The sequence below is a fragment of the Aspergillus steynii genome, assembly GCF_002849105.1.
Source record: "Aspergillus steynii IBT 23096 chromosome Unknown P170scaffold_1, whole genome shotgun sequence".
Taxonomy (NCBI): Eukaryota; Fungi; Ascomycota; class Eurotiomycetes; order Eurotiales; family Aspergillaceae; genus Aspergillus; species Aspergillus steynii.
In genome coordinates this window covers 735,600-1,685,020 of record NW_020194398.1, presented here as the reverse complement: position 1 = coordinate 1,685,020, position 949,421 = coordinate 735,600, and the positions used below count along the sequence as shown (strand labels likewise).

General features: G+C 49.6%; 349 protein-coding genes and 15 non-coding genes across 364 annotated transcripts; 190 read left to right on the top strand and 174 right to left on the bottom strand.

The window, feature by feature from the left end:
- The first annotated feature begins 3,146 nt into the window (after nucleotides 1-3,146).
- Nucleotides 3,147-4,432, top strand: P170DRAFT_431828 (uncharacterized protein). The gene is made up of 2 exons (XM_024848128.1): nucleotides 3,147-3,184; nucleotides 3,299-4,432. Exon 2 carries the CDS (start codon nucleotides 3,608-3,610, stop codon nucleotides 3,995-3,997), a length of 390 nt encoding a protein of 129 aa, XP_024709499.1. The 5' UTR covers nucleotides 3,147-3,184; nucleotides 3,299-3,607; the 3' UTR covers nucleotides 3,998-4,432.
- Nucleotides 4,433-4,753: 321 nt separating this feature from the next.
- gprC lies at nucleotides 4,754-6,132 on the top strand (the record flags this gene model as incomplete). The annotated part of the gene is made up of 2 exons (XM_024850456.1): nucleotides 4,754-5,344; nucleotides 5,398-6,132. 2 exons carry the CDS (start codon nucleotides 4,754-4,756, stop codon nucleotides 6,130-6,132), a joined length of 1,326 nt encoding a protein of 441 aa, XP_024709498.1.
- A 2,760-nt stretch (nucleotides 6,133-8,892) lies between these two features.
- On the top strand, nucleotides 8,893-11,380 carry P170DRAFT_469660 (transcription factor domain-containing protein; the record flags this gene model as incomplete). Its single annotated transcript, XM_024852664.1, has 9 exons — nucleotides 8,893-8,978; nucleotides 9,050-9,294; nucleotides 9,374-9,584; nucleotides 9,615-10,155; nucleotides 10,226-10,264; nucleotides 10,317-10,367; nucleotides 10,425-10,684; nucleotides 10,736-11,289; nucleotides 11,340-11,380. The coding sequence occupies 9 exons, from the start codon at nucleotides 8,893-8,895 to the stop codon at nucleotides 11,378-11,380; spliced, it is 2,028 nt and encodes a 675-aa protein (XP_024709497.1).
- Nucleotides 11,381-11,945: 565 nt separating this feature from the next.
- On the bottom strand, nucleotides 11,946-13,992 carry P170DRAFT_9482 (Zn(II)2Cys6 transcription factor). Its single transcript, XM_024855444.1, has 4 exons — nucleotides 13,575-13,992; nucleotides 12,867-13,517; nucleotides 12,529-12,809; nucleotides 11,946-12,454 (listed from the first exon to the last, which is right to left on the bottom strand). Exons 1-4 carry the CDS (start codon nucleotides 13,845-13,847, stop codon nucleotides 12,046-12,048), a joined length of 1,614 nt encoding a protein of 537 aa, XP_024709496.1. The 5' UTR covers nucleotides 13,848-13,992; the 3' UTR covers nucleotides 11,946-12,045.
- Nucleotides 13,673-15,032, bottom strand: P170DRAFT_431822 (MBL fold metallo-hydrolase). The gene has a single exon (XM_024848127.1). The coding sequence runs from the start codon at nucleotides 15,005-15,007 to the stop codon at nucleotides 14,138-14,140; it is 870 nt and encodes a 289-aa protein (XP_024709495.1). The 5' UTR covers nucleotides 15,008-15,032; the 3' UTR covers nucleotides 13,673-14,137.
- Nucleotides 15,033-15,757: 725 nt separating this feature from the next.
- Nucleotides 15,758-17,948, bottom strand: P170DRAFT_460399 (MFS transporter; the record flags this gene model as incomplete). Its single annotated transcript, XM_024851937.1, has 9 exons — nucleotides 15,758-15,929; nucleotides 15,984-16,089; nucleotides 16,154-16,690; nucleotides 16,742-17,120; nucleotides 17,166-17,286; nucleotides 17,337-17,434; nucleotides 17,485-17,567; nucleotides 17,632-17,768; nucleotides 17,828-17,948. 9 exons carry the CDS (start codon nucleotides 17,946-17,948, stop codon nucleotides 15,859-15,861), a joined length of 1,653 nt encoding a protein of 550 aa, XP_024709494.1. The 3' UTR covers nucleotides 15,758-15,858.
- A 1,546-nt stretch (nucleotides 17,949-19,494) lies between these two features.
- P170DRAFT_397304 (uncharacterized protein) lies at nucleotides 19,495-21,927 on the bottom strand. Its single transcript, XM_024846166.1, has 4 exons — nucleotides 21,573-21,927; nucleotides 20,168-21,521; nucleotides 20,043-20,121; nucleotides 19,495-19,994 (listed from the first exon to the last, which is right to left on the bottom strand). Exons 1-4 carry the CDS (start codon nucleotides 21,902-21,904, stop codon nucleotides 19,537-19,539), a joined length of 2,223 nt encoding a protein of 740 aa, XP_024709493.1. The 5' UTR covers nucleotides 21,905-21,927; the 3' UTR covers nucleotides 19,495-19,536.
- An 885-nt stretch (nucleotides 21,928-22,812) lies between these two features.
- Nucleotides 22,813-23,494, top strand: P170DRAFT_344431 (C40 family peptidase; the record flags this gene model as incomplete). Its single annotated transcript, XM_024843460.1, has 3 exons — nucleotides 22,813-23,165; nucleotides 23,227-23,328; nucleotides 23,380-23,494. The coding sequence occupies 3 exons, from the start codon at nucleotides 22,813-22,815 to the stop codon at nucleotides 23,492-23,494; spliced, it is 570 nt and encodes a 189-aa protein (XP_024709492.1).
- Nucleotides 23,495-23,900: 406 nt separating this feature from the next.
- Nucleotides 23,901-25,316, top strand: P170DRAFT_504975 (uncharacterized protein). The gene is made up of 3 exons (XM_024854256.1): nucleotides 23,901-24,390; nucleotides 24,461-24,697; nucleotides 24,753-25,316. The coding sequence occupies exons 1-3, from the start codon at nucleotides 24,114-24,116 to the stop codon at nucleotides 25,244-25,246; spliced, it is 1,008 nt and encodes a 335-aa protein (XP_024709491.1). The 5' UTR covers nucleotides 23,901-24,113; the 3' UTR covers nucleotides 25,247-25,316.
- On the bottom strand, nucleotides 25,311-27,864 carry P170DRAFT_9306 (putative alpha-amylase). Its single transcript, XM_024855436.1, has 9 exons — nucleotides 27,518-27,864; nucleotides 27,426-27,464; nucleotides 27,263-27,378; nucleotides 27,106-27,214; nucleotides 26,822-27,050; nucleotides 26,613-26,775; nucleotides 26,421-26,567; nucleotides 26,129-26,369; nucleotides 25,311-26,058 (listed from the first exon to the last, which is right to left on the bottom strand). Exons 1-9 carry the CDS (start codon nucleotides 27,680-27,682, stop codon nucleotides 25,375-25,377), a joined length of 1,893 nt encoding a protein of 630 aa, XP_024709490.1. The 5' UTR covers nucleotides 27,683-27,864; the 3' UTR covers nucleotides 25,311-25,374.
- A 623-nt stretch (nucleotides 27,865-28,487) lies between these two features.
- P170DRAFT_460395 (high affinity methionine permease) lies at nucleotides 28,488-30,679 on the bottom strand (the record flags this gene model as incomplete). Its single annotated transcript, XM_024851936.1, has 9 exons — nucleotides 28,488-28,710; nucleotides 28,810-29,062; nucleotides 29,116-29,252; nucleotides 29,302-29,570; nucleotides 29,619-29,808; nucleotides 29,864-29,939; nucleotides 29,989-30,084; nucleotides 30,132-30,371; nucleotides 30,427-30,679. The coding sequence occupies 9 exons, from the start codon at nucleotides 30,677-30,679 to the stop codon at nucleotides 28,488-28,490; spliced, it is 1,737 nt and encodes a 578-aa protein (XP_024709489.1).
- Nucleotides 30,680-31,419: 740 nt separating this feature from the next.
- On the bottom strand, nucleotides 31,420-35,175 carry P170DRAFT_431815 (putative ubiquitin conjugating enzyme). Its single transcript, XM_024848126.1, has one exon. It carries the CDS (start codon nucleotides 34,948-34,950, stop codon nucleotides 31,630-31,632), a length of 3,321 nt encoding a protein of 1,106 aa, XP_024709488.1. The 5' UTR covers nucleotides 34,951-35,175; the 3' UTR covers nucleotides 31,420-31,629.
- A 710-nt stretch (nucleotides 35,176-35,885) lies between these two features.
- Nucleotides 35,886-35,956, top strand: P170DRAFT_t29. The gene has a single exon. It is a non-coding gene; the product is annotated as a tRNA-Gly (tRNA).
- Nucleotides 35,957-36,745: 789 nt separating this feature from the next.
- On the top strand, nucleotides 36,746-38,314 carry aglA (putative alpha-galactosidase; the record flags this gene model as incomplete). The annotated part of the gene is made up of 1 exon (XM_024843552.1): nucleotides 36,746-38,314. One exon carries the CDS (start codon nucleotides 36,746-36,748, stop codon nucleotides 38,312-38,314), a length of 1,569 nt encoding a protein of 522 aa, XP_024709487.1.
- Nucleotides 38,315-38,713: 399 nt separating this feature from the next.
- Nucleotides 38,714-39,481, top strand: P170DRAFT_469649 (NAD(P)-binding protein; the record flags this gene model as incomplete). The annotated part of the gene is made up of 1 exon (XM_024852663.1): nucleotides 38,714-39,481. The coding sequence occupies one exon, from the start codon at nucleotides 38,714-38,716 to the stop codon at nucleotides 39,479-39,481; it is 768 nt and encodes a 255-aa protein (XP_024709486.1).
- A 755-nt stretch (nucleotides 39,482-40,236) lies between these two features.
- Nucleotides 40,237-42,357, top strand: P170DRAFT_504971 (alpha/beta hydrolase). The gene is made up of 6 exons (XM_024854255.1): nucleotides 40,237-40,822; nucleotides 40,874-40,915; nucleotides 40,964-41,226; nucleotides 41,273-41,384; nucleotides 41,433-42,099; nucleotides 42,149-42,357. The coding sequence occupies exons 1-6, from the start codon at nucleotides 40,506-40,508 to the stop codon at nucleotides 42,311-42,313; spliced, it is 1,566 nt and encodes a 521-aa protein (XP_024709485.1). The 5' UTR covers nucleotides 40,237-40,505; the 3' UTR covers nucleotides 42,314-42,357.
- Nucleotides 42,358-43,280: 923 nt separating this feature from the next.
- On the top strand, nucleotides 43,281-44,080 carry P170DRAFT_431813 (uncharacterized protein). The gene has a single exon (XM_024848125.1). It carries the CDS (start codon nucleotides 43,299-43,301, stop codon nucleotides 43,929-43,931), a length of 633 nt encoding a protein of 210 aa, XP_024709484.1. The 5' UTR covers nucleotides 43,281-43,298; the 3' UTR covers nucleotides 43,932-44,080.
- Nucleotides 44,081-44,548: 468 nt separating this feature from the next.
- P170DRAFT_460390 (uncharacterized protein) lies at nucleotides 44,549-45,326 on the top strand (the record flags this gene model as incomplete). The annotated part of the gene is made up of 2 exons (XM_024851935.1): nucleotides 44,549-45,228; nucleotides 45,303-45,326. The coding sequence occupies exons 1-2, from the start codon at nucleotides 44,644-44,646 to the stop codon at nucleotides 45,324-45,326; spliced, it is 609 nt and encodes a 202-aa protein (XP_024709483.1). The 5' UTR covers nucleotides 44,549-44,643.
- A 305-nt stretch (nucleotides 45,327-45,631) lies between these two features.
- Nucleotides 45,632-47,459, bottom strand: P170DRAFT_9254 (putative MFS drug transporter). Its single transcript, XM_024855434.1, has 4 exons — nucleotides 47,202-47,459; nucleotides 46,333-47,125; nucleotides 46,236-46,283; nucleotides 45,632-46,187 (listed from the first exon to the last, which is right to left on the bottom strand). Exons 1-4 carry the CDS (start codon nucleotides 47,322-47,324, stop codon nucleotides 45,655-45,657), a joined length of 1,497 nt encoding a protein of 498 aa, XP_024709482.1. The 5' UTR covers nucleotides 47,325-47,459; the 3' UTR covers nucleotides 45,632-45,654.
- Nucleotides 47,460-48,804: 1,345 nt separating this feature from the next.
- Nucleotides 48,805-49,328, top strand: P170DRAFT_469643 (uncharacterized protein; the record flags this gene model as incomplete). The annotated part of the gene is made up of 4 exons (XM_024852662.1): nucleotides 48,805-48,876; nucleotides 48,942-49,015; nucleotides 49,115-49,162; nucleotides 49,223-49,328. 4 exons carry the CDS (start codon nucleotides 48,805-48,807, stop codon nucleotides 49,326-49,328), a joined length of 300 nt encoding a protein of 99 aa, XP_024709481.1.
- Nucleotides 49,329-51,253: 1,925 nt separating this feature from the next.
- On the top strand, nucleotides 51,254-52,214 carry P170DRAFT_372899 (SDR family oxidoreductase; the record flags this gene model as incomplete). Its single annotated transcript, XM_024845222.1, has 4 exons — nucleotides 51,254-51,609; nucleotides 51,664-51,771; nucleotides 51,819-51,975; nucleotides 52,029-52,214. The coding sequence occupies exons 1-4, from the start codon at nucleotides 51,302-51,304 to the stop codon at nucleotides 52,212-52,214; spliced, it is 759 nt and encodes a 252-aa protein (XP_024709480.1). The 5' UTR covers nucleotides 51,254-51,301.
- A 1,231-nt stretch (nucleotides 52,215-53,445) lies between these two features.
- P170DRAFT_9235 (uncharacterized protein) lies at nucleotides 53,446-54,302 on the bottom strand. Its single transcript, XM_024855433.1, has one exon. It carries the CDS (start codon nucleotides 54,052-54,054, stop codon nucleotides 53,593-53,595), a length of 462 nt encoding a protein of 153 aa, XP_024709479.1. The 5' UTR covers nucleotides 54,055-54,302; the 3' UTR covers nucleotides 53,446-53,592.
- A 1,165-nt stretch (nucleotides 54,303-55,467) lies between these two features.
- Nucleotides 55,468-57,147, bottom strand: P170DRAFT_504965 (alpha/beta fold hydrolase). Its single transcript, XM_024854254.1, has 6 exons — nucleotides 56,918-57,147; nucleotides 56,825-56,860; nucleotides 56,428-56,765; nucleotides 56,153-56,369; nucleotides 55,861-56,101; nucleotides 55,468-55,798 (listed from the first exon to the last, which is right to left on the bottom strand). The coding sequence occupies exons 1-6, from the start codon at nucleotides 56,993-56,995 to the stop codon at nucleotides 55,569-55,571; spliced, it is 1,140 nt and encodes a 379-aa protein (XP_024709478.1). The 5' UTR covers nucleotides 56,996-57,147; the 3' UTR covers nucleotides 55,468-55,568.
- Nucleotides 57,148-57,731: 584 nt separating this feature from the next.
- On the top strand, nucleotides 57,732-59,149 carry P170DRAFT_504964 (alpha/beta hydrolase). Its single transcript, XM_024854253.1, has 3 exons — nucleotides 57,732-57,893; nucleotides 57,944-58,472; nucleotides 58,526-59,149. The coding sequence occupies exons 1-3, from the start codon at nucleotides 57,744-57,746 to the stop codon at nucleotides 58,996-58,998; spliced, it is 1,152 nt and encodes a 383-aa protein (XP_024709477.1). The 5' UTR covers nucleotides 57,732-57,743; the 3' UTR covers nucleotides 58,999-59,149.
- A 2,552-nt stretch (nucleotides 59,150-61,701) lies between these two features.
- On the bottom strand, nucleotides 61,702-62,913 carry P170DRAFT_397273 (Zn(II)2Cys6 transcription factor domain-containing protein; the record flags this gene model as incomplete). Its single annotated transcript, XM_024846165.1, has 1 exon — nucleotides 61,702-62,913. One exon carries the CDS (start codon nucleotides 62,911-62,913, stop codon nucleotides 61,750-61,752), a length of 1,164 nt encoding a protein of 387 aa, XP_024709476.1. The 3' UTR covers nucleotides 61,702-61,749.
- Nucleotides 62,914-63,169: 256 nt separating this feature from the next.
- P170DRAFT_451988 (SDR family NAD(P)-dependent oxidoreductase) lies at nucleotides 63,170-64,237 on the top strand (the record flags this gene model as incomplete). Its single annotated transcript, XM_024851242.1, has 3 exons — nucleotides 63,170-63,691; nucleotides 63,747-63,984; nucleotides 64,047-64,237. The coding sequence occupies 3 exons, from the start codon at nucleotides 63,170-63,172 to the stop codon at nucleotides 64,235-64,237; spliced, it is 951 nt and encodes a 316-aa protein (XP_024709475.1).
- Nucleotides 64,238-65,291: 1,054 nt separating this feature from the next.
- On the top strand, nucleotides 65,292-65,938 carry P170DRAFT_469636 (uncharacterized protein; the record flags this gene model as incomplete). The annotated part of the gene is made up of 3 exons (XM_024852661.1): nucleotides 65,292-65,454; nucleotides 65,511-65,570; nucleotides 65,625-65,938. 3 exons carry the CDS (start codon nucleotides 65,292-65,294, stop codon nucleotides 65,936-65,938), a joined length of 537 nt encoding a protein of 178 aa, XP_024709474.1.
- Nucleotides 65,939-66,113: 175 nt separating this feature from the next.
- On the bottom strand, nucleotides 66,114-67,793 carry P170DRAFT_397268 (FAD/NAD(P)-binding domain-containing protein). The gene is made up of 2 exons (XM_024846164.1): nucleotides 66,658-67,793; nucleotides 66,114-66,609 (listed from the first exon to the last, which is right to left on the bottom strand). The coding sequence occupies exons 1-2, from the start codon at nucleotides 67,522-67,524 to the stop codon at nucleotides 66,175-66,177; spliced, it is 1,302 nt and encodes a 433-aa protein (XP_024709473.1). The 5' UTR covers nucleotides 67,525-67,793; the 3' UTR covers nucleotides 66,114-66,174.
- Nucleotides 67,794-68,818: 1,025 nt separating this feature from the next.
- Nucleotides 68,819-70,320, top strand: P170DRAFT_442309 (uncharacterized protein; the record flags this gene model as incomplete). The annotated part of the gene is made up of 7 exons (XM_024850455.1): nucleotides 68,819-68,986; nucleotides 69,038-69,225; nucleotides 69,286-69,473; nucleotides 69,530-69,647; nucleotides 69,701-69,768; nucleotides 69,837-69,867; nucleotides 69,948-70,320. 7 exons carry the CDS (start codon nucleotides 68,819-68,821, stop codon nucleotides 70,318-70,320), a joined length of 1,134 nt encoding a protein of 377 aa, XP_024709472.1.
- Nucleotides 70,321-71,247: 927 nt separating this feature from the next.
- On the top strand, nucleotides 71,248-73,014 carry P170DRAFT_482586 (synaptic vesicle transporter; the record flags this gene model as incomplete). The annotated part of the gene is made up of 3 exons (XM_024853889.1): nucleotides 71,248-71,388; nucleotides 71,440-72,132; nucleotides 72,194-73,014. The coding sequence occupies 3 exons, from the start codon at nucleotides 71,248-71,250 to the stop codon at nucleotides 72,932-72,934; spliced, it is 1,575 nt and encodes a 524-aa protein (XP_024709471.1). The 3' UTR covers nucleotides 72,935-73,014.
- Nucleotides 73,015-75,517: 2,503 nt separating this feature from the next.
- P170DRAFT_420932 (uncharacterized protein) lies at nucleotides 75,518-76,819 on the bottom strand (the record flags this gene model as incomplete). Its single annotated transcript, XM_024847334.1, has 1 exon — nucleotides 75,518-76,819. One exon carries the CDS (start codon nucleotides 76,817-76,819, stop codon nucleotides 75,518-75,520), a length of 1,302 nt encoding a protein of 433 aa, XP_024709470.1.
- A 1,127-nt stretch (nucleotides 76,820-77,946) lies between these two features.
- On the bottom strand, nucleotides 77,947-78,292 carry P170DRAFT_469631 (uncharacterized protein; the record flags this gene model as incomplete). Its single annotated transcript, XM_024852660.1, has 2 exons — nucleotides 77,947-78,128; nucleotides 78,190-78,292. The coding sequence occupies 2 exons, from the start codon at nucleotides 78,290-78,292 to the stop codon at nucleotides 77,947-77,949; spliced, it is 285 nt and encodes a 94-aa protein (XP_024709469.1).
- A 1,321-nt stretch (nucleotides 78,293-79,613) lies between these two features.
- On the top strand, nucleotides 79,614-80,749 carry P170DRAFT_420931 (uncharacterized protein; the record flags this gene model as incomplete). The annotated part of the gene is made up of 2 exons (XM_024847333.1): nucleotides 79,614-79,876; nucleotides 79,936-80,749. The coding sequence occupies 2 exons, from the start codon at nucleotides 79,614-79,616 to the stop codon at nucleotides 80,747-80,749; spliced, it is 1,077 nt and encodes a 358-aa protein (XP_024709468.1).
- Nucleotides 80,750-81,922: 1,173 nt separating this feature from the next.
- On the top strand, nucleotides 81,923-82,270 carry P170DRAFT_469629 (uncharacterized protein; the record flags this gene model as incomplete). Its single annotated transcript, XM_024852659.1, has 2 exons — nucleotides 81,923-82,025; nucleotides 82,080-82,270. 2 exons carry the CDS (start codon nucleotides 81,923-81,925, stop codon nucleotides 82,268-82,270), a joined length of 294 nt encoding a protein of 97 aa, XP_024709467.1.
- A 1,051-nt stretch (nucleotides 82,271-83,321) lies between these two features.
- Nucleotides 83,322-83,667, top strand: P170DRAFT_469628 (uncharacterized protein; the record flags this gene model as incomplete). Its single annotated transcript, XM_024852658.1, has 2 exons — nucleotides 83,322-83,427; nucleotides 83,486-83,667. 2 exons carry the CDS (start codon nucleotides 83,322-83,324, stop codon nucleotides 83,665-83,667), a joined length of 288 nt encoding a protein of 95 aa, XP_024709466.1.
- Nucleotides 83,668-83,809: 142 nt separating this feature from the next.
- On the bottom strand, nucleotides 83,810-86,075 carry P170DRAFT_397261 (uncharacterized protein). The gene is made up of 2 exons (XM_024846163.1): nucleotides 85,629-86,075; nucleotides 83,810-85,577 (listed from the first exon to the last, which is right to left on the bottom strand). Exons 1-2 carry the CDS (start codon nucleotides 86,061-86,063, stop codon nucleotides 83,895-83,897), a joined length of 2,118 nt encoding a protein of 705 aa, XP_024709465.1. The 5' UTR covers nucleotides 86,064-86,075; the 3' UTR covers nucleotides 83,810-83,894.
- A 1,191-nt stretch (nucleotides 86,076-87,266) lies between these two features.
- Nucleotides 87,267-87,903, bottom strand: P170DRAFT_469626 (uncharacterized protein; the record flags this gene model as incomplete). The annotated part of the gene is made up of 2 exons (XM_024852657.1): nucleotides 87,267-87,323; nucleotides 87,439-87,903. 2 exons carry the CDS (start codon nucleotides 87,901-87,903, stop codon nucleotides 87,267-87,269), a joined length of 522 nt encoding a protein of 173 aa, XP_024709464.1.
- A 688-nt stretch (nucleotides 87,904-88,591) lies between these two features.
- On the top strand, nucleotides 88,592-95,367 carry P170DRAFT_504957 (ketoacyl-synt-domain-containing protein; the record flags this gene model as incomplete). Its single annotated transcript, XM_024854252.1, has 4 exons — nucleotides 88,592-94,199; nucleotides 94,259-94,627; nucleotides 94,703-94,788; nucleotides 94,870-95,367. The coding sequence occupies exons 1-4, from the start codon at nucleotides 88,742-88,744 to the stop codon at nucleotides 95,365-95,367; spliced, it is 6,411 nt and encodes a 2,136-aa protein (XP_024709463.1). The 5' UTR covers nucleotides 88,592-88,741.
- A 1,349-nt stretch (nucleotides 95,368-96,716) lies between these two features.
- P170DRAFT_431803 (uncharacterized protein) lies at nucleotides 96,717-97,422 on the bottom strand. Its single transcript, XM_024848124.1, has one exon. The coding sequence runs from the start codon at nucleotides 97,346-97,348 to the stop codon at nucleotides 96,863-96,865; it is 486 nt and encodes a 161-aa protein (XP_024709462.1). The 5' UTR covers nucleotides 97,349-97,422; the 3' UTR covers nucleotides 96,717-96,862.
- Nucleotides 97,423-98,191: 769 nt separating this feature from the next.
- On the top strand, nucleotides 98,192-99,855 carry P170DRAFT_451983 (neutral protease II). Its single transcript, XM_024851241.1, has 3 exons — nucleotides 98,192-98,804; nucleotides 98,870-99,679; nucleotides 99,738-99,855. The coding sequence occupies exons 1-3, from the start codon at nucleotides 98,570-98,572 to the stop codon at nucleotides 99,755-99,757; spliced, it is 1,065 nt and encodes a 354-aa protein (XP_024709461.1). The 5' UTR covers nucleotides 98,192-98,569; the 3' UTR covers nucleotides 99,758-99,855.
- Nucleotides 99,856-100,259: 404 nt separating this feature from the next.
- On the top strand, nucleotides 100,260-101,738 carry P170DRAFT_469622 (uncharacterized protein; the record flags this gene model as incomplete). The annotated part of the gene is made up of 1 exon (XM_024852656.1): nucleotides 100,260-101,738. The coding sequence occupies one exon, from the start codon at nucleotides 100,260-100,262 to the stop codon at nucleotides 101,736-101,738; it is 1,479 nt and encodes a 492-aa protein (XP_024709460.1).
- Nucleotides 101,739-103,126: 1,388 nt separating this feature from the next.
- P170DRAFT_9102 (IQ calmodulin-binding motif protein) lies at nucleotides 103,127-103,690 on the bottom strand. Its single transcript, XM_024855429.1, has 3 exons — nucleotides 103,494-103,690; nucleotides 103,360-103,434; nucleotides 103,127-103,297 (listed from the first exon to the last, which is right to left on the bottom strand). Exons 1-3 carry the CDS (start codon nucleotides 103,578-103,580, stop codon nucleotides 103,214-103,216), a joined length of 246 nt encoding a protein of 81 aa, XP_024709459.1. The 5' UTR covers nucleotides 103,581-103,690; the 3' UTR covers nucleotides 103,127-103,213.
- A 322-nt stretch (nucleotides 103,691-104,012) lies between these two features.
- P170DRAFT_420923 (carboxylesterase, type B) lies at nucleotides 104,013-105,588 on the bottom strand (the record flags this gene model as incomplete). The annotated part of the gene is made up of 2 exons (XM_024847332.1): nucleotides 104,013-105,436; nucleotides 105,573-105,588. The coding sequence occupies 2 exons, from the start codon at nucleotides 105,586-105,588 to the stop codon at nucleotides 104,013-104,015; spliced, it is 1,440 nt and encodes a 479-aa protein (XP_024709458.1).
- A 1,739-nt stretch (nucleotides 105,589-107,327) lies between these two features.
- P170DRAFT_451979 (alpha/beta-hydrolase) lies at nucleotides 107,328-108,855 on the top strand (the record flags this gene model as incomplete). Its single annotated transcript, XM_024851240.1, has 4 exons — nucleotides 107,328-107,510; nucleotides 107,562-107,700; nucleotides 107,762-107,870; nucleotides 107,937-108,855. The coding sequence occupies 4 exons, from the start codon at nucleotides 107,328-107,330 to the stop codon at nucleotides 108,853-108,855; spliced, it is 1,350 nt and encodes a 449-aa protein (XP_024709457.1).
- Nucleotides 108,856-109,487: 632 nt separating this feature from the next.
- P170DRAFT_372860 (zinc-dependent alcohol dehydrogenase family protein) lies at nucleotides 109,488-110,661 on the top strand. The gene is made up of 2 exons (XM_024845221.1): nucleotides 109,488-109,734; nucleotides 109,794-110,661. Exons 1-2 carry the CDS (start codon nucleotides 109,521-109,523, stop codon nucleotides 110,633-110,635), a joined length of 1,056 nt encoding a protein of 351 aa, XP_024709456.1. The 5' UTR covers nucleotides 109,488-109,520; the 3' UTR covers nucleotides 110,636-110,661.
- Nucleotides 110,662-111,243: 582 nt separating this feature from the next.
- P170DRAFT_504950 (fungal specific transcription factor domain-containing protein) lies at nucleotides 111,244-112,396 on the top strand (the record flags this gene model as incomplete). The annotated part of the gene is made up of 2 exons (XM_024854251.1): nucleotides 111,244-111,313; nucleotides 111,360-112,396. 2 exons carry the CDS (start codon nucleotides 111,244-111,246, stop codon nucleotides 112,394-112,396), a joined length of 1,107 nt encoding a protein of 368 aa, XP_024709455.1.
- A 453-nt stretch (nucleotides 112,397-112,849) lies between these two features.
- P170DRAFT_346654 (Zn(II)2Cys6 transcription factor) lies at nucleotides 112,850-114,781 on the top strand (the record flags this gene model as incomplete). Its single annotated transcript, XM_024843580.1, has 5 exons — nucleotides 112,850-112,956; nucleotides 113,017-113,559; nucleotides 113,605-113,835; nucleotides 113,883-114,160; nucleotides 114,210-114,781. The coding sequence occupies 5 exons, from the start codon at nucleotides 112,850-112,852 to the stop codon at nucleotides 114,779-114,781; spliced, it is 1,731 nt and encodes a 576-aa protein (XP_024709454.1).
- A 682-nt stretch (nucleotides 114,782-115,463) lies between these two features.
- P170DRAFT_347225 (MDR family MFS transporter) lies at nucleotides 115,464-117,534 on the top strand (the record flags this gene model as incomplete). The annotated part of the gene is made up of 9 exons (XM_024843617.1): nucleotides 115,464-115,658; nucleotides 115,705-115,781; nucleotides 115,830-115,881; nucleotides 115,930-116,104; nucleotides 116,152-116,175; nucleotides 116,223-116,294; nucleotides 116,342-116,848; nucleotides 116,916-117,076; nucleotides 117,139-117,534. The coding sequence occupies 9 exons, from the start codon at nucleotides 115,464-115,466 to the stop codon at nucleotides 117,532-117,534; spliced, it is 1,659 nt and encodes a 552-aa protein (XP_024709453.1).
- Nucleotides 117,535-117,783: 249 nt separating this feature from the next.
- P170DRAFT_482567 (RTA1 domain-containing protein) lies at nucleotides 117,784-118,641 on the bottom strand (the record flags this gene model as incomplete). Its single annotated transcript, XM_024853888.1, has 2 exons — nucleotides 117,784-118,421; nucleotides 118,491-118,641. The coding sequence occupies 2 exons, from the start codon at nucleotides 118,639-118,641 to the stop codon at nucleotides 117,784-117,786; spliced, it is 789 nt and encodes a 262-aa protein (XP_024709452.1).
- Nucleotides 118,642-119,212: 571 nt separating this feature from the next.
- On the bottom strand, nucleotides 119,213-119,780 carry P170DRAFT_460370 (uncharacterized protein). The gene is made up of 2 exons (XM_024851934.1): nucleotides 119,698-119,780; nucleotides 119,213-119,632 (listed from the first exon to the last, which is right to left on the bottom strand). Exon 2 carries the CDS (start codon nucleotides 119,590-119,592, stop codon nucleotides 119,287-119,289), a length of 306 nt encoding a protein of 101 aa, XP_024709451.1. The 5' UTR covers nucleotides 119,593-119,632; nucleotides 119,698-119,780; the 3' UTR covers nucleotides 119,213-119,286.
- Nucleotides 119,781-121,291: 1,511 nt separating this feature from the next.
- Nucleotides 121,292-123,328, top strand: P170DRAFT_344444 (uncharacterized protein; the record flags this gene model as incomplete). The annotated part of the gene is made up of 1 exon (XM_024843462.1): nucleotides 121,292-123,328. One exon carries the CDS (start codon nucleotides 121,292-121,294, stop codon nucleotides 123,326-123,328), a length of 2,037 nt encoding a protein of 678 aa, XP_024709450.1.
- A 1,061-nt stretch (nucleotides 123,329-124,389) lies between these two features.
- On the top strand, nucleotides 124,390-126,862 carry P170DRAFT_431795 (phosphoketolase family protein; the record flags this gene model as incomplete). Its single annotated transcript, XM_024848123.1, has 1 exon — nucleotides 124,390-126,862. A coding segment is annotated over one exon (2,434 nt), but the record flags the coding sequence as incomplete, so codon positions are not given.
- A 1,402-nt stretch (nucleotides 126,863-128,264) lies between these two features.
- Nucleotides 128,265-130,184, top strand: P170DRAFT_469609 (GMC family oxidoreductase; the record flags this gene model as incomplete). The annotated part of the gene is made up of 3 exons (XM_024852655.1): nucleotides 128,265-128,604; nucleotides 128,655-129,872; nucleotides 129,967-130,184. The coding sequence occupies 3 exons, from the start codon at nucleotides 128,265-128,267 to the stop codon at nucleotides 130,182-130,184; spliced, it is 1,776 nt and encodes a 591-aa protein (XP_024709448.1).
- A 303-nt stretch (nucleotides 130,185-130,487) lies between these two features.
- Nucleotides 130,488-133,047, bottom strand: P170DRAFT_372848 (sugar porter family MFS transporter). The gene is made up of 7 exons (XM_024845220.1): nucleotides 132,745-133,047; nucleotides 132,652-132,690; nucleotides 132,537-132,598; nucleotides 132,355-132,482; nucleotides 132,108-132,297; nucleotides 131,184-132,059; nucleotides 130,488-131,135 (listed from the first exon to the last, which is right to left on the bottom strand). The coding sequence occupies exons 1-7, from the start codon at nucleotides 132,791-132,793 to the stop codon at nucleotides 130,896-130,898; spliced, it is 1,584 nt and encodes a 527-aa protein (XP_024709447.1). The 5' UTR covers nucleotides 132,794-133,047; the 3' UTR covers nucleotides 130,488-130,895.
- Nucleotides 133,048-134,996: 1,949 nt separating this feature from the next.
- Nucleotides 134,997-137,374, bottom strand: P170DRAFT_431792 (C-x8-C-x5-C-x3-H type zinc finger protein). Its single transcript, XM_024848122.1, has 5 exons — nucleotides 136,907-137,374; nucleotides 136,809-136,856; nucleotides 136,459-136,759; nucleotides 136,069-136,409; nucleotides 134,997-136,020 (listed from the first exon to the last, which is right to left on the bottom strand). The coding sequence occupies exons 1-5, from the start codon at nucleotides 137,102-137,104 to the stop codon at nucleotides 135,355-135,357; spliced, it is 1,554 nt and encodes a 517-aa protein (XP_024709446.1). The 5' UTR covers nucleotides 137,105-137,374; the 3' UTR covers nucleotides 134,997-135,354.
- A 4,878-nt stretch (nucleotides 137,375-142,252) lies between these two features.
- Nucleotides 142,253-143,385, bottom strand: P170DRAFT_319011 (BTB/POZ domain-containing protein; the record flags this gene model as incomplete). Its single annotated transcript, XM_024843300.1, has 3 exons — nucleotides 142,253-142,515; nucleotides 142,536-143,119; nucleotides 143,294-143,385. Coding segments are annotated over 3 exons (939 nt in total), but the record flags the coding sequence as incomplete, so codon positions are not given.
- A 410-nt stretch (nucleotides 143,386-143,795) lies between these two features.
- On the bottom strand, nucleotides 143,796-144,473 carry P170DRAFT_397226 (glutathione S-transferase family protein; the record flags this gene model as incomplete). The annotated part of the gene is made up of 1 exon (XM_024846162.1): nucleotides 143,796-144,473. The coding sequence occupies one exon, from the start codon at nucleotides 144,471-144,473 to the stop codon at nucleotides 143,796-143,798; it is 678 nt and encodes a 225-aa protein (XP_024709444.1).
- A 934-nt stretch (nucleotides 144,474-145,407) lies between these two features.
- On the top strand, nucleotides 145,408-146,475 carry P170DRAFT_482554 (uncharacterized protein; the record flags this gene model as incomplete). Its single annotated transcript, XM_024853887.1, has 2 exons — nucleotides 145,408-146,053; nucleotides 146,105-146,475. The coding sequence occupies 2 exons, from the start codon at nucleotides 145,408-145,410 to the stop codon at nucleotides 146,473-146,475; spliced, it is 1,017 nt and encodes a 338-aa protein (XP_024709443.1).
- A 189-nt stretch (nucleotides 146,476-146,664) lies between these two features.
- P170DRAFT_372839 (uncharacterized protein) lies at nucleotides 146,665-148,095 on the bottom strand. The gene is made up of 2 exons (XM_024845219.1): nucleotides 147,629-148,095; nucleotides 146,665-147,536 (listed from the first exon to the last, which is right to left on the bottom strand). The coding sequence occupies exons 1-2, from the start codon at nucleotides 147,964-147,966 to the stop codon at nucleotides 146,714-146,716; spliced, it is 1,161 nt and encodes a 386-aa protein (XP_024709442.1). The 5' UTR covers nucleotides 147,967-148,095; the 3' UTR covers nucleotides 146,665-146,713.
- Nucleotides 148,096-148,882: 787 nt separating this feature from the next.
- Nucleotides 148,883-150,720, bottom strand: P170DRAFT_482551 (uncharacterized protein; the record flags this gene model as incomplete). The annotated part of the gene is made up of 6 exons (XM_024853886.1): nucleotides 148,883-148,992; nucleotides 149,046-149,465; nucleotides 149,631-149,765; nucleotides 149,825-149,998; nucleotides 150,341-150,503; nucleotides 150,598-150,720. The coding sequence occupies 6 exons, from the start codon at nucleotides 150,718-150,720 to the stop codon at nucleotides 148,883-148,885; spliced, it is 1,125 nt and encodes a 374-aa protein (XP_024709441.1).
- Nucleotides 150,721-151,631: 911 nt separating this feature from the next.
- Nucleotides 151,632-152,472, bottom strand: P170DRAFT_469602 (uncharacterized protein; the record flags this gene model as incomplete). The annotated part of the gene is made up of 2 exons (XM_024852654.1): nucleotides 151,632-152,044; nucleotides 152,133-152,472. 2 exons carry the CDS (start codon nucleotides 152,470-152,472, stop codon nucleotides 151,632-151,634), a joined length of 753 nt encoding a protein of 250 aa, XP_024709440.1.
- A 2,148-nt stretch (nucleotides 152,473-154,620) lies between these two features.
- Nucleotides 154,621-155,562, bottom strand: P170DRAFT_340091 (uncharacterized protein; the record flags this gene model as incomplete). The annotated part of the gene is made up of 2 exons (XM_024843390.1): nucleotides 154,621-155,173; nucleotides 155,261-155,562. Coding segments are annotated over 2 exons (855 nt in total), but the record flags the coding sequence as incomplete, so codon positions are not given.
- A 441-nt stretch (nucleotides 155,563-156,003) lies between these two features.
- On the bottom strand, nucleotides 156,004-157,125 carry P170DRAFT_8870 (uncharacterized protein). The gene has a single exon (XM_024855426.1). It carries the CDS (start codon nucleotides 156,955-156,957, stop codon nucleotides 156,256-156,258), a length of 702 nt encoding a protein of 233 aa, XP_024709438.1. The 5' UTR covers nucleotides 156,958-157,125; the 3' UTR covers nucleotides 156,004-156,255.
- Nucleotides 157,126-157,159: 34 nt separating this feature from the next.
- P170DRAFT_431790 (uncharacterized protein) lies at nucleotides 157,160-157,813 on the bottom strand. The gene is made up of 2 exons (XM_024848121.1): nucleotides 157,795-157,813; nucleotides 157,160-157,743 (listed from the first exon to the last, which is right to left on the bottom strand). Exon 2 carries the CDS (start codon nucleotides 157,741-157,743, stop codon nucleotides 157,294-157,296), a length of 450 nt encoding a protein of 149 aa, XP_024709437.1. The 5' UTR covers nucleotides 157,795-157,813; the 3' UTR covers nucleotides 157,160-157,293.
- A 15,012-nt stretch (nucleotides 157,814-172,825) lies between these two features.
- On the top strand, nucleotides 172,826-174,177 carry P170DRAFT_504939 (alpha/beta hydrolase; the record flags this gene model as incomplete). Its single annotated transcript, XM_024854250.1, has 2 exons — nucleotides 172,826-173,104; nucleotides 173,181-174,177. The coding sequence occupies exons 1-2, from the start codon at nucleotides 172,917-172,919 to the stop codon at nucleotides 174,175-174,177; spliced, it is 1,185 nt and encodes a 394-aa protein (XP_024709436.1). The 5' UTR covers nucleotides 172,826-172,916.
- Nucleotides 174,178-174,192: 15 nt separating this feature from the next.
- On the bottom strand, nucleotides 174,193-175,787 carry P170DRAFT_482536 (putative MFS monocarboxylate transporter; the record flags this gene model as incomplete). The annotated part of the gene is made up of 3 exons (XM_024853885.1): nucleotides 175,568-175,787; nucleotides 174,425-175,523; nucleotides 174,193-174,273 (listed from the first exon to the last, which is right to left on the bottom strand). Exons 1-3 carry the CDS (start codon nucleotides 175,639-175,641, stop codon nucleotides 174,193-174,195), a joined length of 1,254 nt encoding a protein of 417 aa, XP_024709435.1. The 5' UTR covers nucleotides 175,642-175,787.
- A 90-nt stretch (nucleotides 175,788-175,877) lies between these two features.
- P170DRAFT_460361 (uncharacterized protein) lies at nucleotides 175,878-177,202 on the top strand. Its single transcript, XM_024851933.1, has 3 exons — nucleotides 175,878-176,096; nucleotides 176,163-176,403; nucleotides 176,479-177,202. The coding sequence occupies exons 1-3, from the start codon at nucleotides 175,991-175,993 to the stop codon at nucleotides 177,194-177,196; spliced, it is 1,065 nt and encodes a 354-aa protein (XP_024709434.1). The 5' UTR covers nucleotides 175,878-175,990; the 3' UTR covers nucleotides 177,197-177,202.
- Nucleotides 177,203-177,750: 548 nt separating this feature from the next.
- On the bottom strand, nucleotides 177,751-178,917 carry P170DRAFT_442283 (oxidoreductase; the record flags this gene model as incomplete). Its single annotated transcript, XM_024850454.1, has 2 exons — nucleotides 177,751-178,537; nucleotides 178,625-178,917. 2 exons carry the CDS (start codon nucleotides 178,915-178,917, stop codon nucleotides 177,751-177,753), a joined length of 1,080 nt encoding a protein of 359 aa, XP_024709433.1.
- A 557-nt stretch (nucleotides 178,918-179,474) lies between these two features.
- P170DRAFT_469595 (uncharacterized protein) lies at nucleotides 179,475-180,532 on the bottom strand (the record flags this gene model as incomplete). Its single annotated transcript, XM_024852653.1, has 2 exons — nucleotides 179,475-179,755; nucleotides 179,827-180,532. The coding sequence occupies 2 exons, from the start codon at nucleotides 180,530-180,532 to the stop codon at nucleotides 179,475-179,477; spliced, it is 987 nt and encodes a 328-aa protein (XP_024709432.1).
- Nucleotides 180,533-181,147: 615 nt separating this feature from the next.
- Nucleotides 181,148-188,837, top strand: P170DRAFT_469594 (type I polyketide synthase; the record flags this gene model as incomplete). The annotated part of the gene is made up of 8 exons (XM_024852652.1): nucleotides 181,148-181,327; nucleotides 181,389-181,533; nucleotides 181,590-181,858; nucleotides 181,943-182,533; nucleotides 182,590-182,673; nucleotides 182,736-187,541; nucleotides 187,608-187,928; nucleotides 187,989-188,837. 8 exons carry the CDS (start codon nucleotides 181,148-181,150, stop codon nucleotides 188,835-188,837), a joined length of 7,245 nt encoding a protein of 2,414 aa, XP_024709431.1.
- A 200-nt stretch (nucleotides 188,838-189,037) lies between these two features.
- Nucleotides 189,038-190,369, bottom strand: P170DRAFT_372825 (serine hydrolase domain-containing protein). The gene has a single exon (XM_024845218.1). The coding sequence runs from the start codon at nucleotides 190,303-190,305 to the stop codon at nucleotides 189,148-189,150; it is 1,158 nt and encodes a 385-aa protein (XP_024709430.1). The 5' UTR covers nucleotides 190,306-190,369; the 3' UTR covers nucleotides 189,038-189,147.
- Nucleotides 190,370-190,827: 458 nt separating this feature from the next.
- P170DRAFT_372823 (MFS transporter) lies at nucleotides 190,828-192,762 on the top strand (the record flags this gene model as incomplete). Its single annotated transcript, XM_024845217.1, has 5 exons — nucleotides 190,828-191,150; nucleotides 191,206-191,931; nucleotides 191,982-192,242; nucleotides 192,295-192,426; nucleotides 192,481-192,762. 5 exons carry the CDS (start codon nucleotides 190,828-190,830, stop codon nucleotides 192,716-192,718), a joined length of 1,680 nt encoding a protein of 559 aa, XP_024709429.1. The 3' UTR covers nucleotides 192,719-192,762.
- Nucleotides 192,763-193,024: 262 nt separating this feature from the next.
- P170DRAFT_504934 (NCS2 family permease) lies at nucleotides 193,025-195,408 on the top strand (the record flags this gene model as incomplete). The annotated part of the gene is made up of 4 exons (XM_024854249.1): nucleotides 193,025-193,570; nucleotides 193,672-194,589; nucleotides 194,645-194,749; nucleotides 194,797-195,408. The coding sequence occupies exons 1-4, from the start codon at nucleotides 193,481-193,483 to the stop codon at nucleotides 195,406-195,408; spliced, it is 1,725 nt and encodes a 574-aa protein (XP_024709428.1). The 5' UTR covers nucleotides 193,025-193,480.
- A 422-nt stretch (nucleotides 195,409-195,830) lies between these two features.
- Nucleotides 195,831-198,911, top strand: P170DRAFT_372818 (putative C6 transcription factor). Its single transcript, XM_024845216.1, has 6 exons — nucleotides 195,831-196,105; nucleotides 196,278-196,865; nucleotides 196,935-197,086; nucleotides 197,134-197,307; nucleotides 197,432-197,776; nucleotides 197,826-198,911. The coding sequence occupies exons 1-6, from the start codon at nucleotides 195,983-195,985 to the stop codon at nucleotides 198,445-198,447; spliced, it is 2,004 nt and encodes a 667-aa protein (XP_024709427.1). The 5' UTR covers nucleotides 195,831-195,982; the 3' UTR covers nucleotides 198,448-198,911.
- Nucleotides 198,912-199,019: 108 nt separating this feature from the next.
- P170DRAFT_504932 (uncharacterized protein) lies at nucleotides 199,020-200,826 on the bottom strand. The gene is made up of 8 exons (XM_024854248.1): nucleotides 200,720-200,826; nucleotides 200,626-200,675; nucleotides 200,547-200,578; nucleotides 200,354-200,499; nucleotides 200,026-200,306; nucleotides 199,676-199,960; nucleotides 199,474-199,584; nucleotides 199,020-199,404 (listed from the first exon to the last, which is right to left on the bottom strand). Exons 1-8 carry the CDS (start codon nucleotides 200,760-200,762, stop codon nucleotides 199,189-199,191), a joined length of 1,164 nt encoding a protein of 387 aa, XP_024709426.1. The 5' UTR covers nucleotides 200,763-200,826; the 3' UTR covers nucleotides 199,020-199,188.
- Nucleotides 200,827-203,111: 2,285 nt separating this feature from the next.
- On the top strand, nucleotides 203,112-203,987 carry P170DRAFT_420894 (alpha/beta fold hydrolase; the record flags this gene model as incomplete). The annotated part of the gene is made up of 1 exon (XM_024847331.1): nucleotides 203,112-203,987. One exon carries the CDS (start codon nucleotides 203,112-203,114, stop codon nucleotides 203,985-203,987), a length of 876 nt encoding a protein of 291 aa, XP_024709425.1.
- A 407-nt stretch (nucleotides 203,988-204,394) lies between these two features.
- On the top strand, nucleotides 204,395-206,477 carry P170DRAFT_372807 (putative flavin containing polyamine oxidase). The gene is made up of 5 exons (XM_024845215.1): nucleotides 204,395-204,751; nucleotides 204,801-204,831; nucleotides 204,881-205,018; nucleotides 205,067-205,370; nucleotides 205,420-206,477. Exons 1-5 carry the CDS (start codon nucleotides 204,627-204,629, stop codon nucleotides 206,415-206,417), a joined length of 1,596 nt encoding a protein of 531 aa, XP_024709424.1. The 5' UTR covers nucleotides 204,395-204,626; the 3' UTR covers nucleotides 206,418-206,477.
- Nucleotides 206,460-207,524, bottom strand: P170DRAFT_431781 (uncharacterized protein). The gene has a single exon (XM_024848120.1). It carries the CDS (start codon nucleotides 207,434-207,436, stop codon nucleotides 206,741-206,743), a length of 696 nt encoding a protein of 231 aa, XP_024709423.1. The 5' UTR covers nucleotides 207,437-207,524; the 3' UTR covers nucleotides 206,460-206,740.
- Nucleotides 207,525-209,145: 1,621 nt separating this feature from the next.
- Nucleotides 209,146-209,995, top strand: P170DRAFT_431780 (tetratricopeptide repeat protein). Its single transcript, XM_024848119.1, has one exon. It carries the CDS (start codon nucleotides 209,227-209,229, stop codon nucleotides 209,905-209,907), a length of 681 nt encoding a protein of 226 aa, XP_024709422.1. The 5' UTR covers nucleotides 209,146-209,226; the 3' UTR covers nucleotides 209,908-209,995.
- Nucleotides 209,996-210,249: 254 nt separating this feature from the next.
- P170DRAFT_451957 (putative NRPS-like enzyme) lies at nucleotides 210,250-213,566 on the bottom strand (the record flags this gene model as incomplete). The annotated part of the gene is made up of 4 exons (XM_024851239.1): nucleotides 210,250-210,644; nucleotides 210,699-212,872; nucleotides 212,928-213,192; nucleotides 213,270-213,566. 4 exons carry the CDS (start codon nucleotides 213,564-213,566, stop codon nucleotides 210,252-210,254), a joined length of 3,129 nt encoding a protein of 1,042 aa, XP_024709421.1.
- A 1,618-nt stretch (nucleotides 213,567-215,184) lies between these two features.
- Nucleotides 215,185-217,739, bottom strand: P170DRAFT_431778 (six-hairpin glycosidase). The gene has a single exon (XM_024848118.1). It carries the CDS (start codon nucleotides 217,333-217,335, stop codon nucleotides 215,287-215,289), a length of 2,049 nt encoding a protein of 682 aa, XP_024709420.1. The 5' UTR covers nucleotides 217,336-217,739; the 3' UTR covers nucleotides 215,185-215,286.
- An 859-nt stretch (nucleotides 217,740-218,598) lies between these two features.
- P170DRAFT_372792 (putative SIR2 family histone deacetylase) lies at nucleotides 218,599-219,781 on the top strand. Its single transcript, XM_024845214.1, has one exon. It carries the CDS (start codon nucleotides 218,639-218,641, stop codon nucleotides 219,659-219,661), a length of 1,023 nt encoding a protein of 340 aa, XP_024709419.1. The 5' UTR covers nucleotides 218,599-218,638; the 3' UTR covers nucleotides 219,662-219,781.
- Nucleotides 219,782-227,106: 7,325 nt separating this feature from the next.
- On the top strand, nucleotides 227,107-229,395 carry P170DRAFT_469581 (putative poly(ADP)-ribose polymerase PARP; the record flags this gene model as incomplete). The annotated part of the gene is made up of 5 exons (XM_024852651.1): nucleotides 227,107-227,353; nucleotides 227,450-227,719; nucleotides 227,775-228,617; nucleotides 228,688-228,770; nucleotides 228,826-229,395. 5 exons carry the CDS (start codon nucleotides 227,107-227,109, stop codon nucleotides 229,393-229,395), a joined length of 2,013 nt encoding a protein of 670 aa, XP_024709418.1.
- A 469-nt stretch (nucleotides 229,396-229,864) lies between these two features.
- P170DRAFT_504923 (putative CTP synthase) lies at nucleotides 229,865-232,247 on the bottom strand (the record flags this gene model as incomplete). The annotated part of the gene is made up of 9 exons (XM_024854247.1): nucleotides 229,865-230,812; nucleotides 230,867-231,412; nucleotides 231,468-231,472; nucleotides 231,528-231,591; nucleotides 231,648-231,685; nucleotides 231,736-231,905; nucleotides 231,969-231,976; nucleotides 232,039-232,166; nucleotides 232,223-232,247. The coding sequence occupies 9 exons, from the start codon at nucleotides 232,245-232,247 to the stop codon at nucleotides 230,051-230,053; spliced, it is 1,746 nt and encodes a 581-aa protein (XP_024709417.1). The 3' UTR covers nucleotides 229,865-230,050.
- A 181-nt stretch (nucleotides 232,248-232,428) lies between these two features.
- P170DRAFT_431775 (uncharacterized protein) lies at nucleotides 232,429-233,382 on the bottom strand. Its single transcript, XM_024848117.1, has one exon. It carries the CDS (start codon nucleotides 233,114-233,116, stop codon nucleotides 232,739-232,741), a length of 378 nt encoding a protein of 125 aa, XP_024709416.1. The 5' UTR covers nucleotides 233,117-233,382; the 3' UTR covers nucleotides 232,429-232,738.
- A 507-nt stretch (nucleotides 233,383-233,889) lies between these two features.
- Nucleotides 233,890-235,559, top strand: P170DRAFT_442268 (bifunctional folylpolyglutamate synthase/dihydrofolate synthase; the record flags this gene model as incomplete). Its single annotated transcript, XM_024850453.1, has 5 exons — nucleotides 233,890-233,907; nucleotides 233,955-234,116; nucleotides 234,171-235,066; nucleotides 235,131-235,285; nucleotides 235,336-235,559. The coding sequence occupies 5 exons, from the start codon at nucleotides 233,890-233,892 to the stop codon at nucleotides 235,557-235,559; spliced, it is 1,455 nt and encodes a 484-aa protein (XP_024709415.1).
- A 1,315-nt stretch (nucleotides 235,560-236,874) lies between these two features.
- P170DRAFT_469577 (DUF1996 domain-containing protein) lies at nucleotides 236,875-238,203 on the top strand (the record flags this gene model as incomplete). Its single annotated transcript, XM_024852650.1, has 3 exons — nucleotides 236,875-237,236; nucleotides 237,326-237,773; nucleotides 237,862-238,203. The coding sequence occupies 3 exons, from the start codon at nucleotides 236,875-236,877 to the stop codon at nucleotides 238,201-238,203; spliced, it is 1,152 nt and encodes a 383-aa protein (XP_024709414.1).
- Nucleotides 238,204-239,019: 816 nt separating this feature from the next.
- On the top strand, nucleotides 239,020-240,360 carry P170DRAFT_397162 (aromatic ring-hydroxylating oxygenase subunit alpha; the record flags this gene model as incomplete). The annotated part of the gene is made up of 3 exons (XM_024846161.1): nucleotides 239,020-239,819; nucleotides 239,876-240,101; nucleotides 240,163-240,360. 3 exons carry the CDS (start codon nucleotides 239,020-239,022, stop codon nucleotides 240,358-240,360), a joined length of 1,224 nt encoding a protein of 407 aa, XP_024709413.1.
- Nucleotides 240,361-240,497: 137 nt separating this feature from the next.
- P170DRAFT_346077 (bacterial luciferase-like protein) lies at nucleotides 240,498-241,187 on the top strand (the record flags this gene model as incomplete). The annotated part of the gene is made up of 1 exon (XM_024843544.1): nucleotides 240,498-241,187. A coding segment is annotated over one exon (690 nt), but the record flags the coding sequence as incomplete, so codon positions are not given.
- A 635-nt stretch (nucleotides 241,188-241,822) lies between these two features.
- On the bottom strand, nucleotides 241,823-243,563 carry P170DRAFT_451949 (uncharacterized protein; the record flags this gene model as incomplete). The annotated part of the gene is made up of 3 exons (XM_024851238.1): nucleotides 243,329-243,563; nucleotides 243,061-243,275; nucleotides 241,823-241,834 (listed from the first exon to the last, which is right to left on the bottom strand). Exons 1-3 carry the CDS (start codon nucleotides 243,540-243,542, stop codon nucleotides 241,823-241,825), a joined length of 441 nt encoding a protein of 146 aa, XP_024709411.1. The 5' UTR covers nucleotides 243,543-243,563.
- Nucleotides 243,564-245,289: 1,726 nt separating this feature from the next.
- Nucleotides 245,290-247,407, bottom strand: P170DRAFT_442264 (uncharacterized protein; the record flags this gene model as incomplete). Its single annotated transcript, XM_024850452.1, has 2 exons — nucleotides 245,290-245,314; nucleotides 245,498-247,407. The coding sequence occupies 2 exons, from the start codon at nucleotides 247,405-247,407 to the stop codon at nucleotides 245,290-245,292; spliced, it is 1,935 nt and encodes a 644-aa protein (XP_024709410.1).
- Nucleotides 247,408-248,753: 1,346 nt separating this feature from the next.
- P170DRAFT_469573 (MFS transporter) lies at nucleotides 248,754-250,577 on the top strand (the record flags this gene model as incomplete). The annotated part of the gene is made up of 5 exons (XM_024852649.1): nucleotides 248,754-248,822; nucleotides 248,887-249,044; nucleotides 249,116-250,102; nucleotides 250,179-250,310; nucleotides 250,373-250,577. The coding sequence occupies 5 exons, from the start codon at nucleotides 248,754-248,756 to the stop codon at nucleotides 250,575-250,577; spliced, it is 1,551 nt and encodes a 516-aa protein (XP_024709409.1).
- Nucleotides 250,578-251,255: 678 nt separating this feature from the next.
- Nucleotides 251,256-253,180, top strand: P170DRAFT_451948 (uncharacterized protein; the record flags this gene model as incomplete). Its single annotated transcript, XM_024851237.1, has 4 exons — nucleotides 251,256-251,688; nucleotides 251,824-252,081; nucleotides 252,814-253,039; nucleotides 253,090-253,180. The coding sequence occupies 4 exons, from the start codon at nucleotides 251,256-251,258 to the stop codon at nucleotides 253,178-253,180; spliced, it is 1,008 nt and encodes a 335-aa protein (XP_024709408.1).
- Nucleotides 253,181-254,051: 871 nt separating this feature from the next.
- On the bottom strand, nucleotides 254,052-254,140 carry P170DRAFT_t11. The gene has a single exon. It is a non-coding gene; the product is annotated as a tRNA-Pro (tRNA).
- Nucleotides 254,141-254,974: 834 nt separating this feature from the next.
- P170DRAFT_460340 (acyl-CoA desaturase) lies at nucleotides 254,975-256,307 on the top strand (the record flags this gene model as incomplete). Its single annotated transcript, XM_024851932.1, has 2 exons — nucleotides 254,975-255,197; nucleotides 255,257-256,307. 2 exons carry the CDS (start codon nucleotides 254,975-254,977, stop codon nucleotides 256,288-256,290), a joined length of 1,257 nt encoding a protein of 418 aa, XP_024709407.1. The 3' UTR covers nucleotides 256,291-256,307.
- Nucleotides 256,308-256,422: 115 nt separating this feature from the next.
- P170DRAFT_347048 (uncharacterized protein) lies at nucleotides 256,423-257,500 on the bottom strand (the record flags this gene model as incomplete). The annotated part of the gene is made up of 4 exons (XM_024843606.1): nucleotides 256,423-256,462; nucleotides 256,519-256,757; nucleotides 256,814-257,082; nucleotides 257,182-257,500. 4 exons carry the CDS (start codon nucleotides 257,498-257,500, stop codon nucleotides 256,423-256,425), a joined length of 867 nt encoding a protein of 288 aa, XP_024709406.1.
- Nucleotides 257,501-258,106: 606 nt separating this feature from the next.
- Nucleotides 258,107-258,781, bottom strand: P170DRAFT_420877 (uncharacterized protein; the record flags this gene model as incomplete). Its single annotated transcript, XM_024847330.1, has 1 exon — nucleotides 258,107-258,781. One exon carries the CDS (start codon nucleotides 258,779-258,781, stop codon nucleotides 258,107-258,109), a length of 675 nt encoding a protein of 224 aa, XP_024709405.1.
- A 607-nt stretch (nucleotides 258,782-259,388) lies between these two features.
- On the bottom strand, nucleotides 259,389-259,927 carry P170DRAFT_469569 (uncharacterized protein; the record flags this gene model as incomplete). Its single annotated transcript, XM_024852648.1, has 2 exons — nucleotides 259,389-259,498; nucleotides 259,549-259,927. 2 exons carry the CDS (start codon nucleotides 259,925-259,927, stop codon nucleotides 259,389-259,391), a joined length of 489 nt encoding a protein of 162 aa, XP_024709404.1.
- A 5,258-nt stretch (nucleotides 259,928-265,185) lies between these two features.
- P170DRAFT_420874 (acetyl-CoA synthetase-like protein) lies at nucleotides 265,186-268,267 on the top strand (the record flags this gene model as incomplete). Its single annotated transcript, XM_024847329.1, has 4 exons — nucleotides 265,186-265,473; nucleotides 265,568-266,778; nucleotides 267,063-267,831; nucleotides 267,941-268,267. 4 exons carry the CDS (start codon nucleotides 265,186-265,188, stop codon nucleotides 268,265-268,267), a joined length of 2,595 nt encoding a protein of 864 aa, XP_024709403.1.
- A 403-nt stretch (nucleotides 268,268-268,670) lies between these two features.
- On the bottom strand, nucleotides 268,671-269,599 carry P170DRAFT_469565 (aminoglycoside phosphotransferase family protein; the record flags this gene model as incomplete). The annotated part of the gene is made up of 2 exons (XM_024852647.1): nucleotides 268,671-269,510; nucleotides 269,570-269,599. The coding sequence occupies 2 exons, from the start codon at nucleotides 269,597-269,599 to the stop codon at nucleotides 268,671-268,673; spliced, it is 870 nt and encodes a 289-aa protein (XP_024709402.1).
- An 835-nt stretch (nucleotides 269,600-270,434) lies between these two features.
- P170DRAFT_372768 (intradiol ring-cleavage dioxygenase) lies at nucleotides 270,435-271,487 on the bottom strand (the record flags this gene model as incomplete). Its single annotated transcript, XM_024845213.1, has 1 exon — nucleotides 270,435-271,487. A coding segment is annotated over one exon (1,053 nt), but the record flags the coding sequence as incomplete, so codon positions are not given.
- Nucleotides 271,488-272,373: 886 nt separating this feature from the next.
- On the top strand, nucleotides 272,374-274,431 carry P170DRAFT_347702 (Zn(II)2Cys6 transcription factor; the record flags this gene model as incomplete). The annotated part of the gene is made up of 5 exons (XM_024843647.1): nucleotides 272,374-272,445; nucleotides 272,508-272,611; nucleotides 272,667-273,351; nucleotides 273,403-274,130; nucleotides 274,182-274,431. 5 exons carry the CDS (start codon nucleotides 272,374-272,376, stop codon nucleotides 274,429-274,431), a joined length of 1,839 nt encoding a protein of 612 aa, XP_024709400.1.
- A 757-nt stretch (nucleotides 274,432-275,188) lies between these two features.
- P170DRAFT_442254 (putative MFS transporter) lies at nucleotides 275,189-277,324 on the top strand (the record flags this gene model as incomplete). The annotated part of the gene is made up of 10 exons (XM_024850451.1): nucleotides 275,189-275,497; nucleotides 275,549-275,642; nucleotides 275,694-275,893; nucleotides 275,941-276,014; nucleotides 276,061-276,159; nucleotides 276,213-276,385; nucleotides 276,435-276,598; nucleotides 276,648-276,951; nucleotides 277,011-277,201; nucleotides 277,253-277,324. The coding sequence occupies 10 exons, from the start codon at nucleotides 275,189-275,191 to the stop codon at nucleotides 277,322-277,324; spliced, it is 1,680 nt and encodes a 559-aa protein (XP_024709399.1).
- Nucleotides 277,325-277,649: 325 nt separating this feature from the next.
- Nucleotides 277,650-281,057, bottom strand: P170DRAFT_469561 (pyridoxal phosphate-dependent decarboxylase family protein; the record flags this gene model as incomplete). Its single annotated transcript, XM_024852646.1, has 8 exons — nucleotides 277,650-278,223; nucleotides 278,284-278,585; nucleotides 278,654-279,193; nucleotides 279,261-279,348; nucleotides 279,414-279,978; nucleotides 280,053-280,400; nucleotides 280,486-280,861; nucleotides 280,911-281,057. 8 exons carry the CDS (start codon nucleotides 281,055-281,057, stop codon nucleotides 277,650-277,652), a joined length of 2,940 nt encoding a protein of 979 aa, XP_024709398.1.
- A 194-nt stretch (nucleotides 281,058-281,251) lies between these two features.
- P170DRAFT_431770 (putative GPI anchored protein) lies at nucleotides 281,252-282,397 on the bottom strand. Its single transcript, XM_024848116.1, has 3 exons — nucleotides 282,153-282,397; nucleotides 281,908-282,044; nucleotides 281,252-281,849 (listed from the first exon to the last, which is right to left on the bottom strand). The coding sequence occupies exons 1-3, from the start codon at nucleotides 282,273-282,275 to the stop codon at nucleotides 281,513-281,515; spliced, it is 597 nt and encodes a 198-aa protein (XP_024709397.1). The 5' UTR covers nucleotides 282,276-282,397; the 3' UTR covers nucleotides 281,252-281,512.
- A 2,438-nt stretch (nucleotides 282,398-284,835) lies between these two features.
- On the bottom strand, nucleotides 284,836-285,609 carry P170DRAFT_8253 (uncharacterized protein). The gene has a single exon (XM_024855400.1). It carries the CDS (start codon nucleotides 285,418-285,420, stop codon nucleotides 284,965-284,967), a length of 456 nt encoding a protein of 151 aa, XP_024709396.1. The 5' UTR covers nucleotides 285,421-285,609; the 3' UTR covers nucleotides 284,836-284,964.
- A 984-nt stretch (nucleotides 285,610-286,593) lies between these two features.
- On the top strand, nucleotides 286,594-288,182 carry P170DRAFT_469559 (M28 family metallopeptidase; the record flags this gene model as incomplete). The annotated part of the gene is made up of 2 exons (XM_024852645.1): nucleotides 286,594-286,671; nucleotides 286,746-288,182. The coding sequence occupies 2 exons, from the start codon at nucleotides 286,594-286,596 to the stop codon at nucleotides 288,180-288,182; spliced, it is 1,515 nt and encodes a 504-aa protein (XP_024709395.1).
- A 340-nt stretch (nucleotides 288,183-288,522) lies between these two features.
- On the bottom strand, nucleotides 288,523-288,794 carry P170DRAFT_343419 (uncharacterized protein; the record flags this gene model as incomplete). Its single annotated transcript, XM_024843398.1, has 2 exons — nucleotides 288,523-288,653; nucleotides 288,764-288,794. 2 exons carry the CDS (start codon nucleotides 288,792-288,794, stop codon nucleotides 288,523-288,525), a joined length of 162 nt encoding a protein of 53 aa, XP_024709394.1.
- Nucleotides 288,795-289,050: 256 nt separating this feature from the next.
- On the bottom strand, nucleotides 289,051-291,452 carry P170DRAFT_431764 (copper amine oxidase). Its single transcript, XM_024848115.1, has 4 exons — nucleotides 291,048-291,452; nucleotides 290,420-290,999; nucleotides 289,459-290,370; nucleotides 289,051-289,364 (listed from the first exon to the last, which is right to left on the bottom strand). Exons 1-4 carry the CDS (start codon nucleotides 291,357-291,359, stop codon nucleotides 289,153-289,155), a joined length of 2,016 nt encoding a protein of 671 aa, XP_024709393.1. The 5' UTR covers nucleotides 291,360-291,452; the 3' UTR covers nucleotides 289,051-289,152.
- Nucleotides 291,453-292,135: 683 nt separating this feature from the next.
- P170DRAFT_372746 (putative C6 transcription factor) lies at nucleotides 292,136-295,166 on the top strand. Its single transcript, XM_024845212.1, has 11 exons — nucleotides 292,136-292,178; nucleotides 292,311-292,400; nucleotides 292,494-292,599; nucleotides 292,658-292,777; nucleotides 292,830-292,942; nucleotides 292,992-293,129; nucleotides 293,177-293,718; nucleotides 293,768-294,041; nucleotides 294,091-294,266; nucleotides 294,311-294,494; nucleotides 294,544-295,166. The coding sequence occupies exons 3-11, from the start codon at nucleotides 292,526-292,528 to the stop codon at nucleotides 295,056-295,058; spliced, it is 2,136 nt and encodes a 711-aa protein (XP_024709392.1). The 5' UTR covers nucleotides 292,136-292,178; nucleotides 292,311-292,400; nucleotides 292,494-292,525; the 3' UTR covers nucleotides 295,059-295,166.
- A 287-nt stretch (nucleotides 295,167-295,453) lies between these two features.
- P170DRAFT_469556 (uncharacterized protein) lies at nucleotides 295,454-295,906 on the bottom strand (the record flags this gene model as incomplete). The annotated part of the gene is made up of 3 exons (XM_024852644.1): nucleotides 295,454-295,506; nucleotides 295,554-295,745; nucleotides 295,795-295,906. The coding sequence occupies 3 exons, from the start codon at nucleotides 295,904-295,906 to the stop codon at nucleotides 295,454-295,456; spliced, it is 357 nt and encodes a 118-aa protein (XP_024709391.1).
- Nucleotides 295,907-297,388: 1,482 nt separating this feature from the next.
- On the top strand, nucleotides 297,389-298,358 carry P170DRAFT_372743 (YbhB/YbcL family Raf kinase inhibitor-like protein). The gene is made up of 4 exons (XM_024845211.1): nucleotides 297,389-297,467; nucleotides 297,530-297,771; nucleotides 297,863-298,041; nucleotides 298,112-298,358. The coding sequence occupies exons 2-4, from the start codon at nucleotides 297,568-297,570 to the stop codon at nucleotides 298,302-298,304; spliced, it is 576 nt and encodes a 191-aa protein (XP_024709390.1). The 5' UTR covers nucleotides 297,389-297,467; nucleotides 297,530-297,567; the 3' UTR covers nucleotides 298,305-298,358.
- A 731-nt stretch (nucleotides 298,359-299,089) lies between these two features.
- Nucleotides 299,090-299,566, top strand: P170DRAFT_420863 (uncharacterized protein; the record flags this gene model as incomplete). The annotated part of the gene is made up of 2 exons (XM_024847328.1): nucleotides 299,090-299,242; nucleotides 299,360-299,566. The coding sequence occupies 2 exons, from the start codon at nucleotides 299,090-299,092 to the stop codon at nucleotides 299,564-299,566; spliced, it is 360 nt and encodes a 119-aa protein (XP_024709389.1).
- Nucleotides 299,567-299,892: 326 nt separating this feature from the next.
- On the bottom strand, nucleotides 299,893-301,824 carry P170DRAFT_431760 (cytochrome P450). The gene is made up of 5 exons (XM_024848114.1): nucleotides 301,527-301,824; nucleotides 301,241-301,457; nucleotides 301,121-301,189; nucleotides 300,450-301,049; nucleotides 299,893-300,377 (listed from the first exon to the last, which is right to left on the bottom strand). The coding sequence occupies exons 1-5, from the start codon at nucleotides 301,758-301,760 to the stop codon at nucleotides 299,959-299,961; spliced, it is 1,539 nt and encodes a 512-aa protein (XP_024709388.1). The 5' UTR covers nucleotides 301,761-301,824; the 3' UTR covers nucleotides 299,893-299,958.
- A 724-nt stretch (nucleotides 301,825-302,548) lies between these two features.
- On the bottom strand, nucleotides 302,549-303,469 carry P170DRAFT_8147 (uncharacterized protein). Its single transcript, XM_024855398.1, has 2 exons — nucleotides 302,879-303,469; nucleotides 302,549-302,787 (listed from the first exon to the last, which is right to left on the bottom strand). Exon 1 carries the CDS (start codon nucleotides 303,331-303,333, stop codon nucleotides 302,899-302,901), a length of 435 nt encoding a protein of 144 aa, XP_024709387.1. The 5' UTR covers nucleotides 303,334-303,469; the 3' UTR covers nucleotides 302,549-302,787; nucleotides 302,879-302,898.
- A 1,071-nt stretch (nucleotides 303,470-304,540) lies between these two features.
- On the top strand, nucleotides 304,541-306,121 carry P170DRAFT_431758 (putative allergen Asp F4-like). The gene has a single exon (XM_024848113.1). It carries the CDS (start codon nucleotides 304,970-304,972, stop codon nucleotides 306,062-306,064), a length of 1,095 nt encoding a protein of 364 aa, XP_024709386.1. The 5' UTR covers nucleotides 304,541-304,969; the 3' UTR covers nucleotides 306,065-306,121.
- Nucleotides 306,122-306,195: 74 nt separating this feature from the next.
- Nucleotides 306,196-306,994, bottom strand: P170DRAFT_347623 (uncharacterized protein; the record flags this gene model as incomplete). The annotated part of the gene is made up of 3 exons (XM_024843642.1): nucleotides 306,196-306,409; nucleotides 306,464-306,535; nucleotides 306,597-306,994. 3 exons carry the CDS (start codon nucleotides 306,992-306,994, stop codon nucleotides 306,196-306,198), a joined length of 684 nt encoding a protein of 227 aa, XP_024709385.1.
- Nucleotides 306,995-308,098: 1,104 nt separating this feature from the next.
- P170DRAFT_460325 (Zn(II)2Cys6 transcription factor) lies at nucleotides 308,099-310,049 on the bottom strand. The gene is made up of 3 exons (XM_024851931.1): nucleotides 309,885-310,049; nucleotides 309,475-309,834; nucleotides 308,099-309,430 (listed from the first exon to the last, which is right to left on the bottom strand). Exons 1-3 carry the CDS (start codon nucleotides 310,009-310,011, stop codon nucleotides 308,121-308,123), a joined length of 1,797 nt encoding a protein of 598 aa, XP_024709384.1. The 5' UTR covers nucleotides 310,012-310,049; the 3' UTR covers nucleotides 308,099-308,120.
- A 179-nt stretch (nucleotides 310,050-310,228) lies between these two features.
- Nucleotides 310,229-311,359, bottom strand: P170DRAFT_397115 (FAD-dependent oxidoreductase; the record flags this gene model as incomplete). Its single annotated transcript, XM_024846160.1, has 3 exons — nucleotides 310,229-310,486; nucleotides 310,541-311,261; nucleotides 311,331-311,359. 3 exons carry the CDS (start codon nucleotides 311,357-311,359, stop codon nucleotides 310,229-310,231), a joined length of 1,008 nt encoding a protein of 335 aa, XP_024709383.1.
- An 861-nt stretch (nucleotides 311,360-312,220) lies between these two features.
- P170DRAFT_344044 (MFS general substrate transporter) lies at nucleotides 312,221-313,971 on the top strand (the record flags this gene model as incomplete). The annotated part of the gene is made up of 6 exons (XM_024843439.1): nucleotides 312,221-312,396; nucleotides 312,447-312,507; nucleotides 312,554-312,660; nucleotides 312,712-312,853; nucleotides 313,001-313,678; nucleotides 313,732-313,971. The coding sequence occupies 6 exons, from the start codon at nucleotides 312,221-312,223 to the stop codon at nucleotides 313,969-313,971; spliced, it is 1,404 nt and encodes a 467-aa protein (XP_024709382.1).
- Nucleotides 313,972-315,046: 1,075 nt separating this feature from the next.
- Nucleotides 315,047-316,609, top strand: P170DRAFT_344579 (uncharacterized protein; the record flags this gene model as incomplete). Its single annotated transcript, XM_024843472.1, has 6 exons — nucleotides 315,047-315,229; nucleotides 315,290-315,596; nucleotides 315,658-316,098; nucleotides 316,159-316,265; nucleotides 316,314-316,410; nucleotides 316,464-316,609. The coding sequence occupies 6 exons, from the start codon at nucleotides 315,047-315,049 to the stop codon at nucleotides 316,607-316,609; spliced, it is 1,281 nt and encodes a 426-aa protein (XP_024709381.1).
- A 292-nt stretch (nucleotides 316,610-316,901) lies between these two features.
- On the top strand, nucleotides 316,902-316,999 carry P170DRAFT_t30. The gene has a single exon. It is a non-coding gene; the product is annotated as a tRNA-Ser (tRNA).
- Nucleotides 316,920-318,865, bottom strand: P170DRAFT_431754 (FAD/NAD(P)-binding domain-containing protein). Its single transcript, XM_024848112.1, has 9 exons — nucleotides 318,543-318,865; nucleotides 318,443-318,486; nucleotides 318,190-318,395; nucleotides 317,853-318,122; nucleotides 317,666-317,798; nucleotides 317,592-317,609; nucleotides 317,403-317,539; nucleotides 317,223-317,351; nucleotides 316,920-317,155 (listed from the first exon to the last, which is right to left on the bottom strand). The coding sequence occupies exons 1-9, from the start codon at nucleotides 318,800-318,802 to the stop codon at nucleotides 317,078-317,080; spliced, it is 1,275 nt and encodes a 424-aa protein (XP_024709380.1). The 5' UTR covers nucleotides 318,803-318,865; the 3' UTR covers nucleotides 316,920-317,077.
- Nucleotides 318,866-319,279: 414 nt separating this feature from the next.
- On the bottom strand, nucleotides 319,280-320,376 carry P170DRAFT_431753 (isoflavone reductase family protein). Its single transcript, XM_024848111.1, has one exon. It carries the CDS (start codon nucleotides 320,342-320,344, stop codon nucleotides 319,391-319,393), a length of 954 nt encoding a protein of 317 aa, XP_024709379.1. The 5' UTR covers nucleotides 320,345-320,376; the 3' UTR covers nucleotides 319,280-319,390.
- Nucleotides 320,377-320,877: 501 nt separating this feature from the next.
- Nucleotides 320,878-322,863, top strand: P170DRAFT_343532 (putative ganglioside induced differentiation associated protein; the record flags this gene model as incomplete). Its single annotated transcript, XM_024843409.1, has 2 exons — nucleotides 320,878-322,464; nucleotides 322,642-322,863. The coding sequence occupies 2 exons, from the start codon at nucleotides 320,878-320,880 to the stop codon at nucleotides 322,861-322,863; spliced, it is 1,809 nt and encodes a 602-aa protein (XP_024709378.1).
- Nucleotides 322,551-322,622, bottom strand: P170DRAFT_t10. Its single transcript has one exon. It is a non-coding gene; the product is annotated as a tRNA-Glu (tRNA).
- Nucleotides 322,864-323,118: 255 nt separating the features above from the next.
- Nucleotides 323,119-325,113, top strand: P170DRAFT_397106 (uncharacterized protein; the record flags this gene model as incomplete). The annotated part of the gene is made up of 1 exon (XM_024846159.1): nucleotides 323,119-325,113. One exon carries the CDS (start codon nucleotides 323,119-323,121, stop codon nucleotides 325,111-325,113), a length of 1,995 nt encoding a protein of 664 aa, XP_024709377.1.
- A 213-nt stretch (nucleotides 325,114-325,326) lies between these two features.
- On the bottom strand, nucleotides 325,327-326,131 carry P170DRAFT_460319 (acetyltransferase, GNAT family; the record flags this gene model as incomplete). The annotated part of the gene is made up of 2 exons (XM_024851930.1): nucleotides 325,327-325,640; nucleotides 325,699-326,131. The coding sequence occupies 2 exons, from the start codon at nucleotides 326,129-326,131 to the stop codon at nucleotides 325,327-325,329; spliced, it is 747 nt and encodes a 248-aa protein (XP_024709376.1).
- A 993-nt stretch (nucleotides 326,132-327,124) lies between these two features.
- P170DRAFT_397099 (cation:proton antiporter) lies at nucleotides 327,125-329,276 on the top strand. The gene is made up of 7 exons (XM_024846158.1): nucleotides 327,125-327,376; nucleotides 327,437-327,643; nucleotides 327,702-327,827; nucleotides 327,880-327,930; nucleotides 327,985-328,105; nucleotides 328,153-328,687; nucleotides 328,797-329,276. The coding sequence occupies exons 1-7, from the start codon at nucleotides 327,340-327,342 to the stop codon at nucleotides 329,214-329,216; spliced, it is 1,497 nt and encodes a 498-aa protein (XP_024709375.1). The 5' UTR covers nucleotides 327,125-327,339; the 3' UTR covers nucleotides 329,217-329,276.
- Nucleotides 329,277-329,458: 182 nt separating this feature from the next.
- P170DRAFT_431751 (pentachlorophenol 4-monooxygenase) lies at nucleotides 329,459-331,762 on the top strand. The gene is made up of 4 exons (XM_024848110.1): nucleotides 329,459-329,924; nucleotides 330,008-330,410; nucleotides 330,465-330,815; nucleotides 330,864-331,762. The coding sequence occupies exons 1-4, from the start codon at nucleotides 329,819-329,821 to the stop codon at nucleotides 331,711-331,713; spliced, it is 1,710 nt and encodes a 569-aa protein (XP_024709374.1). The 5' UTR covers nucleotides 329,459-329,818; the 3' UTR covers nucleotides 331,714-331,762.
- A 17-nt stretch (nucleotides 331,763-331,779) lies between these two features.
- Nucleotides 331,780-334,051, bottom strand: P170DRAFT_460316 (fungal specific transcription factor domain-containing protein; the record flags this gene model as incomplete). The annotated part of the gene is made up of 6 exons (XM_024851929.1): nucleotides 333,910-334,051; nucleotides 332,982-333,818; nucleotides 332,532-332,936; nucleotides 332,253-332,485; nucleotides 332,001-332,201; nucleotides 331,780-331,877 (listed from the first exon to the last, which is right to left on the bottom strand). Exons 1-6 carry the CDS (start codon nucleotides 333,951-333,953, stop codon nucleotides 331,780-331,782), a joined length of 1,818 nt encoding a protein of 605 aa, XP_024709373.1. The 5' UTR covers nucleotides 333,954-334,051.
- An 818-nt stretch (nucleotides 334,052-334,869) lies between these two features.
- Nucleotides 334,870-336,175, top strand: P170DRAFT_469539 (uncharacterized protein; the record flags this gene model as incomplete). Its single annotated transcript, XM_024852643.1, has 2 exons — nucleotides 334,870-335,956; nucleotides 336,012-336,175. The coding sequence occupies 2 exons, from the start codon at nucleotides 334,870-334,872 to the stop codon at nucleotides 336,173-336,175; spliced, it is 1,251 nt and encodes a 416-aa protein (XP_024709372.1).
- Nucleotides 336,176-338,583: 2,408 nt separating this feature from the next.
- Nucleotides 338,584-339,661, top strand: P170DRAFT_344209 (SGNH/GDSL hydrolase family protein; the record flags this gene model as incomplete). Its single annotated transcript, XM_024843446.1, has 3 exons — nucleotides 338,584-338,928; nucleotides 338,985-339,076; nucleotides 339,127-339,661. 3 exons carry the CDS (start codon nucleotides 338,584-338,586, stop codon nucleotides 339,659-339,661), a joined length of 972 nt encoding a protein of 323 aa, XP_024709371.1.
- An 858-nt stretch (nucleotides 339,662-340,519) lies between these two features.
- Nucleotides 340,520-341,300, top strand: P170DRAFT_344147 (GNAT family N-acetyltransferase; the record flags this gene model as incomplete). The annotated part of the gene is made up of 2 exons (XM_024843444.1): nucleotides 340,520-340,985; nucleotides 341,047-341,300. The coding sequence occupies 2 exons, from the start codon at nucleotides 340,520-340,522 to the stop codon at nucleotides 341,298-341,300; spliced, it is 720 nt and encodes a 239-aa protein (XP_024709370.1).
- A 795-nt stretch (nucleotides 341,301-342,095) lies between these two features.
- Nucleotides 342,096-342,766, top strand: P170DRAFT_451922 (putative metalloproteinase; the record flags this gene model as incomplete). Its single annotated transcript, XM_024851236.1, has 2 exons — nucleotides 342,096-342,686; nucleotides 342,741-342,766. Exons 1-2 carry the CDS (start codon nucleotides 342,104-342,106, stop codon nucleotides 342,764-342,766), a joined length of 609 nt encoding a protein of 202 aa, XP_024709369.1. The 5' UTR covers nucleotides 342,096-342,103.
- A 160-nt stretch (nucleotides 342,767-342,926) lies between these two features.
- P170DRAFT_442230 (SDR family NAD(P)-dependent oxidoreductase) lies at nucleotides 342,927-343,745 on the bottom strand (the record flags this gene model as incomplete). Its single annotated transcript, XM_024850450.1, has 3 exons — nucleotides 342,927-343,132; nucleotides 343,164-343,446; nucleotides 343,653-343,745. The coding sequence occupies 3 exons, from the start codon at nucleotides 343,743-343,745 to the stop codon at nucleotides 342,927-342,929; spliced, it is 582 nt and encodes a 193-aa protein (XP_024709368.1).
- Nucleotides 343,746-344,180: 435 nt separating this feature from the next.
- On the bottom strand, nucleotides 344,181-345,931 carry P170DRAFT_431745 (putative FAD binding monooxygenase). Its single transcript, XM_024848109.1, has one exon. The coding sequence runs from the start codon at nucleotides 345,845-345,847 to the stop codon at nucleotides 344,315-344,317; it is 1,533 nt and encodes a 510-aa protein (XP_024709367.1). The 5' UTR covers nucleotides 345,848-345,931; the 3' UTR covers nucleotides 344,181-344,314.
- Nucleotides 345,932-346,349: 418 nt separating this feature from the next.
- Nucleotides 346,350-347,178, bottom strand: P170DRAFT_346026 (uncharacterized protein; the record flags this gene model as incomplete). Its single annotated transcript, XM_024843539.1, has 3 exons — nucleotides 346,350-346,544; nucleotides 346,611-346,860; nucleotides 346,919-347,178. Coding segments are annotated over 3 exons (705 nt in total), but the record flags the coding sequence as incomplete, so codon positions are not given.
- Nucleotides 347,179-350,264: 3,086 nt separating this feature from the next.
- On the top strand, nucleotides 350,265-351,329 carry P170DRAFT_397079 (proline racemase family protein; the record flags this gene model as incomplete). Its single annotated transcript, XM_024846157.1, has 1 exon — nucleotides 350,265-351,329. The coding sequence occupies one exon, from the start codon at nucleotides 350,265-350,267 to the stop codon at nucleotides 351,327-351,329; it is 1,065 nt and encodes a 354-aa protein (XP_024709365.1).
- Nucleotides 351,330-351,722: 393 nt separating this feature from the next.
- On the top strand, nucleotides 351,723-353,385 carry P170DRAFT_7779 (bZIP transcription factor). The gene is made up of 2 exons (XM_024855382.1): nucleotides 351,723-353,225; nucleotides 353,317-353,385. Exon 1 carries the CDS (start codon nucleotides 351,760-351,762, stop codon nucleotides 352,960-352,962), a length of 1,203 nt encoding a protein of 400 aa, XP_024709364.1. The 5' UTR covers nucleotides 351,723-351,759; the 3' UTR covers nucleotides 352,963-353,225; nucleotides 353,317-353,385.
- Nucleotides 353,161-356,989, top strand: P170DRAFT_7759 (uncharacterized protein). The gene is made up of 10 exons (XM_024855381.1): nucleotides 353,161-353,225; nucleotides 353,317-353,567; nucleotides 353,650-354,527; nucleotides 354,584-354,658; nucleotides 354,711-354,884; nucleotides 354,945-354,976; nucleotides 355,042-355,613; nucleotides 355,671-356,701; nucleotides 356,769-356,847; nucleotides 356,903-356,989. Exons 2-10 carry the CDS (start codon nucleotides 353,449-353,451, stop codon nucleotides 356,904-356,906), a joined length of 2,964 nt encoding a protein of 987 aa, XP_024709363.1. The 5' UTR covers nucleotides 353,161-353,225; nucleotides 353,317-353,448; the 3' UTR covers nucleotides 356,907-356,989.
- Nucleotides 356,815-358,026, top strand: P170DRAFT_431743 (ankyrin; the record flags this gene model as incomplete). The annotated part of the gene is made up of 2 exons (XM_024848108.1): nucleotides 356,815-356,847; nucleotides 356,903-358,026. A coding segment is annotated over exon 2 (1,079 nt), but the record flags the coding sequence as incomplete, so codon positions are not given.
- Nucleotides 358,027-358,559: 533 nt separating this feature from the next.
- Nucleotides 358,560-360,198, top strand: P170DRAFT_482410 (uncharacterized protein; the record flags this gene model as incomplete). Its single annotated transcript, XM_024853884.1, has 1 exon — nucleotides 358,560-360,198. A coding segment is annotated over exon 1 (1,584 nt), but the record flags the coding sequence as incomplete, so codon positions are not given.
- Nucleotides 360,199-363,004: 2,806 nt separating this feature from the next.
- P170DRAFT_420837 (RING finger protein) lies at nucleotides 363,005-364,255 on the top strand (the record flags this gene model as incomplete). The annotated part of the gene is made up of 1 exon (XM_024847327.1): nucleotides 363,005-364,255. The coding sequence occupies one exon, from the start codon at nucleotides 363,005-363,007 to the stop codon at nucleotides 364,253-364,255; it is 1,251 nt and encodes a 416-aa protein (XP_024709360.1).
- A 611-nt stretch (nucleotides 364,256-364,866) lies between these two features.
- P170DRAFT_504880 (Zn2Cys6 transcription factor) lies at nucleotides 364,867-367,466 on the bottom strand. The gene is made up of 4 exons (XM_024854246.1): nucleotides 367,008-367,466; nucleotides 366,837-366,948; nucleotides 365,148-366,782; nucleotides 364,867-365,090 (listed from the first exon to the last, which is right to left on the bottom strand). The coding sequence occupies exons 1-4, from the start codon at nucleotides 367,379-367,381 to the stop codon at nucleotides 364,923-364,925; spliced, it is 2,289 nt and encodes a 762-aa protein (XP_024709359.1). The 5' UTR covers nucleotides 367,382-367,466; the 3' UTR covers nucleotides 364,867-364,922.
- Nucleotides 367,467-368,378: 912 nt separating this feature from the next.
- P170DRAFT_469526 (uncharacterized protein) lies at nucleotides 368,379-368,960 on the bottom strand (the record flags this gene model as incomplete). The annotated part of the gene is made up of 4 exons (XM_024852642.1): nucleotides 368,379-368,507; nucleotides 368,575-368,649; nucleotides 368,717-368,746; nucleotides 368,805-368,960. 4 exons carry the CDS (start codon nucleotides 368,958-368,960, stop codon nucleotides 368,379-368,381), a joined length of 390 nt encoding a protein of 129 aa, XP_024709358.1.
- Nucleotides 368,961-369,552: 592 nt separating this feature from the next.
- On the top strand, nucleotides 369,553-392,799 carry P170DRAFT_372685 (putative nonribosomal peptide synthase; the record flags this gene model as incomplete). The annotated part of the gene is made up of 2 exons (XM_024845210.1): nucleotides 369,553-391,626; nucleotides 391,687-392,799. Coding segments are annotated over 2 exons (23,187 nt in total), but the record flags the coding sequence as incomplete, so codon positions are not given.
- A 681-nt stretch (nucleotides 392,800-393,480) lies between these two features.
- P170DRAFT_397065 (putative TrkA-N domain dehydrogenase) lies at nucleotides 393,481-394,596 on the bottom strand. Its single transcript, XM_024846156.1, has 3 exons — nucleotides 394,426-394,596; nucleotides 394,308-394,379; nucleotides 393,481-394,252 (listed from the first exon to the last, which is right to left on the bottom strand). The coding sequence occupies exons 1-3, from the start codon at nucleotides 394,493-394,495 to the stop codon at nucleotides 393,735-393,737; spliced, it is 660 nt and encodes a 219-aa protein (XP_024709356.1). The 5' UTR covers nucleotides 394,496-394,596; the 3' UTR covers nucleotides 393,481-393,734.
- A 279-nt stretch (nucleotides 394,597-394,875) lies between these two features.
- P170DRAFT_431739 (FAD-dependent oxidoreductase) lies at nucleotides 394,876-396,190 on the top strand. The gene has a single exon (XM_024848107.1). It carries the CDS (start codon nucleotides 394,938-394,940, stop codon nucleotides 396,156-396,158), a length of 1,221 nt encoding a protein of 406 aa, XP_024709355.1. The 5' UTR covers nucleotides 394,876-394,937; the 3' UTR covers nucleotides 396,159-396,190.
- Nucleotides 396,191-396,285: 95 nt separating this feature from the next.
- Nucleotides 396,286-396,771, bottom strand: P170DRAFT_504876 (nuclear transport factor 2 family protein; the record flags this gene model as incomplete). The annotated part of the gene is made up of 1 exon (XM_024854245.1): nucleotides 396,286-396,771. One exon carries the CDS (start codon nucleotides 396,769-396,771, stop codon nucleotides 396,286-396,288), a length of 486 nt encoding a protein of 161 aa, XP_024709354.1.
- Nucleotides 396,772-397,087: 316 nt separating this feature from the next.
- Nucleotides 397,088-397,957, bottom strand: P170DRAFT_460298 (alpha/beta hydrolase). Its single transcript, XM_024851928.1, has 2 exons — nucleotides 397,534-397,957; nucleotides 397,088-397,471 (listed from the first exon to the last, which is right to left on the bottom strand). Exons 1-2 carry the CDS (start codon nucleotides 397,942-397,944, stop codon nucleotides 397,112-397,114), a joined length of 771 nt encoding a protein of 256 aa, XP_024709353.1. The 5' UTR covers nucleotides 397,945-397,957; the 3' UTR covers nucleotides 397,088-397,111.
- Nucleotides 397,958-398,113: 156 nt separating this feature from the next.
- On the bottom strand, nucleotides 398,114-398,925 carry P170DRAFT_7553 (Rab family GTPase). Its single transcript, XM_024855368.1, has 4 exons — nucleotides 398,841-398,925; nucleotides 398,765-398,790; nucleotides 398,600-398,688; nucleotides 398,114-398,546 (listed from the first exon to the last, which is right to left on the bottom strand). Exons 1-4 carry the CDS (start codon nucleotides 398,897-398,899, stop codon nucleotides 398,127-398,129), a joined length of 594 nt encoding a protein of 197 aa, XP_024709352.1. The 5' UTR covers nucleotides 398,900-398,925; the 3' UTR covers nucleotides 398,114-398,126.
- A 510-nt stretch (nucleotides 398,926-399,435) lies between these two features.
- On the top strand, nucleotides 399,436-400,531 carry P170DRAFT_442215 (alpha/beta-hydrolase; the record flags this gene model as incomplete). The annotated part of the gene is made up of 2 exons (XM_024850449.1): nucleotides 399,436-399,449; nucleotides 399,499-400,531. The coding sequence occupies 2 exons, from the start codon at nucleotides 399,436-399,438 to the stop codon at nucleotides 400,529-400,531; spliced, it is 1,047 nt and encodes a 348-aa protein (XP_024709351.1).
- A 14-nt stretch (nucleotides 400,532-400,545) lies between these two features.
- P170DRAFT_482382 (sugar O-acetyltransferase) lies at nucleotides 400,546-401,710 on the bottom strand. Its single transcript, XM_024853883.1, has 2 exons — nucleotides 401,650-401,710; nucleotides 400,546-401,587 (listed from the first exon to the last, which is right to left on the bottom strand). Exon 2 carries the CDS (start codon nucleotides 401,430-401,432, stop codon nucleotides 400,740-400,742), a length of 693 nt encoding a protein of 230 aa, XP_024709350.1. The 5' UTR covers nucleotides 401,433-401,587; nucleotides 401,650-401,710; the 3' UTR covers nucleotides 400,546-400,739.
- A 219-nt stretch (nucleotides 401,711-401,929) lies between these two features.
- P170DRAFT_t9 lies at nucleotides 401,930-402,001 on the bottom strand. The gene has a single exon. It is a non-coding gene; the product is annotated as a tRNA-Ala (tRNA).
- A 6-nt stretch (nucleotides 402,002-402,007) lies between these two features.
- P170DRAFT_t8 lies at nucleotides 402,008-402,079 on the bottom strand. The gene has a single exon. It is a non-coding gene; the product is annotated as a tRNA-Arg (tRNA).
- A 281-nt stretch (nucleotides 402,080-402,360) lies between these two features.
- On the bottom strand, nucleotides 402,361-404,275 carry P170DRAFT_442213 (uncharacterized protein; the record flags this gene model as incomplete). The annotated part of the gene is made up of 2 exons (XM_024850448.1): nucleotides 402,361-404,171; nucleotides 404,224-404,275. 2 exons carry the CDS (start codon nucleotides 404,273-404,275, stop codon nucleotides 402,361-402,363), a joined length of 1,863 nt encoding a protein of 620 aa, XP_024709349.1.
- Nucleotides 404,276-405,763: 1,488 nt separating this feature from the next.
- Nucleotides 405,764-407,024, top strand: P170DRAFT_482361 (putative cinnamoyl-CoA reductase; the record flags this gene model as incomplete). Its single annotated transcript, XM_024853882.1, has 5 exons — nucleotides 405,764-406,030; nucleotides 406,079-406,224; nucleotides 406,303-406,498; nucleotides 406,555-406,654; nucleotides 406,720-407,024. 5 exons carry the CDS (start codon nucleotides 405,764-405,766, stop codon nucleotides 407,022-407,024), a joined length of 1,014 nt encoding a protein of 337 aa, XP_024709348.1.
- Nucleotides 407,025-407,706: 682 nt separating this feature from the next.
- On the top strand, nucleotides 407,707-408,208 carry P170DRAFT_504873 (uncharacterized protein; the record flags this gene model as incomplete). The annotated part of the gene is made up of 4 exons (XM_024854244.1): nucleotides 407,707-407,831; nucleotides 407,893-407,900; nucleotides 407,954-408,035; nucleotides 408,098-408,208. Exons 1-4 carry the CDS (start codon nucleotides 407,730-407,732, stop codon nucleotides 408,206-408,208), a joined length of 303 nt encoding a protein of 100 aa, XP_024709347.1. The 5' UTR covers nucleotides 407,707-407,729.
- A 184-nt stretch (nucleotides 408,209-408,392) lies between these two features.
- P170DRAFT_397049 (fungal specific transcription factor domain-containing protein) lies at nucleotides 408,393-409,578 on the bottom strand (the record flags this gene model as incomplete). Its single annotated transcript, XM_024846155.1, has 3 exons — nucleotides 409,226-409,578; nucleotides 408,841-409,164; nucleotides 408,393-408,786 (listed from the first exon to the last, which is right to left on the bottom strand). The coding sequence occupies exons 1-3, from the start codon at nucleotides 409,540-409,542 to the stop codon at nucleotides 408,393-408,395; spliced, it is 1,035 nt and encodes a 344-aa protein (XP_024709346.1). The 5' UTR covers nucleotides 409,543-409,578.
- Nucleotides 409,579-410,522: 944 nt separating this feature from the next.
- P170DRAFT_397047 (putative short-chain dehydrogenase) lies at nucleotides 410,523-411,616 on the top strand (the record flags this gene model as incomplete). Its single annotated transcript, XM_024846154.1, has 3 exons — nucleotides 410,523-410,913; nucleotides 410,972-411,449; nucleotides 411,505-411,616. The coding sequence occupies 3 exons, from the start codon at nucleotides 410,523-410,525 to the stop codon at nucleotides 411,614-411,616; spliced, it is 981 nt and encodes a 326-aa protein (XP_024709345.1).
- Nucleotides 411,617-412,243: 627 nt separating this feature from the next.
- On the top strand, nucleotides 412,244-413,941 carry P170DRAFT_7523 (uncharacterized protein). The gene is made up of 3 exons (XM_024855365.1): nucleotides 412,244-412,915; nucleotides 412,983-413,528; nucleotides 413,623-413,941. Exons 1-3 carry the CDS (start codon nucleotides 412,416-412,418, stop codon nucleotides 413,786-413,788), a joined length of 1,212 nt encoding a protein of 403 aa, XP_024709344.1. The 5' UTR covers nucleotides 412,244-412,415; the 3' UTR covers nucleotides 413,789-413,941.
- A 793-nt stretch (nucleotides 413,942-414,734) lies between these two features.
- On the top strand, nucleotides 414,735-414,832 carry P170DRAFT_t31. The gene has a single exon. It is a non-coding gene; the product is annotated as a tRNA-Ser (tRNA).
- A 545-nt stretch (nucleotides 414,833-415,377) lies between these two features.
- On the bottom strand, nucleotides 415,378-416,753 carry P170DRAFT_504869 (uncharacterized protein; the record flags this gene model as incomplete). The annotated part of the gene is made up of 5 exons (XM_024854243.1): nucleotides 416,581-416,753; nucleotides 416,149-416,533; nucleotides 415,977-416,094; nucleotides 415,814-415,912; nucleotides 415,378-415,747 (listed from the first exon to the last, which is right to left on the bottom strand). The coding sequence occupies exons 1-5, from the start codon at nucleotides 416,746-416,748 to the stop codon at nucleotides 415,378-415,380; spliced, it is 1,140 nt and encodes a 379-aa protein (XP_024709343.1). The 5' UTR covers nucleotides 416,749-416,753.
- A 1,553-nt stretch (nucleotides 416,754-418,306) lies between these two features.
- Nucleotides 418,307-419,825, top strand: P170DRAFT_345521 (o-methyltransferase; the record flags this gene model as incomplete). The annotated part of the gene is made up of 5 exons (XM_024843519.1): nucleotides 418,307-418,582; nucleotides 418,647-418,773; nucleotides 418,820-418,943; nucleotides 418,998-419,458; nucleotides 419,512-419,825. The coding sequence occupies 5 exons, from the start codon at nucleotides 418,307-418,309 to the stop codon at nucleotides 419,823-419,825; spliced, it is 1,302 nt and encodes a 433-aa protein (XP_024709342.1).
- A 267-nt stretch (nucleotides 419,826-420,092) lies between these two features.
- On the bottom strand, nucleotides 420,093-422,081 carry P170DRAFT_442208 (laccase; the record flags this gene model as incomplete). Its single annotated transcript, XM_024850447.1, has 3 exons — nucleotides 420,093-420,898; nucleotides 420,963-421,786; nucleotides 422,032-422,081. The coding sequence occupies 3 exons, from the start codon at nucleotides 422,079-422,081 to the stop codon at nucleotides 420,093-420,095; spliced, it is 1,680 nt and encodes a 559-aa protein (XP_024709341.1).
- An 875-nt stretch (nucleotides 422,082-422,956) lies between these two features.
- P170DRAFT_397042 (uncharacterized protein) lies at nucleotides 422,957-424,155 on the top strand. The gene is made up of 3 exons (XM_024846153.1): nucleotides 422,957-423,165; nucleotides 423,221-423,280; nucleotides 423,334-424,155. The coding sequence occupies exons 1-3, from the start codon at nucleotides 423,039-423,041 to the stop codon at nucleotides 423,675-423,677; spliced, it is 531 nt and encodes a 176-aa protein (XP_024709340.1). The 5' UTR covers nucleotides 422,957-423,038; the 3' UTR covers nucleotides 423,678-424,155.
- Nucleotides 424,156-424,324: 169 nt separating this feature from the next.
- P170DRAFT_451906 (polyketide synthase) lies at nucleotides 424,325-433,956 on the top strand. Its single transcript, XM_024851235.1, has 7 exons — nucleotides 424,325-425,919; nucleotides 425,969-426,092; nucleotides 426,156-426,268; nucleotides 426,349-426,790; nucleotides 426,865-430,454; nucleotides 430,513-431,691; nucleotides 431,757-433,956. Exons 1-7 carry the CDS (start codon nucleotides 424,756-424,758, stop codon nucleotides 433,854-433,856), a joined length of 8,712 nt encoding a protein of 2,903 aa, XP_024709339.1. The 5' UTR covers nucleotides 424,325-424,755; the 3' UTR covers nucleotides 433,857-433,956.
- Nucleotides 433,957-434,285: 329 nt separating this feature from the next.
- On the top strand, nucleotides 434,286-437,033 carry P170DRAFT_397036 (uncharacterized protein; the record flags this gene model as incomplete). Its single annotated transcript, XM_024846152.1, has 1 exon — nucleotides 434,286-437,033. One exon carries the CDS (start codon nucleotides 434,286-434,288, stop codon nucleotides 436,992-436,994), a length of 2,709 nt encoding a protein of 902 aa, XP_024709338.1. The 3' UTR covers nucleotides 436,995-437,033.
- Nucleotides 437,034-437,130: 97 nt separating this feature from the next.
- Nucleotides 437,131-441,903, bottom strand: P170DRAFT_442203 (putative FAD dependent oxidoreductase; the record flags this gene model as incomplete). The annotated part of the gene is made up of 16 exons (XM_024850446.1): nucleotides 437,131-437,233; nucleotides 437,301-437,528; nucleotides 437,605-437,720; nucleotides 437,927-438,005; nucleotides 438,069-438,113; nucleotides 438,172-438,402; nucleotides 438,470-438,656; nucleotides 438,710-438,788; nucleotides 438,843-438,981; nucleotides 439,045-439,102; nucleotides 439,164-439,344; nucleotides 440,223-441,017; nucleotides 441,070-441,216; nucleotides 441,268-441,541; nucleotides 441,591-441,716; nucleotides 441,767-441,903. The coding sequence occupies 16 exons, from the start codon at nucleotides 441,901-441,903 to the stop codon at nucleotides 437,131-437,133; spliced, it is 2,925 nt and encodes a 974-aa protein (XP_024709337.1).
- A 728-nt stretch (nucleotides 441,904-442,631) lies between these two features.
- P170DRAFT_420814 (TauD/TfdA dioxygenase family protein) lies at nucleotides 442,632-443,899 on the top strand (the record flags this gene model as incomplete). The annotated part of the gene is made up of 3 exons (XM_024847326.1): nucleotides 442,632-443,075; nucleotides 443,108-443,670; nucleotides 443,731-443,899. The coding sequence occupies 3 exons, from the start codon at nucleotides 442,632-442,634 to the stop codon at nucleotides 443,897-443,899; spliced, it is 1,176 nt and encodes a 391-aa protein (XP_024709336.1).
- A 394-nt stretch (nucleotides 443,900-444,293) lies between these two features.
- On the bottom strand, nucleotides 444,294-445,165 carry P170DRAFT_469503 (uncharacterized protein; the record flags this gene model as incomplete). Its single annotated transcript, XM_024852641.1, has 2 exons — nucleotides 444,294-444,794; nucleotides 444,878-445,165. 2 exons carry the CDS (start codon nucleotides 445,163-445,165, stop codon nucleotides 444,294-444,296), a joined length of 789 nt encoding a protein of 262 aa, XP_024709335.1.
- Nucleotides 445,166-446,585: 1,420 nt separating this feature from the next.
- Nucleotides 446,586-446,948, top strand: P170DRAFT_431732 (uncharacterized protein; the record flags this gene model as incomplete). The annotated part of the gene is made up of 2 exons (XM_024848106.1): nucleotides 446,586-446,730; nucleotides 446,792-446,948. Coding segments are annotated over exons 1-2 (241 nt in total), but the record flags the coding sequence as incomplete, so codon positions are not given.
- Nucleotides 446,949-447,979: 1,031 nt separating this feature from the next.
- On the bottom strand, nucleotides 447,980-450,679 carry P170DRAFT_372645 (polyprenyl synthetase family protein). Its single transcript, XM_024845209.1, has 8 exons — nucleotides 450,353-450,679; nucleotides 450,275-450,303; nucleotides 449,968-450,224; nucleotides 449,233-449,899; nucleotides 449,030-449,184; nucleotides 448,816-448,979; nucleotides 448,519-448,766; nucleotides 447,980-448,463 (listed from the first exon to the last, which is right to left on the bottom strand). Exons 1-8 carry the CDS (start codon nucleotides 450,639-450,641, stop codon nucleotides 448,143-448,145), a joined length of 2,130 nt encoding a protein of 709 aa, XP_024709333.1. The 5' UTR covers nucleotides 450,642-450,679; the 3' UTR covers nucleotides 447,980-448,142.
- A 219-nt stretch (nucleotides 450,680-450,898) lies between these two features.
- On the bottom strand, nucleotides 450,899-452,095 carry P170DRAFT_431727 (uncharacterized protein). The gene has a single exon (XM_024848105.1). It carries the CDS (start codon nucleotides 452,045-452,047, stop codon nucleotides 450,971-450,973), a length of 1,077 nt encoding a protein of 358 aa, XP_024709332.1. The 5' UTR covers nucleotides 452,048-452,095; the 3' UTR covers nucleotides 450,899-450,970.
- Nucleotides 452,096-452,762: 667 nt separating this feature from the next.
- Nucleotides 452,763-454,837, bottom strand: P170DRAFT_7089 (acetyl-CoA synthetase-like protein). The gene is made up of 2 exons (XM_024855343.1): nucleotides 454,178-454,837; nucleotides 452,763-454,123 (listed from the first exon to the last, which is right to left on the bottom strand). The coding sequence occupies exons 1-2, from the start codon at nucleotides 454,487-454,489 to the stop codon at nucleotides 452,789-452,791; spliced, it is 1,647 nt and encodes a 548-aa protein (XP_024709331.1). The 5' UTR covers nucleotides 454,490-454,837; the 3' UTR covers nucleotides 452,763-452,788.
- Nucleotides 454,838-454,961: 124 nt separating this feature from the next.
- P170DRAFT_469499 (uncharacterized protein) lies at nucleotides 454,962-456,312 on the bottom strand (the record flags this gene model as incomplete). The annotated part of the gene is made up of 6 exons (XM_024852640.1): nucleotides 454,962-455,317; nucleotides 455,371-455,435; nucleotides 455,488-455,861; nucleotides 455,917-455,984; nucleotides 456,043-456,079; nucleotides 456,136-456,312. The coding sequence occupies 6 exons, from the start codon at nucleotides 456,310-456,312 to the stop codon at nucleotides 454,962-454,964; spliced, it is 1,077 nt and encodes a 358-aa protein (XP_024709330.1).
- Nucleotides 456,313-457,997: 1,685 nt separating this feature from the next.
- P170DRAFT_7018 (S-adenosyl-L-methionine-dependent methyltransferase) lies at nucleotides 457,998-459,405 on the top strand. Its single transcript, XM_024855339.1, has 5 exons — nucleotides 457,998-458,207; nucleotides 458,271-458,387; nucleotides 458,449-458,696; nucleotides 458,754-458,883; nucleotides 458,951-459,405. Exons 1-5 carry the CDS (start codon nucleotides 458,146-458,148, stop codon nucleotides 459,222-459,224), a joined length of 831 nt encoding a protein of 276 aa, XP_024709329.1. The 5' UTR covers nucleotides 457,998-458,145; the 3' UTR covers nucleotides 459,225-459,405.
- Nucleotides 459,406-461,050, top strand: P170DRAFT_7072 (S-adenosyl-L-methionine-dependent methyltransferase). The gene is made up of 6 exons (XM_024855341.1): nucleotides 459,406-459,787; nucleotides 459,850-459,970; nucleotides 460,019-460,142; nucleotides 460,201-460,640; nucleotides 460,700-460,841; nucleotides 460,867-461,050. Exons 1-6 carry the CDS (start codon nucleotides 459,587-459,589, stop codon nucleotides 460,874-460,876), a joined length of 1,038 nt encoding a protein of 345 aa, XP_024709328.1. The 5' UTR covers nucleotides 459,406-459,586; the 3' UTR covers nucleotides 460,877-461,050.
- Nucleotides 461,051-461,093: 43 nt separating this feature from the next.
- Nucleotides 461,094-461,992, bottom strand: P170DRAFT_460281 (alpha/beta hydrolase; the record flags this gene model as incomplete). Its single annotated transcript, XM_024851927.1, has 2 exons — nucleotides 461,519-461,992; nucleotides 461,094-461,432 (listed from the first exon to the last, which is right to left on the bottom strand). The coding sequence occupies exons 1-2, from the start codon at nucleotides 461,927-461,929 to the stop codon at nucleotides 461,094-461,096; spliced, it is 750 nt and encodes a 249-aa protein (XP_024709327.1). The 5' UTR covers nucleotides 461,930-461,992.
- Nucleotides 461,993-462,271: 279 nt separating this feature from the next.
- On the bottom strand, nucleotides 462,272-463,306 carry P170DRAFT_442196 (alpha/beta hydrolase; the record flags this gene model as incomplete). The annotated part of the gene is made up of 3 exons (XM_024850445.1): nucleotides 462,272-462,297; nucleotides 462,495-462,825; nucleotides 462,890-463,306. 3 exons carry the CDS (start codon nucleotides 463,304-463,306, stop codon nucleotides 462,272-462,274), a joined length of 774 nt encoding a protein of 257 aa, XP_024709326.1.
- A 643-nt stretch (nucleotides 463,307-463,949) lies between these two features.
- On the top strand, nucleotides 463,950-464,266 carry P170DRAFT_7013 (uncharacterized protein). The gene has a single exon (XM_024855338.1). The coding sequence runs from the start codon at nucleotides 464,013-464,015 to the stop codon at nucleotides 464,217-464,219; it is 207 nt and encodes a 68-aa protein (XP_024709325.1). The 5' UTR covers nucleotides 463,950-464,012; the 3' UTR covers nucleotides 464,220-464,266.
- Nucleotides 464,267-464,462: 196 nt separating this feature from the next.
- P170DRAFT_326887 (uncharacterized protein) lies at nucleotides 464,463-465,137 on the top strand (the record flags this gene model as incomplete). The annotated part of the gene is made up of 3 exons (XM_024843346.1): nucleotides 464,463-464,833; nucleotides 464,902-464,966; nucleotides 465,034-465,137. Coding segments are annotated over 3 exons (540 nt in total), but the record flags the coding sequence as incomplete, so codon positions are not given.
- A 2,280-nt stretch (nucleotides 465,138-467,417) lies between these two features.
- P170DRAFT_442195 (phytanoyl-CoA dioxygenase family protein) lies at nucleotides 467,418-468,464 on the bottom strand (the record flags this gene model as incomplete). Its single annotated transcript, XM_024850444.1, has 3 exons — nucleotides 467,418-467,769; nucleotides 467,824-468,199; nucleotides 468,260-468,464. 3 exons carry the CDS (start codon nucleotides 468,462-468,464, stop codon nucleotides 467,418-467,420), a joined length of 933 nt encoding a protein of 310 aa, XP_024709323.1.
- A 664-nt stretch (nucleotides 468,465-469,128) lies between these two features.
- Nucleotides 469,129-470,407, top strand: P170DRAFT_482269 (cinnamoyl-CoA reductase; the record flags this gene model as incomplete). The annotated part of the gene is made up of 5 exons (XM_024853881.1): nucleotides 469,129-469,398; nucleotides 469,462-469,642; nucleotides 469,710-469,882; nucleotides 469,928-470,027; nucleotides 470,090-470,407. The coding sequence occupies 5 exons, from the start codon at nucleotides 469,129-469,131 to the stop codon at nucleotides 470,392-470,394; spliced, it is 1,029 nt and encodes a 342-aa protein (XP_024709322.1). The 3' UTR covers nucleotides 470,395-470,407.
- A 473-nt stretch (nucleotides 470,408-470,880) lies between these two features.
- On the bottom strand, nucleotides 470,881-471,674 carry P170DRAFT_344701 (SGNH/GDSL hydrolase family protein; the record flags this gene model as incomplete). Its single annotated transcript, XM_024843478.1, has 3 exons — nucleotides 470,881-471,066; nucleotides 471,125-471,380; nucleotides 471,442-471,674. Coding segments are annotated over 3 exons (675 nt in total), but the record flags the coding sequence as incomplete, so codon positions are not given.
- A 784-nt stretch (nucleotides 471,675-472,458) lies between these two features.
- Nucleotides 472,459-473,792, bottom strand: P170DRAFT_344336 (aldolase; the record flags this gene model as incomplete). Its single annotated transcript, XM_024843450.1, has 6 exons — nucleotides 472,459-472,533; nucleotides 472,597-472,936; nucleotides 473,004-473,311; nucleotides 473,447-473,575; nucleotides 473,625-473,674; nucleotides 473,729-473,792. 6 exons carry the CDS (start codon nucleotides 473,790-473,792, stop codon nucleotides 472,459-472,461), a joined length of 966 nt encoding a protein of 321 aa, XP_024709320.1.
- A 1,158-nt stretch (nucleotides 473,793-474,950) lies between these two features.
- P170DRAFT_469489 (MFS general substrate transporter) lies at nucleotides 474,951-476,646 on the top strand (the record flags this gene model as incomplete). Its single annotated transcript, XM_024852639.1, has 5 exons — nucleotides 474,951-475,050; nucleotides 475,105-475,350; nucleotides 475,401-476,297; nucleotides 476,351-476,524; nucleotides 476,594-476,646. The coding sequence occupies 5 exons, from the start codon at nucleotides 474,951-474,953 to the stop codon at nucleotides 476,644-476,646; spliced, it is 1,470 nt and encodes a 489-aa protein (XP_024709319.1).
- Nucleotides 476,647-477,112: 466 nt separating this feature from the next.
- Nucleotides 477,113-477,858, top strand: P170DRAFT_420798 (uncharacterized protein; the record flags this gene model as incomplete). The annotated part of the gene is made up of 3 exons (XM_024847325.1): nucleotides 477,113-477,458; nucleotides 477,509-477,783; nucleotides 477,844-477,858. 3 exons carry the CDS (start codon nucleotides 477,113-477,115, stop codon nucleotides 477,856-477,858), a joined length of 636 nt encoding a protein of 211 aa, XP_024709318.1.
- Nucleotides 477,859-480,305: 2,447 nt separating this feature from the next.
- On the top strand, nucleotides 480,306-481,388 carry P170DRAFT_420797 (uncharacterized protein; the record flags this gene model as incomplete). The annotated part of the gene is made up of 1 exon (XM_024847324.1): nucleotides 480,306-481,388. The coding sequence occupies one exon, from the start codon at nucleotides 480,306-480,308 to the stop codon at nucleotides 481,386-481,388; it is 1,083 nt and encodes a 360-aa protein (XP_024709317.1).
- Nucleotides 481,389-482,049: 661 nt separating this feature from the next.
- Nucleotides 482,050-483,731, bottom strand: P170DRAFT_397010 (Zn(II)2Cys6 transcription factor; the record flags this gene model as incomplete). Its single annotated transcript, XM_024846151.1, has 2 exons — nucleotides 483,603-483,731; nucleotides 482,050-483,550 (listed from the first exon to the last, which is right to left on the bottom strand). Exons 1-2 carry the CDS (start codon nucleotides 483,665-483,667, stop codon nucleotides 482,050-482,052), a joined length of 1,566 nt encoding a protein of 521 aa, XP_024709316.1. The 5' UTR covers nucleotides 483,668-483,731.
- A 437-nt stretch (nucleotides 483,732-484,168) lies between these two features.
- P170DRAFT_469485 (RTA1 domain-containing protein) lies at nucleotides 484,169-485,308 on the bottom strand (the record flags this gene model as incomplete). The annotated part of the gene is made up of 3 exons (XM_024852638.1): nucleotides 484,169-484,848; nucleotides 484,917-485,052; nucleotides 485,102-485,308. The coding sequence occupies 3 exons, from the start codon at nucleotides 485,306-485,308 to the stop codon at nucleotides 484,169-484,171; spliced, it is 1,023 nt and encodes a 340-aa protein (XP_024709315.1).
- Nucleotides 485,309-487,449: 2,141 nt separating this feature from the next.
- P170DRAFT_420795 (uncharacterized protein) lies at nucleotides 487,450-488,305 on the bottom strand (the record flags this gene model as incomplete). The annotated part of the gene is made up of 4 exons (XM_024847323.1): nucleotides 487,450-487,616; nucleotides 487,685-487,837; nucleotides 487,892-487,960; nucleotides 488,020-488,305. The coding sequence occupies 4 exons, from the start codon at nucleotides 488,303-488,305 to the stop codon at nucleotides 487,450-487,452; spliced, it is 675 nt and encodes a 224-aa protein (XP_024709314.1).
- A 3,239-nt stretch (nucleotides 488,306-491,544) lies between these two features.
- P170DRAFT_345864 (alpha/beta hydrolase) lies at nucleotides 491,545-492,603 on the top strand (the record flags this gene model as incomplete). Its single annotated transcript, XM_024843532.1, has 1 exon — nucleotides 491,545-492,603. One exon carries the CDS (start codon nucleotides 491,545-491,547, stop codon nucleotides 492,601-492,603), a length of 1,059 nt encoding a protein of 352 aa, XP_024709313.1.
- Nucleotides 492,604-492,891: 288 nt separating this feature from the next.
- On the bottom strand, nucleotides 492,892-494,095 carry P170DRAFT_451896 (uncharacterized protein; the record flags this gene model as incomplete). The annotated part of the gene is made up of 3 exons (XM_024851234.1): nucleotides 492,892-493,099; nucleotides 493,153-493,528; nucleotides 493,561-494,095. 3 exons carry the CDS (start codon nucleotides 494,093-494,095, stop codon nucleotides 492,892-492,894), a joined length of 1,119 nt encoding a protein of 372 aa, XP_024709312.1.
- Nucleotides 494,096-494,770: 675 nt separating this feature from the next.
- On the top strand, nucleotides 494,771-495,898 carry P170DRAFT_482254 (uncharacterized protein; the record flags this gene model as incomplete). The annotated part of the gene is given in 4 exon segments (XM_024853880.1): nucleotides 494,771-494,998; nucleotides 495,086-495,345; nucleotides 495,358-495,481; nucleotides 495,550-495,898. The coding sequence occupies 4 exon segments, from the start codon at nucleotides 494,771-494,773 to the stop codon at nucleotides 495,871-495,873; spliced, it is 936 nt and encodes a 311-aa protein (XP_024709311.1). The 3' UTR covers nucleotides 495,874-495,898.
- A 273-nt stretch (nucleotides 495,899-496,171) lies between these two features.
- Nucleotides 496,172-496,707, bottom strand: P170DRAFT_420792 (CVNH domain-containing protein; the record flags this gene model as incomplete). Its single annotated transcript, XM_024847322.1, has 2 exons — nucleotides 496,172-496,433; nucleotides 496,499-496,707. The coding sequence occupies 2 exons, from the start codon at nucleotides 496,705-496,707 to the stop codon at nucleotides 496,172-496,174; spliced, it is 471 nt and encodes a 156-aa protein (XP_024709310.1).
- Nucleotides 496,708-497,513: 806 nt separating this feature from the next.
- On the bottom strand, nucleotides 497,514-500,666 carry P170DRAFT_482251 (uncharacterized protein; the record flags this gene model as incomplete). The annotated part of the gene is made up of 3 exons (XM_024853879.1): nucleotides 497,514-497,588; nucleotides 497,857-500,330; nucleotides 500,591-500,666. 3 exons carry the CDS (start codon nucleotides 500,664-500,666, stop codon nucleotides 497,514-497,516), a joined length of 2,625 nt encoding a protein of 874 aa, XP_024709309.1.
- A 1,154-nt stretch (nucleotides 500,667-501,820) lies between these two features.
- P170DRAFT_420790 (uncharacterized protein) lies at nucleotides 501,821-502,586 on the top strand (the record flags this gene model as incomplete). Its single annotated transcript, XM_024847321.1, has 2 exons — nucleotides 501,821-501,894; nucleotides 501,947-502,586. 2 exons carry the CDS (start codon nucleotides 501,821-501,823, stop codon nucleotides 502,584-502,586), a joined length of 714 nt encoding a protein of 237 aa, XP_024709308.1.
- A 381-nt stretch (nucleotides 502,587-502,967) lies between these two features.
- On the bottom strand, nucleotides 502,968-504,303 carry P170DRAFT_504851 (ankyrin repeat domain-containing protein). Its single transcript, XM_024854242.1, has 2 exons — nucleotides 503,596-504,303; nucleotides 502,968-503,538 (listed from the first exon to the last, which is right to left on the bottom strand). Exons 1-2 carry the CDS (start codon nucleotides 504,030-504,032, stop codon nucleotides 503,049-503,051), a joined length of 927 nt encoding a protein of 308 aa, XP_024709307.1. The 5' UTR covers nucleotides 504,033-504,303; the 3' UTR covers nucleotides 502,968-503,048.
- Nucleotides 504,304-504,525: 222 nt separating this feature from the next.
- P170DRAFT_397008 (uncharacterized protein) lies at nucleotides 504,526-506,975 on the top strand (the record flags this gene model as incomplete). Its single annotated transcript, XM_024846150.1, has 7 exons — nucleotides 504,526-504,715; nucleotides 504,777-505,550; nucleotides 505,605-505,671; nucleotides 505,723-505,909; nucleotides 505,997-506,180; nucleotides 506,232-506,390; nucleotides 506,438-506,975. The coding sequence occupies exons 1-7, from the start codon at nucleotides 504,555-504,557 to the stop codon at nucleotides 506,973-506,975; spliced, it is 2,070 nt and encodes a 689-aa protein (XP_024709306.1). The 5' UTR covers nucleotides 504,526-504,554.
- Nucleotides 506,976-507,051: 76 nt separating this feature from the next.
- P170DRAFT_372621 (MFS transporter) lies at nucleotides 507,052-509,092 on the bottom strand. The gene is made up of 5 exons (XM_024845208.1): nucleotides 508,804-509,092; nucleotides 507,681-508,703; nucleotides 507,565-507,601; nucleotides 507,439-507,508; nucleotides 507,052-507,370 (listed from the first exon to the last, which is right to left on the bottom strand). Exons 1-5 carry the CDS (start codon nucleotides 508,875-508,877, stop codon nucleotides 507,207-507,209), a joined length of 1,368 nt encoding a protein of 455 aa, XP_024709305.1. The 5' UTR covers nucleotides 508,878-509,092; the 3' UTR covers nucleotides 507,052-507,206.
- Nucleotides 509,093-509,549: 457 nt separating this feature from the next.
- Nucleotides 509,550-511,554, top strand: P170DRAFT_460274 (PLP-dependent transferase). Its single transcript, XM_024851926.1, has 6 exons — nucleotides 509,550-509,855; nucleotides 509,921-510,451; nucleotides 510,514-510,541; nucleotides 510,594-510,871; nucleotides 510,927-511,091; nucleotides 511,142-511,554. The coding sequence occupies exons 1-6, from the start codon at nucleotides 509,689-509,691 to the stop codon at nucleotides 511,452-511,454; spliced, it is 1,482 nt and encodes a 493-aa protein (XP_024709304.1). The 5' UTR covers nucleotides 509,550-509,688; the 3' UTR covers nucleotides 511,455-511,554.
- A 549-nt stretch (nucleotides 511,555-512,103) lies between these two features.
- Nucleotides 512,104-513,252, top strand: P170DRAFT_420785 (uncharacterized protein; the record flags this gene model as incomplete). Its single annotated transcript, XM_024847320.1, has 1 exon — nucleotides 512,104-513,252. One exon carries the CDS (start codon nucleotides 512,104-512,106, stop codon nucleotides 513,250-513,252), a length of 1,149 nt encoding a protein of 382 aa, XP_024709303.1.
- A 3,263-nt stretch (nucleotides 513,253-516,515) lies between these two features.
- On the top strand, nucleotides 516,516-518,299 carry P170DRAFT_396998 (putative haloacid dehalogenase-like hydrolase). Its single transcript, XM_024846149.1, has 2 exons — nucleotides 516,516-517,101; nucleotides 517,157-518,299. Exons 1-2 carry the CDS (start codon nucleotides 516,648-516,650, stop codon nucleotides 518,113-518,115), a joined length of 1,413 nt encoding a protein of 470 aa, XP_024709302.1. The 5' UTR covers nucleotides 516,516-516,647; the 3' UTR covers nucleotides 518,116-518,299.
- A 1,319-nt stretch (nucleotides 518,300-519,618) lies between these two features.
- P170DRAFT_469473 (zinc finger MYND domain-containing protein) lies at nucleotides 519,619-520,444 on the top strand (the record flags this gene model as incomplete). Its single annotated transcript, XM_024852637.1, has 4 exons — nucleotides 519,619-519,637; nucleotides 519,699-520,152; nucleotides 520,208-520,295; nucleotides 520,358-520,444. 4 exons carry the CDS (start codon nucleotides 519,619-519,621, stop codon nucleotides 520,442-520,444), a joined length of 648 nt encoding a protein of 215 aa, XP_024709301.1.
- A 773-nt stretch (nucleotides 520,445-521,217) lies between these two features.
- Nucleotides 521,218-521,306, bottom strand: P170DRAFT_t7. The gene has a single exon. It is a non-coding gene; the product is annotated as a tRNA-Pro (tRNA).
- Nucleotides 521,307-522,713: 1,407 nt separating this feature from the next.
- Nucleotides 522,714-523,679, top strand: P170DRAFT_347606 (NmrA/HSCARG family protein; the record flags this gene model as incomplete). Its single annotated transcript, XM_024843640.1, has 1 exon — nucleotides 522,714-523,679. The coding sequence occupies one exon, from the start codon at nucleotides 522,714-522,716 to the stop codon at nucleotides 523,677-523,679; it is 966 nt and encodes a 321-aa protein (XP_024709300.1).
- Nucleotides 523,680-524,137: 458 nt separating this feature from the next.
- Nucleotides 524,138-524,874, top strand: P170DRAFT_469471 (GNAT family N-acetyltransferase; the record flags this gene model as incomplete). Its single annotated transcript, XM_024852636.1, has 2 exons — nucleotides 524,138-524,558; nucleotides 524,612-524,874. The coding sequence occupies 2 exons, from the start codon at nucleotides 524,138-524,140 to the stop codon at nucleotides 524,872-524,874; spliced, it is 684 nt and encodes a 227-aa protein (XP_024709299.1).
- An 864-nt stretch (nucleotides 524,875-525,738) lies between these two features.
- P170DRAFT_442180 (MBL fold metallo-hydrolase) lies at nucleotides 525,739-526,992 on the top strand (the record flags this gene model as incomplete). Its single annotated transcript, XM_024850443.1, has 4 exons — nucleotides 525,739-525,769; nucleotides 525,827-525,974; nucleotides 526,053-526,811; nucleotides 526,863-526,992. 4 exons carry the CDS (start codon nucleotides 525,739-525,741, stop codon nucleotides 526,990-526,992), a joined length of 1,068 nt encoding a protein of 355 aa, XP_024709298.1.
- A 216-nt stretch (nucleotides 526,993-527,208) lies between these two features.
- Nucleotides 527,209-528,913, top strand: P170DRAFT_469469 (cytochrome P450; the record flags this gene model as incomplete). Its single annotated transcript, XM_024852635.1, has 5 exons — nucleotides 527,209-527,349; nucleotides 527,406-527,807; nucleotides 527,867-528,472; nucleotides 528,523-528,657; nucleotides 528,710-528,913. The coding sequence occupies 5 exons, from the start codon at nucleotides 527,209-527,211 to the stop codon at nucleotides 528,911-528,913; spliced, it is 1,488 nt and encodes a 495-aa protein (XP_024709297.1).
- Nucleotides 528,914-529,203: 290 nt separating this feature from the next.
- P170DRAFT_460272 (Zn(II)2Cys6 transcription factor domain-containing protein) lies at nucleotides 529,204-531,916 on the bottom strand (the record flags this gene model as incomplete). Its single annotated transcript, XM_024851925.1, has 6 exons — nucleotides 529,204-530,097; nucleotides 530,147-530,222; nucleotides 530,282-530,355; nucleotides 530,502-530,636; nucleotides 530,697-531,788; nucleotides 531,899-531,916. 6 exons carry the CDS (start codon nucleotides 531,914-531,916, stop codon nucleotides 529,204-529,206), a joined length of 2,289 nt encoding a protein of 762 aa, XP_024709296.1.
- A 778-nt stretch (nucleotides 531,917-532,694) lies between these two features.
- On the bottom strand, nucleotides 532,695-534,192 carry P170DRAFT_346289 (FAD-dependent oxidoreductase; the record flags this gene model as incomplete). Its single annotated transcript, XM_024843557.1, has 4 exons — nucleotides 532,695-532,923; nucleotides 532,988-533,176; nucleotides 533,263-533,452; nucleotides 533,511-534,192. 4 exons carry the CDS (start codon nucleotides 534,190-534,192, stop codon nucleotides 532,695-532,697), a joined length of 1,290 nt encoding a protein of 429 aa, XP_024709295.1.
- An 879-nt stretch (nucleotides 534,193-535,071) lies between these two features.
- Nucleotides 535,072-536,763, bottom strand: P170DRAFT_451889 (alpha-hydroxy acid oxidase). The gene is made up of 9 exons (XM_024851233.1): nucleotides 536,589-536,763; nucleotides 536,501-536,534; nucleotides 536,347-536,449; nucleotides 536,047-536,281; nucleotides 535,824-535,985; nucleotides 535,693-535,767; nucleotides 535,368-535,621; nucleotides 535,227-535,303; nucleotides 535,072-535,176 (listed from the first exon to the last, which is right to left on the bottom strand). The coding sequence occupies exons 1-9, from the start codon at nucleotides 536,680-536,682 to the stop codon at nucleotides 535,101-535,103; spliced, it is 1,110 nt and encodes a 369-aa protein (XP_024709294.1). The 5' UTR covers nucleotides 536,683-536,763; the 3' UTR covers nucleotides 535,072-535,100.
- A 795-nt stretch (nucleotides 536,764-537,558) lies between these two features.
- On the top strand, nucleotides 537,559-538,946 carry P170DRAFT_396991 (NAD(P)/FAD-dependent oxidoreductase). The gene is made up of 2 exons (XM_024846148.1): nucleotides 537,559-538,676; nucleotides 538,734-538,946. Exons 1-2 carry the CDS (start codon nucleotides 537,568-537,570, stop codon nucleotides 538,915-538,917), a joined length of 1,293 nt encoding a protein of 430 aa, XP_024709293.1. The 5' UTR covers nucleotides 537,559-537,567; the 3' UTR covers nucleotides 538,918-538,946.
- Nucleotides 538,947-539,480: 534 nt separating this feature from the next.
- Nucleotides 539,481-540,362, top strand: P170DRAFT_442175 (thioesterase domain-containing protein; the record flags this gene model as incomplete). Its single annotated transcript, XM_024850442.1, has 3 exons — nucleotides 539,481-539,742; nucleotides 539,792-540,243; nucleotides 540,300-540,362. 3 exons carry the CDS (start codon nucleotides 539,481-539,483, stop codon nucleotides 540,360-540,362), a joined length of 777 nt encoding a protein of 258 aa, XP_024709292.1.
- Nucleotides 540,363-540,745: 383 nt separating this feature from the next.
- P170DRAFT_482240 (uncharacterized protein) lies at nucleotides 540,746-541,435 on the bottom strand. Its single transcript, XM_024853878.1, has 2 exons — nucleotides 541,111-541,435; nucleotides 540,746-541,049 (listed from the first exon to the last, which is right to left on the bottom strand). Exons 1-2 carry the CDS (start codon nucleotides 541,416-541,418, stop codon nucleotides 540,818-540,820), a joined length of 540 nt encoding a protein of 179 aa, XP_024709291.1. The 5' UTR covers nucleotides 541,419-541,435; the 3' UTR covers nucleotides 540,746-540,817.
- Nucleotides 541,436-544,233: 2,798 nt separating this feature from the next.
- Nucleotides 544,234-551,849, top strand: pyr2 (non-reducing polyketide synthase pyr2; the record flags this gene model as incomplete). The annotated part of the gene is made up of 5 exons (XM_024850441.1): nucleotides 544,234-545,871; nucleotides 545,905-545,916; nucleotides 545,956-550,730; nucleotides 550,788-551,736; nucleotides 551,829-551,849. 5 exons carry the CDS (start codon nucleotides 544,234-544,236, stop codon nucleotides 551,847-551,849), a joined length of 7,395 nt encoding a protein of 2,464 aa, XP_024709290.1.
- A 326-nt stretch (nucleotides 551,850-552,175) lies between these two features.
- On the top strand, nucleotides 552,176-554,052 carry P170DRAFT_482221 (acetyl-CoA synthetase-like protein; the record flags this gene model as incomplete). The annotated part of the gene is made up of 3 exons (XM_024853877.1): nucleotides 552,176-552,397; nucleotides 552,455-553,620; nucleotides 553,681-554,052. The coding sequence occupies 3 exons, from the start codon at nucleotides 552,176-552,178 to the stop codon at nucleotides 554,021-554,023; spliced, it is 1,731 nt and encodes a 576-aa protein (XP_024709289.1). The 3' UTR covers nucleotides 554,024-554,052.
- A 347-nt stretch (nucleotides 554,053-554,399) lies between these two features.
- P170DRAFT_431715 (class I SAM-dependent methyltransferase) lies at nucleotides 554,400-555,279 on the bottom strand. The gene has a single exon (XM_024848104.1). The coding sequence runs from the start codon at nucleotides 555,185-555,187 to the stop codon at nucleotides 554,486-554,488; it is 702 nt and encodes a 233-aa protein (XP_024709288.1). The 5' UTR covers nucleotides 555,188-555,279; the 3' UTR covers nucleotides 554,400-554,485.
- A 1,353-nt stretch (nucleotides 555,280-556,632) lies between these two features.
- On the top strand, nucleotides 556,633-557,109 carry P170DRAFT_318595 (putative serine/threonine protein kinase; the record flags this gene model as incomplete). Its single annotated transcript, XM_024843297.1, has 2 exons — nucleotides 556,633-556,823; nucleotides 556,872-557,109. Coding segments are annotated over 2 exons (429 nt in total), but the record flags the coding sequence as incomplete, so codon positions are not given.
- A 2,635-nt stretch (nucleotides 557,110-559,744) lies between these two features.
- Nucleotides 559,745-560,838, top strand: P170DRAFT_343735 (uncharacterized protein; the record flags this gene model as incomplete). Its single annotated transcript, XM_024843419.1, has 2 exons — nucleotides 559,745-560,267; nucleotides 560,396-560,838. The coding sequence occupies 2 exons, from the start codon at nucleotides 559,745-559,747 to the stop codon at nucleotides 560,836-560,838; spliced, it is 966 nt and encodes a 321-aa protein (XP_024709286.1).
- Nucleotides 560,839-562,140: 1,302 nt separating this feature from the next.
- On the top strand, nucleotides 562,141-563,274 carry P170DRAFT_343479 (DUF803-domain-containing protein; the record flags this gene model as incomplete). Its single annotated transcript, XM_024843405.1, has 5 exons — nucleotides 562,141-562,219; nucleotides 562,271-562,361; nucleotides 562,432-562,592; nucleotides 562,643-562,934; nucleotides 563,001-563,274. Coding segments are annotated over 5 exons (897 nt in total), but the record flags the coding sequence as incomplete, so codon positions are not given.
- A 411-nt stretch (nucleotides 563,275-563,685) lies between these two features.
- Nucleotides 563,686-568,071, bottom strand: P170DRAFT_451885 (ABC transporter ATP-binding protein; the record flags this gene model as incomplete). Its single annotated transcript, XM_024851232.1, has 9 exons — nucleotides 567,820-568,071; nucleotides 567,579-567,766; nucleotides 566,859-567,515; nucleotides 565,613-566,796; nucleotides 565,378-565,553; nucleotides 565,077-565,322; nucleotides 564,794-565,011; nucleotides 564,427-564,730; nucleotides 563,686-564,360 (listed from the first exon to the last, which is right to left on the bottom strand). Exons 1-9 carry the CDS (start codon nucleotides 567,892-567,894, stop codon nucleotides 563,686-563,688), a joined length of 3,723 nt encoding a protein of 1,240 aa, XP_024709284.1. The 5' UTR covers nucleotides 567,895-568,071.
- A 210-nt stretch (nucleotides 568,072-568,281) lies between these two features.
- On the top strand, nucleotides 568,282-571,231 carry P170DRAFT_451884 (uncharacterized protein). Its single transcript, XM_024851231.1, has 9 exons — nucleotides 568,282-568,393; nucleotides 568,450-568,473; nucleotides 568,529-568,644; nucleotides 568,704-569,215; nucleotides 569,392-569,526; nucleotides 569,582-569,724; nucleotides 569,781-570,218; nucleotides 570,300-570,550; nucleotides 570,622-571,231. The coding sequence occupies exons 1-9, from the start codon at nucleotides 568,334-568,336 to the stop codon at nucleotides 571,085-571,087; spliced, it is 2,145 nt and encodes a 714-aa protein (XP_024709283.1). The 5' UTR covers nucleotides 568,282-568,333; the 3' UTR covers nucleotides 571,088-571,231.
- Nucleotides 571,232-572,020: 789 nt separating this feature from the next.
- P170DRAFT_420765 (uncharacterized protein) lies at nucleotides 572,021-572,657 on the top strand (the record flags this gene model as incomplete). The annotated part of the gene is made up of 2 exons (XM_024847319.1): nucleotides 572,021-572,026; nucleotides 572,262-572,657. 2 exons carry the CDS (start codon nucleotides 572,021-572,023, stop codon nucleotides 572,655-572,657), a joined length of 402 nt encoding a protein of 133 aa, XP_024709282.1.
- A 537-nt stretch (nucleotides 572,658-573,194) lies between these two features.
- On the bottom strand, nucleotides 573,195-576,771 carry P170DRAFT_469455 (uncharacterized protein; the record flags this gene model as incomplete). Its single annotated transcript, XM_024852634.1, has 3 exons — nucleotides 573,195-574,167; nucleotides 574,540-574,880; nucleotides 574,960-576,771. 3 exons carry the CDS (start codon nucleotides 576,769-576,771, stop codon nucleotides 573,195-573,197), a joined length of 3,126 nt encoding a protein of 1,041 aa, XP_024709281.1.
- A 1,621-nt stretch (nucleotides 576,772-578,392) lies between these two features.
- Nucleotides 578,393-579,996, bottom strand: P170DRAFT_346752 (P-loop containing nucleoside triphosphate hydrolase protein; the record flags this gene model as incomplete). Its single annotated transcript, XM_024843582.1, has 4 exons — nucleotides 578,393-578,587; nucleotides 578,651-579,330; nucleotides 579,389-579,653; nucleotides 579,742-579,996. 4 exons carry the CDS (start codon nucleotides 579,994-579,996, stop codon nucleotides 578,393-578,395), a joined length of 1,395 nt encoding a protein of 464 aa, XP_024709280.1.
- A 98-nt stretch (nucleotides 579,997-580,094) lies between these two features.
- P170DRAFT_6786 (uncharacterized protein) lies at nucleotides 580,095-580,603 on the bottom strand. Its single transcript, XM_024855334.1, has one exon. The coding sequence runs from the start codon at nucleotides 580,455-580,457 to the stop codon at nucleotides 580,194-580,196; it is 264 nt and encodes an 87-aa protein (XP_024709279.1). The 5' UTR covers nucleotides 580,458-580,603; the 3' UTR covers nucleotides 580,095-580,193.
- A 1,305-nt stretch (nucleotides 580,604-581,908) lies between these two features.
- P170DRAFT_6780 (uncharacterized protein) lies at nucleotides 581,909-582,474 on the top strand. The gene is made up of 2 exons (XM_024855333.1): nucleotides 581,909-582,361; nucleotides 582,419-582,474. Exon 1 carries the CDS (start codon nucleotides 582,000-582,002, stop codon nucleotides 582,303-582,305), a length of 306 nt encoding a protein of 101 aa, XP_024709278.1. The 5' UTR covers nucleotides 581,909-581,999; the 3' UTR covers nucleotides 582,306-582,361; nucleotides 582,419-582,474.
- P170DRAFT_431710 (uncharacterized protein) lies at nucleotides 582,385-583,226 on the top strand. The gene has a single exon (XM_024848103.1). The coding sequence runs from the start codon at nucleotides 582,807-582,809 to the stop codon at nucleotides 583,056-583,058; it is 252 nt and encodes an 83-aa protein (XP_024709277.1). The 5' UTR covers nucleotides 582,385-582,806; the 3' UTR covers nucleotides 583,059-583,226.
- A 2,554-nt stretch (nucleotides 583,227-585,780) lies between these two features.
- On the top strand, nucleotides 585,781-588,112 carry P170DRAFT_504835 (beta-glucosidase; the record flags this gene model as incomplete). Its single annotated transcript, XM_024854241.1, has 3 exons — nucleotides 585,781-586,302; nucleotides 586,371-587,087; nucleotides 587,141-588,112. The coding sequence occupies 3 exons, from the start codon at nucleotides 585,781-585,783 to the stop codon at nucleotides 588,110-588,112; spliced, it is 2,211 nt and encodes a 736-aa protein (XP_024709276.1).
- Nucleotides 588,113-588,372: 260 nt separating this feature from the next.
- On the bottom strand, nucleotides 588,373-591,727 carry P170DRAFT_346103 (calcium-translocating P-type ATPase; the record flags this gene model as incomplete). Its single annotated transcript, XM_024843548.1, has 6 exons — nucleotides 588,373-588,930; nucleotides 588,989-589,102; nucleotides 589,160-589,261; nucleotides 589,320-590,357; nucleotides 590,402-590,835; nucleotides 590,878-591,727. 6 exons carry the CDS (start codon nucleotides 591,725-591,727, stop codon nucleotides 588,373-588,375), a joined length of 3,096 nt encoding a protein of 1,031 aa, XP_024709275.1.
- An 813-nt stretch (nucleotides 591,728-592,540) lies between these two features.
- On the bottom strand, nucleotides 592,541-593,533 carry P170DRAFT_482175 (calmodulin; the record flags this gene model as incomplete). The annotated part of the gene is made up of 6 exons (XM_024853876.1): nucleotides 593,422-593,533; nucleotides 593,271-593,327; nucleotides 593,193-593,208; nucleotides 592,906-593,031; nucleotides 592,629-592,841; nucleotides 592,541-592,575 (listed from the first exon to the last, which is right to left on the bottom strand). The coding sequence occupies exons 1-6, from the start codon at nucleotides 593,422-593,424 to the stop codon at nucleotides 592,541-592,543; spliced, it is 450 nt and encodes a 149-aa protein (XP_024709274.1). The 5' UTR covers nucleotides 593,425-593,533.
- A 298-nt stretch (nucleotides 593,534-593,831) lies between these two features.
- P170DRAFT_451880 (Zn(II)2Cys6 transcription factor) lies at nucleotides 593,832-596,001 on the top strand (the record flags this gene model as incomplete). The annotated part of the gene is made up of 5 exons (XM_024851230.1): nucleotides 593,832-593,873; nucleotides 593,941-594,044; nucleotides 594,115-594,871; nucleotides 594,926-595,249; nucleotides 595,307-596,001. The coding sequence occupies 5 exons, from the start codon at nucleotides 593,832-593,834 to the stop codon at nucleotides 595,934-595,936; spliced, it is 1,857 nt and encodes a 618-aa protein (XP_024709273.1). The 3' UTR covers nucleotides 595,937-596,001.
- Nucleotides 596,002-596,904: 903 nt separating this feature from the next.
- Nucleotides 596,905-598,364, top strand: P170DRAFT_372592 (uncharacterized protein). Its single transcript, XM_024845207.1, has 5 exons — nucleotides 596,905-597,496; nucleotides 597,574-597,821; nucleotides 597,872-597,965; nucleotides 598,021-598,093; nucleotides 598,146-598,364. The coding sequence occupies exons 1-5, from the start codon at nucleotides 597,328-597,330 to the stop codon at nucleotides 598,303-598,305; spliced, it is 744 nt and encodes a 247-aa protein (XP_024709272.1). The 5' UTR covers nucleotides 596,905-597,327; the 3' UTR covers nucleotides 598,306-598,364.
- Nucleotides 598,365-599,102: 738 nt separating this feature from the next.
- P170DRAFT_442161 (putative rhamnogalacturonase A) lies at nucleotides 599,103-600,803 on the bottom strand (the record flags this gene model as incomplete). Its single annotated transcript, XM_024850440.1, has 5 exons — nucleotides 599,103-599,385; nucleotides 599,432-599,554; nucleotides 599,604-599,656; nucleotides 599,728-600,500; nucleotides 600,770-600,803. 5 exons carry the CDS (start codon nucleotides 600,801-600,803, stop codon nucleotides 599,103-599,105), a joined length of 1,266 nt encoding a protein of 421 aa, XP_024709271.1.
- Nucleotides 600,804-601,388: 585 nt separating this feature from the next.
- Nucleotides 601,389-601,461, top strand: P170DRAFT_t32. Its single transcript has one exon. It is a non-coding gene; the product is annotated as a tRNA-Lys (tRNA).
- An 86-nt stretch (nucleotides 601,462-601,547) lies between these two features.
- On the top strand, nucleotides 601,548-603,018 carry P170DRAFT_431708 (4-hydroxybenzoate polyprenyl transferase family protein). Its single transcript, XM_024848102.1, has one exon. It carries the CDS (start codon nucleotides 601,687-601,689, stop codon nucleotides 602,962-602,964), a length of 1,278 nt encoding a protein of 425 aa, XP_024709270.1. The 5' UTR covers nucleotides 601,548-601,686; the 3' UTR covers nucleotides 602,965-603,018.
- Nucleotides 603,019-603,916: 898 nt separating this feature from the next.
- P170DRAFT_469444 (terpene synthase family protein) lies at nucleotides 603,917-605,498 on the top strand (the record flags this gene model as incomplete). The annotated part of the gene is made up of 9 exons (XM_024852633.1): nucleotides 603,917-604,086; nucleotides 604,149-604,272; nucleotides 604,339-604,357; nucleotides 604,416-604,610; nucleotides 604,668-604,827; nucleotides 604,891-604,980; nucleotides 605,051-605,084; nucleotides 605,149-605,372; nucleotides 605,432-605,498. 9 exons carry the CDS (start codon nucleotides 603,917-603,919, stop codon nucleotides 605,496-605,498), a joined length of 1,083 nt encoding a protein of 360 aa, XP_024709269.1.
- A 153-nt stretch (nucleotides 605,499-605,651) lies between these two features.
- On the bottom strand, nucleotides 605,652-608,819 carry P170DRAFT_396969 (uncharacterized protein; the record flags this gene model as incomplete). The annotated part of the gene is made up of 3 exons (XM_024846147.1): nucleotides 605,652-605,784; nucleotides 605,817-606,801; nucleotides 606,857-608,819. The coding sequence occupies 3 exons, from the start codon at nucleotides 608,817-608,819 to the stop codon at nucleotides 605,652-605,654; spliced, it is 3,081 nt and encodes a 1,026-aa protein (XP_024709268.1).
- Nucleotides 608,820-609,940: 1,121 nt separating this feature from the next.
- P170DRAFT_346896 (uncharacterized protein) lies at nucleotides 609,941-611,695 on the top strand (the record flags this gene model as incomplete). Its single annotated transcript, XM_024843594.1, is given in 4 exon segments — nucleotides 609,941-610,059; nucleotides 610,073-610,287; nucleotides 610,348-610,746; nucleotides 610,839-611,695. The coding sequence occupies 4 exon segments, from the start codon at nucleotides 609,941-609,943 to the stop codon at nucleotides 611,693-611,695; spliced, it is 1,590 nt and encodes a 529-aa protein (XP_024709267.1).
- Nucleotides 611,696-611,917: 222 nt separating this feature from the next.
- P170DRAFT_504829 (Zn(II)2Cys6 transcription factor) lies at nucleotides 611,918-613,676 on the top strand. Its single transcript, XM_024854240.1, has 4 exons — nucleotides 611,918-612,048; nucleotides 612,127-612,777; nucleotides 612,847-613,203; nucleotides 613,258-613,676. Exons 1-4 carry the CDS (start codon nucleotides 611,942-611,944, stop codon nucleotides 613,547-613,549), a joined length of 1,407 nt encoding a protein of 468 aa, XP_024709266.1. The 5' UTR covers nucleotides 611,918-611,941; the 3' UTR covers nucleotides 613,550-613,676.
- Nucleotides 613,677-613,808: 132 nt separating this feature from the next.
- Nucleotides 613,809-613,880, top strand: P170DRAFT_t33. Its single transcript has one exon. It is a non-coding gene; the product is annotated as a tRNA-Glu (tRNA).
- A 716-nt stretch (nucleotides 613,881-614,596) lies between these two features.
- Nucleotides 614,597-615,760, top strand: P170DRAFT_469440 (uncharacterized protein; the record flags this gene model as incomplete). Its single annotated transcript, XM_024852632.1, has 2 exons — nucleotides 614,597-615,195; nucleotides 615,265-615,760. The coding sequence occupies 2 exons, from the start codon at nucleotides 614,597-614,599 to the stop codon at nucleotides 615,758-615,760; spliced, it is 1,095 nt and encodes a 364-aa protein (XP_024709265.1).
- Nucleotides 615,761-615,865: 105 nt separating this feature from the next.
- On the bottom strand, nucleotides 615,866-617,675 carry P170DRAFT_431706 (uncharacterized protein). The gene has a single exon (XM_024848101.1). It carries the CDS (start codon nucleotides 617,454-617,456, stop codon nucleotides 615,969-615,971), a length of 1,488 nt encoding a protein of 495 aa, XP_024709264.1. The 5' UTR covers nucleotides 617,457-617,675; the 3' UTR covers nucleotides 615,866-615,968.
- Nucleotides 617,676-619,832: 2,157 nt separating this feature from the next.
- On the top strand, nucleotides 619,833-622,359 carry P170DRAFT_504826 (uncharacterized protein; the record flags this gene model as incomplete). Its single annotated transcript, XM_024854239.1, has 4 exons — nucleotides 619,833-620,497; nucleotides 620,548-620,606; nucleotides 620,657-620,855; nucleotides 622,155-622,359. The coding sequence occupies 4 exons, from the start codon at nucleotides 619,833-619,835 to the stop codon at nucleotides 622,357-622,359; spliced, it is 1,128 nt and encodes a 375-aa protein (XP_024709263.1).
- A 522-nt stretch (nucleotides 622,360-622,881) lies between these two features.
- P170DRAFT_6678 (uncharacterized protein) lies at nucleotides 622,882-623,699 on the bottom strand. The gene has a single exon (XM_024855328.1). It carries the CDS (start codon nucleotides 623,616-623,618, stop codon nucleotides 623,058-623,060), a length of 561 nt encoding a protein of 186 aa, XP_024709262.1. The 5' UTR covers nucleotides 623,619-623,699; the 3' UTR covers nucleotides 622,882-623,057.
- Nucleotides 623,700-625,057: 1,358 nt separating this feature from the next.
- Nucleotides 625,058-632,983, bottom strand: P170DRAFT_504824 (uncharacterized protein; the record flags this gene model as incomplete). Its single annotated transcript, XM_024854238.1, has 9 exons — nucleotides 625,058-625,915; nucleotides 625,973-626,444; nucleotides 626,504-626,844; nucleotides 626,899-630,389; nucleotides 630,439-630,888; nucleotides 631,030-631,480; nucleotides 631,529-631,641; nucleotides 631,697-631,820; nucleotides 631,874-632,983. The coding sequence occupies 9 exons, from the start codon at nucleotides 632,981-632,983 to the stop codon at nucleotides 625,058-625,060; spliced, it is 7,410 nt and encodes a 2,469-aa protein (XP_024709261.1).
- Nucleotides 632,984-633,089: 106 nt separating this feature from the next.
- On the bottom strand, nucleotides 633,090-633,568 carry P170DRAFT_6641 (uncharacterized protein). Its single transcript, XM_024855325.1, has one exon. The coding sequence runs from the start codon at nucleotides 633,441-633,443 to the stop codon at nucleotides 633,195-633,197; it is 249 nt and encodes an 82-aa protein (XP_024709260.1). The 5' UTR covers nucleotides 633,444-633,568; the 3' UTR covers nucleotides 633,090-633,194.
- Nucleotides 633,569-633,987: 419 nt separating this feature from the next.
- P170DRAFT_420746 (cytochrome P450) lies at nucleotides 633,988-635,777 on the top strand (the record flags this gene model as incomplete). Its single annotated transcript, XM_024847318.1, has 5 exons — nucleotides 633,988-634,797; nucleotides 634,850-635,167; nucleotides 635,220-635,330; nucleotides 635,386-635,552; nucleotides 635,606-635,777. 5 exons carry the CDS (start codon nucleotides 633,988-633,990, stop codon nucleotides 635,775-635,777), a joined length of 1,578 nt encoding a protein of 525 aa, XP_024709259.1.
- Nucleotides 635,778-636,809: 1,032 nt separating this feature from the next.
- On the bottom strand, nucleotides 636,810-638,127 carry P170DRAFT_396957 (uncharacterized protein; the record flags this gene model as incomplete). The annotated part of the gene is made up of 2 exons (XM_024846146.1): nucleotides 637,603-638,127; nucleotides 636,810-637,544 (listed from the first exon to the last, which is right to left on the bottom strand). The coding sequence occupies exons 1-2, from the start codon at nucleotides 638,113-638,115 to the stop codon at nucleotides 636,810-636,812; spliced, it is 1,248 nt and encodes a 415-aa protein (XP_024709258.1). The 5' UTR covers nucleotides 638,116-638,127.
- Nucleotides 638,128-639,298: 1,171 nt separating this feature from the next.
- Nucleotides 639,299-641,285, bottom strand: P170DRAFT_396955 (amidase). Its single transcript, XM_024846145.1, has 3 exons — nucleotides 640,890-641,285; nucleotides 640,391-640,834; nucleotides 639,299-640,341 (listed from the first exon to the last, which is right to left on the bottom strand). Exons 1-3 carry the CDS (start codon nucleotides 641,160-641,162, stop codon nucleotides 639,403-639,405), a joined length of 1,656 nt encoding a protein of 551 aa, XP_024709257.1. The 5' UTR covers nucleotides 641,163-641,285; the 3' UTR covers nucleotides 639,299-639,402.
- A 636-nt stretch (nucleotides 641,286-641,921) lies between these two features.
- Nucleotides 641,922-644,482, top strand: P170DRAFT_482148 (uncharacterized protein; the record flags this gene model as incomplete). The annotated part of the gene is made up of 4 exons (XM_024853875.1): nucleotides 641,922-642,615; nucleotides 642,939-643,059; nucleotides 643,472-644,170; nucleotides 644,200-644,482. The coding sequence occupies 4 exons, from the start codon at nucleotides 641,922-641,924 to the stop codon at nucleotides 644,480-644,482; spliced, it is 1,797 nt and encodes a 598-aa protein (XP_024709256.1).
- A 50-nt stretch (nucleotides 644,483-644,532) lies between these two features.
- On the bottom strand, nucleotides 644,533-646,868 carry P170DRAFT_504821 (glycosyl hydrolase family 43 protein). The gene is made up of 14 exons (XM_024854237.1): nucleotides 646,743-646,868; nucleotides 646,471-646,670; nucleotides 646,363-646,423; nucleotides 646,223-646,314; nucleotides 645,966-646,177; nucleotides 645,866-645,918; nucleotides 645,784-645,818; nucleotides 645,600-645,741; nucleotides 645,533-645,538; nucleotides 645,436-645,479; nucleotides 645,295-645,386; nucleotides 645,159-645,249; nucleotides 644,722-645,109; nucleotides 644,533-644,670 (listed from the first exon to the last, which is right to left on the bottom strand). Exons 2-14 carry the CDS (start codon nucleotides 646,540-646,542, stop codon nucleotides 644,639-644,641), a joined length of 1,320 nt encoding a protein of 439 aa, XP_024709255.1. The 5' UTR covers nucleotides 646,543-646,670; nucleotides 646,743-646,868; the 3' UTR covers nucleotides 644,533-644,638.
- A 1,661-nt stretch (nucleotides 646,869-648,529) lies between these two features.
- Nucleotides 648,530-649,532, top strand: P170DRAFT_396949 (uncharacterized protein; the record flags this gene model as incomplete). The annotated part of the gene is made up of 2 exons (XM_024846144.1): nucleotides 648,530-649,075; nucleotides 649,129-649,532. The coding sequence occupies exons 1-2, from the start codon at nucleotides 648,535-648,537 to the stop codon at nucleotides 649,530-649,532; spliced, it is 945 nt and encodes a 314-aa protein (XP_024709254.1). The 5' UTR covers nucleotides 648,530-648,534.
- An 856-nt stretch (nucleotides 649,533-650,388) lies between these two features.
- P170DRAFT_469430 (uncharacterized protein) lies at nucleotides 650,389-651,465 on the top strand (the record flags this gene model as incomplete). Its single annotated transcript, XM_024852631.1, has 1 exon — nucleotides 650,389-651,465. One exon carries the CDS (start codon nucleotides 650,389-650,391, stop codon nucleotides 651,463-651,465), a length of 1,077 nt encoding a protein of 358 aa, XP_024709253.1.
- A 504-nt stretch (nucleotides 651,466-651,969) lies between these two features.
- On the top strand, nucleotides 651,970-652,652 carry P170DRAFT_451869 (putative quinol monooxygenase). Its single transcript, XM_024851229.1, has 2 exons — nucleotides 651,970-652,090; nucleotides 652,156-652,652. The coding sequence occupies exons 1-2, from the start codon at nucleotides 652,069-652,071 to the stop codon at nucleotides 652,428-652,430; spliced, it is 297 nt and encodes a 98-aa protein (XP_024709252.1). The 5' UTR covers nucleotides 651,970-652,068; the 3' UTR covers nucleotides 652,431-652,652.
- A 371-nt stretch (nucleotides 652,653-653,023) lies between these two features.
- P170DRAFT_504818 (uncharacterized protein) lies at nucleotides 653,024-654,073 on the bottom strand (the record flags this gene model as incomplete). The annotated part of the gene is made up of 1 exon (XM_024854236.1): nucleotides 653,024-654,073. The coding sequence occupies one exon, from the start codon at nucleotides 654,071-654,073 to the stop codon at nucleotides 653,024-653,026; it is 1,050 nt and encodes a 349-aa protein (XP_024709251.1).
- A 1,545-nt stretch (nucleotides 654,074-655,618) lies between these two features.
- Nucleotides 655,619-660,437, top strand: P170DRAFT_396942 (RHS repeat protein; the record flags this gene model as incomplete). Its single annotated transcript, XM_024846143.1, has 1 exon — nucleotides 655,619-660,437. The coding sequence occupies one exon, from the start codon at nucleotides 655,619-655,621 to the stop codon at nucleotides 660,293-660,295; it is 4,677 nt and encodes a 1,558-aa protein (XP_024709250.1). The 3' UTR covers nucleotides 660,296-660,437.
- A 605-nt stretch (nucleotides 660,438-661,042) lies between these two features.
- Nucleotides 661,043-662,175, top strand: P170DRAFT_431697 (SDR family oxidoreductase). The gene has a single exon (XM_024848100.1). It carries the CDS (start codon nucleotides 661,081-661,083, stop codon nucleotides 662,071-662,073), a length of 993 nt encoding a protein of 330 aa, XP_024709249.1. The 5' UTR covers nucleotides 661,043-661,080; the 3' UTR covers nucleotides 662,074-662,175.
- Nucleotides 662,147-663,463, bottom strand: P170DRAFT_396934 (MCT family MFS transporter; the record flags this gene model as incomplete). The annotated part of the gene is made up of 1 exon (XM_024846142.1): nucleotides 662,147-663,463. One exon carries the CDS (start codon nucleotides 663,461-663,463, stop codon nucleotides 662,147-662,149), a length of 1,317 nt encoding a protein of 438 aa, XP_024709248.1.
- A 1,094-nt stretch (nucleotides 663,464-664,557) lies between these two features.
- Nucleotides 664,558-666,056, bottom strand: P170DRAFT_504814 (glycoside hydrolase family 71 protein; the record flags this gene model as incomplete). The annotated part of the gene is made up of 4 exons (XM_024854235.1): nucleotides 664,558-665,127; nucleotides 665,191-665,318; nucleotides 665,366-665,918; nucleotides 665,970-666,056. The coding sequence occupies 4 exons, from the start codon at nucleotides 666,054-666,056 to the stop codon at nucleotides 664,597-664,599; spliced, it is 1,299 nt and encodes a 432-aa protein (XP_024709247.1). The 3' UTR covers nucleotides 664,558-664,596.
- Nucleotides 666,057-667,047: 991 nt separating this feature from the next.
- On the bottom strand, nucleotides 667,048-667,988 carry P170DRAFT_469423 (uncharacterized protein; the record flags this gene model as incomplete). The annotated part of the gene is made up of 4 exons (XM_024852630.1): nucleotides 667,048-667,207; nucleotides 667,289-667,366; nucleotides 667,431-667,676; nucleotides 667,735-667,988. The coding sequence occupies 4 exons, from the start codon at nucleotides 667,986-667,988 to the stop codon at nucleotides 667,048-667,050; spliced, it is 738 nt and encodes a 245-aa protein (XP_024709246.1).
- Nucleotides 667,989-668,584: 596 nt separating this feature from the next.
- P170DRAFT_469422 (uncharacterized protein) lies at nucleotides 668,585-669,307 on the top strand (the record flags this gene model as incomplete). Its single annotated transcript, XM_024852629.1, has 2 exons — nucleotides 668,585-669,198; nucleotides 669,250-669,307. The coding sequence occupies 2 exons, from the start codon at nucleotides 668,585-668,587 to the stop codon at nucleotides 669,305-669,307; spliced, it is 672 nt and encodes a 223-aa protein (XP_024709245.1).
- Nucleotides 669,308-675,717: 6,410 nt separating this feature from the next.
- On the top strand, nucleotides 675,718-678,262 carry P170DRAFT_345307 (cysteine--tRNA ligase; the record flags this gene model as incomplete). Its single annotated transcript, XM_024843506.1, has 4 exons — nucleotides 675,718-675,948; nucleotides 676,011-677,153; nucleotides 677,202-677,973; nucleotides 678,027-678,262. 4 exons carry the CDS (start codon nucleotides 675,718-675,720, stop codon nucleotides 678,260-678,262), a joined length of 2,382 nt encoding a protein of 793 aa, XP_024709244.1.
- Nucleotides 678,263-678,790: 528 nt separating this feature from the next.
- Nucleotides 678,791-680,062, bottom strand: P170DRAFT_504812 (Isochorismatase hydrolase). Its single transcript, XM_024854234.1, has 4 exons — nucleotides 679,593-680,062; nucleotides 679,229-679,499; nucleotides 679,103-679,170; nucleotides 678,791-679,045 (listed from the first exon to the last, which is right to left on the bottom strand). The coding sequence occupies exons 1-4, from the start codon at nucleotides 679,832-679,834 to the stop codon at nucleotides 678,901-678,903; spliced, it is 726 nt and encodes a 241-aa protein (XP_024709243.1). The 5' UTR covers nucleotides 679,835-680,062; the 3' UTR covers nucleotides 678,791-678,900.
- A 340-nt stretch (nucleotides 680,063-680,402) lies between these two features.
- P170DRAFT_431694 (uncharacterized protein) lies at nucleotides 680,403-681,555 on the bottom strand. Its single transcript, XM_024848099.1, has 2 exons — nucleotides 681,464-681,555; nucleotides 680,403-681,410 (listed from the first exon to the last, which is right to left on the bottom strand). Exon 2 carries the CDS (start codon nucleotides 681,209-681,211, stop codon nucleotides 680,726-680,728), a length of 486 nt encoding a protein of 161 aa, XP_024709242.1. The 5' UTR covers nucleotides 681,212-681,410; nucleotides 681,464-681,555; the 3' UTR covers nucleotides 680,403-680,725.
- A 670-nt stretch (nucleotides 681,556-682,225) lies between these two features.
- Nucleotides 682,226-683,357, top strand: P170DRAFT_372539 (carbon-nitrogen hydrolase family protein). The gene is made up of 3 exons (XM_024845206.1): nucleotides 682,226-682,416; nucleotides 682,479-682,930; nucleotides 682,999-683,357. Exons 1-3 carry the CDS (start codon nucleotides 682,238-682,240, stop codon nucleotides 683,343-683,345), a joined length of 978 nt encoding a protein of 325 aa, XP_024709241.1. The 5' UTR covers nucleotides 682,226-682,237; the 3' UTR covers nucleotides 683,346-683,357.
- Nucleotides 683,358-683,640: 283 nt separating this feature from the next.
- P170DRAFT_420728 (uncharacterized protein) lies at nucleotides 683,641-684,483 on the bottom strand (the record flags this gene model as incomplete). The annotated part of the gene is made up of 1 exon (XM_024847317.1): nucleotides 683,641-684,483. One exon carries the CDS (start codon nucleotides 684,481-684,483, stop codon nucleotides 683,641-683,643), a length of 843 nt encoding a protein of 280 aa, XP_024709240.1.
- Nucleotides 684,484-685,728: 1,245 nt separating this feature from the next.
- On the top strand, nucleotides 685,729-687,397 carry P170DRAFT_345793 (MFS transporter; the record flags this gene model as incomplete). The annotated part of the gene is made up of 2 exons (XM_024843530.1): nucleotides 685,729-686,213; nucleotides 686,269-687,397. The coding sequence occupies 2 exons, from the start codon at nucleotides 685,729-685,731 to the stop codon at nucleotides 687,395-687,397; spliced, it is 1,614 nt and encodes a 537-aa protein (XP_024709239.1).
- A 184-nt stretch (nucleotides 687,398-687,581) lies between these two features.
- On the bottom strand, nucleotides 687,582-689,244 carry P170DRAFT_347423 (uncharacterized protein; the record flags this gene model as incomplete). Its single annotated transcript, XM_024843630.1, has 2 exons — nucleotides 687,582-687,850; nucleotides 687,903-689,244. The coding sequence occupies 2 exons, from the start codon at nucleotides 689,242-689,244 to the stop codon at nucleotides 687,582-687,584; spliced, it is 1,611 nt and encodes a 536-aa protein (XP_024709238.1).
- A 1,605-nt stretch (nucleotides 689,245-690,849) lies between these two features.
- Nucleotides 690,850-691,998, top strand: P170DRAFT_372534 (zinc-dependent alcohol dehydrogenase family protein; the record flags this gene model as incomplete). The annotated part of the gene is made up of 2 exons (XM_024845205.1): nucleotides 690,850-691,047; nucleotides 691,109-691,998. Coding segments are annotated over exons 1-2 (1,062 nt in total), but the record flags the coding sequence as incomplete, so codon positions are not given.
- A 728-nt stretch (nucleotides 691,999-692,726) lies between these two features.
- On the top strand, nucleotides 692,727-693,809 carry P170DRAFT_420724 (NADH:flavin oxidoreductase/NADH oxidase; the record flags this gene model as incomplete). The annotated part of the gene is made up of 1 exon (XM_024847316.1): nucleotides 692,727-693,809. The coding sequence occupies one exon, from the start codon at nucleotides 692,727-692,729 to the stop codon at nucleotides 693,807-693,809; it is 1,083 nt and encodes a 360-aa protein (XP_024709236.1).
- Nucleotides 693,810-694,236: 427 nt separating this feature from the next.
- P170DRAFT_372530 (uncharacterized protein) lies at nucleotides 694,237-695,907 on the top strand (the record flags this gene model as incomplete). Its single annotated transcript, XM_024845204.1, has 2 exons — nucleotides 694,237-694,573; nucleotides 694,634-695,907. 2 exons carry the CDS (start codon nucleotides 694,237-694,239, stop codon nucleotides 695,800-695,802), a joined length of 1,506 nt encoding a protein of 501 aa, XP_024709235.1. The 3' UTR covers nucleotides 695,803-695,907.
- Nucleotides 695,908-695,922: 15 nt separating this feature from the next.
- On the bottom strand, nucleotides 695,923-696,937 carry P170DRAFT_460232 (bZIP transcription factor; the record flags this gene model as incomplete). Its single annotated transcript, XM_024851924.1, has 3 exons — nucleotides 696,848-696,937; nucleotides 696,499-696,799; nucleotides 695,923-696,444 (listed from the first exon to the last, which is right to left on the bottom strand). Exons 2-3 carry the CDS (start codon nucleotides 696,733-696,735, stop codon nucleotides 695,923-695,925), a joined length of 759 nt encoding a protein of 252 aa, XP_024709234.1. The 5' UTR covers nucleotides 696,736-696,799; nucleotides 696,848-696,937.
- A 1,076-nt stretch (nucleotides 696,938-698,013) lies between these two features.
- P170DRAFT_372528 (aromatic alcohol reductase) lies at nucleotides 698,014-699,085 on the top strand (the record flags this gene model as incomplete). The annotated part of the gene is made up of 3 exons (XM_024845203.1): nucleotides 698,014-698,076; nucleotides 698,115-698,539; nucleotides 698,602-699,085. 3 exons carry the CDS (start codon nucleotides 698,014-698,016, stop codon nucleotides 699,065-699,067), a joined length of 954 nt encoding a protein of 317 aa, XP_024709233.1. The 3' UTR covers nucleotides 699,068-699,085.
- A 6,021-nt stretch (nucleotides 699,086-705,106) lies between these two features.
- P170DRAFT_372527 (uncharacterized protein) lies at nucleotides 705,107-705,561 on the bottom strand (the record flags this gene model as incomplete). The annotated part of the gene is made up of 2 exons (XM_024845202.1): nucleotides 705,452-705,561; nucleotides 705,107-705,383 (listed from the first exon to the last, which is right to left on the bottom strand). Coding segments are annotated over exons 1-2 (300 nt in total), but the record flags the coding sequence as incomplete, so codon positions are not given.
- A 698-nt stretch (nucleotides 705,562-706,259) lies between these two features.
- Nucleotides 706,260-707,733, bottom strand: P170DRAFT_451857 (TDT family transporter; the record flags this gene model as incomplete). The annotated part of the gene is made up of 5 exons (XM_024851228.1): nucleotides 706,260-706,511; nucleotides 706,572-706,857; nucleotides 706,917-707,213; nucleotides 707,266-707,634; nucleotides 707,696-707,733. 5 exons carry the CDS (start codon nucleotides 707,731-707,733, stop codon nucleotides 706,344-706,346), a joined length of 1,158 nt encoding a protein of 385 aa, XP_024709231.1. The 3' UTR covers nucleotides 706,260-706,343.
- A 763-nt stretch (nucleotides 707,734-708,496) lies between these two features.
- Nucleotides 708,497-709,535, bottom strand: P170DRAFT_431688 (FMN-binding negative transcriptional regulator). Its single transcript, XM_024848098.1, has one exon. It carries the CDS (start codon nucleotides 709,501-709,503, stop codon nucleotides 708,727-708,729), a length of 777 nt encoding a protein of 258 aa, XP_024709230.1. The 5' UTR covers nucleotides 709,504-709,535; the 3' UTR covers nucleotides 708,497-708,726.
- A 1,108-nt stretch (nucleotides 709,536-710,643) lies between these two features.
- On the bottom strand, nucleotides 710,644-712,011 carry P170DRAFT_346082 (putative MFS alpha-glucoside transporter; the record flags this gene model as incomplete). The annotated part of the gene is made up of 1 exon (XM_024843545.1): nucleotides 710,644-712,011. A coding segment is annotated over one exon (1,368 nt), but the record flags the coding sequence as incomplete, so codon positions are not given.
- Nucleotides 712,012-712,638: 627 nt separating this feature from the next.
- On the top strand, nucleotides 712,639-714,796 carry P170DRAFT_504800 (transcription factor domain-containing protein; the record flags this gene model as incomplete). Its single annotated transcript, XM_024854233.1, has 3 exons — nucleotides 712,639-714,501; nucleotides 714,617-714,703; nucleotides 714,770-714,796. The coding sequence occupies 3 exons, from the start codon at nucleotides 712,639-712,641 to the stop codon at nucleotides 714,794-714,796; spliced, it is 1,977 nt and encodes a 658-aa protein (XP_024709228.1).
- P170DRAFT_6363 (glycoside hydrolase family 5 protein) lies at nucleotides 714,643-716,423 on the top strand. Its single transcript, XM_024855310.1, has 2 exons — nucleotides 714,643-714,703; nucleotides 714,773-716,423. The coding sequence occupies exon 2, from the start codon at nucleotides 714,797-714,799 to the stop codon at nucleotides 716,339-716,341; it is 1,545 nt and encodes a 514-aa protein (XP_024709227.1). The 5' UTR covers nucleotides 714,643-714,703; nucleotides 714,773-714,796; the 3' UTR covers nucleotides 716,342-716,423.
- A 50-nt stretch (nucleotides 716,424-716,473) lies between these two features.
- P170DRAFT_344796 (alpha/beta hydrolase) lies at nucleotides 716,474-717,581 on the bottom strand (the record flags this gene model as incomplete). The annotated part of the gene is made up of 2 exons (XM_024843483.1): nucleotides 716,474-717,463; nucleotides 717,516-717,581. The coding sequence occupies 2 exons, from the start codon at nucleotides 717,579-717,581 to the stop codon at nucleotides 716,474-716,476; spliced, it is 1,056 nt and encodes a 351-aa protein (XP_024709226.1).
- A 1,807-nt stretch (nucleotides 717,582-719,388) lies between these two features.
- Nucleotides 719,389-719,978, top strand: P170DRAFT_431685 (uncharacterized protein). The gene is made up of 2 exons (XM_024848097.1): nucleotides 719,389-719,581; nucleotides 719,633-719,978. The coding sequence occupies exons 1-2, from the start codon at nucleotides 719,452-719,454 to the stop codon at nucleotides 719,785-719,787; spliced, it is 285 nt and encodes a 94-aa protein (XP_024709225.1). The 5' UTR covers nucleotides 719,389-719,451; the 3' UTR covers nucleotides 719,788-719,978.
- On the bottom strand, nucleotides 719,938-720,796 carry P170DRAFT_431682 (response regulator). The gene is made up of 3 exons (XM_024848096.1): nucleotides 720,712-720,796; nucleotides 720,514-720,655; nucleotides 719,938-720,418 (listed from the first exon to the last, which is right to left on the bottom strand). Exons 1-3 carry the CDS (start codon nucleotides 720,735-720,737, stop codon nucleotides 720,089-720,091), a joined length of 498 nt encoding a protein of 165 aa, XP_024709224.1. The 5' UTR covers nucleotides 720,738-720,796; the 3' UTR covers nucleotides 719,938-720,088.
- Nucleotides 720,797-721,041: 245 nt separating this feature from the next.
- Nucleotides 721,042-722,569, top strand: P170DRAFT_347164 (amidase; the record flags this gene model as incomplete). The annotated part of the gene is made up of 5 exons (XM_024843609.1): nucleotides 721,042-721,294; nucleotides 721,344-721,651; nucleotides 721,717-722,083; nucleotides 722,139-722,350; nucleotides 722,408-722,569. The coding sequence occupies 5 exons, from the start codon at nucleotides 721,042-721,044 to the stop codon at nucleotides 722,567-722,569; spliced, it is 1,302 nt and encodes a 433-aa protein (XP_024709223.1).
- Nucleotides 722,570-723,477: 908 nt separating this feature from the next.
- P170DRAFT_420712 (putative cell surface protein) lies at nucleotides 723,478-724,158 on the top strand (the record flags this gene model as incomplete). Its single annotated transcript, XM_024847315.1, has 1 exon — nucleotides 723,478-724,158. The coding sequence occupies one exon, from the start codon at nucleotides 723,478-723,480 to the stop codon at nucleotides 724,156-724,158; it is 681 nt and encodes a 226-aa protein (XP_024709222.1).
- A 960-nt stretch (nucleotides 724,159-725,118) lies between these two features.
- On the bottom strand, nucleotides 725,119-725,852 carry P170DRAFT_344221 (oxidase ustYa family protein; the record flags this gene model as incomplete). The annotated part of the gene is made up of 3 exons (XM_024843447.1): nucleotides 725,119-725,448; nucleotides 725,513-725,634; nucleotides 725,705-725,852. 3 exons carry the CDS (start codon nucleotides 725,850-725,852, stop codon nucleotides 725,119-725,121), a joined length of 600 nt encoding a protein of 199 aa, XP_024709221.1.
- Nucleotides 725,853-726,795: 943 nt separating this feature from the next.
- Nucleotides 726,796-727,092, top strand: P170DRAFT_469398 (uncharacterized protein; the record flags this gene model as incomplete). The annotated part of the gene is made up of 2 exons (XM_024852628.1): nucleotides 726,796-726,867; nucleotides 726,946-727,092. 2 exons carry the CDS (start codon nucleotides 726,796-726,798, stop codon nucleotides 727,090-727,092), a joined length of 219 nt encoding a protein of 72 aa, XP_024709220.1.
- Nucleotides 727,093-728,017: 925 nt separating this feature from the next.
- P170DRAFT_504793 (uncharacterized protein) lies at nucleotides 728,018-729,028 on the top strand. Its single transcript, XM_024854232.1, has 3 exons — nucleotides 728,018-728,366; nucleotides 728,428-728,662; nucleotides 728,722-729,028. Exons 1-3 carry the CDS (start codon nucleotides 728,318-728,320, stop codon nucleotides 728,876-728,878), a joined length of 441 nt encoding a protein of 146 aa, XP_024709219.1. The 5' UTR covers nucleotides 728,018-728,317; the 3' UTR covers nucleotides 728,879-729,028.
- Nucleotides 729,029-729,079: 51 nt separating this feature from the next.
- On the bottom strand, nucleotides 729,080-730,922 carry P170DRAFT_442127 (uncharacterized protein; the record flags this gene model as incomplete). The annotated part of the gene is made up of 10 exons (XM_024850439.1): nucleotides 729,080-729,126; nucleotides 729,253-729,449; nucleotides 729,509-729,539; nucleotides 729,597-729,633; nucleotides 729,699-729,919; nucleotides 729,998-730,106; nucleotides 730,187-730,365; nucleotides 730,426-730,517; nucleotides 730,571-730,743; nucleotides 730,908-730,922. 10 exons carry the CDS (start codon nucleotides 730,920-730,922, stop codon nucleotides 729,080-729,082), a joined length of 1,101 nt encoding a protein of 366 aa, XP_024709218.1.
- Nucleotides 730,923-732,910: 1,988 nt separating this feature from the next.
- P170DRAFT_451850 (putative O-methyltransferase) lies at nucleotides 732,911-734,321 on the bottom strand. The gene is made up of 5 exons (XM_024851227.1): nucleotides 734,248-734,321; nucleotides 734,045-734,192; nucleotides 733,975-733,989; nucleotides 733,777-733,903; nucleotides 732,911-733,706 (listed from the first exon to the last, which is right to left on the bottom strand). The coding sequence occupies exons 1-5, from the start codon at nucleotides 734,293-734,295 to the stop codon at nucleotides 732,935-732,937; spliced, it is 1,110 nt and encodes a 369-aa protein (XP_024709217.1). The 5' UTR covers nucleotides 734,296-734,321; the 3' UTR covers nucleotides 732,911-732,934.
- Nucleotides 734,322-735,177: 856 nt separating this feature from the next.
- On the top strand, nucleotides 735,178-737,155 carry P170DRAFT_504791 (putative MFS transporter; the record flags this gene model as incomplete). Its single annotated transcript, XM_024854231.1, has 8 exons — nucleotides 735,178-735,496; nucleotides 735,553-735,702; nucleotides 735,760-735,929; nucleotides 735,985-736,009; nucleotides 736,086-736,420; nucleotides 736,475-736,579; nucleotides 736,644-736,863; nucleotides 736,918-737,155. The coding sequence occupies exons 1-8, from the start codon at nucleotides 735,306-735,308 to the stop codon at nucleotides 737,153-737,155; spliced, it is 1,434 nt and encodes a 477-aa protein (XP_024709216.1). The 5' UTR covers nucleotides 735,178-735,305.
- Nucleotides 737,156-737,383: 228 nt separating this feature from the next.
- Nucleotides 737,384-739,402, bottom strand: P170DRAFT_469393 (fungal specific transcription factor domain-containing protein; the record flags this gene model as incomplete). Its single annotated transcript, XM_024852627.1, has 5 exons — nucleotides 737,384-737,730; nucleotides 737,808-737,979; nucleotides 738,027-738,557; nucleotides 738,608-739,005; nucleotides 739,054-739,402. The coding sequence occupies 5 exons, from the start codon at nucleotides 739,400-739,402 to the stop codon at nucleotides 737,384-737,386; spliced, it is 1,797 nt and encodes a 598-aa protein (XP_024709215.1).
- A 973-nt stretch (nucleotides 739,403-740,375) lies between these two features.
- On the top strand, nucleotides 740,376-742,198 carry P170DRAFT_345268 (MFS general substrate transporter; the record flags this gene model as incomplete). Its single annotated transcript, XM_024843504.1, has 9 exons — nucleotides 740,376-740,503; nucleotides 740,554-740,623; nucleotides 740,676-740,701; nucleotides 740,748-740,835; nucleotides 740,893-740,940; nucleotides 740,995-741,039; nucleotides 741,095-741,234; nucleotides 741,286-741,328; nucleotides 741,392-742,198. 9 exons carry the CDS (start codon nucleotides 740,376-740,378, stop codon nucleotides 742,196-742,198), a joined length of 1,395 nt encoding a protein of 464 aa, XP_024709214.1.
- A 531-nt stretch (nucleotides 742,199-742,729) lies between these two features.
- P170DRAFT_431677 (aspartate ammonia-lyase) lies at nucleotides 742,730-744,281 on the bottom strand. The gene has a single exon (XM_024848095.1). The coding sequence runs from the start codon at nucleotides 744,170-744,172 to the stop codon at nucleotides 742,772-742,774; it is 1,401 nt and encodes a 466-aa protein (XP_024709213.1). The 5' UTR covers nucleotides 744,173-744,281; the 3' UTR covers nucleotides 742,730-742,771.
- Nucleotides 744,282-745,124: 843 nt separating this feature from the next.
- P170DRAFT_t6 lies at nucleotides 745,125-745,230 on the bottom strand. The gene has a single exon. It is a non-coding gene; the product is annotated as a tRNA-Phe (tRNA).
- A 264-nt stretch (nucleotides 745,231-745,494) lies between these two features.
- Nucleotides 745,495-746,814, bottom strand: P170DRAFT_431676 (bZIP transcription factor). The gene has a single exon (XM_024848094.1). It carries the CDS (start codon nucleotides 746,633-746,635, stop codon nucleotides 745,820-745,822), a length of 816 nt encoding a protein of 271 aa, XP_024709212.1. The 5' UTR covers nucleotides 746,636-746,814; the 3' UTR covers nucleotides 745,495-745,819.
- Nucleotides 746,815-758,910: 12,096 nt separating this feature from the next.
- Nucleotides 758,911-760,259, top strand: P170DRAFT_431673 (uncharacterized protein). Its single transcript, XM_024848093.1, has 2 exons — nucleotides 758,911-759,064; nucleotides 759,123-760,259. Exons 1-2 carry the CDS (start codon nucleotides 758,946-758,948, stop codon nucleotides 760,189-760,191), a joined length of 1,188 nt encoding a protein of 395 aa, XP_024709211.1. The 5' UTR covers nucleotides 758,911-758,945; the 3' UTR covers nucleotides 760,192-760,259.
- Nucleotides 760,260-760,640: 381 nt separating this feature from the next.
- On the top strand, nucleotides 760,641-761,284 carry P170DRAFT_6136 (uncharacterized protein). Its single transcript, XM_024855302.1, has 2 exons — nucleotides 760,641-760,684; nucleotides 760,815-761,284. Exon 2 carries the CDS (start codon nucleotides 760,864-760,866, stop codon nucleotides 761,182-761,184), a length of 321 nt encoding a protein of 106 aa, XP_024709210.1. The 5' UTR covers nucleotides 760,641-760,684; nucleotides 760,815-760,863; the 3' UTR covers nucleotides 761,185-761,284.
- Nucleotides 761,285-761,383: 99 nt separating this feature from the next.
- Nucleotides 761,384-762,710, top strand: P170DRAFT_504785 (NADH:flavin oxidoreductase/NADH oxidase; the record flags this gene model as incomplete). Its single annotated transcript, XM_024854230.1, has 2 exons — nucleotides 761,384-761,557; nucleotides 761,613-762,710. The coding sequence occupies 2 exons, from the start codon at nucleotides 761,384-761,386 to the stop codon at nucleotides 762,708-762,710; spliced, it is 1,272 nt and encodes a 423-aa protein (XP_024709209.1).
- Nucleotides 762,711-762,998: 288 nt separating this feature from the next.
- P170DRAFT_431670 (uncharacterized protein) lies at nucleotides 762,999-764,058 on the bottom strand. The gene has a single exon (XM_024848092.1). It carries the CDS (start codon nucleotides 763,931-763,933, stop codon nucleotides 763,274-763,276), a length of 660 nt encoding a protein of 219 aa, XP_024709208.1. The 5' UTR covers nucleotides 763,934-764,058; the 3' UTR covers nucleotides 762,999-763,273.
- A 649-nt stretch (nucleotides 764,059-764,707) lies between these two features.
- On the top strand, nucleotides 764,708-765,886 carry P170DRAFT_396875 (oxidase ustYa family protein). Its single transcript, XM_024846141.1, has 5 exons — nucleotides 764,708-764,974; nucleotides 765,020-765,151; nucleotides 765,199-765,329; nucleotides 765,381-765,480; nucleotides 765,535-765,886. The coding sequence occupies exons 1-5, from the start codon at nucleotides 764,752-764,754 to the stop codon at nucleotides 765,777-765,779; spliced, it is 831 nt and encodes a 276-aa protein (XP_024709207.1). The 5' UTR covers nucleotides 764,708-764,751; the 3' UTR covers nucleotides 765,780-765,886.
- Nucleotides 765,887-766,320: 434 nt separating this feature from the next.
- Nucleotides 766,321-768,963, top strand: P170DRAFT_504782 (uncharacterized protein; the record flags this gene model as incomplete). Its single annotated transcript, XM_024854229.1, has 9 exons — nucleotides 766,321-766,475; nucleotides 766,528-766,711; nucleotides 766,757-766,809; nucleotides 766,857-767,354; nucleotides 767,418-767,822; nucleotides 767,875-767,933; nucleotides 767,981-768,181; nucleotides 768,233-768,306; nucleotides 768,373-768,963. The coding sequence occupies exons 1-9, from the start codon at nucleotides 766,336-766,338 to the stop codon at nucleotides 768,961-768,963; spliced, it is 2,205 nt and encodes a 734-aa protein (XP_024709206.1). The 5' UTR covers nucleotides 766,321-766,335.
- Nucleotides 768,964-769,047: 84 nt separating this feature from the next.
- P170DRAFT_420697 (Clavaminate synthase-like protein) lies at nucleotides 769,048-770,406 on the bottom strand (the record flags this gene model as incomplete). Its single annotated transcript, XM_024847314.1, has 5 exons — nucleotides 769,048-769,602; nucleotides 769,665-769,883; nucleotides 769,937-770,022; nucleotides 770,072-770,284; nucleotides 770,334-770,406. 5 exons carry the CDS (start codon nucleotides 770,404-770,406, stop codon nucleotides 769,048-769,050), a joined length of 1,146 nt encoding a protein of 381 aa, XP_024709205.1.
- A 552-nt stretch (nucleotides 770,407-770,958) lies between these two features.
- On the top strand, nucleotides 770,959-772,696 carry P170DRAFT_347566 (MFS general substrate transporter; the record flags this gene model as incomplete). Its single annotated transcript, XM_024843638.1, has 5 exons — nucleotides 770,959-771,093; nucleotides 771,145-771,299; nucleotides 771,362-771,670; nucleotides 771,720-772,272; nucleotides 772,367-772,696. The coding sequence occupies 5 exons, from the start codon at nucleotides 770,959-770,961 to the stop codon at nucleotides 772,694-772,696; spliced, it is 1,482 nt and encodes a 493-aa protein (XP_024709204.1).
- Nucleotides 772,697-773,179: 483 nt separating this feature from the next.
- P170DRAFT_504781 (elongation factor 1-gamma) lies at nucleotides 773,180-773,975 on the bottom strand (the record flags this gene model as incomplete). The annotated part of the gene is made up of 3 exons (XM_024854228.1): nucleotides 773,180-773,317; nucleotides 773,369-773,670; nucleotides 773,738-773,975. 3 exons carry the CDS (start codon nucleotides 773,973-773,975, stop codon nucleotides 773,180-773,182), a joined length of 678 nt encoding a protein of 225 aa, XP_024709203.1.
- A 111-nt stretch (nucleotides 773,976-774,086) lies between these two features.
- P170DRAFT_396868 (NAD(P)-dependent oxidoreductase) lies at nucleotides 774,087-775,480 on the top strand (the record flags this gene model as incomplete). Its single annotated transcript, XM_024846140.1, has 4 exons — nucleotides 774,087-774,518; nucleotides 774,604-774,760; nucleotides 774,808-774,979; nucleotides 775,069-775,480. The coding sequence occupies exons 1-4, from the start codon at nucleotides 774,321-774,323 to the stop codon at nucleotides 775,478-775,480; spliced, it is 939 nt and encodes a 312-aa protein (XP_024709202.1). The 5' UTR covers nucleotides 774,087-774,320.
- A 1,239-nt stretch (nucleotides 775,481-776,719) lies between these two features.
- Nucleotides 776,720-778,522, top strand: P170DRAFT_460209 (uncharacterized protein; the record flags this gene model as incomplete). Its single annotated transcript, XM_024851923.1, has 4 exons — nucleotides 776,720-777,312; nucleotides 777,386-777,750; nucleotides 777,822-777,886; nucleotides 777,970-778,522. Coding segments are annotated over 4 exons (1,382 nt in total), but the record flags the coding sequence as incomplete, so codon positions are not given.
- A 1,417-nt stretch (nucleotides 778,523-779,939) lies between these two features.
- On the top strand, nucleotides 779,940-781,517 carry P170DRAFT_431665 (uncharacterized protein; the record flags this gene model as incomplete). Its single annotated transcript, XM_024848091.1, has 4 exons — nucleotides 779,940-780,481; nucleotides 780,534-780,910; nucleotides 780,964-781,028; nucleotides 781,091-781,517. Coding segments are annotated over exons 1-3 (709 nt in total), but the record flags the coding sequence as incomplete, so codon positions are not given.
- A 1,727-nt stretch (nucleotides 781,518-783,244) lies between these two features.
- Nucleotides 783,245-784,342, top strand: P170DRAFT_344861 (uncharacterized protein; the record flags this gene model as incomplete). Its single annotated transcript, XM_024843489.1, has 4 exons — nucleotides 783,245-783,445; nucleotides 783,516-783,889; nucleotides 783,950-784,014; nucleotides 784,074-784,342. Coding segments are annotated over 4 exons (909 nt in total), but the record flags the coding sequence as incomplete, so codon positions are not given.
- A 1,051-nt stretch (nucleotides 784,343-785,393) lies between these two features.
- P170DRAFT_t34 lies at nucleotides 785,394-785,537 on the top strand. Its single transcript has one exon. It is a non-coding gene; the product is annotated as a tRNA-Thr (tRNA).
- Nucleotides 785,538-787,150: 1,613 nt separating this feature from the next.
- On the top strand, nucleotides 787,151-788,308 carry P170DRAFT_372477 (class I SAM-dependent methyltransferase). Its single transcript, XM_024845201.1, has 4 exons — nucleotides 787,151-787,277; nucleotides 787,325-787,435; nucleotides 787,487-787,737; nucleotides 787,811-788,308. Exons 1-4 carry the CDS (start codon nucleotides 787,225-787,227, stop codon nucleotides 788,284-788,286), a joined length of 891 nt encoding a protein of 296 aa, XP_024709198.1. The 5' UTR covers nucleotides 787,151-787,224; the 3' UTR covers nucleotides 788,287-788,308.
- A 232-nt stretch (nucleotides 788,309-788,540) lies between these two features.
- P170DRAFT_431662 (MFS general substrate transporter) lies at nucleotides 788,541-790,626 on the bottom strand. The gene is made up of 5 exons (XM_024848090.1): nucleotides 790,198-790,626; nucleotides 789,892-790,127; nucleotides 789,759-789,831; nucleotides 789,076-789,709; nucleotides 788,541-789,028 (listed from the first exon to the last, which is right to left on the bottom strand). The coding sequence occupies exons 1-5, from the start codon at nucleotides 790,307-790,309 to the stop codon at nucleotides 788,665-788,667; spliced, it is 1,419 nt and encodes a 472-aa protein (XP_024709197.1). The 5' UTR covers nucleotides 790,310-790,626; the 3' UTR covers nucleotides 788,541-788,664.
- A 303-nt stretch (nucleotides 790,627-790,929) lies between these two features.
- P170DRAFT_5940 (uncharacterized protein) lies at nucleotides 790,930-791,770 on the top strand. The gene has a single exon (XM_024855291.1). It carries the CDS (start codon nucleotides 791,110-791,112, stop codon nucleotides 791,563-791,565), a length of 456 nt encoding a protein of 151 aa, XP_024709196.1. The 5' UTR covers nucleotides 790,930-791,109; the 3' UTR covers nucleotides 791,566-791,770.
- P170DRAFT_460205 (putative quinol monooxygenase) lies at nucleotides 791,289-792,491 on the bottom strand. Its single transcript, XM_024851922.1, has 3 exons — nucleotides 791,980-792,491; nucleotides 791,822-791,849; nucleotides 791,289-791,732 (listed from the first exon to the last, which is right to left on the bottom strand). Exons 1-3 carry the CDS (start codon nucleotides 792,159-792,161, stop codon nucleotides 791,589-791,591), a joined length of 354 nt encoding a protein of 117 aa, XP_024709195.1. The 5' UTR covers nucleotides 792,162-792,491; the 3' UTR covers nucleotides 791,289-791,588.
- P170DRAFT_5928 (uncharacterized protein) lies at nucleotides 792,196-792,702 on the bottom strand. Its single transcript, XM_024855290.1, has one exon. It carries the CDS (start codon nucleotides 792,602-792,604, stop codon nucleotides 792,347-792,349), a length of 258 nt encoding a protein of 85 aa, XP_024709194.1. The 5' UTR covers nucleotides 792,605-792,702; the 3' UTR covers nucleotides 792,196-792,346.
- A 1,833-nt stretch (nucleotides 792,703-794,535) lies between these two features.
- Nucleotides 794,536-796,045, top strand: P170DRAFT_431659 (4-hydroxybenzoate octaprenyltransferase). The gene has a single exon (XM_024848089.1). It carries the CDS (start codon nucleotides 794,722-794,724, stop codon nucleotides 795,760-795,762), a length of 1,041 nt encoding a protein of 346 aa, XP_024709193.1. The 5' UTR covers nucleotides 794,536-794,721; the 3' UTR covers nucleotides 795,763-796,045.
- A 2,889-nt stretch (nucleotides 796,046-798,934) lies between these two features.
- P170DRAFT_431658 (cupin domain-containing protein) lies at nucleotides 798,935-800,125 on the bottom strand. The gene is made up of 2 exons (XM_024848088.1): nucleotides 799,406-800,125; nucleotides 798,935-799,276 (listed from the first exon to the last, which is right to left on the bottom strand). The coding sequence occupies exons 1-2, from the start codon at nucleotides 799,907-799,909 to the stop codon at nucleotides 799,055-799,057; spliced, it is 726 nt and encodes a 241-aa protein (XP_024709192.1). The 5' UTR covers nucleotides 799,910-800,125; the 3' UTR covers nucleotides 798,935-799,054.
- A 1,984-nt stretch (nucleotides 800,126-802,109) lies between these two features.
- On the bottom strand, nucleotides 802,110-803,541 carry P170DRAFT_344090 (S-adenosyl-L-methionine-dependent methyltransferase; the record flags this gene model as incomplete). Its single annotated transcript, XM_024843442.1, has 5 exons — nucleotides 802,110-802,447; nucleotides 802,495-802,940; nucleotides 803,007-803,130; nucleotides 803,185-803,311; nucleotides 803,347-803,541. The coding sequence occupies 5 exons, from the start codon at nucleotides 803,539-803,541 to the stop codon at nucleotides 802,110-802,112; spliced, it is 1,230 nt and encodes a 409-aa protein (XP_024709191.1).
- A 1,778-nt stretch (nucleotides 803,542-805,319) lies between these two features.
- P170DRAFT_346594 (uncharacterized protein) lies at nucleotides 805,320-806,792 on the top strand (the record flags this gene model as incomplete). Its single annotated transcript, XM_024843573.1, has 1 exon — nucleotides 805,320-806,792. The coding sequence occupies one exon, from the start codon at nucleotides 805,320-805,322 to the stop codon at nucleotides 806,790-806,792; it is 1,473 nt and encodes a 490-aa protein (XP_024709190.1).
- Nucleotides 806,793-807,602: 810 nt separating this feature from the next.
- Nucleotides 807,603-811,442, bottom strand: P170DRAFT_460202 (F-box domain protein). The gene is made up of 5 exons (XM_024851921.1): nucleotides 809,820-811,442; nucleotides 809,255-809,710; nucleotides 809,075-809,200; nucleotides 808,469-809,026; nucleotides 807,603-808,005 (listed from the first exon to the last, which is right to left on the bottom strand). The coding sequence occupies exons 1-5, from the start codon at nucleotides 811,329-811,331 to the stop codon at nucleotides 807,739-807,741; spliced, it is 2,919 nt and encodes a 972-aa protein (XP_024709189.1). The 5' UTR covers nucleotides 811,332-811,442; the 3' UTR covers nucleotides 807,603-807,738.
- A 1,384-nt stretch (nucleotides 811,443-812,826) lies between these two features.
- P170DRAFT_420683 (uncharacterized protein) lies at nucleotides 812,827-813,785 on the top strand (the record flags this gene model as incomplete). The annotated part of the gene is made up of 2 exons (XM_024847313.1): nucleotides 812,827-812,967; nucleotides 813,024-813,785. The coding sequence occupies 2 exons, from the start codon at nucleotides 812,827-812,829 to the stop codon at nucleotides 813,783-813,785; spliced, it is 903 nt and encodes a 300-aa protein (XP_024709188.1).
- Nucleotides 813,786-815,217: 1,432 nt separating this feature from the next.
- P170DRAFT_469369 (uncharacterized protein) lies at nucleotides 815,218-815,924 on the top strand (the record flags this gene model as incomplete). The annotated part of the gene is made up of 3 exons (XM_024852626.1): nucleotides 815,218-815,376; nucleotides 815,426-815,581; nucleotides 815,637-815,924. 3 exons carry the CDS (start codon nucleotides 815,218-815,220, stop codon nucleotides 815,922-815,924), a joined length of 603 nt encoding a protein of 200 aa, XP_024709187.1.
- A 675-nt stretch (nucleotides 815,925-816,599) lies between these two features.
- P170DRAFT_372461 (glycoside hydrolase family 2 protein) lies at nucleotides 816,600-818,640 on the top strand (the record flags this gene model as incomplete). Its single annotated transcript, XM_024845200.1, has 3 exons — nucleotides 816,600-818,002; nucleotides 818,055-818,462; nucleotides 818,511-818,640. 3 exons carry the CDS (start codon nucleotides 816,600-816,602, stop codon nucleotides 818,638-818,640), a joined length of 1,941 nt encoding a protein of 646 aa, XP_024709186.1.
- Nucleotides 818,641-819,007: 367 nt separating this feature from the next.
- Nucleotides 819,008-820,120, top strand: P170DRAFT_431655 (uncharacterized protein). Its single transcript, XM_024848087.1, has 2 exons — nucleotides 819,008-819,441; nucleotides 819,522-820,120. Exons 1-2 carry the CDS (start codon nucleotides 819,280-819,282, stop codon nucleotides 820,104-820,106), a joined length of 747 nt encoding a protein of 248 aa, XP_024709185.1. The 5' UTR covers nucleotides 819,008-819,279; the 3' UTR covers nucleotides 820,107-820,120.
- Nucleotides 820,121-824,002: 3,882 nt separating this feature from the next.
- On the top strand, nucleotides 824,003-825,628 carry P170DRAFT_372459 (intradiol ring-cleavage dioxygenase). The gene is made up of 5 exons (XM_024845199.1): nucleotides 824,003-824,405; nucleotides 824,459-824,611; nucleotides 824,661-824,803; nucleotides 824,853-825,018; nucleotides 825,066-825,628. The coding sequence occupies exons 1-5, from the start codon at nucleotides 824,156-824,158 to the stop codon at nucleotides 825,500-825,502; spliced, it is 1,149 nt and encodes a 382-aa protein (XP_024709184.1). The 5' UTR covers nucleotides 824,003-824,155; the 3' UTR covers nucleotides 825,503-825,628.
- A 321-nt stretch (nucleotides 825,629-825,949) lies between these two features.
- Nucleotides 825,950-826,038, top strand: P170DRAFT_t35. Its single transcript has one exon. It is a non-coding gene; the product is annotated as a tRNA-Leu (tRNA).
- Nucleotides 826,039-827,585: 1,547 nt separating this feature from the next.
- P170DRAFT_345986 (FAD binding domain protein) lies at nucleotides 827,586-829,781 on the bottom strand (the record flags this gene model as incomplete). Its single annotated transcript, XM_024843534.1, has 5 exons — nucleotides 827,586-828,020; nucleotides 828,071-828,218; nucleotides 828,267-828,720; nucleotides 828,770-829,269; nucleotides 829,321-829,781. The coding sequence occupies 5 exons, from the start codon at nucleotides 829,779-829,781 to the stop codon at nucleotides 827,586-827,588; spliced, it is 1,998 nt and encodes a 665-aa protein (XP_024709183.1).
- Nucleotides 829,782-831,291: 1,510 nt separating this feature from the next.
- Nucleotides 831,292-832,656, top strand: P170DRAFT_469365 (uncharacterized protein; the record flags this gene model as incomplete). Its single annotated transcript, XM_024852625.1, has 6 exons — nucleotides 831,292-831,415; nucleotides 831,469-831,494; nucleotides 831,550-831,586; nucleotides 831,633-831,718; nucleotides 831,771-832,141; nucleotides 832,197-832,656. 6 exons carry the CDS (start codon nucleotides 831,292-831,294, stop codon nucleotides 832,654-832,656), a joined length of 1,104 nt encoding a protein of 367 aa, XP_024709182.1.
- Nucleotides 832,657-833,519: 863 nt separating this feature from the next.
- P170DRAFT_396839 (isopenicillin N synthase family dioxygenase) lies at nucleotides 833,520-834,898 on the top strand. Its single transcript, XM_024846139.1, has 3 exons — nucleotides 833,520-833,926; nucleotides 833,979-834,640; nucleotides 834,691-834,898. Exons 1-3 carry the CDS (start codon nucleotides 833,548-833,550, stop codon nucleotides 834,739-834,741), a joined length of 1,092 nt encoding a protein of 363 aa, XP_024709181.1. The 5' UTR covers nucleotides 833,520-833,547; the 3' UTR covers nucleotides 834,742-834,898.
- Nucleotides 834,899-834,988: 90 nt separating this feature from the next.
- On the bottom strand, nucleotides 834,989-835,062 carry P170DRAFT_t5. Its single transcript has one exon. It is a non-coding gene; the product is annotated as a tRNA-Ile (tRNA).
- Nucleotides 835,063-835,166: 104 nt separating this feature from the next.
- On the bottom strand, nucleotides 835,167-837,219 carry P170DRAFT_431653 (MFS maltose permease MalP). The gene has a single exon (XM_024848086.1). The coding sequence runs from the start codon at nucleotides 836,833-836,835 to the stop codon at nucleotides 835,198-835,200; it is 1,638 nt and encodes a 545-aa protein (XP_024709180.1). The 5' UTR covers nucleotides 836,836-837,219; the 3' UTR covers nucleotides 835,167-835,197.
- Nucleotides 837,220-837,877: 658 nt separating this feature from the next.
- P170DRAFT_460196 (glycoside hydrolase family 13 protein) lies at nucleotides 837,878-839,647 on the top strand (the record flags this gene model as incomplete). The annotated part of the gene is made up of 1 exon (XM_024851920.1): nucleotides 837,878-839,647. One exon carries the CDS (start codon nucleotides 837,878-837,880, stop codon nucleotides 839,624-839,626), a length of 1,749 nt encoding a protein of 582 aa, XP_024709179.1. The 3' UTR covers nucleotides 839,627-839,647.
- Nucleotides 839,648-839,931: 284 nt separating this feature from the next.
- Nucleotides 839,932-841,397, top strand: P170DRAFT_460195 (Zn(II)2Cys6 transcription factor; the record flags this gene model as incomplete). The annotated part of the gene is made up of 1 exon (XM_024851919.1): nucleotides 839,932-841,397. The coding sequence occupies exon 1, from the start codon at nucleotides 839,976-839,978 to the stop codon at nucleotides 841,395-841,397; it is 1,422 nt and encodes a 473-aa protein (XP_024709178.1). The 5' UTR covers nucleotides 839,932-839,975.
- A 55-nt stretch (nucleotides 841,398-841,452) lies between these two features.
- Nucleotides 841,453-842,952, bottom strand: P170DRAFT_504765 (ankyrin repeat domain-containing protein; the record flags this gene model as incomplete). Its single annotated transcript, XM_024854227.1, has 2 exons — nucleotides 842,817-842,952; nucleotides 841,453-842,759 (listed from the first exon to the last, which is right to left on the bottom strand). Exons 1-2 carry the CDS (start codon nucleotides 842,908-842,910, stop codon nucleotides 841,453-841,455), a joined length of 1,401 nt encoding a protein of 466 aa, XP_024709177.1. The 5' UTR covers nucleotides 842,911-842,952.
- Nucleotides 842,953-843,566: 614 nt separating this feature from the next.
- On the bottom strand, nucleotides 843,567-844,713 carry P170DRAFT_431652 (NAD-dependent epimerase/dehydratase family protein). The gene has a single exon (XM_024848085.1). The coding sequence runs from the start codon at nucleotides 844,652-844,654 to the stop codon at nucleotides 843,599-843,601; it is 1,056 nt and encodes a 351-aa protein (XP_024709176.1). The 5' UTR covers nucleotides 844,655-844,713; the 3' UTR covers nucleotides 843,567-843,598.
- Nucleotides 844,714-850,476: 5,763 nt separating this feature from the next.
- P170DRAFT_504763 (ANL family adenylate-forming protein) lies at nucleotides 850,477-852,433 on the top strand (the record flags this gene model as incomplete). The annotated part of the gene is made up of 5 exons (XM_024854226.1): nucleotides 850,477-850,810; nucleotides 850,865-851,637; nucleotides 851,690-851,784; nucleotides 851,837-851,958; nucleotides 852,009-852,433. The coding sequence occupies 5 exons, from the start codon at nucleotides 850,477-850,479 to the stop codon at nucleotides 852,431-852,433; spliced, it is 1,749 nt and encodes a 582-aa protein (XP_024709175.1).
- A 670-nt stretch (nucleotides 852,434-853,103) lies between these two features.
- On the bottom strand, nucleotides 853,104-854,471 carry P170DRAFT_396820 (HNH endonuclease signature motif containing protein; the record flags this gene model as incomplete). The annotated part of the gene is made up of 1 exon (XM_024846138.1): nucleotides 853,104-854,471. The coding sequence occupies exon 1, from the start codon at nucleotides 854,340-854,342 to the stop codon at nucleotides 853,104-853,106; it is 1,239 nt and encodes a 412-aa protein (XP_024709174.1). The 5' UTR covers nucleotides 854,343-854,471.
- Nucleotides 854,472-854,659: 188 nt separating this feature from the next.
- On the bottom strand, nucleotides 854,660-855,472 carry P170DRAFT_469356 (uncharacterized protein; the record flags this gene model as incomplete). The annotated part of the gene is made up of 1 exon (XM_024852624.1): nucleotides 854,660-855,472. One exon carries the CDS (start codon nucleotides 855,470-855,472, stop codon nucleotides 854,660-854,662), a length of 813 nt encoding a protein of 270 aa, XP_024709173.1.
- Nucleotides 855,473-856,855: 1,383 nt separating this feature from the next.
- P170DRAFT_451832 (Zn(II)2Cys6 transcription factor) lies at nucleotides 856,856-858,728 on the bottom strand (the record flags this gene model as incomplete). Its single annotated transcript, XM_024851226.1, has 2 exons — nucleotides 858,168-858,728; nucleotides 856,856-858,104 (listed from the first exon to the last, which is right to left on the bottom strand). The coding sequence occupies exons 1-2, from the start codon at nucleotides 858,527-858,529 to the stop codon at nucleotides 856,856-856,858; spliced, it is 1,611 nt and encodes a 536-aa protein (XP_024709172.1). The 5' UTR covers nucleotides 858,530-858,728.
- Nucleotides 858,729-859,471: 743 nt separating this feature from the next.
- On the bottom strand, nucleotides 859,472-861,005 carry P170DRAFT_482017 (NAD(P)-dependent alcohol dehydrogenase; the record flags this gene model as incomplete). Its single annotated transcript, XM_024853874.1, has 3 exons — nucleotides 860,312-861,005; nucleotides 859,821-860,253; nucleotides 859,472-859,754 (listed from the first exon to the last, which is right to left on the bottom strand). The coding sequence occupies exons 1-3, from the start codon at nucleotides 860,595-860,597 to the stop codon at nucleotides 859,472-859,474; spliced, it is 1,002 nt and encodes a 333-aa protein (XP_024709171.1). The 5' UTR covers nucleotides 860,598-861,005.
- Nucleotides 861,006-861,737: 732 nt separating this feature from the next.
- P170DRAFT_347749 (MFS general substrate transporter) lies at nucleotides 861,738-863,320 on the bottom strand (the record flags this gene model as incomplete). Its single annotated transcript, XM_024843649.1, has 6 exons — nucleotides 861,738-862,054; nucleotides 862,122-862,619; nucleotides 862,661-862,840; nucleotides 862,892-863,048; nucleotides 863,101-863,119; nucleotides 863,190-863,320. 6 exons carry the CDS (start codon nucleotides 863,318-863,320, stop codon nucleotides 861,738-861,740), a joined length of 1,302 nt encoding a protein of 433 aa, XP_024709170.1.
- Nucleotides 863,321-864,831: 1,511 nt separating this feature from the next.
- Nucleotides 864,832-865,926, top strand: P170DRAFT_469352 (uncharacterized protein; the record flags this gene model as incomplete). The annotated part of the gene is made up of 1 exon (XM_024852623.1): nucleotides 864,832-865,926. The coding sequence occupies one exon, from the start codon at nucleotides 864,832-864,834 to the stop codon at nucleotides 865,924-865,926; it is 1,095 nt and encodes a 364-aa protein (XP_024709169.1).
- A 370-nt stretch (nucleotides 865,927-866,296) lies between these two features.
- P170DRAFT_396811 (cutinase family protein) lies at nucleotides 866,297-867,458 on the bottom strand (the record flags this gene model as incomplete). Its single annotated transcript, XM_024846137.1, has 3 exons — nucleotides 866,297-867,149; nucleotides 867,232-867,320; nucleotides 867,383-867,458. 3 exons carry the CDS (start codon nucleotides 867,456-867,458, stop codon nucleotides 866,424-866,426), a joined length of 891 nt encoding a protein of 296 aa, XP_024709168.1. The 3' UTR covers nucleotides 866,297-866,423.
- Nucleotides 867,459-868,237: 779 nt separating this feature from the next.
- On the bottom strand, nucleotides 868,238-872,420 carry P170DRAFT_451829 (putative ABC multidrug transporter; the record flags this gene model as incomplete). The annotated part of the gene is made up of 4 exons (XM_024851225.1): nucleotides 868,238-868,756; nucleotides 868,808-872,067; nucleotides 872,122-872,316; nucleotides 872,379-872,420. The coding sequence occupies 4 exons, from the start codon at nucleotides 872,418-872,420 to the stop codon at nucleotides 868,408-868,410; spliced, it is 3,846 nt and encodes a 1,281-aa protein (XP_024709167.1). The 3' UTR covers nucleotides 868,238-868,407.
- Nucleotides 872,421-873,714: 1,294 nt separating this feature from the next.
- On the bottom strand, nucleotides 873,715-875,442 carry P170DRAFT_469349 (benzoate 4-monooxygenase cytochrome P450; the record flags this gene model as incomplete). The annotated part of the gene is made up of 5 exons (XM_024852622.1): nucleotides 873,715-874,041; nucleotides 874,104-874,479; nucleotides 874,535-875,157; nucleotides 875,210-875,305; nucleotides 875,353-875,442. 5 exons carry the CDS (start codon nucleotides 875,440-875,442, stop codon nucleotides 873,715-873,717), a joined length of 1,512 nt encoding a protein of 503 aa, XP_024709166.1.
- An 863-nt stretch (nucleotides 875,443-876,305) lies between these two features.
- Nucleotides 876,306-878,934, top strand: P170DRAFT_347402 (Diacylglycerol acyltransferase family; the record flags this gene model as incomplete). The annotated part of the gene is made up of 2 exons (XM_024843628.1): nucleotides 876,306-876,856; nucleotides 876,912-878,934. 2 exons carry the CDS (start codon nucleotides 876,306-876,308, stop codon nucleotides 878,932-878,934), a joined length of 2,574 nt encoding a protein of 857 aa, XP_024709165.1.
- Nucleotides 878,935-879,643: 709 nt separating this feature from the next.
- Nucleotides 879,644-880,670, bottom strand: P170DRAFT_344473 (class II aldolase/adducin family protein; the record flags this gene model as incomplete). Its single annotated transcript, XM_024843466.1, has 3 exons — nucleotides 879,644-880,000; nucleotides 880,085-880,392; nucleotides 880,466-880,670. 3 exons carry the CDS (start codon nucleotides 880,668-880,670, stop codon nucleotides 879,644-879,646), a joined length of 870 nt encoding a protein of 289 aa, XP_024709164.1.
- A 372-nt stretch (nucleotides 880,671-881,042) lies between these two features.
- On the bottom strand, nucleotides 881,043-881,578 carry P170DRAFT_343537 (GFA family protein; the record flags this gene model as incomplete). Its single annotated transcript, XM_024843410.1, has 2 exons — nucleotides 881,043-881,402; nucleotides 881,492-881,578. 2 exons carry the CDS (start codon nucleotides 881,576-881,578, stop codon nucleotides 881,043-881,045), a joined length of 447 nt encoding a protein of 148 aa, XP_024709163.1.
- A 247-nt stretch (nucleotides 881,579-881,825) lies between these two features.
- P170DRAFT_431645 (putative proteinase) lies at nucleotides 881,826-884,454 on the bottom strand. The gene is made up of 6 exons (XM_024848084.1): nucleotides 884,050-884,454; nucleotides 883,813-884,002; nucleotides 882,516-883,766; nucleotides 882,394-882,469; nucleotides 882,288-882,348; nucleotides 881,826-882,239 (listed from the first exon to the last, which is right to left on the bottom strand). The coding sequence occupies exons 1-6, from the start codon at nucleotides 884,257-884,259 to the stop codon at nucleotides 882,018-882,020; spliced, it is 2,010 nt and encodes a 669-aa protein (XP_024709162.1). The 5' UTR covers nucleotides 884,260-884,454; the 3' UTR covers nucleotides 881,826-882,017.
- A 204-nt stretch (nucleotides 884,455-884,658) lies between these two features.
- Nucleotides 884,659-885,975, bottom strand: P170DRAFT_431644 (uncharacterized protein). The gene has a single exon (XM_024848083.1). The coding sequence runs from the start codon at nucleotides 885,771-885,773 to the stop codon at nucleotides 884,925-884,927; it is 849 nt and encodes a 282-aa protein (XP_024709161.1). The 5' UTR covers nucleotides 885,774-885,975; the 3' UTR covers nucleotides 884,659-884,924.
- A 650-nt stretch (nucleotides 885,976-886,625) lies between these two features.
- P170DRAFT_5515 (putative transporter) lies at nucleotides 886,626-889,006 on the top strand. Its single transcript, XM_024855270.1, has 5 exons — nucleotides 886,626-887,133; nucleotides 887,188-887,211; nucleotides 887,263-888,637; nucleotides 888,687-888,781; nucleotides 888,854-889,006. Exons 1-5 carry the CDS (start codon nucleotides 886,922-886,924, stop codon nucleotides 888,930-888,932), a joined length of 1,785 nt encoding a protein of 594 aa, XP_024709160.1. The 5' UTR covers nucleotides 886,626-886,921; the 3' UTR covers nucleotides 888,933-889,006.
- On the bottom strand, nucleotides 888,973-890,062 carry P170DRAFT_431643 (esterase/lipase family protein). The gene has a single exon (XM_024848082.1). It carries the CDS (start codon nucleotides 889,912-889,914, stop codon nucleotides 889,081-889,083), a length of 834 nt encoding a protein of 277 aa, XP_024709159.1. The 5' UTR covers nucleotides 889,915-890,062; the 3' UTR covers nucleotides 888,973-889,080.
- A 2,737-nt stretch (nucleotides 890,063-892,799) lies between these two features.
- On the bottom strand, nucleotides 892,800-892,871 carry P170DRAFT_t4. Its single transcript has one exon. It is a non-coding gene; the product is annotated as a tRNA-Gln (tRNA).
- Nucleotides 892,872-896,945: 4,074 nt separating this feature from the next.
- On the bottom strand, nucleotides 896,946-898,619 carry P170DRAFT_420657 (uncharacterized protein; the record flags this gene model as incomplete). The annotated part of the gene is made up of 1 exon (XM_024847312.1): nucleotides 896,946-898,619. The coding sequence occupies one exon, from the start codon at nucleotides 898,617-898,619 to the stop codon at nucleotides 896,946-896,948; it is 1,674 nt and encodes a 557-aa protein (XP_024709158.1).
- Nucleotides 898,620-904,815: 6,196 nt separating this feature from the next.
- Nucleotides 904,816-906,786, top strand: P170DRAFT_469341 (flavin-containing monooxygenase; the record flags this gene model as incomplete). The annotated part of the gene is made up of 5 exons (XM_024852621.1): nucleotides 904,816-905,372; nucleotides 905,425-905,582; nucleotides 905,639-905,847; nucleotides 905,905-906,307; nucleotides 906,359-906,786. 5 exons carry the CDS (start codon nucleotides 904,816-904,818, stop codon nucleotides 906,784-906,786), a joined length of 1,755 nt encoding a protein of 584 aa, XP_024709157.1.
- Nucleotides 906,787-907,035: 249 nt separating this feature from the next.
- Nucleotides 907,036-907,950, bottom strand: P170DRAFT_344626 (N-acyl homoserine lactonase family protein; the record flags this gene model as incomplete). Its single annotated transcript, XM_024843476.1, has 1 exon — nucleotides 907,036-907,950. One exon carries the CDS (start codon nucleotides 907,948-907,950, stop codon nucleotides 907,036-907,038), a length of 915 nt encoding a protein of 304 aa, XP_024709156.1.
- A 326-nt stretch (nucleotides 907,951-908,276) lies between these two features.
- P170DRAFT_420654 (carboxymuconolactone decarboxylase family protein) lies at nucleotides 908,277-908,732 on the top strand (the record flags this gene model as incomplete). Its single annotated transcript, XM_024847311.1, has 2 exons — nucleotides 908,277-908,372; nucleotides 908,415-908,732. The coding sequence occupies 2 exons, from the start codon at nucleotides 908,277-908,279 to the stop codon at nucleotides 908,730-908,732; spliced, it is 414 nt and encodes a 137-aa protein (XP_024709155.1).
- An 819-nt stretch (nucleotides 908,733-909,551) lies between these two features.
- On the top strand, nucleotides 909,552-911,908 carry P170DRAFT_460180 (fungal specific transcription factor domain-containing protein; the record flags this gene model as incomplete). Its single annotated transcript, XM_024851918.1, has 3 exons — nucleotides 909,552-909,562; nucleotides 909,742-910,507; nucleotides 910,567-911,908. 3 exons carry the CDS (start codon nucleotides 909,552-909,554, stop codon nucleotides 911,470-911,472), a joined length of 1,683 nt encoding a protein of 560 aa, XP_024709154.1. The 3' UTR covers nucleotides 911,473-911,908.
- Nucleotides 911,909-912,519: 611 nt separating this feature from the next.
- P170DRAFT_346017 (non-ribosomal peptide synthetase) lies at nucleotides 912,520-915,597 on the bottom strand (the record flags this gene model as incomplete). The annotated part of the gene is made up of 1 exon (XM_024843536.1): nucleotides 912,520-915,597. One exon carries the CDS (start codon nucleotides 915,595-915,597, stop codon nucleotides 912,520-912,522), a length of 3,078 nt encoding a protein of 1,025 aa, XP_024709153.1.
- Nucleotides 915,598-917,801: 2,204 nt separating this feature from the next.
- On the top strand, nucleotides 917,802-920,320 carry P170DRAFT_346100 (uncharacterized protein; the record flags this gene model as incomplete). Its single annotated transcript, XM_024843547.1, has 2 exons — nucleotides 917,802-918,073; nucleotides 918,151-920,320. 2 exons carry the CDS (start codon nucleotides 917,802-917,804, stop codon nucleotides 920,318-920,320), a joined length of 2,442 nt encoding a protein of 813 aa, XP_024709152.1.
- Nucleotides 920,321-940,967: 20,647 nt separating this feature from the next.
- Nucleotides 940,968-941,162, top strand: P170DRAFT_346374 (uncharacterized protein; the record flags this gene model as incomplete). Its single annotated transcript, XM_024843565.1, has 1 exon — nucleotides 940,968-941,162. A coding segment is annotated over one exon (195 nt), but the record flags the coding sequence as incomplete, so codon positions are not given.
- Between the last annotated feature and the right edge of the window lie 8,259 nt (nucleotides 941,163-949,421).

Here is a 949,421-nt window from a genome sequence, read left to right as displayed (position 1 = left end):
TTCATAGTGCATGGGGCAGCCCCATCTCGGCATGGTGGGCACTTCTCGAGGATCAATTGCGTCCCCTGATCCTGCCGCCACTAGAGAGAGGGTCGGTGCCTCGTGACGATCAACGTGTGCGTCTTGCTTGGATCTGGACTGCTCGGAGTACGGAGTACGGGGTACAAAGTGAAGTAAATTCGAATGAGCCAAGGAAAGTCCTGTCCAAGGTTCAACAATGCTTGTGGCAACGTATAGTGACGTGTGTTCATGTCGTATATTTACCCAATCAGGGTTGTTTGACGACAATGTATGACCGGAGTGCAGAACGGTCTAGTGCATCCTTCGAATTTCATGGGGTAAGTTCGACCACTCCCTCGGGCTCTTTGGCCACGATGATGGCATAAACCGTCCCCGTTGCTTGCATGGAATATTCTACAATGTTGCACAACCCTCCAAAACCACGGGCACGGGTCCGATCATGTCGCCTAGAATCCAGGAGATTAAACTGGAGAACGCCAAGGACATGGTGGAGGAAGATCACCACGCAAGAAGAAAGTGCACGGAATCTGCCCCAGGATCTATTAGCAGAGTCCAACGGAGAAAACACAAGTCTTATGTCCGGATACAATAATAGTCAACCCGTGATCACCTCTCTCGGTTGATGGACCGAGGGTTTTGATGGGAAAGTCTGGCCTTTATGGATCCAACCAGGAAAAGCAGATGTGCGATCCTGCTCTTAGGTGAGCTAAGCCTGATGATCTCGATTAAAAAAAAAAAATAAATAAATAAATAAAAAAAAAAAATAAAAAATAAAAAAGCCGACTTGATGCCTCGCCCTGACCAGGAACCAGCTGCTAAGTCCTTCTGGTTTCCAATAAGTGGAAACCATGCAACGGGTGAAAGATTCTGGATTCAGCTAGGTTGCAATCATTTTGATATGCTTCTCCAATCATGGCATAGATCCGATCGAGTAGCTTTCACCCGTGAACACTATCCACTGTGATCACGATCGTCAGACCGAGAACCTTACGGACGGAGTACTCTCGGTGGAAGCGCAATGACTACAGTGCAGGACCGACATGGCATCGAATGATGGGAGCATAATTCTTTTGCCATTGGAGACTAGGATTCGAAGTTATGCCCATTTCGACGATGAGGACGTTCGGTCCATGGCACCCTAACAAACCAAGGGTCCGAGTAAGCCCTTGCTTTTGGGGAGAATCGTGTCAAACTGGAGGAGTTGATGTCCTCATTTCCAACGTCGAGGACCAAGGTAGTTATCTGAAAGTATCTGTCGGGACGTTTGATGAATAGAAGGTCGGACAATGGAAACTTTTCGCCGGCATGCAATATGCAGTGAATGTTTTCGATATAATTCCACATGAGATCATGTGTGCAGAGTTGTTCTTCCGGCTGAGTTTGTCTAGTGCATTTTCAAAGTTGTATAATTCGGAACCAGAAGGACTAGACTGTTTCCCGATCATACAAATACGATTGTCGGAGGGATTAGTACATCTAGTGCTGTTGCAAAAGGCGCTGACAGAACTGTACATTAGTTAGTGTACCAGCCAAAATCGAAGTCTAATAGTGCACCAGACTACCGCGGTGTCGGTCTGGAGCGAAATCCCAGGACATTAAATACTGGGATGGACTGTTGACCGCGGAGAAAGATGAGGCGAGGATGCGGCATTGGGAGATCCCCAGGATCACAGGCTGCCAATGCCCAATAATGACGGGCCTGGTTTCAACTGGCGGCTCAGGGACCCGGTCGCAGCCTTCGGGACTAGGGCCTCACAGAACCTTAAAAGCCGGGGAATGGGCCAACCCTACCGAATAAGAGACCGGAGGCATGGCTAGTGGCGGTTTTAGCATTCAGCAGACAAGGCCATGGTGGTTATAATGGCTTTTTATCAAGTAAGAATAACGCGAAAGATGTTGTCTGTAATTCTCTCACCCTTGGCCTTGGGAGCACAGAGAGAATGCACGTGGCCAGATGCCGAGGTTCACACGTTGAGCCACAGGAGTTTTTTTCTAACGGTCAAGGATCTACACACTAGATCGCCCCTCAATAGATTGTTGGCCATTCCATTTGACTCTGGCTAGGTGGCATCAAAGCTGCACCATGATTGCTTTGTTGACAATCTGACATCGGAAATTGTTGATTTTAGTATCAGGGGAAGTCGGAGGGTAGCATCCGGCGTATCCATGGCTCCATAACAATACCCATGAGGCTGGCACTGACATCGGGTGGATACTGGCGCTAGACACTTAGTTGTTTAGTTTCTGGAGCAAATTTGCCATTAGTCAAAGTCAAACGGCAGGGCTCCGGGTGCGAAAGTCACCGAAAGCACCATTTGTAATAGCCGGATAGAAATTGATAATAAGTGGCCTCCAGTATTTACAGGGAGTAACGCCCGTCCCCACGGAGTAGATTGTAGCATGCATGCATCGGTCGAGAGGGGGATTCCGGGGTATAAGGACCTGTACGCGGCCTGCTGCAGGTCCTAATAGACCAGCAGCCAGTTGTCCGTGGCGGACGATGGGATCACTGTCCAGACCAGAGGACGAATTGATGACCATACACCAGAGCAGACGGTGGTCGATGAAAGGGACACTAGAAGGGACGATCAGCAAGCAAAGGAGTGCAGAAGAGGGAGAAAATAGAAAGAGGAAAAGAGGAAACGAGGAAAGGGGAAAAAGATCCACCGAGTTACGATACGCCGTCCGGTACGGGTATCTTACCCGGTCCCGTGCGGCTCGGCGTTCTTTCTTTGCTCTTTCTCTCTCTTTCTCAATAATCCCTTTCATCGGTCATCCTCTCATGCATTCCATTCCATTCCTTCCTTTCACTTAGAGTTATCTAGTCCTCCATGGGCGCATCTTTTGCTCCCGTCCATACTCCGTATTCCTCCGGTGGGCCCATCCCAAGCTGGAAGGTGACAACTGCCTAGTCAACTTATCTCTGATCGCCTGGTTACTTCGACGGTGTCAGACGAACCAGAGCTAGTCCCTCGCCATCAACACACGCCTTCTGCCGCGTCAACTCATAGCTCAGATACATGGATCGTATACCCAGGAAACCTTCTCGAAGCCTTACAAACCTGGCACGGATATTGTCCGGTTGGCGTGTGTTTCCAGTGTCCACTTGACGTTGAATGGAATGGAGACCAGAATTGCCTACCGAGTACCGAGTATGGAGATGGTGAGGGTCCTCCTGTATCAGACTGATTCAGCATCAGAAGACTTTTCTCGGTCGGCTTGTTCCGCGAGCGATTGGATTTCCATGAGATATTTTTTTTTAACACAGTCTGGGCAGTACCATGGTTTCCTGTTGGATATCGATCCCTTGGCGGTGCTGCAAAGATCGCCTGCTCTTCCACCCCCCTCTTTTCTTTTTTCTCTGGTACACACGGGATGTTTGATTTACGAAAAGTGTTCCATTTAAAGTGGACCCCCGGTATTTAGTTTGCCTATCCGATCGACGCTTGTGGGCCTTAAACTGGGACTTTCTGGAATGGAGTCTCGGCGACACTAACGCTTTTCCCCTAGGGTCTGTCTTGGTTGTTTCCACCCAAAATCTTGTCGGTGACCAAGAGGAGAGCGAAGTCTTGTGTGGCTGCGATCCATGCGGGGGGTCATCGCGCCGGTTCTGGGCATGATTATTTCCCTGGCCACACGTTGGCTTCTCATGTTTGGTTTGCGAGTGTGCTCTGGGATCTGGGAGGGTGACGAATCACCAATCAACCGTCCCTGCTCCGCGGCGGAGGCCTCTCGTGCTCTTGTCCGATTGAAATCCACACTGCATGGGCCCAAGTCAACCGCTCCCCTGCAGCTGCGGCGAGTGACAGACGACGGTGGTTTAGCTTGGAAACCACCCCTTGTCAAATGTCATTTCTACGGAGACCGGGCACGCTCGATAGCAAAGTTATTGGGAGGGGCTTGTAATTGTCATTACCAAGGCCTGTTTATCTGGGTCCCCATCGGGTTTCCCGCTAATATCACGGCGAGCCAGTGAGAATGACGTTGATTCCCTCCTACTTGGCACCTGTCCTCGTGTCTAAAGTTTCAGGAACCTCTCGGCCCAGGCACCCATTAGTATCACCTAGCCGTGATTCCGCTCGATGATCTTGGAGCTGCCCCTGTCTTGAGTCCTTGACCCTAGCTTCGCGAGGGGGGTCGCCGGGTGGGGTATCTCTCCGTGAGCGTACTGGGTCTGTGATGAAGGCATCCACGGCGTCGTAGGTTTGGATATGCTGATCGCAGGCGACTTAGTCTCTCCCCATTCAACAAAGCTTTGCGCGGTTCAAGGCCTTCACTCCACAGCATCCACACACACATGTCGGTAGTTCTATTCCCATCCCAATTTAGTCTGAACATAGTCTACCGTTGTGGCTCGAATCCCATTTTCCGCCACTGATTCCCCTTTCCCCTCTTTTATTTTATTTTTTTTCCCCTTCTGTTCTGTTCTTTTCTCAATTCTGATGGCCGGTGCTCATTGATCGTGGCCACAAAAAAGGTACAGACCCAACCCCTGACGAGCACCGATTTAGGTTTGCCTGCTTTTTCCCAATAGTTCATCGTGGGATTGCATACCCGGGGATTTGGTTATTAGATCGCCTGGCGCCCGCCTTGACCGTCGGAAAAAAGTCCATCTTTGTCGTCAAGGAATCCCTCTTACCTCAGGGTGCCCCGGTTGTGATTCTTCATTCCCTTTTATGAAGAGAGTGATCACCGGACTGCAAGGCTTCATCCGGCACAACACTCTTCGACCATGAGTCTTGTCCAAGTATTGAGCGCCCTGAGCGACAGCGCGGGTGGGAGTAACAGACTCTCGCCGCGACTGGCCTATACGGAAGGAGGTCCAACAATGGACATCGATCCCCTTCCCAGCGCTCAACGCAAGGGTCTCATTGCCATCTCCATCATGGCTATCCTCTCCTTCATCGCCGCCCTCATCCTGATTTCATTCATTACCTATCGTCTTGTCTTTTGGCGGTCCAACTACGCCCGATACATTGGTTACAATCAGTACATCGTCCTCATTTACAACCTGGTTTTGGCCGATTTGCAACAAGCCCTCGCCTTCCTTATATGCATCAAATGGATTGTCGAAGATAAAATCGAAGCATCTTCGGCGGCATGCTTTCTTCAGGGATTTTGGCTGCAAGTTGGAGATCCCTCTAGTGGACTTTTCGTGCTGGCCATTGCCTTCCACACCTTCCTTCTAGTCACCATGGGCCATAAATTAAGCCATCGAACTTTCGTGACCGGCGTCATTGGACTCTGGGTATTCGTCGCCGTGCTAGTGATCATTCCACTCGCCTCCCATGGACGATATGTGTTTATTCCATCGGGTGCCTGGGTATGCGCACCTCCGTCTTCCTCTCCAAATTGCATCGCTAACTGTCTTCTTAGTGCTGGATTAGCGAAGAATACGAACCCGTTCGTCTATGGACACATTATATCTGGATTTTCCTGGCCGAGTTTGGCACGGTTACCCTGTACGCTATCATGTGGTTCCAGCTGCGCCGACAAATCAAGCAGTCCGCGATTCTGGGAAGCAGCCACACGGAGAGTCTGAAGCGTCTCCGTCGTGTTATCGGATACATGGTTATCTACCCCATTGCATACATCGTTCTCTCACTCCCCTTGGCCGCCGGACGAATGGCGACAGCCCAGGGCCAAACCCCCAGCGTGGCCTTCTTTTGCGTTGCGGGTGCCTTGATTACCAGTTCCGGCCTGGTCGACGTCCTTCTTTACACACTCACCCGACGAAACCTGATCCTGGAATCCGAGCCGAGCCACGATCGCAGCTACAACCGCTTCGTCAGCAGCAAGAACCGCAAGACGGACAATCATTTGACGACGATCACGGCGGATCCGAAGAACCGAACCGATATCAGCGCATTGCGCACCGTGCGCCAACGGGACGAGGAGGAAGATCTGGACCACCATGTCCGGGACGGATCCACGGACAACATCGTGCAGAACACCGGCGTCGAGTTGACCCCCATGGGCAAGGTGTACCAGCACACGACGATCGAGATCACACACGAGCCGGCATACCCGTCCGAGGCCGAGGGCAGCGACCGTTCCAGCCGCGACTCCGACAAAGGACACGATCAAGCGTCCAGGATGTGGGGGAAATAGACACGGCAGCCGTTGCGGCCTCCCCCTTCGCCTTATCACCATGGAATGCCTCTAATGTCACCCGGTTGGTTAATGTCGACGTTCACGCTTTTCTTCTTAATCTTCTTCTCCCACCACGTTTTTCTCTTTCTCTGTATCATATATCTTTTATTGATGACTCCGCCGCTCTGGAGATCGCCTCATACCCCTTTTGATGACCCCTGGGCACTTGCTTTTCTCCGTGTCATATTCGTCTCTTTCTTTTTCTCCTTTGGGCTCTACCGTGACCCAGGCCCTATACTCGTCTCTATACTCCATGTACGACCTGTGCATGTATTTTATTTCCTTGTATCATTCTTCCGAGATATCAATCAATAGACCACATCGCGGCCAAAGAAGCCATGGCGATGATTAATCAAACTTTCTTCTCATCTGTGCCGTAGCAGGCCCCAAATTTGGGCCCAGACAGTCTAAATACACCGCGACGAATCGAGATGACCGGGAGTTCGAAGGAATGAACGCCGTTTCCAAACCGGTTTTAGCGCTAACAACCCCGGTTTTGCGATCGATAACGCCGTTGTTAATGTTGCTTGCATTATCATTATTGATTAACTGATTAACTCCTATTAACTATGCGGAGACCAATCCAACGGTCTGGGGGCCAATCCAGGCTGTTGGGTACGAGTCGTAGGAATCAGGCCATAAGCACTAGTCTGCGACCGGACTGGATGGGTCGGGACAGAAACAAAGAAAAGCGACGCCTGCCAGGATTCCCATCTGGAAGGAATCACACAGCGTAATGCATCTCGCCCAACAGGCTGCGGTCGCAAACCCCGTGTCGACCACCACGGCGTCCACCGACCAGACCTCTCGGAAGAGCCAGACTGGGTCGATTGCCGACGGTGGGTCGTTCGTGCCGTCTTGCTTGCATTCGTAAGGGATTTGATTGATGGTTGAATGACGCGGTGGAGATCCGCTTTGCTTTGGGAATGTTCTCCGGCATGAGTCGTGTCGAGGCATGTTGATTAATGACGACCCCGTACTTCGCCGTAGTACGCCCGACGATGTGGGCGGTCTTGTTTTAGTTTCATTTATTTTGGCGTCTAGTACTGGATCTGACAGGAGCTGTTGCGGTGGTTCAAAGCCCGGGAGGCATCCTATTCCCGTGGTACCCGGAGATGCCACAGTGCAGGAACACTGGAAAGGGGGCACGCCGTTCGATCAAGAATTACTTGGGCCAAGTGTCAACGCTGGTCTTCGAGGGCCGAAGTGGAGCCGACGACTTCTCGACGGTGGTTTACTCCGGAGTCACTTTCTGCAGGGTTCGCGGAGCATATCAAATCGCATGGTCGTGGTCTTGCGGTCGAGAAGGACGATGAAGACACGACGGCGTTACGTGATCCTCGCCATCAGCTGACCAGATCGCTCGGTCTTGACCTTCCATCCCGAGTCCTTCTACCCATCTATTGCATCCATCATCTGCACCGAGAATACAATCCGATCAATCCAATCGTCCCCGACGAAGCATCCGTCTCGCGTCGACTTGCGCGATATCCACCGCACAGGCTCTCCCTTCCTCAAACCGACTTGCTACTCGGAATTCGCCGCGTACCGATCGGGCATCTTCACCATGTCTTTCCACCCGGATCTGCCATGAAATAGGAAACCGAAGGTGCGAGAAAAGATGCAGCCAGCGGTCGCGCAGGCTCAGATGAAGCGGTGGAGGTTTTCTGGCGAGCGATATCAGCGGCTGCTTGCTGTTTGAGGAGTTGAGATGCTGTAGCTGGGAAATGTGAGCCTGAACGAAGTGTTTCTCGGGCGGCGTCGTGATGCGACTTAGAAAAACGAGTGCATTCGTGGATTCCACCACGGGATAGGAGATTAATTCCGAGCTCCCTCTCGTCGGGTCGACTGCCCGACATTTTCTGTCTGTCCAGACCAGTTTTGGTGCCCGTGAGTGTCTGCTGCGACACGGCGCGCGGCCATCAACATCCCCGTGATGATATATGAGTCGGATAAAGGCGACGGCCGTCGCCCCAACGTATAGTTTACGGACGGTGTTCACGCAGCCCAAACTACGACGGCAGGTGGAAGACAAGGTCACAGGCCTTGCTGAAGAACTCCCCTTGCTGAACGCGGTACGCAAACCTATACGCGAAAGCCGAGCGGTTCGTCCTCAGGCGATGCATCGCTCTCGGGCGACTCGGGCGAGGGACGAGTTTCCGACCAGGCTAAAATGGCGTTTGCGCGGTTGACTGGCACTGCATTCTTCCGCCAATGCCGGAGCGTGCGTTTGGCGCCAAGTGCGACGTGGAAGAACATGAGACCAGAGAAGTATCTGTTGGATGCGCCGGCGAGTCATGGTGCGAGATTGTGAGATTGCGCATCCTGCCGGCGACGGGGGCGATCTCGCAAAATCCCCTTGGAGCAATACTAGATCGACTTCCGTAGTACGACGCCTGTATAGTAAAAAAAGGACGAGAAAAAAGAGCGCGAGAGTATCAGACCACAGCTAAGGTAATCAAGCCACGCCGTTGCCAAGCGACGTGTTCCATGGGCTCGTCGATTTGGCTTCTGCTCCACCAAACGCAGAAACTGGATCATACGGTGGATTGACATCAACCCGGGATTCGCTTCTCCCCGTCGGGATTTGCCTTTGCCTTCGCCTTCTTTCTGTTTTCTTTCAACCGGCAAACCACACTTTCTCGCCCGCCATGTGGCCTCCTTTTACGACGTTAATTTTCGGTCGCATGGCCAGTATGGTTTGGCTTTCCGGGAACCATGAATAACCTCTCGCCTGTCGGGGAGTTGAAGCGGCCCGCTCGTCGCTTCAACGATCCCCCCGTGAAGCTTGCCTGTCTCTCCTGGTAGGATTTCTCTGGTCTGAAGTCTTCTGCGCTCGTTGGCCCCGTCGGTTTTCTAATTATATCCGCTCTAGTCGTGCCTTGCGGATCCGATGTGATGGCCAGGCCGAATGCGCCAACTGTGCTGCCAAAGGAAGATCATGCTGCTACGTGCCCAGTCGTCGAGGCGGTCCACGCATTCATCCCGGTCGCAAGAATAAAGGCATCTCGCTCGAAAACCCGATAGATCTCACGGCCACCGACAAACAAGGTCCTTCTCTTCGGCTGGAGACCCCCACGCCCATGGAGACCGAGGAAAACTCTCGCTCGGAGGGAGAAGGTTGGTGATGCAATGACCTCATTCCCTGCGAGATGGAATGGCTGCTAGAATACGTACTGATCGGTCGTTTCGGCGGTAGAATGGGTGAGCCAGCTCTCTGGCCTGTGTGGTCCGGGAGCAGGACTGCGGAACGTCGAAGTGCCCCTGGCAGAGATAGACTCCATCTTTGATTCCATTTTCACGCCCGTAGACAAGAGTCCAAAAGACTCGCAGTCTTCCTCCAAGCCCAACCAGATCAGAATCTATGACAGCAACGAGCACCTGCAAGTTGACACCGCGAGGATCGGCGTGTGACCGGCATTGGCTAATCGTCGGAGCAGACTAAGTGCCTACTACATCTTCATTCACCCCTATTTCCCGATCCTCCCCCCACCGGAGCGCCTGCCGGTAACCAGCAGTCCCATCTCCAAGAGGCCGCCCAGCTTTGAACCGATCAACCCGCTAGGTCGGGCGATTGCAGCGATCATGGTTCTCGTCCCTCATCCGAACGAAAAGGAGCCCTCGAGGCCCGAGTACGTCAAGATCCGACGCGATTTTGCACATTGCTTCGCCAAATCGGCCTTTGATGCGGTTGAGATCGAATACGGGACGCCGGACGCACCGAAGATCCCTAAAGGTCAGGCCGCAGAAGCTGTGACGGGCTCTGATCGCGAACCATTCCATCCCAAATTGCCCGTCTCGCTAGAAGGCGTCGTGGCGCTGGCGTTGCTGAGTGTCTATGAGTACGCGCAGCAAGGGCATCTAGATCGAATGCTGCATCGGTCGAACCAATCTCTAGCGCTGGCGCTCAGTATGTCGTTGCACGAGGCATTAGACGAAGATGAATTTGCAGAGGCTCGACGTCGAGTTTGGTGGATGACAGTATGTCTTTTATCTTCCCTATCTGACTGCCCAGAATAAGTATTGTTCATGATTGTTAATGGCTCAATAGTACATGTCAGCCTGTCAAGGGTTGGCTGTAAGCAATTTGGTGCGTATCAGACACCCACGAGCAGTTAGGGAATTAATACTCATCTTCACAGCCTCCGGCGTTCGACTTGTACGATCCTTGGTTTGTAACACCGTATCCAGAGGTATGATTCTCCCACAGGGTTATAGTCTACAATGTTGATCCGTTCTCTTTCATTCAGGGATGGAAACTACTCGTCGAGGCTCAACAGGCCATTCTCGAATCGGCAACGTTTTCTCGTGATCTCGACCAGGTCATAAAATCCGGTGGTGACGCATCCTGGGTGCTATCAAGGATGGCCGAACTCGACAGTCAGATTGCATCGCTTTTGCTTCTATGTCGGGATTCTCTGTCCGTGTCTGAAATGGTACCTCCGCCCGACTCTCCAGACTTTGTGGCTTCGAAGACGATGCGTGCTTTCGCAGAGATCAAACTACATACGTATGTCATCGACCTAATCGTTGTGAACCGATTTGCTCACGAATGATGTAGTGCTCGCATTAAGACGCATCGACTATGCGCATTCCAAGACATCGACACCATTTCATCCGAGCCGCTGGATCTGGAGGCTCCGGCAACTGATCCGATCGACTTTTCGCTGGAATCGGGAAACAGTCCCATTTATATCCAAGATCCTCCAGTTCCTCCCCATGCCCGTCGTCTCCCATTCCCATTTACCTCCGACGAATCCTCCCGAATCTGTCTCCACGCCGCTTTCAATGTTGTCGTTTTGCTCAACAACCTGCCTCATCCAAGCCCTACCGACGAAACCCCCGAGTCGAATGCACCTCTCTCACTCCGGCCTCAACTTGAGATCCCCCGTACCATGCCCACTTTGATATGCTGTGCGATGCAGTCGGGGTACGCAATGCTGATGCTGTGCGTTAAGGCGCGAACCCTTCGGCGATACGGAGAAGAGCAATCTAGCCGTCTGAGCGTCGACTCGTTGACTGGGTTTCGAGAGGAACTACACCAAAGCTTGCGGGGCGTGGTAAAATGCTTGGATAACTACTCCATTGCGTATGAGGCATTGCACGGAGTCAGAGGTAAGATGCCCCGGGGACCTCAAATTCTGGACCCTGTTAACCCGCTTTAGACGAGATTTCGCAGGCAATCGAGAGAGAGTTTCGACTTTGAGTTTTGTTTTGCGCTTGGCTTTGTAGTTCCCGATGTCTTGATGTTGGCTATTTGCATTACGGATGTTAGAGCATCTCTACGAAGGTACACGCTTAGAGATGAGACATGAGATAGATCGGATAATTAATAACGATGACTGCTATTTGATTGTTATGGGTGGCATTTTGGCCATTGAAAGCCGGCTAGGTCGCTGGACGTTATGGCATCGATAGATCCGACATTATGTTTCAGTGATAGATACCAAGAAGCTGAGGCAGCTGAAATTCGGTCTCCGATCATGCACTATAATCCAGGTAGACCGTGGAATTTCTGCTCAAGTCAACATCTGCTTTGTAGACGTGACTCGGAAAGCCCATTTTGGCGATCACGAGAAAGGCCCAGAAAGGCAGGGGAAATTCCCCGTCGCCTTTCCCTCTTGCTCTTCTTCCTGCACATTCCCGCCCTCGATGCTCCAGCCAAAATCTAGATACAGGCAGCAAAGACCAAGAGCCCTGCTCGTCTCTTCCCCATCATATACTGGAAGAAATCTATTATAGTCGGCAGGATGACGCCCGCGGATCCCGCCAATGAAAGTAATTACCCGGCTCCATGCTAACCCGACTCGCTAGCATTCCACCAGGGCAAGAGAGAGAGATAGAGAGAACGAATCATCAAGACATCGTCCCTCAACGCAGCCCCACTTCCTGATACATATCCACCATCTGCTGCCTCACCGTCTTGGCCAGGGGCCACACCTTCCCGAGCACATTCAGCCCGCCGAATCCCAGCTGGATGCGCGCCTTGAGAGACTCCACCTTCCCGGCAGATGGAACCACCAGGGAGGCGGCCGTGTGGACAACGATGCAGATGGCTAGAGCGCATGTGAAGAAGGGGGTTCGGCTTTGGATGGGATTGGGCAGCGTGGCTAGGTTAGATAGGTGGTCTGCTGCTCGCAGAAACTTCTGAGAGTGAGGGTCTAGATCTGCGGAGCCGGAATTGGTCTCGCGAGCGGCTCGTAGCCGAGCGCATGAGGTTCGGCCGTTGAAGGAGGCGAAGCGCATGCTGGAGCGCGGATGATGGAGGTATATCAGTCCACTGTTATGAGGTTGTTTGTTAGTTGGCCTTTTCCTGTGTGGGATGGAGGTGGTGGGAGTGTTAATGTCACTCACATATAGGTGATCATCTCAGCCTGGAATAGCAGTTCGTCAAAGTCAGAGCTGTCGTATCCCGACCCCTGGGACGAAGGTAATCGCATTAAGGAAGATGCAAGGCTGGCATCGACGGTCTCGATGCGTGCCTCCATATCCATATCGAGCGACCGGTTCACTTCCATGACCTTTCCCAGGGTTTGGACGGCATGGATGCGATATGCAAACGATGATGGGCAGTGGCCCTGTCCGAAGGACCAGCTGCGTTCGAGATCGTTCAGAGTCTGTCGTATCGACATTGGCTATCATGACATCAGCAAGGTCCCGCCATGTAAAGGAAGGAAGCAGGAGAGACATACGGCGATCCCGGAGGTATAAGCATCTTCCGCACAAGGCAATCGGACATCTGTTCGTTGGCGACATAGCCGAAATGAACTTTGGTCTCTCATGGTGGCTAATAGTCCGTCGACGACGTAGAGTTCCCAGAACGTCCTGCACCAGCTCTCCTCCATCATGAAGTCTCCTTTCGAGTTCTCGAGGGCAAAGCTGGAGCGATGCATGCCTAGATCCAAGGCCAGATCGATGGCGGCCTGCATCGTTCGATGGGCACTCTCGTCCTGACCGTGTGCATGCTCGACAATCGCGAGCAACAGCATACCTTGAACTTTGAATCCATCTCGCACGGTGGAATCCGCAAAGATCGCATAGGCCGACCCTCGGAACTCTTCCTTAAAAGCTGGGTCAGGGTAGAAGTGGGCGCCGATGTAGCGCATGATGGACAAAAGATAGGCAGGAATGCGGTCACACAGGTGGGACGCCAGCGCCTTTCTTGGGACCAGGAGGGGGTGCGACCGGTGAAAATTTTGGTAATATAGCTGGATCATGGGATCATAGGCTACTCCCGGGGTGGACAGTTGCTCTGGCTCCGGCCAACTGATTGCATCGTCGGTCAAACTCGGCATGTCGAAGGTTTGAGGCGTGCCGAGCGACTGGAACAGCGCTTCGCCTGCCTGGGGTTTTGTAAGAATTCGGGGTCTTTTCATGACTGGTGGCAGGGTCACACATACATCCAGGTCTGGGGGGAGGGTGGTGTTATTGAGCCAATTGGAAAAGGCATCCGCGTCAAACAAAGGCACGTCGTGGTTGAATAAGGGCGACGGCGGGTTGTCCGGTTTGCTGCGCATCCCCCGACGGGAGCGCACATAGCGACACTCGAGATCCGAGGTCTGACAGCGACTACAAACGGGCATGAGCGAGTCACATTTCAGGTGTCGTCGCCGGCAGGGGACGCATGCCAGCGACGAGGGCTGACGGGGCGAGGATCTGGAGGTGTTCTGCATGGTTGGGCTTGGGATAGGCGAGAGACCACTCTACGGGCGACGGAGGAGGCCACGGGAGGATCGTCATCTTTTATTATGGACAGCAGCGAAGAGAAGAAGACAGCGTGGGGATGAATCCAGAGGCGATTCATTCCATGGAACGATTTTCTGATCCCCATCGATCCCGAGATCCCCGATTCGGCGACCAGCAGTCGGGGAGGAACGTCAGCAAAGACCCCGATCAGCCTCCAATTTCCCGTCTTTGATGCCAAGCCTCCATGCCTACACTCCCTATACTTCGATCCTCCAACTCACACGCCCACGGGGAATCTCAGCGGTGCATCCTTCGCCATGCGTCCCCCCCGGATGTTCACCTGCATCGCCTGGTGCATCAACCTGGGCTCCCGCAGCCCTTGGTCGCGCTCTGATCGCCATCGCACAAACGCGTCCTCCGTGCTGCCGTCTTTGGCATGTCGATTGCGCTCCCTCTGCTCCGCCACGGTGACATACGGCAGGGGATCGCGTTTCTGGTCGCCATCCGCGGTCGGAGGGTAGTCATGGCCCGTGTACAGCCTGTACTCGGGCGGAAGAGAGAGCAGGGTCTGCATCGACCGGTAGAGCGTGCGCGCGTCGCCGCCCGGAAAGTCACAGCGTGCGCTGCCCACGTCCGGATTGAAGATGGAGTCCCCCGTGAAGACGTTGGCCCCGATGCGATACCCAACATGGTCCGGCGTGTGGCCCGGCAGAGCGAGCACGGCGACCACGACGTCACCGACGGAGAAGCGCTCGCCGTCCGCCAGGAGACGATCGAAGGCAGCGTCCAGGTCCTCGGCGGGGACGTTGTATTTTGGGGCAAAGGTGTCCTGCACGAGGCGAATGCGCTGACCAATGCCGATCGAGGGTCGCGGCTGTCCCGACGCAAGGATCTTCTGTTGGAGATAGAAGGACGCAGTGAGATGATCCGCGTGGGCATGCGTCTCCAACAAATACCGGACGGTGTAGCCCTGCTGAGCGACGAGGTCAAGCAATGAGTCGGCGGACGCCGTGCTTATTGTCAACGAGACCGGGTCGAAGTCCAAAACCGGGTCGATAATGGCCGCCTCTTTGGTGGAGGGACATGCGACGATGTACTGCCATGTGCCAGTGGTTGGCTCGTAACACGAGTGCACGGTTGGATCCATCTGACCAAAAAAAAAAAAAAAAAAATACAAGGTTCGTAGGAATTCTAGACGGAAGGTTATTTTACTTCCTACAACTCAAATACTTGCATCAACACTGCATATTTATTTCCTCTGCGGCGCCAATCCGTGTCCGATCCATCAATCATATCCTCTTCTCGGCCGCGATGCAGTCGGCGAGAGCGCAGTTCCAGACGGCGTCCAGGTCGGCGACCTTAACAGCGACCGACTCAGGTATACAGAGCACATGAGTCGACCGAGCGAGTGGACACTGATCGGACGTGTTCGCCATGATCTCACACTGCATTCCAGTGGGGGGAGCAGCCATTAGCCATGCACTACTGCGTCCAAGGGGCTAGGACCAGCCAGACCCCCAGGCGAGCGGGCATTAAACCACGACGCATCAAACGCAAGTCTAATCCCGAGAAATTGGGGCAGCGCCAGAAAAAGGTCCCCGACCGCAGGCCCGGTGGCAAATCATCGCCATTTCTGGGCCAACCCTGTTTCTCGGGATTGGCGGGCTTCTTTTTTTGGGGGGATTCTACGCAGCACATCATGCCACCCACTCGGCATGTTTCAGACCTTCTGGAATTCCCTAGAGCCGGTTTGGAGGCTGACGCTGTCGGGCTTTAATCATTTCCCCTTTGGTTCCCGACCGCCAGCCGTGGCTTGGCGGTCTGTTGTGCTCGGAATATCCTGACGTAAGCAGCAGGATGGCGATGCATAATGTTATGCATTACAGACTTGAATAGTCTTGCTTCTCTTATCCAGTATGAGGATCTGTAGATGTCATTATACTTCCCCGATCCAAGCCACCAAAATTCATATGATTTAGACTCCCATTTGCCAACCCTCTATTCTATCCTCTCCTCTCTCTTCATGATAAAGATCGGCAAAGCAAGCGACATCGTAACCACGGACGTGACTGCATCGTAAAGTCAATATATATCATCCCACAAAAATCCATCATTCAACTCACGAGGAATAAACTGATACCCAAACGCCAGACAAACCTGCACAATCCCTCGAACCTGATCCGGCAACGACAAATGAAACCTCGAGTCAGCGAGGACATCACTAATAATCTGTCCCACGTAATCAGTACACGCTTTTCAAAAGATTATCAATAAATGAAATCAAACAGCATACCCGGTTCCTCTCCCCCCCATCCTGAACCCGAACCCCCATCTCATGAACAAAGCCCCTTCTCACAAAAACAGGACCAATCGCCGACCCGATGATCATCCCCAGCTGCTGGCTGAGATAGTAAGCTCCGATCGCGGGGGCGAGATGCTCCTGCGGCGCACGACTCGAGACACCGATGAACTCGCATGAGAGCGTGAACCCGGTAGCCGCGCTGATGGGGATGATGAGGAGTGATTCCCAGATGCTGCTGGTTTCGTGCCACGAGCGGAAGAGCAGGGCGGAGAAGACGATGCCGAGGATGATGGCGGCGATGGAGTGTTTTTTGTAGCGTTTGGTTCTGGGGAGGGTTAGTGAATGGATGCATAGATAGGGCTGAGGGGTTTTGTTATAGATGGTGGGAGGTAGGTACCGTTTGATGGTGTAGCCCGCAGCGAGCGCTCCACTGGTGAAGCCCACGCCGGGGAAGATAATGAATATAGACGCCACCTCGCCGGCGACTCCTTTGACTTGGGTCAGATACTCGGCGATGTTTGTGGTCATCTACCACGATTGTCAGTACGGTTATGGGAATGGTTTCGGAGAAGATCTTACCGCTAACCGGCCGATAAAAATGAGTAATTGGACTAACCAATACTGCCCGACGCCTTGCCAGACCAGCTGCAGTGGGACGAGTGGCCGTTTTACCCAGAGACATTCGACAAGAACAAAGGCGATGCAAAACACGGCGGACACCGCAAGCAGCTTGTAAATGTACGATGAGCCTCCCCCGTTCTGGTCTCCGACCGCGACCAAGGCCAGTAAAAAAGGCACGATGGCCGCTGCGAAGGCTGCTGTTCCGGCATAATCAATGCTTTTGAGCTTCTCGCCCCTCGAGGCATCTTTGTCTTTCTGTGGGGGATTTATGTCGGGCATGTAGACCTTTGCGAGAAGAAAGCACGCTAGGATAACCGGTAGACGACCCCCAAAGGCCCTGTATACTATGAGCAATGGCAATTCAGGGAACGGTGGCACTTACCATCGCCAGCCGAAAGTTGATGTCACTAGACTTCCCAAGGGCGCACCAAAGGAGCGGCCTATTAAGTTGGAGAGATTTGTGTAGCTGCGAAGCAGTGCGACTTCACTGGGAGGGGCAAAATCTGAGCAGAATAAGTCATGCGCTGAGAAATGAAAGTCCGGTGAGCAGTACCTGTGATCATAATGGATATCATCACGACCATGCCAGCAGAGCCGGTCCCGCCGATGGCCCGGCCGATTACCAGATGGTTTATAGAAGTGCCAATCGTGCTAAATTGACATTATTAACCAATAACAATGAAGGGAATAGATATACTAACCATATTACACATCCTAACCCGAAGAAAAAGTACCCAAGAAGAAGGGAGAATTTCCTGCCAAAGAGATCCGCCAATGCACCGTACTAAAGAATTGGGGAACTGAGTCAGCCTATAGTAAGATAAAAAGGGATATAAGAGCCAGCTTACAACAGGCAGCGCTATGCAATATCCTAGGTTATAGCTAGTAAGCAGGAGCGAGCTCTTAGAAAGCTCTTGGAAGTCGGAAGCGATGATGGAGTAGGTAGCCGTAACGAGAGATTCCTCTGAGCTGGAGAGAACGGCCCCTGACCAGCTGTCAGTGATCGTTGCACACAGCTGAATAGATATAAAATTTCATAATTACCAAGATAAGCAATAAGTATTGCTAGTTTGTTGGATTTTCCCGCTGGTTTTTGAAAACTCGCTACAGATTCGGTTTCGTCATCCTCGCCGTTCGATACTAAACGGTATTCTTCTGAAGGCATTGTGAAAATTCAAATTCACGGATGAAGTTATAAAAGTTCTGTCACTTAGTTACTGTCATTCTACTAAGCTGGACACAGTCAGGTGGGTGGCTTGGTTAAAAGGATGGCTGCCGCATGGCTGAGGGTCATTCTGTCCATCTCATCCCTTGCATGGAACATCAAGAAACTATTAGCAACCCTGCAATCTTCCCACGTGAGACGATCAGAGGAATCAAATGTGAGGAATGTGATATTTGTTAAGACGCGAGGAGAAATTACAAATGTCCCAATTTGGAAGAAGGGTAAATAGATCGGCCAATAGTTGTTTTCCGCAGGTCAGACGCAGATCGTCGGGTGCAGAAAAGTCAGCCACAATTCAATAACTGTGATTTGGCACAAATATCCTGTTGTCAAAATATTATTTAGATCCGACCCTCCGTTGCCCTGGCCAGGGATTTGAGTTACGGGAGTAATATAGAAATGACATCATAGGCTCCAGCCACGGACATGACTAGGGATATAGAACACTTTCGTGACCCAGTGGAACGCTGAGCCCGCCGGTGTATTCCTGAATCTGGTTGATTCATGTCGGGTGGCTTCAAGGCCTAGTCAAGTCGGTGATCTGACGTTATCCACGGTCCAGCATCGACATGCGCAGGAAACAAGGCTATTATCTCGGGGTATGCTTCTCGAACTGTACACCGACTGTCGTATCGATGTGTACAGTGAATTTTACACGTGAAAACGGCACTGATATCACGACATGGTCAACTGCGGTTATCGAAGGAGGGTCAAAGAGGGGATTGACGGGGTTTGCGGGATAGGTGTGGACTACCATCCGACGGAGCCTCCTGGTAATGGACATTTATCATGATTCATTGCAGTTGCCAGTTCCCGACGGGGTCTCAGGTATGTAGCGGTGGAATCTAGAATGGCCGGTGTGTATCACACTAGAAATCCATGAGGTAGGACAGGAGGTACTCTTCCTGCAGCGCGTGCAGAAGATTGCAGCGGTGGAGCTGAGTCGCAGGTGGCGCCTAACGGCAGCCGAAGTCTAGAACGTCTAGTCTATTGGATAGAATTCCTACAAGAGAGAGGTTCGATGTAATGTATGTGAATGATAGCATGGAGGCCCAAAGTAAGGATCTACTTAGCGGCTATCGAGTCTCGAGACAGGTCCTGTTCATGATTGAAGATATTCCATCATTGACGTTTGATGAGTTGGTTCATAGTGGGTGATAGAAAGAGAGAGAGAGAGAGAGAGAGAGAGAGAGAGAGAGAGAGAGAGAGAGAAGGAGTAGAAGAGAAGGCGGCACGTGAGACGCTTGGGCCTGAGGCGTGCTTCCCAAATAGGCAATCAGACCATACCAGCGATACCTGCCAAGACGATCTTAAAGCGTAGAGTTGGACAAAAAGAGCCCTCAGGATGTCCGAGATCTAGAATAAATTGCCAAATTTCCATGAACGACACAGATGAGATAGAATACCAGGCCCGGAGTCAATGCCGGTAGCTATTTGTAAATACGAACCCAGGGAAAGAACGGTGTGGGGAAGTAGTTGTGCAGGTAGTGGATGAGCTTGGATTATGTGCTTGAGATTTATATACAATTTATCCCTCCGAGGGTGGTCGTCCAGGTCTGATAACTTCAAACCCCTTCTCCTTCGGTTTCCGCTGCTTCCATCGCGGGAGCGTTCTGGGAGGTTTCGACTGTGAACCAGTGTCTGCAGACTGATTTGATCCCATGACGATCCTCGTGCGCCGATAATATTGATCAGACTCACGGACGGAATAATCGACATTAGACGCCCGGTCGGACGCGAGGTCATCTTCGTCCTCTTCGATTAGTTCCATACTGGAACCACCGGAGTCACCGGCGGAGTCACCCATATCCGAAGATGACGGCATCGAGCGAATGGTACGCGTGCCGTCAGTTGGGGCGTATGAAGAAGGATTGCGTCGCGGAGCTCGGTAGAACTGGCTGGCATCATCTGCAATGCATAATTCGCCTTCGGAGGAACCAGGTCGGGGAAGAGGTGTATGCGTGATATACGCGGTGATGGATTGATCTGGTTGGAATTAGATTCCGACCCACAAGTGCGATGGGATTGGCATACCTGGAGGACTAAGGGGAGGCAGGTGAGAAAAGCTCGTTCCTCGTTTCGACCGGCGCGACAGTTGATTTAACCCGAAGACCTGACGGACATTAGCCACGGCCTAATAAATGGGAAGATGAACTTACGGGAGCGTTTTGTTGGTCAGGCTTCATATCAATAAAGTGGGAGTCCAGAACCCCAAGCCTGACCAAGATATACATCGCACAATTGAGCAGCGATGGTACAAGGAACCCAAGGATTAGAGCCGATGCATGCAAAGAGAGAATGAAATATCCCACTAAGCCCTTTGATCCTTCGTTAAGTCCCACAGAGGGAAGAAAGGCACAGCTCATGGCCATTGTCGTCAGTCGAACGGCGGACAGACCGATGGGTTTCCACACCGACCCATTTTTTCGGTACAACAACAAACAGACAATCAGGGCGATTTCACAGGCAATAAGGATGATGATTTGCCCGATACCAGAGACCTGCAGAGCACCGATCGCGACACCCCTGATCAGAGGGAGCCCGTACAGAGCATCAAAGAACCACTTTCGCGTTGACCGTCCCGGAAGGGTGCTTTCACTAAAGAAAGAATCCTGTCGGCCATGGGCCTTCAAGTAGCGAACTAGGAAGCCCAATGAGACGCCGAGGAGCGCAACCACCGAGACAGCAAGAAAAGACCGATATACAGGGAAATACGTCATCAGCGGTTGGTAGAGCGAGAAGGTGGCGATGGGCAACGGGTAATAGTAGAGGACCATGCGGAGAACGCTCCATCCGGCGTGCTGCATGTGCGCCAGAAATTCCGTGCGCGGCTCGAAGGGCTTTGGAGGACCCCAGAAGGGGAACAATCGCCACATCCACTTGAGCAAAGAGGCGATTTGGATGATCACCACCACGACGAGCACCATGACCGACAGGTTAATAATAGCGTTGGGCCAAAGGTCGCTCATGGTCGTCGCTCCCAGAATTTGAGCCATCTCTTCTAGCCCGTAAGTTCCATTGAACGTATAAATGCCCTTCTCGACCCCGGGATATATGAACTGATGCGTGATGGGGCCATTGGCATAGATCAGCGATGACCAAGCCAGTTGGCTGACTACTGGCCTAAAATAGCCGGGATACAGCAGAGTAAGACAGCCAGACATGAAGATGAATTGGAGGTACTGCAAACAGTCCCCAAGGCCGGGAAGAAATGACTCGGCCGGGTCGTGGCTACTGTTAGCAATTTCATAGCGAAAGATGCTTGACTGGCGGCTCATATAGAACTTAATACCGGCAGCAATGATTACTGAGAGAAGCATTATGGTCAGTGGTATGCCCTTCAGAAGCTTCACGGCGGTCGATCCCAGATCAGGCGTAATATTGGCAGCAACGCAGGCCAATTCCGTGCCATTGTTCAGTGGAACACGAAAGGTCGTGGCGAGCGTGCTGAACCTGTGGGGGCTATCCAGGGAATAGGATACGAGGAATTCCGAGTGTATTCGAGGGTCCCATCTTTGCCAATTAGTATATTGCGCGAAAAATGGCCGCCGGGACAGATTTTACCTTGGAGCATCCATAGAGGGAACGGTCGGGCATCTGGCACTCGATTGCTTCTGGACTCCAACCGGGTGACCCAGGACACTGACATTAACTATGGGTTCCGCGTATGCATCTCCCAGCGCCTGACACTCGTCGTATTCAAGAATATCGCTATACAACCTCAGGGACAGCGTCGTCGAATCGGACACATCGAGTTCAGCACTCAGGCTGATCGGGTCAAACATGGGGTTTACCGGAGGCGCATCGGTTGGCGCGCAAGGGAAATGGCGCACAAACACGGCCTGACCGAGATGCGACCATACTAGCAAGAGAGTCAACAACATTGCGATCAGCATGTTGTCTGGCGACCAGCATGACGATGCATGAGAGAAGGAAGTCATCCAACGGGATACTTCTGGAAGCGAACGAAAATCTTCAGGGTGGGGCGGCGCTGCTTTCTACTGGTTCGCCAACGGTCTCCCCCTAAAAATATCTGGGCCGAGGTCCAATAGCGGATGGCCTAGAAAGCCCCGCGGCAAGGCTCACAGCGCCGATTGGTTCGTACCAAGTGGACCTGCTCCATAACAAGTCCCAGAAGGGTAAAGAGCATCGGGGGTTCCCCGAAGAGGCAGTCCGCTTTCTCCGCGCTCTGCCCTACGAGTGTCTCTCGGAGATGTTTATCTGATACACCTTTGACTAAGAGATATGGCACGGCCAGTTCGCCGAATTCTCCTCGGAGCCACCAAACCTCAAAATGGACTTAAAGTTCCAAGGTTGATGATCATGCATACACCACTGTATGGCCCCTCGTTCATAAGCAATCGATCTTGGCCATCTCCAGCTCGTGTTGCGCTCCTGAAACGGATGTGATATTCGCTTCTTGAACGGACCAACCGCCATTCGCTGGCCCCTGCAGAAGACAAGACCCTGGCAGAGGTGATCAACGCGATTGGGTTACTCAAATATCCCGCATTCCGTCAGATCCCCTTTCACGGGTGATGTGCATCTTAAGATGATCCTCGTATTCAAGGGGCACAAAGACTTGAATAGAAACCTACCCCCTGCTCGCGACATGATACTCGAAGGAGACACGAAGGCAGATCTCAATGTGATAAGCAGGTTCAACTTGAAAAGGGTCGTTCTTCATCCAATCCTAGACATAAATACTGCGTCTTGTACCTGGATAGACATCTCTAAATCCAAGCACGCACACTTTCACAGCAACGGAGTACAACATTAATTCCTTCCATACTGATAATACATCATGAAATTCACCGCCATCATCGTCGGCAGCTTGGCCTCCAGCGCCTTCGCCAGGCACACCTTCTTCCAAGCCCCTCGTAACTCCAGCAAGCCTGCCGTCGAGAAGCCGGACGTGGGAAAGCAGATCCTCGACAAGGCCATGACCGCCGCTAGTATTCCCTACGCCTGGGGTGGAGGTTCTTGCGACGGACCGTCGCAAGACCAGCCGCCCTACCAGTACGGCGACATCGGGTACGACTGCTCGGGACTTGTCTGCTGGGCTGTTTGCCAGATCACCGGACGTGATCTCTTCACGGAGGGTCTCCGCGTGACATCTGACATGTACTGTGCGTCGGAGAAAACATTGAAGTATAAGTGTGTCCCCCTACACACTACTGGCTATATAAACCAGGGAGCAGTGTTGACAGGTCGATAGGAAATATCCATATGAGGACCGCAAAGCAGGCGATGCTATCTTCTTTGGCGGCGAGTGCGACTGCGCTGATAGCAGCAGTATCTATCACGTTGGGTTAATGATGTATGTTTACTTTTTTTGGGGGTATTTGGCAAGCATCACTAACAATCACAGGGACTCGGGCGATCGCATGTGGAATGCTCCCAATGATCGAGTCAACAAGGTCCAGGAAAATAGCATTGCCAGTTTCGGAGACACGCCGTGCCCTTATGTTGTCCGTTTTACTTAGGGTCGTTTCGTATTCTTGTTGGGAATAAGTTGAGGTCGTGTACAGTTAGTGCTACAATCACTAAGCTCTGTAGTTTATTAGAGTCAGCCACTCGTTTGATGAAGAGAATTCAATAATAAATAGATTGCCCCCGTAACGAGTTAAACCATCAAAAAGAAGCTAAGAAATATCCCCCTCGTATCCCAGACCCTTTCTAAATCCTGAAACAATCAACCTCCTACACCGACGGCGCACTAGCCTCCTGAACAGAAAATTCCACCTTCAAACCCCAATAACAGCCGGATCCACAGCGACTAAAATCACCCAAAAGCCACGCCAAGACAAGGCTAAAGGCGACTGTCTTTCGTCGCCAGCGGCAATTCGCCCATCCCATTCACGCCCAGACCCCGAAAGTGCGACCATACAGCTGGCCACGCTAATGGCGAGGGGCCCTTTTGGCCCCCAGGAGACTACGCCGCATGTGTCGAAAATGCAGGGCCTGCAGAACCAAACAGGGGCTTATCGAACACTTTATCCTGCATGACTCTTGGTATATGATGCGCGAGATGGCCCCTTTTTCCCTGTTCCTTTCCCGCGGATCGTCCGGTCACATATGACGTGTGTCTAGTATAGTGTCAGGATGATAAAATCCAGCAGTCCGCGGTCAACGGTGCTGGGGTTTATCCTGGGATGGACCCTGTTCTCCAATCCTGTTTGGTCGTTGGCCGTGACGGGGTCGTCCTCGTGCACCGAGACATGCGGCGACAACGGCGTGACCTTCTCCACGGATTTAGTCTGCACTGACTCGTCATTCAACGAGACATCGAAGGGGCTGAAGTTAAAGAATTGTCTGCTGTGCGAGAGCACCAGCACGGCGTATGACTCGCCGACTCAGAACGACGTCTACTGGTTTCTCTGTACGTGATCGATCTCTCAGCACACCTGCGACTAGTTAACGAGCTGTGCCACTAACCAGAGCTACCGCAGTTAACCAGAAATACATCCTCCAGGACTGCCTCTTCGATCGCGAACCCGACGTCTCTCTCTCGCCGTGCGAATCCTCCTGTCTACCCCTTCGATCGGTGTTCAAGACGCTCTGGTACCAGGATGGCTGGATCCCGCAGTACGAGTACTGCGAAATGGGCGGGGGCGCGGTCGAGACGTATGCCGGGGACTGCGCAGACTGTTTGCGAGGGAAGACCGGGTCGATGTTCTTGGGAAATTGTGAGTCTGGTGATCATTGTGCGGGACTGAGCTCTGCTAACAACGTCGCCTTCAGTTATGGATACTTTGGATTCAGGATGTCGGAACAAGCCGAACGCGTCGGACGGAGAAACAGTGAAGTTGCGACAGGCGCTGTTCGCGACGGAGACGAAGACTTCGGTCCCGACGACGAGTGCCAGCAAATCGACCGGTAGTCCTACTGCAACATCGACAGCATCAACTGCACCCACCGCATCGGAGACATCGGCACCAGACGCAATAGCACAACCCGAGAGCTCAAAAACTAAATCCAGTCTCTCGACCGGCGCAGCAGCAGGGATAGGCGTCGGAGCCGGCGCAGGCGGCCTGATAGTCATTGCAGCTATAGTATGGGTGTTCTTTCTACGGAAGCGCAGACGCCCAAGCAACGAGAAATACGCCCCAGGATGGAGCGACGAAAGCACGAGTAGCTTGAAATACAGCGCACCACTGGCAGAAATGCCGGCGCCTGAGTTTGCCAACAGGAGGGAGCTGGAGGGGACTTCGCGGGCTGAATTACCGGGTTCATGACTTGGGCATGGGTAGACCCTATCCTGCCATATCCTATCCTACGTTATACCCTGATAGACATAATATAATCCCATTCCATGAATAACGACCCAATCCCTCCAACCTTGATAGAAACAAGACAAGCAAAATCACCTCCACGAGCTCTCCACCCCAACACTACCCCCCTTACACCCCGCAGGCACCGTAAACTTCCGATTGGGATCACTTTCCCAAACAAAGCTCCCGCCGGCCGTCTTCTTCACGAACTTATACTCGAACGTGGTCCCGACGGCCAACTCAACCGTGGCATCCCACTGATGATTCGCCGAGGTATACCGCTCCGCCGACAGCGCGACACCGTTGGCGGGATTCCAACTCCCCAGCTGCGCAATCGAGCCCGTCAAATAAACGCTCTCGCCGTACGTCGTGGTGACGATTTCCTTGAAGAGCACGGCTAGAGAAGACGCGGCGACGCAGGTAGTGGTGGTAGTTGGGCCGGAGGAGGTGCTGGTCTGAGACGTCGTAGTGGTTAGCGTTGTGGACGGCGTCGAGGACCCGCATAGTCCGCTGCCGCTGAGCCAGGAGGACGGGACGATGGCGCGCGGCTGGCCCGATGACATAGGGACGGCGAGGGAGCCGGATGAGCCAGCGGTGATGGACGTGCAGGTGTATAGTTCTGTGAGGGATGCGCCGGATGAGTAGCCCGTGTTGCTGAGCGTTAGGGTGTAGGAGGATCCCGAGGAGCCGCGGTTGCTGAGGACGGTGATGACCTGCGAGCCGGAAGAGCCTTTGCGCATGGCGAGGGTGTTGGAGTCTTGGTAGAAGGGGGTGTTCTGGCATAACATGTAAGAGACTGGGATTGTGCGTTGTGAATGTAAAGAAAGACAAGGAGGGGGGACTTACGCGAGACGTGATATATCCCGAATCCTTGGCCACAGCTAATCGACGAATGGCATTCGTGCGCGCGACGAAGGTATACAGCTCCGAGGAGGTCGAGTAGCCCGACAGCCAGGTGGCCTCGCGGTTATAGGGGTCTTCGCCGCCACCATAGTGCTGTTCCTGGCCGGCGTAGATGATGGGGATGCCGTCGGAGAGGAAGAGGAAGGAGATGACGTTTTTGGCCTGGGAGTAGTCGTTTGTGTAACTGAATCGATAGGTCAATATAAATTTCCGTCATGAGCTTCAAGACACATACTGTGCAAATCGAGGATTGTCATGGTTCTCGATGAAGTTTCCAAGCAGGGTCGGGTCTGAGCAGCTGGAGGCCACCGAGTTGATCATGTTGTAGAGGTCGCTGATGCTGCCGCTTGAGGACTGGAATGCGCGAAGAAGGGGGTAGTAACTGAAAAAGTGAGCAGGATTCTAGGAAGAAAGGTAAAACACTGACATTGGGTAGTTCAGCACTCCATCCATATAGTTCTGGTAAGGGCAAGTATATGCCGGGTCTCCCTGAAATACCTCTCCGACGCAATAAACGCCAGCAGCGCTGTTGAATCCCGGCCAGAAGGACTTCTCGACATGTTTGACCGTGTCCACTCTCAACCCGTCAACTAGAAGAAGTCAGGTTGATTCCACGATCGCTAGAAAGATACGCACTGGAGTATTTCGAAACCAAATCCCGGATCCAGTCGTACCAGATCGTCCGGACATTGGACTGCGAGGTGTCGAGATCCGGAAGAGAGACAGTGGTACTTCCTAGCCAGCAGTTCTCGACACTCGATTGATCATTATAGTTCGAGATGAGACAATAGGGATGGAAATAGCTAGAGGAGCTGAACGGATTGAAGACGCTGTAGTCAACCGAGGAACCGATGCCCTTGTATCCCTGTCGAGCAGATCAGTCTCAACAACGTAATAAACCAAGAGAGTAATATCCCTACCATGTGGTTAGGAACCACATCCACCATCAGATACATGCCCCGTTTGTGCAGTGCATCTGCCAGGCTTTTCAGGTCATCTGAAGTACCTAGTTTAGGGTTGACCTCGTATCTGAGGAGGTTAGCAGTCAAAACCTACAAGAACATAGTAAAGACATACATATCCTGCTGCCAATACCCATGGTACGAAGTTCCATCGCCAGTGCTCTCGTAGAACTGATCAGTCACAGGGGTGATCCAGATGGCTGTGAATCCCATTCCTTGGATATAATCGAGCTGTGGACATCAGCGAGGAGCTCGTCAACATGAAGAGTATCTCCTACCTGATTGATAATCCCTTGCCAGGTACCGCCACAATACTCCTAAGAAAGTGTCATCACAATGATCCCGTTAGATGGTTAGAATCACCACGTACGCGCTTGCTCAGGTCACACGAAGCCGTGGTGGACTTGTCCGTCCGACCAAACCGATCCGTCAAGAGGAAATAAATCGACTGAGAACGCCATTCCGCAGGCGACAAGGCCAGCACTGTTTGGAACAGCACAAAGAACGCCGTCACGAAGGCGTAGAAACACCTCATCTTGAGTTAGAGCAGTATAGATGAGACAAGCGTGAGAGACTGAAGCAAATTCTCTGTTGTCTACCACAGCTCCACGCGACCACACTCCCTTCTTATACCCTCTTCGCCACGAAGCCAAGCAATCCGTCTCTCCTTCCAAGAGAAAAGACAACCAGAAATCTCTCAACCTACCATTTGAAGCCCGGAGCGACATCCGTGCAACCAGACTAGACCATCACAACGACCATGCTACATGGCCCCGGGATAATAACTCAAACCACACGAGCAGCCATTCTACACGCTCAACAGGGATAAACCTCACTACCGACTAGTCAGCCCCCGCATCCGGAGCGCCCAGTCCTTCAGCCTAGGAAGTACCGGAAGCGTCAGGCCATTTTGCAACGCGGAGACCAGGAACGGAGAATCGTCGGGGGAATGATTGGATCGGGAGGGATGGAGACGAGGTGTTTAACTAGATATGCGCAGGGGTCGGCAACAATGTCTTGCGCTGGTCCGAAGGCAATTTCCCCTCTCTGTTGTGGCGCCGAAGCGTCAGGGATTATTGGTTCGTGGGCGATGTCGGGCCGGGATGGTGGGTTTGGATATATCCAGCTAGAACTGCAGGATCATGTGGTGGACAATGCTATTATAATCAAGCATGTACGGTACTTTATCTAATAAACCTTCCTGTAATATCATGAACACAATTGAAAGACAGAGAAAAGAATGCATTAACTAACCCTAAACAAGAACCACCACACCATCACAACCCCTGCAATCCATTACCTACAATCTTACAATCCCAGATAACCAACCCAATAAATCCCTACTTCTCCCCCACAACCACCGGATTAACCGTCCTCCTCCTGACTCTCCCCGCAGCATCATGCTCAGCATCCCAACTGGCCACCTGCTCCTTCGGAATCTTCACCAACTTATGCGCCACCGCCCCACCGTCCATCTTCAGAATCGTCTGCCGGAACTCATACCCCCCGAACATCGGCAACACCTTGATGTAAATCCAGTAGTAGGCGCCGCAGGCCGCGATACTATCATCAACGTTAGCACATGTTTGTCTCTTTCTCACCAGTCCCCGAGACATCAAGCCCGTGGAAAATGTAGAGGGAAAAAGGAAGGGAGAATCATACATAGCCAACCCGACAACCAAGTACGTCGCGTACCAGAAACTGACGTCGCCGCCGGTGGCGCCCTCGGTGGGTGGGTACCACGGTGCGACGAGCAGGTAGAGGTTCGAGAGGATGGCGAAGCCCACGACGACGTGCCAGGCGCTGTAGCCGGAATTCGGGAAGTTGAGGCGCTTGCGGTAGTAGCGGGTGAAGATGAGGCCGATGGCGAGGAGGAAGTTGAACAGGTTAGAGGGGTACATGCTGAGGTCGACGACTGCATTTCGATGGGTTAGTTTAGTTAGAGGATTAGAGGAGGGGGGGACGGACCGAAGTTGAAGGCATCGCCGGCTGGAGGAGCCAGGATCATGATGACGGTTAAGCCCCATTTCAGGGTGTAGGGGCCCAGAGGGGTGCCGAAGGGGCGGGTGGAGGTCCAGAAGCGCGTGAAGGGGAGGACGCCTTGTCTGGGTGGAATTAGTACCTAGACTAGATGGTGGTGAGGCTAAAGCATACCGTCCACATTCGCGAAGCATACGCGACTGCCCGATCAACACAGCCAGCAAGTTTCCGAACGCGCTGAGACAGATGAGGAAGTTCAGTGCGCGCGAAGCACCGTTGGACCCGAAGACTTTCTCAAAGAAGAGACTGGCGACGCCGATTTCCGAGTCGAGGATCTCCTGCTTCGACGCGGAGGTGAAGTATGCGATGTTGGCGAGGATGTACAGAGTGGCCGTTAGGGTCAACGAGATGGGGGCGCTCCATCGGAGGGTTTTAACGGGGTTCTAATGCGGTCAGCGAAGTCCGAGCGTTGATTAGAGATGATGGCCTACTTTGACCTCGTTGACCACGTTGAATGCATTCTCATACCCCATGTACGAGAACATGACCTTGACCAGGGCGTTGGTGGCGCCGTAGACAGACGCATCCGAGGTGCCTTCGAACGCGTTTCGGAAGTTGACCTTAGGATCAGGGATGGAGGACACATTGCCTCCGAGGACGACGAGACCGGTGATTCCGATACTGCAGACATGAGTTGTTGCTCACGAAAAGCATGTTCAGCTAGGATGCAACATACAAGATCAGAGTAATGAGCTTGATGACCCCGATCGCGTTGGCCAGATGGAGGGAGTATTTGGTATTAAACGCAAGGGCTAATCCAAATCAGCATTCAACATGAACAGAGCAGCGCGAGAGACCAACCGAGAAACGCGACGCTATACGACGCAACGGCGACACCTTTGAGCTGCCAATCCGTAGGCTCCGACTCGGCCAATTTGAAGAGATACTGCGCCAGCACTGGAAACAATCAGCCGATGCCATAATCTCACGCGCAGATCACATACCAACGGCATTGCTGCTACTGAACGAGAACAGCACCGTCTGCATCGCAAACACTGTCGGAAAGAAATATTTCGGCCTCGGATACGACTGTTCCAGGTACACGACCTCCGATCCCGATCGGCTAGGAAAATAAGACACGAATTCCAGATAGACAGCCAGCATGCTGTAGGCGACCATGTAGCCGATGACCCAGTAGAAGAGCGAGAGGCCCACGGAGCCAGCGCCGCTGAGGACAGACGATGCTATATGAACCCTCCCGTTAGCTCGCGAATTCAGCATGAGAAAGGGGCCACCCACGCGTCGTAAAAACACCCGTCCCTATCATTTTGCTCAGGTTCAGAAAGATCACCGTCACGTAGCCTACCGAGTATCCCAACGGCGAATCTACCTCGATCGGAGCGCCGCTGGCCTCTTGGTAGGTGACCTCTTTCGAGTTGGCACCTCCCTCGGCATAAAAGTGCAAACTGCCATCGTCGATGATACTCGCATTGTCGGAGCGTTCGTCCTGCTCGAAGACAGTCTCCTTTGGCTTAAAAAGAGAAAACCCCATGGTTAGCACTCAGGGGGTCAGAAAAGCCGCCGATCGTAGCTCAGACCAGCGTAGCGCACCTCAGACGGTGCAGTGCGCGGGGGACCAGGATATTATTTATCTCTCCGGGATAACAAGCACAGGAGCAGATGTAGGATGCTCATCACCAAAAGCAATGACGTGATAGTCTTGGTTATCTCTCCTCATCCAACCACGTCCCCAAGGGGATCGGCGATGGGGGTGGATGGAAGCTGAGGTTGTCCATGCGGAAGTGCAGTTAGAGTGGCCAAGGCTTGTCGTCTGGTCAAGGTGACACCGTCCGGCAGAGAAAGTGGTGAGATCTGGCTGAGGGTTACATTCCCAAGATCTTGGGAGTCTAAAAGACCAACGTGGCTGGCAATTGCGAATCAGCCACGCTGGGTGGTGGAATGCCGTCGACCCCTAAACCAGCTCCATGTTCTAGGAATTGAACCGGGAAAATTCAAGCGAAAACCGATAAAATCAATCCAGTCCCTCGAGCAAGGAACGAATGGCTGAGGAGTTCAGCGAAGGTCTAACAAAACTGGCCGTGGCAGGCATAAATGCAGAGATAGCGGGATTGCACGATTGCAGGGAAGAATGACAGCATCGAAGTCGCCATTTGCCCCCGTTTTTGGTCGTGAAAATGCCACTGCCAGCCAGTAAGCTCGGGGCTGGGCGCTTGGCTGCATAAGCCGGTTTTACGCTTATCAGGGAAATCTCGCATCGCATTCAAAGGATGTTAATATTAGATTGAAAGACAGCTGCTCGCTTTGCTTCGGCCCGCCGAGATGGAAACTACCTTGAGACGACATGTCAAACATGAATTAGAAATACCACCAGAGAGCCAATAGCAGATAACAAAGAAAATATAAGCACAAAAAAAAATCACAGAGCCAGACGCCATAATACTCCAAAACGAATGATCGCTAAGCCCCAAGATAACCGTTCCTTCAAGTCCATGAAACGCGTTGAAGATCGGCAGGAACCTGCCAGTTATGCGCTTTACATACTCGCACATATGCCTCTACGGCCTCGCCCACCGAATAATCACCCCTGCGGTGCATATCGAGCCGTGCTGGCTGCGGATCCGTGCTCGTGATCGCCATGCGGACCTGCAACAAGACACTTTCGATACTGGAAACCGGAGACCAGCCCGACGTGGTGAGGAGCTCCATACAGAGTGCTCCTCCAGACGTGACATGCCCACCACCTCCGTTGCTGAACATGACAAATCGCGGGCGTATAACTCGCACGAATGGTGGGGACATGGGGAACTGGGGAGGAAAGCGGAGCTCCAGCACCACGCTCTGGAGGCCAACTTTCTTGAGATCTTGAGCCAGCGGCAAACTAGGCTCAAAGCTGTGCAGCTCGACAATCCACTGGTAAACATTTTCGACCAGGTTATGATCAATGTACCATCCCAGCTCATGCAACGGCACCTTCTTCTGAGCTTTCAATGTCGCTTGTAAATGTTGCTGAAGGGTCCTGGTGGCTCGAGAGGTCGCGTACTGAGGTTGTCCCAGTAGTTTGATCGATCCTTCCTGCAATGATCCAGGACGGAAGTCTGTCAACAATGAGGAGTCCTGCCGCTGGCCATTATCGAAATCTCCCTCGCCACATCGTTTCTGGAGAGCTTCCTCGACGTCCCCCTCCAGTAACATGCGATCTTCCGGGAGCGTGATGACACTGTTGCTATCGTCATCGCCATTGTCCTTACCCAGTAGCGAGAGTTTTATTCTAGCACGACCAGACTTCTTTTTGGGTGAATTGCGATCAGTGGTCATCCCGCGACTGCTCAAGGCAGAGAGAGGGATGACAACGGCAGCCGTACCGGGACCTATAGCCCGATGCTGAGGGTCTTGGTAATAAGCAGATGCTGGAGCGACATCGGCAGAAGGCTTCGAGGAGTCCTGACATTGAATGAACAAATATCTCGGCTGGATCCACTCAAGTTGCCGGACAACGTAACAGGCCTGGGATTGGACAAACTCCTTGGGGGCATTAACCACCTCGTTCAACGATATCGCACTTGACACCCGTAACAAGCTGTTAGGCCAGGACGACTGGCTGAAGCGCTGCGAGTAACCAAGTGATAATTGGAAGCTATTTGACATGTACACCCCGTTTCCATAGGCACGGCCGTGTGCCATATGTTTGAAATGCAACCCTTCACGCAAAATGCTATGCCAATTGTACAGTGGGCTACCGTGCCAGGCAAACAGGGTGGGATACGTGAGATTAAGACGATCTGTCACGGAGCGCACAGCGTGAACAAATCGATGCTCCTTGTCGGGCGCTCCTTGGGCCAACCGAAATTGCATGTACCCATCAACACCAAAGACGCGATGCTCGGGGTTCTCTTCGTGCATGATGCAGGATCTATTCGACGCGACGATCCACCGCAGCACATATAACGCGGGAGGAGATATCCGCTCAGTCCACGTTGCAAGGGACATCTCCGAGGCCCCTTTACGATCGCTCTTCAAGAACGACCGTATCAGGTCAACGTTGGGCAGAGTGTCCAGAAGCATGCAGATTGTCTCCCGCTTATGTGCATCTCCTAGGGTGTCGAAATCCGTGTCGTACACGATGAATTTGACATCCGGCTTTAACTCCAGTTTGGGCGACTTAGGATGACGGACCGGATCGGCGAGCTCGTAAACCGGGGCGAAAACGGTGCTCATAACGCGGCAGTGCCACTGGGCTTGGGTGCCCGTTGGCATAATAGGCATATCCCGCTGCGTTAGGACTATCCAATCGCCAGGTTTGAGGTTTACCTTCTCGCTCACCTCAAGCTGCATCCGGGCAACGTCCAACTTCCCCGCATACGCCCCTTCTGGGAGCTGGGATCCAACCATCTTGGGGATCTTAAGGCCAAGACCACCGGGGAAGTCGGTGAGATAGCCGCTTGAAGCCCTTACATACGCGAGGCTGATGAGAATGTCGACAACATACGGCTGCGAAAGGATCTCCCACTCGAGGCTCGGGCCCATGCCGAGCTTCATATATTGGTAGAGACATAGCCCTTTAGAGCAAACATAGGGCTTGAGCGCCTCGAATCCATTGTCAAGCTTGCAGTAGCAGTTGAGGCAGAAGTCTACACATTTCACGAATCGGCGCAGTGTGAATTGCATTGCCACCAGAGGAAACGACAATGAAAATGTGCTCCGGCCGGGATCGGAGACATGGTCGGCTTTCAGAAACGCTGGCGTTGACTCGTCCCAGTTCTCAGAAACGTGGTATTCTGGCCGCAAGGGTTCTTGCCCCTCCCGATCATGCATCCGTCCTTGGCTGTCGTTGAGAAAGAGTTCTGCGCCCCTCCATGTGTGGCCGTAATTGAGTCGGTAGCCAAGTAAGTCGACGAAGTGATTGTTGAGCAGGGTTCGAAGTGAATCGCCGATGAAGATGGGCTTCAGCTCGGCTCGCAAGTTTCCAGCCTTCTCGCCATCACCCGAGGGACGCTTGTCGATAGAGGGGTTGAAAACCCTCTGAGCTTCATCCAGACTGGGCTTATACGTCTCACAGGCGCCAACATGCATCTCTATGGTGGATGTCCCTGTGGGTGCTTTGGTAAGAATGGCACCTAAGCGAGTATATCCCTGGGGATATCGAATGAGAAGCACGAGATAGTCGGAAGGAGAAACGTTCCAGGCCTTCATGGCCTCGTAGGAGATGCCAAGTTTGGCGATGCGGCACGAGATTGAAATGATGACCGGGCCGGCTAGATAACCCAGATAGCCGATCTTATATCCTGAGTCTTTGACAATTTGCAGGTCGCTTCGCAATTCCGACATGGCGATCGGAGGGTCTCGTGGTGCACTGAAGATCACATCGTCGTCATCTTCCCAGTCCATTTCTTCGTCGGACAGGAGGCTCGTCTCGCCGTCCAGGTCACCTTCGTCGTCGATCCCGTCAAAGGAGTCAGTCTGGGAGTTGAGGTCCAGAATGGCAGCGTCAAGGCGCTCGCTAATGTATTCTAGGAATTCTTGCACGGTCAACGTGCAATCCGCCGGCTGGAACTTCTCCAGCGCGGTCGATACAGCCTCCGGGATGTTATCTGTGGCCGCAAAAGCAAAGTATGTGTGGTCTTTCGGGTATTGCGAGGTATCCGGCACCGATATCTGAAGCTCAATAGTTTGAGCGTCGGACGGAGCGGTATAGGTGAAGTAGATGGAGCCATCATCATCCCCGGGTCGCACATGATCTAGATGTGCAAAGAGACCCGGCTCTAAGGCCTTTGCTAGGTCTCTCTGAAAGTCCTTGCGAGGCATTCTGAAGGAAGCAATCTATGAGAAATGAAAAGAAATGGAAAGATGTAGCGGGGAAGAGGGGTGCGCGATATCAACGCACGCAAGGCTGCAGCAGGAACAGTGACCGTTCTTGTACTGCAGCCTAGAGCTAGATCATCAGTAAGGGGAAATCAGAATCTCCCTTACATTCTCTTTCTGGTCCAGCGATGCAGGGTGAATAGAGACGGTCACGGAGGGGCAACAGAGGTGAGTGAAAAGGATGGAAGAAGAAGAAGAAGAAACAGTGGAAGACGACATCAGTCTGACCGTCCCGGCCCAATGCGGTTAAGCGCCTTTGTCTGGCAGGGCGTTTTCTGCCTTTCTTCCGGTCGCCTCCCTTGCTTGGAAGAGAAACGTGACGGATGACTGGGTCAGAATTTTATTCCAGGTCCTACAATTTCTAGATTTAATCACTGATCATTATCGTCCTGGGAGAGGTTGATTCCGATCGGGAGACCTGTAGCTCAGGTACTGCGGAAGTATCTGTAAGTTCACGAACGGGCGGAGCTTGACCACGAACCAATGAGGGGCTGCAAAGGGCGATACGTACAGGGGAATACAGGTACGCTACTTGGATGGTACATGCGGGGCTTTTCTTATAGATGCAGCTTTAAGCCGAGACAAATGAAGCATAACAGGTGCTGTCTGGTTATTGAGTAGAATCCGGCTGTTCGCTGATATATATTCGGCCAACGGTCAGTCCGCAGAAAGCCACATGGGACGAGCATGACAAAAATCCAGAGAGTATTGAATCTCCGAAGGGCGGATATGGTATCCTATCGTGTAACAGCCCTCCGATCTAGAAGGGCCGAATTTCAGATCCTTGAAACCATCTCATCACAGGGACGGAAAAGAGTCAACATGTAGAGTGTGGCATCTGCTCATGATGCTCAATTAAAGGGCAGTTCTCAAGAACAGCATCATTGGTCTAGTGGTAGAATTCGTCGTTGCCATCGACGAGGCCCGTGTTCGATTCACGGATGATGCATTCTTTTTCTTTTTGCCTCCGATGGCCTGTTCCTTCACTAGTTAGCGCGGACTCAAATATATTTTATTTATCCAACAAAAATCCGAGTCCTGCCTGTAATCTCCATTAAAAGTTCCATGAATTATCGCCCTGCTACCAGCCCTTGCATGTGGCACTCAGCATCACGTCGTCAGCCAAACACATGCTGGATACAGGCTCCCATAGCAGTGAAATCGTATTATTTTGAATAAAATACTTTGCCAGACCATGTCGTCTATATGGAACGGCTTTCTCACTCTTGATCATTCTAGGTAGAGCTATATATAGCTTCCGTCCAATGCGACAGGGATGCATTTGTTATTACGGAGGGATCTCAGGTCCGTTAGGCCACGATGAAGATGCAAGGGGTCTGTCTAGACAGGGATAGTCATTCCATTCACTTTCCTCTTCATTATCTGGATTGAGTAACACTGATGATCTGCCAGCAACTCATCAAGTCCAGAGATAAGCTCTACTACGCCCGCTAGCCTGATCATAGCCTCGGCACGCTGCAGCCCAATCACACGGTGTCTGTCCAAGGTATCATTGACAGCGCCGATCATGGGCTTCCTCGAGCGGGGACGAATCCATGAAGTTCGTCTAGTCCGAATGTAAACGAGCGACAGATCAACCCCGCTTGCCAGTCCGGTGCATAATCGCATCCTATATCTGCCCGAGATCCCCAGACAGAACCATGCCCACAATTCTCAACCCAAGCAGAACACCAGCATGCTCAGCATACTCATCATTTCCCTAACCCTCCTATCCAGCATGACGCCCCTCGGAATCCTCGCCTCCTCCCCCCCCCTCCTCCCTACACCCCCCATGGGCTTCAACAACTGGTCCCGGTTCATGTGCGATCTCAACGAAACGCTCTTCACCCAGACCGCCGACGCCATGAGCTCCAACGGCCTCCTCGCCGCCGGCTACAACTGGATCAACCTCGACGACTGCTGGATGACGCAGGCCCGCGCGCCCGACGGCTCCCTGCAATGGAACAGCACGCTCTTCCCGCACGGGATCCCGTGGCTCGGCGAATACGTCAAGGCGCGAGGCTTCCGGTTCGGCATCTACGAAGACGCCGGCAATCTGACGTGCGGCGGATACCCGGGGTCACTGGGGCACGAGGCGTTGGACGCGCAGACCTTCGCAGACTGGGGCGTCGAGTACCTCAAGCTGGACGGCTGCAACGTGTTTCCCGCGGGGACCGACGGCCGCACCACGCTGCAGGAGGAGTACAAGCACCTCTACGGGCTCTGGCACGACGTGCTGTCCGGGATGGACCCGCCGCTCGTTTTCTCGGAATCGGCGCCGGCGTATTTCGCGCACAACCCGACCCTCTCGGACTGGTACACCGTCATGTCGTGGGTGCCGGTGTACGGGGACCTGGCGCGGCACTCGACGGATATCCTGGTGTATGTGGGGAACGGCAGCGCGTGGGATAGCGTGATGGAGAACTACGAGTTCAATACGCGGCTGGCGAGGTACCAGCGTCCTGGATACTACAATGATCCGGATTTTCTGATCGCGGATCATCGCGGGTTGACGCTGGATGAGAAACGGTCGCAGTTTGCGCTGTGGGCGTCGTTTGGTGCGCCGTTGATTATAAGCGCCTATGTGCCGGAGTTGAAGGGCGAGGAGCTGGCGTATTTGACGAATCGAGGGATGATTGAGATCGATCAGGACGGGATGGCGCAGCAGGCGACATTGGCGAGTCGGGATGGGGTGGTGGATGTGTTGACGAGGAGTTTGGAGGGGGGAGATCGCGTGGTGACGGTGTTGAATCGGGGGGATGGCGTGGTTTGTGCGAAGGTGCCGGTCAGCTGGTTGGGTTTGGAGAGAGACTGTGAGTATGATGGGATTAGGGTATGGGATGGAGCAGAGGTAAGAGTGCAGGGGGCGGTCGAGGTGGAATTGGCGGTGCACGCGACGGAAGTTTATAGATTGCGGCTGCCGGAGGACTGCAGAGAGGTCATTCCGACGGGCATTGTGTTTAACACGGCATCGGGGAAGTGTCTGACTGGCAATCAGCATGGGAAGGTGAAGTTCGAAGCGTGCCGGGGAAGCGAGGCTCAGATCTGGCAAGTTCATGCGTCTGGACAATTGCGGCCGCTTGCGCAGTTGGAGAGGTGCTTGAGTAGTAACGGGAGTGCCCTGTTGCTCGAGCCATGCAGACATGGAGATCGTCAGAAATGGTCATATGGAATTTCGGGGAACCTTAAGAACGTGCAGACCGGAGATTGCTTGACGCAGGGAACGGGAATGGCGAAATGTGGTGCTGAAATGGACGGACAGGTCTTCGGGTTGCCGAGTGGCGTAGAGGTGAAGAACGGAGAATAGACCATAGATGCGCAGTCTGGAGTTCATTGTCTCCTCTTTGGATATATCGGATATATGCTCTCAGCCGGAGCTAATAGTTAGACTAGATGTGTCAATAGGATGTCTTCTAGTTTGTGAATAACTCCATATCATCCCAACAGAGCAAGTGCATTTCGGAAGACCGAGTGAACCAATCAAGGAGAACTCCCAACTGGAGATAGCGGACTTACCATGAAGTGCATCCTTTGCAAGTGAGTGGAGCCATCCAACACGTTGTCGAGATACTCTCTTAAAGCTTGTCTAACACTCGGGGATAAGACCCTACCTCCGAGTCTCTATTGCCTTCAATCTATAAATGTGGCAGTACACACCCTCTACAGATCACTTAGCACCCCTAGTCTTCAGACCACTGCACCCACAATGACCACCAAACCTACCATCCTAATCACCGGCGCCAACCAGGGCATCGGCTACGCCATTGCAGAGCACCTCACCACGACCAGCACCAAATACCACCTCCTGATCAGCGCGCGCACTCTCCCCAGAGCCATCTCCGCAGTCTCCGCCCTCCAAGCCACCTCTCTGGACCCAACCTCTCTCACGCCTCTCGCACTCGACGTAACCAACGACGCCAGCATCGCCGCCGCGGCGCTCGAGATCTCAAACACCTTCACTTCGCTCTCCATTCTCATCAACAACGCCGGCATCGCCCAGGCCCCCTCTAACTCGGACTCCGACTCCGACTCCCCCCTCCGCACGCAATACGCCACCATCTTCAACACCAACGTCTTCAGCCCCGCCTGCCTCATCGAAACCTTCCTCCCCCTCCTGCGCAAATCCAACCACCCCGACCGCCGCATCGTCAACGTCACCAGCGGCCTCGGCCTGACCAGCATGGCAGGGAAAGACGGGTACGCGTTCAACGCGAAGACGTGGTTTGCGGCCGACTATCGCAGCAGCAAGGCGGCGCTGAATATGTTGACGGCGGCGTATGCGGCGCGGTTGGCGGACGAGGGGATCGCCGTGGTGGCTGCGGCGCCGGGGATGTGTAGGACGCGGTTCACGGGGTGGCAGGGGAGGAAGGATGCTGGGGAGGGGGCCAGGGTGATTGTGAGGGCTGCGGTGGAGGGGGTGGGGAGGGAGGTTAGTGGGAGGTATGTGGCTGATGAGGTGGGGGATGGGTGGTAGGTGATTGATTTACTGTATTTGTCTGTCAAGTTAGAAGAGAATGGGGTTGGGATACTCTGGAGGTCTGGGGAGATGAGATTCTATACACGTGATTAGGGCAAGCAGCGTGGAAGAGTCGGATGGGTTCTAGTCTTCTGGAAGCCTGGTGAGTGGATGAATAGCAAGGTTCACTGTTCAAATTATTAGCCCAGAGATTGTCCAATAAAAAGACCTGACCGAGACGAACCAATAAAAGAATTGTATTAAGGACGAAGTTGGATGCCTCAACCCCGCCAACAATACAGATTCAAGTTTCCTCATCATGACAAGCTATGAACATGAAACCAACCACAGAGAAGTTCAATACGAACCTTGGCTGATGTATCTCTGCATGCCTCAGAGCCACATCGCACGCCTAGCCTTGTCCTCGCCAGAACGCAAGGCTACCGCATAACCAAGTCCGAGAGCTATTGGAACAAGCCGCGAGAAAACCGGATCGACAGACCTTCTTTCAAGAACCAACAATTGGCACCATCATGGCCAAGACAAGCTGTCCAGCGATCGATGTCCGACCGAACATGCGATACATCTTCTCCACCCATGGGAGACTGGCATCGTGGCGATCCTGACAGAAAACGGCATAATAGCGCGACATCCATTGATGGTGGCTCCACATCACAGCCACGCCCGGCTTGGCTCGTGTCATCGTCCCGACCGTCTGTTCAGCCCTGCATGTCGAGGTCATGGATTTTGCCCTTGGGGTCGAAGGATTGCTCCCGGGACTGCCCAATGCAGTAACCCAGACGGCCAAGATCCAACAGATGGTTGGATATCATCATTCCACACGTGGTGCCGCGCGGTTTTCCCCGGACTGGTTATGGAGAAGCTGCCAAGGGTTGACTGCTATGGCTTCGCCCCGCCGTCATATTCTTGCCCGACGATGGAAGGATCCTGGAGCTGTCAGTCGGGGAGGAGGAGGGAATGTATATAAGAGGGATGAGCAACGGAAGAAATTCCCACGACAGGACCAAGTCCATCATCCAATATGTTATCATTCTCACTCACCCTTCTCCTGGCGTCGGTGATTGCCATTTCGCAAGCCACGCCTTTGCGTCTACGATCTCGCCAACGTGGCATTCAGTGGCAGCAATGTCCCGACGAGAAAGATTCCCCGCTGCAATGTGCCAATCTGACGGTTCCGCTGGACTATTCGGGGGAACTATCGAATGCGACGGTCCCCTTGGAATTGTTCCGAGTCCCTGCTCCCAACAATCGATCGAACGGAAGTGTGTTGCTGAACTTTGGGGGCCCTGGCGCTAACGGACGCCTGAGTTTGTTCTCGTATAAGGAGATTCTGCAAGGGTGAGACCTGCATGTTGCATGTCGGAATGATAATGCTGATACAATCTGTAGGATAACTGGTGGCAACCACGATCTCATCGCCGTCGTTCCACGGTATATTCACTCCTCCAAATCAAATTAGAATAGTACTGACCCAGACAGAGGAACTGGCAACAACACTCTTCGCTTCTCATGCTACAACACCGAGCTAGAAAGGATGACTAGTGATCTTGTATACGATCTTCCCAATGGACTCTCCTCGGACACCGCAGTGGGAAAGCTATGGGTACACAGCAAATTCAAGGCCGACGCGTGCTATGCAACGCAGAACAAGACTGGAAGTTTTGTCAGCACGGCGTCCACGGCGCGGGACTTTATGAGCGTTGTAGACGCGCTGGATGAGGACGGCATGCTGCGATACTGGGGTATGCTCGCCGTATTTTCGGAAGACAGATGAGCTAACGAGCATAGGCATTTCATACGGGACGGTTCTCGGCTCGACTCTGGCAGCAATGTATCCGGACCGGATTGATAAGATGGTCCTCGACGCCGTTGTCAACTTGCATGAGTACTACCAGAACAAGTACGTCTGGTCCCCGCAGCTGCGAGATGGTCGCTAACCCTTGTCCAGAGAAAGAGAGATGTTCTCGGACGCCGACAACGTGTTCCGAGGCTTCTGCTCCGGCTGCGTCGATTCCCCCGAGACCTGCCCCCTCGGTAGAAACACCACGGCCGCCGAGCTCGAGGCGAGCATCTACTCCATGATAGAGAAGATCAAATACAACCCCTACTCTGTGACAGTCCCGGTCCTCGGCCCGACAATCATCGACTACACCACCGTCCGAACCAGGATCATCAGCGACCTCTACTCGCCGGTCCTCTGGCCCAGCACCGCATCCTTCCTCAACGGGCTGCTGACAGGCAACGGCAGCGCCGTCGCCGAATACCTGGCCTCCGTATCCGTCCGGCCGTCCGGGATGGAAGCCGAGGCGCAGTTCGGGGTGAAATGCAGCGATGCATTCGCGACGATGTCCAGCGCCGAGGAGCTAGCCATCACGATCCAGACGCGACAGCAGTCGAGCCGGATTGGCGGGGACACGGCGGACTACGTGCCGATGGTCTGCGCGCACTGGAAGCTGGCGGCGAAGGAGCGATACGACGGGGACTTCCGGGTGAAGACGAAGACGCCGGTGCTGTTCATCGGCAATACGCACGACCCGGTGACGCCGTTGGTGTCGGCCAGGAACGTCAGCTCGGGCTTCGAGGGTAGTGTGTTGCTGCAGCATGATGGTTATGGGGTAAGTTATTTTACCTTTCCTGTGGTTAAACGTGAGCTGACAATAGTAGCATGGGTCTCTGGAACTGGCGTCGTTGTGCACTGCGAAGGCTACTCGGGCGTATTTCCGCAATGGTACCCTGCCGGAGGCCAATACGAAGTGCGATACTACAGGGTCGTTGTTCTCGGGAGAAACGGGGTGGGATGAGGTGCTTGAGGAGCTGGGTAAGAAGTAGGGTTGATTGATTGTCACATTTTGTTTAGCATGATGTTTACTCGCAATTGATTCAATGTGACGGGAGATTATAATACGAGAGCCGTACAACTTGATCAGCACAGTTAAACTCCTCAATTGCAGTATTTCCTACATGATTCCAATAGAGCAATGCAACGTCACCAGCCTTCGCAACAATGGCCTCCATCGGACGATCTCCGAGATCTCATGCTGTTCTCAAAGAGGGAAATCGTCCTGTACGAGTCAATCCTTCAAGCCTATGTCTCTACCATCCCATCCTCAATGGCCAAGTTTCTTCACCACCACTTTCATACCTCATCGGCCTCAGATCAGCCCACAACAGTCAATCTGCCGTCATGATTATCAACAAGCAATTGACTCTATTTCGGGAAAGCCAAACGACGCCCGACCAATCAGCCCTGCAGCCACATCATCAGCCGTGCAGAATGGCAGACCGTGGCATCGACATAACGGCGCAGGCACAGTCAGCCCTGATACTACACAGCGTCGAGATAAATTGACCACCTCGTATTCCATTCCCCTGCTGGAGCGACCATTTTCTGTTTTGGCGACAGGCCAAAGCTGTTAGCGCAGGAGCTATCGACGCCAAGACAGGCCGGGGCGTGCCGTGCCAATGACCGTCGCCAGGGAAAGACATGTCTGGCGCTATTGATTCGCCATTGGTGCTGTTTCCCCTTAGCGGGCTTGTCTAGCGTCTGGTTGATTTTTCTTATTTTTCTGCCCGGGACTTTTGTCTTTGATCGGTGCAGATTGATAGGGGTCTAGATGGGAGTCGAGTCAGGTCGTGTTACATTGGGCTGGACCTGGAGACTTGGGGTTAATTTTAGATATCATTTCTGTCTAAATTTCCGATATATAAAGGCGATCGACCGCCCTAATTCCTTCTCCCCAGACGATCATCCACTCTTCTTCACAGCTCACAACTCACCCTCACCCTCACCCTCACCCTCGCCACACCAACCAAAATGAACCTCCTCCTCACCACCCTCCTCGCCCTCTCCACCGGCACCCTCTCCCAATCCATCACGCCCCCCGAAGGCTGCCCCCTCCCGCGCTGGACCGTCACCAACTTCCAATGGCACAACGGGTCCAAAAGCCTCGACTGCATCCACAACGAAGCAGACCGGAACGCGAAAGGCTGCCTCTGCTCGGGCGGGTGGTGCGAGCCGAACCCAGACACCTGCAACGGGACGATGGTACCGCTCTGCTACACGGGGATGCCGAACTACGAGCCGTGGGGCTACGGGCCGCCGCAGACTTTGGACATCGATTTCGCCGACGGCCTGTCCTGCCACGACGAGTACATCGGGTACCGGATCCACGATATCGGCAACGGCGCGAGTAACTGCGGCTATGCGGATCGGGGCCTGGGGCGCGTTGTCTCGTTCTATGGGACGTCGAATAAGGAGGTTAGTGTCGGTCATGTCGACTATGTGCTTGGGAGGGGCCATGCGCTGGAGTGTCAGGATGGCAGGAAGATTACGTATTCCGGACGGACGGACTTTGAGTTGAATTGTGTGCATGATTCGTTTTTTAATGCGACGTGCTCGGCGGGGAGCTTTCAGGTGCCGGTGTTGGCGTTTGAGTGGGTGGAGTAGATTCTTTATCTACTTGCCTGTATTTGATGCGCTGAGGCTATGGTTGATGAAGGCATTGCTTGTTGATGAGAAGACTGGATGGTATATATTGGATGAGGGATGAATGCAGAGATGTGAATATGATGATCAAACTGAATGAACCATGTGATCCCACTCCATACCCTAATCTCTAGCCTTCGACAAGGCTACTCTAAAAACTCATAGCCCCGTAACTAAGCCCTACGGGGACCATGTGGACTGGACCCGATCTACTCCATAGGACTCCGTGGGATGGGTATGCAGGAATGATCACACCATCGCATTCTTCATTTGGACAAAGAAATACTGCATTGAAAAAAAAAAAAAAAAAAAAAAAAAAAAAAAAAAAAAAGGTACCGCAAAACCACCCTATCTCAACACGAAGACAACAGAATCCAGATAAAATAAACCATCAGAATGATCAGATAAGAAAAGCCCGAAAGTCCAGTCGCCCCACGAATTTCCTCTTCGAGAAGATTGCCTGATCGGGACGTCGCCGCACGTGCGCTGATTGGTGGCGGCGCCGCATGGCCCCTAAAGGGGTTTAGACGATCCTCACCCGACAGAAGCTGTACTGCCTCCTTCGTCTTCTTAGTTCTTGTGTATAACTTATAAAGTCACCGACCCCTGTCGCCAGGATGGATCTGCCATCCCGACAGCTCTCAATTGCCAAGCGCAACAATTGCCCACCACAATGACATCCACAAACCCATTCGACAACCCATCAAACCACGACCATGAACCCCGCGATCACGATCACGACCACGACCATCAACCCGAACAACAACCCTCCCCCAAATCCGCCCTCCAAGTCGACTTCTCCCTCAAAAAATGGAAAGTGATCATCAGCCCTCTCTCCACAACCTCCAGCTCCCCGGACCCCAGCGCCTCCGCTCTCTACCGCATCGACACACAATCGATGCGCACCCCCCAAATGCTCTTCCGCCGCTTCTCGGACCCCCCCACAGCTCCCCCCTTTGCAACCGGCACTCTCCACACCTTCAAAATCAACCCCGACTACACACACCACTCGACATCCAACACCCTCACCGCCACAAAACGTTTCCGCACCGAATACACCTACCAATCGACCCTCTTCTCGCGCAACCCCGGCCAAACCGAGACCATGACGTGGACCAGCACCAGCGGGTTCAAGAACTGGGATTTCATCCTGCTGGACGGCGATATGTTGCCTGTGGCGCGGTATTCGAGTCGCATCTGGGCGGTGCGGAAGTGGGGGAAGATCGAGTTTCTCGGGGAGAGGACGGAAGATGAGAGGGTGAGGGAGGAGGTTGTTGTGACTGGGCTGGTGTTGTTTTTTTGCATGGTGGTGCGGACGACGAGTATTTTTAGTTTTTTTGGGGCGTGTTTTTATAGGCCCGGGGTGGAGGTGAGGAGGAGTTTGGAGGGGGGGAATGGTATATGATGAGAATGGGGATGGGGATAGGGATGGGGAGGGGCGGGGTTGTTTTTTTCTTGGGTGGGTTAATTGCGCTGATACCCCTTGGTTTATGCCTATTTTATTATAGAAGGATTGGCGTTGGATGGTTCATTTGGATGGTCAATGTATTCTATTCTATCTATATCTATGGGTATCTATCTATTATCCATTACGCATTACCGAACTTTTATCCGATATATGCAAGCAACGCACGCTAAAATGACTTTTATCCCTCTGCCATCGAGGGAAGAAGAGGAAGAAGAACTACCCCTTCGTAAAATCAACCTCCCCCCGCGCCGCCGCCTGCGCAAACCGACTCCTCCCTCTTATCCACTCGCCATACCGAATGAACACAAACGGAATGACCGCCACCGCGATGGCAAAGAACCCCAGCAGCGAGCTAGCCCAGTCGATCCCCAGCCGGGTATACATCGGGGTGGTAGCGAGGGGCAAGCACACGGCGAAGATAGACCGCAGGGTACTTGCCGCCGCGGCGGCCGAGGCGGAGAACTGCTTATACGCGTCGGTGAGGTAGTTGAGCAGGGCCATGAAGATCAGCAGGTAGCCGAAGCCGAAGAAGACGCCGGACATCATGGGCATGACGGGGTGGATGGAGAGGCGGGCGGACCAGCCGAGCCAGAAGAGGGCGATGGGGATGGTGGGCGCGCCGATGCAGGCGAGCGGCAGCCGGCGGTATTCTTCGACCAGGGTCCAGGATTGGCCGGACAGAGAGGCTTTGGTGTGGTGTTTGGAGTAGAGGACGAAGACGGTGAAGGCCATGATGGAGCCGGGGAGGACTGGGGGGTTAGTGTGGGGGTGGGGAGATCTGGGATGGGGGGACAAACTGGGGAGGAAGCCGAGGCCGGTGATACCGGCGGAGAGACCGTATAGTTCTGGAGGAGTTAGACGGGAACTAAAATGTTGAAGAGGCTGGGGACATACGTTGGAACACAATCGGGTAGGCCTGGAAGTACAGGTACAGGATTGAGTAGATGAGAGCAAGGTACAGCGAGCAGCAGAAGACAATTGGCTCTCGCACGATCATCACGAACGGCCGACTCAAGACGGAGCCCATCTTCTGCGAGAAGTCGTGCGCCTGCACACGGAACTCCTCCCACGGCGGCAGCCTCTCCTCGGCGGGGATCAGGGACCGCTCGTACCGCTGGATCAACACGGGCATGTATGTCTCCGGCATGGTCACTATCAGCGGGTATCCCACGCCTGCGATGATGAGCCCTGCCCAGAAGGTCCATCTCCAAGAGACGGTTGACACGAAACCCGAAATGATCGGCCCCAGAAGCGGCGGGAACGTCGTGGCGAACATGAACCAGCCCATCACCACTCCGCGCTGATGCGGGTTGTCGTAGATGTCCGAGTAGAGACCACCCAGGACGGCATTGGGCGCCGAGCCTCCCAGCCCGCAAAGAAACCGGAAGATCAACAGCGCCGGGAAATTGGGAGCCAGTGCGCAGGCCATGGTGAAGATGAGATACATGGTAAAGGTGCTGAGCAGGACCGATTTCCGACCAAAGTATTCGCTCATCGGGCCAAAGATGACGGGTCCGATAGCAAATCCGGCCATGTACAACGATGTCGGGAGAACCATTTTGAGACTGTCGCTGGGAATATCGAAATACTCAGCCAGGACATCGTGGGCTCCGGAGGGGAGAGAAGATCCCAGGGAGCTGTTGAATACGAAATGAATACCCGCGACGACAATATGCAGCTTTCTTTTCTACATGGTAGTCAATACACACGCACGGATAAACCAAACCCTAACAGTCAAGCTAAACAAGGAATGAGGTGATTACCGTCGAGAATTTGGCCGGAGTGGCCGGGCCTTTCTCCGTCAAAGGCTCCGGGTCGACCATGTTCGCAGGTACTGGGCGAGCGTCGCCCTGCTTTGGCTTCTCCGACACAGAGGTAGTCGCCATATTGAATGCTCCGGATTGCAATATCGAGCCCCGGACGATTTCACGGGGGCCGAAGAATTTTTATTGTTCTCTTACAAATGCGAAACAGGGAAAGCGCCGGTATTCGTTCCGACGCTACGAGGACGAAGCACCGGGGCTGGTTGGAAAAGTGACGATCATGGTCCACATCGGCAACCCGGTGGGCAGCAATTGGGAGAAAAAGACCTTAGCAGCGGTCTAGATGATGCCACTGGTCTGAGCAGCTCGTTCCGGCCAGCGCACGGAAGACGAGTCAATTGAGCGACGTTCGCCATTTTGAGCTGTGATGCTGGTTGTTAACAGTCGATGGCTATAGCACAGGTCAAATGGTTCGTACTTGAACGCCTCGGACAACTGTCCGAAGTTTGCGGTGACTGTGGACGCCCTGCGCCCTGTAGCCGACATTGTGTGGGCCGAAAGCAGAATTTGACTCATGGTCTGTGACAGGGCCCACTTTCGGCATCTTGGTTCTGCGTTCGGAATGCGGATGGAGGAAAACGGAAGAACCCATTCCCCTGATGGTTCATGATCCATGGTCTGGATTGCAAGATGGATGGAGAACGCAGGTTTTCCCGACTTGGAGATCTATTTGGGGTGCTGGCACGTGGTGGGTGTCATGTGACGTCCTGCCTTTCCTTTTGGTCGAGGTAGCAGCCAGATCCGGATCAAGTCCGTTCCATCTCGACCAAAGGAGGTGATTGCATGAGCTATCGAAGATTCCTGAGGTGCCATGCTATTGGGGAATTGGTCGCACAGGAGTGAGGTTCCAGTTGACACTATGTTGGCACCATTAAGCTGGACGTTTAGGTATTAAGGCTTTCTCGGTCATCATCCTAGGCAACGGTCCGACATACAGTTCCAATATAGGCTAGTTCTGGTACCACAAAATAACATCCCGTCCTTTCAAACGATACATGATTTTGCTGGCCGCGCATCTACCTTCTATGTACACGTGCCATCGGAGATCTAACTACAGCATAAGCGAGCCTTGAATATCCCCGGTAGAATAACCAGTCGAATACACGTCACTCCACCTCAAAGGCGCCGGTGAACGTAGCACAAACTGCAACGCCGATCTGGGGTAACAATAAAGTAGGGCATGATCGCGTGGCGTCGTTCTAGCCAGCCTATTCGATGAAACGGCCACCGAATCTTCCCTGTCTTGGTATACACCCACTCAAGTCTATACCTATTGACACGACATGTAATTTGCTAGTAGCTATAGCTCCACTCCTCGGAAGCCGAACAGTCATCTTGCGACACCAGAACAACGGAAAGGTCCGTCGCGCACGATGAGAGTCGGAATATGGTAGTTTATTGCTCACCCATCGTGGATTGAGTCGGCATGAAAACAGCATAAAAGGCCTCCTCTTTCTCCCCATCACTCTCAAATCATCAATCCATCCTCACCAGCATTTCTCAGCCCAAGACCAAAACCAGTCGACCCAACAAGCCAAGCAAAATGCACTATCCCAAGGCGATTCTCGTTGCCGCAGCTGCACTCTTCGCCTCCGCTCTTGCGGAAGACGTCCAGGTAAACACAGACTCATCTGAATATCCGATCTCAAAGCCGCTTGTAACTAACATATCTTCCAAAAGATCGCCTACACCATTGGCGATACCTACATGACCCAAAACATCCCTATCGATGTCTACACTCCCCTTACCCAAGCGTAAGTGGCGCATTCGCTCCATACATACCCGCTTCATTGTCTCCTCAACTCTCCAATCCTCCAAACAAGCAAACGATACGAAACGGCTAACAATACCAGTGGCGAGATGACCTCTCTCCAGAACAACGGACGCTGTCTGCTCTTCGTGTACGTCTACGAATACCTATCCACTCCGTGTTAGTGACTCTATACTGATCTCAATTGCAGGAACGGCGCCTCCTCTCCGATTGCGGACGTTATGAAGGGATCGCACATCCTCAACCCCTCTATGCAGGTCGGCGGTATTGTCTGCCATGACCCATCTTCGTCTTAGGCGAATGGCGATCTGTCAGGTTGATGGATGAAAATATCAACGTGAGGGAGTGCTTTGTGGTTGGGATAGTTGAGATGGTAGGACTAGTTAGTGTGTAGGGAGAATGGCGATGAATGACACTGGTTTTATGCGTATTCAAACTGGGAGGTAGAATGTAGCAGAATGTAACTTGTAGTGGATTTATGAGATTGAGTCGGACGATAGTCTCACCCGTGACATCGCTCGGCCAAGTCTATCAGGTCTCCATCGAGAAAGAAGGTTATGGAAGAATAGCTCCCTGCATGTAACTACGCTTGACAGTGTTAGGCCTTCCCAACGGAATGCTGCCGAAGATCCCGTAGACCAAAAGAGAATCCAGCTCGTGGAACCATATGGGGCAATCGAAGGTCAGCATCCTTCGCGGTACGCATACAAAGAGACACATGTTTAAATTTTGGTCCTGGGACAGCTAAATAAAAACGGGCACTCCCAACGAGATGAATACACCTATAATTCGTTCACAAGAGCTTGCAATATCAAAGGCCCAAAAATCCCGTTGTTCGCTTTCCAGTTATACTTGCAATCATGAGGTTTCCTTACGCCCTCATTCTATTTGCTGCCCATAGCGGCCACTGGCTCCGAGAGCGCAGGGCAAGTCGGGTGTTTGCCAAAGGGGAAACGCTGCAACAACAGTAATTTGCTTTGCTATGGAAAGATAAAATGTGATATGAAGAAACATGCGGTGAGTTAACCCATTTTATCCGCAGAAAGGCGGCTGATAGGCTGTTCTAGTGTCGCTGAGACGGAGCTACTCTTCGCGGAGTTTGACATCTAGACAAGGGAGAAGGTTTTTGGACTGGTGTGGTGCAGCATTTTCTCCCTTTCTCTCTCTCTCTCTCTCTCTGCTTCTTCCTTTTTTTCTTCCTTTTCATTGTTTTTGTCTCTTCTTTTGTTTTTTCTTAATTTTTATTTGTCCCCCCCCCCTCGCACGCATGGCGATCGTGTCAGAATACAAAAGAAGAAAAAGTCCGAATATCAACAATAAAGCAAAGACAGTCAAATGAAATGCCGCTTCATCTAAAAGTTCTCTACGGAATTTCAAAGCGTCTAGAAAATTATCACGTAATCCTTCTTTGACGCTTCTAGATCCTCCTAGACCAATTAAGTGTGACACTGCTAGCGCTAGACCGAAATCTAGAGTTGAACAATTCAGCCAAGGAACGACGAACGCCTAGGGGCGCTTTAAGCCGCCTGTTGCATATTGGTTAGAGAAACAAGAGTATACCGTGAGGTATTATCTGACTCGAAGTGTCTGAGCGTCTGAGCTCTCCGGTTGTCACGAAAGCTAAACCTACCGTGCTGGAAACCACCGAGCAAGTCAACATCGCATTTCCTGGAGTAAATGCGACAATAGTCAGTCAATTATCTCGATACCGTGCCTGAAGATTCCGTAGCAAATACATCCCCAAAAGGGAATAGCAGACAATCCTTCATTCCCGAGCCGAAACACGATTTGAAACTAAGCACCACCCGGGCGCACAACCACGATACGAACTATACGCCTTACGAGGAACAGTACATCTCAAAGCTAGGACCAAATTTTCACTCAAACCAATTAATAATACTCACAGAAAGCGAAGCAGTCAAGAAAAGAATCCGCTAGAGACGCGCGATACTTTTAAGGCCATTCAGATTCGCGCGTTGGCCAATAATGGCGTTCCGTGAAGGTATCCCCACAACGGCCGGACTTAAGGTTGGGGGCCAATGATTGATTTCAAAGCAGAAGAGGACAGTGAGTTGGTGATGGCCTCATAGTTTGATTTCAAAGCATCTTCGGTGTTTCTATTGCGGTGGGATTTGGTTCTGTGATGGGCTGAACTGCATAAAGGAGGCCTGTTGGCGCGGTGTTGTTGCTGTTATTTTCAATTCAATCCGTCCAATTTCAAGAAATCTCTAATTTGATTCGAACACCTCAAAAGGAAAAGATCTAAGAAATGGCATCCTACCTTATCACCGGGACTTCGCGAGGCATTGGCTTGACCCTGACCACTATCTTGGCGTCGAAGCCTGCCTCGGAAGTTTCTACGATCTACGCTGCTGCGCGCACCGAGACAGAGGAGCTCAAGCAGCTCGTGTCCAAGTCCGAGGGGCGCGTACAGATCGTCAGTATCGACGTGACGTCGAAAGAGAGCACGCTCAAGGCAGCCAGCCAGGTGGCGCAGAGCCTCGGCGACAAAGGCCTAGATGTGTTGATCAACAACGTCGGCATCATGAACTACACTCCGTCGGGGATTCAGGATATGTGCGTGTCACCTCTAACTTCGATAGTTAGAAACGAGACTAACGCCCGATGCAGGGATGACCTCGAATCCACATTCACGACAAACGTAACAAGCACGCACCTCGTCACCAGCGCCTTCCTCCCTCTGCTGCAGAAAGGAACCCTCAAGAAGGTCCTCAACGTGTAAGTCCACGCAGTCCCGGGATTGCGTTCTCGCCTAACACGCGCAGATCCACCACACTCGGCTCGATCGCCATGGCCCCGACATACAGCCTGTTCCCGGTCCCGGCGTACAAAGTGTCCAAGGCAGCGCAGAACATGTTGACGGTGCAGTATGCGCAGTCGTTTGCTGACCAAGGATTTACCTTCGTGACTGTCTCGCCTGGAGTAAGTGTCCTGTCCAGTGCTCATGAATCGAAGCTAACGGTGCATGTCTTCAGTGGGTGAAGACCGAGCTGGGTGGATCCGGAGCGGACCTGACGACGGATCAGAGCGCCAGGGGGCTTCTGGAGGTGCTGTTCCGAGTGACGAAGGAGGATAACGGCAAGTTCTTTAACATTCGGGTTGATGGGTGGGAGGAGGCCGAGGGATTGAACCGGTATGACGGGGCGGAGGCGCCGTGGTAGAGTTAAGAAAATAGAACAATAAGTTGACAGAAATCTGTCTTTAAAGCTCTACGAATTAATACTTCTGCAGGACGCAGCATGAATGGACAGGAAACCAGATCCTTATGAATGCTGATTTGTGCTAATTATCGGCGCATTCCTCTACATGAGACTTGCATAATTCATCACCGAGCAAGGCCGCAGTCAGCCATATCGCCGAACAAAACCGTGAGCGAACAGGACCGAGCAGCGAACAACGCCGACCGCCGAGTAGCGCCGACAGACGAAATACAATATCCCTTGCTAGGCAGTTCAGTTTGCAAGACACCACTCGGCCTTACTCGGTCCTTACCAGGTATGCCTGTGACACCGTTTCAGTGTTGAGAGACATCCCCACGAAGGTTCAGCGACAAACTGTATCCCCTATGTCTACAAAACACTGATGTTGATTCTTTTCCAAATTCTGCAGCTATATTCCGACCCGCTTTTAAAACTTCAGATAACCGCGGTCCAACGAGCACCGTCAAATCTTCCGGAACAAATCTCCGTTGCCACGAGCTGACTTTCTACCCGGCTTTATTCGGTCGTCGCATCGCCGAGGAACGCCGTGATTGCGTGGGCAGGCCAAGTCCGAACAACGCCGGACGAGACTTCTGCTTAGATCATTGGGTGAGGAATCTATGCTTGTCTATTCGCAGTTAGACATTGTTTTACTTAGTTGGATTAGTTTGGTTTGCGGAGTTTCGGCTGTGAATGTCGGGTTCAATGCATATCATTCCTTTCCTCACACCTGGACTCATATGCCGACCGGGATTCCTGAGAACCAGAAGTCATCAGAATACCCATCTAGCTAACTAACCCCCAAGAAAAATCCACAAGTCCCTCCCACATCCCACGACTCGCCTCAGCGCCGGAAATCCAGAAGTATCAAACCCAGGCCGATCCGTCAAGCTACAAAACGCATCCTCCCTCGAGCCCGAAAAACACGACACCTCAATCTCCTCCAGCGAACTCCTCTGCGGCCCCAATGCGTCTTCGAACTCCGCGACCGTCGCGTCGTTAGAATCTCCCTCTCGGACCTCATGATGCCGAAGGTCCTCAGCATGCTCGATACACAAAGTCGTTAACGCCTTGGGGATGTGAAGGATTTTCGCCAGACCCCGGAAACTAACATAGCTGTGTTTGAAGCGGAGGGTTTTGAGATCTGTACAATGTGTTGACTTCGCGAGGTCGGGATCTGTGTCTATTTCCAGATCCTCCTCGCTCCATTGCACGCTGTGCACCGTCAGCTCTGTTAACTGCGGGATGTAGAACACCGTGGAGCTGAGATGCCATGGCTGGCCGGATTCTTCCCGCAGGTTCAACGTCACTATCCCCTGGTTAACATTGTATACGTTACTCAAGGGCTGGGCGGGCTAGTGCCGAACCCACAGGATCTCAAAGCCGACATGACACGATCCTCGACCGGCGTAGAGAGGGTCATCCGAAGAAACAGACTCGCGATTGACTCTGTGTCATCGATATCGTGCCACGTCCAGTCGAATTTCTCAGTGCCGTGCAGGTACAGCGCCTCGAGGTTAGCGAGGCGCGAGAGGCTATCGCCGACATTGTGACCTGTTGTGTGGCCCCATATATTCCGGATGGAGAGGTGTCGGATCGTGGGTTCGTGATTGTTCGCTTTGATGGTGGATAGGAAGTGTTTGAACCCCGGGGCGGGTATGTGAGGGGAGGTGTAGAGACTAGGGGTTGCGAGGCGGTTGAAGAAGTGGTTTGTTTGGGCGAGGGAGACGAGGGTGGGTGAGGTGTGTATATGGTTGATGATGGTAATGATGAGTTCGTGGGGGAGGGATGACAGATTCATTTTCCTGGTCTTGGTTCTTCGTTTACAATGTGGATTGTCTAGAGGTTGAAGCTGTTGGGGTTGTTTCAAGTGACTCAGCGTCTATAGGATCTACAGGAAGGATGATGTTGTGCTCAGCCTCGTGGGGGCCGTAGAGACAAGGTCCACAATGATGATGAACCCGGTGATGTATATCGGCGTGGTAGAGAAAGACGGCATTTAGTTCCTTTGCATTCAATAGTAATTGATCTTTGGCTGATATATTTGTCTACCTACTTAACATACAACTGATTCCGACACTTTGCTAAGATTACTGATACCTGAATACAAGCGATCAATTTGACAGCATTCAATATAATCAGAAGCAGGATCTAAAACAAGTATTAACAAAAGAGATATGTACAAATCCCGCAGCGTATGGCATTTCGAGTCATAGAAAACCTTTATTTATTGAAATAAAGCACTATATATCCCATACCTTTATACCTTCAAGTACATACGACCACAGGGTAAGGAAAACAAGGCTCCCGTCCGCTCAGCCGTACGCCTCACGCCGGCCGATAAGTAGTTGGGTGGCTGACCACCAGCGAATCCCGGCTATTGTTCTGCTTTGAGAGAATATATCAAATCCACAATACACCAGTAGTAGGGGTGGAACCGAATAAGGGGTTTCGTTATTCGTATTCGTAATAACTTTGCGAATACTTATTGGAATTCGAAAAGATCTAGGACTGTTAAACCGAGCGACGGTTTTATTGTTAGTTTTCTCATCCAATAAAATAGGTATTAACAACCTGCTCAATTTCTTGATATGAGACTTGTATCCTTGGTAACTTGAAGCCTGTATTATAATGTATATAGGACCACTCGATGCTCTGACGATATATTGCGTATTGTACTGAGCGGGAATGCTCTTGGTATATGCTTCCACCCGCGGTGTGTTGTGTATAAATTGTTTATCCTCCTAGGCTTTTATCTAATAAACATTCTTCAAATATACCGAAGTCAGTTCTGGTGCTGTTGAGTTCTCTTGAGACCACTAGACCCTCGGTATCTCCATAATAATAGGGAGAGTAATCAGCTTGGTATGAGATCTTGGTGGGCTATTATTAAAGCCAACGGGCTAGGTAACTATGTTGAGGTTTTCCATATCAAGTCTGACTACATAGGGACCTTACTCTCGAATCGACCTCCCTCCGTAGAAGGGCCATTGTACACCGTCTAAGCCGCTAGCTAAAGGGCCTCTTTATTAGACTCTAGCCTGAAAATAACCTGAAGTAATAGACATTAAACGAAAGGAAGTACATTTATTCTAACCAAAGAAAGGTTGGATAAATATATACTTCACAGAAAGCATGAAAGGCCCAGCATGTTCTTTTTTCACCTGTATCACTATCATTCTCAGCAATGTCTCTTCTTGACAAGGTGCCATCTCCTTCATCCACCATACCCTGGAGACGGACGCATCATGCACTGTCCCCGGTACAGATAGCACAGGCTGTCTCGAGAAGCCAGCTAGTTGATAGATATGCTGGCTACAAGCAAGCTTTTGCCATGATTTCCCTCACGAATTCATGGATGCTCAGGCTAACCTCATCGGGATTTTCCACCTGCAGAAAGTGGCCTGCATCAACAGACTTAACACGAATGTCGGCAGCATAAGGTGCAGTGTTAGTAATCTGGGAATGAGGGACAGCAACAGGATCCTTGCTCGCTGTTAGAAGCAAAACAGGGTGTCCGATGGCGGCCTTTGACTTTGGAATAGCTTGGGCAGAATTAGCTTTGTTGAACTTTGGCGGTTCGATTCATCATCCAAGCTCTGCTTACCTTCTTCATCAGCCGCATTGAAGTCTCTCATGAGGGACTTGTACGTTTTAACTGGCCCATCGAATCCTCCATGGGACATGGTGATCTTTTCAAAAGTATCCTTCTCGTCTGCAGTGATGAAGGTAGTCCAGGGTGCGATTCGATCCGCAAGAAGCCACTTTTTATATTCTCCCACGGGAGAGAAGTATTCTTTGAGGTAAGTGGCGTTGGAGGTGTACGTGAGTGTAAAGGCGGAGTCAAACTAATGCAGCTGTGAGTGTTAGGTATTGAGCGACGAGGCCGCAGAACCTACATGCTTGTTCATAATAGGGGCGACATCGTCTTCATCCATAAAATACCAGTAGCCAAACGGCGGATAGCCGAGGGCATCAAGGCTGGCGTTATTGATTGCTTCCACGCCAGCTTGATTAAAAGACATTGGAGGGGGCGAATACCCAACGCCAACAAAGGCGCTTCCCTTCACGCGTTCGCCCAAATAGGTTATCACACGCGATAGTACAACAGACCCACTACTCCAATGTTAGAAGAGATGTACCGTCTGGGTTTGTCCGTAGCGCAAAAACATACAAGTCATGGCCGATTGCGAACACATGGTCCACACCTTCGCAATCAAGAATAGCACCAAGATCCAAGACATGTCTCTTCAGGGTAAATTCTTCGAGACCCGAAGGATTGTCTGTGCCGCCGAAGCCAAGTAAGTCAGGCGCGATAACCCCATATCCCCTGCTGACGAAATAGTCTACCTGGTGACGCCAGTCAAACGAGCTCGAGGGGAATCCGTGAATAAACAGTAGGTAGGGCTTCATGTGGCTGGAGGGCTCCGAGAAAATGTATCGGTATGTTGGACCGGACGGGACGGTCGCCACCTTAACAAGGTTTGCGTAGCTAGTGCCAGCTATATCTCTCTATGGAGATGTCAGTTTGTGCTACAACACAGCTATCTCAAGAGTCAAGGGGCACTCACAAGGTCCGGAGATGGGTGATAGGTACAATTCCCGGTCTATGAATTGGTCCTTAGTACCTCGACTGCAATGTCCAGAGATGAAATTAGGGATACCTTGACCGGTGCAGTGGGCGCGGCCGCTGATAGTCCGCACATGGCCGTTAGGGCACCCAGGGGAATAGTGAGTTTCATGTTTAATCACAATTGTAGGGATAGGAAGAGCTCGAAACTAGATGGTATAGTTGTGTGCTGAAGGGAGCAGGGTCTAGTTTCATGTTTATATAGCAGTATGCTCAAGGCTGAGCAATAATGACTACGCTTACCAAAATATTGGTATGTCAAGGTGATGCCGATCCAAGAGTTTGCAACATTTGCAACATTTGCAGCATATCCACAGAACCCACAAAAGAGAAGTCCCCGAATGGACTTCTTCAGCCGATGCTTCCGGCGACGGAGTTAGGGAGTCTATTCATTTTATCTCCGCGCAAGGTGGAACTCTTGGCAAACAAACAATTAAAACAGTGCAAACAACGGATCCGGGACCACTTGACCGCGGCCGGGGTTTGAAGATTCTAAATGTGTTCTTCGGGTATGGGTAATCTCTATGGAAGAGCTGACTGAAACGAAGGTCTGATTTGGCAGCAAAAAAGTAAGAAGAAAAAAGACGCGAAACTAAGGCTTTCTGAAACCACGCCGGGCGAGGTTGCATTGAGCAGAATCGGGCCGTAATGTACCGATCCTTCCAGCTTAACTTTACTCTTTAGGGCTGGAGGCACCCCCAGAGGCGGTGAACAGCGTGATGCAGTATTTCCAGCAGAAACCCCTTTCCCAGCAGGAAGGCGGTGTGGCTCGTAGAAGGAATGCCGTCTCTACAATACGGAGCTGGATTTCTTTTCTCTCCCAATCATACACCTACTTTCCTGTCTGTAACTCCCAGAATATGATCAACCTTGGCACCTTAACTTTGCTCATATCTGTGATGCAAGCCGGTCTTATCGAAGGCAATGCGAAATCTCACCGTACCCAGCTGAAGGACATTGTTCCTAAGCGGGAGGTTCTCTACGTTGGCGGGGAATACACCAAAGTCAAGGCAAGTCTCGAGTCTCACATATTCCATGCACACCTAAGACTTGAACATAGGACGATGCAACCAATTCTACATCAATGGCTATGGTAGGGCAAATTTACGTCGAGAAGCTTGCGCCTGAGGTCGCGCCGGCGAAGCCACCACTTCCCATTATCTTCATCGCAGGCGCGGGTCAGACCGGCACCAATTTCCTGGATACTCCAGATGGACGACCGGGATGGGCCTCCTATTTTATCTCCAAAGGCCACACTGTGTATCTCTCAGACCAGCCCGCGCGCGGCCGTTCCTTCTGGTCTCCAGGCCAGGGGAGTATTGGGTCCATTGGCTCCCCCGATTCTGTCTCGGATATCTTCACCGACGTAGCCAACAACGGTAACCAATGGCCACAGGCGAAGCTTCACACGCAATGGCCTGGCAGTGGTCGCATGGGCGATCCGCCTTTTGACGCTTTCTACCGGAGTCAGGTGCAGTTCCAAACCGACCGGTTTATAAGCGAAGAGCAAAATGCGCAGGCATATTCAGCGCTAGTGGACCTAGTCGGCGACTGTTATATCATCAGTCACTCGCAGGCGGGTGCATACGGTATCCTCGGTCAGACCCGATGAACTTGTGAAGTTAGTTAACGGTTGAATTAGGCTGGAGGGTCGGAGACATGCGTCCAGACCGAGTGAAGGGTATCGTGCAGCTGGAGCCGTCTGGTCCCCCGTTTACGCTCCGCCCCCCGTTTGGAAATAGCCCGGCGTTTGCGTTCGGTCTCACTGACCTTCCAATCGGATACGAACCATCCGCGGGCAAGCATGCCGAAAACATCGAGACGATCACCGAGGCTGCCGTCGACGATGATCACAACGAGTGCATCATGCAGAAGTCCCCGGCCAAGCAGTTGACGAACCTGGCCAGAATCCCAGAACTGGTCGTTACTGGCGAAGCGTCGTTCCATGCACCATACGATTACTGCACCGTCAAATATCTGAAGCAAGTCGGCGTAGACGTTGAACACGCAGATCTCGGTAAGGAGGGCATTCATGGCAACGGTCACATGTTTTTCATGGAGAAGAACAACATTGAGATCGCAGCCCGGGTGTACCAGTGGCTGAGGAAGCATTGATCAACTCATAATGGGGGATCTATGCGAGCGGATCGACTTGCACAGGCCGTCGAAAAAACAGAAGTAGCGCGATCTTTGGCAGGTAGAGAGTTGTAAATAGAATTTGGCGCGTTTGTGTGAGCGATAATCTAGGCATTTCAGTGGTAAGGACCAGAATATATAGGGTGTCAAACAGATCATACGCACGCATACAAAATTTCAAAAACAGATTACTCCCTAGAAATATATTTGCCTCCATACATACCTTTCGATGCAACGATATTCAGAATCATGAAACAAAGGCTATACTTATCGAGAGGTGCTTACAAAAACACCCTATCAAGCGGCCTTTGGTGCTTTTGGCCTACCAGCCCTGGCAATGGACGACATAATGCCGCACATGTCCGATGATATCGCATGAGCTTTCCATCCGGCAAGCGGACGGAACTCGCAACAAAACAATTCAGTTATAGACTAATAGCTTCCAATTCTACTGTAGCAATAATTTGATTCTCCTTTTCCTCCGACTCTTCACTAGAATACTTTTGCTCGTTCGGGAAACAATTTATGTCTTCTTTGAAATCACCCTTTGCCAGACATCGACAATCCTTGGCCGCGTCGACATTGTTTCTATGGTATTCAAAGTAACGAATGTGCCAGCCTTCTGATCGATAGAAGCCTTTGAATTCAAGATTCGGTTTTGGAAGACCCAGTTGAGGGTCAAAGCATAGTCCGATCAAGAGGGGGAGAAGGTTTATCACGCATTCGGCGCCTTAAAAACACGCTTTCTGCGTAGGCTCTGTGTAGCCGGTGTCAGTAATCAAATAGCATTCTTGCAGGTCTGCCGTTTGTCCACTTGCTTGTTTGATAGACTCAAGCAGACACCTTCATTTTATGATACAATCACTATGATGATTTACCGAATAACTCGGGTGATTTGAAAACGCGGTGCTTCGAGTGCAATTCTTGGTTCCTATAACTTTGAACTTAACTGCGCCTCTGAGGGGGACCTGTAACGATGGAGACATAGCACCTCTAGTCAATACGCCAGCTGCTTCAGTAGGCGGGGTAATAAACCGATAGTTTGTTGGATTTCCCCTGCCTATATATATAGGGGTTGAACATCACAAAGTGGAGCAATCAGCCAGGGCGCATCGGTCTATTCAATGAATTGAAGTGTCTGACAGTTGCTATCGGTGTCTCCATCATCTTGAGCTTCCGATGAGATGAGTGGCCCATTCCAGCGTGTCTCCAAAGCTTCGGGAATCGGTCTTGGGGGATTATTGGCACGCCTGGGAGCCTCCCGCCGATTGCTGGTTTCACCCAGGTCTCCTTTCTCTCCCGATTCTTTAGCGACTCCAAAGCGGGTTTGCGGCCGAAGTGATTCCTGAAGCTCCAAGACTCTCGCTTCAAGAAACCGAATATAATCAGCATCGTCACCATCAAATTGTATCCGGCGACAAGTCATGGTTGCGCGAAAAGGAGAAGAGCGGGGAAGCGGAGTTCTGTGAAAGTACCAAGGCCAGGCCAGACCGAGCCAAATGACCGAGATCAGCACTTGGGTCCCGTGCAGTCCAAGCTGCACTCCCATCACATATCGGCTTTAGAAATATTAACCTCTCCCGCCCCTAGCCCATTCTTCCTTTCACAAAAGATTTCAATGCCTGGAGCAACCAGCAGCACTCGAGTCATCCCGGACAATCCTTAATTAGCGCCAATCTGTTCTACAAATCGGCCAACTCATTGACAGACATGGGCGCCACTCCAGCCCTATACCAGGGAAGAAATTCCGTAAAGAGTGGCTATCAGTCAGTCTAGTTGGCCTGAACCCAAGATTTTGGTTGTATGTCTCAGGAATTCAATTCATTTATGCCTCACTATTACCAAGGCAAAAAACAAAAGAGAAATATAGAACCCGAAATCCCAGGCGGAGTGCGTCCCTAGACCTAGATTACCGTATTCTCCCTTGAGAGTTGAAGAAGCTTTGTGAGTCTTCTAGGCCTCCATATCTACGCTACTAGACACCTCGCTTGTATAGGCTCCTTGGATAGAAAGAATGGAAATAGTGGGAACGGTCAGCACCATGAATAGGAGAGCACGGCATTTTAAAATACACCAGTCAATTCACGGGACTCAGTAGTCCTTCTCCTTTACAGAATATACAAACAAGCCTTCTGGATAAGAATTTGCGCCTTCGGGTGCAAAGTATTTAGGTGGGTAAACTACCATCTGAATCCGCCTGAAGGCGGGCTGAATAGGGCGCCAAGCCGCCCACGACTGAACCGGCGGCGCTAGATGACCCCCAACATACTCTTAGTGTTGTATATTATTGTTTTTTTTTTTTTTTTTTTTGTTTTTATTATTTTTTTGGGGGCGATGCGATGGCGCAGCGGTAAAACTCGGTCGTGGTCATTTACAGGCAGGCGGGGGTGTTCCGGGGAGTTGTTATTGTTGTTGGGGGTTGGTTGTTTTGCTTATGAAGGGAGGAGAGCCTGGGTTCAAGAGTTAGGGGGCGCCTTTAGATGAGAAATGGGATTTGTATTTATGGTATGCATATGTTTGTTGGCATTACAATGTGTTTGCGGTATCAACAGTTCTTTTTGGTTGACGGTCCTATGTATCAGAGATCTATTTAATTGATCCCGGGTGTTTGCTGAGATTCGATGTACGAGAATATATCTGATTGATTTAAAACCAATCTATTTGTTGTTATTGAAAATAAAAAGCTAGTGTATGTATTAAGCAAGAGATATGTACAGCAAAGCATCTATATCAACACCCCCAATTCTCCATCCTGTCCACCCCAAAATCCAACTCCATAATCGACTTCCCAAACTCATCCACCTCATCTGGCCGATATTCCTCCATCACCGCATACATCCGGCTCCGGTGCATGAATCCCACGTTCTTCTCGGCGCACAGCTTCATCCAGGAATGCGCAGACTCGGCTTCCCACGCGCCCTTTCTATTCGTAAACATGACACCCCCGGGACACCCGACATACCGCCCCTGCATGGTCAGGTAGACCGCATGCAGCATTTGCGCCACCAGCCACGTGCGTCGGATGCTCTCGGACCGGATCCATGCCCTCCAGAGGACTTCCTCCTGCTGCATTGCAGACACAGGCTGGGTGAGACCGGGGGCGATATCCTCTAGGGCGCTGGAGAGCAGCAGGTGTCTGTTTTCTGCAGCGTGCGAGAGCATGGCGTTGGACCAGGCATACAGCCTCGGTAGCTGTTGCTCTGCCAGATAGCGCTGTCGGATGTCGCTGTCAAACAGGCGGATGGACGAGTAGACGACCAGGGCTTGCACGCGACTGACGTGATCGAAACAATCCAGCTCAGCGTCCGATTCACTCGATTCCGCGACGAGAGATTCCGCACGAGACTCGAGAATCCGGTATACGAACTCCTCGGTGGCAGGTGTCCGCGAGTGATAGCTCGACAGCGCCATGAAGGCGTCCTGGATGCAGTTCGGCAGGCGGGTCTCGTACAGCCGAGAGTGGATGAGCGGATTCCGAATACCGGTCGTCCAGTCCGCCAGCCATCCTCGGATGCGATTGACATACCTCCAGCCGACGGATATCGGGGTTGGAGTTAGGTGGATATTGTCGAGAGGCTGAACGGTCCATGACTCTCGCGTTAGGAACCACGCTTCTTGCAGGTCGGACAGCGTGGGCCAGGCCAGTGGACCTGAGCACGATGGCATCAGATCGGACGGCGTCGGGGGCAGCTCCAGTGCGGACAGCGTCGGGGTGGGGAGCTCGTCCTCCCGCAGCGGGTCGTCGCCGCAGAGCACGAAGCACGACGGTCGCGGAGCGGGATAGACGCACTCGAGGTCGCGAGACTGGCATCGACTGCATGATGGAAGCTCTCTGCTACATTTTCGCTTGGTTTTGCTGCATGCACTGCAGGCTCTGGGCTCTGGAGCGAGCATGTTGATGGAAGAATGATGGGAAGAGCGAAGTTGTAGAGGAAGAAGACGAAGGAAAGCGGCGGACGCCAACCGAAAGGCGTTAGACCCCGCGACGACCCTGCGGCCGCTAACCCTAAAAAGCGCCATGTTGGGATGAGGTCGATGGACGAGTCAAGTATATAAAAGGATAGAATTGACGGCACCTTACACAGTGAAAGCATCCGCACTCTCTTCCAAGACACAATACAACCAGGTCTTGTACACATCGTCTCTCATCATGGCCCTCGAACTGTCCGCCCGCCAAAATACCACCAACTTCACCAAAGTCATCCATCGAACCGCCCAACCGGCCACGTCCCCGTCTCGCCCCGAGCTGAACCAAGCTGGGAGAACAGTTCTGGTCACCGGTGGCGGCACCAACATCGGCTTCGCCATTATCAAGAGCTTCATCACCGCCGGTGTCTCGACCGCCATCATTGCCGGACGTCGCAAAGATGTCCTCGACACCGCCGCGGCCAAACTCAGAGCGGAGATTCAGGAAAAGGGTGCCTCAACGACCGTTCTCACGTATACTCTGGACCAGGCAAACCCTGATTCAGTCCGAACCCTATGGGCCCAGCTCGACAGCGATGGCATCGTCGTGGACACACTCGTGTTGAACGCTGCCGCTTTCTCGGAAGAGAAGCCGGTGGTGGAACTGGGAGCCGCTAAGGTCTGGGAAGCCTACGAGGTGAATGTTCGCGGACCGCTGGAGATGGTCCATAGTTTTGCTAGCCAAAAGCCTACCAATCGGCCTAGGGTGGGTTGCCGTTCTATTCCTCCGACTCTGTTGCTCTTCGCTGATGATCCACCAGGCAATCGTCAACGTCGCGTCCCAAGTGATCAACATGCTCTACGAATCCCAGCTTTTCATCGCCGCGAAGCGTCCCGTCTATGGAATGACTAAGAACGCCGGCGCGATGCTCATGCAGCAGATTGCCAAGGATACGAACCCCGAGGAGCTGCAGATCGTCAGTTTCCATCCGGGTATCCTTTACAGTGACGAGTTTCAGAGAATGGGCCTTTCCGAAACCGATCTCCCGTTTGATAGTGGTAAGTGATCCTTCCCTTTTGGTAGATCTGTTTTGGTAGAATGGAGTTGACCAGCCTCCTAGCTGACATGCCTGGATCGTTCGCTGTTTGGGCCGCCACTGAAGAGGCGAGATTCCTCCACGGACGGTTCGTCTGGGCCTCTTGGGATATCGAGGAGTACTCCCAGGGCGAGCTGAGAAAGCGGATTGATGAGAATGTGGACTTTTTGAGAGTCGGTGTGGTTGGATTGAGGGGAGGCTTGATCGACAATTAAAGGTTCATTTAGAAGTATCGCACTGTATATAGACGGATGGAATGTCGGCTTTGGATTTGAATAGATGTTCTGTTGTTTGCATACATGAAGTTTGGTCCACCCCAATAGTCGATTCTAACAGGCGACTGGCTTCGAGATATTATCTCGCGCTTAAATGTCACTTTGTTGTTCACATCTCACTGTTCCTGTTCGGATGTCTATCTATCTGAAGACCCATTATTCATCATTAGATAATGATGTTTCATCAGATCTTGCCAGCCTAAACCAATGAGAACGTCACTCAGATGTTGGACTGGCATCTATATCGCCGGTTATCCAACATTTCGGATTTCCCGATGCAGGGATGCCACCAAGCCGACCATTCATGTTACTCAGCGGAAGAACACCGCATAAAATAAAGGGAAGCACTAGTGACGCCCGTCGTTACAGTTGGTTAACGATGGCGAATGGTAGCCGACGTGGCTTGCGGGCGGAATTGCCGTGCCCTACTTCGGCTTCATCAATCTGTCATCGATAGTGTTATGCTTTATACCCACTTGTACTCTGGATCGCTGTTGATCAATTGACTCTCCACAATTCCTAATTGACTTGAAGATCCTGTTCGATCTATCTCTGAAATTTCTCCGGCCTGTCTTGCAATTCAGGGATCGTTAGTGCGTTGGATTGTGGCTGATAGCAGTCCTGCAGGATTTGAATCCTTCATCACACCATTCAGCCACCTTCGCTCTCCTCGCGGGGGATTGCCGATCTGCTGCCAAATGCACCTCCGCTTGCCGGATTTCAGACTGATTTGCCGTCTGTCCAGGACGGATCATCTTGGCACTGTTTATTCACAGGGCACATCCTGACGTCTCGGCTTGCCCTTGCAGCTGCTATTCTGCTTGGATCCTTTCGGCCCCGAGTCTAGTCCCTGATAGCCAGTGAATGCCAATGTCGCCGTCGACAGAGACCGATGGTCATCGACCGGGGTGAGGATCAATATTTAAAGACCGTCTCCCCCTCTGAATATCAATCTTACATCTCTCCATCACCAACTAATCGGAATATTACCATCATGAAGTTCACTGTTTTCATCTCTACTCTCTCTCTCCTTGCCACGACCACCGCAGGCGCTCTCCGCCCCATCGGAGATGTCGTTAAGCGCGACCCCTCCGGCAGCTTCAGTCTGTACGACTACGGTGTTGCCAGTGGTCCGCTGAAGCTCTTTTACGCTGATGGTTCTCTCTCCTTAACCCACCTATCTACTCTCGTCCAACCAACTAACCACACTCAGGACTCGCATACTTCGGCTCCCCATCCGCATGGTCCGGCTCCGTCGTCACAGACGTCACCTGTAAGCCATCTGTCCCTTTCCCAGTTACCAGTCCACCCCCTTACCAAATCGCAGTCACTGCCTCCAACAGCCAAGTCATTGCGCACTCTGCATCCTCCGTCACCATCCCGTCAAACTCCCGGCTCTACGTCCGCCCAGACACCAACAGCGCCGCGCCAGTCGGGTTCACGGGTTCCAATACCCCGGCCGACGCCGTCACTGATAGCTTCACGTGGTACGGCGCGTGGCTGTTTTATCAGAATGGGAATGCCCTGGAGAGTAAGTTCTACGTTAAGGAGACTAGCGTGAGTGGTGTTTGGCAGTTGTTTTGGCTTAGTGGGGGGTCCACCGAGGGGTATAAGGCGGGGAATGTGAGGAACTTTGCGTAGGTTTTAGATTTGGGTTGGGTTTATGGTTAGGAGAGGTGTGGATCAATGTATAAGGGCTGAACGACGGAGAACGAGGGATGTGATGAGAATGAGATAGGAATGAAGAGTCTGTCTTATCATTTAACTGAATTGCTGGTACTGTCTTTGATACTACCTTGTGACAGTGCTAGCTGAGCTCTTCTTGAACACACGTATAAAGATTAAATTATCTCAGTCAACTCATACAAACATCTCCATCATGAATCATTCAAATACTCCCCCATCTTCTCCCTCGCCTGATCAGCCTGCCCCTGTACATCCAGATCCCACAGCCAGCGCAGTCGCTTCTGGAATGTCTCCTTTAGCTTCGTCTCGTCGTCATCCACGCCCTCCAGGCACAAACAGAGCAGATAGGCATTCTCCTTGCTGCTGGTCACCACGCGCTGACTCCGAGGTCGTCGGATCTCATCGTACGCCTTAAACGCGGCCTCCACGTCCCCTACACTCGACACTCGAGGATCACTGAGAAGTTCCGCCAGGACGTGTGCATCTTCAATCGCCTGGCCTGCACCCGCGCCCTGATGAGGCGTAGACGCATGAGCGGCGTCTCCCAGGATCGCCACCCTCGACTTGCAGTACGTCGAGATATGCGGATGCTCGAAGATCGCCCATTGCGAGGGATCCGGCATGTACTGAGTACGTTAGCCAGAGTCCATCAAGACCGCATCCACCCAACTCACCTCGACAAGCGACTGCATGTATCGCCCCATCCCACTCGCATCGCGTCGCATATCCTCCTTCTTCGCCGGTCGCACCCAGCTCTCATGGTCCCATGTATCCGTCAAGATATAGAACCCGACATTCACCTTCTTCGCCCGCATGATGGGGTACGAGATGCCATACGCCCCCTTCCCCACATACATGGTCGAGACGCGCGCGCGCTGATCCCCAACCGCCTTCACCATATCCTCCATATCCAGCACCGCGCGGTACGCATACATGCCACTGAACCTCGGCCTCTGCGCCTCATCCGGCACAATCGCCTCCTTGACCTTCGACTTGATGCCATCACACCCGACCACCACATCCGCACACACCTCCGTCCCATCATCAAACCTCAACTCCACCCCGTCCCTCCCCTCCACCAACCTCTCCAACCTCTTCCCAAAGTGCACAATCTCCTTCGGCACCAGTCCCACCAGGGCCTCCAGAAAATCCGCCCTTCGCAGCGTCGTCTGCCCCGACGGCAGCGCCTTCAGGTCCATGAGCGTCTCGCCCTCCTGGTCGCCACTCGCCCAGACAATCTCGAACCACGTCTGCCGGAAGGCCTCGTAGCCGGGACTGTCAGCGTGCGTGGTCACCAGGGAGTCGTAGATGGCGCGGATCTGGGGATCGATCAGGGGCATGGCGCGGTGCGCCGCGGGGCCGATGGACAGGCCCAGGCCGATCTCTGCGAAGGCCGGGGCGGCCTCGTAGATCTGCACGCGCACGTTGCGTCGCAGCAGCCCGACGGCTAGGCTGAGGCCGCCGATTCCCCCGCCTACGATGCTGACGGTGAAGTCTTTCTTCTGGGGGGTGGTGCTGCCCATGTTGGAGGGGCTTGGCATGCACGGATCGGATTGTTTGCGATGGGTTGGGTTTAGTGTGTGAGTTTCTGTAAGGATGTATCTGTGGCAAGGGTGTGCGTGTCCGGTGGAGTTGGATTTCGTTTTACTCTCCCCCTCTTGAGATGGAATTTAAAGGGCGATTGAATCGCATTAATGCAGACGGGGGACTGGGAATCCACACATGGACTAATGAGAAGCGTGGTATGATGTTGGCTCGTCAGGCTACGGGTGGAGGGAGGGAGGGAGTATCATTCCTCCTATGCAATGCCCCTCCTTGAATAATTCCCACAGAACGAGTGAGGACTGAGGAGATACGAGGTTATGTAAGGGCGCTACGCCTTAGCGTCGGACTGTTGCGCTGTCGAGAGATATCCGCGACTCGGCCGACGTGATCCACACGAGGGGCCCTTAATAAGCATTAATCTAGCAGTTAATCTGCATCTAACCAGTCGCACGACGGCTGGAACGAAGGTGCGAGACGCCTCTGCATGAACCGATCCAGAACGCGCACCTGCGACGCAATAGCCCTAACCGCATCGACCAATCTGCGGTCCCTCAGGGGCGTTGGCCTGGACGGTGACGGGGTTTCTCCACCACGTCCAAAGTAAAAAAAAGGGGGCACACGCCGAGGCTACAAGATGGTGGATTAAGCTCTGCCACATTCGCTTGTGTGTGCTTAGCGAGGCACTTTGGAGCAAACCAGGCGCGTTAGAGCAGCTTAGCCCCCAAGGCAAGTGGAGCCCCGGACTCGAGACGGACTCGACGGCTGGAATTGACCGCGGGAGAGCATCCGGGCCGTGCGGCCTGGGATCGATTATAATTTTAATTATTTTATCATCGGCCAATGTCTGGATCTCGTGTTGGGAGGATCCACCAGGACGGACCGACTGGGATGGCTGCTCCGAGGTTCGTTCAGCTGCGGCCGTACAGACAGGGATGTTTCTGCTTGATATTAATTATTGGCGCAGGTTTCCATTACGGAGTCCTAGGGGGTTTTTTTTTTCTCGATCGGTAAAATAGATTGACTTTTGCAGGATTCCATTATTGTTTCCCCCCTCTGGAGATATTCCTTTTTTTCTCGCCAGTCGCCAGTCGCCACGCTGTCCGAGTCCCTCTATTGGCCCGTCTATAGTTCACGCTGGAATTCACTTCTTTCCCTCGCCATGCCAGAATAGTCCATCAAGCCTTGGCTTTCATTTGCGTCTGCCTTCGATAGATCTTCGATTTCTCGAGATGGACCATCTCGTCCGGTCTTCTCTCCCGTCGTCCATCCCATCGACTACATCCATGCCTCATGGCGTCTTCGTCGCCATCCGACGATGTCTCCCGCGCCTCGATGGTCACGATTCCCACCATCGTGACGACGGTCCTCGCCCTTATTCTTACGTTACTGCGGCTGTACGTGCGGCGATATATGATCCAGTTGCTAGGCTGGGATGATCTGTTCAATGTACTTGCGATGGTGAGTTGCGTTTACCTGCAGGTCATTCGACACAGGAATAACATCGAGCAGGTCCTCGCGTTGATCGTCATGGGCCTGGTGCTCGCGGCGACGCATTACGGGCTCGGTCGACATGTTGAATTCGTGGATCCGGCTCAGTCGGCGTATAGCGTCAAGATGCTGCGGGTGGCTGAGTTCCTACTGATTTTCTCTACGATCTTTATTAAGATCTCGATCAGTTTGTTCTTGAAGAGGCTTTTGTAAGTCGCCCTGACCATTTGAACCCGGGCAATGATTTGATACTGATAAGTGGCTTCTAGTCTGACGAGCAAGAAATGGAAGATCTTCTTCTGGTGCTTCATCGCGTTCAACACCATCACAAGCATTCTCGATGCCGCCGTCATCTTCCCGCAGTGCACGCCGGTCGAATTCAACTGGGACAAGTCGATTGAGGGCGGATCGTGCTGGTCGAACGAGGCGATCGATGCAGTGGGGATTGCACAGGGGGGTACGTTCAGACTTCATTTACCCTGGTTTCTCTGGTATCGGAACTGACATATCTAGCCATCGCCGCTGTCACCGACTTTGTGCTCTCCATTCTCCCGATCCTCTTCCTGTGGAACGTGAAACTTCCCAAGCGAGTGAAGGTGGGAATCTGCGGGATCATGGCGCTGGGATTTGCGTGAGTGCACCTCGATATACACCATCTACTGCATAATTACTGACTCTGTTCAGGAGCGGAGCGTTCGCTATCGCCCGAACAGCTCTGGTGCCGGACTTGACCACCACCACGGATCCGACCTGTGAGTACCATCCCCGGACAGTTTCCTTCTGCTCCGACTCCGTACATAGTCCGGACTAACATGACTAGGGGACCTGGTTGAACTGTTCATGTGGGCCGAGTAAGTATCCGCTCCACCCGTCATACCATGTCCAATCCACAATTCCTCCGTCAGATGCTAACGGAATCCTCCTTCTCCAGCCTGGAAGCCACTTTCGGCGTGATCGCGGCGGCCGCCCCGTCGGTGCGTCCGCTCATCGGCCACAACGCCATGACCACGGAATCGTACACGCGGTCCAAGTCGCACACGCTGCCGCTGCGCAGTCTGGCAACGGGCCACCAGTCGCGACGCGAGTGGAGACAGACCATCCTCGACACGATGGACGAGCCAGGTGGTCGTATCTCCAACGACGGAGATAGCCAGTCGAACCTGTGGCATAATGACCAGGGGATTGTGAAGACGATGTCCATCGAGGTGGTGACGACCCAGCGACCGCCGGACTCGGAACTGCAACTCCAGCTGTACAGGGGGGCAGGCGAACGCAGCTCCAATGAACGAGTTGCCGAGCCCTAGGCTACTTTGGATGCTTTCGATACTTTGAGTAGACACGGCGGTTACCCCTGCAGGGGTTAGGGCTGATTCCTCGGATAGTAGGCTTCTGCCGAGATAATCTAACACTGTACATACTACCTAGAATAAAAGTTAATATACTCCCTACTAGACGAGCAGTCTGGCCACAGCTAACAGAGTTTGAAACGTGCAGCTCACCCACTTGGTCGAAGTCTGTTTCGTCCGGCGATGTCCGCATGGACGTTATTGGAGACGCGAGGAACACATCCCTGTCAGCTCGATGGCGGTCTCCATAGTTGATGTCACGCTCCAGGGGCCAGAGTCCTCGGAAAAAAGCAAATTAATAACAGATATGCGAGAGTAATCTGCATGCTGCGCCAAGAACCGAAGCAAATTGGCCGTCGCTAAGCTGTCTGGTCCGCGCCACTAACCGGCCCTAAAGTCCAGCTAACTCGACTAACTCCCCCGACTAATGCACCATCCCTTGGCGAGAATCGCGCCGTCCGATCAAGCATCTGATGGCTGATGCAGGACCCTCCGAGACACCGGTCCAGTCGATGGAGTATTCCGTCGTGATTTGCTCGTGCGTCCCGCGGATGTCGACCCGATGCAACGTGCTAGTCTGGAGCAGGGTCAGTAGGCCTTTTAGTTTTTACGCCGTAGTGGCTGCCGGAGGACCCTCCTCTTTGGTTCTGGTCTGGAGCGTCGGAAATGCGCATCTCGTATAAAATATCGTGGGAGCCTTATAGCTTTGACTGGGCCCCGGACCAACACATGGCTGCAGGGTTTGTGCTATTCTTCTGGTAAAAGAATCCTAAACGAATCCTTCTCTGCGTTTCTCCCGTCAGATTCTGGGATTGGGTTTTTCTTTTGCTCCCTGCCACGTTCCCCTCGCATTAGCGGTCCCATTCTCGCGGTTTCCTGCAGGCCATGTCTGGCGAGCCGGTGGAAAAGGTCCCTTCGATGGACGTGCGAGCCGCCAGCTCGAGCGATGGCTCGCAGCATTCCAAGAAGAACGCTGATGGCATCGTGCTGATCCCGCAGCCTAGCGATGACCCGGAAGATCCTCTTGTGAGCGTTTATCCTGTCCTATTCTGGGTTGACATCAACTGACTGATTCAGAACTGGTCCTTCCAAAGGAAGATCCTCATCTTCGCCTCCATCTGCCTGGCGGGTTTCGCCGCGCAGATGTCGCCCAACTCCAACCAACTCACCTTCGTCTACCAAGTGCCGGCCTACCATAAGACGCAGCTCGACCTGCTGAACTCGGTGGCCGCCGGTCTGGCCGGATGGGTCGCCGGCCCTTTCTTCATTATTCCCTTCGTGGCGGTCATCGGCCGCAGTGCCGTCGTGTTCTGGAGTCTCGTCGCCTGTTTCGCCTGCCAGATCTGGGCCGCCGAGATGACCGGCCCGGGTGACTACATCTCGTTCACCATCTCGCGTCTCTTCTGCGGTCTGTTCGGCGGTATCCCGGCCATCCTGGGCAGTGGGTACATCATGGATTTGTTCTTCCTGCACCAGCGAGGCAAGGCATTCGCCATCTTCGAGGTACTGATCATCTTCGCCGTCGTCGGTGGCGGCACCCTCGGCGGCTTCATCGCCGAGAGCAGGCCCTGGAACTACGTCTTCTGGTGGACCCTGGGCCCTGTGGGCGCGGCTATCCTGGCCGTGTTCTGCTTCGTCGAGGACACGACCTTCTCGCGCGATGCCTCCACCCCGTCTCGTGCGCCCCTGCCCACGAACTGGATCGCCAACCGCATCGCCACCTTCTTCCCCGGCGTCAAAACCACCCCATCGAACAAGGGCTCTGAATTCGTACGTCTCCCCTTTCTCTTCCTTTCTCCCAACCTTTCCCATCCAATCTAACCCACGTCAGGTCCGCCGCGCCATCATCCCCCTCCAAGTCACCTTCTCCCCCATCACCCTCCTCACCGGCACCTACATCTTCATCGCCCTCGGCCTCCCCATCATGCAAGCCTCGACGCTCGCCACCTTCCTGGAACCCCCCGTGGAAGCCGGCGGCTACGGGTTCTCGTCCCTCCGCATGGCCTTCTTCACCATGACCGCCTGGGTGGGTATCATCTGCGCCCAAGTCTTCGGGTTCTTCTTCAACGACAAGATTCCGCTCTGGCTGGCGCGCCGTCGCGGCGGGACCTGGCACCCGGAGTACCGGCTCGCGAACACCGCACTGCCCTGCATCATCCTGCCCATCGGGCTGGGGATCTACGGCGCCGCGCTACAGTACCACCTACACATCATGGTCCTCGCGCTGGGGTCATTCCTGATCTGGTTCGGGGCCCTGCTGGCACTCCCCGTATGCTACAACTACATCATCGAGTGCTTCCTGCATAATCCCGTGGAGGCGTCTGTGTCGCTGAACGCGTACCGGGTGTCCTTCGGGCTGATGTCGGTATTTATCGTGACGCAGTGGCAGGGGGCAGTCGGGGTGGGGTGGATGTGGGGGATGGGGGCGTTCTTCATCGTGTTTGTGGATCTGATTATGGTGGCGATTGTGTTGAAGGGGCATTTGGTGAGGCGGTGGACGAGGGGGTTGAGTGATGAGATTGGCGTCACGGAGGATGGGGAGATGGTGAGTTCGAAGGCGCCGGGGGTTTGATTTCGCGATCTCCTGGGGTTGGGGTGCGCTTGAGTATAAGCTTTCAATTGTATATGATAGGTGATATGGTTTAATTCGGAGTGGAACTTTCTATGGTTGTTTATTGACAATGTTGTGGCTTTTTTATAAACCGGGTAGTCATGGTTGTAGACTGATGAACAGACCCTGGCCTATGCGCATACACTCTCAGGCAGCAACGTAAACTTCATGTGCTAATGCTTCTGCTGCATTTATGACTACCTATGCAAATTCATAGCTAGCTTCTAGAAGCTCGATACCGTCAAAGAGAAATCATCACCGAGCTGGGCACTGTCATCAAGTGATGTGATTCAACTGTATGCTGACAGGAGTTGGGTTCAGGGCATCTGCTACGGGTAGACGTCTAGACCTAGGTGCTACGGTGTTTATACTCAGTTTCGCCTCCCAGTAGTGCTCAGATTAAACTATCCTGAGAATTGAGAACTGTCAAGGACCTGCTACTAAAACGACACTGGCGGCCCAGAGACAGGAGGGCGGGTTAATCTAACTGACTTGGAGATGAATGAATACGGCGCGAAGTGAAGAATGTGTTTATTGCAAGTTGAACAAGGTTTTTCATCATATCAAAGTGAGGGTCTAGTGATAGCAAGAGGCATTCGACCACCACGGTGCCTCGGCTTCGAGGGAAACGAATCCTAGGATAGTAGCATCGTAAGGAGAAAAGAAGCCAAGTAATCTCCCATATTCCAAGCAAGTCCAGCAAAGGCCACCAAGAAAGAAGGGCGCGCTATGGTATAACCAAGACATAAGCAAGAGCATCCATCCAGCACCTCACTATATTTCCAACGATAACTTCGTTGGCGGAAGATTCGGGTGGGGGGTGTATTCATTCTTGATCGCAATGCAGCAGGGGCATTCCGATGTACAGTGACCGTATACTCCCACATCCTTCATCGTAGGCTCCCAATAGCTCGCAGGTCGATCATATTGCAGTAAAGGCTTCTCGCAGCACCTGCATTCCCTTCCACAGCATCCCCCACTATCAGCACATAGAATGCGACCAGCAACCCAAGCAAAAGGACGCCCATTTCGATCTTTGTGATAACGGTAGATGCTAGCTCTCTGCGCTCGACGAGTCTGGGGACATTCTTCTATCATGTGGAATAACTTCGTATTATTCTCCCAGAATGCTGCCATAAGGGTTTGGATTTCTTGAGCTATCTCGACGTCAGATAGCCCGCAAGCAGCGCTGTATTCTGGGGGCGCCTCCTGATGGTCGCGGTTAAGACGGGTTTGGTTAGCGCCTGCCGATTGAAGTTGCATTAAACGACGTCTCCGTTGTAGGATTGCTTGACCTCGTAGCCTTTCTCTAAAGTACCGATTAAGCCATTGCTGATCAGTGTTGTCGGGCTTAGGAAAGGTCTTCTCCAAATTTTTCGCCGCTTTCCAGAATTCCCGCTCGCATTCGGGGAGACGCTGTCGAAAGAACATTGTATCTGAATGAACGAAGGAGTAGACTCGAAACGAATATTGTATAAGGGTGGGTGGGTGCTTTGATGAAGACAATCTGTATCGGGTGGATGATTTGAGGAGAGGATTTGAATCGGGAGAATGATCTGAGGAAGAAAGTTTGTATCGGGTGGGTGGTCTGAGGGACAAAGTGTGTATCGGCGTGATGATGACGCTTGCTGTGGCAGTAGTAGGTAAGGTTTTCTTTGATCTCACGATGATGCCGTTGCCATAGTTCACTCCCGCAATACACATGAAGTTGTAACAACAAGAATAAACCATGAACCACGTTGTTCTACATACAAAATCCCGCCACATGCCCGCCCATAATAATAAAAGGATAATAATAGTAATAAAAAAGGGGTAAAAATGTACAAAAAAAAGAACGACAGAAAGAAAGGACACGGCACCTGGCGGGCTATTGCGCAAGCGTGTTAGCCGCAGAGACGGCGCTGATTTCCGCCGGTTCGGGCCGGTTCCCCTTCGGCATGGGCGCCGCCGCCGCCAGGAGGGTTTCTCGCCGCTCCTGACGCGTGCGAGCTGCACGCACATGCCTGTTGGCCAGAGCAAGCCGTTCCTTCCATATCCTGGTTTCTAAACACAGCAGCTGCGAGTTCTCGAGAAAGGGAGTCGCTCACGATTGCCCCTTCCCAGTATAGATGCCTGTGCAATGAGATAAAGAATCGATTGTTGCGTGTTCATCTTGCAGGCTGAAGTCATCACTGTCATCCACCAGGAACGAATACTGGTTTCCAGAGCGGACGGTGGTAGTTATGTTTATGAGTTCTTCACGTAATTCAACCTTAGTTTAGTACATCACACCTTCTGATCTTTCGTGTCTTATAGCGTGCGGCCTGCTGGCGGCCCCATGCGTCTTCAGAAAGAAACAAACTTACGGGTTTAGAATAAATGTGGCAATGGTAGTCTTTCCATTCAATCTGTCTAATTTTCTCTTTCAATAAGAGGGAGCAGCGGATTAACTTGCACCAAGAAGTGGCTCCTTCCACTGCTTACATCCGCCACGATAACAACACATGGTCATCCGTTTGAATTAGCTGCAACATAATCTTCATCTCGAGCCCCAGCATCTCATCTTTATGAAGCGCCGGTGTGTGGTTCTCCTGCATCATACTGGGCCCAGACCTGCCCAAGTATATCATCATAATTATTGAAGAGCTGGTTCAGATCTATATTCGAGTTACTCAGGTAGTCGAGCATTTCTTGCGCGGATAGATGGCCTTCCATATCGAGACCTTCCTGGTCGGTTGGAAAGCTTTCCCCGAAGCCATATGCGTTGTAATCAGTCTGTGACTCTGGACCGCTTCTCTGTCTCTCGCCTGAGCTCTCCTCTTGAGGATCAGCCTGATGAGAGGGTACTTCTGGGCTTGCAGCAGCCAAAGTCTCCGGCATAATGATCCCGTTAGGACTGAGGACGGCCCCAATTTCCCGCAGCTCATCTGGCGTCAAGGATATGATGGGCTCATCTAATGCTTTCAGCACCCTCTCGAAGTCGCAGGCATTCCAATGAAGACGGGGGTTCCGCACCCCGCCTCTGCCAGAAGCCCTTTTGTACACTTCTCGGTTGAGTCGCTTGACCCAGTTGCTGAAGTCCGCGTCCTTTCGACACATCATCTGGCAACAGTTCACAAAATCGGCATTTTTCGCAATTTTCTGCAAGAATACCGTGATCTCTGGGCCCCATTGCCGCTCGACCCTTTCCCAATAAGTCTGGATCATCTTCTGCGTGTCCTGTCGCCGCTTTTGTTTCTGGGGGTGCTGGTAAGCTGGTTTGGACTTCATAAGGTCAACCAGCTGGGCTGTCATGTTCCGGTGGACCTTGGTCAGCGCAAAGAGTTGCTTTATCATGCTGTCAATGAAAGCCCCCTGGTGCTCTCCATCGGTTGGGGTGTTCAGTTCCTCTGTAAGGGCTTGCAAAAATGCGGCGTGTGAAGCAGTTTGAGACTCTGCCCATTCTCGCAAGGCCTTACGTGCCGGACCCTCTGTCGGGTCATCTTCATTGGCGTTGGACTCAGGGCCCTCATCGTCGGCGTTGGGAACCTCAGGCTGTTTATCTTTAGAGTTCGGCTCGCTACCCTCTTCGTCGCCGTTTGGGCCCTCCGACTCATCATCTTCGTTAGAGTTTGGTTCATTGCCCTCGTCGCCGCTGTTCGGAGCCTCCGCCTGAACATCTTCACTATGATTCAGCGCACCAAGCTCGTCAACGCTGTCCGTGACTTTGGTATGGTCACTCCCTTTGTAGCTCGACTCGCTGCTGTGGGCGTTCCCAGGTGAGAACTCTCGTTTCTCAGCTGCTGCCGTAGTGGCTGGCTTTTTTCCTTTGTTGCGTGAACTGTATTCCGGGTCGTTTTCTGTATCTCGATCACTTCGCAGATGCATTTTGCTGAATATGATGAAACAGATCCCAATATTGGCTCGGAAATGTCTGAAAAACTGCGGTGGAAGTGGGTGGATTGATAATGAATGACGGACGAAAATGAAATAAAAGTAGGGCTAAGAATGTCTTTTTAGGCAGAATGAAAGATATTTATATGATTGGGACGTGTGGGTAAAAGCCATTACGATTGGAGATCTACTTAACGTAGCGGGCGCTTCCTATATAATCTTTCTTCTCTTCCCTAGCTCTGTCTTTGTCTTGCATACTGCATTGAAGTTTATTGGTTCTTGCCCTGATGGGGCGGGAGTTTCCCCACTGGTAGAACAAATGAAATTTCTTTCTTTATTCACAGCTGTGAATAAACATCTTCAGTCTTCTGAAATCCAGTGAAGGCTTGCAGCCACGTAATCAGGTTATTCGCAAGCTGTCAATTGCTGCGTGAGAAGCGGAATGCTCCAATACGCCACCTATCCGAAAAGCCAAAGCCGACCTTCAAACGCACCCAAAGCCCTCTTTCATCTGGAAGATCATACCGGTATGTACCATCAAAGATGAACGGTTTTTTATAGGACAATCGCTCTAATATGGAAGCTTAGTAAAGGGCTGAGAGGTACTTGACATTCAAATTCAACTGCCACAGCTCTCCTTGAGTCCGTCAGTTTTCCGCAATCGCTAATATGTTCTCCATGGTCCCATCCAAGTGACAGATATGCTCCATTTGACAGTCTGGAACTGTTCGAGACACAGAGCCTGAATATTCCAGTTTTGGCAAACACAAGGGATAGCCGCAACGGCAAGGTGGTGGGTGAGCGGTCAGCCATAAATAAGTTAACTTCTTCAGTAATGATAATATTGAAATCGTTATAGGATTGAGTTATAGACAGTTTTATATCCTAGAGTCTCATTACTACAATACTATCGGGAATTATTTAATACAAACATGCCCATGTAGCAAGATATTGCCATGCAAGTGACTCATAAAGTGCAAGGAATTCAAACGATTAAATGGAAAACACCTCAACATATTTACAGGTCCGCAAAACAAATGGGTTCTTTCAGCATCTGATATAACATGTTCTTTCAGACATGATATACCCATTGAGCTCTCTAAACCGCTGCCCACACATTCTTACTCGCAAGAGTCATCACTGTTGTCGCCCCCGTCGACGCATCCCCAGGGGCAATTCTCCGTCTTCGAGATTGTACCGTCATCATGACAGCGATAGAGGTAGTAGTCGAAATTGACCTTTGTAGGGTCGATGGGCCAGTCGGCATGTTTGAGGGCATCGTAGATCTCGTCATGATAGTCGCCTGCGTCCGACAGAACTGTTAGCTGAGATTGAAAACTGAGTTGCAAGGTCCGAAACATTACCTTTTCCCATCAGATTAAACGCGCAGTAATCCAGTCCGGATTGGCAATTTGCTGCGGCGGATAGAGAGGCGAAAAGAGCGCAGGCAGACAAGATGACCTTCATGGTGGTGGTTTGGTGGATGGGTTGTGGGAAGATGTTTGGTTTTGTTTGACCAGAGAGGGAAATCACCAAGTTAACCGTCCACACGTGGGAATGGCTTCCTTATAGGGGATCCAGAGGATATCAGGCACAGTCTACAGGTGCCTTTCTCTCCAGAGACTAGCCTGATTTCTTTTCTTTTATTTTTTTTTCTCCTTGTCCTCACCTGATCCTGGCCCCCCGTTCAATACCATAATGCAAATTACGGCTCCTATTTCTACCAAGGACGAGGTCATTGTAAGATCTGCAGGATCGGCTGGCCCCCAGATGTTGTCGAGGCTTGAGAGTACGTGGAAGAACTCTATTTCCGTAGGTTTCACATTGATAATAAGAATCAGTCCATGTGGTTGATCAACAGTGCGTAAGTGGAGAACGCCGGAAAGACCGCCCCATTCTGCTCGTTCCGCGCGACAGCCTTATTCCCTTCCCTTTTTCCCTATGACTCCAGAGGATCAAGACCGTAGGACGCACTCCACAATGGCGAAGGCAGCCATATAAATTAGGAGAGGCGGGAGTATTATCGACGCTGTGAGACTGTATCCATCGAGACATACTGGGTGCTCCTGTCCGCTCCATCGGATATAGAGCACGCACGAATAATAATAAAGGTTTGGGCCACCACCGCAAACGAATAGTATCCTGGAAAACTGTTAGTCTGAATATGAGAATTGAAAAGTACGGATGAGGATGGAAATGACTTGCATCGGTAAAATCGACCAAAGCCATTTGTGTATGATTCCCACAGCCCGATTGATCCTTGAGTCTCCCCGAGGCAAGGCAGACGAGGAAACTGGCTCTGTGGCCAACTGGAGGCTTTGGTGAACTGTTGGCTCGGTGGGGTCCATTTGCGAGGTACGTGTAGTGGAAGGTGCGTGAAGGAGAGAAGACCAGAGTTGTGCTGCGTTAATAAAGGGTGATACTTCTTATGATGCAGATGCAGCCATTGGGCATGTGCTGTGGCGGGGGCCAAGGCTTCAACAAAAATGAAAAAGGGGAATGAGGATGACGATCAATCCTTCCGTCTGTTCTTCAAAATAACAGTATTCTAGCGGCATGTAAAATTGTGTACCAAAGCAGAAAAAAAGAAAAAAAAGGAAAAAGGAAAGTACAAAAAGCTGTTACCTGTAATTCCAATGATTCGGCAAGTAGAAGTCCCATCTCATAGTGGTCAATCAGATACATCATATATAACATTCAGCCCAGCCCCTTCCAAGGTTCTTTGGTCATTCTACACACCATATCTCTTGCCTTCCCACCTTCGTTTGACTCACCTCAATTGCCCATTATGATTATCCCGATCACGGCAATTCTTGGACTGGCCTCCCTAGTACCAGCCATTCCTGTAGAGGGAGATGGCCCCTCCTCGCTGCCAGAAAAGAATGCCGTAACTCGCGAGCTGGATGCCCGTATGGGGGAGATATCCACCGCTCTAGACCTTCGAAGCGAAAGCCCTGAGACGCGCGCCTTGATGGAGCTGGATACTCGAACTCCATCTAACTGTCGCGCATTGTCGAATCCCAGGTTTTCTGACTCGAGATATACAGTATTGTAAGTATAGCCAAGATCTATCTCTGCCATCGATGAAACCAATGCTAACCACAATCTAGCCATGTTATGGCAGTCCTGTCTGGAGTCGCTGCACAAGGCTTCTGTGCCGTAACCAACTCCGGCGCGGGTTGTGCGGAGCTTGGCCTGGGCATCACGGCTGTTTTAGAAATTCTCATTTACGGCGGCTCGGTCTACAACGGCGATGTTGAACATGGCATTGCGCATGTTTCAGGAATGCTGGGTCTGAATGGCGGGATGTCGAATCCCACTGTCGACGGCATGAGCAACGACGCCTCATCTAGGCTTGCCGGATTGCTTGAAGAGGGCCGCGCCCACAGTGAAAAGCGAAGTCTACCTGACATTGAACACCTGAACATGGCCCGAACCATTGAAGGGTCCCGTCTTGAATATGATGGGGTCGAGCTCGTGGACGTTTCCTCCCTGAACCACCAGAAGCGCAGCGTTGACTCGCCTGATCTCACGCATCGCATGATGGTCCGCGGTGCCAAGCTGAACAATCACGCGCATGATCTTGCGTTTGACCAGTACAGCAATGGCCACTCGGCTATCTCCTTCAAATTCAATGAGACTATGTTTGGCGGAGAGTCAGAGCTGAACAAGCGTGATGTATCTAGTGTTGGATTAAAGGTGACGTTTTCCTATCCTGGAAAGGTGCCGGACGATGAAGCCTTGAGGAAAGACCTTGCCCACGGATTCGGAAAGCATTGGGGGGAAACTGCCTTCAGTCAGACTGGCTGGAGTGACTACCTCGGTGGCCTTCAAGATACGGATGGAAACCAACTTGTGAAGTTCCGTCTTGGACTGTCAGATGGGGAGCCCAGCTCTGACGCCGCGGATCTCGATGACTGTTAAAGCCTGCGTCTGGCCCATAGGCGAGCCTTCTTGCAGCAGAATTCTCGGTTTATCCTTCTGGTTGTTATCGTGTAGATTCAAAATCGGCTCATCCCATTTTATCAGACGATAAGAAGACATGATCTTCTTTTGTCTTTCTTGACCCTTGTGTATATGGATTTATCTTGGCTTTGAAATCAATTCTTTGTTTTGTTCAGTTCAATAGTAGATATTTACAAGTGGTTGAGAACTATACTCATATGCTTGTCGAGTAAAAAGAATCCAAATTTCTAGAGAAATGTGCCTCGTTTTCTTGCATGATCTTCTCCTGAGTCTATTATAAAATATCAAATCACTTCAAACGCCGAAGAAATACCGGTTCAAGTGGCCTGATCTGTCTCAAAGGTATCATCGGAATTCAACCTTGGGAGAGACCCTCTAGCTTTTCGCACCTCCTAATCTAGCGTTTCACCACGTTCCGCTTCTGAATCCATGCACCAATTTCTCGGCCGCAGATGGATGAGAGAACCGTATAGTGAAGCACTCGATTACGGTATTGTCGCATCGACTTCCCATTACGTCACTGCTGACACTAGCAAAGAAGGCAGAGATCGTGGGGAACGTTCTTCGTGGGGGGCGATGCTGATCGTTGTGGTATCCACACCCAGGTCATTTCAAAATTGTGGAGTAAGAGGTCGTGGAGGAAGCAGTAAGAGGAATAGAAAATCGCACATCCAAAACAAGGCTTCACTAAAAAGTATCATAAAAAAAGAATGTGCAAAAAAAGAATGGGAATACATGACATGCTTCTTGAGGGTCCCTGTGATTACATTGAATTTAGATCTAGGTCGCATGAGAAGATAAGGGGGAAATGAAAATGAAAAAGAAAAACACACGAAGGAATAGAATTCGCGCATAGAAAAAAGAAAGGAATAATCACAAGTCTAATACTTTCAAGGATCGAAATGCGTAAGAAACCACGTGTGGCCGGCCCCCCTCGGCTCATGTAACCCCATTGATGCTCATTACCTACCCTTATACCGAATGATGAGGGCCAAGGACTTCCCAGGTTGGTTTCATGATAATCATATTTAAGTATCCCAGCCTCCCTGTGAGTTACTGAAAGTCACTCCACTCTTCTTCCACATACCTGCACGCCTTTATACTTCTCTCCAAAGACCTCATATCACAAACATGAAGCTCACCATCTTCGCTATTGCCTTCTCTGTCGCTGCTGTGACCGCAGACAACTGCTCAAAGGGCCTGAGATATTGCGCCTATAACCTCATCGGCAAAGGTATAGATCCATGAATAAATGCCCAATGTTGGATTTGTAACTGATAAAAAAAAGGCAACTACCATTCCCAGGTGAATGATGCCATGGCGAAATGGTACGGAACCAGCAGTACAAACCTCAAATACCACAATGCCGACTACGCCCTTTTCCTGTGCAATGGTGCCGACGACATTATCATGGTCAAGGATTGCAATAACTACTGCCAAAATGGAGGTGATGACCAGAGAGACTACTGTGATAACTAGATGGCTCTTGGACCTGTTTGATACCATCGTGTACCTCCTGAGCGGATGTGTATTATATCATCTAGTTCTTTTTCTCTCATCATGGTACCTCGCTTTGTTGAATGAGTTATTATAATGTTCCACCATGGTTGAGTGGAAACTCAGAAATGCAATTTATCTGTAAACATCTTTATCAATTCTCTCATTCTTAAAGATAATGTAGTATGTGAATTTCCTTAGTAAAGACCAGCTTGATGTGCATAGCCTGCGACTCTCAGACATGATTCCTGGTATAATACAACTCCACAGCCTTCCTCTATGTTACCTATTTCTCTCTTTTCTTTTTCTCTTTCTTCCTTTCTTCTTTTTCTTTTATTGAAATTTCGACTCGGTCTAGGCAACATCATACGATTAATTCAACACTTCTCAAGTTTCAGAAGCAAGTCTAGTTCATTCAGCGAAAGCGTTCCGAGGTCAATTACATTGTCAGATGATGTAACTATACTCGAAGCATCCTTCGCGTAACTCGGAATATAATTTCCATTTGAAACACGGTGATCCTTCCGCCTCGCGGGTAGCTGAACGTGAGGCACCCCCGCGGTCCTTTCCATCCAGGAACAGCAGGGAAGACAGATGACATCATTTGTTGGTAGCAGTTCTAATAAACTTTCATATTCAAGGCTCATTAAATCGAACAAGCTTTGACAAGCCTCGCCAGGGGTACGGGGTAGGTGTAAGCTGGGGGCCAAGGTCAGGTTGATTCAGCCCAGAGAAAGACCCATCGCGGTGGGGGCCAGCACGGATACGGGGTAGTTTCTAGGTCCTCGCATATCCTACCCCGTAGAAGAGAAAAAGCTATGCTTTGTAAAACATCGAAAGGATCTACAGGAGGCTGTAATTTGCGAAACAGCACCCATTTCTGTTGCCTTGTAATTTTGAACACAGCTCGCGATGTGGGCGGGCAGCTGACATCAGTCTGCGCGATATTTTAGGGGATCTATAAGAAGAGCGTGGGCTTTCTCATGGGCACTTATCCTACCAAGTCCCCCCAATTCAAGTATCAATTTCCAATATGAAGCTCATCCTGCCCGCCACACTTGCCGTCCTTGCATCCACGGCCGTTGCGGAAAACTGCAACGAGGGATTCGACTACTGTGCCCTTACTCTCCTGAAGAATGGTAGTTTCGACCCATCCCGTATATCTTGTCCGGATTGAATTAAATTAACGCACGACAGGTAACTACCACCAGCAGATCTTGCAGGCCATGGACGATCATGGCAAGAATCGGGCGAACTGGAACTACGATAACTTCCTCTACCACTGCGGCGGCGGCTCCAACGGAGACATCTCAATCACAAAGGACTGTCCCAAGGGCTGTGTAGACGGCGGAGCTGGTAATGATGACCAGTGTCAATAGGTTCGGGGATTCGGAACTGCTTGTTGTTCTTTTGTTGTTTAGCTTGTATATATATCATACCTGTGGCAGTCGGTTCCGGTATATACTTCTTGTGACCACATGCAAACTTGGAATGTGTTTTCTCGCTTCGCCTCGCATTTAAGTATATTCTAAGTATAAAGCCTATGTACCGCTGGCAATATTAGTGAAAGGTTTAGAAATATTGGCCTGATTTCCAAGGTTCTAGCTTAAATATCAGCCAAAGCCGCAAAAAGCCAATTCGCCGTATCCCCTAGATCAAACTCAACACCAACATCATCGTACGGCTTCTGATCCATGATTTCATCCATTCCCCGGGACGGAACACCGTCGCCTACAGACAGGGACATATTAACACCACCGTCACTACCGCAACACAGCGCATATTGCTGCTGAAGCAATTCCAAAGCCTTCGACGCACCCCTCTTCGCCTTGGCCAGGACATGCTCCTGGACATTCCATCCTTGCTCCATAGCTTGGATCTGGGCGATTGCTATCTTCGAGAATACATGGCTTTTGACATTCGTCTCGCCCCCGGACCTAAGCCGGGCCTCTGTGATCCAGAAGACGGGTTGGACGACAGAAAGTAACCCTTTTCGGTCCGTCTGGTGTAGAGACAGAAGTTGTGTTTCGGGCTGATCTTCCTTGATCTGTGCAATCAATTCAACGCAAACCAGCATTGCCGCGAAGTGCATAATATGGCGAAAGAGCGACACCGTGTTGAGGAGCATGCGGTCGAAATCGAAACTCGGCGTAGGGGACAGGATCAGGAAGGCGTGGTCGAGACAGACTTTGCGGGAATAGTGGAATCGTGGATCGTGATGGGCCTTGGCTGCGAAGGGCTGATGCAGAGCTAGAATGAAACGTCGGGTGAGGCAATTTGCTAGGTTCTGGTGGAGGGAGCTGGTATGCAGTCCGTGCGTCGCCAGGTCCTTGTTTAAGGCCGATATTGAAGCAGTCAATGTCTTAGTTAAATGCAGAACATCTTCATATCGAGGCTCTGTGAAAGAATTGTTCATCAAACGCGCGACTCTTAACCGCGTCTCGAGAGACCGCGAGAGCAGGATCTGTAGCGAGGCTTGCGTCCAGACCTGAGCGACCCTAGGTTCCGGTTGATTTGTTGTCGCATCGAAATCATTGTCGTCGATATTCAACGGATACTTCGTATCGAAATCCTCATGGCTCACCATCGGAACCATCCCGATATCCATCGCCGCCTGGAGCTCCAGCTCCAAGACCGTGTACCACAATCTGCGACGCATCTCCGCATTGAAAAAGGACATATTGGGAAACCGCTCCCCGTCTCGATGTAAGCCCATGTAGACCGCTGTACGGAGCAGGTTTCCCTGGGTTAGCCAAGCAGCCTGTGGCTTGATCGGGCTATACTGTAAAGCTACGGAGAGCAGGCACTGAGCCTGCAGCCCAGCGACCGACACAAGATCCTTCTGCGCGAGTTCTGAAAGATATGACTGCGCCTTTCCAATACATTGACGCCCGCGAGACAAAAGCTCGGTCTCATTATCATGATGAAAGCGAACCCCAATCGAAGCGACGAGAAGGATGTGCACGGTAGACAGTGGCTCGTGATTATTCGGATTGTCCCAGAACGACGAGTACTTCTTTCGAAAGGCTGGTATGTGCAAAATGCGAAAGGGGCCTTCCACGACCCGCAAATAGTGTTCTACCAGGGCATCGACCACGTCTCTAGCTGGCAGAATTTGCAAGACATCGTCTGCATCAAATGTCCGGCTCATTTGACTTCGCTTGATAGCCCTTGCCAAGGTCTTGGATGAAGCGATCAGCATCTGTGTTTCGGATAGCAATGCAGAGTCAATCGACGCTTTCGAGCCAACCACGTTCTCCGTTACGCCTGCCGGGTATATTTTATCGCACTTCTGCTGTTAGCTTCAGTAGCTCCGATCGCCAGAGGGTTATATACGAACCTGTCGATAAGTAGTGACCGGATGCGTTGGACCGAGCAGGCGAGATTTGGACAGAATACCTCGGACCTGTCCATTCCTTGAATTTCCAGGTCCAGCGAGGCCGGAGCTAACAGGGTCTCTGGTGTGATGGTGATTCTCTGGTTGCTGCAAGACATGTGTTTCTTGAGCTTGAGATGCCGTTACTGACCTTTCATAGCGAGACTCCTGCCAGACGGGCGTGTGGCCATCAAGCTGAGCAGAGGCCCCGACTTGACTTCCCCGGTTTTTAATGAACGGAGATGCGATGTCGCCTGCATCGGCCTTATAGAGACATCGGACCCCATTCTGTACGCATCGAGCACACGGTTCGTCGCGGTCGCAGCGGACTTTGCGGCGGCGACACTCGACACACGAGAGCAGGGGTCGCCTGCGTTTTCGAGGCGTGATTGAACTCATGTTTCTCTTCCGAAGGTCTTAATCTAGACTCAAGTAAGGCGGATTCCTTCGGAAAGATTTGAGGCGGATCGGACGTCGGAGCGGACGTCGGCGCTATCGGCGCTATCGGCGCGGAGCTTTCGGGTTCGGATTTGCCTCGGGATCTTTCGGGTTGTTGATGGTCGTCGCTGTATTAAGATATATCTAAGGAAAGTTTCCATATATATGGAATGTTAACCTGGTATAATACCCAGTGGACTCTAGAAGACAATTCGCATCCACGCTAGAGCTTATTACACTACCGTCGTCGATATATAGCATTTGAAAATCAGTACCAAGTGATAGGCGTAGAAGTGCTACTCATGAGATTCAGGAGGCCGAAGCAAAACAAGCTACAACTAGAAAGAGTCAAGGGCCATATAACCGGTTCAGAATATGGAAATGAGGTTGAGGGTACAAGGTTTCAAGGGATTAATTCACCAATTGATCAATCAAAGTTCTTGTAAAAAGGCGCCGGGATGCTCGGCGTTCAACTAGCAACTTGCTGTATTTTGATTAGCTTACTCCAGACGAAAGTAATGTCAAAACTCCTGCGTTATGTTCATTTGTTCCGAGAAGCTTGATAATGTAAGCTATCCTCCACTTTGACATGCATATTCTCCATCATTCTATTTATTATACTATCCAGAATCCTTCAAACACTTGCCCGTTTGATGGGCCGAAGGTGGGCAGTTTATTAGGTCGAAATCATCTGGAATGTGCTCGCCACAAATCCTTGCCATTCCTGGCAGGCCGAACCCATAGCTACTGCCACGGCATATGCTTACTCTTCCCCCACTTCCCCCTTGCTTCACGGATTTCTATCCAAGATTCTTCAATCCTCCACATTTCTGGCTTTCCACAGAGCGGGGGACGCTTACGAGTGTCGGAGGCTTCCAAAATCGACAGGAGACAGGATCGACCAATTCTGTATCTGATAATGACGTCTATGCGTGTGCCATCGATATCTACATGTATGGCAGTATCGGGTGTAGCGGCGGACTCTTGAAACACGAGTACCTCCTCCTTTGCGGAAAACTAGTTGGTTTGAATACTGGTAGGTACACACTCAATACATGAATCACAAACAGCAGCATGCTGTCATGATAAGCATGTTGCTGGTTCTAGCTAGGATTTGAAGCGGTATCTGCACGGTCCTCCCTTTTTGGTTCGTGTAACTGATCGTCACTCCGTGCAACCCTGAACCCGGCGCCAGGTAAGCACTGGTCGGATGATAATTCCCTGCTTGGGTTAATACTTTGACCAATCAAGACAGGACGAAAAGAAAAAAGCAGGGGATGGAAAAGAGAGAGGGGCAGGGACAGAGAACCAAGGTAGCTGAGAATGTGATACTAACCTCAACGTCAACCAATTCAGTTGTACTCAAGACCAGATCCCTGTCGTTGAAGCACGCCACCCGCTGCTGCACGGTGCCCATCATTTGAGGGTTGGAAGTCACATGGATGGAATGGGATATGACTGCAGCGTCCTCAGGGCTCGAATCTTGAGCGTCAGATACCTGATAGGCACCGGCATAGGACATGGACCAATGCGAGGCTCCGATTACATCTGACCCTGCACACCCCAGATTCAAGATTCCGGTCGGAGAAGAATGAAGGCTTTCTTCAGACTTCATCAAATGGCCGGACATGAATCCGTTGGGGTGGTACATCAGAAGACCTTGGGGATTCGATCCCAACGGATATCTGGTGGGCAGCGAACTGAGGGCTTCGGTTCGAAAGTCCACAAGCGACCAGACGCCGACAATGCGGCGATTGAACGGATGACTGGGAGCGGCGGGGTCGGTTGGAGTACGGGACATTCTGGGGCCCTTGTTCACGGAGATTATCAATGAATGTTCTTGAGAGGCAAGTTGGGGCATTAAAACATGTAGATGAAAGTATAGAGCAGGCGATAGGTAGAAGGCGGAAATTGGTAGACGCGTGCAAGGAGTGTAACAACTGATAGTGATAGGCACTATTCGGACATTGGGAAAGTTGGGCCCGAATGAATTGGGACTCCGAATCGACCTCAGAATCTACTTCAACTTATGCCACCGTCCAACAAGATATATAGGACGTGCTCGGCTGGCGAATAGCCAGATGCATGTGGCATTGACCTATCTTATGTCTGGACGGAGTGCATGGACATTGCAGCCTAATCTAGGGGTATAGACGCCCTACATACGTATGACCCGGTGGAACAGGTGAGTCAATGCAAGCGTACTGGGGAGGTGTGTGGAGATGGCTATCGCCACCAAGGACGTTTGGCAGCCGATGGCGAAGGGCGACGTGGAGAGCCCAATCGAGAAGATGGGCAATTGAAATGTGATCACTGGCGGAAAATGCGCCGTAGAAAAGAAAGCTCGAAGAATGATGATCACTGCTCGACAGTCATGATATATCGACGTCAGTGGCGCTGTTGCGACTTCCATAAAGTGCGGTAGAAGCCGCGGAGATACTCCAACGACAAGAGATCTCAGAGATAGAACGCGAGAGTCAGGCTTCCTATATCAACCCTGGCCTATCATTGATCATCGCTTCCATTCCACACAAGCCCCATACACTCCGCTGGATAAGTTCAACACGCTTGACAAGACCTCTGATTCAACCGAGATTGCACACCAAACTTCCAACCCGACCTTGCCTAACGAGACGGAAATGGCAGACACGTACTCCCAGTCCACCGAATACCCGGAGAATGCAATAGCCGTGGTGGGAATGTCTTGCAGGCTGCCAGGTGCTCGGACGCCGGATGAGTTCTGGAAGTTGCTTTTGTCTGGCAGGTCCATGGGTGGCGACGTGCCCGAAACCCGCTTCCCGCTCAAGAACCACTGGCGAAGTCAGGCCATGTCCAGGATGCAAGGGAATTTTATGGATGACGTGGACGCATTTGACCACCAATTCTTCGGCAGATCGAGTCGTGAAGCAGCTGCAATGGATCCTCAGCAGCGCCTGCTGCTGGAAGAGACCTACCATGCCCTGGAGACGACTAACTACTTTCACCCGGACTCTCAATTTGATAGTAACGTCGGCTGCTACATAGGGACCTTTTGCAATGATTACGATGACAACCTTGCCGGGCATCCGCCGAATGCTTTTGCCGCTCTCGGCTGCCTTAGAGCCTTCCTGAGTGGTCGGGTCAGCAACTTTTTCAACTGGACTGGGCCCTCTATCATCTTCGATACTGCGTGCTCCTCCTCCGGTGTTGCCATCGATGCAGCCTGCAAAGACCTTATACTAGGAAACTGCTCGGCCGCTGTTGCTGGGGGTGTAGCAGTCATGAGTAGCCCTTATGTTTACCAGAATCTGGGCGGGTCGTCATTCCTTAGTCCGAACGGCAAATCATCCCCGTTCGATTCGAATGCCAATGGCTACTCGCGTGGCGAAGGAGTTGCCCTTGTCGTTCTCAAGCGATTGGATGCGGCTCAAGCAGCTGGTGAGCACATTCTTGGGGTGATATGTGCCTCCGCAGTCAGGCAAAACAGCAACAACTACCCAATTACCGCCCCGGATCCTCCGTCCCACGAGAACCTGTATAGGCGTATTCTGACAACAGCTAGAATGGAACCAAAGGAAGTTAACTTTGTCGAGGCTCATTCTGCTGGGACTCGAGTTGGTGACGTTCCAGAAGTCGCAGGAGTTACAAATGTCTTCGGACGTTCCAGCTGGGACGGCCCTCTGCACGTAACCTCCGTGAAAGCCAATGTCGGACATACTGAAGGCGCTTCAGGGGTGGTCAGTCTGATAAAGATTCTGCTTATGCTGCGGAATGGTCAAATTCCCCCACAGGCCAATTTGAAGGAGCTTCATGAGAAAATTAGCAATACTCAAGGCAACATTATAGTTCCCCGTGAAGCACAACCATGGAATGCACGCCCCATGGTGGCGTGTTTGAACAATTTTGGTGCTGCCGGTAGCATCAGTGCGATGATAGTCAAAGAGCCGCCACCGCACCAACCCCAGACCGTGATGGGTATAAAAGAGCCTCTTGATATTGCATTCCCCATATGTATATGTGCGCACACTTCCCATGCACTGAAGAAGAACTGCACGGACATTCGGGACTGGATTAGAGACGGCATACCTAACGCCGAGATACAAGACATTGCCTTCAACCTGTCGCGCAGGACCAATCTCAGCCTCTCTTATCGATGGGCAGTCACCGCAAAATCCATACCGGCACTGATTGATAGTCTTCAAGCCGTGGAGATGGCGGACGCAAAGACCCTGACGAAATTGAAAACACCTAAGCCGATCATACTTTTATTTTCCGGACAGAGCGCAGAGACTTCCCACATTAGCAGACATGTCTATGAGACATGTGGTAGCTTCCGTCGGCACTTAGATCGATGTAATCGTGTTCTAACCGGCCTCGGCGCAAAAGGTCTGTATCCTGATATATTCGAGGACCGTTCGTGCCCCGACGCGGCGACGCTCCACGCGAGGAACTTTTCCATTCAATATTCCTGTGCCCGGACTTGGATCGATAGCGGTCTACAGGTAGCACGGGCTCTTGGCCACTCGATAGGACAGCTCATTGCATTGTGTGTATCCGGCACGTTGTCTCTGCATGACGGCCTCAAGCTCGTGGTGGGACGAGCCAAGTTGGTCGACACCAAATGGTCGACCGAAAAGGGGGCTATGTTTGCAGTACAGACAACGCTGGACCAAGTGCAACAGGTCATTGAGCAACATAAGGACTTGGATATCGCCTGTTACAATGGCCCAAAAAGCTACGTACTCGCTGGTTCCAAGATGGCGGTTAAGAGCGCCATGGTGACGTTGAGGCAGAGGCAGATCAAACATAAGCGCCTTCACGTCACCCACGGCTATCATAGTCGCTTGACGGAGCCAATCCTCCATTATCTACGCGAGATTGCATCCGATCTTGCATTCCTGCCACCCGAGTTTGCAGTCGAAACCTGCACGCCTTCAAGGAGTTGGGATATTCCGACCGCGGACCTAATTTCCCAACAGACACGAGAACCAGTGCACTTCCACGCGGCAGTCCAGAGGATAAGCAACGAGCTCGGCGCATGTACATGGCTTTCAGCGGATCTCAATCCCATAGTGTCCCAGATGGCAGCTGCTGCGCTTCCCCCAGAAACTTCCAAAACAAGCACTTTTCTGCCAGCATTATCAATTTCTTCTTCTTCGTCAGCTTCGTCTCTTCTCCAATCCCTCTCGGATGTGGTCCGGATCCTCTGGCAGGAAGGTCAGATTGTTGGATTCTGGCCATTTCTCAACGGGGGTAGTCAGAGATACAGATACCTTACTTCGCCGCCATATTCGTTCACGCAGCACCGACATTGGCTGGAATGGAAGGAGTCAAGGGCTTCTTCGCAGCCCCAGCCTTCGGGACGTCAATCTTCGGAGCCCGAACGCTCCGAAACGGAACTCGTCATTTTCAAGGGGTTCGAAAACGTGGAAGGCATTGGAACCGCAAGCTTTGAGGTCGATACTCGAGCTCCGTCTTGGCCATTGCTTGTTGATCAGCACGCAGTGTCAGGGATAGGAATCTGCCCAGCCTCCCTATACTGCGAGATGGTTATCCAGGCAGCAAAGCTTGCACGCCTAAGCAAGAGGGAATTCGACCGATCACTAGTGCTGGTGGAGGACCTTCGCATATTCAGTCCAGTGGGCCGAGATATCGGAGAGAAACTCAAACTGACAGTGAGAGCAGCAGACCCTGCCCCATTCTACTGGGACTTCGCATTCTACTTGGAGCATGACACCCCCCGTGCAACAGGGCGATTGCGCTTAGCGGATGAATCAATGGACTCCACAAGCAATATCCAGCACAATTCCGTTCTGGCCACCTTGGGGGTAGCCGGGGATACCACTCCGCAACAAGAACAGCTAGGGAATGGATGCTCCAATATGAGCGGAGATGTCATCTACCGTCTGCTGAGGTCTTCTGTGACCTACGGCAAGATTTATCAGCTCATCCGGAGTTTTGTCTTGTCTCATTATGTAAAAGCCTTTATCCAATTACCGGGAAACGCTCAAATCTCTTACAGTCACGATACGATTCCACCGGTAGTGGTTGAAGGAGTTTTGCAGGTAGCAGGTGCACACGCCAATCTCTTCAGCACCACAAGTCCTTGCACCGGGTTACGCCTCTGTACGCAGATCAAACGTATCCAATTCAGTCACCATCGATCGTGGGAGTCCTGCCATTCAGGCTGGGAGGTGGTGGCTCGAGTGAACCAACAAAGTCCTGCGTTTGCCGAATATGACATCGTGGCTTTCATGCCCCAGACGGGCAAGCTGGCGATGGCGATATATGGGGTCCGATTTCAACATGCTTCGGCTCAGTCGGTAAACCAGATCCTTTCTACTGTCTCCGCCGACCACGGTGCTGTCCCCCTTCACCCGTCAGACAATGCACTGAACGACGAAAAGGCCGAGCCCAATGGAGGAGGCAACTCCCTGAGCCCTATTACCCAGGAGACATCGGTATCTGAAGCACAGGATGATTCGTTCGCTTCCACGTCACCTTCCATGACTCCTCGGAATTCATTTTCTGAAAGCGTGCTTGATAGGTCCGTGGAATCCGTCGACTCCAAGCCATGCTCAAAGGGGAGTTCCTGTGTAGCACATCGACTGCGTGGGCTGTTGGAAGCTCACCTAGGCCCGCTCGAAGAGACCGATCCTCGCGTCACTCTGTCCAGCATTGGTGTCGACTCTTTGCTCTCCCAAGAGCTAATAGGGGACATGGAAAAAGAGTTCAGTTTCCCCAGCAGTGACATCCAACTTAATTCTGACACCACTTTCTCGGAACTATGTGCCAATATAGGCGCTGGCGACTTGGACATTTCGATTCCTGAGCAGACGCCCAAATCAGCAGTTGAAGATAAAACCTGGCAGCCGCAAGTCGTTTTTGACAGTATACGTGAACGCTTCCCAGAATTTGCGGCGCGTACATCCTGGCTCAGTTTCTGGGACAAAGTGCATCCACTCCAGTTTCAACTGACAGTCTCCTATGTGCTCGACGCATTTTCCAACCTTGGCTGTGACCTACGTGTCATGGAGGCTGGCCACCACGTTGCATCCATCCTTGTCGCACCTCAACATGGCAAAATAAAAGATGCCCTGTATGAGATTCTACAGAATGCTGGTATCATCGCTTCCACTGGCAGAGAATACCTCCGATCCAATCAAGACGTCCAAGGTCTTTCATCGGGCCCCATTTTTGACGAGCTGTTTGCGAAGTATCCACAACATCGACAGGATCACGAGCTGCTCCGGGTCACTGGTCCAGAGCTGGCGACATTTCTATCTGGACAGATCGATCCCTTGCAGCGCCTCTTTGGAATTGCCCGTCACCGGGAGCTTCTTAGCCAATACTATTCGGACTCGCCAATGTTCCACACCATGACTTTGATGCTATGTCAGTATTTAAAGCAGCTTACTGCAACATGGAGCTCATCACGGCCCATCCACATTCTCGAGCTGGGCGCTGGAACTGGAGGGACAACGGCTGCCGTGCTCGACACGCTTCACGAATCGGGCATTGAATTCCGGTACTATTTCACCGACATCGCACGCTCCTTTGTGAACGCAGCCCGACGCAAGTTCGAGGCTTACCAGGATTCAATGGAGTTTATTGCCCTCGACATCGAACAGCCTCCTCCGTCCGAGCTTGTCGGGCAGTTCGATATTGTCGTATCAACAAATTGCATTCACGCAACTCGTGACCTGAACGTGTCGCTACACCAGGCACGTCAGATGCTTCGGTCTGATGGCTTTATATGTCTGGTCGAAACCACTATACGCATGTCCTTTCAGGATCTCATCTTCGGTCTTCTGGAGGGCTGGTGGCTGTTTGAGGACGGCCGATCGCACGCACTGGGATCACCTACAAGATGGAACAACGCCCTACTAAGCGCGGGGTTTGAGCAGGTCATGACCAGTGCAGGACCCAGTCTGGAGTCGCAAACTGTACAGCTCATCTGTGGCTTCGCTTCCCAGAACTACGCTGTCGAGGGTCATCGACCTATTCGCGAAATTGGCTTCGAAACTGTAGTCTGGAAGACCAGCAAGCCACTCCTCTGTGCCGACGTTTATTATCTCCCCGATCATCCGTACAAACCTAAGCACAAATGTCCAATCGGTAAGCTGAGATCTCGTGATGAGCCTGCAGGCTGAAGGGACATGCTAACATCCAGCCAGCGCTTCTACTCCACGGAGGCGGACACATGATGTTGTCGAGAAAGCATGTTCCCCGCGAGCAAGTCTCCCTCCTACTCGAGCACGGAATCATCCCGGTCAGTATCGACTTTCGACTATGCCCCGAAGTGGACATCGTCAATGGGCCGCTGAGCGATGCGCGGGACGCGGTGCGATGGGCCCGAGGTGAGCTGCCAAACCTCCAGTTCAAACCCCGTGGCTTGAGCTTGGATGGCGAGCATCTGGGGGCAGTCGGCTGGTCATCTGGAGGCACCCTTGCTCTCTTGCTGGGACACACTCTGGATGACCCAGCATACCGACCTCCTGACGCGATCGTGAGCTTTTACTGTCCCACCGACTTTGAGGATGAGTGTACGCCTTGGAATGAAACCCTGGAATCCCCAAGCGCCCATTTACCAGGCATGTAATTGCTGACTGACCGGAAAGCGTGGACGACGTTCCGAAACCTGCCAGCGCCGCAGGAACGCAGTAGTTTGGATCCCGATATTCTGAAAGCCATCGAGCCAGAGCCTGTAAGTTCCCGCGAACGATTCCCCCTGATAGCAAGCCAGGATTGGAAAAGTCCATGCTCAATGATGACCCCACAACCGCAGATCACCGGATATGAAGCGAGGCACCAAGATATCGGAATCCCGTCGCGCGTAGACAACAATCCCCGAGTCCGACTGTTCTCGCACATCCTACGATACGGACAGGCCCTCCAGGCCTACGCGAGTGGATTGCCATCGACGAGAGCAGCCTCGACCACGCAGAAGGTTGAATCCATTCCTTTCTCGCCGCCGCCTCCTATCGAGCAGATCCGTAAATCTAGCCCCTATGCGTCCGTTGTCTCGGGGAAGTATGTCTCCCCGACATATCTCATCCATGGACAGAAAGACGAGCAGATCCCGTGGCAGCAGGCCGCGAAGATGCATGACGCTTTGCGGCGTTGTGGCGTCGAAACGGAGATCGCTTTGCCGCCGGATTCCTCTCATTTGTTCGATACGATTGGCGCTGAGCCCTCGGTATCGGATGAGATTCTTGCAACTGGCTATCGGTGGTTTGCTGGCCATCTTGACGCGTCACCACCGTCTGACGAAGCACAGGAGTAATGATTACGGGACACTGTCGTCCTGGGAAATTGGTGAATTCCCTGAATGAGAGACTCACCATGCTGAAATGGACATCCAACCCAGATACGATATGGGCTCATGAGGTATTTATACGCCTGGGCTTCGTGGCCAGGCGTACAGTAAGGAGAGGCTCTCAATAGGATCCCGGCTCTAGTGTGTACGACCTTGAAGCGGAAGTTCTTTGACTTTCTTTTCTGCTGTTTTTACAGAAGAATAAAAACCCCCAAGTCGAGTATAACCGGATAATGTAGAGAGTTGAATTACTCTTAGCATTTCTCCATTAATACATAGCTGACTTTACTAACAATCCCCTCACCGTCAACTATGACGTCAACCTGCTTTTCCTCCTGATACATCGCTATGTTTCACTCTCGGACTTGGCATTTTCATTCAAGACTTGCGATAGCTGTCTGCTGGGTTTACTGCAAATGGATAATCTTGGCGGTCATGCCGAATCCGTGAGCACGGGAGAATAGAGCCGGCTGTCTTCAACAAGTAGAATTAACCAAAGTCTTGTACGACCTGGACCAAATATATAAATCACGAATTAACAACACCTGACGAGCAGGATCCAGTATGAGAAAAACCGGTAATATTAAGTAGCGTGACTTGAAAATAATGGGCAATATTTAAACCCCATTCTCTTAGGCATTGTTAAAGCTAGGTACTGTGGTTAGAGTAGTATTTTTCGTGAGAATTCAAGCATTCGCAGAAACATTTTAATATTTCATTCTCTATACGTACTTTTTCTGGTCCCGAGTCTTTGAATACCAGTCCACTACTCTCCTCGATGTAGGGTGAATCAAGAGTGTAGTCAAGCGTATCAGAAACTATATTTGTCCTGCCGGGGAGCGCAGCAAGAGCGACATATCCAGCCTAATATTAATAATCATCAACTAGCACGACTGCTAGGACCTCGCCTGCGGCTTCTAGAGCTTGCGTGGGATACTGCTGGTATACGCACTTAGCCTTCTCTTGGTCAGCCCCGGGGCGCATTAGTTGGCGAAGGAATCACTCCTGCTATGGCGGGAAAACATGGAGCACCATGCTCGTGGAGGCATCCTGGGCGGGTAAATACCCATAGTCCGCAATGTGCATGGGTCCAAAGGAGATTAGCCTTCATCTCAGAGGTAGTTGACTTCGTGTGATCGTTTGCAGCAGTCACTGAGAGGTTTTGCTGCCAAAATGCGTCGTCGCTTCCTCTACGCCATTCAGGTCAGCTAACCATACGATATATAGATCTGCAATAGACAAGCTAATGAGACTGGACCATAGTGGAAATATACATTCTTAAGAGTGAATGAGAGCACTATGGAGCAAAAGTCATTGCCAAGGACACACCTCTGGTCCAAATTGAAAACACCTTCGTTCATATGCATTGTCTCATCAATATCACTACAACAACTGATCCACATCCCCACACGTCGTCAGGCACTTAAACGCAAGATAATACAAGACCAAGTAAGTAACAGGATCACTCAACCCTGACCCTCGCCACATTCGACTCAAACTCTCCTCTCTCCACCCCTTCCAAACTATCCAACATCACCCCATCCACATCCGCCTTCCCACCCTCCCAAATGCCATGCCACCGACCCTTCGCCTTAAGGCTATACTCGCGCCCAGCCTGCAGCTTCACGGGCGGCAACTGCACATCGACCTTGACGGAGCTCTCGGGGGCGATCTCGACGAGGTCCTCGTCCGAGGGAGGCAGCTTGCGATTGAACTTGATGGTGTCGATGGGGACGGTCTGGTTCTCACGCTCGTCGTGAATCTCGAAGACGCCGAGGACTCCGGCGCGAGGGTCCAGCGGCGTGTTCCATCGCAGCACCGTGACAGGGCTGCTGGATGGGTTGTGGACGGTTGCGGACAGCGAGAGGTCCGGGGAGGGCGAGGACGAGAGAGAGATGAGCTGCGGGGCCAGGATGATGACCTGCAGGGCGAGAGGGGAGGGGAGCATTTTGGTTTTGGTTTTTGGTTTAGTTTATTTTTTTTTTTTTTTTTTGGTTGTTGGTGGAGGAAGGATAGTGGGTTCTGAGACAGATAGTAACTGGTAGTAACTAGTAGTAACTGGGAGTGTAGGAGATTTTGATGAGGAAGTGGGGAGAACCAGATCCCGTCTGTCCAAGACATAAATATCGTTAATGCAGGCCTCGCCACCAGCCAAGATAACAACGTCTCATTCTGTCGATCCCTCTCGATCTGATGATACCCTGCAGCCTGTCCAGTGAATAATCTCTCAGTCTGTGATCTCTTGCCAAGCCGTTAGGGCCGGACATTTCTGAGCGATCGGCGCGGCGGACATCCAGCGTTGTATTCACCTCAGCTTAGCGGCGTTGGGCTGACACTAGCTCGCTACAATTGATTAATTGCAGAAACGGCCTGCATGCTGCAATCTATCCCAGGCAGCTGCATCCAAGCCTTTGGCTTAAGCCACGGAAAGGCTTAAGAGCCTTCCCCGGATTGAGCCATCGACGCGATGCTGTCGCCATCACGACGGCCCAGGAACAGCTTGTCCAGACCCTGTTTGACGTCTGACATGTGCGACACAGTAAAACTGAATCCTCCCGCGATAGAGCAACCCATCCAACATCATCTGTTGGCCCGATCCTTCCAGCCCGGCGTGCCTTCACGCTTGTAGATCTTCGCCGCGACAGGAAACCCCTAACGGAGCGCATCTCAGCCAAGACCCGGGGCACCGCCGGCGTAGCCAAGACTGATGGGCTGATACGCCTGCAGGGCCCTGGCCGGGGCTCTCGGTCGATTTCTGGCCTCACCTGCGGAGAATACTTGCGCTGGATTGCACCCTCGCTGCGTTCCTGTCGGACGCCCGCCGGGCCAAGAGCTGCCTCCTGGTCACCCTGATGCACGAAAGGCTTCTCTTTACCTCAACTGTGCCTGATCGACACGGAGGTGAGCGAGCGGAAGGTCCCGGAGCCTGTGATTTGCTGGGGACTTTGGTCTCGATACGACGTCGAATGTATACGGCGATGGGAAAGGACATGTGCGCCGGACTTGCGACGGACGACGATGTCGAAGAAGAGGAGGTAGACGTGAGATAGCAGCCAGAGACTCAGGTATAAAGCAGGACTCGAATCCAAAAGAATCCAGCTCATCATCTCCATCCTCATCTCCATCCATCTCTCAGGACAATTCCATCGTCTCTTGCTCAACAGCCAACATGCGTTTCGCTACTGTCTCTGCTGCCCTCGCTGCTTTCGCCTCCACCGCTGCGGCGGTGCCTGTGAGCGATGCTGCTGCTGCTGCTCCCTCTCTCAGCGTCAAGCTGAGCCAGGTCGACAACACGCGCGTGAAGGCCGTCGTGACCAACTCCGGCAAGGACGACGTGGACTTTGTGCACCTGAACTTCTTCCGCGACAGCGCCCCCGTCAAGAAGGTGTCTGTCTTCCGCGGCAGTGAGATTCCTTCCCCTTCTCCTCCATTGTACCTAAATAATGAACCCGATGCTAAACGAATGCAGAAAACGAAGTCCAGTTCGAGGGCGTCAAGCGCCGCTTCCGCATGAACGGCCTCACCAAGGAAGCCATCACCTCGCTGAAGGCCGGCGACTCCATCGAAGACGAATTCGACATCGCCTCGACCGCCGACCTGGCCAACGGCGGCGCCATCACGCTCAACAGCCAGGGGTTCGTCCCCGTCGTCAAAGATGGCAAGGTGTCGGGCTACATCCCGTTCAAATCCAACAGCCTCTCCGTGGACGTCGACGGCCCCAAGGCCAGCAAGATCGCTAAGGCCATCGCCAAGAACCTGCGCCGCACCAGCCTCGAGAGCTGCTCGGGCAGCCAGAAGTCCGCGCTCGAGAAGGCCCTCAGCAACGCGGCGGACCTGGCCACCCAGGCCGCGGACGCCGCGGAGTCCGGCGACGCCGACAAGTTCGAAGAGTACTTCAAGACGACGGACAAGTCGACCCGCTCCGAGGTGGCGGAGCGGTTGCGCGCCGTCGCGAAGGAGGCGTCTTCCACCTCGGGCGGTGCCACGAAGTACTACTGCGAGGATACGCTCGGATACTGCGAGCCTAATGTCCTGGCGTACACGCTGCCGTCGCAGGACGTCATTGCCAACTGCGATATCTACTACTCGGAGCTGCCGGCCATGGCGCAGTCTTGCCATGCCCAGGACCAGGCCACTACGACCCTGCATGAGTTTACCCACGCTCCTGGTGTCTACTCGCCCGGTACTGATGACCTGGGATACGGGTATGATGCGGCGACGAAGCTGAGCACGAAGGATGCGCTGAACAATGCGGATTCGTATGCGCTGTATGCGAATGGTAAGTGGATCTGGAGGTTGAGTTTGTGGGCGGGAGAGTATGGCTAACTGTACTGCAGCTGTCGAGTTGGACTGCTAGATGCATTCACTGCATTATCTATGCATGGGATACCTAGGTGGAAGAGGGATTGGATTGGACGGTTGAATGACCGGTTACTACTGTATATGGAGAAGAATTAGGAAATGTGATCAATGTTATCTCGCCAGTCGGTTTCCTCTTCAGGCAACAGAACGTGTTGCCACTGTAGATCGGCGTCATTTCAACCCTGGTTAGGACTATATCCAAACCCTAATCCAGACGTCTGTTTCTACGTCTGCTTCTTTCTCGGCCAAATACTGGGTGATGTTACTCAAGAAAACCTGTTTCAGCCCTCGCGTCACAGGCTGAGCACGTTGAGCAGCGGAAATAAAAGACCGGGCGTTCTCGATGATGCTTGCACTTCTTGGGTTGTTGTCTGACATCTATACTAATCAAAATGCCTTTGATAAGCTCTCTCGCTAGAACCTGCGCTCGGGCTTCTCTTTCCCGGCCTAGATCCTTGTATCCTCTTCGCTATGTTCTCTCCTCTTCTTGTCGGCCAATGGCCTATGCAAATCCTCTCCTTTCATCAGAACCGACTGAATCCTGCGAAACCATCTCTCCGTACCCGTTCAAGCCATATAACCTAACTTCTCTAGACACGGCCTCCTCCTCTCCTCACCATTTCACATCGCTATCCTTCTTCCTCCCACCAAACAAACTCCCTCATGCCCTAAACCGCCTAGAGGGCGCCATTCTCCGTCTCATTTCCCACTATCCATTCCTTACGGGGAGCGTCAACGCGCGGTCCGGAGAACCAACCTCAAGTCCCGGACCCAGACCCAATGGACAGAGCGGTGATATCTTCGAAATCCAACCTGTCACGGCATCTCTCATGCAGCACATCCCGATGCTTCAGACACAGCATCACACAGTGCCCAGCGCGCTCTCGCCATCCGACCACCTTCCTCGTACATTCCTGCCCTTTCATATTTCCTCGCCCACGGAACAGTCACCTGCGCTGCGATGCAAAGCCAATGTTCTCGGCACTCGGCTCGTGCTAGTTTTCGGTTGGGATACCCGCGTGATGGACCCCGGCGGAGTATATGCTGTAGTGCGCGCGCTGGCAGAGTTCTGTCGCGATCCGGGCGCTCTGAGGGAGGAGATGCCTGTTTCGGACCCGTGGGCGCAAGCGCGGGAGCAGGGCGAGATTGCGTCTGAGGATGCTCTCGGCGGTCTAGCCCGATGTACTCTTCGCCATTGGAACGGAGGGATGCGAAGCTGGCAGAGTATGATGCCGTCGGCGTCGGACGTCACGGCGCAACCAGAGACACGCACAGCGCAGTTGAACGGGGATAAAGTCGCAATGCTGACGGATGCGTGTAATCTGCTCGTGGCACGGGTCGCGCCGGACGCTTGTCCTCGGCGACTGGATCAGGAGGATGTGGTTTCCGCGGTGGTCGGGATTTGCGGATCGAGGGCGAGGGATCATTCTGCTGCTGCTGCGCATACCGACCGAGGGACTGTCGCCGTATCCGCCGACTTGCGACAGCTCTCGTCACTGTCGACTCCGGCGACATACATGGGGAACGCTACCGTGTCGATACCCGTCCCTGTTCAGCCGAATAGCCTCCCTGCACTTGACGATGCGCAGATGCAATCCCTGCTGCCGGATATCTCGCCGCGGGATCTCTATCGGATCTGCAGTCTTGCGGCTTCTCTCCAAGGGCGGATTAATGCAATGGAAAAGGGTGACGACACGAACATGACCTGGAATGCGGAAGGCTGGGGGATGAGCCCGGAAAATAGAATGAGAATCCACACACTGCGACCGATGGATTTCTATATGGATTTCGGACCACTAGGCGGTGTCCATGATGTCAATGTTCCCTCGGCAAGGGAGAATGGGACATGTTGGGTTCTTCCGGAGAAAGAACGCGGTGGTGGTTGGGATGTGGCGGTCACGGTTGAGCGAGAGGCCATGCAGAAGTTGCGAGCGGATAGATTCATGAGGTGGATTGTCGATGGAGTGGGTTTCTGATTAGATCTCTTGAAGTAAAGATGTGAGGTTTGCATTCTATTAGGTATACACGCTGCTCTGTATCTATCATGCTTGTTTGTCGTTAGTCGTCATGTCATGCCGTCAATGTCGGGTTACTGAAGTTCTATCGTACGGGCTGGTCGTCCGGCGTAGGATGAGCAGCTGACTTCTTTGTACGGAACGGTAGTGTCTTCTCGTTTAGGACTTCTGTCGATTTCCTGTCGTGCGCATCGTCGTGATCATGTCCTGCCGCATGCAAGGTGTGCTGCATCCTGTACTTCGAATTATCCACCTTCTCGTGCAGTGCTTGAACGGTGCGTTTGGCCTTCCCGTAACCCTCGATCCCAGCCAATACAGCGTAAGATTTGCTGATTGAGACATGAGACATATCGACTGCCTGCGCTTGTAATGCATGAACGAAGGCACGGAAGTTAGCGGCTGGGGGACGATAGTGGCCACTGTCTTCGGTTAGCACCTGGGAACAGGAAAGAAGTGGCCTTCGTACCTGAGTGGTGCGAGACTTCGCAACTGTCCCTCCTTGATCTTTATCAACCCTGCCGCCGCGATCCGAGCGCCTCGAAGAAATGATGAATGTTGGAATGCACCGGATTCTTTGATCCCAATATATAAGCGCCATGAGGTATCCGCGACCTGGAGACTTGATGTTAGAAGAGATATGGGGCACAGCGAATTTGATGCAGCACGTACAAATATCCACATGTCTCCCCTTTTCGCTGACTTCCCCCGTAGTTGCTTCAACACCCCTCCCGGCGTCGCATGAACTAGCCGTTTCACCAGCTTCGCAGACTGATAATCATCTTTCTCCATCTTCTCTATTTCGCCGCTTGACGTGCTGACTGATGACTCCGCCGAATCCGAATCCGAATCCAGATCGGAATCCTCCGCTGATGAAGATATCGAAGACGACGCACTCCTCGCATTTCCCTGAAACCCCGGCGCATCCTCCTCGACGGGCACCACACCTCTCAAACTATCCTTGAACCTCGTGCTGTCCGTAGACACTAGTTCTTCGTTCTTTGCCCAACGAAACCGCCCAGCGATATCAACCTTCACCATGTAATTCATCCTCTCCTCGCGCGTCAAATACCGCACCTGTTCCCGATTTAGCCGCTCCCGCGAGCACTTGGGTAATTCCACGTCCCTCCCCTCGCCGTGATCCAGCCAGTAGAAGAAATTCTGCGTCGACGGTGAATGCATCCAATATGTATGGTATTTCCGCAGGTTGCTTCCATGCCGGTGTTTCAAGTCCACCATTTCCAGAAAATATTGCAGGTCCATCATCTTCGCGGACGTGCCGGAGGGCAGGTCATGCGGTCGTGTCGCAGTCGGCGACGATGGCTGGGACTGGCATGATGATCTCGGACTATCATCAGCAGGCGAGGTAGGCGTCGGACCGAGTTCGGTGTTGTCGTCGCCACCAGCTTGTTTGGCGACGCTGACGGCGCGCTTCCAGTTCAGTCGGGCTTGGCTTTTGGGGGTGTTGTTAGTTTCAGAGGAGGATGGGGCGGTGGGACGATGGAGCAGATGCCATTCGGCGTCTTTGATTATCTATCTTTAATTAGGCCGAGTGTGCGAAATGCGACGGTTATGGATGAAGTACCTCAGCCCAGCGTGTCGATGCGTCGAGTCCTAGACCACGCAGCTCACTGCGCGTGCGGTAGCCACGGTATGCTCTCTATTGAGAACCGATCATACAAAGTTAGTCCTGTGCATTCGAGTAGACGAGGGGCGTACCTGGATGGTGCGGGCGGCATTCTGGACCGTGACGTCATCGAGGGGTACCTTGGGCCCGGTGGAGATGGTTTCATCGGTGGTTGCCATCTAGATCGTGCAGTGGATGGTAACAAAGGTTCTGGCCTTGATGCTGCAGGCATGTGAATAAAAATATCCGGAACAACATCAGAAAATGACGACAAGACCGGGGGACGCAGGAAGACCGAAGGAAAGAGAAAAAGAAAAAGAAAAGTCACCGCTGATCCGATGTGCCTGCCTCTTGCCCAATCGGGATTAGCGGGACGCGTGACTGTCCCGTGTTTACAGTCCGTCTCTGTTACTCTGTGCATCTTCTCTGGATCTTCTCGTGTAGGGCTGATTCTCATGGCAGAGATCATTGGTTTCCTTCTCACTGGTATTTGCACTTTGTTCTGTTTATTTATATAGACTCCCTTGTTGATATTCTCAAAGTCCATCCATTTTCTCCGCTATATATATCTTGAGGACTTTCTTACTCCGCGAGTTGACACCATACAGACACTAATACAGAGAGTAGTACTCCTCGCACGGCCCATCAATCGTCTTATCCGATGCAGTAGCAGAAATGTTTCCACTGCCCAGTGCCAGAAACTTATCACTCGTCGATACGGGCCATCCTTGTCTCTTCAACCCGGCTTCAGGATCCTTAGCAAAAGCCACCCACAGATCTTGCATCTTATGGCTGACGGCTTTCTCAAAGGGAGTACTGGGTCCAAACACATCATCCGCCGTCCCGAAAATCAGTGGCAGCTCTGAAGAATGATACGCCCCAAGGGTTGGAAGCGCATCGATGTTGGAAAAGTTGCCTCGATACTGATACCGATAGGTGGTCAGACCGAGCTCCTCTCGGCGAGCCGTCGAGTACGGCACCGGACATTGAAATTTCGAATATGTAATCTCCCTTGCTTGAGGGGAGTCGGTTCCACCAGCCATCAGCGTCCCTTCGTCCCTGTTTGATCCGAAGAGTGCTGGCTTTCTGCTCAGGTGCTGACGGAGGTACTGTTGCGTGTAGTTGTTGAAGATGATTTTATCATCAACATACGGCAGGAAGGTCAGGTTGCTACCGCCAGAACCGAGATAAGATATGATTCTAGCAGCGGGAATGGAGCGCAGACAATCGATCTCCTTCTCAGCGGAGCCGGCACACCCGAAGTGCGATGCCACCGTGCTAAAGTTCGACCCCTGCACATCATCCGATCGCGTGTCGACCGTCAAAAAGGCCGACCCGGAATTACACGCAAAGCCTTGAACGATCGGATCCTTCGGGTAAGCGAAGTTCAAGATGTCGGTACTGCTGCCCCCCGCACTTTCGCCCCAGAGAATCATTTGCTCGGGATTTCCGCCGAACTGCGCGATGTTCCGGCGCACCCACTCCATTCCGAGCCGCTGGTCGAGAATCCCCAGATTTTGATCCTTCAGCCCTCGAGCCGCGGGAAAGCCGAACATGTTCAGCCGATACTGAATGGCGACGATGATGTGCTCCTGGGAGCGCTCAATCCACGGTGACGGGATCCAGGGACGAACATTCGTTCCACCGTAGAGGTACTGGCCGCCGTGAATCCAGATGATGACTGGCAGGTTTTTCTTTCCATTTTTTGGGGCCCATACACTCAGCGTGAGGCAGTCCTCACTAATGTTTCCTGCGACCATCGTCTGAGGAGCGTACTTCCCAAATGGGCCCTTTTCCATAGCCACTAGGCTCTGTGGACAAGCGGCTGGCATGGTGATCGCGTTGACGAAGGTTGTGGAATGATTTCCTAGCTCTTGTGGAGGAAGCCATCGTCGCTCGCCCATAGGTGGCTTCGCATATGGGATGCCGAGAAATTGTTGAACATTGGGATAAGTGCTGTTGATGGTCCCCTGGACGATGCCACTGGACGTTTGAACTCGCAGCGGTTCGACGCCTGGAGCCGCTGTGGTAGCAGCTACCAGAGCACTCAGTATGGCAATTAACTTCATCACAATAGAGATATTCTAACGATAGGAAAACCTGGGGTGCATGTCAGTTGGATGCACGGAGCTTAAACGGCAGCTGCAAGATAAACGTTGGCTCGGATATACCGAGCGTTCGACCCATACTGACGCCAGCAGACGACGATCCAAATCTCGGGCCACAAAAACGGCTTTCAACACTCTTTGGCTTTGCCAGGTGCAAGACGCTTGTAAGGGATTGGTGCTATAGTATTTAGCAATTGACCTCTACGAACGTGGCATGCCATTCTTCTTGGGACGAGTCGGCAGCTGGCTGCTAATAATCTTGTTTCACTTTGTCCTTGATTAAACACGGCTTGTCAATTGTGTCGATCAGGGTGAGAGAGAGAATCCAAGCATTGATACGCGAGCAGTTTTTCTGTACGCGCTGCAGAACCGGGTGGATGGAATCGGCAATCCAACTCAAAAGCCGGCAGCCCGTGTCGGGAATTCCGAGCGATGATCGAGCAACCTCGGTCTGTTACTGTATTGCTTGGTTGTCTAAGTTTGATCTCGGCATCTTTCTGCAAGTAGCTAAGAATCGCGTGTCGTCGCAGGACTCCTGCTAGATCGTTTCATCCTCAGTCTGATTGTGGGGACTTTGAATCACGCGACGTGATCTTATCCTCGGATTTATTTTCCGCCCTGGTCACTTCGTCCACCAGTCATAAGGCCCTAACCAGATCATATCGGACGGACGATCGGTCATATTGAACTTTAGTCCTTGAGTTACGACGGATTTGGTCAAGGTTTATCCATGGTATTACTGCCTCAGGCAAAAGCGAAGGCAGTAAGCTTCGGATACTCCATCCTGGCAACACAGAGACCGGACCCTGCCGCGAACTTAAAGTCATCTAAACACTCCCTGAAGTCTTCAGCAATGTGGCCTTTCTTGTGTCGCCCTATATGCGCCCCTACCACCCATTGAGGACCTTGTGAAGTTTCCAAGGGGGATTGATTGACCCATCTGTCATTGCGGCGCCAGAACAGTATTGCCCCTATGAAACGTTGTCTATGTCAAATGCAAATGCTTTAAACATGCCAGAATTAACACGATAAAGCACAATACACTCATTCCCATCTCCTACAGATAATACTGTTCTCTATGAGCTTTGGTGAATTTCCCTTGGTTAATAATAGTGCCCGAAAGACCAACCGGAGAAGACAGCCTTTTTCCCGAAATTCACTAGACTGCCAGACCAAGATGAACAAAGAATTGCTCTTTACAGTCCTGCAAAGTTACCATGGTTTCTTCTCCCGCATTGCGAAACATTCAGCTGAAAGACCAATGCGAGTCACGATTCCCCAAAGGGCAACTGCGGCAAGTGGATCGGAGCAGAGGGCTGAAGTGGAATGCTGCGATCGTGGCAATATAATTGGGCCATCCCGAGCAAAGATCATCAGCTCTGATCTCACGCCAACACTTTTTACGGACCTTCACTTCGCAAGTAATCGACGGACTCTCCCATCCATACTGGATCAGGAAAAAGTCTGACTAGTGACGACTCTAAATTCGGTTCAGCCAGGTGGACCCGATCAGCCAGCTTCCCAGTTCGGTCACAAACACCTTGCTCCATCCGGCGCTTTGGAACAGGGGCATTATCTATCAACCGTCCGTCATAGCCAAATGGGATCGTATGGCGAACTCCACTCATGCAATGATTTTCACGCAAGAGCGCCACAAATAATGTGATAGTCACCCTGAATGTGACGTACTATTTCCACTGATAAGAAAAAAAAAATAAAAGAAAAGAAAAATATGTAAACACCTGGATGTCCAGGCATTGTCTTAAGTTGACCACGTTCTCTTCTTCTTCGCATTGCACCACCCTGAACGCCGCAAAAATGGCCTTCAAAATCACGGAGCACGTTATTGACAGCCAGTATATTCGGGAATATCCTCGATCAACCGCAACGGAAGATGCCCCTCTGAAGCTTGCGATCAAAAAATATACCCCGACCGATAATCTGAATCCACTCCCCGGCGATGTGACCATTATTGCAGCCCATGGAACTGGTTTTCCCAAGGTATATTATTATTGAGACCAACGTGTAAGCAGCCGACTTATCTCGATGCAGGAACTTTACGAACCGTTGTGGGAAGATCTTGTCGCTAGAAGCAAACATGATGGATATCGCATCCGAGCCATTTGGATGGCCGACGCCGTTAACCAAGGCGCCAGTGGGATTCTGAACGAGGAGCACCTGGGAAATGACCGTACGCTATCCTCCCTTTCCCTATCACATACATCGAAGAGTATACTAACCTATCCTATCAGCCTCATGGGCCGATCATGGCCGAGACCTGCTTCATATGATCAATCATTTCCGAGCCGACATGCCTCAACCGATCATGGGTCTCGGACATAGTGTTGGCGGTGCCCAAATGTATATCCCCGAATCGATCTCATACATCCATCCTTAGCTTCTTTCTTGGGCTGACTTTGAATACAGCGTTCATCTCTCCCTTATACACCCCCGCTTATTCACAACCATCGGTCTCCTGGAAGGATACCTGACGCACGAGGACGTGGGCGAACGCGGCCGCGCGCTCTTATGGGCCACCTTGCATAAACCTGACGTCTGGCCCTCCCGCGAAGCCGCTATCAAACAAATACCCAAATTTTTCAAAATCTGGGACAAACGCGTTCTCGACCGCTGGAATCAATACGCTTATCGCGACCTCCCGACTCTCGTTCACCCTGACACGCCCGAAAACTTCGACCCGCAAAACCCGCCCGTCACGCTCACCACCACCAAACACCAGGAGCTCACGATGTATACTCGCCCCAATCCCAAGCGCCACAAGCAACTCGGTCTCCCCGAGGAACTCGACAACAACAAGGGCTACGGCCCAAGCCCCCCTCACGACCCGCTCTTCTACCCCGACATGCTGGGCCCTCTGTACGAAAGCCAACTCATCTACTGCTCCGAGCCGCTGCTCGCATTTCGCCTCCTGCCTCACGTGCGACCATCCGTGCTCCTCGTCTACGGCGACAGCAGTGAACTTTCTCTGTGGAAGCTTGGACAAAAGGCCGCGCAACGCGTCGGCACGGGATTCGGCGGCAGCGGGGGACTCGCATATAACCGTGTCAAACATGTCCTGCTGCCGAAGTGCGGACACATGTTGCCCATGGAGAAGGTGACGGAGACAGCGGGCGTGGTCGGGCCTTGGATCGGTCAGCAGTTGCAGTGGTGGAGGGAGGACCAGCGGCGTCTGGCCGAGGGGTGGGAAGGGCTGTCGATCAAGGACAAGTCGACTATCGGTCCGGAATGGAAGGCGACGTTCGTCAAGGCGATCAAGACGCATCCGAAGTTCCAGGAGCATGCGAAGAAGAAGAAGGAGAAAAAGCAGAGGAGCTCGAGATTGTAGATACGAAATAGTCTCCAAGATAATCTATCATCCTAAGATTTTTTCTCACTTTCCAGTTTCCAGACCTCTCTGATTGTCAATGAGATCACGATCCAATCCACACATACCGCGAGCGTGGGTCTATGAATTCCCGATTTAAACTCGGTTCTCGTCCGAGGATATCATTTCCCGGAATGCGAGCCCATGGTGGAGCGAGGTACCAGCAGACCATTCCATTGGTTCAGAGTGGGTCGGTCTAGACAATACAGCGATCGCCCAGCTACAGCAATTGTCAACTTGTGATAGTAAAATTGGACGGTGTACACGGAAATCCGGTTTGGCAATATATCAAGGGCCTGATGGCTTCAATTGGGAATTGTCCTGGATGAGAATGACGTCATTCACTTGATAAGAGAGGTGGATCTTGTCGATAAGGGCCTCTTTTGTGATTGGTCCGCGCAATTGGCGTAATTGGCGTCTCTATCCATGGATGTGGGCGTAAACAGCGTGAGGGAGTATGAGATGTGATATACTCCTTTTCGAAAGGTCAGACTGATACTGTTGCTTCTATAAAGGCACTGTGTGCCATGAGACTAAATGGAGCATCAACGAAGACATTCAGTTCTGATCAATTGTCCGGATATATATTCTGACCTGCTTCTAGCTGTAGTGGGACGAAAAGCGCAATGTCTGCCTCAACCTTTCGACAATATTACCTCCCTGAAAAGAAAGGATTCGACTCCCTCGTCCTCCGCGAAGTCCCCAAAGAACCCCCTAAATTCGGCCAGATCCTCGTGCGCATCAAGGCCGTCTCCCTAAACTGGAGAGATGGTATCCTCGCCTTAGGCACGTACCCCTTCCCTGGACCAGACTCCCTTGTCCCTGGAAGTGACGGCGCCGGTAAGCCCTTCATCCTCCCTGTCCCCACAAAACCCAACCCAGAAAGCTAACCAAACCAGGAGTGATCGAAGCAATCGGCGAAGGCGTAACGGAATGGCACATCGGCGACCGCGTCCTCGCGAACTTCACCCAAGACCACATCGCAGGCCGTCTCGACCAACGAACCCTACTGACCCAACTCGGCGGCGAAATCCACGGCCTCCTCGGCGAGTACTTCATCTTCCCGAAGACCGGCGTCGTACGGATCCCGGACTACCTCTCCTTCGAAGAAGCGTCATGTCTACCCTGCGCGGCCCTGACGGCCTGGAACGCCCTCTACGGCCTCCTCCCGATCCGACCGGGCCAGACAGTCCTGCTGCAAGGCACAGGCGGCGTAGCTACATTCGGGCTGCAGATCGCGCACGCGGCCGGCGCAACAACGATCGTGACGTCGTCGTCGGACGAGAAGCTGGCGAAAGCGAAGACGCTGGGCGCCACGCACGGGATCAATTACCGGAGTACGCCGGACTGGGCGGTGGAGGCGAGGAGAATAACCAATGGACGGGGCGTCGATCATATTGTCGAGGTCGGGGGAACGTTGACGCTGCAGGCGTCGTTTGATGCGATCGCGTTGAATGGGCAGATCCACTGTATTGGGCATATTACGAATCCGGATCCGTTGGGGGAGGGGAGGAATCTAAGGGGTCCGGACGCGGCGTTCCTGGCGCTGGATCGGTTGTGTATTGTTCGGGGGGTGGTGATGGGCTCGAGAGAGCAGTTGCTGGACATGCTGGCTTGTTTTGAGGCGAATGGGATCCGGCCGGTGATTGATCGGGTGTTTGGGTTTGAGGAGACGAGGGATGCGTATGATTATTTGTGGAGCTCGGCACATACTGGGAAGGTGGTGATTCGGATTGACTAGGACTATGATTGGGAGAAGCAGCAGAGAATCTCAGAATGAACGAAATTATTCGAAGAAGTAGGAGTGATAATTTCTATGGAGAACAGATGATTCCACTGGGCGATTAGTCATCCAGCCCCGCATAGTTTAATTCTCGTAGTGGCACAAGGTCGAGGATTGTTCTCTCTTTCATCTCCCCGGCTTTCAACTCGTCTTCAATGCATGTGAAGTCCATCTACTGGACCTGCCTAACATGTCGGAATCAATCTTGGAAAATGAATCCAGGCCAATCAAACGACGCAATGGCTCGAAGCACGATAGAACTGGATGCCTCACTTGCCGTTATAGGTATGGCCTCACAGCCCTTGCATGCCGGCTTCTAAGCATCGACCAGGAGAAAGAAATGCATCCAAAACACGTACCCTGTCTGTGGAGAATGTACTCGATTGAATCTTGAATGCGTGCGCGAACCCATTCGACACGTAGTCCCCGAGAAAACGGTCATAGCGAGGACACAGAGAGCCGATCCACGATGGCAGCCACGCATCCCTCAATCGTTACACAAGTCACCTGAGCGGATGAAAGAATGCGAAAACAGCCCTGGAGGGATCTCGCGGAGGCGATATGCAATGAACTACTATATTACGGTCCTGTCCAAATTGTTGACTGTCAGTCCGGAATACAATTCGTTTCTTTCCGGTAAGACCTGGACGTTGCCACGCGAAGCTCAAGCTAACTTGACCAGCATTCTTACCCATGGCAATGGACTCACCCGCTCTTGCAGATGCCTTGGTCGCTTGGTCGTCGGGACATCTTGCCGCGACTGATGGATCTTATCGAGTGACGGCTCTGGAAGCTAGGTCTACTGCGCTGCAGTCCCTAACAGAGAGTATTGCTTGTGTATCGGATAACCTAACGTGTTGTGAAGCTAATGTGGCAACGTGTTTGGTTTTATTGACGTCCGAGGTTTGTCTTGGGGATCATACTGGATGGTACGGCCACCTGAAAGGCATCAAAAACATGATCGTGTCTGCTTGGTCATCAGGAGGCCAGGGTACACATCGCGGAACTGATGCTCTCAGGCAAAGCCCGGAGGGGCAGTGGATTTTACGGAATTTCGCTTATCATGACGTCTTGGGCAGTGTCACTCTAGGGACGAGGCCGCTGATAGAAGGGGAGTATCTGCAAGGAATCACTGGTCTCGTGGACACCTACCTAGGTGTTGCCTCTGAGATTTTGATATTCATTTCAGAGATTAGTTGTCTCGATCCTCTTGACTTGGCGCATGATTCTGTTGAAGGGTCGGAAGACAGCCGTTGCGCATCGCTCGAACGCAGAATTAAGAGCTGGAAATGTCAGGCTGGCACAGCACAGACCCTTGTGGCGGTCGCATACGCATATCGGAGTGCCGCTCTCGTCTACCTATATCGACGAATACTGCGCGCGGAGCAATGCTCCCCTGAGTTGGCGACAATTATTCGTTCCAGAATTCAGATAGAGGTCGCAACAACCCTGGAGCATGTATCTGACGTTCCCCTCAATGACAATCCAGAAACCGCTCTGTTATTTCCCGTCTTCATGGCCGGAGGAGATGCGACCGAAAGAAACCACATCGAAATGATTCGCATGCGGCTGGTTATCATGCAGGGAAAACGACCGTTTCATAACATTTCTCGGGCGCTGCAGGTTTTGGAAGAGGTCTGGGTACAACGTCGAAATCACACCGACGTGGACTGGAAGGACGTTGTAGACCGACAGCCTGGAGGGCTCCTCTTGACTTGATCTTGTTAAGGTTATACGGACGGGTTCGTAAGATTCGACTACCAATGGCTCAGATCATAGGCAGAAGTATTTTTTGGCTTCTCGTGTTGGATGCGAAGTGCGAGAATTCCGAATCTAAATGAGTCACGATCGGTGGTATTCCTGCCGATGGGGCCAAAGCACCCAACCAACTCCTGCCCACCCACAGGGAGGCAGTCTTGACAAGCATCAAAATGAAAGCTTCAATTTGGCCGGCCAGGCCATCACGAATATGCGACAAGTCAAACGCCACGTTGATGAACAGCTTTACGAGTAATGGGTTGCATCCTGCATCCTGCGTCGGCTTTCCGAAACCCCGACCGACCGGGATTCGCCCAACGCCGCTCCGGTCGAGGGCGTCTCACCCCCAATTCTTTTAACTCTCCCGCCCCTTCTCCGAATCCCGTTCTATACGTCTACTGCGTTAACTCCTACATGCAGAAGGATACGGGAGCCGCACACTACGGTCAGGCGTGCCTGAACTGCGCCCGGGCTAAATCTAAATGCGTTATGACTGGGGTAGGGACTCGAGGGTGCGATAGGTATAGCCAATAGCAACTGTTCCATGGAGTTTGGCGGCGATTGTTAATATTGCATCGCAGATGTCGCCGTATGCAGAAGGACTGTCGACCAGCACCTAGGCTGCGGAAGCGCAAGGCGCCATCGCGAACAGAACTTCTGGAGCAGAAGGTGGAAGATTTGATGGCATTGTTGAAGACGCCTGCACCATCGCAGGCGTTGCCGACACCGGCGCCTGATCCCTTCCAGACATGCCCTTCGCTGTTGCCCATCGACAGAGCGAACGAGGATGTGGCGTCTGATGCAAGCACTGTGGTGCCAGAGCCGCTGCCGAGCTCGAGCGTTCCCGACATGACCCCTGACGAAGAAGAGGAGGCTCTCAATGCATTTCGGACGGAGAAGCTACCTTGGATGCCAATCATGCATATCCCGGAGACAACACGTCCTGAAGATTTGAAGAAAGAGTACCCGTTTGTATGGCTATGCATCAGAGCGATTCAGAACAAGTGCACGCCACATACGCGGATTTTGTGCGATCGCGTCCGCGAAGAGGCCGGCAGGCGAATGATGCTCGAATGTGAGAAATCATTCGATTTACTACAGGGTTCTTTGATCTACTTGGGCTGGTAAGAGCTTCGTCCTTGTGCGCTTTGATCCGTCTGACCGGTCAGGGTTACCTTTGCTTGCCCGTCGGACAAAACGTCGCTCTGCACCTATTTGCAGATGGCCCTCGCCATGCTCTTTAATCTCCGCCTGCAAAAGCCTCCGCCTCCGGACCCGAACCTAGCGGTTCCTACATGTAACGTGGCTGGCCATTTTACAAAACGAAAAATTTACGTGTCGCTGGTTCGCACCATGAACGAGCGGAGAGCGTTACTCGGGTGTTATTTCCTCAGTTCAGCGTAATTTGCCCGCCCTATCTGTCCCACGTATGCTCACCGAAGTACAGTATCTCGCAGTTCGTTGGCCTCACCGAGCCGATGACTTGGACACTGCATATGACGGAGTGCCTGGAAGTGCTCTCCGCGAGTACGGAGACCCCGAACGACGCGATCCTGGTTCAGCTGGTATCGATCCGGCGCATTACGGACAAGATCCCCATGGGCACGTGGAACTTTAACGATCCTACTCCTCTCATGCGGGCGCCTTATGCATGGCACCTCAAGGCGCTGGAATCGCAGTTGACGGACCTAACGAGCCGGATGCCGCTGCACCTGCACCATAACAGTGAGCATTGCGAATCCCGAAAAGCAAGTATAATTTAACATGTCTGTAGAAACCGCGACGCTGTATCTTTTGCATCTGAAGGTCGCTTTGTACGAAACGGCTCTCTTGAACGCCCCAGCCGAGCCGTGCAATGACATTGACATTGACCGACTCGATCACCTGTACAGCTGCCTGAACGCCATCAAAGGGTTTTGCGATATCATCCTATCAGTCCCACTCACCATGTTCCCGGACATCCCGATGAGCGTCTACATTCTCATGTCGCATTGCTTTATCGCGCTCTTTCGCCTCTCGATGTTCGACTACCCGGGCTGGGACAAGGAGGCGGTGCGTCGCGACGTCGACCTGCTGGGAATCACCGCACAACTGGCCGAGCGAATGGCCCAGGTGGCTCCGACGCTGGGGATCAAGAATAACGGAATGCAGTTGGATACGTGTACGCGATTCGCCGACAAGATTCTCGGGCTTCGAGCGGGCTGGGAGGCGCGCATGTCCAATGCGCCCGAGACAAACGAAGTTGAGACGCTGGATCCGTTGCTGGCGATGGATGCGAAGTTTCTCGACCCCTGGTCGGATACGTCGTGGTTGTCGGGGGCATTAATGTCGGGGGCATTCCTTTGATTGCCACGTGTTGAGGAACATGACAACATTTTTTTTTTCTTTTTGTATATAATTAGACCGGGAAGAATCTTACGTTATGGTGAAGATCATCGGACTTCCACTCGTAAAGGCGGCTTTGGGCAGCGCGTGAAGTCCGCACCGGAAGCGGACATACCGGGCTTTAGGTCGCTATCAATCAGCGCAGATCCAAGACCCGACTCTAGAATCCGTACATCAGGCTGAATGGACCCGTACATTCGAAACGACTAAGCTGCATCGGACGGCCAAATATGACTCTTTGGCTGCTAGCGTGCGCCGTTCGCACGAGGCTGGCCGAGCGAGCAGGGGTCGGGATCGGAGTTGCAAAGGAGAAGCCCCGATGTTTCTCACCGTCGGGAATCGCGCTCCCCGACTCCGCATCAGATTCAGTCATGGCACGGGGGTATTTATATTCGAGAGCGCTCATTCTTTGGGTTTGTAGAATAATCACATTTTGAGCTTGCTTCCTCCATTATAGAGCTGAATTTTACTCTCGTGGCACTTCGTCTGTCTTCAAAGTCTTTCGCATTTCCTCTGCCGGCGTTATCGGTCTCCATACTTCTTTATCTCCGCCATGCCGGACCAACAATCGCAGTCTCAATCTTGGGACACGAATCGCCCAGCACACGATGGCAATGTCGACTCGGAAAAAAGAGACAACAACATGACGTCCGTATCGAATACAGCTGAGAAAGAAACCCCCGAAGCAGGCAGCACGCACTCGAAATCCACGGATTCTTCCACCAAGAACGCATCCGACGACCATGAGTGGATCCAGGGGATACCGTTGTTTATGGTGCTGGCGGGAGTGACACTGGTGGTGTTTCTGATGCTCTTGGACGTGGCGATTCTATCTACCGTGAGTCTACATGTCCGGCGTTGCGATATCAGCTAATGGGGTATAGGCTGTTCCTGAAATCACGAGCCATTTCCACTCGCTGGACGATGTTGCTTGGTATGGCAGTGCCTATACGATATCAAGGTATGTAGATAGTCCTATTTGGGATAGCGATGTATGCTAAGAAGGTAGTGCGGCTCTTACGCCTTTGACGGGGAAGTTCTATTCGCATTTTAGTTCGAAGGTGGGTTTCTTCCGTATGGATGGCAGGACAAAATGCTGACTGATGTAGTGGACGTTCCTTTTCTTCTTCGGTCTCTTTGAACTCGGATCCCTTCTCTGCGGTGTGGCTACGTCGTCGAAAATGCTGATTATCGGCCGTGCTGTCGGCGGCATGGGAGGCTCCGGGATGATCAACGGCGCCTTGAATATCATCGCGGGTGCCGTGCCCATGCAGAAACGACCTCGTAAGTATTCAGATCGCCTTTGAAGAGACACATGCTGACTGTAATAGCGTTGATTGGAATCATGATGGGTGGTAAGTTGGTTTCACAAGCGTAGAAAAGCCAATCTAATCCTTCGCAGTCGGACAATTAGGCCTCGTTTTGGGCCCTCTCATCGGCGGTGCCTTCACCACCTACTCCACCTGGCGATGGTGTAAGTCCAATCCACTTAATCCAGACCAAACCCATCTAACCAAACAGGCTTCTACATCAACCTCCCCTTCGGCGGCCTCGTCGCCATCCTCCTCGTCTTCACCAAAATGCCCGAACAAACGCCCAAAGGCCCACCTATGGCCGTCCTCCGCGACAACTTCGTGCGCAAGTTCGATTTCCTCGGCTTCACGCTTTTCGCGCCCGCCGCTATCCAGCTCCTCCTAGCCCTGCAGTACGGTGGACACCAGTACGCATGGAACAGCGCCACGGTTATCGGCCTGTTCTGCGGCTCCGGGGGGACTTTCATCGTCTTCTTCCTCTGGGAATGGCACGAGGGCGATAATGCCATGATTCCGCTACGGATCATTCGCCGACAGATCGTCTGGACGTCGTGTATTCTGGCGATGATGTTCTTCGGCATGACGATGGTGTTGGCGTACTACCTGCCGATTTACTTCCAGTCGGTCCGTGGTAGAACGGCCATCATGAGTGGTGTGGATATGTTGCCGAATATTCTGTCTCAGCTGGTGGCGGCTGTGGGATCGGGGATTCTGAGTATGCCAAACTCTTTAACTCTTCCTCTACTGACAGAGCAATCGGAATATGGCTAATCCATCTCTAGTGGGCAAAATCGGCTACTACCTCCCGTGGGCCTTCTTCGGCGCCGTCCTGACCACCATCGGCAACGGCCTGCTCACCATGCTCTCACCCACCACGCCCACCGGCCAATGGGTCGGATACCAGATCCTCGTCGGTTTCGGCCGCGGCGCCTGCATGCAAGTCGTATGTTCTCACTGCTCCTCCCCCGCCACTTCAAACCCTCAAACTAACGATGAAAAACAAAGCCCATGATCGCCGTCCAAAACGCCGTCACCGCCACCGACGTCTCCCCCGCCATGGCCACCCTCACCTTCGCCCAGACCTTCGGGGGCGCGATCTTCCTCGCCCTTGCGGAGGTGATCTTCGCCGAGGGTCTGCGCGACAAGATCCCGCAGTTCGCGCCGACCGCGAGCGTCGAGAAAGTCATCGCTGCGGGCGCGACGGGGTTCCGGGCTATTGTGTCGAGTGAGCAGTTGGGCGGCGTGCTGATGGCGTATGCGAAGAGTATTGGCGAGATCTTTTATATGGCGGTCGGGCTTGGGGTTGTGGCGCTGGGGGTGTCGTTTGGGATTGGGTGGAAGGATATTCGGAAGAATGGGGAGGGGAAGGGGAAGGGGGATGAGGAGAGTGGTAGTGCGTGAGTCTAGATATGATGATGTTATGCTGCATATAGATTATAGAGTAATGGTAATAATCTCCACTATCAATGATTTTTGGGGACGGATGACCCTTTGCGGGAGTGAGATGTAGATCCGATAAGTCTAAGAAGTTATTTATCCATAGGTAGCAATAGGATGAAATTACAAGGAGACTAATATAGGCTCGGACAGAATGACAAGAAATCGACAACAAAAGAAAGAAAGTCCATATATAAACCCAACCCAGAACTCTTACATCGCAACATCCACCGCCTCAAACCCCCTCCCCTGCCCCAGTATCACCCCAGGATGAAAGAAATGAAAAACAACCTGCACGCCAAACATGGGGATCGTATCAAAAACATACATTAACACCTCATGACGCATCAAATACCCATCATTCCCTTGACAAAACTCCACAATCCGATACAAACATCTCACAATGATAACGCCCGACACAACCAACAACACAGTCAACAACCTCTTCACATCCCCAGGGACCTGACTCCCCGCGGTACCCCTATTCCCCAACCTCCTCACAAACGTCCCCGTGACGGTCAGAAAAAGCCCAAAAAAAACAAATAACCCCACAATGGTAATCTTATGCCCCATACTCGCCAGCTCCTGCATGGCCATCATACCGCCTCCCGAGGCCTGAGTCAAGAACGCGATGGTGTCCCCGACGACGAAGATCTTGGTGACTTTGTACGGCGAGATCAGCGAGAGACGGGGTACGCGGAGATGGATGACGACGCGGCCGTAGATCATGTAGATGGTGGCGGCGTAGAGGGAGGGTGGGAGCAGGATGCAGATGTTTTGGGCGATGTAGGGGGCTAGTGCGGTGGTGCCGTTGGAGGAGATGGTGCGGGAGATGTAGCCGATTGTCATCACTAAATATCAGATAGCTTAGTTAGAGGGGGAGCGGGATGAAAAGGGAGAGAGGAGGGGGAGGAGAGTACTGATTGCGCCGACGATGAAGCTGGTGAAGAAGTAGGCCTTGAGCTGGACGAGTTGGTAGATGTGGTAGATTGAGCTGAGGGCGTAGGCGAGTATAGCGACGAGAGCGGCGGGTTTGCTAGGCTCGTAGTCGTAGAGGGACCAGGAGCCCATTTTGGCTGAAGGATCTGGATGTCAATGAATTGGAATGAGTTACGGAATGAAATCGTGAAGTAGCGAGTGGACGGTCTAGGGCTAAATACGCCGACAGACCATATGATGTAGAGAATGAACATAGGCGACATGAAAGAGAGAACGGCACATTCAGGAGATAACCTTATATTGAAATGGAATCTTCATTAAGAAGATCTCTTGAATCTTCAACCATCGCGGTGAGTATCCCCTGCCGTATCCGTGTTCGGGATGCAGAGTAGGGCTAAGAATAATCGACCCACTCCCTCTGAAGAAGGTCTGTGGATGGCCACTTGGGCTCCACTGTGCCCACTCGTGCGCATCAAGCTCAAATTAAATACTAGAGACACGGATACGACAGGCGTCAACGGTCGGCTTGCCGAGGAGGTAGGAGTAGACATTGGAGCGGAGACCGGTTACTTATAGATTGCCCTGGAATGAGCTTCTAGAACGTGATGATCTCTTCTAATTCGAATTGCTGGGCACTGTGATTACTTATACTGCTACTAGACAGCGACTACGTAGATGTAAATGTACATGCAGAAGCAAGATTGGGTAAGCTAAAATTCCATTGACATAGCGCTCACACCAAAGCGTTTTATTTCGCAAGACAAAAGCAATAAGAATTCAATCCGCCGATGAAGCCATAGCCTTGCTGTCCTTTTCGTTGAAACTCTTGTTCCAGTCGACATCGTTGTGAGTGTGAACAATGGCCATCTCAACGTTAGAGGTGAGGTTGCGGATGGTACCAACGTCAGTCTTGGGACCGAAAGATTTGATGGCTTTGTCAAGCTCAGCCACACGAGCACCGACCTGCTCGAAGTCTTTGATGATAGCAGGGGTATCATGACGGAGAGGAGTATGAAGGGGAGCAGCGTGGATCATGTTGATGAAGAAAGAGAGAAGAACAGCAAGCAAGGCAAGGACCTTCATCTTGGCGGTGGTGGAGAACTGTTTGCTGAGAGGATTGGGCCTTGGATAGGTGTGAGAGGGATTCTAGTATGGAGGATCAAGGACAGGCTTGTAGGAAGGACTTACTTGAAGAAGAGTTGTACGGAGGAATGATTGGTTTGAAGGAAGAGTTGGGTGGAAGAAGTTGGATGGATTTTTGAGGAGGGAAGAGGATGGTTGGAGAGAAGAAGAAGAAGGATGAAGTTGGGGGTTGATCGAGAAAGTATTTATGTGATTGCCTCTGGGTCCTCACAGGTGGCCAGAACGATCTCGGGCACGGGAATTCCGAAGCTCACATCGGATTCCTCCATCATTCACGTAGTCGATATACCAAATATAGATCTTGCCATGATCTGGGCAGGTCGGGTGGCGAATATCACGAAGCCTCGGCCAGATGTGAGAATTCCGAACGGGAAGTCCCAGTATGTGGGGTTACTGGATAGAATGGATTGTTATTATAGGTGAGAATGAGTATACCGCTTTCAATTGTACTATCAAATTTGACATACGCGGCCTCTCTGTTTCCTATCGACAAGTGCTTGCTCTGGGTCCTACGATTGGCAGTACGAGGATCTGTATGAAGGTCCGTGAGTCCAGTGGACGCACAGCGAGGGTTACCAAAACCAGGAATTTCCCTGCTATGTCCAGCTGATGAAGATACGTAGAGAAGCCGAGGCAAATAATAATATTCGATGCAGGCCCTGAGTCTTCTGGTTAATAGGGGTGAACTTACTCTCAGCCAATCACAGCGCTTAAACTTGGACTACGTGGCTCGCAAGTATAAATTTAGGCGCATAAGTGGATGCTGTCCAGGAACCATGGATTGGTAGATGTGAACCAATAAGGTACTGTCATAAACTGGTCGTATGATTGGTTGCATTGACCTCCTAATATAATGCTTTGTATTCTTGGGTGTGCTTCTGTAAAAGGTTGATATGCCTGCAGTATTCAAGGCTGCAATAAGAAAGACAACTGTATAAAGATCTAGCATAGCATGGTTTATAGAACTGCTCTATCCTGAGAACTATTCCTGCTGCTCTCATGCTCATGCTTATGTTACTGGTTCGTTGGCCCTCAAGGTAAGCAGAGCTAACCCTAACTATAAAGTGCACTATATCACCAAACTTCACAATATCAGAACGCACAGACCTCGTAAAGGCAGCTTATAACTAGATTTCAGCATAAACTCTCCTACATGAATGAGCATAGCGAAGTTTACAAAGCGGTGGCAGATGGCAGCCTCTGCTCTCTACGCGATACTGTTGACTTCCGCTAAAGAACAATGAAGCATTAAACCACAACAACTGAGATTTCCGGATATCTGAGTAACAACGAACACGTGAGGATCCATAAATTAAATTAGTATAAATACCATAATCACCCAGATCCCTCTACGTATGTTTCCTAATTAAGTAATTCTACTGTGTATCCCCATCGTTTCTGATTACATGTTTGCTCACCATCCTACCTGCTCTACAATTATCCGATACCTTTGAGAAGTCTCCTCTATTCTTTTGCTTTTATCTAAATCAAGCCGATGTCAGCATCCAACATGCCCGACACCTCGAGCCAGGATGCGGGGCCTCATCTCGTATACCGTGGTGATACTTTGAAGATACTGAAACAGCTCCATAAAGACTTAACGACGAAGTGGAACAGATACGAGAGCGAGGTCCGGGAGATGTGGCACCTCCTCGACCAAGAAGGTCGAGTGGAGGTGCTACAAGGGCATAAAGCTGGGGGGCTGGTGCTGGATGATCCGGAGGATTTTGGTAAAGGCGAGATCTGTTTACTCATTCCAGAATGGAATCTTCAAGACCTGGCTAAGCCAGACTCTGATCTGCTCCTCGACCTTATCAAGCATCGTGCGACCAATTGGCTCAGTGATCAGTACCTCTTTGGTCCAAACGGTAGTTTTGGGGATGAACAATTCATGCTTTCCACAATTCACCACTGCGAGATGGAACTCGAAGAGTTTGAAGATGGAAAGTACAGATGTTTCGCCTCGGAGTATCACTATGGAGAAGAAGTCTCCCTCCCTGAGCACCAGTGCAGTGGATCAAATGACAAGGAACTCCCGAGGTGCACCCAGCCGTCCGTCATCGGCAACTACATACTAGCTCGTCAAATGCAGTTTTTGCAGATGATGAATTTGGTGGTTTGGGAGATTCTGGCCGTGTATTGGAGAGGGAATGAAAAAGGGACTTCAGGAGGAAAGCCACAGGGGCCGGGCACAATGAAGCTAATCGGGCTCTGCATCAGGGAACAGAAGGATGTTGTCTCATTGGAATCCCTGGCTGAGATGGCCGCCGATAACAAGAGATCGTTGGAGAACTGGGCATGGCTCTGTCGAACAGACCCTGAGTACTTGATTAACATGATCTATGCTTGGTTCTTTACCCAGCCGGGGCTCATTGGTGACAGTGATAACCTACTGCTTCCCACGATGGTTGACAAACATGTGTCTACCAGTCTTTTCGAGATGCTGCATACCTTCGTGCACAGCGCTGCAGTGTGGGACTTTATCGCTCGTCTTCTCCGCGAACTCGCTACGACCAAGGAAGACGATCGCTTCTACCGGGCCGCCATTCTCCAGGAGCTGGTCAACGTGATCCATTTCGAATACGAGAGGTCGCAGACTTTGCTGAAACGCTATACGCAACGGAGCGTTGGCTGTGAACATCTGAAGCGGATCGACGGTCCCAACAACAGCACCCGGATCATCTTGAAAACCGAACCCGCCGCTTTCACGAGGGCAAGCCCGTTCATCCACTACATCCTGCGTCTTTACCAAGCCAAAACCAAAGTCGCCGATGCGGGTCACTGGCTCCAGAAGATCTTTGGCCTGTACAACAATGACGACGCGTTGGTCGATCTAAAGAATCAGGGACCACGGGACGCCATACACGAACTCGCGGTCATCACGGGCCTATTCAAATCGCTGAAAAAGGCGGTCCAACTCCCTCCGAGCAATCCCCGAAAGGGTCGCACATACATCAATTGTATCAAGGCCATGGCTCCGGAGATAGAGTCCATCAAAGAAAGCCTGGACGTGACAGACCTGGCTATGCCACCAGACCGCATTCGAATCCCTGGAGTCCTCGAACGTGTCCTCGATAAGGTCGACGAAGTGATCGACTGTTATACCGGGACCCAACTCAGCACGCTATACGAAGAAAGGATCGAGGAGTGCATGTTGGCCATACGCAAGAGGTCTGACGAAAATCGGACCCAAGTTCAGCGAGAGCGGGAATTGATGGCGGAGAGACTTTCGATGACTGAAGCTCCAGCCGGGTCATTGAAAATCAAGGAACGCAAGGTTAAACCCAAGACACGGCCCACACAGTCTTCATCTGAACAAAGTGATGAATCGAGTAGCTCCGCATCAAGTCCACCCGAGATTGTCGAAGAACGACCGACCATGAAAGTCAAGCCAGAGTCATATGATGTCTTCAAGACGTTGCTTTCGAGGGCTGAGCCTCGAGGATCACTTGCCTGGAGTGCTTTCACGGCCGCCATGAGCGAGTTGGGATTTGCAGTCACGCACAAGTATGGGTCCGTTGTTACGTTTGAGCCCTCGGCTTCCCTCAGTCATCTGAAAGCTTTTACATTTCATCGTCCTCATGAATCTCGTCTCGAGGGTCATCGTCTGCTTTGGTTGTCCCGACGTCTGAAACGTGTCTATGAATGGGACATTGACTGTTTTGAATCTGAATGAGGCTCTTGTCTTTCTTTGCCATGAATCCTATTGTCTGACAATTGGAGTATCATCTCAGTCGAGTATCTTTGTTCATGGCAATGCTGCGATCTTTTGTGCCTAGATTGTTTTGACTTCACAAGAGATCTTTCTTTTTTTCTTTGTTATCAGAATGCGAGTTGTTCCGACAACAGTGAACTTCAATATTTTTGGCTTTCACGACAGAATCTTGTTTTATTTTCTTTGTTACCAGAATGTGATTTGTTCCGATAATAGTGAGCTCCATTTTATCATAGTAGTGGACTTTTTTTCAATCAATCTTTAATTTATCTTGACTTTCTTTTTAGTTTATTTTGGCTTTGATTTTGCTTAATCTTCACTAATATACGTTTGAACTTCCTTGGATGTTGTTAAAAGCTTCGGTAAAACTTGATGGTCCGTGATATATATTTGGACAGCAGACCATGGGGTCTCAGACTGACATAGTTTTGTGAGCCTTGAAGCTGCAAGAAAAAGGTAGCACTGACATAAATAATCCATAGATATAGATTTATCTTTTGCAGTAACCCCCATAGACGAACCTCATCCTTGGAGATGTGAAGTCATACTCAACGCCTGCTGTTTGTTCTGTTTGTTCTGTTTGGATGACGGGACCCTCGCTCACCTTCCATTCTAGGACTAGCGTATCCCGTGACCCACCCATCTCGCAGATCGCTACATCTTGTTTGACGCTCATCTCAGGAAACATATTGCGCAGTCATGATTTTCTATGTTTCTGGTTGAGCAGCTTCAATACAGTCGTAATTCCTTGTTCTTTACTTGCTCGGGAGTCAGAGCCGCGACTCGTGCGACGTCGATATTCCGTCATGGACGACGTCATGGACTTTTCAGCCGAGTCTGGACCACCATCTGGCCGAGACGTTATGACCCGATCACTGTCCCAGATGCTAGGGATACGAGAAGAATGTTGATTCAATACGGGGTCTCCGACCTTTAGACCTGCATACATTGACATGACCAAATCAGCCTGCACATTCTAAACAAAGCACAGGCTTCAGTTTACATTCGGAACAGGGATCGAAAATGGCTTCAAATTCAGAGCCCCTGAGTCTCTCGGCCTACGGAGCCGCTCGCTCCACAATCTCAGGAAAGCTACTGTCCGCCGACGAGATTCGCAAGACGAACGCCTACTTCCGAGCAAGCCTCTACCTCTGTCTCGGGATGTTGTATCTCCGCGAAAACCCACTTCTCAAAGAGCCGCTGAAACTCGAGCACATCAAAGCGCGTCTCCTCGGCCACTGGGGCTCCGACGCCGGCCAATCCTTCACCTGGATGCACATGAACCGGCTTATCAAGAAATATGACCTCGATGTTCTCTTCGTGTCGGGACCCGGTCACGGCGCGCCGGGGATTCTCTCGCAGTCGTACCTCGAGGGAGTCTATTCAGAGGTGTATCCTGATAAAGGGGAGGATGAGAAAGGAATGCAGAAGTTCTTCAAGCAGTTCTCGTTTCCAGGGGGGATCGGCAGCCATGCAACGCCCGAGACACCGGGCAGTATTCATGAAGGCGGAGAGCTGGGATATTCGATCTCGCATTCGTTCGGGGCGGTGTTTGATCACCCGGATCTGATCACCTTGACTATGGTGGGTGATGGAGAGGCTGAGACTGGCCCGCTTGCGACCAGCTGGCATAGCACGAAGTTTTTGAACCCGTGTACGGACGGTGCCGTGCTTCCTGTGCTGCATTTGAATGGATATAAGATTAACAACCCGACGTTGCTGGCGCGCATCAGCCATGATGAGCTGTCTGCGTTGCTAGTTGGATATGGATGGACTCCGTACTTCGTCGAGGGCAGCGAGTTGGATAGTATGCATCAAGCGATGGCAGCCACACTTGAACACTGCGTGCTTGAAATCAAAAAGTTTCAGAAGCAGGCTAGGGAGTCAGGAAAGCCGTTTCGCCCTCGTTGGCCGATGATTGTTCTTCGAAGTCCAAAAGGCTGGACGGCTCCGAAGGAAGTCGATGGAAAGCGACTGGAAGGGTTCTGGCGGGCGCATCAAATCCCCATTACCGACGTCAACACGAACCAGAAGCATTTGAAGGTTCTGGAGGACTGGATGAGGAGCTACAAGCCCGAAGAGGTCTTCGATAAATCCGGCAGACTGATTCCTGAGCTCCGCGAACTAGCCCCGAAAGGTCGGTCTCGAATGAGTGCCAACCCGATCGGCAATGGTGGTCTTGTTCGCAGACCTCTTGACATTCCTGACTTCCGAGTCTACGGACTTCGTGACATTGAACCGGGAGTCACCGTTCGAGGCAGCATGGTAAACATGTCCACATTCCTCCGCGACGTGATGGCCCAGAACATCAAGACATTCCGGCTTTTCGGCCCCGACGAGACCGAATCGAACAAACTCTCTAGGGTCTACGAAGCCGGCAAGAAGGTCTGGATGGCCGAGTACTTCGATGAAGATACGGACGGGGGAAATCTTGCGTTCGCGGGACGCGTCATGGAAATGCTTAGCGAGCATACATGTGAGGGCTGGCTCGAGGGATACGTTCTATCCGGTCGACACGGGCTTCTAAATAGCTACGAGCCTTTCATTCATGTTATCGATTCCATGGTTAACCAGCACTGCAAGTGGATTGAAAAGTGCCTCGAGGTGGAATGGCGCGCCAAGGTGGCGTCGCTGAATATTCTGCTCACCGCGACCGTCTGGCGACAGGATCACAACGGATTCACCCACCAAGACCCCGGCTTCCTCGACGTGGTTGCGAACAAAAGCCCCGAAGTCGTTCGAATTTACCTTCCTCCCGACGGAAACACCCTGCTCTCAGTGACGAACCACTGTCTCGCAAGTGTCAACTACGTCAACGTAATCGTGGCAGACAAGCAAGACCACATCCAGTTCCTGAATATGAACGAGGCTATCGAACACTGCACCAAGGGTGCCGGAATCTGGGACTGGGCGAGCAACGACCAGGGCGTAGAGCCAGACGTCATCATGGCAGCGTGTGGTGACGTTCCGACACACGAGGCCCTGGCCGCGACTTCTCTTCTCCGGGAACATTTGCCCCAGGTGAAGGTGCGATTCGTCAACGTCGTCGACCTATTCCGCCTCATCTCGGAAAGCAACCATCCGCATGGAATGTCAGACCGACAATGGAAAGCGCTGTTCACTGACAACAAGCCCATTATCTTCAACTTCCACTCGTACCCCTGGCTCATCCATCGTTTGACATACAAGCGACCGGGTCAAGAGAACCTGCATGTCAGGGGCTACAGGGAGAAGGGAAATATCGATACACCATTCCAGCTTGCGGTCAGAAACCAAACAGATCGATATCGCTTGGCTATTGATGCGATCGATCGCATACCGTCGCTCGGGAATACAGCCGCTGGGGTTCGCGAGAGGTTCATCAACCTGCAGTTGGCGGCGAAGGAGGAGACGATGGAGAATGGAATCGATCCGGAGTATATTCGCAACTGGAAGTGGCCGTATCCGAAGAAATAGGACAGGAGTTGCGACCTAGTATAATGTTTGACAAACTAACCTGTGGTTGATAGCATAATCAATTGAACGAGTTTGTAATCAGCTTCAGCTTTGAATTACTCAACGGAGCTATTTTGAGTGGATCAATCAATCAACCAAAATTCTATTAACCCGATAAAGCCTATTGACTGAAACGTCGAGTGGATCTTGGGCTTGCCATGTGAGTTGCTGCCAACAACCATACTAGAAACATACCAAAAAAACGAACAGACCAGACTCTGGAAGCGCAAAGAAAATCACTCAATCGGAGGAAGATGCCGGAGTCCGCATTCGTGAGAAATTGCCCATTTGGTAGTGTCTACCCCTGCATATCGGAAGTCTGCCGGAGACTAGAAGAAATACTACTGCAGGTTCCAAGTCGGCGGTCGTAACTAAGATGAAACTAGTTTCGTCTAGTCGGCCAAGTGCCGGGGCTTAACCTATTTGCTGTGTGACGGCGAGCACGCGATGATCCTTCGATCTGGGCTTGAGCTCACGGGGGTCTAGTTTCAGAATGGAGATTCTCGACGAAGTTTGTCGCAGATTGCGTTGGAAAGTAGACAGCGAGAATGGATTCGTTCTCGAGATTGCCACAGATGACTGCAGCGCAATAATTATTGTCAATAATCGTTGAACAAATGCATAATACCAAGAGACCGCTCTCAAGATCCTGACAAAAAAAATCCCCGATAACTCTCCAAAAGCATGCTCACAAGGTGACACAGAGGCGAAATCTCGGAGAATATCGAACTAAACGATGGACCCTGACCCAGAGGATACTCCGTAAAGGCTGACAGAGCAGCAGCGGCGGATTCCGCGCATCAGTCATCGCTTTCTAAGCCCACGGAGGAGATGTCGGGACGATCGGCATGTCAACCTGCTGTGTTGAGCTGCTTAGGCGAGGATTATTCACGGCAAGCCGAGACACGGTGGACCGGCCAGATCCCGAGCCGTTTCATGATAAGATTAGATGGCATTTCTACCTTTTGATGAGGTTTGACATGCACGTTCTGCTCACAATATGACCGTCTCGGGATTTACAGAGTTGAGCCATCTTTCAGATGAAGGCTGCTATCACCATCTGGCTTCTTGGCTTCTTAAATGCCGATCCCACATCCCACCAAATCCCGCTCCGAGGACGCAGAAAAATAACCTCACTTCTGCGCCGCACCAAGTGGGTCGCAATCTAAACGACCCTCTCTGCACCGCTGACAAAAGATTACTCTATAGCAGGGTCTCATTATGCAAGGGACACACCGGCTAGCTAGCCCGCTCGCCATACCTGCTCGCTGCTTCGGACCCGATGTGACATGACAGATCCGGTCTACGCACGTCCACGAGGCCCATCTCATACATAAACCGATCCTCCCCCGTCCGGCTGATCCTCCTTTCAGCAGCAGCAGAAACGTCCTACCTGATCGCCATGTTCAGCCGTCTCATTTCCGTCGCGGCACTCCTGTGCACAACAGGATCCGTCCTGGCCGCCTCGTCTCCTTCCTACGACTACATCGTCATCGGCGGTGGAACCAGCGGTCTCGCCGTCGCCAACCGTCTCTCCGAGAACCCCAAGGTCAAGGTGCTGGTCGTCGAGGCCGGTGACTCGGTCTACAACAACCCCAACGTCACGGCCGCTGACGGCTACGGTCTGGCATTCGGCACGGACATCGACTGGCAGTATGAGTCGACGAACCAGACATACGGCGGTGGAAGCAAGCAGGTGCTGAGAGCTGGAAAGGCGCTCTCCGGAACGAGTGCCATCAACGGTATTCCCTCTCCGCCAAGCTCGCACATCCGCAGAACTAACCCAGCACAGGAATGGCCTACACCCGCGCCGAAGACGTCCAGGTCGACGCCTGGGAAACCATCGGCAACAAAGGCTGGACCTGGTCCTCGCTGCTCCCCTACTACCTGAAGAGCGAGAACCTGACCAACCCGTCCTCACCGCAACTGGCTGCCGGCGCACACCCCAACGCCGACTTCAACGGCGAAGAAGGACCCCTGAAGGTGGCCTACTCCGTCACCTCGCCCAGCCAGCTCACCACCGTGCTGAACAAGACCCACGCCAACCTGGGCATCCCCTGGTCCGACGACGTCAACGGCGGCAAGATGCGCGGTCTCAACGTCTTCCCATCCACCCTGGACGCCGAGAAGCAGGTCCGCGAGGACGCCGCTCGCGCATACTACTTCCCCTTCGCGGATCGCTCGAACCTGCACGTTCTGCTGAACACGTTCGCCAACCGCATCGTGTGGGCTAACGAGTCGTCCCACGAGGCCACCGCACGTGGCGTCGAGATCTCCTCCCGCAACGGCACCGTCAGCGTCGTCTCCGCCTCCCAGGAAGTCATCGTGTCCGCCGGCTCGCTCAAAACCCCCGGTATCCTCGAACTCTCCGGAATCGGCAACCCGGACATCCTCTCTCAGTACAACATCCCGCTCAAAGTCGACCTCCCCACCGTCGGCGAAAACCTACAGGACCAAGTCAACGCCGCGTTCGCCGCTTCCACCCGCTCCAACATCACCGGCAGCTCAACAGTCACCTACCCGAACGTGTACGACATCTTCGGCAACGAGACCGCCTCCCTCGCGCACTCCGTCCGCTCCAACCTGCACAAATACGCCACCGAAACCGCCAAGGTCAACGGCAACATCATGAAAGCCAAACACCTCCTCCCGCTCTTCGAGCTGCAGTACGACCTCATCTTCAACCAGAAGACCCCCATCGCCGAGATCCTGTTCATGCCGGGCGGCGAGGCCGCCATCTCCTCGGAGTTCTGGTCCCTGCTTCCCTTCGCAAGAGGAAACGTGCATATCGGATCTAAGAACCCCCAGCAGAAGCCCGTTATTAACCCCAACTACTTCATGTTTGACTGGGACGTGCAGGCGCATGTCGGCGTCGCGAAGTTCATTCGCAAGGCGCTGCAGACGGCGCCGTTGAGTGCGTTGGTCAAGGAGGAATCGGAGCCTGGGTTCGAGGTCGTCAGGAAGGATGCGTCCGTCGAGGAGTGGAAGGAGTGGGCGTTTGATGGGAACTGTAAGTCTTTCCCTTCCCCCTTTAACCTTCCATTCCATATTCTTCATTCCCCTACCCGAGGCCCATATTATCAGGTACTAACGAAATGCCATAGATCGCTCCAACTTCCACCCCGTCGGCACGGCGGCCATGATGCCCCGCAAGTCCGGCGGCGTCGTGGACGAGAAACTCACCGTGTACGGCACCTCGAACGTGCGCGTCGTCGACGCCTCGGTGCTGCCGTTCCAGGTCTGCGGCCATCTGGTCAGTACGCTGTATGCGGTTGCCGAGCGGGCGGCGGATCTGATTAAGAAGGATTCGGAGCTTTTTTGATTCGTAGCCTGGATACTGTCTCTGGAGACGGGTTCAGGGGATTTTGGTAATTGTTGTATTTATTTTATAGTATTTCGTTTATTTAAGTTAGAGGTTTATTGATAGGTTATAGACGGGTCGGTTCATTTTAGACCAGTTTTTGAGGTCTGTTTACGTCGATCATGGCACGGTACCTTTTGGGTGCTTTTATCGTAACCGTTCAGTCCTTAAGTGACAGCTACAAGCCAAGTGACACATTTCAAGATCGAAAACCCCTGAATATCTACTTTCATACCCACCACACCCTCATGACCTCCCGCCTCGGAAAGAAAGTCCATAAAAGTATCCATTAAAATATCCCTATCTAGTATCCGGCCGATAACAGAACGACCAGTCAGTTCAGCATCAAACCAAACCAGCCCAGCCAATCGATCCGCAGCCATCTAGACGGGTTCAATAAACTTAAAAGTAAGCCTCATTAATAGAATCGAAAAATAACCATCAAAATCATCAGTGCAGTGTCATCTACAGATATTCATCTTTGCATGAAACCCATAAGAAGAGCCATGCCTCAGAAAACAAATCCACTAGATAGACAGACAGCGCCTCCTAAGATCCGATGTAATCTGTCCCACCGATTAACACGCAACTTATCCCGTCTCGTGTCCCTTGAGCATGAAAAGAAATGAAATGGAGAGATGTGAGCTACAAAGTAAGAAAAAGAGCCTGGAATTACACCTTCTCGGTGGTTTCCTGGAACGTGGTGTCGGCGGTCTTGGTGGTGCCTCCGACTTTGAGGTTGCCCTGCTCGATCTCCTGGGTGAGGTCGTCGAGACGACTGCGCTTCTTGAGCTTGCGCCAGGCAGGCAGGCCACTGTCGAAGACCTCGTCCATCTCTTCGAGGGTGTAGCCCTTGGTTTCGGGGGCCGCAAGGAACATGTGGATAATAGCGGCGGTGTTGAAGGCAGCGAACTAGTAAAAGGTAAGCAGAATATTCAGATGTGAGAAAGGGTGACTTACAATCATGTACATCTTCCAGTTGATAGACCACAGGAGAGGAGGCACGAAGAGCGCCAACAGACAGTTCCAGGTCCAGTTGCAGGCGGTTGACAGCGAGACGGCTTTGGCACGGACTTTGGCAGGGAAGATCTCGGCGGGGTAGGTCCAGGAGGTGGGGCCGATGGTTGTGGCGAAGGAGCAGACGAAGAGGTACGACATGGCAATGATGGCCTTTCCGACGGCAGGGTGGTCGGCGACTGTCCAGGAGATGGCATCCAGCTTGGGATCCGTGCCTGGGTTCGGCTTGCCATATGCTGCCTGGAGACCTCCCTCGATGTAGAGGAAGATGGCCTGGCAGCAAAAGCCGACGAGAAGAGCGGGACGACGACCAACCTTGTCAAGGTAGAGGATAGCCGGCAAGGTCAACGCAGTGTTCAAGATGTACTGGATGGACGCGGTCAGCAGGGGGGAGCCGGCGCCGGTGCTCTGCATGATGTAGACGATGTAGTACATCATGACGTTCATGCCGCAAAGCTGAGACCACATTTGCACACTCATGCCGAGAATCACACGCTTCAGGATACGCGGCTTGGTCAGTTCCTGGTAGCTGGTCTGAGCCTGCTCTTGCTCCAGAGCCAACGCTTCTTGGATTTCGCGGTACTGCGCCAGCACCTTGGGGTGGTTGATGTCGCCGTTGCCGTGAAGGTTGGCGAGAACCTGCATAGCCTCGTCCCAGCGATCCTTGCTCGCCAGCCAACGAGGCGACTTGGGGTAGAAGAACAGACCGACAAAGAGGATGACACCAGGAACGATCTGAATGCCCCAGGGGATCCGGAACGCGGCGGTGCTCTGGGTTGGGTTATCGGGGCCTCCGTCAATGTTACTAGCGCCATATTGCTGCGATAATTAGCTCTGTCTGTGTCACTCTGGTACCAGGGGCCTTACAATGAAGTATTGGATGAGAATACCCCAGGTAATTGCCCATTGCTGCAGTGAAATGACTCGACCACGAATTTCCTTGGGGGCGACCTCTGCTTGGTAGACAGGGACCATGGCGGAGGCGATACCAACACAGAGTCCGGCGATGACACGACCGACAACCAGCAGGGGAATACCGTTTGCAGCGCATTGGAAGCTAGGAAAATTAGCGACGATTCCCGGAGAATGCAGAGTGGCATAGAGAGTAACGTACATTGCACCGATGATCCACAGAATCGACGAGAACTGAATGGCAGTGACACGAGAGTATTTATCGGCGATGAAACTGGAGCTCAGCGCACCGACGAGAGAACCGAAGGGCATAGCACAAGTGATGGCACCCTAGATAGGACGAATGATGAGCGCAATTCGATTGAATGGAAGTCGGAAGCTTACCTGCTTGTACTGGCCGGATCCGACCTGGAAATAATTGGTATAGGCATTGGTTCCAAGCACACCTGCGACAAGTTCAGAAGACTGTATCGACCAAATCAACGACGTCAAAGCTTACCACTCATCGACGAAATGTCAAAACCGAACAGCCCACCACCTGCGAGAGATCAGCTGAGGCCTCAGACGACTGAACGGCATCGGGACAACACACCCAAGGTGATGAAGCTACAAAGGAAGTAAACATTGTAGAATTTCTTCATGGTGACGGCGACCAGCTATCGAGAAGGCGAAAGCCAGCCAGGAGGTGATCACATCCGACGGGGGAAGGAGGGGAGAAATCAGAATACGGGGAAAAGGCCGGGGAGGGGATTTAAATGAGAGATGAAAAGAAGAAAAGAAAAAAGCAGGAAAGGTAAGAGACGAGAAAATCAAATAAAGGAAGGCGACCAGGGGTAGCGAAAGCACATGGACCGCGTCTGGCAGTCACGACGCCATTCACCGGCCAGCATTCACTGCGTCGCCTGATGGTCTGGCACAGAATCAGTTTGAAAATGAAATAAAATCCAAAAGAAAAAAACCAAATCCCTGTACCCCAATAGGAGATCGCATTCAAACTGGCCTGGTACGGCATTGGCGCAGCGCCACCAAACAACCAGCGGCTTGGATCTCGGTGTGATTTGACAGCCATCCGTGGACGCTCTCGTATTCCCTGGTCTCCCCCGCGCTGTTCTCCGGTTGAATGACTACTTGGCTTTCGCTTTAAGCCTTGGAATGGCATCTCCACATGGGGATTGCGGGGGTTACGGACTGGGAATTCATGGGCATGACCAGCAGCAGCAGCACGCGACATTGTCGAGGACGAACACCAGCTTAGGCTCGAGACGCAGTGGTTGCACAATCAAAATAGCAAATGGATTAGAGCCTGCTCTCCATAAAATTAACTACTGGGGAAAACTGTCACAATTTCCTCCAGTCAAGGCGAGCCATTCGGGCTTGGCCGTCAGCGCCTTCTGAGTCCGTTTCTTGGCCTCGTCCCATATTCCAAGTCCACTCAAAAGTCCAGTCCCCTCCAGCTCAGTCTCGTTTTCCTTCCTGCCATCATCGACCTGTCACTCTGGGGAGATCAGTTCCCCTGGGCCTCCCGGGCTCTCATCCACGGTCGGACACGAACTCTCGGGCCTATACATGCCCCATCATGAGACCTTTGTCGGGCTGGCTCATGTCGACGTAGCTACAGGGTTACATCCACCGTCCCCCACTTTTCCCCCGGATGACGAGCATTTTTACCTTTTTTTCTGGGGCCGTTGCCCCTATATCCGGACCCTATTATCACGCTGGCCCGCTAAGCCATCTCCCCAGCCAACCAGCCCCCCAGATCCCCAGACAGTCGACCATTTTCCTGCCTCAGATCCTACAAAATTCCCCAAACAGGCTACTTCTCCCCGCCATCGTCCCGACCATCTTTGTTGGTCCTTTGTTCGCTCACCCGTCCGTCGGGACTCGAATCCCCGTCCAATGTCCTGCGACCCCAAACGCACGTCGACTCGACTCTGACAGCTTCGCTCGTCACAGACCACGCACCGGACCACGGACCGCGTTCCTTCTCCGCCTTCACCATGAAGTCATGACTCTCTCCTCCTTCGCTCTAGCGGACTGAGAGTCGAGAGCGAGAGCACCGCATGAACTGGCCCGGGCTGATGTGCCACATTCTGAAACGGTCAGCAATTAGACACGGGCAGCCGAGGGAGGGATTCCTGTACCACCGTCACGAGATGTCACTGTTGTTGCTCGCGACTAGCCTGGATTAGCTTCTCCGTGCTACCCTGCGAGCTCCCTCTTACCTAAATCGGTCCTAGTCGCTAGAGGTGGACTTGATGCTAGCTAATCTCTCACTTTATTGCGGGCTTGGCGGTAGGGCTGGCGGAGGCATGTGCTCTCCTCTCTGCCTTGGGCAACCAGGCCATCAGGATCGCATGAGTCATTTCTTTCGAGTCCGACAATAGCGCTGAATCTGTCCGACCTACATCTCCTTATGCTCTGCGATAGGTCTTATTTTCTATTTTGTATAGGTCATTCCAAATCAATCACCGTAATGCCCAGATCCTAGAGCCTAGAACAGACAAGGAACAACGCAGTCCGCGTGGCTCACGCTGTTCTGCATATTCCCCGTTGACACCCTCGGGGTATCAAACGTCCGAAGACGAGCAGCAGAACTCCGTAGCATCTGCGAAGCAACGTTGATGGACCGTCGTCAGCGGCGCAAATGTGGCATTCGGGCTTGCCCAGGAAGGAATTTCTTCTGGGTGGTGGCCGGGCGGGCGTTTCTTGGAAGTCTGTGCTTTTTTTGTTTTTCGTGCGTGGCGGGCTTGGACTGGGCTGGGCGTGAACTGCCATTTTTTCTTGAATCCTTCCTCTCGATTAAGAATGCGGCACGAACTACGGAGTAGGTGGGAAACTAAACGCAATGCATTGAAATTGTATCCTAAATGTAGTTACTTGCATAAATGCAGTAACCGACGTAAATCATTCTGAAATAGACCCCGCCGATTGCATCCCCCAATACCCTCCCGCGTATGCTTTGCTGTTCACCTTTTGGTATTCCCAATGTTGAACGACTCTTACTAGAATCGTGATTTATACTGCCATATGTCGGCAGGCAGTTGGACCGCCATATATGAAACACGCTAGCCGTGTTTCAAGCGATAATGTCGACGGTCATAGGTCAGATTGGCGTTGTTGCAATGTGTCACCAAGGTTTGTTGAAAGAGATACAAATAGCGCGCGTGTTGGTCAGAAGGCCTTTTGGTGACTTCGTTCGCGGCTAGGTGATAAGAATCCCGTCGAGTAGGGACGACGGACTAAGTGGTTGATCAGTGGTGGTGGTTGAGTTGTCCTCAAAGGACGGGTCGGATTGTTCACTCGGGTCGGCCATTTCGCTATTGTCGGCCTGCTCGATTGGCAATACCCACTGCGCCACCTTCAGGTTGATAGTGTGTGCATGACGGCCAAACTTGCACGGTTTAAGCCCCCGGCAGCCGTCCTTTTGGCATATATGGCCAAGATAGCATTTGATGGATCGGCAGCGCCCGCCCCTGGGGCATACGTGCTGCCTTAAGATGTACCGCATGACATGAATGCAATCCTCGCTTGCAGGACCGTGGTCAAACTCACAGGCGTAATTGTCACAGTCCCCGCCCAGCTGTTGTCTATTACACAGCTTCTGCTGCTTGATGCGACGGTTATAGGAGTCCCAGGCGTCCGTCGAAGGAAAAGGACAATAGCTATCAATACGCTCCTCCTCGCTGTTCACTGCGATGTGATCCTTGTACTTCCCCCACGTGCCCGGTAGGCTTTTGAAATAGTATGCCTCGTCTCGGACTTTGGTGGGAGAATACATCGGGGGTGGCACGTTATGTTTTGATTGAGCAAGCTGTTGGCTTGGCATTATGTGGACCTTCATACATTCGTTGCCGAATCGGCAAATGCCCTGTCTACGGTTAATGGCGGTCAGTATCGCGAGGGGGTCAAATCTCACCTTTTGGAAGTGCTTGCAGATCTGCCGGGAAGGTGCAGTTGGTATACTCTTCTGGCCATTGTGGTTGTTAAACGCAGGGCCGAGGCTGAGACCATTCCCATTCCCATTACCGTTACCGATATGGTTTCCACCTGGAGTGGAGGTCGCAAAGACGGCCGGCAGCTCCCTGATTGGGATGTCAAGCTTTGCATATTCTGCATGGAACGACGCGGCTTTGATCAGGGTAATACGGTCGGACTTGCCACGATAGGGTGTCAACATAGACAGGTATCCTGCGTCATGACATCCCGCAAAGAAGACATGTTTGCATTGGTTATTATCGGCAAATAGCCGGAACATTTCTGCCATCGTCAGTCATTGAGTAGGCATTCGGATTCGTTGCATTCCTACCTCTGATTTTATAGTCTGCGCCTTCTTTCTTATCCCCTGCGTCAACATAATCAAAAAGGTCCTGCGACCGGGTGAAACTAGCGGCGAACGGCGATAGAGACCGAGCCTCGTAGCCCAAGAGGCCAGAGCGAGCCAACGACTTCGAAAGCCCAAGAACATTAGAATAGATACGGACCATAATACGGCACTGATCGGCCTGACTTCCGAGTCGGTCCTGGATCAGCTCTTTGATGGAATCGCTCAAGAGCCTGGCCGCGGTGATACCACCGTCACTGCCGGCCTTGACAAGATGTTCCTTAAACTACGATTATGAGCATCATCCTTCTCGATCAAACAGGAAAGAAGCTTACCAGACAGCCATCACCATCAACTAGCACCAGAACAAATGGGTTCCGCTCCTATATGCCAGTCAGCCTATTCCAACCAGCTGCAGCCCTTCAACCCTTACCTGACCACGAGCCAGCTTTTTATATTTCTCACGAGACTCCTTCTCCTCTTCATAGTCGCTTTTCAACCGATTATAATCGTCGAGAAGGAGATGGAAGCGCTGGAGGAGATTGCGCAGGTTGTCATGATGCTGTTCGCTCTGGCGGGCCACCGACTCTAGACCGGCATCCAGGGCCTGAATATCTGTATCTGCAAGCATGCTGGCTAGGTATTATTCCGTACGAAATGCTAAGTGGTATGTTGGCCGAACAATCCTTTGGCGACAATCACGGCCCCGCTCGATAGGCAACCATGTAGATCGACAGCCAGACTGACGATACGGAGGAGTCTTTGGAATGATATTGACGGGCATACACGGGACAAGAGGATGGTATTCAGCTGCTTTGAACTAGTAGATTGTATTTAACGAGGGAAAGCCAAACTGGCCATGAACATTCCTAGGGAAAGGGACAACCCGATAAAGCAAAACAGAAACAAGTGCGTTGTGGCCGTCGCTTCGCTCTCCTGCAGCTCCTGGATTCTTCGGGCAGGCGGTGAGACGCCAGCTGTCACATCAAGCGGGGGTTCCCCACGGGTTGCCTGATCAGGCCATCTCCGGTCACGCTGTGCTGGCTGCTGCACGGGAATGGGATACGGAGTACGGAGTAGTGCTGCCTGAATTTGACCGTTTCTTGTTAATGTCTTCGTGTCTTCATGGCTTTTCATGGGTTTTAGATTTGTAGTAGCTGCAGTAGGCTAGTTTTTGACCAACGGCTTACTCGTATCCCTACAATAACAGCACCCGGAGATATATCTCCATGGTTGCACCCAGGACGAATTAACAAATTCCAGGAGCCGAGGCAGGGCTCAAAAGTCAGGTCTTCTCCAACAAGAATATGAACATTGTCTGCTGCTTTTTTACATGGGGGGGGGGTTTTTTTCCCTTTTCGATATAGCCTTTTGGTTTTGCGGCCAGCCGAGCCCAACCCGATGTCGTACGGTCACGTACTTCTGCTGATGATGCAAAGCAAACAAACACATTTAATCGCTGACGGGATAAAAATAGACCTGTCACCACATTCCAGATCATATGTCTTGGCTTTGCCAGGTCGCCTATGGGCAGGAGTTGCCTTCTACGGTTATACTTTGTATATAATTTCCATAGCTAGACATGTTCTATACCCCTCGGGAGGGAGGTCTTCAGGGTTGATCAGGCAGCCCCTAACTGGACGTTAACTAATACCACTACTACGACTACCACGGCAACCATATCTGTCCTGGAACATTCACAAGAGCTGGAAGCTGATTCACTGCTAGTATACGGAGTGAAAGGATCCAAGTAAGAAGTAGGGAAAGGAGGAGCCGTATGGTGAATGACTTAGGCACTGCTAGGACCCGTAGTTGCGAATGCTTTTAGTCCCTCAGCACTTCGCTATACAACCTGCTTTCTTCAAGGATCCTTTACTCTGATATTGTCGCTGAACAGCCAGCATCCTACCTCTCCTATTAGAGCTGACCCTTGTTGGCTGAGTGGAAAAGTCGATATTTCATGTCTTCTGTGTCGTTTCTTAACCCTCTTGCATAATCTGCTCTTCATGACCGCACAAAGTCAAGCCTATATGGTCAGCGTAATCGCGACTATAGCGCGGAAGAGCTGCCTTCTCTTGAAAAGGTGGTTCAACATATCACTGAGCGTGTCAAAAGCCCATTTTCAAGAGAATACGAAGAAAAGAACGTGCCAGTTGAGTACGCAAACGCCATTTGTGACGCCCTTCTGTTGGCACCGGATATAGAAGCACGTTCCACAAGGTCTGACTTATCGCTCGCACTTACGATCTCCAATATTTCAACTAATATGGTCACAGGCTACAATAAAACTCGGTGACGAGAGTTTCCAAGTTACTGATGCCCACGCCGCTCCACGGCGCCTATCAAACCTGGATGTTCCAGAGTATGATGGAGTGGTTGAAGACTGACTACTGAGAAGGCGCGAGTATCACCCTCTTTCTACGGAAGCGGGATGGGACAAAATACTTAGCTTTGGCTAATTTTGAGGGTGGATACAAAACTCCCGAAAGCATTCCGATTTCACTATCTTCCCTAAATCCCAGCGACCTCCCTCTCTGCTGATCGAAAGCGGGTAGTCGGAGTCATTCGCAAAACTACGCCCAGACATGGACCTCTGAATGAGCGGAACGTCGTTGGTTCAACTCGTCATTTTGTTAAATTGGTCACAAGTCTCCGGCGGGCAATTAAATGGTAGCGCAGAAGTCTGGACTACAACAACTGCTGAAATAATTCTCACTCACTAAATAATATGTATTCTTCCCTCGGTGATGGTATGGGCTTTCAATAAATATCCTAACTATAGACAATCTTCCCTGCTCCGTCTCCGATCTCTGCTGTCGACCGAATCGATGTAACAATAGGACGATTGCTCGGAAACCTGCTCCCGGTTGGAGCAGACCCAGATGCTGCACTTTCTCTTCAGTTTGATCTCCCTAGGAAGATTACCCCAGACAGGATCGTGAGAAGCATGGCGCTATCCTCTGTGCTATAGCAGCACACAAACGTGCCGTCTTGTCGTGAAGCATGGACGAAGTCATCAACAGACATGGAGGAATCTAAACTGTTTTTTTCGTTCTAGGTAAATCGGCGCGCTCGTTTCAATTGAGACGGGAAGAGACCGAGGAGCCTGTGATCATCAACACTTAATGCAAACAGCTCTTAGCGGAATCATACAGAGCTCTTGTCATTGCTAACCAATTGTTCATGGGCCCACCCTCCCCATACCTTTAGATGCTCTGATTTGTCGCCGACCCCCTCTGGATCGAAGTTCATCCACTTTTCCTGACCAAACAGCTATCTTCTATCCGGTGCCATCAAAACAACCGGTTTTGCAAAAGCCCTTTCGGAAAGGTGGAAAGAAGGCTCCACTGTCCAAGAAAAATGCTCCGTTAAAATCCATGTGGACGGCTGGGATTCCGAAGCTCTCTTGATTTTACTCAATATTTTCCACGGCAAGCTCAGTAACGTACCGAAATAAGTTGATGCAGAGATACTTGCCCAGGTGGCAGTTATGGCGGAATACTATCAATGTATAGCAAACACGGAGATATTTGCGCACATGTGGATAAAGGCAATGGAAAAGCCTCTTCCGAAATCCTACGGGCGAGACCTCATGTTGTGGCTAAACATCTGCCATCTTTTTGGTCAATCCGACGACTGTAAGAACCTCGACCGGATTACTGTCCGGGAAAGCACAACTCGAATATCAACACTTGGCCTTCCATTCTCGGGCTCATTTATAGGTAACACATCTCCGCTTCTGGAAGAGTAATGATTCTAATGCCGTGTACAGTGGATTTGAATGAGAAAAGAGAAGTCCATTGGCCATATAGTAGATGCACTGCGTTCAAAAGCCGACCACATGACTCGCTTTGATGATGACGGTAGTCATCTGCCAACAAATTCTACAGAGGTCGGAAGCTCACCAGAGCCGGTGTTAGCAGGCGCGCACACCACAAAACCGCATTCCAGATCGCATCCCAAACACAAAAAAAGCCTACTCTCAGTGTACCTCATACAAGCTAGGCGCTTTGATCAAACAGATGCACACGTTGGGGCTGTCTCCGAAACCGAAATCGCCCTATCATGGACTTAGTTACAATGGCCTGCTCAGGTCCATTACCTCGTTCAAAGGATGCACGCGTACAGACTATCATTCGTCCTGCAACAGCCTTTCAGTGTTTATGACATCTTTCAGGTCCAAGCTGTGGCCAGAGGTGAAAGCTATAGCTGATGCAAAGATGCCGTGGTGAATTCTCGCCCAGTCGTCTCTCTCACATCCAGAACATTTCTTGTTTGAGTACCCGCTAACTACCTACCTCTTACCTCCCCCACGGATCACTCGCTCCCGGACCAGGGGCGACTACAGCTAATGAACAAAATAGCGATTATGGCTCCTCAGGGGACGGGGGCAAACAGACTGCGCGTGCGGCAGTGCAGCAGAAGGACAGAAGTACTTACCGCTTCATGAGCTAACTTAAAGTATCTATCTTATCTTACCATGTTTGAAGACATCCTATCTTCTAGGCTACATAAGGGCTAATTGGCCTCCAGCATCAATGAGAGCTGCTGGGCTGGCTGCGTAGAGGAACAGGTACAAGGACAGCTAGCATACTCCGCATGCCTTGCGCATTTTTGGCTTCTTGTTTGAGATCTTTTAGCTTGAATAATGTACTTTACTACCTCTATGACGACGACCCAACAGCCATCGGCGATCCGGGAAGAACCCCAAGAGGGAGCCGATATTCGGGTACAATGCAACCCTCTCTCCCTCTCAGTACCCGCAACTCTCGAAATATTGGAAGCATCCCTGCAGTATACCTTGTAGACATCGAGCAGCTTTTCGTCCCGCTTCATTATGATAAATGGCAGGTTGATATGGGTCTTTTAAAAGTTTGGGGTTGTGAACGTGTAAATCACGGTGCGGGATACATCCACAACCCACCGAAAGGATTTCAACACTCGTGGCTCCGAATCAACAGCTACATTCCTAACTTGGTTTAACTTATCACGTAAAGACTACAGGTGTTAGATGTCTCTAAGGAATCTTGAAGGCCATCGGGCCTTTTGGATTATCCTTTTTATCTTTTTTATGGTAGTCTGGGGTGACTTAGTATTTATAGCGGTACTAGCATTTTTTCGTCATTTGAAGGTTGACCGCAAAGGTAGCTGGGCGGATAAGTTAGGAGGTAGAGCCCTTACGGGATATTAAGTTCGTCTTAATATGGCTCCTAGGTAGGCCGATGACGCGTATACTTGATTATTTAGATTTACCCTTAATGATAAAGGCGGCTGTCGAATCGGAGCTACGGCTGTTGAAATCTTTCCGATGGGCTGTGAACATGTCTCTTACTGTAAGTCTTCGGGGCTTGTCAATGGTTCTAAAATGCTAATAACCATTTTTAGAAATGGATCGGTTCAGAGCTTAAGACACAATGCAAACCCCTATCGCATGCTGACATTCTCCCTCACGACACACCTTGTTCCACGAAACATGGAGAACAATTGAGAAGACAGCATCGTACGGTTAAGTAGTATCCATATTAAGCCCTTCTTATCCTCGGATATCATGGCAAAAGACAAGCGAACAGGCAACAATAGGAAAGGATCAGCTGTCAGCAGCAAGAGGCGATTCTAAACAGGGACGCTTAGCAGCTGGTTCGTCGGTTTCTGGGCGTGGTGGCTGCAGGTCGTTTAACTCGATGCTCCTCAGTCTCACTCTAAATGCTATCCCCCATACTCCTGAGGCAAGTGCAGGTACTTGGCAGCGGGGGTCGTTTGTACAAGCCACCTTCAATGCCTTGGGGTTCTCGAAGACCAGTAATGTCTTCACAAGGCCGTCGAAACTCAAGCCATCGAATGGGGGCATTGGCCTTGGCCAAAGCAATGATGCAGAATGCATTTGCTTCATCAGAGCGCCCAGCATGGATGAGCCACAGTCAAAGCAACGCTTGTCGAAACCATTCTCGCCTTCATTGGTGGATGTTATCAGCTTTGTGACACTGCCATGTAGTGAGTCGATGATGGTATTCATAGCGTCTTCTCGTCCTTTATTGAGTCCATCTATCGACACAGTTAGCTACATGTCACTGGATTTGGGCGGGGGGAGGGGGCATTACCGATCAGGCGATCTGGAAACGGAAGGCCGAAAGAGTGAATTGAACGTTGGCTCCATTTCATGACATCTATATGAACCTGATCCCATGCCTCCCGTCGGCGGAACACCCACGCGATGAATAATCGCATGATCATCTCATTGAAAGGGGTATCTGAGGACGCGGGTCTGAAAGACTTCACCCACATGTCCGTGAAGATCTCGACGGATGCATGGCAGTCATAATAGTCGGTTATAACAGCGATTTTGGCCAGCTGTTCGACGCTCATCTCGTGGGGCAAATCTCGATGACGGCAGTGGAGGATGTTGAGTAAGATCAGAAGGGCTTCGCTATCCCAGCTGTCGACCACAACCTCAACTGATCCCTGTTTTGCAAGCTCAGTGCCTTCCTTCCAAGGGCCCTTCAGAAGTCGTTTGAATACAGGTGATGCGAGGATCATATGCTTTGCTGAAACCTGAAAGCGCACTTCATCGTGCTCCTGTCTAGAGTCAGAGGTGTCGCCGTCTGGGGAATCGATATCCCCGTTGTTGTCGTTACCGACCTCCTTATCGCTTTGACCTTCCTCATGACCCTGATTCTGCTCATCACCTTTATTTTCGTCGTTTTCTTCATCTTCCTCATCATTGTCACCTTCGTTATCTTGATCATTGTTGTCATTGGGTTCTGGGTTGTCTGTCTTGGTGCCTTCCACGGAGGATTTACCCTCAGGCTCACTGTCGAAGTACAACGCTGCGAATGGTGCGTTTGGATGGTGGAGGACTATCGTCACCTCCCCATCTGGATCGATGATGTGTAGGTTTGCAGTCATTGTATCAGTGGTGCAGTATAGACTGATAGGCTCGTTGAACAGGTGATTCAGTGGTATAGGTCCTGATGATGAAATGAGATGGATTTGAAGGATTGTAGGGAGTGAGTTGGCGAGTGCAGAGTGGTAAAAAGTGAAAAGTAGATCGATCTGCTCTGTTTGGTGCTTACTAAGGACACTGCAGCTCTCACCCTGACCTTGGTGCAACTCTGCTCTGCTTTCGTTTCCTTCGTTTTTCGTTCTTCCTTTCTCACTTCCATGATCAAGGCTAGTTGTCATCATTCTCTGCATCAGGACTCTGAGACTCTATCATCCGGGTCCGTCATCAGTTACTTTCAATTACACTTCATCCACAAATTAATCAATAACGGGAGATAAATTGAATATTGTACAAATTGGTTCCTTCAACTCTGTCATATAATTCAAAGAGCACTTCGCTGAGGAGTCTTCGCCGACAACAGAGGCTCGAGTCCAGGGTCTCCTTTCTCCATCGCCTTCCGGTAAGCTTCGCGATTTCCAACTCGCCCCAAATAAGAGACAACATTCGGGTACGCATCCAGACTGAAACCCGCAAACATCCGTCCCGTCGTCAAAGGAAAGAGAACCAAAATATCCGCTGCAGTGAACTCCTCCCCAGCAACGTACGGGAACTTGCCCAGCTGCTGCTCGAGCGCAGCCATGCTGCGATCAAACCGCTCCTGACTGAAATTCGGCCGCGAGCCGTCGTCCGGCTGTCCGGAAAGCCGTCTCATCATGACGCCCATAAACGAGGGCATCAGGCCTCCATTGGCATGGTGCAGCCAGAACACATAGTCGGCGTAGTTCGGGTGGTCCGGCTGCAGCACCAGGCGGCCTTTGCCGTACTTTGCGAGGATGTATTCGAAGATGGCGTTGGATTCGGCCAGAACGACCGGTCCGTCTTCGATAACTGGCGCGGTGCCGACGGGGTGCAGGTCGCGGTACTCCTGTGGCGCCAGCATGGTGGGAGGTTGCCGGTTGTATGACTTCAACTCATACGGGATGTTGAGTTCCTCGCAGAGCCAGATAACTCGCTCGGATTGGGAGATGCGAAGATGGTGGATGATGATCTTGCCGGTCATGGTTGCGTGGATGTTGTTGTTGTCTGTTCGAAGGATATCCCGGGGTTGCGGTGCTTTATATCTGTCCTCCAGATCGGTCGTGCGATGCACCTGACTAATTGAGAAGAGGCCACGGCAGGTAATGAGCGAGAAGTGGATATTTCCGTTCATTATGGAGTCCTGGACCAGAGCTAATTCGGCGATGATATCACTATTCCGCTGCATTACCCCTGCACAATCCATGCATAAATCCTTGTGCATGCCAAGACTTGGATACTCAGGCACCCAGGCCATCACCGGTTCCACATTTTATGTCGAGATTCTAGACTCCTGGATTTGTCACTACCATGAAGTGCTCATTTCCGGATTTGCCCGTCCATTTCTTTTGCTTTACCAGGAAGAAAGAAGAGAAAACACACATTACTTCTTGTTTTGCCAACCTTTCTAGATTGACCACCTTACAGCATCTTTGCCACTTATGACAATTGAAACGCCAAATCACATCAATATCACACACCTTCAAAAAGGGTTCATTTTATTCAACACAGCATAACTGTAGTCCACATGTTTATTATTTCCAGACACATGCTACTTATGATAAAAAGGAGTAACATGAAATTGTTGAGGATCTAGTAGAGATGGTTGCAGTACTTGGTGGTTGTAAGTGATGTAGCCTACGGTGGTATAGGCACAGTGGTTCCGGATCAAGCAGCTCATTCACTTTCTTCCTCGATCAAAATGCCTTCCACTGGTGGGATCTAGGACCATTTCTCCCCTCCTCCCCCTCTCCATCTCACTCCACCTTTCTTCATCTTACCTTCATCTCACCTCCATCGCAGCCCGATCTCACCTCACATCCCTTGGTTGTTCCAACTCTCTTTTGTTCTATTCTTCTGTTAATCCCCTTCTTCTTCTGCAAGTTGGAGCTAATCCCAGGCACAGACAAGTGTGAACAATGACATCGCACATCATCGACCCCACTGGCGAAGTGACCATAATCCTTCAGGACGCCGACGCCCCCTTCGCTGTCTGGGATGAGGAGACCCCGGCTACAAACGAATCACCCTCATCAGGAACAATTGAACCCATAGAGGAGATCCACAATGACAAAACTGACGAAACCAAATGCGAGGACAAGGAAGTCCGATACCAGGTGTCTGCCAAGCATCTGACTCTGGCGTCACCTGTCTTCAAGGCAGCTTTGTCGGATGCCTGGAAAGAGGGCTCTACCCTCCCCCAGGGTTCTGCTGAGATCGAAGTCCACGGCTGGGACTCGCAGGCACTTCTGGTCATGCTCAGCATTCTGCATTGGCAGATCGATGCTCTTCCCGGGAAGGTTGGAATTGAGTTCCTTACGAAAATTGTCATCTTGGCCGATTACTATGGCTGTCTCAGTGTGATAAAGGTCTTTGGCTGGGGCTGGTTCAAGCTCATGCAGAGTTCCATTCCAAACGAATACTCCCGCGATCTCATGATGTGGCTCTGTGCATCTGGGCTCCTTGGTGAGCGTGAGGTGTATGAAAGACTTGCCGTGATTGCGATCAAGGGAAGCAAGGACATTATCATGACACTTGGTCTGCCCTTTCCCAGTTCGATGATAGGTAATGCGTTGCTTCTCATAGCTCGGAGTTCTGTACTAACAAAGGATACAGAGCATCTCAATACAAACAGAGAACGGGTTATCCAGGGTATCGTCGATTCTCTACATTCAGCTGTTGATAGTTTGGCTCGGTTTAACAGCAACAATGCCGCACCGTCTACTCCGTCGGATTCCTGTACCGCCTGCAATGCCATAAAGCTAGGCACTCTTATGATGGCAATGCGATCTCTGTCGTTGTGGCCGAAGCCCCAGCCGCCATTCTGTGGGCTCAGCTTTGGAGGGATCAGAGCGTCAATCAAGTCGACTCGGGAGAAAGAATTCAAATTGCAAAATCACGGTAGATGTCGGAGTTTGGCAACTATGCTTACTTATTTGGATACTTCCTCATGGTCACGGATGAACCAGTCGATTAAAGCTGACTAATTCGACCCTTAACTCGTCCTGTGCCTTGGGAGAACGTGTTTGGTGCGTTGCGGCATACAATCAGATTGGTTATCATTTCTCTCATGTTTCTCTTTTCCATTCTTGCTGTGGCAGTCCAACGTTTCATATCAAACAATCCACATAAATTAAACTAGCTTCTGATCTCTTTCAAATAGATCACCCAAATTACCACTCTTTATCCTACTATATGGTAACCGCAGCTACCCGATGAGTACAATTAGCTTGATTTCTTCTGCTTCGACACTTCCTTCTTCAATCCCCCCAACTCATTAAAAACCAGCTCGTCCCTCTCCCACATCAACTCGACCGCCGCACCCACCGGACCCGCAAACACACTCAACAACACCGTCTTCACGACCAAACCAAACCATCCCACGCGGCCATAGGCCGTCAAATGAGCCGACTTATACAAACTAATCGACCAGACCAACACCCCCGCCGATCCAATCAAATAGTCCCACCGGAGGAACGCATGGACTCCCTCCGCGAGCGTTTCAACCTGCAGGAGCGGCGTTGCCCACGGAAGCGGGATCTCATGCACCCTGAGCGGGTGGAGCAGCTCTCGGTATTGACCATCCACGATAGCCGGAGAGATGACCGTGGCCAACGTTACAACCCAAGAAATGAGATGCGTAATGGCCGTATTCGCAAAAGCAAAGGCATAGACGCGTCGAAGAGCACGCAATGTCGCGCGTCCGCTGTCGGCAGATTGGTCATCCGCAACGAACGGAGACAACACGAGATGCACGACGGTTGAAAGAATCGCGACATATGCGGGCCAGGGTTGCCACGCGGCGATAAAGATTTGCTTCAAGTCCGCGGTGATGGTTTCTGAGCGTGGGAGGGTCATGAGCGCCGACGGCACCACGTAACCCAGGATAAAGATGAAAGGGAGAGCATTCAGCACAGCGCGAGGGGCCTTGATGGTTTCAAAGCTTGGTTTGCGCGCCGTGGCCGACGTGAGAAGTTGGATAATGCAGTACAGGGGCGTCGCAAAAGCGAACGTGAGGACTTGGGCCACGAGGCCGAAGATCATGGGACTGATATGGCATGTCAGCGTGAATCCTCAATTGCGTTCTTTCTTGCATGGGGGAATTTTGTTACGCATTAAGAAAAGGTGATGGGCACTCACAAGGCAGCAAAAGTCCAAGAATTTCCCTTCCTCCAAGACTCCAAAGTCACCAAGACCCAGGCGGAGCCAAACGTTCCGGAGAACCCGATGGAATGCAGGAAAAGAGCCGGATCGCTGGCATCGGCCAACGGCCAAAAGAAAGTCGTCAAAACGGTCAGCAGTCCATCGATTGATTCGACGCCCGTATATACAGTCCTCAACGGCTCATTGGTTCCAGGCAGCTTCTTCGAATCGATCGCCCCAAGCGACAGTTTCTGCGCACCATTGATCTCGGCAAAGTGGAATATAGTATAGAAAACAGATATGCTTAGAAGCAGGAGTACAATTTTGGCCGCCATGTTGATTGTTGTCTTCTGGCCGATTATAGAAGTCCGAACCTGGAGACGTGGAGCTTATTTATAGCTGAGCTCCCCAACAATGCGGAAGCGGGGACGGAACCGAGGCACCGGACCACTGGCTGATCACGGCCCCCAACACCCGCCATTCCTTGAAAATGAAGACATCTGCAAGGAGTCTTATAGGAGGTCCGGAAGCCACAAGAAAGCTTGAAAAATAGGCCGAGAAGGAGAGAAGGGCAGAACTGGATGTCTCGAAGTGGTTCCATGCGCCGACCACTACATACCTAATTGTAGGGAAACGCCTCATAACCACATCAAACGTTGTTGTCGATTTGATGCCTAGCTGCGGACCAAGCGCTAAATCCCGAGGACTTTGACGGTGGTTGCACTTAAATGTTGGCTGCGTATGGCCATCGTATCCAGGGTCTCCGAGTGATAGTCAGCACCATTACCCGATGGGGAAAGGGTTGCGAGGGAAACATGCGACGGCGTTGATCCCGGAATGCCGAGGGAACCACGTCGATCTGATTCACATGTACAAGCGGAGATGTCAGCCATTCCGTCAGTGCTTGGCGCTGTAGGGTATACTTTCTGCTCCTACTGTTGCCCGGAATATTTAGAATGGATTCACCATCAAGCTCATCCTGGTCGGAAGACGGTTCGTGTGGAGTTTGGGGTCGAATATGGAGCATTAGTGAGTTGTGAACATTGAGCGTCGGTCCTCAAACGATTGCTTAATTAATTCTCCGTCTTTCTGTTTTAACATGGAAGATTGACGATGCTTGTTACTGCCGAATTTCATTTATTCAAAAATTTCAGCTAATTGAGACTTTTGCCAACCATTGTTTTATAACGCTGCGCAGTCACTTTGTCGGACCATCGGGGCCTACATGCAACTTCGAGAACCATTCCTTTTTTACTGACGCCCTAGATCACCCAATCGTAGATCACCAGACATGGCTCCTTCCCCTGCATTTAATTCGTAGTCGACACGGCTGGAACATCTTCTGATCTGAGGATCCCCAGCTGTACCATGCGGAAGAAGGTCTAATGAATCCTCACATCACGCCTGTACTCACCCAGTCGATAGTTCATGAGAGCTATTTGAGCGCCAGGCAGACGAAGTGCATCGTTATATCTGGACTTTCCAGTTCTCTTCACTCTCATTCGTCGATGCATGATTTTTAAGCCCACCACTGTAGGTACGTCGATTGGGAAGCTCTGAAAAGACAGCACAGTATCGGAGCTGCTCGGCCAGTTTCTGAGTTGGGGTCCGATCGTCGATAGACGGCTTGCCATAGAAAAAGCCAGTTGAGAGGAGAATCCGTTAAACTTCGGTGTGTCAAATGCAAAGGTGACTGTTGGTCGCAGCAGCTTCTCATCTCCGCAGCTTAAAATACCGACAATTTTATCAGCAAAGGCGGGTTTAGCAGCGAATACCCAAGTGTTTGGTTCGGTCTCCTTAAAGTCTTCATCGCGAATTTGGACGATCGCTTTGGCTCATTTTCCAAAGTTTGTTCTTATCATCACATCTCCAGCGTTGTTATTTGTTGAAATGAGGAATGTAGTCCCTTCGACGAGTTACGCAAGCTTCTTGAAAGCAAGAAGCGCCTGTCTTTTCAAAGCGCCGGGAAACTGTCTGAGATCTTTGTTCTGGCGCATACCGACTTCGTCGCCTTCTGGATCTAAAGTGCCATCTTCGATTAGATTATATAGGTCACCCCTTGACTTGGCGATCTGATCCTCCGACGGAAATGAAGCGATAAGCAGTCTGTTAAATGACATGGCCTTTGAGCGATCTGGACGGAGTGCCGTACGATTTCTCGAAGTCCCACTCGCCCTCGGTCCCCAATTGTACCTGTACCATAAACGTGTGGTATTAGCCCCATTTCCGTCAATTCCAAGTGGTCCAAATTCTCATATTCCTCATCGTAGTCTGGTTTCTTTCTGACGTCTCTTCCATGGGTTTTGAGGGCCCGACCTTCTGAAGTTAGACGGTCCATAACAACAGCAAACATCTGCATGAACCTGTCTACAGTATCACAAGCAGCGTTCCCTGTAAAAGTGGGCTGGGGTGGTATAGATGACTTGAGCCCCGAACAGTCGGCAAACCGCTGCGATTCCTACCAATGTCAGAGTCTTCCCGGTGCCTGGAAATCGCTAAACAGTCTGCTTCATCATCCAAGATATGGACCAGGTAAATAATGTATAATTTGACGAGGGCCAGCGTGTTGATTTAGCAACAATCATCGCATCTGCCTGTCGCGGTGCCCCTGCGGCTGTCGCTCCAGTAAAGTAAACCTTCCTACCGACTTGGACGGAAGAAAGTTGTGACACATGCGGAAGCTTGCACCCTATATGTAGACGAACATACTGGCTTCGTAAAGAAGATTCAAAATGGTCGGCACCAAGATGGCAGTGGAGAACGGTTTCTTGAGGCCGAATCTATTCGGTGGCCTCAATCCAACCTTGATGACTGTCCTATCCCGAGGAGCAAATGGGTCGAGTGCCCTATCCCCAGAAGCAGGCGAGTTGAACTTCAGAAGTTTAATTATAATGCAGCCTGATACCTTGATACAGGTAGCATGCTGAGGGCTGGCAGAAACTGACTGGGCAATTCTGAGCTCTCACTTCAAGAAACAAGGCACATGTGAAAGTTAATTTCGCCTTTTCCAGGTTTGCGAATGAAGCTTGAGCATCATGCTCCTTGATGCTATTGCTTTCCCGTTGCCTATATTCTCGGCCCATGAACATTCCTCATTGAGTCATTGCCTTCGCTCGTGGGTTTTGGTAAGGAGCTAGATACCTCGAGGCATCACTGGGGAATTCAAGCACCTGGTTTCGAAGCATATGCTTCGTCGTCTTTTCTCTTGGTTTGAGAGTCCTCCGAGGCTCAGTCTTGGAACCTGAAGCATCGGTCCATAGGTTGCTCGGTATGGCTGCCTAACTGCCCAGCCACATAGAACTGCATGTATCAATATAAGCAATTACTGTCAGTTCCCTGAGTAGCCACGATATAGTCTACCCATCTTGCATTTAAACGGAATGCAACGTGCTTCAGAATTGTTGCACCCTTGGGGAATTCTGCGCCAGACTTCGGGCGAACAATAGGAGGCCTCTGTCGGCACGGCTAAAAAACGTCACGTCAAAATCAAGGCCAATTCCAATCTCGTCGTTGGTGATGAAATGGACAACAATATAGCTATCCCGCATTTCGTCTTTGACTTATTTGCTGTCTTGCTAAATGTGTCCTTGAATGAAGTATCTCTAGTCTCTTAGCGAGTGACATGGTCAAGCGCATAAAACTCGAGGAAAGCTCGACGGAGAGGTTTACTCTCAAGTGTGGCAGTAAACTCGATCAAAACATCCCGGGTGGCTGGGACGTAGTCAAAGATGCCTCAGCACTGACAGTCAGAATAGGAGGGACGGTCCGATTGGCCGCGCAAGGAGCTTTAGGAATGTCTTCCATCTGCGAATATGCGGTGTCCACGCGGGGTTGACGTTATGGATGGCAGTTGAAATAAGCCTGTTCAAACTTCTCTGGTGCTAGTGGCATGGCATTGATAATCCAAGGCATTTGCAGAGCCAATATTTCTCCGCAAAGCAGATAATAACCCCTGAAGACAGGCAGAAACAACTTTCCACGGTATTCAGCAATCGCAGGTTCACCGCGCGGGATGCGTCTGCTTTGGGTAACCATTCGCGTCAAAATCGTGTTTCCATGTAGCCCCACGCTTCGAAGGAGTTGCCCTGGTGTCTAACAGGAGAGAAACCACCCAGGCGTCTGTCAAGGGGACGGCAACTTTAGCTCCTCGAAACTTTACGCGAACGTTCACACCAGTCGCCTTCCGTAGCCATGTTTCCGGGAGAAATGCGCTGGTGGGGTTTCCATCAGCCTCTATGATTCTCAGATGGAATTGGGCATAGTTTCGCCAAGTGCCATTGCCATCTTCGAAGTTTGCAGAGGAAACAGGAATCAATTTTTGAGCATCCTGCTTGGCCTCAGATTGGGAGGGCAGCGGCACCTGGCGTTTGGTAGTGTGGGTTTCTAATGCAAACTTATGCATGCTTGGTAAAACTGCCAAACTTAGCGCTGAAGCGAGCATGCCACGTGGCCACGATAGAGGCAGTTGTTGCATCTTTGCCCCAGTCCCCCCGACACATACCGCGAACGTCAACGAACAGAAGGATCGCGGGAGTCTCCATACTCCTGACCGGCAGGGAGCCGAGCCCCAGCGCGAGTGACCAAAATGGCCTCCCGCAACTGGGTCCGGATTCGCGAACCCACAGAAGGGTACCGGGCGGATGACCGGCGCGAGTGCTCATATGCCCTCGCGGGCTGCCACCGTAGCCTGGCTGAACCAGGCACGGGGTGGTAGTTCGACGAACTTTGGGCTCGGAAAGTAAGTCCAAGTGACCATGGTCGTTTTGGAACGGTGCGATGTTGAGCTGTAATGGCTCTTTGTTGATAGATAGGACAGGGTCGTCTCCTGGCTCGGAACCCATTGTGACTTCGCAGTTTCGTTGGAAATCTGTGGAACACAGGGTTGAACGAGAATTCCTAGGTATTTGGATGAGGAAGTGCATCTGAGCTGCCACTCCAGAAAGAATGACTTACGTTGAGATGTTTGCGGATCTTCAGGGCCCAATCAGACAAAATCTATGCTGCGCATTCACGTTTCTAGCAAAGTGTAGAGGTCCCGGTAATTAAGGACACTCCAGAGAGAGCTGCTAGAAGAAAAGTTCGAAGTGGAGGATAGTTGGCAGAGGAGAAAAGATATGGGATAAGACGAAATGAGGTTTGTGGGAAGATGGGATGCAGTGAAAGACTGTTCTCACTGACGAAGAAAAGAATTCACTATGCATCTGAAGCCCCTAAAAGTCTTTCCAGGAAGATGAACAGTGAATTAACCTTCCAAGTCAGTGCTGCTGGCCTTTCTCCCTTCACCAAAATAAGGCTATCACAATATTTCTTCTGTTCACTGGGCCCTAAGCTGGTTTTCAGATAGCTGCATATTTCGGATTCCTCACCACAAGTTGCCAATTCGACCAAGACCAATGACCGTCGTATTTGCCCGTTGAAATAACAAGTTCAATAGTAATCCATGACTGGAATTGAAAAGTAGTCCGATGCCTGCATCTCGTACCATTCAAACCACCTTGCGCAGACAAAGATTCCGGATTTTATTTTCTTGAAATATCTACCATGGTTCTAGTGGGGTACAGACCGGGATAAATATAAGACACACGACGATCCTTCCATAGAAATGACGAAATGGCTTCTACACAGTGATGGTAAAGCCCAGCTCAGGCCTTACACCTGAAAGTCTGATGACGCTGTCATGTTGTCCAAGATAGTATTTGGTTTGGTCCATTGGACATCGATTGCGAACGTTGGTTGATGAAGGACTCTAAACCGCATAGCACAAGCTGTGCTGTGAGTACCTAGCCTTTACTAGTTCTCCCAAGATTGGATGAATAACTAACTATATTTCTTTTATAAACATTTTCTTTGTGGTTAGAACAAGAGTCTACCCCCAATCTATGCTGGAGATGTCACCCTGCCGAAGTTCTAGGGTAGATTCCCGAGCTTCGATCTGCCTCGGGAGCTGCACCTGGACACCACGAAACTTCTACCATATATTGCGGGAATGTCGCCGAATACATGCGTCAAACAGGCGTACTCACGCCATACGTAGCTTATCCAGGAGGCGTCTGCGGAGCCAAAACGCTTGCTACAAGGTCTTGAACTGCAGGAAGAAGACGATGATTACATGGAAGTATGAGGTGGAGGTCCGGTACGCTCTACGTCAGGGATGCGCGAAAGGGAACCACATAGATAGAAGAGGGTGCAGGAAGTATACGGCGCTATATGGGCGCAGTAAGCACGCGGTAGGCATGTGGTAATCGCATTCTGGTCTTTTAGTTGTCTCGTTGCTTTTTGATCTGTCTACTGCAGTGGGATCGGGTGGTTTAGATCCGAGATTCTTTTCAATTCGGAGGATCGTCTGCATAGCGTGTTGTTGAACACTCAGGATTTACTAGGTTAATACAGTTTTGAATGAATCATTGACTGATTCTACCTTCTTGCGTGAAAAGGCAATTGAAGGATGAGTACATAAAGGCAATGCCGACCCATGGAGAAATTATTTTCTGTCTACGGCAGTGGAAAGAAATGATCTAGAAAATTCATTTTTCATATGAAATTGAAGCATTCATCAAGTCACCCAGAAAACCATATCAGCGATGCGTAAACATCCAAGGGTGATCATTCTCCATTGAAAATCAGAAATACTCTGCAAGTGACCCTAGAAAAACATACCAGCGGCGGGAAAACGTTGAGGAATAACCATGCTTCATTAAAAATCAAAACAATTCTTCGCTTTCCCCAGATATCATATCAGCATTGCGTAACCATCGAAGGCCTACCACTCTGCATCTTACCACCCTCGAACAGTGCCTCCATTGGTTTCCTTTTAGGGGCGCTGCAGATCCCTAAGCAGTCGCACTTCCAGCGGAGAGTTCAAATTCCTGAGGGGTCGCATCTTCAGCGGTGGTATCTTGCATTTCGACCATGACACCCTTAGCCTTGATGTCCAGCCAGTGTTGAACGATTTCGTACTGGCAGAAACCATCACCGTACGGATTCTTCCTATTAGACAGATTTCCAGATGCCAGGTCGGAATTCCCGACGGAGACAAGACAGCTGCGAGCTCGTGTCAGCGCCACGTTCGTCCGACGATTATCGGTGACAAAACCAATGTCAAACAGTGTGTCACTCGATGAGATTGTCCAGTCAATGATGACCACATCGCTCTCGTGTCCTTGTGCGGAGTCGATGGTTAACACTTTGGGCCGATGCTCGAAATCCATTTTCAAAGCCGCATATAACTTGCCAAGTTGCTTGATATATCTCGTGCGTTGGGCGGCGTAGGGGACAATGATGGAAAAAGTCCAGGTGTCTATGGGACCGTCTTTTAGAATCATTTCAACTAGAGACATCACAGCACGCAATGTCGAATCATTGTAGCGGGATCGAGACACGTCGTCAATGCAGCATTCGCCAGGGGCGTGGACGCCCACCAAGCGCCGAGTGAACCCTCGGAAGTCAAATTCCGGATGCATGTTTCTTATCCAGGACACAAGCGCTTTGTCGAACTGGGCAGGAATTTCTATCTCCTTCGTGCCTGGTCCGTTCACCAGCTTCCTTTCATAAGTGTAACGGTTGGGGAAGTCTGCCAGCGCTGGGCGCATGCGATACTGAATATTGAGTGAAAGCTTATTTTCAGCAGACCGGAGCGTCCGATCTAGTAGAGACCTTGAGAGCTGGGAGGCGAACTCATTATAGCACTCTTCTTTGTGGCTGACGACGACGGGGGAAAGTTGATGGCGGTCGCCAAATCTGACCATTGCTTTGATATCCGCAAACCGCTTCAAGACTGCGACAGGGATCCACGCCTCTGGTTCGAGACACTGACCGTCTTCATCGGCAATAACTATGATTCCCCTCGACTTGTGTTTTTTGTCATCCAGCTTGTTTCCGAAATTCCTCACAAGGTGTGTGTCAACAACCTGGTTGGTGCACAAGAAGATCTGCACGTCTGTAAGAGCCTTAATAGATAACTCTTTGGTTGCACGATGAAATAATTTCTTGTCGTTTATCCTCTCTTCTATCTCGGCAGCAGTTCTCCTGTGATCAGCCTTCCAATCGTCTGCAGGGGTGTCATTGCCGTGGGCAGTGTCAGCATCTTTTGATGGCAAAAGATACTTTTCCAGGTAGTCCATGTAAATCTGGACTGCGTCCTTTGTCTTCGTAGGCTGCCTCGGCCCAACTGAAAGCTCAAAAGGTAGCTTCTGGCCATTCTTCTGCATACCGGAAGCCAAGGCATGCACTCGATTCTGTAACGAGTGCTGAGGCAGAACATCGTAGCGGGATAATCTCGAATTAGTAATTGCTCGAATGGTTTTCACGAACGTATCATTGTCACCGCCCTCCTCGCCATCTTCATTCTCGGTTTTCAGCACTCGGAATGAGTTCCAGTATTCTATTTGGGATTTCAAAACTCTCATGACCGATGTATCGCTGTTAAGCGCGGCCAGTCTTTCTTTGATCGCAATAAGAGCGGCGTTCGAAGGGGCAACGAGGAGAACATTGAATCCCAGCTTTGCACACAGTATCGCCATGGCAGCTTGTACGGTCGTCTTGCCACAACCAAATATCCCTTTGATGACAGCGAACCTCGATGGGATAGACTTCAACAATTCAAAACAGTCGAGTTGAGGCTGGTTCTACGGTTTCAGCTGAGCTATCTCCTTGTATGCCGCCGCGACATCGTCTTCGGGTATTCCGTCAAAGACGTTTACTCGCGGCAAAGCACTGGGCTCGTGGTTGAGGATGGCCTGGTGCCATTCCTTCCGGGCATCAGAACACATCGTGTTGATGGTATTTATCTGGGTCCTGACGCAGTCATCGAGCGTCTCGAAGGCTAACGTGCAGGGGTATGACCTGGTTTCATCTGAAACGGGATACTGATTCAAGAAACCCTTTGAACCCGTGCGTTTCCTTCCAGTAACAGAGACGATGAGATCCGATTGGAACGGAAAATCAAAGATGTCTAGGAAAACCATGCCAGTACATTTGCGGGGAGACTCCTCTGTCTCATCCCTCCACTCGATCGCGCACGGCGTTCCTTCGCTTATCACCGGCTTCATGTCTTGGAAGGATTGGGAGGCAAATCGCTTGTAGAAGCGTTCAGAGAACCTTATTGCAGCTATAACCTGTTCCATAGGTTCTCCAAAGTTCACGAATGTGACAGTGTGGGAGAACTTCATCAGACGCTGAACCTGGATCAAGGAAAGCTGGTACTCCAGATTTGCGGCGTAGCAGAGTTTGATTTGGGTTTTCTCTAAATCGTGGAAGTAGTTCTCGGCAGGAATCTGAATGATACCGCCAGGGCCCCATCTATCTAGGATCCACTGACGCGAGCTCATCTCTCCAAACCCCGTAGCTAGGCTTCCGCTGCGGGTTCGGTACGGGGCCCAAGCCTTTGGCTTCTTAAGCCGGCTGTTCGTATCAAGCAGGCCTTTCAAGAACTACCCAGAATTGAAATCATCGGCTTGCTCGGGGGTAACAAGCAGACGACATGAAAAGGTCCTGATTTCGTTGCAGTGGGTAAATGAAGACATGAAAGACAGTACTTCTAGGACCCGTGCCTTTTCATCGCCCGAGCTATCGAAAAGGGTTGGACTGCACTGCAATCGATGTCCAACGCCGCCTTTTGTCCTGAACGTCAGAATTATGACGCACGGGTCGACGTAGTTTTCGGACTATGACCATTCCTCTTCGGAATCTGACCAAGCTTCCTCTTTCATGCCTCTTTTGCTGTTGGGCCTTTGAGCGGGGCCAGGGACATAGGGCTTTGCTGTGAACTGTGTCTTGTACTTGAGGTCGAGAATTTCGTCCTTAGGGGAAACCCCAAACTCGAGGACGGCATTGTGCAATATATGAGCACAGGAACTTTCTGTCTGTTTGACTACAGTGACGGCAAACTTCAACATGGGGGCAACGGGGGTTCCTTCGAGGCGCAGCTGGACGTTTATACCAGTGGTGACAGATTTGTCGGAGTTAGGAATGATGTTTTCACCATCTATAAAATTCACAAGCACCGGCCTATGCCCCATGAAAGCGCTATGCCTCGCGGAGGAGACTGGTATCAGCACATCGCCTTCCACGTCTGGCTGATGGACAGGCACTTCATCTGCCTTTTCAGTTGACATCTGTATGAGAGTTAGCACACATGGTTCTATTTCGATTGGGGTGGAACAGGCCTTTGCGATGATGCAGGACACTGTGTGGTGATAAAGAAAGTGTAATCAAGCTGGTGCCTCAGGCAAATAAGACAATGAATCTAACCTACAGCCTGATGGGATGAATGATGAGAGATGAGGATGGAAGAGAGAGGAAGATAACAAAGTGGGAGAGGTGGTGGAGGGAGTAGATGAAGCAGTGAATGGAGGTGAACCTTTCTCGGCACGCATAGGTGAATACCCACGCCTCTGTATCCCGGATTGCCTGTTCCGAAGGGAAGAGAGGTAAAATATTGGGAACGAACTCCAAAGAGAATGATGATAGAATTTTTTTGTGATCTCTCTACCTACATGAGGTGGACCATGGCTTATATAGCCATGGTCACATGACCTGTATCGCGGAATAAGCCATGCAACTCCCGGAACCTACTGCTAACATAGTGGGAGGTTCCAACACACCCCCTCAGGGTAAAATAAAGCCAGAAATTGCCTGAATTAAGGAAATAAAACATAGGAATATATAATTTAATTAAAAGAGAAAGAAAATAATAAAATAGAAATAAAAAAATAATCCTAAATAAATTAAATATTTTATTTAAAAAATTACACTCTGAAACTGTAAATATTATATAAAATTTTATTAAATTAAATAAATAATAATTTTATTATTACGAGGATATAAACTAAAGTTACCTATAGATTTTATTTTTTTAGTTAATTAGGGCTCGCGTTATCCCCATAGGATAATAAAACAAGATATCTAAACAGAAAACTGTATTATATAATTATAATATTAAGATATAAAGTTACTTTCTTAATTTTGGCGAGTCTTGCTTATTTTTTTTTTAAGAGGAAAAACAGGAGAGGTCTTCTCCTTAATATATTAGATATAAGGAAATCTAAACTAAGATACCAAAAAAAAAATAAACTAATAAATAAATAGTCACAGGTAAATTAAGCACACTTATAGTTTTATTAAAATATTATTAAGGATTCTAATCTTTCTTTTTTATATTTAATTTAAATAACTAAATACTAGCCTACTTATATTTATAGATCTTGCGCAGGGAGCTATATTTATAGATTTTATATTTATTAGCCCTTTATATAGAAAGGAGGATTCTTAGTTTATTAAAAAGAAATAAAATAAACTAAAAATAATAGTAGAGGTATTTGCCAGGCGGAAGTAAAAGTAAATAAATTAATAAAATATTATAATCCGGATTTAAAAATATGCTAGGAAGATCTGGGTATATTAAGGCTTAATAAAAGATTAAAATATTTTTTTTATTAAATTTATAGTAGATCTTTCTCTTCTGTATTTATGAGAGTAAAGAACTATTGTTTAAAAATAGGGAGACTAAATTATTTTATATAGGAAATAAAATATTAAAAAAATAAAGTAAAATATTTTTTTTAAGATAAGTAAGTACCTAAAAGGCTAAAAAATAATAAAATATTTTTATAAAGATTTAGTCTATAATTATATATATAGCTAGTTAGGCTAAAATACCATAAGTATAGCTTAAATAAAAATATGTATAGTTAATTAGGCCAAAAATAAGGAGATTAAAATAGTATAAGGGGAAAAAATAAGAATAAAAGAGGGGATTTAATTTAATTAATTTTATATAGCTATCTACAGTAAATAAAAACTGAATAAATTTACTATATTAAGCTATTATAATAAAAGATTTAATTAAAATTTACTAAATTTTATAAGATTTATTAAATTTATAGGTAGTATAGCCTATATAGTATAAAATATTATGCGCAAGGTCTAAGGTGAAGAAAAAATTAAAATACTATAAATTTTATTAGATCCAGGGGTTTAATTAGGCTATTAGTAGGATTTTAATTAATATTAACTCTAAAGAAAGTAATAACCTTTTTTTTGAATTAATTTTTTATAAAAAAGTACTAATTATTAAGTTATTTAGTAGTAATAATATAGCTAGACTTTTTAATAATTATTATTATATTATCTAAATCTGTAGAGATAATAATAGGCAAAAATAAGTTATCAGAACTAAAGGAATCTTTTTAAATTAATAAAGTAATAACTAATTTTTTAATTTATAAGGCTTCCTTTATCACTTAGTTAAATATAATTAACTTAGTAATAATAAAAGATAGGGCTATTACAGTCTGCTTTTTTGCGGACTAAGAAACAGGGGATCCTATATAAAAAATAATATATCCCTCGGAGGATTTACTATCTAGATAATCTTAATAGGTGGTATTAATATAGATCTTTATATCCCGGGTGTGATTAAGGCTTAGTACTAGATTATACTAATTTCTGTTAAAATATTAATATATGGACTTGCATATCTTATAATTAATTATGGATAGATTTGCCGCCTGCCTTTAAAGATATATAAGATAATAGATAATATTAGGACAGGTCCTGGTTAATAGCTAATTTAATGAATCTATTTTTAAGAGATAATCTAATCTGGAGACCTTATTAGAGGATATAAAAAAAACCGCGGCTTTCTTATATAAAAGAGACATAGGAATAGGATTTCTGCTAGACCTAGTTATATTTATATAATTAAGAATAATATCTATAAAAATATTCTAGGAAATAATAATAATTTTTTTCTCCTAGTCCTGCTTAATAGAGCTACTAAGAAACCTGGTAAGTTCCCTTAAATATTTATTTTTGAATAATAAGGAGAAATTATTATAAAATATATTAATTTCGGATGTTGTCTTTACTGCTATAATAAAATTATTAATATAAGAGATAATAATTTTAATTAAATTATTTATAAGGCGAAAATAAAGGCAAGGGTCTTTTGTGAGAGAATAAAATCTTATAAATTTTAATTTTTTATTTATTATATTGTTTCAGAGATGGCCTGCCTGATATAAATTATAAATTATTTTACATAAATAGTAAAAATACTTACCTTTAATTTTAAATCTTATTAGTTAAATTATATAAATATTTTCCTAGTCTATTTTAGAATACAGGAAGATAGTAATAATATTAAACTATTTTTATTTAAGACTATAAATTAATATGGCAGTTAGGGTTATTTTAACTGTAATATTAGAGATAACGGGTGTATAAGCTGAGTTAAAATTAACTCTGATTTTTTATATATTATTATAAGCCACCTATCTAGCTTTAAAGTAAAAAATAACGCCTTTTTTGTTTTTCTTGATATTATAAACCTATTTCCTGTAGAAAATCCTGGACCCCTTTTACTTAATTTTAAAAATAAATTCAAAGATACCCTTGTAGTATAGCTTATTGTATTTAATTTTTATCGCAGCTAGCCATTTAAAAATAAACAGAGAGTCTAATGCTTCCTTAAGAGTTAATAAAATAGAGATTTTGTGAGCCTTGATTTTGGAGTTAGAAAGATTTAAATCTATAAATAGAAAAACTAGTAAGGCACCCCCTGAGAATCTAATCTTTAAAAAATTGTCACCGGCGCTTATCTCAGCGCGGAACACGGAATAACCGGACCGCCGGAGGTCCGCAGGGTTGCCGAGGCATTCGGGAACTGATTCCCGCAATAGTGTTATACACGGGAAATCCTTTATTTAAAAAGATCACCCGCTTGACCCTTAGGAGGTCAAGTAATTAATTTTATTTATTATATACCCGTCCTTTAACTTTTTATATCTCTTAGCGCGTAGTAGGCGGTCCACAGGCGTATTACAGGTGTTTTGAACTCCTTAGTATATTTATTTAAGGAAATTAAGTGCCCAGAACAAAACCTTTATAATTATTTTTTATAGTTTTAATTATTTTACTTCCTGTTTTACTGTTATTATATTTGCGCGTGGATAATTTTATAATAAACAAGGATATTATATTTGTTAAATATTTTTAAATAACCTCTTTTTTACCTTAGAGGAAGTAATTTAACTTTTTATATTAAATAATAATTTTTCTCTTACCTAAATACTTAAAGACTATTATTCTAAATAGTTTTTCAGCTATTAAAAGGCTAGTAGTTAGCCTACGGCCCTTTTGCTGGTATAGATGATTTCTGATATATTAATAATATTAATAAAGATTTTAGGAAAAAGTAAAAAAAAAGAAAATTTTAAGCTTAAAGAACTAGAGATTTTTAAAGATAAGGATCTATATTAATATATAATTTTTATCTAAAATTTAAAGTACTATTTTAAGAGTAAATCTTGCTTTTTCTCCGAGGAAGAAACAAAAGTTTTATATGTAGAGACATGCTTATTAGAACCTTTTAAAAATTTATAATATTTAATATGCCTTAAGGATCTCTAGGGAATAATATTTAAAAATTTTAAGATTTTTTTAATAAAATAAATAAAAAGAAAAGGAAACCAGGGATAGATTTATATTTATAATTTTGTTTAACTAAGGTAGGACTTTAACTAATCTGTTTAAGCTGTATTAAGTAAATATATTTTTTTATAGAGCTTATATAAAAGGATATTAACTAGTTTTTTATTAATTATTTTTTTAAAATACTACAGCCAGATTTATAAAAAGATATTAAGTAGGCCCCTGAATTACTAATTAATAAAAGATTAAAAAATCTTATTAAAGCAGGTGCCCTGGCGGAATAATATAAATAACTAGTAAAATAAAATAAGGAGTCTTACTAAATATTATAGTTATATAATAGATTATTCTTTAAAGATAAATATTTTTTCTAAAAGAAAAACTTCTCTTGGAAAAGAAACTTTTCCTGGGATAATTTCTTTATTTTATAAAATAATTTTTTTAATTCTCGGGGTAATAATATATTATATATAAAATACAAGTATTCTGAAAAAAGAGGCAGCTATTTTAAGTAGTAGGTCTTCGGAGGTAAAAGAGAGCGCCTAAATAAAAATAAGTATTATTTTATTTATAAGAAAAAAAAAGATTATTTTTAAAATTATTATTTTTAGGAGAATAAGGGACTATTTATAAATATAATCTTTGGTAAAGTAGGACCCTTAATAATAAAAAAGAAGGATAGTTTTTTTTTTTAATAAAAAAACGCGCCTCTGATCCTTAATATAATTAAATCTAATATTTTATTATAATTTTCTTTTTTCCGCGCGAATATTTAATTATATATAAAAAGAAAATAGGCCACAGCAAATATATTATTAGATATAGGGGTAGATAATGATTTTATATTATATTACTAGTTAAAAGGATAAGACTTCTAATTTAATATTAATTAGATATTAGCTTCTGTCTGCTTTATTAGAAATCAGATAATATTTTAATATAGATTACTATAAAAAAATATAAAAATCTTTAATTTAAATAATAATATACGCAGCTATATTATATAATTTTATATTATTAATATAATAAATTATAATATAGTACTTAGCAGGAGCTGGATAGGTCCTGTGGATTTTAACTTTAGTATTATTATAGAAATCTAGTAGTATTATAATAGATTATCTGCGGTCAGTTTAATATCTTATTATTAATTTAAATAATACTGTCGCGCGGGAAAATCAGGAATACTACTTAGAATAGTTATATTAGACTAGGAAATTTCTAGTCTCCCTAAATAGTATATTTAGTTTAAGAAGATATTCTCTAAGCAAGAGATAGTATTTATACTAATAAGATTAATAAAATATATTATTCTTTTAAAATCTAGTATAAAACTTTTATATAGACTTTTATATAGTATATCTTATACTGAGTTAAAGGCGCTATAAGATTATTTAAATAAAATAATTAGAAAAGGATAAATTCGGCCCTCTAGTAGATCTGCTGCGGTCTTTATTTTTTATGTTAAAAAACCTAATAATAGCCTGTAATTATATATAGATTACCGGAGGTTAAATAAGATTATAATTAAGAATTATTATCTGCTCCCGCGGATTAATAAGATTATAGATTAATTAAAAAATACTAAGGTTTTTATAAAGCTGGACCTGCGCGATACTTATTATTAAATATATATTTACTAAAGAGATAAATAGAAAACAGTCTTTTAAATTTGTTATAAATAGTATAAATATATAGTAATATTATTCAGACTATATAATACTCCCTTTATATTCTAGGCCTATATAAATAAGGCGCTATAAGAGATCCTTAATAATTATTATATTATTTATTTTAATAATATTTTTATTTTCTTAAAGACAGAAAAAAAATATATCTAGTATATTAGTAAGATATTAAGATGTCTGAAATATTATAATTTTTTCGCGAAAATATTAAAATATATGTTTTATATAAAAGAGATCTACTATTTAGGCTTTATTATTAGCTAAGAAGGGATTTGATTAGACCCTTTTTAATTAGATATAATTATACTATAGCTAGAGCTATAATTAATTTATAATATTTAGATATTTTTAGGATTTACTGGATTCTTTAGAAGATTTATTTATTAGTATATAATAATTATTACTCCTTTTATTGATTTGCTAAAAAAATTAAAAATAAAAAAATAGTTTTAAATAATATCTAAAGGGTATATTATTTTTAAAGAATTAAAAGAAGTATTTACAAAACTACTAGTACTAGGGTATTTTAACCCTAAATAGTAATACTTTATAATTATAGATATTTTAGGCTATATAATAGCTGGTATTTTTTTATAATCCGCAAATAGATTATAAGGGTCCTGTAGGTGAGAGGCCTAGAGATTAATTATTTTTTATTTAAGAAAGCTTAAAGATACTAAATAATAATAGGAGATATATAATTAAGAGTTATTAATAATTATTAAATATTTTAAGATATAATAATACTACCTCGCAGGCGGATTACAGGCAGTCTGTGTATAAACTAATTATATAAATCTTAAATATTTTTTTATAATAAAGACTTTAAATATAAGGTAAGTCTAATAAACTGAGTTACTTGCAGCTTATAATTTTATAATTAAGTATAAGCTTAGCTATAGAAATCCCGCGGATGTACTGTTAAAATAGTGGGATTACTAGCTGAATATTAAGGAAGAATAGGATGTTAGAATATTACTAATATTTTAGAGAAAGCTGTAGCTAAAGAATTTTTAGGGGTTATTTTTATAAAATAAGATAAATCTTAAAAGATTATCTTAAAAAATAGAAAAAGATTTAAAATTTTTATTTTTAAAAAGTAATATTAAGATTAAAATTAATAATATTTATACTCTGGATTATACCACACCGCGCGGAAACTAAATTAATACCCAAACTAGTTTATAAAAGGATTAAACTAATAAGTAAGCAGATAATAATTATCTATAAAAATACTAATTTAACGCGTGAATAGATTTATAAATAGATTAGACTAATAAGCAAACAGAAAGTAACAGTACTTTATAAATAAGCTTGATTAGTATATAGGATAATTATAAGAAGACTAAATATAGACTTAGTATTAGAGATTTTAAAGCCTTAATATAATAAACACAGCTTAGGGACGCCTTTATATAATATATAACTAATTTATAATATTTATTTAATTAAATTATTTTTCCGGAGGCTTAGAGCCTTAATAAAAAGGGTCTTATATAGTATAAAAATATTTTATATATATTTTTAGATGCTGTGCTGCGGCAGGAGCTATTATATATTTATTATAATAATTTTTTTATAGAATATTTCAGATAAAATAAAATATTAGATTTTATTTATTAGCGTTTTTAGTAGGATCTTATACTAAAAAATATAACAGATTATATTACTAGTTATGCTATTTATTAGTATAATAAAGCCCTATATTATTATAGGTATAGGTAGTTGAATTCTCTGCTGGTCCTAAAAAAACTATAATAATTAGTAATACTTGATTTTATTATAGGCTTATTACTAGCAGACTATAAAAATTCTGTTTGTAATATAATCTTAGTCCTAATAAACAGGTTTACTAAAATAGCATAATATATCCCGGTATAAAGTACTATTAATACTAAACAGTTAATTAATATTTTTATAAAAGAGATTATCTACAAATATAGAGTACTAAAAAGATTAATTAATAATAAAAAATTATTATTTATAAATAAATACTAGAATAAATTCTGTTAGATTCTCTGAGTTAAATATTAAATAAGTATAATATTTTATTCCCAGATTAATAGTTAAACAGAATAGTAAAATTAGACTATAAAAATATATTTATACTGTTATATAAACTTTTAACAAGATAACTAGGCAGATTAGCTGTTATTTACAGAATTTATTTATAATAACTTAATTTATATCTTCCTAAATATATCCCTAAATCAGGCACTGATAGGCTATACCCCTATAATATCCTACTTATTTAACTATAAAATAAAAATATAACATAAATTAATTAAGCAGCAGCAGAAATATATAAATAATTTTAAAAAAAAGTTAAAAAAATATCTCTAACAGGTAATTAAAATATAAAAGGAATATTATAATTATTATTATAAACTAGTGATATTCTAGGTTAATAATAAGGTCCTACTTAGTAAAAAAAACTTATTAATATAAAGGCTATTTAAAAAATTAGATAATAAATATATCAGACTATTTAAAGTTATAAAACCTGTTAAAAAATAAATTTATTAACTATATTTACCTGGATTATAAAAATAGGTTTATTTAATTTTTTATATTTTTTTTAAAAATTATAGATTTAGTAGATTAGTAGCAGAATACTTACAGTCTAAAAATCTATTAAAATTAATAGCTAAGATAAGTAGGAAATAAAAAAGATTATTATATATTAAAATTAGTAAAGAAAAACTTAATATTTTATTAAATAATCTGGGTTCTCTGATTATAAGAATATATAAGAACTTGTAAATAATTTAGTAAATATTTTAGAGACCTTAAATATATATAAAAATTTAGGATCTTATCGCCTTTTTTAAAAATAGAAATAATATTTTTTTTATAAGATTTTTTATTTCTTTAATAAAAAATAGATCTCTAGTAATCTGCCTACAGGGCAGTAATATATTTTTTTTTTTTTATTTTACAGGATTAGAAGTTTTAATAGCATACTAGGGATTATAAATTAATAATAAAATATAAGAAGGAATAGCCTGAAGGCCTGTTTTTATTTAATATAAAGAAAAAGAATTTCTTATTCTTATTAGGCTTTATTTAGTATTTTATTATCCCTGATTATAAGTATTATTTCTTTTTATACTAGATTAAAATAGGGCAGACCCAGCGCCCCCTGTTATAATTATATGAGGTAAAATATATTATAATTTAAAAATTAATATATTTAAAGTATTTTATTTTTAGCACTCTAGCAGTGGCACTTAAAAAATTTTATAATTATAGTAAACTATTTATATATTTTTATTAAGCCCTTACTTCCGCGGGCAGTTTATATCTTGCTTGCTTTTTCTTATAAAAGAATAAAAATAAGCTTATAAAAATATTTTATAGCTGTATAGTGCTTATATATTTTAATAGTGTATAATTAAATATATACTACCTGCGGTTTTAACCCTAACATCTTTATATATTAAAGATATTAGACTAAGGTAAGTGCGGCTTCAGGAGGCTCCAGAATAAAATAAAATAGTAATATAAAATAGTTCTAACCTTTAAGAGAGGCCGGGAGAAGTTAAGAAAATAAATAATAATTAGTTTAGGGGGACTTCTTATTTAAAACCCTGATAATGCCTCTCTAAATATTTTATATAAAACTAAGGGCGTTATTTTTTAATAGTAAAAAAAATATATTAAAATATTTTAGATCCCTGTTAGAAAAAATAATAAGATAATTATCCTTAAAAAGATAAAATAAAAATAATATAAAATCTAAAGAAAAAAGTCTTATATTTTTTAAAATTTTTATGCCCTAGTTATTCTCGCTATAGTATAAATTTAGGGATATATAAGATTTATCTCTCTACTTAAACATCCCTTCTTTTATAAGATCAGATATATTAGTAAGAATTATAACCTGTAGAAAAAATAGTATTTTATTTATTTTTTTATATAAAATAATAATATACCGAAACTAGTAACCCCTCAGGCTTAAAAGATAGTTTACTGTCCGAAGACAGCTCCAGAGCGCAGATTAATAAGTTTTTATTAATAATAAAATCCTTAATAGCAGCCTAGGCGGCAGCAATAATCTTAATAGTGTGGTAGGCATCTCTGGCGTATTATAAAAAACCCTATATAAGTAAAGGATCTCCTTAACTAAGAAAAAAATTATCTTATTAACTTTAGTAATATCTCTATAAATCAGCTGCTCGGCAGCAGTAACTTTGTTTTTTTTATAAGGACAGTAGCCAGCTAGTTTAATAGTATTTTTTAGCTTTTTAGGGCTTTATATATACTTAAAATTAGTCTTATACTAACCTAGCCTGTATATTATAGGGCTCCTGCTAAAATTTTAAGAAAAAGAAACTTATAAGAGTAAGGGTAAAATCTTTTTTTAAAAAAAAAGCGAAATAGATATATTTTTGTCCTGTTAAGGCTATAATAGTAATAAATAACAGAAAAAATAAGAAAACTAACTAGAAGATTAATCTTTATATAAATTAATATAAAATTTATTGCTAGGGCAGTACAGAACCTTATAGTTAATTTTTTTTAATATAAAAAATAAATATAAGAATTTAAAAAAAAAAGTTTAATTTTATTAAGTCTATTTGTATTATTTATATTTATAAAGGATTATTAAATAACTTTAGGCACTTGTAAAATGCCTAGTTATTTTAATTTTTATATAATAAATTAATCTCCTACTAAATATTAAAATTATAATAATTACAGATAAGCTACAGAAATAATTTTAAATATAAAATAATTTTTAGGGTAAAATAAAATAATTCTACTTTATATAAAAATACTAAGGCGGAAGCACGGGATATTATACTAAATATCTAAGAATACTTACTTTATTAGGAGGGATATATTTATTACTAGTGCTTATTTTAGCGTAGAATACAGAATAACTGGACTGCTGGAGGTCTGTAGGGTTACTAAGATATTTAGGAACTAATTCCTGTAATAATATTATATATGGGAAACCCCTTATTTAAAAAGATCACCTGCTTAATCCCTAAAAGATTAAGTAATTAATTCTATTTATTATATACCTGTCCCTTAACTCCTTATATCTCTTAGCGCGTAGCAGGCGGTCTGCAGGCGTATTATAGGCGTCCCGAACTCCTTGGTACATCTATCTAAGGGAACCAAGTGCCCGGAACAGAACCTTCGTGGCTGCCCCTTACAAAAATCTACTATATTAAGGTCTTTTTTCTTCTGCCCCTTTGTCAATCTCGTGGATAATTATATAAGGAAAACAGAGGATCTTATAAATCTTTTTTTAGCTAGAGAACTAGATTATAAGAGGAAAGAACTAGAGACTGTGCCTTAGAATAAAACCAGAGGAATAATTATATTATAGATTACCATAATATAATTATTATTATTATATTCCGGGGTTTCCATAATTAAATCTATAGAAATAGGATTAATCTCAGGGGCCGAATTAATTGTTTACTAAAAAAGATTAGGTGTAAAAGTTTAAGAGACTATGATTGCTCTGCCCCGAATAAATAATATATCCGGAATTATTTTAGGGTCTATCTGAATAGAAATTCCTAAATATCTGATTATTATATCTCCTTTAGATTTAAGCAGTTTATCAGAATTTATTCAGGATACTGCTGGGGCATTATTATTATAGTCTGAGTTATATAAATTATTCTTACTAAAGATAATATTTTCTAACTTATAGATTTTATTATTTATAGGATACTAAATTATGTAGATATAGCTATAATTATTTTTATATCTAACCAGATAGCTAACCCTGGCTTTAAGTGCTATTTTTTTTAACCGGATGTGATCTTTAGTAGGAATATAAATATATATCTTATAGCTAAAAATCTTTAAATAATTAAAGAAAGGATTTTAATTAAAAATCTTATAAAATTCGTGCTATTTCTAAATAAGACTTTTTAAATTCTTATAAGAAATAAAATAATTAATAATACAGCAAGCTATCTTTACCACAAAAGACTAGAGTTAGGTAAGAAGACTAGAATTAATTATTATTATACGGGCGGTTTAATTAATATAACTATTTATTTATTTATTTTATTTATTTAGTTCAGGGGTCCGGGGAGGTATAATATTAATTTAAATATTTTTATTTTTAGTTTATTTCTGAAATCTATAAAACTCCCTGCCACTATTAATCTACTATTATTAAATATAATAGTAAACCTGAACCTGATAGGCTTTATTAAAAAGAATTATTTTTGTAAATATAGCTACTTTTATATATAGTATACGGACTTCTATATAATTTGTTAAGGTATTAATTATAACCAGATAGTATTTAAAACTATTATATCTAGTTAGTTTAATTATTTAGATATCTGCATGCTAAAGTTCAGATAAGCTTCTTAAATTATTAGATCAGAAAATATAAGAAATAATCTTTTTAGCTTTTATTTTTTTATAAATTTTATATATTCTTTTTAATCCTTTAACAGTAGTCTCTGGGTCTAATATAATAGTTAATTTAAGTTTTAAATCCCTAGTATAACCCAGGCAGTAATAAAATATTATTATATTTATTACTGCACCCGAATAACTAAGGATTTGGTAATATAGAAGGTTAATTATAAAAAAAAAAAAGTTTTTTTTTATATAAAAAAATCTAAGGACTTTATCTGTATTCTAATAGTGAAGTGTCTAATTTTACTGATTTTATTATATTTTTATTAATTTTTTTATATATTTTATTATAAAAAGACTAAAATCAAGGCCAGGGATGTAAAACGCGGGAATCTTATATATAATATAGGTCTTATTATACTGATTAAATTAGATAGTTATTAAACTATATTCCTTAGTTACCATATTCTGCCTCTTAGATATTTAAAATCTATAAAAAGAATTATCTGGATTATATTTTATGTAGGTTATAAAGCTGGATAGATTAGGAGTTATATGATTCGCGGAACTATTATTAATAATCTAATTTTTTTTATTAACCAGGATAGACAAGACTACCTGTCTAGAGAAATTAAATATATCTTTAGTTTGCTAAAAGGTAATTATCTGTGGATTATTAGATTTTAGGGCTTTTTTCGGACAAGTTCTATTTTTTTATTTAGATACTTATATATTTTTTATAAGTAATTATTTGTTAGGGCGAATATAAAATATAAAATAAAAATAATTTATTATTTTATGGCTATAGATCTTATAATAAATATATATTTTATTAATTATTTTCTTATTTTTAGGAAGATTCCGCTATTTCTTAGCAAAAATATAATTATATATACTATTTTTTGGCTTCCTGGGAGGGTAGGTAAATAAAAAAAATACAGTTTTAATAGAAAAAGTATTTATAGGGGAATTTTTTTTCTTTTTATTTTTTACTGCAGGTGCTATAAAGAAAAAATTAAAAATCTAGTTTATTAAAAGGATTGCTTTATCCGCGATCTTCTTAAAATAAGATTATTCTATTATAGTGGCTATATTATCCTTTAGTGAATAGTGGGTCAGGTTATAGAAAATAAGTAATTTATTTTGAATATTATTAAGTAATATAAGGGTCGCTATCTAGGGGATAATCAGATAATAAATAATTAAATAAACTTTAACTGTTTACTGGAAACCTTTGATATAGGTAATAAGTAAATTAAACTTATTTTTATTATAATAAATAATATTAAAAAGAAGTGATTTAAACTTTTTACTGCTAGAACTAATATAGAGATAATATAATTTATTTTATAATTTATTAGTATACTTAGAGGTGCCAGATAATATTTTAATCTGATTAAGTATATTATCTGATAATTATTACTTAATCTAATAAACTGTCTATTTTAAATACTTAAACCAGATTTTAAAATCCTCTGTATTATTAATTAAAGAACAAAAAATTAAATTATTAAGTAGCTAGAAGTAATAGAATAGTTTTAAGATAATTTATACTCTGTTATACTATATATTATAATTCTTATAATCTTTAAGCTTTCGCTCTAATCCTTTAATTATAAGAGGGTTCAAAAGATCAAGTTTAAATATACCCTGCAGTCTATAATAGATTTAATCCTTAGGAGGGACTATTACAGAGATAATAATCTGGTTAAATAAAGAACTTATCTTGAGATGCCTAGGAAGGAACAAGATGATATATAGCTAGGGGTTACTAAAATAATAAGAGATTAAAAAGAATAGAGGTAATTAAACAGTTTTAAAAGAGCAGAGGGCTTAAAATCTATTAGGAATGAACTTTAAAGAGAATGATAATAGAATTTTTTTGTGATCTCTTTACTTACATGAGGTAGACTATGGCTTATATAGCTATGGTCACATGACCTGCATCGCGGAATGAGCCATGCAACTCCCGGAACCTACCGCCAACGTAGTGGGAGGTTCCAACATAAAATGTGCTTTTGATGAATTTAAGAAGAGTTTTAGTCCCATTCAACCCACGCCGCGAAATGATCACCTCGCACTGAGCTGCCAACAGGTCACGCTGTGCTTGCTCTGCCAGACCAAGTGAGGATCTCGTCAGGGAACCGAAGCTCTGATGAAATGTAGTTGATGAGGGATGAATCCAGGATTGAAAAGAAGTTGGATGGAGGGAGGTGGATGAAACAAGGTAGTTGAAGGAGGAAGAAGAGATGAAGAGGGGAGAACCATACATAACTTCTTATAATTGAATGTCAATAGTGAATGAGAGATACCTATTGCGGGAGAGGCCCTGGTCGATGCCAGTGAATTCAATCCGGCAAACAGAGTAAATCCAGATGGCACGCCCCAGTGTGGAATTGCTTTATGTTTGGTAATCACCCAATGCTTGGGTTGTAGTATATCTTCATCATCTTGAGTTTCGAGAGGCTGATTGACAACCACTACCTTCCATGCCAGTGGTCTGTGAAAGTTAAACATCAATCCTTTGCAATCCGGCACCTGGATAGATAGAATATACATATTTGCGATTCAAGAACGAAGACTAAATGTTCATATCCCAGAACATAAGAAGCTGCGTAGGTACTCGGAAGTATTGGCTTATATGCATTCGGATATATTTGCCTAAATCAATCCCATTTAGCCTGATAGCAGCAACATGCATACACTTACATATCGGTCTAGCTGGATCGGTTTAGCTCACTCTACACTGACAGCAAAAGCCCAATTCCCAATTCCCAATTCATGCATCCCCCAAACCTCCATCTTCATGTAGCCCATCTTCCAAAATGGACTCTGTCCCGGAGCCCAACCCCGTCCCTCCTCTCAGCATCTCGGATCGGATCCAAATCGCAACAACCTACATCATCCGCGTGCCATGGACTGTCATCACCACTCTCCTCCGCCGCTGGAATCCCTTGTCCACGTACCAGCCACCCCCGCTTCGAGAGCATCTCTTTCGCCATGTAATGACCTGGTCCGTCCTCCCCCTCTCCTACCCCTACTACCCCTTCCTCTTTCATCCACGATCAATGACAGATTAACGAACCCAGCCTCGGAAACAACCTCCCCATGTCCGAAACCAACCGATCCATCAACCGCGGCGGCACAGACATCTTAACCTCCCCTCGCTACTCCCACCTCCAGAACCAAATTTACCATCCAGTCCGCACCCCATCCTTCTCAGGCTTCTGGATCTGCCGCGGCCTCACCAAGGAACCGCTTGACCCGCGCGACGCAGACGTCTTCCTCTTCCATTGCCATGGCGGCGGATATGTAGCGGGGCATCCGGCCGCTGGAGCCGTGGCGCATCTATATCTCGCTGAGAAGCTGCAGGAGAAAGGACTGAGTTGTGCGGTGTTTAGTTTGGATTATATGCTTGCGCCGAAGGGAAGGTTTCCCGTGCAGGTGGACGAGGCGGTGGCGGCGTATGAGTGGATCCGAAGAACGCTGGGAGTGAAGAGGGAGAGGATCGTGGTGATTGGGGATTCGGCTGGAGGACATTTGGTGTTGGCGCTTTTGACGAGGTTATACTTGAGGAAGGGGCAGTGGGAAGAGCAAGGAGAGGATGTGAGGCCCGGCGCGGCGGTGCTGTTGAGTCCGTGGGTGAATCTGCATTCGTCGCATCCTCGCGTCCTGGCGCTGCATTGGGAGGAGAGGTTGTTTAAGATAGGGCTCGATAAGTACTGCGAGTTGGTGATGAGAGGTGCGTCGAAGGACGTGGATGAGCTGTATGGGAACTTTGCGGTGGCCGGGGAGAGGCGAGGATCTTGGAAGGAGATTCTCCCGCGAAAGACGTGGGTGTCTGCCGGGGAGGAGGAGTTGGTGTTTCGGTATGATATTGAGGACTTGGTGGAGAGGGCGAGAGAGGATGGAGCGGATGTTGGGCTGGAGGTGGAAGACGGAATGAATCATGCGTGGCAGAGCGCGGAGGCGTTTGGGCAGCAGAGTCGGTTTTTGGAGTTGGCAATGGGCGAGGATGGTGGGTTGATGGTTGGATATAGACGTATTGCTGAGGTGATATTGGAGATGAGAGCAATTGAACAGTAGGATTCGTGGATTTTGTCAGGGCGACGAATCAACTGGACGAGTGACAGGATCCGCTGAAGGAATTTTCCGAGCCTCTGCCTCTCTCTCCATGGGCCCCTATTGTGATCAGTTTCCTTGGCTCGCAAATCGACACATTCAACGCAGAAGAACGTACATTCGCAGATACCTCTTCCACCTCCGGAGCCTCATGATCCTCAACCCTTGACATCGTAGCTTGTCGTTCCCTCTTCTGCCTACGCAGACATACGATCGGATAGACCAGCAAAACCACACCCACAAACATACAAGCGGCCGCGAAAACCTGCAACGGCCACCACCGCGCACCCTTTACCAGGGCACCTCCAATCGGGGGCCCGACCAGAATCCCGAACGCCGCGCACCCCCAGAACATACCGGACCGAGTGCCCAAGACATCCAGGGACGGACACAGGAGGGGAACAATAGCGCCTGGAAGAGAGACGATGACGCTTGTCGTGAGACCCCAGAAGGCCGACCACACGATGACCCCGGCTCCTGAGGATACGGCCATCCAGCAGAGCAGCATGCAAATGCAGCTGGCTAGTCCAAAGGTAAATGTCTCCATGGCTCCAGCTTTCATCGCAGCGAATCCTGCGGCGAAGCGGCCGAAGATCGAGGCCGCGTTGAGAATGGGGACAAGGTAAAAGGCGAGTTCAGGGTTGCTAAATCCCGCTGTGCCGGACTGCGCGAAGACAGGCAGATAGATGAGAGGGAGGTAGTACGCGATACCGGCGAAGAAGAAAGAAATAGTCGAAAGCAGGAACGGCGGGTCGGTTAGGGCTGACGGATCGATGACTCGGCGCACGTTGGCGCTGGGGACGGGCTTATAGCGCAGGATGCCCCCGGCGAGAATATAAGTGGCGAGAATCACGAATGCAACGCACCGGATGGCCCATGGGAAGCCGATTCTAAGCTGTATCTGACGCAGCATAATGGGATAGATGACGCCACCAACGCCAGCCCCGGAAGCTATGAGACCCATGAATTTGGCGCGTCGAAACTCTTCCAGACAGCCTGCTGCGGCGGAAACGCTGGGAACGAAGAGCAGGGCGCCGCCGAGACCGATGCAGATGCCCTGGGACAGGAACACCTGGTAGTACTCGGTCGAGAGACTGATCATCATGAGGCCGAAGACCTCGAGCAGCCCACCCAGAACGACCAACGGTCTGAGATAGCCATGGTCGTAGAGCGGACCGGTGATCAAACCGCCGAGAAGGAGGATGAAGGCGCATATGGTTGATACCCATGAGATCTCGGATCTGGACTTTCCGGACAGGCCTATGTGTTCCCAGTGAGCCTGGAAGGTGCCAAATGAAAGGAGTATCCCCCTGGTCAGTTAGCCCTGCTCTGTGTCCTTTTCAATAAGACTCACCAGGTATTCAGAAAAACAACAAAGGCAGACAGGACTTGTGCCCATTGCTGCGTGGTGACTGGCTTTCTCTCCATGGCCCGACGTGATGCCCCCGATTCCTGGGATTAAACCTGCCAAGGCGGGCTAACAGGCGGGGATGGTGTTAGTGAGTAGACTAACAAAGAACAAAGAAATCTGGCTTGCGAACAACAAGAAAAACTGGAGAAAGGAAAAAGAAAAGAGAAAAGGGAGGGGTGGCCCCCCGTAAGCCACGCAAGGGGGAGGCCGAGGTATGTGAGACACGACGCTGAGGCTGCATTCCGTGGATTACCTGCCATTTCATGTCCAACCCCTTCTTTCTTGATTCTCATATATCAATCAGCTTCATAGTCTGCTATTTGCTACACTTTAAGCCATTTTTGCAACACGACTCGCATACACAGCATGGCAGCTTCACCGCCAACGAGTCTGTCCCAAGCCCTGGACTTTCATCCATCCAGCGGCCCTTCGACGACCCTGCAGCCCCCTTCAGACATCGGGATCGGATCTGGTATCTCATAGACATCTTGCCTTACTCTTCACCTTTATGCTACAGGACTGACTGATCGGCTGTTAGTCACTGTTGGGGGCTACATCGCCTGTGCCATGGCCAAATATGCTCTCCATTATGCCCGTCATCATCCCAAGATGAAGCATCAGGTTGATCTCCGCTCAGCCGTCGTACAGTTCTATCGCCCCGTGTTCCCCACCAAGTCGATGACGATGACTCTGCGAGAGGTTAGTGTCGGCAAGGGATGGTCCACTCTGCGTGTCGAATCATTCCAGGGTGACAAGCTTACTACTTCGGGGGATTTGGTGTAAGTCCAACTCCGATCTGTTAAAAGCCAACCAATGAGTAGGAATGACAATAATAAATCGGTTGGGTGGGTCAGGATCACCAATTTCTCAATCGGCGGCATCAATCTTCCCACCGGCTGGCGTCTCACGCCTGAACCCACTCCCGTCGATCTCACGAAGCTTGCGACAGACACCCACCCCGATTGGGCCTCCTATCACTGCGCCTTCTACCCAGACGGGTTCCGACGAGGCCACTCGTACGTCAAGAACTTCATCCCACGGATCCCGCGCCGTGAAATCACCTTCGTCGAGCAATGGGTTGAACCAGGCTGGGACTGTCACCCGCAAGGCTCTCTAGCACTGAACGAATCCGGAACCGACACCAGGGCCCGTTTCACAACCGACATGATTCAATTCGTAATGGACATGGCGCTTCCGATCCAGGAGAACTGGTTCCCGCATGAAGACGGTAAACCACCTACGGGAAGCATCGCGGGCACGTTGCAGTTTGCCGCTCAGCAGCAGAAGGCCCGCGAGGAGGGTCGAGAAGATTGGAGACCGCTGAGCGATGACGGGTCGAAGATGCTGCGCGCGAAGATGGTTAATGTGTCCTTGACAATGTCGACGGAGATTAAGCAGCGGTTGCCCGAGGAGGGCGTGCGTTGGCTTTATCTGCGCACTGAGTGCAAGCGGGTTGTTGATGGACGGATGGATCTGGAGGTTTTGATGTTTGACGAGAGGATGGATTTGATTGCGATTGGTCACCAGACGGCGGTTCTTATTCCTCCGGTGTCGAAGATTCAGAAGTTGTAATGATCCTGGTTTGTATGTGAAAGCCACTAGCTCTGAAATTCTCTTAGACAGCCATGGCTTCTTTGAACTAAGATAGTTAGTTGGCTTAAACGAATAAAAACTTGATCTTGAAATTGAAGCGGAAATATCATATAGGTTCATTGCTTTTGGAGCTATTAACTGTAAGTTCTCGTGGGAGTGTGGCGCACTAAATAAAAGTCACCGACTTTCCTTTTTTTTTTTTTTTTTTTCAATTTTCATGGCGTTCTCAATATCATTTAGCAAATTATAAATCCTATCGTGTTAAGATCTTGGACAGAAAAATTGTAAGTCTTGAAGTACTGGTCGTGCGTAAAGACGGAGATATATTATCAAACAGGAGAGTGCGGAGAGTCGAAAGAGGAATTGACGAACATTCTATTGTCAGGCTACATTTAGTGTACTATTTTGATTTGTAGTTTCAGACTTCATAACCACATTTGTTTCATTCTATGTAAAGATAGTACGCAAGTGGAAGCCCGCGGCTTCAGCTCCTGGTTCGCCCTGTTCCAGAACCCGCGACAATACCCACAGCCCTAATGTCCATCCTTACACAAATTCCTATCCTCACCACCCACTCGACTCTCATTCTTCAACTGCCCTTTCACAATCTGCCTCGAGCGCCACTCAATCCACTCATCCACCGTCCTCGTCTCATCCACCTCCCCCGGCTGCAGTGGCGGAACAATCCCGCCCACAAACCTCGCCAACGACGCATCCTGCCTCGGCCTTAACAAATACGCCACACTCCTCCGCTCTAGCATCGCCTGATCCCCGGGCGGTGTTACCACCCTATGAAGACAGCTCCGCAGCAGACCACCCGTCCACTGCTCCAGGGTATCCGCGACGTTGACGATCGCGCACCCCGGCTGCGGACGCACAAATTGCCAGTTCTGGTGGATGTTGGCCGCGCCGGGGGGGAGCACTTGCAGGCCGCCGAGGACATTAAAGAGCAACGTCATTATGCCCATGTCGGTGTGCCCGCCGAAGGAGATCCGGGTGTAGTCGGGCTGGTGGGGGCTTGGTGGGCTCCAGATTAGACGCATGATGGTGCTGGATGGTTCGGTTAAGGGAGTTAGGGCGGATAAGGTGCCAGGGGCAATGCCTAGGGCAGTGTTGAGGCTGGTGAGGACGTGGGAGAGCACAGCGTGGCTGTGGGTTAGGAAGGCGTAGGTTTGGGCTTTTTTGTGGGTTATTGTGTCTGGGTGAGGGAGTTGGGCTGAGGAGGGAGTGGTCTCCAGGATGTCATCTTGGCTGAGGGAGTAGACGTGGATGTGGTCGAATGTTCCTGGGGCGGTCTTGGTGGTTCCGATTGCTTTGTATCTGTTTGCTGATTAGAAGTCGGTCGATATGTAAAGACAGAACTGGTGGAGGATGGGACAGAGCAGGCTGCAGGAGAGAAGTATATACCTCGTGAAATCGGGCGCTTTGTGGTGATACTTGTTCAGCGTTTCTTCATCCAATGTCGACAGGTCGGCCGTGAGACCAAACATCTCTTCTGCGTCTCGCAGCAGTGCAGTTCCTTGATCCGAGCCATCCATGTCGAGCAGAAAGAAACCCCATTCTTTACATGCCGCAAGTAGTCTCTCCCCTTCTACTGGACACTTTTGCTCCAGTGCCGCGAGGGAGACTCTCTTCAAGTCAAGCACGGGTAAGTCAGAGGGAAAAGGGGGACATTGCTCGAAGCACTTGGACGTTGGCATTGCTGGGAGGCACTAGCGGTTTTTTATTATTTCTCTTTTGGAAATAATGCCTGTCTTAATTGAGATGCGCAGATATATATCCTCAAGTGTAGTACCAGTGAAAATGGGTGATATGATACCACACCCGACGATACGGGAGCTTGACTTGAAGTTACACACGTCTATTTGTAGTCTAAGTAGTAAAATCTCCCCCACGACTGAGGTCGTATTCGGACCTCGTATGAATGACTCCCTGGTTAGACAGAGCCCCGAAGCAAGGCGCAACTCGTAGTGGAGTTCGTAGCACGCTACTGGCAGTGAACGTGGTGCTACCACGCTGGTATGCAACAGCATGTAGTAAGATACACCTCTTTAGGTACTCAACAGAAGTCAAATAAAGAAAACTTGAGGTAATCATCCCTAGAATAGGGGTTGAGCCGACGCTGGTGTTACACGCCCCCAAAGCAACGCAAGGGAGAAGAATACAATTATATCACTTTTCGCCACATGCTCCCACCCTACCAGCAACTTAGCCTATCTACCGCGTCCAGCCTTTACTTCAGCCACTATCCCCAATTTTACACGCTACTCTTCCCGCTTTTGATGACGGGATCGACCGTGACCACACATTCTTCCCCAACCGTGGTGGTTGTGTAAGACGTCCGATCCAACGACTTCCCCTGGGCACTGTACTGGTTCGAAAGCTCGTAATAGTTCTGCCTGTCTGCTAGCAGTCCATTTTGGCTCGCTTCCTTGGCTCTTCCTCTCCTGAAGATCGGAACGCAGGCTGGAATGCACGCGGCGATGATGCCGGCGGATTGCTCCAGAATGCAGAACACCGTGAGCCAGGTCATATTGACTTTAGATTACATGGTTAATGATATACGTTGATAGAAGCTTTTGTTGAAAAGAGGTCGGAATAGAACTTACATGACAAGCCTCTACTACTCTGGTGATATTGCCAATAGGAGCGCAAGGCGTTGGAAAGAGTGGCGATCAGACCCAGGCTCATGAGACCGCAAACGAAGAGCTTCCTCCCCAGCTGGATTCTCACATCCCAGAGGATAATCACGGGAGCGGAGGTCAAGCATAAATCGACGACAATGGTCAATGCGGATTGCACGTAGGCAGCGGTATACATGCCACTAACCGGCACACATGTTGTCGGGATATTGTCGCTCCACAGCGGCGTGCATGACACCGACAAAACGATAACAATGGCGACAGTAATTAGGGTCATCGGGACCATCAGGAAGGCCAGCGCCCAGCGCATACGCCGGTCATCTCGAATGCGGAGGATATAACAGCAGATCGAAAACTTGGTGACCAGGGTGCAGACGATACTCGCCATCTCGAAGAACGTGTTGAATCTGATAGATCGCAGTTTCGCAGGTCCCGATTGGCCGGTAGACATTGGATTCGAGCCAATATTGGCAGCGAGCTGGATCAGGATGAGCCCGACGACAGAGCATAACCAAGCAATCACAATCGTATAGTCGTCCCATCCCCAGTTCCGAGCCGTGATGGCCAGTCGCATCCATAACCGCGCTATCACCAAGACCAGGGCAATAGCCGTGAGCACGTAGTACTCGACCAGGATGCCCGTAGTCATCGAATGCTGCGTCGGCGCCGCCATTCTGGGTGGCTTTCAAGGGAGATCTCGAAGAGGGATGGTTGGATGAATACAGAACCACTTCAAGCTTCAAGGGAGCGAACCACGCGCGTTTTGACAGTCATCCACCTCGGGGATAGACCCCATTGCGTCTTGTCTCCTTGCAGCTCAGGCTCGGGGTCGCACTGTCTGGCCCGATGCAAGGGATAGATATGGTTGTACGTACACATTCTCCCGTTCTTCGCCCGGTGGATGGAGTCGCTCCCGCCTCGCGCATTCTTCGCCCTCCTCAGTCGCGTGGATGAGTCTCAGTGTGTGCCCCCCGCCTACCCCCTTTTTCCCTTCCTGGGGCGGCAGATGTGGTCTCACCGCTGATCGGCCTTTGTATCTCTCGCAAGGGACAGGGAATGGGGAAAGGCTGCCCGGCATGCGGCTTTTACGCACTTGCGGGTCTGTTCGGCGGAATCTGTCGCATTTCAACCGTCGAACTCAGACCTTGCGAGGCTTACAGCCCTATCAGAAGAGGGTGCATTTGACCGTTTAATTAAATTGGCATTTCCGGGGTGTGTCGTTTGGTATTCAAGCACTGCCAAAGATTAGTTGAATGTGCCAAGCTGTCTTGGGAGACGCCTCGCAGACATGAGTGATTCCACGGCAATCGCAGTCGTCGGGCTTTCCTTGGGGTTTCCCCAAGATGTGACGACATCAGATGCTCTGTGGGAATTGATGTGGGAAAAAAGGAGCACGGCAACAAAGGTTCCTCAAGAACGACTGAATATAGACTCCATCTATCATCCGGACCGGCATCGACGTGGACAGGTATTCGCATCACCTCGCCCTCCCAACAAAGCTAATACTTTTGTGATTTCTTCCCCTCTAGGTCCCCGTAAGTCATGGCCATTTCATGCATCGCGATCTCGCGGCCTTCGATGCCTCCTTCTTCGCCACTTCCATGCCAGACGCTGCGAGCATGGATCCGCAACAACGCTTACTGCTAGAACACACCTACACAGCACTAGAAAATGGTTAGTCGCCCTGCAGACAGGATCTTCAATCTGAATACAATCGCTGATTGGCTTAGCTGGACTCCCGATGGAGAAAGTGACCGGGACGAAGACCTCGGTATATACCGGAAGCTTTTCCATCGACTGGATGCAGATGCAGTATAAGGATGCGGAGGAGTGCAAAACTACAACTGCACTTGGCGTGCAGGCGTCATGCAATGCTAACAGAGTCAGCTGGTTTTTCAATTTCAAAGGAAACAGCGCGAACATCGACACGGCTTGTTCCAGCAGCTTGGTGTGTTTGGATCTGGGATGCCGGGATCTGCAATCTGGCAGAGAAGACATAGTAAGTTTTTACATGGACGCATATCCCCAGGAAATTGATTAGAAGTCAGTTTTGGGGCTAATGTGAAGCAAACAACGAAAACAGAGCATCGTAGCCGGATCCAACATCATCGTTTCACCAGACAACCTGCATTCACTGAGCAACTTGAACATGCTTTCCCCGGACGGGCAGTGCTATAGCTTTGATCACCGAGCCAATGGATACAGCAGAGGAGAAGGTGTCGCAGTCCTTGTTCTCAAACGCGTGAGCGACGCCATCAGAGACAACGACACAATCCGCGGCATCATTCGCAACACGGGGTGCAATCAAGACGGACGCACCTCAAGTCTCACGGTCCCGAGCTCCGATATGCAGGCGACTCTAATCCGAGATACTTATACAAATGCGAGACTAAGCATGGAACCAACGCGGTACTTCGAAGCCCATGGCACGGGCACTCCCGTCGGAGATCCAACGGAGGCAAAAGCCTTGGGGAAGGCGTTTGGTCAGGTTCGGACTGTTGATGATCCGTTGTGGGTTGGCTCGGTGAAGAGTAATATCGGACATTTAGAAGGTGCCAGTGGTATCGCGGGTGTCGTTAGGGCGATGCTCGTCCTGGAGAAGGGAATAATTCCACCGAATGCGAATTTCGAGAAGGTCAATCCGGATATTGACACTGAGGCTCTCAAGATCCAGGTATTGAGTAAAACGATCCATATCTTGCGTCCAGATGCTAATCATTTACTTCTAAGTTTCCCCTGGAGCATACGCCGTGGCCAACCAAAGGTCTTCGACGAGCGTCGGTCAATTCGTTCGGAAACTCTGGAACAAATGCCGTATGGAATCCTCGATATCCCCTCTAGACCCGCGATGAACTTGAAGCTGACTATACTGGTAGCATGTTATCCTTGATGATGTCTTTCACTTCCTGGCAGAACACCATCTATTTGCCCACCACCTCACGGTGCAAGATCCGCCGACGACACCCGTTCTCGAGCAAACTTCGATCGATGTCTCATGCTCGCTACTGCAATCATCCCACAACCCGGGTTCCAAGGACAGCAGACCACGACTTCTAGTCCTCTCCGCCAACGACGAATCCGGCATTCGCAGACAGGTCAGCGCTTACGCCGATCACTTCACCAAATTCGCCGACAGGCTCGACTTCACCTACCTAGACCACCTTGCCTATACGCTGGCATCGCGCCGAAGCTCATTAGCGTGGAGGACTACCGCAATAGTGAGCTCTGTACAGGACCTGACGCAACTAGGCCGCACGATATCTCCGGCGACACGATCAAAGCCCTACCCTGGCCTCGTCTTCGTTTTTGCAGGCCAAGGCGCGCAGTGGGCCGGAATGGGACGCGATCTCATGACGCTATTCCCAGACTTTAACCAAAGCCTGGAGCGGTCAGAAGACGCACTCTTCGAGCTCGGGTGTTCGTGGAATCTACGCGACGAGATCTTACGAGAGCACGACTCCAAGATTAACGCGCCCGAACTTGCTCAGCCCTGCTGTACTGCGATTCAGATTGCCTTGGTGGATCTCCTTCGCAGCTTCAAGGTGGATGCGAAGGCGGTCATAGGCCATTCGTCGGGCGAAATTGCAGCGGCGTATTGTTCTGGATTCATATCTGCTGAAGCGGCGTTGAAAATCGCATACCATAGGGGTGCCGTCTGTTCGGCTCTGGCGTCGGGTGCGTTGGGGCTGAAAGGGACGATGATGTCTGTCGGTCTATCGGAGGGATATTTTCCGTCGTACCTCGATGAGTTGAAGACTCAGCTTGGGGAGGTCGATCTGGTCGTGGCTTGCGTTAACAGTCCAAGCAATGTGACTGTTTCCGGGGATGTCCGACATATCGACGCCTTGAAGGCCATCTTGGACCGCAGGGAGGTCTTTGCCCAGAAGCTGTCTGTCGGCGTTGCATATCATTCTGCCCACATGCTGCGCGTGGAAGATCAATACCGGGACGCTATAAGGGGGCTCGAGCCTGGAATCTTACCCCTAGCTGAATCAGAATGCATGATGTTCTCGTCAGTTACAGGGAAGCGAGTGCTACCTAGCGAGCTCCTCGATCCGGAGTACTGGGTAAAAAACATGGTGTCGCAGGTTCGCTTTGTGGATGCAATGGCTACGCTTCTAGCCACATCTCATGGGAAAGTCGAACCGAGCCACTCTACGCAATTCTCCCTTGATATGTTCGTGGAAATAAGCCCTCACCGGAACTTACAACGTCCGGTCCTTGACTTATTACAAGAATCCCGGGGTCCTCAAGTCAAATACACTCCTCTCATGATCAAAGGCAACGACTCAGCGGAATCAACCATGCGTGCACTCGGAGAAATGGTATGCCTTGGATATCCAGTGTGTCTGGAACGTGTCAATCTCCTCGAGCAAGGCCCAAAAGCGCACTACATGGCCTTACCAGACCTGCCCAGCTACGTCTTCGATCATTCCCACAAATACTGGAATGAGTCCCGGCTCAGCGCACGGTCGCGTCTAGGTGATACCGGTAAACTTGATCTTCTAGGAAAGCCGGTTGTAGACTGGAACCCGCTCGAGCCTCGGTGGAAGAACCGTCTTCGCGGGTCCGAGATGCCATGGATCGAAGACCATCTGGTCAATGGGGTGATGATCTATCCTGGGGCAGGCATGCTTGTCATGGCGATCGAGGCGGCGAATCAGATCACAAAAGAGACTGATGATGTGATCGGGTTTGAAATCTCAGATGTCCACTTTAAAAAGCCGCTGCATATCTCGGAGGAGCCGGAAGGTGTTGAGACGCAGTTGGTGATCCATTTGGCCCGAGACTCTGTAAAGCCTCTTTACCAGCCGTCTGAGTTCCGTCTGTTTTGTTACAGGAACGATGTCTGGAACGAGTGCTGCCATGGGTTCATACGAGCAAAATATCGGGTTGATGAGAATCCAGTCACGAATGGAGACGCTAATTACAGTGAATTATCAACGCACCGGGAAGCTGCTGCTTCGATTGAAGGATCTTGTCAAACAGCGATTGACCGGATTAAATTCTACTCCGGTCTGAAGCATATAGGAATGGTTGAGGGCCCTGCCTTTTGGCGAGTCAAGGAGGGATCTTTTGACGAGCAATATCGCGTTAGGGCGAAGATTGAACCATTCCGATGGCCTGAAAACAACTTTCCACAGCCTCACGTTATCCACCCAACGACATTGGACAGCATCTTCCATCTAGCACTTATTGGCTATTGTCGCAGCGGTGAAAGGGTTATTCCCACTATGATTCCTTCGTCTCTTCGCCGACTCTTCATCAGCAAGTCTGGGTTAAGCTATCCCGACGCCGACGAAATCCAGGAATATACCTGGCCAGAAACTACAGATCGTCGTGGAGCTTCCTTCAGTGGATTTGCTTTTGGCCAGGCCAATTATAGTCTGCTGGTGCAGTTTAGCGACCTGAGATTGACTACCATTGCAAGTTCTAAGGATGATTCTACCCGCGATACATCAGACGGTCTGCAGCTAGCATATCAAATACAGTATCGACCCGAGCCCGATCTCTTGGACCCTAAATGTCTTCTACGCAATTGTCAACACATATCCGCCGGGGACGTCTCGGTAGCAGAGCGCTATATTGATATGCTCGCCCATAAAAATGGCGACCTTCGCATCCTGGAGCTTAATGCGGGGGATCGAGCGCTGACGAAGAGCCTATTACATACGCTCTCTGTTCATGACACAGCCGGTGAGCTAATCTATCCGAGATATTCGTCTTATACTTTCGCTGCTCATTCAGACGAGATTCTCGAGGAGCGGAAAGGGGACCTTCAGCACTTTTCGTCCGTGAGGTTTGTTCTCTATGGTCTCCCACAAGATTTGACCAACCAAAAACAACAACTTGAAAGGCCTTACGATATTATTGTCGTGCCTCATCTGGCAGAGCAGAACAAAGCCGCACTACTAAACTTGAAAGACCGCTTTTCTCCCACCGCAAAGTTGCTAGTTTACGGTGTCCCAAATGACGACGCCATGCCGGTCTGTGAATACGATCTGCAATCGAAAGGTTCCATGTCAGAAAATATGTCACAGTCTACTGTGCAGGCTAATCACTCCGGATCCGTCAGTTCGAAAACCCATCGGACGGACAAACAAATATTCTTTATCATGGGTGCGACTTCGGCGGTGCAAACCCTGGCTTCTCGTTCTCTGATCACGCATTGGGCAAATCGAGACATTACTAACGTCCGAACTGGGAGCCTAGAAGAGGCCATAACTGTGGAGGACGTTGTTAACATCATCTTCGTGGTTCTCCTGGAGTTGGACCGACCGTTTCTTTACAGCATTGGCCACGAGGCATATAATACCCTCAACGCGTTTTTCCAGAAAGCGACACATGTGCTCTGGCCGACATTTGCCGGTGGAACAGAGGCTGGAAAGCCCGAGTATTATTTGATTCACGGCTTGACTCGCGCTCTTCGCCACGAGTATCCTGCGCTGAATGTAACCGTTGTTGCGCTCGAGGAGACAAGCGATCAGTGTCTTTCTGAGTGGCAATTGGACTCGCTGACCCAGCTGCTTTTTGACAAGCACGCGTACCCGAAGCCTTCTATCATTGATTCAGAGTTCCTCGAATTAAACGGATCTTTGCAAATCCCTCGCATTGTCCCCTCTGCAACAGTCACGCACGAGCTCACAAAAAGATGGACACCCAGCCACTCCGGCATCAAAATGATCAAAGAATGTCCACCACTAGTGCTCACCCTCAGCTCCGTCGGCATCCTCGACTCCCTCTGCTTCTCGGAAGACGCCAACCCCCATACACCCCTCGCCGCGGACGAGGTCGAAGTCCAAACGCACACGATCGGCATGAACTTCCGCGATCTCCTCGTCGCGATGGGCCAGATCCCCGACGCGCCGATGGGCCAGGAGTGTGCGGGGGTTGTTCTGCGCGCCGGCGCAAATACATCCTACCAGTCAGGCGATCGGGTGATTATCGCAGCCCCTTCGACGTTTAAAACGATCGCCCGCGGAAAGATGGTCGTGGGTATACCAGACGACATGTCCTTCGCCACTGCGGCCGCCATCCCAGCTCAATTCGGCACAGCCTGGGAAGCCATTCATTATCTGGCGCGCCTGGAGGAGGGCGAAACCATCCTCATCCACGCTGCGGCCGGCGGCACCGGACAGGCAGCGGTCCAAATCGCGCAGCTTGTCGGCGCAACAATCCTGGCCACAGTGGGATCTGTCGCCAAGAAAGCCCTCCTGATGGATCGATACGGGATCCCCGAAGACCAGATCTTCTACAGCCGCGACACAAGCTTCGTTTCTGGTGTCAAGCGTGCGACGGCCGGACGCGGCGTCGATGTAGTTCTGAATTCTCTAGCTGGGGACGGCCTCCTCGCTTCTTTGGACTGCATTGCGCCCGGGGGGCGATTCATCGAGATCGGACGGAAGGATATTGACTCGAATTCGAACCTCCCTATGTCTGCGTTGAGCAAGAATGTCTCGTTCATTGTCTTCGACGGGTCTGTTTTCTTGCGTCGGTATCCGGCTCGGTGTCGGAGCAATCTGCAACGCTTGGTTGATATGTTCAGTTGGGGGGAGCTGAGGCCCGTGGAGCCGTTCCATGTGTATGATGTTGGGGATGTCGAGACGGTGTTTCGAAAGGTGCAGATGGGCGAGAGTATGGGCAAGTTTGTTTTTGAAGTGACTCCTGAATCGAGGGTGCAGGTAAGAGGCTACACTCATTCCCCTACTGTTAGTTGAACATGACCGAGAGTAACTTCTGTATCCCAGGTCACGCTCAATACACGACCAAGCTTCTACATGGACCCCAATGCAACATTCGTCCTCGCGGGCGGGCTCGGGGGCATCGGACGGGCGACAGCGCGATGGATGGCTGCACGCGGCGCAAAGAACCTCATCTTACTCTCTCGATCCGGGCCTCGGACCGACGTCGCCCATGAATTGATCAACGAGCTACAAACCGCAGGGGTCCGAGTAGAAGCACCAGCCTGCGACATCACGAACCTCGAAGCCATGAAAGCCGTCTTTGACCGGCTCTCGTCCTCAATGCCTCCTATCAAGGGCGTAATCCAGATGTCCATTATCCCCAAAGTAAGTCGCCTCAACCCTCCCTCTCCCTTCACCCATCCAAACCACTAAATCCATGCCCAGGACCGCCTCTTCTCCGAAATGCCCTACCCCGACTTCAAACCCTCTGTTGACTGCAAATCCCTCGGCTCCTGGAACCTCCACACTCTCCTCCCAGCCGGCATGGACTTCTTCATCCTCCTGTCCTCCGCGTCCGGCCTCGCCGGCATAAAAGGCCAAACGAACTACGACGCTGGTAACACCTACGAAGACGCACTCGCGCGGTACCGCGTCTACCACGGCGAAAAAGCCACCGCGCTCGACCTCGGCGCGATGGTCGACGACGGGATCTTAGCAGAACATCCGAGCTTGCTGCGGAGGGTTCTTGCCTACGGTACGCTTGAGCCAATTACGCGGGCTAAGTTCTATGGGATCTTGGATTATTGTTGTGATCCGGACAGGGGGTTAGGAACGCCCCGAGAGGCGCAGATTGCGTTGGGACTAGGGGCGGGTGGGGGTGATGGGCTCGAGAGTATTGATTATCAGAGGCAGCCGATGTTGCAGCAGCTTAGGATTGCGGGGGATTGGAGGCGTGGGGATGGGGATGGTAAGGGGGGGAAGCAGATTGTTGTGAGTAATAGGGAACGGCTGGCGGTGGCAGAGGGTTTGGAGGATGCGAAGGAGGTTGTTGTTGAGGCGATTGTGAAGAAGTTGGCGAAGTCGTTGATCTCGATGCAGGATGGTTCGTCGGTTGAGAGGGACAGACCGCTGTCGGTACTGGGGGTGGATTCTCTTCTGGCGATTGAGCTGCGGAATTGGATTGTGAAGGAGTTCAGGGTCGATCTGGCCGTTTTTGAGACTCAGGGGTCGTCGACGCTGGAGACGTTGAGTCTGTTGGTGGCGCGGCGCAGTATTGAGGAAGAAGAGAGGTAGCAGACAGTAACTTGAGTCTTAGCAGAGACAATAACTATATGCATTCAAGGAACAAATATATATGGCAATTACTATAGGTTAAGGGACGATCAACAAAGCACTTACTATGCTATTATAACGCCTGCTAGTGCTGGACATGGATATATATTTTCTCTACGAACAGGTAATATCCTATTGCACAATCAAACATTAGCAACAACCTGGTATTCCTGTAACGTGTATATGTTTATTGAGAGTCTACAACCTAGTATCAAGGGCCCACGTCCAACAGTGTATAGCTAATAACCCAACCCATCGCCGCTATAAACAATCACAACTTCGGCTTATAATCCTTAAACGCCTCATAAACACCCGTCACATACTTGACCGTATTCGAATTCCCCAGTGTGCCCATCTCCATCTTATTCATGGTATACGTGATCGTCATCTTCCGATCCAGATCCATAAGCCCAAACGACCCTCCATAGCCACCCCAATAACAAAGCCTCCCCTCCGGAATCCACCTCAGTGACTCCTCCATATCCCCCACCGGCAGCCCAAAGCCCATCCCCAGGCGCAGAAACAACCCAAGCACCAAATCCCTGCCCCTCGTCTGTTCCTCGAAGATCAAATCGACCGTCTCGGGCGCCAGGAACCTCCTCCCCCCCACACTCCCATTCAACGCCACGATCGACAACAGCCGATTCACGGCCCTCGCGTTCGTGAACCCCGTCATCGCCCCGATCCCTAGACGCCTAAACTCCGCCGTATTCGACTGCTCCGCCGGCAGCGGGTTTCCGCGGAAAGCACGCATCGCTACACTGTCGCCTTCCAGAGACATCGGGATCCGCGGAGGCGGCTCCATCGTCGCAATACGCGACCAGTGCTCCTCCGCCACAGGGAGATGGAAGTCCGCGTCTCGAGGACCCGCCAGTTCATGCTCGATGAACTCGCCCAGCGTCTTGCCCGTAACCCGCCGCACCAGCTCCCCGACCAGATACCCCTGACTAACCAGGTGGTAGCCCGAGGCAGTCCCAGGCTCCCACCAGGGGCGCTGAGCGACCAGTTTCTCCAGCGCCGTGGGGACATCGTACAGCTCAGCTAGCTTGAGAGGCGGATCCCATGACGGTAGACCCGCGCTGTGGCTGAGAAGGTGACGCACTTGGATGCCTTCTTTGCCGTGGGCGGCGAACTCGGGCCAGTACTGCGCGACCGGGGCGGAGGGGTCCAGGACCTCGCGGTCGATGAGCACGAGGACGGCCAGCGCCATTACCGTCTTCGTGATGGACCACACGGGCACGATGGTGTCTTCTTTCCAGGGCGTGGTGCGTTCGCGGTCGGTGTGGCCGCCCCAGATGTCGATGGCCGTGTGGCCGCCGATGTTGACGCAGATGGAGGCGCCGATTTCATCGTGGTTGGCGATTTGTTGCGCGAGGAGGTCGCGTACCGCGGTGAATGCTGGGTCGCAGGTTCCGTGTACACTGGCCATGGTGGTTTAGGGGGGAGATGGAGGAGAGGTGGGAGAGATGTAAGAGGCATATCCGAGAAGCCGAGGTGATCTGCGTTGTTAGAGGCGACGTGGCATGAGACATCCTCGACGTCCTCGGGATTCTGGGCTGACATGATACACTACGAGGGAATATTGTTTCTGCCTGGATGGCACTAGGTGTAAGGAACAGCTCTTGTTCATATTCTGCAGGACTGATGAGGTTCAGAGGGCCAGATGTCATGACGTCATGCATCGTGATCGGAGCGTCGATGCCGAACAGTCCATCTTGGATGGCCTGAACAAGCTTTGCCAGACCCAGATTATGCCACCGTTATACGAGCAAGTCCAGGGATAACCCATCCCATCGGAGGGAGACTGTCAGCCCCATCCGACACACTGATGTAACCATGGAACCAGGCTGCATGATGCCATCACTCTCATCCGACGCATCCTATTCATCAATAAAACCTGCCCTCGTTCCTGTCCCCAGGGACTGCCCATTCACGTCGTTTTCAACACGAAATGACCTCCCCGGGCGATTCTGACAGTTCGCTAGCCACCCTGCCGACCGAGGAGCCGCGCAGGGACAGCAACTATGCCGCCATCCGGTCTCCTACGCTCAGTCGGCGGCCGACGAACGTGGAGCTCTCGCGCATGGAGTCGCTAAAGTCGACGCATAAATCGACGGTCGGATCGGCGACGGGGCCGGATCCGCGCGAGAAATGGCTCCCTTTTGGTGGAGGGAAGGATTATCCTCCGACGCTGCCTGATCCGGAGAAATACGTCGTGGAATTCAGCGAGCAGGATGACCCCATGCATCCGCATAATTGGCCGCTACGGACTAAGTAACATCCCCCTCGGGAGCTTCAGAAGAAGAGGGTTGGATGCTAACAGCAACAGAGTCATGCTCTCCTGCATCCTCGCCTACGTCACCTTCGTCTCGTCCTTCGCCAGCGCCATCTTCTCCTCTACGGTCGGATCCACCAGCGTCCAGTTCGGCGTGAGCACCGAAGTCTCGACGCTCGGCGTAACGCTATACGTGCTCGGGTTCGCGACGGGCCCGACCTTCTGGGCCCCTGCGTCAGAGCTCTACGGACGCCGATGGCCCATCACGGCCGGGATCGTCGGGTACAGCATCTTCACGATCGGGACGGCCACGGCGAAGGACCTGCAGACGATTATGCTGACGCGGTTCTTCGCGGGAGTCTTCGCCGCGGCACCGCTGGCTATCGTGCCGGCTGCGTTCGCAGATATCTACAACAATCGGTCGCGCGGCGTGGCGATCGCCATGTTCGCGATGGCCGTGTTCGTGGGCCCGTTCGCGTCGCCGTTCACGGGCGGGTTCATCACGATGAGCTACCTGGGCTGGCGCTGGACGATGTACATCTCGAGTATCATGGGGTTCTTGGGGGTTGTCCTGCTGCTGCTGTTCTTTAGGGAGACATATCCGCCGGTGGTGTTGCAGGAGAAAGCGGCGATATTGCGCCGACAGACGCGCAATTGGGGCATCCATGCAAAGCAGGACGAGGTGGAGATTGACTTCAAGAAGCTGGTGACGGTGAACTTCAGTCGGCCGTTTCGGATGCTGTTTACGGAGCCGATTGTGTTCCTGGTCACTTTGTACATGTGTGTTCTGGCTCTATACTGCGAGGGTTGATAACTGACAGGGCAACCAGGTCGTTTATTTACGGTCTCATGTACGCGCTGCTCGCTGCGTATCCCGTCGTGTTTCAGGGCGTCCACGGCATGAATCTGGGCGTCGGCAGCTTGCCCTTCATTGCGCTGATCATCGGCGAGTTCCTCGGCGGCGCCTTCACGCTGTTGGGGCAGGGGTCGTATAATAAGAAACTGGCGGCCAACAACGATATGCCGGTGTCTGAATGGCGACTTCCGCCGGCCATCGTGGGCGGGATCGCCTTTACCGTGGGCCTCTTTTGGTCGGATTCTCCCTATCTGTGGTCTTGTGAGATGAAACTAACAGCATTCCAGGTTCGGCTGGACCGGCTTCACCAGCGACATTCACTGGATGGCGCCCACCGCGTCGGGCGTAATGGTGGGATTCGGCATCTATGTGATCTTCCTGCAATGTTTCAACTATCTGATCGACTCGTATCTGCAATTGTAAGTGCTCAAACCGACCAAAAAAAACTTAAATGAAACTAACTGATAGGACAGTGCCGCCTCGGTGTTCGCCGCCAACACGATCCTCCGGTCCGCCGTCGGGGCATGTTTCCCGCTCTTCTCGCGACAAATGTTCACGAATTTGGGGGTGCAGTGGGCAGGCACGCTGCTGGGGTGTTTGGCGGCGATTATGATTCCCATCCCACTGGGGTTTATGGTGTGGGGGCCCGCGTTACGGCGGAGGAGCAAGTTCGCGCCGACGGCGGCGGTGTTCGAGGAGAAGTCGGGGTAGATGCAAGGGATGAGAGAACTCTTACGATGTACTCCGTAGCAGATCGAGGCTAGCTAGGATCTGGAATGCAAGTGCACACACAGGGATTCTCCGTAAGAGTGGCAGAGAGTAATCTAGGGTAATCTAGGCCGCGACAACAAGAAATGAAGGATGACCCCGTCGCGTGCCAAGCCAAGCCCTAACTGGAAACGAGGATAGCGTTGCCTTTGGACCAGCCTATCTCGAGATGCACTCCAGTCAGCACCATCAGAGAGATAAATCCCCGAGATATGAGATTCTTTGCAGATAAGCAGAGCAACCGGAGCGATACGCACCGTGTCAGCCAATTTGCAGCTCCGAACCGGCGAGATCCGCTCTCGCCCACGGCCATTCGCATGAATCATCCCCCGTTGTCATCGGTTGCCACAATTGGCGCAACCGTGACGAGAGCTCGGCTTCGACCCACGGGCTGATCGGCAAACGAGACCGTCAATTCCGGAGGATTTTTTCCTTTGGATTCGGTCTGGTTGGTGCAGGGTCTCTGCCAAGATGCCCGTCAGAGGGGCCACTGATAAGGAAGGAAATGGAAATTTTCGCTGCGGTCGCGTGGGCGAAAAAAAAAAAATAAAATAAAAAGCTCGGCTTGGAGGCGTCTCTCTTTCTTGTTTCTCTTTTTCTCTTTTGTGTTGAGTCTTTGTTTGTCTCTCTTCCCTTTCAGGGCTTGATTGCCTCAATCCCATTGTGGTTCCTCTTCCACTGCTCTTCTTAGACTACGTGCTTATCATGGGCTTCTCGGACTGGGTGCATCGCACCAATTACGCGGTGGCAAGGTCCCCCGTGGGACGATGGTTTCGTCTGGAGAATTCGGGTCATGTAAGGGAGCTGCGATGCTTCACATCATTCTGAACTGCAAACCCTCCTGGTGTCGTTCTGCACCAGGAAGGGCATGGCTGACTGAACCACGCAATGCACAGCCCAACGAGCGCAAAGGCAGCTTCTTCTTCACCGAGATCCGCGCCGGCCTGGCCACCTTCTTCGCCATGGCCTACATCATCAGCGTCAACGCCACCATCACCTCCGACACGGGCGGCACCTGCGTCTGTCCCCCCGAGAGTCAAGCCGACAACTGCGACACGAACACCGACTACCTGCTCTGCGTGCAGGAAGTCAACCGCGACATCGTCACCGCCACCGCCGCCATCGCCGCCCTGGGAACGTTCTTTATGGGGTTCCTGGCTAATCTGCCCGTTGCCCTGGCGCCCGGGATGGGTCTGAACGCCTACTTCGCCTACACCGTGGTGGGGCATCATGGATCCGGCATGATCCCCTATCGCGTGGCCGTCACCGCCGTCTTTGTGGAGGGGTTCGTCTTCTTAGCTCTCACACTGCTGGGGATTCGTCAGTGGCTGGCCCGCGCCCTACCGGCGTCCATCAAATTGGCCACCGGCACGGGTATTGGGTTATACCTCACGTTGATCGGATTGAGCTACAGTGCGGGAATCGGGTTGATCACCGGCGCCACCGATTCGCCCGTCGAGTTGGCCGGATGCTCGCAGAGTCTGCTGAACGACGCGGGCATGTGTGAGGCCAGCGATAAAATGCGCAGTCCCACCATGTGGATTGGCATCTTCTGCGGCGGTGTCTTGACGGCCCTGTTGATGATTTATCGCGTCAAGGGTGCCGTCATCATGGGCATTTTGCTCGTCTCGATCATCTCCTGGCCCCGTCCTACCTCCGTCACTTATTTCCCTCACACGGACATCGGAGACAGCAAGTTTGATTTCTTCAAGAAGGTGGTCACCTTCCATCCCATCACGCATACGCTCGTCGCGCAGGAGTGGAATATCGCGGGACACGGGTCGCAGTTTGGATTGGCGTTTATCACGTTCTTGGTGAGTTTCTTCGGATTGAGAATGTAGATGTTGAACTGGGCTAATGTGGTATTAGTATGTCGATATTCTGGACACCACGGGTACGCTGTACTCGATGGCTCGGTTCGCCGGAGCCATTGACGAGCGCACGCAAGATTTCGAGGGCAGTGCCATGGCCTACGTATGTTCTCTCCCTCCCACTTTACCGATCTGTCCTGACAATCCCAGATGGTCGACGCGATCTGCGTCTCGATCGGCTCCCTCTTCGGCACTCCCCCCGTCACGGCCTTCGTCGAGAGCGGCGCCGGCATCTCCGAAGGCGGACGCACGGGTCTCACCTCGTGCGTGACGGGCCTCTGCTTCTTCATCGCCGTCTTCTTCGCGCCCATCTTCGCGTCCATCCCGCCGTGGGCCACCGGTTGCACGCTCGTGCTCGTCGGCGCGCTGATGTGCAAGGCGGCGGCGGACATCAACTGGCGGTACTACGGCGACGCCATCCCGGCGTTCCTGACGATCGCCATCATGCCGTTCACGTACAGTATCGCGTACGGCCTCATTGCCGGCATCCTCAGCTACATCACGCTGAACGTCATCACGTGGCTGATCGAGAAGGGCACGTTCGGGCGCGTCGTGCCGCCCAACAAGGACGAGAAGGACCCCTGGACCTGGAAGGTGCCCGGCGGGTTCTTCCCGCCGTGGCTGCGGCGGGTGTTCCGCGGCAAGAAGGACTTCTGGCGACCGGACGATAACGAGTCGGTGGACCTGGGCGTCGGACCGGACGGGTCGGTGTCGTCGCAGGATCGATACGCCGAGAAGTCGGAGGGGAAGGTTCCTGCGTGATTTGTGGACCGTCAGCAGGGGAGTTGTAGATAGTCGCATAGCTGTAGACGTAGATTAATACATTCTTGATCCTCATCATTCCATCCATTCCATCCATTCCATTCCATTCCTATACAAAAGTATACAAAGTAGGGCTTCGACGGTCACACGCTGGAAGTCAATTCCGTCCGGCCAATCAGACGCGTCACTCTCGAACCCCCGGCGGCGTAACGTACCGTCAGGAGCTGCGCCGCAAGGGCTGAAATGAGCAAACATCACCAAATTCTGCTGTAACAAGCGGTAATACGAATACGGCCGCATGCGGGGAAGTGGCGTGCATTTCCGGCAGCCAATCACATCGCCCGACGAGTCATGGGCAAATCGATGGATCACCGCATTTCGTCCCTTTTTTCCAGTCTTCCTTTCCTTTCCCTTCTTCTCCTCGTCTTCCTTGCTTGTCTCGCTCTCCCCCCTCGCCCTCCTCTCGCTCGTCTCGTCTCTCCTTCGTCCGTCTCGACTCGTCCGGCTTGTCCCCGCCCATCATGGACTGAATCCGTTCGCTCTTCCCATCCTCTCGCGCGGTTCGATTCTCGCCATGTCCGACTCCAAACGCCGCCTGGCCCCTGCTCCGACCGGTGGAAACGCCGGCTCCGACGCCCAGCAGCGCAGGAAGAATGTCGGCACCGCCTGTTTGGCCTGCAAAGCGCGCAAGCTGAAGGTCAGCTCCCTCTGTCTCCGTCTTCCCGTTCCCTCGTCCAGCCCACTTCCATCGTCCCCGATATCTACACTTCAGCCACAATCTAGCTGGAGTGGGGTCACCCACGCTACTACTTCTTCCCTCCTCCTATCACTATCCTGGGCCGTCGTTCTAACAGCATGCTATCCTCCAGTGCACCGGCAATTCCCCCTGCGCCAACTGCGTCAAGCACGGTCTCGTCTGCACACTGAACCAAGCCGCCGACAAACGCCGCCGCGGACACATGAAGCGAAAGATCGACCAGCTCGAAGACAAGGAGGATCTGTTGATCGGGCTGGTCGGGATTCTGCGCGAGAGCGGCAACCGACGCACGATTCCGCTGCTGAACCTGATCCGCAGCAACGCCACCCTGGCTGAGATCCGCCACTACATTGACCACGAGCTGCCGAAGGCCGATCTGGCGCGCACCCCGGAGCTCGTGGAGGTCTGCAATGAGGTCCAGCGTCTGCAGCAGAACGAGTCGCGGTCGGTCCGTCGCATCCTCGACGCCAAGCGCCTCTCGGATATCCCGCGGTTCCGTGTCCCTGCGCTGCCCTGGACGAGTGTCACCGAGGATGAAGACTTCGTGTCGCATCTCGTCTCGCTGTGGTTTACCTGGTGTCATCCGTTCTGTAACTGGGTGGATCGCGCCAGGTTTATTGGCGATATGCAGGCGGGAAGTAAGGCGGGGGCGTCGTACTGTTCGCCGTTTTTGGTCAATATTATCTTGGCGGATGCTTGTGTATGGAGATCTTTCCTTGTGCTCGTCTGGGGCTGTGTGCTGGTGCTGACGCTGATGCTGACGGTTTAGGCTTATTCGGATTATCCCGAGGCGTGTGCGAAAGCGGAGGATCCGACAACGAGAGGGTCGCATTTCTACGAGGAGGCGAAGCGGTTGCTGGACAAGGAAGAGGGCAGGATCTCTCTTCCGACTGCACATGGCCTCGGCGTTCTCTGGACCTGGTGAGTGGTTTTGCGTCGTTGTGCTGGATGATACTGACGCGACAAAGTGCTTCCATGACCGGCCGAGACCGCCAGGGTTGGATCTATCGCAGCCAAGTAGCATACTCCGTCCAAGAGCTCTCTCACAATTACTCCGTCCTGGCGCCCAAGGCCGATGAAGACACTCTGCGCATGGCCCGAGTGATCAGCAACACGCACTGGGGCCTGTTCAATATCGCGACGTAGGGAGACCCCGTTTCCAACTGTCAGACTTCCACCAACGGGCTGGCTTTTTCTGTCTTTCCCCCTTTTTTTTGAACTTCCTGCCATGTCCGTAACGCAGAGGGCCACTGACCAAGGGCCCAGGGTCCACGCCTTGTTCGAGAAGAAAATGCCGCCTATCAAGCCGCCGCAACGAGTGTCTTTGCCGCCCGTCAGTCACGACTCCGACCAGGACGACTGGCAGCCATACCCGACCTTCGCCGAGGGCATCCAGTCGCACACGGACTGCCTGTTCAACGCCCTGTGTCAGCTCAATCTGATCGCCTACGACCTGTGCGCCCTGTTCTTCCGAGGTGACACCGACCGGTCGCCTGTCGAATGCGACCGTCACACCGCGGACGCGCATACCCGTCTGCGCCAGTGGTCGGACCGACTCCCCGACTGTCTGAAGGGCAGCAAGATCGAAGCTCCGCATATTTTATCTTTACAGTTCGTTTCCAGGATTCCTCGATTATAAACCCAACTAACGCTTACAAAGCATGTACTACCACGCCATCATAATGACTCTTTACGGCCTCTCCAATACCCTCCCATCTCCATCCCACCAACACTCTTCCCCCTACAGCAACCACCATCACCACCAAGACTCCCAGCAAAACCCCCTCCAAGCTCGACTCTCTTCCGCCCGCACCATCTCCCAACTCCTCCGCATCCACCGCACCTCCTGGGGCGTCGACCGCATGCCCGTGCACAACATCCACTTCATCAGCACCGCACTCTTCGTCCTCCTCGACCACCTCTCCGACGCGCCCAACCGCGACGCCTTCGTGAACATCTGCGTCACCGCAAAAGCATTCTCTCGCCGCTGGGAATCCAGCAAGACGACACTGCGCTCTCTGCGCGCCACGGCGCGCGAGAAGGGGATTGACTTGCCGACCGAGACGGATCCCTTGTTCGCGGAGCTGGAGAGTCAGAGTCGCGGGTTGGGGTTCACCCTGGGCTTGGGGTTTGGGTTGCAGGGACAGGGGCAGGGGCAGGCCCCGTCGTTAGGTCCAGTGCTTGCGCAGGGCCAGGGGCTTGGGTCTGCGTCTGGGTCTGGGAGCTCGAAGGGGAGAGAGGAGACGGTTGTTTCGACCGAGGGAGGGAGTAGTGATCTGTAGCCTTCTCTGGGTCTTGGTTTTATGGAACCCAGTCGCAGACTGACCCGATCATCGGGGTCATCGGGCGTGTATCTCCTCCATCCACTTGCTCAACTCTCATGACCAGACATGCACAGATGGATACATGTCATACTGGCGAACTGAACAGATTGCTCGCCTGCCCAGTGCCTACCAGAACCCAAGGACCTTTCATCTACCAGCCGAATACGTTGGAATCGGTTCGTTAGAGGACGCTCGCGGCGCCTAGACACGGGAACTTGCATTTCGGAATCAGTGTCGTGCTCGAATTCCAGAATTACAGCATACACTTTGACTATTCACCATTCATCATATACCATATACCATACATGATTTCCGGTCCTTTGCATTTATATTGTTTTTTATACCAGTTGGGCTTCTGTGTTGGTTTAATAACGTGAGGGGTTTATATTAAAATTAATGGATACATTTGAGTCTGGAGTTGGAGTTGTATACTTTTATTTTTTTTTTTCTCCCCTTCTAGACTTCGTCGTAGTAAATAAGTATATTTTCCTCATAAATAAACATCGTCATTACTTGAAATCGAAAATCTCCTTGTCGCTATCGTCTATTCATCAAGGTCGTCAAATATATAGCACCCCCGACCACAAAAGTATATATCCCAACCCATCCCACCCCAAACCGACAATTTATATAGTACCAGCAAACACCCAAGAAAAAAACCATAAAAAACAAACACCAGCGTCAACTAGACACAAAGAACTAAACACCACCCTCCTTCTCCTTCCTCCCCCTCCCCCTCCGTCTCCCCTCCCACCACACCCTCAACAGCGCCCGCCAATGCCACAGCGCCCAAATCACCACCGTCACCAGCGTCAGCGGAATCGTCACCGCCCAGTACATCCAGAACGTGCTGGCCGTCTTCCAATCGCTGTCGTCGCCCGGCGCGAAGTCGAAGAAGTTGGTCCCGAAGAGGCCCTACCATTCCTTATATTAGCGTCTTGTGCTGGGGTTGTGGTGTTTGGGAAGGGAAGGGGGAGGCCGTACCGAAACGAATGTCCCAGGTAGATAGACGAGACTGACGACTCCGACGGTTTTCATCATGGCGGAATCGGATTGCGCGTCGCGGCCGTAGCGTTGGGAGACGATGTTGAATGCCTATGGTTTTCTCGTTAGTCAGTGGGTAGTGGGACGGGGTGTATGGTGGGAGATAATATGGTTCATAGATGGGTCAAGGGGGGACACGAACAAGGTTAATCTCGTTATGCAACCTCTCCGTCAACGATCGGGATCTCGTCTTTAGTGAATGAAGTTGCTTTGAGAGACTGTAGAGCCGCTGCTGCGTGTGCAGATACACACCGCGGCCCTTTTGTCGAGACTCCGGGAACTCATCGCGCCAGCGAGCCTGCTCGTCCACAAGATTCTTAACGGTGTTTTCGGCGATCTCGAGCGTCTCGGTGGAGTGGAAGATGTGTCGGCCGATGTCGTGTAGGTGAGGGAAGTCTGGGGGTGGGTGGTTGGGTTTATCTCTGGCCTGGATTGAGTGCGCTGCTGTTAGTTGCTAGGTGAGCTGAAGGAGAGATTGGGAGGGAGACGGACCTTTTCTATAGCACGGACTAAATCCCGCAAGGACCAGATCGATGCGTCGTATAGAGTAATAAGAGTGCTGGAAAATTCCATATGCCATCTGAAAGGGTTCAAGCGGGCTTTTATCTGCGGTAGTTTGTGCTGGATTTGGAGCTGTTGGGGCTCGGGGAGATTGAGCACGAGAACGGTTTGTCGGTTGTCGGCCATCGTCCAGTCGATTACAAGGGATGCCTGAACCCATCTGTATTCTTTAGGTTTGAGGACCATTTTAACCTTGAAACAGGTCCATGATACTGGTTCTGGTTAGTGCTACCGTCGTATAGATGTGTCGGCGACTTACTATGGCGGACGATTTTATCGTCATCGTCGTCCGATGCGATGTAGTCGCAGAAAAAAGAACCGTTGAGGTCATCGTTGAGTATAGAGCTGAACCCTTCGGGAAAATTGATCGGGATGGGTCCCTCGAGAGGCTCGGAGTCGGTGAATCTGCGACTATTAATACAATACCTCTGCTTTTGTGAGTGGAGACGGACATTAAACGAGTGGAGGACTCGGGTCCTGGTTCCTGTTACTGTTGGTGGCTGCACGTCTAGCCCGATCTCGAGGACGTACCGTTAACGCATGATATAGCTCCGAATCCCGCCTGTTCCAGGGATCATTTCCTAACTAATCAGTACACGCTGCAATACGATCGCTAAATACCTACCCGACTGTTCAAAAACCGCGACTCGATCACGAATAGTTCTCATATCCGGCGCAGTGAAGGTAGTCGGTAAGACTCCGGGAGCAGAGAAACAGACCAAGTGCGCCGAGTCCGCCGACTTATATATGTCGTATTCGTGGGGCCTCGCGCATTAGTATATGCAACACAGCCGCCTAGAGCGCTTTCTACCTATGAGAAGTTAGGGCTCCGGCTGGGCGTTAGCCAGCAGCCCCAATCAAATGCCGCGCCTCGCGCAATGCTGCACGACAGACTCCCGCCCGAGGGCCAGCCTTGAGGGTCATTGCTCCGCGTGTCGAAAAAGCCCAGTTCATTAAGCGTTAGGTTGCCCCACGGGCCTGTCAAGCTTGAAGATCAGGCCGGGAGCGTTCCACCTGAAAATACGGGTGTCTGAGCGGCGGCAAATGATTGGGTGTGAGGGTATGGTTTCTTGCATGCTGAAATGAAATAATGTCCCGCGTCGTACATGTTTCAAAGTGGTCGAGTACCTGTTGGGGGCGTGTGTGCAGCTGAAAGTTGCCACAACATTCGCTGAATCTATTTCCGTCCTGGCGCTGTGGCGGGATTCGTCGGGCACCAATGGCTCGTGATCATATCTCCTTGCGTTAACGGTGAGCTGTATTAGGGGGCGAAGCATTGGAAGATCTGCGACCCTGTTGGACACGAGTTGTTGGGTGTTAATGCACATAGCTAAGGGCATGAACTGGATTCAACATTACCCAGGTACGCCTCGCGAAACATCATGACATTAGCGGTGATTCTTTTTTGCCAGCACTTTCCGCAAGGGAATTTAGGCAACCAGAATAAAATAAAATTAAAATAAAACTCCGGAGAGAGTTGTATTGCTCCGCCAATAAGTGATTTGAGCGAGTGCTATTGAGAGGCTCAATCATAGCATGGGCCTGTAGGATGGAAGGCAACTGTGCAAAAAATCCGAGTTATAAACATGAGACGAACAATCTGCTTACTATGTGTTGATCTATGATTCCAGCTGTGGGCTGGCCTTGTGATAAGTCGAGCCCTATATGTTAATCAGGCATTCCTCGGCGCTTTTCATAAACCATGGATGGCTTCACATATTTTGGACGTAACAAACTTCGTCTTTCTTGGTTGTACTCCATGAATGGCATTTGGCAACGGGCCCTTTGAGTTGGGGTCGTTCAATCCAAAGACCTTTCATTTTTTGGCATGAGTGATTTGAAATCTTGTATCGATATGAATACCTCAACATTTATCTTCAAAAGGGCTTGTTTCAATGCAGCGAACTGCTGTTCTCCCGGGCCTTCGAGTAGGACCTTTAATGCGCAGTTCTTAAAAGGAGCATTTCCCACGATCGCAGTTTGACAGCAGTTTTGCAAGGAATCGGAGAAAGACCATGCTTAGACAAGACTTGTTTTTGGGGAGAACTGATGATAACCTAGCCAAAAATGTGTGAATGAAGGCAATCGTTGCCGTTTGTGGTTCAACTTCCGTCCAGGAAAGGCATATTGACAGCAGCCGGTGGCCCGCGCTTCCATTGCTTGCCCTGTGCTGAATGTATGATGGCATCTGGTCGATACCGAGTCTGAAAGGCCACAAATCTAAACTATCTGGAGTTCCCGATCAAAACCCACTCAAAAAAGTCAGTATTCCTGAAAACACACCAAGTTTAGGCGGCGCCTGTTCATATTTCTTTTTCTTGTACTTCCTCATGAGCTGGCAGCCTCGAGTCAGCCTCGTACTCGACATGGATGGCCTTCTCACGTGGTTAAACCTTTTCTTTTCTTTTTCTTCTTCTTCTTTCATCAGCGCACTAAAATTCGAGATTATCTTTTCTTTCTTCTCTGGAGCTCCACCGAAAAGTTCTAGCGAGGGTATTGTGGCCTCCAAAACCGAAGAGCACCACATTCCCTGATTTCAAGATGTAATTCTAATTTCTGAATGCCTTGTCAGCCTGCAACGCTCACAAATCATAACGGTAACGAGCCGAAGCCTCTTCGCATGAAGGTTCTGGAGAATGGTTTCTGCCCATGCTCCTAAAACCCGGCGAGTCAAAGCACGGGGTTTGAGGACAGAAAATCGCTCAACCATGGGTGGGATCCCAAACATGGAATTCAGAGGCGGGAGGCTTGGACTGCAACGGTGGTGGCGGCGATGCCATAGAGTTCAGGTTGATTGATCAGAGCCTGTTTTGACATCGCTCGTTTCCAGGAAACCAACCGGTTCTCTATTTCCATCTTGTCATCGTGCTTCTGCCACGGAGAAAGCGGCCATCTCTTCGGCCTATGATGTATTCGATAATTCGTGTTTTAAAACAGGGAGTGACGGCCGATATAAATGCACCGTCTCCCAGTCTGTAAGGATGACTTCTTTCAGAGCTCATAAAAATCTCACCAAAATGGCAACATCAACAATTGAAACACCTCAAAAAGGCACTTTTGCCCCCGTCTCCGGCGGATCCCTATACTACGAAACCATCGGGAGAGGGCCGACTCTCGTCATGATGCCCGCCGGGCACGGCACAGGAGTGGTCTTTGAGCCTCTGGCCGCTATCCTGGCACGTCACTTTCGAGTCATCCTCTACGACCGTCGGTACTTCTTTCGCAGTTGCAAGTGCGATCCGACCGACCGGGCGAAAAATCAGAGTATTCTCAAAACTCATGCCGAGGACGCAGTGGCGTTGATCTCGCACGTGTCGCCTGGAATTCCGGTATACCTATTCACAACGTCCAGTGGAGCACCGATTGCAGCAGAACTGCTATATTCGCGACCGGAGCTGATTCAAAGTCTGATAATGCACGAGGCGTCGTTTTTCTCGCTGCTCCCGTTGCCTGTGCATGAGCAATACCGTAAGGATCTGGTGGATGTGTGGTCGAAGGGACACCAGCTGGGGGAGGTGAGCTTTAATTTGCTGATTGTGTACTGGGTTCATCGGAGCGAGGAATTGAAGCGATTAAAGAACACTCCAACCTACCGACGGTTGGCCTCGTTGCCGCGAGAGGCGCAATTCAAATGGCTGGCGAACGAGTTGCCGGAGGTTCTCGAGTATGAATTCGAAATGGACAGAATGCGACCGTTCCGGGATCGCCTTATTTTGATGCGTGGCTCATATAACTCACCCGACGCCGCAGTCGGGCCGGTGACAAGACTATCGGATGCATTGGGGGTTACCTTGGGCGTCGTGCCGGGCGGACATGAAGGATATGTGACGGATTATCGCGAGTTTGCTGAATTTCTGATCAGGGAGTCGAGGGAAGATCGAGCCCGGTTGTGATTATTGAAGCCTCGGTGTATCTAATAGACCGATCTGCTCCGATCCAAGACATTAAGACAATGATGTATTCTCTCTCCACCAGTCTCCAACTACCCAAAGATTGTGTTGATGATTCAAGATCAGCGACTCCACTCCGAGGTCAAGATCGCGGCGACTGACCGAACCCCACCAAGAAACTGATAACGGATTATGACTGAGTGTGCGTTAATTTCTTTTTCCCACTCTTGTTCCTACACTGGATTCTAAGACGATCCAAAACGTCAGGTCTGTTAAGTCAGCACAACCATCCAATAAACCTGTTGCCTTGACAGCCGGGGAAACTGCGGGGAACTCACTAGAACAAGTCGAGTCATCCCAGCCGAAGGACGCTGCTTATCGGGGAGCCAGGAATATGACGCTAAAGGCCATCGATAGCCACTGCGACGATCTTGCAGACCCGCAAGGACTTGCCGGATCGCGTAAAGATGCTTGATTTCGCACCGAGGCAAGGTGCAACGAGTGGCTTTGTCGATCGCAGTGGACCTGGCTGTGGTTTCCTTTCCAAGCGGAGGTGATAAGGTCCGATGATGCAGCAAATATTTAAATAGCGTCTGGTCTCCCGCAGATCGTGAGCCGGCTTGTTGTGCACCGTCGTTTAAAATGTTCTTTCCGTCGGTCTCACTCTGGGCATTGGGTCTCTTGGCTGTTCAGCCGGGAACTGCCCTTGTGTCGCACCCTCCTAGGAGCCAAGAGGGGACATGCAAGAAGACCACGGTCGCTATTTTGTATGTTGATTCGGAAACCAGTTTGGGAACCTGAGCTGACCTAGTCTAGGGGAGGTGGGATGGCTGGAATTTCGGCTGCAGTGAGTTATCGTCTTGATCACCGACAGGTGTCCCGACTAACGACGACAGGAAATTCTATCAAAAGAGTCTGTCGACGACTTTCTCATTCTCGAATATCGCGATCGAATCGGAGGCCGCGCATGGCATGAGAATTTCGGAAAGGACAAAAATGGCAAGCCTTATGTGGTGGAAATGGGAGCCAACTGGGTATGTTAGTCTTGGGATATATCAAGGTAGCTACTGACCAGGCACCAGGTGCAAGGACTGGGTAGCCCCGAAACTCATGAAAATCCCATATGGACCCTAGCGAAAGAGTTTAACCTCTCCACAACATACTCTAACTACAGCAACGTGTCAACGTACAACGAACACGGGTTCAAGGATTATTCTCATCTGCAGGATGAATACGATGCGGCCTATGACATCGCGACTCAAAGAGCGGGAACCATGCTCAAAGACAACCTGCAGGATCAATCGGCGAAGTCGGGACTGGCATTGGCCGGATGGAAGCCCAAGTCGGATGATATGGAGGCGCAGGCTATTGACTGGTGGAGCTGGGGTACGTCGAAAACATATAGGAGACCGCGGAGATGGGCTGACCGTCGCAGATTTCGAGGACGCGTACTCTCCGTTGGAAAGCTCGCTGGTATTTGGATGTGCAGGCGACAACCTGACTTCCAATGGATTCAGTGATCATGACAACTTCGTGACGGATCAGCGTGGACTCAACCACATTGTCAAGGGGATGGCGTCCCGGTTCCTTCGTCCAAATGACACCCGTCTCCATCTCAACACTCAAATCACGAACATCACCTACAGCGACGATGGCGTCATCATTTCGAATCGTGACGGCAGCTGCGTGGAAGCCGCATACGCCATCTGCACCTTTTCCCTCGGTGTTTTGCAAAATGACGCGGTGACCTTCCACCCCGAACTGCCTGACTGGAAGCAGACCGCCATTCAGATGTTCACCATGGGCACATACACGAAGATCTTCCTGCAGTTCAATGAGACCTTCTGGCCCACCGATACTCAGTACTTCCTATACGCCGATCCCAACACCCGCGGCTGGTATCCCATTTTCCAGTCTCTCTCCACGCCGGGATTCCACCCGGAATCGAACATCATTTTCGTCACGGTCACTAACGAGTTCGCCTACCGTGCCGAACGCCAGTCGGACGAAAAGACCAAATCCGAGGTCATGGAGGTGCTGCGGAAGATGTTCCCAGACCGAAACGTGCCGGACCCCACCGCATTCATGTATCCGCGATGGAGCACCGAGCCATGGGCATACGGCAGTTACTCCAACTGGCCAGCTGGCACTACCCTGGAAATGCACCAGAATCTGCGCGCGAATGCCGACCGGTTGTGGTTTGCGGGCGAAGCGACGAGTCCGACGTATTTCGGCTTCTTGCACGGCGCCTGGTTCGAGGGACAACACGCCGGACGACAGATTGCGCGCCTGTTGGATGGATGTAAAGGCAATGGGACGAAGTGTGGGCCAAGGAAACATTACGAGACGCTTCATGGAACGACTCCGCTTGCTGACTACACCGTTGTCAATGGGTGGGATGGAAATAGCTTTGTGGATAACAACGTAGACTAGAGAAAGCCAAACTTAGCATTATAAATAAGAAGCATGCATCCTGTTTTGAGTTTGAGCTTGATTGATGATCTATGATTGAAATAATGATGAAATTGACGATCGAAGCGCTCATCATGGCCATCAATCGATGGAAGAGAATTATCTACAGGAGATGAAGCAGCCGTGGAAATGGAAGGGTGGCGATGTGGTTTGCCGGTGATGCAAACATGCTGCCTGCCTGCCTGATCCTGGTGCCTTGCATGTCAGGCACCCCTCTCGTTTCTTATCCAGATTATTGACTATCCCATCTCGAACAACCTCACCAACCCTGATAGCTTAGTACTTCATTTCTCGTTCCCTTGAACAGCAGCCACAGGGAAAGTACTCGCTGTCGACGAACCCAGCGCACTCTTCAATGCCCTCCAAGCATACCTCATCAAATAGACACCCAACGTAGCAAAATTAAGCCACACCAAGACAACCAAATAAACCAGCGTCTGGGGCGGAATCCACTTGAAGATGGCCGTGGGGTCAAAATCCACTCCCGCGCGGGTCTTGAACTCGTCGATTTCAGCCAACGCCGTCGTTGGGCTATCTTCCTGTTGACTCTGGGTGGTCCTGCCATTATCCGTCACAGTCCAGTCCTTGCCTTCCGGGTCGTTGTAGATGATAGCTGTTACGGCGAACCCGAGCACCACCATGAAGAACGACATAACGGCTTTCATGAGGAGTTCGTAAAGCCAGGTACAGGTGAAGGTGAAGAGAAGGAGGGCGGCCTTCTGGGAACGACGGTGCGCTGTGGTGATGGTGTGGGCGATAGTGTTGGGAGCGTCATCTTTTTGAGTGGTTGTGAGTACGATGAGTCGAGCGAGAAGAAAGGTGAGAAGACTGATCGAGGCGAAGGACTCGATGAAGCTGCTACTCGTGTTCAGGACATTGAGGGCAGTGAACCCGAGCGCCGTCAGGATCCAAGAGGTGAGCAGGAAGACGGCGAATGCCGTGTAGAGGTTGGTGCCGATGGATGAGAGCGTGAAGGCCATGACGAGTGGATCTCTCGGCTTGAGCGATGATTAATTCCAGGATGTTGTTGAGGATGGAAAACCCTTTACGGCATCCTGTCAGATTATATATCGTTTGCTTTGCGAATAGGCTGAAAGCGCTAATTTTCTAGATATGTTTGGTGCCTGGTTTGGCCCCCATCTTATGAGCCTCATTGTCAGACTTTTTTTCTAGGGGATTGTTTTGTTAGCAGCATTTAGCTGGGTTGTCATTAGGCTTGGTACACTAGGTGGTGGGCTTCTTTAGTTCGTTGGTCCCTTGGAGTTGGGTCTAGTCGGTTCGCGCCACGAATTGGTTTTGCGAAGACTTGTGGAGAGAGTGTTGAGAATCAACATCAATTCATATAGTAAATCATGACGATAGATTCACAAACAGGCAATGTAGCTCTTTGTCGGATCAGTTGCCACGATGTATTGAATGGGCAGGCCAAGGAATCAATTTCAAAATCCCCTGAATTCAGCGAGGCTGAAATGGCCATTCGGAGCCTAAAATCCTCGGTGACGCTACCGCCAATGAACCCTCACGCTAAGGGATACGGCGGATCTACCGAGGACTCCGATCGGAACGCCTCTTATCGGTCGGCTCGCGTGCTCCGTAATGCAGGGGGGACTGAAATTTTAATGGGCCAGGAAATGTCGTGCTTCCGAGTGTTCTTACTTACGGTGAGCCCCATTCGGTTGATGCTGAGAAACAACTTCCTTGGACGTTCGTGAGATATATAACTTGTGCCGCAGGTGTCAGTTTTAGGTTTTGCAATATGCATTGCGATGTAGTCGCTGATATCTCAGTAGGAAAAATTGATGGATACAGCTCTGACCCGCCCAACAGGAGGTTGATCATCCGGTCGATCTATCCAAATAGGCCGGCGAGCAGAAGGGAGATCGACCGGGCAGCTCAACGGCTGGGAACGAACTTCCGTACTTGCGAGCGAGGGAATTGGTGGATACACAGCAGCATATGCATGTGCTCATGTGAGCTTGTAGTCACGATGATTTCTCTGAGCCAGACGGTCAAATAACCTGTGGCGCTCTCGAGCATCGGGCGCCTGCTTAACCAGACTCGCTTCATCCTCATGTAAAGGGTTTCTGGGTTTTTTCAGGACTTCCTTAGGCGAGCTATCATGTTCATGTATTCTCGTACTTCTCCAACCCCCAACCAATGCCAAAACGACCGTGTGGGGTTGTCAGTGAAGCACAGTGGGTTGCACTTCATGAAATAGATCAACAAGGCTGCAGTCAGATTTCGAACCTATGTATTGCAGCTTGCATGATGACGATGATGCAGTCCTGAACATGAGATCTACGACGTTAGACTTGACAGAGCCGATGGAAGACGATGATCGACAGCTTATGCGCCAGCTGCAGCAGAAGGGAAGACTAGTGGCGGGGTCAAGACATGGTAAGTGAGTTGACAGGGCGCCACACGACGATCCAGACTCATTGCGGAGGTGCGTAACCGTGGGTCGAGACTTGCGGTAACATCTTCCACGGTACTGCTCGCAACCCCTGGAGACTTGGAAAGACCGGGTTGGATGGTTTCATGAGTTGTGGATGTTGATTTGTGCTCCGGATTCGCTAGCGAGTGAGGAGTCTCGTTCTTTGTTTGTCAACGGTGGCTGCGGCCTGGGGCCGCAACGGGGTATTTATTTACTTTGTCCTTCCTCCCTCAATTAGCCCACTTAGCTGAACCATCTCCATCTTGACCATTTTCAACCAGTTCATCGACTGTTTCCCATCCCCTTTCGAGCAACTGCTAATTTCTAGCCTCCACCATGGCCACTCCCTCGGACACCCCAGACGAGCTTGTAATCCCATCCGGTCCCTTCTGGGACACCCTGGACCCCGTCATCAGCAGCGCGGTCGCCTTATGCTTCACTCCCCAAGAGCTCGAAGACCTAAAGCTCGACCCGTCTGCCTCCAACCCCGCCAAACTGCATACTCTTCAAGAAGCTCTCACCGAGAAGCTGCTGACGCTCGAAGCCGCCTCTCAGCCCTCGACCCTGCACGAGCAGAACTACAACCAATGGCAGGACTTAAAATCAAGCCTATTCCACGTCCACCGAGGCCTCGGCGATAAGGAAGAACAGGAGAAGATCCTGCTCGAGATGATCAACACGCCCAGTGCCGCGGGACGGGACCTAGCAGCCCTGCACAACCTCTCGGCGCTGTGCGAGGAAAAAGGCGAATACGAGAAAGCTGAGCGACTGGCGCTCGAGGTCTTACCGGCGATTCAGGGCCATGCGCTCCTTGGAGCAGCGAGCCCCCAGGCCTTGGGTAGTCTTCGGGTGCTGATCAAGGCGATGTGGGGACAGGGAAAGACCGCCCAGGCTGACGACTATGTGAAACAGGCGAGCGCGAGCATTGATAACCTGGTAGGCACGCCATTTGCAAAATATCAGCAGGAGGAGAGAGATGCTTTGGTGGAAGTGATGGCTGGTATGAAGTCCAAGTGAAAGTGGTAAAATCTTGGAAAGCTTTTTGGTTACTTGTCTTGATGATTTACTACGGAAATAATGTGCATATGATGAATGAGTATCTTTACTGGGATTTGATGTTGAAATGCTTCACCGAAAACCATTCTCCCGTCTCCAGCCCTTAAGATCCTCCCACCTGCGACATGTATGCTCGAGCTCCACTGCTGAAAGGGGCTCTTTCTTTCCTGCAGATTCTCATGGAGTGGTTCGAGTGTGAAGTCCTAGGCCCCGACTTGAGCATTTAGATTCTAACAGAAAAGAAATCTATATTCGGCTCAGTCTATTATAATGCTAAAATTAATCTATGAAAATATCAAAAGTACTCAAAAGTCCCACTGATTCAACCAGTTCATCATCTCATCCCGACTAATCGGTCCAAGCGCCGCCATGGTCTTGCTCGCCTCCTTCGTCCTGGACACGCTGATCTCCGCAGAGAGCATTTCCTTTCCGCCAGCCAATCCATTGTAGAAGTCCAATAGCTTCAACGCAGGCTTCTCACGGACGTCGTCATCTGATGGGCTTTTGATGTTCTCAAGCTCCTCGATCCACTGGTTCATAGGTACAGCTTCGACAGGGTATTTATCCTGGATGGCAGGTATCATAGAAGCCCAGGGTGCTTTGCTCGGGTTGACGAGGTTGAAGAAGGCAGTGAGCGTGTCAACTAGCTGCTTGCGTCGTGTGTGAAGAAGCTCGACAATGATAGTAGCCAAGGTGTCCTGGAGTTTGTTAGCAAGTCCTTAATGTGAGACGGGAACGGAGAGAGATCATACCACAGGGACCCAATCAACCTCATATCCTCCAAGACTGTCTGGCACCTTGCCAAGAGATTTAGATGTCTTCACTAGCGTAGGTACCCATTCATCAACATTCCAAGCCCCTTCCTTGGTGGTCGGGCCGGCGATCTGCCCCACTCGGAAAATGCTAGTCGGAACAGAAGATCGTCTAGAGGCTTCAAGACAGATACGTTCCGACACGTGTTTCGATTCACCATATCCCTGCTCCAGGGCTGCAGCTGGATCTTCGATGGGAAGTTCGGGCACTTCTGGGCCCATTTGCTCGGTCCATCCCCCGATCGTGCTGACCGATGAGACAAAGGACACGTGAGCCCTGTACTTGCTGTCGATGCTGAATTTCACAAACTCATAGAGTCCCTTGATATGAGGGTTCTCGAATGATTCGAGCGGGTGGTTGAAGTTGACCTTCCAGGCGTTGTGGATAATCACGTCCACGGTGTCCAACAACTCTTGATACTTGTCGGATGAAAGGCCGAACTTTGGCTCTCCAAAAGCCACTGTCAGGAATTCAACCTTACTGATGTCATGCAGACGGGCAGCCGGAAGTCCTTTTTCTTGGAAGCTTTTCGTCTGTCGGGAGTGGGCATCCGATCGATTGAAACAGTAGACCTTGGCCACGGACTCGTCCTGCAAAAGCGAGTGCAAAAGGTAGGTACCGAGCGAGCCAGTCGATCCAGTCAGGATAACGGTCGACTTTTCAGGGAGATCGATATTCTCTTGAGCAAGCGCCGGCAGCTCTCTCGTATACTTGGCCACCATATTGTTGACTCTTTCTGTCCGGGATGCAACAGACACGATATCTCCCCGCAGCACAGTCCGCAGGAATTGCGCCAGTTGCGAAACAGTGGAATGGGCATAGATATGCTGAGCCGTGATTGGCTGCCGATCGGCATCTGGCAGCTGGAAGGAAGTGGCCTTGGCGAGGATCTTTGCGAGCTGGATCGTCTGAAGAGAGTCTAGTCCAGCGCCGTATAGATCGTCTTCCGGGGCTATATCTTCACGGCTAAGCAAAGAGCAAACAATGTGGCGAACAAAAGAGACCATGCTTCCCTCATCAAGTGACTCGGGCAGTTTCTCTTGGCCCTCGGCCTCGGCAGCTGTATAAATCGCTTCGATTTCGTCTTTGTAGTCCCTGTTGACTGCATTACGCTGGGTCGTTCCCTTTGGGGTCACCTTGAAGGGCTTGTCACGGGACGCCAATCGGATCTTGTTCTTTGCAATCCGTCCATAATTCGGCACAGTTTCGTTCGCTTGCTGAACTGTAGGCCAAACGTCATCAATGAATTCCTTTTTGTCTATCTGTCCCTCTTCCTCCCACTTGGGCTCAATAATTAACGACGTTTCGAATCGGGACTGGCCAATCAAAAGTGCACGACCAATGCGAGGATGACTTCCTACAATCATCTCCAAAGTCACCGGATTAAGCTTCTCACCGTTGCTGAGCACAATGACATCGTCGCGGCGACCGTGATATTTCCACAAGTTGGGATTCGAAGGATGCTGAACAAAGAGGTCGTTGGTTCGATACTCCTGCTTGTCTGGGAATGTATGGAAAATGCCGTGGATTGAGCGAGAGTTCTCCCGGCGAGGGATCACCAGTTCATACAGCCCTTCGCCGACATGCTGCATGTCCACTCCGTATTCGGGACACCATTCAAAATGGTCCCAGTCCTCCTGTTTCTCGGGGACCAGGGACAGGATAAGTCCCATCTCAGTAGATCCAATCACCGATATGAGTTGCGTGTGTTTAGAGATCTTGTCACCAGTCTCTCTGGACAGAGGAGCACCCGCAAAGTAAACAGAGTCTAGAGTGCCGAGACATTCAAGCGCTTCTTGTGACTGGCTCATATCATCGAGAAGGGAGGGAGGAAGCAAAGCTCCCGCCGGTCGCGTGGCACGAATTGCGTCGATCATCAGTTCAACTGACAAGGGCTTATCCGGGAGGTTGACAAAGGGGATCTGGAAGTAAATGGCGTGCATGTAAGGCAACAGGCCCATAAGATGAAAGGCAGGTGTCGTGGCAAGAATAGGTTGGGACGAGGTGAAGCAGTTTGGCGTCGTGGATGGGCGACCAGCGCGATCGGCGACATGTTTATTGAAGTCAATAGTGGCGAGGTATCCGTGTGTGAGCGGAATAGGCTTGGGCATCCCTAGAAAATTTTCTATTAGTACGTGTTTCATTTTGTGTGATTTTCCAGAGAGTACCAGTTGTGCCAGAGCTGTGGATGATCAGCGCAGCCTGGTCCTCGGCTTCTTCGAACGACTTGGAAAAGGGATGTGGTTGAACTCCCATAGCCTTGACGATGTCACCAACTCCCGGGACCTCCTTGTAAAGCGTGTCTGGTCTCAATTCCTTGATCTCCGAAACCCTTCGTTCGAATTTGGTGCTGAAGAAAAATGTTTTGCACCCTGTGACATTCAGGATATGTTCGTAGGCGTCATTGGACAGTCGTGTAGAAGGAAGCAATAACTAAAATTTCCATCAATCAGTGACAGACCGTAAAAGGATAACAGGAGCACAGTAGCAGGGGGAAATAACAGGCCTACCTTGTGGCTAGTTTTATGGCAAGCGAGGATGAAGAGCAGATACCGTATATCATTGTTCCCCATGTAGGCAACAGTTTCTTCGCCAGTTCCCTTTCCAATCTCTTTTTCAATCCACCACGCTGTCGCGTTGACCGCGTCCGCCAGTTCTTTAGCGGTTAGATGGCGAAAGCCGTCCTTGATATCGGAGCCATTGGGGATGATTCCAAGAGGCTGTGTCGGATTGGAGGAGGCAAGCTCGTCGACAATGTTGACAAACAGGCGTTTTCCTGCTTGTTGGGGTGTATGGAATTGAGGCATCATAAGATTAAGGTCTAGACGAATTGGATGAGTGTTTGTTGCAATTATAGGCTGGTGGATTAAGGAACTTGGTCGATGGTCTCTCCAGCAGAGCAGAGGCAAGGCCGGATATTTATATTGTCTTAGCCTGCTGACAGAGTCCCCTTAATCATAGATAGGATTATAGAATTCCTACATTATTCCTCATGGAAGAGGCACTGGGAAATTATGCAGGCCGATCAACTGTCGAGGACAACCAAGGTGGATCTCACACATTCCGAGAAACCGCCGCTGATCTCAGCTCAGCCCTGACTGCAAGGGTGGCTCATCAGGAGGTAAGAATCAAATAACCCCGGTGCATGCTGCAGCATGACGACTTTTCTTTGTTCTCTGCAAGCAAACATGCACATGAGATGGCGTATAAACAAGCAATTATGATCACCGGATCCATTATTCGGCAAGAATCCTTGGCTACGGGGACTTGGGATGACCCGAATCAACGCAAAGCTTGGCTCATCATGATTGTCGAGGCACCAGCAATAATGCAGGCTAAGCTTAGCATACGGATGGGTTGTGCCGTTGTTAGTGCCCGGATCCCCAACGATCCACAATCTGACGTCAAACCAGCCTGTCCGTGCTTTGTCCGAACAGGGCAATATGTGCCTATCGACTCCATAAGTCTATGTGCAAGTCGGATCTCGGCATACCGACAGGGTGGTCTTCCAGGGCGAATCCACAGGAATGTCCCTCCTTGCATGAGCGAAGGCCAATGATCTGCCGCCATGGATGCCGCGGAGCGTATTACTCTTTTGAGTTGCAAGCGTTGTGTAACCGGCAGAGAAGCCCATGTTGCAGGCATTCCATCGAAATAGTTCTGGCCCGCTCATAAACAGGGATGTCTGTCAAACAACATTTGTAAGTTACGAGCCGAAGTGTCGTGCCCCATATTTCAGACACCGGATGTCAGGATGTCTAGGTGATCGGAACCTCGGGATCGAGCCATGGAACGCGATTGTTCTGCTCGATATGTCTACCGTCGCTCCCTTTATGAGCCAGTCGTTGTCATTGACATGTTGAGTTGTCCATTCATTGTGGCCGATTCCCTGCAGAACGGCACCCGCGGAGAACAGACGGCATCGGAAGGCAACGCTCGTTACGAGGCCCACCTCGGTGTTTTATCGGTTGCTGCCCATCTCTCCCGTCTGTCTCACTTTGATGCTTCAAGATTTGCATTCCAATTTCTTGATTCCACGACATGCTCCATTTGATGGCATTCCGCTCTTCCTTGGGCATCGCGGCATCGGTCCCGGTCTCGCGTCGTCGGATTTCCTCTCGCGCCGAGCAACAATTCCCAGTCTGTCGATGATGAAATCGCCCGATTGGGCGTAGTTTAGTTGCACCAGGTCATTGATGGAGAAACCTGGAGGGATGGTGGATGGTGGATGGTGGATGGATGGAGGGATGGTGGGATCCCGACTGTGCAAAGGAAAGAAAGTGCACTAACCTGATTCGTTGGCTTGCCTCCTTGTTGCCTTATTTGTCTCACCCGTGTGCTACTGCCTTGGTGCCTTGGTGCCTTATCCTCGTTTACTCTTCTCAATATGTTCAACGAAGATGAAAAAGCTCAAATTAATTATGAAAGATTGTTGCCTTGAAAATGACTGCGCAAATGCTTAACGCATAAAACTTATGTACAGTAACCATCGAAGAGGACACTCATCCATCCCCAGTCGCATCACCATCAACCCTTCACCACCTCCTCAAACACCTTGAACTCCACCAATCGCACCTTCTTCTCATCCTGTGGCTGGAACACCAACCGGATCTGATTCGTGGTAACTTCATCCCACGACGCCCGCGTAATGCCATTCGCCAAGGGGTCGCTATACTTGGCGTTCGCCACATCCTTCCACGAACCAGACTCGTTAGTCTGGATACGGTAGCTCTCCGGCGCATCAAATCCCTGCGTACTATTGGCGAAGAACGCAATCTCTGAGCTTGCGGTCTTTGTCCCGCTGCCAAAGTCAATCTGGTACCATACTTCGCTGCCGTTGCCGGCGGGCGAGTCCCATCCGTTCGCGATGCTTGAGTCCGGGAAGAACCAGACGCGGCCGTCGATGGCGCCGTGCACTCTCTCGGCGTCGGCATCAGCGACAGAAACGCTGCCTTTCGGGTAGTCAGAAGAGGTGGCGAGTTGGATGGAGACGGAGACGGGCTTTTCAAAGCTGGGGGGATCCTTGCGTGTGATTTTAGCAGTTACGCGGCTGAGTTTATCCGCCGTGGCGACTTGTTCGCCATCGACTTCCACGATGAGACCCGCTTTGCCGTACTTGTCGCCTGTTGCGTCCCATTGGACGGCGACGTCGTGGCCGTGGTAGAGGATTCGCTCGGCGCGGAAGTACGATACGGTCTCGACGTCTGCGAGCGGGTTTACCTCGAGGACGTCGTCCTCGCGGGGTCGGATGCCGACGAAGCCGGAGATGACCTGGTCGACGTAGCCGGAGTGGAAGTAGTGAGGAGAGCGGTCGAGACCGACGATTGGATTCCCGGTGTCGGTCTCGTAGTCTTCCTCGATGTTTAGACCACCGCGGATGGGGTTGTAGTGCAGTTTCGCGTACTGCGTTAGGATCTTGGTGTAGTCGGCTTTGGATATGACGCCGGCTCCGGCTCCGGTGGGATAGTGGTCCAACAGGTTGGCAAGGGCAGTGAGGGCTTGCGTGGTCTGGTAGGGCCACGCCGGTCCGTTCCATTGGCATTCGCGGTTCTTGCCTTCGTAGCGATATTGGCGCATGTAGTACTCGTAGCTGGGCTCGTTGGTGCGCAGACCATGCTCGCCGGCCAGCTTGTCCGAGTCGATCAGATGTTTCCATGCCTGGGCGTAGTCTTCCGTGTCATCGGGCAGATCATGGGTCCAGGGGACGTAGCCGACCAGCTCACGGCCTCGGATGAAGTCCCAGTAAGTGACATGCTCGTTGTCCTGCTTGTAGCGGTCGATAAAATGCTCGAATGTGCTGTTCCACAGGGAGTCCTGCACCAGTTTCTTAATCGTCTTGGCCTGGTCCTCGTAGTCGTCGGCGACTGCCTTGTTGCCTTGGAGGCTGGCCAGCTTGGAAATGGCCAGTGCGTTCGCGTATTGGTAGCTGTTGATGCTGGGACGGAAGGCAAAGCCACCGGTAAACCCGTCTTCTCCTCCCGAAGCATCGATACTAGAGATGGTATACTCGGTCGCATCAGTCAAGGGCTGGATCCAGTACAGACCCTTCGACGTGTCGTATCCACCAATATCCATGGTCGAGTTCCAGCCCTTGTACACCTTCTGCATGGCGTCGAGATGGGCGGTTGCATCGTCTGCCACGCCATCAACCAGGTAACCCTGCCACACACCGTCGGCCATGCTCTCGGAGAACTGGTAGGGGTTGCCGTTGGGGCCGTACAAGAACGTCGCATATTCATTCTTGAATCGACGATCGCGACACCATCGCCCCTCGCGCAGATGGAAGTTGGCCGCGTTGATCAGAAGCGCGTATGGCTGAACTTGCCAGCTCACGTCGACGATGAACTCGGTGGAGATATACCCGTATGACCCCAGATCACGCTGATGGGCTCGAAAGACATTCCAGCGATAATAATAGACGTCTTGGATCTCGGAGGCGCTGGATTCAAAGAGGGGAATGCGATCCAGGTACCAAGCTGCATCGTTGCCGTAGTATTGCTTGGTGATCTCCTCGGCATCGAGGGCAGCAGTTCCTAGGGCCAAGCTGGCCAAGGCCAGTGACGAAAAAGTCTTCATGTTGGAATGATTTGGTCACTTTGAGAGGAATCTGAAGTCGAAAACGGGGGATTATATAGGCATTGATGGGCGATGGGCCCATCGTGCGTATACTCTTGGCCGTCCGGTGGAGGGTGAGACAAATAGCATCATGCAGATGATATTTATGAAAGCCAAGATTCACGATTGGCTGGGCATGCGGGGATGAACCGGTTCCTGAGCGATCGGAAGGAGAAGTTTCCTGACTGCGTGCAATTCCTGTGGGATGAACCTTGCCAGTGTCGGGCCCCCACATTCTTAACTTCTTCACGTCTCCTGCGGGGGATCGGCGGGACTGCGAGAAATCTCCGTGCTGATTTATTGGATGGAAGATTGGGACAAGGATGAAATTAAAACAAAATATAAAAAAATGAAATAAAATCAACACAATCAAGGTAGAAAATAATAAAGGTATCAAAAAGATTTGAGGTGGACAGACACATGGTTTGCGCTCAATGATGAATGACGGATGAACGGACAATCTAAAAATAGTACGGAGCAGAGATGACGAGTTCCTTAACTCGCACCTCAGCTTAGTTTACTTTCCTCCAACTATATTGGGACTTTTCGGTATCTGGGTTTGGATTACAATTTTTTCATGACTCTATGATCTACTCTGAAAAGGATGCCTGTTAGAGCCGACATAATATTGCCGACGGCTAATGTCCATCTGTGACTGTCACTCTCATTGTCCTCGCAGACATGCAACGCCGCAATTCTTGCCTCAATTAATTGGTAGATCATGCAGTGTGGATATTATTCTTTTACGGGCATCGATGTATTAGAATCAGGCATTTCCCGTTGAATCTAAGTGGTCTATCTATGTGCTAAATATATTTAGACTTTGTAGGTGCTATATCTGTCATACACAATTTGGATTCTTTACTAACTGTTGGATATACTCCCCATGGTACAACATTATAATTTGCGATTTAAGTAGCTTTGAAAGCTCCTACAAAAAGAAGAGTTTATGCGCACCATAACTAGGCTCAATAACAATATAGAAAACCAAATCCGTTGCCAGTTACCTAGTGTCTTCAATGTCTTCAATTAGGATCGAAAAAGTGAGGTGTCCCTGTATTTGCTACTACGGCAGACAGAACGAAGCTCAAACAAAGAATTCTATAGCGTATGTTTCTCAGGCCTTCCTAGACTCACGTAGATCCGCGCACAGATCCATCCGCAGCATAAAGCGGCGAGAGGTGCATCGCCAGCCTTGTCTGAACCCCACTCCAACTTCCATCCTGAACGATAAATCTATCAACTACAAACCAGGAAAGCCATCATGGAGTCCACTTCCAACGCTCAGTCCTCTTCCGAAACCAGCTCCAACATCAATACCCTCGCCCACCTGATCCAAACCGGCCAGGCCAAAAACATCATCGTCATCGCCGGCGCCGGCATCTCCACTGCCGCAGGAATCCCGGACTTCCGATCCCCAACAACCGGCCTCTACCACAAGCTCGCGCCCCTGAAGCTCCCCTATCCCGAGGCAATCTTCCAACTCAGCTACTTCAAACACACCCCAGAACCGTTCTACGCGATCGCGCGCGCCCGGCATCCACGGAACCTGAAGCCAACCATCTCGCACGCCTTCTTGGCCCTCCTCGCCAAGAAGGGCCTCTTGGAGTTCGTCTTCTGTCAGAACATCGACAGTCTCGAGCTCGATGCGGGAGTCCCCAGCGACAAGGCTCTCTCCGTGCACGGGAACTGGAAATCTCAGCGATGCAGTACCTGTCGGAAGCCGTACCCTGGGTATCTGATGAAGCAGGCTATCGAGAAAGGCGAGGTCCCGTATTGTTTGCACTCGGGGTGTGGAGGGGCCGTGAAGCCGGATGTGGTTTTCTTTGGAGAGTCGCTCCCTGCGGCGTTTGATGTCGAGGTTAAACGTCTTCCGAAGGCCGATTTGGTCCTTGTCATGGGGACGAGTTTGAAGGTTCATCCGGTGGCGGGGCTCCCGAGACAGGTTGCTAAGGGCGTTCCTCGCGTCTTGATCAATAATGAGCGGGCGGGGGATATTGGGTATCGGGAGTCGGATATGTGTATCTTGGGATCGTGTGACGAGAGTGTTTTAAAGGTTGCGGATGCTTTGGGATGGAAGGATGAGTTGGAGGGTTTGTGGCAGGACGCGATGGCGAGGAAAGAGCAAGAGGAGCCGTATGATGGACCGGAGCTGGATGAGTTGATTGAGAGGTTGGCGGCAAAGAATAAAGACCGGATGGTCTCCGAGGGACATCAGAGTATGTTGGAGAAGCATTTGGCATCCAAGTTTGCAGGTGTGTTACGTGAAAAGCCGAATATAGGTTGAATATCATCGTAGAACCTGGACTCATGCAATGAGAAATCGGTCTTTTATCTATCGGTCTACAATTTAGGTTAGTGGCAGCAAGTCTTTAAACCAGTAACTGCTGCATTTATTTGACTGGACCCTGGCAACGTATTCCTTTACAATAGAAATTATATAAGATATTCCAAACGCAATCTAATAGAAAGGAATGATAATAGGATTTGACAATTGGAAGTCATTCCTCGTAGCAAAACAATATAACCGTCGACAACACGACCATAAAAATGATTATTCGACGTGTCCACCAGTCCTGGAATAGGGGGTCTACACACCGGCAAACCCAGCTCCCCATCCACCCGATTGCCAACCAGGAAGGTGTTGTGGGGTGGTCGAAGGGTTGTTGATGACATGGTCAACTGGACAAGTCAGGTGAATGTAAAGAGGAGTCCTAGTCCTCTTATCATATCGCTTTGTGCCAACATTGAATCCCAGCTTCGTGCACAATATCGCCATGGCAACTTGTAAGGTCGTTTTCTCACAGCCAAAGACACCTTCAATCACAGCGAAGCTCGATGGGATAGCCTTCAGGAGGTCAAAACAGTCTAGTCAACGCTGGTTCTACGCTTCATCTGGACCATCTCTTTGTATACTGCCGCGACCTCGTCCTCAGGGATTCCGTCCAAGGCGTTAATCACGTTGGCGGTGACTATGGACGGTTCGTTGCATAGCCAACTTAGGTTCACTGACAAATCTCCAAATAAGATGTAGAAATCCTTCCAACAGGGTCTGATTGGTAGCCAGGGCTTTTATATTTGCGATTCGGGTTGTCACATAAGCGCTTTGCCGATATGGACAGGGAAACACTCTTAGTAGAGGCTTCTTTTTATGTTCCTGGAAATGCGGTCAGAAAAGCAGTCGACGCGGCAGTCAGGTATCTATCCTGCACCCAACATCGTTCTTTGAAGTTCACATGAGCCGCCGACGAGCTTGCAAGACTAGGTTATGCATAACATCCAAGTCATGGTAGATGCTATGATAGATTATTTGACTGGTGTTCCGCAGGAGAATACCACTGCTGAATTCATGCCCATCTCCTTCCGATATGCAACGCGAGCAACAATGTTTTTGCATAGCATGGCAATTCAGTGGTTTATCATTTCTCACGGATAGGACTCCGGATTCGAAATTTTGTTCCGGTCGGTAAGGTTGCCTGGTGCTATACCGAAACGATCAATAGATATAGGACAGCAGCGAACTAGCCGAGTGCCACATTGAAGCGAGATTGGTGCTAGAATTATCGCTGATGAATCCAATTTCAGACGGGCTGTCACTCGATGTGATCAATTGTCAATAGCGCTCCACTGGAAGACTGGTTGAAGTTCTCCCTGCATGTCGAGATTTCCACAGGTTAGTTGGATTGTCTGTTTGGCCCCTCATGTCTAGCATGCTCTGCGAAATGAACAGATCTGTAATGGATTGTTGATTCCAAAAGGCGCAGGTAAACTGTGATCATATAATATCGATACACCAGCTGCGAGAATTTGGAAGCTGCTGGTGTATATGGATTCCCACACAGAATGAGGTGTCTGTCTTCGTTGCTCCGCAACGGTCGTCAAAGTCAAGACCAATTCCAATGCCGTCGTTGGTTAGGAAATAGACCACAATATAGCTGTCCTGCATTTCACGTTTTGGCTTTTTCGCCTCTTTGCTAAAACGCTTAGCCGTAGACATGGCAAGATGCCTATCCCATTGAAGACTTCAAGGGAACCAAACCTTGGGGATGACCGGTAAATAGACTTGCTATAAAGTACCGCTATCCCGAACCCCTCTCGGGGTACGATGAGGGAGGAGTCGAATTGGCCACAGTATGGCGCGAGAAGGCTCTTTGCCTCTTTGGCGAAATTGAGCCAGCCCTGGACTTGTTCAGGTCGTAAAAGAAATTGCGACCAATCGGGTCGAAGGAGCCGCAGATGAACATCAGCTATAGCCTTTCAATTGGCGGAGAAAATTCATGCAAGCATCTTTTGTTCGTTTCCCAAAAATGGGTCGTCAAAGTCAAGACAAATTCCGATGACCCCATTTGTTAAGAATGCACAATGATGTAACTGTCATGCATGATGTCTTTCGAATATCTGATATTCTTGCCCAAATTCTTGTTTATTCATACCCACTACCCCATAACCAGTGACGTCCGCATATCACTTCAACATCGTGATAGGAATCCATGCGTCTGTCTCAAGTCAACGGCCGTCTTCATCCGCAATTCTTATCAGCCATCTAGAATTTGCTCGCTGATTGTTCAGCTTTCTGTTGAACTGCTCGGCCAAATATGTGTCAACAATTTGGTTGGCACATGCAAAGTCGATACTGATAGTGTTGTGTCTGGTCATTTTTCGGCCCTGTCAGTCCTGCGAAGAACTCATCATTGGTTGTTTTTCTCGCACGGAGCGCTGGATTGTCTGAGAAAGGAATATTGGTGTTTTAATCTGTGGCTTCAAGCCGTAGCTAAGCACATGTTTGGACCATGACATATTGCAATATTATCTTCAAATAGCCAAAGGATCCTTTCAATGACGGTGAATATCGACTGGATAGCCTTCAAGAGGTCAAAAAGGTCCAGTTAAGGGTGGCTCCACGGTTTCATCTGGGCTGTCTCTTTGTATGCTGCCGCTACCTCCTCTTCAGGTATTCCGGCGAAGGTGCTCGCTCGACCCAATGCATGACTGAAATATCATAGTCTTCTCGGCATTTGAGTTCTGCCTCAGACCTGTGGTTAAATATTTTTATCATATAGGCTATGTATGCCTTTCTATCCATGGCGTGCCACACAAGAGCCTGTGGTTCAACAAAACCCGGTGTCATTTCTGCATCTCTTTAAAGCAAATCAAGCTGATCGGTTTGAGATGTCTTGTCCCCTAACAGGGCTAGACTATAAGATGTTCAAAAACACCCTGCCGTTGAACACTGGCAAAAGCAACTTCCTAGGATTTTCAGCAATCACAGGATCCCCGCGTGGGATGCGGCCCTGCTTTGAATACTCATTCGCGTCGAAGTCGTGTTTCCAAATATCGCCACGCTTTTTAACAGTCACTTTGTTGTTCAAAATGAGAGCAACTATCTAAGCATCAGTCAACCGGAAATTGTCTGGGAGCATGTCTTCATATTGATTGTAGCCACATCAACAGTATACACTGGCCAGACAGTGTCGTCGTCCTTTACTACCAAGAGATACTTTTCTAGGAAGTCCATATATATCTGGACGGCGTTCTTTGTCTCCGCAGGCTGGGTTTTGTCTTCTGACTCGTCCTTTTGAAATCTCCTCTGGTCTGATTATATTGCTGCATATTATAGCCATCAAGACGGGTTCGTAACGTACGAAACTGCGTCTTTAGATCTATACTTTTATAGCTCCCATTAAGGTCACGCTGGGCCAATTCTTTCGGCTTGTACTCCGTGTGCTGTCGCTCGAATTCCATGCAAATTTGGCCAGTTTCTCTGGAAGCAAGAAACAAATTGCTTGGTTGTATTGTCATATACACATTGTATATTGTCGAGCATTGTATGGTGGAGGTAACCCACTCCAACCAGTTGCAAGGTTTGTCTTCGGTCATGCATTTTGATATTGTCTCTAAGATTATGTTAGCACTTTGCCATTTGCTCTGGGGGTAATGGAATGGGAGCACCTGGACGCAAGCTTTATGACCTCGCACATCCAGCCTTTGGAACGCATTCCAAACGATGGTGAGCACTTTGGGTCATTTAAATTTGTCAGGCGATACAGAAGTAGGTGTAGTATCATTGGCGCAACGAAACGAGAGTGGGAATATGGGAGCCTCGTGGAGGTGGAGAGAGTTGTAAGAGGAAAGAAGGAGAATTATTGGGATGGGGAAGAGTGAATTATATAGCCCACCACAGTGAAGATAGCAAACATGAAGCTTTTGTCGGACATCGCCACTTGGGTGATGAACGAGGCAACCAACCACCTTCACTTTTGGCATTGAGGTGAATCCTCATAAGCTTCACGAAAGAACTATTCACCATGTAGTAATGTCATAGCAATAACTTCTAATCCGCCAAGTAAAGTCAGAGGTTCTGGTTGCCATCCACAGAGCCCAGATACATGCCAGCAAACTATCTTGGAATTTTGGTATTCTTTCAGTGTTTGTCTATTTCGTTTTCTCTTAGGAATCACTGAGACTATTTCATCAAGCGACACTACCCCAGTATTAGAAACTCGTTTCTTATAGATTGTTGGTATAATATATAGTTCCTGCTGTCTGCATCTGCCCAGCCGAGGTCTGCAAGGGATCATACAGTAAAAGTTAATACAGAGCATTTCTTATAGTTTAAGTTAGAGGGAGTTACCAGGCCTCTAACTTCGCTTTTTCCAAAGAAATATTAAACAGGAATGTACCTGTAAGACGACATTCCTAGTATTCCGTCATTCCATAGGTGCTTCATAAAGTGAAGGCCCGGATCAAGCTTTCCAACAGGCCTTCATGACCTTCACCTCTCAAAAAAAAAAAAAAAAAAAAAAAAAAGAAAAATTAGGAAACCGGGTAATATGGCTGCGGGATTATATAATGATAAGCAAAATTGCGTGCATTGGACGATGCACAAGGGATGGGCTACCAGAAGATAAACCAGGGAAATTATAAGCCAAGTCCACACTTACCCTAGTGATCCCACGGCTAAAACAATGCTTTAGAAATCACTCCGCTTATGATCCAGGCCTTTGCGTATCGCGGAACCTAGAGAGCCCTCAAAACTTCCAACTCCTCTCCTCTCGTCGGCATCTGCTACTGGCCACCCTCTTTCTGTTTCTCTCTCTCTCTCTCTTTTTTTCCCCCCATTTTTCTTTCCTTCTCGCAGTTGTGGGCAAACTGAGCCCCGGTCAACATAGTGAAGTTTGGTTCACACAGCCTTGCCATTCACTGCCAGTAACTAAACCCTCTCTCCAATTCTAGCATCCTCTCTCTCCTTTTATTCCACCCTTCCCCCTCCACATCTTCCTCTTCTTACTCCTTCATCTACATCCCCCGAACCAGTTCCTATCAGCCTTGGAATACTACCCTCGTCTGTTCTCTCCCTCTCCCTTTCTTGCTAAGCCACTTTTTCTTCCACTGCACTGCTAGAAATCCCTCCTTGGCAATGCAGATCCCTGCGGTGGGCCAAGAAGTCTTGGACCACCGCCGGTTCCAACGAGTACCCTATACAAGCCCACGTTTACCCCTTGCAAAGTTCTTATACTATTACCCCTTTCTTTCCTCAGAGCTTCCGTCCCCTGACAAAAGGCTCACCTTGGCTGGCAGAGCAAGCACTGCTTGAGCTGCTGGGGGTTCCGTGGGGGACGCCCATTTCGCGGCGTGGAGTCAGTGCGCCTAAAATTTTATTTTCATCTATTGCAAATCATGACATTCTACCAAATCTATCTCAAAATCACCGACATCCAATCGCCCCTTTTCCCTCAGAGCTTCCATCCCCCGATAAAAGTCTCACCTTGACCGGCAGAGCAAGCATCGCTTGTGCTGCTGGGGGTTCCGTGGGGGGCGCCCATTTCGTGGCGTGGAGTGAGTGCGCCTCAAATTCTTTTGAAAACTATCCCAACAAAAATTCTTACTTCGCTTGCCTCCCAATCATCTACATTAAGTCCCTTATTTTCTTCGAGTATGAAAGCAGCATGGGCATCGGGACGCTTTGAGTAGCGTGCTCGCTCCATAGCTTGCACCATAAAGCAAACAAAAACAAAAACCATCTCCTTGTGCCATCTTTTCTGTTGTTCCCTCGCCTGATCCTGTTTGTTACTTCCATCTCTCTCTCTCTCGCAAGCTCTTTTTTAAATTTCCTTTTTTTTTTCTTTCTTCTCTCCAATCGTGGCTATCTGTCGGCTTGCATCTGGCTGTCTGGTTCGTTTCCGCCTGTCCTGCATCAGCCATCATTCGCTCCTTGGTCCTATCATAGGAGATATCCGAATGCCTCGCTGTCAAGGTCTGTCCGTCTAGCCCCGGGAAGATCCCTATCACAAATGCTAATATGACATAGCAACCGCTCAATCTCATACACGATTTCTCTGCTGGGGACCGTCATCGGTATATCCGCAAGGCCGCCGAGAAAGTATCAGTTGGAGCCGACGGATTTCTTGAAATCGCAAAGCTGGGCACATGATATTGCCTGGTCACCAGTGTATCTACCATGCCTCCTGCCAATCGCCTATCTTTTGGTGGCCATTCCATGCATGGAACTCCGCGGGAGACCTCTTTGGTCACTTGTGATGATATGGATTACCTTCGACATACTGAACTTCTGCATGACGAGCATATCTTACAGTAGAGGGAGAAAATCATATTGGCTTCTTTTTCGTTGGAAAACCAAATCGAATGTGCTGCTGCCGCATGCTGTACCACCACACAAGGCTTTGGAAGACACGCCCGATATGAATGTTTCTGTCCTCCCAATAATGTCGTCCGGTCTCTCCAAGTGAGTCTTTCCCACCTCTGCCTTTCTCTGTATTTGCACGATATTAATCGCAATGCTACGTTTAGCTAAACAACACGTGCTTCGAACGGTAACATATCTGCGATACTGTCTTCGGAAATGGATCCACAACGGGCGATCAGGTCAAATATTCGATGGTTTTTGTGATACCAATGCTAGAACGCAGCCATCGAAATCACGCTTTGCACTTCCAACGGATACTGATGAAGGCCCACTGAATCATGCAACTTCGGTCAACCTCTGATCTTGTTGTGGCGGTTGTCGATACAATGCTTATGCTTGCGAGACTGCTACGACCAAAATTTCATGATGAACATTGTCGCAGACACGAACTGCTTCGAATTACCCATATCAGTCTTCTTTGTTTTTTACTTCTTCTGTCTCTTTCTTCCTGCAATCGACATTCGGAGGTGCAGACTTTCTCTAGTTAATTGGGTTGGCTCGAATGCAAATGTAGTGGCAAAGTCGTTAATTTTTCCTCGTAACCGGGGCGTTTCTGCCTGAGTCCCTCCGGCCTGAGTGCCTTAGATGGATCCAGGCTACCAGGCCCTCAGGCTACCAGGCATCCACAGTTGGGTGGGGCCGCAGGCAACAGTCACGTGGTGGATCGGTGCCTGGTTGCTGGCCTGGTCGTCAGCCAATCAGCGTGCCCGGGGGCCTGGAGTATAAGGCCGCCGTCAGCACGGGTCCAGGCTCGTATTCTAAGGTTCCCGACCCCAACGCAGTCCAGTGCCTCATCTTCGTCTTTAAAGGATGCTCATCATCCGGCATTGGATTTCGTCTTCATCAGCTTCCTCATCGTCTTTCATCCATTGGACATCCGTCTTCCATTCGACAAACTCAATTCCTCTACATGCGCTACTACTCATGACCCATTAGTGCTTATTACATCTACTTCTTCGTTCAACCTCATTGCGTCAACACAGCCTTGCTCATCGATTGCCTATCAACATATTCTTTCAGCTAGCACAATGCCGTCCGCATCATTCAAGCACTTTGTGATCTCGGTCGCCGGGGCGTTCCCCGGCTATAAGCAAGGTAACCAGATCCTCTCCTCGCAGCAATTAAAGTTTTACCACCAGTGGGCTAATTTCCGAACCAAAGCCGACCTGAAAGCCATTATTGAAAGCCGTGGAGCAACGTGGAGTCCCGGCGTCACTAGTGGTTGCACGCATCTGATTACCACGCAGAGAGAAATAAACAACCACAATACTAAATGTATGCTCATTTCACTATATCCCACCATCGAATGCTTTGATTGCTTCTATGATTGTAATCCCGGCCCTGATTCTTATGCTGACTCTCGCGCAACAGATGTGCAAGCTACCAAAGTCTACAACTGCAACATTGTCTCGGTGAACTGGCTGGTCGACTCGCACGAGGCGAATAAACCTCTTCCTGAAAAGGCCTATCTGTTTGGTACCAAGTCCGATGATGAGGACAGTGGGGACGAAAAGAAGAAGCGCACGTTGGAAGAGGCGCTCGATCTGACCGACGATCGGGCCAATAAAAAGCCTAAAGACGCACAGAAGGCCAACTCCAAAGCCATCAATGTCCCAGTGGACGAGGGCTGCTCGTTGAAAGGTAAGCTGAGCTTACTGAGATGTGATCTTACCGGTGCTAACATGCATGGTGATAGCGGTCCGCTCTGTGCATATTGATGATTCCGGTCTCATCTGGGATGCGACGCTCAACCAAACTGTCTCGGGAAAAAACAGCAACAAATTCTACCGCATCCAGATATTGGTCGACAAGTCTGGTTCCGACTTCAAGACCTGGACCCGCTGGGGCAGAGTTGGTGAACATGGCCAATCTGCTCTTCTCGGTGACGGTTCGCTAGAGACATCCGAAGCCGAGTTCAAGAAGAAATTCAAGGACAAGTCCGGTCTGACATGGGAGAACCGGCTTGATGCTCCCAAGAAGGGCAAATATACTTTCATCGAGCGCAATTACGAAGAGGACTCCGACTCAGATGATGAAGAAGACGAAAAGAAGGCCGTCACGAAGGAGAAAAGGCCCGAACCAGAGAGCTCGCTCTCCGTCCCCGTTCAAGATCTTATTTCGTTCATCTTTAACCCAGCACACTTCCAATCCGTCATGGCATCTATGTCTTACGACGCCCAAAAATTGCCTCTGGGCAAGCTCAGCAAACGAACCCTCCGAATGGGTTTCCAATACCTCAAGGACCTTTCTGAGCTCATCTCTAACCCTCGATCTGCGAACAGAAAGTACGGCACTTCCTTTGTAACAGCAACTGAGGACCTCAGCAACCAGTACTTTACGGTCATTCCACACGTCTTCGGTCGCCATAGACCACCTGTGCTCAACACCGATGCTCAGATCAAGAAAGAGATCGAGCTTCTTGAAGCACTGACCGACATGGAAGTCGCCAACGATATCATGAAAGAATCGAGGGACGAGGATACCATTCACCAGTTGGACCGCCAGTTCCAGAGTCTTGGTTTACAAGAGATGACTGCACGTACGTTTTCCCATCTCATGACTTTCCTCTCCCATTTTACTTCATTCAGCCCCTCTAACCATGCATCTAGTGGATCACAAATCCACCGAATTCTCCGAACTCTCGAGTTACCTTCTTCAGTCCCGCGGATCCACCCACCACTACAGATACAATGTGAGCTGTCCCCAACCCCGCCCACCCCATCCAAAACCCCCTAACACCTTCCCAGATCGTCAACATCTTCCGCATCGAACGCAACGGCGAAGAAGACCGCTTCCAGAACTCCCCCTACTCCACCCGCAACCCCAGCAACCGACGACTCCTCTGGCACGGCTCCCGCAGCACCAACTACGGCGGAATCCTCAGCCAGGGTCTCCGGATCGCGCCCCCCGAAGCCCCCGTCAGCGGGTACATGTTCGGCAAGGGCGTCTACTTCGCCGACATGTCGACCAAGTCCGCCGGATACTGCTGCTCCAGCAGCAGTGCGAACATGGGGCTCTTGCTTCTCTGCGACGTCGAGCTCGGCGACCCCATGCACGAGCTCGACCACAGCAGCTACAATGCCGGCGAGGAGGCGAAGCAGGTGGGGAAGATCGCGACGCTCGGTCGTGGGTCTTCGGTCCCGGCTGATTGGAAGGATGCGGGCTGCGTTCATCCCGATCTGAAGGGCGTGCAGATGCCGAATGTTACGGAGGGGTCGAAGTCCGTGACGGCGAACTGCCTCTACTATAATGAGTATATCGTCTACGATGTGTCGCAGATTCGGCAGAGGTATTTGTTCCAGGTTCATATGGGCTAGTGCATGGTTGATCGGTGGCGTACTGCGCTGTGTGGATGCCATGTCTTTGTTTGTGCCTTCCTGCTTGTTTTCTGCGTTCTTGCTTGATATTTTATTCCCGTTCGGTGTTTTTGCAATGTGGCATTTCATGGCGTTTGATTCAAGGGAGTCTGTAACACCATTTCAAGCGATAGCGGGCATTTTTAGGCATTCCTACTTTCCTGCATTTTTGAAGATTAAATCACGGAAATCTGCTACTGAGTCGATTGGCTTTTCAAAAGAGACAATTAGAAAGGAAATCAAAATAAACATCAAAATAGTTGCAGTCTACTCCATTAATTATTTTCAAGGGATTCAGAAAAAAATCACAAAGAGAAACAAGCTTGAAATAGTTCCTCTGAAGAAAAGTACGCTCCAAAAGCCTAAAGTAGCCGAGTTAAGCACGAGCGCTACAAGGATATCGACGACAAAATGGAGTGGAAGATTGCGAGAATGGAAGTGTAAGAAAAGCCATTGTTATATATAGTATGTATATACCTTTATCCCAATACTTTCGTGTCATGCTAGATTATTTTCGTTTTCTACTCTAAAACACCCAAAACCACACAGAAAGACGACAGAAACGCCACGCGTGAGCAACAAAACCAACCACTCTAAGTGCCTTTTACCAGCACATCTAAACTACAGGCAGCTTCAATTGCTGATGGCTAAGGTCGTGACGGTCCTTGAAGACCTCCGTGATGGGCTCGAGGCAGCCGGCAGCGGCGGCGAAGAAACCGAGGAAGGTCTTGCTGGGAGCCAAGACACGGGACAGGTATTCGGGATGGAACTGGACACCGACGTACCACTTGTGGTCCTTCAGCTCGATGATCTCCATCCGCTCGCCGGCCTCGTCCTTGCCGATGAACGAAAGACCGCCGGCCTCGAGCTTCTCGATGAGCGCGGGGTTGACCTCGTAGCGGTGACGGTGGCGCTCCCAAACCTCCTGCTTCTCGCCGTACAGCTTTCGTAGACGCGACCATTCGGAGCCCTCCTGGAAGATGGTGGCGCGCTTGCCGAGACGCATGGTGCCGCCCATTTTCGACTTGTCGATTTCGGGCATGTACACGATGACGGGCTGTTCGCATTGTTCGTTGAACTCGGCGCTGCCGGCCTTGTCCATGCCGCAGACGTTGCGGGCAAATTCGACGACGGCCAACTGCATACCCAGGCAGATACCCAGGTAAGGGACGTTGTTGGCACGGGCCCACTGGGCACTCTTGATCATTCCTTCCGTGCCTCGCTCACCGAAACCACCCGGTACAAGGATACCGTTGGCGGTTGTGAGGTGGTGCCAGGCGGTGTAGTACTCTCCCGGCTTGTTGATTCGGTGTTCCTCTTCCAGGTTGGTCGATTCGACCCAGATGAGCTGCAGCTTCCGTCGGCAGTGCATGGCAGCCTAAGGCTGTTGTTAGTATACGATCATTTTCAGGACATTTGCGAGTTCACTCACGTGTTCCAGCGCCTTGCTCACACTCATGTAGGAGTCATGCAGACTGGTGTACTTGCCAACCAGGGCGATCGTGACGGTCTCGAACACGTGATCCTGGCTGAGAGCCAGACCCTGCCATTCCTGCCAGATGACCTTGCCGTATTCCAGGAGTTTCGGCTCCTTCGGGATGGCATCGATCTTAAGGAGTTGGCTGATGGTGTAGAGGAATCCCTGCTTCTCAAGGAGAATGGGAACCTGGTAGGTAGTCGACACGTTGTGGACTCCGACAACCTGATCCCGTTCCACCTGGCAAGAGTTGGCAATCTTTTGGATGGTAGCCTCTTCCAAGGGCGTTTCGCAACGGCAGGCAATCAGATCCGGCCGGAGACCAGCACTTCGCACATCGCTGATGGCTCTTTGGGTAGGCTTCGTCTTCTGCTCCGATCCGATCAAAGGAACGTAGCTGACTTGGATCTGCAGGAAGTTGTCCTTTCCTGCGCGTCGCTGAAGCTGGGACATGGCCTCGACGAAAGGCGCACTCTCGATATCACCGACGGTTCCACCCAACTGGAGTAATAAAAATTAGCTTTCGTCCGATCTATAATCAGCATTCCGCACTTACTTCGACTATGGATAGTATGTTAGCCATCGTCCTCGAAAAATGGTCAAGAGTAAAACTTACTGATGCAAACGTCAGGTTCCCGTCCAGACTCGTCCACCGCAATCCGAGCAACTCGCTCAACCCACTGAAAACCAATTAGCTCGGCTCACAGCCTCATTTTCAATGTCTGATTTAACGTACGTTTTGGATCTCGTTGGTAAGGTGCGGCACGATTTGGACTGACGATGTCAGTACCGAAGACGAGGACCCAACAGGTCTGTCAACCAACCTGTCTTTCCAAGGTAATCGCCACGACGCTCTTTCGTGATGACGTGGTGGTAGATCTTTCCCGTCGTGATGTTGTTGTCACCTCCCAGCGTCACACCCAGATAACGTTCATAGTTTCCGAGATCGAGATCGGTTTCGGCACCATCGTCGCAAACGAACACTTCACCGTGTCTTTTGTACAGTCAATTTCAATCCACCGCGGAGACCGAGGAGCAAACAAGGTGGGGAACGCACTCTAGAGGCTATTCCACAAAAATGAGTCAGCCGCTGTACACCACCAGCGTTGGGGATTCGACAAACTCACGTTCATAAGACCCGCATCGATGTTCAAGTAGGGATCGATCTTGATCGTGGACACGGTCAACCCCGCAGTCTTAAAGAGCAGACCACAGCTGGAGGCGATAATGCCCTTTCCCACACCGGAGATCACACCTGCCAGGCAAATTTAGAGGCATTGGCGACAAAAAACGAAGGGAAAAAACACATACCTCCAGAGACCAGAACGTACTTCATGTTGGCAGGGGTGCAACAGCGTGATTGGCAGAAGAATGCTCAAAGATAGCCCTCCTGGTGGAATACCAGGGAGGGGGGGAGAGTGAAAAAGCGGATCTCCTGCTGGATTGAAGATAAAAAAAAAAATTCCTTACATAACGCTCACGTGGGCGGTGGGCAGCGGCAATCGCGGGGTACCGTCATTGGCTCTGCCCGACAAAGCCGCCCTTGCAGTAGGCGGTCGCCGCGGCGGTCGTCTTGCTTTTCCTCTTTCTGTTCTTCCACTTTCCCTCGTGAGCTGAGCTGAGCTTGGGGATCGCAGCGAACCGAGGTTTGATACTCGATGGACCGGAGTATTTTGCTTTCTTATTATAGGATTATCCCCAGTATATTTTACATGCAGCTGTCAACCATCAATTTTCTCCCCTTCCCCGGCACCTCCCTCGCCCTATTCTCCCAGTCCGAAATATATATCACACCCTCACCTCCATCACCGTGACCTTAGCCCAATTTCAACGTCCAATGTAGATATATTTCGTCCCTGAAGTCTCCGTACATGGCACATGAACATTATCCGACGTCTCATCCGCTGCGACCTTCCACAGTTGCGTGCAATTCTTGCAGTTTTTCTCGCATATCCCAAACATATCGGGCGCTCCGAGGATAGGGCCTTCGCGACGGGCTTTCATGGACAAGAAGTAGTGATTCTGAGGGAGTTCAATTTCAAAGCAATTATGCCGGCCTTGCGTTCGGTCGAAAGTCCACTCGAAGTGTAGATGAGGGCCATGGCGCCGAGGACAGCTTGGATCGTTCACGTCAAGGACGCCTTCATACTGGGCGCTGGAAAGTCGAGCGAGGAGCAGCACGATGAGGAAAGAGACGGATCGCATGCTGGAGGGGATGGAAAGGCGAGAGAGGATCGGAAACTCAGGAAGAGACTCGGGGTATCGATCTAGACCCGTGGGCAGACTACGGTGCTATATATCCGCATGTTTGTACCCCCTACTTGGTGAACCCATGTTACACCTCCCCAGGCAACTGAGCTATAAGCGCCATGTCTAATAAATTCCGTGCTCTGTGGCACCCACTTGAGAGCCTGTCACAGGGTCGACGGGCAGATGCTCATTTAACTACTGCTCTAGAAACCGGCCTGGATCTGTGGTGGCTTGAGTTCGGGAAGCTGGCGGAGCATGGGTGTTTTTAGTGATGTACCACTTGGGAGATTTTGGTGTGGTCTGATTTAATCTGCCAAGGCTTCAAGCGGCCCTGCATCTCCGATTCGACAGAGGTTGAGCTGGCGAGAACGTTCGACCGGTTATTGGAAGACAAAGAAGCGAGGGCACGGTGTCACATCCAGCGCCAAATCCTTGCGGATCATCGGAACATCGGGCCAATGGCAGTCCTGAGAGTATCGACGGCATGCAGCGTGGCTGGTGGGTTGTAGATGTATGCTAGTGCCGGTCAACATTGAGCAGCCAGTGCTCATCCCATGGATAGGAATATCTAGAAATAGGCACTTGGAATATTATGAGAATGTCAAGAGTTGTTCGAGGCAAAGCTTATCAATCGATCACGTGCTGAGATAAGCCGTCAACAAACGATTTTCTCATCGATCGAGAGACCATCGCATCCACAACCCTTGTAGATTCGTCTCGAACCCGGCATGAAACGGACCTATGAGGTGAATTTCCTAACCCCAAATCGCTAGCATGATCTAATGCACGCCAGAACGCCCTAAAATTGCTAGAGACGCGAAGGCGCAAAGTCCGACCGAAGACGCCGACCGTCTCCACTCCAAAGAATGTGGCCACCGCGAATGCGAGCCTGGGCCTGAGGGGATTGCCAAGCCTAGTAGGGATGAGGGAGTGGCTGCAGCTTCTGGGACATTCGGTTTGTGTCTCCAATCACGAAGATAGGGCTGCATGGTCATCTGACCGTGTCTAGGACGACGATGTCAACAAACTGAACATAATCCACGTCACCGGAACCAAAGGCAAAGGAAGCACCTGCGCTTTCACGCGCAGCTTTCTGCATACACATCGCTTGAGGACGGGGTTCCCTACCCGAATCGGGCTGTATACGTCTCCGGCCCTGCAGTGTGTTCGGGAGCGAATACAGATCAACAATCATCCTATCCCGAAGGAGTTGTTCACGAGATACTTTTTCGAGGTACATGAGCGGCTTGTATCTCCGGTCCTGGAATACGATGCGCGGAGTAAGCGACAGCCGCGCTATTTGCAATTTTTGGCGTTGATGGCCTTTCATGCTTTTATTAGAGAGAACGTCCAGGCAGCGATCTTCGAGACTCACCACGGCGGAGAATATGATGCTACCAACGTGATAGAAAAGCCCGTGGTGACCGGTATAACATCGTTGGGACTGGATCATATCGATCAACTCGGCCCGACCATCGAAAACATTGCCTGGCATAAATCGGGTATTTTTAAAGCTGGTGCACCGGCATTTTCGGTACCTCAGGAGGCCGGTCCGTCCGAGGTTTTGAAAAGCCGCGCTGCGGAGCGAAACACGATCTTAAGATTCGCCTCTCCTATTGGGTCTCTTCCAACTGACAATAGGGTACTCAGTGTACCCGTACAGCGATTGAACTGCTCACTGGCCCTGGATCTCGCCATGGCATTTTTACAGCTGAAAGCGCCAGGGCATAGTCTGAGCGCAGACGATGTCATCGGTGGAATCAAAAATTTCTCGTGGATGGGGAGATTCGAGGTGATAGATGACGGAGCGTCTCAATGGTTTGTTGACGGGGCGCACAACACCCTGAGTCTGGAGCAGACTGGAGCATGGTATGCGAAGAACGTCAATGCCGAGAGCCCACGAAAGTAAGTAGATTTGAAACTGAAACCCGATGGGGTCCATGGACTAACACCTCCGACGTTGCATCAGACGCCGGGTGTTAATTTTTAGTCACTTCTCGGAGGACCGCGACGGGATTCAGCTTCTGGAGTGCATAGCACGCACGCTGTTTGAAAACGATGCAAAGCCGGATCATGTCATATTCACTACATATCAGGAACGGGAGGATGGGAGTACGCGAATCGGTAGGTATGAATCGCATTCGCAACGGTCACTGGCTGACGATACCTGGTAGATAAAACACTCAAAGCGCCGGAGACGCCTTTCCCGGACCTCTGCGCGATATATTCGTCCCTGTGGAAAGCGTTTGATCCCCAGGCTATGGTGTCAACTGACCCCACGATCGAAGGAGCGATAAAACAGGCCAGGAAGATAGCGGCCCGGGAGGGCGACATGCAGGTCCTTGTCACAGGAAGCCTGCACTTGGTGGGAGGAGCACTTAATCTCCTGCGACCGTAAATCTCAGAGTGTTGGCTGGAAACTCAGATATCACCCGCTCCTATGCCGTTGGGATTCAGATTCAACATAGCGACAGCCGATGGCAAACACAATATAATCCTTAATTCGATATTATACGAAAGCGCCTATCATGTTTCGCTCTTTTTGCTTTGATACTTTCTCATCCTTGTTTGGAAGGATTGCGGAACGGATCAGCAGCGATTTGTTGGAACTATCGCGCCCTCGACCCCGAACGAGGCATCTCCTTAACTCGAGCAGATCTTTCGAGGATGGGAGAAACGTCAAGATCCGGAAATGACCGGAGGTGACCCATTGGATTGACCTTTAGATGGGGAGATTAAAGAAGGCAGGCGAGATTCCCGCGCCAAAGCCTGTATCGAGTCGCTAAAACATCCCCCACAAGGACTTTTCCAGTATTGTTGTTATCCTGCGACAGATGATCAATACGGAGCACATTCTGACCGGGACATCATCATGCCAAAGCCAGCCAACTAAATACGACAGGATTTAGATCGGCTGGGGTCGCATCCATCCATCGAAGGATCCTCAGACAGGGATGTTGGTTGCTTGATCTCATGCGTAATAACCATACACAAACAAGAATTGATATCGGCAGGAACTTTATCCCGGCGGGTCTGAGACTGTGCCTGTGCCCATTGCCCATTCATCAATCTTTTCGTTGTCTGCGTTGTGTGGCAGAACAAAGACGACCGCTCCGCCTGATGCCAAGGAAGTGGTGGACATTAAACGGAGGGTTGATTGATTCCTTTGGCGCCACAACGGGCCAATATCCTCGCCCCCCAAGGCCAACACAGCCCACATGGCTTGTTTCACAATCCCATTTGGCGCTCGGTATTACTAAGAAACCAGCTGAAGCCGGGATTGACTAGCTGCACAGCCGGCTAGTGTCGCTGGGGCCGATCAAGGGTCCCGATGACTGCGCGGGTCCCGGATGGTCGGGCTATACTCCACCATTGGCCTGGCAGTCTCTTGGGTAGGGCCGAAAGGGTCTTGGAAGGCGAACTAGAGAAATGCAGAAAGTTGGATGTAACCATCTGACCTATCGCGGCCCTGGAACTGCAGACTGCTCCTATTCCTGGACAATGGGGGTGGTAAACGCCCAGTGCTTGGGCTTGGGGGTGTTCTTGTCTTCGGGTTTTATTTATGGACTCTCAGGTCCTCCTTGTCCGTTGGTTCTTTCTTTCTTTCCTTCAAAATTTGCGCTGCTCTCCACACTCTTTACATTTTGCCCTAAGGTGGCTGGGACCACTGAAAGAAGTCATTCCTTTAACAATACACTCCTTCAATCGACATCATGCGTGTCAACACTGTGAGCAAAGCGCCTCTGGGCCTCCTGGCCCTGTACGCTACTTCGGCATCTGCCTTTTGGCGTATGATGTGTCCTAGTCGGCTTGTTCAGCAACGTGCCGACCCGATTATGAGCCCCGGCGAGGTGGCTGGCCATGTGCACACCATCTCCGGAGGAAATGGCTTCAAATTCGACATGAACTACGACGACGCTCGCAACTCGGACTGCTCGTCGTGCCCCATCAAACAGGATCTGTCCAACTACTGGACTCCCAAACTCTACTACCATGCCGAGAACGGTAGCTTTATCAGTGTTCCCCAGATTGGCGACCAGTGGGACAACACTGGCGGAATGAACGTGTACTACTTGTATGTGGCCAGGATGCTCTCGTCTTCCTCCCTTTCCTATTTCCACCGTTTGGTCGGATCCACACTGCAGTAACTAACACACACCCCAGCCAACGCGGCGGTCCTAACCAGGACGAAATCAAGGCCTTCCCCAAGGACTTCCGCATGGTCGCCGGAGATCCGTTCAAGCGTAGCTTCGACGACGACAAGCCCTCCCAGGCCGTGAGCTTCGTCTGCCTGGACTACAACGCCGAGCCGAAACCCGAAACCAACGAGTTTCCCAACGAAAACTGCCCAGACGGTCTTCGCGTGCAGGTCTTCTTCCCCAGCTGCTGGGATGGCGAGAACCTGGATTCGGACGACCACAAGTCTCACGTCGCGTACCCCGAACCCTTCAACGACGGCTCCTGCCCTGAGAGCCACCCCGTCCATCTCGTCTCCATCTTCTACGAGGTCCTTTGGAACACCGGCGTCTTCGCGGACGAGTGGTACGGAGACTCGCAGCCCTTCGTCCTGGCCAACGGTGACCCCACCGGATACGGATTCCACGGTGATTTCGTAAGTCTTCCTCCTCGCTTGGCTGCCGCCTGCAGCGTTCCCCTTAACCACTTTCCTCTTCCCGCAATCACAACTAACACGTCAATAGATCAACGGCTGGGACATCGATGTGCTCCAAACCGCCATCGACAAGTGCCTGAACCTCAGCGGCAACCTGGAAGACTGCGTCGACGAGAACGGAACCCCCGTGTTCGAGTTCTTCTCGGACGAGGAGTGCCAGCAATGCTCGCTTCCCAACCTCGTCGATGAAGACATCGACGGCATCTTTGAGAACCTGCCCGGCTGCAACCCACTGACTGGGGGCCCTGACCGCGCGGAACCCGAAGAGTGCGACAAGCCTGCCATCCTGGAGGCGCCTGCTGAGAAGCGCAAGCGTCAGCAGCATGAGCATCTTGCTCGCCACCGTCACGGCGCTCACCATAAGGCGTAGACTTATGAAGTGCTGGATGGGAGAGGGCTCTAGGAGGCGTGGTTCGATGGTCTTAGAGATATGCTATTTTTATATTTATATAACTGGAGGAATCAAACTTATATGCTTGTAATTTTAGTTTTCTAAATAACATTCTGATCGTGAAAGTACGCACTGTATCACCACCTAACCACCAATCCATGTAATCAAAAAACCGCCAACAGTTCTTCCATCCCATTCTCGACACCCCACGCTTCCGAACCAACAGGCGAGTAGATAGATCAGGATATAGATCCGAATCAATAGTGAAGCTGCGCGGTCTTCCCTTCCCCTCCGGAAACTTTAGCTCAAAGCAAATCAAGATCCGCGCGAGAATCATCTTCATCTCATTGACGGCGTGACATGATTGGTTCAATTGCAAAAAGACATACTAGTGTTTAGAAGACCCTCTTTAAGTATAGTGCCTTTACATAGTTTTCCGGGGCTTTGGCCACTTGTATAAAAACCATCAATTTCATATTCTGAAGACCAGCTTTCGACCATAGTGTGCGATATACCCATCCAAGTTGCATGAGTCTGTTCCTTCAGGAATACTTCGGTTGTGATCATGTTCGTTGCCTTTAAGTTGATACCCCCATTTTTGATGACATCAAGGTAACTAAACCCCATCTTATCAGCTGTCGATCGCCCTATCTCGCAAGGCTTCACGATCCCCCACTCTTGTTATCTCCACGGCTGATAACGCATTCTGCATTATGTCCGCTTTATATACCCCACATAGACGCTAGCCACGCCCCTCGAAAACAAATCATAGAACTATTCAAACACACATTCACAATGTGGTGGCCATTCTCCAGAACCAGCACAACGAACAATCCACCTCCCCGAGGTCTCCCAGCATCATGGTACCGCTCCGAAGCAATGTACCAGCTCGAGCGTCGCGCCATCTTCTCCAAGAGCTGGATCCTACTCACTCATTCCAGCCGATTCACGAAACCAGGCGACTTCCTCTCCTTCACTGTCGCCAACTTCGCCTTCTTCGTCATCCGCGATCGAGACGGCTCTCTCAACGCCTTTCACAACATCTGCCGCCACCGCGCATACCCAGTCGTCCAGTCGTCCTGCGGCACAGCCTCCATCCTAGCCTGCAAATACCACGGCTGGTCCTACGGCCTGAAAGGTAATCTATCCAAAGCCCCGCGCTTCGAAACAGTCCCCGACTTCGATAAAACGAAACACTCGCTTTTCCCTGTCCACGTCCACACCGACAAATCTGGCTTCGTGTGGGTGAATCTCCAAGCGGGTGAGACGCCCGATGTGGACTGGGACGAGGAGTTCGATAAGATCGACGAGCAGCCGCGCATGCAAGATTTCGACTTCACGGGGGACTACGCTTTCGATCATTTCTGGGACATGGAGGTGGATGCGAATTGGAAGGGCCTGGTGGAGAATTACAACGAGTGTTATCACTGCGCGACATCGCATCCGCTGATCCGTGGCGTGTCGGATCTGCCGAAGTATCGGGTTGAGCCGAAGGCTGGGTACATGGAGCATCATATTTATAATAAGGAGACGAGTGATGCGCAGTTTAAGCGGGCCATTACTTACTTTTATCCGACGACGTCGGTGACGGTTACGTATGTGTCTTGGAAATGGGGAAGGCGAGGATATAAGTGCTGACTGGGTTCGATAGGGATAAGTTTTTCTACATCCAGCGCATGATCCCGGTGACTGCTACGACAAGCAGGGTTGAGAATGAAGTTTATCGGCACCGGAATGCGACGGACGAGGAGTTTGATAATATCAATGCTTTTTATAGGCAGGTGTTGGAAGAAGATAGGGAGCTGTGTGTTGGCGCGCAGGAGAATCTCAGCGCCGGGGTTTTCACAAATGGCGAGTTGCATCCCAGCAAGGAAATGGTAAATCTCATGCGTGCTCTTGGAACATCCTTTGCGATTTCTAACTAACGAGATTCACCAGGGTCCAATTCATTTCCAGGACAGGGTAAGAGAAGCAGTGATGGAGCATCGCCGCAAGGAGGAACAGAACGGCGGACAAACAATCTGGCCTGCAACGCCATCAGCGCCTTTGATGACGCAGAAATTACAGGAGGAGGAATCATTCTGTTCAAAACTAGAGGCCGACAGTTGTATGGAAAGACCAGAGCTGTCATGGTAATGCTGTTAAAAACGACATGAAAGCAAACTCAAGGATAGGAATCGAATCAAACCCCAAATGAGACTACATCCCCAGTCCTAATAATCTCTCCATGTATACCTCATCCCTGTCAGCCCATCCTCTACAAAACGATAACCTTCGGAGTCACACACGCAGAAGGGATTTTCGTGGTCGGATTATCGCCACACATCCTCGCTCCCCGCGTCCAAAAGATCCGAGAAACAGAAGCCGCGGCGGGACGAGACCCAAGTTCCGTCAAGGTCTTCGCGTCAATAACGCCAGTGATAGGACGAACGCGTGAAGAAGCGCAGGCCAAGTACGACGAGGCGTTACAATACGCCAGCGAAGAAGGCGGACTGGTCTACTGGTGCGGCAACACAAACATCGATCTCAGCACATTCGATCCGGACACGGAAATCACAGAGCAAGACGCCGGAACATCAGATACCCGCGTTCAGTCTCTTGTGTCGAACCTCTCATACAAAGGAGACGATATCCCGAAGTGGACGCCCCGAAATATCGGTAAGGCGGTTGCGCTGGGCGCATCGGGGCCTGTTCCGGTGGGGACGGCGCAGGAGGTGGCGGATGAAATGGAGCGGTGGATTGACATCGCTGATCTGGATGGGTTTAATGTGGGACATATCACTACGCCGGGGACCTGGGAGGATGTGGTCGAATTCCTGGTTCCGGAGTTGAGGAGGAGAGGGAGGTATGCACCGAAAGGGGAATCGGGAACGATGAGAGAGAGGGTGTATGGCAGTGGTCAATCCCGATTGAAGGATGATCATCACGGATCGAAGTTCAAGTTCGCAGTATATAGGAAGTGAGGCATTGGTTTTGTCGAATCATTTGTGTCTATGGTTCATATGCACGGAAGAAATATGAAATCGTTCTAGACGGATATCGGCAAATAAGTGGTTGGCCCTTGCTCGTCCGCACGATTTGACACCTCGTCGATCAACTAGTTCATAATTGATCTAGCAATCTTTGAAGGTTGTGGCTTGCTGAGACTTCGTATTAAGTGCGCTATGTGGCTGGTTGATTGTCCGTAATTGCAGCAGATCGTGTCTCCGAACCCTTGGCTATAAGGGATTGGTCTTCTTCCTTTTTCCCTTTATTGGAGACAAATCGGACGATCAGGCGATGGGGCCAGACTAGAGAACATAGTGAAAGACTATTGCAGGGATTTAGTGGATGTAGAAGTCAATGATCGCAATGGAAATTTCAAGATATTTCCCAGTACGGAGTACATTGCGGACTGGACTATTAACATTGATTGATTTTCTAATATATTTAGTCCTAACTACTATATCTAGCCATGCTCATATATATTCTATTCCTTCAACTAAAGTTCAACTAGAGTTCATAATACCCTGTCCCCTGGACCAAAATAGAACAACTTTTGAGTTTTCGTTATGAAAATCTCTTTAGAATGTGATATAAAAGTGATTAATCCGAATGGCTAAAGACCCACCTCACATTGCATTTTATTGATTCTAATTCCGTTGCTTTCATCTGCATTCGTCAGGAATTAAACTTCCATCCACAATATCATGATCGTCGTGTAATATTGTGATGCCAGACGCCACAAAGACGTCCTGCCGTCAATAGCGTCAGTCTAACCCGAGCTTGACAACTGACAAGACGAACCTCAATACTAATGACGATGCCAAGAATACAACCCTAGATCTACCTGACCGTATTGAACAATAACCTCAATGTAGACTGAAATACAACCATACAGCGGTAACCCCGGAGAGTCGGTGACCTCCCCAGCATGTTGCAGCTCCAACGCCAAGGATCCAAACCAAGGTCTTCTATGCGGTCTCTGCTGCGTCCGCTCCATTCCTCCTGGCTGGGCACTGATCTTGGCGCTCCGGCGAGTCGGTGACTGCTGCCGTACTCCGTGTCTAGGAGTCATGCTAGGTTACGTAGACACTATGTCAGGGGGAACCCTACAGTTCAGCAATTATGTAAGGGGGAGGCGGTGCATCCGACACACTTGATTCTCTTGAATGGAAAGACAACTAGGGCTGGGGCCTTAGCAGTACGTCTGCGGCGTCTACGGGGAAGCGGTTGTCCTACGTCGTGTACTGTGGTCTGGCTGAAACCGGGTTTCTACTGCGCGGCATCCCTTCGTTTGGGGCTGGCTGCCTAGCGGTACGTTGACGTCAACATGCCGGTGAGGATTGAGAACTGGGCGACGACGGGTTGATGCTAGATAGAATTCTTTCATGCTAGATTCAAGGGTTTGTTATAGTCAAGTTCTAGGTATAGGTATCTGGTGTATTCATGTATGAACTTTTCCCCCTTGTCTTGAGAAGAGATGAAGAAAGCAAATTAAGTATCAATTGTCAAAGTAGTTTGTTTGCGGGTGTTGTATACATGCAGTGTCGATCTAGTATTTTACCTTGTGTTACTCAGCTTGTCACCAGGACACTTTTGGATGGTTTAATACATTCTAGTAAACAGGTCAGAACGCTTTGAGAGTAACTAACCTTCAATTCGAATATCATGCTAATGTAGTAATAATTCTAGTATATCTTTCAATCGTTTACAGGCAGATAAAGCAAGAACAATCTAAGCAGGGACCTAATACAGTCCCAGCAGCCCTAGGCTACACATCATCCAACACAATCCCATCCCCCAAACACCAAACAATTTTCATTCCAACTGCAGCGGCCCATCCAGAAACTGCACCCCCTCCGGTCTCGTATACTCCCCGTTCTTAATCATCTCGAGGATGGTCTTCTCCGTCACCATCATAGCCTCAACACCGGCCGGCGTACCACAGTAAACCATGGAATGAATGACGGCCTCTCTGATCTCGAGCTCTGTCACGCCATTGTTGATGGCCCCGCGCGTGTGCAGCGCTAGTTCCAACCACGCCTTCTGCGCAATGATGATGCCAATGGCTACGGATGCGTTAGCCAGCTGTAGCGGCATTTCCAACTTCCGCCCTACTTACTCAACAGACTCCGTTGCTTGCGATCCAGCCCGTCACGCTGCCACACATTGCCCCACGCATATTCGGTGATCAGCTGCTGGCCGGGTCGCGTGAACGGCGACGCCTTGTTCCATGCGGGGTTGACGTATTCGGTGCCCAGGACCTGGCGTCGCACGTCAAGGCCCTCCTCGAGGGGCGTCAGGGGGGCTTGGCCTTTTTGTCGGTATGCAGACATGGTATGGTGGTAGGAAGGGAGAGTGAAACTTGGAGTGACTTTGTCGATACGAGAGCAGAGCGAGGGAAGGTCGGGGATTAAAGAGGGGAAGAAATCGGTACTGGAAGGACTTGTGCGCTCAGGGCATCTGGGTGGAGGAGTGGCAAGCTATTCTTATGGCGTGCTCCGCCCAGTGCATGAAGTCGTACTTTGTATTTGTTTACGATGCTACTCTGCTACTGCTCGCTACGGCATGCTAGTGCAGGGCGTCGAAGGCGTTATGCGGCCGCTGCAGGGACTCATCCTCAGCGGCGCCACAGCTCGGTGCCTCCCCCCTGTCGGTGGTGACCTTAATCTAATTAACTTTGGTCTGAAGGACATTCATGCAGAAGATCGACGATCTGACGCCGGCATCTTGGCAGACGCTTGTCGGTTTCCTCCGTTTTCACATTCAACGGGGCTTGGATATGCCGCCGTTCGCCGATTCCAGGGGCCACAAACCCGATGGCAATCGTCATTTCCGCCCGATTGGAAACAATGCGATTGCGCGGCCTCAGACGCGCGAGGCGAGGAACAAATGTCCGGTTGACTTTATAGTTACTCCGATCCAGCCCCGACTAACCCCTGACCTTTCCCGCAATACCCGGTCCTCTTCCGCCGTTTCCGTTCCGCAGTGGCCGCTTTTCTTCCGCACGCGAACCCCCGTGGCTGGCGGGTCTGCTCGACATCGCCCCTATTCTGGTCTAATTGCAGATCAAAAGGCCTCGGCATCCCGGCTCTGCACCGGATGTGTACTTCCGGCCACTAGGGCCCCTAGTGTTTTGCATGTGATGGGTTGAAGCGATATCACGAAGGACTATTCTCGGAGAGCCCGATCAATGAAGGCCGATGAAGGCAGGATCGTAGAATGAGGTGCGCAATGTGTCAGAGTTACTTGTCAGGAATCGATCGTGCATTGTTGCCAAGGAGATGAGCAAATCGACACCGACGGCACTGAATTGCTTGTTCTCGCCACTGGCTAACCGAGCATCCCTTGGTAACCATAGCATACTAGGACCTTGCCTACGAGGTTGCCAATTCTCGAGAAAGAATGAAGTCGCTTTCAAACTCCCTCCAGCTATAATCCCATAACTTAATCTTCCTTGTTTGTTCCTGACGTACCCGAGAACCTTCCGCAAAACTCTGTAAACTAGCCGATCCCGCCTGTCGGGGTTTTTCTTTGCTCCTCAAGGAGTCCATGCGTACGGCAGGCTAATGGGATGAGTTTGTATCGTGTTCTGTCATGCTACTCTACGTAGAGTATAATCAATTTGTCGTTAGCGATATTAATACTTTTTATCGCTACTACATTCTCTAGGCGATCAATAATGGCATAAAAAAGAGAGCTATATAAGGGTTGGACTTGGCTGCAGGAAGTTTGTATTCCATTGGAATTCCTAGAAATCCACAGGGGTTTTTCAACTCAGGACTGTATATACCTCCTACTATTACGCTGGAGTGATCAATTCAAGACAGCCACAATTGTCAGAAGGAACCTGCAGTGGATCCCAAGCAGAGAATTATATCCCTTGTTAACTCCAAGGGCCCGGAATTACCTTATGTTTCACCCCTATGAAACCATAGGTCGATCCGGTTAGGTTATCATTCTGAAACTTTTTCCCGTTTATTTAGCTATGAATTAGATTACCCTCAGTAACGAATTAATCAAAACATTTTCTGATTCCCGAGAACTATAGGACACTTGCATATCTCGATCAACACAACAATATCAGTAGCAAGCCACTTGGGTATTTCTGATGTTCAGCGTGATAATCAAAATCAGAATCAAAGTCAAAGCAAGGCACTCAACCAAATCAAACGAAATATATCCAAAATCCACAGTAAATAAACATTAAACGCGCTGAATGAACATCCCAACCTCCCTGCATCATACCATCCCCAGCGGCGCCTCCGAGACCGTCACCACCGCCGGCCACTGAGCCTTCGAGTCGGCCAGCCTCTCTGCCAGCCCGATATCAGCCACGGCCACCGACAGCGCCGCTCGTCCCACCGCGTCCGTATCGCACAGCGTCACCGAGTTGACTCCCGGCCGGGCCCCAGCCGCCGTGACCCAGTGCACTCCCTCCGTAGGCACTCCCACCGCGAACCGTCTCGCATGCGCGCGCCCCTGCGCATCCACCACCTGATACGGGCTCTTCGTCACAGCCAAGCCACCCGTCTCATACCCATCCACCGTGTAGGGCCGACACTGTCCGTTCTGCAGCATATGCGCCATCAGCTCGTCGCCGGTGTGGCGCACGTCTGGCTCCGGCAGGCGCGCTTCAATCAGCGTCGTCACCCGCGCCTTCAGCCCCGGCACCTCCGGCGAGTGCACCGTCCAGGCGCCGTCCTGCGCCGTCACCGACGGCCGCGGGCCCAGCACCTCCAGCACCCCGGCCTCTATCAGCGCCACCATCTGCTCGATGCGCTGCCGCGGCGGCCCAATCGACACGTACGCGTTCAGCGGCGTATACCACCGATCGAGATGGTCGCGGTGCGACGTCCCCGACACCCCTGCGTGGTCGACCACGAGACGAAGCTCGTTGCGCAGGTCGCGCATCACGTCCAGCGCCGCCTTCAAGGGCCCGTTGACGTTGCCCAGCGCCGCCTCGCGCGCGTCTTCGCGCAGGTACTCGAGCAGCCAGTCGCGCCAGGCGCCGGCCGTGAACCGTCGCTCGCCGTAGGGTCGCGAGATGCGCTCCCACGACCAGCGGTGCTCTTCGGAGATGCCGAAGTCAGTGAGCACGTCGCCTTCCTCGACGCTCTGGTGCTTCGTGGCGAGGAAGCGAGGCCGGAAGTCCCGCGTCTTCAGCTTGTGTTGCCGCAGGAGCGCTTCGTAGTACACTAGTTCCACCTCCTTGCAGACGAGGGGCCAGATTTCCTTGAGGAAGTCGGGAGGGTGGGACCCCGATTCGGCGCGTTGGCGGAACCCTTCGATCAGCTCGTCTGTGAGCAGGAGAGGCATGTGGCGGCCGTAGGGGCCCTTCTCGTTGTCGCCGCGTGCCTGGTACGGGATGCCGCGGCGGGAGCCGGCGAAGAGGCGAGGCTCCCGGCCCGATGGGTGGTAGCGGGAGCCGCTGGTGGTGCGGACGAAGCGGCCGCCGCGGCCGGTGGTCAGGAGGGACATGTAGTCGAAGAAGTTGAGGCCGAGGCCGCGCAGGAAGACGGGCTCGCCGGGCTGGATGGTCGAGAGGTCGACGTCGGCGGGGTTGACGGGGGTGATGTAGCGCAGGCCGTGCTGCGTGGCGTATGCGCTGAGCTGCAGCAGCTTGGGGTCATGGACGAGGGGGACGTGGCCCTGGGAGAGGATGACGGCGGAGAGGCCGGAGAGGATGCGGCCGTTGGACAGCTTGAGGGTTTGGCGGCCCTCGCTGTCCTCGCGCGCGTCGTCGAGCTGGACGGCGCGCGCGGCGTGCACCTCGATCTCGACCTGGGGGGGAGCGGTGCGCACGACTTCGCTGAACACCCATTGCAGGTAGTGTCCGTATTGCGCGCGCGTCGGGTACTCGTCCGACCCCAGGTCGAGCTTCTCTTGCGCGGCCCATTCGTACAGGCTGGGCCCGTTCTGGATGGGACCGGAGCAGATGATGCTCTCGTCGGTGTAGAGGGTGACTTGCGAGGTGACGGTGTTCATCAGCAGCTCGGAGGATTGCTCGGTGCGCCAGACCCGGCCGGCTCCTGGCGGTGAGGGATCCACGACATGGACTGTCAATCGCATGCCTGGAGACAGGAATTCGGTGGCGGACGCGCAGAGGCGCTCCAATGTGCTGGTGCCTCGGGGGCCCATGCCCACAATGGCGGCGTGGACATGAGTGGCCGAGGGCGTCGAAGGGATAGTATATCTCATGATGAAAGGAAGTGAGAAGATTCTGAGGTCTGAAAAAGAAGGGCGGTTTGAATCAAAGGAGAGGAATGCCCTGGATGTGAGGGTTTTTCTGTGCTGATGAGATCACCATCCTCTCGACATCGACTGTGTATTTATAGGACGAACAGCCTCAAAATCCTCATCTTGGCGAGCTGAACCATGACGATGCCTTCCTGATTGATGTCATCCACTCTCCTCTTGGCGTGAGACTTCAGCTCCTGACTGAGTAAGGGTATTGCCCGACAGCGTTGTCCACTTGGAAACTATGCAGAACCCAGCTGCAGACGCCACTCCGAGTTGCGCGTCCCTGAGTTGCAAGGGGTGAAGTCAAAGCACCGGTGGATGAATGGGTGGAAAAATCTGGAAGTCTCCTCATTTACGTAAAAAGAAGTCCAAATTGCTCCGGGGCCAGCAGTCGAGAACCTCGATGGCCCTCGATGGCCGTCAATCACGACATGTGTCTATATTAAGCCTCGACGAGGGTATAGAGTACTTCTTACTGCTTCGGGCAGGGATAGGGCTGCGGCTGGGCGGGATCACGGAATTGATTCCCAGTCCGTTTGCCTGCTCCACTTGCCGGTCTCGTTTGGGTTGGGTTACATGCGGTGTAGCTGAGTGTCTACATTCTACTCTGGGCTGCATGAACAAAAATTGAGGACCAAGGCGACCAGGGTAGTCCTGCGAAACCCAACGTATCATTCCTCACGATCCGGCCCATGCCCTTGATCTTCGCTTAATCCGAGCGTAAGGACATACTACGCTGCAAGGGTCCTCTCGACGTGCATGCATCGACCCGCACAGGAGGGCCAGGAGGGTCACGAAGGCCCGGATTCCAGATTGAGATCCTCCCTTCCATGCCAAGCGGCGTCGGCATCGGGGCTCATAAAGCCAGGTCATTTCCTGCTGCTGGAATCAGCAGCCAAGATAAGATAGACATCCGGACAGATCAGTAGGCGAACCTGTCTCTTGGATATGCGCCGTGGAATGCACATCCACGTACTCGGCGTTGGACCTCACGAACCCTTGCCGGGAGATATTCGCCGGCGGCCGTCGATCTAGAGCGCCTTGGTCCGGGCCAAGAGCACCGGGGAGTTCGTAAATTAATTTAGATTGACGAGGCATGTCGATCTTTAAAAGGATCGCCCCCGAGGCCTGCGCGGGTATTGCGGAAGACGCTGAGTCAGCCCCAATACGTGATGCAGAGAGTATATGAGCAGAATGATACGTCCCGTACATCCTGCGCCGAGAGAAGCACCTTTCGTGACATGCTTGTATGCTTGCTGGAATCGCACTTGCTGTTGCCACTCACCGTGTAATATCCTTGTAATATGGGCGCCCCCCAGGGACGGTCTAGCGCGCAGCCAGGCGCCGCCGATCATGGCGACCTCGAGGCCCCGGTATGCTTAGCCTACATGCTCCCACCGCCAAGTGCCAGTAGGCTGACGACTTGATCTCCTCCAGTGCGATTCGTCTGAGAAGGACTCCGAAGCACCGTCATCGTGGACCTTGGGGTCCGGCAAGGCCTTCCCTCCGACTCCCGCCGACGAAGAGAACTATATCGTCAGTTTCGATGGCCCAGGTGACCCGACGCACCCGTACAACTGGAGTCTCTGTACAAAGTGAGTCCGCTAGACGAATGCGCGCGCATTGACCGCAGACGGTATTCGCTGATCTCCCCGCTCGCATTTAGGCTATACATCTCTACGATAGTCTGCCTTGGCACCTTTGTAGCTTCGTTTGCTAGCGCCGTGTTTGCCCCCGCCACGGACGGTCTGGCCGGCGAATTTGGAGTAAGCAATGAAGTCGGCATCCTGGGTACAACGCTGTTCGTGCTGGGCTTTGCCTCCGGGCCTATGATCTGGGCACCGGCCTCCGAACTGATCGGCAGACGACTCCCCTTGACTGTGGGCATCTTCGGCGGGGCCATCTTCACCATCGCATCCGCCGTCGCAAAGGACATTCAGACCGTGATCATCTGTCGCTTCTTCGCAGGCCTGTTCGGCGCCAGCCAGCTCTCCGTCGTCCCCGCAGTCCTGTCCGACCTCTTCGACAACCGCGGCCGGGGCCCGGCGATCACCGTATACTCTCTGGCCGTGTTCGTCGGTCCCTTCATCGGCCCCTTCATTGGCGGGTTCATCTCCTCGAGCTACCTCGGCTGGCGCTGGACGCTATACATCCCCTCTTTCATGGGATTCGCCCTGAGCACCGTGTTCGCGCTGACCCTGAAGGAGACATATGCGCAATGTATCCTGATCCCCAAGGCTGAGTCCCTCCGCCTGGAGACCGGGAACTGGGCCATCCACGCGAAGCAGGAAGTCGTGAAGGTTGACTTCCGCCAGCTGGTAGAGAAGTATTTGACCCGGCCAGTGCGCATGCTGTTCACCGAGCCCATCATCCTGGTCGTGTCCATGTATATGTCATTCATCTACGGGCTCGTGTATGCCCTGCTGGTCGCCTACCCCTATGTATTTGAATCGGTGCACGGCATGAACGCCGGGCTCAGCGGTCTGACGTTTTTCGGCCTCGTCATCGGCCAGCTGCTCGGCTGCACTTTGGTCCTGCTGCAGCAGCCCGCATACGTGCGGAAGCTGGTTGCCAATAACGACGTCCCCGTTCCCGAATGGCGTCTGCTGCCGCCCATTATTGGTGGGCCCGTCTTCACCGTTGGCGTTTTCTGGTGAGCGATGCAGCCTTTCCCGCGTCTGTCGGGGAATAAAACGAAAAATAGAAGCAGAACTGACGCACGGAAACAGGTTCAGCTGGACGGCCTTCACACCGTCTATTCACTGGCTTTCGCCCACCGCTGCGGGCGTGCTGATCGGCTTCGGTATTCTGTGCATCTTCCTGCCGTGCTTCAATTATCTGGTGGATTCCTACCTGCCGCTGTGAGTATATCCGGGACGAACTAGTACCTCAGGGAGTTGTGCGTAACTGACCGAACCGACAGGGCTGCGTCCGCCGTGGCGGCTAATATCATCCTGCGATCGACCGTGGCGGCGGGATTCCCGCTGTTCACGAAGCAGATGTTCCAGAATCTGGGGATCCAGTGGGCCGGCACCTTGATTGGGTGTTTAGCCGCGGTCATGATCCCCATCCCGTTGGTGTTTCGGCGCTACGGACCGCGTCTGAGGGCCAAGTCCAGAGTTGTATGATTATCGGTGTACATGGTTGTTGTATATTTGTACACTCTCGTCGCGCAAAGACAGTGCGGTGAAGCAGGACGTAGGCGGTTGTTACATATTGCGGTGTGGATAGAGCGTCGGTACATATTGAGGTGGATATCCTCCGATCCTGAACATTTTCTCGTTCGCTTAGTTGACGTCACAATGGTCGGGAAATAGAGCACATTAGAATAGTTCATTGTTATGCAGAAGTAAAATCACCAGCTTGTTGCAATATTGGTTAGCACTATGCAAGAAATTGACTGCGTAAACTTTGGGTTCAAAGACCGCCGTTTTAAGGATTTAGAACTTCTTACACGTATAGAAGGTTAGTTTGGCATTAGTTAGACAGACTTGAAGATACTTTAGCAATAACAACTCAATTTTAGAGGTTTCTAGAACGAGTAGGGACTCAGAGGACATGGAGTACCTGGATACTCTTTACTCGGAACAAACTTGCCCTCCTACGGTCCTACCCCGATCTTCGGACTTGGATCTTTAACAATTGTCCAAAATGTCAATTGAATCAGATGGATTTTCTTCATATAGTCCATCGTAGCTAAGGCCGCTATGACGGAACATTAGTAATTCCGAATTCGCTTTGACTGAAAGCGAGCAGGGTCTTAGGATGAGCTTCTTTACCACCCTTCTCCATATCTCGCCGCGACAATGACGTTAGCCTTTCTTGAAGAGCAGCTAGAGGGGTACACAGACTCGGAACTGGCTGATCACATTGTATCCTCACCGCGGTGCGAGTCTACCTCGCGGGTATTCCATCTCTCCTCGAATCTCATAGCCAAGCATTATAAGCCTTTAGAGCTCGAAGATGCTTTGAAAGCTACCGAAGTCGCCAGCCAACTTGGGATCCGCGGTCCTTGCGTACGGAGGACAATCAAGGACCAGCACAATACTTACATGATTATGGATCGCATCGAGGGTACTACATTAGACGTTACCTGGAAAGACTTGGGCTGGTTCATGACAGTCAAGCTTGCTCTGCAGCTTCGCCGCTTCGTCAAAACCCTGAGGTCTGTCACCTCACCAACGGCCGGATCACTCGCGACAGGCGAATGCAGGTCTTTTTGGCTCGAGGACCGCTACGGTCTTCCGGCGAATTCTGGCCTAGGCGAAATTGCCCACTTCTTCCGGTTCTGGACGAATTTTACGTCTATGCGGCGAGCGATGCAAGCTTCGAAGCAGCCTTAAGTATCAGACTCGCCAGATTCCACTGTGGGAGTGCCTGTGACCATCGAGCCATTCGTCTTGACTCATCATGATCTCGCGCCACGCAACCTTTTAGTTTCTCCATCCGGTCAGCTCTCGCTTCTTGACTGGGATCTGGCGGGCTTTTATCCTGTTAACTTCGAGTACGCATCTATGTACAATTTCAACATTCCTGAGGACTGGGGGTTGATGGCCCGTTTACGGTGGCATCTCTTTGTGTGGATTGGGGTTGGATATTACGAGACTGGCGCTCGCCTGCTACAAATCATGCGTTACAGATTCACACGATTCTTTAATGGAAGGAGATTCGAATTGTTGGGAAAAGGTGGTCCCTCAAGAATACCTGTAAAATGATTCTGCGAACTCGACACGGTTTGCGTTGGTTCTCCATGTTCTCTATCTTCCTATATTTACTGTCTTTCTAAATCTCTGGCGCTTACTGAAACTTGCCCAATACATGACACCCTCCCAGATCTCTAATACCTAGTAATATTAAGCGCTCAGTGTGTGCTATTTATAAATCATCAAATTGTATATCGTCTCATGCCAACGCCAAGTGTTCCACTAAGCCCCAGGAGCGACATGGAACACTCTACGGACCAGTAATGAGTCGAGTGTTGAAGCACCTTGTCGAGATTGTCTCGTCGAGTGAGCAGCAGAATGAAGCATAAATTGAAGCCCGCGCCACGGTCAATCTACAGTGTTCTGATCATGAACCACAGCTCAAAAGCCCTTCCTTACAGTCAAAACACAACCACTCCTTGGCCCGTTGACATACTCAAGTCCGGTAACTGAGCTATGAGGAGACTTATTAGGCGAAATCTAACGATGTCCCAAGTGAAAATGAACTCAAATTACGATACTGATTATTTCGACTCTACGGACCTACAATCCCGAGTTAAAAACATCTATATCTGCGCCTATATAAACCCGGGAAACGCAGGCGACGAAGACGGCAATCCTCCCACAATCCATTGGGCTGCTTTCCTGGAGGGCTCTTGAGGTGGATCAGTCCGCCTTGATATGGCTCCGGGATATGGCTCTGATGGACAGAGAGGAAAAGTCGAAATCTCGTCCAAGCCATACGTCTCGATGCACAATGCTATAAAAACCCTGACCTTCCATCTCAAAGCTCCGGCTACGGTCGAAACAATTATCGACACTATCAACTCGAAGGGTCGTGATAAGTATAAGTTCACAGCGGAGTGGGAAGAGTGCAGATTTTGGATGTACACCTTCATCTCTGATTTGGAAGCTAGTGGTCTCTATCTTCTGGCAGCGGTAAGGCGACTTGGGACGCTGTTTCTTTCTACTGGCGCAGCCCTAACGGGTACGAGCCAAGGGAGGTCAAACAGGGGACGTTCTACTAGGGATGTTGTGGCTATACGTGGACGGCAGGTACCGGGATATGCTAGGTTGTTCACGGTCTCTTATACAAGGACGATGGTAGGGAAGTTAAAGATAGCTCGACTTGACCCCATTTATACCGTGATGACAGGCGCTGTATGTATTTCTCGATGTACTTATTGTTAGTGGTTCTGTTGATCTTCTGTCCCTTAGTTGAAATTCTATTGGTTGCTGTTATATCATATCCTGTGACGATGTCTCATCACCATTTCAAACTCAAGCTGGTTATAAAATATAGAATTAGGACTTCCGAGGCACGTCGGACTTGCTGTGAACTAACATAGATTATCCAGGCAACAAAGGCGAGTGATTTGGTACGAGATATTCACAATGCCGGCGAGAATCTTGTAGTATAAGTAACCTATATAACTTGCACGCGGTGTTTTGGGAGTACCACATTATATTCCTAAGTATAGTGGGCATTTCCTGCTAAAATAAAATTATCTGCAGTGATTTACTAGAGACCTCCCTGAATTAAATAAGGCCCCTAATAAGATTATAAGATATAAAATAACGTTCTTTGGTGTATTTAGACCTTCCCTTTATTATTATCTTAATCATCAGAAATTGAACGTTTTATTCAAGACGAATATAGTGTCTTACCTCGTAATTCCTACAGACAGCACACCCTGACGACGCGCAGATACTACACAGCTCATACTAAAATACTAAATAAACAAAACATTTCCAGCGAAGGGCTCTACAGGAAGGTCAACAGCATATATAACGAATAAAAAAGAACGGCGAAGTGACTAGCCAAGGAGTGTTGTTGATTTTCCACCCGCAGCTTAGCACGTTCCGCGGATGCGGCAAAAAAAGAATAAAAAAAGAAATGGCCCGAACCCGGGATCGAACCGGGGACCTCGCGCAATCAATGCTTGGGTGAACCCTAAGCGCGAATCATACCACTAGACCATCCGGGCTACTGATTTTAGATCCTTGCATTCGAGGCTATATAAGGGTAGACACTCTCACTATCCAGTGTAGACTGAAACCAAGTCTCATTCAACAGGCTGTGGTCAACCCTGTGGAGTCGAAACCTTCGCCTCTAGTATAATGCGAAAATGACTATTTTTTGTTGAGACTGCATTGAACCGAGGATCCTTGATCTTGTAGGGCAATTCCTGGAGGGAGATTACTGATTCTAACATTGATTCGTGCCCTGAAAGCCAAGCAATTGCGCCCAACAGAAGATCAACCTCCAAAGTGATCGAGCCACTCCCGGGCTTTTGAAACGATCGATGCTAGTTAATGGAATCCAAGATGAGTCACACTGAATCCCACTGAATCGATCCTCCAACTGCGCAGCCAGTGAAACAAACCGTGGACATCCACCGACCAGGGGAGCGATTGTTGGGGACCCAACAGACGGGACTCGTGGGCTGATCCATCTGGCAATAGCGAACCATGGCATCATGTCACTAGCCCAACGCTCTTCATTAAACTGCGTATTATTGGTCGAATTGACCATCTCGGCCTGGCAGTCTTTTCCCCAGCAAATATCGGCACATGTGAATTCCCGGCTGGAGATGGATCTCAGCCTGCTCTATAAATGGAATTGATTGCTGAATGGATGAGTCGCTATTCTTCTCAGGTGTCCTGATTTCCATTGAGATTCAGATATTTGTCGATAATTGAATTACCTGATTCGGACTACTGCCCTCCGTCTCTATTCTTTGTCTCTTGATCAGGCCCGAGTTGTACAGCACAAGACTCAAAGCAAAAGTGGCTAGAGAACACCACAAACCTCTATAAATATGGCTCGATCGCCGGAAATAAAGATGGAAGCCAAAGTGCACATAGCAGATACGCCAATCACTGCAAAAAATTGGCACCAACATGTCAATTGGCTGAATGTGTTCATGATCATAGGGATTCCTCTGTACGGCTGCATCCAAGCCTACTGGGTTCCTCTGCAACTGAAGACAGCCATATGGGCGGTGGCATACTATTTCTTCACCGGCCTGGGCATCACAGCTGGTAAGCAGGCCCTCTTACATTCTCCGAAACAACGCCGTCTCTAACTGCCTCTAACGCAGGATACCATCGCCTCTGGTCCCACGCCTCCTACTCCGCCCGATTACCTCTCCGAATATGGCTCGCAGCCGCCGGTGGTGGCGCGGCTCAAGGCTCCATCCGGTGGTGGTCTCGCCTGCATCGCTCGCACCATCGATACACTGATACCAGCAAGGACCCGTACTCCGTGAACAAGGGATTCATGTACTCCCACCTGGGCTGGATGGTGCTTAAGCAGAACCCCAAGCGAATCGGCCGATCGGATGTGTCGGATCTCAACGAAGACTCGGTTGTGGTCTTCCAGCACCGTCATTACCTGAAGGTCGTGTTTGTCATGGGCATGTTTGTTCCCATGCTTGTTGCCGGCCTCTGGGGGGACTGGTGGGGCGGGTTCATATACGCCGGCATCCTAAGGATTTTCTTCGTTCAGCAGGCTACCTTCTGCATTAATTCCTTGGCCCACTGGCTTGGCGAACAGCCGTTTGATGATCGTAACTCTCCGCGCGATCATGCTATCACTGCGCTGGCGACGCTCGGCGAAGGTTATCATAACTTCCATCATGAGTTCCCGTCTGACTACCGCAACGCGATCGAGTGGTATCAGTATGATCCTACGAAATGGACGATCTGGTTGTGGAAACAAGTCGGGCTGGCGTACGATCTGAAGCAGTTCCGGGCCAACGAGATTGAAAAGGGTCGGCTCCAACAGATGCAGAAGAAGGTGGATCAGAAACGGGCCTTGCTGGATTGGGGGACACCGCTGAGCGAGCTGCCGGTCATGGAATGGGAGGACTTTGTCGAAAAGTCCAAAACAAAAGCCCTGGTTGCTATTGCTGGTGTGGTCCACGATGTGACGAGCTTTATTGACGAGCACCCGGGTGGCAGGGCCATGATCAAGGTGGGGATTGGAAAGGACGCGACGGCTATGTTCAACGGTGGTGTTTATTATCATTCCAATGCGGCTCATAATTTACTCTCCATGATCAGGATTGGAGTCATACGTGGGGGGAGCGAGGTTGAGGTTTTCAAGCAGACGAGGAAGGATCAGTCTGCATAAGGAGGAATTTATTAGCGATCCTGTTGTATATATGTGCTGGACAGAAGGCTTGTTAATATTTCTATTACTATTGCTACAACTGATGATCCAATCACCTCCAACAACCACGTCGTAGCAGAAGATCTCACATCCCTAGGAACTCGTAATCAATGTGACTTGTACAGCGGCAAATCTGGGATCATCAGAACGATTTTCTGACTGACAGTCCTGAAGGGCAGTTGAACTCACGCAGAGACAACAGCGAATATTTCTACCCGCCGAGCTTGAACTAGAAGCCCCAATGAGATCGAAAACAAAATATTGTAAACGACCATTGTGAGGATTCTGGCGGCAGTGTCCTTGACAAAATAAAGAACAATCATACATGACGCTGGCAGAACCGCCGCGACAATAATGCTGGCTCCGTAAGTTAACGACTTGACCTTTCTGTTGCTATAATGCCACGTTCCAAGTTCAACATCATGTCGCTCCTGGCTGTTGTCAGCATTTTATGGATAGAGACCCTGATAGACATATGCTTTACATATAAATGATGTCCACACCGCCCGTGGAACCATGCAGCTGGTCGTTCAAATATCCATCGAGTGAGTTCGTCAACATCCTGTTCCCTGGTAGATACTGTAATCATGGTGTCTTTCTGATCTCGACTATAGACATCCATTTCAGCGCGTGTGCCGAAGTACACATGATTTGTCATACTCTGCTGAGCCAGCCATTGGTGAAGGTTTGAAAGGTCGGTTTTGTTCGGGGGGTTGAAATTCAAAAGATCTCGTTGCTGTAATAATGCATAATCTGGACAGATTGGGATAGTTTAGTATAAGTCACCGAATAGAACTTCGCCCCTCTATAGGATTTGAGAAATGCACATGTCAGTTTTATGTCATAACTCACTGTATTTCTCTAGTAGCTCCCGCGCTTCCTTGAACTTTGACCATTGCCTTATGTCTTCCGGTCTTGTGCTTTTCAGAGGGCTTTTTAAACTCCTCACAGAGAAGGGATAGTCGCGCCTTTCCTCGTTAAAAGATTGTTTGTCGTCGGCAATGATGTGTTCGAGATCGTCTTCGATATTTGCTAGCTCGGCTTGGTAGTACAAGATGTTTTTTATGTTGAGTTTGTCGAAGCGTCGAAAAATTAGAAACGCTGGATCTGAAGCAAATACGGCTGCAATTCTGTCATATCCCCTCGTATTTTTATGGCATTCATTTAACATGGTTGCGGATGGCAAATTTCGTGTCAGGTAGTTGTAGAGGTGAAGAAGTCTGGTGAAGAAATGATTTCCAGGTGATATTATACTTGGATTCAAGTAATCCTTTTATGTGGTCGAGTCTTGGGGAACTTGGATCACCAGAAAAAGGTTCACACAGGGTAACCCCTCAATATGTCTGGTTCTAAGACAGTGTGCAACACCTTGTCCAAACAAGAGCATTGTGAAAGCAATAATAATCCAACACGTCTACCTGGGGTGGGTTGAATTTACTAGTTTGGGTAGAGAATCCCAAGGCAATAATTATCAGTGATTGACAATGATTTAGCGTCCGGTGCTCAGGCCTATTCATACACGAACTACTTTGGCTAGTAAATAACCCAACAAGCTACTACTGCGTGACGTGCGTTGCATTAGGCGACCGAGTCGCAGCCCAAAATCATATCATTGGAAGGCTTGTACTTGGGAAGAGTGGCCTTTTTCTACGTTGAGAATAAAGTACAAAAGCACAGCTGCCTTATGCATGGTTTATTATCTCTTAGACAAAGTTCCGTTGATAAGAAGGTAGAGGTGATTTGACATATGCACTCCAGGGCAAGCAATTCCGGAAACCTAGCCCGAGGAGCGTAGTCTTGTCGCAACTCCAGGATCTGCTCGGTATAGACCAAGCTTTCGGACGGATGTAGTTCCGAGGAGCAGGTCGAATTCAGTGTCGCTTATCACGTAAAACTCGGTGGAGTACACTTTCTCTCGGCCACAGACTCTCCAGCTTGCTTGGACAGTTCCTAGTGGCTTGACGCTAGGTCGATTCCACCATGTTATGCCATTGCCTGTGAATCCTGACATTTTCACATTCAATTTTCGGAAAACAGCCTCGCTCATGATATCGATATCAGTTTCGAAATCAACAACCATGCGTCTGCGGATCAAAGAGTTTTCGCGAGTAAGAAGCATGATATCATATATAAAGTCACACTGAGAAAAGCTATCATATAGGTTCGGATTGTGTGGTGTGTTTTGTGCACCCAAAGCCCGATAGAGAGCGTCCGTCAATTCCTCTCTGTTCGCATATCCCCAGGGCGATGCCTTGGTAGAGGAATAGTCAATTTTCTTGTGTATATGATCCTGGCTGTGGTAAGGTCGAGCATCTCTATTCGGACCCGATAAGGTTTGTGGGAGCGGTCGGAAATCGCCTTTATATCGAGGGGAGCCTGTGCTTTCATCGGAAAAGGAACATAGTATAATCGCGGAAACACTATGCTTCAATGATTTTGTTGGGAACAACATCTTCCTGTCCCAGGTAATCAAAATAGTAAGATAGACAATTGAACAAGATTCACCGAGAAATTGGAGTGTATATCGGTGACCATATCGGGGAGCTGAAATCTCAACTTACTTGAAGCTCGTTTATATGCTTGTTCTCCCAACATTACTTTCAAATCATTTGGGCCCCAGGCTCTTTTTTCTGGGCGCCAATGTGTGCCTAGAAGTTTTGCCTAAACACACTTGGGAGCCATATGATGGTTTCTGGAAGTTTATGACACAGTCTTAACTCTTCATCTTATCAATCCCAGTAGCTGTGATTGCATATGCAAGTGTTTTTAAGTGCGTGTGTTGAGTTGGAGGGCTCCCTATACAGCCCTAAGCCGCATGCTCAAGGTAGTTACTAGTTTGTGTACGTACTTTATGCCATGCGAATGGTTATCAAGCTGCTTTCCCGTAATTGAAACTTAACTTAAGCCTTCGGTGCTTCGCTCGCGAGGCAAAATCAACGCAAATTTCTAGACAAGCTGCAGATCATGCCGCCAACATTGTAATTTTATATTACTAACATGGCGCTCTAAATATGGTCGTTCAAGTAAATGGTCACACATATGGCAGTACGCTTATGTTCTCAACGCGTTGGTTGATTCTGAGCTTTCTCCTGCTCTCGACGTTTCCTGTCCCGTTCCTCTGCAGCTTCGCGTCTTCTCTTTTCGTTTTCCTCCTGCTTTTTCTTCTCCTCTGTAGTAGTCTTAGCATATGCAGCTTTGTTTAACAGTATTGTCGCATACCTTCCGTTGGGGGCTTCACCCTGATGACAGCAACCTGATCCCCATTCGAGTATTCATTTTCCGATGGAAAGCAAAAAGGCGTCAAGATGGCGTGCAGACCGGACTCTAAGTGATCATGATCACTTAAAAGCACATAGAAATCGCGATCGTGAGATCTAATATCTCCATCTCTGAAAATCCGAAGTTTGACTACGTCTCCAACGACGTATGTAGAGCCGCTCTGGTGGTCGAATATTTTCTGGCGCTCTCGAGACTGAACATCAATGTCTCCCAAAGCCTCGAGGTCGGACTTTGTGAGAATGTTGAAGTGAAACTGATCATCCACGGACGCGTTGAGATAAGGCTGAGTCTCGTCAGCTGCGAAGTACCGGATTTGCATGGTGAAACTGGGATTTGTCTATAGCAGACACATTAGGACAATGACGATCAAAAATACTTGTGACTTCGGCAAAAATACCGGACTTTTCCCGCTCAGATGAGGTACATGAAAAGATGAGCGTTGACAAAACAGCCAGACATGCTCGTTTTCATGAGACCGGAAACTCCAATAGGTAAGTAGATATTTATATACTTGGTTCGGATGACAATCTTCGAGCTCAATCGCTTTCACAAGCTCGATAAATTGGAGGCTCAACTTCTGAAACAACCAGACCGGATGTCCTAATTCGACGTGATTCTGTTAAGCGCCGGACTAGTAGGCGGGCTTTCGTGTTCCATCACACTTCTTGGCACTCCGATTGATGGTGTTGTCGTCATGAAACAAATTAACAATCACCCTGCGTTCGAAGCAGTTCTCTTGAAAACTTGTTCCTCCCGAGGATATTGGCGCTTGGCAACGGTCGTGAGTCGCATGTATATGTAGGTTGTCCATGCCCGGAGCTGCTTTCTGTGTACAGTCAGTCTAGTCCGCGCACACGGCAAGTCAATCATTACCTTTACAGATCCAGGTTTGGATTCGGATACGAGGGTTCACTATCGGGGTCCCAGATGTGAATAGAAGAGATAGCCAGTGTGATTGACTCGCATTAATTTCCAATCTTGGCAGAGTAGAGGGTGTCACGACAAGGCGTCGGATTCCTGTACGGCCAGTACCGACGAGATAGCCATTGAAGGGCAAGGGGGGCCCAAAACGCAAACGTAAAGCAAAATAAAAAGAAGCCAGGGAGTGGAAACAGCGAAGCAGACTGCCCAAGGTTGAATAATTAATTAACCGCTTACACTCCTGCCCGAGCATAAGCAGAACCCAAGACAGAGCAACCGGGCCATGACTCAATCTCGGCAGTTGGAATTTCACGCGACCACCAGGGTCAGTGAGTGGCATCTTGAAGTGAGACATTCCTTGCACGTTGGGCTTGGTTGGGCTCTCCTGCAGCCTTCCCGGCCAGATTCGCGCCATGCCCGATAAAGATGTAGGCAATCGGATTTCATGACTGTCAGGCCCGAGGAAAATCGGTCAATGGTTTTCGTAGTGGGCTGAGACGTTAGGCCTTCACAGATTATTAGGTGCCTAGGGAGAGAGCAGCCTTTGCCTTGCGAGCTAGACAATTTTTCTGCTGGACGCAATCGAGGGGGGGGTTTCTTTTTTGCATTTTCTCTCTGGCACCGGTGCGGAGATATCATTACCCCATATCACATGATAACCAATATGCATAGCTGACTTTAACTAGGTATCTTGTCAGTATTACCCGTGAAGCAACAATAGAACGATATTCTTGAATAGTCCATGTTCTATTATCCGTTTTATGTTTCGTAGCTATGCCCTCCGGACCTTGGTTTTTCGACAGAACAATCAATCAACCAGGGCCCAGTTTTAATTAATCTTTCTTGTACAAACCAATTGACAAAAATGATCCATTGCCTGCATTGTAGGTATCAATATTTCACTGCAAGGAAGCACGAGGTTTACTGAACCTTGTTCTCAAGAAAGTATATGAGCAGTGCCGTTGCTTACCTGTGATGCATAACATTATGCCCTAGTAAACCGGCCATTGGAGAATAATAGTGCACGGCACAAAAATATAAGGAAATTCGCAGGTTAAATCCAGGCAGACGGAAGTAGCAGCAATCATATTGAGCTAGCGCCAGCACCAACTGTCAATTATAGCCATACACAATGTCCTTTGCTGAAGTAGCATTTCTGGCTACTGAACGCCGTTTGATGCGATGGTATCCTTCCAGCTACCATGTGATAGCGAAGTGCTGTGGTGTGATATGAAAATTGCAGAGACAAATCCATAACAAAAAACGCCCGGTTGCAAAAACAATGAACAGTGATAAGGCAGTCTGGAACATAGAAAGAAAATCCCGAAACCGTAAGTCATAAGAATTCGTTATCATCCCCCGACCGTGTGGGAGGAACGCCTAAGGTTCGGCAGCGGGAGCAACCTTAATGGTAGCGAGACTCCGAGGGCAAATCATGCTGAGCAGCCCTAAAAAGGAGTAGCGGTGGAAGGCATCTCCATCCGTCATGCTATTGAGGGGTCTGTGTCACTTTGGCCTCAGAGAGGTCTCGAACCACAGCTACGCGCTGAAGCCCACGACCGCGCACAAGCAACTCGTGTTCCTGGATGTCGTCTCGGCCGAGAATTGCGTCGAAGTCCATGTCGACGATCACAAAATCGGAGGTGTAGGTCTCCATGCGACCGGCCACATGCCAGTCCACATCACGAATGATACCCTTGGGCTTTACGTCCCTGGCCGGCGACGGCGAGGTTTGAAAAGAATGAAGGGTGCCGTTGTACACCTCCAACTGGTGGTCCAGCCCTTTCAGCTTTTCCGCGCTGAGGAGATTGACGTGAGACTGGGTATCCAGCGACAGCAACATTCCGTGTTTGGCCCCGTTCCGACCGATCACAAAGAAACTCTCGATGAACCCGTCCTTGGTGTTTGCTGTGTTCCTAGAGGCGGAAAATGTGCGGCTAGAACTGACTCCGATGCAAGGCACTTCGACCTGGCCCTGATCCAATGAAAGCGGCGTGGTCCGCCCGGTGTCGGTGAACCCAGATCCCCTCGAGGGACAGGAAAACGTAAAAACCGGTCTGACAAGAGGCGATGGATATCGAGATGAGGCCTGTGGCGACGACGTTGGTGCAATCTGCTCTGCTTCCCCTTCATTCTTCGTCGGAGCTTCAGCGACGGGAGGGGTTGGAAAGTCCACCTCCAGACTGGGTCTCGGGGCGATAGCCTGGGGAAAACCAGTGTCGGATCCATGAGGACTCAAGCTGTCCTGGGGCTGACATTTGTCGCCTTCCGTTGGACATGGGATCCTCGAAGAACCGCTCGTTTGTGTTTGTTGTCGTTCCCGAGAAGGATATCTTCGCGGGACAACGTGTGTTAGCAACCGTCGCGCAGATGAACGGATGCGCAAGCGAACTTGATCCCCTCGGTTAGAAACCTGTGAGGGGTCTGGGATCGCTTCAATAATATGGTAAGCGCTGGACTCTCATTTCTTTTTCTTATAAGCTGCGGGGTTTTGTGACCTACCGTCCATGCAGGGCATGGCGGTCCCAACCCTTTGAGCTCCCGGCCGATCGACAGTCTGCTTCAAAATGGCCCACGAAAAGAAGTGGATTATGGAACAAGAGATTTTGAAGTCGTGCGTATGCCAACGAAAACTTCAGAGTCAAGTAGAAGTCAAGGGGAAGTGTTTTATGGTAAATCGCCAACGTCCGCTCCACCCATTGACAGCTCACGAACTCTGGTCCTGACACCTTGCCTCAAGCAGTCATGCTACGAAATTCAAAAAAAAGAAAAAAAAACAAAAAATTATTTGGATGTCAGAGGGCTTAGTTCTACGAGACGGTCTCGGTCGCGCTGCTCAGAACTGTCAGTGAAATGTGGGCCTATACAAGCTTTCCTAAACGTGAATATAACCTGAAAAGAACAGACTGCAATGCGTGCTGAACAATTTCTAATGAATAGAAAAATGATTAATCAAGATGTCCGAATATTTGAAAGACTTCCTCTACCCAAACCGGCAGTGGAATTTCTTCTCTTGGGAGCCTTACCTCCATAATCCTTTAATTCTGCCTTGTGCTTTGCTGGCATGAGGTTCAAAAAGTTTAGTCTGTGCCATGATAACTCGCTGAAATAAATTTAACATTCCGAGTGGGCTCTCCGGAAAGTGTACCATTCTTCTGGTTAATAAGAAGCGTTGATAATTCACGGGGCTTCGACTTTTGATACCGCTCAGCCTTGTTTGGGCTCCAGATCAAATATGTGTCGCGGTCACAATATGATTGTGAATGGAGAAAGTCCAGTGGAAAGGGGGATGGATCCACTACGGCGCTTGTATGTGAGTGCATTCTAAGAATCCCCACCCACCCAAAAGAAATCCAGAAGAAAATAAAAGGGGAAAAAGAGAAAAAGGAAAAGGAAAAGGAAAAGAGAAACTCCGGTCAAGACCGGAGGCCGCTTTAGTGATTTCATCATCGGAGTGGGAGTTCTTTTTTCTTCACCTCTTCGTGGATGATAGGCTAGCCCTTCGACGAAACTTTGTATAGCAAGAGACTAATATTTACCCTGTAACAGTGAACAGAAAAGGCTGCATGGATGTCCAATGAGTCTAAGAATAGAAATTAAACGTGTACGTACTGGACTTGGACTTGACGGTTAGTCCATGTTGGAAACAGCGTGATGAGACTTACCAAGGGGCTAAGTAATGCACAGTAAGGATACATATACTGACTATACAGCCATTGCGGGCCGGATTTGGTCACATTTTGACTTATAATTAATGCTTCAAATTTGAAAGAACGGGTTGCTATAATCCGTAGTGTCTTGATTCCAATGAAACCGCGATTCCGCTTATTCACTGAAAGAGAATGTTTCACTTCCAGTCAAATAGACTAACTAGAACTCAATACGCTACAATTCGCTAAAAACCTGAATCTTCCGCAAAGTAACTCGCCTTGATATAGTGTATCTGAAAGCTGTTTCAAGGCTTCCATAAATCCTCCAACAAGTCTCCCTTACGATGCTTGACTCGCCAACCAATGGTAACCCCTCTTCGAATTCCCCCAGCCCTCTCGATCCACATGCTCGATCAATCTGTCAACTCCCCCTCAAGCAGCATCACGAGACTCTGTCCATCGCTAGCAGGAGCCGCACGGCTATCATCCCGATATTTACCCGAATATTGAATTGTGAGGTCTGATACCAGGCGCTGGACTACTGGCCGAGAGTTTTATATGCCCAAGGAAGGCAGGAGTCTGAGTCCTCTTAGTGTTGTATAGTCCAGACGAGTCTCCCGACTGATGAGAGGAAATAATAGCTAAAATATTGGGTGCGCTGTTGCGACGCTTCTAAACAGACTGTTCGATGAGTAAGCGGTTCGATGGACACAATCCACCTCTGATTTAAATGAGACAAGTCACCATGACATTAAAGAAAGTATTTTCTTACATGGATGCACAACACCTTGAATAATGCGATAGGCTGAGCGCTTTATTTCAAAGAGGCGATTATATGAAGTCTATTACGATTTTTCTTTCTCAATATATCGTATGGATCAAGAATCCGGGTCCGTCAGAAAATCGCCTATCCGCTCTCTTAAAATTTGCTGTTGCGCCCGGTAAAAAGTTATCAGCCTTACACCGTGTTGATCTCAGTTGAAAAGTTTCAATATCGACATCTACAATGAACCCACTCGAGAGAATGGGGCGTCTCCTTTCTCAGGTCGTGGATGAACTGGCTGTCAGTGATCCAGAATTTGTATACTGCATTCATCCGGTCTCATCCCTCACGGTTAACGATGGCTGGCGCAAAATCACGTTTAAAGATCTCGCCACAGCGGTTGACCGTGTTGCCTGGTGGCTAGATCGACAGCTCGGTTCCAAGGGAGGGCAGCAAGTTCTAGCGTACATAGGGTCAAATGACCTCCGATACGCGGCATTTGTCCTAGCTTGCATGAAGCATGGACACGCTGTAAGTCTCCCGATTGAAGGCTGTAATGAAGGCTGCAAATCAGCGAGATTGACTTTGTTCCTAGACCTTGTTGCTATCAACTCGAAACTCCCAGAATGCGTCTCAACATCTGCTGAGCAGTACTGGGTGCTCCATACTCGTCGACGGTAGCGAGAAAAGACAGTTGAAGGAAGTCCTAGACGAGATCGAAGCTAACAGCGATGACAAAAGCTTCGAGCGATGGCAAATGCCTGCCCTGTGGGAGGTTTTCTCTCCAATGCCAGCCGAGCCATACAAATTCCCGCATCATTACTCGGATATTGAAGACACGCCGGCTATTATCGTTCATAGCTCTGGCACTACAGGTCTTCCGAAGCCCATATCCCTTAGCCATGGATTTCTGGCAGCTTCAGACCAAATTCAATCGCTCCCAGTTCCGCCCGGTCGCCAGACGGCTCAGTTGTTTATACATTATCGTGGCAAAATGCGGTTTCTCCATGGGCCGTTATTCCACCTTATCGGTCTTGCGTGTGTTATAGAATGTATCTTCTATCATTCACCATTCATTCTGGCCCCTGACTGCCCCCTGACCCCAGAGGTATTGTCACAAATCATGACTAGCGACAGCCCACCAGTCTGGGGAATGATTAGCCCCTATGTGATCGAGGAACTGAGCGCCACAGAGACCGGCAGGAAGTCTTTAGAGCTGTTTGCCTCTATCGGTTTCGGTGGGGCTCCATTGTCGACGTCCGTCGGAGACAGTGTGAGCTCATACTGCCGGTTACAAACTATGATAGGGAGCAGCGAGACAGGCTACACACCTACCCTGATGTGCGAGGACCCGGCTGATTGGGGATACTTGGAATGGAATCCGTCGTTCAAACTCCGTATGGAAAGTATGGGGGATGGTCTATGGGAATTAGTGCTTCTCCGGCCCAGTAACCGTCGATATCATGGCATATTTCACACACATCCAAAGCTGGATGAATATCGTACGGGCGATCTTTTCCGCCCACACCCTTACAAAAAGGGACTTTGGCGCTATGACGGCCGTAGCGACGACATCATTGTTCTCAGTAATGGCGAGAAATTCAACCCAACTGACGCAGAGAAAACGATTGAAACGCACCCACTTGTTGAAAGCGCCGTCATGTTTGGCCAGGACCGCTTTCAGGCAGCGCTACTGATCGAACCACGATGGGCCAAACTTGATACCCACCAGCCACCGCAATTCCTGCTCAACGAGTTCGGCGATGTCATCAAGAAAGCCAACACTTTCCTCCCCGCACACGGCCAGATAATTGACTCCCATGTAGCGCTAGCCGGGTGCGATCGGCCATTTGCTCGATCCGCGAAAGGCACGCTCCGGCGCCGGGAAATTGCGTCCACCTATCAGTCGCTCCTAGACAGGCTATACGATCCACAAAAAGCGTCGGGGCCTGAATCACCTTCTCCTACCCGGACTCCTACCATTACGGACTTCTGGCGACTCTAGCATGGATGCCACCCAGGAATGGCTGCGGGGTTTGGTAGTCAACGGCATCGTGAACACGGCAGTGACCACCCTCATCCAGACATTGACGAGCGTAGTAAAGCTGTCTCACGCACAGAATTACTGACCCGTCACATACGGGATACTGCCGCCGACTTAGGCCATCGGTGCTACTCACCGGGTCGACTGGGGAGCTGGGAAGTTATTTGCTTCATACACTCTTACGTAGTCCAAGTGTTGCTGTGGTGCACTGTCTGAACCGGTCTGGAGATGCAATGCAACGACAGATATCGCAGTTTGAGTCAAAAGGGCTAGTAGCCACATTGCCTTGGCTCTCTGACCCGGAAAGAGTTCAGTTCCATCAAGCTGCTTTACACGAGGAAAACCTCGGTCTTTCAGCTCGGCAGTACGAGAACTTGCGCGAAAAAGTGGATTTAGTGATTCATAACGCATGGGCCGTGAGCTTTAATAAGCCTCTTGCCATGTTTGCTCCCCTCATAACAGGGCTGCGATGTCTCTTGCAATTTGTCGAACATTCCTCACGTCAGGCACATTTACACTTTATTTCCTCGATCGCAACCGTGGCTGGCTGGCATGATTCTCGTGAGACGGTTGTCATTCCGGAATCTCTTCACGACGATTCCGTTGTTATGCACCAGGGTTATGCGGAGTCCAAGTTCGTCGCTGAATCCTTGTGTGGGCTTGCCGCCGAGTATCGTCACATTCCAATTGCCATTCACCGTGTAGGCCAGCTGGCAGTTCCTTCCACTGTTACTGCAGGAATGTGGAATCCACGCGACTGGTTCCCGTCTCTCGTCAAGACATCGCGGACCATTGGCGAGCTCCCTAACAGTCTCGGACCGGTGCGGGTGGATTGGATCCCAATCGTAAGTGTGCACTCTGTGGAAGCTGTGTCCTGCTAACCCTTAAAACCACGATGCTGCGACACAAGCAATAGTCGAAATAGCTCAGTCCCAGTTCAGCAAAAGTCTCCAGGTATATCACATTGTCAACCCTCATCCAATCAAATGGATGGAATTAGCGCCGTTCGTTTCGCGAGAATGCTCAGCGAAGCTGGTGACCCTGGAGCAATGGGTGGGGCAGTTGCAGCAGAAGGTCGGTGTTGGAAGTAATGATCAAGGTGTAAACGAAATGCCCGCTGTGCGTCTGTTGGAGTTTTTCACGAGCCTTGTTCGCGACCAGGAGCGAGTGCAGCCTCCGCTGGCAGTTAGCAACGCCCAAGCAAAGAGCATAACTATGCGAAACCTCGGGCCGGTAGATTGCCGTATGATGGGAATCTGGTTGGAGCAGTGGAAAGACTGAATGTAGCACTGTCCAGTGGTTTGTTGATGAAGTTGTTTGTGTTGAAAGCGGCGGAGGAGAGGGTTTGATCTACTAAACATTATAGAATTGACTTCGGAATGGCTTTATGAGTTAATTAATTTCTATTTAAAAGAAAGAAAGGATTTAATGTAGATTAATCTGGACAGTCGTCGACCGTTGTGCACATCTTTTGCGTTGAGGTCGTTCTTCTGCCCTGGTTGGATGTATCCACTTGGTGGTGTCTGAACAGCGGGGTTTCAAGAGCGATAAACTGCATCTCAAGAAGTGTTGTTCTTAAAACTGTCTATATAATAATCCACTGCATTTATTCTGCCTTCCGTCGAGCGAATCGGCAAGCGTAGGACGACTGGGTATGGCTAAGGCGGCGCCCATCCACAATTAATCAAGCCAGTGCAGCTGTTGAAAGGGCGTATCCAATGGAAAGTAGTTGCTGTTCTTCCAAAGGGTATCGCAGGAGTAATGACAGCACCATGTTATTAAAGTCGACGAACTGAGACTGAGAGCATAGAGCTGCCATTTCGAAGGCCCGGGGATAGAAACCTGCATCTGCCCAGTCCACAAGCCACACCAGGCCATCTCGGTCCAGAATAAGGTTCCGCGGACTGGTGTCCTGGTGGGTGAGAACAAACTCGGTGAACTTGAAGGACGGAAGGTCTGACGGCGCATGTTTGTATGTTTTACAGATGTCCAACTTGTGGTTGAACCAGCCCTCGAATTCGGCCACGTCCTTGAAAGGCCCGGCACTGTAGTGAGTGAAGAAGCGACCGCGACATGGGCCTCCGCCGATCGGACCTGGCTCTAATAACTTGATGGACTGCATTCCAATAATCATCTGGGCCGTCTGCCTCGCGACATCCATCTTTTGTTCGTCACTAAGGTCTCTCCAGCGGCTATCAAGCGGTTCACCGTCGATATAATCCATCACAATATATCCCATGGTACCAAAATATTGCGTCTCGTCTTTGAAATGGAGAGAACGATGGATACGAGGAGCACGGATATTGGACTTTGATGCAAGCATTTGAAGTACCTTTGCCTCACAAGGAAGCACATTGCCGCCGCCTTTCAAAACGAGGTCCTTGGACAATCGCACCACCGTCGTTTGGCCGAGATCATGAAGGATCGGAGCAGACTTGAGGAGGTGGACGAGGGATTCGTCGGAGACGCAGTCGATATCCTTATCATCCGGGGGGAATGCCCTGTCCGAGGCTTTACTAGCCGGCTGTCGAACTTGTTAGCACAAAATTTACCCCCGGGGGAACTAAGTAAGGGAGTCAATACATCAGTAAAAGGGCGTAAAGGTCCTTCCATATCTCCAATCCTTCGAATATTATAGGTAAGGGTCAGTAAGAAAGGGAGAATCTGGGGTGGTATGGAAGTACTATTCCAAGAGGGCAAAAGAAAGGTAGGTAAGCTGAATGTAGGAAGGTTGAACATGAGAAAGAGTATCGATTTGGTCCGGTAAGCTAAGACTACCTACCTATTTATCTAAAGTCTCATAATTTATGAAACAAGGCTTTCTGTTTTATCTTACAGTCCGGCCCGAACCCGAAATCCCCCGCTTCAGTCGTATAAACTTTTATATATATCCTAAAATGAAATCTATCTTAAAGCTGTAGTGGATTATAATAACTATAGATTCTAAATTATAAACCTAGAGCCTACTACGGGCGCCGGGTGGTCCTGAGTTAGCCTCCTACCGCCGGAACCTGGACTGATGCCAACTCTAACCATGAGAATGAGTGATTAAAGAATTGGAAAGGAAGAAATGATCGACATTAAATATTCCCAAACCGGCCGAATACAATCACGTGCCAGGCCAGTGGTGCCTGAGGCCTAAATCATGCATAAGTATTATGTGTAGAGGAAAGTTTATACAAGTAATACATTTTATGAACAGCTGAGTAGTTATAGGCTAAATACAAAGAAGTGTATTTGAATGTTCTGACAAAAGAATGGAATACAGGAGCTGTATGATGCAGAAGTTATACGGTTGAATTGTTAGTGAATTATTTAGGGGTGCGTGACAGTCCTGTGGCGTTTATTCTGACAATGACGATAGAGTAGAACACTAGAAGGACCAGAAGCGCGCAAGTGAGCGCTTGAGTGGCTAAGCAGACGGGGCCGCAGAACCGGAGGGAGGCTCTTGTCCACCGCCGGAGCTGGCATCATTGCTCACACCACCAGAAGGAGTCAGACTGGCAGCATAGGAGGCAGCCGAATCGTGGTTCGCAGTCACGTTGACACCCAGGGTGATCCAGCCAAGCAGACCATCCTCGATGGAGTCACCGAGATAGGCATACTCGAAGAAGGGGTCGGAGTTGCTATCCTCAGTCTCGACCTGGACAACGTGATCATCGGCGTTCTGAGTGATATCGACAGTGTTGGTGTTGTAGGGGTAAGTGGCCTCAACGACAGAGATTAGATCTTGGTCAAAGAACAGCTGACCGATATGAGCAACATGACCGCCGGTGAGAGTGTTGTTCGGCAGAACAGAAGCGCCAACGTGGGCGACAACGTGCACATGAGTAGCCCGCCCATCATAATGGCCGGGGAAGATGGTGTTGAACTGAGCCACGCCCTCTTCGTCGGTCTTCTGGATACCACGCAAAAAGGTCTTGTTCAAGTTGGCGTGATCATTTCCGTTTCCGTTCATGGTGCTGTCGACACCGGAGTACACACCGGTGGAGTTGCAGTTCCACACATCCCAGTACAAGTCCTGGATGGGCTCACAGGTGTTGATATCAATAAACTGTCCGTCCAAGATGATGGGGATACCAGGCTCGCCGTCGCCGATGTCAGAGCGGATGAGTTCGCCCTTGACCCAGAATGGTCCAATTTCTCCCTCGGGGGCGAGCAGACAGACGGGGTTCTTGGCAAAAAGCTCCGACTCGCGGGTGTTGGCAGTGACGTGGAGCGAAGAGTGGTGGGAGGTGTTCACAACCTTGTCAGTGTCACGAGCGTTGAGAGATCGCTTCCTGTACATGTCGACGATGGCAGCGCGACGAGCTTCGGCGCGAGCATTGATACCACGACGCTCCAGCTGATCAGAGCACTTGTCGAGACTCCGGCGAGCATGGTGCAAGAAGTCCCTCTTGCTCAGGTCGGTGTACAAGCTAGGCTCGTGGGCACCAGGGTGGGCAATAGATAACCCAGCCATGGCCACGCCGACAAGCTTTCCGATGTCTGAGAGATGCATGATAAAAAGGAGTCTTGAGAAATGCTTCAGTGAGATAAGGAAGCAGGAGAAACCTAGAAAGAAAGGAAACTGGGTAGAGAATGATTGATGGATAATGATCAAAACCCGGAGGATCGCCAGACTCTTTATATATTCTTTCTCGCCACAAATCTGTCCATGATAGAAGATTCATTTCGATCCACATCGTTTCCAAGGTCTACCTCCGAGGGCACCAAGATTCGCACCCCGGTCACTGGTTACATCGTGAGGATAGCAACTCGTCATGGTAGTCGTCAGCCAGTCGGGAGTTTGTAACGGATGAATCCACCAAACAGACCGCCAAGCTAGGCGTCCAGATAGTGAAGAAGACGGAGGTAAAGCGATATAGTAGGACCGATGCGTAGAGACTCCATCGCGCTGACAATCAGAGCGAGTGTGATTGCAGAGGGAGAAATGGCCGGATGCTTGGCAGCGCCGAGGCGGAGAGGCTTGGCGTGCTTAAAACACGGGATCGGCAGGCGTCTAGTCTACTTTGGGCAAGGCGCCGAACGTCCGGTCGGAGCAAAAGTGCTCCGCTGACTCATCGCGCCATCCTCCACTTTCGCCTTCTTCACGTATTTACCCTTTCCTCCCCTGATTCAACTGCCGTCTCCCAATCACTGGCGACTCTTTCAAAGCATCGGGATTGATCTCGTCCGATTATTCATCGTAAGCGGTCCCGCCAGCCAGTCACAATCGCCCCGGACTATGCATTCCCCACTGTTTCTCCAGTCCAGATAAGCCTAGAGCTCATGTGCCTGCAGAACTTGCTTGGATTCACCGTGTTCGTGTTGGTACCTTGCATGCGTGCAGGTCTTTCTGCAAGAGAACAGACCGCTATCGAATATTCGAATTCGACTGCTCCACCATGAGTGGTCCTTCTGTTCCCACACGGGGCGGCAAGGTCCGTAGTGCCTGCGATTTATGCCGGCACAGAAAGGTATTGTAGAAATATCCATGCCGAAGTCCGGGAGCCACAGGCACTGATTTGCAGGGCGTTAGATCCGCTGTGATGGAGTCAAGCCGGCCTGCGAGACGTGTCATCTTGCGGTTGTGCCTTGCACGTTTACTACGACCCCGTCAGAATCTCGAAAAAGCACCCGAGAGTAAGACTAAGCCTAATTGCGCTACGCCCGAAGGATCTAATCAGAGCCTATGCAGACAGCTCGCCGACGCGAATTCAAAGATCCGGGCGCTCGAATCTTTGATTGCAGCCCGAGATAATCTCCAGAGACTTGGTCATAGCGCCCCCGGGCAAGCTTTGCACCGAACCGGTATATCTCTGTCCCTCGGCGATTCGTATTTGCTGGATACACACCATATCGAGACGGCCCTGGCCACGTTTCGCCAGCACATTGCTTACTGTGGCCCCGGAGTGCCCTATTTCAGCTTACGCGCCTACTTTTACTCTTCCGTCAGCGAACGCACTGGCTCGGATTTGAACGTTGATTTGTTCTTGCAACAATTGGCTGAATCATATACATCACATCACCACGTTGAGGAAATAAGACCCATTCCTCCAAAATGGCCAACGCCAGAGTTGATTCAACAATGCATAAACCAATTCTCCAGAAGTGGCCTGTACTCGGTGTTTCCTATCGTCGATGTCGCCATTCTACAGAAATTGTTGAACGGGGGTATTATGGACAACTCAACAGAACCGAACCACGCAGCTAACCGTGCTTGTCTCGTTGCTTTTACCGCTCTGGTGACTGAACTACATCGCCTTGAACCGGCTTTTGCCAACGCCGACCCCGACGCTTATCTCCAAACTTCTTTGAGTCTCCTCCCTAAGCTGCTGATGGAACCGCCTGATATGAGAACCCTTGAGACTGTCGTAATCATAGTGAGTTGGAAGCCTTGAAGAAGTCGAGTCGTCATCTAATGGATGCTTCAGATGGTCTATATCTTCCCCATTGGGCACGCCCAACCCGCAGGAATGATGCTTGCAATTGCAGCGCGAATTCTCCACAGTCTTGGCGGGCACAGAACGAGACAGCTTGATGAGTCGGAAGACCATCTTCCCCATCGAAAACATTTGCCGGCGCTCTTCTGGCTTTGCTACGGGTTTGACAAGGAGATGTCCATTCGATATTGTATAGCGCCTGTCATGAACGATCCCGACTGTGATTTGGAGCTCCCCGAAAATTATGTGATGAGGTCTTCAGACTACCAATTCCTTCAAAAGACTTTATCCTCCGATGAGCTTCTTTATCCTTCGGATCTCCGACTCGCCATGATAAAGTCCAAAATTTACCGCCTTCTTTATCAAGACGATGGCTACACACAGGATGAAGCGAGGCGACTTCAGCATATTCGGGAGTTAGATCAAGAACTTAGTGATCTGAAATCAAGCTTCCCGGTGGGGTTCCAGCCTGACGCTTTTGCGACCGAAACCGCGCCAAACTACATGTTCCACGATCTCAGTTTGCGAGGAGTTAATCTGCACCTCGAATATTATTTTTGCCTGGGCAAAATCCACGAAGCAAGCAGTGCTTGTGGAGTCCCTTCGCCCAATAGCTGGTTTCCCCTGCCCTCGAGTGTGGAGATTTGGTCCCAGGCTGCCCGATCTACACTGCTGTACGTCAGTCGGGCGCGCGAGTTCTTGAACTGGCATACTTTTTGGTGAGTGCATGCGTGAAGTAATTTATAAAGCTGGTACCTAACTCCCCGAAGGCTTCACGCTCAGTTTATTCTTACAGCTGTTCTGTCGCTTTTCTGCTACATGATTACATACCCGACCGCACCCACTTTTTCGAGGGACATCCAAATTCTACAAGATACGGTGAATTTATTTGCCGACCTCCATCGCAAGTCTCATGAAACTAGATGCTTTCCACCAATGTTCTTTACCGAGGCTTTTATTCAGAGGCTTGTTTTCTTGGCCCAAGAGGCCCTGGTAAAAGCAACGGGGCAGCGATCATAGCTTGCAGAGCCGAGACCTTGGACCGGATAAGGACAGAACAGTGACGAGATGGATATTCCGTATCATTTGACCAGGGCTCATGACCTTCTTATAATTACCGACCGGCCCTGATCCCGAATTGTCGATCAGTTTGGTTGCCTTCTGTTGTCGCATAAGAATTCGCCAACCCGCGCGGATATCACGCAAGCCGACCCCTCCAAATGATGCCATTTTGGCTGAATGCCCATCAGCAGACCGCAGTCGGATCGTGAGACTGGGGAAATACAGTTATTAATTGCCGGTTGCTGGCCGCTCTAGCTTTCGCATCCTTTCAGCATCGGGTTATTAGGATCGATTCTCCCGTTCCGACCAGACAAGGAGGCGTACCATCCCAGAGCCTTCCACCAACCACAGCTACCGAGGCATACAACTGTCAAATTTTGATAATCATATTGACTCGCGACTCCGACACCGGCATCTGAACCGTCTCAATACCTGCATAAGATCCTTGGCAAAGTCTAGACACATTGCCTATCATTCACATCTTCAAACCTGAGTGGCTAGGACATGGTCGCTTAACGAAAAGGACTATATTGCCGATAGATAACAGCTTTCAAGGAGGACGGCCGACTCAGACGTAACGAAGTTGGCATATTGCGTGCCCGCTATCTCCAAACCCCATATCAACGCTCTTGAATAAAGGCCAGACGATCGCCCAGCCATGACAAGTTTGCCAACTCTGGGCTTTTCCAAAGGCTCTTTCCGATATTCCAGGATCATGTCAGACGACAAGAGGATCACTGAACCGTTGGTTGATGAGCCGCCTCGGCCGACTTACACCAATCTTCATGGGGACGTGGATTCTCTACCAAATAAAGACGGCGTACGGACAGAAACCCATTCCCGAGACTCCTCAGCGGATGCGGACAACCCTTTTGCCGATCCAGAGGTTGCTGCGAGATATGCTCTTCTGTACGAGAAGGCACAGTATGAATGTCGGCATGTTTTTGATCCTACGATGACTTGGACGCCGGAGGAGGAGAAAGCGCTGGTTCGTAAGTTGGATTGGCATGTGTGCTTGTGGGCAGTGGGTATCCCCAATTGGTTCCTTGGTTGATATTTTGCTAATGGAGCCTAGTGTGTGATGTTCTTCGGCCTCCAGGTCGATCGAGGAAATTTGGTCCAAGCGGTCTCAGACAATCTGTTGGATGACCTTAACTTGTCTACGAATGGTATTCCATCTGCTCCTGCTTTTCGCATGAAAGAAAGCTTACCACGCTTAGAGTACAACACGGGAAACATTATTTTCTACGTATCGTTTCTTCTGGCCGAGCTGCCTTCACAGTTGGTCTCGAAGCAAATTGGCCCTGATCGCTGGATTCCGATGCAAATTTCATTATGGTCAATTGTCGCCACTACGCAAGCCGGTTTGTCTGGAAGGGCCTCTTTCTACACAACGAGGGCGTTGTTGGGCATTCTCGAGGTTGGTGTCTCTTATTACTTTGGACTAATAAATCTGACCCCATTCAGGGTGGATTTATCCCAGATATTGTACTATGGCTGTCTTACTTTTACACAAGCAGAGAGCTTCCGACTCGCCTAAGGTAAGACTGATCTGACTTCTAAGGGGCAATAGCTAACATAGCATAGTATATTCTGGACTGCCCTATCTGTGACTACTATTGTTACCTCCTTCATGGCCTTCGGACTTCTCCACATGCGAGGTGTTCTTGGCTGGGCAGGGTGGAGGTCAGTCAATATGTGGCCCTAGCAATTTCAGCCTCAGGACTAACTTATTGTAGATGGCTCTTCTTGATCGAGGGACTCATCACCCTCATCATCGGCTTGGTATCGTTCTTCAGAATGCCCGCTTCCGCAGTAGAAACGAAGAAATGGTTCCGACCTAAAGGGTGGTTCACCGATCGCGAAGTCCGGATCGTCGTCAACAGAGTTCTACGAGATGACCCATCGAAAGGTAAGCCATCCCATCCTCATCCTCCCAAAGCAACATCTAATCCATCCAGGCGACATGCACAACCGACAAGCCATCACCCCACGGCGTCTCTGGAACGCTCTGCGCGATTACGACCTGTGGCCCATCTACCTGCTCGGCATGGTCGTATACACGCCTATGGTCCCAGTGACTCAGTATATCACTCTTACTCTGAGAGGACTTGGCTTCAACACAGTACGTCACATGCCCCTCACCCCGAACCATTCAAATGCTAACAATCCAGTTCGTCACCAACCTCCTCACGATCCCTCATAGCGTCGGCCACATTATCCTACTCCTCACCCTGACTCGCGTAAGCGAGTGGCTAAACGAACGAGCCCTCACATCCATGGCCCAAAGTCTCTGGACTCTGCCCTGCGTCGCGGCATTACGATTCTGGCCTCAGATGATGGAAAACGCTTGGGGAACGTACGCCGTGGTAGTAGTCATGCTGTCTTACCCATATTGTCACGCGATCCTGGTAGGTTGGATATCTAAGAACTCGAATAATGTGGGAACGCGGACTGTTTCTGCAGCTATCTACAACAGTATGTCGTCTTCCGTCTTTTCCCCCAAGCCTTGAAGAAATATTCTAAAGCGGGGACAGTGTGCGTGCAACTCGGCAACATCATCGGAAATAATGTTTACCGGGAAGACGACAAGCCGAAATACCGAAGGGGAAATAGCGTCTTGCTAGGCTTGAACGTCTTGGCTATTTGTCTGTTCCTGGGAACAAAGGCGTACTATGTCCTGCGGAATAAGCACCGCGATCGCGTGTGGGCTGCGATGACGGAGGAGGTATGCTTGAATGCTTTTATCATGATGGTTTAGAGACTGACAAGATTACAGCAACAACAAGACTACATACATAATACGAAGGATACAGGAAGCAAGCGGCTGGACTTTCGGTTTGCTCACTGATATGTTTGAGCTTGGAGCAAAGGCATGCTGGAGACAGATTTATCAGGAACTACCATATCCACGTCACAATCAAGATATGGTGACGGTCTGCCGCTTCTCGCCTTTGTATCTAACCCCCTATATGAAAGCCAGGTTGATTCTTGTATTCAATCCAAGGTCTTCGCCCTTTAAGACACCTGCATAATATCAACACCCAGACTTTTGTAAACAATCATCGCTGATCCTAGCGTAAAAATAAAATAAAAGGAATGATCTAAATAACATGCCAAAACTAGATTAAAACAGCCTCAGCCTTCCTCATTCCCCCTCTCCATGAAAAGCACAGTTAATTCTTCCCCATCAATTCAAACTCATCCAACCAATTTCCCTCGTCCCCACCACCTGAGTCCTTCACCTCATCATCTCCATTAACCTCCTCCACATCCACAAAAACATCCTCCCCTAACCGCAACCACCCCATCGCAACCTTCCCCCCCTCCACACCCCTCAACCGCTCCATCAACGACCCTCTACCCTCTCCCCAACCCCCCGGATCCCTCCACACATTCACCCTGAACCGCTCCCCGGGTCGAGAAAAGAAATCCCCCGACAAATCCTCATTCCTATCCGGGAACGGCTGCCGCGATGCCTCGTGAATCTCAGCGAAGGTAACGATTAGGTCGGTAGCGGGAGGGTTCTCGGGGGTGTCTAGATCGAGGTGGACGCTGTGAGCGTTGAGGACGATGTTAGGTGCTCGGACTATGATGTGCGAGATGTTCCATTGGGATTGCGATGGGTTGCCGTAGAGGTAGAAGGGCATTTCGTCGGGGTAGATTGCGTCTTGGTGGCTGCGGGAGAGGGAGTGATGGGCGATGGTACGGGAGAGGGTGAGGGGGCGGGGGAAGGGAGTTGATGGGTTGCTTTAGGTTATATTTTAGTTCTCTCGTGTCTGAAGAAATGTAAAGGAGGGAAATACTTACATCCGATCTTCATAAATCGCGTCCGTGATCGTCACTCGGCCATTCGCTTTGAGGGAAGCAATGGTGTGATCTATGGAAGACTCAAATCGTGCTCTCACAGAGCATGTAGTCAACGGGTTATTTGTCTTTGTGGCTTCATAGACCGTCCTAATCGGTGCTGGTAGGGTGGTTGCGAAAATGACCTGATGTCTATGGTTTGCCTTGCGGAAGCAAGGTCGACTAACCAAGTATACCTCTGTGCCGGTGCCGTGAAGATAGAAATCATGACGGTCAGCGTTTAAGGTGTTGCGGTCGCGACAGATCTATTCGAATGGTCAGCTAGAATCTTTAATTGAATGGCGACGAGGCGAGTGGGTTGGAGTGAACATACTGCGACTTCCTCCTCGACGACCTTTCGAAACTCATTCATTATCGTCTTGAAACACTCGCTGAGTCCCATAAATGGGTTCATGACGGTATTCCTGAGAACGATCAAGCTGTTATCTGACTCCTCCAAGCCGAGTCTCTTCTTGTAAGATGCTAGACATTTTCCATACCTGCCGACCGAGAACTCAGTCGATGTCAGATAAAACGGTACTTTGGCAGGGTCAGCATTCGGCAAATCGATAGATAGTCTCTTGACCACTCTTCTCATTAGATTATTTGCTTCCTCGGCATCTGTGTTCAGTCTTTCGTCCTGATATCGCCAATTCAATGCGACGGCATTTATATTAAGATCCGAGCCCAGGTTCCGCAGAACAGGCATAATTTTCTTCTCATCAGGCCTGATAGCGTCGTATTTCAAGATGTCTGAATAAGATCTGTGAAGAATCATGTTCCAAATCCAACCTATGTCTTTCGGAAGTCTGTTGAATGGGACGCAGATAAAGGAGTCGTTCTCGGAAGCGAGAGTTACCCAGTGAGCGGCCATCTGTATTTGTTAGCTCTGTTCGGTTTGACTTATTGCAAGATCATACTTTGGCACTATTAAATTATACTTCGGCCAGAAGAGCCCCATATCCAGACGCATTCAGTCCGATGCAGTGATTAGAAAGCCAAACTGACATGGTAGCCGCGCCAGGTTTACTATTCACTGTCAGCAGATGTTTCTCTCCCCAGGGTGATGGAGAAAAGCATTTCGTCTGTCATACCTCCCCTGCAAACCATTCACTCCCATACTCCCTGTGGAACCCCGTGCCAGATATGGCCCCGTGCATGACACCAGACCTCCCATTCTCTTATCACGATACACCACGCCTCCCGCCGGATAGGGCACATAACCCGCTTTATGAGGATCGACGGTAATCGAGTCCGCGAACCGAAGGGCAGCCAGCGATGCTTCCGTGTCTGCACTGAGCTTCATTGCATGAGGAACCTGCTCATCTGTCTTTCCTAGTCGAGCAGCTTTGGCAGAAGTTATAGGTAGATTTGTCTGGTCGCGCGGCAGCATCGTGGCGAAGTATCCACCCCAGGCTGCGTCGGCGAGAACAAGGAAAGACAATCCTTGGGCTTGGAATTCACGTCTCAATGTTAGTATACTGGCCAGCTTATCGACTGCGCCTACTTCTGTGGATCCGACTGTTGCGACGACGGCGTAGATGGCTTGTTTGTTGTCCAGGCGCTCCTGAAGATGCGCTTTGAGGAGCTCGAGATCAATTCTGCCTGTTAGGTCGACGTCAACGCCAACGACGTTGTTTGCTCCGATCCCGAGGATTCCTAGTCATCCTTAAATTAGCACCAGTGTCTTTAAGAGTAGAAGCGTAAGGAGGACCATGAAGAAAGCAACATACCGCCGCCTTTTCCCCACGAGTAATGATTCGTCTTCCCCAAGATAAACTGCATCTGCTTATCAATCCCAAATCGCTTATCCAAGACTTCTTTTCCCGCATTCTGCACGCTATACTTTGCCAAGGCTGTATCTAGGAACCGCTGGGAGATGCCGAACGTACGATGCAGCATAGCAGGAAGATCCAAGACAACCTCAGGTCGCAGGTTGAGTAGTTCCCAGGTATCCATATCCCGGAACAACCTCTTCGTCCCGACACATGTCTCAACCAGAAACTGACCTGCGATGAAAGCAAGTTCGCCCTCCGCAATGGCAAGCCACAGCGTCAATGGATAGTGCTTGAGATTTCTCGCTGAGGATACCAGGTTAGGGATCCCTTTCTTTTCAATCCAGAAAACTATCGATTGGAAGAGAGGTAGATAAAAGAGGATACTCACCAACCCACATAGCTTCAATATTAGCCACCGTCCCGTCACAAGTGATGTGACCCCATCCTGTCACCGCTGCATCTTTGCCATGGCCCACGTTATACCCGAACAGCTGGCAGAACTGATTCCCTACTTCCACCTCGACGGCAGTTGTCAAGGGACTTACTTCAGGGGTTATGTTATTTGGATTATACATCATGCCCATGAAGTAGCCGAGCAGTGCTGGGATGCTGAGATCGCTGCACATGTGAGCACCATATCGAGGAGACCAGTAGGGGATGGAGTGCTTGGATAGCAGCTTGGTTGCAGAACGAATGGCTTCGGAGATGCCCGATGAGAAGTACGCGAACTGAGGAGACACTTGTGTCTTGGTTGTGATTGCTCTCTTCAGATTGTTAGGTTGGACAGAGCGTGAAGGGAAAGGGGGTGGGTACTTTGTCATTTGGAGCATAACTCTGTCGAGCGCTCTCCAGCTCATCGAGAATGACTGTGATATGTTTCCTGAAAAAGTACATATTCTCTGCATGGGGGCCTATGAAAAAGGCACTGATAGCCTGATGGATGCCATTGTCTTCCTCCATTTTGGGTTCTGGCAATAGCTGAGGTAGGGAATATGACGAGGATGTCTGAAGATCAAAGTGATCGCAGTGTGGGATCTGCCAGAGGGATGCGCGACGAGGACGTGGTGAATGAGGATATGCCATTGTCGGAGGAATCTGCATCTTGCTGGTAATCTCCGGTACTTCTCGCATGTAGTAGGTACCTGGCACAAGGACGCAGGACAGGCCAGTAGCGCGGATATCCACTCTATATACGTGCATGATCATGCGGCAATGCATCCGGCAGGTGATATACTTTCCCTGAACAATCTTGGACAGGGCTTGCTCAGGCCTGTTTCCCACATGGCCATATCCCGGAAGTCAAATTGCCAGCGCTGTCGCTGACCGCCGCTGGCGTCATAATCATAATCTGGATACATTACAGAGCGACATACATGAGAAACAGTCTAATCTAGTCTATTTTCCAGTCCCAATGTCTAAAGCAGAGCTGCTAGGCCCACCGCTGCCGCCCCCAGCATCATCCCCGTATCGCCCGTCACCCTGGCCATTCCACCACCACTACTTGTGGAGCTGGACCCCGTCTGCGTCGTCGTCCCTGTCCCTGTCGCCGTGGCATGAGAGGTACTCGTCCCCGGCCACGTGGGAGTCGCACTGGTGATCTCGCCGCCCGTTATCGTCACTGGTAATCGCGAAAAGCGCGTTGTCGTCGTGGAGGTGTGAAGAGCGGTGCTCGAGCCGGAGGAGGTGCTAACGGTTGCTCTGCAGACAGCCGTTGAGTCTTTCTGATCGACGGAACATATTATCGCGAAGAATCTGCGTCGCATAGTTAGCAGCTGCAGTCATACGGAACACGGCGAAAGGCTGAACTCACTTGCCGCCACTGGGATCGTCCATCATATACGTCGTCATGGGGTCGTCGGCCAAGAGCGTGACTCCGGCGCCCATGCCGCAATCGGAGTCGTCGGTCCCCGGGCGGCAATTAATATTATAGCTGGTGACGGTGGCATCCTATAGAACATTAACATTGACATCCACATTAGCCGTTAGATCTGATGGTGCTGCCTCAGGCCACCACCGGGCCGGTCGGGACGGAAGCGGGGAAAAACGGAGACGGACATTTCCAACGATGGAGGCCACCAGCGGCTGTTCGTCGGCGCCGTAGATGAACATCGAGCTGACGCTGTCCTTCGCCGTCACCAGTCCAAGCACGGCCAGTCCGGCCAGAAATTTCAATCGCATCGCGCTCGCTCAATTGCTCGACGAACAGGGGAAATCGGTCGGCATAAGGTTAAGGGGGAAGGTTGAATGGGATGGAGGATGGGATGGTGATGAGAGATGGGAACAGGAAACAGGCAATCGTGGCGCAGGGACCGGACTAACCAGGGCCGATTTTGGCGCCCGGATCGACAATTGGGTCTGGATTGGAAGGGACCAACGGTAGCGCAAGGACCGCGTTGCAGTTGACAGCCAAGGACTGCCTTAGATATCTTTGACGTCACGGGTGATTCGTGATTGAGGGTGGATGCCTCAGGGGACACTTTGAGCAGGTGCCCGTTGAAGCCCTAACTTGTCCCTCTGTCGCGATATCTCTCAACGCAGCATGGCTCCATTCACTCGCCCTGCAACCTGAGGAAATTAATTCGAGACTCCTTGCAGGACATCCGACCGGGATCTGCTCTGACTGTGTCCGTGCGCCAATGATTGCTGCCTGTTGGTCGCTTGGCACTGATTCTCTTTCTGTTGGATGGACAGCAAATACCAGGGTCTTTGCTTTGTCTTTGTCCCTGTCCCGAACTACGGTCGGGTCTAAGAATAGTTCGCTCGCTTGCGAGCTGCTAAATGTGGCTGAATTATTCTGCCCTGGTTCGTACACCTTGCAGAGAAACTTATTGATTACTCCCATCTCCCCATCAGGCTTCAATATGAGAGACCTTCAGAGCTGAAAAAGCGACTATTTCTACTCGTAAACTTCATGTCAATGCATAGGAATAGCCGGTGACAGGGCATCCAGCAGCGTATGCAGTGTCGCGCGCTCAGCCACAACAACCGTGGTCGCTTTGCAACTCCGAAGAAAGAACAAGGAAAAAGAAACAAAAAGTCCTAAACCAGGAGATTATTTATCCATACATGAAAATTTCAGCGCCATCCCTTTTGTCATGCGGACCTACCACGAGTTATCTAGCTGTGGGATTGATGGAAACACTGCTTCCTGCTTGGCTGTGCACGATGGATACGCATCTAACTGATATGTATCTGCGAAGGTCAACAGTTGGTCGACAGGAGAGGTAAGCTTATGTCTACTACGTACCTAGTGATCAAACTCTGGTGTATTGATCCATTTCCTAATTGTTAACAACACCCCTCGCTAGGATGTCATTGCAGCATGAAACCGATGTTCCTCTATACAACCAGGAACCCTGGCCCTTCCTCATCATATCCCTGTCTTGGCTTCCAATGATTGGCGTGGCGTTGAATTGAGGCGGGATCAGGATAAATACGCCGTCTGTCGAGCCTTGTCGCCTGCCTTGCTTTACCCCTAAATCTCGGATAAGCTATCTCGATAGCGTTATTGCTAGGACCCCAAATTCCGCCTCTCCCCCCCGGTCGCTATCGAGGCCTTCGGAGTTGTTGCTAATATCGGGGCGGTCTTCCAGCTAGTCGTCCAGGTCACTCAGCTGAGCTACAGCTTTTTCATGTGCCCAAGATACAGACGTGGTATCTGGAAGAGGTATCCGGTTTGATGGACGTTCTCTTTCGCGTCGCGCAGGTTATCGTAGAAACGGAATCCACTGGATTGCTGCCGACGCGCCCGGCTACTCTAGACGATGAGGCGTTGGTCGAGTGCTACAAGTAACCTCATCTTTGCTAAAGGGTCCAGACGGATTGGACTCGAATCATACGCCAATCTTTTTGTCACTTGTCAGAAGCCAGTGTAAACTCGTTCATATATTTTCAAACCTTGGGGCCACTTTGCCTGCTGACCTAGGCCTGGCTCATTTTATTCATCAAGCTACTGAAGCTCTTGAACTCGATGTAATAGCTTTGCTGTGCGCAAAAGACGGTCGTCCGGCTCCGAACTTGGTGCTTGTACTCGTCATATCCCATATCCACGTCTGACAACATTCAAAGTTTGAGAAATCCATTTTTCACAACAAATTCACGAGAGGCCTTGCTTGAGTATTCTCTGCAGGAGCCGATATAAACTTTTCTGACATCGTCCAAGAACTAAATCCGTGGGCCAATGTGAGGAAAGACACAACAACACCTCTGATCCTAGCTGGGGCACTGCAAGGATCGCGCGATATACTCCATGCTCTTCTCAGCCACGGTGCCGATTTGTATCATTCATCAGAGAAGACATTCGATCCGATTTTGACTGCAGCGCTATTTGGAGGATAGCAGGAGCTATCACTTCTCATGGCACATGCCACGACTCATCCCAGTGCCTCTCACTGGGTCAACTTTCTGAAAGAAGCTTCGGATGGAAGAAATCAGGTTGGATGTGTAAGTTTCTGTTTGAGAAGGGCAGGCCATCGGGATTAGGCCAATATTGAGGGCCAAACGCTTTTATATATTGCGATCCAAAGAGGCAACGTCGCGAATCAGCGCGAGAGGATGTCAGAGGTAGGAAGTTTGTTTCCACTCTTGAGCCAGCACTGACTGAGCCCATGCTCTGTAATGACTCATTAATAGCTGTCTTAGAGGGAGTAAATGGGGATTGCTGTGCAAAATCATGATATATTTATGGCTTCAGACCTTCTCACGAGAGGATGTCACCCCAATCATACCATCAAGGAACACAACATCCCAGCAATATCATATGCAGCAACGCATGGCCATTGCGAACTAGCTTCTTTCTTGCTCAGTCATGGTGCAAAAACCGAAGTAACGGATATCCACGGCTGGCGACCGCTGCATGTTGCATGCTTTAAGAGGCACATCGATATTGTAAGAGACTTGATTTCACAAAGTGTAGATGTGCACGCTTCCACGGTGACATGAACTCCGACCGAGAGACACCTTGGGGTCCTTTTGAGGGGAATCCTTGGACTGGATCTTCTCTCCATCTAGCCACAATGGGGGGATATGCAGATATAATCAAGATCCTGCTTGGGCGCAATGTTAATGTGCACACTAGTACGGGTGTAACATCGACCCACCTTGCGTATCCTGCCAGTGGCCCAACTGCATTGCACATTGCATTAAGCATCAGGCCAATGTCCATTGACAATATCATCCGTAGATTACCAAATCCAGAGATGCTCCAGATTGCGCAGTGACTCGACGCTGGTGTTGTGGCGCAGGGAGTGATTCGACTCGAAAGATATTCTCCGCTTCGAAGATTTCTCTGAGCTTTGGGACGCCTTAGTAGCTGGTGATGCATGACCGATGCTCCATGTCCTTAGTCCAGCAGAGAGCCCTCTGAAGATATCAAAATTGTAGGCTGCTTATTCCGACCGTCATTGGTATTGTCCTGGTCCTGTTGATTGAAGATTACATGAATCCTTTTGTCAGTCGATGGTCAGTCACGGGGAGCCCTAGCCCTATCTTATCTTCATGCCACCTCATTTCCCTGCCACCAAACAGTCGACCTTCAGAGAGGGGTAGATGGGCTTTGAAATGCAAGTAAGATCTAATTAACGGTTATCCGAGAATATGCGCTCCTAACGGTCAGCCACCAGTCGCTGTTCGCTCGCTATCTGCACCCCGCTTGTACAGCGCAGATGCGTGGAACCGACAGAAAAGGTACGATCGATAGACATGCGAAGTCACTCATTATTTAAGACGGTCGGCAGACATTCTTCCCCTGAAAGCACACGTGGAAGACACCTCTCCCCAGCTGAGAAACTGCATCCCAGCATTCCCATGTCGGAGGACACTCACAAATGGCAACGATCACCCTCCCACCGCCAACTCTAGCAATCATGCAAGGAGGGGAAACCAGCATTCTGCAGGAACAAGCGATCTGCGCCGATTGGACGCCTCTTGATTTAGCCTGGTCTATCCGAAACTGGCACATCCGAACCCCTCACGAGTTCATATTAGCACTATCGACTCATCACCAGGCGGCGGCGACGCCATCCCGACCACAACCCGCGCGGAAGCTCTGCCCAAGAAAACCGAGATGAGGCAAAGTCTTGGCCGGTGCAACCCTGAGCAGCATCGCCGTCGGGGGCCCGTCGAATTGGCTCGCCGCCATACGCACCTCTTATCTCTGCCAAGCGGCGCGATGCTCTTGGCCCGGCAGTCACCCCGGCGCCAAGGGAGGTCCAGCCCGACCGGAGGCGGGAAATGCCTGCGTCTGCCGTGCGATGGCGCTGATATGGTCTGCGATGGCGATGCGGGGGGAGCATTCCTGCCTTTCCGTGGGAAGTTGGGAGTGATCATGCGGTGATAGTGATAGCCTGACGGGTGGGAGACGTGAGGGCAGGGCAGGGGAGGCAGGCGCGACTATAAATACCGCCCTCCCAGCATGACCTGAGTACCTTGAGGATCTGTCACGGCAGGTTGGTTTGTCGATTGGCTCGTTTTGGTTTATTTTTATCCGTCTGTCGTTATGAAGTCTGTTCTGTTGGCCTCGTTGGTCACCTTGGCTGTGGCTAAGGGTCATCATGGCAAGCCGCCTGTGTCTCCGGTTGGTTTTTCAATCCCCATCCCCCTGTCTTTGTCTTACCTCAAGGTCCTCAATTGACTGTTTGTGCTCGGTAGAAAACCTTCCCCGATGATATTAAGCTGAAGGATCTGCTGCGAGGGTCCCAGGTGCTGGAGGACTTTGCCTATTCCTACCCCGAGCGCAACCGTGTGTTTGGCGGCGCCGCGCACCAGGACACCGTGAACTGGCTGTACAAGGAGCTGAAGAAGACGGGCTACTACGATGTCTGGAAGCAGCCGCAGGTGCACCTGTGGACCAAGGCCGACCAGAGCCTAACGGTCGACGGCGAGTCCATCGATGCGCAGACCATGACCTACAGCCCTAGTGTCGACGTCAGCGCCGAGTTGGCCGTCGTCGCCAACCTGGGCTGCTCGGCCTCCGACTACAGCGACGTAGCCGGTAAGATCGCCCTCGTGCAGCGTGGAGAGTGCAGCTTCGCCGAGAAGTCCGTCAACGCTGCTGCCGCTGACGCCGCCGCCACGATCGTCTATAACAACGTCGAGGGCACCGTCGCCGGTACTCTGGGCGGCGCCACCAGCGAGCTGGGCCCCTACTCGGCCATTGTCGGCATCACCAAGGCTGATGGCCTGACCCTGGTTGACTTGGCTGAGGCTGGCGCCGTGAAGGTCGACCTGGTGGTGGACAGCCAGCAGGAGAACCGCACGACGTACAATGTCATTGCGCAGACCAAGGGCGGCGATCCTAACAATGTCATCTCTCTGGGTGGCCACACCGACTCGGTCGAAGCTGGCCCTGGCATCAACGACGACGGCTCCGGCATCATCAGCAACCTGGTGGTGGCTAAGGCGCTGACCAAGTACAAGACCAAGCACGCCGTGCGCTTCTTCTTCTGGACCGCGGAGGAGTTCGGCCTGCTGGGCAGCGAGTTCTACGTCAACAGCCTCAACGCCACCGAGCTGGCCAAGCTGCGTCTCTACCTGAACTTCGACATGATCGCCTCGCCCAACTACGCCCTGCTGATCTACGACGGCGACGGTTCCGCCTACAACCAGTCCGGTCCGGCTGGATCCGCCCAGATCGAATACCTCTTCGAGGACTACTACAAGTCCAAGGGCCTCGCCCACTTCCCCACGCAGTTCGACGGCCGCTCCGACTACGAGGCCTTCATCCTCAGCGGCATCCCTGCGGGTGGTGTCTTCACCGGCGCGGAGGGCATCAAGACCGAGGAGCAGGCCGCCCTGTACGGTGGACAGGCCGGCATCTCTTACGACGAGAACTACCACGCTCCCGGCGACAACTTCACCAACCTCAACCACGAGGCCTTCCTGCTGAACTCCAAGGCAACGGCCTTTGCGGTCGCCACCTACGCCAACGACCTCTCCTCCATCCCGAAGCCTAACACCACCTTCTCTGTCTTCCAGCGCTCTACCGAGCGCAAGCGTCGCAATGCCATCCGTCGCCAGACTCCTCGTGCTCTGTCGCACGCGCATGCCCACGGCACAGGGTGCTTCCACTCTCTGGTGGAGGCGTAAATAGATTGGTATGGTATATCTTTACAGCTCGGTAGAAGTGTCGCCGAGGAAAAGAAACGATAAAACGAACCCATGTTGCACGTCTATGTATATAGACCATTCTTAGCATTCAAAACGAGCAATGAACATTCAGATGAATCTGTTACTCCCTTCTGCTTAAGACACCATTCTGCTAAAAACAATGTAGTTGAATCCCCAGCCCCCATACAAACTCAAACTCCTCAGTCTAGCTCCCTCAAGCCCTTAACTCCAACCTCACCTAACCCATCCCTCACCCACCTAACACCCTAAATCTAAGACTCTCGGACTAAGAAACCACACACATCCCCGACAAAGATAGTCACTGCGCCTTGGGCGGATACATCTTTCCATCCCGCTCGACCTGCGGCGCACAGCTGCACCGCTCGCTCTCGGGGATCGAGTCCATCACGGACGGAATGTGGCTGCCGCAGCCGAACCAGCTGGTTTTTTCTGCGTTCGTGAGTCAACATTTCATCGGTTTATTGGGTTTTCCTTGGTGGTTGGTGGTTGGTGGTTGGTTTGTGTAAGTGGGGGTGTGAGGGGTGCAGTGGGGAGCGTACGGCAGGTTGAGCAGACTGCTTTCATGCACATTTTGGATCGAGGGTTTAGGTTTGGGGATTGTTTGGGTTTGGGTGGTTATTCTGAGAGGTCTTAAGGGAGAGAAGATGTAGAGTAGAGTAGAGTAGAAGAAGAGAGAAGTAGAAGACGTGAAGAAAAGAAGAAGGAAAGTGGAGCTCGGGGTCTGTCTTAGTCAGCGCGCTGGACGTCGCCGAAGTCGCGGGGATTTTTTGACTCTTTTAGTCCCCGATTTACTCAACTCTTTCACTACTAGCATATTGGACACGGCTGGCATTCTGATAAACGTTGATTCATTCTGATTCCGATTTATCCTCCCGGCATAATCCATCTATATCATAATCGTCAAAAATCCTCCATCCCATAACACCATCTACAGCTTCACCGTCCGATCAGATACCGGAGCACAGCATGCCGGCGCCGACTCCGGGTGCAGCGTCGACTGGTTGAATGCCTGGTTCGACGGGGGGACGTCCAGTGCTGGGTTCTTCGTGAAGAAGCCGTCGGGTCGCAGCATGACGCTGACGCGCTCCATCGGCATGACGGGGAAGTCTTCGATGCGGGGGTTGTGCGTGAGACCGAAAGCTGTTTTATATTAGATTCAACAGTTCGAAATTGAAGGGACGTAGGATCTGGGAACAATATCCTGTATGTAAAGGAAGAAGGGGGGAAGACTTACTATGCCAAAGCACCACGTCCTCATTCTCCACCGAATCCTTTCGCGCCACCCACTTCTCAACACCCTGGCTTTCCTTGCTCTGGTTCGTGAACTCGCCCGCCGCGTAGAGCTCCCCGTCCTGGTACTTCGTCACCCAGATGGGCTTGGTCGCGAAACCTGCGCGCTTGACACCGTACGAGCGCGGACTGGCCAGGAGCATTTGCGCCGGCGAGGTCTGCAGCTTATACGCGATGGGCTTGTAGGTGATGGGGTTGATGTGGGAGTCGTTGCGGATCTTGAACACGCGGTGACGGTCTACGCTCGTGTTGGCCGTTCCGCTCGTCTTGAGCACCGTTTGCTCCGTCGTGTAGCCCACGTTGTACGGGTTATTCTCGTCCTCGGGCATCGGCACGCTGTCTTCGTAGTAGACGGTGTTCTGGAAGCCATCGAGCGCAGGGTCCATGCGGAACGAGAACATGTGCTGATGGTACGGGGCCATGACGCCGGGGCCGACGTTCGTGCCCCAGGGCACGGTGGTGCCGAAGGTGTGGTTGTCGAAGGGCACGGTGGAGAGGATGCCGGTGGCGCGGACCTCCAGCTCGATGTTGGCCGCTTGGTCGAAGATGAACGCGAAGATGTATTCGTAGTTGGCGACGGTGCAGATCATTTGCACGACGAGCTGGCGGTTGCGCACGACGGTTGCGGCGCCGCTGCGGTAGTTCGTGTGTTTGTGCTGGAGGCCGTTGTCTTGCTCGTGGAGGCAGATGACGTTCTTGAGGTGGACGGGGTTCCCCTTGGCGTCGGCGCGGTAGCCGTCGAAGTACTTGATGTGGCCGAGACAGTCGCAGCCGAGGGATAGTTGGTTGGCTGTGATGCCGAAGCCGACGTCGCCGACGTCGAAGGCTTGTTTGCGGTGGTAGGGAGCGCGGGGGTCTATATTTGTTAGAAGTGCTGGAAGAAGGGAAGGGGTTAGAGAACATACCTCCGTATGGAACAGTCATCTCAGACACCGAAAGTCGGTAGAACACGTTGCGCTGGTCGTAGGTGAGGTTGTGAATTACTAGACCCTCCCGGCTGTTGAAGCCTACTCGGAACTTCCATTTCTGCCACGAGACCAGGTTATCTTCAACGGTGAACGAGGCGCCTTGTGGCTGCTGCACGACGTATGGCTTCAGGTCTGTGCGCAGCGGCTCCTGCAGTAAATCATGAGCGTACTGGATAGTCTCTACCGGTTTCCACGGCTGAGTTTCCGTGGTCTGAACGTCCGGTCCACCCGGGAGGTAGTCCATGCGCACGAGCTCCCGAGTGATGCCATCGAAAACGGGAGAGAATTTGCATGGCAGAGAGTAGTGGTTGTTCTGGGGGTGGTCCGTAGCCACAATGTACATGTAACATTGAAACAAGCGACGATTCTCCTTCGGATCATCGGTTCCATAGATCCAAGGATCATTACAGACGGTCACTCCAGCGGGCAGCTGCAATTTAGCCACTTCAGCCTTGACGGCCGGGTGCTGGAGACACATGGCCTCGATTTCGACGAGCTCGTCGGCATCGACGGGGCCCTGGACAGTCAGCAATTGGTCTTCGAGGAGTGTAGTACTTGAGCGTACCTGAATCTCTTTAGGCAGTTCTTTGGCATAGAGAATCGATCGCGTTCCAGCATTCAACAGCGCCTTGTAAAACGCACCGGAATCCAAGCGGTGGAAAAGGACCTGCAACAATCGAGCCGGTCGAGGGGGAAGTGGCTTGCCCAGTCTCTCGGCTTCGATAAAGGGGACCACCTCCTTCTTCGTTGGCTCCTGGATATCGATCTTCTTGTACCGCAAATTGACCCCGGGGAAGGCGGCCTCCAGGATCTTGGTGGCCAATTGGATCTCCCCAGGGGTGATGCCATCGAAGGGATGTGGTAGTGCGCCCGTCATTGTAAATGTATTCCGGGTTAAATTCAGAATGAAAATTCAGAATCTTGTAGGAAAAGACAGCCGCGGGGGATGTCCGGGGATTATATAGATGACGGAAGAGGTGGAAGAGAGTTGCACCCCTCGTGGATCCATTCCTGATAGACACCCGCTTCCCCAGGCTGCCGTCCCCTGCGCGCTGATTGGCCCGCAACCGGTCCGGCGTATCTGTTTCCGCATCTGGACTAGTGTCAACGGCCCGGCATTTGGTCCGGGTCACGGGATCCCTGGTTTGCTCTGTTTGCAGCGGTGTAATGGGCTGTGATTGGGTCTGTTCTCCGACCTCCGCATGATTGGCGACGCCCTCCGCCGATCTATCGTTACCACCGATGTTGTGCACCCCATGCCTATGACTTTTGTGCAGTGCCTTGTTGAGCTGGCCTAGACATACTTTTGAATGTGAATTTCATTTGTCAAAAGTGAGGAGACTCAAATCAGGACACTACACTGCTTTGTAAGTACGTAGTTCTAGATTAACCCAGTATCAGTCTTAGCAAAAGATATATTTTCGGCTAGGTAGTATAACAGCATCTCCCGCACTACACATTTTTTATAGTACATATTTGATACTAGCGTCTATAGAATGGGGTATACGATTACTTAGACTAAGCAAGAGCATTTCTTTTTCAGCATGGCCTTGCAGTCAGATACTGTAAATATATCGCTCTTCGGCTACCACCCCTCCGCCAAAATGAAAAGCCATTAATCGGTAGCACTGGCTATGAAAGCAGCTGTTCAACTTAACTCAGACATTTGTATCATCCAATTCTTCTTATTCATTAGGTATGGGTTTGTTTATATTTTTGTACCCTCTTCGCCTCCTTGAAATGCCAGCCACATCAACCCCCATCAGAAGGGGCGCCAGCTCCTGGGCAATGCAAGCATAGACGGGCTTTAAAATTGAGAATTCCCCAGGCTTGCAATATAACGAGCGGATTGTTTCAAAAGTGTTGGTATGAGAATGATTCACAGCCTTCGAAATAGTCTTGAACCAGACCAAAAGAGGTGAGAGTAGACACCTAAGGCATAAAGGCACCAAGGCAGCACTCTTATCTTATCTCATGCGGGGTTGCTGACTCACCGCCATTGCCGCCTCAGGCCCAACCACCAACGAGATCGTCTTCTTCGCAATGCCAATCTCAAATGCCGATGACATGTACAATACTATGGACCGTTCGCAACGCTTGAAGCGGACGTCAAATGCGTATATCCCTCTCTTCTCCTATATCCCAGGCAAATGACCTCATTGCTAACCGATACAGCTGTCAACGATGTCGATCTCGAAAGGTCAAATGCTCCGGCACACACCCCTGCGACAAATGTCGTTCGCGTCGCCAGGAATGTGTCTTTGAAGAGGACCGGAAGATCATGGTTTCTGAGGAGTACTAAACCCAACTTGGTCTCTGCTGTGTGGTTCTTGATTGACCCATTCAGGTTGTTTTTGTCCTTGCAACGCCGAGTAGAAGAGCTTGAAGGCACTTCGTCACCACGGCCTCGGAAACGAGCTCGGACGATACGAAATAGCTCGCCTCCGGAGCAGGATTACAGTAAGTTCCACATTCGTTCATGCCGTTCTTGATCTAATCCTTATTCCAGGACATTCGTCTGAGGCACCGAAAGAGGCGACGCCTGAACCTCCGGAAGGAAATCGATATGATGACCGATTTGCTTCTAATCCTCTAGTCTCTCCGTCGACCTTTGTGAAGCAGTCCGGTCGAAGACAGCGCGTATGGTGTACGTACGCACAGTCTTCTGCTCAGTGTCCAGGCTAACCGTCGTAGTATTCCTCGGTCCTACATCAACCTGGTCTTTCAGTCGCCGTGTTCTCAGCGTCATTCAGACTCGACTGAATCCCAATCATTTTGCACCAATTCCCACTCCGGTGGACGGCGATGCCTATGAGATCCGCTGGCGCAAGGCCAGCTCGGAAGAAGCACCCGATATTAGTGGCCTTCCCTCACTGGAACACGCACTTTACATTCTCAACACCGTCCAGTTCCACTTCGGCCATCTGTACCGGATGTTCGACGAGAGTGAGTTCTTGCGTCACCTGTACGGGTTCTACGAAGATGCCGCGGCCAAGGTGCAGGAAAGTCGTCTTTGGTATATCCAGTTTCTCATCATCTTGGCATTTGGCGATGCCTTCTTGGCCCCGGTCCGAAAGGCAAATAACACGAGTTGGACCAAATTCTTCTCGCGTGCCATGTCATTGTTACCGGATACCACGGAGATGTGGCAGGAGCCTACTTTGGCCACTGAAGTTCTGGCTCTGGTTGCGCTTTATCTGCACTCGGTTGATATGAGAGATAATTCGTACTGTTATGTAAGTCATGTCGTTCATTTCAGGAGGGATGTCGTGCTGATAGTCAAAGATTGGTCAAGCAATGCGAGTTGCGCTGGTGGAAGGGTTTCACCGCGCCCTACCAGTCGATCAATTGGGCCAGAAATTGGTCGACAGATGCAGTAATATCTGGTGGACGGTATATATTCTAGACCGCAAATTCTCGTCTCTACAGGGATCGCCGAACTCTGTAAATGATGAGGATATTACCACGAATCTTTGGGACGCCCGATCGGGCTCCGACAAAGAAGCTGCACTGAGTCTTCATGTCAAGATCTCTCAGGTCATCACTCGTGTGCTCAACAGTAGGTCTCAGTGTCCCTTTCTGTTGATATTAAATGCTAACATTAGTAGCGGTGTATAGCGCCGACGGCAGGCTCGGTGGCAGATTCCTGCGAAAAGTACGGTCTGTTCTACATGAGATGACCGAGCTCTCTCGGGAACTGGAAGAGGTTTTTGCCCATCGCTTTTCTAATTCCGTCGATGCACTATCCGGTGTCACAACACGATTGACTCTATCTTGTCACCTGGTATGTGTCCCCGTCATGCCTTAACCTTCATCTAACATGATCAGTGCATCATCGTCACCACCAGACCCCTGGTACTCAGCCTTCTTTGGGAACGACTCAGTTGTTTCGAAGAAGGCGACGTATTCCGAACACTATCATCCCCTGTCCGAACTCTCCTCGAGGCATGCACAGATTCTGCCACCAAGTCACTCAGGATTCTATGTGCGCTGCGGGATCAGAACATACTCGGTGTGTACCATTCCTCCCATCCAGCAGATTGGACTCTAACCGACACGAGAAACCTTCCTCCCCTTCGACCTTGAAAACCTGTTTTCTTCCTTCTTCGTCCTCTCCCTCATATCCGCCATTCTCCCGGATACCCTCCCCGACCCCAACTATCGCGAAATGGGCTTCAGTCTCCTCGACGAGATGATCTCCCGCGGCAACCGTGTCGCGCAAATCCGCAAATCCGAAATTGAGCTGCTGGAAGAACTGGTCCAGCCCATGATGCAATCGCATATCCGGCCCACCCAGCCCGGGACGCATGCCCTTGCGCATGTCATGGCCCCGTTGGCCCCGAATCATCTTGCCGAGCCGGTCAATACCCCTATCACGGCTTTGGACACAACAGTCACCACGCCAGCATTGCAGGCTGGGCAAGAGGATGATCTGTCGTTTGACTGGCGTGATCTTGGATTATCGATGGATCATATGCTCTCGGTGACTGACCAGTTGGATGCGAATAACTTGATTCTTGATGCGGAGCGGGAGGGGCTGCAGGCTGATCTGTGGCTGTGGAGTGATAATCCATGAATCTTATGATATAAACCATTGGCCTTCAATGGGGGGCGGCGTATATAACGGCCAATTATTTATCATTTCATTCATATCTTGCATATATCCGTTCTACGTTTAGCAAACAAATCAAGCGTTATTAATCCAGCTGCGAGTTGTATTAGAGCTAATCCGGTTAATGAGCCAGGCCTCTTACGTGTCTTCCAGTAAGACCTAGCGATCGGTACACAAACACCCAATCCTCTACGTCAGTACTTCCACATACGAAATCATTCTCAATTCATTCTATCGTGAAGAACGTCCCTTAGGAACTATTATAGCTAGAAACGAACGGGCCAAAGAAAACCAGGGACAGCCTCTGCATTCGCACAACAAGCCTAGGGAAAACCTTCTCGACCAAAGCTGGCGAAAACCTAGACCAAGGCCTCATCGCCAACCTCCAAAGCGCAGCAGACACCCATCCTCACTACCAAGAATCAGCTCTCATCCCACCCCTCAGAAGAAAGGGGATACTCACAGGGCCAACCTCATCACAGAAGTCGCTCTCGCTAGTCTCATAGCATTGCTTCTGGCAGGGCATCGCATAGCCAACTCCCCTGTCCGCGTCATCACGGCAGTAGAACAGGGTGTGTTGGATCTGGAATTCCGTGGGCGACGTGATCCCGGCGCCCAGCAGGGCCGCTACGATCTCGGGCATGTAGTTTCCTGGCAGTCTTAGCTCTATGAATGGGCGTTGCGCACGCAGAAGACCTACCTTTGTCCAGGAGGTTCCAGCCGCAGTAGTATTCGTTGTCAGTGCAATAAGCGGCAGAGGCAGAGGTGGCGAAGAGACCGAGGAGGCCGAAGCTAATGGTGGCGAGCTTCATGATGGGTGGATTGGAAGGGGTTTTGGTTGATGGGCAAGGGAGTTCAGTGATCAGGAAGTGTGTTGATGAGGATTCAGAGCAGTGTTTTGACGCACTTATATACCTCCAATTGAGAGGCCCGTGAATCAATTCAGCTCACCTGTCCATGCGCCACCACTATGAAAGCTGAAAGATCAAGCGGGGAGATACTTCAGATCGCCCTTCGGATATGCAAGATGATGTGGAGAAATCGGCCACCGATGCAACCTCACAGCTGATCTTCGACTCTTGTCGAGGCGAAGATCGACAGGCTATGGCATAGTGATTCTCGACAAGTCGACTCTAACGGGAGCTCATATCTGGAATCAAACTGTAGCAAATCGGCCGCCGATATAACAGTGGTGCATATTCTGACTGTGTTGTCCCCTGCCCGGTCCGCTTGGGGTTGAGGAGTTCGTGTTTGAAACTGAACTGCAGGTTTTTCGATGCTATTCGAAATCAGATGACACATGGGTTTCAGCTGTGCATATAGATGACGTCGGGAGGTCTATACCCCGGCCATGTCTCCATGGCCTCGCTCAGCTAACAAAAGTACAGTCAGTATATCTCCACGGTTGCATTCCGTAGTGATTCATGCGATATATGCAGAAACTGGTCGATCCCTAGAGGACCGAGCCAGACGGATAGATCCGTCAGCAAACTACAGGAAGACGGGTCCAGTCAATCTGTAGAGGCCCCTTCCAAGCCCAGTGCTTCTCCTCTTTTGTGGTGATGGCTAGCTCCTCGTTTTAATAAAAGTTGGTAACAGAATAGCAATCGCCTCTGGTTCATTCTATTCATGCCGCTGTGTAGAATTCATAGAACCCCCTGGTAACTGAGTCTCAGTTTTCTATACCCCTAAAGAAGGGACTACGAAAGCTCTCTGAGCCGTATCTAAATTCCCAAGTATTAGCATTGGGTATGTGTTTTGTCTACATTCGCATATGTATGTCCTGGCATTTCGATGACTCGTAGCAGCTGGTATCACTGAGCCTATTTAGTGTAATACGTAGTCATTGAATTTGTCTGATCCTAGTGTCTGGAGTGGATTGGCCTCTCGATCGCGCTTTTCTGAAATGGGGAAAGTATATTTTCAGGCACACGGGGACCCAACACGCCAAAGCTAAGTACCAGTCCCAAATTGTTCTCGTGGTCATGAAAGGAACCTCACCATAAGCTAATATGATCTAATAAGTATTTCCTAAAGTTCTAATCACGACCCAAGAAATAATGAAAGGAAAGGGGGGAGGAATCCCCAGTGAGTCAACTGTTTGTTTGCTCTGTTTGCCACATTCCAACCCCGCTGCCTAATCCCTGAGGCATACATAGACCCTGCCCTCTGCATATCATCAGAACCAGGGCCACGCCAGCCACAAAATAATCCAACCAGCCTATAAGAGCAGATCCCACCTGCAGACTCCCTCCCAGCTGTGATGTCTTTCAAGAGAGGGGTCATGGACTATCCTCCGCACGACACCCCGCCTTGGCGTCTACATTCTTCCACCAGTAAGATCAAATAGGGGCAGGTATACCGAGCCCAGAGGTTAGGAAGTAGCAGATATATATCCAGCGTAACCCCGCGCCTGATAATTTCTTTTTCTCCAGAACCAGGAAACGGGGTATCTTGTTTTCACGCAGCAATAATGGCTCTCGCTTCGTACGCCCAAGAGCTCTCCGCCTCGCTGGCAAAGGCCGGCCTCGTGCCGGGCTCAGCGCCACTCATCCCGGATAATTTCACGCCTACCGTGCAATTGAAAGTCAACTTCGGGGAAAAGGCTGTTGAATTGGGGAACTTGTTTCGAGCGAGCGAGTGTAAGGTGGCGCCGAGCGTGGAGTTTACGCCCGAGGTGAGATATCCTACCTTATCACTGGTTTACTCCTAGGTGGTACGCTATGGAAGAATTAAAAAGTACTGATTGAATTGGGTCATGCTCATAGGAGAATGTCGACCCTTCAACACGATACATGCTCTTCCTGATCGACCCTGATGCACCGACGCCCGACGACCCGAAGTTCGCATACTGGAGACACTGGGTTGTTTCGGGACTGGCACCTGGACAGGGAATAGATTCCGGAATGAACCTGACAGAGTACTTGGGACCCGGACCAAAGGATGAGTAAGTAAAATCCTGCATGTTATTTTTCAGATACTGGCTTGAGGGCAGGGCTGATTGGCTATGATGCTAGTTCTAAACCTCATCGGTATCTATACCTCCTATTCCGAGAGCCTGCCGGCTTGAGTCTTGATAAGGAAGACGTTGGGGGGGAGGAATTTGTTGAGCGGCGTTCGTTCAAAGCGGCTGAGTTCGTGGATAAGTTTAAGTTGGTGCTGGTGGGCATCAATTGGATGCTAGGGGCTGGGGATGGTTGGACTGCTTAGATATGGCTTAGATTTTACTCTTTGAGTTACGTTGTATAAAGTGATTTTATTCAGAATACTTCCCAATACAGATAGTTGCTTACGGAAACTAAAGCAATTCAGTGGAGTTGGTGCGAGGTGTAACATGTACAATGGGACAAAGACAAAGAAAGACTTGGTTGAACCAACATTGTGGCCACGCTTGGCTATTTTTAAACGGGTACCACGGTTGTCTAAGCCGATTCAGCTGACTGTCATTCTCTTTGTTTCGACTATGTCACTATGTCCTACTGCTGAATTTCCAGCAGAATGGCAGGTATGAACTTTGGCCTCAGGTTCGGCTACACTTGCTTGCATCCAAAATGATAAGATATAAGATACTTTTAAATCTACCCTTATGATCGATTTGTTGATCTGGAAGGGCTGATTTTCCGGATTGGGATATATACGGTCTTGTTTCATTATAACGATTATGTTACACTTATTCAAGTCATATTCTTCATAAAAGGTGTATTACTCTCTCCACTAACAGGGATATACATCGACTGCCCTCCCACAAGCGAGTTTCAGCATGGATATACAAAGGAAATCACCCGATTGCACTGTTATACAAGATTTATTCAATAGCATCAATAGGCCTTCTCAATAGACTAGGGTTCTCTTTCTATGGTCTTACGGATCTTCAGTCATTTTCAACATGTAGGTGCATTATAAAAGACCCTTCACGTCCAATGTACCCAACCTCATGCACAACCTACGTGTTCGTTCCTTCATTTAGTCATTCGATTAATTCCTCAAACGCAAATATGAAGTGCCTTCTCCTGATCTTCCTCGGCTTCTTAACCGGCTCACACGCCGCCGCCATCGGGGAATTTGAAAACTCGACAAAAACCTTTGACCCAGAACATCCTGAAGAAATCGTGGCCGGCGACTACGTATTTTCCAAGAAAGGCACTCCTGTATGTTCTCCTTCCTCCCTCTACATCATGTGAGATGAATGATTTCTAACCGCCTCCGAAATGCCCAGACCATACAAGCTAGATTTGTACGTATTTCTCAGGAATATCCTCTGCTAGATAACCCTCCCTATACAAAGCGACCGGTCTAACAGACTACCCAGGGGATGTATGAATGTGACGCGAATAGGAGATGGGGCGACAGTTGCCAGCCGTTCCATTGCCAGTGCCAGGAGGGCCTTGGCTGTTGGTCCTGCAACGGTGGTGCTTATCGTTGTCAGTCGGGTCCTAGCAAGTCTCCTGTGGCATGCATTTGATGTGGTTTAACAGTGGAGGCTTGCGTGGAATATAAGGCAGACCTGGGTGGCTGTTGTTGTGCTTCATCCGTGGGAGAGATTTGGTTGCGTCGTTGGATGCTGTGGTTATGGCTTTTGGACTATGTCTGTTATGAGGATCTGAGAGCTCCGGAATAGGTCGAGCAGCTTATTCAGGCTTTTAGTTTGCTTGCTAAATATGAAGATTACTGTTATCAACTGGTCTTGTTACTTGATGTAAATTTAAAATATTCGGTGGTCTACAAGCAATTTCATAGCCAGACCTTCACGCTACAATGTTAATAAGCAGACGTTAGTTATCATTCTGGTATCCTAACGCTTTGCCACAAACAACACTAATGAACTATAGAATTATAATTACAAGCTGTTGCCCTAGTTCCTTCATTAGATATCCTCCTTCTCCGGTCGTCGCCGGACAGCAAGCGTCGCATACGGATCTGCAACCAACGTAGATCCAAAGGCCCGCACCCGTGGCTTCTCCCCTACGACTTTGATGTCATATTTCATCAGAATATGACATAACAGGACTTTGACTTCATTCGCGGCAAAGAAGCGCCCGGGACAGGAGTGCTTGCCGTAACCCCAGGATAGATTATCGGGGGAGGTTCCTGCCAGTTGAGCAGATGTCTTATACCCTGGAGTTTCGCGGAGTTTTATAAACCGATAAGGGTCGAAAATCTCGGGGTTAGGATGATAGGCCTCGTCCCATTGTCTTTCGGAAGCTACTATCAGTCTGGTTCCTTCGGGGATCACGGTGCCGTCGGATAGAAGAAGCGGTTTTTTGGTGACGCGGCGCATTGATACTACGTATTCAAGGGTTGGTTAATGGGGTTTTAAGTGGTCGAGAGCGGAGGATATGGCGAAGGAAGGCATACCAAAAGCAACAGGCTTCAGCCGCTGACTTTCCTTCAAAACGCTATCCATTAACTTCAGCTGGTTCACCGTCGCCTTTGTCCATCCCTGCGGAAGAATAGTCTTGATTTCCTCTCTTAGAGCGCATATCAATTCTTCACGATCCACCAGGTCGTACAGCGCCTGCGTCAGCATATCAGACGTTGTATGGATCGCAACGAAAGTAAGCGTCAGTTGCGTGTGCACCGGATTATAATTCTCTCCGTGCGCCATCTCCTCGAAACATTCAATCGCGTCAACATATTGCTTCGGCTTCTTACCCTCTCTGAAAGCTTTCTGCTTCGCCATCTGTCGATCATCCACGATCGACTGCACGATCTTTTTAGCGTCGCGCAAATGCGCGCGCAGGCGCCGACAAGAAGGCAAGAATTTTGCTACCAGCTTCCGCAACCCCGCGGGGGCTAAGCGCAGCTCTGTTGCTGCTTGGGCCACGTCTCTGGCGTAGTTCACTGCGATCCGTACCCAGTCGGGGTCTCGACATATTGGGTCTCCGAGGAAAACTCGGGAGCTAACTTGCGCGGCGACCGTGGGGATGTCGTCTCTTGGGGAGATATTGTGCCATTCTAGGGGCGGTTAGGACTGATTGTCTCTCATGATAACTAGAGCTATAAATGGTGCGGTCGAGATGAGTTACCGGGGTCATCTGTCCATTCCGCCTGCAACGCAATCGTTGTTTCGTCGGACAAGGCTGTGCTTACGTGCCCTTGAACGCATTGTCATTACTCAATCGACTAAAGGAGGGGGTAACACTTACATAACATCTTCAATAGCTTTGTGCGTACAGCATGCTGGAACAAGCCATCTTCCCTGGTGAATTCTGCGGACGCTTCGAAACCAGGTATGCCCTTGTGCATCAAGTCCTCGAACACTTTTCGAGGGTTCAGAGTCGGATTATCGCGTATCTCTTCGGCGAACTTGGGGTGCAGGACAACGTAGTATCCATTTTCTGTGACGATTCCGAAGACGTTGGCCTAGAAGATACCAAATTTCAGTTCATGGAGAGTCTTTCGGCAAGCAGTGATTAATTTGCATAGACATACCTTGGCCAGGCCTGTCTTTATAAGCTCTCTTCCATTATAAAAGAATCGCTTTCGGGCGAGGATGTCGGTTAATTTATAGAGCCTAGTCCCGTTTACGAGAGGCAGGGTTTTCGGTGGGCCTGGCGAACTCAAGACGTGAAAGATGACTATGAAGACTAAAATAAAGAAGGCGACTATAGGTGCTGGACGAATAGAGAATATCCTCTCAGCTTTAGCGATCGGATTGAGGGTCATGACTGACTTCACGGGTCATGGATCTCAATGAATATTGCTCTGAAGGTAGTGGCGTGGGGAGATTTCAACATTGACAAATGCATCTACCTGCCTCAATTGCACCCTGGAATAAATTTATAGGATGATCAGAAATCTGGTTTGGTTGATCTCCTAGTCAAATCAAGTGACACCACTCCGAGAAGCACATTCCAACGGATTGTCCGATTCACACCGTGGAAAGACCAAGCCTGGTCTATTCTGATCTGGGCTAGTACCTATGGCTTGCAGGACTAAAATGAACAACCCACATGGACACTATTGTTATCATCAAGGACATGGTCATTCGATCACGCGGCGGCCATTTCAAATCACTGCATCATAAGATCGGAAGTTTGGAGCCTGCAAATCGCACATCTTCCGATACCAGTCGTGACGCACTCCGCAGAATTAACGAACCATGATTTCCGTAGAGAATAAAAAGTTTCCTGCATGGAAGCTGTCTAGACAGGTCTTTTGAATGGGGTTTGGGGCTATTGGAGAGGTTCGATCCTTTCTAGGCAGGAGATGACGTTTAACTGCGTGACATGTGACATGCAGTCACATAAAGAATTAGATCGAGATTCAAACGATTAAATCGATTCAATCAATCAAGGAGCTCATGACCTCCCATCCGGCTATTCTAACTAATATCACTTTCATAGCGCCGCTGTCTGCGCCCCGTTCGGGCTGAGTGCTACTGGGCCATCTCCCAGAACATATATCAATGGAATCCGCGGATCCCTTTTCACGGTGATCTTTTTTAGAGGGTTGATGGCGATTATAAAAGAGCAGTTAATTGCAAACGTGATGAATATCTAGTTTAAACAATCTTTTTTTTTTTTTTATAAAAAATAAGTGGATTAACTCAAGGTTTATGTTCCACCCAGTTCTTTACCAGCCCCCGTGAATCTAATACATTCACCCACTTGCGTCGCCGGTCCCCCAATTTTCTGAGTCTCAACCTCCACTTGCTAGGGAAGAGGAATAGGTGATGACGGACGATTCGGGTCTTTAACGTATCGGAAGTCGCTCATCAGAGAGAACACACCACCCAAGTTAACATTACTCTCCCAAGAGTCTAGATCCTTGGGAAACTGTACTTGCTCAAGATCAACAATCATCACATTGCTATTATCACAGAATAAAAAATTGTCCACCTTCTGGTCCCAATACTCTGCTCCATGCTCATGTAAGGCTTTGAGGTCTTTTCAAGTTGACTTTGCAAGAGGCATTGTTGGACCTTGATGTCATGAAGAGTAGTGCCGGCAATATCGGAAAGAATAAGGGCCGGGAGTCCGTTAAACGAGCCTTGGCCAAAAAGGACGGGAATCATCGTCCCTTGAAGTTCGTGCAGTCTGTCATAGGCTTCTCTTTCAAGCCGAAACTCCTCCTCCCACCCATCCTTTTGTTGCTTGACAATGACGGTTGTTGTCGTTGGTGGAATGATATGCCTAGATGAACATGGTTCAATTTCGAGGCGGTGTACTGTCTTGCGGCGTGGGTGCAGTTGCTCGACCTTCTTTGCAGCGATGGGTTGGCCGTCTAAATAGAGCATCTAAGTTACGATAAGCCTGGGCTGTTATCCGCTTAATGCGTAGGAAAGATGTCTTACTGGTGAATGTTGCATTCTGAAGCATCAAACACCGAGTAGGATGGGCCCTAGGAACGGAGAAGAGAGAGGTCGAGGGAAGGGGCCGGATTGATTGGTAATAGGTGTCCATGTGACATGTGCAGTATCATATCAGATCATGCATTAGTGTTTCAAGGATTTTCTCCCGGGATTTCCATCAAAAGATGGTCTGGTGAAATAGCGGTTAAGCGTTCAGCAGAACATAAATTCTTAGCTAGCCAAAGAAAATGAAGATTTCATGGCAAGAGATGATTTACCCAAGGCAGTGATGAAAATTGTAAAGAACATTTTCATGGCTTCCGCCTGCTTTCTTTTAACTCGTTTTCTTTTTATTTTGTTCAAATTTTCGTACCCAGCAAACGATCTATTTATATGAGAAGAGGGCAGACATCTTTATTGCAGCAAGTAGTCACAAAGAGATAAATACCAGCTAGGCAAGTATTTTAGATTGAGTAAATGCCCTACTCTAAAAAAGAAAACCCAACCAAAGAAAGGACGAGAATTGGTAACGCACCAAGTCAATTCCTCCATTGTCTATAGTACAGATATACGCATAGGAACTCGCAAGAAAAGTGGCTAGACGATAGTGTGATCCGAGCATACGTAGACAGACCCACCCGTTTGGCACTAAACGTGGCCTGCGGATGCCCGGTTGAAATCTTTTCTTCAGATCAATTCGCAAGTGTCTATGGATAGATCGAGTGCATAATCCTAGATTTGTCAATAAACAAGGGCGTTGAATAAATGTAGAGTATGATGATATCTCAGTTATCGCCACTCTAGTGAAGATCGAGACCAAGTCAACAGGAGCACAAATCGGGCGAAGTATTCTGTACATGCCATGTTGAATAATGCATCTGCCTAAAAGTGCGCTAGACTGACTGATAAGCTCTAGACTATTCTAGCCATCGGTCACTAACTAACCTAGTGAGCAGCCTCGATTCCACAGGCCGCGTCTATCTGGCGTTGTATTCCGAAATGCCACAGCACCATGTTCTCTGCAAGCGATGCTACGATAATGTGGCAATTTCTTTACCGCACAGTGATCCGATTAAGCCATGCCACAGTTAATTTGAATCCCTTGTTGGATTGGGTCAAGAATGTGTTGTTGCTTGGGGTACCGGGCACCTAGGGATGTTTGGTATGCATGCCGAACAGAGACCATAAACAATGCCGGACCAAGCCACAGTATAACATAAGTGGATGGGTCGGCCTCATGCAGACTAACCTGTCATTCTGTGTTTCAGGTACTGCTACTGCGTCGTCGGACTGGGGCCCTCTGTCGCCAAACCGGTAGCTTTCGCAGGCAAGCAGCCCACAACGTCGCTTATACTCCTCTAGAGCTTGGTCAATATGGAGTGTCGGCGTGAACGCTGACGATTCATCGCTCTTTATCTCCACTTGGTGGAAATCGCGTCGTCGATTCCGCGGCCTGGCTGTTGATATAATACGCCTGCTGCATCACGCTCATTTGAATCCATCAGTCGCTCTTTCTGACATTTTCTCCTCCTTATCCACACTCATTCATTCGATGCTGTCCTGAGAGCAGCAAACAGTCATCATGCAGTGGAAATCACTCCTTTTCGCCCTCTCCGCTGCCCAGTCAGCCCTGGCCAGGTCCCATATCCATCACCGTCGACACAACACCCACCCTCATTTCGACCTTCATGAACCCAAAGCAAACCCCGAGCTTGAAGCACGGCAGGTAGTCAACGTCAACGCAGCAATCAACGTCAAAACAATCCTCGACCTCGAAATCGTCACCATAACCACCTCCGTCCCCGGCCACGGCCCAACCACCATCCCAACCACATCCACCGTCACCAACGTCGTCGCCGAAACCGCAGCCCCAGACGCCAACCAAGACACCACAAATCCCCTTCTCAGCGCCAACATCGGCGTCAGCATCGACCCCAACAACCTCCTCCCTCACCAAGCATCCACAACCAGCACGCAGTCCGCGTCCACCGCAGCAGCCACAGAAACAGCCACAACCTCCGACTCATGGACGACACACCCTTCCAACAACCAATTCAGCACGAGCGGCTTCGGCGCCCGCACCAACTCCAGCGGCACGGGGGTCAAATACGCCGGCAACGTCGGCAACCCGTGGGGCAGCAACATGCTCGAAGTGTCGGCCTCGTCCGCACACTTGTACAAATACGTCGTGCAGTTCAGCCACGCCAGCGCCGCCGACTGGACCGTCGTCGTCTGGAACAAGATCGGCCCGGACGGCGAAATGACCGGCTGGTATGGCAACTCGGCCGTCAACTTTACGCTCTCCGCGGGGGAGAAGCGCTACGTCGCCTTCGACGAGAATAGTCAGGGGGCGTGGGGCGCTGCGGAAGGGAGTAGTCTTCCCACGGACGAATATGGAGGGTACTCGTGTACCTGGGGAGAGTTTGACTTCGGCAGCCAGACGAATGATAACTGGTCTGGGTGGGATGTTTCGGCGATCCAGGCGCAGAATGCGAATCAGACGGTGCAGGGGATGCGGATCTGCGAGTTTGGAGGGTCGAGGTGTTCGTCTATTACGAATGGGGCGGGGACGGTGGTGAATGCGTATGAAAGTGCGCAAGCGTCGATTGATGGGATTGGAGGGTCGGTTGGGGAAGGAGCGGTGAGGTTGGTGGCGGAGTTGGATTATAGTGGTTGAGATTGTGTGTCTTTCTGTATACGAGAGATGCAAGTGTGTATATAGATTCAAGTTCGGTGTTATATATACAATTCAGATACACGATTTGATTATAGGGTTTGTTTGTACAGAATGGAGCAGATGCTAGCACCTTAACCGGACATGGCGGGAACGTTGATGGTCTTGATGGCCCACACCTTTCCACCCTCGCTGGAGCTGAGGCCCTCGTAAGTGGCTCCGCCGGCGCTGGCGATGGTGTCGCCGAAGGTGGTGTCGGCAGAGGCGAGGGTGAGCTCGGTGTTGAGGTACTGCTGGGGGTTGATGGTGCCGGTGCATCCGTCGTTGCACTCGGTGCCGGTGCCGTATCTACTAATTGTTAGCAATAAACCCCTTCTCAATAGATCAATCGGAGAAGCTCACCCGGTCATGTAGGGACCAGACTTGTAGGAGAAAGAGGACAAAGCTTCACCGGTCTGCGCGTTGGTAACGGTCCTGGACAGCGTCTTATTAGCACACATTCTCTACCTCAATCAAACCGAGCGAAAAAACATACTGGACCCAAGTGTCCTGATCATCCTGCAACTCATACTCAATGCGAACCTGGTCGTCGCCCTTTACGACACCAGCATCGCCATCCAACTGACCAAAGCTGCCGAACAGACTGGCGCGTACGCACCACTCACCGCGGCTAGCACCGCACCAGTCGTTGCTCTCCCAGTCCTCAAGGGTGGTCTGGACCAGATCGCCAGTTCCGTTGCTCATTCCAGGCCACAGGAACAGGACGCCATTCTGGGTGGCCGGGGCAGCGCCAGGGATCAGGGTCGTGACGGCCTTTGTGATGGTCGACTTGGTCGGGCCGAGGGAGACGCTTCCGCCCCAAGTATCTTCACGCTTGACCTGGGTGGCGGCGAGGGCGAGGGTAGGGATGAGAGCGGCGGCGGCGAGCTTCATTTTGGCTGGTTTCTGACGAGTGGTTCGTTGGATTCCCAAGGAGAGAAAGGATAGACAGCCGATCCGGGGAGCTTTATATATACCACGGGACGGAGCAATGGCGTCGACTCCGTAACTTGTCGGCCAAGGACCGGCAACTCCAGTGCATGTTTCACCGTCAAACCATGCCTTGAATAATGCATGGCAAACGACAGCCCAGGTCTCCAGTCATTCAGCCCTATTAGCGTGTTAGTGGCTCCTGCAATTACCGGGACGCCCCGCTCGCCCCCATAGCCAGACCCAGTTTATCCGAGACGGACGGCGAATTATGCACGCATCGGGGGGAAGTGCCGTGACTAGTGCGGATGGAGGTGTTTGGGAATGAGACTGGCTCGCAACGGGTGTTTGGTCTGGAATTAGAGGGCTTGGGTTTGCTTGGTGGTTTGGATGGAAAAATCTTCCGTTGGGGTTCTGTTTCTTTCTGGTGAGCTTGAAGTCTTGAGGTTTCTACGCAATGTAGGTTCAAAATCATATTTCTGCAATGTTTTCGCGTGTTGTCAAATTAACCTAGATGTTTCAAGTCCGTTGGGATGTTCACTTGCCGTTTTGCGGAATTTTCACCCTGAGGTTCCATTATGCTTAGGTTCCTAGGGGTGCTCATTCAACGATATCAATGCACCGCTCTATGCTCCTTCGGTTCGAATAAGCTCCTTTCATAAACCCTCGATCCGGAAGGTCGGATACGATATTTTGCTCCGTAAATAGACATTAGACGTCTCGGTCCCACCTGCCAATAGTCTAATCTGGCGGCTCGAGGACCTTGTTTGAGTTAATATTTCTCAAACACCCGGCCCACGTCCATGTCAAATCAGCCCATTCCCATGACACGGAGGATCCTCCGTTGCATACTGCAAGGTCTCGACTGAGGAGTCACCTGGATAGGAGATATGATTGATGGAAAGAGTACATTAATACTCCTGTCGAGTCGAATAGGCTATATGGGTAACTTGAGGTGTTGCACTATTGGATAGCCGTTTCTATGCTGTGTCAGGGGTCGCTTTAGTAGGTCTCTCAAGATAAAAGAGGAATCCCTCATACAATTGCAACGGCGCATATTGGTATATTATTTCTCGCGGCAATGATATCCTCAAGCCCAATCAAACGTGTACCCCAACGACCGCATTACGACCTCCCATTCGAAACACTCATCTTTATCGGCTTCGTCATCATTCCCAGCAGATGCGCAGAAACAACCGCCCTTAGCACAGACACCAATCCTACCCCTGTCACCCCTAAGATCCCTCTGCTTCCACACCCCCTCGATCACCTCCCTTATGAACGGTAGTGCATTATTATACACTGTCGCTGCGATCCGCTCGAACTGCTGCAAATTCCTCAAACCCACAGCTCGATCCTCATCGCTCTGTGCATGACATGCAGCGATGAAATATGGCCACAGGAACACCGACCGACCAGATTTTCCGGGCGGGGGAATAGGCACGCCGGCGTTCATGAGGCTAAGGATAATACTGACACTCTCTTTGACAGTTGGGTTATTTTCAAGAGAGTAACTTGTGTCGAGATACTGAAGAAGGATTAGTGCAGCGTGGCGGAACGCTTCGGCCGTGCGATTGACAGTCGGTATTGGAGGGGGATAAGTGGTGATCGGATTAGAGAGAGTAGTGATTGAGACAGGCGATGAAGTTTGAATCGACGCGTGGAATTGAACAAGGTGAACCAAGCGAGTCTGCGTTTCCTGTTTCCAGGCGCGCGAGGATGCGCATTCCCCGGCATCATTGTGGTTTCTGCGTTGACGGATGCGGTGACAGGTTTCTAGGATTATGCCCAGCAACTCGGTCGAGCAATTCGTGTAATTGTCGATTTCCTGGGGCGGTCGCGCGATCTTCTTCAGCCAGTACGTTCCCCCTCGAAACAGGACTTCTGCATCGTCGGGGTTGAGGAGAGTGGTGTACGCCAGTACACTATGTGAGGCCAGGAATCCAGCTAAGAATGTTACCACTCCTCCAAGTTCGGCACTTGGTCCCGCGACAGGCAGTTCGAGGATGCGTCGCGCACCGTCTAGATGAGCGCGCCATGCAGGAGCAAATCGTGGACGATATGCGATATCGTTGGAGAACTCGGAATGGCATAACATCAGCACAATTGCTAGCATCTCGGTTTTCGACAACGAGGTGTGTGTTAAGCTAGAAGACTTTCTGCCCTGCTCCTTGCTACTGGCAGAAGCGATCGTTCGATACAGCGATTGCAAAGTGGCGCTTTGGTAATGCAGCGCGGTGACTTCGAATCTGTTGTCGTAGTGCTTCAACTGGTTTGCTGAGAGAGCGAGCACCGATCGCAGCACGAGTGGCGATACTAAGGAAATAGGGATTATCACTTGTCGGTAGCGGTTCTTGTCACCGTCTACGAGTCGGCATTCAGGACACATTTGGTTTGCATCTACGATGTTAGCTTAGTTTAATCGAAGATGACTGGGGTCCTACAGAAGTCAAATATTGGCATCTCCGTGGCAGAGAGATCGAGTCGGGGATAATTGATCGACGCTGGGATGCGACATGCTCCACTCCAGTCGGGCTCTGTTCGTAAGAGAAGGCTGTCGCTGCAGGATGCTACTTTCTTGCTGGCTCTAGACACTCCTGGGCCTTGACAGAGCTCGAAATCAGACCATGTCGTATTGAGAAACAAGGTCTCTGCTTGAGATGCTGCATATCTGCCACTGAACGTGCCATCAGATTCAGGGTGCTCAGCTTTCACAGGTGTCTTCTGATCGGGCCATGTCAGCTTCAGTCCGTAGAAACATGGTCGTTGTGCATCACGACAGCGTTTGCAGCTGGGTCTAGACTCTATCCACTGGTTTAGTTAGTGTTGACACCAAGTCAACGGCGTTACGCACCGTCGCATTTGACCTTCCGTTGTCGGCAGCAGAGACAACCGGAGCGAGTCCGAGTTGACTTCAACCGGCCATAAAAGGGCTTGCAGCGTTGGGGGGAATCACGATTATGGATTGCTGAGACAGACATCTTGATATCTGATAAATAACGACAGAGAGAAAGACCGCTCGGTCGCGAGGCAAAGCAGGAAGTGTTGACGTTGACTCGATCGGCGTCTCCGCACGTCTTTCCCGTTGCAGTTAGTCGGCCCTACTTTCTCCGGTTGGGCCGATAATAGCTTCATTATCTCGAAATCAATATCTCAGTATTTCAATTTATTCCTTTCATATTACTAACACAGTATCCCCTAGAGTCTAGCCACAGGCGACTCATACTCGTCCACCAACCGGGCAACCTCCTTGGCAACCCCGAAGCTGAAAACATAACCACCTCCTGCAACCCCATACGCGTGAACAACCTTCTGTCCATTGACAATCTCCTTCTCCACTCGGACACCTCCCTCACGCTGAGGCCGAATGCCAACAATGTCTCGCACGATGGTGTAGTCTTTGGGATCTGGGGAAGGGAAATCCTCGGGCAGACTTTCGTGGACTCGTCGAATGATCTGCGTGCATTAGTTTCCAGAAATACCTTATCAGGGAAAGTAAGGAGAACCTACATCAGCTCTTATATCCGAATCCACCTGCGTTTCCGTGCTTCCAAACTGCTTGATTCCTCCAAGGACAGTGGTTCCATCCCCTCGCGCAAACGCATAAGTATAATTATCCCCATTGCGCACGAACAGTTTATCAAACTTCGACTTCACCAGCACTGTCTGCCCTCGCACCTCCTGAACCCTGGTATCCTTAACATCTTCTAACCTCAGCGGTCCAATCCCCGCCGCATTGATCAGAATATCATGACCCATTCCTCTCAGATCGTCCAGCGAACGGACCGTCACACGCTGGAACTTCACCCCCGTCGCCTCCAGTTTCGCCCGCAGCCACGGAAGAAAGACCATTGGCGTGAGCACCACTGTCCGATACTTGAATCCGACCGTAGTGCCCGGAAGTCGCTCGTTCTCCGGAATGACTCGAAACTCTGGCACCTTGTCGCGAATCCAGATCTGGTCCAGGGTCTTTGAGTCGCGGTACTCGGTCATCTCGATGCGTCGGACGCCGGACTCGGGGTCGGAGAGGGCGAGTTTCCACCACACGCCTAACGCGTTCAGCTGGAATTGCTGCTCGCGCGGAGTTGACCCGTCCATGCCGGCCCAGATGGCGCCGGCCCAGGGACTGGCCCATTCTTGGGAGTGTGGCTCGTCTCCGGGGAGGTTGCGGGCGACGATGGTGATGTCGTGGTGGCGAGGGAGTTGGCTGGCGATGGCCATTCCGGTGATGCTGGTTAACAGTGTTAGCTTGGTGGATAGGGCTTGGGTATGAAGGTGTTTGATGGGTCAAGAGACTCACCCGGCGCCTAGGATCGTGATCTTGGTCATGTTGACTGTTAGGCTTTGGGTAACCGTGATGAAAGATCAGATATCTCCCTTATTCTAGGCAGCTTATATAGTTGGTCTTTAATTGTCTTCCGTAATCATACCACTCGCAATACAACACCAAATCTATCTATTCAGGTCCATTCCTCTCCACCGGCAACTGCAAGCGACCGGTATCGGTGATCCTCTCTATCCAGACTCCCCACACAGCGAACGAACCAGCTACAGGTGTCCCGTCCTCATTCGCTAAACAAATCAAAAACAATCCCTACATTCCACAGGGTCCAACCCCTCCTTTTCCTGACAGAGAATCTTATCAGTGCTTATCTCGCTTCCGACATCCCTCGACGGCCGTTGGTCTTCTTTAGCGTCTACGATGGATCCCTCGCCGAGGCTGTCCCCCAATTACGGGCTTGATTCGGTTCAGAACCCGGCTTAGCCCAGAGATACTGCGTGCGGGGTGCATGTTAAGTCCGCTGATCCTTTGGATTTCTGATTTCCTGTTGACATTGCGGCGACAAAGGGACCGGGCCGGTGGTTATGATTGTGAGCGGTCCGGTCGAGATCCTGGGTATGTGGAAGCGAGATACACGATGTCATTTTGTGTTGGTTTGGTTTGTGGCTGCGACAAGGTTTGAGATAGAATCGCGAAGGAACGCATCTAGGACGCGACAATTAACTGGACATTGGGTTTATCTGCGGTTTCGCCGACTGGGCCAGCGGCGATATAACTTCGAAACCTCGCCGTTGGAACCGAATTTGGCGTGAGAAGACTTCACAGTACAATCCATCAGTTGAGCTTGTTTTCTATTCATATTTGGACTCTTATCGTGAAATTGATCATCTGTGACCGTTGACATCAATATGGGAGTACCTATTGAGTCTGACGACAAGAAACCTACGCAAAATCCTCAAGCACTCGACGGAGCCGATGATACGATCTCTACCGGTGTGGTCGTTTCGCCAGAATATGACGAGTATCTACGTTTGAGTGAAACCTTCAAGGGCGAGCGGCTGCAGAAACTTGTGCGAAAGCTCGAGTAAGGATCTCATGGTATTTCTGTGATGGATAGAAGCTGACAAGAACCAGTCTGCGCATTTTACCTCAGTTGATTTTCATATACTTACTTTCCTATGTGGATCGGAGCAATGTACGTCCTCGCCAGCCCTGATCAATCGGCAAAACTGACAACTCAGGTCGGAAATGCCAAACTATTCGGCGCTGAGGAAGATATGAAGCTGAGCAGCCAGCAGTGGAACACCGGGTTGAGTGTGTTTTTCGTGACCTATGCACTAGGTGGAACGTAAGTAATACACGCCGACAAGGTGATCACCGCTAACTATTCGACATCTAGACCCTCCAACATCATTCTCAAACGAGTCGGGCCCAAGATCTGGCTCCCGGTCATACTAACTCTCGTCGGACTGATACTGGTCTGCTCCGGCCTTCAAAGCAACTACGCAGGGTGGATATCCTTCCGCATCATCCTCGGCCTTGTCGAAGCCGGCATGTTTCCCGGCTGCAGCTACGCCCTGACAGCATGGTACTCTCCACAAGAAATTCACTCGCGCATGTCCATCTTCTACTCCGGCGCCTCTCTCGCCGGTGCGTTCTCCTCCCTGCTCGCCTACGGCATCGGCCAGCTAGACTACACGTGGGGGTATCGCGGCTGGCGCTTCATCTACGTAATCGAAGGCACATTCACATTCTGCATCGGGCTCGCATCCTTCTTCTTCATCTACCCGTCGCCCGCACACGTCGGGGGGTGGCTCAGCCCTGAAGAGCGCCAATTCCTGCTCCTCCGACACCGCTACTCCGCGGGTGGCGAGACCGGCGTGGCCGAGAAAGAAGGCTTCTCGATGCGCTACGCCACGCAGTCGTTCCGCTCGTTCCACGTCTACGCCATCACCGCCATGGAACTGACGCTGTGCGTCGTCGTCTACGGCATCTCCTTCATCCTGCCCACTATCATTGCGAACTTGGGGTACTCGGCCGCGCGCGCCCAGGCGTTGACCGCGCCCCCGTATGTCTTTGCCTGCGTGGTGACTGTGATGTTCGGGTACGCGTCCGACCGGTTCCAGCAGCGAATGATCTTCGTCGTGTTGCCGAATTTAATGGCCGCGGTGGGGTGTGCGATTATCATGGCGAGTGTAAGGTATCCGCATGTCGAGGGCGTTACGATGTTCGGGTGCTTTCTCATGGCCGGGGGACTGTATCCGATTCCGCCGGCCGTGACGGCTTGGATTTCGATCAATACGGCAGGGTCGATGAAGAGGTCGGTTAGTATGGCGTTGATGATTTCGATAGGGCAGTTGGGTGGGGTAAGTTCTTTGTCTCTTTTTTGTGGTCTGTGGGTGTTTGCTGATGAGAGTAGATTATGGGGTCGAATATCTTCATCGCCAATGAGGCACCGCGGTATCCAGTTGGGTTTGGGATCTGTCTTGCACTTTTGGTGGTGTTTGGGATTTTGTGGCCGGTTGTCTACTACTTTATTCTGAAGGGGATTAATGCTCGACGCGCTGCGATTCCGATCGAGGAGATTCAGGCCAAGTATACGGAGGAACAACTGGCGGAGATGGGCGACGAAAGTCCGATGTTCAGGTATGCGACTTAGCCTGTTTTATTTTGGGGCAGAAATAGTCAGTCATGTAGGAGTAGCTCATATGGTAGCACAAGAGTTAAAGGTATGTCTTATAGACTGAAATATGGTATAAAAATGAGTCGACTTGGTAGTCTCGAATAGGCAGTATCGGCGGTATGAAGCTCTCACGGGCCTATTCCATGGATTTTCCAGGATAAGATCCATTTTCGAATGTGAAGAATTCAATTGAATGTGAGTTTAATCCATCCCACCATGATGTAGCCGAGTTCCTCTGCCTTCCTTATAGTCAAGGTCTACCTCGGTCGGGGAGAAATACCGCGTCGGCCGATTTCGGGCAGTTCAACCCGAGCAACGCGGGGTCTGATTTCTACTTTTATCGGGCAACCATCGCCGATTCTCACCCTCGATCTCATCCAGACCCTTTGCATCACGAGAGTTGAATTGGCCTGCTGCTTTTACATCTGGGAAACATGCCAAGGTTGAACTTCGAGCCCTGGTAAGCATTAGCTGCAATACATCGGACTTGCGGTTGGTTCTTCGCTCACGATTTACATCTACATAATAGCCAGAATTGCCGGAGTACGTCACTTTCACCAGTCTAGGAATATGCATACTTACATTGAATTGAGGGCAACATCTAAAGTGTAGGCACCAATATTTCCAAGTTACTCCCAATTAATCGGCCAGCTCACAGCCATCTGTAGGCGATGGGTCCAAACCTATTTGTTCACGATGTAAAGAACGAGGCGAAACATGCAGGCCGAACCAGGTCGTCCAGTACCGTTCGTATCGTTTGAAGTTTGCCCATGATCAGCCGTGGCCGAGCATTTTGGCATCTCGTTAGTTTCCTACGGTGGTGGATTCATTCGGTTGTTGACCTCAAGCAGGATTGCGTTTTATTGACGAGACACCGGACCTGGCATACTATTATGACCATGAGCCGGAATCCATCTATACTGGCTCATCTCCTGGACAAGAAAATACAGATTCATGGGATCAAGCTCAATTTAAGCCGATCGACGATCATACAGATGGCAATGAGCAGGCTAGCGATGAACCCCCCCAAACCCAGCAAACTGAGCCAGTCATGCTAGATTCTGCATCTAATGGGAAACCTTCCAGTCCACAGTCTTCGAGTTCTCATGCATCATCTCCAATCTCACAAACCAAATCGAACCAACCAGTAGATTTACCTCAATCTTTCTGGTCCGACAAAGAAGCTCAAGATGCCTGCTTAATGCGGTATTTTGTGGAGGAGCTCGCGCCATGGGTATTTCCATACTTCCATACCACCTCACCAAATCCCTGAAATAAAGCTCATCATTGACAGTTCGATACTTGCGACGCTGCCAAAAACTTTGCCCTAATAGCCCCCCAAAGAGCCAAGTCGTGCCCGCCACTCCTCTACGCCATTTTCTCCGCGTCCGCCCGACATCTCAGCCGACGACAGATTATCAACGGGAACGAGATTCTCTTCGCGGGAAAAAAGCTCCCATCACTAGGTGAAGAACGAGCCCTCGAATATCAAAGCCTGTGTATCTCACACCTCATGTCCCTCTCTGGCGACACGACAGAAGTGCAAGATGAAAATCTCCTCGCTGCCGCTGTAATTCTCCGCTTCTACGAGGAATATGACGGTATGTTTGCCGTGTTCAACATCTTATCGTATTCGATCACAATTGCTAATCTAGTTTGCAGCCCCCCTTGTCGGCATCGACGACGAGACCTACCTGCGCGGCACACAAGTCTTTCTAGACGCCCAATCCACAGCGGCCATGCAAAGTGGTGGTCTTCGGCGCGCCGCATTCTGGGTCGCTTTTCGGCAGGAATGGCACAGGGCGTTCATCAAGCAGCGCGGGTTTCGATTCAACTCTCACTGCTGTGCTTCGTCGGCGTACAGATCGCTCGAACCCGTCGATGATAATACGTGGACCAATCGTATGGTCCTGCATTGTACGGATGTAGTTGACTACTGCTACGGAGAAGACTCTAGCCTCGCGCGATACGACGAGCTCTGGGACTATATTCTGCGATGGCAGTCGCTGGTTCCCTCGACGTTTAATCCGCTCTATTCGAGAGAACCGGATCCGGGTGGGACGGAGGTCTTTCCGGAGATATGGTATTTGGATGATTGCATTGGTGTGTGTTTTATTCTCATGTTTTTTAAAGACCGAGTGGATGAAGGTATTGATTCATCAGTCACTGCGACCCAGCATCTCCTCTTAGCTCGCATATGTCTCGTCGCCTATGATCCGCGCACTCCTCGTATGGGTCCAGGTCGAAAGGACGCCGTCGCCAAGGGAGAGGTACGATAATTGATTGACTGCTCCTTGCGGGTCCTGCTAACTGTCTAGGCGGAAATTAAACGGAATCTATTTGAACTTTGCGGCATCGCTCGGTCGAATAAGACAGCTCCCGCGTTGGTCATGGCCTGTATGGGTGTGACGATGTGTTAGTCCAACTTACACCCAGATTAAAATGAAGATGGCTAATGATCGAGATAGGTGGCGATATCGTAACCAGTCGTGTGGAGCAGGAGGCGCTATTCGATATATTAGTCAAGTTAGAAGAGGTCCATGCCTTATCTTCGAGCAGGGCACAGATGCAATTGAAAGAGGCTTGGGGTTGGGATGGAGTCATGCCTACTTAAGTAGCTCTTCAACTGAGGCTATTCTATATATAATGATGAACATTGACCGAACAATAGCCTATGAAATCTGTTAAACCGCTCTGGCTCGCCAGATCGCTAGAAAGGGCTAGTACATACTAGATGAGGATGCTAGCACCGGATAAGGTGAATACTCGTTCCACATTCACTTTGAACAGATACGAATTTTAACACAAATAAATGCTTTCGCTATCGACAACAATGATGAGTTGGTTGGTACAAAAATAAAGACTTTGCTCATGATGTCAAAAGTTGAGCCCTTTCGATATGAACAGTCAGTGTGGCCGAGTGGTTAAGGCGATAGACTAGAATGGATCTCATCTATCTCATCTATTGGGTTCGCCCGCACAGGTTCGAGTCCTGTCGCTGACGATTCTTTTTTGTTTTTTCTTTTTGCCCCTTCAATCACATCTATGATCTATCCATCCCCAACGCTCTAATTTCTAATATCTACAACCTCGAAGACGACTCCTGCTTCTCGCGCCGAGCATCCTCTTCCTCGTAAGCCCTCTTCCAGACCTCTTTCACCTACACCTCGACATTAGCTCACACATTCTCAATACACCCCGCTCTAATCCAGAGGAAAGTCACTCACATCATAATGATACAGCCACCCATACTGATCCGCCCACTTGCTTTCAACACTGATAGTCACTGCGTCGTCGAACGTGGCGGCGCTGCGAATCGCCGCGTTCGACTGCGCGAATTTGTTCAAGATGATATACTGCGTATGTCAGTTTCTCACCGGATTGGGTTGAGTGTTAAAGTGCCATACCATCGCTTCGTAATGTGGCGATCTCACGCGATCGTATATCTCGAGGGCATCGCGTATCGGGTACCCTCTTTCGTAGGCCCATTTGACGGCTTGGGTGAGGACGTAGACGTCTTCGAGGGCGAAGCCAGCTCCGGCGCCTGGGTTTGTTAGATTTTCTGTTTTGTAGAAAGGAAAGAAGGGGGTGGTTACCGAAGGCTCCTGATAAAGCTATATTGCCGAATTAATTGTTGTGGCTCATATTATGGGCAAAGGGGTAAACTCACGGTGCGATGCATCCCCAACCAAGGCAATGCCATTGCCAGATACAACCTTCGCCAAGCGAGGACCGGCAAAGAGAGCGAATTTCTTGACCTTTTTTACCTTGCCCAGTACCTCCTTCAGGACCGGTGAAAATTCCTAGCTCATCGTCATTAAAACCAGAACTGTAGACGTGACAATAAGTAGACTCACCTCATATCGATCCCGAATATCATCAATATTGGCATCCTGGCCCCAGCTCACGGTGTTCTCGTCTTCCGGTAGATCGGTCCTTGCTGTGACTTCGTAGATATTGTTGTTCAGATTACACGTGTACACCCATCTCGTCGGACCATGCCAGAAGGTCACGGCGTCATGGAAGCCCTTGATGCTGAGGATCTCCTGGGTGTTCACGAGTCCTCGGTACGCTGTTGTTCCGGTGTAGCTGATGCGATGGTCTGGGAAGGCATGTTTCCGGACGACCTTTTAATTCTCAGCTGGTATATTACTTGGCAGAAAGGGGTTTGAATCAACTTTGGGATATACGAACAGATCGAACGCCATCAGCGCCGACAACGAGATCTACCTCGTCGGCATGTCCGTCCTCAAAGGATAGCGACAGTCTTCCGGACGGTAATTCAGTCACCTTGGCGAGTCGACTTGCCAGGCGTAATCTCGATTGATCAACCGCTTTCAGCAGAGCCTGCTGCAGGATGGATCGTAAAGCCCGAGCGTGTTTATACCGCGGAGGTGTGCCTATTCTCGTTAACGACCGACATTACGCACGGAATGGGGATCTCAACCTTCCTGTTCGTTTGATATTAGAAGCTCCCCTGTCCGGCCATTTCTAGGAATTTCAATCAGCTTTTGCACTCCCGATCCAAGGGGCTCGAGAACGCATACCGATGCTGCACAGAATGCCCATCCGGCGACCGGTAGATATTATTCGGGTCGATGTTATCATACACGCCGAGCGCCTCCAGCATGCGCCATGTATTTCGCTGGATACTGATTCCCGCGCCAACCTCCCGCAATTCTTTCGCTTGCTCGTAGACCTGAAGATCGACAAAGGGCAATTTTTGGAATTCAATGGCAGCGCCTAGACCGGCTGGTCCGGCGCCGATCACGGCGACTCGCAATTTGGAGGGTTGATCACTTGGCATGATTCAGAATGTCACAATGAAATATGAATGTTTTCTTTATTGGGATAATGTTATGGGCGCCGGGCTTAAATCTCTCTTAGGTGCTGTCAGCGAGTGTTGACAAGCTGCCACTATGAATGGCGTGATTCGCGCGTCTTACAGCTCATCCCTTGCATGTCGGAATCTATTCCGTCTCAGCTGCAGGAGTAGGCGCTGCTCCAATCATGATTTGACGATAGTGCAAGCTTTGCTTTTTTGGTCAATTTGCTTCATATTAATGGTCGTTCTTTGGTGATAGTGCTGGGTTCACTGTTAATAAGCCATACATCACGGCATTGTGCTTGCGATGTCAACATAGTGGGGTGAGGGGATTGAACATTAAACAGCAAGACTAGATATTAATTGCGTTTTTATTTGATTTGGTCTTTTCCGCTTCTTGTTCTGTGCTGTTCGTTCATCGCCTAAGGATCATAGGTCTCATATTGTATGACCGTTTATTGGCTATGCAGACATGTTGCCTCACATTATTCCTCCAAGACAACAACTTCTCCTAACATCAATGCAACAGCTTACAATCCATATTCCCAATCTACATTGAACATTAATTCATTACTTCGGAGGCCAAGCGAAATCCTTCCACGGCCTCCCACCCGTTTCCTTTGCCAAATCGCCCAACGACTTCCACTCCCACAGCTTCTCTCCCGGATTGACCAACTCATTCGCATTCCCCAGTCCCTTAGAAGTATGATTGATGCGACCCTCCCCCATCAAAAACCGCAAATACGCCGCAGGATCCCACGACGCCTCCGCAGTCGTCTCGTCCTTATACCTCTGCAGCTCAACCTCCGTAACCTCCACGCTCCCCGCTCCTCCATCTTTCATAATCTCTGCAATCTCCGCAACAGACCGCGTATCACCCGCCAGATGAACCACCTCGGGCACCCTCTCCGTCGGCAACGCGCACAACGCCGCCACCGCCCTGCCTACATCACCCAGCGAAGTGAACGACACCAGCTCCCCCGATGACCCCACACTCTCATACTTCCCATTTTGCGTATCAAACCCAAACCACGGCCCGATACTATCCTCCAGAAACAGCCCACAAAAGACCCGACACACCTTCACGCGCGGAACCAACTCCCTCGCCAGCGCCAGATGCCTCTTCTTCTGATCCCACTCCAGATGCGCAAAGTCATGCACGTAGTGGTCGACGCCGAACTCGGAGGGGAAGTAAACCTGGACGTCGGTGTGTGGGAGCGCGTGGAGCAGCTTCTCTTTGAAGGAGTGGCCTGACGGTCCGACGGCGTTTACGAGGATGTGCACGCCCTGCAGGGCGGAAGCGAGGTCGTTGACATTCTCGTTGTATTTGCGGATGGCGAAGTGGGTGGTGGGATTGGAGTCGAGGAATTGGGCGGGCATGGCGCCCTGGCGAGAGAGGAGGATTACTTCGGAGAAGTTGGAGCGGAGGGGCGTGGATAGGAAGGCCGATGCGATGTGTTGGCCCAGGTGGCCGGTGGCGCCGGCGATGGCGATTACCGGGCGCTGGGATAGGATTGGTGTCATGTTTATGGGGGTTAGGATATGTTCGTTTTGATTTTTAGAGGGATTACTGCTCTACACGAGGATTATCCTGGTTTAATAGTTGATGGTTAATGGACTATGCTGTATCGATGATGTCACCAGACAGGGGAAACAAACAGTGCAAACTCAGGGGATGGTGAAATGTGCGGTTTTATTGGTTCTCATCCAGTTTGCATCAGCTTGCAAACAGGGGAAACGCTGCAAACTGTCAGCGGGGCTGTTTGCATCCCTCTCTACGGCTGCTGATTGGCTGGTTCCTGGGCTTATCGTGGTGATGCTCAACTATGAAACATCGTGGCTTTTGACAGACCACATTTCCTTCGCTTGCATTTGATCCTATTTTTTTTTCTTCTATTTTGTTTTGTTTAAATACATTCAGCTTCCTGCTCATCTCATCTCTGAGAGTTTGAGTGAGCTTCTCTCTTAGCAAGTCGTGTTGCCTACTACAATATTTTTGCAAGCATTTGAGCAACACCTTTGGCAAGTCCACTCTCTTCTCAGACTCAATAAGAACCATGAGACTAGAAAACGAAGACATATCATGGAAGCTCTCCAGAGTCCTTTTACATCTCATACAAGAAAACAACACCCATCCCCATCCCTCAGGCCATCGTTGCGCGCACCACAACAACCCAGAATGGGCCTTGGAAATGGAAACATGGTCTCAACTAGAAACCATGCGCCAGCTTCTATGTCAGCGTCCTCCAGACCCTGTCCTCCCCGATGAGATCCTCGCCGACATCGACGCCGTCATAAAGAACTACAACGGCCACAACCTCCTGACTTCTTCGACATCAATCGCCCCCAACGCGATCATCAAACCGACCTCCAAAGACAGTCACAAATCCATCAACCTCTCAGTCTGGAAAGGCGACATCACAGCCCTCACAGACGTCACGGCGATCGTCAACGCAGCTAATTCCCAGCTTCTAGGCTGTTTTCTTCCGGACCACCGCTGCATCGATAATATCATCCACGCAGCAGCGGGTCCACGTCTCCGGGATGCCTGTCACGCCATCATGCTCAATCAGGACCACCTGGAGCCCGTAGGCTCCGTCAAGGTAACGCCGGGGTTTGATCTGCCAGCATCCTATGTTCTTCACACGGTTGGTCCGCAGCTGAAGGGACGGCAGAAGCCCACCGCTCTGCACGAGAAACAGCTCGCGAACTGCTACACTTCATGCTTAGACGGCGCAGAAGCTCTCCCGCCACTTCCCGACGGCCGCAAAGTCGTGGTCTTCTGCTGCATCTCGACGGGGCTGTTCGCGTTTCCTTCTGATGTAGCGGCTAGAATTGCCCTGCAGACCGTGGTAGAGTGGTGCTTCGCCCATCCAACCACCACGGTAACGGATATTATCTTCGACACGTTCCTCGAGAAGGACTGGGTGCTGTATAGAGAGAACATGCGCTCCCTACACCAGACTTCGGGTATCACTGTCTCGGAGATGAACCCGCCAACCAAATTGCTCGATCCAGTCCTCACCCCGGCGGTCATGCAGGCCCGCGAATGGCTTCGCAACGCAGACTACCTGATCATCACAGCAGGCGCGGGTCTCTCGGCCGCTATTGGATTGGATTACACCTCTCGGGATCTATTCGAGCGCCACTTCCCTGCGTTCCAAGCCCTAGGACTAAACCGGCTCTACGACGTGTTCGGGTTCCAGGGGTGGAAAGACGAGCGGCAGAAATGGGGATACTACTTCCTCCACCTGAACATGGTCCGAAACTGGCCTTCCTCCGCACTGTACACACGACTTCTCAAACTCGCCGAGCGCTTCGGGTCGCAGTCCTTCGTGCGCACGTCCAACGCAGACGGGCTCTTCGTAGCAAACGGGTTCTCCGCGGACCGAGTCTCCACGCCGCAAGGACAGTATCGATTCCTGCAGTGTCTGGCGAAATGTCGACCCGATGCGGTGTTTCTGTCGGAGCCGTTCGTGGACGCAGCGTTACCGTTCATCGATCCTATCACTCAATGCTTAACGGAAGAGTCGAAGATCCCGCGATGCATGCACTGCAGTGGAGAACTGACCCTGTGCGTACGGGGAGGGAAATACTTCAACGCGCGACCGTTCCGGGAGCAAGAAAAGAAATACGAAGAGTTTGTCTCCGACGCATCTGACGCCCTCGACTTCCACTATGGCACTAGCACGCAGGAGCAGGCGCAAAAAGAAAAACAAAAAAGGAATGATTCCGATGCGGGGAATCGAACCCCGAGCTGCCGTGTGAGAGACGGCGATGTTAACCATTACACCACATCGGATGTGATTGTTGAAAGGGAGCCGCTGGGAGTGGTTCTTGAACTGGGCGTTGGGCTGAACACGCCGGGAGTCTTGCGCTGGCCGAATGAAGAGCTGCTGGAGAAGTCGACGAGTCGGAGTTTTCGCCTGATTCGTGCCGGGATTGGGGCTTCTGCTTGTGCGCCGTGGGATTTGGAGGAGCAGGGCTTGGCAGTTGGCTTGGCGGGCGATTTGAATGCGGTGGTTCATGCTTTATTAGGGTGATATATTTTTTATTTATTTTCGATGTATATTTCTACTTGTACCCGCTGACTATGTATGTTCTTGTTCTCTAAACTTTGTCATACCAACACTTTTATTTTATTTTATTATTCTTCTTGATTTCTAAATAAACGTAAGCACTGACTTTCATCAAAACTACGCAAGGCGCCAAAGCATGTCTTTCTGCCTAGCGGTGTGCGAATATAACTGCGCCTAGCTGACCCATACCGCCATTATGCTTCGAATGACATTCCCATCATGAGCCACAGTGACTGTGATCCTCTACGCCCTGACAAACTCTCTTCATCTCAAGTCTCCATACACTCTCTGTCGACATGGCGCGCGTTGCTCTCTTCTGCTCAGTCTTCAACCCACTTGCCGCACTGCTGCGGCAATATCAAATCTCTCCTCAGCCAGACCCCGTCAATCCCGGAATCTGCTCAAGTGATCGAGGAGCTTGGGAACGGTTCGCTGTTTATCCAGGGTTATTCCACCTGGTCTGTCTCGGCGATAAACGAACAGCCAAACCCGCATTGTGAGTTACCTCCGATCAAGCAGACGTTGCCGCGGAAGATTTATATCGGAGAGTCTTGCCCGGGTACTTGCGATTTGTCCAATAGCTATTTCCCCGAATGGCCAGGTCTTCAGCCTCTATCAAACACGACTGGCAACTACATGGCCGTATTCCTGCTTGGCTGGTCATACGTTCTCTCTGCACGGTTGATAGAAGTTCGCCGAAGGACTGCAAAAGACAAGGTTGTCTATACCGATAATATGGCACCGTCAAGCCACGATGTTATTGGTGGGGAGTATTTCGACTTGGACATTGGATGTGATTGCATATCTGCAGTGAGATGGTGGGCTGCAATTCTGGCAGGTGGACGGGGCTGGCAGGCTGCTTTCGAGAGAGAACATGGAACGTACTTCTCACCATGGGAGTTTCATCTAACCGACAGTTCTTTCAGGATACGTCATGATACAAACATGTCATCCTCCTCTTCCAACCTCGAACCTCCGTCTTCAGCAGAAGCGCAAGAGTATCTTTTCAAAATGGCCCGACGGCATAATGCTTTCGATCAATTGATTTGCGCCGTAGCTGGTGCTATGACATTGCCAACACACAATAGATTCGGCGCCTCCGTTACTCTGCCGAAGCCTATCATCGGGTCTGGCTCGCGCCAGGACACAGAAGTGCTCTATTCCGACCAAATTCCGACACCCGCGGAAATCCCCCATTACATGGCCTTCTCGGGTACATCAGGTCTACTCGCCTCCTGCTTATTTGGAAGCTTCTGGGAGCCCGGTATACCCTGCAACTTAACAAGTGAATGGCTCAACCCTGCGATGAAAGAACTCACTTCGACTCTTTTCCAATCGAAACAGGCCGTTCCTATCATCTGGGCCATGTCTAAACGACGACCGAACGTGGCTTCCCTGTGGCTAGGTGCCACAATCACTGGTCTTCTGCCCCGAATATTAAAGGTCTCTCAGACCTTCTTACCAACAAGTCACCTAGAAGCAGTAGCGTGGACAGGATCCCCTCAATCCTTCATGGACCCTTCCAACCATCGCTCTATTAAAACCCGAAGAAAAGGCAGTGCAGTCATGATATCGCGGGGGGACGAATTTCGTCTCTTATACCTAACGGATACCCTATCGGACGTGCATGGAAACCCGCCGATTTGCCCTTATCCTCCATTCGGGGAAGTAGATCTCCAACAAACTTCACTCCAAGTCAGACTGCATTTCTCTTGCAACCATAGGCTGGTCTATCGTTCTTGGGAATGGCAGTGCCGAAATGGACAATCGCTAAGCGATTTTGGAATGCCGATCGATTCACGGCCCCCCAGAACAGCGTCCAAGCTCAGCTTGTTGCCATCGATCTGGACACTTAGGACCATCGTGACTAAGATATTATTGTCCGTTTGCGCCTGGATGCAAATCGCCCTTTCAATCGCTGCTTCCATGCCATGGTCAAGCTTCCGACCGTCAAAACAAGAGAATTTCAATGACCGGCTTTCTGCGCTGGCTACGCGGAACTTGTTCTCATGGACTTTTTTCACACAAGGGATACGGACGGAGGAAAGATCACTCTTCAAACACGAATGGCTGGAGATGCTGGTCACTAGGGATACTGGTGCGGATTGTAGTCAATTCAGCTCGTCTGGGGTTGAAGATGAAGCGAAACACCTAGACTTCGAGGATATTAGAAGGTGGCAGGAGAATGTCTCTGCAGAAACAGTATCGGGCTGAGAGGATCAATTCGGTCAATGAGAAATGTCCGATCTAGCTGCACTGAACTCTCAGTTATTCATGTGTTGTTAAGTTGATTTATTTTCGCTTCAGGGGTAGAATTTCACCTATGGAATAATAATAAGTTGTCTTCTCTACCTACAAACACCTTGTATCAGTTTTTCTTAACTACATCTTCTGCGCCAGGAAAAGAAATGAGAAAAGAAAGAAAATCTACGCAAACATCTTTTTTCTATTCGGAACACCCCTCCCCCTGGGCTTTCTGATCATGCACGTAAACCGCATTTTATCTTCCTCGAACCCTTGTCGCCCCGTGAACTCATCCACGGTGTATTCGATCACATTTTGATTCGGATCTTTCGACATATCCTTGAACCCCTTCCTTTGGTATACCGGATACCCAGGATCCGAGGACTCCAGATAACAATCCAAACCGAGCTGATCGGCCTGATCGCATCCCCACTGCGTAATGAGCGAGCCCGCACCCTGGCGCTCATGCCGCGGATGCGTGAGAAGCAATTCAAACACTATCCATCATCAACCACCCACCCACCAGGACACCAGAACAAAAGACCAGGAACTTACAACAGTGCTCCCTCCCCCCCTCACCGAAGAAAAACTTCCTCTTATCAAACAACTTCCCCATAATGCAGCGATACCCAGCCCCGTTCAGCCCGAACGGGATCTGCATCGACTTATCGGTTCGGATGGACGACCGCCACGCCTGCAGCCCCTGGTCGCCGCGGTAGATGTGCCACTTGCCCAGCGCAACCATGTTGCCGGACCGGCTGTCCACGGCCTGCAGGTAGTGCAGGGTCGGGTCGGTGTTGAGTTCCTCGGCGATGCGCCGCGCCATGTTCACGCTGTATGGCGACGAGATGAAGTCTTCGAAGGTGATGTCGCGGTTCGGTACTTCGCCTGTGGTGCGCCCGAATCCCGTCGGCGCCATCACGGAGAACATGATGTTCATGACGCGCGGGATGTCGGCTTTCGTGATGTGTTTTACGAGGAGGGACATCTTGAAGGAGGTCTAGTCTAGTCGGGGTGAAGGGAATGCTGGGTTGGGGGATTGTGTATAGGGGGTTGGTGGTGTTGGGATGGGGTGTCTATTTATCGATCGTCGATCGTCGATATTGCTAACTGCTTGTGGGAAATGCTTGGGGTATCGATTCTAGATTGTACATGTATTTGAGTTGCAGTATCTGTTAAACTTGATTTAGTTGTCGCGCAATTCTGGAAAATTAGCCAATGGCGCCCGGGGGTGGCTGCGATGGACCACAGGTTGCTTCACGCGAATTGATGAGGGGATCGAGGAAATATGACAATGGAAGTTCAAAATTCTTGGTCGGAAGTCTGATCCAAGACTTCTCTATGGACCGCGAAACTTTCCCTTGACGATGTGGCAAAGTCAGATGCAAATGGGGGCGTTTGCTGTATCGTGCGTGTCAGGAAGCAGTAACAAGGCTAGATACGTCCACGGTACGCACTGAAAAATAGCTGGGAATGGGAAGAGATGTTTTGAATATCTGATATTTAATTAGGGACTGTGGTAGGTGTACCTTTTTGTTGAGTCCTCAACGGCCATTTTCCTGCTGGGATGTGCTCTGCTTGAACCCTTTGGGCCAGAGCCAAAGTTAAAAGCAAGGTGAAGTTTGTCACCTATCATATGCAAGACAATTGTCGGTTGACAGGTGGAGAATTGCTCTCCTGGAAACTTCTAAATGGTGGTCAGCCATAAACCTATTAGAAGTGGCGACGGGAACAAAGAAAAGGAAAAGTTAACAATGCCAATTGACGTTCAATTCCAAGAACTATGTTTCGGTTTAACAAATGCTAAAATCTACCACTGACAGAAGTCGAAGAGAGACGCTCATAACATCCATCCGCCCCCAACCTGTTAGATGATCAGCTATCATACCCCGGACTGACGCCAGAATCCGCCATGACAAGGCCGAAACAAGCAACACCTCAGCAGAACTCACAAGCCTCTTGCAAGGATCTTCGCGCATCCTTGCACTAGAATTCAATTCCTGGTTCTCGCATTCAATTCCTGGGCTCTTGAATCCGTTGATCCACTTTCTCGTGTTGGCCCACAGCATGAAGTCACGCTGCTTGGCTGACATCACCAGTCGTGCACGTGACGGTGCCAGCGATGCGACAAAATTTGTGCCTGAGATAATCCCAACAGAAGACACTACCTGATCCTCTGGGAGCAATTGCGACGTCATGGCCGGTGGCTTTTTACCCTACCACGAGCCGGGAAGTACGTATCGCCCTTTGCGTCCCCTGCCCGGGCGCTACTACTAACACGCGCTGTACTCAGTTGTGGAGATTCTGGTCATTGTGTCCTTTTTCTTCTTCCTCTCGCTGGCGGAATGGGTGTCAGCTAAGGTCATTCGAGCGGGTATTATTGGCCAGATCGCGGTAGGTATTATATATGGCGTTCCGTTGGCGAATATCCTGCAGGAAAAGTGGCAGGAGACTTTCCTGGCGTTGGGATATGTGGGGTTGATCTTGATTATTTTTGAAGGTAGCATCCTTTCTCCTTGTAATATAACTGGCTTGGACTTTGTGCTGATGAGGTATAGGCGGTCTTGGTGCGCGACTCGATCTGCTGAAGAAGAATTTCGTGCTGAGCATGTTGGGCGCTGCGACGGGCGTATGCTTCCCTATTGGATTGTCATATCTCCTGCTATACCTGGGATATGGATATGGTATGGATGCCCAAAGCTGAATCCACTCGGACTGATTGCTGAATGAGAATAGGAGCCGTTGAGACGTTCATTATCGGCGCTGCTCTGTCGGCCACATCCCTCGGTACGCACACCATCCATACCACGAATCCTCACACCCACCGGCTAACTCAACCAGGAACAACATTCGCCGTGATCTCCTCCGCCTCCAAAACTGTCGATCTATCACAAACACGCGTCGGATCCATCCTCGTCAGCGCGGCCGTCATCGACGACGTCGTCGGCCTCGTCCTCTCCAGGTTCACCACCCAATCCCCTCAAATCCAACCAATCTAACACAAACCAGCATCATCGGCGACCTCAGCGACCTCTCCTCCCCCAACCCTCCCAACCTCGGCTGGCTCATCGGCCGCCCCATCGTCGCCTCCTTCGGCATGGCCGTCGTCACCCCCCTCGTCACCAAATACCTCTTCGCCCCCCTCTTCCGCAAACACATCGAATACCACTTCGCGCAATTCGACCACATCTCCAACATCATCCTCATGACCCTCGTTCTGTCCGCCTTCATAGCCATCGCCGCATACACCGGCACGTCTATTCTCTTCGGCGCCTTCCTCGCCGGTACCTTCCTCACCTACATCCCGAGCAAACGGCCCGAGGGGCCATTTGTCGTGATGAGTCGCGAGGAGGGGGAGAGGGAAGCGGATAAGAGTCCGACGTTTGTGCATACCTTCGAGGCTTATCTGCTCGGCGTGCAGGAGTATCTCATGGCGCCGTTGTTTTTCGCAAGTGTCGGGTTTGCGATTCCGTTTGTGGAGTTGTGGACGGGGAAGAGGATCTGGAGGGGGGTTTGTTTTACGTTGCTGATGGTTTTTGCGAAGGTAGGTCTAATTCTTTCGTTCTTCTCTTCTTTTCCTTTTTTTGGGGGGGAGGGGGGTTGGAAGGGAGTGGGAATGGGAGGTATCATGGCTAACGGAGTATGCAATATAGTTCGTCGTGGGCATCTGGATCCCACTATGGAAATCCCTAACCCACCTCTTCTCTCGCTCTCGGAAAAAAGACCCGAAAGCAACCAAAGAAACTCAATCTCGTCGCCCTGAACAAAGCACCCCGTCTAAGTCAGCAGCAACAACTTATCTCTCCGCCGCCCTGCTGGGCTCAGCGATGGTTGCGCGCGGCGAAATTGGCCTTCTGATAATCGAGATCGGGTACAACGAGACGGCGTATGTGTCGCAAGAGGGCTTTATCACGGGGGTGTGGGCGATTCTGCTAAACACGATTATCGGGCCCGTGGCGGTGGGACTGCTGGTGAAGTTCTACGGGAAAAGGATTGGGGAGGGGGAGTGGGGGCTGCAGGAACAGGGGGATGTAAGTCAGGCCGAGAGGACAAGGGGCATGGGGGATGTATGACAGGTGGATCAAAAGGAATATCCTAGTAGAGTCAGATACATGTGAATGTGATACATGAACAAATGCCTGCAACCGAGGCAGGGATGTTGTGTTTGCAACGCCAGCTTCAGTCCAGCCATGACATCAGAGCCGTACGTCTTAAAAATAGCAGAAATCACGGAGTCTGACCACCCCGGCCAGGTATAAAGATGATCATCTCTGAGGAGGCCCGGGGGTGTCTCGTTATGGCCGGATTTGGAGGCATAAGCACTAATAAGGCTTAGCATGGATGGGTTACATTCCGATACATTCCGATACAAGAAACACACAGCAAAATCAAATGGCTTTGCAGTGTATTCCACCCCGATACAAAGCGATACACCACGTGTCGTACAGTTTCATCAACACAGCCCTGCGCCCATGCATGGCCGATGCATGAGCTTCTGCACATTAGAGGATATTGCTTGACAGATGACAAATTGAGAATGTAAGCGCAGGTGCCGAAATATCCGTTCGGATTAATATATAAGACGCGCCAGTCTGTATTCTGAGAGAGCAGTCACATACGACGCTCGAGTCATCGACATACCCACATCAAGGGATACACACCAGTCAACAGAACCATGTCCGACTCGATCAAAACCGACGTCTTCATTGTGGGAGGAGGCCCTGTCGGCCTTCTGGTCGCTTACAGTCTGGCTCGACAAGGCGTTGACTCGCTTCTCGTTGGTATGTCTACGTTTCCTTCCATATCCCACTATACCCCCTTCCCATCTTCACCCCCACCCTGAGACGAATCCTAACAAACCCAGAACAACACAACAAACAACAACAAGCCATGTACGGCCGCGCCACGACCCTCTACCCGCGCACTCTGGAGATGCTCGACCAGCTGGACCTCCTCGAAGAACTCAACCAGATCGGCTTCATCGGCCGAAACAGCGTCACCTACAAGGACGGGAAGCGCGTGACGTCCCGTGGATGGCACGCCATCTTTGAGCAGATGAACGGGACCTTCCGCGACTATGTGTTGAATATTCGTCAGAAGTACTCCGAGAGCGTGGTGCAGGGGGCGTATGAGAGGGTTGGTGGCGTGCCATATATTGGCTGGAAGTTAGAGGGGTATACCGTTGATGAGGACGGGGACGGGGATGAGTATAAGGTGAAGGCGCAGATTAGGGAGGTGGAGACGGGGAGGGTGGTGAATGTGAAGAGGTAAGGATTCATTTACTCCAGTTTGCGCTGCATGGAGTTGGCTGATGTGCATAGTAAATACATCGTTGGCGCAGACGGTGGTCAGTCGCTGGTGAGGCGGCTGGCGAATATCCCGTTTGAAGGCGACCGGTCGGATTTCAAGTGGGTGCGGATCGATGGGTATTTCGAGACGGATATGCCCGATGCGGATATCGGGTTCGCGTCGATCGAGTCACAGAGTCATGGCAATGTCCTCTGGGTGCAGCTGGACCATGGAGTGAAGCGCATCGGGTTCGCCATGACGGAGGAGATCCTCGCGAAATACGGCGGGACGCTCACGGAGGAACAGGCGAGGGGAGAGGCCGTCGAGGCCATGAAGCCGTTCAAGTTGGAAATCAAGTCGGTCGAGTGGTGGACTCTGTACAGGTAGGTTGGTCGGTTTAGTGGTGGGCAACGGTGCTGACACTTGAGTAGTATCAGCCAGCGCGTGGCCGACGTTTTCTTCAACAATGACCGTGTCTTGCTGGCGGGTGATGCTTGCCATACGCACTCTTCAGGAGCCGCCCAGGGTATGAACACTGGGGTCCACGACGCCGTCAACCTCTCGTGGAAGCTCGGCGGAGTCGTCAAAGGCTGGTATACCACCGACGTGCTGCAGACGTATAACAGCGAGCGTCGACCAGCCGTGCAAACGCTCATCGAGCTCGACAAGGCGTTCTCGGCGGTGATTTCCGGAGAGGTCCCAGACAGCCATAAGGGGGCGTACAGCGACGCCAACGAGCTTTTCACAAAGCTCTTTAACGATACAATCCAATTCAACATCGGCCTGGGCATCTCCTACCAGGAGAGCATCATCAGCAAAGCCCCGTCTACGGGAATGGTATCAGCAGGCCGCAGAGGCCCCGACGCGTTGGTATACGCGCCGGGCTCTCGTCTTCCGACTCGGCTGTTTGATAGAACTAAGAACTGCGGCCAATGGTCTGTCATTATTTTTGCCGGACAGCCGGCCGTGACGCAGAAGATGCTGGCACCTGCCGTGGCGCGTTTGCAGGAAATCGCAAAGACCCTCCCCGCTGGCATGGCTCGTTTCCTCACGTTGGTGGCTCAGAGCGCAGCGGAGGGCGACATGATGTTCAATCTTCCCAGGATGGGCGATGTGTATTATGACCAGGATCGATCCGCCCACTCGGCGTATAGTATCTCGACTATGAACGGAGCGGTTGCCGTTCTGAGACCGGATGGAATGTTGGGACATGCTGCGTCTTTGGGTGATTTGGAGAGCGTGTCTTCGTTCTTTGAAGGTTTCACACAGGTTGATGCATAGGATAGTTGTTTAGATTGATTCAATGAAATAGAAAGCGTTGATTTTGGAAGTTAGGAACAGAGCATGCTAGTGCTCAAGATCCATGTTGAACCAAAACGGATCGAAAAGCGTCTGGTCGTCAAACTCTAGATCGCGGAACAGGTCTTCGGAGAACGGCATCTGGTCTAAATTGTCGGGTAAAAGATTAAGTTGCTCTCCTGATTGGTCCCTAGATTCATGATGTTTCCCGCTTTGTTCTGTCAAATGTTAAACAAGATCGCGAATCCATGAATCGGGATCTTACTCACCAGATGCGGCCATAGAGCATTTATAACGAATAGTACGCAGACTATTCGCACAACGCTCTGCCAACGAGCTGTATGATTTCAAATAGTCGAGAGATGCTAGACTTTTCTCCCAGGAGACATTCAAGTCTTCAGGGGTTAGTGGAGAGGAGACATAGGGATGCAAGTCGGCGAGAATAATGATCGATGCTGCAGTGAACACGTCTGAGCCTCCAGTCAGCTTTACACCGGTCAAAAGAGGAACAGTCTACTCACAGAAGACGTTGTAAAACCACACGCTAGCCAACTCCGTGCTGCAGGTCTCATGCACCAAGGATATCAGACTGATCGCAGCCTGCACATAAAAGGTTGAGCAGTCCTTGGTGAAATTCGCATATATGCCTGTTCCGGGTTTCCCGGGCCGATGGCTCCCATCCTCCGACAGATATGTCTCGCGCAGAGACTGAGATAGCACAGGGCGACAGACGAGAATTTTCAAATACAAAAACCTGCAGTGAAATTAGAGACTCAACACCCAGAACTTCTTTTACATACCTAGCTTGAAGTAGATACTTCTCTCTAAGGAACGGATCCTGAGAAGCATCAGCCAGAGGCGCATCCCAACAAAGCTGAGCCGGGATCTGATGGCGAAAGTCTTCCAGCTCTGCATCAAGCTGGGTTACACTCTGGATTTGGAACAAGATTTCGGCCCGTCGTCGATCAACAGGCTCTGCTGCAACTCGGCCTCCGTAATTATCATACAGAGAGTTCAGCACCCGGCGCAGAATATCGTACAGCTTTAGCGTCGCAATGAACCATTCGACCCGAGAGAAAACACCCGGCGGCTGCTCGCAGATCGCGGATTCCACCCGCAAATAACAATCATCAATAGGCGCTGGTAATGACGTAGACGGGGCTTGCGAAATCATAACCGGCCGACCAAGTATGATACTTACCGCCCTGGAAACTGTCAGTAAGATCCCCAACCAAGGAGAAGAAACGCACAAATCCAACATCACACACGCATGCCACACTCTTCTCCGGATCTGAACTTCAGCAAACGACCGATTATCATTCCCCACGTCCGAGTGTAACCCGATCCCCTGGGCCAGCCTGACCGTCATCCCGACCGCATGCCAGGAGCGATTTGGCGTCTGAGAACTCTGCACGTAGTGAGTCAGTAACAACAGGGTCTGCGTCAACGCTAGATCCCCGGCTTCGAGATAATCCACGTCCAGGGCGGGCTTGGATCGCTGGAAAAATGCTTCCGACGCGGTCTGTCGCTCGTGCCGAACGATGTCTGAAAACTGGCATCCCGTAGCAAAGATGGCGTTCAGTGCGTAGTAGAATGTCGTCCGTGACACGTTTTCGTCGCCTAACCCGAGACCGCGAGCGGATCGGGGAGTAGATGGGGGTTGATCTGGCTCCCACAGCGCTTCATAAGCAGTGTAGAAGGCCTCTCTGTGCACAAATGGGTATAAAACGTGGATCTTGGAGAAATAGCAGTCGACGAGATGGTCTGATAATGGCCGCGGCGGGAGTAACTCAACATGGCTCGACTGAGGACCCCCGGAGTGAGTACGAGGGCTTCCAAGATCCCCAGACGTACGAGACTGATATAAATCCCCCAGCGGACCAGACGTCCTTGAACGGAATGTATCCTGCAACTCCTTGAGGAAGGCGATGGTGGACGAGTCCCCGAAGAACCCTCTCGTCGGCCGATCACTGTTCAGAGGTCGCGAGACGAGTCCCATTCCCGTCACGTCCGATTCCTCATGAGGCACCACGTTTTCCGCAGTGGGTAGGAGAGCCGGGTTTTGGTTCTCAGTCACGCTGGCGGGTCTTTGCCGGGTTAGACAGACGACTACGCGTTCTATGGATAGATCAAATCCTACCTCGCAGGCCGTGGAATCGCATCGTCATAGGTACAGACCTCTCTCCTCCGAAGACACGTCCCACAGTGCGGTCGGACGCCATCGCAGCGAATCTTATGCGCGCGACACGTCGCACAGGCAACGCCGACTCGTTTCCTCTTGACCGACCGGGAAGGAAAGGCACTACTCAGCATTTCCTAGGATTCCACAACACCAAGGAGGTGCCAAGAACGATGATTCAGAGAGCGGGCACAACCCGTGGAAGAGGACGACAGCAATCGACCTCAATTGGAGGAAAAAAGTGCCAGGGAGGAAAAGAAGGGTTTGGCTGGTCATGGGACGCGAATGATGATGCGGGCGGTGAAGGCCTGACGAAGGCTGTGTCTGCATAGGGGAACATCCAGGATCCGACCCAGATATCCAGGCAGACACATGGCATCGCGCATATGGCGAGGATACCGACGCGGTGGCTATAGGTCGATCTGCCCGTCGTCGCGTCTCGGTCGTTCCTTGTTGATGTTGGGACCCAGAAACTGGGAATAGCATCATCCCGGATTGCGAACCACCCGATCGGCGCAGACGGTACTGGAAACGCTCAGTCGCTGGGTCAACCCTTGCAAATAGACTCGAATTCGCGGTCGCGATGACAGCTGTCGCAGAGCTAAACATGGGTGACAGCAGGGCTGTCATGCATTCGGAAGCACCCACTTCCAAAGCTTACTCGATCTGAACCCATTTCCAGGGGAGGTGATTGGCAGACCCTGGCGTCCATAGTTGTCTTGCTCCATTCAGTAGAATCTTTCTGAGTCTATTGGATTAGACTCAGAACGGTGGGAGCGATCGTTGAATCGGAGCGCAGCTCACATGCCGGGCCTGACATCATGGGCATTCGACGCTCAGATCGCCGGTACAGCTTCGATCGAACCAGTCTCTATAAAATTCACCTGAATCGCTTCAGCGAACTATGGAAGAGAAAGTCCCTCCCCACCGGCTTATTTTATATCCTTATATCCTTCACCATGAAATACACTCAGATCTTCTCTAGTTACATGAGTTCCACCATGCCCTCTCCCCTACCCCTGATACCATCCTCCAAGATGCAAGTGGCTGTGAACTCGCTCGTCTTGAAACAAGCACAGGCCATTAAGGCCCTCCCAAGCACATTTGTGGATCCGCAAAGGGCAAGCCCCGATATCGCAGACCTGGTCAGGGATCCAGAGGAGTTCCTAAAGCACCATTCGATCGACTCCGGCATGATGTTCTCCAGTGCCTCAACGAACGCTTCTCTGCCGGGGTTCGCCAAGTTGGTCGCTATGCCTGACGATAAAAACGCGCTGAAAAATTACATGCTCATGTCCCATGATCCACATGGTGTGAATGCCGAACAGTCCAGCGCGAATGCCATCCCGGCGGCCTTCCTGTGTCTCAACCCCCGCCGCATCAACCCCCGGGTGCCGGCGTACATTGACATCTCCATCTCAAACCCCAAGGAGAAGTTCATCTTCACGTCCGAGCTAAACGGCTCGTCTATCATCGTCACCAAGAAAGACGAATCCACCTATCGCGTCTTCCACGACAGCCGGATCTGCAGCTCCGTTCTATACGACAACGTCGTGCTGGCCATCGACTACTGCGAGTACGGCGACGAGTACGACAAGGAAGCTCGACACCGGCGAGACTTCGCCACGGTGTGTTTCCACTACGAGAGTTCCGAGTCGCCCGACGATAAAGGCCAATGGGTCGTCTACTGCCAGTATCAGCAAGAGACGACGGGCTTCCAGCGCGCCCTGCGACTCAACGACTGCGAATCCCCCGTGCAGAAAGTCAAGGCCTACCAGGCTCCGCAAGTGTCGCGGATCCGCAACGAATTCAACCGCTTCGTGCGCGCCGAGGGAGAGACGTTTTTTCAAGAGCCGTTGCCGTTCATCATGGACGGGACGTTCGAAGTCATCACCGACACGGACGCCATGTTGACGAATCCGGCTGTGGCCTCGACGGAGCGACTACGACGGTATATGATGCCCTACGGGAACGGTCTACGGACGGCGATCACCGAAGCCAAGATCGAAAAGTCGAAAGAGACCACCAGCGATGATATGAAAATAAGTAAGTTGCGTCGTCTTTTGGCACTCGTCATCAGTCACTAACCCGCTCTGTCCAGCGCTCGAAGCCCAAATCGATGAACTTGAGAAAAACCTCCGCCATCACGACTACCTCATCAACACTAGTGAACGTCTCGACTACACCTACTTGTGGCTGAGGCAGAAGCAGATTGTCAATCCCCTGGAAGCACCCCGCGTGTCTCTTGCAATGGTGAAAATCTGAGCGTTACGACGCTCGTCACGAAGTTGATGCCTGATGTCTTGTTGATTGGCGATTGTTTGGATACTGTACTTATTACGGGTGTCTGTTACCCTCTCGTGTATACTTAACCACGGCTCTGTAGCCAAATGTCTAATATACCCACGCTAGACGCGTTTTCTTCACACACAGGTGGTAGACCAACTACCCAGTCAATGGTGATATCATAGCATTTGAAATGCAGAAGAGGTGCGGGGCTAACCATGTGGACAGAGGTTCGTCAAGGTTCTAGCACGGGCGAATCTCGCATTCCACGGATGGGAATAGCAGAGTCTGGACGGTGGCTGATGTTGAGACCGGGTCTGACGTAGCCAGAGAGGTCTTCCACGGAGACCAGACCACCGAGGAACGCCGACTATTTTTGAAAATAGAAACAGCTACCAGGGATTTGAAGCGCATGTCAGCTGCCAGGGCCACTTGCTCATAGGTAGGCCTGAAAGGTACGATTTCAGAACAGCCCAAAGTCCGCGGATCCCGTATCAGGGAACTAGGAGATGGTGTGCGGTTGGATGGTTTAGCCTTTCCGGGACATCATTGATACGTATCACTGACACTGGGGAGATAAACTTTCTCTTGACCGATAGATGCGTGGGATAGAGTGTCATCCGCATTCTATGGTCAAGATGAGTTGGTTACACTTCCGCGACAAGACGGAAGAGCCATGCCCATCGATGTTAAGAGCGAGCCAGACATCCAACGACCGATCTCAGGTTGATTCTGCCAAAGACGCAAGGTGTTTCATTGCGTATCCGTTGACAACTAACACAGATATGCTTTATGCAAAGCTCGCCGAGGACACAGGTTGGATACTATTATCTAACCCTTGCGCGTTCAATGACGAAACTAGAATCTCTTCAGTCTAGCGATCTCTCTACTTTCATAGATATTGACCGCCAGTGACGCAGCAAGGAGGATTAAGCCATTCCATGTGTTGAGGCCCTATCGAAGTCTATTAGTCAGAACACTGCACCTGGATAACTATAGCCTCAGGGACCACGATCAAACTATTCCTCTTTATCCAATCAACCCACTATCACAGCGGCAGAGCGTCTGATCTTGACAGAAAGAAGGCTGCAAACCCCAGTCGACGCTATTCTTTTTGCGATCGTTGCAGATCCGGCCTTCCGCCCGAATGCCTCGGGTTGAAAAATCTTCCACCACATCACCAGTGGCCACTGAGACAAAGAACGACCCCAAAAACCTATATTTGTACAAGGTAACACTTAACTGACCTCGGTACTACATCTCCAGGGTCCAACCCTGCAAGAAGTCCAGTCGAGGCCCTTCCAGCCACTACGGCGTTATGTCGGCCCAACCGTGCAACGAGCACTGCCTGAAGCGCCTCCGAAAAAAAAACAAACGGATTCCGAGGCAGTGCTGATCCAGACGGCTTGGTACATCCCTGGGGCGATATGAGTGGGTGAATCGCCTGCGCTAAGTCTTAGCTTTTGATTTAGCGTGGCCACTCATCGGGGCGTGTTGTGCGGTGTGATGGAGAAGGCATGAGCTTGGTACCCCTTCGTTTTTGTGTCCCCGCATCGGGCCTATGGGGTGAAGTGATTTGCCAACGCCATCTGTGTGCGATGGAGATGTTGACGATATTTTCCCCGAGTCTAGATTAAATGGTTAAGGATCTGGCCTGAGGGGTTGTATCACGTTGGCGTTGGCTGGGATTGTGACATTCCCGGACCAACTGACGATGGTATTAGTCATGCGATCGAAGGGGGGGAATTGAGTTTCCAAGACGCAGGCGAAGGCGTTCTAATTTCTGTCAAGAGGGTTGATTGGCGAGGTTCGACCGAGTGATGGTCTTAGGGATAAGCCCCGAGGAAAAAAGGTGAAGGAACGAGGGTACCATCGAACAAGTGAAACATCAAAGGCAGACACTTTTTTCTTCCCGACGCTAAAGACGCATCTCGCTGACACTTTGACAGACACCACGAAGATTGCCACACTCCAACGCTAAGCTCTCCTACCCGTTCGATCCAGAAGGGCCTAGCCGACAGTCCGTCTTTCGATTATGCATGGGATGAACACGCTATGTGGTCATCCTCGCTGCTTATCGCCATGTCCAAGGAAGCCCCAATATGATATCATCTGCGATCTGCACGCCGGGCGCTCAAACAAGAAACCAAGCTCGAGCAGTCACCCAATGGAACAGCCACCGCGGTGGAGATGGCGCCTTTTCCAGGCACCGAGTTTACCTGTTGGGGTGGGGATTTTTCGATTTTTTGCTGGAGCTATGACAATCTATTGATTCCCTGCCTCGCCGCCAGAGGGGATAAATAATGTCATGTCGCCAATCGCCAGGCACGGAGGCGTTTCGCTGAAAATTTGACACTCGCACGTTCTGACGCCCTGTGACTCGCGAAATGCGGCGTTGGACTCCCCTGAAATGCTGTCTTTTGCAGCTGGCGCTGTGGGCGTTGATTACGCTGTCCACGTGTGCGCCGTCGAATATCACCGCCGTGGCTGATTCCGCTCCGGATACTGGTGATTCTGGTGATGCTGGTGCTGGTGCTGATGTCGATGGCCTGCAGAGTCGTGATGTCAAACCTTTTATCCTCCGTATTATGCCTCTCGGAGCTTCCATCACGGTAGGATACAAGTCCAGCGACGGCAATGGCTATCGCAAATGGCTGCGACAGCAGCTGCGCTATTCCGGATGGCAGGTCGATATGGTCGGCAGCTTGTCCAACGGGTCGATGCATGATAATGTACGTGAACTCCCTTCGTGACATTTAAGCCGTTTCAATTAGCTGACTCGGTCCAGAACAACGAAGGCCACTACGGCTACGAAATCAACCATGTCGCCAAAGAAGCCGAAAAGACCATCCCGCAACAACCAAACCTCATCCTCATCAAGTCAGTTCTCCCTCCTCTTCCGCGTTTCTGTAACTAACAGACAAAATCAGCGCCGGAACCAACGACGGCATCTTGAAATACCAAACCGCCTCTGCCGGGAAACGCATGGATAAACTCATCACCCGCTTGTTCGACGCCATCCCAGGAACCACCATCATCCTATCCACTCTCCTGCCCAACACGAGGCAGTCCAAACGCATCGAGCAGATCAACACGCAATTCCGGAAGATCGTCGCCACCCGCCGCGCAAATGACGAGCGGATCGTCCTGGCTGAAATGAGCGATTTCATTCGCAAGGATGAGCTGGTGGACGGTACGCACCCGACAGACTACGGGTACAAGAAGATGGCCTCGGTCTGGTGGGCCGCCATCCAAGAGGCCGAGGCGGACGAGTTATTGCAGCAGCCGAAGGCTACGGCGAGAGGGCATAATAAGGCTCTGGAGAAGGAGGTGGATGATGGCGGCGGCGATCCGCATTTGCCGGAGTACGATGCCCCCGATCAGCCTGGGTCTGAGGCAGTCGTGGTGCAGCCGGCTCTGCTGAAGATCGGAGTGCAGGTGGTTTTGGGTATGTTTCCTGTTTGATCTGGGTGTGTCGGAAACTAACACTTTGCAGTGACTGCTACTCTGGCTCTGATAACATGATTATACTCGAAAGGAGGGCCGTTTGTGCCTCTATCTAATCCCCTTCAACGGCGGTGCAGCAATTCACCCACGCTGCGAATTTCCGAAGCGTTCGAGATCCGGAAAGTTGATTCGAAGCGACAGCAACGTCCGTGAAATGCTAGCTGTCACCGTCTGCGACAATGCAGTCGACTGAAGCCGCATAACCGTCTCAGTCATAGCATAGGCACGAGACCATGCGACCACATTATGCTCGATCGGGGCATAGGCCCGAACCAGGCTTGCCATTTCGCAATGCCTCAGAAGAGTCCATTCGAAATGTGCACTGGTTCAATGAAGGACAGTCTCAGACCGAAAGGATCGCTTGAGCAGCACTACCTAGCTAAGGCTAGCTGCACAAAGTCTCAATTTAATACAACAATGCAGATAGGGAACAAAAATGTCAACATGCCACGTGCGATACTTGATCGATTCTTCTGAACCATTGATAGTCTAGATCCTCGACCACCAGCCAAGAGCAGCGTATTCGGTCGTAAATCCGATGAACACGGACTAGCCGGTAGCGCTCCCGCGCGTGAGGCTTAGAATCCCTCGACCGGATAACGCCGTTGGGGGCGATTTCATTCAGGATCATTTAGTCTCGGGATTGCGCCATGTAACCGTTGTGAGTCACGTTGTTGTCGCGACTATGTATCCTTAGATGTAGCCTTGGATCTGCAATCAACAACCTTCACTTCTTCCATATCTTCCTCTTTCTCTCTATATCACAACTCCTCCATCCACCCAATTCCTCTATACAACACCAACACCCTAAACAAAATGTCCATCCACCACAACCCCATCACGCAAGAACCATACCTGCGCCTCCCCGCCCCCCACTCCTCCATCATCATCACGCCCTTCCGCGCCGTCAATCCCGCCGACCAATCCGCCATGGTGCGCAACATGAACGACCCCCTCGTGGCAACCTGGCTCATCGGCCCCCCATACCCGTATCAGCCCGAGAACGCGCAGTTCTGGATCAACATGTCGCGTCCGCAGTGCGCCGCCATCCTCGAAGAAGCCAAGTCGCAGCAGTATGTGTCCGGGAGTCCGTTCCGGTGTGTGCGCGAGGTCGTGGAGGAGGATGAGGAGGGGATTAAGAGGGATAAATTGATCGGGGGGATCGACGTTACTGAGTATCCGTTTTTGGAGTTTGCGGAGGGGAGTAGGGAGAGGGAGGAGGGCGTTAAGAGGAATAGTGAGTTGGAGGTGGGCAGTGGGGAGAGGGTTTGGGGGGTTGGTGGTATGTTCTCGCTCTTTTTCTCATACCTTGTCTGGTGAACATGTTAACTTATTTCTCCCAGATTGGCTGGATCCGGCGTACCACGGCCGAGGGATCATGACGGCTGTTGTCAAGACCGTCATCCACGAGTGGGCCATTCCTCGCATGAACGCGCGCCACTTCAAGGTCTCTGCGTTTGTCGGGAACCAAGGGAGCGTGAGGGTGTTTGAGAAGTTGGGATTCCAGCACCATAAGAAGCTGGACGACTGGGTGCATCTACCGGCTAGCCGGGGAGGAGGAAGGCGGTCACTTCATATTCTCTCTCTCGATGTATAAAGAGACATGTCTAGCATGAGCAGTGACGGGTTGTCATTTATCATTCAAGTCGGCAATTCAACCGCCACAGCCATTTCCATACTGATTGGATGAACCAAAGTATCGGATCTGGGGCAATACCTATAGTCAACTAATGAGAAGTCAGATTCATAATCCCATTCAATTGTGATCTGCCAGACAGATACAGTTTGTCAGTCGCTGGAACGCCAATGAGCGTTTCCACGGGCCAAAAAAACAAAGAAAAAATGGACCCGATTTGTCGACGTTTCTATTTCTGATTTCCTGCAAAATGGACGATCGGCAATGACGTGGCTGTGGCTCGCTTCTAGAAACTCCCTCGTGGAGTGAGTCCATCGTGGTCGCGTTGGCCAATTTCCGATGTCCCAAGCGGAGGGAATCCGACTAGAAAGCCCTTACGGAGGACCCCTAGACCCTAGGCAGTGGATACGAGCACTAAGAAACGTTCACGATCGCAGACTCGATCGGTGCCTGCCAGGGGGAAGCGATCGTCGGGGTGGGGCGTTTCGTCCCATTGTTGGGTGTTTACGAGCCCTACTCCGTAGAAACAGGTGAAACAGACGATCAGCCTGCGACGCCCTGAAGGACGGTGAAACGGTTCGTGTAGGATCACATGGAGGCAGATTTTTCGGCTGTATATATAGAACGGAACCGATTCTGTGGTTGTAAAGAAATAAGTCGTTCGGTTTCTGTCGGTGGTGGTATACCTACACTCGTTTACTTCAATTGCTTCAAATCCCGTCATTCGTTATAACTTGTATGCCAAAATGCGCTCCATGCAAATCATGCTCGCTCTTCTCCTCGCCGTCTGCCTCGCAGTCGCCAACCCCCTCGACAAACGCGCCTCCCTCGTGCACTGCACCACCGAGCAAAAGTCCATGGTCCAAAACGCCCTGATCCAGTCCTCGCGCATGGCGCAGGCCGGCGCCTCAGCCATCCGCTCCGGCTCGTCCTACGGCAACAACCTGTTCCAGACCTTCTTCAAAACCACCGACGAGTCCTCCAAGTCGCACGTCGCCAACATCCTCGACCAGATTGCCGAGGAAGCGCAGGCCCGCGGCAGCGGCAGAGTGACCTACTCGTGCACCCCCGACGGCATTCCCTGCTCTGACTCCGAGTCGTTCACAGTGACGGCATATGGAGAGACGGATGGCTACAATGGGGATATTCGCACCTGTCCGGCGTACTTCAGCATCCCGAGTTTCTCGAATAATTGCGATGCGTTGGACCAGGCCACGTCGACGACGCATGAGATGGCCCATACGAAGGGTATCTATGGGATCGAGACGTATGGGTATTATGCGGTGCAGGGACTGGATTCGCAGTCGGCGTTGATTAATGCCGAGAGTTATGCGTTTTTCTCGAAGGGTGAGTTTTCCTTGTTTGATTGCTTGGGTGATGGCGATGCTAATTTTACTATAGCGGCGTTGTTGCATTGTCAGGTTTAAAATCGGCATTAAGTGCATACAGAGAGATGTTGGAGTCTAAAAACTCAAGGAGCATATAGCATGGAAAGTAGATATACATTCGCATTCGCATCAGCAATACCACTCATTTCTCTACTCACCTACCCCCTACAACCCTAAATCCAAGTAAAAAATTAAACAACTAAACCATATTCAACCCCCCACTAACACAAACCGTTTGCCTAGTAACCCAACCAGCCTCCCCTCCGGCCAAAAAAACCACCACCTTCGCCACCTCCTCCGCCCTTCCCACCCTCTTCTCCAGAGGCGTACTCATCGTCATAAAATCCACCAACTCCCTAGGTACCTCCTCCCTCAGCATCCTCGATTCCGTCGCCCCGGGCGCCACTACATTCACCGTATGTCCGTCCGTCCCCACCGATATCGAACGCCAACGCCCGCGTAAACCCTTCCACCGCGGCCTTCGATGCCGCGTAGATGCTTCCGCCGCTGGATCCGCGTCGCGCAGCTATTGAGCTCATGTTGATGATGCGGCCTGGGGCGCGCAGGTGTGGGATGACGGCGCGCGTCATGAGGATCGTGCCGTGGACGTTGAGGTTGAAGATGGTGGATATTTGGGCGGGGGGTGGTGGTGGGGAGCGGGGCGCAGTGGAAGGCGCCGGCGTTGTTGATGAGGATGTCGATTTGGGGGGTTTGGAATGCTGAGAGGGTTGAGGTGATTATATGCTCCGGGGCAGAAGGGTCGGTGAGGTCTGCGAGGACGATGTGGGTGCGCGCATTGGTGTTGAGGGCGGAGATGGCGGAGACGACGGATTGGATGTCGGGATAGCTGGAGGGGGAGGGTTATCTGGGGGTGTTAGTGGTGTTTATATGGTTGGATCGAGGTGTTGGTGAGGAGGGAGAGTACAGATGCGCCTTGTTTGGCGAGTTCGAGGGCGATGCTGGCGCCGATACCGCGGGAGGCTCCGGTCACGATGGCGATCTTTCCTGCGAGGGACATTGAGATTGATTCTGGATGTGAAGTGGATAGTGGATTTTGTGCTCTTGTCGAGGAGCTGATTCTATCACCTCCTAAGGGGTCCCTTTTGTGGTTTATATATGGGTTGTTCCTCGTATAGCATGGCATCTTGCCCGGCATGGCATTATGCAGCATAACGTTATGGTATTTCGCATTCACCCAAATCTCTCGACTGGCGAATCCTTTTTTGAATAGTAAGATAGGTCTTCATGCAAGAAAACTACGGGTTTCTCATTTTAAGCTCTGCGATGCCCTGATCTGTTATCTTGCAGGTGCTATCTTTACATGCCTCTCATCATCGAAGCCCTTCGGCGAGGATGAGTGTCGGCTTTACTTTAATTTTCTACAACTGGAACTACTTGCTACTGCTGCACATTAAGTAATGAATTTAAAATATTCGTAAATTCTCTAATTAGCTTCCCTTGAATCAGAATGGAGATTTTGTTCCTAAACGCCATGGTAACCTGACATCGTATGTACATATACTCCAGCCCAGTGAAGGCAAAGTTCATCAACGTAAATGCACAGACATCACAAAAGTGGTAATTGCATCAGACCAGCTGGAGCTTGTTCGCCTGCAAAAATTCATCAAATCGATCCGGAAGGCCTGATAGCTCTACCACAGCAACATAGGTGTCCGGTCGAAGAAGGTAAGCTGCATCCTGTGTCAACCCAACGCTCTGATACTTCGCGTCCCATGAAAACACAGTCAGTTGCACTTTCTTCTCTCGACACCAATCCAACAGCTTCTCATTAGCTTCGCCATACACATGGACCTGCCATGCAATAGCCTTCAGACCGTCGAAGTTATCAACATCCCCCACCGGCGCCCAAGGCAAACGATCGCCGCCTTGCACATCCCCAACACCCCCAGCAGACAAATCACTATGCCGATAGTTGATCAACGTCTGCGAAATGCCGCGGAAGACTCTATGTCGGAACCTCTCGAACCGCGTCATAAACGGCGCCGTGTACGGGATAATCCACGTCCGGAAGAAACTGACCAGATACCCATTCCCGACGATTGAGTTGAACGCCCAGTCCGTCGTTTGCACAAGGGTACTTGCAAAAGCACGACGTTCAACCTCATACGTCTCCAGCAGCGAATCATCCGCTTTCCCCTGGATCACAGACGTCAACTTCCAGGCCAGATTGATCGCGTCGCCGATCCCCGTGTTCATGCCCTGCCCGCCCACAGGGCTATGAATGTGACCTGCGTCGCCGACCAGGAAGGCTCTTCCTTTGCGAAACGATCGCGCCAACCGATGATGTACTTTGTACGTCGTGAACCAGTTGACTCTGCTCACGTCCAGCTTCATGTTCTTGCGGATCGACGGCGCCACGTCGTCGAATGTTACGTCCGCCGGGTCCTTGGTGATATTGCTCTCGTCGATTGCGCCGGTGACTCGCGCCGACTTGCCCTCGTTGAATGCGAATAGGAGGAAGAAGTCGGACTGGTTGAACGATACATGCGCTTCGCCGTTCATCGTCGGCCCGCCGGCTTCGATGTCCGCGACGAAAAAGAGCTGCGTGTATGTATCCCCGTCGAACTCGATTTCGCTGAGATGTCGCACCGCGGAGTGAGCCCCGTCGCAGCCGACTATGTATGTTGTGTCAATCGTCTCCGTCCCCTTCCCTGTGGTCGTATCCTTGAAGGAAGCGGAGACGTGCGTTTCATGGTCCGCGAACTCGACCAATTCGCGATTCCGATCCACGAACACGCCCATCGCATTCAGGTGCCGTTCAAGCACTTGCTCATGCACGTCCTGCGACAGAATAAACACGAACGGGTACGGCGTTAGTCCCGAACCGGCGTCGACGATGGGAATCCGCGCTCTGTACGAGCCTTCGGACCAGATATTTGTCGCTTTGACCTTGTGTCCGAGCGAGACGATCTCGTCTGCTAGGTCGAGTTGGCGATAGAGTTCTAGCGTGCGGGCGTGGATGGCGAGCGCTCGCGAAGTCGAGGCCTTTGCTTCGGCTTTGTCGACGATGTGCACGTTTATGCCTTGGCGGGTTAGCCAGAGGGCGAGGACGAGGCCTGTTGGGCCGGCGCCGATGATGAGGACGTCTGTTTGTGGCATGGTGTTGTCATGCACTTTTTTAATATAAAAAATAATGTTTATCTTGGATAGTATTGAAGTGACTTGACTGATGATGCTGAATATGACATGTAACTGCAATGCTCTTCCTCCCTATTTATACCACCCAGTCTTGAATCTAAACCCCCGCCCCGAGCGGACTCTACACTCGCCCTTGGGCCAGTCCGCCCCGTGATCCGATCACTTGGCCTGCGATGACTCCTTCGTATTGTCTCTTGGCCGTCCATCATCCCTGATCGGGCATCGTCCGCCCCCGAAAGTTCCCGACGTGCGGACATTTACGGCTTCCCGGCGCTCCGACGGTCGGGAGTCCGTACGCCGACGCCGAGCTGACTCATTTCTTTGGTTTCATAACCATTTGCTATGTGGTGTAAAATTCAGATGTGAAAAGCAGTGATATTAAGATTAAACTAACTAGACTTCAAATAAGACTACGAGTCTGGTCGTGTCACAACATGACCGATTCCATGATCCCCTTATCTCATTAAGAAGTCGGCGCCGCCGCAGCAGCCGCCGGCTGGTCGGGACTGGCTTCGCCGTGAACGCAGTACGCGTACCCAGTCAACAGGTTGGTGCAGCTGCGATTAAGCTCGGGGTTCCAGAGCTGCAGCTGCGCCATGGTGATGGCGAATTGAGATTCCAGTTTGGCGCAGTAGTCGCCTTGTTGGACAACGTACCACTATGGAAGAGTCAGGCTGCCAAATGAAGAATACGAGTTTCCGGATTGGGAATGGGCCATGCATACCTCGTAACAGTTCGGAGTGGTCCCAGTCGCCGTGGGAGCAGGAGCAGACACATAGACCGAGGTCGTGGTTGTCAGGGTGGTGGACGGTTTGTTCCAGTCGGCAGTGGGAAGAGTGCAGTAGTATAGACCGGTGATGAGGTTGGTGCAGTCGGCGTTGAGGTCCGGGTTGATAGCCCGGAAGAGCTCCATGCTGATGCCGGCGTTGGAGACGATTCGCTGGCAGTAGTCGCCGGATTGGACGAGGTAGTACCTAGAGGCATCTCAGCATTGGAATCGACTTAGCTATGGTAACGATGGACAGATCTCACCTTCCACATTTAGTCGTTGTGCCTCGAGCCACGGGCCCCGGGGGAGCTACAGTGGCCGTCGCATATGGGGTCGACACTGTTGGAGAGGTTTGCGTGGGGGTCGTGACGGTCTGGTTTCCAGACGAGGTGGGCTCGGTCACGCACAGCAGATCGCCGATATTCAGGTTGGTGCAGTCGGCGTTGATGAAGCTGTTCCATGCGCGCAGTTGCGCGAAAGTCACCCGGTAATTGTTTGCGATCTTCCAGCATGTATCGCCGGGCTGGATCGTGTGCTGCTGACAGGTGGCTGCGGACACGGACCAGTCCCTCTTGGTGCCGTCGCGGACAATATCGCGTTTCGAATTGCGCTGCACGATAAGGGGATCTGGAGAGTCGGTGTTTTGCGATGCGTCTGCGGGTGATGTGGGATAGGCCGGGTCGAACGGGTCAAGGATGACATAGGAGTTGGTGGCTGGTTCGTCCAAGGGCTCATCGTCGTCCTCGATGCCTGTGTCTGTCAGGATTGGTATGGAATTTGTGCTTGGAGAATACGCACGCTTGAAGAATTCCGGCACAGGGCCTTTAGCGCAGGTGTAATTGTAGTTGAGCCAGATGATATTCCCGTGAGCAGTAGCAGATACACCTGGCCAGGGATCCGCGTCCTGCCGACAGGCCCAGAGCACTGAGTCATGATAATGAGCCAACGACTGTTCACAGGCTTCGGTGCAGAAACTGTCTAGTTGACTATAGGGAACAGCATCCTTGAACACTTGATCCCGGAAATAAGAATTACAGGCAACGGGGGCTTTCATGGCAGCCATGCACTCCTCGGAGACCCATCCCTCCAGCGCAGCGATGCTAGTACTATCAATAAAGTCGGGAGTAAAAGCAAAGAGCTGAGAAGGGGCCGAGTGCCCGAGGGCAGAGAAATGGAGCCAAGCGAGGAAAGTAGTCAGCAAGGAAGCCATGTTCAAAGACATCTGCGGATATTTCTTGTTCACAAAGAAAACAGCCACAAAAGGCCCTTCTATGGGGCCTTTAAATGTCATTCGGTAGATAGCTAGTCTAGCTCACGCCCCTAACCCTCCCGTCTATTCGATTGGAGAAGTTTGAAGCTGCTTCTCGCTAATGTATGGATGGGCTTGTAAGACATCTGTTCCGCCTATTCCGCGGCATCTTCCCGACGGTACGACCTGCTTTGCGACCAGGATGGGCTCGTTTATTACTGTCTACTCCGCAAAGTGGCAGGATTTGGATTTCATCCGAATGGACGGTGCGGGGCGAAGCATTGGATAGGTCTAGGATTCATGCAGCTTCTCCCGCCCTTTCCAGGGTCTGAGGAGACGGGAAAGGTGCTTGCAGACTGCAACACAGAATTAATGGCTGTCTCACCTGACCAGCTTGTCGTTTTCACATGGTGCTGCAGGATAGGGTTGTACTGTGAGGTAATTCGATGTCATAGTTTGCGTCTCGGCTGCCGATCTTCAGCCGGGCTAGAGATGCGCTTCTTGGCCCGTTGGACCGTTTTATTCTGTCCAGAGCATGGGGTATCCTATATCGATTATTCAAGAAATCAGTATCGATGGACTATACACCAGGTTTCAACAATGATAAAAAGAAAAATGGCAGCCTAGTCTTGAATCCCTAGAACAACGGCTCCCCACGTTGCATCGCGAAAATGCAACCTCCACTTGAGTCACTGCCAGAGTTGCACAATACATCATCAAAGGGACTTTGCAGATGCAGCCCCTCAATTCATGCCACACCTGGCCATCCTTGCATACACTCTTCTCGCACGGATCCAATGTCTGACAGGTTCATTCAGGAGGCAAGGGATACGTAAAACCCCGGTCTGAAAGCGGGGATGAGCCTGCTGAGCAAGCCGGGGTAGCCCGGATTAAGATACTCCTCACTTTGGGAGTCATTGCAGATGTGCTTAGCTCTTGAGATTCATTATCTGATCGTTGGGGTCATTACCTCAATACTGGTAGCACTATCGTCACCATTTTCTTTTGAAGCGATTCGACAGAAAAGGACGAATCTTGTCTGTGATTTAACTGTCAAAACTTATCCGAGCATGATCGCGCTTGTGTTCCAAAGCCTGTCTCGACACAGAACAATGAGTTTACGCTTAGTGCTTGATGATCTACCCACTCAGTTAGTAGAGTTCCAGCTCAGAAAGTAACAAATATACTTTTTCGAAGTAATAAGTCAGAGGTTGACCTTCTCCGGTGCTCAACCCAGCACCCCACGGCATCAAAGCCTAGTCGAAAAAGAATGAGCCAAACGTCATCAAGAGTCCTGTTTTAAATTGAACGTTTTGAGTAGCTCTGTATTCTAAATGAGTGATCCTCGTGAGTGCAGGGGAATTTCCAACAGGCTTTCTTCTAGACCAACTGTGAACTTCTCTCATTCATGCATCCTAGGTTGATAACGCTCAAGCAGATGACTAGGACCCATTTTTGTCAATATGCCAGAGCTATCTGTGCTCTACTCAAGCCTTCGGTGTCGGCCACTCAATTTTCAATTGATTCTGCGAAAGCGAAATTCACTTTGCAAGGAAAATGTAGGATGTCTTAGGTTAGTGAGGCATCTAAACACTCGGTTGTGACCTTCCGTCTCGTACAGTACTTCAACTTATCGCCACGCCACTTCAGTGTAATTCAGCTCACAGTTGCCTTCGCTTCCTGGAATCATTTTTTTAGCAGTTGAAATGGTGCCATCATGAATTGGGTGTTCCCCACATTCCAACTATCATCTGATTTTATCAGGAATGAAGGGTGCTCGATCCCTTGCCTGCTCAAGAGTCAACCCTACTCCGATCTGGTAGTTATGTCTTCGTCAACTTTGCTTTATCGTTATCTTGAAGACCATTGTATTATTAACAAAAATACTTTCAGTATATTCTAAAAATATTCTCACCGGTGTGTATATTACTCATCCGCCTGGCTTTATTTTCGGCTTTGGAGGTAGAGAAGCGAGCGGAATCTCCGTGCACCTGAGCATTCCATGATTATTATTGAATATGCGAGCGACTGAAACAACAATACTTCTTGTGCAAATAATGCTCTGTTCTTAACAGCGACATGGATTTCTAGCAGTAATTGAAGTTGATCTACTTTCGAGATGTCCGTTTTCGGAAGGTCAGGATGTCCGGCTTTATCCGGAACCTTGTAACTCTATCATCATTTCGATTTTCCAGGAATTCACAATGTTCACATTTATTGCAAGCTATTTATCGAAAGCTTCCTTTCTTCACACTCAAAAAATCTAACAGCAGCTTTCAGGTCATCTTAATTCTTTTGCATTACTTCCATCCCCAATCCCCCGCGGTCAGCGCGATCCGTGGACAAAGAAACCCATCCCAATGAATTTCTCCAAAAGCATCCATGTGGTCGGCGCTCACTGCGAAGGGGAGATAGGCGAGGTGATTGTTGGAGGTGTTCCAGATGTCCCGGGCAAGACCATGCACGAGAAAATGATGCATTTCTGGCAAAAGCAAGACGACCTCCGACTTTTCATGCTCAATGAACCTCGCGGCAAGCCATCCAAGAACGTCAATATCATTATGCCACCTTGCGACCCAGCAGCTGATGCCGGGCTACTCATTATGGAAAGCGAAGAATGGTGCGCGATGTCCGGCTCCAACACTATCTGCACTACCACCGTGCTGTTGGAAACGGGGATCCTGCCGATGACGGAGCCTGTGACGACGGTTAAACTTGATACGCCTGCTGGTCTGGTGGAGGTAATTGCAGAGTGCAAGGAAGGGAAATGTGAAAGCGTATCTTTCGACAATGTTCCATCGTTTGTTTTTCATCTGGATTATGACATCGATGTCCCTGGAATTGGACCTCTCAAGGCGGATATAGCATGGGGAGGGACGATTGCTGCCATCGTCGATCTGTCTCAAATGAACGCCACGATTGAGAACACGAATGGTGCCAAACTAGTCGAATTAGGAGAGCGCATCAAACATGCTGCGCGGGAGCAAGTTCGTCCTGTGCCAACTCATCCGGAAAACCCTCTTATATCGGGCATCTCGCATGTCATATTCTCCGGGGAATTGAGGACGGAGCCTGTCGGGAAAAGCTCCAAAGCTGCCACAATTGTCTCACCGGGTCGATTGGACCGCAGCCCTTGTGGTACTGGGACGAGTGCTCGTCTTGCCGTTCTTCAAGCGAGAGGCCTGTTAGATGTCAAAGAGCAGTTTCGCCATATTAGCCCTCTGGGGACAGAGTTCGCGAGCTATATTCGTGGCACGACTACTGTGGGAGATTATCAAGCCGTTCTTCCAACTATAAAAGGGAGAGCATGGATTACGAGCTTTAAACAGGTGGTACTTGATCCGAGTGATCCGTTTCCAACTGGCTTTAGGTCTTCGGACTTGTGGAATGTTGAATCACAGAATAGTGGTATTTATAAAAATTGATTGCTGTTTTCATAGGAGACCCAGCTAAATATATACATGTTAGAAATATTTTGAGAGAAGTAACTGCGGAGATCATCTTTTTCAAAAGGGCTTAATCTGAATGTTTTGCTACTCAGCTTAGGATCGAGATGTTTGTAGCTTCTCGAAGCCATGCGCCTTAACAGACTTCAAAGGCCTGCGGGCTGGTTGGTCTTATATTTACCGTGTGGTTGCAGCCTCAGGCATAAAGGCAAGAAGGCAGGAGCGTGGCGCCTTACCCTATCGGGCAGGTGGTTAGGATCAAATCACGTGCCATACCTGACTCATCGGTCGGAGGAGTGGAAACCCTCCGGACCAATAAGAGGCCCCGATCCCGGTCCTGCCAATTGTTTGCCGGAGGTCGTTCCCTCCCACTTTCAACATCGCCAAGTCGACAAGTCTCACAGCCAAGATGGCTTCTACCCGCAATAACGCCTCCATGTCATCGTCGGAAAAGAAGCGCATTAGAGACCGACGAGCGCAACACAATATGCGCCAGAAAAAGGAGAAATTGATCAAGTCTCTCGAGGAAAAAGTGATGTTTTGCGAGCAAAATCATCCCCGTGAGTCAATTGGTCCACTCATGGAGACGATCGAGAGCCTCCGCAGGGAAAATGAGAGGCTTCGCGACCATATCAAAATATTGCGAGAAGACCCCAATGCTGTAATGGATGTGTCCCAATGTTCAACATCAACGGCACCGGCTGAATCCGTGCAACTACCCGAGGATCAAGATAATCTGGCCAAGGAACTTCCTGCAGACGAATGGTCGTCGTCAGAAGACTATGGAGCGAGTCTAGAACTCATTCAAACGGGTGGGGAAAACAAATCCAGACTTTTAGGAGATGTACTGAATGATCTCACCAATTCCTTTTTCGCGGCGGATTCGCCTTTTCCGTCTGCTTCGCCCATTTCCGACAATGCATTGCATTTCCCTACGATTTCCCTTTTCAATCCTTCTCAAACAATCCCATTTTCGGCTCCCACATGGTGTCTGGTTCCAATGGATTGCTACGATGATAACGCATTCCTTCTACCCGGGCATTGCCCCTGGCTGTCATATCCAGAACTCATTGCCGACTGCTCGCCACTACCCTCTCCGCTCGATCTCCTCCACGGAACCAAACGCAACTTCCTAGCGGATCAGATCAATCAACGTATGAGGCTCCGCCGAGTTAGAGATCCAGAGTGTCTAGGATTTGGCTTCCTTTGTTATTTGTTCAGTAAATGGCGAGCCTCTCCGAACCCAACGACATTCGCGCGCCTTCCGCCATTCATGCACCCGATCGTGGCACAATTCCAGCGGGGACACCCTAATGCCCTGGACTTCCCCGTGTGGCCGCAACTGCGCATGAACCTGATCAAAAAATGGCATCTATACGACTATTTTGAGCTAGTCGGATACTTGGCCTGTTGTGCCAGGGTAAGGTGGCCATTTGGTGAACCAATTCTTGAGCGCGACGCGAACGACAATTTGCAAATACGACAAAAGTTCTTGAACACCGTCACTCAAGAGAGTGGATGGGGACTTACGTCCGAATTCATCGACAAATACCCCGAGTTATTGGAGGGAATGGATGTCGAAGCAGTCAGGTTCCGGGTCGACCTACCTTGATATCGCTAAACAGACTGATCATCCTGCTCGATTGGAGACTTATTAAGCCAGTTAACATTTGGTAAATTATCTTTATAAGGAGCCAGCCCCTGATTACCTACGTTCTTTAAAATCTGGCAAACGCTCCGAGGCGGAGATTATTACAGCATCTCTATCGCCCAATACTGGAGTAGTGAGCAGAACTCCGAATGTGAATTGCCGACCATCTTCCCGGCTTCAGTTATGGCATGCGACTTGATATTTCGCAAGATGCATCAACTAAGGTGAGGCTCGACCCCCTAGAGAATACGAGCTGCCAGCCATCGCTTGGCGGCAACGTGACCAGGGTGCTGACACTAGACCTCTTCGATCCAGCGTCACGATTTAGCCTCGCGACTCATCAGCGCCCCCTCCGACTCCGGGCGCTTAGTCTCAACGATTGCCTTTTGCCTTCGGATCTCTCATCCAAGATATCCAGATCTCCATGAAACAGACTCCTGAGCACACATGGCAAGCGCCAGCGACCATATTTTTGACAAAACGCTTTCACATGATGCCTACACGGTGGGCTGGATTTGCGCGCTGCCGGTGGAGTTGACAGCCGCCAAGGGAATGCTGGAAAAAAGGTATGCCCTGCATTCAGTGTCTGGACCTGGCAGAACGGTCATTATTGAATGATTACTTGCTGACGACAGCTTTGATCAACAGACACGAGTCCCTGCCTCAGCCCGCGAATGACTCCAACAATTACGTTCTTGGTGAAGTAGCCGGCCACAATGTGGTCATCGCATGCCTCCCCACGGGTGAATATGGAACGACTTCTGCCGCCACGGTGGCGACTCAGATGCTCTCAACCTTTCATCAAATTCGCTTCGGTCTGATGGTCGGAATCGGTGGAGGAGTACCAGTCACTGCAGACATTAGATTGGGGGATGTTGTGGTCAGCAATCCGACAAATGGGTTTGGAGGTGTTATCCAGTATGACTATGGAAAGACAATCAGCCAGAGAACCTTCGTGAGAACTGGGAGTTTGAACAAGCCGCCACAAATCCTTCTCACTGCTGTCGTAAACCTGCGATCGGAACATGATTTGAGACCAAACCGAATTGGCCAATTCGTGACGGACATGAGCAAACGCTATCCCCAAATGGCAGAGACTTTGAATCTTAACCGAAGCGCAGATGACTTGTTCTCCACAGAGGTTAATCATGTAGCTGGTGAGGACACATGCGCAAAATGCGACCGAACGCGATTAGTGTCAAGAAAGGTTAGATCTTCCCCAAATCCCGAAATTCACTACGGGCTTCTGGCCTCGGGAAACCAGGTCATCAAGGATGCGAAGACTAGAGACCGATATGCAAGGGAACTGGGAATCATGTGCTTCGAAATGGAAGCAGCTGGTCTCATGAATCATTTTCCTTGTTTGGTTATTCGAGGAATCTGTGATTATTCCGACTCTCATAAAAACAAGAAGTGGCAGGCATACGCCGCAGCTACTGCAGCAGCCTATGCCAAAGAATTGCTATCAGTCACGTCGGTTCCAGTTACTTGTAATGCTATCACTGCCAGAAGGTCCATAGGCCCAGGTGAGAAGTATGCAAAGCTGTGGCGTCATTGAGCCGTTTCTTATTCGAAGAAATAGAAACCTTCACAGTGGACGATCCTGCACGGTTCCTAGCCCTCGCGCAACGACCAGAATGGGCGCTTGTTCACCAAGGTAAGTCTAATGATATTATCGTATCCCGTCGGAAATCTCTAATCGTCAATAGTGGAACAAACGAAGAATATGTTCGAGCGACTTTCAGATTACGACCCCGATCGCGCTCATCGAAATCATCTCTGGAACAGGTGCCCGAATACTACTGAGTGGATTCTAGAGCATCAAGCGTACAAAGCATGGTTTCATGGCACTGGGCCTCCGCTTCTGTGGTTAACTGGCAAAAGTAAGCCATGGTAATTAGAGATGAATTCATACGTCCTGACAAACGCTAATAGACGTCTAGTCGGTTGTGGGAAAACACTCGTTACGTATGAGGTTCAGGAACCCTCAAGCGTCTATAGTTTTGCTAACACTGACGAATTAGGAGCACTGTGATTCAGCATCTAAAATCTTGTACCCAGGATTCAGGCCATATTGTCGCTCACTTTTTCTACACCCATTCGAACCGATCGAGATTGGAGGCAAAGCATGTATTCGAAAGCTATATCAAACAAATAATCGGACATTTTGATATGTTTCGAATCCCGTGTCCTCCACAGGCACGGTCCTTGATCAAAAGATTTTATGGGAATGACCAACAAATCCCGACCTTCAGAGAGATCATACATGAAATACTTGTCCCTCTATGTCAATCACAGTCGGGTATCATACTCGTCATGGATGGACTTGATGAATGCGACCGATCACAAACTCTCATGGTGCTCGGGGCATTACGAGAAACTGCCGAACAGAGCCCTGTGAGGATTTTTGTCTCCGGTCGTGAGGGACTTGACCTGCCAGGCGCCATCCCCAACTGCAATACAATCAACATGGCTGATGAGGGCAGCAAAGCCGATCTTCGAGCGTTCGTCGAATGGAAGATACACATGAAAGTGAAGGAAAGACAGCTCACAGAAAACGAATCTATCCTTGAAGAGATCGCCGAAACATTAATTGGAAAAGCTGGTCATATGTAAGAAAGGGAGAAACACCATTATGCCTAGAACTAGAGACTGATATAAACATCCAGGATGCTTTGGGTCAGCTTACAGCTAGATATGCTATGGGACGAGTGTTACACGGACGCCGACATCCGAAAAACACTCAACAATCTTCCCAAGGACCTCAGCACAACCTATGATCGTTGTCTTTCTAAAATCAGCGGAAAAAGCCAAATGTTTGCGAGGCAAGTTTTGCCGTGGGTATCCATCGCTACAAGTCCATTTACGGGTCGTCAGCTTCAAGAAGCGGTTGCAATGGATCCACAGACGGGTGATATTGTTCTTGATAATTTCGTACCCGTCAAAGAACTTGTCAAGTCTTGCTCCCATCTCATCACCTGGGACGTCAATGACAAGATTCATCTTACCCACTACTCAGTTCTTCAGTTCTTGGAAAATAAAGGTGGGGAACACTATTCCTGGTTTGGTGAAATTGTTCTTGGAGATGAAAGAGCCGCACTTGGTGCGCTTTGCATGAGGCATCTTCTTTCACCAGCGTATTCCCGGGCGCTGGTGTCCACTGAGAAACCCAAACAGGCCGCAGTAAATGCTGGGACTATGATGCAGAATTTGTGGAACCATATCCCATACGCTAGTCGACTAGGCTTCAAAAAGGCTAACAGAGTCGCAATTCGACTACCTTTAAACCCATCGAATAAGCAACGCCAGCAAGAGCCACCAGCTTTCTTCGAGTTTGCCAAAAAGCAATGGCTTCCACTCACCAAGCACCTTACCCAGTCGTCTACAAACTGGGATCGATTCGAGAGACTTGCTCTGGAGCGGAACTTCGCATGGAACATCCACCCTTGGGAGCCCTTGGGCTTGTCCATGGACTCCCATTTTGCCGGGATGTTGGGCTATGCCATCGTGGAACACCACAACCCACTAATCTCCGTCTTAATGCGCTCGAGAGGCCTTCAGCCGCGGACTGATGTTTTCCGATTACCACTACATCCGTACAACAATTTGCAACCGCTTCATCTTGCTGCTAGAGCGGGAAACAGTGATTGCTTAGTACAAATAATGGGTCATAGTACCTTCAATATGTTGGACGAGAATGGTCAAACTGCTTTGCACCACGCCGTTGTCATGGGCCATCTGGGTGTTACTGACGTTTTACTTGATAGAGAAATGTTACGGATTGATCAAAAGGATAAAGACGGCTCCACGGCACTTCACTTGGAAGCAATTCATGGGCATGAACAAGTAATTAATCGCCTAATTACACGCCACGCGGCCACTGATGAACGAGACGGTTTAGGTAGGACAGCACTTCATCTGGCTGTCATGAATAAGAAACGAGACGCCGTGCGGGCATTTCTTGCAGAGAGTGCAGACATTTCAATGACCGATGGAGCTCAACAAAGTCTCGTATCGATCGCTGCGCTCAATTCCGACAAGGAGATGGTCCACTTGTTACTCAGAGGCGGTCACCATCCGGCAACCTTGTATCCAAGCCATCCGTTCATCCGCGTTGCAACAACACTGCTAAAGGCCCTTGGAAACTCAATCGCGCAGTATCCAGATTTAATGTCGCTTTCACATAACTTTCGGGACAACTTTCCCCCTCCCATCGACCTTCTTCTGGTTGCCATAGCATACTCAATTCACCCCAGATATATCGTACTGGCACAATGTGAATTATACATAAATGTAATCCTCGAATCAGGGATTATCGGGCAAGACCCACTAGTGTACAAGCTCTCGTTAGCTGCGGTAGGATGTGGGAACGACCAAATTATCCGCCAGATCCTCAAAGCTGGGGCTTCTGTCAACAGTTCAAACTTCGATACCTCTGCTCAGCTCGATTCGGCCGAGTTTGTCAGGTCGACATTGAAGATTTTCATTCGGCCCGACCTCCCGGTTGTGTTGCAGAATGACCTATTGCATCTGGCGTTAGCACTGGGCCGTATTGACAGCATCGAAATTCTCTACGACTACTGCCCACATCATGTACTGGAAGATAAGGAACTATGTGAGAAGCTCATTATCTTGGCCGCTCAGCATGGGAAGCAGCAGTTGCTGGAAAAGATTTTCGAAAAGGAGTTTCCAATCCATCCAACTGCCCTGATCGTTGCTTCAGAGGGTGAATACGTTGAAGTCATACGTCTGCTAGTCTTCAAAGGAGCCCCTATTACCTGTGAAGCAATCCTTTTGGCCTTAAAAAGCCGAAACGATGCAATCTTGAGCATCCTACTCCAAGGCAGGGCCGAGTGGCAAGGCGTTGAGCCGACTAGTAACGAGCTTTTGTTTATTCGGAACTTGGGGTCAGAGGCTAGAGGCTTAGGTCGCGACGATATATTGAGATGGCTGTTGGACAACGGTGTTCCGGAAAGCTTCTTGGCAGATAATCTAGATATGTCTGATTAGGTTGGTCATTGTCCGTTGCTTCAAGGTCATTTAATGGTTTTTGATATCCCAGAGAGGCTTTCGAAATTAGTAGTCATTATTAAAGCCCTTCGCCAGCCTGCATATGCCATAGGCTGCATTGTTTGACACCTTGTGAGATTCGAATACCGCATGCAAAAATGCCTGGTGCATTTTGAGCCACTTTGCCCTCTAGTATGAGAGAAAGAGACGTATTTGTGAAAGGGAGCCATGTGCGAACAACTGACAGGTATGGAGGACATTTCCGTGTTGGGCCATAGATATAACTAAAGCTGACTAGAATCTGCTCACATTACGAGTCTGAAAAAGAAACGGAGTTTTCGCGACTCGTCAATCGAGTTCAAGTTCTACCTGGCTGAAAGGGGTTCTTAAAGTCTGCTCTACAAACTATTTTCATTCAAAGTCAGATTTCAGATTTCACTGAAAAGTGTATGATATTATTGAAAAGTCAGTTATAACTGACCCAAACGAGCGGATTATTTATTACAGTAACGAGTGACAGGTAGGTAAGTATAATGATCAAAACAGGAAAGAAACAGTGAGCGTTGACAAGGCTAGCCCAGGTGAGCTGAAGCGACAAATCGGATGAAAGGCGAGAAATACCCCGAGAGAGATAAATTAGCAGGTATCATGACACTGAAAGGCCGAGGTCGCAGTGGTGTTTTCGATAAAAGAGTGCGTTTACTCTTCTTCGCACTCGCATTCCTCATCAGGGGAGTCGGAGGAAGAGCTGCTGCTGGAAGACGAGGAGGAAGACGAGGCCGAGCTCGAAGAGGAGCTCGACGAAGAAGAGGACGAGCTGCTGCTGGAGCTTCCGCTGCCGGATCCCTTGGCGGATCCGCTGGCATCCGCGCCGGCGTCACCGCCCGCGCTGGCTCCGGCATTTCCGCTGACATCTCCGCCCGCACTTCCGCCGATGTGTCCGCTGACTCCTCCGCTGGCTCCTCCGCCGGTGGTTCCGCTGACGTCGGCGCCGGCGTTTCCTTCGGTGTCACCACCAGCGCTGCCGGAGATGTCGGCACCATCGCTTCCCTCAGTGTCACCACCAGCGCTGCCACCGGCGTTTCCGGAAACATCACCACCGGCACTTCCTCCAGCACTTCCAGAGACGTCACCACCGGCGCTACCGCCAACATCGCCGCTGGCACCGCCGGAGACATCTCCGCCAGCGCTGCCAGAAACATCACCGCCGGCGCTTCCTCCGGCACTGCCACCAGTGGTTGGGCTGACATCGGCACCGGAGCTTCCTTCGGAGTCACCTTCTGCGCTGCCGCTGCCGCTTCCGCTAACATCGCCGCCAGCGCTTCCACCGGCACTTCCGCCGGCACTGCCTCCGACGTCTCCGCTGGCGCCGCCGGACACATCTCCGCCGGCACTACCACCGACATCACCCCCCGCGCTTCCGGAAGCACCGCCCTCTGCATTTCCGCCGGCACTGCCAGAGACATCGCCGCCGACACTGCCACCGACATCTCCACTGGCGCTGCCAGAAACATCACCACCAGCACTGCCGCCGGCGCTTCCACTTCCACCAACATCACCGGAGACATCGCCACCAGCGCTGCCACCAGCACTTCCACTAGCACTGCCAGAAGCACCGCCGCCAACATCTCCGCCGGCGCTGCCTCCTGCACTTCCACCGGCACTGCCAGAAACATCTCCTCCAGCACTGCCAGAAGCGCCGCCACCAATATCAGCACCAGCGCTTCCGCTTCCACCAATACTGCCGGAAACATCACCGCCAGCGCTACCGCCAGCACTTCCTCCGGCGCTGCCAGAGGCACCACCGCTCAGATCATCATCACAATCTTCGTCAGCGCTTCCAGAAGCGCTACCTCCGGCGCCAGCACCAGCACTGCCGCTAACATCGGCTCCAGCGCTTCCGCTACCGCTGAGACCACCAGAAAGGCCGCCTCCGAGACCGGCGCTGCCGCTGCCGCTGACGTCGGCACTGCCGCTACCGCTGCCACCCAGCAGACCGTGCTTGTGGGCCAGCCAGGCCAGGAGACCGAAGGTACGGGCCTCGAGATGGTTGGGCTCGGGGGAGTTGACGGCCTCGGCGACGGGGGCGAGGATTCGGGTGGGAACGCCAGCGTTCAGGGTGCGGTTGTACGGCGCCGCGAGGGTAGAGGCGGCCGAGAAGGCGAGGGTGTAAAGAGCAATATGCATTTTGAGGGAGGGAAATTAGAAGATTGGAGTAAAGTATTGACTTAAGGAAATCGTAAAGAGGGTATTGGGGATTATTATGATTAAGAAGATTAGGAAAGAAAGAGAGAAGTGAAGTTGATGAGGATGAGAATGGATGGATGGACTGGGGATTTGGAGGTCTTTATATAAATTTCTTGGGATGCTGTGGTCAGTATTCTAGAGGTAGTGTTTGTATGTCTTTGCACCTTGGAGGTTGAATGATTGCCATACCTCGAGTGGAGAGTCATGTTGAAACGAGGCTATTCAGGATATGGATAGGATCGATAGTAGATCCAGGTTTCAGACAGGAACAGCGACTCCGGGGTGAGCTATTCGTGAAACGCACTTGGCTAAATATGGATTCCATTTGGGTCTTGCGATGTCAAGGCGAGGCTTGTCTACTTGAGTGTATTAGCCATCGTCCATCTGACTGTTGAAGACCACCTTTGATTCTTTTATTTGGGGGTACGCGATCAACCACGACACATAGTTGGTATCTATATTCCTCTACAGAATCTCATGAAAAGCTTTTCACCCCGAGGAAGCAACCAGCCGACGACATCCGAATATGTCCCTTAACAGCCCACCAAAAACACTAAAACGAAAGGGAATTGTTAAAGATCGTACTAAACCCTAGCGATATCGCCAAGCGCAGCTCTAGCACCGGTCGTTTCTAGTCCAACCACACCCTTGACCCTAACCCCGACGAAAGAGGATCTTCTCCCCGAACTCGCTCTCCAATCCAGTCTGTAGCCTCTCAGTCCAAGCCAAAATTAGCAACTAATGCTCCAACGACCCACTGTCGAGCCGATTAGAGTTCTGGATGTGGATCCTCGTATGTCTTCGGGAACAACTCACGAACTACGCTGTACCTGAAACTGCCCAACGGGATCCACATAGTGCAACTCAAGCACGGAGTTCGTCCTTCCAGGCTTGCCCCAGCGACAATCGGGGATTTTCTGGCCGTCATCGCGCTAGGGAATCCTGCTATAAATAACGGAGATCAAACAGACGATGGTTTGAGTATATCTTTAGGCTACGGACGTAACCTTGATCCCTGCTCCGCGGGATAGGTTCGGTGACAAGGAAGGTCTTGAAACCGTGCCTGTAGTAGGATGAATGGTAGCTGTGGTGTCAATTGTGAGTGACATCTGCTCTGTCTCCTGAATTCTAATTCTTCACATAAGTATTTGACTAACAACAAGTAGTATCCCAGATCTTGAGTTCAAATGGGGTATATAAAAAATCTTCTCACCAGCCACGGGAAGAACGGATGCCGGAATCACCACAGTCCGTACGAGTGGCTTGAAGTGATCAAGCTAACTGACAGTGGATAAAAGCGGACCTAAACTCAAGACTAATCAATAATTCCCCGACTATGTCAGCTAAATTCTTAGCCGAAGGGGATAGAAAAGGGGGGCTAGTGTAGCCCGAAACATAGTTAAACACTGGTCTAAACTTAAAAGTTGGAACCTTGAACTGATGGTCCAGCCGTTTTTTATAGATCATGAAGAACAGATTTTGACTCGAGGACTTCTTGTAGTCAAACTAGAGGTATTCTATGGCATATGCACAAGAATTCAGGTTGTCTATGAAGTATTTGACCGCGAATGTTCTCCTGTGAATTATAATACGAACGAAAAGGACTATCTATCCCCATGCACCTCCATGTCTCTTTGCCTTTGTCTTCCGCACATAGCGGGTGATCACGGGCCTAGATCTGCAGGTGGAATCGTAGAAATCATTCTATAGGGCAGGTCTCACGGCTGTAACCATGGCTTGTTGTCTGCAGTCGGACCATGGGGAGAAGGCTCCGGGGACGGGAAGGTTTCCACGGGATGTTGTTTCAACTGGATCGTTTGGGGATAGTTCAGCCGGTGGGAGTGTATATACTCTGGTATGACTCGCTGTGTTCATTAATAGCAGCGGGCTGCGCGTGTAGTCCTGCCGTGTTTGTATAGAGACGGAGGTGGGTTTGCGCGAAATTCTTATTTGGGTCCGGACACACGGAAGTTGGTCAGGAAATTTGTCATTGCTTCTCAAAGACGATCGAGATCACTGGAGATAGGGAGGACGATGCCCGACTATTAGCCGTCTTGTACGTGCTAAAGAAGTATTCGTAGTCTGTATTAGAATAATGAACATTGGATAATTCTAGAATTAACATGCATAAGCTCGCGGTTGCTTAGACTATTACAAGTTTTTGTTCAAACATGATGGTTTTTGCAAAGACGCTGACTATCTTGTGTCTCTGCCAATTCAAAGTCCACTGTGATATCGTACGCACCGCATAACAAAGAACAATCGATGATGGGAAAGCCTCATGGGAAGAGCAACAAAGACACACGGAAATTTGAAGTACCTGCCAGAGATATCCGCCAAACAAACAATGACATTATCGCAAGACCAAAGAAATCCCACCCAAGCACCTCACGATATGAGGGTAGCTCCAGTAAACTACACAAACTCTGTTATTGAACACTGCGTTCAGCTCATTATGAATTCGGACATTTCAATTTACGCCACTCCCTGCTCAAAAGCGAGCATTATTATCATCACTTAAAGACTGGGATATGAGATATCTCTCTTTGTCTACAAAATGAAAGCAGCGTTTTCAAAGGACTTGATCGTAATATAAATAGAGCAATTCTGCCATAAGAAGATGCATCATCAACACATACATCAATATCGCCAACTATCCCCTTCACTCATCTCTGCAGGCCGACCATTCAGTATATATCTCTACCGAAGCCCACTCACCAACAGATAATCCCCCAACCCCGTAACCATGCCTCTCGCATCCTCCCAGCGGCAGTGCTTCGTGTGCTCCGGTGCTCCGAAGCCCAGCTGCTATCGCAACAACCATGTCAAACTGTGCGAAAAGTGCAGGAGCATGTTCGCCGGTAACCGCGACGAGTGTCCTTACTGCGTCCTTCCAACCGACAGATACCGCCCCACTCCCACCATGAGGATTAGGAAGTCTCAGAGCCCTAGGCGCGAGACCAAGCGTCTTAGTGTGACCGCGAAGATGGTGTTCGCGGATGGCCCAGACCGAACAATGACGATGGCAGAGGTCGGGTCTCAGGCGGCTGAGTCTTCCTCTTCTGTTGAGGAGAGTTCTGAGGAGAGCGGTGTTGAGGAGCAGGATGGTCACTTGATCGATGAAGAGCCGGCCCAGGACGATTCTAATGGCCTGGTAGATGAACAGGTCGTTTCTTCTGTGGAAGTGGTTCCTGTTGATGATGAATCTGCGGATGATGATTCTGCGGATGAGGGTTCTGTGGAGGAAGAGCCTGCTAACGAAGAGCCTGTTGAGGAGGAGTCTCTTGATGAGGAGCCTGTTGATGACGAGCCTGTTGAGGAGGAATCTGTTGAGGAGGAGCCTATTAATGATGCTCCTATTGAGGAAGAGTCTGTCGAGAAAGCTCCTGCTGATGAGGAGCCTGCTGATGAAGATCCTGTCGAGGAGGAGCCTGTTCAGGAGCCTGTCGAGGAAGCCCCTGCCGAGGAAGCCCCTGCTGAAGAATCCTCTATCGAGGAGGCTCCCGTTGAGATGGTTCCTGCGGAAGTGGCTCCTGCCCAGAGCAGCCTCCGTGCGAAGCTGGCCGGATTGACTCTGGAGATTCCGGATCGCGAGATTAGCCTCCAGCAGGATTCCAATGACAATGAGGTTGAAGTGTTCCCCGACACTCCAGAGGATGCAGTTCCCGAGTTCGAGAAGCAGCTCGAGGAGCTGAGCAAGCCACGAGAGGAGCGCGAAAAGGCTGCAAGCAAGCCCGTCAAGACACCAACCTTTCCAATCAAGAAGGGAGGCGCCCAGGGACGGATTGTCAGAAAAGGAGTGACTTCTCGCAGCCAGACTCCCGAGGCCCCTTCGTGCCGCCGATGCTCGCTCCATGGCAAGCACGATAAGTGCCCTGAGCAGAAGCCAAAGGTTCCACGTGGTCCATTGGTCAGGGGTAAGAGTGTTCGTGAGGAGCGCCCTATCAAGCAGCAGGCTCAGGAGGAGCCGAATGAGACTCTTGGTGAGTGCTTCTAGACAGCATGTCGGTTATCGGGGTCATTTACCGATTTTCTGGCGTTTTGTCTGAGATTGAAGTGTGTGTTGGTCAGATTGTTTTGTTACTTATTTGTTTTGTTCGGGAATAGCTAGAGGATTCGTGAATATTTTTCATTGCTTGATTTTATACCTCCAGTGTAGTCATTTTGTTTTTAGTCCATTGTAATTTGTAGATCTCAGGAAGCTCAGATAAGGCGTGCACAGCCCCATTTGAAGAGGCATATCGGACAAAAAGGTTACCCTAGAAAAGGTTTGTTCGGAGCTGGGGTGTTTGTATAATGAACGTGATGGCACGACAGGACGGCTGTGGACCAAGTATCAGGCTCTCGGTTGCACGTCTTATTGCTCTTGGCGGGAAATGAAAGTTGTCTCTGGTCTAGTTAGTCTTCACATAGCTGGCTTTTTGTCTCGTTGGAGATATACGAGAATGAACTCAGGTTTAAACCACCATACCGTGTAAGTTGCCTTCTCTCTGTGTTCTTGGGGTTTGCTGTGATATCGCACGTCTTCCCAGACTTGACGGCAAATGTCAATTATGGAGCAGATTCGCCGAAACAGATCATGTCATAGTAGATGCTAATGAATAATTTGCGGCATCATGCTGTCAGGGGGTTGCGTCTTATGACGGGTTGGACAAACGTCGAGTTCATGGATTCCATGCAAACGGCCCATCATCAAATTGAAAAAGGTTTCCTTGGAAATCGTTGAATTCGTCCAGTAAAGCGGAAGATTGTCCTAGAAGATCAGGCAGTTGAGCATGAGGCGTGAGCCCGGTTGCATCACCAGAAGGAAACAGGGCCTGGCTGGACTGAAGCTGCAGGTACACGATCAGAAAAAATCATAAATACGAATCATCCTAGGCGATGCTTACCAACTGTGCAAGGTCAGCAATGTTCCCTGCTACAGACTCATCTGTAACAGACGAAAATAGGTGCTGTCGACAAGCCGAGAAGGCCTTCTTTGCCCCTTCTTGCATCCAATGATCTTTCACTTGGGAGGAGCTGCGAGCTCGCACCGATTGGAGAACGATTGCAAGAAGAATAATATCTTTGACATTGCTTCCGGGATGGGCGACCCTGCGAGTCAATGCATCGAGAGTGGCCTCGACAATGCGTGTTAGGCTGGCCTTGCTATGCATCGGGGTCTGTTTTGCCAGGCCAACGCTGGAGTTACTGGCTGGGGTGTGTGGATTTTTACCAGACGTTTTCATGTATCCACAAACACTCAAAGCGGCCCGTAGGAGGTCGTTCTTGCAAATGGATTGGAATAGGTCCGAGTAAACGCTCGAGGTGAACAGGTCCAGATCGGCCACACTGGGATCGAAGAGGTCTTGGTAAGATAGGATCGCGAGTGAAGACTCCAGGCAGGATTGCTGTAGTGTATGATAATCGGCTTCTTGGCTCTCCTTCATAGCTACCGGTCTGTAGAGGCAGAGCAGCGATCTGCGGATGTGAATGTCCAGTAGAACGCGGTTTAGCAAAGATGCTGGCGTATCATCATCTGGAGGGTTGCGATCTAGCTTCAGTAAGTCAGGGATTTGTTGTAGTTGTTCTTCCAAAACTCGGCCATGTTCCAGTGTTGCGCTCAGATTATGCGTCGGGCCAGTATTTTTGACAAAGACCATGGCCTTGATGCGTTGCGATAAAGAGATTGCCAGAGTGACTTGTGCGAGCGAGTCTGTTCTTTCATGCAAAGGCTTGGGTGGCGGTAGTTCAGCTGTTGATTCATCGAAGTCGGCATCGTCGAGATTAGCTGGAGAGAGCGCTCTATAGTCCAGGTCGGGCGTCATAACCGGCATCCCCGACTCAACGGATGCCTGGAGATCCATTTCCGCGATTGTAATCCATAGCCGACGTCGAGTTTCGGCTTGAAACGCAGACAGCTTACTGTATCCAGAAAGGTCTACATGCAGCCCCATCACCATTGCCGAGCGAACTAGGGTGCCTGTTGCCCTCCATATCTCTTCGTCTGACTCTAACCGCAAGCGGCGATTCAATGTAACCAGCACGCCGACCTGCAGCGTAGCGAGTTCTGTATGCTGCTTTCTGCCAAGTTTACGCTGCCATGTTCGAATCAGGTTGACAGCCGTGTTTTCGAGATAATTCCATGCGGATGGGTCTCCCAGTTGAGCAGTCGGATCGACTAGCGTAGTAGACACGGTCAGAACAGCTGTGAGGAGAGGAAGAAATGCACACGATCGGTCGGTTTCATCGTCGGGATCGACCCAGAACCGCGTGTATTGGCTCGTAAACGATGGTACATGGAGAATCCGCAATACCTTCTCGAAATTTTGCGTGTATATGTCCAACAGCTGGTCACACACTGCTTTTGGAGGCAGAGACGCTCGAAGCTGTATAAGCTCTGGCGAGAAGTCCGAATCGGAGACACTCCCCGGAGAATTCAACGGTGCCTGCGATTTGCTCTGAAGGAATTGTACTTCCTTGGCCAATCCTACCATGACCGGGTCTTCTGTGAATCGACCAATATATTGTTTGGCCTCCGGAAACTGTCCAACATGTCAATTCGGACTATATACAATTTAAGAAAGGATAAGTGCTACCTGTTTCAAAAGCGTGGTTCTGTTATTCTGCCCGTGGTACCGCGTCCTATTCCCCTTCACCACAAGAGTACCAGAGAATGCAGTCGACGCTTCTGCATCCTCATTTGCATTGCTTTAAACATTACATGATTAGTCAACTAACGCCATGAACCGAAGGTATGATTTCCATACCTAGCATCCGGAATGCAAGTTTCAGGAACATCATCACAATTAGCCGGTCTAGACCGAGCAGAGAGAAGCTCCTCCAACTTAGCGACCCGCTGCTGCAGGTCTTCAATAATCCCTGTGCCCCCAGCCCTTGCTGGATCGTTGCCTCGCTGGTCCGGATGCTGGTCGACGGTCTCCGTACTAGTCGCTGCTCGCCTAGCTTTGGTGGGTCGATCGGAAGCGCCTGGATCTTGACTATACCTGCAATCTGCAGGACACGCAGCCTTATTGCAGTTCACACATGGCGACACTCGGTCGCACTTCAATTTCTTCTCTCTGCATCGCAGACAGGAGACTACAGGCCGAGGCCGTTTGCGAACTGTTTGAGGTTCATCCATGGCTGCAATGCCCGCGATTGTCTCGGAAGATCGATATCAGCAGCGGCTCTTGTAGTCAACCGCGCAGCAATCTAGTCAATACTTGCTGGTCTCATTTTGTACATTGTTATTGATGTTGCGATGGACAAACATCTCGCACCGCGACGACACGCGGCTGAAACCACGCTGGACTCCGGCAGTCCAGATCGGCCAGAGTGGCAGTCCCCGTTTGGCCCGTTTGGCCCGTTTGGCCTGTTTGACCTGTTTGATGAATTTGACGGGTTTGGCGGGTTTGGCAGGTTTGCACCTTCCGCTTTTGGTCGACGCGTCGCCAGAACTGCAGACTGTGCATGGATGCTGCAATGTCGAAGAAAACTGAAGTGAGTGATGGAATACTTGGGATCTAGGCTTAGTAGTCAGAAGGAATCGGATAGCAACCACCCAATTTGGGAATCACCTCATAACTCACCAATATATATATGTGGCCCGCAAGGGCTAAGCTTGGCGCTCCACTCTGGACCTACAGGACGACATCAGTATTATCTGGTGCACAGAAGCAGGCCGAGCCGTGACCGTTTATCCTGATAAAACAATAAAAAACAAAATAAAAATAAAGATAAAAGAAGATAAACAAATAGAGAAAATAAGTGGTAACCCTGGGTGTAGACTTCCGGCAGAGGCCGCTACCGAGTCTACTATACTAGTGCGCCCTGCGAAATGAATTTTTAAAGATGCAGCCGGAATGTTCACATTCCAGTGGGGCTTGGCAGATCAAGGTTGACTAGCCATACGGGAAGAATCGGCAATCAATGAATGAATGCTGGGGCTCTATGTTCGGAGTGGAGGTTCTGCGGCTTACGGCTTACCCCGGCCGGATGAGGCCTCTCTTGTTGTCTCGCGGGGAAAAGAATTAAAATTGATAATCCAGGACACGCGCCCCATATTATTATCTAAATTGAGTAGCGGTATCTAGCATGACTAGTCCAACGTCCTGGAATGCCCAAGTAACGACCCACGTTCATTCGATGCAGCGGAACTTGGCTGACTCGCACCAGCTGTCCACAATCTCCAACCGATCGAGCTTTTCGTTCACGGCCAGAAACCGGTTACTGTAGGGCCCCCCGGGCGCTGTTGGTACAAGGCCATACTGTTACGGTGTGGTCAACGCTGGCTGGGATGCAAGGGGGGAGCTCCTAGTCGAGAGATGCACATACCTCATACGCTCCCTCGCTGAACCCGCGGGGTTCCACCCAAACGTGATATTCCTGGCCATCGAGGTGAAGAATAACCTAGCGAGAAGAACATGGTTTAGTAGGCGCAACCAGACTGATCGAAAGTAAGCCCGCTTTCCCCTACTTTTGACGGATTCCCAAATTTTCCAATTTTCTGTCAGATGCCTTAGTCGCCATCGCAGGACATGAAAAGAAGGGCTGGAAATACTTACCCCGTCATCTTCACAAAGCCAGAACTCGGCGTCGGCTCGCAGTTTGGCCGCCGGGCTCACGGGTTCATTCTGCGCAAGCAGCTTCAGCTCGCCCTTGTCAATGGCGGCCAAAGTGCGGCCGGTGAGCGTGGCGTAAAAGCCAGAGAGTGTGGGCATGGTTGGAAATCCGTAGGAAGCGTGGTGGGAAGTCTAGGTCATTCAATCAGTATGGAAGGGGAAGGGGAAGGACAATATAAAAGTTGAAGACGGCCAGGTCGCTTACAGTAGTCCGTACAGTAAATGCGAAAACGGAGAGGTACATGAATGTTACACACCGCGGATACTATGGCAACTGCAAAGTCGTAAGGGGAGATGTGAAGGAAACCTTGAATGGGATAATGAAGCCTAGTGAAATTAGACTTTTAGCTTGTTGAGCTACCCGAAGATGTTGGGGAGGCTTGCCTTGCATTCAGCCAGCGGACAATGGCGATCCCCCTTGCAGTAGAGATTCCAGGCACAGGTAGGTGCCTTACTTTGTGATATTGCGTTTCTTGTTGTATTTTCGTTCCCGACGGATTACATGTGTGGTCCGCAAAAAGGGATGGATGAAGTGATGTAGAGTCCTGCTGGTATAAAATGCATGGCCGGGGAGGATTCTCATGATGCGAGAGCAACTTTGACTCACCACGATTTAACGAACTAGATTGTAAGTGAGCTCATCCATAAACTAGTTAATCAAGTTACTGTAAAGCAGAAATCGGGTGAGATAATGGGGTCCATTAATATGTCGGAGATGGTGCCAACCGGCGTACAATCACTCCATCTGGCTTCCAGGATGCAGGAGGAGATGATTCTGTCGACGGCAGCCGACCCTCTGCACCGCTCTTATATTGAAACCTACCACTTTCACACGCACCAGCGGGTGGATGCGGTTCGCCTTAACGATGCCGTTCATCGAATAGCCGACAACCACGCCATATTGCGGTCGATCTTCACCAGTAGCGGTACCAGCGAGTCTGCCAAGGTGCAAATCGCAGTGCTCAAGCCAGAGTACGTTCGACAACGGGCCCAACTGTTGGCTATTGTGCCTTCGACAAACTCAAAGCATCTGCCAGTCATTGAGTTCGAATTCGCTGACCTGGCCGCACTGGACGGAACTGAGTGGAAAGGGTCGATGCCATGGAAACTGTCACTGGCGGAGCTTCCGGACCGCGGCGAGTGGCGTATCACCCTCAGCTACCACCACTCGCTGATGGATGGATCGTCGGCGCGGTCTGTTATGGCATGGATCCGTCAAGAGACGTCATTCCCGGGGTCGGTAACTGAAACTTCTGACTTCTTCGAGATGGACCGAGAGCTGGCGCCCTTGCGGTGCCAGTCGATCCGGGCCGCTCTCGAGGGAAGCCTGCGCAACGTGAATCCTCCGGCGCCGTTGGGCCAAAACAAGCAAAGCCCGTCAATTCAAACGCACGAGATCGTTCGCACCGTCTCGACTCAGTTCTCCGCTCGGTTAGACCAGGCGGCGGTTCCGGCGTGGGTGGCCCGTCTAGCCCTCAGTATCACTCTGTGCACCTTTCAAAATGCCAACGAAGCGGTGTTTTTGGAGATGACGTCGGGCCGAAAGAACCTCAGCTCCAATGTCAGGCACACCGTTGGGCCTACTCTTATCCCGCAGATTCGGACTGTCAGCCTCGGGGAGGACGATTCACTGGGTTCAAAAGCCCAGTCCCTGCGCTCTTCGCGCGACATCTCCCACGCATTCAGTGTGGGCGAGCTCAAATCGCTCGCCCCCACGTTGAGCCGGGAGATTCAGGTCTGCCTCGTCTGTCAGACGAACGAGTCTTACCCATCCAACGGTATCGGAGACTGGGAATGGAGAGGAGTCGACACCGAGAACGACCTGCCATTCTTAGTCGAGCTAATGCCCGGTCAGGGTACATCCTTCCATGTCAAGATTCGGTACCATCAGCCAACATTTGAGCTGGGATATGCCCAGGAATTCTTACGGTACTTCTGTCGAGCCCTACAGTGGCTTGAAGAAGTGAATCGGGAAATTGGCAACTGGACTTTGACCGCGGCCATCACCAAACTCACTTCTCTGGGAAACTACGCGAAACATTACACGGAGTTATCGAAGAAGCCGTATGTGCAGAATGATTCGTGTGCCCATCATCTTATCGACGAGACCGCGGCAAAGTGGCCGAAGAAAATCGCCCTGCAATTCGAAAACGACGGCTTCGTGACTTACGCCGAGCTAGCTCGTCGCAGCACAGAGTTGGCCGACATTCTCAGGGCTCAACTGCCCTCGGAAATATCACAGCCCCTCGTGCCCATCTGTTTCGATAAAAGTCTCGAGATGGTGGTGACCATCCTAGCGGTCCTCAAGGCCGGGGCCGCATACGTACCGTTGGACCCGTCCCACCCCGAGGAGCGGTTGGAAGCCATCCTCCGCTCTTGCAAGGCATCATTGGTGCTCTGGGGATCATTGCAGTGTCCAACCACCCTGAGCGCAGCCTGCAGCTCATTAGGCGTCCAGTTGAAAACGATCGACCAGCTCATATGCCTGGATGCAGGGGCTCTAAAGGCAGACCGGCAACCTCAGCAGTCGGCGTCGTCTCTTGCGTACGTGCTTTTCACGTCCGGATCCACCGGAACCCCGAAGGGCGTCATGGTCGAGCATCGGAATTTAGTGGCCTTCATGGTCGCCGGCGAGGGTAATGCGGATGGATCGTGGACGTCGACCCGGTTGCAGCTAGCGGCCTACAGCTTCGATGTGTCGATTGGGGACCTGTTTGCCAACCTCTGGCAGGGCGGCCGGCTGGCTCTAGTGCCACGAGACAAGATGCTTTCTGACTTGAATTATTGGCTCGAGGAGACTTGCTCTAGCCACATTGCCCTAACACCCACCGTTGGCGATTTAATCTTGCCAAGCATGCCGGCTCGCCTTAAAACCTTCATGTTTGGCGGCGAGACCTTTCATCGCAGCTTTTTGGCCCAGGCGCCGACTGAGGCGAAGGTCTGGAACACCTGCGGGCCAACGGAGACGGTGGTCGATGTCGCCTGTTGCGTGCTCGATCCAGCAAACCCCACGACCACCCCCATTGGGCGTCCCTTCGGCGCCTGTAGCCTTTACATTGTTCGACCAGGCACCAACGCAGTCCTCCCACCCCAAGCGGTCGGCGAAATCTGCGTCGCTGGCCCCCAGGTCTCGCGCGGATATCTGGGACGAGAGGATCTGACAGCGCGAGTATTCATTCCGGATCCTTTCAGTCACTCGAGAAAGGGGAGGATGTACCGCACGGGTGACTTTGGAAAGCTCGATGCTGACGGGGCAGTGGAACATTTGGGACGCATTGATAGTCAGGTTAAGTTGCGTGGACTGCGAGTAGAGACAGGGGAGGTCGAGGCCGTCATCAAGCAGTCCAGCGCTGCTCTGGCCCATGTATGCGTAGATGTCCACCAGTCCGTCTCAGGAGAAGACACTCTGGTCGCCTGGCTAGTCGCGTCAGGCGGACAGGATGATGAAGATGCTCGCCAGGTTTGGAAACGGGACGTGCTGGTGGGTTGTCAACGGCGCCTGCCTGGATATATGATTCCGGCGGTCTGGATTCTGGTCTCAGAGCTTCCGTTGACCACAAGCGCGAAGCTCCACCGACGAACACTCCATGCATGGTTTCAACAGACGGAGAAGGGGGTCTCTCTCGACGGCATTGTCCCCTTATCGGCACCAGAGCAACAGACAAGGACCCCGGTGAAGATAGTGGCCACCGAGCGCGAGAGAACATTAGCCGCCAAATGCGCAGCTATTCTGTCCATTGACTCCGCTGAAATTTCCATGAATTCGAATTTCATCTCATTAGGGGGCAGCTCTCTCCAAGCAATGCGCCTGATCACTTCATTGCGCCAAGAAGGGATCGACTGCTCGTTGGCACGGGTACTCGGGCCTACGACTCTCGGTGAGCTTGCTGCGGAACCCTCAAGCGAGAAGAACGAGCCACAAGATCTGGTGGAGGCTCGCAACTGGTCGTCAAATATCCAAGGCTGGGAAACCGCGGTCGGAAGCGTCGGGATTGCTCCTGGCGCCGTCGAGGCTCTTTACCCGTGTACGCCCTTGCAGGAAGGGCTGATCTCCACCAGCCTCCAAACGAACTCCTCGGCCTACGTGGCCAACATGACCATCGGCCTGGGAGATGTACTAGACCAGCAGAGATTCGAGAAAGCATGGCAGGCAATCGTTTCCCGTCACTCGATTCTTCGCACAGCGTTCCTTTCGTCAAGTGGCGTTGAGGACTATCGCGCGAGCGAGCACAATTTCTTTCAGGTGGTTCTGCGCGCATCGTCTGAACAAGTCATTCGCCTGTCTGATTTGAAAACCAATGTCCTGAGTTTCCAGTTAGGCACCATCCCTCTCTCCGGCAGGGTTGTCCGCGCAGCCGAAGGAGACTGGACTTTGCAATTGGACATGCACCATGTCCTCTATGACGAGGCGTATCTTTCCAGACTGGTGACAGAGCTCTCTCTCGAGTATGAGCAACAGACGTTGGGGAGCACTCTTGATCAGCTATCCCCAAGCTCTTCGTTCGCCAACTTTGCCAGTGCATTACATGCGCGTGACTCGGACAATACAAGACAATTTTGGAAATCATATCTAGACGGCATGGTTCCGGCGACATGGCCAATTGCCGGTGGACTCCACACCACGGACGCAGGAAAGGGTGCTGTCGAACGGCGTTCACAAGAATGGAAGGGTGATGTTCGCCGTCTCGCGCGCAGCCTGCAAGTGACGCCGGCCGCAGTTATTCGTGCAGCATTAGCAATTACGATCGCCGAACACTCCGATGTAGAGGATGTTGTCATTGGCGAGGTCTCGAGTGGGAGGATGGACCATGAGTCGTTTGTCCTGGGACCTTGCGCCGCGACACATCCGGTGCGTATCCATGTCGACCGGAGTTCCCCGTCGTTACAAGACGTGGCATCTAGAGCGTTGGAAAGCTATCTGAAAGTTTTGCCCCATCAACATTATGGACTAGCCAGCATTCGCAAAGAGACAAGCAACCCAGATATGATGCCGTTCCAGACCCTCTTCGTGCACCAAGAGGCTTATGACAAGAGCTTTCAGAGTGACAAGACTTTCAAGCTCGAGTCCATTGAGCTGGGTAACCTCGGTTTCCCACTAGTGGTCGAATCCAGAAGCTCGCATGAGACTGGAATTATCACCATAGAATGCTCGTTTAATCACACCAAGATTTCTTCAACAAACGTGGAATGGGTCCTGCGGCATTTATCCAGGGCTCTGGATCTCCTGTTAATTGCCAAGGAGACAGAGAGCTCAAACGACCTCCCAATGGGCATTTTGGATAAGAATGAGGAAAAGATTCTTGTCGAATGGTCAATTAAGCCCGATGATCCCTTGATCATGAGCCAGGCGGCGGCCGAGAAGCTGTGTATCCATGAGCTGGCAGACAAACAGGCGCACGAAACTCCAGAGAAAGTCGCGGTGCAAGTTGATCAAGAAGAGTTCATCACATTCCGCCAACTCAAGGAGCAGTCGGATAAGGTCGCGCATGCTTTGACAGGCCGACTAGAAGATACATATTCGGACCTTTCCGTTGATCGTCAGCCCATCGTGCCCATCTGCTTCGACAAAAGTGCCGCCATGATCATTGCCATGTTAGCCGTGCTCAAATCTGGGTCTGCCTGGGTTCCGATTGATCCTAGGCATCCTCGAGACCGGATCGAAAGCATTATTCACCAGACAGATGCTAGGCTCATCGTCTGCGGGCCGACTGCCGTCCGCGTGAATTTGCAGGAGGCCGCAGACTCCAGGGGTGCGGTGGCTATTGACCTCAACGACCTTATACGATCCCGTGGGATAGCTCGAGCACCATTCCGACGGCCAACGCCGTCGTCTCTGGCTTACATTTTGTTCACATCTGGATCCACCGGGACGCCAAAGGGGGTCATGCTGGAGCATCGCAACGCAGTTGCATTCGTATTGGCACAGGAGCAGGACCTGATGGGGACATGGACATCGGTGCGCTTTCAGCTAGCAGTCTATACGTTCGATGCAGCCGTATGGGAGATATTCATGCCGCTGTCCATCGGAGGACGTGTTGCCCTGGCCACGGCGCCAGACTTCTTATTGACGCTGCCGGAATGGTTTGAACGGACGAGCACGACGCATATTTTTATCACGCCTCGCGCCGCTGACCTACTGGCTGACAGGGTCCCGCCATACCTGCGCACTTTAGCTATTGGCGGCGAGGCCTTCAATCTTTCTATTCTGCCACGGTTGCCCCAAGAATGTCGGATCCTCAATGTCTTTGGCCCAACTGAGACAACAATTTTAGTCGCAACATTCCTCGTGCCGCGCGAGGACATGGAACGACAAAACATGCCTATTGGTAGACCCCTTGGTGCGTCTCAAATTTACATTCTCCGACCTGGAACCACGAACCGGGTGGTCATTGGTGCGGTAGGAGAAATCTGCGTTGGAGGTCCGCAGGTCGCCCGAGGATACCTCGGTCGTCCCACAACGACCAAAGAAGTCTTTGTTGAGAACCCTTATCGACCTGGAGAGCGGCTCTATCGAACTGGCGATCTTGGGCGCTTTTCTGACCGGGGAGTGGTAGAGCACCTCGGCCGAATAGACGGCCAAATCAAGCTCCGAGGGCTGCGCATTGAAACCGCAGAGATAGAGTCGGTGTGCCTTCGTCATCCTCAAGTGAACGCTTGCGTGGTAATTGTGCTGAGCCGAGCAGAAGGGGATGTCCTGGTTGGTTTCGCGCAGATCGGCGACTCTCAAGGCGCGGTCAACTCGCCGAAGTGGGCCGCGATTGAAAAAGAGTTGAATAACTTGCTCGGCGACAACGTTCCAGGATATATGATTCCATCGAGGATAATCGGAAGCGACCAGATTCCGATAACGTCCCATGGCAAAGTCGATCGGCGCGCCTTGCAGGCCCAGGCGAAGGCGCTCGATCAACAAGGACACCTACTGCGAGCAGATCTCGGCGCTAATACTACGCTGGTCAAGGGGAGCTTAGAGGATCGAGTAGCGGAGGTGTGGTCTCGAGCTCTTGGAATCGAAAAAGCACTCATAAGTCCAGATGTGGGCTTCGCTCGCCTGGGCGGTGATTCTATTCGTGCCATCCGTCTCCTTTCAATGCTGCGAGCTGCGGGTTTCGACCTGAACATCGTCGACGTGAGCAACCAGTCAACTGTCAGTACTCAAGCACAAAAGGCATCGGTCAATCAAAGACGGCCATCCAGTCAGCCCGCAGTCATTCCGGACGACCCGGCCGAGATGGGCTGGGTGGAACTAGGTCCCATCGCTTCAATGTATGGCGACCTTCAGCAGCGGGCCGGCAATTCACATGACAATGATATCAATCATTTCAATCAATCCATGCTTCTTGATGTCACCGGTGTTCCGATAAAGAGCCTGCAGTCTGCATTACACGGCATCCAAAGGCACCATGATATGCTTCGCGTCGTGGTGGACTGGGGCTTTGACTCCCCCGTCAGCTCGTGGAGAATGAAAGTCTTACCGTGGAGCCAGGCAACGCCAGTCATTCTATTACCGACGAGGCTGGTGACAAGAGATATTCTGCGATTACAGCTTTCAGCCCGTGTTCGTGGTCTGGATATCCGTCAGGGGAAGGTGATGGACGCGGCCCTCTACCAGGAGCATGGATCTGAGAGGACATTGCTTTTCTGGACAATCCACCACTTTGTGGTAGACATTGTCTCATGGCAGCTGTTGCTTCAGGATCTGAACACAATTCTCAGAGCTACCGATAAGCAAGCGTCTCTCCAACCTACACTGACCAGCTTTCCGAAATGGACGTTGGCTGGCAAGGCAGATTCTTTGGACGACGCAAATCCCGCACAAAGTGGCCACAGGAGAATTCTTAGCAAACGAGACCAGGTTATGATGGAGGATTCGCCTCTGTGGTTGCGAAACCCATCCTGCGCAAAGGCTGACTCCTACATCCAAATCAAATCCTCTGCCAGGATCGATGGAATGCTCACCCAGTTCTTGCTAGGTTCTGCCAACGATATATTTGGGACAGAACCACTAGACCTTCTACTCACGGCAATGGGAATGACGGTCGGCCGATTGTTGAAAGATGAGATAGGCCAGCTGGAAGTAGGATTGGAGACGCATGGTAGACATGTCCGGCACGATACTATGGACGTCTCCCGGACAGTCGGTTGGTTCACGGCTATCCTTCCTCTGCTGCTGGACTGCACCAGCAACTCGTCCTCCATCGAGAAACTGGTGCGTCATACAAAAGACCGCCGTGCCCAGATCATGCATCAGAATATGGGGTTTCGGCAATTTGTTGATGGTCGATGGAAAAACCAAAACCCAACAGAAGGCCCCTTTTCACTCGTGTTGAACTATCAGGGTATCCGAGAGGAGCAAGCATGTACCAGTGATGAAACAGTGAGACCAGCGACGGTACCGGGAGTAGAATGGCAAGAAACGTCCGAGAATGCCGTTCCCCTGTCCTTCGCTTGGATAGAGGTATACGTCCAGGGAAAAGAGACCCACGTCGAGTGCAGCTGGCCCGGAGAGCCAGGGTTCGAGATTGATGATGTCGCCGCTGTCTTTGCTGGTCAGGTAGAAAAAGTCTGTCAAGCTCTGAATTCACATCCCCAGGGACTCTCCCCCCTGATTGCCTGCTCGTCATCCTCTGCCTTTGGTTTGATATCCGAAGATTTTGTCGATCGAATCTACGAGTTATTTGAGAAAGACGGGATTCCCACTCACACAGAGCTGGAAGACATCGTGCCCTGTACTCCAATGCAGAGGGCGCTGATATTTGAAGGCCTTGCAAATTCAGCAGCGTGTTCTTATATTACATCCCGTGTCTGGAAGCTTGCTTCTGGGGAAGCTTCCATTACCCGAGCCAGGAAGGCTGTGACATCCCTGGTCCGTCGCCATGAGGTTCTGCGCACACGTTCCTTCGTTGATACCCTTGAGGGTCCGATCAATCTCGTATTCAAGCCCAATGAGAGAACCATGTCTCGGACAATTGAAACAGTTGAAGTTCGTGATTCGACACAGGTAGCAGCCGAGGTCGACAGAATCACGAACGACTCACAGGCAGGCCACCCCCTCATTAAACCTTTCTGTGCTCGTATCGTGTACTCGGCAGACCTCCAGAACGTGCAGCTATCATGGCGGCTTCATCATAGCTTGGTGGACGCGTGGAGCCAGGACATCATCTTCAACGAACTAGTCCTGCTATTGGTGGAGGCCGAACCTGAGGCGAGTATGACACCCAGGCCCTCATACGGTTCATTTGCGCGCTTCATCTCCACAGCAGACTTTTCCGAGGACTCGAAATTCTGGGCACAGAGCTTCGCCAATTATGATCCGGCTCCTATCCCCGCTTCAATCCTGGCTCCGAACCCCGAGACGGCGGATGCAATTGTGATAGAGCAAGTCTGTGGCTTTCAAAGCCTCCTAAACTGGGGCGTGTCGCCCGGAGCACTGCTCTCGCTAGCGTGGAGTGTTGTCCTTTCTGAGGTTCTAGACTCTGACGATGTGACCCATGGAATGCTGTTCTCTGGGAGAAACGTCCCAGTTCTCGGTGTCGAGGATATCGTTGGCCCTTGTATAACAACCGTTCCTATTCGCACACACATCCAGAGACATCAATCAGTCACCACAGCACTTCGTCAGACCGAGAGATTCCTACAAGACGCTAGCAAACACAGCAAGATTGGGGTGGCGGGCGCAGCCAAAGCATCAGGTACTGAGGCTTCAAGTCTTGTGACGACATTGTTGAACTTTTTTGGTACTCGGACAGATGCTTTGGAAGATAGCCGCCTTCGATCTGTGCTGGAGGCACGTCTAGTTGAGGACGGAGTTCCACCCTCTGTGACCCTCTCCTGTTGGAGGCGTGAGTCCGACGAGAACGTGATTGTAATGCGCTTGGAGCAGCGACACCTCCTGGAACCATGCCTTGCACAGCGATTGATGAACCGGTTAGCGGCGTACTGTCATAATTTTAGCAGTGTTCCTGACGCCACGTTGCAGCAGGCGATAGCTTCGGCCACTGATGAGCAATCATTCCTCAATACATGGAGTCTCTCGTCCGCCCCGGCGCCTTCGAAGAAGACCTACGCCTGTCTTCATGATCTCGTTGCAAACCAAGCACGTGAATTTCCCCAGAAAGTTGCATTGCAATTTGAAGAATCGGAATTCGTAACATATGAAGATCTGGACCAGCGAACGACTAGTTTGGCCAGATCAATTCGACAAACACACGGACTCCCATCGCCATCACAGCAGCCAGTCATTCCCATCTGCTTCGACAGAAGCATGGACATGGTCATTGCCATCCTGGCGGTTCTTAAGGCTGGTGCTGCGTTTGTACCTATAAATGCTTCCGACCCAGCAGGGCGTCTCAAGTCAATTATCCGGACAAGTAACGCCCCTTTCATTATTGGGAGTCATGTTCAAGGTCAAGAAACACTGCAAGACGTGGCCCGTGAGACAGCCACAAACATATATACCATCAAGCAATTACTCACCATGCCATCCACCGTGGAATTACCGGCGCAAGACAGCGGCTCGCTGGCATATGTTCTCTTCACCTCGGGCTCGACAGGGGAGCCGAAAGGGGTGATGATCGAACATCGCAACGTCACCTCGTTCATTGCCTCCAACCACGAAGAAATAATCGGCCGTTGGTCAGCTTGCCGGATGCCCGTCGCGGCGTACACGTTTGATGTTTCCATGGGAGACCTGTTAACCGGATTGGCTGTTGGGGCCCGAGTCGCCCTGGTCCAGAGCCAAAAGTTATTAGCCTCGATGGCGGAATGGGGCAACAAAGTCCTCGCGACAACCCTCTCAATGACTCCAAGTTTGGCCTCCTTGTTGAGGACGGCTGTTCCAGCATACTTGCAAACTCTGCTCCTTGCTGGAGAAACCTTTGATCCGGCCATCATGCAAGTGATGAAAGACGAGTGTCGTGTCTGGAACGGCTATGGACCGACGGAAACTTTCTATGCCACTTTCTACCGCGTCGAAGAAAGTGAGAATCGGGGATTCATTCCCATCGGGAGACCCTTCCACGGAAATCGCATCTATCTTCTGTATCCTGAAACCTTGGAGCGTGTGCCTATTGGCGCCGTCGGTGAAATCTGCGTATGTGGTACTCAAGTAGCGCGTGGCTACCTCGCGCGACCTGAATTGACCGCAGAGCGATTCACTAGTGATCCGTTTGACAGCCATGGGATCATGTATCGAACTGGAGACCTAGGCCGCTTCCACGCCGATGGGTCAATCGAATTCCTGGGTCGACTGGATGGCCAGGTAAAAATCCGTGGTCAGCGAGCAGAAACGGCAGAGATTGAGTCTGTAATCAGCAGTTCTTCTGAACGAATAACTCGCACAGCTGTCGATATTATGCGGCCCCAGAAAAACAGCTTAAAAGTTCATCTGACTGCCTGCATCGTTCTATCTCCAAAATTAGAAGAATTGGAGGCAGCCGAGCTTGTGAAATCTGTTGTCAAGCCGGTATGCCATCACCGGCTCCAATCCTACATGGTGCCGTTGACATGGATCTGTTTGGATGAACTCCCCCTCACAGCGAGTGGTAAAACAGACAAGCGGAAATTAGCCTCGTGGATTGAAAATATTCAAAATGGGGAAGAAGTACAAGGGGGATGGATCATATCATCCAAGCCTCTCAAGCCTGTACATGAGGGGCGAAATAACATTCAACCTCCGGCGAATGAACTTGAAATGATGATACAAGAGGCATGCGCGAGTCTCCTCGGTCAGGACGTGGCCAAAGTCTCAATGGGATCTTCCTTTGCCGCACTCGGTGGAGACTCCCTGTTAGCGTTGCAACTGAATGCCCGGCTTAGGGAAGAAGGACTTGATTCAGCGCCCCGAGCCATCCTCCAAGCACAATCTTTAGCCTCTCTAGCCAGCATTTGTCAACCAGCGAGTGACACCGAAAGCCGGAGGCTTAATGAAACTATGGATCTGGACAGTGTTGGCACCTGGGGCGATTCGCAGACGACTCAATGGCAGGCAGCTGCCCAGGATGCGGGATACAGCGTGGAACAAATCCAACACGCCATGCCCTGCACCCCACTCCAGGAGGGTGTGCTCTCCAGTGGACTTACTGGAGGCAGCATTGACGGATACCTAGCTGTTTTCAAGGTTCGGCTAGGGAAACAGATTAACATGGACGGAATCCGAAAGGCTTGGAGCTCTCTGGTGTGTGAGGAGGAGATGCTTCGGACCGCCTTTATTCTCAACCAAGAGACCGTATCCAATGAGGCATCCCAGTTGAGTCCATTCTTGCAAATTGTCCTCCATCCAAGCTGTCCTGAGGTCAAGCGGGTAATGACTCTGAGCGTGGCGCCGACATCTAAGGCACAATTGGAGAGGCCGGAAGCCCATCCGTCGCTGGATGTCGACCTTCATCTGGGTAATATTCCTTTGTCAGCTCTTCTCACTGTGACCAAAGACGAGCCCGAGGAGGAATTTACACTAGAAGTGGCCCTTCATCACGCATCTTATGATGAGGCCTACCTCAGCGCGCTACTAGGCCGTCTCTCATCGCTATACCGAGATGCAGCCAAGATTCCCACTGATGGGCTGACAGATTCGAGGTCGACTATGGACAATCGGGTTTCCTTTTCCACGTTTGTCCGGTTTCTTTATAGCAACAATTCCGCAGCGACGGCCCAATTTTGGAAAGGTCATCTCAAAGGAGCGCAGCCGGCATCGTGGCCAGTAAAAAACGGATTGCAGCGCTCCATGGATACTATGCAAGAGCCTATGTTTAAGTCAGTGCAGTGGAAAGGCGGACTGAGATCAATCGCCACGCGACTTCATGTTACTCCGGCGGCCGTTGCACGGGCTGCAATCGCTCTGACCGTGGCTGAGCATGCCGATAACTCTGACGTGGTCCTCGGGGAGGTCTCTAATGGGCAGCCGGATATTCAAAGTCGAGGAAGGATGATAGAAGGCGTCATTTCCGGTCCCTGCGCTACCACCCACCCAGTGCGTCTTCGATTGAACGATGACACAGAAGGCAGTCGGTGCTCCGTGCGAGAGCTGGTGCAACAATCTTTCAACACGTATTTGGCATGTCTACCACATCAATATTGCGGGTTGACTGGAATTCGACAGCAGTGCGACCGGCCTGAGCTCTTGCCTTTCCAGGTTCTCTTTGCGTACCAGGAGGCATTTCGAAAGAGCAACCTTTTAGCCCAAGATGCCCCGTTTGAGATACGTAATGGAAAGCTGGGCCACATGGGGTTCCCTTTAATGGTCGCATGCACTCGTCAAGAAGACGATTCGGCGACTTCATTTCACTGCAGCTATGCTCCAGAGGTATTGGATAGCACCTCGGTGGAGTGGTTCCTCCATCATATCACCCAAGCCTTAAATCTCATTGCTCAAGTTGCCCACACGGAATCGGCTACCGCGGAGCCTGCCCGTCCAATGCCAGCACAGATTACCCCTAGCACCCAAGAAATCAGCCAGCTAGACCGTTGGAGCCGAGCAGACCCCAACACACGGGAAGCTGGGGATAGTGCGGAGTGGACCGTCGACCAAATGTTCGAGCACAATGCGAGAACGATGCCAAACAAGATCGCGCTGCAGTTCGAGGACTCAGAGTGGATTACCTACGGCGATCTGGACTACCGCAGTAGCCAGGCTTCCATGGCACTGAGAAATCGATTAGCCACGACAGGAAATGACATCGGCTCCGTGATGGTGCCGATATGCTACGAACGAAGCGTGGACATGATGATCGCCGTACTGGCAGTTCTCAAATCAGGTGCCGCCTATGCGCCTCTCGACCCCAGCCAGCCAGGAGACCGACTTGCTATGATTGTTCGAAAGACAAAAGCCAGAGTGATTCTGTGTGGCACCGCCCAAAAGAATGCCAACTTGCTGGAAGCCTCTGGGGCCGTGGGCGCCGACTTGACCACGCTGGAAGAGCTATATGACGAGCGTTTCATAGCCACAGCACCTGAGCCACGCCACGACCCGTCTTCGACTGCTGTCGTGCTATTCACTTCGGGTTCCACGGGACAACCGAAGGGGGTGATGATCGCGCATCGCAATCTAATGTCTTTCGTTGAACACATCCAGGAGAACGCAGCTGGAACTTGGCGTATTTGTCGTGTACCCATTGCATCTTACACCTTCGACGGTTCAATGGCGGAGATGTTAGTGCCTTTGTGCATTGGTGGACGAGTTGGCCTTGTCCCCGAACAAAAGCTGTTGCCATCCCTTCCACATTGGTTAGAGATGTTGAAAGCGACGCATCTCGTCATGTCTACCACGATTGCGCGACTCTTTTGTGGTGCCTTCCGTGACCCGACAGCGATGTCACATCTCCGCTGTCTTTTCCTAGGTGGCGAATCTTTCGATATGTCGCTGCTTAAACATGTCCCAGACGAATGTCACGTTTACAATGCGTATGGACCCACGGAGACAGTGGTTTACGTGACGCTGCAGCGGGTCCACAGAGATGCCACACTAAGCGACAGTGGCGTCCCCATCGGTGGCCCCGTTGGGAAGAACGCAGTGTATCTGCTTCGACCCGAGTCGGATAGCCGTGTACCTCTTGGGGTAGTTGGTGAGATTTGTGTAGCTGGGGATCAAGTGACCCAAGGGTACTTGGACCAGCCAGATGTCACTCAGCGCCACTTCCACCCCAATCTGGTCAATCCGTCGCATGGACGGAAGATCTATCGCACGGGAGACCTAGGACGCTATAACTCAAGCGGCCGCATTGAATACCGTGGGCGTAAGGATGCCCAGGTCAAGGTTCGCGGACAGAGAGTTGAGCTAAGTGAGATCGAAACAATCCTTCACGAACATGAACTGGTTAAGGACTCCGCCGTAGTCGTCACCGACACACCCACCGGCGCCGTTTTAGTGAGCTTTTGTCTCGTGGACACATGTCAGTTGCCGGGTGAAGAATGGGAAGCAATTGCATCCAGAATTAAAGCGCATGCCACCTCGCGTCTCCCATCGCATATGGTGCCGTCCTATGTGATAAATCTGGAGGGCGATGTTCCCCGGGTTTCCACAGGGAAGATCGATCGAAAGGCGCTCGAAGAGAGAGCTCGCGCCGTGATGGCTGAGGATGGGTCCAAACATGAGCGGGAGTACGTCGCCCCTGTAACAGAGACGGAAACTATCTTGTGCGAAGTATTCGGAGAGATTTTATCTCGCCGGGTTGGGATCACAGATAGGTTTATCGACATTGGCATACATTCAGTCTTGGCCATCAGGGCAGTATCGAAGATAAACCAGCGTCTTCAGTCCCGAATATCGTTGATCGATGTTTTCGACTTCCCAACGCCATGCGCTCTTGCAAAGCGAGTGGACGATACTACAGCTCAAGAACAATATTCAATCATTCCACGCGCTCCCCGAGACCAAGATGCAGAACAGTCCTTTGCACAGAACCGCCTTTGGTTTTTGGATCAACTACATCCTGGCTCCGCGTCCTATCTCATGCCGCTCGGCCTCCGTATCCATGGTAAGCTCCAACTCGAAGCCTTCGAGCGGGCAGTGCAGGCCATTGAGCGCAGACATGAAACACTTCGGACAACCTTCGAATCTCGAGATGGCTGCCACGTTCAAGTTGTCCACCCATTCCGACCCCAGAGCTTAAGGATGATTCACACTTCGCCGGAAGATGGCGAAGAAGCGTCCCTAGCAGCGCTGAAGGAAGAACAGACGAAGCCCTTTGATATCCAGGTCGAGCCAGGATGGCGAGTGGCGGTAATCCGATCCGGTCCGACAGAGCACATTCTCTCTATTGTCATCCATCACATTATCTCCGATGGGTGGTCCATCGGCATATTGCTCAAGGAGTTGGATATCCTCTACTCGGCTGCGGCGAGGGGCGAGTCGCTAGATCACTGCCTCGAACCTCTGCCCATACAATATCGAGACTTTTCTGTCTGGCAGAAACAAGATGAACAGGCTGTCGAGCTTCAACGACAGCTTGACTATTGGGTTGAAAAGCTGACTGGTAGCCAGCCAGCCCAGCTGCTGCTTGACAAGCCAAGGCCACAGGCCCTGTCTGGAAATGCCCTCTTCAAGGAGGTGATAGTGGAGGGTGATCTATACCACGCACTGTCAGACTTTTGCAAACAGTACCAAACAACCGCCTTTATTGTCTTGCTAGCTACATTCAGGGCAGCACATTATCGACTTACAGGCGCTTCCGACGCAACAATCGGAACACCCATTGCCAATCGAGGCCGGACTGAGTTGGAAGGCCTGATCGGCCTCTTCGTCAATGTGCAGTGCATCCGCACCCAACTGGATGACGCTGATACCTTTGAGGCGCTAGTCAAGCAGGTCCAGTCAACTGTCCACGAGGCCTTCGCTCACCAGGACGTACCTTTCGAGCACATTGTTTCTACTCTCCAACCCACACGAGATGCATCCCGCAATCCTCTCGTCCAAACCGCTTTCGCGGTTCACCCAAAAACGCCAGGACAAGGGAAATTGGATGACCTGGAGACCCAGAATATCTTGCTCGCACGAACATCCCGGATGGACTTGGAGGTGCACCTGTTTCATGAAGACAACGTTATCCAGGGACAAGTGACATTCGCCCGAGACCTTTTTGTTCCAGAGACGATCCGAGCGTTGATATCGACCTTCTACGCCATTTTGGCCTGCGGTTTAAAGGATCCCAGTTCGCTTCTGGGATCAATTCCTCTGATGAAGGGTACAGCCGCATTGCGTGAACTGGGATTGCTCGATATCAAAAGAACCAATTACCCGAGAGATTGCAGTGTGGTCGATGTATTCCGCGAGCAGGCAGCCATAAATCCTGGAAGGACTGCAGTGTGCGACAACACCGGGCGTGTCACCTATCGACAATTGGATAACGAGTCCGACAAAGTCGCTGGCTGGTTGTTGGGCCAGTCGTTCGCGCCGGAGACACTGATAGCCGTCCTTGCGCCCCGATCCGTGGAGACCATTGTCGCCATCTTGGGCATTCTCAAGGCCAACCTGGCGTACCTTCCGCTAGATTCCAGAACTAGTGAAGGTCGTCTGAGAAGTATCTTCTCTTGTGTTGAGCACCGCTTGATGGTCTTGGTAGGGTCGCATATCAAAAAGCCCGTGGTGCCAGAACTAGAGCATGTACAGTTCAAGCAGATCAGTGACCTTCTGGCAACGCAAGATAGCGGTCTCTGCGGAGCTCGTGACTCACTGCGAGTCAGTCCGTCTGCAACTTCTCTCGCATACATCATGTACACTTCGGGGTCTACCGGCAAGCCCAAGGGCGTCATGATTGAGCACCGGGGTATTGTCCGGCTTGTCAAGAACTGCAACAAAGTCAGTCCTGAGCATCTTGGAAAACCGGTCGCCCACATGGCAAATATTTCTTTCGACGTATCCACCTGGGAAATATATTATCCGCTTCTTAACGGCGGAACCGTGGTCTGTGTGGATGCAATGACATCGCTGGATTCTGCCGCCCTTGATAGGCGCTTTCTACACGAAGAAGTGCGTGTCGCCATGTTTACTCCCGCCTTGTTCAAAACCCATTTGCAGCAATCGCCTGCGACAATCCAGAGGCTCGATGCCCTGATTTTAGGGGGAGATAGGCTCGACGTTCAGGACGTAGCTGCTGCCCGGAAACTGGTTCGGGGAGAGATTGTGAATGGTTATGGGCCCACAGAGAATACAGGGGCCAGCGCCAGCTACCGCATCCCTCCGCAGGAGCACTGTCTCAATGGTGTACCCATTGGGGAAGCCATCAGCAATTCAGGGATCTATGTCATGGACCAATGCTTACAACTTGTCCCACCGGGTGTCATTGGAGAGCTGGTCGTCACCGGAGACGGGTTAGCCAGGGGTTACACCGATGAGCGACGAGACGAGGATTGCTTCCTGACCATTGATTTGGACGGCGAGAGCGCTCGCGCGTATCGAACTGGAGACTACGGACGATGGAGACCGGCGGATGGTCAACTGGAATACTTCGGCCGCCGCGACAACCAAGTCAAGATTCGCGGACACCGTGTCGAGTTGGGCGAGATCGAACAGACCATCATGGCCCATGGTTCGGTCAAGGACGCCGTGACCGTTGTCCAGGAGCTCGAGGGTGAACAATCGCAACTAGCAGTGTTCGTAACACATAGCGGAGGAACCGACGACACCGTGGAAGATGAGCAGGTCGAGGCTTGGAGAGATATATTCGACGGGGAAACCTACGACGGCATAGCCAATATGACACCCGACAGGCTGGGCCGGGATTTCACCGGGTGGTTGTCGATGTATGACGGCAGCGCCATTGACACTCTTGCGATGGAGGAATGGCTTGATGATACTGTTCAAACCCTACTGAATGGTGGTCGCACGCGTCGCATCCTCGAGGTCGGAACTGGATCCGGGATGGTCCTATTTAACATCGCATCTGGGCTGGAGCAATATGTCGGTGTGGAGCCGGTCGAGAGGCTCGCCGCAGCAATTCAAGAGAGAGCCAACCACCATGATGAGCTCAGTGGCAAGGTCAAGGTGCACGCCGGAACTGCTGACCAGATCCTAACGCTGTGCCCAGACTTCTCCCCAAGCCTGGTTGTGGTCAATTCGGTGGCCCAGTACTTCCCCAGCGCAGACTATCTATTCCAACTCGTGCAAGATCTTCTGCAGCTTCAGGGTGTGGAGACCTTGTTCTTCGGTGACATGCGGTCTTATCCTCTTTACAACCAGTTCCTCATATCCAAGGCCTTGCACAGGGCCGGGGCACGGGCAAGTCTAATGCAAATCCAGCAGATCATGGCGGAAACTAAGGAGGCGGAAACCGAGTTGCTCGTGGACCCGGCGTTTTTCACGTCCTTGGTTTCCCGGATGCCCGACAAGGTCGACCACGTGGAGATCCTACCAAAGAGGATGACTGCAACAAATGAGCTCAGCTGCTACCGATACGCTGCAGTTGTTCATGTCAAAAGTGCTCGAGCTGAATGTCGACGGGTCCACCGCGTTAAGAATGAGGAGTGGCTCGATTTCACGGCGCAAAATCTGAGCCCGCTGGCCATCACGCGTCGCCTGAAAGCCAGTCCTCTATCGCCGGTAGCCATTGCCAACATTCCCCATCGCAAGACAATTCTAGAAAGGCACCTTGCAGACGCTTTAGCCGGTGACTCCCTGATGGATGAAAGTCAGGATAATTGGCAACTTCGACATCGCAATCAAGCCGCGGCAAACCCCGGGCTAACGGCGACTGATCTCGAGAGGATTGGCCAGCGCACAGGCTTTCAAGTCGAAATCAGTTGGGCTCGACAACACTCGCAAGGCGGTGGTCTGGACGCCATTTTTCATCGGTTGCAACCCAGCCACGGCGAGGAACGAGTTCTGTTTGACTTTCCAACGGATCATCGAGATCGCCTCCTTGTCTCGTTCAGTAATCACCCGGTGCGTACACAGCTGCATCGCAAGCTCCAATCACACCTTAGACATAGCCTGGAATCGAGGATGCCATCGTACATGGTGCCCAACACAATTACTGTCTTGGATCAGATGCCGCTCACGGATCGAAGCAAGGTGGACCGCGCATTACTCTCGAGACTAGTCCAGCGGCCACAGAAAAGGTCGGTGGAAGCTACTTCGTCCGATTCCCCAAGACCTGACGCGGTAGACAACACAATTGAGCGTGTTGTGTGCGAGGTCTTCGGGGACATCCTTGGAGTGAAGGTGACGCCGGCCGACAGCCTCTTCGCTCTCGGCGGACACTCGCTCCTTGTCCCACGCGCCGCATCGCTACTGTCCAAACGACTCGATCGCTCGGTGACCGTGCGCGATGTCTTCGACTGTCCGACGCCGAATGCCCTCGCCGGGCGATTCAGGCCAACCGATTCCGACCAACTCTCCGGCACTGACGAGACAACCTCCCTGACCGGACCGGCTCTGTCTCCTATCACGAAACCTTTAGAGTGGCAAAGGTCGGTGGAAGCGTGGGGACTTCGTGCCGAGGAGGTGGTTGAGGCGAACCCTTGCACCCCGTTTCAAGCCGGCGTACTTTCCAATGGCATGGCCGCGGAGCACTCAACGAATTCCTCATACTTGAACATCATGCGGTTGGGACTATCGGGTGAGCAAATCGACCCTGATATCTTGCAACTTGCCTGGCATGCGACTCTGCGCCAAGAGGATATGCTGCGCACAGCATTTGTCCCCTATGCCGCGGGCCCAGGTACCTCGGTCGGGACTGCCAGCGACGCCTTCTTGCAAGCAGTTCTCCAGCTGGAATCCGGCGAGGTTCGCCGAATTCTGAAAATATCTCTTCCAACCGGTCAGTCACCGTCCCCGGTGAATGTCGACTTTGGAAAGATCCCCGTCTCGCTGGGCTTGGTCTGGACGGGCGATGGAAGTGGCATGCAGGCCGAGCTCGCCATCCACCACGCACTCTACGACGAAGCCTACATTTCCTGGGTTCTGACACAACTCTCGCGCAATTACCATCGAGCCAGAATGACGGGCAGATCCGATCCCGCCCCGACGGGTAGATCTCTCGACCCTCCCCGTGTGCCATTCTCGGCGTTTGTCTCCCATTTACAGTCACAGGACTATGCTGGCACGAGTTCCTTCTGGAAGGACTACTTGCACGGCGCTCCCGTGGCATCATTGCCGATTCCCGGGGGTCTTGAGATGAGTCGCTCGGCCTCCCGAGGCGTCCGGGACTGTCGTTCCGCCGACTGGACCGGGGACCTTCGCGCGCTAGCCGGGCAGCAAGGAGTGACTGCCGCCGCGATTGCCCGGGCCGCTGTGGCCCTCGTCGTTGCCGAACATAGCGGTGAGGACGAAGCAGTTCTTGGGGAGGTGTCAAGCGGACGATCCCTCATGGATGCCTCCGGATTCGTGGCCGGGCCCTGCATCGCAACTCACCCCGTTCGCATTCAGTTGCAGAGCCGGAGGTCGTCGGGCATCGGAAAACGCGCGTCCTTGGAAGAGCTCGCTAAGCATGCCCTGGACTCCTATCTCGAAACCCTGCCAAACCAGCATCTCGGTCTGTCATCCATTCGCCGACAGACACGTACTCCGGATCTCCTCCCGTTCCAGGTCCTCTTTGTGTATCAGCAGCCGCTAGGTCTCGCGACTACACAGGAGCAAGATGGCAACTACTTCACCGTCGAAGACGGCAAGCCGGGTCAGTCGGAATTCCCTCTGGCGATCGAAGCCTGCTGCATGCCGAACGGCGGACACCTGCGCCTGCGCTGCACGTTTGATCCCGTTGTCATGCCCGCCAAAGATGTTGTCCAACTGCTCGATCACGTCACACGGGTGCTTGGCGCCATGAACCACCAGGCGACCTCCCCGGCACGGTTGGCCGTGAACCCCGACGAGATGGCTCTGCTACATCAGTTGGCGATCTGCCCTGACCCGCCACAGCCGCAGCATGAGGACGACGTGTGCGCACACGACTTGATCCACCGCCAGGCTCTCCAAACCCCCAACAAGGTCGCCATTCAATTTGAGATGACTCGGTTCATGACATACGGCGAGCTTGACCAGCAGAGCTCCGCGCTTGCCAACTCGATTCGATACTTTTTGGGACCTCAGCTAGGCTCGGAGCAGCCGTTGATTCCGATCTTCTTCGAAAAAAGTTTCGACATGGTGGTGGCGATAATGGGCGTGCTCAAAGCCGGCGCCGCCTATGTGCCTCTCAATGCCAGCCATCCAGAAGCCAGACTTCTATCCGTCTGTCAATCCACCAACGCTAAGCTGATGCTCTGGGATGGCCTTTCAGGGACTAAGACCCTCCGCACCGTGGCCCGGACCGTGCAAGCATCGCTCTACACAATGAACGACCTGCCTCGTGCCCCGAGCGAGGCCCGTTTGCCGCCCATGAAGCAGTCTTCCTCCTCCATAGCATACGTGATCTACACCTCGGGATCCACAGGCACCCCGAAAGGGGTTATGGTGACGCATGGCAATCTTTATGTTGTCATGACGTCAAGGCGCGGGGTTGGCTTTGTCGCCTGGACTGACAATCGACTCCAGTTGTCGGCGTACACCTTCGATGCCGCCGCCTGTGACCTCTTTGGTCCTCTAGCCATCGGGGGTCGAATTTCAATGGTACGACAGGAAAAGACCTGGGCGGGACTTGTGGAATGGGCGGACCTTCTCGCCGTGAATGCTTTGTTGACGACACCGTCGGTAGCCGATCTGCTAACACCCGGGTTGGAGCGCGGCCAATTGGCGTGGCTGCGCACGCTGATGCTTTGCGGCGAGCCCGTCGATCGCATGATTCTCCAGAAATGCCCACGAGAGCTGACGGTGTGGAATCGGTACGGGCCGACGGAAACTACTATGGACGTGATCTCTTGCATACTCCACGGCCCCCGCACAATCGAGGATGTCTGTCACCGCCCGTTTGTTCCCATAGGGCGTCCAGCACGCGATAATCGTGTCTACCTCTTGCGACCCCAGACAGCGGACCTCGTGCCAATCGGAGTCCCAGGGGAGATTTGCATCGCGGGGCCACAGGTGAGCGAGGGATACCGGGGACAAGACGACCTAACAGTGGCTCGGTTCCCGGCGGACCCGTTTGTTGAGGGAGCGAAGATGTATCGTACCGGCGATTGGGGCCGGATGCATGCCGACGGAATGATCGAGTTTCTCGGACGTATCGATCACCAGGTCAAGCTCCACGGCCTGCGTATGGAGCTGGGGGAGATTGAATTTGCCGCGAGGACATGTCCCGGGGTGAAGGCCTGCGTTGTGGTGAAGGTGGAATGTCAGGGAAGCCAGGCATTGGTAGCGTGTGTGGAGGCAGTGGTCGTGGGGAAGAGGGAAATGGTGACGCAAGAAGTTGATGGAGAACATCAGGGAGAAGGGACACAAGGGGGAGAGGAAGTAGTAGACGAGGAGACCGTCCGCAATCACATCGCCGAGCGCGTGCCGGACTACATGGTGCCCGCCCATATTCACATCCAGACGACGCCCTTCCCTCGCACCGCCAGCGACAAGCTCGACCGGCGCCAGATCGGGGACCAAGCAACACAGATTGCGACCCACCGTGCCCCTACGGTCCCATCCTCACGATGTCGCCCACAGCCGGGTTCGCTCGAGGAGCGAATTGCCTCGTGCTGGTCCCGAAACCTGGCCCTGGGCAAGGATGAAGTTGATATTACGGCGTCGTTTGCACGCCTTGGCGGCGACTCCATCCGTGCCATCAGTCTGCTGGCGCTCCTCCGCCGCGAAGGGCTCCAGCTCAACATGGCGGACTTTCGGCCCTCGGCGACCATCAAGGCGCAGGCGGCCCGGATGCGCCAGGAATCCCGCCACGGGGACGCCCCCAGGTACATGCAAGTCGTCGCTCGCCCGGACAGCCAGGCCACCATGGTTTGGATTCATCCGGGATTCGGTCAATCGAGCGTATTCGAGGGCATGGTGCCGGCTCTGGACCCCCGATTCAACGTGGTCTTGGTCTCCGATCCTTTCTTCGGCACGCCCGAATGTCCGCAAACTCTCCGCGACTGGGCAGCGCACTATTTGCAGGACCTCGAGCCCCAACTGACCCGCGGTCAGCCGCTGGTTCTGGCCGGGTACTCATTCGGGGGTCTCCTGGCGATTGAGATGGCAACTCTCTGGCAAGAAAGATATGGTGCCCCTCCGTCGTCCATCATCATTGCCGACACTCGACCGTACCGGCCTGACACGCTCTTTTTCCGCAATTCACAGGAGCGCCAGGAGTCCGAAGAGGCCGCGTTGAACCGATTCGGAAGCGGTGAAACGCACATGATCCAGGAGCATTTCGGCAAACAGGAACGTGTATGGACTCAATCCCGCTGCCCTCCCGTGTATGGCGGCCGCAGTCTGTTCCTCGCCTCGACGGAGTCTCACGAGGAAGGCGTGGTCACTTGGTGGCAAAGCCAGTGTCCGCGCATCGACGTGCGCGACCTGGACTGTTCGCACGGGGCGATTTTCGAACCAGAGATGACCAGTCGCGTGAGTGCAGTTATCAATGAGCATTGCGATCTCCGGCGAATGTCAGCCCCTGGGACCAGCGACGGGTCCGCCTCTGACTCGGACACATGGGGTAGTAGCGAATTGCATACTCCCGACGGTGATGGTGATTCGGCATGATCAGATGATTGGGGTGTGCTTTCATTTCAGATAGATAGAGATGTGATGGTGGTGGTGATGGTGATGTTTGTGATGAGGAGAGATGAAATGTAGGGTAGAAGTAGAAGAGAGGAGCAATGAGAAGAACTTTATTAAAGACGGGAGTCTGTTGATGCCTAAAGTGGTTTTAGTCCGGCTGCCTCGCTGCCTGACGCGACGCGATTATCACGTGCCATTGCCGATTGCCTCAGGCATGGTGCTCTCGGGTCTTGGCATTCCACGGCTCTGGCTCCATAAAATAAACACCATGATATCTATGGATCTCTTTGGGATTGAATAAGAGCACATGTGTAGAGTTCGTCTGTGAGTTTAAACTCTTCTCATATAGCGTATAATCTTCTACCTTAGTGTCATTAATTCCAGTGGTCCTATAACACTTTTTACCTATTCTGTGGTCATTGTCAATGTATTTCACGATTATATACTGTTGTTGTATGGCTAAAGCAATGTGTTCTCCCCCGTCGGATATTTTTTTTAAACAATATGATAAGACTATAAATCGTGGCGTATAAGCATGAGCAAAGAAACCAAAATGTTCTAGACTATATGTATATTAAAAAATAATCAATATATAACTCCCGTCACCGGCGCTATGAGGACTGCGATGGCGGTCAGGCGGGTGAGATCCTCCCAGTTGTGTATGGCACTATATATGGCGGGTTGGGTATTGGAACTCCGTAGGAGTTCCATGTTGGTCTTTTTGGCCGTGTGGGAGAACGTCGAGTACCCGGGCGCCTTTTACAACTCCACAACACCACCTCCATCACCCGAGTCCTTGACATTGCATCCGCTCAATTAGTGATCACCGGAGCCATACAATCCCATTTATCAGTCTCCATTGCATCGACCAGCCACCGCGCAACGCTCACCCGACTAGTACTCGCCATCATGGAGACACCCTTTCCATGATTCGGCCACACCGTTACCTTCTCCTCGTCGGTCTCCACCAGCCGAGAAGGACGAACAAAGACGTAAGTCAATCCACTGGCCCGAATAAGGCGGTCGGTCTCATTGTGGTCGTTGTATTGGTAGATCATATTGGATTTGCTCATAAGCAGGCGCAGGAGGCACGGCATGTTCGACCACGACTCAGCCACGCCAAATGCCTGCAGAATAACAACCTTGCGCACGCCGTACTCTTTCATCGCCGTGGCCACGTTCTCGTTGCAGATTGTCATGAGGCGAGGGTCTGAGACGGGAGCTGCGAAGGGGCTGTCTGTTGCTCTGGGGGCGTTTAGTGTGACGATGACGGCGTCCGGGATGGCGTGGTTGAAGGCAGATCGAACGTCTGCGAGCTCTGTGGGTGTGCCTGTAATCGAATAAGTATAGGTTTAAGGTGAGATAGAAGATTGAGTCTAGGGTACCTTTGATGACGTTCAAACCCGAAAGGTTGTCCATTGCGGACGGGTTTCTAGCGAGGGTGGTGGTTTGGTGTCCTGCTGGTTGTTAGTTTATTTGGGATATTATACAGTATAAGCCTACCTCTATTAATGAGCTCAGTAATGGTCAGCTTTCCAGTGCGTCCACTGCCGCCGATAACGAGAACACGCATGTCGAGGATGATACTTGAAGTCAAAAGAAGCGCAGGAGGAAAATTGTGAAAGGATTGATTGAATGTTTGATATAATAGTATGGAATGTGATTGAAGCTGATGAGTGAAATCCTTATGCTGGGAATCGCCGCGATTTATATTCGAATCTATATAGTCCAGCTCGGGTTGATGGCTGCGCAATAGTCCGGAGCCGAACCCCGGATCCGAGTGCTATTCGGATCCGAACAGGGAGATCACCCTCCGGATTTGGGGCTGTCAGCATTTGACATGGATCTATGTAATTCTCAGGCTCATGTCTATTCCCAAAATGTCATTCGCAATGTTTATAAAAGCGCTAAGTAATTCCTCAAAACCCATCCAACTTCAATCACACTGCCAATCCCGAACTCCCGCAAACCAAAAGCCCACCCACCGATTCTCCTCCGAACTTTCTACTATAACCATGTCTTCTATTCACAACGTCGCCATCATCGGAGCAGGCCTCTCAGGTCTCACGCTCGCCCTTGCACTGCACAAGCAGTCCATTCCCTGCACCATATACGAGGCACGATCCGCTCCCCTCGACATCGGCGGAGCCATCATGCTTTCTCCAAACGCCCTTCGCATCCTCGACACGCTGGGCATCTACGACCGGATCCGCGCTGACGGATACGATTTCGACGAGCTGCATTTCCGCTCTGTCAGCAACGAACCTGTCGACGTGTATGAATTCGGCGGCACAGAAAAATACGGATACCGCGGCATGCGCATCTACCGGCACATCCTCATCTCGCAGCTCTCAGCCCTAGTCCAAGAATTCAACATCCCTATTCAATACAACAGAAAATTACAGGAGATTGTCTCGGAGACACCCACCTCCGTTACTTGGTCATTCGCCGACGGAACCACCGAGACCGTAACCTGTCTCGTCGGAGCGGACGGTATCCACTCGCGCGTTCGCAAGTACCTCTATCCCGACCTGGAGCCGCTATTCACCAGCATGATGGGCGTGACTGCTGCCGTATCGACGGCCAATCTACAAGTCCCTGACGGGTACCAGCTACCGGTGACGATCATGAACCCTCAGCACGGGGCCTTCGTCATCGCGCCCCAGAAGAAAGACGGCTCGGAGGTGCTGATTGGGCGACAGAAGCGTGCGCCGGAGCTAGATCGGGCTGGCTGGAACGCACTGATGAACGATACAGACTGGTGCGTGGACTTCCTCCGTGAAGCTGCGGATGAGTTCCCGGAAATCGTGCAGAATGCCGTCTCGGATATTTCGCCCTCCAAGATCAATCTATGGCCGTTCTACGTGGTGCCGAAGCTGGAAAGGTGGAATTCTGAACATTCGCGGGTGGTTATACTGGGTGATGCGGCGCATGCTATCCCGCCGACTTCTGGGCAGGGTGTTAATCAGGCTTTTGAAGATGTGTATACGTATTCGTTGATCTTGGCTAAGTTAGACGAGTCGTCACTTGATAAGACGCTGAAGGCCTGGCAGCGAGGTCGGCAGGAGAGAGTCGACAAGATACTGGAACTCAATGGGCAGATTGACAAGCGAAGAATGCCGACGCAGGGAGTCCTGGATAAAGTGGAAACTGGCGGGAAGTTCGATTTGGGCTGGTTGTATAAAGCTGACTTTGAGGCGATGGTTAAGGAATGGCTCCATAAGGATACTTGCTAAGCATTTTGGAAAATGACACTAGCATATAGCGCGAGATTCAGTACACTTCCAGTACAATCATCACAGCCAATGAGACTCTAATACCCCTTCCATCATCATCTCCTCATCTGAAATCAATCAGTTACCTCTATTCCCCCCTCAGAACCCCCCAGTCCCCCTCAGCCCACGTCGAATTCATATTGAACGCCTTGATCTTCCACAAACCATTCTCATCCCCAGAATCCTTCACAAGATCAACATAATACAAAGACCCCACTAACAATCTCTTCTGATCCGGCTGCATCCCCTTTCCACCACCATAATGCTGCGACAGCGCCGACGCAGTCAATGAGGCTTCAGTGGCGCTATCCGCAATATTGATCCGGATGTTAGTGACGAAGTGCGTTGTATCCAGCTTCGAAATCGCTTCAAAGCAGTCGGTATGGAGGGCCGGTAGGCCTTCGATGAGTCGGCCGTTGATTTCGAATGTAGATTCCGGCATGAAGACGGAGTCGAAGAGAGCTAGGTCGCTAGTGTCTAGGGCTTGGACGAAGCGGAACACTGCATCGGAGATGGCTTCGCGGCCGGTTAGGGCGGGCGAGAGGGAGGGTGGGAGGTTGGGAATGGTGGTCATTGTGATGGTTTGATTGTCACTGGAGAGATATTTGTTCTCTACTGGAATAATAGATGCTTGGAATGTAGATATTTATACTTGTCTCTAATGATGTATACTTCGCCTCGTCTGGTGTTAACGCCGCTTATCTCCGTCACGGAGATAGTACTATACCGAGATATTGACGCAATCGTTAGTCTGTGGATTCCTCAAGAGTCCTACAGTTTCTGAGCTGATTAATAATTGAGATACTCAAGGTAACAAATTCTTTGATTGTTCGAAGCCTTCCAGCCTCCTTCCACTGCACGATACGATTTGTAATGAGAGTTCCAAGACACTCATATTGCTCTGTGAAATAGCATTATATCTCCCCAGAAAACCCCTCTACTAGATCTTTCAACAAGACTATCGTCTCATCAATTCTATTCAGAAACGGCCCGCAATGACTACTCGCCATCTCCTTGACAATCCATTCCTGCTGACTAGCAGCCATCATGCCATACTGCGCCTCCTTCGGCACGGCTCGATCTTCCGCAGTCACAATGAACGCTAACCGATGCTTAAAATCCGCATCAGCCCATGCAGGATGCGGCTGTGGAGAATTGAAAGCAAGACTTGAGTGCGGCAGGGTACTGGCCTCGAGGTCCTTCACTAAATCCGGGTCGACATCGCCTGCGAAATTGCCGATCGGGTCATCGGGGATGTTTAAATCACGCGACGGCTGCTTGTGATTAATCCAACTGCGATTTATCATGCAGTAGAAAAAGATAGATGTGGACCTACCTTGTCGAGTAAAATCCACGGAGGGAGATTTCCACCCTGCAGTCCCGCACAGCTCAATCCCTCCGGCACAACAAAGGCGCCTATGAAGATCAACCCGATAACGCCGCCAGATTTGCCCTGTTGCGACCGCCGAGACTTCGCCAGTCCTGTGGCTGCAGCGGCTCCGGGCATTCCGGCGTAGGAATGCATCAGGACCACTACGTCTTTGCCTTGGTCTTCGACTAAGATGCGTAAGGTTTTGGTGATGACCTGTGCATCGGCGTCGCAGTCGGCAGTGGATGCATTGGCGGGGTTCAGAGACGGATAGCTAGCCTGATGAACGAGAAATCCAGCGGAGGCGAGGGCATCGGAAAATGGTTGGTAGAAGTACGGAGAGATCCAGGCTCCGGGTAATAGGGCGATTGTCGTCATGATGCTGGTTGTGTGTGAATTGCGATGTTATATTGTGGGCTCAGTGATCCGTGATAAGCTTTTTAATTTATACTGTCGGCGAATTGAGCGAACCAACACTTGCCAAGAATGATTGGCTTGCAGCGATCTAAATCGTAAGGCTACTGTGTTCATTCAAGCACAGCCCCCTCCCGGCACTAAGGTTAATTAATTGATTCAGACCTGTTCTCGCTGTTTTCTTCTCCGTCGTCCCTCTGTAGATATCGTCGAGAAATCTCCTCGAATAACCATCGAACATTCTGCCCCGTCATAGCACTCGTCTCGATAAACACATATCCTTTGTTCTTTGCAACTTCCTCGCCCTTGGAACCGGCCATTTCACATCCGTCTTTGAGATCCCCTTTATTCCCCACTAGGAAAATTGTCGACTTTACTGTAGCCTGGTAGGCCTGGTCCTCAATCATCCGCAAAGTTCTAGTCAATGAACTTTCGCTTGTGATGTCGTAAACTACCACAATAACCACTGCGTCTCGGGCAAAGGCAGGGACCATCATCCAGTATCGTTCTTTACCCGAGCAGTCCATTATCGCATGTCGGACTGCTTGTTCCCCTGATGATACGGTCTGCATAGGTGCTTTAGTGGAGTGACAAAAGCAGGATTGATGAGGCAGTTTACCAGGAGATTCAAATCAGCCGCGACTGTCTCCGGGACTGAGACGTCGAACTTGTTTTCTTTGAACCGTAAGAGCAAGGAAGTTTTCCCCGCTATCAATCAATCAGTACGAGAGAAGTAAAAGTAGTAGAAAGAGCCTCATGTGGCTCTGTGGCGTTGATTTGGTACATTTTTCAGCGCCAAAAATAGGAACCCTTGTGGCTCGTTAGTGAGTGGAAGATCGGCGAGGAATGAAGGCTCTGACTTAATCAACGGAGGTCTTTTAGGGCTAGGGGGTCTTTCTTGAGAGACTGACGAGCCCATGGTTTATTCGGATCATTCGGAGAAAGTGTTCGCATGAAATTGTCTTCAGGAGCAAGGCTCCCGGCTGAATACGAAGATCGTCGGGATAAGCCCCACTGCCAAGATACCACGGCAATATATGGAGGATTGCGGTTCATGATTGTTTGGGGTTCTGTGGATCTTGATTGGCGGAATTGAAGGAATTATGGTCGGTCTAGGTATAGTTCCTGAAGATACAGATGTTGTGATGAAAATATGGTCCGTGCAGACCCAGAATACTCCAACGTTGCTCGTATGATATCATCTGCGGACTGGCCCTGGACCCAAGATGCAATTCAGTCGGTTGGGGGAAACGAGGATAGGCTGTAGGCACCGGTATTGGTATATGACGTCACAGTGACTCTGGTCACTCTCATTGGCTCAATCCAGGACTGCCTGCAAAGCTTGGCCTGGATCGCTCGAGCTTCCAATTAATATACTTCACCCCAATCCCAGCATGAACCTCTTCAGCCTTACAACTCTCTAGTGCTGAGCTGAAATCATACCCGGTCGCCTCCATGTCACCCTCACGGTCAGTGTCCCACTGATCTCCCTCTTGGCATCTGCTAATACCCACCCAGGAACCATCACGGCTGGTCCTACCAACAAGTCGCAGCAGCCTCATTCCTTAAGGCATTCCTACGCACCTTCACAACCCTGCGCATCAAATGGCCTTTATCACTAAAACCACATCATGAATCAACCCGTTTCGTGGTCATTGATCCCGCCACACCGGACCTCTACTCCGGCGTCGCAACCGACAAGCATATCAAACCGGACCGAATCGGCGGCACGTGGTATCCCGAGCCCTATACGCCGCAGACCTCGCTCAGGGAGAACCAACACGTCGTCCTGCACTTCCACGGGGGCTCGTATATTCTCGGCGACGGCCGGACCTCGTCATGCGGGTTTCTCGCCAAGTCCTTCCTCGAGTATACACCCACCCGATTCATTCTTTGCCCGCAGTACCGCCTTGCCACGCACCATCATAGCCGCTTCCCCGCACAACTCCAAGACGCTATCACATCGTATTTCTATCTTCTACATACACTGCGCATCCCTGCATCGCAAATAATCCTAAGCGGCGACAGTTCAGGTGCACACCTCGCCCTAGCATTACTGCGCTACATCAACGAATTCAACAACACAGACTTCCTCCCCGTCCCGAAATGCGCCTGGCTCTGGTCTCCCTGGTGCGATGTCCCCGCGGCCGTGAACGCCAGTGCATGGACGCGCAGCGAGAATTACAAAACGGAGTACATTCCCGGTTCGTTCCCTGCGTGGGGGGCACGGTCGTTTCTCGGCGATTTGGAGATCACGGAGCCCGTGGAGCGATATTTGGCGCCGTTGTGGCATCCGTTCCGTGTGCCTTGTCCGGTGCTGGTGGGGACCGGGAATCGGGAGGTTTTGTTCCATGAGCATGAGAGGTTGGTGGAGGTGTTGGGGGAGTATGTAGATAGGGAGTTTGAGCCGGGAGTGGAACTCGTGGTGGCGGATAAGGTGCCGCATGATGTTTTTATGATAGGTTGGATTATGGACTTTAAGGAGGAGGCGAGGGATTGTGCGGTGAGGGCGGGAAAGTTTGTAGATAGAATAGAGTGTAGTTATGGGTAGAGAAGGTTGTTTTTCTCGTCTGTTCTCAATTGTCGCCATGTACATAGTCGTAAGTCTATCACTAGATCTATACCATAGCCTCACCTCAATTCTGTTACATAAGAGAGTTCTCTAACTGCTCCCAGATCAAGGCTCTGTCTCCAATTCATTAGCTCCATTCGCATTGGTCTCCTCCTGCCTCTCCAAACCCTGCGGCCTAGGCCCCGGCTCAATCTTGCGCAGAATCCTCGCTGGATTCCCCGCGACAACATGAAACGGCGGAACATCCTAGTCCCACAAGTGAGCTATCTGTCTCAATCCAACATAAAATCAGAATACCCACCTTCGTAACCACACTTCCCGCCCCCACGGTACACCCCTCCCCAATCGTCACCCCCGGCAAAATAACCACATGCCCGGCAATCCAACAATCATCGCCGATGCTAATCGGCCGCCCCGACTCCGGCCCACTCGTGCCATTCCTCACGTACGGATCCACCGGATGCGTACCGCTATAAAACGACACATTCGGGCCCACCAGTACCCTCGACCCGATCGTCACCAGGCACGTGTCCAGAAACGTGCAGTTGAAGTTAATAAACACGTTGCTGCCGACTTTGATGTTGGTGCCGTAGTCGATGGCGATGGGGCGCTCGATCCACGGGTAGGCGTGCAGGGTGGCGTCTTCGGCTTCGTCGGACGGGTTGGGTGAGAAGGGCGAGGGCAGCGGTGCTGGGTCGTTGGTGATCTGGCGCCAGAATTCGGCCATTTCGCGACGGGTCGGGTCCGAGGCGTTGTTGAGCTTGTTGACGATGCGGGCGCAGCGTTTGCGTGCGGCGACGAGGTCTGGCGAGAAGGCGTAGTAGAGCTCGCCGCGTTGCATGCGCGCGAGGTTGTCGGATTCGTTGACGTTGGAGATCATGGTGTTGGGTTGGGTTATGGAGGTGGTTCTATGGTTGAGAAGGAGATGTGTCAGGGTGCAGGGGGATTAAATAGAATGGGGAAGGATACGGTATTGGCCAGGGTGGCCTATTTATAAAAAGGGAATAAATGATCATCTATATATGGCGGCGATTTCTAGGACACTATTGGATTATCTGGAGAACCGGCTGCTCTTCAGTGGGATGAAGATGGCTAACCAGAAAGAGCGGGATAACAGCCGCGGGGTACAAGCAGTGTTGAAGGAGCAGGCCAATGACAATAGAATGTGTTTATGATGTGGGACTAAAGAGTTCACTCCCAGGTCTAGACTGATTATAGTTAGTTGGTGGTTATAGTGGATCTCGCGTGTTGATGCCAAGCCCACATCCAGACCCACCGCAAAAACAGAACACATCCACGCCAACAAGATATAAAGAGACAGACAGCCACATTCCTACAAGAATGTGAATGAATGATGAGCAAAAAAGGAAGAAAGGATGGAGAGGCGGGGAATCGAACCCCGGACCTTTCGCATGCTAAGCGAACGTTATACCACTAAACCACATCCCCTTCTTCTGACCGACGCAGGGGTCGAACCTGCAATCTCTTGATTCGTAGTCAAGCGCCTTGCCATTGGGCCAGCCGGCCTGTTGATATATTCTGCAGTCAGTTCTTGACCTTATAGCCTAAAACTGTTTGATATGCTCTTGAGATTCACTCTGATTCAATGTGATCAGTGTTGGTGTTGCTTCACGTTGTGTTTTATTCGCATGGTTATTTATGTTCTAGAAGAAAATGAACTATCTCGGCATACATTTATATATATTACGCCACAGAGAACATCAATTCATAAGTTGAACAAAATATGTGCATTCGTCCCGTTCCTACACTCAATATATATATCGACAGTCATCCCCCAAGACGAACAATTAAGTCCCATTCGCAGGCTGCTTATACACCTTCCCATCAATCATCGTCGTCAACGTGCCGTTCGCCTCGAAATCATTCACCATCGCATCAATCGTCAAATGAAACCCACCTGGCCCTGTCTTCTTGCTCCCTGTCACCGCCCCAGTCTGCGTGAGATCCGAGTACCAGTCCAATTTATTCAACCAGGGGTTACTCGCCGAGGGAATCGTCTGCGTCACTGACTCCTTCCCATGAATGAAATGCTCCCCGTCGTCCGAGTAATTACTATACTTGACCGAAACCGTCTGCACGATGCCTGACGCCCCAGCGACCAGCGACACCTTGGCGAATCCGCTGGAGCTGCCTTCCAGGGTATAGTTTCCCGCCGGGACCGCGTACATCTGCGGGACTTCGCTGCCGGGAGGGAATGGCGTGGCCCAGGGGATCTGGTCGGGGACGTCGAAGACAGGGGCTGGGTCGGTGGGCGAGGCATCGGTTCGCGTGGCGAGCATGAGTCGATACCGGCGACCTCCTTGCGCAGTGGACTTGGGGCAGGCGAGTGGATTGTCGCCGCCGCAGGAGGGAGAAGTCACTAGGGCTTGCCAGAAGACGATTTTGGTTCCGTCGGGCGAGAAGGCCGGGTCTGCGCGGCCGTTCCAGTTGGGGTCGTTAACGCTGCCGTCGCTGCCGTCTCCGTCGGCGTTGATCTGCTGGCCGAAATAATCGTCTCGATCGCCGTAGCGATCGATGAGGATGGGCTGGAAGAAGCGACGGGGGCCGTTGTTGCGCGTGGACGAGGCCGCGGTGACGGCGACGATGTCAATGAGCGGTGGGATGTGGCGCAGGCCGGACATCCACATCTGGCGATCGGTGCCGCGGGTGTCCATGGCGACGAACCAGTCGTTGTCGTGTGAGAAAGCCAGCGGGTCGGTGTATTCGGGGTGGCTGGTGAGACGGCGGATGGCGCCGGTGGTGATGTGGATGGCGAAAACGTCGATGTTGTTGGCCTCGCGGGGAGAGCCGATGTAGAGGATCTCGTCGCCGCTGCCGCTGAAGCCGCGCAGCTCGCCTGGGAGAATGGCGTCGTCGTGGATGATGAGCTTGTCGCCGTCGGCCATGATGGGAGCGGTTCCGTTGGGTGGGAAGAGAATGTTGACGTCGACGAGATCATACCGGGGAACTGAAGGCTTGCCAGACGTGGGCTTCGAGTTGAATTCGAGACGTCCAAAGTACGTGAACTGGCCACCGGATGTGAACGAGCTCCAGCCCAAATGCTTGTCGTCTGGATGCATGCGAAGCTCTCGCGGACTTCCTCCCGAACCGGACCCGTCGGCAGAGGTGAGCCAGTAGATGGGATAGATATGAGTGTTGTTGGGAGTGCAGCTGTCGCTTGTAAGAGACGCCGTTCCACAGTCGAGGATGTTGTGGCCCCAGAGAGCCTGCTTGCCATTGCGAGCAGCATGGGGATAGTCTCGCTGGGGATCAAGAGACTGTGCATTCTTTTCAGGAACGCCGCAGCTGAGACACTTCCATGCGTCTCCATTGGCGAACCTCTTCCCATCAGCCTTGACCAGGATCAACTGCTCGCCGGAATAGATACTGGCAGGATCCGGAGCTGCCGGAGCGCCAATGAAGTCGACATTGACGAGGACGTGCTTCCCGTCGGGCGTGAAGTCCCCGGATTGGAACTCGTCGGAGGTTTGGCCGATGCAGCCCGTTCCGCGGGGGTTGATCTTCTTAGTGCATGCTCCTTCTTCGCTGCTGGAAGTGACAGGAGGCAAGGGTAGTTCGACAATGTCAAAGGATTCTGGGGACGGAGGAGAAGGAATTGCTCCGGCCGCGGTGGCCGCTAGCAAAAGCGAACATGTCCAGCGCATTTCGACGGGACAACGTTGTGCAGATTCCCTGAAGCATAGAAAGGCACAGATTCTTCATGACGAGCTGCTCTTTAATAAGTTTTCTTTTGCATATGGTTCGGACATTCAGGTACCGTTCGTGTCTCTCCGTATTTCATCGCAAACCATTCCCTTTCCGGCATGGAATACGATCTGCAGTCCCATGGGGAACTTGATCGATCGAGATATCCCGAGTTCCCGATCCAAAGGTCGCAGTAAATTTAGAAAACGGGGTAATGATATGCAGGGCGATGGGGTCTGGGGACATAGGCGGAGATTGAGATGTTCTTAATGTTGAAGAGTCCTGATTTGGTATCCTGCAGTATTACCTGGATGCAGCGGGATATTGATCACCGAACCAACTCGTCGGCGATTGACTGAACCTGTCGGCAATTGTTTGTATAGTAACTCGAGATTGATCTTCAGATCCCGTCGGTTACTTCGACGACATTGCCGCTTCCTGCTGACTTCTAAAGCATTGATCAATATGAATAAACGGCCGGCTAAATAAGCCGCCAAAGGGCCAAGGAACCGAACTGAGACCGTGAATTACGTCCGGTCTAAGGACTATATGATACAGATTTGTCAGGATGGCTCTGTCGCACATTTTGCAGCCCTGTAATGTTGTCGCATCCAACGATAGGGTTTGACCCATTGCATACCCACTTCTGCACGTATAGCAACTGGTGGGCCAACGATGACACCGAGGATATTTACCCTGCGGAAGAATATGCCCTGACAGTCCGATCCATCACTTAGGCCGTTGGCTTATATGACAAGACAATATGGGCCATGAGTTGACCATGTGGCACGCGATGAAGCAACTGCGAGCGATGACGTCATGCTACACACCTGAATTATGCCCACTGCATAACATATTTATGGACTGCATAAATTCACAATGTTCCTCTTCATAATTATTGATGCACAATGCAATGTTTATCCTTCTTTCCTCCTTTCACACATTTTTTTTTCTTTAAGAAAATACAAGCACTTTCAAAAAATGATAAAGAATCTGAATTATTTTCAGCCTCTCTACCCATCACCCAAGAATATTGGTATGTGGTATGCCCACTTTCTTCGCTTCTTGACCCGTGAGATGCCTCGACACTCAACTCCTCAACAAACTGCCATCCAAACCTTAACCTATGTGATCTGTCAAATTGCAGAGAACATCGCTTCCACTCCAATTGGATAACATTTCCACCCGATTTGACAAGAAAACCCCCCGCAGCGAAACGATCGGTGAAGAGATCGGCACAATAATCTGCCCCAACTCGGCAGACGAGAAGTAACGACCCAGTCATGGCCATCAGAGACCGGCTGTGCTTCATGAAAAGTGGATAAGACCCACCGTGTCAACAAAGCGTGCCGTGCTCGGTTTCAACGGTGTGAAATTTCCGCATGGAGAGGCACGGTTGTCGAGTGTTTCCTGTCGTCTGTGGGCGAGAAGTTTCAGCTTGGTTCAGAAAAAGAAAAGAAAGGAAAAGGAAGCTAAAGGGGAGTATAATTGTCCATTGACGCTGACATGCCACACGGAAACCACGCTTTGCCTGTTGGATCGCGCGTCCTGGTCACCGGCGCGAATGGATACATAGCGACGCAGGTGGTCGAGCAGTTGCTGCTACTGGGATATGTTGTGCGGGGGACAGTGCGGGCCTCAAAGCCGTGGCTGGATGAGTACTTCCACGCGAAATATGGCGCGGATGCGTTTGAACCGGTCATTGTGTCGTCCTTTTCGAATCGAGATGAAATCGACCGTGCGCTGGATGGGGTGGATGGGATTGTGCACGCGGTTAGTTTCCACCGGGATAAATAGCAAAACAGAACTAATGCATCAAAGGCCTCTGATGTCTCGCTGAACACTGACCCTGCGCAAGTCATCCCGTGGGTCGTGCGAGCTACGTTGGACGTATTGGAGCTCGCTGCCCAGAGACCAGCTATTAAACGGGTGGTGCTCGTATCATCGTCCACTGCATTGTATAGCATGTACCAGGGCGTCGAGCAGGACACTGTAGATGGAAGTATGTCAATCCTCCCTCCCCGCTCCCTGACAGGGACTCGAAGACATCCGCTCACGTATGCCAAAGACACATGGAACGACCGATCTGTGCGATTGGCATGGGACCCTGAATCTTCGGGCGACACAAAGAACGCCGAGATCTATTCAGCCTCTAAGACGGAGGGTGAGCGACAGTCATATAAATGGATGGAGGAACATAAGCCCCAGTTCGTTCTGAACAGTGTGCTTCCTGCTTATACTGTGAGACTCTTGCACCCATGACCGCCCCGATGGATAAACTAACCTTGGCCGTAAAGTTCGGCAAAGTCCTCTCCCCGGAGATGTTCGGGTCCACGATGGGCTATACACGCGGGGCCTTGAAGGGTGACAGTCGTTTTATATCAGCTTTTCCTCAACGTACGTTCCTAATCCACTGAAAGCCAGTGGGATAGGCCACCGTCCTGCTAACAATATACGCGCAGATTGGTTTGTCGATGTGGAAGATATTGCGCGTTTGTGCGTCGTGGGGCTGCTTGATCCCAGCGTTCAAGCGGAGCGAATTTTTGGATTTGCAGAGAATCTGAGCGGACGTGATATCATTTCCATTCTGCAGAAACTGCGCCCGAATAATCCTCATATCACTCTCCCCGCTGAGAATGTGATACGAGACCGAACCGAGGTTCTGCCTCGGAAGCGGGCTGAAGACTTGCTGCGGAGATTTTACGGTCAGACGGGCTGGACGTCTATCCGGGATAGCTTGGAGAAAGGCATTGAGGGGTGGGAGTAGGTTTGGCGTTGTGCTACTGGAAGGTTTCAATTGAACCCAGCGGTTTGGAATCAGGCCACGTTGTTTTTTCTTTCTTGCGGTATTAGCTTATAGCATCGTGTTGAGTTGCTTGTTCTCCAAGTGCCTAGAACTTGTGATTCAATCATGTCCCGACACATCCATTGAACACGGCATTCCGTGGTACAAGCCAAGAGGATACCTAATAAGATTGGTAGCCTGTACGTGCTCTGCCAATTATCTGGACTCCAGCAGCTTCCATTCCGAGCATGTTTCACGGAATGCGAGCACCTCGTATGAGCAGCGGCCTGGTTAAAAATACCAAGCACATCTAACGTCTGTCACCAAAGACTTGAATTGATCAAAGTTTGTATCGCCTCTGAGCCACACCAGTCATTTCGAATGCTGGAAAATGGTGGAGACTTGGTTGCCTGTCACCGGTCTCCGCTGGACATCCACTGAGTTCATTCAGGACGCTACCAGGAACTCCCCAGGCAATCCATACGAGCGGTACACAAAGCTGGAATGCGGTACGAGCTAGTAGGGTCAAATGATCGCCTGCACTGACGTGCATTGACTAGAATGTAGCTTCCATGGCCTGACATCATGGGTGAGACATGACTATAAAGTGGGCATTCATGTCCTTCGAAGCCATTGTTCTTTCCAACCCCTTCTCTCCTAAAGTAATACCTTCCAAGCCAAACAACCATGAAGTTACTTCCCATCATTGCCCTCTTCGCCATCGGCTCTTCCGCCGCCGAGATGAGAGCTTGCTCTCGGCCCAATATGGGCGGGCAGTGTGAAGTTAGGGTCTGTACCATCTCCCTCATTACCTCCTAATTCTGCATCAAAACTAATGAACAGGATAAAGACATCTCTGTAAGATTCAATCTACCTTTGACCCAGAAGGCCCATGAACTCATCCTTCACAGTGGCAAAGTCACCGGCAACTGGCGCTCATACAACTGGCGCTCCAGCACCAATCGATGCGTCAAGATCTGCAGTACCTGTGACGTGTGTTGTCTCCATATCTCTTCTCTGCATGGGACGTCTTGCTCACAAATGTAATTGAATAGGAGCTGGGCTGGCGCTGCCAGAGCTATAGCAATAACGACATCGCCTTCAACAAATTTATTATCTTTGATTGGGCGAATGGATCGGGACCGGGAGCTACGAGTTGTTGTTAAGGGTACAGGGAGGGGCTTAGTGTATAGCAGGGGTGGTTTCGATGTGAATTTGTTTTTAGTGTCGTGGTAGTAAATTGATCTAGTCTGAATGGAACGCTGTGTTAATTGAGACCCGAGTGCTCGTGTGCTTGGCCGGTCATACTAAACTCCTATAGCATGCCTCGAAGATCCGCTAAACAATCACCTAAAGACAAGGAAGCGTGTAAGAATCAACCGTCATGTCAAAACTCCAATCCGCGGAAAACAAACCTGCAATTTTCCATCTACTGGACTGACTCTGTAGAGTCCTCCAAATAATGGACATCTGAGTCTGAAATGCATCGGATTTCGTTTGGGATGTCCGTTGAAGTCTTATCAGTTCGACCATCGCCTGATACACCATGTGAATGAAATACGGAAACGGTTCCCTATACAGAGCCGCATTCTCCTCGGGCGTCGCATCTTGAAAACGGTGATGAGCGAGATCGGACAGAACCGTGAGGACCGTTTCGATGGCACTGGATGAGTCGAATCGATCTTGCTGGCTGAAGAAAGGGCTGGGAGATGTGAGACGCCATTTGTGGAGATGAACGAATGCGCTGCACGTTGGATTCTCGTTAGTGATGCTTGAGCGGAATAGGGGATGATCTCACCTCAGGCTGATCGCAATAGCCTCGCAACAATACCCCAAGCCAAGCCGGAATAACGACTGCAAGAAAACGAGGAGGTTCCGATCAACTAGCTGAAAGTGAAGTCGACCTTCCGGGCTCATTGTGCTAGGGCTTTGTACGATTTCAAGAACCATGTCTAACCAGATCGCTGCTCGGGTCTGGAGAAAGAAGTAGTCGTGAAGTGGGTTGGAGATAATGCTGGCTACGGTGTTTTGTACCTCACTGTCGAGATGCTTGTTGCTGATTATATCCGGGTTTCCGAGTTGCAGGGGCTTTATAGGAAAGCCGCATTTCAAGCTGATCATTCTTTGGGACCATAGTATTAGAGATTAAACGGTGCGTAGATTGGATGTTTATTTCAACGAACCGTTCATGAATGACAATCGCCCACCATGTGCGTAATCCTTCCTCGGAAGAGTTCCATGATCCGGAACCTGGAAACGGGGGCGGGCTTTGCATCGGGCATAGTCCAACGACCTGCGCCATGCTTAGACAAACAGATATCGTCATGTACGAGGCACTGAGAAACCCCTGGCCATACTCGTGCACGGAAAGAAGTAGACCAGCCTGAATAAGGGGAAGAGTTGGCGAGGCCATAGTCTCTGGGTCCCAGAATAACCGTCTGGTGGCAGCATACATTGGTTCGCGCAGCTTGTCCACGAATGGCCGTGTCACTAGACCCATAGCCAAGAGCAATGCACTAGAATCCCTAGAAGCGTCCGGACGGGCTGGGTGATAGCGACTGGCAAATGTGGGTCGGTGCACAACAGGACACAATCTCTGACAAGAGGACAGGAACTCCTCCGCCATGAGTTCGATCTGCCGTCTATGCTTACTGACTAGACCGGCGATATGAGAAAGACTAGACATGCTCCAATCAGGAACGCGATTCAACTCCTGGGCTAATTCATATTCAGAGGTCGTCAAGGATTGCGAAAGCAAGTCTTCGTCAGGTGGGGTCCAAGGGCCCCGAGGTGCATTTGGAGCTGCATAGCAACAGTTTTTCAGAAGCCTTCGCGTTCATTAGCTCTTATGGAACCGGAGCTGCGAAAGGTGGCTTACCGCGCGCAGCGAGAACATGTTGGAAATCGCTTATCACATTTCTGCTTGCGCTCCCTGCATGAGTCGCACACGACGGATGCTAGCCTAATAGGAGAGGTGCCCCGTTGCATCATATCCGAGTCGTGTGAAGGTTGACGATGGTGAGATGTCGAAGGAGTTCAACGTGTCCATGCTGTCGGGTTTTCTAGCTGACCGACCCTTGACCCGTTAGCGCCCCCGATCCCTGTCGTTTTAGTTTATCAGTTAGTTGGCTGCAGCTGCTATTGTGACTGGTTGAATTCGAGGAGAAGTGACGCTAAAAAACCGAAGGATCGCTTAGCGTGTCAGCCCTTCATATTATCGGGGCCATTGCGATTCTATACTTCATGACCCAGAATAGATCGCAGGTTCTCGAACTCGATCGCAGCTTGGCTGAACAATCCAATCCGTAACTGTGGTTCTTTTCTCGTGTTCAAATGGTATAAATTGAGTGACACGCCATGTCCAGAGACTTCTTGTTTATTGTCTCAAAAGCGGCGTTTAGCCAAGAACGCGTTTTCTCTTTGTCTCATCAACCCCCCACCCAAAGACTTCATTCCTCAAGTCAGACCTTTTGAGCAGCTATGCGACAGCCTAAAATCCCCCCGACTCCGAGCGGAACGAGTGTGGCGGGAAAAACGGTGCTCATCACGGGCGCGAACACCGGTATAGGGTTTGAATCCGCACGTCAATTTCTTCTTCTCCAGGCGTCGCGAGTGATCATCACTGCTCGTGATGCATCCAAGGGCAAAGCTGCCGTTGAATCGCTGCGTCAGGACCCAGAGGTCATTCGGACCAACCCATCGGCGATGATTGAAACTTTGCTGTTGGATCTAGATGACTATCAATCCGGGGTGAGCTTCACTCGGACGGTGAGGGAGAGAGTCTCTGAGCTGGACATCCTGCTATTCAACGGAGGAATGAACATAATGGAGTACCAAACCAGCAAGACTGGACACGAGCGGGTCATGCAAGGTAGGAGATCCATATCAACATGGATTATCACCACTTGTCTCACGGCTCACCCGCACAGTGAACTGCTATACCCACTTCCTCATCGCCCTGGAACTTCTCCCCCTGCTCCAAGCCACAGCCACAAAACGAGGCACCCCATCGCGACTGACGTTTGTCGGCTCCAGCACTCAATTCTACCACTCACTGGCCAAAGCCCCCATCGGATCCTCCGATTCTGCGTTGGAATACTGGGATGACGGCAGCAGGTTCCACAGCATGCATCGATACATGGACAGCAAACTCGTCGTCAACGCATTCGTCCGCCACCTGGCAACTGTGGTTCCCAGCTCCGAAGTCGTCATCAATAACTTCTGCCCGGGGATGGTGGTTACAGACCTTAATAAGCACTTGCCGTCATGGCTCAAACCGCTGCATTCGGCTGTGCAATGGTTTCTGGCGAGAAGCCTTCAGGACGCTGGGCGCACGGCAATCCATGCCACTGCAGTGACCGGGGAAGAGACGCATGGCGAGTTCTTGGACAGTAATAGGATCAAGGCGTGAGTATTGGCCCTTCATGGCTTTTTTGTCTACCTTCGCTAAATATGTGTGCAGTGGACCACCATTTCTGGCAGAGAAGAAAGGCGAAGAGCTTATAGCAAAGTTGTGGAGTGAGATGCTTGAGGAGGTGAAGCGAGAGGATCCGGATTTTAAGGCTGTTTTCTGATATTTTGTACTTTTGAACTTGACTGTCTGCGATGGATATTATAATATGGACTTATAATCAAGGTTAATGGGAAATATTTATCAAATGATCGGAATTACTTCACTGTTCAGGAGTGATCAGGTGGGTGGCCTGATAACTTAGGCCGTCAACATGTGCCTCAGGCCGTAAGCATCCAATCGCCCAGCCCTGCATTGGAAACACAGTGAATATCGCCAGTCAAAGTCTGGTTCATCGCGTCAACACGAATAGTCTCAGTACGCTCAGGCCTGCAAGGTCCATGGTTGAGCTGTTTCATTATCCTATTGTCGGAGTGAACAAGACTGTTTATCTATGGAGTGGTACTTGAATAGAAGCGGCCCTAAATGCTCCTGGAGTAAAGAACAGAGCCAGAGTTATATACTCTCACTTCCTTCATTCAGCCCGGATGGGATTCAAAAAAATGATTTATTCAGGCATTCCACGTTATACGAAGTAGCCAACTATGTGTTTAACATCGTCTCTGTAGAATACGAAGGCCCCGTCGAATGCCCCAGTGATGCCTTATGGTTGGCCGTGGCGGCCTTAGCGTCCCCACGAAGCGTGCTTGCTGCAGCTTATCGCCTTTTCTTGCTTTTCTTCACCACAGCCCACATTCTCAGACTGGAGACGAGAGAGCCTTGCGTTATCGACGCTAGCACAGCCCGGTCGGATTGAACCCCTCCACACGAGGCTGAAATCCCGAGTCTGCCTATATTTCAACCGCCACGATGATTCCTCCCCATCTGACATCTCTCGCCCACCACTCTCGACACCAGGGGCGATGGAGGGAGCCAGCGCTGCAATCACCTTCATCCAACTCGGCCTGAGCCTAGCGACGACCCTGAACACCTACATCGCCGATGTGCGCCATGGTCGCGATGACGTCGCCAACCTGGCCAACGAGATCGAAGCGACCGTCTCGCATGCGCAGGAACTCGACAAACTCATCCAGGAGAACAAACTGACCGAGCGATGGAGCGACCACGGTGCTTTCCTCGCGCAGAAGTGCCTAACGGATTGTCACGATGTCATCAAGAGGCTGGCGACTCTGCTGCGTCGATCGGGTGGCACCGCGCCGGGGATGCCGGTGCTCAACGGCGCCGACGAGGTCGAGTCGAGTGATACCAAATCGCTGATTTCAAGGACGGATATCGACATGTCGAATTTCAATCGTCTGTATTGGCCGATGCTGAAGCCCCAGCTGCAGTATCTGAAGCAGGAGTTGCAGAAGATAAAGATCGAGATCTTGCTGGCGGTGAATACGTACCAGGTGAACGCGACGTGAGTGCCGTCTGGTTCTGGTTCTGGCTCTACATGACTTATGTGAATTTTTCTGATAAACTCGCAGCCCCAAGGCCGATGAACGAAAAGCCATCGCCGAACGAATCGTCGCGCTCTGGCGATCGCGTACCGTCGCCCGTCGCCAGCTGGTTGTTTACGGACGTGAGCTGGAGACACCCTACGAAGATTATTATCGCCCATACACTCGTGGACCAAGGCGGTACGATGACAGAGAGAGGGAGAGAGGGATCACAGAGCCAGACCCCGGTCCAAATGACGGACCGCGCGATCAGGACAGAGGGTATCCTCCAGCTTCACCTCCCCGTTCACCCCCGCGGTATTCTCGTCGTCAACGATCGCCGGTTATTATTCGTGAACAGACACCCCGGCGCGACTCAGACGACTATGATTTCAGATATTTCCCTCGTCCAGAAAGAAACGGGCTCCCATTTGCGCCCGATTTAGATGACGCACCCGAGAAGTCCCGAGGACGGCAGATCATCGACTACATGTTAGGATTTGTCCTGGCGCCTGGCGAAGATGCAGTGGGGACGAGGCAGAAATTGAATCATGTGTGGGACTCGTATAAGCACAATCCAGCGGCGTTGAGGAGGTAGGTCACCTTGATCTGGACAATCCCTGCTACCTATGTGGAAGCTCCAAGCTCAAGATTACCAGTGTCCTAAGTAAAATCGTCACGTCTGCAGTCACGGCAGTTCCCCCGAAGCCAGCGAATGCGAATGCCCTTCCTCTCGCTCTCAGAGACCCCGAATCGCCAACCGGCGCGGCATTTACCTGGTCTCTGCTCATCTCGAACAGATCCCCCGAGCTCACCGTGGAACCCTTCAACTATCCGCTCGAGCTCCTATCTAAACGTCTGTTCAAGGAGGAGCGAAAAGCCAGAAAGTCTGGCCCGCCAGGTCTTCAAGCCTATAACACCATCTCGACCCTGCCCAAACGCTACCAAACCATGATTACCAGATGGCTTCAGCCGATGGGCCTGGCTCCCTTCCACTGGGAACTGCTGATACTGGACCCGACGTATGGACCAGCGTCAGGGGGACAATGCCGACGCAAGCGCCTTGCTCGGAAACTTCGCCGGTCAGCAACAGAGCCAGCAGACACGATCGAGCCAACGAGTGTCCTTGCAGTGTTCAAACGATGCATGAGACCGGACTATGCGGAATCGTTCCGTTCCCGCTCGCGCTCCCGGTCCTCTTCCCCTGACCGCGACGCTCGGAGGAAGCGCAAGATCCAGAGCATGCTGGTGGCGATCGCCGGTGCGCTGGCAGCATCTTCCAGACAAAACGACAATGATAAGAAGGATCCGTCCTCTCCGCGCTCACCGCGAGGTCGCCAGCGCCGGAGGAGTTTCACCCGCTCTGTGAGTCGAGAGAGGAGATGGAATGACAGCCGGTGGAGACCCGCGCGAGAGGCCCAAGAACCGAAGACTGGAAGGGTGTATGAGATGTACGAGACAGAGGAAGGAGACGACGGTCCGGATGAGGATCTGGCTGATAAGATTGTCACGGAATACACGGGCCATGCTGCGAGGAATAGGACTCGACCGAATGGGGTGACGAGTGAGAATATAAGCGATACGCCGACGGCGAATGACGATACGATTTTTTGATGTCAACTATGTGAATACTGAATAACGACGTTAATGCGAGATGATCCATGAATTACACTAGCGATGCTCTCGGACAACGCCTTCTCCGGATCGGATCCGAACTGCCTACCGGATCCGAGACATACGGAGATCGACAACTTCGGCTTCAAAAGTAGAGACTGAACTGAAGACCGAACTTCCAAGCAAGTCAGTGTGGCCGAGTGGTTAAGGCGATAGACTAGAATGGATCTCATCTATCTCATCTATTGGGTTCGCCCGCACAGGTTCGAGTCCTGTCGCTGACGATTCTTTTTTTTATTGCCTAATATAGGATATCAAAGCTATTAGTACTGCTGATCTTGCATAATCAGATTATTTGATTTTACATATCTTATTATTATAATCATAAAAACCAAAGAGATTCTTCTCTGGGATTGACCCCTAATATACTAGATTAGGATTATATCTAGACACGCGTGGCAACCTTTACATAGTTCTTTATAAATATAAGTATATTAATTTTCGCTGTAAAGACCGAACTTCCCCCAACACATATAGATGGATATAGCCAATCTCTACAATCAACACCATAATCATCAATCCTAAACTCTCACCTATATCGCACCCACCTATCCAAGCCAAACATAACTACCATGCCCCGGCCCGGCTGTCTCATCCTCACCCTGAGCATCGCATTCGGCGCCTTTATCATCGACTGGAACCATAGTATTTCAAGCTACTTACAGTTTTTAAAGGTCGGGAAATATTGATTTACAGTTACATCTAGCTTTTCAATCTAAAAAAACACGACAAAAGAAATATCCCAACTTCAAACCCATTCTATCTATAGCTACCACCCCCCTGACGCCCTCCCCTCCACATCCTTATGCCCTCTCCCATTCCTCGTCTCATACTCGACAACCACATTATCCGTCCTCCTGATAGCCCCCATCGGATGCGCATCTCCGCCCCCACTGTTAAACTCGTCTCCGCGCAATATACTCTCCTGACTCTCCACATTCGTGATTGCGAGATCAGATTTCCGAGCTGGTCTCGACGGCTTGCTATGTACGTATGATGAGTCTTTCAAGTTACTGCTGTCTTTGTACCGGTTGCGGCTGTTGTTGTAGGAGCTTGTGGTGCGGCGGCCGAGGAGGAGTTCGAGGACGGGTTGGAGGGTGGGGATGCACGAGGCGATTATGACGACGTTGGATTCGACGCTGTATTTTGTGAGAAGGGAGGTTAGTGATTGTTTGTTTGTGTTTAGACTAGAGAGGGAGATGTACTTGGTCCACATGACGAGATCGGCGGTCCCCCATGTATAGTCGTCTTTGTTGGCGAGGCCTTTGAGTTGGGTGCATTTGATGATGGCCATGGCGGAGGCGCTGGATAGTGGGATGTGTTAGAGCAAATGGTCATGTAGAGAGTAGGACAGGATGACGAGCGTACATGGATCCGAGGCTGAGAGCTGCACACAGGGCGAGACGCTTGCGCAGAGACATGTGTAGTTTCATAAGCACGGTGGTTGGGTAGATAGCGAGGTAGAGATCGACGAAGGCGGATATCGCTGGTCATGATGATTGAGTATTCTATCTCAGGCGGGAGCGCGAATGGATCTCACCTCCTGTGAATATCGCATAGTTGATTAGAATCCACGTATCCCTGCACGTAGCCTTTCCTTCCATCACGAGATGCATCTTCCACAGCCCCTCCGGGGGATCACACATTGTGAAGAGCACGACAATGCATATACAAGACACCACGGCTGCTGTGCCCGTCAGTGTCCAGAGCCAGGTCTTCTGAAGGAGGCTTGGGTTGAGGATGCGGTTGAGCATTGCGGTCACGGCAAGCTTGGGTAGAGTAAATGAGAGAATCCCGAACAAGAAGCTGAGCGAGTTAAGCAGACTGGCCATCTCGACAGTTTCCTGCTCCAGGACATAGGCGTGTTTACCGTAGCCGATGGCGACATTGGCAGTCGTAATGCCGCAGTATACCAGGCCCAGAAACTGCAAGGGTTAGGTGTTTTCGGCGCTGAATAGGAACAGATCTTTACCAGAGACACAGAAATCAGGTAGTCGTCTGACCCGACATTCCGAAGCAAGACGAACCGAATGTACATGCGAGCAATAACGACAATTGTAGTCAGACCGGTCAAAGACCAGAGAACACTCAGAATCTTCGGCCCTTTGTTGTCGCTCGGGTGCCCAGCCTGAACGGCCATTGTCGACAGCTCGAAGTAAATGTGCGGATAGATTAAATCCCCGATGGCAGCCCCGACTGAAATCCTTGCGGGGTGTGGGATTTAAGGGTATTAAGACCAAGCAATGGATTTGGGTAAGGGGGATTGCCCACTCCCTAACCTGCAAGACATAGATCAAACAATGACAGAGCACAAAACCACTGACTCAGGATTCGGACAGGTCAACTCCCCTGGCAGCGACAAGACCTCCCCCTGTCGATACATGATCGATTCCGTCCCAAGCACATGGGACTCATGAGTTCTCGCCCCGAACTGATTCGTGAACCTCGCGATCACCGGGAGTGAGTAGCATTGAACACGGCATACTGCATCCACTGTGGACCCAACGTCCATGTCGGTAGGAACATGAATCCTGTCGACGCCGTTCGAGTAATGCGCTCGACGATCGTGGCAACGGTGTGGCTCCGCCGTTAGATACCCCTGCTAGGGCCATGCGAGGCGCTGAGACGGCGCGACTTGGCGACGGGGATCGGCGATTTATGGCCGGGCCTCCGGTGCAACAGTGGTCGATTGCGCGAAATGACAGCGGATTGTGGGGCCGCAGGATGATTTGAACCCACTGGGCATGTCCAGGACCGGGAATGTTCGCAAACTTGCCTTGGAAGACTCCACGACTGCTGGGGCCATTCTGGACGGTGGGACTCGGTACGTTCGTGACCCAGAAAAACTCCGGGGAACGTGCATTGCCAGGAGGTCGCGTTGTCGAACAGGCGTTTAAAGGGTCCAAGCAGTAGCAATCAGAGACAACGCGGGGCTTAATTTCCCAAACAAAGAAGCAATCTGGTGGCACGATCGCAGGATCCAATGGGGTGACTCGATAACATCGCCGGTATAGCCTCCCTGACCGGGATTCATCGGCCCATGTCGACAACATTGCTGCCTGTGGAATAGTCGGTCTACCTGCTCCGTAGTGGCGTAGACTTAGGACACCGATCCACGTTGACAGGAGAGTGATCAGCGTCGCGAGCGTTGTCATATCGAAGGATCTGAAATCTTCCGAATCCAGACATCCGAAGCCCTAAGTTCCAGCAACCTTAAGGCGAAGTCCCGCTGTCACGGTTCTCGCGGTGGAGATGCCAGTCGTAGACTCATTTCCCTCCTTTTCTTAGTCTTATCCCCATACATCCACCTGCAGCTCACTAGCTCAGTCTCCACCAATATGAACGGCTGCAGCTGCCTTGCGCCAGGCGGGATTTGGTCCCAACGCCATTGACACCTTGTCGGCTCATGTATCCTCCAATAGTCGGGGATTCCGATTTCCATAATTAATTCCTCCCCACCGTACAACATTGGACGCTCTTTGTTCTGAGTGGAGTAACCAATGGTGTCCATCGTGGGACGCCGTATCTCACCTGGAGGGGTAATTGGAAGAGGTCTCAGGGGAAGGTCAAGGAGCTGCCGTGGTGGGTGGTATAACTGCAGCGGTCTGCCGCGAAGGATCTCTTCTGTTCCAATAGCAGTTTCCTCATCCATTCCAAAACTCAATGATCTCTAATCACAGGACTGGATTTGAATAACCATGGGGTACACCAACGAAATAACAAATGGCGCAACCACTAATGGCCACACGGCTGATGGGCTGCCCAAGGAGGCGTTTGTTGACGGTGACGTCGCTATCTCTCCCAATGCTCCAGCCGAAATTCCTTCGCTGCTGAAGCGGATTGCAGCAAGCGGAAATGGGTATGCCGCTCTGAAAGACGAGAAAGTACGGACAGACCTCTTGGATACTGCCCGGTCTCTGGTATACGCGCTGGAGACGCCGCGTGAAGCTATAATAAGACATTGCTGGTCGCAGGTACTGCTTTCTGCTTTATTCATTCCAAATAATTGCTAATGTGAGAGCTACTTCCATTGTAAAGAGTACAGCATACGCAGCAATTGAAACCGGTGTCGACTTGGGATTATTCACAGTATTGTCTCGCGATGATACCCCCAAGACAGCCACCTCCCTTGCGCAGGCCACCAACGCCGACCCTGTGATGCTATGTAAGACAACTGCCACCCCCGAGAATCGCAAATTAATTATTTCCAGCTCGAATCTTGAAGCATCTTGCCGCGATCGGGGTAATCACCGAAACTGGCCCCGACGAGTACCGTCGCACTGGATTCTCGACCTCCATGAGCTCGCCTCGCTACAGCGACGCCTATCCTTGCATGTAAGCAAGCCCTATCCTCCCCTCTGCTCACTACTAACCCAATCCATCTAATAGGACCGGATGCATCACCTCCGGCGTCCTCGCTCTCCCCGCGCACCTGAAGCAAAACAACTACCGCAACCCCGGCGACGGCACCGACGCAGCCTTCCAGCACGGCTTCAAAACAGACCTCCACTTCTTCGACTTCCTCAAAGAAAACCCCCAGCACGCCGTGCAGTTCAACAACCACATGTCCGCCTACCACCAAGGCCGACCCAGCTGGATGGACGTCGGGTTCTACCCCGTGCCGACGCTGACGGAGGGAACGGATATAACCAGCGACGATGTGCTGCTGGTCGACATGGGCGGCAGCATGGGCCATGATCTGTCGGAGTTCCGGCGCAAATGGCCCCAGATCCCTGGTCGGGCTGTGTTGCAGGATCTACCGGAGGTGATCCAGCAGGCTAGGTCGATGAATTTGCCGTCGTCGATCGAGACCATGAGTCATGACTTTTTCACGGAGCAGCCTGTCAAAGGTACGTCGATTCGCTTTTGGAGGGATGTGCATATCATGCTAATGGGAAGATAGGAGCTCGCGCATACTACATGCACTCGGTGCTTCATGACTGGAACGACGACAACTGCAAGAAGATCCTGGAGAATATCGTCCCGGCCATGAAGCGCGGGTATAGTAAAGTTCTCATCAATGAGAATGTTATCCCCAGTGTGAATGCGTACTGGGAAACGACTAGTCTGGATATCATTATGATGGCGGATTTTGCGTCGACTGAGCGCACTGAGAAGCACTGGCATGCGCTGGTTGAGTCTGCTGGTTTGAAGATTAGCAAGATCTGGACTGCTCGAAGAGGTGTGGAGAGCCTGATTGAATGCGAACTAGCGTAATTATTTGATTTTGGGATGGAATGTCTAGGTGGCTAAATTGTATGGATATTGAGTGGTGGGATCCCTTGCTTCTGTACTGCGACTTTTTTCTGGAACACATCTGCTTACGAGTCAGAATCGAATCTTGGATCTCACATCATCTCAGGGGCCGGATGAAAGCACAATATATTAAATGAGTAATATCAAAGAGTGACACTCAAATGTGCTAATTAACTAAACATATCAAACTACAAACAAACCCAGAACACTCCTCCAACCTTGAATAACCTATACACCGGAATCATCCTCCTCCGCCGCATAAACATCCTGATAGTCCTCCCATGCATCACAATTCTCCTTCAGCGACTGATAATCAATCAATTTCCTGGCCTCATCATACCTCTCGATGAACTGGATCGCAAACCCCTCCTCCGTATGCCACCCAATATGACAATGCATCAGCCACGCCCCCGGATTATCCGTCTGGAACCCAATGACCAGATGGCCCGTCGCAGGCAACATCGCCGTATCACGTCTCGGCGGGTTCGTCGTCGTCACAGACCCATTATACGTGCCGCTGCCCTGCGCCAACACCGCAAAGTCGTGCCCATGCAGATGGATCGGGTGAGGCACCGACAGCGTCGTCTCGATCACCACATAGACCCACTCATCCTTGCGAGGCAGCTGCACCACCCCGCTGGTGTTCGCGAATGTGTGATGGCCCCGGTGGATTTCGAGCAGCGTCGGGTCGGCCCAGTCCACGTGCATGGATGTGCTGTTGAGTTTCCAGCGGTACAGGCTTTGCGAGTTCTTGCCGAGCGAGACGGGTTCGGATTTGTTGTAGAATGGGTCGGGGGATACGGTGTAGGGGTTCACGATGGGGATGAGTGAGGACATAGATTCGTCGTCGCAGCTGTCCGAGTACGAGTAGCCCGTTGTGCTGGGCGTGGAGGGTGAGTCGCCGTAGTATACGACTCCTTTGATGTTTTTGGGGTTTAAGTTCTCGGAGCAGGCTTCTTGGGGGATGGCGCGCAGCCAGAAGTTCTTCGCGAGGGAGGATTTGTCGGCGTGGACGATTACGTCGTAGCGTTGACCTGGATGGTGTTATTTTGTAGACTTAGGGGTGGAATGAGAGATGAGAGGGGGTATAGGACGTACCCATTGCTATGTTGAGCACGGATGTGTTGTACGGTTTGATAGGGACCAGGTCGTTGGAGATGACTGTCAACGTGTGGTTGTCGATCATGAACTTGAAGTGCGTGTCACAGGCAGCGTTGATCAGTCTCAGACGGTAGGAGGTTCCCTCCGTGAAGGAAGTATTGAATCGATGCCCCGTCTGGTTGACATTGCCATCGTACCCGAAGACATTCGTGCCGTTAATCAACGCCGTGTCCAGAGTCGGCGGGCCGTCTGTCTGCGCGGAGATATAAAGCTCATCAACGGTGTTAATGTCCCAATCATTGAGCACCAGAACACCCTTATCCTCATCATAGTTCGAGCTAGCAGGACCATTAATGATGATCCCACCGAACAAGCCCTCCCATGCCTGCAGCCCAATATGTGAATGGTACCAGGTGGTACCGTACTGCATGGCCCTCCAACGATAGGTAATCGTGCTGTTGGGGGCAGTGGGACATTGCGTGATGGACACAACCCCGTCGTTCTGGTTGGTGTAGTATTGTCTGATGCCGTGAAAATGGATGCTGGTGCCGTTTTTGACCGTGTCTGGGAGACTGTTTGTGACGTGCACGACCACCGTGTCGCCCCAGTCGGCGATTATGGTTGGTCCGGGAATGGAGCCGTTGATGGCGAGGGCAAATCGAGAGCGTCCGTCAGGGGCCACGGTGACATGCTGCAGGTCGAACCAGTATTCTCTGGTGACGCCGGTATCTGGAACGGTGGTAGTGTAGTCGGTGTTGATGTCGTAGTCGCACCATTCCTGACGATTGGTCGCGGTGTTGCCGGCACAGGCGCCCGATGAGCTTGCGGCAGAGGCAGAGGAAGAGGCAGTGGGAAACAGGGACGCAGATGGGGCATTAGGAGGGGACAATGAAAGCGAGTGTGTGGGCACATCCGCTACGGCCCTTGCCCCTAGGGCTAATATCAAAGAGAGCAATGAAAGTTTCATGCTGCGGTTGGTTTTTCAAGGACAGTCTAGCATGAATAAGGAATGAAAAACAACAAGTTAGGAATTAAGCGAAAGCTGGTTGAATAGAATACAGTCTACATCCTGACATCTCCATCTCTTAAACCTCTCTTTTCTCGGCCCCTTGGCATGTCTATCTGCTGTGCCATGAAACCCAACTCCAGATACAAGACATCAGCCCTCAACCACGATCACCACTGCCGATCATCCCATACCCCTCCGACGTAATTGGTCCAAATCCACTGGGCTGAGGGATTTATCTCTGCAGGTCTGACGACGCCGACCAGGCGCAGGACGCGTTGAGGGCCGATGAAGAGATTTCGGCGGATCAATCAGATCCGCGGATTAGGGCTCGATAGCCTCGATAGTCTATTTAAAGAATGACCGGCGGCGGGCTGTCCGGTGCCGCTGTTCTCCAGGCTCCAGTCTACACAACTTGGTAGGTACTAGGAAGTAGTTCGGAGCAGTCTAGGAGCTGATGACGCGCTACAACTCTTAATAGTGGGGGACTTGGTCTAAGTATCGCGCTATTCATTTAGCGCATTTCTAATTCGAGGCTATCGGGGAGTGCAGACCTAATCAATCAATCTGACAGCCACACTGACACACTCCATACTGCGCCGAAGGATCCGTGCTTGTCTAGTTTGAGACTTCTACGTTTGACATAAATGATTCAGCTGCAGAGATGGTGCGAGATAAGCACGGCCGTGAAAGACGCGCAAGGCCAAGCAACATTCCGGCCGGCGGTTGGGCTCCACAAGATCCACCGGGTTCCTGGCTAAACAATAAACATCGCGATCGGCGCTCGGGCATACGTACGCCTCGTGGAGACGGTCCGTAAGGCAGAGAGTTGAAGAGTGACTGATTGATAGGATGGGTCTGTGCGTGGAGAGTGCCTTGTTTATGCTTGAGAGTGGTAGTGGCATTGATGTATTGATAATACTAAACCTTTACTATTTTTGAGTTGGTCTGCAAGGATTCCTGGACCGGTTATATATTTTGAGCCAGGTAGTTGAAGTTGTGGTCATTTCATTGCACAAAGTCTTTGCCAGAGAAAGTCGATACTGTATCCTTCTTTTCCCGGAACAATGTTGCACTCGACAATTGGCATCCTTTCTCTCTGCCTGACGAATTCCGTCCTGGCGGCGTCCGCCTCATTCGGACTGTACGCCTACGGGGACAATATCGGCGGACTTCAAATGTACTATGCCGACGGTGAGTCAAGGCCCAGAAATATCAGGTCTTTGTCCCTACTGACTCGACTTTTCAGGAAACGCCGTCGTGAGCAAGCAGGCACCCACTAGTGCGAACTCATCTGCGCCCGTTATCTGTAAGTTCCCCGAAACAACCTGCCGAAGCCCAACGCCAACTAATCACGTACAGTTACTCACGACAAAGACGGACTGATCGGCAATCCAAATTCCACTGACAGTGCCAATAAGCCCGATTTCTCGAATGCCTCACTCTTTGTTCCCGGATCGTCCGCCGAAGACCACCAGGTCGGGTTCACCGACGACCCGGGCACAAACCAGGTCACCAATAAGTTCGTTTGGTACGGGAATTTCTTAATGGTCGAGGATGACTCCGGCGAGTATACGTCGCTGTTTACCGTGAAGAAATCGTCCTCGTCGACGAATGACGGTGAATATTCCCTGCAGTGGAACGTCACCGATGATGAAGAGGTGATTGCCATTTCGATGAGGTCCATTGCGCCGTCGAATGAGTAGACTGCGAGGAGATGAGTGTATATGGACTGTGAGTCTTTTATGAATTTGTTGGGTTGTGGTGTGGCGCATAGTATGGAAGTGGTTATAGTGTTAGGATGTAAAGGGGTATGGAGGTCGTGGTGGAAAGGGTTATTTGTTGATACAGCAGAAGTTATTTGAAAATATTCAATCCAGGAGTAAGTTGCTGTGAAACGTTTGTTTGATGGAAGCGTCCAGGCCTTGAAGTTTTTTTCAAAAGTAGCCGCAACCATGACCGAGGCGCCTGAGGTAACATTGTAGCCTCGAGTAGTTCAATTGAAACGCATGTTTTATTCTTTGAACTGAGGGAGACGAAAATGCTGGTACAATTTGTAGAGTAATGAGGTGGGTGAGAACGGATTGTCAATGTGTTGCTTTTCGAGACATTGCCTGGAACGAGGAAATGGCGAACGGTCTGTGCTCGCAGTGAATGACCTTCGAAAGAGTGATCGTGACGAAAGCAAATTAGCGTGTATTTCTGTAAGGGTGTCCGAAACGTCGATTCTGCTGCCATATCTTGAAACTGATATAGCTGATTAGACAAAATATCCCCCGGTCGCCGAATCCTCCCGATGAAGCATTAAGAAAAAGTGGCATGTAGTTCTAGCGAAGATCTCCTAAGCAGGGACCCGGAATCTGTGTTGCAAAGGAAGACAAGCCATCTATTGTCCTCCCCATGTTTCGGTATGTCGTTACACCGCAGTCCAACTCTGAGCAGCCTTATTTGAAGAATGATGTTGATTGGGTGACTGGGAAAATAGTAACGTTCTATTGACTTTAGAAGAAGCCATCAAAGGATGGTTGTACCCGCATATTCCCTGGGTGTCTGGTGTGGAAATGTACCGCATAAGTCACAGTCGTCCAGGGCAAGTCACTAAAAGATATGGAGGGAGAACGATGAGACGCCTAGCTTAAATATATAGCAGATAGTAGGGACGAGTGAGAGTGACCCGTGCCGCGATTCGACTGGTTTCTTTCTACCTCCTTGTTCGACTTCTGGCGCAATTCTGGGACCTTTGCCTGACAGTGTCTATCGCTAATTAGAGATTCTTCCGATTCCATGAGAAACATGGAACAAGCCTTTGTCAATGTAACCTTCCCCGAGGTCGAGACCTTGCAGACGATTCCATCCAGCTCCGACGAGGCGGGAAAAGATGAGTTGACAGCGCAGCGCGGTGTGGATAATCACCATGACAACAACAAAACCGACCCGGTTCCCTTCCCCATTGCCATAGTAGGCATGGGAATGAGGCTTCCTGGCGGCGTGAGATGTGCAGAGCAATTCTGGGACTTGATTGTCAATAAACGCGACGGTCTTTGCCAGGTGCCCGGCTCAAGGTATAACGTTGAGGCGTTTTACGACGAGTCACGCCCAGGGGCCATCCGGACGAAGCATGGCCACTTCCTCCACGAGGACATCACCCAGCTGGACAATGTGTTCTTCGGCATCGGCAAGCCCGAAGCCGAGAAGCTCGATCCACAGCAACGACTACTGCTGGAAGTTGTCTGGGAGTGCATGGAAAATGGCGGACAGACCGACTGGCAAGGAAGCAATATCGGCTGCTACGTGGGTGTGTTCGGAGAGGATTGGTTAGACCTCCTCAGCAAAGACACCCTGCAACACGACAGATATCGCGTGATGAGTGCCGGGGACTTTGCTCTTTCCAACCGCGTCTCTTACGTGTACGATCTCCGCGGACCAAGCGTCACTCTCCGGACAGGGTGCTCCTCATCTATGGTCGGATTGCATGATGCCTGTCAAGCCTTATACGCTGGTGACTGCTCCTCCGCCCTGGTCGCAGGTACGAACTTGATCATGGGCCCGACGATGACGACCACGATGTCTGAAAACCTGGTGGTGTCCACCAGCGGAATATGCAAAACGTTTGACGCGGCAGCCGATGGATATGGACGAGGAGAAGCCATCAATGTGATATACATCAAACCACTTCATGACGCGCTTCGACAAGGCGATCCCATCCGCGCGATTATCCGGTCAACCGCGGTGAACTGCGATGGCAGGACACCCAGTATCACGACCCCCGGAGCCGAAGCCCAAGAACAGCTGATCCGGCATGCATATAAGAAAGCGCAGATCGTGGGGGACGAAGTGTCCCGAACGGCGTTCTTCGAGTGTCATGGCACCGGCACGATCGTCGGCGACACGGCGGAAGCGTCGGTCGTCGCCAACATTTTCGGGCGCGACGGCATTTACATCGGGGCGGTGAGCAAATGCGGTCTGGCGTGGAATTCTGCCCGCTAATCCCGTTTAGGTTAAGCCGAACGTCGGTCACTCGGAGGGGGCCTCAGGCATCACCAGCATCATCAAAGGCGTTTTGGCGCTGGAGAACAACCTCATCCCGCCCAACGTCCACTTCCGCTCGCCGAATCCCAAGAGTACCGTTCTCCATCTATTCTCCATCTCACATGGCGTCTGTGTGCTTCTCTGATGTCTTCTAGTTCCCTTCGATAGCGCCAAGCTCCGAGTCCCGGTGGAGCCCACACAATGGCCTGCTGACCGACGGAAGCGCGTCAGCGTGAACTCGTTTGGTATCGGAGGAACGAATGCTCATGTGGGTACTCCAGATATTCTTCAATTGGCTCCCTAGCATTCCACGGTAGATGCTCTTGCTAATCAGTCGCGGACTGGAAGACCATTCTCGATTGCGCCTCCCTCCCCTCTCCCTTCGAAACCATCAAATTGGGACTGCATGCTCGATCTAATAGCGAGACTCATTTGCTGGTTGTCTCGGCTAAAAGCAAGAGCTCATTAGACAGGCGTGTTGACGCAGTTGCACGATATGTTCAAGACAAGACTCCATCCTTGCCGGATCTTGCCTACACGCTTGCGCGAAGACGCGTCCATTTACCGAATCGTGCGTTTGCGTTAGCCAATAAAGATGGTCTCGTTTCGACATTCGAAAAGTCGACATCGACTGGACCACGGGTGGTGTTTGCGTTCACGGGTCAGGGCGCGCAATGGCCCACGATGGGGAGAGACCTGATGGCTCAATTTCCAACATTTCGGGAAGATATCCGAAACTTGGACCATGTGTTGCAGACGTTGGAAGTAGCGCCTGCGTGGAAAATTGAAGGTATTTTTTTTTCCAGTTTTTTTTTTTTTTTAAAGACTGCACTTTTGTAGCGATTGGTCTAACTTGGATTGCAGAGGAACTGTCGAAGAGGGATGACACCAGTCGGGTTGGAGATGCTGAATTCGCACAGCCTCTCACTACAGCCATCCAAATAGCCTTGGTAAACTTACTGCGAGAATGGGGTGTCTTGCCTACGTTAGTAGTGGGACACTCAAGTGGGGAGATTGCGGCTGCCTATGCCTCTGGAGCAATCTCAGCGAGTCTTGCCATAGTACTCTCCTATTTCCGCGGCCAATCAATCAAGGCTGTACCCCCGAGGGATGGCGCAATGGCTGCTGTGGGCATGTCGCCTGAGCTGGCCAAGACATACTTACGACAAGGAATCACTATCGCATGTGAGAATAGTCCCCAGAGTGTGACTCTGTCTGGGGATAAGAACGCCTTGGATGCTGTGCTCGCACAGATTCATACCGACAACAAAGATACATTCATCAGGCGCTTGGCTGTCAATGTTGCGTACCACTCTCACCACATGACCGAACCGGCCCAGGTGTACGAGACATGCATATTGCCATTTATGTCACACAATGAATATATGGTACCTCTATACTCAACGGTGACTACCAAGGTGATTTGTGACCCCTCGGAGTTGGATGCCGGGTACTGGTGCCAGAATTTGCAATCAACGGTCTTATTTGGCCCCGCGCTTCAGCGGATTTTAAGAGACGATTCTAGTGGCCTTCTGTTCTTGGAGGTTGGTCCCCATTCTGCACTTGTAGGACCGATACGACAGATGGTCCAATCGGAACAGATAACCGAGAGAACACCACCATATGTCGCTACACTACGCCGGGGCCACGGGCGATGGGAAAGCTTGCTAGAAACAGCGGGGCGTCTATTTTGCCACGGAGCGCCAATTAATCTTTCTGCTGTGGTGGCAGATGGCAAGGTGCTCACCGACCTGCCACTTTATCCATGGCAGCATGAGGGTCGGCTATGGAGTGAATCCCGGTTGTCCCATGATTGGAGGTTCCGGGAAGCCCCTTACCACGAGCTCTTGGGTTGTCGGTGCCTGGAATCAACCAGTGTGGAGCCGTCCTGGAGGAATCTTTTACAACTCGACCAAGTACCGTGGCTTACGGATCATCGAGTTTGCAAGGAAGTGGTTTTCCCCTGCGCTGGATACGTTGCAATGGTTGGTGAGGCAGTGCATCAAATAACTGGCGCAACCGACTTCACGGTGAAAAACCTATTCATGAAAACAACCTTGACAATTACACCCAGTGAAACCACAGAGGTCGTCACTACTCTGCGAATCGGAAAACTGGCCGACAACATTGATTCGAGCTGGTATGACTTCACCATATCTGCATTCCAGAAGGACACCTGGAAGAAATACTGTGTGGGACACGTCAGACCAGGCCCGACTAAAGAGCACCCAGTCCTTGAGATCCCAAGCTACTGCCGATCTGTTCCATCTGACAGGTGGTATAGCGCTCTGGAAGCACGCGGTCTTGACTACGGCCCTCACTTCCGAGGCCTTGAGTCTATCCTGGCAAGTCCAACCGATCCAAGCGCAACTGCTACAATACCTGACCGGGGCATGTTCCATGCGAACCATTATGCACTCCATCCTATCATCATTGACCAAAGTCTTCAGCTCCTCAGTGTCGCTGCAACCAACGGCATACCTCGTAAGCTAACGAGACTATGTATCCCTATGGCCATTGAGGAACTGTATATCGGCACAGGAAAAGGTTCGATGTCGCTCGAAATGTCATGCCAGGAAGCCGGAGGAACCCTATGTGGCAATGGGGCTGTTTTAGCTGAGAATAAAGTGGTTCTCTCTCTGCGAGCGGGGCATTTCTTCAACATTCAAGATCCCGATATTGGTCGACCAGTGTTGCCAGTGGCCTCTAGCCCTAGCTGGAAGCCTCATATCGATTTTGTTCCTTCCGAGAATCAGTTCCCACCGCTCTTTGTCAATCTTACCCTTGCCGAGGGAGCTTCTCGATTGACGCTGTTGGCTATTCTGGAGACATATCACCAGTCGCGGGCTCTGGTGGCGGATGCCCCGCATCTTAAGAAATGGCACTCATGGTTAAAGTCGGAATATGATGCTATATGCCATGGTGGTGGTCAGGCCTGGCTTACGGAGGTCAAAGATGCTCTAGCTCTTAGCAATCACGAGCGTTCTGAGGCGCTGAAAAACTACAAGTGCATCTCGAACAATGAGATCGAAATGTGGATATGCGAGCTGTGCAAGAGCATTATCGGAAATGTCCATGACATGCTGAAAGGCAGAGTTGAGCCACTTGACATCCTCATGGAAGACGGAAAATTGAAGTCCTTTTATCAATTTGCGTCTGCAATGACCCCGTGGAATAAATATCTCGAATTGCTTGGGCATTCGAATCCTTTGCTTCGTGTGCTCGAAGTCGGTGGTGGCACTGGAGGTGACACTCTAATGGCGCTGGAAGGATTGTCGTTGGGAAACGGCAACAGGCTTTATGCCAAGTACACATTCACCGATATCTCTCCAGCATTCCTGCCGCATGCGAAAGAGCGATTTAAATCCTACGCGGACATTGAATATGCTACTTTGGACATAAGCCAAGATCCCACTGAACAGGGCTTTCAACCGGCAAGCTACGACTTGATCATCGCTTCGAATGTCCTTCATGCCACTCCTAGTATTTCGACTTCGCTGACCCATGTCAGAAAGCTTCTCGCACCCGGTGGTCGGTTGATGCTGATTGAGCTGACTCCCGAGACACCGCTCATGGATTACATCATGGGAATCCTGCCCGGCTGGTGGCTTGGTGAGGGCGATGGACGTGTCGGAAAACCATACATCACTCGTGAACAATGGCATCAAAAGTTGCTCGATGCTAACTTCAGTGGTGTTGACGCAGCCCTGATTGACAACCAGGCCCCGTACCAATTGAAGTCACATATCATCTCACAGACCGTGCCTATCCAATGCGCCCCGAAAGTCGATGCTTACATCTATTACCGTGGATCAATTACCGAATGGACTCGAGATCTTGAAAGTCAACTAACAAGCGCAGGCCACACGGTGCGCTGCAACAACTTGCAAAATCCGCCTCCGCTGGGATCCAATGTCATAGTGCTCGTTGACGTAGAGGGGCCCTTCCTGCATGACATGACAGAAGAGGATTTCCGAAGTTTCCAAATGTTCATTTCTAACATGAATAGTGGGCGTATCCTATGGGTCACACGCTCGGTACAAATGCACTGTGACGACCCTCGGTTCGCCTTGACGCTCGGGGTGGTCCGAACAAGTCGGCATGAGGTGACCCGTGATTTTGCTACACTGGAACTTGACAAGGTCGATGGAGATGCGGTGCGACCGGTTGTCAGAGTGTTCGAGAAGGTGATCCTACAGACAGACAAACCCACGATTCAACGGGACTTCGAGTTCGCTCTCCAGGACGGGCTGGTTCATGTTAACAGATTCCAGTGGAGCTCCCTTGACGACCAGCTTAGCGAGACGTCTCAAGTGGACGGCCCGAGAAAGCTGGACATTGCTTCATATGCCATTCTAGATTCCCTAGCGTGGTCTTGCACTGGCTTCACATCAACCTCCTTGGGGCCGAAAGATGTTGAGATAGACATCAAGTATTTCGCGCTCAATTTCAGGGTGAGTAGACTGCGTGTCATGGTATTTTAAGTGAAAGCCCATGCTAATAACGTAACAGGACATGATGACGGCGATGGGCTTTATTGGAAATAAAGACAACATCGGACTAGAAGCAAGCGGAATTGTTCGTCGTGTCGGATCTAGTGTCACAGCTGTTTCTGTCGGCGACAGGGTGATGGTAATAGACAGGGGGCTTGCTTGTACGCGGAAAACCATTCGCGAGGATCAATGCTTGCCCATTCCAGACGATATCTCGCTAGAGGATGCTGCGGCAGTCACCTGTGTTTATGCTACCGTGATATATTCACTTATCTACATGGGAAATCTGGAAGAGGGCCAGTCGGTATTGATTCACTCTGCCTGTGGTGGCGTCGGCTTAGCCGCTATCCAACTATGCCAGATGATCGGGGCCGAAATTTATGCAACGGTCGGAAGCGAGGAGAAGGTCAGGTATCTCACTGAGACAATGGGAATCCCTTCAGACCACATATTCAACTCTCGAAACTCTTCCTTCCTCTCTGGCCTGATGACCAAAACTAACGGCAGGGGTGTCGACCTGGTACTGAATTCTCTTTCAGGCGAATTGCTTCATGCGTCCTGGCAATGTGTTGCCCGGTCGGGGAAGATGTTGGAGCTCGGAAAGCGTGACTTCATGGGCCATGGCAAGCTAGACATGGATCTGTTCTCGGAAAATCGCTCATTCATCGGTGTTGATCTTCTCCAAGTTCTCGACGACAGCCCATCATTGCTGCACCAAATGGCGGAAGAAATGATGGCGTACCTGGTCTCCGGCAGGATCCAGCCCATAAGACCAATACATACATATGACGCTGAGAGCGTGATAAAAGGTTTCAGATACATGCAAAGCGGGCAGAACATGGGCAAGATTGTTATACGCATGCCCGACGACCCATCAACGCTTCCAGTTACGCAGTTGCATGAAATGACACCGTACTTTACAGATGCTTCCTCCTATCTACTGGTTGGCGGGCTCGGAGGCCTTGGCCGGGCAGTGGCATTGTGGATGGTTGAGAAGGGAGCTCGACACCTTATTTTCCTATCTCGGTCTGACACAAGCTCTCCAAAGAGACAGGCCTTCGTGCAGGATCTCATATCTCAAGGCTGCTCGGTAACAGCAGTCACAGGAAATGTGGCAAATATGGGAGATGTTCAACGTGCTATTGCTGCAGCGCGTAAGCCAATCGCCGGCGTTGTCCAGATGTCCATGGTGCTGAAGGTTAGTTCATTCAAATGTCCTATCAACATCTCCTGTTGTCTTCGGCTTACATTCTGCGGGTATAGGACCAAAGTCTGCGCAAGATGTCGTATGAAGAGTGGAAAGCTGCATTGAGTCCCAAGGTCCAAGGGACATGGAATCTCCACCACGCGTTGAAACACATACCGCTGGATTTCTTTGTCCTCATGGGCTCCGTCGCCGGAATTTGCGGTTGGAGCGGGCAAGCTAATTACGGAGCAGCCAACACCTTCCTTGACGCCTTTGTTCAATACCGCCGTTCTCAAGGCCTGGTCGCTAGTGTTATCGATTTGGGTCTGATGGAGGATATCGGTTATGTTAATGAATTCTCGCTTACTGATACACTTGCCAGGGCACGTTCGAGCTCTATTCTAATGCTAGAAGAGAGTCATCTGCTCAAAGCAATGGAGAAGGCAATGCTCTCCCAAAGATTCGATTCACCAAGTCAGCTGGTAATCGGCCTCGGCGTTACAAACGCCGTTTCAGACGATGATCTCGCCGTGATGTATACGCAAGAAGCTCGCTGCAGTGGTTGGAACAATATCTTGTCCAACGTAAATCAAACTTCGGTTATATCCAAAGCTGATGAGCTGAGGGAGTACATGAAGGCGATCCAGAAGGCCCCTGAACTGTTGGATAAACCGGCAACCGAGCAAAGACTGACAGAGGAATTGGGAAAGCTGATAGCTTCGTACACTTCACGACCAGACGACATGACGAGAGATGAGCTAGCCAACATCGCCATCGACTCATTAATGACTTTTGAAATACGAACTTGGTTTCGTCGGCATGCAGCGATTGAATTAACCTTGCTCGACGTTTCAAACGCTGGCACCGCTGGTGAACTCAGTAAAATTGCGTTACGAAAGTTGCGTGATCTATTGAACCAAGGGAAATCGGAAGAAGCGAGGAGCGCACCGAGCACCGAAACCCCGAACGACAATTACGAAAAGGACATCGAGATCGGGGCTGAAATTCGTCCACTTCCCGGCCAAGCGCCGGATTGGACGTCCGAATCAGAAGGTCGTGTCTTTTTGACTGGGGCCACTGGGTTCCTCGGTGCGTTTCTGTTGGAACAGTTTGTCGGTCTACCCCAGGTGAAGTCTATTGCCTGTTTGGTCCGAGCTAGCAACCCAGAAGCTGGCATGGAGCGCCTGAGCGACGCCTGCAGAAAATTCGGCATCTCCACGAACTTCCGCGCGAAGGTATTTGTGGTCCCAGGTGACATAACGAAAGATCGCCTGGGACTCACACGACAGAGGTTTGACCAGCTGGCCAAGTGGGCAAGTGTCGTGTTCCATTTTGGAGCCTACGCCAATTACACCCTGCCATATTCGGTCCATCGGAACTCAAATGTGCTAGGTACTCTAGAAGTACTGCGGTTTGCCAACAGTGGTCGCTTGAAAACGGTGCATCATTGTTCCAGCATCTCCGCCTGCGGTATCCCCGAAGCTCTTAGTGGCGAGACGCCCGAGGACCAGAGACCTCTTCTCGAGTCCCAAAAGATCTCCCAGACACTCGGCTACTCACAAAGCAAGTTTGTCTCGGAAAACATCGTCTGGAACGCAATGGATAAAGGCTTCCCGATCGTCATATATCGCCCCGGTATCGTGACCGGCCACAGCATCACGGGCGTATGCAAGAAAGAAGACGTGTTCAATCGTCTTTTGTCCCACTGTATCCGGCTGGGCTGTTATCCGCGCCCACCCGACCAGCTGGCTCAATTTGTCCCCGTGGATTTTGTCTGCTCCGCAATCGCTCATATATCGCTCCGCAGCGATAGCATCGGTCATGCGTTCAACGTCGTGCTACCTGGCGAGGGACAGAAGATTACCTTGAAGACTATCTTTGACCTACTCAGTCAAATATGCCCCACCCCCTTGCGAAGCATGTCGTTCCCCGAATGGGCAGATCTGTACTTGAAAGGAGGCGATGCCAATATCAAGGTGGTTGGGCCTGTTCTCAGTGACCGACTCGCTGGGTATAGGCTCTGGTGGGATGAAATGGACCATATCTCACCCTTCAGTATGCAGAATGTGCATCGCGCCTTGTCCGACCACCCTGAGATTCTCCGGGTGAAGTCTATGCGAGAGCTGCTCAAGACGTACTATGACTATTGGATGCACGAAGAAAAGGATGAGTCATGAGGCCCATGGGCCGGAAAACAGAGACTTCAGTCGAGGTTGAGGCTCCAACACCTTACTACTAGTGCCTATTGCACAATGGGCAACTTTATATGAATCACAGTTTTGATTATGTCCAAAAACCTGTAGTCAATGCCCGGTCGCAAGGGCGTACGCCCTTCTGTTGACCGCGGTCCACTTAGTCGCAGCTGTCCAACTGTAAAGCCATCGTGGCTATGACTCAACGTGTTGGCTGCATGGGCATTCACATTGGCTTGTCGCGCAACACTAAAACACCAGCCCCCTCAATGCAACGACGCAGAGAGACAATCATCCGATCCGAACCAAGTGGAACATTCCAGTTCCATGGAGATCTATTGAGGCTCAAAATCCGTGGAGATCTATAAAGCCAGCCCATACAATCCTCCCAAGGAATCCAAATCAACCACCACAATGGCCCCAATTACCTCCGCTCTCTCGGAGACTCTCCAGTCTCTGACCCAGAGCAAAATCCGCGAACTGGAAAAGCGACAGGGAGCCTACGAAACTCAAAAAGCCTCCATCCTCCAAGCAGCCGATGAATTCACCGACATTCGCGACAAAATCGCTCATATACTGGCCGGTGTTAAAGAACTCCTCCCGCAAACAGACCGAGACCCTGTTACCGCCGACATCGAGCGCTGGTTGAATCAAGCGCGCTATGACTCCTCAATTCCAGTTGAAAAGCTGGTCTCGATCCACGATGAGTTAGTCTCGCAGCTCGATGCGAATAGTCGCCGATTGGGCCTTGCGGATCTCTACTCCCGCCTGTTGATGGAGTGGGTTAACGCCGATGCCAACTCGAACAAATCGCCCGGTGACACGTCCAGCGACGACGAGGACTATCTTGTCGTGGAAGAGAGACAGAAGCAGCGGCTACAGGCTCTTTGCGATCAGTTTGAGCAGGTGGTTTTCGAGCCGTTGGAGACAAGTCCCGAGGATATCCATGCTTTCCTCGATGGCCTTTTCCCCGATGAAGACAGCAAAAAGGGGTTGGAAGATTTTCGAGACGAAATGAAAAAGGACTGCGACAATTTGTGGGACGAGAGCTCGTTCGGGGATGAAGTTTTCGACACTGATTCTTTGACTCTGTGCATCAAGGGCCTGTTGAAGGAGGACATTCTCAGCGACGCGAAGAAAGAAATGCTGAAGTATTTCCTCGACAATAAGGTTGCATTGATTGAAATTGCGGACGTTTTGAACATGCGATACGACGACCTGAAGAATTGGGAATGGCATGCAGGAGAAGATGGTATCCCTGTTCTCCCTACGCAGCAATTGAATGGCAAGTATCGGATCTGGATGGACGAGGACGTGCTTCAGACAATCTTTGTCCAGCACATCGGAGTTCGATTGTGTAACATTCTGAAGGGAAACCTCGAAATGATGATCAAGAACGAGTCGGTGTGGAATTGGTCTCCTGGCCCACGCATGACCGAGGCGGATAACCTTCGACGCCAGTATTACCTGGAGGAATCGGGAGACAAGGTCAAAAGTGTCCAGAATATCCGCAAAAGGGAGTACATGAACACGTACTTTGTATCGCAGCTCCCGGGGTCTCAATCGACGCTTGCTCAACAAGGCGGCTCGTATGACAATGACGATGACGATGACGATGACGATGACGAGGAGGACGAGTCACAAGCGAAACACGAAGACAAGAATGTCAAGCAACATCTCCTGCGTAAGGTGGCTACCGAGACTCTCTTACATCGTGGTCTGCATGGTGAAGCAGCTGCCATTCAGTCCGATCTCAAATGGTACGGCACGTCGCTGTCCCACAGCACAATCTTTGCCGTTATGGCTTTCGCAGGATTTCCGCAGCGGTGGATTGACTTCTTCCGCAAATACCTCGAATCCCCGTTGAACATGGACCAGTCGTCGTCTGGGCGCGAGCCTCGTGGACCTCGAATCCGGAAGCGTGGTCTGCCCATGGCGCATGCGTCGGAGAAGCTGCTGGGAGAGTTGGTGCTTTTCTTCATGGATCTCGCTGTCAACCGCAAGACAGGAATGTTGCTGTACCGACTGCACGATGACCTTTGGCTGTGCGGTGAGCCGCAAAAGTGCGTACAGGCATGGGAAGTGATGAATAACTTTGCCAAGGTGGCAGGCCTCGAATTCAACATCTTCAAGACTGGTTCGGTCTATCTGTCCGATTCGAAGAATCCCAGTATCGAGGCTCGACTGCCCAAGGGACCAGTCACGATCGGCTTTCTGACTCTAGACTCCGAATCTGGCGTTTGGAAAATCGACCAGACGCAAGTCGACGAACATCTGAGCCAGTTGCAGAACCAGCTCCAGCGCTGCGACAGCGTTATCTCGTGGATCCGCACTTGGAACAGCTGCATCGGCCGGTTTTTCAAGAGCAACTTCGGTCAGCCAGCGTACTGCTTTGGACGGCCACATGTGGACGAAATCCTGAAGACCTATGAAAAGATGAATCGCGTCTTATTCGAGTCTCAGGGTCCCGAAAACGGGTCCACATTAACCGAGCATCTTCGTCAGATGATCAAGTCTCGCTTTGGCGTGTCCGATGTGCCGGATGCCTTTTTCTTCCTGCCAGAAAAGCTCGGGGGCCTGGGCCTGCGCAACCCGTTCGTTCCTGTATTGTTGGTTCGCGATAATATGGGCGATTCCACCTCGCCTGTTGAGCGTCTGCAATTCCTCCACCAGAAGAAAAGGGATATGTACGCGAATCATAGGAAAGAGTTCGCCGACCTCACGGATCGCGCCCGTCGTGAACGCCTAGATGATCTGTGGACTGACCGAGATCAACAAGTAGAGGACTTTATCGATCTCAGCACATTCATGTCATTTGATGAGTACATGCGGTATCCTGATACCAGAGATTCCGAGGTCGCGACCTTCTACGAGGCCTCCACCCAGGTAGCGGTCCCTGCGTATATTCAGCCCACGCCGGAGTATAGCCACGGACTGGACAAAGTCCAACAGACTATTGATATCGGCGATCCTTCACCAGAGGACAAGTGGGTTTTGCATCTGTATGCGTCTGAATTGATGTCGCGATTTGGGGGTTTGAACCTGGTGGAAAAGCGGTTTTTGCCCGTCGGCGTGTTGACTTTGATTAAGGAGAAGAAGATCAGATGGCAGATGGTTTTGTGATTTACCTTTTATTTTGATTCTCATGATATTTCAAATGTTGTATAATTTCTTTCGCTTCCGTCCTCACATTTTGATTTTAACTCGATCCAATCGAATCTTTCTCCCAAACCATTCACAACCTCACCAATATATCCCTCTAAAGCTTCGGCACCTCTGGCTCAGCAGGTCCAACCTTTGGTGAACTCGCCAAACTACTGTCTCCCTCTCCTTCTTGATCAGTCTCTCGTTTTTGCAAAGCCCTGGTCACTCGTTAGTTAACCCATCCAATCCAAAACACCCATCAACCAAGGCCTCCCGCTCACTTACTTTTGCGCATCCTCCCTATGATGCAACGTCCTCGTCGTCAACGCCGTCGCGATCATAATTGCCGATATAATCGTCACAGCAATGAAACCTTTCTGGTACCTCGGCGCATCGACCTGCTGCCACACGACCTGCGGTAACCAGGCCTGGAACACGTACGCCATTTCATTCATGCTGCCGACTACCAAGGCTCGTTCTTCGTTGTCGTCGGAACAGATTTCATGTGCCCATCTAGAGAGTAGAAATCGGTTAGCTTGTGTTCTGTACGTTTCAGAGGAGAGTGTGAAGCAGATGAGGAGAAACGCACGCCATGCATAATCCGCTTAGACCGAAGCCCGCGCCGCACATGATGAAGCACGCCCATTTCCAGCCCTCGGGAATGTCCCATATCGCGAGAGAGATGTAGCATGTTATGTTTACGGCCTGGTGGGATATATTAGTTAGATAGACTTTTCTTTTAGGGAAATGCGATGGAATTGGGGAGGAACGTACACCGCCGAAGAGGATGGGGGGCCAGCGTCTACCGCCTAGGATTGAGTCGGATGTCCCTGTCGCTGGGATTAGCGTGGTATCCTAGAGGAGTATGAGAGTTGAAAGCGCATACAGGCATATATTAGTGTAGTAACAACTTGAACGGCACTGGTCGTCGTCGGATAGGCGTTGATCTGCGTGACAGAGTACTTTGGGTCTTTGGAGGCCTTGAGATATCTATGGCATCGTTAGTCATGGATCAAATTCCCGCAGAGGTTAATGAGAAAGGTATTAACTCACTGTTGAAAAACCGGCTGACCACCTGTACCACCATTGTTAAATGCCCTATCGTTCATCCTGATCAGCCAATACCCAAGAAATCAACCCAACCAGTCAAACTCACATATACAACAACGTCAACACGTAAATATGCCACGACGTAAATATCTTCTTCAGCTTGGCTTTTGTATACGGCTGTCGAGACTGTCTTCCCTCCAACTGCATTCGTTTCTGCGACAGCGCCACCTCGTCCTTACTCAAGTACCAAGGATTACTGATCTCCGGAACATCAGGGAGGACAAAAAACCCGCTCAATGCGACAGGGAGGGAAATAATGCCGTCGACGATAAACAGCCTATCATCACCGAGTTCGATTAGCGATTTCCGACTGCCATTTTGCGTTGATAAGAGGAACTGTTTACCATTGCCATCCACGAAACCCGCCCCTTCCTTCAAGATTGTACACCGCTGCCATCAGATACCCCGAGAACATACTTGCGATGCCGCTGCTCGTGTGGAAGATACACGATCGCTTCGCGAGCTCGTCTTTGCGGTACCAGGATCCGATTATGTATTGCATGCCGGGATAGAAGGTGCTTTCGGCCAGTCCTGCGCAGGGTTAATTTCCGCAATGGCTTGGCTTGAGTAAAGATGGTCCATACCAACGAAGAACCGAAGAACGTAGAATTGAGTCGCAGTGTTGCATCTTGACATGGCGAAAGTCAAGACCGTCCAGAGGAGCTGTTAATGTGGTTAGTTGACTGCTTGTAATGCGAGGAAGCAGGCGGAGAATACCTCCATGGCCGGGATCCAGTATCGCGGTCGAATTCGCGTGAGGATGATATTGCTGGGTATCTCGCCGATCACGTAGCCAACTGTCCAGCATGTTTGCATGTAATTGAGCTCGTTGCCGTAGAGGCTTAGATCCTCTTTCCTGTTATCTGTTAGATTGTCCTGAACTTGAGCATTGCGTTGGCGAATGGTAAAAGGTACATACATCCCCGAAACGAAAGCATTGTTGATATTAATCTGATCCAGATATTTGATGAAATAGCCTGTTGCGATAGCATTAGCTATTACGGTCAGTTGGAAGGTATATCTTGAAATAAGCCATACCAAGCGACGCAAATGTCAAAATCGCCGTATCCAACTTAAACAACAACCTTCGTTCCTCGGGCGATTTATCAAACGTATCCCAGATATAACTGACCCATCTCCGCTTGGGCGCTTTCTGAATGACGTCGCTGGATGCGTCGACGGCACGTTCCTCCGTCGCGGCTGCTGGGGGGGCCATTGCCTGGCGTTTGGAGTCTCTTGCTCTTATCGGCGAAGAGAAGAAAAGACACAGCAGTCAAAACAGGGATAAGACGCAGTAGCACACACACAAACACTCCAGGAGCCCGTCTTACTATATACCTCCTCAGCCAATTCCAGGACCGAGATCTATCCTGTCACTAACAGGCAAAAAGTCCCCTATCATGTTTGTCACGCAGATAGATAACACAAAATCAAATCTAGCGTGGGACAGAGCGGGGATCCCCATTCATCATAATAGCGGTGTTCACGCAATCCCGCATCTTCACGATCCAGACAGATTGCAGGACTGCGGGGAGTGGCTAGACGGAGGTAAAGGGAGGTGGATCCGAGACTGCAGATCCATAATTTGATTCATGGGCGAGATCGGTCTCACCGAATTGTCTTGAGCGATGTAAGAAGCAAGGGTTAAGCTCTAGCCGAGTCTTGGAGATTGTGTTTCTGGATTGGTCATCTGGCGACAAGACTCTAGCTACAGAGGGGAAGGGACTTGGTACCCAGTACTCCGAGTACTGAATACACTGTAAACGAGGAGAGACGGACAAAGTGAGAGTGTCGCAACGGTGGCGACGGAGCTCGTCATCCTCAAGTTGAATGATGTGCCCGTGGATTGACGAGACCCCAGCGGATGCTGATAGCTTAAATCGCGAGTTAGTGCCTCGCCAAGCGCTGGAACAAGCGATATGCATTGCTATTGATTTCGTGCTCAGGCAATTTACGGCAGTTCGCGCAAGGCTGTACACAGACAGCTGTTGGCTATTATGGAGACTAGCTTAATCTGACGCATGACGTCCGGTATCTTCTCTATGGTGTCATCCACACTAAAATCAACCACTCTGTCTAGCTCAGCTAACTACAGACCTCCAGCACCGGAAGCTCTCCGATACCGCTATCACGCCTCTCCGCCGTCGCTTGGAAAAGGTTTCGGACCCGTTCTCGCTGTGCGGCTTTGGCCTCGTGCCAGATCGGCGTGTGGCCTTCGATCGCGGACAGTCCCTGACTTTCCCGATAACGGTTGACCCAGTCCAGAAGGTCTGCGACGTAGAGTTCCTCGATGTCTTTTAGAGAGTGGAACTTTCTTCCGGCCCCGATGCGGTCCACGCGCTCGTTGTATTCGGTTCTCATTTCAGCTTCTGTTGGGAGTTGCGCGATCCCTGACAGAATTGCCGTCGCGACAATCGCTTGGAATTCGAACAACGTGAATGTTGCCGTATAATATGGGATTCCGATAAAGATGAGCGTTGGGTCGGGGATGTAAAAGATGTCTTTGTGCAAGTTATGCACCTGTGTCCCATCTGTGACTAGAATTCGGTCGTCGGCATTCGCTGGCGAGATTTCGTCGTTGTGATATCCAGGCAGGAAGGGGAGCGTGATGTGATAGCCAGTACAGATGATGACTCCATCGAGACCGCAAAGCCTCTGTCCTGATTTGAGATGCGCTACGATGGGTAGGGGCTCGCCGTCTGCCAGATCCCGACCCTCATCTTGTATTTCAAAGTGCGACACCTCGCTAATGCGAACTCCATTCTCAGGAAGCATATTCGGGGATAGATCGAACTCGCCGTTTCGGGTGCTCTGGTAGACATTCTTTGAGACTGGACCGATTTCTCGTGATATGTCGAGCGAGGACACGCCTCCGCCGATGAGTAGAATATTCTATGTTATAATTAGTCCCATCGTCTCGATCTCCTTCACAAATAAAACCGACCTTGTCTTTGAACTCATGCGGCTTCCGATAACCCTTCGAATGGATGATCCGCGACGGCCATTTCGACTTGGCCTCCGACAAACCAGCGATATCAGGAACTCGAGCAGCATGATAATGGCCGGACGCGACAATCACCGAATCAAATGTCTAGACACAATATCAGCGTCTGCTCTCTTCCATCTCAGAATGACAACATACCGAAATCTGCTCCACCTCCTCAACTACCCCCGTCTCTTCGTTTTCACGTAATCTCGACCACGTCACAAGCCACGTCTCTCCCTCCTTCGAGACATTCTTCACTCTTGCCCCGTAAATCGTCGCATCATGCACGCCCGATTTCTCCGCCGTATCTTGAATATACGCCTGCATTACCGTATGGCTGACGAAATCCGGAGTTCCCTCCGGCCACGCATTAAGTTTGACTCGCATCAACGGCGTCGACACATTATTCTTCAAACCATCATAACAAGGCCTAGAACCGTCAGCTTCACTTCATCCAGCAGATCAATGAAAATCCCTACCCCGGAGGAGCATGCTCCAACGCCAACTTCGCCTCATCTTCCGTCCCCCGTTTCCCTGTCTTATCCGCCTCCGACGGCTTAATGGATGGATAATTCGGCTCAAGGGGCCGTCGTTCATCATGAAGCCTAGACAAAATGTAAGCCAACGCAGAGCAGCCGTAAAGCAAAAAACATACCAAACACCACCCGGAGCCTGATTCCTCTCAAAAACAGTGACGTCCAAACCCGCAGCCAGAAGATGACCAGCGGAGACGACGCCACTGATTCCGGCGCCGATCACAGCGACTCGGCGTTGATTATGCGTCCCGGCCATGATGCAAATGATGTCCTATTTTGTTTCTTATTCCGATGACAGACGGGATGACCGACATAAGCCATTTATCAGAAATGTACATTAAGACACTGGCCCCATGTTTGGGCTCGGTGGACGTATCCACGCACGCTATGTCAGACAGAAGTGGTGTAATCCAACCGGTCCATAAAACCGCCAGCGGTCCATCGCGTCAGGCAATGCGATATCCACAGTCCCTCGGGGTATGGAGGGATGATCAAACCGAAAGGACGAAAGAGCCAATGTCATTCAAGGCGTGAAGGCGTTTCATCGATTATAAATCAGTTGTCTGGAGACGCCATCGCATCCTGGCATGGTGATATACTCCACGAGTCCCTCCCCGCCTCTGAGGAACCAAGATCCGACCCACGAGTGGCCGCAGATAAGAGCGAGGAGGGGGATGAGGGGGTGTTTGGAATACGAGTAGCAGAGGAGAGGTTGTGCGAGGGAACGAGTGGGAGCGAGAAGGCGCAATGGGGGGTCGTGATGATGTGATTGAATCCTCCATCGAGAGTCGACAATCGCGAAAGATGAGGAGATGCGTTCACCACCATTAACAAGCATTAACAATCATAATCCTGGCATTGGATGGGAGGCAGGAGGGGGTATAAAATGGGGGACTGCTGGGTGAAGCTTAGCCCGTACTGATTGAGTCTAGCTAGACCCATTCTTTGAGAGTCTTAGTTATTCGAGATAGTCCCCTATCCAAAATGGCCCCAGCTCCTATTGACCCGCGTATTGTGGACGTCGCGCCGCCTCGGAAGGATACACTGGCCCTGCCGTCTGCAGCTCGAGAACGTCTTGAGAAATCGGGGGTGGATCTCTCTGCCGGTTATCCCTATCGGCCTTCTCGTCCGCTCTACCTGGACGATGTCTACAGTATCCGCAACGAGCACCGCGAGCATGTCGACCCTGGCTCTCGGGCTGATCCCGAAAAGAAGGCCCTACTCTCAGCAGCCAAGGAGGTGATCCATCTGACAAGACACATTGGAACGGAGATTGTCGGTCTCCAACTCAAGGACCTTACCGACCAGCAAAAGGACGAGCTGGGCCTCTTGATTGCTGAGCGAAGCGTCGTCTTTTTCCGAGACCAAGACCTCTCCCCACAGCAGCAGAAAGAGCTAGGCCAATGGTTCGGCGAGGTCGAAGTCCACGTAAGTCCCCAGCTCTCTGCGCCTTTCTTCAGGTGTTGAACAATCTACAGCCCCAAGTCCCGCAAGTCCCCGGGGTCCCGGGCGTCAGCGTCCTCTGGCCAGCTCTCATGGCCAGCGAGAGCGTCGCGCCCGGGTTTCGTCGCCCAGGAGGTGCTTCTCGCTGGCACACCGATCTCGTCCACGAGCGCCAGCCTGCCGGGGTCACCCATTTGCACAATGACACCGTCCCCACCGTGGGCGGCGACACTCTCTGGGCCAGCGGATACGCCGCGTACGAGAAGCTGTCTCCAGCCTTCCGCAAGATCATCGACGGAAGAACCGCCATCTATCGCTCTGCTCATCCATACCTGGATCGCAGCAATCCCGAGGCAGGTCCTAAATACGTCGAGCGGGAGCATCCGCTTGTTCGCGTCCATCCTGCGACCGGGTGGAAGGCTCTCTGGGTCAACCGATCCATGACCGATCGCATTGTCGGCTTGGATAAGGCCGAGAGTGACCTCATCCTGGGGTATCTGTACGATGTGTACGAGAAGAACGTTGACATCCAGGTGCGCTTCAGGTGGAGTCCAAGGACCAGTGCGCTTTGGGATAACAGGTTAGTTATTCATCCATCTGCCTCCCGTTGAGACCATATGAACGATGTTGACGAGTCCAGAATCACGATCCACAATGCCAGCTGGGATTACGAGGGCTCGGAGCCCAGACACGGAACTAGAGTGACTTCTCTGGCTGAGAAGCCATTTTTTGACGCGAAGGCGCCCACTCGTCGCGAGGGATTAGGTCTGCTGGGCAAGGATGAGATCGAAGAATTGGGCAAGCAGTGATTGCTCACGAAGTCTATGTTTTTACGCGAATATGAAATTGTTCCATGTTTTCTGACTTTGACATGGTCGGTTGTCCTTTGAGCAACCATCGTAGCCAGAATTTACTCTCAGCTTCGAGGCCTGAGCAGCATAGTCAGGCCTTAGAAAGAATCACTTAATCTTACGCTTGAGGACTCCAGGAATGGGGAATGGCGAATACCTAGAACATCCAGATACGTGTATCGCAGTTCATTATCGCAAATTCTGCAACCCGAATTCGTGAGGAACGGGGATTTCGATCGATTTCTGAAAAGTCTCTCGGTCGTACTCCGTAATCCCGATGCTAACGGTTGGTATCCGGATCAACCCTGGACCTAGAAACGTTAAGCCGTTACCGTAACCAAATCAAAGAACTCTACCGACGTCGCAAAATGTATATCCAGTGAAACACTTCCGGAGTGAACGCAAACGCCGAGGTCTCGCCCTGCGGCGCCTTCACCGGCGTACGCGACACCTGCTCCCAATACTCAGTCAAAAGGCCTAAATTGTCGAACCGCATCGCCGAATAAGACAAGGTAGCCCACGTAGCACCCGGCCTTGTCAACGCAGCCAGGTGTAATCCCAGCAGCTCGACGGGAGACATTGTCGTCACGCCATTATGTTCAAGAATTCGTCGCACGGTCGGACAGATATCGGCCGGCGCTGTCTCCGGCGAGAAACAAGGCGAAGGGCCAGTCGCGATCGCATCACTAGTGCTTTTCTCCAGGATGACATCGAACGGCCCGAGCGATGAAAGAGCCGACATGTCGTCCCACGACCGCAGGTCTGCGCGTAGCCAGTGCATCGCATGCGAGGCATCCTCTTTGCTTTCAGCTTCTCGGCCCAGGCGGACGGCTTCGGCGGAAAAGTCGACGTTCTGTACGACAAGCAAGGCAAGGTGTTAGTGAGGCTGGACGGCAGATTTGCAAAGCAGACGGAGGGGGGAGGAATTGCACGCACCACAATGCCATTACCCGGCCACTGACGCTTTGTGAATGCATCGCGAAGTTTCAGCCCGAGTTTAGATATCCCCGGGCCTAGATGTAACACGCGAGGCGTCGCGTCGACGGCAAACGACGATCGGGTCTCCAAGTCGGACACGACGGCGTCGACGAGCGACTCGCCGGGATTGAGCCATTCGCCGACATCTCGGCCGGTCGCAAACTTCGTATCCCAGTACTGCGGGTCGTCATAGTCGGGGGTGCCCGTGAGTTTGGTGTGAGTTCTCCCACTTGACGGGGTGGCCATCCTTCGCGCGACGCTGCTGCAAAAAGATTTCGCGATGCTTGACGTCAGCTGACGGCGAAGGCTTAGTCAGGGGCACGTGCCCAGAGCAAAACAAACAAACATCTCAAATGGCAGTCAGTCGATATTTCTAATTACAACAAAAAGTCAGGATTAAATATTGCCTCGTGCCGATAGTCTGGTTGTAATTGTTGTCAATTTGCTGTTGGTAAAGGTGTGTCACTGTTGTTCTTCCCAATGGTGTGATCAGGTATATATATTGCCGCTGTTCCGTAATCGGATGCTAGGAATAAAGTACACAAAACTGACGAGAAATGTATAAGGATAGAAGGTAAAGTCAAAATATGGAGCTGATAGTCAGTTGATGGATTTTACAACAAACATTTAGCAGGTATATGGTGAATAACAAGATCCATTTGGGTGTAAATGTTCTAGTTTGATATAAAGACATTGGACTGATGATGTTGACATTAGAACATGACTTCGCTGAATATTTTCATAAGGCCAAGACTTTGATCTATTTCAGCAACTAATTGTATAAGTGCTAGAAAACCGAATACATATCCTTTGCCACTTCGTTGTCTTTGGCCTCCAGATAAGCATGATAACCGAATAGGGAAAGTGAGCCCTAACCACCAAATGATCATGCAACATAAAACCAAAAGATGACAAGTCTTTGCCCCTATCCCCACCCCTGAGAGTAGATTAAAGCCATGTACTAGCACGATCAGCAAGTGTCATTTGGTTACTTCGAAGGAAACAGGGATACGGCGGTATATAAGGTGTATCTCGAACCTACGCCCAACCCAGATACCCAGTCCTAATATTTCCAGTGGCAACATCCATAAACCTCCTACGTAATAGACCCTAGACAAAGTAACGGTCGCAAGATAAGACAACCAAGAAAGTCGAGGCAGATCATGTCAGGGCGCGGCATCATCGAGCTGTCGAGCGACCGGGCGACGCTCGCGATCACCATGCAACGAGCCAACCAGCAGCGCCATGTCGATGCAGAAGAAGACAGAGACAAGAAGACAACGCCATCCGGCGACGATCAGAATCGGCCTGACCATCTCACGCATCAGGCTCCTGGATTTGACGAAACGAGGAACTCTATTGGTAGAGGGCCATCCAATCGCTACCGCCGCTCCCCAGCTCCAGACCGATTCTGCAGCAGAACCTGACAACCACAACACGCCACCTCCAATCATTACCTCGTCCAGTCGAGTCGAGCCGACGACCCCGTCTGGAGCTGAACAGATCGTTTCATTCATTCATTCGATACCTCGCACTGCCGTGTCTCGTGACTACCCCGCATCCGGATGGTATATAAACCCCGGCCTGCTGGTGTCACCTTGGAGGTTTGATTCATCCATCAGGATACTTTGGCTGCTGTCATCATATTAATAATCTTGCTGAAACTTTCTGAGTATCTACCTTCTTGAAATCTACAACCACAACCATGTCTGCACCACAAGCCCTACAGAGCCTCTCCACCCTGGGATCCTCTGTAGGACAATACGGGAGACAGCAAGTGTCGCGGTTGCAAAACCGCCTCTTCAAGACAGGTAGGACTCCTGGCTGCGAATCTAACCACCGTCTGGTCTGTCTCTAACGGAGAGCCCAAAGACAAGTCTCGACGCAGGGCACAGATCGTTCAAGGCTCGTTCATGGCGCACCGTCCCGTCTGGCTCACTGCAGGAGGGGCCGCCTATACCACCGCGGGCGCAGTATACCTCACACTACAGTACATGCGTCGACTAAGATGATCGATAAGGAGGGGGAGGGGATCTTCATCTTGAGATAGGGTGGGGATGATACGATACATACAGCGAAGGGACACATCCTAGACGGAGACCTCGTATTTTCCTTTGTTACTGCATTGGGGACTTTAACCGGGACGGGGTTTTGATTTGATTTGATTTGATTTCGGACGGATTATTCATTCATACTCAGAGTCATATTCAGATCCAGATTCGAGCCACAGGATGGCCGGGAGAAACGGAGTTTTTATCAGGTTTATCGTGTTTTTTTATGACTGTCTATTTTTACCACCGATGATAACTGGCAAATCGCATGATGGTTTATCCACACACCAGGCAGAAGTAAGCAGGGGAGCGAGAGAAAGGAGGGGAGGGGCACGGAAGTCAGGGGGCGAAGGACAGGCGCGCTTTGGGCTTTGTGAAACTCGTGACCTCATCATGGACGTAAACGCAATACAAAGAAACAGGGATGTCTTGAAGCCCAATCAACGTCAAACCCATCTGCGTCCATCAGGCCACACCTCCTGCGTCCGTGGCATCACCCGCGGCGTTAAACGCCGATGATAAGGACAGGGGATGGCTGGGTATCCAAGACCATCCTCTCTTTTCCCTCGATGATATCCAGCGATATTCATACCATCTAAGCTCTCTACACCCTTCCACTTCTGCCGGCCCACTGTGAAGCTTCTCCCACACTAGACCACGGCAGTACCTTACCCCAGATCCACCGCATCCCCGTCCAGAGTGGTACGTATCCATCGGCCTTGGTGGAGGGGGACGATTGGCTGCGCAGCGCCGGCGGATCCAGCGGGCTTGCAGATTGAGTTGCAACCCCGCTCGACAACCGCCAATGGGGGGTGAAAGAATGTCACAGTGCAGGATACCCCGGATGCTTGGCAACCCCGCACAATGTGTGGATGGGGCGGGAGACTCGCGATAGGATCAAGGGCTGACAGGAGGGGGGCCGAGACTAACGGGATGGAGGATGATAAGAGGGTGTACTTTTGATAGGGGGTGGCTACTACTCCTACGTGGTCGGGAGATTTGTTTTGGCGGCAACGTGATAGGATTATGCCCACAGGATGGATCCCGCTAGTACCGTGGAAACACGGAATGGTCTCCTTAGTTACATCTGCGCAGGATGCTGCAGGGATAACCGGGGCTTAGCCCTACATATCACCCATCACATATATGCATGGCCCTCGTCATCCGGTCGATCACAACTTCAATAGGAGGATCAAGCAGCGGAGTTTCTTGTTCGGTCCCATCTGCTTTTCGACCGTGTCGAGAGTGGCGAGCATGGAGTCGAACAGCTGGTTGAGAACATCAAGCGTGTGCTCAAGACTTCCTGTTCTTTTCATCTCGTCGAGGATGTCCAGCTTGGTCGCTTCGGAGACCTCGTCTCGTTGCCCGTCCGCGCCGAAAATGGGTAATTGGCGAAGAACATCTGCGTTCGGGCTCTGCTGCAGCAGGTGGATGAGAGGGAAGGAGAATTTCCCCTCCGACAGATCATCGCAGAATCCTTTCTTGGCGGTATACTGATCGGCTTTAGTATTGATTGTTGATGACGATGGATAAGTGGTGATATCATACCTCTTCCGATGCGAGATTCTGATAGTCGTCGCGGATTTGATAGTATCTTCCCATCAGTGTGATCAAATGCATGAGGTTATCATTTGGCTGGACGTCCGCATCCACCTGCATCAGTTGCAATGCCAGACGGAAAAATCCACCAGTTTTGTGATCTATCATGATGAGGTACTCGCTGACCGTTGGACACTTCTTGAGAAACGTCCAGTTCAGATCCATTCCCTGGCCTAAGGTGAGAATCTCAAGCTCGTCTATGATCATTAACGTGGTTTCATTTCACCAAAGAAAATGAGGACCTACTCATAGTAACAGCGGGACATTCCGGCCGCAGATGTCTACCTGCCAACGCCACCGCCTTTCCAAATAGATACGTCGCGGAGTTGACAGTCTGACTTAGGCCGAACTTGACGTGAGCAGCCGGCAGTCCGCGTCGCAAATGGGAGCCGTCCTCGATATCATCCAGCCTGGTTGACCGTTAGTGTTTGATACGATACATGATTCGGGACAAGCGTACATCAGGGAGGACGTGAAAAGCATGTTCATAATCTCGGTTATGACCAAAAGAGAGTTATCGGATACTGGAAACCATGGCTTCAGACTATGGAGAAACTTTCCGATAGTATTCTTCCCGGGAAGAGATTTCGTATACGTGTAGGGGTCGGTGCAATTCTGGTGGGATCAGCAGGGAATCAATAGGGAAAGCAGCGGCCAACAGACCTTTTCCGTGACGGTCTTTTGAAACGGAGCGAGAATGTCATAGGTAGAGGTCGAGTTAGGACTTTCAATCTCCTTCCGCTCATCAGGATGTTGATTTTGCGCGTTTTGCGATGCCGAACACATGCATGGTTTCTCGTCCACGGATGAATGCTCGTTGATTCCAACCGTAGCTGGCGGTGCATAACCTTCTAACCGCAGCATATTTCCATCAGTCTTTCCAATAAGCTGCGCCCGGACTCCCATGGAATGCTCTACTTCGTCCACGTGGTCACACAGTGAATACGACTGCCAGTAATTACAGCCACCGATTGCGAGAATAAAGAATCCCATATACGCGCGCAGGTTGTCCGATTTGGGCTCAGAAGATGCTTCCCACTCCTGATACCCGTCCAGAAGTTTCCTTTCGGCGTCGAGAATTTCGCTTTTCAGGATTGCCTTTGCCTCGTCTTCATTGTAGCCATACCGAATCATCAGAATCGCAACCGAATTGTGGAATCGATCGACTGTGTCAGCTGCAGCATGCCTGTGATATTCCTTCTCGAACCCGTAAAAGTCACTGGAGAGCGCCGCACTCAGGTAGCCGTGTTGTCGCAGTTGTGAGACGGATGCTTGCTCTTCCTCAGATATAGGATAGCCTTGGAAAAGCATGGCTAGGTCGAATCCGGTCCTGTAGTGGAACCCAGAACAGACTTGATTAATTTTCTATGCCATTGTCCGGAATATAAAAACACTTACTTTGCCTCAGCCTGCTTTATTTGAACCTTCTTGAATTCTTCAAATGTCATTCCATGATCAGGCTGCACCGACCGAGCACTGACTGCAACTAGAAGTGCTTTGAAGAAACGCTCCTTGAGATCCGGCCGACCGTTGATAATGGGGCCCAAGAGGAGCTCGATTAGCTTGTCCCTTCTCCCCTGATTAAGTTTGGGAGTCGCGCCCAGCTTCCAGAAGGTAAGAATAGAAAGTAGTAAGTCGTCATAAATGGCCTCTTGCTGCACGATTGATTAGCCTGTACCGATGCCGAATGGTTGCTGAAACGTACGCCCTTATCGTCCAGGGTATCGATGACATCTGAGCTAATTAATACTGGTTCAAGAGAGGCAGGAATCGACAAACGAACCATGCAAGCTCAACACGAGATCTAGCAAAGGCGCGAGAAGGCGTACATTCTTTGGAGAAAGCTCCGGCATGCCCCATTTAAGAATATGGTCGCGTTTGGGCCTGAGTGCTGCAGTTCCGCTCTTGTTCATGAGCCATACCAGCCCGCCGAGGCCAGAATCTCCTGCCTGGTAATGCTCATCACTAAGGTTAGACTGGCGATGGGGCAGAATGTTGAAGTAGCGAGGTGGTTGATCAGCCGGATCGGGAAGGCTGGAATACTGAAACTGAAAACCCTGTAGAACTGACATTGTGTACACTCAGACGAATGTTGAAGGTTCTACCGTAGGGTCGACAGCTGGAGGCAAAGGGGGGTTATAAGTCTTGAGGTTGTTTGATAATTGGAAAACTCGACTAAATTTAGTCCTGCATAAGTCTGCCAAGACTAAGCAGCTATCTTTCTAGGGGCAATATGATTGGTCAAACTCAGCTTTCAGCTGGTCGATTGGGAAACCGTACACATTTGGTTGCTGTTTGAGCAGTCAGAGTTCCAAGTCACATATGATGCATCATATTGCCGCGTGGCATGTTTTACAGAATCCTATCAAACAAGGGGGATATTCACCCGACCCCAAAACTATCAAACCATTTGCTCCGATTCTCCGACGAACGCATCCTCCAACAACTCCCTGAGCCCTCGGAACTTCACTCCCGAAAAGAATCGCTCCCTATGCTCCAGCACCCTATCCATCGGCACCGCACTAGCACCAATCACATTCCACTCATCCATGTACGCAACAGCCCGCTCCACCGGCTCCAAGGTGCTCTCATTCTGCAATGCCAGAAGAATACTCTCCGTCATCTTCTCCGTCACATCGAACTTTCTCCCATAGAACTCCTCCGCAATCCCAATCGCCTCATTCCACGTCCCAATCTGCCCAGCAACATACGTATGCTTTTCCCAGCTGCCAGAAGGCGCATCAAGAAGCTTCACCAGCGCACGAGCAACGTCGCGAGCAGACGTCCATCCGATCGGCTCCTCGCCTGTCCCAAGCTTCGTCGCAGTGAATGTGTCGAGATCAAGTGGCCAGATACCCGGAAGTGGCTTCATATACGATCGGACTTTGGATGTATCGAGCTCTGTATTCAGCATAGCGGGTTTTGCACTCTTCGCGGGTCCGCGAGTAGACGGTTTGTACGGGACGATGGTCGGATCGACCTTATTTCCCTGGACGATATAGTCCATAAACCAGCCACCGTTGACAAACGTCCACTCAACCTCTGTCTCGTTGGAAATAGTCTCCCTGAACACGCGATGCGTAGAGTCGTAGAATCTAGGGAGACTTGGGAAACGATCGATATCGCCGCCGTAGTCCGAGGGGACGAAGCGTTTGCAGAGATCGCTGTTTCGGCATGCTGTTAACATGGCCTCGTGTGCGGTGTTGTAGAAAGACGGGTCATTTGAGTGTAGGAGTGAGAAGAGAGCGGTGGCTTTGGTTTGGTTCAGAATTGACTGAATGGAGGGCGCTGAGTACTCGGTGACGTGGAGAGAGATGTGAGGGTTAGACGTAAACCAGGGCCGGTTGGAGAGCGAACGAGTCAAGACTCCGATTTGTGGTGGATTGGACGGGTTTGAGGCGATCAGCTCCTCAATGAGGTATTTGGCGACGTCGCTGGCACCGGCTATGACGATGCTTTGTTTCGATGAGGTGGTCATTGTAGGTGTTCACGCTGTGGTCTGGGCGATTTCGAAACTGAATAGGCCCAAAGAACTGATTGATATGAGGATAACCGTCATCGAACATTGTTTATATATCTGACAAGTATATGTCACGATGCCAAGGCGGAGAGTTGCTTAACAAATCAGGAGATGCATTCCTCCGCTCGGAGACTTTGACTTCTATCTCCATCCCTATCTCCGCTTAGGGCTCCATGATCGTCTGAAACACGAAGAAACGCTTCGGAGTTATGATTCCTTCGCCCCACACTTGAATAATAATCCATCTAGCTACGAGAGCTTTCCGTGCCCTAGAAGCTTCGCAGATAATGAGTTCCCATGCTTAGATATCGCGACACGTACAGCTTCATCAGGAAGATCTACTTTCATTTGCAAAAGACATCAGATCCAGGTATTGGGAATAAAACCATATGCCACTATCGACAGAGCCCTTTTAAAAGACTTATCCTGTGAATGCTACATCTTGAACTCAGATCATAATGTGTCAGATTAGGCTTAAAACCAGAAAATGTCTATCAGGAGAAACATAGAACGGAAATGTTATCGACTATGGTATAAGAAAAAAATGATCTCTGCGTCCCCAGTGCGAAGATCAAAATTCGACCACTAGACAAGTGTAGGTCAATCAAGTGGCATTCATTTGTTCTTTTGATGGCAGAAATCACATAAGTCATAACCAAACAAGTACTCCAGCGCTGTAACCATATCCCAAATCCTATATTAACACCCGAAGGTCCGATAAGCCTCCTCAATCTCCCTTCTATACAAGCTCTTCGAAACACCGCGCTGCGGATACCCCTTCACCCCCCTCGGCAGCGGCCTCTGACGATTGACAAAGATAACACTACTCCTCCAAATATACCCCTTCACCGGGGAAATATTATTCGCCTGCTCCACCCACTGCCATATCCTCTCCAACAACACCTCCCTCTCATCCGCAAAAGCATTCTCATCCACCTCCACGAAAACCGGCATCCCCCCACCCCTCTCCTCACACACAACAGCCCCTTTAACACCCTCACACGACTCAATCACAACCTCCATATCCCTCGGCAAGAACCTCCCCACACTCTCAGACTCCGTCAAGTCCTCGACCCGCCCACAGTACCGCCACAGCCCCACCTTCTGCGGATCCGGATGCCTCCGAAAGAGATCTTTCATCGGATACTCGTCCATATCAGGGAACATGTAAAACGCACTCTGTCCCCTATCACTCTCGCTGCGATGGATAACCAGCTCATGATACTCGCGCCATACAGGGCGGAATTCATACGGAACCACAGGGTCGAGCTTTAGATACGCCCAGTCCCCTGGGTCGTTTGTTAGATGGATCGGGAAGACGTTGGCCTCCGAGGAGCCGTAGATATAGGTGATGGGGACGTAGCGACGGAGGATCGGGCCGATATCAAGTGGGCACGGGGCGCCGACGACAACGAGGTGCGAGAGGGTTCGGAGACGGTTGAGATAGGATTGATTGGCGCATGTGTCGCGGAGATATTTGGGGCTGACGATCACGGACGTCACGTTGCCGTGCGCGATGATTCCGTCGGTCACGGATGCCGTGACGGGGCCGGGGCCGAAGACGGGTAACACTATGGTGAGGTTGTAGATCATGTTTAGGCCGAACAGGGTGTAGAAGCCTGCGGCGATGGTCATGGGGGCTAGGAAGGCGACGCGCTGGTCGCGCCAGTGGGCGAAGTTAACGCGCCCTGTGTCTTCGGCGTCGAGATACATCGGGGCTTGCTGGTTAAGGGTGGCGTGGGTCATGATGATGGGTTTGGCAGCGCCGGTGGTGGCGGAGGTGTGGATTGCTGCGAAGGGGGTGGTGAGGACTTCGCTGAGGGTTTTGGGGTAGGGATAGACTTGTGGAGTGTTTGGTTCTGAGAGCCAGAAGTCGAGAGTCGGTGTCATGATGGCTTTCAGATGTGGCTTAGCAGAGAGAATGGTTTTGGCCTTGGGGAATCCAGGCGCTGGGTGCAGGAGGTATTGACAGTTTGTTTTCTCGATGAGAGAGATGTGGGTGTCTAGGCCTGCGGCTGGATGGCATGTTAAAGTCTAGATACTCTGATTAGCCCGGATTCTTCTCTTGTTCGGACAGAGAGAACGAACAATATATCCAGTCTTCACAACTGCCAGCGCAAAAACCATATACGATAGATCCTGCGGCGCAACATAATGCAACGCCGCGAAGGACGAGCTCGCCGAGCCTAGCGTCTCAACAATCCACCAGGCAGCGCAGTTGACGGCGCGCGCGAACTCCCCGTAGGTAACGTCGCGATAGCCAGCACTCACATCATGATTGTCGCACGGGATCGACACTATAGGCTGGTCAGGATGCAGATCAGCGAGCTCATCGATGAGCGTTGGGACAGGAGTCGTATGGCAGGCGTGTCGGAAGTGTTCTGCGACTGAAGGCTTCATGTTGAGTTGGTATGATAGATTAGTGTGTGGAGGAACGAGTGGTGTATAGAGAGACAAGAATATTTGAATGAGAGCCGGAGAATCGGCATTGATGTCGAGGTCCACCTTCTTGCATGCCTTCTATCCATGTCCAGGCGAGTAGCTCCGTTAGCAGGCGTATGTATGCATACGGTATTACTCCGATACGTCTGGCGGTACCCCGATAATTCTCAGGTATTACCAAGTATTACCAAATATTACTGCGAAAAAAAACAGTCCGGAGGGGCTCCTGTCGGGGCGGCCGGTCACAAGATCGAGTAACCCTAAGAAGTCTCCAAAGTACGAGGCGCTTAAGGAATAAAAAGTAATACCATGGACGCGATTGCCCGCAAAAAGTCTAGATTACTATCATTAGAATACATCTGACATCTAGTCATACAGCCCGGTCGCCCCCAAAGACTCCTTACATGGCGCCATATCGTGCTATCCAACCCTATTGGGGATCGGTCGTGGATCGCCCCACAGGCTGACTCCCCACTTGAACATCGTTCTTCACCCAAATCTTTCCCAACGGGATATCGTTTGGATCCGAGTCGACGGTCTCGCATGACACGCCCGTTTCAAGACTTGGCACATACCGGTGGCTGCCTGAGGGGAGCGTTTCAAAGCCTCGCTTGGGTCCGTAAGCCCGATAGGATTCCGAAACGGCAGAGGCATTGGTGGCGCTGACGGAGAGGTTGGGCTTGTGGAGGGCCCATCGGAGAAGAGGACGCATGGTCGGGAGACAGGCCGATATAACGCCGAGGGAGACCTCGAGGGAGGTCCAGATGACGGTGCCGTTCATTTCCCCTGGGAGAGATGTTAGTGGGGCGGGTCTAGACTTGATCTGTGGGGAAGCATACAGGTGAAGTCCGGTTCGTCGACTTTGAATTGTTCGTAGAGCCGAACGCAGCTACAGATCACGACGCTAGAGAGGGTGTCAGCGCTGTCAGCGGTTAGACGTGCGGAATGATTCGTACAATGACCCCAGCAAGAAGATGAACGACAGCGACACTTTCTGAGGCCTGGTCGTCTGCAAAGTCCAGACCATTCGGATGGGCATGGCAAGAATGAGGACATCGGTCACGATGTTGGGAACCGCATTCCCGATATAGAACGTCTTGGTATTAACGCAGCGGGGATTGATCGCCTTGTCCCAGAAGCCGTGGATGGGTTTGCAGGAGAAAATCGAGATGAACACCACCGCGATCCACCACGCGAGCACTAAGGCCCCGAGAGCGTAAACGGCGATTCGGAACTGTCGGACGGAGAATATCCGCTTATAGTAGGCGAGAATCGATGTCTTGATAAACAGGATGGACGTGGCATAGACTAATTGGTAGGAGTAGAGGCACTTTGTTGGTAACCATCAGCATGTTTGTTGGATACTGAGAGTGATTGGATCGCACCTGGAGGTACTTTGGAACATTTTCGAGGGGTACGGCGTCAAAATGAAGTCCAGAGCCCAGCTGGACCACTGAACAGGACAGAGCTGTTAGCGGCGCAGTCGCAGGAAGGTAGTCACTATCACATACTGGTCATGGACAGAGCAAAGCACCCAAGCGTAAAGACCTATCATTTGACGCGGTCAATCACATATCTCCTCTACCGCACGAGTCAGATCTTACCAAGCCGATCACGCATAGGTAATCATCTAGCCCAAATAGCAGCTTCATCAAGCCCCTGGACCAGAACCGCAAGGCTACTGCCATAACAGCCAAGGCCGCAAAGGGGATAAGGATACCCCGCGTCTCACCCTGCTGGCTCTCATTGAGGTCGACGCCGGCAGCGGATGTGGAAGCCATAGTTCCCTGGCTCACGTCCAGCGACGGGAGACAAAATCCAGTTTCTATAAGGCCAGGCGTGCCTGAACGGAAGAACGGCAACACAGTTGTTTTTATTTACCGCTCAGGGGCCCCAGCTGAAAGAAATTATTGGAAACCCAGCTATGGTTGGCGGATCTCTCCTGCATAACGGCCGATAAAGTCAAGGTTTCGCAGGGAATAACATCGTGCCCCAAATCACCGTAGTGTCCAATCACCCTCATTTGCGGGAGTCGGAGGGCAAGTAACGGCCGTGTCCACCGGGAGAACTGGGAGAGAATTTGAGGAGGCAAGAGACTCGTGGCCCATGAGAGGCAAAATGCACTCCTTCGTCTAGCTTGCGAGATTCTCCAATCATGGGGAGTAGCAAGTCAGCCAGGGTTGCACGACAGGTGGACTAACGAGTCTTGGTCGGCGGCCTTATACGCAATTCATAACCAGGTCCGAGAAGGTTTCTCCTTGCGTGGATCGTGAGACCGAAAGACAGGAAGCCTATGCAGCTACGCCGCACGTTCAGTGTACCTAAGCCCAAGAAGGCAACGCAATCAGCTGGCTGCATACCAGCACCGGGGTCGGTATGAAAGAACCCCTCGCCGTCCGCAGTGACGGGATTTGAAAGGGGAAATGACCCAGACCAAGGTGTGTATTGGAAATAACGGAGAGGAGGGCAGCTAAGAGTCGTGACTGCTGAACTCTGCAGGTTCCATCGACTAATCCACGGATTGCCTTATAAAGTCGCTCAGGTGCATGCCACCGCAGACTTAGTGGCTCCTAAAGCCCTTGACATGTCTCTGGCCGAGAACTAAAGTCTGACGTTGCAGCACACTAGCACTCTTAGCGCGTTTCTAAGGAGTGTGCTTCTACGGCCTCCCACATGTTATCGCTTCTTACTTGCCCAATCGGTAAAGGAACACGAGCGGCGCTCATTACCGCAATTCCTTTGATCAGAGCCGCCTCGTATTACGAGAATAGATCCGTTTTCTTGCGATCTATCGATCTAAGAAAGCAAATCGCTTGCCGTCATAGACAATGGACTCCCGTACTATATGGAGTGGCGTCAACACAGATTAAGTCGATCTTTGTTATGAGGATCAATAAACATACGCAGTACGGAGCTCCTAGAAGTTTAGGACTGTTGGGAGACAGGATAACCGACACCAACGCTATTTTAGACTAGAAGTTTGGTCCCAACGCCAGAGCTGTCCAGACTCATGAACCCTGCTGTTTTGGCGCGTCCTGTCACGACTAGCGTATTTCGGACATTTACGCATAGGCAAAGAAATGGAGTATTTCGATTACAGGACGTTTTTTTACACCTTGAACTTCCAATGCCTCTATCATTTGAACACCCCATTCCTTTGGGCCAACAAAATTAAGTCATAGCCGCCTCCTATTGGGTGAGACGTAATCTATCACCGTGTCTCCACGGTAGGAACAGAAGAGAGCCGGGGGATTAATCGTTCACAGCTGATATCCGGACACAGTCAGAATTTAGATTTGATTTCAGTCATCGAATGAACTCTGGACAGCTAGACAGTTCATTCCATAAGGCATTGAAAAGGAAAAGCTGTACCTAACATAAAATCCTAGCCAGGACAGGCGCTTAATGCTGGCCCAGAGAATACGGTTGTGGATCAAAAGAACGTGCGTCGGCGAAGCTTTCCGACCAATATTGATGTCGCTAATACTAGTGCTGAGAGTATAATAAGCTCAAACGTAGCAGTATTTCATACCAATTCTCAAAGCTCTAACGAGAAAGCAAAGTTGGTTTGATTTTGAACTACACACCTTTCAGCTAAATCCCAAACACGCATCATGTCGACGCCTCCCCCAGAAGATGGATACACTTTACGACGAAACTACATGTCCTCAATGCGGTAGGGCTCGTTGCTCTCAATTTATTTCCAAATTCCTCTGAGACACGCTAACAGTGCACCTAGACTAAATGCACAACACTATCTCTGGAAAGACGCTGTCGGGTCGAACCTGCATCCAGCAATCTCCGTGCCCAACGAGGGCAAAGATTTGCGCATTGCAGATATAGGCACGGGGACCGGGTACAGATTAATCCAAACCCCAGCATCCCGGCTCGACCGTGCATTAATACTAACGGCTCAGAGTATGGATGACAGATGTGAATCGGGAATATCCCGCTGCACAGATCGACGGCTTCGACGTCTCCTTCGATCAGTGTCCGCAGCCGCAATGGCTGCCGAAGAACACATCGCTCCGATACCTTGATCTGTATCAGTCTTTGCCTGAGGACCTTCATGGTGCCTATGATATTATTCACCTGCGATTATTTCTGGTGGTAATTCGAGACAACGACCCTGTGCCTGTCTTGAGAAATTTGGTTAAGATGCTAAGTTCGTAGGCTCATTCCCGCGCATGATTCCGTGCTACCCACTAACTTCTGCGATAAGAACCTGGCGGCTGGGTTCAATGGGCAGACCACAATCTTGAGTCATGGACCGTCGAGACCGTCTCGCCGGACGTCCCCAGCCCAGCGATGGAAAAAATGCGCGACATGATGGTGAACACAGGGCTTGGCCGGTATATTCACCGTCTTCTCATTTCCCCTATTAATCCTAGTATATCACGTAGAGCTAATAAACTATAGCTGGGTTCCTCGCCTTCATGAAATATTCAGCCAGCAGGGTCTAATCGACGTCCGAAAAGACCTCTACCAGATATCGCCGCACAGCCGGCTCTACTGGACCCAGCTGCAGTTCAACTCCAACGAAGAGTACAGCTATCTGGGCATGGATAACAGCACGTCGGACGCCGCCGGGCCTCAATATCGCAATTTGATTGCGCAAGCAGGCGAGGAGGGACGTAACGGAGCGGCGTTTAATTTCACGCTGGAGGTCACAATCGGGAGGAAACCCGATTAGTTGGTAATTACCAGTATTGTTCGGTATTATGTACCGGTATTGGATACGGTATTTAATTAGTGGAACCAAGAATCGCATGGAATACTAGGAGTATCGTAGTAGATCAGGCAGTTGACGATCTAGTTGTGTTTGAGATACCGGTCCCACATAATGAAGTGTGTGGAATGTCAGCACGGATCAGTTTATTGGATCCCCAGCGATCATACCCCGGCTTCATTCTCGTGGGGGGAAGTAAGGAGTCAGAAATAAGGCCTGAAGGCCTGACGCTTAGGACTGGGGGCCAGAGAGTTAAGAATAGTTCGTTCCCTTTGTGCATCAAGTCAGCTCATGCTATACGGTCATAATAGCAACATTTTGAAAACATGGGTGAATCCTCCCTCGTGTCCAAAACAGCCACGCAGGATGAAATCCTAGATTTGGTCCTGCGCATGGAACAGGCCCCAGAGGCTTTGAAGGCTCATTCAATCGATGGTCTCACCCATGGCCGTCTACTTGCTGCGGCTCGTCAGCTTGTTGCGGCGTTAGAGACGCCGGAGACTGAACTCATGAATATTGCAAAAGCGGTACCCGAGGCCTTATCGATCGATATCATGGCTCGGTTCACAAGACTGATGAGAGATTCTAGCCTGTGGCAAACGCTGTTTTGCGAACAGCATTCAAAATAAATCTCTTGGAGAAATTCGATGACAGCGAGGTGACGGCGAGCGAGCTCGCAAGTAGAACGAATGTCGATCCCCTACTACTTGGTATGCGCAAATCGTTGCTCTAATATTACCCGAACTCTAACCCAATAGTCCGGATAATGCGAACTCTGGTATCGTTGGGAATATTCATCGAGCCAAGACCAGAGGTATACACGCACAGCGTTCGCTCTAAGACGCTAACAAACGTAAAGATCCGGGCTGTCGTCCGAGGAATGTCTGTAGTCCCGATCCCTCAGCCTTGGGTTCCAGAGCCAATGCTAAAAATAAACCAGGGCCGAAACGGCAACCACCATGTCGTCACTCCCCGAGTATCTCTCGTCTATCAATTACGAGAGCCCTGCTGATCATCAGCCGTCTCTGTTCGGATACGCAAGGGACACCGAAAAGACGATGTTTGAGTGGCTAGAGACCCAGCCAGAGCAGCGAAGGATCTTCGCGGACTTTCAATCTGCCACGTCTGAGAACTCACACCATCGCTTGAAGCCTTTCTTGCAGGAGGTGCTGTCACAGACTCATATGGGTTCGGAAGTAGCGTTTGTTGATGTCGGTGGGGGACGAGGGGCTACGTTGCGTGAGGTCTGTAGGACATTATCACCTCCTCCTACGGGTCGAGTTGTCCTGCAGGATTTGCCCAAGGTTGTTGAAGGGCTTGGGACAGAGGATGGAGTGGAGGCTATGCCGTATAGCTTTTTGGATCCGCAGCCGGTAAAGGGTAAGCTCTCGAATGAACCATGTCAAATTGCGATAGTGCAAAACCTAATAATTTCACAGGGGCGACAATCTACTTCTTCCGCCATATATTGCATAATTGGCCTGATACTGTATGCCACCAGATTCTCAAGAATACGATCTCTGCCATGAGTCCCAACTCGCGGATCATTATGATCGATATGGTCATCCCAAACAGACATCCATCACAATACATGTCCTTCATTGACATCAGTATGATGGCGTTTGGGGGCATGGAACGCACTGAGACTCAATGGCGAACGCTACTTGAGCAGGCTGGACTGCAAGTGCACAAAGTCGAGTCTATGGATTCGTCTTCGACAACATCGGACTGCGTGATCGAGGCGTGTTTGCCTTAGTTTCAAAGTGTTTGAATTGGGCGATGATCAATTGTATCCCAATTTAGTAACAACCCAAATCTGGTAATTCCATTCCACTACAAGCTTTCCCCAGCCTGCCTCCTCAAATACTCGACGACAGCATCAGGGACGACCAACCAAGGCGTATGCGCAGTCTTGATCTTCTCGGTCTCAATCTGCGCACCCTTGTTCCGCGCACTCTCCACCATCAATTCCTGCACAAAGAGCGGAATCGCGCGATCATCTTCACAGAGCAGATAAGAGGCCGGGATCTGAAGATACGCAGCGCTCGTAGCGGGCGCATTCTTCGTAGCCCAAGCATGCGGTCGCAGAGTGCCCGCCCATTCCTGACCATCCGGAACATCGTGGAAGAAGAGCGTAAACGGGTCACTGGCCGTAACAGTGCGGTTTTCCTCCTATCAAATCCCCCGGAATTAATTAGCAAATGGATCCTTCTCATTGCCCATGATCCACCCCGTCGGGCCCAAAAATGGATACTCACGTCCCGAATATACCAATCCGGCGGGGTTCCTCCAAAAGCCCCGATAAGGCTCTGTCCGACATCCGGAATGAACGCAGAAATGAACACCAATTTCACAACACCGCCGGACTTGCCCTCCTTCTCGCGGTCTGCCTTGCTGAGACCATCGAGGGCGCTGTTCACCGGCAAGCCGGACCAGCTGTGCGAGACGACGACCACGTCCTTGCCGGCATTGGCCTCGGCTTCGACGAGCGATCGCACCGTCTCAATGTCGGGCTGGAGGTCTTCCACTGCGGGGGTCTGCTGGATGGAGGGGAAAGCGACTGTGTGGCTGTTGTAGCCGTGGGTGTTCAGCTTCTCGATGATGGGGTTGAAGGCCGTGGGAGGGTACCAGGCCCCCGGGGCGAAGATGAGAGTGGGTTTGGCGGCCATTGTCGATTGTAATTGGGATCGTGTAGAGACAAAGAAAAGAGCATCGAGGGGTAATGATGCGCCGAGGGGTTTAGTTTAAATGTGATTCCTTTGTTTCTTTGCTGGCGCAGTAGGGTAACATGGCCTCATTTTAGCGGTAAATTCATGGGAATCGGCTTACCGCTAGCCCACTAGTCGTATGGACGGCATTTTGGTTCGAAAGGCGTGGAGAAAAGAAGATCCCATGGGTTGATTGACGCAAGGCTTACTTTATTCCTGCGCTGGGATAGTGGCAGGAATCGGTACTGGGTTGAAACACGCCGTAACTTGAAAGATCATTCAATATTTGATCGTGTTGGTCGCTTAACCAAGATGGAAGAGAAATTGTACTGGAAATATATATATCCTGTTATACCGACAACAATGCATTAAGTTTGGCCAAAAATAAGGATATCCTCTAATATCTGAGTCCAAACTATAGACCTGCTATATTTCGAGTCTTGACACAACGTTACCTGGGTTGCCTATGCCACACTCTCCAAGGTATTGGACTTCAGCTGCTCAACCGCATCCGAAGGCTTCTCACTTTTCGAGACCGTAGTTCGGGCTAGTTCCTGCAGTACCTCGGCTAATCGATCAGGGATACTCAAAAATGGCGAATGGGAGCTCTTCAGGCGGTACATGAATTGAGTCGCCAACTTCCCAGCCATAATCTCTTGATATTGAGCCGGCAGCGCATGGTCTTCCTCTGTGATAATATACGCTGACGGGATTTGATGCCATGGCTCGTAGGTTGCAGCTCCCGAGAACAGTTCGCGCGAGGTATGCAGAAGCGCAGCGGACCACTTCTGTTGCTCCTCTGGTGTTAAATCATGGAATGCCGCTTCTGCGCCGGCGCTGCAGCGGACATAGTTGCCCTATAGATGTGTACAGGTTAACAAATCTCTGTTTTGATGAATCGAGATCAGACGGTCACCTCACCTGCACATCCATCCACGGCAAGTACTTCCCGCCCAGCATATCCAGAAGACTCTGTCCCTTATCCAGAACAAAAGCAGCCATGAAGACAATCATCACGACTCCGCCCTTCTTCCCAGCGGCTTCACGATCGGTCTTCAGTAGACCCTCAACCGCCCCCGAGGCAGATATACCGCCAGACGAGTGTCCTACAACAATGACATCTTTACTCTCCTCGACTAACCGTGTCAAGACTGATTTTAAAGACGAAATGTCGTCCGTGAGGGTCTTGGTAGGTGGTTCAGCGCCCACAGACGGGTGGGCAGGCGCTTCGGTGGGAATCAATCTTTCCAAAAGCTTTGCGCGAAGAGTGTCAAAGCTTGCTGGCGTGAGCCAGGAGCCGATTGAAAAGACAATGGTTGGTTTAGGTGCGATGGTCATAGTGAGTGACTTTATTTGAGTTGCGACTTATTGTGGCATGGGAGCAGGCCAGTCCCTCCTTTCCCAGGTATTAAAAGGGGTCTTCCTTCCAGGGGGATGCTACGTACCCCTCTTTGATATCTTTGAAATTAATCCGACTCAATATTACTCGTCCTAGTGTCTTAATAGTTCGCGCACTACCATTGCCAGACTAAGTACAAACAAGGGAACTCCTGCGAAGTGGATTGCGCGTTGCACGGTACAAGAATCAACGGTGCGCAGGGCCGAGATACCAAGTGGGTACGAATTGGGAATAGCATCATGTAGAAGACCGGGGTTGACAGCGCTAACCGAACAGCCGGGGGAACGGCCGGAAATGACAGATGGGTCCGCTAGCAGATGATAGCATGTCATTGGCTTGTTCGTTCGCTCTTTCACCTTTTTGTCGCCCTTTGATGTTGAATTCCAGAGCACTTCCCGTGTCTCAGAGCGTGTGGCACGACGCGGAAAGTTGCACTGCCTGACATCCTGACTCGGTAGTGCTTCCATGAACTGCTCTGGACTCGAACAGCTATGATCCGGCTTGAAGCTTAACAAAACTCGCAATAATTTATAGTAATCAGCGTTTGCCTATAGTTACCCCATACCTTTGATTCCACGGGTTCTTGCATTTGAAGGCAGGATTTTATCTCCCCTGTGCCTGCTTTTCTATCCCTGTAACGGCCTCATGCCATCGAGCAATGAGAACGAAAGCACTGCTTCTAAGCAGCGTGTGACGACACTTGTACTCCTTGCACTGGCAATATTGTTCCTTTTCCTGCGCATCATCTCGCGCAGGATCAAGCGTGTTCCTCTAGGACTAGATGACTGGACGTTGATATTAGGACTCGTAGGTCAATTGCCGATGACCCTGACTGACTCCGTGCATTGTTGATTGCATTCAAGCTCTTCGTTCTAGCCTGTGCTGGTCTCAACTATGCCTGTGAGTTACTTATCTTATCTACGTAAACTTAGGTAAACACAAACTAACCAATGCAGCCACATACTTTGGCATGGGACGCCATATGACTTATATTCTCCAAAAGGAATTCGATATTACTATCCTCTTCAAGGTATCCCCACATCACTTGCTCAAACTGGCATCCAAAGCACAACCTAAAAATACCATCGCCAGCTCCTCTATATTTTCGAACCAACATACATAACCGCCGTCGCAATAATTAAATTATCTGTCCTACTTATGTACAACCGGATCTTCCCGGTCCGCTCAATCCGCATCGGGAGTTACATTCTCGGCGGCATAACCCTTGCATGGCTGATCTCTGTCGACCTCGTCGCAATCTTCCAGTGCATACCAGTGAAAAAGGCCTGGAACCAGCAACTCCCAGGGACATGTATAGACCTGAAAGGAGCATTGATCGGGAATGGTGTGCCAAATTTCGTCACAGATATTTTTATTCTGGCGTTGCCGGGACGGGCGATTTGGAAGCTGCAGACGGGAAGTAGGCAGAGGATTTCTATTATTGCTGTGCTTTTGAGTGGGAGTTTGTGAGTCTTTATCGCCTTATACTTCCAAATTCTGTACCATGATATGTAGACTAACTTGGGGTGGGTAGTGTGGTCTTCGCAAGTATCTACCGCTTCAGTCTCATCTTCATCCTTGATATGGATGACATCCCATGTATGCCTCTCGTTTCTCCGACCGATTCAGGCTAAGTTAGAGGCATACTAACACATCAATATTAAAGGGACCCTTGCAGACGCGCAAACCTGGTGTGTCGTTGAAATCTCCGCGGGCATAATCTCCGCCTGTCTCCCCACACTTGTCCCGCTAGTGCGACTCCTCGTGAGGGATGTAATCTCTAGAACGGCCTTGATTTCGAAGTCAGGTAGAGGCACAGATACCTACTCGCAATCTCACTCAAAGTCCAGGTCTCGGTCGGGGAATACGAGAGATGCCTACCGCTCTGAGTCGAGAAGCAACCTCGCTGACTCGGGAACCCAGCGGTTGGACTCGACAGGTGAGAGTATTGTTCCGTTGAAAGAGATAAACCATCGTCTTCGCGGGAGTATAAGCGTTAGTCCTAGTAATGGCCATGAGATGAAGAAGGCCCAGGGCTGGTGGGTTATTGAGACTGCTGAGGATAGCGATTGATCCATTTTATTATTCATGCTGTGGACATCATTTCCTGCTACGTGAATATATCTTCAGGGAACGTATAAATGTTTCTTGCACTAGCACTTCGGGTCCGGCGAGCACGATCGTCCATCTTTCTCTAACTGAACATGTTGCCCAAGCTTAACCATTAACTCCTTCAGCGCCGTAATATCCTGGTCGCTGGGTTTGAGAATATCGCCACCGTCTTCATGCCTCGTATCATTGCCCTCAAAAGGATCGTTATAGTGCCCCATGTTTTCGTCCATCTCAAAAAGTTCATGGATTGCCAGGTAGCTCCTCTCAAAGCCAATTCTGATGGTACTTTCGAGCTCGAACGGGCTGGATGGTGACCACCATTCGGAATGCCCAAGTCGAAAATGTTGCAACTTTGGAAGCCCCTCTTTGAAAGCCCGAAGGTAATCATGCCAGCACGTTGCAAGTGATATTTCTCGTATTTCATCTGGGAACTGTGGATCGGGTATGGAGGCAGTTGGATGCTGGAGTACTCTGTCCTTTTGAGTAACTAAGATGTGGTATAGGATGGGGCAATCGTCTAGGTAGAGTTCCTGCAGAGTATCTCTATGCGACAAGATCCAATCGAGTTGAGAATCATGTGAGAACACATACCTATCCAGGGACATACTTTTAAGACAGGGGAAATGGATCTTCTGCAAGTCACATTTGGGATAGAAGCCAAAATACAGGGTCGAGTAGAGCGTGAGGTGCTCAAGCTTTGGTGCCATTAGCTTCAACCAAAAGGAAGGAAGTGCAGGAAAGAAATTTTGCACTGCGCTTTTCTGCAGAGTCGTTAGTACTGGAATTGACATATCAAAATTAACATACCTGATGATCGTATCCATCCAGGTCCAGTTCGTTAGCGACATTGAGACGGAATGAGCGAATTTCTCCTAGAACCTTCTTGAGATTCGCCACAGTTTCTGGTTTAATCGGGTCGATGTTTTGCAGGTCTTGGATTGCGAGCTCCTAGATTGGCCGTGGCAGGGAGGCAAGCATAGTCATGGCTTGATCTATCACTTGCAAGCGCAACCCGGAGGGTTGCAATGCACGCGACGGGCCATCCTCTTCGCCGTCGCATTTATGGTGGAAGCACAGGACGACGCTTCTCAGGCGAGGGAGGTCCTGGAGACGCTTGACAACTGTCCATTAGCGCTGTAGGAGGTCTTGGTCGTACAATTCCAGCTCGCGTATGTGTCTCTGCTCTTCCTGATTCGTAGCGAATATTTGCTCGGGATAGAGGCAATCCTTTTCTTCATCAATACTTCGCTCTCCCTATCTACACGGAATCGGTAACGCAGCTTTTCCGGATCAAGGGTATCCAGATAAACCTTGACAACGCACTTCGCCAGAGCTGGGTGGTCCAGTATATTCTGGAAATTGGCCCATCTTTTCTTACCCACGGAGATTCGTAGGGCTCGGAAATCCGACCGATTTCTGCGAACAAACCATTAACAAGACGCAATTTTTCCAGCGATCGCTTGTCAAAATATGAAAAAACACGATGGAGAATCTCCAATGGAAGTGCCAATAGGCCTGTCATGTTGACGGTGTAGCCGAACGACAGCTCTATAGACTCGATCAAAATGACATCGAATTTTGCTGATTGGAGTGAGGCGGTAGCGGTCTCTGGGGCAACGACTGGACTAACTGATCATGGTTATTATGTTTGGCGCTTTCCTCTGCCAAGATCAAATGTAGATCACTGTTGCTCGGGGTTAATGATGAACTTTTAAGCAAAAGATTCGCGGCGTGATAGCCTCACTATGTGACTTTAAGTACTTGAGCCAATACTTTTACAGTCGGGCCCTAGTTCTGCTACGAGCTTCTTGGCCTTCCACGAAAAAATCAAAAGCGTTGCGTCGTATTATCAAATTTCAAGAGCAACCTATAGATATACCGTGTTATTTAGCATTAAGAGGCACTATCACGGGAATTAGTGATCCCCAAGCACCCAAATCAAAAGTCCGTCGGCCTAGTCGTACTCAGAAGCTCGGGGTAAAGGACATAAATCGGGTCGAGTTGCTGCACTTGTCCAGCAGCCGGTTGACTGATGGAATAGCCGATGAACTCCTGCGTCGCTCGATCATACTTTCTCACGACGTCTTGTGGAACAGCCAGGAACTGATTTTCTTCCTGCCTCAGGTAGCCCCGAGTCGCGAAGCAGGAGTATACCAGGCGCTTCTGGTCAGTAGTGGTGTTGTTCCCTCCGCCATGATAAGTAGAGGCCATCATAAGAAAAGCATCCCCTTTCTCCATCTCGGCGAAAGCGCAATCCTCGAGTTTAGGGGGCGTTTGACGATTCGAGTCCCTTTACAGCAGAAAGTATTAGTACGAACCCTCATTCCTGTTGTGTGGTATTTACCATAGATGGCTGCCCGGAATAAATTGGGTAGCCCCGTTCTCCTTGATGACTTTGCAACCCGCAACCATCATTCCAATCGCCGTCTCTCGGTTTACATCACGTTCGTCGTCCCATGCATCCACTTCGGACAGGATGTTATGGTTAACAAAAGAGTCGCGATGTAAGGGCTGCGCCTTTCCCCCGGGCCCAATCTCCAAAGCAGTGCAAGACATAGCGTAGGGCTTGGACACGGACTCTTTCCGTTTCTCTCCCCACCAGAACCAGCTACGTGTGGTGAGAAAATGAGCACAGACGGCTTGAAAAATAGGATTCATGAGCTGGGTGCGCGTGTAGGTCGGGCTCAGGGCGACCATAGATGGAGCTCGTCGAGTTTCCTCTATTTCATGGTTGATAGGATCAGTGCACCGCCATCGCTCTGAGGGGGGAGGATACATACTTGGAAAGAATTCACCATCCCAAGGCAGGTCCTGTTCAAGTCTCTCCCTGATCTCCTCGGTAGTCTTATCGATGTCTTCTACCGGGATCAGATCCTTGACTACGACACCTCCATCACGCTTGAGCAAATAAAAGATGTCGTCTAAAGGCGTGTCATTCGGAACATTCTGGACTCCGGGCGGGTATTTCTTTGAAGGCTGTGACATGATCACGTTGAAAGGGGTGAATGCGAAACGATACTGAGATCAAAAACTGTGGATTGCAGCTACTGGCATGGACCACCTTAATGATTGTTTTATGTCTCAAAAAAGGGCAGCATACCATGATATGATGACGTGTCTCACTTTCAGCCGACGGATAATTACAGGGGTTGCCCGGTTCGCAATGGCATGCTGTGCTTTTAGTTCTGACCGTTTATCTCTCGATTAGTATGCTGCACACTAATGCCAAACGTAGTGCGAGTCAAGGAGGCAATTTGTATTCGAGCTAGGTAGATTGTGAATCCAGGTAGCAATTCCAATTATCTCGCGATGCGAAATCACAGAACATTCATTTTATTATCAATATGAACGCCATCCATCGCTTGTCCAGAATTGCTGACTGTGCAATATATTGCCAAGTGAAAGGCTTACCCTCCCCACAGATTGTAATGATAACCGTCGCTTATTCACGAACAAAGACTCTGACAGAGATAATACTATATCTCCCATTGGTCATCAAGACATCTAGCTAAATCTGATCTTTGACATCGTACAGAATACCTCACCACTGGAGAGGTTTAAAGGCTAAGTTCCCTTGCGCAAAGTCGAAGAGGCCAACACAGATTTCAAATCTCGGATTGGACACCTTTATCCTAAAATCGCCTGAAAGATGCTGAACAGCGACGAGTATGCGATCCCCATCGGCTCCGAGATTCTGGTAACCGGTGCCAATGGCTATATCGCCTCCCATGTTATCGACATCTTATTGAAGATGGGATACATGGTGAGAGGCACGGTGAGAGCCGAAAAGCCGTGGTTGGACCAGTACTTCAGCGAGAAGTATGGGGACAGTGTGTACAAGTCTGTCATCATCCCTGCGTTCGATGACGTCGATGCTTTGAGAGAGGCATTGAAGGACGTTTCGGGTGTTATTCATATTGTAAGTGAATATTCTTCGGAAACCATGTCACAATACAAGCGTTACTGACCTCCTGAAACGCAGGCGATGGACGTAACTTTTACTTCCGATGATCCCGCTGCTGTTATTCCGTGGGTCAAACGAGCCATTGGATCTTTACTCGAATTATCCGCAGAAGCAAAGACCGTAAAGCGGTTCGTTCTGACATCCTCCAACTCTGCTGCTCATATGCCCACCCCCGATGTCTATGTTAGAATTGATGAAAGTAAGTTCCTGGTTGAAGAAAGCCCTTTGACCAAGTCTTTCGCAGTCACGTCTGACAGCTACTCAAGATACCTGGAACGAAACGTCTGCCAAGGCAATGTTGGATGAATCGACGCCCCCGGAAAAGAAAGGATACCATGTATACGCCACCGCCAAAACGGAGGCAGAGAGGAGTGCCTGGGAGTGGGTAAAGAACAACCGCCCGGAGTTCGAATTCAACAGTGTTCTGCCAGATGGAAATGTGAGTATTACTAGATGACCTTGCGAATTGTGTTAACTCTATTAGTATGGACGTATCCTGCACCCCGAGATATTCGGATCCACGATGGGCTGGTTGCGAAACGTCCTCAAAGGTGATGATGGGATCATGCGTAGATTTCCACCTCGTGAGTTCCTCCAGTCTTACTCCGTATCTACCACAGAGAACTGACACATTACGGCCAAACAGAGTGGTATATCAACGTTGAAGATACTGCACGGCTGCACGTCGCAGCTCTGCTCAGCCCAGAGTTCAAAAATGAACGAATCTTTGCATTCGCGGCTCCGTTTACTTGGACAGAGATAATCGGCATTCTGAGAAAATTGCGACCGGATAATACGCTCATACCCGATGCTCCTGAAAACGAAGGCCGGGACATCAGTGAGGTTGTGTTGGCCCCGAGAGCAGAGCAGTTGCTGAAGGACTTCTTTGGCCGACCTGGCTGGGTTAGTCTGGAGCAGAGTATTTTGGAGGGGCTTGAGGGTATGGAATAGTAGTTTTGATTATTGCTACGTTTTCTGAGTGTTTTCTATGACTTCAACGACAAGCTTCATTTACAAGGTCGCTCGTCAAGAACTTGGGAAAATGCCTTCATTGGTTTATTGAATCGAAATGGATGGTGTTCAGACTGCCAATCAACAGCTGCGACATCGACCGCAGATTTAACCAAGAATTTAGTTGAAAAAAAGCTGCAATTCTGGATCCAATTCAAGTTTATTTTGATTATTCGCTTCCATACACATTTGTTGACAAAATGTAACTCAAAAAATGACGTCATAGATCCACAGACTCACGGTTGCCTTGATGCCTTATAGGAGACAGTGACTTTTCTTTTTGTTTTTATTTTTGTTTTCATGAGGCAATGAAAAAGAGGAGAATCGCTTCCAACACATATTTTCGATGTTTAATGCCTCCGCAAAGAATTCCGCACCCGGAAACTACGCCATCGACATCACGCCCCGCAAGCTTCATAGTACGATTTACAATGTCGTTCCAGCTGTCGGAATATTAGACGCCAAAAGCCGATGGAAAGCTGAACTAGGATGATAATCATCTGCCCATATGCATTTCTGACCGATGCATCTGTTGTCAGTGAATCCGTATTTCTCGGGGTAATCAAGGACCGTAGTCATCAATGACCATGCATCGTAAAGCATCATCGAAGTCTATGTCACCCCATGCATTAGCGCTGCAACAGATAGGTGTTTGGAGAGCAAGCCTTACGTCAGAGTGACTATTCTGCCAGTTTCTCACTCCTTCCTGCAGCTGACTGTTGTACTCACGGATGGCTCGATCGTGTTTCTGCCTTATCAAGGGATCCAAGTCGAGCATCTCTGGAGCCCGAGTGGTAGGTGGCACATTGATTAGCATAAAGTGACGTGCTCCACAGTCATACAGAGTAAGCAACATGGAGAAATAGCTCTCCAGGATAGACGGGAACTTGGAATAGGGATCATTGTCGAGGTAGCTAAAGTCAATACTACGAATAAATAATATTAGCCATCGGGGCAAGAATCACCGCATCTTGGCAATTGACTTACTCATTGATCCCGATCCAAATTGCAAACATGGAGGTATCTGGGGACCAGAATGTGCTTGAACAGTAATGCGTGTCAAATTCGAGCATTTGATGCACCAGATCCTCTCGCACGTTGGACACAATAGAGTTGTTTACCGTTGCGCCATACATGGCCAAGTTGTAGCTCAGAATTATTGTTTTATTGTATGTGGTTACCAGGTATCCTACCCAGTTGGTCCCATTTGCTGTTGTGCCTTCTCCTGTTACTCGTTAGTGTATTAGTCTCGGTCCATGTAATGCGCAAGTCAGCTTAGTGGGACTTACCAAGTCTGGGGTTGCCCATCGGGTTGCTAATGGAAGGCTGAGTTGCAGATGCATTGAAGCTGGTAGTCGTATAAGAATCGCCACTGTATGTCGATAATGCCAAGGTTAGCTGAGGATGAAGCCCGATGGGAGATCGTAACTCACAAGGAAAACAAGGAATAAGCAGAATGATCTGGCCTCATCGAGGGGGTAAGAGTAATTCCATAGGTCAAAAAGTTCTGAAGCTTCATTCTGTACCTGTGGACCGACAGTTGTTGGATGATTCCCTCTATGTTCTTTTTGATTCCCTTTACTATAATACGTTCCCATTCGATGACAGCACTAATCGGAAGTTCAGTACATTGGATAAGTACCCAAACTAATCATGCTCTATAGAAGATCTGACATTCTTATGAAAAAGGTCTCCATCTAAATGCATTTATAATCCAAAATATACCTCTAACTTTGAGTTTCACTTGAAGGCCATTGCAGCTCAACATTGGTTACAATACTTTCACACATGGCCGGTCGCATTGAATACGGTGATAGTTTTAGACTGAATAACACTTAGAGGATCATCTAAAATAACTACAGAGTTACCGAAACAGTATTTATTTAGCAATAATTGAATAAATCACAAAGATTTCAAGAAAGTTCACAGGTGAAAGTTGCAAATGCAATACATGCAGCTGAATAAATATGCAGTGCCGTCAACTTGATAAAATGATAGCTTCAGTTACGCATCTCTTTCCTTTGCCGCTCTCACAATTGCTTCGGCCTTACTCTGGAAATCGCAAAATATCTGGATTGCCTGATTAATGACGTTAGCAAGAATATTCTTCATGCGTGGGTGCGGTTAAGGAACGTATTGTACCTGGGCCAGTTTCAGTTGTGCCATTCCCTCGTCCACGCAGGCAAAGTCACATCGGTATTTCTCTTCTTCGTCTATGTAAGAAGGATATTCGATTTTCGATCCTTCTTGCGACTGCTCAGCGAATAGGGACACATTGACAGATTCTTCATCTGTCTTCCGGGTCGACGCTAACAGTCTAAGATCATCAGGGACGACAGTAAACGCCGCAACCCCTGCCAATTGGAGAATCTCATCCAGTCCAATATTTGCGCACGCTTTGACTCTGGTCGGAAGGGAGTTCTGCTCATACCATTTTTGGGCTTTGACGCATAATTCAAGAAGTGGGTTCTCGTCGTGATAGCTATCCAGAGAAAGGGATCAGCCATTCAAAGCTCCCCTCAAATGAGAACGACAGTAGAAAATCGAACCTTTGATCAAACAGTGCCTTGAGCTCATGAAGGAAGGGCGATATGGACACACATCCCACCTCACCTGCTAAGACTACTTGTTCCATGGTGAATAGAGTGGTGGCCAGTGTCTTGATCTCATGATCACGAAGCTCACGACACGCCTGGAGCCCTTCCCAGGTCGCTGGGACTTTCATCACGACTCGAGACCTATCGAAGGTCTCATCGATAATTGTGAACAACTCATGGTATCCTGCGTCGATAAATTCTCTGATTAGATATCCTCTACTAGTAAAGGTATACGACTCACGCTTTCCAGTCGCAATGATCTTTTCTTTAGAATAGGCGAACCGCGGATTGGCCATGACATGGATGTCTCCTTGAACGAATGGTCGGATCTCAACAGCCATATAAACGGCCTGGTACAATGTCAGATAAAGTCAAAATCGTTGACCGAAACTTACTGCAGCCTCAACTGCAAGCTCCTCCATTCTAATTGATGAGAAGTTGTCATGCCATTTGGCGGCTAGCTCGAGTGCCTTCTGCAAAATGTCTTTTCTGTTGTCTTTTGAAAGCTCTGTGTAGTATTCATACTGTAGTTCTGTTAGTCAATATGTGATTGACTCTAACGAATCATTGTACCTGATTGGAAGTACAGTCAATGCAGCCTCGAAGTTCGCGGGCAGCTTCAACTCAATGTCAGCTCTGAGAAACAGCTTTGGCGTTGTTGGAGTTGAACTCCGTACCCTCGATATCAAAAGTGTCGAGGTCAACTTGAGTTTTTGAGCGAAGATACTCCAACAAGTTCATTCCAGATCGATCCATTGTCTTGACAATATGGTTAGATGGTGAACTCAATAAGAAAATGACCTGACGCAAGAAAAGTGTCCGTACACAAACTTGAGTGGGAGTTTCAACCAAGCGTTCTTTTCAAGTGGTTGCTTCATTCGCTTCACCTATATAGAATCAGTCACTTTCAGTGTGTAATTAAAGCACAGTCATAATCTAGAGGCCCTTTTCTGTCGCTTCTGACAATGCACCCATAGTAATTCTGAAATTCAAGTCTCTCATTTCATAGGTTTCTTTTCACAGTTGCTTCGTATAGTATCTGACGCCGCAAATGCATGGTGAGCTGAGGTCTTGTGTGACCATGTTATCTGATTCGTCATACAGTGCATGGGGCCGCAGATAGAGGCATATTTGTTTGGTTTGAAATGAAACATTTCCAGCATCTGCATCTTTGAGCCGTACATCCGGGAATGGACCTTGAATACAATTCTTTGTCCTACAATACTTTTATGATGACACGCTTTACATAAACATTGTGGGACTTCCCCGCCTCCTCGTATTTGCTCACCACAATCCTCATTCCATGAAGATTGCAAATGGCCTTTAATCGGGTTGATGCTTGATTGCGCATGTCAGGTGGCTCCGAGATGCATAAGATGAACAAGAAGCATGGGCCACCATACATGACAGCATGCAGGGAAAGGTCAGAGATGTCATCAAATACCTAGCCAATCTGCTCAAATATTACCTTGGCCTTTATCGGAGGAGGCAAAAAGCTGACACATTTTGGCAAGTTCGGGACGCCAGGTGGTCATCATGGCTTCTCGTTGATTTGGTGGCGGCCTATGCTTACGTAGAATCTAGTCCAGGCTGATCTTCCAGCAGCTTGCATTAAGTGTTGTCTTTCCTTCAATTTGCATTGAGCCATTTTAGTCAATTTCCTTCTTTGATTACTACTAATTTTAAGGTTTGACATTGCGTGTTTGCTTGTCATTTCTTGTGTAACATCCCATGTAGCGCGGTAATGCAATGGAACCCGAATCGATTAGCAAGTTTAAAGAATTCTGTGGGGTTAGAACTGTGTCCACTACCTCAATTCTTTCTGTAGAATTTATATGTGTTAGTTGATGTACAGTCCTATTGAAGCCATCTCAGGCGACGTATCAAGAACTAGCCAAAATGACCCAAACCGAGGTGCAGTCAGACAAGAGCTATGGACACGACTGGAGATCATCAAAGCTCTTCATCATCACTGTAACATCGTTTGGCCTTTTTACTGGTGAAACTGCCGTTACCTGCAGATGGCCACAGAAATACTGACTCATTAAAATAGACATGTTTCTCTTCAGTTTCATTATACCGATCTTGCCAACCATACTTGAAGATCGACTCCATCAGGCCCATTCGCAAACACAATTCCTGACATCTTTGGCTCTGTCAATGAATGCACTGGTTTCAATTGTCATAGCACCAATTACGGCCCGGGTCGCAGACAATTCGCCTAGGAAAAATCTTTTCATGGTCTTTTCCTGGGTTCTCAATGCCATCGGAACGGTTATCACAGCTTGGGTTAACACGCGTAAGCATAAGAAATCTATAGAACTTCAAGTCAATTAACAAAGAATTCAGTTGCTGGTTTATTTATCGGCAGAATCATCCAGACACTTGCCGGATCCTTGATATGGAACGTGGGCATGGCCATCATCGCTGACACGGTCGGGCCTACCAATATCGCAAAGGCGCTCGGTTTTTCGATTTTATTTACCACAGGGGGTATGCTATGCGGACCAGCAGTGTCAGGGACGTTATATCAATATGCTTCTTACTCGGTAACATGGGCCAGCACATTCATCATTCTACTCCTCGGCATCATCCTCCAGTTACTTGTGGTAAAACCTTGTCATTTTGAACCATACACAGAAGGTTATGGTTCAGATATGGAGCAACCCAACACCTCTGGACTCAGCAGTCCCTATTCGGGACAATTCTACGATAGAAATCCACTTCTTCCTCCGACGTCCCCAAGACAAATCCCTTCTTATCAATCGTTCCCCGAACAGCAAGGCCCGGAAGCTGAAACCAACAATCCCACAAAGCATCAGCCACCAAGCCATAACGTTTACTGGCTAATGCTTTGTAAAAAGCGGGTCACTATGGCATTAGTGGCTGATGCATTATTTGCGATCCTCATTGCGAGCTTCGAGACCACCATTCCAATCCACATCAAGGCCATCTTTCACTGGGAAACGGTTCAAGCCGGTCTATTGTTTTTACTTCTTCAAGTTCCGTCCTTCATTCTCGTTCTACCTGCAGGATGGCTGAAGGACAAAATTGGGATGCGGTACCCCGTCAGTGCCGGTTACTTACTGCTCGCACCCTTTATGTGGCTTCTCGGAGTTCCAGGACAGGATGGATATGCATGGGCCGGAAGTGGTAAAGCCGGTCGAATCATCTACATTACTGCGCTGGTAGGGATTGGGATTTTCAGAGTCTTGCCACTCGGATTCGGAGCGGTGGAGGTGTTGAGTAAGTAGACCAACTTTATCATCTACCAGATTACTCACAAGTGCCTCTCTAAGATGGGGCGAATGAGCTTAACTCGGAATATCCTGGTATCTTCGGTCCACACGGAGGATACTCGCGCTCTTTCTCCTTGTCCAACGTTACTTGGAAGCTGGCGATGTTTGTCGGGCCGTTGGCTTCAGCAGCCTTGAGTGATGCCCTTGGATACTATTACCTGAATGTATTCCTCGGTATGTGTTAAAATCTAACAGCCCCTTGAAATACTGTCGCAGACGTCCTGACAATTCTATCTGCCATAGCGTCCTTGTGCTTTTTGATGGCTATTTGCACGTTTATAATCCTTCGTCCCTGATCAAACCTGCGTCCACGACTACTTTACACATCTTCAGCTGAGTACCTTCGCATTGGGGAATGTTGTGCTACATAATTCATTTTAAAAGTTTGGTCTACTGCCTTCCGAGAAGAAAATATATATAGGAGCGATCGACCTATATGGACATATTCTTTTGAGCGTAGTGATTGAAAGCGATGTCAGTAATGCTTACATTATCCACATGAAAGATCTATCTTCCCAAAAGCAAAAGATAATGAAGAAAGAATCAAATGCCAACTGTAGGGGAACTTTTCAATGCCTGAGGCTGGGCGGAGAGTGCTGCCCGAGGCAGCATAAACAAAGCCGATCACGCGAGCGGACAATAAACTGCTAGTGGAGGTGTCAAAACATCTCTGCAACCGTTCAACCTTCCATCTGGAAAGAATTTATCCTTTAGACACGTGTACGGACCCCTTTCAACCAGTGATCATCAGTCAAATTCAAGATGGACGACATGCCTGAAGTCTTTCTTCTTAGCCTCGCCCGTGACACCAATGGAATCAACTCGGACCTGATATACGATCTCGCCGACCGATGCCATCTGAAAGGCACAAAAGCAGGCCATGCTGCCATCAGACAGCTTGAGAACAAGCCACCCAAAGTAATCATCGCAACCGATGAGGGCTTAACTCAACCCGAACATCGAGACGTGTTAGAGAAAGTTCGTCAATACGTTGAACGCGGAGGAATACTTATCTTTGCGATCCATTTTTCAAGTGTCACCCCTGAGGATGTCTTTAATTCTTTCTTTGAACAAACGTTCGGGGTGCCTTGGCGAAAAGGCATTTATCGTTCGTATAAACACGCGTTCAAATCGAGCTGTGTCCTTCCCGGGGGGCAGTAAGGGATGCGTTCCCAGCCGCATACCGCAATATCGAAGCTCAACATGTTATTAACACCCAACCGCACGAAATAATCATGGGGCCTGTCCCTGATGAGGAATTATCGAGGTCACATCCCTTTCAACCTGCACCAGAACCGGTCGACAAGTCACAAGCTGCAGTCGTGGGGACCAAGGTCGGTGATGGGTACTTGGCGCACATTGGGTATCCCAACCATGAGAATCGTGCTACCAAGGTCATTATGGAATTGTGTGGGCTGAAAAAACCGATTGATGTAAGACTGGAAGTTATGATCTGCGAAATCTCAATCAGTTATTAACTTGCTCCTACGCAGCCATGGTACTTCTAGGCTAGCCAGCCAAGAGTCATGGCCACTGTTCATTCGGAATCATCGCTGAGACTATGGTCTTCTTGCAAACAAAATTGACGGCTTTATTTCTCACCTGTTCATGACAGTTGATTGATGCAACTTTGTGAGTTGTCGATGAGAGATAGAAACAACTCAAAAAAGCGAGGAAAAAAGAAAAGCAAAAAAAGCCAAGGCAAGAAAGGAGGGAAAGTCTCGCGGGAAAAGTGAACTAAAATTCGCATTCGATTACAACACATCTTACGAAAATCGCGCATGAGACGAAGAATCTCACAGCATTGAAGGATCTGAGAGATCACAAGTAACCCTCCCAGTAGGTTTCCATTCCGCCTCTTCTACTGCCCCGTACGGTCGAGAACGTCCAGAAACCCCCATGAAAGCATGAATTCCTTCGATGGCTTGAGCTAACACTGTAGACCGTCTAGCATAAATTGAAGCACAGACGCACTGCTATTCTTAATAGGCTTGTTCATGCTAAGAGGCTGTAGCGGCTACTTAAAACAGGCTTAAATGATGAAACACACTAACCACCCGTCCCGCCCCAGCCCTAGAAAGCTGACGTGCCATCTCCATCGCTTGGAGTTGGGGCCTGTTGATAGGCCACTCCATCCCACTAAATTAGCGCCTTCAGTGCAAGCTGCGGTGCTTTGTCGTCCGTCAGCTTGGCAACCTGTCTTCCTCCCTTTTTCTCCTGTGTATATTTGCTTTTGGCGATGACGCTTCTGGCTGATTTGGCCCAATCCAGGAGCCCTGGATGTTTGATAGATATTGAGCGCGCCACAGACGGGATAATATCGGGTGACCTAGAACACCAACATACGGAATTCCACAGCATGATTCAGCCAGGAGCCACTGTTCCCAAGCCCTACGATGGCTGAGCGGTTGGCAGACCAAACAAGTAATGATTTTGGTGATCGCCAGAATTATCTGAGACATGCGACTCAGATCTTCCCACGCCAGCGTTCTCTAAACAAACCTTATTTTTATTCTTCTGATTTCGCGGGCAAAATGTTTCCCGCGCAAGAAAGAAGGTTGAGCTGCTACATGAAGCAAGGTGACAGAACCATAAGTAGACTTCAGGGTGAGCCCCATCATTTGTTCCTGTCGACCTGTTCATTATGATTTGGGACAGTGACTTCCTGTGGTACTCGGTAGTCATAGATGACATACCGGCCTTCCTCACCAATGCTTTCTTCCATCCCTATATAAATGAAGCAAATCGCCGACCGTTGGATACCTCATTTTCACTCGGCACGAGTCCTCATTGGTGGCAATTGAGGTGCCTCCAATGTGGTCATCGAGTGGGCATCGATCCTTGCTGCACCCGGAAAAGCCGACGGGTATCGTCAAACTTTACAGGCATCGCACCACTGCTTCAGCCCGTCCACCCGTCTCCGAAAGCCCTAACTGCTCCCCTGAAAAAGGAGCTTGGTGGCTTCTATGGGGAATCTCTTTACAGTACCGGTGCCCAATGATGGTGGCCTATCAGATAGTCTAGTTACTCGCCGCCCCTTTCAACTACCGTCTGTCTGGGTGCCGTGCTCAATTTGCGCCAGAGGAGACACGGAATAATAGCCGCCGGTGGGAGACTCCGCAGTCTGGACGCTGGAGCAGCATGTCTGCTGAGTCACTGGACATGATTGGATACAGATTATCAATTAGACTATCAGACCCACCCCATCGGCGGAACTGAGAGCACAGCTGGATGCAGCGCAATAGACGAGTACCCAGAGCAGAAGCTCCGACATACGATGAGCAAGCTCATCCACGATGACACGATCGCTGTCATAGCATTGCCAGCATGAATCCTGAGCACTGGCCTAGACGTCATAACAAGCATCAAAACACAAGGTCAAGCACGCGTCTGCTCGTCTCATCTTGCTGTGGATACAGTCGTTGACGCCAGCCCCGTGGGTCCTCGCCCAATGGCAATTCTGCACGGCCCACATGCCACACGCAAAGCAAAACAGCTTGTGTTTAGGGATCGGCCCCCTTGCCTGGATGCTGGTTCTGGGCAGTGGACACCCCTGTCGAACACTTAACGTGAATCGCCGTGCCTGACTAACGCAGTTCCAGGCATGTCCACGACCTGGAGCTCTTGATTCTCATTTGGCTGTGGCGCACGGCACGTCGGCTTTTTCTTTTTTTGCCTACGCGACGTGGGCCTCGTGATCTCCTAGATGATTGCCTCATCCAGGACGCAGATGTCTCCGGGGGTCATAGCGAGTGCGGGCCCGAGCTCATTCATCGCGAAGGACGGTATTCTTTTTCCGTCAGGAGGCAGCCATTTGCGCCTGCAGAGATGGATATAAATTGGGCCATGTCTCCCCCGGATGTCCCAAAAACCATCACTACGATCATTCACTTCTTAACACTCTCTTTCCTTTCAAGACAAACTCTTCTATTCTGTCCTTACGTTCTGTTTCATCATGAAGTTCACTGCTGTCGCTTTCACCGGGCTGGTCGGCTGCGCCGCCGCTCTTCCTCACTTCGGTTTCTTCCCTGAGCCTTCTGGCCCTGCTCCTACTGGCCCTGTCCCTACTGGCACTCCGACTGGTTCGCTGCCTCCTCCTCCCACCGGCACTGGCAGCCTTCCTCCCCCTCCTCCCAGCGGTACCCCCGATGCCGCTCCTCAGGAGCCGGAGCAGGGCTCTGACTTCCAGAAGCGTCAATTCGACGGCGCCGAACCCACCGGCACCTTCTTGACTGCTCCCTCCGGTGCCCCTACTGGCGGACCTCCCGGTCACCACGGCCACCACGGCCACGGCGGTTTCCCCTCGGGATTCCCTGACCCATCCGGCTTCCCCTTCCCGTCTGGCTCTGGCTTCCCCGAGCCTTCTGGTTTCCCCGAACCTTCCGGATTCCCTGAGCCCTCTGGCCCTCCTCCTCAGGATGGCCCCGAGCCCTCTGGACAGCCCGGCCCTGAGCCTTCCGGACAGCCTGGTCCTGAGCCTTCTGGCCAGCCCCAGCCCTCCGGTTTCCCCGGTGCCGGCGAAGATGCTCCCACCGCTACCGGCCAGGTGAAGCGTCAGTTCGGCGGCGACGCCACCGGATTCCCTGAGGCCTCTGGCTTCCCCCAGCCTTCCGGTTTCCCCGAGCCCTCCGGTTTCCCCATTCCTTCTGGCGGTCCCCAGCCCGGCGGCCCCGAGCCCTCCGGTCAGCCCCAGCCTTCTGGTCAGCCCCAGCCCTCCGGCTTCCCCGGCTCCGAGCACGGCGAGGCTCCCGCTCCCACCGGCACCTTCGAGAAGCGTCAGTTCGGTGACTTCAACGGTGCCCCCGAGGCTTCCGGCTTCCCTGAGCCCTCCGCCGGTCCTGAGCAGGGCGGCCCCGAACCCTCCGGCCAGCCTCAGCCCTCCGGATTCCCCGAGCCCTCTGGCTTCCCTGCTCCTTCCGGCTTCCCTCAGCCCTCCGGCGGCGCTGAGCCCTCTGGCTTCCCTGGCGCTGGCTTCCCCGGTGCCGGCTCCGGCGAGGAGGCTCCCTCTCCTTCCCAGACTGCCGCTCCTTTCAACTAGAGCTGCCTCGAATGGGCATGTCTAGTTTCGATCCTGGGACTCGGAGATCACTCATTTCATGCGCGAGGACAGAGTGTTGCAACCAGCTGGTCGGGTTGTGATTGATTCTGTGTTTGTGAATGGCTCTTGTTTTGCATGGGCTGGTGGAATGGTGTCTTTCATAATGGGATTCTGTATTAATCCTTTTCCTTGTATAGTGTCACTCGTTGGTTGTGGAATAGGTCATTTCTTTTTGGGTAATGTATCTAGTTCGCAGCCGATTAGAAAGAAAACCAGAAAATCTGAAACATTAAATTTCAGCATACTTTCACTGTAATCTTTTGTCAGTTCGAATTGTAGAAGAAATCCCTTCTCTGTATATAATACACCTTTCCTTTTACTTTCTCCGGGGTATATTTGCTCTTGAGATCGGGAATCAAAACTGCATAGCCAAACTCTTTCAATAGATACTTATAGCTTTGTTTACAGGGCCTCATTATGCAGTTAGAATCCAATCGCGCGTCTCATAAGCTTTACGATCTAGTCATGCTTATACATTCTTTGTCCTATACTGAGAGTATTGAAAAGAATATCCACAATCTCTAACCTCACCGTCTAAAGCTAAAAGGGAACCTCAAATCAAAGATAAAAAAGTCAAAACCAAAGACCAACCCCATCCAGGTCAAACCCCAACGACCCCCTCCGCCTCCCTACTTATCGTCAGCAACTGAAACGCACTATCCAGCCCCCCGGCGTCTACAACCCCTTCCCCAAAATCCTCCAGCCTCGCCTCAGCCCAATCTTCACTTGCGTCCTCGCACTCGTAATCCGACATCATGCTCTGTACGACAAACACCGCCGACTTCGCATCCCAGAGACCCTCTCGCTCGGGAACCGCCGAGTCCTGCAACAGCGAGAGGGCCAGCTGTCGCGTCTGTCGTTTCTGCGCTTTCATGCAGATATAGTACAGCGTGGCTATTAGCTGGGTGGAGAGCATGAACCCAGATCCGGAGAGTGGGCTTGAGGTTTCCTTTTTTGCCAGGTCGAGGAGTGTCGATATGTGTGTGGCTGCGGCGTCGAGGCGGTTCTCGGCTGCGCTGCCTGTTTCTCGGGTCGTGGGAGAGAGGGAGTTGTCTTCGACGAGGATGCTGTGAAACATTTCGGCTTGGATCTGGAGGAGGAGGATGTGTTGGTGGGAGGTTTGGGTTTTGGAATTGTCGGGGTTAGGAGAGCCGTGGTGTTGGTGTTGATGTTGGTCTATTCGACCGAGTAACTCTGTCGTTGCGAGTTCGAACTTCTCGAACCATGCCACGATGGCGAGTCTTTCTGTTCTGACATAAATTGGGAGTTGGTCCCATGAGTAGCGTTTATATTCGAGGTAGAAGGTTATGTGATGCATCGTGATGTTTTGAAGGCGTGTCAGGACGTCTTCCGCGTGTGATAAATCGACAAAGGAGTCCGGAACAATTGAATCCAGACTCGACGCCACGCTCCCCTGCGGCAGTAGCCTAAGCCCAGGCAGACGGTCGCTGTCGAATATACTAGCCTGGACGTCTAGCCGGGTGAAGATGGAAATCAGATGATCGGATATTCCGTCCGACGAAGCGAAGAAATTCGGATTCTCGATGAACGTGCGTTGCAGCAGCCTCAAGCTCTGGTCAAGATGCCAAGTTGCCTGCCTCGCATCACCGACAAGACATTCGAACGTGTAGAATATAAGGCCACAGATGAGCGCCACCTCGGTAGAAGCGCCGGGGGACCGAAGATGCGACGCCAACTGACGATGGCACTTCGAAATAATCTCCATACTCGATGGTCGCGATTGGAAGGATACAGGAGCGGAGTTTGACGCACTGCACATGTGGTCCCGATACAGGGAGCTTAGCGCAACCAAGGCACTACGGATAACAGGCTGATGATGACACCGCTGCAGGATCAACTGCGTCCACAACGTGGGGTCCGAGAACCCAGCCAGTCGGGAGGCTGCTTCCGAGCAATAGAAGTGCAGCAGCTGCCGATCCACCTGGCTACCGGGCACTTTGAACGGGATGCTGTACGCTTTGATAGTGCCGGCCGGGCTTGTCCGCGCCGTGGCTTGGACCGTGTATCCCCCACAGCTGCGGCCGGAGCGCACGCATCGCAGGCATTCCGGGGTGGCCTCGTCGCATTTGATACGCCGGGCCCTGTACGGTCAGAAGGGCTCATTGCATGGTGAGTAGAGAGCGGGGGCCTCACTTGCAGGTGCTACAGCCCGATCGGACCTTCGGGGTACTGCGACGGGGCCTTTTGATCGCTAACATGCTGGGCTTGAATATACGAAACAGGAACTGGCGAATGCAGGGTAGAGTAGTCCGTATGTGTGGGATGTTGGCAGAATTGAGATGGTGTTGACGTAGGCAACGCTCTTTCGTTGGTCCTGGGGGCCAAAATATACGACCTTGGCGTCTTTTCCTGTTGCGTGATGGTGGCGATCCTTCGATGATGCTAGCGGATGGTTAATAATAACAAATCATCATGAGTCGTGCATGCCGATCATTTCTATCCTCTGCGTTGGGGCTCTGTTTTTCTTTGCCTCTGCGGCCTTCCCAGGCGTCTGTCGGCTTACCAGCAGGCATCAGCTATCAAATTAAACGCCAAATACTAGTTAGTGATGTTCAAGTTTGCGGGGGGGAAAAGAAAAAGAAAAATAAAAGAAAAAAAAGAAAAACAGCATAATCAGATGAGTTGAAATATTCGTAAAGAAATTAACGTAAATGAGGAAGCAAAAATCTATAGAAACATCCTCCGCAGTCTAATTCCCTTCACCCATCATTCTCCAAATACAAACCCCGATCCACCCTCTTCATTTCCATCTTCCTCTCCTTTTTCTGTCGCTTAAGCTCCTTCTTCTCGGCCCTCGTAAGTCTCGGAAAATCCGACCTCGGTCCTCTCAGAACATGCCCCGGATGAAAAACATTCAGCGCCAACAGCGCTAAAAACATAGGTGCAGCATCCAAAACATACTCATACGACTCGGTCGTCAGAACCGGATTCGTAGCATCATATCCCTGCGCATATTGACACAGCCTAAACATGATTCTCACGGTGATCATAGCCAGGGCAAAATAAATCCCGTAAAACAACCGCGACGGATGAAACAGGCCTTGTCGGGCCGGGAACTTCCCGTCTTCGTCACCAGCTACATATCCCTCCCTAGATACCTTTCGCTGCAACTTGATTGCCAAACCCAAGAAGCAGAGGATGAAGAGCTCTTGGAGTCCAATGCCGCCCATGTACAGATGGAGTCCGAGCATGACGAACTTGTGCCCCATGCTGTCGTTGGTGGACATTGAAGCGCCGGCTACTTGGACGAGGAACGCTAGGATGTCTAGTGAAACGAATAGGGCTCCGTACCGACGTGCCGAGATCCCCGCGAGCTTTTGGTCTGGGAGGAAATAGTAGATCATGCGGCCGAGCGTCATGTAGATGAATGCGTTGATCCCTGGGCGGGGTGTTAGAGACCCCGTTGCGGGTTTTGATTGTTCGATAAGGGTCGGCGTCTTCACTTACAGATCGGAGCTAGGAGAAAGAATAACTCGTATAGTGTACCCCATATGTCTTTATTCTGCTGGCGTGTCTGCATGACTCGGAAGACGAATGCGAGGAGTTCCCAGGTGGCGCCCATAATGACTACCCACGCGTAACGCTGAGAAAGAGTTAGCTAAACCCGAGTTTTGTATAATTGTGTAAATGACCTTTTTATACACGAATGCTTGGACAGTATGCAGAGCTGTCGTAAGACCGAAGAGTACTGCGAACAGAATCGCCGCCGCGAAAGATGGCTCATAGAAGAGAAGCGCGTCGCATGCTTCTGGGGGTAGATAGCCGTTCTTGCCGGGTGCCACGTCAATGCAGGTGGCAGAGGCTGCGGCAGTGGATGAAGTCGTGGGAGTCGGTGTCATATTGCTGTGAATCTGGCCTGCAATCTTGTATCTTGTTCTGATATTGTGCATCGCGACTGCATGGCTGGTGATTCTACCAAATATATACTATGTCTACTGATCTACCAAGCTCGTTTATTTTTTTCGTTCTATTTTTGGGGCCATGATTAATTAGGCACACTTGGATTCGAAATCCAATGGAAACAATGTGGAATTGTCAACAAAGTTGATTAACCCTAAAGATGAAGCGGTGTTTTGAATTGAGGCAGGGTCCGAATGGCAAGGATGAGCTAAAATTTACGAGGCCGTGCAGCTGCCCAGACCCACCAGCAGGAATGCGCTAAAAGATACGACCGAATGACTCGGGCGCAATGAATCTGCCTGACGCTACTCAGTGTTTGAGCCACGTTGCGTTAAACTTTAGGAATCTTTAGGTTTTGAGGCTCAACGAAAAAATGTAGGATTTAAAAAGTGCAATGAAATATCGAAAACAAGACATAGTTGCGAAAGTAAAGAACATCTATTTGACTCCGAAAACTTATCCTATTCTTAAACAACAACACAACCATGCACAAAAAGACCGCCAACAACAACTTGGGCTGCGATCTCCATGAAAAGCCCTAGCTGCTCAACGTAGAAGTCGAGGTCCCCGAGCTCTTCCTCCCCGTTGGCATGGAGGCAGTGTTCCCAATGTGAGTGTCATTCTCTACGAGCAGCTTCGCAAACCTCATCTCATGCTTTTCGAAACCAAACAACGCTACAACAATCTTCAAAACCACTCTTCGATTGGATTATGTGCAAGTGATAAAACAAAATCAAGCACCTGTGTACGTATGTACATACTTGCAGACTTTCAACTACACCGTCGCGAGGGGTTTTTGTAATCGAAGAACAAAGATGCCCTCGCGAACTGCTGACAAATTGTGATTCGTTTGAGGGGATTTCTATTGTTTTTAACAAATACAAAGTTAATGGAGGCAGTTCGCGACTCTAAAACGTACGAGCAATGCTAACGATTGAGCGAGCCAATTGTGTTCGCACAGGCCGATCCACACGGTAAACAAATGCCGATAACGTTCGCACCTAAATCTTGGAATTAAGGTTGGAAACACGTTATTCTGGAATATGAACGGGATGCACAGCCTTCTGTACACTCATTCGTTGTGTCCACTAGGCAAATGCTTGTCTATACTCTAGTGCCCGATTTCACACGCAGCTTAAAGGGACCAAAAATGTATTCTATCCACAGACCCGGGGAAATTATCGAGTCATAACTAGAAGAGACAATCGTAGTCTTTCTTTCCGTCCTTTTTAACTTACCAAAAGATTTCTATGTGCAAGACTAGGGTGCTTTGCTTGGTTTCTAATAGATTATAATTAATGGAGCTTAATAGTCGCTCGTAAATTAATGCGATATACAGATTAAAATAAACAGTGGGAAATGCATGGAAAAGGAGCGAAAGATTATGACTTTATCACCGCAGATGGCCCGAAGACTTCCTCGAACCGTCATGGCACATGACCAACTAAACCCTAGTTCGGAGTTGAGTAGCAGGATCAGATATGAACGTGATGAACATACTTTAATCTTCATATGCAAAGTATCGAGGTTCTTGATTTCTATTGGTTCTTTAGAACACTATCACGCCTACAGAAAGGGGCTTGAAGCCTCTGTCATTTCCTTGGAAGTTGGTATGTACTCATCTCCGGCCAAGGGTTTCGGATGATATGGGAACACATATTTGCTCATGTGGAATAAATAGCCGTATTGGGAATAATAGGCTGTCTGATAGATTGCTCGGGACATGAATCTGAGTGGACCTACACATCCGGATAAAAATCCCGAAGTAGGCTAGGTTATATCTTGGTTGATCTGAAGCGATGAGCCATGTCATTATGATAACTCCTTGACATGGACAGACAATACCTTAGTCTTCAACCTCTCGGTGAATTATGCCCCACAAAACCGTTTATAAAGAAAGGTGGCCGACCCCCTTGCTAGATTTCTATAAGATTCGGACGGACTCAAAGAGGTTATTGGCATGAGTTATTGACTAGCATGAAGACAACTATCTAGCAAATACAATGATTGTAGTTGTTCAAGCTATGCAACTATGCAGAATATAGTACATTCAACCACCCGGTATTCGGTCTAGTCAGATTTACGAAGACTGTCCGAAGGTGAACTCGGGGATCTTGATGGTGGTGACAGTCCAGGTCTTGCCGTTGTCGCTGGTCGACATCTCGCCGGTGACACCGTCGCCCTTGCCAACGGTGTTGATGTAGTCGGGGTCGGCGGAGTCGAGGATGATCTTAGTGTCGGTCCACGCTGTAGAGCACAATTAATTAGCCCATCGATTCACAAATGATACAAAGCTTGTTTCTGGTAAGTCTTACAGTGAGCACCAACAGTGCCGCAGTTGTCCTCAGCACACTCGACGGAGCTACCCCAGCCCTGAGCCTTCGCGTCGCTGGTGGAGAGAGTCGAGACGGTCTTGCCGTTGACCTGGACGGTCTGGGTGTAGTTGCCGCTGTTGTCGTCGAACTTGTCTGTTTTAGGACTTAGCTGCATAATTCATTGCTGAACAAGGCGTGCTTTCTTACAGTGCATGGTAACCTTGTCACCCTCGCCGGCGGTGGCGGACTCTCCCTGGACGGGCATCTGGGTGTTGGCTATACATATTGTCAGCTTATGTCGCTTTCGCCGGGTGAAAATGTAGACTTTAACTAACCGCCAGTGCTCAGGAGAGTGTAGGCGTAAACACTCCAGTTGTCGGATTGCCAGTTGTCGGCAATGGACTGGACCAGGTCACCGTTGGAGGTACCCATGCCAACCCAGAGGGAAGCATCGCCAGAGTTTCCGCTGGGGGCCTTGGGGAGGACCAGGGTGGAAGTGGCCTCACGGATGAAGGTGCTGTCGGAGACGGGACCGGTGCTGAAGGCAGGGCCCATGGCAGCGTTGGCGGAGTTCAACGCCACGGCGGCGAGAACGGGGAGAGTCTGAGCGAGGGAAGGCATTGTGATGGCAACTGTGATTGTGGAGTGGCTGTCACAACCGTCAAGCCTGCGCCGGAAAAGGACCTTATATGTGCTTTCTGTCGAAACATCGTGCCTGTCACCCTTGATTCTAGTGGAGGAGAATTCACTCCGTAATCCCTAATCAAAACATGCAGTGGTACGATTCATCTAAGAATTCTCCACCCGTAAAGACATGATCCAGTCAGAGACGGTCGCAGTAGCAGCTTAAAACTGCCGATCCATTTATCTCCAACACTCGCGCCCCACAGTTACCTACAAGCAACGGCGAGATCGACACTCCGGCGGAGATGGTTTGAGGGACCATGTCGGATTCGGTTATCGAATTGCCGATCTGAATCCTTCCTGTGGGTCTGGTTTTCAACATCCGGGACATGCCGGTATTTTTTGTGCTCGAAACCGTCGGGACATCGAGTCGTCGCTGAGACCGCGCAGTTTTCTGACTCGAGACCTTCAGTCGTACTCGTATTTTGCTTTCTTTTCGGAATAATTCCCGATATTAATCATTAACTGTTCTCAGAATTCAATCCGTATATTTCAATAAATTCATTATAGTCACCTCAAATATTTGGCAAAGTGCTAACGATGATAGAAGTCTCATGTATTAAGCATTCCGGTGAATGGGTACACCAATGCTTACTTCTACTGCGATCCACCTCGCCCCACGGGGAATAGGGCAATTGGATTCAAGACTCAAGTTGAAGGTTCTAGATGACCGGAAAGTTAACAAGTTACTTGACCGACAGTGTGGGTTAATCTATTTTATGCATAAGAAGATTCGGAAAAGACGTTTATCCAGGCCATGAGTTATTATTCATGATGACCAAATCACCACAAATAGGGGCTAGAAAATGTTGTGCCTAGATTATCGCGTCGTGCGTAGCACATAGATTGTCTGAGCGTTTTGTCAAAAGTTCATTAGTAAAGGGAAAATAACTGGCGATGGCACTTGGTAATATACAGAAAGTTCAAGACGATGTACGGACCTGCACGATGGTTATCGTTGGACGGGAATTCAAAGCATTAAATCAGATTTACCGAGGCTGGTCAAAATCCGAGTCGAAACTTTTACGGAACATTGCTCGAGTAGTTAAGTCTCTCGGATCTCGGAGTGTCAACCTCGAATCCTCAGATAGGCTATGAGGAGCTGTATGTTCACTGCGAACTTTCCCCCTTATTCTACAAGAAGGCCGTATAGAGTGCGGAGCACAATGGATACCTGCCCCGACCTGGTGATATGATTTTGAGACACCAGTGGGTAATTTCGGAGAAACCCTTTGGCAGTGTGGGGGAGTGTAATATTTACCACTTGTTAGCGTAGTTTGATAATCTAGTAGAGATTTGTGTTCCCAGGTCATCCGATGTCTTCACTATGTATACTATCATTTATGCCATTTCGATCGAGTCTTGCCCCGGATGACAATATTATAACAAATAAACTGGCCTTCATAGGGCCGTACACAAGATTATGGTAAGCTAGGCGACAAAAGATAGAAGAGTAGAGACGAAGACAAAAGCCGCGGCGACTCAACTATCTTAAATGTCGAGCTAGTAATCAGTATGATTTACATATAAAAGCAAGTAGAATGATAAAGAGCAGAAAAGGCTACATGAACGCAAACTACCACTTGTCTAGCGTCAAACTTTCTTCTCAGTCGGTATGACTCCGACTGTTCTCGATGACAGCTTAGTCCACATGGCTACAGTTATTGACGAGAGAGTGTTTGAAATAAAGCGCAGAGGCCTCTGTCACATTCCCGCCTCAGAAATGAAAAGCTTCTGGTTTTTGAGAAGTTGTTTTTCCTAGGTACACAGCAGTTCCTATGACTTGTATATCTAAAAATGTAGGCGACTAGACCGAAAGCCTTAGCTAAGGCAATTGTCTGTCCTTTTATGTTAACAACATAGCTGATGCTTCCGGATTCAGACAGATTCTCAGTGATGAGGGGTGATTTTCTTCCCAATGAGATTCCTCAGCAGCATCCCGAGTGTTAGATCTAGCCGCTTTGGCCTTGGATACTTACTGTCTCCCAGTATGTATAGTTAAGGTAGTGTGCACCTATCAATGGCGGTGGGAGTAGAAATAAGTGAAGCAGCACACATCATTAGTCTGTTATATATAATTCAAGGTTCCGCCCCCCCAACAACTATATTTTCACGGAACTTTCTCTTCGAGCCCAAATCTTCGTTGCTAGAAGTCCTGGCACGTGCGGATTGAGCGTGAATCAATCACCTACATAGGTGGCAGCCCCGGTGCGATAGATGACATTCATTTCTCCACATCCCTTTTCAGATAAACGAGCGAAAATAAGCATAGCTTTCCTTATAGACTTCCGTTCTATCATAATCATTGGTGATTCGAGATGCCGTAAGAGGCAAACCACTGTGTTCAAAAAACCTCGCGAGCTTCAGAATATCCTTAAGACGTGTATTCTAGCTTGGAATAGGCCAGCTCAGACAGCGTCATAAAGTGAATAATTAAGTGGACAGAATTGACTGAACCAGACAATTAAGTTCGAAGAAATCAGAACCTGTATCTTGGCGGGCTTTTGCGTCACTCGTCACCAGACCATCGTTTTTGAGGAGTAGACGCCTCTGGGATTGTCTTCAGAAATTGAACACTCGCCTCTTATTGCACCATTTGGCTGCATGATGCCATTTTCTCTGCAATGCGAGGGGCTTACGCCCAGCCTGCTGTCCATTGGCTGTTCCGGCCGGCTGCAACTGCCGGGACGCTAATGCACGGTGCTTATGCGCTAACCAATGTAGGCCTAGTGCACTCCGCCCTGGCGATCACTCCGGATTGCCTCAATCAGAACTATCCTCAAGGTTTCCAGAATCCACCATCCGTCACTTTGAGATTGCTCGGTCAGCGAACAAGGCCCAGACGTCAGCATTCGCTTGGCGTTAAGGCAGCACCATAGCTGAGCCCACTCTGATTACACGTGGGGATGCTCTTCTTTCAATATCATTGGCACCTCGATGCCAAGTGGACTTATAGATCAAACTTGGCAGGATATCGTTCGCAGGATCAGCACAAATCTCTTATCTCCGGTACTAACCCAAATTATCACACATATGATGACAATGCCCTCTTTTCTACGTCGAGATTCGACAGCTATAAGACCAGCGATCTTCCCTGCGTCAAGTAGAAAGAAACCAAACTCGAACACTACTTTCTTCTTCTTCTAAATACGTGACTACCATCCTACATCAGAAACATGAAGATTGCACACAGCAACGCTGCCATGGGCATGCTGATAATCGCCAATGCAATGTCGGCAACGGCCCAGAACATGTCATATGGAGCCGACAACTTCTACCGCAGCAGAAACGTGACTGGCCACCCGATTACCTTCAAGGACCAATATCAGATGGATATCGCCGGAAACATCTTCGTCAGCGACAGAATCAACCGCACCGTCGGTCTCAATCGCACCGCCAGCCTCCCGGCTATCGTTGTCGGCCATCCCATGGGTGCCGTGAAGGAGCAGAGCTCCAACCTGTACGCTCAGAAACTGGCCGAGCAGGGTTTCGTCACGGTTTCACTTGATCTCCCATTCTGGGGAAGCAGCGAGGGCGAGCCGCGCAATGCTGTATCGCCAGACCTCTACGCAGAGGCATTCAGCGCGGCGGTTGACTACCTCGGCACGCAGGAGTTCGTCGATCGCGAGCGCATCGGCGGTCTAGGCATTTGTGGCAGCGGATCCTTCCTGATCAGCGCGGCGAAGATCGACCCACGCGTCAAGGCCATCGCCACATCCAGCATGTACAACATGGGCGCTGTTGCGCGCCACGGGCTGCAGAGGTCTCAAAGCGTGGAGGAGCGCAAGGAGGTCATCGAACAAGCAGTCCAACAGCGCTGGACTGAAGTGGATGGTGGCGAAACTGAGTACACCCCCGGCACTGTCACTGAGCTGACGGCCAACTCGACGGCCATCGAACGTGAGTTTTACGATTTCTACCGCACCAGGCGTGGCGAATTCACGCCTCCCGGCATTTCATCCAACATCACCACTATGCCGACAGTCTCGAGTAATACGAAGTTCATGAATTTTTACCCGTTCAACGATATCGATACTATCTCGCCGCGTCCTATGCTGTTTATCTCGGGTGACCAGGCGCATTCGCGTGAGTTCAGCGAGGACGCTTATGCGCGTGCGGCTGAGCCAAAGGAGTTGGTTTGGGTTCCTGGTGCTGGCCACGTCGACCTGTATGATCGCGTGGAACTCATCCCATTCGACAAGCTCACTCAGTTCTTCCAGTCCAACCTCTCCTAGATGGTGTCCAGCTTCGCTAGAATATCTTCCGAAGCATAGTATTGTAATTCAAGGCTAAAGGAGCACGAGAGGCATGGGTTTATCGAACAGAAAAGCAAACTTATCGGTCCAATGTGGGAAAGACCGGGCTACTTGTCAGTGTAATTAGTCACATACTGCAAGGCTACACAATTGAGGCCCATCAATTTAAGAATTCGATAGAATAGATGGATAAATTACTAGAGACACTAGAGACACTCCTGTGACTATTACAAACGCATCAGTGAAACAGAGAAAGCAAAAGGCAAGTCAGGGTTGAAGCTCTCGGCGCATCAAGCCACAAAGATTTGAGACCACCTGCTTCCTTCCATATGTAGAGTCCAAATCAAACCAAGGGGTGGAATCCAAATACAAGAAAGAGGTAGGCGAGAGAGATTCCAAATCGTTAAGATAGTCGCTCGTGATCTCAAAGTGAAGGGGGCACATGTAGTGCTGGGTAACGTTGATCACTATCACTCTGTCATAATATCAGTATTCATACAACTGTGGTAACAGAAAGATAAGTAGTACCCAGGTGGCTGTATTCCATAAAGAGTGTTATCGATACCGGCTACAAGAGCTTCGCAAGTCATCTGGGCCAGGCATTTATCCGAAACGATCGGCCGACCGTTTTCAAAACTTTGGAATTGTCTTTTCCCTTCTAGTATCGCCAGGTGATTTTTCGAGAGTACAAAGCCACCGTTTGACTCCTTTCGTAAGCATAGTCCTCCGTCGTCGATGGCTACTATCTTCCGTTTCGATATAGGGGCCTCCGCGACGAGTCTCACTTTAGCATCCCGAAATTCGACAACAGTCGGTAATTCCGTACGGTCCTGAGGGGCACCGAAGTACAGGATGTGTCGAATAACGCACGAGGCAAGCCGTAAAGTTTCATCCTCCGGCGAGGCTAGGGATCTGTGTGATTCGGGTCGACGTAACCGACAGAGGATGCCTCCTGGGAGCTTTCCGTCTCTGGACTGCTGGAACCGACTCGAATATTGCGAGAATCCACAAAGTCCTTTTGGGGAGTGTTTTGTCTTGGACGCTTTGCTCTTTTTTCCCCTTCATCCGATCCATCATCGTTGTCGGGGGGTGACTTTTTCTCGCGACGCTCCCGGCTACCTTTGAACATTGCCAAAGCCGCCCAAATCTGCCCCAGAGAGATACCACAACCAGAGCGTCGTACGAGTTGGTGCTCGCTTTGAGCCATGTACCTCGGACCCGGTGGACCGTTCACAAAGCTGATTATCTCAGTTGAAGATTTCAAGTCCGAAGGTCGTGTGTACGGCGCTAAGATCGGAAGGACGAGGCGCTGCGGCGCTCGACGGATTAAACGGCAAGCAAACAAATGATCGCGCCCCCATTCACTCGCGGCGACGAGGTTGAGGTCCAAGAAGTCCTTTTGGCGGCCATCTCGACAATGTGTATTGAAAGCCGGTTTGCTGGTGATCGTGTCAAAGTATGAAGACTCCATACTTTTGTATAGCTACCCATGGGGATGATGAGGAGTGGTAAGACTTCTAAGAGTCGTGGAGTGGGCGGAGGAGATCTCTGACTGCCAGGGCCCCAGCGCTATATCCCCTCTCGTGAAGCCAGTGGGCAGCATGAATGAATGGATGATCAAATCAATGGTGAATATAGCCATGGCCACATGACAGGCGTAGCGAAACAAGCCATGAAACAACCGGAACCCACCGCCAGCATGGCGGGAGGTTCCAACATCCCCCATTTCATTGGAAGAATCGGGGCTTCCGGGGAAATGAAGTGACGAATCAGGCCACCTGATGAGGCAGCTGGCACCAGTGAATGTAAACAGGTACTACTGGACGTGAATGTAGGCAGGTACTACTAGTACTGGACATGAATGATTTTGCCACAATACCAGTCTCTCGCCTTCCTTGTGTGCCTTGGACGGATGGTATGCCCCCACCTCTGCATCCAGGCACTCGATTCATCTGGACTTGTCGAGGTAAGACCAGATTGGGTGGAGATCCATCATCGGTCATCGTTGGTGGTGAGCGGATCGGCCATCCCAAGGCGGTCGGGAGGGCGGTGAGGTTGTTTCTGTCGCCCTTTCTCCATCGCTCTCCACTGCTGCCGCCTCTCCAAATCTCCAACTCTGCATCCATCATGAGCTGACTTCGCTAGCATGTCCACCAACGACGCTGGCATGGCGTCTTTCGCCGAAATCATGCGTCATCATGGCGAGCTTATGGTGAACCCGCTTCTGTGGACCTCTCGCCATCTGGAAATAATGGGGGCTCGGTTTCAGCACCTGGAGAATGCCTCCCAGGTGGAGCAACCGCGGGATGACGAACGGCCCTCGGAGGGTCTGGCCGACAGAGAGTACTTCGCCCGGGTGGTTGCCTGGAGCCTCGTGATTCCAGGAAAGCTGAACGCTCTTGCAAACATTCTCTTGTCTAGCGATAGCGTCTTGGACAAGCGCAGGTGAGCTGCACCCCAGGACCGGCGGGAGAAATACTTTCCACACGTTGCTAACATCGTCCGCGAGCATAGCAAAGGGCCCGAGTTTATGTTCGCGGGTCGGCCTGTTCATCGACCAGTTTACACCGTCTTTCGTCGCAGAGATCAGCCCGACCGACCTGTCTCTCAAGAGTCACTAGCCCTGATTGGCTATGTGAATTACACAAACGTCAGTGGTCCTCGCTGGCATAAATGTTACCCTCGCCCGCGGAAAGATGGACGCGATAACTCCCCGGTTCAGTGACTTGCCAGAAAAAAGCTGGATCGTGTTACTCCAGAAGAAAGGACAGAGGATCCCTACTTTATCTGCATTTTACTATCACTCACCCAGTTGCAAGAGAGGCTTTTGGAGTCCCAAAAGCGAGAAAATCATCTGGTATGTGTTCTTGGCCAGTCCATACTGGCATATAGTTCCCCTGTGTTACTCTGGCTCACCATGCCAAGTCCCGCCTTCTTGTGGCATTCCCTTTCGATCCAGAGTATATCCATATTTATGAGGCTCGAATCACGTCCGACTTCTTACGGGCACTTGAAACCCCCACGACAGCCATGAAAGAAGCGAAATTCCCTACCATCGAACACAGGAAGATCCCATTCAGGCCCTACAAGACCTTCCAGGAACGAATCTTGGTGGAATTGTCGATCAACAATTTTTCTCTCGCTTCGGATGTTCCAAACGGTACTTTGTCGAACGTAACCAATCCACATCTCAAACGACCATACGAGCAAGCAGATGATGAAAGATGCAAGCGGGGTCGAGTTTCATGACGGCTGGTTTGTGCTTACAACCCTACTCAACATCTTTCCTTTTTCATTGTTTATCGGCGACAGTGCAAGGGACAGCAGGCTGTCAACTCGCCGCTGCCGGTCTCCGGAATATGGTAAATCTTAGGATTAATTGAATGAAAGCTTTTGCTATCTACTACTGATTTCGTCAAGTTTCCTTTGCAAACAATCCATTATGGTACACCCTCGTCTAGGAATTGATAACAGCAAGAGCATAGGGGAACAGATAATCTATTATCACACGCTAATATCTCTCGCCGCCTAGTCCCAGCCGAATAATCTAGGGACACTCGTCATCCGTTCTCCACTGCTTCAAGCACGACCCATCAACGCCCGCTCCCACATGACAGTGAAGAATTCCATCTTTATTGGAGATGATATCATCTAACACCATTAGCTTCTCATTCCATTCAATCTCGCATCTAGGCATACTCAGATCAATCGTGGTTTTAACCGTCTTATCGTCACTGTCCAGGCACTGACACAACATCTCCCCGTCGTAGGTGACACTGCAGAGCTGGCAGCGACCGGTATATTTACCACTGTTAGGTGAGTGGATGATCAGTATTTGCAAATTCGCGTGTAAAGGCAGAAGGGAAATACTTACTTCTCCATGGGTACGAGGTTTCCGTCCGCGTTAACACCATAGCATTTATCCAGGTCGAGGATGCTGCGCAGACTGCCGTTGGGGCCGCCACATTTGGCATTCAGGACGTGGTTCTCCTGGATATCTTGGATGTTGCAGGTCGCGTAAAAGTCACCAGCTGCGACGATCGTCGACAGTGAAAGAATAGATAGAATTTGCTGGAGCTTCATATTGTTTGGTTGGCGTGAATGGGTTTGAACTTGTTACACTTGTGATTTGCTGGTTGAGGCTTGATTGTGGGATTGCTGTTCGGGTGCTCATGGCCGTATTTATACTCGTCGAGAAGACCTGCATTGCCTCATTATCCCCCTATTGTCAGATTATGCCAAGTCTGTCTCAGACGTCGCAGCGAATACTTTCGTGGTTGACTGTTGGAACGGACAGAGCCTCTGCATCCTATTGCTTTCCTATGCTGGGCTGGTTTAGCTCCTGGCCCCATGACAGGGATTCTTCTATGTTGAGCTATCCCTAGAATGTAGTCAGAGGATAACTTCCAATAGTCTAACTTGTCCTAGTACTGACACCTGCCGATCAGCAATGAAAAGTCCGATGCAGCCAGCTGTACCTATCAACTGTGATATAATCATACACCTCTGATGCTCGGAAAATTCGGAGAAGAGGCAGGCCACCGCATTCTTCTTGCTGGCTAATATTCTTAGTCGATTGGTCTAATACAGCCCATGTGGATCTGAGGTGTCATTGATCGCGTTAAACAGTCGCCCCCACAGCGCACCGGATGGGTCGATACCGTGGGGGCCAAAAAAGGAAAATATACGAGAAGTCTTGGGAATGAGGTTTCTATATCTAGATTCCAGAATATTCTTATCCAAGAAGGGGGGAATTGCCACAGCCCTATACTGGGAAGATCGGGGGCCATGCTCCTTTAATTATTTCCAGAAGTTTGAGATGTACAATCATGGAATATGTAAAACACAAGAAAAGACTTGAATATGAGTCATTATTAGTGTGGATTCTGCTACGGAGATATAGCGAAGAAGCTCGTGGTCAGAGAAAAATAGGGACACCGTGAAGATAGAGCTGGTATCGGTAGCTATAGAATTTTTCAACAGTTTGACGCTATTACTAATTTTAATTGAGACCCCTACGAGTCGTTCGCCGAATGTAAAATGAAGGAACAGAATGATACAACATCTGATAGTTGTCAAAAATACAAAGTCGCAAAATTTGCGATCGGTGACCACGGACACAGTCCCAGTAATCAGTACATAATGTAGCAATCCATTTGGCGATTCTGATTCCGTCAGCATGTTTCTGTAAAAGGCTTTCTGACTCCAGCCATAAAAGGAGGCTGAACCTACAGGAAGCTTCCCAGCCCCCAAGACAAGATCCGCAATCGGAATCACGTTGCCCAAAAAGTCCGCCAGCTGGTCCGCAGCACTGCCAAAGTCCCAGTCCCCAACAGAACAATACGGAGGTTCCTGTCCTTTTTCGTCTTCTGAATCATCAACGGAGTTGAACTTGAACCCATTAACGTAGAATACGAGATCGGAGTGGTCAACCGGGTAGGGTCGAGGAGGTACAACAATGCGCTTGTCTAGACTGCGCCGACGTTCTCCCTCATCCAAGAACTCGACCGACGCAATAGGCTCAATGTTAATCGGGTAGGACTCAAGGTTTGTAACAGGAATGGTGACATTCGTGCCGAGGTTCACCTCGACCGCCTCCCTCTGGTCAGCCACCATGACCTGGTCTGTATCGTTCATCACAGCAGCGATGATAACTTTCGGTGATGCGGCGTTGGTCTCCCACGCCTCCCAGACATGGAGCGTTGCAGTGCCGAACTGCGGGTGGAGGGTTGATATGGGAACCGGATCGTCGCATGTTGTATGTTGATAAGGATCTCTCACTTCAGTGGCGGTGTCACAGGACTTGACAATACTCTCGACTGAGTCCGTCCAAGTGTAGCCGGTGAACGTAGGAGCTTCGGAAATTGTTTCGACGATGGTGCTGGTGGGATTCGTGGTGTAGCCGCAGACGTTGCTTGTTCTGTCAAAGGGTGGTGCGGTGAAGTATTTGGTTTCCGACTCTGTGCACTCACAAACGAGCGACGGCTTCCCCCTGTGAGTAATTGTTAGCTTTTTCGTTGTTCTTGTCGCATGCAAAGTAAGTACTAGAGGAGAAGAAGCGTACTTGGGATGGCAAGTGATAGAGGGTTCTTCTGTTGGCGTTGGCGTTGGCGTTGGTGTTATGGACGACGATGCTGGCCTATTCGGGGAAACGCTGGTTCTTAATGGTTTGACCGGCGAAGATGTCCTAGAAGCTTGAGAAACAGCACCAGAGCTTTGGGTAGTTGAGGGGTTGGGAGATGATGATGATAGTTTTGGTGTCGAAACTGGCGTTGAAGATGGAGGCAAGACAGTAAATACTTCGTAAGTTAAAGGCCGGGATGAAGCTGGTGATGCAGATGGCGATGAGACTGGTGATGAAAAGGGAGGAGTTACAGTGAACACTTCGTAAGTCAAGGGCGGTGGGGAAGCTGGCGATGAAACTGGCGATGAAGCTGGTGTTGAAGATGGAGGAAGGACAGTAAACACTTCGTAGGTCAAAGGAGGTGGTGATGTTCGTGATGAAGCTGGAGACGAAGATAGCGATGAGACTGGGGATGAAGACGGGGGTGAGACAGTGAACAGTTCGTAAGTCAACGGCGGTGGGGAAGCTAGTGATGAAGCTGATGATGAAGCTGATGGCAAAACAGATGATAGAGCTGTCGTGGAAGATGGAGGCAGGACAGTATACACTTCCATGGTGAGTGGTGCGTCGGCGTTCAACTCGGGGGTGACTGTTGCAGTCCTTGTCTCCTCTGTTGCCGTGACATCGCAACCCACGGTTGTGCTTGTCATGGTAGAGGTGGAACATGTAGTCGTTGTTGTCTTAGAGCCCTTGATACTGGTCGGTATAGCAGAGCAGAAGGCAGATTCAGGGAAGACTGTCTGTGTAGTGGCAGAAGTACAGGACTCTGCTGTGCTGGTAGTACTACCGGTGGTAGTGCTCTTGTTATCATCGTTATCGTCATTGTCATCGTCATCATCTGGATCATTGCTTGTGTCTGAGGCTCCTGGCGATCCTCCACCCGCAGGTGAAGGCGACTGATTACTGGTGCAGCCAATTATGCACGGAATATTGACACCGCCAGATATACCAGGCAGGTTGAAGTAGGTTCCTATAGCACCTATGCCATATAGAGCTTGTCCTAGGAAGATAGGAAGGTTCGTTTGTTGGCCGTCGGTCATAGTGGTGATTATAGTATTCTCCGAACCGAGGGACGCGATGCTGCTGGCTGAGAAGCCCTCGGGGGGCTTGGGGAAGATTGGCAATGGCGAGCTCGTTGAGCGTGAAACTTCAGCTGTTATACTTCCCTGGGACTCGGATATGGAAGAAGTTTCCGAACTCGATGCAGCACCTGTGCCTGTGGTAGATGTCTCAGATGGCACGGGCGGTGCAGTAGAACCAGGCTTTAAGGATTCAAATATTCCAGAAGGGCTTCTAACTGAAAGGCCTGATTGGCCCGAAGGAGTAGGTCTAGTTTCCTCCACGAAGCTCGAGCTCGCGGATGAGGGTGAACCACTCGGCACCCAAGGAGCATTGCTCTCGGAAGGCGCAGGCGAGGGGGTCGGAGATGGCTCAGGTGTGGTGGATGCAAAGGATAGTAGATTTGAATTGGCTCCAGGGAATTCAAACTTGGTCAAGAGGATATTCGGTGTTCTAGTTTCCTGTAAAACGACCGAAGAAAGCACAACTCGAGAGCTGCCTGGCAGACACGCAGTCTGCTGTACTATAAATAGCAACAGTGACACAGTCACAGAGAGAATTTTGATAGTCATGATTTATTCCAGTGTTGAGATACAAAAACAAAAGGAAAGAATAAATGGACGGTTTAAATATGAAAACAACACCCTCAGATACCTTTTACTCCAAATGCAGAGCAAGCTTAGAATAAATACCTAACATTGGCCACACAATTATCTACAAACTACCAATCTCTCCTGAGAGCACCATCGGGTAGGAAGGAAAGCCATGAAATTACGCACGTACATACCTGAGAGCTTTCTGTCTGCCCCCACGACCTAGCGTGTCTCAGCACATAGCCATCAAGAGCCGGGTCGTGCATTTGCAAGGTTTATGAGCCTTGTTCATATGGGGCTATGTCTTGTCAATAGTTTGGAAGGGACACTACCTAGTTAGACTTCATACTATATCGATCCTTGTCTATATTGACTTCTGATTGCGCCCCAAACCTCCGACGCGAATTTGATATCCTTGTCGAACTATAAACGAGTGACCGCTGATCCCGTCTGGTGCGATCATCATCTGCCTTAGCTTTGTAAGGGAAGCCGAATGTCTATCAAAAATTTACTCATTGGCTGCTAAGCTTAGGTGCTGCTATGCTAAATAATCAATTTATGCAAGCAAGAGCGATACGCTGCCCCGCACAATGTCATCGTAAGTATCCACTATATTAGCGCATACAGATGCAGGTTGGGAAAAGAACAGAGAGGAACAATTCGACCGACAGTTAGAGCAAAGGTTGCGGTCTGGACCTTCATGCGGAGTATATTTTGGTCAGCCGTGCCGCCTCGGAACACCAGAACCTACCTTCGTGAGGGAATTACAAGGGTATGAGGTCTCCTTACCTGGGACTCCGTTGCCAATTTTGGGATTTTGATATGCAGGGTCGCAGCTGCGCCGGTGTCAGAAACCCTTGTAGGGAGTCAGAGCGTTATTCTTGGCACCTGAAGCGGCGGAGGTCCTGCGCCGCAGCGCTAAATCCTGACACCAGGACGGCTGTGTGCCCACTTCAGATAAGTTTCTAAACCATCACGTTGCATATATCATGCATGGGCGGTGGATACACACCCAGTAATTGCCAATCAGAGGAAATAGTGCTGTTGGGACGATTGGTAAACGAGTTGATCGGCACGGGTCTGGCTCTGTATAATTAGTATATTGATCCTTACCCTTGCCCTATTGAGCGTCGATCGTAATTCCTGGAGCACCGGGCGAATACCCTGTCGTAAGAATGGTAACACCATGACTCTATCCATTGATTGAGACATTTGATCCCGAATTAAATTAGGAGGGACTACTGTTAGGGGGCGAAGTTTGACCTCAGGCCAGCCAGCCCGTGATGGCAGGACCATATAAAGCAGAGAAGCATTCGAAATAGAGCTCTACAGACACACCACAAGGACTAGTCCTCATCTTATTCCTGCCGTTCTTCATTTTTCATTCAGTGCCGCACCCTGAAGCAAATAGTCTTTCACCATGCATATTACCACCAAGAGAAACAAGGCGCTGGCTCTGCTCTTCTTCCTTCTCTCCTTCCTGACTCTCTGTCTGTCTGTGCCGACGGACTCTGTCAAAGTCCACAGGTTGACCTTTTTGAATCAGGCTAATGAGAAGGAGTTTCCGAGCTGTTTCCCATCACAAGCATCTCTCCCTACATAAAGATGTTCTCGTGAAGCGCGGTATTGACCCCAGGTATAAAGTTCTCAAAGATAAACTCGAACGGAGCCCTCGAGTCTACCAGAATGAGGAGAAATTCGTGGCTTTTGGCTCGGAATCAGTCACTTTAGGCAGTGATAACTTCATAGGGTGCATGGGCTTGGTCATTGCAAGCAGCCAGGGCGCCATCATCGGGCACTACACCAACGCCGATCCCAGCATCTCTCAAGCCAAGACCAACATTCCCGACCTGATCAATGACCACAAGGACTCCCTGGCAGGCGCCGAAGCGTGGATCTACGGGCACGTCAGGCTGAATAAACCACACAAATATCAGGCAGAGGAGCGCATCCAGGAACTGGAGTCAATAATCAAGAACGAGCTTGGCATTACGGCCCAGAGAGTGAAGTATATAGAACCGGAGGATCTGATGGCGGATGAGAATGAAGAATTGATAGTAGACGAGCTGCCCGATGAACTAATGTATGGTTTTGTCCTCGTGGAGCATCCGGGTGGACATTCACAGGAATCCGTCATCACCTTCGTTAGTCTCGATTGGCAGAAAGCCGGGACGACCTTGGATTAGGTTCTCTTGTGTCATGGATATGGATCAGACTGCAGATCAACGTGTTACACCTGGCATTATATATATATCTTGACCTTTTCCGTAGAATCTGTTCGGTTGCAGTGTTCAGATTGGTTGTGGGGCTCTTACTGCCCTCGGGTTCTGCTGGTTTATCCTAATACTTTTCCTTGTTTCTTTTCTTGCTTCTTTCTATTTTTTACTATACGCGTGGGCTTACTGCTTAACATGTGTGTGGGCTCGCTGCTTACTATAATTAAGTATAGGCTTATTAGCTATTATATATATAGGTTTATTACTTACTATATGCGTGGGCTTGCTGCTTACTGTGATCAAGCATGGGCTTGCTAGCTATTATCAAAAAGGCCTTATTTATAAACCTTTAGATTGAATCAACTGGCTGACGCGCGGCCTTTGTAGCTAGTCAGCCAGCACTCGCTAGTTAGCTAACTAAGATCTTGCCAATTACTTTCCCCAAGTATTGAGAATTGCAATGATCTCTTCTCTCCCTCCCCCGTCGGCCCAGTCTCGGGCGGTCTCGCCATACGGGTCTCTCAGATTTATATCGCTGCCTCGTTCCAGCAGAAACCGCACACGTTCCGGGGAGTTGGAAAGAACCGCGAAGTGCAACGCCGCTCCTAACCTATTCCCCTGCCAATCGCGAAACATATCTGGATCCCACTCAAACTCGCGCTGATTGATAGGGAAGCCTGCTTCGTCTAGTAGCCATTCCATGACTTCCATCCGGCCTTTGAGTCTATATTCAGCAGCCCGTTGAAGGGCATTGCTACAAGCGAAGTTGGCACCATAGGCAGCAAGCAACCTGAGCGTCTCCACCGAGGCAAAACGACCAGCTTGACTCGGCACATCATGGGACTTGTTCCTGTTTCTCGCATTTGGATCGGCTCCATGCTCAAGGCACCAGCGCACCCGCGTCTCATTATGCGTCACAAACCTGTCCTGTTATCAGCATTGACGCTTTTTCGCCCATTAATCCAGGGTGCAAACCCACCCTAGTATCGGAACATGGAAATCCTGGGCAGGGTCGTTGATATTCCACCCATGTTCTAGAAACACCTCGAGCACATCAAAGGCGTTGGCAGTCATAGCCTTCCTCGCGATTGCGGGCGTGATAATAGGCACTCCTCGCTTATCGATCATATATTTGACTGTATCCACTTGGTTTCCCTCCGCAGCCTTAACTAGTAGCCGCGTGAGAAACTCGTAAACAGGCTCACTTTTGTCGGTGTGGCTCCTCAGTTTCACCCAGTCTCGTACCTCAGCAATCGTGGGATCAATCCAGAGATGGTCTTTTGGTGTAACATTTTCATCGGCAACCTCGGCCTCCCACCTGGCCAGTTGGGTCTGCAGTTTGGGGAGGTCTCCCGCTTGGGCGGACAGTTCCATTTCCTCGGCGAGGGTACGGGGATGTTGTCCTGGGCTATACATGATAAGGTAGCGTGACTGTTGTATTTGAGAAGTAATGAATGAGAAGAAGAAAGAAAAAAAGAAAAGCGAAGAGGTTGATGGTTGGGGGTGGAGGAATAGGGAGACAAAGGAAGAGAAGGCTGAGATGCCCGGCTTTTAGCACTAATGGAGGGGTAGATGCTAGGTTCCCAAGTAATATTAATAAGGAAGGCTTGTTCTAAAGAAACCAAGCTGGAATTCAAACAAATACATACAGTTACAGATGAGCTAGGGTCGTGTTTTGGGCGCGATGATCTTACCTTTCCTTCCGTGACAGCCGACTCCGCTCGATCGCTTGGCTGGTCTAACCACACCAAGGATAAAAAGCGTACCTTAGAATGACAAGAAAAACTAACTCCAAGTTTACTAGTGTGCCATGCCGGGTGGAGTTTCTATGTTCCGACCAGACGGCCTTCAAGATTCTCTCTTGGCAACGGACGTACCCACTCAATCCCCATGATTTCATCCGATATGTATCCATGAAGCCACCCCTTGTCTATAAGGATGGAACCAACAGATATTGCCACACCTTCCCAGCGAACTCGTGTCGCCTGCAAGGCATGCAATGCAAGACGTGTGAAATGCGATGCGAACGAAGGGCAGCCGTGCTGGCATTGTCGCATGCGGCGGATTCCCTGCGAGTTGATTGAATCTAAAAGGGGCAAGTATGTGGTTGCGGTCCCTTACCATTGTTTCCGCCAAATTAAGAAGACCTTCTTATGACAGGTATGCTCGGAGGCGACGCACAGGTGGGAATCAACGAGCCTCGAGACATGTTCGGAGAGTCAGTGATACATGTCTCGTCCAGCAAGATCTAGTTGACCCAATTATAAGACAAGACAATGAGATTGAGAGACCTGGAGAACCCGCAGCCGTAACAATGCCGAATACCCCTGCACAGGGATCCTCTACTTGTCAAAACATGGGCGAAGGACCTGAAGATATCTCTCCCACGGTATATTATGTGATAGAGTTGAGCTACAAACCTAATGGCGGCTCCACTGAACCGCTCACGGTCCATCATCCAATACCTTCTTCTATTGCAGACAATGACACTGCATATCAGCCACAAGGACCGATTTCGTTGCAAGAAGCCCTGTCGTTGCCGAGTCCTGAAGTGCTGGACCAATTGGTATACACCTTCTTTCACAAAATCCATCCCGCTTACCCTGTTTTCGACCGAGAACGGTTTTTACATTCCTATTGCGCAGGCCAGGCATCTCCCTTGGTTTTACAGGCGATCGCCCTTCTAGGTTTTACCATCGGAAGCGATGATTTGGTTCGTGAGGCTGGGTTCAACGATCGAGCAACGGCAAGAAAAACACACTACCTCCGTGCCAAGGCATTGTATGATGCAGACTACGAGCCTGATCGCATGAACCTCGTGGCCGTTCTCCTACTTCTGGGATTCTGGTGGGCCCGTCATGATGATCAAAAAGATACATGCTATTGGGTTGGCTGTGCATCATCTTTAGCGCAATCTTTGGGCATGCATCGTTCGTATGCTATTACGAAGTGAAATGACCGAGTATCTTGCTGATGGGAAGCTTACAGCGTACAACAGTCCACCATGAGTCAACGGATGAAGTGCTTGAGAAAACGAATCTGGTGGGCAATATATGTAAGACCCATCGGCTCACCTGCTATGTTGTTGAGTTCTGATCTCTTTTAGACCCGCGATAGACATGTATCCGCTGCTTTCGGTCGGCCTTTTCGAATCCGAGATGAGGACTGTGACGTTGAATTTCTTGCCGAGGAGGATTTCACTTTCGATACAGCCTATATGCCTGGGCTCATTCCGGCCCAGGAAGACCATCATGTCTCATATGTTCTTGAAATGTCAAAACTGGCAGCAATAAGTAAGTCTCTCTTTCAATCGCCACGCTCTTACCTTGGCCATCTGCAAGTCTCGATTGCGATATAAGGTGGCTTATTATATGTTGCAGTTGGGGATATCATCACGGCAGAGTATAGCCCTCGCCGCACTCTACTTGGACATCTTCAAATAGATACATTAAAGCAGAGACTCACGGATTGGGAAGTTGCGTTGCCCGATCAACTTAGAATCAGACCATCTGACAGTTATCGGGGGGCCTCATTCTGGGCCTCTATGGCCCAATTTTCTTATCAGTAAGCTTTGAGTCTTTGATCTGTTGCGACATCTCTGCTAAGCAAGCCTAGGAACACTATCATCCTTCTATATAGACCCAAGGCCGTCAGAATCTCTTCTCTAGCAGACACAGAACGTGATTTGCGGGCACGAGCTGCTGCAGACTCTATCACTCGTCTTGCCGAGGATCTCTTATCATCCGGGATGATAACCTCCGGCTTAATCCATCTGTAAGACCGATTCCATTCCGTGCCTTACGCTCATTAACTTGATTAAGTGTACCGGCATTGTTTTCCGCACTCTCGGTTCACACAGTCGTCATCTGTCGAGGAGAGCCAATTCATAAACAGCTAGCAGAGAACAAGTCACAGCAGTGCATGTTGGCTTTAAGCGTGATTGCAAAGTCTTGGCCTGTCAGGATTTGGATTTCAAGAGCTTTCGTCAATCTAATAAAAAGATTAACAGGGCAAGGCCAAACTTTTGACTCAGCCTTCAATGGGGCTATAGTGAATGTCTCGTCGAGCATCAAGTCTAACTTTCAGCATAAGGCGCCATCTGCTGGCCGGTCTTCTGGAGTAACAAGGGTTCATATTGCACCAAATTCTGACCCTTGTTGCACGTCTAACGCCGCCCCACAGCCTGGAGGTGATGATTGTTTTAGCTCTTCGTGGAAACCGTCAGGCGATTTCGTGCATGATTCTCTGTGGGCCGATTATCTTGATAATGCGCTTGATGTGGATTTGTTACTGCATAGTTGTGCCGACCCTACGCAACGTGTCCTTTTTGAAGGAATAAACTGGGATCTAGCTGAATGAACTCTTCATACACATAATCGAGGTGACTAAAGTTGACCTGTTTGTAGCCCTCGCCAAAAACGAATGCTTTATCGGTCGAATGTGGGATAGAAAGAGCGAAATTAGTTTCTTGGCTTCCATTTTCCATGGAACACGGAATGGGCTTGGTGTGAATATATACCATGTGTAGCATTTGGTTGTCACTGGGATAACGACTAGATCCCCTATATCCAGGCCGGTAGTGTGTTTTGCCTAGGTTTTGAGGGCAAATCTACTCTTTTGCCTTAGAAATTGTCCATATTTGAAGAACAGCAAGGGCAGTGGCATCATCAAGACTGTGAGAAATGCCAGGAGAGTGGTTGCCCAATGACGACCTAGTCGTTCGTACATTTGAATACCAAAAAGCGGAAACACAGCTGCACTTGAACGATTAACAGTGCTACATAATGGTCATCGTGAAGATGGTTTCAAGTCGCTCACTCACCGGCAAAGGAGCACCTTGCGAGTCCATTACTCGCCAGTGCAGATGCAGCGTACTTGGGATAGGCATCAACCTGTAAATCTAATTGTTAGCGCAAGTTCTGAGATCATTCAATTCAAAATGGCTTACCAGAAAGGTGAATATGCCAGTAAATGCAAGAAGGGTACTTTGAACAGATTAGTTCAAGCCTTGCGGAGTCCACAGGATGCATTGCAATGTCATTGTTCAAGGTATTTCAAACTCACCCACATCCGAATATGGCCGACCCTATAATGGGAACTATCCAATGCACGTCTGGATATAAACTCCAGCCAAACCATAGCAGACCAACTGGTATCATAACGCCCCCTGGTATAGCCGGTATGAGACGATATTCAGGTGGCTTTTCACAACGATTATCTGTCTGTCTACCTGAGAGTTGATCCGCGATCCTATTCCAAAGTGGAGTGCTAGTAGCTGCTAGGATCATTCCAGATATGATGCCGAGGAATGTGAGACCCACTTTCCAAACGTTGAAATCGTACGTGCTTTCAAAAACAAAGGGAAAGGCTTGGAAAAATAGATAGAGAAGCCCTAACAGCATGGCGGAGTAGAGGTCCAGCAAAAGGCACATTGGCTCGAGCGTGAGAAGCTGAACAGGGCGTAGAAGTGAGAAGGCCAAGGCTCGGGCTCTTGTTGTCTGTGGCTTTTCGACAGACACCGTAAGATTTTCGTTACCCGTCTCTTTGCGAAGCAGTTTTGCCTTAGTTTTCAGTTTGATGGGGTGATATGTTTCAGGAACCAGGAAAAGAATCGACAATAGAATTATTGCAGACCAGATGAGAATGGAGTAGTGACACCACCTCCAATGGGCATGGGAGACGATGAAGCCGCCCACCAGGGGACCCAAGCAGGGTCCTATGAACGGGGAGGCTGAGACGAACGTCATGGGCTTTTGAATTTCATCGCACCGGAAGACATCGCCCGCAGTTCCTCCAGATACGGACAAGAAGGTGCCGCCAGCAAAGCCAGTGAAGAACCGAGAGATGATTATTGTCTGGATATTTCTTGCAACTGCAGTAGCAGCGGTCCAGATCATGAACAGCAACCATGAAACGACATAGATTGGTCGTCGTCCATACCACTCGCTGAGAGGACTTGTCAGAATGGGCCCAAAGGCGATTCCAAGGACGAAGAAAGATAAGCCCAGTGTGCTAATTATGGATGAGATCATGAGCTCAGCATTCATTTGGGTATAAGTTGTCGTGTAGATCGAACTCGCGCATGTCCTTTTTGCGCCAAGTGTTAGCGATACCGGACTCCTTGGGACATAGGTGATCTTCTCTTCATTCCAACGGGAGCACAGTCTGAAGGTGGAATATAACTCACACACACATTGTCCCTGTACAGATAGTGATAATAATGGCCCATTTCCGCATTGGCGAAATATTGTATGGACACATAGGGTCATTATCACCGTCAAACGAAACACAAATTTCGCGATCAGTGACCGAGTTATAACCGGGACCACTTAACTCTAGGCGATCATTCTCGCCCTGAAGAGTCCCATCTGTACACAACTCATTTCGATTGCTAGCCACGGGGAGGACTTTGTCTTCCGTACATGCTCTTTGAGATTTCTTGCCATTTCCTTTGTTATCGGTGCGCTTTGAAAGGGACATTTTCCAAAGTCGTGGCGTTGATTTTACCGATCGGCCGCCCACCAGCCATTGGGTATTTAAATATGCTTTGTCCTTTTTGCTGTTGATCCCTCATAGAATCCAGAACTCCTTTCCGAACCCGGTTAGCGTAAGTCCTGGGAAGACGCCGAGGTTTCTTAGAGATCGAATGAATCACCATCGGGTATTGGCACCGGAGTGGGGACATGCTCGCCCGAAGCCATATGTGAGCCAGTCATTTTAGTGGAGAACATATCGACCATTATCGACTTCCAATAATATCAACAGGATTGCTTGCCTCATGACAGCGTACTTGGCGAGAGAAAATACCCCCGGCTTCTTGCTGCCTCTGCTGCGCCTGATGAACCAAGAGCCCGCGGCATTTTCCTTTCTACCCAGACGGAGAGCCATAGCTGAAACATCCTATTATATCTCATCGCACTTTCTGACAGCCCTTCCCAGTCCCTAATCAGCTAACTGTTCGCTGAAAGGGTGCATCTCAAAATAGGAGGCATTTCCCAGGAACCCAAAATCCCATGTCACCTCCAGAGGTCAAGATCTCTGTTGTGTCAAACATTTGTACAGTACAAGCAGCATGCATTCCAACGCAGACTTAGCGGACCAGGAACGGGTTCTTCATTCGACGGCAATTGAACATCACATATCAAGACGAGGAGCTGTCAACTTTGCCCATCGGGATGTTTGGGGTCCACGAGAAAAGGCAATGGGAGATCCATGGTCGCCGAACAATCCAAATGGAACGTGAGTACCGTTGCCCATCTTTCTGTTTCGATCCCTTGATAGTTGACAGGGCTAATCTGGGTCAGCGTTATTCTCCGTTTGGCGGAGAATAGCCTGATGCATGAGGAGGTGGGAGACTATATATGTGCACAGGTTGTACTCCATCTCAAACTTCAGGCGGAATCACTCATTCCTTCAATCCAGACAAAAGTTCTTCCAGTAGACCATCTGACCTACAGCACGGGTCCACGGGGATCCCGGCGCCTTAGACGAGCAGCGGCTGCGCTTCTGACCGAGCAGTTCCATGCGCGTTCCCTTATCACGTACGATAATATCCTCGTCACGCCCGGTGTGGCCAGTGCTATCGACGGAATAGCCTTCGCCATCTGTGATGAAGGGGATGGGGTCTTGGTTCTTCAACCTCTATACAACGGTTTCAAATTTGACATGCAGAACAGGGCTAATGTCCAGATAGTCGGGGTCAAGTTTGAAGGGGTCGAGGGGTTTGGGGGTCTTGACGACCTCTTCCGACCAGAAGTGAACAGAAAAGCCCTCGAAATTGCTCTTCAACAGGCGAGAAAGGCTGGGATCAATATCCGTGCACTTTTGATCTCGAAGTGAGTTTCTCCGTTTGTTGGATCGATCCTAACGGGAGTATATTAACGAATGAAACCTTTAGTCCACACAATCCTTTGGGGAGATGCTATGTGCGTTCTTTTTTCCCTTGGAGCATCTTTCAACGTTGATTTATGTCTTTAGCCCCCTGAAACTCTCAAAGAGTTTGCTTCGTTCTGCGGCCAGCACAACATGCATCTCATCTCGGATGAGATTTATGCATTTTCCGTTTTTGCGAACCCCGAAATTCCATCAGCACCTAATTTCACCTCTATATTAACACTGGACCTGGATAAGATTATTGATCCATCACACAAGCATGTCCTCTACGGCGCAAGCAAAGACTTCTGTGCTAATGGATTGCGATTGGGATTTATTTTCACAAAGAACGAAGGGATCATTGGCGCTATGTCCAGTATAGGGTGAGTTGCATCATTACTACTTTCGCCAGTAATTTGCTCACGGTCGTGTACCAAGTATCTTCTCCTGGTTGCCGCATCTTCTGCAGGATGCTTGGGCTGCAATGCTGGAGGACAAGCAGTGGATGGAGAGATTTATGGAGCAGAAAAGACAACTGATGCTGGACCGATACGAGATGACAACAGCATTTCTTTCCAAACATGACATTCCCTACTATGAGATGTATGTGTCGTTTTTCTATCTCGCTCGAAGTATGCGCTAACTGGCCCCAGGAACGCAGGGTTGTTTATTTGGGTTGATCTTCGCCATTTGTTGGTTGCACGGTCGCAAGAGCCTGATCGTGGCGCGTTGGTAAGGTCATCTCCTGATGCTCAGCTCAGCCTGCAACTTGAGTTGAGGTTTACGGAGATCTGCATGGAAAATGGAGTCATGATCGCGCCTGGCCATGTATATATGTCTGAAAGTTATGGTTGGTTCCGTATCACTTTCACTGTCGGAAAGAAAGCCTTAGAAGAAGGATTGAGGCGCTTTTTGGCTTCCATCAAGAAAATGAAAGCTGAATGTCAACTTTCAAAATCAACATGATGGCCGTCGGCCCAGCCAGGAAAGACTTTCTCAATAGGTACATGTGAACGCAACTTCGAAAATCACTTTGCATATATACGCCGGTCTTCCTGGGTAGTATGGCCTGGGACTTGACTAAAGTCAGAAGGGCATTTCCAATCAGGATTACATAAAAACTGTGGCGACAAGAGGGAAGGAGCATATTTCTAGAATAATGCGAAGACCGAGACCAAATATATCGAAACATGGAGCTACAACTAACTGTAGTCAGGCAGAGAGAACTTTAAAGTTAGTAGGCAAAGATAAGAGATCTTTCAGGGTATCTCCATACTTTTTCTGAAATTACTCCAAGTCCCACATGGAATTATCACTTTGTGCTCTAAGGTTTAACAAAGATCTATTATAATAAGGGAACATGGGCATTATACCAAGCGGAAATAAGCGTTACGGACAATGAATCTCCAACTGTTGGTCGAAAAGTTTTCTTTGTACATCAGAATCAATCAATTTTAGCTTTTTGGTACATAAATACAAATAGCCCGTCGAGTCTGTTGGTACGTTATCTTTCTATCTCACACACATACCCTGGATCAAGCAAGATACAGAGAACCGGCAAGTTCCCAAGGATATATAAATATTCTCAAAACTTATATCAAACTATCCTGACAGAATGTTCTCACTCAATCTGCTCCTATCCTCGGGAAAGTGCGGTTTTTGCAAGTCTTTTGGCGGGGTGATATGTGCTGATTGCAAAATAATATCCTACTGCAACTTTGACCATAAGAGGCGTCACAAGCGTAGACATAAAGCTCAATGCCAGGGCTTTTGCGAACTGCTCGCTGAATATGAGTCCGAGTTTGAACGCTGCTCCGAGTCACACAAAGAGGTGCTCAATGCCCTCAGGGAAAAATTCATGTACTATGTTTTGCCAAATGTTTCCCCTGGTGTGGTCGACTACACTCTCGCCCGGTTTGCCGTGCGGTATATATTTGGCACGAGGAAATCTTTGAATGTTATCAAAGATGAATTCGAATATCTAGAATCTCTGCTGGAAGTGTTCGTGGAGAACAACTATTATGCTGGGTGGAGAATCTCCGTCATCTTGCTTAAGGATGGCAGGGATAGAGAATTCTATGACTTTGTGAAGGAGACGCTGCTGGACGTTAAGGAAGAATTCGCGCCTGAACCGGGGAAAGACTATGCGCTACAGTATATCGATGATAGAGGAGTCGACCCTTTTGAGGACTACAACTTCTTTTCCGCGGACATTGACTACCGCGCCCCTTCTTTACTCATTCAGAGTGTTGGTCTGATTCTTATGAAGATCAAGATGCTCAAGGATTTGGAGGACTTGGACGCGAGTAATAATATAATTGGCAGGTTTGTTCCACGGGAAATCCTGAACAGGATCCAATATGCGATTGCCTCTAATAGTATTTTAGCCGATAATTGGCGTCTCCTTGAAGCAGAAGATCATACCAAGCCAATTGAAATACTCAAGAAGCAAGTTGAAGCCTTGTTCTATGGAATTGATGCGATAAATCCCTTTCTATGGCCTTTTCTGGTGTACGATGTAAAGCCAGGAACTGGACAGGCTGTGGATTTCCCTAATCCCGAGGCGGCTTCCGAGCATGCGCACAGAGTGGTGAGAGAGTTGAGTGGGGTTCGGTTAAAAGCCCCAGGTGCACTAAATTTGATTGCAGATAGATACATTCCTATTTTGGGATACTCCTATCGCAATCTGAAAATCAGAGATAAACCTCTCATGGGAGACGGGCGATATTTTGACAACATAATTGGACACGATGCTCAGTTATAAGTTGTTTATCAGATTTTTCCAATGTATCATCAAGCATTTTTTAATTTTTAATTTTCATATTTCGGGGAGCCTTAACATCGTAATACATAAAACTAGCTCTGCCCTCTGTTACTGTGCGTAACCATTCTATAAATATCTAACCACAGTAAAAGTTAGCCCACAAGAAATGTTCACTGTCACCATAAAATTCAACGTAATCATCAATTGAAGTTGAGACCAAATAAAGGATCTATTTTAACTTAAATCTGTCAGGAGGAAACAACTGGACAAATCTAGAAGAGTGATATCTAGCAAACTGTTAATCTCGTTGATCTAACAAGCATCCATAATTAATCTAGGTAGCGTTATAATCTATCTCCCACTTTTCTCGTGTAGTGCTCCAACCATGCCAACAGCAGGTGTGTATGTTCCGAGCTCGATCGGGATGTCTGCAATAAATCGCACTTTTCGCTGGTGACTAGCTCGCGTACCTAGGCCCCTTTGCCATAGACACCGTGCAATTAAGAATGCGCGAGGCGGAATAGCTGAAGACTGACCAACTGTTTTCTGAAAATCGCTCTAAATACCTCGACAATAACAGCTCAACCCCGCGTTTTGCTATGCAGATGGCGTCATTAAGAAAAGCTCCCAGAATTACCCCAGATTCAGGCTTAGAAAGGATTAAGTTAATGATCAGACAGATTCCTGGTTGGTCTATCCAATATAGACTGCGTGCTACACTTGATACTTCTCCCTATTCATGACAAAACTTGATTCAATCAACTGAAACTAGCTCTAAATCGTGCTTAGGATCAAGCTATGGCTTAGACTGTCCAACTCAAACCCATTGCCCGTGATATCAGCTCCGTAGATCATCTTCCCAGATAGTAAGGAGTAGCGAGCGCATTGTTCTCAAAGGCCAAAGCCACGAGCTTGCGCCCTGGTGACCTAATAAGAATACCGCCCAGCTAGTCTAGTTAAGTTTTTACTTTAATCTAATGCGCCCGACATACTCCGTACTAAGGTGGGACTTTGCACATGGCTAGAGTAAAGGAGGACATGGTGCTGCCGATCATTTATGGCTCAGTGAACCAAATAGCCAGTCATGTTAGGCGTGATTTACGGGGTAGTCTGCAGAGTTGTGCGGAGATGCGTGGCCTGAGAGCATGCCGGCCGTCTAAGGGTTGGATGACATGCATGGGAAGGTAGACGTTGACCCGGGTGATCAACTTCCGTTTCCGTATACTACTGATGCGCTTGTTATAGAAGTTAGAATGAATATTTTATGGATCAATAGAACGAAACCCAGATTATAAAGCAAACATAATAAAGGAATCTGTCAGCTATTTAACAACCTAGCGCTAGGATCGGTGGTTTTCAACATACACTTTTACCTAGAAATATATATATAGTCTCCAGGCGGTTGCAACTATGAAGCCAAAACAACTACAATGATATTCTGCACATATTATCTAGTGCCTAAAGCGCTAAAGAATCCTCTAATATGATTGTAGATCAGAGCCATTGCTAGTATTACCGGTTTGGGCAACTGAGCCCTCGGCCGTCGTATCAAAGGTACCCATGGAGGGAGTAATCTGTGAGCTACCATATTACCAAATGACGTGAGATAGAAGCGTTCACCGGGGTCTACGCTACAGCAATTGCACTGCCTACTGCGTACTGTGAACATCCCACGGGGTGTATCCAGCTGTGCGGGATTTAATAATGTACGGAGCAGGGACCGTGTTTCATAGGATAACCCGAATCATTTTATTACTCGACTGCGGCATACTTTCCAAAAATAAAATAAAATAAAATAATCAAATAATCAAATAAAATGGTCGATCTCGTTCGGGTTAAGACGGATAGTTGCGGCCTGGGGAAAGTGGCAGAAAAGCGGAGAAACTATTAGTCCGAGTTATCAGGAAGCATTCCAAAGAATACGTGTCACTACCGAATGAAGGTACAATCTGAATGCTACTCTGCAGTACTCTATGGTAGAAGAAGAATATTTTCTACAGTCAATGGCGCGGTTGCCGCCTAAGGAACGATCTCCCGGTGAATCCAGATTCAAGCAACCGCTGGGATGATCAAGAAGAGTGATAATCGATTGGCGTCATTTTAGGGCGGTCGGATCATCGCCAGAGGCCAATCACCGAGCTGACGAAAAAAGACCGGGCTCTTGTGCCCTAGCCCTGAAGAGTCTCTACGGAGGTGACTGGCCCGAAGCCAGGATCAAATCACCGTGTCTCAGCCTGCACAGCAAGTGGATCGCAGCCCACTGCGATCCACAATAATCCTCGGTTACGCTGCAATAGGCAAGCCGCTAGGCATGGGAATGGGAAAGGGGGTGCCAACTACGTCAGTCGCAATGGCATCGGTGTCGTCAGTCTGTCTCGCCGACTCGAAATGGGCATGTTTTCCCAGGCAGCCGGACGCAGAAGACTGGAGCCAATCCAGCGAATGCCTTGAGGATATCCGAAAACAGCAAACGGCCAAGATCCGTCCGAGCCTCTTAGCCCAAACGCCGAATGCTTAGACTAATCTGCGGCCAACGGTGAGGCCCTCGTGCGAGATTAACTGCTGACTCTGACGTCATTATCCCTTTGGCCCCTTTTTTTTCACTTTTTTTTCGCGCGCCTTTCCGTCTTTTTTTCTGACTTGACGGAGCACACCGGAGCGCGCCGGAGCAGAGGGAGCGGTGGTGATGGCCTGACTGCAATGCATCTGCAGCTCGAGGGAGGCCGTTTGGACTGTTGTTCAGAGCGAAAGTGAACCGTTCAGAACTCCAGATAGCGTTGCTGTACATCTCCGAGGCTGGCGAACTGCCTCGGTTACGCAGAGTGGCTTAACTTAATTTAAACCTCCGTCGAATAGCCTTTGACGCCTCGTCTAAAATGCACAATCCCACGTAACTCAATTGCCAGAGATCGGAAATTGGCTCGAAATTGTAGATGCCGCTGCAGCCTACGTCCTGTACGGCGCAGTGTATCCAAAAGCCACTCTCGTAACTCGGCAGATGGAATATACTAATTCACGATATCTACTCCGTCACGGCAACCATGTGCGATGATGGTATCGCGCGTCCAAGATGTAACCTAGATGTCATCTAGACCACTCAGAGTGACAACTGTACGGAGCACGCTGGTCCCTTGGTTCCATCGTCCGGGACTACTGCTTCGGGCAACCGATCATCGGTCCATTCCCAGCCTTTGACCTCCGGCGTAGTATAAGTTCATGGCGAGGTCCACTGTGCCCCTCATTACTTCTGCCCCTCATCTGTCTTTCCCTCGTGAACCCAGTTCTCGAGTTTCTACTGTGCTTATATACCCCGTCTCTCTCCCCGTTGCTTGGTGTCTGAGTGTCCCAAGTCTGCAACAACCTCCCCGAACTCCTCCCATCTCAACCCCTTCGCCATGTCTCAAGACAGTGCGAACCACACTGTCGTGCCTCCCTACGCGGAGACTCAGAAGCGCGACAGACAGTCCCGTCCCTCCATTCCCCGGGATGCCAACAAGGTCGTCGAGGTCCCCTCGACCCGGGATGCCATCAGCGATGCTTCTGCTTTCATGCACAACCTGAGCTTCTCGCCGTCCATGAAGGACCGTCGGGGCTCGCGGAATTCCTTCAGCACCTCTCTGCCCATTCCCCGGTCCCCGCGTGTCTCGCGGTTGTCCACCGCTTCCAGGCCCAGTGCCGTCCGCCGAGACATCCTTGCTGGTCAATTGCAGGATCTCTCCAAGGAGAAGGTGGCCGCTGTGAAGAACATGGCCTTTGCCTTCGACATCGATGGTGTCCTGGTGCACGGCAACAACCCCATTGAGGAAGGCAAGCAGGTTCTTAAGATCCTCAACGGTGACAACGAGCTGGGTATGTTCCCTCATCTACTTGACTTGACCTGTACAATTCTCTAACATCACCCCAGGCATCCAATTCCCCTACATCCTCTTGACAAACGGCGGTGGTAAGACCGAGGAGGCTCGCTGCCAACAACTCTCCGAGATCTTGGAGCAGCCCGTTTCGACGGACCAGTTCGTGCAGTCGCACACTCCCATGCAGGCTCTTGCCGAATACTACGACACCGTCCTCGTATGCGGTGGAGAGGGATACAAGATCCGCGAAGTGGCCGAGCAGTACGGCTTCAAGAACGTGATCCACCCCAAGGACATTCTCGCCTGGGACCCCACCATCTCGCCTTGCCGGCGGTTCACGGACGAGGAGCGCAAGGACGCCCGTCCCAGAGACTTCGCCAACCTGCAGTTCGACGCCATTCTCTGCTTTGCGGAGTCCTTCGACGCCATGACCGATCTCCAGATCATCAACGACCTCCTCATGTCCGACAACGGCAAGCTCCTCACCCGCGGCAAGAAGGGCGCCGAGCACATCCCCATCTACTTCTCGCAGGGCGATCTGCTCTGCCCCACCGAGCACAAGGGTCCCCCACGTCTGCATCTCGGTGCCTTCCGACTGGCCGTCGAGGCCCAGTACAAGGCCACCAGCGGCCAGGACCTGGAGCGTGTCCTGTACGGTAAGCCCGAGCGGGCGACCTACATCTACGCCGACGAGGTCATGAAGTCGTGGATGGAGCAGATCCACCAGCAGAAGACCCTACCGAAGAACATCTACATGGTCGGTGACAACCCCGCGTCCGATATCATCGGAGGCAACCTGTACGGATGGAACACCTGCCTGGTCCGAACTGGTGTCTTCCAGGGCGGCGACAACGATGAGCAGAACCCGGCCAACTTCGGTGTCTTCCCGAACGTCCTGGAGGCTGTCAAGACGGCGATCCGCAAGGAGCTGGGCCAGGACTTCGGCTTCAAGTGGGAGCCTAAGATCAACCCGGTTACCCATGCTGACTCCTCGTCGTCCGCTATTGACTAGATGCGACGCCGTGGTTTGGTTGGAAAGAAGTTGGAGAACGCAGAATTTACTTCTATATTACCCCCCTGTTATAGCAGGACTCTTATTTTTTCATTTTCATTTAGACGATAGACACGAAACCTTCAAGAGAAAAAGAGTATGTCAGGTACAGCGCGTTTGGAAGTTACATCACCTATAGAATTGCATTTTGGTTATTTCATTCAATCAATGAGTCAATGACTTTTCAAATTAAACTTTAACATGATCCCTGCTTTTGAATTGCTTAGATTGGTAGGCTTCGCTATTGGACAGCGTTAGCAAATCAGATTCGTGAGCAAAGAACTGCAATTTGCCTAGAGGCAAGTGCGTTCCAATTGGATGCAAGCGAAAAAAAAAATCTTCACTCTTTCATGGTAGCCTAAATCATGACATACACAAGACCAGCTGCTAAGAAGGTGACTAAAAGCCAGACTGTCAACATCAGCGGAAGCCCTCGGCGAGTATTGACGTCATTGGGGCCATATATGAGCTGCGACTGTTGATCTTGCAAGGTGTAATGCACAGAGCAATATCAATCGTACATAAGGGTAATAGGAAACACAGTAGAAAAATAAGTCATGTTCTTATGTTCATGATTTTTATCCACTAGTAGCTTGCAATGCTGATTTTCAATTCAACCGCGATCTCTTAGTCAAACAAAAAACAACGTGGTTCTAGAAATAGCCTTCAGAGCCTTATAAATAGGAATAGAAAAACAAAAAAAAAAAAAAAATAAAAAAATAAAAAAAAATCCAATCGAGTAAAATAAAATAACAAATCAAAAGAATAACCTCCTTAGATGATATACCCTGGTTGCCAGGATTTCATTTGTCAAATAGATTTTTTGCATGCGCATGTCAGTGTCTTTATGTGGCAAACATTTCCTATTTGGAACCTCTAGTATGATATACTATGATCACGAATCTTAGTACAATCATTCCCCTAAAGTAGTCATCCAAATGCATTTATGTGAATTTGCATCATTTTCCTCCATGGGTAGCGAAGCAGCAAACAAGACTGCTAAAAATGAATCAACCAAGGAATCATCGTTCGTATGAGGGCTTGACAACAATCCTAGCAAACATAGACCTCCATTCAGTCACAGACGGTGTATGTCTCTTCTGAGGCTATGAAGGAACCAACAGATTGTTTGTCACTGGCCTTATAGAAAGAATTGCGCATGTGGATGCATCTTCTTCAAACGGTAATCCGTGGACGATGGCTGCATTGTCTGTTTGCTGTCTATCTGATAGGATGGGGCCCTCGTAGCTACCTATACAGAAAGCTATATAAAGGCCTCATCTCCTCTTCTTGTCCACTTCCACTTCCTCTCCATTTCCAACTTCTCCCTTTCCTACCTCTCATCCTCATACTTGGTTTCACCACTTTTGTCCTCCATCCACAAAATCCTGTTCCTCAGTCGGCCACCAGGCCCAACCACCACAAAACCACTTATTCTCGCATTATCCCTCTCAGCGATCCAACATGACACGCTGGGGACCTCGTAAGTCCAAGCCCACTCCATTCTCCATCCCCACAGCCCAATCTCCCTAACCTCCATCCAGGCCTATTCGAATGCGACAACGACATCGAAATTGCCAGAAACCTAATACCGTCTCTGGGCTTCAACATCACAAAATGGCCCCACACTCTCGACCAGCTAGTCACCCAGCGCGAACCCTCCGAGTATCTAGAAAACACCGTCATCCCATCCCTCCGCACCAAGCTAAACGCCTGTGACTTCGGCGCTCGGCTCTTCGACGCGTGCCGGGCGCGCGAGACGACGCCGAAAACCAAATACCGGACTATCATCCTCGGCGCGTTGCTCATGCGCGCGGGCGCAAGGATCAAGCCTGGGGATCTCGAATATCTTCGCATCATCTCTAACTTTGTGGTTTGTCATTCGCGAGATATTGAGCCGGGTGGTGAGGAGGGTTTTGTTGCGCCGGGTCGGGCGCAGTTCCTGGCTGCGGTGGATAAGTATCGGGATGGGGTACCGCGTGGGTATCGCGAGCAGAGGTATGTTGAGCAGTTCTGTGAGCTTGTTTCACGCTGACCATGGTTGTCGTTGAAGCTGTTATCAGTGCGGGTTGACGGCGAATGATGTTGGTCGTCAACTGATTGGCTGTGCTAAGTGTGGACAAGATTGGTACTGCAGTGAGGTATGTTCTTGTGTACTTGGTTAATTGTCTCTTCTGGTTGGTTTGATGCTGATTCCTTGCAGGACTGCCAGAACCTTCATCGGCAGGACCATCAGCTTGTTTGCGCGTGGGCCCTTTCTGGTCTCCCATTCTCGGAGAATGTTGCTTGACTCGTCGGGGTTGGATGACCGGTGAGGTTGGTGGCTTCAGGAATGGGCGCACAAATATGATGCTATTGATTGGTAACACGTGCGGTGGTGTCAAAAACTGATGTATCTGTTTCTTGGAGCCTGATGTGGCAGAGTACATAATATGAGATACCAATCCACACAATCAAGCAAGATAAAAATAGACGAATCGAGAAGCAAAAGCCTAGATCCCCAACGCCATGCATAATAGGCTCAATGTGTCTGGCCCAGTCCGTGTAGTCCTAACAGCGTCTATCGAATCTGCTCTGGTCTCGCCGCGTAACATTAACAAGAGACCTACCTATCTTTATTCCAAATCAAACATGTCCAACTAAAAGTTGCAGAACGACAAGAAATTTCCGTCCTTTCCGATCTATGCCGCGGGGCATTGATTCCCTCCTTATTTTGCCAGTCATCAGTTGCCCTATATACCATCATCCAGGAAAGGCCTCGGAATGATGGACAGTCGAGTGTCCAAGAGCAGCCAGAAATTTTCCAGTGGGAGTCGAAACCTGCCTGCCGCAGCTTGCAACAACAGTCCGGGTATCCTAACGACCAATGTTTGTGTAGAGGTTGACGTCACAGTTGTTGGTGTAGCAAATTATGCGGATCCGCTGTGAGATATCGGTGGGTTGAGACTTGGGACTTGGGAGTTTCAGGAGTTTCAAGTCGCTGTTAGCTTAAAGCTTGTTAGTTGTTACAGCATCTAGCATATAGATGGGATGCAGTGGGGAAAAAAAAAGAAAAAAAGAAATGGCCCGAACCCGGGATCGAACCGGGGACCTCGCGCAATCAATGCTTGGGTGAACCCTAAGCGCGAATCATACCACTAGACCATCCGGGCTATTGATGTTTGATATGTGAACGTTTTATTTATTTCAGGCCTAGAGTATGTGTTCTATTGTACAAGCAAAAAGAAGGGAAGAAAGGATCGACCTCACGATTAACAGTAGTACGCGCCAACCCGATTGGCCACCGAGACGGTCTTGTTGAAGAGGTCTTTCCCTAGTGCCATATAATCATGCTTAATTAAGCTCTAAGTACCTTGCCCTCATACCAAAGAGCACTCTCCCTCTTCTTCGATATTACCACATTCTCGGACTCTACGGTGCTCAACTAGAGCTCCAGATCGTCCAGGTGCATTCAGGAACTCTTTAGATCCTTCAATTCTGCCAGTTGCCTTTTATGGTCGGTATTAGCATTATCGTGTCGAGTACGGTCAATATGTCTCGTTTATACTCGGGATATATATGTTGATGCTGGACCTCCTTGCGAGATTAATGGAGAATTTTAATTGACTGAGTAGCAACTTTCCCGCGAAAGGATACAGATGTACACGGAGCAAATCTCTGTGACACGATCTATTGGAATTTCTGTCCTCTACTGAACCACTTTTCTCCGAAGGGCTGCTTCGAAGATCTCTTTTTCTAAGGGCTAATTGCCTTCCCAATGAAGTATAGTGGCATGATCAACTGCGCACTAACCGGTTTAGAATTCCTGCCTTAGGCATCAGTATAAGATGCGCAAATTGTGGCTGCACAATTCTGGCATTACTGCATTACACCCGGGCATAGTATTGATGCACAGATGCATAGTTCATATATGGAAGGGAATAACTGGGCATTCCACGTTAGCTAAAATGGATGACACCAGGGCTCTCTTGATTTTCTTCAACACACTAGTGTAATGAGCCAAAAGTCTGACAGGGAACTCCATAGAAATTTCATCACATACAACACTAGGCATAGTCGATAGAAACTGGACTAGAGCTTGCTGGGTCAATTGTGAGTGACGAATCCTAAGAAACATCGAATCAAGTAGAATCCACAGCGGACCTCCTTCCAAGAGTCCTTTAGGCATTCTTGACGAGGACATGATTATTGGGTTTTGAGAATAGACTGACGGATAACGGATAATGCGATCATCGTTCTGTGCTGGAGCCTTCGATCGTCCGGACCATCTTCTTCCTTGATCCGCGCCGCGGAATCCGGGATGGACGGCTGCCGACTGGCATTAATCAGCGGTGGGATGAGCTGCTTCATTTGGAACCTCACCCAAACATTGTTCCCAAGGGCTTCACGGCTTAGGAATTGTCAGGTGTAGAGTATATATAGCAGACATTGGACCCGGTGGAATCATACCTACCACGGTGTTGGAATCGAAGACTTACACAGGTTACATTACTTTTTATTTTGATAATCACCGTTATCTACCACTGAAGCCCTGGACATTGGCTTTCAAATCAGTTACCATGCCAAAGAAAATCATCTCGATCCTCGGCGCCACCGGCATTCAGGGTGGCTCCGTAGTCGACGCCCTCCTCGACAATAAAGCGTACCAGATCCGCGCCATAACCCGGAACCGTGCCAGCGAGGCCGCGCAGAAGCTCGTCAAGCGCGGCGTGGAGGTCGTCCAGGCCGACGCAGGGGACGTCTCGTCGCTGATCACCGCGTTCGCAGGCTCCGCCGCGATCTTCGCCATGACCAATTTCGCCGAGGGATATTTCGCCACGGGCAGCGTGGACCGCGCGATCCAACTCGAGGCCGAACAGGGGATTAACCTGGCCAAAGCGGCGGCGGCGACTAGCTCCCTCGAGCACTACATCTGGTCGACGCTGCCGAACAGCGGGGCCGTAACCGGGGGCAAGATCACCGTCCCGCAGTTCGAGGGCAAGAATCAGGTCGATGGGTTCATTCGCGCCGACCCGGCCTTGCTTGCCAAGACGACGTTCTTCATCCTCGGCTTCTACCAGGAGAACTTCGCGTATCCGATGCTTGCGCCCGTCGAGGTCCCGGGCGCAGGGCAGTCTGTCCAGCTGCTGTGTACGCCGGGGAATACGCGGATTCTCTCACTGGGGCGCGCGCGCAAGAACATCGGGCTGTTTGCGGCGGCGATTCTGGCGCAGCCGGAGAAGACACTCCCGGCGCGATGTGTGTCTGGGTTCGTGGAGGAGATCCGGATGGAGGAGATGTTGAGGCGCTGGGTAGAGGTGCACGGGAAGAAGGCGCACTACGTGAATGTCGATAGAAAGGTCTTCACGGAGTTGTGGACTCATGCGGGCATCGATATGCTGGCCTCGATGCTGGACTTTCACCGGTCAATGGACGTGAACCCATTCAGTGGGGGTGGGGAGGTCTTGAATAAGGATGATTTGGGTGTGGTTGGGCTGGAAGGGGTCAAGGAGTCGTTTGAAAATTTGAGGGTTGAATCGGCTTAATTGGGTCAGGCACGACCCCAGTCGGTCTCTTTTATGGGAATTTATATGATGATAGTCTTGTATGGACGTGGTTCCTTCTATGTCTTTCGAGTGGCGCGGTTGGGGACATAATCCGAAAGCTTCATTGATATGCTCTGAATCGACCATTGTGAAACCAACAAGATACTACTCGGCTCTGTAGCTTTGCAGATATATGAAAATTGTCCATGCGAGTATAACACTGCACAAAATCTTCACCAGAAAGAGGATTCTGGTCTGACACGAAGGATCCACTCTGCTGCTTGATTTGCCTGTTTGGGACTAACAATGACCCACCTCGCAGTTCAGCGACGCTTCAATTCATGAGAAGAAGCCTGACTGCTGGACCATATTTCCATTGCGCATTCCGCTCATCGCGTTCGTTGACCATCGCTCGTCCCCACCAGGCCATACGGTTGCGACCAACTCTATCTCACACCATGGGTTTGCCACTCGGCTTCACGCTGTCCCCTATCCCAACCAGCCAAGATGCAGGAATATCCATGCAGTCCATCGAGAACTTCGCAATCCAAACAGGCCCCGATGACTCCCTCTCAAGGCTTCTTTGGCCAGGTCGCACAATGAAAAAAGACGATCAAGAAGACGCCGACGAGCCATTCCACACCGTCGAGATGCTGTCCGAACCCACAAACTTCTACCTTTGGATAATCGACGACAAAGCCAATCATCCTGTTGCTTACGCATGGGGTCAGTACACCACCGGTCGGACAGAAGTAGAATGGGCACAAGCATACGCTAAACGCTACCGACCCGAGGGAATCAATAAGCCCTTGATGGATGCCACGAGCGGAGCGAGATTTCTGAAGCGGGCGTCGATCTTGGGCTCCAGTGACTGTTTCAGTAAGGCGGAACCGGCGGAAACGTGGGTTGAAGCTGACAGTTGCCGGTTGTAGTTATCAAAGAGCTGTACGTTCTGCCGGAGTACCAGCGGCGTGGACTTGGGGGTGTTCTGATGGAACGTATGGTGCCCAAGGCCGATGAACTCGGGCTGCCAGGTTACTTGGAGTCTTCGACCGTGGGGTATGGCCTGTATATCAAGCATGGATTCGAGGAAGTCGGGCGGATTACGGTGGATCTGGAACAATGGGGAGGAGAGAAGGGCGAGGAAAATACGTACGTACTCATGTTGAGGTCGGCTGAGAGACTAAATGTTTAATTCAAATCTGCATGGGTCTCCAATTTAGGACGGTAAGCAAAACACTAGTAGAAAATCCCCTCGTACCCAGCATTGTAATCGTTTATATACCCTGAACCCGTAGTCTCACTGCTGGAATTGGCACTTCTTTGACGGATAGGAGGATTATTTCAAAGAGACTCGTGTCGCGCTGTTGTCAGCTCACCAGATAGCCATCCATCCAGATAAATGAAAGTACCTTTTTCACAATTCCATTAGCTAGGACAGCAATAAGGGTTCTTCATTATCTGAGACACCTCAAGCGGGTAACTGTATTTCTCAGATTCCAGAATCAAGCGATATTTGTACTGACGTCGGTGTTAGAGATCCACGTAAAGACAACACAGCTATTCAGAGAATAGGGATAGGCCACCGCAAGATTTGTGAACAGGAACCTGTCAAGTGGTTGCAGGTGATGAACTACAGAGTGCGAAATTCCCTATCGTTAAACAGGGTTGACCCTTTTTTTTCGTCTTTTCTTTTGTTTTGTCTTTTTTTCCTTTTTGGCTCAGTTGTAAAATTGCATCAGTCACAGCTGAGTTATGGATTCAAGCAATCCAAGCAATTCCTTTCGTTCTTCCCCAGTAGCCACGTCAGAAAGTACCTGGACCTCAGTCAAGATCGCTTACATGATGGATTTTGAAATGATTTATTGGATGGCTAAGACGAGTCTGGGTGTACTGCCCAGTCAGAATCCACTCTGGTGTTGATCCGAGATCCCCATCGGAACTCCGCAACGTCGCTATACTACAAAAGGGCACCCGCAACAATAACCTGGAAGCTCCAAGACTTCTATCAAGGTGACTGAAAAGCTGTACCGGCAACATTGAAGTAACTCCGCACAACATGGAAGGCAAACCCACTCTAGAATACTTTGGTATCTCATCTCTAGCCTTCAATTCCCACAAAGGCTGATCGGTTCTGATCTTTCCAGGTGCCACGACCTTTCGCCTTCGCGCTTCAGGGTTGACAATCTTCCACGACACCTGGTTGGACCGACCAGCGTTGATGCCCGAATATCTCAACATCAACACAGTGACAGATGCAGACTACATAGTGATATCCCATGCGCACTTTGACCAGTACGTGGAACTTGATAATCCTAACAACCAACTGCCTCGCAGGACGTATCTTAGATTCCTGACACTTAGCCCGAGCAGTCTCCCAGGCGCCGACCGAATCGCCCGCCAGACCGGCGCAATCATCATCGCGAACTGCGAGGCCATCAATCGTCTCCGCGACGCCGGCGTCCCCGAGACGCAACTCCTCCCTGTCTCCGGCGGAGAAAGAATCCCCCTGTTCACGAAGGACGTCTTGAATGCAGCCAAGACCGGAGAGGTGCCTCTTCGCCAGGGCCCTCCAGGCGCACCCCCGGAGCCGCATCACTCGTTCGCAGCGGCGCAGATCCACGTCTGGCCGAGCCTGCACTGCCTTCTCCCGGGAAGCCATGACACTCTGCCGGACGTGTTTGACTCGGGCACCGTGTACACGGGCAGTTCGACTCCGTTCGAGGGGACCGTGGATGTGACGCGGGGCATGAAGTATGGTCTATTCCGGCTGAAGGAGCTGATTCCCACGGACGCGATGGACGAGAAAACCTCCAGCTTCGTGAATTGGATGGAGGATAAGAAGGCGAACGTCATGTCGGCGTGTGATGGCGGACAGCTGCTATTTCATGTGATTCTGGGCGGGGGTGATGGAGGAGAGCCGCGCAGCATTGTCTTCAATGCACATCTCGGCGCGTATGAGGGGATCGTGAAGAGAATCGAGCCGAAGCCGGACATTGCAGTCTTGGGCATTGCGGGGCGAGCGAATCTAGATGGGAGGCCGTTCGACGGCTCCGGGGCGGAGTTCGCCACGGAGCTGGTGAAATGGATGGGAGAGCCAGGCGAGGTCATTTGGTGTCTGCATGACGAGTGGTAGGTGTCGCTTATTTTTCTCTGCAGTGTACGATCGCTGATCAGAGACAGTTTGATCAAACCCTACCGGGTTGATACGACGGCTGCGACGGCCGCGGTGGAGAAAGAGACGCGGTCGAGGATTGTGGAACTGCGACCGTCTCGGCCATATGTCATGTTTTCGGGGGAGTCGGCCAAATGAGGACCAAAATGCAGCCATGGGGGTGGAGAACATGAGGGGATTTAGCTGGAATCTCGTAGATGAGACAGACGGGATGAGTGTGGGGAGCCGGTGGCGGAGAGCCGATGCCACTCCACCATCTCCACGAGCAGGACGGACGATGGAATACGATGGTGGATATTTAGTCTTTTTTCCTCTCGGAACGCTATCATCCCTAGCCATAGAAGAACAAAAGTCATGCAGGTTCTTGCTATCTCCGTCGTGGCCCTTGTTGCCGGTTTTCTAGTTCACGCGGTAGTTCAGGTACTTCACGACCCCCTTTGGTCCATACGAGGTCCTTTCTTTGCTCGATGGACTCGACTGTGGGAGCTGATTGAGGTGCGCCGAGAGAGATTTGAAAAGACGAATATCAAATTGCACCAACGCTACGGTAGCCTGGCGTCCCCGTCTTCTCGTGGCCAGCCATTAACCATCTCCATGGCTCCATCGTGCGCATCGCTCCATGCACCTACAGTATTGCTGACCCCAGTGTGATTCGCCCTGTATATGGGGCGGGCTCATCCTTCACGAAGGCTCCGTTCTACTATGCCTTTGGGAACCCAGACCCACCGGTCTCTGATCTGTTGGCCGACCTAGACAATAAACGGCACGCCATCAAGCGGAGGAAGGTCGCCTCCTTGTATTCAATATCCGCGTTGGTGAATTATGAGACCGCTATTGACACAGTCACAGAGCAGCTGTGCCAGAGATTGAACCAATTTGCAACCTCCGGTCACGCCTTTGATTTTGTCAGTTGGATGCAATTCTACGCATTCGATGTCATCGGAGAGATCACGGTAATCATGCGGCTATGGACTACACCCCATCGTTGCTTTTTCGCTGATATGCCCACCAGGTTGGCGAGACATTCGGATTCATCCAGGCTGGTTCCGACTTCAACGGCATTCTCCGCGCCATCCACGACAGCATGGTATACGGCAGTCGCATCGGCATCATTCCGGAGCTTCATCCGATCCTCGCGAAAATCACCCAGGAACTTCGAATCCCGATCCCCTTCGACCTAGTAGGCAAATACCTCAGGAAGCATATTGACACCCGTAAAACAGCCGGCGATACATCCCCCAGCCCTTCTGCGACGGATTTCCTCTCCCTCCTCCTCGCCCAGCAAGCCCAAGGCAAGCTCAACAACACCGACGTCCTCAACTCGCTAGGCGCCAATATCGCCGCAGGCTCCGATACCACAGCCATCTCATTGAGCTCCTTCTTGGACTACACCCTTCGCAGCCCCGAGACCTTCCGCCGACTCCGCGATGAAGTGGATGCCGCCATGGCCGGCAAAGCACCCGGCGAGCCGATCAGCTACACCGAGGCCCAGGAGATGGTGTTCATGCAGGCTTGCATCAAGGAAGCTCTCCGCCTTCACCCGGTGACGGGGTATCCGCTCTTGCGGGTCGTTCCAGAGGGAGGAGCCGTGTTGGCCGGGCAGTATTTCCCGGGGGGTGTACGGGACGCAATAACCCACTAGGGATCAATGGCTAACAACAATCGCAGACGCAAGTGGGCATCAACCCATGGGTTTTGCATCGAAATGAGGACATCTTTGGTTCGGATCCGGCTTCCTTTCGACCGGAGCGATGGCTAGGAGCCAAGGGTCAGGTGACGGTCATGTCGAATCATTTGCTTACTGTGAGCGCTCTAAGCTTGTATCTCGAGATTGATGGAATACTGACGAGGGCAGTTTGGGTCTGGTGCTCGGACATGCATAGGGAAGAATATCAGCCTGCTGGAGATGTCCAAGCTCATTCCTCAGATCATCAGACGGTTTGATGTGCAGTTGGAGCATCCGGAGACGGAATGGAGGACGAGTACATCCTGGTTCGTCAAGCAGGAGTTCGCATGTTCGGTGAGGCAGAGGGAGAGTCTATCCCGGGATGGATACTGAGCTGGAACGGTGAGATGTCGCTGATCTTGGATTTTGCATGGTTGGATCAGTTGTGCACGGAAACGAGAAAACAGACGACAAAATCTCAACGGACTATTAAACAGGGATATCCATCAGTATTTTCCTCACCTATCTCCAGACACCATTTAGTGGCGACGGTACATCTTCGAAGGAAATACAACGATCAAGAATAGCAGTGAAATTTCCTGTGTGACAGGAATTTGCCGTTCTATCATTATGGATTCAAAGCACCTGTTCTGTCAACTTAATGATGTAGTTTTATTTCTCTATCATGAATGCACCAGTTGTTGCGTAGCGGTTATGGGAGCGAGGTCATTGAGGAGCTCACCAACGCAAGCCACCAAGCCCCTACGCAGGACCGACCACGCCGTGCGCGAGCTAATGATTCGCAAAAACTCCTGTAACAGGCGTCTTGTTCCCCCGGGGCTAGACAGCAATCCCACACCAGTGATATGAAGCACGACACTCGAATCGCCCTCCACCCATCGTTTCTTCGTTCTCTCCTCACAGTACTGGTCGACTTTGAGCATCGTGACTCGTCCACTAGTCTCTGGTGGTTGTGGGAGCTCGACGCACGACGCTGATCGCAGTCTCTCAAACATCCACAGATACAGCACAGCTATCAGCAGACAAAACGGGTCATAGCACGATGATACAGCGCTTGACCGGACTTTTCCAAGTAGGGCGCCGGCGTGGACTACACATTCCCTCGCGAGCATTGGATTCTCCCGCAGCCAGGTCGTAAGATAGCTGCGTGCCGCGGAAATATCCGGCTCAGATGCATACCATCCAGAATATGTATATAGTCTTCCTAGCGGGATGTGTCGGAGGATGAAAAGTAGATTAAAGAATGTATCCCTCGTATCCGAAATACACGGAGTCAATTTAACCGTCGAAACTGCTGGTCTGAGCGATTCGTACCTCTGGTTCAATGCGGCATATGACAGCGGTTTCACAATTGGACTGGGGATTTGGTCGTCGTCAGTGAAGTCTCGGAGGATGGATGATTGGCTTGCGGCTATGACGCGCTTTTCTTCCACAAACAACATGAGTAACTGCGAGAGCTTCCCGATTTCTGACATTTTATTAGAACTATCTCTTGGGGTTGGAGGCATCGAGAAAAGCTCTTTCAGATTCTGTGATTGTAGCCCGTCTTCAGATACCTGTAGTCAGCTCTAGTCTTTTAAAGTCAGGCACACTGCAGAAACTGACCGGTGCACGAGATCGAAAGGTCCCTCCATTGAGATCCGTTCCGTGCGTTCCAAAGTACATCCGGAAAGGGAAGCATCTGTCGGTATTCTCTTAATGTGAAGGTGATCGGCATCCCCATAAAAATTGAGCACATACAGTCGATTACTGGCAAATGCACGTGTAAGTTTGGTGTGACGTGCGATAATCAGAGATATAAATCCGCCCGACTCCTGTACTGACCTAAAAAGCAATATGCAAGTCTCCTCTCTGTCTCCGAGCGAATCCAAGAGCTCCATTCGTCACGGTGTGTGCAGCTGCCGACGTCCTGACAAAGCAAAGAGCCCCTAACTTTGGACGAGATCATGAATGGCCGTACCAAGGTAGCAAGCCACGCTCGTTGGATTTGCAGGTTGATGATATTATCTTTGAAGCCGGTGAACATGAGGTTGACAACAGCCAACAAAGAGCATTGTGCCAGTACTATAATATCGTAGCTTTTGGCTTTCATGGCCTACCAAAATCTTCAGCAGTCTATATATTAGCGACGTTAAATGGCTTTGAATCATCATACATCCATCGGTAACGACACGCGAAGAAGCTCCATGAGCATGGTAGCATATTGTTCTTTCCTAGCCAGTTTCGTGTACTGACACCCAACAGACGCCACAGCTAGGACTAGAATCCACGGAACATCCGGCTGCTCAAGGGCCGATGGGTGAATAAAGCACAACTGGCGGTCAAAATATTCGTAGTACAGCTGTATAAACGAATTGAAGGCTGTCCTATTGGGAAATGGAGTGTCCTTGAACCGGCCATCCAAATGAGTTTCATAACCCGCTAGAATGGCTTCAAATTGATCGCCGAGCTGTGCTCTCACGTGGCAAAAGGTCTCGGCTGCGGTGATATCCTCGTCTGTTGCTTCCATGATTGATGGTTGAATGGTATTCGAGCCGCGGCATTGGCGCTTCTCTCCAATCGACCCCCCGCGGGCTCGCCCTCGGGTTGGATGTGGTGAGTGTCTCAGATCCAGATGTTCATCCTGGGCATTGGCTGTGTTGGGGGTCGACGGCAGAGGCGAGCATGGGTACTGGACCCCAAGGTCAAGGAGTAGCTGGTGGTCGCAGAGGCTGGGGTTATGGAGAGCGTCGGCGTATTCCAGTGTCCAGGGAAAACCAAAGTCAACATCCGGGAACAGAGGCACACTCCCCACCGTCGGACAATTGATGAGATCATCCTGGTGACTCGGCGCGCAGTTCGCGCTGTATTCCAAGTCCGTCGATTCGGGCGGTATTTCGGTCATCGCGGGGGATGTGGCAACGGCCTGGTGGTCGCCGTTAACGCTTTCGCACACCGGAGGAAAATTCCTGTCCGAGCTCCAGGTACATCGAGCACTGATTGACTGATCAGACTGCGACGATCTCATTCCACTGTTGCGTTCGCGAGCCCGATAAGTACAATTCCGGCCTTTGCTCTGACAGCGGCCACAAGGAGCCTCGCCACTGCATTTGACCTTGTCGCGCGAGCACGGTAGGCAGGCATTGGCGCCTCTGGTACGTCCAAGTATCCCCTCGGCGCCAGTGCCGTGGGTGGCGACATGCCGAGCAAGGGTATCTCTACGTAACGAGTGAGACAGGCCTCTGCAGGGGGGAAGATCGGGAGCTACCTGCGGGAGAAAGAGCGAGAACACAATGGGCACGAGAAAGGACGGATCCCCGAATGACGACGGAGGTGCCGATCGAGATGCTCTCGACGAGCGAATGTCTGAGAGCAAACCTGGCACTCAAGGTGCATTCTGGAGAACGTCGAACTTTTGCGGGGAGAACGAAGGAGTTGGCAGATTGCGGGGAGGCCGAGATTAAATGGCGGGAGATGCTTTAGTCATCGGCAGCCGCAGGATCACGGAGATCTACTTCTACTTAACATGTTCACGCATTCAGGATTCTGTTTCCTGAACAGAATGTCGATACTGCCAATCTTAGTCGCCATGATGGGTATTATTGAAAGAGGAATGTGTAATGGATGTAAAAGTCAACTTCCACTCAGAACTACGGAACCTCGTGCGGACCAAACTTGAATTAGATCCCGTCCCAGGCATCGGCTTCCAGACATGCACTCTATGAACACAGCACTCCGCGAATCCCAATTTCGGTTACTCGGGACACTGGTTGGGAGTACTCCATTCCAAAATACAACGTACTCCTCCACCCTCGCGCGAGGATGGATGATATCACACTTCGTCTCTGCGGGGAGCCGACGGCCAGTTGCCACTGCAGGCAACCGAAGTAGCCTGCTTCAGATCCATTCCTGAAGTGCATTCGCAGTAGAAATGACTCAAGTTACCGATGAAGACAAAAACAAATCACTTTCAATACAGCCATGTCAAAGCCAGCCTCGACCCCCAATGCAATCCAACGCTATCATCACCAAGAACCCTCCTTCTTCGACAGTCCCAGAAAAGGTCGCAGGAGGACTGAAAGAACAGGCATAACGAGCCAGTCGATAAGCATGACCAACTTTCCCAAAATCCCGTCAAAGTCGATAGTCTATAGTTGATTAGAAACCGCAACAGTCAGATTCGTGGCGTGGACTTTATGGCTTCACTTACGGGAATCGAGGTCCCTCCGCTTTTCCGCACCCAACTGAACGCTCGCCTTATCATCTGGGACTCATATTTCGCGCACCGAGTTGAAATCTCCTCGGTCGTTGGCAGCCGACCTCCAGCAGCAATGTCGTTCAGTTCGACCAGATGCGGCAAAATCTCGGCGCAGTCGTGCATGGCCTGGTTACCACCCATGCCTCTGTGCCGTTGGTTTCAGTGATGATCTATAGCATTTATTTCTACTGGTTTCATATCTGACGTACCGATTTGGCTGCATTGCATGGATTGCGTCCCCGAGAAACCAAACCCGGGGGTGTCCTGGATGACGTGTATCCTTTGATTCTTTCTGAGCCCGTTCTCGCCAGTCTGTTGCGGGCTTAAAGCTCGCACGTAACGGGATCACATGAATGTCGGACGACTCGTCCTCCTGGCCCATAGCAATCAAGGATTTACTGTTCACGGGAAAGCAAGTTTCAACCTCGTCAGCGGGTTTTCTTTGTCGTTGAAATCAACAGAACAAGTGGGTCTTCCTACTCACAATTCAGGCGCCCAGTCTCGGATAACCGACTGGCAAAACTGCAACCTGTCCGGAATATCCGCGAAATGAGCGTATCCTTTGACCTGAGCCTTTGGAACGTTTAAGCCCCAATAGAACGACGCCTCAGCATCATCATAATCCATCTCCCCATCGCCAGACCTCCGGGCACTGCTCTTGGTTGGCAAATACACTGCGTTCGACATTGCGTGAGTACTGGCAGACCAATATCAGGAAAACGGCATACACACAAGCATAGAAAAACGAGACACCTTTCGAGAAGACCAGAATCGGACCTTTCCGCAGCTGAGCAGGAAGCTGATGTAGTCCATCACTTGGAATCTTCCCCTTGAACACAAACGCCCAGTGAGAATCAAGCTCGACCAGATTCCTCAACCCAGTTGCCCGGTTGACGCGCGAGCTGCTCCCATCGGCAGCGATCAGGACATCGCATTCGTCCGTTCCGCCATCCGCGAAGGAGATATTCACCTTCTCGGACCCGGCGCCCCGCACAATCTCAAACGACGAGAACGACTTTCCATATCTGACGTTGCCGGCCTGCGCCACCGTATCGAGCAGCATATCGCGCAGCACCACGCGGTTGATCGCGAACGACCGCGAATAAGTCGGTAGCCGAGTCAAGTCCAACACGGGGTTGAATTGCGTGTTGTATAGACAGGGGGCCGTAGCGCCCAGGGTAGTGGACTGTCCAAAACGCCCGAGGATGGCGTTGAGGTGCTCATCGCGTAGACATGCTTTGAAGCCTGCTATAGCTGGGTCTCCCAGTCGGATTTGGTAGCCTTCTCGTTTAGCATCGGCCGCGTCGCGCTCGTAGACTGTGAAAGGGACATTGTGGTTAAGGAGTCCGTTGGCGAGAAGGGAGCCTGCGATGCCGCCGCCTATGATTCCAACTTTGAAATGGGGTTCTGACATCGTTGGGTGAGCGCGCTTGGGTGTATGCGTGGGCTTGTAACGATAACATTCAGAACGCACCGCTTAGAATTGTCTTTTTTTAAGGTGGCAGCGATCCGCCTGTCGCCGTTGGCGTTGCCTACCGGGCGTTTTATTATCAACATCAGGAGCGTAGGTTTAAGCCATTGGGTTTATGTTAGAGAAGATGGGATTGCGGAGACCCGAATGTCCGCCCCACAACGATGGCGGGCACCCGATGACCTCCGCATTGACCCCGTCGAGGGTAGACACTCCTTGCTTCCTATCATATATCCAAGACTCGATTCACCAAATATCGGATGTCGGGGATATGACGCTATAGCCTGGGTGGGGATTCCAGGGACTTTCCGGCCCCCAGAGGTATAACATGGTTCAATCTTTTGTCTTGATTATATATAATGTAGTCGGTTCCCGGTCGATTGGTCCTATAGACATCATGAATATTGTATGGCTTGTAGGTACAGCCAACTACACTGTAGTAACATCTGAGAGTTACTTCTGGCGTTTCTTCGGGTTATTTTAGGCGCCTTGTAGATTGAGTATTGAGAGATACTTATTGAGCAACCCCCTGAGCGCTCTTATTGAAGACTCCTCATCTAAACAGGGAAAGCTCTACTAGTGCTGGGAAATAAGTCCACATAGGGGCATATGAAGCTCAAATATTTATAAATCCTTTACGGATAGATTGGGACTCTGGGAAAGAATCCAGGAATTTTCCGGGTATACCATTAAAATAAACATGGCTATTGATATGTCTTGAACAAAAGTCCAGATTCCCACATTTGAATTACAATCTAAAAGCATTCGACAAATAACACAAGCTAATTACATCCACAGAAAAGTCTAATCATGCTCTAAGCCCTCGTTAACCGAGCTAGTTCCTGTCACCCCTACAGACGGGCAAGTACACGGTCAGCCTGAAGCACAGAGATATGGCTTCGTCGAATATCGTCGATCGTACGACACCTGGGAATGATTAGCAAATAACAATCCGACAAGGTCGTAATGTCACATACCCAGCCAAAGCCATTGTCGTCTTCAGCTCGCGATGGAGGAGTTTCATGGCCAGCTCGACACCATTCTGGCCGTCATACTAAGAAAGCACGTGGTCAGCACAAGCCCTATTTCGATCGCATGTCAAATGTCCCGTGTCTTACAGCAAGACCCCAGATGGGAACACGGCCCACGAAGCAATGCTGAGCCCCGAGCGCTAAAGCCTTGAAAATGTCGGACCCTCGTCGGATGCCGCCCTCTAGGGCAATCTGGATCTTTCCGCGCGCGATGGGCTCGCATTCGCGCAGCGCATCGATGGCCGCGGGCGCGCCGTCTAGTTGCCGCCCGCCGTGGTTGGAGATCACGACTCCGTCGGCGCCGTACTCGATGGCAAGCTCGACGTCTTCTTTAGTGGTGACTGGTTAAGGGCAGTTAGGTTTGGTCTTCTGTAAATTGGTATTGTTGGGGGGGGGGCGAGTGTGAACTTACTGCCCTTGAGCCAGATTGGCAGAGTTGTGTTGGCTCGAAGCCACGGGATGAATTCCCGCCATTCCATGCTTGAGTCTGTATTGCATTAGCAATGGTATGGGGAATGGAAAGTGCTATGATACGGAACATACCGTACGACGTGCCACCGCCGCCGCCGAAGAAGCTGTCGCCACCGAAGTTGAGGTTCGGCCAGGACATGTGCTCTGGAAGCACGAACTCATTTCGGGATTCATTCAGTCGTTGGCCGATGAGGGGGAAGTCGACGGAAAGGAAAAACGCTTTGAATCCGGCCTCTACGAGGAAGTTAGTGTTGATCATGACAACTAGGAGCCAAGTTAAATGCTGTAGACTCACCCTCAGCACGCTTCAATAACTTGAGTGCGAATGATCGATCTCTCAGAATACACATCTGAATAGCGTAAGGGTTCTCTTGACCTTGCGCGATGACATCCTCCATGGCGACCGTTGAGTATGAGGATAGCACCATGCCCAGGTTGGTGTTGGCTGCCGCTCGGGATGTGGCGAGCTCGCCGTCTGGGTGAGCGAGCTTCTGCATTCCAGTCGGGCTGAAGCCAAGCGGAAATGATACCTGAAGAAATGATCCGCGATTAGATAAAGGATGCATTCATTTCGTGCAATACAAGGGCTGCGTACCTTGCTTCCGAATAGAGTGGTTGAAGTGTCAATGTCGTCGACATTCACCATCACTCGTGGCCGAATCTTGTAATGGTCGAATGCTGTTTCATTCTCTTTCAATCTATGCAAGGTCTGATTAGTGTCGCCCAATACAAGGCAAATAATCCCGTACGTGAGCATATCCATTGATCCATCGTCGTGAAAGTCTGAGTTGTCTGTCAGTCTTTATTCCTTGTTCAAACCACTGGATGCCAACCAACCTCTATACGCCTTCGGAAGCTTCTTATTGCCAGCCTCTCTCAAGTCTTTGATACAGAAGACGTGCTTGTCAAGGGCAGGAGGACGGTTGGCCATGTTGAATTGAATATATAGAGGAAGGATAATTTGACGAAGAGTATAGGGAGGCGAGTTATCTTTATTTTTTGACGTAAAACACTGTCACCTGGAGCGTTATTAGAGGCTTAAATACACACAGCTAGAGATAGCCTCAACGACCCGGAGGTCGGCACAGCAGAACGAACGTTCGAATTGCATGATATTTCCTTGATTTGCAGAACACCGTCGATTTCGGCAAGTAACTCCAATATGGAAACGAAACTGAGCACGATAGAATGGCGTAATGTCACACAGCCTATCATTGAGGCCCCCCAGATTGACCCCAGGCGATCCTGCGTTCCAGAACATCTGAGTCAGATTATACGTAGGCAGAAAAATATGGTCTGAGATCTTGCGCAGGTCCCATCAACGAATCCGCTAGCTCAGCCACGTTTTGATTTCGTAGATAGCCTAAGTCCCTCAAGATAATCCTTGATGTGGATCAACGCTCATTCAGCTGCCAAAGTTAGGCTGAAGGATTCAAGCTTGGCTTACATTTCTGTTATGTGTCCGGAGGGCCAATGGCTTGGGAATGGGAATACGAGGCAGAAAGGACCCACTTGCTCTGATGCCTCAACGAATTCTAATCCTTGTTCTAACAGCTATGGAGGTGTGTAACGGAGCGCGACGTTAGTCCAAAATGACGAGAGATTTCCGTGAATGCCGCCAACATTCGGTTCAAGGGGCTGTGCTGATCTTGAATGATTTACGCGAATATTGACTTTTGGTTGATGAGCCCAGCCAGACAGGTTGCCGTCAATTAAATAGCCTATGCAGCAGGATCCGACTCAAGGGATCAATTTTGTGATTTTACTCTGTTTAACGCCTCTGTTTGAGCACTTTCACACGGCCATACCTCTCAACATGGGCTCAAACATTCCCGACGCCCGACCGACAAAAAGGTCCGACAAGATTGTTATTATCGGCGCCGGGCTATTCGGGTTAACGACTGCCCTAGAGCTGCGCAAAAGAGGATATGAGCACATCACTGTTTTGGACCGGACGATCCCGCCGGCGCCGGATGCATCGAGCTTTGACTCATCCCGTCTCATTCGGCCAGACTACGCGGATCCCTTCTACTCGAGGATCGCCTACGAAGCAATGGAAAAATGGGAGTCCGAATGGTCTCAGTATTTCAACAGGAGCGGCTTAGCCATTGTCGCCCGCTCAGAGTCTCATCCTTACATCGACGGATGTAAGAACACACTGGCTCAGCTCGGAAAGACCTTCCACGCATTCAACAACCCCGACGACGTACGGAGACACTTCCCCGACTTCCCCGCCAGCTCTGTTTGTGGGTACGAGAACAGAGACGCAGGTTGGGTCGACGCTGTAGCCGTGATGAAGGACCTGGCGTATCAGTGCATTTCCGCCGGGGTTTCCTTCATCGCGGGCCCCAAGGGAACCGTGTCCTCGCTAGTGGTGACCAATGGCCAGATTACCAGCGTGCGAGATATTACCGGACGCTACCTGGCCTGTGACAGGGCTATCCTGGCAACGGGGTCTTGGACGAATTATCTTCTCGATTTGCAAGGATCCGCGGTTTCCGCGTGTCAGCCTGTCGGTTATATTCAGCTTTCTCCGGAAGAGGCGAAAGAGGTGGCGTCCTTGCCTGTGGTTTTAGATTTTACTTCTGGCTTCTTGGTCTTTCCGCCTACATCCGACCATGTTCTCAAGGTTATGCGCCATGGTTACGGCTATGAGACATCCTATGCTATCTCCACCAATAGTAAGGACGGTGGTAGTATTTCGAGACCGAAGCTCATCCCGCGCCGCAGTAAGGGGCAGTACATTCCTGCTGAAGCGGACGAAGCTCTACGCGCAGGTTTGGAGCGGTATTTGCCTCAGTTCAAAGACCGGCCGTGGGTGAAGAAGGCTCTTTGCTGGTATACGGACACCGTTGACGGGAACTTTATCATTGGGTATCATCCGAAGATTTCGAACTTGTTTCTGGCAACAGGCGGAAGTGGACAGTGAGTAATGACATGTTCCCATTACATGTATGTGTTTTTCTAACGATAGAAACTCAGTGCGTTTAAGTTTCTACCTGTTCTTGGGAAATACGTCGTGGATGGACTTGAGGATGTTCTGCCTGACGCTCAGCGACAACGCTGGGCTTTCAAGCCTTCGGACAAGTCCATGTCCAAAGGAGACGGGAGTAGGGCTGGACCGCCTAGACGTGTTTTGACTGCTAGCGAGCAGGCAAGGCTCTAAAGGCCATGGGAGAGTCTTGGATCAACGCTACTATGATAGTTATCGGTGATATGAACTTAATAATTAGAAATCAAGACTAAAAAATGAAAATCGGTTCTATATTTCATTGATTTGAGCCTATATTAGGCTCGACCTGACTGCTATAGACTTTTAGTGATATGCCACGCCTGACTGGCTGAGGTAAATTCCTCGCTAGCTTATTTAATACGCAAAATGGGCTTCATACATAGTTAGAGCTTATAGCAAGCAAACAAATTCATGTGCTTATCGTGACACTGTGTAATAGACTGAACAAAATGCGACAACTAGGCGGGTAACACTGTGGGTTGAATCTGACTCAGTACATGCATACAAACTGCGACTAATAAACATGCTCCTATTCAATCCACCCAGCTGATTCTCATTGCGTAATGACTCGTGTCTTTGACAGGAATCGCCCCAGTGAAGACCCGTTGTAAAAGCACGGGGGTCCTTACCATTCCTACGCTATAAGATGGAAGCGACGGGACGGCATGTCCTCCGCCTCCTGGCCGATAGTAATCACACAATAAGAATCTCTCGATATGGACCAAAGTCAGAATCCCAGCCAGATCCAGCCGGGTCCGGGATCAAGTGATCCTGCCATCCCCTTGATTTTATTCCACGACGCCGGCGGCACGGTCTTTCCGTACTTCTGCCTCGGCGATATCAAACGTCCGCTCTTCGGCATTAAGAACCCTCGTTTCGAGCGAGGGGGTCATTGGGAACATGGACTGCGTCAAATGGGCGTCGTCTATACACACCTTGTCAGATCTGCCGTCGCCTCGGGCAAGGTCATCCTCGGAGGTAAGCTTCCAGCCTCAGAAAATGACAGCGAGCTGAATTCACCCGACAGGATGGTCTCTGGGCGGATGCATCGCAGTTGAAGTCGCATCGCGACTCATGAAATTGCCCCAGTACACAGTCCAGGGCGTCGTACTGGTTGACAGCGTCTATCCCACCCCTGTCGTGACGACACATTACCCACGCACTCTGCCCGAAGTGGTCGCTAGCTTCCAGCTCCCTGCGCAAATGTCAGACACACGGCGCGACCTGGCGCAGCAATGTATTCTGGCCGCACACGAGATGCAGCGTGATTGGCGTCCACCGGCGTTTCCTGAGAACCCTCCTCCCGCGGTTCTGATCAAGGCGGCTGACCCGGTTCATGAGAATGATGAGCATGCGCTGCATTACTTTGATCGCGTCAGGGACTGGAAGTATCTGGGCTGGGAGGACTACGATACTAGCTTTATCGTGGCTACGATGGATACCCCGGGTAACCATTTTACGATTTTTGACGGCCCAAATGTATGCCTTTTCGTTCTTTCGCATGGGTTAGAGAGTCTTGCTAATGACTTTAATAGGCTGAACATACAACGAACAAAATTAAGGAAGCGTGCTCTTTATTGACGGAGCCGCACCCTTAGTAGTCTGGTTTGTTTGTATTGGATGGGAAGGATGGGATCGGATATATCGGAGGGGGACACTATGTATAGTCTGCGTTGATTCCAATTCATGGTTAATTTGCTGCATTTGATAAGATTTCCTTTTTTTTTTTACGGTAAATTGTCTGCGACCGCAAATAAAATCAACTTAACCTTCTCATAAACAAGCTTTGGGATATATTGACACACGCGGAAAACCTCGACAAGGAACCCCTGGTCAATGGTGCATATGCCACTTTGCGAGTCATCCACCATATTACGAGAGTCATACAAGCCGAACGGTTTGGCGGAGTACGGAATAACGCTCTTGGCTCAATATCAGCCCGTGAATTTTGTTTCAGAATGAACTCAAAGCTGTAACGGGGCGACCCAATCGTGTATTGTCATTTCCAATGAGCCTAAAAAGGACCCCACTGCTCTAATAGAAACATGTTTGTCTATGCGGAATGTGAGAGATATGTCAAACCCGAATCGTATAACCCCTCGGAATGACCCCTCCAAAGATATTCTATAATGCTGTTTATATTATGTGTGTTGATGTCTCGATTCTGGATGAGATCGGTCGCTAGCGGGTTGAGGGTATTCAAAAGCTCGACGACGTCCTGACAATTGCCTGCAATGTGTTCACTGATCTGCTCGAGGAACTGGACCGTAACAACGGTGTTTTTGCTGTGTTGCTTGTCAGCGGAGGTCTGGGAAAATACAAACAGGCAGGGATCAAGATACATACACCATTTTCTCCAGCTTACGCGAGCAGATGAACAAGACTGCAGGGCCAAGGTGTCGAGTGAGCACCGCCCAGCGCTTCCCAAAACGCTTGCGGTTATGGAATCTCGCGCGTAAATTCGATCGGCGCTGCTCGTCGCACGTCGACCATTCGGGGTGGATCTCGTCCAGGAGTCGATCGACTATTAACGAGGCATGACCCCTGCCTCGTCGCGTGGGCCCGTTGTCGCATTCTTCGGTCTGGTTGATGTTTTCGTATTCGGTGTGGAGTTGAATTAGGGCTGCCCGATTCCGGATTGGGTCATCGCCCATGCGTGGTTCGAGTTGGCAGATGCACGAGTATGCGTCGGCCAGCCGGTCGTATTTCGTATGCCGTTGGTTCGGTAATACGACGGTTTCTTGGTGCCATATCCCGTTGGACTGCCACCGGGGCAAGTTGGATATTAGGTATTCGGTATAGTCGGATCTGATATAGGCGTTCTGTACGGTCGATCCGGCCAGTATTTCCGGTAAATGTGGCGTTTGGCATTGGGTTGTTGGATTGATTAGTGAGTGCTCAGAGCTTCTTGGCGATACTGAAGAGGATGCGTCGGGTCCGGTGAGTGGAGATTGGTGGTGGTTGTAAAATAACGAAGGCGGGTTATAGGGGTCATGGATGCTAGCCTCGAATGGGCTACTCGTAGGGTCTGCGAGTTGGTGATTGGTGTGATCGACGTTACTGAGATCTGACAAATGGACTGGACTCCGTAGGAGATCTGGAAGTGTCCAAGTTAGGAAGTTTCTCCAGACAATCTTCTGCAGGCCGAACATACCTTGAGCAGCCTGAGAGCTTGGGGAGAGAGAACCAGAGAAATCCATATTATTCACCGGATCCCCGATGAGCTCGAACTCATCCCCTGACGGAATTGTTTCTACTCTACTCTCTTGTGACGTGTTCATACATAATTGTAGATCCCAAGCTTCTGGAAAGCCAGTTGGACAGGAGTCCAGACGTAATTCGCCCGCTGAAACGGGATATTGAATACTAATCCCATCGTTAGTTGGTCAAGGAATGAAGCGACTGACATGAAATGCGCAACATGGGACTTTGATCAAAGACCTCGATCTGCAGCACAACAAGAAAGGAAAGTGGAAATTACCTGTCCTCCACGATTAAGATTAGCACCGGTTGTGCCGGTGCATCGGTTATCACCGCAGGCGGAGCCGCTTGGATCGTGTAAGGAGCCAGACGACTGGCCAGGGCCTCGAGTCCCGCGGCATTCGTTGTCTCAAGGAAATTCTTGATTGCTTGAACAAAGTATTTCTTGGTGTCAGGGTGGACCGGCTCATCCATTATGTTGGGTCGGGTTATCTCGGTCGCATCCACGATCATGGTTGCAGCAAAAGGAGTAGGGATAGTGTGCTACCCCAGCTGCGGCTCTGTACGGTGTCCCCGAACTTCTCCAGCTTGTTTGTGTTTATGTATTCTGTCTCCATTTCGCCGCAATTGCCTAGTGAGATGGATATATGCACGTCGCGCACACCACATGCCCAAAGGGGAATAAAGCCTGCAGGCCAAGCGGCAGTGCCGGGTCATTGGGGGTTAGCTGTTTTAGTCTTGGACTGGTAAGCTGCAGTCGCAAGTTGCAGCCCCTGGTCCGATTGAGCAATCTCAACAGTCGCGTTGACTTGCACTTTTTGCGGCTCAGCTGAGCTTAACCAGCCCAACCTGATCTGTTGCATTCACCATCAACCCAGCAATTTGTTTGCTAACATTCGACATTCAGCCTCGAAAATTCTCCGTCCTGCAAGGCATGATTACTTAAGTGAGGTATCATCCAACAATTCCGATTCACCTATTGCAAGCCTTTCGTCAAACAATAGGCATAGCTGAAACGGCGCCCAGCAACCGGTGACAATCCTCAGCTCGCCAAAGTGGCACAGAATCTCCTCAATACGAAGCCGGAATCCTTCCAGAAATGCATCATCCTGCCCAGACGCCGTTGCACCAATGAGAAGGCGCCTTGCCTGCTTTGTCAGCCCCTATTTTCGTTGGCGGAAATCAACAAAATGGCGTTATCTTGGGATGACAGCCACGTCTTCGCCTCGTCGGCTATGTCTGAAGCATGTCTGATTGATAAATCTCACTATTTTGCCTCGAGATATAGTCTCCCGGTCGGAAACGGACTTTACTCGAAATCCCGTCCCGGGGAAACGGCGATATATATTATGCCGCCGACGATTTACTGACTGCGCCACGTGATGGTATCGGACCCTAAGTCTGCATGCATCTTTGTAGCAGTCAATGTCATTGTCTTCACAGACGCTAAATTGCACACCAATCCAATGACCAATGGAAACGTACTTGACTAGTCTGCCTGAAGAGACCGGGCAGGGGTCCGTAGCCAAGTCACCGACGGAACGGTCACATAGCTCAGCCACACGGAATGATGACTCGTGTTCCGGAACAAGCCTAAGAGATGGCTGCAGATCCAACGTTCTATTCGAGCATCGGGCCTCCGATCTTATTGCCGATCTGTAAGCTGACTATTTTGACTAATAGGACCTAACAGGCATCATAATAAGGACGCAGTTTTGCATCTGACAGCACTACGCTAATTTAGGGAGGCGCATGGAAGGAACGGCTGAGGCTACCCACGAGGTGAGCTGACACCAAGAGACACGTGGGAGGGGAGCTTTAGGAGCTGAGACGGTTGTAACTTGGAATGTAAGACATCATTTGTGAGATGTTGATGGATTGCTAATATCCTAACTAACTCGCTTGCTAGATGTAGGCATTTCGTTGATGTGGATTGCCAGTGCGACTCATCACTTAGGCTGCTATTGTTCAAATGATGGAATATACTTGGATGTATACAGGCTTAGACAGCCCTCAAAGTTAGGTTGGTACACCCTTATAGTCCCGTTAAGCCCATCTTTGACTGCACTTCGTTCACAGTCCGAGAAAACCTTCGGTATTGTTGTATCCTTCTGTCTTGGCATTTATTTATCGACCTTCTGGTATTGTGTTACTCATCGATCTTATATTATTTATTTTATATCACTATTCGTCTTCTTGCATCAAAAAGTCATACTTTGTATCCCTCCTTCCCTGGATATTTCTATTCCTACAAGCCTCAAAGACACAATGGCCCCAGCCGAGCCAGTCGCCATTATCGGCAGTGGTTGCCGATTCCCTGGCTCAGCATCGTCTCCTTCAAGATTATGGAACCTTCTGCGAGAACCACGCAACGTTGCTTCAAAACCACCAACAGATCGATACAATGGAGATACCTTCCACTACTCCGGTAAAAAGAGTCTGCCACCTGGAATGATCAGCTCTCCAGAGTCCTACTTCCTCGAAGAAGATGTCCGAGCGTTTGATGCACCGTTTTTCAACATCTCGCCAGCGGAAGCGGCCTCGATGGATCCTCAGCAACGCCTACTACTAGAAGTCGTATACGAATCGCTCGACCGAGCTGGCCTGCAACTGAAAGGTCTGCAAGGGTCCTCAACCGGCGTGTATTGCGGTGCCATGAACTACGACTACAGCCAACTGCTACTTTCGGATCAAGACAGCGTCCCCCCATTTATGATTTCAGGCGGTGCACCATCTATGCTAGCCACTCGCATCTCGTATTACTTCGACTGGAAAGGTCCTTCCCTCGTGCTGGATACGGCCTGCTCGTCCAGTTTGATTGCGCTGCATTTGGCCGTACAGGCCCTGCAGAAGGGAGATTGTTCGATGGCTGTCGCAGCGGGCAGTAGCTTGATTCTGTCCGTCGATGGCTATGTTTCGTCATCCCAGGCGAACATGATGTCGCCCTCGGGACGCAGTCATATGTGGGACGAGGCGGCGGACGGATATGCTCGCGGTGAAGGTGTGGCTGCGGTGATACTCAAGCGCCTTGATGACGCAGTGCGAGACGGCGACCAGATCGACGCCGTGATTCGTGCGACTGGAGTCAACTGCGATGGTCGTACAAAGTCCCTAACCATGCCTAACGGGCTCGCTCAGGGAGAACTCATCAGCTCCACATACGCCGCTGCTGGACTCGATCCCCTCAACCCGGCCGACCGCTGCCAATTCTTCGAAGCCCACGGAACAGGCACCCCTGCGGGTGATCCACAGGAGGCGGAGGGAATTGCAAATGCCTTCTTCAATAAGGATTCCCTAAAGGACGAGACGATGTATGTTGGCTCGATCAAGACAGTAATCGGCCACACAGAAGCTGCGGCTGGGATTGCTGGTATCATGAAAGCCGCGCTGGCCGTTCAACATGGTGTCATTCCTCCCAATATGCTGTTCAACCGATTGAGCGCTAAGGTCGCGCCATTTGCCGACCATCTTCGTGTTCCAACGAAGGCGCTTCCTTGGCCTGATCTTCCGGTTGGAGCTCCGCGGCGAGTCTCAGTGAACTCTTTCGGCTTTGGGGGTGCTAATGCACACGCCATTATCGAAAGCTTTTCCCCATATAATGCTATTTCGTCGGACAATGAAGCGACTGCTACCCCTACATTCTTACCGTTTGTGTTTTCCGCGGCGTCCGAAAAGTCGCTGAAGGCAGTTCTGCAGCAGTATGTGGACTGGCTGCAGGAGAATCCGACCGTGAATCTGTTGGATTTGGCCGGGTCTCTTCTTACCAAGAGATCCATTCTGAGCACTCGAGTGATTTTCACCGCAGGAACAGTGGATGGCTTGATTAAAAAGCTTCAAGACGAACTCAAAGACTCGTCGACAACAATCACCCGACGACTCAGCCCCGGACCGAAAAGGATCTTGGGAGTCTTCACTGGCCAAGGCGCACAATGGCCACAGATGGGGATAGACGTGATTGAAGATTGCCCCATGGCTGCTTCATGGCTGCAGGAACTACAGAAATCCCTTGACAGCTTACCTCTTGAATACCGACCTAAGTATACTCTGCGCGATGAGTTGGCTGCTCCCGAGTCCTCGTCTCGCCTCAATTCTGCAGAGATCTCACAACCTGTGCGAACGGCTCTGCAAATTATCCAGGTTAATATTCTCCGGTCGCTTGGTATTGAATTCGCCGCAGTCGTCGGACACTCGTCGGGCGAGATTGCCGCCGCGTATGCAGCGAGATGGCTCTCGGCAGCAGACGCTATTCGCGTTGCCTATCTACGAGGTCTGGCTACGATGAATGCAGGGTCGAAAGGACAGCCTGGAGGCATGCTTGCTGTCAATATCTCCTGGGACCAGGCGCAGGCTATCTGCGGTGAAGCACCGTACCATGGTCACGTCGTCGTCGCGGCTTCCAATTCTCCGTCCAATGTGACGCTCTCAGGAGATGACGAGCTAATCTCCGAGTTGGAATGGCTCTTTGAAAGTCTGGACCAAACTCCTCGACGGCTGCGTGTCGACACAGCGTATCACTCGCACCACATGATTCCCTGTGCGGAGCCCTACTTGCAGGCCATGAAGGCGTGTCAGGTTCCGACTCGCCAAGGCTCGTCGACAACAAAATGGTTCTCGAGTGTTCATGATGCAGCGGAGATGACAGCACTCGAGCCTCGCTACTGGTGTGAGAATATGCTTCAGTCGGTGCAATTCTCGCAAGCCTTAACAGCCGCCCTGAAAGACCAGCCAGACCTTGACGCGATCGTGGAAGTCGGACCTCATCCTGCTCTCCGGGGGCCCGCACTGCAGACCGTGTCGACAGTCAAGCCTAGCGACGCAGATGTACCGTACGTTGGGCTAGGCAAGCGTGGAATCGCTGGTGTTGAAGCTCTGGCACTCGCATTGGGATCGTTCTGGGCGTATCTCGGACCAGAAAACATCGACACCAAGTCGTTTGTCCACCTATTTTCACCTTCGCGAGAACCAAAATTCCTCCCCCCTCTCCCGACCTATCCCTTTGATCATAGCCAGACGTACTGGGCTGTATCGCAGCATGCCAGTGCGCGCACTCATCGTCGCTTACCTCGGCACCCTATCCTGGGCACCATGACCCCTGAAACCGGCGAGGGTGAATGGCGCTGGCGCAACTACCTGCGTCAACAGGATCTAGAATGGGTGGAGGGCCACAAAGTCGAGTCTCAGATGCTCTTCCCTGCGACAGGGTATCTGGTCATGGCATACGAGGCAGCCCACCTGATTGCTGAAGACCGAGTCTTACAGTCGGTGGATATCTACGATCTTGCTATCGATCGCGCGATCGCCGTTCCGGACACCAGCATGGGTGTAGAAACGTTGTTCACTCTCTACAAAACAGACGGCGAGGAAGGTCAGAGCCTGACTGCTTCGTTTAAGTGTCAAGCCCGATTCAACGACACGTTCCGCTGCTGTGCCACTGGCCGTCTTGAGATCCGATTCGGAGAGCAAGACGAGACTTTGTTGCCAGCTTTGGGCCCACTTGTTGGGGGGCTACAGAAGATCGACTCAGAGCACTTCTATGGCGAGCTGGACAAACTGGGTTATGGATACTCTGGTTTGTTCCGCGGCCTTGGGTCGATTCAGCGCCGAAAGGACATCGCATACGGTACTATTCCTGTCCCAAATACCGATGACGATGACTCGGATTTGCTAGTTCATCCCGCGAATTTGGATACTAGTCTGCAGGCTCTCATGGCCGCGTTCGCCTATCCTGGTGACGGCCAGCTGTCTGGGCTGTTTCTTCCCACTCGCTTGGCGCGCACTTCGATTAATCCGGGCCTTTCTCGTGGTGGTAGCTTGTATGTTCCTCAGAAGCAGCTCACCGTTGAGGCCAAGCTATCCGATGTTGGCAAGACCGGGTTGACCGGTGATATCCATCTTTTCGATTCCGGCGGTCGAGGTTTCGTGCAGATTGAAGGTATGCATATTTCGCCGCTCACGCAGCTCAACCCTCAAGACTGGCCGATGTTCGTGGAGGAAGTCTGGGGTCCTTTGCTCCCTAATAGCTCTCTTGCAAGCTCCAAAACACCTCTCATGCCCCGGAGCCATGCATCCCTTGATCTGTGTGACCGTCTAGCGCTGTTGTATCTTCGCAACGCACAGAGCCAGCTCACGAGAGAAGACTGTCAGAAACTTGAAGGCCATCGGGGTCGGTATGTCGCCTGGATGGATCAAGTCCTGGACTCTGTTCGTAAGGGCACGCATTCGCTCTACCCCGCTAGCTCTCTCCAGGGCGACATAGCCTCGCTTATCCCAGTCGACGTCCAGCGCGCGAAGCCTGTGGAAATTCTCGCGCTGGAAACAGTCAACATCAATCTTCTTCCCTGGTTGCGAGGTGAAGTAGATATTATGGAGGAGCTGCACAGCCAGGGTGATCTACTTGGTCGATTTCAGGAAGACTCTAGCTCTTTGGCCATTATGAAGGAAAAGGTTGCCACACTTGTCGGGCAGCTATCTTTCCGGTACCCTCGCATGAAGATCCTCGAGGTTGGAGCGGGCACCGGCGGAGCAACTCGCTTGGTGCTGGAACAGATTGCTCGCGACTACCATTCCTACACCTACACCGACATGACGTCTGCTTCGTTTGAAGAAGCCCAGCAGACATTTGCCGCCCACAGCGATCGCTTCATTTATGAGACATTAGATCTGGAGAAAGATGTGTCGGAACAAGGATTCTCGGAGAACGGATACGATCTCGTCATTGCCAGCAATGTCCTGCACGCAACCAGCTCCTTCAAAGAAAGCATTTCCCGGATCCGACGACTACTGAAACCAGGTGGTCGTCTTGCTGTTCTCGATATGACACAACCCGAGCAGATTGCCTCGCCCTTTATCTTTGGCGGACTACCGGCTTGGTGGCGCGGTGATCTCGATGCTCTACCATCAGGCCCACTGATTTCCCGCGAAACCTGGAACCAGATCCTCCGGTCCAGTGGTTTTGGAGAATTCGAGACTGCTTCGTCAACCGAAGAGTCGAAACAGTTTGGTATGCTCGTGTTTACTGCTCAAGCTGTCGATGACCACATACATCGACTGCAACGGCCTCTCTCGGTCGCTGCTAAGCGACAATACCGTGATCTTATCATAATCGGCGGTGCCAGCGAGACTACTGCAGAATTGCTTCCAGTCGTCGAGCAACTGGTGGGCCCTTACTTTGGCCGGATCACCACGACCAACACCATTGAGAGCTTTGTTTCTCCGGAGAATGCTTCCCTGGCTGCTGTTCTGGCTGTTTCCGACATCGATAGCCCTTGCCTGCAGGATCTGACCGAGGAGAGATTCACTGCGCTGCAACAAATTGTATCAGTGACAGGAAAGCTCTTGTGGGTGGCCACCGGTAACCCTACCGAGGAGCCGTACCTACGCATGAGCAAGGGCTTCCTGCGGTCCCTAGGTCTGGAGAATCCCCATGCTCAGTTCCAACACCTGGCGGTTAAGAATCCAGGTGCTCTGTCTCCAGAGCTCGTCGCGACGACTTTGATGCGGCTAATTCACTGTGACGCAGGAAGCGATTACAGTCTTCCAAACTGCACCGAGAACGCTGAATGGGAGCTTCTGCTGGAGGATGACGTGCTAAAGATTCCTCGTATGCGGACTGGTCGCGACATGAACCAGCGATGGCTGACGAGCCGTGGTGTTCCGAATACTCGCCGGGTTGAGCCCAGTGAGACGTGCGTGGAGGTGCGTCCGGCTGACGACGCCGTCGAGGAGTCCCCGTTGTCATTGGTGTCGTCTTTCGGAGCAACGCGGTACGAGCCTGAGGTTGAATATCAAGGGTTGAAGGACGCGTGTGTTCGTATCAGAGTTCACTATGCTACTCTTCCGGCCGTTCGGGTTGAAAATGGCTTCCTGCACCTGGTTATTGGAGAGGACGAGCATAACAGGTCTCGTGTCGTGGCTCTCTCTGAGACTCACGCTTCGGTTGTCTCGACTCCTGCATCCTGGTGCAGGCCCGTTCCCAGCTGGCTACCGGAGAAGCTCGAAGCTGGATTTTTGAATGATCTCAGCGCTGCCTTGGTCGCCCGGCATCTAGTCCGTCATGCGCAGGGCGAATCAACGATCTTGATCCACGAAGCTCCTCAGTCTCTCCAAGATGCCGTGTCCGCGATGGCCTACTGCAATGGTATCCGGGTTCGCTACAGCGCTGGCAGTCGACAGACCAGCCAAGGACCTGGTGTGTTGGTCATCTCCCCGCGAAGCTCCATTCGCGATATCAGTCGTCTGCTTCCCTCTGGAGTATCGGTGCTCACAACCTTTAAACCCGATACTGACGGTTCGCTGGCTCGTTTGCAATCATCGCTGTCACCGGAGGCGACATACTGGGGTTTGAAGGACCTGTATGGAGCATCATTTCCTCCTGCACACAAACAGCATTCCAAGGTGTCGGATTCTCTCTCCGCAAGCTGTCTCTTCGCGGAACAGCGTAGTCGCTTCCAGACGGCAATTGATACACTGACACCGGAGGATATCCCGGCCTATCCTGTTGACAGTCACAAGCTCGAGATCATTGATTGGCTTCATTCTGGCCCGGTCTTGACCAACAGTGTTCCGTCTAGCTCGTTGGTCAGCCTCAGCGGTAACAAAACTTTCCTTCTGGTTGGTATGACCGGTGATCTGGGTCGCTCGGTCACCCAGTGGATGATCACTCGCGGAGCTCGCACGATAGTTCTCACCAGTCGATCTCCAAAGATTGATTATGAATGGGTTGAGGAGATGGCAGCTCTAGGTGCCCGCGTTGAGTTCATGGCTATGTGAGTGCTGCCAAACTATCCCTTCGTTCCCACAACAATCGCTAACCCCATTAACAGGGACGTATCCAACCGCGACTCAGTCCTCAAAGTCCATAACCACATCGAAGCGAAGCTACCACCCGTCGGCGGAGTGATCAACGGCGCAGTCGTCATGCGCGACGCTGCATTCACCGACCTCTCACACGCGAACGTCCTCCGTGTCTTCGGCCCCAAAGTCGAAGGCAGCCGTATCCTCGACGAGCTGTACCAAGACTCCGACCTAGATTTCTTCATCCTCATGGGCTCATTCTCCGGTCCTAACGGTAACTTTCACCAAACCGCCTACGCCGCCGCCAATGAATTCATGGCTGCACTGATCAACCAGCGCCGTCGCCGCGGCCAAGTCGGAAGTATCATCCACCCTGCCCAGATCCAAGGTCTAGGTCTGATCCTCGCTATGGACGCACACATGAAGAACGTGCTGGCCCAGCAGCTCGGGCCCATGGCTCTCTCGGAACGGGATATTCTTGAACATTTTGCGGAAGCTATTCTGGCCGGACGCCCCGATTCAGGGCGTGTTCCTGAAATTGGCGGCGGGTATCGCATGACGGATCCGGTTGAGTTTCCGGACGTGGTCTGGTATCGCAACCCTAAGCTGTGGTCGTTTATTCGCCATTTCAGAGAGTCTGGTGCTGCTGAGACGAGTCGCGAAGATGTGCCGATCAAACAACAGCTTTTAGCAGCGGATAGTATCTCTGCTGCGGCGGATATCATTGCGGATGGCTTCCGTGCGACTCTGCGTCGGAAATTGCATCTGCCTGGTGATTCGGCGCTACCGGGAATTACGCTCCTGACTGAGCTAGGGGTGGACTCATTGGTTGCGGTCGATCTGCGGATTTGGTTTGTTAAGGAGTTGGGAGTAGATGTACCGGTTTTGCAGTTGCTTGGGGGTTCCTCGATTGATGCTTTGACAGAGAGTGCTGCTGGGAAACTGGATAATGATCTGGTTCCGCTGATCAAGACGGAGGTGTCGAATGGCGTCACTAACGGGACTGAGACGAATGGTGTGCATGTTAATGGGCATGCTCGATAGATCTCGGATGTAGTGTTGCTTCATAGATTGAAATTATGCAATTTTAAAATTATGATAAATCGAAGAAGCTTTACAAAAAAGTGACTAATGACCAGTTTCTTGATAATTAGAGAATCCAATTCAATATTCACACGACGTATTTATCCAACGCAGATGGTATATAGTCCGAATCTCTCATATCTCGCATAGGTAGCATAAAATAGATTGCTGTTGTTGGCAGGCGCATGGATTCCCTCTTACTGATCGTGCATAATGGCTGATGTGTCCATATCCTGTCCTAGTCTGAGTAAGATCGCGTATATATATGAGCGTTTCCCCCGACTTCTCTGATTCCCATAATTTCCCATCTTCTCTCCTCCCAGACTATTTCATCATGATTTCCCCAATCGCTCCGATCTCCCACGATGTGGTCACCTTCGCCCTAGATGCTCGAGCAGATTACGATGCCTCTGAGCCTCTCTTCATCGATGCCCAAGACCCAAGTCGATCCCTCAATGGAGTGCAATTTCCGTTTCTTGTCCGCACACTGATAGCTGGTCTCAAGGCTCATGGTGTAGGGAAAGGGGATTGTGTCGTTGTCCACACAGGAAATAATGTAATCCACTCTCATCTACCTGCTACATAAGAACCAACCTAACAGTGACTTCCATAGGTTCTATATACGGCCCTCTTCCTTGCCATCATCGGAACTGGAGGAATCTACATGGGCTCCAATCCTCACAGCTCTGTAGACGAGTTCAACCGTGTCGTTCATCTGACCAAACCTCGACTCATTCTTACCGAGGAAGAAGCATTATCTACTGTGCTCGCCGTCTCGGACAAGAACAACATCTCATCCAACAACATCTTCCTCATTAATGATGCAAGTATCGACGCAACTATCGCCTTTACCCACGGACAAGAGCAACCCTCCATCCCAACTAAAACCACCCAGTCCTCTCTCCCAACAATCCTCTCTTTTCTCTCCGATAAAACCGCTGATCCGGCGCTCATCGTGGACCCTGAAACTGCCAAAGCCACACCCGCAGCTCTCTACCTGACCAGCGGCACCACCGGCCTCCCCAAAGCCGCCGTGCTCACCCACGCAGCACTCATCGCCCGCCACCAGGCAATCCTCTATACTCCCCCCTACAAGGTCAGCCGACTCATCTGCCTACCCATTTTCCACGTCTTCAGCTCCCTCTGGACGCACCTCTTCCCCATTCGCTACGGTCACCCTCTCTATATTCTACGCGGGTTCCAAATGCCCGTCTTCCTGGACACCGTGAGACGGTATCAGATTAGCGAGACATATCTCGTTCCAGTGGTCGTGCACGCATTGAACCAGGCCCCTGCGTCACTGGACGTTGTCGCCTCGCTTTCATCGCTCAGATACATCGGGCTCTCTGGGGCCCCGATCGATCGCGACTCGATGACTGCGTTCCAAGACATCCTGCACCCCGATGCATGCGCCGGGCAGGTCTGGGGCATGACGGAGTGCGGCGTCGTTATTCAGAATCGGTATCCTGAGTCCGGAAGATCGGGACAGGGTGATCTTGGTAGTATTGGGCGTGTCTTGCCCGGGTATGAGGCTAAGTTGGTTTCTACCGCTGCTGTGGGTGATTCCGAGGAGAGGCCGACAAGAGAAGTTGTCGAGGGTCAGAATGTTTCTGGGCAATTGCATGTTCGGGGTCCAGGACTTTTCAATGAGTACTTGGGGCAGGAGGAGGCCGTGGTCGATGATCAGGGATGGTTTAGTACGGGCGATGTGGCGTATGTGAATGCCGAAGGGGATTATGTGATTGTGGGCAGGACGAAGGAGCTGATTAAAGTGAGAGGGTCAGTTATTTTCAATCACCAAGTCTGGATCTGTACGAAATTTATGCTAACATGAAACAGCTACCAAGTCTCGCCTGCCGAGATCGAAGCCGTGCTGCTCAAACATCCGCTGATCACGGACATCGCCGTCATGGGAATCACTCTTGCTGATGGTAGTACTGAGGCTCCTCGGGCTTATGTGGTGCGCACAGGAGGTACGAAAGGCAAATTGACGGCAGAGGAGGTCTTTGACTTTGTACAGCAGCGGCTGGCGAGCTACAAGGTGCTGGATGGGGGCGTTTACTTTGTGGAGCGAATTCCGCGAACCGTGAATGGAAAGCTGCAGAGGGGGAAATTGGCAAAGTTGAATGAGCAGAGAGAGATGTTGGCTGGACTGTTAGGGAAGTTGAAAGCGGCTAATTAGGTAGTATGCAGACTTTGGATTTATTGTCGGTTGTTTAGTGTTCGCTAATTGAATAGATGAAGGAATATATTTGACATACTATTTCTTTCAACATTGCTTTACGCGACTTGCTCTTAGCTATCTTTATGCTTTGTGCTTTTCTTGCTCGTCGAATATCTTTTCTGGTTTTCTCTGTCTTCCTGCTGCTTGCCTTTTTTTCTTTTTTTTGGGCCTTTTTCCCCTCCCATTTTGTACTTTGAATATTCGCGCCCCCCTTGGGCAAAGAGTAGTTTGAACTATTTGAACTATTCAAGACGGAATAACCAGATAGATCGTTAAAAAAAAAAAGAGGGGGGGGGGGGGGGGGGGGGGGGGGGTGGGATAATAAAAAGCCCCGTTATCCAGCCATCTCACGAATCTTCAATTCCATAATATTCATCGTCACAAGAACCCCATCTAAATACATGACCACAAAAATCCTAATCAAGTCAACTTGGGCTTCCTCGCCCGGAACACCAACACCGCCCCAACAACCCAAGCATCAACATCCTCAAACTCATTTCTCAGCTCCTTTTTAAACACCTCTGGATCGTCACCATAGTTCCCAAATATGCCTTTATGGTTGTACAGCCCCATCGTCAATTTCCCGAACCAATTATGCTGCACCTGGCCCAGAATCGTCGCCCCGAACAGCGTCCCCTCGGGCTTCAGGTGCTCCTTCAGATGCGCGAACACAGTCGCCTTCCTCGCACACGGCGGGGGCAAGCAATGGAGCAGATACATGAGCGAAATGGAGTCGTATTTCCGCGACGCGGTAGTGCCGGGTCCTGTGCCGTTGTCCGCTGGAATTTTGATGGGCTCGAACACGTCTGCTTGGAGAGTGGAGGTTTTCTCGGGACATCCGACGCGCGCGGCGGATCGCTCCAGACAGAGTATGTTCATGTCCACGAGAGTGAGCTGCTGGGGCCATGACTCGCCCTTCTCGAGCATGCGTTGGCGGTGATTGGCGGGGAAGTAGCCCGTTCCGACGCCGATGTCAAGATGTTGGGCGCCAACGTTGGCGGAGAAGAATTCATTAAGGAAGTCCGAGGGACAACGCCAGACGTAGTTGTCGTTCCACCAGTGCACAAGAAGGTCGTAGATGCGGAGGCCGATGCCGTCGTAGACGGTGTAGCCGCGTTCCATGATGGTTGTGGGGAGTGTGGAATTGGGTTGAAATTTGGTGAAATTGATCTTGAGAGATAGGGTCGTTTACGTGGGAAGGATATGCGAAAAATGTCATGATGAAATTAATCTTAAAGGCGGGAGAAGGGAGATATTTATGTTTTCATTGAAGGGTGTAAGCACTAGCACAGCCCCTGTCGATGACGCCCATTACAGGGATCAAGTATACTCTACTTCTAGGCCCAGCTAGGGCTCTTCAGGAAGATTAGTGATACGGTATAGTTTTTGTTGTCGTCAGATTGGATAAAGACCGGCTTCTAGTATAGCTGTGTTCCACAAGTCTAGGGCTATCAGGGAAATGCAGCCTGATTACTGATCTAGGTTTCGTTGATGATTATGTATCTTAGTCCTCTCACTAAAATAAAAAAAAAATATAAAAAAGGCATAAGTCCCTACGGTTAACTTCCTCCCATACGAAATAAAATATTTTCTCTCACTTATTTAGACATCTTTTTGTGTTGCGTTGGAATCCGGGGGAATTCGGTTGCTGGGAACAAAGCCTCGACGTGGGTGGGAAATAAAGAGTGGTCGGAGTCTGTCACTATGGTGCTCATTGGATCACATTGAGAAAGAGCTTTGATCATGATATTTGACATAGATCGTAGTTACATATAGGCTGGTTGCCCCTTAGGCTAACGCGCCAGCGCCGACATTTTCCGGCTTTTCATTAGACTGGTTAATTTGGGAAAAAGGCAAGAATTTCACATGATATATCGTATGCACCACGTGGATTAGATTATGTAACTGCAGAGCTGTTCTGGATAGAGCTAAGAAGCCGAAGGTCATATCTGCTCTATCGATCCCACTATTTCCCTCACAGCAGTCCTGCCACTACATGAATCCTCTCAATATGGCTCGGTTGTGTTAGTTTCAGTCCCATTACCTGCCCCTATACTTGGAATGAGGGTTCGGTGTTTGTTCTTTAAACTACACTGCCTCTTCCGGTTTTTGTTCGTGGTTCATGGTTTAATCACCTGTTAAACAAGGCATGCATACCAGTTGGCCCGTACCGTCCGGATCATCTACTTGGCTTGTTTGTTTTGTTTGCCCTGTTTGCCTCAGGCGATGGCCATACCAACACCGCACTTCATCCCTTGGCCATGACTGAGATCCTCCAACAATATCAGTAGTAATTCATCCATCACGGCAAAATCCAGTATAACAATGCCAAATCTTTCTCCCAGTCTTCTCGTCTTTATAGCAATAAATGATAGGCTTTTCTCGGTGCAAATCTATCTCATTTCTTAATTTCTTGTTCCGAATCCTAAGGGATCTCTCGTTCACCAAAAGCATTCTATCGCCTCTAACTTCGAACTAACACTATACCTATTCAGAATACTAATATGACCGCATTACAAGTGATATGTCGCTCTCAATTACGGTTCACCTCGCCCCTCCGCGTGCAACCCGTCCGAGTCATTCCTCCCGTGCCTGCTGTTCACCCAGATGAGATGGTCGATGAAGAGGCCTGCCCACATGATTCCCAACTTTCCTTTCCAGCAAAGCCAGGCATGACTCTTGCAAACTCCTACCAGTTACTGGCTAAGATTGGCTGGGGAGCACAGTCGACGGTCTGGCTTGCACAAGACATCACGAGGTAGCTTTTGAATCTTTGAATGCTGAGAAACCCACTAAGAATTTCTAGATATAGATGGCAGCCGCAGCAGCTGTTGGCAGTGAAGATTATCCATGCAAGTCCCACCCATGATATCTGCCACGAGCGTGAAATAGAGAGTGTTATTGCTACACAAAACAGATCCCATAAGGGTTATGGTCTGATCCGAACCTGTTCCAGGAGATTCAAAGTTTCTGGGCCAAAAGACCATGACCATGTATGCATGATATATGAACCGATGCGAGAACCTCTCTGGATTCTTCAGAAGCGATCTAAAGATCAAAACCTCCCTCTTTCCCTTGCAAAGGCCTATATTTTACTCCTTCTGGCCGCCCTGGACTATTTGCATACTGAGTGTAGGATTGTACATCGGAGACAGGTCAGGTCTGAGCGGAAGGCTCTACGGCATGCCGGTGACATTCGCATCTGGCATTGCGAATTCTTCAGTGAAAGGGACTTTCGATTGGCTAGAGGAGAACCACATAGTAAACCTCAGGAAGTTTGTCTACATCGGTCTCCATGATGTAGACGAGTCTAAGAAGGAGATAATTGCGAAAAGTAATATCAAGGGCTTCACGACTTCCATCGTGAAGCGGTAAGTCCTGAGGCTTTGTACGATATCATTTTTCATACCCACATGCTTGTAGGATCGGTACAGAGAAGGCCATGGACTTGGCGCTGGATCATGTTGGAAGGGAGCTCCGATCCACGCGTCTTATGATATCGATTCCCTAGACCCCAAGTGCGTGCCATCCACTGGATTCCCGGTATCATCGAGCGTTTCACTTGATGAAGGTGTTCATATTGCAAAGCATCTCCATGAATGTGGGAGTTTGGTTGCCTTGGACCTGGTTGAAATCAATCCAGAAATTGAAACCTCGCGGTTCGATGTCACTGGTAATGCAGGCTGTAGATTGACCAAGAGCACACTTGGAGCGACTGACTGACGATCAAGGAAAATGTGGAACAGGTGTCAGAGATCTATGAGCTTATAGTAAAGACTTTTTCATGATGATCACACCTGTCCCTGGACGGATCCATAGTATCGGGTACTCCACAATTGCCTACAAACACCGCGGGGACAAAAATAGTCTTTTCTGCAAGGTCTCCTGTATTTCTTAATCATCAGTCTTTGGTGAATTTACTTACCAGCGAAGTTCGTGAAGATTCACATTAAAAGGAGTGGCCTGTCGGCTCTTCGCAACCCGCAGAACGCGAGACGCCGACAACCAACTGCGATCCACTTCGCGGATTCTATCCGGGTGAAAATTTAGCCAAGAAAGAAAGTTTCTCGGGTTGATTGTTCTTGTTATCAGTTAACTTATATTTGTTTTTGTTCAAAAAAGCAGATGTACTCCGGAGTAAGAACTCAGCTTTTTGGCAAAGAATGGTTATGGTCTTGGAAGAGGCTTGTCAATTTGTCGGTTATTACTAGTAAAGCTGTTATAACGATACAGCAAGCCTACTAGCGCCCCACGGAGCGGCCTTAGTTGATAAATCAATCGAGAGTTCAAGCTGTGGAGTGTGGGTACTGTACATCCAGAGACCACTAAGGGCCAATTTAGGGGGTAGACATCGTATTCCTTTCGTATAGCTTGACTTATGCCAAGGCGGTCCAGAAGGACGACGGAAAACGGAGCCCTCGGGACGCGAACGACACTCAAGGTGGAGGGCTCCGTAGCGTCGCTCATCTGATATTTTAAATGCGGATACGTGGCGGAGTACGGCCCTTGCACTCGGTAGTGGTATTTGTGGTGTTCTCGATGCCAATCTAGGCTTATACAGAAGATCGATGTCTCAGAGTGTGTCTCCCACCAAGCATACGCGATGATCAGTGGTTTCTTAAGCCAAGAAGATAAGTGATCATTTCGCAGACTCGCAGCGCCATCCTGCTAGTCCTTGTCCATATCAGCTGTTCAGGACGCTACAATTCCAAGGGACCTAGGTTCGGGCTGATGTCAGCGCACATAAGCCGAAAGTCCCGATCTCAACATGTTCTGGATGTGTGCCCTAATAAATACATATTGTCTTCTGACCTTCGGGTTTTGGCTGTCAGGTACCGCCGGTGACTCCAGCAGAATTGACACTTGATTGACTGGCGGAAGAGGCATGGTCTTCTTTTGAAAATCTCAAAGAGAAAAGTCAGGAATCCTCTACCCAAATAAGCCACTATGAGTCACTAGGCCTCGATAGAATCGTATGCTGGACTCTCTAAGATACGTTTCACTTGCTCAGATACAGTTTGTGTATTACTTGTGGAGCTAGATAAATTCGATGACTCTATAGCTATCGGGTATGGTGGGTAGTGCTTGAATGGACAGGTTGAAACGAATAGTTACCGTTAAAATCAGGGGGGGAAAAAGGACACTACTTGCGCTCATTATAATGCCTCTTACGGGTTCAACAGAGCTTTGCCAACATGGGAAATAAATACCTTATTTAGTTCGCTCCGTGCGTAAATCATCGTCCGCCCAGCTGCAGCCGAGCCTTCGATGAATCAAATGTGTGTACCAACCATTATTCGGTGTCCGCGGGAGTTTGGGTCGTTCAGGAACGACTCACACTTTTATAGTTGTTCAGAGCCGAACATTAGGCAGTGACCTTTTGGATCTGCGGCTTTGAGCAAAGTGGGTTCAAGACCGTAGGCAGCACTATTTTACTGTAAAATCAACGTTCGAGGGATGGTGAGTGAGATAATTAAGGCTCAAATTGGATTTTTCGCCTGTTACTGAATCCACATGTTAATTTTAGCTTACTTCTCAAGCTTCCCCGTAATAAGCATAGTATGAACGCAGATATTCAGTCATTAGTAGCTCGGTCTGTCTCTGGCCACTCCAGGGTGCATGGCTATACAGAACTCCCATCTATCATCACGATTTGGCATCTTCCAAACTGCCTCCACCATGGCGCCGAAGATTATCTATCTTGAAAATGAAACCCTCTCATTCCTTCTCCCACGGGGGTCTCTGATCCTTTGTTCGTGCACTCTCGCCATAGTTTTATTGTCCAATGTGCTTGAGCGATGGCTGCTCGCAAAGCTGTATCAAATCATCTGGAAGGATCTTTCCCTTGGCCGGAATGAAAGACGTCGCCGCTCATTCACCTATTTCCACATTGGCGTGACTATCATGCTCATTCTTGTCCTTTTCGGGGCGTATCCGGTTTTCGACTTCCTCGTCGGCCACGCTCGGGTGTCGTCGACTCTACATCGAAATGTCACATACGGTGATTATATGTTCGTACTTTCCCACGTCTACAGCGCATACTACATCTTTGAAGTCTGTTTCCGGACGAGGTTTGCCAGTGCAATCAGCATCGCTCATCACATCGGCCTCTTGATCGTCATACAAACTACTTTGACCCTCTTTGGGGATTTGCGCAAGTATCCCGAAGCCATCTTAGAGTTCTACATGTGCATGGTGTGGGGTATGTCTACCTCTGTCGCGTTCCCGTCCTCTTTCAGCCGTGTATTATCGGCCAGTGTACGGCTGATCAAACGGACCACCCATCCTCAGGTACAAGATCCACGAGCTGACTCTAGCGTTTTGCGATAGGCTCTTTTGATGTGGTGGTTGAGCTTCCTCTATACACCTTTATGATCATCTGGCGCGTGAAGGCAAACGACCATCACTTGCTGTCTCGAATGGCCTACGCCTGTTGCGTCTGGGTCCTGCTCGGTGCGACTGTCGAGACTGCAGTTACCATCTGGCTCCTCAAAAGCTCATGGCATCGCTGGGGCACGTCATGTCGCATTCTTTTGCCCCTGGTGTTCTCCCTTTGGATCTGCACACAACTCTATGGGGCATTCAGAATTTTTGGCATGGCCCAGTCAAAAGCACGGCTGGCCAGTACACGCAGTGGAATCACTGAAGATTGTGACCGAGAGATTGCAGAAGCCACTGGCTATCGGAAGTCTCACTCCAGTGAAGCACACGACCAAGTCACACAGTTTCAAGAAAGCACCAACCCGGAAAGACAGCGGTTTCCCATGTTGTAGCCCTCTGGGTGAGGTGTCGTGTCCGAGTTAGATTACGACCGGAAAAAGATGTCAAAACATTTATTTCTAGCCATTCCATACGCTTTCATCTATTACAATGTAATCCGTGCGACGACTTTAGCAATTAACTCCAGTGATCCGAGAACCATTTGACGCCGTTTGCAGGTCTCGAGCAATAAGTGGCCCTTGCTATCTTCCCCATCACTTAGTCCCCATCCCAACCATGCAGCTACATATCACATCTATAGCTATAAAAAGCGCGAGGTTCAGAATAAAGATAGTCAGCAAGTGTTCTTTACAGGGATGTATTAGTCACGTAGTGAAAGGTTTCACAGAACGAGATGTCGGACTGTCGGACCCCTGAGCTAGTCCATGACAACTAGATTTCAGCTGGGACATGAGCTTGGAGCAACCAATGCGTGCATAATGCTTGAGCCAGTCGCCATTTCGGCAACAGACAAGGGAGCGTGGGCTGGCATGGGTTTGGTGGCTCGCCAGCAAATCTCAATAACGCATACGGCAGATAGTTAATGTGGGCCTCGCAGGCAGCAACGTAATCTTGAACTCATAACATTTCTATCTTGCTGAAACGTGGCAAGTAATCCCTGAAATGTCCGGACTATTGCCAACAGGATGCGGCGTCCGCAGAGCCCGAGACGCGGAGTGGCGAACGGAATCACGGACCGCAGTCACGGCTCCACAGGTGCGGTCATTGATCGCCACCTTATTGATCACCCTCTTTCCAGAGGAATTCAATGAGACAAATGTTCTGAATTTTGACAGAATGTAGCACCATAAAATTACGCCACGTTGGTTACAGGATGCTTCAAATTAATAACCACTAGCAACAATAGAGAAATGCAAACATCACGTACATCTGCAACCCCTTTTCGACGGAACCCGAGAGATCCGGAATTCCGTCCTCAAGTTTTGAGCAGATCTCCCGATTAATTTTAAAAATCTTCTTCCATTCTATTGGGTATAAATCCGGGAGATAAACAAGTACCAAGTGTACCATGTTGGAGAATAAGTAAGCTGCCCTTGCGCTATCTTGTCCAAGCCATTTCCGGCATGCTAATTAATTATCCGAGATAGGTTTATTGGCTTGACCCTAGCTATACTGGCGTCCACTGCAATAGGTAATCTAAGGCCTGTATGCCTGTCTTTCAGCTTGTGGATAAACTGACTGCATGTCTTGGTAGGTTCCAGCTATGTGATTACGAAAATTGTAAGATCCTAAGCTCCTAGTGAAATTTGAGCCTACCCACTGGATCTTACATGTAAAACCAGGGCTTGCGATAAGCGACAGACAAGCATGGCTATAATGGAAACGGGTTGCAATATACTCGGGTTCCCCTGCGGTGGATCGGAGCTACAATGCGTATGGCGACGCCGAATCTTCATTGGCATCTCCGGTCCTGACACCTCCAAGTTGTAGTAGGAGAGCTACTGAACACCACTGCGTATGCTTTTGCACCGGCAGTTCTCGTCACGCCGCTTGGGGCGTTAAGCGTATTCATTAGGTAAAATCTTTCTGCTCTCGGACAGCGTGACATTGTTCGATAGGGAAGTACTAATCAATAATGAAATCAGCGCACTTCTGGGTTCATATTTCTTGAGCGAAAAGGTTGGTCTGCTGGGACGGCTGGCTTGCGTAACGTGCCTTCTCGGTACGGTTTTACTTGCGCTTCATGCTTCCGCGGACAAGGAACTCAACACCATCGAGGAGATACTACATCTTGCTCTTCGACCTAGTACGCAACCCATAGCATGAAAAAGGAACTGACTCTAACGTTCCTTCAAGGCTTCCTCGTATACTGCACCTGTATCGGTGCCCTCTCCCTCTACCTAATATACCGGGTAGCGCCGCTGACAGGCAAGACAAATCCATTGATATACATCACTATCTGCTCAGGAATGGGCTCGCTCTCAGTCATGTGTGTCAAAGCCGTCAGCATCTCCGTGAGGCTGACAGTTGCCGGGCACAATCAATTCACCCATGCCTCGACCTATCTTTTCACCATCGCCCTAGTTGCAACAACCCTGGTGCAGACAAACTACCTAAACAAAGCGATGAACTCATTCGGCGCCTCTGTGTAAGTTAAGAAGGGAAATCTTGATTCCACACACCTTGAACCCCCGAGCTGATAGCTTGCATTCAGCGTCAATGCCATGTTTTATGTAGGGTTCACGATCTGTACCTTCGCGGCGTCGGCGATTTTTTATCAGGGGTTGAACCTTTCTGGGGCTACTGAGACGGGGATCTTGCTTTGTGGTATACTCGTGAATATTACCGGAGTCGGCCTATTGGTTTATCCCAAGGTAGCCAGACCAGAATACTGTCCCGATTCCGAGTATGATGACCCGGGTGTCTCTATTGAGCTGGAGACGATTTGTCGGGGCCAGGATATCCAGGGACGGACTGAGGATTACTGACAACTTGTGCCAGGAAAGGAATCCAACCGTAGAGCAATGAAGTTGGTCTAGTAATGTTATTATGGACGAGCTGGGAGGGAAAGGCCATAAAAGTTCGCCTACCTATGTTAGTAGTTATTGGGAAGTGTCGTGGACAAAATATGATATTTCTGACGGCCTGAGATCAACGAAGACTGAATTTCGTATGATATTATACAGCTCACTATTTCGCGCTCCCGGTATCCTGACCAATATGAAATTACCCATGGTGTGGAAACCAAAAGGTTTAACCGTGAAATATAGTAAATGTAATATGTAATAAATCTAGATGGATCCAGCTCAAGGAACGAGAATTTTATGGCCCATTTGGGGTAGGATCCAAGAAGAAAAGAATGGAAAAGCCAACGCGATTTATGCAGCGGAATCAAACCTTTATGTGGCAAGATTCTGCGACTCACACATCTTCTTATAGATGTTGCCCCTTGCCAGCAGCTGTTCGTGCGTTCCCAGTTCCACAATCCGTCCACCGTCGAACACACAGATAATATCAGCATGACGAATAGTCGACAGCCGATGGGCCACTGCAATAGTGATTCGATCACCTTCCGCAGCCGCCTCATTAAGCGCCTTCTGAACAATCCGCTCAGACTGCGTATCCAGCGCACTGGTGGCCTCATCCAGCAACAAGAGGCGCGGGTTCCGGAGCAGCGCCCGCGCAATCGCAATACGCTGTCTTTGACCACCCGATAGTTGTGTTCCATTATGTCCACATGGCGTGCTCAGGCCGCTCGGCAGCGAACTTATAAAATCCCATGCGTTGGCGGCCCGACAGGCAGATTCGATCTCGGCCTCGGAGACGGGCCCCGAGCCCTCGCTTGCCTTTCCCATGGAGATGTTCTCGCGGATCGTTCCGGGATAAAGGGTGGGCTCTTGCTGAACGAGTGAAACATCGTTGCGAAAGAGCCAGGGGTTCATCTCATCGAGTGCTTTGCCATCGACCTTCAGGTGGCCGGTGACTGGGTCGTAGAAACGCTCGAGGATGCCAATCATGGTGCTCTTTCCACAGCCAGAGGCGCCAACGAAGGCAACGAATTGTCCCTTTTCGATCTGCTCTTTTGTTAGCTGTCTGCACTTCTACTGCAAAGCGGAGATATAGGAAGAGAGTGCACCCACGTGCAGGTCGATGCCACGCAGAATGCGGGCATGGGGTCTCAAAGGATACGCAAACTGCAGCCTTTCCAGCGCGAGCGATGAGAAGTCTTTCGGGCCAACGTCGTGATTTTCCGCCGTCTCTCGGATGGTGGGCTGCAGCTCCTCGAGCCAGAATATGTAGTTGGCAGCGCTGGTGGCCTTGGTCATACTGCTAGAAAACCCGAAGAGCACTGAGGCCTGCTGGCCAGAAAAGAAGACTCCGAGGAATGCAACAAAGAAATTGACCATACCCAGATCGCCAAAGGAGACCAAGCGGCACCCATACCTATGACATGGCCATGTTAGCGAAGGTATCAAGTGGGAAAGAAAAGCAGGGCTAGGAACGAACCAAAATCCCAGTGCAAGGACCGAATATTCAACACTCTGAGTAAATGCAAACGGGGCCATGATTATCAGCAACGGTAGGGTGGACGACGCAATCGCTTCGTCTAGCTCATGCGTGTATCTGTCCAGCACTATCTGCTCGATCGCTAAAGAGGAGACTGTTCGAATGGAGTTGACCGCCTCTGACGCAATGGACGCACTGGCTGTGAAATGTTTGGAAATCTGATGGTCTAATGCGCCTTCCATCCTGATCCGAGCAAAGCCCGATGCAAGCATGGGAGGGAGACCCGCGAAACGACAACGACGCCTAGCCTCCAGCCATATACCAGAGATAGAATAGAGCAAGCAAGTACGCTGATCGTGGCAATTACCATGAGAGCAATAGTGAAGCCCATAAGTTCAAAGACTGCTTGCGGGTAAGAGTCTGCGCGACTGGTGAGAGCGCCGGTCGTGTTCTCTGGACGATCGAAAAACTGCAAATCCTGCTTCAACATATCATTGACAATTTGTCGGCGGTACTTATGATTGATCGTCTTCAGATTGGTTAGAAATACGAGCAAAGCGAGGACAGAAGGAAAGAGCCCGTACCTGAGCAACTATATTTGAGGACCATCCGACAACAAAATAAACGACAAAAGAGCCGAGTCCCAAAACAAAAAACATGAGGGCAAAGAAACTTCCTTTCTCCTGCATCTTTGCTCCGGTAAACCTGAATACTTCGATGAACCTGGACATTAAAATGGCTTGTCCAGGGTATGAAGCCGCTGCAATACTGTTAGCTTGTCTTGTATGATGCGTCCTCCGGAAATGTCGCCAGGCTTACCTGCGGCCAAACATCCCAGCATTAAAACAAGATAAGTCCATTTGATCTCTGGTGTAGACCTGATGATTCGAAGTACTGTATGGATCAATCCCAGAGGCTTCCAGTTGTCGAAGTTATCGCGGCCCAACTGTTGATCGAGGCGTTCCTTTGTGGATATAGAATACTGGGTGGCAGACTTTCTCAAGGCCGCAGGAGTTTCCTCGGGAGTTTCCCCCGAGCTATCTGAAACTTCATCGTCCGCATTCTGCTCTGCGGTCGCGGATAGATCCTGTGCTTTCACTAGTCGCGAATAAGCACCGTTGGAGTTCAAGAGGCTGCTATGTGTCCCTTGCTCGAGGATGCGACCTCGCTCCATCACCACAATATTATCAGCGTTGCGAATCGTCGCCAGCTTATGAGCAATTGTAATGGTAGTGCGGCCGTGGGAGGCATTGTCCAAAGCCTCTTGCACAACCTCCTCCGCGTGAGGGTCTAACGCACTCGTCGCCTCATCTAGGAGGAGGATTCGGGGCTCCGAGACAACACTTCGCGCGATGGCAACCCGTTGCTTCTGACCACCAGACAGCAAGCCTCCACGTTCTCCAATTACCGTGTCATAGCCATTCGGGAGGCCGGTGATGAACTCGTGAGCGAACGCAATTTTGGCAGCATCCTGCACCCGGGCCAGCTTATCCTCCCGTGAATCGTGTTCCCAGCGTGTGCCCACAAGGCCATTGACGATATTGTCGTAGACAGTTCCTGCAAACAGTACTGGTTCCTGTTGAACAAGTCGGACCTGCTGCCTGAGCCATTGGAGATTTAAATTGTGGATTGGATTTCCGTCTAACGTCACCGTGCCCGAGACAGGGTTGTACCAGCGCTCGAGCAGGCCGATGATGGTACTTTTCCCCGAGCCACTAGCTCCTACTAGAGCTGTCACCTTGCCAGCAGGAATGTGGAGAGAGAAGTCGTTCAACACGATAACCCCGGGCCGAGTGGGATAGCTGAATGAGACGTTCTTGAAGTCAACATTGCCGGTCACCTGGGACGGTTTGTCCCCCGATTCATCAAACGGGTTAATAAGCGATTCACGGTCGATGAGTCGGAAAAGTTCTGAGGCGGAAGCGGCGGCACGGGTGAAGTCAATGAGATAAGGAGCGATGGCGGTCAAACTGGAGGCGGCGACAATCACCGACATAAGAACACTGTGGTGGGGATATTGTCAGTCTAGTCTAACTAGGAACAGGGGGCAGAAGGGTTCACGAACATGAAGACATCACCAGGCTCGTCCACCTCTTTTCGAGCTAACATCTTGATACCTTGCCAGAAGCAGAGGCCAAATCCTGCATAAACTATACAGTATTCTGAGGAGAACAGAAGCCCAAAGAGCGGACTCTTCTTGTTGCCCAGTCTTCGTGTCTCTTGCAAGAATTTATCAAAATCTTCAACCAGTCGAGTCCGAAGGCCAAAGGCATGGATGGTTCGCGCACTCGACAAGATACTCTCCGCAAAGCTACCAGCCTGAGCTTGAAACTTCAGGACACCGGTCTCTATGGAGGCTTCAATTGTAGATGCGATGCCCATCACGAGCAGCATCGCTGGGGCGATGCAGCAAGATATGAGGGTCAACTTCCATTGAGTGACAAATGCCAGAACAAAAGCCGAGATGAAAGCGGCCAGACCCTGAACTACCAGCCCCAACTTTTCCGAAATCCCTGCCTGAATCAGGCGGCCGTTCGATATCGCCTGCATGGCGATAGATCCGGCTGTCCCTCCATCAAAATGTCCGACCTCTTGACTAAGGCCGGCCCTTAAGTATACGTGACGGATGTTCCGACTGACTCGATACGCGGCGAAGGTGAAGAGTGTGCTGTATGCGTAGGTGAGGAAAAATCGCCCGATACCGATTATGAAGAACGCAAGACTATTCCAGAATGAGCTAGAGTGACACACCAAGTGGGGGCCGTGGAGCTAATGCTCAACATACCCAAGAGTACCGGCGCGACTGCGAAAGGCCTCGGGTGATGAAGCCCCGGTGACATAGTTAACGATGAGGGTGATGAACTGGCCGAAGACCAGGTTCACCATCGCTATACCAACACCAGAGCCTAGTGCACAGGCCATACCAATTAGCTGCAACGCGTGTTCCTTGGTGGACCCATAATGGAAGATCCTCTGCCTTCTGTTAGACGCCCAACATGCATGCCAAAGAGAAAGCACGGACATACCAGATAGGAACGAAACGCATTTGATTCTTCTTTAGGACTCTCTTCAACTGGCCTTTTTTCTGACTCGGCACTCATCGTGTAGTGCTTTTTTGACGACGTTTAGAAGACTGGATGTGAAAGTAGATATATGTACTGCTGGCCTGGACCAAGCAGGGGAAAGGCGGTGGAACTTTGCAGGACGGTGAGCCGACAGTCAGGTATGTGACATTTAACTGTTAGGCCCGAATTTAGATACCTCACACTCATCTTGCCCTGGACACTCCATTCTTTTATTCCTCTCCCTCTCCTTATCGATCGAGGTGGTCAACGGAGGTGCGGAGGCTGCGGAATGCGAAGGTTAGGGCTGATGATGTCTTGGCGGTCTTGGCAGTCTTGGCGGCGGAAGACGGATGCCGCGGAGCCCGCATGGCGGTGGTTACATGTTCTTTTCCCTCTCCTTTCCTCCACGTTCTCTTCGATCCTTCTTATCCAGTTGGAAGTTCGGAAAGGAAATCTCCTGGCCTCCGTGTCTGCCATGTCTGAGAATAATATTGCTCCAGCACCGGCACCGACCCCACTGTCCTCGGCGCGCGCGGTATGGCTCCGCCTCAGCCCCCCCCCTAGTTACACTCTAGGCTTACATTCCTCCAGTGTGATCTCTGTCGCAGGCGCAAGGTACGGGATGGCCTAGATAGAGCGAGTCCTGTCGTGCAAATGCTAATGACGATAGATCCGTTGTGAGAGAGTATTTCCATGCTCGAACTGTCAGCGTATGAACGTCGAATGCAAGTCATCGAGGCGCACTACAAGGCAAAAGCAGAAGCGCACGTTAATATCCGCTGAATAGTAAGCTTAATAAAACTCTTGGTCGTGAGCTTTATACTTATTAGCGTATGTCTGGTTAGCGAGGCCAAGATTGATCACATCGATAAAAGTCTCGCCCAACTTTCTCGTCTCGTGGAGCAGCTACACACAAGCGGCTTAAGTCTCCCTCAATCGTCGGAGCCTGCCAGATCCGCTCAGGCGTCTGTCAGCTCTACAGTCTTCCCTGGCTGGTCCCGCAGAGCTGCGGTACCATTGATCGATGGGAACATCAGGTCGTCAAACGACAGGACTGTCACACGGCCAAAGACTGAAAATGAAGCGTTGGTTGAGGGGAGGTCGTCTTTGACAGCGCATTCTGAATTTGCCATTGGTGTCTTGCAAAATATGGTTGGATGCCATAGAGGTATTGCCGATAATTCTGAGATCACTGGTCTGCTTGACTCGCTGCGCGACATGGTCGACGCCTTCAATCGCCAACGTCTATCTCCAAAGATTCTGTTTCCTCTGGCCAATTCAGTATCCCCCGAAGATGGTGACACTTATCCAATGCCCCCACTAGAGTCTGTCTTTGCAATGATTTACAATGCACAAGGTACGCTTTCCCAGTCCTCGCCTTGCGTTGCTAAAGGAAACAAAAGCGCTTGCTTCTTCTCCTTCATAAAATCACGGATGTCCATGTCTATTGACTGCCCCTTGCCTACCTTTCGATGCGATAGCTTTCTTGATATCAGTGCAGTGCAATAGATTGATACTAACTGCTTCTAATAGCGGAGGATAGCCTTTTTTACGGCTGTCTTTCATATTTTCTCGGCCCGCGCACTCTGTCGGATTTATGCTTGAAAGTATATTTCTCTAAAGTCTACTCCGATGCTGAGTTCATCATCCTCAACGCATCCATGCTCTGTGGGGTTATCCCATTCCAATAGTCATAGATCTCTAGCTAAACCCATTTCCCTAGTTGTGTCTGGCGACATCCACGGCCCATGCAATGATGATGAACAGTTTCAGATGAAGTGTCGGGTAAATCTTGAAACTATGCTTTCCGGCCTCTCCTTGTACATCAAAGCCAGCTATGACATGATCCTCGCGCTCGTTTTAGGGGTATGATACCATTTGCTTCACCTTTGAGCCGACTTCATGCTAAATCATCGGCCCAGGCCATGTACGCGATTGATATCTCGAGTCCATCATTAGCCTGGACATTGGTGGGCGCAGCGTCGCAGGCCTCACATTATCTCGGCTTGCACACTCGCGACGGGTGTATGGAGGTGTCATCACCCACTCCGAGTCAAAGGGTGTTGCTCTTCTGGGCGGTTTACTTTTTGGAAAAGTCCCTTTGTCTCCGGCTCGGTCGTTCGTCTACGATCTCAGATTGTGATATTACGGCCCCTAGGCCTGCTCATCTACCTGAGACTCATTCCCATAGTCTTGTATACTTTAATCAGCAGGTCAGGTTTGCCAGTCTAGCAGGGAGTGTCTATGAGCAGCTCTACTCGGGAGATGCGCTGCAGCTTCCCGCGGAGGCACGAACAAATCGGGCTCGGGAGCTGGCAGAACAGCTTGACAGACATGCTACGGAGGCATGCGAGGCATATGTAATCCCTGCCTTTTCTTATTTATTATCTCTTCTGAGAGCTGAATGACCTGATAAGCTAATATACTAGTTTTTATCGCAGCAACATTGGGATCGATCGACCACGGACAGCCACTCCAAAGAACATCTGCGATTTATTTCTGCGTCCGACGACATCACGCGCCTTACAATGCTCACTCTCGTGCACCGAGCCATGCCTGTGGGGCGGGACAGTGTAACGACTTTTAATAGAGATTGTGTCTCGTCCGCCAGAGCAGCTCTAGAGAGGCATCGCGCGTTCATCACGGAGCTAGGAATCGCGGGCTCACCACATGTATCCACCTATATTAACTGGTAGTTGCTCGCAGCGCCACGGCGCAACCCCGTAAATCCATCTGCATCACCTGCTAACTTTCTGCTCCCAGGACGATCCTTTTTACTCCCTTCATCCCTTTTCTCGTCCTCTTTTGCCACGTCATCGAGACCGGTGACCTGGACGATCTGAATCGAATGCAAATATTTGTTACATCTATGGAAGGGAGCTGCCAAGAATCCGGCGCCATTGCCAAGCATCATCGGCTGTTCCAGGTCTTTTATCGTGTGGCGGAGCGCTACACCGAACTAATGTGCTCGCCCACCCTTATGCAGGAGGACCGGAGAAATCTCAAGAGCCAGGTTGACTTACACCTCAGTGCGCTTGGGCTGCAGCCCAATGGGTCATACATGGTTGGCCAACCCACAGCAGAGGCGGGTCCGATGGCGTCCTCCGCTACTGTTGACATGGGCCCTTCGGATCAAGATTGGCCGCAACAGGGATTTTTACTGGGAAGCTGGTTCTCGTTTAACCAGCAGATGATGGATCTAATGGATCAGAACGACTTTGCGCTTTAGATAGGGTGAGCCCTGCGCTTATTGGGGACAAACTACTCGAATATTCGTGCGACGTAAAGCACGCTATATCTGATTGCTTCGAGGTCGAGAGCGAGTTCCGTGCTCGATTTCTGAAACTCTAGAACGTACCAATGAGCAAATAATATTCTACCATTTTTAATCATGGTCGCAATCTCTATTACACAGTGACGCTAATTCAGTCCACGGTATAGCATCTATCTTCTGGTGGAGATAAACGACGTATTTCTAGCGAATGCACCTGTCTGACGGAAGACGGGGCTGTCGGGGCGCGTCTACTGAGTTATTAACCCGGCGGAGGGCGGAAGTCTTCACCCTCCGCAACGCCGAGAGAGTAACCTACCATAAGTATGTGGGTCATGATCGGCATAGATGGCTTGTATAAACGGGTTAATATGTCTTCAGGCCCAGGACCTCTTGATTTGCCCACAATGCATTATCCACATTCTTTGCCCGTCATTCGTGCCAGAGACATGTTCCATGTTTGCAGGCCTAGTCATAAATATCCCAGGGGCTACTGTCTTCTAGTGGCTTCTCATCCTTGCGTTCTCGCACTGGTAAGAGGGTATATCTCCCCTAAAAGCTAATAATCCTGGAAACTCCTCAGATTAAATGTTGAAAAAAATAACGATGTGAAAAATATGAAAGTGAAGCCTTATCAGCAATGTATTTAAATATTAAATATGAATTACTAAAACAAAAGACCGCAGAAGACTACAGGCTCCATAGAGATATATTAACCATATAATAAATATATAATTGAGCTACATCGCGAAGAATTGAAGACAAGAGGAATTAAGAATGTTGTTATGTATAAAGTCCTGATTAGTGATTTAATCAGGGGGCAGTTGAGTGGAGAAAACATTGTTATCATCTAGTGTTACGGCCTAGAAATATGGCTTTGTTAAACCCTCTATGAAGGTATGTTAACTAGATACATCTGCGGTATTCTGCAGCTCGCTAAACCTGCACCGAAATCAATCTTTCGCTCAGTAGATCGTGGGTTGTTTTCGTCATATATGACAGGCTCATTTCTGTCCAACCATTGTTGCCATACATCAGGATGCTCGACCGGTGGGACCATCCCGTTGACTCTCCAGTTATCTCGAGGATGCTCGTAGATATTGTATTCCCATTTAATATCTTTTGGTTCAAGGATAGGTCGAACAATTTTGTTGACTCCACCGATACCTACAACACCACTATCCTCCACGTCCCTAGCATTAAGCTGGTGGTAGCAGGGGATATTGTGTACGGAGATGTGCATCAGTTCTTTGGAGAAGCCAACACAACCGAGAAGAGACAGGAATGGCTTCGTACGCTGGATAAAATTGAATCCCTTCAGCCGCATACCGTCATCGCAGATCATAAACGGGCGGGTACAGTCGATGGGCTGTTCAACTTGGACAAGACCCGGCAGTATATTTTGGATTTTGAAAAGGCAGTTGAGTCGTCATCGGGATGGGAAGAGCTTTGGACAAAGGTGCAAATGCAGTACCACGCGATTATCAGAGGGGCACTAGCGGCTTTCCCGGAAAGCAAGCCTGCCTAGTCTGAAAGAATGGATGTATATATTGAGATAGTTGATGGCATGATAAAGCCAAAAATTATGAGTAACTCATTCAAGCCATGGAGAGGCTTCATTTGGGGTCTCGATCGGCGTCCAAGTACAAACTCCAATGATTATCCGCGGCCCATTAGGTAAAGAGGCCGATGGTTTGGCTTTCAATATGTCTCAGATGAATGTAAGAAGTATCACATAGGCATAAAGTCAAATTGATAGCTGATTCTTATTGGTCCATCGCGAGTATTTACGCAGTACATCCGTGGCCTTACATAGAAATAGAAGTCCTCTTCATAAATAAGTCTCCAGATTGGAGGCTGGCTATTGTCGACAAAGAAATGTCTTGATATTGAGAGATAGCAACGATAATCTCGCCCGTCTCGATGCCGTATAGGCATACTCGGCCCTATCCAGGTGCAGTTAGATGAACTAGATCTCGGAAATTATCGCAAATATTCTTGAAATGCTAAAGGTTCACTTCATTCCATCTAATCAACCTTGAATGGGAAAGGTTATCATAGATTCTCAACGCCCGAAAGGTCGCTTCTGGGGAACGGTCGTTCCAGCAGGACTTGCAACAAACCGGTCAACGAGACTTTCCAGCGCGGGGGAAAGATCCAGCGGAACTTTAAGGTTCGGATGATCCATAATGGCATTGTACTGATCTCTCAGAATGTCTTTGAGGGGAGCTTTTGTGTCCAGCCGATCCAATGTATAGCGCGCGTCCCTCGCTCGCTTGATCCATCCGACGTAGTCCCAAATAAGTTTAGCCTGAGTTTTTTCGACACGCAAAATACAGGGTGAGCAACCTCTGATAGTACTTGTTGCGAAAAATGTCTTGTCAAGTTGCCTATCAATGTGTTTCCTATCCGCCTCTTTCAGAGGGAATTCCTTAGTTGTGGCATGCGGGTCCAGAATGAAGCGGCGAACTGAATCACAGTGAAAACACTTGCAACTTATGGTGGTTCGGATCTGCCAGCCAACTGGTGGGGGAGGTGCATTTCTGACATGGTTGTCCACGTATGATCCTAGTAGAATGCTGATGAAGCGCTGTTCCCCCGCAGTGAAAAGGCGTTTGCTGGTTGCAACATGATTGGAAAGTCCCAGAGCAACAGGAATCAGAAATCTTTGGAAGCTATTATCCATTCTGTTTTCACAAGCCTTTGCAACATGGTCCACAAGGAAATCCATTACTGCCGTGGTATCGGTCTTCGTCGTATCAGCTAACCTGACCAACTTTAATACCGTGTCCGGAGGTAGAGAAGGCGCCCTCATGTGGGGTCCATAAGTAAATGGATACATTGATCCCATAGGGTGTGAGAATGCCGTGTCATCCTCAACCTTCAAAGACCGAATGACAACTAGGAATGCCTGGTGGAGAGCTGCATCAGCCTCGGTCTTGTCCAAGGCTCCTGTGTGTGAGTAATCATACACTGAACCAATGAATGACAGTACAAATTCGGGGTCTTTCGTCTTGATTTTCAAGAAGGCGACGGCTCTGAAACAGTTAGATATATGTTCTTAGCCCCAAGGAAGGGTAGCACTCACCTTGAAAGAAAACCACGTACAGGTTAATCATTCAACGCTTTTGCTAAATCAGACCCCTTGCATCCCGACACGCTGGTTTCCGTGAGTAGGATCCTATCAAACGTCCTGTCCTGCCACTCTATTACTTCGGGTGATGGATTCTGACCACGTGCTGCGCAAAGCAAACGGTACTGTTCGATGAATCTGTAAAGTAGATTCATTCGTTTAAATAGCGCTCTTATCCCAATACTAGGATGGTCTTTTAGAGAAAATGCCATATCCATGCTGCCAGAAGAAGTCAGTCAACAGCAACGACAGCATAGTGAGAATTAGGTTAACTTACGACAACTGAACGGACCGGATACCGTGTCGGATAACAATGTCGGCAAGTTGGGTAATTTGATAATCCGCCAATATGCCTTGGTTGACCATGCTCTGTCCATATAGTGCCGGGTCATCAATTTCAAGGGCAATTTGCATTATGTTGGTCGCATGTGACGTTGGTCTCAAATCAAGAAGCACTCTACAGGTTTGCAAAAGCCTTTCCCTCGCTCGCTGATCATTTGGTTGTTCTTTGAAGCCACAATGGGTGTCTTGGAGAATCTGAGCAGCGTCACCCTGTCCAGCTTTCAGCCGCTCCAGGGTATACTGAAAAACAAATCCCTTTGGTATAATCAATGCACCCTATAATCTTTGTGAGATATGTGATAGAGGAGGAAAACCAAGGGTTTTTAGAGTCCTTATGGAGAATCTAGGAACTTACAGTTTGTTTGTAAAAGTGCGTTGCTGGAGCGCCCTCATTGCCTGTATAGCCTTCATAATCCTCTTCATCAGGATCACGTTCAAAGATATTATCTTGGACGATCATTTCATCAAGGAATGGCAATCTTTCACCGACAACATCGCCTCTGGCGTTCACCACATACGAGAGTTCAAGAGTAGTTTCAATTACATCCTGAATTTCGTGAAAGCCATCACTTCGAGGGCTTTCGTAGCCATAACAATCAGTCTCGCCCATATCCGATTTCTCAATGTTGGCCAAGTAGAGAACACAATCAGCCTTCTGACATGCACCATGTAGCTCTGAAAGGCGAACTTGGTCGGCACCTTTCAGTCGAGCAAAGCTGAGCTCTGCCTCGGTATACTGATGCTCAAGTCCATAAACAAGCGCCGGTGGGCAGGAATGATTGAAGTCCGCACTTTGCCAACCATTTGAACATTCACCTGGCTTTTCGGCATCACAGGCCCACGACGCCAGTAAGCGAGTCAGTTCTCCCGCTCCGTTGCGAGCCGCCAAGAGCGCAGCTGACGGGCGATGAATCAAGTTGTAAACCAGGACAATGCGGTATCCAGAAGTAACAGGTTTTACCTCATGTGTGACATCAGCATACCACGCAGCCCACGAGAATCCAAACTTGGAGTTGGGCGCCGATTCAAATGATAGACGCTCCTTCCTATGAGAGGCAATTACCTCTCCTCCTTCGTGTTCCGAGGGAAGAGACAAAATGAGCGTACCGAACATACCATCAGCCTTCTCTGAGTCCTGATGTGGCAAGAAAAATGCCCCTTCCTCGTATATAAGAACTTTATACAGCTCTGCCTTGACCTCCTGGGGGTTTGCATTGAGACCAAGACCGGCAAGAGCCCTGTCGACAGCAGCTCTGACCTCGTACTTCCATGCAGGATTTTGAAAGGAAACCTCCTTTGCGTCAAGTTCCCAACTTTTTCGCACTGATTCATTCACCAGAGTTTCATTTCCTTTTCCATAAGGACTCATATGACAAGATTGAATCATAGCCCTTGCGTCCTCGGCAGATATAGGAAGCCGGATGGTGCCAACATTCGAGATGTGAAGGCCGGGAATGACTCCTGCATCGTGCTTGCCACTAGTCATAAAATTCCCCGACGTCTGAACATCTTCCAGTACGCGCAGTAATCTCTCTCTGACGGATACCTCCTCATCCCTGGGAAGATAGGCTGCTTGAGCCACTGCAGTTGAATACTGTAGAATTGTTTCTTTTTTAAAACGACGCGGGAGCCTGTTCCATTCTTCCACAATGTCCTCCAGGCAGTGAGGGACGACCACCGGGTCAGGACGGCCTTTTCCGTGAAAAGTACAACTTGCCTGGCTATCGGCATTGCCATCAGTCGCGACCAACCAAAAAATGCCCTGAATTTGAGATTCTCGCGGGTTTATGCAGATGCGCCCCTTCGTGCGAGTCTCATCAAACAGAGGCTCATCCGAAATCGAGTTGCGGGTACTCTGCCAGACAAATTGTACTATCTGAGTTTCTGCGAACTCAAAATCCAATACGTCCACACCTGATACAGTCACAAACAAACCCTTGCAATTCCCCAGGTCAAAGATGCCCCAGATACGATTGAAGTCCCACAGAAGCTTAACCTGATACGTATATCCTTGATCGGGGTAGTCGTCTAGCTGAACGTCATAAATATTCTGGACACGACGTACACAATCAAGCAGGTTTCGAGGGAGATCGACGCTATTGAGATAGTCATTTTCGTCGCGATTCTTGATCGATCGATCGATCAAGTCTCGAGGTAGATCCTCCATTGAGTCGCTGTGGCCTGTAAGTGTCAACTATTTCCTTGTCTCCGAGAGTACTTTGCTCATTCTGTACCTGTCCGCTGGAATTCACCTTTTCGCGGTCCCTAGGATTATCCTGGTGTTTCTTGTTTCCCACACCTTTCTGCTCACTGGTGCAGAAAAGAGGCAGAAAACCCAGCTATTTCACACGCTAACTTATAATTGCTACGCGTTAAAAATGTGATACATCTACTAATTACAGGTCAGTCAACCAATTTTCTAGCTCAGTATGACAGCGACATACTCCGTACTAAAGATATCACAGCCAGTACTGGACGAGAAAAAAATATCAGTTTCGGAGAACTTGTAGTGGGTGCAGAATAGTCATGGTGTGATTGTTTAGGAGTGGGCTGTTTGATGCAACTCCCAGAAAAAAAAGGAGAAGCATCCCAAGGCGGTCAGTGATTCTGCTGTCTCCCTTTCACCGCCTTTTACAAGCACGCGTCGCGTGATCTGGTCGCCTGATAGTCAAGGCAGAAAGGGGACCCTCGTGCCATTCAGAGCTGTGTTGGTCTTGCTAGCAATCAATGGTGTTAGAATGATTTTCAGGCGATCCGACACTCCATTGGACGGGAATAGCTTCGTAACTCTCGATCCCAGGCCGAGGTTTCATGAATAGAAACGCACTGGCAAGAGATTTTGTTTTCTTCAAGTTATTTGAAATGTGCTAACGAACAGATGGACATATATATCTAGGCCGCGACATTCTTTTTTGATACATTTCTCAATTGGTGCTTGGTTTTGCGCTGCTTAATATCAATGAATGAGAGACTATTGTGATGTATCAATAGATTGGCAATTGGGCTCAATCAAAATATCCGCTCAGTCATTCCACACATTTCTTGTAGCTTTTGACCGTTTAATTGAACAAATTGGATCATGCCAATGATTTCTCGCCCGTAGGAAAGAATTTCTTAAGTAGTATGTCTACCATAACCTCTTCCTATCAGGTACATACGACCACAGGGTGAGGAGAACAGGGCTTCCCGTCCGCTCAGCCGTACTTAAGCCTCACGCCGGCCGGTTAGTAGTTGGGTGGGTGACCACCAGCGAATCCCGGCTGTTGTATGTTTTTGCTTTTCTTTTTTCAAAAAATTTACTTGCTAGATTACTCCTTGTCTTCCTGGATTCATTATTTACCTACTACTCTGTGATGCCTAGGGTGGGCTGATCTCCTGCCTAAGAAGTACATTCTCTATTCTGCACTCATGTTTTCTCCTCGGTCTGATCTCATTTCGGCATTGATGTTCATTTCCCCTGGCACGAGACTCTGCTATTAGTCCCCGGCATCTGGGCTGCATTTGGGGTCGGGAAGAGTTACGGAGTGAAAATACTGGAAGGTGGAACGGCCGGAGCAACATATTCATGACGGACGTCTTGGTTATATTATCGATACGCTTGAAGCCGGACCATGATAGGTTCTCATCGTCCTCTTTTGCATCGTCATCAATTCATTCTGATATTGTGTGGAAATCTATGTCTAACACCCGAGACAATCCTCTGCATGTGTTATTGGAACCATACAACTCAGAAGCCTATTACATCGCACGCAGCTGGCTATGAGCTTGCCTTCCTAGGACAAACCAAATTACCCAGATTTGGCATAATTCCTGGAGTCGACGTGCATTTTCCACAACTTGGCATGGAACTTTTTAGCCTGGACTCCAGTCACTCCAGCGGTTTGGCGACAGCGAGCAATGAACTTTTCGGTCGGGAGTTGCAGCAGCTGAGTTCCGGTCTCATGAGGCGCAAGGGCGGAAGGTGACATGGGAGGATCCCCAGACTAAGAGATAGGTAAGCACTCGCACTTCAAGTCTCCCGCATGCAATCTCAACCCCGAACTTACCTTCAGTTCTATAAATTCCCGAAGCTGCTGATTACTCCATGTGCTTGGCACAGTAGGGTCATAGGCGGCGGGCTTTCGAACGGGTCGGGCCTGTAGGAGCATCTCGGCATAGCGAAGGGTGTTCTTGGTTGCTCCGGCATCGAGAAAACTGGGGTTGACGCAAGCTAGAATGGCAGTTTTGCATTCCCGGCTGCTAGCAGGATCAAACAGATGCTTGAGAACTTTGGTCAACATGCTCTGTCGGAACGGGATGTAGGGTTTCTTGGGTTTCTTGGGTTTCTTCCCAACTGCGACCGCAGAGTCGATGCTGGAAATGCCCCGAATGCATTCTTTGAGGATCGAGAGACTGATGTTGATCTCGCGGGTCTCTTTCATGCGGTCTGCTCCGTGGTGGAAGATATCTCTTGCAGCTTCGGAGCCGGCAAGATCGACGAGATACAAGATTCCGTCTTCCACAGCTTCGGGGGCCGGGTTTTCGATCCTGATACGACAGATAGCGTGGGAGCGCGAGGAGCCGTCATTCTTTTCGGTTGAAGCGGTTTGTCGAAACGAGTTTGCATATTCGATCAGGTCAACAAGCTCGGATTTGCTTGTGATCGTTTTCTCCTCGACGCCGACGAGCTGGGTGTTGCCGAACGCATCTTCCAAGATCGGAAAGGGGGCTTGGGATTTCAGGAGATCTAAAGGCACACAGATTCTCGTTAGCCTCTGATCGGTTATGCATTGGTAAGCACTCACCAAAGGCTGAGTTGCCCGCAAGCTCGAACACGCTAAGATGTATGTTTCGCTCCCCAGCCAAGGTCCCATCGAAAAGTGATTTGGCAATCGACCGCGCCAGCCCACTGGTGGTGTATGTCTTGCCTGACCCCGTTTGGCCATAGGCGAACAAGGTGCCAATGTTACCATCCCAGGCATAAGGCAGGAGAGGATGGACCAAGTCTTCGTAGACGGTTTCGGTCGAAGTGTTGACACCAAACACCTTACCAGTTTGGAACGAGAATGACTAAAATTATGATGGTTAGCAGATATGTATACCACCTCGTTCAATAGGTGGATGAGAACAGTGATCAACTTCGGAGAGCAATGCTTACAGTCAAAGGAGGTGGACCCCTGACGACCCGTCGCAGCTGATGCAAATCCACCACTCCACGACGACCTTCCCGGGGAAAAGCAGCAGCTACTTGTCCCGATGACAACTCTTCTTCCAACATGGGTCGGATCCGGGTCGCCACCACGATGCTGGAGTTGGTTCCTGCATTGTCAACGGTCGGGGCCGAATACGGGGGCTTGAACTTGGCAACCAAATCTTGATGGCGCGCAGCATTCTGGAGAAGGAACTTGTCCATGACGGAAACAGGAGATTTGGGCTTCGGAACTACTCCTGGATTGAGAGAGATGGGAGAAAATTGTTGAATGTTGATGGATTGCCAATTCCAACTCTCCGTGTATATCAGCGTTGGTTCGTCGCGTTTGCAGCAAACCTAAAAGTTGCTATTCCGGGAGTGCTGCCTAAGGCTGCCTGATCCCGGACGGATGTCTGAGATCAGGAGTCGATGGCCGGGCTAGACTCTAGAAACACGAGGCATAGAATTGAAGCAAAGAAATGGGGTTTGTTGTCAAAATATGGGATCCTGGATCGGTATCTGTCGGCTTCGTTTCCATTTCGTGCTACCGGATATGTACATCCGCATAGTCTTATCCAACAGGGTAAAAACCAACACACTGATCCTTGGTTGACGAAGCTAAGGTATTCGCGACGGCCTTTGTTAACGATTCTCGGTCGATGATGTTTTTTGGTTAGAAGCATTGATCTTGGCTAAACCACCCCATCTTCCAGGTACTGTCGGCGAAGCTCCTCCATAGGCGTATCGTAGGAACACGGCGTCAGAGACTTGACATTGTTGATTTCCCCACCGTAGGCTCGGAGGATCAAAGTTTCATTGACCTTTTCAGACGCATGCGTGGTAGTGGTCATCTTGATGGTATTTCGTCGGTTGCGTTCAAATACATACAGGTCGCGAAGGTATCCTGTAACTGTTCAACACAAGAGAAAGAGGATTGATTGGGATTTCTCCAAGTGTTGCTCTCCTCTGTTATAAATGCCTCCATCCCAGTCTGATTCCGGGGAACACCTATATGGGTATCAAATAATTTCTTCCCCGGCGATCACGTTATATGATAACCACCATGACGCAAATCAAAAACTTGTGTGGGGTGTTCATGGACATATTTTCTTGTTTTTTCAATATCCATCCATAGACTTTGTGGTCATGTGTATTTGCCCTGTCTTAATTTGCTGAAACCTGGATGGCATTTGGTGGTCTGATAGTAGTACTTGGAGCAGGCCTTGCTTTCCATCACGGCCGTTCATGATTGTAGAGTCATGTGGTGATATGATTGATTAGTAAATAACAAAGCCAAGGCAATCATACTCCAAGAAAATAGATACGGAGAGTTCCAGTTAAATCCGCTCCTATAATATCGTTTTGTTAGCTACAGAGGTACTTCGTTCGCGAATAGACCGTAACGGTATCGCCCGAGAAGCCCCCTTCAGAAAATAGGGTGCAAGCGGAATTTATCAATTATGTTTACATGAACCATAGGTTTCTAACAGATGCACCGAATACATCCACTTGAAAACTAGCTGCATAAATAGCCCTGTGAGAATACTTGAGAATGTGCAATATCATTTCTTCTCTCTCAATCCCAACCATCGGTAGGCTTCAGACGTAGCATTAGATAACCAAGTGATTTGCCGGGGATTCTCGCGGGCGGCCCGCAATCTCTATTTGGACCAATGTAGCCTCTTCCTTCATTATTTTTTCTTTTTTTTTTTTTTTTTTTTTTTTTTTTTTTCCTTTCAAGACTTCGGTGAAGCTACATATTATAAATTCTCCTGACCTCAATATCAATAGCTAAAATATATGTTGTTCAGCAAGTGATTTGCCAATTTACAACCTGACTGGATGCGACTGTTGATTCCGAGCTGCGAAAGTCTACTGTCGTGCGGATTGAAAAGTCCACCACTACTGAAATCTTCATGGAATTTTCCTTAGCTCTGTAGATCTTATCGGAATATGCAATAATGCAATTGAGATCTTCATTCAATTATGTTTCTGTGTTTATACCGGAACCTTCCATTCCGTGACAAAGCCTGCCATGCTTGGGGCAACATATAAAGTGCCGTGAAGATTCATCTCAGAAACCTTTTTTCTTTGTTACTCTTTTTATTCTTTTTGTTTATTAAGGCCTTCCGACCTGAGTCTTGTCTGGAATAACAAGAGTACACTTTGACTCCCATTGGATTGTGTGCTTGTCTACAAGAATAGCTTATCGAAATTCCTTCACGATGTCTCGCCGTGGTTCTGCGTCTCGTGGCTGTCCTGGGACCTATGAGGTCCGTTCTGGATCTTACTACGAGGTCCGATACACTTCTGATGGCAATTGTGCATCCGGACATCAATCCCAACATCAGTCCCAGCACCAGTCCCAGCATCAATCCAGCAACTATTACGATTCTTCGAACCATTATCAACAATCTCCCATGAACATGGGCCAGTCAGATTATCCTGGGGCAAGTATGGCTCTTGAGAACTGTTGTGAATATGGTAGTTCCTCACGGAGTCATGCCACGTCGGGTCGGACTAGCCGCTAGTCTTCGGTGGCACCTTGCCCTCCATCATGCCCTGAATCAGGGTACCTTGATGCCAGGTATGCCGATACTTACTCTTCGCATTCAAGCCGCCCTCCTTCTAACAGGGACCACAGGGTTCAGCAAGACATCGCCAGTGCTTCAAACCTCCGTTCAAGCTCTCGTCGTTACGCTGGCGCGCCGTCACCACCTCAATCCGAGTGTTCCCGTACTACATCCTCCACCCGTCGTGGTTCTGTTCCTGTAGAGCAGCCCTATTACGGCTCGGGAGCGCAAGCTTACTATGCATCATTTGGACAGGGGGATCAGTATACCTCTCCTGAATCGCGACCTGGTCGGCCTCGTTCCGTGCAGTCCCACCGTACTGTCACCTCCAACTCGCAGTACAGTCGTGCCTCGTCTAGATCTGCTTCCCAAAGCCGTCGCCCTTTGTCTAGTATGGCTGATAATATGTCTGCATATGGGTCAAGCATCCGTCGCCCTTCATCTTCCGTGGGTGACAACATGTCTTCATATGTGGGGAGCAGTCGTCCCGGTTCGTCTAGTATGGGTGATAATGCGTCTGCGTATGGGTCGAGCAGCCGTCGTAGCTCAGTCTCGCGCGCTGACGTCTCCACTTCCTCTCGTCGACGGACTGATCGTCGGTACCCTCCCACTTCCCAGCATGCTGCGTTCAACATCCCAGACGACAGGTACGTTTATTACTCGAGCACAACTACGAGCGGAGGTCATCATACTCCGGCGTCGCGTCGTTAGGGAGCAGCCTTAGACAGTGAAGTGGCTCTAGAAATCCTTCAGAAAGTGAACAGTATTTCAGATATGAGCAATTGTTTTGACTGAAATACTCAAGATTGATCTTTTCTTTACTGGTCGGGTTCAATTTGCTGCCTGAAGTGCATTTACTCGCCAGGTGATAGTTTCGTGTTGATTTAAAGAAAACCATATTGAAATCAGCAAAGCCCACATTTTCCTTCCCCATTTTCTATAAGCTCAATAAAACTTTAGATGACCACTAAAAGATTCCCTAGCTAAGTTACGGTTTATTCTTGCTGTCCTTAACAGATGATAATTATTCCGTGTCAAATATCAATAGCCCGGATGTGATTCGCGCTCGGGAAATACCCAAGCATTGTGCGAGGTCCCTGTCATCCCGGTCGGGCCTATCTTTTGTCTTTCTTCCCTTTTTTTTTTTTCTCTTTTCTTTTTTTCTTTTCTTTTCTTTTCTTTTTTTTTTTTTTTTTTTTTTTTTTTTTTGCCAACACATCATCATCCATCATCATAAGTAATAGATAAAACTTATTAATCTGAAAGGAAGTGTGAATAGACAAAGAATTGGGAACATGGAAAAGCTTTCACTACATTTATTTTTCATAACAACTGACTGCAATCCAACTTGAAAGGAGCTTACCAGCTCTTTGTGCTATATCTTATTCTTTAAAATGCAGCTGAGAAAAAGTTGTTTTCAAATTTTATTGGATCATTGTCCAAGTCACCTTTAAATATAGTGAGTATATTGATGCTAGCACGATAGACTTGTTCTCCATCCCACTACCGCACTAAAAGTTCTCTTTTTCAGAGGCTCATTGGAAAATATGATTGCATGAAAGGTGTTGTAGTCTGTGGTACAAAGAACCAGCTGGGGCCTGAGTTGAAAGGCTTTGATATCCTGGAAGACAAATTTCGGTACAGCCCAACACTGAAAGAAATGCCAATTTACTCATGCTCTAACGACCGCAGACCGGGAATCTCCAGCCTTTCTTTTGGAGATTATCTTTCTTCTATTGTTTGAACCGGAAAGGTTACTTATTTGTGCGATGGTTTTTATGAACAATGGCCCTGTATGCAACGCATACCACAACTCTCCAGCACAGAATAGTATAAATACCCCCCATCAACCATGAAGAAGGCAAATAATTCATCTAAAATCCAACTCTTTCCTACTTACACTGGCTGTTAACACACAAGAAAGTTTTGATCTGAAATAGTTAACCGCAAAATCTCAATAACCATGACCTCTCACCACTCGGACATGAACCCATCAGACCGTGGCTCCCATTCGGGGGACCACAGCGACACAGTTGCTACCAAAGAATGCGCTCCTCAACACACCTCAGTCGGTCATGCGGGGGTTGATTGTTCATGCCCTAATGCACCCTGTTCGAGCAACCAGTGCTGCAACAGCTCGAATGCTTATCAGGGATGTCCTTGCGCTCGACGTAACGCTCCATCTCGTGATGCCCAAGGCGACCGCGCTCATTCAGGACATAATTCTGCTCCGAGCGGCAACGGCAGCCATAGTCGTGGAAACGCGTCTGGCAGCTCCCATCAGCCGAACGAGCATCATGATGCTGTAAACGGCAAAGAAACTAATCACCAGGTCAATCGAAGCCCGGAATCGACATTTGCCGATACCTTCCATTCTTCCTATGACAGCCGCGATCCGATTCCCCGGTCTGGCCAACGCGAGATCTCGGAGCAAGACAGAGAACAGTGCCCCTGGAACGGCTATGCTACCCCCCGTGGAACTCTTGGTGGTTTCCGTAATTTCTCAAGGTATCATTCTTGAACGAGTTGTTTGTCGTGTTGATCGTGACTCCGGAAGTCCGACTTTATAGAATGAGTCTAAGGTACGGAGAGTTCCTGTGGGGATATTTTCTTCATTCTGAACATGACTTTCTTTTCGGTGCTCTATGTTCTCTTGTTGATAGAATGGGACTGCGATGCGTTTGAGACTGTTTTATTCTGTATTTCAGAGTTCCACAGAATCGTTGTGGGCCACTTCCTGTGCGAAATGGATTTGGCTTCGTCGTTTTATTCTTCTTTGAGTTGCATTATTATCATTCAAAAAAAAAAAAAAAAAAAAAAAAAAAAAAAAAAAAAAAAAAAAAAAAAGAAAGTTCGATTGCTTTCATTTACACTCATTTTTCTCATAGACATTAGAGGTATCAGTGTGCAATATAGGAATTTCGTAGCATTTCCTTACGGGACGAGGCAGGCCGTAGCCCTAGTCTGAACAGCCCCATCCAGGCCGGCATTTAAATCTCTGAGAGCCAACTGCAAGATTATAGCAAAAGCCACGGGTAAATCCTAATCTCATAGACTAATAAGATCAACACCCAATGCCGAGCCCGTGACGAAACAGGAAGCCGTGGCATCTGGTGCAATTTCCCCGGACATGGCCACCAATAAACACTGTTCCTCTCCGTCGCCAAGTTGACCCTAACTAAGCCAAGGACCAACATGATCACAAACTGTGTAACATCCTTCCTTGTCCGGCAGCCCAGAAAGAAGCCTCCTTAGGACCGACTATTAAATGTTTGCGGGGAAGGCGCAAGGCGGTTTGCTCAATCCCGGGGCCATCCTTACCCCTCTCTCTCTTTGTCTTTTTTGTTTTTTTTTCTCCTGAGATGTTTGCCTTTTATATACGGCCACCGCGCCTTCTCTTGACCATCATCACCAAGTATCTTCCTCCGCCGCCATGCAGCAATTCTTTCTTTCGCTGCTAGCCTCTGCGCTGGTTGCGCGTACTTCTGTCGCCGCTCCCTCCAACTGGGACACAGCCTACACACAAGCAAAAGCCGCCCTCGAGAAGCTCAGCCGGTCGGAGAAAGTTGGAATCGTGACCGGTGTGACCTGGGAGGGCGGTCCCTGTGTCGGCAACACCCACGCCCCCAACTCAATCGACTACCCTTCACTGTGTCTCCAAGATGGACCTCTGGGGATTCGGTTCGCTAATCCGGTGACCGCATTCCCCGCGGGCATCAATGCAGGAGCGACGTGGGATCGCAGCCTGATGCACGCGCGTGGGGTTGCAATGGGAGCGGAGTCCAAGGGCTTGGGGATTCACGTGCAGCTGGGCCCGGCCACTGGACCGCTGGGGAAGAACCCCGACGGAGGCAGAAACTGGGAGGGATTCTCGGTCGACCCTTACCTCACCGGTGTGGGGATGAAAGAAACCATCCTGGGCATGCAGGAATCCGGAGTCCAGGCCTGTGCCAAGGTATATGCTTTGTTTGACCCCCGCGCGTTTCTGAGACCTGCCGCTGACATGCACTGTCTGGTGAATAGCATTGGCTGGGTAATGAGCAGGAACATTATCGTGAGACTATTAGCTCGAATATGCCCGACCGGGCCACGCATGAGCTGTATGCGTGGCCGTTCATGGATGCGATCAAGGCTAATGTGGCCTCCGTAATGTGCTCTTACAACAAGGTGAATGGAAGCTGGGGCTGCGAGAGTGATGCTATTCTGAATAAGCTCTTGAAGGAGGAGTTAGGATTTCCTGGGCATGTTCTGAGCGATTGGAATGCCCAGCACACTACTATTAATAGTGCTGTTTCTGGGCTCGACATGACCATGCCGGGAAGTGACTTCAACACGCCGCGGGGCAACCTGTTCTGGGGAAAGAATCTCGAGGCTGCAGTTGCCAATGGAAGCGTCCCTGAATCCCGCCTCAATGATATGGTCACTCGGATTCTGGCCGGATGGTATCTTGTCGGCCAGGATCAGGGATACCCGGAGGTAGCCTTCAGTTCGTGGGATGGTGGCAAGGCGAACGTCGACGTGACGGCCGATCATGGCTCGATCGCACGTACTGTCGCTCGTGATTCAATTGTTTTGCTGAAGAATGACGAGCAGGCACTGCCGTTGCAAGCACCTGGTAGCTTGGCCATCATCGGTCAGGATGCGATTGTGAACCCCGATGGTGCTAATGCCTGCAGTGACCGTGGCTGCAACAAGGGCACGTTGGCCATGGGATGGGGAAGTGGAACTTCTGAGTTTCCGGTACGTTTAATTCTTTTGAGTAACATTCAACTTCCGCGACTGACGGAATTCAGTATCTCATCGCTCCTCTGGATGCGATTAAGGAACAAGCAGCTAAGGATGGCACGACGATTGTTCCGAGCACCACCGATGAAGCCGCTGCCGCAGCCTCTGCCGCAGCTCAAGCAGACGCAGCAATTGTGTTCATCAACTCCGACGCAGGCGAGGGATACATCACCGTGGAAGGACATGCAGGCGATCGAAACCACCTCAACCCGTGGCACAATGGCAATGAGCTGGTCAAGGCTGCAGCGGAGGCCAGCGACAACGTGATAGTTGTCGTCCACAGCGTCGGGCCAATTCTCCTCGAGTCGATACTAGCGCATTCATCTGTCAAAGCCATTGTATGGGCTGGTCTGCCCGGCCAGGAAAGCGGAAACGCCCTGGTCGACGTTCTGTACGGAGACACTTCACCAAGCGGAAAACTACCATACACTATCGCCAAGGAATTCAACGACTACGGTGCTCGTTGGGTTGATGGCCTGAACGACGACTTCACCGAGGACATCTTCATTGACTACCGTCATTTCGACCAGAACGGAATCGAGCCACGCTACGAGTTCGGCTTCGGTCTGTCTTACACAACATTCGAATACGCCGATTTGGCCGTGAGCGTCTTCACCACTTCAGGCCCCGCGATAGGACATGTCGTTCCCGGTGGTCCAGCGGATCTGTTTGAATCCGTTGGTACTGCTTCTGTCATTGTGACTAACAACGGCACTACTGACGGCGCCGAGGTGGCTCAGCTATACCTTGGCTTGCCAGAATCGGCACCGACCACCCCGCCTAAGCAGCTTAGAGGATTCGACAAAGTCGATCTTGGCGCGGGTCAATCGGCACAGGCTACCTTTGAGCTCACCAGACGAGACCTCAGCTACTGGGATGTTGCTTCACAGAAGTGGGTCGTCCCGAGTGGAGAGTTCAAGGTGTATGTGGGTAGCTCGAGTCGGGATATTCGAGAGCAGAGTAGTTTTACCGTTGCTTAGTGGTAGGTGGTCTGTTATTTATCCGGAATATGTGGACATGCCAAGATTTAAATTATACGTAACCATCTGTCATGCAAGTGCATATACTACGTATCCGGCGAAGACTGGTGATTCTTCGGGTAGTTTAAAGCAAAGCTTCCCTTTCTATCTTGCATGAAAACAGCTTCTAGTTCTATCGTCTATTTAAGTCCAATAAACATGGCCTACATTGGTAGATCTTTGATAGCAATTTGGGCACTTTACCCAAACTTACAATTCACTCAGCCCAGTTGCCCCGGAGGCAACTTCTCCCCGTCTTGGTTCGCATCTCTCGTTCTTTTAAACAATCTGCCAAACTTGCAGAATCCCTCCGCCATCAACCTATACCCAATAACGAACGGCGGTGCCATCAAATAAACAGCTTTCGCAAACCACTCATCCGGAAGAACGCGCACAGCAACACCCCACGGAAGACTAAACAGCGCGATAAGAATCGAGATCGCCCACTGCGGCCCATCCAGACCATGAGGCTGGATATCAAAGACTCTGTTACCGACAAACACAATAGCAATCTGCAGACCGATCATGATCAGGTTTATGGCGATGAAGAACCAGTTCCGATGGACTCCTGCGAAGACGTTAAATTTATTATCGAGTCGACGGCAGTTCAGTTCGTTGAAGATCTGCATCCAGACAAAGACGTTGAAAATGATGGTGTCGAGTTGTAGCTTTTCGCTGGCGATGCTGACGTCGTAGTTCAGGATTGTTCCGCCGGAGAAGTAGAGAACGAGGGTGACGACGAGTTGGAAGATGGATTGCCCGATTATCATTTTCCACATCTTTGATGGTTAGCGGTTAGCGGTTAGACTTGCTGTGTGTAGGTGGTGGTGGACTTACATTCATGGTGATGAGTGGTGCGGATTTGGGCTGGGGAGGTCGATCGAGGATGGCGTCAGTGGGAGGGTCCGTGGCTAGAGCTAGGGCGGCCATGGTGTCCATGATGAGGTTGATCTGTTGGAATGTCAGTGCACGCAGCAAAGAGCTGGCTTGAATGGATTGTCGACTTACCCAGAGTAGCTGCACAGCCTTGAGGACTGGCTCCATGTTGTCGTCAGACATGGATGTGACAAACGACAGTATCACTGCGGTGATGTTGACTGTGATTTGGAACTATTGAAAGATTAGATATAGATATTTGGGGATAGTCTCTATGACATTGGCTACATACCTGGAGAAATTTCTGTACAGCGTCATTGACGGCGCGTCCCCATTTCAGAGCAGTGACAATCGAGGTAAAGTTATCATCCATGAGGATAATATCCGATGCCTCCTTTGCGACTTCAGTACCCGAAATGCCCATGGAGAAGCCAACATCCGCAGCCTTGAGAGCTGGCGCATCATTAGTGCCGTCTCCGGTGACAGCCACTGTTTCTCCTAGAGCCTTCAGACGTGTGACCAAACTGCGTTTATCCTCAGGAGACGATCGGGCTAGAACTTGCAGCCGAGGAATGATCTTATCAAGCTCCTCTTCAGACAAACGGCGAAACTCGGGCCCTTCTATAATAATCCCGTCAGTAAAAATGCCGCACTCGGCGGCAATCGCCCGGGCAGTGATTATGTTGTCCCCTGTCACCATGCGTGTTGTAACACCAGCCCGCTTAGCGTTCTGCACGGCGGCAGGAACTCCAGGGCGCACCGGATCCTGAATACCAACGATGCCGAGGAGGGTCAAATCGCTCAGGTCCTTCAGGTCAGGGAGCGTCTCAAAATCCTGATACGCGATTCCAAGGGTGCGGAGAGATTTCCGCGCAAATGCAGTGATAGCCTCCTCCATGGCTTCACGGCTTACGGGCTCAACATCGTCACCAGATACATTTTTTTGCGACGAGCAGAATCCAAGGACGATTTCAGAAGCACCCTTGATGAGCAGTCTGTATCCCGATGGGACCTTGATGACGGCGACCATGTACTTCTTGACGGAGTCAAAGGGCTCAATGAGGACGACCTGTTCGTTTGCCCGGGCTTCGGGCAGAGATTGCATACCGAGGTGGTCTTTGGCGAGCTGAAGGAGCGCAGTTTCCGTCTTAGACCCTACGAATGTCATGGCGCCGTCCTGTTCGCCCTCAAACGCGGTTGAGTTGATGGCGACCGATTGGGTTATAAGCTGCTTGGTGTCCCGAGACAGGGTTGAGGCCCACGTAGGAATATCAGAAGTGAAGCTAGAAGCGCCAAAGCGGCCGGCGACAACGGTCATCTTGTTTGTGGTCTAAAAGGTTAGCCATGTTCGTTGATCTCAACTAGGCGACGTACCAAAGTTCCTGTCTTATCCGAACATATGCAAGTAGCATTGCCCATTGTTTCGCACGCCCGCAGTACTCTGACAAGGTTGTTCTCCTTGAGGAGACGCGTTGTGGCAAAGGCGAGTGCAAGTGTCACAGCAAGAGGTAAACCCTCAGGCACAGCAACAGCAATAATAGCAATAGCCACCACCAAGAGGTCGACAAATGTAGACGCCTTCTCCTCCGGGGGTCTATTATCTCCAGGGAGGGAGGCACAGAAACGGAAGAGGAGGATAAAGAACATGAGCAAAGAAGCACCACCACCGAGCTTCGCAATGGCCACGGCTAAGCCTTCCAGCTTCCGTTGTAGGGGTGTCGATTCGGTATCGGTCCGGACTGACATCATGATCTTGCCGAAGCTGCTATTCACACCAACCGCGGTGCAGAGAAAGGTTCCCATGCCTACTAATTAGCAATTTTCTTTAACATACTGCGGAGGTTTCTTACCTTCAACTACCCTTGAACCGGAAATTATGAAAGGGTCAGGCTCCTTCGTACGATTCGACTGTATGTCAAAGACCTCCGCGCCAGGGGTCTTCCTCAGCGCATCCGACTCACCAGTCGCAGATGATTCATCGCACTTGACGTTGTGGCCATTGATGAAGATACCATCAACCGGCACCAGGTCGCCCGGCTCAAGGTAAAGAACATCCCCGACGACTACGTCGTGGACGCTGATCAGCATCGACTTGCCAGACCGGAGCACTTTAACCTCTCTGTCATCTTTCTTCGTGTTTAGCTTGACAAAGGCCTTTTCTTTTTGCCAATCATTATGCGACGCGACCACCACAACAATAAGAACAGCAGCGAGAATAGCGACACCCTCTACCCAATCGACCGACGCAGGGGCGCCAGGCTCCTTGGGGACACCAAACGTCTCATAGAGACCAAGGGCCAGGGAGATAGCCCCAGCCACCGTCAACATGATGAGGACCGCCTCATGTAGTGTGATCCATGCTAGCCGCCAGATTGACTTGGGTTTCTTCGGGGGGAGTTGGTTACGCCCAAACGCGCGAAACCTGGCATCGGCAGGACCCTTCGAGAATTCCTGAGCTCCAACCTCGTCCACGCTGAGACCAGTATTAACATCGACATGGAGGCCGCGAGCGAGCCCCTCAAGACCGCCTAGGGCGTTGAGTGTATCGAGGGATTTGGGGTTGAGCAATTGGTTAAGCTGATCGGGACTGTAATCGAAAGGACTGTCAGCAGCTTTCAAGTCAGCTTCAGCAGAAACAACGGTGTCCACCGCGCTCGGCGACCGCTGACGCGAGTCAAACAGCGCCTTTTGGTCGAGCATGTTGCTAGCTATGCTTGACGGAAACGTGAACGTACGGTTGACATGGGATTCATATAAACGCCGCCAGATCCGGCGACCCATATATCTAAATTTCTCGGCGGTGGGATGGACACATCCTGTAGCAGCTGGGAAAACCCGATTCAAAAACAACTTTAGGGAGTTTTTGTCGATAGTGATATCTTTGGCTTAACAGCCTTGGCCTGCATAGATCCCACGGAGGACAGTGATTCGTTAAGATGGAATCCACAGGGACCGGAAACAGGGGCAAACTGCTTATGTGAGCGGACTCGGAAGCCGATACCTTTATTTTATTTGAAATTTCTTCTTATTTTTTCCCTGGCTCAGCATAAAAAGTAAAGACCAAGAGATTTGTAATCGGAGACGGAAAGGACAAGCAGTGCGATCTCCACATCTCCATCTTGCACAGCCTCCGCCTTGGACCCTTGGCGGCTCTAACACGAACATTGATTGGTTTTTAGAAGTCACCAAGATCTGTGTTAATAATTATCGCGGGATCTGATAAGTAGAATGTCAAACAAGTCCACCGGGAGTGTTGGTTGAAAAAATACACAAAGTATTAAAATCATATTAGTACACTATTCTATTTTAGATAGATGCAAAAGTTCCATTTCTCTCTCATTTATCATACATATTCCCATCACTATCTGTGAAACTAATATCCGGAGCCATCAGACATGTCTAGACGGCAAAGGTCCTTTGAAAGTACCGCATCCTAGCAAAAATGTTCGGTTGATTCTTTCCATGCTCGTACACGCTGAGAAGCGACAGAGAAAACATACCACCAAGATAAATTTACTTCTGCATCATTAGCTGAAGAAACTCATCGTCTGGAACTGACTGTCAGTAAGGATCAGCATTCATTCGCGAGTCTTCTTCTTACAGCCAATGCAACCATCGCCGTCCCGATCAACCTCGCGGATAATCTCGGCAATCTCCCCATCGGTCAGTTTCTCGCCGATCGAGATCATGACTTGACGCAGCTCTTCGGGTGAAATAAACCCATCGTCGTCGCGGTCGAAGACCTTGAATGCCTCTGAAATATCCTCCTCCAAGTCCTGTTCCTTTGTTCGGCGTGCCATCATGGTCAGGAATTCTGAGAAACGCACGTCAGCTTGGGTTGTTCTTCTATGGAACATTATGCCCATAGAATGGCATACCGGGGAAGTCTATCGTGCCGCTTTTATCCACGTCAACTTCGTCGATCATGTCCTGCAGTTCGGACTCGGAGGGATTTAGGCCAAGCGTTCGCATGGCGACGCCGAGCTCGTTGCGGGTTATTTGTCCTGGTGCGGGAGGTTAGTGGCCTTGTGGAAGCTTATTTGATGTAATTGTGGGCTCGTATGCACAGTCTGCAGCACTTCAAGGTTGGAGGTATCTGGCGGAGAAGGGAGATGGAACTATAATGACACGTCTAATCGTATTGTTTCGATCCGGGGGAGCTCACCATCACCATCGTTGTCCTGCTGTCCAATTAGCAAGCCAAGACTCCAAATATTCAGGTTGCGAGAAAATCGGAACTTACAAAAAGCGAGAATGCTCTCTTAAACTCGCAGATCTGTTCCTCATTTATGGCTTCGATCTTCAGCACCAGGTGTCAGTAGACGGCGTTGAATATGCCAGCACGAGGGGCCAAGTGAATTCCCCTCGTGCATGACTAGAGGATAGAATCGCACCATTCTTATGTCTGATATCAATGCTGGTAGTTAGGGGGTTGAGTGTGGATGGTAACATAGAAAGAGAGCTTGGTCAGGATGCTGCAACGCTGAAAACGGAGTCATAGTTGAGTTGGTATGCACTGTGTGTTACTTATACTCCCGATAATGCGAGGCCAGGCAACCATACTTACTGGAGGGAGTTGTATATCTATGTGTTCTCCTGAGCTATATTGATGTATGCACTCCTCAGAAAGCCCCCAGCTCCACATTAAGCCCCACCGTGGCCACTAGCGAGCGATGCTCGGCATAAGATTGAAAAGTTAAGATTAATCTCGGCTTTCCGTCCCTCCGATGGGTCTTCTTTTTCTCCTCCATTCGCTCCAACTCTGATTTCCGTCTTTCCGATTATGTCAAGTTGATTCGACACGATGCCTCCTCGGCGTGCGTGTGACGTTTGCTACAAGCGAAAGGTATTCTTGCTTTTTGATTAAAATTACCAAGGGGTAAGATTAATTGAATAACACATACCCCCTTCAGATCCAATGCCTAATCAGGGCTCCCGGTGATCCTTGTGACTGGTGTAAGAGTCAAGGACAGACTTGCACCTTCGACAGGGTCATTCAGAAGGATCCAAACAAGAGGTAAGTATTTTCGAATTGCTTTGTTTAATGTCAAGTCGGCATAGCTTGGGTGTCTGACACGAGGCCGTAGGACCACGTCCGATGTTGTACAGGAACTGTCCCATCGGGTAGAGAAGCTTGAAGATGCCCTCCGGTCCGCACTGTCTACGAATACGCCCGCTGGCCCCTCGCCTTGGTCTGAGGGGCCATTTCTGGAGGAATCAAGTCGCATCCCTTATTTTTCTACATCCCTCGCCACTGTTACTGGCCAGCGGTCGGCCCTAAGTCTTCCAACTGCTCCCACAACAGCTGGAACACCTCGATCTGAGCCCGCCTATAAGCTATCACGATGTCAGGTCGGTAACAACTGGTATTTCAAGGGAGTTGGGCTCCTGTCGTCGCGTGGCCGGCAGTGGATCTCGGAAGGAACAGGGCAGAGCGTGTTTTTGGAGAATTTTGACCTCTTCGATAATCCGGTCGGAGCGAGACCATGTCTTACCTCTCCTTTTCTGCCGGAACGAGCGAGATCGCTGCCTCCTGAGCCTACCTGTAACGATCTCTTTGATATTTTCCTGAGGTCGAAGACTTTTATTGTCTTTCCTATCCTCGATGGTGGCCTTTTTGAGGATGCCATCGCCAGAGCATACGATACCGCATCTGACGGGCTATCTCGAGCATCAACGGAGGCGTGTCTTTGGGCCATGATTGCTCTTGCCGTACGGACGGAAGAGGCTCAGCAACTTGATTCTCTGCCGGAAGCAGAAGACTGCGTTCAGGAGGTCAGACGTCTTCTGAGCCTGGTCAACGGTGCCGCGAACCTTGACATTCTAGAGGCTACACTTTTATTGGTAAGCGACCTTAAGAAACCGGAAATACTGTGTTCCTAGCTCACGTCGAATCAGTGGGTATATCAAAAATTGAAAGGAAAATGCCGAGATGCTTCGATCACGTTTACAAGCGCCTGTCGCATGGTATGTGATCTTGGGGGTCATATCCTCCTGCCAGATCTTGCCATCCTACCCCAACACATCCCCATATTCGATCAGCAATCAAGACTCCATATTCGGGGACTGTTTTGGCTGTGTTACTGCTTCGACAAGGATGCCTCCCTTCGCACCGGCAGTCCTCTATTACTTACTTCTGATTACTGCGATTTGAGTGGCCCAGGGGAACATAGCAATCAAGCAGCTCGGTACAATCAGTCGCGAGACACAAACCTCGCACAAGTCAAAGAAAATGCAATCCGACTGCTCTGCTCGCCACGAGCATTCAAATAAACCGAGAGCGAGCTCCTAGCACACGTCCGACAAATTGACGACGAGCTTGAGGAATGGAGATTATCCATCGAACCAGGCTATCGCCCCAGACTATCGATCCTATCAGACAGCTCCCTCTCGGTATCTCGAGCTATGAGTCCGGAAGACCGCACACATGCCATCAATTTACAGCTTGACTACCTTTTCACAATGATCAATATCCACACATTGGTCCGGAAGTGCGGCGATCTGGAGCGGAACCTACCGGATGACCTGCACAGCGTGGTGCACTCGAGCGCCGACCTATCCATCGAAGCCAGCCGGTCCATCTTCCGCTTCTTAGAAACCGTCGTCGACTTCTGGCAAGAGGATTCAGTATGGGTTGTGTCCCACTATGCGCCGATGGCTGCTATGCCACTTTTCCTTAACATTATTATTCACCCGCTCGGCAATCCGGCAGATAGCGATCTGCAGATCTTGTCGTCTATCGGCAATATCACTCGCAAGATTCCAACGGAGAGGCTGTCGAGGGAAGAGATAGAGCATATTCAAGAGATCGGCGAGTTCGTGATGCAGCTTATCCAGCTCGGGCATAGCGCAGCATGGAAGGCCAAGAAGGGGGAAAGAGAGCATGACCTTGATATCATTCATAGATAGGAGATGTAGGCAATCTCGTTGCTATTGCTGTAGGGATCGATTCATTTAAAGAGAACAAGAACAAGCAGCTCAGGACTCGCGTTCTTGTTGAGATGATGCTCGTGCTCTCGCGCTTCTCCATTTCCCCGTTTCCGATTCACAAGTACCAAAGTTAATATTCGTCTGTGATTGGCTGTGGTTATTTTTCTTCATCTCAACTTTTGTTTTTCCGACCCCATGCCCCGTCAGGCGTTGGAAAGTTGGAAATAGTTGGAAATAAAATGCCCGAGAATGCGGATGGTGTCTATGACGTCACTCACCGTTTTCATCTTGAATCTCGACAATCGATCCAATTGTACGAGGAGTTGAGTGTCAATCCCCTATTTCGATGAGAAAACGTGCCTGTACAGAACAGGCTCGTCTTCAAAGCAACTTTCGCACTATGTCTTTGAACACCTTATGTTACGGATGACAAGACGCATTTCTCTAACATGGCTGAGGGTGGCAGATGCATTCATCGATTGCCTCGTTCGAAATAACCGGGATATTACCTACCGAGCATTTATTTTGTATCTCATCTCGGCGTCGACTGGAAGGTGAAAATGTACTCAGTTTTTCTCTGTTGTAGAAGGGAACCTGATTCGGCTTATTACTTAGGGGCAAGCCACAGTTTGGTGCACGGTGGCAAAAAACCCGATGTGGGGGTTAGAACGTGGGCGGATATGGCGGCAAGGGGATAGAAGATGCGGAGAGACATTTAGGTGCAGTTTCCCAGCAGTAGGTGATAGGCTGGAGCGACATTGACGAGATTTCGTGAAGACAAGAAGCCTTTGTATACCCCAAGTGGATTGCATACTAGTTATGCGGTGCTATGCATATTACATCATCAAGAATTATGCCACACAATGAGGCACCTGCCGATTAAGGTGCAACCCGAAGCCGATCCACGGTCCGCCAAAAGTAAGCAACATCGGCCTTGGAACCACGAACCTTGAGCCAGCTAAGCTGCATGCACATGTGCTTGGCATCACTCGTCGAAGTAGGAATGTATGTCTAGATCGAGACAAGCCTTGACCCAAGACAGCAAGCGAAAGCAGAGGGAGCAGCCGATGCAGTCCGGATCGACCTGTGGGAGTGGGGCCTGAGGCTTGAATCCAGGCATTGACGTCACCGGCTGCCGATCGTCGACCGTAACAAAACAAGATATTTCACTCGATGATGTTGGCTTCCCCGTTTGTCACGTCAGTCCTGGCCACCGGTGGAATCCCTTTTGAAGGCCTCGATTTCCAACTTCGGTCATGTCTTCTCGGCAACTTGTCACTGCTGGTTCTTAGGGGAAAGCGCTACTTTTTAGTTTCAATTTTGTGTTATTTTTCGTCCTCCTCGAATCTCCCTGTCGCCACATCGCCAAAATGACTGTTATCTGGGGCCTGGACCTCAATGAGATCCAATGGTGGAAATTCAAGAGCTCGTGGATGTTCACGCCCTCGTATCATCTGCGGCGAACCAAGATGATAGTCTATCAACTTGCCATGATCTGTTGCGTGTGTTCCGAGTCCACCGGCACAGCGGCCTTGTCAGGTACGTTCCTGTTGGTGCCTGGATGTTGGCCCCAGGCATCGCATGGGGCAACCTGCTAACCCTATCTTCTCCATCAGACTATGTCGACCAACAAAGTGATATCCAAGGCAAACACCCCGGGATCTATGTCTGGAACAACGATTTCATTGGCGCCGCCTCGTACAATATCTGGTGTGGAGTCGCAGTCGCTTTCATCTTCGGTGGTGCCTTTTTCTTCGATCTGTTCTGGCCCGAGAGGCATGAGAGCAGAGGTGTGCGGTTGGCATGGAAGATCTGTGCGGTCACGGTATCTATCATGATGCTGAGCTCAGCATTGACGATGACTGTAAGTGACATCCCTATCTCTATCCAACATACGATGCTAATCCTCCCTAGATCATCACTGCCACTCGCAGTGCATCTATCCAAGGCACCGATCCTGCCACCGCCAGCGAATACTGGGCAGACGCCATCAAGCAGCCATCTCTGAGTATGCTCATCCATCCTACACGTCTTTTGACATTTCGCTTAACTAACTTCCATAGAATACCGCACCAATCCTAAAGCAATAGCTTCGGTCGTTCTCGCGTGGCCCGGATGGATCTTCACGACTTTGAGGTACGATTCGCCTTCCAGATTCTGAGCGATTCAGTTGCTAACCTTCAAACAGTACATTCATCCTCTTCGCCTCCGAGAAGCACGACGACCGATACGGGCCGAAGTCCAAACTCGGCAAGCAGGAGGAGCAAGAGGATCACACCGAAGCCCCCCATGCCCCTGCCACTGAGGGTGGTGAGATGACCGAAAACAAGCCCGAAAATGCTGTTTAGATTCTGTATAATAGCCGTTACCATTACCCCGTGATACCCCTAGGTTTATGATGTATGTCACTGTCATGTATACGATATGGATAGATAATATTTTGTTCAATGTTGGGGCTTTCTGTTTTCATTTGATGGTCTTTACATCCTGTTATAGATATACGATTTGTTTTCTTTGCATATTTTCTACGTTCAGCCCCCCTTGTATTTTTGTGTGCCTTAGAAATGTTCATGTTAGGAATGGTCGGTGGAACTGTCTTTTTCGAAGGCTTTCTCGGCTAGACAGAATTAAGATCCAACCAAATTCCCAATAGAAGAACCCGGATGGGTGTACTGATTTCGGACCCAATTTCCAGTCTACTTTTCATTCTACGCAGATAACAAGTTTGGGACCCAGGCACAATGTGGATGCCGTATCCACTACCGACCTTAAGCATGTACAAATCCTGATGCGCTTCCTAAGGGCCCACTAAACTACATCGATCAGTCCAATGAGAGCATCGGCTCGTTTATAAATCAGGATTATGGAAACAATAATCTTGAACCACGATCTCTAGTTTGTGTTGAGAAAGCTGGATCTGTACCTGGATCTAAGAATTTAAGAATGTGCTCCATAATCTACTCCACGAAAATACAAGGTTTTCGGTGCATTTAACCTGGTTAAAGTTCATAATATCTTCGTTTCGTATTACTACCACTGGGATATCAAGGCCTAAGCTACTAAATATTCCCGGGATGTAAAGACTCATTCCTGATTTCCATCAGACCCCAATCCACATAGGGCTTGAGGTTCAGAATGAGCTTGTTCAAACATTGCACTCAAGCCCGTCAACCTCCGCGTTCTTACATATCACGGACTTCCCTTCATACTCATCCGGCAAACTGATGTCGACGTCTTGAAAAGTAATATCACCACACTTTGCCTTCTCAGAGCATATGACCGAGACTGCAAAGGTAATGTTTTCTCCTGGATAATCCGTGGGAGTAGCCAGTCCATTTCCCGTTATGTTCTTGAAGTGGATATCGTCGAAGCGATAAGTCGATGTGTCGCAGTATTGAGTGACGTTTTGGTCGTAGAGATAACTCAGACTTCGCTTATTAGACAGGCCGAACATACTATAAAGATATAACTTACCAGGTGTCGAAATATATCGGCATTTGTACATCTTTGAACTGAATGTTTTCCACGGTGACATTCCGGAGATAACCGTGTCCGTCGCCACCTCCATTAGGAGGATTGCCAAAATTGACTCCGATCCTGTTGCGCATCAGATTTTGTCTTCTCAGACGACACTCAATACACATACCAGCTCTTGAAGTAGATCCCCGAGTTGATGGCCCGCTGAAAAGACGGTTGAAGCTATTCCAATTAGCACATACACTCCCCACCACCAGTGGAGAATAACATACCACCAGTGGAGAATAACATACCACCACATCCCTCACCGTGATATTCTCCACAATATCAACCCTATCCGGATACTGTCCCAGAGATCCAAACGCAATCCCGGGGCCACCATAAACCGTCATATTCTGCACCACCACATTTGTCGAATTGCCCTTGAATGCAACCGCATCGTCACCACCCTCATACACCCAGTCCTTAACCGTGACATGATCCGACCGGAACGTATCCACCCCATCCGTATTCTGAATCCAGACCGCATCCTCCTCCGCATAAAAGTCCGAATTCGTCGCATTCACATAGAAATTCTCCAACAAGACATGACTCGACTCATCCACCAACACCGCCCAGAACTGCGGCTGCCGAATCGCAATATTCCGAACCACGACCCGCGTCGAGTTATAGATATGCATTGGAATCGGGCGGCCGAAGACATTGCTCCCGCCCTTGGCCCACGTGTACCAGAGCTGGCCGTTGCCGTCGATGCCGCCCATCGAGGGGCCGCCGTTGACTTCGTAGTCGTGGCCGGTGATTCGCCATGCGGAGGACTGGTTCTGGAAGTCGACGCGGTAGGAATTGTTGACCCAGTAGGTTATGTCGTCGCTGAAGAGCAGGGTTCCGTGGATTGAGAGCGTGGAGTGTTCCAGGTGGGTCGTTAGACGCTGGTTGATTCGGTAGGTGTAGGGTTCTGGGAGGAGGATTCGGCCTCCTGGTATGCGGCCGCATTCTTCCACGGCGGTCAGGATGTTGGGGACGTCGTCGCGGCCGTGACCTAGTGGGATGACGGTGCAGGTGTTGTCTGCTTGGTCGGCTTTGTATAAGTGTGGGAGGGTGAGAACGGTTAGGGCTAATGATAGTAGCAGGTTGAGGGGCGATGAGAAGAGCATTGTGTCTACGCGGTGAGGGATCCTTTCTTTGGACTTCCAGGGTAGCTTGGATTGAACTTTGGAGAATTTCTAATGTCAATGAATGCTGTCTTTTGGGAAGCAAGGGGCTTTTATCCGGGGGATCTTCGCAACCCCGCAAGCTCAATGCAGTGTGATCTCATAGAGCTTGTCATGGATGGACGAGTCCGCTTAGTATAGAGCAACACCCTCGTCATGGGTGTATGTGTTCTCTCTGTTGTGTTTGAGTTTCTTGGGTTCGGTTCGAATTTGACTCTGTTCCTTAAAGTAGAGCTTTTTTTTTTTTTTTTAAGCTGCTCCAACTGGCTCCAACTGTGCCCTAAACTGATCCCTTTCGGAGTGAATTACACCGAGGCTTGGCATTCTTAAGATGCCAGTCACCACGGTGAGTTGTCCTGGATAAAGAACATTTACATGGTCCTGGAGCTATTTAAATCCATGATGTCAGTTATTTTATCTCCTTTATACCAGTACAGGATTGACAGGCCCAATCGTTGGTCTAGAGCACTGCAGTCGCGTGATGCTTGAATTATATATTTCCGCAGCATGAAGGTGAGGGTGGCCAGAACAGCGTTAACTCATAGAAACTTCTTGCTTATAATTAATTCTGTATAACAGGAGGTTTCCTAGTTATAAAAAGCTAATCTATAGGGAATACAGGTATCAATATTAAGAAGGGACTAGCAAAAATGTGTTGAACTGAGGGCAGCGAAAGGTGAATGTCGATTATTAGTAAGGCTTGCTTTATAAAACACTTAGTACGAATGCTCTTCAACAACAGCGCCTGGCTAGCTCAATCGGTAGAGCGTGTGACTCTTAATCACAAGGCTGCGGGTTCGAGCCCCGCGTTGGGCTGTTCTTTTTGCATTTTTTCTCTGCTCCTGCTTCTGACTTTTTTTTTCTGTCCGACCATGTTCCTGAGAAGAAAAATCTGTGGCCAGGAAGACATCGGAACGGCGGGTCGCTCCACTTGGCGCGCCCCGGCCTGGTCACGTGCGCGATGACAAAAATAAGACGGACGTGCGGATGGAGTCCCTGTCGTCTCCAGATTCAGGGCAGATCTAGGCTGTCGGCAACAGAATGCTTCCTCCGATTCCATCGGCGACTCTCGCAGGGTCAATTCGCTGCCATGCCCGAGTACCGCGCGCAGGTATCTCGTACTGCAGAAATCTGTCCGACTTTCGCGTCCGGAGTCATCCCCAACCGCGCTACTCTTTAGCTTCACTGAACCAGCAATCTGCCGTTTGCACTAGTACCACCAAACCTCAACCTCAGTCGCAGTCTCTCTATGTCTCTCGAGGCCCGAAGACGCGTAGCGTGACTACAGCGTCACCCAAGCCGCTCGATCACTACGTGCCACCCAAGACCGGTCTAATTTCTCATCTCCCCAAGACCTGGATCCCCTATGCCGAGCTACTCCGGCTCCAAAACCCCATCGGCACATATTGCCTGTTCTTCCCCTGTGCGTTCTCGACTCTCCTAGCGACCGTGGTGGCTCAACACCCAATCGCCCCATTGCAGGTGGTTGGAACGACGGGGCTCTTTTTCGCCGGCGCCCTGATTATGCGAGGCGCCGGATGCGCCGTCAACGACCTCCTCGACAGACGCTTCGACCCGTTCGTGGAGCGCACGAAATTCCGCCCGATCGCCCGAGGCGCAATCACTCCGCCCCAGGCCGTCATTTTCACCGGCACCCAGCTCCTCGCTGGCCTCGGCATTCTGCTCCAATTCCCAACGCAGTGCCTCTACTACGGTGTGCCCAGCCTGCTGCTCGTCGGCGCCTACCCGCTCGCCAAGCGCGTGACAGATTACCCGCAGGCCGTCCTGGGCCTGACCTTCTCGTGGGGCGCGTGGATGGGATTTCCAGCAATGGGCGTCGATCTGCTCAGTGACCCGTCCGCCCTGGCCGCTGCCACGTCTCTGTATCTGAGCTGCGCGGCGTGGACGGTCTTCTACGATATGGTGTACGCCCACATGGACATCAAGGACGACGTTGCGGCGGGCGTCAAGTCCATTGCTCTCCGGCACGAAGGGAACGCGAAAGCGGTGCTGTCGGGTCTTGCGGCTACGCAGGTGGGATTGCTTGCGGCGGCGGGCGTGGCGGCGGGCGCGGGCCCTCTTTTCTACGCTGGGAGCTGCGGAGGCGCGGCTGTCTCTCTTGCCATCATGACGGCTAGGGTTAAGCTTCGGGATCCGTCTAACTGCTGGTGGTGGTTCCGGTATGGGTCTTATTTCACTGGTGGGGCAATCACGATGGGTTTGTTCTTGGAGTATTTGGCGCGGTATCTGGAGTGGTATGGTGAGGATGTTGATGGCAGTGGTCGTGAAGATGCTCCTAAGGTGCAGGAGGAACTGTAAACTAGTTTGTTGTTAGAGGGCTTTGATACGCTGTATATTATTTCAATCCATCGAATCTCATAATTCTGCATAACCCTTGCACATGACGATAATTGACGAAGGACATCTGTATAATGACGTCTTAGGGCTGTAGGGGCAACTACTAAGTAACCTCTCATAGCAGAGTTCAATTCTCAAAAGCTCTGGGAAAAACTATTCCTGTTAACTGGAAGGGTTGCTTGTTAATCAAATGACCTATTTCATCTTTGTTAGGAGACACCTCAGTGAAGCAGTAAGACTTTTTTGGCCCTGCCGCTGACATCTTACGTTCATCCGGTACACGCGATCGACTATTCTGCCTCCCTTCATTGCAAATGACGCCAGGGTCAACTGCGATTTGCAATTCCAAGTAAGGAGCTCTGTTGTAAGGGACGGGCAACCTCGTGATTTGACATGTGAACGGGATCCGGTTCCCTCAACGTCATAAATCTTGACTCGGCGACGTTATACACTGCTTGGTCAAGGTGTTCAAGTGTCGCGCAGTGGTTTGGGACTCGGTATTATGCAGGGTTTTATGTGGGGAACTAAATAGAAGCATTCATGACCCCTTGAGGATCAAAGAATGTAAATCGAGCTTCCGAAAATCACAACATGCATGGAGACTGACGACGCACAAGGCCAAATCACGTATTACGAGTTTTTGAAGTAGTTCAAATTGGGCCTCATGCGTTTGGGTAAAGCAAGGGCTTACATCACAGGCTAAGCAAGTCTCTCTTGTTAGTAACTGGATTGTGGCGTGACTAAGTTAGATTCAATTTATTGAACAAGCGTATTAAGCCGTCTGATCTCTGATATTTCGAGCTATAAATCCAAGTCCTAGCTCCTGTGAGCGAAATGAATCATCACCTAAGTCTGCAATTTAGGCTACATTGATTCCTCAATCTACGACAACAAATCCTGTACGCACAACAAGATGACCCAATTCATTCCAGCCAATAGCCCTGTTGCCAGTATAATCCGCCAATGCAAAGGACAAGAGATCAAAATTCCAGATTTGCTCAGCCTTTCTCCAGGCTGGAAGCCTCGAATCAACAAAAGTCCCGACGAGAGTGTAGATACCGACCTGCAAGAATGGCAACGCAGGTGAAAGCTCGAGATTAAGTTCACAATAAGGTCAATTGGCCCAAAGGCTTACAACCATTTAGATCAATTACTAGCAAGAAGATATTGGAGATCAACCAAAAAGCAGGCATTGTCTACTTCGCGAAGCTGGGGTATCCAGAAGCAGGCTTGGAAGAACTTTGTGTCGCGGCCAAATACATTGGCTGGGTGAGTTTAAGTTCAACAATTTCTTGTGTTCTTTGTAGATATCAGCTGATGCCCTATACCGCACAGCTTTTCGCCTTTGATGACGGTGCGTTTTATCATGCTGTTATTTATTTCACTCCAGCCGCTAAGACAAATAAACGCAGCTCTCGACTATGACGAGTTCAAACACATGAAGCCTGAACGCAAGCACTACGGAAATGAAGCCATCAAGTGTATAACAGAGTCTTTGTTCTGTAGGGATCGTCAGAATTTCGATCCCGGCAAATTTGACTCTAGTTGTCCCCTCATAAAAGGCTTTTACGAAATTGGTTATGAGATTGGGCAGGAACTCAAAAACAGTACACCTACCTTCTTCATCAAACCAAAAAGTTGTTGCTGACTTTTTATCTGAAAAGAGGACCTTATCAACTACATATATTATTACATCTGTGAATACATCAATGCCGCAGTGAAGTCAGTGGACTATGTTGATGCAGGAGAGATTGTCGATATCGACAGTTACATGGAAATACGGATGCACACTTCAGGTGCTTATCCAGTACTTGCACTATGCGTGTAAGCACCGGAGGCTTTTGGTTAAAACATACAAGTTCCCCCACAAGGCTAATTTGTACACAGCTTCACGGATCATATCGACCTCCCGCGTTGGATTCTAGAACTTGACATTACTCAAGAGCTGATGAAGCATGTCAACATCATGATCTCCATGTAAACACCAACACTGGCCCCTTCGATAACAATTTGATTGCTAATCCGTCATTCTTCCCTGCCCATCCAGTGACAATGACATGTTCTCTTTGAAAAAAGAATTTGTAGGCGATCTCCTATACCCTCAGCGATTTACATTCCAGAGCCAAATTCTTATCATGCGAAAAGGACCTCGGCCACTTGGACAGTCTCGTCCCTTTACTCGTTTATAAGAACTCCTGCTCCGCCCAGAGTGGCATTGACGCGGCGACCGCCTTGATCCGTACAAGCTTTCACGAGATTTGCAGATTAGAAAATGAGCTCTACATCTTGGTCCCGGACGAGCATCTCAGCGAGACGCGGAGGCTTATTCAGGCATGGAAAGACTTTCGAAGCGCATTGGCAAGATGGAAGTAAGTGATGAGCGTCCATTTCTACAGTTAGAATTGAAATCTGATCTGAGTTGTTTCAGCTATTCTGCGCCACGGTATTTCGGAAAGGTGTTTGAAGGAACCCAGGAAGTTACCGCCACACTTTGATGTATCGAGGCATGATCAGTGCAAGCGATGTTGCGAGTTTGAATGTTTTCAGGATTTGTGGTGTTTCTAGGATGAACAGTTCATTATGATAAGCAAAAAAGCTGAGTTACATGTAAAGACTGGTTCTACTATATGAAATATGACAAAGGACTTTCAGGCTATCCAGCTGGAACTGGAGGCCCTGCTTGCCGATATCTGGCCTGTTTCTCTTGGACTTGGTGGGCGCGTGTACCTGCAACAGACCTTCCGGGCATGTTGTGCTGACCTGGAGATTGATCGCGGAGCGCTTGACTCTGATAGTCACTACCAGTGCCATACATCTGTGGATCATCCTCGCGCTCAGACAGGTGGTCGTTCTCATCTGCCCATTCTGACAGATGTTCTGGATGGTCGGGATACATATCATCCTGGTTCTCAATTTGCTTGCTTCGCTGGGGCCCACGACGCTGAACTCTAGAGTACGGGTCATTGGTGCTAAGTCTTCTAGCAGGAGGCTCTCTCTGAAACGTTGCGTGTTCTTCGTAGTGGAGTTCGTCATATGCTTGCGAAGTGACATTGTATGGAGCTTGGCCTCTTGAGCGGTATGTAGCAGGCTGTGCGGTAGTCGAATATCTCCCGCTGGATGGACCAGGCTGTTGTCGTGCCGCTGGGCGAGGAACTGTTCGACCTCTATTGCTGGTCACCATTCCTCCACGTCCAGATGGATACTTGCTCGCAGATTGAGGTTCAGGTCCGTGACCCCCGAATCCTTCATACTCGACTGGTTCCTGATCACCACCATCCTCTCCGTAAAGGTCATAGCGAACGCCTTGCATGTGAGCCATTTTGGTCTGGTCCACTCGTTGCGCCTTGGCCATGTACCCGTCAAACTCGGTCATGGTTTCATGCACAGTCTTGAAATGTTCGCGGGTGAGAACAGCTGGAAGGTTCTTGCGGCCGCCTTTTTGATCATGAAATGCGATGCAGGAGGCGATCTGAACAGCATTCCGGATTTGGCGACCGTTCCAGGGTCCTCGCCGGTGAGTTTGATAGTGCTTGCTATACTCGTCCTTGATGAAGTCAATGATCTCGCCATCCATGACTTGGATATAATCACTTCCGGGAGTTTCGTCCTCAGGCAATGCGTCGGCTCTGGGAAGTCGCCTTAGGTTGTTGCAGAGTATGGCTTCGGTGTCTGTGTAGCTTAGATGAGGATAGTAGAGACTGACGTGAACTCTAGATCGAAATGCTTCATCCAGCGCTCCGACTCGGTTAGTGGTCAGGAAGAGAATCCCGCTGTAGTACTCTAAAACTCTCAAAAACACTGTCGCAAAATTAGCCAACCGACAAATGTTTGTGGCAAGCGAGGAACTGTGTACCTGAAACAAGAGCGTTGCGCTCGATGTTGAACCGATCTCGTTGGGTTAAGAAAACATCGGCCTCGTCCAGGAGAAGGATACAATCCCATAAATGAGCGTATCGGAAAATCCGCTTAAGTGTTTCCTCAACGGCATCCGGCGTAATCCCCAAGTCACCGCACGTTATTGGGAAAAGGGGCTTGTTGAATTCAAGCGCCACTGCTTCTGCCGTTGCAGTTTTGCCCACCCCGGGGGCTCCATGGAGAAGAATGACCAGCCCTCGTCCTTTTCCTCTGATGATATCTGGATTATATGCCCGTGGGACTGTATCCGATCTGTTCCGGGAACTCCGTAGAAAGTGTGAGGAGACGCTAGACCGGACGATCTTTCTATGGCTATCTTTGATCTGGATGTCGTCCAACGTGATTCTGTCGCTTTCTGCTTTAGACTGCAGGTTCTGCACGTTGAGTCGCATAAACTTTCTCTCACGCAGGACATACCCAAACAGCCTTCTGGGTAATAGAGCGAAGTCCTCGTTTCCCCATTCCTTGAAACAGATCGTACCATCTTTTCGGAAGAAGGGGCTATTCTCATGGACCCGTGTTGCTTCTTGATAATAACTTCCATCTTCTCGCATGACCAAGTGGCCTCTCAATACAACGCACCGTCCCAGGCCATTGTCTTGTTGCTCTTCTTCCTGTAATTCCCAGATTCTGAAAAAGATTTCTTCCTTGTCCCAATTTGTCCATTCGGACCCGATCTCAGGAACTTCTCGATTCACCCACTCGGGGACATGGCGTTCTGCTTCTTTGATGTCAATAATCACTTCGCTTTCGACATACTCCGGTTCAGGGAACACTAGATCCTCTTTCTCAAAGATCCCAGTCGCTAGATTCCATCCAGAGTAGTAAAGATGTTGGACATTTTCTTGGGCAATCTCCTTGAACTTCCGCCCTCTCTCTATATGCTCCTCAAGGATACGGTCTCGCTTAGGGTGGAACTTGAGCGGATAGCAGTTCAGGGAAGTAATTTCCCGCTCCCCTTGAAAGTAGTCAAACGATACCGTGTGCCACGCAGTTCGAAAGCCCTCTCCATCGTAGTCATAGCAGTACATAAACCACTTATTTCTCCCTGTGGATGGGTCTTTCCAGCCTCCTTCCGACAGCTGATACCACACGTCCAAAGGAACGCAGAAATACCCTCGGAATAGGGTTTGAATGGCGGATTGATGGTGTGCCCTTGTGGTTTTCTGAGAGGGAGGAACATAAACAAGTTCCCCGGGCCGAAAAAGAAAAGAGATTTCTTCATAGGACACTTTCTTCGGGGTTGACTTGCTAGGCTCATCGAACTGAGTCCATAAGGGGACAACCAGCTCCTCGACCATGGTGACATAATGCTGCATTTCAGATATCGCTTTGGATTCAGCATTTTCATCATCGTCCTTATGTCGCAACTTCATCATCAAAAGCCGAGATTTCATGGCCCTGTGGTAGTAATAAAAGGCATGAAACGGGCGGCAGAACACGAGGTCTTCTTTCGATGCCGATCCAAGATCAGCGCTCCAGTCGGCGAGCTCGGCGAGATGACGAAGGATCTCAGCGGACCGGATCCGCACTCTAAAGAGGTTTCTCTTTTCGCCGATGCCGTCGGCACGGTCTGATATCATTGCCGGCGTGCCTGTTTGCTCTGCAGGTTTCGTTCGATCCCCGTCGCTGCGCCTTTCAGTTCGTTTCATCTCCTCCATCATCTCCTCCCGTGGGTTAGAGCCGATCATCAGACACTCAATGGTGTGATCCCAGCCGTCATTTTGAACCCGGTTGGTAAAGCCGCGATAGTTGAAGTACCGTACTCCTACGGTTGTTTCGCGCACCTCTTGATCGTTGATCTCCTCGATCTCGAGTTCTGATGAGGACGAGGCGTCTCGTTCCTCTTCTTCAACACCCGATGCCGCGTTTGATGTAACTACTGCTTCAGTTGCGTCCATGGTTGTTGACTGATCCAGTCGTCGCCGCTGCGAAAGGAAAATGGTGAACGTAGATTGAAAGTGACCACGGAGAAAAGCAGGACAGCTTGGTAGTGAGCGGGGAGGAAGATGTTGGTCTGAAAAGCTGACAGCTCGATGTAGAGCTCAGATGTCGTCGCGCTTTGACAGGAAGCTAAGGCGGGAACCATCTCAAACCCCCCCCCCCCCCCCCCCTTATCAAGCCATGGGAGAACCTGTAAGCTAGCCAGCCTTCTTCCAAGAATCCCTCAAGAGCTGAAGTGAGCTGAAATGGGCGTCGTAAGCAATCCTCAACCACGCTCTAATCGAAACGGCATCGACACTGAAGATCCGTGAATTTGCCAATGATCACTCCCGCCGTCAACACTAGCCTTCTCAATCTGTCATAGTGCTTACCTTGATGATAAGGTGACTGTGGACTAATAGATGTAGTTGACAAGGTATTTGTGACTGCATACGAGGATGGCGCTTAAAGGCCGAGGCTACTGCGCCTCAGCCACGCAGTCTGGGACTTGCACGAATCGGACTCTGGGGAATTGAGTGAATGCTTGAGCTGATAGGATTACCCATTACTGGAATCTTCAATCCTTTTGCCCTTCCCCCGCATTGCTAACTAGGAATATTGTGAGCAGTCGAAAGACACCATGCATGTCCTGCTGTCTCTTCACATCCAAGTACTTATTTAGGATACAGTAACTTTCGCGACCAGCGATCGCAGAATGAAAGGACTATTCCACCGCAGCTCAGCTCCAAAACCAATAGTGCAGAGCAGTGTCGAGAAAGCAAAGGAATGGATACAGAAACGTGGCGGGGAGCGTCATCCTGCCTTCGCGGTGGACAGTCAATACGATCCGCAGCGAAAGGAGTACATTCCAACAGAGCAAGGGGCGCTCGAGTAATGAATCCCACCTCTTCATGACCATAGCGTATTCTTGCTAACTAGATGTACCAGGCATCTGAAAGACATAGTGGAAAGCCATGATGCGGATTGTAGCCCGGAAGAGCAGACATTCTCGGAATGTTCTTGGGAGACCGTATTCCAGACACTTGACGACGCGAAGAACGAGTACTCAGCCAGAGGACACTATCAGTCTCATGCAATTATGGGGATGGAACTTGCGTTCAAGATGACCGATTTAATACCATCTGAATATGGGTTATCAGTGATAAAGGGCGTGCTGGGCATAGCCTTTGAGGTAATGATCGAATACCCAAAGAATCGGTTCAACATGAAGTTTAACTCCTTCACAGACCGCAAAAAAGCGCCAAGAGAACCGGAACAAGATTCTTGAAGCATTCGAAAGTATCCCCGGAAGCATTTTATCCATTAACCTCGCTTGTGGTCTGTTAAAGCCCACCGAAGCAGATGAGAAGCTTCGACAGGACTTCCACGTCACCCTTCTGAATCGTATGCCGGAACTGGTTGATATACTTCTAGGCAAGCCAGCCTGTATGGACCATTTCTCTGACCCTTTCTTGCTTGAGCCATGACTCACTGCTTTCGCTTCAGGGTATGTTCGAGTCAGAAGCCACATGACCTTCAAAATTCGCGAAACGATGAAAGTTGATGAGATACTTTCTGAGTGGAACAATTACATAGCGACTCTGAAGGAACGTGTTTCGCGTATGAGGGACCGACTTTGGAGCGAAGTCGCTTATCACAGTGCCGAAGCCCATCAACTGGGAACCCAGGCAAACACTAAGCTTGATAAATTTAGCAATCGGTTTGATGAGATCCAATCAATTATTGTTGCTCTGGGTCCCGCTATTGTGGCTGCAATGAAGACGGAGTTTGGCAATGAGTTCCGCAAGATGGAACGTGCTATTCAGGCCAACGAGCTCGGGGCCAAGGCGCAGACTCTTCTCCTTTATGGATTTGAAGAACTAGAGTATGCGAACAACCAGACTGGTAGTTTTGATCCCCAGGGATCCAATAACAGTAGGTTTATTCTGAGTTTGATTGATTGGGCATCCCATGTACTAATTGGTGAAATTACTCAGTGAACGCGAGCTATTACAGCCATGCATCTAGCTCGCAAGGAGACACCCAGCCACCGCAGATTGAGCCATGCACACTCATCACACAATTAGAGCTCCTGGGTCTCCTCCGCGTATCACCATCATCTGCATTGGCGGACTTAGACTTCATCTTGCAGCAGGCTAGCAGATATCCCGAGTGGTCTCTCCGACAGATATGGTGGCTGACCAAAATGGATGAATTTGTGAACTGGTATCACGGTCCCCAATCCTCATTGCTCCTAGCAGATGGATTTCTGGACTGTGCTTCGTCAGATACGATCACACCCATGTCAATCTTGGACGCAAGCTTTATACTTAACCTCCGCCGAAATGCGTCTCGAATCGTCTTATCCTTTTTTGCCGATCTTTACGATAGCCACGATGCGCAAGAAGACCCAAATGTCACCGGCCCCAGCGGGCTAATCCGCAGCTTAATTGCGCAGCTCCTGTCGCATGAAAGCCTCCCCGATCCAGACCTGGGGTTCCTTACACATGAGTGGATTGAAGCTTGTCGGGATGACGATCTGAAGGCGCTATGCGAGTTGTTCAAGCAGTTAGTCCTGCAGGTACCTCCTGGAATGCAAGTATTCTGCGTTCTCGACGGGTTAGTTATATACGAGGACCATCACACGTGGGGTAGACAGATAGACTACGTCGCAGCTCTCTTCGAACATATTGTGCGGAGCACGAGACATCCTGATACTCCTGGATTCAAGGCGTTGTTCACATTTGCCAACAGGAGTCTGCAAATCTCAGATAGAGTGGATAGATCTCTCGATGTTTGGGGACATGCACCTTTGACAGCTCATCATATGGATGGTATGCCGTTGATGATTTGAGGGTTTGAATATGATTTGTTTTCCGTGGAAACTCCATCGGACCTGCCTATTTCTGCCCTTTTCTGCCTGAGGACACAAGGCCGCTAAGATCAGCGCACGGCCCCCGAATCATCCGACAGACTAGACTTTATTAGGATTAGAGGCGGCCGCCACTGCCGACAGACCCGCCACCCAACAATAAAGTGAGCAACTCCTGGTCTCCTGCAACTCACTGACTGCCATTGATTTTCCCCTCAAAAATCCAGCATGTCGGCCGATTACGGTCGTGAAAAAGCAGTGCAGGTCTGTGTTACCTGCAAAGCGCGCAAGAAGAAATGTGATAAGACGATGCCTCGATGCGGGTATTGCGCCAGGTAAATTATTCTCCGCTACGCTACGGTGGAGTTGGGTATACTGCAAGGACCAGAAACTGAAGACAAATGCTCTACTAGGAAGAATTTGCGCTGCTCTTTTTTGTTATCGGGGCGGGACAAATACCATGGGAGTTATCCTTCTTCATTGGACCTGTTTTCATCACGTCCATTCCCCGAACCGGCTGCAGCAGATGCGAACCTGTATCGCCGAGTCCTTCAGATGATTCACGAGACAGGCCAATTCATCGATGATCTCACAGTGCGTTATTTCCAGGGTCCTCACAATTATCTGCCGATTGTCTCGCGCTCGCGTTTCCAAAGCAATCTTATAACGCTGGGAGCCGTTCCATCCGCTGGGTTTTCTACTCTGTTATTGACGATCTGTTTGACTGCGTCGTCATCGAAAGGAGAGTCGACTGCCGATGGCGATACCCCTGCATTTACAAAAGACCGAGCTCTTTATCTTGCAACAAAATCCCTGCTTTCCCGGGTTCAGAGCTCCAACCCACCCTGCATTTCTCTAATCCAATCCCGCCTCTTGCTAGCTCTTTATGATTACACAAATCGTCGGCCAGAGGAGGCATTTGACGCAATTGCAGGGTGTGCCCGCATGGCTTATGCCGCCCGAATGCATCTTAACTGCCGCCCCATGGAGACCCACACTGATCCAGATGCGCAAGCACGGGCAGAAGCAGTCAATACCTGGTGGGGAATTGTGATATGCGAGCGGTAAATCCCTTCATATCGGTGCCTTTTTCGCCGTGCTAGTGGCTATTGCTAATTCAATGCCTCCTACAGCACCTTTTTCTGCGAAGTGGGATTTCAGGAACAACCCCTTATCACCACAATACCGAATGACGCCATTCTCCCTTCAGGCACCGGGGACCAAGGACAGGATGGTTCACCTTTATCTTACTTGACTACAACTGCCATATACCCCGGTGGCAATTCTAGCGGGTTTGATCGTTCCGTCCAGGCTGTTTGGCTCCTAGATAAAGTCATCAGGAGCTTCGAGATCCCGGATCTTGATTCTAAACTCGTTCAGCTCCAAACCTTGGACAATAATATCCAAGGTTTTCTGACCGAGCTCATGCGGCAATGTTATTCTCAAGAAATCACGAGTGAATATTGCCAATCAATTGCCATTACAATCAGGTAAGTCTGGGACCATCGTTTTCTAGACATCTTTCCAAAATCTAACAAACATAGGACACTTTTGAAGCTACATTCTCACGTTATAGAGCAACTGGGCCATGTGCCCGTTTCCCAGGACCCGACGCTGCAAAGCCGATATCAAAAGTCCCAAGCAGCGCTCGATACTATAGCGCAAATGGTCCTCGACATCATCGAGATTCACCACACCCCGCCACCGGATATAATCCCTCCTAGCTTTTCGTACATGACCAGAGCCGCGCTTGCATACGTACGGGAGCAGAAAGATTGGCAAACTGATAGCAAGCTGCACAGCGCGGAAGAGCGAATGCGTGAATCCCTGCATTAACCAGCCATGGTGCTAGTGTTGTTCTCCAGATTTGACTTTTGTTGAGACACTCCAAAGCGATATATGTTTGAGCTCGATGCGAGGCACAACAGATTTGCTGGATTTTATTATGAGCAGAGTCATGTAGTATTTTGTATTTAATGTTGACTAAGGTGTTTCTGCGCTGTCGTCTCCAGGACTTTAAGCCCGATGGCTAGAAATATCCTTTTATTGTGGCTCTGCCTCATGATACCATTAATCAGCTGCTTCTTCAACAACATCCGATGTGGTGTAATGGTTAACATCGCCGTCTCTCACACGGCAGCTCGGGGTTCGATTCCCCGCATCGGAATAACTACTTCTTCATTTCTTTTTTCTACATTTTTTTGTACCCTCTTAAAGCAGCGGACCTTTTTTTCTTTCTTTCTTTATTTTTTCCTCTCCCCCTCACTTTTCAAGTCTTCCTCTTACCCAAACACGCGGCCAAGCTACAACCTCCGTATGAACATCATCAGCTCGAGAATATATAGTTCGGCAACGAACTGCTACGGCAACCAACATCCTGGGGCCACGACATAATGCATAATGCATGAATTTAAAGCCGCCTTGTACATATACATCACAAGTACGTCTCCAACCGACGCAGGAATCCATTTTTGATCTAGTATTTCAGCAAGGGTGTGGCGGGTGCAACTCCCGACGGCCGACAGCAACCAGGAACTAAACCTCGTTTGATATAGTACCAGAGGGACTGGGTGGAGCACTGGAGATCAGTGTTCCGAGGACCGGTACTACTACAGAGTAAGAAGCTCTTTCTTCGGCCTATTAGTATGTCCCTAGTGATGTTCAATTCCCTTGTTTCCTTCCAAGAACTGTTGTGTTGGTTTGTTGTTGGTCGGCCAGGCGATGACATAATCCAGTGAGTTGTCAGGTGCTGCAGCCTGAGGCCGCCGCAGCCTTGTGATGAACCACAAAGGTGACACGACTCCATCTCGCATCTCCATCAATGTTTTGGCCTCCCAACAATGAGCTCAGAACCACGGGCCATGACACCCCATGACTCTCATCATGGTGACTTCCCGCTTCCTGCACCGGCTGTTTCATCGCTCTTCCAACCCTGATCCCGAACCGCACCAGCGACAACAACAACCGCAACCGCCAGCATCACCACGCCCGATTCCAGCTCCGGCGCCCTTCAACACCGTCCCCAATTGGTCACGTGCTATCATCGACTCGATCGGAATCAACGTCTTGACCTGTCGCAATTATGGCGACCGCGCCAATTCCCGTCTACTGCCCGTTCTTCCTCCCGACTATCGATGCCTGGGCGAAGACCCCGACCGAGCAACCCGGAAGATCAATGTCCAGGACCGGAGCGCCTTTTTCTCTCTACCGCTCGAAATTCGCGAATTGATCTACCTCTATCTCTTGGGAAACCGTCGCATTCATGTCGATTTTGATTACCATCCGCGAAAGGGACGCTGGCGGTGGTGGTACCGCGTGTGCGACGACCCCCAACACTGTCCCGATAAATCCGACCCGTTCGTGTGTCCGGAGTATGCGGGGGCGGAGGAGGCGATGTTGGAGCTGGGCTCGAGCGCCTGGGTGAAACCAGGGTTTGAATACAAACTGCATGCGATGGGCTGGTTGACGTCTTGCTGGAGAGCGTGAGTCTCGTTGGTTGCAATTAGTATTGCCAATTGAGATACAGACACTAACAGGACTCATTGCGCTAGGTATCAAGAATCGGTATTGATATTGTATCAGTCTAACTGTTTCGTCCTCACGCACGGCATTGACCAGCTTTTCCGGTTCTGTCGGATCATGCCTCCGTACCACCTCTCCTTGATCACGTCCATGAGCATCGAGATCGATATCTATCGCGCATCCAAAGGGCCGCCGGAGATGGAAAGGCGATTTCAAACTTTCTACGATAGCTTTTTCGACCTGCTTCATCATTCGCTTCCGAATTTGAAGAACCTCCGGCTCTCCATTGCTGGGTTACCGAATCGAGGACAACGGGAAATACAGTGGTCGGAAGATACAGAATGGAAATGGATCGGGCCTTGGGAGAGTCTGGGTCAAAGCCGGCAATGGAGGGTCCTAGAGATTGCTGTCCCGAGGACCTGGATTGGGGACTTTGAAGACTTGGTATGGAGACGGAGCAAGTTATCGGAAAAGGAAAGGTACAAACTCGTCATGGGAGTGGATCTCTATCCGCGAGGGTGGTGATCTCCCTTCCTTATCGGTTCCTCTTGTTGATTGGAGTGTTGGTTCGCTACGAAGCGTGATCGACAGGGCGTTTCCACGGTCAGTGGGTCTGGAATAATTCCACATGGCTGGATGGCTTTTGTTTTCCATTTATTTATGGCACTTCTAGGTCTAGAACCAGCGGATCCCAATCATTTAACAGTCGTTTTGCTCTTCGTCGCAAAATTCCTTACCACGCCCACAATGTCGAATCGGCCTTCAAACGCTCTGCAGCGTCACGTCCAATGTTCATCGAGATATCGACTCCGTCATCGCACCAATGCCTTTCTCCTGCGGAATCTTTCTCCAGCGCAGGCCTTCCTTCCATCAACCAGATCATCCCATCCAAGTCCGGCATTTTGATATCGACAAACCGCGCCTTGCCCCATCTGCCCCCAAAGTCCACCGCATACAGATTCAAGTGAGCCCAACTGGTGAAGATCATATTCCGGGCGCCGAGGAATCCTTCCCAGAATCGCTGCGGCGCAGATTCGAAGCACAGATCATAGATACGTGCCTGCAGCGCCTCCTTCGTGTACAGTGCCAAAGTACCGTTGATCTTTCGTGCCACATCACCCACCGCCAGACCGCCGCTTCCCTCCTTTCCTGTCGTCGTGATCGTCGTACTGAGGATAGGGCTTCCCACGAAGGAACTGGGCAGACCGAGCCGTTTCCTCAGTCCAAAGATAACATGCAGCGAGACGTTCCGATCGTCATCGCTCCATCCGCGCGCCTTGTTCACCGCTCGCCACACGTGGGCGAGGATTGCGTCGTGTCGACTTACGCCTTTCCCGGCCGCTTGCCAAATTCGTTCCGTCTCGGCCGATGTGAAATGCAGTTTAACATGCGAGATAGGCGCGTTGAAGTCCCAATCTTCCATGGGCGGTTTGACGCCTGGGGACGTGATCATGTCGCGAGTCAATCCCGGAGGAAGCAAGCGGTCGGGATCATCACCGTCTGCGGGCCACAGGTTATCGTGTCGCAGAGAGGGTAAGCTGCGCGATCTTTCCAGGACCGACGGGTCCGGCGTCGTTCCGTCGATGTCGCCTGGTGCACATCTGTCCAGCAGCTGGGGTTCGTAGAGAGGTTGAGCAGGAGGGGAGACAACGGTCTCGGACAACGTGGAGCTTGCGTCGCAGAACAGCACGGTATGATCATATGACCAGCGATGGGCCACCATAGCCAGCGTGTGCGCATCAGCCAGGGGATGCGTAATCATCAAACCGATCGCGACCGCACCGCAGGCGAATTTCGTGACTTGAACCAGCGCCGCCGGCGTCGGTCCTTTCGGTGCGTTTCTGAAAAACGGAAGCTTGGACATGTCCGGCAGAAAGAAGGCAGGGTAGGCACTAGACGAACCCCAGGCTCGATTTGCGGGATCCTGTCGCTTCTCGTGGCTGGGGATAAGATCATCTAGCTTTTGGTCGCATTTGGCCGTGTTGAATTGCACGCCGGGGTCGGTCGCAGCGCCGTATGTGATTTCAAGTCGGGCGTATCGCTTCGTGTGATCGCCATTCGGATCATATTCCACCATCTTAAGATGACCAGCGAAGTGAGGGAAGACGGACAGCGTGACTTGTAGCGACTCTTTCAACTGCGCGACCACCTTCTCGATATCATCCTGTCCGTCGCCCTCGAAGAACCAAACCGCCGACGACGGACCATAGTGCATAACCATTGCATCCACCACCGACAACGGCACCGTCACCTCCTCATGCTTGGTCCTTGGATAAACCCGACTGGACTCAAGCACGTCCACCTTCGGCTTGTCCAAATCGGCTGATTCTGACGCCATCTCGAAAGTCTAATCACACGCCGAGATAAGATGACCGACAAGAGGATTGATTTGATTGATTAGATTGATAAAAAAAAGAAAGTTTTCCCTCAGGCCCAAGTCGTCAGAAGTCCATGGAACATTTCTCATATATTAACATTTTTTTTTTTCACTCCTCCAACAACCGCAGTCGCCACTCTTCCTGTATCAATAAGCGATGTCTCACTCAGCGGCAAGATCCGAACGATTCCTGCCCTCTGATTGGGACGGCGGCTCTTGGCGGAGATGGCGTTCTTGTGACTGTGGTCCCCTCGTCATTAGTAATGTCTAACCGTTGGAGTCTTTTTACTCCGTAGGGGATTAATTTCCGATCTGGGAGGGTCTTGTTGGACACAGCGTGGTTCTGATTGCTTCGGAGGCGGGGTTTCTTCGGACTCCGTGCCCCGTGGGTACCTTCGTTTCTTGGAGATGCACACAAGAGGTGTATTGTGGATTGTGGGACTGTTCATGTCCATAGGGCTCACACAGGGACCCTGAGGATCGGTTTCAATTTGATTCTGATTGCGATCAATGGGTTGTGTGTTCAAGCTCGACATCTTGTGTCGGTAATTCTTTATGATGAAAACATTAAATGAGCCTTAACCTATTCCAATATGGGGAAATAGCAAGCTACAACTTCCATGTGAATTTAAAAATTTATAATTAATTTTTGTTTCTACGAAAAAGTGGCAGCTTACTCTATTAATGCCCTTTTTATCGGCAGATAACACTGAAATCATTCGCCTTTTAATGAGCCTCGTGCTCTGTAACCCCACCTCCTTGGACTACACATTAACTTATTTGCTCTATTTCGAACGCGTTTACATCCTTAATTCCCTAAAATCTTCCTAATAACTTTATTATAGCCCTCTAAACCCCACTGAACCACCAAAATAGCCTCATTTACTACCCCGCCAAGCCGACAAGCATGGCTGTCTGTTCAGGAGTTGGGAGTGCCTGAAAATGGAAATATCCTCCCTGATGCGCTGGGTCGTATTCTATCGTAGACGGTCGCATAGTAGATTCAGCCTGCTGTTTAGGATAAGGCGTCATATGACGTTTGAGGGCTCTGGGAGTGGTCAAATGAGACAGGTAAGATAGCGCAAGGCACATTCCTGTAGACCAGAGCCTTGACTCCAGCTGTTGCACATCCCTCTAATACAGCTTGCAGCTAAAACAATCATAGTGTATGTACAGGTCACTGATAACCCCGTATCCCGAGGATTGGATAGCCCGAGACTGCTCAGCCTCTACAGGGTGACACTGCATAAATAACCCACGCACCACAGCGTAGGTCTTCAAATACACTTTATTGGGCTTGAAGAAGTTGAAAATAGTCTGTAGCATGTGACCTTACGATGAAACCTTAATAGCCATGGAGGCGAGCTATATCAGTGGTCAGTTAGTGTTGTTTCACACTACACCAACAGAGGGACGGGAAAGGGTGGTTGTACGGGGCAAAGATCCGCAGCGTCGGAGGCAGTGCAGCTCATAGGACGTGGTGCCTATTGTCTGAAGTTATGAGACCTCCTTCTTTCAGGATTTGATGTTGTAGAACACAGCTCTCACCTTTTAAAATGGACCGAGCGCCCCGCAGCGTTTGGAGGCTTTACGTTGCAGCCGTTGGTCTGGTTGTATCTATTCCAGCGTATACCTGCAGTGTCACCGTCGCTCATAATTGGGCCAAGCGGGCAATGGTTGATAGTGAACACAACCTTGTCAGAGAGCCTCGCAGCTCTCACATGGTTGAATCCCGGTATCTCATTTGGCAAAGGCAGAAAGCTCTGCGGTAGGTCACTCTTTACTATGAGTGGTGCTGGCCTCAGAACCAACAAAACACTGTTGCACAGTATTATTGTGATATGTGAGATCAAGATATGGGATAGATGAATTTAAGATGAATTTATTTAAGGTGAAGGTGTTTATGTTTCGAGTTGCCTTACATATTTTCTTTTTTTGTCTCTGCGCCTGCGGCTTACTGCTAGATAGTGATATTGTGTGTATGATTGTCCTGCAGGTTGGCCCTTGATCCCTGATGCCGAGTCACATCTCCATCTGACTCCAGTGCTTATTTTTTCTGTTGCCAGGCCCGGAGAAGAAAATTAAAGTTCCATGTTTCACGAAGTAGTTTTGATGGTTGCCTCTTTATGAGCTGGGCTTATCATGGCTTCGAGGATAGATTATATAGATCTTAGTGACAATGCTTGTTCAGAACGACTCTTCATACTAACCTTATTCACGATGATCCTTATTCTGCGTTTTTACCCTATGGGCCTCAATCAGATCGGATACACCACAGTAGTGGTGACTATCCTATTCCTAACCCTGTCAGTGATTGCCATCGGACTGCGTGTCAAGGCGCGGCATCTTAAACGTGCTTCTCTCGGCCCAGACGACTGGTTTTCTCTGGCAAGCACGGGCTTCTTCTTCGCCTTTTGCGCAAACATCATGGTGTGTGTCTTTACCCGCGGAAGCGGACAAGTCTATCAAGACCCTGCAGAATCCGAGCGCCAAAAGGTCATGTATTTGAAAGCATTATATGCCATTACCCCCCTCTACGTCGTGGATGTCACTCTCGTCAAACTCTCCATACTCTTCCTTTACCGCCGTATATTCTCCAATTGCGAGTCTCGCCGTACCAATAGCTTCGTCATTGCTATCTGCCTGTTCTGGTTCTCGATCGCAGTGATAAGCGGCCTGCTGTATTGCAGACCCATACGCCAACAATGGGATCCGCACGCGGGAGGAGATTGCTTCGACTTCAGCTTGTACTTTCTCATTATGACCCTTGCCGACTTGGTGATTGACATCGTTATTCTTTCGTTCCCAATCCCACCGATCATACGACTGCGTCTGCCCTTGCGCAAGCGAGTCGCAGTTGCGGGTATTTTCCTGCTAGGTGCCTTGTGAGTGACATCGACTATCAACTGTATTGTCCAAGATTAACCTGACCCAGTGTTCTTGTCACCGGAGCCGTGCGGATTTCCTACGTGTACAGACACGGTGAGAGACACGGTAAGTGGCGTTACAGTCCGGGAAACCCCGACTTCGCCTGACCCAGCCAGTGGCCCACGCAGACGCTATTCTCTGGTCCGTGATCAACCTCGGCATTGCAATTATTTGCGCCTGTTTGCCAACATACCCACCTCTACTATCTTTATTCCGCCGCCAGCGCCAGGGTAGTTCTAAACACGGCGCACAGAGTCCCCGTGGTATCAACAGCTCTAGTGCAAATCGAACCTACAACCATGTTCAAGGGGAAAGGTACTATTGGAGGGTAGAGCAAAGCTCGAGTGACGCCATTTTACTGGACCAATTCGGCGGTTCACGGTGGGAAAGTGACCAAATGTCGGGGATTCATGTGCGGCGTGATGTTGAGGTGATTGAGAACATATTATAGTTTGTGTTCGACCTCGCCAGGATCAGCCCAGATGAGTACCCTCTATAACCCATAAAGCAAAAAAGATTGACATGTTATTGCCCGATTCTAACCTGCCAAGAACCTATGGGGCCCTTGACAGACTTAATGTTGGGGAAAAGAGCACACTGTAACTTCTATATAATGTATTCAGATTGGAAAATTTTATTCACTTCCCCCCTTGATTTCGGGCTTGACTCATTCCTACCATCTAGTTGGGTTCCAGAAGGAAAAGCGAACATCCGATCACCGCCTAAAAGGATCTGCCGGACCACTTGGTCCGTGTGTCACCTCAAGAATATTCGCCACTTGTTGTGCTCTTGTAGAAATATGCTATTCTGCGCATCTCAGGGCACTTATTTTATAACTTGACGGGAAACCGTTGGTATATTTTGTCTAGCAGAGTAAGCTTAGATGGCTTTGTTCTGATGCTCAAGTGAATCATCTGTGTCCTTGTTGTGAAGAGCCTTGATGAGGCAGATATATATCCGATCCTACCTTGGCCCGCTTTCATATTTTAATCCCAGAGAGGTGCCTTAGAACAGGCTCGAATATCACGGTAGATATTAAAAGAATTAAGCAAAAAATGCGTTCTGAACCTTCAAAGTGCCATTTGCTGTGCTTGAGGCAGAATACACAATAGGTTAATAAAATGTTCGCCACACATTCTCTTGGCAGTCGAAGGCAGACTACTAATGAAACCGGGATGTTCAACGTCGATCATTCCGACCAAGATGATCGACATCATAATCACCGAATTGGGAATTATGGAGCGCTAGGCTGCGATGCTGCGATGCTGCGCCATGTGGAAGGTCTCTCTTCGCCCATGAAACATAAACCTTGGCATATGTCAGGAGGCTTGGATACGAGGCCTGATCCTCGAGAAGAAGGTATATATATGGGCGAGTTAGCAAGGTTGAGTTGGACAAGTTTATCTTCACTCACAACCTATCTAACAGCCTATCTATATAAATCTATATTCATCTCTTCGTGAAAGAAACCCGGGATCTATATACCCTGCTCTAGATCTAGCGTGGTAAGCTTGAGCTTTTGTTCACAGGTCGAGAATGCTATACTTACAAGTCTTGACAGTGTACTACACATCGAAAAACCAAACAATAACACACAATGTGCTTCGGATCCAGCAAAGACTCCGACCCCTACTGGTGGGGCTACATCGATGACGGACAAGGCTGGACAGCCCGCCGCAAATCCGAGTATATGAAGACCCCGGAATACAACAAGGAGCTTCGACGGCAGTTGCGTCGGGAGCGTAAGGCAAACAAGGGCCGCGTTCCAGTCCCTCAGGCTGCTTATGGGCAGGGTGGGTATGGGCAGAGGCCTTATTAGGCTGGTGAGATTTCACTGGAGAAGAGGGGTTTGTTTGTCTAAGAGTGTGGGATATGGATGCCATTTTATTACTGCGATGGACATATGTTTGATGATTGCACTTGATTATAGAGGTCCAAGTTTGGAATTACTCGATTCTGTTTCTACGAAATTAGGTCTGGATATCAATATACTAAGAAATAAGTTCATTCATTGTATTGGAATCGCCTGATCCGAGGCCAGTGTCGCCAAGAACACAGAGCAACTTCAAGCCATTGAATACTAGATCAAACACTCCGCTTCTTGCTCTTTGAGAAGGCTCTGTACTCCTGTAATATCTAATCGATATTTTTCCGGTGGCATACCCGTTCATGGCTGGTCTTCCTCATGATCATGCCATTGTGACCATAAACGAAACGCCGCGGGTTGAGGAAAGTTGCATGAGGTAATTTACGTGTACACGATGAGGAATTTGCTTGAAACAAATCGGCAAAATAGCTAATTATCAGATTATATTTGTGCAGTCTGTATAGACACGCTTCCCCGCTAGGTTAACTGCTAAATTAGATGTAAAATAGCCCAAGAATTATGAACAGAAAGTTAGATTGGTCTTCCCCAAACGACAGCAGAATCCCTTGATAGGCGCTGTATTACATCATTCTGAAAGAAACAATGTCGCAGACAGATCCATCACACACGCCACCACTTTTCAAACCAGATTACAACTCATCACACTTCTCCACGTAGTTCTGGAAATGCTTCGGGAAGTCCTCATCCCACAGCGCAGGGCTCTTGGCATACTCCTCAACCTTCTTGCAGGACTTCTCGTTCATGTGCTTGGTCAATTTAGGAAGCTCGTGGGCGGAAGAGGCGTGGACTTCCTTCCTGGCGCATTCCATGAACGGGTTGATTTTCTCGGCGTCGTCGCAAAAGTGGGCTCTGCCGTCGATCTGATCATGGCATTGGGATTCCACGCTCTTGAAAATCGCGTCGATATAGTCGACCATAGCTTCCTTGCCTTCGGGGAGCTCGGTTCGCTTGGATCCGTCCTCGACGATGGGCTCCAAGACGGCTTGTTTGCCGTACTTGCTCCAGTGGCCGAGCTGGGGCTTGCAGCCGGCCGCGCAAGAGTGTTCCTGGACGTGCTTCAGGATCTCAATGGGAAGTTCCTGCAGCGTGTTCATGGCGCTGAGGCAGGAGGTGCCCAGGACGGCGACGGCGCCAGGAGCAAGGCTGAGGCCGGCGGCAAAGGCTAGAGCAAGGGCTTGAGAGGGTCTCATCTTGAAATGGAGGAAGTTGAGATGGAAATTGTGAGACAGGAGGGATGGAAAATGAGCGGAGGGATGTAGATTTCTGTTTGCCTTGAGTGGAATGCAAGTCCTGGTCTTCTGCAATATGGGAGAAATGAGGCAGGTTTATATAGATCTGTACCTCAAAGGATAATCACTGAAGAATGAGGATTTGCAAAGTTGCCCCTGTCTTAGGATCGTCAAAATAATTTGGTATTATTTGGATTGACCCCGTAGGCCTATTGAAAGGGTAATTGTTCCGATGAGATTGAATGGCATTGGCCATGAAAATCACTTTGGGATGCTGATGGTACTTGCTGCATCGAATGATCGGAGACATCATTGGATCGGGGATGCAGGGGTTAGGGGGCATGTTTGCTGGTACCTGAACATCCCTTGCATGAACCCCCCGCGTGTTCTGTTCGAGGTGACATCAGAAAGTGCCGAGAGAGGTGGCTTGATAATACGAGGGGATTATTGATTGTGACGCATAAAATCAAGCAACTTGGTGCAGAACATGTGAATATTTCAAACAGGCCCCTAGCTTCAGCTGAAAAGGAAATAGATCACGCACAATTTCGTAGGATAGGGACAGCCACGTGAGCTGGTCGAACATGGCAGAGCGAATTAAACCCATCCGGCGGCGTTTTAGTATAATTCTTCAATTTAGGATAGGAAACGACTCGCAATGCTTGGTGTTGATCTGGTCGGGAAGACGATTGGGGCATTGGGATCTCTGGGTACCATTCGGGGAGAAGCCCTAGCAAACTGTAAGCTGCCATCCCCACAGTTCCTCTGTGCCCTTGACTATTGGCTGCCCACTCTATATAGCAAGTCACATGTAGGTCAAATGGAAGATATCACAATGTGACTAGTATGTTGGCACTTTCTGTTGGCGTCACGCTGCCCCTGTTATGGTTGTTTGGTATATGACGTATCCTTCGAAGGAAACTCCGACTTCCTGGGACTCATCAGATTTCAGGAACATGATCAATGATTGAACGAAAAGAGAACTCTGATGCTGATCATCTAAGAAACTAGGATTCGAGTACGGAGTAGTTCTCATTCTCATGGCTGAACAGGTATTTTTTTTGTAGATAATACGGAGTATCACAGAGTCTGTTAATTCAAGAAAAGCTTCCCGCATGAAGATACATTGTCATAGAAGCCGAACCAATCGTAAGATAGTATCTGATGGTCGAAACCGAAGTGTTTGAGACGTTGATGTACGGAGTACGAAGGTGAGAGAGAGAGAGAGAGAGAGAGAGAGAGAGAGAGAGAGAGAGAGAGAGTGCAAGAGCGGGAGATACAGGCAGAAAATATGCCACGTGATCAAATCGCGTGTCGGTCGCGTATTCCTTGATCCAGAAACTATCTTTCCTCTACACCAATTCCATCACTCCATCTATCAGTGTCATCCTCGAGACATCCTAAGCCGTGGCACCATCTTCATCCTTCACCCCGTATCTAACGCGCAGAGATTCCGTCACTAATTTCGAGATATTCCCCACGGTTCTGGCCTTGATAATGTCTCCAAGCGAGACCTCCACCTCCACCTTGCGGCGCAGCCAATGCTTGATCTGCAGGCTCATCAGAGAATCCACCTCAAGACCAACATAGTGGGCTAGCCCCGTCTCCTCTGACAGTCCGTTATGTGATGCGATCTGCTCCCCGAGATTTTCGGTGATCCAAGTCTCGCATGTGCCGTCTTTTAGAGGCGTTGGATCTTCTCGGAGTGACGCGAGTTTCCGCTGCAATTGCTCTTCGTCGATTGCCCCGGCGGCCGACGCGTCCGCCCCTGTAGGAAGAGTCGAAAATCGCGCATCCTGTTTCAGCCATGGGTTGCTGGTAATAACGGCCGGCGAAAGTCCTGACACCACCACTGCCGGGCGCGTCGAAGATAAGCCATCTTTTGCCGAGAGTAAAGCTACCTGGAACGCCTTTAGCACATCCCCTTCTCCCATCATGTGGTGGAAGGTTTGCCGCGCTTTAGTCAGGAGCTCCGGCTTGTGTGACATGAGACCCATTTCATCAACGGGGCCCAGGCTGACCAGCGAGGCCGGTAAGCCTAGTCCTCGACGATACTGTACAAACCCGTCCAGGAACGAGTTTGCAGCGGCATAATTGGCCTGTCCTGGGTTTCCGATCATGCTAACTGCAGAGCTAAAGACTATGAAGAAGTCTGGTGATTGGTCCTGGAGAGCATTGTGAAGATTCCAAGTTCCTTGGACCTTGGTTGCCAGACTCGTGGTCCAGTCCTCGTACGACATCTTGTCGAATAGTTGGTCCTGAATATTTTGTTAGCAATTTGGCCCTTCAAAACCATGGATCCCAACTCTGATTACCTTCAGAATAGCTGACATCTGAATAACGCCGGCAATCGGACGTGTATTTTGTCGAATCGCGCGCTCAACGGTCTCTGGATCCGCGACACTTCCAGCCACCATAACCACGCGGCATCCCTGGCTCTCCAATTCTCGAGTGAAAAGTTGATCTTCTTCATGAGATCCTGCAGATCGCGAAAGGAACACGAATTCGCGAGCACCATGCTCCACCATCCACCGAACAATGGCTCGGCCGATCCCTCTCAAGCCACCAACAAGCAAATACGAAGACGTCGGAGACAAAGTAAATCTCGGCTGCGCGGGAAGTAATGGAAGCTGGCTCTCGTCATCAGGCATCTCAATGACGAACTTTCCAATGTGTTGTCCCTTTTGCATCTGTCGCATGGCAGCTTCTAAATGATCTACTTTGAACATCGTATGCTCAGGCCGGCGTGTTGTTTCCCCAAAGAGCTGACACCCCATTTTAAGGGCCCTGTTGAAAGCAAGTTAGCTCCTGCAAGGCGTCAAAGGAAGGGTTGTTGCAGAGCGTACCATTGTCCGGTTTCTACATCGTCATAAGCCACGCTGTATAGATCGAAGCCGCAGAATGACCGACATCCCTGAAATCCATTAAGATCAAGCATGCCATGACCCAATATGTCTCTCTTTCCGATCTCGAGAAGTTTGCCGAATTGGGCGACACATTTCCATGATGCACGGAGAAGCTCCCCGGCCAATGAATTGAGCACCAAATCGACGCCCCTGCCATTGGTCTCCCTCATGATGCCCGGCAGAAACGAAACACTATGTGAATCGAAAATGTGCGAGCGCGGAATTCCGAATGACTCGATTAAATATTCAATCTTCTCTTCGCTGCCGACCGAGACGAAAACCTGTTTTTCTCGTTATTAGGACGCTGAAAACATCAGTGGGGTGGTTGGAAATACCTCGGCACCCATGCTTTGGCAGATATGGACTGCCGCTAGCCCGACTGCACCACACGCAGAATGAATCAAGACAGATTGGCCCTTCTGCAACTTTCCAATACCTACCAGTGTGCATATAGCCGTTGAATAGGCACTTGGGATGGCGGCGGCCTCTGCCAGCGTGAGCTCCTTGGGGACGGGGAAGACTCGATCAGCCGGGAAGACTGCCAGGGTTTTCATGGGTTGCGGATCAAACAACGCTACTTGGTCGCCGACTCGGATGGTTGTCACCTCCGATCCCACGCGAGTAACAATGCCACTTCCTTCAAAGCAAAAGTCCATTGTCTTGGTCCGTTCGACAACACCCAAAGACATCATAAGGTCTTTGAAGTTTAGCGCCATATAACTGGTCTTGACTTCGACGTCGTGTGAACCGACCTCCTGCGCAGGAACGGGTTTCCAACCAAGCGTGCTCAAGTCGCCGATTGTTTGGATGTCCAACTGATGGGCATTTAGTTGGTCTGTGACCTGGAGGTGGTCTACAACCTTGGTGACGTTTGCACGACCAGTGTGGCCCACACCCCTATGGAGAATGAACTCGAAATCGCGAGTAGTCTGTCCCCCAATTGGCGTCCCGAGTTCTTTGTACGCCTGCGTTACCGCAGGAAGCGCGGCCTCGTCAAAAGAGTCGATCTCACAAGTGCCAATGTCGACATTCAACTCACACCGCAATGTGCGAGCGAGGCCAAGAATGAGACTGAACCGAGGGTCCTTGGATTCCATCTGGACTGAATGGGTCACCCAAAGGAGACTTTTGACCGAAGACATCCAACTCTGGATTGAATTGTAAGCCGCCTGGGATATGTCATAAAGGAATGGATTTTCAAAATCAAGTAATGCAATCACATTCTCGAGGGGAAACTCTTCTCCGAAAATGCACCAACGCACGTCATATCCGTGGGAACATAGGTGATCCGCCAGATTTTGTATCCACGCGTGTGATCTTGTCTCTGCTGTGCATACCAGGTTAATTGACGAGGGTCGGGAATCAACCGCGAGATTTGTTGAAAGCATCACTGCTTGCCAGTGGAGTGGCGCCGGTGCATTATATTGGACCCCGTCGAGCCCCGAGAAACCTGCCTGGCATAACTCCTTTCCCCAACGCTCCACGGAGACGTGCGGCTTATCAACCCGATTGTCACCCGCACCTAACCACCAACCCGGCAGTAATCCCATGATGACATCGACATGTGGAATTTCAGAGCAGGGCTCGTACAAAAGCAACCGTCCCCCGGGCGCAAGTAAAGAGCGGATGTGTGCCAGCGACTGACTAAGAATGGGTGTTTCATATAGAACATTGCACACAACCACCAAGTCGTAACTGTTCTTTGTGAAGCCTTGATCTGTTGCACTCTTTGAGATATCCAGCGTTGTGCATTCAAGCTTTGGTACGCCTTCAAAACGCTGTTTCAACTGACTGACAAGCCCAGGTATGGCGTCAGTTACCATGTATTGACTATAAAGTCGTTCGCCGTTCTCGGTGATTAACCCATCCAAGATTCTCGCTGTCGACGAACCTGCCCCGGCTCCGACTTCCAAGATCCGCAGGCCTGGATTCGCGTGAGTTAGAGGGCCGAGGAAATTGCGCCAGTCGTAGAGTTCAAGGCCCCACTCGACAAGGCCCTTGATGGCCTCCAGGAGTGAGGTGTCTTCAAATACAGTCCCCTCTATGAACTGGTTCGGATGCTCACTAGCGTACGCCCAGGCGTCATTATAGAATCGTTCCACTCTCGGATCCGGAAATTGACCTTGCAAAGATTTGAATAGGGCCCTTCGCTCTTCTCTGCTCATACCTTTCAACTCCCTCATTTCGGGAACTTGATCGTACTCACCCAGGAGAATCTTTCTGCTCATGTCCATAACGAGCCGTTTATAACTCGCTAGGTGTGCAGGGAGCTCGGTATGAGGCTCTAAAACCTCAGCCATCTGAAATATAAAGAGGAACCCTGCAATAACCAAGGATCGTGCCTTCTCCTGTTCCAAGACCACGGGCGATGGCACTTGTTGGGTTGCCGGAATAAACCTAATGTCCGGTTTCCATTCAACATGAGTTGCAAGCTTCGATCCTTTGCTTTCCTGACCGGCTTCTGGTATGGGCAATAAACGCAATCCTTTCATTTCTAAAACAGCGTTACCCGTTGACTCAGAAACCACCTTGAAGTATCCACTGAGGCCCTCTTTCGTTGGATCGGTGGTCGTTGCCTCGATTAGCATGGAATTGCTACCTGGGGCCAGATAGATCCGGTCGATGTACAAAGGCATGCCCGCCTTGTCAGGATAGTGCGAGACACCCTTGTCACTGGCAACTAGCATCACTTGAAGGCACTGATCCACGATGGTTGGATGTATTGCGTAGTAACTGTCGTGAAGTTCGCGGTCATCTTCCACGCGTCCACGGGCCGCATTCTTCAGTGGACTAGCGGTGATGTCATGCAGTCCTTCAAACCGGGGGCCATATTCAAGGCCCTTTTTCTCGCACCTGCGGTACCATCTGTGCGACGTAACTTGCCGGGTGAATGGCTCCGAAATTGTGTTCGATGGAAGAGGCTGATCGTTGCCTCCCCGAGCCTTTCCGGAGCAATGCTTCGTCCATCCTTGACCGTTGTAGGAGCAAACACTGAACTCATACCAGTCCGAGTCCATCGTTGCGTTCATTGTGGCTTTTCGCAATGTTGTCATGATTTCAATATCTTCATCATCCCGGACGAGGGCCTCCATTAACAAAAGCTGCTCTAGCGTGCAGTCAGTTGAACCAGTTATCTGGCGTATAGCTTCCGAGATCAGCGCCACGTATCCCACAGCTGGGAATACGACAAGACCCATCATGCGATGCTGACTGATCCATGGAACCTCTTCGCCCTTGAGGATATTTCGCCATGCAGGCTCGAAGTCGTTCGATTCCAAGCATCGCACCCCAAGAAGTTCATGACGCGGAAATTGGCGCAAACGCCAGTGTTTACTGATGCGTGATTCTGCCCAGGGGATGTCTTCCCGCTGCCATGGGTAGGGAGGAAGGTCGGTGAGTATTTCACCGCGATGGCCTTCATTGACGGCGAGGAGGTCGACGGGCAAATGATTGACATAAGCGGTTCCAGCGACTGAAAAAATACGAGAAAGGTTGCTCTCGTTGCTTCTCATCGTTGCTGAGTACGTGAAGCTCGTTCCGATTGCACGGAGAATTTGTTGGATCGGTCCACGAAGTGCTGAATTAGACCCGATCTCTATCACAACCTGATGCTTGTTCTGTGTGGATGTGGCCAAGTCCCGGAAAGCGGTTGAGAACAGGACAGGGGATTCCAAACTGCGGCGCCAATACGCTGCGTCAAGCTCGCCAGGGCTGGTTATTACTGCCCCGGACACTGTTGAGTACATTGGAATCATGGTGTCTTTATCATTGATCAAATGAGGCTGGGTCAGCTCTTCATATTTGGCACCCACTGAAGCCATATGTGCTGATAACCGGTTAGTACGGGTGCACGGCGCAAATTCTGGAAGACTCACTAGAGTGATATGCTCGCTCCACCGGTAAAATCTTCAAAAGGGTGTCAGGTTGCTCGCTTCGGATGCGAGTTTCTACTTGCTCCAGAGCACCGCGATTCCCAGCGAGAGTTACACTGTTTGGACTGTTCTCGCATGCCAAGGCGACCTCGTTGTCCAGATACTGGCTGACGCCGTTTCGACCAAGTCCAACTGCCAACATGCCTCCTCCCTCCGGGGCCATCTTAGCAACCACGCCGCGAGTATAGGCCAGAATAATTGCTGTGTCCATGGATAAAGCGTTGGCTGCGTACGCCGCGGCAAACTCTCCACTGGAATGGCCTATGACCTTGTCGGGAGTGATTCCCCACGCTCTGAAAAGGTTCACTAAACCAATTTGTACTGCGGTGCACAGAGGCTGTGCTATTTCAGGTCGATTTATGCCACTGTCCGCACCTGTTTTGACCAGCTCCTCTGCAATTTTGAACCCCAATGGTCAGCAAAAAAAAAAAAAAAAAAAAAAAAAAGAAAAAAAAAAAAAGAAAAAAAAAAAAAGAAAAAAAAAAAAAGAAAAAAAAAAAAAAAAAAACGGATTGAGAACATGGCAGGACATACCGCGAATTTTCCACGTGGGTGGGTTGGACAGACTTTGCAGTACCTGATCCATGTACTCCATATCCTTGCTGAAGGAGGTAAAGGTTTCCATTAACTCGGTCCCCATTCCTGCCCACTGAGCTCCCTGGCCTGGAAAAGCGAATGTCACGATCTTCGATACAAGTTTTGCGTTGTCGGCTTTGGTGAATTCAATCGACTCAGAAGGAATTGTTCCACCGAGGATTGCGAAAGCTCTGTGACGAAGATGCTCTCGTTTGGCGCTGAGGGTATAGGCTAAATCTGGCACTGCCTCGGAATGTTGCGACAGATATTCCTTGATGCTATTGGCCCGCTGATCAAGGGACTGAGAACCAGCGGCTGATAGAGGCAAGAGTCGCGGGCTGTTGGTGCTAGTTGCCAAGGGTGCTATTGCCCTTGGAGTCATTGTCGATGCGGCTGAATCGACAATGACCTGACTTTGTGAGTTTCAGAGCGCTTTCCAGTGCGTAAGATGACCTACGTGGGCGTTGGTACCGCCGACCCCGAAACAGTTGACACTGACACGTTCTTTCCGATCCGCTGGCCAAGGGAGAACATCAACAGGTACACTCAAACCTGCCTCCTTAAATAGAACTAAACCGAGTTAGCAGGGTCTCAATGGTGCGTTTAAATCCAAAGGAAGCTGTACTGTTGGGGTTTGGTGTTGAAAAGTTGACATTGGGAGGAATTTGTCTGTGCTCCAGGGCAAGTACTGCCTTGATCAGGCCTGCCAGACCTGCTGCGCCCTCAGTGTGACCAATATTCGGTTTGACCTGCGACCGAACATATTAGCAAACGAACTTTCGCAGACCGATCAAAAACATACTCCGCCAATAATCATTGGATGACGGTCGAAAGCGTTGGCTACAGCAGTGGTTTCAACGACATCTCCCACTCGCGTAGCTGTGCCGTGACACTCGACAAATGCGGTTTCTGAAGGATTTGTGAGATGGGCTTTTCGGTAGGCCTTCCGTATCAGAGTCTCTTGCCCAACAGCCGAGGGGACGGTGATGTGATTTGTTCGACCGTCGAAGTTTGTCGCAACCGCTCGAATGACTCCACGGACCGGGTCTTTATCGCGGATGGCATCGTCGAGTTTCTTGATGTACAAGGCGCAGACACCCTCCGCTCGGGCATATCCGTTGGCCTCGGCGTCGAATGTTTTACAGATCCCATCCGGGGACAATGCTCCTGCCTGCGACATGTTGGTTGTCATTGTTGGTGTAAAAATTAGACTGGAACCTCCAACGATCGCCGAAGGACAGTCGCCCATAGCAATTGCTTGACAAGCCCCATGAAGAGCCACAAGAGAGGATGAGCAAGCAGTCCGACATGTCATGCTCGGACCCTTGAGGTCATATTCGAATGATAACCTATTGGATGCCGCATAATCACCGGTTCCAACGACGTGGAGAGGGTTGAGATTTTGGGTGTCCTTAGCTGTGAGATCCAGCCAGTCTTCTCCGAAGGTGCCTACAAAGCATCCGATATCCCTGCCTCGCCAATCGACTTGTCCGCCGCTCTCCATGCACTCCCAAACAACTTCCGACAACAGCATCTGCTGAGGGTCTTGGAATCCATGTTCGTACCTATTGTTCTGGAAGAAGGAGGTATCAACTTTTCCTAAGTAGTCGCCGTCAAGGAAATACCCCTTCTGGGCGATCACTGATTGTGTGTTCACGCCTGGAGTTCCGTGAAAAGCCTCGACGTTGTAGCGCCCAGCAGGGACCGGACCAGATGCGCATTTTTTGTCAATCATTAATTTCCAGAAATCTTCCGGGGAGGAAACACCGCCGGGCAGTCGAACGCCCATGCCGACGATGGCGATCAGAGGAGGAGCGTCGTGAGGCCATTGGCCCTCCGAACCCCTTGGGAATTCATCGGGATCGACGGTTGTCCATCCGGGGGAACTGCTGGCTGTATCGCTGGATGGCATCTTTCAAAAGGAACAAGGAATTTCGATAATAAGGAGGATTGGAGACTTAGGCAGTGATTTTGGTAAGTATCAGAATTAATTAACAAAACTCTGGCCCATCACGGGATACTAATCCATGATATAAATCCCGAGTGGTCAATACGCCCTTGCAGCGCTTTCAGACACGAAAATATACCGTTGATCTGTCATGCCTGTCAGGTCACCGCTCATTCTACTGAACGCCTCTTCCCTGCGTTAGGTCGGATGTCTCATTTATTATTTCGAAAAACAGATAAGATTGACTCTTGTGACAGTACGTATCTCGCATTTTGAGATGCACAGACGCAAATAGTTCAAACGTATTGCATACGGAAAGTTTCCTCGTATTCCTGTTGTCTATTTGATCTTGCCAAGAGAAAAAAAGAAAAGAAAAATACAATAGTCTTTCGGGCTGGATGGCAGGGGCCCTGGAAGCAAACATAACGGCTGATTTGCTGTGTCTCCTGCATGAGAATGATCGCTGGTTAACCCACCAGCTTCAATGTGCCTTCTGATATGTCACAGGTTGATCATCATGCAGTGCAGTGCAAGTGAGTATGTGGCGCGTGGTGCTGTTTCTTTGAAGTGGCGTCAATAATCACATGGACTGACAGATTTATTTGGTGTCACCACACGATTGATTGCAAACATTTCCCCAAGCAGTCTGAGCCATGAGACTCGTGGCCGGAGAGAGGAAATTGATCCGCAGCGGACATCTGCTCTAGCTCACAAAATACCGAATCCACGGGGTCCACAATCTGGAATGGATTTATGCATCCCGGCCGACATTAGTTCGGCTCCCTTGCAGAATGATGTCTCAAAATTATGGGCGTTAAGTCATGACCCCTCATTCTCGGTGCATCACACCGCTATTCCTATGGAATGAGCAGCATTCCAGAACAAGTGACTTATCCTTTTGATGTTGGGCGTTTCCGCCCGAACCTTCAACCCGTTGAACGGTACGACTCTAAGAGAGAACCGCCGATATGATGGATATAGCACTATGGTTCCCCTCGCTGAAGGGAGCCGACACGGAGAACATAGACCCTAGGATATGGGTGTATCTATGCGCATCGGCACTCCTTGCCGTCTCCTCCCTTATCGGACTCGTTATTTATCGTCTCTACCTCAGCCCCCTGGCTAAATTCCCTGGTCCTCGATTGGCTGCCCTGACTGGGTTTTATGAGACATACTATGACATGGTTCAAGATGGTCAGTTTACCTGGCAGATTGAGCGTCTACATCAGAAATACGGCCCCATAGTGCGGATCAAACCGTGGGAACTTCACGTGCAAGACCCCGACTACTACAACACGCTGTACGCGGGACCGACGCGCAAACGGAACAAAGACTCCTGGTTCTCCTTCCTCGGATGGCCGCAGTCGATCTTCTCGACGGAGGGACACGCGTTGCATCGCGTCCGACGAAGCGTCCTGGGACAGTTTTTCACACGGAGAGCGATTTTGGATCTCGAGCCGGTTATTCAGGCCAATGCTCAGCGTTTGACCCGTCATTTTCGCAATGCAGCAAATGGCTACGATATCTTGGAGCTTCACGCCGCGTTTATGTGCTTCGCGAGTGATACTCTGTCGCAATATGCCTTTGGGGAACATATTGGTTTTCACTCTCTCGACCAAGGAGGGCTGGATGCGGTCTGGAAGACAAAGATTAACTCATGTTTTGAGCTTGTGCAACTAGCAAGACATTACCCTTGGATTTGCAAGATCGCGCACATCTTCCCCTGGCCAGCAGGGATTGTGTGTTCGTACTTTGACGAGGTCATTAAGATGGAAACGGTGAGTTCGCTTGGCGTCTGCATTCACCACCCCTAGGCTGATGAGAGTTCAGGATGTTAAAAAAATGGTTCGCAAAGCAATCCAGGAGCGCGGTATGATAAGCAACGAAAAGCCCAAGGCAATCTATCCTACTATCTTGGAAAACGAGAAGGTCCCCGAGAGCGAGAAAAAGTTCGCTCGGCTGGCTGACGATGCGATCTTCCTGATGATTGCCGGTACCGATGCACCATCGCAAGCGTTGGCTATCACCATGTTCTACGTTCTGCGCCACCCCGAGGTCCATGAAAGGGTTCGCGCTGAGCTGTGTGCCGCTTGGGGAGATGCGTCGATGGCGCCAGGGCTGACGGCGTTGGAACAGTTGACTTATTTTGTAGGATCCCCTTTTCCTGATTGGTCTCAATGCATGGCTAACACAGGGATAGACTGCCGTATTGAAGGAGGGGCTTCGATTGTCTTCGATCGTCACGACACGTCTTCCACGCATCGCACCAGAGGAGACTTTGCAGTTTCATGGATGGGACATCCCGCGTGGAGTATGTTTATCTTCCCCCCACCTAGCACTTGAAATAACACTAATCAATGCACCAGACGCCCGTGAGCATGTCGACCTATTTCATCCTCCGCGATCCCAAGATCTTCCCCGAGCCTTCCCGATTCCTCCCCGAGCGCTGGCTCCTGGAGCCCGAAGAGTTGCGAAAGTTGGAGCGATACCTTGTTCCATTCTCAAAAGGGACTCTGGGCTGTCTGGGCCCGAAGTAAGTTTTCACACGAAGGTCTAGCAGTGTAGACGGAGGCTAATAGATGATAGTATGACTTGGGCATGGCTGTATTTGGTGCTTGGGACACTCCTCCGCAAGTTCGACATGAGTCTCCATGACACGACAGAGCGGAACGTGGAGATGGTCCGAGACAAGTTCATCGGACAGACGGAGCGTGGGATGAATCGGGTTCAGGTCAAGGTGTTGGGCGAATATCAGTGAGAACAGTGGACAGGGAGATCTTTGAACCTGAGGAACCAAAGTTGCTGGGTACTTTGTTGTTGTTGTTGCTGCTGATTTTGTTTTAATATGCCACTGCTGGATACAAAGGATGGTGTCAGGCTAGCCCTGGGAGATATTGGCTGCATTCTATGTCGTGACCGCTCAAAACACAAAGCTAACGAAAGGCTAGAATTGAAGAAGGACCGCGGATGCACTGCCTATAGCTATCTGCTGTGGCCCACATGCTGAACTAAGCCATATGAGGCATGTGCATAATTCTGTGAACTCATCTATAGAAGTATATCATTTCCCTTCTGATATCTTCGCGACCACTTAAACGGCGACTCCCCTCCTATTGCCAATTTGCCCACCGTCTCGTAAGACCTCTGGTCCCCGACCCAGCCAGGAAGCCTATCCAAGGCTTTGTCATCCCCTTCCCGGATTACTTGAGCATACATTGGATCCATCGCTAACGTGGCACCAATCCTGAGCATCGCGTAGGCGTCCAAAGAATCTGTCCAACCAATTCGAACACTTGCCCAACCGGACAGTACCAGCAGGCAAATAAGATAGATGCCCAGGAGAGTAGAAAAAATAGCCATGGATGATTTTGAGATCGCTGGCTTCGTAAGTCGCCCCAGTTGTTGGCTGTAGACCGCCAAGTCTTTATGCCCACCGTCATCAGTGAGCATGATTTGGTGTACATATATAATCGCCTTGTCCCACATGTCTTCCTGCTCTACTATCATTGACAAAAACTCACTCAGGGCCAAGCGGGGGTCAGAATACTTTTCACACGGCTTTGGAGTCTCAGATGTAAGAAGTATTAATGGTCCATACCCAGCGCAGATTGCCGAGGTAGTTTTGTTATCGAATCGTTCCTCAGTGAAGGAACCATCACCAAACAGTGTAATAGCCAGATTTGCTAGGGGACCTTTGCCAGGAACCCTATCCAAGTGAAAGTTCCCCCATACATCATAACCGGTCGCGGCTTTGAAGGTCTCCCATGCGGCTTGGCTTTTGAAGATAAGATTATAAGTGTGAGCTTTGTAGGTGGAAATACGAGGATAGACATATGAGCACTAACCCTTGAATTTGCGGCTCGCAAGGCGGATTCGGACATGATTTAATAGGATCCTTCGGCTGTAAAGGCCCTGGTTTGTTACCATTTAATGAATTTGGCAGCTCGAAGTAGCCGACTGTAGTTGAGAGAATTAATTTGCGGGTAATCCAATCTCCATTATAGGCGTCTGTTTTCACTTTGAGATAGAGTACTTCGTCAAAATCATATTTGTCCCGTGTTCTGCGGAACGGTGAAATACTTAGATCCCCGGGCATGCATACCGAAATATGCTGATACGTGTAAAGGCTGCCAGCTGGTAGTGTATAGTTTCTGAAAAAAGAATTGCCTGAGCAGTCTGACGGAAAGTCATCTTTTTGTAGTGTTTCTTGCCGCATGGAGGAATTCAACCGGGGAGCAAATTGACGGATGCCCTTAGTGTCTATATTAGATGGTGCCATAGAGACAAATGGCGACGCGGCTGAATTGCTATCCTGGTCCTGCCAGAGGTTCAGGTCCAGATCGGTTGGCCGGGCGCTGTTTAAAATAGCCCTAAGCAAGGCAACTTCCTCCCGTGGAAAGTTCTGAATTACCAAGCGTGGAGGTTCGAGAAGCCCCATCTTTTGCACAGGGTAATTGATCAATGTATGGATCTCTTCCTGATCCAACACTAGCTGCTGTAGAGGGCTGAGTATGCCACCTATATTCTCATTATTATAATTTCTAGCTAGTAGCGCAGGAGGGCAGATAGTACATACCCAGTACATGAAGGGCGATTGCGTAATATAGATAGAAACTGCCAATACTTTTAAATTTGAAAGGCAGAGTAAAAAGTACCAGAGGACTTGTCCAGCCTTTATTCGCTAGAGTTACCGTTTGATTCAATGTAAGCGAAGACTTGCCCCCCCAGGTCCTTGGTTGCGTGAAGTTTACCGCAGCAAAGGCGCAAACGGACGAAGTTAAGGGAAGAGTTAAAACACCGACGACTCCAGACACTACTCTGGAAGCCTGAGACCATTTGGATACTTGGTGCTTAATGCTTTCCAACTCCGTCTCAACAAGGGGCCCAAACTCATAGTTCGATTTCCCGAGAGGTCTCCAACTAAGGGTACAAAGTATACACCATGATGTAAGGGAAAGTGCGCCATAGACGAGGACGAGAATAACAATGTAGGCCCGGGGGCGAAAAGCAAATGTATTCCGGTCGGGGGGTGAGCGTGGCTGTAGTGGTTCTCGTTGTTGCTGTGATTGACGTCCTTTGCGCGGAAAGTGAGTCATAGTTAATGGCCAGCTTGATGGGCGATGAAGGATAATTCCAGGTCTTCAAATCGCTCGAGAGCATTGGATCTCTATAAGAATAGCACTTTTTTACCCCGCTCGGTGCCAAGACGACAAACAAAGGCTGGGTTTGCCAGTCTCTTGCGCTGTTCTCACTTTCAGCCTTGTCTAGTGCCGGTTCGGGAGCACTGATGGCCGATCCAGGAACATGGCTCTGCTCCAGTTGCTTGATAGGGATACACTAGCTCTACTGGGAGGCTGGGTATTACATGAAGCAAACTCTCGGGTTGGCTAGGGATGTGCCTTGCTATGTAACCATGCAGGGATCTTTCTGCGACATGGAGAAGGCGCATCTTCCCAATACCGACTGGTTTTGAATGCTATAAATAGATTTCCCTCTTTTGTTTGCCCCTGGTTTCTGTATTCTCTACTCAGTCTTGGGGATATCATGACTACCTATACAACTTCCTCCGCTCTGACCTCTTCATACATTGTAGAGCCCACCCTGTCAAAGTTAGATATTATCTTATGACCAGTCTCGTGCTACTAACAGTCGAGGGAGATAACCAAGCAAGCTTTTACTAATGGGAGAAAGATCTTGAGTGTCGTGCCAACAGTATTTGTCTATAGGTGGGTAAAATGGATAATTCATGAGGTTCAGCTGTAAGCAAAGGACACAGTAGGGGTCGTCAGGATTCTGTGAGAACAGAAAAAAGAAACTACTCGCTATATAATAATTCTAGGACATGAGATGCCGCTCCATATATAATTTATATTTTATTATAAAGTCTTTAAACACAGAAAATAATTATGATATTCAAATTTAAATATATAAAGTTTATAGATATAATAGTTTATATAGAATAAAAAAGATTCTATGACTTTCTTGTACATACCAAAAAACATCAAGACCTCTGTGGGGGTGGTTGTGTGTGAACTAATAATTGGCTGATAGTAGAAGAAGCGAAGCTTTGAATGTAGTGATACTTATAAAAGAAAAAGACGAAAAAGATAAACAGAGGTCACCAGGTTGCGTGTAAAGAAATTGGTATTTCCGAAAATCTGGTTGTAGTTGTAAAATCAGCATGCTCTTTGTCTTTTTATAGTACAATATGGCACTAAATGCGGGCACAAGGCTAATTTAAAGTCCTCTGTAGAAGGTTTAAATTTGAGAAACTCGATCCGACAATAGACCATATTCCCGGGGGAGTGTAGTTCTGTTCGCAACACGCTCGCACAATAGAATAGCACCCAACCCACTACCAGATGGTTGCTCGATATGCTATTTCACAGATGGCTGAGAGGTTTCTCCATGCAAAGCGCACGCTCTATAGTAGAAACAGCCTGAAACAAAACCGCTTCATGCATGCGCTTGGCTACAACTTGCAGACCAACAGGCATACCCTGTGCAGCCGCAGGGGAATAGTCTCGCAGCATTTGTTCCTCTCTTTCTGACCTTGGTGAATAGACCTCATGCGATAAATCAACCTGATCCCGATTTTCAACCAAGCTCGCTGCTGGTAAAGCGATGACTGGATACTGAAGTAGATTCCATATTGCGGTGTACCCCCAATATGGAATTGCGCCGAGAGGTGGTGCAGTGCTAGGCGTGACAGGGGCAAGAAGAACATCCATTCCCGCTTGGTTCCAGTGCGTGTTGTATCTCTGTCTAAAAGCATCGCGGGCAGCTTTGCGTCCCTGCATTGTTGGCGCGACGATGGACATGTTCTCCTGGCACTGGTTGATGATCCACTCCGTTAGAGGAAGCAAAGGCTCATTGCCAGCTTTGCAGAATGCTTTGATATCTGCACCGGCGTCCTCGAAATAATTTGCGGAGATAATTTGCCATGCCGCATCGTGATCGAGCGGTTCGAATGGCACCAGTTCGACGAAAGGGCTATTCTTAAGGCGATCCTTAACTTGGTCGATAATATAGCGGACCGGTGGAAAGGGCGACACAACACCATCGTCAGCTAATATTCCAACACGAAGGGGCCTTCCGGGAGCTAAAGGCTGTCCCAAGGCAGGCGAGAGGATTTCTCCCGGAATCAGAGAAGCGTCGTCTATCCAAGGTTTCGCCGAGCAGTACACGTTGCAGAAAAGCTCGATGTCTCTCAAAGATCTTGCAAAAGGCCCCAGTGTCCCGGAAATAGAGTCACAACCTGGAGTTGGGACCAATACCCCTTCGCCACTGATTCGACCAACGGTAGGATAAAACCCGTAGACCTAGGCGCGCCTGTCAGCTTAAACCGGACTCAGGATCAAAGCAACCTACTCCATTCAAAGCGGCAGGAACACGTATCGAGCCTCCGATATCACCACCAATGCCCAGTACAGTTCCATGCATCGCCATTAACGCGCCCTCGCCTCCAGTGCTACCCCCAGCCGTCATACCCCGGTTTCTCGGGTTCACCGTAGCACCGTATATATTATTCGATGTCTCCAGATGCATTAAAGATTGAGGCTGATTAGTGCGCGCAAAGACGACAGCACCGAGCTTTTTGAGAGACTTGATTATGTAGGCATCCTCGGTGCTGACATTATTGACTAGCGAGACAAACCCCATATTAGTGCGGCGCCCAGCAATCGAGATCTGCTCCTTGACCGAGACCGGCAAGCCATGAAGCGGTCCGATAGTTTTTCCCGTGCGTGCGAGGAATTGATCACACTTCCTGGCATCGTCAAGCGCTTGCGGAACAAGTTCTGTTAGACAGTTTGTCTATCCTGCGTCAATCTCTGGTAGACTGGAATCGCGAGAGGAAAGGAGAACCAACACACTGGTGTGCGATAGTAGCTCGCTTTCGAAAAGCCATAAGAAGCGTTTCCGAGCTCACGGATCCGTCTGCTAACATTTTGACCAGGCTTGTAGCATCATACTGCTCGGTCAATTCGAGCTCCAGGTCCGACAGAAGTCCGCATGAGCGTGGAACTCCAATCGTGTTTTGCGGTAGTGATTCGAGCGTCGCCTCATCTAGGATTGCAGTCGGCTCAAGAGTCTGCCTCAAGACTTCGAGCGCCAGCTTTGTGCGTTCACCCAAGGTGGACATGATAGAATGGAGAATGCTCTTCGTGTTGGGATATTGGGGTGGACAATTCCAGCATTCGGCATGGACAGACTCCGCTTAAATATTTCGTCGAGCCCGTCCACGTGGCAGTTTGACATTTTCCCCAAGCTTGAATGAGATGGTTTTTACTTGTTGAAGCTGCAGGATGCTGGACGAGAAAGAGACAATCCCGAGGAATCCGAGAGAAAACATTGCGGGGTTTCAGCCCCTCTTTGGGACTAGCGCAGTCGATCGATCGATCTGGAATCCGATTGGCCACTTTTCCACCACGGACTATAAGAAAATAAATGGACTTCCAAGGCACCTTATCTGATGCGTATTTCTCAGACCTTGACATGGTCGGTGAAGCTTGTTGATGGCAGATATTTATATCTTTTGGGCGCCGGTTTCAAATCTGTTTACCCCAAGTACCCGGGTCATTCTGCGAGGTATTACGCCCAATCTATTCACAACAGAAACTCTCAAAATATGGTGCCGGTGATAATAAGTCTTTGATCCGACCTTGGGTAATGGCCGTGAATGCAGTGAATATCAAGTCAGAAGCTTGCGGCCCACCGAATTTGCGGTCATAACCTTTCCTGGAAGATCCCAGGAGATTCCCTGCAGTAATCGCTGTCAAATTTTCACTTTCCTCTTTTCTTCTTCTTCTTTTCCCTCCATCCTTCTTATGTGACTCATATTCCTCTCTCCTTCAATCCACCATTTACCCTGAAGCGCCTAGCCAAGACTGTCTACGATACAATGGCCTTCTCTCTCAATCATTCAGTGGCGGAATTGGGCAGCTCCCAAGTTAATCCCCTGCCTATGTCTTTCACCGAGGAAAGCAGCATCTTAAGTGCAGATCTTCCGATTGAACCTACCATGGATTCTCTGGCCACTTCTCGGATTGTCCTCAAAATTCCTTTTGCACCCAAGCCTACCACTGCGTCACCTGAGCCTGTCCAGTCTTCCTCGTCGACCGCTCATTCTTCTAGCTTCCTTGGTCCTAAATCCCCGACCTTCAAATGCACACCCCTCGTGATCAAAGACGAATGGATCAAGGACGAAGCATCCTCCTCCTCCTCCGACAAGGAGATGAGACCTCCTGCAGGCAAAAGACCCCGCAGATGGCACCGTACCCTCGCCTCGCCATCGGTAGACGGTAGCAACAGAAGCCGCCACCGGTCCATTGCTCCTTCACCTCCATTCCGGCTTCGATCCAGGTCCCCAAGATCCAGGGCCATTTACGAAAGATACAGACCAAATCTCCGCGTTGCGTCTGTTCTTGACACTGACCTTACTGCCGACGGTGCATACGAAACTCACGTTCAGGCTACTCGCAACGTCCATATTGCTAGAATCGAGCGCCTTCGGGCCAGAGAGGACATACAGGAGGCGATTCTGGAATTAGACCGCTTTGAGCTGGAGTTGGCGAAGCAGAAGTTGGAGGAGTGTCGTAAGGATATCTGTGAGGATTAGGATTTGGGGGATTTCTCTCGCGTTTTTGATTTCCTTATGGACAGAATACGTCTGCTTGGGGTCTGGTATTCGGAGTTACTGGCTGGGTGTCAGGGACAGATGATCATGATCCAAGTTGAGATGTTTGCAGAGGATGAAGTGGATACAGCAGATAGCTGAAGTATTTTCACTGCACTACGTGGCTTCTATTTACTCAAATCCACCTGCAAAATTGCTATGTTTTCTTCTTGTTTTCTTTGTTAGTAAACTACCATATAATTTAGTCCTCTCTTCTTACTGATCATCTACCGAAAAGCAAAGACAGGGATTATTTCAAACAACCAACCTTTCAGTTCAAATCTTTGCTTCTTGTTGCTTCTCCTGTCAGCTCCCCGTGGAGGCGCGAAACCCAAATACTATTTGGAATTGCTGGTCGCAAAAAGTAGCTTATGACTGTATGTCTGAGACTACCTTTGACTCTGAATCCACTCAAACCCGAACTCATCTTATTTTGATTTACTCTCCTCGATGTTATTGGCCCCGGAATCACAGCATTTCCTTCCGGTCCGACTTGAACGCCACAAGCGGAAACCTGCAGACACCCACCAGAAGATGACGGATTTGTCTACAGAGCCTAGATCGCAAGCTGACGTTCATGCAAACAAAGAAATGAGACAATAACATGTCATGACTCGGCCTGCGAGCTGCTTAAGTATCGCTTCTCCCACACGGGTTTGTCTTCCTCGCCATCCTCTTCCTCCCTCTTGTCCACTTCCCCGTCTTGCCCGATATCCACTGACCCAAAATGCCCCCCCCCCCCCCCCCCCCCCAGCAGGAAGCTACCGCACGTACAGCCTCAGCTCTCGCTCCGACCTCCTCCTCGCCCTCGAGCACCATCAACAACAAACACCCACACAGTCCTGGCCCCCTTTCTTCCGCGGCAGCCCGACCCTCAACACCTACCTCCCCCGCCTAATCGACTACACGGGACTCCTACGCTACCAATACGTGATGGTCTGGCAGGATCATACCGGCCAGGAGACGCTTGTCGCGAATGCCTACTCAATGCCTTTTTTCTGGCCCGAGCTGGCCGAGTTCCAGCACCGGAAGTCTCATGATTCGGACACCGCCGGCACGGACAAAACATCCCTCCCAGGGGAAGACGGCATACGAGTCCTCGACACCCTGCCCGACGGGGGCTACGAAACGATCCTCGCACGCGCAGTGGAACAGTTCTTCGTGCGCCAGAATCTCCCTGCGATGTCTCCGCCCTTGACGCATGACCAGGCGCGGGATATGCCTGTGCGACGACGGCGTGAAGCACCTAATGCACTTGTCGTTTTGTCAGTAGGTGTATATCAGGAATGGAGAGGCCAGGGACTTGTCGGCCGGATGGTGGAGTTTCTGAAGGATGTAGCGCGGAGAGATGAGTTGGGAGTGGTCATCACGCCGTTGCGACCGGCTGCGAAGGTGGGCTTTCCGACTGCTGATACTGTGGAGTATTTGGGCTGGAGGAAGGAGACGGGACCTCAGGGGGTGGTGCTGCTGCTGGTGTAGGGGCCCCTTTTGATCCGTTGCTCAGGAAACACGTCGCTCTGGGCGGCCGGGTCGTCAGGATAGCAAGGAGCAGCGTCTCGGTGATGGGGGACGTTGCCGCGTGGGAGAGCTGGACCGGAATGGATATTCGAGACTTGGTGGCGTCAGAGACGGAAGATACAAAGATGGAGAAGGTCGATGCCCGAGGCTTTGTGCATATTTGTATTCCTGGGGCGTTGGTCCCTGTGAGATACTATTTGCGAAGTGAGCAGCTTGTTTATGCTGAGCCCAGTGTGTGGGTGTATCACGATGTTACCGATTCAAGGTAGGTTTTATAAACGGTGACTAGGAGCGAGGTAGCTTTCGAATAAAAGGGATAGGATTCATTACTACATCTACACTTCCTCCACACCTCATTCCAATTTCAGTAGCCCCCGACCGATAAAGTGATTCTGCAAAGTCGTAGAGAATCTTTTTTGGCCAAACTACGAAATCACCAATTCTTGAATATCAGGACCTGAAGCAGCCATGTTAGCCCGTTCATAACCGACTGACGATGTCCACTTACAATATTTCCCATCCAATCCTTCGAATCGAATCTCATTCTCATCTCCATCAGCAAATTCCGCATGCACAATGCTGGTGCCCACAGAAGTACCAGTCGAACTGAAAGCCACCTTGTACGACTTGTCATTCACAACCACAGCACAGTATCTCTGGGACCCATCGCCATTGCGATAGGTAATCTGCACAGTATGCTTTCCACTCCCAGATGCAGAGACCGAGCTGAATGTCAGAGTTCCATTGTCAGGACCACCGAGATATCCTACCCTCTCATCGGTCACAGTACGGGCAGAGCCGCCAAGTGTGGTGTCATCTGAAACTGCAGGGAGCGTGGTGACCGGCTCTGCAGTCTCCCAGCTTCCATCTGTGAATTTCCAGGCTGATGCGTCATTCTACCAATATTGTTAGAGCACCACTTATGAGGCTGATCAATCGGCTTACCAATGTTGCTTTAGTTCCTGAGATGGTTAACGGGAGCCAAACATATGTTGATGAAGCTAGGTTGCCAGGCACCCAGCGATCGCCCATATAGCTGAATGGTCAGCGCTTGAAAGGATACCGGAGACAAGGAACAAACATTACAACGCCATCCTTCTCTAGGATATATGTTGACTGCGAGGTGAACGTTTTTGACCCTTCGGGTGCGAAGTTCGTCCACTCGGACCAGGGCTGTAGATGTTAGTTTTCAGCCGCTATTTTGGGACATTAGGAATCTTACTCCTGAAAGGTTCGTTGCCGTGGTGTATCGATTGTCATTTGCATCTAGGAGCTAATCAGCATTTTGTTATCCGACTTAGAACCTTGGGCAATATTACCCCATCCTAGAGATTGGTTAGTAAGTTGCTATTGTAAGCGTCTGTTGATTAATCATGGATGTCTTACCAGTCAGCTGCGATCCGAACATGAAATATGTATCACCGCTCTTGTAGATCGCCGGGGATTCATAAGTCTCGAAAAGATGGACCGGCGATTCAACGGTCAGGTAATCCGCAGAAAGAAGGTCGATCCGGAGCCCATTGTCTCTCTGTCGAAGTTAGAACTGCATTTACTCGGAGCTCTCACTTACATCTTCCGTCAACAGATACGCAGTCCCATCGGTATCTACGCGCCGTTAGCCTAGTATCAGCAATCAGGTGAACGAGGCCTGCCTTTGAACAGCCCTAGGTCCCGAGAAACATATCCGAGAGGGCGCGTCGAGTTGCTGCAGCGCGTTAGGCCATTCACTTTCACCAACAGAAGGAAACATACATGTATGTATAGTCTCCACAAACACTCGAACCAGTTGCGACACCAGCTTTTGCATCGCCATAATCGCTGGAGTCGATGTGCATCCACATGACATATTGCTCGGTGTCATCATTGTAGATAACCTTGGGTCTCTCGACAATCCGCTGTGGTCCTAAGTCTCCTGACTCCTGAACAGATAGGAGCTCATTGACGAACTCCCATTCAATCAGGTCCTAGAGCTATCAGCGCGAGCACGATCAATTCCCAACGAGACATACCTTGCTTGAGTAGCAATTAACCGATTGAAAGTACGTGCCATCCAGCTTGTTCTCTCCAATCAAATAGTAGGTTCCGTCAACCTCGATTATTCCTGTTATTGTCAACTTTCCGACAGCTGAGTCAGGACTGCGTTACGTACCGGCACCATGGGCTTGAATATGCTGGTCCGTTCCAGCTGCCGTCCATGTGGCTCCGGAAACCTGAACAGCTGTCAGTCGAGAACGAACATGCGAATCTAGCTCCATACTATATCCAGTGAAGCTTCGATGGACGATGCCAGGAGAATTGCTGCAAACGAGCCAATACGCAGGATCTGCATTCTGATCAGGGTGCTCTGAAAATATGCCGATCGACAGGTCACTCTGTTCCTCGCGAAGGTATTTGTACTTTTCTGCAAGCTGCCTATGCGGGCAAATGGCTAGTGAGACATCCTGTAGGGTTCCCCGCCTGTTAACAGTTAGAAAGCCTGTTCAGGAAGCAATTCGCCGATCGCATTGACTTGGTTGGTGGACAATTTACCGGTTCATGGATTTTATGCAGCTGTTGCATGGTTGTGCTTGGTGTTTGTCCGGACCGTACAGAATTTCTGCGTCCATTTAACCGAGATGTCTGTCAGTTTCTCAGTCCTGCAAAAGTAGTCGAACATAGCGCAGCGAAGTTCATGAACCTGCCGACTGCAAACCGGATTATAGAGGCTACGCCCCTCTTAGCGCCCGCCAAGATCAATCACCCCACACTCTGGTTGAAGAATGACGTTGGCAAGATCGTGAATGGAATGCGGGGGAAATACCGTATGACGGTCCTAGTTCTGACTTCCAGTCAATATGGACACTTTGTTTATCAAAATAGCCGACTATTGAGGCGAAAGCATCCAGCTTTGTCAGTTTAATACCGGACTCCTAGAAAACTTTGACTTCAAACACAATCTGGATCCTCAAATTAGGAGCCATGACTTCTTTAACTGGAAAATATGACCCGTGGGTTCTGCGCAAAGTTAAGGATAGCGGCAGGGATAAACCTAGATATCCTCGCATGCCTCGGAGGAACAAGTGAAAAGCACTGGCACTATCAGGGCAAAAGAATTCTAAACAGCAAAGATAAAAAAAAAAAAGAAAAACTATAAAAAAAAAGAAAAACTATAAAAAAAAAGAGAGATTGAAAAGAGAGCCTGTTCTGGCTTTTCCTCAGAAGCCGCGCCAGCTTTACGCACTGCATATTCCCTTGCCCTAGTGTCCAACTTAGCAGAACTCCAAGCATAAAAGATATGCGACAGGACCTCAAGCGTTTATGAAGATCAGTGATGCAGAAACGGATGCTCTAGTGCCACCTTATTATTTATCCTAATAATTCGTCTGATGATCAAGTTCCTGATCGCTATCAACTTCCGCCCGTGCTGCCCGTGTTACCACTACTGAGGGCGAGGGAGTCGGTAATTGGAAAAGGGGTTGACTCGGCATGGAGACAGCGTCAACAAAGAAATCTACACCCGACGCACTAATGCGTTTTACATTGACCAAATTCTGCATAGTATTTATAGGTACTGTCGAAGTAATCCACATATTTCCTTTGGTTATTTTACAATAAATTCCTACACAACCGAGGTGTATCTCTGGCAGTAGGTATTTATACCTACCGAGTGAGCATACAAGACAACTGTCTGTAAGTCTGACCCAGTCTATATTGGTTATCCTGTTGCTGTGCCTTCTGAATGAACTTGAACTGAACACAAAGAACAGAACTAAAGAATCGATGCTGCCTAGTGATCTATTCTAGATTAGTCCACTCGAGCGCTAAGCCTTCAGGGTCCACCTGTCGACCCGATTCTAGATGCGCCATCCTCCATAAAGCCAACTAATCAAACGAACTAATCCTCGTGATTGGACAAATACTGCAACTAGGTAACGCGAAGCTTTTCCCTTCAAGACAGGATCCATTCATTGAGCCCCAAACCCACACCACGAAGGGTGGCTGCCTTACTAGGGGCAATTTCTAGGCTGCCGAATTCGATGGAGATTTCCCGTTGTTTGTTGATTCAGGCAGGAAAGACTGATGCCCGCGGGCCCCGAATAGAATGGCTGTCGTAGGTATTCACTACCAACAGATCATGCGTGCAAAGATCAGCGAGAGGTTCCGTTCATCGACCCCCGTGACTATTAATACCTTGTGCTGGGTGTGCGTCCCTTCCCTCTCTGGTCGTGGCTTTCCACCTGAATATCCCCAATTGACCTTCTCCGCATCATCGTGTCTTTATCAATTGTCCGAGTTTCTGAGAAATTGAGTGTCTCTCAAACCTCTGCTTCATGGATCGACAATGGGGCTCCTTAACCTCCATCATTATGGTGTGCCAGGCGTGAACTCTCCCCGTTACGCCGTCTCAAAGTTGGCTTCGTTCTCAGCTTTGATCATATCAATCATCCTTGTCGTCCTGTTCCTCGTCCGTTACTACTTGCTGGAGGCCTTTCTCATCCGTCGCCTCTATGGATCGGTCTACACGAATCTCAGCCTGGAGAACCAGCGTGGCTTCATCAACCACCACATTGCCGGCACCATGAAGTTCCTCATTCTCATTATCGCAGCATATCCCTTCATCAAAGTCATCGTCGGCAATTCCACGTTCCACACCCCATTTGTTCGTGGCTCCCCTGTGATGATGGGGGATATTTTGATTGTGGTCGCACAAATGCTCATTGGCATGTACGTGTTTGAACTTCTTTATCGGACGAGATTGTCACCAATCGCCGTCTTGCACCACGTGGGAACAATCATGATCGGTCAGTCCGCCATTGCGATCGGGCTAGATCGAATGCAAGAGCCGGACGCTGGAATTGAATTCATGCTTTGTACAATATGGGGTACGTGTTTTCTTTTACTTCAGGAGGCGCCAGGCTCACCAAAGCGGTCGTAGGTGTCTTCGATATCATCTCCGAGTTCTTTCCACATGTCGCCATCATCCTCTATCGCATCTACCCTCAGCGACATCGCTTTCTCAGTCGAGTCTTTCTGTCGTCTTGCATAACCACCGCATTCGGTACCTTTTGCGAAACCGTCGTGATAATGTTTCTGTTCGGATGCCTTTGGGATCGCTGGCAGGTTGCCTTCAAAGTCACAACGCCAATTCTTCACATCGCTTTCTCGGCCGCCCAGGTCCATGGGAGCGTTGTTTTCTGGCGCATGTACAAACGGCAGCAGAGATTTCTTAACGAAGAGGCTGGCCAGGACCTCGTGGGGAGTGAGAACACCGAGGGGGATGAGTCGGAAAGCAAGGACAAGCCGTTGGTTATGCGTGGATATGTAAGGCCTGAAGTATGATTTTGTGTCAGACCATGTTCGATTGCCTTGCTCTTTCTTCTGTGCTGACTTTGTTTCGTGTCCTGTAATTGTCTTTTTTTTTTTTTTTTTTTTCTTTCTTTTTTTTTCACCTCCCTCCCCCCACCCCTTCCTTTCGCCTTCTCCCTTGGCTTTCGCTTAATTTCGATATAATCTAGGCCTCATGTACATGGATTTTGTTAGATATCGACGGGGAGAAACGATTCTCAGAGCAACAGAGTGAGGAAATCAGAAAGCTTTTCCAAAAGCCCTTCCGCCCCGATCATCCTTTCGGAGCACTCCACTCCCCGCCGGTGGAGTCCATCGAGCCGTCTCGGAATCATCCCGAACCCGACTTACGGGTTATCAACAAACACCAGTAGCCGTAGAAGTGCTTGAACATCATGGCAGGATAACCTACCTCCTCCCTGCGGCATTTGTATTGAGTTTAATTCAAGCCTTTGGACTTGTAGTTCAAGGTGGGATGCCGTGTCTTTCATTATACAATTAGACAAATGCCTTAAGATCGATAGTTGCACCAGACGTTGGAAAAGGTAGATAATGAAAGGGTTGTAGAGCACAGCTACAAAGCAAATGAACCAAACGCATGGATAAAGAAAGCATGGACAGAATGATTTTACCGGGATTGGTCCGTTGATATGGTGGAATTTCCTTTTATTTTTCCCTCCAATACTATTCGAAACACAACTGGAGAGTTTATGGCCTAGCCATGTCACCTGATTATCACTATATATTAAAGGCGTCGCTTCTTTGTACCATCAGTCGATTCTAGATTCACACACAGCCATCTCTAGAGAGGTCTTGGTAGTTTTTCAAGAAGACAAAAACCAGAACCATCATGGCAAACAGTCCTTTGGGTGGCGGCATCTCGTCTCTTCCGTTAGAGCTGTATGATAAGATCGTAGCGTGCACTGTGGAATCTATCAACCATAGGAATGACCTATGGGGTCGTAAATCGATATATGAAGACGTTCCCGCAACCCTGAAACGCCTTCGACTGGTGAACAGATCATTCTACTACGCCTCGACTCGCCTGCTCTTTCGTCGGATCGACGCCTCATTAAGGGGCTCGTCCGACTCACTTGCCAATGTGGACAAGATTGCCCGCAGCGACTTCGCATCGGTCGTCTCTAAGCTTATAATAGGCTGGGGAGGACCTTGCTCGTTGGATGAGGCAGTAGAATTCTATCAGACTCTCCCAGAAATTTTCTCATTATCCCTAACTCGATTTGAAAATCTACGATGGCTTGCGATTGGCAACAAAGCTTCCTTCGTAGTGGAGCAACCAGCTCTAACCGAACGCCTGCTCAAGGCACTGGCAGATCATCCACCCTCACGACTGGAGGGCCTCCAATTCGATATTGGTAACGTTCCATGCACAAACAGGCGATTAGCATTGCTCGCGCCCGTCATGTCAAACCTGCGCTATCTCTACCTTCTTTATTCTGACAACTACATATACGCGGGAGATTCAGGTCTCTTCTCCGCTCTACAACATGGGCGTAACCTGCAGCATCTCTGCATTCGAGGTCTTTTTCATGATGCGAACGCTTCATTGGATTGTATCCCTGCTGAGGCCCCTCTCCGCTGTGTCCAGATTGCGTATATGAATATTTCTTTCGAGGGGATTCGCGCGATCCTCAAATTTGCAAGGACTCTAGTCTATCTAGACATAGCGCGCGTCAACCTCACAGGTGGTACCTGGGCAGAATTGGTAGAGGAACTGTCGAATTTGCCACTTCTTAGCAGGGCTTTTTTCTACCGTTGCTCTTATGCGCAAGAGAGAAATAAAGACCAGGATGCAAAGGATTCATGGTCGATGAGAGCCCTTGAGCAGAAATTCAAATCCCGTCCCAGCGACATAATTTCGTGCTCTCACCGTGACGTCGTTAAAGACTTTCTTCCCGAGCATTGATTTTTCCCCGTGCAATCTTACTTCGATCTGGAGGATGCCACGCTAGTGAGATCCATGTCTCCCCATTCAAACATTCCGATTACTGTCTCAATTTAACAACAATGTAACGAAATATAAATGATACCTAGAGCGGGACCTCACGTCCTGAAATCTTGTAATCGAGCAATGTCTTTTCTCTTTCCTCACAAACCCAATGGCCCCTGACTAGGGAACTAGACCAACTATCAGGAAGCTGGTTGTGAGCTATCTAGTTTATGTGAAGTCCAGCAGGCTCTATGATTTACAGGAGCTATACTCTGCGGAGTACCTGGATAATTAATTCAATTCCAACTTTATTTTCACAACAAACTCCAGTCACTTCTACTCCGATTGGACCAAACAGGACCAATGCCCCAGTAACACCTGTGTTTAACCAGCCACAATTCAAACACCCCATAAGCTCCGGTTACATCACCACCCAGCCGCAAAGCGGCAAAACCCACACCATCTTCACCGGGCGAGCCCTAACGCTCCCGCCCCACCGATCCATATATAAGATCAGGACCACCCGGACGACGATACCACTTCTGCCCCTCATCCCAGAGAACCCCTCAATCCCTCAAAATGGTCTACACAATCGTCGTTCGTACGTATCCCCTTCCCTTCATCTTCACCGTCACTATCCAGATCTCTGACCACTAACCGTCACAGACATGCGGGCCAAGCCCGACGAGGAGTCCATCTCCAAGCTGCACGCCAAGCTCATCGAGGCCTCGGGCGTCTACTCCAAGGACAAGGAGACTCTGTCTTGGTTCGTGATGCAGTCGGTCCACGATAAGCAGGACTTCTGCATCGTCGAGCGCTACCTCAACGAGGGCTCGCAGAAGTACCACCTCGAGAACCCCTACTGGAAGACCTTCGATCCCTACGTCATTCCCCTCCTCGAGAAGGAGATGGATCTGCGACGCTTCGAGGAGATGTGCTAGAGGGCTTTGGTTACTCGATATATTGAGTTGAAGGAGGATGGATGTATATATTTTTATGCTGCCGAGAATACCAATTGCGATTGCCGTGTCAGGTGTCGAACATTGAAGCAGTGTTTGGTGTTGTATTCGGGTCTTTTCATGAGGCTCCTGATTCATATCGCAGATTATGAAAAGCTCGTATGAATTCAATCCCATCCCGACCGACGACCGGCAACCCGAGACAAGCGCGGGGCATTTCGGGATGATCGGTGCCTGCAACGGAAGGCGGTCGGGGCGGGGAGATGACATAATATCTTCTCCTTCAGTATCCTATTCCGGTTAGGCCGTGTCAATCTCCCGGGAAATCCCCGAGGATCCTCCTTTATGCCTCAGGCATCAGTCATACTCTATATTCATTCTCCTATCACTTTATATCATTCTTTTTGTTCTTATATGTTTTCCCAAGATAGGTATTGAAAGTGATAGTATGGTAGAAGGGGAAAGAAGTAAACAGAACCTAGGACTATGCTGCAATTTTGAAGTTCTCCCTCCAGAAGTAGGCACCAAGAAAGCAGAAATGCTATCTCTAGCAGTCAATGTGTCCGCGTCACGCCTCAGATTTTCACCGTGCGTCCGACCGAGGTACCCTCAGCCGGGGATCTAACATTCCGGGACGTAAAAGAGAGCGTATTCTGTCCTTCCGTTCGTACCGAAAAGTGGCCGTGGTTTCCATACAAATCATATATGGTGAACCAAGCATTCGCGTCCCAGTTATTCCACCAACTTGTGTACCCGCTAAAGAAAAGCAGACGGGTAAGACACAAGGCATTCACTCGCTGATTGACCTTGATTTGCGCGTATCTGTAATATGTGGTGGAACCACTCCAGGTGTAAAGACCGCGTCTCACGGTCATTTCCTTTCCCACGTCGAACATGTAGAATATAGAAATGTCATTTTTGCCCGCTTTGAGGTAAGCAAAAGAGTCCTGCATATCACTCGATCTCACAACGCCGTTGTCATTCCCGGTGGTGTCAACCTGGTGACGATCCACTTTCAAGAAGGGATAATCATGGGAGGAAACATAGTAGTTATCCTGATCCCAACGATATGTACTGCTGTTGGACCCGGTCTGGATTCGCCATGTCCCCTCGGCCGTGTCCTCTCGGGTGAAGGAGACGTTGTCTGTCGTATAGGTAACCGGCTGAATAGCCTCGAGTGTGACCATGGAATCGAAAATACCACCGGTAGTGGTGACGGTGGTTGGCTTGTCCTTGCCCGGCTGGCTGATTTGGGCGGCGATATTTTCGTTTGTGATCTGGGTAGAGGAAACCCAGAAGCCGATAGTTTGTGTGCCATCGGCGATGGGATCGACTGGGGCTCCAGCGCGAGGCAGTACGTGGGCAAACCCATTCTCGGTAGTAGAGTAGGTCCACCTTCCCGTCAACTCATTCCTCGAATAATAATTGATCAACTTGATGCCCTCGAGCTCAGCCTTGGTCAACTGGTAATCTGAGTTTCCGTTTTCGTCTGGGTCTAGCAAGAAAGCTTTGATAGACACAATCACCTTCACCTGCATCTGGCCATTTGCAAAAAGGCTGTCCGACGTGCTGTCTCTGGCACTCGTCCTCACATTGAATTGAGTTACCTCCCACAACTTGGCCATTCTTGATGATGCTTGTGATAATTGAACAATCGAATAGAGAGAATCAAAGATGATCGGAAGGATTCGGGTGCAGTAGAGCAATAGAAAGCAGAGAATGTTAGGTTACTCTTTCATACGGATGTGGAGAGGGTATTATATATCTACAATAATCCGTAGCTTATCACCTTAGAGCTTTTCCTGATTTCTTTTGGCAATCTTGGCGTGAGTCGTGGAATTTTGCAAACCCCGACTTCGTGCGGGGCAATTCAGCTGCAATATCCATACTTCATTTAGTCTGCAGGACGGCACGCCAGTAGGTAACGATTGACCGCACAAGGTTTCACTCCAGGCGACCGAACAAAAGTACGCGATCTAAGTCATGGAGGGGGCAAATCGTAGTTATTAGGGCTGTTTTACACGTCAGAGGTCCAGAGCTGCGTAGTGGCGTAGCGGTCCAGTCTCTAGCCTGCTGCGACGAATTCATTAAAATTTGTTCTAGATCGGGTGGATTCTAATAGCTTCAAAATCACTACTTTCTAGTAATACAGCGTGGTGTATATTCTCTTCCATCTCTTTCTTCTCTATACGACCATAGTGTGACGCAGGCTAGTCTCATCATTCGGTTGTCAAGGGTGCGCAGTACTCTGCCTCACACTACATGGATAGATTGAATAGGCCTCCGTGTTCGGGTCAGAAGGAGTCGTATCTATTGGCCCAATTGGTTTGCCTTGGGATGGGGTTTGTGTATCCAATGTAGGACAGTATCAAAGCAACACGAATAACACGAGCCAAAGCAATTCGTGGCTACAACATGCCAAGGTTGCTGTAATATTAGCCGATCATACTCGGAGTGTCTTCTTTGAAATAAATACTTAAGATGTCTTTACCTGGATAGTGTATGCATTTGTCTACATATATGCGAACACGTTTATTGAACCTGATAGGTGGTTCTCTCCAACAATCCCCTTCAGGCACTTGTGATCTTATGGGTAGCTGTTTTAGGAAGATCCCTCTCGATATATTAAGCCTTGACTACTATGTATCTCCACATTAGATCTTAGCGCTACGGGACAAGGGAAATTGATCCGGTCTCAGATGAGCAGCATGGAGCTTGCCAATGGCTCACTTGCATGGAGTCTGTCAGCCAGCCACCGACAGGATCAACGCTGCAGACCCCCTCCGTACGCCGGGGTGAATGGAGAGTTAATTTAGTTTCCGTCAAGGCACTAATCTCGTAGCGCCGGTGGCAAATATTTGCCTCCTCCCCCTCCCCATCCATTTTGATTCCTCATTGGACTTCATCATCAGCTCCTCATTTCCAACTCCCTGTCGACTTATCCTGGCCGGGTAACCTGCACTATGATTCATGCGACTCGGGAGGATGGATCTCTCCCCTGTACGAAGGGGAGAAGGACGGAACGAGCTGAGGAAAGACAGATAGAAGGACAAGCACAAGCAGGAGGAGGATCAGGAGAAAGAGGAGACATAGAAAATCTCCTGTGAATCCGGACCCCGATGGCTGATCAGCACCAGCTCTCTTTCTGATGCAACCCTGATTTTACCATCATGATCTACTCCCAGGCCTTTAACTTCAACTCGTACGTCGAGAAAGGCGTCGACCCCCGCACTGGTCAACACAACTGCACCATCTCTCTCTACGAGATGCCGAATGAGGCTCGCAACAGCCCACCCCTTAAGCTGTCACTTCACTATAATCCCTTGAACAGCGACGATGTTGGCTTGGGCCAGGGCTGGTCCTTCGGCAACATCTCCTCCTACGATCAGGGATCCAAGACCCTGGTTATGTCCACCGGGGAGAACTATAAGGTCACAGAAACCACCAGCTCAGTACGCATGACGGACCAGAAGCTCAAAAACTTCGTGTTCCAGAAGGCGAGCACCACAAGCTACCGCGTCACCCTCAAGTCGGGCCAGGTCGAAGTGCTCTCCAACTTCAACAACCGGACCAGTGTCAGTGTACCTACGGACATTTATGGCGCCAATGGCCGCTCACTCAAGCTCTCCTGGGTATTTTCCGGCTCCCAGCCGCGACTGAGCAAGGTGCAGGCCGACTCGCAGGACCTGATTGAGGTCGCGTACGGCACGAACACCACCATCACCCGGGCCCCTGGGACCGCCGAAGCCGCGACATTCACGCTGGTGAAGCGCAATAACCAGCTGACGGAGCTTCGCCTGCCGCCGGACGGCTCACCAGCCTGGAAGTTCACGTATGCGACCGCGGGCCTGACTAACGTCACCAGCCCGACGGGGGCCACAGAGGACATCTCCTACAAGACGGCGGGCTTCCTGCTGCCGAGTGGCGCGCCAGTTAGTTCCATCCCCTATGTCGTCTCCCACACCGTACGGCCCTTCCATGGCCAGCCCGCCGTCCAAACAACCTACAGCTACTCAGACCGTAACTTCCTCGGTTATGGCGGAGGCCGGAACTGGACCAACGACGGGGACAACCTCTACCTGACGCCGGCCGCCTATGAATACTCCAGCACCGTTCAGGTGGTGGGTGGCACCACCACCACGCGTACGTACAATAAATTCCACCTGTTGGTCAGCAGTCAAGAGCAGAAGGGCACCAAGCAGCTCACGGAGGCCACCACCTACTATGCTCTGACCAACACCGCTTTCGATAGCCAGCCCGCGCAATATCAACTGCCTAGGACCCAGACCACCACTTACCGGGACACCTCCACCGGGGCCTCGCGCACTGAGGCAACCCAGTTCACCTTTGACGACTGGGGCAACAAGACCAGTGAAACTCCCCCGAGCGGCATCACGACCACCAGCGAGTACTATGTCCCCGCCGGCGAGGTGGCGTCGGGCACGGTGGTCTGCCCGGCCGATCCCCATGGATTCCAGCGCTATCTCAAACTGGAGACCGTCACGCCGGCGGCCAGCGCCTATTCGACGCCCACTCGAGCCCATCTTTATACTTATCTCCAGATTCCCACAGCCGTCGATGCCCTGGCAGATTACTGGGTCGCTGCCCAACAGCGGCAGACGACCGAGGACGGCCGGACGCTCTCCACTACGGAATACACCTATGTGAACCAACCCCAGTCCAGGGATCATGGCCGACTGCAGCAGCAAGTCACGCGCTTGCTTAATCAGGATGCCACGACGCACAACTGGGCCTACACCCATGTGAGTCCGGTCGAGTTGAAGGAGGTCACGACCATGAGGAGCTTCGATGGCCAGACCACTCAGGAAGTGACCACGTCTTCATTGATGTCCGGGCTAAGCCTTGCCACAAAAGACCGGGCCGGGACCGAGACAACCTTGCAGCATGACTCGATGGGCCGATTGCTCCAGACCACCACCGCTCCCGGGGCGGCTTTCGAGGCCACGAAAAAACATGACTATGCGGTTCTGGAAAACGCCGTCGGGTGGCGCGTCACGGTGACAGACACCAAGGGCGTGCAAACGCGGTACTTCACAGATGGATTGGACCGCGTGGTCCGGGTGGAGTCCCAAGACGACGATGGTGGGTGGGATCAATATAACGCCTACAACGGCACGTTCCGCGTCATCCGGGAGCGTGAATATAATTCCCTGGATCAGTGCACCAAAGAGGTCGACATCGACTGGCTGCGCTCCAGCGGGACACCCACGGAGCTGCGGACAACCCGCTCGCTCGAGTACGATAACTGGGCCCAGGTCTACAAGGTTACCAGGAGCAGCGGAGCTGTGCAGCTGTCCGAGACCGACCCCATTGCCTTGACCTCAACGGTGAGCAGTGAGGGTGAAGGCCAGACGCGCATCCAATACAATCTGTTCAAAACCCCGACAAGCGAGTCGCTCATCCGACGCAACGGAACGGTCGAAAGTACGACTGAGTATGCTTACGATGGTCTGGGACGCCGCCGGCAGATGAAGGATGGCTTGGGCCGTGCCACGCAGTATAGCTACGATAGCTTTGACCGCGTGGTGCAGACCACCAGGCCAGATGGCAACGCCATCACCACCCAGTACGCGGCCCAGAGCGCCGAGGCCCTACCTGTGGCCATCAATCTCCAGGGCACCACTGGCTTCAGTGAGCAATCTTTTGACGGCTTGGAGCGGCCGCTGCGCACGACCGTCGGCGGGCGCACCATTGCAAATACCTACAACGGCGTTGCCCCCCTGCCTGCCCAAGTCACCGACGCCAAGGGACGGCGCTCCCAACGCACGTACGAGCCGACGTTAGACTACGCGTTGACGGGGCGGGTCACCAGCGACGGCACCGACGCATATCAATATGATAAGCAAACCGGGGATGTCTTAAAGCTGGACAGTTCGCTCGCCGCAGCCAACCTCGGCTATTATCCCTCCAGCTTAGTGTCCCAGGAGACGATTCAAGTCGGCAGTGGGGCCCGCACCCTGCAGTACGTGTACTCGCAAGCTGGGAAGCTTCAAGAATACACCGACCTCAACGGACAGCAGCATGCGATCCAGTATGATGAGTATGGCCGGCAGCGGGGGATCAGTGTAGGCACGCTCAAGACCACGCTGAGCTATGATCAGTCGGACCGCATCACCACGACCGTGGTCCAGGATAGTAGCAAGGGCGTCGTCCTGACGACCAACATCGAATACGATGAGTTCGGTCGGGAGGTCCAGCGGACGGTCTTGAAGGGGACAAAGAAGCTGTCCCAGACTACGCAGTCGTACGGGGCCACAGGGCTAATCACTACACGGAATCGCAGCGATGGTAATGGCACTGCGACGCGACAAGAATCGTTCGGGTATGACAGTCTGAGTCGCTTGGTCGACTACCAGTGCCAGGGCACGCAGCCCCCGGTGGACGAGCAGAACCGGGCGATTCGGGCTCAGCGATTCACGCTCAATGCATACGATGGCTTGACCCAGACCCAGACCACGTTCGCGGATGGCAGCCAGAACACGCAGACTTACACGTACAGCGCCCACGACCCGACGCAACTCGTCCGGATCACCAACACCCACTCCGACGAGCCGGCAACGATCGATCTCCAGTACGATGCGAACGGCTGTCTGACTCGCGACGAGCGCGGCCGGACGCTGGTCTACAACGCGTCGCGTCTCCTGGCCGCGGTCTATGACAGCAAGAGCCAGCTCCTCAGCGAGTACGGGTACGATGCCACGGACCGGCTCGTCCGTCAGAAGGTCCCCAATGAGCCGGACACCCACTTCTCCTACCGCGGGGATACCCTGATCGCCGTCACAAAGGGGGAGCAACAGATCAGCTTTGTTTCGGACGGCGGGGTGTACTGGGGCGAAGTCCAGAAACAAGGGACCACAGTCAACACGCACCTCTGGGCGTCCGACGCCAACCACTCGGTATCCACCAGTGTGGATACGCAGGATGCGGAGCAGATCCACGACCAGGCGTACACGCCTCATGGCTCCAGCCCCGGTGGCTCGGCCATTGGCTTCAACGGACAATGGCGAGATCCAGTCACCGGGTGGTACCATCTGGGGTCAGGCTACCGGGTGTACAGCCCGAGTCTGAAGACCTTCCTCCAGCCGGACTCTTGGAGCCCCTTCACCTCGGGCGAAATCAACCCGTACGCCTACTGCCTAGGCGATCCCATCAACCGCAGCGATCCGAGCGGGCACTGGAGCTGGCGCAACTTTGCCCAGTGGGCAGCGGGCCTGGCAATTGGGATCTTGACCGCAGGCGCCGGGTTCGCAGCGGGGGTAGCCATCGCGGTGGCCGTCAACGTGGGCGTGGGCGTCATCTACGACCTGGCCACTGGGACGACGCCCACGCTCAAAAGCATTGGCATGGATGCCGTGACGGGGGCCATCGGGGGCTATGTCGGCGGCGTCATCGGCAGCAATGTCCCGGCGTCGTGGGCGAACGCGCTGGGCACCGTCGGCACGGAGATCGCGTTGAACCTCGTATTGGGTGTTATCGTCCCCGACCCCTTCGCTACTCTCGGGTCTTCGCAGGAACGCTCCCTCTCCACCACGAGTCGCACTGCCGAACTGACCGCAAAGGATGCGTCTGCGACTACCACCACCGCCACCGCCGTCCCCGGCCGCATTCCGGACTGGTCCCTGGAGAAGCTTCGACAGCGAGGAAGCGCAGCCAAGGATCAAGCCCGGACGGGGACGGGGGAAGACACGGGCGCGTGGGCCGCGAGAAGTACCTCGCGCGAGACGGTCACGGCCGAGGACATCAGCTTGAATACCTTCGGCGTTAGCTTCAATGCGTCGCAACTCGCGCGCCAGCTGAGTCCGAACCACCGGGTGGTATTCAAATAACTGCCTGTGCGTCCACGACCGCGAGGACAGCTAAGGGTATAGTCCGTCAAATGAATAAATATTCAAATTTTTACAGAAATCCTAGCTGCTTTATAAACACCTATCGAGTTGTTATATTTGATAAAGACATATTATAATAAGGGATTTATTTTCTTTTAATGGCCTTGCAAAACAGAGCGTTAATGGTTATAGGTGTTTATTTTAGCATCAATACTTCAAGATACTTACATACTATGTGGTGATAAGATGTCTTAGTGGTAAAATATATAGCACTGATTGGGTCGATTCCATCTGCTTTGGATTTTCACACCTACATCTGCTTATGTTATTGATTTTGTTTCTTTCAACATTTTCTAATTATATTTCAACCTCTCTATCGGGGTCTTAAGTAGATTTAGTATGGGCCAACGGGTATACTTCCTTTGTCTGCTGTCAGCATCACGAATCATGACATCAGGAGTGACTTTCACCCTCCGCGCAATGCCTGATGATTGGTCATTTTCTTCGCCTTTACTGCATCCGCTAGAAGCACATTGATCGAATAAAGTCTCCACGCGTGCATTCTCACTTGTCCCCTCAATGTGGCTTTGGCCAGAACGCGCGAGACCTCGGAAACGTCAGCCCATGCCGCAACGAGGCGTCTTACCTGAATCCGAGCCCTCAAACAAAAACATATATAGTCTCCTCCTCCCTCTTCTCCTCCCTTCCCTCCACCTCTTCTAACCTCACCCTCACCCTCACCCTCACCACACCACCCTAACCCCAACAACCAACCCAAAAGCAAAATGCCCGAAACCGTCCTCATCACCGGAATATCCGGCTACGTCGGCGCGCACATCGCCCACACCTTCCTCTCCGCGGGCTACAACGTCCGCGGGACCCTCCGTTCCATGACCACCGCCCCCGCCATCCTCTCCCGCTACCGGGGCTTCGAAAACAACCTCACCTTCGTCAGCGTGCCCGACATCGCCGCCCCGCACGCCTTCGACGACGCCGTGAAAGACGTCGTCGGCGTAATCCACACCGCCAGCCCGTTCGTGCTCGACGTCACGAACAACGAAAAAGACCTGCTCCTGCCCGCCATCCGCGGGACCACGAACGTGCTCGACGCCGTGGGGCGGACCGGCCCCGCCGTGCGCCGTGTTGTCGTCACGTCCTCGTTTGCGGCGGTTTTGGATCTCGCAAAGGGTAATCGTCCGGGGTACAGGTATACGGAGATGGATTGGAACCCGGTTAGTTATGCGGACGCGAAGGGCGCGGAGAGTGCCAGTGTGGCGTATTGTGCGAGTAAGGCGTTTGCGGAGCGGGCGGTGTGGGAGTGGGTGAGGGACCATGAGCCCAGATTCTCGGTGGTGTCGGTGAATCCGCCGTGGGTGTTTGGGCCCGGGGTGGATGGGGGGAGGCTGAATGAGTCGTTGGAGGCGATTCAGAAGTTGGTGGATGGGAGTAGGAGTGAGGTGCCGGGGGTGGATTTTGCCGGGTTTGCGGACGTGAGGGACCTTGCGACGGCGCATTTAAGGGCCTTCGAGGTGGAGGAGGCAGCGGGGAAGAGGTTTCTGGTCGCGAATGGTAAGTTCGATTATCAGGCGGCGGTGGATATTGTGCGCAGGAGGTTTCCGGAGTTGAAAGGCGTGCCGGTGGGGAGGCCGGGGGTGGTGACGGAGACGTATGAGGTGGATGGAGGCAGGGCGAGGGAGGTTTTGGGGTTGGAGTATCGGAGTTTGGAGAGTACGTTGGTGGATACGGTGCGGTGGTTGGTGGAGAATGGACATGTTTGAGTGGCTCTATATAATCACTTGATATCAGACATTTGGTGAAGTTGTTCCAATTCATGGTCAATCTATATGCAGATCATACAATCTTCCACCTGAAGCACCTCCTCCATATCCCTCCCTGACCACTACAATACTCATCAGTACCAACCATCCCCCTCAAAACCAACAGACACCCCGCCGCTGCCACATACATAAACCCCGTAAACAGCTGCGTCCCCAAATAACTCCCCGTCCCCTGAAAGATCTCCAACGCCACCGGCTCACTAAACGTACACGGCACCACAATCGCCAACCACAACAGATTCAGGCCCTGCGATGTCTGCTTCAGCCCAACCACCTCGGCCACCAGGGGCGCAATCGTGGCCCAAAATGACCCCGCCACTAGTCCTTCACTGAGGGCAAAGAACATCAGCACGCCGTAGCTCTGCGCACTCGTCCACACCGCGAGCGGCAGGATCCCTGCCACAAAGGTAATGACAGTGGCCATGTTGACTCGCCCGGTCGTGTCGCTGAAGTACCCAGCGAGGGGCCGTCCGACGGCCTGGCCGAGGTTGAAGACGGCGCTGGCGAGCGAGGCCTGGGTGGAGTTCAATCCGATCTGGGTGGCGTAGTCGGCCAGGGAGAAGATGAGCACGAAGTAGCCGAGCATGGTGAAGGCACTGAAGCCGAGGAGGAGGAGGTATTCTGGTTTGCGGAACAAAGACGTATTGAAGGCTGCTTGGTTGGCGCCTATTTCCTGGCTACGGTCCTTGACGAGCAGCGTGCAGCTCGTGTTGACCACGAATGCAAGGATGGCGAGGATCCGGAAGGCCGTTTCCAGACCCAGGGAGCGGATCATAGCCGCGGCGGAGAGCGAGTAGATGAGGCCGCCGGCGCCGGCGCCGGAGAGGGCGACGCCGCTGGCGAGGGAGCGTTTGGTGGTGAACCACTGCGGCACGATGGCGGCGGTGGGGATGAAGAGGAGGCCGAGGCCGGTGCCGAAGAGGATGCCCTGCGTGAGGAAGAGGTGCCAGATGCGCGAGGCGAAGCTGGCGGCCACGAGGCTGGCGGATTCGAGCGCGACGCCGCAGAACATCGTGGGGCGGAGGCCGACCTTGCGGACGGCGATGGTGGCGATGGGCGAGGTCAGGAAGAGGCAGGTGAGGCTGAGGGAGCCGACGAAGGCGTATTGGAGGGGGGTTGCGCCGGGGAAGACCTCGTTGTCGAGATAATAGGCCAGGAAGACGGCGTAGGCCGAGTTGAAGCCCCAAGAGTGCGCGTTGATTATGGCCGCCGCGACGGTGCAGACCCAGCCGTAGCCGCCGTCGGGGGGTTCGTTGGATTGTTCATTGTTGGGGATGGGATTGTCTGTGGTGGTTGTATAGGCAGGATGAGTATGCTCTTTGCTCGCCATTTTAGAGTTGATGGTGTGCTGCCCCGCAAGTAAGGGACCAGCATTCTTGTTTATATAGGCTATGCCTTAGCTCTATAAAATCTAGACTTTTCTCGCTGCATTGGCCGAACCATAAATCTCTACGTCGTGTCAACAGAAGTGGATCTTCGGCGTTTGATAGACCCGTGGAAGAGACATATAGAGCAAACCGCACCAATGAGCATATGTTCTGATTATCTCGGCGTTTGATCTTCGGTCACTGTCACTGAATCTGTCCTGTCAAGGTGCATTCGAAGACTTGCCTGACTGGAACACTTATTAGTCGCCATACAATGCCGAAAGAAAGGTCAACCCAAGGCATCATGCTCATCTTTCTTTCTTCTTCCTTTAACAATATGCAGGGAATCTGAAATCCAAAAGCCCAGAAATTCTCAAAGCCAGACAAAAGTACTTATCGATCATGTCTTCTCGTCGCTGCAACTTCTGGAAGCCTTGGCATTCGGCCTTTGATGTTTCGCCGAGCCCGATTGCGTGACCGACAGTCGCCGAAACACCGATCGCTTGCAGCCTTTCAAATAAGACTGTTTTCACCAAGGTATTTTGCTAGATATTGTTCGTTCATGTGTCTAGACTGTCAATTCACCTATCCCTCGGAGTAGAGGTCCACTATTTCGATATTCGCGACACTGTACTTGATCCTTCTGCCAATGTAGGAATTGCATGCGGCCTGTCTGTCTGGGATAGACCAACCAACTCTTACCCTGTAGCAGGTTGATAAGCTCTTAGCCGGCAGGTCGATCCTGTGTGGGTGGGGAGCGGAATAAAAAATTAAAAATAAAAAAGGTGGCATGGAAAAAACCCTGTATGGTAATTGTTAACCTTGTATCTCCAATTCAAGCACAAATTTTCATTGTTCGTTTGTTGTATAGGCTCTGGGATTATCATAACCGAATGCCACGGGTCTCTTCCCCTTCATACAAATCAGTAACTTAACAGTTAGCATCAGTATGTCAATTAATTGGTTATGAAGCCAGCCTTGGTAACGAGACATTTCATGTACACAATGAGATAAAGTAGCGAACGTATAACTTGCTTGCCTCGACGTAGTCAAATATCCCGATCAACCAGACCCCGGACGTCAACGCAAGCGCAATCTACGGCTTCGACAGCTCAACAACGTGAAAGTTAAAGTTGCACTTCCCACCATCAGTGACATCGTCACCGCTCGTCGCACTAAACATCACCGACTCATCCTTGCCCAGGACCTCAATCTTCTGCTGCCCGCCAACCATACCCTCGACAGCGGCGTAGTTCAGACCCGGCGAGGCAGGCGACGTGGTCAGCACATTTCCGCCGCTGGAGACACGGATCGTGATGCCCTCCCAGAGCGGAGGGAGGACGACGGCGTAGTTGACGGTGTCGCGCGCCGCGTCGGCGTTGGAAGGCTGGTCCGAGCAGCTCTTCGTCATGCCGCGGTACCACATGGCGCCGATGGGCGACTCCGAGCCGGTCTCCATGCCGTCGGCGCTCTTGCCGTCCTTGAATGCGCGGATGAACGACCCGATCAGAGGCTGCCAGGCGAAATGCGGGAATTTGTCCGTGTTGGCGTATTCGACGATCTCCGGGACGGTCGTGTAGCTCTCGGACCAGAGGTTGCCGATGTAGTGGCTTTCGCCGCCGTCGTTCTGTTCGATGGGATGGTTAGTGGAGAGGGTAGGAGGGAACAGGGAAGGGGGGAGAGGGATTACCCAGGTGATGAACTCGGTGAAGTCCGGCTTCAGGTCCAGGATCTGGGTCATGCGCTGAGGCAGGTTGACTTCGCCGATGCGGTACCAGTGTCCGTCGCCGGTGTTCTTGTACTGGATGGGCGAGAGGGCTGTTTTGTCAGCACCATTTATTGCATATCAGATAAGGATGTCTTACGCATCATGTAGCCCTTGTTCGAGCCGTGAGCATACTCCATCACCTTCTGGTCTCCCTCGGAGCTGACGTTGACCGGGCTGCCGGTCGAGCCAGGCCAGGCAGACTCCCAGCTGAAGTAGCCATCCACAAAGTCGTTGAACTGCGACAGCTTCTCCTCGGGGTTCTCAAAGTACTTGGAAGAATCGCTGTCATCCAGATTCGGGATGAGGTAGATATCCGAGTTCTGCTTGAAAGAGCTCCAGGCATCCGCCTCGCCCGATCCGCCGAAGGACGACACAACGGGGTTGTTATCGGATCCAGCCCGCATGTAGTTCGGATGATCGGAGTACTTGTTGAACAGGTCGATGTGGCCCTGCAGGTCCGGGTGCTGGTACATATCGAAGCTGAAGAACAGGTTGAAGTCGGTGCCCTCGGCGCCGTCGAACAGCGCCTTGACGCAGTTCTGGGCCCATTCGGCGGTCGGATCTCCGACGTTCATGGCGAAGGCATCAAAGCCGACGGATTTGGCGTCTTCGACATCCTGCTTCGCGTGGTCGGGATTGGTCTCGCCGATCTATATCGCGGCTCATTAGCTGAGGCCGCAGAGAAGGTTCGGTATAGTCACCATGTAATGGGCAAAGACGCTCTGGGCCTGAGCGACCGAGATTATACCGGAGCCCGCAAGGGCGGCAATAGCAAGGAGGAATTGCATCGTGGGGGCGAGTTAAAGAAAGACAACGATACACTTGTGACTGAGGAGGTAAATGGAGCGAGCGGATAGCTCTTATAATCGATCGCCGTCGCCTTCCGTCATGCTTCTAGAAGGACAGCTACTATTCCAGGTAATCTTGTCGGGGACCCCGAAACCCCGAAGTGTCGTCGAGTTGACCCTTTCAGTTGTGGCCCCCAGAGTTTGAGGAATTCCTGGTAGACTTTTGGCCCCAGTCCCGTTGGCCCCAAGACGATCCGTCCCTGTTTCAGGTCTGGCCACGATCGTCCTGCATCATCACCTCACCACGAAGAAATGCATTCTGGATGTGTGAGGCCTAGTGGCCGTGAATAAAAAAGGATTGAATCGAGAACATCACACTTCATTTGTTTATATTGTCTGATCGAGTAGGTATCGTGCCTAGCCGCAGCAGGTTAAAAATGGGGCCAAGTGCGTCGGCCAAGCCTTGACCGTCTCAGATTCGAGTACGGAGCAGATGTGGGTACTTCACAATGATGGTTCTTACCAGACCAGGGGTCCATTGTACCATGAGCTTGGTACCATCACACGCCAAAGCCGTCGGGCCATGAAAAAGTTCCGCCGTATGACTCGTGCAGAACTGCGTACGGAGTGAGCGGAGTCCGATCCGACAGCCCCGATAGATAAAACAGGGCCAGCTACGGTCCCTAGCGTATTCACATCGTATAGATTGACGTCGCTGATCCGGGCTTTAAGGAATGCTGAATGTAACGTCCCCGAGTGCCCAAACTAGAATAGAATGCTCCTGACCTAGTCTCGGGAAACCTCCGAAGGATGAATGTTCTCGGCCTCATTTTTCGCCCTGATTTTCAGGGTTTCCAGAGGATGTATCGGATTAAGTGGATGTGCTGGTCGAGTCTTTTGATTGAGGTATTTGATATGAGGAATGTGAAATTGCACTACCTTTGGAATGGAAAGATTCAAGAAACGATGCGCTCTTCCGAGAGTCCGAGTATCACAGTTCCCACTTCGCCGCCTTCAAATCCGTATCATTATAGTCGTCTTCGTACCACTTGGCTGACTTGGGCGGATTCGCGAGGTACCAAACACCAAAGATGCGATTTCTCCACGGCTTTTCTGGCCCGAAACTGCAGTACTCGAAGTTGATAAAGTATCTAGATGGGGTTAGTATCGGACAGGATCGATGACGGCGCGAAAAGGAGTTCTTGTATAAGAACAATGAAATTGAAACTTACACTTGGCCCGTTTCCTCGTCCCAGACGAGATGATCGAGGGTGCCTCGACTGAAGTTAACCCCTGCGCGGGTCAGAGATCTAAATTGAGCAGTAATACCCAGAGTTAGTACGAGACCCATCAAAATACGATGGATTGCCATACATAAATCCTTGCCGAAAGGATTGCCGGATAGCCTCGCGAGTCCTTTCAGGTAAGGTCCAGAATAAAGACATGTTTTCAACGGCAGGACCGAGGCGGGCCCCGGGTGCCCGGGTGTAAACTAGGTGGAGAATAAAGCCGCCAGGGACCATGCCCTCTTCGTTCTGGGTGCCTTGCTTGACACCGAGCAACTTGGGGGTAGCAGGGAGACTCATTCTATGCACCCGAAGAAAGGTCTCCAGTTCGGCTCTGCCGTGCCGGCAAAGGGGGGGCCGCCTCTTTACCTCTAGCATTGCGGGAATCGTACTCGGAGCCAACGCTGGGGATTTGCATCCATATTTTCATGATAGCATGTTGGGAGGGATCCTCGGTGTTCTGGCAGACGAACGAGGCGAAAGCATACGAGGGGTAGGACAGGCGGTCTTCGGGGTGCTCTTGAATGTACTTCTCGTTCATCTTCTCGACGACCACCCAGGTGCCCACAAACGGGTCGGTGAAGGTGACTTGAGTACCAATGTACCTGCTACCCAAAAAGTTTCGCTCGCAGATATTCGAGTCCATATTGTACTGGGAACGAGGACAATCATATGCGTGGTGATGTGGACGTTTACGCCAACGGGGATGGGGATGAAGACGAGAATGGGCGAGGAAGGAGAAAAAACAGGAAGAGATCAAGCAGAACCTTTCAGCCCAAGGGTGACAGTACCATTATTCAAACGCGTCGATATACATTCACTGTTTCTAGGCAGCTCAGAGAGAACCCGAACCCCAGCTCTGAAATCAACGTCACCGTTGCTCGCAATTCAAAGCTACATTCACCGTCTACCAATATTCCCTTAGCCATATAGATCTCAGGACATAGCTAGGCCAGGTAATGTTCCAGAGGTGGAGCCCTGGGACCAATATGCCTTTTCACTGCAGTAGGTTCAAATTTCCGGCTTGCCCGAAGCTTACGCACAGCACATGTAACTTTCCGATCAGGTCTCCGTAGCATCCTGTGCTGTGAGAAAACATAAAACTCATTTCGATGCTTGCAATTGGCTCATGGGCTGGTTCCTGGTGCTACGTCATGGGCGAGTCACTCTTAGGTAGGTTTGGACAAAACACCCGCTTCACAAGTCATTCATTCTTCTGCCCCTATTAATAGCTTCCTCACTATGCCTCTCGCTCCCCCTCCCCACTATCTTTCTCGCCACGTTCTCTCACTAATAATGGATTCAAGGGCTGGAACCAGAAATTTCTTCGGAGCTCCTTACATTCATAAGGAGATAACCTTCGCAGATCAAAGTCCTAGCACATGGATAATCACCCAGAAGTTGAAGGAGAAATCCATTCAACAGAGCACTGATGAACCTGAACATCTACCTTCATTTGCCGTTGCCTCGTTTATATGCCGGAATAGGAACAACCCCGCCCAGGAGGCTATGATGAAGATTTGGCTGCAGCTGCCACGAATAGGGACTGAGTACAGCAGCCCCGAAGAACGCGCAAGACAAGCAACAAACCTTCTCTGCAGGGAGGCTGAGTCGGAATGGAATGCCTTTTGCTGTCTCCAGTCATCTTCCCTTGATCTGACTCCAGAACTGTTGGCAGCAAAGCGAGACGCCCAAGCCGAAGTAGATCTTCTCCCCGGCGGCTACGCATTATACCTGGTTTTTACCCTCATTCAGGGAATTCGCTTGGGCCCCCCGCTCCGCGAGCTGTCTGTCTTCTGGACTCTAGATATGGCAACCCGCGAGGAGATTCGCCAGGCTTTCAAGGAGGGATACATGTAGGACCCGTATGCATACCTGCACGGGCTTTAGGCTAATACGAACGCTAGGTCTCTGGGCCGGATCGGGATTAGCTTGTGGCGACCAACCCTCAACAATCTGATATGAAATCAGGCGGAACGACGCATGTGGGTTATAATCCAGTTCCTGTTAAAGCTTTCTCTATCTATCATGATCTTACTATGATACTAATCAATCTATTCCGAATCCTGCGTTTAGTTATTTTATCAACTTCGAGAGGTGCTGCCTGTACAGTCAACCTACACCATGGCGAGAGAGAATTTTCGGAACATGGCATCTGGCTACGGTCCCCAGCCATGTTGACTGGTGGAACGATGATTATGATGACAGCAATCTGGAGGTAGCTGGCTGGACCTTGTGAATTTGCCAATTGACCCAACCGGCTCAAGACGTTTCTCCTGAATGGTGTCAACCAGGCCGTAGGAAAGACGGCCCCCAGGAATTTGACACGAGGATGCGGGATTGTACGAACAGACGTTATCCCCTTTGCTACCATCAGCACGGGCTTATAACATAGACAAATGCCGTCCGAAAGCTTATCTCGAGAGTAGTCTCCAAGACTTTACCGCCCGTATCAATCCTGAACGATAGCTGTGGTATGGTGTCGTTGCCAGAGGTCGTGGTCACAAACATGCCAACGGAAACCCTACCATCGGGCTGGACAGTCGCATTGATATTCAACATCTTGCCCGGTGCGCGGTCAGAATTTCTAAACAGGACAACAGCCTTGATAGACTCCAGGGTTCGGTGATGCAGCTTTTCGAAGGCCTTCAGTACCAAGGTAGCACCATGAAAATAGTCAAACAGGGCGTACTTTTAACCCGGGCGGTCGTCAGAGCCTTGGGTGATCAGGTCAATGGCGAACGCCTCTCCGCTGGTTGTGTTCTGGGTATGACGGCTGGATATTCGACGGGAAGGCTGACTCCGCCGCATACGTTGGCAAGAATGTTTTGGATCATGGGGTAGAGTATGGTGGGAACGCCTTGTGGTTCATTCGTGCTGCGGGCGTCGATTAGCTCTATCATCTCATGTGTCTGAGGACCAAAGACGCTTCATATATGAAACTCTTTTCCTCCCCTCAATCATCTAGGTCTAATGCAATTTACTGGAAGGCGAAATCCGGCGCTTTGAGATCGAACTTAGGATATACCTCGTACACTAATCTCGTACAGCATTGGGGAATAGTAAGGTGATAGGCATAGGGCTCCGCTCGGTGGGTCATTTTGCACGTCCTGCTTGGCGCCAGGCAGGTTCGGAGTATAGCCATGTTGGCAGCAGTAAATTGCCGGAAGCATTGCCGTTCATTTTGGCTGCAATATGCAGTGATAGTTTGGCTTTCTCGGTCATTCTGCTGCTTTGCTCAACTCTAATGCCTCGGCAGGTGGTTTGCATGTAGACTTTAACGCTTGTGGGTGGGCGGTCCTGCTGCATACTATGCAAGTCTAGACATTACAAAGGGTACCGTTTATAGTGTAGGGTGAAATGCCTCCGAGTTTGAAGCATAAGACGGCTTACGCGGCCACAGACTGTCCAAGGAGACCGCAGGAAGTGTAGGAGCGTTTACTCCAGATCTGGGAATAGAGAAAAATTCCATATGGTTAAAATTTTCCAAACTGAAAAAAGCGGTGGGAATGGAAGTGGCATGCCTGTGAATATGGAAGTCTCCCTGAGATGTAGTCACTGCAGATGCATTCCCTTGAGCTTGGGCTTAATCACAGATGGCCATAGTTGGTGAATGATCGGTGAATACTCTGGATGGTGAAGGCGTTGGTGGCCAAGCTAAAGATTTCCTTCTTCCCAATCCATCTCAACTCTTTACAACATCTTCATACAATCAAGACCAAACACCAAACTGGGATTCGAAGCAGTTGAAGCTCTCTGCTGTGGTCCAGCAGCCCAGACAACATCAGTTCCTTTACAATACATCGAAACTGATCGAAAGACCCCCTAGACAGACAATTCCAAGCCTGACAGGTGGGAGTGTGAGCAATTGAACTTGACCTCTGCTATTCTACAGCGCCGCTAACATCATATCAAGCAGGTAGTCAAAAGTCTCACAGTGGGATAAGCCCAGATCACCAGAGCTGCAAACCATGGCATTGCGTCCATGTGCCTCACTCGGCGTCTCACGGGGCCAATCCAGGCCCATTATTGGGTCCTTCATCATGAACCACCGCTCGCAGAGCCCAATCCCAGCCAGATCAGCCGAAATAAAGCTAATCCTGGATTTGAGGCACGAGTACAATGAAAAGTTCAACCAAAGCGAATATGCTTTCGAAAAGAATTGAATCCACAGCGCACTGGTTGAGATTAACATCACGGACATTGATCGGCCAGGATGCTGAAAACCCCATAGAGGAAGCGAACTTCTATGCTCCATCATAGAGTGTCCTCTGCTTAGACAGAAAGCAGAATTCTTCGACTCCAGGCCACAGTCACGTTTGATGCCCAGGCCTTCCGGTGCAAAAGAAAAGACCTTGTGCCAGGAGGTTATAGTCTGTTTCATACAGCTACTTGCACCATAGAGGTCAGAAGAGATCTGCCCTTACCGCCGACTTCTAGATCTTGCAGGCGTTGACCTCGTGTTTGGAGACTTCAAAGGTACAAAGTCTCCATAAACCCAAGTCCTGGGCATAGTCCAGATGGGCGCAACTGGACAACACACCAAGAAACTTCTTTGGAACCCCATATATCGGAACCGAGATATTGTCCATGGATCCAGTCCCTAGGACCTTTTTAATTGTCGAGAGGACAAATGGAAATGATAACCCACGATTTCATTACGACACTGAGCATCTGCCTTCGTTCGCCGTTGCAGCTTTTGCACGAACAAGCAAAGTTATATCGAGGAAACAGTGATAAGTCTTTATCAGCTGCCAGCCCAACTAAGGGCAAAATACGATGGTCTGCGGCAAACAGGCCTAGCAAACCCTCTGACGGGAGTCCAACGCTGAGCTAGACACCTTATGTTGCCTCTTGTCGTCATTAGGCGCAGTCCGCGAATACCCAGGACATTTCAACGGCTTTTGCGCCGTATTACTTTGTCTCCTCAAAGCGAAGTTATCTATTTTAGCGCGCCCCGCTCTCAACACTCCCATACATTCGACTATGGCTGCAAGAAACCTCTTGGGAAGCAGCTGTCTAAGGTTTTACCTACCCCCTCGTGTGCATGTGGGAGGTCGTCGAAAAGACGAACGAGAAGTACAGTCAAGACCGTCTGACTCACCCATCATACGCCTTCGCCACGTTTATCTACCAGGACACAGGAAATACCTCCCAACATGCGATGATGAAAGTCTGGATGCAGATTCCCAGTGTTGGCACGGAGTATCAATCTCGACAGGAACAAGCGAATCAGGCAGGTTCCCTTTGCTGGCACGCCAAGGCCGATACATTTCTTTGCCTTGACGGGTTAGAGTTAAGTCCGACTCCCCAGCTGCTTGGTGCCAAGCAAAGTACCCAAGACGAAAAAGGCTTTGTCCTGGGCGGATTTCTTCTTTATCTCGTCTAAATATTTCATCAACATCGAGTACTGAAGTTTTGTTCAACCAAAGAATGGAGAAACCGCATATTCGGCATTTGGTGTCTCGCAATCCCACCAGAGACGGCTAACTGGGACGACGATGAGTATAACAATACTGATTTGAAAGCTCGACGTGGCTCTTCCATACACTGAGCTACGTTTTTAATTTCGAAGGCTGCGAAATTTAAAAGCCCGATTGTTGGCAAACCCCCGTTTAGGGATGTGGGGATTCAAACAGCTACATACTGCTGTACCCATAGGCAGATGCTACTTTCAATGACCCGGTCACACTTCAAAATCAAGCAGACCAGTCGCGGTTGACAGAAAAAGAAAAGTTTCGTCCGATATAAGAGACGTTCAACATGTGCAAACATTGAACACTTTACCTTATGCTCAGATTAAAGTAGCACGATGATTTATCATTGAGTGCCTGGGCTAATTCAACATGAGTTTAGATCTTTGATATGGAAAAGGTCATTGAAAACAATGAGAAAGATTCTACAGCCAGAAACTTCCTATCTGGTTGGATTGGAGGGGGGGGGGGGGGGGGGGGGTTGTTCATTTCCCCAAGGCCACGCCCAATACATGGATTCCAACCAAGAAGGTTACAGAAAAGTCTATCCAAAAAGGCCAGAAAGACCACCCGCATTTGCCGTCTTTTGCGGTAGCCTCGTTTCTCTGTGTCACCGGGAACAACCCTACCCAGCGGGCTGTAATGAAGATATGGATGTAACTGCCACGCATAGGGACTGAATTTGACAAGCCTGAAGAGCACACCACGCAGGCAGAGAGAAGACTTTACTGAGAAGCCTAGTCCGAACTGGATACCTTTCCTCTGATAAAGTCTACAGCCCTGCATGGTCTCACCCCCAAGCTGCTCGCGATAAAGGAAGAACCCCAGACAAACGAAGACCTTGTGCCAGGAGGCTATTCGTTGGTTGTTGTCTTTTCCAGGATTAATGGACAGCGCCTTGGCACCCCCCAACGTGACCTGTCGGTCTTTTGGGCCTTACCTGAGAGCACATAGGAGGCGATCCACAGGGCCTTCAAGGAAGGCTTCATGGATGCCACTCGAATGTATTTTCATAGCTTCGAGGCTAATCTTACGCCTTTTTTAGCCGGCTTAGCTCTATCGGCGTGCATATCGGAAGGCCGACACTGAACAATATGATATGGGATCCATTGGCAGGGCGTGCATAGGCTACACAAAGCGATATCTCTTTCTATCATAGTCTCATTGTGATACTGATCAAAGGGTTATTTTGTGAATTTTGAGTGCTGCAGCGTGGACAATCAACCGAAGGCATGGAGAAACAGGATCTTCGGCATCTAGTATCTGACAAACACGACAGAGACGGCTAACTGGCATGAGGAGAACTATCACAATGGTAATTCAAGAATAGCGGACTGGATGCTATCATACGGAGCGATATACGTTTCGACTTGAATAAAGATGGGTTCATACCTTGACGTGGTTCTTCCATATATTCAGCTACATTTTCAATTTCGAAGAGTGCGAGGTTGCAAAGGCGGATGGTTCGTGTCTCGAAATTCGTCACCACTGCGAGGTCGTTAGCTTCCGCTGTCAAGGATTCTATCTCTCTCTCTCTCTCTATCTTCTATCTGGCAATGGTCTCGAATACCGTCACCAGGGACTTTTTTGACACCCCTTACATTCGCAAAGAAGTCGCTTTTACGGAGCCAGATGCCAGTACCTGGATCATCATGAAGAAAAGAAAAGAGAAATCTATCCAGCAACATCCAATCATGCCAACTCATTTCCCCTCATTTGCCGGGGCCTCTTTTGTATGCTGCAATAAGAGCGACCCTAATCACCGCGCCATGATGAAGATCTGGTTACAGCTGCCACGCAGGCATCCCGGGACCTCTGCGACGAGGCCGAGTCAGAGTTGAAAGTCTTTGAGCTCCTCCGATATCAATCAGTATAATTCTTTTCTGACGTCTAGCCATTTCATCAACTTCGAGAATTGCAATGTGAGGGATGAACCCAGACAATGGAAAGGGAAGATCCCCCCAGGCGAGTTCGCTGGTGGCGACCACGACGAGAGCGATCTTCGGAAAGCAGGGTGGACTTTGTGAGCTTGTCTTTGTGGCGGCGTGTTTTGAATTTTAACATGTTCTTAAATTGAATCAAGGGCACGGATAAGTGCCATTGGTTTCTCTTTGAGGATCTAACTGCATCCCAAACCCCAACCCGCCGCGACCAATAAGGACCGTGGGTGAGAGAAAGAAAGGGCTTTTTTCTTAGAAACTACCAGGAGCCATGACCAATTTGGAAAGATTATATTAGTATTAAGCACTCGCTTTGGCTCCGTTAGTCTCCATGTTCCCCATCTGTAGTAGGCAACCGCTACGGCTAGGGAGCTACTACCAGGATAGGTATACCTTCCATATATACCACGCAGCCATTCCGTATCAACCATAATATAGACATATGATGGTTCCTGCCGAGCACAGCACACCCCCAGTTGCTCAGGAAAGCCTAACTACCTACCCATGCGAGCACAGCCGTTGCCCTGTCCCTGTGTTCAAGACCGCGCTCGACAACAACAACATCACCAATCACCATAGCGCCTGTAAAGGCTGGAACATCTCGATTTGGTTTTGGGTGACTTCAAAAGCACCATTGACGGGTACCGCAAGGTCCCGGACAATGCGGGAAACCTTCGTTTTGTGGGGAGACTTCATCCAAGACGAGAACTGGCGACGCATGATAGAAGCCACGGCACGGGATTATCAGATTTCCCGCCGCCGCCGTTCTGACTCATCGGTCTTCCTCTCTCTCTCTCTCTCCATCACACTTCATCCTGACCCCACCCCCTCCTCCCGAATGCGCCCTCTTGCGAACCTGAGGGTTTTTTCTCGGTCGCTGCAATCATCTCCACCTCGCTTTCGCTCTCCCATTCCGCGACCCTTTTCCTTTTCCCGTTCCTTTTCCTTTTCGCATTCGACCATGGCCTCGGTCCTGGTCCATAACTCCCTGAAGCCCGGCGGGCCGGTGCCTTTTGTGCCTCGCGAGGAGGGGAAGGTCTCCTGGTACGCCTGTGGCCCGACCGTGTACGATATCGGTCACTTGGGACACGCGCGCAATTATGTCTCCACCGATATCATTCGTCGCATCATGATGCACTACTTCGGATACAACGTCAACTTCGTCATGAACATCACCGACATTGACGACAAGGTGAGGTTGAATCGGATCAATAATTGAGTGATGTGGGGTCGCTAATTCTTTTCGGAGTACAGATCATCATCAAAGCGCGCAGAAAGCGACTGTTCGAGCTCGAGAAGAAGAAATCCTACTCCCCCCAAGAAAGCCACAACCTCGGTCTGCAAGCCCTGCGCGCCTACGCGACATCCAACCTCCCTCTGTTGCAACCCTCGAACGACCCCGTCGACGAGTCGAACTACGAATCTCGAAGAGATGCGGCATACAGCCAAGTCCTTAATGGCGGCACGTTAACCGGAGAGGGCAAGCCGGGGGATGCGGAGGCCAAACTGAAAATGCACATCAACAACATGGATGCGGCCGCGCGAGGACTCCGGGAGGGCAAGGGTTTTGAAGGCGCGGAGGAGATTCTCCTACCATACCTGGACTCTCTCTACAAAGAAACCATCGACATTAACGACCAAACCATCTTCACCGACCTCACGCAATCGATGGAAAAGGAATTCACGGCGGACATGGATGCGTTGAACGTGCTTCGACCCGATGCCTTGACCCGAGTCACCGAATATCTTCCTCAGATCGTCACTTTCGTCCAGCGCCTCGTACAAAAAGGCTACGCTTATGAGACGGATGGGTCCGTTTACTTCGACATTACGGCATTCGAGAAAGGCGGGAACACCTATGCCCGGTTGCGCCCGGAAAGCAAGAACGACAAAGCCCTGCAAGAGGAGGGAGAGGGCTCTTTGTCCAAGGCCTTGGGTGGAAAGCGCGGCGCCGGTGATTTTGCGCTGTGGAAGAAGTCGAAACCCGGTGAGCCCTACTGGCAGAGTCCGTGGAGCGACGGTCGACCGGGTTGGCATATCGAGTGCTCCGTCATGGCGTCGGATAAGCTTGGCGAGCAGATGGACATCCACTCGGGTGGTATTGATCTGGCCTTCCCTCACCACGATAACGAGCTGGCTCAAAGTGAGGCGTTCCACCGCTGCGGCACCTGCGAGCACACATGGGTCAAGTACTTCTTGCACATTGGACATTTGAGTGTGTCCGGTGCCAAGATGAGCAAGTCGCTCAAGAACTTCCAGTCGATTCGCGCCGCCCTGGAGACGACATATTCCCCTCGGAACATGCGTATCGTTTTCTTGCTGGGTCGCTGGAACGACGGTGTCGAGATCTCGCCTGATATGCGGAAGCACGCAGACGGCTGGGAGGCTACCCTCGATGTAAGTTCCCTCACATGATTCATTCTAGATTAGATGCTGATCGATTAGAACTTCTTCACGAACATCAAGGCCCGGTCCGCCGACGGAATCGAAGCTCTGTCCTTGTCGGAGAACACCGATAATGAACTGACGGCGAAACTGGACCAAGCCAAGAAGGATTTGGACGCAGCTTTCCGCAACTCTTTCGACACTCCCGCTGCCATGCAAATCATCTCGAGGATTGTCCGCGACGCCAACATTTATATAGGTGAGACCAATGATTTGCGCACGGTGCAGACGGTCGGTCGGTGGGTGACGAAGATTGTCGGCATTCTCGGTCTCGACGCCGGCGCCCAGCCGCCATACGAGGGTCTCGGCTGGTCAGCGGCTACCGCATCCAACGTGGATCCCCAGACAGCCGTCAAGCCTTTCGCCGCTGTATTCACCAACATCGTCGAAGAAGTCAAGGCGTTTGGCGTGTCTGAGCCCTCCGTCCAAGATCTCTTGAACCAATCCCCGGCAACCGAATTCGCCGAGTTGGAGAAGAACGGTGAACGGAACGCGGAAACCCTTGCCATGCCCTACGTTCGTGCAGTGTCTCGTCTCCGTGATGAACTGCGTCGTCTCATCACTGCCGGAACTCTTGAGCCGAAAACGAAGTCGGCCGTCATCGCTCTTGCCGACCGTATCCGCGACTTCGATCTTACCGACATTGGCGTACAACTGGATGACCAGAGCGACCGGCCCAGTTTGATCAAATTTGTTCCCGCTTCGAAGCTCATTGCGGCCCGTAACGAAAGAGCTGCCCTGCTCGCTGAGAAGGCCAACCAGAAGGAGAAGGGTATGTATTCCTCTCGTATGTTTTTGACGTCCACCTGCTAACCACTACCTCAGCCCGTATTGCCCGAGAGAAAGCCGAAGCGGAGAAATGGGAGAAGGCCAAACTTCCCGCGCAGGAATTGTTTAAAAACGACCCCAAGTACAAAGAGTGGGACGCCGATGGGCTCCCGACCAAACTGGCGGACGACAGCGAAGTCCCCAAGAGCCAGTCCAAGAAATTGAAGAAAGAATGGGACCGACAGAAGAAGCTAAACGACGAATACACTGCCAAGTTCGGGGCTACCGCTTAGGAATGCTCAACTCCCTGATGAGCTGTTACCTTAGTCTTTCATGACATGCGCTCGGTCCCGGTCGTATCCAGTCCCACCCAGCAGCCAGACGCAGTGGCTCGGAGTGATTCGATCTCACCAGCACACCCCTTTAGATCTCCGTCATCGCTGGCCTTCATGTTTGAATTCCTGATTCCCAAGATGACACCTCAGATCTTTCAAAAGCGCTGTCGAATTTATTGAGCGGTTTACCACATGGCATTCGGCTATGATCAGCATTGTTTAGAATTTTATCCGAACTTACGACTTTCCTCTGTCTGGGCGTTATGACTGGCTAGTCGAGCATAGTTTAGTGGTTCTTGTTGTTTGAGACTACGCCGATGTCGATAGATAGCTTTAGCGTCGTTCTATTAAGAGTATTAAGCATTATATTCCGATCACATTACGTCCTTTTGTATGGCCATTATCAATCATCCTTAATCTCTCACTATCGGATCCAATGATACATTATTATTACCTACTTGATTAAATATCCCAACACGCTTGTGTCTGACTGTCCACATGCGAATTATCTGCCTGATATAACCCGCTCCGATATTCTCATACTTCAGTCGGAAATAAACACTGGCCCATTCACCGATCTCTCAACTCATACAACCCTACCTCGAAGCCTTCAACCCCTCAAGTGCCTCCTCAAGGGTAATCACCTTGACCGGAATCTTCGGGAAGATGTCGTACAGAATCGAGTTTTGGATCTTATCCCCAGAAGGATCAGGCTCGATGGTATTATTTGAAATCACATACCTACTCATCCATCAGGCACATGCTCTCCAATGCCAAAGAGGGAGAAGGGTAACTCACACATTATAATCCAAATCAAACAACCGCAACGCCGTCGCCAGTATGACTCCCGAGGTCCGAATCCCAGACTATATCATGCTTGTCAGCACATCCCTCACTCAAAAGCTGAAAGGATATATCAATTACCAAAACAACCGTATCAACCCCCTGGCTGTTCAATATCTCCTCAATCGAGTTCCCCGCTCCAGCATAGTACCTCGTCTTCGGCACGACCACGTCCTCATCCTCTGTCTTGAAGGCCTTGTAAATTTGGCTCTTGGCGCTGGACTCGGTCAAATTCCCTAGTCCTTTCGCGACAGACGCGAATGGCGTGTCGGGACCGACTTCTGGGAGCTGCGATGTCGAGAAGTAGATGCGCGTGAAGATGTTCAGGGGTGGGGGGTTTTGATCGTGGACGCTGTGCCTCGCAATGGGTTAGCACATTATAAATAATGCATGTTTAAAGTAAGCTGAAAGAAGGGTAAGGGGGGTGATCGAAGGGTAAACCCACGCGTCGATCCACGTTGCTGTGTTTTCTATCCACTTCTTCCCCTCATCGGTGGTGTTCACGTTCGCGACGATCGCATCGATGAGGTCGAGATTTAGCACGGCGTAGTTGGACCCGAAGTTAGGAACTGACTTTGGTGCGATGGGGACTTGGTTGGAGAGATAGATTGGTTTGGTCCCTTGGTGGGTGCATTGGGCTAGAGGGAGGAGCGAGACGGCCCCAAGCATGAGAGGGGCGAACAGCATGTTGAGATGGAGAACGCTTCGTGAGAGAAGCAGGAGGCTGTTTCAGTTCAGCTCGGAGGAGAAAGGATAAAGTTGGCTCTTGAGTGGCCGCGAGCTGAGTATTTTGCAGCGCGCTTTATCCCTTGCGTCGAAATGCAGGCGGGGTTGGTATCTGACCAGTCGAGCTGAGTTTCCCTGTAAGGTTAATTCACTTCAACAGAAGCTGTTATAACACTTTGCGCAGAATTGGCCAGAGAGAGCACTATGAGGCATGACAATTGAAGGACGAAAGAAAAGACGAAGGGAAAGAGAGGTCACATCTCTGTAGTTACATGGAGACTACATGAATGACGTCATCATGAGCGAGGCGCGGAGGCCGAGGAGACTAACCGCTAGAGACTAGACGACTCCAGACTTTCGGATAATAATAAATCTGCTAAACGCTTGACAGTCATTATAAAGAATGTGGTTGTGTTCGGTTGGAGTGTTGAACGAGAAGAACCTCAGGCGACCTTCGACATTTTGACCCAATGCGGTTAGCGCCAGATGGCATCTATCAATATGGCAGCATATTTTCTTCCATCTGATAACAGCCTGGCATCACTGGCGTTAAACATTCGATGTATATAAGCTAACTCTATACTGTGGTCCATTGCCTTCATGGAATGGCTGGCATCCTAAGTTCCAACACTCTCGGCGCCGATCTGGAGAGGCATTCCTCAAAGACTAGAATGCGACAATAATGCCAAACATTCAGTGCCTGTCAGATGGGATATACAGTGTCGACCTCCTCGGATATCCCCTTCAACTGAGTATCATCTATAAGTTTCAGCATTCCACGGCAGACCTCATCTTCCGAATTATACGCCCCAGCATAAAACTTCCACCAATCGCGCGAAAACCAGCCACATATCACACCACACACCCCCTACTCGTAACCACACTCCTCACCCTCTTACTCTTATTAATCATCGCCAGATGCGTCGCCTCCGTATCGATCTCATTCACCGACCTCCCCAGCTCCACATACCCCTCATCATCCAGCGCATACAGCGCCTCCTTCAACCAAACCCGACACGTGACGTTCTCCTTAAACCGTCCCGAATACTGAATCGGGACGTCGCCTAATCGACCCGCCACAGCATCGTGCACGACTGGGTCCAACGTCCCCAGCTTCAAGGCTAGCAGGACGCGGCTGAAATATGACCCGTCGGATATCCCCTGGATCTCGTACTTCCAGGTCGTCGGGTCCGTCGTGTCCGGGTTGATGAGGTGGTACATGATCCCCGAAGAGGCGGACTTGGCGAGGTAGAGGGCCCAGTGGAAAAGGTAGCTGTCGCCGCGGTCGAGGAGGAGGATGTATAGGGCGTTGGGGTCGAGGGGGAAGGGGGTATTCATGTTGGACGGACAGACTAGGCTGGGTTCCATTGGGGTGGGGTCTCAACTCTGGAGATGTTGAGGCTATGGATGACTCTCCAGGAAAGAGTCTGGCCCTGTTGCGTTTAGATATATTGTGCTTGGGGCTGAATGAGGAACTTTATGAAGTTCCTGCTCCTTGAGCGCATGCAATCATGGGGATCTTGCGGAGATACGGTTCCTGGGATGTTGGTTAGCTGCATGTATTGCGTTGGTTGTTGGGATGGAGCACACCACGTTGATCACAGAAAGTCCATTCTGACGGCTAATAGTGACGCAAATATGACTGAGAAATATAGATGGGCTGAAGGATGTGTATACAGAGGTGACTCTTTGTCGAGAATTTATGCATGACTCGCGCTGAACGCGACAGTCATTGGCCATCCGAAAGCAGTTAGTCCCTGCAAGGCTTTGTGTCGCACGTGCCGCGATTTGTCAGAACTAAAGATAGAATGCAGTCAGCGCCCCTGCAAAATGCGATCAGTAGTGTCATTCTGATTGATTTCTCCTTAATGATGTCTCTTGGATCACTTGAACGAAACATGATTGATTGGAATTTGTTTTAAAAGAATGTCGTGTGAAATATGGGTTTCTCTTGACATGGCACAATGCACTTAACAATTCTGGAGAAGACCATCATAAACGACCTGTTGATGTGAAATTGCAGTCAATATCAGACCACTCTGAGGGGATATATTGTTTTTATTGTCTCTTGAAAATAAACGTCGACTCATTGCGTGCAAAGAGAAACACTGATCTGATTGCCGGGTAATCCTCACTGGTATGACATAATCCTGTAAAATTGGAGACAGTTGGAGACTCCAATTTCCTTATCGTGCCCTAGGTCTGCCTACGTGCCAAGCATCAATGGCAGTATGTCATAGAAACTAACAGCAAAGAGCAAAAGGAAAAGCCTTCAAAATCTTTGACATCGGTCACAGTTATAAATAGGTCCAATGTATCAACTCAAAGTCCCATCCCTTCAGCATCTCCATCCTCAAACGAAAGATGTCCGACATCCAGCCATCCACCGTTCGTGTCGCTGCCGTCCAGGCAGAAGGCTGCTACTTCGACCTTGAAGGCGCAGTCGAAAAGACCTGTCGTCTCATCACCGAAGCCGCCGAAAAGGGATGCGACATGATTGCTTTCCCAGAGGTCTGGATACCCATGTATCCAGGCTGGATCTGGTTTGTAGTCACATCACTTCCACGCCCTCATAAGATCACCAATGTGGCTAACAAGCAAATAGGCAACGCCCAATCGACTTCGAAATGGTCAGCGAATACATGAAACACAGTCTGAAGCGCGACTCGCCTGAAATGCGGACAATCCAGAACTGCGCCCTAACCAACAACATCGCCGTCAGTCTGGGATACTCGGAGAACCACAATAACTCGCTCTACCTCTCGCAGTCCTTCATTGGAAAAGACGGCGTGATCAAAATGCACAGACGAAAGATCAAGCCCACGCACGCGGAACGCACTATCTATGGCGACGGAAGCGGCTCATCCCTGCTGAATGTCGTTGACGAGCCGGGGCTCGGCAAAGTTGGCGCCTTGTCGTGCTGGGAACATTCTCAGCCGCTGCTGCGCTATCATACTTATTCGCAGGGTGAGCAGATCCACGTCGCTGCGTGGCCACCGATGAATTATTACTCGTCATTCCCGGAGGGGACGGCGTTGTGGTCGCAGTGTAGGGAGGGTGAGTTCTTCTTTTCTTTATTATTTTGTGAGAACGATGTCATGTCTGACGTTTTATACTTCCGATAGGTGCCCATAACCTATCCACCACTCACGCCATTGAAGGAAACTGCTTCGTTGTGCTCGCTTCCTCATTCTACACCCAGAAAGGCGTGGATAGAATGAAGCTTGGGGATGGGAAGCTCTACCACATTGGCGGTGGTGGCTGTGCTTGCATTATCGGGCCCGACGGACGCAAGATGACCCAGGATCTGGGCGAAGAGGAGGAAGGTCTGGTGATCGCCGACTTGGACTTCAGCGAGATCTTGAAGGTGAAGGCCATGTTGGATGTTCATGGACACTACAGCAGACCCGATCTGCTCTGGTTGGGTGTTGATTATCGTGAGAAAAAGCAGGTTCGCCCGGAGGTCAACTGAGGCTGACTTGGGGTAATGTTTAGGAGTCTGAGCTGAGGCTCTTGTTAGAAGGTTGAAAGGATTGCTTTTGTTCTGTAGAACCTCAGCTTTATGAATAAAAGCCAGGTGTGAGACGAATGTAATTTCCGAGACACAGTCATTACCACCGATGTGATATATTAAGATTCCCCGGTTTATTTTAAACTATTACAAAATATCGAGAGTCTTCTATCTCATTATAAGATTACCCACCTGTAAAATGTATCCGGCGCTGCACCGGCTCCCACTCCAGCCAAGGTCGTTCTATTCGATGGGCCTACATATCATTCTTCTGTTGGCTCGAGGTGTTCATCTCCGGATCAAGCTTTTTGACAATATCGTTCTGCCCTATCACCAACTTCACCACCAGGCGTACATCCTTTTTCTCTGCAAGCTTCATGACACAATCAACCTGACGCAGCAGCTTGGCCAGAAAGCCTGACCACAAATCTCCTTTTTTCAGCGGGGCATCAGGGGCAAAAGGATCCTTGGGAAGTCCAGCGAGCTTAGGAAGAGACCACTTGCTGAGTGTCGTACCGTCACCGTCCACAATCGGGATCTCTGATCCAGCCAGCAGGCAAGCCGTAGGTGCAGATCCATTATCCAAAACGTCTTTATCGTCGCCCACTCTCTGCTTGGGAATACCATCGAAGGAGATTTGGAAGAGCATATGGCGATCCCTTTGGTGGTTGGCTGCTTTGTGGAACTCAACCCTATTAGAAACCGAGACCTGCGCTTTAGATTGCACGCCGGAGGATGTATGCGCTCGAAGGACTTGTATAACACCCTCCAGAAAAGGCCTAGCATACCAGCAGACCGTTTCGTGGTCGAACCTGTCCTCGGGATATTGGCGGACAATCAATCGAGTGAAATAGTCGGTAATCTGATCGCCGAGTCCCTCGGTCAAGACATCACCGGATGTCTTTATCATTGCTTTCTTGTCTCCAGACCATGCCTTCCCTAACATATATCGAAACACACGGATGGAGGGAACTGCAATAGATCCGACAAATACCCCCATAATGAATACCAAAGGGAGAATGGTCAAGTTCGTACTTGTACGCACTAGATCCTGATCCATTTCAAAAAAGCAGATATGGTAACATGGAGCTCGGGTCATGATGGGTGGAATGGCCGATGAGCTTGTATATACCTGGGAAGGGGACCAGGCTAGGGGTTGAGGGGGGAAAGAGTGAAACTGTGTATTTAATATTTTGTTCGAGTCTTGTTTAAATCCTAGCTTGCATTATACTTTGTCAGCCGTCATGGGCAGCGTTGACGTTCTGTTTACGTTCTACTACGTTACCTGTTTCTTTCCTATAACCCCATTGGCAGAGGACCAGATCGCAAGCTTATCCAGATGGTGTTTGCGGCCAGTAATCTGGCAGAATCTAAAGTCGAAGTCTAGAAGAGTCTGTAAGAGAGAGCGCCACTTGAATTGCGTTTGTATGCCGTAGTAACTAGGTTTTTATCTTGTCATAATATGTGCTTTCTTGGTTGCCTTTATTGCACCCTTGGCTGTGGAAACAAGTCGGATAATATTTCCGTGGCCCCAAAATACGGCTTGGCATCCCGACACGGCACATACTTTGCTACGTCCATGCTTCCGTTTAAACCCTTTAGAAACACGGTTCGTGGACAGCTTGTAGGCTTAAGGGGGGGGAGGGAGGTTTATCACGGACAAATAGGAAACAAAAAAGGAGAGAAGGTTGGAAACACTGATTTCTTATCACTTTCCCTAGCTCCTAGACCGCCGCGAGTTTATACATTGAATACACGAGCTATAATAGTCGAAACTTCAGAAAGGAATATAATCCCTCGAGCATTTGACTCCATAGTGCATCATCTTTGAAAGGCACCCCGGGGTGGCATAAATGCTTAATTGTGATCTGCTTAGTCTTGTTCGTTCCTCGGGGTTGGTCCTAAAACCATTGACATACAGTATGGCCCTCGCATTTGCGCTTCCACTCCTGACATCATATGCAGATTTTTCCACTTGCATTTTCTACCCAAGGAAACCGTATGTTTGGTTTACTGATAACTGCGGCCGAGATATCCGACGACAAAGGGTCGATCATGGCAAATATTCAACAAGTTGGAGACCCCAACTTTCCCGATCAAGCCCGCCACGCAACCTCCAAATTTCACCCTGGAAGGGTAGATTGATCAGCATCCCTGATAGAAATCGACGAAAAAGTCTATTCGATAAATTCTGTGTTCCCCATGTCTGATAAAATTGATTCACATGAAAAATGGCGGGTTATAAATCCGCCTTCGGAGTTTTGTGCGCCAAAATATAAAGGCATAATCCCCATATCTAAAATGACGAAACAGTCCTCCAAATTGTTTCCAAACATCATCTACAATGTTCGAAACCACCGAAGCAATTATAGATCCAACAGCCAGCCACAGCCGACAGCCAGAAAAGCCGTTCGAAAATGCTCACGATCAGCCAATTTCATACCGAAATCTCACTTTCGAAACAGAGGCCCCTTTCCCGTCAGAAACAGGAGACGTGGAGTCCTCTAATTCAACCCGGCTCATATCTCCCTACGACTGGTCCCCGGGGTACAAGATGTTCATCACTGGGGTATCATGCATCTCGACATTATTCGCGTCCTATGCAGCAAGCTGCTACAGCCCCGGTGTCCAACAAATGACGAGGGAGTGGCATGTCAGCGAAGTGCCTGTTCTCGTTGGCATCACTACCTTCACCAGCGGCTTCGCCGTGGGACCGATGTTCCTGGCGCCTTTTTCGGAAATATACGGTAGAAAGCCGGTCTTTGTGGCGACGGCAATACTGTTTGCAATCTGCCAGCTATGTTGTTCGGTTACCAGGTCGTTCCCAGGGTACGTCGCTGACAGCTCCCCTTAGTTTGTTTCTGGATGTGGCTAAGTTGTTCAGAATGTTAGTGGCGAGGTTTTTCGCAGGGGTAGGCGGATCGACATTCTCGACTATGGTGGGTGGAATTGTCGCGGACATTTATCACGCGCAGGATCGAAACACGCCCATGGCACTTTTCTCATGGGCGGCGCTCTTCGGAACCGGACTAGGCCCACTGGTCAGTGGCTTCATCGGACAGTATACAACGTGGCGCTGGATATTTTACGTGCAGATCATCATCGCCGGTTTGATTTGTGGCGCGGTTATATTCTTCTTCCGAGAGACACGCGGCTCTGTCGTGTTGCGCAAGAAAGCCAACTTGTTAAACAAACGATACGAGGAACTCGAATCTAGGGGACAGTACGGGATATTGGTACCCGAGAATGAGGCCAGCCCTTGTGAGAAGCCACCGATCGTACTGCGCGTGAGGTGGAAAATAGCCGCGGACGAAGAACGAGCCGGTCTTCTGACAATGCTTCAGACATCGCTTTTCCGTCCATTCAAAATGCTGCTGACAGAACCAGTGGTCTTTTTCTTCTCCCTATGGGCCGCCTTCAGCTGGTCAGTCCTATACATCAATCTCTCCGTTATACCGCTGGTATTCCAATCAACATACGATTTCTCGTTGTCTGAGGCAGACGCAATATTCACGGCCTCGTGTGTGGGTACCATCCTCGCTCTCTTCCTATCCATCGGCCAAGAACACCTAGCGTGTCGCTGGAAGGGATGGAATTCCGTTCCGGAGCATAGGCTCTACTTCAGCTGCATCGAAAGCCTGCTGCTTCCCATTGGACTCTTTCTATTTGGATGGACAGCACATTACAGTGTCCACTGGATTGTACCTGCTATAGGAGTTGGAGTCTCCACGATGGGGATTTTCGCCATCTACCTAGCGGTATTCAATTACCTGGCAGATACCTACCATCGCTATGCGAGCTCGGCTCTGGCGGCACAAAGCTTCTGCAGAAACATGATGGGTGGCGTATTTCCGTTGGTTTCGAAACAACTGTTCAATAACTTAAGTTTCGGACCAGCAGCGAGTCTGTTGGGTGGAATAGGTGCGGCGTTGACTTTAGTACCGTGGGTCTTGGTATGGTATGGGCCACAGATCCGACGCAAAAGCAAACTAGCGAGGGAGGCCTTTTCCTGATGACTTTCAGGTGATTGGATAAAAATCTCTAAATCATCGTCAAGTAAACCAGGCTTTTGTCGTCCAATTGGGGGCATGCAGTCATGTCATCTGGTGCAGTGTAAGAATATGCAGATACCAATTTGATTTCAAATCTCACAAATTTGTACTAATGCGTGTCTCCGTAATGCCGGTTACCAATCAACTACCCTGTCAGATGGGCAGTATGAATAAGCTCGGCATACCGATCGAGACTCTGCCCGATGAACCCAACAACAGGCCATGGGCTATTGCAGGATTTGAACATCTGCGCCCACACTTTGACTACAGCGTAGCTGAGGAGCCGAGCTGTTTGTGATAAATAGGAGAGATTGGGATCATTGATCTCATGTCCTAGATGAATCATTTCATCTTGAGAAAGAAGTGCTTCACGCACAACCCTCATAACCCATCTAATGACACGGTTCTCCAATGCTGCAGAATTGTCAGCCTTTAACTCGAACATTAAACGGATAAGATTGCATACGGGAAAGAGGCTGCGTTTGCTGCGACTCGGCAATTACTCCCAGCCATTTGCTTAGGAATGCAGCACATTCCAGATCGCAGAGAGCATGATGAATGCTCCAAGAAAAAGACCTGCAGCGGGACAGATACGAGATTCCCAGCTGGACGGGTATATTCAAGGAGTGTACTGAGTGAAGAAGCGCATATATGAGATGATCACCTCTCTGGGGAACTGGGGCCTCTTGGAGGGTCGCGGCCACAGTATTTGTGTCACAACTCGGAAGGTCCCGCCACTGACCCAGGTTACAGTGAAGGCGAATGTGAGCTGCTCCCAAGAGAGCCGTAGAGGTGAAAGGCAGAGATGCATAAGAGTTTTGCAGGTCCAGCATTGACTCCGGGGAAGTGCGCCACGTATGGCGCCAGCGGTTCAGCGCGTGTTCTAGCTGCTCCACGTCTCGGGCCGGAAGACTTTGTCTGTGGCTGTCGTGGGAAAGCTGCTGGGACAGGTATATCCGCTGGAGTAAAGCGTGAACTAGAATGTAGTTCCCCATCGGAGACACTCCTGGAACAGGGGGCAGGTTACTGGCATTTGCAAGATGTGAGCTATGAGCTTCTTTGAACATGACCGGGGAAGGAAAGCGTGATCTGGATGCTAGCCACTTGGCCTGGTTTGGAGCTACCCATTCTTCACATGACGAAGGTAGATAGAGATTCAGTTCATGGCTCAGCAAGGGGGGAGGCGTGTTGAATGCCAGACTCTGTAGATTCAAAAGACACCAGCCAAAGAGCTTGGTCCGGCGGTCCATTTCGCAGCGAGCCCACTGAGCCCAGTCATCACCATGATGCCCCTGGTCCTCCGATAGTCCGATCTGTCGAAGCGACCGTGCAATGAGACTCTGGTACTCGAAGCATTCTTGTGTTAGCCCTAGATCAGCTTGCCAGGAGCAATGTGTGGCCAGAAGAAGCAAAGCCCGAGTGCGATCCATATAGTCTGCATTGGTCGACCGGGTGTTGGATTCGTTTTGAACGGAATAATTCGCCTTAGCTGGTGGGAAGAGATCGCCCCTGCGCAGCCGTTCCAAGACGATCGACCGGCCCGCTTGGTATAATGCTCTCGCAGTTTTGGTCTCGTAACGATACTGAGCACCAATCGCCATTATGGCCAGAATTAACTCTGGAGATCGAGGATAGGACAGAATCCTCAGAGTTGGGATGTGAATAAATGGGTGGTGATTGCTAAACCCGTCGACATAGCCACTCATATATCGCGCTATGGATAGCCTGGTTGGTAGTAAAAACTGCGGAATTACATGTTGGAAAGGGGAAATTGACTCGTTTAATTGAGAAAGTTGGGGTTCACGCATGAGCCAAGGGCAGCTGAAGGGTTTCAGCTCCTGGAAATCATCTGCCCGAGTGGTTAATAATAGCCATGCGCTTTTGGTTACACAACCTACCATCTCCGGACTGGTCATCTGGCACCCTTGATGAGAAGTCTGCGCTGTCTGGAGTGACTTGTTGAGCGATGATGCTTTCAGTGTGCGCGGTATGAAGGTCGGATAAAGGGTCTGTTAGCATGGCATCCCAGTCCACAGTGTCCGCAGAATTCATAAACTTCGTGAATTCGAATATGGGATCATCATATCCACCTAGAAGGCTATCTAGATATGTGAGCCCGAAGGGGTCCGTAAGCTCGGGCTCCCCAACAGCGCCCAAGGAATCAGGTACAGTTTGTTGGAGAATGCCAACATCTTCAGCCTCCTGCAGAATACCCGAGGCTGGGAGTACATCAGCTGTCATGCCAAGAATATCTCCACCTGGTGTAGGAGATGTACTAGGACCTGACAAAAAGCGGCTTAGGGTCTGATGGCTTGATCTTTGCAATGGAAGATTAATGACTTACCTGATTCCTCATTTCTCTTGGTAGATGACCCATGGGTTAATCGTTCATGCCGAGTCAACAGATCCTTCCGAGTAAAAGAGCGACCGCAATGACAGACGTACGGCTTTTCCTTTGTGTCTGCGCAGGTTCAGCTTTGAGACTTTCGAGTTTCAAGGATTCACCGGCAACCCACGTGTACGAGCGTGTCGCTGCAGATGCTCGTGGCGATGAAACACTCGAGAGCACACCTTGCAGGTCAACGCATCCTGGCGTTCATCATATGTACTAAGGAGACTTGAATCTGATCTCCTGGCCATCTTAATGATGCATGGAGAACTGGACGATGCATGTGCAGGGGGTAGAGCAACCCATTACCACATCGCGGGTCCAGAAATGGCAGGGACCCTGGTGGACGCGTCGACCGTGTTTGACAGGCGGGACACCAAGTTCAGAAAGCAACAGAATGGACCAGGACTTCGTATTCCGATCGACTGGACGAGCGAGAACGCGATGAGGATCGATCGGGCGGAAGATCGAAAGTTGCGGAAGACTCGCCGCTGCATAATTCCATAGATGACTAATGCGCGTATTTATGTCACCTATTTATCCACGCTAGCCTGTTCTGGAAGGGTACCCCATCGTCCGATCTGCTACGGCCTTTGTGTATACTTCCCTGAGAACATATCGTCTTCTTGTTTCCTATAGGTGAATATGGTGGTTCAAGTTTGTGTTTGATCCTATTCGTGTCTTTCCAGTTTCTGCCAGCCAGGTATTTTGACTCATCAACTGTTCTCTCCAAGTTGTAACAATTATATATCTTACCACGATTACGTCATGTCACATCATAGTAGTGATCAAGGTTACACCAACAACTGAACTAAAATCTACTTTTGAACTAAGATTAAACATCAACTTCCACATTATCTAGCCTCTAGACCAAAACGCCGGAATGAAATAATGGAATCCGAAAATGGTGACCTCATTGACCATTCATTTCCGAATTCCGAGGGCCGGAGAATTGGAGACTCCAACTTTCATGGTTATAAAACATCATCGACCTCCTGAATAGTGAACACTAACCAGCGAAAACCCAGTAAACACCCAAACCAATCAAAAATGGCCACTTCACTACCAACAACAACCCCCGGATGGGAGCTCCACGGCTCCGGCTCCGGCTCCGGCGCAAACGCACTGATCTGGAACGAGAACCAGCAACTCCCACCTCTCGGACCGAACGACGTGCTCGTCAAACTGCACGCATGGGCAATCAACTACCCCGATCTCGCAGGTAGATAGAACATATCCATCCCATACCCGCCCTGCTCTACGCACACGCTAACAAACCTCAGTGGCCAACGGGACATTCCCATGGCGAGAGTCCGCCGACTCGGTGGTAATCCCCGGATCCGACGGCGCAGGCGAGATCATCGCCCGAGGCACGAACGCCTCGAAATTCAACGTCTCCGACAAAGTCATCGTGCTGTTCTACCCTCATTTCCCCGAGGGTAACGCACCCACGCTGCACCAGATGCGCGATGTACCCGGCACAAACACCCACGGCACGTTCCGGCAGTACGCAGTCTTCAACGAGACCGGGCTGATCGCCATGCCGTCGACCCTGAGTTATGTCGAGGCAGCCACTCTTCCGTGCTCGGCCCTAACGGCATGGAACGCGCTGCATGGTCTGACGCCGCTGAAGCGCGACGACTTTGTCCTGACGCAGGGAACGGGCGGCGTGTCGCTGTTTGCGGTTCTGTTTGCGCTGGCGGCGGGGGCGACGGTGATCGCGACGACTTCGTCGAGTGAGAAAGCGGAAAAATTGAAGAGCATGGGCGTGCAGCATGTGTTGAACTACCGCGAGGATCCGAACTGGGGCGAGACGGCGAGGAAGCTGACTCGCGGTGAGCTGGGATGCCACCGGGTCATTGAAGTTGGTGGGCCCCAGACCATCAAGCAGTCGTTTGAATGCGTGGCACGAGGTGGTGAGATTGATGTGATTGGGTTCTTGACGGGTCAGGGACATGCGGAGGATGGCCCTACGTACTTGGAGCCTCTTATGCAGGCGTGTATGGTGCGAGGGATTGAGGTGGGCAATCATATCCAGTTCCGAGAGATGAATCGGGCAATAGAAGATGGGAACATCAAGCCGGTGGTGGATCATCGGATATTCGGTCTGAAGGAACTGAAGGAGGCGTATGAATATGTTTGGGGACAGCGCCAGTTTGGCAAGGTTGCAATCTCTGATGGTATCTAGAGGACAGCTGATGTTTTTAGACTTAGCTAGCATAGTCTAGATTTCTAGTCACAGAGCTCTTTCGAAATGCATTTCTCAGCTCCTGAACGATCAACATGATAATGAATGAAATGGGTCATCTAATATTCTATTTTTGTCTTGGGGGGAGAGTTTCTATTGAAATTAAAGGTGTTGAAGGGGTAAGTAAATATATGATGATGGCTACGTTGCAACTCAAACACCTTAAAAGCTTACAATATTTGAACCTGATTGATGAGATTGCCTTATCTTAGTTCTGTTTTCGGTCAATTCCCTCTTTTTTTTGTTTTTTTCAAGTCGTTTTACCGGCGTCGTGAACACATTGGAGACCCAGACATTGATTTGTAATCCTTACTTTTGGAAAGTTGGAGTCTCCAATCTCCATTTCAGGAACCTCTCCGAACCGACGGGATCCTGATGAGACTTCTACAGCTAAAACGGCTAAATCTAGATTCTGAACAGTAAAGAACAGTAAAATTTCTCTCTCTCTTTCTCTCTCTCTATTTCTTTCTTTCATTTTTCCTTCGGCTTTTGCAGAGGATAAATGCGAAATAGACGGTTGACGAACTCGATAAGCTATAAATACTAGTTTTCTTCGCCAAACCATACAATATCCCCGGACCTCATCCAAATCAAGTCAACGAACGCCACGCTGAAGTCGAAACCCCGGAAAACTTCCTGAGAGTTCGCCTAAAATGCCAGTACAAGACCTTTTCAAACCACTCAGATTCAAACGAGGCCCAGAACTCAAAAACCGCATTCTCCTCGCACCGCTCACAAACTGGCAAAGCAACCCCGACGGAACGAGCACTGAGCACGAGGAGAAATGGCTCAGGCGATGCGCAGCCGGAGGGTTCTCCATGGTCATGACATGCGCCACACACATTCACCCATTCGGACAAGCGTTTCCAGGACAGATGGGCATTTTCAGCGATAAGCATTTGGACGGGCTGCGGAGGATCGCGGACACAATCCGGGACAACGGGGGCGTCTCATCAGTGCAACTACATCATGGCGGTGCGCGCGTCAGCCCGGAATATGGAGGGCAAGTTGTGGGCCCGAGTCCCATCCCCGGGACTGGTGTGCGCGGTCTTTCACTGAGGGAGGTCGAAGAGCTTCGGGATGATTTCATTCTAGCTGCGAAACGTGCCGAGCGGGCCGGCTTCGATGGAGTCGAGGTCCATGCCGCGTTTGGTTGGATACCGATGCAGTTTCTGTCTCCTGTATTCAACCGTCGCACAGATCGGTATGGTGGTTCTTTGGATAATCGGGCACGATTCCTCTTCGAGGTGATAGACGGTATCCGCGAGGCTTGCCGGCCAGACTTTCAAATCGGGCTGCGTATCTCCATGGAGCGATATGGCGTAGCTCTAAGTGAAATGCAGCTCGTAGCTGCGAGAGCCATTCAGGAAGAGACAATTGACTACCTGGATTTGGCTCTCTGGGACTACAGAAAGTTGGCCCAAGAAAGTCCGTTCACGGGACGTACTTTTCTTAGCGTTTTCACAGAACTGCCACGAAATTCGGTCCGGATAGGGGCGTCAGGCCACATCATGACTGTCACCCAGGCCGCCGAAGCACTGGAAGCCGGCTGCGACTTTGTTATGCTTGGAAAAGCGGCTATTGTGGACCCGGACTTTCCGCGACGTGTCGAAAAAGATGCCAACTACCGCCTGCCAAATTTGCCTGTGACCGAGTCCTATCTTCGGCAATCCGGACTTAGTGATAAATTCATCGACTATATGAGGACATGGCCAGGTTTCGTGGCCAGTCTTTGACGGGAGAGAAATCCGTCAAGGGGATTACATCCCCTTGGAGGGATCGGGGTGGTATCCACGTGTGCATTAAACGGTGAAGAGCCGACGCAACGTTAACATATCCACTAGAAACAACCAGTATCGAATAGACTCAGTGAAGCGATAGAGAACAATACAGCCTGTATTTCGACCAGTTTCCGTGCCACTGAGAGGCGCATTATTCATCCCGCATTACTCAGCGTGGCGCCAAAGAAAAAAGAAACACGAAAAAGCCGAGGTGGACAGATTGATAAGCGGGAATCCTGAGATTTGCCGTCATAGCTGTCAGTGACGCGCCCACTGGAGTTAAGAGACGGATGTCAGCGATCGGAGGTGTCCATATAAACAAGATCTGGCCATTCGGACCTTCTGCAGAGAGTGTTGAGTAGCAGACTGGCAGTCGTCAACCATGTTCATCCCCTACACTGGCCCCTCCTCGAATAAAGATGCTAGCACGCGTCGGGCCGTCAATGCGTTCATTGCCGCAGATGCCGGGGCAAAGCGACGACTGCGCAAGGGAGAGTCCACGGTAAAGAAGGCGACGGGGACTCTGCAGTGGGTTCAAGTGCCTGGTTCTCGCGACCCACTGGAATCGTCGGACGAGACCCGTAAGGATCGTCGTCGATCGCGCACTGACAGCTCACGCCGACCGCTGTCCGTCAGGAAGCCGCTAGGGGGCGGGAGATTCTACCCCATCGAAGGCATAGGCTCCAAGGGCCCTCTCACATTGCATGCTCTCAGTCACTGTAGGTATCACCTCTCATACTGAACTTCAAGCTTCAAGCTGAATGGCATGTGCTGTCTAGATTTCGATATCCTCCTTCCTCACGACGCGAACGCTCTCGGGCTGGGTGAGGCTGCAAGGGGCTCCTACACTTCTGGACTCCTCTCCTGGGCATCTCAACATGACGTGATCCTCCACGGTCTGTCGGCCTTCACACTGTGTAGTGTAGAGAGTCAGGATAGCACAGGGGCAACCAGTCGTGCAATTCTGTATCATCGCAACAGATTGCTTGGAGACCTGCATGAGAGGCTCTCGCGTCGGCAAGTGGATGATGTTTTAATCCAGGCAATATGTCTTCTCATTCCCGTGGACGACTATCTGGGATATGTTGAATACGGGCCGGTGCACTTGAAAGGCCTCCGGGATGTTGTTCAGATTCGTGGTGGGTTCGATGAGGTAGGGAGCTCGGACGCAAATGCCTTTGGAAAGAATCTGCGAATGAGCATGCTCGTGGTCACAAGTATGGTGGAGTTTCACTTGCAAACAAACATCTCGGACGAATCTCTGGAAACTCTGATGCAGTCGGAAATCACTCTTCAACATCCACGCGAAATGCTGGCAAGGATTTCGAATCTGCCCAGTGGCTTTCGGAAATTGTTCCTCTCCGGATATGTATCCGATGAGATTTTTGGCATTGTTGAGAGTTATGCTCTTTGGCGCTCAAAGGTCCAGGACATGGACACCACATCAAGAGAAACCTGGCGATACTCAAGTTCTTGCTCTCTAAACAACCTTGAGAAGTGTATTGTGGTGGCATTGGCATGTTTGGCAGATGATATCAGCGCCATGGGTACCCATCCCGCGGCACTTATCTTTCGAAAGCCAAAGCAGCGTGCGCAGGTTCTAGCAACGGTCTCTGAGTTATGGAAGCAACCGGCATTAATTGACTGTATGATTTGGATGTGTACTGTCATTTCGACGCCACGGAACAAACTGCTGTTCTGTCAGGATGCGCAAAGGCAGCTTTTGAAGAAGTCGATACAGTATCGGTCCCCATCGCACAACTGGGGTCAGGTCCAGGCTGTATTGGAGCTCTTCATGTATGACAGTGCGCGTGAATCAAACTGGAAAGAAGCCTGGAGCTGGGCACTTAACGACCTCGGCAGTGTTGGAAAAGAGACGCTTGTTTGTATACCACGTCTAGCCAAGCAACCATCTAACAGGTTCGAAGCTTGTCCAGCCTCAGCTTAAGCCAACCAACTGCATTAAAATGTCATGAAAAATACTGTGTTCATAGTGAAACTTTCGTTTCTGGATTGTGGCGTTCTTTCTTTCATGGGGCACCACTAGCTAGCGTGATTGAATCAATCATCAAGCCCATGTTAAGTTTGAGCCGTGGAGCGAAATATCAGTTTGTAAACCAGGTTGGAGATTAGGGTTTATGCCCAGGTCATTGCCACCCATGAAGCTGTTGAGATAAATCTGGTCATGACCATTCGACCAAAAGACAGAATTGGTGTACTCATCACTGGGAACGGGAGAAGCCATATTTCGTAGTTCATTTTGACTGAACAGTGCGTCATCCCAGCTAAGATCTAGCAAATTGTCCCCGTCCATCATCTGCGCGGAGTCCATATTTGGCATATTATTTGCCTGTGGAGCGGGCTCGCTGAGAGATAGCAGCTGAAGTAGGTCGTTTTGCAGAGGCTGCAACAATGACGGACAGGCTGGCAGAATCCCCGTGTCAAAAGCGGTGCTTAGGTTGAGACACAGCCTGCGAATATCCGACATTTTCGTCTCCAGCTCTGCGACTCGCGTTTCAAGAAATAACATCTTTTCCTCCTTGCGAGACCGATGGGCTCTCTGTGCCAAACGAATCTGCCGCTTTCGTTTCTATCGCCGCACACGTTAGATAAATCCGCATTTGACCTCTGCTCTGGGACGTACGTCATTAGCCATCTCCTCACTCTCATGTATCCGAGGGCGACCTCGTCTGCGACCTTTTGGTTCAGACTTTGGAGTATCCGCCCCGGTCGGTGTGTCTAAGCCAACTGGGCTGTCTGCGGATGGCGTATTCATCAAGCGGTAGTGATCTCTTGCCACCTCCGGTGGAAGGACTCCATGAAACATCATTGAGTCCGTCACATGGGCTTGGTCATACTCTTCATCTCTCGTAACTGCCATGTTGCTGGGGATAGGATATTAGGCGTGAAGTTCAATCGTGGGTATAATAGATGATAGATTCAATCTGTGATGATTAATTTTCTTGTGTATCATAAGAGTCGAAAAGACTTGCTTCGTCCACTCCCCGGCAAGCTGGCTTTATAGGTCTCGGCCAGGATGAATTACTCGGAGACTCCGATCGAATTCCCTTCCACAGCTGGAGAATCAGCCGCAAAACCGCCTCCTTTCCCCTTCAAACCACACCGCCATAAGCAACATATTGAGCGAGCCATACGGAAGTCGGACAACACCTACTCCTTTCAGCTTAACTCATCTCTCGGAGGCGGATTCTCGGGGTGCCGGGTGTTGTCCAATATATTTTGCCAGAAGGTCACGGATGGAGCCGGTTCTAGAGCCCGGCTGGTGGGCTGTTTGGGATAGAACCAGACCTCGTATTCCGTCAGTTGCGCAAAGAAAGAACGGAGTGAAGACGAAATGGACCGTCGCCGCTGCATGGTTAGATGCCTCATCCGCCAGGCACCCGGCCCCTTCCCGATTGGGAACTGCGACTGCCCAATACGGCTTAGTCTGTCTCCGCCCACACCGGAGGACGCTAGACCTCTTTGGGCCGGTGTTTGTTTGGTTTGCCTCGCCCGTCTTTTCGAAGATCGCGGACTCGGACTTTCGTCTCTGGCATCATCACTGTCCGGTGTCTGCTTTCTTTGATATTCAACGAGAGCTGCACCTTATCCAGGATGCCGATCAAAAACATGATTCATGACCCGCTAATCATCCACAAAACACCAAGACCGTCATGCATCATATCAACGCGGCTATCTCCGCCGGACCTCAAACCGCACTAAGCACTACGCAGTAGAACAACCGACAGGCGGATTGTGGCGCCAGGCTTAGTCGATTCTGGTGCCTTCTGCAAAATAAGATCGGGGGCATAATCACGGCCCAAAATATGATTACTGATCGTCCCGACATTTTGAGATTAGGTTGCAGGCTTATTTCCAATCACGCTTACTGTTTCCCCTACTGCCGAGTTATCAAGAGATCGCACCATCAGGCATATTTGCAATGCGGCGCTATTGGCGAGTCTTCGACACTGAGCCGGACAATACGTCGGGATTTGAATCAGACGCCGCTTGAGATGGCACGTTGAGATTCCCCGGGGAAGGGTATAAAGTGTCGCTGGAGGAGCTGGTCATGGACTGTTTTGGACATCAATCTAATTCTTCACAAGTTCATTGCAACTGCTTTCATTCACAAAAAGCTCCAACCAATTGATAAAACATGTCTTCAGACGGATACAAGAACATCATCCTCATCGGAGTACGTCCCAACCCCTCTCCCCTGGTCTTCCTTCATCCAACCCCAAATCTAACCCACAACAGGGCAGTGGCTCTCTCGGCAGCGTCCTTTTGAAGTCCCTCCTCTCTGAGCCCAAGTTCAACGTAACCGTGCTCACGCGCGCCTCATCCAAAGCGCGCTCCACCATCCCCTCCACCGCCAAGATCATCACCGTCCCTGATACTTACCCACAAGAGGACCTTGTCCAAGCCTTCGCCGGCCAAGACGCCGTCGTGAACGCGATCACCAGCTTCTCCGTCGCCGAGCAGCTCCGCTTCATCGACGCCGCCATCACGGCGGGCGTCAAACGCTACGTCCCCTCCGAGTACGGACTGGACAACAACACCCCCAAAGCGCAGGACCTGGCCCCCGTGTTCAAAGAAAAGGGCCTGGTGCAGGAGTATCTGCGCGGGAAAGAGGCAAGCGGGTTAACTTGGACGGCGATTGCGTGCGGGATGTGGATTGGATGGTACGTCTTTTCTTTTCATTCTCGACCCAACTCCCAAGCTGCAAATCTAACTGTAATTTCAGGTCCCTTCGCAATAACTTCCTCGGCTTCGACTACCCCAACCGCACCGTGACATTCACCAATGACGGAACCGGCTATTTCTCAACCACTACATTGAACAACACTGCGTTGGCCCTGAATCGCATTCTACTGAACCCCGGCCCCACGGCCAACCAGATTGTCTTCACCAGCGACTTCGCGACCAGCCAGATAGAGCTCGTGGAGACGATCGAGCGTCTCACGGGCGAGAAGTGGCAGCGAAAGTCCATCGATACGACCGAGGTCATTCCGGCGCTGAAGTCGGCCTGGGAAAATGGTGACGCCTACGCGGGCTATGGATTAATTAATGTCGGGTTCACTGAGGGGTCGTATAGTGGTTATTTTGAGCCTACGCGCCAGATCCGGAACAGGGAGCTTGGTCTTCCGGAGAAGAGCCTTGCGGAGGTGGTGAAGGAGGCTTTGGGAGAGGTGGGACATTCGGGATTCTAGACTCGCGGGTTTAAATGCTGGAATGAGAATGCTATTATTTCATTTTATATAAAAACTCATATCGACGATAAAAGGAACTAATGGTCCGGACCAATATCATCACTCTCTATTTTCAACCATTCCAAATCCGTCCAATCTTTGGAATAGTCCGCTGTCGCGACGGACGCGGAGACTCCCTTCGGCGACGTTTCAGACACAACCAGATCCTCAGTCTTCGAAGATGCCTTGCCACTGGATCTAGAGTCTTCACTCGTATTGTCGTCCTCGGTATCTTCGTCCGCAACGACAGGTTCGCGGTAAATATAAGGCGCGTCGAAGTCGGGGATCGAATCGACATTCCATGGCAGGACGAACTTTTCCTCCGCCTCGGATTCTTCGTCTTCGTCTTCGTCGCTGTCGTCATCATCTTCATCATCTTCATCGTCATCGTCATCACTCGTTTCTTCTTCATCGCTGTCCTCCTCGTCTTCCCAGCCTTCGTCATCATCGTCCACCTCCTCCCCATCTGAGTCTTCATCATCCGAGTCAGTCAACTCCGGCCATCCATTCTCCTGCCTTTCTAAGGCCTCCTGGAGCATCTCATCGGCAAAGTCCAGCGTCTCTTCATTTAAATGAGAAGCCTTCCGATCTACCAAGCTCCAATCCGCCCCGTTCCTCATCAACAGCTCACAACCCTCCGCCCAGCCAGCAATAGCAGCAGCATGCAAAGCACAGCGGTGAGCTCCGCCCACGGCATTAACTTCCGCGCCTCGCTCGATCAGAAGCCCTGTGATATCATAGTAGCATTTCACACACGACGCCTGGAGCGCGGTATGAAACTTGCCGCCTCGGGCATTGACGTCGGCGCCATAGTGCAGGAGGAGGAGAACGGCTTCGAGATCCCCGGCTGCGCAGGCTGCCTGCAGTGGGTTACCGTAAATGCCGCCTTTGGCGTTCGCGTTGGCACCTTTTTTCAGCAAAAGTTCGACGGAGTCGGGGGTGGCGTTCATCAAGCAGGCGGATAATGGACATCCGAATTTGCCGCCAGGCGCGTTGACGTCGGCGCCGTGCTTGACGAGATACTTGATGACTTCATGCTTTCCGTTTATGGCTGCAGCTTGGAGAGGAGTGCTGTACCTGCTAGGGCTGGTGATGTTGACGTCGAGACCTTGGCGGATGAGATAGCGCACGATGGGCAAAGAGCCCTTGTATGACGCGTATTCGAGAGTAGAGCCGTGGATGCCGTTGCAGATGTCAAGACGCGCCCCGTGCTCAACGAGACGCTTGAGTGTTGAGAGGTCACGAACTCCGATTGCAGCGTGTGCGGCGGAGGGATAGTATTTATTTCCTTCAAGGTTGACGTCCGCGCCGGCCTCCAAAAGGATTGTGATCGAAGCTTCGTCCTCCTTTGCTACAGCGGCTATCAGAGCGTTCCCATACAATCCTCCACGTGCGTTGACGTCGGCGTTTTCCTCAATCAGATAGTTGATTGAATCGTCATCGCGCTCCCTGGCGATGCAAGCTTGAAGTGGGGAGCCCCATTTCCGAACCTGAAGATTGGGGTCTGCATTGTAGTCTCGAACAAGCCGTGCAACCATTGTCTGACAGGCACCTTGGATGGCAGCCCCCAGAGCAGTTCCATGCATCCCGCCGTAGAGAGTATGAGATGCACCGTGATCGAAAAGGGACCACGTGACATTGAAGTATCCTCCTGCGTATGAAGCTTGTAATGCAGTGCCATATATACCGCCCACAATGTTGGGGTCCGCATTATGCTCTAACAACATTTGACATGTATCGGGAAGGTTCTCGGAGGCCGCCGCTTGAAGGGCCGTGTCATATTTACCTCCCTTGGCATTCACTTCAGCTCCAGCGTCGAGGAGAATCTGCACTATGTCGTCGTATTCATGCCAGGCCGCTAGTTGGAGTGGGTACACGTAATCATAGTCCTTTGTCAGGCCTAAGTTAACATCGGCTCCCCTCTCAATCAACAGCTTCACGACGTCTTCTTTTGACTCGCTGACAGCCGCGAATAATGCGCTGCCTTTTTGGCCAACATTGACGATGTTTATTTCGGCGCCGGCGTCTAGGAGCAGACGAGTCGCTTCGATTTCACCCTCCACTGCGGCGGCTTGCAGGGCTGTGCCGTAAGTCCCACCGACGATATTGACATCGCTTCCAAGCTCGATCAAGGTTTGAATAACATCTGTGTCACCCCGAAAGCTCGCAGCTTGCAGAGCAGATTTAAAGTGACATTCCTCCGATTCGATCGATAAGTGTGCGCCTTTTTCAACTAACTTTCGGATTGTGTTTGGGGTTCCCGCCCATGCTGCGGCCTGAAGGGCCGTGACAGCCATGTCCCCATTATTCTCCCCAGAAGCTTCAATTTGGAGATTCACGTCGGCACCGTTCTCCAAAAGGACGTCTATGAAGCGCTCATCATCCGCCCAGGCGGCGAGTTGCAAACAAGAATAGTAGTTCTCACGAGATAAATTGAGGTCAGGGCTCTTCTCCATGAGATATGTGAAAATGTCGTAGTCTTTCACATGGATTGCCGCGGCAAGAGCACATACGCAATTCTCGTCGGGGATTGCTATAGTATTAACGTTAGCACCGGCATCAACCAGCATTCTGACAATGTCTAGGTTTCTCCGCTCGCTGAGGATGGCCGCCATCAATGGCGTGCTGTAGTGACCTTCATTGAAATCATTCACATCTGCTCCCCGGTCCAACAATAACTGTACCATAGCGGCATTCGACTTCTCTGCCGCTGCCTCTAATGGAATGCAACGCGGATAGGTTGCCAGAGTGCTGACCTCGTCCATCACAGCGCCTGCTTCGATGAGGGCTTCAACAACTGCAATGTGCCCTCTCCTAGCAGCCACCATGATCGCATTGTTTATGTCGGATGTATTGCCTGTCGGGACACCGAGTTCAAAAAGAAGAGAAACGACCTCTAAATGACCATTTTGGGCAGCAGCAATAAGGGCTGTACCTCGGTCACCACCAGGAGCATTCACATCCACTCCTGCCTCTGCCAAGACACGCACAATTTCCTCATGTCCAGCGAAAGCAGCCACTTGGACCGAATTACCATAATGCTCATCGAAGAAGTCCACGTCCGCGCCGGCTTCTAAGAGATACTTCACAATCTCAAGATGGCCTTCTGCACTAGCAGCATTGAGTGCATTCCGGTGCTTGCCCCCCTTTGCATTAATATCGGCTCCCAGCTCCAGAAGAAGCTTGACAGCACCGATATTCCCAGCCATGCAGGCCGCATACAGAGCATCTGACCCTTTGTCATTCTCGTCATTCACCCGGGCGCCGCGATCAACCAGTAGGCGTATCAGATCAAGCATGCCCATATATGCAGCGGCCATTAAGGGACAACCATGGCGGCCACCGAGAGCGTTGACATCAGCGCCGTTGCTAAGGAGCATCTCCACGATTTGCGGATTCTTTCCAACAACGGCGGATATCAGAGGGTACGCGTACCAACCTCCACGGCCGTTAACATTAGCCCCATGATCCAGCAATTTCTGGAACGTGCGTAGGTGGCCCTTTTCTGCGGCAGCGGACACGGGAACTCCATAACGTTTGCAAGCAATGTTCATCTCAGCCTCGTGGTCGATTAGTACCGATACAACCTCGTAACGGCCTTCTAGAGCCGCTGCCTGCAGCGCCGTCCCATTCTTACCACCTCGAGCATTCACATCCACACCGACATCAAGTAACTGCTCAACAGTCTTCTCATGTCCTCGAGATGCGGCAACATAAAGACACTCTGCGAGGATTGTCTGGTCTACCGGTTTGCATTTGTCAAGAAAGACCCGGATCACATCCCCATAGCCAGAATTAGCTGCAGCCTTCATCGGCTCTTTGATATCAACCTCCTTGTTAGCCTCGATTAAAGCCGACACAACGCCAGGCAAGCCAAACAACGACGCAAAGTATAGAGGGGTACAGTTCGAATTTTTCAAGACGCGACCGGCTGTCTTTTCAAGATATTGATAGATCCGAGACCATAGTTTGTAGTTTCCCCTCCCCGCGTCAACGGATTCTAAGAGTCTCATTGTCGAATCAAAGACGTCTTCATTGAAATCGCTTAGGCGCGCGTGAGATCCCCAGGCGTGGGCCGCGTATGGCAAGAACTTATATTCTTCGAACTTCTGCAGGAGTGCGTCTCCGTGGCCAGTATGGTCCCCCGAGAAATCATCGTAGCATAGATATGCCAGGCACACGCTAGCTAGCTCGGTGTGGACTTCACTATTCCCCACCCAAAAATGAGGCATCGTTTCTTTCAGGCTTTCAGACACAAGGAACTCCTTGACGGTATAATGCGCCAGACCAACAGAGCCATTAGCGGACTGGCTGACAAGACTCCCACAAAGTTCGACGACATCCTCTGGGTCGGTAAAGACGGCATCAAAATCGAACGAGTCTTCTGACTCTGCAGGGATTATGCTGACGCATTCGGCTAATTCGCTCAGAGTAAGATTTCGAACGCCTCGAACAAGCCATCTGAGTAGACGATGCACCACCTCCACCTCGTCACTGTTCTCCTTTTCCAGCTTCTGGAGGATCCGGAAATAGGTATCGTGTAGCGTCTTTGGTAGATCATCCAACGCATTTCGAACCGCCTTGTCATTACGCAAGCGACAGAGCTGGTCAATTTGACACTTGACCCATTGGAACATGCCATGAGCTCCTTGGATTAATTTATCCGATATAACTTGACTCAGGTTCGGGTCTCGCAATTTCAGCTTCCTCGCTTTGATCTTCGCCGCGATCTCCGTTTCGACGTACATCCGGATATCCCCGGCAACGTCTTCCGGTTCAATTGTTGTGCTTGGTAGATCCTCGTATGTGCGGGCAATATCAACCTCGTTGCGACTTGTGACAAAGATTCTCGCCGAGCTGCAATTGTCGGAAATGGCTTTGGTGGCGTATGCAACACACTCGCGGTCTTCGCTCTCGTCAAGAGCGTCGATGATGATGAATATCTCCTCAAAAGAGTCGGCAACAAAATGGCTGAAATTGTTCAGAAGCTCGTCGAATTCTGGAACATAAGCCGGATTTTCTTTGAGCTGCTCCTCAAAAAATGATTGGATCCTCAGAAATACTTCGTCATTTTGAGAGGCTATCATCGACAGAAGGGTGCTGATAATGCTTGTTGGTGATTGCTTCTGGGTATCTTTGTAATCGCAATAAAAGTACGCCAACGCCACGTCCCGATTTTGCTTATGTTCGCGAAGGTAGTTGATAACCGTTGATGCTAGAATCGTCTTTCCGGCGCCGGCTAAATCATGATCAGAATGTCACACAGTTTTAATTAGTGTCAGATTACTTACGGATTGCGTGCAACCAGAGAAACGAATTATCAGTCGACAGCCAGTTTTGAAAAGGGGTACTTTCGAGAAACCAAACACATGTCCCGTCATGTCGCAATTTAGTGGCCGAGTTGTGGTTCGAGGCGGCATTTACCGGCGAGAGCCATTTGTTCACCTGAGCAATCCTCTGCTGGTCGATATATTGAGTGACGGATTTCTGACTGGACTCGAGCTTATCCCAGCGATCTATCTGGCGCTGACGCTCTCGCTCTGCTTTGCTTCTCTCCTCACTGGCAAGCTCTTTTTCGGCGATCTCAACCTCGTGCTGAATGCGCCCCATTGCCGACTTGATGTCCCCTACAATACCTCCAAATTGAGAGTTAAACGGCTTCCAAATGAGTTTCCATGCCGTATGAAGACCCACGGGGGTGAAGGCTCGCACACCCGTTTGGTGCTTTTTGCCCTGGTGAAAGACATTCCGGGCCTTAGCACAGAAATGGATAATCGCCCGAAAGATATCAACCATAGCGTCTTGCAAAATCTTGTTGTCGGGGTAAAGCCGGGGATATCGACGGATGGTAGACAGATTCTGACCAATCTCTTCCATCATAGTCGACAGCTTATCGAAATACTCCCCAAACTCTTTCGCGACCTAGGCAGCGTAAGTTAATCTACCTGCCATGCCAAGCATCACAGCCGTCCAAGTGAACACAGGGAGGGCAAAACGAACCGAAAGCAGAACCCGCACCGACGCCCAAATCGGGGACATCAAGGAAACCGAACCGGCCAGGACATCCATCGCCGTGCCATATTGTTCAATTCCCGCGACAAACTTGGTGATATTCGGGGCAATTTTCCTCGAAATCGAACCCTTCTGACAACTGTCCACGTGACGAAGGTCATCGATCAACTGCTGGGATTTTTCCGTGGCCTCAAACAGCTCGCTCTCGTCGGCGGAGAGGTTCTGGATGAAATCCAGCACGGCCTCGTGGCATTCATCTTCGATACTAGAAGCGTGGGACCACACCAATCAGCCCCTGAATTCCATCCACGTCGCTGCAAGGGACAGACATACCTTGTAGATTGCACTTGTCGCATCTTGCTCAAGGGTCCCGGCTAGATGACCATGGTACGGTCACTGGGAGTGCACACAGAATAAGATAGAGAAAGAAAGCACAAACACCTAGATTAGAAAGTTGGCTAAATCCATGGATCGGTTGCAGGGGCTAGCATCTGGCACTGCGGCTGAGCAGACCCCGCACTAGTCTCTCACTGACGGACCCACATGCTTGGCTTCAGGTTAATTACGAGGGACATGCCTGACGATGCTGACGGTCACCGGATGGACTGCCAAAGATGCAGAGAAGGTAAAAAGTCGGGTTTGTCATCTCCCTTGATGGGATTGGATGGAAGATGGAAGAGGGCGTTGCAACGTGGCTATTTGCAGATGATGACAGGCGACAGCATACAAGGCTGTTGACAATACGAAGAAAAGGGGGCCAAAAGTCCCGGTCACCTTGGCGGAGCCCTGGAAAACCCGCCCTGATTCCCGCTCTGGGAAGGGCCAGACCTGCCCCGTTATCGATAAGCCCGTCCCTCGGGGGCTAAGCGTGGCCACGTCATCCAAATGGCTTCATGGTCGCAGGCCTATTCGACAGATGGTACTAGGTACTGCATGAAACTGCTAGGGCTCTTACTATCTTAAATGTATTCTGAGAGTTCAAGATTTGTAGCACATGACCATGCTGAGCGACCATCGCATTCAGATTCCCGGGAAATATATATCCATGTGGAGTACCCGCAGATAAAGTGTCACAAGACCACTGACCTGCCTGGAAAAAATACATATGGATATGACAATAACAGAATAAAGCCCACAATATCTTGAAACTCTTCACATTACCATTCACTGTTGCTAAAAAATACCTGTGTATAGCATGAAACGATAAACAGATGAACAAATACCATCAGCAAGTTGAGCCAGAAACAGTCTCCAGATCAATACTGTCATTGCGGTCATCCTCCGAAAAGATATCCTCCAGATACGGCACATTGAAGACGTGACCTCGGTAGACTTCGCGAATAGTCCCCAAACTGACAACTACCCAGAGCAAAATAACCATCGTACTGAATATCTAGCCCGGCGGTTAGTGTCTCAACCGACCTCAAAGCTTGATGCAAGAGTTGTAACATACCGTGCCCATGACTTTAAAGAACATCGACGATAGCTCGACGCCGAGTTGAATCGTGTTGACGCAAAACACCCCGAAGGGAAAAGTGGTTGCCCACCAACCCATGTTGAACGGGATAGGCCATGAACGAATCGCGGTGGCGAAGGAGAATATCAGCCATAGTAGACTGAAACCCCATAGAGCTAGGGCAACCATGATTCCTAATATATAGGCGACGTCGCCGACCATCGGGTGGATAGTGTTGTTCTTGTGGAAGGCAGTCAGTGAAACCTTCCCGAGGTACATGATACTAGGCGACGGATTATAATTTAGCAGAATGATATACTTCGGGGATAATGGCAGACCTACCCGAATCCGCCAAACCCCACGGGCCCTAGAGTTAGGAAGGAGCTCATAGCCAGCTGCTTTGGAGGCAGTTTATGTAGAATCAGACGTTGATAGTATATGACGAGAATCATCATGGCCATAGACATGCTGAGACTCCAAAGCAGGTAGGATGCGATTATGGTACCCCTCATATGTTTCAAATTGGGTAGAACGGCAGACACTTCTGCGCCTACACCGGCAGCAACAATCGTTGCCGCAATCGGGACGAGTTGCACAGCTGTGATCTTGTCTAACGAGGTTGTGTGATTTTGGCAAAGTCTAAGAAATGCGTCAGAAGAACAGAAACAACGCAATTGGAACAGAGACTTACAGAAGAAAGGCGATTGATACCGTAATAACAACCGAAAAGGCCGTGTCGATCATCCATGCCACCCAGGCTAGAACTGTCGCCCAGCGCCCCCATATCGGAACACAAATAAAGATCCACATCTCTATGAGAGTAGCGAAGCCGATGGGACAAGTCGCCAGAAATAATGGGTCGACCGGGTCACGCAGCATGACTGGCCATACTCGTGGGTATAGCATGTATCGCAGCACTGTCAATATCGTCCCCAAGGCGAACAGAAATGTATTGAGAATAAAAAAGATAATCGAAAGGTAGTATAGCCAGGAGTCGTGAAACGGGATGAGAAAGAGCAGGATGGCGACGATACCCGTCCCCATAGTTACAGCGAACCATCTGCGAAGCTCGTTAGTTGAATGAATTACGAAAAGCTGGAAAATGTGTGGTGTTTCCATACGGTGGTCCGAATCCCAAGACTATTCGCCGCCATCCCATAACGTAGAATCCGGCTCTCATAAGACCCGCTATTTTATTCTGACTGTGATGTTGTATTCTGGCACAGACTCAGCACGTTGACAGGTTGTTCGGAGGCCGGCCACCTACAGCATGACTCGCAAAACATGGTCGAGGCTCTCGCGAATGGTCGGTATGGCTCGGCATGACGTACAAGTTCGGTAGCTGGACTCGACCCAGGGGAACCAACCCGAACAACATCATCTGCTTGCAATTAGTACAGTCAGCTCGTGAATCTCGTTGCCTGAGGTGTCTTCTTTTTCTCGGGGCTTTCTTGTTACTGTCAACACCACTGACCTTGGAGGTTCACCACTCGGTCCGAGACTATTCTGGTCTGTAAAGATCTTCTGGCAGCAGTATCAAGATGATACAAATATAGGTGGAGCCGTGTGCGGATGGAATTGATGGATAATGAAGCTCGGCGACATAATTGATTGTTGAGGAGTAGGAGAAAGAGAGGTCCCGCTGCTCTGGAGGAAGCTCTCTGCAATGAGGTGGGCCACGTGCGGTCACATGTCTGACCCCCCGGGGACTTTCGCTGGTATTCAATTCGATGTGCAACGCAGAGGAAGAATTGCTGGAGTTTACGGAGAATGTTGTCAAGCAGCTTCTTGTACATACAGCCCAGGGGATTCTTGTGAAGCGGAAACCTGAACCATTGTCTCTATTGACACCAATTTTTTCCTCTGATATAAATCCAATGTGGAGTTTATAGAATTACGGTAAGAATATCATGAAGCAATCCAACCGCTGACACAGCCAGAATCGTTAATGTAGTACACTATCGTAATCGACCAATGACCGGGGCCGTCAGGCTTGACGGATGATGTCTAACACGAATCTAACACGAACTGAATGCGTCATCAATTCTTTCATTCTATGCCCGTTAGTCTATTAGAAATCGCAAAAAAGAAATATCGTGCTAGTTACTCATCACAACTCCAAACTTGCTCTCTGTTCCACCAAGATAGCTTTTTATTTGCCTTTCGCAGCAGCAGCGATCTTCTCCCGCTCCCGTACGCACTGAGCCATCTGGTCGCCAGTCTCAGTGCCCAGATTATCAAATCCCTGAGCAACACCCGCTCGATCGCCCTCACCCATTTCCTGACTCATCTTGAACTTCCCTTCCAGCCGAGTGATATCAATCTTGATGCCGATGATCGCCTTCTGCAAGAGCGAGATGTACCGATCCGGCGCATCGGCAACTTTCCAAGGACCCGGACGCTCGCCAGCCCCCGTGTAACCCATAACCGAGGTCTCCGCATGGTTCGAGAGGGCATTGATCTGCGACGAGAGAAACTCCGTCGACTCATCGCCGCTGTCGAAGTAAACCGTCGCTTTTCCGTACGCCTGCACGGCCGAGTAGTTCCACGTGGGCACGACCTTCCCTGTGGCAGGCTTAGTCTCGGTGTAGAACTTAGGCGTCACGTAGTGATGGACAGGGCCGTTGAACAGGACTAAAACTTCATCTTTGAGCTGCACGCCGCCGGATGCTGCGGGATTTGCGGCTGTCGCGGATTCAATTATGGCTTTGGCCTGGGGGTTTTGTCGGGCGATGTGGCCGCGCAAGACTCCGAGTTCGGTTTCGCTGTCATTATCGGAGACGTCGAGAACCCAGGGGACGTGGCTGGACTGGATGAAGGAGTAGATGGAGGATGAGATGGCGGTGGTTAAGATGCCGAGGGGGTTGTCCTTGACGAACTGGCGAAGGGTTGGGAGGTGGGACTCTGCGTGGATTGCTCGAAGATACATGATCAGGAATGGAAAACAGTAGCTACCCCCAGTGTGTTTGTCAAACGGTCAGGATTCGTGAGTATGCAGGATTGCGTGTGCCTGTACCTTCCACTGACCTTATATACTTGAGGTGGAGAGAGCCCTGTCGGCGCTGGGAGCCTATCAGGGCGGGCTGATTGGGGTTGACTCACGCCGCGGAAAAGCAATTGGTTTTGGCGCTGGTCCATCTCCACTGGCGCGGGGCATGTCCTTTTTTTTTTTTTTTTTTCCAGTCGTGATTCTTATTTTCTCTTGACGGACCAGACAACCCCACCAACCGTTGACATTTGGGCCAATAATGGGGTGAGTAACATCAGCAAGCTAGCGGGGTATGCAGGAGATTGGCTGCTTTTCCAAATTAAGGTGCAGTCATTTCTAAGCACGCGGTTCTGGAACGCTGCTGGAAAGGGCGTAGGGAAGTCTTCCATCATTCGATTTCTATTGCGTCGGGAATGCAGCTTCGGGAATAGCCCTGCAGCATTCCCGAGAATTCTGTATCCGGAAGGTGCATGCGAGAGCCCGTTCTGCAAATCTCGTGACCGGTGGTGGCATGTTGCAAAATTCAGTTGGATCTCCAGGCATACCGACTCCGTAGTTCTCCCGGCAGCCCCGGCTGAGCCTAAGGCTCTAAATGTCTGTTGGTGGGAGCGAATCAAACCATAAGACCTCGCCAAGAGTGCCCCACCCCCATTAACTTCCTATTCGGGCAGGTACGGGTTCGGCGGGGATGGAGATCTCGCCTGTCGCCAGGCCCGACGAAGAGATTTCATCTATCCAGACTTGCTCGTCGGAGGCAACGAGACCTTTTCTCCGCTGACATGGCTTGCCACCGTCAAACATCCAGCCCAGCTTTCAAACCATCGACAACTTGATGTGACAGGTTGTGAGGATGTACTTCTCAGAGGGCAATTGAAGTATTCCATAGCAGCTTCTAACGCGTGATACATGCTAAATGAATTGCTGCTACAGCTGAAATCTGGTATATCGAGAATGCTATTGCGAGCACTCGTTGAGATACTCATTCGAAGCTTTACGATGGGGCCAAGGCTTTAACAACGTCCGCAATTGCTTCGCTATATACGACCAAACTCATAATATCACAACGCTATGGTGAATACCTCAATATGGCACACTTGCGTACTGCCCCATCTTTCGCGGCGGCACATGGCTATAAAACATCTGATCAATTTCCGGAAACGTCCGGCCCTTGAGCTCCGGCACGTACACCCAACTCCCGATGGTAGCCACGAGCGCACAACCCCCGAACACAAAGCCCACTTTGCCCTTCATATTGGCCTCGTCCGGATTCACCATGTATGGCATGATGACATTCATGATAATGCCGAAGACCGCCTGTACCGCAGTTGCTAGGGCGGTAGTTTTGGCACGAAGCAGGGGCGTCGATACCTCGCCCAAAAGCACGAAAGAGATCGCACCGACCGTGAGAAAGTACACGAAGGCGTATATGACCGTACACGATGCCTGGACCCAGTTTGCTCCGTTGGATGGGATTACGTCCATGATTCCGATCAGCACAAGTAGGGTAGTCATCGTCGCCATACCGATTATGAACGTTCTGCGACGACCGAACGAGTTGAGAATGAACCAGCTGAGAAAGTTCCCAAGAACACCACAGGCAGTAACCCCGACTCCGAGATTAAAAGAGTGAGATTGTTCGAGTCCGGCAAGCTCGAAGAAATAAGTTGAGTATCCGAGCACGAAGACAATGCCGACGAGGTGCTGGCAGACGAAACCTCCGAGGGAAATCCCAGTCCGAAGAAGATTGGTGCCACGAAAGCAGTCGAGATATTTAGTCTCTGTATGCTGAAGCGCCTCTTCAACTGCTAGTTGAATTGTGCTCAATTTCGCCGCGACGTTGAAGTCTGGACCCCATAATTTTCGGAGGGCCTTCTTCGCCTCTTCTGGCTTGTCTCGTTTCACCAGATACCACGGCGATTCTGGGGAAAATGATACCCCGAGCAGTAGGACGATTGTAAACAGCAGCTGGATAGAGAATGGACCTGCGTATGCCCAGCGGTCCTCTCGCTCACCAAACCCTTTGATCGCAGCATTGGACAAAAGCTGGCCAAGAGAAATGCCGAGATTAACACCTGCGGTAGACAATCCACGCAGCACCACCGGGGTGATTTCACTGCACATCAATGGCCCGAGGGTTAGGTAGAAGCCCAGGCCCACACCAAGCACGAGTTTGGATCCCAGGAATGCTCCGCGAGTGTCCGAGAAGATTTCACCCATGATTCCGCCCGTGCATACAACAATTCCGCAGAAAAGAGATCTTTTTCGTCCAATGCGGTCGGCCAACCAGCTGCAGAGAAAGCCTCCGAAGAACTGACCGACCGAGCTGCAGGTGTTGAATGCAGACTGCCAGCTGGCGGGCAAGATTGCCACGCCGTCGAGTACATACCCATAGTCGCGTCGGAAGGCTGGAACGGAGATTACGGCGCCGTTGACTTGCACGTCAAAACCCCTGGCAGGGTCAGTGAATTCGATTGATCATTGGGTGGGTCTGGAGAGAAGGAGTATCGCACCAGCCAACAGCACAAAAGGCCCAGAAAACCGACCACCCGATAACAGGTCTATGGTTTTTCAGCACGTAGGAAAAGGTCATACCAGCCTCGCTCTCTCTAGCGGGCTCGGTGCCTTCCGAATGGCTGACAGTCGGCTTCTGATCGGCAAAGGAACTTGACTTGTCCATGATGCAGGTGATTAGAATTTAGTGTTGCGTTGGTGAAATGACACGCACCGGTCATCCTGGAAGGTTGGCGATGCTGCATTATATCACCTGCAGAATGATTGCTCTCATGCCGAGGATATTGAAGAACACTGCACGCTCTCTGCGTCTCCGGATAGAGCTTTGGCAGTTGGTCGGCTGAAGTCGTACAACGCCGAGAGAAACCAGCCACAACGGCGACATTCCGCGAAAGAACGCACTAGCGGATTGCGGGGGAGCTGTTTAGGCCCATGTTTAGCCGGGACTAGACTATAAAGACGGCGCTAGTCCCCCCCAAATAGATGTTGAGCGACATTCCGCGACGCCTCGCCTCCCCCGCAATTTAGGAAAGAATCTTGACTCGCAGCACTCACCACGCCACCATGGCGCTAATCCCGCCTCGAGAGGATGCTTTGTCTGGAGGGTTCTCAACCAGTCTCTCAGATTCTCGCGGAGAAAAAAGGCCTCTGCCAAGAGGGACAGCTGCGTATCCCCGCAAAAGAGCCGTCACGGCCTGCCAAGTGTGTCGGGCCAGACGTACAAAGTGCGACAATCGGAAGCCGTCCTGCTCGTTTTGCCTGAAAGTGGGCGCAGAGTGTATACAATCTCCAGTCGATTTATCCAGTTTTGACCCAGCGAGCATCCAGATCATAGAGCGGTTGAACCAACTGCAGTCGGCTGTGGGGCGATGCGAGACTGGGATCCAGCACCTGGCCGGGGGTAGGAAGGCCCTGTCAGCAGAAAACTTTCACGGATCTGAAATTAGCTCGCCACAGTCGACATCCGCTCCCATTGACTGGGACCGACTACTACCTCCGTCCATTGAGATCATCTGTCGGTGGCCCACCCTGGGTTTAGCCGGGACAGAGTACCTTCTCAGCACCTCCACCACATCTCCAGGACATTCGGAACGAGAGTCCACTGTCAGTATGGATGATCTGCAGCCACGGCTAATGAGGGCGTTGGTTGACAGATTCTTCCAATACGTGCACGTGAAGAACCCCATACTCAATGAGCGCTCCACGCGAAGGCTATTCTCGACTTTCTGCGAAGAAGGATTAGACTGGTCTCCGGAATCATGCCTTGCTTTACTTGTCCTTGCTTTGGGAGCAACAGCAACCCCTTTCGAGGATGAGAGCCTTGGAAGGAAGGATCCTGAAACTCTCAGCCACGCTCGATGTTTCTACAAAGCAGCCCAGAAGCGACTTGGAACACTAATTGGCACACCCAACCGCGTGCTCGAGGCCCAGTGCTTTTTTCTCTCTGGTGTTTGTGCAATGACGTTCTTCCAAAGAGACATCGCTTGGCGATTTTTCTTACAGGCATTGGCCTGTTGTCAGCAGTTCCGATTCCGTCTGCTGGAAGGTTCAGACGAGCAGCTCAGAGCCAGTGCATCCCCGATCGGCGAATCGAGCCTCAGCGTACAAGAAAGATCACTCACGACGGAGCAAGCAATCTACTGGTCTGCCTGGAAATCCGAACGAGAATTACGCCGAGACCTTCAAGCGCCCGACTTTACACTGTCACAGGCTGAATTCGCCATTTATCCCCCGTTCTTTCCGACGCCACCGGCAATCGAAGAAGAACGACACCACGGAACAGTCGATAAGGTGCACCAACTATCATGGTACTTCTATTTGTCGGAAATATCCCTTCGTCGGTTAGCGTCATGCATAGTAAAAGGGATCACGCAATTTCAATCGTCAGGGGAGCCATTTCTAGAAGCACTAGCAAGGGCAACGACCCTGCATGAATCGCAAGCGCAGGAATGGGCCTCGAACCTTCCCCAACTGGTTTCTATTGCAGGGCTCCCTCAAGATGATAATATCTGCCAATTTGTCCTGCGAGGCCATCTCATGGACCTCTATGTATGCATCTTTTGGCCGTTCGTTGACGCTCTCCTTCGGGGCTTCCGCAGCCAAAGTGTTCTCGAAATGAGTCTCAAAGGTCTACGGACACACGTAGACACAATCTTGGTAAACTACGTGGGATACAAGCATCGGCATCACGGCACGTCACTTTTGCTTCGTTCGTGTGCTCGGAGTGCACTGGTCCTTGTAGCTGCAGCCTTGACGGCTAAACAGCAAGGAGTGGACGCGGGTAGAAGTTTTAGCATGGTAGCTGGCTGGCGTGAGGCTGTTTTGCTGGCTCTGGAAATGAACCGGTATTGGGAGGCGGAATCTATGGATAATGGCTTTCTCGTTCGCGTAGTGCAGCAAGCGTGGGAGCTGGTGGAGGAATTGGATGTTTGACGTTGTGTAGCTTCAAATTGTGGTCGATCTTAAGTTCTTTGTCATGGTTTAGCCTGAATGTATGTACTGTCTCATGATTCCGAGGTCAAGGCTGACTGCTCTATGCTAGGGGTTGAGGCAACTCGTGTCGCGGAGTGTCGCAGATCGGCGCCTTGGAATGCTTGGCTTCGGGGGCATACAACCTGCACAACTACAGGTGAGTCGATGTTGTCGCGGAAAATCGGACATGACACGATTTCAAGGGATTTGCTGACTTTCACAGAAGCCTATCGGGTATTTATTCCTCTAAATGACCCTATTCCATCCAGACATTTCAAATACTACATCCATAGCAATCGTCGTTGACTTCATAGACAAGATGAGCCCTCACGCAGACTCCCCGGTCGTTCCTCTACAAGCCCCTTCCACACAAGCGCCTTCTTTCCTGCGTGTCTCTGGCACTGACATCGTCGACGAACATGGCATCCGTGTTGTCTTGAAAGGCGCCGCTCTTGCCGGCTTCCTCAACATGGAGAACTTCATCACTGGCTATTCTGGCCATGAGCACCAATATCGCGCTGCCATGACTGACGTCTTGGGCAAAGAGAAAGCCGAATACTTCAGTGATCGCCTCATCCACTACTTCTTTAATGAAGATGACGCCCAGTACTACGCATCCACGGGATTGAACTGCGTTCGCCTGCCCTTCAACTACCGACACTTCATCGACGACCAGAACCCTCATGTCATCAAACAATCCGGCTTCGAGCGTCTCAACAGAATCGTCGAAATATGTCGCAAATTCAACCTCTACGTCATTCTAGACCTGCACGCCGCGCCTGGCGGCCAGAACCAAGACTGGCATTCAGACAACGGTCTCCCACACGCCAGCTTCTGGGACTTCCGACTCCTCCAGGACCAAATCATCGACCTTTGGGTCGCCATCGCAAAGCACTATGCCTCCGACCCCATAATTGCCGGCTATAACCCTCTCAACGAGCCCTCGGACCCCGAACACATCCGGCTCATCCAGTGGTACGACCGAGCCCACGAGGCCATCCGCGCCGTCGACCCAAATCACATTCTCTTCCTCGACGCCAACACCTACTCCATGGACTTCTCGCACTTCGACCACGTCCTTCCCAATACCGTCTACTCCTGCCACGACTATTCGAACATGGGATTCCCGGTTCCCGGCCAACCTCCATATACCGGCACAGAGCAGCAAAAAACGAAGCTCCGCGCCCAGCTCGACCGCAAGACCGCCTTCATGCGCGATTGGAACGTCCCCATCTGGAACGGCGAGTTCGGACCCGTTTACCCAGACCCTGCAAAAGACTCCGACGCAAACGCCACCATGACATCCCGCATCGCTCTCCTCCGCGAACAGCTCACCATCTACGCCGGTCAGAACATCAGCTGGAACATCTGGCTCTACAAAGACATCGGATACCAGGGCATGGTATACCTCGACCCGGATACGCCGTACATGAAGCTCATCGCACCCTTCGTGGAGAAGAAGCAGCGTCTAGGTCTCGATTTTTGGGGCTGTACGGATAAAGAGGGTGTGAAGGATATATATGAGCCGTTTATTGAAGGGTTGAAGAAGATGATTCCCGCACATTTGCTAAAGAAGAAGTATCCGCCTGTCTGGACGTTTGATCGTCAGGTCGAGAGGGCTGTGAGGGAGTGTTTGATGAGTGAGTATATGGTTTGGGAGTTTGCGGAGCTCTTCGAGGGGAAGAGTATGGATGAGCTGGAGGAATTGGCTGCTTCGTTTGCGTTTAAGAATTGCGTTAAGAGGAATGCGTTGACGAAGACGTTGATGGAGGATGCGAACAGGGGTTCGATTTGAAGTCCACCAAGACTTGTATGGTCAGGAAGCCGAGACTCGTTTGAGGACGGCGACTATCACTAGCTATGCATAATTCCAGATAGAAAAGAAGTCTGATACTTTTAACTTCAACCCATATATCTATCCCAGCAGTTATTTCCGCGTCAAAGACAAAAGTTCCGCCACCTTTTCCCTGGATACCTCGCGCCTCAAAAGCCACCCAACATGCCAAATAGTATCCTCCTGCGACCTAATCGACTGCTTCAACCCGGGCCACAGATTGAAATGCCCATGCGGCATGCCCGGATACGCATCAAACCTGACCTCAACACCACTATCCTCCAACGCCTTCGCATACACAACCCCATCATCGCGCAGAATATCCAGCCCCGCAACCTGCACATACGCCCTCGGAAGCGCAGAAAACCCCACCGTCGAATTAAACGGCGAAAAGTCCTCCGAGCTAAAATCCTGCGCATACATGGCCTCGTACCCATCGATAGACTTCGAATCCAAACCCGGATTCCCCGGCGCATTTGCATTCTGCTCTCGAGAAACCCACAGATGCTTGTATTTCTGCGGCACCATCTCATCGCTCACGCAGACGGGAATACTAGCCAGAACACCCGTGATAGGCGGAGAAAGCCTCTCTTTGATTGAGCGATGAGCCGTGACGATGGAAAGGTTCCCGCCTGCGGATCCGCCACCTATCACGAATCCTTTGGTCAAATCTACATCGAGGGTCGACGCATTCGCCGTGATCCACCGCACAGCATCCCAGATATCATTCGGCGCAGTCGGGAACTTATGTTCCGGCGCGAGACGATACGAGGGCTGAACGACCGTAGCGCCGTATAGGGATGCGATGGCGCGAGCCCACAGGATCGACTGGATGTTTGAGCCCATGATGAAGCCTCCTCCGAAGATGAGCACGACCAGGGGGTTCGATGAGGAGCTGGAGGGCTTGGCGATGTGCAGATTGCTTTGGTGGCCGTCGCGCATGGGGATGTCGAGTGTTGTTTCCTGGGTGTTGAATTTGGGGCAGGTGTCGTATGAGGTCTTCTCCATTGCTGAAACGATGGAGCGTAGGGTTTGGACGGGGTGCGAGAAGTTCATTGCTGGAGCTGGGTTGTGTTTCAGGACCTGTATTGGTGAGAGAATGTTCGGGGAATACTAGGGGGTGTGCGTGAAGTACCTCTTCGAGCTCTGGGTCGATGATGCCGAGTTTTAGGACATCTTCTGTGGTGGTGTATAGATCCATGGATGCGGATAAATGAGGTTGGCTGGAGGTGTTGATGGAGTAGTTCATTCAGTTGAGATCAGCTTGGAGATGAGCAATTCCTTTCTTCAGCGCAAATATAGAGTCTTTTATATAGCAATTCGTCTATCCTGTAGAACATTTCACATAAATTACACATGCTGTATCACGATGACTCATTTACGCTCATGGTGATTTGCCGGAGTCATCGACAAAAGAAGAAAACAATGTGTTGGTATTGGCTGAGACGATTAAGTAGACTACACCTAGTATCAATGTTCTCCAGATGGGCTGTCTGCATATATCTCCTGGCGTTCTGGTGTTTGATCGAAGATTCAGGTGGGTCATGGAGGTTGATGATGCCGCCAAATTCAGCCGCCCGAGTGAAGTGTGGGGTAAATTACGGGTATCTACTCATATTTATTACGCCTCTCCAGGCTCACAGAGCTTACCATAATATGCCAATTAATATTATCAAAGGAGGAACGTAATAAAGAATGGAAAAGAAATTTCCAAATATTTTCTCACATGGAGTTATGAATTTGTATCATGTTGAATTGGACATAAAGTCTGAATCATGATATATTTGGACATCTCTAAGCACAATGACTGAATAGCTCGCTTAAAACATTTGCATCACACCGGGAGAAGATGGGATACCAATAGGAGTGAAATACAAATAAAAAATCATTACTAATTTTATTTTCCTAGCATATCACGGCAGCGCTCGTACTTTAGTTTTATAGGATTTATTATCTAGGCGTGGGCTCCAGGAAAAGATATCCTTCCTTTCACGGGACATTGCAGGAAGAGGGATAATGCCCAGCTTGTGGTTGGGGTTCTTCATTACGCTTTCAGTTAATATTGAGGCCAGCGGCTAGTAACAGTGAATATAATGTGTATTATGTCGGGTTCTACTGGTTTGGCTCTTGGAAGGAAAGGTGGACGTTTGGGCACCAACGATGAGGACTACATATCGTATCTGAGTGAGAGTCTACCTCTTCTTCGCTCTCTTTGCTATTTGTATTCTGCATTAGGACTAGGGAGAAAACCGCATGGGACTTAAAGGTTGCCAGCAGAGCAATAAGGTCCAAAGGATGAGGCGTAGACCGGAATTAGCAATTCGGCGACACCGAGCCGTACATGTTGGCTTAAACTTCAGAATAAGTAATAATTTTGGTTCAAAATAGCCTGATGAATGGTGTTCAGCCCTGTGACACTCCTTCCACTTTCTCCTGCTGGGTCGTCCAACTCCGATGCCACCAGAGACAGCGGTCAGCAAGGGGCACGTCGATTGCCTGATCGACGCCAGGCCAACCACCACAACACACATATCATTGGACATGTCTTCCATGGTTGTCGTCGGAAGGGCTGTGTAAGGCTGATGCTTAAATATTTCCTCATCCGTCTAGTGGTGGCTCTCAATACGAGGGCTGACCCGGCGGCTTGCATTACCCGCAATTGGACAAACTGCCGGTTGATCATTGGGATTCCGGGGTTTAGCTTTCAGGCGTTCCAGTCTCCGCCAGGTGCACTGCATTGCCACGCTTCCGCCGGAAGACTCGTCCACGGATCTATACTTGGCGGATATCATGGCTCTGCGTCGATTGGATGTGTTCGCCATGTTTCCTCGTACAGGTCACGTAGCACAGGATGGACGGTCGAGCTGGTGTTCGTCATCTGCCTTGGATGCTGCATCGGCAAGGCCGTCGAACAGGTGTATATTTAGAAACATAGGTCTTGGGTTGGATGATGAGGGTATAAATATCCCTTCGGTTGTAGGTTGAGATGATCTTTTTAACCACTACTATAGCTTTCAATCTCAATACAAACCACTCAGTTTCTTTATAATTGAACAAATTTCTTCTACACAATGGAGTTCTTCGCTATCGCTGCCCTCGCGTCCCTGGCCGCTGCCGTCGACGTCGGAATCACCTTCCACGGCGCCAGAGGAGAATCCTACACGGAGGTATTCCCTACCGATCGTACAACCGTCACAATTGGTGTGTGAGCTTCTCAAATGAAAGACGCATGTGTGATTGACATATCACCAGACAACCCGATGATTGTTTACTCTGTCTCCTCCACTAAGGGTGGATTCTGCGACGTCACTGGCGCCGAAGGAGAAACTATCACGCTGTACTCGGATATGGAGAAGATCTTGAAGAAGCCTCAGGCCATGAAGCGTGGTTCTTGCGGGACTATCTAGATTTCGATTCCCCTTTATTCCTTTATCTTGCTTTTGATTGCACATTTGTTTCCTGCTTCGATGGCTTGGAATTTGAGTGTTTAGAGGTATCAGAGAACTGTCTACTCATGAGATCTCGTGCGAGTGACAGTTAAACGTTTATATTCAATTCTCAAAGATTATATGGTGATTTCAAAATCGAGAAAAAGGAGGTTCAACAACATTGAATACTCTCACTCTTAGAGTCTAGTACTCCCAAAACTCCGATAAACACCTTGTAAAGCGCCAGGATTAAAATAACCCAAACACGCAGACCCAACATCTAAAGACGAGACTTCGGTCCAGGAAACCTCCTCATCGGCATCGGACCCCAAGCCGGCGCCATTCTTGCCTGAGAGGCCCCAGGGCCCACAGGAACAGGCTCAAACCGAGAGTACTGCAAGAGGAGCTGGGTGAGAGGCCCAAGTCTGATAGGTTTAGGGAGGACGTCGTTCATTCCGACCGCGATCAATGGATACCTCGAAACCGCCATGCCCATGTGAGCGGCAAGACCGATGATAGGAATTGACCTGAACTTGTGGTCATGGGTGATTGGAAGCTCGTTTCGGATGATAGCTGTGGCTTCGATGCCGCTTATGACAGGCATGGAGACCTGGATGAATAGTCAGCTGGTTATTTCATTTTTTTTTCTCAGTTTTGTGCCAGCCAAGCGGATTGCTCGAGTGCGGAAATAGCAAGTAAACTAACATCCATTAGGATAAGATCTGGGGGCTGGCACATTTCAGGCGGACTTGTGAGGTATTCCAGGGCCTCACGGCCATTATTCACGATTGCGTACGAGCAACCAATTCTGTGGAACCATTTCTTGCACAGGCGTTGGTTAACATCGCTATTGAGACAAGTTAGACGAACTATCTGCAGTAAATCATTGATTAGCAGACTTACTTGTCTTCAGCTAGTAAGACGTGCATTGTGGTAGCGATAGCACGTTTGTTGATGGGTGCTTGTTTAGGATGTGGTTGCGGGGAGGAAATAGGAAAAGAGAGTGGGGGGTGAACATCACTAGAGACGTTGGGTGATCGACGTTGCTGCCTTTCACTTTCCTGCTAGTCTCTGTGCGCTGATTCGCTAAGTGATAAATCCCCAAGGCTATGTTTCTGACTCATTAGTAGTTTGTCGGAGCCTTCTACCCCGCTGACAGATTTATTATTCTGATGGTCTGTTCCACGATGTGTCTTTCATCAATACCTGATCTAAGAAATAACCATACTAAATATGGAAGATCTATGGAAGCTCTCAGCTACCGAAATTGGGTCTCGATTAAAGAATCAAAACCTCACAGTTGAGCTATATGCTACGTCGCTGATTGATCGTATCTCACAGCGCGACTGCCATGTGAAAGCGTGGGCATATTGTGACAGTGAGGCTATTATCGCTGAGGCAAAAAGACTAGACAGGATTCCTTACAACCAAAGAGGTCCTCTGCATGGAATTCCAGTGGGGATAAAGGATGTTATACTAACTAAAGGTACTACACTCTTGACCCTCGACCCGGAAGAAATACTCATAGCACACAGATCAGCCCACCAGGTACGGCTCTCGCATATACGAGAATAACCCTGCGACCGGTGTGGATGCCACAGTCGTATCAATCCTACGCAATGCGGGTGCCCTCATTTTCGGCAAGACAGCCACTACAGAATTCGCCGCTACGTCTCGCGGGGGGCTCTGTGCGAATCCGCATAATCCAGACCATACCCCGGGAGGCTCTTCATCGGGTTCAGCAGTCGCCGTGGCGGACTTTCATGTCCCTGTTGCTCTCGGAACTCAGACTGGGGGAAGTATTGTTCGGCCGGGTTCGTTCTGTGGGGTATATGCCTTCAAGGTGTGTTCTCTACCTACCCTCTAGCTATCCTAGGATACAAGAAAATTAACCAAGAGTTTGGGCAGCCTACCTGGAATATGATATCAACAGAAGGCATGTCACGGTTCTCGATATCCTGCGATACCATGGGCTTTTTTACACGCACCATTGACGATCTCGAACTTGTGCTTCGGCCTTTTTCTATTCCTCTGCTGGACTCTAATACTCTGCCACCACAAACATCTTTACAGGGAGCAAAGGTGGCGCTTTTGCGAACTCACGCATGGCCCAAAGCCGGCCCTGGAACACAGGCAGCATGGGATATAGCCCGTGGAATACTCCAGAATTCAGGTGCCACCGTGGAGGATGCTGAGCTGTATACGTACTTCTCCAGATTCCCGGAATTGACCAAAGCCATTGTATCAAAAGAGGCGCAATCATCCTTCGCGTCTTGTGAGTGTCTGCTTTGTCTGCTTGCACAGGATCAATGTAACTGATCCTTCGATAGACATGTCATCCGCGAAAGATCTATTAGATCCCTCGATCATACAAACAGTGGAAAATGGACAGAGAACCGATACAACCGAATTCCTCAAGAGTTACGAAGAAGTTGCTCGTTTGCGACCGATATGGGACTCCTGGGCCAGCCAATATGACGTCATCCTCACTCCCAGCGTGCCCGATGAGGCTCCGCGGGGACTGGAGTGGACAGGTGACGCGGTGAGCCCTGAAGAGATTCGTTCTTTGCATCCTTGCCTACTGACGACATTCTTCTAGTCTTTCTGCTCGATGTGGACGCTGCTTCATGTCCCGGTCCTTAACATTCCGATCGCCAAGGGCGAAAACGGTCTCCCAGTTGGGCTGTCGATGGTTGGGCCTCGATACGGAGATATGAACGTCTTGAGAGCCGCAAGGTTACTCAACGATGCTCTTCGTTGATAAGCGACTAATAAACGGAGTATAGCGTTCTACCCCTATTTCAATTTAAACTATATTCAAAAGCGTTAGCTCGGTTCGATACGAGGTCTAATTTCGGGGTTTTCCGTTGAATCCGCTATCGGGCGTCCAGTGGCCATGCGCTTACTGTCCGAGCACTGTGGCCATTGTTTGCTAGTTACAGGGCCAAGAGTGTCACAATACTTGCTTGTCAATCGAATCGAAGTATTATATCTCACCAGCTTGTGCAACCGTTGATCGACGACTGCAAAATGTTGCTGATTCGATCTCGCTGTCAAAAAGAAGGATATGACAGACCAATCTACAGGTCTTCATTTTTCAGCCTCGTCCGGATAAGATCCAAACCGTGGGTCATACCACTCAAAAACTTGAAAACTATCGAATGACCACAGGCTTAGCGGCAGCACAATTTCCACCCAAAGGACCCTCGCGAGACGGTCTCGACCTAAGGAATGGAACGTGGGGGCAAGCGAGCCTAGTCCAGCCCCGACCAGGGTTAGCCCGAACGTCTTAGCGCTCAGGTACAATTACTCGCTCAGGAAAAAATTGGTCGGATCGGACTCGAAGCACCGTACTAGGACGAGCTAATTCCGGTCCTAGCGGACTAGGCCCGTTCCCATTTCAAATTATCTAGCCCTAGAGCAGGCTGCGATCCAGCATCCAAGGCTCCAGGCTGTTAGCGGCATCGGAGAGTTCGAACCAACTCATGCGGCGGCGAATATAAGCTGCAGTTTTTCTCACTTTTCACTGCGTCTTTTCTTTCTGTTGACCGGGTATCCATTCGCTGTTTTTTCTGTCGCTCCCTCTTTTCTGTCTTCTCCCGGACACGGTGACATTCGTTTGCCTCCATTCCAACTCCAAGTCAATCATTCAACCACACCACCGTCACAATGAAGAGCTTTACTCTCCCCGTCCTCCTCTCTGCCGGTCTCGTCGGCCTGGCCTCTGCCCGCACTGATCTCGGCGGCTGCGTCTCCTCCGCCACCGTCAACCAGTGGAACGAAGCCAGCATGATCTGGTACGTCCCTGACAGCGGCGAGATCTGCGACATCCCCGACTGCGGTGGCGGTCGCGCTCCTCCCAAGTACAACCAGCCTGGCTGCGCTGCCTACACTGGCACCGAGACCCTGACGCCCAGCTACCTGCCTGGCTGGGGCCCCAACGGCAAGTCCGCCGCCACCACGGCTCCCACTGCCTCCGCGACCACCGTCGCCGAGACCTCCGTTGCCACCACCTCGGCTGCCTCGTCCACCGAAGACGCTACCTCCTCCTCGTCCAAGACCAAGCACGGTAGCACCTTGATCACCGCCGGTCCTACCCTCTCCACGGCCGCTTCTTCCACCCCCGCCGGCTCCTCTACGCCCGTCAAGTCCTCCTCCGTCTCTGGTGGCGCCTCGGCTTCCGGCTCCAAGGGCTCTGGCTCTGGCTCCGGCTCCGGCTCTGGCTCTGATTCCACCAAGACTGCCTCTGCATCTGGCGGTCTTGCTACCGGCGCTGCCTCCAGCGTGTCTGGCTCCAGCCTTGCCGGTGTGGCTGCGTTTGCCGCTCTGGTCGGTGTTGTTGGTCTGTAGGAACTTTCATGCCAAGGGATCTGAGGACGTTCGGTAGATGTTTAATAAGTGTAATGAGCTATCATGGGATACTTTAATGATACGGATAATAATATACACTACGGATAATTTTCTCTAATAACGCTTCACCCGACTTTTGCACGGATTTATGTAGATGTTAGAGGAACGGCTCTTAGATCTCGGCTCCTTGGCCTTGTCTTGCAATGCCGATCAGCCGCCGATCGTCGCGATCGTCCTAAATACCGCGTTCCACATCAGCAAATCCAGCAGTACCAGCTGCCCTGCCTGCCCCGTCTACGCCTACCGCACTTTGACATGACTGCCTGATTTTCTACGCATTAAGCTTTTTTTTTTTTTTTTTTTTTATCTAGGTGGGATTGCTTTCTAGGTATAAAGAAGATGTTATATTCCAATCCGTAACATATGTACATTTATAATTTTTATCTACTGTCGGATTCGGGAGGCTTCCTATAGGTGGTGAGACAATGACCAAAAGCCAAACACAGCGAGGATTGAAGCAAGGTGTATCAAGTACGTAGGTAAGGATGATAATCTCCCGGGCTAGGTAGGGGCCGAAGACGTGGCCTGAGTTGGATAGATTCCGATTCGTCGTAGATGGAAAGGAAATGCCTGGGAGGCATCGGGGGAACCTACAGCCCCAGGGGAATGAATGTTGCATGAACAATAATCGCGATTCTTCCGCTCGCCGACCTCTCCCTCCCGACCCTCTGGTCAGAGATGTAGCTTTAGAAATCATCCATGCATCTCCCTGTGCCCTCCCTTGAGTGGTTTCCCACCACACAGCTGTCGATTGTCGTCCATAGCGAAAGTCACACATAAAGAACAGACCCCTGATCAACAATCTCGGAAGGTGAGATATATTACATTGTTCCGCATGCCACCTGTAGAAAGACTTGGCTAATGGTAGATCTAGTCTCTATCGCACAACAAATGCCGACACTATACTTCCCCACGCAAAGGATCTGGAACAAAAACTGATTCGTTCCAATTTGGAGCTTGGCGATCCTTTGCCCACTTTTGTATAGCCCCAAAATTCCGGCAGGTGTGTGTAGAGTTATCATGAGGTCTTACTACCTTGGCCTCCGTATGCCAAGTCCATGGGACAACGGAAATATCAGCAGAGCACATCAGACTTTGACGAATAACATCGATGCAATGTCCTGTATGCTCCATTGACATGTCCGTGTGATTGAAATGGTCGATACTATCGATCGAGTCAGGATAGCGGAGAGCAGTATCCCTGCCCCATAGACCCATCCTGATCCGATTCTGCACGCATGGCCATGAGTACTTGTAAGCGAATCCCTTTCGGACTATAGGATGGGAGGCATACCAGGCAGTGAAGCTGATGGAATACATCCAACTGAACGGTATAATAACCTGGTACTTTTTCATGTGGCCGACTTGGATCCACAAGCTTTGCTGCTTGTTCTTTAGGAATTATGCTCATTCCAGCTAATAGGATGTTAACCTCAAAGTCCAGTGGGATTCATGAGTAACATCAATGGAAACGCTGCTCATATACCTTGATACAGATCTTCCCATGCCTTATTATTCTTGTCACTTGGATAGCCTTGGAACTCAGTCAGGTCCGGCGCAATGCTGCGGTTAAATACCACGGTTTCATAGCGGACAACGTCTTGAGCAGGAGCTAGAAGAGGACGCTTTAGCATGTATTTCTTTGGAGATAGATTTATCTTGTCGATCATAATTACTTACAGTAAATTTCATCCTTAATCCAATAGAACCCATTTTCTGGCGTCTTTGTGGAAAGAAACACAATGAGGCCTAGAAGGATTATAATAAGAGCCCACTGACCAGCAACACACTGTCTTAGTCTGTAAATCTGGCGCTCGTGGCTTTTCAGTAACGTAGAATAACTGGCATCATTAATGTCCTGGGCTTTCAGATCAGATGATGAGCGTATAGGGGAATAAACGGTTGTTCGAAAAAACGACATAACGCCTCGAGAAAAGAGGGAATAGAAGAAATGGATTGGAGTATTATTGAAGCTAGTAATCAGAGGGAAGGCGTGGTAAGGAGATCTAGGTAAATGCTTTGCCTATATGAACCGGTGTGATGTAACCCTCCCCCTAATTCCAACAGTTTGTGTGGAATTAAAGGTAAGGGATATACAAGGTAAGGGATAGGAAATGGGTATACCAGGTAAGGGAGTATATATCCTTACATGTAGTAAACTAGGATCTAACACAAATCATGATCTTCTTGCAGAATTGGTCTTTTTCCCTCAGCTGGGTGATTCACTAATGACGCATAAAATGCTGGTTTCTGAGCATTTCTGCCCGTCCGGAATCCAAATCAAGTCACTGGCAAGGGGCACCCAAGGCTACTAGTGCTACGCTGCACTACAATGGTTGCATTCTGTGTATTATAATGCTTATTGTCAGTTTACCAAGCTAGTGCGTAGTATGACATCAAATTGCGTAAGGTAGTATTGAATCTCTCTACCTTGCCATATAAATACTGTATAAAGACCTGGGTTTTCCAAGGAATTAAGAATTCGCAGCCACCCATTAAGCTCATTTGTTCACCTCTTCCCAACTGTTCCCAACTATTCCCAACTCTCTTCAAATTCCCAAGTTTTTGGTTGAAATCATGAAGAACTTCAACCTTATTACTGCTATCTTTGCTGCGGCCGCGGCAAGCGCCCCTCTGGTAAACACTGAGGTTTGTGTCTGCCCATTGATCACCAGCCTAGTTTGATTTCGCTTATACTTAGATTTGCTAAACCCCTTATCTGTATAGGCCGGTCTCAATCAGATGGCCACCACTGATGGACGCAACTCATGGGTCGAGTCCGGCCAGGGTTGGAAGCGAGACCAAACCACTACCAACGACATGGCCACCACTGATGGACGCAACTCATGGGTCGAGTCCGGCGATGGCTGGTGAAAGCGAAACCAGCACTGATGCCATGGTTACTCTAGAGCAAGCCAGTTAATGCCAGGATTCATACCAGGCGACCAAAAGGACAGGTCCTATGTGATGAAAGCTTCGCAAATCGATGGTGTTAGAAAGATATCTAGGCATGCAACTCAGTTAAAAAAATTATAAACTCTCCCAGAATAAATTTCCCTTGACTTATCAAGGAATCGTTCCAACCGCGTATATATCTGGAGTTTGTTTCGTGTGGCGGGACTGGGCTATGGGCCTGGGGGTAATTTGGCTGATGATGTGGCTTGAACAGTTTTGGAGGGCGCCATCATTTCCGCCGCTCCAATCCCGCAGAGTGCCTGGGGTATGCGGTGAGTTTGTCTGACGGGGAATGCACGGAATTGGATGGTTATTTGCCTGGGAGTGTGAGGAGATTCTCGAGGCTGCGAATCGGAAACAGGCGCTTTGAATAATGTGATGTGTCGATTAACGCCAATGTGTCCAGTAATGACACTGAGAATTGCATAAACTCTTTTATGCTGTCTTCGAGGATGTTTCCCTGGCGGTGTGTTTTAGTTCACTTGGCAGGGCTGCAATTCTCTTTGTTATTTTATTTTTGACTTCTCTCAATGAAATACAAGAGGGCCACAGGATATTAAAGGACTCGGCTACATCAAACATGACACATGGCGTGGGTGACAACGGCCCCATAACACTGCCACACCTTGACACGCTAACCCATTCGCCCGATGAATGTCTCATATTAGAAATCGAGAAGCCACCCCTATTCTTCATGAAAGCCACAGTTACACTGTCTTATTATGCAGGGGCCGATGGACCCTCATCTCCAGAAACACCCCCTTGATTGGTCTCGGAACGCCGGCACCAGCCACAGATGCTGGCCCCTTGTGCAATGTGGACCAGGTGTTCCCGGTTACATCAATGAATAAATTGTTCCGAGTAGCGATGATTGGGCGATCGTACAATATGGCCCGTAAGATCCCCCTTGGCGATGGAGTACTCCACATGATGGTCCTTTTGCGGAGGCTGAAACTTAAGGCTGCTATTTTTGATGTCGGTTGGTCTCCACGCGCTGTCAGCAGGGGAACAGGTAAACAGGTAAACATTGAAAAGGCTGTTCGTTCCCTGGAGATTGACGATCATTGAATCAACTTGCCAAGTCAGAATCACATCAACTTCTTTCGTCTTCTTTCTACCTCATCTTTTCATCACAACCACCACAATGAAGTACATCAGCTTGATGCTCTCCATGGCTGGCATGAGCCTTGCCGGTAAGACATTCCTTGCTGTACACATCTTCACCATTCAACAAGCCCAACTCACAGCACCCAGCTTGCAGCAGCCTCACCCTCACCAGCCAACTTGACGTCGACACCCAAATCTCCTGCTCCGTCGTCAACGGCGACGTCAAGATCTCCTCCGAGTACATCGGCGCCCTGAGCCTGACCGGCGTGAAGAAGATCACAGGATCCCTCAACGGAACCGACCTATACCATGCCTCCTCGCTGAGCTTCCCCGACCTCGAGGAAGTGGGCGGTGCGCTGCGTCTGACTGGTGGATTCAACGAGTGAGTTGTTGTATCTAGAGTAGATCTATGTAAACATTGTTGCTGATCGGAATGACTAGAATCTCGATGCCGAATCTGGATGAAGTCAAGGGCGGGTTCAGACTCTCCAGCACACAGAAGGTTGCCTGTGAGCCCTGGGAGGCACTGGAGAAGAACGGTCGCATTAAGGGGCGGTATTCGTGCCAGTCGTACACCACTCCGGGTATCGTTGCTTAGGTGGTTTGTTTGGGAATCTGCCTTGGTAAAGGGGGTTGAAAAGTGAAAAGTGCCATAATCAACCTCGGGTTGTCGCTCGTCAGAAACGGAGACCCGGCGGGAAATTTAAATAGATCATTACCATGTAAACATATACAAGGCATCTGAGATGGGTTCATTTTAACTTCTGTCTCTGTACATACATCTCATGATCAATCGCCTTTAATGCACAAGCCTCGAGGTGGAAGCTCCATCAGAGTCAACCTGAACTGTTATATCAGTTTTCACTCTTACGCCACCGTCACTGCTCCCTTGAAGCTGTCGAAGCTCTCCACCTTGTGAGGGCAGCTCTTCAATATTATGATGCCTCGGAAGATCAGACGAGGTCTCGCAACCGGCAAAAACGGACATGACCACTGCGCCTTTGCTGTGGGTGTGATGGTGTTTGTCCAGTTCGAATCCCTCCTGGAATTGATGCGATCGGCTATGAGACCAATAGCTTCCAGTGTTGTTGTGGTTATCCGATAACATGCGGATGAGGAGCCGAACCACGGGGGCGCAAGTTGCGAGGAGAATGCTGTAGTTTTCGATCCTACCAAATGCATTATCAGAACGAGTTTCAATTGATTTCTATAGCATCGGTAGACTTACTTGACCCATAATACAAATGGCACAGTATTGTCTATTGAAGCGCATTAGCCAGATTGAACCTGACCAGGACAGACGCGTCTGGACTTACGTGTGATATCGTTTTCGTCCCCAATAGATTTTAAAAGCTTCATAAGCATTCTTAGCATACGCTCCATTGCAATGGGTGGTCCGGGCGAACCGTCTGACTTACATATGTTTTCACAATCGAAGCAATCCCCGATAGCAACAATGGTCCGCTCAGAGTAATGGTCTGCCACATGCGGCGAGCACGAGTCTGCTTCGGCATATTGTGGAACTTGGCAAGAAACGAATTGCTGCCGGAGGGTCCGCTATCTGTGGCTCGAATCGTGAATCGCCATAACTGAATGGCAGAAATTATGGTCAGGAAAAAGTCAACCGTTGTGTTGAGGCCTTTTATAGAGTCAGCATTCCAGTACACTCATATTTAGCATCGCAGCAAAAACAATGTCTCGGTGTGTGATATAATACCTCCTTGGACAAATCCAATGGTTGTTTGAACTTCGGGCGACTGGCAAGCAACTGATCCATCAGAGGGAAGGGGATCCCACATATAGTGGAAGTAGGCGACACGGTTGGGCTGACGACCATTTGTTAGATGACACCTTTTTCTACGACGGACGTCAAGGCGACCGGGTTTCTCCTTGATTTTGTACTTACTGCGATAAACGACGTCGGACCACATTGGACAATAATCTGTATCGCTGTGACTGAGTTCGCGATGACCTGTATGATAATACAGACCACGATGCTAAGTCGGATGTGCTTGTCGGCGCTACCGAAACAGGTGTAAAGAAAGCACATCATGCCTGATCGAGAGAACATCGATGCGAGTACCGCTGGTGATGGGTAAGTCACTGTTGTTGGAGCTCTTTTGGGATGCTAGGAACAGAACGTACCAAGAGGTTGAGATATAAATTCATTTCGTAAGGCCTTCGCTCGTTCGTCGTCGGCTAAAAACCACATGTGTCTTCCAAGACCCCAATTAAGACTGACCCGATTGTTAGCAATCTGCAACAAACCCATTCGAAGAATGCCTTGAACCTTTTCTGGATAAACGCCATATGCGCGATATCCAAGCCGTAACCAACGAGGAAAAGAAGATCCTCCAAACCCCATATTCGCTCTGGAGAGCTGACCCGAGGGAGTAGCCAGCGAACCCATGTTTTAACTCCGAGTCGAAATATCAATGCCACCGTTACTATCCCGGTCAGAGCCTAGAAGAAGCCACGAGACTGACGTTAGATTCATTCGCATAAATCGTTCGGAACACGGGAATTTCTACCCAGCAAGCTATTATATAGGAGTGACCTGTTGACATCGAACCGGATTAGCGATCAAGGGGCATTAAAAGGGGGTGGTCGATCAAGATAATCCATACCAATATCTGTGTCATCGTGCTCTTTCGAAGATGGCATAATTGAGTTGGCTGACTGGTGTTAGCAAACTTTGATCTCTCTCAAAGCAACGGTCTGCATGTAGTACTTTTTGCCTACGCGCTGCACAGTTAGACGTTGTGGTTTTATTTGTACGCAGGGACGGTAACGAGAAGCATTGCGTATTCAAGCGCGTCAATATCAGATCAAGATAATAAGTATTGACTCAAATCGAGAAATCCAGCAGAGTAACGCCCCAAGGTTAGGGGCATTTGGAGGGATGCCAGCATTAATCAAGACATCCTCTTTGTGTACACAATAAAGGCAACAGGGACTCCGAGCAAAACCTTTACACGCCGCTTCAGACCAAATCCCATCCCAAAGTGTCGGGACCCGACCTTGGCCCGAGGGTGTGTCTAGGCTCAAATTCCCTAAATTAACAGCAGGGATCTTCCATGTTACCAACGCTACCGAGTCCATGACTCAGTTCAGCTCATGGCATGAATTTGAAGCTGCGCCGCTTGAAACAGTAATAACAAATTCTCCGTTCAATATCCGACCAAGACAGATTTTGATTACGCAAACTCGATGCATGGCTCATCATGCTCAGCAAGGAATATAGCTGCTTTATATGAGATGGAGTCGCACGTAGGGAAGTTCTTGTTCACGTATTTACTGCTGATAAAAACCACACATCCCAAGGCTGGTGAGATATCATGCCAGTTGGAATATTTGAGTGCTCCTAAGCGGTGCATAGGCAAACAGGTGTCTATATTGGGTTCACTCGGAACACCCGACCGCTAATGCTTTTGTCTTAAGAAATACATCCTTCGAGGAACTCGGCGGAAAAGATGTTTTGCGGAATAGAGCTCGTCGTATTTTGTTTAATATGATCCTTCCGCAATGTCCTTGATTGCCCTGGTTGCTAGACAGTATATGGTTCCTCTCCGGCGCTATCACTATGTGGATGCTAAACTCAGTTATATTAAAACAAATAGGCTTTTTCTGGTTATATGCCCGGCCGAACAAAGCCTATCGGCTGCCGCGTGTCCAACAATTAACTCCTTAAATTAGCGCATGCAAGAACCCTGCAATGTAGCATCGCGCTGTTCTCCGAATGAATCGGCGCATGCAAGGCAATATATCCCAACCTGAAGTGGCGTGTTAAGAACTACGCCGCACGCCTTAATAGGAAATAGCATCTCGCGAACAAAGAAAATCCCGTCCCCACATACAAACTAGTGAACGATAGCCTCGATGCTTGAACAGACCGTCTGCCGCGGCCATTTTCGATACTCAATCGGATCATTTATCGCGCCCCCGCAAGGAATTAGTGCTCCACTTTTTGAAGTGTTGGTGGTCTAGTTCCACTGGAGAGATAAAGTTCGGTCTGTGGTTATCGTATGACCCTTTAATGATAGGCATAATGATCCTTTTCTTTGTGGCCGCCGCCGAGAAGAGCTCGGCGCCTTAATTAATAATTTAACCAGTCAAATACCCAGGTGAGACACTTGGATCATCTTGGAGCATCGACATTCAAGGGAGTCCAGTTCAATCTCTTATACGCAGTACGGCAATGCAAACAGTTGAGCGAAACAATTTGTTCTACACAGTCGAACTATTTTTGTGATTCCGTAAATCTTCGGATTCCCCGTCTCGGAGTGGAGGTGCCCTGCAGGGATCAGCCCGTGGTTGTATTTGTGGCCATCACGTCTCCTTGGCGAGGGTTAAATTAAATGTCCACCCAGTAACCTTTTGACCATTGGATCCAATAGGCGCCAAAGCGAAGGTCCAAATTTCTTTAATTACGTACTACTTTCTCGGGTTCAATAATATTCTCCTCCTTACGCATAAGCCAGCATCAAGGCATGGATAAATCCGGTATTGATTGTTGGATCTAGGGAAACAATAAATTGAGTGGAAATTTGAGGAAAGACTTTGGTCTAGAAAGGAGTAAACCGTGGTAGTATTCAATACGATGGTTGTAATTATTCCAAGACAGCTGCACCGCAATTCGTCTACTCAATGACCTTTAGGCCTTGCGCATCTCAATCAGCCCTTCACCAAACGGAGGATAGACCTCGAATGTCACCTTCAGTCCCGCCAATGCCGCCATCTGGTGCCATTCGGATGAGCTTCTTTCGCGTCCTCCAAAAAGCACAATCATAGTTGCATGCATTTTGCCATGGTTGGCATTCTTGCCAAATTCGTGCAACAAAAGCCTAGAATGAGGCGCCATGGCCTCGGATATTTTCTGTAACAACCGCACAGCCTCTAGATCCGGCAAATTATGAAGGATGTGCGCTAGATGGTAAACCAAGGCTCCCTTGATAGGCTGTGGGCTATTCTCCGCCTTAAAATCCCAGGTGACCTGGGTGACTCCTTCGACATTGCCGATATCATCGTTGAACTCCTGTACCACAAGGTCGGATGTTTGGAGCTGTGGAAACGCTTCTTTGATTTCGAGAAGAAGTTCGCCACGGCCTCCGCCAATGTCGACCAGTGTGCGGGAGGTATCTGCTGTTGCTTCGTTCAGCACGAATTGAAAATCATATCCGAGTACCTTCATTCTTTCCGGGACGCTGTTGGCCTTCATGAACTTTCCTGCCATGAAGATGTTGAAACTGTCCATGCGGCCTTGCTCTGCCATTATGGAATATGTGTGCTGCTTGGCGAATTGCTCGTTACCCATTTGTCTGTACCCATATTGGATAGGTGTGTCTAGTTCCTCGAATGGATAGGCAAGGTTCTCTGCCTTGAGCTTCGGCATAAGGAATGTTGCGCCGAGGAGGGCCTCTGTTGCACTGGTTTCGGTTAGTTTGGACCGCCTAAAGATAGTAATCCTGGCAGCTCATGCCAAAGAGAAAAACATACAAATGGAGTGCTCCATGCTGTGCTGACTGGAAGGCGGCCAAGTGTCTCGTGATTTCGTTGGGGCTGTAAAGCTCGTCGCTCGTGATATCGACAAACCCTAAGCCGGCCATCGCAAACAGTGTGTCCGCTAGATGGTGTCAGTATTATCGACGTAGTCCACGATTTCCATCTTGAATTTGGCTAGACAAGCATTATTACCGATCAGAAGTACGCCTGTTTCAGATATATCAGCACCGAGAAACCTGACTTCAAACAGCCAATAACCTACCTGGGTTGGGTGTTTTGGCGTCATGGCCTTTGATTTCATCTTTGTAGGCTGCCAAGACTCTCTCGGCATTAACTGGCTCTTTAAGTTCTACCAGTAGATCAAAAAGCCGAAATTCAATAGCCACAGGTATGAATCCAATTGCAGCGGGCTTTCATGTCATTTTGTTAGTGTCGAGCAGAAGTGAAACAAACTCTAAAACTAACCGAAGTCACTGCCTTCAGCACCGCAATACCAGCAGTTATCGAAGCCATTTTGTATGCAACAAGCAAGATTGTTTGGACGGTCAAGTGTGGGCTCCTGACAATAAGTGCATTGACCAAATACGATGGTTATCACCCGGTTGGGCCAACGATGATTTTTTATATTAGTTGCATGAGCATTGATTTAGTTCCACGGTCGGTGCATTTTGGTAGGGGCATTTATTCTCCTGCCGTGTAAACCTTGCTAGTGGGCTTCGTTGGCGATAACTTGGCATGTGTTGATTGTGCGCTAGGCTGAGGTGGCGCCCGCTTGTAGCCTACTCGGACTCGGATTATTTTAGGCTCTCTGAGATGGTGTGAAGCTTTCAGTGATTGCGCCGAGCCTGCTTGTTTGCTTACCCCTTCAAAAGCTACTTTTAATCTACTGAAAACCGAAACCAACTTGTGTTGTGTGTCTCTAATGAGTCATGTGAGTTGAACTGGAATGCAGCGTGTGAAATATTCTCTGGCGATGAAGTGAACAAAGGACATAGTTTAGAGGTCTCTCCTCATGCTAAGTTAAGATTACCAAATATTATCACACTAATGATGAAAACCCACGTCCTTTATCCCCTCCATCAAATTAATTTGCACCAAAAAACCCCTGCGAGAGCATCGACGGTCTCTCAACCGGATGCATGTTTAATGACCCACCGGCTCAATATCCCCACCAGTCATTTCACCCATTGTATATTGTCCCCTTCTTCGAACGGCGACCCGCGGCAGAAAGAGCTATCTTGCGTGTCTGATCCTTGCAAGGCCGAGAACAGTCGAATATAATTCGCCGTTTATTGAGCCCATTTCCTGTTCGTGGTGCATGCATGTCGCCCACGTAGCTTTCATTTATCGCCGTTCCCCTTGAAACCTTTTCTTCCTTCCGCTACTGTCCGTCTTTTTTGTTGCTTTGGTTTTTCTCCCCTCCATATTGTCCCCTTTCTCGGTCTGTTTTCAGAAACCTTGATTGAAAAGTTAAAATTAAATACGAGGACTAAAAGGTCATTGCCAGTCTTATCTGGCCCAAGATGGCCGAATCACCAGAGCAAGAGTTACCATCTCGGACCTCGAAGGCCGAAACTCTAGTCCAAGAGAAAGGATACGATGTGGCTGACAGCAGTATCGCCGAAGATGAGGCACGTAATCCTCGGAACTGGAGTCCATGGAAAAAGCGCCTGGTATTTTTGTCATTAATGTCGAGCTCTATCCTGGCTGATGGGTACGTTGACTCTCGATTTAAGATAACTTTGGGTCTCAACTGAAATGCCATCACAGTGGAATGACATGGGGCGCCACTTTGATCGTTCCTCAGGCTATGGAATGGGGCGTAAGCGTCAACTACTCGGCCACCAGTATGAACTACGGAATGTTGCTACAGGGAGTTGGAGGATTAATGGCGATTCCCTTGATCGAAGCTTTCGGTCGGTAGGTTATGGTTTGGGGTGATATGTTGATTGCGGAGAGGCTTGCTAATGTCAATAGCCTTCCCGTTTGGCTATGGCCGCAATTCATCACCACGTTCATGGTGCTTGGTGCTACGCTCTCGAATAACTACGATACCTTTACCGCATTTCGCTCTCTGCAGGGGCTATTTGGTACCGTTCCTCAAGTTGTTGGGCTTCCGATCATTCACGATATGTATGATCCTGAAGGTTAGTTATCTGTGGGTGCATGATGAGGTGGTTATGTGCTGATCAAATGCCATAGAGTGGCCTCACATGATCAATATCTGGTACGAATACTTCGTTTTCACTTCCGATGCGTGATAAACTTTCTGCTGTTCCCAATATACTAATCACCCCATACAGGGGAACTACATTTTTAATCGGACCTTTCCTCGGTCCTGCGATCGCAGGATATATCGGTGCCGGAAGCGACTGGAAGACATCTTTCGGAATCCTGACTCTCTTCTACGGCCTTTCCACTATTTTGATTTTCCTATTCGGATACGAAACTTACTTCGTCAGAGGCCAAGAATGTCAACGTAACTCTCGCATTCTTTCGATGCTCGGCATTAAAAACCACAACTTGCCAGTATTTTCGACGATCGCGTACTGGAGCAAAACGCTTGTTGTTTATATTTTCAAGTTTCCGCTTCTTATGACTGGAATTTCGACAATGGTTAACTTTTGCTGGCCTATTGGTAAACACCTCTCATGCAATAAGGCCAACAGGCGGACTTTCTAAACACTTCCAGGAATCACCGTCACCGTGTCCACATTCGTTGCTCAACCTCCCTATCTTTTCGACACCGTCGAATCTGCCTCTTTACGATGGGCTCCAATTATCGGCGGTCTTCTCGGTAAACTGAATACCTTATCACCTCTCCCTCCCCATGCTCTAACATATGCCCTTTAACCCTGCAGGCTACGCCTTCGGCTACTGGTTCAACGAGTGGATCCACAAGTCCCGCAATCCCCAGCGCAGCTGGTATCCCGAGGTCCGGCTCCACGGTCTCTGGGTGGCGATCGGCGTCATGGCCTGCGGCCTTCTCACCTACGGCTTGACATTGCATTTCCATAAGCACTGGATCGGCTTGGCGTTCGGTTGGTTGATGGTTGTTTTCGGGATGATTTCAAGTATTGTGTCAGTTTACCTCTTGCCCTAAGTAATTTAAGACATGCTAATATGAAACAATAGGTCAATCACAGCATACGCTCTCGAAAAATACCCCGACCAAGCCACGGTCGTCTCGGCTATTATCAACGCCTGGCGCACGGCGAGTGGTTTCGCAGTGGGATATTTCCAGCCGGCGTGGATTGCGCGGAACGGAATCGCCGCGGTATTTGGGACGCAGATTGCGGTCGTCGTCGCGGTTTTGGTTCTTACTATTACACCGGTGATTGTGGTTGAGGGGAGGAAATCAAGGGCGAAGTAAGATTGTTTTGACATGCTTATATTGTATATTTGCTCATTTAGATGTTTCTTGGATATTGGAAACCGATAATACGTATTTGACCTGTGTGCCCTTTGATGAGCGACAATCGCAATATGCTGTATATTTCGATGGAAAGACTATCGTTAAAAGTACCATACGTGGAAAGCAGAAGAGAAAATAGAGTCATGAAATCGTAGTAGAAAAGCCTTCACTGGGATGCATATTAATTTACGACCAGCCGAATGAAGGGAACGTGTCATCGAAACCAAAGGCCACATTATCCGTGTTCATATATTCCGGCCAATCTACCAGATCCTCGATTCCTTCCGTAAGACCTGTATTGAATGGAGTCTCCGTGAATAGATTTTCTATGTCGTGAATCATTCTCTCGTGGTCCTTTGATGCTGCATTGCCGACTCGAGCCATTTCCCCCAGTAAGCTCCTGACAGGGCCGTACGGGATATTTTCCCGTACAGTAGCAAAAGCACTGGGTCTCTTCGCAATCAGACATCTGGAGATTATATGCACGGTGAGGCTGGAAAATATGTGAAGGGACTCCCAGAATCCGAATTTCGCTGTGCAAATGTTAGAGTTATGGAATGATTTGAAGGTTGATGAAAATGATGGCTTCTAGGGCTATAAAGCAACCTACCTATTTTATGACATTTCGAGAGAGCAAATTGGATCAGAGTACTATTTGTTGCGGCCTGCAAGCACTGTGTATTTGTGCTTGCAAAATCATCGCGAGGCATTGACGCGCCATTCTCATGGACGAGGTCATGAAGCTGTTTCAACAACAAAGGGCGGAGAAGAAGTATGTAACACTGATTCATCAGCAGCCATCCTTTTAACCTGTAAGCGGGTATCTTACCTGGTTATGGCGAAGCAGCAAAGATGCGGTTGTGCGCATGGGCGGGAACGCAAGAGTCTCGTCAGAAAACCCTCCTTCTTCGGTGAACTCCAAAGTTGGCAAGAATTCCAGTCTCCAGTTGTCCAAAGCCTGTAAACAGGGATCAATGAGCGCCTGTGCCTCGCCAGGACTTCCGAAACGGAGCTCCGAAACCGTCTTGACAATATGGTATTTGATACGGCAAAGTTTGATCTGCGCGGTGAGATACTGAGAATCTGAGAATTCCTCCCCATCTTCAGTAGATAATCGAGAGCTATCTGGAAATTCGATGCGGTCGTCGTTTAATGCATGGGCTGGTGTCAGGGATAACTCTATGCAAGTCATTGCGTCCATGCAAATCGTCGTCCACCAGACGCGTTTGCGATGCTCCTGCTCCGATGGGCTCATGTGTGTCTGTGGTTCTGAAAGCGCGAGGAGGTTGGCCAACCGTAGAGCCATCCCGGCGTACGCATAAGCTGTTCTTCGTCGATTGAGCGAGTAGCAGTAGAATGTCTATATGAAATTAGATTGAAAGCAGTGCAACTCGTCGGCGACACACTTACAATGAGATTGAGGGCCTCGACCTGCTCTATTGTCGGCTCTTCGTAGGATGGTCGTAGGAGGAGCAATCCTTGTTTGAAGAGTTCAATTCCCGGATGGGTAACTTGATCGAAGGTCGCTGTGGCAGTGTCATTTGTGGAGATACCTGTTCGGTTGTCGACCAGGAATGATGGCGAAACAGTGTCATTATATGACTCTCCAAGGGCCAGAACTACAGAAAAGCAGCAAAGCCATGTTCTGTCTATTTTCTGTGATTGTGACGGGTCATATAGGCTATCTATTCGAGCCCGAAAGCGTTTCTTTCGATACCAATGATAATCAGAACCCATGAAAGATTCAAACTGGCCCAGAAGATAGAGAGAGTATGAGTGCGGTGGAAATTTGACGAATACCTTGGGTCCTACGATAGTAAGATGGAGGTCAAAAAGGAGGCCATGACTTGACATACGGCTGTTATCATCTTCAAGAGGAATGTAGGTGTATTTAGATGCCGTGGACTGAATCTCATTGTCATGAAACTCGTTTACATCAGGGGTCGGTGTCGTGGGAAAGGGGGAAGTCCCTGAGTTCTCTTGGGTAGAATTAGAGTACACGCCTTTGAGCCTGTGTACAAAATGTTCAGTTGTTGAGTTCTCGATCAATCGCTCTTGCAATGTCTGCTCTGGGGTTCCATTGCTCGATGGCGTCGTGAGTTGGCAGCTCGCTTGAGTCACGACTCTCTGGCTGTCGCGACTGGGCTGCCGTAGCTGCGCGATTTCGCTCTCCAACCTTCGCACATAGCTTTCAGGGACAGTCATTACCCTATCCCGAGATGGAAATATGCAGGCTTTCCTGCTTGAAATACATCTTGCACATGGCTGTTCTGTGGCTCAATCTGTCAGAGCGGATCACAAATCGCGAAAACCAGCATGCTCACCACCGCTACATTTAACTTTCTGGCTCCGACAGTAATAACAGGCGCTGACGGATCTTCCTTTGAAGCGAGGCATGTCCCATAGTTTGAGCAGGCAGGGCTCGGGTTGCTGGCCTCTTCAAGACTCGGTGGGGTTGGCAGAGTGAGACTTGCGACTCCATTTTTGTCTCTAACCGAAGCCGGATAAGATTAAGAGGATTCAAGGCTCGGAAGAGAATTTCACCGATCAACACCCTTATCCTAAACGGCCCCAAAAGCTGTGTATACTTATCAATGCGATTTTCTTTAAATCTCCATGATTTTGACAGCTTCTACAGAAAACGCGTGAATATGTTTAGCCCCCCGCATTTTCGGAGACTACGGCCCATCCTTCGATCGCATCTTTCCCATCGGGTCCACAACTTGTTCAGCTTCGGCCACTACGGGATTAAAAGCCAAAGGTCTATTGGATGCCGCGTCCAAAGTGGGGCATTTCTCTTTATCGGCATCGTCACAAAAGAACGCAGCCGTAGAGGCCGACAGCTACAACCAGCTATCATTCCAAGCCTCAAGCACTCCATGCGGGGAAACGCTATCTCGAATGCATTGACGTAAAACTGGGGTAAATCTTAGAGCCGAATCAGCCGTAAGATAGGAGACGTTGGAGGTGGGAGAGGGTAAGATAACAGCGTTCTTGGAGGACTAGATAAAGACTATAAATATGGCGCGCATTTCTCGACAATAATTGGACTGTCAATCAAAGCATTCTTGACTGAATACTCTTCATTATGACAGCAGTCAAGTCGGAACATGCCAAAACTCCCGAGACAGTCCCAGAGGACAAGATAAAATGGTGTCCAGGGGGTTCGACTCTGCCGATGCCTCCGACGCTTCACGGCACTACAGAGCAAGAGAGAAGCGCAATGGAAAAGGCCTTGATTAGAAAGCTTGACCTTCGGCTTATGCCTATGCTGGTCTTGATTTATATCATGAATTATTTAGACAGGTGCTTTGCTTCAGATGTTTTGGGTGTTATTGCGCTAATGATATTTCCAGAAATGCGATCGCAGCAGCCAAGTTAAGCGGTATCACGCAGGAACTCAATCTGACGTCTGTTCAGTTTCAGGTATATTAATCCTTTCGGCTTTTGCAGAAAATCTTTTGACTTATTCTTCCAGACCTGTATTAGTATTCTATTTGTGGGGTATGTTTTCGAACTTTTGCCAAGTGAGCCGCACTGATTCTTTCAGTTATATTCTCATGCAAGTACCTTCAAATCTATTCTTGAACAAAATTGGAAAGCCTGCATTTTATCTTCCAACATGCATGATAATATGGGTAAGTACGAAACACACAAAATCTATATGAATCAACTTCCCTAATAATTGCATTCAGGGGATTTTATGCGGAGTGAGTGGTGCAGTTCAAAACTACGGTGGCCTGGTGGCATGTCGGTAAGGTGTTCTTCGAACAGTCATTATCTTACTTGTCTAACAGTACTGGTCCAGATTCATCCTTGGTTTTGTTGAAGCAGCATACTTTGTCAGTATATGGACTCAGATCATATTTCTCCGATTTCTTGCTGATATTGCAGCAGCCAGGCTGCATGGTAACATTGAGTGCGTGGTATACTCGGGAAGAACTTTCCTTGCGCACCGCCATTCTCTACTGCGGCTCTCTTCTCGCCGGTGCATTCTCTGGGCTTATTGCTGCCGGTATTAATGATGGCATGGATGGGTGAGTCACGATCCTTCCTCGATACTATGACTACGGACTAAAGAAAGATAGAGTGAAAGGGCTTCTCGCATGGAGATGGATCTTCATAATCAAAGTATGTGGCTCTGCCAAAGTCATGCTGCTATCTCTGGTCAACAGCTCATCTTCTATCACATAGGGATCAATCACGGTGGTTATTGACTTTACTGCTTACTTTGTTTTACCCAATTTCCCCCACAATACAAGGGGCATATCCGCGCAACAAAAAGAGCTCGCAATTTGGCGGCTGGCAAAAGAGACCGGACAGGAAGAATGGGACTCTGCAGAGGATACAAGCTTAATCAACGGCTTGAAAGACTGTGTAGTCGATTGGAAGACCTGGCTGCTTGTGATTCTCAACTTTGGTGCCGTTTCTAGCGGCACAATCAACAACTTCTTTCCCACTGTGGTTGGGAGCCTTGGAAAGGATCGGATCCATACGCTCCTCCTCACGGTACCGCCGTATATACTCTCCTGCATCGTCGCTATGGCTGTTTCCCGAAATGCGGACCGAACTGGAGAGCGATATCTTCATTTCACCCTGCCCTTGTGGATCTCTATCGCGGGCTTCATCATCTCAGCAGCTACTACGAGCATCGGGGCGAGGTATTTTGCGATGATGATCATGCTGCCAGGGGTGTATACAGCGTTCATCATTGGTATCGCCTGGGTCTCCAATACTATCCCGAAGCCATCGGCAAAAAAAGCTGCTGCTATTGCCTTGGTAAATGCGATTGCTAATTGCTCGTCTATATACACCCCCTATCTCTATCCAGACAGCGATGCTCCTCGTTTTATTCTGGCTATGAGTGTAAACGCAGGTACTTCGTTGCTCTCGATATTTACCGCGACTGCTTTTCGACTCCTTCTGCAGAGACTTAACAAGCAGCTCGAGAGAAGAGATGTTGAAGAGGGAACTGTTGGCGGCTTCCGCTATCTCTTATAGTGTTTTTCGGAGCATGGTGGAATCTAGATCAATTGTTGGGCGATCGTCTCAATACCCCAGTCCCAGAATCAATATGTTTTGAGCCCTTCATATGAGATTGCCCTCCCATCTTACGGTGCTTTCCTTTGACATAAGCCGATGTCTTTTAAGTTTACGGTGTTTTTAAAAATTTTCTACTGCTCTGATTCCTTCAGCGAGGTGGTTTTTCTGTCCAGATATTTTCCGGTCTTTGGATAATGATCGTGATTAAACAATACACTTTTCTGTCTCTCCGCATGATGGACTCCGAGTTATCGCTATCTTGCATATTTGACTTTTGTTACGAAATCTCCCATAAGAAAGTTACTAGAATCAATCAGCTCTCTAAATCAATGGAACGTTCGTCAATCAACTACTGTATTATTCACACTGCTAATTCGTTAATTCACGCCTTGAACTGTTGTCGACCCTAGCATGGATCTAGGATAGTCAGAAGGCCATTTATATAATGTCTCTGCAGCTCAAGTCCCCTAGCAGTACCCATGGCGCCCTATTTCAATCACAGAGCCCTTGGCACGCCGTTTCCTCTTCTATTCAAACACTGTCACCATGAGCCGACCGTTGAACAATTCCCATGATCTCATCCTTCGTGAGCAACCCCTGCTCCACCACAACATCCAGGAAAGGCCTTTCCTCCGCCAAAGCTTCCCGAACAATGCTCGAAACCTGCGCATAGCCCAACGCCGGCACCAGCGCCGTAGCCAACGCGCTAGACGCGAGCAAATGCTCGCGCGAGACATCTTCATTCGCAAGTATCCCGTCGATGCATCGACGAGCAAAAATATCCGCAGCGCCGCCCAGTAGCCGAATACTATCAAGAAGACGGTCGCACACAAGCAGTTCAAAGTGATTGATCTCGAGCAAGCCTTGCTGGCATCCCATCGCAATTGCCGTGTCGTTACCCGTAATCGCCAAGGCGACTTGACAGACCGCGATGGGAATCACTGGGTTCACTTTCCCGGGCATAATTGACGATCCGGCCTGGACGGAGGGCAGCGTGATCTCGTTGATTCCACCGTTGGGTCCGGACGATAGTATAATCAGGTCGTTGGCGATCTTCCAGAGAGTGTTGGCGGTGTTGCGTAACTCTCCTGAAAGACGGGCGCAGGTGTCCATGTTTTGCATGCCGTCAAATGCGTTACTAGTAGGGTGGACCTTGGTGTTGAATAGAGAGGATAGATGCCGGAATACAGCGGCTTTATACCCTGGTTGGGATCCAAAACCGGTTCCAATAGCTGTGGCTCCTAAGGGGACGGTCAAGAGCTGCTGGCGAATTGCATCGAGGTGGTCTGCGTGTCGCTGGACGACTGCTTCGTAGCCTCCAAATGCCTGGCCGAGGGTCATGGGCTGCGCGTCTTGAAGGCAAGTTCTCCCTAGGCGAAAGATCGATTTGTATTCTTCGCACTTGGTCGAGAGTGCGACCGCCAGCTTGCGAAGGTTGTGGAGAGGCTCTGCCATTGCACGATAAGCAGCCAGTTTCATAGCGGTTGGAACTACATCGTTTGTCGACTGTCCCAGGTTGACGTGATCGTTTGGATGAACAAAGCTGTAATCGGAGAGCGCCCGACCAGCGGATTTGGCGGCGATGTTCGCAATCACCTCGTTCATGTTCATGTTGGTCGACGTGCCACCCGAGCCTTCGAGCATATCAACGACAAGATGTGCGTCGTGTTTGCCGATCTTGATTTCTTCACAGGCCGCCGAAATAGCATCTGCCTGCTCCGCTGTAAGACAACCGATTTCAAGATTTGCAAGCGCTGTCGCCTGTTTCACTGTGGCAAATGCATAGATGAAGTCCGGCCATGTTGTGATTGAACGACCGGAGAGGGGGAAGTTCGCAAGCGATCGGTGGGTGTTGATGCCGTATAGCACATCAGCTGATAGTTCCAATTGACCGAGACTGTCTTTCTCAACTCTCGAGTTTGCCACGGGCATGGTCTGTCTGTCACCGTTTATGTGCATTGTCACGCCGATCACAAGCTCCCAATACAACGGGGTTTCTTGACACTTCTCTAATGTAGCAACCGAGCTCGCTGCAAGGGCTATTATTGAAATCAGAGGGATAGTTTACGAAAATCACAATGAATGATAAATCGGGAGGTCAAATTTATTTCTCCCATAACCACGTCTAGATGGATACAGACAAGACCCACATCCAGTCTCGGCCGCTACGGCGTGAGTGGGGATATCATTGGCGACTTCACACATCCAGCCTGACCGTAGCGGCCGAACCAACCGGTTCCTCTGAAAATTAAAAGATAACATCAATTTGGGGGTTTCCGTCATCAGAAGACTGCAGTTTTATGCATTTCATGACTCTCTTTGTAGGAAGTAAATGCCTCAAAGCCGAGGAATCGTGATAATAAAATAGTCGCTCGTAAAACACTCGCAAACCGCCTCGCTTATGTAGGAGTAGAAGAGGAGATTTATGATATCTTACATGCACTATCTGTATATAGTGACTTGGGTGTTGCTTTTAAAAGCCTCGATGTCTTCATTGTTGTATTTTCTCTACCGTGCACGAGATGTTTTGTTAAGAATAACAAAATACATATCAGCATAGCTTTCTTTGCTTAAGTGTAGCTAAATATGGGTGTTTTTTACACTCACTGGCTTTCACCTGATATAAATTAATCAAGTTGTAGTTAAGATGGTATGTTGTTCTTGTTCCTATAGTATATGATGTTCCTAACTTCATTGAATATATATTTTCATAGAAGGAGAGTAGGTGTAAGTCATGGATAGATAGAATTCTTCCTGTATGTACAGCTAGCACTTTCTGCCCTGATTCCCTGAACTCTCACGCTAAAAGCAAACCCCACTTCCCGTCTCGTCCTCCTAGAAACAAAGAAAGCCAAAACGAAAGAGAAAAAACAAAAAAGAAGGATGGGATGAACCGGGATTGAACCGGTGACCTCACGATTGCCAGATTCCTGACTTTGAAATGACCGAGTAACTTCAGTCGTGCGCTCTCCCAACTGAGCTATCACCCCATTGGATGCTGACTGATACGCATAACCGTCTTATACCCTCCCTCCAATACTAACAAGAAAAAGAAAACAGTCCGAGATATGCCCGGATCAGCCCGACGAACGGACCGTGTGGCGCGGCGTCGATCGTTTCCGACGACGAGCGGGTGTCAGACGATCAGTTCCCGGAAGACGATCCGTGGGTGAGCCGGTGCCATGGCGTTTGTTTTTTATTTTTGGCGCATGGCAGTGTGGGTGGGCGGAAGTGCTGATTTGCGGGAGGTATATATTCTGACTGCGGTGGGGAGGTGTAGAGTTTGGCATTCGGAGTGAGGCGGGTTCAAAAGAGCCAGGATAGAACCCCGGATTGATTATAGTTATTTAGCAACTAAAGGTAGCGATCAAGAGAAAGAAAGAGTATGTGCAGCACGCTCGTCGTAAGTAATAGCAAACCCAGCAATTTCCTCCCAAACGCCAACCCGACCGATATAAGTAGATCGCTTCCGTAGCTTTTCGTAACGAGGGCATAGCTGCGTGTCAAGGAACGCCGTTCCCAAATATTTACAAGTGTAGAATTATTAATAGAGAAGGAAAGAAGATAGTCCGGCACGAATCAAGCAAAATCGACCATATCTTCGATGCTGGCATCCGAGAACAACGTGCAGGTCGTGCTCAGCAAACTCTGTTCGGAGTCTCGACGAGCGGTCTCAAGCTCTTGCTTCGCCTCGTCCGACATGTCCAGCGACCCGTCGAGGTCAAAATCAAATCCCGCCGACTTCTGCGTAGCGATCGAAGTATTGGGCGACGAGGACAGCGGGTCCGAGGGCGGGCTCAACTCTGGCGTCCGCAGGATCGGCTCCTCCTGGTGCGTCACATGGCTGACCATCTGCTGAAGGTAATTCTTGATGGCCTGGTCATCGCACTGCGAGTGTCGCAGGAGTTCATCCTTCAGGCATAAGACCTCCCCGTGGAGCTGGGCCACTTCGGCCTCGAGCCGTGCCTTCTTCTCCGCGGCCACTTGGAATTGGCTCTGCAGGCGCTCGGTGTTTTGTCGCTTCTTCTGTCGGCATTTGCTGGCGGCCATGCGGTTTCGTTCGAGGAATTTCTCCCGCTTTTCCCGTTCTTCTTTGTTGGCGTTGCTCTTGAGTCTGGAAGAGCCGCTGCGTCGGCCTGATCGCTTCGGGGCCGGTGGTTGGATGGATGTCGGCTCGTCGAAGGGCGGTTGCTGACGGGTGGGTTTGGCAGGCCACGAGGCAGATGGCCATAAGGACTCGAAGCTCTGGTCAGCACCTTCAACAGAAGCAGGTATTTCGAGCCATTGTGGTGCGAAAGGGTTGTTGAAGAAGATGGGGGAGGAATCGGTGGTAGGATCAGCGGCAGAGAGGATGTCGGGGCCGGGGCCAGTGGCGTAGAGGAGGTCGGCGGACATATTTTAGATTTTATCGTGTAATACGGCTGTCGAAAAAGCCGTTGTCAAATATCGTTTGTCCACGGAGAACAGGGACGAGAGCAGTGTGGAGGAAGCGAAGTAGTAGTATGGATTCGCCAGCAGTGTAGCAGCAAGACCCAAAGTCTAGACAACGCAAGCGTCAGCTAGCGACGGTCGCCCCCGTATAAATAACATTCATCGGGCTGGAACAATGAGGAAGTCCAAACAGCAGTGGGCTGCCAGTCACCGCCAGCTGGAAGTTGTATCCGTCATAGACTTGCGGCATGGACACATCGCGATGGCCAGTGATTGGGCGGAGAATGACGCCGGAAAGCTTGCGCGGGTGGATCTCCCCACGTCATTGTATCCCGCAGTCTGTCGTCCTGGCAAACGTCGTTGCAAACGCCGAGGGCCGACGTGACGTTGGCTGCTCCAGCTTCAACTCAATCCCATCGCCTGGTCCCGCCTCGGGATTGCCCACCTCCGTTGTGGTGGTTGTGGTGGTTGATGCCACTGGCAACGCTAAAGTTTCCGGGGAGGGACTCCCCCCGACACTTTTCACTCTATTCTACCGGCTGCTTTGGCTCTCCAACTGGGAGGAGTCTCCTACAGACCCAGTCAGTGAGACATCCTTCATCCTCCTCCTGTGAGCGTCCCTCCTCGGTCGGCACTTCTCCCCAGGCAATGCGATAACCAGACCAACGGTCGCAGCAGACAGGTCCAGAACATGGCGGCAGGGGTTCGGACAGGAAAACGAGGCGGATCCGTCGATCAGCGATTAGATAATAATGGCCAGGATCCTGATCGAACGTTCCTCAGCCGTTGAGGGGCCGTGATTGGTTTGGAAGCAGGCCGATCATGCCGGAACCGTCCTCCATCTCATCATCGCTGGCCCGTGTTGGGAACCCGCCGCAACTGGTTTTGAGACGTTGACTACTGTTTGGGGTTGGGGACAGAAGTACGTCTTAATATCATGGTACTCCCGGTGGCGAACTTGTGGGACGAGCGTTGTCCAGGAATGCCAGGTTTTGGCCCTTCTCCCTATCCGGGTTCGAATATGTGGCGTCTGGCTGCTTGACGGTCGGAGGTTTTATGCAGGATTTGGGGTTGCATAGTGTCGATTTCTTGACGATTCACTCCGGAGATTTCACGTGGACAAACAACGGGATAAATTGTCATGTGGATTTCATCTTGCTTGAATCAGGTCGACGAGATCCCGGAATCGGAAAGAAAGCAGAGCTTTGAGGTCCTGCAGGGAACAGGGAGACTGACAGACTGGTGCCTGAGGCAGAAAGTGGACAGTCGCCACCGTCCCAAAACGGTCAGAATAGCGCTAGCCGCATCCGGAAGGTCCGAGAGTCTAGGCCTCGCTGCCTCGCTGCCCTGCTGCCTGAATTATATGTTGCCACTCGCGACAGCATCCGCGTAGATACGCTCTCCCTTTTATTGCTTTGAAAATATGTCAAGCTAGAACAATTATCCTTTTGACCATCCCCTAGATGCTGACACAAGATGATTCAAGTTTCAACTTGCTGTTTGGCCCCAAGTCCAGGTGGCCCAACAATTTGCCCCCTAAACAGCGCCCTCAATGCTGTAGCCGCATCAAGGCTCGAGGAGATCCGCGGGATTACCCGTCCATCAGCCTCAACGACAGCTGCTCTACAGATTCTCACGTGGACATTGGGAGCCTTGTTGTTGCAGTTCGGGTAGTGGAGCGCTTGATTAGTCAATCATCGCCTCGCTTATTTAAATGTCCGAAATCACGCAATTTGCCGCGTAATGAAATGAGGTCATAAAACAAGGATCTTTTCATCGATTTAACCCCTGAGAAAGTGATATAAATAGCCCTGAAAATTGCTTTAATAGAGATAAGAAGAGGGAGAGTTATTAATTGTTTTAACACGCGAAATTGTTATTCCTTTATAGCCAATGAAATTGTTTGTTTTGAATTGAAGTATTTTATTGAATTAGTTATTTCTGTAGTGGAATAAAATCCTACTGAATTTCTGCCACAGTTATGAGCCCGGTTATACTCAGGAATTGAGCGATTTTATTATTATTTTTGTTAAACCTATCCGAATTCCACCTCAGAGTGATTTATAGCGGTTTAGTAGAATTGTAAAGCGAATTATTAAGATATTGAATGAAGGACTATATTGAGTGGCCATATGAATACCGAAAGTATTGAAAAGAAAGCAGGATTAACTTATATTGAGCGAAAATGTCCTCTGAGAATGATATGGATAGTGTTATGAAGGTGAAAAAGATCCTTACCGGGATAGATGATTGGTAAGATTGGTATGAAGCTATAGAATATATGGTGAAGCTGTTGGATGTGTGGGAATATTTTAATCTAGATCTTGAAGAGTATTCCAATGATCTTATGAGGCTATTGAGGCTCACGCAGATTATTGATATAATAATATGAATCTTTTAATAGGATATTGATGATTGGAAGCAGAAAATGAATAGTATTGTGAAAGTAGAGCGGATGATCCGGGAGATAATTATAATAAGATCTCTGTTTTTTTTTTTAAGGTAAGAAGAAAGGTGAGATGATTAAGGCCCTGCGTATTTAGTATAAAGCGTCAGACAGATATCTCGAAGAAAAGGATTAAGCCAGATATATCTTGATTAAAGATTAATCTTTAAAGAAAGGAAAAGTGGAGGTATAGCTTGATGATTTTAACCACGCCTATATTGCTTTGAAAAGATAGAACTTATTAGAGAGCAGAGATAAATATATCCGGAGGGATTTCCTGTATATTATTAAAGTAGTATCTTTATTATTCGCGAACTTTTAGATGGAATTCGAGTTAAATAATACGAAATAAGAGGATTAGCTATTTTAAGACTTTATCGCAAAATATAGGAAACACCTGCTGAGAGAGGGAGTCAGGAAAAGAACGCCCGAATATTTTGTTATAGTCTTATTTAATAGTCAGAGTGATTAACCGCAGGAAGGATAAAAGACCTGTATCTGTAGAAAGAATTATTTTTTTAAGAAATATTAGTATTTTAATGCATTAATTTGTCCGGATTATTTTAAGCTAAAAAAAGGGATAGAGGACAAGATTAAGAAGGTGATTAAAAAGAATAATATGTATAGGAGAAAGATCGAAATAATTATTAATTAAAATACGAGAGGATCTAATAGTAGATTTTAAGATTAGTACTTTATAATGCTTGCTTTCAGCGTAGAACAGGAACCAACCTTAAAGAACTGTTTTATTCTTGATTCCGGAGTATTAGACTTCCGCACAACCCAACATAACCCGGACCCAACCCGGACCCAACCCGGGCTGGGTTGGGTTTTGGGTCGAAGACTCTGACCCAGCGTTGGGTCCGGGTTAAAGTTAGGTAACCCAGCCTGGGTCCGGGGCCCCAACTTAGGTTATAAATATAATATATATGCTAAGGCCCGTGACTACATAAATTATGCATTTTTTACTTGTAATATTAAGTATTTCCTTTATAACTAAATCGGGAGGAAGCAAGAACGAGAAAGACTGAAAGACTAAAATATATTAAAGAATTAAAAAACAAAGTATAATATACTTTTATCTGCGGCCGATATCTAACTAATAATACTTAAAGATATTATTATCGCGGCTCTTACGCTTCCGTCCTAACACCTATATCTGGGTGTTGTTCCTAAACAGCAGTATTTAGGCTTTACCCATCTTATATACCTCATCTACCTTATCTAGCCTTATTTTATTATTAATTATAGTATCCTGCTCTTTAGTATTATTAATTAGATCTATTTTAATTTTATCAGAATATTCATCCTTCTTTTCTTTTATAGATTCTATTTCCTTATAAAAGAAGAATTTCTTAAGAAGCTTCGCCTCCTGCTCTTCCATATTAAATCTTGATATACAAAAAAATAGTATTAACTTTTTAATTATCTGTGATTTTATTCTCCTTTAATAATAATAACAGATATCCTGAGTAGTATTAAAGAGCTGTTTAACTCCTGCGCTAGTTGCAGGGAAGGAGAGTATATCCCGCGCAAGGGTAGTAATTGCTGGAAAGCGAGTTTGGTGCTCTCTCTAGAATATAAGAGGTGTAATAAGAATAATATCTATTAACTAGTTAGTATATTTTAGCGAAGACTTAGTTTAAACGCACTGTTATTAAGGTATTAGGTTATTTCGTCAGTTACTGTATTTGGCTGTGCCTCACTTTTATCTAGCATTTTATTAAGCTTTGAGCTTAGCCGGGCTGTTAAGTAAGACCTGTCTAAAGACTGGTTATAAGTTGAAAGCTACTTTTAATATGGAATAAGAGCCCGTTAGAAGGACTTATAATAGATATCGCGCTATTTCTGATCTTAATCCTTTGTAAGGAAGAATTTGAACTTATTTACTAGTACTAATATTGTACTGATTACGTAAATATGCCCTTGGATATAATTAGTTTGAAAGTAATACTTATTAAGCTTTATCCGACCAGCCTCTAGTACATGAAGTATTTATTATTTCCACGGAGTATATTTTTATTATAGCTGCTTTATTAACTGCTTAAGGTGCTTAAAAAGTTTATTATAAATCTTAAACATATAATGCGCTATAATGTCTTAAGTCTTTAATAGTTAAGTTATATAGTTAAAGAATGGCTTAGTAATATAAAGAAGATAGTTAATCTGGCGCTACTCCTCTTCCTGAAGTAATATCTTTTCGCAGTTATACTCCGCATAAAACAGTACAAAAATACTGTATAGACGTTTTGCCTGACAAAGTATTAGAAATATTAAATTTTATTAAGTTCTTATATCTTAGATAGGCACTAGTTTCACACTTAATATCTAGAGATTATAAAATGTCTCCCGGCACTGAGGACTTGCATTTATATAGATTATAAGATAGCGGACCTTATTTAAGGTATAAGATATCTCTTGTCTTTAGTGCTGCGCGTTTGCTTAGGCTAATCTTAATTACTTTTTTATCTATTTTATTATAGCAGAATTATTTAGTAGAACTGCCTTAATACGATTAAGAAGCTGGTTAAGGCTAAGCTAAATAACATGAGCAAGGCATGGAATCCGGGTAATAATAATACTGTTTAATAGAGTTTGTTAAAGAGAATCTACTAAGGTCTTATTATTAGATATATTATCTGTTGTTAATCCAAACACTCGTGATTTAAGGTTATGCTCCATAAAAGTTTAAAGAATAACACTATTTAGGTTCACACTAGTGTGTGCCCCGTACAGAGGCTTAAACCTAAGTAGTATCTTGTGGTAGACCTAATTAGTATTAATAAAATAGCCTGTGATTGCTATAAACACTTGCGAGAATAGAAACATCCAGTAATTTAGTGTGATTGATATCTTTGCGCTAGCAGGTAGTGTTCGAAGAATATACTCTTGCTGGTCTTGAATAAGGCTTTTTAATTAATAATAGATTATATTAACAGAAGGGGTTATTGGCAGTGATGGGGCGCAGCAAGCCCGAGAAATAAGCTACTGAAATGTTGGATGCTTAATAAGATAAAATAGAAGCTGATTAAGCATAAAAAACTGTAAAATATCTTTTTCCCAAGCTTTTTGCGAGAAAGATATATCAGCAAATAATTCTCCCTAATATTAGTATATAAAATAAATTAGCAAAGTAAATATAGCTAGAAGTAGGTTTTTATAGAAACACCTGCGGAAGTAAAGGAATATATACCGCTCTTTAAAAATCCAGTTATTTCCGCTCTCTTCTCTTACTTACTCTTTAAACACCCAGCTGTCTTAAGGTGCTTCTGTATTATTAATATACCATAATATTATATTTTACTTTTTGCCTTTGGATTAACAGTATAAGGATACTTAAGAATAGCTTCACAATGTTGACACATGACCTTTGGTATACTATTTACACTATAAGTAATTTAGTAATAGTAGCTCCAAATCTCTGTATATTATATTAACTCCCAGTTAATCTTACTTTTTCTCTTAAAATCAGTCTAGAGCCACCAGTCCACCCAGTTATTATATACCATTCTATTATAGAGAAAAAAGGCCTTTTTTTAGTCGGGTCCAACGCGTGTAAAGAAAGAGGGGACTGCTAGAGGAATATTCGGTCGGAGAAAGTCTTGGTCGGAAATATCAAGTACGTGTTAACTAGTAAATAGAGTAGCTAGATAGTTTAATGATGTTAGATAACTAAAATTATCTATTTTATTATTATAAAAAGAGGATGTGAAGTCAGAGTGCTGATTTTGCGATATAATTAATTAGCCTGATAGATAACTAAGAAAGTAAGAGAGAAGGTAGATACCTATTAAGTAATAATTTCTAGGGGTAAATCAACCTTAAAAGTAGGGAGTGAATTAAAGTAAAAGCGATATATCAACTTTAGAAAGGCAGTATATAAATATAATAGGGTGTGATTGGTTTATAAGATCCACCTTTATATGGGTTGAACCCAAAAAATCTAATAAACCTAATAATAACCTAAAAAACCTAGTAATAACCCAGTAATAACCTAGTAATAACCCAAAGAACCTAAAAAAAACCTAATTCCCACCTTAACTTCCTTTTCAGATCCCTAAAAAATTTTAACCTATCTTACTGTAAGAATCTCGCAGGGGTAACTAGTTATTTTTATTTTAACTTTTATCCGGGAGGCGGCCCCCTGATAAGAATACTAAATAAAAATATATTATTTTTTTTATATCTTCATCTTTTCCCTAGCCTAGATTTCCATGATTAAATAGACTCTCTTCCTTTAAATTAAATCACCTTGTAATGCTTTTCGCAAAGAATAATAAGCTTTTAAAACAATATCCTTTAGCCCAGAAGGATCTACTAAATATTATATGTAGATTTGTAGTAAATATATATTTTTATAACCACTAGCTAGAATATAGAGTTTCTATATTAAGCTCTCCTAACCTACTCAATCTTAACATTTAAATAAGTAATTAACTATAAACTTGGTCTAGCCTAAAAGGATATAAAGTTATTTCGTGAATTTTCAAAAGATTCATACTACGAATATATGGTGATAGTTGGTATAACCTAAAACAGATGTAAAAAACAGTATGATATTTTGATGACTGAGTAGCTTTATAACTAAAATTATGTAAAGATTAGATTAAATTAGGTTAAATTAGGTTTTATTAGGGCCCCAGTATTAGATCCGGGTTGGGTCTGGGTTAGAGAAGTTCAACCCGGACCCAGGCTGGGTTAGGTTTTGGGTCGAGATCTTCGACCCAAGTTGGGTTATGCGGAAGTCTACGGAGTATTAATGCATGTATATAATAAGATCTCGTGATTCGAGACCCTTAATTAATCTAAAGAAGGTGATTTCAGAGCAGGTAATTTAATTATTAAGATTCTGGGTACTGGAAAGATCAGGATTTACCCTAATTACAGAGGCGAGAAAAGAGATTAAAAAATCTTACTAAATAATATTGCTTATGTCCCTGGATTGTATATAAATATCCTTAGCGCCAGACGTGTGAAATAGGCAGGCTATGCCTGGGATTTTAACGCGAATTATATCACGAGAAATAATTGATCTGTATTCTGCCTAAAGGATTATCCTTCTGGTTTATGGATTATTAAGAAGATAAGCGAGGATTGTTATGTTTTTACTATGTTTAGGGTTAATCCTGATCAGAACCCACGAAGGTTAGTAAGGCTTTAATTACTAAAAGGAAATATGGAAATTTGGCACTGAAGAATGGGCTATATTTATAAGGATGTTATTTATTACTTATTAAGTGCCGCCACAGGAATAGAGATATCTGATTTAGAGGAGAATTAAAAGGACCACGTCTGTAAGATATATAAGGTTTTGTACGCGCCTTAATAGATCTCCAGATGTCTAATAATAAAAATAACTAAGGTATTTAAAAGAGTCTATTTTAATCTGATTTAAATAAGGCCAGTAATTAACAAAATATAGTAGATTTTTTATTTTTATAATAAGTACTTATAATTTTATTTTGTCCATGTACATACTCAGAAAAATAGATGTATTAATATAATTAAAATATTTGTTAATTAGATGGAAAACTTGTTTAAAAAGTATATTAAGTTTTTTAAAAATAATAATAAATAAGCGCTCGGGAATAAGATTAAGGATTTCGAACAGGCGAAAGAAATTATACACGAATATTCTATTATTAGAACTCCGAATCAGAATGGCTCAGCAAAACACGCAGGATTAATACTGATTCTCTGCGTAAAAAAAATAATAATTAAAGCGAAATTACCACAGGACCTTTGGCCGTAGATATTTGTTTTTACTGCCGAAACTTTGAACTGTATATCTACTATAATATTAGAGTAGAAAACTCTATTTAAAGTTATTTATAAGAAGAAACCAAACCTCTCAGCATTCAGAATAATTGGCTGTATCACTTATATATGTTAAGAATAGGAAAGAAGTAATAGGATAGCACCTTATACTTATTAAAGAATCCTTCTGGGACCAGCTGCCACGAATATTTAGTATATATAGAATCTGAGAAAATAAATAGTAAAGACTGCGAGAGATGTTTAGTTTAATAAAATAAGATTTTATAATCCCACGCAGCTATTTTTAGAAGATTTTATTCGCGAAAACTTATTAATGCTGCTGGTTGAAGTAAGTAAGGAGTTATAAGGAGGCGAGGACCTTATTATACTAAGTAATTTAATAAGAGATGATAATCTTGGAGTCCTTGCGGCCTGTTAGTGATTTAAAAAGGTAAGAGATAATTTGAATAATACAGAAAATAATAAAATCAGATAAGATTTAATCCCTGTAGAGGAAATAAGAAGGTTAATTATAAAAATAAAAAAAAATAAGTGAGTTAAATCACCAGGGTAACTTACTAATAATTATCTTTTAATACCGCAGACTACTTTATAACCGCAGACTACTCTGTAATTATACTATATGTGATCTACCGGGATTAAATGAATGCCCAGAGGATTTAATGATTTTAAACCCTTACCGAGGCCCTTTGAGAGATCTCAGCTGCCTAGGGAGATTATAAAGACTCCTGTAACGCCTTAGCCAGAGAAAAACCCGCGAAGTAACTCGCTAAGCGAGATATTGGTGAGAGAACTTACTGAAGCCATGCCTGATCTAAAGACTGCTTAAAATCTTGATTTGTAAGTTTTACAGAGATCAGGGGATAGAGATAAAATAAGAATAAAAGTTAGAAGACCTTAAATGGAAGGATTAGAGTAAGAAAACATTCTTATGAGTTAATGTTCTTGAAATAAGTAAAAAGACCCTGATTTTATTATATACATGCTTTTTAATAATTTCACTGATAAAGAAGATTTTATTATTCTGCCAGAACAAGTTAAGTATATATTTTTAACTATTTTAGAGTTAGCAAATAAGAAGAAAAAATAATAGTACTGAAATAATCTTTCTTTACTACTAAAAACCTTCGCTGATATATATAATCATCTGCTGAAAGATGAATTTATTAATACTACTTGTATTAAGATTGGAACTCTATAATCTATAGATATATTTGATCTTGTACGTCAGGAATAAGTAAGAAATACATAGATTTTTTTACTAAAATAGGTCTTCACCTATAAATTTAATAAAAATAGTTATTTCGTGAAAGCGAAAGAAAGAATCTGCGTGAGAGGAGACCTAGAAAAAGATATTATTATTAATAATTATACTGTAACTGTGTTAGCCAGAGTGTTCTAAGCAGTTATAGCGCTTATAGCTGCCTTTGATCTTAATACTAATTAATAAAATATTATGAATACATTCCTGAATATAATACTTGAAAAAGTTATTTATATAAGATATCCGGATAGTTTTATTATTAAGAGAAGAATCTGGAGAATTAAAAAGGTACTTTATGGATTATAAAAATCGTCACGCCTTTAATAATAAGATTTAGCTATTATATTATTTTATTTTAGCCTAATTCCTGTCCCTAAAGAAAAATGCCTTTATATTAATAGATATATAATTATATTAGTCTATATTAATGATATTATTATTATTAACCTTCCTATAACTGAAGCGAGAAAACAGGCGAGATAATTTAAATAAGCACTTGCCGAGAAATATAAATTATATAATATAGAAGAAGTAAAATAGTTTTTGGGGGTCAGAATTATTCGGGATAGATTTTAAAGGAAAATATGGCTTTACTAGAATATATATTTTAAGTCCTTTGGATTAAAATATTATCTTAATAATCTTACTCGATGGCCAGAAACACCTTTATTAAGTATTTATAATCTTGAGCTGTATAAGGGTTAAATAATAGATTATTATATATATAAATACTTCTCGAAAATTAGATCCGTGTAGTTTCCTACAACGCTCACCCGCGTAAATATTATATATGCTATAAGCCGCCTATCTGAAGCGCTGAAGAACCTATTACCCGATTATTTAGCTGCTACAGATTAAGTTATTACTTATTTTTATATAACTTGTTATCTAGTGATTGAATACTCTGGATCTATGTTACAGAGCGAGATTGCCCTTGCTATTATAAATACCGCGTATGCTAATTACCCTGATAGGAAGAGTTCTGCGGGATATTTCTATAAGCTATATAACAGTCTAATTAAATAGAAATCAGGAAAATAACGCGCAGTGACTATTTTTACTACTAAGGCTAAATTTTTTACTTTTTCCGAGGCAGCCAAGGCCATATATTAATGAAGGAGAGTCTTTAATATAATAGGATTTGATCCCGAACACAATGTTAATATTTACTGCAATAATTAACAGACTGTATAATTAGTTAATATAGAGGATATTAAGTAGAGATCTAAACTATACTATATTAATATATACTGCTTATAGATCCGCCAGGAAGCGCAGAGAGGAGATCTCCGCGTGAAATAGATTTTTACTAACTAAATAATCACTGATAGTCTCACAAAGGTCCTCCCCGGTCAGAAACACCGCGAATTTCTTAGGATACTAAATCTTATTAATATTAAGGACCTTATTTTTGCTCAAGAAGATAATTAGACCTCGCTTGCTGATAAGGGGATGTGTTGTAGTTCGGGTAGTGAAGCGCTTGATTAGTTAATTATCGCCTCGCTTATTTAAATGTCCGAAATCACGCAATTTGCCGCGTAATAAAATGAGGTTATAAAATAAGGATCTTTTTATTAATTTAACCCCTGAGAAAGCAATATAAATAGCCCTGAAAATTACTTTAATAGAGATAAGAAGAGGGAGAGTTATTAATTATTTTAACACGCGAAATTGTCATTCCTTTATAGCCAATGAAATCGTTTGTTTTGAATTGAAGCATTTCATCGAATTAGTCATTTCCGCAGCGGAATAAAATCCTACCGAATTTCTGCCACACTTGTCAAATGTCAACCCAAGCCGCCTCAAGGCTGTCTACCCAAGGAATTGGCATTTCAACTGAACTCCAGGATCAGCTCCATCAGGGCTATGGATTCCAGCCAATCAACTCAATAACCTAATGATTTTATTCTGTCTAGGTTACTCCGGTATATAGGCCCTACAACCCAGAACCGCTCGCAGTATTCTGTCCTCTAGAAATACGTACTCGGCCCTGTATACCACAGCTAGTCTCACGCGTCACGATGCGCGGTACGAACCTACTACACAACCCGTGGTGGCCAAGATCATCCCTCCTCGGAGTGGTACAGGCCATCACCTTCCCAGCCCCGCGGTGCCTGAGCTATATGGGCACGAGAGCGTATCGAAGTACGAGCTGTCGAGTCATGTCGTGGCAGACGAAACGAGCGAGCTGCCTGGGACGGGGGTCTCGTTGAAGCAGGACGTGCCACCGAAGGAGTTGTTGCGGAGTTGCCAGGAAACGCTCCGTCTAGGGGAAGGTAGGATTTAAATTGGGTTCTGGTGTGGTTTGGGATGGGTGGATGTTGGACGAGATTACGCATTTGATGAGATGCGTGCAAGTTACTTTTCATTCGCATAATATTCTGGAAAGACTAAAACTTAATAGTTGGTATATCAGGGCTAGGAATATGGTTATCGGAATTCCAGAGAACATGATGATGTCAAGTGCACTACAGGGAATCCTGCAAAATATATCAGATGCCTACCCTAGTCCTCTATCCAGGGGCAAAAATAAGAGCTCTGCGAACCAGCGTCACTGCCTGTCATCGTCGAATAAAAATAAATCCCCGACAATTCTTCCTGTCAATGTTATTGGCGAACGCTTAACGTAGCGCCAATAGTGCATTTGGCCCCGAAAAACGACATGCTTAGCGCAGCTTGGCACGAGCCAGCGTGGGCTAGAAAAACGATCCTCCGCCCGGATCGAGAAGATCTCTTGACTTCGGTCTCCAGTCTCCAGTCTCCACTCATCCAGAGGCTGTCAGAGAATGTTTTCCGCACGCCGATGGCAGATCATCTGGTTGGTTTCATCGCTGATCTGGGCCTTGCAGGTGCATGGCAGAAGGCCCGTGCAGTCAATTGGAATCGACATAGGGCCGGGTATCGTGTAAGTGATTAATTAACATGATTAGCTGCGATTTGGATTTACTAATTGTATGGGATAGAACCGCAGTATATGCCTATGATACCGACAATGTCACGACCATAGCGACAGTCGTCGCTGACGCCGAGGGCGGGTATCGAGATACCATGATGCGATTATGGCTCCTGCATTTGCAAGAGCACCCGTCGCCGTTCACGAAGAATTCAAAAGGGTCGAGCACTAATATCCTCACGCCGATTTGGAAAGCCACTGAGCCCGCTGCGTCATTTATAGAACCTTACTTGCTTTATTTGGGCGACGTAGGCCTCCCGCCGTGGATTGGTTCTGCCGTGTCAATAGGACTCAGAGCTTTCAAGGTAGCAGCTGGAGGGCTTGACGCCGACAGTCTTAGCCCAATACCAGCGGAGGACATCACCAACGAATTCGTCACCGTACTGCGCCAGATCAAGGAAAAGGCACTGGAACATCACAACATACAGATCCGACACGCGGTCTTCAGCGCCCCCAGCTTCTTCAACTCGACGCTCACCGATTTGATAGTCGAAGCAGCACGGGCGGTTAGAATCCAAACGAGCCCTTTAGTTATCCCGAGGACGATTGCTCCGGTCTACGCGCAGAACGACGACCTCAAGGATAACAAAACCATTCAGTACCTGATTATCGACCAAGGCGAGTTCCACTGCGACCTGCGCACGACGCTCTTTGGGGACGGAACCGCAAATAAAGGGGTCATGATGCCGATGGAGCCGTTTGCCAGCGCCAGTATCAACAGGCAGCTAGCGACGAAGCTAATTAGCGAGTCGAAGGACATGCAGAGGCAGATTGAGTGGGGGGCGAATAGCGGAGACCTGTGGCAATTGATCCGGAAGGCGAGGTTTTTGATCCGGGATGACATCGACTCCGAGCTCATGGGAGAAGAGAAGACCGAGGACCACCATCTGGATGAGTATCCGCTGGACTTGCAAGGCTGGGGAGACGGGAGTGTCCAAGCCGTTCTGAAGTGGGAGGATGTGCAGAAGGAAGAGCAGGTATATATGGAGTCTCTGGGGCGAAACATTCTGCAGATAATGATTGCTGTGAGAGGTTTGTGTTTCCCCATGCGTGTGTTTAGTGAGAAGGTTTATGGTTAATCTGAAACAGGGTTGCGAGATCCGGCATACGCCAACGAGCATGAGACGCCGGAGCATGTCGATCGCGCCATCATCTTAACTTCGCATTATGATGGGAAGCTTATCAAGCAGGCTGTCCGTTCAGCACTTGGGGAGTCAGTGGAAATTATTGGTGGAGCAATACATGAATATGAATTGGCCGCAAAGGGTGTTGCACTAGTAGCCTTGAGAGCTCAGAAGAGAGCGAGTCAACCTGGGCAATGCAAGGGGCATGATGAGCTTTAAAGTATGTTTCTGGAAGACGGTGGCTTTAAGCCATCATAGGTAGGTCAAATAAATGGATGAGAAGTAGACATTGCTGACTGTTAAGTTTCAAAGTACTTATACTTCTGTGGACATGCATGATGAGGTGAGTATATACTCCTATTGGCCGCTAAAAAGGGCGATCAACCACAACACCGGATACCGCTTGTCTCCAATTTTCTATTCGATGTCTCCAAAAGGGGGAGCACTGGTATGTACTGGACCTAATTATCCGCGAAATGTCTGTTACGTCGCGCAGCCTTTATTGAGCCATGGATTTCCCAATCGTCCAGTTTCCGAGTTACAGCCAACACAACACCAGCTGGATCTAATCAATTCAGACACTCTTTTTTTGACTTCCACCGATCCAGCAAACATCCCAGATGCAAAATGTCGGTCAAAGCCGCCACCGGCGCAATGTTAATCATCGTCTCCACTTTTAACACTTTTTGCAGCCAAAGTGGATCAGCACCGAGTCTGAACCGAAGATTCCATTCCGTTCGCACACTCTGCCGGACCATTAGCCGAATACCTCAGATTCAGGCACTGGAAGTTTCCGCCCGGAGACGAATTCGACCGAGTTCGCGCCAAATTCGGAGACTTTCTGGACTGCGCGTACAAGCAGTCAGCATGTTGCTGCGCGGTGATCAGCGGCCTGGGCAAGCTTCACTGATTGATTCTTCAGCGGACTGTCCCAGGGGCTTGTCTTGAAAAATTTCAAGTTCAGGGTTTCTAATCCAAGGGCATAAGTTGCCGGGATATTAGAAATCAATTTGCAGATGTTTTGTCTTTGTAAACTGCTCTACACATATCCACTTTGTCTGGGGCAGTCTATATAAAGTAGCCATACCCCTGCTAGCTTCAATCCTTTATTCTCACGCTACTATAATCTCCACATACACTGTACATAATGGCGAACTGGCCCGACGTCCCTACCAAGCCCGCCGAGGGCATTTCGTACTTCACGCCCGCCCAGAGAGTGCCGGCAGGCACGGCGCGGGACCCGCAGACCAACGGAAAGCCCATCCCGAAGCTATTCAAGCCTCTCACCATCCGAGGCACCACATTCCAGAACCGCCTTGGAGTACGCACCCACCCCCTCTCCCCTTTCCCATCAACACTCCAACTAACCTCACCAGCTGGCTCCCATGTGCCAATATGGCGCCGACGACGGCCACATGACCCCGTGGCACCTCGCGCACTACGGCGCCATCGCGCAGCGCGGCCCGGGAATGATGATCATCGAAGCCACAGGCGTCCTCCCCGAAGGCCGCATCACACCCCACTGCGTCGGGCTGTGGAAAGACTCTCAAATCGACTACCTCCGGCAAATCGTCGAGTTCGCACACTCGCAGGGCCAGAAGATCGGAATCCAGCTGGCCCACGCGGGCCGGAAGGCGTCCACCGTCCCGCCCTGGCTGGGCGGCATGACGGCCACCAACGCTGTCGGCGGCTGGACCGACAACCTAAAGGCGCCCAGCGCGATCCCGTTCGCAGACGGCGACCCCGTGCCCAAGGCCATGACCAAGCAGGACATCCAGGAGGTGAAGGCGGCGTGGGTGGCTGCGACGAAGCGCGCGGTGCAGGCGGGGGTCGATTTCATCGAGATCCACAACGCGCACGGATACCTGCTTTCGTCGTTTTTGACGCCGTCGGCGAATCAGCGCACAGACGAGTATGGAGGCAGCTTCGAAAACCGCATCCGCTTGTCGTTGGAGATTGCGCAGTTGACGCGTGACACGGTCGGTCCGGATATGCCTGTTTTCCTGCGCGTCAGTGCCACGGATTGGTTGGAGAAGAGCAGGCCGGAGGAGAAGGGGTGGAAGTCGGAAGATACGGTGGAGTTTGCGCGGGCGCTCGCGGAGCAGGGATGTATTGATTTGATCGATATCAGCACGGGAGGTGTGCACAGTTCGCAGAAGGTGACGTCTGGAGCGGGATTCCAGGTGCCGTTTGCCACGGCGGTTAAGAAGGCTGTTGGTGATAAGCTGGTCGTCGCGGCGGTGGGTATGATTAACAACGGCAAGTTGGCTGATCAGATTCTCAACGAGGAGGATCTGGATGTTATTCTGGTGGGACGGGCCTTCCAGCGGGATACGGGTCTGACGTGGCAGTTTGCGAAGGACTTGGATGTGGAGATTGCGATGGCGGCGCAGATTCGCTGGGGATTCACAAGCTCCCGGAATGCGTCGGAGTATATCGAGCCGAACTCGATGAAGGCGTCGATTTTCGATTAGATTTGATTGTTTTGATGATTATAGCGTGATGATTGATTAGAATAGACTATAGACCGAGAATAGCATTGCATTTGTCCAGCCTGTTCAGTTGCTAAATGAGAGTAGTAATTGAGAGTAGAAGTCGCTGGAGCACCAAATAAAGCTATCACCCTACGACGAAAATAATGGAACAGAGTCCTCGTCACAGAACCAGTGTATATGTCCATTGGTGCAGCCTCAATATGACGAAGACACGTATTTAGAAGTAAGTGAGACAGGATTTAAAGAATAAAATTGTATTAGAAGGAGTGTAGAAGTAACAGGATAAAACGGAGCGAACCAATAATTACTTTACGTGAAACTTCATACTACCAATTGAAATATCCCCATTTTCAACCTCTCCCATTGTCGACGAGCATCAAACAGCAAAACAATACGGGACCAAAAAGATCAATTAGTCAAGATCCACCTCGTTCTTTTGCACTCACTATCCACTCAATCGCATAACCACCTAAAATTTAACCAAGACACGTTGGCGGTGGCTACTTTTGACAGAACCCCATTGTGCCACTCTCATGGCCAATCTAGGAATCTTTACCCTGGATTTCCACATCATGACTATAGTCGCCGTAGGACTTGTACGGGACGTAGCTTTCATATCCGCCCTCAGGAGGGGGATCATCGCCACCATCACGTCTGTAAGTCTTGTAGTCTTTGTACGGGGCGTAAGACTTGTATGGCACGTAGCTCTCGTATCCGTCTTCGCCATCAGCATCCCGCTTGTAGTCGCCGTAACTCTTGTATGGCACGTAGCTTTCATACCCGTCTTCAGGCGCAGAGCCATCGGCATCGCGTTTGTAGTTGCCATAGCTCTTGTACGGGGCATATGACTTGTAGGGCACGTAGCTCCCATACCCGCCCTCAGGAGGCGGAGTGCCATCAGCGTCCCGCTTGTAGTTGCCGTAGCTCTTGTAGGGCGCGTAAGTGTCGTATGGGGCGTAACTGCCGTATCCATCATGTGGAGGAGGGGGATGGTCACCCCTCTTGGCCTCGTTCACATCCCGTTTGTAGCTTCCGTAGCTAGTGTACGGGGCGTAGGACTTGTATGGAGCATAGCTTCCATAGTCTGCTGGGGGAGGTGGATGGCCTCCTGCCTCAGCATCGGCATCCCGTTTGTCAGCAACGGGAAGGGCATTCGCTCCAGCGATGAGAGCGAGGAGGACTGGTGCGCCAAGAAGACGCATGATGAAGGAAAGGTTGATTGAAGTTCAAATGATAGTGTTGAATGTTCTTGGGATTATGAGTTGATGATGATACTAGATCGGTCGGATTAAGGTGTTTGAGCTCGGTCTATAAATGCTTGTCTAACTGCTAGCGAAACTTGGCTTCATGATTGGCATCCGTCATAATGACCATTATATTGATATCGTGATCGAAATGCAGGCAATACGAGCAGGCGTGCGGAGCTTCCTGCAGCGAATAACGGCCTCCCCGATGCGACGCTTTGGTCTGAATCAGATGATGGAGGATAATAATAGCACGGTACATTGTTCGGCTAATAGTATTGTGATGGACCAATGTACACAAGGCTGCACCCAAAGTTCGAACAATGAAAGGCTCAAGGTTACATCCGTTCATTCAGCCTTACTCCCAAGCTATGAACCATAGATCGCCGATCAGCCTGTCGTGTTTTATCCAAATGCGGGATTTGACGCTGCGTCTCGGCAGTGTCGGCAGCTCCGGAGACCTCATCCACGGGATGACATCTCGACTCGACCACTCAGTCGATGACTCGAAAAACTCAATTCATGAGCTGGGGACTTTCGTGTCCAAAATTAGCAACGTTGGCCGCGGAGTTGAAGCTTCTCCACTTGCGAAATACGAGATGGATGTCGACTGGTGACGTCAGGCATCACTAACCAGCCCTAGGTTCTGGTGGCCTAGACTCACTTGGTGCTTTTATTGCATTTAATAATAACGTGGAACTTCTCAAGCTGCTCGCATTTAGGCTTGCACAAGATAACTATCTGTTACTATCTTGATTAATCTCTCTATCGGCAAAATGTCTTACTCGCCAGTTCCAAACTCCAACAACAACTTACTCTCGGAGGAAGAGTCAGCAACATGGGGACCCGATGAGAAGGTGAAGATAAAGAGGTTTCCGTCGTGGTGGAAAGTGATACTATACTCTCTACTTACTGCGGTCATCTTTGCCTTCGGGGGCCTAGCGGGCTACAATTGGAGTGACAGGGACGGACTATGCAGTCACCACGTTTCTCAATACTGTCAGTGACCTCTTTAGTCATTAAACAATAGCTAACCTAAAAAAGCTCCTCTCTTTAAAGATGTCGATGTGGAATATCATGTTGAGCAATTTAACGGCGAATTCATCAAGCAAAATATCTATCGCCAAGATGCCAGCCCCGAGGTCGATGCCGCATGGGAAGCGCTCGGAACGGACTGTGAGCTATCATTACTGTCTGGCTACAACATAGACTAACATATTCAGACCGTCCGCTAAGGGTGCCACCAGAGAATGGTGAAAAATCAGGAATTTCTCCTGATCAAGTGAAGATAAATGATGAATATGGCGGCGGCTATCCTGCGAACCTGGAGGGGTTGCACCATCTCCACTGCCTGGTAAAATAACACTTCCCGATTTTCAGCATCCTACTAATTGCTTTCTTTCAGAATCTTCTTCGCAAATCTCTCTACTACAACTTCGACTACTATCACGAGCGCGGCGAAGGCGCCTTTGTCAATGCAGACCACGTCATCCGCATCCATGTTTGTGAGTCGCTCCTTTCCCTTGTTCAAGAACTGTTGCTGATGAAACAATATCAAGCCCACTGTTTGGATATCCTACGTCAACAGCTCATGTGCACGGTGGACACCGGTGTGTTGGGCCAGGTATGGGTCTTTCCCGACAAACCGACCCCGTTTGTGGACTTCAACACCAAACATAAATGCAAGAACTTCGACGCCATTCGCCAATGGGCAGAAGACAATCAGTTACCGGAGCAGCCTCCGCCGAACTTCATCCAGCAGGCTCCCAAGAAAGGAGAGAAGGTTTATAAGGAGATTCCTTGAATGGATGATTTTGGTTTTATTTTCACGGGCCAACTGAAGAAATGAGCATGTAATATAGTGTCTTTAGTGTGCTTGTTCTCAGTAAAGGCAGCAATGAAATTACTAATAGGTGAATCGCATATGACCATCTGCTCCAAGACCCCTGCACGCCTCCCCACGTATCTCTGCGAATCATTGCCTTCCAAGAAGCCAAGACCGGGGAGTGATAAAGTTGACAGTCAAGACAGTGGGGAAATTGCTGCTGATCGGCGTCCAGTCCAGTCCGACTGATTTTCAACAAATCAGCGCCTTATCTCTGCCTCCATGCGTTTCCCCTCACTGATAACACGAGGGGGTGTTTATCTCGAGTCCCAGAGCTCCACCTTGCAGACTTGGTCTTGGAGAAGTCGGTTTTCTTTCTCTTTCCCCAAATCGCTCCTCTGAGACAAAGTTCACGATGAATGCGCGACCCTTTAAGTGTCAGACCTGTTGGAAAGAGTTTACTAGACAGGTGGGTTCCCCAACTCGATGTGGGAGGCTGGGTTAATGTTAGAAATACAGGAAAATCTTCGACGTCATGAACAAACCCGTGAGTTTCAAAATCCGATACTTTCCGCACTGTATCTTCTCGAACAAACCGGATTTCTATTTAGATCATGAGCAATCGACGCGCCGCAGTTATCAATGTCCACAGTGCTCGGCTAGGTTTCTCAGAAGGTCAGTCATGGATCAAATATATTCTACCGGAGATAAACGTTAACAGTTGTAGTGATTTACGCAAGCGTCACATTCGGAACTGCCACCCCTTGACCGATGCGCAATCGACCCCAACAGCTTCCCTATGGCAGACTGCACTAGAGAATCAATTACCTCTTCCAAGCTTCGAATCGACGTCGCCTCCGGTAGATCTCGGCTCGCTTCCCATACCCGACCGTGGTGCAGGTTCATCGGATGTGAGTAGCCTGATTTGGATGAAGTACGACAACTGACCCGGATAGAGCTCGCATCCACCATTCGAGATACCTAGTAGCTCTCATGGATCGTCCTTTGCGTAAGACATCCCCGTCCTCGATTTGGATCGCAGCTCACACATAAAAGAAAGGAACTCCTGTGCTCAGATGCATATTTCAAATACTTCCATCCCGGATTCCCTATCATCCACAAGCCCAGTTTCAATCCGAATACCTGCCCGGAAGCTCTCCTGAAGGCAATCTCGGCCATCGGGACTCTATACGCAACAGGCGATGGCAAAATAGCCCATAGTCGAGCTTCATTCGATACAGGTCTACAATCCCTCGACACATATATCCAGAGCGACCCCACGCGTGTTCAGGATCCCTGGGTGATTCCGGCGTATCTTATACTCGAATCATTTGGAATGTATTGCTGCGATGATCAGCTCTTTGTCAAGGCACAGAATATCCATCGCCGACTGGTGGACTCTGTCAGAGAGTTACAGATGACCCGTGAGAGCCAGATCAGTCATGCAGACGTAGAAAGCGACGACGGAAGACGTGAGTTATCTGCGCTTGACGATGCGTCGATCCCGCTTGCCACGCGCTGGAATTCTTTTGTTCATGCAGAGCTGAGGAAAAGGTGCGATGACTCTATAGCTCTCCATTACCCTCCCCCCCAAAAGAAAAAAGCTCATGAAGACAGAACCATATACTGTCTCTACCTCCTCGACTCCCAGTTCGCTATAATCTGCAACGTGCGTCCGTTGATGTCCGCATTGGAAATCAAATACGACCTCCCATGCCCAGATGAGCTCTGGGATGCCGAAACAGCAGAAGACTGGGATGTTCTGCGTCGACAGCAGTTTTCATCGTTCAACGACCAAGATGATGAGAACGGAGTTGGAGGAAGGCCGCCCCAGGGGACGTTCTATGAGAGCACGCAGCGCCTACTGCATCATGGTAGTCGAAGGATGTCCTCCAGTCTGCGGCTTCTTTGGTCCTCGCCTTTCACGGCACTCATTCTGGTAACGCAGTTGCAGATGATGTCTCGGGATTTGGTACATGCGAACTGTCTACTGGCACGGCCACTAAGTTCGCAGACCCCATTGTAGGTATTCTCCGTAAAGTGCACAACAGATGGATACTGATAGCAACATTAGGTCCGTCTTGCTGGATCATCAATATGGTCAAATTGCACAGGCTTTGCGAAATATCCTTGGTCGGTCTATCCAGCCTTACTGTTGCTCATGAAACTGACTTGCACAGACCTGACTCCTCGTGGAAACCCTCTGTACAGTCGACCGGGTGATTCTCCCGTGATGGAAGAAGTTCCGGCAAATCCAGGACACACAGCATTATGGCACTCGTTTTGGATCATGTGGCATTACACTTCCATTACTCTCACTCATTCCGATTCTTTGCTGGTTACTGGAACTGTGGAGAGTAACCTCCCAGCAGCAATTGCCAGTAGGTCAACGAACGATTTCTGCAATTGGCATGTGACTGACAACCTGCCAGCTGCCGGCTTTCTGGCCAAACCCCGAGACAAGAAGAACCGTGACATCTATGAAGATCGCGACGTTTTCCGCCTTGTATGTCCTTCTTTCCAGCCCCGTGAATTGCATCCATTATACCTTAAGTTAGCTAAATTAACATAGCTTAATGACCTCGAACCCACCATCCCCGAGATCGCTTTCACCCAAGCCAAAGACAATCACCTCCCTGTCGACGCCGAACACCCCTTCACTACTTTCCTGGGGTTCAAGATATGCCTCGTCGGCTGGCGCGTCGTTCGTCTTATGGTTGGTAAAGCGACCGGCGACGCTCGAGCATCTCACGACGGAAAATGCAGCTCGACGCCCAGTACGGTTTACCAGCACTCTCCAGCCGAGTACATCCTAAGACGTATCTGTTCGAGACTCGCTACCTGCACTGCTAATATCATGCACGACACCATGGGATCGGAAGGCCGACCATTCGATTCTTACGAAACAGACTATATGAACTGGGCCGCGCGAACCTTCGCCGAACGCAAGGTATGGCCGGTCGGGAAATGGCAGTCGGCCATAATAGCCGAGAGTTTGGGGTCGACGCCCGTGGGAAATGCGAACGCCGGTGTGTCTTTGATGGTGCCATCGCCGTCTCAGATTCCTAGTCCCGGGCAGTGTGGATTACAACTTGCGACGGAGTTAGGGCTGACGGATTTGGGTATTTCGGACTCCATGTGGATGGGGGATGGAATGGGATGATGTTTTTATTGACAACACTCAGTAAATATATGTGTAACGATGAGAATATTGATTTCATTTGGCGCAGAACACCACAATCCCTAATCAAACCTTGACTCCCTTCTGCACCCCCAACGCCTTAAACCCCTCCGGATCCGGATATACTCCATGGAACGGATCAGCATGATACCCATCCTGGCGCGGGCGATCATTATCGAAATCCAGCCTCTTATAGCCATGTTTCCTAGCGTTCAAATAATCCGCCATATTATAAACCGTCTCGTCAAGCGGCTTATCAATGCCCAACCGTTTCAGCAACGGAGACTCGATCGGCCGAAGCATCTGCTCATCATCCGGCCGCGAGAAATAAATAACTCCAATGCGCTTGGCTTTTTCCTGGTCCACCGGCGGCTTGACGACTCGGTGGATTGTTGCCTTGAAGAGACCACCGGTTAGAAGCTCGAGGGCCTCCCCGACATTAACGACTAGACAGTCGGGTAGGTATTGGACCCACTTCCAGTTCCCGTTATTGTCGAGGATCTGGAGGGCCGAGATGGGCTGCGAGAAGAGAAAGGTGAATGTGCCCCAGTCGGTGTGGCCGGCTAGGTAGAGGTCGCGGTAGCGAGTGTTGTCTTCCTCGGTGCGTGGGTTGTAGATCATCTGGGTGGGACTTAGTGTTAGTGGCTGGAACCCTTGCAGGGTAGGTAGAGAAGACAACGTACGTAGCGGAGATATTCTGTTGACTCCTTACCCAAGGAATGAGTCTCCAGAACACGCTCCTCAGGCACCTCGAGGATCATGGACATGAGAACTAAGAGCTTGCGAAGAATGTTGTTGCGGATGAAGTGCATCACGTAGTTCGCTTCGTCTTTGTATTCTTCCAGGATGGGAGGGTGAGGGTGGTTCTCGGGGTCGTGGACCAGGATGTTGTAATGGTCCAACTTTTCGTCGGTTAGAAAAGTCCATTCAGAATACAGATAGGGAGGAAGCATACACTCTTGTGAAATCCACCTTTGATGCCCAGTTCACCGGAAGGCTTGAACCCTACGTATCTTCCACGAGCATCTTCCTCTGGAGTAGCTGTTCAAAGTTAGCCAATATATGAAGACAATTAGAATAAGGGACAAACCTTCAAATGGCTGCTTTTCGTCTGGAGGTAGCGTCATAACCGCATTGGCCAGGTTAACCTGAGACCGGTACAGTTCCGGCGAAATGCCGTGGTTAGAGATGGTCAGGAATCCATGCTCAGTGACGGCCGTCAATAGTTCGCGGGCGAGCTCTTGACGTGTAGACAGATTATCGTACTTCGCCAGATCAATGTTCACCAGTTGGATCCAGTCAACTGTTCGTGGTTAGCAATCTTTATCTTCTTGAATAATAGGCACACTAACGCTCCTGTGAAGTTGGGGCCGGCGGAGTGTATTCGGGTAGTTCCGAGCGAGGCTTGGTTGGGGTAAACGACATGATTGAGATATGCTGGCGATTTTCTCCTACTGTCTATTTGCTCAAAAGTCCACAATTCGAACCAGCAAGGGCAATAAATATCCCGCTATCACCACTTGTCTCAATCTAAAGGATGATCTGCATGGCTCGGCGAAGTGGAGCAGAAGGCGGATAGTTGCAGGTGGAGCTCCTCCGTCCACTTCCTCCTCTTTTCCTCTCGCAGACTGTCCTCCTCCTGCTGTCCTCCTCACGATCGCTGTCGATCGTTCCCCGCATTTACAATCGTGCAGATATACCAGCTGACCTCTCGTGCATTATCATCGCTATTCCTTACCCTCTACAGGGTCATATAACGGCTGGAATCCCGCTATCTCGATAAAGCCCTTGGCTAGGCCAGGAATATGTTGACGGCCAGATAAATGATTCGTAGGCCTTCGGGTATAAGCCGACGGATCGTATCCAATTGGCTTAATGATTATGCCGTTGTTTCTATTTAAGTCGGCCCTCGTTTGCCCTTAATGTCGTAGAACCTTGATCCTCAGTATGCTCTTTCTCTGCCACATGTCCTGAATAATGGCTCCCTCGACCGAGAAGTGGTATCACCAGTGGGCATGGTATGAGCGGGGCTGTCCTCCAGAAGAGAAAAAGCTCTTGTTCAAGTTGGATGCCAGCATACTAACCTTTGGATGCCTGACATTTTTCACTAAGGTGAATATCAATATTACACTCTTCATAAATAGATTCTGATTGTTCCCCCAGTTTCTCGATCTCCAAGCTTTTCAAAATGCCTATGTCACCGGCATGAAAGAGGATGTGGGAATGGAGGGAAATGACCTGCAATATACCACGGGCGTGTTTCAGGCCGGATATTGCTCCATGATGATTCCGGCAAATATCCTCCTGACCCGCTTTGCGTACGGATTCATCATCCCAAATGTGCTTCCCTTATAAGAAGGCTAACCAGAAAGCTAATCAGTCCCAACATTCTCATTCCTGCCTGCGAGGTCCTCTGGGGGGTACTTACGCTTTGTACAGCGTTCGTCGATAACGTCGGCCATGTCTACCTCATCCGTTTCTTCAGCGGAGCATTCGAATGTGTTGCTTACCCAGGCGTCATCTACTGTATTGGGTGCTGGTACAAGCGATCCGAAATATCCCGCCGCCTATCTCTATTCTATATCGCAGGACCACTGGGAACCATGTTCGCTGGATATTTCCAAGCAGCGTGCTATACAAACTTGGACGGCAATGAGGGTCTCGCGGGTTGGCGCTGGCTATTCATCATGTAAACGCCCCCCTCATGATCACCAAACGGGATGCTCACCAGCTACTAGTTGCGGAATCATCACCATCCCCGTCGCTATCCTCGGTTTCCTCACCTTCCCCGCCCGTCCAGACTCCCCCCGACCCAGCCTCATCTTAACATCCCACGAAGTCAGCCTGGCACGTCGCCGCCTCGAATCCGACGGCAACGAACCACCCAAAGTGCGCCTCACGCTGAACATCTTCCGCCAAGTCTGTTCATCCTGGCGACCGTACGCCTTCGTCCTCTTATACATCATCTTCAACCAGGCCATGATCACCAACGGCCAGCCATTCAACCTCTACCTGAAAGCACATAAAGACATATACTCCGAATCTGAAATCAATACCTACCCGACGGGACAGAGCGCCCTGTCGATCGTCACCGCCCTGGCAGCTTGCTACTGGGCCGATGTTTCAGGGAAGCGATGGCTTCCATCCCTCGTCATTTGCTTTTGGATGACGACAGGGGCGATTTGTATGGCGGTGTGGTATATCCCGGTCGGGTTGAAGTTCTTTGCGTTCTATGTGGCTGGTTTAGGGGGCGCTTTGAATCCGCTGTTTATGAGTTGGGCTTCGGAAGCTGTACGTTCTTTTCCTCACGTTTCAATCTTTTCGCCTCCGGTTTCTCTGGGAGTTTCTGTTACACTCGCTAACAAGATGAATGTGTGGATATTAGACCGTCCGCTCTGCTGAAGAACGAGCCGTCACGGTCGCGTGCATGAATGCCTTCGGGCAGGCGTTACTAGCTGGGTTGAACATTGTCACTTTTCCGACACCCAAGGCGCCGCGGTTCAAATTCGGGTGGTACTGGGTTATGGCAAATAATCTTGCCCAAATTGTGCTGGTTGTCGTGATCATGGTGTTGCATGAAAGGCAGAAGAGAGGCGAAGTGGAGGTGTGCGAGGGAGAAATTGTGGATGATGATGGATTGAAGGGTGGCGGTCACGGGGAGATTGTGAAGGGAGTGGATGAGGGCGATGTGTCTAGGAAGGGGTCGACTGCTTAAAGGTCGATGGTCCTGGGAAGTTATGGCCTAAGTCTATTTGTTGGAATTGTCCGCGGTGCGATGATAGTGCTATCGCCTGAGAAAGTACTGTCGTGTTCCTTGGTCTTCGAAGTGCTAGGATAGTTAGGCTTGGAAGGGTCCTTAGTTTACCACATACGTGTTGTTGTTTTCTTGTTTACAAATGAGGAATAAAGTATGTTGGGAGTAAAATCTCCTGTTCCAGATGAACAGTGCGTGTCTCCATGGAGCTCGGGAAATATATGTAGCAAAGTAGGGCTCGGGACAATCAGGTGATACACAAGTTCTCGCTCTTCTACTATTTACATCGCATGTTGCTTTGACCGGCCATCTTCTGCTTAGGTGTCTTGTTTGACGAGACACTGGTTGAGCAGAGACAGATCCACCCATTCTGTGAACTCGACTTGACCAATTTGAGTTTCATTGATAAAGAACCTATAAACGTGATGGTTTACAATCGAGCCTCTACTCCAACGGCTTTCCTCCCACTTTATCCAAGACGTAAGGCTTTCCATCGACCTTCGTCCAGATCGCATCCGACTTAATCGCCCAGTAATACTCGTGCAGTGCCGGATGCTTCTCCGTCCACGCCTTATCAAACACCTAAATGAAACGGTCAGTCGAGAACCAATATCAAGATATGCTCAAACTTACGAACTGGTACCCTCTCGCCAATGCTGTTACGATAAATAAATCCGCCAGCGTGAGCACATCGCCGACGAGATATTTCCGTCCACCGCCAATCGCTCTCTCAACGACCGCTAGCATAGGTTCGCTAACTTTCTCAGCATTGGCTAGGATGTCTGGCGATGACGGTGCTTTTCCGATTACGGGGTTAATCCACGCCATGATGGGCGGGAGGAGCTCGGTGCTTGCGAAAGAAGACCATTGGATTATGGTTGCTTCTTGTTCGAGGGTTGAGCCGAGGAGGGAGGTATTGGGGTTTTGTTTCGCGACTATTTCGTTCGATAATGAGAAACGTTCTTACCGGCATGAGTGTAGAGAAAGAAAGACAGAACTCACGATAAATCGAAACAGGAATACATTCATATAAGGTATACCCATCTGGCCGTTCTAGTGCCGGAACCTTTCCTGTCGGGAACTTTGATAGATATTCAGCACCTACTCCGCCTTTGCTCGCGTCAACTTTTATAGGCCAAGCTTCGGCAAGTTCGACGTCGAGATTGTTCAGCTCCGCGATGTAGAGGCACATCGTTGCGCGGGGCGCTTTCGGGTAGTAGTAGAGTTTGCCGAAGGACATGTTGAATAGAGGTTGAATGAGAACAAGAATTGATAGCAGATATTTTAGATATAGCAATTGGTTGGTCGTTAATATAGAGAAAGAAGAACGTAATATACATTTCGCGATGGAGTCACCACCACCACGGTGGATCGGGAATGTGGAGCTCCACCGTGGACGTAATACTATAGATAAGCAGGTTGTCCTCACGAGCAATACTAAAAGAAAAAGGGCTCTTATACTGCGTGTAATTGTCCACCTCAGACTTCGCAAACAACTGAACAGCGCGGAGAAGGAAAATGGCAGGACCGCAGATTGGATGGTAATTCCCTGCCGCGCGATGTGAGGATAGGGCTGACATTGCCAATGCTCAGGATCGGCCTTGGGTCTATGGGCTTGAATATGTCATTGAACTTGCAAAATCACCTCTCAAAAACAGGTGGCCTCCCATTGGTGTTCACGAATCGAACATTATCCAGAGGGGCGCCTTTGGAGGCAATAGGGGGCAAGTCTATGGCGACCGTCGGGCAGGTGGTTCAAGCCTCGGATATTATATTTTCTTGTGTACGTTCTGGGAGATCGACCATCGCCCATGAAATTTAATTTGACCGAAAGTGAAAGCATAATTCTTACTCAAAAATGATCGCAGCTTAGCAACGACGAAGCCCTCACCGAAACGATAAACACCGCTATCGCATCTGGCCCAACAGAAGGCAAGACATTCGTTGACTGCTCAACAGTCCACCCAGAAACAACAATCAGACTAGCAGAAACAGTATCCAACACAAAAGCAACATACGTCGCAGGTTCGTGGGTGTCTCAAAGCCCGAAAACAAGCTAACGCTCTTCGAAGCCCCCGTATTCGGAGCCTCGACCGCCGCCGCAGCCGGCCAGCTCATATTTGTCACGGCAGGACCGGCGTCCTCAAAGCAGAAGATAACCCCTTACATGACCGGCGTGATGGGTCGCTCAATCATAGACCTTGGCGAGAGCCAGGAAAAAGCTAGTTTAATGAAAATCACGGGGTCAGTTGATCTCACACCCCCTACCAAGGCCTCTTTGGTTGACTGCCGAACAAAGCCAATCCGCTAACCGCCTAGTGCAATAATTACAGAAATATAATCGTCGTTGGGCTTATGGAAGTACTCTCGGAGGCGCACGTCTTCGCCGAAAAGACTGGCCTGGGCAGTGAGATTTTGGAGGCCATGATCCGCGACATGTTTGGGCCTGTCGCGGCCTCCTATTCGGCGCGGATCACCTCGGGGGCGTATGCGCCGGCGCCCGGGGAGAAAGCCGGGTTCGATGTGGCGCTGGCGATCAAAGATACGAGGCATGCGCTTGCGTGTGCCGAGGGTGTCGGCGTCAAACTGGATGTCGCCGAGGCGGCCTCTGGGCATTTGCAGCTCGCCAAGGAAACGCAGGGTCAGAGGGCATTGGATAGTTCGTCCATGTATGGCGCTATTAGGGTCTTGTCGGGGTTGGATTTCTTGTCAGATGTGATCAAGAAGAGGGACACAAAATCGTAGGGACAGTTTATGATATAGTTTCCAAGGTATTGGAAGCATTGTGTCAGTGTTTTTTTATAGCACCATGGTGCACACGAAATAAATAGTACATTTGGAGACAAGCACCCTAGTTGTGCCACGTATCACAACTCTGAAAAGCTTTTAAGCGCCCGTTTTGAGGACCAGGGGGGAGCAGAAACCAAGTAAAGCATGTCAGTGTTCGTGGAGATGATACCAAAACATGGGACCGTGGATGTCTCGATCGAAGTGGAGCAAGAATCCCTCCACCTCCACCCCCACTCAACGCTATCACTCCACCTCGAGCTAGAAAGCCTACTAGGCACATTTAAACATCAGAAAGGTGCTTATGATACCAGCGCCACGCCAAATATTGTCTGCCCAACAAGAAAAGTGTTGTTTGAATGTCTGAGCGCTCATCATAGATATTGTGGCTGAAAAGAAACGGAAAGCGGCGAAATCCGAAGGCAATATGTGGCCTTACAGTCCAGAGTATAGCCATCTTTTTGCGAAGAAAGGTGTCAGGAAAATACGACTTTTCATATACAATCATCGTAGAATATCAGGAATCGGAAGGCATATTCGCAATATTTTCTTGTTTGAGACGTTGGAAATTACTACAGCGTCTTTGAACCCGCAGACTGAAACCTCCGTCTTTTCTTCCCCATCCAGCCAAGGTGCGCCTTTTCTGTGCCGTGCTCTTGTCTCTGATGTATTAAATCTCTTGACTGTTGGGATCTAGGAAGAAGATGTCCAGTGCTTATAGTTACATGGAAGGGCATATGTAAGCCAGTAAAGTTAAAGATATGTCACGTTGAGCATAGAACAATTTGTCATGATTAAATTCAATCGATGGAAACCTAACCAACAGCTGAGTCGGGTCCTGGGTACAGGACAGGAATAGATAAGAAATGGCTGACTAGTAAAATGCAACAGAGTTTTAGGGGTACTTTTGAAAGTGCTCGGGATGAAGGAGACTTTTCCACCGAAGTTAATCCTCATTGTCTGTCTTGACTGTAGCCTAAAATTGGATAGCTCTTGGTCATTTACAAAGCCAACCCGATGTCAGCTTTTACATGTCACAAACCTCTACGGAGTCCTCCTTGTTGGGTTTGCCACAATTAATATCCATGCGTTGATCTCGATTCTCTTTGGTAATTGGAAATCAAAAGATAGAGTACTCATAAGCGGAACTTCTTGGTCCGATAGAATATGATAGAATACGTTGACTCGAGTTGCCGCCTATGACCGATAAGTCCGCAATAATAACCGTGGGCTCAAGATGCTGCCAGGGTAATATGTCAACTTGCATGAATCCCAACTCTAGGCGTCCCGACTTATTGGTAAATCTGGGATCTTCCAGATGGCGACTGAGTGCCGGCTCTTGGCGAATCCGGGAATCAATTCTAGTCCTATGCGACGTGAAGCAACCAGAAACGTACTGGTTGAGGGATATAGAATCAGCTACCTTGAGTCTTATATTCATCAGCGTGTTCCGCCTTGCCCACCAACAATTCTGTCAGCAATTCTTCACGATGGAAGCAGAAGCTAGCGACGAGGGGGAGTGGCCCCCGCTACCGAATGAAATGACCCATGAAGGCAGAGCGGTTTTAGGCCTTCATGTATGCTTGCTCTCGCTATCAACTATCTGCATGATTCTTCGATTTCTAGCACGTCGGATGGCATCTTCACTTCAAATAGATGATTGGAGCAGCTTGGCATCTCTTTTTTTTGCCTATGCCCAAACAATCACTTCCACGTTGTCGATAACTATTGGACATGGCGGTTATGAGATACAACAATACAGCGAGTCCCAGCTGAGGACCTGGATGAAAGTGAGCACCCAGGAAGGCATTTTGTTTGCGTCCCAAATCTTCGTATCCAAGAAACCTCTAATTTCCTCTCTAGATGATGTGTATATCCGACTTCTTCTACGCTTTGAGCGTTGCGTTAACGAAACTATCTATCTTAATTTTTTATCACCGGATTTTCGAGATGCATAAAACCCTCTCAGCATTGATCAGTATACTGATGGTTGTTGTCGTCTGCTATATCCTAATAGTGACAACTTTGACAATTATGGACTTAGCATTGTTTGGAAGGAAGATGCCAGAACTCGTGGGTGATGCCACGGTTTTTAACTACATAGTCGGCATTATAAACTCAGTCCTCGATGTATTCATTCTGGCAATCCCTCAGCTCACTGTGTGGAGATTGCAGTGGACCCGATCAAAGAAGCTTCTAGTCTCGGGCGTATTTTTCCTAGGAGGCATGTAAGTACTGCTCTGGTTCAGTTTTCATTCCACTGGCAATGCGAAGCGTGTCTAATGTGCTATATCCACAGTACGTGCATTCTCAGCATTGTACGAATCACCACGGTCATCACCCAAGGGCATGAGGATATCACTTGTAAGTTCAATGCTCACTGAACACAGTCATAAGATCTTTATACATTGCTTTTGGGTCACTATGCTAAGATTTGCGGTACATAGACGGTGTTCAGTTCATAATGATCGTCACCGTAATTGAGATGAACACGGGCATCATTTGCACTTGCCTTCCGATGTTTCCCAGCCTCATACGACGCTGGAAGCGGAAACTGACGCCACAAAATAGAGAAGATCCGGGTTTAACTGGGAGCATTCTTTTGACCATTGGCAGGATGCGGGCTCGGCAATTGCCGGTAGCAGGTGGAGTAGGGGGTTCGACTGAAGCACTGAATACCGAGGTCGATCCAGTGCATCAGGGGGCTAGCTACCATATGGCAGATATGAAGAGTCCCTGTTCTCATAATGAGACATCAGAGAGCTCGGATATGACAATCAGTCAACCTCGGTCTGAAACTCGGTGAAAGGACTGTCCGCGCAGGTGGAATATTGCGATTGTTACCAGTTCATCTTGCAAATTATTGCACGTTTGGATATTGTTTGTTGAAAAGCCGGCCGTCTAGTTCCGGATAATATTGATTAATGTGTTTATACGTGAAAATGGAAGTCCACGAATTTTGATCAATTCTCTGGCTAAGGAGGTGGACAAGGTGGGTTCGACTCCCTGTTGTGGCGCCCGTTTGGGGGCAACGTCTCCCCTCCTGTTCGGTGGAATACGTGTACGGATAGCTACTAGATAGGAAAATAAAAGGGAATGAACTTCTCAAGGACACGGACAAGCTATTCTAGGCTCGAACTTTTTGTTGGGAATTAGGGGGCGCTACTTGCGTTTGGGCCTTTCGATTAGTGGCAGTACATATACTCGCAAATTTTTAGTGCCAAGTCAAAGTCTTCTTAGCCCCAGTTAGCGGTCAGCTAGCAGACAGGGGTCAAACAAAGAGCTCAAGGACTCTCAATTTACGCAGCATGTGTTACCAAGGGGAATTTCACAGAGACTTTGTCTTCAGATTACCCAGGTTCACCCAAGGTATGGTGCTCTCTAGCTGAATAGTGTGATTGTTCCTAGTGCTCAATATTTTGCGTTACTTGTGTCACCATTAACTCACGTGTAGTCGGGAATAGTACAGGGGGCCAGCGCCTACCAATCTTCCCTACACATACTTCCTTGAATAGCTCGCCGAAGAATGTGGGATACAGCATAATAATCTGTACTTGACATTCTCTCGCTGTGCCTAGTAATAGAGCTACATTATTGATATTTTTACGGAATGAGAGAAATAGGCAAGCCTTGCGAAAGTCGCGGGTCTAGATTCTTTAATCGGAATCACATATATTGCATTTTTCTGATGCAGAACAGGAGCAAAATCATAGCCGGAGATGGCTCCTATAAGCACGAATTCTGAGATCCCAGAAAACATGTGTCCGTTGACAGCTTGAATGCCTCTAGTTAATACTTTTCATGCACGTACATCTTATCTATGACTTTTCCAGACGCCAGAACGTGGAAGCAAAATTCGATCATTCCAACAAACCGTTGGCACGGATCTTCATGAGATCAAAGAACTTTGATGGCACCAGATAGAATATTTGAAGTCTCGTCGAGTTTCGTTATCTCTCTCACGATGTTCTCGAACATATTCCTTTTTCCTTTTATCCGTTAAATCGATGACGCCAAACCTTCCACGCTCGGTTTACTCCTTGATCATGTAAATTTGATCTATCTTCAAGCCTACCTTCAAAGGAAGGGCTGATTATACTCGCAAGCTGCGTCACTTGCCATAGAATTGTCGTGTCTTTTCCACAGGTTCAAGATCCACGGCACCCGATTTTGCCTCCGAGTGAAGCTAAATTAGCCAAGGGGCTAAGCGTACGGCCAGGCTGGATTAGCAGGTTTGTACCTGTCAGAATAGGCAAGCCCCTGGCTTCTGGGCGTCATCAGGTGAGCGTGCAAGCGGTCCATCCATCAACTTTCCCCGGCCCGAGGGACTGGTTTCGGCCGACATAACTGGCTACCAAGCTCCCGGTACATATTAAAGGCTGGAAACGGTTATGTATCCTGAAGGCGCTGTCAAAAAGGGTTGGTAAGCATAATGTATCATCTGTCATATCATTTTGAGGGCAGTTAGCTTCCAATAAGGGGGCTTTTTCGAAGCTCGGCACTATATTTCACGTCGTTAGACTTCACCACAGGTCGAAATAGAATGTCCGTGCTATCGAATATAATATACACAAGAACGAGTATTTTATGTCTCTATTGTCCCTCGCCGTGATCTCGAACTGTTGTTCAATTCTCGCTTGTGGTAAAATTTCTCTTGATTGTTTAAACTGGGTTTTCTCGCAGGAGAAAATGAGTTCAATCCCAGATGGTCTCGGAAACGATTCACGCAAGTTCCTGATTCTCCGGTCCATTGCGTTCTTTGCCAGTGTTCTATTTGTGGCTCTGCGCTTCCTTACAAGACGCCTGACACATTCTGTGAGTCATGAGGACTGGGTGTGTCTTGCATCATTGGTTTTTGCTGCCGGATTTTCAATATGCTTCACATTACAGTTGACTATTGGGCGGGCTGGATATCATGAATATCTATTCAATCGAGCGGAGCTGGAAATGTATAATAAGGTAATTCCACCCTTTCAATGTGCTTCTCGTCCCAAATTGACGATCCCTCCAGCTTTCGGTATCAAGCAACGCCATGCATGCTTGTACAGTTACACTCTCGAAGATTTCTATACTACTGTTCCTTAAACGGGTTTTCGCTGTGCATCGATCCTTTGGGCGGTTCGTTTGCGTCATGAATATCGTCGTCCTGCTACAAGGCCTCAGCTCCTTGATCGGGATGAGCATATCCTGTGTCCCCATCGAAGCGCAGTGGAAATCATGGCTACCCAAAAAGTGCATGGATCCCAAAGCCTTTCTCTACAGCGTGTCTATTATCAATATCTTACTGGACGTGATTATCCTTCTCGCTCCACAACCACTGGTTTGGCGATTACACATGGGGTTGCAACGCAAAATGTTTGTGTCAGCTCTCTTCATGGTTGGTGGCTTGTATGTGTCTCCGGTCACTTGAAACGAAGCAAAAGTTCTAACAGCTATTGGAGGGTGTGTATAATTAGTATTATACGGTTTGTGGCCTTGACCAAGCTTGTTTATCACGATATGACCTGTAAGTCTGCCACAGGTGCTGTATATGCCTCGCTACAACCCCTATGGCAGCTAATATCAACAGACTCTGCGACAAAGGCTCATGCATGGTCTCTCTTCGAGTTGAACACATCCATCTACTGCGTTTGTATGCCGATGATTCCCAGTCTAATTCGCTACCTGAGGGGCAAAAGCCTGGCCAATAGTTCTGCTACACCGGGCTCTTCCGACATTTATAGCAATACTCTTGGTCGGAGTTCTGGACGTCGGCGGCCGAATTCGACAACAGTTTTACAGGACTCTACAGAAGGTCTATATACCACCATCGAAATGGGGGACCGAGCAGCTCAAACTCATGATACAAAGGGGCTTTCAGTACGAGTGCAGACCGATATACAGATGCATTGGGAAACGACGTCATCAAGAACACGCGCTGAATCTGTGTGAATGTCCATGTTTCGGTTATTTTGGCCATTTTGTATAGAGAAACTAGGTTTTATAGACAAAGAACATAGTCATAATTACATCTAGTAAGATTGGTGCATGGTGGAAAGGTTGCCCTGACTATCCTTCCCACTTCTAGACCTCACCCCGATCAGATCAGGTCTGGTCTCATTCTCTCAATCAATAGGCAATTCAAACTTCACCAATGAATAGCTACCGACTTTGAAAAAAATTCTCAAGGGGGACCTGGGCTCTGAGCTAGAAACAGCCGACGATCCCAGCGCTTCCCTGCCTCGCCTCTGCAACATCCGGGGAAAGTCCGTTACAAAAATTCGACATTATCATTCCAAACAGTTCTAATCAGCTTCATAAATCACGAATTTCTGCTCAGTGCCATCTTGGTTGACAGGCTTTCATGAATAGTAACTCCAAGCAGAAGTAGAGATCTTGGCAGGAGGCCGGAAACCGTTTGGCGGTAGGATGTCTTTCTCCCATCGCAGGTCTGACCGAGCAGCTAAAGTGTCGCTCAGTCCCCCCTTTTACGCCACACAAGGCTGATTGGGTGTGTCAAATGACTGCCATATACAGACATGTCGGAATACCGGATGGCATTCCTTTGGTCATGTCCGTGCCAAAAAAAAAGACCCTCGGCTTCAATCCCCCTGTCGCCACTCTCAAGTCGGCTAAACTAGATAGATACCTTAGGGTCTATGCGCGAACCTTAGGATAATTACGGTATCTTGGGGATTGAGAAAGCTTCCTCTTTTATTTACGGATACTGACCAACTCGGCGTGCCAATGCAAGTAGCAAAAAGAAATCAACATTCTATGTGGAGAGAATTGAATCCGATCTCCAGTATTCACTCTTGTGGCAAAATTCATATTACGTTTTTTCGGTGATATACGCAAAGTAAGGCCGTTTTCTATAAGTATCTCGGCACTTCCTTCCGGTAACATAACAAGTAGGGTATTCTTATGTCTGAGCACATGTGTTGAAAGGGCATGGGCTCCTAGTTAGTTAACAGGTACGGTCCTCGGGCCTATATCCCTACCTCTTGACTTCTGATATAACTTTCGTTCCCCGCAGAGCTAAGGCCACATGCCCATCGCATTCTCATGGGAGCTTTTTGATAGGTCCACAAGACTCAGGTGCTTCTCTCTTCACTGCACTTCAATACCAGCACTCTGAACTCAGATATAGGGGAAATAGAATCCTCTGCACAAGTCTTATCAGTGTCATCGGCAGCTGTTGGAGTGAGCATCAACGGCTCCCTCGCTTCAATCCGAGACTCACTGTACTATCCACAATATCTGCATCTTTTAAATTTATGTCATGGACCATATTTCTCTGCATCTCTTCACTTGGCGAACCACGCAGTGGTCGTGCCACCTCATAAGCTTCGCGTTTCAGCGTATCGTATCCAAGATTTTGGTTCCTGCAAACCGTTCCATGTGGCTGGATTGCCTTCTACATCGTGTGCTTGGCAGAAAATTGGCCGACCTTTGGCGCGGCCTGTACAGAGACTGGTTGTAATTTCCATCCACAGTATATTCGAGTACTGCGATAATCCATGGTACTTTTGAATCTCTGCCCACACACTTCTCTAGTCATGGGCCTTTGGGGTATTTGACTCTACAAATTCCCTTCTCGTGGTCTCATCTTTTGCTCATGTTTCTCCGGATTATTGGCAGTCGACATGCAATCCTCAGTCACCGTACCAGGTGACTCACATCCGCAGGGCGTCCACAGTGGTTATAAAGTATACTTGGGTGTGATATCTATGATGACTTTTCCTGACCACTATGTTTGTGGTCATTCGTTTTGTTTCACGCCGCCTTACGCTTTCCGTTGCATGGGATGACTGGACCTGTTTATCAGCCTTGATCTTTTCATATGGTTTCCTGGCGACTGTGGCTATCGATGCTAGGAGTGACTTTGGTGCTGGATATCACATGGATCAGCTCGGCAGGCCTCAGATTCAACGTTTTCTCAAGGTGGGATACACCTCCCGGTCTTCTTGCTCCATCTAATACCTCTCTTTGTTCTGACATTGGGTACAAATAGGTCGGTATTGCAAATTATCTGCTGTACCATGTAACCATTTCTTTGACAAAGATATCGATACTCCTCTTTCTCAATCGCCTTTTCATCACCCAGTATTTCTTGCTTTTTTCGCGTGCAATTGGTGTCATAATTGTGTTCTACCTCTTGGTAGCAACAGTTGCCATTACATTCGGACGCACTCCAATAGAGTCGCAGTGGAAGCCTTGGATACCGCACAAATCCATTGATAGCAGAGCATTCTATATCGCGTTGGCCAGTATCAATACTGTACTCGACGTTACGCTCCTGCTGATGCCGCAACCTGCCGTCTGGAGACTACAAATGAGCTCACAGCGAAAGATGTTACTCTCCATGTTATTTTTACTAGGTGGCTTGTCAGTATTCTCTCATGCTTCATTATCCTTCCTTCACCACTTTTCTAATCTGGTTATTAGGGTCTGCATCGTCAGCATACTGCGGATTATGACTTTGAGAACAATCGATATGGCCGATAATACCCGTAAACTCATTCCCCTGTGCCAATATCTGCTGCCAAATTTCTAACTTGGATTACGCCAGATTACATCACGAATTTAGGTCTGTGGACGTCAATGGAAATGCATGTCGGAATCATTTGTGCCTGTTTGCCAATGTTTCCCAGCCTTCTTCGACACTTAAAAAATCGACTCAAAACCACCAAGTATTATTCGTCGTCTGGAACAGACCCGATACCTCTTCCTGAAACTCCAAGGCGCAGATCTTTCAAGGGCCTTCAATTACAGAACTCGAGAGAGAACCTGTTTACCGATACCGGGTATGTCCACCCAAAACCAAAGTGTGATGTCTAGCAATATGTCGAGTCAGTAAATTGACTGAGCGCAGGTAAACTTAGCTGCTGTGACGCCATGTGTATACTATATTCTTTGTGGTCAATATCTTAATACCTTCCTTCTGCACGAACCATTCTTTGTTTGCGCTATCCTAGTCAATGTACATACCTTGAATGCCTAGCTACTGCCACCCCCTGCCCATCCCTGCCTTCGTCCGACACAAAGAAAAACAATGAAAATAAATATCAGCGCATCTATCAAGTTCTCAAGGCCCATGTGATGGACGAGTCACTCCAAACGCCACCTGTACTCGATGAAGCCGCCGTTCAGCCACCTGGCAGGGGTCAAACAAAGAACTTCTACTAGCATTTCGACCTTGCAATTTAATCCCGCACTATTGGGCATCAGGTGCAAACTTAATCATGTCGGAGTTTGTTCCGTATGTCCGCGGGATTTCTTTTATCTTTCCCCGCACTTTGCGTGTTATAGAGCTATGGCCAGAAATGTACTTTGTTGTCCCCAGGGATAGTGAAGTTTACTACTCCATTTAGCGCTGTGGCTGGACCAGAGTGAGCCTCGGTTGACATGTCAAGAACTGAAACGCCGCTGTGACAGATTCTGATATGGCAAGAGGCCCACACAAGCGAGAAAAATCATGCGGTCGTTATCGAATCGTGATGATTCTCGCTGTATCTCACTGTCAAGGGAGAGGTTTGGTTTCCTACTATTATATATTTCTCGTGTAGCCGAGCGCTCTGCTTAAACCGCTGGAATCCCTTCTAAATGGAGCTTGTAGTAGCTCATGTCCGATCCTTTTGTGCTCTGTAAGCTTATCATGTCTAAGGAGGTTTAATTGTTGAAAAGGGTTTGTAAACCTTGTTTCTCAGGTATATTCCTATGGTGTCTCGCTATTTAAAGCGCATTTGTTAAGGAGAGCTGCACAGAAGACGCTCCTGACCGCCTACGAAACTGCCCGGTGTCAGACTCTTCCCGAGAGTCCAAACCACCTCTTTAATATTCACTGGCTTTTCCATATCATTCCTTTAAATGAGGTTCCTTTCATCCAATAGCCCGGATGGTCTAGTGGTATGATTCGCGCTTAGTATGTCTCTCTTCTACTACCTCCTCCATCCTACAATTACTAACAGCATCTCCAGGGGTTCACCCAAGCATTGATTGCGCGAGGTCCCCGGTTCGATCCCGGGTTCGGGCCCTCTCTTTTTTCTTTTTTCTTTTTTCCCCAATGTTGTGATTAGTATCAGACCAGAGCCGAACCAAACCAATTTTTGCTCTATTTTGTCGCAGCCAGCAAGCCAAAGGGAGAGCTCATATACCAGATCTATTTGATGGGCATGTATGATAGCGTCACTGTGGACGCAGTCCCTTATCCTCAGCTTGACAGAGCTTTACAACTTGGTCCATTGTATCGGCCTTATGGTCGGCGTCGGTCCCCTCGATGTTCCATGTCACCACATCGCCCTCCGCACTGTATTCTGCGGCCCTTGAGAACGGCGTGATTTCGTTGTCTAAAGGCACCCAAGAATAGAACTGAGTATGCATACACCGAATGTCTCCACCGTCTCTTCAGAGGAACCAGTGCGAACACCCCAGTGTTGAAGCTTGAAGTTATTAGACAGCCACTGGGCTAGTGTCGTAGTAGCAAATAAATTATCTAGTCCGTACAGCTGATGAGAGGTAGTAGTCCATACGTTAACTCTGCTCGCTATATTTTATGTGGACTTGAATAATATATAACTAATCCGCTCTAATACAAGACATTAAGCAAATTTTAAACTTATCTAGTACCTGACCTGGCATCAGCAATTTCGAGGCTTGGGTTCTCTGTTACTCGAGGTCGAGGCGGTTGATGTCATCAAGGGAGTTGTCAAGGAGTATCAGACGCGTTCGTCAGGTGTATGTTTAGATATAGAACAATGGAAGTATGACGATATTTGCCGATATCTATCTATGCCTGGTTTCTGGAAACTCGTCGTCTTCTGTGCTGATTGACTACATCCTATCAATGTTTATTCTTTGCCCATGGACAAGCCACAGTTCGCTGTGATATGGCCCCAGGTCGTTTCGTGTAGCTCTGATTAGGAATCTGATCACAGGGCGTCTGCCAATATCCAGCACCGAAGGCTGTCTGGAGACGCAGTAAGCATAGACAAGTACTGCGTAATTTGGAACCCTGGGAGATACCTGGCGTACATAGTCTTGAGTACTCCCCACGCCACATCAGTGCCAACAGCGAACTATATTGGTGTCATTTCAAGAACAAAGAAATCAACCTGCACTAAATCGTCCGTGGAGGGGAGGAGAGACAAATGATAGCCATTTGATTTGCTGTCAATTGTTGGCTTTTCATTATTGGCTTGCTAGAATGGCCTTGTTACGTAGGTAATTAGAAACTTACAACCACCACACCATGCTGTCCTTCGAATATTGTTGCCGTTCAATTTCGCTGATCAGAGCCTCGAGAGATAGCGGAATCAATCCAGAACTTTCTTTGGAGGATTTTAGTCTAAACTCTTACTTCTAGGGCGCTCTAGAGCGTTTAGCCTATAACTAGAAGCCCAGATGTTTTAACCCGATGTGATAATAGTGCATACGTGGTAATGTGACGAGGCGTCCAAAGCATATTTCACAAAGTGCCAACCCTTTGAATTGGCTTGCTGTAGCAATAATATTTCTTTGGTGACTGATTGGATACTCTCCAACCGGGCTTATTTGCAGGCTCAGCAACTTCAGGGGGTTGCAATGCCTTAAAGTTGGCTTGGAATTTGCTGAGCGAGCATAGTTCATTTTGTTCTCCCAGGAATGAATGTTGAATTAATTCCCATATACAACCGCAAGCAAGATCTGCTATATTACGCAAACTTTCTAAAATCTTGATTGAGATGGCTTTGAGTGATAGATTCGGGCTGTCCCGGGACATGGAAGACAATAGCCGGTGAATCCAATGCCCCTTTGTCCATTTCATCCACTAACAAGACAAAGAGTCAACCTTCAGCACTACCTCTGGGTAAAACAGTTCGGCTACCTCCTCCACCCCGACATTCCTACGGATGATAAGCACCTGCGAGTCGCAGATATCGGAACCCACACGGGGTATGAACATCGCTCTTATTGTATGATCGTTACTAACCATCAACTATCTAGGATTTGGTTGACTCATTTAGCAGAAACTCTGCCCCCCTCTGCCCGTCTTGATGGCTTCGATATTACACTCGACGCAACGCCGCCTGCCAAATGGCTGGCCCCTAACATCACATTCCAGCACTGGGACGTCCGTACCGAACCCGCCCGCGAATGGATCGGTATATACGACGTGGTGCATCTTCGAATTTTCTCGCTATACATCAACGAGAGCCAGGCTGTTGGTGTTCTCGCAAGACTGAAGAAGCTTCTCAGTGCGTCGCCCTCTTTCGTTCCAGTCAACTTGTGAGCCTGTGTGAGCCTGACGACCCAACCCGCCCCTCCTAGAACCCGGCGGCTACCTCGAATGGGGCGAAACCGACATGGCCTCCTGGAGAATCGAGAAGAGCAACCCAGCCAACAAAGTCGACTCCCTGACCGAGCTTTTTAGACGCGCCAGGAGCGAGTTGCCGACGAGCTGGTGCGCCAAACTCCCGGGCATGTTCCTGCAGGAAGGTTTCGAGAATGTGAAGTCCGATGTGCGCGACACGCCACCTCACTTGCTGATGCCCCTGCACGACAGCAGCATCCTCTTCCTGTCGACCTGGATAAATAGGCTTATATCCAACACGGAGGAAAAGGCGAAGCTCAGGCTCCTGATACAGCAGGCTGACAGGGAGGCCCTTCATGGCTCTGTGTGGGTGTTCACCAGGCCGATCGTTATTGGTAGGAAGCCTTTAGGCGGGCTGGGTGCGGATGGGTCCGCATCGATACCAGATGGCGGAGCAACCCATCCGCATGGACACTTGTTTTTCCCGTTTTAATCTCCGTTGTTGTTTTCCAAGGGCGTGTGTTCGTGAATCCTTCGGGATTTGGGCGGATTCGGTCGCATTCGAGACCAAGGCCACTAAGCCGGAATGGGAAAGTCTCCGTTGGTCGTGTTTGTAAGCAGTCTAGCCCAGAGAGGAAGGTCGTAATTGTGGAGGCGTCCCTTTTAGCTTCATTTCCCCTGCGTCTTCCGTGGTAGAGAAACAACTGTACTGGTGAACCATCTGCCTGTCAAGTCATTGTGATTGTCCCACATTAAGCTCCGTCGTCCAGCGAGGGCGGATGAAACACTATGAACAATACTACCTCGGCCAGGCTCCACTGCCTTCGAAAAATTTCAGTCTTCAAATAGTTTACAATGGCTGCGACCGTCATCAAGCTCGCAACCCAGCTTCCTGGGCCTGGGCATGAGATACATTGCCAGGAAGATCATCATTGGAACCGTCTTCCACGTCCTTCGCAGCAGGACCACTCGTCTCGCCGACCGCCTCGCCGGGCTCCTTCACGGTGTAGGAAGCGTATGTGGTGAACGGCACGCTGACCCAGAAGACAATAAATGCAACGATCAAATTGGCCATGAGCGAGGCGCTCTTGCTGGCACCGATGCCAAACGCAATCGCGAATCCCAGACTCTCCGCCGACCGCAGAATACCGGTGGTATACGCCAGGACGTCGACGTGGACGTCGTATGTTCCTAGAATCCAGTACGTCCACACGACAGACGCTTGACTCGCGACGCTGCTTTTATTAGCAGGAATCCGAATGCCCAAGAGCAGAGGACTTACCCAAACAAGCAATAGGCTGTAATGGCCTTGCCATACCCCGGATCATGGATGTCCAGCGACGGCGTGGGATGCTGGCTCTGCAGCTGCTTCTGCATGATGAAGTTCAACACCCACTGCGGAATGAACACCGCCAGCATGATCAACCACCCACTCATGGCGAGCACCTTCCGCGACTTCACGATCTTCTGCCGATCCAAAAACCATCCCCACAAGAGTGTCGCCACGGTGCCCACAACCGTCTGGATGAATCCGGCCAACGTGCGTCCCCGGACCGAGAAGTACTCGGTCAGATAGTTCCCCTGGTAGGTCTGGCTCCAGCGCACGGTGATGAAGATCGGCAGCAGCATGAGCATGTAGCGCTGCCTCATGGCTTTCCAGAGACCCTTGAACCCGTCCTTTATCGAGACGTGCTCCTCGCTGGAGCTGAAGGTCGGTTTGCTGCCGTCTTTGCGGATCAGCTTATGCGCCGGCGCGACTGTCAGAGCGAGCGGGAGACCGGCACAGCTGAGGCCGATGAGTACGAGGTAGGTTTTCGGGCTGACGCTGCCCTTGTCGGCGTTGTGGATGTTCAGGCCGAGTTGGATCGCGTTGCCGATCAGCGAGCCGAGTTTGTTCAGGGCCATCCAGATTCCAACTACTTTTGTCAGTCGCCTGTTATATGTCGACCTATCCGAGACACTCACTGTATGTCCCTCTGTTTTCGATCTCGGGATACCCAACGGCAATGGCTGCTTCAGAGACCCATAGTGCAGCGGCCTAGAACACCCATCAGCAACCCTCCTCCATCCATATCAACAGTATCCATGGACAACATACCGAGAAACCGCAAATGACCGACCCGAACAGCAAGAACCACTGCGTCCCAAACACACTATTACAATATAGCGCAGCGAAATACGGCACGTAGAACGTGCCCGCAACCAGCACCCATTTCAAACTAAACCGGTTCCCAGCGACGGCGAAGAGCGGACAAGTCACGATCATAATCACATAGGTGATGACGTTCGACGCGTTGACGAAATACGGCGACGCAAGACCCCCCGCGCCCAGACCTGCAGGATCAATTAGCTTCCATCCACCCCCTTCTAGAGCCTCCGCTCCCTCAACCCCAGATGAACTCACTATTCAACGCATCCCAGATCCCCGGCTGCGTGAAACTGATCAACCCCAGCACCACGGCCTGGTACAAGGTCCCGCGATACCAGCGGTGCAGCGTCTCGAATATCCCGCCCATGCTGGATACACGTGCGAAGTATGAGTCTATTCTGCAAGTGACGGGGAGAAGAAGCTTTTTTTTTTGTGGCTTCGCAGCGGCATGAGCCTTATTTAGTTGACGTCCCCTGACCAGTTGCACGCGACCCACCGCGATGTCGTGATCGAGAGCTGCAGCGATAATGCGGCAGCGACCTGGTTTCTGTGTGTCATGGAAATCCGGTCCCACTGGGTTTCTTGGTGAGTGTTGATTTTTACTGGAGGCTGCCACGCGCCCTATGTCACTATTAGGGCGTGCGACCGGTCACTTGGGCGTGTTTTTCATAATTTATGGAAGGGAATTGATCGTGTGCGTGGTCTAGCACGCCCGTTAGATTTAGATCCTTGATCATGCTTAAAACAAGACTGCCAGTTCGATTTTGTCGGTCGAGTCAAATTCTATCTCATCCGGCGATTATTGGGTCTAAGCGGTGCCAATGGATCCACTCCTCGGCAATCCGGCGCTCTGCCGGCGCAGTGATTCGGTGTTTGTGTAGGCTTGGGATGCTCGTGAGTCATTCGAACAGGGCTAGGTAGGGTTTCTAGAACGATAGATAAGATATACGCCATCTATACGATGGTTCCTGATCATCGCATCGTCATGCGCTACTTCGTCAAGCACGTTTGCGTTGCGCCTTGTCGCTTTCAAAACAATCATAATTACTCTGGATTAATCTGGTACACTTTGTCTTCTGGGAGCTTATAGTTCTCTGCGGTCGAATTAGATTCAAGGTCTCAGTCGAGGGATGGTTGTCGCTTTTTGGCTTCGAGTCAAGCTGTCACATGGCTTTGCCAAAATACTTCTCCTTGAGTCCATTCGTATACTTATTTAAACAACGACAAACTATTACCTATCGATTCCATATCACAATTCCTGCAAAGTTCCTGTCAACCCCATTTAACTACTCCATGCTACTACATAGTATGCTCCACATCGCTAACCCCCCCGAAGATATATCTTGGCTTTCCATCGCCCAGCCTCGAAGCCGCTCCACTGTCACTACAACCACCGACAAGCGACAACATTACTACATCGCTAGTATAAAGGATCAGAGGATCGCATCCTGCAGTAAAACACTATATTTCAACCGTACTAGCCAGCTAGATACCACCCATGCCCAGCAACATCCATCCATCGCTTCCCTTGTCTCAACCAACAGTCCACACCCACACCCACAGCCCAAGGCCAGAACCCAGAGCAGAGACCAGGCCAGAGCGCTAGATCGCATCCGATGTTGAATCTCCACCACCGGAAAAAGCACTCAATCCAGCAATCGCCCATTCGCCCGCTTCACCATCGTCAACGGCTCCCCCAGGCGGTGCAGCAGCTTGATCTCGCGCGGCTTGACGAACATGGGCTCCGTGATGGCGAAGTACTCGCGGTAGTACTCCTTCGTGACTTGGTTCTGTGCGAGATGAATTAATCAACCCACCCCTTCTGCGTAACTCAATTCGGGAGAAAAAGATAGACCAGGCCAGGGAGTTTGTCAAGTACCTTCAGCAACCACTCTTTGGTCTCGGACCTAGATCTCGCCATCGCCGTTAGCCATGAAATGAAACGAGCGACTAGGGATTCGCGACCGACAGGATACCCAAACAGCTAACAGGCAAACAGACTAAAGGCCTAAGACAAAAGAAGCAAAAGAAACCTACCAATTCTCCACCCACGACAACGTCCCCAGACTCTGCGGGTCCTGGTACAGCTCGAAAAAAGTACATTCCGGCTCGGCGATGGTCTTCTCGTAGACGGGCTTGAAGGCCTCCAGGAACCGGTCCACGTTGGACGGGTCGATGTGGACGGTCACCTGGAGGGAGATGCTGTTCGGGGAGGCCATTTGGTCGGTCGGTTGGCTACCTAATTAGCAGCGGAGATGGGGAACGATCCGATTGGAGTCAGGATCGAGGCGAGACGAGAAGAGACGAGGACAGTCAGGGCAAGATAAGACAAGATAAGACACGAAGGATGGACGATCGAGTAAGCGGGGTACAGATGAATGAAACCCCTCGGTCAGAGTCATGTTTAAGTAGCACAGACTACCCTGTCAGGGCAGCTCAGCCCCTCAGGCCCATGACCAATGGCGCCATAAGGCTGTGCGACTGTACCGCTGGAAGCTAAAATCTGACGGCTGCGGGATCGTCCAGTGCTTGGGCTGGTTGAGTGAGCTAGGTCCCGGAATGGCCACTGATGCATGATCGAGATAACCAACACCAACGCCAACAGCGATGCAACGCGATACAACATACAGCGTGGCGTACATCCTGCGGGCGGAGATTGCATGTAATCTCCGACTTGCTCTAGCGCGGATGAGGAACGGTATGGTGTCTTTATCAAGTCTTAGCCATGTATGTTCATACCGAGTACTACGCTGTAAATTGTATGGGAGGATGGAGGACTAGGTCGTGGGCTACAATCCTGGCGCGATTCCTGGCACTGATTAGAGCATTGTTGCTAAGCGGCTAGACAGCCCCCTGTTGGCTACTTCCTCCAGGGTAACTAACAAGGGTTAGAGTCTACGCAGTAGGATGGCAACTAGATTACTAGATTACCCGGTATATCAGTCAGACTGCCAGTAGCCCAGTCCAGGCAGGAGGATACATTTTCCGCGCCCCGTCAGCAGGATTAACCTCCCTGTCATCAGTATTTGCCTGTCAGACTAGACCCCGACCCGGTCTAGTCAGCGACGTATTCATGCAGGTTAATACTGTCAGTCTCGGCCGGTGTATTTTTCGTTCGCGGCCGGGACAGAATTGCAATTTGGATTACAAGGGCTGTGGCCTGGATGTGTCACAGCACACGCAGGATACATGCATGCAGAAAGCTGCGCATCAGCCAGGGTGGCGCGACGTTTGGTTGGGATGATGGCGCGATGGAGGGCTTGGCAGTAGCAAATACGGAGATACGGAATTATGTTAGAGAAGGATGATGGCTGCGTTTCATGACCGGAGGATTCAGGACGTGACTTATCATAGCCGGAATATAGTCCTGCGGGCCGGAAACAGGCTATTGACGCCATGTGACTCGACTCGAGGAGAGTTACGGTGGCAGAAACATCCAACAGACTGGGTAGAACGCACCGACTCCGACTCAGCGAGGATGTGTTGGATGCGACCGTGCGAAACTTACTCCCGGTCAAGGAATGAAACCACAGACCGCTGCGATTGACACATCGAGAGCCCCGAGCCCTTCTTCCCCGAAGACAGTAGGAAGATCAGCGTCAATACTCCGAGATTGCCACTGCCACATGCCACATTCCCCTCCTGGGCGGGGTCGATCGCAGCGCTTCACCGCGGCTATCGGAGGCTGCAGGGCGAGCAGACGGTCTCCAGCGTCTGTCGTGGACCAAGTGCAATCATCCGACGATCAGACACCCATGTCACCCCGCAGAGGGTTGGGCTGCATAAACGGAGGCGGGCTCAACCACGGACCGGTCGGCCGATGCACGGTGATTTCATGGGATCGGCATGACAACTGGCAGAGGGGATACTCTCGGCGTACGGAGTAGGAGTAGTGCTACGTCGAAACTAGAGACAGAAGAAAAGAAAAACCTGCGACAAGCGAGCGGGGGATATCCGGGTTTCACGGATGTCGTGCCTGTCCAGTTCAGGAGGTCTCCTCCGGCGAGTCCATGCGCAAGGGATGACAGGATGCAATCGAACATGCGGTCGCCACGTGGCCATGACCTGGATTGGTCTGCATGTATACTCATAGTCATAGTCATACCCATATCATCCTCATATCATCCTCATATCATCCTCATACCATCCTCAGGGATCGCAGGCGAACCGAAAGCTTCGGGACCTTCCAGACAGGGCGAAAGTACCGGCGAGGCCCACTTGGGGCGAGTCGAGAGCCGAGGGAGAATCAATAATAATTCCAGGAAACGGTCGAGAGTTTGTCTGGAAATTGAATTTTTAGGTTTTGCCGGTCCTTCGCATTAGTCAATTAAATTAATTAAACGGAGTCGGATTTAAAAATAAAACCATCACGAATTAATCTCTCCGTCTGGGTATCCTTGCATTCTGGCTCCACCTTTTTTTTTTTTTTTTTTTTTTTTTTTTTCTCGTCAGTTCCTGACTCCGACGCTCGTTCATCAGTCCAGACTATTTTTTTCTTTTTTCGTTTGTTGATTGGCTCCGAAGCAGCCGATGCAATCATCGCCATGCTTCTTGGGCTTAAATTAGAGTCCAGGCAAACCGCTGCCAATTCCATCCGAGTCCCTCATTTTTTTACTTTAACCTTCCTCTCCTTCAATTGCCCCTCGATCTGGGTTCCTTTTTTCTCTATATAGTATATACTCTCTCACCACCGCCCCTATTCCAGCTAGTCCAGCTATTCCAGCACGCATGTCGTCGGCCTCCCTCTCCTCGCCGATCGTGCTGCAGCGCTTCCACAAAATGCCCCCCGTGCAGGTCATTGCGACCGAGGACGAGAAGGAAACGCCCCTGCCGGCCTCGACCAGTGACCAGTATGGCGGCAACCAGAAATCCGGCATGCTGTCCATGTGCCCGCCGGCGCTGGTGCCGTACGTGCAGCTGGCGCGTCTCTTCCCTCCCGCCGGGCTCTTCCTGATCTATTTCCCCCACGCCTTCGGTATCCTGCACGCCGCCGTGCGCACCGAGGCCTCGCTGTCCGCCGTGCTGCAGGCCAGCGCCGTGCTGTTCGCCGGCAGCTTCTTCTTCTCCAACGCCGCCCACATCTGGAACGACCTCATCGACGCCGGCCTCGACGCCCAGGTCGAGCGCACCAGCCGCCGCCCCATCCCCCGCGGCGCCATCTCGCCCACCGCCGCCTTCCTCTTCGCCGCCTCGCAGGGCATCGCCGCCGCCTGGTTCCTCGCCTACCTGCCCCAGGGCTTCCCCGTCGCCTTCTGCTACGCCCTGCCCAACATCCTCGCCACCATGTACTACCCGCTCAGCAAGCGCCACACCCACTTCCCCCAGCTCGTCCTGGGCTTCTGCCTCGCCTGGGGCACCGTCATCGGCGAGCTGGCCATGGGCGCCCCGCCCTTCGTCTACTCCGCCTCCCAGGGCTTCTCCATCGACTACTCCGTGCTCTGCCTCTTCCTGGCCGGCGTCGCCTGGACCATCATCTACGACACCGTCTACGCCCACCAGGACCTGCAGGCCGACCTGCAGGTCGGCATCAAGAGCCTGGCCGTGCTCTTCCAGGCCCGCACCAAGGCCCTGCTGTGGCCGCTGCTGGCCACCATGGCCGCCCTGCTCATCGAGTGCGGCCTGCTCAGCGCCATGAGCCCCCTCTACTACCTCGTCACCGTCGTCGGCGCCACCCTCTCCCTGGCCACCATGATCGCGCGCGTCGACCTCGCCAGCAGCCCCAGCTGCTGGTGGTGGTTCAGCAAGGGCTTCTGGTGGGCCGGCGGCGCCATCTGCGTCGGCCTGCTGCTCGAATACGTGGTGTTGAGTATATCCGAGTAGCCTAGGCGCGGCGAGCGGGCAAACTTCCGTTCCCCGTTCCTCGTTTCGTTTTTATTTTATTTTTTTTCCCTGTCCCCTTCTTTTCCTGTATTTAGTTTAGTCGCTTGGCCAGGTTGGTTAGCTTTTTAGTCTGCCGTTAGTGGGATCGGTGGGTTGCGCTGCGTCCGTCGTCCTCCGGCCGAATTCCTATTTTACGCATACTTGTATGTATTAATTTCTGCATCACCACTTCACTATTCACTAGCGCATGGAGCTGGAAATTAGATCCCTGTTCTCATTATTCGGACGGCCGCTCTCCGTTTTGCAATTTGAAATGTACCAGAGACATTGCATGTGGGGATGTGGGGCTGGCCTTGTCCGTCCGTCCGTCCGTCTCGTCTCGTGTATGCTGGGCGTACCTTTACGCAGTACTCCATCCATATGCTATGCACTGAGTCCCGACTATCCATGTACATCGTACATAAATCTCAAGACCGCATAAACCATACCTCAAAACCAATCTCGAGATCCCAAACACAAACCTCCCCCCCCCCTCCCCGGGCCTCCAAGTTGATTACCACCAGATCCCGGCGCAGATCTCGCCCCCAACGCGCTGAACCTAAACCGCCAATTAAGCCTCGTCGACATGGATTCCCCCTGTCAGCCCCGTCGACTAGGGCGGCTAAGTGCGGCAGTCAGATCGCAGCTTCGACGACATGCGTTGGGCTCGGTCTTTGGCTGGTCAAGTGCTAGGGAGGAGGCAGGGAGTCCGGATAAGGGATGGATGGATATAAACGGATTGTTGAGGTGAGTTTTTGTTTCCCTGGTTTGCAGCCCGTTTCCTCGTGTTTCCGGCATCGTGGTTGGCCCCACCCCTGACGTGAACTCTATCGTGCTTCTCCACATGGAGGGAGGTGGCTAGTGGTTTGTTGGTGGTTGCGAGGGGAGGAAGGGTTGGAATTGGGTGTATGTTCTTGGAGGGAGAGTATGGGATATTATCCTGGGCGTGGACAGTTTTATATACTATGCGATTGAAGTCGAAATGGGGATTCAGGGCAAGCTGTCATCAGGGACTGGCCCCACCATTCTCGATCGCTCCCACATCGGATGGGCTGATGCTATGTAGGTACGGGATTACTGGTATATACCCAGTGCCAACGCCATTTTCAGTTCAAGATATTATCTCTTATGACTTCAGATATCAGGATGGAGAATTATTGGAATTAGCTACTCATTCGGCGCTAAGGGTCAAGTACCCCCTCCAATCATACTACCTCCCGTACTGTCCTTACCACCCTGATCCCAAGTAGCATTGTCATACGGAGTAGGTATCTACTGCATGTACTCGTCCGCCTCTCAGACTTTAGTTAAAGCGATTGGGTATTTGTGGAATGCGTCCAGCCTGTAGAGAAGGGTTTACTCAGGAGTCACCTAGTCTGCCTCGGCTCTCAGACGACCAATCCCTGCCTGTTGATGTTGTGCAGCACATGGCATACACCTGCACAACTGACTGCTGCTGCAAGGCTGACAGGGCGTAAGCACATGGCGACATGACCGGAGGTTCATTATTAAGAATCGTGTTCAATGTCTGCATCTCCTGGTACTTACCCCTATTTCTCCATCGCATCAATTCCGCCCAAAACAGCATCGTCACGAGACAGAACAGATTGACCTATTCTCACCGTCCCATTTTCTATTCCTCCAGCCAGTCGACAGGGCTATATATCACTCTAAGCTATCCGTCATCTTCAACTCCCATTCTGCAGCACCGTATCTGCAGACAGCCAAATGACATGCAGCAGCCCCACATTTCATTTCCCGTCACCGCCGTACGCCATGGGGCTGCAACAATGTAATTTTCACCCTCCCGCTTATGTCATACTCACCGCCCGCTGACTCGATCATCGTCCTGATTGATCAACACGCGATACGCCCATGAGAGAAATGATTATCAGCACCGCTCCATCAAGCTTACCGCCATGCTGGCAAGCCCAGGACCAGGAATAGGACCCGGAGTCGGACGCGCAAATCGCACCGATCTGCATCTACTTTTCCGACCGATCTTTACCCTTTCTTACTAACGGCTGCTCTTGACCCTGGACTTACCACGGAGTAGGCATGGTATGGTATGATGGCACAGCTATGTAATGGCCGTGTCTTCATGGACTGGGCTGGACTGCATTTCTCCACCATCTCGCGACAAAATCGAGTATGATTTCGCTCTGCTTGCTGACTTAACTGCTGGTTTAACTGCGACCTGCTTACGGCCCGTGGCGCCGAACTCTCCAGCCCGCCACCGTAGACTGAACCTCGGTCCGCTCTCTCTCCCCTCCCCTCCCCTCGCCTGCATCCGATTATTCAGATGGTCCGTTGCTCGTCTCGAAGCTTCACCCCATGTGGAGGCGACGATCGACAGCGTGGAATCCCGTCGGCTGTTCTGACTGAACGGTGAGTGGTGAACGCGCAGAGGACGTCGCCTGTGGGTTTTGTTCGGCCCCGCTGACGATCACCTTGGCGGGACGAGACGAGATGTCCACTTCGTGCTGTGCTGTGCCTTGGTCCTTGTTGACTTGCCGGGTTTGGTGGTGGAGGGAGTTGAAGAGTGTAGGAGGGGGTGGAGGTTGGAGATGAGGGGTTAGGTTAGAGGGTTAGGGTATGGTATGTATGGTGCTCGATGAGGTTGTTGGGTATGTCAGGCTGGGGGGATGATGAAGGTATGTCATGTCATGTTTCCCTGTTTACATTTCGCCCGTTATGCGCTGCGGTAGACTCTCGTCCACGGAGTAGGTATGTCCCACCTCGCTTCCGATCAGCAATCAAACTTTGATATCTATAGTACGGAGTAGGATACGGATACTCTGTACTAACGGTACAATCTAACCTCCGGAGTAGGACTCAACCTCACCCTCATGTCGACCTGCTCATCTATCTGATTCGCCAGCCCCGTCACGTCTTAATCATGTAGATCTTATCGCCATTCGTGATCCGGGCCTTCCGCTATTGCTCCTCTGTGGATCCATGCGCACGGCGTCCGCGGGCGTCGACGTGGCTGAGTGGCGGTCAGTTCGTAAACCGGACTGCATCGGACGGAGGACGGAGTACTGGGCCACAGTGAGTACGTACGGTAGATTGCAGCCCACAATTGACTCGATCGGGCGGTGCAGAAACCCGTGTGGAGGGTGATTCAGACGCAGTGAGACAAGTGATTGATCGATTCTATCAGTCGGGTATAATAACACTATAACGGTAAGATCGCGAATACGAATACATCGCCAATATACATCACACAGCACATATACAGACAGACCCAGACTCAGACCGTCTTCGCGCGATCCGCAAACCGCCGCTGGAATATCGACTGCTCCATCTTCCGACACGCCAGATCCCAATCAAACGTCCACTTCCTGTGATACGGCTGATAGCCCAGGAGCCCACCGATCCAGCGCCCAACCACAACGCCCAGCGTCATGGACAACGTCCGACCGAAAGGCACCCACCACGGGAAAGACATGTAGGAGCCGCCGGCGTCGAACATCTATATCAGCCAGCAGAGTATTATTAGCCAGCCCCTATCTTGAGCGAAATTGCGATCCGATAGATTCGCCCGCACCCCACCCGCCCCAATCGGGGCATCACGACGACAAAAGACGCAACAGAAACATACCGAGAGCACCTGGATCAAATCGATACCTTTCCCCGCCACCACCGTCTCATCCTGATACCCGTACCAGTTCTCAAAGAAGATCGTATCGAGCTTGAACAGCTCCGGGGTCTCCTCGCCCGCCAGCAGGAACTTGATGTCGCCGTCGTACCCGGCCGGCGGGTACAGGCGGTGGTTGACCCAGGGACGGATCAGAAATTCGCCCTCGCGCGGCGTCAGCGTGTACTCTTGCTCGTCGTCCTCGACGCACAGCGCGCCCTCCACCACCTCGATGTACTCCTCCTGCAGCGGGTGGAAGTGCTTGGGGGGTTTCTGGCCGCGTAGGAAATCGGGCCATTGCGAGGGGTTGAAGGTCACTTCGAAGGCGAAGGCGCGGTGAGGGTGTGGGATGACGCGCGTGGTGACGGCGCCGTTGAATCTGTTGCGAATTGGGTTAGTGGTGTTGGATTGCATTGCGCTCTGGCTAGGCGATGCTGTGTAGTTTTGTTCCCGCATCGGGAATGTCATGGTATCGGGATCCGCGCAGGGTATGTGGACAGGGAATTGCATCCTGGCGCATAGATGCGATGCGATGCGATGCGATGCTCTGCAGCGCACATCTCAAAGTAAGGCAGGCAGGAAGTAGTAACATACGCGAGAACCACGCGGCCGGGCTCCAGACCCAGGGCCTTGGTCGTGATGGCCGTCGTTTCCGTAGCCATTATAGTAGGGTAGGGTATGTAGATCGATCGACTGGGCAGACTGGCACTGGCAGGTCACAAAATCGCACCGGAACGGGAAAGGTAAAGTAGGCAAGGTCGGAGTTTACAGTAGGAAGACAGAAAATGGACCTGTCGATTTAATTCTAATTCTAATTCCCCTTTTTTTCGCCGAGGACCCAGCGACAGTTAAGTTCTCCAGCGGATATTTATTGCCCCACTCGTCTGGCGTTCCCGATGTCAGTCTAAGTCTGGATGCATGAATCAGCAGGAAGGCAATCCACTGGCGTGATTCCTCCGAGTTGCGTTGCGTTGCGTCTAAACGAGCACGTACGGAGTACGGAGAAGTCGACTGACTCTAGCTGCAACTGCAAGTCTGGGCTGAGAACCGCCGTGGCCAAATCATATTTGCCTCGGACTAGCACCAAGCGCGCGCACTAGTCGAGTCCAGTTCATCTCCAATTCTCCATCCGTGCCTCAGGCTGCCAGCTAGAGCCACTGACCGCTTCTCAGGCGCAGGGTCTGCTTGCTTCCTTCTCCGCTTCCTGGTCCGGTTCCGGCCGGCGTGCGTTAGACTCGCTGTTAGTCCGTACGTATGGAGTACGTAGATCGACTGGGCCTGTGTTTTTCTTTTTCTTTTTCTTTTCTTTTTTTTTTTTTTTTTGCCTCGACTCCGTCTCAGTTGCCTCGGACTCGGGGGGAAACACGGAACACGGAGGCGCAGAATCTGTGGCGGGTGTCTTGAATTTTCCCATTTTTTGACCTCGGGGAACAAGGTGGGTTTGAGGTCTCATTGTGGCTGCTGATTGGTTCAGCAGGGGCTTAATTTTATTTTTCGTCTGTTTCGTGGGTCGGTTCGGATAGAATGAATGGGATGGATGGGATGGCCCGCTTTTTCTTGGTCCTTTTTTCTTTTCTTTTTTTTTTTTTCTTTTCCCGGGCCGGTTTACCGTTTGCTGGGTCTGGGTTCGGTCGTTGCGGATTTACGGTTTCCGAGCTCACCTACTCCGTCCGTTGCTTGGAGTTGAAAGGTTCCGACTGGCTTCCGACTTCCGGGTGGATGTGGATGACAGTTGTGCAGAATGAGAATCTGAATGAGAGGCAGCGACGGGCCTGGTCTTTTCGTACTGTTTATGCTTACTACAAGTAGGTACATGTATAGGTACATGCATCATATGAATCCTGTCATGCATATTGCAAATTTACCTGCAGAGTGCGGGCAGGGATGTCGTGTACGGTAAGTTACGCATGGGCGAAAAGATTCGGATCGGAAGCCGTGAGATTTTGGTTCCGACAGGGGAAACCACAAAAGTTGAACTTTGACTTGGCCCGGTGGTGGCGTTAAGGTTTGCGTCGGTCGACTCCGTATACCTCGCCCCGTGGGTGGGGCGTCTCATTGGTCGCTTTCATACGATCCATGGATGCACGAAAGATTATCTGGCTGACCTGGTCGGGTCCGAACTCACGGCCGGAATAATGTATCCGGTGGGGTTGATAGGTGTTTTGCTGGTGGAGGGTTGTTACCTGCCTGATTGGGAGAAATGTATTGGTGTTTGGTTTATGTAGGCGAAGCTTATAAGGTGGGTGGCGATGGAGGATATACTCCCGTGGGTTGGTGTTTGTGGGGTGAGAGATATACATAGAAGTTGATGGGAGTGTTACAACCACATATGGCGGAATGATTACAGAATGCTTTGGAGATAAGAAAGCGCGATGACCATGTCACAAGACTAGGTATTAAAGGACGAGATACAAGTCAAGCTATAATTTGATCTTAACGATGAGCACTGTTAATGCCCAACAAATGTGACAGTTATTCTCCCTCGAACTTCAGCACACATCCTGACATTCAACCGGCGAAGCGCCCGCATAGCTTGTTGTTTCAATAGATAGGCTTTATCGGATTAAAAGAATTTTGATTGATTATTTCTTTGTTTCATGCCCTAACAATCTTTGCGCCGCGTCAGGAACCGGGGTACCTCGGGAACAATTCCTGAGTTATGCACTCTCTATCTGGTGCCATGCCCCGTAAGATCTCTCAATTCTGCCTCGATGATCCCGCTTGTGAGCCCATCTGGAAGCCAGATTTTCGTAATTGACAGCCCCACAGACCCAAGCAGTTCCGTCCACTGTGTCCGCGTTCGCTCGTTCCCCGGACACCAGGTCATGACAATCATATCGAGCAAAGTCTCCATAGGACCGGCGTTCTGGTCAGGAACAACATGGTCTTCAATCAATACCTTCGAGTATCCTCGCTCCATAGCATTGATGGTGTGCTTCAAGATCCTTCGGCAGTTTTCGTCAGACCAGTCGTGCATGATGTGTTTGAAGTAGTATGCGCGAGCGCCTAGTTTGGTCAGCATCCGTAGCTTATATGCGACAAGGAATGCGAACCTTTGATAGGCTGAGGTTTGAAGAAATCATACTTCACTCGTCGAATGCTTTCGTCTAGTGTGTGAATGTCGTCAATCACAGCTGGTAGTTCTTCGAGAACAAGGTCTCCTGGAAGAACAGGAATCCGCTCCTTCAGGCCAGCTAAATCATGTCCTCGGCCTCCCGCAACGTCCACGACCAGAGGCCGATCCGACACCGCACCATCGATCAACCGCTCCTTGACGGGAAACCAGTCCGCCCAGTGCGGTGCATCCGCGCGATGACCTTCCATGAACGTGTTGAAGCGGTCCATGGCTTCCGGGTTCTGCGCTAGCCAGTCCCAGCAGGAGAGGGGTGTGTTGTAGGCATATTGAAGGGGTCCTCGTTTCGGATCTTCTGGGTTTTTGTATCCAGTTTGCTTGAAGAAGTCCGGTGTTTTCTGGATGATTGGGAAAAAATCTACGAACCTGTTGGTGTGGTTAGCCTGAAGTTTCAAAGTCAGGAATGGCATTTCGAGAGGTAATGCACCGTACATGGCATCCATAATGCTCAGACTCATTTTGTCCGTCATCTGCTTGGAAAGCTTGGTCGGTGTGTATTCCCGTGGTCCTCGCTCGCTGGCGAACCCGTTGCAAACGAGGACACGCATGATCCGATCTGCGCTGGAGTAAGCGTTTACGGTCGGAGGCGAAAGGGGATTTACTAACGTACCAACAAGCGCCTCGTCGGCGTTCTGCGAAGCTGCTAACTGATCACAGGTGACAAACGAAGTTGTAGCCGAGAGGGCTGTAAAGATTCCTAGGTCCGCGGCTGTTTTGACGGCCATGGGAATAGCGGGCTTGAAAGTCCAGCAATGTCAGTAATTATAGAAACGCATTGAAAGAGACGTACCGAGAAGAAAATTTTATATACTGCGAATCCAGGCTTTTCCAAAGCCCTGGCCAGCTTGTTAACCTGTTCCAGCGCGCTGAGTCGATCGCTTTCTTTGGCAGTATTCTGGTACTCGTCGATACTGCGCATGACTTTTGGGCAGAGAGCAGAGATGGCTGTGAATTCCTCGGTGCTCATATTGGCGACTTGCTGTGGTATGGATAGAGTTCGGAATACTGTTTCCTGCCACTTTGAGGTAGTTTAGATGAAGATAATAAAGCTGGGGTTTTTGCAGATGAGCATGTCGATATTTATAAGTTTTGCCATTATTCGAAGCACCAGAAGCTTCTTGCAATGCTACTATTCAAAAGCCAAAACGCACTAATGTCGTCAAACCCATTGAGAGACAAAGATGTTCCTCTTCTTGGAAGTGATCGTAGATCTTCGTAGCAACTGGCGTGATGCATTGGGCCCGAAACCTAGAATGAGGGTCGCTCATGCGGAGAGTTTCTATTATGCTCAAACTTGCAGATTAAATGCCAGAGGCTATTTCAAATAGGTTATTTCATGCACTTTGATTCGAGTAGTAAATACGTTGACATCATAGCAATGCTCAACATTTCGGAGCCATAAATGACAAATAGTTAATACACATTAAGCTCGGATAATTCATTTCCATTGTCGATGACTTTACAATGACGAAATTAGCTGCTGTTTTTGCCTCTTTGGGTCGACGAAGCATAAGATCGCCTGTCAGTGTTGGTGTGAGGATTGAGATATTTGGTCATTAAGATTATACAGCGCCTAGCCGCTCCTGAAAACTCGCAGGCTTTCTGCATGGAAAGCTTATTGGTTATACATGAGGTCAAATGTGGCGAGAGGGCAGATTGTCATTGTTGTACCAGGCGGTGGTGCGATCGATATTAATTGTGCAAACTTCGTGGATAGCCAGCTCGAAAAAGCCCGATGCTACCATTTTGAAGAGGCCTGTTCCTTTCGCGACCCCGAGTTGCTCAATGCGTTTTTCATGCATAGTCTCCAAGAGAGAGAGTTTTCTGATCCGCAGCAAGTGCAATTTATTTGCCAAATTCTGAAGCTAAAAGTGTGGACTCGCGAGTCGAAACATCTCCGCAAGGGAAACACCATGCAGATGGGGCGAAGGCTGATGCCGCACGTACAAACGATGATTCTGTCAGTAGAAAGTGCTCGGACGTCGACTTATGATGCTCTTCGAAGGGGTGCTAATTTGTGGCGAGATTGTGCATTTTCCCCGAGCGTCCCTCTGCTTGTGTAGTTTGAATTTGATGGGCAAAGCAAACAGGGCTTCGCCGAGGACAGTGAGCTCTGGCATAATAATGAGTCAAGTGAGACATTACTGAAACCCACGCCTTGCTGCAGTAGGTAATGAGACTAACATTGTGAGTGAAATGGTTAGTGAGTCAAATCTACAACCACACAATGCTTTTATATATGGAGTGAGCACGGTGGAAAATGCTAGCAGTCCATGTTGTCACCAGGATATCACACTCCCAGGGTCATGAGTCGAAACCAAAAAAAAAAAAAAAAAAAAAAAAAAAAAAAAAAAAAAAAAAAAAAAAAAAAAAGTTAAAGAGGAATGAGAAAGAGATCCCTCATCTAGACTCCCCGGGTCATCGCGCCGTGAACTGCAACAACTGACATCTGTCAGGTTTGGCTGATCACTTGGCATCCAAAACAACTAACCATGATTAGAACATCAAATGTCGGAGCTAATCGAAACCGCAAGGCTGCGAGCAGACAGGCCAATGTATGTCTAGCAAGCGAATGGACGAAATGTCCTACTAAGCACTAAATCTGAAAGGCTGCAGCCAGCAACAATATTAATAAATGGGGGCAAATGCGGACAAACAATCCGCCATTCCGCCAGGCACTACCTGTATTTGAGCCTTTCATTTCCATAACGTCCAATCTCAGGTGCTATCTCAATCGCATACAAAATGGCATATTTACCAAATGAGGTTCTGCAGGAGATATTCAGCTATTTCTGTCTGCACTGCTACGGAGATGACGAGTCAACAATTTCGCCCGCACACCTGCGGGACTCTCCCCAGGACCCCGACGCGCGGTCCTGGCATTCCTTGGATTATCATACCTTATCCTGTCTATGTCTAGCTTCCAGGGGCTTCTGCGCGGTTGCTCAGCCGATCTTATACCATGAATTTGCACCTGGACATGGAGACTCTTGGCGCTCCAACTTCTACTCATGGAATGGCAGACTTGCTTCTTTCTTGCTGACACTGTCGAGACGACGAGATATTGCTGCCAAGGTGAAGAAAGTCTACATTCATCCAAGACTACTGAAGTTTGCCGCCGAGGATGACGCACAGGATATGCTGAGTGAAGCTGCACGAGCATTGCAGATCAAAGATCAGCTGGAACTGTCGACTCAAGACATGTTAGCGCTCGTCATTGCGTTGTTACCAAGTCTTCAACATTTGAGTCTTCAAGTCAATGAATCCTTGGAGAACCCCGTTCGCTGGTCAGCACTACATGCGACTGGGAACTCATGCCTGCAACTGAAAACCGTCGATGTTGGCATGCATTCGTCAGGATCGGGGTTCTTCAACGATCGTGAATTTTGTGCGAGTGGTCTGCTGTCAAGTTGTGCGCATCTAGAGACCTTGAATATACACCTGCGTAACAGCGACTGGTTTAAGCCTCTCGATGTATCACTGCCTGGGATTAAGACCACGATTAGCGTCACGGACACGAGACTCAGCGCGAAGGAACTCAACCGACTCCTTCAATCATGTACGGGTCTACGCGGTTTTGCGTACAAGGTCGCGCCCCCAGACATTTCAATCGGCGAATGTTATTATGAAAACTACGGTAATCACTTCGATCCATTAGACGGGATTCAATACCTCTCTCGCCACCACGAAACCCTCGAATCGATCCACTTAGACTTGAACTGGTGGAAACCCGCCTTTGTTGCCGGTGAGCGCAACAGCTGGCCCCGACATCAGCCTGTCATCAACTTTCAGGGCTTCACTGCCCTACGACATTTGTTTCTGAGTGCAGGCGAGATCTACGACTTGTCATATGAAGAACCACCGCCCCTAGTCGACCTTCTCCCGCAGAGCATCGTATCGTTGCACTTTGGGAGGGACATGCGCCCTTGTGACCCTGGTTTATTGCATGGTATAGAAGGCCTCGCGACTGCTGTCTCGGACGGATTGTTCCCGAACTTGAAGAAGGTCAGATGCCCCCCGGAGAGTGGAATGCCCGATCCGATTGTTGCGCGTGCGATGTTCGTCGCTGCCGGAGTGGATTTTGGCTATGATAACTCGGATTTGAGCAAGGCAAACCCCTATCTACCTAGTGATCGGCCGCTACCTTCGACGCCAATGGTTCTTGATGCGGATGGTGTGTGGAGGTTTCCATGGCCGGATGAGGATCCGGATTTGTAGCGGTTTTTGAGGAAGAAGGCAGTCGAAAGCGTTATAGGGGAAACTATATAAACCAGCATCTAGTGGGCAGAGAGCCGGTCACCGAGAAATATATCTGTAGTATGTTTAGCGCTCGAACTACAGTCCGATCAGCATGTCACCGAGAATACGGCTCTCGTTTACCGAGTTTCCAAACCCAGGGATCGCGCACGCAAACCCGTCGGGAATACCAACTGTGAGGATCCTCCCGGAGCCTGTTTGCAGCTCCTAGTGTTTGAAAAATGTCGGTGAATTCCATATTTGTCTTTCTGTTCTTCTTTGATCTTCGTACAGGATGCCGATGGTGTCTGCCGTTTCACTTGGATGCATGAGTCTATAGGCTTAATACGTATGGTAAGAACAGAAGAGCTCTCACCGAGGACCATGACCAATGGGACTATCGTGAACGCTTGTCAATGCACACTAATACGAATTATGAGCCACAAAACCTTATATAGGGGATAAATAAACCTCCGCGTCACCGGGCACTGTGTTACTTGGCCGTGGTTCAGCCACGGTTAGACTCCGTGAGTTTATTTTCTGGTATTCAAATGAATTGCTTTATGATTGGCGAGGAATAGGGAAGCTGGTTTCGTTCCAACTCTAAGAAATCCCGTACTTTTGCTCAGGCCATTGGCATAAGGCATAGTCTTTCAAAGCCGCTATGGGGCCAGGACAGAGAACATCCCCAAGGGTCATGTTTTCTTTCATTGGTTCCGAAGTCTACATGCCCTAATTGTATCTGATTATTTTCGCACCAATAGTCTTGGGAAATTGATGGAATGGAGGTGAATAAAAGCTAGATAATCGAGAAATTCGTAGAAAGAAATAAGAGATCGGCAAACTGAGATGGAAAAACCTCGATGCATCTCCTGATCACCCACAACGCCGCCAACTGTCCAACACAGACGCAGCAATCCAACAGCCATCAAGCCTCAGGCTCGTATAAGCAACCCAGGTACGCGAACTTCTGACATGAGACGTAAATGCCAGCCAGTCGGGTACCAACCGGCGGATAGAAAATGTGTCTGGCCTGCGCGGCATTTGCCATTCTGTCTGCAGACGGCTTGTGTTTGGCCCAGAGACTCAATACACCACGGTCGCAATAGGTTTCCTCGTCGGTTATCTCTGAGACAGCAAATTTAAGGCGTCGAGATTCAATAAACTCCTTATCAGTCCGGGGCTCAACCTCAAACTAGACAGAGTTGGTTAGCAGGAATTTTCGAAGTATGTCTTGAGTGATCAAAGTACCGAGATCTCCTTTATTCCGCTGGCTCTGCGAAGTGACAAGCCGACGATCTGGTCCTGCTGGGATATTTCAACAGTTTGCGTTTCTTCCGAATGGCTGTCACCTAACAAAACTGTTTGACCAGACGTGTAGGTAAATGTGAAGCCATGGATTGCACCTGCACAGATGTGACCGACAATTGTAGACAGCCTATCATACCTCGCGTCATCAAGAATCACCTCAAGAGGGATTCTTTGTATTTGTTTAAACGCGGCCGATAGTTGGGTTGAACGATTAATTTATCCCCGTTGGGATCCGGCGAAAAGACAGCTCGGACGCGATCAAAGCAGGAGTTTAGAACCCAAGATAGGCAAGTCTGGGGTCTATATCAGCAAGAAAACCAGTGATGTATTTTGAGATGGTAACGAACCAGCTCTTGGTACGGAGTAGCCTGGTATTGGGTCTTTAGGCATGTATTCAGGACATTCAGATCAGCAGACGGGCAGAAAGTCAGATTTTGGCCGTGGTCAGTTGAAATCCGAATGGCCGCCACTTGGCCTTGATACATGCCGAAATATTCGCCAGACATAGCGTCTTTAGTGATCCATACCGTCACACATTGGATACTTTCGTCGCTGGCTATATCCACTGTGAACTCATGAGATCCTTCCATCCACTGGCCCAGAATGCTGGCGTTCTGCTGGTGATGGAACTCAAATCTCAAGCCCGAAATTCGATCGGGGGCCCTGGAGCGCCCCGAAAGTCCTATGGACGCTCGAATGCTCTTTACATTCTGGAGGGATGCGTGAGTGGAATATTCCGAAACTCCCTTGGTACGTATAATGGGCTCTGCGAACTCCAAATCATACTTCACGACTCCCTCCCAAGGTTCGAAAGACTCGTAGTTCGCATGTTCAATGGCCGAGCTATGTTTCTCCTTGCCCGGCTGGCTTTGAATCCCGATTTTGGAGAAAGTGCGTTTAGATTCCTGGCACTCTGATCAGCGACCGGCAATTAGGCAAGCTCATGCACAAACCTCAATTGAGCCAACAAGCCCGGTCACGACATCCCCGAGATGAAGCGGTAGATAGTGCACATCCTCGGTTCTGGTCTGTTGGCGAAGACTTGCAAAGTGAGCCGTTCGGCCACGGTTGGTTACCAACTATATAAATCAGTTGGTCTAGCACGAAAATCAAAAACAAAACAATATCCAAACCTGAATGCCAGCAAAAGTAAGCTTGACCGGGTTCTGCAAAATCCCTACTTTGGTGATGCGCTCCCGGCCCGGACCATCCACACAAAAGGAGAGCTCAGCGGCGAAAGGCCCTGCACCGAAAGCTTTCACGGTCCCATCGATATAGTGAAACTCCATCCTAGTAATGGGATGTATATCCGACAGCATGTGCATTACCACTCTTGACAGCGACTCGAGAAGAAGACCATTTGCACCACCGAAGTCAATGTTGACCAACGGCTCGAAAGTACCCTCTCGGCTCCCAGGCACGAGACGGGTGACTTTAACATCCTCGTGTTCGGGGATGTCTGGTGTCCAGAGCCGAGAGTCTATCGAGATGTCATGACGGTCTTTCATACTCAGTAGGTGGTTCATTAAAGGACCAGATCCGACTGTTTCCATCGATGTAGCCATCCCAAGTTTCACAATCTTGATGTCCTGTTTTTAAGTCGTCAGCCAATGAATCCGAAGAAAGAAAAAGAAAAAGAAAACGAAACAGAAAAAGGAAGAGCGAATAAGAAAAACAATGAAAAGAGATAGCCCTCACGTCGAGTCCGGCCAGCAGGAAGCATTCCCTTGCATCAGGTGGTATATTTAACGTGCCATAAGCCACTCCATCTCCCTGGCTCTGCCCAACCCATGTCGATGACCGACCATTCCTATAGATAAACTTCACACCTACAAGACCCAGTGAGCAGAATGCAACCTTAATCGATTTAATAGATGATTTTGAGGGCACGTCAATGGTCCATTGCATAGGAGTGTCGCATATGCCGAGTCGAGATTCATCAACTTGCATGTTTTCCCTACAATCGAAGGAAAGACCTGATAGAACCACTCTAGTCCCCAAGCGAAGGCCCGAAATCGTAATTTGCAGTCCTTCCTGGTGGCCGCACGGAGCGAAATGCACTGCCCTAAGTTCAAGCATGTCACAGCCATTTTCTAAAGGGCCGCGCTCTTTCTTGGGGCTTATCTGGCCAGAGAAAGACTGCATGAGATAAATATCACCGGAAACGTCTGCATGAGCATCTGCTGCTGAGTAGGTGTAACATTCCTGTTCGTCCTTGTCTGGAAGAGGTACGATGTAACCAGCTTTGGCCAGCGGTAGAGGTAAATGGGATTCCACAAGCATCGCGATAGGCTCCAGCAGGCTCCAAATTCTCTTCCTGTTTACCAACGATAGCTCACCAGCCACCAAGAATGACGTGGTACCCCAGTATGCTCGAAACCAGTCTCTGGCGACCATTGAAGAATTCGGACACATAAAGCCCAGCTCCTGGCCAAGGTAAAACCGGCTCTTCCAGTACGACTGCGGTAGCTGGTCTGGTCGCGCCTTCCACGAAAGATCTCGACACACAAGCCTTAGTTTGGCAAGCTGGCTGCAGGGAAGGTACGAGAATATTTCGTACACCAATTCGAGGGAGAGATTCCCGAACGCGGGGGAGGCGGACTGTGGACGACTTTCGCCTGTGATATCAGTTTGATGAGCTATCCGTAAGAGAAGGCTCGGTGGCGTTTTCAACTCTACCATATCAAAGGATGGTATAGCATTTGGATCAGCATAGAGCGGAGAAGTCAGGTCGACGGGTCGAGGAAGTCCCCAGGATTTATGCGTGTTAGCAGCACCGCCATAATCATGCCCGAAGTCTAAACTAGAGAATCCAGGCCAAGGACTATTGAGAAACTGTATGAAGAGACACTGCAGAACGTTGTCTATCTCGTCTTTTACAACGCCGAGTCTCAGAAGAAATAGTCCCCAGCATGCATCGTGAAAGCCAAACCCCCAGGAGTCTCCTAAGTTTTGGGACAGCATTACTGGTTCGAGATTCTCCGTGTTTTGATAAGTCGAGTCCACTTCAACGGGAACATGGAGGACCGACCGACTGCGTAGAATCCCAACGCCGGTGAGTGAAATGTCATCAGAGGCCCCATGCCTCATACGAATTGCACGAGCTTCTGAATACCACGGGCGACGAACTTCCAAGCTTGGCGGTTCTTCAAAATTGTCTGCTAGGATAACAACACCGCAAAAAGAACAGTAGATATTCGGGCGCTCCATGATAAATAGGGGGGGTAGCAAGACGTTGGCTCTGATTGAGTCGCAACTTCGGGAATCGAGATTAGCTGAAGGCTTCAAAGGCTCGAGTATTGGTAGAGAAATATCGTTGCCAATGAATCAAAATCGTCAGGGTTTGGAGGAGCTAGATGTAGATTGCACAAGATCATGAGGCTGGTCGATTGGATGACTCATCAAATCCCGGGAACTCTCCACGTGATCTGCGCAAATCTCGGCGATAGTTGTTCCGTACAGCATAAAGTCTAGTACCAACTACCCACATACGAATGCACATAGTACAAGTAAATATACATATCACAAATTGTTGGTCAATGTGCGGATCACCTCGATCATTTTGACCAGTATAATTGGTTTTCAGAGGGGCCTCCACTACAGCGTTACGCCGAATCAATCTAGCATAGCATACCTCGGCGCTTGTGATAGCATCATTTCTCGTGCGAGTCGACCACAGAAACCGCAGAGTCCGAAAAGCTCCACCTAGACGCAGAAGAAGATAGAGGCTGCCTGAGTTCTAAGATTAGCATTTGGGGCAAGGAGGTCTCTCAAGAGCCCGGTCAATGTGTTCAGCTGGTTCGGTTGGTGAAGAGGACCGTGTAACTAGGCGCCCGGGAGCACACCCCTTGTAATGACAGAATTGTTCAGACTGGTCTAGTGACACGTACTATTCCTGTCGTGTCGTGGATCCCATCGATCCCAGTAGAAGGGGTTTTTGTAGGACTTCGGAGCCTCAGGCATTCTTCGGCTGTCTGCTTCAGGTGGGCGGCCTGGCTGAGTAATCACCGGCGGTGCGGGTAGTCCGTCCGGCGGGAGGGACCACCTGCGCACCCCGTCAAAAGGAGTTTGGCGTCTTCTCTCCTCTGCTCTTTTGCTCTTCTTTGTTGGATGTATCATCTTCCATCTGTCATTCGAGTCTGTCAAATCCACAAGGGATTTCTTGTTGAAAGATCATGACGTAGACCCATAAACAAAATAGTCACAAAAAGCCACCCACACACCCTACCGATGGCGTCCCACAAAAGGAGTCTTGATGCGCGCACCATCCGGTATACCCAGCTGTCCGTACAAAGAATGACAGGAGATTACAATTTAGTCCCTGGGAGGAGGCGCCCACTCCATTCTCTGCATCTTCAATGAATGCCCTAGGAAGCACCGTCGAGCGAGAATGGACGAACCAAAACCAGGACTGTGGACAAGGCGATGGCGCCTCGAACGGTGATTCGATATCACATAACGAGGCCAACAAAGACGAAGCACGCGCTCAAGGGAAGAGAAAGGTTCCGTCTATTCGCTGACAGTTTCTTAGAAATCGAGCCTAATGGTGCGGGCACCAAGAGACGAAGTCTTGGTCGACGCCAAGTCCTTGTCATGGGATGAATCGACCTGGCTCTGGGAGAAAGGGTATAAATAGGGCAGATTTCACCACAAATTCAAGGCACACCATATTCCGCTCCAAATTCACATTCCTGCTGCTCTCAATATGACTGAGCTCAGCTTCCCCGCTTATCCAGGGCCCAAGCTTGAGGCCTACGTGTCGCGGCTTCTAGACGAGGCCGGCGTGCCCAGTTTTCTCTGGGGAGAATCGGTTCTGGCAATTCTCCGTGTCCCAACCGCTGATTTTGTATGAAAGAAAGCCCCCTCCCCACCTTGAATGTAAGTCGGCTAATAGATATTTAGTTTTCCGGATGGGTGGTTCCAGACGATTGCATCGAAAAGGCGTCGCGCGCTCTTGATGAAGCGAAGTTCCCGCCGTGCACATTGGGTGAACGCTGCTCTTTATTCTGGCACCACCGAACTCACCCCATACCCGATCACCACTATCATACGGACTTGGAATACTCGGAAACACCACCGCATATGTCGTGTGGCGTATTCCTCTATAAGAAATCACGGCTTTTCTGGTCTTTCCCTGATCCGCCTATCGGTCGTCCGTCACCCAATGACCCGTATTATGTACTCACATCCGATACTCGCCTGCGTGAAGGTGGTCTAACAACCCGAGGCCGCTCACAACCTGGTGACTATCCGGTCAAAATGCCGATTCCGGCCAGGTATTTGGAAGCAATGATTCTATTAGAACTGCGGGACCTCGTAGGCAAGGTCACATCGGCACACTGGAAAGTGGAGATAAACTATCTAGCTGATTTTGTTCTGCGCAAAGAAAACAATCCGGCCCTGAGCTTTGAGGATATCGCGGAGCCTTTTCGAGAGTTTGTCAGACAAAGATACATCGATGTTATATATGTGCCAGGTGAGTTGCCTGACACAGATTTCGGCGACAAATATCTCCATCAGTTGTATGTCACATTGAAAAGCAATGGCCAACTGCCTCCACTCGAGCCCACTCCTTATGACAACTATATACCTCTGGAGTTGCGTTTGCAAAAGTACGATATCCCATTTGACCCCAAGCTGATAGACCGGAGCCCCGAGGAATAAGCACCGTCGCATTGGCAAAGATCGTCCTGTCGGTTATCACCCAGTCGCGTCGCCTCTAGTGTTTCTTTACAATGATTCGTCGCTGTTCTGGACTTGTGTCTAGGATTTGTAACACCTCCCAATGAATATAACGCATGGGTTGGTGATCACTTCCAAGGGCTTGGCACAATGTCGGTCTCACAAGCCCTCTGCTGTCTTGCTATTCCAGTCTTTGTCCATGTTCCCTCCCATGACGTGTTTTGACTCTTGCTTTCCTATGTTTTGTTTAATTGAGTTTGGGTTGCGCCTTTCGCAAAATCAAGTTACCAATAACTGTTCATAGATTCAATGTTCACAAATGCTCATTCAACAATTCAAAATATACTACTTTTGCTTGCTGCACTCTTCTTACCTTCTCGTAAATTCCCAGTGAATGGATTCACGGCATTCAAACCATTCCTACCGCAGACTCCGGCCCAACATTAACTACTAGCGACGTGACTGCAGAACAGCGGGTGAGACACAAGCCCAATACGCGGGATGTGTTTCATCGACCAGTGCACTAATGAATGGTGCCCGGAAGCTTCTAGAACATCTATGGAATCGTTTGCAGCTGAGCTGGTCATGGCGAGGCGCTGAGCTTAGTCTCGTACTATTGGCTGTGTCGTAGTCCGTATGTTGCTCCACCTGGACCCCGTCCCGTATCTGCGGGCCACTGAAAGATCCAACGGCTTTTACCCACTAGCCTCTGTCCGGCTTGCGATGCTTGAGATAGAAGCAAGGAAACGAACATTCAAGATACCCTCCCTCCATGGCGGCCTTCCGACCAGCCCTGTCAAACCCCGCCTTTTCCTCATGGCCCCAAAAGAAATCATTTCGGGGAGTTTCCTGCCCACGATGCTTCAGGGACTCTATGTCGTATCAACCCAATGGCATTCTCGTCCCGATGGCTTGGGCTTGAGTGGCCTCTGGTGGGGCTGATTGTGATTGGAAGGCACCTCGCCCTGGCGTTCTTCGTTTACTTGCAAAAGTATGAAAGTTGATGCGAGATTCCTCTGGTCGTGTGTCTGTTGGCTGCATAGCCTCCAAAACAGGTGAAACCTGTCGCCAGATCATCCGGTTAGAAAGACCCTGTAAGCCACAAAGTCATATTCATTATCTTCAATTTGATCGCGTGCATGGAGCCCGACAAGCAAATTTCTTGCCCAGATGCAATTGAGTGTCGTCGCGGTGCAGAGCAGCTTGCCAACATGTCTATTTAAACCATGAAGGGACACCAGCCTCCTACCTCCCACCAATTCTCTTTCCACTTCCAATCTTCCTACCATTGTCTTTTCTCGTTCTTCCATTTTCAATCTCTCTCACATCCTCCCCCATTCCTTCCCATAACTTGGCATCCTTCACCAGCCTTCCTTCTTTGCCATTTCTTTCCCGCCATATATAATCACCAGACATGGCACCGCTCGCTGCATTGAGAGCGACAGCTTCGGAGTTCGTTCACATACTTCAGCAGACCGCAGGTTTGCGTAAAATCCCCGGCTTTGACGCCATCCAGCTCGTCGTCATCGGCGGGTTTGCTGTGTACTCCCACACGCGTCATCGGGAAACTGGAGTATGACAGTTACCCTTACATATAAGCAATAAGCTCATCACAAATATAGGACCTTGACTTTGCAATCGACCCCCCGACCCTAGGAAGACCCCTGAAGAACGCACTGGTCGCGGAATATCCGTCTATCTTTTCTTTCAACGCGGAAAGATTTGTGATGGCGCGCACATCCGCACCCATTCAGATCGATCTGGTACCCGCTACTCTGGTAAGTTCCCTTCGCCCGATGATGAGACGCATTTCTGACTGTTCCGGTCAACCAGCTACCCCAGAGATCCGTGTCGTTGACTCCGCTGATGGCCATAAATCCACAGATTGTGCCACATCTGGGTCCGATAGATCTCATCCTATCAAAATCGGTGTGCTGTGGCACACGCAGTACAGACAACGCCAACTTCCAGGATACTGATGATGTGTGGAGGTTGATAAAAATGTTTCTAATCCATCGGAATGGTGTCTTGACGGCAAGCCAGATCAGAATCATGAGAGATGCCGACATATATCTTGTGACCAGTGCAGGCCAGTATAGATGGATCAACGTGCTGCCCTGACCAGGCATTCATCCGGTTGTCGCTTTTCTTTTCTTTTCTTTTTTTGGTTGGTTGACATGAGCAAACGATCTCCTTTTTATCATTGTTGTGTTTTTCTTCCATTCATTCATGGTTTCTTTTTTGTTTTGGCTTGCTTTCATTCGCTTTTTTCGGCTGTCTTTTGTTTTCGATGTTGACGAGAGTTCAGGGGAGGTTTGGTAGAATGTATGTATGTACTCGCAACTTTGCTTTCTATGATTTTTTCCACTGCCGCAAACCATGTCTTAATGGCAGTCACGTAGAATCTTACTTTTCGGGTAGACGGAAACGACTTGAGCATAACTGCCAGGGCTCTAAGATTGCGTGTGCAAGTAAAGCGAGATACAATATGACGTCGGGAAGCCAGACTCACTATCGTAAGGGAAGCAACCCAGTCTCAGTGGATGGAAATCTCATGGCTGTAAGCCTCTGGCTCGAAATAGGTCAATTCCTCTGGCCAGCAACGCTGCAGAGGGGATTGGGATACACGAGAGAATTGGGGCTCAACATGTCTCACCTGCGACCACGTCATGGACGGCGGGGTTCAGTGACGATCATCCGAAGCGCATCTCCGCTCGCCTCAGGGCCCCAACTGTCGACAACACTCTATTTCGTCTGCTTAACATGCAAATACCAGCCCACCAAACCATCCACAGAATGCCCGTTTACCCCCGACCGGATTTCCAGCGTCCCTCGCTCACCTGGTCCTCCCTGGACGGCCCCTGGGACTTCATCTTTGACGACGTCGACGTCGGCCTGTCGCAGCGCTGGCATCAGACCGGAATCCCCGCGAGCGCTTCCCAGCTGTCCAAACGCCAGATCCAGGTGCCGTATGCCTTTCAGACCCCCGCCTCCGGAATAGGCCTTTACGAGGCCCACGAGGTCCTGTGGTACGAGCGCACCATCCACGATATCCGCACGCCCGATGAACGCGCCGCCGGTCACACCTTGAAGCTTCGCTTTGGCGCCGTGGACTACGAATGTGCCGTTTGGGTCGATGGTCGCGCCGTCGGAGGACACCGTGGGGGGCACGTCCCCTTTGACGTCGACGTGTCGGATGCGTTCGCGAGCGCAGATGATGCGCCACGCCGACTGACGCTGCGGGTCAGGGACTCCACGGAAGATCTCACTCAGCCGCGTGGGAAGCAGTACTGGGGCCCTGTGCCGCAGGAGATCTTCTACACGCCGTCGAGCGGTATCTGGCAGTCTGTTTGGCTGGAGAGCGTGCCTCGTTGGCGACTGGGCGACAGCAGTGAAGGGACCGTGCTGCGATCGGATGACATCGACGGCGGGCAGCTTCATGCTCGCGTGGCTGTCGTCGATCGTCCAGCCTTAGTGGAGGGGTCGGTTGAGATTGAAGCCACTTTGGATGGGGTTGCAGTCAGTAAGAGCGTCGCGAAACTGCTGCGTGAGAAAGACTGGGTTGCGTTAGACGTTGACATGCGCGTTCCCGGCGCCAGCACGTTGCAGACCCGCGCACCGTTTAACGTCAAGGGAAGCTGGCGCAACGGCGTCGCTCTGTGGGCTCCCGAGCATCCGATCCTGTACGACGTGGCTATCCGACTACACAGCGCCCAAGGAAACCTGCTTGATGAGGTCAACACCACGACCGGCATGCGCCGTGTTTCCTGGCAAACCGGCGACGGCACCTTCCGATTGAACGATAAACCGATCTTCCAGACCCTCGTGTTGGACCAAGGATACTGGCCCGAAACGGGCTTGACGCCTCCGTCCCAGGAGGCGCTGCGAGAGGATATCGAGATGGCGCTGAAAGTGGGCATCAACGGGTGTCGGAAGCACCAGAAAGTCGAAGACCCTGTGTTCTACTACTGGGCTGATCGACTTGGGTTCCTGGTCTGGGGAGAGATCGCGAACGCCTACGAGTTCAGCGACGAGTATATCTCCCGGTATAACAGCGAGTGGACGGAGGCTGTCAAACGAGACATCAACCACCCCAGTATCGTGGCCTGGACACCATTCAACGAGAGCTGGGCCTACACCTCGCTGAATGATAACGTCGAGCAGCGGAACCACATCCGCTCTGTCTATTACTTGACCAAGTCAGTTTCCACCCATTTCTCTTTCTTCATTCCCAATCACTAATAAAACCAGAGCCCTGGACCCAACCCGCCCTATCAACGACAACTGCGGCTGGGAACACGTTCAAACCGACCTCACAACCTTCCACGATTATACCGACTCCCCTTCTCTTACCGCAACCTGCGCAGACTTCGAAAACGGGATTCTCGGCCAGAAGTCCAACCGCGAGTTGTTCGTTGGGCCGATCAAATCCGGCTCCGTGGTCCTCGACCCCGGAACGCAGCATAAACCCGGCGCACCCGTCATCTGCTCCGAGTTTGGCGGAGTAAATATCATTCCGTCCAAGGGCACAGCCGCAGGCGACAGGGACTGGGGCTATACCACGGCCAGCGACCCGGAGGACTTTCTTGGCCGGCTGGAGAAGCTGGTCATGGGCGTTGTCAAGGGCGGACATATTTGTGGAATGGTGTATACGCAATTGTAAGTCCGCATTTGACAAAAGTTGGTATGAGTGCTAACGAAGTGCAGGTGTGACATCGAGCAAGAGGTGAACGGGCTCTACTCGTACGATCGGGAGGAGAAGGTCCCTCCACACCGGGTCAAGGCGATCATGGATGCTGCTCACAAATATTATTTTGATCATGTCGCGCCAAAATAAGAGCTTCGTATCTAGCTAGAAATATTAGCTACCGATATCAATTCAATAGATATTATCTGCATGTCCGATGTCAGTCTCCATCCGAACCTTCCCACGGCAGTTTCTTTCTCCCCTCTTAGGGTTAGCCGATCCAGTGACTCGCCCATTTTGGCAAGCCTCATCGGATACAATCAATCGATCAGCACCAATACAAATGTTATCAAACTATGTGCGCATTGGTTGAATAACAGCGGTAGCTGAAACGAAATAATTGTTGATTGAGCAGTCGGTGGTTAATCATACGATTCCCGCTCAGCCATACAGATTTGGTTTGCATTTAAACACGATTCATTCCCGCCGTGTGAGGGTGAATTAGCTTGAGCTCATGCTAATTTATTTTTGTCGACTTTTATATCCCTGCATAATCACACATTTTTTCTTTTTGCCGATCGGCCGTAATCGCCCGCCATGCAGGGGTTGCAAATCGACGAATTGAAAACCCCTCACGCCATTCTCACGAAACGCCTCATTCATTTTTCTTTCCTCCAACCTTTCCGTTATTGCCCTATCTGTCCACGTATTTGCTCGGAATCCCTCCGGATTACTTCTCATTGATTTTCAACTTGCGTTTCAGTTCTGTTGATAACAATATCTCTCACTATGCGAGGACATCAAGTGTCTCTCCGTATCGCCCTCCCTGGCCCCCATCATACAGCTTGGCTGCCGACCATCTGCTACGCAATCTCTCTAACCACTACGACATATACGTTGGGAATTTCTCAGCAGTTACTACATTTGATTCAAGGCCTGCTATCCAATTCGGTAGGTGCTATATGTTCGGATTGTCACGATTCTACTTTATTTGCCAGTTCTAATTCATTTTGAACTTTGCTTTTTACCAGAACAACGAAAATAAACTACTTACAGGTGCATCGGCTTATTTGTCTTCAGTGTTTTACTGGATATTGATGTTGTTTCACTTTCTCGCCTTCATGTTCCTAGTGTGGTCTACTATTGCGTCAGTCGAGCCAAAAGCAACGACGGAGCAAAGGCCAGAGATCGATAAGGCCGATGACCCACTTTTCGAAGAGATACTAGATGCCTCGGGCGATGATGAATGCAATAACCAAGAACATAATCAACTTGTGCTGGCGGGACAAACGCCAGAACATGATTCTGACGAATCATTGTCTTATGAAACCGAATCCGCTGAAGCCCAGTCAGCCAAAACTCAAACGCAGTCCAGATGTCAACATCCCCTGTCCCTCGAAAGATCAAATGGAGCCCCGATGCAACGCAACAATTCTGAAGATCTACCATCAGACACTGATACAGAAGATTCTGTGACCTTCTGTGGAAATATTCCATATCTGCCACTAGTCCCGCTGAATATCAAACAGGCTCTCGCATTGGATCAGGTCGGAAAGGCTCTCAATTCAGTCACAGATTTGAGCAAGTACAGAACGAACAACGAGATATACAGATAACTACTTAGATATACTATTATTTATAATTATTCCAGAGCTTTGTATTTAGTTTTACAAATTTTATGGTCTGAAATCTATGATAATTTTAAAGAGGAAGTTAACTTGCAAGAATTTATTTTATTCTCTCTTACTAAGGGTTTTCATAATATAATCAAGATCTTGCGAAAGTATTTTCCGGATAAAATCAAGCAAAAAATTAAATCTTTTGGGTTAAGAGCCGCTCAGATTAATTTTTTTTCTAATTTCAAAACAGTCTAGCGATACATTCGGGATGATAAGGATTTTGTCGCGTGTAGTATTGAGCGTGCCGCGAATAATAACTTAAGTAACATTATACTTTTTTTTAATAGATCTATTTCCCGCACCTCTGCAGCTATAAATAATCTTATTTACCCGGCGATTTTTAATAAGTCAAAGAATATTATCAAATATTGGCTATATTATGGCGCTAAAACGAGACAAAATTCAAGATCCGGTCTAATTTATATTATTACGGAAGAAGGAACTCCCGAGATAATGTTTTTTATATTAATCTGGGACCAAATTATTTATCCTAAAAAACTAATTATAAATACTCTTCTAGCAACTGCTCTTGAGTCCGAGTAATTATTTATAATTAATATTCTTCTTACACGCGGTGCTAATACACTCTAAGTGGATCTTAAAGCAGCTGTTTTGGATAATTATAAAAGTATTTTCCGCAAAATTCTGAAAAAAAAAAGCAAAAAGACAGGGTAGACTCCTCCTGATGCTCTCCAAGAAGCCTGTTTATATGGCAGATTAAAAAGTGCTAAATACCTGCTTGACTACAGCAGCGAGATTAATCCTAAAGACATAACTGGAATAAATTATTTTTTTCTTATAACAGTTAGTATCAATCACCCTAAAGTTGTTAAATTCCTTATTTCGCGGGATGTATTTGTTAACTTGTTTAGATTTTTCGGGAATGTACTCCAGACAGCAGTATACTAGAATTATTTTAAAGTAGCTAAGATCCTTATTAAAAATAATTTCATAATTAATGCGCAGAAGGGGTCATTGCCGACTTTATTAGTTTTTATAATTTAAAAAAATTATATCGAGATAGCTAATGTATTTTTATGCCATAATACATCAAGGGATAATATGGATAGTTACGAGAGACTAGTATTCCCAAACAGAAAGGCTTATTATTAATATTTTAAGTAAATTATCTATTTCGTCTGTTTAATAATTCTGTGGATATTTGCTCCAATAGTACACCGAAGCTGAAATTAAGGTATCTCGCGTATAACTTGTTATTACATAATAGGAAGAAGTTTAACTCACCCCAGTTAGATTTTATACCTTTTTAGGTAAGCTCCTTGAAGACAATATATCTGAATTAAGTCTTTTATCCCTCTTTCCGAATTTATATTATGCCTTTCTAGTTCAGTAAAAATATACTTAAATAAGTGCTAAATATAATAGTTATTTACCCACGGGCCACAGTTAAGCCTAGTACTGAGTACTATTACGGAAAACTTACTTCTAAATCTAACCATTATTTAAATTAAGCAAACCTAATATACCTTAAAGAATAAAAGTATTAAAAACAATCTCCCAAATACCTTAATAGTTGTGAGTAATAAGTTGACGTTTTTATATCTTATTATATACACTCGGAACCAAGGCTATTAATTTATCTTTTTTTTGTTTCGCTATTTTCTCTGTAGTATTAAGCCGGATTAGATAAAATAGCACAAAGTTGAACCCCTTCATTCTCAGATGAAGCTTGGTATTATGGTAGGCTTTGGGATCATATAACACGAGATACATCGAATCTGCTCTCTTTTGCTATTCTTTATCATGTATTCATATTTTATTCCTGAATGTGATTGTGACTTTAAGTCTTGCTCTTCAAGTCTGTGACCAATTCCCATAGTTTACATTAGTACGTTCATGTTTGTTATTGTATATTTCCGCCAATGCATTAGTATGAGATGCAGAGATATATATTTCCCGTGCGACATGCTCGGGGAACATCTCTATCATGTCTCTCTTTACAGTATATAATTTATGAATAATATTGTTCCGCTCAATAATCTGAAGTTCAAGTACTATTCTTTGAGTAAAGTTGAACATTGCTGCATGCGCAGTTTTTGTTCAACCCAGACCGGTGTTGGTGATGTCGCAGCAATGGTCAATACCAATCCTAGCACTATGGCTTTTGCGTATAAGATAATGCAGTTTCAAAATTACCTAGACTAATGTAAAACCTACAACGAAAAGATCCATCGTTCTATTTTTATCAAAAGCTTGCTGTGAGACGAAGAAGGGAACAAGACAAAACAGAAACCTGATGTCCAGCATTTTACAAATGAAGACATTAAAGGCCGGGCATTCTTACGCCGTATACCAGGCACCCTTCCATTTTCGCTCTCTCTATCATTCATTCATCCTTCTATTTCCAACACTTGATAATATCTAACACATGATTCGTCTGCCTAACCCCAGTCCGTCATACTAGTCGCTGATGTGATCTATGCCGTTGTTGTTCTCATGATTCCTTCCTTTTTGGAGGATCGGTTATGGATGGTGTGATAAACACGCAGCCCCTGCATTAGATTAAGCTCCCGGCCCCATTATAGATTTAACTCACCGGGAATAGTCGGTGGAGAGCACTCCGGTGGATAAAACGATAAGGTAATGCAACTGAGGTTGTCACGTTTACAACGCACTCCGGAGTACGCTGTTTCCCTGGTAGTGCGAAGGCCTGGATCCTGATTGTTTCATTGGAGTTGACTATTACGTATATCCTTGTTCATTTCATATTAGAGATACTTTGTAATAAGAATAATGTTCTGCCTTGGAAGGCGTGATGGTTAGTGCAATGGGGTAACAACCCGAAGTTGGAGAGCGTGGCGGTACTTTCGTAGTGATTTCTGCGGACATGATGTGATGGGGTAGGAAGCTTCTCGAAGTCCAGACGGACGGCAAGCGATCCAAGCGCAGTCTAAGGCGTGTAAAGGATGAAGCATGAACAGACTCACGATGGAGGAGCGCCAAGACCCGCGGCGGTTAGGGCTAGCCGGGGGGCTGCCGAGCTGACGAATCCTCGGGACTTCGCCTCGGTTGTTTTCTCTTATTCTTATTTTCCCTCTTCATTATCGTTCCCTCTGTTCAAGGCTGTCCATGCCAGTAGCACAAAAAGTACTTCTTTCGTTTCTCAATTCTAATCCCATCTACATGCGTACAATGTATACACTTCGGCAGCGAGGATCCTCAACTACCACCCACTCTCGGAGGAGATCCGCCCTGCCAAGCATCTGCTGCGTACTCCGCAGACAAGAATACGTACGCCCTGCGCCTACCGCCAGGCACAACTAGGAAAAGATCGCCTCTTCTGCCACAGTGCCTCCTTCTAGGAATGGGGCATGGAGTCCTCCCCCACAGTCCCCGAGGAATTTCCGCAAATAAGCGTCGAGGTATTCCTCATTGCGCAGGACCAAGCCACCGACGGTTTCTGGATGATGAAGCTTGGCCCACGGAGATTTCAGCACTTCCCGGACGATAACGGATAAGGTTAATGAGTTTAATGCCTTTAATGTTGACGCCTAGCGGGACCTCCACCAGTCCTCGTCAAACCGGGATAACCTTTGCTGCTAAGTCTGCTAGGGCTCGGGTTTCCCGGTCCAGGCCCCAAAAATGCTTCATATCGATCATTTTGGAAACTGACTAGCCCTCCTGGGTCGCTGTCCTGACTGGCCGCGTCGTCATCTGATGATGATCCCCTTCCTAATCCTGACTAGACACTCTCTAACCGATGGATGGCACTTCGACTCCTGTGCTGAAGTTGATACTGGATGATCAATTTCGACACGCTCATTTGACGGTCGAGATGGGGCTCGTGCTGCCCCTCAATGCGTCAGCCGATAAGTTTGTTTATTCTTAGCAGGTGAGCTTGTTCGGGGTCGAGCAAATCGTAGATATAAAAGACCTCCTTCCCGTTGAGATATTCGGCTTGACAGAACAATCATCCTCTCCATTCATTCTCTTGTCTATCATTCCATCGCTCTCGCTATACCATCATGGTTCATCTCGCTTCCACCCTTGTTGCTGGCCTGGTTGGTCTGGCTAGCATTGCCTCCGCTCATCCCGGCCATGACCATAAGGCGGAGGCTGCGCATCGTGCGGCCTTCCTGAAGCGCGCTCCCGTCCACTCTCGCAGCCTGGACCAGTGTGCCGACAAGCTCCGCGCCCGGGGCCAGGAGAAGAAGAACGTTGCTCGCCGTGACCGCATGGTTCAGAACATTCGTGCCAAGAAGGGCGTGCAAGCTCGTATGTTCAGATTTGCCTTAACAAGAAGTCAAACGCCTAACACTGTCCTCCAGGTGCTCCACTCCTTAAGGCTCGTGACCTCGACACTGTCCTTAACACCACCCACCACTCTTCGCTGGACGTCAACCTCTCCACCGACCCCGAGGTTCTCTTCGCCTCGAACGCCACTTGCATCCTCGGCCCCGATGTGACCCAGGGTCCTTACTGTATGCATCCTTCAGATAGACGCTGTTCCTTGTATACTAACGGCAGTAGATGTCACCGGCGAGATGATCCGCAGCGACCTCACCGAGGACCAGGAGGGTGTCCCTCTCTACATGGACATCCAGATGATTGACACCAGCACCTGCGAGCCCGTTCCCGAGGTCTACGTTGACTTCTGGCACTGCAACGCCACCGTACGTGCCTTCTCTTCCTACCAGCATCAACTCCGCTAACCAATCACAGGGTGTCTACTCTGGTATCTCCGCCAGCGGCAACGGCGACTCCTCCGACACCTCCAACCTGGACACCACCTGGCTGCGCGGTCTGCAGAAAACCGACAAGGATGGTATCCTGCAGTTCCAAACCATCTTCCCCGGTCACTACACCAGCCGTGCCACCCACATCCACAGTAAGCCACCCCTTATCCTCGAGCCTTCAACCCACTAACCCTCCCAGTCCTGTCCCACCCCGCCAACGAGACCACCGTCAACCACAACAACAACACCATCAGCGGCCTCTACACCTCGTCGTCCTCCTACGTCGGCCAGCTCTTCTTCGACCAGGACCTGATCTCCAAGGTCGAGGAGACCGCCCCCTACAACACCAACACCCAGGAGCTGACCACCAACGCCGAGGACAGCATCCTGTCCGAGGAGGCCGACACCATCGACCCCTTCGTCGAGTACGTCTTCCTGGGCGACGACGTCTCCGACGGTATCTTCTCCTGGATCTCCATCGGCTTCGACCCCTCTGCCAGCACCGACGTCACTCCCGCCGCCTACCTGACCGAGGAGGGTGGTATTGAGAACGAGAACTCCGGCGGCATGGGCGGTGGCGGCGGTGAGCCCCCCAGCGGCTCCGGTGCCCCTCCTTCGGCTTCCAGCTCTGCTTAAGTCTGAGACTTGAGTCAGATTTGGTCGGGTAAAATGTATAGTATATTTGTTGGATTCTGAGGGGATGGGTTGTAGTTTAGCGATCGGGTGTTCGATTGCTTGTCATTCGTTTGAATTACTTACTGGCTTTGTAATTGACATTGCATTTATATATTGAATTGAATTCTCTTCTGAGCCGGGTCATATTATTTTCTGCGTCGCTAGTATTTAAGATTAAACAGTTATCTTTTGCATTTTTTGTCAATATTAGAAAAACAACACTCTTACCCATTATCCTCCACTCTCATTCCAAAAAAACTCTACATGGTCTTAGAACGATTATCCTCCATCTTCCAACACCCTTAGACCCTCCCAGTCAGCTCAAAAACCAAGTATAGACAACAACCAATTCAACAACGAAGCTCAAAGTCCTCAGTTGTGCCTTTTGGCAAATGACATTCCTTAAAAGGCAAGGTGGCCGAGTGGTTATGGCGTTGGTTTTAGGTCCACTAAACCACCAATGAGAGATCGCGCGGGTTCGAATCCCGTCCTTGTCATTTTGTTTTTTTGGATTCATGACATCTTCTGTGCCGGCGGTGATCGCAAGATTTTTCTTTCTTTCTTTTTCCTTTTAACTCGGTGGTGGCGAATTCGGTGGAGCTTTTGCCATGTAGAATTGAGTTTGCCCGTGGACTTTTCTGCTTCTCGCCACTGCCTCAGGGGTTCGAAAATATACTCCCAACTTCATCTCCCGTTAACACCAACAGGTGTTGCCCTTAACTACTTGGCTATTCTTTCAATGTCTACAGAAAATCCATCTATGTAGTTGCAACGTTTCAAGCTACTTCCCACCTACTTCAATCCCTTCTCGAATGCAAAATGGAAAGCAAGCCCAAAGAAGAGACTACAGCCACACACCTCCACTATGGGGACATAGACTCGACCAAGATTACAAGAAGCGAAACACGATGAATAGCAACAAACCAACCACTAGGGAATGTGTCATGTCTTTTGTTTTCTATGCGGGCTTCCCAAGACGCAACCTGTTCTTATATGAGAGCGAATCCGTACAGGTCTTTCAATGCGTCTTAATTAGGAAAATAGAGGTTCCGGCATGGATCAAGAGGAGTTCTATACATGTCTTGTATTCTGTACGCGAGCAACTAAATAAGCTTATCTGCATCCCCATCAACGAATGCCATCTGCAGATCCAACACCTCCAGCACGTAATGACGCAATCACTGCACCGTGATAGAATATAGGTTTGTCTGACGAAACAAGGTTGCCTATTTACGCGGGAAGTACATTATATGGTGTGTGGCTGAGACGAGTGAGGTGTGTCTGCATCATGGTTCTGTGGAGTGGGATATTAATTTCGTGAACCTGCAATAGTCGGTCAGTTCGTTCTAGAGTCTATAAGTGCTAAAGGGAATATATCGAGTATGATTTGCGAGGGATACCTCCCGTGCTTTTATAGCCAACACGTTGCTAAAAAAAGACTGTGATGTATAGAGAAGAATAAAAGTACAGACGATACACATGCAATCAATCCTCTTCCAAATTTTGTTCAAGACCCTCACCGAGGTACTCGACTCACCCCGCAGATGTTCCAATGGCAAACATAAGCCACTTTGGCCACCGCCAGCGGCAACAAACGAGGACCACATAAACTCTCGCCATCAATGCGTTTAGCATCGGATAGAACGCCTAGGCTCCATTTTTCCAGTCATTGGATCGCCGGTTGGTATGTGGACAAGGGCTGGGTGGCTGGGACAACTGCGAAACATCAACAGGAAGAAAGCAGTGTTATATACTAAGAACAGAAAGGTGTTCACGGACGAATAGTTGACCCGGGGACAATAGGGAATTCTCAAAAGTTCAAAATAAAGTGTACAAGGCTACAGGGGCCATGTGTTCACTATCACAGGGTGTGTTGTGGGGTTACACTGAAGAAATGGTTTAAGTTCGTCGATGATATGCTAGCTAGTAAACTACAAGTTGGTCTACGAGAACAGAATTCTTAAACTAAAATACAGATTCAATGATATAAAGCTCTCAATACTATACAAGCAATCCTAACACGACTGTCCTCTAAATCCAATCCCTAAGAAGAAACAGGACACAGCCGTCCATTATTATTCCACGAATAAGGCAGCGGATCAGTCGTCCTAACCTCCCAATCCTCAGCCCCAACAGCCGTCAAAGCAAAGAACAATCCCGTAGGATCATACTTCTGCTTCAACGCATACAGCCGCGGATAGTGGGAGCCATAAAACGCCTCCTGAAGATTCGGCTCCAGAAGGTCGGCCTCGCTCATGTAGGCGCCTGAATCTGGGGCAATGTCGCGCAGAGTATCCATCCAGCTGGTGACGAACTCGGTCGACTCCTTGACTACGTCCCAGCTGGACGTGGAGTTCCATTCCTGGCCGACGATGACGTGGGCGAGGGCGTCGCGCCAGGCTGGGAGGACAGAGGTGTCGGTTGGTGGGTCGACGGCGATACCGGTGCCGCTGATGTGGAAGCCGGCAATGAAGAGACCCTGAATCTGGTTAGTGAGACACGGGGGCTGAGCTAGGGGGGTAGACAGACCTGCTCGATGGCGTCTCTGTGCGCGATGGCGGTGCGGTTGCGGAGATCGTCGTCCTGGAAGACCTTCCGGGGCATCAGACGAGAAGCGGTCTTGACGACTGCGGTACCGCCTGCTTCCTGAGGGAAGGCAACGACCCAAGCATCGTGGCTGGAAGGTGTTAGATTGCGACGGTAAGATGGGGAAGGATGCACGCACAAGTTGTCAGCGTGGTTGTACCACGGAGTATAGGTGATGTTCAGGCTATCAAGCTTGCTGAACCACGGAGCAAGCAGTTCTTTGGTCTCGGCAACAGTCATGTTCGGAGCGACGAACGACTCCATACGGAAGTAGTAGTCGGTGCTGCCGGCATAGTCTGTTCCGATCATGAAGGCAGAAGCACCGACATAGTAGTATCCATAAGTGCCGGCATCGACGAAGGACTCGAAGTTGTCAAAGTAGGACTGGACAGCGGACCAGAAGTACTCAGGTCCAGGAGTGTCACTGATAGTGAAGTTGAACGTAACAGTGGTAGTGGGCAGCTTGGGATAAGCCTTAACGGTCCAAGACGTCACAACGCCAATGGTGCTGCCACCACCTCCACGCATCATATAGAAGATATCGGAATTGTGCTTGGCAGTGGCGGTGACGTAGCGGCCATTGGCGAGAACAACTGAATATGAATTAACAAAAGTACAATGTCCAGACAGAAACAGACATACCCTCGAGAGCAAGGACCTGATCAGCACCCAGACCGTACAAGCTGCTCAACGGGGAGTGACCACCACCGGCAGTGTATCCACCTCCTAGACCAACCGTAACAGCTTCGCCACCAATGACGGTGACATCGTTGGCCTTGGCGTACTCATATGCCTCCCAGACCTGAACACCAGCACCGAACTTCATGGCGGGGCCAGTGTAGCCATTATCGGCCTTGAACTCAGGATAAAACGCCTTGTCCTTGAGCCAGTGGGTCCAGATGGACAGAGCACCCTTGCCAGATGCCTTGCCGTTGAAGTCATGACCGGTGTTCTTGACCACCAGACGCAGGTTCAGGTTACGAGCGAAGTTCACAGCGAGTTGGATCTGAGCGACGCTAGACACGTTGACAACGTAGGATGGGTATGCTCCCATCTTGCAGGTGTCGGTGTAATTGAATCCCGAAGCCATGCAGGTACGGCCCTCATACAACGGCAGCATAATAGAGGTGGGATCGCCCATGCTATTGCGCGTTAATTATCCGGCTGATTGAAACGGAAACTGGAATACTTACTGCAAATCGGAAGAGGTCCATTGCGAGGCAAGCTCGGTACACTTGTCAGCATCGTATTCAGGCCAGTCGGGATAGCAGACAGCAGCCAGAGGCGACGCTTTAATCAAGCGCTTGCCGAGGAGAAGATCGAAAATGTCCCAGACCAAGTCAATAGGCCACCAGAAGTCGCCTGGCATGACCTTGCAGCTGTGTCTGGCGCCGCGCTTGGAAACACTTGGATTTGAAGAGCTGTCCGCGAAAGCGAACATGCTCGAGAGAGTCTCGTTCTTCAGTGTGCTTGCCACATCATCCAGACACTCGTCCGTCAGTTGGACGGTCTCACTGCTGAAAAGGGACGGGGCAGCCGTGGCACTGGTAGTAACAGTAGCTGCCGCTGGTGTCAGAGAGCTGACAGCTGTGGTGTCTTGGGCGACGACAGATGCTATCACCGTGGTGAGCCCGCTGACAAGGGCACCCTTCATTTTGCCTGCAGAGAAATGTATCTCGCAAGTCAAGGCTGCCACAAGAAGAAGTCGAGGGGAGAAATTAAGGCCAGGAACACATCCAAACCCAGGCGAGAGCGCTTGAACTATTTAAAAGTTGGATCTGAAGAGTACAAGGCGCGCATTGTGGCCATTCCACCCACGTGGATGGATAATCGTGCGAATCGTCCGATGTCTCCTTAGTGCTGGTACTGAATCCTCTCGGTGAACTAGTCAACGTCGCTAAGGGCAGAATGGATAGTCAATTCAGAAGTCATTATCGGAGTACGGAGTAGTGCCACAGAAGTGGAAATGACTCCATCGACTAGTAGATGTCAATTGCGCACTAAAGGGAGCTAAGGCCGGCGATTAATCTATTTGAGCCTCTCGGCTAAAGGGCACCTTGTGGCAACAAGGCTGTTATGCTGCTGATGAGAGTCCAAAAATCTCATTGCACTGTGGAAAATTCCAGATACCGATCAGGAAGAGAAGGATCCTGGCTAGCGACTTTTGCCGGGCCTATAGTTGCACGATTCCGAGTTGGATACTAATGCTTTGCCGCGGAGAATGAAGAGAAACGGAGGATCCATATAAACGCGCTAAGAGTTCTTGGGGCGGCCACTAAAACGACACACAAATCCTCCAATTTCTGAACAGACCATGTGGACGTCGCTCATTTCCCGATTTCACCTGTCATGTCTATCCCTTTCCACATGTGGTGGCCACTGTCAATCATCCCCGGAAAATCTGTATGAATGCCCCTCTTGCTCGCATGGTCCGTGATGAGCCATATGAAGTGATGATTATGAAGCCTCAAAGAACCGGCTTATCACGCCCCAACAGACAGCAGTGGCGCTCTCGGTACTCGACAAATCCTTCAAACTCTAATACCGAAGACGTAAGAACCTGAAATTGGAGTGCAATTTCCTTTCGTTGGAATCCTACAAGGGCTGCATTAGCTGCAGTTGCTAGCCGACGTTAGGCCAAATTAAAGCCTCGTGGCGAACGTCCCGGAACTTCCGAAGCCCTAACTATCGCTATTTTCTGTCGCTTCTTTGGATGCCGAGGCTATCAGGCAAGGCCGGTGAAATGAAGTACTCCGTAAAGCACTGAGACATGGTCTAGAACCCACTCTCACGGAGCACACTTCGCTCCGGGTGCTAATTCCGCCACGATAAGACACCCTCGAGTGGTCGGGTCCGAGAATTAGTGTCACTTACTCCGTTCAATTGTTATGATCTAAGAATAAGCACCGCGGAGGGCACAATCCCTGCACAGGTCCTGCCCCAAGCCGGAGGATGATGGGTTCCAGAAAATTGAGAGTGCATGTGCGCAGGATTACTTCGCCGAAGGATCGCAACATCCTTGGAAAAACGTGGTCTTGATGTACCTAATAATTAGGCGCTTCTGTATATTAAACGAAATGAGATCGATCTGTCTCCCATTATAGAGGGTCATTGATCCGTGTCTTCTATGCTGCGTAGCCATACGGTTTCTCGCAGACTCTGAAATGCCGCCAACAGACAATTTGCAGTCTCAGGCTATCGGTCTGATTTTCGGGTTTCCGGCCGTTGCGACAGTTGCACTTGCTTTGCGTCTATACAGTCGAACGTTAACAGGGACATTCGGAGCCGGTAAGGCTGTCTGCTCTTGACTTTGCTTTCTAATGCTGGCTAACGTGAAAAAGATGACTACGTGATTTGCTTTGCGGGGGTAATCCGATCCTACTGACAGGCATAGAGATTCTTGAACTGACGCGTCATCGCAGGCCCTCTACTGGGCAGAAACTGTGACTTCATTCTATGGTAATCTTATTGAACTATTTGAAACGAATTCCACTAAATCCAATAGTCATCAAATACCAATTCATCGGATACCATGTCTGGGACATTCCAGAGAATCCACCCACAGTGCTGGGAGCCAAGTTCGCCTATATGGTAAGCACTTATGCAGGAAGCCATCGCTACAGTCCCTTAATACCAGAGACAGACCGAGCTTCTCTATAACCCGATTCTCGCCCTCGTAAAAACATCCATCCTGCTCTTCCTCCTACGCCTGACCGGTCAAAAAACAGCAGTCCGAAACACGATATGGGCGCTACTGATCTTCAACGGCCTCGCTATGATCGCCACCTTCTTGGTCACAACCTTCCACTGCTACCCTGTCGCGGCGAACTGGAATCCCACTGCATATCCCAACGCCAAGTGCGTCAATTTCGCGGACTTTGTCACCGGCACGGCTTCGGTGTCGATCGTTACTGATGTTCTCGTGCTGATGCTCCCGACGTGGATCGTGTACAATTTGCGGATCCGACGCAAGCAGAAGGTTTTGCTGATTGGGATTCTGTCGTTTGGGCTAATGTAAATCCGTCTTCATTACTGCTTGAATTCCATGGCTAATATAGGGCGATTCCAGCACCGTCATATCCGGAATCATCCGCGTTATTCTCCTCGACCGCTACGACCGCCACATGCCCGAAGACTACACCTACTCCGTTCTCTTCTGTATCTCTACCATTGAAGTCGGCCTATCTTTTATCGCCGCCTGCGCGCCGTCGCTCAAACCGCTCGTCATGACTATCATACCCAAGATGCTTGGCACGAAGAGCCAGAGCGGAGACAGATATAACGGGACATATAGTCGCAATGGGCCTGGGTACGCATTGGAGGATCGGTCGAAGATGTCCCGCCGGACTTATCATGGGCAGAACACGACGCAAATAGAGGGAGGCGAGGAGGCTGGAGTCTCTAGTCCTAGTAACCATAGTGATAAAACGGGGATTTTGATGACGACGGAAATGGAGGTCCGATGGTACGGGACGAGACAGGTGAATGATGGAAGTAGTACGGAGAGTCTGATGCAGCCTGTTAAGTGAGGTATTGTGTCTGCAGACTTCTTTATATCTTTGTGTTTGAGTTTCCTTTGTTCTCTTGGTCCCTTTTGTCGGTTAATTAATGAGGTTTGCTTAGGGTTAATGAATGGAAATTGTCTTGTACCAAAAGATACAGCTGGCCTTTCCTCCTTCTTGGATCGGAGATAGTAGGAATTCGAGTTAAAAGGTGTCTTTGACGATAGAATAATAAATCATAGTCATGAAGCATTCGTGTATAGGCAATCGCCTTGTGAATTACCGTTCATGTAACGACACCTCTTGTCCGAGTCATTATCCCTGCTGACTAGCCGAATACTATGAGCACATTCCTTATCTTCCGAAAATTGCTACCTGGACTAGCGCCCATTGCTATAGTAATCACAAGCTTGTGGCATAATGGGAGGCATTGTATGACTATTTTCCACCCCCATATATTCTTTTTAAGTTCTTGTTATTCCCGGTCAGCTGCAGAAAAGCACAGCTATGCCAAAAGCCTCGTTGATTTAAAATGAGCAAACCAAATAGACTGTTATGAGTTCAATTTAAATCCTAGAGAAAATGTGATAATTATGATAATTAAGGATCGTCTTGAATTATGGCTTAAATGTCACTGTTTCTAGAGCTGGGAGATCCATGGTCGCACCACTTTCTAAGCAAATTAGGGCAATGAGGATACGGAGAGAGGAATTGACATCCAATGGCATTCATCCTAGATTAATCAGTAAAGATAACAGCCAACGACATACCCCGCTAAGCTGTCCCACCAGCACGCAATGCAAGCTTAGTATTACTCGCGTGGTTGCCGCGATTTCCCTCATAAATGCCACAATGTTCCTCGACAAAACAGTCCAAACTTCCCCACCCAACCCAGGCAGACAAATCCTGTCCATCAATATGTCAGAGACAACACAATATACCCAAATCGAACTCCTCACCCTCAAAGGCCCGGAGTACCGACGTGTTTCAACCGCACCTCCCCGCAGCCCCACGGAAGACGAGATCCCTGTCATCGATCTGACCGCAATCAACGGCACCCCGCAGAAGAGAAAAGACCTGGCGAGCAAGATCAGAGCAGCCGCGCAGAACACGGGCTTCTTTTATGTCAGTAACCACGGCATTCCGGAAGAGGTAATACAGAATGCGCTGGCCCAGGCGAAGGCTTTTTTCGGACAGTCGGAGGAGGATAAGAGGAGGGTGTCGCATGAGAAACTGAAGGGACACGATGGGTTCTATGGCGTGGGGACGACGCAGATAAATAAATCCGAGACGAAAGGTAATAGGGATACGATCTCCCTGCGAAAGGATACTAAGAAACATGCCAACAGACCGCAAAGAAACCCTCTCTCTACGCTATAACCCCGAAAACGACCCGACCGTGTCAGACCCCACAGCACTCAATGACGAGCGATATGGCGCTCAGGAGCTCCTCTGGACCGAAACAAGCCATCTCCCGGGCTTCCGAGAAGTGACGATTGATTTCTGGCAGCGGAGGCTAGCTCTCGCGCGCCGAATGACTCGCATCTTTGCCCTTACGCTGGATCTCCCTGAAGACTACTTCGACGAGATCATCACGCACCCCGGCGCCGACGGGTTATACATCCACTACCCCGGAACACCCAGCATCGAGGCCAAGACACAAGGGAACATCGACATCGATGCAGGGATCGGCTCTCACACAGACATCCAGTGTTTCACGCTCCTGTGGCAGGACATGTCCGGCGGGTTGCAGGTGCTATCGGCCGACGACGAGTGGCTGGATGCGCGGCCGATCGAAGGAACATTTGTGGTGAATATCGGTGACTTCCTGCAGAGGCTGTCGAATAATCGGTTCAAGTCGACGGTTCATCGCGTGTATAATCGACGCAGCACGTCGCGGTATGCGATGCCGTTTTTTGTGGGGTTTAATCCCGAGGCTGTGTGTGAGGTTGCGCCGACTTGTGTGGACGATGAGCATCCGGCGTTGTTTGAGCCGATTTCGTGCGGAAAGGTATGTTCTCTAGCTCTGTTTGTGGTGGAATAAGCTGACTGGGTGATTAGTGGCATCGAGATCGATTGGAACTGGCTCGGGGAAGAGCAGCTGCAGCTTAGGTATCAGGTGTAAGAGGACGGATGGATTTTCATTGACGTGCAGAGTATTGGACCGGGTCCAATTGACCCTAACAGTCTGTTGGAACTTGTCGTGGAATTCTGATCACAGGGGTTATATACGCCGTAAGAGGTGGTAAGCGGAAAAGAAGCTATATGCATGTTTAACTTAGAACTGTCATGATATCTACGGAACAGGAGGGTACTAGAGAGCGTCTTCCAAAAAAGGACCGGAAAAAAATAAAATCAATGGTCCCAGAGAGGCTCGAACTCTCGACTTCAGAGTTATTAGCTCTGCACTCTAACCGACTGAGTTATGGGACCAGTTGTGTTGGAGGCGCCGCAGGCATGACTACATGAAACCGGAGATAGAATAAGGCAGACTGCATAGCGATCACAGCAATAAGATTATATACTATCGAGACCATAACTCATTCACACGCCATATTCTCATCACACTTAGACAGCAACCTTTGTCATACCATCTCCCTCCCCATCAATCAATCCCGTCTTCGCCTTCGCAAACTCCCTCGTCCTGGTCTTCCTCTCAAACAAAATATCCAACTCAGCATACGACCGACCCTTCGGCTCAGGAAGCCTAAAGAACGACCAGGTCAAGCAGATGATACACAGCGCGCCCCAGAAGAAACCCGACTTGCCGCGCCAGTTCCACGCGTCCACATTCAACATGTACGGGATGATGATCCCCGTGACGAGATTCAAGATATTGTACACGTTCCGGGCCAAGACCACAGTTTTCGTGCGCAGTCGCGACGCCGGGATTTCAGAGACCAGCGAGAAACAGACAGGGCCGATCGTCGAGTCGTAGACGAATGTGTAGACGAGCAGCATGGACCCCGTGGCCCAGGAGATGGCGGTCGTCGCGGGCGCGATGGAGACGAAGCCGATGACCAGCAGCACGACAGAGAGGAAGAAAAGCCCGCCGACGTAGAGTGTTCGGCGACCGAAGTAGATCATACACGTCCATGAGAGAAACGTGCCAATGACGCCAAGAGCGTACTGCACCAGAGACATCGTGAAGGACTGCGAGACGGCAAGGCCCGCGCGCTGGTAGAACACCGTCGAATAGCCCATCAGTCCAGCGCCGCAGAGACTCTGAGCTGCCCAGGCACAGCAGGCGATTTCTGTGCGGCGGAGATCCACACCCTTGAAGCAGTCGAGGTATGAGGTTCCGGTTTCGACGCGCTGCTCGAGCGCATTGGTGTACACGATCATGGCGACGGTTTCTTCGGCGTTGAAGTCCGGGTGGCCGGTTTTAGTGAGCCTGTTGAGGGCCTTGACGGCGTCTTCGCGGCGGTCTTTGCGGATCAGCCACCAGGGGCTTTCCGGGGCGAGGTATACGCCGATGAAGATGGGCACTGGCCACACCCACTGGATGGCGAAGGGGATGCGGTAGGCCCATTGATCGGTGCGCTCGGCTAGACCTTTCAGGACCCCCGAGGCGATGAGCTGTCCGAGAACCCAGCATAGGTTCACGTAGGTGGTCAGGTATGCTCGCAGCGCAACAGGACAGACCTCTGACGCGTACGTCACGACCAGAGTCTGATACACGCCAAGAGGTATTCCCATGAGCAACTCCCCCGCGACTAGGGTCTGCACATTCGGCGCAAAGAACAGAATGAACACAAACCCCACTGTCGATGCAAGACAGACCATGAGTGTGCGTCGGTATCCGAAACGCTCCGAGACAATACCGTTGAGGAACAAGCCGATGATCTGCCCGCAGCTCATAGCGTTACTTAGGCCGGCCTGCCATGCCGCCGTGAGCCCGTAGGACCCGTCGGACATCAAGTTGCCGTATTTTTCGTTGAAGGCGGGAAAGGCGTAGAAGGATCCGATCAGGACAACATCGTAGCCTTCCATGATGATGGCGCACGAGAGCAGGATGGACCAGCCGACAGCTTTGGGGTAGATTCGCAGGGCCTGCCACAGCGTCATGTTGTGTTCTTTTTCCAAGGCGCCGAGGGCCTCACTGCTGGCCGGGAGGTCGGAGTTGTCGAGGACATGGCCATGGTGGGCGTTGGTGCCATCTTTCTCCTCGATATGTTCGGAGCTGTTGTTCTTGTCGGACGCCATTGCGGGATGCATGCAGAGGCTTGATGGACTTGGGAGACTTGCTAGAAAACCGCAAGATTATGAGACAAAAGCAGTTCCCATACCCCATCTATTGAAGGAAACCCTGGCCTTTTTATACAGCTCAATGCTTTGCCTCAGTTGACAGCTTCACAAGGGTCAGCAGCATACCATCACCAAAGCAGACCTGTCAGCCTGTCGAGAGTCTCTTGGCCCGTGAGACAAATGCACACCATTGGCTCCCTCGTCCGGTCCTAAGCCTAGTGCCCGTTCACACGAAGCGTGCGTCAAGCAATTCCCCAGATTCTGCGAGTGGATCGAAGGAATCACTGGCTATCCCCGGATTCTCGCCCGATCAGACCATCGCGGGCAATTGGTTGAATGTCGGGCCGGCAACGGGGAATCCAGGACACGAGACCAGCGCAGGGAATTTGCCGTGCGCGTTTCACCAGGTTTTCCCCAGTGGCAATTGGCATTAAGGTTCATTCCAGGGACCCGAATTCGAGGCCACTCGCTTCCAGACTCTCCTTGGGCAGCGCGCGCTGTGAGTGGCCGCATGTCGGGCCGACATCAGCGGAGTGGAGAAGCCCTAACGCGAGATGGTCTGGTCGAGGATTCTCGTCGCGCGGTGGCTTCGCTAGTCGTGTTACGCAGCCATGTCATATGATTCGACCGTTCGATGCGCTAGGATCGAGAGACACGAATTGAGGCGGGTGAGGGCCATCCCAGTCCCATGCAGCACTTGGCAGCAGTGGGGTTGCGAATGTGCCAAATGCACGCAATCAGGAATCATGACAACCCCGCAGAGGAATGCGGTCTTGGTGGTTGCATTGCAGCTCGGGCCGACATTGGGTCAATCGGAAGGGAAAGAAGCTGTCTGATATCGCGACAGCTGGCAGCACTGTTGATCGCTGGTGCTCGGACATATCTCCGACTGTTATAAAATATATCCCTCCCACCAGCACACTGTAATGGATTGCCAACACTCCAACTTCTTTTCTTCTACATTCTCCTTTCACAGCACCTTTCACACATTGCACCAATTATGGCCCCCGCCCCGATCGACCAAAAATGGTGGAAAAATGCCATCATCTACCAAATCTACCCGGCCAGCTTCAAAGACTCCAATAATGACGGTATCGGCGATATCCCCGGCATCATCTCCTCCCTGGACTACATCACCAGCCTCGGCGTGGACGTCGTCTGGCTGAGTCCCATGTACGACAGCCCCCAGCACGACATGGGTTACGATGTGGCCGACTACGAGAGCGTCTACCCACCCTACGGCACCGTGCAAGACATGCAGGTCCTCATCGACGAGTGCCATCGTCGCGGACTCCGCATCATCCTCGACCTCGTGGTCAACCACACCTCCGATCAGCACGCCTGGTTCAAAGAATCGCGTTCCTCGAAGTCAAACCCCAAACGAGACTGGTACATCTGGCGACCGGCGAAATACGCCGCCGACGGGACCCGCAGGCCGCCGAATAACTGGCGGAGTATATTCGGAGGCAGTGCGTGGGAGTGGGACGAGACGACGCAGGAGTACTACCTGCATTTGTTCGTCAAGGAGCAGCCCGATGTCAACTGGGAGAATCCGGACGCGAGACGCGCGATTTACGACTCGGCGATGGAGTTCTGGTTGCAGAAGGGCGTGGACGGCTTCCGAGTCGACACGGTGAATATGTATAGCAAGCAGCCGGGGCTTCCTGATGCGCCGGTGCTGGATCCTAAGTCCGAGACGCAGGTTGCGGCGTCGCTGTTTTGCAATGGCCCGCGGATTCATGAGTATCTGGGCGAGATGAATGCCATCTTGAACAAATACGACGCGATGACGGTTGGCGAGCTGCCCAACACGCATACTCTGGACGGTGTCCTGGCTTATGTGTCTGCGGCGCAGAATCAGTTGAGCATGGTGTTTCAATTCGACATCGTCGATCTGGGGATGGGCAAGGACTACAAATACTTGACCACGCTCCCTGGGTGGACACTGCCCGAGCTGAAGGGCGCTATCAAAGGAACACAGGACATCATTGACGGCACGGACGGCTGGACGACGGTGTTTATGGAGAATCACGATCAAGGACGCTCGGTCTCTCGGTTCGGCTCAGATAAGACACCAGAACTGCGCGTCCGATCGGCGAAAATGCTGTCTCTCATGCAGTGCACCCTATCCGGGACTCAATTCGTCTATCAAGGCCAGGAAATTGGCATGGTCAACGCCCCCGAGCACTGGAGCATCGAGGAATACAAAGACATCGACAGCATCAACTTCTACAACATGGTTCGCGGAAAGACAAACAATGATCCCGTCCAATTGGAGAACGCCATGAAGGCTCTCCAGCGTTTGGCAAGAGACCACGCTCGTCTCCCCTTGCAATGGAGCGCCGAGCCAAACGGTGGCTTCTCACCTACTGCGTCTGCGAAGACCTGGATGCGTGTGCACGACAACGTCTCCGAACTCAATGTGCAGAAGCAAGAGCAGGACTCGGCGTCTGTGCTAAGTTTCTGGAAGAGCGCCATGCGATTGCGCAAGAAGTATGCTGATGTGTTCGTCTTTGGAACGTTCGAGCTTCTAGACGAGGGGAACGAAAAGACATTTACATACTTGAAGAAGTCGCAGGATCGGACCGTTCTCCTGGTGTTGAACTTCTCGGAGGAAGGACAGAAATTCGAGAAGCCCGCAACTTTGGAGGGCCAGGAGCTCAGTCTGTTGTTTGGAAATGTGGATAATAGATCGGGTGATGAGCTGTTGCCATTTGAGGGCAGGGCCTATCTGGTAAACAAGGCTTAGTATGGTACAGGCTAGATGTAGAGGGATAGATAGGGCTTTGGGCTACTTAAAGTTTCATTTGTTTATACAGTTTCCCAGTACCACGAATGGACTTTTCACCATAAAAAAAAGAAAAAGAAAAAAAAAAAAAACCAACCAAAAGACACCCCACTACTTTTCTATGATTGGTGGATTAATGCTACACAGCTATTAATCAGCAGCATCTAGGCAAGTCTTGCCCAGCCTCTCTGCATTCACCCCGGATTACCCCGACTTGCAACGGTCACAGGGGTGCTGTTCTCCACTCTTGCACTTGTCAGCCTTGCCTCTCATTGCCGTACGCACTCTCTCGTGGTGAATTTGTAAGAAAATGGACAGTCGGCCACGAGTCTCCAAAGCCTGTGACGCCTGTAGCCGTCGCAAGGTGCGCTGCAATGGACAACAGCGATGCCAGCAATGCGAGCACTTAGACTTGCTCTGCACCTACACCCACAACCAGCTCGGCCGATCACGAAAGCATGCTCAGCGTAGGGGTCAGGTCATCTCGAAATATCGAAATGGTTGTCGCAAGGTTGAACTACAAACGGCCCAACAGACCCCCATTCCCGCTTCACCCTCGCCAGACCTCTCTTTTTCCAGCGACTATTTCTACAGTTTGATTCCGGAATACATGATATTCGTGTATCCGTTCAACCCGATCATGACGGCGGAAGAGGTAGAAGACTCCATCGGCAGGATGGGCACCGACAAGGAACACGCAGCATTTGTCTACGCCTTTGCTGCGGGCACGATCGACCTCACGCAATCAACCCATGCTACGTCTATAACATCTAGCCAGATATCTGAGCTAGTGCGCAGATCTATCGAGGTCCAGCAGCCACTACTGCCGGGATTCCGCCCGTCCGTCCTCCGAGCCATGACGAGCATCCTCATCCAAATGTGTTTCATGAGCCTAGGCCAGCATGATCTCGGTTTCTTCTATCTCCGCGAAGCCATCAGCATGACACATATCCTTCGCGTCGAGGATAAGGCCGTCCTCGCCAGTCTCAGTCTCGCAGAGCGTTCCCGCCGACAGAGACTCTACTGGCTGTGCTTCATCCATGAGCGGTTCATGTCCATCGTGCACTTCACGCCGGCGACTCTGTCCCCTCACGCAGTTTTCCCGGAGATAGACCCTGCCCTGCCGGTCGGGATTTCACAGGGCTGGACGCAAGTGATCAAGACGTTCCTCCTGCTCGAACCCACCTTCATTAGTCTGTGGATCGGCGACCGCACTCACGTCACGGCCACCTGGGTGGAACAGAAATACCGCGAATTAGACGACACGCTCTGGGAGCTCGAAGTGTCCATGTTGTCGGAAATACAGCAGGCCGATCTAGTAATCACTAGGCAGTGGATGCGTACTCTGCTCTGGCAGATGGCTATGTCGAATTGTCTTCTGTCGTCGCATGCGTCTTGTCCTTCTCTGTCGCTGGAACTGCCGCTGCGATTGTCAAGTCAGTTGAGACAATTCTTGACGAAGATCTCGCAGAATACAATCCGTGTGCATGGCTCGTCCATCCTGAGCAAGTTGTTGGAAATTATTAATACCATCGCTGATGTGGTGATTCATCTGCCTCAGGCGACGTTGGAAGAAACGACGAGCCGGATCGAGGATATTGTGTTTATGAAGACGGTGGTATTCTCGTTTCACAATCTGCAGCAGGTCTGCAAGAATATTCTGATCGAGAAATTCCAGGTCATTCGGGACCGGTTTCCGGGGATTGAAGTCGCATCGCAGTTGGCCATGTAGTGATCTATCTTATACACATCGCTCTGATCTAATATCGTATAATCTTTACGTGTTATTACGCTTCAGTCTCCGTGCCATCTATAATCCTCTGAATATAACTCCCATGCTTCGGGTCATTCTTGACACTCGCCGGATCTGCCCCATTCTCCAACAGAAGCCGGACCATCGCGCCATTCCTCTTCCTCGCCGCCACCAGCAACAAAGACACCTCGGACCGTTTCCGCATGCGATGAGGGATGCACAAGACGTTGACATCCGCGCCATATTGAATCAAGGTTCTCGCAGCATCCAGCCAACCCTGCTCAACAGCTCGTTGTAACGGCGTCCCGACAACCCCTGGATATCTTCCGTCGGGATCAACTCCGCCCTTCAGAAGCATCTCCAATATCGCCCTGAAGTAACTAGATCTCCAGATCCACATGACCGTAAAAAGCGGGCCCTTGGGATACTTCTTCGTCGAAATCGTGCGGTAAAACCCTTCATACTCCATCAGACGTCTGATCACAGATATATCCTCCTCATTAATCGCCGAGATGAGCTGATTATACAGTAACGCCGCCGTGCCGTCTTCATACCATCGCGCCAGAAACTCCAACATCGTAAATTCCCCTTTCTCGGCAGCAGTCCGCATCATCTCGCGCAGATTATGCTGCAGATGGGCATCGTCCCTCCGTCGCAAATGCTCGAGCCACACGTCCAGCGCGTCGAAGTTCTTCCCCACAGCGGCACCACACAGCGCCGCATACGTCTTGCCAAACTGTCGAACCCGCGACAGGTCATACCCTCGCTCAACCACCAACTCCGCAATCATCCTCGACCCCTTCCTTGCGATCAAATCGACCAAGCTCAGCTCAAGCCGCCGACTCACCTGTCCCAAGTCCACGCCTGAATCCAGCGCCCAGGATAAGAGATCCACTTCGTCGCGCAAGATCGCACTCCCGGCCAACACCACCTGCACCGTCTCCTCGACCGACTCGCTGCCAAACTGATAGGGAAATTCCGCCATCACCTTCGTCTCATACCATTCCACATACCGACGGTAGCGATCCGGATGAAACATATCCCAGCGATCGTGGTCCATATGAGGCGCGATATCGATGACTCTTTCGATGAACGGGACAGCAGTAGCTGCAGGTTCCGAGGGTAGTAAGTTAGGCGACGTGCGCGCCAACTCCGTCTTGAGCATCTCGTCCGCGTACGACGAAAACACGCAGGTGCTGGTTCGATGCATGTCGATTTTGCAGCGGATGTACTGCCGCTTTAGAGGGGCGGGAAATTGCGCCCATTTTTTCAGGATGAAGTTGTCTTCTTGCGCGGTTGGGTGGCGGAAGAGGAGCTTGGGGATTTCTTCGGCGAAGAGGCCTGTTTTTGTTAGTGGGAATCGCGGGGTCTAGATGTGAGGGTACGATGGTCGCTTACTGTTTACAAGTCTTATGCGTAGAGCGCGGTTGATTGGGAGGGAAGATACCAGGTGTTTGAGGATGTGCAGGTTGATTTCAAGCGGGATTTGCATTTTGGGAAGGGAGAGAGGTGAATGGGTGGACGCGAAGGTCAAGGCGGATATATGGAAAGGATCATGGTTTTCATTTGCCTATGGGTAACTTGGTTTAAGTGCTGATGAGTCAAGGCTTAGCACAAGGCTGAGCAGCGCGTTCGCAGGATTTAGTGATGGCCGTGGGGGCTACTGCTATTTGTATAACTAGTGGGTTTGTATTGTTTGTCGGACGCAGATCTGTTTGCATTGCCCAATGTCCGTGGCAATATAGCACACTCTTTTCTGCTTCATGGCCTATGCTCAGGTTGAGCTTAGCAAAAGGTAATAACAAGGCTACGGATGGGGATTTAATGCATGGCTTTTAAATTGACCAGATTTCCGTTTTGCTTTTCGGTTAATTTATCCAATATTTATTCAGTATCTCTCGTTAGCAAAAGTTTGCAGCCTATTCATCAATTGATAAACACAGAAGATTCAACCTTTATAGGACCAATCTGATTATTATAAGCTTGAACTTTTTTTTTCATTGCTCCCAATAGCAAAAGAAAGTCTAAAAGCCCAATAATATTAAAAGTCAAGGCCCTCCAGGAATGAGATTATTTTTAGCACCTTGACTTTTCCGAATATTGAAGACTATCTGTTTGGAAGTGATCATGCTCGGTTGTAAATCCATTGAACAGCTTTGAATTTATATAACTATAGTCACCTAGTCTGTCTTCGTACTCTGATATGCCTGAACGTATCCCTTGACCCTCAACACATTGCTATGCCCCTCCCTAACCGCCTGCTCATACGCAATTCTATACCCTTTAATCCCCACCGAAAACAACTGCCTCTTATCCCTCCACCCAACATCGTTCCTCACTTTCTCGCTTCCCACCCACTGCGAAAACCCCGTCAAAACCCCAATGACATCAAATCCCACGAATCCCTCTGTCGCCGGCGGTTCATACACCACCCCCTGCAGCCCATACTCCTGCACCAACGCCTCCCCGACCTCAGCGAGCGTCTCATACCTCCACCCCGATATATTATAGATCTGCCCAGCCACAACGGTCCGATCGCGCTCTGCAATCGCCACATATGCATCCGCACAATCATCTACATGCGTCCCATGCACGACACTCTCTCGGTGCGCAGGTAGCCTCAACACTCCATCGCCCTCTTTCGCTGCCTGCGCCATGTCGAAAAAAGGCCCATAGAAGCTCCCACTCCGTCCGAAGACCGTCGTCGGCCTCAGCAAAACAGCATCGAATGCTGCCTTGTGCTCGTCATCAAACACCTTCAGCGACGTATACGTCCGCGGGCTCAGCACGTCGGGCGGATTCAGCGGCGACGATTCCGTGTGAGGTGCGAGGTTCGGGGAGTCTGCGCGCGCCGTCATCCCGTAGTCTTTGCAGCCGGAGGTGAAGAGCACGAGGGGGCGGATTCCAGATGCGTTGTTGGATGAGGACAGCGAGTGCAGCAGCGCCATGATCTCGGCGAAGTGCGATTCGTAGTCGTAGAGCGATTCAGTGGTGGAGATTATCGCGTCGAAGGCTTTTTGCTGCGATAGCAAAGTGGGAAGGAAGGCCAGGTCACCCGGGGAGCCGAGGATGGGGATTATTTCCTCCCGTGCGAGTGACGGAATGCTTTCGGTTTTGCGCGTGAGGCCGTACACGGTCCATCCGGCGCGGACGAAGGCTCGGCAGACGGCGTTGCCGATGTAGCCGTTGGCGCCGGTGACGAGGGCTGTACGGGGAGTTGGGGTGGGAGAGGGCATTGTGGAGGAATGGTAGGAGGTAAAGTGATTTAGTTTGGAGGTTTGGAGGGGGTTTGGAGGGGGTATTAATTGTTATGCGTTCTGGGAGATCATTCACACTAGGGAGGTAGCTAGAAGACATATCGCTTATCAATCAAAATGAGGGGAAAGAATAGTTATTACCCAATCACTTACAAATCTGGAATCGAGAGCATTTGGAAGCAAAAACTACCAATAATCTAGTATTTGGTAGGATGCAAAAAGTACGCTACTACCATCTGATAATTCTTCCTATGTAAACTTTCTATTCAATGACCATTGCTCGGATTCGGTTACCAGGAACCCCTAAGCTATTAATACAATTATTCTGCAGGTAGTCCACGCTAACTACTCGATAATAACTGCTGCTGGCCAATTAATTTGTATACGTGTGCCCACCGTTCAAGCTGCCAGGATATCTAGCTATCTGTACCATCTTTTCGGAGTCACGAAAGGCAATGGAAAGAAAACAGGAATTGGCACTATAACTCCACGGTAACTCGACGTAGTGAATGCTCCAACCTCGCTTGTTAGTTGAAACCATTCATTATTTCAGTCATATGTGAATAATAAGCGCGGCAGTGTATTTTGGAAGTGTATTCATTGGAATAGTAGGAAGTAGTGACAGGTTTCCTTCATCCGCGGAAGGGGCGACTCTAGAGCCAAAACATCCTCTTTCTGCTTTCTACGCAACCCTTGTCTGCTCTATTTTGTTCTCATAAAAGCCAAAGAAAATACCTCAGTCACATCTCCAGACGATCCTCGAGTCCTCGCTGCAGTCAAGATGCCTGAGGCTAAACTAGTATGTCGATCGACAGCGCATTTGTTTGCAAGCCATGGCCAACCATACTGTTTCTCCTTCTTTCAAAAGTGCCTGCCTTCCGGTTCTATCTTTACGTATAGGAAAGCTATTTCAGCAGAACTATCAAAGCATCAATCTTACCCTGGATAACGCCCAAGCCGAAACCGACTTATTTGTCTATCACACGGCTTTCGCATTCGACAATGTTGGTCGAATAACAATGGGACAACGAAGTTCTTCTGGACGGTGAATCTTGACTATAGTCAAATTATCCAGTCAACGAGGAAGCAGTGATAATCACAGAAGAAACAGCCGCGTCTCGGCACTCAGCGAGGTTGCAGTGCGATTGTAAGTAGTCATTGCCGGGAGAGTTCCTTGTGATCCTGAAGCAAAGTCCCGCTTACATTTCTCTGGTGCAGTCGAATATGTTCACTCAATGCATGAGGGAGGTCGATTTCCGGATGTGCAATGAGGATTGGAAAGTCTTCAGGCCTGATAGGCTTGAAAACAACAGAGAGTCAAAGACATGGTTTCCGAGCTGGCTCACCAGCTTCGACTCACCAAGCCTGATGGGGGGGGGGGGGGGAAGATAGGTCAGAGCTCAAGAATACCGAGTGAAGACATTCAAAGCTCAAAGCGAGCAGCTTCCAGCTTTCTCCCAAGAGCTAGACGAGAGGTCTCTGCGCAAGCTTTATAACGTTGTTCATTACAAGCACCTTGGCTCTCGGGATTAACGATAATCTTGGAGCTGGAAAGCGTGATTCAAACGAACAGAGCCATTTTCGCGCAGAACCACTCTTGAAATACCAAAGCATGCATGGAACAGAGGACTTTGCCTGGTGCCCCAGGTTACACGAATACGTCCCAGCAAGTTTTGTAACTGCCTCAAATATTTTCTCTTATAAGCATGGACCGTCCACGAGCTTCTTTCCACCAAAAATGGAATGTGCGATGCAATCTAGAAGCCTTTCGATTCGGGGGTGCTGGTCATTGTTCCAGACCTCCCTGAAAGACCGCCGCTCCGAGCGCTGGTCCATTGGATGGAGAAAGAAGTCCGAGACTTCAAGGTCCAGATTATCGATTCTTGCGGCTTGAAGATGGACACTGGCATCATGACTGTCGAGGGGCTCCAGTAGAGGGAACACGAAGTCCGAAATTATAGGTTTGACTGAAAATGGACAGGACTGTCATAGTCATTGGTGGTCTGAAATGGAAAGAGCTCGACGGAAGAAAGCTGCAGTTTAAAGGAAACTTTAGACCAGCTGCGAGATACCTCTACTTCCTCTACTGCTTGCAGATCTTGAGAAGGGCTTGACATGCAGGACGGAAGAAAGCTGCAGTTTAAAGGAGACTTTAGACCCGCGGGTAGATATCTCTACTTTCATTACTGCTTACAAATTTGCGAAGGGCCTGGCGTGCTGGACCTGGACAACACGCGACATTTGCGCAACAAGAGGGGTTAGGAAAGCCGATATGGGCAGCTCTTGGGCGCTATATCCTGAAGAATATGCTACTAGCCTTTGTGTGGAAGAACTTGGCCATAAATACTATGACAGTCTCATTATCGGTGCCACAAGAAGACGAGGATGCCCAATCATTCTCATAGATACAGCTGCGGCCCAAATTGAAGTATGATTGATGCGGAAAGCGCGAAAGATACAGGCAGTGTGAATGAAAGCGACGGATGATGGTGAAAGTGGGCAGTGTTATCCATCTTCAGGGGTCTGACTTGACAACCCACAATGCCCTCAGGGACGGTGAGGAATTACTTGATGTACTATTCTTAACATGCTACGATAGGTTGCTTTGCACTGACATTATTCTATTACCGAATCATTAACAATTCCTGCTACCTACAGCAATCTTGCCACGTGTGTTAATCTGCTCTTTCCAACGCCCAATTTTCTTCTCATCCGAAGTACGATCCATCGCATTAGCCCTAACACATGTCACAGTCTTTGTGTTTCTCCGAGAAATATAATTCTAAGCACGGATACACATGTCAGCTTCGGCTCGAAATCCTAACTACCAATAAAAACACCGAGGACGTACGGAAACACACGGAACCATCAACCGCAACCACCTTCGCTACCACCGTCGTGGCCGCCGTCACTCCATCCCTCTGATTTGGCAAGCAGGCGCTTTTCTCGCTTTTTGTCCGCCTTGTCACCGTTCTTGTCGTATTTGGTATGGCTCTGGGAGGTTTGGTATCTAGTTGAGCGAGGTGGATTGGAGTATGTTTTGGAGTGGGAGGAGCCCATCCTGAATGATTGAGATTAAAATGTTTTCTCTTGATAGTATCAAGATATAGCTTTATTCATGACTTCACTGAAGTTTCAAAGAGAAAGAAGACACTCGCGTCGCATCGCGCTTCAATCCCGCATTGTTGGAGTTTATATTTTCAGGACCTTTGCGAGGCTCTGGCCACGAAACAATAATTGGTCCCAGTGTAAACACCAGTCAGGGTAAGGCTAACCTATTACAATTAACAAAAGGTTACTACAATGCGAGGAATGACACTGCCTGGAATAATACGAGCATAGCCACTTCGCCGCCTGTGGTGGCAATGTCGAATCATCAACATAGAAGTATTCGATCACTTTCTTCGTGAGTAGGAAAACTCCGTTGACCATGAAAGAAATATTGTACAAACTGCAATTATATGATCATTCCAGAAAAAAAAAACGATTACTTAAATGATAAATCTTCGTTGCCTCTATCTTCGAAGCATTGATAAATAACGAGGCGGAAGCCATTTTCGACGTCTCTTCCCCAAAGCCTAGGCAGCTATATCGCCATCTAATCTACAACTATAACGTTGTGGTAAACAGAAGCACTTATCCCATACCCACTATATTCACGAATAGTTGCGTGAACTTGAAAATTGCAATGTTGGTCAACGAGCCGCAGATGACCCGGATGACCAGGACTTTGCCACCCACGCGTCAGACTCTATTACATACGCGGTTGCCTGTTCAAACCCGCAAGAACTAGCTGTATATAGCTCAACAAGTGAAATCAAATAGAACGGAATAGAAAAGAACGTTGAGGATATAGCGTCAAGGTAGAGCCTCTGACGCCAGCATTGTGGCACTGATACCGAATCGTTCATTCTGACTAGACGCCCGAAGAGTTCATTTGCAATGCACCAGATCCTCGTGGATGTGTCGAGCAGACTAGGGATCTGTTATTCAAGTAGATTCATGTTTCAGGAGGTGGGTCGGTGGTCTTTCCGCGAATGTTTGTCGGTGTGCGGACACGGCTGGTCGCAGGTTGGTATTCGGTGACCCCGATCGGACGCAGCAGACTTTGTCTGAACGCATCGCACATGCGAGGCAGTGGAGATCCGAGCAGGCGATCAATCGAGATCCGAAGATTTTTCGGTCAGCTCGGGGTGTCATCTCAAGTGATGGACATTCGGACTGAGGGAATGGGCCAGTATTCGGGGGGATGATAGGCAACAATAGCTATAGCTGTGTTTTATTGCATATCATTATACCGTCATGTATTCTGCCTTTATTGTCAATAATGGTTTTTTATTTGCTCGCCTCACTGTTCGATGCCAATGGCAATCCCGTATGATCTCGGCATGGCCACCACAAGCTCGTATTCCCAAGAGAAACCGTACGATGCAGAATCAAGCGGCTGCCTGCTAAGGTACTGCCGCCGAGGCGCTTTTCGTGACAGCCTTGCCCCAAGCCAATAATATAAAAGTCGTCCCCGTTTCTGCAGTCTAGGTCCCAGTCTCTAATGTATAAGGAATTTGATTCGTATTGTGAGAAGTTCTATAAACCCTCCTCGACCAAAATGTGTTTCGGGTCGTCCAAAGATCGGGATGAGTACTATTACCCTGTTCGACCAAGTACCCACCAGCCAAGATACGCCAACTATGGCCACAGATCCTCTGCATACGAGAACAAGAAAAAGGCCAAAGCTAAGAAACGGCGCAACAATACTATATTCGCCGCTGTCGGTGCTTCATCTGGCGGAGGCGATGGAGGCGGAGGCGGTGGTGGCTGTTAACTCGACATGATCTGGCGAGCTCAAATAAACATTTCACCCCGCGTCTAGGCTCGGATCTTTACATTCAGGTTGAGCAGAGAAAAAATGTCTTTTATCTCTTCGTCGTCACAGTGCAGCGAGAGAAGATTGGTTAGCTCAAGCAATTACATATTTAGATATCACGGTACACATCCATATCACAACTGCTACGTGTCATCCATACAAGTCAACTCCCGAGCCCAAGGTTCACTTTGAGACTATATGCAATGAAAGCACGACCTTGCATGTCTTGACAACGCAAGGGGCCCCTCTGAAGAGGTGGTGTGATCGAGTGTGGAGGTGGTGCGATTGGCGGTCGGGGGATCTTCATATCGCTGCATGCTTTGACGTCATTATATGGATACTCGGTATAGAATAAGATCTGAGTTCGGTTTGTTGCATCTGTCTTTGATCTCCTTACTGAAGTCGATAAGCGGTGCTTGTGTCCTGTTTCCATACCCTTTTTACGCCGACGCAATGCTCGGTCAACGTGTCCTCTAAAGCTGTTCAGATACCGGCACTTAATTATTGAAAGATAAGTGCTTACCAAGTGAGAGAGAGAGCTGTGGCTATTATGAGGGAGCTCTACAATATGATACTTTCCCATTGTCGTTTTTCATGAGGGTCTGAACTCGCTATCTAAACAAGCGTTGGGCTCTCAACTTACATTCGAACTTTGGAATAAGCATGGAATATCATATATGATTTCGTTGAGCAGCAAGCTAAAGAGAAGTTGATAGAATACGTAACTCCGATTGGACAATCTGCGGCCAAATGCACCATATCTTGAACTGCAGTACGCAGATATACTCCTCACATCACTTCTACCGCAATTTGTCTTTCCTTCCGGACCATAGCTTTCTAAGAGAACCTTTAATATATAAGGGATTCCGAGCCCTTTGAATGCACTATTCACATTCTCAACCTTTCCAGTCAAACAATTGTCATCTGCCACATAGATATGCCTCTACCCGTAGAACCAGCATGTTCGCAGACTCGTCTTTCGTTTCCAAACGATCCCTTTTTCCTCAAACTTGTTGAGAATGCAAAGACATACCCACACAGGATCATTGACGATGCTACCCTTGACATTCAAGCAGACTACAGAAAGCTAATGCAAGACGTTGTCACTCTTCGAGAAACGATCCGCCATCACCTCCCTCACAACCTCCTCGACCCCAATGGACTGATCCGCGAAGATGGCGTTTACATCGGTGTTCTGGCACCCGGGAGCTACGAGTACGTGGTAGCAATCGTGGCAATTGTTGCTCTTGGTGCGGCGGTCATTCCATTCTGTAAGTAGCCATTTCCAACTGTATCTTATTGCACAGGGCTAATATACTACCCAGCCACTGGCATCCTCCCAGAAGAGGGCTTCGACATGATCTCTCGATGGAAGCCGACCTGCCTTCTCGTCGGATCTGGGCAACTTTCCCTAGCCACCGCAATCCAAGAATACGACGAAGGCACAGCCCATATCGACTCTGTGATCCCACACATTCCAATTCACTCATCTCTTTCAAGCACTACCCAACTCTCTGTCGATGAGCTTACAATCAACGACTCAATCACATTCTCGTCCGAACGCCCCGCCCTCCTCCTTTTCACCTCGGGCACCACAGGCGCGCCTAAAGGCGTCATCCACACCCGCCGCTTCTTCTACTCAGGCCAAGGCTTCGCGGAACGCTGTTTCTCAACAGATGTATTCCTTCTCCATCGGCCTGTCGCATGGATTGGATCTATGCGCCGAATTATCGAGATGCTTCGATGCGGTGGCAAGATTGCAATCATGGACCAGACGACGTCGTCTCGGTCTGATGTTGTATGGGAGCGGATTCGCAAAGGCGATATTACCATACTCACCACGGCGGCGAGGGAGTGGCGGCAGCTGATGCTGTATTATGAGAACTCGCTGAGCAAGCTGCCGGAGGATGAACTGAGCGAGTATTGGCGCGGGTTGAGGGCGCTGAGGGTGGTGCAGAGCGTCGGCTGGATGCCGCCGCCCGTAGTGAAGGCGTTCTGGGAGGGTTTGCTGGATGGGAGGGCACTGGAGGTTGCGTATGCTAGTACCGAGGCTGGGACGGTTGTTGCTTCGACGAGCTCGGATGTGGTGGATCATGATGTACGTTCTTGTCCCGGGGTTGAAGAGAAGGAGATAGTTGCTAACGGAATAGGCCTGCATTGGCAAACCTTTACCGGAGATGGAGATCAAGTTGTCCAATGGGACGGAGGGTGAGATTCTGGTGAAAACTCCCACGATGTTTGCGGGGTGAGTCATTCATCGAACATCGTTTTCGTCGGAGGACTGCTAAAAGGTTTAGGTATCTGAACGACGAGGACTGGACACAAAAGGCATTCGACCAGGGTTATTTCAGATCAGGTGACATGGCTTATATCCGCGACGATGGATGCTATATTATCGGCGGCCGGGCGAAAACCGATTGTAAGCACTCCTTTGACCTTTCGCTATCAAACTTCTAATCATTGCTCAAGTTGCACGGTTTTTCGGATTAGCTATCCCCCTCATTGAAGTGGAATCAGCAGTGGCCCAGCTCCCATACGTGGACGAAGCGCACATCCTCGCCGTTCCCGACTCTGAGGCCCAGACGCGAGTTGGGGCGCTGATTCGATTGAAGTCTGGTTTTGAGAATCTGGCTCTCGAAGCTTTGAGGAAGAATCTCAGTTCCAATCTACCGATGTATAAACTCCCTACATTGCTCTACGTTCTGCAAGATCATGAACAAGTTCCCAAGACAGTCTCAGGGAAGCTGTGCATTAAAGATGCGTTGCGGGTGTTTTTCGCTTGTTCCGCGAGCCACTGGACGACAGAGCTACCAGAGAAAGTTGAAAAGTGGGATATCTCAACCTTGAAAAAAGAGCGGCAGAGAGCCTGGGACTGGAGTGGTTTGCAGGTGTAACCAGGATGTTTAATTGAATTGTTTATAATCCCATTCCCCATTGTATCGGTTGATACAGGTCTGTAAATGCTACTGTTGTTTCAGGGTCGTCACTACAGACCGTGTATGGCCATGAGAATGGCCGCTGATCAATAGAACACCATGTTTTGTCTTCCCAGAACTGGTGTAGCAAGCACCTCAGATCCCGAGGCCAAGGGCGAGTGTCACCTTTCAAGCCTAGCTTGCGCAGAATTTCGACACGATAATAAATGCCGTGGGTCTGGGTACACGGTACATGCTGTATTGCGTGCTTCACTTTGCCGCACGTCGAACAAGTTTCAGGATTCCTGGTCCCCGGGTGATTGTTTTCCAAAGTCAAGGTCTTAATGTTTTGGCCCCGCACGTTGGCTGTTGTCGCTGGCCAAGGACCACTGATTTTCGCAACATGCGCAGCCCATATTCTCAGCAGTCCATCTTGTTCAAGCCACACGTTGACTGTGATTGTGAGCAAGCCATCTCTGGAAGTATTAAGATCGTATCACTATACATTATGAGTCATATGGCTGCTAACTTCGTTCTTGTCATGGTAGTTTGTTTCGATTTAGAGTAAACAATAATGATAATTAACATCAATCTTGCTGAGTCTTTGCGGCTGGAAACTTATACTGGCTCGCTAATAAATGCCTGAACCTCAATCTTCACTCCCACTGTCTGTGTCACTGACATCTTCCTTGTCCTCCTCCTTGTTCGCGATTTGCGCCGCAGCTGCATCCATCAGGATGCCCGGTCTCCCTCTCCTTCTGGTAGCCCCTATAATAATACTGTCGTAGTATCTGTGTCCGAGCTCTTCGACGAAAGCCAACAACATATTCCTGGGAATGTAGCGGCCCGGAGTGGCCCAAACTGGTTTTCCTAGTTCTTCCTGCAGCGTGAAGGCTGCATGCTGCCCAGGACCAGCACGCCAGGCCCTTCTTAGGATTTGTAAACAGTAGTGAAAATACAGGTATCGTGCGGCAGGTCTAAAATCGCCTTTAAACTGGAGTTTCCTCCCATCAAGATCTTTCCACTTTAGACCTCCAATAGCTATAATATCCTTTTCCATCTTCAATCCTGCTGGATCGATGATTTTGGTTTTGTAATCGCGAGTTTCCTTCTGAATCCATTCTTGGAGCGCTGATCGTAGTGGCCTTTCTGGTATATCGGGGACAATCACAATTGCTCCCGAGTCGAAAACCTTCTCAATTTTGGAACACATTATCAAGCCATTTTTGGCCGAGAAGAGTTCTGGTGGTGATGTCTTGCCAAATATGGCATCCATAGTTGCCTGTCCGTGTTTATATGAGAAGAGATGGGAAGCCGTAACAGATTCTACTTCCACATATTCGCCTAGGATAGGACACCAGGCAAAGTCCTGCGTGTCGTGCATGCTTTTGTATTGTAACATCAATTCGGCACGAAAACAGCTTTGTTCGCTCGAATCCCGCTTTCCGGCTCCAGCCCGCTCCTTGGCACCCAAACCTAAAGTACTCGTGGTAAAAAGCTTCATGAAGCTGGCACAAAAGCGTCGTGTCCGGCTATTCTGAGAAAGCTGCTCGCTCTGGGCCTTGAACTTCCTAACTCGGTATTCTTGAGCCCTTATTTGCTCAAAGAGGTTTCTTGCCACATCAGTTCTTTCCCAATCCGACGTTTTGCCTTGAAACTCTGAGATGGAGATGTCCGACACGACTCTGGTTTTTCGAAGATGTAGTGACTCGACTTCCGTCGCCGTTGTCCAGAATTCCGCGTCGAAAGAACCCCGAGGTTTTAGCTTCTTTTGGGCATCCTTCGCCTCGAGTTCGAGCTGCCGTTTCTCGTTGCGAAGATCTGCAAGTTCTTCCGCCTTGCGCTTTTTTGGGACGTATAGAGGAGGCATGCTCTCCGAGTCTGACATTTTGGGTAACGTGGATAGAAGAGTTCTTGTGACTTGGAGAGAAGAGGATAGAAAAGATCTTGTAACTAGGATAGAAGAGTTCTTGTAACTGGTATAGACTTTGAATGGAATGTCTTCTTTCGCTTTTTGACAAAACGATGCCAAAGTGCAGGAGGAAGAAAATTTGTTCGAGTGACTCATAGTTCTTTCCTTCGTGGCGACTTTTCAATAGTATGTCGACATTCTTACTACACAGACCGAAGTATGCCGTCATCTTTACTCTCCATGCTTGCCTCAGGCAAACATCACCATTTTAACTTGCTTGGAGATTCTTCAACCTATACATTAATACTATCTTTTAATGCTCTGGTCAACCTAATCAGGTTCCTTGCTACATGAACGTGAGGATATTCTGTCATGCCGAAAAGATCACAATTGGAGTAGTCTCGTGCGCTTGATGGGATCAAAAAGTGCGACACGGTCGAGTCTTGGCCAGGACGGGGAGGGATTGAGCTTGCTGTAAGAAGTCCGGGAGGAATAGACACGATGTTTGGTGAAAGATTAGCGGCTTTCTTTCCGCCAGCAGGGACGCCGTTGATGAGCCACGCTGCGAACTTCAAGCCCCATTCTTCGCCGCATAGAACATAATAGTATTTGGCAACAGGAATGAAGTTCTTGCCGCCATGGTAGACTATAACGGGCTTTCCTCGGGGGAAACGAGTCGTGCGCAGGGTGCCATTCTGATCAAAATCGGCCTTCCAGGCCTTGCCACGATAGGCAGCCGTAATTTTCGTCTTACCAGTTGGTTTTTTCTCACTGGCCAGCACACGACAAACCCATGAGTCGCTCAGTTTTGCGTGATCTGGGGGCATATCCCTCTTCCCGAGCCACTCGTCGCCAAAGTAGCACCAATACTGGGGGTGGTTCAGGTAGGTTTGCGATGGTGATGGCATGTCTGGTCGCCATGGGATGTCTGTCGGGGTAGGTGTATCCGGTGTGCGAATGGTCCACTCGGCTCGTTTTTCGTCACAAGTCTTTCTTGCCAGGGCGATCGAGTTGTTAAAGGTAGCGATCCATGCCGGACTTCCGAACGCCGAGCATTTCTTTTCGGAAGATTTCAGCCTCTTTGGCTCCGGATCTTGGCCGTCCATGCTGGAAACAGTGGCGGGATGGAGGTGGTGCGGAAGACAGACTGAGCGAGAAGTGAGGTGATTGACTGCCTAAAAAAGTGAAAACTGATCGCTGAAAAGAGAGTCAAAAGGAAACACACAAGAGTCTGTGCTACAAGAAACACTTCTGGCTATGAAACATCAGCTGTGAGATGTCGGCGAAGGGAAAAAAAGAGAATGGGTATGGGGATGCGACTGGAAGGTGAGGTGGAAAGGTGAGAAAGTGGGTGGAGTGAGAGTTGAAAATTGTGAAGGTAAGGGGAAAGTAGTGGGGAGAAACAACACTGGCAGTGAAAGGATGAAAATTTTCAGAGTCAACCTTTTCGGACAAGAACAGTGAATGAATGCGCAAGCAGTAAAATACACTTTGACTTGTGTCGCACCTCTTACAGGTTTGATAATCATGGTGGCTCCAATGGGTGTGTTTCAGCTCCAAGACGTCAAGAGATAAATACAGCATGGATATTTTTATTTCTCGCCAACAGGCTCCGGTGTTCATATCATCTGTTTATTGCCAGCCACCCGTCCTCCCAAAGCCTCGCGGTTACTGTAGTCGTGAGCAAGACATTTCTATACTTTGTTATGGGACATGGATATTAAAGGTAGGAACCCGTTTACGCAAAAGCTTGCTGGATTGGCCGGGATAATTTTTCTTTTTCCCCGGTTCTGAGAAACCGTTCTAGTTGCAGGCGATCAAAGTATGTCAATGAAAGGCAACGGCACGGCTCAAAAACACCCATAACCTTGTGGCATGTGCGGTCACAGGCCGGTTCGTGCTTCATTTTCAATGAGAAATGCCCCTCGGGATGGATCTTTTTGCATCCAGCGCAGTATAGCCACCGTTTATCTTCGATCTGATGTAGGAACTGAGCTCTCAGAGCATAAAGGTCACTCAGGGGGTCGTTTGATATGCCAATAACTCTTTTTCCGGGGCGACATAAAAGTTCATCTTGTAGGATGTCCCCGAATCTTTGGTAGAGAATTCGGCATGTAAGGGCGAGGGAAGCCTTGCTCAGAAGTGGCAAATGCTCAACGATCATTAAATGTATTTCAGCTGGAAGGGTACCGAGCCCCAGCACGATTCCTGTGTCGGAGCTCGGATGTTCAGTAGGCGGTTGCGGCATGGGGCTTGGTTGTGAGGAAGGCGATAGGAAGCTGAAATCTTTTAACCAAGACCAAATTCAATTTTTCAATCGACATTGTCGTGTCTATGCGTTCGGCCGATATTCCTATAAGCTCGTCTTCTAGGGCTAAGGCGTCATAGTGTTGTCACGGAACACAGAACCCGTGATGGCCCAATTTTGCATTGGACAAAACCCAGCGATCGCGAATCTTTCGAATTCCTCGGCTAGTGAGGTCATGTATTTAAGCCAAACTCAGCGCATCGCTTACTGGAACGACATACCATTCCCAGTCGTTGTATCCCAGCGCGCAGGAACTGCCTTTGTCGGAAGACTTCATGAGGTCAAAATCCCGGGCTTGCCAGACTTTGTTGATCACTGCACGCGTGCGCGACACGCTTGACACGCTGGATTTCGTCATGACGTCTAGAGCGCGTAGCACAAGAGCGCGACCGTATGTTGGAGTTCCTGTTGTCTCGTCTGACCACAACTCGTCATCCAGCGGATCAAGCTCCACGGCTGCGACGAAGATGGGCCACATCACATTCACCACTAGTCCTTGTTCCAGGAACATGAAGACAGTCTTTAGTATCTTGCGTACGTGGTCTTTGATCAACGAGGTCGAGGGTCTGGCGTTGTACAATGCGCAATTCAAATACACTCGGCAGGCTAGGTGTTTCAGTTCTGCGACTGTTCGCAAGGTTTCATCCTCAGCGTCATCCGGCTCTTGAACTAGATTCCCCAGTCTCTGGTTCAATAATGACGCTTTGATGTTGAACGTGACCTGATCTGAGTCGGAAACAAGCTCTCTTCGAGCCTTGCTCAGGTCCATGATTGAGAAAAGTATCGACACGAGTTCTGGACTGCATCCCATCCACTGGTCAATGCTCTGGTCGTTGTCGCGCCAATAAGACGGTCCGAAGAGATCGGCTTTTGCGCATGCCGTACGCCCCATCACGTCCTGGAAGGCGAAGAACCTTTCAGCGAATGAGGAAACAGGGTGCTCTGTCGAGCTGATGAGCCGTTGGCGCCGCAATCGAATGATATCCTTCGCGCCTTGCATGTGAACGATCCATCGTTTGTCGCAGTGGTCCACGATCTCATACATACACAGCATCATAATGACCACGAGGACTTCCGGGTCCGCCGACAGAACAAACGCGGTGTTATTGATCATGTGACGGAGGTCATTCAGGACTTGGTTCTTCAAGCGCAGACCAACGGCTTGATGTGTCGAGTTCGTTTGAGACCAGTGACATGCCGCCAACGCCTGTATGGCCTTGAGCACCGTTGGCGACGCAGACGCACAGTAAGGAAGGAGAACCGTCGCGAACGGAGACTGTGATTTCAGGCTCGAGATCGTCCGTGGGCAGATGTGCTTAATATAGTAGTCGAAAAATAAGCTATTCCCCAGACCATCCAGTTCGGGGAATAGAGCCAGAGATCGCTGAGGACCCTGGGTAGCAAACCGATCGATCCGATCTACCACCCGCCTGCCAGGCACCAGAGACCCGCCGAGCTCATGATCCCCCACATTGCTAGCTGGTAGCAGATACGGTTCTGTGCCGAGCTGATCAGCCTCGTATAGCCGCTTCAGCGTGGCAAAGTCACCGTGTAGGAAGCTCCATGACTCGATGGCGGGGTACGCAGAGTAGACATTCTGGTCCACTGTGCGTCCTGATTTCGGTGACGAGCCCTTGGACCATACGCCTGTCCGTCCGAAGGCCAGTCCGCGACTGTGGAAATCCGACTCCCATTTCAGCGTGGTGTCGGGTGTGCACGGGAGATCCTTTTGCCAGCAGCGCGTGCAGACTGGCTTTCGCTCGTCGCACTTGAGTCGGCTCTTTCGGCAGTTGGAGCAGCCGTGATGACTTCGTGATTTGACTTTCTTGGTTTGGGGTGTTGCGTCTGATGCCATGGTCTGTTCGTACGCTTGATTGCATGTACTGACAGGTGCCTCTGCCAGATTGGTGAACTCTTATCAAAGATGAAGAGATGATTATTCCGGGTGATCAGCTAGAGTGTGAGTACATGAGTTGACCTTGAGGGTTATTCATAGCCATTGAAGTCGAGTCACATAGCTACCGTATGAGCATTGACAGGAGCGTCGACATCCTTCTTCACCGGCTGCCAAGAAGAACCGACGTGAAGCCATGCGAGGAAGAGACTCGGAGAAGGTCGACCCGACTTTAGAGTTCGACGGCGTCTTAAGCGCACGGAGTGGGCCTGTTGACCGTCACCAATTGGCCATGAGGCAGTGAATGCGGAATGCTTCCTCTATTCCTGTTCCAGAGTTAGGATAAGAATTTGGCTTTCCTGCCTTGTCATGGGCTCGAGTTTTCTTGATGCACGACCTCATAAATACCCCGAAGTCGCACAAGGCTCTCGGGGATATTTCATCCAAAGGTGCAACCATTCAGTTGGGGTGAATGAGTGAGTCTCGCGGGTGTCGGGGCTCCACCACGTGAGGTCACGTGAGATATCAGCAAACCCCGAAGTCCCACTCGTCTCTGGTTGGTTGAGGCAAGTCTGGTGGCGTGATATCTCAATTGGGCATTTAGGGCCCTTGTTTAGGGCATCGCATCATCGACTGCGTCATAAGAGTACAACTCCATGGCCTGGCTCTGCATAGACCATAATTGTGTAGGTTTTGTTTCCTCATATTCGTCTATTCTCGTTTTTATCAGCAACTCGTGGGGCCTTCCACCATACAGCTACAAGATTATATATCCCTACAACTCTCCAAAACCTATACCTACCACCTCTGACACAAAAACACTGAAAATTATTGTACAGTCTATTGATCGTCACTCTATCGTCTAGTCTAATCTATATTAAATAACATCATAAGTCATGAGATTTACTCGCGGACGAGCACACCACGGTAACGCATCTTGCCCTCACGGAGGGTGCGCATGGCATCCTCGATACCGGTCGTCGTGAACGGGAAGGTCATGATCGTGGGCAGGATGTTCTTGCGGGCAGCGAACTCAAGCAGAGTGCGGATGCTCTCGCGAGAAGCAACCAGGGAGCCCTGCACGCGGACGCCCTTCAGCACAAGAGCGAGCATGGGGACCTGAGCGGGCTCGAAGGCCACGGTGAGGGGGTAGATGGAGCCGCGGGTGTCCATGAGGGGGACGAGACTGGACCGATTGTTAGCGACTCGTGACTCTGGTAGGGGTAAGGTATGGGTAGGGAGGGATGCTCACGAGGGGTAGTCGATGGCGGCGCTGCCGCACAGCATCAGGTGCTTAAGGGGCTTGAAGTCCTTGGGGGCTTCCTCGCCGGAGCGCCAGACGTGGTACTCGGAGGCACCGAACTCCATGGCCTCCTGGCGCTTGGACTCGGAGCTGGACAGCACGACGACGTTGTAACCCATCGCGGCGGCGAGCTTGATGGCGACGTGGCCGAGACCGCCGATACCCATGATACCAATGCGTTCCGTCGAGCGCATGCCGTATTCGGTGAGGACGGTCCAGACGGTGGCACCGGCGCACATGAGGGGCGCGGCGTCAATGGAGCTCAGGCTCTCGGGGATGGGGAAGACGCAGTTGGCGTCCCAGACGGTGCCGTAGCTGAACGAGCCGTTGTCGAAGTCGTGGAAGCCATACTGCTGGACGTCACGGCAGTGCTGGTCCCAGCCTGTATTTGGTTTGGTTAGTGTTGCGGATTGGTGATAGGCATAGGTGGGTGGTCTTACCGGTGGCGCAGTTGTCGCAGGTAGCGCAGATCTTGTGGATGTATCCGTATCCGACACGGTCGCCGACCTTGACGGTGTTGACACCGGCGCCGACAGCCTTGATGATACCGATACCCTCGTGGCCGAGAACCTGGTTGGTCTTCAGGTAGTGCTCATCGGTACCGCAGAGACCGGAGTGGGTGGTCTCGATGAAGACGTCGTTGTGGCCGAGGGTGCTGGTGACCTTGTCAGGGACGATCTTGCCCTCGGCGGAGCCGCGGAAAACTTCGTAGGTGACGCTGCTCATTTTGAAGGGGTGTATAAAATTGTTTGCAGAAGAACCGTTTGATTAACTACAACTGAATCTTGCAGCCGGCAGGGGTTATATACGCATATCACACTCCGAGGCAATCCCGTCCAGCACTTTCCATGCCGTCAAGTGGAACAGCACATGGAACATTCTATTCCGAATCAACACTGACAACAGATTTTTCTGTATCGTCGACAGGATTTCCACCGGATAAACGGTGAAGAACAGCAAGAATAAACGGGGCCGTGGACCTTGAACCATGGAACTGTGAAGATAACCGTTGATTTAGTGCCAGACACGATCCACCAGGATCCACCGCCGCGTGAAAAATTCGAAAGTCTCCGAGCGAATTCCGCGACGGAACAATTCAAATGCCCGTTCGCAATACATTTCGCACCGCATGATGTGGTAATTCTCCCTTTGAAGTCTCCGAGTGAGGCGATAATCAGACAACCATCGTGGAACTTGTTCCCGTCCGCGATCCACTTGAATCCCGACGGTTCAATCCCGAGAAAGGCCCTTTACTGTTCTAGAATATTGTTGCAGCAGCTATTTTGATGATCCGAGGCTGGGATTAAAGGGTTGTGGTTGCCGGGGTTCCGATCGCTGCGTCCTTCCAGTTTGGTTGGGATGATGAAGCCGCGAAGGATTCGATGGCGTGCATGCCTTGCAGGTTATGACGTTGTTAATTTGCTTATGCGGTGTGGAACGCGCATTTTTCCGCAGTACATAATTTATTTTCAATTGTTTAGTGAACATTGCTCTTATCGGTCGGCGCCAATCAAGTTAGAAATGAGCTCATTGTGCCAGAATGTTGCACTTTCTACCCTCATCATGCAAGTTTGGGCTGTCTGCATTCACCATCCGTACGGAGTCGAGCGTTTACTCCGGAGTGCAGATACGCTAATAATGCTTGGGGCCATGACAAGGATTGTGAGATGTGGCTTAATTGTCGGAACTATAGTGCTACTAATTTTAGCCTAGGGGTTCAAGCTCCAGACGTCATGAAACCGGTGAACTACTCCGTACTCGGACCCCGGTTGATGTAGCAGTAATCAGTATAATGCGTTGTCAATATCCAAAATATCCCAGTTGAGCCATTTCCACGAGAGCCTTCGCCCTTTTCTCGGTGTGAACCTACAACGTGTAATACCATCCCTGCATTCCTTCGAGCGGGCGCCCACTCTCTCTCGCCTTCTTGTTGACTTTCCAGAAATAAAAGTCTAGACCTAAAGTCATCACAATGCTGACCATGGTGATTGCAAATGTCACCCATATCCCGGTCGTATAGTATGGACTTTCGTCTGATTTGAACGCCACGCTGGCGATGATGCCTCCTAAACCCCCGCCGATCAGACACGTCGCAGACGCGACGGCTCGTTTGGAATGCGACGTGATGTTGTTTGCTTGAAAGGCCAAGACTCCAGGAATGCAGAATTGAAGGACACCGACGCCTGTCCGCAGGTTAATCTTGAATTCGATCGCATCAAGCCGACAAGAAGAGGAACATGTATAACGCACCGAGAAAGACCCCAAAGTACCTCGCTCCATTCACCTGCCCATACGCAGTGATGATCATCCCAACAGCCGTGAGAAGCTGATGCACGGCAATTACCGGTCCCCGAATCTGGTACTTGTCTGTCAACCAGCCGGACAGGTACGTTGTCGCGGCGGCGAGAATGTACGGAGGAGCACTGAGAAGCTGGCTCTCTGTGTTTGAGAATCCCATGCCCATCAGAATGATGGTTTTGAAGTAGCTGTACGCGTAGCCGGGCAGCGTAGATGCCATGAGATTGAAGGCCCAGACGTAAAGTTTCCAGTCTTTGAGATGGTGGAGGATGCGCTCGAACGTTACGCTGTCCTCTTCGGCGTCGCCACGATCGTTGTTGATTCGGTCGATCACGAATTGTTTCTCCTCGGGTTTGAGGAACCCGTCGGCTTTGTGTGGGAAGTCGACGATGATGAGTCGGCCGATGAGGCAGACGCCGCATGTAATGGCGCCTTCGATGATGAAGATCCCTAGTTTGAGATGGGCAATTAGAAGGGCGGTATCTTTAGACAGAGGAAATGAGGGCGCTTGCATCTCCAGCCATTTAATCCATGCGTCCCTTTGAGTAGAGTTAAGGCGTACGCGAATATCGCAGCAAACGCATTCAGCACAACAGACATGAGCCAGAACCCAGCTAGCCGTTTCCCTACTTCAAAGCGTGTGTACCAGCAAGTGATAAGATACGTGCATCCTGACTGTGTTAAGTATCATGGCAGCGGCATACTTCGCAAGGGTCACAAACCTGGAAGAAACCCTGCCTCCATCATCCCGAGTAACGTCCGACAAACCGCCATTGTAGACCAGCTAGTGGTAAATCCCATTCCAATCAGGATCGCTCCGAAGCCGGCACCGAGGAATGACAGCCAGTTCGCGGCACCGGCTTTGGGAAGAACAAGGTTCTGGATAACTTGTTAGGGTTCATCAGCCGACTGGATGCATCGTATTACGTACGCTGGGGATCTCAAAAACACTACACGGTTGCATTCAAGGTCAGACGGTGTTTAATCCATGGGATTGGGAACGTAAATGGCGCCACTTACATATACGCCACGAAGAACACCATCACGATGATAGTGTATCGTTGGCCCACGTCGAGTCCAAGATCCTCCTGCATGCCTGCGACGAGTGCGAGGCCGAGGTTTGTTCGATCAATCAGTGATATTGAGTACATGAGCCCGAGGATGGGGAGAAGACGACGGTCGACGCGCCGACTAGACAAAGATCTTTAGCGGAATCCTCCTAGAGATAAATAAGGGGATAGTGAAAGTAGGCATACATGATCCTCTTCTGATGGGCTTCATCAATCCCATACACAGGCTCGCGCTTAGCCTCAACATCCTGCGAATCATCCTTTCCCTCCTGCTGAATCGACTCCAAATGCTCCGCCCCAGAGGCCTTTTCTTCCGATGATCTTGTATGCGTGGTTGCCATTATGGTATCGTCGAAGATATAGTTGGAAAGCCCCAGACTAGAATATCGACTTCAACAAGCCAGACGCAGAGCCTTTATCAACCCCCACCATAACCGAGTAGCCACGGGTGGCGTTGGGCCTTTACCCGACATCACCGCGGAAGAGTTCCAAACCTGGGGAATCTGGGGTCATGCAGCGGACTACCCCGCAGATTGTCCTCCCATGCCAAGATGGAGACAGCGTAGAGCAGGGCGGAGATCGGTCTGGATAGCTTGGCGTGGTAATAACGGGTTGTTATCTGCCGTGTGGGGTCTGCGGAAGGGCTTGTCGGCCTATAGTTGTAGCTTGTCCATAGAGAAGTGAGTGTCGATTGGGGCATAGTGTGAGGGGTTTGCTTCTGCAGGAGGCGCATTAGGTACGATGGCTGAAGAGAATCCGTGCATGATAGTGCTATCGTTACTAGTAGATGGGTAATATCAATTCAAAATATGTTGAAAGCCGGACCAAGGAGGTCGTATTCTGGCTCCTGTGAATGAGTCTCGTATGAGGGATAAGCTCACCTAGTCGGCTTCGTTTGGTGCTGGGTAAAGACGACTGGATGGAACCTACTTCGATGAAACATGAATTGTGACTTTCAGGCCTGAGGGGGTTGGTCATATGGATTACTTAGGTCATTCCGATAAAGAGGTATTTGCTGATTCAAAGTCTCGCCGACAGTACCTGCAAGATAATGGACCAAGGAATATGCATATCGCCAATCAGGGCTCGGCGATATCAAGACTTAATTGAACGGGTGCCGAGCAGTGTAGATGAGACATGGAGTTTTTGCTGTATTCACCTTGACTGCAAAAAAGGACTTATGATCCCATACAGAGGAAGAAATGACGAATACATCTAACTATTCTTGTCAGTTCTATCTTATCGGAGCTTTCCACTGAGTCTATTAAATGGTGCCTTACCGCGTTGGCTATCTCATATTCTGCCACCAAACGGTGATCTCCGGCAAATCTTCGACTTTGTCGGTATACCCACCTTGGACATGCATATAAGAACCTAGGATGCTCCAACAAAGAGTGCAGAGGGCCAGCCGTGCTCACGGTATACCTTTGTGATCTGATACCACTCAGCACGAATTGAAACAAGCGGTTCGTCCTCTGACCCGATAGTTGACCTGCAGCCAAGCTGTCAGTTAAGACCCCATGACTGACCGGACCTCCCAACGAAGAGCACGTCATGGAAATCTAAGACACCGTCCTGGTGAACACGCTGCCATGGAAAGTCAGTGTCTGGCTTGTGGAATGCCGATTGGCTGGCCTCCCCTTCATTTCCCCGATCCAGCATCAAATATTGCTGAGATCTTCGACGAACGCAATCCTCGCGCGTGGCTGAGCATCTTTCGCGTCATTATCATTGAATGGAAGGATGATAGTCTCAGAGCTGAATACCGTCTGACCGGCTCTGGCGTGATCGATGCATACCACGGGTCCTATTTCTATTGCCCCCCCGACCCGAATATCGAGTGGAGGTACTATCGCCATAACACAAATGGATACGATAGGGACCGCTTGGAACGGTACTGCATAGATGAGTGGCTACATGACGCTGAGATTATTATTCCCGCTTTGCTGCTAGAACCACTTATGCCTGCGCCAAAACGTAAGCGCGGCTTTCCAATCCATGACCGCTGCTGGCGGTTTGCGCAGTATATTATGGGGGAGGATGTGCGAGGTGATATCCAGAATCTGTTGCTTGCCATGCGAGTCGCGTGGAATGCCGATCTGTTCCCATTCGGACTGGATCGCAGACTCCGAAGATATTCTCATTGGTGTTTGGAATTCCCTTACTGTTTCACCCTTGGTTACTGCCGACAGAGAGATCGCCCTTGTCGTATTGATGCCTATTGGAACCCGAATGCCAACCCGGAGCTGGAATACACGGAGTATGATCCAATATGGATCCCGGAGCTTAGGAGGGCCGTCGAGGAGTGTCGGCTGGACAATTCGCAGAAGCAAACTACACCCACCATGCCGGTCGAGTCACCATATCTCCCGCTAGAGCTTAAATTATGTATTCTGGACCACCTGCCTTTCAACGACATGGTGGTAACTCTGGAAGCCACGGGGTGGAAGCTACCCAGCACCTACTGCCGTGGCTTCATTTCACAAGAACTGATGATTGAGATAGAGGAAGTCACGGTTGGTCCTTCGTCGCTATCGGAGTTTGATTGGACCAAGCTTCTGATCCTCGAAGGAAAACGAGACATGCCGCGTTATAACGGTCTACGCAGCCGTAGAAGAATCATGGATGTAATGAATCGTCACAAAATTGCCTATGATGACATACGGACTGCGAGCACACAAACATGAGAATAAGTCCCTGAAGAGGCATTGGATTGTTTCATTTCCTCAATCAAGTGTCACACATTTTAGATTAGGTGTCTATTGCGAATCAAAATACCGTCTTCACGGATACAATAAGAATCAAAATACCGTCTTCACGGATACAATAAGAATCAAAGACCTTTAAGCGTAAATTATTATAGCGAACAATCAATGATAACCTGAAACCACCATTGTTCAAAAAGATGACTTTATGTCGAGAACTTCGTGTACCTGTCCTCATTCATGTTATTTTCCTTTTTTTTTTTTTTTTTCTCTTTTTTTCTTTCTATACCCAATATCGAAAAGAAACCAGTTCACTCTATAGAAATAAATACAAAAGCCAATCTAGCACCAACTACCCTAGCACCATAGAAACAAACCCATCTAACCATAAGCCATGAACATCAATCACTCTAACCACCATCCCACTCATCCCACTCTAACCTCCACCTCAACCTCAACCCATTGCCCATCCAAGCATCTTAACGACCACCGAACAAAGATCCCAGACCGCCAGACGATCCAGACGAAGAATCATCGCTAGAGCTATCACTCGAGCCAGAGCCGCCACCGAACAACGATCCCAAGCCCCCAAGACCAGACGACCCAGAAGAAGAGCTATCACTCGACCCCGAGCTACTCGACGACGCAGCCTGCGACGACGAAGATCCAGACCCAGACGACGTCGAGCTTCCGGACCCGGAGCTAGACGAGGAGCTCGAACTACTCGAATCCAGCTTGCCCTCGAGCCACTTACTCGCCTCGCCGGTGTTCGCGATATACGTGAAATGCGCAGGCCCGACAATCAACGTCCCGTCACACACCATGTCGCCCGTCGCGCAGTAAATCTTGACCTTGTCCTTAGGGAAGTCGCCGATCTGGCCATGCTCCTGGGCATTGCGCGTGTATCCGAACAGCACCACGCCCTTGATCTTGTCCTTGATGTCGTCCGGGAGCTTCTTGATCGAGTCGTCCATGACGGCTGTGCCTTGGCTGTAGCCGCCGGCGACGATCTGTGTGTCTGGGCACTTGGACGCAGCCTGCTTGAAGAGGCCCACGGCTTCTTCGATCGCCGCGGGGGACGTGTTGTCGGGCAAAGCGTTGGACATCAGGTCCGCGGTGTATTTGGGCCCCACGCCTTGGCAGGCTACTTGTCCGGCTTTCGCCTTTTTGAGGTCGCTGCAGACGGCTGGGCCGGTGGAGATCCCCTGGGAGGTGTTAGTGCTGTGGTACTGGTGGTGTTGGGGTATGGGGAGGAGGAAGATGGGATGGGGGAGCGAGGGAACGGACCATGAGACCGGGCTCGGTGGAAGCACGGGCGAAGATGAAGGTGATGGGTTTGCAGGAGCCATCGCGGAGTTCGTTGCCTCCTCCGGAGACTGGGGGTGTTAGCATCTTCCATCTCTGCATGTATAGTAATGGGTTAAGACCAGGGACGTACGCTGTCGCTCCTGAAGACCAGCAGGAGTAGAGGCAGCCAGACCAGCCAGCGCCACGAGCGAAAGACTAAACTTCATAATGAAAGAGAGGACGAGAAAGAGAAAGAGAGAACGAGCGGACGAGCGAGACAGATGATGGCTTAGAGTGAATTGATTGAGTTCTTCTAGTATTCTCTAGAACGAACGCGACACGCTGCTTCCTTTATATGCTTCTGTCTGTCAGCCCCGGGGACTGAAAATCTCTGCCTACAGAACCAACTCCCACCAAAACAACAAATGACGGCATACCTTCACATGAGCAGCGCAAGAACCCCAGCCCACAAACCAAGACCAAGTAGATACATCACTCCGAGTCCGCCTCCGAGGCCAAAAACGCAGACCGCAGAGCGCGTTTCAGACCATCGCATCCCAAAACCACACCAGGGGCTCACTAGTCCCGGAGCGCCGCAGATCGGAAACACGACGTTACCGCATTGATCAACCCCTGCGACGGCCCCAACGCATTCTCGTCCCTAGAGTCTAAAGTGAACCAGGGTCTGGTCAGGAATTGATTGACGGCCGTTGATCAGCCGAGGAAGTGCGCCAACTGCCGACGTTCTTCCTAGTCCTAACCACGGAAGAACAGGCCGTGCCTGAAAATCAGGCCCGATCGGCTTAATTTCGGGCGGTTCGTGTCTCACTGCTTTTTGGGTCCAGTTTAGGGCTAACTTTATCCTGGCCGGCGTTGAAACGCGAAACTGGATATATGCAGCCGACTTGCGACCTGTTGCGGGCTTCCGAAGTCCTTCCTTGTCGGTTCTATGCCCCGGACAAGATAAGCGAAATAAAGAATGGTTTGAGAGGTGCATGAACCATAGGTGGTTGTATTAAGACCAAACCAGTTTGCGCCATTAATTAAGTATACACTAGAAGTGAAGAAGAAGAAGCAGGAAAATGCCAAACCAACCCCCGTTTAGCCATGTTTACCACTACAAGTCACCTGCCAATGCCATTGAAGATCATCCCACGTGTGCATTCGCGCTATTGTCTACCCCAAACTCTGAAGATTGACCAATTCATAGTACCGGCCTTTCTTCCGTAAGAGGTCCTTGTGCGTGCCATGCTCCGCCACCTCTCCTTGTTCCAGGACGTAGATCCGGTCTGCGCGCTGGATCGTGCTGAGACGGTGCGCCACGGCAATTGTGGTACGCCCGCGTGCCGCCTTGTCGAGCGCTGCTTGCACGACCTTCTCGGACTCGGAGTCCAGCGCGGACGTTGCTTCGTCGAGCAGGAGGATCTTCGGGTCGCGAATCAGGGCGCGCGCGATCGCGATTCGCTGCTTTTGCCCGCCTGAGAGCATCCCGCCCTTGCTGCCGACGATGGTGTTGAAGCCTTGTCTGTTGCGAGTTAGCCAGGGAAGAAGCTGGGTAAATTGGGAGGGACCTTACGGTAGGGAAATAATGAAATCGTAGATGTTGGCGTCCTTGCAGGCTTTCGTGACAGCAACCTCCGAAACGTGCTTCTTGTTGTTTCCGAGCAGAATGTTCTCGCGGATTGTCCCTTGGAAGAGTGCTGGTTCTTGACTGACTAACGCAATGTGACTTCGATAGTTGGTTATGTCTAGTGATAAGATGTTTTGTCCGTCCACGAAGATGCCGCCTCTTTGGGCGTCGTAGAACCGTTCCAGCAGCGCAACGATGGTACTTTTTCCGCTGCCACTGGCCCCGACCAGCGCGACGTACTGTCCTGGCTCCACTGTGATGTTGAGTCTTCGGAGGATGGGCTGCTCCAGACGCGTGGGGTATCGGAAGGACACATCGCGGAATTGAATGGAGCCTCGCATGGACGGGACCGGAAGACCCATGCTGGATCCTGGGTTCAGCTGCTTGCCATCGAAGAGCCGTTTGAATTCAGTCGCTGCATGCTTAGCCTTCCCCATGTCAGGAGCATGCGAGAAAATTGTGCCCGCGGCCTGGGCGCCGAAAATCACTTCACTGAAGCAGACGTAAAACTGAAAGAGTGTATACTCGTGATGTCCGACCAGCGTTCCACCATACCAGAAGCCCAACGCCATGCAGAAGAATGGCAGCGCCTGGGAGCTAGCATACAGCAGAGACGATTTGAGAATCGGCAGAATGTCCTTCTTGATTTGGTCCTGCAGCTGCAGCTGATAGGACTGCAGGACTTGGCTTTCCATGGTCAGAGACGCCACCGTGCGGATGGCGGAGGCCGCCTCGCAAGCCGAGCTGGCGGATTTCTGGTACGCGCTTTTGGCGCGGCGTTGGAACCGATCGAGCATCCATACGCGAATGAACCCGCATCCTAGCAGGACTGGGACAGCGGATATGCAGACCAGGCCGAGTTTCCAGCCCATGATCACGGCGACCGTGAGTGAGGCGACCAGGTTAACCGACACGATGAGAATAGTACCAAGCGTAACACCGCTGATACCAGCCAGCTGTTTGGTTTCTGCCGACAGAGTGGTTGTTAACGCGCCGGTTGTGTTCTCTTCGCGGTCGAAGAACGAGACATCTTGGTGCAGCATCACACGAAACGCCTGGCTTCGGGCGCGATAAATCATCTTCTCGGACCCGTAGGCGAATGAGGTTCCCTGGATACTGTAGAGGAAGAAGGTAATGACTCCCATCATCAGGAACATCAGCGACCAGAAATTGGCATCGTGTCGAAGCTTCCCGTACTCGAATGGCGGTAGACTGAGTGTGCTGACAGCCTTCGCAAATAGCACGGCTTGGGAGGGCTGAATACCGCCTGCGAGGATAGATATGCAAAGACCCAGGATCAAGATGGGCCACTCAGGCCGATTGAATGACGAGATGAATTTGAACAGAGCCCATAGAGAATAAAACTTCTCCTTCTGATACGGCTGCATGGGAAGAAACATGGACAGCCTGGACTTTGGCCGCGCGGACTTCCCGGTCCTCAATTCAACATCATCATTGTATTCCGAGTATCCGTCAGGATAGGGGTCATCGTCTAGAAAGAAGGTCGCTAGCTTCGGTGGCGGGACTTCCTTTTCCTTGATCTCCTGCGCCTGGACCATCTCGTAGTACACCCCTCGGTGCTCCATGAGACGGGCATGATGACCCTGCTCGACGATACTCCCGCCCACCAGAACAACGATATTGTGGGCCTCTTTGATCGTGGACAGTCGGTGGGCAATGACGATCGTTGTTCGCCCTCTCGCCGCCTTGTCCAACGCTGCCTGCACGATACCTTCGGATTTAGTATCTAGCGCGGAGGTGGCCTCGTCTAGTAGGAGGATCTTGGGGTCCTTGACAACGGCTCGTGCGATTGCAATCCGCTGCTTCTGACCTCCCGAGAGCGAGAAACTACCGATATTCGTGTTGTAGCCGTTCGGCAGGGCTTCGATGAAATCATGCGCGTTGGCCATTCTAGCGGCGTCCTTGATCCGTCGCATGATTCTCCGCTCGGGCTCTGTCTCGAATTTCGATCCGATCAATCCATACCGGATATTCTCTGCGATGCTGGTCGCGAATAGTCGTGGTTCCTGAGACACCAGGGAGACTTGCTGCCGTAGCCAGCGCAAATTGAAACTCTCAATATCGTGACCATCGAGAGTAATGACTCCTGCTACTGGGCTGTAGAACCGCTCGATTAATCCAATGACCGTACTTTTTCCAGACCCAGACGGACCAACGAAAGCGGTGGTTTTGCCCGCCGGAATGTAGATGCTCAGGTCGTTGGCCACGATGACCTCGGGGCGCGAGGGATACACATGTCGAATATTTTGCAATACCATGTTCCCGCGAACGTATTCCAGAGTCTTTCCTTGAGTGGAGGAAGAGTCGAGCGGTGATTGGCGGTCAATTGTGCTATACAGCTTCGACGCCGCTGCGACAGCGTTTGACAGAGCTTGACCATTGGGAGCGACATTGCCCAGGTTGTACGATCCCAAGATAATGGACATCAGAATGGTAAGGACGTCTCCGGCCTTGATATCCGTGGTCTTGTCAACCAGGTACCGCGACCCCATCCAGAATCCAAGTCCATAGTTCAGATACATAACGCAGAGCAACGCTCCGACCATGATACCGAAGCCAATCTGCGCCTTCATGCCAGGCTTCTCGGCGTCTTTCAAATGAGACTCATACTTCTTAGCCAGAGTCTCCTGCGCGTCGAACGCAATGACCGTGCGAATCGAGTCCAGAATATCTTCCGCAAGACTGGCCCCTCGTCCCTGCGACTCCATCGCCCGTTTGCTAAAAATGAGGGTTACCGTGGAACATCCGCCCATGATCACCAGCACCGCGACCAGCGTTGCGCTGCATATTAAGGCCAGTTTCCAGTATTTGATATATGCGATAACGAAAGCGGTCACGAAGGTAGACAGACCGGTTAATGTCAGGCCGACTTTCTCAGAGATCCCGTCTTGGATCGTGTTTGTGTCTGCCGTGATGCGCGTCGTGACCTCTCCTGCGCCTAGAGTATCGAAGAAGGCAATGTTCTGGCGCAAGATGGCACGCAGGTATTCCACCCGGATGCGCTGCACGACATGGTCGCCCGTGTAGATGAATCCCACGGTCGCGATATAGATGGTGACAAACTCGGCGACAGCCAGGTAGACAAAGTAGACGGCGTACTTAGTGAGTTCGTTATGGAAATGAGAGTAAGTGATTTGGTGCGCGGTGATGTCGCGGAACGTGGAGGTGAGGTTTCCGAAAAGGACCTTGGTCTGTCAGTCTGGTCCTGGATTGTCCTTTACATGAAAGTCTCTACTTACTGTAAACATGGGCAGTGCCGCACCGCCTGCGATTGCGAACACCGAACTCCCCAGGACGATGGCGAGGTCCCATCGACTCGCATACCGATAGATGCCGAAGAAGCCAATGTTCGACACGGGCGCATGAAGCTGGCGATCAAGGACCTCCTTCTCCTCATCAGATAAAGAGATAGCCGTGCTGTCCGTCCCAGGAGACTATAATGCGTGTCAGTCATTCCAATCCTGCAAAAGGTACTACACCCATGTAGCAGTCAGACCTTGGGCAGCGGCTTCAGCAGAATATCTTCCGTCAACTTCATAATGAATGTGCTCAATCCCGAGTTCCGACTTCAGTTTGTCATTTCACGAGTGGGCCATTGCCCGCGGTCGCAGTGGACGAGTAGGATTGCAATAGACACAGGACGTGTATATGTTACTCAACGAGGAGGCTGCGACAGTGCGACACCGACTGACCTGTCACAAAGACGGAAGAACACCGTCGAGAGAATCAATCGGGAACAAAACCCCTGCAGGAACAGAGACCGATCGAAACAGACAGGACAGGAGCGACCGGTCGCACGACAGGAGACAGGTCTTGACATCCAACACCCACACCCGAGGTTCTCAATATTCCGCCAATATACGCATCACACGGACGATCGGTGCCCCTCTACATTTCCCCTCCCCCTTGCCCGCCGACAATCAATCTGCAGAGCCGTCCACGGCCGCATGGCAATAGCCTGGACCAGCAACAGGCCTCCCACGGACCAGGAACGGGATCAACGTCCCCAGTACCGTGGAGTGCAGCAGATCGCATCCATCCCTTCATCTCCCGCGACCTTTACTCAGAGCGGAAGAGACTTGCGACTGCCGTTTTTTTGGCCACATGGGTAGCACGCCGAGTGGAGCGGCTCAGCGGACACACAGGGGGATCTTCTCAGACCTGTCGGAAACCGAGTGTGCGACATGATGGCACCTCAATATTGGGGCCGGGTTAGGGCCGGGGAGAAGGTGGACGGGCCCAGTTCTGTTTTTTGGGGCTTATTTCAGATAAACAAGGGTTAAGCAATACGATGGACGCAGGGAGCGGAAAAGAGACCCTGTTTCAGGATGGACCCGACCGTTGATGGATGGAGCAATCAGAGGGGAGGAAGCCAGGGCGACCCAGCGAAGGGAGACTCAAAAATGAGTCGACAGGAAGAAGCAGAAGTCGTGAGAGAGAAATGGCAGATGCTTAAGGTTTGCTGGCCTCGGGCAGCCATCCGCATCGGGACTAGCGCCTGCCAGCCCTAATGCCGGGTGCCTCAGGTTGTGCTTATCGGCGATCTACAGCCTGTCGCTGCCCGGACGACTTCTCTAACATGTCCGGGTCCGATCAAAGTTTTCACTCTACCACTGTCGGATTGCGTGATTCATGCCCTTCGTATTGGAAATTGTGGAAGTCATTGGTCAAATGGATATCTCAGAAAAGGTGGGAACCTGAATGGCGTCCCACAACGAAAAAAGTAATTACATAACCGAAAAGGGAAAGAAAAAGACATGAAGGAGAGAATGAGTGATAGACAGCCTCCAATTACCAGAATTGAGTCCCCCTAGTCCTCCTAGCCTCTCTCGTTAGTTCGCCGCCTGCCGTCTCTGGATCTTCACCTTCAGATCGGGCAGTTCCCAGAAGGCGTAGCACCGGCTCTCGCGCTGCCAATCCTTGACCCGGCCCACGTACTGGGCGTCGAAGTCCAGGAAGAAGCCCGCCAGCGTCAGCTGCATCATCTGCTTGGCGAAGTACTTGGCGATGCAGGACCGGCTGCCCACCAGGAACGGTTGCACGGCTTCCTTCTTGTCCGTACATCCCGGCTCCGTCCAGCGTTCCGGAATGAACTCCCACGGCGCGTTGAAGTACTCGGGGTTATGATGTAAGGCGAACAGCGAGGTGCAGATTTCCGTCTGTGAGACGTGCGTTAGTTTCATTCCGAAACACGACATCTTGACCAGAGTTTAGAACTTACACCTTCGGGGATGTAGGTGCCGTCGACGTAGGCGCCCTTCGAAACACGCGGGCCACCGAGGGGCACGGGAGGGTAGAGACGCAGAGCCTCGGTGATCACGGCATTCAGGTAGGGCAGATTCTGGACGGCCTCGCCGGACATGTCGTCGGCGCCGGAGAAGGACGCCTGTAACTCCCGCACCAGTTTCGCGTGGGCCTCCGGGTGGGTCAGGACGAAGTAGATGGCGGCGCACAGGGCGTTCTGGGTCGTGTGGAAGCCCGCCAGCATGATGGCCGAGAAATTCTCGGCAATCTCCTCCTGCGGCAAGTCGCTCTCGCCCGCGCGCTCCATCACTTCCACCATGATGTCACGGCGGCCATGCGAGGCGTGCAACTGCCTAGTGGGGTGTGTCAGTCGTGGGATGAAACGCAATCAGAGTTTGACCGGCTTACTCGTTGATTAATCTCATGCGCGCCTCCTCGCTGCGGGCCCGGATTCCCTTGCGCAGGATCCGACGTAGCATCCATTTCATGACGGTGGGCACGCCGGAGCCATCGAATTGGTCGCGGACCGTGGCCCAGAAGAAGATTCGCGGCAGTTGCTCGGTCCAGAAGTATGGCTTGCCGCGCTTGAGACAGCCTAAGGGCTTGCCAAGGAGCACCTCAGACACGGTGTCGACCGAGTGGCAATAGAGGAGTTGGTTCAGGCTGAGGGTGCTGTTCTTCTGGATCTTCTCATTGATCACGTCGTGGAAGCGCAGGATGCATTCGCGCACCACGCCGGCGTGCTCACTCATACTTCCCGGGGTCAGCGAGGGGCCGAAGAGCTTGCGCACGCTGGAATGGTAGTGGGGGTCAGATGCCGTGAAGATGTTGCGGCGCGAGATGCTCTTGTAGAAGCCGGTCTTCAGAAAGGCACTGCCTTTGCTGGAAGCGCCGTAGATGCCGCGAAGCCCTTTGATGGTGTTGGTCGTGGCTTGTCCGCGAGCAAAGCGGGCAATCTTTCCATAGGAGTCATGGAGAGCATTGAATTGCTGGGCACTCTTTCCAGAGAGGAAAGCCCACTTGGTTTCGATCTATGGAGGTGTTAGAATTCTGTATCATTCAGGAAATAGGAAGTCTACTTACACCGCAGACGAAAAGATCCAAGATCGATCCCGGAACCCCGTTGATGGCGGGTCCCTTGGGAAGAAGCTGCAAAAGGAGAAGCGCGAGGCACGGAATCTATCCTGTCAGCTGCATTCCTTGCATCTCAGAGGGGCAGAACATACCAAGGCGATCGCAAGCAACGGAAACAACATATTAGGGGCGGCGATGTCCAGAATCGGCCCCGGAGGGAGAGCCATTGCCAGGAAGACCATACTGACGACTTGCACTGCAAGAAATATAAGGAACAGAGAACGAATGACCAGGTAACGAAGGACTTGACAACGACAACTTAACAACTTGCCCCCTTTCAAACACGAGATACCAATGTCTTATAACCTTCGGGCGACATGGCTGCGCGGTTTATACTTCGGGCATCACTAGTCTGGTCGGTTTTTCCGACCCTTGGGTCGCTCGTCCGCCCATCGCAATAATTCTAATACATGCAAATCTAGACATCCGATCAGACGAATACGGCCAAGCCCTGTGCCGTTTCGGTCAAGCCCCATCGTGTCCTGTCGCGGTGTTTCTGTCGGTTACTCGAAGGGTCCAGTTTTCTGCTTTGCCATGGGTCCCTGCATCGTCCCATTCGCTCAGGGGGCAGTCACATCACCGGCCGTGGATCGTCCAATTTCTTCCATGACCCGTTCGATTATCTTTCGCCGGGCTCCATCGTGTATCAGATGATTGCCATGCCTCTAAAATCGGGTGTTTCGAACCCCGGATTGCAGTGGAGCGGGCGACCTTCGACGGCGCATTTTTGGGTGATCGGCGCCCGAACCCTGAAGCTTGCTGCTTCTTGACCGACCCCAAAAATTGAAACACTCGTTCAACTCTTTGTGACTATTGCGCTGGGCTGGAATGGGCGTAGCTCAGGGGGTTTCGCCTGTCGGACGACTGTCGTAGTCCCCTGCCACTTCACATGCGACATGTCTTATATCTATTTGCGACAGGCCCGTATTCTCGACAGCGGTCTCACTGCATCGGGGTATATTCTGTCGTGCTCACCGGCTGAGCCTTTCCTAGAGTCACTGTCTTTCCATTCTTTTCTCCCTGTCACTCTTTCATCCCCCCCAAAATGGCCTCCCAGCACACCAAAGTGCTGTTCATGGCCAACAGCGAACACGGCCAAACCAACATCATCCTCGCCATCACGCACGAGCTGCTCGTCCGCGGCGACATCGACGTGCACATCGCCTCGTTCCCGGCCCTCGAGCGCCGCGTCGAGAAGCTCCTAACCGACAAGTCGCCCGCGTACGACGACTCGTACCGCTCGCGCATCCACTTCCACCCCGTGCGCGGCCCGTCCAACACGGACGTCTTCATCCGCACGGGGAAGCGCGGCGCCTTCCATCCCCCCGGCTACCACGGCGCCGTGCTCGGCTTCCAGTCCCTCTGCGAGGATATCTGGGGCTGGACTGAGGACGAGTACGTCGACATCTACGAGAGCTGCGTCGAGATCATCAAAGACGTGCAGCCGTCGGTCATCGCGGCCGACTTCTTCTTCCTGCAGGGTCGTGATGCCGCGTTTAATGCCGGCTATACGGCCATTCTTATTAACACGACGTCCCTGACACATATTGTGTTAGGGTTGCAGCCGAATTCGGCCCCGTTGTGGAAATACCCTCTGTATGTCTTCCCTCTCTTGTCTTGCTCGTGGGAGAGTGTCTGCTAATATCCCCAGCCCGGGAACTGGCTTCCCCTACCCCCTTCCATGGCACTTGATTCCCTTCAACGCGCTGGCGGGGATCAAAACAGCCAAGATGTACCACGGCAGCGGACGCCGGCGCGAGATCCGTGAATGGCGAATCAGACATAAGATCCACGGTCGATTCCCGTTCGCCGACGCCTGGCGTCCCGATCGCTTCCATCTCACCCCCGCTCTGAAAGAGCTGGACTGGCCGATGGATGTCCCGGACAATATCCTGCCCTGCGGACCCATCCTGCTTCCCACGGCGTCGGTGCAGCAGCAGGACTCCGAGCTGGCCAGCTGGCTGGGCCAGGCTCCCACGGTGCTGGTGAACCTGGGGACGCTGTATGCGCCGGATCCGAACGTGGCGAAGAACATTGCCACGGGGTTGAAGATGTTTTTGGACGGGTGGAAGGGACAGAAGGTCCAGGTGCTGTGGAAGTTGCCGAAGCATCCGCATGATGTGGATAATGTGTATGAGCGGTCGATTGAGCCGCTGAAGAAGGAGACGGAGGAAGGCAGCGTGCGTATTGCGCCGTGGTTCGAGGTCGAGCCGATGGCGATGCTGGAGACCGGGCAGATTGTCTGCTCGGTTCATCATGGGGGCGCGAACTCGTGGTACGAGGCTATTCAGAATGGCGTCCCCCATGTCATCCTCCCTGCGTGGCAGGACTGCTACGAGAACGCTGCCCGCGCCGAATGGATCGGCATCGGCGTGTACGGGAACAAGAGTCGGGCGCCTAACATCAGCGCGCCGGAGCTCAGCAAGGCCCTGCTCACGGTGATGGGCAACAAGGCGTACAAGGAGAAGTCCGTCGAGCTGTCCAAGCTCTGCCACGTCAAGGAAGGCCGCATCGCCGGCGCCGACAAGATCGTCGAGATCGCCCGCAACCCCGAGAAGATGGCCATGGCGTCGCCGGAGATCCACGTCGAGGATCCGCAGTGCAAGCTGTACGAGGTCAAGAACCGATCTGGCATGACGCTGCGGACCGTCCAGGAGCCCAAGACCGAGGGCAAGGCCACCTCGCGATCCCTCCTCACCCAAACCGGCCAGTTCCTACTCATGCTCACCCTCTGTAACGCGTGGTTCTGGATGCCAATCTTGGGCTACTCCCTCCTGCTCGTCCCTCGTCTCCGCCTCGCCGTCCTCTTCTACATCCTATACATCAAGTTCCTAGCCAAGTCCCACACCACCGGCACTCTCCCCCTGCGCAACGACTCCCTCCGCACATCCTGGATCTTCAAGGCCTTCGCATCCTACTTCCCTCTGACGCTGTACCGCACTGCCCCCCTCCCGCCTCACAAACGCTACATCTTCGGCTACCACCCGCACGGCATCGCCTTCCGCGGCGCCATCGGAGCCCTCGCCGCCGACGGCGTCGGCTTCTCCTCCCTCTTCCCCGGGCTCACCAACACCCTGCTCATGAAAGACGAAGTGTTCTGGAAACCGCTCCTGCGCGAATGGCTACTCGCGATCGGGTTGAGCGGGGTATCTCGGTCGTCCTGCATCCGACACCTGACCAAGGGGGGCCACGACGGGCGTGGCATGGGCCGCGCAATCACCATCACGGTCGGCGGCAGTCGCGAGTATAACATCGCGCGCCCCGACAGCATGGACATCGTGGTTAAGATCCGGAAGGGGTTCGCGAAGGTAGCGGTGCAAACGGGCGCCGAGCTCGTTCCCGTCATGGCGTTCGGGGAGAACGAGCTCTTCGACAAGACGGATATCCAGGGCGGGCTTTGGTTTGTGAAGCTGATTGCGAGGGTCTGGGAGGCTGTGGTGGGTCATCGCGTGGCGTTCTCGACGGGCAGGTTTGGTGTCTTTTGTCCGAAGCTGGTGCCTCTGAATGTGGTGGTGGGGAGGCCGATTGCGGTGAAACAGCAACGGTGGGAGCCGGATGAGAAGTATATTGATGAGGTGCATGGGGAGTATGTGAGGGAGTTGGGGAGGTTGTTTGAGGATTGGAGGGATGTGTTTGGGGTGAAGAAGGGGGTGAAGTTTGTGGTTGTGGAGTAGGGGTTTGGGTTGGGCTCATGGGTGGCGTTTGTATCTTTGACGGTCCTGATATTCCCTTTTATGGAGTAATTTGATATCCAGCATTGAAGTCTTGTTGGCTGTGCTTTGTACAATGGCATAATCTGCTAAATGTTCATTTGGCGCTAATACTTGACCTTGTGGAGTTGCCACCAGGAGGGTTTATTGTAAGCTGCTTCTTTTGTTCAATCATCCAAATGGAAGAGCTATAACAAAAAAACTGTATGGTACACATAGGTTTGTTGGGTTTCAAGGGTATGATGGATAGAAAATAATGGATATCATTGTATGCACCAGTACTGTTATTGAAGCACTTTTTAAAATATATATTCCTATTATAGTGAGAGAAAACCTCCAAGGCGAGAGGTTACACTTCAGTTAGCATTCCGGTGACACATTGACAAATTGGACAGTTTTAAAAGGTGAATTGAAGCTGCAACATATATTTGGGAAGAATGACCATGTCGCTACGAACCGAGGACAACCTTTTTCGGGTTTAAGTCTTCGGAGTCCATCATTCCACAGGCAGACAGAAATAAGTCACCACCCGACAATAAATATTTCTTTACTAGTCCGAACAGTCCAAGACTCTGAGAAATCGCAGTTTATTATATCCTAAACTCATCCATCATCAAAAACACACCACAAACGCCATATTGAACCACCCATTCCACCAACCACTAAAGACGACCTACTCCAAATACCTCCCCCCCGTCTCCTCATGAACGACATCAAACAACGGCTTCGCACTAAACCACCCCGCCATCGGCGTCCCCACCGTCTTATACGTAAACGCCGCATCGGCATCATCGATCTTCATCGTCGCCCCGCCCCGGCCCGCAGCCGCCGCATCGGCAAGCAGCTGCGCATAGCAGCATTTCTCCAGACTGACGAACCAGAACACCGTCTCCTCGACCGACGCGCCCACCGTCAGGAGTCCGTGGTTCTGCAGCAGTGCGGCCTTCTTGTCGCCGAGCGCGGTGGCGATGTTGCGCCCTTCCTCTTCTGCGAGAACCACCCCGTTGAATTGTTTGTAGACGACGTGGTCCTGGGGACGGGGTCGTTAGTCTCCACTTCAACCGGCCTAGGGGTTAAGGGATATGGTCGTGGGGGAAGGAGGAGGGGGGCGCACATTATAAAACGCACACGAGTCCTGCGTAATGATATCGAGCGGTCGACCGAGCGAACAAAACGCCCTTCCATGAAGACTGTGGCTATGTGCTGCGCAGACGACATCCGGTCTGGCGGCGTGGATGGCGGCGTGGATCATGAAGGCGGCGGCATTGAGCATGCGCACGGGTCCGCCGTCGATGACTTCCCCGGCGTGATTCACCTGGATGAGGTCGGAGGATTTGATCTGCGAGAAGGCGACGCCGAACGGGTTCACCCAGAAGGTGGTGGGGTCGACGGGGTCGCGGAGGGTGATGTGGCCGGCGACTCCTGTGGGGGGTTAGCATGTGGCGATACAGAACGAGGGTTTGGCCTGGTGATGTAGATTGGATATGGGGCATACCCTCGTCGTATCCGTTCTTTCCAAAGATCCGGAATGCAGCGGCGAGTCGGCCTTTTAGGTATTCTCGCTCTTTCACCTTGTCGTCGAAGACAGGGGGCTTGGGGATGCCCATTTTCACCTTTGCCTTCTGCGAACCCTCTTCCTGGGTGGATTGGCGGGCTTGCAGTGTGACGGAGGCGGTTTCTGTGGCTGTTGGGGGTGCCATGCTGTTGGACTATGAATCAGACTGGAACGATCAAGGATCAAGGATTAAGGATGAAAGGGAGAGGGAGAGAGTTGGGAGAGGAGAGGGAGAATAAGTCAGAAGCTGAATAAGTTGCGATCTGATCAGCGCGGGGTAACCCTGTTTACTTAGGTTGGCCGAGGTTGATTCTTAATAATGGGAGCCCAATGAAGAGGCACGTTTTGGCAATGATAGACCGGTTTTCTCTACCCCACAAATCCAGTTCCCCATAACCCAACTAATCATAATCAACACCCCAACTCCTCCCTCCTCCCTCATATAAACACCATTTAAACACCAGCCCATACCATACATCAACCAACAACACCCCTCCCCCGAACAAAACCAAACCAATCAAGTCGTACTCCCACTAACCTTCACCACCCCCTCCCCACCAACCTGATCAACCCACCCATCCTTCCGATGATACCAGATCTCCGCCGTCAGCGCCCCACACGCCTCGCGCGACGCCTCGTCCAACGTCCCCGACTTCACGACAACCGACTGGCCCTCGCCCTGCTTCGGCTCCGAGGTCAGCGGCGATCCGCAGTCGCCGCAGAACTGCCGCCGGATGAGCCCGTTCACCTCCGACGGACTCATGTAGAGCTTGGGCGTGCCGGTGAGGAAGTGCAGTGCGGAGAGGGGGATCACGATGTTGGATGAGAAGCCGGACCCTGTGTAGCGTTTGCAGCTGGTGCAGTGGCAGAGGATTATCTGGGTTTGGCTAGGGTTAGATTTGAGGGGTGGCTTGAGGGGGTGAGTTGAGGCGAGGGGAGGGGGGAGGTAGGTAGGTAAGGACATACTGGAGGGGCAGGCTGGTCGGAAGGCAGGTCGATGCGATACGTGATGTTCCCGCAGAGGCAGGCTCCGGTGAGAGATCGGTCGGTCATGCTGGCAATGGATGGACTGTCCCGGGCAGATGGGTCTGAGGACTAGGAACGGGGATTTCGTCGGCTGACAACAGGCGCGACGCAGGGTTTATATACTGCCACAAGGACACGTGATGGGCTGCCTGGTTCTGGTGGCCTCAGACAGGAATTGGCCCGGTGGGGATACACGAGCAGCTGTCATGGTGGGGATCTGCTGCTGGGAAGAAGCGGAGAGTGCAATCTCTGGTTTTCATCCTTGGAAGATTGGACATGAAGTGACATTTCGGCAGCAATTACGGAATACACAGGAAAGCAGCAAACAACAAACAGCCAACATGAATGATATATAACCAGCTAAATCCTGTATAACCACAGAGCTCATACATAAGTCAGTCATCAAGCTACCCCTCATCTTATCGATAAGCATCGAAGGCGCGGGATCTCCTATTCTGGCATCCCGCTAAAATGGTGTGTTCTGACTCCGAGTATGACGCGCATCGTCCATGATCGCTTCCCACAGCTTCTGGTCCTCCAGCGTTATGTCCTGCCCTTTGGCCGGCACACCGAGGAAAGGAACGAAATCCCCCTGACACAGTGTATCGGGCGCCGGCAGTTCACCCGTCTGGAAGTATTTGCGAATCGCCTTGTTCACGCAGAGCGAGGGCGCGGATAGCGTGGAATGCTGTTGACATTAGTCTAGAACGATCAAAATGAGTGATAGGGAACATACTCCCTCCGAGGCCTGCCGAAGTAAAGCCGAGCCGGGGAATTTCTTGACCATGTTTTCCGCACTGACGATGTGAGCTGCGTTCCTGTCTCAGCTGAGTGGGGCTTACCTTCGCAGCGGCGTGACCGGATCGAGCGTGTTGCTGACGAACAGCAGTGGATGGGACACGTTCGCAGAATAGGGACCTGGAATGAATTAGATGTGTAGTGAGATCAAGTCTTGCGTACTTACCTGGAACCTTCCATTTGGCTTTCACATTCCATCCGACGCATCCCAACCCGATATGCGCCCAGTAGTCGCCGAGCATGGAGCTGTCTTCACGGAGGGTGTTCCAGTCTTGTAGGAATTTCTCCTCATCCATCCTCTGCAGGTAGTCCGCATCTGTGCACAATACAGCCGCACTCGCATAGATTTCATTCGCGCCGGAGGGCTGACAAGATATAGACCAGGGTCCGTCTAGAAGACACTGCGTTGATGGGCAGGAAGGGAGACGGCGCTTCTGTTTGAAATCGGCGACCTCAGACCCGTCTCCATCCGCAAGTGACCGCGCGTGTCGTGCTAGCAGGGGAAATCCCTCCAGGGGTTGGTACATCGCGATCCGAAGGGTCTGTTTGAGATCCGTCCAAGTAATGAGTTCCGGGCCACGCGACTCGGACGCAGGAACGGGGAGAGAGGCATTGCACAGTTGATCCTCCAACGAGCGATACGCCTGTTTGATTCCGGCAGCTCCGTCGTCGTTGTAGAACGGACAGAGCTCTGCACCTGCGGAAGCACAGTAATGCGCAAATTGGTCGAATATCTGATCCGCATCGATAATGGAGTTGTGGCCGTGGTTTAGATAGTATTTGTCAATATCAACGACCCCGTCGAGGACGGCTCGCGTGATTCGGTCGGGGAACATGTTTGCAAAGGTCGATCCCAAGATCGTGCCATAAGAGCGTCCCCAGTAGAGGAGTTTTTCTTGGCCGCGATTCCACTTTGTGCGTCTTATGATGGACTGCTCTGCGTCACGACCATCCGTACGGTCGCGTCGACGCTGTTCGGCCTGACCCTCCTTTTCACGCCACTCGGCGTGTCGTTCGATGATTTCCAGCATATCGCGGGCGACCGGAGGGGTGTTGATATGCTCGCCCAATGCTTCCTGTTCATTTTCTGGTGCGGCCGACAGTCTGGCGGAACAACCCGTGTTCAGGGCGACGGTGCGCTGCCAGTTGCGCACAAAGGCATCGCTGGAGCTGCTCAACATGCCTTCTGCCTCGGCCTGCAGCTCCCAGTTCTTCTGCGAGAAGAGATCCGGGAAGCATCCAAACCCGGGAGTGGTGTTATTCACCCCGCGAGGATCAAAGCCAATGATATCAAAATACCGATTATGACTCTGCCACGGCTCCTGCTCCTCTTTCGGGTTGACCCCTGCATCTACAATTGTTTGAAAGTTTCGACCCGTGCGTAGGACCTGGGCAATGCCAGAGCCACCAGGGCCACCTACCCTTCATCAGCCAAGCCGAACGAATAATGGCGAGTGACATACCGGGGTTGATCAAGATAGGCCCCCCGTAGCGAGGATCTGTCACAGGCACCTTTGCTGGTAGACGTGTAACCGCAACCGCCACGCGACGGCCCTTGCCGTCCGGTCGGTGGTAGTCCATAGGGACCTCCAGACGGGCGCATTGAAATCCCTCGAAGCAATCATGATATTGCAACGACGATGACGGCGTGATCTATATCTGTTAGAGCCCGACTGCAGCAGCCAGAAGTTGGGCTGTACCTGACTCCAGCTAAATTCCTCCTCGACAAACTCGATCCTACTTTGAAATTCGGATAAATCGGACGGGAATAGCCAGCATATCGTCAGCGTCAGCGCTACCAACGCCAACGCAATGGACCGGGCCACATATCGCCGTGGAGTGTGAACCACGATTTTTGGATGGACGACACGTTGGCAATCCGTCAACGCTGGCTGTTTTGAGGGTTCCATATGTTACATTCAACAGCTGCCGTCATTGACAGTCAGAAGTGGGACAGCCCGTGCAGAAATATGGATGCGAGCCCGGTCGCACCAGCTCGCTGGCATGCACGATGAACACCACCGGTAAGACGTCGGAATGCAAGCGCGAATAGAAAAAAAGGGTTTGGAAAGACTACAGACCGATAGGCCGTCGAGATGAAAAATCCGCCAGGGATGACAGTCCGGGAATGCCGAGAACGAGATCGGTCGGTGGAAGTGGGATGGATCGGCAGTGGAGTCGCTTGATTGGCACACGCGTCGCCCTGCATATCGCGATGATTCGTGAACCCTGCATATTTCAGGCTATGACAGTGTCTGCAGCGAATGAATGGCTGGCACTCTTATCGCCAGGCATGAACCGGAGGAATGAGCAAGAATGGGAAATTGCTTTACAGTAAACCCCGAATACCTAACTATTATACATCAAAATATTTATACATCGAAAGATAGTACCTGACTACCTGATAAGAAAGAGAGAAACAGATCTAGAAACCGAGACAGGGAAGAATGAGAAGGTGAAAGGGAAGATCGAGAGAACCGAAAAGATCAGAGACAAATCGAGCAAAGACCGCTAGGCAAAGCATAGATCCCGGTTTATATGAACGAGATTGTACAAGTCACGAACAGACGTAGGTTCATCTGCGACGTCTCTTTTTAGACTTCTTTGTCGAGTCTCCTCTCGAGGGGATGGAGCCCCCCAGTGCCTGGACCCTCTCCTGAAGTGATGCCTCGGCCTTCTCCAAGGAATCGACCAAGGCGTTGAACGAGGCCTCGTTGGGATGCAAGTCCGAGGCCTGGCAGATTTCGGGTAGTGTACCGTGCCATAACTTCAAAGACCGATGCGCTTCATCAAAGAGTTGCGGCATAGCCGCTTCAAGGCAACTAAGATAGCGCATAAACTGGTGGACGGATTGGTTCACTCGCTGCTTGGGGTTCCGATAAAGCGATTCTGCGTAGACCGGGGTATATCGAGTGGACGGAAATTGCTGGTCGAGGAATGAATGAAACTCCAGCCACGAGCCATCGCCCTTCCGCTGCGAGTGTATCGTCCACTTGTCGGCGATACGTCGTGACACATGCCGCAACGCTTCCCGCACCATGTGCCTTTCGTTGGTGAGAAATGACCCCGTGGTGGCAAAATGCTCTGCCAGCTTTCGCTTGAACGCATTGAACTCCTTGCGGCTGGTCCCCTCATATACGCTAGTTACAGGGAGTAAAAATCCCGACCTGCAGTATGTCGTCCATTCCAAGTCGTCCTCCGGTGGAGTGGGTTCGAAAGCCTCGAGGTCTTCCGATTCCGAGCGCGAGCGTTTGATTCCCCGGGTGGACTGATGGGTCTCCGCATCTCGAAGCGCATTTAGGAGTAGATTGGGGTCGTCCGGTGGTGGGGTCAGTGAAGTTAGAAGACCGTCGCGGGTGTCTTGCAACTTCTGTCGCTCGTAGGCGAGTTGATTCTGCAGCTGCAGAATGGAACGTTCACGCATGTCAGCTCATGCTGCAGACGCCGCATCTTGGAATCGGCTCGTCGGCGGTGGGTTGGAGCTCAGGCATTAATTCCTCGGACATGGCGCGCGTCGAACAATTAGGGTTCGAGAGAAAATCGATGGAAGAAGTCATGTAGGGAGGTGACAAAAGGTCTGCGGGTGTCTCGGCCGTCAACTGAGCTGCGACCGCCGCAGAAAAGATATGAAACGGCCGGAAAAGGAAATGGAGGTGGAATGGAAGTGACACGCAGACGCGACCGCGTCGGATCACGTGCCTGCTGACGCGCATCGACCGGCGTGTTAGTCATCGCGCATCATCTGATCGGCGGCGAGTCTCTTGATTTGCTGCTCGTCTTGTCCTTCTGGCCTTCTCGTGTTCTCCTACAATCGCCAAATCCACCAGCCTATCCAGTGTGACAGAAGAATGGCATCGCCTCCTTCCAAGCCCAAATGACGTGGTGGTCGTGGCTTCGGCGTCGCTCAGTTTGCTTGGAAGTGAGTTTGACGAGGGTGGATCTCGCCCATACTCCGGCGATGAGTTGGTTGATGTAACCATAAAGACTCGACAATCGGCCAGGGGAAGGGGGAATGATCATGCAGAAATTTTTCCTCTTCACCGCACAAATCCTCTTCCTCGGTTTCACGCTCCCCCAATTGATATCAGCCCATTGAGTTTCCGGCCAGCAACCAATGGAAAGTTGGTGACATTGTCGTCGATCCCGGACTGATCGGCAGCCTTAGCGTGCAAAGAACACCATCGCCAGGGAAGCATCGAGTCGGGTGATTGGTAGCCCCTCACGCTTGCGTTAGGGGGCAAATCCGCCCGGTCTCCTCATTACGTCGATTGCATCCGACTGACTGGCAATCCCTGCTCAGACTCTTCATTCATCACGCCCACTTCCCCCGGACGACCGTTTGGTCCGTTCTCCTGGTCGGTTCATTTTTGACTTATCCTCCGATCTTGGCACTTCCCTCCACATCGGGGTCTGACCTGTCGCGCGGTCAGGAAAGTGCTCAATACGAGGTGGGTTCTTCGGGTTGTTATCGTTACCCAGATCCTGCTCCCAGTCCAATCATCCCGGCGATCTCGGATGTATCTAACGCCCGTTCCTTAGTCCTCCAGAGCTCTGATCGGCCCTAGGAACAGAATGATGAGTGCCTGGATGAGATGCTTTCGCCCGTCGCGGGAGAATGAAAGCATCGCCAGTCCCCAACCCTCGTCTATCTACGATGAGAAATACAGGGACTATGAAGTCAACGTTCAAGAGTCGGACCCGGCCGTACCTGCTACTGGAGCTGCCAAGATAGAAGCCGTCGAAGCAGTGGGAGGCCGCAAAGGACGCTATCTTCTATACGCGGGGTATGTGTCTATTGTTGGCCTTTGAATATCCCCACCATTAATCTGTTTGTCTAGGCTGGCAATGATTATGACCATCTAGTAAGTGTGGTTCGTTATGTAGACCTTTACTATCTAACCACCACCTCGCAGTGAGTTGGATACGTCCACCGTGGGCACCTATCGCAATTTTGCGACTTCGGATTTCGACCATCTTTCCATGTTGGCGACTCTGAACACGGCTGCTAGCATTATCTCTGCTGTGTGCAAACCCCCGATCGCCAAAGTGTCCGATGTTCTTGGCCGCGCGGAAGCATACATCTTCACGCTCGCTTGCTACATCATTTCGTATACACTCTGCGCATCGTCAAAATCATTCAACACATACGCCGGTGGTTATGTCTTCTATTCTATCGGCCAAGCTGGGACTGCCATCCTTAATGCCACCGTGGTCTCGGACATCTCGTCCATGCGCTGGAGAGGATTCGTCTACAACATTCTCTATGTGCCATTTTTGATCACTCCTTGGGTCTCGGCTTTCATCGTCGACAGCGTGGTCAATGGGATCGGCTGGAGGTGGGGCATTGGCATGTTCGCAATACTGATGCCATTTTGTGCCAGCTTCATCATCATCACACTGCTCGTGTTCCAGCAACGAGCCAAACGAGCCGGGCTGATTTTGACGGAGCGCCTCAATATCTATGACTTCTGCTCAAGAATCGACCTGGGTGGTATCATTCTCCTGAGTGGCGGATTTACTCTGGTGCTCATTCCAATCACGCTGGCGGCCACCACGAGCAGTCGTTGGCAGACCCCTTGGGTGGACGTTCTCATCGCTCTCGGTGTTGTGGTATTGATCTGCCTCTATCCTTACGAGAAATACCTTGCGCGCCATCCGGTGGTCCCAGTGCGCTACTTCCACACCCTTTCTGTCGTGGTCTCCGTGGCTCTGGCCTGCGTCGACAACATCGGCTTTGGCAGTACCCATACCTACCTGTATGTGTGGTCGATGGTCTCGCACAACTTCTCCCCGCGCGATGCGCAGTTCCTCAACTACACCAACGCGGTCATGCAGGCGTTAGTCGGCATGGGCACCGGATTGCTGATGTACCGCATGCGCTCGTACAAGTGGATCGGAGTGATCGGGGCGGTGATCCGAATGGTCGGGTACGGCGCCATGGTGCGTCTGCGCACCAACGCCAGCTCCACAGCCGAGCTTTTCATCGTCCAGCTAGTCCAGGGCGTAGGTAGCGGTATCATTGAGACCATCGTGGTCGTTGCGGCGCAGATCTCCGTGTCCCATGCGGAACTAGCGCAGGTCACGTCGTTGACGATGTTGGGATCGTTCCTGGGCAACGGCATCGGTTCGGCGATTGCCGGGGCCATCTACACGGGCAAGCTCCGCCATCAACTGCGACTCCATCTGGGGTCAGGTGTGAGCGACGACAAGGTCGACGATCTATATAATTCCATTACCGGAACGTTACCTCCTTGGGGATCAATGGAGCGGACAGCCGTCAATCAGGCCGTAAGCCGCCCCTCTCCTTGTTTTACAATCAAGGACTGACCAAATATAGTATTCAGACGTGATGGGCTACATCACAATCGCCGCTCTGGCCTTCTCTGCTCCGGTGGTGGTTCTCGCGGTGATCCTTCCTAACAAGAAACTTGGGTGCGTATACCCCTCCCTGTTTCAGTCCCTTGCTTCCCCGACTAACTGCTGATCACCATTTGTCTACGTTAGGGATGGACACAACCTGGTGCAGGACGACAAGCCCCCGGGCACATCCCAGGCGGAACTAGTGGAAAAAGAAACACGATGATGAGCAGACCGCCGTAACGGCCAGTGCAGAATGTTAACGACTGATTAATATAATTATACATTATGATATGATAGCCATGCACGATGCAGATGATTTCATGTCCCGAAAGAGAAAAGAAAGAATGCAATACAATTTCAAGACGATCTCTTTATTTCCCGGGAGACCCCAAGACGCAGAAGAACTTGCGCTTCGGCGTGTCGTCCAACGCATTCTTAACCAGGTTCCAGACATTCAGATCATACGCCTCGCCGATGTGGCCGACGGGGTCCAACTTGCAATCATCCTGGACCCAGACATTGTTGACGCCATCCTCATGCACAAAGGAGGTCGACGTCGGGGTCACCATTTCATCCAGTTTCGACGCAATCACTGTCAACTTGTTTCCGGCCTGCACGATGGGCTCGCCGTCGTTCAGCTTATCCACGGCGTCCCCGTCGGGACCCAGATCGTCGCAGGCCGCACAGCCCACTGTCTTCAGGACCTCGCCGACCGCCTCTCGCGAGTGATTCCCAAACGCATAGGCCAGGTTATAGATGCCGCCGAAATTCGTCCCCCGGGTCGGCGGCGCGATCGCCACCAGCTTATCCAATAGCTCCGACGTTCCGTCTGTGAACTTCGGCACGTACACCGTCTGGAAGGCGCCTTCGGAATGGCCGACCAGATCTACCTTGTCGGCGCCCGTCTTCTCCGCCACCTCGTGGATGTAATCTGCGATCTCGGTCGCCGATTCGGCGATCGCCTTCAGTCCTCCGAGGAACGGGAAGCCGTCGTAGTCGCCGTAGGTCTGAGCGAATGTGCAGTAGCCCTGCGCCTGCAGCCAGTATTGCAGGAAGTTCAGGTCCTCGTAGAAGGTGGCACCGAGGCCATGCAGCAGGACCACGGGGTTCGGGTGTTTTTCGCTGCGACAGGAGAAATCGTTGATGCCGAAAGCGAGAGTGGATGAGGCCAGGGCAGAGCCCAGCAGGAAGGATCGAAGATGCATAACGATAAGGAGTCAACTCAGGCAATCAACAAAGGAATGAATTATTGTGGTCAGAAGCGAGCATTAAAGAGAGAATATGATATCCCACATCAATCAACCCAACATGACAGGATCGCAGCCGGCCTTTTATTCCACGCGTGCCAGGGGCCTTTGCTTTTTTTTCAGCTTCAGCCCGTCCCGCCCGGTGGAGCGAGCGATTCAGCTGCAGACCTGATCAGCCCCAGCTGCATGGATGTACCCATCACATTCCCTCCCATCGGATCGGATTCACTCCATCGCTGCGTGTCGATCTCTCAGGCACAATTTCCGCTGGCGGCCTGATTGGTCAGGCTGGTGGAGCTGAGCGGACTCAGGCTCACGCTAAGGCCGAACTATCGATCGCATTTGTCACGCCTGCTCGTCCACGACGTCGTGGTCTCGGAACTTGACAGTAAACGGGCGGTGTTTCCATGGATCGAGTAACGGTGAAGTGCTCTGACGTGAATTTTGCTTTGTTTGAACCTTGTGGAAGCTGGTTTTTCGTGAATGTTGAACCCGCGTGGTGGCCTTGAAGGAGGGCCTTGTTTGGGCGTTTGGGGGGTTGCCGTGGCGTATATTTATTAAGGAATCACCTGCTCGATCTCTCTCACTTTCCCCCTCTCACCCTTCATCTCATTTCATTCTTACCTCACTGCAACTCATCCCTTCTTTAGTCTTCTACCTTACTTCACGCTCATCTCAGTAATTTTATGTGCTTACCTAGTCTTCTACCTTGCCAAGAGCCTCCTTGCAGTGAGAGAATAGGTTGCTCGCAGCGAAGAACTTCATACCAGCCACCACAACAGACTGATCATGTCTGTTGTATAATTTGAGATCCCAGAAAACATCCACACCTAAAGCTCAAGGTCAACAGACATGGCTCATACCTGAACGAAAAACACACACATCGACAACTACGTCTTTGTCGAGGCAGACCGGCCTTCAATATTTCGAAGCGACCGTTGTGTCTACTATTGCAAGACACATCCTCAGCCTCCAGAATTTTATCTGCAGGCCTGCGCGAGGGTGGGATACAACATCCTGTTTTATTTGCACTGTCCGCAAAACCGACGTTGTTGAAAGCAACAAGAAAATTATACTTTCAGTTGAATGCTCATGTAGCTTGCTTTCGAAGCATCGAAGCATTGGGAAAGGATGATGTGGACGATGCTTTGATTGTCGTGCCGGTCTGTCGGATACACACGGTGAGTTGGGCGGCCCCTGGTGCTATAAACAGGACTAATACTTGTATAGTTCTTTGGCTGGGGTGAGCTCTGGATGCTCTTCTGCTAGACGATGCTCAGAAATCCGGCAACTCGCGCAGAAAATCAGATTCCCTGATGTATATATGGGGTTCGTTTGAACCGGTACGCAGATATCGTATCGGCAGACCTACAATTCGCTGGGGCATTTCCCAGAACTTCGATACTTTATTTCGATAATTCGACTTTGGAGTGTTCGACGAATTATCAACTTATCTCGAACAAAGTCGAGGCTCTTTGATACGCCTGCTTTACGCATTTGTCGAAAAGGTCGGTCACTGAAGTCGACTCCTTTGAGAGACCAGTATTATCTGAAAACAGACCTCAGATAATCACCTGGCTCAAAGATGAGGTGACTGCCGAAGGGGCAAAGAGGAAAGGGGCGCCGTCTCCAGCTTCTCCTTTCCAAGGGTTTGTGCCGATAGTTTATCTTGCTATCTAAACCCTTTGAATTGGCATAATATAACGTGTGCTTCGGCCGAATACTCGGTATCGAGATCGACAGCTTCGAGCCATGATAAACCGCGCTTTCGAGACCTTCGCTGAACCAGCATCAGCGATACCCCTGCGTTGCGACGACAACTATACGACTGTTTCATCTTCCGGAATTTTCTAGCAAAAATCATAGAGGCTCATTTCTCAAATTCAAGAGCCACGCTTTATCTATTTTAAAACTCCGATGGCTGAAGAGCACGAAGATTGCCATTGCCGAACAAGCTTAACCTGCGCCCTGTGTTACTCCATCTTCTATACAGCAATACGCTCTCCGAAACGTATGGATAAGACCAGAGGCTCCTCAAGAACTCCTGATAGTCCATCGTACCATAGTCGCCCGTCTTATTGGGTTTCTTTGCTGAATGCGTTTATTCGACAACGCCTTCCAGGAAAGGCTCGGGCTATGGCTATGATTTACGGCACGGACAATTTACGAAGGCTTGGTTCATCAACGAATACATTGATTGTCCAGGCCACAAGGTACTGCAGAGCTTCGTGCGAATCCCTACCTAATTTTGATATCGCATACCCGATATCAGCAGAGAATATTGTACGATTCGAGTATGCTTTAAGCCAAAAACAACACAACTGGCTATGATAGAGGCAATCGCTGCGTACTTTACGCTGGTACAAGACTATTGCAGCTGTTATATATTCGGCTACAAGGATTAGAGTCTTGGCGAGTCCATTCCGATCTCGATTTGATCTACGCGGTTCTCAATTTACGGGGTGCCCATGGCTTATCTTTCCGGTTTTCATCCGTGGCCTTCATCCAGGGACTCCGTCCAAGCCCTTCTTCCAACGTCCGCATCCAGAACCAGCTGAATAATTGTGTAATAAGCAATTGCGGAATTTTCATAGGCTTGAAATTCGATTCTTCGGTGCCACGTTCCAAAGGCACCGACCCACTGTTGCCGTTTCGGATAGACTCATAGCACTCGGCAAAATTATCCAAACTTCTTCGACTCAACCGGCTGGCGACAGCTCTTGTTCGGGACTTTTTTTCAGAAATCCAAATGCACAGTTTCGCTAGTCTACGGTCACCAAGGCCAGGGGAAATTATCAATAGCTTCCAGGAACATACCGGAAAAAGAAAAAAGCAAAAAAGAAAGGTCGTACCCGGGATCGAACCGGGATTATGAGAATCAGAATCTCATGTGCTAACCATTACACTATACAACCGTGTGCTTGTGCGACTCTCGGAAGATATTTTGATTCAGATAGTAAAGTTCTATTATTCAGAGCGAAGTCGAGAGCACCTTGGCACAAAACAACGAGAAACAATCTGGTACTACAAATTGCACTTCCTCGGTGCTGCCAGGGCTTAAGCCATGGTCGAATAAACACCTACGGCATTTCGCCTTGCACATGGTACACTTTTATCACCGTCGGGCGATTGCCTCTTGTATCTATGGTGTTTTTTACACTGCGGTTTCAAAATGGATGAGCGAGAATATATTCTTCGTGCCCATGTGTGGTGCTAAGTTACTCGACTGGAGCACATCGAAGGGGCTGTTAGTTACCTTTCTACAAGAGGAAGAGTGAGGAGCAGATCTTCACCATCTCCCACTCATAACATTCCAACGTTGAATTTAGAAATTATCACAGTACAATCATATCATTGTACTCGTCCCAAGACTGGCATGGGAAAATCATTTGTCGCAAAATGATAGAATTTCGACAAATTCCAGCCGACTGGCTTTCGACGCAACCCAAAGAAAAAGCTGATATATATTGCCAACGATCAACAGCGTTATCCTAAAGATAACGAGGCCTTAACCTATATATTGAACCAACTGGATCAAGTTTCGTTCTATCCACGGGTGGCTCAGGCCTTGGCGAGAGCAGCCTTACTGCTTTCTCGTCTTTCATTCTGTCGGCCTTTAACTCAACAATATATGCAACAGTCTTCTCCAGGCTGCGGTATACTAGAGAGCCTACAGCTTGAACATTTTAAATATCGAATCTTGATACGAGATATCTTCATGAAACGAAGATTCGATAATCCCGAACACATCTGCTTGTTTATCACAGGCATACCAGCCGGGCGTCCTTTATCGATATTTTGCTGGAGAGGCTGCGCGAAACCTCAAGTGCTCCTGTCAGACTTAACAGGCAAATCTAGCATGTAAGATGCCCCGGGAAGCGAGGTCCATGCGCATTTCGATAAATCTGCCGAACATGATTCTGTTTCTTCAGCAATTTACTCCAGCAGCTTCAGTCCACAATGAACAAGCCATTGTCGAATCTTTCAATTCGGCATACCCAGAGTGCCTTTTCTGGTGGCTAATGGTCCATACCTATCCGCTTGATACTGGGGTCGGGCTTGTTCACTCTCTGGGTCCTGTGGAATCGGGACTGTTTTTACATGAAGACCCGCCTTGACCCCAGCACATTGCCGCCAAGTACGCGACTCGCCATGGCGGTCTATCTGGCCAAGCACTGTGTTAAACTTCGCTACCTAGTCAAAATCCTCCACCAGGAAGGTGTGTGCGAAGAAAAAAGCGGGCCACGCTTCATCCTCTTTACCTAATGGCCTACTGTCCGGTGGGTCCTCATGTTCCTGCACGCGTTAAGCATTGATTTTATTACTATCACCGCGGGGATTTCGCCAGATGAGCAGGCATATACTGCAGACCGATTCAATAATGCTAGATCGGGGGCCCAAATCCTAGTAACCAGTTTCCAGACTGGCGCGGTAGGGCTCAATATCCACCAAAAATACAGCCGGGCCGTACTTATAGAGCCCCTCACAAGCACAAACAGCGGCTTCCAAGCAAAGGGCTAACTCAGGCACGTGGGACAGACTGCAACACAAAAAATCTAGATCCTTAGTCAGACAGCTTCCTATAACATCCACATAAAACAATCCAGTATATCCAAGGCCCTACCGCAGATAGCCGCTGATCTGGACCCCCTAATCCGAGCTGCAGGTTTAATTAACCAGGACACCGATGATAATAACGACATCTTCTCAGAACTAGCCTACCAGCGCCTCTGCGCGCTACTGGGACGTAGGCAGACCGTCTTTTCGTCGAGAAGATAGTATCCAGTTGGAATGTCTCTTGATAAATCAGCTCAAGAGCTTACATCATCCGGTGTCTTTATTTTCACAGCCGTCGAATAACGACTTTTGATCGAAGTCGCGCGTCTCGATATACGCAGGCATTAAAAGTGTTCTTTCCAATCCAATGCTAGGTGGAAGACCGCCTGACGTAAGGGTGTGTTCGAATGCTTGATCTGGGACGGATTCATCAGCATGGATGTCTCAGTCGTACCTGTCCCATCCCCCAATCTATCCGGATCTTATAATCGGCTTCGCTACTCCGAGTGACAGCAATACAGTATGGCCGGAAACCGTTTATATGGTGACGATATGATCACGGAAATGAAATAGGATATTGCAGGCGTCGACCTCAATATCCTGCGAGAGGATTATTGAAGGGCTTTAACGTGTCGTCTGTGTCAGAAAGCACACTCAAAGGCTTCATAACGAAGACTTCAATGGCTGAGATGTCAACCGATCCTCCGTCGGTTGCTTTTCTGCGACAGAGCCTGCCAGAGCTGAGTCTGGTCATAATAATACCGGTAAGCTTTCCCTCCCTTGGAACCTCCTGTCTTGGAGCAAAGCAATGCATTCTAGGACTTGTTCTGACAACATGAAGGGCCCAGAAAACACTAGACGAATAATAGGCGTTATTGTCTCAATAGTTCCTCGTTTGAACATAATAAAACGACAGAAACAACAACAGCCGTGGCTTTTATTTCCACGTGCCGAGTATGATATCGTGCCTTCGATATCGACGCCCACAAACCACTTTCATAGTGATGGTCTCAAGAATCTAAAACCAAAGGATCGACACTTTTGTGGAGTTCCTTCCGAATCTTTATTCAGTCCGGTCTGCTCGCCACAGGTGGTGATTACGAGACTATTGAGAAGCGACCGATAGTCTCTACAAGAATATCAACAAATGAAAGTTATTATAAGACTATCAACAAGCGACCCAGAGTTGCTATAGAACCATTATCTGAAATCTTCATGCAAATTCGAGGCATAACTTTGCCACCGCCCCTGCTTCCGCTCCAGTTTCGTGTGACGACTACGCAACAAAGCAACTATTTATACTGTTCAAAGACGTAAGGATCGACTTATCCATCTGGCTGTATACACAGAGATATGGGGCGAGGCCTCTGATAGATTCAGCTCGTGTGGTGACCGAGCACCTGAAACGCCGCTTATGCACTATCAATCGACAATGGACACCTTATTCCCAAAATCTGAATAGAAATCCGACTCGGAGGCCTCTGACATACTCGACTCCCGGGATATAAAATATTTCTCTGGGACCGCTTGCCTAGCCTCTTGGTTGGGTTGTTTCTGAATACTTATGCAAGGGTTTACCGATCGAACTTTACACTTGCACCTTGGAAGCGGCTGTTTGTTACCCGGCTCTATATGCGATTGCAGAGAATTTCATAGACTCTCAAACATAATCACCAACTTCCACTCATCACCTTCCAACTTATTTCAGTATAAGTCCAAAACTTCTTTCCAGTTTCTATTTACGCTACTTAATCGTGCACAAGCGTCGACCATCAGCTTCTCCTGTTTTTGGTATCTTGACTTCGAGAATACATCACCTCGTGCAGGAGGCTGGGGCATGTTCGTGATGCATGCGATGACAATGAAGGCTACAGACTTTCTACCGGGAGGAATAATGGGATTCAATCAAAACAACCACCCAACGCACACTACCCATGGTCGGTAGACTGGGTTTAATTAACGATTAACCTGCCCTAATATGTTTCTTACACTTTCCTTATACTTTCTGATCGTCCAAGCATCGGTTCTTCTGGAAATACCCCCCTGTTTGTTTGTTCGGATTGAGACTACAAGAAGGTCGAAGGTCATGCCGGATATTCGTTTCCCTAATTTGCAGGTCGACAGTTACAATGATGTTGAACTATTCTCTCAGAAACCAAACTAGAAGAAAGGAGGCTGTAGACCAAATTTAATCGGCATTAAGGCTTTCATCAATTATTGCAACGCACGCATAGCCTAGGACATCTGTCAAACGAGCGGACTAATTAAATACAAAACAATATCAAACATAACGAGTGATCCATAAAATTTCCCGCACAAAATAATATCAAATTCCCAATTCGTATCCCAATCGATATCCGAAGTGTCGAGATGGCAGCTGATTAAGGCGGCCAAGGTTGTCGGAGGTAAACGCCCGTATCAGAAGAGTGTATTTACTCCTCGCACTCGCACTCCTCGTCGTCGCCGCTGTCGTCGGCGGAGGCGCCAGTGTCGGGCTGGTGCTGCTCCTGGCACTCCTTGGAGCCGTTGTCGAACTCGCACTCGATGGAGGCAGAGGTGCCGGAGACGGGGTGGCCGTTGATGGAGACCGAGGACGAGGACTTGCCGCTAGAGCTAGAGGAAGCGGAGCTGGAAGAAGAGCTGCCCCAGCTGCTGGCGCTGTGGCTGTTAAAGCTGCCGGAGCTACCGGAGGTAGGGGTGCCAGAGGCGTCGCCGCCAGCGCTGCCAGAGGCGCTACCAGAGGCGCTGCCGGAAGCATCGCCAGAGGCATCGCCGGAAGCACCAGCAGAGGCACCGCCAGAAAGATCGCCGGAGCCGGAAGCACCACCGGAAGCACCACCCTCAGCGCCACCGGAAACATCGCCAGAGCCGGAAGCACCGCCGGAAGCACCGCCGGAAGCGCCGCCGCTAGGGCCGGGGGAAGAAGTGTCAGGAGAAGAGCCAGTGGGAGAAGGACCTTCGGGGCTCTCATCCTCGCTGGGGCTGACACCGGAGGGAGAAGGAGCAGAGGGAGTTCCACTGGGAGAAGGACCACCGCTAGGAGAAGCACCTCCGCTGGGCGAAGCACCGCCACCAATTCCAGCACCAAGGTCAGCACTGCCGCTACCGCCAACATCGGCACCAGCACCAGCACCAGCACCGCCGTTTCCTCCAAGACCGGCACCGAGATCCGCGCCAGCGCTACCACTGCCGCCGACGTCAGCGCCAACTCCGGCGCCAGCACCACCGTTTCCGCCAGCGCCAACATCAGCGCCGGCATCACCGCTTCCACCAGCGCCAACATCAGCGCCGGCATCACCGCTGCCTCCAACATCAGCACCGGCACCGGCGTCACCTCCAGCACCGGCGTCACCTCCAGCACCGGCACCGAGGCCAGCACCAACGTCAGCGCTACCGCTTCCACCAACATCAGCACCGACACCGGCACCACCGTTTCCACCAGCGCCAGCACCCAGGCCAGCACCAACATCAGCGTCGGCATCACCGCCAACATCAGCACCGACGCCAGCACCTCCGTTTCCACCGGCACCGGCACCCAGGCCAGCACCAACGTCAGCGCTACCGCTTCCGCCAACATCAGCGCCAACACCGGCACCACCGTTTCCACCAGCACCAACATCAGCGCCGGCATCGCCGCCAACATCAGCTCCAGCACCGGCGTCACCTCCAGCACCAGCGTCACCTCCAGCACCGGCACCTAGGCCAGCGCCAACATCAGCGCTACCGCTTCCACCAACATCGGCACCGAGGCCAGCGCCAGCGCCGCCGTCGGCATCACCTCCAGCACCGGCACCCAGGCCAGCGCTGCCGTTCACATCAGCGTTGCCACCCACGTTGGCGCCGAGGCCAGCGCCGCCCTTGCCACCGGCTCCGAGACCGGCACCAAGACCGGCACCGACATTGGCACCGAGGTTAGCGTTGGCACCGGCACCACCGTGGCCTCCGAGAAGACCGCTGAGAAGGCCGAGGGTTCGAGACTCCAGGCGAGGAGCAGCTTCGTTTCCGGGGTGGGAGATAGAGTCGACGGAACGGGCCTCGGTAGTCACAGACACCGGGATGGCCATGGTTGCGGCCGTGAGGGCCAGAGCACAGAAAGCGTAACGCATCTTGTCAAAAGAACGTTTGTGAAAATGACGAAATAAGAATTAGGAGGTATTAAGAGAACGTAGAAATAAAGACTTTTTGTTTTTTCTTTTTATCAAAAAAAGAGTGTAGCGATGTCCAGGCTGATGGTGAATGAGAAAGATAATGTTCCTGGGAGATCTTGCTCCTTTATATACACCTGGTGCTGCCGTCGAGGTGCCGGTCTCGATCTCCCATCACCCCATGGATCAAAGGTCCCCGTTCAATTCTGGGCTCAGGGCGAGCCAAGGTTGTCCGGGATGCGGATAGGGATCTGCGTTTCAAACAGGAACAAGCCCTGGGGAGGACCAGGAGGCGAGCGGATTAATGAAACGGGCCTACCAAACCTTGCGAGTCAAGGTTTGACACACTTTCAGGTACCCGAAAGTCTCCAATAGCCAGCTCGGGGCAGCCAAACTCTGCTCTGGATATAGCGTTGTCGACATCCAGACCAAAGATCGCACATTGCCTAGACCATTGCTAGTCTGTCAACAGGCCTGATAGCGCAAAAACAGGCGAGTGACCGCTCTGGTCTTGAAATTTGGACGTTGACTAGTTCGACAAGCGTCCTTCTTTGGGTACGGAAACGGATATGGAATGTCCCGACATTCTCTTTGCCTCTCTGAGCCTCGAGGTCTCCCTTTCTTTCCCCTGGACCCTCATCCTAGGGTCAAGTCTCTGCATATTGTCGTGATATCGCCATAGAGCCAGTCACATCTCTCCACCAGAATAAAATTAGAAATTGAATGCGGCTTGGAGTCGATACTAGAGTTCCTATTGTGGAGCACCTAGGGCTGGCGGGATCGCTGAAACGAACCTATGCATGGTCTGAAACTGCTTGTTCTGGGTACGAGGGAGGTTCGAACGACCGGCTCAGTTAGCCGCAGATCGTTGCCTCAACTCCGGGGTTTCCCGCGGACTCGCACAAACCAGGAGATCCGCGGTTCACAAGGACGGAGGATGTAGCGCGATTCTCAGGGCCACGGGGGGTTGGATTGAGTGAGCATCGGACGCGCCAAAAATGGTTAGCATACTCTATGGTCGGTTTGACCTCGAATCCTCCTAGTGATCTTTAGTGTCGATCCCAAAATTGAGACGGCTCCAATTGTCGAATCTGCAGGAGGGCATCCAAGCTTTTCACAGCGCTTCCTATTGACACTTTGTGCCGTTGACTTGCATTTCCTTCTTGACCGTTTCTGCTTTGGATTGGTTGGGCGATGTAGATTCCTTGTAGACCGAATGCATAGATCGGAAGCAGGTATCCGCAGGCTGCCGTTCAGTCTGCAGTTCGCATAAACCCCGGGGGATTGGTGGTTCGGAAGACCCACAGCCCCTGAGAACCACGAAACAGGATTGCAGGGCCCTGTTGTACGCTCATCGGCCTCTATACCCGACCTGGTATCAACTGGGATGATCCTGCGCATACAACGGCGGGAAAATAAAGCGGAATCACGACACCGTAGCCTCCCTACTGGTCAGTGCCAGCCCCACGAGCATCGCTGGTTGACTCGTTCTTGCGGCGGACGAACGCTAAGACCAAGGCAGTTCGAGTTCCCGCGACTAGCAGGCCGGAAGGAACCATATTTCCTTCTCCCAAATAATGGGTGTATCTCGGGGTTAGCAACAGTCGATGGAAATCGCGATTCACGAGGAACATTCGATGATTGAGAAAGGAGAAGAGAGTCGTCGGCCTTCAGGAGAAGCAGCGACAACTCCGATTCTGCCGCCTCGTGATCGTCCCGTTGTGGCCTAGCGCTGGCCCGGGCGGTGTGGAGAAACTCTGGCCACTAGGCCTAAAGTGGCCATCACGTGCGCCTGATCCCGTCGCCCAATCGAGAAAAAGCCTCACGCTTCACGACGCCCGACTCACGATTCATTCCTCTCGCCCGAGTTTTCCGTCCATCTTATGATCTCTCGATATTTTCGACAATTGTTCCGATCCGAATTCCAATTAGCAGCCACTCTATCTGTAGATTGAAACGATTCACAAGACTTCTCGCGAACCTTGCGGATGTCGTCTTTCCCAAAGTCATCCCGTACTCCAGTTAATACTCTTGATACTAGGGCCATAACCTTTCTACCCCACGATGGGCATTTCTTTCTCCGCTACCAGTTGAGCACTGAGTCAAATCAAGGCCTCTGTCCAGGTTCTTCGAGTCAATTCGTCTTTCCTCTGCCGTCCTTACCCGGCCAGGAACCTGTCCGATCTCCAGGAATAGCAGCAGGCTTGATACATTAACAGTTTCAGGCGGGATCTGACTTCCACAATCGCGTTGGCAAATCACCTTTGCTCTCTTTCCGACCTCAACCCTTGGGACGGCCTGTATGCTCCATGCCAAGCCATTGCCGTCTCCTTCGGCAGACGTTCCAATGGAAATCCCCTCAGAGCCATGGACATTCTTTCGCCATCGGAGCTCAACTCGGTCTTCCCTTGTTCCATGCCGCCGCAAGTCACGTTCTTGTACGGGCCAAGGGCTTTCATGGACTTCTACTCGGCTTCACGGACTATTCACAAACGATCTAACGTCCGTAATAGGTAATAGGTAGAAGCCCATGTATGAATGTTTTCGACCGTAGTTAGACGATAGCTGGACTGAAAATCTATTTCATAAAGCATATCAACTTTCTTCTTCACCTTCTGTCACTTTGCCCTGCTTCGTCGCATTGATGTTTTGGGTTGCGGAACCACAGTCGATGATCCCACCATGACAAAAGTAAGCAATTGGCCATTTCTTACCTTTTCCAATATAAAGATAATTGAATCAATAATTCTTCCCCAGAGGTCTTTGGCAATTTGTTATTGACATGTAATAGTTAAGCTATCACGTAGTCGTCACCATACTCTCCATCGTGTGGTAGTAGTTCTGGGTCTATGGTGCGCAATATATATTTTGTTTCACCCTTCCATTGACTTAAAACTACATCCCTTACCTTGCAAAATTGCTGTCTTAATGTGAAAAGTCTACGGAGTAGAGGCGTAGGAGGAAAAAAAAAAGAGAGAGAGACATTGTATATTGTGCATTGTCGGTGACTGAGTGCTAAAAACGATTGGCGTTGCTGGTGAACCCAGCATCGAAGTTCTCAGTTCACTACCCAGCAGGCTGGAAAGGTCTCCGACACTCGGTAGCTATCGCCTAGTAAGCGAAAGAATGTCAAAGTTCAAAAACAAATGGGGCTAGTGACATTCTGAAATGTTGGATTCTCCTTTTCTTCCTTCCCGCGGCGCCGGGCAATCAACGCCACCTCAGGAACCAGCCACCCCTTTCCCATCTTAAAGTTCTTCTCTTGAAAGCCCACCAACGAACATGGCCATTAAATTTGTAAAGTCCCTCTTGAGATAACACTCTTCGGAAGAGAATCTTAATTAGTTAGACTTTGGGGTAGGTTGTATCGGCCGATCATGAATGAATTCTGGGTGCACATGTTCCCGGGGTTCGAAAGACAGTTCAACTTCTCAATTGAAATAGTTAATGATTTTCCCTGGCCGTAAAGCCTTACCCATAATCCAACTAATTCACAGGGCAAATAGCTCAGTAATCTTTAACAAGAAAGGCCAAATTAGACATCGAGCGACGAGCTCACAATCGCTTCAGGCCTAGCGAAAGCGTTGGGTTTGGACAAGCAAAATTTAAATTTTTATTACGTTTGTCAGATTAGGATCTTCCATGTTCAAAAGAGAAGAGTCCTGGGGATAAAACTCTATTCAGGTCTTTCTCGTCTACTAAGCTTGAGAGCGGTGACCAGCAATGGTTAATTGGTGTAATATGTAGTACCCCTCGACGTAACATGTCCAGCCTCACAGGGAAAACGTTTTGATGTATAAGGAATTGGGGTTTGATGATAGCTGGACTAGAGCGTCGCTAGTAGAAAGGGCAGGTAGTTTCTAGATACCTGGTCTAGAGACTCCGCTCTGCTATGGATGCGAATCAAGCTCTTGGCAGGCAAGAAAGGGAAACACCTCCATTTGTTTATGCTCTCCCTTCCATCATGATTGGACACCAACAACCCAGTAAAGGCATTGGCATGAGAATGACGCGACGCGAATGTTTCACTGTACAAATGCCGTTAGCTAGTCAACCTCGATATGTCTATCAAGGAAGAAGAATGGATATGGGTGACCCACACGATGAGCGAGAGACTTGGTGTAGAGCAGAAGAATCAACTCGCTCCCTAGGAGTGAACTAATGGAAAATGTCGAATGGCTTTCTAGTAGTCAGGGTCTTCTTTTTCACCCTTCACATTTTCGAATGAGTTGTCGGGGAAGTTCGAGACCGCGTATAAAACTGCCGTGATAAAGAGCCAGAGGGCAATGGCGATAAGAGCTTCTTTCCACGCCCTGATTGGAAACTTGGTAAATCCGAGCATTGTAATTGAAAAGGAAGTAGGTATTAGAGATTTGATTATTTGGCTATCTTGTCAGAGAAATGAAGTGGTTTGACTGTGGTGGTAAGTTGAAGAAGGCCTTGAGGAAAAGGCATATTTATACAGACTGAATCTGCCACACCCCATAGACAAACGTAGGCATGAGTGAAGTAAGTGGAGGTAGCGGTATTTTCCAGTTAAGACCAACCTTCTATAGAATATTGTTATGCTCAGAGATTTTCCATTATACTCTTTTGTTTGCTGCTGGTTTCTCTCCTTCCCTACCCTTATCCTTTATTTTCTATTTTCTATTTTCTATCACAGTATCAAATATGATGTCTGAATCCTGTAATAATTAGTCACGCTTTACCTACTAGATGATACATAAAAGGTATTAAAGGAGCCGTTAGTAAGCCTTAGCAATTTCTTTCTTCACACATTACCATGAACAAAGATTCAGCAAAGTAAACTCTTTTTCTATGTCAAAATGCCATCACGACGGGTCAAGCTACATGGGTTCCCACCACATAACAATTCTGCTTGTGGCCCAGGGCATGAGTCGCAATGTTTTTCAAAGCAAAGCAAGCCGCAAATTGTGATGCCACCGGACTAAATTACTAGAATACCATATCAAGGCATGTAATCACAACAAACAGAACCAACAGTAAAGAGCTGGCGGGTTCATCGGCGAAGATTGCGTCCAAATCACGGAACCAAGTGATGTCCCCTGTGGAATAATGAATTGTCAGAATGATCGTCAACAGAGCGCAAAGTGTCATCAAGTCCGCAAAGAAACAGAAGCAATAAAGACACCAGAATGAGAGACCGATATCAGGAGCCATGATGACGAGAATCGGCTCAGTCAGTGATAGAAGCTCCGCTTGCAGATAATAGTTTGATCGAAGGGTAGTAGACGGTGTCAGAGAAGAACGTTTTGAGTGGTTATAAGGCGAGTATAAGAGAGAGGGGGTTATTAATAGAGTAGAGCTAATGATATTAATTATCGGTATCTGCCGGATGGACAATTAGATACAGGAGTGAACATCTTTGACAAGAGGGACCTTCCTGTGAGTTATGAAGGACATTTACAGCTCCAGGATATTCCACTTATGAAAAGTTTAGTCTACCCAAGCCTTAATCGATAGGTCTTGACACATCATAATCCTTTCAGAAGAAATGGAGGAATTGGACAGCATTGCAACAGATGGGAGTTGCCAAACTCACAAACCAATTAGCATGTTTGTTTTAGACAAAATGAAATCTGCTCCACGCAAGCGTTGGATCCATATTCACTACTAGTTCGCGAATAATTACGTCGCATAATGATGTATGGAGTCATATGTTCTCCATGAAGCCGACCAGTCTACTTCGTCGAGCGTAGAGAACTGGGTATCGAGATCGACGGGGCCATATGTCGCTGCGATATCGCTCTGGGGAGCTGATCAATATATTGACCGAGTATCGCAAACCGCGCGTGATCAGAACTGTCCATCCGACAAACAAGCGGATCGCAGATACCTGATACATTTTTAGCCGTAAGACTAAAGAAGGTCAGGTCAGATAGTTGCCCGAAAGTCCGCAAAAAACCGATGAACCGAAGACTAGCAGTAGATTGATCACTTGAAGCAACCTCCCCCCCAGACCTCGGTTAGTGTTTATATTGAGTGGTATGGCAGCGCCGATTACCGTCTTCGGCTCTCGGTACAAGTAGACTGACAAGAGGAGAGAATACAGTGATATCGTGTTAAATACCATCATAGTATCTCAAAAAGGCAGACCAGCAAACTACAAGCAAATTAAACCCGCTTATCACAAATTATGGCAAACGAACGTTTATCGGGAATCTTCTCGCACTTGAAGCCAACCATTTACACTAGCGATGCCGAACCACGCGACAATGCCCCCCGAAGCGAATACAAGATTTTGGAACAACCACTGGGTAGCACACGACCTCTGCGCATTATCGGCATTGGCGCTGGAGCAAGTGGTCTGAACATGATAAGGACCCTTCGGAAGCATCTCACTGATTATGAGCATGTTGTGTACGAGAAAAACCCGGCGATCGGAGGGACCTGGTACGAGAACCGCTATCCTGGTTGTGCCTGTGACGTCCCCTCGCACAATTATCAATTCTCATGGAGGCCGAATCCTGAATGGACAAGCTTCTTCTCTCCTTCGGCTGAGATTCAGCAGTATCTGGCGAGCTTGTGCGAAGAAGAAAGCATGTCTCCTGCGATAAAGCTGGAGCATAGGGTTGTGGGTGTCCAGTGGGATGATGACAGAGGCGTCTGGAATGTGAAAGTCGAGAACATGCAGAGTGGAGAAATTATTGATGACTATTGTCACTTTCTGCTCGATGGGAGTGGAATTTTGAAGTAATGCTATCCCTTTCTCCGGGGCACTGAACGGTGCTAATGTGATATCTAGTAACTGGAAATGGCCTGAAATACCTGGTCTTTTTGAATTCCGAGGTGAACTTGTTCACAGCGCGAACTGGGCAGATGATTTCAAATATGAAGGCAAGAAAGTCGCCGTTATCGGGAACGGGTCCTCCGGGGTTCAGATCGTTCCAGCCATGCAGCCTTGTAAGTATATTCCAAAAGAACTCTGGTATCAGGCTCACAGACATGTTTGCTTTTAGCTGTTCACCACCTTTTCCATTTTATACGCTCCCCTACATGGCTGTCCCCTTCCCGACGTGACATCATGGGATCGGAACTGGAGAATATTCAAATTGATTCCAACGGAAAATTCACACCCCAGCAGATTGAGAAGTTTCGTTCCGACCCTGTCTTATACCGGAGGTTTGTCAAGGCTATGGAAGTGCGTGTCAACGGCAACTTCCCCATAGTAGGTTGCTGCTTTTTGATGTCTCTTGATGAATCCTGACTGATATTCCAATTTCAGGTCATTAACGGCAGCCCCGTATCGGAAATGGCCAATCAGGTCCTACAGGATCATATGCGTAACGCCTTGAAGAACGACGAACAACTCTGCAAAGCTCTGATTCCCAGCTTCCCAGTCGGCTGCCGCAGGTTGACCCCTGGAGTGGGCTATCTTCCATCTCTGACAGAAGCAAATGTCACTGTTGTGACTGATAGAATCGAGAGGGTCGTACAACAAGGAGTGCAACTCAGCAATGGAGAAATTATCGAAGTAGATGCGATAGTCTGTGCTAGCGGGTTCGATGTCTCATTCCGACCTCGTTTCCCAATTATCGGCAAAACAGGCAATCTTCAGGATCTGTGGTCACAGCAACTACCTGAGGCTTATATGTCATGTGCTGTGCCAGGATTTCCAAACTATTTCAGTATGTTGATCTTCCCTGTTTTATCTAACCCCATTGCTGATTTTTTTCAAGTGTTCCTTGGTCCTGGCGCCCCGATTGGGCATGGAAGTGTGTTCACCATCTCCGAACACATTGCCAAATATGTCACTCGTGTTATCATCAAGTGCCAGACAGAGAGAATTAGGGCCATAACAGTGTCGAAGTCGGCAACTGCGGAGTTTAATGAGCATCTCCAAACGTTCATGCCAAAGACTGTGTACACCGGAAGTTGCCGTTCATGGTACAAGAATAATACCGTTGATGGTCCGGTTATTGCACTTCACCCAGGTAGTCGTATTCATTTCTTTCATATGCTCCAAGAGCTTCGCGGTGAGGATTGGGAGTATGATTACCTCGATCGAAGCCCAAACCGATTTGCATATCTGGGAAATGGATTCTCGACAAAGGAGCTGGGAGATCAAGACTCGACTTGGTATTTGGACAGTCCTGATGATCTGTGATTAATACACTCGGTCCATATTTGGAGCTGAGGGAATCCAAAACTTTGGGGAGGACTAGTGTACCGTAAATTCTGCTATGTATACGGATCAAGAGTGGCTCAGGAGATTTTAGGAACGAAACACCTTAACGTAGCATTCATCAGCTAGGCTGATTCTTACCGAACGCTGCGCTCCTACATGGAGATCATCAAGAATTCCAACATTGCAGACTATAATAGAAAGTTCTCGCTAACACTGTCGGGAGACACATTATTTAGGCTTATATACTGTACTGTTGACTAGTATTTGTGCCGTGTTCACATCATGGGAGGGCAAGACCACCACTTCATTCTCGGCTGCGAACTGTTTGATCAACTTAAGGCTTTTCAACGCTCGCTGAGGATCAGAGTTGATTCCATCTGGTTGTTCGATATCAAGAAGATCCAGGCCATAGACCGCGTCCCCAGTTAGAAAGTAGGTGACCTTGGCGCCATCGTCGTTCTCCCCATACACCACCAGTGAAACATGCCCCGGAACATGACCTGCAGTATCAACAGCGATCACCTTTCCATCCGCCGTCACCGGGTAGGATGTTGCCCACGGCCCAACAGGAATATCCTTTTCTTCCAGTAATTTCGGGTTGAAGTTCTCTGGCCACTGCGAGGGCACACACCCCTCCACCGCAGCATGGAACGGATGCTCCCCAAATACTCTCCACTGCTGCTCACTAACATAAATAGGCACGTTGGGAGCAGCCTCATGAACCTCCTTCAATCCTCCCGTATGATCGTTATGTAGATGCGAGAGCACAATCGCCTGGAGCTGTACAGGATCCACACCTTGTGCCCGCAGCTGCGCTAGAAGGCCCTCTTCGGGAGGCACGGAGAACTTTGCAAGTGAGTTTCCTGCCATGTTCCACCATGGGAAATACCCGGGCTCATTGCACAACGGACTCTGCCCGGTGTCAAACAGGATAGGGCCTTGCGGATGCTGCACCAGGAAGACCCCAACGGGTAGCGCGTCGGTCCAACCCCAGTCTGTCAGGGATCGTAGACGACGCAGGAGCATGTGGGAGTTGGCTGGTTGAGAGCGCATCGACGGTCGGATCTTCACAGTGCCGGTAGAGAGAAATGTGACTTTTATCCTGCGATTGTTATCGGGGTCGCTTTCAGTGTGGTGAGCCATATTTCGAATGTTTTGGGATTTTCGGGCCTTGGCGATCTTGAGAAAAATTGAAATAGTGACAAGTGTATTTCTAGACCTGGGCTGTGAATTTTGCTGTTTTCTTGAATGCAATATTGGAAAGAAAGAAAAAACGAATTTCCAAGGTGGCGGGCTTGCTCGGCATAGGATGCATCGCTCGGCTCTCGAGCTTCTGCCGATGCACCGAGCAGTTCTCCCGGCATGACAGACAGGCCCATGCCCAACAAAGATCAGTTTATAAGAGGAGTTCTGACACTTCTTTGAATTATCACATTTTTAGATTTATCTCAATAACTAAACGAAAGAACATGGCTCAGTCTCCCTCCGAAAAACTGCTCCTCGGAGCCGACATGGCAAAGCGCTTCCTGGGCGAGGAACTACTTTCTCGACTCAGTGTAAACGCGGTAGGTTTTTTCTGTCGAGTTATAGACTCATCATTAATAAAGTCTCAGAAGGACGACATTTTCACCAAAACGAGTCAGGAATACATCGCCGAGGTGTGCTTCTCGAGCTACGCACGCCCCGGCTTGAAATTCCGCGAACGCGCCTTGATGAACATTGCCATGCTCACGGCCCTGAACAGAGGGCCTGAGCTGCGCATTCATGTTGCTGCTGCCCTTCACAATGGTATTACCGAGGAGGAGATTTCTGAGGCTTGTAGACACGCAATGGTCTACTGTGGTGTCCCCGCGGGTAGGGATGCTCTTGCGGTTGCTAGCGAGGTTGTTAGTTCGGTGAAGGGAGTATCGGAAAGTAAGATTTGAAGGAAATTAAGAATCATTTGAAGGAAAAAGGCCCTTTCCCTCTATGTTTTCAGTACGGTTGTATGGCGTGGAGTAGTCGACTGTAATTAAAACCCGTGGGTTCTTAAGAGAGTCTCAACAGTGGAGGTCTTCTGTCAAACCAGTGATTCTTGCCACGAACGGATTTGCACAAGCAATGAATAATAGAGAACAAAGAAGTAAATACTAATCGATGCGACATACCGAGAGCTGTCTACTTTGGTGGATGAGGTTGAGACATCCTCGGCACGCTCAACGTGGCTGAGAAACTGATTTCTTGCGGTGAAATCTGGGGAACTACTATAGTAAGACGAACTGGGGATATCCGGGGTAATGCGGGATCTGCTTATTGGCATACTACTGTTCTGACTTGGACTAGTAGCAGAAATTATCACGATGTGTGCACCATAAATATTCCAAGCATGTACTGGATCAAGAACCCTAGCTAAGGCAATTGCAGGTCAACCAGTATATCGTCTTAGTAGTGGTACTAGTTGACAGCCACAAAACCGGCTATGATTGAATTATCCAAGGGGTTTCAACAGAAATCTTTCTGAATGGTTCCTGTTCTAGAAATCGGCTAAGCGAGTCGGTATTATCGTTCCTCCGATCCGGTGGAGATCTTCCGATGGACCTCCCCGCTGCTTTCTATACTCTGCCACTTGTTTACCCGGCGTCGAGCGACAGCAGCTTACGACTCTACAATCATGCCTCCTGCGTTTCATCACTTTCTATAATTTTAGAGCGCAACGATGCCCAGGACACCTCGAGACCGCGCGCACATCGTGTGTGTACACTGCCATGCCCGAAAGGTATGTACGTCAGTCGCCCGCTTAGTTTCCTCGAATAACTTTAGCCACCAGGTGAAATGTGACTTGGAAGAAAGTCGAGACGATACTTGCAGTAACTGTCGCCGATTCGACCATAGATGCATGTCAGTGTTACAGCTTCCGTGGATAGATGGACCAGGGACTGAATAATGATTTCCAAGACGACGCACAGGAGTCCGGAAGAGACGGAAACTGTCCCAAGAGGCAATTCGATCTCCGCAAGGATTACCAGAAATCAATGATGACTTACAGTCGGGGGGTCTAGTCATCGAAGATGATATCCTCTTATCCTCCGCAGAAGCCCCACCGATCACACCCAGGAATCACGTCACGCACGTGGCAAAGGAACCGAGATCGTTGGACCATGGCAGTTTTATTGCCGATCACTCTGTTCTGGCCTGCGACGCCCCTACCCACCTCACCGTGTCAGAGGACTCGATCACTCAACCAGACAGCGTCAGAAACGCAGTACTGGAAGCGACCAAAGCTACCACCCTGTTAAGCGCACCACTTCGCAGAGCTTTGATTGACTCCTTTTTTGACAACGCGCTGCATATGTACCACGTAATTGAACCAGAGGATGTCTCATCCCCGAATTCGTCAGTACTACTCCAGCAAGCTGTCTGTATGGCAGGAAGCCTTATGCGGCGAGCCTCCGATAGTCTACAACTAGCCCATTGCCTGTATCAAAAGGTCAAGACGCTGATATACTTGAACTACGAGCCCGATAATCTCATCACATTGAAGGCATTGTGTTTGATGTCGTGCTGGAGTGTCAAACCCCCTGATCGAATCAGCTTGGATGGGCCCTGGTACTGGACTGGGGTGGCATCACGGCTCGCATTTCAGATGGGGCTACATCGCGAGTCAACATACGATTGCCGGCCATATGCGGGCTGTCTACGAAGGATATACTGGCAGCTCCACGTAAGTAACCATAACTGCTAATTCCTGATTCCACACCCACTGATAAAATGGCCGCACAGAGCGCCGACAAACTACAAGTTGCGTCCTGGGGCCGTCCCCCAACATTCATCCCGGACTTCATGCAAGTGAACCCTCTAACACTCGACGACTTTCAAGTCAAAGATTTACGAGCTGAATGTTTTATCCATGGTACAAAGATTTGTGTATTGATCGGCAATATTGCAGAACTCAATCTGCAAAAGGAGCTGGTCTCCAAGCAGAAGATATCGGAGATCATCACGTCTTTATCTAGTTGGCTGCAGCATCTCCCAGATAAGCTGCAACTATACGACCAGGAAGGCACTCGCAAAAGGTTTAGTCACCCTGTGTCCGAAATCTTCATCATGTACTTTGTAGCCATCATTATGCTGCAGTTATTACAAGACGGGACGAATCAGCAGACCCATACCTCAGTACACTCACTCGTTGCCTCATCCTGCATTACAAGGCTCTACGAAGAGATCCACTTGCGTGAGGAAACGGCTTATCTACTTCCAATCCACGGCCTCTACTGCATGATCGCCTCCCTTCCACAAATACACTACCGGCCACGGTGGACGGAAAAGGAGGCTATGCACAGAGAGGAACTCGACATCCTGTGTTCCATAATGACCAGCATGCGAGTCAAATATGGCGGGTCAGACATGGTTTTGCGGAAAATTGAAAGAATGCGGAACGAGGTCGCAACTACAACAGATCGATGTCTCGTGGATGGCAGTTCCGCCCAACAACAGGTATCTGAATCTCAGGCGCTTTTCCCATTTCCCACCAGTATATGCAGTCATATGGACCTGATACAACAGCCTGGAAACCCCGAAGAAGACATCTTCGACGATCGTTTCATTCCCCTCGAAAGCGAGTGGAGAAGCTGGCTTCTCACCGAGGGCCATGGCTTTGCTGACCTGCTGGGCGCGTACGCTGGGTGATAACGAAGTTTTTCTGTTCACAAGCGACGCGCACCTTAAGGATCCAGAAGAATCTCTGCTCTCTCAACCTCCCCCTTTTCCGTTTCCGCTTTTTCTTTTCTTTCTCACCCCCCTCGCTTCGCTGGAAATACCAGGGACACAACACTCTGCTCTTTTCACAGTCATAAAATTGGCTACTGAATTAGCCTGCCAAGTTCTAAGGAGTGAAAGGGGAAAAGAGAGGGAGAAAAGTATTGTGATCGGGATTCAAAGCTGATGCAGAAGAAAATTCCGAACGGGCCGAAATTGAAATCCCGCGTTGGTAGTCGGCAGTCGGCAGTCGGCATACGAGACCCACTAATACCGCCATCGTGTTTGGTATGCCACGGGGAAAATAAAACGGAAGCCTCTCTGCAAAAGTATAGTGTGAGATACGAGTTATAGAAGAACGATGATGACTACTTGGTTCTGTTTGGAGATCGTCTAGCCCATCGAGACATATGTGCGAGGACTTTTGCTGTTCCCAGGTTCTATTCTATTACGCTCGATAGAGCAAGCTGTACAAGCCCTACTACTTTCATAGCATCTATTCGTCTTTATGATTTGAGTCAACATTATCTTCAAGAGCTTTTTCTGCTTACTCGCTATCGTGGAGGAATAGACATATTAGTTATGTTAACGAATATTGCATGATACCGAATCCCGACTCGGCTGTGGATCCCGTTATTCAATGAAGCTATTTCTTACCATCCAACAGAACGGAATACTACATTTATTTGACTTCCAATCCCACCTCACCTTGATCCCCAATACCCAAACAAAAGGTATTTCTGGTTGGCGCCACCAATGCCACCCGCGGCAGCATTCTCGAAGCCCTAATCGAGGACGAGTCCATACGCAAACTGAGGCTCTTAATACATCTAAGAAGTATTGATGTTAATTAAGAATGCCTTGCACTCAAAGATAAAATGCGAATAAAAGGAAATATCTCTATCATCGAGGTTCAGCGGGGTCCTACTCGCTGTGGAGTCACATACCGTAACAGTATTCTCCCAATTCTTTTGCCAATCAACATTTCTTATCACTGGACGATGCTTGCGCACTGGAAGGCAGCCAGCTTGGGAGCAGTTTTAGAAACAGCACTTCCAAGGTGTCGCACTTGATGATTTCCGGGGCATCCCGCAAAGCATAACGGAGGTTTTCCCTACCGTACTCGGTCATCTTCTCGTAAACCTCCCAGCGCGTCTTATCGCCTAGGACAGGCTCTTTGAAGCAGGGAATGAGAGGTTGCAATCGACTATCTGACCGCGTTGATAGAGAATTCACCCAGTCTTTGTATGGGATACCGCGCATCTTCTGCGGAGAGATCCGATTCAGGACTTCAAAACAGGTGTTGACATCGAGGGCGTTAGTGATATCGGGCTGGACAAGATTGTAGGCGTGTCCTAGATTCGAATGGGATGATGCGATATGGACCATTGCGTTGACGACAAAGTCAACGGCGACGAATTCCTTTCGCTGATCTGGTAGAAACGGATATACACCCATCTCCATGCAGCTGGTGTAGAGGCGAGAGACAAAGTCATTTCGGTTGCAAACTCCAGTTTTGCTGTGCCCAAGGACGAACCCGGATCGGTAGATTGCAATGGGGAAGCCATTATCGATAGCATTCCACATAATGGCTTCGGCGACGTACTTGCTTTGTGAATAGCCCGTATCATATGACAAGGCGGCCAGATGAGGAGCAGGACGCTCATCTTCGGGGACAACCTTCGTACCGGTAATGTATCCTGTCGGGCCATAGGCTGCAATGGTCGAAGTGTAGTGCAGAGCCTTCAATCGTTTGTGGTTCACGAATTCTAGCATCCTCAGAGTTCCGACAACGTTTTCTTCCCGGTGCGAGGAATACGGAGCCACATAGCTCACCTTTGCGCCGAGGTGGAACACAACGCTAGCCCATTCGGCATAATAATCATATTGATAGGCAGTCAGGCCGAGGTTAGGTTGAGAAAAGTCACCCGGCAGGGCAATGGCTTTACTGAGATCCGCAAGGAGAGAATATTTGGCTAGCGTGTTTTGTAGACGGCGTTCAGCTGAAGTCTTATTTTCTGCACGGACAAGACAGGCCACCTTCTTCACATTCGGTCTTTGAAGGAGAGTTGCCAGCAGGAATATCCCGACAAACCCTGTTGCACCGGTCAGGAAGACTCGGCCTTCCGAACAGTGCTGACAAGGGGTAACCTTGGCAACCATTGGCCTTAGATGCTGGCCAAGCTGTGAATCTTGCCACCAGATCTCTTCATCCGCCTGAGATTTCAGGTACTCGCCCTCACCCTGCACATTGGCCACCAGGCTTTCGAGCTTCTCAATTGTTGTGTTCTCATATAACGCCCGTACTTGGACCGAGGTGCCGAAGGTTCTATTAATTCTGGCTATCATCATGGCTGCCATAAGTGACGTTCCACCCATTGCAAGGAATCCATCTGTTCGAGAGACGCGATCGCTGGTAAGTCCAAAGACATCCGTCCAAATATACTCGATCTCTGCGGTGATGGCGCTTGTGTCATTGTGGGATCGGATTGCTTTCGTCCGTGAAAGTGTAATTCGTTGAAAGTATTGCTCTTCTAATAACTTCCGATCGACTTTACCTGTGGTCCTTAAGGGAAGTTTGTCGATTATCTCAACCCTAGGCAGAACAAGGTGAGGCGCCTCTTCAATATAGGACCTGCTAATTGCAGCTGAAGTGACATTGGAGGATGTCGGTATACAGAAGGCCAGCAGAAACTGGCCTTTATCCACTCCTTTTGGTGCAATCACGATTACAACAGCAGCGTTGACTAACCCAGTCCGCAATAGAATCGCTTCCAACGCCTCCAACTCGACCCGTTGGCCTCTAATTTTGACCTGGTTGTCACGCCGTCCAATAAAGTAGTGCGTTCCTTCTGGGTCGGCTTGGACGAGGTCACCCGTTCTGTACACTTTGCCCGTTCCACCCTTTATGGTACGAGGTAAACGAGGCAAGTGAAGAAAGCTTTTGTCCGTCGAGGGTTGATCATCGATATAACCACCAGCGACTCCAACGCCGGATACGAGCAGTTCACCAACCTGGCCAGGTTTGACCAGGTTCAATTTCTCGTCAACTATAAAAGTTTCCACATTCCACGGTGGCTTTCCAAGCGGGATCTCTCCCCTCGTAGCCTCGTCCTGGGAAACAACATGCAAAAGCGAGAACACTGAGCACTCCGTAGGACCATATCCATTAATAATTCGACTTGGGGCGCCTTCTCTGAATATCGATTCAATCGTTTGGCAGTTGATCGCCTCGCCTCCTGTGATGAGAGTGTTGAGCGTTGAAAAGGCCCCGGGGCAACTATATGCCATGACCGTCAAAAGTGATGTCGTGAGTGGCAACACGTCAATTCTCTTGATCCGGAGAAAGTCACTTAGCGACACTGGATCCAGCAAAGTCTCCTGCCCGATGATGACAATCGTGCCGCCATTTAATAATGTGGCCCAGATATCTAGTACAGATAAATCAAAGATTGGGCGAGATGCATGGCATAGGCGTTGGCCTTTCCTCACGAGACCTATAGGATCCAGACAGATGTTGATAAGGCCTTCGGCTCGGGCCTCGACTGCCTTTGCTTTGCCAGTTGTGCCAGATGTGTGAAGTATATGACAACAGGCCTGTGGGCCATTTTCAATAGGCTGAAAACTTGTGTCGGGTAGATCGAAGAGAGAGTGGTGGTCGAGGACTATATGATGACATGACGGCAATCTGTGTTGCTGAGTAGTATCGGTGATTATTATGCTTGAACCAATACTCTTCAGTACAGTCTGAAGATAACTGTCGGGTAGTTCATCATCCAGCGGAACGCATGCTCGTCCAGAGTATATAATAGCCACCTGGGAAAGTATATGGTTTATGCTTCGTGGAATAATAATTCCGATGGGCGATATGTCCGCAGGGTGCTGAGTGTGAATTTTCCAGGCCAAAGCTAGAGCCTTAGTGTGGAGGTCTCTGTAGGTGATGAAATCTTCTCCATCCTCAATCGCTAGGCTTGAACTCTGAAGCAATGATCGCCGGTGAAAGAGTTCAGCAAGGCCCTTTGCACGCTCGTCCTCCCATTTAGATTCTGCTAACATAGTCATTGTGGGAGTATTGGTGGACAACACGAGAAAGACCGCTTGTGTTTTTAAGAAAACTATCCGAAGATATAGTCGTTGAAGTAGTGCTGGGGTTGTACAACGGATAATATGGTAGCGACCTTTCCGCAAAAACAGAGTTTCGAGTAGGATTCCGACCCAGCCCTTGTAACCCTTGTAACCTAAACCTTCTGATTGATTGTTGAAACCTTCGCACCACTTATCTATCTCGGCATGTTTACGCGTATTCTGGAGTTTGATTCGTTAACCTATTCCGCCAATCGGCTCAGTGAGGCAATCAAATCCAGCTCCAGTTTGCGCTTGATCTTATTTCTGATGTAATAGTTCCCCATACACGAGCCTGGAGTAACTTTGATTAATTTCATTGATTATGATTGATTGATCTTGTAAAGTCTGATGTCCGTACGTAAGCTTTGAAATGCCCCCAATAATCGTTATGATAGGACATTATCAGGCGATATTGCAGCTGTTGGGAAAAGGAATGTGCGAAATGTACTAATTGCTATTGGCGCCTTGGGTATAGAAGAAGAATGGACAGATGAATTGCAAATATCTGCCTTCGGCAATTCCCTTTGATAGTGTCCCATGGGTCTTGCGAGCCCCAGATATCTGAGCGATTAAATTAAAAACCAAACACTATGACAAAATAACCATGCTAAAGGTCAACCTGAGGCAACAGATCAATATTATTAAAAGCCATCCCGGAAAGAAAACCTACGGAGACATTTAGCGGGAATGGAATCGAGCGAATTGCATGAACCCACCCAACAGATATATAACCGGGAAACCTAATTTGGGTTTATCAGGCGATAAACTTTGTCCCAGAGTGTTGTTTGAGGGCTCTGTTTTCGCCCTCTCTGGCTGCGTTCCAGGGTGATTATCCCTTTGGTGTTTCAGGTGAGTCTCTCATCTTACGGCAGGTCCCTTGAATTAATTAGGGTTCGCTAATAATTCTGTTTCAGCTTTCCAGCCCCTTTGGGACGTGTTTTGAGAAGCTTATGAAATGCTTGGATCAGATGTCGGAGGTCTTTCCAGTCTACGAGCGGATGGAGAAACTGTTCGACACCCGACCGCCGGGCCTGCAGTCGTCGCTGGAGCCTGTGTATACGGATTTCTTTCGATGATGATATAGGGGTTTTTTTCAGGGCATTCAGATAAATGGACTGAAAGAGTAGGGCGATTAGACTAAATTTTAGTAAAAAAAAAAAACATACAACAGCCGGGATTCGCTGGTGGTCACCCACCCAACTACTAACCGGCCGGCGTGAGGCTTAAGTACGGCTGAGCGGACGGGAAGCCCTGTTCTCCTCACCCTGTGGTCGTATGTACCAGGTCAAAAAAGACAATGGGATATATAGTATATAGTATACTATTATCTTCCATTTAATGCATCAGAGCAATATCGAATAACTAGTTTTTGAGAGTGAATGATGGAGTTAGGGAGATTCTGGGTAAGGCAGGGGGGTTTATTGACTAACTTCGTATAGCGAATAACCTAATTAATGGTTACCATTTAGTATTGTTGGAAAACGGGTACCAGATGCATAAAAATATAATCAGGTGGGAAGACTACTGACCGAGCTTTTTGGCATAGCAGAAAAGCATATAGAGCAGAGTGACTGAGAAAGTCTTGCGCAGGAGACTTCAGGATAAGAGCTAGAACCTGACTCCTATGAAAGTTTTAATCTATACTATCCTAGTAAGACTGTGTGGCCAAAGGCTTAACGGAGTAACATTAGTATTGTTCATATTATTTAATATATAATAACAATTATATATGGGCTATTCACGACATGTTAAAACAAGACGTTTTAAGTATTTCTATGGTATATTTGTCAAGTTGTATGGATCCCTAGTAAGAAGCTAGTAACATGAGGCTATAGTCATCCACAAAAGCAGCACTGTATAAAAAGCAATATCAGCGGGGTTAAGCCTGCCTGCCAGCTGGCAAGCGTTTAATCCCTGTTAATCTATATGGTCCAGCCTCCTAACTGCTCACACCCCTAACCTTTCTTACTTTCTAGCAACCTATAATGGACCCCCTAACAACTATTGGACTCGTATTGAATATTATAGCATTTATCGATCTGGGAGTTAAGATCTTCCAAAATGCGAAAGAAGCCTACAACTCAGGGTCCGGTGCCATCGAAATGGTACTTGGTGATTAGCTGCTAGCGGAAAAAATGCAGGAATTCTCGCGAGACCTTATTCCACCGGACGATTCTACGATCGGTAAAGACAATGGCATAGGTGACCTTGCGAGACAATGCAGTCAGTTAGCCAAGGAAATTACAACTGTCCTGGATAAGATGAAATCGAAAAACCCCGGCTCGAAGCGGGAAGACCTCAGGAGTTCATTCAACGTCATGAGATATGGTAAGAAAAAGGAAGAGCTCCAGGCACGACTGAGTCGGTGCAGGGAACAATTGGAACTATACTGGAGTTACGAGACAAGGTTTGCTCAATTCTCCGTCACTGTAAGTGGTTTCCTCAGGAACGTACATTGTCTGACTTTCAAGTACCTTAATTTAGGAAGGATCTGTCCGCATTGCTTAGCAGCGCCGAGAACACCAGAAGTAAGATGTTGCTGTTACAGAAACAAGTTGAGGACCTTCAGCGGATGAACCAACGTTTCTCTACGGAAAGTCAAAAATGGATGGAAGGCCTCCTGGATATCTCAGCGGGGGGCTACGACATAATGCTCAGCAAATATTTGATTTCCAGTCTGACATTTGAGAGCATGAATACACGGCTCGACAAAGTGGCCCAAGCCCACGACGACACACTGCAGTGGATTTTTAACGGCAATTACGACGATCGGAATTGTGATGGGTTCCATAAATCCTTCAACACATGGCTTTCAGATGGCGATGGAATCTTCCATATCTCTGGTAAACTAGGTTCGGGAAAATCAACATTGATGAAGTTGCTATACCGCGACGACCGCACCAAAAAGAGGTTGATTCAATGGGCCGATGGCAGTGAGCTGATAATGGCGCAGTTTTTCTTCTGGAATCCGGGTTCGCGACTTCAAAAGTCAATGGAAGGACTCCTCCGCTCACTTCTCTACGAGGCTCTCAAATCGGGCCCCAGTCTCGTTGCAGAAGTTCTTCCTCAGCAATGGCACCAGATCAAATCGACGCCACTACAGGCGCAGAAAGGAACATATTTCTCCCTAGATGATCTCTTCACGGCTTTCGACCGCTTGGTTCGTGTCCGGCGACAAGATTACCGAATTTGTTTCTTCATTGACGGACTCGACGAGTATGACAACTCCGGCAATGAAGATTATGCAGATGTCGTTGAGCAGCTTTGTCATTGGAGCCAATCGCCCGAAGGAAATGTTAAGTTCTGTGTGTCCAGCCGTGAATACAGCGTCTTTATGAATCATTTCCCAGAGCACCAACGAATATGCATGCAGGATCTAACTCGAGTCGATATAAAACAATTTATTCTGGATAAAATGGAACCCTTTGCACACTGCCATGGATTGAAGTACCTGGTAGGCATGATTGAAGAGAAAGCCAATGGTGTCTTTCTCTGGGTTTCTTTGGTCATGCGACGTCTGCGCGATTTGAATGAAAGAGGAGAAGCCACGAGGGTGAGATTAGAAATCGAGATTGACAACCTCCCAGAGAGATTGGAAGACCTCTTCAAACACCTTCTTGGGTCAATCCATCCCGCAGATCGAAACCGGGTTCACCAGACCTTTGCCATTGTGCAGAAACTGAAAGAACATGACCTTCTGCATTTCCGGCTAATTTGGTACTACTTAATAGACGACATCCTGTCAGACTTACCGGATGAAAGGCTACCTTCGCTATTCGCAAGATGGTTTAATATTTCGAAGCGTAATCGGCTAATGCAAGCGAGAAAAATGCTCATGGATAGCTCCAAGGGCTTTGTGGAAGCAACATGGCATGGGCAATGGGATTCACATGGCCGGGATAAAGGTAAAGAAGAAAACTGGATCATCTCGTTCACTCATCGGTCTGTCCCAGACTTCCTTCAATCCTACCGATCACAGGAGCAGGAGAAACATCTCAAGGACTTCTGTCTGGAGAATGCTATCTCCAGGATATTTCTGCTCGCTATACGGGAGGGCGATATGCGTCTCTCTGGTTGTGACCACGTGCCTGAAATAGTATCCTACGTCATGGAAGCCAGGCAAAGAGCCAACATCAGCAAGCAGCCTTTCTTTTACGAGGAGCAACTGGAATCCGTCCTTGCCAGACACGGGTTTACAGATCTTACGGGAGGCCGAGTCGCTTGTCCTGTGCCTCCGGGATACGACAATGTTGAGGTTATTGCGATTCTTATTCCACACTGCAGTTCAACTGAGTCGGTATTCAATCCTCTGCACACCGCAGCATTCATTGGAAATTACGCATACCTTAGATGGAAAGTGAAAAGAGACCCCTCTTGCATAAAAGTCCCTTTGAATATTGCTATCATAACCTACTGTCATTACCGCAATCTTCTGCAAGGAACAACAAGGGATTCCATTTTTGGGGATGATGGTCTATCATACCACGCTCTGACTGTACAGAGCAGCATATCTCCCCCACTCTTGAAAGGTTTATCGGTATCGAACAGGTGTGAAGAGCTTGCTCTCTGGCAGCATTTGGCTCTTGGTCTTATGGTAGGCTTCCAATATGAATCACATGACCCTTGCTCAAGTGGTGTGGGCCTATTCTGGTAGAAACTGATGGAGAGCGGAGTTGATGTCCATTTCAAACTATCCTTGCCACCCAACATCGAAGAGGGAACGCATATTGCCAAGCTAATCCTTGGGAAGAAAGATCGCGAAGTTGATGTTTCAGTGAATTTTGATCATCCTTCGATAAAGAAACTCCTGCTGGGAATAGGAGGAGAAAATTGGAACGGTCACTTTACTGAGATTACATTGGCTGATATTTTCGATCATTCCTCATTTCCGAACAGACAGAAGCTGGTGTCTTTGGCCAAGCGCCATATATGGCTATTGTCAAAGGAATCTGACGTGGTTGACAGCAATGAAGTGACTCAAAATGACAGCTCTTCTGAGCAGATATCCATACCATTAGGGATATCATTAGATGGTCAGGGAAGTGATAAATCAGAAACACCACCAGAAGAAGCAGAACCAGATTCTTCAAACAAGGCTCCCGGACAAAGGAAACCGCCTAATCAACCCAAATTGGCCTTTGTGGCTGTTTATCTGTTAGGTAAGTTGGTGCAATATTTATGATTTCCCACACGCTAAACATTTCCGCAGGACTTCTCTCCGCTATGGTCTTTAAGAAATTGCTGTCTGCTGCTTTAGACTAATGTATTTTGTCATGTGCCTATGTATTATACGGCTTGAACTTGAATTGGATGGAGGGCGACCTGTAAACTCCTTCGCCACAACCCGACCCGCGGGTAGTACATACTTTGGACATAAATAACCGCTAATACCTGCAAGGAACCATTGCTTCATAATTAATAAATTTTGGTGATATTTTTACAATTTATAGTAATTTATGAATAGTTTAAAAGTCATCATTATCACTAGTAAAACTAGTTATTGAAGAGTATTAATTTTCGGGTAGTTTATGTATAGCTGAGCGGATAGGAAGTCCTTCCTCTCCGGGGATTTTCTTTCTCCCCCAGCACCGAGACCTGCTTTCCTCCTGCAAGTCCCCAGATGGTCTGGTCGAGCAGGTGTCGGAATTCACTTCTCTGAAAAAGGCCCGACGACGTCAGACACTGTCGATTGGGTTCATTCGGAGAATCATCGAGCGACACTTGTTCCATACTTCAAGACAGTTGACATCCTGGTTTCATGCGACCCAATCCATGGCGGCTACGGTATGGGGAGGTCTCTGAATGTCCTTTGATGTTCTCTCAGGTGCTATAGATGCTTGGTCAGATGGTCTGTCATCTTTGGACACATTGCTGTTGAATCAAGTGTGACTCCTGAAGAAATAGACCATATACCATACTTCAGTAGATTCAAGTACATACAACCACAGGTTGAGGAGAACAGGGCTTCCTGTCTGCTCAGCCGTACTTAAGCCTCCTGAGTCCGTACAGTTAATTATTAAAGAACCCTTAACTTAAATATTTTTCTGAAACAATTTTTAGATCAGGTGCTAATAATAAGGGTGTTCTATTTATATACAGTAGCCGGTAGTTATTAATATCACCAGTGATTATCAATAGTCGCCAGTGGTCACTAGTGGTCACTAACAATCAGAACCAGAAAAATTTTAATAGGATCAGCAGGGGGTTTTGAGCTAATTCAGAAGATATTAATAAATAGGCAAAAAGCCTTCCTTGCTTTTTTATTATTACTTTTCAACTTGTTCTTCTTTACTCGTCAAACCCTGACACTTAGTCTTTTATCATGTGACCCACATTAACATGACCTCTGATAAACTCCAACTTATCAAGGAACATATCTGTCTGGCAGCTTCCCGCGGTTTTATTATCGACTTCCAGCATCTACAAGAACGCCAGAAAAATATTATTTACCATAAAAAGCTGGCCCCCGCTATAGATAATAAATATTATCGGGTATTAGCAAACTAGGAACTATTAGTTTTTTCTTCTTTTGAGAATAAATTGTTAGGTAATTCCTTATTAAATATAAATAGTAACTATCACAGAATAAGTCTAAGAAAAAAAACTTTTCCCGTAATAAGCCGGATCTGACACCCCAGATCCTAAAATTATTTACTGAAGACTATATTACCACCTAAAAGAAACTTCCTTCCTAATAAATAGTATACTATAACTTAACTAGTTTTACTTCTTTATAGGAGCAAGAAACATTATATATATTGCCCGATTATATTAAAAAAGATATGTTAAATATAACTATCTATAATTTATAAATAATCTGATTATTATTACTAACTTGGTATTTTAGCATATTTAGAACATCCTCACCTTAAAATACAGACTTCCTATTAAACCAAGAGACCGGGCCCCAGTCACGGCCAAAAATCTTAAATATTTATTACACCGCCTATTTAGTAAAAACAGCCATAACTATAAATATAAGCAGGCCAGAATTCAAACAAGATCTACCTTATCTTTTTTTACCGGCTCTGGGGCCTGTGCTGGCGCTATTATTAAATCTAGTTCTTATATAAATTCGAATAAGTATCTTTATTATAAGGTTAGCTTCCACCTACAAATCTTTAAAGAAGCGTATCTCATAGAGAAAACCAGTATTTTAGCTTTAATATTAAATAGAGTGACCGTAACTACAGGTTTATTAAATAATAGGTAATTATTAACTCTGAATTTTTAAAAAAATAGCATTACTAAAATAATATTAAATTATTAGTTATATCCAAGCCTTCCCTAGTTCCATAGCTTATAAGTGTAAACTATATTAGACCGAAAAATTAATTTCGAGAATATCCTGTTCTAGGCTTTAATTTTATCTTTTAGGTAATTATATATAGTATCACAAACAGTATATTTAAAGGCATTTCCTCTATTAATAACCTTCTAGCAAAACGACCACCAGTTAGAAGAGAATCATAGACCCTATAATAATCAGATTCTGCTAAAAAGCTCCTATTCTTCCGCATGATTACTTTAAAAGAGCCTTCGCCAGACAAAGGTTTAATATTTTCTGCTATATATTATAACAATACAGTACTTGCTGAGCGAGATGGTTTTAAAAATATTTTACAGATCTATAATATTAGGAGTAAAGTAGTAAACAGGATTAACCGTATAGCCCTAATATCAGCTGATAATATAGGACTACTAACTATTTTATAGCCAAAGTATTTAAGGCTACACATGGCTAGGCACTTGATCACTAAAATCATAATATATATTTTAAATATCAGGTATAGCTAAAGTCTCTCGATGTATAGGCTCTGTTCTATAACTTGGAACCTGACTATAAGTATTAAAATATAGAATAAAGTATAGCCTATTATTAAGACCCAAATGTACCCCAGTATATTAATACTGCTACTTTAGCCGAATTCAAGAGTAATACTAAGATTTTAGCACTTAACAAGCAGATTACTATATTAATAAAACAAATTATAGGCTAGCCTGCGGTACACAGGGATCTAGATCTAGAATATTATAAGCTTTATAGCAGGAAGGCAAAGAAGCTTAAAGCTAAGCAGTCAGTTTTTATTACCTAGTAGTAGAAAGCTTCTTATAATAAATATATTACTGGTAATAACTTCTCAGAGCGCAATATAACCTATTTATTTAATATATATAAAAAGTATATACCTAAAAGATCTTAACTTTAAAACAATCTCTTTAAAAAGATTTCTATTAGTAGTAACAAGGGCAAATAATACTTACAAGATATAGTCTCTTTATACATATTAACAGAGAAAATCATTTATTATCCCGGATTAGTATCTAAAAACAGCTGGTGTCTAACTTATTTATAGGAAATATTAAGGTTCGGTATCTACTGCCGTTGTATTAGCTTACACTAACTGTCTATAGTACTGCCGCACAGGCTCGCGTGAAGCACATCCTATAATATTAATAATAGCACTTGGATGCTGCACTCTATTAATAGTGTTATAAGAATGGCAAATATACTCACTGCTATATCTAATACTAATTTGTGTAGTTCTGTTACTACTATACTAAAATAGTTTTTAACATAAATAAATAAAAAAGGCATTATTAGTATTATCTGGAGAATATTTAGCCTCGTTATAGAATCCTAATATTCTGATATACAACTGTGGCGGCTAGCCTTTATCTCTTTTATTTAAAGGATAAAAATAAGACCCCTTCAGAACAGTTCAAGCAGTAAATAACTAAAGCTACTTTTTTAAATTATATTAATAATTATCTAAAGTCCTATTAGTTAAAAGAAATAATACAGTGTCTATATCTGCTCTGCCAGAAGAAAAAGTATAAAGGTATTATAGGGCTTCGGCGGTACTTTTATAATATTTATTCTATTACAGAGACCTGTTTAAATTATATTATTTAAAAGCAGAAATAATTATTAAAGGAAGAATCTTCTGATAAGATAGATTCTATAAAAGATGTAAGCTATAAGTAATTTTATAAAGAAGAAATAAGCAAGATAGTAGGTTAATTTCCAAATATGGGGTTTCTGGATATACATAAAGTACAGGTATATGTGATGGGTTCGCATAGGTACAAAGTCTAATTTAAAATCCTTTTGGTTTTTGAAAGTGTTAGTATTTATTAAGATCTAGAAACAAAAACAGGGGTATATACTTGTAAAATATATATCTAAATAAATAAATCATAAAAGTGGGCGAGCCACTGTGCTTAAATTTTGGAAAGAGTCTTTCTATTTTTTATAAAAACACAAAAGCATATTTTTCAGATATTTGAGATAAGCTTTTTCTTCTGTATAATTAAGGGGGGTCTTACTAAATAAGTCTCTGCTATAAATATTTAAAATATTTCTTAATCTAAGGAACTTTACAAGTTCCTTATTAAACACATTATAAATTACCCTATAATATATAAGTATTTTCCTGTCAATATCTTACGCTGCTGGATCCAAGCCATAACTAAATAGAAATTTAAGGATTTTAATATCTGCTCCCCTGTGATATATAAAGAGATATATTAGACTCTCTTAGTATTTATTAATCTATAAGAGATTAGCGCCCGTCTAAATAAGTAGGAAAAATATGTTTTTCTTAATATTAAGATGAAACAATTTCATATATAATAAAAGTAAGAAGTTTCTATCTAAGTTGGGTTTACCGGTATTGTAACCACGCTGGATCAGACACTTAATTATATTAACCTAGCAAAAAACAAACAAGATAATATAATGTAACAGGCTCCTGCTATAATCATCTAGTAAATTCCAGACCCGCGAAAGTTTTTTATTATAAGTCTCTGTTATAAACTGCAAGATATCTAGATAACTATAATATAATATATAATAAAATAGACTTAATCTATTAATGTCCACTAACAGTATATTATAGCCTTTATTTATAAGATTACGGACTACTTTAAAATTCCCTGCTTTACTAATAAGGTAGAGATATATTTAACAAGATCTATTAGATTATAAACTATCAGCCCCCTTTTCTATAAAATTATATAAGATAGACCACGTGTAACCTTCATAAAAACTTATTATATATTGAGAGTAATCTCCACAAGTGTTAGCTATATTAATATTAATAACTCCGCTCTTAAGGAGTGTCTTAATAATTTATATTTATATCTTATTAATAGTTTAGTAGATATTAGAAGCTTCTTTGCTCTTATAATCAGTGATTAAATCCCTTAAAAACTTAATGATATAATTACTATTCTCCTATATATTATTATATTTGCGACCTAAGAGGTGGCCCCTGATTATAAGATATAGTAAGGTATTACTAGTATCAGAAATAGCATTCAGGTCAGCCTTATGTTAAAGTAAGAAAACAGTTATTTTTATGTATATATTTAGAATAAAAAAATAAAATATTATAAGATTAGTATCTAAATTCTCCTGAATCCTTTTTTCCTTAAACTAGGCTAGAAATATGTTTACTGTTATTTATTTAGGCTATAACTGTTTTTAAATCCTTGTTTTTATATTAAAACTATTTTAAAAGAAAATTTATATAAATTAAGCATCCAGGTTCCTAATTGTGTAAAAGAAAGGTGTTATATTATTATTATTAAATACATATAGGCAAACCCCTGTATTAAGCAGAAAGTCAGCTATTCTGTAGGTATTATCAAGACCTTGGTTATTATGACCCTTTTTGTAAACTATATAAAGGATATTCTGATATTTATTATTTACAACTCTTATATATACCCCGGATTTAACCAACAGCTATATGGTTTTAAGTTGAGAATATCGAATAGTAATAAGCAGAGAGGTATACCTGTAAGAATCCTTATCTTTTATTTTATTATAAAGAAAAAATGAGATTAATAGACTAATACCCTATCGGGCTATAATATAAATAATAGAAATATCTGTGCCCAGATTACTTTAAAAGTTTTTTATAAGATAATTATAATTATCTAGCTATTATTTCTATGTGCCAGGTTAATCTCAAAAGAATTGCTTATGCTCCTTTAGAACAGAAAAGTTTATTTATACTAAGCTTATATATTCTGTTTAGTACAATACCAAATAACCAAGGAATCCGTGCCTAGGATCTAGTATTGACCATTTTATGGTGGCCTGATAATACTGAAGGATTATTTTAATATACTGATATAATAGCATATAATTTAACCTAGTAAGATTAATCTCCTCTATCTGCGCTATCAGAAACTCTTAAACTAATATATATAATGTTTGTATATAGCTATTATCTATAACAATTAACAAATAGCACAGATTAATAAGCTCTCTTATAAATTAGGCGCGATAAATAAGATCTTTATTAAAATAGAGATAACATATCTCAGCTAATTCTACTAAAATTAGTAGTTACACTATAAATATAATAAACTCTAAAATCTTCTTAACCAGTAGATAGTTATCTTAATTATTGGCTATCGCGGATATAACTATTATATTAAGCAGACTTTTATATAGGGAATATAATCCCTATAGAAGAATATATAATAAACTAACAATCTTCCTTAACTGTACTAATCTTAACTTATTATAAATAATCCTGACCCATAGGAAAGTTCTGTTAGTTTTCTCTTTAAGAATATGAGATACTTTTTAAGTAACAGACTAGAGATATTTATTTCACCTTCTAAATTCCTTTATTATATTCTGAATCATAGCTTTTAGATCTTTTTTAATTTTTTTACAAGTCCTTAGGTTCACAGATCTAAAAATTAATAAAAAACTTTTAATATCAGAATATAGGCGACTGGTGATCAAAATATATAATTTAAATTAGACTAAACTAAAGCTGTCTCTATAAAAAAACTAGTATATCTGGCTAAGCAGCATTTTCTGTAACTCAGCTTTATATTCGTCTAAAGCATTAATAAGATAATATATGTCAGGGCTATCAGTTAATATTCCTATTTTTATTAAAATAGACTATAGTATATTAAACAACAAAAAGAGTCTTTCTTTTCGAATATTATATTTTGCCATAACCCTATTCACAAAAGGCGGGTATTAATATATAATCTGGTATATAAGACCCCTTAGTATAGATATTGCCTCTTTCTGGTGTTTAAAACTGGCTTTGTAAAAAAAAAAAAATAGAAGATAATTTCCCTCAGTAAAATACTGTTTTATAGGTAATTCCTCTACAAATATTATGGCTATTATTAATTTACTAATTCTAAGGTTGCTATACAGCTATAAAACACTGTCCTCTAGACAGGCATTATCTTTATTCTACTAAAACCAAGACTTGAACTCGCCTGACTCTAAAAGCCAGCTATAGGTCCCTAAAATATAATTCTCTTTTCTTTGCTTTAACAAGTTCAGGTCTTCCTTAGGACTAATAATATATAAATAGTCTAAACATATCTTCATCTTTTTAATATACTCAAAAGCTATAAGATTATTAGTTAATAATTTCTATAATATAAGGACCGGGTATTAACAGCTGTATACCTTAGTTTTATATAAAGATGCCTTTTGTTAGCAGGACAATTAATAAAAGTACCTTTATATATACAGCTGCGGTAAGAGATATAAAGTCTTATTAGTCTTTTTACTTATAGGAATTACAGTAGTTATAGATTTCCTGTATAATTAGGCACAGGAGTTAATCTATAATCCTTACTGCTTCTATTTTAAAATATAGTATAGGCAGATATTTAGTAAAAGTATCTTGTACCTGAGTATCTTTTATAACTTGATTACCTGACGCAACCAGGCTGTAATAAATATGCGGTTTATTACTCTTTTAAGGACCACGCGGCACTAGTTAACTTTTATTATATCTTAAGTAGTCAGTATTATCTATTAAATAATCATATATTAAGTAGAAGAGCTAGTCACTATTTAGACGCGCAAAAGCTTTAATTACCTGATATTAATGTATAATTTTGTGTACTATCCGCCCGATGTTTGTTTTTTTTACTATATTATTTAATTATATTTTTGATATGGTATTAAGGAGAAGTAGATATAGCTTATTAAACAAACCAATAAGCTCAAAACAGCTTCCCTGGAGAACTTTCCTATAATTAGCTTAGACTACACCAGAAAACATTCCAGTAAGAATACTAATAACTATATTACTAAGGCAAATATCAACTCTGTTAATAGATATCCCCCCTCCGACTCTAACTATCAACCCAAATTTAATAGAAGTGGCTGAGGTTATTCTATAGACACTAGATAGCAGACAGGCGAGTACTACTTTATATCTACTCATATTACTAAGGGTATAAATATTACTATTACCATTTAGTTAGGGTAGCTAATTATAAATATTATTAAGGAGAAGCTCTATAGCCGCTAATTTGATCAGTAACGCGCATATTTATGCGACAGTGTACTCGTGATATTTGTGGACTAGTATATTATAAAAAGATATTATATACTGCGGCAAAAAAAATTATAAAATATTATATAACAAACTTAGAGTACAGTTCTCAGACTTCTTAGAAATAAATGGTAGGATAAGTAACACTTAATTAAGATAGGAAAGGGATAGCTAGCGCTGTAAGGCTAACTGTACTAATCAGCTAACTATCCTAATGTCAAACACCAATAGTGTTATACAACTAGCTGTATTATATAGGACTTACCAGTTGATGTTAATATATAATAATTTGAATGCTAGCTTCACTAATATTATAAAGAATAATAGGTTAGAGATAATAATCTATATCCTATACTAAAGCTAGTATGCTAGCATGATCAAAGATTAGAAAATAGAGTAATACTGGCGCTATTAAAGCTTATTCCTGTTTAGGACTATATTAAGCAACTCTTATTAGGTTACTTGGTAAGGCTGGAAGGGCTATAATCTGATAATATATATTTTAGACCAAGTTACACGGAACAAATTTCTGGTTTAGTAATATATAAATAAACCATTTATTTTTATTTTTTATAAAGCTAGGGCAATCTAATTCCTTTTCTAGATTCCTTTATAACAAAGCAAAAAACCTATTTAAAATAACTATATACAGTAGCTTATACTATATTACATCAAATCATGTGAAATTTTGTTCCGCCGATCGAATTATCCAGTTACTCCCGAGAAGTCTAGTACTAGGTATAATCTGACAAAAGTACTTATAATAGTGGATAGTTATTATTAGATACCGGGCTGAGCTAAAAATAGGTTATTAAAAGGCGAAAAAGGACAAAGTAATCTATAACTAAGAATATAACAGGATTTAAGAAAAGAGAAAGGTGGCTATATTAACAAATTAAAATTAGTAGTATATTATCTTGCGTGAACGCAAGGCTGATTATAAAACAGGCTTTTTAAATACACAAGCTACTTAATATTAATACTCTGTTTTTATTTACTTACTTCTAGAGTGGATACCTCTATAAGGACCGTATCTATTTTACTTGATGTTTTACTTTAAACCAGACCAACCATACTTATTAGTTTTGCCTCCCCTTTTTGCAAAATATGTAGGATTTTAATGACTTATATGATTATTAGATTATAAAATTTAAATAAAAATAGTAGAAAACTGTTTTATAAATCTTAAAATTACGGAAAATTTAAAGTTAGGCTGATAGACAAGGGATATCTAATAAAACTCCTAGCTGTTATTATAGCTAGCCAAGTAGAAAAAAGTGAGCTGGCAGGGAAAGGTAGGATTTAGAGTTCTTAAACTGTGCTACTGGGGACTGTTTTTTTTTTTAACTATATATTTTTATTAGTATTTTTTTATTTTTTAAGTTATAAGAATATTTTTAGGATCTCTAGAAGTGCACAGGCCATTATTACTAACCAGAAGGGTCTTCTACTATAAATTATATTTAACTTAAGAAAACCTTTCTTAATACCAGATTTAACTATACCCTAGGTTTTATTTATTTAATATTAAACTTCACAATTTAATCATAGCCCACTTAGTTATATATCTTCTAAATATTTATATATATTATCTAAGATCTTATGCTCTATTAGATTTCTATAAATTTCTAATTTAAAGGGACAGGTTCTTTAGCTTAGCTGATGCCTTCCGCCAGTTAAATATATATTTAATAGTAGGACTTAGTGGCTTGTTTTCTATCTTGTTTTTTATAATAATCTATTAGTTTTGCGAGTTCCTCAGCTATATAAAAGTAGTATATATTATACTTATACTGTTTTTTATAACTAAAAGCCGAGAGAATATTATTAAGATAATTTTCTTTTAGTTTTTTAGTTTAGTACTAGTCCCTGTTACAGTATTCTTTAGACCGGGAAACATAAAGGCCTTATATTTATTATAAGTATTATAAGTGGTTAGCGGTTTAAAGTCCGGCTTATATTTATATTTTATATACTGGATTAGTTTCTAGATATTTACAGCCTTTTATATAACCTTACCGAGAGCTTTATAAAATATAAGGCGCTGATCTTTAGAAAGTAATTTATCAAGATATACTAATATGGCTATTACCATATTTTAGATATCTATAAAATATATTCTCATCTGGGTTTCAGGGTCTATTAACAAAAAGATTAACTAATAAAATAATTTTTTCTCACTGTTTAGGGCCGCTTAGTTAGTGAGAATCTTTTAAAATTAATTATCTGGCTATATAATATATATTAGCAGGAGGATATGCTTGTTAATCTTTTTTATAAGAATAGTTAAAATAAAAACAAGCTATATCTGTTTTACTACCTCTGTATTAGAATATAGTAAAGGAATTTAATAAGTCTGAGCTAATTTATATTATTTAAATTTTTTTTAGGCTGAAAAACTTTACTGTTTAAATTTATTAGTCTATATCTGGCCCTATTTTAAGCTCTCTGGGGTATAATGGTGTAGGATAATATTTAATATACCTAAAGAGTATTACTAGAAAGATTTATTTTTAACTAAATATTTATTTTAGTTTTAGTATAGTCCCAAAGGCTAATAAAGCTCTTGATTTTTAATAATATTAGAATATTATATAAAGCTTTGATCTTTCAGTCTGTAGACTTACACTGATTTTTTATTTGTTTTATTATATCTGGCAGTAAAACCCTCTAATTTTATAAAATATACTTGGGTTGTTACTAGCGATTCCTTAAGAGAGGCAGTCTTATTTTCTAGTTCTTTAACTTTTTTTTTTAAAGGCAGCTAATTTCTTTTTTAATTTTTTGCCTGCTAATTTTATTTTATTAATAATAGATTCCTTGCCTTAAATATTTTTTTATAAGATATTAATCTTTTATTTAGTATACACCAGCTTTTCCTTCTTCTTGATATTATCTAAATAAAGATTTTTTACTTATTTTTTAAACTTATTTATAACTTGATTCCGCTCTGAGATATGCTTTTTTTTTTTACTAATATCTATTTAAAAAGATAGCACTTATTCTTTTATTATTTTATATCTTTTTTTTTTTTGTTATTAACTTTGAATATCTTATTAAGTATTATATCTTTCCTTTTTTTCTGTTTATTTATCTTTTTTTTGATCTTTACAAGCTTAAGATCTTTAGATTTAAGCTTACTATGTAATTTTGTGTTTTAGTTATAAATAACTGAAATAGTATTAAACCCGGCCGTAGAAATTAATAATTTAAGTTAAGTAAAAAACCCTTTCACAACATCTGTGTTAAGAGTGTCAGACATAGATATAGACAGTAAGGTTAAGTTTTTGGAAGTTATATTGATAAGATTCTCTGGTTTACTTATACTCTAATATAAGTAGAGTTAAAATAACTTATAGCACTTTAAAGTACCCCAGGTGCTGTGGTCTATCATCTATCCCCTCACATCCGCCTGGCTTATAATTACTGTCATGGATTCTGACGTGACATAATCTATTTAGCTATTATAGAGGAGGGTTATTTTAATTTATAATACTAGTATTTTAGGTATAAGGCTTGCAAGGGTCCTGTTTCCATAGCTAGAAGAATCTGGCGGAATATATATTATAATACTTTTTAATATAGGTACAAGTTATGTTTACTTAGAAAAACAATATATTATTCCCCGCAGCAGAGACATAAGCTATTCTTTATTTATTTTCTTAGATTATTGGCTCTATCTCCTTAATATTTATTAAATTACTGCCCGTCCATGACTGCGCTAAAGTGCGTATGGAAATAAGCTTATAATATACTATAGAAGGTCGCCGATTATCAGCTTTTATTATTCCAGAAGTACCTGTCTCCTAGTATTTTAAAAAATATACTAATTATTTAATATCTTTGCCTCTGATAAATTAGTTACAGAATAACAGACCTCAGCACACTTCAATATCGGACGGCGGCTGGTGTAAACAGATCGGCAAGGCTATAAGGATAAAAGGAAACAAGTTAAAAATAGTATATATATTCCTATTAAACCTTGACACGACCCGTGGGTTTTTCTTTAGGTACCTGTGGGTTTATAAATAGTGCAAACATAGTATATTAACTAGTTAACTAGTTAATTAACTATATATATAAATGGATGAATTATCAGTTAATTATTACTAAGATCTTTCTAACTAGATAATTTATATATTTTTATATATTTTTAGCTTCTTGGCGGTTTACCCACCAGTAACCTAAAAAAACCCACGGGTTGATAGGTAATAGATATAGATTATAACCTTAGACCCGTGACAGGTTTTATTAAGGTCTAATTCCTATAGCACCTACCAGGGAACTATCCGACCTAATTCTATAGACTAAGACCGCGTGACAAACTGTAGCCAAGCGATAATAATACTGACACCTTATTAAAAGATTTTCTTTTTCTTTCTTTTTTTAGGATAACAGGGCTGACTAAAAAGTTATCCGTGCCATTAATTACTATATTAAAACCGGACTTAGCTGAGTAATGCTGAACTTAGCCTTGAACTGCGGATATGTTTTTACTTAACTAATATATTTTAAACTATAAGAATATACCTAGAAAACAAGCCTCCTTTTCCCTGCATAACTGCCACTATAGAAGCTAAAATTTAAATAATAGATATATTAGTTTAACTGGACACTTCTATTAAATAAAAGAAATATTAATTACCTAAAATAAATAAAGAAGGCAAAATACAAAGTTATAAATATTATATCTTATATAATATAACTGGCCGCAGTACGCTAACGCCTACTTAATAACTACATTATATTTTAGAGTGAAATTTTTTACATAATTTTTTAATCTAGTTACATATAACATTTCACCAGGTGGTCTGCTACTAATATTATGTTACTTTTAGGAGGCAATAGATTTCAAATAAATTATATAAAAAAACGGTGTTTCGCTGACCTGCCGGTTTATTATCTAATTATATTAGCTAATATATTTCAAATTTATATAACCAAGAATACACCTGTATTAATCTAATTAAATAGTCCAAGCCATAAAAATTAAGCTAAATTAATTATAATCTATCTGAGAGGCAGGATAAGGCCCTATCTTAGCCCTATAATTTTGCTTAATTATTATAATTCCGGACAGGCCAGACCAGCTTAGTACGGCCCTTATATATTTTTATAAATATTAACATTAAGGCCAGATATAGCCTTTATTACATTTAACTTTGCAAAAGGTTATTTAGGGCCGAGTTATAACTCACCCCATAACTTATTTATAGGAGTAAAGGACCCAGGCATCATAGATTCCTAATATTAGTAAAAAAATAGATAATATCTTCTAAGCTAAAATTTACAAGCATAAAAAGCAGACACCTGGTCATTCGTATACTTATTAAGCTGCACTTATATTGATCATATTTAATTGCTAACTAGAAATTAGATTATACCTAAAGGAAAAAAAACAAAAAACAACTATAAGGCCTAAAATAAAAAAGACAATAATAATAATCAGAATATAGACTAGAATAAACTACAGTAAGATAACTCTGATTTTAGAGAGACTGATAACAAAAATTTAAAACCACAAAAGCAATATTATCGAAAATAAAAGCTTAACAGATAGGTATAACCAATTATTTAGGAATTCTTTAAAAAAAAAAAATAAAAGATTAAGGATACCTTACAGTTAAAAGACCCCGACCTATTAAAGATCAAGAAAATACTTAAAAATAGTAATAAAATAATCTAGGATGCCTATAAAAACCATAGCCTTTCTTCAAAGGATAAGCTTCTGCTAGAGAACAAGTATTATGTTTAATATAATATATAGTCTGGGCTTATAAAGTCAAAACATATCTAAAGCAACCCGCAGAAGGGGTGGGAAGTATTTAACTAAATATATTAAACTATTTATTTAATCAACCGCGAACATGGACTGCCAAAGGATTAGAACTTCTTGTCAGATATTATAATAAAAGAGTATAGGGACCGACCGGCTAATATAAAAAAGGCTGCTAAAATAAGTAACACAGATTCAGCTGTGTCATATAAAGAAGCATCCGAGTCAGAGAAATCAGATACTAATAAATTAAAGAGGATTAACAGGTTAAAATCTAGAATGTGTAAAAAATATAATATTCTGTCACGGGATAAAATCCTATATTAGTAGCCTATCAGCATAGGAACCCAAATCTTCATTCGGTACGGTTCTAGAAAAAAACTAATCTATTAAGTCCGCGCAGGGTTGTCTGAGCTATATAATATATAGATGACTGAACTAGTTCTATCTATTATTTATAAAAATATAAAAATCCCGGGCGAGAAGAATAAGATCCCTTAAGAAACATAAGAATATAATCACAATAATGTAAAAGATATTACCGGGGTTAGATAAAAAGTTAAAAATAACAATAAAACAAATATAAATACTTTAGCACTTATTTAGCCCAGATGTTACACAGCCTATTTTTACACTAGGGCCTTGGTAAAATAGAACAATAGTAATATTATATTAGAATATTATAGTTTTATTCAGCGTATTACTAATAGTAATAATTTTAATAAAGATTAAATAATTTATCTGAAAGCTAAAAAGCTAGAAAATGCTTTTTAGGGACATAATATTAAAGAATACTAGGACCAGAGCAGTTCTAATAAAACTAATAATAGCTTATTAGATAATACTCCAAGGCGCCAAACCTATACTTCCCAGCAGAAAAAACCTTCCGGCAGGTACAGACGCGGTACTTAGCTAATTAATATAAAGTAAATAAATAGTAATACAGATTCTGACTCTTCTATATCAAGTCTTAATTGTCCACAAAAACACCATAGGAGAAAAGAATCTCAGCCATTAATAAGCACCCTAGATACAGAAATATATTCCTTAGAGAAAAAACTCCAGCGACTTAAGGTCTAATAGCAAGAAAAGAGATATAAGCACTAAATTACTTTATACAGTTAGCATAAAAAGAGAAGCCGCTAAGCTAATTGGCTTTTAATAAATACTTGTCAGCTTTATTATTTATTATTTTAGTAATTTAATTACTTATATTTTATTATATCCTTACTTACAAATAATTGCTATCTTATTATATTAAAGAGCAGGCCCTTGCTAATCATAATTAGTGTGAAGTTTTATCTAGTAAGACAGCAACAGACATAAGTTTACTAGTTTATTATTAAGCTGTAAACATTATCAGACTAGTGCTATTTCAAAGATAGTTAGAAATTAATAATAATACCTTACTATATTATCTTTACGGCTTAAGTTATTTATTTTCTGCTTTTATATTCATTTATATATTCATTTCCTTTTTTGCTAGTGTCTATTATATATATATTAAAATAAATTGAAATTGTGTTCTTACTATCAGGCCATATCCATTTACCTTACTTACTAAAGATAACATAGTTTATAAGAGTAGAGAGGTTTTCTAACAAACAAAACCTTTTAAATTTTTCCTGCTAGTAATACTGAATAACACTAGGAGCCTGCTATAAAGAAATAATAAAAAAAAGGAGAGGTAGAGATAAATACTTATTGTTATTATAATCTTAGCGTCTCCTGCCGAGAACCAGATAATAAGATTAATTATTTTAAAAAACAAAAATTACTGGCTTATCAGTCCTCTATATTTATATCTTATTAATCACAGGCAGTTCATACGAAGAAAAAATAAGGAGTAATCATATAACAACCAAAATTACAGAAACAAGGCTATATAAAAGGGATAAAGCCTGCTATTTGTTAATCTTCGAGTAAATAAATTATAACTATTTAGTAGAGCCTAAATACTTGGATTTGTGACTTTATACTCTTTTATAGCAAGGATTTAGAATTTATAGGCTATTTTACAGCTAGATATAGTATATATATAAAAATCCCGGGTATTAATATTTTTGTAATTAATATCTTAAGTTATCTTTTGGTATTATAGCTAAAGCCCTTAATATCATTTTTTAAATACACTATTAACTAGTGTAATAAGTCTAGTCTTTTTGTTTTATACTAGTAAACCACTCCTGCTGCTTCTTTATCACATTATTATAGCAGGATAATTCTTATTTAACTAGTGAGGCCCGGGTTTATATATACTCCTGTACAAGTTAGAGAAGCACTCTTTCTTATCTAATACTAGTTTACTATTTATGCTCCTGCTGAACTATCTTCAGCTTTTAAAATTTATAGAACCCGGTTAACCCCAGAGAGATAATAATAGATAATCTAGTAGTAATAACTGTTAGAAGGGCCATAATCAACCAATTACCCTCCCTAGATATATAAATATTAATAAAGGTAGTAAGAAGCCTAGCACAGGCATTAAGATATATCAGCCTTTTAAAATTAGTATGTCACGGTGTCCACAAGAGAAGCATACTAAATAACACCCGACTTATAAAAAAAGTCGATTAGTAACCTATATATAGTTATATCTTCATCTATAAAATAGAACTAGTATAGTAACTGCACTAACCCCAAAAAATATATATATAATAGCTACCAGCGGCGGATTCTGCACAGTACTTAAAATACTATTTTTTAAGCTTTGATTAAGCTTTTTTTAAAGTGACTCGGAATTCTGAAGAGAGGTAAATATACCGGGAACTATAAAATAGCTAGCCAGAAAAATCTAGCTAATAAAGCTTATTAAGAAGTTATACACCCAGTAGATATTATCCAGCTCCAAATATATATAAATATACTCTATATCTACAGTAAAGTTGGTTATAGTGTAATCTGGTTAGGGGTATACATCTGACTATAGAGCATCTATGGGGGCTTGTATTTTCTTAGAAAATAATATAACAAGAATATACTAAAACTACTAAACCTGTAGAAGAAGTAAAAGCTTTTATTCCTGAGCCATATAAAATATATAATATAAGAAGTAGTAAACTTAACAGATTGCCTGTATGGTATAAGATTTGGCAATTAATATATTATAAAATATTTAACCAGCTTAACCTCCTAGCCTATAATATAATTTAATACAGCAGGCAGCCTAACTAGCAGATCTTGGGCTTTATAATATAGCTAGTATATAGAAGTTATAATATAAAATAGCTGTTTGAAAGGGGCTATTAGTGATATAGTCCGAGAATATTAATAAAATAATAAAACAAATATTATTATTACCTTAGCTTAATATAATATTTTATATCTTCTTTTTTAGCGCCCCAATTGTGCTTTCTATATAATTATGTATATAATATTAATCAGTTAAAAATACCAGCTTCCAGACTTGATTCTGAGAAATAGATACTAAATAATATTAGTTTACTAGACCTTAATCAGAAGTTTTATTCTATCTAATATATACTTAAAAAAATTCTTTAATTATTACTAAGTATAAAGCACCAGCAAAGTCTCCTATAAGCAGCTTTATAATCCCACCTGTCTTTTCAGCCTTATCCAGGTAAAACAGGTTTCATATTATACTACAGACTACCTGCAGATCCTGGGCCTTCCTGCGTGGGTTTAATACACAGATCATACTCTTGCCAATATTCCTTAGCCATAATTAGCCATCTGGAAGTAGTCTGGTTAGTAGATATACTAACTAATCTTAATATTTCTATTCTCTATAATAAAAATATATTCCAAACACAGGTCTCTATGGCCAACACCAAGCTTATCGTGGATATATCTCAAGCTATTTAGAACCTGATATAAGATTAATTATTTATCTTAAACAGGATCTCCTAAAATCTTATTTTATTATAAAATATAGCCACTTTAACTTTGCCTAGTTTAAATACTAGCTGTAGTTAGTAAATTTCCTCTAGGGAGATACCCCAGTGCTTATAAATAAAAAAAAATAAAACTATTAGTTATAAAGGCCTTTTTAAGATTAACTAGGTTATAATACTAAGTAGCCCTTAACTAGTCCATCTTTTTCTTTGTATTATTTATTATAAACTTTCTAATATATACTACCGGAAAGTTTTCTGTAAACTTAATAGCATAAATCCCACCCCACTGGGGCTCTAGTCTAACAAAGAAATATTTGTATATTTTATATGGATAGCCATATTAAACAAAACATAACCCTCTTGCGGCCGGCTTTTCTATGCTCTTAGATGGAGTCTTAGGAAGAGTAATAAAATACAAGTTAATTAAAGAAGCAAGGACTTTAGACTCTACCATAATTAAAAACAGCAGTTTAATATGCCCTGTTTTAGCAATCCTTGCTATTTCACGCATAGTATTTATACGTAAGGAAACACATGTAGGAAAGATAGGCATATAATAATATCCTGGCACACACTCTTAAGCCCTAATCTTAAAATATATTCTAAAAATAAATTAAATTATTATTAGGAATAATATGTCTTTAAAGATCAATCTCATTATATTATTATAATAAAAATAATTTAAATCAGATCCTTCACTTAGATTTTTTTTATTTATAATCTCTGATTCTGGATAGTATAACTAGTACTTAAGATAAGGATATATTATTACTCTGGTCAGTGGGTCAGGTATTTTATGTATTAGAGCAAATTTTTTTTCGTGCTTGAAGACTTAGTACAAGATAGATTATAATAGTAACATAACATGAGTTGTGACTTTAATCTAGTGGCCGTATAGAGAGTTATTATAATTTAATATACTATTATAGTAAGTAAATCAGAAACAAGATATATTACAGCTCCTTTAATTTATCTTTTAAATAAGCTATTTAATACTCTTCCTAAAACAGGACCAAGCTGTAATCATTAGTAAAACAAATTATTAATCTTTTCTGGGCCCAGGAACACAAGATAACATAGAATACAAATAGATTTAAATATTCTGTAATTTATATAATAGACTATACAGGCGCTAGAATATACAGTACTAATATCTAGATAATAAACTAAAGTAAGCTTTCCAGTAACATATTATGTCGGTTCTCCAAACAAGTTATACAAAACATAAACCTAATAATAAAGATAACCGTATAATTTCCTGCATCTTCAGAAAAAAAATCACTTTATAATATAAATAATACCCTGTATCAAGCTGATTTCTATAATCTCTACTTAAATTACTATTATAATTATAACTCTCTTCAGCTAATTAAGTAATATACCAAGAAAAGAGTCAGGCCTATAATAATCCTCCAGCGCAAAATCAGAAGTCCAGAATACATAATATATACTAAAAATAAATTACATAGATATTAGAAAGTCCGTCAGTTGGATTTTTACCTATTTCTGACGGTAATAGCCACTAAAATAAGAATATCACTATAGTAATACTTTTGCTTGGTGGGTTATATATTTTAATTATAAAAATAATCATTTTTTTGACTAAGGGATCAACAACAGGATAAATTACGGCCAAAATATATCACAAAGCCTACCTCTTATCTTGTGATTATACAAGAGATAGTAGGTTAGTAAATAAGATAAATTATAATTTCTTTAATTTATTTTTAAGTGCGGAGAAAGGTATGTCTTAGGATAGGGCTATATATAACATTCCTTAGTAGATCTTATATTATTAAATCCTTCCTTGGCACATGAACAAAGGATAACATTAATTATAAGGGGAATTATAATCTTAACTATATTTTTTTATAATAGATCATATAAATTATATGGTACAAGCATGTTTTATATTATCCTATCTCCGAATTATAAAAAATTTAATTTATAATTATTTTTAAAGATTTTGTTCAGTTATATAATCAGTGGTTCTTAGATTAATATTTGGCCCTAAACTGCTTGATTTAAAATATTTATATTACCTCTACTCAGCCCACTCCATATTGTCATGCGGGCTTTTTTCTTATACTCTATAGATATTACTTAGCTTTTGTATTTTCTATCAGTTTAATCTTGGCTTAGAGGTCTCAGGTCCTAAGCCTTATATATTTTAATATAGATATACTATAAAATAATATATTTATAATCAAGTAGGTAAGATAATATTAACTTTAGTAAAAACGTCTTTAAATTCACAAAGTAAGATAAACCATCTTTAATAACAAACAAAGAATACTTTATAAAATAAATAATACCCAGAATCAAGTTAGATTTTATAATCTCCTATCTGAACTACTGCTGTATATTATTAGATATATTAAAAAAGATAATTCTTTATTATTACTCTCCTCAGTAAACCGAACACTACACCACTTATATACCTGCCACATATTCCGGAAGCTAAAGATGGCCTTTTTAACAACAGGATTAGACTACTTACTACAAATATCATACTCTTAGATAACACTACACGTCCGCGAGATTATTTATAAGGTTACTAAGAAAATTAACTCTTATAAGTATTATTGACTTTTTTATAGAAAACTTACTAATAGTACTCTTAGGTATTAAAAGCTACAAGTATTTTCAGTCTTAGATCTATATACTAACTAAGTATTAATATAATTAAAACAAATGTTTCTGGACTTTTAGAGGGAAGAAAGTCTTATACTTAGGTATTTTTTACTATTTTAATACTTAGGCACAGGAATAGCACCTGGTCCAAGAGAAGGCTTAAAATATTAAAGCCCTTATAACTTTTATTCCTTGCTTTAAAAGCCTGAAGGCAGTAGAAATAGTCTTTATAAATAATATTTAGTCACTCTTTTACTAGTTTACGGGTCGCGTCTTCTTAGACTATATACATACCCTTACCGAACACTTAGTGAAAATAATAGCAGCTATAACAGTGGCCAAATTAGATAGCATAATAATAAGGATATTTATAATATCTGGGTTTTATTCTTGTCTTGAGCTAGCCGACCCGCTACTACTAGATTAGATAGATTATATACTTAGTTATATTAAAGAGCTTAAGGCTATTAATAGTTTTATTATATTGGAGTTTCTGAGCCGAGTTTCTCTCCTATTTTTTTAGTAATTTGAGCTGGTAAGTTGCTGGTTATTTTTAGAGAACTTGGAGGATTTTGTCTGAAAACACATGGTCTTTTTGTGCTATTTTTACCTAGAAGATATATAGCTGCTCTACAAGAAGATTAATAAGGATGGAATCTTTTTATCCATGGCAAATATATAGTTTATATTTAATAGTTTGAAAGTTATTCGGGACATTAGTATCTTTGACGAGCTTATAATAAATTGTCGGCCTAGGGGATTATATAAGATAAAAGCACGGGTCTGTTCCTTATCTTAAATAGTCTGCTCGGAGATCTTTGGATATTTAAGATAATTACTGCTAGTGATGTCAGAATTAACTGCTCTTGGATTTTATGATTTACTAGGTAAATTAATTATAACATAAACTAGATTATGCAGGATATAGTATAATAATACCCCTTATAAGTCCTTCTTCTTAAATAGGGTGCCCCAGCCCAGTATCAAATAAAAACTTCTACCCGGTCATTAATGTCCTCAACTATTATTATTTATCTAAAATATTGAAGGTAATTAATCAGCTGGATAAGCAGATATTAGTTACTAATAAAAGGTAACCAGATCATAGCCTAGCAGCGGCTAAAAAAAACCAGAAAAACAAAATTCAACAAGAATTCTCTTTATATAGTCAGGGAAGAAATTTCCAGGTTAAGCCCAAAAGCTATAGAAGTATTTTGGAGAGTCCGAAATACTAAAAACTATATTATTAGTTAAAAGTTTCGCGGACCTTCCTGGTTTTAGCAAGGGGGCAATAGATAAACATTTTACCAGAACCAAATTCTGACATATACTATAATAAGCATAAAAAGCCAGACAGTACCGGAATACAGTTTCTTTATCCTTCTTGCAGGAGAAAAAAAATAAATAAAAATAGCTCCCCGGACTATAAAGCGCTTTTCCTTAAGGCAGAGGAGGAAAGAAAATAAACAAAGAAAAAAAGAAGACAGGTAAAAAAAAAAAAAAGATAAGAGAGAGAGCATAACTAACCAACTACTTTTAAAAAGTTTATCTAATATTATTATAATCTTTTTTAGCGGCTGTTACAAGCTGAAGCTCCTTCTTGCTTAACAACAGGCAAGATCCCTCCTTCTACCAGAAAATACTGCTTTATACAGTTCTGTCCATAGATAGATTGCGCTGCTATATAACGAGAAATTTATATATTAGTTTACTGCTACCTACAGCCTACTAAAGATGTTTTATAGCTATTTGTATCTTTAATTAAACTAGAGGGCCTTAGTCAGTATTTTGTGTTTTACCTAATTAACAGTAAACAAGATCTTGAAAGTTACAAGTGATTTGCCATTAAGGATTATATATATAATATAATTTTGGCGCTATGCAAGATACCTGCTGCTCGCGAAGAATTTAGGCTTAATAATAGTATATGGTTTAACAACCATGCTAATTCGCTAGAGGTCAAATAATCTAGATCAGACACTCTACTATCTAGGCCTGACTAATTCTACATCCACCATGTTAACAGTCAATCAAAAGCCTTACTAACTACTATTAAGTATAAACCCCCCTATAAACTTTCAGTGTAGACTATACGCGAAAGATTTTGACTAATGGAGTTTTAGCAGGAAATTATTAAACCAGATACTATACTAAAAGATAGGCCTAAAAAGCAAAAATATAATACTATACATCTAACAGGATCTGTGGCCGTTCAACAATTCCATAGGATAATATAATATAGAATCAGATACTCTTCTATCACAAACAGCCTCCTAGATATACAATTGTGGGTGCCTTTTAATAATCCAACTATATTATACTATAATATAGGCGGGCCTAATATCAATATTCCGGGGCCACAGACCAGAGTTAAGAGAGCTTTATATTCTTATTTAATAAGCTTTTACACCCCTTTTCGTGGTCAGGCCTGGCAGAATACTGCCGAAAAAAAGCTACCAAAATAACACACAAATTTTAATAGCGAGCGTTCCCAGATCCTAGCAGCTGAATTACCACCGGTCACGAATATAGGCTATGCTAATTTAGAATATATTAGTCCTAAGTAATCTACCTCTGAGTATATATCTTTATTACTTCTTATAAAATCTCCCACGGGATCTCCTACTACCAAAGGTTATTAAATACTAATAAGAGCAGCCTCTGGCTGCGTGCCTTTATCTGACCAGTATTTCTAAAAGGATTTATCAGATTCTAAGATAAATCCTGCTATATCTGCTGGACGGAAGTACAGGTTTAACTAAATTATATTATTCTTTTTAATCTAATAGCTTATAACTTAAATACATTCTTAAAGAAACCAGGGCGGATAATCTTATCTATATTTTGCTTAGTATTATACATAAATATACCTTCTAGGGCTATAGCAAGGCGGCCTGCTTAATCTTAACTGCCTAAACACAGAGCTATATATATTTAGCAGAAGAAGTAACGACTACCATCTAATTAACATAGAAGATTTAGTAAAAAAACTTAAGGCACAGCTTAATCAGGATCTAGATTATAACTATACTTTAACAGGTCCTTATGGGTCTTATAGTACACCATTTAAAATCATATATACTATATATAGATATACTATTATCAGCAAAAGAACAATATTATAACTTTAGAATAAGGTATTATATAAAATAAACATTTATTATATCCTTCAGCGAGCCTAAGGATCAGCTGTTCCAGTTTTTCTAAGAGTTATTAATCTAGCCTAGATCTACTTCCTCCACGGTGCGGGAGAAATCCGTTATATACTTCTTATAGGCTAGGAGGACAAAAATATAGACTAGATAAACCTTAACAAGACCGCTCAGCGTGCGATTTCTTGGTTAGTTAAAGAAATTTATTCTTTAAACATCCTTTATTAGGATCTCTGACTGGAAAATCTCTTATAAAATACTAAACTAAAACAGGTCTTAATTATTAACTTTTATTAATACATATTAGATTATCAGCTGATATAAAAGCAGCCAGACTCTTTTAAATAACAGTATAGACTTAAGGAATGTGAATCTAAAAGGTTATATATAATTTAAGTAAAAGTTACTGAAAATCAGGCTGCAGCGGTAGAATAATACAGAAAATATAGTAACTGAAACTGCATTTCTTTATTTATACTAATCTTTTATAACTAATAAGGTATAGACCTCCGGTGTTAAGCCTGTGCTATATGATTATAATATTTATAACTAGTTCAAGTTTGCTGGCCAAGAGTAATAAAGTTATATTATATAAATTTTCTGTTAAAAAGTAGAAACTATGGCTTTATTAACAATAAAACAGGATACCATATAAGTTAAGCGCGGGCAGGATCCCATAAGACTTGGTAACCTAATTCAGAGAGGATGGTCTATGGGATATAAAAGACCAATAATTCATAAACTACAAAGGTTAGCTTCAGAATGCCATAAAAATAGAAAAACAAGGCTCAACCTGGGACATAATAGTAACCAGCTGAAAATGGTTTAGGAAGGCTTTATAAATAATAATATATTTAAGAGTAATAAAATAGAACTTGTGAACTGTGTATAATTAACTAACTAGTTACCAGGTCCCTATTATCTTCTATACAGAGCCTTAATTCACAACAATCTGATCTAAATGTTTAGATCGGGTAGACCTGTTCTTGGGAATACCACTACCCTACATAAAAAGGTGATTACTAGAAAATTATTCAGAAAGTAGTATAGGCGAGCTAAAAAATACAGATAATCTTCCTGGCCTAGCACGCTAAAATTATATAATAACAAGGCTGAAAAGTGAGGATATACCTCTCTTTCAGCTCGTTAGAGTCTAACTGAGATTCTTATTATAAATAATATTAGAACTTTTTAAAAACAGCTACTTAATGTCCGTTTATCTATTAAATATTTATTTTATAACCTTTTTCTTCTGAATATTCAGCTTAATCAGGTCTTTTTTTATTTAACATACCTAAGAAGCTCCCATCTCAGCCAAAGTAATCAGTACTAGTATAAAGCATTACTAGTCCTAAAACATTCCTATGCCAAAAGCGACTCTAATATAATGCTTATATTATCAGATAGATATGCGCCCTTCTAAAAAAACAGACCGCAGCTAGAGCCATACTAGATAAAGAGTATGAACCTTTCCCGAAACCTTGTAATAACTATAATATATATATTCTAAACTTAATATGCGGCTATAATATTATTATAGCTTATCTACCTAATATAGGAACCAGTCCTGCCGCAATAGTTGTGATATCTATAATAAATATATTCCAATCAATCAGGTTCGGGCTTATAATAGGGATTGGCGGTAGAAATCTGTTAAAAATCAATCTAGGAGATATAGTAGTCAGCTGACCAGTTGCTGACTACCACAGGATAATATAATAGAATATAAGGAAGCTAGAATAAGATAGACAGTTTATTCACACAGGCTCGCTAAATAGACCTCCTAATATATTACTTAATATATTAATTCTGCTGGAAACTAACTATATATTATACAGATTAAAGATAAATAAGTATCTGGATGATATAGAAAAGAAATTCCTGTAATTAGTACCTAAATATACCAGGTGTGAAGGCTTAGAAGACCTATTATTAGTATCCGACAGGTTATATTAGTCTTTAAGTAAAGCCCCCTTCCTATCTAGACTATGGCAGGTGATTATCATAATTTTTGTATATCTTCTTGGTTCATGGGCTGTTAGTTTAGTAAATAAAAAAAATAAATAATTATTAAAGATAGCAGAGGGAGCAAGAACCCAGAGGAAAATAAGAATACACTATAATCTAATTATATCAGGGAACAAAGTTATTAAAGATACCTAATTCTGAGACTCCCTTAACAAGAAATTTGGCAGGCACTTACTATATATAGAGATAAAAGCAGCTGGGCTTATAAATAACTTCCTATATATTATTATCTGAGGCATTTATGATTATACAGACTTGGGAAAAAAGAAAACCTGGTAAAAATATACTGTAGCTGTAGCTGCTATATATATAAAGGAGCTTTTAAGAAGTATACAGCCTAGTATTATTAATGCTAAGGATTCAGCGAAGGTTATATTAGAAAAGGGTTAGTATCTGTCTACCTGAATCTGTCGGCTGCAGATGTCTGAAGTACTAGTAAATACCTAAGATAAAATAATATCTGACCTTAGAATACATCCTGACTGTATACAGTTAATAAACAGATTAAAAGTATGTAGCGAATAATAGTTATAATAAAAGCTACTACCGATTTTTTTAAGTCTGAGCTTCATACTTATAAGATCAAATGCTGGCTTGATCCATCAGACCCCTTTATAAATATTAACCACGCGAGGAAACTCTACTATGAGAGGATAGATATGTGGCTTCTAGAGAACCCTATCTTCCGGTTATGGTACTCGGGGTCGCGTCAATATATATGGCTGCACGGGCTTATAGGATGTGGAAAGACTATTCTTAGTATAACTGTGCTTAATTATCTTATAAATAGAAATAATAATCCTATCCTTAACTTTTTCTTTGACTTTAGCGACATTAAAAAGCAGACCTATAAAAGCATATTATATTTGCTTATTTTCTAGCTTTACCAAGGTCGGGTTAACTCTGCAATTTATCTTAATGTATTATTTTAAATATATTAGAATAACAAAGACTAATCTAAAACAGAATTACTCTGGGTTACCTTCTCTAAGATACTCGGAGTCCAGAATAGGGCCTTTATTATTTTAGATGTATTAAATAAATTAATAATAAGGAAAGATATTCTCACATGGATTAAAGATATAATATCTAGGCCAGAGTTGGCCTATATCCAGCTACTCTATACTAGTTAATCCAAGTCAGAGTTTCTGCGCTGTATTTTAAATTTAATAAGAAAAAAAGATTCTCTATCACTTAATAAGCAGGCTATTAACTCTGATATCTATTTATAGGTTTTAGCATAACTCTTTTAATAGCAGGATTTTACAGAGAAGCCCTTGTCTTAGGGATTTCTAAATAAAATACAGAAGAAGGTTAGCAATAAAATAGATAGAATATAAGATGTTACTGTTTTGACTAATATAATAATAGTTTACTAATGCTCTACTCAGGTTTAAATAGGCATTCTATTAATTAAATACCCTAGCTTGATGTTCTCACAAGGTAGCTATAAAGGAAGCTCTCGCATCTTTGCCTCAGAACCTAAATAAGATATATCAGCATATAATAAAAAGTATACTAATAGATTAAAAAATAGACATAATATATCTGTTATAATTTTTAATATACTCTAAGCGACCCCTCATACTAGTGGAGGCCAAAAAAGTAATAATAATATAGATTAAAAATAAGTTAAGAGGGTTTAATATTAAGTGTTAATTATTTTATAAAACTGATCTTTTAGATTACTGTCCTGGCTTAGTGATAATTATTTACTCTATAGATAAAAAGTTATATTTTACCTATTTTTCTGTTAAAGAGTACTTTCTTAAAAATATTATCTTTAATTTCATAACTGCCAGTATTTCTATCACAACAACGTGCTTGATTTATCTTACAGATATTAAAGATACTCATAAAAAGATTAAAAGAGATTTTCTAATAGTAAGATATGCGGCGGAGTTCTGGGCAGGCTATACTATATTAGCTTAGAATTCTGAAGATATAGTTTGAAAGAATATCAAGTTTCTCGAAGAGAAAGTGATATTCTAATAATAGGGTTATTTGTATCAGGCTAATAAAAATTAGAATAATAACCCTGGCCCTCCGCAAGCTTCTAGGCTCTACTATACTTGCTTTAATAGGCTTTTCGCGCCCATAGGAGATCTCATTAGCAAGAGAGCTAATATTAACGCGCAGGGCGGCAAATACAGTAATACCCTCCAGGCCGCCTCATTGGAGGGCTATTAAGAGATTATTAGATTACTCTTAGATAAGAGAGCTAATATTAACATATAGGACGGTAAATACAGTAATGCCCTTCAGGCTACTTTATTAAAAAATTATTAAGAGATTATCAGGCTACTCTTAAATAAGGGAGTTAATATTAACACACAAGATAGTAAATACAGTAATACCCTCTAGGCTGCCTTATCAGAAGACTATTAAGAGATTATTAGGCTACTCTTAGATAAGGGAGCTAATATTAACACACAGGGTGGCTTTTACAGTAATACTATCCAGGCCGCCTTATTAAAAGGCTATTAAAAGATTATTAGACTACTTTTAAATAGGGGAGCCGATCTTAACATACAAGGTGGTAATTATAGTAATACCCTCCAAGCCACTTTATTAAAAGGCTATTAAGAGATTGTTACACTATTTTTAAATAAGAGAGCCAATATTAACATGCAGGATGGTATATATAGTAATATCCTCCAGGCTGCCTTCTCAGAAAGCTATTAAGAGATTATCAGACTATTCTTAGATAAGGGAGCTAATATTAACACATAAAACAGCTTATATAGTAATATCCTCTAGGTTGCCTTATTAGAAGGCTATTAAGAGATTATTAGACTACTTCTAGATAAGGAAGCTAATATTAATATATAGGGCGGTAATTACAGTAATATCTTCCAGGCTGCCTTATCAGAAGGCTATTAAGAGATTGTTAGATTACTCTTGGATAAAAAAGCCAATATTAATATATAGGGCGGCTTTTACAGTAATGTCCTCCAGGCTGCCT

Coding starts and splice junctions, on each gene's coding strand:
- P170DRAFT_9235 (XM_024855433.1), bottom strand. CDS start 54,054: ATGAATCTGTCATCCCTCCCCCACGAACTCATCATTACCATCATCAAC.
- P170DRAFT_431676 (XM_024848094.1), bottom strand. CDS start 746,635: ATGTCCGCCGACCTCCTCTACGCCACTGGCCCCGGCCCCGACATCCTC.
- P170DRAFT_396991 (XM_024846148.1), top strand. CDS start 537,568: ATGGGCTCAAACATTCCCGACGCCCGACCGACAAAAAGGTCCGACAAG. Junction 538,677..538,733: donor GCAACAGGCGGAAGTGGACA/GTGAGTAATGAC, acceptor ATAGAAACTCAG/TGCGTTTAAGTTTCTACCTG.
- P170DRAFT_372539 (XM_024845206.1), top strand. CDS start 682,238: ATGTCCGACATCCAGCCATCCACCGTTCGTGTCGCTGCCGTCCAGGCA. Junction 682,417..682,478: donor ATGTATCCAGGCTGGATCTG/GTTTGTAGTCAC, acceptor ACAAGCAAATAG/GCAACGCCCAATCGACTTCG. Junction 682,931..682,998: donor GTGGTCGCAGTGTAGGGAGG/GTGAGTTCTTCT, acceptor TACTTCCGATAG/GTGCCCATAACCTATCCACC.
- P170DRAFT_372848 (XM_024845220.1), bottom strand. CDS start 132,793: ATGAAGAAATTCTACAATGTTTACTTCCTTTGTAGCTTCATCACCTTG. Junction 132,691..132,744: donor TTGTAGCTTCATCACCTTGG/GTGTGTTGTCCC, acceptor GATCTCTCGCAG/GTGGTGGGCTGTTCGGTTTT. Junction 131,136..131,183: donor ACTGGAAGATGTACATGATT/GTAAGTCACCCT, acceptor ACCTTTTACTAG/TTCGCTGCCTTCAACACCGC.
- P170DRAFT_431688 (XM_024848098.1), bottom strand. CDS start 709,503: ATGTATCTTCGAGCAATCCACGCAGAGTCCCACCTCCCAACCCTTCGC.
- P170DRAFT_431822 (XM_024848127.1), bottom strand. CDS start 15,007: ATGGATCCAACCGTGCACTCGTGTTACGAGCCAACCACTGGCACATGG.
- P170DRAFT_7553 (XM_024855368.1), bottom strand. CDS start 398,899: ATGGGCTCGTCAGTCTCTCAAGAAAGACCCCCTAGCCCTAAAAGACCT. Junction 398,689..398,764: donor TATTTTTGGCGCTGAAAAAT/GTACCAAATCAA, acceptor ATTGATTGATAG/CGGGGAAAACTTCCTTGCTC. Junction 398,547..398,599: donor CGGCTGATTTGAATCTCCTG/GTAAACTGCCTC, acceptor GCACCTATGCAG/ACCGTATCATCAGGGGAACA.
- P170DRAFT_396998 (XM_024846149.1), top strand. CDS start 516,648: ATGTCTCAAGACAGTGCGAACCACACTGTCGTGCCTCCCTACGCGGAG. Junction 517,102..517,156: donor CAACGGTGACAACGAGCTGG/GTATGTTCCCTC, acceptor ACATCACCCCAG/GCATCCAATTCCCCTACATC.
- P170DRAFT_431706 (XM_024848101.1), bottom strand. CDS start 617,456: ATGGTTATGCACTATGGTCCGTCGTCGGCGGTTTGGTTCTTCGAGGGC.
- P170DRAFT_5928 (XM_024855290.1), bottom strand. CDS start 792,604: ATGCAATCTCCGCCCGCAGGATGTACGCCACGCTGTATGTTGTATCGC.
- P170DRAFT_460298 (XM_024851928.1), bottom strand. CDS start 397,944: ATGACGACAATCGCCCTATTACCCGGAGCCTGGATCTCTCCGTACTTC. Junction 397,472..397,533: donor CGTGGATTTTACTCGACAAG/GTAGGTCCACAT, acceptor AATCACAAGCAG/CCGTCGCGTGATTTAAACAT.
- P170DRAFT_6363 (XM_024855310.1), top strand. CDS start 714,797: ATGACCCTATTCCATCCAGACATTTCAAATACTACATCCATAGCAATC.
- P170DRAFT_7759 (XM_024855381.1), top strand. CDS start 353,449: ATGGCAAGCGCCAGCGACCATATTTTTGACAAAACGCTTTCACATGAT. Junction 354,528..354,583: donor CAGAAGGTCCATAGGCCCAG/GTGAGAAGTATG, acceptor TCGAAGAAATAG/AAACCTTCACAGTGGACGAT. Junction 354,659..354,710: donor ATGGGCGCTTGTTCACCAAG/GTAAGTCTAATG, acceptor AATCGTCAATAG/TGGAACAAACGAAGAATATG.
- P170DRAFT_451884 (XM_024851231.1), top strand. CDS start 568,334: ATGTCTGAGAATAATATTGCTCCAGCACCGGCACCGACCCCACTGTCC. Junction 569,725..569,780: donor TCCTCGCGCTCGTTTTAGGG/GTATGATACCAT, acceptor TCATCGGCCCAG/GCCATGTACGCGATTGATAT. Junction 570,551..570,621: donor GTATCCACCTATATTAACTG/GTAGTTGCTCGC, acceptor TTCTGCTCCCAG/GACGATCCTTTTTACTCCCT.
- P170DRAFT_431697 (XM_024848100.1), top strand. CDS start 661,081: ATGCCCGAAACCGTCCTCATCACCGGAATATCCGGCTACGTCGGCGCG.
- P170DRAFT_372459 (XM_024845199.1), top strand. CDS start 824,156: ATGGTTCATCTCGCTTCCACCCTTGTTGCTGGCCTGGTTGGTCTGGCT. Junction 824,406..824,458: donor CAAGAAGGGCGTGCAAGCTC/GTATGTTCAGAT, acceptor ACTGTCCTCCAG/GTGCTCCACTCCTTAAGGCT. Junction 824,804..824,852: donor TCTGGCACTGCAACGCCACC/GTACGTGCCTTC, acceptor AACCAATCACAG/GGTGTCTACTCTGGTATCTC.
- P170DRAFT_396839 (XM_024846139.1), top strand. CDS start 833,548: ATGTCAGAGACAACACAATATACCCAAATCGAACTCCTCACCCTCAAA. Junction 833,927..833,978: donor AAATAAATCCGAGACGAAAG/GTAATAGGGATA, acceptor ACATGCCAACAG/ACCGCAAAGAAACCCTCTCT. Junction 834,641..834,690: donor AGCCGATTTCGTGCGGAAAG/GTATGTTCTCTA, acceptor CTGGGTGATTAG/TGGCATCGAGATCGATTGGA.
- P170DRAFT_460370 (XM_024851934.1), bottom strand. CDS start 119,592: ATGAAGGTCCTTGCCTTGCTTGCTGTTCTTCTCTCTTTCTTCATCAAC.
- P170DRAFT_431792 (XM_024848122.1), bottom strand. CDS start 137,104: ATGCTTGCAGATACAGATATTCAGGCCCTGGATGCCGGTCTAGAGTCG. Junction 136,857..136,906: donor AAAAGCTGGCTCGTGGTCAG/GTAAGGGTTGAA, acceptor ACTGGCATATAG/GAGCGGAACCCATTTGTTCT. Junction 136,760..136,808: donor TTGATGGTGATGGCTGTCTG/GTAAGCTTCTTT, acceptor TCATAATCGTAG/TTTAAGGAACATCTTGTCAA.
- P170DRAFT_431780 (XM_024848119.1), top strand. CDS start 209,227: ATGGCCACTCCCTCGGACACCCCAGACGAGCTTGTAATCCCATCCGGT.
- P170DRAFT_451869 (XM_024851229.1), top strand. CDS start 652,069: ATGGTCTACACAATCGTCGTTC. Junction 652,091..652,155: donor GGTCTACACAATCGTCGTTC/GTACGTATCCCC, acceptor TAACCGTCACAG/ACATGCGGGCCAAGCCCGAC.
- P170DRAFT_431778 (XM_024848118.1), bottom strand. CDS start 217,335: ATGAAGACTTTTTCGTCACTGGCCTTGGCCAGCTTGGCCCTAGGAACT.
- P170DRAFT_431745 (XM_024848109.1), bottom strand. CDS start 345,847: ATGCCACAAACAGACGTCCTCATCATCGGCGCCGGCCCAACAGGCCTC.
- P170DRAFT_431727 (XM_024848105.1), bottom strand. CDS start 452,047: ATGACCACCTCATCGAAACAAAGCATCGTCATAGCCGGTGCCAGCGAC.
- P170DRAFT_431645 (XM_024848084.1), bottom strand. CDS start 884,259: ATGGAACCCTCAAAACAGCCAGCGTTGACGGATTGCCAACGTGTCGTC. Junction 882,349..882,393: donor CCGGTCACGCCGCTGCGAAG/GTAAGCCCCACT, acceptor TCACATCGTCAG/TGCGGAAAACATGGTCAAGA. Junction 882,240..882,287: donor TTCGGCAGGCCTCGGAGGGA/GTATGTTCCCTA, acceptor TAATGTCAACAG/CATTCCACGCTATCCGCGCC.
- P170DRAFT_397304 (XM_024846166.1), bottom strand. CDS start 21,904: ATGCTGATCGCAATGTTGTTGACTCTCTTGCTAGTATGGTCGCATCTC. Junction 21,522..21,572: donor CCCTCTATGGATGCTCCAAG/GTAAAATCTGTC, acceptor TAATTGGCAAAG/ATGGGACCCTCGAATACACT. Junction 19,995..20,042: donor GCCTCCCCTTAGTCCTCCAG/GTATGCCAATCC, acceptor AATTCCAACCAG/ATCAATCCATCACCGCGTAT.
- P170DRAFT_504880 (XM_024854246.1), bottom strand. CDS start 367,381: ATGGATGAACCTCAAACAGTTCGCAAACGGCCTCGGCCTGTAGTCTCC. Junction 366,783..366,836: donor GAACCACGCTTTTGAAACAG/GTAGCACTTATC, acceptor CATGTTGGACAG/TTTCCGGAGGCCAAACAATA. Junction 365,091..365,147: donor TTGCTGACCTTGCACAGTTG/GTAAGCATCGCC, acceptor GTGTACCTGCAG/CTTCAGTCCAGCCAGGCCCT.
- P170DRAFT_9482 (XM_024855444.1), bottom strand. CDS start 13,847: ATGCAGAACACCTCCAGATCCTCGCCCCGTCAGCCCTCGTCGCTGGCA. Junction 13,518..13,574: donor CCCTCCCCCCAGACCTGGAT/GTATGTGTGACC, acceptor ACAAAACCCCAG/GCAGGCGAAGCGCTGTTCCA. Junction 12,455..12,528: donor GCTGAGATGATCACCTATAT/GTGAGTGACATT, acceptor ACCTCATAACAG/TGGACTGATATACCTCCATC.
- P170DRAFT_372825 (XM_024845218.1), bottom strand. CDS start 190,305: ATGGCCAGTGTACACGGAACCTGCGACCCAGCATTCACCGCGGTACGC.
- P170DRAFT_7013 (XM_024855338.1), top strand. CDS start 464,013: ATGCCATCGAGCAATGAGAACGAAAGCACTGCTTCTAAGCAGCGTGTG.
- P170DRAFT_8147 (XM_024855398.1), bottom strand. CDS start 303,333: ATGCTCTATTTAGACGGCCAACCCATCGCTGCAAAGAAGGTCGAGCAA.
- P170DRAFT_504975 (XM_024854256.1), top strand. CDS start 24,114: ATGATAAAATCCAGCAGTCCGCGGTCAACGGTGCTGGGGTTTATCCTG. Junction 24,391..24,460: donor CGACGTCTACTGGTTTCTCT/GTACGTGATCGA, acceptor GAGCTACCGCAG/TTAACCAGAAATACATCCTC. Junction 24,698..24,752: donor GTCGATGTTCTTGGGAAATT/GTGAGTCTGGTG, acceptor CGTCGCCTTCAG/TTATGGATACTTTGGATTCA.
- P170DRAFT_482382 (XM_024853883.1), bottom strand. CDS start 401,432: ATGATCTCCAACGTCAACGAATCCGACAACCTCGCGCGCATGCAACGC.
- P170DRAFT_9306 (XM_024855436.1), bottom strand. CDS start 27,682: ATGAGGTGTTTCTACGCCTTCGTGACGGCGTTCTTTGTGCTGTTCCAA. Junction 27,465..27,517: donor CGTGTGACCTGAGCAAGCGC/GTACGTGGTGAT, acceptor ACACTTTCTTAG/GAGTATTGTGGCGGTACCTG. Junction 26,059..26,128: donor CGGGATATATCACGTCTCGC/GTAAGTCCCCCC, acceptor ATGTTATGCCAG/AACACCCCCTTCTACCAAGA.
- P170DRAFT_397042 (XM_024846153.1), top strand. CDS start 423,039: ATGTTGCACTCGACAATTGGCATCCTTTCTCTCTGCCTGACGAATTCC. Junction 423,166..423,220: donor TCAAATGTACTATGCCGACG/GTGAGTCAAGGC, acceptor TCGACTTTTCAG/GAAACGCCGTCGTGAGCAAG. Junction 423,281..423,333: donor CTCATCTGCGCCCGTTATCT/GTAAGTTCCCCG, acceptor AATCACGTACAG/TTACTCACGACAAAGACGGA.
- P170DRAFT_431652 (XM_024848085.1), bottom strand. CDS start 844,654: ATGCCCTCTCCCACCCCAACTCCCCGTACAGCCCTCGTCACCGGCGCC.
- P170DRAFT_372621 (XM_024845208.1), bottom strand. CDS start 508,877: ATGTGTCCATACAATATTTCGCCAATGCGGAAATGGGCCATTATTATC. Junction 507,602..507,680: donor TCGGCCATATTCGGATGTGG/GTGAGTTTGAAA, acceptor ATCTGTTCAAAG/TACCCTTCTTGCATTTACTG. Junction 507,371..507,438: donor CGCAAGGTGCTCCTTTGCCG/GTGAGTGAGCGA, acceptor GTTCAAGTGCAG/CTGTGTTTCCGCTTTTTGGT.
- P170DRAFT_397268 (XM_024846164.1), bottom strand. CDS start 67,524: ATGCCAAGCCCCTCCAACATGGGCAGCACCACCCCCCAGAAGAAAGAC. Junction 66,610..66,657: donor ACATGCAGTCGCTTGTCGAG/GTGAGTTGGGTG, acceptor TAACGTACTCAG/TACATGCCGGATCCCTCGCA.
- P170DRAFT_6136 (XM_024855302.1), top strand. CDS start 760,864: ATGTCGGTCAAAGCCGCCACCGGCGCAATGTTAATCATCGTCTCCACT.
- P170DRAFT_431673 (XM_024848093.1), top strand. CDS start 758,946: ATGTTTTCCGCACGCCGATGGCAGATCATCTGGTTGGTTTCATCGCTG. Junction 759,065..759,122: donor GACATAGGGCCGGGTATCGT/GTAAGTGATTAA, acceptor TGTATGGGATAG/AACCGCAGTATATGCCTATG.
- P170DRAFT_451983 (XM_024851241.1), top strand. CDS start 98,570: ATGCGTTTCGCTACTGTCTCTGCTGCCCTCGCTGCTTTCGCCTCCACC. Junction 98,805..98,869: donor GGTGTCTGTCTTCCGCGGCA/GTGAGATTCCTT, acceptor AAACGAATGCAG/AAAACGAAGTCCAGTTCGAG. Junction 99,680..99,737: donor GTATGCGCTGTATGCGAATG/GTAAGTGGATCT, acceptor ACTGTACTGCAG/CTGTCGAGTTGGACTGCTAG.
- P170DRAFT_372477 (XM_024845201.1), top strand. CDS start 787,225: ATGGCTTTGAGTGATAGATTCGGGCTGTCCCGGGACATGGAAGACAAT. Junction 787,278..787,324: donor GACATGGAAGACAATAGCCG/GTGAATCCAATG, acceptor AACAAGACAAAG/AGTCAACCTTCAGCACTACC. Junction 787,738..787,810: donor AAGACTGAAGAAGCTTCTCA/GTGCGTCGCCCT, acceptor CGCCCCTCCTAG/AACCCGGCGGCTACCTCGAA.
- P170DRAFT_7089 (XM_024855343.1), bottom strand. CDS start 454,489: ATGAAGCCTTCAGTCGCAGAACACTTCCGACACGCCTGCCATACGACT. Junction 454,124..454,177: donor TTGTGAAGACTGGATATATT/GTTCGTTCTCTC, acceptor CAGAGTATCTAG/ACTTTAACATGCCATCCAGC.
- P170DRAFT_460274 (XM_024851926.1), top strand. CDS start 509,689: ATGCATTCCAACGCAGACTTAGCGGACCAGGAACGGGTTCTTCATTCG. Junction 510,872..510,926: donor GGCGCTATGTCCAGTATAGG/GTGAGTTGCATC, acceptor TCGTGTACCAAG/TATCTTCTCCTGGTTGCCGC. Junction 511,092..511,141: donor GACATTCCCTACTATGAGAT/GTATGTGTCGTT, acceptor AACTGGCCCCAG/GAACGCAGGGTTGTTTATTT.
- P170DRAFT_9254 (XM_024855434.1), bottom strand. CDS start 47,324: ATGGCGACTACCTCTGTGTCGGAGAAGCCAAAGCAGGGCGACGCTCGC. Junction 47,126..47,201: donor CTCCGGCCAAATTCTCGACG/GTAATCACCTCA, acceptor ACTACCATGTAG/AAAAGAAAGCTGCATATTGT. Junction 46,284..46,332: donor CTACCCGATTGTGTTCCAAC/GTATGTCCCCAG, acceptor TAACTCCTCCAG/AACTATACGGTCTCTCCGCC.
- P170DRAFT_7523 (XM_024855365.1), top strand. CDS start 412,416: ATGGAGGGAGCCAGCGCTGCAATCACCTTCATCCAACTCGGCCTGAGC. Junction 412,916..412,982: donor ACGTACCAGGTGAACGCGAC/GTGAGTGCCGTC, acceptor ATAAACTCGCAG/CCCCAAGGCCGATGAACGAA. Junction 413,529..413,622: donor AATCCAGCGGCGTTGAGGAG/GTAGGTCACCTT, acceptor TCACGTCTGCAG/TCACGGCAGTTCCCCCGAAG.
- P170DRAFT_431643 (XM_024848082.1), bottom strand. CDS start 889,914: ATGCATCTTCGATCCTTCCTGCTGGGCTCTGCCCTGGCCTCATCCACT.
- P170DRAFT_504964 (XM_024854253.1), top strand. CDS start 57,744: ATGATCAACCTTGGCACCTTAACTTTGCTCATATCTGTGATGCAAGCC. Junction 57,894..57,943: donor GGGAATACACCAAAGTCAAG/GCAAGTCTCGAG, acceptor ACTTGAACATAG/GACGATGCAACCAATTCTAC. Junction 58,473..58,525: donor CTCGCAGGCGGGTGCATACG/GTATCCTCGGTC, acceptor CGGTTGAATTAG/GCTGGAGGGTCGGAGACATG.
- P170DRAFT_8253 (XM_024855400.1), bottom strand. CDS start 285,420: ATGCATCACCAGCTACTAAGGCGTCCCAAAGCTCAGAGAAATCTTCGA.
- P170DRAFT_372746 (XM_024845212.1), top strand. CDS start 292,526: ATGCCAATCTCAAATGCCGATGACATGTACAATACTATGGACCGTTCG. Junction 292,600..292,657: donor TTGAAGCGGACGTCAAATGC/GTATATCCCTCT, acceptor TAACCGATACAG/CTGTCAACGATGTCGATCTC. Junction 293,130..293,176: donor TCGAAGACAGCGCGTATGGT/GTACGTACGCAC, acceptor TAACCGTCGTAG/TATTCCTCGGTCCTACATCA.
- P170DRAFT_431662 (XM_024848090.1), bottom strand. CDS start 790,309: ATGGGCGGGATATTCGAGACGCTGCACCGCTGGTATCGCGGGACCTTG. Junction 790,128..790,197: donor GATCTGGGATGCGTTGAATA/GTGAGTTCATCT, acceptor TTGATCCTGCAG/GTCTGGGCGCGGGGGGTCTT. Junction 789,710..789,758: donor CGAAAACAGAGGGACATACA/GTGAGTGTCTCG, acceptor TGACAAAAGTAG/TTGGAATCTGGATGGCCCTG.
- P170DRAFT_431644 (XM_024848083.1), bottom strand. CDS start 885,773: ATGCGTGAACGTTCCATTCTGCAGCTGCAGAATCAACTCGCCTACGAG.
- P170DRAFT_5515 (XM_024855270.1), top strand. CDS start 886,922: ATGATGAGTGCCTGGATGAGATGCTTTCGCCCGTCGCGGGAGAATGAA. Junction 888,638..888,686: donor GGACAGCCGTCAATCAGGCC/GTAAGCCGCCCC, acceptor GACCAAATATAG/TATTCAGACGTGATGGGCTA. Junction 888,782..888,853: donor CTTCCTAACAAGAAACTTGG/GTGCGTATACCC, acceptor TGTCTACGTTAG/GGATGGACACAACCTGGTGC.
- P170DRAFT_431790 (XM_024848121.1), bottom strand. CDS start 157,743: ATGTCAACTGAAAAGGCAGATGAAGTGCCTGTCCATCAGCCAGACGTG.
- P170DRAFT_504851 (XM_024854242.1), bottom strand. CDS start 504,032: ATGTATAGCCCAGGACAACATCCCCGTACCCTCGCCGAGGAAATGGAA. Junction 503,539..503,595: donor TTCCATGTTCCGATACTAGG/GTGGGTTTGCAC, acceptor ATAACAGGACAG/GTTTGTGACGCATAATGAGA.
- P170DRAFT_431803 (XM_024848124.1), bottom strand. CDS start 97,348: ATGCTCCCCTCCCCTCTCGCCCTGCAGGTCATCATCCTGGCCCCGCAG.
- P170DRAFT_8870 (XM_024855426.1), bottom strand. CDS start 156,957: ATGAGCTCGCGTCAGTGGATCCTAGATAGATGGGGCCCTGGCGGTATC.
- P170DRAFT_372792 (XM_024845214.1), top strand. CDS start 218,639: ATGGAGTCCACTTCCAACGCTCAGTCCTCTTCCGAAACCAGCTCCAAC.
- P170DRAFT_431682 (XM_024848096.1), bottom strand. CDS start 720,737: ATGCACGTCTTACTAGCTGAAGACAA. Junction 720,656..720,711: donor GTCTTACTAGCTGAAGACAA/GTAAGTCTGCTA, acceptor TTGTCTCAATAG/CGATGTTAACCAACGCCTGT. Junction 720,419..720,513: donor CAGATCTTATCCTAATGGAT/GTTAGTTTACTT, acceptor CTATTCATCCAG/GTCTCCATGCCTGTCATAAG.
- P170DRAFT_504793 (XM_024854232.1), top strand. CDS start 728,318: ATGAAGTACATCAGCTTGATGCTCTCCATGGCTGGCATGAGCCTTGCC. Junction 728,367..728,427: donor GGCTGGCATGAGCCTTGCCG/GTAAGACATTCC, acceptor CACAGCACCCAG/CTTGCAGCAGCCTCACCCTC. Junction 728,663..728,721: donor CTGACTGGTGGATTCAACGA/GTGAGTTGTTGT, acceptor CGGAATGACTAG/AATCTCGATGCCGAATCTGG.
- P170DRAFT_504965 (XM_024854254.1), bottom strand. CDS start 56,995: ATGAAACTCACTATTCCCCTGGGTGCCCTAACGGCCATGTGCGGACTA. Junction 56,766..56,824: donor ATCACCCATCTCCGGACCTT/GTGAGTGCCCCT, acceptor ACATCTCCATAG/AGAGATATAGCTGGCACTAG. Junction 56,370..56,427: donor TTCGCAATCGGCCATGACTT/GTATGTTTTTGC, acceptor ACATTGGAGTAG/TGGGTCTGTTGTACTATCGC.
- P170DRAFT_431677 (XM_024848095.1), bottom strand. CDS start 744,172: ATGCCCGTGGCAAACTCGAGAGTTGAGAAAGACAGTCTCGGTCAATTG.
- P170DRAFT_431813 (XM_024848125.1), top strand. CDS start 43,299: ATGAACCTCCTCCTCACCACCCTCCTCGCCCTCTCCACCGGCACCCTC.
- P170DRAFT_504971 (XM_024854255.1), top strand. CDS start 40,506: ATGTTATCATTCTCACTCACCCTTCTCCTGGCGTCGGTGATTGCCATT. Junction 40,823..40,873: donor TATAAGGAGATTCTGCAAGG/GTGAGACCTGCA, acceptor TACAATCTGTAG/GATAACTGGTGGCAACCACG. Junction 40,916..40,963: donor CTCATCGCCGTCGTTCCACG/GTATATTCACTC, acceptor TGACCCAGACAG/AGGAACTGGCAACAACACTC.
- P170DRAFT_372839 (XM_024845219.1), bottom strand. CDS start 147,966: ATGGCGGCCAAAATTGTACTCCTGCTTCTAAGCATATCTGTTTTCTAT. Junction 147,537..147,628: donor TCTTGGACTTTTGCTGCCTT/GTGAGTGCCCAT, acceptor ATGCCATATCAG/TCCCATGATCTTCGGCCTCG.
- P170DRAFT_431739 (XM_024848107.1), top strand. CDS start 394,938: ATGTCTTCTATTCACAACGTCGCCATCATCGGAGCAGGCCTCTCAGGT.
- P170DRAFT_431828 (XM_024848128.1), top strand. CDS start 3,608: ATGCGGGGGGTCATCGCGCCGGTTCTGGGCATGATTATTTCCCTGGCC.
- P170DRAFT_431770 (XM_024848116.1), bottom strand. CDS start 282,275: ATGCGATTGAAATTTCTGGCCGGACTGGCCGTGCTTGGACTGGTGACG. Junction 282,045..282,152: donor TGGCCTCCATCGTTGGAAAT/GTCCGTCTCCGT, acceptor AATGTTCTATAG/GATGCCACCGTCACCAGCTA. Junction 281,850..281,907: donor GACGATCCCAGTGGCGGCAA/GTGAGTTCAGCC, acceptor TATGCGACGCAG/ATTCTTCGCGATAATATGTT.
- P170DRAFT_431760 (XM_024848114.1), bottom strand. CDS start 301,760: ATGACCCTCAATCCGATCGCTAAAGCTGAGAGGATATTCTCTATTCGT. Junction 301,458..301,526: donor TAAAGACAGGCCTGGCCAAG/GTATGTCTATGC, acceptor GGTATCTTCTAG/GCCAACGTCTTCGGAATCGT. Junction 301,050..301,120: donor GGAATGGACAGATGACCCCG/GTAACTCATCTC, acceptor AACCGCCCCTAG/AATGGCACAATATCTCCCCA.
- P170DRAFT_460202 (XM_024851921.1), bottom strand. CDS start 811,331: ATGGAGCGCCCGAATATCTACTGTTCTTTTTGCGGTGTTGTTATCCTA. Junction 809,711..809,819: donor TCCTGCTGGCCGGACTCGAC/GTGAGGGCTATC, acceptor ACTTAAAAACAG/GACATCAAGATTGTGAAACT. Junction 809,201..809,254: donor TTACTTTTGCTGGCATTCAG/GTTTGGATATTG, acceptor TGATTTATATAG/TTGGTAACCAACCGTGGCCG.
- P170DRAFT_396875 (XM_024846141.1), top strand. CDS start 764,752: ATGTCTTACTCGCCAGTTCCAAACTCCAACAACAACTTACTCTCGGAG. Junction 764,975..765,019: donor TCACCACGTTTCTCAATACT/GTCAGTGACCTC, acceptor AACCTAAAAAAG/CTCCTCTCTTTAAAGATGTC. Junction 765,330..765,380: donor TGCACCATCTCCACTGCCTG/GTAAAATAACAC, acceptor GCTTTCTTTCAG/AATCTTCTTCGCAAATCTCT.
- P170DRAFT_451906 (XM_024851235.1), top strand. CDS start 424,756: ATGAGAAACATGGAACAAGCCTTTGTCAATGTAACCTTCCCCGAGGTC. Junction 426,791..426,864: donor GCCTGCGTGGAAAATTGAAG/GTATTTTTTTTT, acceptor CTTGGATTGCAG/AGGAACTGTCGAAGAGGGAT. Junction 430,455..430,512: donor ATTTCGCGCTCAATTTCAGG/GTGAGTAGACTG, acceptor ATAACGTAACAG/GACATGATGACGGCGATGGG.
- P170DRAFT_6786 (XM_024855334.1), bottom strand. CDS start 580,457: ATGCTTCTAACCAAAAAACATCATCGACCGAGAATCGTTAACAAAGGC.
- P170DRAFT_397261 (XM_024846163.1), bottom strand. CDS start 86,063: ATGAGTTCAATCACGCCTCGAAAACGCAGGCGACCCCTGCTCTCGTGT. Junction 85,578..85,628: donor CGGTCACTACTTATCGACAG/GTTCGTATATAA, acceptor TAACAGCAGAAG/TGCGATAAAATATACCCGGC.
- P170DRAFT_397099 (XM_024846158.1), top strand. CDS start 327,340: ATGGCCGGTGGCTTTTTACCCTACCACGAGCCGGGAA. Junction 327,377..327,436: donor ACCCTACCACGAGCCGGGAA/GTACGTATCGCC, acceptor CGCTGTACTCAG/TTGTGGAGATTCTGGTCATT. Junction 328,106..328,152: donor GTCGGCCTCGTCCTCTCCAG/GTTCACCACCCA, acceptor AACACAAACCAG/CATCATCGGCGACCTCAGCG.
- P170DRAFT_7018 (XM_024855339.1), top strand. CDS start 458,146: ATGTCGACGCCTCCCCCAGAAGATGGATACACTTTACGACGAAACTAC. Junction 458,388..458,448: donor GATATAGGCACGGGGACCGG/GTACAGATTAAT, acceptor CTAACGGCTCAG/AGTATGGATGACAGATGTGA. Junction 458,884..458,950: donor GTGAACACAGGGCTTGGCCG/GTATATTCACCG, acceptor AATAAACTATAG/CTGGGTTCCTCGCCTTCATG.
- P170DRAFT_6678 (XM_024855328.1), bottom strand. CDS start 623,618: ATGAGACCCTCTCAAGCCCTTGCTCTAGCCTTTGCCGCCGGCCTCAGC.
- P170DRAFT_6641 (XM_024855325.1), bottom strand. CDS start 633,443: ATGTTTGCTTCCAGGGCCCCTGCCATCCAGCCCGAAAGACTATTGTAT.
- P170DRAFT_431753 (XM_024848111.1), bottom strand. CDS start 320,344: ATGACACCAATCCTATCCCAGCGCCCGGTAATCGCCATCGCCGGCGCC.
- P170DRAFT_372592 (XM_024845207.1), top strand. CDS start 597,328: ATGACTGTTATCTGGGGCCTGGACCTCAATGAGATCCAATGGTGGAAA. Junction 597,497..597,573: donor CGGCACAGCGGCCTTGTCAG/GTACGTTCCTGT, acceptor CTTCTCCATCAG/ACTATGTCGACCAACAAAGT. Junction 597,822..597,871: donor GCTCAGCATTGACGATGACT/GTAAGTGACATC, acceptor AATCCTCCCTAG/ATCATCACTGCCACTCGCAG.
- P170DRAFT_396955 (XM_024846145.1), bottom strand. CDS start 641,162: ATGTCCACCTTGGGTGAACGCACAAAGCTGGCGCTCGAAGTCTTGAGG. Junction 640,835..640,889: donor CTACTATCGCACACCAGTGT/GTTGGTTCTCCT, acceptor GACGCAGGATAG/ACAAACTGTCTAACAGAACT. Junction 640,342..640,390: donor TTCCTGCCGCTTTGAATGGA/GTAGGTTGCTTT, acceptor AGGCGCGCCTAG/GTCTACGGGTTTTATCCTAC.
- P170DRAFT_372645 (XM_024845209.1), bottom strand. CDS start 450,641: ATGTCAGTTCTACAGGGTTTTCAGTTTCAGTATTCCAGCCTTCCCGAT. Junction 448,980..449,029: donor CTTTTCACGTCCTCCCTGAT/GTACGCTTGTCC, acceptor ACGGTCAACCAG/GCTGGATGATATCGAGGACG. Junction 448,767..448,815: donor ATGTCCCGCTGTTACTATGA/GTAGGTCCTCAT, acceptor TAATGATCATAG/ACGAGCTTGAGATTCTCACC.
- P170DRAFT_431658 (XM_024848088.1), bottom strand. CDS start 799,909: ATGACATTCCCGATGCGGGAACAAAACTACACAGCATCGCCTAGCCAG. Junction 799,277..799,405: donor ATTTGATCCAGGTGCTCTCG/GTATGTTTCTGT, acceptor TGGCTGATATAG/ATGTTCGACGCCGGCGGCTC.
- P170DRAFT_431764 (XM_024848115.1), bottom strand. CDS start 291,359: ATGACGGGCGCACTACCACATCCCTTCGATGGCATCACCCCTGGGGAG. Junction 291,000..291,047: donor AACTGCCTAAAGAGATTCAG/GTACGCTCAAGT, acceptor CTGACTGTCCAG/GGCCCCGTCGATGCCGACGA. Junction 290,371..290,419: donor GATGACTGTTCCATACGGAG/GTATGTTCTCTA, acceptor TAACAAATATAG/ACCCCCGCGCTCCCTACCAC.
- P170DRAFT_431710 (XM_024848103.1), top strand. CDS start 582,807: ATGTCTTCATATGTGGGGAGCAGTCGTCCCGGTTCGTCTAGTATGGGT.
- P170DRAFT_504821 (XM_024854237.1), bottom strand. CDS start 646,542: ATGCAGATCCTGCGTATTGGCTCGTTTGCAGCAATTCTCCTGGCATCG. Junction 646,424..646,470: donor TCGAAGCTTCACTGGATATA/GTATGGAGCTAG, acceptor ACAGCTGTTCAG/GTTTCCGGAGCCACATGGAC. Junction 645,819..645,865: donor GGACCTAGGGCTGTTCAAAG/GCAGGCCTCGTT, acceptor AACGGCGCGTAG/ATACCGATGGGACTGCGTAT.
- P170DRAFT_431708 (XM_024848102.1), top strand. CDS start 601,687: ATGCTTCCTCCGATTCCATCGGCGACTCTCGCAGGGTCAATTCGCTGC.
- P170DRAFT_431694 (XM_024848099.1), bottom strand. CDS start 681,211: ATGAATACCCCCTTCCCCCTCGACCCCAACGCCCTATACATCCTCCTC.
- P170DRAFT_482240 (XM_024853878.1), bottom strand. CDS start 541,418: ATGGGCGATGACCCAATCCGGAATCGGGCAGCCCTAATTCAACTCCAC. Junction 541,050..541,110: donor CGTAAGCTGGAGAAAATGGT/GTATGTATCTTG, acceptor CAAGCAACACAG/CAAAAACACCGTTGTTACGG.
- P170DRAFT_431655 (XM_024848087.1), top strand. CDS start 819,280: ATGCGAGGACATCAAGTGTCTCTCCGTATCGCCCTCCCTGGCCCCCAT. Junction 819,442..819,521: donor AAGGCCTGCTATCCAATTCG/GTAGGTGCTATA, acceptor GCTTTTTACCAG/AACAACGAAAATAAACTACT.
- P170DRAFT_431685 (XM_024848097.1), top strand. CDS start 719,452: ATGGAGTTCTTCGCTATCGCTGCCCTCGCGTCCCTGGCCGCTGCCGTC. Junction 719,582..719,632: donor TCGTACAACCGTCACAATTG/GTGTGTGAGCTT, acceptor ACATATCACCAG/ACAACCCGATGATTGTTTAC.
- P170DRAFT_460205 (XM_024851922.1), bottom strand. CDS start 792,161: ATGGCCTCCCCGAACAGCATCTCCCTCCAGGTGACCGTCCACATCGAC. Junction 791,850..791,979: donor TTGTCGTGGGTGGAGAATTG/GTAGGTTTCTTT, acceptor GGCGAGATCTAG/GTCCGAGACCAAAGAGTGGT. Junction 791,733..791,821: donor CCAAAGAGTGGTTGCTGAAG/GTACTTGACAAA, acceptor CATCTCGCACAG/AACCAAGTCACGAAGGAGTA.
- P170DRAFT_431775 (XM_024848117.1), bottom strand. CDS start 233,116: ATGCGATCCGTCTCTTTCCTCATCGTGCTGCTCCTCGCTCGACTTTCC.
- P170DRAFT_372860 (XM_024845221.1), top strand. CDS start 109,521: ATGTCTGCCTCAACCTTTCGACAATATTACCTCCCTGAAAAGAAAGGA. Junction 109,735..109,793: donor CCCTGGAAGTGACGGCGCCG/GTAAGCCCTTCA, acceptor TAACCAAACCAG/GAGTGATCGAAGCAATCGGC.
- P170DRAFT_451850 (XM_024851227.1), bottom strand. CDS start 734,295: ATGGCTTCGATAACTGCTGGTATTGCGGTGCTGAAGGCAGTGACTTCG. Junction 734,193..734,247: donor TGCTGAAGGCAGTGACTTCG/GTTAGTTTTAGA, acceptor ATGACATGAAAG/CCCGCTGCAATTGGATTCAT. Junction 733,707..733,776: donor CAGCATGGAGCACTCCATTT/GTATGTTTTTCT, acceptor AACCGAAACCAG/TGCAACAGAGGCCCTCCTCG.
- P170DRAFT_431815 (XM_024848126.1), bottom strand. CDS start 34,950: ATGCCTCGCAAGGACTTTCAGAGAGACCTAGCAAAGGCCTTAGAGCCG.
- P170DRAFT_372743 (XM_024845211.1), top strand. CDS start 297,568: ATGGCTCTCGCTTCGTACGCCCAAGAGCTCTCCGCCTCGCTGGCAAAG. Junction 297,772..297,862: donor GCGTGGAGTTTACGCCCGAG/GTGAGATATCCT, acceptor TCATGCTCATAG/GAGAATGTCGACCCTTCAAC. Junction 298,042..298,111: donor GGACCCGGACCAAAGGATGA/GTAAGTAAAATC, acceptor CTATGATGCTAG/TTCTAAACCTCATCGGTATC.
- P170DRAFT_7779 (XM_024855382.1), top strand. CDS start 351,760: ATGGCTTCTACCCGCAATAACGCCTCCATGTCATCGTCGGAAAAGAAG.
- P170DRAFT_431715 (XM_024848104.1), bottom strand. CDS start 555,187: ATGGAACGCGGCTACACCGTCTACGACGGCATCGGCCTCCGCATCTAC.
- P170DRAFT_372818 (XM_024845216.1), top strand. CDS start 195,983: ATGTCCGACTCCAAACGCCGCCTGGCCCCTGCTCCGACCGGTGGAAAC. Junction 197,087..197,133: donor CTCGGCGTTCTCTGGACCTG/GTGAGTGGTTTT, acceptor GACGCGACAAAG/TGCTTCCATGACCGGCCGAG. Junction 197,777..197,825: donor CCGCATATTTTATCTTTACA/GTTCGTTTCCAG, acceptor ACGCTTACAAAG/CATGTACTACCACGCCATCA.
- P170DRAFT_431758 (XM_024848113.1), top strand. CDS start 304,970: ATGCAGTGGAAATCACTCCTTTTCGCCCTCTCCGCTGCCCAGTCAGCC.
- P170DRAFT_431659 (XM_024848089.1), top strand. CDS start 794,722: ATGCCCCCCGTGCAGGTCATTGCGACCGAGGACGAGAAGGAAACGCCC.
- P170DRAFT_397065 (XM_024846156.1), bottom strand. CDS start 394,495: ATGCGTGTTCTCGTTATCGGCGGCAGTGGACGCACTGGAAAGCTGACC. Junction 394,380..394,425: donor TACTGAGCTCATTAATAGAG/GTAGGCTTATAC, acceptor AACAACCAGCAG/GACACCAAACCACCACCCTC. Junction 394,253..394,307: donor GGGTTTGAACGTCATCAAAG/GTACCCTAGACT, acceptor ATTCGATTACAG/GCACACCCACAGAGCTCGCA.
- P170DRAFT_460361 (XM_024851933.1), top strand. CDS start 175,991: ATGGCAGCTTCACCGCCAACGAGTCTGTCCCAAGCCCTGGACTTTCAT. Junction 176,097..176,162: donor AGACATCGGGATCGGATCTG/GTATCTCATAGA, acceptor ATCGGCTGTTAG/TCACTGTTGGGGGCTACATC. Junction 176,404..176,478: donor ACTACTTCGGGGGATTTGGT/GTAAGTCCAACT, acceptor TGGGTGGGTCAG/GATCACCAATTTCTCAATCG.
- P170DRAFT_7072 (XM_024855341.1), top strand. CDS start 459,587: ATGGGTGAATCCTCCCTCGTGTCCAAAACAGCCACGCAGGATGAAATC. Junction 460,143..460,200: donor CGGGCTGTCGTCCGAGGAAT/GTCTGTAGTCCC, acceptor AAAATAAACCAG/GGCCGAAACGGCAACCACCA. Junction 460,641..460,699: donor GGATCCGCAGCCGGTAAAGG/GTAAGCTCTCGA, acceptor ATAATTTCACAG/GGGCGACAATCTACTTCTTC.
- P170DRAFT_372807 (XM_024845215.1), top strand. CDS start 204,627: ATGTTCTTTCCGTCGGTCTCACTCTGGGCATTGGGTCTCTTGGCTGTT. Junction 204,752..204,800: donor AAGACCACGGTCGCTATTTT/GTATGTTGATTC, acceptor GACCTAGTCTAG/GGGAGGTGGGATGGCTGGAA. Junction 205,371..205,419: donor TATTGACTGGTGGAGCTGGG/GTACGTCGAAAA, acceptor TGACCGTCGCAG/ATTTCGAGGACGCGTACTCT.
- P170DRAFT_460325 (XM_024851931.1), bottom strand. CDS start 310,011: ATGTCTGTCTCAGCAATCCATAATCGTGATTCCCCCCAACGCTGCAAG. Junction 309,835..309,884: donor ACGGAAGGTCAAATGCGACG/GTGCGTAACGCC, acceptor ACCAGTGGATAG/AGTCTAGACCCAGCTGCAAA. Junction 309,431..309,474: donor GATGCCAATATTTGACTTCT/GTAGGACCCCAG, acceptor CTAACATCGTAG/ATGCAAACCAAATGTGTCCT.
- P170DRAFT_431751 (XM_024848110.1), top strand. CDS start 329,819: ATGTCCGACTCGATCAAAACCGACGTCTTCATTGTGGGAGGAGGCCCT. Junction 329,925..330,007: donor CGTTGACTCGCTTCTCGTTG/GTATGTCTACGT, acceptor TAACAAACCCAG/AACAACACAACAAACAACAA. Junction 330,411..330,464: donor AGGGTGGTGAATGTGAAGAG/GTAAGGATTCAT, acceptor TGATGTGCATAG/TAAATACATCGTTGGCGCAG.
- P170DRAFT_504932 (XM_024854248.1), bottom strand. CDS start 200,762: ATGAGAACTATTCGTGATCGAGTCGCGGTTTTTGAACAGTCGG. Junction 200,676..200,719: donor CGCGGTTTTTGAACAGTCGG/GTAGGTATTTAG, acceptor CTGATTAGTTAG/GAAATGATCCCTGGAACAGG. Junction 200,307..200,353: donor CGATAAAATCGTCCGCCATA/GTAAGTCGCCGA, acceptor AACCAGAACCAG/TATCATGGACCTGTTTCAAG.
- P170DRAFT_504812 (XM_024854234.1), bottom strand. CDS start 679,834: ATGCTGTTCGCCCCTCTCATGCTTGGGGCCGTCTCGCTCCTCCCTCTA. Junction 679,500..679,592: donor ACAGCAACGTGGATCGACGC/GTGGGTTTACCC, acceptor TGCGAGGCACAG/CGTCCACGATCAAAACCCCC. Junction 679,046..679,102: donor TTTGATTTGGATTATAATGT/GTGAGTTACCCT, acceptor ATGGATGAGTAG/GTATGTGATTTCAAATAATA.
- P170DRAFT_6780 (XM_024855333.1), top strand. CDS start 582,000: ATGTCTCGCCGTGGTTCTGCGTCTCGTGGCTGTCCTGGGACCTATGAG.
- P170DRAFT_431670 (XM_024848092.1), bottom strand. CDS start 763,933: ATGCGTCTTCTTGGCGCACCAGTCCTCCTCGCTCTCATCGCTGGAGCG.
- P170DRAFT_431781 (XM_024848120.1), bottom strand. CDS start 207,436: ATGGCCTTCACGCTCTCATCCATCGGCACCAACCTCTACACGGCATTC.
- P170DRAFT_504829 (XM_024854240.1), top strand. CDS start 611,942: ATGTCGGCCGATTACGGTCGTGAAAAAGCAGTGCAGGTCTGTGTTACC. Junction 612,049..612,126: donor CGATGCGGGTATTGCGCCAG/GTAAATTATTCT, acceptor ATGCTCTACTAG/GAAGAATTTGCGCTGCTCTT. Junction 613,204..613,257: donor TCAATTGCCATTACAATCAG/GTAAGTCTGGGA, acceptor TAACAAACATAG/GACACTTTTGAAGCTACATT.
- P170DRAFT_5940 (XM_024855291.1), top strand. CDS start 791,110: ATGGCTTTGCCAAAATACTTCTCCTTGAGTCCATTCGTATACTTATTT.
- P170DRAFT_431653 (XM_024848086.1), bottom strand. CDS start 836,835: ATGGCGTCCGACAAGAACAACAGCTCCGAACATATCGAGGAGAAAGAT.
- P170DRAFT_431754 (XM_024848112.1), bottom strand. CDS start 318,802: ATGCCAAGTGATCAACCCTCCAAATTGCGAGTCGCCGTGATCGGCGCC. Junction 318,396..318,442: donor AATATCAAACGAACAGGAAG/GTTGAGATCCCC, acceptor TAACGAGAATAG/GCACACCTCCGCGGTATAAA. Junction 317,156..317,222: donor GGTGGCTGTATCATTATGAT/GTGAGTGACTTT, acceptor GTCGAGGTGTAG/GTGAAAGAGGTCTGGAAGAG.
- P170DRAFT_9102 (XM_024855429.1), bottom strand. CDS start 103,580: ATGGCAACCACCGATGAAACCATCTCCACCGGGCCCAAGGTACCCCTC. Junction 103,435..103,493: donor ATGCCGCCCGCACCATCCAG/GTACGCCCCTCG, acceptor GGTTCTCAATAG/AGAGCATACCGTGGCTACCG. Junction 103,298..103,359: donor CATCGACACGCTGGGCTGAG/GTACTTCATCCA, acceptor AGATAATCAAAG/ACGCCGAATGGCATCTGCTC.
- P170DRAFT_451889 (XM_024851233.1), bottom strand. CDS start 536,682: ATGGCCAACCGTCCTCCTGCCCTTGACAAGCACGTCTTCTGTATCAAA. Junction 536,535..536,588: donor GCTTCCGAAGGCGTATAGAG/GTTGGTTGGCAT, acceptor CAGACAACTCAG/ACTTTCACGACGATGGATCA. Junction 535,177..535,226: donor ACGACAATGGCTTTGGCTGG/GTATGTGACATT, acceptor AATCATTCCCAG/GTGTCGTACGATCGACGATA.